The 929,859-nt window shown below is 43.2% G+C and overlaps 1 protein-coding gene and 4 long non-coding RNA genes across 13 annotated transcripts; 2 read left to right on the top strand and 3 right to left on the bottom strand.

The window, feature by feature from the left end:
- Positions 1-19,420: 19,420 nt before the first annotated feature.
- RBMS3 (RNA binding motif single stranded interacting protein 3) lies at positions 19,421-799,365 on the top strand (the record flags this gene model as incomplete). Of its 7 annotated transcripts, XM_082193458.1 has the most annotated exons (17): positions 125,780-125,796; positions 127,489-127,617; positions 134,062-134,130; positions 223,397-223,570; positions 423,770-423,945; positions 464,363-464,421; positions 521,085-521,176; positions 640,570-640,727; positions 653,748-653,827; positions 704,211-704,317; positions 714,960-715,006; positions 735,016-735,112; positions 740,964-741,014; positions 766,231-766,341; positions 791,577-791,657; positions 793,607-793,734; positions 796,913-799,365. In XM_082193458.1, exons 4-17 carry the CDS (start codon positions 223,445-223,447, stop codon positions 796,917-796,919), a joined length of 1,320 nt encoding a protein of 439 aa, XP_082049584.1. In that variant the 5' UTR covers positions 125,780-125,796; positions 127,489-127,617; positions 134,062-134,130; positions 223,397-223,444. The 7 variants fall into 7 exon arrangements, with proteins under 7 accessions (XP_082049581.1, XP_082049582.1, XP_082049583.1 ...); XM_082193455.1 differs by lacking the exons at positions 125,780-125,796; positions 127,489-127,617 and adding an exon at positions 19,421-20,405; XM_082193456.1 differs by lacking the exons at positions 125,780-125,796; positions 127,489-127,617; positions 796,913-799,365 and adding an exon at positions 19,421-20,405 and having other exon boundaries at positions 793,607-793,738.
- Positions 48,353-68,000, top strand: LOC309515588. The gene is made up of 3 exons (XR_014212534.1): positions 48,353-49,035; positions 58,272-58,309; positions 67,594-68,000. It is a non-coding gene; the product is annotated as an uncharacterized lncRNA (long non-coding RNA).
- On the bottom strand, positions 470,142-471,966 carry LOC309515579. Of its 2 annotated transcripts, none has more exons than XR_014212520.1 (3): positions 471,625-471,966; positions 471,417-471,451; positions 470,142-470,413 (listed from the first exon to the last, which is right to left on the bottom strand). It is a non-coding gene; the product is annotated as an uncharacterized lncRNA (long non-coding RNA). The 2 variants fall into 2 exon arrangements; XR_014212521.1 differs by having other exon boundaries at positions 470,142-470,343; positions 471,625-471,898.
- On the bottom strand, positions 797,154-906,297 carry LOC309515583. Of its 2 annotated transcripts, XR_014212525.1 has the most exons (4): positions 906,009-906,297; positions 905,377-905,472; positions 805,960-806,129; positions 797,154-798,604 (listed from the first exon to the last, which is right to left on the bottom strand). It is a non-coding gene; the product is annotated as an uncharacterized lncRNA (long non-coding RNA). The 2 variants fall into 2 exon arrangements; XR_014212526.1 differs by lacking the exons at positions 905,377-905,472; positions 906,009-906,297 and adding an exon at positions 838,418-838,682.
- LOC309515417 lies at positions 799,943-805,127 on the bottom strand. The gene is made up of 2 exons (XR_014212472.1): positions 800,919-805,127; positions 799,943-800,834 (listed from the first exon to the last, which is right to left on the bottom strand). It is a non-coding gene; the product is annotated as an uncharacterized lncRNA (long non-coding RNA).
- Positions 906,298-929,859: the final 23,562 nt, after the last annotated feature.

Below are 929,859 nucleotides of genomic sequence, written 5' to 3'. Positions count from 1 at the left end.
CCATATGCAGGATGCCTGGCTAAATTCAGGAGGTCTTCTATCTAAAATGTGATGTTAATTTTTTAGCTGTGTGAAATAGAAGAGGAGCCAATTTTCTGTCATAGGTTAATTTGGACCCTGCTAGGGCTAAGGAATCATCATCTAATGGATCATGATGGAAACGTACATCTCTATGCCATTTTGTGGAAACTGGAACTCTTTCTAACTCTAAATGACAGTTGTGTGAAACTGTGGCAGGTTGAGGTGATTATAACCTGATGATAAGGAAAAAGGAAAATCATACCTATTAAGAGTGCTATTTTTCTAGAGAAAGAGGGGCTGGAATTCACCATGAACACCTCCCTCATTCTCTTAGAATGGCAAGAAAAAAGCCCTTCCTATTAAGCTGCTATAAAGAATACCCAACACCGTCACAATGGGCGTGGAATTATAAACATTGTTGAATTGTTTGAAAGAAAATGCTGGAATATTTCTAAGTGATTATGCCCTAAATACAGAAAATAAGGATCCCAGTTCCTTTCCCCAGTTACATTATGGATATTCATAGGTTGCATCTTATGGGAGCATTGACGTGAAGGGTGGAAAAATATGTTCTAGTCCCTGATCAATTAACGGGTATACAGGGAATAATTTTTCCTCTCTTTTCCCCAGTTGCTGCCTATCCAGCTCTTTTTCACTTGCTCTCCCCCAGCTCTATATGGTTAATTATGAGCTTTATTCTAAAATGCTATGTATCATAGGGAACTTAAAAATTTGGATGTGCTGTGAAATTTAGAAAGTCTGTTTGCTAAACTATATGATCATATCTTCCATTAGAATAGGAATCAGCAAGCCCAAAATTCTCACTCAAATGGCTTTTATTACTTTGTCAATGCAATTATGCTGCTATTATGCAGTATCTAATCCATATTATTTTCTAAGTACTAAATTGCTGTCTTAGATAATAATATGATTTGAATGAAGCATTGTAAATCAACAAACCCAACTGATTTGTTTCAATTACAGTCTGTGAATCAGTGATCTTTTATCACTGGTTGTCTTCACTTCCTGACCCACTGAGGTTGCTAATGTGCAAATCTGAACCCTGACTAGTTCACTAAATTAACACAATATAAAGCGGGGAAGAACTAATCGAGTGGTGTTCTTCACTCAGGTTTGTTAGGATTGTGTGAAGGTGACCCTCCGGAGGTTGCTGAACTCACATCACCCCTACCATTGTCCGTCCTGTCTGGGACCGATGGCAACGGCAGTCTAGCAACATCTAGAGTGCCACAGGTTCTGAAAGCCTATGCTAAAGAATAGTTGCATATAGTCTCTAGAATGAGAAAACCAGCCAGAAGGCAGAATAGATCTATTTACTTGCATGACCACCATTCACGACTAAATAAGAAAACCCAGCTGTTACTGCAAAGAGTCATGGCTGCAACTGCTGACAGACATGGTTAGGAGTGCACTGTTGAGGCCATATGCTACAGATATAACCACTGTTCTTTGACTAGATCAGACTCATGAAAACTATCCAGTCTTGCTTCCTAACTGTGCCTTGATCCTCCCTTAGCTAATTTCTCAAGCTGTTCCTGTTTCAAAACCTGCCTTGTTCTTTGACAACCTATGGCTTTGTTCCATCCTTCTAATTTGGCACTTCGTTCCACGGGCACAAAGCTGTGACTTGATGTTTACCCTGTCCTGCTACTTCTATTTCTGATTCCCTTTTCCTTTATTTCTAACACTGACTTCTAAACGTCCTCTGCCTATTCAGAGCATTCTCTTCCCGCAATCATCAAGGCAGCACGCAGGTGCCTTCCCTGGTCCTAATGCTAAATGGAACATTTCATACCAGATTAGGCTATTTTTCCCAGCCATGAATTGGAGAGAAGTTTGATTCATTTCGCATTTAAAGGTGAACCTGCTTAGCTCACATGTTGCAAAACCATACAAGAACTAGAACACAGTTGTCCTTCAAAATCTGCACTTCTCCTAATTTTGTAGCACAGTTCTCCAGTCCACTGTGAACAAAAAGGCAGGTACTGGGGTAAAGCGCACATAAAAAATGTACACATTAGTGAAAATGATATAAAACAATGCATAATTTGGGGGAAAATTGTTTTGCAAAAATGTGTACCTTAGGCAAATTGCATACAAATGTTTCTATTAAAATGCTGATTAATTTTCATGAGAGCATAAAAAAATAAATAAATCACAAACTGAGTGGAACGGTGGAGGATTGAACTTCAGATTGGAAAAACAAGAAACCAAAGCAGACACACATTCGACCCCAATACTGCTTATAGTTACTGGCAGCAGTTTTCAGGGTTTTGGACAAAGTTCTTTCACATCATCTGATCGTTTGAACTGGGGATACTTAGGGCTTGAAACTTAGGATGTTCTACTTGCAAAGGATGTGCTCTAATACTTACTGATTGGTTAGAATGGAGATTGAAAGTGTGTTAAGAGGTAAATTGTTATACAGTGGTACCTCGGGTTACAGACGCTTCAGGTTACGTGTTTTCGGGTTGTGCACTGCGCCAAACCCGGAAGTACCAGAACGAGTTACTTCCGGGTTTCGGTGCTTGTGCAGAAGCACTAAATTGCGCTTTGCGCATGTGCAGAAGCGCTGAATTGCCACCCACGCATGCGCAGATGCGGCGCTGCGGATTGCGAACACTGCGGGTTGCGAACGTGCCTCCTGCACGGATCACGTTCACAATCCGAGGTTCCACTGTATCTATGCAGGTATTAAAAGTGACAGAGTGAGGGCATTTTTTAATAGGGGACCCCTAAGAATGCATTTCAGTCTAACAAGAAACATATTTTAACGTTTTTGATGCAAGACGTGGCAACGTCCTTCCAAAGCATATGTACTTTTTATCCAGTGTTGCTTTTACATTTAAACTACAGATGAGGGAAACGGAAGTCCTGTTTTTTTCTGAAAAAAATGCCCTGTTGTTGTTGTTCTCATTACCAAATATCACATGGTTTAGGGCAGAAGTGGAAGATCATTTTCATGTTGGCTCAAGTCCATAGTGACCTGATTGTAAGGTCTTACATCACATACTAACTTTCACTTTTTGTATGTCGCAACAAACTCCATTAATATGGCTTATTAATGGCATGTATATAACGGGGAGCCTCTGTGTTGTTGGACTCCAATTCCCAGCAGACCGACACTGTGTATCCAATGGCCAGGGATGATGGGTGATGCAGTCCACCAATACTGGGAGTGCCACAGGTTGCAAAACATAGACGGAGAAATAAAATGCTTAAGTTTCCCTTCCCTTCCAACGTATGCTGGGCAAAGTGCTGTAGTTCATCTCTAATGCTATTGCTGCAAATACTTTCCTACAATTACTTTTTGGCGAAAACTGACCCCAGGGGTTAGGGTGCCGAGGGCTCATTTTATTGCCTACTGTGAAATGTGGGGTTTGCACTGCCAAACGTTGCATGGGGCAATTTGCAGTTGTTTGGCACCGCTTTCGAGTGAATCGGGTTTTTGGCGAAAACCGTGACCTCATGGCTCATTTATTGGCTGGAGAACAGCATTGCAGAATTCAAAGATGTGTAAATTTCAAAAGATGGCTCAGTTTTAGTTCATATATGAAAAAGCAAATGAAGTTTGCCTTTAAATGCAAATTGAATCATATTTCTCTCCCACCCGTAGTAGCCCCATACCAATAATAACATTAATTTTTCTAATGTTCTTGTCTAGATCTTGGGAACTACCCTTAATAGCCTATGCATGTAGATAAGATAAATAAAGGGGAGTTTTTAAATTTTTCTTTAACAGACACAGTAGCCTCTGGAACTACTGCAGGACCAGGAGCCTTGCTTTCCTTTTTGCAATTGGGAAATTTTGGAGCCAAATTCCTGAAAGACCTTTTAAAAAACAAAACAAATTCTTCCAGATGTGTCTGAATCCGTCTCTGAACTCAACACTTCAGACATTTTGCAACATCCCGATGAATACATCCACTTAGTTAAGCTAGAATGTGCCGCATTGGAAAAATAAAAGGAGCTGCCAACTTGATTTCATAGAACTTGTAAGAGTGAGTGTGTGTGTGTGTGTGTGTGTGTGTGTGTGTGTGGCGCACGCTGGCCTTGTGTGAGAAATCAATAAGGTGCAGAGCCACTCAAAGCTGCCAGTAATCTCTGATACTTTGCTTTAACAGAACAGATTTTTTTTTCCACCATACCAATCCTCTAGCTAATGCAGGCCCCCGCAATTTACAATAACAGCCATTTCTCCTTCTCTCCTGCTCTCCAGGCAATTCTCTCATATTACGTGAATGAAGTCAAATGCACTAGATCATCGTATTGTTCAATTGTTTTATTAGGCTTCAATTTTCACGTATTGCTTTTTTCCCTTTGAAAAAAAATAATGTGCCTCCAATACAAGTGAGTGAAAAATGGAGGTATATAGCTCTAAATTTGCTGCTTATAAGCAAATGTGGGAAATAGAGACCTATAATATGCAATTTTCACCACACTTTTTTTCTAATGGGGTCATAGCACACACTGTGTGGGCTACTATCTCAAGCCTTATATTCATTGACAGTTGAAGGCTTATGCTACAATGTTGTCTATGAGCTGGCTCACTTGACATGGTAAGTCAGACATGACTTACCAGGACTGTGTGAACATGCCAACTCCTAGAGAGGTTGTTGCAGTTGCATTGCAATTCTCTGTTCTTAGTTTTCTGCTATATTGGTTTGCGCTAAGCCACAGTTTAGCCTAGCATGCTGTCTGAAATGGAATTCATGGGAACCCCTCCCTTCAGTTAAGTTCCCATATAAGGGCAAACCTACCAAATTCATGCTTTTGGAAACAAAATGCAAATTGGAGCAGACATCTTTTTAAAATTTTCACTTACCTGAATTTTGCAGTGCAGTTCGCCAGTCAAGTAAGGTACACGGAAATGCATATACAAGGGTAAAGTGTGTAAAAATTGCACGTATTTGTGACAGTAATGTGCAAAATGCGTTATATTAGAGGAAATCGCTTTGCAAAAATGTGTTTATTGTTAGAAATTTGCACTAAAATGCTAATGAATTTCCATGACGATTTATTATTATTATTATTGCTAATTGTTACAGAAATGTGGAGTATTTCATTTCCGACTGGAAAACTGAGCACCTGAAATGTACAGAAGTACCAATTCCTAGTCTTCACTAGCCACAAGCTTCAGCCAAGGTTACTTACCTGCATGTGTCCATCAACATCGGGTTATGTGTGAGTTGGCTTTTGCGTGTATAGATTCCTTGCCAGTAAAAGAGTAATGAATGAACAAAACTCTGTCGGTGTGAACAATTTGCATTCTATAAAAGGAAAGGTGAGCTTGAGTATTAACCCTCAAGGCTTTCAGGGAGCTGACAGTGTCATGCCCCATTTAACTGAGCATTTCACTTGACCTGCATTTTTTAATTTCAGTTCCAGTTTATGATCTTTATGTCCATTAATGTGTCTACATACGTTATATCTGTCCTCAAAATGCCTGGTCTTTGGCTAGTTAGCCTGACTGTTTCCATATAACTTCTTAGGGAGTAGGGACCTGCTTCTCAGGCATTACAATAATCCTTCAAAATTAAAACACTGTTTTCTGAGATAACTCATGGGGCTTTGAAAAGATCAAGGGAGCAATCCTTGTCACTCATTTCACCTAACTGACATTTGGCACTGGCTCTCAAAGCTATTGATGAGTTTTCAGCACTGAACTGTTGCAATTATCTTAAATTAACTTCATTGAGCACAGTTTGCAGAACAACTGCTACCACCACGAAAAGCTCGCTTTTTTTTTTTTTTTTTGCTTTTTGCAAAATCTGCATGCACATTTTAATCTTCCCACCTGCACAGTAAGGACTACAACATTTTCCATTAAGAAATAAATACAAAGCCCGCCAGCATCTTCCTTCCCAGGGCAAACAGCAACCCAGGGCAGAAAGTATTTTTGTTGGGCCCACGTAGGGAAAGGGTGGTTGAGTTAAGCCCCTCACTGTATGCTGGCCTGATCACTATCCCTATTGACTGTAATTTAAAAGAGAGAGAAAAGGACAAGTTAAATTGCACTGATCTGAATACAGGTTGCCCTCAAATATAGGTCGCACTTACATTTCTTGTAAGTCATTTTTTTGCGGGGGGGGGGGTTAGACGTGCAGCCTATATTTGGGTCAATATGATGTACATTTGACACCCCATCTATCGGTATTTTGTCCCCAGCATCATGGTGCACCTGCTGTGTGTCTCACTCTCTATTTTCTCATTTTATGCCAGTTTTATGTCTTTTAAAAAAATCTATCTATCTATCATCTATCTATCTATCTATCTATCTATCTATCATCTATCATCTATCTATGTACTTATCTATCATTGCTCTCTATGGGTTATCATTTAATGATGGGATGTTACAAGACCAGAAGGAGAAATGGTGCCTTTTTTTCTTATGTCTTGGGATAAAATCTAGAAGTGCCTAGGGAACACTGAGGATGCAATCTTAAACCAACTTACTAGGGCAGAAGCCGCACTGAACTGAACGGGGCTGATTTCTGACTGAACCTGCAAAGCTACAGCAGCCTAGTTAAACTAGGTATTCCCTAACTAACTGTATGCATCACCTCTTTACCATGCACATATCCTTTTGCCTAAGGAGAAATAACAATGAGATGTAATGGGGCAAATCTAAAAGGGGAAAGAAATTGAAAAAAACGTTGGAAGAAACTGCCCTGAATGAGCAATACGTTTAATGAAAAATATATAAAGAGCGTGTTTATGTTCAGATAGGTAATAGAAGGCATATAAGATAAATCTTATAAATATAAGATAGAAGATAAATCACTCATTGTGGTTCAGCTCGGAGAATAATCTAGCCCCAGATTATGATAGCTTTAAATAAATATCTATATTCTAGATTGAAAAGTAGAGGTAGACTTTTAGAAGACACCTGAAGGCAACCCTAGGGGAGTTTTTAATGTCTGATGTTTTATCGTGTTTTTAATATTTGGTTGGGAGCCACACAGAGTGGCTGGGGAAGAGATGATGATGATGATGATGATGATGATGATGATTTGCATGTGTTACTGATATGTTTGCCTCCTACTCATCCTCCAAGGAGCACTGCTTCACTCTCAAAAAATGGGAACTTTAAGATGAGGCATAGTGACTTTTTCCAGGGCAGACCAACAACTCCATGCCTGCACAGGGATACAAACTGGTATTTTTCTCATCTAGTCCTGACACTTTGGCTACTGCATACAGACACCCTTCCCCTCCCCCAAACACAGACTGCTATAAAATGATCACTCTTCAATCCAGGTATTTGCAGAAGAGGGAACAGTCGGAGATGAAAAGACCAGGATGCTTGTCAAATTCTCAAAGGCATCTGGCTTGCTACTGTAGGAGACAAATATCAGGACTGGACTGGGTGAATGGGTGGAACTTTAGCTCTCCTGACAGCGGAGGTTGGGACGCAATGACCCTCCCGATCTTGTTGGACTCCAATGCCCATCAGTCCCAGCCAACACGCCCAGTGGGGAAATATAATGGGAGTTGTAGTCCAATAGTACCTGGAAGGCCACAGGCTCCCCATGCTGCCTAATAGATTTATGTGTGGACTTTCAGTGTGCAAACTGTATCCATTGTTCCTTGTGTTTATATTGACTGCTGTCCCATAGGCTAGATCCCTGTGGGCCTTGCTTTACAGATGACACACTGAGGCTTCTGCTCTTGGCCCTTATTGCTTTTCTTCACCACTTTTTCCTGCACAGATAAGAGCTTCTAAGGCTGTCTTAGGTAGTGTATGGTTGCTGTATTCATCAAACTGCTCTTGGCAGAGGCATCTGATGTGGGCAATATGTAGAGCAGATGGTAGACTTGCTGAGGGAATGGATTGCGACTAGTGTATAATCTACTACAGGAAAGCGTTTCTGACACTTCCTGCTGAAAATCAAACGGGTGCCATGTTGCCTTTTTGAAGAGAGCTCAGACAGCTGAAGCTCTTTGTACTGGGAGTCGCCATGAGACATCCCGTTATCAGCAAATCATCCCTTAGGCTATCTATCCCTTAGAGCAGGTTCAGATATCATTTGTGAGTACATCATTTGATGCTGGATCACAAAGGGTCCCGGCGTGATGCATGATTACCAGAATCCCTGTCCTTGCTTGCTCTCCACACATCCAGACGATCTGCGATTTGGGAGCAAGGGGTCACGCTTCAGATCCTTTCCCCACACATCCACCGGCTCTTGTATACCAAACTATATTAGGCTACCACTCCATACCATAAGCCCCACTGAAGTGGACACCCTCCCTCCCATCTATTCTAAACATGGGAGGAGTGCAAAGAGCTTCTGTCTGTGAGTGAGCACAGCAGTGGCTGATGTGAGTGCCTTTAAAAAACCCACACACCTGTTGATTGGGTGGTTGGTGGGAGAGCACGCGGGCACCATTTTGTGTCCTGCATATTCTGCTGGTTTAGATGTGACAGTCTTTTTGTGTTATGCCATGCCCCACAGCAGCCATTTTGTGACTGGCTTCATGGCACTTTCCTCAAAATTCAAAACATGCCCACTGGCCCAGAAAAGGTTGCCGATGGCTGTCCTTGTGGATTATGTTCTATGTTTGTTGATGGAAGAGAGGTGTTATTCCTATTCCTCCAGTGTAAGTGACGAAAAATATTAGAATACCCAAGACAGTATGCCATATTTTTATTTTTATTAAACATAACTCAGAAGTGAAAGGAGGAAAGTTTTTCAAAACTACTCACCACATATACATCAACTTCATAGTTACTTCAGCGTTCTATGAAGTGCTGTTTTTTAAAAAGTTACTTCAGCATAAAAATAGTCATTTAATTAGAATATATTTGGTACAAATTAATGCAGGCATCTGAAAAGGAAGGTGCCAAATGTGATTCAACTATTCCTTCAAAAAAGCCAAAGCCTTCAAAAATGCTCGAAGCGTCTTCAGAACATCAGGGCAGTTGAGTATTTTTCAATTAAGTTGCATGAATACCTCTCCATTTTCCTATCCCTGTTTAACTGATAAATCAACTTGCTTATAATTAAGCAGGGTTTCTAAAGGTACACTATCCCAAATCCATTTTAATATTGTAAAGAACTCATACCCTATGTGCATTGTCATTTGGAATAATGAATGCGTTGCTATGGTAAACTCTTGCCTTTTGCAAGACATGAGCTTTTGTTCCAGTATTTAATATATAGGATAAAAAAAACGCTTTATACAGAAATCTAAATGCAAAACAGCTGAATACAAAGAGAAGGGAAAGTTCCTACCTGCACCTTAAGGCCATTAACAACAGTACAACATGCTCTGATGATAATTGAAAGGAACTAAAACTCTGCTAAAGATAACTCTCACAGATGCTCACCATGTGCAGAATGTACTCAAATATATGCTTCCTCTGTCTCAGCAATTTGTTTTTAGTTTCAACATCTCTCTGTATCAGATGTGGATGGTTTCATTGAGATTGGGGAGCCCTTTATAAAATTTTCAAATGAATGAACTGATGAATGGCAGCCACCAGATTCACAAACTTGCCTTTGGTAAGACCTAGTAGACTGAAAATCTGTTCCATGAGTACAGTGGTGCCTCGCAAGACGAAATTAATCCGTTCCTCGAGTCTCTTCGTCTAGTGGTTTTTTCGTCTTGCGAAGCAACCCTATTAGCGGCTTAGCGGATTAGCGCTATTAGCGGTTTAGCGGCTACTAAAGGCTTAGCGGCTATTAAAGGATTAGCGGATTAGCGGCTAAAAGGCTATTAGCGGCTTAGAAAAAGGGGGGAGCGAAAAAAAATCGGAACACTTGCAAGACGTTTTCGTCTTGCAAAGCAAGCCCATAGGGAAAATCGTCTTGCGAAGCAGCTCAAAAACGGAAAACCCTTTCGTCTAGCGGGTTTTCCGTCTTGTGAGGCATTCGTCTTGCGGCGCACCACTGTAAGAGTAATTTTGTTGTATCTGTAGCAACTTTCCTTTTGTGTATCCTGTATTCTGAAAAATCAACACAACTTGTTATATTTAAAAAAATAAATCTCAGTATCAGATGTGGGTAAACTTTGGCCCTCCAGATGTTACTGAGCTTCAACATCCACCATCCCAGGCTATTGCCATGCTTTTATGCCACCTAAGTGATAGTTTAATATCTGTAAGTACTGAAGTTACCCTAATGTTTCAGTTCTACAAATGAAGTACCTTCTAAATAATGTAATTCATATTCAAACTCATTAAGATCTTCCTATGTTCTAGCCTGTGGATTGTTTTCGAATGCCATTTTGAAATATTGGTTTTATTGCAACATGATGCAACATCCAATGGTTGTTTTTATGTAAGCTACCTTTCTGAAGGCTTTGCCCTAAAAGGCAGCGTAGAAATCATTGCATTCTGCAAGGGGGCTAAGAGTTGGATCAAAGGGGGGGGGGTATAAACTTGTGAGTTTCATTCCTTCGTTGCCCTACAATGACCAGCGCTGATTTAACTGTCTTGCCTTATATATGGTTAGGGCCTTGAGTTATTCTGCTAAACACAATACAAATGCTAAATGCCTTAGATCCCAGCCCTTAAAAAAACCAAAAATGAGCAGAGCCTTTACAGATGTACTATTCAAAAAACAAAACAAATTTGAACATGAATTAAATCCGCTGGTGTCGTTCACGTCAAAAGAAATCCGAAGTCTTTGCCTCCTGCGAGAATTGCGTAAAGGAGTGTGGTGGTCTTTCCCCCTGTCCCTGGTAGAGTTGGGTTGTTCCGCAGGATATTTCTGTCAGGTTAGCAGTCTGGAAATGTAGACAAAGGCAAATCTCAGAAGGCCTGTATGTAAAAGCTCAAGTATGACAGTACCCTCTGGGCTGCTGGATGTTTTGCGGGCTTGCTCGAAAGCCCCTCAGAGGAGCCGAGATCGATGGATGGGGAAACGACTCGATGTCCATCTGTGTCATCTGCTTTGAAATGTATAGTACAGAGGGAATTATCGATAAGGCCGGCTTGTGCTTGAGGAAGCAGCCCTGCACATCCCAGACTGCAAGAGCTGGGAGTGCCAGCTGACAGATATGGCAGTGTTGACGGAGGCCCCAAGGAGTTTGAATCAACACGAGGAAGTCTTTGATTTAAACTGTTTGAGGGTGGTAAAAGGTCAAAGGGATTCAAATGCCCATTGTGGCTTCTACACCCTGCGACACAATGCAAACTCCGAAGAAGGTTTCGTAGTCTTTATGTTTAGACAGCCCCATCGAATACAACCAACAGAAGAATGCCTGCCGGTTGTACAGTTTGGTTTTATTTTATCTGGTTTTGAATTTACTACACTGTTTTTTCATGGTGTTAAAGGAGAAGCGTCTGGGTTTAATGTAAGGTTACCAGATGTCCCCGTTTCCCGGGGACAGTCCCTGGATTTACAAATCAGTCCCCATACAAAATCAGTTGAAGTTCAAAAGTGTCCCCGGATTTATTGGAAAAAATCTGGTAACCTTAGTTTAACGCCTGCCTCCCCCCCCCCAGCAGGCCCATAAAGGGCAGAACAGAAATCAAAATAAACGAACAAATATAACCAGAAAGGCAGAGCATTTAGTTTGTAGCCAGATCAAGGGCTGCTTTGTAGATGGTATTTCTCTCTCGCGGATACAAAATGCTTCCCTCTATCAGCCATGTAGAGTCAGCTCTCAGAAGCTGCCCTTGCTGCCAACGATGCACCAGAGACTTTGTTTTACTGTCTATCAAAACTGTCAATCTTGGCATAGAGGCACCAACTGGGAGGCTGAAAAGTGTCTCTGCGTCATTTGAGACCCCTTCCCAGACTGGCCAGTCTTTTGATGCCTCTCTCTCTTCTGCCACATACAGTGGTACCTCGGGTTACATACGCTTCAGGTTACAGACTCCGCTAACCCAGAAATAGTACCTTGGGTTAAGAACTTTGCTTCAGGATGAGAACAGAAATCGTGCTCCAGTGGCACGGCGGCAGCAGGAGGCGCCATTAGCTAAGGTGGTGCTTCAGGTTAAGAACAGTTTCAGGTTAAGAACAGACCTCCGGAACGAATTAAGTACTTAATCCGAGGTACCACTGTACCTGCCAAGATGTGAGGAAGGCCTTCTGTTCTAAAGACCAAGGAAAGGTTGTGTGTACTTTACAGTGCAATTCCCCCACCCCTCCACCAATAAAATAAAATAAAATAAAATCCCAAGTTTTAAAATTATTCAAACTGAGCAATTTTAAGTAAGGTTTAATCCCCCTCCCATGTTCTCACTGTTATGCACCATAACATTTGGGATTGTTAATTACAGAGAAAATAAAAAAAATTAGTTGGTCTTTAAGGTGCTACAGGAAGGAATTTTTTTATTTTGACTATGGCAGACCAACACGGCTACCCATCTGTAATTAATTACAGAGAGTTTGTGTAGCACTGAAGTCCGAATGCAACCTTTTATTATTATTATTATTTTTAACAAACATTGTAAGCCTGTGGGTATGGAGTATCTGGTCTTGGTTTTATGTAAATCGCTCTGGGAGTCTTTTTGGCTGAAGAGCGGGGTACAAATGCTATAAATAAATAAAACAAATAAACCCAAAAATCTATTTTAGTAATCTCTCTGGAGCCTGAGATTCAGCAGACATTTACAAAATAGCAGTTAGTTGCATAGTTGAAGCCATTACAAAACATTGCCCACATAGATTCAGGCACGTCCTCAAAGCAATAAGAACTAGAAATTTGCTTTTAAAAACTCAGCCAGTTTTTCAAATGTTGAATTCTGCTAGCAGTACCACAATTCTGAATTTTTATTTTGGCATTCCTGTGTAATTGCACAGTCCATCACAGCCTCACAGGTAAGGGCCCAATTTGTGTGATGTTCCTTAACCCTCTTCCATTTGGAAGGGATTTGGCTTTTGCACAAAGCTAGGGATGGGCAAATTCCCCCAGCTGGAACTCACATGGGGGCGGGTCTACACTTGTGATTTATAACGTCAACAATGTCTTATTAAAATGTGACACCAGAGGGCGCTGCAGAGCAGCGAGCCACCAGCAAAGGGAAAATGTATGTTAAAGGTTATAGAACGTTATATCTAATATTGTCCTAATGACATTTAAAATGGCGCCATTGCCATTCTAAGATAACAAGGTGAGTTCCGGCACCTCTTTTTCTAGAAAAAAGCAGTGGGCAAATCTCTCAATTCCATTTTTCACTGAATTTCTCATTTTCCTACTCTTAAGCTCAGTTCATGTCAGTTTGCAAATTCTTTAAAAAAAAAAGTTCTCATGAAAATTCATAAGCATTTTAGTGCAAATTTCTCCTAATAATATACATGTGTTTGTAGATTTCCAGATGTGGATTTTGCATCGTGTGGAAGATCAAACAAAAGCACGGAAATTAACAGGTAAGGAAATGTCAGTAATAAATTGCTATCTGAATGCAGCAGCAGACGTACAAAGATCTCTCTTGAAATGGAATGCCTACATGCTCTTTCACCCACACATGTTGTTCCAATAAAAGGCAGCTGTTGTCTCATTCTCTTGGACCAAGACAGGGAGAAGTCTTCCAAGCTGATTCTCTTAGGTCATGGACTTGCACAGTTCTGTTCAGCTGACGCCGGACTATTGAGCTGAATTGGCTTGTGCTCCCATTTTTCCACTTCTCCGTTCCTGTGACAAGCCAGTCGTTGTTGTCCACAACAGTTTCCTCTTTGGAAATGGCACAGCCAAGGGTTCCATCCAATTGCCTCCCATGTTTGAGCTGCAAAGGCAGCCAATGTTTTACAAGCTGATAAAAGACTATGAGTCTCACATTTCGGCTCTACGCCCACTTCCTAAAGGTTGGATTGCAAAGTGTGATGGAATATTTATGTAAAGTATAGGAAAGGGGGAAAAAAGAAAACAGGCTCTAAGCTGTAGTGCTGAAAAATAGCTCCTCCAAATTTATCACCACAAATACTGAGGATAGATCATGGAACACTAAATGTTTTCTGCTTGACATTTCACATTGTGTGTTAAGAACCAGTGTGGTATAACTGGGCTAAGACATAGGAAACTCTGGCTAAAACCCTCAGTGACCCATGTAGTTCACTGGGCGGCAATGGGCAAATTGCTGGGTTCCTGAGAGCTAGAGTCCAACAGCATTAGCAGGGGTTGAAGTTAGCAATACCTGCTATAAGTCAAGGTCTTTGCTAAAGAAATGTACAGTAAGCATTAGACCAGGGGTCAGCAAACTTTTTCAGCAGGGGGCCGGTCCACTGTCCCTCAGACCTTGTGGGGGGCTGGACTATATTTTGGAAAGAAGAAGAAGAACGAATTCCTATGCCCCACAAATAACCCAGAGATGCATTTTAAATAAAAGCCCACATTCTACTCATGTAAAAACACCAGGCAGACCTCGCAAATAACCCAGAGATGCATTTTAAATAATAAGGGTAAAGGTAAAGGGACCCCTGACTGTTAAGTCCAGTCACGAATGACTCTGGGGTTGCAGCACTCATCTCGCTTTACTGGCCGAGGGAGCCAGCATTCGTCCACAGACAGTTTTTCCAGATCATGTGGCCAGCGTGACTAAGCTGCTTCTGGTGAACCAGAGCAGCGCACAGAAACGTTGTTTACCTTCCATAAAAGGACACATTCTACTCACGTAAAAACACGCTGATTCCTGGACCGTCCGCGGGCCGGATTGAGAAGGCAACTGGGCTGGATCTGGCTCCCGGCCCTTAGTTTGCCTACCCATTAGACAATGCAGACCAGAAGTCTTTTCCAAGTTAGCATTAGATATCATTATCCTCTGAAACATAAACACGGGGGGCGGGGACCTAGAATCTGACTGTGTGTGGACCACCCAGATTTTTCAGAAGATCATTGTTGACATTTGGGGTTAAATGTTTCAGGATCAACTGAGGACTCCTCCTTCCTTGTGGGTACACGCTTTTGAAATGGGCTTGCCTTGGCGCTCTGCCAATCCCCGACTCCAGTAAGTTCAGGCACATACGGTAAGATCTTTATATTTATTTTAGCCCTTTTCCTGGTTTTCGTTTTAGCCTCAGGGGCTGGAGAATTTGGGTCTGATTTTATTTTCTAACAACAAGACGACACCAATTCTTCATTGTCCCCCGTCCCCCCCATTACAGAGAGGCTTGGGTGTAATTTATCATTTTATTAACTTTGTAAACAAGTGGCTAGCAACTATGGCAAAAGTTGCTGTGTAAATCAATAAAGCAACAAAGAAGACAACAATTTTAATTAGCTTTAAAATGGTATTAGTTGCACAATCTGTCACCCAGCTAATGTTTGGGAGGCTGCACATATTAGCACAATTTAGGTCCAGGGTGGCAGAACCGGGTGCACCCAACAACGAATATTTATAGTAAGACATTAAACAACTCCTCTGATGCAAGTCTATGGAAGAAACTGTGAACAGACCAAAAGCTGTTAAGCGGCTGGCAAATTCATGTTCTACATAGAATTGCAGAGCTGAAAGTGACCCTAAGGAGCATCTAGTCTTGTGGTCTTGTTGTGAACCACCCTGAGACCTCTGGGTATAGGGCAGTGCATAAGTTGAATTAATAATAATAATAATAATAATAATAATAATAATAATAATAGTCCAACCTTCTCCAATGCAGAAATATGCAGCTGTCCCATATGGGGATCAAACCTGCAACTTTGACATTATCATGCTTGCATGAACAAAAAGAGGATCCTCTGGATAGTTGTATCAACAACCTAACAACAATTTAAATGGGAATATAGAAAAAATTTGTTGTTCAGGGCATGACAGCAGTGTCAGAAATGATATTAAAAAAGATCAACTAAAAAAAAGTTTAAACATTATGTATGTGTTGAATCGGGACGCGGGTGGTGCTGCGGGTTAAACCACAGAGCCCAGGACTTGCTGATCAGAAGGTCGGCGATTCGAATCCCTGCTACGGTTTGAGCTCCCGTTGCTCGGTCCCTGCTCCTGCCAACCTAACAGTTCGAAAGCACGTCAAAGTAGATAAATAGGTACCGCTCCAGTGGGAAGGTAAACGGCATTTCTGTGCGCTGCTCTGGTTCACCAGAAGCGGCTTAGTCATGCTGGCCACATGACCCGGAAGCTGTACGCCGGCTCCCTCGGCCAATAAAGCAAGATGAGCGCTGCAACCCTAGAGTCGGTCACAACTGGACCTAATGATCCGGGGTCCCTTTACCTTTATGTGTTGTATCAGCCTTGTAAATATTAAGAAACCCACAAAAGTTACTAGCCAGAAAAACATTACAGACCTGCTAGAGTCTAGCACAGAAGGTATAGCTCTATCACTTCTGCAACAGCCCCCTGTATTTGTATTCTGGGTCCAGAGGAGGGGCAGAGTGCTCCACCTCTCCAATGCCAGCCTGCATGTGACTCATTGTAGTCGGTGTCTTGTGCTTAAGTACAAAGCTGATGGAACATACACACACTTAGGAAGACCTTCAATATTTAGCTGAAGCAGAAAGAGGAAGCCTTGAAATACAGACATTTTAACTACCTGACAATGATTTACAGATGGTATCTAGGTCCGAGTAGACTTGCAAAGAAGTCTAAGACTGAATCAGATAAGTGCTGGAGATGCAATGAGACTGGGGGTACCTTCTATCATATGTGGTAGACCTGTAAAAGGGTAAAAGAGTATTGGGAAATAATCCATAATGAATTGGAAAAAATGTTTAAAAGTACTTTTCCAAAAAACAAACAAACCCTGAGTCCTTTTTGTTGAGGATAATTCAGATGGAAATTCCCCAGTGTCAAAAAAGGTTATTTATGTATGCCACTACTGCAGCTCGAATTTTGTTAGCCCAAAAATGGAAATCGAGCGAAGTCCCAACTAAAGAAGAATGGCAACTTAAACTGTTGGAATATGCGCAGCATGCGGACCTAACATATAGAATAAGAGAACAAGAAGAACCTATGTTTAAAGAAGATTGGAAAATGTTTATTGAATATATGGAGGGAAACTTGTGTTTATTTGAAAACGTGGACAGCATTAAGATAAATTCAACAGTGTAAACAAGTAAACAAGTTTTGATGGCTGCAATAATACAATACTGAATGGTATAGTTTCTGTAAAATATGCAGAGGTTTATGATATGTAAAATGAACCATGGAAAGAGAAGGGAAGTCACTGATATTTTTAAGGTTGTTTAAATGAATATTCTAAAATGTAAAACAGAAAATTTAATAAAAATTAAAAGGGAAAAAAGTAGAAGTACAAGCATTTTGATGGGCTCTTAGAAGGTGAATGGTTTCTCTTTTAAATGCAGCTTGCCTTTTTGAGGGGGGGGGTTATGATGGATCTTTGGTAGAGGAGGGGGGCACTGCTAATGTTTCGTCCCTGGCTGTCTTCCTTTCTATTTCAGTTGCAAGATCTGCCAGTGTAGATGCAAGCTAACAAACCATTTTAGCCATTCTGGATCTAGAGGCAAAGTTCCATAGGGCTCCATGTCATGCTACACAAAGAGCATTTTCTCAGAATATCCTTGGGTCAGGGCATCAGCTGATGCAAGCAGGGTTGCGTGCGAGTTTCCATGAACTGGGAAAATATTCAACAGCTACATGGAATGAGACATTTTCTCCTTAGAACCATGCATACTGTGGATTTTTAAAAAAAATGTATGCTAAAATTTGTCGGCGTATGTTTCCAGATAACATCCAAAGCAGCAATGGCAGCTCTTTAAGGCAATGTTAGCTTATATTTGGAAATTTATATTTAGAAACACAGCCTAGTCACCTGATAAAAGAGTCCTGATTTAAGAATGATCAGATCAAAGCTCGGCTTTCATTCAAGAGAACACTTTTACACAATTTATTGGCTTGTTGGGAACATCATACACATGGATACTTTTCAAGTTGCTGAAAAACCCAGAGGCCAACTCTCCATTGGAGCACCCTGCTCAGTTCCTATCCAATGTCAATGTCAATCCCTCCTCAACTGAACTGTAAAATCTGTCCGCGGTGATGTGTTGTCCGAGTTAATGTGTTGTCGAATTGCAGAGTTGGAAGGGACCTTGAGCATCATCAACTCCAACCCCTGCAAAAATATGCAGCTATCCCACATGGGGATTGAACCTGCAACCTTGGCATTATCAGCACCAATGAAGCTATCCACGCTGTGGTATTGATGTTCGTTCCATCCAAATTAAAAACAATTACTGTTCTCCCTCCCCACTTGTTTCTAATATAGGTAAAAAGGTAAAGGAGCCCTGGATTGTTAAGTCCAGTCAAAGGGGACTATTTGGTGCGGCACTCATTTCATTTTTCAGTCTGAGGGAGCTGGCATTTGTCCACAGACAGCTTTCTGGGTGATGTGGCCAGCATGACTAAACCGCTTCTGGAGCAACGGGACACTGTGACGGAAGCCAGAGTGCACAGAAACGCTGTTTACCTTCCTGCCGCAGCGGTGCCTATTTATCTGCTTGCGCCAGTGTGCTTTCGAATTGCTGGGCTGGCAGGAGCTGGGACAGCAGCAGGAGCTCACTCCATCACGGGGATTCGAACTGCTGACCTTCTGATCAGCAAGCCCAAGAGGCTCAGCGGTTTAGACCACAGTGTCACCTGCATCCCATTTTACCTTTTCGGGTGGAGCTGTGGGTTAAACACAGAGCCTAGGACTTGCCGATCAGAAGGTCGGCCATTCGAATCCCTGCGACGGGGTGAGCTCCCGTTGCTCAGTCGCAGCTCCTGCCAACCTAGCAATTCGAAAGCATGTCAAAGTGCAAGTAGATAAATAGGTACCGCTCCGGTGGGAAGGTAAACAGCGTTTCCGTGTGCTGCTCTGGTTTGCCAGAAGCGGCTTAGTCATGCTGGCCACATGACCCGGAAGCTGTACGACGGCTCCCTCGGCCAATAAAGCGAGATGAGCGCCGCAACCCCAGAGTCGGCCACGACTAGACCTAATGGTCAGGGGTCCCTTTACGTTTACCATACAAGCTTCTTTCACTGGGTTTTTTTGGGGGGGTACACTTGTAAAACGGAAGGTTTTAAAGTGTAGGTATGAGACCACCTCGGAGCAACTTTCTGGGGACAGAGTCCCAGGAGGAGGAGAGGCCCTCTGCACATGCCCAGAGGCGCCCATCCTGATGACTCCACATTTTCACAGCTGGCATTCCAAAGAAGCCCCTGAGCTTGGGCTCGCCCTTCCTTTCAGAAACAGCAACTATTAATCTGAAGAGTCAATCACCAGAGCTCATGAAGCCGCGCGTGCGCGGGGAGGGGGGAATCTCTCTCTCTCTCACCCGCGCGCGCGCTCCCCCCCCCCACGCCCGCCCTTTACTCCAGTTCCTCATGCGCTGCGCTGGCCGTCTGGAGAGGGAGCTCCAGTTGCGCATATAGGTATAGATACACGGAGAAAGGAGCGCGCGCGCGGGCACAGCGCGGAGATAATCAAGGAGACATAGAGGCTTAGAAGAGGTGGGGGAGGGAGCGAGCGGGGGGGGGCGCGCTGTCTCCTTCGTAAACCAGCCTCTTCCCCACTCGGGACTGAAACCAGCGGCTCCCTTTACGCGCGCCTGCCTGGGGTCCTTGTGGCGACAGGGCGGGGCGCGCGCGGTGCGTTTGCGCGCGCGAGAGGCGTTTTAACTTTTCCTCGACATTCTCCTCAGGATACCCCCGAGTTCCCCTTTCCCCAAGCCCCTCGGCGGCTTCTCTCCTTCCCTCACGCCGCCTCGAACTTCTCCATTCAGAGGCTCCCCTAACCGCCTCTCCAAAAAGAGAAAGAGAAACAGCGTCGGAGGAGGAGGAAGGGACAAATTCAGTAAGAGAAACCCATGCAAAAGGCTTGCCCGGGCCTGGAAGCCCCGGCTGGCGGTAGTAGCAGCACCACCACCAAGTCTCTAATCCTCGCCGAGGGAGGAGGACGGTGGGAGTTGGGTCGGGCAGGGGGCCGCGCGCGCTTCGCGGGCGTTTTCGCTGCTAAGGGGCGGCTGGAGGCCACCGTACCCGCCGCCGGCAAGACAGCGAGGCGCACACGTTGGCTGCAAAAGTCCGGAGGATCTCAAGTCTGTGTTTGTGCATGAGATCGCAGGCGCCGGATCGGTGCAGGAAAGGAACCATGTGAGTGTGCCCCTCGGCTTCCTTTTCTCCAAGCCAAATAAATGCACGCGCATAACCCGGGAAGGGGAATCAAAGCCTAAGAGAGAGAAAGATTGGAGAGGGAGAGAGACGCCGGGGTGGCGGAAAGTCTCTTTCTCCTTGGCTGCTTTTGTTTGCAAATCCGGCGGCTTGGAAGATGGAGATGGATGTTCGGGGAGTTTCTCCGTGCCCGGAGCCCATCCCCCACGCCGCGCAGGGGTCTGGAGGCTGTCAGCAGCGGCAGCAGCAGCAGCAGCAGCAGGATGGGCAGGCAGGGGAAAGCGCCGGTGACAGCGCGCAGCAGCAGCAGCAGCCGGAGAAGAGGCATAGCGACGAGAAGGAAGACAAAAAGGTAGGTTCCCCCACCAACTCTGCGTCCTTCCCCCTTTGCCGAGGCGGAAATCGCCGAGCGCGCACAGGAGGGGTGGGGTGGGGGTGGGGAAAGCCGCCTTTAAGAAACTGGGAGGGTCGAGCGGATGGGGGAGAGCAATCTGGATATAGGAAGTAAATGATCGTGGACGGGGGAGGAAGGGGAGTAAAAAAAAAAAAGGAGCCCTACATCTCTCCGTGCAGAAATGGTGCCTTGGATTTTAAGCCTAAATGTATGCGTTGTATGCATTTTTTAAAAAAAAACTTATGTTTTAGAAGTGTTCTTGTCATCCCCCACCCGCTTTGATGCATTGCTTTTCTTTCCTTCCTTCCCCAAATCGAAAACAATGAGTTATTCGGCGCAGACAAGGGCGGTCCTAATGTGGTTTAAGGGCAAGGCAAGATTAAGAAGTCTGAAAGAGCCACTTGTTAAGGGTGGGACCCTTCTCTGTAAAGGATTGTGGTTCTTTTTCAACAGCGTTGTTCTGGGTCCAGTGTCGAGGGCGCGGTGAGGGGTGGGGCGCTTTACGAACTGCAACGACAACGGAGGAAAAACTGCTGGCTCAAAAGTTTGCTTTAACAGCATATCCCTTGCTGAAGTGTCTCCTCTGGCATATAGGGAACACGGGCCTAGAATGTGCTGAATGGATATCAAAGGGAGAGGAGGAAAGCCTGCGCGGTTTTGGGGTTTTTTTGCTGCTACATCCTTGCTGTGTCATTGTAGATGGGCTGCTTCATCCTGTACCAAGAGCAAGAATCCTTTGGCAAACTGAAAGAAATGGGTCATCCTTGCCTTCCTTGGTGGTGCTGATAGATCTTCTGCTCTGCGAATTCTTTGAAGCAGGCTTCCAAAGAGAGGGGAGCATGTCCCTGCTAAAGATAATGCTAGTGAAACACATTGATCAGTCCTCCTGTCTGTAGGCATGCCTGCCTTGCCAATAATGTTTCCCAGCATGGGTTTCATAAATGGAAGGACTGGTGTGCTTGCAGCAGAGATGCTCACAATGGCCTAAGCTTGCCTACAACGGTGAATGTGGACTATTGATCGAGTGAAAACATTTGCATGCTGCAAAAGTTGACTAACGTTCCATTGGAGTTCGTGTGCTGCCTATCCGCTGTGGACGATTGCGGCGTTAGTAGTAGGTTATTTCCTTCTTAAATATGAATGGCTGCGCTATCCTGGGAACTGGTGTGTTTTCATGGTGTAGTTTTCACATTCATGGGAGAGTTCTGATGCTTGTATTAAAAGATGTATAAGGAAAGAGCCACTCAACCAACCAATGGAGAAACAGATAACAGCCACAAAAACTTATACATGGGTCAAAGGAAAGAGAATCCAGTTACTGTACTTCAATAAAGTAGTGTTTATGAAGCAAGAGATCCTCTATTGCTTAATAAATTTCAGTTGCACCTGGAATTAGATCTTTTCTGATCTGTGTCAATTGAGTGCCTCCGCCTTGCTGTGCTATATAATTAAACATTATGTGCCAACTATATAGGACATTAATTTTTATTGTCAACGGAAAAGGATACTCATTCTACTGAATTCTCTCTCTCATACACACACACTAGAGGCTGTTGGTTGACAACACTACATTTAATTCTCGTGCCTCTATTTGTATTGGTTACTTTCTAACATTGCTGCTGCTGCTATAATTATTACTATTATTAGGATCTCTTTCCTCCCCACGCTCAAAAAACCTGGAATGCCAATCTTGCATTCTTGCTTTTAAGCTTCCTAAGCTGTCCTGTGTTCTAGTAAGTGCTAGTAATTTTTTGACTGTTCAGGCCTACAGAACCATTCCAGCTTGTGCATATTCCTCAAATATTAGCTTGCACGCATTAATTAAATATACAGCGAGAGCTACTACTGAAATGTATGGCGGCTGTGCCAAAACAACGCCTTCAGCATTTCAAAAGCATGCCATCAGCAGAAATCTGTGATCAGTAGTTACTTCTAGATGTACTGTGCACTCTGCCTAATGTTTTACTAGCAGCCGGTAGCAGGAAGTCAAATAATGTGTGCCTGCAGGTTAAAAGACGACACTGATGATGCTTGGCGAGATTCATAGCTAATTAAAACATACGTAATTGAGCCTTCCACTGAGATGGGTTTTCTGTTGTGTTTGTGAGCAACTTCTTGACACAGTTAACAGTACAGCTTTCCCTCTGGTGTTGCCTTTCAAATAACATGATGACAGCATTCCTCTTGGTGCCCGGTATCAAAGCTGAACTTACCTTATTTATTGCCTAAAGAACTCTGTTTCTGGGACTGGGGGTGGGGAGAAGGGAACTACTAATCAATTATGGGTTTACAGTGCTTTCACCAGTGCTAAACTGTTCCAGGTCTTTTTGAAGGATACCACTGATTGTCAGCAACTAAATCACTTCTGTTTTATTTATTTCAAAATATTAAACGGACCATTTTCCAAATTGATACATCATGCACATGTATGGGCATACACACACACACACACACACACACACACACACACAGTGTCTCTCTTCAGTGTATTGAAATGCTGCATACTTAGTTGTTCTATAGCACTCTTAGTGTGAAATCTGTGCGATGCTCACTTCAGTCGTGCTCAAAGCTATCTTGTGAAGTGAGTCAGTAAGGCTGCAATATTACAGATACTTTCCTAGAGTAAACCCCTGTGAAAACAGCGGGATTTACTTAGGAGTACATTTGTAGGAATGCGCTGCAATACTGCCTTTGCATAAGACGAGATTAACTTCTGCTTAAGCCAGGCTTTAAATCCAGGTCTAAAGAGCAAGGTAACATTCTGCAAAATCATGTTTTTGAATTCTTCTCCTCATGTAAAAGGCAAAGCAAAGCTTGAGTGCAGAAAACCAGTATATTGGAGAGAGACAAAACTAAGTCTCCCTGGAGAGTTGGCTTTCTACAGGAAAGTATTCCATATTTTCCCTCTTTGCAGTGAGTGAATGTTGGTTTTCCAAGAGGGTGGTTGTGGTGGTAGTTTCAAAGGTGGCAGCTGGGAGGCAGGACAGTATTTCTGCAGTTTCTGGCAAGGTTTCCAGACAGTCTATAGTAGTACAACCTGCAATGAATTGTTGATATTTAAGGAGGTGTATTCAAAACATCTGTGAACCCTATTGATTTGTAGAATGATATCTCCGTTGGTAGAGCATCTTAATCTCAGTATCGTGAATTTGAGATCCACGTTGGGCCAAAAAAATCCTGCATTGCAGGGGGTTATAATAGATGACCCTTGTGGTCCCTTTCCAACTCAGCCATTCTGTGATTCTCAAGTCAAGGCTTGAAAGCTGAAAGAACATGCATTGGTTTTCGAACGATTTCAGGAGTCAAATGGACTTCCGGAACGGATTAAGTTTGAGAATCAAGATTCCACTGTACTTCTTTTCAGGCAGACCTCAAAAAGTGGCTCATCAATGATTAAAGGAGTCTTCAAACTATTAAACAGAAGAAAACAACACTTTTCATTACAAGGCATTTCATCAAAACTCTGTAGTTTTCAAAAACTTCCCCAGACATTAAAAAAATCTTCTGAATTGGACGTACTTTACAGGTTAGCATAAGCATTAGAAGCTTCACTCTTGCCTTGCAGATCATACAGAATAAAGTCTGACAGCGGGAAGAGAAAACGAGAGGGAGGGACTAGAAGGGGACCAGGCCTTGTACCCCAACAGAGATGATGGGCAGGGGAGAGGAGGAACTCTCTCTTATGGGAAACATCAAGTGAGCTGTTTAATGGGTAGGAAGAGAAAGGCGCTGAAGCAGAAACGTACAAACCCAAGTTTTGAGTGGAGAGAAGGTGGGGAGCTGTTTCAGAGGCAGCAGAATGGCCATGGAGGAAGCAGCAAAGAGTAATTCAGGGAGGTGGTTTCTTTGACAGTGCAGAAGACAGTAGCCAGCTTGCTAGGGATTAAACAGAGTTGTCAGAAAGAAAGTAGAGACAGTTAAAGCAGAAAAGGGCTCACCCAATGAGGCAGTCATAGCAATAGCCCCCTGGCAGCAGCAGCAGCCGGGAGGGTGAGTTGGATGGGGGGGGGCTGCAGGGGCTGCATGGCACACCAGTGGAGTCAATCTGGCGTTCCCCCTTGTCTGATACTGGAAGGTCCTCTGGTAGCAAGGCACCAGGGCTCTACTACCAGAGTTGCTAGTTTGACCCTCCCAGAGTCTTACAGGGGGTGTCTAAATAGTTGTCCATTGGTTAGAGCAGGCACCCCCAACCTTTGGCCCTCCAGATGTTTTGGATTACAATTCCCATCATCCCTGACCACTGGTCCTGTTAGCTAGGGATCATGGGAGTTGTAGGCCAAAACATCTGGAGGTGTCGCAGGTTGGGGATGCCTGGGTCAGAGGCTTCCAAGACTTCATACCAACATTGTTCTCTGATCTATCCATGCTTGTTCTTCCTATTCCTTCCTGTTACTGTGCAGTTACTGTACTGTGTTGAGATGAAACACAACCAGAACTAGGCTGGTGTTCAGGTTGTACTGAAATATGTTCACTGTGAGTATGGAGTCCAGCATGGAACTCAGCTGAAGCTTGTGTCAAATAGTGAGCTAAACAAAATTAAGAAAATTGCTAATCCATAATACTTGAGGAAGGGTATTTCCTATTTTGAATAGAGCATGCCTTCCTTGACCCGTAAGCTCTGGTTACTCTAGATCACCAAGACAATTTGCAGTGGACACGGTCATGTGTCTTCTTTTGGAAGCCTATTAAGACATGGGAAAGTTAGATCTCCAGTAGGAAATCATTACCTCTGTGTTTCAAGTTAATTCCTGTGAGAAGGACATCTTTTGTTTCTCTATTCTTTATTTCCATGCACTGTCTTTCCGTTACCTTTTCAAAATTGCTTTTTTGCTCAGTCTAATGAAGTTGGTTCGTCAGCTTCTCCCAAATGCAGAGAAATGATGTTAACAAAAGAGGGTTCTTGCAGAATCCGTTTCTGAATTATTTTAAATTGAGCTCATGCTGCAGACTAGCAGAGAGAGCCTTTGGTTAGACTTCATAATGGCTTTGTCAAGTCTCATGCAATGTTGGGGGATTCTGCAAAGGGACTAATAAATACACTATTTTTTAAAATTACTTGGTCGCTGAAAAGAATTGCGGAAGCACACTGAGCCTGAACAGCTGTTTGAATTTTTTTCAGCCAAATGATCAATAAGTGGATGAAGCTTGAAAAGCCACTCACACCAATGATGATTCCTGGGGCAAGTGCAGAAAATGCTATTGTAATGGGGTGGGGGTGGGGTGGGGAATCTCATTAAAATAGGTACTATTTTGAGCAGAGGCGATCACAGAGTGGAGTGAGGTGTGTCAGTGAGTGTTTGTATGCATGTGCAGAGAAGATTGATTATATAAACATTTGCACAGTTAGAAATAATGAACAAGAAAGAGACCACATGGAGAATGCCCTAGAACACACATTTAATGTAACTACAGCTTTGTCTATTAACACGTGAGCTTTTATATTCATGCCCTGGAGCTAAGGGTGTATGGATTGGCTTATACCCGGTCTTGCATTTTTTCATTCTTAGCTCTTGTTTTCTCTTGTTTATGCATCAGTCTGTAGATTAACTTTTAAATGACCCAGGAATGTGTATTATTTACCCCCAATGTACGTGTTACCCTAAAATGTGCATTTTGTCTTATCCTAGAATATAGACTTTTGTATCCATTTTATCGTAAAATAGGCATTTGAGTGTGCATATTAACTACTGGCAACCCAGCCATATGGGTGGGGTATAAATAATAAAAATTATTATTAAAATTTATTAACAAATGTACATTTTATCTGCTGTTTTTCTGCACGTTTTTAACTTGATAACTCTGTTGCAAAATTTGGTGGTGTGAAAACTAAAGGATAGTTGGACTTTGATTAGTCCAGGAAGTTCCAATGAGGTCCTTAAAAATGTCGACCAAATAATTCATTGAGCATTCTGCACCTGAAGCAAGTCTGATATTTTCAGTATAATTCAGTAGGGGCTGGCAGATGTCCATTGTTTTAAAGGGCACATCTTACCACAATAGAAAACCACGTCTGTCTCCCCTGAATTCAGCTGCATTGAACCAATAGAACAAATGCCAGCTCTTCAACCTCTACTTGAGTGTCTGCATATACTTGCTTCTTAGAAACGTGGAGGTGTTGTGGTATCTTCTGCTGCAGCCCAACCCATTGTTGCCCTTTTCCCAGTCAGTCAGATACCCTACAAAAAAAGCAGGAATAAATCTCTGCTGCAATACACATTTTGCAAAATGTCTACTACATTTTGATGTGTCTGCCATGGATAATGTCCAAGGTGAATAACACAGTCCCCTCCATAACACGAAATGACATTTGCCATTTGTAATGTGTGGATTTACAAGGAAAAAATTGCCTAGTTTTCATTCAGAGTGAAATTAACTAGACCAGAAGCTGCTCTTGATCTTTGCTAGTCCATTTCACTTCACATTTTGATTTTATCAGGCTACGGAGAATAACTGTGCCTTCATAGACGCTTGCCCTTGCAAAGGTTTTCATCCCCCCCTCCCCAATTTTCTTCTTACTGTTGTCAAGGTGCTGATCAAGGCTAGAGCAATAGGAGCAGGAACAAGTAAGTTGCACTCCCAGGAATTTTGCCACGGGGAAAAAATGTATCTCTGTACAGGCATCCAAGTATTACCTTCTGAAAACCTTGCACGTTCTGATTTCATATCTCTGCTTAGCCAGCTGTGTGATGCACTAGTGATGGCTGGTGGGTTGGGGTATATTGCAGTACCAGCCACTGCCACTGTGTGGCAACCAAGAGGAAGGGGTTCCACAACCTCAGTCCCAAGTGTGGCATGGCAGTGGACTAACTTGGGAAGGAATTGGCTTGTAGAAGGATTACCTGTCGCCACTGGTGCCCCCCACTGTCTGACGTGTATTGGGGACATCCTGGGAAGAGGGTCTTCTTATTTGTGGCATCGTGTCTTTGGAAAACACTCCCCAGAGAAGCTCACCTGGTGCCTTCACCTTTTCAACAAGCTCTTTCTGTTTTCCTTTGAAACTCCCACAACTCGATTGTTTAGGCCAGGGGTCAGCAAACTTTTTCAGCAGGGGGCCGGTCCACTGTCCCTCAGACCTTGTGGGGGGGCAGGACTATATTTTGAAGGGGGGGAAATGAACGAATTCCTATATGCCCCACAAATAACCCAGAGATGCATTTTCAATAAAAGGACACATTCTGCTCATGAAAAACACGCTGATTCCCGGACCATCTGTGGGCCAGATTTAGAAGGCAATTGAGCCTTAGTTTGCCTACCCATGGTTTAGGCCTCAATTGTACCTTCTGTTTTTACAATGCTTTTGTTGTTGTTGTTGCTTTATGATTTTATTAGAATTTTTAAAAATTCATTATTCTTAGTGTTCTTGCTACCTGTTATTGAAGGGTGGGATCGTGATTTGTGAAATAAATTCAACCATCTGCAGTCCTGTGCACAGTGGGACTTAACTTCTGTGCAAAGGTGCCTAGTTGCTTTTGTGGCATGCCTGCCTGTTACTGCTAAACTATACATGGTGATTTTATATATAGCGACTAATGCCACAGGTAGTTTGCTGCTGAATAACAACACACACCAGAGATTTGTGGACAGAGTTTTCATGCCAGAGAGCCTTTGACTAATTACATTCCAGTCCAAACAACATGCTTCAGTTCCTTCTTGAACATTCCCTAATACATATGAGCATATTCCTAATATAATTTCTGATAAAAGTAGTGCAGTTCGTTTTCCAAAGTAAAGAACTAGAATGCAGGAGCTGTCCACCAGCTTGGAACAGATGGACACCAATTAGTGTTTAATGCTTTTGGAAATGTTGCTCTGTAGTTCTGAAGAGATTTCAGGTCTTTTGTGCTTGCATTGAACAACTTAGGATCTATTCCACACCTGAGGTTTAAATCAGCAATGTTTTAAATGGGCTATTCGTTGGAATTTATATTCATTTTTCCTTCTAAATTTCCTCCTGTATATACAGCATTCATTTGTGACGCTAAATTAATGAAAGTGTCTTAAATGTGCTTCGTAGATTGCAGTCCTGTGCACATTTATCTGAGAATACCACTGAAGTCAGGAGGATTTACTTCTGAGTAGACATTATTATTTTTATTATTATTTATTGAATTTATATACCACCCTATACCTTGGGGGGTGTCTCAGGGTGGTTCACAGAATAAAATCAAGATATAGAACCACAAAATACATAATAGAAATAAAAATAACAACCCAATAGTCCAGAGCATAAGATTGTGCTGTTAGTGTATCACATATGAGAATGTACTTAGGCTGCAATTCTCAGCATATTTACATGGGAGCAAGTATCTTTGTATTCAGTGGGACCTAATTCTGAGTAATGTTTGGGATGGTGTTGCTAGGTTCCAGATTGCTTCTGTGTTGCTGGGATATTTATCATCCCATGGAAATGCAATAGCCAGTAATCAGTGTAAAAGGTAAAGGGACCCCTGACTGTTGCGGACAACTCTGGGGTTGTGGCGTTCATCTCGCTTTACTGGCCGAGGGAGCTGGCATTTGTCCGCAGATAGCTTCCGGGTCATGTGGCCAACATGACTAAGCCGCTTCTGACGAAACCAGAGCAGCGCCCGGAAACACCATTTACCTTCCCGCCAGAGTGGTACCTATTTATCTACTTGCACTTTGACGTGCTTTCGAACTGCTAGGTTGGCAGGAGCTGGGGCAGAGCAATGGGAGCTCACCCCGTCGCGGGGATTTGAACCGCCGACCTTCTGATCGGCAAGTCCTGTGGTTTAGACCACAGCGCCACCCGCGTCCCTTCAGTAACTGGTGTAGGTACTCGCAAAAGAAAATAAAAAAATTATACAGCTCAGATCTCCCTATACTCTGGCTGCAGGAGCACTGCTTCTATGATATTTTTTTGTGTGTCTTTAATACCTGTCTGGCATGCAGCATCCTCTGCTTTGAATTTTTTATAATTGTGGGATTCTCAAACTTCTGCAGAGTGTATCTGGCCAGATAATAAATAAACTGCCCCCCCCCCAACTTGAAACCAAGACAAAGGCATGATGCCAAGCGGGTCCCTGGCTGGGAGAGAGAAGTATGTTTATTCCTGTGCTTGAAGTTCTCCCAAAGAGTGAGTTGCTCAATAGGGTGTCATCATTCAATACAAAGGAAGTGAAGATACATAGTTGATAAGGATATTGAGGGAAATCCGGTCCATTGTCTGCCGCTACTCACTCAAGAGATACACAAAAGCTTCTTAATATGTGTGTGCGTGCAAGGGGGGAGCTCATGCTTCTCTGCATGTAATCCTTGCAATTGTTTTCTCATGCAGAAAACCTCCAAACCTGCCTGTGAAAATATAGCAAAGCCATTTTCCTGCTGAGCATTTGTCTGTTCTGGGTTCATCTGGGGTCTTCTTCTTCTTTGGCGATCACTCACAGGCGAGTAAGATTGTCTTCCATAAACACGGTTTTAACAATGAGTCCATAAGTGACTGTGGAGGCCAATTCTGGATCCACACATCCTTCCACAGTGGGGACATTGGTTTCCGGGTAGGAGTTCATCGTGGTAAGGGTTTGCCAAGCGTGCCTTCCTCTTAGCACGTTTCTCCTTTTCATCCTGAGTTCAAGCGTCTTCAAAACCCATGACACCTTTGGTAAAGGCTGTTCTCCAATTGGAGCGCTCGCAGGCAAGTGTTTCCCAATTATTGGTGTTTATACTACATTTTTAAAGATTTGCCTTGAGACAGTCTTGAAACCTCTTTTGTTGACTGCTAGCATTACGCTTTCCATTTTTAAGTTAGGAATAGAGTAGCTGCTTTGGAAGACGACAATCAGGTATCCGCACAACGTGACCAGTCCAACAAAGTTGATGTTGAAGAATCATCGCTTCCACACTGGTGATCTTTGCTTCTTTCAGTCCTCTGGTATTAGTTCGCCTGTCTTCCCAAGTGATGTGTAAAATTTTTCAGAGACACCGTTGATGGAATCTTTCGAGGAGTTGGAGATGGCGTTTATAAGTGGTCCATGTTTCACAAGCATACAGTAAGGTTGGTAGTACAGTAGCTTTGTAAACAAACATTTTGGTTTCCTGGATCATTATTATGGGGAAGGGTCATAGTGTGTTTCCTAGATACTTCCAGGTTCAATCCCTACCCCAGCATCCCCAGTTGGAGAAATCCTGTAGCAAGGGAAGGGGAAGACCTGTGCCTGAAGCCCTGGAAAGCTGCTGCCAGTCAGAATGCGCAGTACTAGGTTACATGGGCAACTAGTCTGACCTGGAATAAGGCAGATTCCCATGTTTCTAATTTTCAGTGGCCAAATGAGTCTATAACTTATATCAAGGCACAGGAGTATAAGGTCCAGAGGGAGTGATGACTAGAGTTATTAGTGAGCATTTGGAGTACTCCCTTGCTTAGGAGCAAAACTTTGTGCCCCACTGTAGCTCATTACTTTCATGTCTACCTCTGCAATCTTTCTTTATCTAGTGCACACACACACAAAAAAAGGTACAATTTTCATCCACATAGAGGTTGATCCTCTATTCAGCGCTGCCAGTAGCAAGACTCTTTGTGTGGCCCAAGATCAGAGTGAGTGGAAATAAAACCCATTAACGCCTTCAGGATGCACAGCTGAGCAAGGGCAAGGAAGCTGCAGTCCAGGGTTGTCGCTAACTGTCCACTTGTTACCGACTGCAGCGTGTTGCCTTCCATGGGAATTCAAGAACAAAAGTCTGCTTAGGGAACGGGAGTTGAGAAATCATGGCTAAATGCTGCTACTAATGTGTAAGGAATATACAACGGTAGATCTAACTGCACGAAATAGAATATGTGGCCATATTTCCTTCCTTCAGCTAGAGAATCTCAGGGGCAAACGGAAATATTTAACGTGGTGAACCTGATACCACGTGGTAAGGAAAGTGAGTGCTATGCATTAGTAGTATGGGGCCTATACAGTGGTACCTCAGGTTAAGTACTTAATTCGTTCCGGAGGTCCGTTCTTAACCTGAAACTCTTCTTAACCTGAAGCACCACTTTAGCTAATGGGGCCTCCTGCTGCTGCCGCCGCACCACCGGAACACGATTTCTGTTCTCATCCTGAAGCAAATTTCTTAACCTGAAGCACTATTTCTGGGTTAGCAGAGTCTGTAACCTGAAGCATATGTAACCTGAAGGATATGTAACCTGAGGTACCACTGTATACGTAGGATAGGTTCCCTTCCTCTAACAGAAGCATCTTCTTCTGATGAAAGCATTCCTTTCTACGATGGAAGGAGAACACCTATAAGAGGAAGACATTTCCCATCGGGTCAAGGATGGGGAACCTGTGGTCCTCAGAATATTGATAGGCTCCAGCTCCCATCGGACCCAGCCAGCAAAACCAGTGCTCAGGGATTATGGGAGTTCAGTATGCATGCATGAATGATGGGAGTTGTGTTTGATTTACAGCAGGAGAGCACTGGGTTCTTCTTCATCCCTACTTTACAATCAGCCCATAGCCTTGTGCTTTCACAAAATCTCATATTATGTTTAGATTGAGAATGAAAGGTTTGGATTCCTGGGTCTTCTGGCAGTTTTACACCTTTGTCCCTTGTGACGCGAGACACACTCAGACACACACAAGCATATATATAATCTCTCTCTCTATTTATCTTTTATTCGTGCTGCTTTGTGTACAAATGGTGATGAATGGTAAATAGAGCAAAACCAAAATATTAAGTCAATTGTTGTTGTGTGTATATCTGTCTGAAGCCATTAAGCAAACTTGTTAGTTTAACAGCAAACATCTTTCCTTGATTTTATTGTTTTACCTTTTTGATAAACTGCTTTGAGGTAGAATCAAATGGTTTATAAAATTTATGAAATAAAATAAATAAAATAAATTGGATATATTTTATAATAAATAATTTTAAATAGATAGATACCTCTGGGTCCAGGAAGGGCTGATGTAGGGGTCAGTGGTCACCTCTGCTTTCATGGAAGAAGGCAGCACATCATAACTGTCTGTCTGTCTGTCTCTATGTGTGTTTGTGTGTGTGTGTGTGTGTGTGTGTGTGCGCGCGCACACACACACACACACAAAATCCTTTTTCTTTTCATATATGCACACATGTATGCACAATAAAAAATACAAACTACAGTAAAAAGGAGATGTAACTTTTGGAACTTTTGTTCGTTCATGAACTGAAATTTGTAGACCATCCAGCTTGAAGCTCTCTAGATGTTTTGGGCTACAACTCCCATCATCTCTGACTATTGACCATGCTGACTGGGGCTGATGGGATGTGTAGTCCAAGACATCTGATTGGCACTGTGGCCCCTGGTCGTTTCACGGGCTATTGACCTGTACACCACTGCTTTATTCTTCTGCTGCCCCCAACCAGGTTTCTTCTGGTGAAATACTGAGTCTCAGGTTGTAAAGTCAACAACAAAGATTAAAGTTTACTGAAGAACAAACAAGTTTTAAATATGTTCAGAACGGTTTCTCAAATGCTCGCCCTTAACTAGATATGGCACTATCTCACACTGTCACACTCTTCTCTCTCAGTTCCATCCCTGTCTCTCTCTCTACCGTCACAACCACTGTGTTCAATTTTTACTGCCTCTTGTCTGACTCTCACTCCTCTATCTCTCCATGGTTAAACCCCTGGGCTGAGCCTCAAAACCAGGTAGGCTCCGCCTCTGAGCTTCTCACTGGTCAATCTACATTAACCATTTTCACCCCCCTGTACAAACAAGGAATGGGCAAATGCCACAGGCACTACTTTGTGGGAAGACTTCCGAATTGTGGCCCTGGCCGTGCTAACACGTTGCCTCCTCTAGAGAAACCCACAGTGAAAAACAGCCTGGTGAAGGCTTTTTTGAAAGCCTAAGCTACTTCTCTTGAGATGGGCTTCTAGAGATTTGTAGGTTTTTTCTTTAGACAGGCTTTGGCACTTTATAGCTTCTGCTGGTAATTTAGGCTTGCAGATTTGGAGTGGATTGTTTGATGCAAGCCTCCTTGAGCTATTTAAATGGAAGAGACAGGTTATAAATTTAATGAACTAAACAACAACGACAACACAACCCCTATTGGCAGTAATTGCTCCAGGGTCATCGTTAACCACCCACATTTCTGTAACCGGAGTAGTCAAGCTCTGTGATAAGGACTAAACAAGGTCCACCCTACCACATGTGTATTGAGATGGTCTTTTTCTGTCAAAGTGCTTTTGCGCCGACCAGCTCTGGGCTTGTTTTCTTTGCACACCTCTTTGTAACATAAGAAGTTGCCTCCAGACAACCTGCTTATTTGAGCATTCATCCTCATTTGCCTGCACAAAGCTTGTGCAAAGTTAAGACTGCGCCCGCTCTGTATTGAGCATTCGTCCTGATTTGTTTTGCCGGGACGTTATATGACAATGGACATTCATCCTGGTTAGCTTTCCCAGTGTATATACATTTTCCTATTTATCATTTGTCCACCCTTCACTTCTTAGTGTATAACCACAGGAAATCCTTAAAAAAAATAAAATGTTGTGCTAGGGTGATAGAGTGCCTTCATCCACTTTGATTGCGCGAGCCTGAATTTCCACTGTGCATTGGGATCCCTCCCCCAAAATATTAACAATCAGCCTATTTGTTCTCTTAGCTTAGCTTGTCTGTTTTGACGGGTTGCATTCTTCCGGCATCTCAGGCAGACCTGTTTTCTGCTACCTTACCTTTTCATTGGCCGTGATGTGGAGTGAACCCGGGACCTTCTGCATGCCAGCCATGTGCTCTGATATGCAGCCACAGCACCACTGTTAAGTTGTGGGTGAACATATCAGACGACGCAGCGATTCTTCAAACAGCTCTTGTTTATTCACAGGCCAGAACAGAACTGAACTGAAGGGTTCAGCCAGCCTGCTTATATAGAGCTCCAGTACAATGTAATTGTAACAACTTTCTGTAACTATCCAATCACTGAACGTCACTTTCGATCCCTTATTTGCATATGTGGACCTGAACTATCTACAGTATCCCCCTGCTGGCCCAGGGTGAGAACTTCAGTACATAACACCCACCTTTTCGTTAAAGCTGGGAGTGATGGCGAATCCAGGTGCTCGATGCAGAATGGAGGTGGTGGGAGCAGTGTTAGGGAACAATTCCCCAAGAGTCATTTTTCGCACTCTTAGCTGCTTGTCTTCCATTTTTAGCATTTTGATCTTATTTAAGTGTACAATAATGAGGTGTATTTCGGCATTCTCTTTCCCTGTATTGCATCAAAGCTTTTTCTAAATTATTTTTTTAATCGCATCTTTGGACGTACTTGTTGGATGGAAGCGGAGTTGCAGCAAAATGTCTCCAACCAGTTACAGGAGTCGTCATTAGCACACACAGCATATTGGCCTAACAAAAGGAATAAGGTGTTTGAAGTGCCTTAGAGAATAAGGAGCCATGTTCTGAAGTTGAAACTGTCACTAGAAATAGCACATTTTTGAGTGATATGTCTTAAAAAGCTTTTCCATTAGAATAAGCTCTTTCATGTTCCGAGCACTTTCTCCTTTTGCATAGGAGGGTCACATAAAATGTCAGATGTCGATATTGATGTACTGCACCAAGTTTAACATGTTTAAAATTAATGTGCATTCAACGCTGTGCCCTAATGTCATGTGCGGGAATGTCTGTGGTATATCAAACAGGCTGCGGGAAATGAAAACCCTTCTTTTATCGGCATTTGGTAAGGAATCTGAACAAGAGGCCGGATTCCTTTGACCACAACAATATTACAGTTTAAATACATACATACATACATTTCAGTCAAATGTTTTCATTCATTCTGGGCTTAAGGAATCCTTTCCTCCAGCACCTCTTTTGGATGAGTGTCTACCTATTTTTTAGAAATTGTTGCAACATATCCATTTCTGCATTTCAGAGTATGTTTACCTGGGAATAAGCAGGGGGACTTACTTCTGAGCAAACCCATACACAGGATCTTGCTGTTAATGCACACCCATGCTGTCTATAATTTCAGTACGGCTACATAGGTGGCAACCCAGACTTTGCAAAAAGCAAAAACTCCCAAGCACAGGTGAAGCTCCGCTCTAATTTGTATACAGGGATTTCTCCTAAATTTGAATTTATGGGGTGCATTCAGAGCTCATCTTATATTCAATAATCAGTCTGCCATAATATATAGCGGGACTATCTAACTTAGTATTTCAGCCTGAAAACCTTGGCAACAGCATCGTTATTTTTATGCAAATTGAGAAATTCGGGAGATTATAAAGTGAGTAATTTCTATTCCGTAGGCACTGACAGCGCAATGTTTTTCTTTGACACTCCATCTGAACATGCAGCGCTGAATTAGTCAAAAGGCAGCAGTGGCTTTTCTGGATGAAACTAGACTTTCACAGGGCCGGCTGAAGACGTTTTGCTGCCTGAACACAGGGCAAAATGGTTCTTCCTCCCCTTTCTGTGTACAGAAGCAGACTGGACTGTCACTTTCATCTTTACTTGTTCACCTAGCGTCCTCCACCGCCCCTGAGGCTGCACATGGCAACAGAGAGGGGTGCCTGGGGGCTTCTGCTGCCCCTCAACATCTGTCCGGGGTAGTTGTGTTTGTCTGCCTAATGGTGGAGTTGGCTAGACAATTATGGTCAAATTGGTTCTATCCACTGCATATTGTTCACTTTGGCTGTTGAAAAACCAGTGAGAGCCGTTGAAAACCAAGCCTTCCCATATCTACATATTTCCACCCCCTTCATCTGCATAAATTGTGGGTTTTTGTTTTTGCACCATGCTGGAGTATGAGAAAACATGGCACCTATAAAATCTACATAGACAATGTTGTAGGGTTTGTGTGACCTTGCAGCCCTCAAAAGAACCCTCTTCACACAGCACACTCCAGTTGGTTGTCCAAGATCTCAGAAGTCAGGAAGCACCTATTGCTCTTTTCCTTCATGCTTCCATGTTTGCTGAGAAAGCAGTTCAGGAGACCCTCCATATGCCTCTTACAGGAAGCCCTCTAAGTTGGTTCCCATTTACTTTTCCAATCCCTACACTATACTGAGTGGGCTCTTGCTCACGACTCTGCCTTTCTTTTCGAGTGGGTTTCAGTCTTTGCTCCTGGCTGAGGAAATGTTTCAGGCGCTGCTGCCTGTAGCCCCAGACTCCTTTCCCCCCCTCTCCTGCCAAACTACCAGAAAAGCGTGATGGCCACCAAGGCTGGTCCAAGACATTTTGTTGTCTGAGACAGAGCTGCAAATGGCGCTCGCATGCTCTGTAAGTCAAGGTGCATGAGTCCCAAGGCTGATCAAACGGTATTGCTGCCTGAGGCATAAAATTCTGCAAGCATGTTACCCTCACCCTCCCTGGCAGGGAAAGTAAACAACTGATTGCCTTTCCATGACTCCTCACATCAACCACTCAAGGCAGTTGCCTCACTTTGCTTAATGGTAGAGCTGGTTTCCACAGCTAGTCAGCTGTTCCCTCTAGCGGCTCACCTGTTGGCTCCCCATCTCCTTTGCCCCCTTCCCCACATTCCTGTATCCCATGGCGTTGGTACAGTGGGCTTATCACTTAGTTGCATTGCCCTCCTACCAACCCTGGCCACAAGACAGGAATGCTATCAGGAAGCCTGTGTTTACTCAGACTGGAAATATTTCCTGTGGTTCTGGTTCCTGTTCTTTATTTGATGAGCATTTTCATTTCTTTTATATATCTATGATACAGCACAGTGCGATGTCCCAAAATGAACAAAAAGTGACAGGTGCATAAAATGTGCAGCTGAGCAACTAAAAATGAACAAAGTGCTGCCAGTGTGTGTGTGTGTGTGTGTGTGTGTTATAAAGAGCTTGACACATGGTACATTTTTCTCTATAGCTTGTGTCCCATTAATACAATGTCTTTCCCAAGGAGAATTGTTTTATATATTTAATTACTTAATGTATATACTGTTTCATATTTCAACAGAAATCCGTAAGCAACTTACAAATGCAATGTTTACATTACACTTTTGCTTTGACAAGTGTTTCCAGCTGGAGGAAAAGGTCTTAGGTGCTGTAGGTGCGCATTCTGCATTCCTTGTAAAAATCTGTCTTTAATTTTTATTTTGCACTCGCATCAAAACTATTTTTAGCTGTTTTTCTGATATATTTGTAAACTTCCTTGAGGCGCATGTGGAAGCCGAATCGTAATTTAGACGCTAATAACATTATACCCGCAAAAAAAGAGAAGCAGTAGAAGAAATGCAATGCAAATTCCACATTCAAAATCAAAGAATGCTACTGCTAATAGTAATAATATTCTCACATTTTAAGTAGCTGTTATTAAATGCCTCTGAACAATGTTCCTCAGTAGAACAACTCAGAACCACAAAACAAACACCACCAAAATACATCTAATGCAGCACAAATGCAGTACAGTGGTACCTCAGGTTAAGTACTTAATTCGTTCGTACTTAACCTGAAACTGTTCTTAACCTGAAGCACCACTTTAGCTAATGGGGCCTCCTGCTGCCGCCGTGCCGCTGGAGCACGATTTCTGTTCTCATCCTGAAGCAAAGTTCTTAACCTGAAGCACTATTTTTGGGTTAGCGGAGTCTGTAACCTGAAGCGTATGTAACCTGAGGTACCACTGTATGTCATGAAAATCTCACAAACATTGCAATCCCCTGCCATATAATAATACAGTCACCAAAATACACATACATATTCACACTACACTAAGCAGTAAGAGTGGAACTTAGATGATACATTATCTGACAATATTTTAAGTTTAACACAAGCCATAACATGACAGCATCGTTGTGCTACGCAGTGTATGATTGGCTAGTAGGAGTTTGCAACAATATACAGTGCAATGGCGTGATGTCTGGGGTAAAGTAGACCAGGGACAGCCAATATAGTGCCCTCCAGATGTAGCTGGACTACAAATCTTATCATACCTGAGCATTGCACATGCAGGCTGGGGCTGATAGGTTTTGGAGTCCAAGAACATAACAATGATTGCTGTACATTGGCAGTCACGGAGCCAGACATTGCAAGGGAGTTAAGAAGCTAATGGGTTGTAGCTGTGCTGTGTCTCTCATGACATCTCATTCCCCCCTAAGGCTTGGAGAATGGTGCATTCAGTGTGAACAATTGTTTTGGAGGCAATAGTAAAGCTGTGTGCAAAAGCAGTGTCAGTTTTGTCACCTGAAAAGGCCTCCACTCCCTACAAAACTAGCAAGCGTTCCTCTCTAATACGACCTCCTCCCGTAAATCGTGTCCTCCCTTAAAGAGGGCACGTGTTGCGGTGAGACCTGGAAACCGAACCCCTGTGCTGTGGGTGGGTAAGATTGGTCAGTCACAACACCCGATTGGTAGGTCCCTCGATGCTGGGTTCAATCTGGTCAATGGGGTGCAGTCCAAACGGATTGAGGGACCTTTATAAACCCATGCACGTGACCCAGAGCATCCTCTTTCGGCGCGTGCATTCGGAACAGCAACAGCATGTCGTCTGTGCGGCCGAGAGAGAGCGATTTACCTTTGACGGATCGTCCTGGTGATATCTTTCCGTTTTCCCTTCTTTCCCAAATCCAGTTTATTTCCTTTGCCCTCCTTTGTTAATTTTGCTCCTTCCCCTTCCTTTCCCTTTCCTCCCCTTTAGAGGGGCTTTTGTCCCACTGGGCCTTCGGCCTCTGAGTGCTTTTGCTTTGAGTCAAGCGTGAATTTCTTTATGGGGGAGGTTTCTGGGTCTGAACACGCAACAGCCTAACCAGCTCAGCCTTCAGTGGCTGAGATACCAGGCCCATTGAATCACAGGCAGCGCTGCCTGTGATTAGGGGCTGTCACAATAAATTTAGCCCTCATCTGTTAGAGCAAAAACCAGGTTAAAGGTCATTTAATGCTTTTATTTGCTCTAATTGAAAATTATAGTCAATAAGAATAATTTAGAAACCCTGTCTGACTCAGTGACTCTATTTAAAATGGTGGTTGCTTCCGCCAACCAAGGAACGGTAATTGCAATAAGCTTTATGCCATGTGATCATAATAGGGATCAAGACATTAATGAGGTGCACCGTTCTCCATTTGCAGTTGCCAGTAAAAGCGGGTGGGTGGGTGCATTGAAAAGTCAGTTGCTGCAAGCGCAACTGATTACGGCTTTGACTAGCTCCTTCCTTTCATTGTTTTATCGCAGGAGATGAGAGTCCCTGGCCAGTTTACTTTAGCAAAGCATCGCTAATAATTGCATCCCACTTCTCTGTTAAAATAATAGCTAAAGCAACTTGCAATGAAGTAAACCCCCCGAATAAATTATGTAGGGTTGCAGACCGAATGAAGTTAATGGACACGACAGAGGGGTTATCCACACTTCCTCTCGTCCCGTTGCATTCCCCTGTTTATTACTCTATCGGAGCAAACGGCAATTTGTGTTTTCTTGAACTTGACATTTGCTTCAATTTAGCTCTAAAGAGTGGGTTTTCCCTGTGAAAGTAACAGGGCAAGTGGAAAGCTGCACAGCTCCGTGTTTTCTAGGCAGGGGACAAGTGGAAACATGGGTGAGCCCTAACTTAGGTTCATTCATTTCAGTGGGGCTTCTTTGAGTAGCACTTGCATGCATTGGTTACAACCCAAAGTTAAAACACACACACACACACACACACACACACACACACGATTCAAATTACATATTCATTCAAACAACCTCATAAACAACAATAATTAAAACCAGCAAACGCGTTTCAGGAAAATGCCTTCTAAACTTCATAAAGGAAAATCACGTTGGAGAAAGACAGGGCTCCACAGCGCCATCTGTTATAACGCATGTAAAGCAGTTTTTCTTTACCGATGTCCCTTGTGTGGAGTGGGATGCTCTTACCTTCTGATGGGGACAAGAGGGAACATGGTGAATCCCCTGGTGTTCCATAGCTGAGAAAGCCTTAGCCCAGGCACCCCCAACCTGCGGCCCTCCAGATGTTTTGGCCTACAACTCCCATGATCCCTAGCTAACAGGACCAGTGGTCAGGGATGATGGGAACTGTAGTGCAAAACATCTGGAGGGCTGAAGGTTGGGGATGCCTGCCGTAGCCTCTTGTACTCACCTGCTTAACATCATGTATGAATGGGATAGATAGTGGGGCCTCCAATCTTAAACTATGGGCAGGTTTGTAGGGGGGCAGGTGGTTTGGAACCTAAACCACTGAAAGCTTTCAAGGTTAATACTAGCGCTTCAAATTGAACCTGAAAACAAGCAGGCAAGCAGATGAATGCAGGTGATGTATGCTGGAACTCTTTGCTTTAATTAAAGCTATGCAGTTTCACTTGAGAACATAAGAAGAACAGCATCCTGTTTTCCAGTGTAGTCAACTAGGGACACAGGCAGCACTGTGGTCTAAACCACCGAGCCTCTTGGGCTTGCCGATCAGAAGGTCAACGGTTTGAATCCCCATGACGGCGTGAGCTCCCATTGATCTGTCCCAGCTCCTGCCAACCTAGCAGTTTGAAAGCACGTCAAAGTGCAAGTAGACAAATAGACCATTTTGCGGCGGGAAGGTAAACGGTGCTTCCATGCGCTCTAGTTTCCGTCATGGTGTTCTGTAGCTCCAGAAGCGGTTTAGACATTGGCCACATGGCCCAGAAAGCTGTCTGTGGACAAACGCCGGCTCCCTCGGCCTGAAAGCAAGATGAGTGCTGCAACCCCATAGTCACCTTTGACTGGACTTAACCGTCCAGGGGTCCTTTACCTTTACCAACCAGATGCACCCAGGAAACTCCCACAAGTGGGAAATGAGGGCACTTCTGTTCCCTAGCAATGAGCATTCAGAGGCATGTTGTCTCTCATTCCGGAGATAGCATTAGAGCAGGCCATCAGCAACCTTGTAGCCCTACACATGTTTGGGACTACAACTCCCAGCAGCCCCGGTGAGTTGTAGTCCTAAACAACTTTATGTTCTTAGGGAGTTGCTCCAACCTCGTTTTGGTTGCCCTTTTTCTGAACATTTTCCAGTTCTACGATCCCCTTTCTGAGGTGAGGCAACCGGAACAGTTTTCCTAAATTCCCAATACTTAACTCATGTCATAAGTTAAGAGAGCCAGTGCGGTGTAGTGGTTAAGAGCGGTAGTCTCGTAATCTGGTGAACTGGGTTCGCTTCCCCGCTCCTCCACATGCAGCTGCTGGGTGACCTTGGGCCGGTCACGCTTCTCTGAAGTCTCTCAGCCCCACTCACCTCACAGAGTGTTTGTTGTGGGGGAGGAAGGGAAAGGAGAATGTTAGCCGCTTTGAGACTCCTTCGGGTAGTGATAAAGCGGGGTATCAAATCCAAACTCTTCTTCTTCAAACTCTTCATAATCTTTAGGAATGCTTATATTCCATTTTTAGCCCATCATTCTGGTCTAGGAAATGCCTAAAAAGAACATTTGCCCTCACATAATTTTTAATTTTTTAAAATAAGTCCTTGTCGTGCTTAGTTGCAGATGCAGCAATATATCATATATCCTAGACCCCATGCTGGGTTCTCCCAGTTATTGGATCGAGAGCTATTGTAGATAATTGCCCAGTCCCCCCCCCCCCCGCCTTCCTGTCTGTCCTTGTGGAGGTTTAGATTCTGTCTGAGGATTAAATAGAATCGAAACTCTTGCAATCTTAATGACAGGTATTTCTAAGTGCCGGACCATATGCACATATGATTCTCTGTTGGAAACATATTAATTAGCAGATGTAGCCATTTTTTAATTAGAAGTTATATTGTTAGAAATATTGCAGATTATTCTTTCCCTGCCAAAACACCACTATGCATCAGTTTCAAGGCCCAAGGCAAAAATACAGAACAGTAATTCAAGAAAGATTTAATAACAAAGTGAGGAAGGGCGAGAAATATTATTGCATCGGATTTTATATTTGGGAAGGAAGGAGGGGGGAGAGCTATGACTTTGGTGAGAGTTTTATAGCACAATCCTGTACATGTCTATTCTTAAGTAAGGAAGGGGGATTTTTAATTCAGTTCTTAATTAAAAGCAAACCCACCTTATTTGCACTTTCCAAATCAGTAGAACTGAAACAGCCTTTGAAATTCCCACTTCCCACTGCAAGCAGCTCTCCAGCCAATAATGTGTATAGAAGTGTCAATAAAATGCATATATTACTGAAAAGAACCATACACAATGCACTGTATTGGAGAACTGGCATTGCAATAATGTGTATATTAGGCAAAATTGCATATTAACCCATGTGAATTAGGAGTTGGAACCAAAATGCTTAACATTTTTCATGGGGATTTAAAAAAAAACTGATGTGGAAATGTATTTATTTTATTTCGGTCAATGACCGGTAGAGAAGATAAGAAGAAAACACAGCACATAAAACACAGGAAAATACGTTAAGTATACCATTAAATGTAGAGCTAAAAACAATGTAAAAGATTGCTCTAAGATTAGATGGGTTAGATTAGATTAGAAGATTAGATAGATCAGCATCAGAGTCATGGCTTTGGACCATGGTACCTGAAGGATTGCCTCTCGTTGCATGTCCTTGTGGGTGCCCTGAGATCATCAGTGGAAGCCTTACCGAAATGCCTCCGTAAGGTTTGATATTGCATACCTTGTACTTACCAAAAAAAACCAGGGCCTTATCAGCAGTGGCCCCTTGTTTATGGCATATCCTGCCCAGAGAGGCTTGCCTGTTGTCTGCTTCAATGTCTTTTTGGCGCTAGACTTTTTTATCCTCAGCGACTTTTAAAATCTGATACTTTTAATCCTGTATTGTGCTGTGATTTAATACGGCTCTCTTACTTTCCCTAGAGTTTAATATTTTGTATTATTTGCTGCTTGGTATGACATTCTTTTTTCTTTTTTTAATTGATACAGCAAGAAAAGAAGAAAGAGAAAACACAAATACCAAATTTCTTTCAAGTTTTCCCTCTCTGTTTTAGAGTAATTGTCTTAGCGCTGCTGAACAGAGCATACAGTTCCAATATCTTTAGTGGGCCTGAGTAGCATTCCTAACCTGGCACTAATTTCTGTTCACACTAGATCATCAAGTGCCATTCAGTACATTTTCAGTGCATTTGAGTGGTATTAATAGCAATGTAATGGCACAGTGGCAGCCCCCCCTAGCTTAAATTTGGTCTCTGTTGGACTCAATTCTTCCCCTTTAATAGCAGAGCAGCCTCAGGACTGGTCTAAAATATGTTGGCTTCTGTCTTCATCATTTAAAAGTCCTTGAATCTGCGTTTGATAAATTCTGTTAGCAGTGATGGCAGCTGCATTACCGGATTAGGATTGGTTGCTTTATTTATTTATTAGCAGTCTTTTTTATACTGCCCAACAACTGACATTGACTGATGTTACGTTAAGTATAAAATGGGAAAGCTGTAAAGATTAGAACGAGCAAAAATTTGGACTACTATAGAACAAACACAATGTAAATTAAAACAAAACAAAAAAGTTTCTGTGTGAAATAACTCTCTTTCCTGTGTTTGAATGTTTTGGTGTTGATGTCTACGACTTTGCTACAATTTCAACATCTCACTATGAGATTGCCCAAATTATATGTTTTATATTTTATAACCCCCCCCCTTGTGCAGGGTATGTTGCAGGCCTCGTAAGATTAGGCTGTGGGTCAGAAGCAGCCCAGGGGGTCCAGATCACAGACTTCTGAACCACATATAAGAAAAAAAAGGCGTGTTTCTTGGAGACGACACATACTGACTGGAGAATGTACACATTGCCTAGAGAATGCACAAAATGTACACACACACCCAAAGCCTGTTGGAGATTATGTAGAATTTACAAAACACAGCCAAGACTTGCACATTCCCCAAGACCTATGGGGGATTATGCATAATGACCATTACAAAATTCCACCTAAATGTGAACATTCTCCAAGGCCTGCTGAAGATAATGCATGTCGCCTGTGAAACATGCACAGTTCTCTCTTCATTGATGAATTGTGTGCACATTCTCTGTGGGGTCTGGCTCATTGTTACGCATATTAACTACTCAGTTTAGCTCATTCCCCTTAACAGATACACACCTGTCAAGTCAGGTGCTAAGATATATGTGTTCCCTGAGTATTTAGAACACCCGCCTAAACTTCTAAAAGGGGCTCCTGATTTGTTGGGAGTTCAGGGCAGTATTTCTGCAGTTCATTTAGTTCAGCAGGAGAAGGAGGAGGTGGTGAGTGTGTGCTGCCTTTCCACAGTTCAAACCATGCTCAATGCGGCTTAGAACGTGAAAAAAAAAATGCATAACAAAAGTAGTCATAAACAATAACTAAAACATTTTTAAAATGCACAACCAAACTGAACAATTTCCACATAAATTGCAAGAAGATCTAAAATAAAGTTGCAAAATAGCAACAGCAACCCTCTTCCCCAGCCTTTTTGTAGCTGGAGTCAATCCTCCCAGGCGAGGTGAAAAAAAACACCCGAAAAGCAGGCAGCAGATCTTCCAAGATTCGCAGCCAATGGATGGAACAGACTTATGAATAAGTGCATGTGAAGCTATATCATGGACTGGAAATATACCGATCGTCCCAATCCTAACGGGGGGAGTAAGGAGCTGGGATAAAGGCTTCATGAAAAACATGGGCTTTGAGGAAGGATTTGCAGGAAACGAGAGGTACATTTCCTGGGTGACACTTCTAGGCGTAATGAGCAGCAAGGAAGAAAGAGACGACTTTCATAAACCTCATAGGCTTAGTTTGCAACAGGGCCAGCCCTACCATTGGGCAAAGTGAAACAGCTGCTTGCTGGGTTGTAAGGTTGAGGGAACAGCGATAGCCCCTCCAGCCTTTTGCCTGAGCCACCAGGCCATTTACCTCTGCCTGAATTGTCCCTGTCCCTCTTAGCTGAAGTTACCATCAGCTGCAAGTTGAGTTGGCTTCTGCACATGTAATAGGCTTGTCTGGAAGCAAACTGTCTTGGGCCAAATGGTCTTAGTTCTTGATTCGGTTTCAAATTGTTCCGGGCTGCTTTTATGCGCCACACAGCACCAGCATCCGACGTCTGCGTTCAGCTCTATTTATTTGTCTTTGTCTATTGATTGCCTGTCATTGTTTCCTGTATTCCATTTGTTTTTCCTTGAGTTTAAAAGACCAGAACATTGAGTGGTTGATAAATAGATTTGAAAAGTTGCCTTCGTTCCATGGCGGCTCCTCTCAGGAATCTCCCGTTATCCTCCGGTGAAATGTTACCAGGTACTTTGTTACATTAATGGTCCTCAGTGATACGTTACAGGTATTGTTTTGTCTCAAACACAAGCAATGCTCTTAGAGGCAATTGTTCGCCCTTGTCTCAGAAGCACATCCATTGCCACAGAAGTGGATACTTGACTGGAGAGCAGTTCTCATGATCAATAGATCATGTCAGCTTCCCTTCTCAGGAGCAAACCTTCCTGATTTTTAATTGTACACGCACACACACACGTAGTAGCGAGTTCCATCAAATTTTTGTAATGTGAGAAGGGGTGTATATATCAAGCTTCTCATAGAAATTCAGAAGGGGTGTGTGTGTGTGTGTGTGTTTGTATCACTTATTCATCCCTGGCTAATCCCTTCCTGATTTTTATCTCCTGGAAAGCGATTTATGTATCCAGCAGAGAAAATCATGCACAAGCTACCTAAATCTGATGTGCAATTGACCATGTGCATCTAGGACTTTGCCAGGAGTAAGAACCTTTCGGGAAGGGGGGGGGATGTATCGCTGAATCACTGCTTTTGCTGTAAAGCCAGTTGAGTTTGAATGAATAGCAGGCTAACTGGTGCAATTTCCCCCCTGAAGATTATCTAATCTTTCCCGAAGATTATCTTCAAACAGGTGTTTTACTACTTTCGGTCAAAGCCTTTTGTCAGTGTTTGATTGGCAGAATGGCTGTTGAGATTCAGTGGCAATAAGGTTATACATGCTCGAGGGGGGATGTTCACATAGAGAGGTGGCATCGTTTAAACTGACTATGGTTGCTGGTGGTGTAATAGTTCACAACTCAGTCAAGTGCAAAAATGGCCATTCAACGTTAGGGGCGATTAGTTATATGCTTGTAAGTTCTCTTGGAAGGGTGGCATCATTGAGCCAGTGCCAAGGCCCTCAATATAGCAAGAATCCCAGTGCCAGATTCCCAAAATTCCTGGCTTTGCACTGTAAGAAGTGCTGGGCTGATGCCCACTGGTGCCACATAGTTATATACGTAAAGTTAAAGGTAAAGGGACCCCTGACCATTAGGTCCAGTCGCGAACAACTCTGGGGTTGCGGCGCTCATCTCGCTTTACTGGCCGAGGGAGCTGACGTTTGTCCGCAGACAGTTTTTTCAGGTCATGTGGCCCACATGACTAAGCCGCTTCTGGCAAAACAAGAGCAGCGCACGAAAACAACGTTTACTTTCCCACCAGAGCGGTACCTATTTATCTACTTGCACTTTGATGTGCTTTTGAACTGCTAGGTTGGCAGGAGCAGGGACCGAGCAACGGGAGCTCACCCCCTCGCGGGGATTTGAACCGCCAACCTTCTGATCGGCAAGCCCAAGAGGCTCAGTGGTTTACACTACAGCGCCACCTGCATCCCTTAGTTATATATGTAGTGTGGTTATAACATCTGCCTGTTTGCTGGGAACTTCATTAAAGGTACTGTTCTGTTATTGGAGATGAGGTGAGCGGTTCTGGGAGAAAGTGCCTTCACAGTTGTTCTGTCCCAATTGCGGAACATGCTTCGGAAAAAAATAGCTGAACCATGCACCAGTAATGTGTCTGTTTTACAGTTTTTCTCCATGCCTTTTCTGTTTACTGGCTGCTCAGTTTCTTGCTTGGTTTTACTACTGGCTTTATTATTGCACTGTAGCACGGTGTTTTAGATTATTGTTAAGGTTTGAGCTTTTTATGGCATTGTATGCATTAAATACCTTTCTATCTAAATGCAAGCCAACTTGGCAATTAATTGGGGAAATGGACTATAGTTATCTAAGCTGCACTGAAAGTATAAACTGGGCCCAAAAACCCATGTAATCAGTGAGATACAAATGTGCATCCCTTATTTTTGTGATTTGACAAAGCCCAGATTTAGTGTGCTGTTAACTTAAGTTGTACTTATAGAGTTAGACGTTCTGAAATTAATGGCCCTAACATATTCATGCTCATTTATTTCAGTGAGACTTCTCTAAGTAAGGCCTGGCAATTTATAGCCTCCTTACATTGACTAGCTTTTAGTAGCCAGAAAGGTGCTGATAATTATATAATTTAAATCAGTGATATATAATTTATGACTTCAGGTTATAATTCTAAACCAAAAGCAGAACAAACAAAAGTTAGAGTATGGCTTTGAATTAATATTATTTTTGAAATGTGGAAAAGCAACCAGGGGCCACAATCCAGCCCTAGTCACGTGCAAGTCATTTTTCTCTCTGTCACTCACTCACACATTCCCAGAGAAATTGAACCGAATGATTCTGAGCAACATTTCGTTGCCCTGGATGCAATATGGATCAGCTGCAGGCACGCAAACCTGTTTTTGCATGCAGATCTCACTTGCCGGATCAGGTGAGTGCATAATTCAGTTTGATGGATGAGTTCCCCGCTTGTTGTTGTTTTGCCAACGTTCTGAATACGAATATCTAAACCGTTGCTCTTTGGAGGGAGTGTCTGGGAAAAACGTATGTGTTTGTATTTGAGGGAGTGCAACAGAAAAAGTGGGAGGGTGTTGAACCTCATTATGAGATGTCAAATGTAGGGGCGGGGGCAGGAATTTGGATTCATTTGCATTTTTATGCGAACCTACTTCATTCACTCTTCCCCAAACAGTACACAAGCCAAATCATGACTAGCCTTCAAAATGTGCGCTTCTCCAAATTTTGCAGTGCAGTTGTCCAGCGAAAGATATACAGTGGTACCTCGGGTTACATACGCTTCAGGTTACATACACTTTAGGTTACAAACTCCGCTAACCCAGAAATTACCTCTGGTTAAGAACTTTGCTTCAGAATGAGAACAGAAATTGTGCTCTGGCGGCAGCAGGAGGCCCCATTAGCTAAAGTGGTGCTTCAGGTTAAGAACATTTTCAGCTTAAGAATGGACCTCTAGAACGAATTAAGTACTTAACCCGAGGTACCACTGTATACCTAACTTTGGGGGAAATGTGCATTTTGAAATGGATGGATGCATTGATGAAAATGCCATTAATAATTAAAATACAGCAACGGGCATTACATTAGGGGAGCTTGCTGGTGGAAATGTGTATATTAGGCTAAAATGACATCCTGTGTACATGAGAAGAGATGTGCAGGAAAATGCTGATGCTTTTTACAAGTATTTGGTGCAGGGTGGGGGATCGCAAGCTGATTTGGAAATATGGACTGAATTAAAGATTGGGAAACAGAGAAATTAAGGGAATCCAAAAGTGACAGACTTGGCCATTCCAAGTTAAATGAGGAAAACAAAGACCGTTGCATAGCAAAAGGTTTGCAATGGAGAACCTCACTTCCTGCCCCTTGCATAGCCCCGCCTCTTTATTTCAGCCAGTCAGAATGTAGATATTTGCATAGTGAGGGCTATGCAGTTATTTCTCATTAAGCCAACTAGGTTTCTTGCTCCCGCCAGAAACCTGGTTGAAAGCCCTGTGGGTGGGAGCTGTGGAGCTTTATAAATAAACAACTCATCCGCCTTTCCAGCATCATTCAGCACCGGGGAATTATTATGACTAAGGTAGAGCTCTTAAAATGCAGCTACCCAGGCTTTAGAAACCCTTATGAGTGTGCAAGGGAGAATAATCCTTATTGAGCTGTGGGGAGGGGGTTTGAAAAGACACGGGAGACAGAGGATCAAAGAGGTTAGCAGGAAGAGAGCACGTTTCAGCAATAATGAGGTTGCTCTCTGTCAACTCAATATATTAAATGTACCCTACTTTGACAACCCTCTTGGCCTCTGCTGGTTGGCTTATTTAGCCCTAGGTGTCTGCAAGCCTTGCCGCCGTATCCAGCCGGAATGAGGGCCTAAATTCTAATTGGAAGCACGGAGAGCAGGAAGAAGCTTGCGGCCTCATATAAGGCACAAGTGCTCTTAAGTTATTATCCTAACCAATGCATTGATCCATTCCACTGCCTATGCTGTTGGGATTATTATAGTGTGTTTCCTTGCTCAGTGCCAGGAAAAGGAGCCAAAGTTCTCTGATTAAAAGCATACATCTATGCTGACCTGAAATAACTTGCGCTTTTCAGAACTGGGGGAATCCAAGACAAATGTCCGTTTCCCTTGATAATTCCTTACATTGTGGTTTTCACCAGAGAAATCTTATCAAATCTGAATGCCTTCTTGTGCTTTAAATTAAAATGCACTTTAAAAAAAATTATTAAAGATTTTCTTGGGTTACAAAAGTACACACACTGTCTCTGTTTTCAAATCATGAAAGCTCCTTTCTACAAAGCAGTTCTACTCAGTATTTTTTTTTCTGGGGGTATTCAAGGGTACACAGTACTGGAACCTTTTATTTTGTTTTCCTAGAAGAAAAGCACTGGTTCTACTCGGCGTGAGTGAACACAGGCTGCCATTTTGGGGGTAAATGTTTGTATATGTATTCCTTTGCTGGCTTTAACTTTTAAAAATCTATGCGGTTTGCATAAAAGGGCATGAGATATTTATGAAAAATAGTAATAAAGTAGACTTTAAAAACAGGAGATGTTATATAATCAAAATATAGTTAATAGTGTTTTTTTTTAAAAAAAACAAAACCAGACATTGCTGCCGCATTAACCATTTTAGGATTGGACGCAATGGTTGGACCTCTGCAGAGTTAAGGCATGGGATTGTGCATTAACCCAAGAGCATCATTGCACCCACACAGTCCTGCAAGGCCAGGAAAAGCCACCATAAGGAGGGCAACTGTTGTGGCTGGGGTGGCCTAGCATGTGTTTTTCTTTTCTTTCCGCTCACGTGCCAGAAAGGTAAAGATAAGGTCGATTTCCACCTGCCCAATTTTGCTCTTTTTCTAGCTTTACATCGGGGATGGGGAACCATTTTCACCCTGGGAGCCCTTTCCGAGCAACTTTCTTGCAAGCCGTAGGCAGGAGCAGAGCAACAAATACGAATTAACCTTTGTACAGTGGGGTACTTTCTACACACATTCATGCACCTCTCTGTATTCTCCATTCCGGACAAACAAGAAGCATTATCATAGTTCAGCGTTGTATTACAGCTGGGCAGAAACATTCAGTGAGGGTGCAGAGCAGCACCAATGAAAGGAGTACAGTGGTACTTCAGGTTACAGACGCTTCAGGTTACAGACTCCGCTAACCCAGAAATAGTGCTTCAGGTTAAGAACTTTGCTTCAGGATGAGAACAGAAATCGTGCTCCGGCAGCGCAGCAGCAGCAGGAGGCCCCATTAGCTAAAGTGGTGCTTCAGGTTAAGAACAGTTTCAGGTTAAGTACAGACCTCCGGAATGAATTAAGTACTTAACCCGAGGTACCACTGTACAGAGCTACCAGCAGAAGTCCCAGGGTGGTTTAACAGGGAACCTTGGGAATTGTAGTTCTGTGAGGGGAATAGGGGCCTCCTAATAACTCTCAACACCCCTAACACACTACAGCTCCCATTTGGGGGGGCAGGGGGGAGCCATGACCGTTCAAAGTGGTATCATAGTGCTTTAAAGGTAGTTTAAAGGCAGTTCGAAAGCACGCCAGTGCAAGTAGATAAATAGGTACCGCTGCGGCAGGAAGGTAAACAGCGTTTCCATGCAGTGCTCTGGTTTCCGCCACGGTGTTCCGTTGTGCCAGAAGCGGTTTAGTCATGCTGGCCACATGACCCGGAAAGCTGTCTGTGGACAAACGCCGGCTCCCTCGGCCTGAAAGCGAAATGAACACTGCAACCCCATAGTCGCCTTTGACTGGACTTAACCCTCCAGGGGTCCTTGACCTATGATCTTCTCCCAGAATGTGCACATCTCCAAGGTAGTGCCAATGCATTGACATCCTTCCAGGCTACATATGGCAAAGGTGAGAGGCACTACAGGTGTGGCCTTCACTCCAAACACATCTTAACATCTTCTGCAATGTACAGTGGCGCTGCATGGCAAATGACCAAAGGGGTTGCTGTAGAGGTATTATCTGATCTCTTCTGCTGCCCGTCAGAGGAGCAAGGTTTGCCAAGTCAGCTGCAGCACCTTTGTACAAGTATGAGAATACCTACCTGGTTCCAGGTGGCTATAGATGCTCATTTACAACTCACCACTTTGTTCCAGTGTTCCCCACTGGGTCTCTCTTCTTTAACAACGACTCCATTCCCCTCGTATACCTCCATTTCCTTGTATACCTGCTCCACTCTCTCTCTTTTAATTGATGCGAACCAATCTTTGGTGACGATATATGGCTGAACGGTGGGATAAAAATATGAGGAGGTATAATGGGATTGTTATATGCATTTTCATAGACCAAAAGTTTAAAATATGAAGAATATACAGTCATACTTCATGTTACATTTGCATCATGTTACGCTTTTTCGGGTTGCATCCCGCGGTGACCCGGAAGTACCAGAAAGGGTTACTTCCGGGTTTCGTCGCTCGTGCATGCACAGAAGCGCTAAATTGCACTTCACGCACCTGCACAAATATGGTGCTTCACACACACACACACACACGGAAATAACTAGAAAAATAAAGCAATCCTGAGGATAACAAGGCTGCTTCTTCTTTTAATGCATGACATGGGCTTATTTATCATGGCTCCTTTAAAATATATACATATAGATAGATATTAAAAAACAAAATAAAACACACAGCTTAGCAATGTTTTACGGCACTGCAGGCCTTTTGAAGTTTCCTGATAACAAAAAGCTATAACTGCAGCAAAACTCAAGATCGAGGTTAAAGTTTTGATTTATTAATTAAATGACTTTGGTTGCCACGCAGAATAAGAACTCTGAGGTTCATATCTCACCATTTAAAACCTGCACTAGTTGATAATAAAGAAAGCTGAAAGTAAACAAAGTGTGAAGGAGATGCACAAAAGCACAACTGAGTAGTAACAGTAATAATTATTAATTCTCAATGACTTCCAGTCTTTCTGTATAATTCTTCTTTAAAAAACAACCACCACCTGTTATTGGTAATTTGCTCACAAGTGTAAACTACAATGATCTGCTTTGAAATGGAAGCAGGACTTGGCGGCAGATGAAAATTAAGGTCAATATAATGTGTCTCTCTGCATGGCAAATACAAACATTGATGTTCATTGTGTCATAGTCTTAAAAGATGTAGGAAACATAACTTGTGAAGTACTTTATAGCATTTATATCTGCCTCAGAGGGCAATTACGTGGAAAGACTTTTGAAGTGATGAAGTTCTAAGCCAGGTTTTGTCTACCTTTAAAGCCCTTCATGGCCTAGGACCCTCGTACCTACAGGACCGCCTCTCCCGGTATGCCCCACGGAGAGCCTCAAGGTCCATAAATAGCAACACCCTAGTGGTCCCGGGCCCTAAGGAAGTTAGATTAGCTTCAACCAGAGCCAGGGCCTTTTCAACACTGGCTCCAGCCTCATGGAACGCTCTGCCTCATGAGACCAGGGCCCTGCAGGATCTGATTTCTTTCCGCAGGGCCTGTAAGACAGAGCTGTTCCACCTGGCCTTTGGTTTAGAATCAGTTTTGATTCCCTCCCTCTCTTTCTTTTTTCTTTTTCTTTTCTCCTCCTGTGATGAGGCTGCATTTTAATATTTTAATGTTGTATTTTAATCTTGTTTTTTAAGTTGTATTCATTCAACTTGTTTTTATTATTGCTTGTTAGCCACCCTGAGCCCGGACTTGGCTGGGGAGGGTGGGGTATAAATAAAAAATATTATTATTATTACTACAACTCCCATCATCTCTAGCTTGCAGGACCAGTGGCCAGCATGATGGGAATTGTAGTCCAAAAACAGTTGGAGACCCATTTGGGAAGCCATGTTCTAAGACATGGATGGGGAACCTGTGGTCCTCCAGATATTGCAGCATTACAACTCCCATCGCCTCTAACCATTGACCATGCTGACCTAGGGCTGATGGGAATTGGAATCTAGTGCCATCTGGAGAGTCACATATGTTCTAAGCCCTCATCAATTGCCTTAAAAAGGTATGTATGCAGCTTGTGCAACATGCTTAACAATCTGTAGATATGGGAGTTACGTCAGATACATCATGTGTTCTTTCATATTCTGCTGGAAGCCACCCAGAGTGGCTGGGGCAACCCAGACAGAGTACAAGTAATAATAATTATTTGTTGTTGTGGTTGTTACCAGTGAGTTTCTTAATGTGTGGCTGCAGGGTAGAGTCCCTCCCGATATACTGTATTTTTCCGTGTATAAGACTAGGTTTTCCCCTTAAAAAAATAATGTCAAAAATTAGGGGGCATCTTATACATGAGACCATCTCCCCCCATTTTCTTAAATCTGAGTCCCCCAAAATAGGGGGCTTCTTATACATGGGGGCATCTTATAGACGGAAAAATACGGTATTTAGGCTAGTTTGGGCCATACAGAAGCAAGTGTTGAATAGGAGAAGAAAGCGATGGATAATCACAGGCAAAGAAGTACTTTGTGGTGCATATTGTTAAGGCAGAGACTAAAGGCTCCTTTTCAGAAGTGACAGGTTTAACAGATGGGATGGTTCTTGAAATTGTGGGATAGGAAGATGTGGTGATATTGGGAACAGCACGAAACAGATGCCCTAGAAAAGGCCAAGAGAGAGGGTCAGATGCAATTCCTTTAGGAAAGTCGTTCAGAAGAATGCATTAAATTTAATGAGTGCATAATGGAGTGCTACAACAATTCTGTACGTGTTGTTACTAAAAGCTGGGAGATCTGATAGTGTGAAAATCCGCAGGAAGGTGCAAGAAGGGACAGAGGCCACTATGAATACCGCATTAGAAGGGAAGGTGGGGGTGAGAATGGGCGTACGATGTGACATTCTGCCAAGAGAAAAATGTGCAGGTAGATTCAAGAAGGTACAGGTTAGCTCTTAAGTATCAGGAAGTTGACATTCTCCCCCTGGATTCATCCCACTCTGCTCTGGTCGTGTTAGAACAGCAATAATACAAGAAGGTCAAGGTTGTGTTGGTATATTGGTCAATCTAGCTCAGTGTCATCTATGTTGACAGGTGAAAGTTCTCCAGAGTTTCTGACAGTGATCTCTCGCAGCCTTACCTGGAGATGCCAGGAATTGAATCTGGCCATTGCCTCTTGGATACAAACCTTATGCTCTACACACCTTCTTTTTCTTTCCCAGCCATGTGTCTACTCAATCCATTCCCCTAGCTGCTCTTTTTCCAGACGGATGGAAACATGGAGATCCATGTATCTTTCACATTTGGGGGAGAAAAGGAACCAGGGGTAGGGGAATTTGAGGCACAAAATGGCTGTTGGGGAAGAAAGAGATAAACCAGGGGTAGCCAACACGGTGCTCTCTACAAGGACTACAAGTCCCATCAGCCCTTAGGATGGACAAGGTTGAGGGATGATGGGATTTGTAATCCACAATATCTGGAAGGGGCCATGTTGGCTGTCCTTGGTTTAAATCAGCCCCTTCTCTGCCCTCTACCTTGCCACTTAACCTGATGCCACCTTTTCATAAGATTTAACAACACCAACAACACTACATTGAATTGTAGAACAACAACAAAAAGATGAAAGAAGCTGGATGGGAGTTGGAGGAACCATAATTATAGCCCCACCTGTAGAAAGTCTCCTGAATTGTAGATGCATAGGCATTGGAAGGAAATACACGGCTGGTCATAAATGTCAATTTTCCATCGACCTTGACCATCAGTGCATTTCTTCTTCAGAAGGAAAATTTAGCTGAAGCTGCAATCCTACTTGATTAAAACAAGATAGAGAGAGAGGATGAATAGGGAGGAGTCAATAAATGCAAGTAAAGGGCAGTGTCCAGAAATCGGTATTTTAGATCGGAACCAGGTTACTGTTTCTTAAAATTTGACTTGATGCAAGGTACATGTTCTGATTAATAAAGTACATCAGAGGTCTTTTGGGGAGAAAAAAAATATTAAATGATCCCCGCAGTGCTATAAAAGCTAAATAAGAAAGAACTACACTGCATAGCAGAATTCTGTAAGATAAATCAATAACTCTACATGCTCTAGCAGTGCTTTGTAAGCTAAAGCCGGAGTGTCCTTCCCAGTAATCCACTGAGGATGGCTTCAAACATTATGCATTTCCTACAGGAAGTGTGAAATTCCTACGTAGCATGTTCCATTTCAGTTACAGGTTGGGGGAATTTATTTTTGCAAAGCAGAGAAGGAGGTTTTCAGATCAGGCTATAGCTTTGTCCTTAGGAATACTGATGACAATAATAATGGGTTTTGAAATTAAATGGCAGAAAAAAGCAGTGTTTTTGTGTGTTTTCTTGTAATTAAAAGGAGCTAAGTCGTCATTGTTCTTTTTAAGCTAAGGGACTTGTGCCTTTCTTGGCATGTGCCGCCACGCAAGCTGATTTCCTTGTTTATAACTACAGCTATTCAGTGCATAGAACCAGTGAGCTTGCCAGGCATGTACGTGCTACAGAGGAACAATTACAGAGCTCTGAAATGTGGGGGGCCCCTGGTCTACTCTTAATGGTATTCCTGCTTGATAGGCTTCCTCTTAATCTATTGTCATGGTATCTGCTGAGCAGGGTTGCAACGTTTAGTTGATTAGCTGGTTAGATTAATTAACTGAAAACATTTGATCCACTAAAAAGGTGCCCCTGGTTAAGTTGCCAGCACATTATTTTAAATAGATAATACTTATTTTAAATACTTGTACTTATTAAAAAATGCAAATCACAGGCACTGTCTTAGAAGAGGCTCCCCCACTTTTAATGGAGCTGTAGATACCAGGTCAGTAGCTTTCTTTGCCTGAGTGTTGTGCTGGATCCTTTGCTGTTGGACCCTGGTGTTGGATTCCTGACAGGAAGGAGCCTGCAGTAAATCACACTGCAAGTTGGAGTTAACTCTTCACTAGCAAGAAGACGATCTGCACAGACTTGGAGGAGTGTCAGGCCTAATGAGTACAGAAGCTCATCCCTAGGTCTTGCCCCAATGGCTCGGTTGCTGAGACTGAAAGTCCCTGCCTCCCTACACCATCCCCTCCTCTCCAGGGTTTTCCCCTAAGCAACTGGAGACTGCGCCTACATGAAGGCAACCTCTCCTCCACCCTTTTGATGCCTCTTCTGGTTCTGGGAGGCAGAGGGGAAGGGGAGCTTGTTGCAGGAGGAAGGCAAGTGACTCTTCACCAGCCTAGGGCTGGACGATAACTGGTTTTCAATATAATGATATATCACCAGCTAAACATTATATATCAATATATCATGATATGTGAATTAAGGAAGGAACAACGCAGAGACTATCAAGACAATGGTGATGTGGTTTAGCTGGTGATATGGTGAGGTTTAGTTGCTGATAACATTGCAGTGTTTAGCTGGTGAGTTATCACAATGTTTAGTTGGTGAGTTATCATGATGTTGAAAACCAGATATCGCCTAGCCCAGGCATAGGCAAACTCCGGCCCTCCAGATGTTTGGGACTACAATTCCCACCATCCCTAGCTAACAGGACCAGTGGTCAGGGATGATGGGAATCATAGTCCCAAATATCTGGAGGGCCGGAGTTTGCCTATGCCTGGCCTAGCCCTTACACACATTGTGATTTGCGATACATTGCCAGCTCAAATATTATGAAACAATTAACACAATGTGAACTTCAAACTGGTGTTAGACAATATATTTATACATCGCCCAGCCCTACACCAGCCTGACTCATCTATGCCTCTTGGCCTCCCTCCTCTCCCTGCTTCAGCTTCTGCCTACGATTCTGGGCTTCTCTCTGCCACAGATTCTCCCAGCTCACTAAGCCCTGTTACCTTTTCAGCTCCCGACTCTTCTCCCTCTGACCACTCATTGTTGTCCCACCACCACTCTCTGGGCCCTGAGCCTTCTTTCCTTAGTGGTTACCCAGCTGGTTCCTCCCACCATTCTTCTGCGTCCAACAAGTCCATGACATTTCCTTAGTTTGAGGTACCTGTTGCCTTAACCTGGGTTCCTTTGTAACCATAAGAACTGGGCAGAGACTGGAGAAATCTCAGAATCAAGAGATTCCTGTGACCAGTGGGTGCAACTTTATGTCCCTTCCAGTCCCTCCCTCCATCTGGTTAGCAAGAGCAATGCAAATTGGACCAATTTGCACCAGTTATTCAGTATTGTACATAGTTTGAGGTACTGTGTGTGTGTGTGTGTGTGTGTGTGTGTGTGTGTAAAAAGTCAAGAGTTTCCTGTTCTTACTCTGTTCTTGCTGAGGAGAGGCAATGAAGTTTTTGCCTTGGCTGCTGTGACCTTGACAACAGGGATTGATGGGAATGGGTGTTGCTTTGTAACATGCACCTCTTAAAAGGCTATATTCTGCAACCTTTGTACTTTAGGAGCATTTGAAAGATCTGCAGTTAAGCTTTATAAAACCCCTGTCAGAAAATACTTGACCGAGACATGTTCATTATTTCATTAACCAGTGATTGAGGATGCTCTCTCCTTTCTGTCAACCAGAGTTGCCGCTTTGCACTATAAACCTGAGACAAAATATTATTACAGGCCACATAATGCACATTATCCTTTTTTTGTTTTACCTTGTACTTTTCCTGTATAACTTGAAGCACCAGCATTTACTGTTGAACCCTGAACGATTTCACTTCTTAAAGCCAAGCTGTAATTTGCTCTCAAGTTCCTTTTCCAAATCTTCGTAATTACACATTTTTAAACAAAATTCCTCTTAACTCAAGAATTACAAGCACAAAAGGATCCCAGGAAACAATCAGATAAGTATTCATTTATTTAACTCAACATATAGAATTATGTTGCCAATAGTTTTTTTTTTTAAAAAAAGTTAAACTCTTAATTAGCTAAAGAAGGTTTTAAAACTTTTTTTCTCTTTTTTCAGAGATTCACACTGAAATCCTCAGGAGTTCATTGACTATGGTAAGAAACGACCACCCTTCAATAAATGTTTCTGTGCTAGAGTTCTCTTTTGCCCCTCCATATACTGTACCTCCCAACTAATGAGTTGACTGTAAACACATTAAAATCATCTGCTTCAGCTATTGGACATGAATGAGAAATGGGTTAAACCTGGGAAATTTTGCTTGCATTTCCATAAGCCATTTCAGTTTTCAATTGGCACTTCTTCATCAAGCATAATCATGCAGCTTTTGTGTTTTGGGTGTGTGCTTCTAGGAAAGCAATATGAATATGAATTAGTAGGTCAATGCATTGTCGTACTGCTAGGAAAAAAAAATATTTGGAGAAATATACACACCCCGCTCTCATTGTGGGGCGTTGTGTTTGCTGAGCTGTCGGAAATCCAGAAAGCTCTTTGCAGACTCAAAAGTCCTCATTTGAAGGCTTAGGATTTCTTTGTTTTGTTCTGCATTCTACTTAGTATAGCTGAACATGTATTACAGGGAATCAGGAGAGCAGCACCAGAATCACACCAGTTTCATTTACTCCCCCCATTCAAATCTGCTTGTAGCACAACTGAAAAACCCAAAGCTCTCAAGAATTGATTGTTTAGGCTGGGGGTCAGCAACCTAAGGCCCATGGGCCAGAAGTGGCTCGTGGTGGTCGTTTGACCATCCTCCGAGCCTCCCCCGAACCAAGTTTCCAGCTCGTGCGCTGTGCTAAACTGGTGCGGCGCGGGGACTTGCTTCTGCGGTGCCGAAAATTGCATCAATGCATGCGCAGACGCTGAAAATCACATCTGCACAGATGCAGACACTGAAAAATGTGTCTGTGCATGCGCAGACGCCCAAAATAGCGGGCAGGCACAATCCAACCCAGGGAGGGATCTCCTTGGGACCGATCCGGCCCAGGCAAGATAAACCTTGCTGACCCCTGGTTTAGGCCAAATCAGTGTGTGAAAATCAGACCACTCTCCAGTATTTCTTAGGAACAACCCCCCCCCCCGGCCGTTTGGGATTGCCGGCTCACAATACAACAATTGCAACAAAAACAGCAACTGGCCTCAGGGCTCTTTGTCCCTTAGCTTCCTTTGCCCCCGGGAGCACAAGGCTAGGATGGAGCCAGCAAGTATGGGCTCATTCCATTCCAGCCATACCCTTTGCAAGCTGGCTTGAATTCATGGCAGGCTGCAAAGGAAGATCCCAGCAGAAGCTGTAGTCAGCACTGCTTTTCACCACGGATCTGCTGCACCCAAGAGCTCCAGTCAGGAAATCCTGTGTTGGAACCAGTCCCAGTGGGGCTTGTGTTTGGTGCCAAATTTAAAAGATGCCAAATGTGAGCCCTGCTTTTTCTAGCGACAACCAGGAACACAATTTAAGGCTCTTCCTCCTCCTCCTTTTGCAGATGTGTCTTCACCTGCCACATACCTGACATTACATATTATTTCATTACACCTGGGTATGATTTGGGGAAAATGGCCTCATGGACCAAAGATTGGTCTCACTGCTGCCTTTAAAGCTTTATAAAACTGTAATGAGCAAAAATAACAACCGCATTTTAATTTTTTTAAATGGCTCTTGAATTTTAGCAATCTTTATCTCCTGCAGAGCTTCCCTTTAAATGTAATGGTTTAGTAGAACTCTTTATTTAGGTCACATCTACACTATACTTTTAAAGCATTCTCATACTACTTTAACAGTCCTGGAGAATCCTGGGAACTGTAGTTTGTTAACAGTACTGGCAATTGTAGGTCCGTGAGGTCAGTTTTATGGACATGCAAGTGTCATACTCCCTGAAGGACACAACAGAGTGATAAGATCCCTTCAGAATCCAACTTTGCAGAGGAGACTTGATGAGACACTTTCTCCTTTGTTGGAGGAGATCTGAATCTCGTCTCATCATGCAGGGTCTCGTGAGGCTTAATTATTCCTGCGAGGCTTAATTCCCATACCAAGTTTTACATACCTCTATCCTTGCACTCTGGTGTCTCCAGGCCTGTGCAGTTGCTAGACTAACAACCACATGCATCTAGCCTCATCTTGCTTTTCTTGCTGCTTCTGTGGAGTTCCCCTGAAAACTCCATCATTTGCTGCTGCTGCTGTTGCAGTTTGCCCTGACTTCTCCTTCCTCCATCCTGCCCCTCGCCTCCTTTGCATTCAGCTAACATCTTTAGGCTGCTTTGGCAGCCAAGTCTCATCCTCTTGTGTCCAGCTGTGTCAGATCTAGTGGAGTGTGGGAGTCGAGGCTGTCCCTTCGCTACTTCTCCCCCACTGAGAAATGCTGATGAAGGGTGTTCCTTTGTTAATATGCAGATGCCACCAAGTTAGCCCCACGTCTGAAAAAATTATCATGCCATTTTCCTGATGAGTTAACAGCCCTTTTGGACAAAGCAGATGAACGCGCTGGAAGAAATTAGGTCAGTGTTAGGAAACATGTGGCTCTGTAGATACAATAGGGGTCCATCTTCCATCAGTCCCAGGAAGAACAGTCAAGGGTGGTCAGGTGGTTGTAGTCTGGCTTCACCTGGAAGGCAATAGATTCCCCACCTCTGAATCAGAAAATGCCTGGTCTGTATCTCCGCTGTCTAGACCAGGGGTAGTCAACCTGGGCCCTACCGCCCACTAGTGGGCGTTTCAGGATTCCCGGGTGGGTGGTAGTGGGTTCTGTGGCATATGTTACTGCAGCACTGGTGGGCGATAAGGAAATTTTACCATCAAGAAAGATGCATTAGTGGGAGGGAGGTATAAAAAGGTTGACTACCCCTGGTCTAGACCATAAAATGAATCTTTGTCTTCAAGCTATTTATATTGTTGAAAATACAGATTTCAGACCGCAAGCCTATACCCGCTCACTTGATCATAAGGCCTATTGGCACTTCTGAGTGGACATGTCTAAGTCTGCATTGCTAGTTACTAAAATTACTGTTTAAATCATTCAAACCCATGCTATTTTTAAAAGCCAGACAAAACCTTTATCAGCAGGTATCTTACATGACTGCATAATAGTCCTACCTAAATATGAAACCTTTAATAAAGCGCCTTGGTATATAAAAGTGTACAGGTATGAGCAAATGCCATTGTTTTCTTCCTACTTAACTCCTATGGAATGGATGCTGTATTATTTAGGAAGAAAACTCCCCCATGAATTCTTCCTTCGGGAGATTTCCTGCCTTCCTGTCTCTGCTCAGTAGGATAACTTGGACTTCAATTCATGTTTTCCCTCCAGTTCCCTGTGCAACACAATTCTTCTAATTATTGTGATTACTGCATCTGTTCAACAGCTTTTGTGCCCCTTTCTAAAGAGATTTATCACAGAGGCACACCTGCTGCCTTTACATTGAACTTGATGTTCTAGTGTTAATTTCAGCCAGGAATTTAATTGTATTATTCTGCGAAGAACCAACCAACCTGGCTGTAAAGGACAGGCACATCCATGCATGTGTGTGTGCACACAGGTTTCGACCAACCAAGAATCGAAACATGGGTGCAACCATTAGTATCTCACCTATCCATCCTTTTGTGAACCTTAGGTATGGGGAACCTTTGGCCTTCCGGATGTTGCTGAACTTCAACTCCCAACATCCCTTGCCATTTGCCATGCTTGCTGAGGCTGATGGGAGTTGCAGTTCAGCAGCCTTTGGCGGGCCAAAGGTTCCACACACCTACTTGGCCTTATTCAAGACAGAGTCTCTCCCTGCCCATGCCATATATGAGGTCCACAGACTAGGATATTGGTCATCTGGAAAGTTAGATGGGTGGCAGGTGACGTCCACAGAACAGTAGCTTACTTAAAGCAAATGTGGCCTGCACATTTAACATTTAATGCTGGCTTTTTCCCTGACAAAGGCTCTGTGCGCAACAGTCAGAAATGCAGCGAGTGCAGACTTGCTTAGCATGGGATTTATGCCGGGGAAAGCTTCACATGGGAGTTCCTTTGCAAGTTTCCCTTTGAAAGGAAAAGATAGCAATCCTCTCACAATGTCAGTAGAGCATCATCTCCAAAGGGGCTTCCAAAGTTAATGACTCAGCTCCCCACAGTGGCATTTTCTCATTCATACAATACATTCAGCTGGATTTTTCTTTAAAGCTATGAGCCTGGAACACTAAAACAACTTCCACTAATTAGTTTTGAACTGTGCTTGGGAGTCACTGTCTTTTTCCTACCACTGTACAGAATTTAAGATAGCATAGTAGGTCTCTTTCAGCCATGGCTGTATTTGAGAACCAGCCCTGAAATATCCACCTGGTGGCTATGTGTATTCAGAAGCTGTGTGTTCATTGCTAGAGATCTGACCACTGTGTTTTAAATCAGCAGCCTCTGGGGTCCTTCAGTGTGGTAGGTCCTAGGTCTCTCCCCTTCTCTGTTCTTTCCCTTTTGAAAGTTTTGGTTCTCTATGAGCTAAAGCACTGTGAAACTACTGACACTGAGAGCCCCCAGGGAAGTTACAACCAACTTTCCTAGAGCGATAGTTCCTAATTTTGCAGTCTTCTGTTTGAAGGGCTGCCTGAGGAAGGCCCTATGTTTGAGGGACTGTCTGGACTATGCCCAGCTTGAAGATGAAGAACCATTATAAGGGGACAGCACAAGGGCATTGGGAGTTCCCCATCAACAACATCTGGACAGCAGATGGAGAAAGCCCTGCCATTAGGCAAAGTGGGGCAACCACCCCAGGCAGCAAATATTGGACAGCAGCAATGGCAGCTCCCTGGCTCTTCTTTCTAAGCATTCCCTGGGCATCTCTGTCCGTTGGAGGACAGCGCTGTACTTGCCATAAGTCCTACCCACTCCCAAACTATCCAGTGTTGAACTAAAACTAAACTGCCAGTCCTTGCTTGTGGGATGAAGAGGGAGCATCAGTTTGTTCTTCGCCTCAGGCAGCAAAATATCTTGGGCTAGCCCCGTGAGCAGGAACATGGGTCACCCGGTCACAACCTTTCCCACTACGTATGGGGAAGTGCATTGTACTGTCATTTAGGTTTAAGTAATTCTTTCCAAACTGCAGCTATGCAAATTAATTAGGATATGCACGTTATATGCAAATCAGCACTTAAAAAAAATTCCTCCTATGGGGGCAGTGCTTAAGTGGCCACACTACTAAGAAGCTCTTTGGATCCCAGGCCACAGATCCCCACTGCTCCTACTTCCATATTGTGCTTATTTCATCTGAAACGCCCCCCAAGCCCATTTGTAATTAATGACTAGGGCCAAAATAGTTGCTTTAGGCATGCCTAAAGCTTGTGCAAACCCAGTGGGATTTTTGCCATTCCCCACCCACCTTGAATCGCACAGCCCCTGCGTCATTCTACATGCTTCTTTTGACATTTCTCCAAGTTTCTGGTCAACTTCAGCCGTCTCAGAATGGTGGTTGGAGCAAAGGCATTCATGAAATCTGAGTCCATAGCCTCTTCGGTTTAATGGAATGAGCCAAATCCTACCCATCATCATCATCATCATCATCATCATCTAGCAACCCAGATTTTGCCTTTCTGCAAATTGAACCAAAAGCGCAACTCCTTTCCACCTTCTTGTGTTCACTAGTTGTTATTTGAGAGACTGGTGCACAATTGGAGCAGGATCAGTGTCTGCTATTATTATTATTTAATAGGGTCTCCTTGAAATTTTCTTTAGCTGAACAAGAAACTACTACTGTTTTCATCCATCCTTTCATTCCCCCCTCCAAAAAAGAGGGGGGGAGGCACTGAGGTTACTATTGAAGTTGACACAGCCTTTGCATAGATCAGGCATAGGCAAACTCCAGCCCTCCAGATGTTTGGGACTACAATTTCCATCATCCCTGACCACGGGTCCTGTTAGCTAGGGATGATGGGAATTGTAGTCCCAAACTTCTGGATGGCCGGAGTTTGCCTATGCCTGGCATAGATTATATTAGGGGAGCAGAGACAAGGATGGGGTAATCGCAGGAGTGGAGCAAGGCGTGATCAGCTGATGGTGTTGGAATCACCTTAATGAGGTTAAGATTGATCAGGGATTCCTCTTATGCCTTGCACAAGCTTTTCATTCCCCCCCCCCAATTTTTTTATTAGTTTTCCACATTTTTAGACAAACAAACAAACAAACACAAATCATAACTGAAATCGATCCAATATTAATATCATAGTTAAATGACTTCCTCAAATTCCCTTGACTGAATTTCATTATGTCTCATTGTAACGGCTTTCCAAAATAATATCTCATAAAATTTACTTAATCCTCTTAACATCTTTATCTCTTTTCATCTTAACTTTAAACATATTGTTTTATAATTTCACATATTCAGATCCTTAGCCTAACTATTATTTTGCAAGTATTTCTATTTAATTTATCTTAGCATTTTTGGATAAACAGTCTTTGAATTTCTTCCGTTCTTCCTGATGCTCCTCCTCCTGCTGGTCGCGGATTCTTCCGGTCAGGTCGGCTAGCTCCCAAAAGTCCATCATCTTCATCTTCCATTCCTCCACTGTTGGTATTTCTTGTGTTTTCCAATTCTTGGCTAATAAAATTTGAGCTGCAGTTGTGGCATACAAAAACAATTAACATCTTTTTGGGGCAATTCCAGACCTATTATTCCAAGAAGAAAGGCCTCTGGTTTCTTAACAAATGTGTATTTCAGCATTTTTTTCAGCTCATTATAAATCTTCTCCCAGAAATCTTTCACCTTGGGACAGGTCCACCACATATGGTAAAAGGTACCCTCCTTTTCTTTACATTTCCAGCATAAGGTAAAGGTAAAGGTACCCCTGCCCGAGCGGGCCAGTCTTGACAGACTCTGGGGTTTGTGCGCCCATCTCACATCTATAGGCCGGGGGCCAGCGCTGTCCGGAGACACTTCCGGGTCACGTGGCCAGCGTGACAAAGCTGCATCTGGCGAGCCAGCGCAGCACACGGAAACGCCGTATACCTTCCCGCTGGTAAGCGGTACCTATTTATCTACTTGCACCCGGGGGTGCTTTCGAACTGCTAGGTTGGCAGGCGCTGGGACCGAGCAGCGGGAGCGCACCCCGCCGCGGGGATTCAAACCGCCGACCTTTCGATCGGCAAGCCCTAGGCGCTGAGACTTTTACCCACAGCGCCACCCGCGTCCCCATTTCCAGCATAGATCATCACTATTATGATAAATCTTTGCTAACTTAAGTACCATCTATACATCATTTTCATTATATTTTCCTTTAACATTGTACATGCAGTAAACTTGACCCCTTTCCTCCACAACCTTTCCCAATCTTCAAACATTATGTTATGTCCCACATCTCTTGCCCAATCTATCATCACAGATTTAACTTGTTCATCCTTTGTATGCCACTCCAACAACAAATTGCACAAGCTTTTCAAAGCCTCTTCAGATCTAGCTTCAGAGAAGACACTTCTCCAATGGAGACCAAATCACTGCCAAGTGGAGCAGTCTAGCTCCTCAATCTGCCTGTTAGAGACTATGCTTCTGCTAAATTTGTGACAGAGGGCATTTGCCATCCTTGCAATGTTTCCAATATTGGACTCCTGTTTGCAATTCACAGCGCCTCATCACATCCTTTTGACCAACAGCTCTGCTTGGTTCTTTACCATTCATTTGTCACTTGGGTGTTTATTCTTCCCCAAGTGAAATAATACTACTTTTATTATCTAAAAGCATTTCTAAGCCACTTAATATTTTAAAATCTCCAAGCAGTGTACAAAAATAAAACATGGAACAATGAACAATATTATTTTTTAAAATGCAACATAAAAAGCCAGTTAAACAGTATTATACAAATTAAAAATAGGAATTTGGTAACAGGGTCCAATCTTATGAGCAAAAATATATGTATTTAGAAGATGCCTGAAGCAAATGATGGATGATGTTTCACATATGGTAGAAGGAAGGGTATGGTACAGTACAGAGTCAGTAGCAGAAGATGCCTGTTTTCGGGTGTGGTACCATGAATCAAACTTCCCCAGATGATATAAGATGATATACAGGTCTATAAAAGGGCAGGTGGTCTTTCAGATAATTTGTAGTTGATCGACAGTTCCCCCATCACAGGTGTAATCTGTAATATACTCTCTGTCTCTAGGGTGCCAGGTGCAAAAGTGGACAGGGCTCCTGCCCCCTAATAGTTGTGCGGTTCTACACAACTATTAAAAGTGTAGCATCCCTGTCGTCTGTTCCCTCTGACCATTTTATGTATTTTCCTTTCGTAGAATTTCATTCCTCACTTACTCCCAAATTACCCATGTTGGCAGAATCATTCTGAAATTCTAACCCTGCCCTTTGGTCTTCCTCTGGAGTCAGACAAATGCACTTTGGACATAAACTTGTGGAAACTTCCCATTGAAGTATTTCTCCCCCAATATGAAACTGGCTTTTAAATCAGTTTATGAGTCTTTCTGATTGCAAGTTGCCTTTTGCAGTTCTGTTAAAGCTCCCAAATAATTCGATTTGGTACATATCAGCTTGCTCATTGCTTTGTAGCTGCTGTGGAAGAATGTGTGTTGGTAAGGTAACTGTTTTCTGCTAGCAAACAGTGGCATTCCTCAATTTATCCTTAGATCTCCTTTCTCCCCTCCCAAAAGAAAATTGTGTTATTTCCAACAAAGCCATTGCTTGAGTGGAACAACTTCCACTCGCACTTCCCTTCCCTTCCCCTCTCCTCCCTCATATGCTCCCCAGTCCAGATCTGTTTAATAATAATAATAATAATAATAATAATAATAATAATAATTTATTTTTTATACCCCGCCCATCTGTCTGGGCCTCCCCAGCCACTCTGGGCGGCTTCCAAAAAAATATTAAAATACTGTAATACATCAAACATTAAAAGCTTCCCTAAATAGGGCTGCCTTCAGATGTCTTCTAAAACTCTGGTAGTTGTTGTTCTCTTTGACATCTGGTGGGAGGGCATTCCACAGGGAGGGCGCCACTACCGAGAAGGCCCTCTGCCTGGTTCCCTGTAACTTGGCCTCTCGCAGTGAGGGAACCGCCAGAAGGCCTTCAGTGCTGGACCTCAGTGTCCGGGTAGAATGATGGGGGTGGAGATGCTCCTTCAGATATACTGGACCGAGGATCTGAAGGATCCCTAGCCCTGAGAAACAGATTTAGGGCTGCAGGGAGCATGAGGTGGGAGGAGACACTCACACCACGACTTTGTTGGGTACAACCCACTGAAATTGCATACTTCTCCAGATTTCTGGCTTTACATGCTTTTACCCCACCAAGATCCTTTCTTGGGTTCACATTTAGCAAGTTCTTCTGCTGTAAATTCATTCTGATTAGCAGAGAGATGGATATGTTCACTTTACTAACATTTCCATTCTCTTTTCTTCTCTTTCAGGAATATTGTTGAAGGATCCCTAACTGGAAATATCTCCCAGAAAAAATTCAAAACCTGTGACCAGGCGTGCAGGGATATATTGCCAACCTGTTTCAAGTGTTAAAATCAGGAAACCAAAAGTGGACAATATCCTCTGAAACTTTTTATTCTCTTGTAGCGTACAATTTGTTTCATCTAATGCTATGTTAATTTTTTTACAATATTGTCAAATGAAAAATCGCATTACAAAGCCAGTGTTCCTCTTTCATCTGAGACAACTGCATCAAGTTAAATAACCCAACGTAATAATAACATTTTGATCTTTGTTCTAAACCGACTGTATATAGTAGAGTGTGTGTGTGTGTGTGTGTGTGTGTGTGTGTATAAATTTATAGAGATCAAGAATAAAATACAGGCCTATGTTCAGACCTGCTGCATATTTTTAAAGGGTTTGTTTTTAGTTGTAAAGTGCATTTACACTTCTCCAGTAGAGCTAAAAAGACTGGGATCTGAAATGGTTCATAGCGGCCTGAACATTTCAGCTTGCTTCATCAAATGCCGGATACAGATATAGCATTACCTGAGATGTGAGTTGCAAGGTATGGAGATCCAGATAACAAAATCTCCTCCCCTTTTTTAAAGGAAAAGCAAACACACAAGTATGACAGAGTGACTCTGAAATATTCTGTCACTCTAATTCCAGTACTTTAGGTCGCAACCCTGCTCTCTGATACCAGGGAATAAGTCCCATTGAATTCATTGAGGTAGACATATATAAGATGGTATGGGACGCCTAACTCCAGCATGCTGCAGGGCTTCGGCTCAATCCTGATTGGTTCTGCCAGCCTCTGGTGGTGCAGCAGAGGCCTTTTCCATCCCCATCTGCACAACCTTCTACCCCATCAGGCCTTCGCAGCAGAACGGTTGATGTGGTGGAAGTCACCGACTCCCTCCAGGCCCAGGGGTTTGGATTGCGCTCCTAACCTATTACCATACCAATTGTTGTTGTGAGGCCGGCTGTAAATGGCACCTTGAACTCCCTTGAAGGGAAATGATAAGGTAAGTGGCTGTAGAATGGCAACCTCTCAGAGCTGTCTCACCATAGTGAGGAAGAGAGAATTTGTGGTGGAGGAACCACCATATCTAAGATTACCTGGGCGGAAGATGGAGAGAGGCTGGATCCTCCCAGATAATTTTGGTGCTGTTGCCTCCTCCCCCTCCAATTTATCTTTCTGTTGGCTTTTGTGGTTTTCTTGCCTTTCTGGGCGCATGCCAAGGAAATGGTGAGGCACTGGATCCTTTAACATCCAAGCATCATAGCAATACACACTCTCTTTTTTTGTCCTTGTGCCACTGGAGATGAAGATGGCTGCAGAGTTTTCTACAATAAGGAAGCTTCCAGAAGTACACCACCTCTCCTCCACAGGTGGAAGGGGAAATCTGCTGGGATGTCCTTCCCAGGGACCATAGGACTGGTCCCTTAATAGGCTTAATTTAAATCCCTTTGAGGCAGTCATTTGGGGATATACCTGATAATCTCACACTTGAACAGCAAACCACCATTTGACTGACTGTAAGATTAATTAAATGTGCAAGTGTATAGCCTTCCCCTCAAAAAGAAAAGTCTTACACAGCTTCCAAAAAATACGAAAGATAGCCTAATATACATAATGAAAACTGGATCGCAGCAGTATAAACACAAACCTGGATAAAACCCAACCAAAACCCTTGAGAATAGAACCAGAAGTTAATAAAAAATGGTGGTGTGTGCTGCATTAATTATCCTTAGAGAACAGCCGTTGAAAATAATGGACATGACCGGCATGGGTCTAACATGTTAATTCCAATGGGTCTGTTCTGAGTAAAACTTTGTTGGCATCAACCCATGATATTCTGGGATTAAAATCTTCTGGTTTTGCCTGGTGCCAGAAGGACATCTGTATCAGCGCTAGGAAGCCTAGGCAGGACGTTCCACAAATTGGATGGGCCACCTCCACCACTTGTTCCCCAGTCACCTCTAACCCTGCTGCATCTCAAGATGTAAGCGATGCTAAAAAAGGGGGTCTCACTAAGGACCACTTCTCCATTCCCTCATCTAAAGAGATGACAGCTGCAGCTGTTGCATACCCAGCCTTTGCAGAGTTTAGGGAAATCAGTTCATCTCCAGTAATTGCTCATTTTCCACACCCCCACCCATCTCTCCTTGCTTTCATATGCACAAAATCCTGTCATTTCAAAGTCACACATCTCTCTCTCTCTCTCTCTCTCTCTCTCTCTCTCTCTCGTCATATTGCTGGGGAAATTAGTCACTTGTATAACTGTCTGGCATATTTCATCAGCTTTCTCATCTTGTGCCACTCTGTTCCATCTTGTGGGGTGTTTGGGTGCTCTGGCTTTTGTGTGTGCGTGTGTGCTTCAGTTAATTTATTTGTCTACATGCAAAATCAAAGTGACCTAGAGACCTATAGTGCAGATACGGCAATGCCAAAAAACCTAGACATAAGGTAGCTTTTGTACATGCAACCTGGTCCAGCAAAGGAAATGGTCATCATGGGAGATCGCACACCGTAGGCGTATCGTGTTGCATCAGTGATGGTTTTTCAGTAGAGCTACTTCCTATTTTCGGCCTCAAGCACTCGCTTGGAGAGTTGACTTCTATAAAGCGTGGGAAGGGAGATAAACCCTGTTGAATGATTGCCGCCGCCGCTGGATCAGACCAAAGGTCGATTTACTACAACATCCTGTCCTCGCCTTAGCTAGCCAAAGGCCTTTAGGAAGCCCAGGCAGGGAATTCTCTGCAATATTATCGTCCTGCTTGGATTCCCCAGCAACTGGTACTCAGAGGCCTACTGCCTCTGGTTCTGGAATAGTACAGTGGTACCTCGGGTTAAGTACTTAATTCGTTCTGGAGGTCCGTACTTAACCTGAAACTGTTCTTAACCTGAAGCACCACTTTAGCTAATGGGGCCTCCCGCGGCCGCCGCGCCACCGGAACACGATTTCTGTTCTCATCCTGAAGCAAAGTTCTTAACCTGAAGCACTATTTCTGGGTTAGCGGAGTGTGTAACCTGAAGCGTATGTAACCCGAGGTACCACTGTATATAGCAATCTGTACTAGTAACTGTTGGTAGCCTTATCTTCCATTAATTTGCCTAACCCATTTTAAAGCATTCTAATTATGTGACCACTATCGCTGCATCTTGCGGTGGAATATGCCACAGCCTGTTTAGGGCTTTAGAGGTCAGCATCAACACTTTGAATTGTGCTGTGGAAACGTACACAGTGTTATGATAGTTGCAGTGAAGTTAAAAGTTGCATCCGCAACAAACCCAGGGTCTTCTCTGGTTATTCCAGGTGTGATTACAGTCCTGCTTCTCCTCCCCCCCTCCTTTGGCCTCCCCTTAGCCTAGCAACTGATATGATTAATGGGGTGTGCTGGGTTAATGCCTTCTGTTTTGGTACTTAAATTACCCAAGCCATTTTGAGCAAAGCTTTTAGTCAGTATGTGAGATTGGAGGATATTTCGAAGCAAGCGATTGGCTGGAACCCCTCACTTCTATCAATTTTGCCATAAATCAGTTGTGAATTATGCTCCCCCCCCCACATGATAATTTTTCACGAGATTGGAACTCCGGTGATGAACATTCCTGTTTCAGAGGGAGAAAAAGTGTAATTTCCCCCTAAACCAGACCTTGTTGGAAAGAATATCATGATTTATGAAAGGAGGTAGAGGCAAAAACACATTATACTTTTACCTGCCCACCTTGTGTACCTGTCAGTCCGCTCTCTCTTTCTCCCTCTTGCAATACTCAAATAAAGCTGTTTCCATGAGGATACTTGGTATTACTTTCGCTGTAAGGGGCTGCTTACGATCAATCATTTTCTGATGCTTGACACCCAAGAAAGTAGTAAGGTAACATGAAATATTGTACTTGCTGTGTTGGTCATTTAGCAGTATCGTCCGACCTGGTTAGGTAACATGCTGAACATTTGTCTATATGATTATGACATTTTTTTCTTTTTAAAATATTGAGAGAGATCAGTTTTGCATGCGTATAATAATAATAATAATAATAATAATAATAATAATAATAGGCACCCCGAAAACCCCAAATAATACCTGGTGTATTGGAGCAGACATTGCCAATCTAGTGCCCTCTGGAGGGCTACAGGTTGATGAAGGCTGAGGTTCATCAGCAGTGAGGTCTATATTAATTGTAGGAACATACGAAGCTGTCATACTACTTGCCAATTAAGATTAGTATTGCCTACTATAGCAGGCAGCAGCCATCCAGGGTCTTAGGCTTTCCCTATCACTTCCTAAAGACGGGTTGGAACCTTTAGCTGGCGCAGAGATTTGGCGGCCAGGTTGCTCACCACCGGGGCAAGATGATTTGAGCATATTGCACCGATCCTGGCCCAATTAGCTTCCAGGCCCAATTCAAAGTGCCGGCTTTGACACTATAAAGCTTGAAAGGGCTCTCAGGACTGCAATACCTCAAGGACCGCCTCTCCCCATCAAACCGGCCTGGACTCTGCAATCACCTTCTGAGGCCCTTCTTCATGTGCCGCCTCTGTGAGAGGTCCAGAGAGTGGCAACATGAGAAAGGACCACATAACACCGGTCTTAAAAGACCTACATTGGCTCCCAGTACGTTCCCGAGCACAATTCAAAGTATTGGTGCTGACCTTTAAAGCCCTAAACGGCCTCGGTCCAGTATATCTGAAGGAGCGTCTCCACCCCCATTGTTCAGCCCAGACACTGAGGTCCAGCGCCAAAGGCCTTCTGGCGGTTCCCTCATTGCGAGAAGCAAAGCTACAGGGAACCAGGCAGAGGGCCTTCTCGGTGGTGATGCCCACCCTGTGGAACGCCCTCCCATCAGATGTTAAAGCGATCAACAACTACCTGACATTCAGACGACATCTTAAGGGATGTTTTTAATGTGTGATTTTAGTGTATTTTTGGTTTCTGTGGAAGCTGCCCAGAGTGGCTGGGGAAACCCAGCCATATGGGTGGGGTGCAAATAAATTATTATTATTATTATTATTATTATTATTATTATTATTATTATTAGGCCTTTTCTGCAGTTAGCTCCCCCGTCTGTGGAATGCTCTCCCCAGGGAAGTTTGCCTGGCACCTTCATTTTATATGTTTAGGCACCAGGTGAAAACATTCCTCTTCATTAACACTAATATCTTACGGCCTTTTAAATGTGTTTGTAGGAGGCGGGTTAGTGTTCTGTTTTGTTTTTAACTATTTATTTTGTGCTTTTACCCTGTATTATGTTGCGAAAGGGATGTGGGTGGCACTGTGGTCTAAACCACTGAGCCTCTTGGGCTTGCCGATTAGAAGGTGGGTGGTTTGAATCGCTGCGACGGGGTGAGCTCCCATTGCTCTGTCCCTGCTCCTGCCAACCTAGCAGTTTGAAAGCATGCCAGTGCGAGTAGATAAATAGGTACCGCTGCGGCGGGAAGGTAAATGGTGTTTCCATGCGCTCTGGTTTCTGTCACGATATCCCGTTGCGCCAGAAGCAGTTTAGTCATGCTGGACACATGACCTGGAAACCTGTCTGTGGAGAAATGCTGGCTCCCTCAGCCTGAAAGTAAGATGAGCGCCGCAACCCCATAGTTGCCTTTGACTGGACTTAACCATGCAGGGGTCCTTTACCTTTTTACCTTTTTTATGTTGTGAACTGCCCTTACATCTTTGGATAAAGGGTGGTATATTAAATTAATTTAATAACAAAAATGAACAACTGGTGATGCCCAGAATTGAACATGTGACCTTCAGTTGTATTCAGTTTGTAGGCAAATATTGTTTCTTATTTTGGAAAAAAAATCCTCCCTCTTACCCTTCCAGACCCACTTTCAGATTAAAAGCTTGCCAATATGTTCAAAGGGGATGCCCTTCCCTCTGTCATACGTGAAGGTCACAACCACCAGTTGCTTCAGATACTTTGCAAATACTTCATTTTTTTGCCCAAGTTTTCCCTGAATTGGACCCTGATTTATGTTTATGAATCCCCCCCTGAATCTCTGTTTTATTTGCTTTTGTATGATTTTCTGTTTTTATATTGTTTTAGCCTGGGCTTTTCCCCAGGCAGAACTCACCAGAACTCAGTTCTGGCGCCTCTCAGGTGAGCACCATTGCCATTATAAGGGAACAAGGGAGGTGTTCATGGTGAGTTCATCCCTCACCTGTTTTTCTAGAAAATTAGCACTGGTTTTAGCAACTTTTGGGTGATTTCTTGTTTCATTTTAACAGATCTTGAGGTTTAAAAAATATTAAGCAGCTTAAGAATGCGTTGAAATAAAGAAAGGTAGTCATTGGTGGGCATCACGAAATTTACTGCATGAAATAATTGTATTTCAGCAGGCACTTTTCACTTGTAACACCTCATCTGACAGCATAATATTACAGAAAGTAAGAAGCTTCATTGTACTGAATAAGATCATGAATAATAGGAGGATAGGATGCTGCCTCATACAGTAATACCTCCGAAATTGAACGGAATCTGTTCCGGAAGTCCGTTTGACTTCAAAAACGTTCAGGAACCAAGGCATGGCGTCCAATTGGCTGCAGGAAGATCCTGCAGCCAATCAGAAGCCACAGAACACACGTTGGATGCTCGGGTTCCAAAGAAGGTTTACAAACCAGAACACTCACCTCCTGGTTTATGGCGTTTGGGAGCCAAAACGTTCGACTCGCAAGGAGTTCGACTTCTGAGGTACGGCTGTACTTAGGCAGACCATTGGTCCATCTAGTTCAATATTGCTTAACACTGACTGACAGCAGCTCTCCAGTCACGCAAGGCCTGTTCCAGCCCTTCCTTGAGATACCGGGAAGTGGAACTGGGACATTCTTCAAGCAGAGCTCTACTGTTGAATTATGCCGTAAGTCACAAAACGCTGCACACACTGTCTGCACCCAGCATTCAAAAGCGTCTCCTAGGCCTAGTTTTGTGTGCAATTTTAATGCATGATATTTAGGAGACTCAGCAAATGCATTTTAAATAATTACCAAATTACAGCAAAAATCATTACCACGAATTCAACTGTACTTTTAAACTAAGATTTTTTTTTAACTTAAAAAAACCAAAAACATTCTCAATGACGTTTCCATTTCCTTAATCTCCTAAAGCAATTTCCCTCCATTATAGCAAAAGAGTAGTATGCAATTTTCAGTAATTATTACCTGGGGTGACACCTTTCAACACTGAAGGAAATAAACAGGTGGAGTTAATTAGCTCCAAAATAATTTACATCTTCATTATATTCCTTGTAAAAGGCTATGAAAACTTTTAGTAGCAGGAGAGGGAACATTTCAACGCCATCTTTGGTCTCAAAACTGTTTTGTAATATTTAATGGAACTTTCAGGGTTTAGGAATGATTCCAACTTGATGGTCTCCTTTGCAAGTCATAAACATCTATTTATCATACGATCCTGTGCACGTCTACTCAGAAGCAAGCCCCAGATTTTTCAGTGCAGTTTAAGTTCCCCAAAACAAACAAAAATAGGAATTTTCTGTGTGTTGGGTGGGGGGAGTATTCAGACAGCATATTTTAGGGAGGAAAATGTGTCAGAAAGCATTGAAATTTTACTATGTTTTTATATGCTATGTAAGCCGCCCAGAGTGGCTGTGGAAACCTAGCCGGATGGGTGGGGTAAAAATAATAAAATTATTGTCGTTGTTGAAATGCATTGAAAAATGCACATTTAATGGGGAAAGTGTATACAAAATGTTTGCTTGTTAATTGCATTTACGTAATTGAGGTATCTTAGGCCGTAAAGCAGTGACTGGTCCAAGGTCACTCAGTGAGCTTTGTGGCTGAGTGGGGATTCGAACCCTGCTCTTCCAGGTCATAGCCTGACTCTCTAACCATTACACTACATTGGCTCTCGTGAGAGGGAACCTTGCCACCTTAGGGTTTTCAGATGCAGAGGAAGCTTCTAAATGACTGCTTGCACTTCAAAACCCTCTTCAGACCTTTGTGGTAATCTGAAGAGCAGTCAGTCTGCCCAGGAATGCAGAACCTGTGTGCACAGCCCACCTCTGTTTTTACACATCTCATTTTCAGGCACACACTGGAAGGCGTATTGTTGACAACATATTTGCACCGGCAGCCCCATGTTAGGCATGGTGTATATTTCTGCAAGGAGCATAAAAGAAGCAGGAGGACTGCATAAATTTTCTGGCGTGTTGCTTTCTTTTCTTTTTCCAAACATAGCAGCGTTGCTACCAGTTTTTCTGCATTCCAGCTTCCCCCCACCCCCAATTAAGAAGGAATGGTAATTTCTGAGCGCAATTCAAAGTGTTGGTGCTGACCTGTAAGCCCTAAACGGCCTCAGCCCAGCCCGGTATACCTGAAGAAGCGTTTCCACCCCCATCGGTCAGCCCGGACACTGAGGTCCAGCTCCGAGGGCATTCTGGCGGTTCCCTCCCTGCGAGAAGTGAAGCTACAGGGAACCAGGCAGAGGGCCTTCTCGGTAGTGGCACCCATCAGATGTCAAAGAAATAAATATCTGACTTTTAGAAGACATCTGAAGGTAGCCCTGCTTAAGGAAGTTTTTAATGTTTGATGTTTTATCATGTTTTTAATATTCTGTTGGGAGCCAGCCAGATGGGTGAGGTATAAATAAATTATTATTATTATTATAGTGGTACCTCGGGTTACATACGCTTCAGGTTACATATGCTTCAGGTTACAGACGCCGCTAACCCAGAAATAGTGCTTCAGATTAAGAACTTTGCTTCAGGATAAGAACAGAAATCGGGCTCCAGCGGCGCGGCAGCAGCAGGAGGCACCATTAGCTAAAGTGGTGCTTCAGGTTAAGAACAGTTTCAAGTTAAGAACGGACCTCCGGAATGAATTAAGTACTTAACCTGAGGTACCACTGTATAATAATAATAATAATAATAATAATAATAATAATAATAATAATAATAATTGTTATTAACCATGTCACACCATTTGGTCTGTCTAGCTCAGTATTTTGGACACTGATTGGCAGCGACTCCGTGGGGTATCAGACAGGAGTTTTTTTTCCACCTGGTGGTGCCTGAGATTGAACCTGTGACCTTTTGTGTACAAAGTTTATAATTTGCTACTGAACTGCACTCCTTCCTCCTCTCCCTCCCTTTGTTCTGTGAGAGAGGGTCTGCATTTTTAATGGCTACATGAATAGCAGAAATTAAATAGATGCAGCGTTCCCCATCATGGCATCATCATGCCGGGGAAAGCTTGCCTACTGTGATGGAAACAAAGATGGCCAGGTGTGTCGTTAAGAAAGCAGAACCAATGGGTGTAAGAAAGATGTATTAACCAGCTGTTCCTTATTTTCTAGTACATTATATTTCTTCATTCCAAATATGTGCAACCCTCTTCACCCAGTTTGCAAAACATTGTCTTTATGGAGATCCACAGGGTAAATTCTATACCCACTCACCCAAGTAATCTTCCTTGAACCTAATAGGGTCTACTTATGAGTGGACATGCATAGGGGTTGTGCTGCAAGGCTGCTGTGCTAAACACAGTTATCTGGAGGATAATGCGGGTGGTGCTGTGGTCTAAACCACTGAGCCTCCTGGGCTTGCCGATCAGAAGGTCAGCGGTTCAAATCCGCAAGACGGAGTGAGCTCCTGTTGCTCTGTCCCAGCTTCTGCCAACATAGCAGTTTGAAAGCACACCAGTGCGAGTAGATAAAGAGGTACCACTGTGGTGGGAAGGTAAACGATGTTTCCGTGCCCTCTGGTTTCCATCATGGTTTTCTGTTGTGCCAGAAGTGGTTTAGTCCTGCTGGCCACATGACCTAGAACTAAGCTGTCTGTTGACAAATGCCAGCTCCCTCGGTCTGAAAGCGAGATGAGTGCTTTGACTGGACTTAACTTTACCTTCTACCTTTTTTTTAATCTGGTGGAAAATCTAGCTGAACTCGATTTCTATATGAGGAGACATATCTATAGCACGGCACTGTTAGAATAAAAGCAGTGCCACTCCTTTGGGGCTACAAGCACATGCAGCTGTACATTTGTGTGCATCAAATAATCCAGCAGAACCAGAAATCATTAGTATAAGGGGGGAAACCCTTGCATTATTGAGGAATATCAGCCTGCTAAATGTGGTACAAAATAGAACACACTTAAAATGTTAAATATGAGAGTGGGGGAGGGGAGTTCAATATCCAAAGTGTTTTGGATCTCCCAGGTCCTTCATTGGGGAGCTTCAAATGCAGAAGTTCAGTCTTTTGTCTACTCCCCGGTAGAAGGTATAAAAAAGTGGAGATGCACAGCAGTTTACAGTGGTGCCTCGGGTTACAGATGCTTCAGGTTACAGACTCCGCTAACCCAGAAATAGTGCCTTGGGTTAAGAACTTTGCTTCAGGATGAGAAGAGAAATCGCGCGGTGGCAGCAGGAGGCCCCATTAGCTAAAGGTGAAGAAGAAGAAGAAGAAGAAGAAGAAGAAGAAGAAGAAGAAGAAGAAGAAATTTTATTTATATCCCGCCCTCCCCAGCTGAAGCCGGGCTCAGAGCGGCTAACAACAGTAAAATAATAAAACATTATAAAATCATTTCATTATAAAATTAATTCCAATCAGATTAATGGCAACCATTGGGCTAGAGTTCTGTGAGTATTACCAAAGGAGGCGGTCAGACTGTGCCTTGGCCAAAGGCCTGGTGGAACAGCTCTGTCTTTCAGGCCCTGCGAAAAGATGTCAAGTCCCGCAGGGCCCTTGTCTCTTGTGACAGAGTGTTCCACCAGATTGGAGCCACAGCCGAAAAAGCCCTGGCTCTGGTTGAGGCCAGCCTAACCTCTCTGTGGCCTGGGACCTTCAAGATGTTTTTGTTTGAAGACCTTAAGGTCCTCCATGGGACATACCAGGAGAGGCGGTCCTGTAGATATGAGGGTCCTAGGCCGTATAGGGCTTTAAAGGTTAAAACCAGCACCTTAAACCTGATCCTGTACCCCACCGGGAGCCAGTGCAGCTGGTATAGCACCGGGTGAATGTGATCTCGCAGTGAGGACCCCATAAGGAGTCTCGCCGCGACATTCTGCACCCGCTGGAGTTTCTGGGTCAGTCTCAAGGGCTGCCCCATGTAGGGCGAGTTACAATAATCCAGTCTGGAGGTGACCGTCGCGTGGATCACAGTGGCTAGGTCAGGGCGAGAGAGGTAAGGAGCCAACTGCTTAGCTTGGCGGAGATGAAAAAATGCCGCCTTTGTTATAGCTGCTATCTGCGCCTCCATGGAAAGGGAGGTGTCGAAGATCACAGCCAAACTCTTAATGGATGGGTGCTTAACAGTTTCAGGTTAAGAATGGACCTCCAGAACGAATTAAGTTCTTAACCCGAGGTACCACTGTACTTTTGAAACTCCCTGATGATGCACCTGGGAGACTCAGAATGCTTTGGACATTAAACTTTTCCTCCTACCTCTTTGCTCCCTGCCTGCACCTCCCCCCCGCTGCACATTTGCCTGGAGTTTCTCCCTTTTGCTTCATTGACTTCATATAAGGCCAATTCCTGTGGGAGCAGGCATTTGTCCTCCTTCAGGGAAGTCCTCCTCGCCCAAACTAAGAGATCAACATTCTGACAGGACTCATCCTCCTTCAGTTTACTCCTGAATAAATTAATTTAACAGTTGTCATAAAACGCATTTCGTTTATATTTCCCTAGTTAACTTTGAAGCTGTCTTCTTCCATCTCTTTCACAATAGCCACTTTTCAGTCGTATCTGCTGAGGTCAAGTGGCACGTGCTCCTTTTGTTTCAGCTATGTGTGTGCCCACCACCCAAAAAAATGCACATACTGATTGGTTGGCTCTGTTGCAATGAATGGGGTGGCTTGCTTTGTTGGGGAAAGATGAGTGCATTTCAGTGTTGCTGTGCCTGTTTTTTTAAAAAAGGCCATAGAGCTGAGCTGTTCTATGCATCAGAATGACAGAATGTGTCCTGTCTCTAAGGAGATAGCACACCTGCCATCTAGAATTGAAGTAATACCAATATCTCTTGTATCCTTCAGATGCTTTTTATAAAAGCACAGTGTCATTTTAGCAGGAAAAGCTGTAGGTGTAGGCCTTTAGCTCCATGCTATATCTTCCTTAATTAATTTCTTACATCTAGCTGGTAAGATGTGTCCTGCATCTTAATTTTAATGCTTTCCTCCCTTTTGGATTCAGTTTTGTGTTATTGATACTAGAATAAAATGTCAAGTGATTGTGAGTGTAAATAAAATAATAATAGAGAGGGTGCTAATTTCAGGTCACGGTACAAGCAAAGTATGCAAACAACCACTCTCAGCCTACAAGTAAAGTAGCTGCTACCAGCATATTGTTATTTTTTTCTGGTAAAGAAAGAACCGGACAGATTTCCCTCACTTCTCATGCTGCTTTTACTTATCACATAGAGGGTGACCAGATGCAAAAGAAGACTGGGGGGCTGGGACTCCTTCATCTTTAATAGCATGAAAAACTATACCTGAAATTCTCTCTTCTAAGTGCTCCTGCCAACCTAGCAGTTCGAAGCACGTCAAGGTTCAAGTAGATAAATAGGTACCGCTCGGGCGGGAAGGTAAACAGCATTTCCGTGCGCTGCTCTGGTTCTCCAGAAGCGGCTTAGTCCTGCTGGCCACATGACCGGGAAGCTGTATGCCGGCTCCCTCGGCCAATAAAGCGAGATGAGTGCTGCAACCCCAGAGTTGGCCATGGCTGGACCTAATGGTCAGGGGTCCCTTTACCTTTACAGCTATTAAGGGTGCAGAAGTTCCCTGCCTGTGAGCCACAAAGCAATGCCAATATTTCCTTCTAGAAAAGTCTAGCAAGTACACCTGATACTGAAAGACCTGCTCATATCGATGGATCTTGCTTGACAAAACGGGCTGCTGACTACATCCACCACGCTTCATGTTGTAAAAAATAAATAATGATGTCCCTCACGTTGTTCCTTGGCTGTGGGGAATGTAGCCTTCAATGTGGGTCTCACTTTTTGCAAAGCTTGCAGTGACATCATGAGAATGTGCAATGGCAGTAAATTATTCCCATTTATGAAAGCATTCTTCTGGGCAGAGGGCTATTATGACACCTTCAAAGACTGGGTGGGGAGACTTCAAGGTTAAGTGCATATTTCCCATAATTCCCTTTTGTGGCTTTGTAAGGAATTGGTTTCTAGTTCTCGGTTTTGCATAATTGTACAGCAACTGGCATGCAATTTAGCTTGCACCTTATTTTTTATTATTATTTTTTGTCTGCTGCCAAATGCCTTTGGCTGAATTTTGTAAAGCTGCTGAACGTGCACATCTTCCTGTTGCTTTGCTGTGTTCTAAAGAGAGATGTTGGTCGGCAGAAATATCAGTGAACTGGGCTTCTTTAAAGTTCACAATGACCTGGAAAGTATGAGCAGCTGTCTGCTGTTTATTACTCATACCAGATTGTATCTGGCTTGAAACACCAGTTTGGTTGAACAACAACATAACCTCTGTCTTGTTTTCTAGGGATTACTTTTCAGCTAATATGGTTTTCGGTGAACAACGTGTAGATAAGATAATATCTTAGGGTGTGTACAGATGTCCACAATTTGAGCAGGGCACCCAGGGTATCACTTAAGCAAATCATTTCGCTCATATGTACAATCGTCTGTCCACGACTGCACTCAGGGAAAGTCAGTCTGATGTGTTTACAGTAAATGTTTGCTGTGTGCAGTGGTGATTGGCAGGAGACCAGTAACTCTGCAAACCAGTTTTACTCTCTGCCCCCTAAAAGGATGGGATCCTCCCATTAGCCCCTGCCGTTATAACCAGTGGTCAGCGTTGATGGGAGTTGCAGTTCATCAAGCAGCTGGAGAGGGTGCAGGTTCCCTGGCCCCAAAAGAGCTAAATCACTGGCTTATGATTGGCAGTGAGACCATATAAGGATGCTAGGCTGTGAGGAGAATTTAGTAAGGAGCATCTGGAGCTGACTAGAGAATTGCCTGTAAGCCTGACTCAAAGGAAAGCAGCTGGATTCTAGAGTAGCTGGTTGTGAGATTGACGGGGGAAGAGGAACTGAGGGTAATTGGCATGTAAATTAAATAGGGCTAGGAACTACACTTTACCAGCCAGTCTTATTTAAAACCTCTGTCACTCTCATTTAAATACAGTCATACCTCGACTCCTGAACACCTCCATTTTGGAACGTGTCGGCTCCCAAACGCCGGAAACCCAGAAGTAACTGTTCCAGTTTTTAAATGATTTTCAGATGCTGAATGGCTTCCGGGGAGTATTTTTCTTTTTCTTTGTCTCCATTGACTTTGCTGACCGCCCTTTGATCCTCGGTTGTCGAACGTTTCGGAAGTCGAACAGTCTTCCGGAACGGATTACGTCCGACAGCCGAGGTTTGACTGTAAATATTAACCGTATTGGAGCAAACATGAGTCTTACAGAAACAAATTGCAAGTACCTCATTTACATTTCATTTACCTCATTTACATTTCTGTCTCATAATAAATAATATGTTGTTAACTTTTATATAATGGTGGAAGTGTGTCTGGCTGGTTTTGTATCATAACTAAAATACCACAGCTATATTTAAAAGCATTGGTATATTTAAAAGCACCGGTAAGCAGTATAATACAAATACTGTACTTTTCCATCTATAAGACGCCCCCTATTTTGGGGGACTCAAATTTAAGAAAATGAGGGGAGATGGCACAGAGTTGTTGAGCTTATTTTGCGGAAGATTGCCCAGAGTTGTTGAGCTTTTCTTGAGGGGGGTTGCCGAAAATCACCCACACGCATCGCAAAATCCGATTCTAGTCTGTCCCATCGTCGGAAGAAGCTGCCAATCACCTGCCCAACTGCCGGAGCATCAGCCAATCAACATTACCCATTAACTCAGCAACCAATAACACGCACAATAGTCACTGACAGCCGTGGCAGCAACCAATCAAACGTCCACCCTATGCACTACCCATGTATAAGACGACCCCCACTTCCCCACTATTTAGCATGATTATTAAAGAAAAAACATAGTCTTATACACGGAAAAGTACGGTATTTGGTGGCAGTGGGTTGAAGGGGAATCGACTGGTTCTCCACATATAAAGGAAAGGTAAACTCTCAAAGGGGAATGCATGTCTATACCTCTGACACTTGTGTGGCTGGAATGTCACCAAGCGTGCAAAGACATTGAGTGACAACATTGCTCCGCCCACTGTTGCCTCTACTCTGACCCACTACTTGTATGCATCCCCGAGAAGGTTCCCCACAAAGGCATGGGCTGCAAAAGGCTCCCCTCCTGCAGGTCTACTCGATGGAAAGAGACGTTATCCCAATATGACAGATTTGCCTTGCATTGCAAACTGCTGGGCGTGAATCCCTTTCTAAATAAATAAATAAATTCTGTGAAATTTTGACGGCACACTGAATGGTGCTGCTAGATTATAGTGCTTTAACCGGTCTAGTTCAATTGATGCAAATTATGTTGTTAGTTAGCTTCATTTATGTCAATTACACAGACAAGTAATGTGTTTGCAAATCCAGCCTGGAAAGTCTTTCCACTGGCAAGATGTTTGTGCCAACTCTGGCTGCGAGGTATAAAACATTCTACCCAGAAATTCTCTCGCTGGCGTTGTGATTTCTTTAGAGGTTCTCTCGGAGTGGACAATTTGATAATTAATTATGAATTATGTTATCCATTAACTCTCTGAGCAGATTTAGGAATCTTCGTGGAAACAGAGAAATGCTGTTATGTTTTAAAAGGCAGTTGGTACAATGGGGCAGTAATCTTTATTATTGTACTTTAAATACTGAAAAATATTTATTTTAACATTTTCGTAATTTTATGCTGACAGTTTTTCCACTGAACACAAAGCCACTTGTTCAGACATGACTGTCTCTCAGTTTGAGGATTGTAAAAGCTGTCTTTCCCGATTTGCATTGTTTTATTCCTTTATTCACTGTTTGTACTTATAGTCTGCCCACGGTGAGTTACAAAAATATTGCAGTGAAAACAAGCACAAATTGTAATAAATTTATAAAGTAAAACTATAACCAATAACAGAATTAATTTGTCATTCTGAAAATCTGCAGGAATGATTGCCTGCAACGGAACTTATACTCCAAAAATAAATAGGAATTAAAAACAACAGACTTAATTTCAATCTCTTTATTTGCATAAAAGATGAATTAGAGGTAGGAGTGTTTATGCTACCAGGAAAATTCAGGGTTTTAGACTCCTTTCTCTCATCCTGATCTACATGATAAGCAGAATGAAATAAATACCCTGTACAAAGAAATCTAACCAGTCATGGAGCAGACTATGGTAGAATCCTTTCCCCTGAAATGCTCATTTGCCATGAGCAGGGCTTTAAAAAAAGACATACAGTGGTGCCTCGCAAGACGAAAAGAATCCGTTCTGTGATTCTCTTCGTCTAGCGGTTTTTTCGTCTTGCGAAGCAAGCCCATTGACGGATTAGCGCTATTAGCGGCTTTTAGCGGCTTTTAGCTGCTTATCGGATCAGCTGATAAGCGGCTTAGCAGCTTAGAAAAGGGGGGGAGGGAATAAAACCCGCAGGAACTCACAAGACATTTTCGTCTTGCGAAGCAAGCCCATAGGAGATTCGTTTTGCGAAGCACCTCCAAAACGGAAAACTCTTTCGTCTAGCGAGTTTTCCGTCTTGCGAGGCATTCGTCTTGCGGGGCACCACTGTATGTGGAAATCATTCAAACACAGACTGAAATAGTCCAGCAAGAAACATGCCATGTGTTTCTGCTGATTGTGTGGCTCTCCTTTCTTTCAGCCCAGGTGAAGCAATAGTGCAAACAGCATGTTCGTTTTCCGTTAAATGATCTGAAACAGTATCTATTGAACCACTGAATCACAGTGTGCATATAAATATATACAACTAATATCATGTGCATATAAATTCCTAGCACAGTTGGGGGGGGGGTGGGACTTACAAAAATGCATCATAGTACAGAGAACTGTTGTGTAAAAATGTGTAAATTAAGAGAAGTTCACAACGAAGTCCTAATTAATTTTCATGATGACTTTAAAAACAACAACAAGAAAATTGTAAACAGGGAAATGTGGGAGACTGGACTTCATATGGGGTGGAAAACCCCCACGAAACTTGGAGAAACAGAAATTGACATATTCACCTATCCCTATACAAAGGGAAGAATTCCTGTCTTAGGACAACTATGCAGAGATAACTTCTGAATTGTGTTTAAATTCTGGATCAAGTCTCTGAGTTCAATGGAATCGCAGCAGCATACATCAGTGGTATCTGGCAAACTACCCAGCTGTATCTTTCCATCACATTATTTGCTTATCTCGTCTATAGATAGGTGTGGAGATGTAGTTGCTTTCTAAAACTATTCTGCAAAGCTTATGTGTTTCCACTGAGTGATGGCGATTCCAAGCACATTACCCTTAGGAGAACAAATTATAGTGTCTCATAAGGGAAGCCAGAGATGTTGGGTAGCCAAACTGGGGAGCATCTCTGAGAAAGCAGAGGGCCCCCCCATCCCCACTCTGATGGACAAACATTTTTCAGCACTTCCCTGTGTTTTCTGCATCCAGATAGCTTACTATTTTTGTAGCTTATTATTACATTAGATTCCAATATACCGTATTTTTCCGTATATAAGACTAGGATTTTTTTCAACCAAAAATTAGGTTTAAAATTGGGGCTTGCCTTATACATGGGTAGTGCTGAGGGGTGTTTTCTGAATTTGGAGTCCCCAAAAATATTCATGGGGGCATCTTATATACAGAAAAATACGGTACGTCCAAGGAATACAGAGAAGGGATGGGTAGCAATACCTTTATAGTTTTCTTACACATTTGGTTAATAATAAGCCTGGTTAAAGAGTAATAGGCTCACATTCAGTTTAAAATAATTGCTGATGGACTGTAATCCACTTAATTGGCATCCTGATCAATGCTACGCTTGCTAAATAGACAGTGAATCATTTTGTGTAATGCATCTCAATTGCGATGTAGATCATACAGTGTGTTAAAGCAGTTTGAATGTTGAAGTGCCTTATGTTGCCTGTCATAAGGTTTGAATAAGAACTAATAGGCGAGAACTAGAGGGCTCAGTACCTTTTATCCCTGCAGCCTTCTTGTTAGGTTTTTTTGTTCGGAAATTGTTGTTGGCATTTGCCTGACTCGAGAGACAATGGAGTGCACGTCCGAGAGGGAAGTCAAACTGCTGCATTAGCAGCACTGAATTCACCTTCCTGGGGTGCAAGTCTGGGCTGTGTGTATGCCGGTCCTGGGATGCCCAAATGATAAGACCCCCCTCTCGGCCTCACGGATGTGATCCAAAGGAAAGCAGAGCAATACGATGGGCACCAGCCTGGCTGCAGGAGTTGCCGGAAGGTGGAGGAGGAGGAGGAGAAGAAGAGGCGTTTGAACTTGATATCCCACCTTTCACTCCCCTTAAGGAGTCTCAAAGTGGCTAACAAATTGCAGTTGACTGAAGCTACTCCACTCAGTGCACCTCAGAGAGGCTTTGCCCAAAAGCCAGCCGTCCAACTGCTTCCTAGGTGTCAAGGACTGGCAAGATGAGGAACAGTGGTGGAAATCACCCACCCAAGAGAAGAAGAAGAAGAGTTTGGATTTGATATCCCGCTTTATCACTACCCTAAGGAGCCTCAAGGGGATGCGGGTGGCGCTGTGGGTTAAACCACAGAGCCTAGGACTTGCCGATCAGAAGGTCGGCGGTTCGAATCCCCGTGACGGGGTGAGCTCCCGTTGCTCGGTCCCTGCTTCTGCCAACCTAGCAGTTCGAAAGCACGTCAAAGTGCAAGTAGATAAATAGGTGCCGCTCGGGCGGGAAGGTAAACAGTGTTTCCGTGCGCTGCTCTGGTTCGCCAGAAGCGGCTTAGTCATGCTGGCCACATGACCCGGAAACTGTACGCCAGCTCCCTCGGCCAATAAAGCGAGATGAGCGCCGCAACCCCAGAGTTGGTCACGACTGGACCTAATGGTCAGGGGTCCTTTTACCTTTAAGGAGCCTCAAAGCGGCTAACAATCTCCTTTCCCTTCCTCCCCCGCAAGAAACACTCTGTGAGGTGAGTGAGGCTGAGAGACTTCAGAGAAGTATGACTAGCCCAAGATCACCCAGTAGCTGCATGTGGAAGAGCGGGGAAGCGAACCCGGTTCACCAGATTACGAGTGCACTGCTCTTAACCACTACACCACGCTGGCATACATGGCATACAAGGTGCCATCCAACCATCTTAGGGACTCTACTTTGGATTTGTGTAGGGTTTACTCCTTAGCCAAAGTTTTCCCGCAAGGCAGCAGCGGTTTAGGATCAGAGTATTCCTTCTAGTGGGCTACCTTCCCAGGTTGACGAGCCCCATCTGCCCCTCACTTCCCTCTTCAGCAAAGGCAGATGCTGCTGCCCTGACCATTATTGGAGGCTCTCACCTGGTTTATCTGGCGAATCGCAGCTGTTCCTGGGGTGTGGCTGCCGTTGCATACTGGCAGCTTCTAGGAGTCACAAGTGAGAGCTGAGTGCAAGGTGGGGACCAAAGGTTGATAAACTACCCCGGGAGGAGCATGATGTGTCCCACACCAGAGATTCTGCCCCTCCCCTAACACCCCATATTAGGAAATGATGATTGCACATATGTATGTGTATGGAGTGGTCAAGTAGAGCTCGTTGGGCTTGGACCATGGAAGTGTTGGGTTCAAATCCTAGCTCTGTGTGTTTGTGAAATGTACTTTTTAAAAACACCACTAGCCAAAGGCTGCACCATAGCGACTGGTTCATGAGGTAAAATGTTATTAGGATCAACTGTAGTCCCTTCTGGTCATTATGCCACTAGAAGACAACTGCAGGTGAGTATAGCAGCAATGTCTCTTGAGATCAAGAGGGATTTTCTACTTCTAGGACAACCGATCTTCCTTTTTGGAAGTTTTGTTTCTGTGCTGCCTGCCTTCCTTCCTTGGCAACCCTCAAGGTGGGGTTCACTGGATTCCCAGGTAACTTCCTATCCAGGCACTGACTAGATCCAGACCAGCTTAACTTCTGCAAGATTGCTGCATCAGATACTTTCAGATTATACCCAGGACTTGCAGTTGCCAGGAGGTAGTCACTTTGAGAAAGGTTTCTTCACATGTTCAAGAGTTTTGAGACACCACCACGCTCACACATTTACAGTGTTGTAGAACCAGCTTCCCCATGGAAAACAAATTCCATCATACTTATTTCTCACCTTTGATTGATTTTTGAAGGCCAATTGAGCCAGCCAGCACTTGCCTCTTTTTGTATTCTATGATAATTTGTTTCTCTCGCCTCCTAACGCGAGTCGGGTCATTCCCTTCTTCCATAACAGCAGAAACAACTGCTGGCAATATAATAGTGAGCAAATAAAAAGAGCTGGCACACAAAGTGGGATTTCCTAGAGACAGGGGAATTTGGTTCCCATGTGTAATTGCTACAATTTCCCCCTTCTCGTCGATGCAACAACGCAGTGACATTCGCGAAATTGGAAATAGCGATGAATGGGCAAACTCTGTGTCTTTCCATTACTTAGCATGCCTGTGAAATGGGACTCTTTTATTATATGTATCAAACTCCCCAGATGGCTGCGTAGACATCTACATTCAATTGTATCACGGCTTTGCAATAGATGCGCAGTCCTATTATTGTCTTTAAATATGTAATTGTCAACCCCCCTTCCCCCAGGATGAGCTTCATAGCCATGTAATGATGTGCAGTTGCTGAATCTGTTTTTCTAGAATTTTATTTTACAAGTAACCTTCCTTCGTCTGACAACTCACTGCCGACATTGTGGAGATAATGAAGTCCCTCCTTCCTCCCCATCTCAAATATTGCTAGTGACAGTGATAAGAATCATTTTGTAACTTTAAAAATAACCACGATTCCCTCGACATATCTGAACAGAAGTGAGGAATCAGTTGGAAGTGTAAAAGAACATGAGTTATGAGAGCTTAGGAGCAGGAGGATATGTACGGGAAGGGAGGAATTAGGAGAGATGGATGGGTTTCCTCATTCTCATTTCCTTAGGAGCTGTCTCCTCCAAATTGAAATCCACACTTTAACTTTGAGAATCCGTTGAACACAATTGAAGGTTCTGTGCAGATGCTGTTGAAGAGGAAATGGCATGAAACACTCTTAAACATCTGGCAGGGACACACACACCTCCAGACTTAACGTTCTTCCTATTAAAGTTTTGGGTACTGCTGTGCTGATATTTCCCCCATGTTCTCTCAAGTTGGAGAACTTGGATGGCATTTTCATGGGGGCTTGCAGGGTGTGTGTGCGCGTGTGAAGGTGTTGTCTCTTGCACTTACATTAAAAAGCACAATGAGATGGCTTAGTTGTGCATTTTCTAGCTTTTGCACTTTTCCTTCCTAGCAGTTTCTCGTTGACTTTCCAGCTCAAATAATAATAATAATAATAATAATAATAATAATAATAATAATAATAATAATTTATACCCCATCCATCTGGCTGGGTTTCCCTAGCCACTCTGGGCGGCTTCCAACAAAATATTAAAATACAATAAGCTATTAAACATTAAAAGCTTCCCTAAACAGGGCTGCCTTCAGATGTCTTCTAAAAGTTTGGCAGTTGTTTTTCTCTTTGACCTGGTGGGAGGCCATTCCACAGGGCGGGTGCCACCAACGAGAAGACCCTCTGCCTGGTTCCCTGTAACTTGGCTTCTCGCAGTGAGGGAACCGTCAGAAGGCCCTCGGCACTGGACCTCAGTGTCCGGGCAGAACGATGGGGGTGGAGACGCTCCTTCAGGTATATTGGACCGAGACCAAGCTTCTTGAAATGCTGTTTTGGAAGGTGTTATCTCAGGAGACAAATTCAAAAGGGCTTTCGAAGAAGTTGGGCCAGCCGGCCAGGAGGCAGCCTGCCGAAGAGCTCTGGAGGATGGATTTGTTGTTCTTTTAAAAAGGAGAACTGTGGAAGTTGACTTTTAGCAAGATCCTCAGCTGCTCTCCTTACCCTTCATGGGAGGATTCCTCTTGCAATGATGCAAGCAAGTGTGGGGAACCTTTTAGCTCAAGGACCACATTGTCTCATGGGCAACCTTCAGCAAGTCTTCGTGTCACTGGTGGGTGGGGCAACAGACGTGACACGTACCTTTATACGGTAGGTTATTTTCCAACTGTGCAAAAGCCATTGTCTGTACAAGCACACCTCTCTCCATCTAGGCAAACCAGAGTCGCGTGTGTGTGTCTGGTGGAGTGTGTATAATGGGTTTTAGTGTGGGGTAGGATATGTGGGGGCAGTTGGAGTGTGAGATAGGGAGTGGAGAGATTCTCCACATGAGGGAAAAATCTAGGGGTTTTGGGGTATATGGATATGGTGGGGGGAGGGTATTTAATGTGATGTTGGGGCTCTTCATCTGTGGCTTCAGTATGGGGCAGGATATGTGAGGTTTCAGTGTTGAGCTGTGTGTGTTTCATATGATATGGCTGCAGAAAAACTAGAGGCAGGGAGGATCAAAGTGTTAATTGTCAGCACGTTTAATCTTACCATACCTGTGGCATACCATACCTGTGGCTTGACCTGTGGCACATTCATAGACCTCATCGGATTGAAGATATATATCAGTAGGGAGCAGTGGTAAGAGTGCTTGACTAGGACCTGGAAGATTAGTGTTCAAATCTCTAATCTCAGTCACAAAGCCCACTTGGTGACTTTGGGCTAGTCACTGTCTTTCAGCGCACTGTGTTGTGAGGATCAATGGATGCTGTGGATACACAACCTCACTGATTGCCATCAGGCACTGTGGTCATCTGCAAGCGATTCCCACTTGGTGGGGTTGATGTTGCCAGCCTTTGTGCCTCGTTTGCAGACATCTTTGTAACACAGAGTTGGTTTGCCAACGGGCCTGGTGTCTGAAGCCAGTTCCTCGTAGCACACATCCTTGTGGATCCTGTTAGCCGAGACCACATAACACCGGTCCTGAAAGACCTACATTGGTTCCCAGTACGTTTCCGAGCACGATTCAAAGTGTTGGTGCTGACCTTTAAAGCTCTAAATGGCCTCAGCCCAGTATACCTGAAGGAGCATCTCCACCCCTATCATTCAGCCCGGACACAAAGATCCAGTTCTGAGGGCCTTCTGGCGGTTCCCTTCCTGTGAGAATTGAGGTTACAGGGAACCAGCCAGAGGGCCTTCTCAGTAGTGGCACCCACCCTGTGGAACGCCCTCCTATCAGATGTCGAGGAAATAAACAACTATCTGACTTTTAGAAAACATCTGAAGGCAGCCCTGTTTAGGGAAGTTTTTAATGTATGATCTTTTATCACTTATTATTATTATTCTGCTGGGAGCCAGCACTCAGAGTGGCTAGGGAAACCCAGCCAGATGGGCGGGGTATAAATAATAAATTGTTATTGTTATTATTAGCCTTTTAAAGTAGGTGGTGTAGATCGAGTTGCTTCATATTAATATGAAATAATAACAACAACCCAATACGTGAACAGGACCTCTGCCCACATTGAGTACTGGTGTGCTCCGTGCATGGGTGGAATATATTACGATCTTTGTAATTCATTATTCAACAAAGAATACTAATAATTCAGAAAATTCAGCTAAAAGACACAGAGAATAACACCACAGTGGTTGAAACGAAAATAAACAGGCACATGGGGGGGGTGCTGTTGTTGCTGCTGTTTGTGTCTGATTGCTTTGGGCAAAGAACGAGGATTCTAAGCAAATACAAATAACTGGGAATTTGCTAACAAATAGGTAATTTAGGTCTCACTTGAAATTGGTTTCCTTTCATAATGTACATTGCTCAACATTTTAATTGATTTTGCTATGAATGTGTCCAGATGAGTTAATACATTGCACACACTTTGTGTGTACACTACATAAATTTTGAAGTTCCACATTGCAGAGATTAGAAAGAGCAGACAATGAGCCAGTGACTGAGAAATTCATAAACTTAATAAAATTAATGTCCCCCTATCCTTATTAATTTATAATCATAACACAACAGATAAATCAGCAAGAGCCCTGCAACAATAAGGGATGAAAAACACCCTACCCAGTTCCCTTTCTCCTTCCTCTGGTTCATTTCAACTATCATGCCAAGTCACAATGAGTGAACTTTAACTGGGTCTTGGTGCAGCATCCAAATTGGCAATCCATGGTTTCCCCCTCCCCAACAGGAGGCAGTATGCCTCTGAATCACAGTGGCAATCACAAATTAACACTCTGGTCTTGCTTCCCTTTGGATGGCTACTGTGAGCGCAAGATGTGTTGAATTCTGGACTAGGTGAGTCTACAGCCTGATCCTGGTCTTCTTAGGTTCTTATGCAAAGTCATGGCAGTTAAAAGTCTTTGCCTCTTTCTTTTTGCTTGTTTATCAGAAATTTTAAAATAAACGAAGTAGATGTTTTTGAATAGGCAGAGGGCCTTCTCGGTAGTGGCACCTGCTCTGCAGAACGCCCTCCCACCAGATGCCAAGGAAATAAACAACTATTTGACCTTTAGAAGGCAGCTGAAGGCAGCCCTGTTTAGGGAAGCTTTCAATGTTTGACATTTTATTGTGTTTTTAATATTCTGTTGGGAGCCGCCCAGAGTGGCTGGGGAAACCCAGCCAGATGAGCGGGGTATAAGTAATAAATATATTATTATTATTATTATTATTATACATTTGACGACCATTTTGCATGGGGCTTCCATTCCCATCTTCTGCATGCATCGGCAGAGTACATATAAATGCACCCTTTCCATTGCATTTTGGTTGACATTTTCAGTCACTTCCAGGTTCAGCACTGTGCATGCATGTGCAGTCATGCGTCTTTTGGACGTGCGTTAGTTGGTCGTTTCCTGTAGCTATTTGGGTTTGGGGTTTTTATGTTCACACTTTGACTTTATGATTTGGGTGTAGATCTAGGGATTGCTGTATATTCATTTTATTTTATTTGTTTGTTTTATTGTTACTGTTTAGATTTTTTCTGTTCATTGACTGAAAAGAGAGAGTGTGTGTTTTTTGTTAAATAAATTCCCTGGGAGGAAATTCTAGGCAGCAAGTAGAGGAAAGGAAAATTATTGTAATAAGAAAGTAAGAGTCCTTGGGGCAGCAGAGGGTGGCAGAATTGACTTGGTGTAATGATTGTTATTTGCATCCGATTTTACCTCTTGATAAGGGATCTGTCAATTTCAGTTCTCCTAGTTTCTCACACTTCCAAAATTAATTTCAGTTCTGTAGTGTGGAGCTTAATAAACCAAGACTTGCAGAGCTCTTAAAAGATCTTCATTGGCAACTATTGCTTACACAATACTGAAGTTACTGTACATTGTGAAGTATGTTATTGTGTGTTGGCTGCGTGGGCGGGGAGAGACACATCACAAGCAACAGATGCTGTGCTTCTAAACTATCTGAACTCTCAGATGTTCTTTCGTCTTTTGATCTGCATTGTGCCACATCTGCTGTCAGCTTGCTCACGAGGCAGGGAAATTACCATTGATTCAAGCGAGCTTTATTTTACTTCTGTCCCAGTACTTATTGCCTTTGCCTATTGCACTTTCACGAATTCTAATCTAAATCCCTTACAAAACTAATAGCCCTAGGAAAGGAGAATGTAATGGCAGACTTTGTACCGCATTACAAAGCCATCTGCTGCCGGGCCAGGAATAGGAAATCATGAATAATAATTTCCGGTGATTCAGGACACAACCATGAAACTTGGCCACTTGCTTGGCTGGTATCAATAATCTTGACAGATATCACAGCCAGCCATCTTCCTTTATAGCTTGGAAGTATTGGTGTCACCCGCCGATGAATTGATGCTTTGGAATTATGGTGCTGGAGGGGACTCTTGAGAGTCCCATGGACTGCAAGGAGATCAAACCTCTCCATTCTGAAGGAAATCAGCCCTGAGCGCTCACTGGAAGGACAGATCCTGAAGCTGAGACTCCAATACTTTGGCCACCTCATGAGAAGAGAAGACTCCCTGGAAAAGACCCTGGTGTTGGGAAAGATGGAGGGCACAAGGAGAAGGGGACGACAGAGGACGAGATGGTTGGACAGTGTTCTTGAAGCTACCAGCATGAGTTTGACCAAACTGCGGGAGGTAGTGGAAGACAGAAGTGCCTGGTGTGCTCTGGTCCATGGGGTCACGAAGAGTCGGACACGATTAAACGACTAAACAACAACATTGGTGTCACCATCACTATATTGGTAACGTTAGTTGTCACACTCCTATCACATTTCCACGCTGCTCAGAATATCCGACATTGTTGTCATCCTGCACACTACTTTATCCCCAGAAACTGTGAGGTCAGTTAGGCTGAGAGATGGTGACTGGCCAAGGTCAGACAGTGAGCTTTATAGGGAACAGAGATGTCAAGTCACCACCTTCTGGTCTCAAGCAAAACACATCTTATCTGATACATTGCAGTGGTTCACCGTATTGTAAATTGAGTGCAATTAAACACAGCAGAAGAGAAACTTGGTTGGGTGAGATCCCAAACAGGTTAGTCCCTTTCTAGTGCCACTGAAATTAGTGAGGCTTGGATAAGTTGTGACTAACTTGGCTCATAGTTTTCACTGGGATTAAATCATGACTTAATTTTAGTTTAGATCCACATTTTTTCCCTTGAACACAAATGCAAAGAATGGGAACCGCGAACAATCCTTTTTAATAGGCATTCTATTATTATTATTATTATTATTTATTAATTTGTACCCTGCCCATCTGGCTGGGTTCCCCCAGCCACTCTGGGCAGCTTCCAAAAAAGACCAAAAATACACTAAAATGTCACACATTAAAAACTTCCCTTCAGATGTTTTCTGAATGTCAGGTAGTTGTTTATCTCTTTGACATCTGATGCGAGGGCGTTCCACAGGGCGGGTGCCACTACCAAGAAGCCCCTCTGCCAGATTCCCTGTAGCTTTGCTTCTCGCAATCAGGGAACTTCCAGAAGGTCCTCGGCGCTGGACCTCAGCGTCCGGGAAGAACGATGGGGGTGGAGACGCTCCTTCAGGTATCCTGGTATTCTAGCCACCCAAGGAATGCTAGATGGTTGCAGCTATCAAAGTGTGTGTGGTCATCCTCATCATTGTATTTGTATTCTACCATGCCACCTTCCCATAGTTAAAACCATGCTCCAGGCACCTTGCAACATGAAAAGGTTTCCGTAATTGCAAAAGAAGTTGTAAATAAAAAAAGCACACCAACAAAAGTACACAACAAAACTGAACAATTTCTACATAAGTAATAAGATATAAAATGTAAGATACGGAATAACTGCCAAAAAAAAAAATAAAAAATCCTAAACGATACCCCAGCCTTTGATTCTGTTCAGCAGCTTCAGGATTTGTAGCTGGAATCAGTCAGGGCCCCTCTCTCCCAAGCCAGATGGGGAAAGCCATGCAAGACACGGTTCAGGACTCACAGCCAAGATAGTCTCTGGCCTCTTCAGCTGCCTTGTAGCTGGAGTCAATCAGGGCCCTGCCCTCCCAGGCCAGGTGGTGGAAGGCCAGCAAGGCAGGGAGCAGGTCTGTAACTGGCAGGGAGGAGGGATCAAGGCTCCAGAACACAGAGCAAGGAAGATGAATTGAAATTGGACCTTAGGGTCATATTTTAGAATTACATGAAGGTGATGGCAGCACAACCTAGGAAAAAACTGTTTTGCCGACAAAGGTAAGCCATGTTGCTTTATACCACCACATACAATTGTAACTGCAGCTAATAATACAGCCTGCGTAGTGTGGTGACCATGAGACGCATCTCACTTAAATGGGGGAATCTCCGCCTACTTCATTATCAATGTTTTCAGGGGCAGAAATGAGGCACGGGTGTGTTACAGATAGAGGTGCAATTGCATGAATGGCTTAGGTGATTAACAGGAACCCAGTCCATAGTAACCTTTTGGTTATTGTAATCTGCATGCCCTATCCGAGCCCTTTGCTGATTACCACAATGTAATTTCATTTGCTTTTATTAATTACAGCTTTCTTCTTTCACTGTCAGATTAATCTGGAAATATTTCCATTGTGCGAGCTCTTTAACCTCCCTCCCTCATATCCATAGCAGATAATCAGTGCAATTTGATTAAAATGAGATTCTGGCTTTTTGATTCATGCTTCCTTTCAAAGACACTGGAGGAGGGAGAAAAACCCAGTCCTGTTCTGAACTGCCTAAAATACTAATTAGGGTATCATGCCAAAGACAGCCTCTTGGTATGACTAGCATTAGCATATTTGCTCCCCTCTTGTATTTGTTCTCAACATTCATGTTAAGCAATGTATTGTGTGCATTTGCCCGATGTGCTGTTTCTCAAAGCAAAATTTGAGGAAGAGATTTAGAGAGAGGAGGGAGAGAGCGCTCAATCTAATTAGTGGAAACTCTTGTTGCTAAGAAATCCCATACGTTGTAATACAAAGGCGTTTGCCTTAGCGGGATGTGAAGGATCCAAACTAAACAATTCCAGTGAATAAACAGCCAGCATTTTTATATAGTTTGAGGCTTTCAAAAGCAATTGGCCAAGTAGCTCATGACAATGAGATCATATAGTGATGGATTAAGAGCTGGAGTTTGAGTGTAGTGACAGACAAGCACTGCGTGGCTTTTAGTTCTGCCCATTTTTTTTTTTTAAAAAAATCATGCTTAAAAACAGAAGAACAAATTTGCAGATGGCAATTATTTTAGTTCAACATGGCTACTCTCTGGGAAGCTGCAGCGGGAAAATAGCAGGAGGAAACGAGCAGCTAAAAAGCAAGGTGAAAATTGGGAGTTGATAAAATGCAAAGTAATAAAACAGTGTATTCAAACTCAGCTAGGATCAAAATTAGAGGAGACTGCTTAGAAATAGCAGCACTGGGGGTCCAACGGGTATACATTGGCTCAGGGTTAAAAAAACCTCAGGGTCCCTCTCCCCCAAAAAAGGTTTTCTTTGGTAGAGAGAGAGAGAGAGATTAAGATTTCTTTTCTACACAAGAAAGGCTATGGCACAAGAAACCTGGAAATTTTGGTGAGGTACTGTAGCTAAGTGGTAGACAACATTCTTCTTTGCAGAAGGTCCCAGATTCCACCTCTAACATCTCAGGTAGCAAGTGATATGAATGACCTCTGCAGGAGACCCTACTGAGTGGCTTCCAGCCAGAATCGATAATTCTGGGCTAGCTGAATAAATAGTCCAACCTGGTCTAAAGTGACTTTTTCCAGTTTCTTTATGGTACTGAAGGACCATGAGAAGCTGCTTCATCCTGAGTCAGATCTTTAGTCCATCTAGCTCAGTGTTTCCCAACTTTGGGTCTCCAGCTGTTTTTGGACTACAACTCTCATAATCCCTAGCTAGCAAGACCAGCGGTCAGGGATGATGGGAACTGTAGCCTGAAAATAGCTGGAGACCCAAAGGTGGGAGACACCGATCTAGCTGAATATTGTCAACACTGGCTGAAGATGTTCTCCAGGATTTCAGATATTTTTTTCTCGCAGACCTACCTGGACATGCAGGGGACTGAACCGTGGGCCTTCTTCACGCAGAGGAGGTGCTCTGCCACTGGGCTACATTTTATGAAACAATACCTGCCCAGACCACTCTTCCCACTTTTGACATCAGCAAAATCCTTGTCGAACATGCCTGCAGCAGTGTGATATGTGCAGAACCAAGAAGCAAAATAAGCCAGATGTGAGCCTCCTGTAAATTAAGCATTTCTGTTTCCCGCTTGAGACCATTGGGTGGGAGGTCAAAAGCTGTGGCTTTTCATATGCCAGATCCAGCAGCAATGTAACTCACACCTCTGTTTTGGACGAGTTACAAGTGGAGAAGATGAGCTCAAGCTGCGACGCTTTGGCCAGGATCCAGATTTCAGACATGGCCTACTGGATCTGGACGGTCTAAAAATATGAAGTTAATCAGACCTCTTGCCTGTTTCTTTTAAACAGGTAACCTGCAAATCAAAGGCATGATACATAACCCTGTGGTTTTCAACATGAATGTGTGCAAAATGAGGGATAGCCTACGTTGACATCCAACAAGACGTGTACATAAGACGAAGGCGATGCAATGAGAGGCTGGATGGCCAAACACAGTGAAACTGCACATGGCCAGATCACAGACAACTCTTGACTCACAAGGCTGCTGACATTTGGATGAGATACAAATGACGTAAGCTCTGTGGAATAAGACTTTGGTTTGACAGGAACAGGGAAATTGATGATAGTACTTGGAAAAAGCTATAAGAGCATAGTAAATATAAGATGGTCCTCTGTGCTGAGATGTTCCCCTCTTAACTACCACCCAGCTGCATCTCTTAATATAGTACCTAGCTTCTAGAGTGAACTAGATTTACCGTATTTTTCGCTCTATAACACGCACCCGACCATAACACGCACGTAGTTTTTAGAGGAGGAAAATCCGTAGGCATGCCACCCGTAGGCATTCCCTCCATAACACGCACAGACATTTCCCCCTACTTTTTAGGAGGAAAAAAGTGAGTGTTATGGTGCAAAAAATACGGTATATCTAACACTTGTCAGCCATCTTTATCTCTTAAGCCAGTATTTTATCTGTGCTTTTATTCCACCTGACAACATTGCTAGCGTGCCTTCTAAAGTTCTGATTTGCACACCAGACGGAAGAATATATGGCGTTGTGCTAACTGAACGATACACATGTAACACGACAAGGTTCATCATCGTTGTTAATAATCGCACTGTGATATCAAACTGTGTAACGCCCTTCTTTGAGTGAGCTTAGGTGGCAACGTGCATAGATGTGGGCTATCTCACATGATCCTCATGGCAACCCTGTTAGCTAAGAAACGGTGAATGGTCCAAGGTCACCCAGTCAGTGAACTTTATGGCTGAGCAAGGATTTGAATGTTGTTGTTGTTGTTTTGTTGTTTTGTTGTTATTATCATCTTCTGAGGCCCTTCTTTGGGTGCCTCCACCAAATCAGGTGAGGCAGATGGCCGTTACGGAGAGAGCCTTCTCAGTAGTGGCACCCCAATTGAAGGATACCTAGCGGAACCAGGGTACCTAGCACCCATCCTCCCATTCAATAGGACATTTATCTTTGCATTCTTCAGAGGAGACCCTGACATCTTGAAACCTTGGGCAAAAAGGCCTTTTCAACTGTAAACACTCTTCTAAAAGAGATTCTGGAATCTCCTTTCGGTTGGATATTTTAAATGTGTGTTAAAAAAAACCCTTCTTTTCTTTTACTCAGGAATTTTCTAATTTCTGGAATGGTTATCTTGTTCAGCTGCTGACTGTGTTGTTTTCAAGAGATACATTTTGTAATGTCTTCGTTGTTTTCTGACTTGTTTTGGTAACAATTTGTGATACTTGTAAACCACTAAGAGATTTTTTATGGAGAAAACTGCTAAGCAGTACAGTATATAAATTGTCTAAACAAAGAAATGGTAAAATCTTATTCTCCAAGGAGTTCTTCAGCAAAAAACTCACAACTGCTGATGCTTTTTAGATGCTTGCACTGCTGTTGTCCTCTGCTATTGGCTTTCTCTGATTTTATTCTGTGGTGGTTCAAATTAGTTTCAAAATTTATGTTATGTTTCATTGTTATGCATTTGATGGTGCTTTTTTTACCACATTGGTGCAATGCACACACACTTATAGTCTTAACTTGTAATAATTGATCAGGAAAGAGAGCTTAAGAGTTCTGGTGGATAGCTCCATTAAAATGTTGATCCAGTGTGCTGAAGCTGTGAAAAAGGTGAACTCCGTATAAGGGATCATTAGGAAAAGGATTGAAAATAAAACTCCAAATATTGTAATGGTGTTACGCGAATCTATCATATTTTCACATCTGGAATGCTGTGTGTGTTTCTGGTCATCTCACCTCGAAAACAATGTCACAGACTGATTGATGGAAAAGGTTCAGACAAGAACAGCCAAAATGGGCATGGGGCTGGAAAAGCTCCCCTATGAAACAAAACAAACAAAAAAAGGTTACAAGTTTTGCAACTTTTTAGTTTAGGGGGAAAACAATGAGTAAGCAGGTGCATGAGAGCGGTGTATACAATTATGCATGGTATGAAGAAAGTGGATAGGAGAGGGTTTTCCCCTCTCCCACGTAATACTAGAAGTCACCCAATGGGGTTGAAAATTGAAAGATTCAGGACACTCAAAAGGATTAATAATAATAATAATAATAATAATAATAATAATAATAATAATAATTTATTTGTATCCCACCCTCCCTGGCCAAAGCTGGGCTCAGAGCAGCTAACAAGTAAAAATAGCACAGTGTACATAAAACCACACAGTCAATTAATTAAAATACATTCTAAAATCAATTCAGAATCAAATTAATGACAGCCATTGGGTAGAATTCTATGAAGATTACATTATTATTATTATTATTATTATTATTATTATTATTATTATTACAGAAGGAGAGGGGGGTCATATTGTGCCTTGGCCAAAGTCCTGGCGGAACATGGCTAGACAATGGCATTCACTACCCGAAGATGTAGTAATGGACATCGACTTGGATGGCTTTAAAAGTGCTTTAGACAAACTTATGTAAGGAAAGACTGTTAGCCACGATGACTGTGTAATACCTCCCGTATTGGATGTGGTAAGCCTCTAAATGTCATTTGTTGGGGAACATGAAGGAGAGAGTGCAATTGTGCTCATGTCCGGCTTGTGGACTTCACTTAACATATCTGGTTGGTCACTGTGAGAATTGGGTGCTGGACTAGATGGGCTTTTGGTCTGGTCCAGAAGGACTTGTGCTACGCCCTTAAGTTCTTTGATGCCACTAAAGGCTGAGATAGGGGAGATCCATAGCCACCTCAGTGCCCTAACGCTCTCTCCTATTCAGAGATGCAACTATGTTGTCCCTCGAGTGGGCATAGTGAATGAATGTCCCTTCCAGAAGGAGGGCATCATGAGCCAGCAAAACCTTGAAAAAAGGATGAAGAAGCACAGGAACTTCTACCTTGCTTGGGTGAGCTCAGCAGGACACTGAAAAAGTGATGTGATGTGTTTCAGGTCTACCACCCCTTTGACCTGTGGCAAAAGATGCATACAATTAACACATCTGTTTGTTGTTGTTTTAGTAGTTGGTATTTAAACTGCAGCTGTGAGGTAGCGGTAGGCATTCAGGTAGAGTGGTCAATCCTTTCTCTCAATGGCATGAGCTCAACAACAAAAAATTCACCCAGTGATAATCAATACTATGAGGGGCGGTTTGTTGTTCTTGTTGTTGGAACAGTGTCACAGGGAAAGATATAATGTTGGTTAAAGAAAAAAAATAAAATAAGATATAGGTGTAAAAGGGAAGAATTTCTGGATGCCATATCCATGTTTGGGGCACGTACTCTTTGGTGAGAGAACCCCAGCAGAGATTTAAAATCACAAAATATGCAGCAAAATAGAGCACATAAATATAGGCTGTTAAACTTTTAAAATATGCCCTTGTGAGTTCCAGAACTTCCCTCTTTCCCCAGCATAGAAGATCAAACATTTGTTAAGTTAAAATTTGGTTTACTTACAAACTCTTCAAAGGTCTGCTTCATGTGCTTTTCCTTACAGCATTCAGCTAAAGTTGTACAGACAGCAAAATCTTACAGTGGTAGATGTTCCTAAATTATTGGTATAGGAAGCGTGGCTTGTGAGAGCCATGTGCTCCAGCTTTGCCTTTTCATGTGCTGAGCTTCTCAGGTACTGAATACAACAATATGCTTGATTACCCTTTTCACCCAAGGTAAGCCAAAGTGACCTCACTAAGCCTGGCAGGACAGCTTACTCTATGGTATTAACCCCTTTATACATTCATTGGACTTCAGCTTGTTGGCTGGTTATCCCTCATATAAATACCCTGATGGTCCTGATCATGCCCTGCTCAAGTTTAAAATCAACAAACATATTAAACATAATATTGCATTTAACAGGTTATTGTGTCGTGATGTAACAAAAACCAAGTGTGCCTGTTGTGTGTGTGACTACTGACTACAGTCCGTGATACAGGAGCAGTGGAAATCAGGGTGTAAAAATAATATGCTTGAAAGCAATAGAACTTGATACAGAGCAGTCAAACGATTGAGCTGCAGTAACCTTGAAAGAACAGGAGAAAACTGCAAATGCAACAATGCCCAGGGAATTACCGGCATTGAGAATTCAGGAAGACTCTGGGCTTTGCACTTAGGTCTTAAGGTATGGCTGAATGTTTAACCTTGTCTCTGGGGCCACTCTGGGCCTGCAGCCAAAGCTGGACCGGACGATACTCTCTGGATGGGATCTCCTGCCAGAATTTCCCCAACACACTTTACAGATCCTCTGACATGACAAAAAAGCATTGCACTGTGCTGCGTTTTCACTCCAGCTGGAAACTTGAACTTCAGCATGGGAACCTGGCTGCTGTACACTGAATCAGATCATTATTCCATCTACTGAGTATTGTCTGAACTGAGGGTGGGAAACCTTCTCCCTCCTCAAGGGTGTAATGTGTTTGGGTCTGCATGCCAACGGCGTCCGTGGCCAGGGTCATAATCTGATGTGGCCCCTCTCTCATTTGTGTGCATAAACATGATCTCACTGCAGTTTGCATTGGGGCTGAAGCCCCATTCACTCCAGTGAGAAGTGCCCTCCCTCCATGCAAATAGCAGGGACTGAGAGACCAATCCAGACGAGAGCCCTGCAATGTGTGTGGTTTTATATTATGGTTGGCATCCATCTGCCTTGAGAGACAATGGAGTGGGGGTGTGTGAAGTCAAACTGCTGTGTTAGCAGCACTGACGTGACCTTCCTTGGGCTCAAGCCTGGGCAGTGTCTTGGGCAGCTCAGACAACAAGACTCCCCTTGGCCTCACTGGTTTGGTCCAAAGGAAAGCAGAGCAATACGTTTGGCACGAGCTTGGCTGCAGGAGTTGCCAGAAGGAGGTGTACAAGGCACCATCCAAGTGTCCTAGGGACTCCACTCCAGATTTGTATAGGGTTTACTGTTTTGCCTTTTCTTCTCCTGAAGATGTACTGCTAGGCAGCAGAGTGTCAGGAGTGCGTGCAGGAGCCAGGCCCTGTGACCAGTAGGGCTTCGCAGGACTGGGGCCTTCCTAAGTTTGTTCTGGAGAGGCAAGGCACGGCCGCGCAGGTGAGGCCGCTTGGTAACTCACAGCACCTGGTGGCAAGAGCTGGGAAGGGATAGAAGGTCAGCATTTCCCTTCAGCAACTCGTTTCCAACCTTGCCGCGTTTGGCGTCTTGCTTCCTGATCCTCAGACCTCGGTTTCTTGACTCCTTGCTTCTCGACCCTCGGACCCTTGACTTTGTGACTCCCTGCTTCCTGACCCTCGGACCCCTGGCTTCTGGACTCTAGTTCCTGCTCCCACCCTGCCATCTTGCCCCCGGTCCTGGCGTCCTCAGTCGGGACTTCAACTGCCCGCAGACCGGACCGTGACACAGAGGTTTTCCTTCTCCTAGATGGGCTACCTTCCCATGTTAATGAGCCCCATCTGCCCCTCACTCCCGTCTGCAGCTTTTCTGCTCAGTCCTCCAGAGCCTACCTTTGGTTGTTATATGTCTTATCTAGCTATAGATTTCTGTGGAGACAAACACACACACACATACACATGCATGCCCCTGCTATAGTCTCCTTACCTGCAATTTGCATTTAATTTTTTTTTTTTTTTATAATATTTTTTATTAGTTTTACAAAAGTTTTTATAACAAACAAACACAAAAAAAACAAACAAACAAACAAAGAAGTGTGGTTTCATAATGTCATTTCGTAGACTTCTTTCCTCGGACTTCCCCATACCTCCCCTTTCTGCATCCTCATGTCCAAATTTTACAGCAACTTATACATATTTTTCCAACTCTAATTTATTATAGTCCTTTCTTATTCTAATCTTATATTACTGCAACCCTTTATCTCTGTCGAATCTCGACATTCTAAACTTCCTCAAGTTTATAATGGTCCTTAAGATAAATCTTGAATTTCTTCCAATCTTCTTCCGCAGTCTCCTTCCCCTGGTCTCGAATTCTGCTCGTCATTTCCGCCAAAGTCATGTAGTCAATCACTTTCATCTGCCATTCTTCCACGGTGGGTAGATCTTGTGTCTTCCAATACTTTGCTATCAATATTCTTGCTGCTGTTGTTGCATACATAAAGAAAGTTCTATCTTTTTTTTGCACCAATTGGCCGACAATGCCCAAGAGAAAGGCCTCTGGTTTCTTAAGAAAGGTATATTTAAATACCTTTTTCATTTCATTGTATATCATCTCCCAAAAGACCTTAATCTTCGGGCACGTCCACCAAAGATGATAAAAAGTACCTTCAGTTTCTTTACATTTCCAACATTTATTGTCGGGCAAATGATAAATTTTTGCCAGCTTGACTGGGGTCATGTACCACCTGTAAACCATTTTCATTACATTTTCCTTTAAGGCACTACATGCCGTAAATTTAATTCCGGTGTTCCACAACCTTTCCCAGTCAGCTGACATTATATTATGACCGATGTCCTGTGCCCATTTAATCATAGCTGATTTAACTACTTCATCTTGTGTATTCCATTTTAACAGCAAGTTATACATTCTTGACAGATTCTTAGTATTGGGTTCTAACAATTCTGTCTCAAGTTTTGATTTTTCCACCTGGAAGCCAATTTTCCTGTCTTGTTTAAAAACCTCCGTTATTTGGTAATAGTGGAGCCAATCTTGTACTTTGGGTTTTAGATTTTCATGGCTCTTTAGTTTCAGTCTCTCTCCATCTTGTTCTAGAATCTCACAATACTTTGGCCATCCGACCTCCATATTGAGTTTCTTGTGGGCCTTCGCCTCTAAAGGTGACAACCATCTAGGGGTTTTATTTTCCAGCAAGTCTTTATATCTCATCCAAACATTGAACAGCGCTTTCCTTACAATGTGATTTTTAAAGGCACTATGCACTTTAATTTTATCATACCATAAATATGCATGCCAACCAAATGCATTATTAAAACCTTCTAAGTCCAAGATATCTGTATTCTCGAGGAGCATCCACTCTTTCAGCCAGCAGAATGCTGCTGCTTCATAATACAATTTTAAGTCCGGCAGGGCAAATCCCCCTCTTTCTTTTGCATCTGTTAATATTTTATATTTTATCCTGGGCTTTTTGCCCTGCCAGACAAATTTCGCGATATCTTTCTGCCACCTCTTGAAACAGTCCATCTTGTCAAGTATTTGCAAAGTTTGAAACAAAAATAACATTCTAGGCAATACATTCATCTTAATTACTGCAATTCGGCCTAACATTGATAATCTCAAGTTTGACCATATTTCTAGATCTTTTTTGATTTCTGTCCAACATTTTTCATAGTTGTCCTTATACAAATTCAAATTTTTAGATGTTAGGTTAACCCCTAGGTATTTCACCTTCTTAGTCACCGTCAAACCCGTCTCTTCTTGAAACTTGTTCTTTTCTATATCTGTCAAATTTTTCCCTAGGACTTTAGTTTTTTGTTTATTCAACTTAAATCCGGTTACCTGGCCAAATTGTTGGATTATCTCCAACACCTTTTTCGTACTAGTGTATGGCTCTTGTAAAGTCAGGACTAAATCATCTGCGAAAGCCCTTAACTTGTAATGTTTTGCTCCGACCTGTACCCCTTTAACCTGCTGGTCATTTCTAATCATATTCAGCAAAACCTCCAGGACAGAAATAAAAAGCAATGGGGAAATTGGGCATCCCTGTCGTGTTCCTTTTTCTATCTTAAGTTCCTCCGTTATCACATTATTTACAATCAACTTAGCTTTTTGTTCAGAGTATATTGCACCCACACCATTCTCAAAACCTTGTCCTACCCCCATCCCATGAAGATTCTTTTTCATAAAACTCCAAGAAATGTTGTCAAAGGCTTTCTCCGCGTCCACAAATATCAAAACTGCTTTGGTGTTTATATTCACCTCTAACTTTTCCAAAATGTCTATTATAATCCTAACATTGTCTGAGAGGTGTCTCTTTGGGAGAAAGCCTGCTTGGTCTCTGTGGATCTTTTCCATCAATACTCTTTTAAATCTTTTTGCTAAAATGTCTGCAAAAATTTTGTAATCCACATTGAGTAACGAGATTGGGCGGTAGTTCTTCAATTGAGTCTTTTCAGTCTCTGTCTTTGGTATGAGTGAAATATATGCTTCCTTCCACGATTCGGGTGCCTTTTTTCCCTCTAAGATCTCATTACAGACATCCTTTAACGGTTGAATCAGCCATTCCTTTAGCGATTTGTAATATCTGGAAGTCAAGCCATCTGGTCCTGGAGATTTGCCCAATTGCATGTCCTGAATGGCACCCTCTATCTCTTGTTCTGATATTCTCTGGTTTAAGTCCACCTTACTTTGAGGGGAGATTTTTTGTAATCCATATTTGTTAAGGAATTTATCTATATCTTCTTCATTTTGTACTCCTTGAGAATAGAGTTTTTTAAAATAACTCACGAAACAGTTTCTTATTTCATTTGGTTTAGATATAGTCCTTCCATCCACTTCTAAACTTGTAACTGTATTTAATTTCTGTCTTTTCTTAAGTTGCCATGCCAAAAGCTTGCCACATTTGTCTGCCGACTCAAATGACTTTTGTCTCATTTGCTTTATTTTCCACTCTATCTCTTGGTTCATCAATTCCATATATTGTGTTTGATATAATTTAATCTCCCTCAAAATCTCCTGGGACTTTGGTTTTGACCTTAATTTTCTCTCTCCTTCTTTTATCTTTTCCAAAATTTTTTCTCTTTTCTCATTCTGCCTTCTCCTCTTTATTGAGTTTTGTTGAATCAAAAACCCTCGCATCACAGCTTTGCTTGCGTCCCAGACCACTCTTTTTTCCACATTGCCCCTTAGATTGATTTCGAAATAGTCCTTTAAAGTTTTTTGGGCCTTCAAGTGGAATTCTCTATCTCGAAACAGGGTGTCATTCATTCTCCACCTAAACTGACCAGTTGTTGTAAGTTTCATTTCCATCTTCACGGCGTTATGGTCGGAGCAGGTTTTTGGGCAGATCTCTACCGTCTTAATCCTCGGAGCCATTCCACTAGTGATCCAAATTTGATCAATTCTGGTCCAGGTCATCTGTGCTTGGGAGAAAAAGGTTCCCTCTCTTTCAAGAGGGTTCCTTGTTCTCCAAATGTCTATTAGGTCCATGTTCTCGGTCATTTCAAAAAAAGTCTTAGGGAGTCTCCCATCTTTAGTGAGTGTCAGTCTTTGTGTCTTGTCCATATTTGTAGAAACTACACCATTCATATCTCCCATAATTATCATATTGTAATCCAAATAGTCCATCAGAGTTTCATGAAGTTTTTTAAAGAATTCCGCTTTACCTTCATTTGGTGCGTAAATCCCAATTATCAAAAATTTTTCTCCTTGTACTTGTATCTCCACCGCTAAATATCTTCCTTCTTCATCTTTAAAAATCATTTTTGGAGCCCATTTCTCTTTTACATAGATCACAACTCCTCTTTTTTTCACTTTATCCGACGAGATAAATTCTTGTCCCAATTTTTTATTCATAAGTAGTCTCCTGTGGGCTCTAGTTATGTGAGTTTCCTGTAAGCAAGTCACGTCCAGTTGTTCTCTGTACAAAATATGGAATACTTGTCGTCTCTTCAAAGGCATGTTCATCCCATTACAATTCCAACTGAGGAATTGCAGGGCCATCTTGTTATTTTTCTGGTATTCCTCCAACTGCTCCCAATTGTTGTTCCTCCTCTGTTGGTAGTGGAAGGTTCTGTCCAAACGAAAGGTTCAAGATGTCTATTACACCCTTTTGCTCAGCAATTGGGTCTACAGTTCCTTTCTGTAAATCTTCTTGATTTTTATGCAAGAACCTGTCTTTATCCTGTATCGTCTTTATTTTAACCTTCTTTCCCCTGTAGTCAAAGGACAGTCCCTGTGGGAATTCCCACCTAAAACGAATATCGTTCTTCTTGAGCAAGTAGACCAGGTCCTTATAAAAAGCTCTCAAGTCCAGGATATGTTTGGGGATATCTTTAAAAATCTGTATCGGTGAATTTCCAATTTGTAAGGCTTTTTCAAAATGCAGTCTTAGTATTTTATCTCTTTCCTCCTTTGATCTCAAGGTAATCAAGCAGTCTCTCGGTACCTTTCTATTTTGTCTTCTGCCCAATCTGAAAGCCGTTGTAATTTGGATTTCGTCTTCCTCTAGATCTTCCCAGGCATCTGCAAACTCCTTCATTAAAAAGTCTGTAAGGTTATCTCCTTCATCCTCTGGAATTGATCGTAATTTCAAATTCCTTTCTTTTCTTTGTAGTTCCCACAATGCCAGAGTTTCGTCGTGATCATAAACCTTTTTGGCAATCGGTTCTAATTTTTCCTGCGTCTCTCCAGCAATAGTTCTAGCTTCCTCCGCAATTTGACGTGTGGCAGAGTTCTCTTGCGTAAGCTTGTTTATAGATTCTGTGTTCAAGTCAAGTCTAGCTGTCAAGTCTGTCAATTTCTGTGAATTCTCTGTCAATTTCTTAGTATTCTCTGCCGTTTGCTTTGTCAAATTCTCCAGGGATTGGTTTATCTTGAGAAGGGCTTGCGATACTGCATCCATGGAGACTGCTGCACCTCTTTCTTGTCCTGTTGTCACTGTAGATGTTATTCCTGAGATCGAGCCTCTTTTCTTGAGTTGCTGTAGCTGCTTTGTCTTTGCTCTCGTGGTTATCTCGTCTGCTGGGCCACTCATGTCCCAAGGTCGTTTCCCACAGGAGCCTTCACCAAAAGGAAAATTCCACTGTCTCAAAGCGTAGCAACTTTCAGTTTACCCTCTAGAGGGAGCAAATCAGAATGTCCGCAAACCGAAATTACGAGTATTTATAACACAAATTTATCAGGAGGCTCCTATATGTATATTGCAGCACTTTCCCAATAGATAAAGTCCCAGCCTTCCCTGATAAATTGTATCCACCAAGTCCCAAAACTTTGTATCAAGTAAACAGTAAAGCTTCCACTTTGTAACCTTCACAAGAATTTTAAAGTCAGTTCAGTGTTCCTTTGTTTTATGAGCAGTTCGTACCAGGTTGGGGGCTGCAGAAGTTTTCCTTTTCCGTTAAATTAATCATGCAGCTTGTAAAGTCACTTTTTCCTCCCCTCTGCCCTGCAAGCTGAAGGGGATGATCAAAGTCCAAATGTCGGATTCAGGCAATTAAGAACAATTTTCCCTTACGGATGCAGCTTAATAACTTTCGTTGCTTCGATTGTCATGCAGTCGGGGGAAGGCAGACTTCCTTAATTTTTGCCTTCCCCGTTTTCAGCCTAATTTCAAATAATTTTGACACGAATACAGGTTCAGTCTTACTCACGGGTCCTTTTTGTCCAGATTGTTTAGGAAGGGAATCGACGCTCTCCACTAATGGCGACGCGGCTTCACTCTGCGGGCTGGGTAGCGATTCTCAGCACCGCGCTCCCCCGTTGTCGTTCCGGAGCCTTTAAAAAGGCTCTTTCTGCGGTAAAGAGGGGGCGCTTCGGGTGCCCACCGAATCTCCTTGTTCACAGGATCCGTTCCTGTGATTTTAGGGGTCCCCCGCTTGCCGAAGCGGGTCAGACCCGAACTCGCAGAGCCTTCCTCTCTCCGGAGCTCGGAGAGAGAGCAGCCATTAGCGCTGGCGCCGAACCGGAAGCTCTGCAATTTGCATTTAAAAAGAAGGATCCATGGGAAGTCTAAACTGGATTGGGACTGCATTGGGGGCCAAAAGGTCTGATCTGCCTGTGCATGTTTATGCAGGCTGAATGAAACGCTTCATCCCTTTTGATGGCACTGAGAGGGTAACAAAAGAAGGGTTAATGGAAAGTGCCAGTGTGGTGTAGTGGTTAAGAGCAGTAGACTCACAATCTGGTGAACCGGGTTCGCTTCCCCACTTTTCCACATGCAGCTGCTGGTTGACCTTGGGCTAGTCACACTTCTTTGAAGTCTCTCAGCTTCACTCACCTCACAGAGTATTTATTGTGGGGGAGGAAGGGACAGGAGATTGTTAGCTGCTTTGAGACTCCTTAAAGGTAAAGGGACCTCTGACCATTAGGTTCAGTTGTGGCCGACTCTGGGGTTGCGGCGCTCATCTCGCTTTATTGGCCGAGGGAGCCGGCATACAGCTTCCGGGTCATGTGGCCAGCATGACTAAGCCACTTCTGGCGAACCAGAGCAGTGCACGGAAACGCCGTTTACCTTCCCGCCGGAGCAGTACTTATTTATCTAATTGCACTTTGATGTGCTTTTGAACTGCTAGGTTGGCAGGAGCAGGGACCGATCAATGGGAGCTCACCCCGTCGCAGGTATTCGAACTGCTGACCTGATCGGCAAGCCCTAGGCTCTGTGGTTTAACGCACAGCGCCTCCTGCGCTGAGACTCCTTAGGGTAGTGATAAAGCGGGATATCAAATCCAAACACTTCTTCTTCTTCTTCTTAAGACTTTCTGCTTTCAGATTCTTCTTTCAGGTTTTTGCTCCCAAGGTGCCCTTGGCACAATGCCGACATTGGTCTACCCCACCTCCCAATACACAGGGTCAGGGCAAGATCCAGCTATGCTTTCAGTGGCCACCACATGTTTACTCTGACCACTGTTGAAAAGATGCCAGGGCTCCATCAGGGAGGGCAGTGCAGGTGGGTTGGACTGGTGTGGACTCATTCCAACAACCTAGGGACTTTGGCCAGTGTCCAACCTGGCTGACTGCTAGCTCTGGGCCTGAATGTTCCTGTCGGAGGGAAAAGAACAGGAGGCTGGAAAAGCTCCTTTGCCTGAGGTACAGTTCCTATGTTACCTGAACAGTGGAGTGGGGCACTGGGATGCTGCTGCTTCCGCCATGAAGGAAGCCATCATGTGGATGGGCCAGCAGTTGTCAGGGTACCTTCCTGAGCCAGCATGTCTTCTGGTTACGGTCTGCAGGCGAACTTGGCAGAATCCCTTTAAAATACAGGCTTTCGTTTGCAAGGAGGAAAAAATATTAGGAGGAAATAGTTCATTAAAAGGGAGAGGCAAATTAGAGTTCAAGCACTTTAGGTCAGTTTGATTGGGAGTTATGCGGCACCCAAACAAAAGTGCTTATAAAGATGAATCGAGAACTTTAAATGCTATCTTTAAATCAGAGTATTCTGGGCAATCAAAGGTTTCCTTATCACTCCCCAAAATGACCTGCTTAGAGAAAATTGAAGTGCTCTGATGGTTCGGATAGCTCTACAATTCATACCCCCAGAGGAGTGATCACCTTTACATTTAAGCACTTAATTTAAGAGCTTCAGTAATTTTAAATTGCTGTGTGCCACTCAGAGTGACAGACGGTGACTTGAGTGCTTCAGTAGTTTCAAAACACTTCAGCGCACACTTGAAATGTATTTTTCTACAGAGATTTATGGAAAACTGGTTCAGATTTTGTGATTAACACTGAAAAGTGAGAAATTGAACCATAACACACTTGTCAAAATACAAGGGAGCTCATCTAGGGGGCTGCCTCAGTTCCTTCAGATTGGAGAGCAATTTTCATGTTATGACTAGGGTTGCCAAGTATTTCCCCAGCAAGGCTCCTGTGCCTTCAACAGTTCCAGCGCAAGCAGAACCCCAGCATGTGACGCTTTTCTCCCAAAGGGGTTTGCATGCCAGAAAAAACTGCCCGCTGTTATAGCAATTATTATAAGGTTTGGCTTTTAAAAGGCGAGTTCTTCTTCCTTTTGAAACAAGATACAGTGGTACCTCGCAAGACGAATGCCTCGCAAGCTGGAAAACTCGCAAGACGAAAGGGTTTTTGGTTTTTTTAGTTGCTTCGCAAGACGATTTTCCCTATGGGCTTGCTTCGCAAGATGGAAACGTCTTGCAAGTTTGTTTCCATTTTCTTAACACCGTTAATACAGTTGCGACTTGACTTCGAGGAGCAACTCATAGCACGCGGTGTGGTAGCCTTTTTTGAGGTTTTTGAAGACTTTGGTGACTTTGGAAAAGCTTTTCCAAAACTTTTCCGAAACTGTGCTTCGCAAGACGAAAAAAATCGCAAGACGAAAAAAATCGCGGAACGAATTAATTTCGTCTTGCGAGGCACCACTGTACCTGAGTAGCATGTTACAGAAATTCCTATTTGAATGTCTGGGGTGTTCTCCTCATTTTCTTTAAATTTTTATCTAGTACCTCCTTGACCTTGGAAACGAGAAAGTGGGGTGATATGGAGTTTCTCCTCCTCCCCTCCTAGCCTCCCACGAGTCTCCAAATCTGCTTCAGATTTGGAGATTGTAGGGCCCTCTGGAGTAGACTGGAGGGAGAGGGAAAACTGGAAGTCCCATTGCTCAAACAAATTATCATTCTGCAAGCAGGTGGGAATCATTGTGGAAATTACTTGCTCTGTTTTATTTTTGTGCAAGTGAAAATCGGAATAGGGATGGTCTGATGTTCAGGTTCCAGGAGGATGCACCCAAAACAAAACTGTTTGCACCTCATTTGCCTTATGCAGACAGTGCTCCCAATTACAATGAGATTGACTGTACTCATCATTTTCTAAATTAGTGTATGCAGTGGTGCCCCGCAAGACGAATGCCTCGCAAGACGGAAAACTCGCCAGACGAAAGAGTTTTCCGTTTTAGAGGTGCTTCGCAAAACGAATTTCCTATGGGCTTGCTTCGCAAGATGACAATGTCTTGCGAGTTCCTGCTGGTTTTTTCCCCTCCCCCCCTTTTTCTAAGCCGCTAAACCGCTTATCAGCTGATCCGATCATCAGATAAGCCGCTAAAAGCCGCTAATAGCGCTAATCCACTAATCCGTCAATGGGCTTGCTTCGCAAGACGAAAAAACCGCTAGACGAAGAGAATCACAGAACGGATTCTTTTCGTCTTGCGAGGCACCACTGTAAGTTCGCATATTCAAATCTGCGTCCTCATTTTTATGGCTTTGGGGCCAATGCAGTAGTAGCCACTGCTACTGTAGCAAAGGGTGTTGCTGATGCAACAGATGTCAAAGAGATAAACAACTACCTGACATCTAGAAGACATCTGAAGGGAAGTTTTTAATGTGTGACATTTTAATGTATTTTTAATCTTTGTTGGAAGCCGCCCAGAGTGGCTGGGGAGGCCCAGCCAGATGGGCGGGGTACAAATAATAAATTATTATTATTGTGCTCATGACCCTTTTTTGTTTTAGAGAGGGGGGCATCCTATGATAGCAGCAAGACAAGGGACGGCCACTTAAGACTGTCATACACCTGGATTTTCCCAACATTACCAGGATTTCAAAGTCAGAACTGACGTCCAGGGGAGATTTCTGAAATATGGTGCTTTGTCCTGGATCTTAGGCAAGTCAGTTGAAAAATTGTGAGGGTTTTTTTTGGGGGGGGGTTACACCTTTTATGTAAAAAAAAAGAGTTCAACAACTTTGGGGTTTTCCTAAAGAAAGGTAAGCAGTTTTTGTGGTGTCCTGGGTTTTACTTTTTGAAATATATGGCAATCCTCCTCCTTCATTCTCTCACACAAGCACAGAGGGAGAGAGTGCTAACAGTGGTAAAATTCACCACTGCATTGCTTGGCAGGATGCACCCCGAAGTAGAAATTCCCTCTCGTAGTATTCTGTCAGTGCTAGCAGTCCACAACTTGGGGCCAATCTGGTACTTATATTTTTATTACATTCATATACCACATTTATCTTCCAGGGATCTGAAGGGGGTGTATAGGGTTCTTCTCTTCCCCATTTTATCCTCACAATGACCCTGTTAAAGCTAAGAGATGGCGACTGTCCCAAGGTTAAGGGTGGATTTGAACCCTGGTCTCCCAGGTCATAGTCCAGCACTCTAACCATTATGCCACACTGGCTTAACCTTCCATGGTGCACAGATTTCTGTACAGGTAAAGAGACTTTGCTAGTAGAGAGGTTACTTGTATGGAGCCTTCCTCAGCCTGCTGCCCTCCTGGTTTCTGGGACTACCATTCCCATCATTCCGTTTTTTAAAAAAAAAAATAATTTTTTTTTAAAAATACTTTTTATTGTCATTTTCCAAAAAACAAAATAAAACAATCTTTACATTCATTCTTAATGTCAACTTATTTACATTGCGCTAAATTGCGCCTCGACTTCCTTCCATCCCAGTTGCGGTTTTCATAATATACATCTCCTCTTACAGTTTCTTCTGCTTTTCTACACACGTCACAAGAATTATCCTCGTCCTGCCATAGTTCTTAAACTTCTACAGTTCAATTCTACATATGTCACAAATTTACTCCATTCTTCTGTGAACTTTGACCCTTTTTGGTGTCGAAATTTATTTGTCATTTTTGCTAATTCAGTATATTCAAAAACTTTTTGAAAAAATATAAATATTTTATTTATAAGATTAAAAACAAATTCAAAATGATAAAGAGAAAAAACTTTTCCTATATCCATATATGAGATTCTCTGAATCTCACAACTTCCCGCCGTCCCCTGCATGAGTCCTTAAAACACTTTTTCTAAAACTACATATCATCACATTCTCCACAGTTTTCATCTCTCTGAATTACCCATATTTTTTATTTCTTTACAAGTTATTTTTAAAGTCCAGCCAACGTTTTTATTTGTTTACAATGGTCTCCTAAGTAAATTATAAATTTCCCCCATTCTTTTAAAAAGTCATTATCTTCTTGATTCCTGAGTCTCCCAGTCAGTTTTAACAAATGTTATTTAAAACATTTTTTTTCCAATTCATTGTTTATCAATTTCCAAAAAGACTTTGTTATCTTTTGTGACCACCACATATGATAAAAGGTACCCTCCTTTTCTTTACACTTCCAACAAATATTCAACTTTTAAAATACATTTTGGATAACTTAGTAGGAGTCAGATACTACCCGTACATCATTTTCGTATAAATTTCTTTCAGCGTACAACATGCTGTGAATTTCAAATCTGTTCTCCATAGCCTGTCCCAATCTGCCATTTGTATGTTATGTCCTAAGTCCTTTGCCCAGTTTTCCATTCCCATCATTCCTGACCATTAGGCCATGTTGGCTGGGGTTGATAGGAGTTGTGGTCCAAAACATCTGGAAAGCATCAGGCTGGAGGAAAGCTATTTTGCAGAGATCAGATTTTGCTCAGCAAGATGATGAGCCCTTCAAGCTTTCTGTGTTAATGCAAAAGATAACCTAGTAGTTATCTGCAGATCTGATTTCACGGTGACTGTAAAAAGCTACTGTGTTGTGGGAAAACTGGAAAGCGCTCATCCAACTTCTGTCGTCAGACACTGGCAAAGGGTGATGTTTTAAGGACATGCTTAGTTTTTTCAAGCATGACAAGACACATGGCCCAAATCTTTCTGCTTGCTTACTTCTTGAGATAAAAACAAATTGAATGTTTTGTGTTCAGAACTAAGTTGAATCCTGTACTCTGCTGTGGTTCAGTTACTTCTACAGTATCCCAGGGAATTGATGGGGAGCAGAGGTTATTTCCTACATGTTCATCCTTTTTTTAAAGGTAGGATTCGTTTCCAAGGAGTTGCGTTGATACCTCCTTTTTAGTTGAACTAACCTGCTCCAAACTTTACTATCGCTGTGTGTTTTCATCATGCTTTTCTAGGCTGAGACTCCAGTTCTTAAAGGAATGTTAGCAACATTTTGTTATCAAACTTGTTGAAAATTGCAAAGAAGTCAACGTAATAAAAGCACAAAGATTTAACTCCTTAGTTGGTGGTCAATCTAATTTATTATCCCACCAATGATTTTAAAAAAGGAGGGAGGGATTTGAAAGTTAGATACTTTCAGGCCTGGAGTAGACACTTAGAGAATAATCTAAATTCTTCTTCCTAAATGCTGGCAGCTAATATAACCCTGTATCCACAGATTTATTTCGCTTGTAATATATTAGCCTTTTCTAATACAATTTTGACAAGGAGATTCCCATCGCTACCACTGTGGTGCAGTGGCAGAGCGCTGGACTAGGATTGAGGAGACCTGGGTTCGAATCCCGATGCAGCCATGAAGCTCATGGGATCACCTTGAGGTAGTCATAAACACTCAGCCTAACCAACCTCACATAGTTGTTGCAAGGACAGTAGAGGGGGAAGACCACTCGTGATATAGTGGATAGAGTGTCAAACTTAAACTGAGCAGACCAGACGCACACCCATTCATGAAACTTGATGGTTGACCACAGGCTGGGAAATGGTGCTTGGCTCAACTTAATCGATATAATGTTGTTGTAAGGACAAATATGAGCAGCGTTCAAAACTCCCATTGTTCTAGGTGCATTTTGCAACTAGGAATTTCATTAGCATGAGCAGTTTCTGAGCTCTGGGCACCTAAGATTTCGGATTAAAACTGCAGAGTGGAAGGAAAGGAGGACCTTTTTTCTGCGTCCCTGTTAAGTTGTGGGTGAACATATCAGACGACACAGCGATTCTCCAAACAGCTCTTGTTTATTCACAGGTCAGAACAGAACTGAACTGAAGGGTTCAGCCAGCCTGCTTATATAGAGCTCCAGTACAACGTAACTGTAACAATTTTCTGTAACTATCCAATCACTGAATGTCACTTTTGATCCCCTATTTGCATATGTGGACCTCAACTATCTACACCCTGCTGGCCCAGGGTGAGAACTTCAGTATATAACAGTCCCCACTTCCAGCTACTCTCTGAAGACTGGAGAAGAGACCCTCTTAAGAATATTAGGGGGTGGGCAGGGGAAGGACTAGACCATTTGAAAAATGAACATAATGTTTTAGCTGCAGTTCCTTCATTTTCAGCTTTGTATTCTTGTTATTAAAAAAGGTGCTCCTAGACATTATGTTGTAGCGCCCATAACCTGGGTTTAAGGTGCCATTTAGCTCCCAGCTTTCATATCTCAATTTCTAACACTGAAAATGAGGGGGGAGGCACATACTGTACATGCTCTCTTGAGATCTTTGGAGGAAGGGTGATATAAAAACGTAATAAATAGACAAGTGAGACCACAGTAGCGTTGTTTTATTGTTACATGGTGCACTGGGAAAACTTTTGGGGAGAAGGATGGGGTGAACACATTCTTTGTCAGATGACAAACAAATACCCAAATTAGTTTATTTTGCAAGGACTACTAAATGGAAAGTATTTGTTCAGTTTTTAATGCAGTACTTTTTTTCTACTCATTTAAACTAGTGCCCCTTTCATCTATTTTTGCTTAGTTAATGTCAACAGCGAGCTACAGGTAGGTAGTTTTGATAAAATGGCACATCTACCTGCTTGTTATTTCAATGATGTGACTTCGCTTTCGCACACTGCACACAATCACGAAATGACCGGGATTACCAAACTCCCCCTAAATATCCCCGTTGGGGGGGGGAGGGAAAGGAGAAATTAAAAGCATATGCACACTGCAGAACACCATCAAGCTTAATTTGCAGTTTCCCCCCCTAATCTGTCATTTTGGAAGATCCATAACGCAATCATGTTAACGTCGTGGGAGCAGTTTCACAATTTAAGAGCGTGCGAGACCCTAAGAGTAACAATGTTGACACCCCTCTGTTTCTCTGCAGGGATAAATTACCATACTCAGGGATGTTGATTGGAAAAAAGCTAAGATGTCAGTGTTCATCTTTGTTTTAGACTGCAAACTGAATACCTGAAGAAGATAAAAGGGCTATATTTTAATTGTTAGGAAATCAAACCAACTGAAGCAAATTTTTGGGAGCTTGTTCCCGAGAAACATAAATAAAGCATTGTCTTGATAGGTATATGATAGCAGTAATGGGCTTCACTGGTAAATTACCAGTATTTTGGAAGCTCATCATATATTTGCACGACTTCTCTTTAAAGATTGTTGTCTTATACTGTACTTGAAACTGGATCGTATAGTGAAGAAAATGACTAGCCCATTCATAACTATGCTTTGCAATCTCCAACACCTTCCTTTACAAACAAAATCTTTACCACCCAAGAGTATTGGCTAACTGAGCACAATCTGATCTATATTGTTCACAGAGTTTTTTAACCTTGATTTAGTTCCTGTATGACTACTTAATATATACTATTCGCTGCCCCTAAAACAAAAATTCAGAATAGGTGACTTGTTTAAAAGCCCAAGGTTAATGCCAGTGGAGGTTTATAAATTCATGAAGGCAGGGAAAGACTTCAACAAAATCACTAATTCTAAGCGCATGCTTGTAGCAGCTCTGCTCAGCACAGCATAAATACACTCCATTGCCATTCCATAAGACATGGATGGGGAACCTCTTGCCAGTGGCATAGCGTGGATTGCCAGTGCCCGGGGCTGCCAGGTGGGAGGGAGGGAAACAGAGTATGTATGCTCATTCAACTGTGTAATGGTGTCCAAGTCATCCAAGAGATTGTAGACACAGAGATAAGAAAGGAAGAGTTGTTCCATTGTCTGGAGAGGTCACTTCCTGGTTCACATGAAGAAGCCGTTTTCAACAGAGCCCAGTGACGGAAGTGTGCAGCTGCATTGAAGCAGCACGGGGTGCTGAATTTTTTTGGCCCTAATAATTTTGTTCCTGGGGCAACCACCCCTGTGCCCCCTCCATTGCTATGCCTCTAGATGATGCCAAACTACAACTTCCATCATGCTGGTTGAGGCTGATGGAAGTTGAAGTCTAACCACATCCAGAGGACCACAGGCTCCCCCATCTTGCCATAAGATGTGGCTGCAGAACATCTACTTAAATTCTCTTTCTGGTTCAAGCATGAGTGATAACAAGCAAACTCCCCTATGATGAAGTCTTTAAGCAGAGGCTTGACAACCATATGTCAGGAGGTCTTTAAGCAGAGGCTTGACAACCATATGTCAGGAGTGCTCTGATGGTGTTTCCTGCTTGGCAGGGGGTTGGACTCGATGGCCCTTGTGGTCTCTTCCAACTCTATGATTCTATGATTCTATGATTCTATGATTCTAAGTTAGGTTAAGCCTGAGCGTTTCAACACAATCTCAAGAGGTGAAGTTGCCGGTAAGAGCAACTGCTTAGCATCAATCTCCTACCAAGTTTACTTTGGTAAGTGCTGTCTGGAGGGCAAGGGATGCAGGTGGCGCTGTGGGTTAAACCACAGAGTCTAGGACTTGCCAATCAGAAGGTCGGCGGTTCGAATCCCCGCGACGGGGTGAGCTCCCGTTGCTCGGTCCCTGCTCCTTCCAACCTAGCAGTTCGAAAGCACGCCCCAAAAAGTGCAAGCAGATAAATAGGTACCGCTCCGGCGGGAAGGTAAACGGCGTTTCCATGCGCTGCTCTGGTTCGCCAGAAGCGGCTTAGTCATGCTGGCCACATGACCCAGAAGCTGTACACCGGCACCCTCAGCCAATAAAGCGAGATGAGCACCGCAACCCTAGAGTGGGTCATGACTAGACCTAATGGTCAGGGGTCCCTTTACCTTTATCTAGAGGGCAGAGCCAGCATCCTTGGGCATTTGCCGGGACCCCAGCAGATAACTTGCTGGCACAGACTGCTTTCATTTTCTGCTACTGCTCCTGAGATAGCATTGCTCTGGGGCATCGTGGAACGCTAAAATGGTAGGTAGCTGTCAGCCGCCACAGCCAAGTAAGTTTAATGGGACTCTCTTGACGTTGAAGGGGACCCATCACACCTAAAGGCCTGTGATGAAACAACTAAGTAGGTTTACAAAATTCCACAATATAATGCATACTGGATTAGTTCAATCTAAGAATAGATTGGGATGAATATTTTATGTTGTTTATGTCTGACTTTTCTTTTTAATGTACTAATATAACTTTACTGTTAAAAATAGATTTTTAGAGGCAATGCGATAACAAGTACAGGGGCAGCCAACTTGCTGCCCTCCATAATCAGGCCCAGCCGGCATAGACAATGGTTGGGGATGATGGGAGTTCTAGTCCAGCAACATCTGGAAGCCACCTCTGGTGTCGTGGATAGTGTTGGCTTGGGAGACCTGGGTTCAAATCCCTGCTCTACAGTGCTGCCAAATGGGTGACTCATTGTCATGTATTACATTTATATCTCGCTATTCTTGCAGGCATCACCCATGGTTCTCCATTCCCTTTTATCCTCACAACAGTCTTTTAAGAGTACGTAGGGATGGGTGGATCAGTTTATTTCCAACGTCTGCCCATTCATTATGTGTGCCACCCCATTTCTGCATGAATCTCTCTCTCTCTCTCTCTCTCTCTCTCTCTCTCTCAATCAATCAATCAATCATAATAATAGTTTTATTATTTATACCCCATCCATCTGTCTGGGTTTCCCCAGCCACTCTGGGCAGCTCCCAACAGAACACTAAAAGCAGAATAAAACTTCAAACATTAAAAACTTCCCCAAACAGGGCTGCCTTCTGTTTGTATTTAAATATGTATTTTAAACACAAACCTAAAATGCATTCTAATAGTAAAATATTATTTCACTGCATATTTTATCTCAGTGTACACATTTCTAACTATATCTAATCTTAAAATATACCTTTTTTTAAAAAAAAGAAAAGCAATTTTGTTCTATTTTCTCTTTTGTTGAGATGCGCATTTCATTACAAAATTTGGAGAAGTAAAAAAACCAAAGGATAGTTAACATTCCAATCTGCACAGTGTTTGGGGATGGGCATAGATGAGGTACAAGCGACCCTTGTTTTGCCTGAAGGTTATGTTCCAGATCCCTGCACACATTGGTGGAGAGCGCGTGTGAGCCTGTTCTTTCCTGCCCCTTTTTGTGGCGTCTTTATGACGTTTCGGGGCTACTTCTGGGTTTGATGCCATGCACGTGTGTGCCATTGCGTGTCATTCAGACACGCCTAAATAGGTTGTTGCCTGTAATTCTATATTAGAATCCATATAAACTAATTTCCTAAATCCTCCCTAGAGCTTTGTTGGGCTGAGAGAGAGTGGCATGCCCAAGTTCATCCACACAGGTAAAAAGTAAAACACCCTTGAACGGTTATGTCCAGTCAAAGGCGACTATGGGGATGCTGTGCTCATTTCGCTTTCAGGCTGAGGGAGCCAGCATTTGTCTACAGACTGCTTTCTGGGTCATGTGGCCAGCATGACTAAACCGCTTCTGGCACAACGGAACACCGTGATGGAAACCAGAGCGCATGGAAATGCTGTTTACCTTCTCGCCGCAGTGGTACCTACTTATCTACTTGCACTGGCATGCTTTCAAACTGCTAGGCTGTTGGGACAGAGCGACGGGAGCTCACCCCGTCGTGGGGATTTGAACTGCCTGCCTTCTGATCGGCAAGCCTAAGAGGCTCAGTGGTTTAGACCACAGCGCCACCCACATCCCATTTACCTCATCCAGATAGTTCAATGGCTGCACAGGGATTTTATCCTGGACCATCCAGGTATTTGTCCAGTCCTCTAACCTTTGCTTCACCCAACATGATACTGAGCCAGTCCCTATATCTGAGATTGACCTATGTCATAGGGTTTGGTTGTAAGAGTTTTTGCCTCAAGGACCATGGGAGGGTGGTTTAGAAATATTTCAAGTAAAACAATGTATATAAGCTGGCCTGTGCACTTGAGCTCGAAAGGCAAACCAGATGGTATGTGCTGTGTATGTGCTTCACAGAGGTAAATGACTCAAATGAGCCAAAACCCCCAACATTTTCCATTTTCCTGTCATTGGTTTTCTTTCATACTCGATGTCCCTAGCCTAGTTCCATTTGAGTGGCATTTTATCAGAGATAATCTAAAAGCATGGTTGTGAATGACACGCCTTCCTTTTGATTAATTGTTTCATTCATATATTATTATTTTTTGTACCGTTTGAGGCAGCCTAGATAGGGAGATAGCCCTGGGATGCTCACTATTGTGAATCTTAATCGGTAGGGAATTGACAAAAGTGACAGAGCTGAAAGAGATTTGTACTTATCAGCTGAGACTCCCACTCCAAAAAAATAATAATTTCTAAGCAGTGTCTGCAAACGCTTGTGCCTTATCACAGAGAAGTCACTGTAGTTAATTCTGGACCACAGAACCAATTAAGGCAGAAAATAAAACATTTAAAATATGTTTATTTCTCATTTGAACTTTTTTTTTAAAAAATAGAAGTCCTAATTTAACAGATATATGATTTCCCTCAAAGTAAATTTATCTTTGATCCATTTCCACCCCACTATTCCTAAACATCACAATTTTGATAAGTGAGGGGAAATCCCAGTATTGTGTTTGGCTATTTAATCTTGGATTAGCTTCTCAGAGCTTTGTTTGTCTTTTTCTATCTAGGATAAACTTTACCTTGTAGTAGTTTTGTCTCATACCTGGTGCCAGGGAATAGCAGGAAATAGGAAAGAGTGACCAAAACAAAGGACACTGAAATTCTTTGGGCAAAATATGGAAGGAAGGAGAGACACTATATGGCATGTCCAAAATGGCTGGAGGCTTCTCACTCTTTTTACAGCTTCTAACATATGATACTCATATAACAACATGTGGAAAATCATGGGGGAAAGACATCATTAAGCATCACTAAAATATAACGTGCCAGTAACTGACATTAGGAAATTCGAGACTGGGGATAGGTTTGGTTCATGTAAGAACGCTATATTTTTATACAACTTGTATGAAAAGACTGGGCCTCCTTCTTCCTCCCATGTAAAACATGGGTGCTCGCTGACTGCAAGGGTGCTGATAGGGGGCTGCAGGTGGTACATACCTGTCTTGCCCTCTGGACCATGGGTAGGCAAAAGACCCGGGGGCCAGATCTGGCCCAATTGCCTTCTAAATCCGGCCCACGGACAGTCTGGGAATCAGTGTGTTTTTACATGAGTAGAATGTGTCCTTTTATTTAAAATGCATCTCTAGGTTGTTTGTGGGACCTGCCAGGTGTTTTTACATGAGAAGAATGTGTGTTTTTATTTAAAATGCATCTCTGGTTTATTTGTGGGGCATAGGAATTCGTTCATTTCCCCCCGCTTCAAAATATAGTCCGGTCCCCCACAAGGTATGAGGGACAGTGGACCGGCCCCCTGCTGAAAAAGTTTGCTGACCCCTGCAGTCTGGACATTCGGCAGCAGGGGGAAAACAATTTTGAATACGTCTATGCTTTTCTGTTTTTTCTTTTTCTTTTTTGAAAAAACCATTTCCTTCCCATTTGGAACAATAGGCAATGGACTATACCACTTTCAGTGTGGTGTAGTGGTTAAGAGCGGTGGACTCGTAATCTGGGGAACTGGGTTCGCTTCCCCGCTCCTCCATATGCAGCTGCTGGGTGACCTTGGGCCAGTCACACTTCTTTGAAGTCTCTCAGCCCCACTCACCTCACAGAGTGTTTGTTGAGGGGGAGGAAGGGAAAGGAGAATGTTAGCCGCTTTGAGACTCCTTCGGGTAGTGATAAAGCGAGATATCAAATCCAAACTCTTCTTCTTCTTCCTGTGGTGGGCATAGTTTTCTTCCAGGTTAGGGTGCATGCCAGGGGATTTTGGATCCATGCTCTGCTCCTGCACACCCTTAATCTGTCCATGGACACCCTTCTTTTGTGCCCCTTGAACCAGCATTTTGCATCTGGTCCCAACTAAAGTTCTAGCAAGCAAAGGAATGAACAAGCAGAATCAGGAAGTTTGTATCCGAGATATAAATGTGCAATCCATCAGTTTCTTATAGGCACTAATCCTCCACAGTACCCCGCCCTGCCCTGCAAAAAGTGCTCCAATTATATTGGTGTAGGAAACACAAGCTGATTTGCATGCCTCTTACCTGGCGGTGTATACTGATCTGTTCTCATTTTAATGAATGGATCCGTGTCGGTACACTGTTCATGCAACACACTACAGCGGTGAATGTTATACTGGATTGGAAGAACCGTAGACTTGAGTATAGCAGGGGTTGGGGGACCCGTGTTTCACTGCCCCCAGCATTGCTGGACTGCAACTCCCTTCATCTCTGACCATTGGCTATACTGGCTGGGACAGATGAGAGATGGAGTCTATCAAAATCTGGAGGGCTATGCACCTTTTACAATCCTGGAGTACACAGGGGGGGAAAGACACGGGGGGTGGACTTACAGAAGACAACAACTCACAATTGACTAAAAAATGCTTTAGTTTTCTTTTTCAGATGAAGGCATGGTGTATATTCGCAAAAGAAAATTGCAGTGCTTTTTCCACCCTGATCACTAAAAAAAGGTCCAGACCATTCATTCAAGCAACATGTCCTTACTGTCCAATCTATTCTGTTTTAATTAAAATTTCTTTTCTATCATCTGAAGTTGAAATGAGAAGTTATAGTCAGCTTGTTAAGATATTTTTGTCATTGAAATATGTGAATTATATACTAGACGTTGCAGCATCAGATTTACTTCATAGAGAAGCCTGTATTTAGCTTGACTTCTACCCCTGGTTCTGTTGCGATAAATAGATGTTGGCAGTGCATGATAGATGTAAAGTGAATAATAATTTAATTGTCATTTTAGGGGGTTTTTTAGAAACAGCTGTAAAATCCCAGAATGACAATTTTGCTTCAAATAAATGAGGCTGATCATAGTTGTTACAAATTCAAATGTGATAAGAGCCAATTACTGAAAATTCACGTGATTGTTCAGAGCACTTAGATATATGACAGTTTAAGTAAACACTAGAGACTGAAACAACTCCATTAATTGCAGCTCTGCATTTCAGCACATGGTTAGCTGTCCCACTAATATTCACGTAGAGTACCGGTATTTAGAAGGGAAGTAACTTAACAAGGCATCCTTTAATACAGGTATGAGGAATCTGTGTCGCTTCAGCTATGGGGACTCCAACTCTCATTGACCCCAGGCAGCATGGAATTATGGGAATTGTAATCAAAGAACAACTGGGGGTCAACACAGTTCCTACTCCTGACTTTAATGCATCACCTATGCTTAATAATGCTTAACATTTGATTTCTACACACACACACACACACACACACACACACACACACACAATTTCTACACACACACACATTTATATCCTGCTTTCTCCCAGTGCAGGACCCATGGCAGCTCACAACATAAACTGGGGAAAAAATACAGTTAAAAAAACACTGATTGCTTTTTAATAACAGATAGGTAGCTGTGTTGGTCTGCCATAGTCAAAATAAAAAAATCCCTTCCAGTAGCACCTTAAAGACCAACTAAGTTAGTTCTTGGTATGAGCTTTCGTGTGCATCTGAAGAAGTGTGCATGCACACGAAAGCTCATACCAAGAACTAACTTAGTTGGTCTTTAAGGTGCTACTGGAAGGGATTTTTTTATTTTGCTTTTTAATAAACATTTTTAAAAGCAATTAAATAAGTCATCGTACTGAATAAGAGGCAATGAATCAGTCACTATCCCTGTTGTCTTTTTGGCAGCTACTCTTTCAACAAGCCTTTTAAAGTTGAGGTTTGAATTCTAATTGTTTTCAATATGTTTTTATTTATTTATTTTTGGCTTGTTGTTTACACCCTGGACCCCTATGGGAGGACGGGCTGCATAACAAGCAAGCAAGCAAACAAACAAATGGTGTTCAAGGCCCTTCACATTCATTATTGTCCTGCCATCCTTACAACAATCCTGCTGTGAAAGTCAGTACTATTATTGCCCTTATTGCAGATGAGGACTGAGGTTCAGAGACAGTGGCTTGTCTAAGACCACCTAGGGAGCCAATGACAAGATTTGAACAAAGAAATTTGTGCTTTTTAGCCAGTAGAGAATTCCACCCCCTCCAAAAAAAAAAAAAAAAAACCCAATAACAACACAGAAAGGGGAGCAGAAATTGTTGTTGTTTGCCTATTTGTCCATGTCTAGAACAGAAATCAATAAATGCCTTACTTCCCAATTTGCATGGGTTTCCTTTGCGTTGAAATTAATGGTGTGCCATGATGTAACAATTATGTAATGAAGTATGTGTTTAACTACATTTTGCCAGTAGATTGAGCAAAAAAGAATTGGATAAATGTGGAAGAGAAAAAATGTTGAATCACTGCCCTTTCAATCATTAAAAACACAGCATATTAATAATGAACATACAAAATCACTATGCCTGGGTCTCTCTAATGGTATGGAAAAGAAGAGCAATCTAGGCTTTCCCCAATGTCTTCACTACTAATTCCCTTACAAGCATACCCCATGACTGCCATGGCAGCTCAATGGGCTGAGAGGGGTTACTTGTGGGCTCAAATATTTTTTTACGTGGCAGGGAATCCAGTCCGCACTGAACAATTGAGTATAAATGTAGGTGTGATGGACACCTGAGCTAGAGCAGAGTCGAGTGATGCAGCGCCTCAGAATGCTGGAGCCGCTCGCTCTCTGATTGGCTGCTATTCTGCCAGAGTGCTGGAGCTGCTCTCTGATTGGCTATCGAGACCTCTAGCTGGAGGCGGGGTGGAGCCTGAACTTTGGGAGGGAAAATAAAAGGAGCAGTTTCTGAGAGAGAGTTCAGATAGTTGAAGGGGGTGAGTTGGTTCTGGTCTGTGCGCAATATCCACTCTGAGGAAAATACCTGCAGCTAGAGAAAGGAGTCTCTGAGCTTATATTGGAACACTTATATAGTGTTCAGTGTCATGGGAGAGTATTCTGACAGGAGTTAACTGGGAGGCTGAGTTTGAGCAGAAGAAGTAGAAGCTGTGAGGTTACAGTCTACTTAGGTCTCATTTCAGTCAGGAGATGAGAGATCTTTCAGAAAAAGAAGAATTTCAAACCAGTTAAGAGGGGTGTGGGGACCCCCTGGTCTGTTACACTGCTAGAAGTACCTCAGGAGTGTGATTATTAAAAAGTTGGGTAACTGATGGAAAATAACCACCTTGGTTAGGAACCAAAGTATTAAGCTGTGCATTGAGCTTGTTTAAGAACAAAAGCATCAAGCTGTATAAAACCTATACAACAACTAAGTTAAGGAACGGAAGCAAAAAGTCCAAATGAGCTAAGCGTTTACCATCTAGTCTAGAAACCTGTAACATCTAACTGAAGTGTAAGCAACTGAAGCTTGTAACATCTACTATATTCAGTATAAATAACTGTTTCCTGAAATAATTTTTTATCTCCTGACACAGTCTTTGTTTTTATCAACTTCGTGCTGTAAAACAAACCTTTCTTATTTGTTCAACTTCTACCTGAGTCTTACAAGTATCTAAGTTTACCCTCACACAAAAACAAAAAGGTAATCCGTGGTGGTTATTAAAGAGGATATATAGAAAAACCGCATGCAAAATAAAATACAGGGCAGAATGGAAATTGATGCTGTCTTACATCCTTATTAGCCAGCATCCTAAGCCATTTCTGCTGTATACCAGCTTCCCCACTTCTTGTGTATAAATATAGATTACTACACACACATTACTGAATGCATGTATTTCCCACTTCAGCGGAATTAACTGTTGTACAGTACAGTGGAATATGGACCATTTAGTAAAGTTTCCCCCAAATGTTTGCTCTAAAGGACATTTAGACCCTCTTGGCACCTTTTTTCCCAACTTTTGGCTGAAGAGGGCAGCCTTTCATCATATTTTTGGAACTACCGTAATCTGAAATGGTTACTGTGCATTGTGAATATTTTTTGCACTTCACACTTTGTGCAGACTGGTGCATTTTGCTGTTATTGTTGGAAAAACAGCAACAGATTACTCGTCACAAAAATACTGTTTGATAGGAATTTTGTCCCTGGATCTAAAAAGCAATGGTCATATGAAACAAACACATTATTGTCTGCATATACACAGGGCAGGAACATGCTCTCCATTGCTACCGATCTTCCTCACTTTAATTCTTTTTTTTAAACCCTAAAATGCTCTGCAGTGTCCTTTTGGAAAGATTAGTCCAGTGCAGTGTCGCTACTGTCTATAGAGTTTTATGCTATGGGCCGCCTAGGGATTCTTCCTTGAAACTTTTCAAAGCACAAATCTGCGTCTTACGATACTTCTAGGACAAGACAAATGGCTACTCCACATTTGCAATTAGCATGATAGATTTAAGGGGCTCTTAGAAGAATTTACTGCTGAGATGCATTTCTGTCGTATTGCAGGGAGGGGTGCTTGAAGAAGTAAGAATGATAGATTTTCACTGTTATTGCTACTGCAGTCCCTACATTGCACCACTTCTCCTGCAGTGACAGACAAATTTGAATGCCTGTCTAACCTTTCCCCATGTCATGATTTAGATTCTTTGACGGGCTTTGGAGAGAATAAGAATGAGCTATAGAAGGAGTGAACGTTTCAGCAAAGGAATCCAGGACTTAGTCCACCAAGGAGCTTCCATTCCTTTGAATGGCGCCTGATTGAGAGGAAAGGTCAGCAGATTGTGCCCCAGAAATATTTGGCAGTGAAACAAAGCTTCCATTTCCAATGTATTTAATGTCTCAGCTTATACCCTGCTATTCCACAGGTTCCTTGGGTTGTTTATATAGTGTGAAAATCGCAAGAAAAGAACAGAATGTGAGAAGTCTGTTGAATATTAAGTTGCAGCTACTAAGTGCACCTTGCCTTTCTGCATCAGGGTGGGGGGTGGGTGTGGGTGGTCTGGTCTGTAAATTAGAAAATTACCAGTTGCTGGAAACCACAGGGACAAGGGTGCTGTTGTGTTCAATTCTTGCTTGCAGCTTTCTCATGGGCATCTGGTCAGCAACTGTGAGAACAGGATGTTGGACCAGATGGGCCATTGACCTGATGTTAAAATCATTTTGCAGGTTGTTGTTCAGATTAATTGAATGCCACGAAACCGAGTGAATTGTATTATGTATAATTTTTAGGCTGCCCAATGAAACTGGATAGTGTAGCTGTCTTGAAAAAATATCAGTTGGAATCCTAGAATCATAAAATTGTAGATTTGGAATCCTAGAATCGTAAAATTGTATATTTGGAGGGTCATCTAGTCCAGTGTTTTTCAACCGCTGTTCCGCGGCACACTAGTGTGCCGCGAGATGTTGCCTCGTGTGCCGCGAGATGTTTCCTGGAGGGAGGCGGGCGAGTCGGGCGGCGAGAGGCGGGGCGGCGGTGGCGAGGAGAGGCCGCCCAGCGCAGGGCTCTCGCCGTCTGCCTGCCTGGCTGCCTGCGAGCTCGGCGGGCAGCGCCTCCGTCCACAGCGCCCGCCTCGCGGCTCTCATTCCCTGCCCCTGCCAAAGCTCACCCAGCCAAGCCGCGCTCTCCTTCCTGCCTCGCTTTGATGCCTCCTCCCCCCCACCCCCAAAGCTTGGAGGTTCCCCGGCAAGGGGGAGGGAAAAAAATTGAAACTTACACTTTCGTGCGTCCCTCCCGGCGTGACGCTGCGCGCTGACGTCACGGGGCTGTAATGGTGGTGTGCCTCGAGATTTTTTTCATCAAACAAGTGTGCCTTTGCCCAAAAAAGGTTGGGAAACACTGATCTAGTCAAAACCCCCGCAATGTAGAAATCTCAACTAAAGCATCTATGTCAGATGGCCATCCAACCTCTGATTAAAAATATGTACTGAAGGAGAGTCCACAACCTCCTGAGGGAGTCCACTCCACCGTCCAACAGCTCATACTGTCAGAAGGTTCTTCCTGATGTTTAGTTGGAATCTCCTTTCTTGTAAGTTGAATCTATTGGTTCTGGTCTTACCCTCCAGAGTAGGACTATCACTGTGTTGCCATCTTATTTTATATGAGGTTCTATTTATTTTTGTAGCTTGTAAGGCAGATGGGAAAAGTTGTGGCCATATAAGCAAGTGTATTGGCCGTGCGGCTCTGAGGAACAATCAGCAAAAATATGTGGCATTGAAATTGATGGGAGTTAGTCACTTGCAATCCTATCCATGTCTACTCTGAAGTAAGTCCTGCTGAATTACGTCTGAGGAAACATGCATATTATTTCTTAACTGTGAACTTACCCCATGGATGCTTCTTTGTTTACCTGTTTAACGAGAACCCATTAGAATTGTTGTAATGTGATCATTGCAGAGGCTCATGTAGCCAGTTGAGACAGTGTGGCAGTGTAGAAGATTGTCTACTCAACCCTAAAATATCATTGACGTTTAGCAACTCAGACGTGATTCATTGGAATACTGGAAGTTGCCTTATACCAAATCAGCCCTTATATCAAATCATTTGCCAATCTAGTAGAAATGGATGAATTCGTCGATTTCCCCCCAACCTAATGTGCAGTTCACCCCATATCCACACCGCATATACACCCCCCAAAAAAAAATTTCATGGAAATGTGTATGCATTTTAAAGCACAGTTCCACCGATTCTTTCACACAATTTTACCCAGTTTTTGGAAGTACCATTAACTACCTCTAGTCATGTAGTTCTGGGACTTCATATTCACTAATATATGTGTTTTTGTGAACATTTTTGGGTAGGAAAATTGCATCACAAAATTTGGAGAAGCTTGAATGTCAAAGGATACCTCAGTTTCAGTTTGTGTATTGCTTTGGGAAGTGCAAATGAGAGAGGACTAATATCTCCTCCATCATCAACGTCTAGTTCAGTATTGTCTTTGTTGACTGAGAGGGACTCTCCAGACTTCTAGCCAGGGACTGAACCTGAGGTATTGTGATTGGATAAACAGATGCTCTACCACCTGGGCTTTCCCTGCCGATAGCAATATCTTTGTTTTATTTTATGAAATGAAAGACCCACAAATATGACCATAACCTCCTGTCTCATTTTCTATTTTGCTTTGAATAAAAATGGTGTACTAAATAATCTTGCTTTCAAATGAAATGTAATACCTTAAAAAGGAAAAGAAAGAACAGAAGTCTGAAAATGCTAATCAATAAATCTTGACAGGAATTCAACCAGTCTGAGGATTTTTTCCTCCCCCCCCCCCTTTATCCCATCAGTATAAATGATTTGAACATCTCAATGGTTATTTGCTGGTAAAAAAAATTCAACAGATATATAACATATCTGTAGATCTTCATTGCCAATGAGATGCTATACTCCCATAAATCCATTCATTATACTCAGACCATCAAAGCTCATCCCCGCAGCTCCATAGAGACTGAACTGATGAATTTTGATGGAATAAGTATAATGAATGGATTTTTAAAAAAATGACTGGCATATCTGTATCTGTTCCAGCCTTTTCTTGTTGCACTGATTCCTGTAAAACGAAAGTTATCTTTGATATTACTGCCCACAATAGTACCTTTTCCTTTTAACCCCTCCTCAGTACTTTATATACAACAGATAAGTCTGAAATAGATGTGTACCAATGTATACATGCTAAGCTTCTTCATACATTGGTCAAATCACAGTAGTAGTTTTGGCAGCTGCGGCTGCTGAACATGCCATGATGGTGCAATGTGAACAGTGGTTTAAATTACACAGTGCTTGGCCTCATGTCTTGAGGAGCACATCCACCATGTTCTGAGATAAGGATGCTGGGTGCACTGGGTTAAAATAGCAACCCCAGAGAGGTTGAGTGTATGACTTGTTGCGTCATTCACTCTCCCATTGGTTTAGGAATGTAGAGATGGGTATAATAGTCTCTAGGGCATTGCTTTCATTAGGTCTTGTTGCATGTCCTGATGCTGTCCTGTTTGTTGTCAGGATCTGACTCTGAATCTGTGAGAGTCAGGGGAAGAGACTGAGTTGTTGTTTTTACACAGCAGAGTTAGCTAGCACACTGATAGTGTTAGTAGTTCTCTCTGTATATATGTATCTTTACTTTGAAGACCGGAATAAAGGTATATAGTAAAAGGTAATGGTAATGGACCCCTGGATGGTTAAGTCCAGTCAAAGGTGACTACGGGGTTGTGGTGCTCATCTCTGCTTTCAGGCCAAGGGAGCCGGCGTTTGTCCACAGACAGCTTTCTGGGTCGTGTGGCCAGCAGGACTAAACCACTTCTGGTGTAATAGGACACTGTGAGGGAAACCAAAGTGCGCAGAAATGCCGTTTACCTTCCCGCCACAGCGGTTTATCTACTTGCACTGGTATGCTTTCAAACTGCTAGGTTGGCAGGAGCTGGGACAGAGCAATGGGAGCTCACCTTGTCATGTGGATTCGAACCATCGATCTTCCGATCAGCAAAACCAAGAGGCTCTGTGGTTTAAACCACAGCGCCACCCATGTTCCCTTGGTCTATAATAGATAGCAGCGATTAGCTTTGTCTTGAGTCTGGAGACAATAAACACCTTTTTACTTTGAACTGTGCGGGAGGGGAGTTTTTCCGTTAACCAGGGACTCTGGAAGAAGGACTTTGTTCCTGCTTTTCTGGAAGTCACATTTTTTTCTACACACCGCAGTATTTTCTTAAAACAATCTCTGAAGGAATCTACTTTTTTCCCAACCATCCAGCTCACTGTTTAAACATTCTTTTGTATTCTGATGGTTTCATTAGTAAGGAGCTGTCTGGAGCTTTTTAAATTTTTATCTTTTTAATTAAAGTAATTTGGATTAAAGGGAGGCAGTTGCCATATTAATAATTCCGTAATACAGCAGTATTTTACACTAATAGTGGCTTCAAGGCCTTTAGTGCTTATAAAAGACAGTATATAATGGAGCCTTGGTATAAAATGGAATGAAGCGTATGAGTGCCTTTTTAAATTTCAGGAAAAATAGCAACAAGAAAACAGGTTATTACAAGTGGATTAATGTGTCTGCTTCCTGAACTACATTGCTGCTTTTTGCAGTGTCAACTGGAAAGCTCTATTCCCCTCACAGAACGACAATTCCCAGAGTTCCCTGGGAAGAAGGACTGATTGTTAAACCACTCTGGAAATTGTAGCTCTGTTGAGGGAACAGGAGTTCCCTAACAACTTTCAGCATCGGCAAGCCATGACTGTTTGAAGTGGTATCATATCATAGTGGTTTAAATGGATGGTGCAAATATGGCCCCAATAAAAGGGCCTCAGAGCAAGGATTTTTCTCACCCTACTCCTTCATATGTGTTTCAGTCAATGTGTAATGAGATTTAAGAAGCATCTCTGTATCTGGGCTATACTTTGGTTTTATTCCTGAATGGCTGTGGGGCAGACAGTTTATCTGGAAATAAGGTAACCTAGTAAGCAAGTTCTATACCTGCTTCCTGGTTATGGATGGGGGAGAAACTCAATTCAGTTCACATTTAAAGGCAAACCTACCTTACTCACAACAAAACACAGCAGTCCTTTGAAATTCTCCAGATTTTGCAGTGCAGTTCGTTAGCTAAGTGATGTTTCTACAAATGCACATATTAGGGTAAAGTTTGCATAAACATGCAAACGTTGGCATTAAATTAGGTGAATAGCTTTACAAAAATGTATGCGGTATTTGTATAAATACTGGTGAATTTTCATGAGGAGTTTTAAAATTAATTAAAAAATTGCAAACTCGTGGAAATGTGGAGCACCAAATTTAAGATTGGGGAAAAGGAGAAACGGAGGACTGAAATTGACTGATTTATCCATCCCTATTTCATATTGGTAGAATTTTCTTTTCCTTTAATAACATTGCTCCCACTTACTGGGTCTTACGTTCCCTCCTCCAGCCTACCAGGCACCTCTCGGTGCACATTGAAAGCAGGCCATAGTGTCATCTTCCAAATATCCATGGCTTAATCTTACTCTTGGTGGATTAAAACTGTCACTTGTGTTTTGATCATCTATAAAAAGGTACCGAGCATGTAGATTCAGTGAAGTGGTCTATTCCTGCACTACCAGTTTCCCCCCACACCAACAGACCTATCTTCAGAATGCACTTCAAGCAAGGGAATAATGCAAAACCAAAACTAGTGTCTCTGATAAATGGAAGGCAATATTTTGGTTATAGGAGGATAGCACTTGACTATGCAAGAGTGCTGCTTCCATATTGTTGAGGCCCACTGGTTACCCCTCTCTTCACAAGCACTTTGACAATATTGCCTTGATCCACTGTGTGCTGTGATCCAATAACTGTAGATTTATATTGGCCCAGAACAGTGGTGAAACCAAAGAAATCTATGAAAGCTTTTTTAAAAATTTCTTTAATGAAGGAATGGGTTTCCCAAACCCCAAAACTGACTGTGCAGGCAGTTTTTAAACTGCACCAAAATCCCAATTTCTCCTTAGCTAAAATGCATAAACTTTAGCCGTTGAGCAAATGCAAAACAAGAACACAGCTCTCTCCCTTATCAGTTTGACGGCAAGACTGGCCTTGACTTTACCAGTAGAACAGACACAGACATATCTTATGTCCTGACCACAAATGACGCAGAGACCCAAGTCTGGGACGAAGTTGTTATTGTACTTCACCAGATTTTAACCTATTACAGCATTTGTAAGAATGGATTCCAAACATAATTGAATTTTTCCATGGCAAGTCTGCGTTTATATGCAAGTTATCCATGTGTTGCGTGTTTGTATAAGTCTTCAATCTAATTGTAGAAGGGAGCCGCGTTTTTATTTTTCCAGTTCATCAGTATCAGTCTTTTTGCTGTGGTAAGGGCACGGAGATCTATGGAAATCTATGAAAGCTTAATTATATCAAGCATCAGCACGGACATTGAGATACAGCTCCGAGGGCCTTCTGGTGGTTCCCTCACTGTGAGAAGTGAAGTGACAGAGGGGCTTCTCAGGAGAGGTTCCCACCCTGTGGAATGCACTGCCATCAAATATCCAAGAGTTAAACAATTATATGACTTTTCATAGACATGCTGTATTGGGAAGTTTTTAATGTCTGATGTACCTTTATGTCTTTTTATATTCTGTTGGAAGCCATCCAGAGTTGCTGGGGCAACCTAGTCAGATGGGCAGGGTATAAGAAAGTATTGTTGTTGTAGTAATAAAAATTACGTTTTTCCTTTTTTTTCAAGAGGTCCACAGCCAACAAGACTTCAAGTGCTCCCTCGTATAGCAGATGGTCAAGTTCACAGCCACATCAGGTAATATTCCTTTATACTGCTTTTTAATCATCTTTTATGTCAAAGAAAAAAATCTGTTTAATGTTATTCATGGTTGATGCCTTTTTGTGTATGCTCTTCATCTGGCCATCACGATCAATAAAATTCAAGTGGTGTTTGTGGGCCACAAAACATGAGGTACTTTGAATGGCTGGCTGAGACTGCAAGCTGTTCGTGTGCCATCACACAAATTCCTCCATGCCATCACAAACACCCGTACTAATTTGGACTGTGAAAAGACTAGTTTGGACTAGTTTCCACTGCTGCCTCCATGTGTGCTTCCTGAGAACTGGATCACCAAGCTGGAAAAAGGCTAATTGCCTCAACTCAGCTAAAGTTAGCCATGACTATGTAACACTGAATCAATGGAAAATGTTCATTGCAGGTTATTTGCATTCTATTCATTTCAAGCTCTGGTGTTAACCTGGAACAAAGTCAATGTGATTACTGTCTGCTATAGAAAACCAAAGCACTGTATAAAGCCAATCCACATTGCACTGTCTCTGCATAGTCAGGGTATACGTTTTATTACAAAATGTTGCAGGGACTTTTTAAGACACCTTATAATTAGCAACCTCGTGCATTCAATACAGAATCTACTGGAATCTATAGAACACAATTTTATAAAAGGACACTACTGTGTTTTCCAGTTGGAATTAGTTTTATATGCTGAAATTGTCAGTGGATTCCTACTGATCTGCTTAAGGCAAAGATGTAATTGAATATTGTTCTTTCATTGTACACTTGCAGCACGCTCTCGCCTGTTGATAGCAAATGCACTCAAAAATTAAAAGATGCACCTTTAACATGCCCAATTGAATCCACTTTAGAGTGCATTGTTAATTCTTGGTTGCTTTTCCTGGGAGAAAAAGATAAGCGTATATTCAAGATTATTGTTTTGGAGCTTTAAAATCCTGTTAGCAGTTGAACAGGGTTGAAAGATTAACTAGCAGGAATGTTGTTTGAAAGTAAATCTGAAGTCATTCTGCATCTATTGGAAAAGCTTTGTCCTATTATATTAAAACATGCCTGTGGTACTGCTTCTCCACCTCCAATATTATACCACATGCATTATAATCTTTCTCCTCCGTTTTGTCCTTTGTTTTATAATCTCCTTTCCCTTTTTATCTCTTTATTGTAAAACTTTATCATTAGTGTTTTGGTTCTAATAAGCCTATAGACTTGCCTGGTGGATATTAAAATGCCAGTACCACCAGTGGAGAGAAAAAAGAAAGTGTTACAGCTATGTAAAGAAATCCCAAGGCACAATTTTCTTTTTATGCTAGGGCTCAGCAAAACATTTATATTAGATCATAGATTGTATTCCATGTGGTCCTCTAAGGGTCTTTGTTGTTTACTTACACATTTAGAAAATAGTTTTCCAAGAACAAACAAGATTATGGCGCCAATTCATATTGTCTGCATTTTCTTTGCCTCACGCTGGGAACTCAATGAAGCCTCTTCCATATACATCTTAAAAAGAATCCATAGAAAATTGAATTGAACTACACAAGTGTGACCTTTGGTGCATCTAAGGAATGTTGAAAGTTAAATTGACTTCCTCTGACTTTATACTAACCTTTCTTTCATGTTTTCTAAATTCATGTTGGAGTAAAAGTGGGGATTGAGGTTGACTTAGGCCTCTATGGGCCAAGAGAAACTGGCTATTTATTTTCTGTGGTTCACATGAATTGCAGTACAGTTGTCAACACATACATAATTAGTCCCACTGAGTAAACAAACAAAAAAATCTCAAGCCAACAGAGGCTAGACTGGGGGTGATTCCCCCTCCTCAATGATTTGTTTGTGTGGATCATAATATAGCTGGAAGAGTCCAGAGTTAATTTGACCCAAGTGCTAGATCAGATGTATACCTACCCCAAACCCCATGTAAGGTGTGTTCTGTGCAGAGCTGATGGGTGTTGATGATGAGCCTGACAGAAGTCCTTAGCTTCATCACCTATTTTCCTGTGTGAATGGATTTTTCAGCAACACTGACATATGAACAATCAAATAATATATTTCTGAAGGATTCAGACTTCAGTCTTATGCAAGCTTACTCAAGAGTAAGCCCATTAAAGCACAGCTGAAACTTTTAACTAAATAGACAAAGGGTTTATTTTTATCTTGCTAGTAGTAGTAGTAATAATAATAATAATAATAATAATAGTTTCATTTGTTCACCATCTTTTTTTTTTTTAATTTCTCATGGCAGTTTACAAATAAATTGTAACCATTCAAATAAAAATGTTTCATAAAACATTGAACGCTCAGTATGTAACATAGGTAATGCTGGTCACTTTCATTTGAAGGCAATATCTGACAAATGGGTCAGTATGATTCACAAAGTGAGGATTTCTCCATCTCATGCTGAAAATGTGTACTGCCTCTGTTCCAGGCATTCAGAGGATTTGTTGAACAGAGCAACTCTACAGTTCAGGCCCGACCTAAAGTCTCTATTAGCATGCTATCAATCCACTTTCACCTGTGCTATTATCCTTTCAACTGCTACCTTGGGTTTGCTATCAGATTCCTGTGAGTAAGACTATCGGTGTGGATTGCCCCAGGCAATACCCGGCTAGCATCTTAAGAGTTGATAAAAGAGTGTTGATAGCTTGTGATGTTCCAATGATGTGTCTCTGTGGGAGCTAAGAAGGCTAGATGGTCAGAAGAGATGATTCAGCCAGATTCTCCCTCTAGCTGGGGTGGGGTGAGCAAGGGGTCTGCATAGCAAGAGACAAAACAGAGAGAGACAGCAGTTTGAAGAAGGCTGAGAAAGAGAAAGGCATGGAGAGCTGAGTTTGGTCTCTGTGAGAATCTTATTTATTTATTCTTGTGTATTTAATACATTTTTAAGCTGCCTTTTAAGAATAAAATTATCCCCGGGGTGGTTTCACAGGGTGCTGCCTCCAAGAGTAGCTGGTGTAGCTCCCTTATTGGAATGTTAAAGTTTGTCTTCAACCTACACGCAATTAAATAAATTAGAGCTGAGCTGAAATTTTCTGATATATCTTTGAATTTCTTTCTTTCTTTCTTTCTTTCTTTCTTTCTTTCTTTCTTTCTTTCTTTCTTTCTTTCTTTCTTTCTAACTGTTTTCCTGAACTGTTTAAGAATTTCAATCCTCCCTTGAAAACATTTGGTTCAATTTAACAACCCATGTGTTTTGTGCAGAAATGAGGATCCATTCACAAGTAGGGGGTATCAGCAGGCACTCCTAGGTTTGCAGAAGTACATATCAATATTTAGGGAGGGGGGATATTGGGGGGAACCCTCTCAAATCAGCCTAGTGAGGACTAAGTTGCCTAGGGACAATTGATTGCTGACTGTTGAAGGCACACGTGTGTTGGGAGGAGAATGGGAAATGGGGGGGCAGAGGGGGGAATGGCATGGGGTATCCTATAAATGAACCTAGACAACATCTTAAAAAGCAGAGACATCACCTTGCCAACAAAGGTCCGTATAGTAAAAGCCATGGTTTTCCCAGTAGTGATGTATGGAAGTGAGAGCTGGACCATAAAGAAGGCTGATCGCCGAAGAATTGATGCTTTTGAATTATGGTGCTGGAGGAGACTCTTGAGAGTCCCATGGACTGCAAGAAGATCAAACCTATCCATTCTGAAGGAAATCAGCCCTGAGTGCTCACTGGAAGGACAGATCGTGAAGCTGAGGCTCCAATACTTTGGCCACCTCATGAGAAGAGAAGACTCCCTGGAAAAGACCCTGATGCTGGGAAAGATGGAGGGCACAAGGAGAAGGGGACGACAGAGAATGAGATGGTTGGATGGTGTTCTTGAAGCTACTAGCTTGAGTTTGATCAAACTGCGGGAGACAGTGGAGGACAGAAGTGCCTGGCGTGCTCTGGTCCATGGGGTCACGAAGAGTCGGACACGACTAAACGACTAAACAACAACATAAATGAGCAGGTTTCTAGCCAGACAGCCATGAGCAAGAGCACTCCACCTGCAATGTTTCATTGCAGGCTATACTTCTAGAGCGTAATGTCCACATGGTTCATGGTGGGCATATGTAGCTATTGTAGAAACGGATTGCTTCCCAAACAAGCAAGCACAATAGTGGAACCATGGAACGGAATCAGCTTCTGTATATGGTATATTTTGAGCCCATTGGAATTATAGAATTGGAAGGGACCACAAGGGTCATCTAGTCCAAGCCCCTGCAATGCAGGAATCTTTTGTCCAATGTGGGGCTCGAATCCATGACCCTGAGGTTAGAAGTCTCATGCCGTACCAACTGAGCTTTGTCCCAGATTGAATGGTTCTGTGGCACCATGTGTTCCTGAAGTTAAACCTGTATGCAGTTGATGAGCCCTTGGATTGCAGAGCTGTGTGTGTGTGTGTGTGTGTGTGTGTGTTTATAGGTGGTTAGGAGCATGATTACTCACCAATTGTGTTTTTCTTCCTTCTGGGCAATTTACTCGCTAGTCATGTACATTGTCATTAATGATCCCACATTTACTTTCCTGACGTTCCGCAGTAGTATGAAAACTGTTGATCAATATTACAAATATGTTATTAGTGTTCATTGATTAAACACACACACACACACACACACACACATAAACCCAGAATATAACTTTCTCTGACTTTACAGCACAATTCTATACAATGTGTTTACTCAGAAGTAAGTCCCAGTACGTCCTGTAGTGCTTAATCCTATGTAGGGTTGCTTAAATTTGTGGCCTCCTGTTCCCAAATGTTGAATGCAGTGGATGAATAAATCATGTTACAAGTGAAGTGGGATGAGGTAACAAAGCAGATTTATCTTCAGAAAGAGGCAGCAAACAATTTTAATGCAGCTATTGGGAAATGTGAGGCTTTCATTTGAGCTCCACTTCCTAGGTGCTGCTGGTGAAAAGAAGCAGAGGACTGTGGTGAGACTAAGGCTCCTGCGAGTAATGAAGATGGTATGATAAAAGACTCAGCTAGTCCGCCATCATGTGGCTAGATCCCTGTGGTGAATCCCTAAGCCACACCTGAGTGCAATAGTGCTTCCCCATCTTGTGATTCCCAGCAGCTAGCTTTGAGAGGCATATACCACCTCCAATACTTCAGATAATTTGTAGAAGTGCATTTGTGCAACTAACTTTTCTCCAGGACTGTGCTCAGGGGAAGCCAGTTTACAGCTGGTGTGTTTTTATAGCAGAAACTGGCTGTGCTGGCTGTGAACCAGTGTGATGCCACTAACCAACACTCCTTCCTTCCTTCCTTCCTTCCTTCCTTCCTTCCTTCCTTCTTTTTTATTTAAAGAAGGGGATAAATATACTTTTAACTCAGGTATGGGAAACTTGCGGCCTTCTGTGTGTTGTTTCATACCCTTGAACATTTCTCCAATGAAAATAGGGGCCTCCTATTCCATTCTGCTACTACTAATAATAATTATATTATCTATACCTCACCCATCTGACTAGGTTGCCCCAGCCACTCTGAGCGGCTTCCAACAATATTAAAAGATTTAAAAACCCTATAAAAAGGTAAAGGGACCTCTGACCGTTAGGTCCAGTTGCGGACAACTCTGGGGTTGTGGCGCTCATCTCGCTTTACTGGCCGAGGGAGCCGGCGTACAGCTTCTGGGTCATGTGGCCAGCATGACTAAGCTGCTTCTGGTGAACCAGAGCAGCATATGGAAACGCCGTTTATCTAGTTATTTATCTAGTTGCACCTCATGTTTTCAAACTGCTAGGTTGGCAGGAGCTTTGACTGAGCAACGGGAGCTTACCCCGTTGCGCGGATTCGAACCACCGACCTTCTGATCGGCAAGTCCTAGGCTCTGGTTTAACCCACAGCGCCACCCGCATCTCAAAAAGCAAAACAAAACAAAAACCCTATACAGGACTGCTTTCAGGTGTCTTCTAAAGGTTGTATAGCGACTTATCTGCCTGGCTCTGTAGTCACTTGACTCCAGCTCACATCTGCCCAAGCTATCATAGCCCAATGGCCAGGGATGATGGGAGGTAGTTGCAGCAGCATATGGAGGGTTGAAGCTTACCTACCACTGGTTTAGAGGGTGGTCTTAGTTATCTGCTGAATGGATTAAGCACATTGCACCTGAGGAAGAGGCAAAGGATTTGACTTGGGCCTAGTACATAATTTTCGTAGCACTGTTGAGTCCTCCTCTCTTTATTATTGCATTGCCCATCACACTTTGCCCCTTTTACTGCTAGATATACCACTCAAGGAGCTGAATGGTAATATATACCATGACCCAGTTTTCACATAACCCTTTATGAGAACAGATGACCATGCAAATCCCTGGAGAAAAGATTGCAGCCACTGCTTCTCCCCTGGCCCTTCTGCTGCCATACTGCATCATGGTTTCGATTAGCATGTCCTCCTAACCTGGGCTTCTGGTTTGCCTGGAAAAGTACAAACCATAAGCTGTAACTAAGATTTGTTCTTGATTTGCAGCTTGGTTTTTCCAGAGGAGACAAACCATGACAAACCAGGTTCAGATGACATACTAAGCCAAACCATGGTAGTGCAGCAGCAGGAGAATGAAGGAAGAACACTGTGGCCATCGTCTCCTAGCCTGGAAACTACATGATTTGCGCATTCATGCTAAGCCATAGTTCGGGCAAGGAGACGCCTATCCTACTTGAAGCATTTTGCAATGCATTTAAATACGCCAAGGGCATTTCAATACATCTCTGCATTTGAGTAAACATGAGGAAGACATTACCAGAAACAGCTTGCAACCTGAAGTCCTACAGGGACAAATCCAAAAACTAGACAGATTAGCGGTTGATACAGTCTCAGTGGAAATTAATGTGGCTCTGTTTACTGTAACAGGAAAAAAACCATAGAAGGGTAAAACAGGGGGGACACCCTTCATTCTGTTATTAGACGTGAGAAGGACACTCGTTCATCCATTCAACCTTGTGCTTTACTTCACCGAAACACAGTTGTAATGGGGAAAGATTTGTTGCTATGCATACTCCATCCTAGTTGACAGAGAGAAATTCCAAGTTGAATTGCACAAATACGACGCATTTGATTCATTTGTATCCTCCTTTCAGGAACAATTACTTTCTTCCATTCTTTCCTGCCTACTGCAGCTGTGATGCATTATCTAAACCGAATTACATCTGCTCATTTAAGTCTGTAAAGAAAATGAATGAAAATAGATTGCATGCTATAGACAAAGGGCAGATATTCTGAATGTTAGAGCTGCTCGGCTCATTCATACTGCCAATGGCTGCTTAATAGAACAAAATGCAGTAGTACATAAAGATGCTTTTTTTCCCAGTCATGACATATTTCATATCTGATCAAATAGTGACTTCAAAGATGCCTTATAATTTGTTGCATTGATCTTTCCAAGCAATCAGATTACATGCGAGTGAGGGCTGGTGTCTATTGGGCACTCCATTTACAATTTAATGTGAACAGTAAAGCTAGAAGCCACTTACCAGCTCTTCTTATACCGATGAAAGCACATTTCCACCAAAATAGCTGGAGACTTGTGATTCCACTAACTAACCTTGCTTCTTACTTCCCTCCCCCCCAAAAAAAGGGGGGGGATGGATATACATTTAACTCAGGCGCAAGAAGCCTGTGGCCTTCCAGATGTTATGAGACTCCAACTTGCAGCATCGCAAGGCAATGGACTGTTAAGTCCAGTCAAAGGCAACTATGGGCTCATCTCGCTTTTCAGGCCGAGGGAGCCGGTGTTTGTCCACAGACAGCTTTCTGGGTCATGTGGCCAGCATGACTAAACCGCTACTGGCACACAGAGGATTGTGATGAGTGCCAGAGCTCACAGAAATGCCATTTACCTTCCCGCTGTAGTGGTACCTATTTATCTACTTGCACAGGCGTGCTTTCAAACTGCTAGGTTGGCTGAAGCTGGGACAAAGCAACAGGAGCTAACCCCGAAGTGCGGATTCGAACTGCTGACCTTCCGATCGGCAAGCCCAAGAGGCTCAGTGGCTTAGACCACAGCACTACTCACATTGCCAGTTGTCAAGGGTGGTGGGAGTCCAACAACAGCTGTAACCCGAAGTGTTTGTAACCTGAGGTGCTTGTAAACCAAGGTGCTTGTAACCCGAGGTACCACTGTAGTGTTGTTCTGTTACGCTCTGTTATGTAATGCAACTTGCATTAAATGCTCACAGGCTTCTGGTGAGCAAGCTGGCCATTGAGAGCTTGACAGTGCTTTTTAAAAAAAACCCCACACACAGCCACTTCATAATGTTTGTGACAGAAACCGATAATGGGGAGGGAGACTGAAAGTGAAGGTTGATATTTTGCCTTTAATTCTCCCTAGTTTGCTTAGGTATTGGAAGTATTGGAGCACATACGGCAGAGGAAAGGTCACTTAGTTATGTGAAAGCAATGAAAGAGTCTGTCGCCCTGGCATAATGGAACGTGTTAAGGAAAGTGTGTCATTCTTAATGTCAGATCTCCTGGCTATTATCATTTGTGTTGGAGCCTGAGCTTAGTTTACTCTGAAGGTAGATTCTTGTCAACCTCGGCTTTCAGAGTCAGCATGTGCTCTTGGCTCAGTCCTTTCCCCCTTTCTCTTGTTTGCTTGTTTTTGAAATACAGTGGTACCTCGGGTTAAGAACTTAATTTGGTCTTGAGGTCCGTTCTTAACCTGAAACTGTTCTTAACCTGAAGCACCACTTTAGCTAATGGGGCCTCCCGCTGCTGCTGCGCCGCCGGAGCACGATTTCTGTTCTCATCCTGAAGCAAAGTTCTTAACCCGAGGTACTATTTCTGGGTTAGAGGAGTCTGTAACCTGAAGTGTCTGTAACCTGAAGCGTCTGTAACCCGAGGTACCACTGTATACATACTGCCCTTCAGTGCAGTGCAGTGTATTAATAATAATAATAATAATAATAATAATTTTCTTATTTGTACCCCATCCATCTGGCTGGTTGCGCCATCCACTCTGCATGGCTTCCAACACATATAAAAACGCAGTATAACAGCAGTCAAAATAAATAACAAAATTAAAAAAATTGTCCATTAGCACCTTAGAGACCTACTAAGTTTGTTCTGGGTATGAGCACGGAAGCTTATACCCAGAACAAACTTAGCTGGTCTCTAAGGTGCTACTGGACAATTTTTTAATTTTTTAATTTATTTCGACTGCGTCAGACCAACACGGCTACCTACTTGAATCTAGTATAACAGCAAACATTAAAAACTTCCAGAAAAGCAACGAAATAGGGTTACACCTTTAAAAGAAGGGGATAAAGGAGAAAATAGATTTCATAAATTTTGCATGTGCTCATTTGTATGTGTAGATGCAAACTTAGAAAGAATTACTGTAATTTAAGTTGGAATACAGTAGTGGGGAAGATTGTCACCAGGTGTCCTAGACACCTGTCCAGGTGTTCACTGTTGACAGGCAGCATCAAAGCCCCACCCCACCCCCCTGCTCGTCACCCATTCAAATGCTTTCCTTAAAAAGCCAAAGCTCATGTGGGACTTGACTCTGAAAGGATATCATCCAAATACATAGAACCATAGAGTTGGAAGGGACCCTGGAGACCATCTTGTCCCACCCCCTGCAATGCCGGAATATGCAGCTGCCCCATACAGGGATCGAACCTGCAACCTTGACATTATCAGCGCCATGCTCTAACCAACTGAGCTATCCGTGCTTATATATCTGATATAAGTTTGGCTGAATCTGCTACCCTGTGCTAGTGGTAGTCAATATGGGGGCGTGAGGATAATGGCTATTAATGGGATGCTTTTTAGTGCCTTTTGACAGAGCTAGCATGCTGCCTTAACACCATAATGAACTGTGGTGAGTTGTTTATTTTACATACCACACACAGCATGTGTATACGCTGACATTTTGACTTATTGCTATGAACTGAGCCCTTGTACATGATTTGATAGTTTAGGCTCTAATTGAGCTGGTGGCATGATGCTGCTGACAAAATGAGTTTTTAATGTTTTTCAAATCTGTTTAGTCATAATTATGCACCTCGGTGGCTTGCTTACTAATAGATATGTATGAGATATTTTTTTCTCTCCCCCCTCGCTTCTAAACCCAAGAATAGCATGAGAGGATCTGTATTTGGGCAAAGCTAATGCACTTTTCATCGGTGAAAGTCGATGAAATCAACTTCTAACATAAAATATGCATTATTAATACAGGAAGGCAATGGATTTTTATTGCCTCTTTAGTCACCTTAATCCATGTGTGAATATAAGTTGATAGTTTGCTGCAGTAATTCACATACCCTGATGCTGAAATTTGCTTTTTAGTTCTCTTCGTCCCCCTCCCCTTACTTATAAATCAAGCGGAGTTTGGCAGGAAGGCGAAAAACAGTCCAGAGTTGCAAACAATTATATTACCGTTACTGTCATTATTGCGATACTTTATAAGCAAATTAAGTAAATAGCTGCGCTGCAGATCACATGCTCAATTCATAATCTTGTCAAATGCACAACCATGAGAGCTTGACTGCACAAACTGGTACTCAGAGAGTGTGGCGTGGTGGTTAAGGGGGCAAACCTTCATTTCTAATTTTGTTAGGATTATTTCATGCCATGTACCTTAAACTAAGCCTTATCCTTTGAATATGGAGCTGCTGTTCCTCCTGAGGTTACTGAAAGCCATTCATGGAAAACAGAAATTGCCATGCTAGGTTTTTCCATAAGTAAATAAGGTTTCCTGTAACATTTTTTCCGCCCCCTCTTCCCCTGCCCCAGCTTGCTGTTTCCTGTGGAGAATGTTTAAGCCTTTTGTGAAAATGTCTTTTGTGAGCTATTCGCAAACAGCTGAAGTTTTGCAAGCCCCTGATGGATCTTGTTAGGGATTAGAGGCATAACCCACAAGCAAGGATGTGAAGAAAACAGCAATACGTCTGTCAGCAAAACAGTTGATGAAATCTGCGCTCGGTGTGTTTTGGCTGGAATGAAAGGAAGTGTTCCCCCCCCTACCCCATCTTTCCTTCTCCTCCTCCCCAGACCCGACTGTAGCCTCTGGTAAAAGGTCTAGTCGTGTTGGTTGTCAGTGGGTTCTTTAGGACTGGGTTCCTCCCTAATAGAATAAATGGCAGAGACATCAGTGTGTTTGGTAATAACATGTGGAGAAGCTGGCAGGTCAGATGCGGGACGAAGCGGCATTTCCGATGCCTTCTTTGAATTAAGGTTGTTTTCCTAGTACATAGCCTTGTAGGAAATAGACCTCCTGAATGGAATAATATTTCATGGCGTGGAAACGGAGGCTGCTTAGAACTGAAGCAAAATGAAACGGGCTTATTTTGTTCTCTTCCGCAGCCAGAATTGCCGGTGGCTGCAAAGGGGATGAGAAAGCACGGCATGAGCTGGGTAATCAAAATAGATGATAGCGAGGACACAGAATGCACAGAATGCGCTCATTTGCATGGGGCTGCCATTGAAGATGCTGCAACTAGCGCAGAATGCAAGTGTCGGGATGGTGAGTGGGCCAGACCAATGGGACCATGCGGCACTCATCCTGAAAATGCTGTACTGGCTGCCCAATTCAAGGCGTTAGCACTGGCGAACCAAGTCCTAAATGGCTTGTATATCTAAAACATGGGTAGGCAAATTAAGGCCAGGGGCCCGGACGCGGCCCAATAGCCTTCTAAATCCGGCCTGCAGACGGTCCGGGAATCAGCGTGTTTTTACATGAGTAGAATGTGTCCTTTTATTTAAAATGCATCTATGGGTTATTTGTGGGGCCTGCATGCTGTTTTTACATGAGTAGAATGTGCTTTTATTTAAAATGCATCTCTGGGTTATTTGTGGGGCATAGAAATTTGTTCACCCCCCAAAAAAAATAGTCTGGCCCCCCACAAGGTCTGAGGGACGGTGGACCGGCCCCCTGCTGAAAAAGTTTGCTGACCCCTGACCTAAAAGATCACCTCCTTCAGTAGCAAGCATTTCAGACCTTAATATTAGCAGCAGAGGCCTATTGTTGGTGCCACCACTGTGTACTGCTGCTGATCCATGACAGGGCCTTCTTGGTAGTGGTTACATGCTTGTAGAACGTCCTCCCTGATGAGATGCATCTGTCTTCCCCCATGATTAGCAGAATTTTAAAACGTTCCTATTCACCAAGACATTTGGCAGCTGAAAGCTATTTTTCCTGGCAACCTTGGGATTAGTTTTGAGGACACCTGATTGTTTTTAAATGCTTTAGAAATGCTGTATTGTTGTTCGTTTTGCTGTTCTGTGACCTGGCCTCCTTTGGGAGGAAAGGCAGGTTACAAATTTAGCTACTTACTGCTGTTTTCTACTACTGATCACAATAATTTCAAACGTTGTGAAGTCAAATAGCAGTAAATTGAACAAACCACATAGAATCAGAAAGCTGGAAGGGAACAAAGCCATGGCTACTTAAAGTGATTCAATAGTGCTTCAAATGTGTGGTGCAGATGGAGCCCAAGTGACAGGTGGGGAACCTGTGGCCCTCCAGATGTTGTTGGACTCCAACTCCCATCAGGCTCAGCCCGCGTGGTAAGGCCTGGTGGGAGTTGTAGTCCAACAACACTTGGTGGGCAATCGGTTTCCTACCCCAGATCTAGATGACAGTGTGCTAGATACCCTACAGAAAAAGATGCCTGCTCCACAGAAAGCAAGGAGACAGCCAGAGAAGAAAGAAAGAGGAAGAGGAAGAAGAATTCCAGGGTCTCTGAGTAATTAGACCTGAAAGCACATACAATGGTACATCGGGTTAAGAACTTAATTCGTTCTGGAGGTCCGTTCTTAACCTGACACTGTTCTTAACCTGAGGTACCACTTTAGCTAATGGGGCCTCCCGCTGCTGCCGCCCTGCTACCACACGATTTCTGTTATCATCCTGAAGCAAAGTTCTTAACCCGAGGTACTATTTCTGGGTTAGCGGAGTCTGTAACCTGAAGCATCTGTAACCTGAAGCATCTGTAACCTGAAGCATCTGTAACCTGAAGCGCCTGTAACCTGAAGCGCCTGTAACCCAAGGTACCACTGTACACATCCAGATCCCCAAAATGGCACAGAGATTAAGTATGAGTAAAATATACTCATGCAGAGAGATATAACTTATGATATCTTCACAAATCCTGCAATTTGACCCAAGGTGTCAGAATACAGAGATGTTTCTTCTTAACAAAAGTGCAGAACAGGAGACAACATAATAACCCAACATTTAGCTTGACACTTAATAGAGCAACAAGAGACGTAGAAATATTAGAGAAGGAAGACCAAGATCAGAAGAATAAAAGTACAGCTGAAGGTCATCGTCACAAAGTGATAACAATTGATAACATTTTTTAAAAAAATTTGCTCCAAGAAGAAGAGAATAAAAAGAAGACTCCAAGAAAGCCGCTTGAGGAACTCCAGTTAAAAAAATAAATGTGAGGAGGAATGGAGAATCACTGTTAACAGATACAGAAAAAAAGATATATGAATGAAACCAAAAATGTTCCCAGAGAACGTAATGATGAGAGTATAGCTGGATCAATGGTTTCAAAAGCTGGAGTTAAATCAAATTTTAAAAAAGCAAAGAGCGTGTGATTTAGCAAGTAAGAGATCATGGAAGATGTGAGTAAAAGCAGATTCAGTGGAGTGACAAGTACAAAAGCCAGATTGGAAAGGACCTAACTAAGTTGTCAGACAGAGAAATTGAATAAGAACAAGATCATCAGCAAATTTTAAAAATGAAACTGGGGGTTTCATTAGGTGCCTACAGCACCTGTTTGTTTCCTTAGGCACATGATAAACGGGGAATTGTGTGGGAAATGATGTGTGTAATAGGGATGATTTTATATGGTTATACGAGAGACCTCTGCACTTCCACCAGTGCTTAATTTCCAAAATAAGAAGTGCTAAGAGGGACTCGTGCTGACTTGATAGTTGGGGTGAGTCAAAAACCCAGTGGAACTGCTGAGTCTTATACTGACTCCTGGCTTTGTCAGGTAAAAGCACTGAATATTAACCTGGAAACCAAGGCTGGTAACAGTGTAAAGTTGGGGTATTAGTACAGTCGTACCTCGGAAGTCAAACGCCTTGCGACTTGAACGTTTCGGCTCCCAAACACTGCAAACCTGGGAAGTGAGTGTTCCGGTTTGTGAACGTTCTTTGGAACCCAAACGTCCGACGCGGGTTCCGCAGTTCCGATTGGCTGCAGGAGCTTCCTGCTGCCAATCATAAGCTGCGCCTAGGTTTCTGGACGTTTTTGGAAGTTGAACGGACTTCCGGAACGGATTCCATTTGACTTCCAAGGTACAACTGCAAATGTAAAGCCACGGAGGTTGTTCTGTTTCCCCTGGAAATATTCCTGTTGATTGAGTTGCCACATAGATTGATGAAGGCAGAAGTCTTTCCACTTGCTTGGCCAATTGATGGAGTCAATCTAAGGTCTGTCTATCTGTGTTGCTGAAAAGAAAAGCTTCTTTGGGACTAATGCTATCTATCCTGGCAGCTACACCCTTGTAGTTTTACAGACATTATTTTAAAAAATGCCAAAGGGCATTAGTTTTCTCACTTGTATTTTTCTTTCAAAGGCTACCTTGAACATCCAAACACTCAGAGTATATAAGTATTTAAACCTCTCAAGCACACTTAGTCTGCCTTTTAAACAAATTTATGGCCCACTTTCTCTCTTAGCTGAATGCACAGTAAGCATCCTGTAACATGCTTTTTAGCCCTCAATAAATTGGACATTGTTTTATTAATTTTCAATATTTTATTGTTATCCTCATTTTCACCATTTATTGTCATCCAATAGCTTAGCATGACTTCATAGCCAGCACTTCATAGCCTTAGCATACCATTGTGTACATAAATTTTGTATGACTGGCTGCAGCACATCCTAAGCGCTGTGCTAATCAGTAGATTACAGGCATAATTCTGTTGCTGTTTGGATCTAAAATGGATTATTGGTGCAAGGAAAATGGCGTTATCCTTCCCATGCCACCTCCAAGAAGGCAGTATTAGGAACCACAAAAAAAAAAAATATGTTTTCATTCTGCTTAAAAAAAATTGAAGTCACTGAGACTTCTTCTGACAGGAAATGAATCTGAAATAAGTTGTGATTTCTGGCTTTGAAATATGAGGACAAATTGGCCTGTTTTGACAGTCTTAATGTACATTACAAAATGTTGTCAATAATGTCTAGACAGGTGACTTCATTTATAGGTGTCTATTTACTTAAGTAGTACATCTGAATATTTTTTAAAGAATGTAAGAAACATGAAACAAATTACCTGTGTTGTCCTAGTTCTCCAGTACCTGACACGCTATGAAACCTTAAAAATACCATTTGCATTTTCCTTCATAAGGGCTAACGAAGGGCTATGAAACTGATGTTGCCAGATACACTGTTGTGTTTTTTGTTTTGCATGAAGCGGAGACGTGTGTGTGTGTGTGTAAAGTTGCCCCTTTCATTAAGAACTTATGTCATTTAAATGTATTTGCATCCATTCGAACCCTCCTGTGGTGCAACGGGTCAGTGCATCTGGTTGTTAACCAGAATGCTGGTGGTTCAAGGATTCTTGTGCACTGCAGGGGGTCAGACTAGATGACCCTTGTGACCCAATTCTAGAATTCTATGATTTAGGGTCTTTGCAGATAATAGCTCAGCCAGAGTCTCAAAATGGGGCTGCTTGATTTTATGTCTTGTGTGGTTTGCTGATGGTGGCAGGATGGAGTTATTGATGTATGAATGTAAACAAAATGCCTATAGGAGCAGCAGATATGATGCCCTCCAGATGTTGTTGGACCAGAGGGCTACAGGTTAGCGACCCCTGCTTTAGAACACTAACCTTACTGAGTGTCCAGCTTTTTTATTTTGACACATTATTGTGTTGACCTTGTTTATCCGTCTGTGTTAGAAGTGTTCTCCTGATATTTATTTTCTGTTTAGCTGCAGGTTGTATTCATTCAGGGAGAAAAAGTCCCAGAATGCAATTAAGTAAATAAAATGGGCATCTAATCTGTTGCCCATATATGCATATTTTTTTTTAAGGACTATGGACACATTTTGTTAAACTCACAATCCCAGTCAAGTACGACTGCAGGATTGTAGTAGTGGTGAAATCAATAGCTTCCTCTTTCATATCTAGTTACATTTACTAGGGAAAGGCCTACAAACCGTTTTGTTTAATTTCATCTTGGGTGTTTTCTCCAAAGGTTATCTCTGTTAATCACCAGCCTTCGTCAGGTAATCAGCGTTATAGGATGAAAACTCTGAGAAGGGGAGATCAGTTAAACCAAGAGGGAGGCAAATGTTTGTAGTAAATATTTTATTGTGAGCACTGTCGCAGCATTAATGAACAGTCATTTTTACAACTTTGTTAGTTTTCTCTTTATCTTCTCCAGTTGAGTCTATAAACTCAACGTGCCTTATGTAAATGCAGAGCTAAACGTGCTGGCAGCGAAGTCACTGCGGAGGGGTGATTTGCCCGTGTAATTTACTGAAAGTGTGTAAACAAGGATGAATGGAATGGATTGACGGCACTTCTGGGGAACAAGGAGAGAGCAATGTCAAAAATATACACCAGATGAAGCTGTGAAAACTTAATATAGCATCATGCAACAAGGTCTATTTCAGAGCACTGGGTGAAGCCAATTACTGTAGTCTAGCCAGAAGTGTACAATAAATTCAGCTGCCTGTCACCTGAACTTCCTTGCCTGGGACAGCGAAGAGACACAGAATCTTCAAGTTGTTAGGAAATAAGATTTCTTTAATTTTTTTTATAACATTATTAGGCCAGAGATTAATGTTGCACTTTGTTGCGTTGCTTTATTGCTGTCTGGGCATCTCACGCTGTGTCATTTTGTGCCAGGTGTTGAGCGGCTATTGCACATGGGATGCTAAGTGCTCCCATTGAAAAGCAGCTGTACTGCACTGCTGCCCTTACTTACCATTGCATCCAAGCGGTCCGTCCAAAGACCTGATAGAGAGCGTAGCTGTGGGAGAGAGTAGCTGGGAGAGAGTAGCTGTGCATCCCAAATTATTTCAAGTAGGCCCATTTCAAGCCAGCCACAGTTAACAGTCATCCCAGTTTGTCAGTTCGGACAAGATGAGATGCTGAAGCTAAGCACAGATGAAAGCAAAATTTTCCCAAACTGCCCCTAGTGGCTGTGCCAGAGGACAAGACAGAAGGAGAAAGCATCTGAGCCCAAGACTCACCTCGGTTCATTCAAGTCATACTAAACTAAACTTTTGTATGATTTCTACATGCAATCATTGGGTTGTTGCAGTTGACTAAAATTGCAGTTGACTGAAGCTACGCCACTCAGGGCACCTCAGAGAGGCTCTGCCCCAAAGCCAGCCGTCCAACTGCTTCCTAGGTGTCAAGGACTGGCAGGATGGAAATCACCCAAGAGAAGAAGAAGACGAGTTTGGATTTGATATCCCGCTTTATCACTACCCTAAGGAGCCTCAAAGCGGCTAACATTCTCCTTTCCCTTCCTCCCCCACAACAAATACTCTGTGAGGTGAGTGGGGCTGAGAGACTTCAAAGAAGTGTGACTGGCCCAAGGTCACCCAGCAGCTGCATGTGGAGGAGCAAGGATAGATAAAACTTTATTCGCATTAGCCAATGGCCATAGCAACAGTAAAACATTACAGTATACGCAGAAAAGGAAATTTGATATAAGAGCACAATTTAAAGTCCTGAATCAGCCGTCAGTTAGCGGCCCTTATTCTGCCACAATGTCCTTTCTTCTATCAGATGAGCAGACAACAGCAAAGGTTGCTAGGTTCATAGCAGGGGCAATCAGAATAAGGGAGGAGTGGGGACACGAACCCTGTTCTCCAGATTATGAGTCCACTGCTCTTAACCACTACACCACACTGGCTCTTCAGGGAAGGCACAGAAGAAGACAACTTAGATCCTGGATCTTGGTGGTGGGATACTGGGCACACCTCAGAGGAGAGGTCAAGCTGGGAGGTCCTAGAAGCAGGAAGCTTGAGGGATCATGGTGAGGGAGAAGAAGGCAGGTGACCCAGCACAGGGCAGTGTGGTGAGATTTCCAGTTTGGATGCCGGCTCTGACAGAGGAGAGCCAGATCCTGCACCTCTCCCATAGCTCCACCATGGCAGGTTCTCTGCTGTTGGCTCTCCAACCCCACTTCTAGAACGTCAAGGATGATACATGTTGCCAGGCTCCATGCCAGATAGGCACAGAGAGAGGCTCCTGGGGCTTTACAGGGGAGGAGCCCTGATGGAGAAGGCTAGAGAGCGAAGGAGGGGCTGTATGCCACTTCAAGAAACTAACTGCATGTTAGCCTCATGTCTCCCTCTCTGATCTGTGAATGACCTGATCTTCTTGTCAGCCCTGTGACACTAGGCCTTCAGTGCTAGTTGTAGGATGTGCCTTTGGATCTGAAAGACCAGAATCCTTGGCCTAGGGCACTGAAGCGACAAAAAACACATGGAGACGCCTTTGTTTGCAATACATCACCTGCAGGTTGATCTTAAAATAATATATTTTAAAACATAATATAGGGTGAGTGGCTTTGATGTCCCTGCATATCCCCCCTCCCCAACGAACGCAGCGGTGGAGTCCATAACTTTAACAGGCACAGAGCTATTCTTGGCTGCTGTTTCCTATGGAGATTAAGCAGAACATCTACTTAGTCAGCAAAGCTGCCATGTTGCTGTAAAAAGGAAATCTTGATCCTTGTATCTGCTTGGTTGGAGGAATAATGTTCTTCGGCAGTCTGACTGAGAGATCCTGTTATTACTGTTACTCTAAAGCAGCAGAGCATGTTTGACACTTATACCAGTGTTTAATTTTGAAAAAGAAAGACTCCAGAGTTCAAGCTTGCCTGCTTGAAAAGTTACATCTTCTGGTCTCTTAGCCCTGAACTTAAGGTGTGCAGCAGCAGCACTAGGTCTACTGAGGGATGAGGGAACAGCACTCCTCAAAGACTCAGAACCACTAGGGCTGAGCTCTGTCACTGAAAACGGGCCCAGAAGGTTGAGCTTCAAGCTTCTAGGGTTAAATCTAGACTTTTTATTAATCATCGCATGATTCATGTTATCGAGGGCTTCTGTTTCTCTCACTCCCGTATTCAGCTCAAGCCATGGAAGAAGTCATCTCACATTTGGTAAATGTTATGGGGGAAATGCCAGAACGTGAGTGGAACCTGCAAATAAAATGTTGCAGCTCAGAGTGGTTTTGTTGATGATGCCAGCCAGCCATTCCCTTTCCCAGAACACTCCATTCAACTCCCAACAGCCAGCCAGCGTTCCAGGCCCATTGAGCATGCTAAGTCATCACTGGGCTGTTTAGGGATTCAACTCCTGTTAGGGTTTTGTTATTAACTATTTTCCTCTCGCACACATACTGTCACGGTCCGGTCTATTGGCGAGCGAAATATCAGCTGAGGACATCGGGACCGAGGGCAAGATGGCAGGGTGGGAGCAGGAGCAAGAGTCCAGAAGCCAGGAAGTCAAGAGTCTGAGGGTCAGAGAGCCAGGAGTCAAGAAGCCAGGGGTCCGAAGGTCAGGAAGCAAGGAGTCACGAAATCAAGGGTCTGAGGATCAGGAAGCAAGAAGTCACGGGTGTGGGGATCAAGAAGCAGGAAACCAAACGCAGGAAGTGTGTTGCTGTGGCAAAGAGCCAAAGGGAAAAGCTGACCTTTTATCCCTTCCCGGCTCTTGCCACCAGGTGCTTTGGGTTACCAGTCGGCCTCACCTGTGCTGCCTTGCCTTGCCTCTTGAGAACAAATTTAGGAAAGCCCCAGCCCTGCGAAGCCCTACCGGTCACAGGGCCTGGCTCCTGCACGCACTCCTGACACATACGTTGGGGTTCCACCATACCCACTGACATCTCTCTCTATCTTGTGCATGGGTGGTGCTATTTTGGTGCCATTTTGGAACCACAATTAGAGAATACATTTGTGGTTTGTATAGAATACATGAGCCCTTGGGGCGTGCTTGGCCCAGCACTCTGGACAACTGGTTTTATGATGTGAAAAAAAGAGAAGAGAAAGGGGAAAGACTTTGGGTCACTGCTATTTACTAGCTTGTTAACCTAACGTAAGAAGAACTCTGCTGAAAGGTCTATCTAGGACATCTTGTTTCCCATAGTGGTCTATTGGATGCTTGGAGGTAAGGTAAAAGGTAAAGGACCCCTGGACGGTTACGTTCAGTAGAATTTGACTATGGGGTGCAGCACTCATCTCTGCTTTCAGACCGAGGGAGCCAGCATTTGTCTGCAGACAGATTTTCCAGGTCATATGGCCAGCATGACTGAACCACTTCTGGCACACGCAACACCGTGATGAGTGCCAGAGCACACGGAAATTCCGTTTCCCACTATAGCAGTACCTATTTATCTACTCACGCTGGTATGCTTTCGAACTGGACATGGCAACAGTTGTTCTTTCCAGCTTTTGTAACCTGGAGGCTCTTTGTAGAAGATACTGGCCCGCACACCTTCAACCACCCATACTTCTTCAAGTCTTGATGTTTTTGAACTCAACTTTTTACAGCCGAAATGATGCTATCACTTCTGCTTACCAAAAATTCCAAAATAAGTCTGTCTAGAAACAACTGCATCCCTGTGATTTGATGAACAGAATGTTGGATCAAACTAAAACTCTATTCTTCTGAGGCATAACATGTGACATCACCTACCCAACAAGATCCCAAAGGACTAGCAAAGTCTTTTCTAAATCAAGTATTTAGAAACGCAATGGGGAATTAACACTGTCAGAAATATAAAGGTTCTTGGAGTTCAGATGTATCACAGCTCTTAATTCTACCACCACCTTTGACCTGGAAGAAGAAAAATGAAAGGGCCATTGATAAATGATATAATTGCACCTGAATTATGCATTAAGGCTTACAAGAGTGCAGTATCGGCCACCTCTCACAACATTGGTGTTTTTGCTTTTGTTTTGATGACACATGCATAAAGATGCAAATGAGAGAATGGAAATCATTCTAATTAAGTACTTGAATTGAGGAGTATATTACAAAAGCTACTGGAACAGAAGAGAGTATGAATGAAATAAATAATAAAACAACCCCATTTATTCCTTTCCCCCTCCTTTCCTTTAATATTTGATGTGCATCTTATGAACTCTTTAATTTATATGAAATATCAAATTTATCATAAACAAAAAGAAACTTAACAGTTATAACAGTAGGATCTCCTCTGGAGATTCTAGGACATTTTCATAAGGGAAAAGAAATGACAAGGTTGTCTTCTGTTTTACAGCAGTCTTCTTGGGAAAATATTCTTATAAGATCTGCCACGCGAAGTGCCGTGTTATGCGGCTGAGCCAATCTCTAAAATTCTGACACGGTTGTTGCAATGTTAGCCATAGTAGGATTATCTCATGGGATAATTGTTGCAAATAGTCATAACACAACGTTGTCAGATAAATATAACATTCTCAGTCCAAGTTCATAGCAATATAATTCCAGAATACTTACTTACGATGAGCTTGTGCAAATAATATGGAAGAAGACCTACTGTTTTATCAGTATTTTGTCAGTATTTCGAGGTGAGACATAGCGCTGTGAAATAACTGACAATCATTCTAGATTAGGGATGGCCAGCTGCCAACCTGTGGCTCAGATCAGGTCCCAGAGGCAATTTTATCTTTCAATAAAGGTGTGATCAAATGTTTGCCCACAGTTTCATAAAGGAAAGGGAAGCGTTTTCAAGTTCTAACACACAGAGTTTTTCCACAGTTTAATATTACACCTCCTTCTGATTTCGTATGTTTCAGGGATATAATATTCATGTTTTCATGCATGTTTGCTCATCAACTGTGAAGGGATATCTACATTACAGTGGAACCTTGGTTCCCGAATGCCTCTGTTGTTGTACATTTTGGTTCTCAAACGCTGAAAACCTGGAAGTAAATGCTTCCGTTTCCAAACATTTTTCAGAACCCAAACGTACAACGCGGCTTCTGCTGAATGCAAGAAGTTCTTGCAACCAATGGGAAGCTGCGCCTCGGTTTTCGAACGTTTCGGAAGCCAAATGGGCTTCCAGAACGGATTTCATTTGAGAACCGAGGTACCACTGTACTAGATGTACCTGAACTAAGAAGATGCATATGTCACCTGCTCACAGTCTTCATCACCAGAATGAGGTGCATTGTATTTCTGTCTAAATTGTAGCAATCATTTTAAATTGGCACCTATGTTTATAAATTAGCAGCTACAAATTTTATGTACATATGGGTCCTCTGAAGACTTTCCCCTTACTTTGGCCTTTGTTGGTTCTTAATGCCTATTGAGAGTTACAATTTATTTGGATTACTGATTGCATTATGATTTCAGTTTCATTGCCTTTTATGTTGTTGTATGCCACCTGGAAATGCTTGTTTACGTATTTAAATAAATAAGATCTTATGTGGTTCTAATTAGAAGTAATCTCCAGTAATAAGTCCAGTGGAGCTTATTCCAAGGTTGAGTTTGCATAGGATTAAAGGTAAAGGTAAAGGGACCCCTGACCATTAGGTCTAGTCGTGACCGACTCTGGGGTTGCGGCGCTCATCTCGCTTTATTGGCTGAGGGAGCTGGCGTACAGCTTCCAGGTCATGTGGCCAGCATGACTAAGCCGCTTCTGACGAACCAGAGCAGTGCACGGAAACACTGTTTACCTTCCCACCAGAGCGGTACCTATTTATCTACTTGCACTTTGACGTGCTTTCAAACTGCTAGGTTGACAGGAGCAGGGACCGAGCAACGGGAGCTCACCCCGTCGCGGGGATTCAAACCGCCGACCTTCTGATCAGCAAGTCCTAGGATCTGTGGTTTAACCCACAGCACCACCCGCGTCCCTTTGCATAGGATTACAGCGTAAGAAATCCTGAGAAGTTCTATTCAGAAAACAGTAACGGTTTAATAGGGAACCATCGCGATTTAGTAAGTTATTTGCAGCTACCACATTTACTGGGTCTAACCAATAGCAAAATTAAGGGGACGGTGCTCAGATTGCCCCACCTCCTCCATCTCCTCTGATCAAAAGCAGGCAGTTCAGTCCCTGGCAAAGCAAGCTGGATTTCTAGTTTATACCTAATCTGATTAAGCAACTTCCTACTTCAGTTTCTCCAGGAGGAAGCATGATTGATATACTTTGCACACACAAAAAATGCTACCATTACTGCATTGTTTCTTTATTTCTTTCTCTCCCCCCACTTTCTCTTCTTGAAGCATTCCTGACTCCATTCATTCCCAGTTCTTGTTGTGTGTGTGGTTTTTTTGTTTTGCAGATGTTTGTTAAGCTTGGGCAATACCGCAGTGAATCAAATGAGTGGGAAATGCTATAATGCCCAATTATACAACTCGCTGAATGTCTGTAAGATGAACAATGGAAAGTACTAGGCCTTCTCTACCCATTTAACTTCATTTAAACTGTTCTTGGCATCCATGTTGCATTAATGCGATAACTTTTGTGTAGCAATTAACAGACTGTGGCAATTTGGAAATGTTCAGGCAGCTCATCGGGAAAAAGGGCTGTGGAGTGATAGTTCGAAGTCTGTGTTAATGTACTGGCTGCTTGGGATTTAAAGACACATACTCTACTTTCTTTAAGAATTAAGAGAAACAAAATAAAATAAAATAGCAAGAATATAAGGAAGAGCAGAGAAGGGAGGGGATAGCTTCATCTGCCTTGTGCCATTTAGACCATAGTTTTTAGTTTGCAAATAACGTTGGCAAGAATATAATTCCCCCCTCCTGAACTCTGGTAATTAGGAGTTAATTCAATTTATAGCCAAGTGGCTAATTGGCCAGTTTATGATTCCTGGGAACTGGCTGTTTCTTTCATTTGCCTATTAGATTTCTGGTGTGTGTGTATATTTAAAAAAAGATACATTTCTGGAAAGAGCTGGGCAAGACATGGACAAAGAGCTGGCCTCTTGACATGGGAAGTCTCTCCAATCCTTTTCCATCCACAACCCTTTCTGTCATCCCTTGGCACAGTTTGCCTTCCTCGTTACCTTGTGTTTGATGGGAACGTCTGTGAAAGATGGATCTGTTGCATTAAAGTCTGGGATGGGAACTGGCGGAAAGTGCTGCTCAGTCAGTGAGGAGGCAAAATAATTCTGTGGCAGACTCCGGAGAGAGAGTTTAAAGTAAGTCTGCATGTTTGCTTCAGCATTTAGTCATGGCCAGGTGGTGGTGGTGTTTTGAGCCAGGTGTGGTCATGTTTTATTGCAGCCACACTCCACCAGAAAGCCTTCACCTTGATCATGTCAATGCCTCTCCCCTTAAAACAGGCACCCCCAAACTCAGCCCTCCAGATGTTTTGGGACCACAACTCTCATCATCCCTAGTTAACAGGACCAGTGGTCAGGAATGATGGGGATTGTAGTTCCAAAACAGCTGGAGGGCCGAGTTTGGGGATGCCTGCCTTAATATATATATATATTGCCAGATTATCTCCATTAAAAGAGGAAAGTCTGTGTCCCTCCAGATGTTATCCAACATCTCTGCCTCAATTCTGCATCCTTTCTGGAAATGAGCAGGTGCCCAGATTTCCACAAGTGTCTTCTAAATTCATCTACGCTTTGAAAACACACACACAACATTTTAAAATAATAATAATTTGAATTCGTTTTCTAACAGTTTCTTACCAGGATTACATTTGCCTTGGTCACTGCTACAATACCCTGAGTTGATGAAATCGGGTTCCTCTCTGTTCATTAATATTTGTGGTTGTGGTTATATATTTATCCCAATCCACACCAATTGAATTCAACCCTCCTCTGTCGTCTTGTTACACGGTCACTGTATGTGGACAGAACCACTTGAGTCTAGATTGTGAATATAATCAACAAAATAAACTCCCAGTGCACATCTGTGTCGTTTCCTCTGTTGATTGCGGAAATTGCCCATCTGTTTCTGTCCTCCCTATGCTGTCTTCCAAGCCATAGATCAGCTGGTATTTGGTTGTTTAATATGAAGGGAATAATAATTTAGGTTTGTTTGTCAATGATTCCGCAAGTTTATGTACCGTATTTTTTGCCCTATAGGACGCACCGGCCCATAGGACGCACCTAGTTTTTTTGGGGGGGGGAAATAAAGAAAACAAAATTATTTCCCCCCCCAGCCGCGGCTTCAGCGCGCCCCGCGCTCCGGGCAGCAGGATGCTATCCGCAGCCTAGGGAGCCCTGCGGGAACTCCCGCGGGCTCCCCAGGCTTGCTGATAGCTTCCTGAAGCCTGGAGAGCGAGAGGGATCGGTGCGCACTGACCCCTCTCGCTCTCCAAGCTTCAGTGAAAGCCTGCATTCGCCCCATAGGACACACACAGATTTCCCCTTCATTTTTGGAGGGGAAAAAGTGCATCCTATAGGGCGAAAAATACGGTATATATTTTTCAAAAGAATTCAATTCTTTCACTATGTATTTTTCAAAATAAGGGTTTTTTAAAAGCATTTCATTGTAAAATTATCATTATCATCATTATCACTATTATTATTCTGGTTCTAAAGTACTTTCTGTCTTGGCACTGTTCTTCTAGTATGTTATGTATTATGTCAAGAATAGCTGCACATCAGAACCCTTTTATATTCTATTAGATTCAAACCATAGCAATGGCTTGTTCTCTCCAGTGATTACAGCTAAGTCTGCAGTTGTTGAGAAATACTGCATAATGTTATGCTTTCTTTTTCCTTCTTTGCTTTTGCTTTTTCCTACTTAGACAAATCATACCGTATTGCATCTGTCATGTTTTGTGGTAGTTGAACTTGATGTGTCATCCATCCTCCTAGCCATTCCTTTTTTCCTCTTGGCTTTCTTTTCCCTTTCCATTTTTAAAACTTTTCCAATATTTTTTATAAAAAATAATAGAATCGTAGAGTTGGAAAGGACCCAAGGGTTATCTAGTCCAACCCCCTGCAACTCAGGAATCTCAGTCCCCCATCCAATTCGAAACCATACCAGACCCTGCTTAGCTTTGCAAATGTGCCAGCGGTTTTATTGCTGCACTTCTCGTAAAGGTTTGCTAATCCAGCAGCCCTGAAGTTTGTGCCTGATCATTTCTGCATATGGAACTGTTGCTCTACAGGGGCAGTGCTGCAGGAGAAAATCACAAAGTGTCATTTGTGTGGAAGCATACTGAGACATGGAACCTGTGGGTGGCTGCACAACAACAGCGCCTGTACTTTGTTTCACCCAGGAGTGTTGGCGTGCAGCCTTGCTGCTGAATATGTATGCCACGCTTGGTTGTGACTGCTCAAGAATAATGGCCGTGTGCAGTAACTTGCCCGTGTACTGGCATGTGGGTAGATTTGCCTGAGTGGCTTCTCAAATCAAATCTAATGTAAGTGTGAGGAAGTAGCTCTTTTATGCACATATACTGTGTATGAGCTGTTTAATCATTCATGGCTGAAAATTAGCCGCACGCCATTATTCACTAAGTTACATTAACGGCAGCCCATGTTTTATTGTGCTCCCGCAGCAGAACGAAATATTGGAACAAAAGGCATGTTCTGGGATAATGTAGTCTGCTGGATAAATATGTATTTCAAAGGGGGCACACCATTAGCAAGCAGTAAAAAACCAAAATCAAAAATCAAATGAACCTATTTGCTGAGTTGAAATCCCTCCCCTCCTTTCCAAATAATGCAATATGGCAGGACTAATGGTCAGATTGTATCTGGTGTGAAAGTATTTGCCTGGGGGGGGGGGGTTGCTCCATACACAGCCCCACTGCCAAGCACAAACATTTTTATTCTTCTTCAGTTAATGTTCTTCATCATTGAAATGTCAAACTATGCGTCTGGTAACATTTGGGGTCAGGTCCTGAACTTTTGGATTCTTTTTCCCTTTCTGTTTTCTCTCCTTTTATTACCATACTCTGACATTTTTAGACTTTGCGGCAGTGAGGACTAGAAACCTAACAAGGAATACTGGGACTTGCACATGGGATGAAAAGGGGGCTAGGAGCCACATGCAGGCTGGAGACAGTTACTTGTAAGAAGAAAGGTCTTTATAAGTTACGAGACTGAAATAGATCTTGTTATAACTTGCATTTCACTTGCGGCTCATCAGGATCATGAAATATTGTGCATTTTTTCTTTATGGTCCTTGCGTCCTTTTCCTGGGCGTTAGGAAACCATGGAAAGGATGTTGACATTTTGGAGCAGTGACTAATCACATTTTCCTTGAGGTGAATCCTTTAATGGATTCTAGTTGCTTTCAGAGACTAACGGTAATACTGATATCTAGATAAATATATGTTAGGGTCTGGTAGGAATTTTTACCCAGATTATATCACTAGACAGTGCTTTCGTCGCTTCTGTTTCTTTTCTTTTTGCCTCCCACTTTAGAGAATGTGGTTTGGCCTCGTTTCATGAGTCATCTAGAGGTGTGAAGCAGCTTTCTGCAGTACATGTTCTCTCTGTTTATGATGTATTGTAGTCTGGGTTACAAAGGCTGATGACTGAGGGTCTGACAGCCTTACCTTATGTGCCTGAGGAAAGAGTAGAAGTTTTCTTGCAGATGACTAACTGGGGGTGGGGTGGTGGACTGTGGCAGCAGCAAGCAGGGTCTCCAGAAATGCATTTTCGGCTCAGAACACTTGGAGACCACCAAAGCACCTCTGGGTCTAAGATCATTGTCGTGCAGATACGGAAAGGTCCACAATGTTTGAAATTCACTTACTACATGGATGGCACGGAATGGATAGAGGATGTTGTTCTTCTTTAGTCGTTTAGTCATGTCCGACTCTTTGTGACCCCATGGACCAGAGCACACCAGGCACTCCTGTCTTCCACTGCCTCCCGCAGTTTGGTCAGACTCATGTTTGTAGCTTCGAGAACACTGTCCAACCATCTTGTCCTCTGTCGTCCCCTTCTGATTGTGCCCTCCATCTTTCCCAACATCAGGGTCTTTTCCAGGGAGTCTTCTCTTCTCATGAGGTGGCCAAAGTACTGGAGCTTCAGCTTCACGATCTGTCCTTCCAGTGAACACTCAGGGCTGATTTCCTTCAGAATGGATAGGTTTGATCTTCTTGCAGTCCATGGGACTCTCAAGAGTCTCCCCCAGCACCATAATTCAAAAGCATCAATTCTTCGGCGATCAGCCTTCTTTATGGTCCAGCTCTCACTTCCATACATCACTACTGGGACAAAACTCTGTGGACAAAGACAACAGGCATAGACGATACCCATTGCTATTGACACACTTTCCTGTAAAAGGCATCTCAACTGTCTGCATGATTAGGGCCACTCAGACTGTAAGCAATTTCATACCTTACAGTCCCTTCATTGAGCAACACCACATGCTGTGTAATGTTTGTAGTTGTCCTTACATTTTAGAGAGAGAAAGAGAGAGGTTGCCTAGTCATTCAACACTTTCATGTTATGTGAGTTAGAATTATAATGTGGTTTTCTGTTCAAACTGCTTACTCCACAACTAATTGAAGGTTGCGGCACATAATACCAGCACTATTCGGAAGCTACTTCTAGTTTCTTCTCATGATGGCTGCCTTAAAATGGCAAGCCATTCATGTGCATCTACTGTAGATTGAACAATTTTCTCCATGTCATCACATCATCTGAGAGAGAAAGAAGCTAGCAGTGGAATGAGGGTGGGAATTAAACCAATCTGTGATGAGCTGATTATTTTGTAGAAAAGTAATTATGGAGAGGTGTTACCCTGTTACGGTAAAAATAATAAGATGTGTTGCAGAACCTTAAGTCTAACAAATTTATTGCGGCATTGACCTCTTCTTGCATGTCGTGGGTTTACAATTTTCCTGCTCCCTTGGCATGTGTGTTTTATATCTGACAATTGAGAACATACTCAGGTGAGAGCTAGATGACGAAAGTTTATGTCACACTCATCTTTATGGTGCCTCAGACTAGTAAGGACAGAAGAGTCCTGTTGGATGAGACCAAAAGCCTATCAAATCCTCCAGCATTCTTTTCTTACAGAAGCCAACTAGGTCTTCTGCAGCCCAATTAGGTGGGCTCTCAAATTTCAGCAGTGCCCTGTGCAATGCTAAAATTCAGTTCAATCCCACCCCCCAATCTGATGTGCTCGGTTCTACAGCATTGTTGTGGGACCCCCTGCAGTGTGGCACCCACTGTGGCCATATTGGTCATGCTACCCTAAACCTGCCTCTGGCCTCTGCGAAGCACAACGGCAGAAGCACTCTCCTTTTTTGTTTTGCCAGTGAGCTAGTCTGTAGTCTGTTATCCAGTTACCTAGGAGCAAGCCTCATCAAAATCAGTAGGACTTACTTCTGGGTACATATGTATAGGATTGTGGTTAACGGTTTATTGTCTATAGCAGAAAGTCTCTGTGGCCCTCCAGATATTGCAACATTACATCTCCCATCACCCTGGACCATTGGCCATATAGACTCAGGCTCATGACAGCTGGAGTCCAGCAACCTCTGGAGGGCCATTGAATCCCCAACTCCTGCTTATAGACTTTCATTGTCAATTTTATTGGCTTGTTTTTAACTGTAGATAACTTTACTTTCCCCTTTATTTATGCTTTCAATTTATATCCTGCCCTTCCTCTTAGAGGAGCCCAGCATTTGTGGAATTATGTCCAGAAAGATGGCAAGCTTCCACCAGACCTTTCAGATTAAAGAGGAATGCTGGACATTGAAAATGGTGAATGCATTTTTTAGCAGATCAGATGTAGCAATCAGAGAAGGCATTTCCTTTCATTCCCTTCCTTCTAAGGAATCGTGTCATTGCCTTTTTCCTCTTAGTGCCTGCTACCCTCTCACTTCCCCTCGGTGACCAAATACATATTAGTTACGGGCAGGTTCTTGAAATTAGATAGACACTGGCAAGCAATTGTTTATTGCTCTCAGGTTTTTCATTCTTTGCGATACCCTACTGGGAGCTTGAAAACACATTTTTATTTCCTTATGATTTTGCCCTTTTCTACTTGAGAAAACATTGATTCTCATTCCCCTCTAGAATGGAACACAAGTCAACATAAATGCCCTTTCTTTCCTGGACTGCCCCATCCACATTGCTAATGTCAGCCTAGGGTTGGTTAACCTAGATGCTCTTTCTAGCAGTGTTAAAGCTGAGATCCTGCTCTATAAGTGGTGGTCGCAGCACAGACAACTGCACTTGCAGCAGATAGATTCAGGGCCACTGCTGGCACAAACAGAGGTGTCCACATCACAGTAAGTAGAGTGGGAACTAAGGAAAAGAAGACTCCTGAAGAAGAACACAGGGAAATGTATTATATTGAGTCAGACCATTGGTCAACCCAGCTCAATATAGTCTACATTGACTGCCAGGGGATCACTAGGATTTCAGACAAGGATCTCTCCCAGCCCTACCTAGAGATGCAGGGGATTGAACCATCTGCATGCAAAGAAGATATAATACCACTGAAATTGGATCCTTCCTCTTCTGTTTACCCCCTGCCAGGAGATCAATGTTAAGGTTTCTGAGTCAACACCTTCACATTTCTGATTGTTTCTTGAAAAGAGAGAAGGTGGTACCTGACCCCCCCCCCACCAGCCCACACATTCCATTCCTAATAATAATAATAGTAATAAGTTATCATTTATAACCAACCCATCTGGCTGGGTCTCCCCAGCCACTCTGGGCGGCTCCAAACAGAACATTAAAACACGATAAAACAGCAAACATTAAAAACGTCCCTAAACAGGGCTGCCTTCAGAGGTCTTCTAAAAGTCAGATAGTTGTTTATTTCCTTGAAATCTGATGGGAGGGCGTTCCACAGGGCGGGTGCCACTACTGAGAAGGCCCTCTGCCTGGTTTCCTGTAACCTCACTTCTTGCAGTGAGGGAACCACCAGAAGGCCCTCGGAGCTGGACCTCAGTGTCTGGGCTGAACAATGGGGGTGGAGACGCTCCTTCAGGTATAATGATACAGACTTTGTGTGGCTTCTTCAGGAAGCCTATGGGAGGCTGTAGAAACTCCCCTACACATCTGGAGCAATACACAGCTGTTGCTTTGTTTCAGGACTTGCTGCACGTTTTTCTGGCATCCTTGAGCGCACAGTGTCTGGCCGCTCGTTGTGACTCCCTTCCTCTCCCCTTCTCATTGTGGCTTCCTCCTTCTCTCCATCTTAACTCCTTTCCCCATCCTCACTGCACACCATGGTTTCTTTCCACCCTCCCACTGCCTGTGTTGGATATTTGTCAGAAGGAGCAGAGCAGAAAAGGGATGCTGCCCTGTGGACCTATCCTATCATGAAATGGGAGCATGCCTCCACAATGTTGCAGTGAGTTCCCATCATCCTGTGGGAGAAGTGCCTGGAGGAGGCAGTGGAGAGTGGCTCTTGCACTCTGTTTCTCCTGGTTCCAACCAGCACTTCTCCCAGTGGGAGATGGGTCCAGCTTCTTGAGTTGATGGTGGGTCCTCTGACAGGCTCTGGGTGCCTAGCCCTTTCCCCTTCAGCTGAACAGGAGCGGCAAGCCTGTTTCTCCTGACAGCTTGCTCTTGCTAAACTGAGTTGATTGAGCCCAGTACATCCCCATTGGATGTAATGAAGTAACACTGATATACGCTATCTGACGATCTGGTCTTGGTTGTTTCATTCTGAATTCTGAATGACTAACCCAGTGCCAGTGATTCAGAGGGTAATACATGATATGTGAAATTGCAGTAATTTTTGTCACAGTAGGTCAGAGCCTGCCCCTTAACTCACCAAGTGCTCCAGTTATCTTAACGTTTCCTGCTATGTTCTGTCTTTATTGTGTTTTTGTAAATGCAACTTTCTAATGTGCTGAGAACAATCTGTTTCTGGTTCATTTGCTGTTAAGTGAAATGAAGATTTCTGCAAGTTGAACATGGATACCTTTTAACAAAAAGTTTGTGCTTACCAAGGTGATGAAAAGCATCCCACAAAGATTGTGCCCTGCTGTTAAGGCATGTTGGTATGAGAGGAGTGTAGGTTTTTTCATCTCTCATCTCTGCCTTCCTTTTAAACAATGAATAATGGACTTTGTATTTTAAAATGGCATTTCAGTGACTGTGCTAGATTGAGCTATATTTCTTTGGCGCGAATATATTCGCGTGGTGATAAACTACTTATGGAGTTTGCCTTGGGGGTCTGTTTAATATAATGTACTTTGATGCAGAAGAGCTGGTGAAATTTGTCAGCTCCTTTCCAGTGCGGTTATACCCAACCTTCTTGTAATATTTTCATTTATTCATACAAAGCTTTAAATATTCTCCAAATAAATGAAACATATATGATCCCCGAGAGGCTCATCAGTTTAAATCTGCAGAAGTTGGTGGTTAGAGAACAATATTAGTCCTCTCTCTGGGGGGCCTTTCTGGTGTTACCTGCATAGCAGGGGAGCCATTATCGTAAGTGTCCTTTTCTACTCCTAAAAACAAGGACGATGGGAGGAGTATGGTAGTGCTCCTTCCCCAGGGCTGCCTCAAGAAATTTTGCTGCCTGACACAAAGAACAAGATGGCGCCCCTTCCCTTCCCCGCCATTTGTTGTACCAATGGAAACTGGATTAGTAGCTGAATATTACTTCAGTACTGGTGACAAGTTAGCAGTATCAAGCAGGGCTGGCCCAAGACATTTTGACACCTGAGGTAGACCCCAAAATAGCGTGCACCCCCAGCCAGGGAAGATGGAGTAAGAGGAGAACTATATCAGTGACAAGGTGGAGGGAGAGACAGACATTGGAATCTGTTGACTTGGTGGATTCTGCTGCCTGAAGCAGTTGCGTCACCTTGCCTCATGAGTGGGCCGGCCCTGAATAAAGATCTGCATTGGGATCTGCTGCCCCAGTGTATCCTGCTTCCTGAACTCCAGTGTTGATGAGCTCTTTGTGTTTTAACAGGAATTGCCAAAAGAAGAAAAGCAAGCATTCTGTGCCTCCTGTTTTTTGTGTTTCTGGGAAATGCCATGTCTTTGTTTTATTTTCTTATTCTTTGCTGCATTTCGGTTTAATTTTGATACATGACTGTGTAGCACTTAGCTAAATGGAAGCAGTAGCAGTGACTACAGGTCTTATTTCTAAATATCTGAAAGGGCTTTCAGAGAGTTACTGACCCTTGAACATCAAATGAAGGTGTTCTTTTTAATTGAATTTATTTTGACTGGAGTTTTTAAACTTTTTTTATTTATTTTAAATTTCATTTGGAAGTTTAGAAGGATGCCAGCTACAGAGGAGGTAACATCCAGTTTGAATGATCTGGTTATTTCTTACAGGTATTATTTACATAATATAATAAGATAAGCTAATTAAATGTCAGACCATTTGTAAGACAAAACTCAAATGAATCGAATAGGTCAAAAGAAGCAGCAATTAGTTATGCATGTATAATTCAGTTACATTCATATTTAGAAAAAGGAGATGTCACGTCAGGTCAACATTTTATTCTAATTACTTTTTCATACTAATTTGTCATACAAAATTGCTGAGAGCAAACCAAATATTTCTTATTAGAAGTTTATATTAACTTTAAAAAGTTTGGATGTGTGGTTATTGCAGCTACAGGAAACTTGTATTTCGGAATATTGGATATGTTGTTATGATGTGGGACATTGTAGAATAAGGTTCTATCTGCCTGCAAGTCTGTCTCTCTGCTGCCCTGAACTGTTACGCCTGTGTAGAAGTGAAATTTACTCAATTTACTCAGTAGTCTACTCTAGATATGAAGGACCTGAAACCAGTTGCTTGAGAGAGAACCTCTCAAATGCCAAAGTGTCATGATGAACCACACCTTTTGAACAGATGTTATCAGCTTCAGTTTCCAGGTTGGGTGGGAAAAGATACCTGTTTGAAACCCTGAGACCATTGCCTGCATAGCCAGTGTGATGACCTCCAGATGTTGGCGGCTTTCAGCTTCCACTAGCCCCAACCAACATGACCAATGGGGGCTGGACTAACAGGAGTTGTAGTTCAACAACACCTGGAAAACACTATCCCTGGTATAATCTGGGCTAGATGAACCAATCCTTTTGGGTGTGTATGTCAATGGAAGCTGTCATGGACTGGTTGGACGCAGAAGAATGGTGGGAGGAACCAGCTGGGGCACCACCATGGAAAGAAGGCTCACAGCCTGAGGAGTGGTGGTGGGACAACAATGAGTGGTCAGAGGGGGAAGAGGAAGAAGACTGGGCAGAGGAGGTGTCAGAAGCTGAAGAGGTAATAGGACTTAGTGAGCTGGGAGAGTCTGTGGCAGAGAGAAATCCAGAATCGGAGGCAGAAGCTGAATCAGGAGAGGCCGAGGCAGAGATGGGTAAGGCTTGTGAAGATGGGTCAGGGTTGTCTTCGCCTCCTGCTGCAACAAGCTACCCCACCCCTTGTATCCCAGAACAAGAAGAGGCATAATAAATGGTGGATGGGAGGTTGGCTGCATGCAGGTATGGTCTCAGATTGCTTGGAAAAAGCACTGGGGAGGAAGGGAATTACCGTATTTTTCGCTCTATAAGACACACTTTTCCCCCTTCAAAAATTAAGGGGAAATGTGTGGGCGTCTTATGGAGCGAATGCAGGCTCCATGGCTTCAGCGAAAGCAACGCGAAGCCTCCAGAGCGCAGTGGGAGCGCTCTGGCTACACTCCGGAGGCTTTGGGCGGCTATCCCTGAAGCCAGGAGAGCAAGAGGGGTCGGTGCTCACCGATCCCTCTTGCTCTCCTGGCTTTGCTTCACTGGAGAGGCGCTGCACAGCTTTCCCTCTCTGCGCAGCGCCCCTTCAGCGAAGCGGGAGGAGAAATGGAAGGGGCTCCGCTTTTCCTGCCGCTTAGCTGCGCAGAGAGGGAGAGAATTTTTTTTTCTTATTCTCCCCCTCTAAAACTAGGTGCGTCTTACGGTTGGGTGCGTCCTATAGAGCGAAAAATACGGTAGATGGTTGTGAGGAGGCAGGGCCTTTCAGTCTCAGCAACTGATTTTCATGGAGTAAGACCACTGGAAATGAGCTTCTCTGCTTAATTGTATTCACTACACCCCCCTCACTGCAAGTGTCATTCAGTGCATGTTGCAGAGAGAAACCAGTTTGCCAGCCTAAATTTTAAAAAGATAATAAATACTATCAGTGTGTTGTATACATTTTCACATTTTCCTACTCTTGGCACCACACATATACCATGTTGCTTCTGTTCTGTTCTGGATGTACGGCATGAATACGTTTAGTAAGCTGCTTTGAGAGGCTCCTTGGGTTTAAAGTGGCATACAAGTTCTCTCCAGATAAATAAATACTAGTGAATAAAAGTTATTTTCTCTTATACAGTGGCGTAGATTTCTTTGGAAATCTTTTGCTTGGATATGTCCAGATGTACCCAAAGTTTGGGTATACCTCTAACATATTTTATGTGTGTTTGAGAGAGAAAGAGAGTGCGCAATTTATCAATTGTGGAAGAAGTTGACCTTGTTTTCTGACTCTTCCTTGTGGGTGAGGTATAAAGCAAGGTTAAATAACTAGGGGCATAAGCAAAATCTAATGAATCCCTCTCCAGTAATTAAATTGACTTTTACAATAGATCAGTTTAATTAAATAAACCATTGTGCTGCGTGGGCATGCTTCCCTGGGTCTCCTCCTTCACTCTGCCACCACTTCCTGAACCTTTTCCACATACAGCAATTATGCAAGGATAAAGGAAGACTCTTGCCCTATCCAAAGGATTCCCAACTAAATGATGAAGAAAGGCAGGTGCTTCCCCTCCCCATTGTATGTACCAAAAGAGTGAGTGTGTAAGAGAGAGAGAGTGAGCAAGTGTTCGTTTAAGATTGCTGGCCAAGACACTCACCTGCTTTCTATCTCAGGACCCATATCCACCTGATCCAGCCCTTTTACAGCAGATCAGGCAACCTAGTCTATTTGCTAATTCAATCGCGTTTCTAGAACTAGACCATACCTCCAATGATCTTTTTGAGCGGGTGGCGCTGTGGTCTAAACCACTGAGCCTCTTGGGCTTGCTGATCAGAAGGTTGGCAGTTTGAATCCCTGGGATGGAGTGAGCTCCCATTGCTCTGTCCCAGTTCCTGCCAGCCTAGCAGTTTGAAAGCACACCAGTGCAAGTAGATAAATAGGTACCACTGCGGCGGGAAGGTAAACGGCATTTCTGTGCGCTCTGGCACTCATCACGGTGTCCCATCACGCCAGAAGCAGTTTAGTCATGCTGGCCACATAACCTGGAAAGCTGTCTGCAGACAAACACCAGCTCCCTCGGCTTGAAGCGAGATGAGCGTTGCACCCAATAGTCACCTTTGACTGGACTTAACTGTCCAGGGGTCCTTTACCTTACCTTTCCCAATGGTCTTTATATTCCCAGTCTTCTCCAAAAACCAGTTCACTTTAATGTAGAAATAGAAGGCAACATGGGGATCAAATTATTAATCTACTTAATAGTGTTACACTCCCCCCACCATCTTTGCTGAGCGATGCGAGAGTCCAGGGATATCAGCGGTGCAAGAGTCCAGGGACATCAGGACCTGTGTTCTGTTTTGGGACAATGAGGCACAGCAGAGGCTGTGGTGTCTTTATACTATTTGGTTTACTTACATATGTATACGGCCTGAACCTAGATGAAGGGATTGCAGAGCGTTCACACCTCCTCTGTAAGCGCCACACTGAATTCAAAGAACAGCAAAAGGCCATGCTCTGTGTCTCTCTTGTTCCAGCTTGATACAGCCAGCCCACATCATATTCTGGCATCCTGCTTCTCTGCTTGCCAAACTGCTTGCAGAACGGACATTCCCCCTCCCCTGTTCACTTGCATCACCCACCCTGAAATCCTAACCTCTATGTCTCGAGAAACACACAACAGTGGTGAAAGGCTGTGCCTCTTTATACTCACATTGTCTCTTAATGCAAATAATAACTGAATAGGGCTAAAACGACAGAGTAATCCTAAAATGGATATTTGTTGAGAGTTTTCTATGACTTTCTGGATTTATTTTGTTTCACACAGTAGCACCAATGGCTGCTGAAGGAAGTAGGGGTGATATGGCCACCTATTTTAAAACCAGAAAGATGGGGAGTAAATGAAGATTTATAGAAGTATCCGCTGTTGCTTCTAATCAACCAAGAACGTTTGCTATTTTTTTAGTAAAAGCTGACCTTGGCTGTCTTATCATCCTGGTACCCAGAATCCTGTTTCAGGTTCCTCCATTTCCGCTGTGCATCAGTATTGTTGTATATGGTGGCTTGAAAGCAGACGTACAATTATTATTAAGTATCAGCCATAATTTTGAGGAGGGGAGAATATTCAACTCTATAATTCAAGAAGGAAGAAGCAATACTACTGAGATAGCAAAGGACCATAATAGAAATGCAATACAGTGGATGCTTGGGTTACAAACGTGATCCGTGAGGGATGCACGTTCGCAACCCGCAGCGGCGCATTTGCGCACATGCGGGTTGAGATTCGGCGCTTCTGTGCATGAGCAAAGCGCGGCCTCCGAAACACGCAAGTAACCCGTTCTGGTACTTCTGGGTTTCAGTGGGTCCGTAACCTGAAAAAAACGCAACTTGAAGTGTGTGTAACTGTACTTTGGCAGGTGGGCTTTCCTTCTCTGGTGCTGGACCGCCACCTGTCAGGGATATTGTAGTTGCAAGATCATAGGGTCAGAATAGATGACCCCCAGTGTCCCTTACAACTCTTAAAATTCTCTGATGATAAGTTTCCTCCATTCTAGTTAGCCTTTGTGGGGTAACTGCTGCTTTGGAGGAAGGGGAGTAGCAAAATTTATGGCATGAATCTCCCTCTAGGTGCATGAAACTGATGTGGATTTCCATGAGCATTAGGTCTTTGCCTTCACCTAAGTTTGCTACCATTTTTGCAAATGGGAGGAACTCCTGTGTTGCCTCAAAGAAAATTCTTTTGAAAGCTATTCATGACCTTTCGTATGAAAGATGCTGTATTCTGAAGTAAGTGGCAGCTCTGTTCAAAGTTGGCTGAGTGTGCGTTCATTAGCATGCATGAAAATTCTGCAAATTAAGTTAAATAAAACTGGTAATTGCACTATTTGACTGCGTGATTCTGAAGCTGTGTGCTTTCATCAGTGGCCGTCAGGGAAACAGAGTGCAAATTTACTCGGCAGATTTGAGATGCAAAGTTCGGCTTGTTCTCCACAGTTAAGCATGCATTTGGAGCACAAAGTCATTCTTGTGTTTCCGCAATTGCTAATGGAGATCCTGGCGTGAATTAATATGTGTGTGTGTGTGTGTGTGTGTGTGTGTGTGTGTCTCAATGCACCTTTTAGGTACACTGATGAACAGTAAAATAATAGACCTTATTACCAGAACAACCGGCAAGCTGTACAAATTGGAGCTGTTAACAAAATTTAGCAGGAAAAGAAATTGCACAGCTGCAAGAGGTCTGGTAGACATCTTATACCTAGAGTATTGCAGCCAGATGTCTGTCCAGCCTTTTCTCTCTCTTCAAAAACTGAAAGGCAGGGGACACCTTTATTCAATTGCTGAATCTAGGACATTTCTCTCAGAGTTTCCTAATGTTTAACTCTCTCCATTCTAGTGGTTTTAAAAACCCTTTGCCCCCCGAAGAATGAATTCCCTGTATTAACCACCACAAGCTGCAATCTTATGCTCACTTCCCGCAGCATGGCCACTTACAGCTCACCACAAAAGAGGAAACAAGGACGGTGCAATTTGCATAAACTGCATGCATGCTAATTTAAATGTATAGATGCAAATTTAGAAATCACTTCTATAATTTAAATAGAAACACAGTACAGTGGTACCTCGGGTTAAGTACTTAATTCATTCCGGAGGTCCGTTCTTAACCTGAAACTGTTCTTAACCTGAAGCACCACTTTAGCTAATGGGGTCTCCTGCTGCCACCGCGCTGCCAGAGCCCGATTTCTGTTCTCATCCTGAAGCAAATTTCTTAATAGTGCCTGAAGCACTATTTCTGGGTTAGCGGAGTCTGTAACCTGAAGCCTATGTAACCTGAAGCGTATATAACCCGAGGTACTACTGTACGTCTCACGGATGCTGGAAGTTGAAGTGCAAAACATTTGAAGGTCACATAGGTTCGCCAACCTCAGGCTATTTAGTTCAGAAACTATTCATAGACTCATAGAATTGTAGAGGTGAAAAGAACTATTAGGGTCATCCAGCCTAACACTCTGCAATGGTGGAATCTCAGCTAGATCATACATGACAGATGACCATCCAACCTCTATTTAAAAACCTCTAGTGAAGGAGAGTCCACCATCTTCCGAGGGAGCCTGTTCGTTCCACTGTTGGACAGCTCCTACTGTTGCGTTCACACAATGAAGGCCATATTAGATTTGGCTCTAAAATCATAAGTGTTGGCCTTCTCTGCATCTTCTCTGTCTTCTGGGCCTAAACCGCTGAGCCTCTTGGGCTTGCTGATCAGAAGGTCGGTGGTTTGAATCCCCGCAACGGGCTGAGTTCCCGTTGCTCTGTCCCAGCTCCTGCCAAACTAGCAGTTTGAAAGCATGCCAGTGCAAGGAGATAAATAGGTACCACTGTGGTGGGAAGGTAAACAGTGTTTTCGTACGCTCCGGCACTTGTCACAGTGTTCTGCTGTCCCAGAAGCGGTTTAGTCATGCTGGCCACATAACCTGGAAAGCCTTCTGCAGACAAACGCCAGCTCCCTCGGCTTGAAGCGAGATGAGCGCCACACCCAATAGTCGACTATGACTGGACTTAACCGTCGAGGGGTCCTTTACCTTTACTACCCTTCTTCTTCTTTACCAAGACATGCAATATGCTTGGGATAGCGCTGATTCTTTTTTGCCTCTGTACCTGTTCTCCGCATTCAATATTTTATAATAATCTCTGACATTTTAAAATAAGCTTACGTGCACAGGGCAGTTACAAGATTCCACGCAACACTTGGGTCAAAGTACGGCTTACTCACTTCAGGAGAACTTAAGAGGGTGATCACAATTCCCCCTTGTTCTCCCCTTAGCGCCAACCAAGCTTTTGCTGTGCACACCCACTTCCCATCTAACATTCCTCTACATCTATACTGCCTCCACATAATAGCAGCGCCATGCGATAGGCAGATCCCTGATGAACTGAGGCAGTTTGATGGGGAAGGAAGGGGAGAGTTTTTCGCTACAGAGGGAAAGCGGTGATAGTGCCTGCATAGTTAGAGGAATGCCTTTTCTCCCCCCACTTTTTTTTTTTACATTACATTTGTATCATAAGTCTTGTAAGCATACAAACAGGACTTAGTGTCATGCAGGTCATTATTCCTCATTGGGTTTTGTGTCAGTTTAGTTCTACATTGTAGGATTTGGAATGAGAACTGCTTACTTAAGCATATGCAATGCGTTTTATGGGAAGGAAGAGAGTGGATTAGTTTTTGTGACCAGAATGAAAGATTCCACATAAAACGTTTGGAATGGATGCAGCTTCCGCCTCAGTTTAATGCTCGTAGAGCCAGTACCGGAGAACTAAGCTGTGTAATAATTACTTGCGGGAAGCATGGCCTTGCAGAGGGCATCCAGCAGACAACAGCTCCATGGAAAACACATACTTTACACAGACAAGGTGTTGGGTTCAACCCCTGACATCTCAATTTGGAAGGATTCAAGGAACAAGTGGTCATATTTGATTTGATATTGTATTTCCACTCTGCTTTTCATTCAAATAAATCTCAAAGCGACTTACAACCAATGTTTGAGACCATGGAGATGACCCTACCAGTCAGTGTAAAAACAAAACAAAACAGAGGGCTAGATGAGTGATTAGTCTGACTTCGTGCAAGACAGCTTCTTACGTACTGAAAGGCCACTTGGTTGCTTAAATAGAGATTTCAGACCTCAGTTGAGTATTTTTTCTTGGGGAGGCATTAGCAAGCAGGCATTAATGTGATGCATATGACGCATGCAGTAGGAGGATGATCTAATGTGCACACATCCTGCAAAGGAGGCCATGTGGACCATGTCTTCCTATGCTTGTACATGCAGTAACGTGTACACAAAGGAAGCATCACAACTTGTGGTCCATAGGGCAATCTCATGTTAATTCCTACAAGATTAGGCACTGCATAACAAGTGAAGCAACTCATCGTTCTGGGGTCTCTTGGATTTTTGCACTCGGATGGGTTCAGCTCCAGATTTGAGCAAGGATGGGCAAAGTCTACTCCAGTGGGTCCCCCTTCTACATAGCTGGGCCTCTCCAGACAGTGCCATACAGCTGGGTCTGAGAGTCATCAGAGCATTGTGGAAAATTAAATATGCTTTACCAGGTGTCAGGGACGTGGCTGAATCAAAGTTTGCTGACCCCTGTAGTGTAGATGAAGGAATGCCAGTACAAATGGAGACAGAGTCTGACTCTGGAGATGAGGAATTACAGCCACAGCCAGAGAAGGATTGGTCTAGTTTGGGGTCCCTTCACCAAGAGTTCTCAGACTCAGAAAGCTCGCATGCAGAGGGAGGGGAGGAGATAGATGACATTGAGGGGGTTGCTATGCAACTGGGAGGCAGTCATTGTTTACAGGGATCTTTGTTTGATAGCGGGGGGTGGAGAGTTCACCCATCTTCTCCTCGAACCAGAAGAGCTGAAAGGGTTAAAATGCAATGAAAGTGTAAGAGAGGAAGGACTGGACTTTGGCACCCTTCATGCTGTGACAGGGGCGGAGACTCAGAGTGACCAACTCGTAGCTAATGGTGGCAGGATGTAAATTGGATGTAAATTGTAAATAAACATACATAAAACTGCCAGAGACTCATTAATTCTTATCAGAGCTTGCTTGCCTGCCTGAGATCACTATGCCAGGTGTTGGTAGTAGGCACTGTTAGGGTCTTGGTATTAAATTCCAGTAGCAGACAGAATGGTGATGTGGCAGCACTCACTTGAAGGTTGCATCATTGCTGTTTACTGGGAGGCAGAGATGAAGGGGGAAGGCAACAGTGATGTGTTGCAGGGTAAAGACATCAACAGGAGCGCAAATTTGACTGTGCTGGTGCATTTTCACCATACTGAACTCCCCACCACTTTGCCCCTCCCTCACTATATCCTGGTAATCAACAGGACCAACTGGAAATCCACCAGCTCCTTCAGGAACCTGTGCTGGGTTTGGATGTGGAAGATCTGGGTTCAGGACTCTGCTTACCTGTTTAGCTTGTGTATAATTTCAAAAGGATTATGAGGATGATAAATAAGATAAAAAAACAACCCTGAAAGTTCTTGATGCTGAAGAAGAGGTGGTAATGATACCAACCAAGAAGATGGTCATCACATTTATACTAAGACATAGGAACCTGAGACCGCAGCATACGTACTTAAAGTAGAGGCATGCATACAACTTTTGCTGTGAATATTTGTATTAGGAGAAAAGGAAGAGGAAATTAATTTGCAACTGTTTTCTGCTTAATATGTTTCCCTAAGAAACAAGGAAAACCTATCTCACCTTGAGGGACTTGAATGATCTTTTAGAAATTTCCCTCGCCCTAAACGCGTCAACCCCAGTTATTGATGTGCATAAGGAATTCTCTAAGTCCATGCTCACTCTTTTGCTTTTCTCTGAAGCCTGGTAATAGGTCAGGCTTTCTCTGAATTTACTGCTGCTAAAGAACTTCATTCCACCTGCTGATTTTTCTCTTCCTTCCGAAATGACAGGCAATCTGGGTGCTTCCTGTTTGGGGCTACTTAGCGCTGGATCTGTGCTTAAGAGGCAAATCCACATGGATCAGCAGGACAGAATCTCAGGCACTACTCCCAGTGGAAATACAGTTTTCAAGTGAGCTCAGGCAGCTTTCGAGGCAATTTCACTGCTGTGGAAACAGTAAAGTGTCCATTATTTCGCAGACCCCATCTGTTAACAGCACATTAAAATAGAAAAGGCATAAAGGAGGAGATTCTACTTTTCGCTAGAGGATAAGCTATTGAGTTGGCTTTGTGTCATGCTTCACAAATCTATAGCAGTGGTGAGGAGGGCGAAGGGAAGCATATATATAACAGCTCTAGGATTGTCAACTTTTTTCTGGCAGATTTCTGTAAGGTGAACAGCTGCTCCTCAAGCAGCAACTGCTACTAAAAGTAACAGGTAATATTCTTCACAGTACAGAGAAAAGGCAGAGGGGTATGGAAGTTCATCGGCCAGATTTATGTCCAGCAGCCAGTAAGAACATAGATGCTCTGCCAGGGGAAAAAAAAATCTGGCAACCCTAGAACATAAGATGCAGGACAGGGCCTTGTTAGTGGCTGCTCCAAGACTTTGTAACTCCCATCCTAGAGAAATTAGATATAGTCCCTCCTTGTTATGCTTCTGCCACCTGGTGAATACTTTCTTTTTTCCAACAGGCTTTTGGGAACTAACTGTTTTAAGGAAAGGGTAGGTGCTGTTACGTTTTTATTGTAATGGTCTTTATGTTTTAATAAAACATTTAATAGAATATATACAGAGGGAATATATATTCTATAATGTTTAATTGTTTTTAATGATAACGTTTCCCTCGTGTTTTTAGTTGTTTCTGTTTTAGCTGTAACCCACCTTGAGTCCCTACCAGAAAATAAGGCAGGATACACACACACACACACACACACACACACACACACACACACACAGCTTCATTGTGGTAAATCAGGTTCCTAAAAGAGGTAAAGCTGCTTGCATTCTTTATGATGAGATTTATCTCCCTCAAAATTATTGGTGCTTATAATGTTTTGGATCAGTCACTTTCAGGACAATGTTAGGTGTTGCGCCCATTCTCCATGACTTGAGAATAGATTTCTCTCTCTCTCTCTCTCTCTCTCTCTCTCTCTCTCTCTCTCTCAACTAAAAAGAGTGTCCATGTGAATATTGTGGTTATCTAATAAACATTCAGGCCTTTTCTTTTACTGGATTTGCACTCCAGCCCTATGCAGGGATCAGTTAATTGAAATAAATGATCTTATGCCTAGCTATACAATAAGACTGGGCTGTTGATGGTGTAGCTAAGAATGTATGGAAGTCCCTTAGGGAAATTGTTACATCTCTTGAAACTTTTTCTTTTTCATTTTCCTCAGATGTTTCGCCTAGGGAGAACCCCTCCCCAGATTTCTTTTTCAATCCCACTTCAAGTGAAATCAACCTGAGACATTTTGCAATTCTTTTGTCTCCCCTAGGAATTCCTCAAGTTGCATTGCATGGCTTTGGAAAAATTGTGACGGCAACTACATGTGTACCTATTATGTTAGGATCAAGGCTTGAAATGACAAGTTGTGACAGCTATGTCTACCTGGGGGAGACATAGCTATTTGTGGGCTGTGTCTCCTCAACTGGATCAGGCAGATTTCTCTAAGCCAGGGCTTAGGTAAAAGGTAAAGGACTCCTAACAATTAAGTCCAGTCGCAGACGACTCTGGGGTTCTGGCGCTCATCTCGCTTCACAGGCCAAGGGAGCTGGAGTTTGTCCGCAGACAGTTTTTCCAGGTCATGTGGCCAGCATGACTAAGCCACTTCTGGTGCAACAGAACACCGGAACCAGAGGAGCACATGGAAACGGTGTTTACCTTCCCGCGGGAGCAGTACCTATTTATCTACTTGCTTTTTGGGGGGCGTGCTTTCAAATTGCTAGGTTGGCAGGAGCAGGGACCGAGCAACGGGAGCTCACCCCATCACAGGGATTCGAACCGCTGACCTTCTGATCGGCAAGCCCAAGAGGCTCAGTGGTTTAGACCACAGCACCACCCGCGTCCAATTTGGTTACCCTGAGGGTAAATCTATATCATGAACAAGCAGGGAAGAAAAATTGGCATTGGGATCTTCTACCCTGGTGAATCCTGTCACCTAAGGCAGCCACGCTACTTTGCTTCATGGATGGGACGGCCCTGAATGTAGATCTACATTGGGATCTGCTTCCCTGGTAAATCCTGCTGCCTGAGGTTGACCTGGTTGTATGGTTGACCTGTTGCATTGCTGCAGTTGCTGTTCAGGCTGCAGATCTCTGTTTTGAGGGACAGCCTCAACAATACAGAGGTGATGCTGCTTCAGTGGTGGCCTGGAGAGCTCCACGAAGTGCTCAGGCTGGAGACTCTATAAGTCTGGATTTTACATGTTGCTTCAGCAGCAGCCATTCTCAAACTGAGGCTTCATTACCTAAACTTCATTACCTTACTTCATTACCACCTAAACATTAGGAAGAACTTCCTGACAGTAAGAGCTGTTCGACAGTGGAATTTGCTGCCAAGGAGTGTGGTGGAGTCTCCTTTTTTGGAGGTCTTTAAGCAGAGGTTTGACAACCATATGTCAGGAGTGCTCTGATGGTGTTTCCTGCTTGGCAGGGGGTTGGACTCGATGGCCCTTGTGGTCTCTTCCAACTCTATGGTTCTATGATTAGGAGCTGCAACTCAGTCTGCTGCTGGCTTGAAAGTGTGTAAACGTGGTGTGGGAGGCTGTAGGAGGAAGGGCAGATTGGGGGGGAGGGGAAACCATCTCTTTCTTCTGTGAGCACTATTGCTAGATCTCATCACCTCCCATGAACTTAACTAATCTTTCCATTCAGAGATAGAACACTCCACATACAACCTGTTTTAATTTCTGACAATCTAAATGGCAGATTTCAGTAAGATTAAAAATACAGTGGTACCTTGGGTTACATACGCTTCAGGTTACTTACGCTTCAGGTTTCAGACTCCGCTAACCCAGAAATAGTGCTTCAGGTTAAGAACTTTGCTTCCAGGATGAGAACAGAAATCGGGCTCCGGCGGCGCGGCAGCAGCAGGAGGCCCCATTAGCTAAAGTGGTGCTTCAGGTTAAGAACAGTTTCAGGTTAAGAATGGACCTCCGGTACGAATTAAGTACTTAACCCGAGGTACCACTGTACAAACAACAAAGCAGCGACAAATCTAAAACAATACCAACAAGAAAATAGCAGCATGATGCAGAAGAGAAAACCCCAGTCAGTTCGACAGGCTTTAGCAATCTGGTTCTCTCCAGATGTTTTGGACTATATCTCCCTTCATCCCCAACCAGCACAACCAGTTGTCAGGGATGATTGTTATCATAGTCCTACAACATCTGGGGAAACCTGCTTTAAAAACAAAACTGTCTACAGTGGCCATCAGTTGTATTGTCATGCTGGCCTGTATCTGAGCTAAAATTGCTTCAGTCCAAAACTGACACATAATACTCCTGACTGATATATTGCTTCAGGAAATATCCATGTGATGTGAGGCAAAGAGGCTCTGCCCCAGGCAGTCTGCCCTGTTTTTACTTTTCTTTCACCTGCTGTGGCTTTTATGTGAATCCTGTTTTGTGGCATCAACTGCAATTGCTGAGCAGTCAATAGCTCCCCGGTTGATCAGTATTCTTTTCCCTATCTGGGAGCCTGAGATAATGCAAAAGGTTAACAAGGCATTCAGTCTGCAGAGATTTTGCTTCAGTGTGTGTGGGATTATGACACTATCTGCTCTTTTACTAAAACTTAAGTGCAATTGAAACATACACAACAGAGACTATGGATGGGGAGAAATGCTGTTCGGTTTACCTGTTAATGTGAACCTAAGTCATTTGCATATCCCAACCAATAGGCAAGTCAATTCACAGTCCTCTGAATTTTGTGCTGCAGTTTTCCCACCAAAAAAATGTACCGAAAATGCATATATTTGGGGAAAGTGTGCATAAAAAATGCATATATTCATGAAAACAAGATGGGAATGAATTATATTAGGGAAATTGTCACCTGGAAAATTGTAAATACGAAACAGAAAAAAAAGATGTTGAAAGTAGCAATCTTATGATTCAGAACATGGTTTCCCAAACGTGGGTCTCCAGCTGTTTTTTTAGACTACAACTCCCATCATTCCTAGCTACCAGTGGTCAAGGATGATGGGAATTGTAGTCCAAAACCAGGTAGAGACCCAAGCTTGAGAAACCCTGGTTTAGAAATCACAAACTGAGATCACTCAGACTGAACACTGTCTCCGCTTACCAGAGAAACTGAAACTGACATATTTGACCATTCATATCAGAGAGGTCTATATTCAAATGGAGGCATCCAAAATATTTGGGTAAATGGAGGACCCCATCATAAATGAAGGACATTTTCCCCACTTCCATGACTTTCCTAGCCACCTTCAGAAGCACTGACAAGACTGAGGGGATCCTGGGCATGGCCCCTAGGGTGGGGTATGTCTCATGGCCAGTGTTGGGAGACAGGCATTTAAATCTTCCTCTCATTCATTTCCCCAATCTGAATTCACTTGCATTCTTACTGGGATGAAAAAGACGGGACCCATATTATACTTGCCTCCCCCCCCCGCCCCCCACCCCCAGCAAAACTATTAGTAGTTTCATTGGCAAACTGCATTTTGCTTAGGGAAACGGCATAGTGGGAGGAATGCTAAAACGGATAGCCAGTTGTCTTTCCCACCCCACCCCAAAGCTGCTTTTGAACTTTAGAAAAGACATCAGAAATTTGATTAGATGACTGAGACATGGAGCAAATGATATTTTGCCTGGCAACCATTCTTCATGTTCTGTCAAACGACAGTCTCGACTTTGAAATTGTTACTGTTTTGTTTTCTAAACAATTGTAAAATGGTCATGGATTTATAAAACACAAACCAGACTAAAATTACAGGAAAACAGAGCTAGAATACAAATAGGTCTGTGTGTGGGGAAAGAGGAATTCCAGAGCAGAAATCCCTTGAGACCTCTTGTAGGGTCTCTTGAAGTTGCTTAAAGATCCATTTTAGGGAATTCATTCATTCAGTGGCTTAATTGGGGGTGTTGCCAGTAGGGATGTATTGATGATACATGATGGGAACACTGGGTGGGAGGCATCACTAATACTGAAAAGAATTGGGAAATTATGCAGAATTAATCAGATAACTTCATGAAATGGAGTAACAGAAATCTGATGAAATTCAGTCGTGCAAAAGCATATGATCATAATGCTGGGACGTAATGAAAAATATTTGGTTGTACATGAGGATTTTCCAGCAGAAAATAGCAGAGGAGGGGAGATGATCTGGGGATGCTGGTCAGTGTAATGATAATATTCCTTTAATACTGAGAGCTTCAAATTTTAATAGGCAAGGCAGGTGGCATTTGGGCTTAGTTCGGGTTACAAAGAACAGGGAGACATGTAGAGACCACCCAGAAGTTTGAATGGTTTCACCTTTAAATAAAATCTGTGGTTTGGATCCTGGATAGGTTAGCCATGCTTTAGCGCCGTTGTGATCAATGGCACTTAAGTTAGTGATTAACTTTCTCTGGGTTCATTGTTTATGAAGTAGTAGTCTTCACAAAGTAATGATAACCTAATAGTCAAGGTCTCTGAAAGCCATCAATGATGTGTAGCTTCAGAAAGGAACTTGTACTTTGAGTAATGGTAGGCTTAAACCCAGAGTAGAGAACCTTTTCCTCCAGATGTTGTTGAACTACAACTCTCATCAGCCCTAGCAGACATGCCAGAGGCCGGGGATGATGGGACTTGTAGTTCGGCAACACCTGGAGGTGTTCTCCACTCCACCTCAAATGATTAAGGCTGCAATCCTGTGCACACTTATTTGTGAGTGAGCACCCATTCAGTGAACACCATGTTGTAGAATGGTGGGGTCTAAATTTAACAAATAAACACATATTGGATCTTTTTTTTAATCAAACCCATAGAACTTCTGAGTAAACAGAAGGGTTGTAGGGCTGTAGGGTTGTGCCTGCAGTTTATAAAAACATGACTTTCCCAGTACTGTGTGTTATAAACTAAACCTGTTGCTGGCCACAAAATGCAACACAAGGTTACCATGTTTACAGTCCAACCAAATTTATTCCTTTGTTTACATGGTTGGCTGTTTCTGGGCCTGGCTCGCATTTTTTGTCTTAATTAATACAGATGTGCTCCTGAAGATCCCCATCTGGTTTTGTCCATTAAATGTGCAAGCACAGATGTTTAAATCAAATATTGATAAATACAGCTTGGAATACAAAGGCTTCTCTTGTAAGCAAAACTCGTGTAGGTGCATTGTTTGTGATGCGTCACTCAGGTTTTCTGCTTTCCCATCTGCTTGCATCAGGTCTTACAGAAGGAGAGGATGTGGGTTCCCTAAATTGACTATGGAATTAGGCTTGGAACTTGTGTTCACTTTCCAGTCTCAAAACTATACTGATATCAATATGTTTCCTATGGCATCTCCCAGTCTCTTTCCCAATTGCAGCTGTTCAGCATAGGTACACTATTTTAATCTGTTTTATAGTTTGATCCCCACCAAGGGCTTGTTTAAATTATGGCCAGAAAATTTATTTGAGACACATCTTTGTGGTATTGAGCCCAGAAAGTTTTATTTTGAAGCCCATATCTGAGTTTTTCATTAGTTAATGCTTTTTACTTAGGGTTCTTATTTCATTTATTTGTTTATTTATTAGATTTACATGCTAACCTTCACCCAAAGAACATGGGATGGTTTACAGCGACTTTGCAATTTGGCTGAAGATGAGTGCCTTTAGGCACATTGCAACCATCTCCCATGTGTACAGATTTAGGAGACAAAACATCTGAATCAGAGGTCATAGCTTTATTCAAACTAGAGTCAAAAGAGCACAAGGAGAGCCTGCTGCCATTGGCCCACCTAGAGCAGCATATTGTTCTCACCGTGGCCAACCAGATACCTGAGGGAAGCTCACAAGCAGGAACTGAATGCAGTGGCGTAGCGTGGGTTGTCAGCACCCGGGGCAAGGCAAGTAATTTGCGCCCCCTAACCCGTGGATTTGCGCCCCCTAGCCCTAACCCCCAGATGTTGCGGCCGGTGCGGCCGGCCCCCCCTGCACCCCCCACGCTACGCCACTGACTGAATGCAGTAACACCCTTTCCTCCTGCCATTTCTAGCAACCTGGTATTCGGAAGCCTACTGTCTCCAGCAGAGGAGGTAGAAATGTGTGTCAGAGTTTGCAGCCACAGATAGCCTTATCCTCCATTTATTCGTCTAATTCTCTTTTAAAACCATCTCAGTTGGTGGCCATCAATGCCTCATGTGGGAGCAGTTTCCATAATTTAACTGCACACTCTATGAAGAAGTACAGTGGCACCTCGGGTTACATACGCTTCAAGTTACATATGCTTCAGGTTACAGACTCTGTTAACCCAGAAATAGTACCTCGGGTTAAGAACTTTGCTTCAGGATGAGAACAGAAATCGCGCGGCAGCAGTGGGAGGCCCCATTAGCTAAAGTGGTAACTCAGGTTAAGAAAAGTTTCAGGTTAAGAACGGACCTCCCGAACAAATTAAGTTCTTAACCCGAGGTACCACTGTACTTGTCTAGACAACTATAGATATTTGCAGTCTCCCGTCTTGTTCCTGAAGCAAACTGAGTCCTAGAGGACGCAGGTTCCAGTTTAACTGGGACATAATTTTGTCCTTTTCCAATGCCCAGGCTGTGTTTGCTGTTCATTATGTAGCCAAAATGGTGCCAGCTTTGCAGAACGTGTGTGTGTTTGTGTGTTTTGTTATCAGGAGGCTTGCACAATTGCCAAAGCAAAACCAAAACAAAACCCACAACCCAATCAGAAAGAAGTCTACTCTGTAGCCATGGGATGCTGGCGTTATTGCTAAGAGAGAAAAGTGGAAAATAGAATGGCGGGAAATAGAATAGCATAGCTGCAATTTTAAGCAACTGCTCCACACACTAGATCATATATATATAAATTAAGTTTTCTCTTTGAATGTGATTGATATATTTTAAATCCCAATAATCTATGGACCTGGCTCCGCTGTGCAAAACACAGTGAATTGGTACCTGTCTTCAGAGTTCACAATCTACGTGTTCATAGACAGAATTGAACATGCAGTCGCATTTTGTGCAGAATAAATTATATCCAACAACGGCGTTCAAGTAGATGTGGCCGCAAATAGTTTATTTTTAGGGGGGCCCGGAAACACACCACGGACATGTTACTACTGTAATCCTGTATTTGCAGTCATGTATACCTTCCTGAAACCTTTATCTCACAGGCTCAGAAAGAAGGGATTGTTTGTTTTATCTGGAGCTGTTTTGTTTGCTCTGTAATAAGTCGAAGAAGCTGAAGAACTGCTAGGGGCCAGAAGATGAAATTTGATGGGCTTAGCTTTGATTTGGGAGGGTTTCCCATGAAAATCAGTTAGGAGTTATGATCCACTGGAAAATGCACAAACTTTTCTCTCCTAAGGCTTGCCAGATAACTGGCTAGCCATAGTTTGTGTACAAGGGAGGGTTGTGGGTTTGAGCTTACTCATTTATCTCTTCTTTATTCATAATAAAAACAAATGGTTTATAGTGCAACCCTATGCATATCAAGTATATAGAACTGCAGTGTAGGGTTGCCATACATCTTGAATTTCCCAGACATAGCTGGTATTCGGCCCTTGTTAGCAATACCCGGGCAGAAATCGCTTAAATGTCTGGGAAAATCCAGACACATAGCAGCCCGTGGAAGTGTAGATTTTGGCGAATTTAATTAAAAATAGCTCAGAAACTCAACAACTTTGCCCAAAAAAGCTCCAGGTTTTCAGCTTTTGAAATATGGCAACCCTAGTACATTGGTACCTCTGGTTGCAGATGGGATCTGTTCCGGAGGTCCGGTCAGATCCCGAGGTTTCCGCAACCTGAGGACTGCTTCTGCGCATGTGCGTGTGGTGAAACCCGGTAAAATACTTCTGGGTTTGCTTCGCACGCATCCCGAAGTGTACGTAACCTCAAATTCAATTGAGCTGTCATTTGTACATGCACAAGGGGCTAACTCAAAGGCACACACCTCAGTTTAATTGTGGCTTGTGTTTTCCAATCAGATGGAAGAAGGTTTGAGGGGAAATGTATCAAACAGCAGTAGAATTTCTTAAGAAGCTACAGGCTAGAGATGGATTGTGGCTAATGTCACTTCAAACACCAGTGGTGGGAGTGCACTGGAACTGGAGTAAATGATAAGAATATGTGACCAAAGATCCAACTTCCACTTTATCTCCCACCCTGTTTGCAAACAAATCAATATTGCTGGCCACCACCCATGGTCCTCTGCTCTGCATATTGTGAACAAGATTCTTCAGGAATACAAGTAAATAGAAATATGCAGCACTAGACACTGTGCCTGACAAATGGTGGAGTCCCTAGATTTTGCTTCTGGTATATGAAGCACTAAAGAGTTGAAGACCTGCTTTTCTGAAATATCACATTTCCCCATATGATCCTGCTGGAGCTCTTACGTCATCCAATGAGGCTCTCTTGTGGGAGCCATATGCTCCAGAAGTTAATTTAACACAGCTTTTAGTGTGTTGGTATCCACACATTGGAATGCACTGTTGTGTTGGTACAATACCAACAATTTGTTCTTTAAGGTGATGCCTCCTTAAGAATTTTTTTATTCCTTAAGATATATCGGGGTAGCACTGTCAGAGATTGTTCAATGTTAGTTTTACAGACGGATATACTGTGTTGTTATTGTTTTAACTTTGCATCTTGCTTTTATTATATTTTTATGATGCAGTTTTTGAATAGTGAGTGCTTTATAAATTATTTAAATAAATAATCAATAATTTAAGGCAACAATCCTAAATATATTTAGCAAGGACTTCAAGTAGGAGTTATTGTCCGTAATGGGCTTTCATCTGAGTAAACATGCATAGGATTCATCTCTTAAAATCCTTTCTTACCTCACCAGAAAAAAGTACGGTAGTTGAAATGGCATGTAAGCATTCCATTGTGAACTTAAAAACTTCTCTAAGAAAATGTGTTTGCTTTCCTACAGATCAATATGTACAGTATACATGGCAGATGCTATTATCTCAGTGTTTTACAGAAAAGTGACTGATTAAGGGTTCAATCCTATATTTGCCATCTGAGAAGGCATAGGATTTGGCAGAAACCTTGCTATGCTGGCAGAATAACAGGTTCCCCAATGCCATGATAGAAAAACCCAGATAGTCAGTGGAATACACTTGCAATGGAGTGAAAATACACCGCTGAAACATACGAAACAGGACAGAGTCCCCCACTGTCGTGATATTATAGGATTGCTCTGCCAAATACTTTAATCTAGACAAATTCCTTTGTTTAGTGTACATTCATACCAGTAAAGCGCAAAATAGATTGAAGATCAAATGTTTTATGCTGTAAATTGTGCTTTCTCTAAATTAACGCTAGAAATAATACCAATACCTTGAATTCTCTCTTTTTTTCAAAAACAAAATTGCAAGAAAATAAAATGGCAAAAGAATATGTGAAATATATGCATGTGCTTTATAAAAAGTAACACTATTAAATATCAGGCTTTAAAATGCTTGCAGTATGTGCTCTGTGGGATTATGGTGCCTTCATATAAATGCTGCGAGCATCAAGAGACTTAATTCCAGCTTTAAATTAAGCAGTTTGGGAAAGCATGTTCTGGTATTAAATGGCAAATCCTATGAATTGCTCTTAGGACACTTTCCTGGTGAATAAAAGGAGAAAGATATATATGTTGGATTTCACAAGTCTTGAAAAGTGTGTGTGTGTGTGTGTGTATACACACACACACACACACACACACACACACACACACACCAGAGTCTTTTTGTATGGATTGGTGAAGCTTAACAGTAGATAGTCACTAATTTTGTTTGTGTGCATGTGCATGCACACATACACACAAATTAGTAGGGAAATTGCTTTATTCTTGTAAGTTTTTCTGTCTTCTTTGTTTCTTTTAGGGGAGCCCTCCATGGTAGTGTTATTGCTGTGAACAAATCCCAATAGTTTATGCTGTTTAATTTATTTATTTATTGTTGTTGTTGTTGTTGTTGTTATTAATCTTATGAAAACAATTGTGGCCCTGTAAAATATGGCCTTCCTTTCACTTTGATTAGGCATTCACAGTGCAACCCTCTATGTGTCTACTCAAAAGTAGGGACGCAGATGGTGCTCTGGTCTAAACCACTGAGCCTCTTGGGCTTGCCAGTCAGAAGGTCGGCCGCTCGAATCCCCATGACGGGGTGAGCTCTCTTTGCTCTGTCCCAGCTCCTGCCAGCCTAGCAGTTCGAAAGCACACCAGTGCAAGCAGATAAATACGTACCGCTGTGGTGGGAAGGTAAATGGCATTTCTGTGTGCTCTGTTCTCCGGTTTCACGGTGTTTCGTTGAGCCAGTAGCCGTTTAGTCATGCTGGCCACATGATCCGAAAAGCTGTCTGTGCACAAACGCTGGCTCCCTCGGCCTGAAAGAGAGATGAGCACCGCAGCCGCATAGTCGCCTTTGACTGGGCTTAACCACCCAGGGGTCCTTTACCTTTGTATATATTTTTAACCTACACATTGATAGCAGGGCTTGTTTCCCACCAAATGCATATAGGATGCCATCCTAAGATAAAACTATTATTAGATCATTCCACTGGAATATTAAAACTCTACTGTTCCTATGTAAGAAGCTAACAATTCCTGCATGTTCAGAGCATGCTTGCCACAGGCAGCCTTGCCAAATGTGCACAATCTGACCCCATGAACTGAATGCTCAGGGTTCCAGCTTGCACTCATTTAGCACAGCAGACATTTTCTGAATGACCATTCGGTGCTGGGGAGGGGTTGGCACAGGGTATGCTGGCTGGGGCTGATGGGAATTGTAGCCCCAAACAGCTGAGGGCACCTGGTTGGCAAAGGCTGGGCTAGAGTCTATATAATTTCATGAGAACATGGGAATAATTAAATCACAATACACTCATTCTGCATAGAATACCCCATGATTTGCTAGGGTTGGGGGTTTTTTTTGGGGGGGTTGTAGTGAAAAAAAGAATAAAACTTTCCACACTACATATTAGAAAATGGCTCCGGAAACTATGTTATTTCGGTTTCTACTAGAATGCAATTTGGCTGGAGCACATTTGTATTAATCAGTCTGCTCTAGGAAATAAACACCTACATTTATTGTGTCATTTTAACTTCACTCCTAACAGCATTTGCACAGGAAAATAGATATTATGCAACCTGATACTCGTTAACTGGGTGTTCACGAGCTGTGATGGATTACTTTTAATGGTTGGTATTTACCTACTTCATTAAACGTTCCTTGATAGACTGCTATATAGGGACATGGAGAGAAAAGAGCTTTTAATATTTTTCATTCAGATTAGCGCAATGCAGTTTGCGCACGTGTGTTTTAAAATAAAGCTATCTAAACTTCGACGTTTTCCTAAAGCCCTGGACTCCTTACCCTTATATGCTTTTGTCACTATCTGACTGGCCAGGTGCCATTTTCATGCCAGTATCCATGGCAACATCTTTAAGGATAAAATAACAGAAATGTGAGGAAGCCGCTTGCCCACAGAAAAATAAAAAAGCTGCCACAGTCTTGGTGCCAGAGCCCTGACTAGACAGAATCCCAGAGCACTTTGCATTCCAGAAGAGTTAGGCAGGTTTACTACAGCTGGTTTCACTTAAAGGGGCAGCGTCGCCCTCCGCTCCAGCAGAGCAGGGGAATGTTTTGTAACTGATTTTCTCATATTTCGAAGGTTATCTATTAATATCTCCATACGAATTACCCTCCCCCCCCCCAACTACCTTATTGGCTTCTTTGCATAATATCATTCTGTTGGTTAAATAGGTTTCTTATAGCCTCCTCAGTTTTAACATGAAACACTACTTCCAATAAGCTAGGGAATTTTCCAGGGGAGCTGTTTACTGGCAGATAATATCTTACCAAAACATTTTCTGTGCTGGCTGGCCTGGCTGTGTGTTTTACAGCGTTACCCTGTATGTGTTTTACTCAGTCTCATGACTGCTATGCTGCTTTGAGCTTTCTCCCAGGTAAAGGTGCTCACAGGATTACAGTCTCAGTTGGAACTTGAGACCCAAGAAAAGGAAAATATTTGCACCATTCCTAGCAATGCATGGTGAATTATAAACTGTAATGCTTACTTTAAGTTTGTAAATCACTTTGCATCTTGCTCATCAAAAGTACTGTAAAGTTTTGATCTGCACAGCATACGTGTTTCTCTGCATGTAAGTCATACTATGTGCATTGGGGTGAATTTTCAGATAAGTGAGTATGCAATTGAATTTGCAGTATAAGAGCGTACCCCTCCCCCAACATTTCTCCAATGAAAATAAGGACATCCTATTTAGTAGTAGTAGCAGTAGTAGTAGTAGTAATAATAATAATAATAATAATAATAATAATAATAATTTTTCTTTAACTCTGCCCATCTAGGTTGTCCCAGCCACTTGGGGTGACTTCCAACACATATAAAAACACAATAAAACATTTAACTTTCCCTATACAGGGCTGCCTTCAGATGTCTTCTAAAGGTTGTTTAGTTTAGTTACTTATCTCCTTGACTCAGGGGTCCATACACTCCACCACTTCTCCAGTGAAAATAGGGATGCCCTAAGGAGAAGTGAGACTTTCCAGAATCAGATCAGAAACTGAGACGGCTTCTGTAAATCCGGGACTGTCCCTGGAAAACAAGTACACTTGAAGGGTCTAGAAGAGTACTGAGCTCCGAATCTATGTTACCAGGTAAAAATTAGCCACACCAAAAAAGCAAGATGTTTCCCACATTGTGGTCCTGACACGACAAGGAACAGATAGCTGTACAGCTATAGGAATGAAAGGGCTTTGCGGGTTGCGATGGGTGATGATTCTGTCGATTTTGGTTTGGCTAAGTTCACATTAAAATGCAAGCTGAACAAAATCCTCCCCATTTCCAAGCTGTGGAATGAGCAGTGTGATCTAAAATAGGTTCAGTATGGGAGGCCATTGAAAAACAAAACAAAACAGACAATGCATATTACTTAAGTAGATGGTAAGATTTGAAGCGAAGTCAAGAAAAGATGATATAGTATGAGTTTTTAATACCATCACACTTAAGGGCTTTGCCAAGTAGCCCACTAAGCCAAAACTGGTGAAGTAAATGGAACACTGACTTGGCATTGTAGCTTATTCCCATGTAGTGACTTTGTCTGTGTGTTCAGGGGAAAGAGACATACTGCAGTGGTTCTCAGACTTTTTTCTCTGGGGCACACTGTCAGAATAAAAAATTTCTTGCACCACACCAACGTTGTTGTTTTTTAAATAAGAAATACATTGAAAAACAAAAAAGAAACAATTTCTACAAGTGCTAAATTTTTAACACAAAAAATTTGACACAACTTTATCTTCTTCTTTGGCGATCACTTGTAGCCGAGTAAGATTGCCTTCCGTAAACACGGTTTTAACATTGAGTCCATAAGTGACTGTGGAGGCTAATTCTGGATCCACATGTCCTTCCACAATGGGGACATAGGTTTTTGGGCAGGAGTTGATCATGGTGTAGATTTGCCAAGTGTGCCTTCCTCTTAGCACGTTTCTCCCTTTCGTCCTGAGTTCAAGCATCTTCAAAGCCCATGACACCTTTGGTAAAGGCTGTTTTCCAACTGGAGCGCTCGCAGACCAGTGTTTCCCAGTTGTCAGTGTTTATACTACATTTCTTTAGATTTGCCTTGAGAGAGTCTTTAAACGTCTTTTGTTCACCACCGGCTTTACACATTCCATTTTTAAGTTTGGAATAGAGTTGTTGCTTAGAACAGCTTTATAATATGACATTGGGACTTATAGGAAGTATAAAACAATGCATCTACATAAGAAGATGAATCATTCCCAAAATATAATATTGGTTGTCCTTTAATCTTCCTGCCACACCAGTGTGGTGTTTCAGGCCCTTTGAGAAACACTGGGCTGTGGTAACAACCTGTTGCTTTTTTTACATGGATGGATGTATTTAAAGGGAGAGATGGTTTTAGATACCTTTTTTGAAAGGTGACCCAAACAAATCTTCAGGGGTTGGTTCCAGGTTTGGGGGGCTCTGGGCAAAATGTCTTCTGGTGGGCTCTCCTTCCTTGGAAGCAGTGACAGGCACCTGGATTCAGCAGCCATCATTTTAAATTTCCCATAATGACACGAGTGTGGTGGCACTCTGAAGCATCGGGGGAAATCAAAATGGCAGCATCTGGATCCAGACACTTACTCCAAGTAGTGCAGACTTGAGTGGCTGCTGGGGTAGTGGACCCCTGACAGTTTGGCTTTCTCTCCTCCACAGCTTACCCTTTCTCATGTCCTCTGTTATGTACTGAAGTTCTCACCCTGGGCCAGCAGGGGGATACTGTAGATAGTTATGCAAATAAGGGATTGAAAGTGACTTTCAGTGATTGGATAGTTTTAGAAAATTGTTACAGTTACGTTGTACTGGAGCTCTATATAAGCAGGCTGACTGAACCCTTCAGTTCAGTTCTGTTCTGGCCTCTGAATAAACAAGAGCTGTTTGAAGAATCGCTGTGTCGTCTGATACGTTCACCCACAACTTAACATCCTCATCAAACTTTGAGCTTTGTTCTAGACTTGCTATTTATTTGCTTGCTTGAAACGTTTCTACCCTTCCTTTCCTCAAAAAGACGTCCAGGCTAGCCAGTTGTATCAGCACCCAGCAGTATCTGTGCCAAGCGTCTGGATGGCTTCACAGCTGCACTGGCTTCAGTTGCCACTTCTCCTTATTTCCAAGGCTGGATTCTCCCTGAAAAGTGGGCTTTCCCCTGTGGCATTTTGGGGAACACAAAATGTCACAAAGAGACAATTTTTGTCTTTTTTAACTCTGTGAACAAGCGCTTTCCTGACACTGGCAAACATCATTAAGGTCACAATCCTGTGTGCACTTGCTGAGGCTGCTTTGATCACAGGGCAGCTGGTTTTGTGCCTTGGTTTGTTCTTCCTGACACATGCTGTGTTTTTAAAACTTCCTTAAAGCCAATTTAAAACAATTTAATGTACTTTGAGATTCTTCTGAAAGTTTTGTTCTGCTTTGCTTTTAATTTCTAAAGGGGCCTGTATTTACAGCCATCTTGAATAGGGTAAGAAAATTGCTATGGCACCAAATTTATGGCAGATCAGTGTTGCCTTTGCCATAATAATTGGACTCATTTTCACCAACATGTGTAAAAACCATTCTGATTGCTCCCCTGTAAATGCACTTGTCCCAATAAATAACTTTATTCTTTGATAAGAACAAAGACCCCTGCTAAGATAAATGCTAGTAATTGTGTATTAATCTTGGTGTTTTTTGTTTTGTTTTTTTGGGCACCACCCTCCCCTTTAAAAGAAAAGAATCCCTCTCCCTCTTTCTAGATTATTGTCTCATGTCTGCCTGTATCAAAGAACAAGGATCATTTCTTAAGTCGCAGATGCTTGTAGCATAAAGAACTGTTTGGTCATTCTAAGCCGGCAGCGTGTCTTGTATAAACCGCTACATCCGACATTGGACAAAAGCACGTAAAAGCATGTAGAAATAGGTTATCATAATTGCACTCTTCACAGAGTGCCCTTCAGAGCAGCTATTAGTGAAATGAGGAGAAGAGGCAGTGAAGTGCTCCTTCACATTCTCCTTCATGGGGGAAGAATTCTTTCGGAAAATACGGGAAAGCCGTACCCTTGAATATACCCCCCTAAACGGGGGTACTCCCTCTCATGTGAATTTATGGGACCTTTCCAATAACAACTTCCCTCTCTTTAGAATTCACTGCTGCTGAATAATCAGGTGTCTGTCAAAGCCGAATATGTTTTTGGTGGCTGTGTGTGCACAGACGTCCCCTTTCTCCCGAATCTAATTCACTTTGGCACGGGCAGCTTCATTCGCACACATGGTTATGTAAAGACTGAACAACACTCCCAAGTTCCTCCTTTTTGTTGCATTTCAGGCTGGAAAAATGCAATGGTTATTGTACCCTCCCCTGCAGAATGGGTAGGGGCAGTTGACATTCTTTGTTAAATGGAATTCCTAGGGCTGCCTAGAACCTGTTAAAGGGAAATCCTAGGGCTACCTAGAACCCCACCCCCAAATTCACTCATAATTATTACCAGTTAAGACAACTTTTTTTAAAAAAATTGGCCCTGCTCCAATTGCTTCCAACTTTTGTACATAAATACAAATCCTGCTCTCCTGCAGTCACAGACTTGGTGCAAAAGTGCAGTTTCTGAGGAATTTCTGCACCTGAGGAATTACCATGTAGGATCTGAAGCTCTAATATGAATAACAATCCAGGTTACTCATAGGGTAACCAGAATGGGTCCTGGAGATTCGCACTATGTGTACTTTCAAAATAAATGGATGATATTAGAGATGAATCAGAACCCACTCAACCATTATTTCCTGTTTTTTTTTTATTATCTCTTCCCTAGCTAGTACTATCCAGCCTTCTGTGTAATCAATGTAGAACAATATACCCTTTCTTAATTGCGAGAGAGAGGGGGAGAGAGTGTGCACGCTAATGTTAAGAGGTGGAAGTAACAGAGCAATTTTTGTTTTTCGGAAGGGAACCATTCCTATTTAATTAGTTGACCAGATTTGTAAGTCCTTTAAAGAGTTTTCTTTCTGTAGGGGTTAGAGACAGACAAGAAGGGAGACATAGACCTTCTGTGTACTTAAGACAAAGGAATGTCTCTGTTATAGGGAATGATGCAACGGATAAGTTCTTATAAACCCAAACCAGTGTTAGAAACTGAGATATGAAAGCTAGGAGCTAAATGGCACCTTAAATCTAGGTTACAGACACAACAACGTAATGTCTAGGAGCACCTTTTTTATAACAAGAATACAAAGCTGAAAATGAAGGAACTGCAGCTAAAATATTATGTCCATTTTTCACATGGTCTAGTCCAGGGGTAGTCAACCTTTTTATACCTACCACCCACTAATGCATCTTTCTTGATGGTGAAATTTCATTACCACCCACCAGTGCTCGATGGAAGGAGGATTCAGCTTGTGCTGTAGAACCCCCAGCCGTCCACCTAGAATCCTGAAACGACCACTAGTGGGCTTTAGGGACCAGGTTGACAACCCCTGGTTTGGTCCTCTAATATTCTTCTCCAGTCTTCAGAGAGTAGCTGGAAGTGGGAAGGCAGAAAAAGGTCCTCCTTTCCTTCCACTCTGCAGTTTTAATCTGAAATCTTGGGCTCAGTACTGCACCCAGAACTCAGAAACTGCTCGTGCTAATGAAATTCCTAGTCGCAAAATGTGCCTAGAACCAGTGGCGTAGCGTGGGGGGTGCAGGGGGGGCCGGCCGCACCGGGCACAACATCTGGGGGTTAGGGTTAGGGGGCGCAAATCCACGGGTTAGGGGGCGCAAATCCACGGGTTAGGGGGCGCAAAATACTTGCCTTGCCCGGGGTGCTGACAACCCACGCTACGCCACTGCCTAGAACAGTGGGAGTTTCGAACATTGGCTCAAAGAAGCTACAGGGAAGACGGGGATTACTGGAGCTGGAACTTGCAGGATTTGGTAGAGCAAGTGCAGTTGTTGTTTTTATTGTTATTTTGGTCCATCAATGCAACACCTATAGGTAGTTTCTGCAATCCCAAAATGAAGATTATAATTTGGAAAGACCCTAGTCAGGCTCGGTCCACAACATTTTGCTGCTTGAGGCAAAGGACAAGATGGCGGCCACCCCCAATTCCATATACAGAAACTGACGGCTCTAGCAGTTGAATTTTACTTCAGTGCTGGTGACAGTTTAGCATCCTACACCAAGCCTGAGACAGCAGGCCAGATTAGGGGGCCTAGGAGAAGCCATGTGACAACAGAGTGGAATGGCTAAAAGCTCAGGAGGGACAGCTATGGGATCCTGCTGCCCCTGAGCACTTGCCACCTAAGGCAGTTGCCTCACTCTGCCAAACGGTAGAGCCAGTCCTGACCATCCTATTGCAGTTGCTTTTCCTACATAACTTCTTCACAGAATGTCATTTTCACATGATAACTGGAGTGCATTGGTAAAGGAAGCCGGGATTTGGCTGCACACACCAAACGCATTGGCCATTGAAACATTAAACACTATCATAAAATATGACCTAATGCGCAGTAATTCAAATGCATTGTTATAATATAGAAGGGTGCTGCTAGCTTAGTACTGTCAAGCTGGCCAATCCTTAGCTGTCAAATCAATATAGTCAAGGTTCATTCCAATTGAGTTTAAGCATTCTTTGCCTATGCCATAACAGACAATGTTAATCTGCAGTAGGACTGGAATGTAGGTCAATACCCACCCATCATTGTTCAGCCTTCTTCCCCGAAAGTGATAACTGAGAGTGTGGCATGAGTGAGGTCACAGTATAGGACTTATGCATTACAATAAGGATCTTTTTGCTTCCTAGGAGGATGAAATATGGATGGGTGATTTGAGGCCACATAGATGAGAGCAGAATAGCTTTGCCCTTTTTGCCAGGCCTAGATGCTGTGGTGGCAGCAGTGGTACAAGACTTAGTCACAATTGCTGTCATATATGCGTAAGTCTGGGTGGTTGTATTTTGAGAGAGTAGATAGCAGCAGTTATTTTATGCAAATCTGCCTATTTGCATGTTGTCATAATCAAAAGTCCAAAGTGCTGTATTCTTAAAACATGTCTTTGCATTTTGGGGGGATATTAGCATAAATTATTACAGTGTGTTGTTACAATCTTTGCATGCTACGGAGTCCATTAGTTGTGACTAATTATCATTTAAGACTATTTTTCTGTCATTAAGGGGAGGGAGGGAAAGCCCTTCTTCCATCTGGCCTCATTGTTGTGATTTGTCTTGTGCTAAGGTAAGGCACGGCGAGTGGGGAAATATTTCACTTCATATACGCATGCAGGAGTAAAATTAAATGTAAAACATGTTATTGTAGCATAAAAAACCATCCAATGGCATGAAGGGGAGAAGTTATCACTGGTCAAGGCTAGCACTATCATTTTCTGTAAACAACAAGGATACCATATGTAAGATTTAAGGAAATGCACTTCAAAAGACTATTTTAGATCAGGGATAAGGAATTTGTCCCTCTGGCCTCCAAGAAGTCATTGCCTTGTGCTGGGAGCCAGTGTGGTGTAGTGGTAAAGAGAGGTGGACTCGTAATCTGGTGAACTGGGTTCGCTTCTCCCCGTTCCTCCACATGCAGCTGCTGGGTGACCTTGGGCTAGTCACACTTCTCTGAAGTCTCTCAGCCCCACTCACCTCTCAGAATGTTTGTTGCGGGGGAGGAAGGGAAAGGAGATTGTGAGCCGCTTTGAGACTCCATAGGGTAGTGATAAAGTGGGATATCAAATCCAAACTCTTCTTCTTCTTGTACCTGGAGCGCTATAATCCATATGTTTGCAGTTTGTTGGTTCATAAAAGTAGGTTTTAATACAATTATTTTTAAAAACCAAACCAAACCAAAATAATAGAAACTTGACATCATGCCATATTCTGTTGCCTGTTTCCTCCATTAATTAATGACTTAGCAGTTTCTGGTTTGACAATGATGTGCTCAGAAGCCCCTTCACACATTAGACTCTTAGTGCTGCCCTGATGTTTTGGGGCTCCCCAACCCTTCCCTTGAGCAACCACTCATTTTGAGCATGCGTGTCTACAGCAGAGAAGCCCATGTACATAGAGCACCAATAATGCTTGTGCATAGGATGTGGCCCTGCTGCAGACACCCCTAATCATCATGCAGTGGGTGGCGCTGTGGTCTAAACCACTGAGCCTCTTCGGCTTGCTGATCAGAAGGTCAGCGGTTCAAATCCCTGAGACGGGGTGAGCTCCCGTTGCTCTATCCCAGCTCCTGCCAACGTAGCAGTTCAAAAGCATGCCAGTGCAAGTAGATAAATAGGTACTGCTGTGGCGGGAAGGTAAATGGCGCTTCCGTGTGCTCTGGTTTCCATCACGGTGTGCCGTTGCACCAGAAGCGGTTTAGTCACGCTGGCCACATGACCCGGAAAGCTGTCTGTGGACAAATGCCGGCTCCCTTGGCCTGAAAGCAAGATGAGTGCTGCACCCCATAGTCACCTTTGACTGGATTTAACCATCCAGGGGTCCTTTACCTATTTTTACCTGCAACATTCAGCTACTGGAGGCAAAGCATGGCCATGAGGCATCAGGGGCAGGACCTGAGGCATGGCCCCATGACCTCATCAACACACAGAACCTTCCCTCTTCACACATATACAGTGGTACCTCGGGTTAAGAACTTAATTCGTTCTGGAGGTCCGTTCTTAACCTGAAACTGTTCTTAACCTGAAGCACCACTTTACCTAATGGGGCCTCCTGCTGCCGCTGCTCCGCCACCACGCGATTTCTGTTCTCATCCTGAATCAAAGTTCTTAACCTGGGTTACTATTTCTGGGTTAGTGGAGTCTGTAACCTGAAGCGTCAGTAACCTGAGGTACCACTGTAATTCACAAAGGGATGGGGCAAAAATAGAAACCAAACTCTTCCAAGATTTTTGGCCATTCAATATACCGCTTTTGCTGAGAGGGGATCTGCATTCAAAACCACACGTTTTTCTGACAATGTAGAGCCATTCATTCTCAATATTTCAGAATAATTAATACTAGGTTTATGCAAAGTCTAGTTGGAATAGTCTTGACTCCAGTTTTCACCCTTGGCAGGGATGCTTTATGAGTGGTAGCAAGGGTAAAAAAAGATTTTATCAGGAAATGGTTTGGTGCAATTTCAGTTTGACTTTCGTTTTGCGACTGTTAGCATCACACCAGGCCTGTGCTTTTCTCAACACATCCTGCATTTATGTTATCTGAATAATGATGTTCTTGACGACAGTCTTCAGTTGCTTCCTTGCATACAGATTTTTGTACACTTTGGAAATAACAGCCAGAGTAACCGGGTCCTGGGAAGTTTCCTTGGAGTTCACATTTGACTTTAATACTAAGGTCTTGGTGGACAGCCCCACATGAAGGCTATCTTATCAATATACTGTAAATAAACACCAAGCGACCAAGAGACTGAAGCCTGATCAACACAAACTGTTTATGCTATATAGAACTAGGTATTGATTATATCATCCTTTTAAACCTGCAGACATCTGACGCCTTAAGCGGCTGCACCCAGGTTGTATATCCTTTTAATATATATTTTTAGTGCCATCTTCATTTGTAGTGCAGACACATTTAAAAGAAGAAAGAATCCCAAACAAAACAAGGAGATGCTTCAGCTGAAATGCTAGGAAGGCTTTGCAATTTGTTTTAGGGCCAAGGGTCAGTTACTCCTTTGATGTTTTCCCTTTCCTTTCCTTCATGCACGGGCCATTAAATTCCCTGAAAGGATGCTTTATATTGTGCAGATAAATGAAACAGCAGTGTTAACAAAGTCTCATCATTTAGTGCTGGAAACAGGTACAGAAACCATAATGTGGAAATAAATACAACAACCAGGCTATATGTTGAATGGGGCCATTTTTAGACGGAAACAACTGCTTAAGTGTATCTTGATATATATTTTGCATTGGGTTTTTGTTTTTGTTTAACAAAACCATAAACAACACTGAACTCAACTACAGGAACAGTATTGCAGCAGTAGCAATATCTGTGGCTGATAGAAGGTTGCTGCTTGTCAGCGGATCATTTCTAGAATCGGTAGAGCAGGTTGAAAAGTTTTAGAATTCCCATATCCATTGCAACTGCCTGAATGTCAAGGCTGTAAAGGCTGTGGGGAGAGGACTCTTGTCTCAAATCTGAACCAGAGGAAAGTTTTGTTCAGTTCTCATGCAGATTCCAGATAAATGCATGGCCGTGCCAAACTATCCGAAACCCCAGAAACAGAAGTTTAATCAGACTTATATGTGTGGCCCAGAAGGCAGATCGCCGAAGAATTGATGCTTTTGAATTATGGTGCTGGAGGAGACTCTTGAGAGTCCCATGGACTGCAAGAAGATCAAACCTCTCCATTCTGAAGGAAATCAGCCCTGAGTGCTCACTGGAAGGACAGATTGAAGCTGAGGCTCCAATACTTTGGCCACCTCATGAGAAGAGAAGACTCCCTGGAAAAGACCCTGATGTTGGGAAAGATGGAGGACACAAGGAGAAGGGGATGGGGGATGGCAGACGACGAGATGGTTGGACAGTGTTCTCGAAGCTACCAACATGAGTTTGACCAAACTGCGGGAGGCAGTGGAAGACAGGAGTGCCTGGCGTGCTCTGGTCCATGGGGTCATGAAGAGTCGGACACGACTAAACGACTAAACAACAACAACAAATACGTGTGGCCCATCAACTCCCATCAGCCCCAACTAGCCAAGGATGATGGAAGTTGTAGCTCAGCAACTTCTGGAGAGCCACAGGATAACTACCCTTCTGTTAGAGCTATGTGTGCATGCGCAAACACACACAGAGAACTATATATATTCTCAAACCTTTATTGGTATATATACAAGATTGCGGTAGGTACAATAAAATCACTCATCAAAACCTGCATCTAACACTTAATGTTATATAACATGGCACACCGAGCTACTTTCCTCAGTTCATTAGGGGAAAGCTAATCCAATTTTCTTTACTAATGTTGACCTGCCCAATGGTGCCACTGCTACTTATATATTGTCCACTACACTGACATTAAAAGAAAATTAATTGAATTTTCAGTTTTACATCACAAAGTAAACATTTTAAATACTGTTAAATGTCCAGTGACTTCCCTCCTTCTCCTTCCCTGGTTCATTTTGCTTATCTATCATTCCTGCATATTTTGCTATAACCATTTTAATCGGTTCTCCACTCTTACATCACTCAGACATTAATTACACTGTTGATTTTATCTTAATACTGCCAGCGTTTTCAGCTGTGTACAATTATTCTCCATATACAGTGGTACCTCGGGTTAAGTACTTAATTTGTTCCGGAGGTCCGTACTTAACCTGAAACTGTTCTTAACCTGAAGCACCACTTTAGTTAATGGGACCTCCTGCTGCTGCTGTGCCACCGGAGCCCGATTTCTGTTCTCATCCTGAAGCAAAGTTCTTAACCTGAAGCACTATTTCTGGGTTAGCGGAGTCTGTAACCTGAAGCGTACGTAACCCAAGGTACCACTGTACTCCATAAATATTTTCCACTCTTTTTCAAAATTGTGTGCTTCTTACTCTCTTATTCTCTGTGTTAAACCTGCAAGTTCTGCATATTCTATCATCTCTAGTTGCCAGTCCTCTTTGCCTGGGACCTCCCTTACTTTCCATTTTTGGGCTAACAAAACTCGATCCACTGTTGTTGCATACATAAATATGTATATTTTCTGACACCTAGGAACATCTGTCTGAATTACACCCAACAAAAAGGTCTCTGGTCTTTTTGGAAAAGTTGTTTAAACATTTTTTTCAACTCATTATAGATAATTTTCCAATATTCTTTTACCTTTTTACATGTCCCACTATGTTGACAATTTGATCATCTGACTAGCACTAGCAGTTACTAGGAAGGACAATGTATCTACACTTGGATAGATGTTTGCTTAGTATTACCACTTTAGGCAGTACACACTGGTGCATTGATGAGCAGATAAAACTTATTTAGTTTATTTATTTATTCTATAAACTTGCACCCTGCCATCTCCTTCCTTTGTTACTTTCAGGCACTGGTGGCAAAGCACTATTAATGCATTTTCTGTTCCCTTATTGAAAACATTTAATCTTGATGTATGTTATCCTTAAAACATACCGTATAGTAAAAGCTATGGTTTTCCCAGTAGTGCTGTATGGAAGTGAGAGCTGGACCATAAAGAAGGCTGATCGCCGAAGAATTGATGCTTTTGAATTATGGTGCTGGAGGAAACTCTTGAGAGTCCCATGGACTGCAAGAAGATCAAACCTCTCCATTCTTAAGGAAATTAGCCCTGAGTGCTCATTGGAAGGACAGATCGTGAAGCTGAGGCTCCAATACTTTGGCCACCTCATGAGAAGAGAAGACTCCCTGGAAAAGACCCTGATGTTGGGAAGGATTGAGGGCACAAGGAGAAGGGGACGGCAGAGGACGAGATGGTTGGACAGTGTTTTCGAAGCTACAAACATGAGTCTGACCAAACTGTGGGAGGCAGTGAAAGACAGGAGTGCCTGGCGTGCTCTGGTCCATGGGGTCACGAAGAGTCGGACACGACTAAACAACAACAACATCCTTAAAACATTTCTTTACAATGTGGAAATACGCTGAGAAGGAGAGTTAGAAAGCGTTGAAACAAGAGAAAATTAATAAGTGTTCTTTTCTTTTTCTTTGTCTGCTGAATTTTCTTAGTGAATTGTTTGCCTTAATGGAAGAGTCTCCTCCTCAAGGTATTTCGTTAAGAGCAATTAATAGTAAATTGTGAATTTATCAGCAACTCTAAGTATGCAGAATTAAAGAGTTGACAGAGTAAACCAAACTATTTATTGTTAATCCTACATTTTCAATATATGAAAAAATATAGTTATATGGACATTATAGAGCAAGATCTTCCCTCAGATAACAAAAATAAAACGAGTAATTATACTTCAGTTTTGGTTCAAAATTGCTATTGTCTTATATTCATGGAACCTGTCTGGTAGAAATGCAATTATTGCTAAGCAAATACTCACAATCAGAGCAATAGTTCGGTGTCCACATAATCTGATAGAGCACGATCACATTTCTAATGTTTTTAAGGATGAACAGAGTTGCAAAGTTTGGCCACGGTCTGAGTGTTTATGAATCATTAGGCAATTTCCCAAAGTGCCTACTTGTGCCTTTCAATTGTTGCCATCTTCTCTTTGAATAGATACTAGCTGACACCCTGACTGCCTTTATTGTAAATCCAGTTGCAAAGAACAACCAGTGAGCAACATGCCACTTTGATACTTATCCTTGTGGAAAGCAGTAGCTTTAGATTTTTGTAAAATGTAGACGTTCCAGACATATTGACTTACAGCTGCCTAGCCATGAAAGCTCAAGCTGGGCAAGGTTAACACTACCAATTGTGTTTTCCTCTCTGGAGTTTCAGCTGGATGACTCTCCATCCTCTCTCTGTTCATGCCTTGTGAAGCTGGTGTGCCAATTCAGCTTGATCTTTTTTCAAGCTAAGCTCTTCTTCGAAATGTACAAAGTGTACAGGAAGCACAGTCTTTGGATAGGGCGGTTGTGTTGATGTGCTGACACATCGCCTCAACATCTGACGACCTGATTGTTGAGTGTCAGGCTTTGCTAACGAGCATTAAGGAGACATGGTGTGCATTATGCAATTTGATAACTTAAAACGATATGCGGACAAGATGCATACGTGTTGCAAAATCACATATGCTGTGTTTGTTTGAGGTGGGGAGGAAATACTGTCCTTTGCACAAAATGCTTTAAGACATGTAAAATAGAAGACATTGCCTTGTGCTGGGAGCCAGCGTGGTGTAGTGATTAAGAGCAGTAGTCTCATAATCTGGTGAACCGGGTTTGCTTCCCCACTCCTCCACATGCAGCTGCTGGGTGACCTTGGGCTAGTCACACTTCTTTGAAGTCTCTCAGCCTCACTCACCTCACAGAGTGTTTGTTGTGGGGCAGGAAGGGAAAGGAGATTGTTGGCCGCTTTGAGACTCCTTTGGGTAGTGATAAAGCGGGATATCAAATCCAAACTCCTCCTCCTCCTCCTCCTCTTCTTCTTTACTGTCTGTGTACAATAGCTTCTCCTTGGTTGGTTCTTGACAATGGCACCCCCTTTGCCTTTGGCCTTTGGCGGTGTTCCTCTGATACAACCAAATATTGTGGTTAAGCTCAGGGCTGGATTTAGGTTTGATGAGGCCCTAAGCTTCTGGAGGTACTGGGGCCCTTTATATGTCCAGCTGTCCTTTGTCAACAACAAATTGTCGCTGTTTCTTTGTATTGAATATATGCTATATGGTAATTTATGGACCTAATAGGCATCTAAAGCCATTTGCACATGTTCCCTTACTATTACTAGACAAAAGAAGTGTAAACTAACAACAGAACCACCACCACCCGTTAGAACAGGGGTCAGGAAACTTTTTTAGCAGGGGGCCAGTCCACTGTCCCTCAGACCTTGGGGGGGCAGACTAAAAAAACTTGGGGGGGGGATGAACGAATTCCTATGCTCCACAAATAACCCAGAGATGCATTTTAAATAAAAGGACACATTCTACTCATGTAAAAACACGCTGATTCCTGGACCGTCCTTGGCCCGGATCTGGCCCCCGGGCCTTAGTTTGCCTACCCATGAGTTAGATGATCGGAATATAAATAACGTTTAGCTTATAACAGGCAATATTTCCTCTAGTCCACTGTCTATGTGCTCTATATATTGGCATTTACTTGGCTTCATGTAGCTTGTCATCAAGTTATTACTAGAAAGGTTTCCCATTAATATGCAAGATAATCATGGGAGTGAAAATGAATTATTTAAATATCAAATAGAAGCCATCACACCTTAATTGCAAATAAGTGCTACTTAAACAGAAAAGGTGCTCCATTCGGTTCAATATCCTACGTTTATCCTGGTCTAATTCAAATTGAGTTCTTTAAGATGTATATGTCTAACAATCCTCTAATGAACGCTAGACACAAGATAGAAGTTCATTACCAATTTATATTTCTCTGACTATCTTGTTTATCACATCTGTTGATTTGTCTTTTTACAAGATTATCTATCTTTGTATTGAGTTTGTATGCATTTGTTTGCTTATGTGTGTGTGGAACCATTTGTTGTACTGGTATGTCTGACCTTTTTTGAAATATCAATAGCCTTAGTGTCATTCCCACTATTTTAGGGAAATTATACAGAACTGAGGTATTCATTCTTTCTCCACTTTTCTACTTGTTTCCTCAAGATTTGAGGGTGCTAGCTGTTTTCCCCACCCTACCCCACAAACACTTAATGGGTGTTTGAGAGCTGCAAGCAAACATATAGACACACCTTTGTGCCTAAGAAGAAGACCTATAGGGCGGTTGTTTTATTGGATAAAAAGGCATTTATAATATTGGCAGCAAATTTTCAAGTTACACAGAACTCTTCATCCATTTGAATGTCCAGGAGGGGATATCAGCATTCACTCAGCAATTTATGCAAATACCATTGGGCTTGTTAGCTTTGCATCACTTATCACCTCTTTATGGCAGGCAAAAGGGCTTTTAACCAATAGAATGAAAAATTTTCTACAATAGGAAATGAGATCTGATCCTCTTGCTAGCTAAATTAAAAAATAATGGTGAGTAGCAGCAATGCTTGACAAGGAAGGGTGCATGAGATTTAAGCCCTTGGCTAATTATAGGTAATTGACTTATACTTCACTCTGATAGTTTCCAAATTGCAAAACCAATCAACCACACTTAATTGTCCCCGTCCATGGCCAGGCAACAGCCAAAAGCATGTTGATACTCATGCTAATCAAATAAGGCAGCAGGAACTGAGCAATAGGAGCGTTGAGAAAGATGCATGAGGACACCTCTGATTCGCATACAATCCTAAATAAAATGCAGTAAAACCTGTGATTACCGTCTCTTCAGCTTTTGTAATTTCAGCAGCACTTTGCCTAACAGGTCTATTTTGCAGTGACGTGAATGCACAGCAGACTTCAGTATTGTATGGTTCCAGTTACAGATAGGTAGCCGTGTTGGTCTGCCATAGTCAAAATAAAAAAATTCCTTCCAGTAGCACCTTAAAGACCAACTAAGTTAGTTCTTGGTATGAGCTTTCGTGTGCATGCACACTTCTTCAGATACACTGAAACAGAAGTTGCCAGATCCTTCTATATACAGTATATACTATATATATACTATATATATAGTACAACGCATCATCAGAGATCTACAACCTCTCCTGGACAATGACAGTTCTCTTTCTCAAGCTCTGGGAGGAAGACCTTTCATTGCCTACAGACAGCCACCCAATCTTAAACAACTCCTAACCCACAATAATACTACAACCAGACTTAACACGGACACTGGCACCAGAGCATGCAATAAACCCAGATGCCAACTTTGCTGCCACATACACCCGGACAACACCATTACTGGCCCCAACAACATCACACATACCATCTCGAGACTATTTAATTGCTCATCATCTAACATTGTGTATGCCATCAAATGCCAACAGTGTCCTTCAGCTCTCTACATTGGACAAACAGGCCAAACCTTACGCCAAAGAATAAACGGACATAAATCTGACATCAAGAATCACAAAACAGAGAAACCAGTAGGAGAACACTTCAATCTCCCAGGACATTCTATACAAGATCTCAAAGTAGCTGTTTTACTACAAAGGAATTTCAGAAATAGACTGGAAAGAGAAGCTGCTGAATTGCAACTCATTACCAAACTCAAAACCATGGAGAGACCTGGTATGAACAAAGACATTGGATTCTTATCTCATTATACATGACTAAGCCATTTTTCACCTTCTCACCCCTTGCTTTTTCCTGTAAGACCTATTGCAGTCGTTAAGAGTCGTCAACAGGCTCATCTCAGCTATCTGCCAATCTCCCATTCCCACCACCCTTCTGAGTAATACCCCTCCCCACCTTCTCACTATATAGAAGGATCTGGCAACTTCTGTTTCAGTGTATCTGAAGAAGTGTGCATGCACACGAAAGCTCATACCAAGAACTAACTTAGTTGGTCTTTAAGGTGCTACTGGAAGGAATTTTTTTATTTCAGTATTGTAGTTTGTTTTGCTTGGGATGGACTGATTTGCCAAGATGGGGATTTTCTGAGGAGGTTCAAGCACGGAGTTGGGGAGTTGTGACCCTCCAGATGTTATTAGACTCCAACTGCCTTCATCCCTGACCAATGATCATGCAGCCAGGGCTCATGGGAGCTGGAGTCCAGCAACATCTGGATGACTATGAAGTCCCCATCCCTGTAATATCATGTTATTCGGGGTGGGGGGTGGGGAGAAACTAGAAGCTAGAGAAAGAGAGCAGGGAGGCAACATATCAAAAAGATACTGAATTGTCCCAGAATATTTTTTTTCCATTCCCAATTCTGCCTCTGCCTTTTTTTTTTTAAATTGCCTTCTTTAGAGGCAAACTCAGACCTTATAAATAGCTCTCATGATTGCCACGCAAGTACCTGTTGATTCCACCAGGACTGATGGTGTATGATTTGAGTTCTTGTCACTGATTTCCTTAGTCTGTGTTTGTTTCAGAAGGCAATACAACACAGAATAAGCGGAGCTAGATACATCTGCTCTTCCTGCTGCTGATTTCCACAAAGTCAAGTGTGAGGCAGTGGATGGAGCTGGGAAGGTTATTGTTGTTTAGTTGCTGTCATTACCATAAATTTCAACAATGCTTTTACTGAAATTCTGTGCATGTTGTTCTTGGAAATAAATTTTTGTGTTCTGTACCAAGCACGGACTTCTGAATAACTGAGGGTAGTCCTATATGGTGTGCAATGCAGCTGTCTAATCTATGGATGGATAATTTTCATTTTCTGCACATTTTTTAAGCAAACCTACCTCGTTTGCACCTCCTGGAATAATGCACAGATTGGAAAGTAATTATCTTTCAGACCGTGCAGTTCATAACTCAACAGAGCAAAATGCATTAAAATGTGGTATATTTAAGGACAAAATACATGCAGAAATACATACACTGAGATAACATATGTATTGAATAACATTTTCATACAGATTAAAGCACAGAGGGGATGTGATTCTATGATTCTGTGAAGGAACGCATGTGAAATTGACATGGAATGGAATCTAACCTTGGGTTATGAAGGCATAATTAATGTAATTCAGTAGTTCTGCTGTATTGAGAAAAGTAATTTGTAATGCCAAGATTTAGCACACTATTTCTGTGCATGAAACTGGATAAACCGGAATGAGAATCTAATGCTGCTTCATCCAATTTTTTTATTGTCTTTTAATGAATACCTTGCATAATTTTTCTCCTCTCCAGGATACCGAAGATTTAAAACGTCCACAGTCAGTATAGCCAATTGTTTTGAATACTTTTAATGTTGAAAACAAATTCAAGAAGAGCTTAGCACTGTTTTATCTCTTCCATCTCTCTAATCCCTTTATAAACAAGCAAGATTAGTAGAGATGTGGAAGAATTTGTATAATTTGTATAAACAGCAATTTTGTAGCCTGGGAAGAAGAGGTGCTCTGCTCATCACTGATATTTCATAAGAGAGGAATATTGTAATGATAGCTTGATCAGTCCTTCCAGCAGACATTGCCCTCTAATGCCAAAAGACTGGCAATACAGTGGTCAAGAAAATTAACAGCTATTGCATCAGACCATACAATTGTAATAGTGTTGTACAATATTCTGAATTAAATTGAAACTGTATTCAAATCTTATACCATAATACATGAACTGTTTCTCTCTACCTTTTCAAAGAGCTGATTCGTGTTATAGCTCTGGTCTTTCTAGTGCACCCTAAAATATATATCCCATGCTAGTCTCCCCAAGGCCTCTGAGATCCATTAACTCAGGGGTGGCTAAGCTTTTTCAGCCTGAACGCCAAATTCATAGTTGACCACTCCTCTGAGAGACACATGCCTGGCGTGGCCAAAGTGAAGATGTGCAGCACATGTTGCCTCCCCCCCCCCCACTGGGACACCCACACACCCTCACCACACACATAGCATTTAACACTCATATAGATCACACACACTTAACACACAGAATGGCAGATACACATACACACACTCAGCAGGAGAGGCTGGCAGGCAGGTACATACATTCAGGCAAGCAGGTAGACAAACACACAGTTCAAGGAACTCGCCTGAAGGCAGCTGCAGCAGATGTTGCTTAAACAATAACAACAACCACACGGACGCCAAAGAACATGAGCTTTTTTTCCCCTCTTCTGGCTTGCACGGTTCCCTCCGCCTGATGCAGCTGACTTGTGTCAGCAGGGGCTCCACTCAGTGCTGTTTACCTTTTCAAAGCCTCACCTGGAAAGGACAAGAGGAGCGGGGAATGGGAATCTCTGTATGTATAAACTTTAGCATAACACATTCCCCTGCTTATCAGATCGATCTGATAAACGGGAGGGCGGTGATCATGTCCCCACTGTTAGGTTCGTCTGATGGAGAGGACAAAATTTTGCACACAACAATGTGATGCTGGAGTTCAACATCACTCCCCTCCACGCCAGTGTGGTGCAGTGGTTAAGAGCGGTAGTCTCATAATCTGGGGAACCGGGTTCGCGTCTCTGCTCCTCCACATACAGCTGCTGGGTGACCTTGGGCTAGTCACACTTCTCTGAAGTCTCTCAGCCCCACTCACCTCACAGAGTGTTTGTTATGGGGGAGGAAGGAAAAGGAGAATGTTAGCCGCTTTGAGACTCCTTTGGGTAGTGATAAAGTGGGATATCAAATCCAAACTCTTCTTGTTTGTTTGCCGGACTGATTTCATTAGCAGCAGCAACAGGGGCAGAATTCATCCCCCTCATTGTATCGATCTTGATGGAGAGGTTGAAATCTCTCCATTCACCCAATGTGCCACCCGCCAGAAGCAAAAGAAATAAGTGTCTTTAAGGATAATAATGATAAACCCCAATACAGCTGCCACATTGTTGGGGAGTGGGGTAGCAGAAATTGCATGGGGACGAGGTATGGCCCATGGGCTATGGCTTAACCACTACAGCTGTACTTCTGCAGACCTACTAAAGTGGTTCCTCAGGTTACGAACTTAATTCTTTCCGGAGGTCCATTCTTAACCCCAAACCCTTCTTAACCTGAGGCGCGCTTTCGCTAATGGGGCCTCCCGCTGCAGTCATGCCACCAGCATGCGATTTCCGTTCTCATCCTGTGACAAAGTTCTCAACCCAAGGTACTACTTCAGGGTTAGCGGAGTTTGTAACCCGAAGTGTTTGTAACCCGAGGTACCACTGTACAGTCAACTGTGCATAAAGATAGACAAGATTGGTACCCATTTGAAAACTGTTGCGTGCATCATTCCCCTAAACAGGTATTGCAACAGTGTGGAACGTTTGACTCTCCAGATGTTGCTGGAGACCAGGCGTAGGCAAACCTCGGCCCTCCAGATGTTTGGGACTACAATTCCCATCATCCCTAGCTAAGAGGACCAGTGGTCAGGGATGATGGGAATTGTGGTCCCAAATATCTGGAGGGCTGGAGTTTGCCTATGCCTGCTGGAGACTATAACACGCATCCTGCTACACCTAATGATCAGGGAGGATGGGCATCGTTGTTAGAGGAGCAAAGGTTCTTCACCACTGACCTGAGAGGCATATCATTTGAGATACAAAAGATAAGACACATCTATCGTGATCCAGGATGACTTGCTCGCTATACAAAGCCTAGTGCTGTCCTGCCTCAGCAGTGGTGTAGTGGAAGAGGATTCCAAGGGATCATCTGTTGAAATGCCAGGGTAAGCGGAGGACTCTCTTTGCTCTGGCCACTGGCTGAAGTCATAATGAGGCTTTCAGTTTCCTTTGTAACAGATTAGCATAGAGCGCAAAGGGTTCCCAACATATATATTTTTAGCCAAAGGGAACAATTGTAAGTATATGGAGCTGTCATGGGCACCACAACATGCCCATTTCACAGAAGGAAAGCTGAGGGTACCATGCTGCCCATGGCGCTACATTAAAGACCCCAGGCATAGAAGAAGTCAGAGAATGTGAAATATAATCAAGCAGAGGTTTAATGCTTCTTTTTTCTTTTCTTTTGATGGCGTTTTCCCTTCATGCTAGCAGTTTAAATGGAAACACTTTATTGCAAGATGATTTGCATTTTTAATTAAAAACTAAAGGCTGCATTTCAGCTGCCTGAAGATTCCCCCTTAAAGCTCAATGTATTTTACAAGTTGGATCATTGCAGTCAGAAAGAAGCACAACTGAGTTCAATGGAGCTTACACCCAGCTAAATATTCATGCTGATCCTAATACATTTGGAGTATTATGATGTATATATAGTGTTGTTCTTTGGTATGTGTCACACACAAACACCCCATGGCTTTTAATTCTCCTTGGGGTGCTTCTATGGAGCCAGTCATTATGAGTTCCTGCACTTCAGAATTTACTACTGCCTCAGAAGTTATTACAAGCAGCCGATAGACAGCAGGAGTCACCTATTAAGTAGGCAAGAGAACAATGTTGACCCAAGATATTTTGCTGCCTGCTTATGCATGCAACAGGGAAGACAGTGGGCTAGTTCAGACACAGGCTTTCTTCCTGCTCTCCCTCCCCCTTGACACAAACTGATCCCTTGGTTATAGGTTCTTGGCAAACCATAGTTTCTCATTTTGTCTGTACTGGGCAGGCTATTATTTGTGTAATGGGACTGGAAGCAGGAGGAGGGAGGACACTGCTACAAGGCTTCTTCACCTGCCCCCAAACCATTCTTTGGCATTCCATCTGAACCAACCCAGTATGCAGGAAAGTCTGTAAGCATTTTGCTAGAACCTAGTAATTGTACATTTCATGCATGCATTTGATACATTTTTATATATAATTATTTAACTGCTCTATTCTGAACTTAAAAATGGGAAGCGTAATGCTGGTGGGTCAACAAAAGAAATTTAAAGACTCTCTCAAGGCAAATCTAAAAAAATGTAGTATAAACACCGACAACTGGGAAACAATGGCCTGTGAGAGCTCCAATTGGAGAACAGCCTTTACCAAAAGTGTCATGGGCTTTGAAGATGCTCAAACTCAGGACGAAAGGGAGAAATGTGCTAAGAGGAAGGCATGCTTGGCAAACCCTCACCATGATCAACTCCCACCTGGAAACCTATTTCCCCACTGTGGAACGACATGTGGCTTCAGAATTGGCCTCCACAGTCGCTTATGGACTCACCGTTTAAGCTGTGTTTACGGAAGACAATCTTATTCGCCTACGAGTGATCGCCAAAGAAGAGAAGAATAAAATTATTATATACAGCCATGGCAGAAGTTATTCTACCTGGTTATTCAATCTGTTTATTCAGTCTGACACCTCAGCAGCAGTCCTTGTTTGTGTAGATCTGCAGCAACAGGAGTGCAAAGACCATGCGCTGGTGTGGGACCGCTGATATGAATGATAATTGTTTACATGAGGGATGACTCCAGTGTCTATAGCATGAGAGCCACACATATATAATAGTATCTTCAGCTGCATCCCAGTTTACTCTGATAAACTGTTCTGTGGAATTCAACATCTCAAACTGTCATGTGACATTAACACAGGGGACCTTGTAAAGAATTTTTCCAAGCATATGTTGGGAAGGCAAGAGTTTCATATGTCGCTGTACTTTTGTTATACCACTCAAAGAAACTGTAAAAGGCATAAGAGGAGGAAATGTAACAAGACGAGAGACAGTCCCATGACTTTAAACATAGGAAGGTTTCAAAGATTCCCCCACCCCTTGTTGACACAAATCTAGTTGAATTTGTGGGTGTTTGTGGTTAAAATGTTGTTAGCAAAAATATTATGAGAGGGCAAAGTCCTTTAAAGCTCAAGGATTTAAAGTAATAAAATACAGGAGTATTTTGAAAATTATGATACTGTGCTCCACTGTGGCTTTTCCAATCTTTGGGGAAAGCTACAAATATATATGGCAGCTATGTTTCCCCCCCTACCTTATGCCAGATTTTTTTTATTTGTGTGTTGACAGTGGTTGCCAGCAGAAGCCCAAAGAAAGTGCAAAGTAATTTTTGAGTGTCCGTCTAAATCCAAGGTTCCCTATTTAAAACCAGAAATACGCTAAAAACAACAAAGAGCTGAGAAAGATGTGGGAATTGACATTGCAGATTCAGATAAACAAAGAGGACTGGTCAAAGCTGAGGGGCTCTGAACCTCTTAGAACAATTTCAGCACAATCTAGGGAATTGCCTTTAAAGCTTTTGCATGGCTGGTATCTAATGCCCAGAAGAGTGGCATTTATGAAGCCTGGTACAGTTCCTTTATGCTGGTGGGGCGTGCCAGCGGTTTGGCACCTACCACCACATGTGGCGCAGCTGCATGAAGACCCATAAGTTCTGGGGGTCAAAGCAAAATGTCTCAGAATCTTCAACACTTGACCTTACTAAGCTTGTTTGATGGGCCTGATAAGGGCCTGAAAGACCAGGATTTTATTTCCTGTCTTTTATTAGCAGCCTGATCCACCATAGCCAAAATCTGGAAGAACTTTACATTTCCTAATTTGGATTACTGGTAGCGAAAAGGTGTGGAGGGTGGAATTATTTGAAAAGTTCACCTGTAAGATGAGAGTACTTAAAGGTCAAAGGGAGTGAGATCCATTTCTGGGGACATAGTAATCCTTTATTGAACATCTGAATATGCAAAGTTGTCATAGACTGGATCCAAGACAATGTTTGGCTCTTTCAGGGCTGAATCCCTTTTCTTTACTTCGTTCTGTCTGTTCCTGCCATAACCAAGTATCATGAATACACTTTGGATATGCTGATGATATTACGCTCTCTGGGGAAGGGGTGGAGAGTGGATTAGTGGATGCTGGGGGAGAAATGGGACTGATGTTTTTCAGATCTGACTACAGTATGGTTTTAATCTCTGTGTTGATGTGTTTGTTCTGAAGCACACTAAAAAAAATATATTTAAGAAAACACACCAAAAAAATTTCTGCGGCACCTTAAACACTAACACATGCATTAAGGCACAAGCTTATGGGGATCACAGTCTGTTTCACCAAATGCATAAACTGTTGTTCTGAGTTACAGAATAACACTCAGGATGACACTTGATGCATTAGGATAACTTCATGAGCCTGTTAAAGTGAACTGTAGTCCACAAAAGCTTATAATAAGTTTGCAAATCATTGAAGTGCCACAGGATTCCTTACTGTTTCTGATGCAACAGACCAACATGGCTATTCCTCTGGAAATCGTTACTAAAAATGTGATGGCCCAGTGCAGAAATACATTTAGGACAGTCTGGCTTGAGAGAGAGAGAGAGAGAGAGAGAGAGAGAGAGAGAGAGAGAGAGAGAGACTTGTTATTATTCTTTGTTTCATCACTGTTTTTCTCATTTCTATTTAATATTGCCCTGATTTGCCTAAGAGCTCCCTCGATTTTTGCTTGTCAAACCTAGTCTTTTACTTTTGTTAATAATTACTAGTCACGTGAGTTTCAGGTATTTCTGTTAAAAGTGTGTGTGTGTGTCTGTGTCTGTGTATGATTGTGTGTAGGCTTCAGATGGTACTGTGGGTCGATTGGGAAGGTCATGAAGAAGCCTGGATTTTAATAGTACTATAATAAACATACATTATAGATGGCTGTTGGTATATTTGACAGGGCTCCCTATCATTAGCCAATCCACCCCAGGCAGCAGGTTTTGGGTACCATGAAATGGCAATAAATTGTGAATGATTTAGTTTGTTATTTTATTTTTACCATCATGGAAAGGCATCTTGATTATCTGCCTCAGGCCCCAAAATGTCATGGTTTATTTGTCTGATTCTAGTGATGGTATTCCAGCTGAACTGTTTAAAATTTTAAAAGATGATGCTGTTAAGGTGCTACACTCAATATGCCAGCAAGTTTGGAAAACTCAGCAGTGGCCAGAGGATTGGAGAAGATCAGTCTACATTCCAATCCCAAAGAAAGGCAGTGCCAAAGAATGCTCCAACTACCGCACAATTTCACTCATTTCACATGCTAGCAAGGTTATGCTTAAAATTCTACAAGGAAGGCTCAAGCAGTATGTGGACCGAGAACTCCCAGAAGTGCAAGCTGGATTTAGAAGAGGCAGAGGAACCAGAGACCAAATTGCAAACATGCGCTGGATTATGGAGAAAGCCAGAGAGTTCCAGAAAGACATCTACTTCTGCTTCATTGACTATGCAAAAGCCTTTGACTGTGTTGACCACAGCAAACTATGGCAAGTTCTTAAAGAAATGGGAGTGCCTGATCACCTCATCTGTCTCCTGCGAAATCTCTATGTGGGACAAGAAGCTACAGTTAGAACTGGATATGGAACAACTGATTGGTTCCAAATTGGGAAAGGAGTACGGCAAGGCTGTATATTGTCTCCCTGCTTATTTAACTTATATGCAGAATTCATCATGCGAAAGGCTGGGCTGGATGAATCCCAAGCCGGAATTAAGATTGCCGGAAGAAATATCAACAACCTCAGATATGCAGATGACACAACCTTGATGGCAGAAAGTGAAGAGGAATTAAAGAACCTTTTAATGAGGGTGAAAGAGGAGAGCGCAAAATATGGTCTGAAGCTCAACATCAAAAAAACGAAGATCATGGCCACTGGGCCCATCACCTCCTGGCAAATAGATGGGGAAGAAATGGAGGCAGTGAGAGATTTTACTTTCTTGGGCTCCATGATCAGTGCAGATGGTGACAGCAGTCACGAAATTAAAAGACGCCTGCTCCTTGGGAGAAAGGCGATGGCAAACCTAGACAACATCTTAAAAAGCAGAGACATCACCTTGCCAACAAAGGTCCGTATAGTAAAAGCCATGGTTTTCCCAGTAGTGATGTATGGAAGTGAGAGCTGGACCATAAAGAAGGCTGATCGCCGAAGAATTGATGCTTTTGAATTATGGTGCTGGAGGAGACTCTTGAGAGTCCCATGGACTGCAAGAAGATCAAACCTCTCCATTCTGAAGGAAATCAGCCCTGAGTGCTCACTGGAAGGACAGATCGTGAAGCTGAGGCTCCAATACTTTGGCCACCTCATGAGAAGAGAGGACTCCCTGGAAAAGACCCTGATGTTGGGAAAGATGGAGGGCACAAGGAGAAGGGGACGACAGAGAATGAGATGGTTGGATGGTGTTCTTGAAGCTACTAGCATGAGTTTGATCAAACTGCGGGAGGCAGTGGAGGACAGAAGTGCCTGGCGTGCTCTGGTCCATGGGGTCACGAAGAGTCGGACACGACTAAACGACTAAACAACAACAACAGGTACTTAAAAAATTGGCATGCCTCTGTGATTCTAGGTACTTCAAAAACACAAGGAAGCAAAAAAGTAAAAGGGAGTATGGAACTTTATTGTGCAGAGTTATGAAGGAATCATGCATAATTCCCTTGATAAAGGCACCATTGAAATGTGTTGGGAACACCAATCTTAGCAGATGTCCTTTCTTTTTAATGTGTACTTCAAACAAGCCTAACAATCCCATTTCTTCCCCCCTTTTCTTTCTTTCTTTCTTTTTTGCATCTTTGTAAGCTTCATAAATCTGCATTAAAGATGGACAGATTTTTTTCTGACACAGAGAACAACATCCAAAGTCATGTTTTTCAGCCTTGGGCTTTTGGAAGCCCTCCGGGGCTTCTCTAGAGCTGGGAATGTTACTATACCTGTTCTATTTTGCTGTGGAATTATGGGACTTGTTGGCATCTGTCTGTCTCACGAGACAATAGAGGAGTGCACCTTTGAGGGTGAAGTCAAATGCTGGAAGGGGAAATGGGGGGCAGATGGGGCTCTGGGAAGATAGCCTATCTAGGAGAAGGAAAACTCTGATCCTTAACCTTCTCCGCCTTGTGGCTATACTTGTTCATGAAACCGGCTTTGGGAGCAAAACCCAAGGAACAATCCTTACCCACTGCCTTGTGGGACATCTTCGGGAGAAGAAAAGTCTGAGGATAAAACCCTGCATAAAGCCAGAGTGGAGACCCTGAGATGGTTGGATGACACCTTTTATGCCTCCTTCCAGCAACTTCTGCAGCCAAGCTGGTGTCAAACGTATTGCTCCACTTTCCTTTGGATCACATCAGTGAGGCCAAGAGGGAGCCTTGTCTGGGCAGTCCAGGACCTCCATCCACATTGCCCTGGCTTGCACCCCAGAGAGGTCACTTTGGTGGGACTCGTACAGCCCGTGATTCCTGTACAGCATTGGTGGTTAATCTGTGGCCATCCAGATGTCATTGGACTCCAACTCCCATCAGCCCTAACCACCACAGTCAGTGATCAGGCATGATGGAAGATGCAGTCCAGCAATATCTTGAGGGCCACAGGGTAGCCATTACTGCTCTACAGCAAAAGGGCCCTGGGAAATTCTGTTTCCTCCACCTCACCACATGAGATCCAGTGTGGTGTAGTGGTTAAGAGCGGTAGACTCATAATCTGGGGAACCAGGTTCGTGTCTCCGCTCCTCCACATGCAGCTGCTGGGTGACCTTGGGCTAGTCACACTTCTCTGAAGTCTCTCAGCCCCACTCACCTCACAGAGTGTTTGTTGTGGGGGAGGAAGGGAAAAGGAGAATGTTAGCCGCTTTGAGACTCCTTCGGGTAGTGGTTGTTACGATATTGAAGCAATGCAGCCGCGAACTGCTGGTAGCTTGAAAACAAAACATAATGGGAATGTTGGGACTGTTCCGTGGGAAACAGAGGGACAGTCAATTCACAGTGCAGAGGGCACCAGAATTAGCTCAGAGTGTAATATGAGCTGAACAGGAAGTGTTTGTACTCTCTCGACTGCTGGAGTTTGAAGAGAGCAGTCATGATTTCTATAACGCTGCAAAGACAGAAATAAAGGCATGTAAATACGTTTCTGTCTATCTCTTTCCCCTGCCGGGGGGGGGCAGGAAAGAGGGGTGTGTTCTTCTCACGCTGAGAAGGATCGCCTATCGCGACCTCTGCCTGGATCTTGCCAGGAAAGCAGACAGGGAGGTCACCAGGAGACCAAGCCGGGTGCCTGGGAGAGTTGCCAGTTTCTCCTGATAAAGGCTTGATTTCCGACATCAATAAGGCGGGATATCAAATCCAAACTACTCCTCCTCCTCTTCCTCCTCCTCCTCTTCTTCTTCTTCTTCTTCATCATCATCTTCTTCATCTTCTCCTCCTCCTCCTTCCTAGGAGTTATCTTTGTGGGGAAAAGTAAAGATAGAGGAGAGGGATGCAAGATGGTTTTGCATTTATCCATTGTTATAGTTCCTACTGCCTATTTTTAAAAAATTGTAAACAGACCTGGAATCTTTTTGATGGAGGGTGCTATATAAATCTAACCCTGAAAAAACCTAATAAATATGAACCTGCATTGCATTTTTGCTCTAACCCAGTTTGTGATGACAGTCTTAGGATGCAATTTTTAACCTACTTATCTGTAAATTAGCTGTCCTGAATTCAGTGAGACTTTGGTAGACATGCATAGGATCGTGCTGTTCAGGTATCTCCTGTGGAAGTTAACCATACAGCACATTGCGCTAGTTACCTGCCTGTGTGTGTGCTGTAACCTCTCAAGATAAAAGAAGCTTCGAGTGAATACTACGGAAACGGCACTCAAGTGAGCATTCAAGGAAATATTTTTAGCTAGCTTATCTCAACCATTAAGACTGTCTGTTATATTGGATTCCCTAATTGCTTGTGTCACAGTTGTTTCGCCAAAGGCTTGGTAGTGCTGTCTGTAATTGAAAACTTTATTTCCAAATTCCCTTCACAGGATATACCTGGCAAAAGCTCAAAATATTTCGCTCTGCAATCTTTCTGCTTATCAGCGCTGAATAACAGGGATAACCCCGCTGTCTTTTTCAGATGGGTCACCCTGTGGTTCAACCCTTTTCTCCCCCTATGAGGGTTGGGGGAACCTTGAGGTTCAAACAGCGAAGGGACTTTTTTGAACCCCAGATAATTTTAAGATGCAGTTTGGGGGAAAGAGGGGATGGGTAGGAATAGATGCATACTTAGCTTGTACATGTGCATCATGGAACAACAGCTTTGAGGCAGATTCACACCAGGCATTTAAAGTGGTATGATACTGCATTAAACAGTAATTGCTTCTTCCAAAGAATCCTAGGAGCTGTCGTTTGTTAAGAGTTGTTATTATTGTTGTTGTTATTATTAATAATAAAATTTATTTGTACCCTGCCCTCCCCAGCCAAAGCCAGGCTCAGAGCAGCTAACATCATACAAATAACACAGTATACATAAAAACAGGCATCGATTAATTAAAATGCATCTCAAAATTAATTCAGACAAATTAAAATTGGAACAAATGGCAGTTATCTGGTTAAGATTGAGAGCAGTTAATACTTTCCAGGACCAACTGTTTTCACTGATCATATAAGGACCTGTGAACAGGCTGGGAGGCCTCCTTCATGCTTGTTCTTATACAAAAGAAAAAAGGTCAGACTGCCCCCTGGCCAAAGGCCTGGCGGAACAGCTTTGTCTTGCAGGCCGTGCGGAAAGATGTCAAATCCCGCAGGGCCCTAGTCTCTTGTGGAGAGCGTTCCACCAGGCCGGGGCCACGGCTGAAAAGGCCCTGGCTTTGGTCGAGGCCAGTCTAATTTCCCTGGGGCCTGGGATCTTCAGAGTGTTGTTGTTTGCAGACCGTATGGTCCTCCGTGGGACATACCAGAGGAGGTGGTCCCGTAGGTACGAGGGTCCTAGGCCGTAGGTTAAAACCAGCACCTTAAACCTTATTATCCATTATCATTCTTATCTATTAAAGGCAAGCTCGTGTGTGACAAGATGAACTAACTGGCTTCATAGATCTAATTATTATTATTATTTTGCTCAATTTGTAATAGTTAGCAGATGTTTATTTCTATTCATCAGTGAGCTCAACATGCAATTCGGAGTAAAGGATTTTCTCCCCTCCTCCCCTTTCCCAACTTCTTGTTCAAGGAAACATACATTATCATTGGGGGGGGGGGTTGGTCATATTTTATCATTCCAGTCGTTTGTGGATTAGGCCTGCAATCTCTGCTGGGGCATGTTTCAAATTGGGGCATCTTGCATCTCAGCCAGAGGTACCTACAACAATGTCATCCATTCCTGCAGTGGGTTTTTGTCACATCCAGGACTCCTCTGGGGAGTGAAAAGAGAATATGCTGGTGGTTGAAGAGAAATGCGCCTAATAAGAATCTCCAGGCACAATTCTTGTGGTTTCTTCTTCTTCCTTTTTACAGAACTACAGACGAAGTAGCCAAAGGCAGAATGCTTTTAATAATAATAATCCAGGGATTGGAGAGACTCAAATTTATGTCATTTCCCCCAGACCGCTCATACTTCTGAGAAGTTCATTTTAAAGGCTTAGCAGCTAAGACAGCATGGACTCAACTTTGGAAGTCATTTGCACACTTCTTCTGAAGTCTGATGGAATAGTGGAACTTGGAAGAGAGTTTTGACCTATCTCATTAATATGTCAACTGTAAAAAGGAAGTGAAGCTACTTGAAAATTTTCTGGGAGAAAAAAATAATTATGGACTGTAGTCAATTAAGGGTTTCAGTACCTTCTGCAAGGAAATACTAAGGGGGGAAAGAAAGAGAAATGATTAATTTATTCCATGTGTCCTTTCCAAATCTTTTAATGATCAGTGGTGCTTCTATGTCATTTTGAACTACCTGACTGCAGATATAGTGCATATGGGATTCAAAATATGTAACCTCCTGCCCAAATTATGCATATTATTTAAGTGCAAACGTGCAAGGAAATGATGGGCAGGTGTTGACCTAAAGGCTGCATGAAATGCCTGGACAAGTCAGTTTTCTGACAGTTTAAGTGTCTGTCAGCTTTGAAGCTTAATGCTGTTCTCTAAATATATGGGGAGGGGGGCTTTTTAAGTATTGAAGGAACAGTCCTTCAATGAATTAAGAGTGCAGTATGCCATGATCCAATAAAAAACAACCACTGGTTGCTGGGTCTTCAATGGCACAGAGAACCAACAGGATTTTCTCCATGATAAACAAGTCACATAGTCCATTTGCTGTGAGCAAGGACCTGCCATTAGATGAGTAATGAATGTTGCTATTCAAATCAGACCTTAGGAAACTAGATCAGCTCATAGCTTGGTTGGATATAATCAACGGACTTTAGTTGTCAAAGCTATCCACCTCCTATTTTGGACTCATCACAACCCTCCGTGTATAGCACGTTTCCTCAGAAGCATCACCTAATTGTGATGAATGGGGATTAATCCCATGTAGTCTAAACCACTGAGCCTAGGGCTTGCCGATCAGAAGGTCGGCGGTTCGAATCCCCACGATGGGGTGAACTCCCGTTGTTTGGTCCCAGCTCCTGCCAAGCTAGCAGTTCAAAAGCACATCAAAGTGCAAGTAGATAAATAGGTACCGCCCCAGCAGGAAGGTAAACAGCGTTTCTATGCGCTGCTCTGGTTCGCCAGAAGTGGCTTAGTCATGCTGGCCACATGACCCGGAAGCTGTCTGCGGACAAACGCCGGCTCCCTCGGCCAGTAAAGCGAGATGAGTGCCACAACCCCAGAGTCGTTCACAACTGGACTTAACAGTCAGGGGTCCCTTTACCTTTACTTTTAAGTATGACTAGGATCACAGCCTTAGTTGCACTGGTTGTCCATGCTTGTGCCCTGTTTAAAAGCTTCACAATATTACTTGATGATTACTGTTTGCAAGTTGAGAAACATAGCATCTGATAAGGCAGGTGATGTTACATGAACTGGGTAAACTCTTGCAAGGAGCTGGTATGTAAGAGTAAAACTTTATATGTGTAGCTACGGTCTCCTAGGACATTACACACACACACAAACCAACAAACCCCTCAACCCTCCAGGAACTGGGAACCTCACAACCTACATCTGGGTGAATTACCTAAGACTACACACACCTTTGACTGCCTTCTTCATACACCGAAGGGAATAGGATCATGCCACATTGTACTCTGCAATCGGCAGGCTGTATGAAGCTTTGGAATTGGCCAGGTTTAATATAAACATGAAGAGTCTGCACTTCTGGCCTTGCCTGGTCAACAGCTGCTTTCTGGCCTTGCCTGGTCAACAGTTCCTACTTCCAGCAATTGATTTCAGGGACCTTGGGTTAGAAAAAATCCACTCCAGGTTTAGGATTTGGGTATGGGCCTTTTCCAACTTTCTCTGGTACAACTGCTATAGCCATGCCTGGCTAAGAACAGGCTGGCCACAGTAGGACTACTGTTCACTGGGAACCTTGAGACTGGAATACTGCAATGTGCAATGGGCTCTATGTGGGACTGCCCTTTGGCCTGGTCTTGATACTCCAGTTATTGTAGAATGCAGTGGCTAGACACCTGATGGGGAAAGACACCTAAGAGCATGTGACACTTACACTAAAACGTTAGAACTGGCTGCCCATATGCTACCACGCCAGGTTCAAGGTTACTGTGTAGATATACAAACCCCAAGGACCACTAGAGCCCTTATATCCTAGCTTGATCACCAAGATCATCCCTGGAGTGTTTTATATTCAACTAGAAGTTGGTCTTTTCGTGTCAGCAGGCAACATCACTGATAATTTTCAGACATCGTCTTCATATGCTGAAAGGCTCTTGAGTTGTTTAAACTTTTTCAGCATGGGGTAGTCATATTTATTTTGTCTCATGTTTATGGTAGTTTACATTTTATTGTACTTCCATATTTTGTTGTGCACTGCCTTGATATTTTATGTTAGGGGGCGGTCTATAAATTTTTCTCTAAAATAAATAAATAAACTAGAATGGCTATCTGGTTTCTTCTGATCCCAGCCTCACCTAGAACCCAGTGCTCCGTTCGTTGGGAAAGAGGAATTTTTTTTCCTGATGAATTTATGAGATAGGCAAAAGAAAAGAGAATTTATATTGCATTCCTTTGGGGAATTAAAGTGAAACCTTTCCTTTGATATGCCAAGATTCATAGCCCTATAAAAAGCTTGTTTGAAGAGTGGAGGGAAGATCTTCTTCAAGTATGAGGGCAGTGTTTCTCTCCAAAAACCTTTTCAGAATGAACAAAGTAACCCCTTGTCATATACTGTGACTAATGAGAGTTTAGGGTAGCTTTTAATGTTCATTTGTATGCTTTGCGTTTGGAGAGTTGTAAGTTAAATCTGCAGAAATCGCACCACAGGAATCCCTTGACATGAACCAAAAGGGAGCAGCCCTCTCCTTCAGATACCATAAAGTGTTGCTGAGGATAGCGTGGGGAATATCTGCTCTTTGGTGGGATCTCTCCTCATCAGCTGGAAATAAGCATGCATCGGAAGGCAAGACAGAAGTTGATGTGCATTGTGTTTTCTAGCTGTGCCACCCGTGCATTTTACAATTTATAAAGCACAATTAGAGCCAACAGAAGGTGTGGTTTCATTCAGTGTGGCTTGAATGTCAGAAAGAACAGGGTACAAGTGCAAGGAATTTAGAAGGACCCTGTTTCCAACTTTACAGTTAAAGGCCTGAGGGGTCCCAGCTAGATTTAAGGCAAATAACCCTAAGAAGGGGGAGGAGGAGCCTTGAAATTATTATCAACAATTAGCCCCTGCACAGCAGACTGAGCAGGCACCCAAATCACCTGGCCAAAGTCCTGGCCACTATGGTGAGATGCATTGTATTTCCACTTCTTTTTTTAACCTTTTACCTATTTCCACCTAAAGTATAGTATTGATTCTTAAATTTTCATCCCGATAAATAAATCAGCACATGCCAGTATTATGCAAATTGGTTTCCTTACTTTTTCTTCGTTGTTTGGTGATGCATAAGTGGCCCCCTTAGAGGGATTGTACAGATTTGCTCTGTACAGTATCTCCGTATTTTCAGAAGCTGATTTGATAAGAGTTTGCAACATGATTGTGAATGTCAGCACTTGCGGCATTTTGCCCGTCTGCTGCATGTCGCCATCTCTGTGCCCCCTCTGGGGTTGGGTCACAGGTAAACTTCACTTGCAAGCGATTACAAGTCCACTTCTCTCTTGTCTTCTGGAGAGTCACTGTTCCCCAGTACAGCATTCTTGGACTCTTAGCTTCATTGACTTTCCAGTATTCTTTCATTTTCTGCAGGGGGGGGGGGAGAATGTCTATGTGCTTTCCAAATGCAACATTGTGTGTGTTTATGTGGAGTCCAATTATTTGCATTTTACATTTGCTTTTTTCTTCCTCTCTCGATAGCCGAATTCCACAGTGAGAACGTACCAAAACAGTAAATACCGAGTGACCATGAGTCCTGGCTTTAGTTCCCAGTGGAGCAGCAGCCAACCTCTTTGGAACACATATACTTTCCCAAGGACAAGCTTGCACTACCAATCCCACGCTAGCTACACCTACTGTGCTGGACACACTGCGGTGAGTAACTATAGCAACCTGCATCCTGTTGGTCGGTGAAACATAGTAGGACTTGCCATCACATGCTGACAAATGATTGGGCTTCACCAGTGTTTCCTCTATGCCAGTGTAATTGGACGTGGCTTGTCCTTATGTGGGTCAACTATTGTCATTCTACGACCATATACTACCTTCCCCACCATGGGTCTTGTTACATCTGTGTTCTGTGAAGATGAGGCACTGACTATGATTTAGTAATTGTATTAGTTGTAATGAAGGTGTATTAACTGTTTTCTATTCTAGTCCTTAACTTTTGAGACTTAGCATAGCTAAATGGCTATTCGTTGAGCCCAAAAGTCTGTAGAGTGTTCGTTAATTATAATGGTTCTTCAGTAGAACCTATTATCTTCTGTCATCATCTTTGGTCAATTTGCTCAGCACACTCGCTAGAGAACATAATTGCCACCTCTGTGCTAAGCTGATGAACATATTTGTACCTAAACAAGTAGTGAACAGTTGGGAAAGAGCTGAGAACATAATGCTCACCTCATCTTCCTAGTTTGATATCAGTGAAAGGACAATTATGGCTGTCATTATGAAAACAGTTTGGGGACCACTTTCCCAAACTTTAGTGCAGTGCTAAAGAAAAGGCTACGTGTTTTGGCTTCAGGAGGAATCTTAAGAGTGAGAGCAGATGTTATGCAAGCCACAAGAATGCTGTCAGAAACATTGTGATGTATATCCTCCACCCCTCCTCCTAATTTTTGGGAATGCTCACCAGATTTTTGTTGTGGCTTACCCCATTCCACATCATTGGCCAACACTGGCCAAGAACATCTCTATGGAAGTGTTTTCTGCATCACATTCATGGCAGATGCAACATATTGCCCTTAGTGCTGATTCACATATGCATGTATATCATTTGACTTAGGCTAGAATTGTAGAGATGGAAGGGGGGCAAAGGGTCATGTAGTTTAACCCCCTGCAATGCAGGAATCTTGCCTACAGCTGTCCCTGGGTGAGCTTGAACTTGATATGTGATGACTCACAGATGAGTTCATAAGTTGTGTTCCTTGGGTAGTGTCCAGTGTGACGTGGGAGCAGAAGACTCAATGGATATTTTTATTACCCTCATTCCCCTACAGTCAGGTGTAAATCCCCACCCCAAAATAAGCCTTGGGAAGAGCACCTATGGGCTGTGTCACCTGTGGTTGCAGTAGGAGAGGGGAAATCACTCCGAAATGGGGAGAGGAATTTTTCACTAGATTCCTTTCCTCATTTCAGGTATTCTCCCATCCCAGAGGAGCCCCAGGTGACACAGTTCACAATGGTCCCCCTGAAGTGGGGCGGGATATTGATTACATAATCTTGCCTTCTACCCACACTGTGTTTGAAAAGTATTGTGCTTGACGTGATGTCAGCTTTATGGAAGCTCCATCTGTGGTGTGTGGTTGTGAGGGCTGCTTTGTACATGTCAGTTGCCAACTTGATGAACTTGTGTATGAGAACTCTTTCTGAGAAGGTCAATGAGATAGGTCCATGGGTTTTTCTTTTGCAACTCTGCCCATGAGCGTGGCTTGTTCTCATTGCAAATCAAAATGCATCAATAATTGTATGGTGCCCTGTAACTCACGGTGTAACTGGCTCTCTTAGCATCAGTTGCATTTCACCAATAATGCCAATGCATGCTCTCTCTCGTATATTACGCTGAAGTGTCTTTGAACAATTTGAGATTGTGTGAACTGCTTCCAGTCTACAACACTCCTTGGTGAAGTTTGGACTCAACGACAGCTATCCTAAAGTTGGGGGGATGATTAAGATGACCCACCCTCAGATATTTATGGATCCTGATGGAATCCTGAATACTCTGGGGACTTTCTAGTAGACAGAGCAGGTGATCCAGCCTAGGCTTTTGTCTTAACTGTGGAACAGTGAGATACAAAGGGTGGTTTTCCATGCCCCTGAAGTTCGATTGGCCTTCACTACTGGCTGAACCTTTGGTGTGTTAGCCTGTGGAACTCCCTACCAGCATGGCTTCAGCAAGAACCATTTCTCCCTTCTTTCAGAAAGATTCTTTAAAATTTTGTTGTCATTGTTCACGCACTCCTTTACAACACAGTTTTTTTTCTTTTAACCAACCAGTGTCTATCAGTTTTAGTGGTGTTTTAATTACAGTTTATGGATATTTGTAGACCGAATGCAGCTAACTTTTGCACTGGAAGAGGTTACTTCTGCATTCCTTTTAATTTTAGTTATTGCTGAAGAGCGCCTCCAGAATTCTCCCACATCCCTTAAATAAATGCTAGAGAAGAGAACAGTGGAAGTGCTCTTGACAAATAGTGTAAATGACCGAAGTTAAAACGGCCTGCAAGAAGATGGGTATTGCTTAAGTTTAAGCAATAGCCCATTTCCCCAGCGATGCACAGTTAGGTCCTAAATCAATGGGAATGTCTGCACTCTCCCTTGGCTGCCTAACAAGAAATGGCTGCAATTCTGCACCCTGTGGCTAAGGACAGCAGAGTGTAGTGTAACTCTCACTATCCTGCCAATTGGCTCTGTGCACAGGGTTTTTTTTAGGCTTTTGCTTCCATGGACATGACACATCACAGATTCAAAGACTATTTTGGACATTCCTTACTTTGGATGATAGAGGTCCCCCCCCTCTCTCTTACACACACACAGAGAGAGAGAGAGAGAGAGAGAGAGAGAGAGAGAGAGAGAGATGTGTTTGAGAAATTTCCTGGAGTCATGAATGAAAAAGCACGGCTTCAAGATTTGCAAAGTACCGTATTTTTTCGCTCTATAAGACGCACTTTCCCCCTCCTAAAAAGTAAGGGGGGGATGTGTGTGCATCTTATGGAGCGAATGCAGGCGGAAGGCTCTCCTAAGCGCTCCCTTTAAAGAGCCGCATGGAGCGTGTGTGCAGCTCCTGGGGGGCTTTTCCCTGGCCAGGAAAGGCTGCAAACGGCTAAACAAGAAGCCAGGACAGCCAGCAGGATTGCTGTGCAGTGATCCCACTTGCTGTCCTGGCTTCTGGGATTCAGAATATTTTTTTCCCTTCTTTTCCTCTTCCAAAAACTAGGTGCGTCTTATTGTCTGGTGCATCTTGTAGAGCGAAAAATACGGTAAATCAATATAGACCAGGGGTCGGCAACGTTTTGGGGGCATGGGCCGGTTTGCGATCCTGTAGCCGCCACGGTGTGCTTGTGTGCGCGCATGCATGCATAAACGCCATTTCCAGCGCTCCTTCCGGCGTGGAGGAGGCCTGTGCAGCTTCCCATTGGCTGGAGGAGCTTTCTGCAGCCAATGGGAAGCCGCCCAGCGTCGCGGAAGGTGGTCCCTGCTCTGCTCCGCGCACGGGAGCCAACCGAGTGGCCGACAGGGTCCATGGGCCAGTTAAATGACCCTCATGGGCTGCTTCCGGCCCATGGGCCTTAGGTTGCCTATGCCTAATATAGAGAGTTGCAGGAGAACACCTGGGGCAACATCAGGGCAACCTTCCACTTTTCAATGCTAACTGCTGACATTTTTATTTTTTAAAAAAATGTTTATCTGCGAAAACCATCTTAGAGTAGCAAAGTCACAAACACCAGCTTATTAGGACGCTTTGCGGAAAGAATAAATAGAGAGCCTACACATCCATTGTGTTGGGTTCCTTCAGGGGAAAAGATGTCAGGATCAAACAAATGCATCTCTCAATTAGCTTACCCTACCTAAACCTTCCACACTTCTTTGCATCTGAAGCAAACCATCCCAGTGGCTTCTTAGATTGCTTTTGCTGCTGCCTCTTTAGGCCAGCTTTTTCATAGCAGCAATCTCATGCAGTTAATTCAAATCAAATCAGCTTATCAGCTTGGTTCATTGTAAGTCTTTCATAACCGCTCGTGTGTGACAGCCCATTAAAACTTGGCCAGAGTCTTTAAAACATCACTGGGAGGGGAAAAACCTGCAAATATATTTTACATTCAAGCTTTTGAGCTGCCTGGGCATATTTGTTTTGTACTATTAACCTTTGAAATTGAGCTTCTTTCCAGGGGTTGTAGGGACAAGGCAGTGGGTAATATATCGGTTTAGCCGAGGTAATTTACCCAATTTTACTTTATATGGGATTAGCTTTATTACGGAGTGGGGAGGCAGGGGGGAACACCATCAGAAAAATCTGTTACCTACAGGGTTACGTAGTTTGTCCAGCAATTCTTCTAATGGGTACTTCACAATTCATGTGAATGTTTACATCTTTGTATTCAGTTTAGGGGGGAAAAGGTACACTTGGATAGCCAACACACTGTCCTCTGGATGTTGTGGACTACAACCCCCATCGTCCCTAACCATTTGTGATGCTGGCTGTGGATGATGGGACTTATAGTCCAAAGCAACTGGAAGGCCACAGAATAATAAAAAAACCCCTTCCAGTAGCACCTTAGAGACCAACTGAGTTTGTTATTCGTATGAGCTTTCGTGTGCATGCACACTTCTTCAGAGACCAACACAAAAGCTCATACCGATAACAAACTCAGTTGGTCTCTAAGGTGCTACTGGAAGGAAATTTTTTATTTTGTTTCGACTATGACAGACCAACACAGCTACTTACCTGTAACTGGAAGGCCACAGGTTAGGCATCCTTGGGGTGCAGAAATCATGAGAAGGACTGTAAGTCCCATAATTCTGCAGCAAGATGTAAGAGCCACAGCATCCTTTCCAGCCATAGAGAGGCCCAGCATGTCTGAAACGTGACTTGAGTGCTATTTCAACCAGGAACCTGCTGGAGAAGTTGTATACTCATCAGGGTCAGCCCTACTATTAGGCAAAGTGATGCATCTGCCTCAGGTGGCAAATGCAGTGGGGTGGGGTGTGAAGGAAGAGCTATGAGGACAGTGCTCTAGTCTAGGTCAGCCTTTACTAGGAGAATAGGAGAAGTTGATCTCTCAGCGACTTCTGACACCTTCTGGAATGACTCAGCGGGTTGGAAGTTGGAGTTGACTATATTACAGTGATTATTTTCCTACCTGAAGAGTTGCTGCCAGAAAGTAGCACTGGGGACTGTTACTTAGTCCCATGTCTTTGGGGCTATGGGGTCCCACAGCAGTATAGTCTGCCTCCAGTGTTATTCCATATCTATATGAAACGGTTTGGAGAGGTCAGCTAGGGATTTTCAGCTATTCCATCTGAACCAGGAGAAGTTACGAAGGTATTGGACCAGTGCCGGGAAACAGTGAAAGACTGGCTAGGTGCCAATAAACTGAAGTTGAATTGCAATCAGATGGAGGTTCTGTGAATGGGTGGTTGGTCATATTCAGGAATCAGGTAGTACAACTTGGTCTAATAGGGGTTGCACTCTGAAGGAACATATTCATAGTACATCTGGGTCCCAGTCTGTCACTGGAGTCACAAGTAGCCTCTGTGGCTAGGAGTGTTCATCCCCAGCTCCAGCCATTTCTGGACCAGGATAGCTTAGCTACAGTAGTCCATGTTCTAGTGACATCCCACCTGGACTACTGTAATGTGTTCTATGGGGGTTGTCCTTGCAGACGGTCAGGAAACTGCCATTAGTGTAGTGAAGAAAACGGCTTGTCAGGTTGGTGTGTGGAGCAGTTCAATGGGGGACCACTGCTAGTGATCTACCAGGCCCAATCCAAGGTGTTAGTACTAGTGTATAAAGCTCTGATAGTGTTTAAAGGGTAAAGGGACCCCTGACCTTTAGGTCCAGTCGTGGCCGACTCTGGGGTTGCGGCGCTCATCTTGCTTTATTGGCTGAGGGAGCCGGCGTACAGCTTCTGGGTCATGTGGCCAGCATGACTAAGCCGCTTCTGGCTTAGTCAGCGCACAGAAATACTGTTTACCTTCCCACCGGAGCGGTACCTATTTATCTACTTGCACTTTGACGTGCTTTCGAACTGCTAGGTTGGCAGGAGCTGGGACTGAGCAACAGGAGCTCACCCCATTGTGGGGATTCGAACCGCTGACATTCTGATTGGCAAGTCCTAGGCTCTGTAGTTTAACCCACAGTGCCACCAGCGTCCCTTGTGATAGTGTTTAGGCAGGCTCTAAAAAATAGGGGGGGATAATGAGGGGGTGCAATGGACAGTTTTCTCCATTTTTACTCTTATGACCGGCTATGATAATGATATATTGATCTGAAATAGCTTTATGCTCCTATTATGCCAGTGATCATGTTGCTTTCATTTTATACGGTTTCCAATTGTTTTGAATCTTACGAGGTGCCATGGGAAGCTACTGTATTCTGAATGGCTGTGAATAATTTTGAAAATAAATAAAAAGAACAACACAGTCTGCTTTTCCAAGCATAAGTATGTATTGCTCAACAATCATAATAATCTAAGGACGAGAGGAATATACTTTTTCTTTCTGAGTTAGATAGCTGCCTTAGAAAAGCAGTCAAACGAGAATTGCATCTGTAGATATTGTACCCACAGAGTGCTTCAGCACAAGACTGCTATGAATAATCTGCCCATACAACAAACCTATACAGCACTATATAACACAGAGACTTTAAAAATATTTTCTGAACGCCAAAGATCACGCCTCAAAACCTCCTAAAGAAACTATTAGTTGGGTTGGGGGGATTCAGTGTAGGCCCAGTTTTTATTTGGAAAATATTTCTTATTTGAAGATGGAAAAATAACCCTAATTTAAAATCTTTGAGGGCAGGGGCAGGGAAGAACTTCCTCACCCAGCCTTTATACCCTGTGAGTTACACATAAAGTAAACAAGATGTGTTGTCCCTTAAATTTTACGTTAGGGAATAAATTTAAATAGTTTGGATTGAGTAACTTTCTCTTCTTTTCTAAAAAGATTATATATATGAAATCCATAAACATATTGTAATTTTGACTGGTAAAGTGGTAAGGAAGTTGGTGTAACTTTGCCTCCCCCACCCCCCACTAATCCATTTCATGAATGGGTAAAGCACTTGCCTTGTGTACTTACCTTGTTTTCATTCCAGTCATGTGTTCAAACTGTTTCAGGCACAGTGACATTCAGTGCACCATCAGCAGCGACCCATGCTTGCAGGCTGACTCACTTTGGTTACAGGCCCACTGTGCTCTGGGTTTATGACCACTTAAAACAAGGAAGCATCGGCGATGCAAATAAGTTGTGGCGCATAAGGCAGTTGCCATTGATGGCATTGTCAGAGAGCATCCTTAAACCCTGAAGGTGGTGTAGGATTCCTAGCTTAGCTTATACAGTGCCATGTATACAGAAAAAGGACCCTGCTGTCCAAAACATTGACAAGTCTTGTACAGTAATCCATTTACTCACCTATTTCAAACAATTACAGTCGTACCTTGTTTTGCAGCCGGGATCCATTCCAGAGCCCCGGCCACCAGCCGAAAAGGACGCAGGGCAAAGTACCACGTCTGTGCACGTGTGCAGAGCAGTTTGCACTTCTGCGCATGCGCGAGTGGCAAACTCAGAAGTAACCCGTTCTGGTACTTCCGGGTTTGCTGCGGACGTTTGCCGGAATGGACACTAGACAAGGCGGACGTTTGCAGAGGTATTACTGTACTCGAGTTGGTGCAGCATATCCTGAAGAGATCAGGCCTTCTTCTTTGAACTCAAGAAAGAATTGGAATGGTTTTCTGGAAGGGATGGACTGCTGAACCTTGACCCAGTCTTTAATGTTTGAGGAACACCTTATACTTAATATATTTTACTATCAAATGATTTTTCCAGACCCAAGTCCCTTTTTGGGGGGCACGGGAGAGGGATCAAAGTCAGAAATAGTATAATTTCTCCCTTTTTCATCGGCTGCAGTAATAGGCTCACAGAGTAAGTTGTTTTTCTACCTATGAACATTGCTTTTTCTTTAAATCTCTTCCCATACAGCCACTACTTAGTGTCTTTCGTCTCGCCAAGTGGGACAGGTGTAATTATTCACCTCTGAGCTGTGGGAAGGAGAATATAATTCAATGCAGTGCTCCATCAGCCAGTGCAATTCATTGCTTCACATAGCGTTTACTTTATGTGGGTCAGTTAAATTGTTGAAAGGGTGCATTGTGTGAGCCTCCCCACTGTAAACAGACGTAGCAGATCACCCTTAAAATTTAAGCATACAAGGTGACACGGTATGGTGGATCATGGCTTTTCATTCAGGCCTAAAATGACTGCAGTTGCTTGAAGTAATCATAGAATCATAGCATTGGAAAGAGCCCTGAGGATCATCTAGTCCAACCCCCTGAAATGCAGAAATATGCAGCAGCCCCATAAGTACCAGCATTGAACCTGCAACCTTGGTGTTATCAGTGCCATGTTGTAGCCGCCTGAGGTGAAATGGTGTTGTAGAAGATGGGTCTTTCTCCCCTAAATAATTTGGCTGGACAGGGTCAAGTGCCATTATGCAGTATAGTTGATGACTCTCACAACAATATCAGAACAGGTATTCCATATCTCCCTTTGCCCCAAAATAAGTATGGACAACTTTTGTTGTTTCTGTTGGCTGGCCTACGATGGAGAGGCTCAAAGCATTACACTCCAAAAGGTTATTGCTTCTCGCATGGCCACAGTTTTGGATTCCAGCAGAAGTCAGCCACGGACTTCCGTCCCTCTGCTCAGCATCACTGCAAAAACCCAGTCTCTAAGCTCTGCTTGAAACTCTGCCTTATTGTCGTCGTCTTCTTCTTCTTCTCCTTCTTTCTCCTCCTCCTCCTCCTCCTCCTCCTTCTCCTTCTTCAATCCTTTATTGTTGCGCAACAGGTTTTTTTATTTTCTTTTTTCATTCATTACATACACCTCATATTCATAACCTTTACTAAGCATTCCTGCCTCCCTCCCCTCTTGGACTTCCCCCAACATCCGCTTCTGATTTGTTTCTCCTTTCACCTACTTTGCTACATCCTAAAAGAAAAAAAATACTAATAACATATTTATACAATAACATCAAACCTAAAAACATAAAAATAACAATGAATACACCATATTATTTCTCTATCTTCAACACATTTTCTAATACTAATAATATGGATGTTTATTTAAATCCTGCCATCAAGTCTATAGTCTTTCTTTGTTTCTGCAAGTATAATATAAATGGTTCCCATTCTTTTTCAAAGTCACTGTTGTCTTTTTCTCTTAGTCTGTCTGTCCGTCATTTTTGCCAGTTCTGCATAGTTCATCAGCTTTTCCTGCCATTGTTCTTTAGTTGGTATTTCTCCAGTCTTCCAATTTTGTGCAGTCAACATTCTCGCTGCTGTAGTGGCATACATAAATAAAGTCCTCTTTTCTTTCGGTATATCCTGGCCTAAAATACCTAGTAGAAAGGCTTCTGTGGTTTTTTTTACAAAAGTCATTTTCAACATTTTCTTCAATTCATCATATATCATTTCCCAATAAGCTTTTACCTTTTTACAATCCCACCACATATGGTAAAACGTACCTTCCCCTTCACATCTACAACACTATTTCTTTTCATATTTTATGTACCTTCCGCTTCACATCTACAACACTATTTCTTTTCATATTTTATACATTTTTGCCAATTTAACCAGTGATTTATACCACCTGTACATAATTTTCATATAGTTCTCTCTCAATAATATGCAATCTGTACATTTCAAATTTACTTTCCATAATTTTATCCAATCCTCAAATTGTATGTTATGGCCTATGTCTTGCGCCCATTTAATCACTACCGATTTTACTTCTTGCCTTGTTGTCTTCTAACTAACTCTGAGTTGAAGGAGAGACCACTTTCTCTGGCGAGATTCCTAATGACTCATCACTTTCCTTTTGTTCTCACCCCATGCAGTCTCCTGAACACAGGAAGCTGAGTCCAGCCATTAAGTGTATGATTTTCAGTTTAACTCTCTAAGCATTGATTAAATTATAACACTTACTAAATCCAGGAATTTAGGGAAACCTGGCACCCACAAGCGCTGGTACTCCCAACACACACAAACTTACCGTATCAGAGGCAAGTAATGCCAGAGCCAACAATGGGCCCCCCTTTTTATCTTTCTCATCCTTGTTCCTTTCTCTCTCTCTGTCACCCCCTTTCCTACCATCTCCCTCTCTTTGCCATCAGCATGAAATTAGACTGTATGCCATATGAAATTGAGGTTGAAGCCATATGCAGCCCTAAGGCTACAAGTTGCCCACCTCTGAGGCTTAAGAGAATTATTACTTTAGTGGCACACAATGAATCTGAGATTACCCCCTGAAACCATTAGACAACTAGTTTATACTGAGTCAAACCATTGCTTCAGTATTGTTTACACTGATTGGTAAGAGTTTCAGACTGAGGTCTCTCCCAGTCCTATATGGTGATGCCAGGGATTACAGCAGAGACTGTAGCCACTGAGCGACACGCTTCAAATTCCATTGTAAAAACTCATTCATGAATTGGTTCTTTGCTACACACATGTAGAAGCTATGCTGGTTATTTCCAACTTTTTGTATTACTTCACCATATGGTTGGCCAATGAGGAACCAGTACTTCTGAACCTGTGCATACAGCAGAATCAGAATGGGACATGATGTAAACAGAACATATATGCAAATGTCTGCTTGCTGTTAGAAATGCATTTTGCTGAAGAAGAGAGGGGGGGGGGACACAATTAGCTACAGCAAAGTGGAAAAGGCTTGAGGTTGGGGAATAGCCAGCTGTATTCCTGCATCATGGCTTCATATAGTCAGGACATTACTTCCCACCCCCCACCATATGGCAGTGCAGTCGAAAGAGTCATGTTACGTTAAACAATAGACAGGAAGCATGTTAAAGCTTCTGTAAGACATTTCTGCTATCTGAAGCCAAAACTTTGTGATGCACAGACACACACACACACACACGCCTCCAAACCTGTTGGAAGTCGTGGCATCAGCATAAAACTCAGGAAACAATTGTTTTCCCAAATCTCAAAGACACTTCTCTTTGCTAGTTTTTGAGCACCATTATAGCCAAATACAAGGTACTCTCTCCAACAACGGCTCCCTTTCAAAAACTTCCATTTAAGAGCGCAAATCCTTTACTTATCAACTTTGATGCAAGTCCCACTAATGTCAATAGGACCCACTCACAGGTTTAAACAGGACACTTTGGACTGGGAAAGTGTGTGGGTGGATTTTCTGATTTCCAAAAAAAATGGGAGTGGGGTGGGGAGCTAATTGGGTTCCATGGGGCTTTCAGGACATGATAACTGCGAAAATCTGTGCAACATCAGAAAATTTGTCACCTTTGGATCCTACTCTCTCTATGAGTAGGCATATTTAAAGCATGACCTTTAAAATAAATCCTCTCTCACCCTTTGGAAAACAGTCAATTTTTCATGAATCCAGAAATCATTCTTATAAAAAACTGAAGCCTCTTGGTTCTTTGTTATCGTTTTAAACTGACCGGTCACATGCTGGAATTTACAATGGACTGGAATCAACCAACTTGGTTCACTGGGCTCTCACCAGTATATACCTGGGGTTTTCTTCCCTCTTTGACCCTTTCCCACTTGCATTTCCCCTACAATTGCTTTGGACGGGGAGAAGGGTGGTTGTTCTGTCTGGGAAGTCGAAATGCTTGCACAGATCAGAAGACTGCAACATTAAATCCCTTTTAACGGTTCAAATATTCTGCTTTTTAAACACAAGAGAGACTGATTCATATATTTATGTATTTATATTTACACTATTTATAACCCCTGTTTTTCCAACCAGCATGGGCAGCTCTAGGTAGCTAAGAAAAGTATAAAACTAGTTATTCAAATGACAAAAGCTAAATGTAGCCAATGCTGTTTATGTATTCTTGAGTGCTGCTCCAAAACAAAATGCCTTCAACATTTTCCTAAAAACAAGATAAAATCAGACTTGGATAAGCTTCCTTAGGGAAGATATTCATAATTGTGGAGCCGCAGCTGGAAGCTCCATACACTTGGAACTAATTTGAAAAGTAGATGGGGCTCAGTGCAAATAAAAATTTTGTGTAGGATATAAAAATGGAAACAGGGTTTTAAAAAATAATTATAATAATAGAATTGTTAAAAAAACAAGGAATTGGCAATGGGCTGGATGTGGATTTCATTGGTTATGCTTTAGTCCCATTGACATCCATTAAGTTGCTCAGGACGAGAATTCAGTCCCACTGATTGTGGCGAAAGCATGGCCAACTCACAGAACGTTTCTATATTTCTGCTCTTATTTTTTATTCTTCAGTTTGGTTGTGTATTTTTTAATGTTTTATTTATTGTTTACGGCTGCTTTTGTTATGCTGTAGTTATGTATTGTTTTTATGACACAAGCCACATTGAGCATGGTTTGAACTGTGGAAAGATGGCGTGCAAATAAAATTATGTACGTATAATAATAATTTAATAATAATTTATTATTTATACCCCATCCATCTGGTTGGGTTTCCCCAGCCACTCTGGGCGGCTCCCAACAGAATATTAAAAACACGATAAAACACAAACATTAAAAACTTCCCTAAACAGGGCTGCCTATACAGGGTTGTACATACATATGTACCGGTACATAAGTAAGTCCCATTGAATTCATTTGGCTTTACTCTCTCGGGGGAGTTTGAATTCTTGGGCAAATTCTGGATACAACCCTATGCAATAAAAATGCGACAGTGAGAAAGAATGGAGGTGGTTAGATTGATGGAACTTTCTGATTCGATGTTTTCTTTAACTTTCTGGTATAATTGGATCTAGCATGCCCTTTTTACATGTGTACATGCAATTAAGCACTTAAGATTATTTTTCAGTATATTGTCATAATATGTTTTGAATGCATGGGAAGGGTGGAAGCCAGGATGAAATAATACAGTTTGAGAAAAAGTTTGCTCCGTTGAAGAAAGGAAGGTGCAGCCAACACAAAATCATTTACCATATCCTGGCTCCAGGCTGTATGGCAAGACGGGAGAGGTGTCGGAGAAAAACACGCAAGTCTTGACAAGGAAAGGGGCATGTTGTCTCAGTTTTATTGGTACAAAAACAACTTGCATTAATGCTGCCAGTCTTGCGATGTATTTTTATCTTTTTGTCCCTACATCCGAAGATGGAGCATGATCTAGCCTCCCCTCCAAGGGATGGTACACAGGACAATTGTTTTTCAGAAACATTATAAGATTGCCTGTTTGAAACCTCTACTGCAAGCCAGTTAAGAGGGAGAGTTAAAGAGGTCAATGTTGTTCCATCGCTTAATTCACAATGCTGTCAAATAGGGAAGAATCGCATGTTGGGCATGGATTCATAGGTTATGTTAAGTATACATGCACAAAGAATTCTGGAGTCAAATTCCATTTCTGATTAGCTTAGGTCAGGAATAGATCACTGTCCTTCTCTCTGGAAATGTGATCTACTGTTTACTAGAGATAACCTCATTATTTATGCACAGCAGTTGCCTTTCTATCCTGCTTCTAGACGATGATATCCTGTTTGAATGGCTCCCTGGTCCAAGCCCAGTTTAAATATGTGAGAGCAGGCACCCAGCCATCTGGTCACAGCATTCCCCATTATGGTGAAATAGATTGCATTTCTGTTTAATATTTCTAAATTTCCATATGCAGTCGTACCTCGGAAGTCAAATGCCTTGCGACTCAAACGTTTTGGCTCCCGAACGCAGCAAACCCAAAAGTGAGTGTTCTGGTTTGTGAATGTTCTTTGGAACCTGAGCGTCCAACGTGGCTTCCACAGCTTCCAATTGGGTGCAGGAGCTTCCTGCAGCCAATCGGAAGCCGCGCCTTGGTTTCCGAACGTTTTGGAAGTCGGACACACTTCTGGAACGGATTCCGTTCGACTTCCAAGGTACGACTGTACACTTACAAATTCTGTGCAAATCTATGTCCTTTTTTTGCAACTGATGAAACCTGCTGATTTGAGAAAACATGAACAGCCTTTGTAAAAATCGAGAGTCCTTGCCTCCGCTTTCTTTCAATCCATGCTTAGTGAGTACACACACTGTACACTAGTGGCCAAAGAGAGGAGGAGCATTTCCATTTACTCACCAAGCAACAACTGGGTGGAATTTTTCCTAGACCATGAAAGTGAGCCCTGTGGAACCGGGGCGAAGGAACGATGACTTCACAAACCAATTACTGTACTGTGTTCCGTGCATTGTAGTGTCTATTGAAGACCTAGAACCGTCAAAGCCAAACTTCTAAATTGCATAAATCAGAAGTTGTCTTTTTGAACAAAGTGCACGACACGGAGCACCTGAGAGGAAGGAGTTTAGGTGGGTGGAAAGGAAGCAGGGCGTGTTCTGTGTATAATTATAGAACTAGTCCTGAACTTGTCGGTGTGTTGTTTTTTTGGCATTCTTGGCAGTCTTCGGAGGAAGTTCCTATCCTTGTTTACTTCCTCCCATTTCAAAACTGGCCCTACGTCAGTGATAGGGAGAAAAGCAGTTAATGTATGGCAAGATTATGATCAGCTAAGAGAGGGTGGGGACACACTAACACCAGAGACTGCATTCATGGCAAGCAGCCCAATGTGAATCTCATCTGTGGCTAGTTTCATGAAGTGTAAATGTGTCTGCAAAATAGAAATGATGCACAGAGGGATGTGCATTCTTTGCACTCCTTGGGATCTTTAGCTTAGAATTAGCCATCAATCAAAAGAAGTGGCGCTGTGTGGGGAAGGAGAGCCTGCAGTCCTTGCATACTAACAGCTTAGTCTTATAGATGTCTGCAAAGGGTTGCTGCTGCTGCTGCTTTCAATAGTGCACAAGCTTGCTGAGCATCATGCTCCCAGTGTCATTGCCTGCCATCCTTGTGGTGGACTGTTTCTTTAGCTGGCTTCCTGTTCAGTGCTTTTTCTCTTCCCCCTTTTTTGTGGTTTCTGCACAAAAGGGTGAAGTCTGTGACAATAATCAGTGATATGAGTTCCAAGACATAGCATAATGCACTGTGAGATGGATGTTTGGGCTTGGCACTTGGTACCCACAGTTTAGATGTACAGTGGTACCTCTAGATACGAACGGGATCCGTTCCGGAGCCCCGTTCGTATCTAGAAGTAAACGTAAGTAGCGACAGCACGTCTGCGCACACGCATGTCACTTTTCGCCGCTTCTGTGCATGCACGTGACATCATTTTGAGCATCTGCGCATGCGCAAGTGGCAAAACCCGGAAGTAATGCGCTGTCGAGGAGCGCAACTCGAACGCTCTCAACTCGAAGCGTATTCAACCCGAGGTATGACTGTAATGCTCATGTTTTGTCTAATATACACAGTAAGCTAAGGGCCAAAATAAACGTGACACAGAGATGAGTTCAATGTAACTCTATGGCAGAGAGACAGCTGAAGAAGGTGGGTGCTTAACGTTTAAAGCCCTAAGCAATTTGGGATGAGGTTACCTAAGGAATCGTCTCACTTGCTCCATGTATCCCTGTAACTGTGTTCCTTAGATGAGGCGCTGCTAAAGGTATCATAGCCACCAGGGGCATGCTTAGTTTGTACTAGAAACCCGGCTTTTAGGTTCTAGGAATCAGTTACCGATTTAAATTAGACAGGTGTCTAACCTCCTGACATTTGTTGTTGGTACCCGTCTGTCTTAAGAGACAATGGCGTGCACCTTTTGGGGTGAAGTCAAACTGCTGTAGAATCACAGCGCCTGTTGTGGCTGCAGAGACCAGTCACTGCTGCCTCCTGTGTTGTTTTTGCTGTGTTAGCAGCACTAAAATGACCTCCCTGGGATGCAAGCCTGGGCAGTGTGTATGGAGGTCCTGGGCTGCCCAGATGACAAGACCCCCACTTGGCCTCGCTGATGAAACCCAGAGGAAAGAGTAATTCATTTGGCACTAGCTTGGCTGCAGGAGTTTCCGGAAGGAGGTGTACAAGGTGCAATCCAGCCATTTTAGGGTCCAGATTTGTCCAGAGTTTTCCTTCTCCTAGATGGCTTACCTTCCCAGGTTGACAAGCCCCACCTGCCCCTCATTTCCCTTTACAGCACTTGCAGAAACCAACCTAATTGACTACAAATACCTAAATACAGACTGTCATTTACCCTCGTTAGATTCAATGTGCTGCCATCTGCCTTATTGCAGGGCAGATTTGAGGGTAAACCACATGCTGAACGAGTCTGCCCCTGTGGCTTGATGGAGGGAGAAACTGTCTCTCATGCCTTGTTACAATGCCGTTTCTACGGGGATATACGCTCGGTATTTATTACCCCTGCTATGCAAAAATCTCCAAATCAATCCGAACTTCAATGTCTAAAATCCCTGGTAGAGGACAAGGATCCTGAGATCACGTTAAGCGTAGACAAATTCTGTGCAATTGCCATAAAACTTAGGGAACAAGCTGTGCTATCATAATGATTAAGGTTTCAAATGATAATTTTAGGTTATATGTTAGTGACTAAGTTTTAATTTATATATTTGCTGTTGCTATATCTGTATTGTCCCTGTTATACCTAGTTGCAAATTCAAATGTACCCCTATCGTGTTTTATGACTTCCTTGATATTGTATGTGGGCTGGAACTAGTCTGTGAACAAAATAATAAAATTCATTCACCTTCTTGACGGCTGGACCCACTATTGGTCTTGTCTGCTCAATCTGCCTATATTCTTGCAGGGGAATCCCTAACTCACCTGCTACTCGCACCTGGTTCAGCTGCCCACTCAAAGCTGTTTCACAGGGGATGTCCTCTTTCACATGCTGACGACCTCTTGGAGCTACTAGGGCTGGGCGATGTTAGGTTTTCAACATTGCGATGTATCACCCGCAAAACATTGCGGTTTGGCGAGAAACCACAATGTTGAAACAAGGTGCACTGTCCCCAGCTGGTGAGGTGCTGAGAGAAACTGTCTCAGCTGAGAACAGTTTCTGGCAGTCTGAGAACAATGCAGCTGGCCCCAGCCTGCTGCTCAGCTGTGGGGCAGAAAGGCTCCTGCTCAAAACTGAGCAAGCCCCGATGTTGCAGTGAGCAGGAGCAGGACTGAGGCTGCTCAGCGCAAAGCCCCCACTTTTCAGCTGAAAGATCCCTGCACCCCTCCTGCTCGCACGCATATTCTGCTGATTGAAACTGCCATCATGGTCTGCCCCTTATATATCGCCCAGGCCTAGAAGCCACAGGTGTAGGGTGGGGACCAAAGGTAGACAAACTACACCAAAAGGAGTATGTTGTATCCCCAACCAGAGGTACTACCAGAGCCGTAGCTAGGTGATCTTGTGCCCCTGGCAGAACTGTCCAGATTGCACCCCCTAGCCACAGACAAATTATCTCTTCCTTCCACCTCTCCTCCAACCCTCCCCTTCCACCCACTCAATTCATCCTCTATTTAAAACCATTTCTTATGAGGTAATAACTGATATTTATATTTATGGACATATTTTTGGTCAATTTTGCGCCCCCCCCATCACCTGCGCCCCTGGCGGGGGCCCACCTCACCATGGCCCTGGGTGCTACCCTTCCCCTAACACTCCAGACACCACACTCTTGGCATTTAAATGGTTGTTAAAGATCTTTTTTGTTTAAGGAAGCTTTCCCTGCCGTTTGAGCCAGTCAGCTTATTAATTGTAGAAATGGTTGTATTGCTTTTAGAGTTTCTGCCTTTTGTCTTGCTGTGTAGGACCCCAGTAGCTTCTTGTTATGAACTGGTTTATAAGTCAGTAAAATAAAATAAAAAATGCTTTCCCGCCTGCTTCAGCTCTCCTTGAGGACGCAAAGGCATGCTTGTCCTGAAACCCAACACCAGGAAATAGGATTTTTCAGAAGGCATTGACCTTGCCTTTTCTACCCAAACCTATTCAGTTCTTTTCTAAATTGTTGTGACCATCTAGTCGTGGGCTGTGCTGGTTTTATTCTATGCTCTCTCCTCATTTTTCAATAAACATAGGTTCTTTTGTGTTGTTCGTACTTTTCCCAAGCACAGTCGAGTCCAGTCTATGGGAGTTTAAGAAAATAATCTTTTAATGTGAAAGCACTGTATGCCATCAAGGAAGGGTAAATGTAATTTTGATTCTCTCCACCCTTCACAAAATGGCAAATGAAAAACTTAGTGAACAGAGATAAGTCTGTTTCTCAGCTTAGCCGTGTTTGAATAGCTTAATTAGACTTTGGATTTAAGGTGTTTTATGGGAAGAAAATTGTTTTTCAATAGTTCAGTTGCAAAAAGCAGACGGGGAAAAAAAAGTCCAGGGCACTTTCCCATGTTCTTTAACTTGATTAAATGTAGCAAGGGGGCCCTTTTTCACAGAATAAATTACCTTTGTCCTGCACGGATGTTGATATAAACTTTAAACGCTAAATGCTGTGCTTTGCTGTTTCATTCCAAGGGTTCCTCTCACAGGAAATCTGGTTTTGCGTAAAGGATAGATTTATAGTTTCTCAAGAGAGACGGGTGGAGTGGGGGAATAACATCACCCCAAGGTTTATGTATTCAACAGTAATAATAATAATAACAACAACAACACGATAAGCCTCATCAGAGCACATGCACGTCATCACTTAGAGTCTAAACATTCCAAACATACCTTCATTACCGCTGTGATGACAATTAATATCTGCCCATGAATATCCTGGAGGGGAGATTTAACGGTGCCGTGAATTGATTGTACATTATTATCTTGAACTAGCTTCTGAAAAACAGTAAACCCTTCAATGGGACTTGGTGTTTATCGATTCTCCTGATCAGGATTTGATTGGACTAACAAGTAACATTTAGCTTTTTGTGTGTGTGTAATTCGTGTGTTTGTGTTGAGATTAAAGGTGATGTTACATACATCCTTAGCAGCACAATTATATGCATACCTACTCAAAAAATAAACCCAATTCAGTTCAGCAGGGCTCACTCTCAGGAAACCTGGAATATGATTGGAGTCTTAATCTCCCTCTTTTCTTTTTTAAAATCGAACATAAAATATATGTGCTTCTTGAGGAAATGTCCTTTAATCATATACACATTTACTTGGAAGTAGGTCCTATTGAGTTTTAAGCCATAACTGAATCCTCTGAAGACTATTGACATATGTCATAAACATTGATAACTTTCTGTTTACTTTCCTGGATGTCCTTGGATTTATATTATGCTCGTGGAAGCACAGCACCAAGAATGGTAATCACCTGTACTTGGATAATTATTTAGGTAAAAGGTAAAGGTAAAGGACCTCTGGACAGTTAAAAGATAAAGGTAAAGGGACCCCTGACCATTAGGTCCAGTCGCGGATGACTCTGGGGTTGTGGAGCTCATCTCGCTTTATTGGCCGAGGGAGCCGGTGTACAGCTTCCGGGTCATGTGGCCAGCTTCTGGCAAACCGGAGCAGTGCACAGAAATGGTTGTTGTTGTTGTTTAGTCGTTTAGTCGTGTCCGACTCTTCGTGACCCCATGGACCAGAGCATGCCAGGCACTTCTGTCTTCCACTGCCTCCCGCAGTTTGGTCAAACTCATGCTGGTAGCTTCGAGAACACTGTCCAACCATCTCGTCCTCTGTCGTCCCCTTCTCCTTGTGCCCTCCATCTTTCCCAACATTAGGGTCTTTTCCAGGGAGTCTTCTCTTCTCATGAGGTGGCTAAAGTATTGGAGCCTCAGCTTCACGATCTGTCCTTCCAGTGAGCACTCAGGGCTGATTTCCTTAAGAATGGATAGGTTTGTTCTTCTTGCAGTCCATGGGACTCTCAAGAGTCTCCTCCAGCACCATAATTCAAAAGGATCAATTCTTTTGCGATCAGCCTTCTTTATGGTCCTTCTTTATGGTCCAGCTCTCACTTCCATACATCATTACTGGGAAAACCATAGCTTTTACTATACGGACCTTTGTTGGCAAATAAAAATGGTTAAGTCCAGTCAAAGGTGACTATGGGGTGTAGCACTCATCTTGCTTCAGGCTGAGGGAGCTGGCATTTGTCCATGCAGACAGCTTTCTGGGTCATGTGGCCAGCATGACTAAACTGCTTCTGGTGCAATGGAACACCGTGATGGAAGCCAGAACGCATGGAAATACCATTTACCTTCCCACTGCAGTGGTACCTATTTATCTAATTGCACTGGCAAAAGGTGGGACAGAGGAACGGGAGCTCGCTCCGACGTGCGGATTCGAACCGCCATCCTTCCGATCGGCAATTGCCTAACAAAGGGATGTATCCATCACTTTAGCAGTCCTCTTCCCCAGATCTAGAATTGGAAGCGACCTTGGAGGTCACCTAGTTTAAGAGTATAGTACAGTGGTACCTCTACTTACTAACACCTCTGGTTACGTATCCTTCGGGATACGCACGCGGCAAACCTGGAAGTATTTTCCCAGGTTTCGCCACACTCACATGCGCAGAACAGGCACCTCCGGTTGCGAAAACCTTGGGATCCCATCGGAGCTCCGGAACGGATCCCATCCACAACCGGAGGTACCACTGTACATTTACAATAGTACCTTTGGTGAACTCAAACATAAAAGCATACACAGATGGGCCGGCAGAGTTTTGGTTCCTTGTTTTCATTTTTCCAATCTTAAATGTCTGCCATAATATGTGAACTTTGTGTAAAAAGGTTGTGTAAAAATGGGGCCATGAAAGAGAAAGATAATTATGAAACATATGAGTATGCTTTTCAGACCCTACTACAATGGGGAGGCTATGCAATAATCAGCACCAACGTTTGTTTGTTTGTTTGTTTGTTAAGTCAACATGGTAGAATAAGTAATGAGGTCAATTTCAGATCCAGTTTCTCCTTTGGATAGGGATGGGTTGGTAAATCACTCAAGTCTCTGAATGTTCATTGTATATTTTATAAACATGTTTTAAAGAACTGAAACAGAAATTCATTAGTATGGACTCTGGGATTTTAACACACACACACCACACACCCCGCATTTATCTTCTCTCCTGAAAAAGTGAATTGTCTGCCCATTGCATGGTTTACAGGCGGGGGCTGTTGAATATTGCTTATTCAGGCTATAGACTTGGTGGGCTGAAGCATTAAAAGTTTATTAGCTCTGCCTTAGGTAGTGTTATATTAGATCCTGTGTAATTCCTGCAAGTTTATAGGAAAACATGTTAGGCCTTCATGAATGAATGTGAGATTCTGAACAGTAGAAAGCTGTGTGGGTATTATTGTGATGTTGTGCACCATAGTGTTAAGCTCTCTGGGACCTGGTTATTTTTATTAGTGAGAACATTATTTATCCTACAGCATCTTTGATATTTGACATAAAAACAAAAAAACACTCATGCAGAGGTGGGAGTTGCAATAAGATGCCCTATAACTGTGTTAATAGGAGAATTATGTCACACTGAATACATGAGAAATATAACCAGTGCGCCCAAGAAAATGTGTTTCGTACTATCATTTCACACACTACAGGGTGCCGGTTTCTTGAGTGGATAGCAAGTCTCAGCATTCAGGAAAGGCATTTTCTGCTTTTAAAGCGGGTGAGGGTTGTTTTTTTGAGGCGGGGTGGATAACAAAGCATAAATGGGTTTTTCAGATTTATTTACCACCCTATCAAGACAACTGTTGAGTTGGGTTCAGTCAGGATTCCACTAGGATTTTCTGAACCAACTCGCTGCAGACTTCAATCTTGTTGTACATCACAAATTCAGCAAGGATGAATCTCTCTGTCCTACGTGAAGATCCCACAATATGGAAAGAAATAGGCTAACCACTTGGACGCAACCCAGTGGAACAGAACTCAGGATTTATCCTTCAGTGAACCTGCCTGTCTTCCTTTTGGCAGGGGTCAGGGCAGACAAATATTGGCAGCAGTACAGCTTTAGCTGTATATTGCAGGAGTTAGATATGCTCAATGGCAACATTTGAGCTCCTGGGGCGGAATATTTTTTTAGTGGGGAGAGTTGAGCAAGACGTACCTAGTTATTGGAGGATAACCAACCTAGTTGTTATTATCTTGGAGTATAATAATAATAATAATAATAATAATAATAATAATAATAATAATTTATTATTTATACCCCGCCCATCTGGCTGGGTTTCCCCAGCCACTCTGGGCAGCTTCCAACAAAACACTAAAATACAATAACCTATTAAACATCAAAAGCTTCCCTAAACAGGGCTGCTTTCAGATGTCTTCTAAAAGTTTGAGAATTATTTTTCTCTTTGACATCTGGTGGGAGGGCGTTCCACAGGGCGGGTGCCACTACTGAGAAGGCCCTTTGCCTGGTTCCCTGTAACTTGGCTTCTTGTAGCGAGGGAACCGCTAGAAGGCCCTGCGCTGGACCTCAGTGTCTAGGCAGAATGATGGAGGTGGAGACACTCCTTCAGGTATACTGATACTCCATAATCCTGGAGTGTTGGAATAATAGAAAACAGTAGAAATATTTAGAAAACTTTCAGTTTATGTTTTGAAATTAATTTTAATCAAATATCACACTCTGGGCTCCAGAATGGGTTTTGATGAGGTTACTCTCAAACTCGTATACAGTTGGTTGTTGTTTTTTTCTGGAAAGCAAGTGAAAGTAACTCCTTTCTGACTTCAGTGTGCTACATACATGCATGCACACATATGGCAGAAGCTCACCAATTTGTTCTCAGACAACCAGAATTAGGCAGCTAGACCACTGATGGAGGCAGACGGTCAACTGTACCTGACAACTCTGCTAAAACATGTGCACAGGCTTTGCATAGGCCAGGTTAAAAGTTTTAATTTGACCCAGGCCTCTTCAGGTGTTGGGCAAGTAAAAATAATGCTGAAAGCACAGTTTGCAGGTACCACCTAGCAGCTGGTTGGAGGTGCCTACAAAGCCTTGCTGGCGTGATTTGATTTCAGACTGCATGGGCAAAGGAAGCAGAGTTTGCAAGAGGTGATAATCAGATGACCGGCAGTGCTTTCAAAGCCTTGTGCCTTTGCCCGTACAGTTTACTAGGTTGATGGGCTGGAGGTTTCTCGCTGCTGATCTAGGGCCTTTCTCAGTAGTATACAGTGGTACCTTGGGTTACATATGCTTCAGGTTACATACGCTTCAGGTTACAGACACTGCTAACCCAGAAATAGTACCTCGGGTTAAGAACTTTGTATCAGGATGAGAACAGAAATGGAGGTTTGTTTGTTTGTTTGTTTGTTTGCTTGCTTGCTTGCTTGCTTGCTTGTTTGCTCCATAGACACAGCCATACCGTGAAGTTCTCTAAAATAGACCCAGGTGGGGGTAGCTGTTTCATCTGCACGATAATACCTCTGTCCTTAATGCATCATTTGCAAGACTCCAGTTCAGGAAAAACAAGTTCACCAGGGACTCTGAAAAGTAGATGCTTGTTTGGAAGCTAAGTTCCCTTTTTACTACCAAAGCTTTGCAAGACAGGGACCTAAGTATGACTTGTGGCGTGTGTGTGTGTGTGTGTGTGTGTGTGTGTGTGTGTGTATATATATATATATGCTTTCGTAGATTTTCACGGGTATAGGAATGCAGGTTTTGGTGTCTTCGGGTGTCTTCCCGTGTAAGAGTCGGGGTGTCTGTGCGACGTTTCGACGAGGTCTCACTCGTCATCTTCAGGCTGGTGCTTTCGGCTTCTTGTTACTGGAACAGAGCAGAATCTGGTGTTTGAGTTCCTATAAATACTGTTGAGGGGTGTGGTGTATAGCCTCCAACGTTCTGGGCAGAGAGGAAGTTCCTAGATTAGTGTGCCTTTTCTTCTTTTGTTCCTTAATTACTTGAGGGATATCTTGAGTGATTTCATGAGTGATATTCTGAATACCACTGGGTGGGTCATTAAGTGTAGATTAGTTGCTAAAGCTTTCGTGTCTTGACCTCTTGAGCTTGTGAAGAGTTTTTCTGAGAAGATGGCTGTGCTGCATTTAGTTGTGCTCTGGCTTGGCTTCGTGTATAGGGGCGAGCTGTAATTTTGTGCCTTGTGCCAGCCAGATCTGTGTAGGGATTGCAGGGGGGTGCAGCATCCGGAGGTGCCACTATAGTTTGGCTACTGGATGGAGTCTGTAGTATGTCTGTGGAGAGGGTCTGGGTTTGGGTCTGGTGTGGTTGATTGGTGACGGCGTTCTGTGTGCCTCTGGTTCTGGTGTCGGTTTTTGTGGGGAGGGCTAATTTCCAGATGTCAGGCAGGCGGGACGTGTCGTCACGCTTGTTCATGTTGTGAGGGTGTTTCTCTATCTCGATGGCTTCCATGATTATTCTCTTGTGGTGATGTTCCATGTTAAAGAGCAATTTGGAATCTGCAAAATTAATTTCGTGTCCTGTTTCTTTTATGTGTTGGAAAAGAGAGGAAGTTTTTTCTTCTTTTTTGACGGCATTCTTGTGTTCTGCGATACGTGCATTTATTCGTCTGTTTGTTTGTCCAATGTACGTGGCTGGGCAGACTTTGCAGGGTATTTCATAGACCCCTTGGTTTTCGAGCTGGATTTTGTCTTTTGGGTTTCTGAGGATATTGGCTATTTTTTGGTTGGTGCAGAAGGCTGTTTTGATATTGTGTTTATGGAGGATTTTGCTAATTTTGTCTGTAGTGCCCTTGATATAAGGAAGGAGGGCCATGCCATTGTTTTCTTCTGTGTCTTGGTTTTTGGGGGGTGTTTTGTTTTGGATTAGCTTCGTAACCTTGTTTTTCTGGTATCCATTGGCGATTAACACATTTGAGAGATTCTGTAACTCAGTTGTCAAGTGGTCTTTGTCAGCCAGGCGTTTGGTTCTGGAGATGAGAGTCTTGGCTACGGAGTTTATTTGTGCAGGGTGGTGGTGTGATTGTGCATGTAAGTAGCGGTTGGTGTGTGTTTTTTTCCGGTAGATAGTGTGTCCTAGGGAGCCATCAGGTTTTTTGTAGATTAGGACGTCAAGAAAGGGGAGTTGGTTGTTGTCTTCTATTTCCATAGTGAATTGTATTTTGGGGTGTAGGCTGTTGAGATGTGTGAGGAAGCTATCTAGTTTTTCTTTCCCGTGTGGCCAAATTACAAAGGTGTCGTCAACATATCTGAGCCAAAGTTTGGGTTTGTGTTCTGACTTGTCTAAAGCATTGGTTTCAAAGTGTTCCATGTACAAATTTGCGATGACCGGTGAGAGGGGTGATCCCATAGGTGCAAAATCCAGCTCGAAAACCAAGGGGTCTATGAAATACCCTGCAAAGTCTGCCCAGCCACGTACATTGGACAAACAAACAGACGAATAAATGCACGTATCGCAGAACACAAGAATGCCGTCAAAAAAGAAGAAAAAACTTCCTCTCTTTTCCAACACATAAAAGAAACAGGACACGAAATTAATTTTGCAGATTCCAAATTGCTCTTTAACATGGAACATCACCACAAGAGAATAATCATGGAAGCCATCGAGATAGAGAAACACCCTCACAACATGAACAAGCGTGACGACACGTCCCGCCTGCCTGACATCTGGAAATTAGCCCTCCCCACAAAAACCGACACCAGAACCAGAGGCACACAGAACGCCGTCACCAATCAACCACACCAGACCCAAACCCAGACCCTCTCCACAGACATACTACAGACTCCATCCAGTAGCCAAACTATAGTGGCACCTCCGGATGCTGCACCCCCCTGCAATCCCTACACAGATCTGGCTGGCACAAGGCACAAAATTACAGCTCGCCCCTATACACGAAGCCAAGCCAGAGCACAACTAAATGCAGCACAGCCATCTTCTCAGAAAAACTCTTCACAAGCTCAAGAGGTCAAGACACGAAAGCTTTAGCAACTAATCTACACTTAATGACCCACCCAGTGGTATTCAGAATATCACTCATGAAATCACTCAAGATATCCCTCAAGTAATTAAGGAACAAAAGAAGAAAAGGCACACTAATCTAGGAACTTCCTCTCTACCCAGAACGTTGGAGGCTATACACCACACCCCTCAACAGTATTTATAGGAACTCAAACACCAGATTCTGCTCTGTTCCAGTAACAAGAAGCCGAAAGCACCAGCCTGAAGATGACGAGTGAGACCTCGTCGAAACGTCGCCCAGACACCCCGACTCTTACACGGGAAGACACCCGAAGACACCAAAACCTACATATATATATATATATATATATATATATATATATATATATATATATATATATGAGATTTCAAGGGATTTTTTTATTATTTCCCTTGATACCTCTAAAATATACAGGCAATAAATAAAGTTGCAGCGGAGCAATAAGGAGCTTGAGTATTGTATGATCGTAAAGTAAAATTTTAGAGGGAGGGAAAGAAAAAAAGAAGCATTACTCATTTAAACAAGCTGTCTGATAATACTACTTTGCTGTACCACTTTCAGAATGCACAAGTAATAGTTAACATATCTGCGAAGGCTGTACTGTTCTTTTTTGCAGTGGCCATTAAAAAGGAGGTGTAATTTTGAGGATTTAAAATTCCTGCATCTCTGGGATTTGATGAGGAGAAATGATTTGGGTGTTCCACTCTCGTTTGATTATAAGGGGAAGAGCGGGGTTATGTTTGCTAGGTGTGTTCCCACTTCATATTCTCACTGCACCATATCCACATAGGAGGAAGGTTTGAAATGGGAACCTGCCACTAATCCTGTCCCATAAGGGCCCTGAATTATGTGGGTAACCTATGAAAGGAGAACAAGATTGAGGCCTTCATCCCTAATCGTGGAGGACAGGGATGTGCAGGGGAACATGGTCAGTGGTCCCAGCCCCATTCTCACCAGAGTGCTCCAAATTGCTACTCATACCATGCTTTGTGCCCACTGAAAATAACAACAGCACATACATATTTCAAGCAGTCATTTGAAATACTATATACTATATCACATTCCACCTGTACAGGTTGGTTGGCTGATTATTTAATTTGCAGAATGGTTTGTGTGATGCCATTCCTGTAGGGCCCAGTGTTGTGGTACCCTCTATATTTTAACATGGCTGAAGAAGCTTTTGAGGTCACAGGAGGCCACAGAATCCATAGCTGTTCCCAGAAGTTTACAAAGAAAATTTCTGTTCTCATCCTGAAGCAAAGTTCTTAACCTGAAGCACTATTTCTGGGTTAGCGGAGTCTGTAACCTGAAGCGTATGTAACCTGAGGTACCACTGTACTACTTTACTTGTTGGGTGTGGAAAATTAAAAGATTGCTGAGACATTGAGGGGATGATAGCCTATATCACTGTTATACATGTGGGTGCTCCCTAAAAAATGGATAATAAAACATCAAATTGTCACTCCCCACTCCTCCCACAGCCCACTCTAAAGTGTATGTATGAATAAGCCCAACGATGAAAATAGGAATCTAACACACAGGCCTTTTGATTTATAGTGGGATGTAATGCATATCTCTCATGTCAATGGCATTTTGAGGGACATCTTATTTTCAGCGAAGTCTTGGCTGCTCTCCAAATGTTAACTTAAGAAGTATGGGTAGATGCAGCTTTGCAAACTAATTTGGGATTGGAAAGTCATGTTGTTGTTGTTTTAAAAAAAGAAAATATGTGACATTCATCACCATGAAGGACAGTTGAGAGCCAACCCCTCCCCCCCCAAAAAAACTCCTCAGCAACTCCTTCCCTCTTTCCCTTATAATTCTCCCCAGTGAAAACAGATATCTATCTTTTGTTTTCTTGCATTAAACCTTTCCCCCCCACAACTACTTTCTGGTTGTAGGAGTATATACTTTATAGTCTGGGGGGGGGGGGAACGGACCTGTGGCCCTTCAAATGTTGCTGTACTACATTTGAACAGGCAGCCCTGTTCAGGGAAGTTTTTAATGTGTGACATTTTAATGTATTTTTAATCTTTGTTGGAAGCCGTCCAGAGTGACTGGGGAAACCCAGCCAGATGGGCGGGGTACAAATAATAAATTATTATTATTATTATTATTATTATCTCTCCAACCACATCTGGAGAGCTACAGGTTCCCTATCCCCAGACCAAACTTGGGTCTGCCACTGTTTTCGGACTACAGTTCCCATCATCCCTGACCACTGGTCTTGCTAGATAGGGATGATGGGGAGTTTTAGTCCCAAAACAGCTGGAGACACACGTTTGGGAAACACTGCCATAGACCAATGAATGTATACAGAGCTCCCATAGGAAGATCTTTGTAACAAGACAGTCTATTTAGCCCAGTATTGTATAATGTGACTGGCAACAGCTCTGCAGGATTTCAGGTAAGGGTCTTTCTTGACCGTTTTAACTAGAATAACAGGAATGAGCTGGAGATCTTTGGCATGCAAAGGGTGTGCTTTACCACTGAGCTGTGTGCCTTCCCTTATGGTCACTGGTTCTCATCAGTAGCTCACTTCCAGCACAATCAAGGGCAGTTGCTGCAAGATTATTATTATTTTAAAAAAATGGGTTCTCCCCTTACCATATTGAGGTAGAATGTAACAAAAATGTAATTTCACATATTTTTTACCTTGCAAAGTAGTTTCAAGAAAACACTGTTGCACAACCAAAGCTGTGAGTTACCCCTTCTTCCCGTGGTGAAATTTTTCATAGGGGAACAGAGGCACTAGCTTGTAAGGGCAGAAACTTGCCAGGCTTTGGGAAGGAGGTTCCAGACTTTAATAATTTTAATACTCTACAGTGGTGCCTCGCAAGACGAAATTAATTCGTTGCGTGAATTTTTTCCTGTGCGAATTTTTCGTCTTGCGAAGCACGAAATCCCATAGGAATGCATTGAAATTCAATTAATGCGTTCCTATGGTCAAAAAAAGTCCAAACAAAGCCAAATTTGGTACAACAAGAGTTTATTAAGTGCTCTTTAAAGTCACACATACTGTAAAGAGCATTTCAAAAATTGAAGGAACAATAAATTAAGTTTCTAAACATGACAGAAAAACATTTAAAAATCAACAAAGTGTACAGTACATTTTCTAAGACTCTGGGGGACAACTCGAAGAAGGTTCCTCTTCCACTCTTTGCTTCTTGCTGAAGAACCCCCTCCTCAACTGTTCCCCCAGCCACCCACCACACAGAAATTCAAATCCAGAATTTTTTTTAAAAAACAGCAGAGTGGCCCAATGGTCACAGAAAATCATAAAAATGCAGAAAAAAACCACACAAGCTTCCAGATTCTTCCAAACCCCTCCCCAACACCAAGTCCTTGAATTCCAAACACCCCAACCCAAAATCCAAAACCCCCCAAAAAAGTTTTAAAAGTTTAACTTACCAAATGGCTGCAAAAGAAGTTTTGGAAAAGCTTCAAAAATCACCAAAGTCTTTAAAAACCTCAAAAAAGGCTACCACACCGCGTTCTATGAGTTGCTCCTTGAAGTCAAGTCGCAACTGTATTAATGGTGTTAAGAAAAAGGAAACAAACTTGCAAGACGTTTCCGTCTTGCGAAGCAAGCCTATAGGGAAATTCATCTTGCGAAGCAGCTCAAAAAACGCAAAACCCTTTCATCTAGCGAGTTTTTCGTCTTGCGAGGCATTCGTCTTGCGGGGCACCACTGTACTGGGAACATTTATGGGACTAGTCTAGTCCCTCATGTCCACTGACCACACACCACTGCCACCTTCTTTTTTTTTGTCAGCTTAATTATTCTTCTCCAAACAGTTGTGTGATTCAGTTCAAGATTAGGTAAAGGTAAAGGTAAAGGGACCCCTAACCGTTAGGTCCAGTCATGGACGACTCTGGGGTTGCGGTGCTCATCTTGCTTTACTGGCCGAGGGAGCTAGCGTACAGCTTCAGGGTCATGTGGCCAGCATGACTAAGCCGCTTCTGGCCAACCAGAGCAGCACACGGAAATGCCGTTTACCTTCCCGCCACAGTGGTACCTATTTATCTACTTTCACTTTGACGTGCTTTTGAACTGCTAGGTTGACTTGAGCAGGGACCAAGCAATGGGAGCTCACTCCATCGCGTGGATTCAAACCACTGACCTTCTGATCGGCAAGCCCTAGGCTCTGTGGTTTAACCCACAGCGCCACCCGGGTTCAAGATTAGGTCACAGTAATCCAGGGATGGGGAACTTATGCTCTTCAAATGTGGTTGTATTACATTATCCCTGACCATTAGCTGTGCTGGCTGGCTCTGATGAGAGTTGGAGCCCAACAACATAATTGCAGCAAACTTAGCATAAAGGACACATTAAAAGATAGGTCTCAACTGCAGTACTTCTAAATGACACAATTGAAATCAACCGGGGCTATTGTAGAGTTAAGTGATGGCAAGACAACTTTATACAGCAACACAGTTTTGCTTCAGTGCAGGAACAGTGGTATAGTATGACCAGGTCAAGCAAAAAATGTTAGCAATATGTTTTCAGAAACTTTTCAAAATTGAATCTCCAATCTAAACAATTTAGGCTGTCCGGTAGATAGTGGCTCTCGGAATATTAGAGGTGACATAAGGGCAAAAGCTCGCCTGCAAAACCTCTGCTCTCCATTAATCTTCAAAGTATTCATAATAAAATAAGAAAGCAAATCTCATCAGACAACTTCTTCGGACTTTGTTCATTTACTGAAAAATGACTCAGCTGAAAGTCAAAAGCAACAGCACAGCCTAAAGAGAACTAATAAAGTTTATTATGTAAACAGACACATAGCCAAAGAGAAGAGCTGAATTTTGAGTAGCACCAAATGAAAAATTAAAACAATTCAGGGTCAGTAATTTGGGACAGTGTGGTGGCTCTCTTTGGGATTCAAAGCACCAAGCTAGACCTTTATGAAATATATTAGACTCAGCATAGTGTTGTCTGTGATGTGCCATTTTCTACTGCGCAACTGAAGGAGCATCAAGGGCAGAATCTCTTAGGACAGAAGTTTTCAACCTTTTTGAGTTCACGGCTCCCTTGACCAACTAAATTCTTTCTGAAGCATCCCTGTAGGGCTCAGGAGCCCAGTTATGTCACCCCTTGCTTGCAGAGCCAACAGCCTCTCACCCAGTGGCGTAGCGTGGGTTGTCAGCACCCGGGGCAAGGCAAGTAATTTGCGCCCCCTAACCCGTGGATTTGCGCCCCCTAACCCTAACCCCCAGATGTTGCGCCCGGTGCGGCTAGCCCCCCCTGCACCCCCCACGCTACGCCACTGCTCTCGCCCTTCTCTGAACACCCTCCCTTGTGGAGTGGTCCCTCAGCCTCCTCTCTTCAGGAGTCCTCTGGGAAGCCACTGGTGCTGCCCCTGGTCTCTGAACTGCCCACCCCCACCCCAAAGAGAGGTGCCTCCTCAGACTGCCCCACTGGAGCCTGAGAAGCACCCCCTGGCCAGTCCCAGAGGCACCATTCACCTGGGGAGCTTGTAGCCAGGGCTGCTGCAACAAACAGCTGTGCAAGCCTTTGGGAGGCACTGACGCGAGAGGGCATCAGAGGAAGGGAGGGAAGGAAAGAGGGACAGAGGCCAGTGTTGCCCGCAGCACCCCTGACCATCATGCAAGGCACCCCAGGGTGCCAGGGTACACTGGTTGAAAACCACTGTCTTAAGAGATTCTCCTGTGTATAGACCAATGAAATGGATGTAAGTGTGTATGGGCTTGCACAGGCTTCCTCAACCTCGGCCCTCCAGATGTTTTGTTTTTTTTTTTATAATAATTTTTATTACATTTTTTACAGAAATAACAAAGAAATCAAAAAGTAAGAAGAAAAAAAAAAGACCAGAAAAAAAGGAAAAAGAAAAACACGACCATTTCGATAACTCATTTCAAATTTCCATTGGACTTCCCCCATCCCTCGCAGAATGCATTTCTTAACAATAAATTTATCAGCAAATTATATCCTTATTTCATATGTTTCTTTCTATTTTCAATTACAGTTTAAATTTAAATCTCTTGATCAATATATACTCTGAGCAATATACCATAATATCGTTTTTACCCATTTAAACCTTAATTCTTTCATAAATCTTGTCAAATTTCATAAATAATTAAGTTTTGTTACTGGGGCTAGATTCCCAATCACACAACATCTTATGTTTCATATAACTTATAATACTTTTGCAAATAGTCTTTAAATTTTTTCCAGTCCTCCTCCATTGCTTCTTCTCCCAAGTCTCGAATCCTTGCAGTCATCTCGGCTAATTCCATGTAGTTCATCAGTTGCGTGTGCCAGTCCTCCAGTGTGGGCAAATCTTGGGTCTTCCAATGCTTAGCGATAAGAATTCTTGCTGCTGTTGTAGCGTACATAAAAAAAGTTCTATCCTTTTTAGACACCTTCTGGCCGACAATGCCCAGAAGGAAGGCCTCTGGTTTCTTGGGAAAAGTGTACTTAAACACCTTTTTTAACTCATTATAGATCATTTCCCAGAAGGCCTTCAGTCTTGGGCAGGTCCACCAGAGGTGAAAGAATGTTCCCTCAGCTTCCTTGCATTTCCAACATTTGTTATCGGACAAATGGTAAATCTTAGCTAGCTTAACCGGGGTCATGTACCACCTGTATACCATTTTCATAATGTTTTCTTTCAAAGCATTACATGCAGTAAACTTCATACCGGTGGCCCATAACCTTTCCCAGTCATCAGACATAATATTATAACCAATGTCCTGAGCCCATTTTATCATTGCTGATTTAACTGTCTCATCTTGAGTGTTCCATTTAAGCAGCAAGTTATACATTCTCGATAATAACTTGGTCTTTGGTTCAAGCAACTCTGTCTCAAGTTTCGATTTTTCCACCTGGAAACCTGTTTTTTTGTCTAGCTTAAAAACCTCATTAATTTGGGCATAATGCAGCCAATTTTGCACCTTATCCTTTAGTTTTTCAAAGCTCTGCAATCTCCAGTTACCTTCAATATTTTCTATTATTTCCCAATATTTCGGCCAATAAGCCTCCATATTGGTTGTTTTCCGAGCTTTGGCCTCTATTGGTGAGATCCACCTCGGAGTTTTGCTTTCCAATAAGTCTTTGTATTTTTTCCAGACCATATATATTGCTTTTCTGACAATATGGTTTTTAAACATTCCATATGATTTACCCTTGTCATACCACAAATACGCATGCCAACCTAACGAATTGTTGAAGCCTTCCAGATCTAGGACATCAGTGTTTTCTAATAGAATCCAATCTTTCATCCAGCAGAAGGCTGCCGCTTCATAGTATAGCCTTAGGTCCGGCAGGGCAAACCCCCCTCTCTCTTTTGCATCAGTTAATATCTTAAACTTTATTCGGGGCTTTTTGCCCTGCCAGACAAACCTAGAAATGTCCTTCTGCCACTTTCCAAAGCATTCCACTCTGTCCACAATCTGCAAGGCTTGAAACAAAAACAACATCTTTGGCAAAACGTTCATCTTTATAACTGCAATTCGGCCTAACAAGGATAATTTCAGTCTTGACCAAATTTCTAAATCTTTTTTAACTTCTAACCAACATTTCTCATAATTATCTTTAAATAGATTCAAATTCTTGGAAGACAGATTGACCCCCAGGTATTTCACTTTCTTAACAATATTTAGTTCTGTCTCTTTCTGAAACCCTTCTGTTTCCATGGCCGTCAAGTTTTTCCCTAAGACTTTAGTTTTTTGCTTGTTCAACTTAAAACCCGCCACCCGACCAAATTTCTGGATCAGTTCTAAAACTCTTTTTGTACTGGGTTCTGGCTCCTGTAGTGTTAAAACCAGGTCATCTGCAAATGCTTTCAGTTTATATTGTTTCGCTCCGACCCGTATTCCTTGTACCTGCCGATCCTCCCTTATCATGTTCAGCAAAACCTCCAGGACTGAAATAAACAATAAGGGGGATAGGGGGCACCCCTGTCGTGTTCCTTTTTCAATATGAAGTTCTTCTGTCACCACATTGTTCACTATCAACTTAGCTTTTTGTTCTGAATAGATTGCTTCTATTCCATTCTCAAACCCCCTTCCCACTCCCATCCCTTCCAAATTTTTCTTCATAAATTTCCAGGAAATGTTATCAAAGGCCTTCTCCGCATCAATAAAGATCAATACTGCTTTGGTGTTAATATTTGTTTGTAAAAGTTCCAAGATATCAATAATGTTCCTGGTATTGTCAAACAAATGTCTGCCTGGGAGAAAGCCGGCCTGGTCTTTATGGATTATCTCATTTAATACTTTTTTAAATCTGTTGGCCAGAATATCCGCAAATATTTTATAATCCACATTTAGGAGTGAGATGGGACGGTAGTTCTTGAGTTGAGTCTTTTCAGTTTCCACTTTAGGTATCAATGTGATGAATGCTTCTTTCCACGTATCTGGTGCCTTCCCTCCCCCCATAATCTGGTTGCAAACCTCCTCTAGTGGTTGTATCAAATAATCTTTTAACGTCCTATAATACTTGGAGGTAAGTCCATCAGGTCCTGGAGATTTGCCCAGCTGCATATTCTGAATGGCATCCTCGATTTCTTGTTGTGTTATTTTACAATTCAAGGTTGATCTCTTCTCTTGAGATATTTCTGGAAGACCATTTTCTTTCAAAAATTGTTCTATCTCGGTTACATCCTCGGGTCCTTGTGTGTACAGCTTTTTAAAGTATTTCTGGAAACACTTTCTAATTTCTCCCGGTTTCTGAATGTTCTTTCCTTCAACTTCTAGATTGGTAACGTAGTTTAATTTTTGTCTCTTTTTCAACTGCCAAGCTAGCAGTTTCCCACATTTATTCGCCGATTCAAATGATCTTTGTTTCATTTGTTTAATTCTCCATTCCACTTCTTGGTTAATCAGTTGCGCATATTGTGACTGGTGGAATTTAATTTCTCTTAAGGTCTCTTTGGATTTTGGGTTTAATCTTAATTTTTTCTCGCCGTCTCTTATCTTCTCCAATATCTTGTCCTTTTTACCATTCCAGAGTTTTTTCTTAATCGTATTCTGTTGTATCAGAAACCCTCTCATAACAGCTTTGCTCGCGTCCCAGATTATTCTTTTTTCCACCGAGGTGTTCAAGTTGATTTCAAAATAGTCCTTTAAAGCTTTTTGGGCCTTCTTTACAATCTCTTGATCTCTTAGCAGGTTGTCATTCATTTTCCATCTGAAGGAGTCGGCAGTAGTAAATCTCATTTCCATTTTCAGAGCGTTATGGTCGGAGCAAGTCTTTGGGCAGATTTCTATTTTTGTGGTCTTAGGTGCCAGCCCTCTAGTTGTCCAAATTTGGTCGATCCTTGTCCATGACAGGTGGGCCTCAGAAAAGAAAGTTCCTTCTTTACCTAGGGGGTTTCTCGTCCTCCATGAGTCAATTAAATCCATATTGTCAGTTAGTTCAAAGAAAGTTTTTGGTAGTCTTCCATCTTTAGTCAAATTCTGGTTCTGTGACTTATCCATAAAAGTAGAGACAACCCCATTCATGTCTCCCATCATAATGATGTTAGAATAGTCCAGATAGTCCAATAATGTCTCATGCAGCTTCTTATAAAATTCTGATTTCCCCTCGTTTGGTGCATAAATTCCTAATATCAAAATTTTCTCTCCTTGGGTCGAAATCTCAATAGCCAGGATTCTTCCTTGTTCATCTTTAAACAAAAGTTTCGGTGAAAGAGTCTCTTTGGCGTAAATCACCACGCCTCTCTTCTTGACTCTGTCTGATGAGATGAATTCTTGGCCTAATCTTTTATTTGTTAACACCTTCCTATGTACCCTTGTCACATGGGTTTCTTGCAAACAAATTATATCCAAATTCTCTTTCTTTAGGATATGGAAGATCCGTTTGCGTTTTTCTGGGGAATTCGCGCCATTAATGTTCCAACTATACAGCTGCAGAGACATCTTGTATCAATCTGTTGTTACTCTTGTGGGGTGTCCTCTTTTTTGTCCGAGTCCGAAGGTGGTAACTCTTTCCCTAACTCTGGTGGTGGCCAAATAGCTGCTCCTTTCTGTAGGTCTTCTCCGTGATCGTGTAGGAACTTCTGGCAATCCTCTTTCGTTTTGATTTTTATCTTCTTTCCTTTGTATTTAAATAAGACACCTTGTGGGAACTCCCACCTGTAAGGTATTCCGTTACCTCTCAAAAGTCCAGTTAGATCAGTGTAGTTGGCTCTTAGATCCAGTAATTGTTTAGGGATATCTTTGTAAATTTGTGCTCTTCTATCCTGGATCACAAGTGCTTTATTGAAGTGTAGATCAAGTAGCTTGTCTCTCTCCTGTTTAGTCCTTAAAATAATCAAACAGTCTCTAGGCCTGTCCTTCCCAACGACTCTTCCCAATCTAAATGCAGTCGTTATTTTGAAATCTGTGTCTTGGTTTATACCCCAGAATTTGGAAAATTCTGCCGTTAAAAAGCCGGTCAAATCCTCTTTCTCAATCTCTGGGATAGAGCGTAATCTCAGGTTATTTTCCCTATTTCGCAGTTCCACCAAAGACAGGTAGGCCTGCTGGTCTGTAATATGTTTGTGGAGCGGTCTTACCTCTCCTTTCAGTTCCTCCACTCCTTTGGCTGCAGCCTCTGCTTTTCCAATCGCAGCCTCCGCCAATTTTCGATTTTCAGATGTTGCGTCGTTTAAATTTCCAATATCTTGTGAATGCTTGGCCACCTGTTCCGAAAGTTTGGTAATTGAAGATGTGGCTAAGTCAATTTTTGCAGTTTGATCATCCACTTTTTTGTTCAAAATTGCGAATTGTTGTAACATTTCCTCTAAAAGAGTGTTAGATCCTCCAGATGCCATATCCTCACCTATTGGTTGTTCAGCTTCTTCAGCTGGTGTTGTTGACGAGGGTGCAGTCTGTAAAACAGCAGGGACTGAAGATCTACGTCCCTGAGAAAACAGGGTTGTTTGTGTCAGTTTGCCTTTCCCTGCCTTCGACGCAGCTCTTGTTTTTACCCTGTCGCTCATTCCACACCTGTCTTTGGATTCAAGGTCAGACTGTCAAAAGTTTCATGAGAAAGGCAGGCGCAAGCGTAAACAATCTAACCACAGAAAGACACAGCAAAGTTGGTTCTCAGGAAATTGTAAGTCCCAAGTTCCACTAGAGGGAGTAATGTTGCAATTCAGGGAAGAAGAAACAAAATTTCAGACGCCATTAAAGTTCCTTAAGTTAAGTAAATTAACGATGATCCTTGGAAAAGACCTTTTCCCTCTAGCAGAGCTCTCACAATGTTGCCATAAGTTTCTTAAAAGGTGCAAAGTACAGTTGTTTAATTGTATCCAACAGTAATGCCTCTAAGTGTCCATTTCAAATTTATAAATGTATCCGCAAAGTAGCCTTTTGTCCCACTGCAAGTCCGGGACTGGGGGTTTTAAAGTCTTTAGAATTTAGAAAAGTCCAGTAGAGGAGAAAGTCCCCAAATAAGGTACAAAAAATAGCAAGGAAATAAAAGTAACTTGCCTGCTTCAGTTTCCGACTTCTCCGAACGTATGATGTCTCACTTTAAAATCTCTCCGCACTGCTTCCAGCTTGTCAAGTCTTTGCTTTTGATCACTAGCATTCTCGGGAGACGGACTTCCTTTTTCTCGCCTCCCGCTTTCAGCCAAATTCATAAATTTGTAATCCAATTTTGAGTAAATCTTACTCACGAGTAGTTGGTTTGTAATCCAATGTAAAAGGAAGAAAGGTCGGCGCTCATCCGCAACAGCCGCGCGGCTTCACTCCCGCAGAAAGAGCGATGAATCCACAGCACCGCTTCCCCTCCGCGCTTCCGGAGCCCCTTACGGGGTCCCTTCTTCGTTTTGGGGGTCGCTCTAGGTGCCCGCCGGATCCCACGGCCACGAGCTCACTCTGCTCGTGGTTTTTCTTAGTGGGTCGTCGCTTTGCCGCAGCGAACGACCCTTTTCTGCGGAGCCCCTCTTCGCAGCGCAAAGAGGACCGCCATTGCTTGCTTCGCGCCGCCTCCGGAAGTCGGCCCTCCAGATGTTTTGAGACTACAATTCCCATCATCCCTGACCACTGGTCCTGCTAGCTAGGGATCATGGGAGCTGTACGCCAAAAATATCTGGAGTGCCGAGGTTGAGGAAGCATGGGCTTGCATATAAGTGTTCCAGCCTTCCAGCAGAAGGTAGCAAGCGGCAGAAAGATGCATTTTGGGAACTGTAAGGAAGACCAATTTCATCAGTTGTCACTGGCTGACAGCCTTCCTCAACCTTGTGCCCTCCAGAGATTTTAGATGGGGGTGGGGTTGGGGATTTCAGCCCAAGGACTACATTCCCTAGAGGGCAAAATTCCAGGGGCCACTTGCCAGTGGGGATGGGGGGCAGAGGCAAAAAAAAGGGTATAGAACAAGGGGTGGTGACTCTTACCCACAATAGACTTGTGACAGGAGTGAGCAGGCAGTAAATCACACCATTCAATTTGGAATTAACTCTTTATTAGCAAGAACGTGATCCTCGCAGTCTTGGCAGAGTGGCAGGCTGGCAGCCCTAATGAGCGCAGCAGCTCATCTCCAGTAGGTTTTGCCTCATGCCGAGACTGGAAGTCCCAGCTTCCTCACAGCCATCTAAGTTCCCTTCTCTCCAGGGCTTTTCCCAAGCAATCGGAAGCTGCGCCTGCATGAAGACAACCTCTCTTCCACTCTTTTCATGCCTCTTCTGGTTCTGGGAGAGAAGCAGGGAGGGGAGCTTGTCGAGGCAGGAGGGGGATACACCCATGCCTCTTTATCAGCCTGACTCCTCTCTGCCTCCTGGCCTCTTTCGTCCCACCTTCCTGCTTCCTCTTCTTCCTCTAATGCTTGACTTCTGTCTGCCACAGTCTCTCCCAGCTCAGAATGTATGGTAGCATTTTGAAATCTCCCCCTCCCAAACTTTTGAATAACACTGATCAAGACGATAAACATATGGAGAATTCCTGCCAAAAGAGTCTTCCTAACACACCTTTTGCAAACCTGATATTTGTCTATTACTTATTCCTTCCTGTCACTGCTAGTACAGTGGTACCTCAGGCTAAGAACTTAATTCGTTCTGGAGGTCCTTTCTTAACCTGAAAGTGTTCTTAACCTGAAGCACCACTTTAGCTAATGGGGCCTCCCGCTGCCGCCGCGCCGCCAGAGCACGATTTCTGTTCTCATCCTGAAGCAAAGTTCTTAGCCCGAGGTAATATTTCTGGGTTAGCGGAGTGTGTAACCTGAAGCGTATGTAACCCGAGGTACCACTGCACTCATTTTCATCCAGATGGATTGATTCATCCCTATGTTTGCATGTTGCTTCACTATACACTGCCTCAAAAGTCCACCCGTATCAAGATTTGGCATTTATTTATCTATCTATATTCTAAGTGGTTTACAACTGTAAAACGAATTATAAAATTAATATATTATAAAAACAGACAGTAACAATTCTCCTGGGGCATTAAAACCTCCTTAGTTAAACTATACCATGAATCAAGCCAATCAAAAAGCATGACAATTAAAAGAGTGAAAAAAGCAATAAGATCAGAACTTCAGTTCAGAGGAATGCTCAATGACACGATGAAGTCACTGAGGACGAGTGAAGTCAACTGAGAGTAAGGACAAGGCTTCCTGGATGAATTGGATGTAGCTATGCACAACATCACTGAGAGTAATTAACTAAAATTTAGGAATGAAACACTTTTGATGCTTTCAAATCCATCCCCATTCTTATTGTCAAAAGCATGGGTGCTTTTTAACATTGCCAGAAATATTTGTAGCAACTGCTTTTCTTTTATCCAATCCCCAGTATTTATAGAAACTGAAAGGTGGTGATAGATTTAAAAACAATGTTTTGAAGAAGACATTGAACAATAGCATCAACACCACAACTGTGTGATAAAGCTGGAGTGGCTTCAAGCCTCTTCATTGTATTACTTGCAAAGCAATCATGAATGGATTGTTCTTCCATTCCATGCATATTGTGAATTCACGTCAACTTTTCTCATTATCTTTCTCTTTTTCATTGCTCTGCAGATTCCCCTCCCCTGCAGCTTGAATGGGAATTAGTTTATTGTTTATCCAATGTCATCAGGTCCATATTTGTGTGTGTGTGTGTGTGTGTGTGTGTGTGTGTGTGTGTAAAATCCCAAATGGAATAGAAAAGATAGTGAAATTATTATTTCTATATAAATCATATTTAGAAACATCATATGCATTTGAAGCACATGAAACATGGTGCCAGTCCAAATGCCCAGTTAGCTGAAATTACATTCTTAGGTCAATAAAAAAAATGCATTTCTCATCATGGATTTTGTCACAGATTTTATTGTCTGCTCCTATGGGCTGTTACAGATTGGTCACCCAACACATTTTCTGGTTTGACCATTTTATGTGACTTAAACCTAATGAATGAGATCCAAGGAGAAAAAGTTCCATTCACCGAAGGAGTCTTCTCACTCACATATGACTCCCTACGCTTTTAATGGAAGTTCCTTCCATTTGTGGAACAGAGACTTTGGGTCCACCCTGTTGCCCCATAATCTGTGAATGCTCACAGTAATTAATGGGTAAAACTGCTAATAAGCCAGCCCTCCCTATTCACACCCTTGTGGCTTGCTCAGACAATTGGAAGAGCTCTGACTGGCATTGCAATGAGAAAGGAAGGCTTTGTGTAAACTGGAGAGTTCCTGTGAATAGGAAGAGAGTCAGGGTTTTAGTCTTACACACTTCTTGTGTCTTACCAGATGCCCCTAGTAATTGTACCGGGCAAAGGTGTGGTATATTAGCAGTCCCACATGCTTGTCAAATTCTCCCTTTTGGGGGGTAGATATTTGGGTAATTTTTCATTGGCTTGTGAGAGCCAAAAGTTAACTTTCATGTGGCCGTTTCCCAGGCTGCCTTTTCATGTTCTCAGAGAGATGCTTCTTTTGGGAAAAGGGATGCTTGCAAAGTTACGTAAAGCCAAAAAGGTCCAATTATCTTGTCAGAGAATGTAATACATTATGAAATGTTAGGCAACGAATGAAGTCTGGCAACAGACTTGAGGAGGATCAATAGCAATTTGGCCACATCGTTAAATATTCCATTATTGTGCGTTACACTCTTAGCGTGGAACACTGTTTAAAAAAAAAACACCAAAGAAAATGCATAAGTGTAAATTTCAAAGTGAACCGCTTCTGATTCCAGAAGATTCAATTTTGGAGACCCGAAAGCTTGATTTTTCCCCCAAAATGTGCTGGAAATTTCAAGTCATGTTCCATACTTTAATATCCATTGCTTGTGTGCCGTGCTGGACATTCTCAATATAAGTTGTGCTGAACAGATGAGAGATGACCAAATAAGAAAGCAGGTGCAGTATAGACAGGGCACTCATCTTGCTGTTTTTCTTTTCCAATTGAACATGATGCTTGTGTTTGTTATAATGTCACTGATGGCATAGAAATGTGTGCCCCCTGTGTATGCCAGTTTAACTTCAAGGTGAGCCTCACACACTCCATAAGATAACCTAATGCATTTTGAATAAAAGCAGTGGGAGGGAAATTAAGCAAAACAAATACTGTTATATGAATATAAAACTATAACAGGTGTATGCCAGGGCTATGATTCAGTGCACCTGATCATGTGGCTGGGTGCAGGGATCTGAAATACCAACAGTAGAAAAAGGCATTGTATTGTATGCAAAAATGGAAAATGTGGCATACAATCCCCCCCCCCGAAAAACAAGTACTGTATGTACTTCTATAGCAATAAAAAGCAACAAAAGGAGTTGAGAGGGGAAGGAATCCTTAGAGCTTTTGATTCAAAAGCGGACTCACTTGATTCCGTCAGGGTGGATTCCTTTATGAGGTGGTCCGAAGGCTTCAGCACTGCCTCTGTCATCATTAAATTTTTTAAAAAAGCTACAAAACTCCAGTCTGCAGAAGTCTTCCAGCCACCCACAGCCTGAAGCAGCTGATAAACACCAGTGGGAACTTCTTGCTGTTGCACGATTTTGAGAAGAGTTGAGGACCAGGTTTCCCTGGAAGCAATGGGATCATAGCTGTCAACCGCCCCTTATTTGGTGGGAAAGTCCCTTATCCCAGTGCTGTGTCCCGCTGCTGTCCCTTATTGATGATGTCTCTTAAATTTCCCGGGTTTCAAAGGAAGCAGCTCCTCTCCCTCCCTCCCTGCCTGTCAGGGAGGAGGGAGGCTCCAACTGCGTTGCTTGGCTGTGTTGCTCACCCAATAAGGAGTCTAAGAATGACTGGGGGGTGGAGCTTGCATGCCTTGTGCTGATCAAATCGGCCGCGTTGGCTGGGGACTCGCCTTTGCTCAGCGCTTCCCAGCAGAGAAGTGATGTGGTTTCCCTTGCTGCATCCCCTTTGCCGGGTTGCTGTGCTGTGGGAACCACCGCTTGAGGCTTCGTTTGGCTGCTGGCTGGGCTTTCTGCCTTTGGCTCGGAGGGCCTTGGAAGTTGAACATACCTGTGCTTGGAAAATCCCTTATTTTGGCTGCTGATCCCTTATTTTTGAGGCTGCTGGTCCCTTATTTTCAAATCTGTAAGTTGACAGCTATGAATGGGATTTGAGTACATTCTGTCGCTCTCAGAGGCCTTGTACGGGGAGAGGGAAGCGCGACTGCCCCCCCATGTCATTCCCAGTTTCTCCGATTGCATGCACAAAAGATAACTGTTTGATAAATTATTTCATTTTCAAAGAAATAGTGGGCCTAACTCAATGATAAGAGCACATACTTTGCATATGCATAGTCCCACATTTAATCAATGGCATCTCCAATTTAAAAGTTTAGGCAACAGATGAGGAAGGAATTCCGAAATGCAGTCATGTTGGGATTCCTTACGAAATGTTTGTTGAGAAGTGAGAAAAGAGCCTTCACTTTCAGCATGTGGGCTTGCTTTGGCTGCATGAGCTATTTGACCCATCAGCATCTTTCTGCAATGCACCTGCTGCCTGGTTGTGGCACATAGTTACCTGGATACTGAATGGTTCTCCTTAGATCTGATTCCCTTCCAACCTGAAGGGTTTTTCCAACTCAGCTATACACAGCATAGGCCCCCCGAAATTAATGGATCCAATTTAGTCATCTCCATTCTGAGCATGGTTAACATTGGAAACAATCCAAAATTAGGATTATAGATGATTGCCTCCTTTTTTTTCAGTACTTACAAGTAGAAGTCACTTCAGGCGTTTAAAGGCAGCATGCTATTTCATAGCGGGAGTCTATTTTCAATTTTATTTTCGAAGCAGAATATCAGATTTCCATCACAGAGGAAGTCATTAGTCCTGTAGTGGTTACCTTTCTTAGGCAAACTGGCACGGTGACCATGCAATTGCTTATCCTGGAATAATCTTAAAATGGCATAAATCAAAGTAGCCACAGGTGCTTAGGAAATTCGGCTTGGTGACTGACACTTGAATTCCTGTAGAGATCAGACATTTCTCCACATATATCTGGCTCATAGAAAATATCACTGTCTGCTAAAATTTCTAAAACATTTAAGATTCCCAATCTGAGGTGGGGGGTTGGGTGTTTTTCATTGCTGAAACATGAACTCTGGTAATATAAGTGTGATGGCCTGGGAATCCGATTCAGAGGGTGAACCGGAGGAATCCCAGCCTGCACAGGAGTCCCCACCTCCAGGGCCGGCTGAACTGGGGCAGGGCCTTGATTCTGAGGCGCCTGCACCTGTGCCGGATCCTCAGGAGCAGGCACCAGGTGAATCCACTCTGGCTCCAGAGGTGGTTGAGGACTCAGTGCCTACAGGTGAGTCTCCCCCTGGGCCCAGTAACCCTTCAGCCTCTCCTGAACTGCAGAGGCTCAGGGCAGAGAGGCGAAGGGAACTGGTTTCTCCCAGGAGGAGTGCTCGCCTTAAGGCCAGGAGAGGCGGGTCTCCTGGGGGCCGGGGCCGCCCCTGGCCTCAGAGAAGATAAAGGCCAGTCAGCCCGGTCCCAGGTTGCGGGAGCAACGTCGTTGTTGAGTACCTGTTCCTGCCCGGACCCAGACCTGACCCTCCAGTGTTCCTGTCCCCGCCCGGCTTCCTGCTTCGGACCTCGCCCTACTCCCTGTGAACTGTTTCCAGGCTAGTGACCCAGGACCGGACTTTGACTACGCCAACGGTAACCTTCCCCCCAGGACCAGCACAATAAGTGTACTTCCCAGCATCCACTTGACAATTGTAGACGATGAAATATATCCAGTTTGTTTTCTGACAAGGGAAAATAATGGTGCTTACCTTCCTTTTGCATCATACTTTCTCTCACTCATTTGCCAGATCCCTGAATTTTTACCCAATTACTCTCTACTGTGGAATTATCTTAATCACCATGAGTAGATAGAAGGGGCTGCATCTGATCCTCATCAGTTTTGCTGAAGTTGTTTAGAAAATTAAGTATGTTTCGCAGTAGTTTGGCCTAAGGTCTTTTATGACATCACTTTGGCACAGAAGTTGGTACTCCCCATTCTAGAGAGTTACATTTCTGGAGAAAATGCTAGGCACATGCTGTGAGCCTAAACGTTTGATAAACTACTGCATGCTAAAAAGTGCATTTAGCACATCTGTCTGAAAGGCTGCTTCTATTTACTAGTATTTGCACTGCTAATGTGGACTCTCACTACATCCTTTTTTCCTGGAGTCTTCCCACCCCTTACCCCACCTTTTTATTGTTACAAATTATTACTACTACTAATAACAATCTTCTTAAAGCTATTTTTGCTTCTTGCTCTGTCCAAAGCTGTCTTCGATTTTTAACATTTCTCTGATAGCCAGTTCAAATGTTTTCATTACTCATGAGTTTTCCAGAGGCGAGAGCCACTTGCTCTTCAGAATCCTTGTTAGCAATGTAACATAATGTTATTTATTTTTAAATTACATCTTTTAAAAAAATCTTGCACCCCAGTCAAAATGCATAAAGGAAATACAATATGGCACAATGGCCAGGATCCAAACAGCAACCTCGTGCAAACGTCTCCTAATACACGTGCAAACGTTTCCTATTACACAGCTTTTGTGTGCAGTTTTCACTAATATACATATTTTTTACCAGCAGTTTTCCCTAATGTAATGCGTTTTTGTATCATATTTGGACTGCTATATGCACTTTGTACACATTGATTGGTTGGATAATTGTATTGCAAAATTCAGAGAGGTGCGGATTTTGAAGGATAGCTGTGTTTTGGTTCCCATAATGATATGAGAAGTGTGAATCGGGCAGTTTCTCATTGGGTAGTTTCTCATTAAAATGCAAGCAGAATCAAATCTCTCCCTCGCCCCTACTCACAACAGCCCCTTAAGTCAATTTTGTAGGCAGAGGCCTTCTCAGGGGATCATACTCATGCATTTCCTTCCCTTTCAAGCTCAAGGCAGTATGGCTGGCAGTTCCAAGCTGGAAGTCCTCGCACAACCCCTCCAGCAGATCTGTGAATATCTGTCTTAAACCTCTTAAATTTAAACCCCTCTTACAGCAGCGCAGCTTGAAGCTGAGAGCAGGCTGGGCATAGGTACATGCCAGTAACGTGTACATTGGCATTGCTATGTCTCAGTCTACTGTACAAAAGTTTTTCAATAAGATGCTCAGTGCTGTTGTTCTGTTGGTTTCCTTATTGGTTGGTTTTGAGGTTGTCATTTTATGATTTTTATGATAGCATATTTTGTTTTTAATTGCAACCTGCCCTTGGACCATTTGGTGAAAAAAGAAAGAAAAGCTAAAGGACCCCTGGATGGTTAAGTTTAGTCAAAGGCGACTATGGGGTTGTGGCGCTCTTCTCGCTTTCAGGCCGAGGGAGCCGGCATTTGTCCCCAGACAGCTTTCTGGGTCATGTGGCCAGCATGACTAAACCGCTTCTGGTGCAACGGAACACCGTGATGGAAGCCAGAGGGCACGGAAACGCTGTTTACCTTCCCACTGCAGAGGTATCTATTTATCTACTTGCACTGGTGTGCTTTCGAACTGCTAGGTTGGCAGGAGCTGGGACAGAGCAATGGGAGCTCACCCCATTGCAGAGATTTGAACCACCGACCTTCTGATCAGCAAGCCCAAGAGACTCAGTGTTTTAGACCACAGCACCACCCGTGTCCATTTTACCCATTGTTGAATGGCAGGCAAAAAGAAAACAACTACTACTACAACAATTACTAACTCTACTTTTTATGCCCAATATGACTTTTTGTCCAGTTTCTTTAAAAGTGGCTCTTTCCCCCCACATGGTAATCCACTTTTGGAACTAAGGAGTTTTTCAAAAAGGGTTTGTAATATGATACAGGGATCTGCTCATTACAGCACGAAAATCAAAATCATTCTATCTCACTGGGCATCCCTTAATCAGCCTTCCACCAACATGGTTTTTCTCCACATAGCATTGGACTCCAACTTACGACAACTCCAGCTAGCATGGCCACTGGTCAGTGATGATAATGGGAGTTGTAACGCAACATCTTGTATGGCAAAAGGCTTGGCAAGGCAACCTTTTTATCTATCTATCTGTCTATCTATCTATCTATCTATCTAATCCTAAGGCCCATGGGCTGGATGCGGCCCAGTTGCCTTCTCAATCTGGCCCATGGACGGTCCAGGATTCAGCGTGTTTTTACATGAGTAGAATGTGTCCTTTTATTTAAAATGCATCTCTGGGTTATTTGTGGGGCATAGAAATTCGTTCATCCCCCCCCCAATATAGTCTGGCCCACCACACGGTCTGAGGGATGGTGGACCGGCCCACAGCTGAAAAAGGTTGCTGACCCCTGATCTTATCTATCTATCTATCTATCTATCTATCTATCTATCTATCTATCTATCATCTATCTATCTATCTATCTATCATCTATCTATCTATCTATCTATCTATCTATCTATCTATCATCTATCTATCATCTATCTATCTATCTATCTTCTATTATCTTTAGCTTACACTCTGCTGTTCTTTCATGATGGAACTCAGGGAGCATATATCAATTTCTCAGGCAGTCTCCCATCCAGCCATTGACCAGGCTCATACTTGCCTATCTTCAGCAGTCATTGGATCAGATGCCATGGTTTAGTTTAGTACGACATGCAAACCCGGCCGGTGACCAAGTAACAATTGCTCTCCCCTGATAGTCTACATAGCTCAGCGAATAGCCAGATGTTCAAGCAAAAAATTGTTTGATTTTTTAATTGTTCTGCATGATTTGTGCTGCGCTCGTGATGTTCTATCACATTTGTTATTATCTAATGTTTGTAAGCCGCTTTGGGATTCATTTGGACAAAAAGCGGCGCAGAAATGTCATAAAATCAAAATCCAATGGAAACATTCAGAAGCGTTGCCGTCGGGAGCGTCGGGAGCTGGGTGGGAGAGAACCGCAGGAGCGATACTTTACAAAATAGTGAATGAAATATTTATACGTTCTGCTGGAGCTGAGCTTATGTTCTAGAGGGAGAAGCCCTGTTGGGATGGGTCTTCCCCTTTGTTCTGAATCTATTTTTCCAATTGCTCCGACACAGCTGTTGGTTTCACAATCGCTCTGACATTGATGAGATTAGAAAGGAGAGCCCTGCCTGCTCAGCATGTCCAATGACAAACATAAAGTTTGTATGTATTCTAAGCATGTAGCCCAAGAGTGAGCGAGTCCTTTGCACTCCGCTTCAGCATGCACAAATTGGTTCTTTCAAAATTTAGTAGTACAAGGCTGGCACGGCAGGCATGCTCTGAAAAGAGCAAGTTTAATGTCCTGTAGGACACACATTTACGGGTGTTTCAGACGAGGGTTACCTATCCAAGGGCTCAAGCAGTTTAAATTAGGACGTGTGCACATTGATTCCAGACAAGGTGCAAATCCGGTTTATGACACACAGAGAAAATGAAATTCCGTGGATGAATGTCAGAGTGTTTGCCTTTCTTGGCATAAAAAAATGGGATTGGGCATCTTGAAGACTAATCCACACAGCCCAGTTCCACCAATGCACATGGAATTTAAGTTGCTTTGAGTTGAGTAAAGGTAAAGGACCCCTGACCATTAGGTCCAGTCGTGGCCGACTCTGGGGTTGCGGCGCTCATCTCACTTTACTGGCCGAGGGAGCCGGCATACAGCTTCCAGGTCATGTGGCCAGCATGACTAAGCCGCTTCTGGCGAACCAGAGCAGTGCATGGAAACGCCGTTTACCTTCCCGCCGGAGCGGTACCTATTTATCTACTTGCACTTTGACGTGCTTTCGAACTGCTAGGTTGGCAGGAGTAGGGACTGAGCAATGGGAGCTCACCCTGTCACGGGGATTTGAACTGCTGACCCTCTGATCGGCAAGTCCTAGGCTCTGTGGTTTAACCCACAGCGCCACCCGCGTCCATTGAGTTACATAGGATTTAATTAAACTCACCTGGTTTCAGTCTAGATAACTTCTTGGTCTGGTGCATGTAATGTATTTCCTTCTGTAGCTCTGTGATTTGTGCTTATATTCTATTGCAATGGCCATTGGCTATAAACAATAAAAATCTATTGATTGATTGATATTGGGATCCAGTCTAGATAACTGAGGATCAGGTTATAATTTCCAGAAGATAAGAGTGCCTCAGTTCTTTCCATCTTTGATAGGCTCTTAATTTTAGAGGGCTCCATCCAATAGTAAATTACCTTGTAAAAGCCATATTAGGAACATAGGAAATTGCCACATATACCGTTTGTCCATCAGTCTCTGTATTTGAGTTGGAGATACCAGGGATTTCCAGTTGAACTTTGAGGAAATAATCAATTTCCTCATCCCTCCCAATCCATTTTCCTTTCGTGTCATATCTTTAGAGGCAGAGACTGTCTTTTTAAAAAAATTATTTGTAAGCTGATCTGGGATCCATTTTTAGCTGACAGGCAAGCTAAACATTCATTTAAGCCAGTGGTTTTCAACCAGTGTGCCGTGGCACCCTGGGGTGCCTTGAATGATGGTCAGGGGTGCTGCTGGCAACACTGGCCTCTGTCCCTCTTTCCTTCCCTCCCTCCTCTGATGCCCTCTGGCATCTCTGCCTCCCAAAGGTTTGCACAGCTGTTTATTGCAGCAGCCTTGGTTATAAGCTCCGCAGGTGAATGGTGCCTCTGGAAGACACTTTTCTTTGGGGTGAAGGTGGGCAGCTCAGAGACCAGGGGTGGCGGCAGCGGCTGCCCAGAGGACTTGCAAGGAGAGGAGGCTGATGGAACACTCCACAAGGAAGGGTTTTTGAAAAAGGGTGAGAGGCTGCCAGCTCTGCAGGCAAGGGGGGACATAACTGGGCTCCTGAGCCCCACAGGGGTGCCGCAGAAAGAATGTAGTTGGTTAAGGGAGCTGTGGACTCAAAAAAGGTTGAAAACCTCTGATCTACATGCAGCCGCTGGGAGAGATCATCAGGGGGTTTGGGCTGAGTATTCATCAGTATGCGAATGATACCCAGCTCTACCTCTCTTTCAAATCGGAACCAGTGAATGCGTTGAAGGTCCTGTGTGAGTGTCTGGAGGCGGTTGAAGGATGGATGGCGGCTAACAGATTGAGGTTGAATCCTGACAAGACAGAAGTACTGTTTTGGGGGGAAGGAGGTGAGCAGGTGTGGAGGATTCCCTGGTCCTGAATGGGGTAACTGTGCCCCTGAAGGACCAGGTGCGCAGCCTGGGAGTCATTCTGGACTCACAGCTGTCCATGGAGGCGCAGGTTTACCTGCAGCAATTGCATGTTGATTGCCCTATTAAAAGACAAAGTCCAGCAACTGGAGGAACGTGTAGCTACGCTCCAAAGAATTAGAGAGCTGGAGCTCTTCTTGGAAGCAACAGAGCACACCGTCCCCACCAAGGAGGAGACAGGGGACTCCCCTGAGAAGGAGGCTTGTTCACCAACACAGGAGCCAGATATATGGAGAAACGTGACTCAAAGAAGTAGGAGGCCCAGGGTCCACTCTGATTGTCTAGAAATACACAATCGCTTTGAGGTCCTCTCCCCTAGCATGGAAGACGAAGAGCAGACTCCATTTGAGGATCTCTCCCTCATTACAGTCGATCAGGTATATGAAGACGAGCAGCAAAGTCAGTCCTCAGGGAATGTGCAGGTGACCTTGGAACGGACAGCTCACAGAAGAACCCCGACCAAACCCAAGAGGAGGCGTGTAGTGGTGATAGGGGATTCCCTACTGAGGGGAACAGAAGCAGTGATCTGTGGGCCTGACAAGATGTCTCGGGAAGTGTGCTGTCTCCCCGGGGCTAAGATCCAAGATGTAACTGAACGACTGCAAGGAATCATAAAACCCACTGACGAATACCCCTTCCTCTTGGTTCATGTGGGAACCAATGACACTGCAAGCAATAGCCTCCAGAAGATCAAAAGAGACTACGAGGCTCTCGGCAGGAAATTGAAGCAACTAAATGCACAAATTGTCATCTCGTCTGTCCTCCCAGTTGAACGACGTGGCCCAGGGAGAGAGGGGAAAATAGTGGAAGTGAACAGCTGGCTTCGCAAATGGTGTAAACAGGAACGGTTTGGATTCTTAGATCACGGACTGCAGTTTCTTGAAGATGGACTTCTGGCAAGCGATGGGCTGCACCTCACAACGGTTGGGAGAAATGTTTTTGCCAAAAATCTCAGAAACCTCATCAGGAGGGCTTTAAACTGACTAATGTGGGGGAGGGAGACAATGCTCCTGAAGGTAGGAGTCTATCAATTAATGAAGATGATCATCCAAATGTCATAGACCAAATGGAGCAAACAGCACGCGGACCTAGTGGTGGGAGGAAAAAATCCTTAAATAAGAGACACGGGGGAATGATTAATGGACTTCAATGTCTGTACACTAATGCGCAAAGCATGGGAAATAAACAAGATGAGCTTGAGCTCTTGGTACAGCAAACTAAATATGACATAATAGGCATCACTGAAACCTGGTGGGATAAGTCCCACGATTGGAATGTAATAATGGGGGGATACAATCTATTTCAGAGAAACAGACCAGACAAGAAAGGAGGAGGAGTGGCGTTATATGTCAGGGATGTGTATACCTGTGAAGAGATCCAAGATTTAGAACCTCAAAGCCAAAGTGAGAGCATTTGGGTCAAAATTAAGGGAGAGAAGAATAACAGAGACCTCATTGTGGGAGTTTACTATAGATCCCCAAGCCAAACGGAGGACATAGATGATGCCTTCCTGGAACAGATGGCCAAGCATGCAAAAGGAAGGGAGATAGTAGTAATGGGGGACTTCAATTACCCGGATATTTGTTGGACGTCAAACTCAGCCAAGAGCATAAGGTCAAACAGATTCCTCACTGGCCTTGCAGACAACTTCATTGTCCAGAAAGTGGGAGAAGCAACAAGAGGAACAGCCATTTTAGATCTGGTCCTAACCAATGTTGATGACCTGGTTAGTGGGGTAGATGTGGAAGGATCATTAAGCGCGAGTGATCATGCTCTTCTGAAGTTTACTATACAGCGGAAAGGAGCAGCCAAGCATACTAGGACTCAATTTCTTGACTTTAAGAAAGCCGACTTCATAAAACTTAGGGAAGTGCTGGGTGAGATCCCATGGACAGCAATACTTAAAGGAAAGGGAGTTCATGATGGCTGGGAGTTTGTTAAGAGGGAGATAGTAAAAGCACAACGACAGGCAATACCAATGAGACGGAAACATGGAAGGTGCCTAAAGAAGCCAGGGTGGCTATCTAAAGAACCTTTAACTGAATTAAGATTAAAAAAGGATGTGTACAAAAAATGGAAAAGGGGGGAAACCACCAAAGAGGAATTCAAACAAATAGCCAGCACGTGTAGACACAAAGTCAGAAAAGCTAAAGCACAGAATGAACTCAGGCTTGCTAGAGAGGTTAAAAGCAACAAAAAAGGCTTTTATGGGTATGTTCGTAGCAAAAGGAAGAACAAAGAAACTGTGGGGTCACTCAGAGGAGAAGATGGTGAAATGCAAACGGGGGACACAGAAAGGGCTGAACTACTCAATGCCTTCTTTGCCTCAGTCTTCTCCGATAAAGAAAACAATGCCCGACCTGAAGAATTTGGAGCAAATGATTCAGCAAAGGAAACACAGCCCAGAATAACTAAGGAGATAGTACAAGAATATTTGGCTAGTTTAGATGTATTCAAGTCTCCAGGGCCAGATGAACTGCATCCAAGAGTATTAAAAGAACTGGCAGATGTGATCTCAGAACCACTGGCAGTCATCTTTGAGAATTCCTGGAGAACAGGCGAAGTCCCGGCAGACTGGAGGAGGGCAAATGTTGTCCCTATTTTCAAAAAGGGGAAAAGAGAGGACCCAAATAATTACCGCCCAGTCAGTCTGACATCAATACCAGGGAAGATTCTGGAGCAGATCATTAAGCAAACAGTCTGTGAGCACCTAGAAAGGAATGCTGTGATCACCAATAGTCAGCATGGATTTCTGAAAAATAAGTCATGTCAGACTAACCTGATCTCGTTTTTTGACAGAATTACAAGCCTGGTAGATGAAGGGAACGCAGTGGATGTAGCCTACCTTGATTTCAGCAAGGCATTTGACAAGGTGCCCCATGATATTCTTGTAAAGAAGCTGGTAAAATGCAGTCTTGACTATGCTACCACTCAGTGGATTTGTAACTGGCTGACTGACCGAACCCAAAGGGTGCTCATCAATGGTTCCTCTTCATCCTGGAGAAGAGTGACTAGTGGGGTGCCACAGGGTTCTGTCTTGGGCCCGGTCTTATTCAACATCTTTATCAACGACTTGGATGATGGACTCAAGGGCATCCTGATCAAATTTGCAGATGACACCAAACTGGGAGGGGTGGCTAACACCCCAGAGGACAGGATCACACTTCAAAACGACCTTGACAGATTAGAGAACTGGGCAAAAACAAACAAGATGAATTTTAACAGGGAGAAATGTAAAGTATTGCACTTGGGCAAAAAAAATGAGAGGCACAAATACAAGATGGGTGACACCTGGCTTGAGAGCAGTACATGTGAAAAGGATCTAGGAGTCTTGGTTGACCACAAACTTGACATGAGCCAACAGTGTGACGCGGCAGCTAAAAAAGCCAATGCAATTCTGGGCTGCATCAATAGGAGTATAGCATCTAGATCAAGGGAAGTAATAGTGCCACTGTATTCTGCTCTGGTCAGACCACACCTGGAGTACTGTGTCCAGTTCTGGGCACCACAATTCAAGAGGGACACTGACAAACTGGAACGTGTCCAGAGGAGGGCAACCAAAATGGTCAAAGGCCTGGAAACGATGCCTTATGAGGAACGGCTAAGGGAGCTGGGCATGTTTAGCCTGCAGAAGAGGAGGTTAAGGGGTGATATGATAGCCATGTTCAAATATATAAAAGGATGTCACATAGAGGAGGGAGAAAGGTTGTTTTCTGCTGCTCCAGAGAAGCGGACACGGAGCAATGGATCCAAACTACAAGAAAGAAGATTCCACCTAAACATTAGGAAGAACTTCCTGACAGTAAGAGCTGTTCGACAGTGGAATTTGCTGCCAAGGAGTGTGGTGGAGTCTCCTTCTTTAGAGGTCTTTAAGCAGAGGCTTGACAACCATATGTCAGGAGTGCTCTGATGGTGTTTCCTGCTTGGCAGGGGGTTGGACTCGATGGCCCTTGTGGTCTCTTCCAACTCTATGATTCTATGATTCTATGATTCTATGATTCTATGATTCTATGATTCTAGGTCAATTCTGTGTCCAGAGCAGCTGTTTATCAGCTCCATCTGGTACGCAGGCTGACACCCTACCTGCCCACAGACTGTCTCGCCAGAGTGGTGCATGCTCTAGTTATCTCTCACTTGGACTACTGCAATGTGCTTTGAAGGTGACCCGGAAACTACAACCAATCCAGAATGCAGCAGCTAGACTGGTGACTGGGAGGCCTAGGGCCTTCTGGCGGTTCCCTCGCTGCGAGAAGCCAAGTTACAGGGAACCAGGCAGAGGGCTTTCTCGGTACTGGCACCTGCCCTGTGGAACGCCCTCCCACCAGATGTCAAAGAGAAAAATAACTACCAAACTTTTAGAAGACATCTGAAGGCAGCCCTGTTTAGAGAAGCTTTTAATGTTTAATAGCTTATTGTATTTTAGTGTTTTATTGGAAGCCGCCCAGAGTGGCTGGGGAAACCCAGCCAGATGGGCGGGGTATAAATAATAAATTATTATTATTATTATTATTTAAACAAACAAATCAACCCAGGCCCTTTACATGCAGAGCCTGTGCTCTTCCACTGAGTTGTGAGCAGTACCCAACTGAAATAAATTGGGTCTGCATAAGAGCTTGGCTCCCATAGCTACAGTGGTGAGCAATTGCAGATTGATTTGGGGTGCAAGGAATAAAGGAAGCAGCCTTATCAGTCCATAGGTCCATCTGCTTGGACTTGTAGTGGCTTTCCAGGGTTTCTGGCAACAGCTTTCCCCCAAACTGAACAGTTTAGGGACCTGCAAGCTTATGGTTGTTTATCATTATGCCCAGCTAGCCTGTTACACGAAAGAAGCTCCTCGCAGGTGCTAACTCTGACGCCAAGGCTGATTCCCTTAATGGCAGCAGTGAAGGGAAGAGACCTTAAAAGCTAATTGACTCAAGTGCTATATCATTACCAAGTATATCAATGCAGTACAAATTTCCCACCACATGGTCATAAGCGGGTCTTTGACAATCCAAAATCACAACCAGGTGACTGCGGTGTCCCTCATGAGGGAAAGTGGTGGCACTTTCCCAGAAAACCCAAATTTAGACTAATTCTAACAACATTAGATATATCCAGCAGCATCAGCTGTGACTAAGGTTGCATGTTTCTGGAGCATGTGCAGAGTTCCAGAATCTGACCTGGTAGAACCGTTTCCTGTGTTTTGCCCTGAGACAGTTTCCCCTCAGGAGATCCCAAGCATGTTTTCAGGGGGCAAAATACATTTGGAACTTGGGGATGTGGAAACTTGGGGATGTGGATGTTTCCTAATACAGTGGTACCTCGGGTTAAGTACTTAATTCGTTCTGGAGGTCTGATCTTAACCTGAAACTGTTCTTAACCTGAAGCACCACTTTAGCTAATGGGGCCTCCTGCTGCTGCCGCGCCACCGAAGCACAATTTCTGTTCTCATCCTGAAGCAAAGTTCTTAACCTGAAGCACTATTTCTGGGTTAGCGGAGTCTGTAACCTGAAGCGTATGTAACCCGAGGTACCACTGTATTTGGTTAGGGCCTAGGAGAATGAAACCAGTGAAAGAATAAAATGTGTCATATAAGTAATAACGTTGAAATACGATTTTTGTCATCTTGATTGCCTGCCTTGTTTGCATCTTCCTTATCTGTAGAATGGGAACAGCTCTTTCTACTTCTTCCCGGCTTCGGAGATGCTTAGAGCATTGCATATTTGTGACGGGGGGGGGGGGAATAGATGTTGCTAGCATAAAACGGACACAATTAAAAGAATAATAAAATTATTTTAATTTGGCTGTTTTGTTTCTTGAGCAGAAATCATTATTTCCCTCTCTTCTTTATTGATTGCCCATTAATGCAGCTAAACAAAGGAAGGCCCATTCATCTCAAGCTCACTGACAATTAGCACTGTTCTAAGAGATCCTGCTACATGGCAAATAAATGGAGATTCCTACCTCCGCCCCATGTATTTTCGTTTGAAGTTATGCTTGGAGGGCTAGAATGTTAGAGCTCATACACTGTATTTTATGTGATATCCCTTCCAGATTAATTGAATATTAAAGAGAAAGGGCCGGAAGCCTTATGGGCAGCCGAGTTGGCAGCAGCATGCATCATATCCTATTCTTCTAAGACGGTTAATGAATACCACTCCTTCTTCTTTTCCTTTACCAGAAGAAACCATGACATATGCTTTGCTACTCTTAAGTGTGAACTCTGATAGTTGCTGATTTCCATGCAAAATATTTAAAGCAAACATTAGCATGCTAACAGGTAAGTTAAACTAAAGGAAGAAGGAAGTTCTGGGCCATTTAAAAGGATAATGAAAAAATTTGGGCCAAGATGGTTAATTTTATAGTGGACTTATACATGTTTAAGCAGCTGTGAAATCTGTAGTATATATTGTGACATATAATGGAATATTCTATTCCATTGCGGCAAAGAGTGCAGATTACCCTCTGGTACTTGTTTAGAGGACTTCAAACTTCTTTTGAATGACAAGGAGTATCTGCCATGCAATGCAGCTGTAAACAGAATGAAGAGCACAAAGGCCACGCTTGTGGAATAGAGAAAAAACTGCGTTGGAGATGGACTCCTCCCTTATTACCTTTATTATGCTGATGATGCTTCCGGGAGTGATTTCTGCGGACTATATTCTGGAAAATTAATTTCTTCAACTGCCCACAAATAGTTTTGAATATATGCTCCTTTGTGTACATCTGTTTAGAGTTAGTTCTTCTCATGACCCCCATCAATTAATCAGTTGCATTTATGGCCTGCCTTTCTTCCAAGCAGTTCAAGGTGGAATACATAGTTTATCCTCACAACAACTTTGTGGGGTAGGCGAGGGTAAGAGAGAGAGCGTATGGCCCAAGGTCACCCAGTGAACTTCATGGCTGAGTGGCGATTGGGTCCTGGGTCTCCTCCGTATTTTAACCACCGCACCACATGGACCCTTTGTCTTTTTTATTCATTGTGTTTCTACACAGTCTTTCTGCCAAGGCACCCAAGGTGGCTTCCAATGTTCAGTTATCAAAACAAATGAAGGATAGGAAATGTAAGGTTGTCCTGAGAGCCATGGGGAGAGTCTGACTGGAGCAGCCCTTGCTGTTGCCTCTGCCTATCTCCTTATTTTTCACAGGTTAGACAATATCTTTGGTGGGGATGGAGAGTATGACTGAAATAGACCCCCATTTTGTCTATGCCTCTCTCTCTCCCCTCCTCCTCCTCCTCCTCCTCCTTTTACTTAAAAATATATACTTGCATCTTACAAGTGATTAAATTAACATTGGGTAATATTCAAGTAAGGGACATGGGTGGCGCTGTGGTCTAAACCACTGAGCCTAGGACTTGCCTGTTGCTCTGTCCCGGCTCCTGCCAACCTAGCAGTTCGAAAGCAAGTCAAAGTGTAAGTAGATAAATAGGTACTGTTCCGGCGGCAAGGTAAACGGCGTTTCCGTGTGCTGCTTTGGTTAGCCAGAAGTGGCTTAGTCATGCTGGCCACATGACCCAGAAAAACTGTCTGCGGACAAACGCCGGCTCCCTTGGCCAGTAAAGCGAGAGTTGTCTTCTACTGGACTTAACTGTCAGGGGTCCTTTACCTTTTAATATTCAGGTAAGTTATGCTCAGAGTAGAACCACTGAGACAACAGACCTAAGTTGCTTAAGTTTTAGTTTCCATACTGGTATTGCTCTTGGCACTGTATCAGTTTTGGTATTAGGGAAAATTAGAAATCAGTTCACACTGAGTTTCTCAGTCCCCCCCATTCCTAGTGGAGCTGTCTCTGACACAGCAGGGAATGAAGAAGCCCCTGATCTCCCAGAGTTCTGGGTGTGCATCTGCACGATCCCTGGAACTATTAAATCGAGGCCCATGTTTATGGTCTTGCTGCTCTAGAGATGCAAATCGCATCACAAGTAACTTACCGTTTATTGTTGAGCTATCACTGTATCCAGTGCCTCGAGAAAACGTTCTGTGTTGCACTGCTTTCTCCTGGAAAGCATCAGACATTCATGGCATTATGAGTTTTGCTCATGGTTTTATATTGTAATATGATATAATTATATCCTCTCCACTGTGGCTCCCCTAACTCAGCTTTCTTGCCAGAATTAGTAACTTGTTGGTGCTGTCAGGACTGTTATTTCTCCACAGGACTTATTGCTTCTGAGGCAACTTCATGCCCTGGCGTTCGATTAGTATTGCTCCCCTAAGGCAAGAAAGTCGCTGATTTTTCTCCCCGTCTTATTTCTGCCTTTCTCACTGCCCTCCCCTCAAATTTATTTCTAATACTGTTCTTGTTGCTAACTGCTGGTGATGCTAATTCACTGAGAGAATTAACGCACCAAGTTTTGCAGTTGAACCGCGTTCAGTGGCTGCTAAGAGAACTCTGCACACTTCAAACACAATTCTGAGATTATAGCTAAATGTAGCACTTAACATCTTAAATGAACACGCAAAGCACAAAATAACAGTATTGCAATGGCTGTATCTTGCAATAAGCTTTTGTTGTTGTGGCGTTGAACCAAAATGCCTCCAATCCCACTCTCCCATACATAAGACTGTGAAGTTGGGGATGCCGTTTCTGTGAGGGATGGGGGTGGTCACAAAAGGACAAAATGAATTTACCCAACTCTTGGCAGAAGCAGCAGGCCTAGAGCAAGTTCAGGAAGCATTGCCCTAACTCTCTTCGGCTTAATAGTGATTCTATGTGTTCCACAGTTCTTGCCCTCATTTGATACCTCTGTGGGGTGGGGGGAAATGATCATTCACTGGCAAGGTTTTGGTAAGTTCACTGTTGGATATGTTGTTGTCGTTGTTGTTTAGTCATGTCCAACTCTTCGTGACCCCATGGACCAGAGCATGCCAGGCACTTCTGTCTTCCACTGCCTCCCACAGTTTGGTCAAACTCATGCTGGTAGCTTCGAGAACACTGTCCAACCATCTTGTCCTCTGTTGTCCCCTTCTCCTTGTGCCCTCCATCTTTCCCATCATCAGGGTCTTTTCCAGGGAGTCTTCTCTTCTCATGAGGTGGCCAAAGTATTGGAGCCTCAGCTTCAGGATCTGTCCTTCCAGTGAGCACTCAGGGCTGATTTCCTTAAGAATGGATAGGTTTGATCTTCTTGCAGTCCATGGGACTCTCAAGAGTCTCCTCCAGCACCATAATTCAAAAGCATCAATTCTTTGGCGATCAGCCTTCTTTATGGTCCAGCTTTCACTTCCATACATCACTACTGGGAAAACCATAGCTTTTACTATACGGACCTTTGTTGGCAAGGTGATGTCTCTACTGTTGGATATACACCACCCATTTATTCGCCTCTCAGAAAACACTTAAGTGATACACACCCTACCTCATGGTCTGCAAGTGGAAGATGGGGATTCGGGGACATGGAAACAGTTTCGAGCTTTTTTTTGTTGGGAATACCTCTATTAAATTGAAATTAGTGCAGAAACTGAGAAGCCAGTTCTTCATTTGGTCAATCTTGGAGCACACACTTTGCATTCAAAAGATTTGGGGTCTAGTCCCTTGCATCTACAGCCAAAGCCACCTTCAGTACCAGGACTGGGAATGGTCTTTGTCTGAGATCTTTCTGAAAGGCGCTGCCTGTCAGAGTTGAGAGTTCCAGGCTAGAAGGGCCAGCGGTTGGATTTCGTGTAAAGCAGCTGCATTTGTTTGGTCTACTCCAGGCATAGGCAAACTCGGCCCTCCAGATGTTTTGGGACTACAACTCCCATCATCCCTAGCTTACAGGACCAGTGGTCGGGGATGATGGGAATTGTTAGTCTCAAAACATCTGGAGGGCCGAGTTTGCCAATGCCTGGTCTACTCCATTGGCCACCATCTACTCACCCCAGCAGTGCAGCTGCTGCTTTGAAAACGTGGGTCTTTGTAACAGAACAAAGCATACAAAAACATAGTAGCTTTTTATCATTTGCGTGTACCGTATTGCGAATGCCCTAGGAGTGCAGAATATGGCCACCCATAGTTATGGGATCAGATTGCAGATGAAATGATGAAAATGGAAATAGGTTGCTCATACCTTTGGGTTCTGAACAGATTCACACACTCACACACATACGTACTTCTGTTTGTATTGCTTTACCCATGCTGTAATTTATATGTCACGGGCAGCGCCTTATTTAAAGTTGTGACCTTAACTCTGCAGAAGACTGTGATAACCTGATGTACAAAGTCACTCCTGACAGTGGGTCTCTTTCCCCCCACCCTCTCTCTCTGGCAGCAATCAGCTAGTAGACTGCATTAAGCCTGCCTCAAGCTGTGACTTCTTTATTGCAAATAGAATTTCTTTTTACCAAATGTCAAGAGATCAACATGCATATAAGCATGCAGACTGCATAGCAAAGGTTGCTACACAGCACAAATTAGGATTCCGGTCAGGCTGACTATTGCAGAGGCTTAGGGACCTGTGGCAGCTTTTTTTGGTGACCCTAGTAGCTAGAGTGACAAGGCATATGGACAAGCCTACACGCTACCTAGAAATGTTGTGTTGTCTGGGGAACAATGGCAAGCTCAGATGTTTCGTTGCTCTCCATTTAAGGCAAACTTTAATACTGTGGCTCTTTTAAGTCATGAATAGATAGTTCTTGAATACTGCGCATATGTTTTGTATTGGGAAAAATGGCATTTCAGTTGACACGTTACCTTTGAAAATAGCTCCCTGTGAACATGAAGGATTCTCATTTACAAATGCTGCCAGCAATACCCCCAATAATAATGTGTTATTATTCTTTCCCCAAAAAAGAAACCAACGTTGCTGTATCGGAGCAAAATATCCTAGTTTTGTACTTGGGTATTTTGTTTTTGCCACATATGTTTTTGGGAGGGCAAGGGGGTGTTAACAGGGAACTCCAACTAGATACATCAGGTACACACTTGGCAGTACAAACTCTCAGTTTGTGGCACAAAACTATTGTGAAACTTTGGCTGAAGTTTTAAGGGGTTATGACAAAGTTTGGGTTGGGGTGTTAAACAGGACTGCTGTCTGGATATGTCTGGTACACACTTCTAAGCCAGTGTGGTATAGTGGTTAGAGTGTTGGACTAGGACCTGAAAGACCAGGGTTCACATCCCCACTTGGCCCTGAAGCTGACAGGGTGACCTTGGGCCAGTCCCTTCCTCTCAACCTAACCAACCTCAGAGAGTTGTTGTAGGGATTAATTGAGGAGAGGGAGAACCATCTAAAATGCCTTGAGCTCCTCAGAGAAAAGGTGGGATATAAATGCAACCAAAAAATAATAAAATAAATCTTGATGTTTGTGGCACAAAACTAGCACTTTGGCTTCATGGTTTGTGCTTAACACTTCTAGGCTTATATAGGGTCAACATCATTCATGGTCTCCAATTCAATACTAGAAGATTTTACGTAGAAGTTCTCTATAGAAATGTCATGAGCTGGAGCCGAACTAAGATTGGAATCCTATACCTGGGTGTAAGCCCCTTCTTGCTGCCCAATGGGAGTTCTGAGTAGGCAAAGTATATCCCTTGAGGCAAAGAAGAAAGGGCTGGTTGGTTGGTTGGTTGTAAGTCACTTTGGGTTGCCTTAGGCCAGAAAAAGCGAGTAACAAATATAACAACAACAACAGCAGCAACAACAACAACAACAACAACAGGGGGAAGTGTTGACTTTCATTGAGAGCATTGCCCAGAAAATCTTGAGGAAAGAGAAAATAATGTATAAGGCATTTAATTATACATTAAGAGATACTTGATTCGATTCCCTCCTTTTTTATGAGCTTGGTGACAAGGTTGTCTAGTTCCGTTGGCCAGAAAACTTTTAATCAAGTTTCTGGATTTCTCCAAAGATTGAACAGGATAGAAAATAAAGACCCACAAGTGCATTGTCCATGTTATACAGCAGGGGTGGGCAGCTTTTACTAAAAATAAATAAATGATTGAAGGTTGCATGGGACAGTGGACAGTAAGCTGGGAAGCTGCATACATGGGCAGGCAAACACCAATGGTGGGCAAACACCATTCCACTCTTATCTCTCCACATGGGGATGGGAGGTGGAGTTAGCAGGGAGACTGAGGTTCACCAGGCCTCAGTTTACCTCTTGCCTTCATTGCAGTGAGTTGCTCAGCAGGAGCTGTCTGTGCTGCTGCAAGTGCTTGCCTTTCTATAGTGACTTTTGGGTAACTCAAAAAGGATAAAATTGTAAAGAGATCCTGATGGACCCCTTATACTTTGCAGATGGACCCCTTGCTTTGTATAATAATGGACCATGAGGGATTCTAGAAAAGGGACTGCAAGAGGCCCACCCATTTTTTAGTTTGGGGATGGGAATACTGTGGCCCTCCAGATGTTTTTGTATGCCAACTCAACTCAGCCCCAGCCGGCATGGCCAATGGTAAGAGATTATGGGAGTTGTAGTACAAAACATCTAGGGGTAACCATGATGGAGAAGTTTGTGTTAGCACATTTGCAGCCCCAGCACATGAGCAATATTCTTCCTGTCTGCTATGAAATTAATATTTAAGTTTTACAGCACACCTTTTCAGTCAACCTGCAGCAGTTATTTACTGAGTAGCTTGGGGCTTGTAATGAATACCTGTACAGGCCCTGAGCATCAGTGACCTCCTTCCTAATGATCCTTAAGCTGAAAATTGAATTGAATTAAAAATCACCCCAAGTTCCACTGCAAAAAGGAAATAAATTCACATTCATTTTACCTGGAAGTCATAGGAACTACTTTCAAGTGTAATGCAGAAATGTTTGAATTAATGAATATGAAGTAGCTTGTTCGAAACACTGGAAGACCCTCACTAGATGAAGTCAGAACGTGGGCAGGTTGATACAAAGGAAGTTTGTCCTCTGGTATTGTAGTCCTAAGCCGCTCAGAGCTTTTAAAATTCCTTTGTTATTCCCAAATCACATTGGAATGACAGGACAGCAAGGATGCAACATCTTCCAGCAATGCAGAGAGGGGCAGAGAGGGTCTTCTACCAAGCGGTATACAATCTCTACCCCAAGTTTTGGTTGATGGGGAGGAAAATACCACTGCCTTTGAATCCTACCCCTCTCTGGAATTTTGCCCTCCAAACAGCCTGTTCTGAATTTCAGTATAACTACAGTGGTACCTCGGCTTACATATGCTGCAGGTTACAGACTCCGCTAACCCAGAAATAGTGCTTCAGGTTAAGAACTTTGCTTCAGGATGAGAACAGAAATCTTGCTCCGGCGGAGCGGCAGCAGCAGGAGGCCCCATTGAAGCTAAAGTGGTGCTTCAGGTTAAGAACAGTTTCAGGTTAAGAACGGACCTCCGGAACGAATTAAGTACTTAACCTGAGGTACCACTGTACAATAAAACAAAAGTGCTACTTTTAAATATGTTGCACTTCAGAGCACATATGCATCAAAGACTCCCCACTTAATAGGGAGACTTAAGTCGTTAGCAGATTTTTATTACTAGGAAACCACTGCATCGGATGCTGTTGATTTGTAGAAATCTTGATCCTGTTGCATCTTGCTGCTGGGATTTTAGTCAGATTAATTGGGGAGGAGGTGGAGAGAGAGGATACAGGTTGCTGAATGAACTACAAGATTCCAAAGATTGTATTGGTACATTTGAGTTTGAAAGTATTTGAATTGAATATGTTGAAAAGACGAGAAATAAAATCAGTATTCTTCTTGTAACCCATTTTAAACAAGCTGTCAGACATCACTGCGGACTCTTTAGAAAACAGCTCTTAAATAAAGAAAAATAAAAGCATAAAGATGGTGTCAAAATATAAGCTCAATATCATACTTATCTGAGTATTGTGTCTTTTAACTCTTATATTTCTTTAGTAGATGGCAGATTGCTTTCAGATGCTGAAGATGAGCATTTTTGCATTAGCTTTCCTTTAGACAGCTTTGCTGTTATTTTGATGTTGGATAATGCTTCTAGAATATTACACTCCTGCTTTAAAGGAGGGTTGGATTCATAGTGATTTCTTCTTAGCTTGGGTGCGTGAAAACTGCTTATGGGCAGGATTCACCTAACCAGTTGAGCCAAAACAGATCTAGCATGAGTTCTGCAGATAATGCAGAAGTCTTCCACAACTGAGTTCAGAAAGGGCAGAGCTCATCATGGAAAGGGTGGGTGGGGGGATAAGTAAAGATTCACAGTGGTACCTCAGGTTAAGTACTTAATTCATTCTGGAGGTCCGTACTTAACCTGAAACTGTTCTTAACCTGAAGCACCACTTTAGCTAATGGGGCCTCCTGCTGCTGCTGCGCCGCTGGAGCACGATTTCTGTTCTCATCCTGAAGCAAAGTTCTTAACCTGAAGCACTATTTCTGGGTTAGTGGAGTCTGTATCCTGAAGCGTATGTAACCTGAAGTACCACTATACTTGGATACACTATGGATACAGAGAGTGGCTGGGGCAACCCAGCCAGATGGGCGGGGTAAAAATAATAAAATAATAAAAATTATTATTACTTCCTGTGCTCCCCAGTGTGTCATGAGAAGCTGCCATCTTGAAACATCTATAGTTAATGTGTTTGATCTGAGATTAAGTTAATCTGATCTGAGACTAAGGCTGCCAATTTTTCATTTTTAAAGATACTGGCCTCCTAGGAGGAGCCAGAAATTGAAGGTCAGGTCTTGGAGAAATGTGGATTTTATCTCATCCATTTTGGAAAAAAGTGGTGGGTTGACTGCTATCTTTTTGCATACTTATGCCCCTTTGTTTTGCTTTTCATCGAATAATAGCATTGTAGAGTTGGAAGGGACCATGAGGATCATCTAGACCAGCGGTTCTCAACCTGTGGGTTCCAATATGTTGTTGAACTACAACTCCCGTCATCCCTGAGCTCTGGCCTTCCTAGCTAGGGATGAAAGGAGTTGTAGTTCAACAACATCTGGGGACCCACAGGTTGAGAAAGGCTGATCTAGTCCAACCCTCTGCAAAGCCCAACATGGGGGTTTTTCTCCAACGTGGGGCTTGAACCCTTGACCTTAATATTAAGACTCCCATGCTCTACTGATTGAGCTACTTGATTTGTACTTTGCAGCTTGGCAGAACAGCATGAACACAAGTGATCAATGCCTTTATGTATATTCACTTGCACCCTCTCCATGCCTGCATCCTGTGTGGGGAGGTCCTGGACTCACTTCTCCCATGTTTCTACCTCACTGGCTCTGCTCCTTGAAGTCAACTTGCCCCTTGGCCATGCACCAGTAAAATGTTGGATTAATTGGTGCTGGCAATTGCATGATGAGGTTTCCCTGTGCAGGTGGTATTAAGATTCAGGTTTTACTTTCAGGTGCATTGGAATTCTACTCACTTGCGGGCTTTTGCTTCCTAGGCTGCTCACAAGTGGGTTCATTCTTGAGCTGATCGTAGCCATCCAAAGCGGGGAAAGAAAGTTCTTAAGTTAGCCAGCTGTTGCTTACTGGGACTGAACAGCTTGCCTTTTCTTTGCTGAAGCATTGACACTTAGCGCTTGCTCTGCAGGCAAACTTCTATTTGAGCTCACAATTTGATTCTGTTATTCAGATGCACAGGGCAGAAAATGAAGGGATTTCTATTTAAGCAGTGTGCTCCTGAGTCACAGATGATCTTTTTGATGTCTATATTTTGCAGATGGATTTTTTATTTTTTTTACATTTTCTAGCACCAGCAGCCTTTGAGCAGCTCCCGTTATCTGAATTTGCTTTCATAACTGTTTATCTGCATTCCACCCCAAAATTTATTTCCCCCTTCAGTCGCTCACATTTTCTTCAAATCGCATTCACATTTTTATTCCATTTGTCAACTCACCAAGGGCCCCATTCCATGAAGTGACTTCAGTGGAAATTAAGAACGCCTAGCATCTTTGGGAATCAAATCTTTCTTTTTGTTTGTTTTTACTTGTTTGGTCATACTGTATAAAGAATTTCACTCCCACGTACTATAGACAAGACAGTAAACTCCTGGTAGGTAGAAGCAAAAGGTTTTTCATCTTGAAATCTTTCCCCTTTACCCAGTTACTAAGATTAGCTGTGATTGCTGATTACAACCTTGAGTTGATTTTTATATAACTCAGGTATGCAGCTATGATATAACAACATGACCAAAAAATTCCATTGCAAGGAGATTGGGACCAGCTGACCCTTATGGTCCCTTCCAACTCTATGATTCTGTACCATAAGGAGAGTCCTGTTGGTTCAGACCATTCTAGTCCAGAATCCTATTTCTCATAGTGGTCAACCAGAGATGCCTATGGGAGGCCTACAAGGAGGACATCACGGCAACGCTGATGTTAGCTGTTTAACTTGTATTCCACCTTTCCTGCAAGGAGCTTAAGGTCACAGACATGGTTTCCCCACTCCTCCCCATTTTATCAGTGCGACAACCCTGTGAGGCTAAGAGACAGTGACTGGCCCAAGGTCACCCAATGAGCTTTATGGCTGAGTGAGGATTTGAACCCTGATCTCCCAGGAAATACACCCAGCCTGTGACTTTGAATTTCCAACTATTGTATATACTTGAGTATAAGCCGACCCGAATATAAGCCGAGGCACCTAATTTTAGCACAAAAAACTGGGAAAACTTATTGACTCGAGTATAAGCTGGTTCACTACACCACAAACCTGGTGGTGGGTGGCAGCGGTGGAGGAAGAACAAGCAGCCCGAAAGGGTTGCTTCTGGGCTGCTCATTCCTCCACCACCACCGCCGACAGCGGCAAAGGCGGCGGAGGAGGAAGGAGCAGCCCGAAAGGACCCTCACTCGAGTATAAGCCATGTATAAGCTCCCAGTCACCAGTCTAGCTGCCACATTCTGGATTACTTGTAGTTTCTGGATCACCTTCAAAGGTAGTCCCACGTAGAGCACATTGCAGTAGTCCAAGCGGGAGATAACTAGAGCATGCACCACTCTGGCGAGACAGTCCGCGGGCAGGTAGGGTCTCAGCCCGCATACGAGATGGAGCTGGTAGGTAGCTGCCCTGGACACAGAATTGACCTGCACCTCCATGGACAGCAGTGAGTCCAGAATGACTCCCAGGCTGCGCACCTGGTCCTTCAGGGGCACAGTTACCCCATTCAGGACCAGGGAGTCCTCCACACCAGCCCACCCCCTGTCCCCCAAAACAGTACTTCTGTCTTGTCAGAATTCAACCTCGATCCATTAGCCGCCATCTATCCTCCAACCGCCTCCAGGGCACTCACAGAGGACCTTAACTGCCCTCACTGGTTCTGATTTAAAAGAGAGGTAGAGCTGGGTATCATCTGCATATTGATGGACACCCAGCCCAAACCCCCTGATGATCTCTCCCAGCGGCTTCATCTAGATGTTAAAAAGCATGGGGGAGAGGACGGAACCCTGAGGCACCCCACAAGTGAGGGCCCAGGGGTCTGAACACTCATCCCCACCACCACCACTTTCTGGACACGGCCCAGGAGGAAGGAGCGGAACCACACTGTATAACAGTGTCTCCAGCTCCCAGCTCCTCTAGACAGTCCAGAAGGATGTTATGATTGATTGTATCAAAAGCTGCTGAGAGATCCAGCAGAACTAGGAAACAGCTCTCATCTTTGTCCCTAGCTCGCCGGAGATCATCAAGCAGTGCAACCAAGGCAGTTTCAGTCCCATGATGAGGCCTGAATCCCAATTGGAAGGGATCTAAATGGTCCACATCCTCCAGGTGTGCCTGGAGTTGTTCAGCAACCACCTGCTCAATCACCTTGCCCAGAAGGAAGCCAAGCTTTTTCCGCATTTAGGGGGAAGTATTTTGACTCAACATGATGTGTACTGTGGCGGTGGGTTAACCCATCATATCATTTTCTTGCACTGTAGCTTTTACTGTTTGTTGAAGAGGGGTAATTTCCAAGGAGCCAAGCTCTGTTGAAAGGAGTGGCACTCTCATTTGGTACAGTTTTATTCCACTGCTAGTGTGGTAAAAGTGTTGGGGTTGTTGAATTGGAAACTCTGGCAGCAGGGCCCAGCCTCTCTGTATAACCATAGCAGTTGGCAAGAGGACATAGCTGCTGGTCTGATCTCTGTTGAACTTCAGCAACACGGCTGTGCATGGCTATAGAGTGCTACTGTGGCTGACAGCTCAACAAAGATCAGGTGATACATACAAAAGGTGAATGGGGATTCATCTGGTCCCATAAAACTGCAGACTCTGGCTGGCTCCTCCATCTGATCAGCTCTCAGACTCCTTGTTTGCTTTGTGGTTCAGCTCTTCATTTGCCACCTGATCATCAGCCATAACAAAAGAAAGTAGAGGTTTAATGTTGAAGAGTCTATATTGTGAAATTAACAAGGAGTCGGGGTGAATGCCAGCAAAAAGAGCATCTGAAATGGGTCCCCATGGGCCAGCTCCATACAGCTAAGCTATTACATTGCCCATATTCCATATGTATTCATTTCCCCTTAACCTGACTGAATTTATGTAGGAAACAAGATCCTTTCTAAAGTATTATACAGGTGCTTCCCCTGGGGGTTAAACGTCTCTATGGAGACAATGGCTTGGGGCATTTTGCGCCACATTACTTTTTACTGCCTACATAGCAAAACTGAAAGCAGCAGCAAGTTCCTTCACATGTCATGAAAATATCATGAGAGCAGACTTTAACTGGATTATCACTGTTTTCAGATGCAGGTTATAAAGTAGAAGTCTCTGAAGTCATAGTAACGGAGCACAGAATATGGTTAAAAGCTTGGGAAAGGCTGCTGCATACTGACGCGGTTCATCATTATCCACCGCTGAAAGATTGTAGGATAATGTTGTAACGAGAGACAAGTGGGTTCTTTGGGTTCAGAACCAAAGAAAACATAAAGTTCTTGAACTTGTGTTCTGGCTACAAATGGAGCATTGCTTTGTGATTTGGTTGATTGGGAATTTAGTACAACACATGATAGTCAAACTCCAGCCAAAAAGGGGGTGGGGAATGGCAATCTAATCAAAGCAGCACATGTAAAGGATACTGTGTGGAAGTGGAGCAGGTGTTTTAGGGCAACAAAAATTCCCAAACAGTTATCCTGGTGTAGAGAACTTAGACGCAGATATAACGATGATATTCCATACAGCTATGTTCAAGGTCCATACCTGCCCAAAGTTCTTCTTTGTTGCTTTATTGGTATTTATGATGCAAGGTCAACTTCAGGGTTTTCTCTAGTGCAGGATATGCCCTTGCCTAATGTAGTGGGGCTAAAATAAGGCATGCTACCTACACAGTCATGAAATTGAAAAAAGATGCCTGCTTCTTGGGAGAAAAGCGATGACAAACCTAGACAGCATCTTAAAAAGCAGAGACATCACCTTGCCGACAACGGTCCTTATAGTTAAAGTTGTGGTTTTCCCTGTAGTGATGTAGGTAAGTGAGAGCTGGACCATAAAGAAGGCTGATCACCAAAAATTGATGCTTTTGAATTATGGTGCTGGATGGAGGAAACTCTTGAGAGTCCCATGGACTGCAAGAAGATCAAACTGATCCATTATGAAGGAAATCAGCCCTGAGTGCTCACTGGAAGGACAGATCCTGAAGCTGAGGCTCCAATACTTTGTCCACCTCATGAGAAGAGAAGACTCCCTGGAAAAGACCCTGATGTTGGGAAAGATGGAGGGCACAAGGAGAAGGGGATGACAGAGGACGAGATGGTTGGACAGTGTTCTTGAAGCATGAACATGACTTTGACCAAACTGCAGGAGGCAGTGGAAGGTTTTGTCAGGGTCTTGTGAAAGAACAATGTTAAACAACAATTGATGACCTCCTCTCATGTTGTATCACAGTGTGGTACGTTGGCTTGACAGCCACGGACAGAAAGTCTTTACAGAGGGTGGTGAACGCAGTACATGATATCATGGGCTGTCTCCTTAGCCTGCTAGATGACATCGCAAGGGATCATTGCCTTAGGAGGGCGAGAAAAATTCTCAGGAACGATTCACATCCCAGCCAGCACCTCTTTAATCTTCTACACTCGGGTAGGAGATCTAGAAGTATAATCAGTCATATCAACAGGCTAAAAAGCAGTTTCTATCCGTGGGCTGTTAGGCTGCTGGACAGAACATAATATAGTGCAACTGACTTTCAGGGTTAGTGTGTTGTGCGACAAGCACACAGAGTGCAATGAGATTGAGTGTTTCCCAATGGGAAAACTTATGGAAGATCAATTGGAAATTCACAAATTGTTATACGATTAGAGAGAACTTTCAAAAAATGCAACACCGATGGTACCTAACACCATGGAAACTTTCGAAAATGTATAAAAATGTGTCAAGTAATTGTTGGAGATGCGGAGACTCAGGAACTTTCTACCATGTGTGGTGGATATGTAGGAAAATACAGGTATTCTGGGAGAGTATCCATGCAGAATGCTAAAGATCTATTTCAACAAAAAAACAGAGGCCTACCTCCTGGGAATAACAGATTTGGATATTCCGCAAAAAAAGGAAGGGTATCTTTTTATATGTGACAGCGGCAGCAAAAGTTCTGATCGCGGCAAAATGGAAGAGTAATGAAATCCCCTCTATACAATATTGGATCCAAAAACTGACAGAATATGCCGAATTAGATGGTTTATCAGAAAAAATAAAGAATAAATCAAAACGGGAATTTGTTTCAAAATGGGAGGTTTTCAAATAATATTTGAAAAATAAATATAGTATAAATTCTGTAGCAGCATTCGAGGAACTTCAGTAATAGTTGCAAGGTAGATATAAGAAATTAGATATATTAGAGAAGAAGAAGAGTTTGGATTTGATATCCCGCTTTATCACTACCCTAGGGAGTCTCAAAGTGGCTCACAATCTCCTTTCCCTTCCTCCTCCACAACAAACACTCTGTGAGGTGAGTGAGGCTGAGAGACTTCAAAGAAGTGTGACTGGCCCAAGGTCACCCAGCAGCTGCATGTGGAGGAGCGGGGAAGCGAACCCAGTTCACCAGATTACAAGACTACCGCTCTTTACCACTACACCACACTGGCTCTCGAAAAGAAAAAGTTTAATTATGAAAAAATGTGTATTGGCAATAAGTAATATGAAATCGAAATATGGAATAGACGGTAGGTTGGGTCTTTAGTGTTAAGACCAATATATGTTTTATTGCTTGTTAAGAAAATTATGTGTCTATGGTTATTCCTGTGTGTAATTTGGTATTTGTGTTTTTTTCTTTTTTCTTATTGTATCAATAATTTAAGAAGAAGAAGAAGAAGAGTTTGGATTTGATATCCCGCCTTTCACTCCCTTTAAGGAGTCTCAAAGCGGCTAACATTCTCCTTTCCCTTCCTCCCCCACAACAAACACTCTGTGAGGTGAGTGGGGCTGAGAGACTTCAAAGAAGTGTGACTGGCCCAAGGTCACCCAGCAGCTGCATGTGGAGGAGCGGAGACGCGATCCCGGTTCCCCAGATTACGAGACTACTGCTCTTAACCACTACACCACACTGGCTCTCTCTCTGTATTTAAAAAAAAAAAAAAAAAAGAGATTGAGTGTTTGTTTGTTTGGGAGGGAGACTCGGTTAATTTCATTGTACACAGGTTGTACATTGGCAATAAAGGTATTATTATTTTAGTGCCTCTTTCTGCTAGATCTAGAAGTTGTTGGGCTACAACTCCCTCTGTCTGTGACCATTGGCCAGGCTGGCAGGGGCTGATTGGAGTTGGAGTCTAAAAACATGGAAGTCTACAGGTTCCCTGCCCCTGTGTTAGATGAAAGATCTATTCTACCCAAACTCAGATGGATTCCCAGCTACCAAGAGCACATCCATTCATGAAGCATCAGGAGATCATCCTGGGACTATTAGCCAACCATCTGCTGTACAAATAACCTTCTCCAAGGCACCATAACACAAATGACTTGAAAGCTGCTGCCTTGAATAAGTCCTCTGCTTGCTTTAGTATACTTTGATCCTAAGTCTTAGACTAAATACATTTTGGTTTCTTTTTTATTAGCCTTAAGTTTCCAAAACTTTATGGCACACTTGTGTCACATTTTCCAGCATTTTCTCACAGCTGTAAGTTTTGGAAACACAGAGAGTACTCCTTAACGTTTTGCAGCGAGGGACGCTGCTCATCCAATGAGGCTTTAACTAGTTAAACAGTGTCCTAAAGATTACTTTTCAAAGTAAATAATGGCAAAGCAATCACCTGACAACAAACACACCAAACATGACAGGCTGTAATTTTAAGAGGGAGACGAAGTGATACTAAAGCTCTCAGTCGAACCTGAAAATATTAGCTAAACAAGTTGGATCTGTAACAAAATGTTGCTGTGTGGAGTATTCCCCCCCCCCCCGATAGTCTGTACTTCTGGAAGCCTTGTGGTTTCCCCCAACCCCACGGATACTTAGCTATTGTGTGTAGATGGTGCCATTTTGGTTACATAAGGTATGGTACTTGGGAGAAGCATTCACTGTTACTATAGAGGATTTAGATATTTGTGAACCAGTGTACAGTATTCCAGTGCAGGGGGTCAGCAGACTTTTTCAGCAGGGGGCTGGTCCACTTTCCCTCAGACCTTGTACGGGGCGGCGGCTATATTTTGAAAAAGAAAAGAAAAGAAAGAATTCCTATGCCCCACAAATAAACCAGAGATACATTTTAAATAAAAGGACACATTCTACTCATGTAAAAACATGCTGATTCCCGGACCGTCCATGGGCCAGATTTAGAAGGCGACGGGGCCGGATCCAGCCCCCAGGCCTTAGTTTGCCTACCCATGTTCTAGTGCCGTCATTTTTAGATCCACAGATCACCAGTAGTCATCAGAGCATTCATTAGAAATGCAGGCACCATATTGTTATATTATCAGTTTAATCAATGTTATTTATTGTTTATTGATATTTTGGATTATCACCTTATCATTTATCATATCATATCATATTTTAGTGTATTAAATTACACGATACTTCAATAATAGAGAGCCAGTGTGGTGTAGTGGTTAAGAGCGGTAGTCTCGTAATCTGGGGAACCGGGTTCGCGTCTCCGCTCCTCCACATGCAGCTGCTGGGTGACCTTGGGCCAGTCACACTTCTCTGAAGTCTCTCAGCCCCACTCACCTCACAGAGTGTTTGTTGTGGGGGAGGAAGGGAAAGGAGAATGTTAGCCACTTTGAGACTCCTTAAAGGGAGTGAAAGGTGGGATATCAAATCCAAACTCTTCTTCTTCTTAATACTTTCCCTTTTTACATTTGGTTAGCTTAGTACAATAACAGCAGACTGGCAATGTGATGCAGAGTATGATGTTTGCTTGCCCATATCACGTGCAGGCATGTGCCCACAAACCAAAACACAGCTGGCATGTCTAATTTTAGCCCTATCCAGCCTTGACAAGTGTCCCCTAAAAAAAAAGGAAAAAAAGATTCCCTTCCCCCTCCCTTTAACAATTTGCTTGATAATATAGCAGCTGACAACAGTCCAACTGGGGTATTACACATGCTTTAAATAAAAACAAAAGAAACCACTGCTGCAGTGCTGTTTTATTTTCTTTTTATATACAAATCTCAGTCAGCAAAGCTGAAGATAGATCTATGAATGGAGTGGCAGTGTAAAGGAGTCTGTACACACATAGCCTGTGTATAGACAATAGATATTTTCATGGACTTGAGATGTGGCATTGGTAAAAAATATTGTTGCTCACTGCACGCATTATTATTTTGTTGTTGTACATCATTGTCCTGGTAAAACTTGTTTGCAGGTTTTTGCAGCTCTAATATGTATAATTGGTTTTATTAACTGTTTAGTGTGGCACTTACTGGATAGTGCTTATGATAAGTAATATAGCGTCTCCTTTTTTCTCTCACGCTGTGATGTCTGACTCAGTTTTATAAGTATTTGGGGTTTAATAATAATATTTAATAAACATGATATTGAAGGATAGGTGAATATTTTCAAACATGCTCATTTGGCCCTTTAAAAGGGTTGGGGATGAAAAAGTTTCCTTCCAGAGTGAAATTGAGTAGACCAGAAGCTTCTTGCTTCTACACTAGTCAGTTCCAATACCATACTAGTTTGTGTGGGATTAGTGGAAGTGTTTGTTTGCAACAATCTTTTCCTGTTGACAGCAACTGAAGGGGTTGGGTATAGGTAAAGGTAAAAGATAAAGGACCCCTGGACAGTTAAGTCCAGTCAAAGGCAACTGTGGGGTTGTAGCACTCATCTTACTTTCAGGCTGAGGGAGCCGGCGTTTGTCCACAGGCAGCTTTCTGGGTCGCGTGGCCAGCATGACTAAACTGCTTCTGGCGCAACAGGACACTGTGACAGAAACCAGAGCACACAGAAACATCATTTACCTTCCCACCACAGTGGTACCTATTTATCTACTTGCACTGGCGTTCTTTCGAACTGCTAGGTTGGCAGGAGCTGGGACAGAGCTCACCCTGTCACAGAGATTCGAACCATCAAACTTCTGATCGGCAAGCCCAAGAGGCTCAGTGGTTTAGACCACAGCACCGCCCACATTTGGTACAGCGCATCACTGTGCATGGAAATACAATTCTCATATACACCCCACAGTCAGTGAGACAGTGCACAAACTATCAGGTATGGAGAGCAAGTTTTGCTACAGCTGAGTTCTCCTAAGTGTAGGGCTTTCTTTTATTAAGTGTGTATCCAATCATGTCGTTTTAGCTGTGTAGCTGCAGTTCGTACTCTCTTGTATTGGACACTCACAATAGCAGAGAATGATGGAGCATTGAGAACTAGCTCTGATAAATAGAGATGTGTGAGGAATAAATTAAGAACCCAACAGCCCCATTCCGTTCATGGCTATTCAGGCATAAGTCCAACTGATTGCAGTGGGATTTACAATCTAGCAATTATGTTTAGGGTTGCTTCATCATATTTCTGCCCAGGTTCCCAATGTATGTTGCAGGGTTGACCATATATCAGGCTCGATGCAGACTAAGTCAGATGCTTCAATTCCATTCTAAGGATGTAAGATAGTGATGAAATCAGTGTGACTTAAGTTTGTCAACAGGATGTAAAGGGGACTAGCTGGATTCAATCCAGTGTAGTATAATATAGAATTACCTTCTTGGTTTACAGGAGTGTAACCATTTACATGCTTGCTTGGAAATAGCTAGCACTGAACTTGAACCACCTCAAACACAGTGTTGTTCTATACATGCCTACTCATAAGTAAATCTTGCTGAATTCAATATGGCAGAGCATGTTTTCCTGCCAGATTCTCCCATGAAGACACTGGCTGAATCATACCCAGCAGGTTTGATAGAAAAAAACATCCTGCAAAACTGGACATGTTGCGATAAGGAAGGTCAGAAGAGGATGCACTGGAAAATGCAGGGTAACAATTACTTGGTGCAACATCATATATCCTCTCTGCACACAAATCAGAATGGAATCCCCAAGAAACAACTGGAGTTGTCTAACCTTCCTGCAAACTTTGTGCAAAGAAATCTGGATGAAGGCTCAGGAAACAGACCACCTGGATGCAACCCTTTGCATGCAAATTCTTTCTAAGGTTGGGATCCACTTGCAGGGATTGAATTTAGTGGAACTTATTTTCAAGCAAATATGTAGCTGTCAAGTGTCCCTTATTTGAAGGGACAGTCCCTTATTCCAGTGCCATGTCCCGCTGCTGTCCCTTATTGATGGATGTCCCTTAAATGTCCCTTAAATGATGTCCCTTAAATTTCAAAGGAAGCAGCTCCTCTCCCTCCCTCCCTGCCGGCCAGGGAGGAGGGAGGCTCAAACTGTGTTGCTTGGCTGTGTTGCTCACCCAATAAGTCTAAGAACGACTGGGGGGTGGAGCTTCCATGCCTTGTGTGTGGCTAGTTAATGCAAGCTGAGGGGTTTTTTGAATGCTGGACGCCATTTTGTTGCACGTGCTGCTGCAAACTTTGCAGTACAAAGCCAGGCCGGGGAGCCATCTTAAGTTGAGGCTGCACAGGCCTTGTGGTGCATGTGATTCAGATTCTATTCAGTTGAACCTCTGGTTACAAAGTTGGTTGGACAGTGTTCGCGAAGCTACCAGCATGCGTTTGACCAGACTGCAGGAGGACAGGAAGACTGGAGTACCTGGAACAGGTGAGGCTGCAGGTCCCTTATTTTGGCTGCTGGCTCCTTTTCTAGGCTGCTGGTCCCTTATTTTCAAATCTGTAAGTTGACAGCTATGCAAATAGGCATAGGATCAGACTCTTCAATTTCACAAGCCAGCAACATCCTGAGTCAGTGACCCAAACGCTACTCCCAGCAATCCACACCTGAAGTATATGGCTCACTATTTGGCTAAGCCAGGCTGCAATGGATATATTGTAGATCTCGAAAAGTTCACCCAAAGTGGGAGTGACTGGTTTTTAATTTTGAACCTCCTAAAAGAAACACACAGTCTCGCCAAAGCATCTCTCCAGGAGCCGTTTTCAGCCCTGAATGCCTGCTTCCCATTCTTTCGCCTCTTTTGGAGCGACTTTCCTGATGCGTGTTGTGCTTTAGCGTGCGCTTTTTGGGTGGGGGGGAATAATACTAATTAAAAATCCCGCAGCCCCTTTTCCTGGAGATGCTGCAAAGGTCCTCCTTGGGGGAACCCTCTCTCCAGCTTTCCAAATACAGGCAAAACCCTCAACCCCGTCTTGAGGTGCTTCACCAGTGCCTTGGGTAGTAGTGGCAGCGGCAAGTATTGTTATTTAAAGAGACAGGCAGGCTTTTCCCCCTCCTCCTTTCCCTGGCTTGACTTTGCTTCTGAAGCGGCAGCTACCGTTCTGCTGCTGCTGCTGTTTTCACGGGTAACTTTGAGAAGAGTCTGCAAACAGGGGAGAAGGCTGAGAAATGCGATCGCTGAGCGCCCCCACCTCCTTTCCTCCTCCTCCTCCTCTTCCTCCTCCTTTCCCTGGGTTTTAGCAGCAGCAGCAGCAGCGGCGTTGCTGTAAAAGCGCTCTGCTCTCTGCGATAGCCAGCAGAGGGAAGCGGGGCTTTGCTTGCAGCAGGGGCTGGAGCGAGCCTTCTTGGAGGAAATACTGCAGCCTTCTGGACTGCGTCTGCTTCTCGAGGGAGAGGCTGGCCGTGGAGTTCCACCCACCGGCTGGAGGGAAAGAAGGAGGGGTGGGGGTTTGAATGAAAGGCAAGGCGAGACCTTAAACACCATGCCGCTCCGCAAGGGAGGCAGCAGCAACTAGGCTCTCGCAAGCCAAGGCGCCTTTTTTTTTTCCTCCTTTCCCCCTTTTTCTTTTTCTTCCCCCCTTCTCCCCCCCAACAAACAAAAAAAAACCCGCTCCCCGCCCCCTTTTTGGCAAAAAAAAGAGGGGGTAAAAAAAGGTGGAGGGAGAAGGATCTGCGAGGACGCTGATCTGCAGAGATCCTGAGTTTTTAACCCGGTCTTCCTGATTTCTCCAACCGGAATCCCCCCTCCCCCCCCCCCGCGCACCTTTTTCCAGACACTTGGCAATTGACATTACTTCAAGCCAAAGCGGGTGGGAGGCAGGAAAACCCTGCTGTGTGGGGAGGAGGGGTGGAAAGAAGAGCGCAACAATATATTTACATCTCTCTAGCTATAAATTCTTCTGCAATTTTTTCCCTTCTTCATTTTTAATTATTATTTTTTTAAAACACAAAAACCTTTCCCCCCCCCACCACCTTTTTTTCCTTTCTTTTTTTGCTTCTTGCTGTGTTTGGAACTAGCGAGCGGTTTAGAAGGCAAGGAAGTCTGGACACAAAAAGAAAAGAAAAGAAAAAAGAGCGCCTCTCACCAGTCATCCGTACTGTCAGGAATAGTGGGGTTTTAAGCGGAAGAAAGGCCTGAGGCTCTAAACGAGTTTCCCTGCATCGGAGATAAAGATTCCAGCTACATGGGCAAACGCTTGGAACAGCAACCAATGTACCCTCAGTACACTTACTATTACCCTCATTATCTCCAAACCAAGGTACGTTGTGGGTGTACTTGCTAGCAGGACTTCCTGGGCTTCTCCAGCAGCGTCGATATGATACCATTAGGCACTTAGTGGATGATGGATAGTTGATTGGCGTAAATTACAGGCATGCTTGCTTCCTTCCTTCCTCTCTCCCTCTCTGTCTCTCTCTCTTTGAATCATGAAGGAGTAGAACTAATGCCCAACAAATGCAGCCAAAGGAGAGAAAACATTATTATTATTAATAGTAGCAATGACAATCAATGGAACTAGCAAGGTCAGAATGGATTTAACAATCTGCTGTGTGTTAAAAGCCAAAAAGAAGAGGGGGGGGAGGTTTTGTTTAGCCGAGATCTTTTTATTTGTGCTTGTGGGTGGGAGCGAAGGGGTGGAAGGGGTGTACGTGTGTGTGTGTAGACACACACATTATTTTAATTAAAATGAACCAGCAGTACCCAGGTAGCACCCTCATTACGCGACAGGAACTGTCTGGATAGTGTCAGCCCTGCGCCTGGTGGGTTTAAGGGGACTTTGGAAGGTGATCTGAGCTTGTGTGCGTTTGGAGTGGTAAAAGCATTTTTTTGCTGTTAGGAGAGGCATTGTGGGCACTCCCAACTTTTAATTTGACACACATGTGAAAGCCCGGCCGGGGTTAAGGGAGGGCAGAGAGATGACCTAATAAAATCCTTGGGAGTTTTTGTGCTTGCCGGTCTGAGGTTCTATTAAACATTGATAATGGGATGAGCATGCACTGTGTTGTATTTGAAAGGTTTGCAAATAAGTGCTCGCTACTTATAAATAGAAAGCAGGAACCCTGGTTGAGGTGTCTTTCTCAATTTGTGTTTTACATATGTGTGTGTGTGTGTGTGTGTGTGCGCATCAAATAGCAAGTCCGGCCTTTATCTGCTAGTAAGACTGAACTGCACCCCACTACAAAATGAATTAAATAGTGCATTGTAGATATTTTTTCTATTGCTGCTGCATAGTTCTATTCCCGGTAACCTATATTATTAGTGAACTTTCCAAAACACGGCTATGCCTCTCACCCTCCCACACATGCTTGCAAACATGAATCATTTTTATGCCATCTTTTGAAAAATTACTACCTCGGAAGTTTGACCTTAGAATTGCTGATTAACATATGTGAACGCTTTTCTGGGAGAATACAAACTTGTAATACGTTTGATGAGTTGAAACACATGGGGTGCATTGCTTTTTTGGGGGGGTGACTGAGCATTTGGTGCTTTTGGTTCTGGGTGTGGCAAGATCATCACGGTTTTCTGTCGCTGTGTTCACTTTTACCACTTCTGGAATCACTTTTCGGTTTGGATTTATCGTTTGACCTCTCAGGATATGAAATGACCAGTCATGAGCAACAAGCGTGTAGTTAGGTATCTGACACTCACAAGGATGTCTGTGATGAGAACCTTTTTCGTTTCTAACCTGGGTACCACTAATTTGGTATACTGCAGTACTTGAGGAATCTTTGTGCCACATCAAGCCCTTTTTGAACAATTGTTGTCACTTTTTCTCCTTCTTCTCAAGGTCGATTCAAATTGCATTTTACCTCTGTGACGATTTGGTATATATTGCTACTACTACTGCTGCTGCTTCAGCAGAAGCCTGTAGCTAGCTTGACTGCTATACAGTATTGTCTATAGTTTTAACTGTTTGGAGGAATGGCGATGAGACACATGGCATTCCTCAAAACCTGGCAAGCGAAGGACAGGGAACAATTTATAGGGATTTTGTTGTTGTTGTTGAAAGAACAATAGCTTCAAGTACTTGATGAAGGCATTCCATGCCTTTTACTGATGTAGCTTAAATGAAGCCACTCTTGCTGTTCTGGAACTCCTTGTTTCTACTTTTCAAAATACGCTTTGGGGAAAGCCTAACCTTGTGGATGGGTCAAAAATAATAACAGCCATTTATTTGTACAGGGACATTTTTTTTTAAAGGGCTCTCTTAAAGTATACCTTGAGGATGCCAATATTCTTTCAAAGCATTTGGCATTAAAAAAAATGGTTAGAGGCATTAAAATGTGGATCAACAATAGAGCATATAACACTGTATAAATGAATATTATTTTTTAAAACATGCTTTTTTCTTCTTTATTGCTCTTGAATTAGGTGGGTACATTCATAAATATAGACATTGTTACAAGCTGCTCAGAGTTCTAGTGAAAACATCTGAACACAGAGCGTTAAGTTTTCTTTTACTTCATGTGTGTTAGTAGCTACACACATGTGTTTGTTCATGAACGCACACAAACAAAAGCCAAACAAATGTACATAATGGATATACAATACAATGAATACACATACATGTTTCTGCGGTATCTTACTAAAGATTTTAAAGCAGTGCAGACAGGCAATGTCTGGCTATCTTTTTCTTGAAGCTATTCATCAGATTATGAGACTTTTTAAAAAAATAGAGCAATCATTTCTGTCAGACTAATATTTTGGTAACCAAATAACTGTAAAAGTGATCATTATCACAGAAATAGATAATAATATATTGCCAAATTACTTCATCCATACCAGGAATATCACTATTAATATTGAGGGAACTCAACAAAATGATATAATCAGAATGTGCACCGATATGAACTCCCATTTGAAAATCAATACATAGGTTAGTGGCAGTGCAGTTATTAGAAATTACAGAGAGCTGCAAGATATTAATGTGTAACACATGAAGCACTCATAATGTGGCTTGCCTTTTTCAATACAGTATATCTTCGATGTTTTCCTCCAGGTTTTTTTTTTTATTTAATCTTTTCACACTTTGAAAGCTGCCATTATAAACATACTTGCAAGTGCATAAGCCCCACTGACCACAATGGGGCTTACTTCCAAGTAAACATGAATAAGGTTGCACTGCACATTTACAGTGTTAATGGGCACTGGCTCTGTTGTTTTTAAAGTATTCTTATATGGTGCCCAGATGAAATGTTGACTTCAGGATTTGTTACAAAATTAATGTCTGCCTTTTTCTACACACTTAAGCCATTGTTATCAGATGGGTCACCTATCCTACACCTTCTGCAGAATACGGAATGCATGCAGTTGGGTTTGAGCTCATGAAATAAAATGTCTTGTGTTAGAATATAAATGTTAAGTTTGGGCAAACTCAGCCTAATCGGATATAAAGATCATGTGTTTTTTTCAAAAATGTCTCTCCTTTCCACACGTTAATGAAAATGTCATGTAATTTCTTCTTTCTGATGGGGAATTGTCCATGCTAATTTAGATTGAAATTATAGCAGCATTGTAGACAAATCTTCATCTCCAGACTAGTTATTTCAGGCATGCTATGAATCTAAGTCCATCCAAACACATTTTGCTGCCATAGTAAAATAGAATATATGGCCTTAGACTGCAAAATCATGTTTTAAAAGGGATTCATGCTCGTCACACAAAAACAGGATGATTTACTGTTTGCTTGGAACTCATGCTAAAAATATATATGTTATTGCTGTGGGTTATGTGGTGTTAACATAATTAATAAAATTAAGGGATTGTTTAGCTGTGTAGCACAAATCATTGATAACAATGAGAAGAAAGAGGTGTCCCTTCTGTTTGGTGGCTTGTGCTGGAGATGAAAGGATTTGACATTTATATATTGGAAACAATTCTAGCAAAGCTTCGTTATTGGAGTTGAATCCGTTCTGTTTTCTTCACTTGGGAGTAACTATTTTCAGCAGTGTGCCAAATCAGCAGTGGTGTTTCGGTTCATAGTTATCTGTGAATGGTTATTGGGTTAATAATTTGAAGCCTGGATGAAACACTGCCCATTAGTATAGTCCTGCTCACCTGTACATTCAGATCAGCTGTGTTGGGTTTTCAGTTCTAGCCTATTGTCTGCTTTGGGGAAATTTTGACTCTTGTCTTAAGTCACATGGCATTTCGTTGCGCTTTCGGATGAAACAACTGCAACTTCAGAAAGAAGCTGTGTGCAATACAGTGAAACAAACGTACAGGTTGTAATCATGTCATGGGAACAAATTTAATGAAAAGATGTTATTTCAATGATGCGTATGTGGATATGAAATGTATGCAGCATAGCATCGAGATTTTATTTCTTTGGGACCCTAAGGCTCTGAAAAGCAACCCCAATAGGCACGTGAGCAGCAATATGGGAGATAGAGATTGCTTTGTATATCACTGCTGAGAATTTTTGTGTGGCTACTTTTGCTTATCCCTAAATCACTTCCAGTAGCTATGAGTTTATAGGAGGGAGATCACCAGAAATGTGTGTATAATTGTGAGAAAAGTAAAAGGTGTTTTTCGCAAAACAGGTTGCTTTTTTAAAAAGCATTTTTAAGTCACTGTTTTACATAAAATGAAATATACCACAAAACTAACCACCCTCCTACTTTCTTTCCCCCCATCTAACTAATCAAGTGCTCGTTTCTCAGTTTACTGCATTTCCCCCTGTTTTGGCCATCTGGCTTTACCAAATGCCTTGAGGAGAGACTTCCAGATACCAAGATGCCTGACAAAGCTCCCCCCCCCCCCTCTTCTGACTGGTAGTGTTCAGCTAGTGTGTTGGTGCCTGGTGTGAAGTAGGGGTCAGGTGTAAGGAGTATTTCATCAACCGCACACTGATTTCAGGCTGCATTTCAAACCATCTGCAGCTTGGATAGCCGCCAGGGCTCAAAAGTCTTGCTGGAGCTTATAGTGCCAAAGTAGAGGCAAATGTGTGCAAATAGAGAGAAATGCATTTCCAGGAATGAAGTTGGTCTTCACTTAAGTCCTTGTTTGGGTTGATAAATGGTAGCATTTCTGTCTCCCTCTCTTCTCCCCACCTCCCACCCCTCTCAATGTCTCGCAAAGCTGCCAGAGCCGGAACCTTTTATTAAAATACATGGATAATAATGGATTGACCTTTGATTGTAGTAAAGTTTTTGGATTAACATCCAGCCTTGGCACAATGCCATCATTTTTGATATGGAATAGGAAAGCATGAAATTTGTTTCCCTTAGAAACTGAGAATTGCAGACTTGTCCAACATAATTTTCGCATACTTACTGGTTTAAAATTATTTCTGTTGCTATCAAGGGCACGGCATGTTTGAATCGTGTTTTGACGATTCTTTCAGGTTGTTGTGCACGAGAAGTTGCATTGCACTCTCGCCTCCAAACCCCAATCAACTTTATACTCCTATGCCTGCTATAGGGCTGTGCTTTATAAAACAGGCAAATGGTTTTGCCCCCTGAAAAAAAGATGCACGTGTACACATTTGCCAAATCAGGCCTCGAAGTTCAGAGGATAAAGATCTTGCTAAAGCAAATACCCAGTATTAATATTTGTTGATGCATAGCAGCATATTACACATAGCATAGTTAAAAAGTCAACAGCCGTTTTAATTCCAAGAATGTGCCCTGATTTGCATGAAAGTCAGATGAGGGCAGCTGTCTAGAAAGAGCACCTTGGGTTCACTTTGGGTCTCATTGTAACAGGCAATGGACAACCTTAACTTTGAAATGATAGGATGTCTTCTAGTCTAACTTTGCGTTACTCGTACTTCTGGAAGGGAGTTTCAAGTTCATACAGAACCCCGATCTAGGGTATCTGAAGTCCATCATGGGAAAATACAAGTAGTCATTCAAAAGAGGTACACAGAGCTGTGAATGCACTTTAAGCTCTCTTTTGTGGCTAGTCGATGATGCAGCTACTGGCTGGCTGTTCCATTGCCTCCTGTTGGTGGAACCAAGCATCTTACGCCTCTTTTTCTAGGGTAGGATGCTTCCATCTCAAGCAATAGGTATGGGGTGCTTTTTTCCTCTAGTAACAGAAACTCTAGGAGCTTCCAGCTTATTTCCCCATTTATTGTCTGCTCTGACTTGTAGCAGCTCTCTAAGGCAGCTGATGCTCTCCAGATGTTGGTTGGACTCAGCAAGCATGACTTGTGGTCAAGTATGATAGGTGTCCTATTGCAACATCCCCCATGGGCAACACCTTGGCTGTATCCCTGCTCTAGGGTCTCGCAGCAAAGTTTTTTCACATTACCTGCTACTTGAGGTGTTAGTGGATAGAAGAAACCAGGATCTTCTCTATCACAAGTATACAGAAGGTCCCAGGGATGTTCATGTGAACATACACAGTAGGATGAAGAGGCAGCAGCAGTGGTGGCAAGGGGACAGGTGAGCAAATGTTCTTGGTTTCAAGTGTTACTCTGATATACTGCAGTCACAAACACTTTAAAAAACACATGCTTTCAGGATTGTGGGTCCAGTTCTGTGGAGCTCATTTGTGGCTGAGAATAGACATATCTCCTCCCTGCTGAACTTTAGGCACTTGGTGAAGACTTTTTTTTATTTCAGCAGTATTTAAAGATGGGTTTTCTAATTTTAGTTAATTTTAACCAAGCGTATCTTTTGTGACCTCATTGTACACTACTGAGACTGCTGTATTAAGTGGTACACACATTGCGGAAGCAAGTAGATAACTAAATACAGTGGCCCCTCTGGATACAACCTTAAGTTGTTCTGGGGGTCTGTACGTACGCTGTAAAGTCCACATCTAGAGGCGCCACCTCTGAGCACATGCGCGGCACAATAGAGCGCTTCTGCACATGCACACGTGGCAAAAACTGGAAGTAGACACTTCCGGGTTTGCTGCATTCACAACCCAAAAGTTATGTTACCCGAAGGTTACGTAACCCGAGGGTCCACTGTAACAGAATTTAACGCGTGGTCATGGTGTGTTCATAGCCTCATGCTGTGTTCTTTCCAAGTTATCGCAAATTGATACTCCGCATTTCAAACAACAAAAACTGGTGTCCGCCCTGTCACAGCCACCCCACCCCATGATGAAAACACTGCTAATGGTTATAGGGGTAAATAATAGCAAAAGTTTCGCCAGAATTTGCTGAGTTTTTTAAAACCCTTTTTGTTTTCTAAGAGTTCTCATAAGCTGCAGCTGTGTGCGATTAAATGCAGTAATATCAAAAGCATGTGTGAATTAGGGCCATTGTAATATACCAATAAGATGCAGATATGGAAGAGAGACAGTTGTCCTATTTTGAAAGAGAGACAGTTATCCTATATTGTCATTATGTCTGTGGTAGGTTTATTTATTTATTTATATATTCTGTCCTTATGTTGAAGTGTGTGTGTGTGTGTGTGTGTGTGTGTGTGTGTAGGTTCCAGTTTCTACTTATGTCCCCCCCCCCCTTTCGACCTTGGGAACGAACGAAAGGGTGTCTTTTCATTGTGATACATTTGAGTGGACTGCTGAAAGGATGATCAGAGGGGAGAGTGATCCGTGTGGCCTGTGCAGACAATGGTTCATATATCTTCATGCACAGTAGCAGAGTGTACTTACGCAGTTGCATATGAGACTCAATCTTCCCCTCCGAGTAGATATTGCTGTTGGTTTGTGCAGTGATGGTCATTTGTTGAGGGGAGAGATGCCTGCATCAGCCCCTCCTTGTGGACTCTAAAGAGGTGGTTCTGTTGTCGGGGCCAGCAGTGGAAGCCCTCTGTTTGAAGGAGCCTGCACAAGCAGGAGTGCGGTGCTGTGTCCGCACACAGGCACAGGGTGTAATATTCTTACCTTCCCAACACATTCCTGTGCATGCATTCATACTATATCCAGAAAGGTACTTTGCTCATGGGAGTCTCTTCATGCAGAAGGAAGGGGAATGAATGGGATTAAATGTGCAAAACTTGGAGAGAGACTTAATTCTACTCCAAATGAACTTGGAATGAATGCTCCCATAGCTTTCAAAGTTGCTTTCTGAGATTATCTGAATCTCAGACCAAACTGATAGGGCTTCTGAAATTGCATGTAAGCTTACTATTGAGAATAATAATTAAAAACAGCCACCACCTTATTCTTCAGGTTTTATATATATGTGCTTGCCCTGGAATGAAGATCAATCAAAGCCCTATCTCTCTGTGCCAGTTCTCTGTCCTGGAAGTGAACAGGGGAAACACTGTCTTTTCTGTGGTGGTGCCACAACTCTGGAACACTTTCCTTCTGAAACTCTATCAAGCTTTTTGTGTATCATTCACCACTGTTATTTCAATGACCTCTTAATGTACAACATATTCTGCCCTTTCTGCTGTAATTCATTTAAAGTGTTGGTTTTCTCATACAGGGCTTGCCTCCCCTTTTTTTGAGGGGGAGGGGGCCGTGGGCACAGCAGCTTGAGTTGGTGCCGTTAATTTGGAAGAGGCAGGATATGCAAAACAATAATTCACTTAGGAAATAAGTGGAAAACTTGAGCAAATAAAATGGCGGCACTCTTAGGGCAGTGGACACTTTCCTGGTGTGGGGGTCCTGGAAAATGCCCAGCCTTGCCAGCCTCTGGAGCTGGTATTGATATTATATGCTCTGCCGTTTAAAAACTGTCTGTTTGTTGTACTTTTATAGTAGTGCTGTATGCATCATCACATTTAGTAGAGGAGCAGATATAAATAGGCTATTTTAGGTAACATGCTCAGTTTCTGAAGGTGCACAATGTTGAATTAATGCCTAGTTAAATTAATACTGTTGGTTTGCATTTGTCTGGTGGTGACTTTCACTCTTTTAACTCTTGCTGTCTCAGCTCAGTAACTTGTTAGAAATGCAAAGATGAGCATACAACCCTTTTGACCTACAATAAGAGTCTGAACAAAAACTTTATTTTAATAAACGTGATTGTTTCAGGTGAGGTAGTGCACTTGAGGTTTTCAGAAAAAGAACTCCAGCAAAAACAAAACAAAACAAAAAAATGACTTGAATGACTAAGAAAAATAATGTAGTTAGGGGAAATTTTCTGTTGTTTCTTGGTTAGGTTGTATTGTTGGGCATGTATCTGTCTCTTCTCGTTTGATTTTACTTGTTATAGCTGTGTATAGGGTGAAAAGGAAAAAAAGATCCAAAAATGTTCATTAGATGTCTGAGAAAGTCATTTGAATGTAAAGCATGTTAATTTTGATTCACTTTCAGCCTGTCCTTTTGAAAAGTTACAGGTGTGCTGTGCTGTGAAATTATCTAGTTACAAGCTTCTGTCTTTCTGAGAAGGCATCACTTGCCGGCATTGTTCTTCTGTCCCATTTCCCTCCCTCCCTTGTCTGCTAAAGTTTTCATTTAAGGATTTCTTTGATAGGAAAACAGTAAGCTGCCATTTTGAGTCAGACCCATTGGTTCATCTAGCTCAATATTATCTTGATGCTATCTAGGGTTTCAGACAGGAGCCTTTACCCCATTGCTATTCCATTAGTCACACCCTTTCCTGAACATTTCTTCTTTGAATAATAAAGAGAAAACTCATCAAAAATCTGTCAATATCATGTAATAACATTATTGCCATGCTTGCAGAACTTGTGAATCACCAGGTTGAGCACTTCTCACTGGCCATGTGACCAGCAGGCACTTTGTAAGACTCGCGTTTTGGGTGCCTGTTTGGACCTATGCAAATGAGGTTCTGGCAGGCCACAAATAAATGGCTGGTGGGCAGCAGTCAGCATGCAGATGCACATATCTGTGCATATTTTTGATTGTTCCATTGCTCTAGGGAATTATATATTGTGTTAGAAAATACCTTTGACTTCTGTTGGATTCAACATGCCCTCCAGGTGGCTGGGATCAATGGGAGTTGTAGTTCAAAACACCTGGTTGGTTGGTGCCTTTTAGGTGTTGGGCTACAACCCATCATTCCCTGATCGTTGACTCTGCTTGCTTGGGTTGATGGGAGTGGACAACATCCAAAGGATACCACCCTTGTCTAATAATTCATATGTTTAAGTCAGCTGCATTCTTGACATGGAACAAAGGGCTTCTTGGACGACAATTTTCCAGTGTGATAATGGCAGCACAAAAGTTTTGATGAAGCACTCTATAGCTACAATAGACACAAAATATTGGTATGTGAAAGTTAGGATTGATAAGATAACTTTTTATAGAAATGCAAACATTATATTTACTTTAAAATAGCATTATGTTCGGCTGATAAAATTGTATTAGCCAGTCTGTTTAAATGCTGCATCTTTTGGGTTGTCAGCCTAGGAGAAGACGTCTGGTGAAAGGTACATAGTTTTATGCCTGTTTCCATATAGAGTTACCCCGTTTTTTGTAGAGTAATAAGTTTCTCCATGACATATCTTTTATCTGTGTTAGTCAGTGGTGAGTGTTTATTTTTATGTTGCTACATAGGGAAATGACCTCATTTCACTGTGATTAAAATTTATATAAGAACGCAGTTGTGAGCTTTTCTTTCCATTGGATATGAATCAAGCACTGCTTTGTTCATAGCTCGTACTTCTCTAAGTTGGCATCTTCGGCAGAATAAATCATTGCGAATTGAAACTGCATGTGTAAATGAATCTATCAGGTTTGTGTGTTATAAAGCATTTTTCAGGGTTATACCGTATTTACATGACACCGATGAAATATTCAATGAGCTAGATGCATGACACATCTAAAATGTGAAAAGAACCTTGCCAAAATTGAAAACCAAGGTTTGCAATCTCCTTCATTGGCACTTGAATTGGAATGATTGTGTAGTGCCTTGCATAATGCCATGCTTTGTGACACCTCTTTGTCTAGCAGTCATTGTGTTCCATTTATGTAAGCAAAATAGGAAGTATTCTCCTAGGGTGAACTATGAAATTCACTACCAGAGATAGCTATCAACTTGGATGGCTACAAAAGAGAATTAGACAAATACATGAAGGATAAGGCTATCAATGACTTCTAGTCATCGCTATATATGACATTTTGTATTGGAGGCGACATACATGTGACCACTAGTCGCTGGGCAACACAAACAAGAATGTGCTGCTGTGCTGAGGTTCTGCTTATGGGCTTTTCTCATTGGAAGCTGGCTGGCCACTGTGAGAACAGAATTTTGGGCAGGCCTTTGGTCTAACCCAGCAGTATAGGCGCAGCAGATTTTAGAACAGCAGGTTGAGCTTGTCTGACCCTTTTCGACTGGAAGAAAAACTCATAATGATTCTTCCCATGGTAGTGGTTTCTCAAAGATGTTCATGGCCCAAGACTAATGACAACTCAGCCTAGTTCAGACCATGGCCTGAAAGCTTCTGCCTTTGCAACACTTGAGAACAATAGTCTATCCATATGACTCTGGTGGGCAGGACTTATTTTCATCTCAACTCCAGCACCTCTCAGGTGGGCACCGTTGCCCTTCTAAGAGAACAAGGGAGAAGTTCATGGTAAGCTCCGGCACCTCTTTTCCTAAAAAAAATTAGCACTGGTGGTGGGAGTACCTGCAGGTAGGGGGATTTTAGGCAGATTAGGTTCTCAAGGAGATCAATACCATAGCTGAGGAAAATGTGATTAATGCACCATATTAACGTGGCTTCCATTGTTTGACTTAAGGTGTGTGTGTAGCATTTAAGGACTTGATTAGATTCACATTACTTGCTGGCAGGTTTGCGATAACACAACAGTGGAAGAGCAATAGAACTCTTGTTAATGACCTCCGATGCAGTAAACTTTTGGAAAATGCCATTGCAGGGAAGTTTGTGCATCAAATTCATATAATCAAGACACAAGCAAAACACACTTACTTTTTATTCGCAGAACGGAGTATTTTATTTTTCATACTAATAAGACTGGCTGTACAATTTTGAAAAAAATAAATAAATAATGATTCATGTTTCTTAGAGGTTATCATCAGTAAATGTTGTTTATGATGCCTTAAGTCCCTCCGCCTGATGTCTCTGATAGCAATGGTGATCTTCTATTAGAAACACAACCTGGAAGAATATTATGTTAAATAAAAAGAATTTTAAAAAATCAACCTGCGAAATGGTGACCAAGATATAACGCTTTTTTGTGGTACGATTGTGTTTTCTGCTTTTGGGTCAGGGCACATTGTAGAATCAAAATAACAGGCAAGTCAAGGCAGAAGACTGCATGTTTCAGGACCTTGTTAATTAAAAAAAATGGAGATGAGCCTTCATTTGGTGATACCGGGGTTGCTAGGGCTTCTCACTTTAACCTTCTCCTTACCTTCTTTGGAGTTTGAAGGTCGCCAGTTTTTCTTCTGTGAAATGAGTTCTTTGTGGTGCCCTCAGCAGTTCCTTAGATTTCCAAATGTGTCTCTGGACCATAAAATGTCGGGCATCCCGAATTTACTGTGTGAGCATGGAAATCTTGCTGTAAAGGATATAGAGCTGCTTTCCCCCTTTTACTGAGGCTGCTTGTCTCTCAAGGATGAGAGCAGGTCTGCCTGGGAAGCCAATTTATTGTTGTTCTGACTTTGCTTCCAGGGGGTATGGAGACTGAGGCTGTATTAAATTTAAAAAAGTATGTATGCTTAGAAGTGAACCCCACTGAGTTTAGTGGGATCAAATAACTGTGCTTAGGATTGCTGCCTGAGTGAGACTTGCTACTTGTCACTACAGTGGTGCCTCGCAAGACGAAATTAATCCGTTCCACGAGTCTCTTCGTCTTGCGGTTTTTTTGTCTTGCGAAGCACGGCTATTAGCGGCTTAGCGGCTATTAGCAGCTTAGCGGCTTTAAGAAAAAGGAAACAAACTCGCAAGAACTCGCAAGATGTTTTGTCTTGCGAAGCAAGCCCATAGGGAATTTCATCTTGCGGAACGACTCAAAAAACGGAAAACTCTTTCGTCTTGCGCATTTTTCGTCTTGCGAGGCATTCGTCTTGCGAGGTACCACTGTATGTTGTTACGGTGAGAAGCCCCATTTCTATTTCTATTTAGTTATTTAAAATATTATATTGTATCCTTACTCCAAGGAGCTCAGGACATCTTACAGAGGCCCCCCCCCCCGCTCATGTTTTCCTCTGTCAGGTAAGTTAGACTGACAGAGTGACACACTTCAGTGCTTAAATATGTTCTAATCCCACTCCTGCCCCTCAAAATTTAGATGCTCTTGGGGAGCTCGTGGCAGCTATAAATGGAAAAAAAGTAGCCTTGAGAATCTTTGCACGTTAAGGAGCAAAGGTTATTTTCATGTGCGGGCTTTCTATTGATTTCCTTTTTATTTCTTGGCCTCCAAAAAGCTGCTGTCGCTGAACTTGCTTTGCAAGACAAGGAATCATTTCTTGCTGTGGAAACTAAATCTGTGATTCTTATTTGGGCCTTCTCCTGGTTTGCTGGAAAGCTGGAAAAGCTTGTAGAAAACTCCCAGTGTGGAAGGATGCTGTTGGAAGCAGAAACAATAGTGGAGAAGGTAGTTTTAATCTACCTTCGATTTGAAGATCATAGGGCGGTTCACAACATTAAAATACTGTTATGAGTTTAGGGCGGGGGAGGCAGACACACACACACACACACACACCCGCTAACAGTGTGTCCCTATTTTCCAGGGACAGTTCTGGATTTACAGAAGCTGCCTCAGTTTCTGATTTGATCCCAGAATGTCCTGCTTTTCCTTAAGACGTCCCTATTTTCCTTGGAGTTATGCGATCCCCCCCCCCCCCCGAGCCAAAGAGATAAATAACTATGCAAGCTTTAGAAGACACCAAAAGGCAGTCCTGTATAGGGAAGTTTTAAAATGTTAAATGTTTTATTCATTTCTAAAGAATGTTTGAAATATGTTGGAAGCTGCCCAGTCAGATGGGCAGAGTATAAATAATAAAGTTGTTGTTGTTGTTGAATAGGATGGCCCTGTTTTCATTGGAGAAATGTTTGAGGCTATGCAAGAATCTCTACATCCAGGGAAGGGTCAGAATTTGAGCAAATTCGTAAATTCATAAGTTTAGCAAGGGCTGTGGTAACACCAACTAGCTACCTCATGAGGGCAGCCTGGTGAAGTTTTGCTGGAGGACATGAAAGGCTTATAACGTCTTGGTTTGTTTGATAACGTGAGCCAACGGCCAGGCAGAAGACATGCCGGCATGGAGGAGGAACGGGAAAACATGCACCCTTTTAAACCGAGGAGTCATTTTTCTGCAAGGGCTTCTGGGAAGCAGGAAGAGGAGGAAGTGGGTGGAATTCCATGCGGAGCCTGAAGGGCAGCTGCTATGCTGTCTGGTTGGCTGGAGCAGGCTGTTGCAGAGAAGAAGAGTTTGGATTTGATATCCCGCCTTTCACTCCCCTTCAGGAGTCTCAAAGCGGCTAACATTCTCCTTTTCCCTTCCTCCCCCACAATAAACACTCTGTGAGGTGAGTGGGGCTGAGAGACTTCAGAGAAGTGTGACTAGCCCAAGGTCACCCAGCAGCTGCATGTGGAGGAGCGGAGACGCGAACCCGGTTCCCCAGATTACGAGACTACCGCTCTTAACCACTACACCACACTGGCTTAGGATGCCTCTGAATCCAACGCTGTGCTGCTAAGAAAGACCCCTCATAGGAAGTGAGTGCTCTGCCATCGCTCCATCTAGGCTCAGATTGTATATATGTGTAAATAAGCCCATAGATCATAAAGACATCACAGTCTCCACGGTGCATTTCCAAAGGAAACATGAACCCTGGTCAAGTGCCAAGACCCCTGAAATCTTGCTGCCACTCAGCAAAGATCAGGGTGGCCTGTAACAATACGTAATAAAACAAAAACAAACCAATAAATCTCTCTTTTTCTTCTCCTACGACGGGCCTTTGGTTTGCCGCCAGTGAATGGAGTGCACAAACTTGCCCCTCCATCTTTTGATTTACGACAGAAGTGTCGAGGCTTTTGCTGTGTTTAGTGATCTCTTGTTTTATCCCTTAACAAACTATGAAATATTTAACACAATGTAGGAGAAGGAGGAGAGAGGAGAGAGGGCTGACGCTCTTCTAATATGTCCAGGATTTGGAAGCACGATTTCATATTTAATGAAGACTAATGCAGGCATTAAAATACAAATAGGAACGTTAGCGAGTATGTCTTGGGGAATTCCACATGTGAGAATAAATCAGTATGCATTTTTTATAAACATCTTGGAATTTTTTATTTATTTATTTATTTTAAGACAAGCTATCTAAACGGGTGGAGGTTGGGGAAAAGCAATCTGTTAAACTAGAATTATTCAAACCATTCAGATCCTTATTAATTCCAGGAAGTTCTTTCCCTATTCAGACTCCTAAAAAAAACAGTTGTTCTTCATTTAAACTTCGGCTAGAAACAAGACACTTACAATGGGAAGTGTATGGCAGATTCCCAATCTTTTCTCTTTCTTTCTTTTGGTTGAGACGCCGATCAATTACCTACATTGGTTATTTAGCTATATATATAGTGTTCTTACACTCTTTGCTTGCAAATGAAACCCATCCTTTTAGGATGGCTAAGTGAGCGAAATGTTGAACCGCATAAATGGCTCCTATACAGTCCTGCAGTATACATAGGAAGCTGAGTCAGAGTTGTCCCTCAGTTATGTCTACAATGACTGGCCATGGTTTTCCAGGCTTTATAGATTGAGGTCCCTCCTAGCCATACCTGGAGATGCCAGGAATTGAAATTCAGACCTTCTTCACACAGATGCTCTGCCACTGAGTTACAGCCCCTCCTTGGTTCTGATGACACCTAAATAGCCTTTACTGTTTAGGAGAATGAATACAGTGGTACCTCGGGTTAAGTACTTAATTCGTTCCGGAGGTTCTTAACCTGAAACTGTTCTTAACCTGAATCCCCACTTTAGCTAATGGGGCCTCCCGCTGCTGCTGCTACATCGCCGAAACACAATTTCTGTCCTCATCCTGAAGCAAAGTTCTTAACCCGAGGTTGGGACGCAGGTGGTGCTGTGGGTTAAACCACAGAGCCTAGGACTTTCCAATCAGAAGGTCAGCGGTTTGAATCCCCGCGATGGGGTGAGCTCCCGTTGCTCGTTCCCTGCTGCTGCCAACCTAGTAGTTCGAAAGAACCTCAAAGTGCAAGTAGATAAATAGGTACCGCTCCGGCGGGAAGGTAAACAGCGTTTCTGTGTGCTGCTCTGGTTCGCCAGAAACGGCTTAGTCATGGTGGCTACATGACCCGGAAGCTGTACACCAGCTCCCTTGGCCAATAAAGTGAGATGAGCGCCACAACCCCAGAGTTGGCCGCGACTGGACCTAATGGTCAGGGGTCCCTTTACCTTTTTACTATTTCTGGGTTAGCAGAGTCTGTAACCTGAAGCGTATGTAACCTGAAGCGTATGTAACCTGAGGTACCACTGTATGTTCCGTAACTGAAATAAAGGAGAAAGAAGTCTCTTTGTAGCCACGCATCCAGCAAAACAGTCAATGTGATCTAGCAGTCTAGACACACTCATCCTGAGCACACTTCCTGAGAGTAAGCTTCGTTGCAATTACAACATACCCTCCAACTCTTCACTGATGAAAATGCAGGTGATGTATATGAGCTTCACCCCAACCAGTATCATACATTGCTGATGGCTCTGCTAACCTGCTTTATGTTGTAGTTACAGTGGAACCTCGTGTTACATTACCCTCAGGTAACGTAAACTTCGGGTTGCGAATGTGGCCAACCCGGAAGTGTTTCGCTGCTTGCGCATGTGCAGAAGCGGTCTACCGTTGTATGCACAGAAATGCTAAACTGCGCCGTGCGCATGTGCACAAGCGGTCCTCCGGTTGTGAAAACTTCGGGATACGGCCGGACCTTCGGAACGGATCCCATTCACCACTGGAGGTACCACTGTATTTGCACAGTAGCTACGACCTCCATGATTTGAAAGCCAATAATGTGCTTCATTAATTATGTGTGTGTGTTCTGAAGGGAGCAGAATTGTTCAACCATACATTATCAACAATTCAATTTTAAAAGAATATATCATTACGTTTATGCTCCACTCTTCCTCCAAGAAGCTTGAGGTGCTGTACATGATTCCCACCCTCCTCATCTTATCCTCACAACAAACCTGTGAGATTGTGACTAGCCTAGCCTTTCTCCACCTTGGGTCCTCCAGATGTTGGACTAACACTCCCATCAATCCTAGCCAGCATAGTCAGTGGTCAGGGATGATGGGAATTGTTCAAGAACATCTGGGGACCCAAGATTGAAGTATACTGAGCCAGAACAGCCTATTACATGAATTGCAGCTCTATTGTGCGAATTGCTGGGCTATATGTTCAACTGGCGCATTTGCCTACTTGGGCACTAGAAGTATGATCTGAGCATCGAGCTGTTCAGATATTTAGCTTCTAGAGACCCTGGGAAATGAGATGCCACTGAGCTGCAGGTGTACGTGGGTAAAACTCTCTGTAGGTAAAACAGTCTTCGGGTTGCGAAAGAAAGCACCTATGAAAAAATGAGGACGGCAAGGGAAGCAGTTTTATGCAGCGTGGTAAAGAAAGTGCAGGCAGCTCTATTGCACAATATCATTACAAGGATGCAGTCAGACCCATTCTGCAATTCCCAGCTTAGATACTCTTGGCTCCTGTTCCCGTTCTCCATCTTCCAATTGTGACCATGCAAGTAGGTCCTAGCCAGAAGAACAAAAGCCTCTGACTTTGTAAACTTAGAAACATTTCATGTAGGGATTAATTTTTATTAACAGAAGAGGTTTGCTCTAGGAAAATTGCCAGTGTCTGTGATACCTTGTTACTTTGAGGGATAACACAGGATAGGAAAAATAATTATTTATTGGGAGGTGTTAAATAAGCAACATTAGATACATAAGAAATGATTAGAGCCAGCTGCTCCTGGGTATCACATGCTGTGTATCTTGCTAGGGTGTTTGGGGGTTTTTTTTGGTGTGTTTTTTTTACCCCCTCAGTTTTCCTTCACCCTTTTCCTTAGTCATATTTGGTTCATATGTTTTATATTGGCTGTGAATAAAATTTGAAAAGTGTGCTTTCTTAAGAGCAGATTCAGTAGGCGTTACATGAAAACAAATTTACTTAATGGAGTATGCATAATTTACATCCTATTAAGCAGATCTAGATTTGCCTCTAAGACAATAACGGGAGCTCTCATATTTTTCTATCTTTCTTGGTTAAGACGTGGGGAAGAGCTGACCTGCTCAAGCAGCAGACCAGAGATTGGGAAGTACAAGTGAAATACAAATGTCTCACTTGGACACTGTCACAATTCTCACATAATGTTAAGCCAAACCATGGCTAAGTGAGAATGAATGGGTACGCACAGGAAAATTCACAACAGCTTTTCACCTTCCCCAGTTTTCCTGCTGCCATGTTGCCTAGAACTAAGTCATGGTTTCACTTAGCTTTACAACCTGCATTTATGGTTTGCCTTACTCCAGAAAAACCATGAACTATCAGGAGTTGTTAATTGGCTTACCACAAGTGGTGCATTTGGGGGGGGGGCAAACTATGAGCCTGGGTTTGGACTAATCCAAACCATACCCCCTCTCTGAGTCATATGAAGATTGAGGGAGAAGTGAAGCAGCCATGATTTTTCCTGTAAATACCCACGTGTTATTACCTGGGGTAGTTTGATAAAAACGATGAATTTCAGGACTTGATAAATCAATTACCACAGTTTTGTCCTGCCATTGAAATGCTGGTATACCTGGTTTTTGGAAATTCATTGACAAAATTCTCTTGAAGGGGGATGGCTTCTCTCTGAATTCCTGTTAATGGATTTACAGTGGATTGTGTCCAAGCCTCAACTTGCGTGTTGCAAAGAGTCTTGTGATCCTTTCCCACATCCTTTTTGAAAAACCCAAAGCAGCCTGAAAAAGATCCGATTTTTTAGAGAAACCAAGGTGCACACTAACAGGCTGATTAACCTTTCTCCCCAGTCCTTTTCTGACTCAAAATCATCCCAGGTTGCTTGGAGTTCAAAAATAATAAAGAAGAAACCTGGAACTCAGTGCTCCTGTACATTCATCCCCCTGCCCTCATGCAATTCCTGTCGTTTGAGAAGAAGGCAGTGTGTAGGATTGCCGCCGCAGCTTTTATGTGCTTTGCAACTGTACTTTTAACAGGCATGTGCTCTAGCCGCCTTGAGCTGTCCTGATTCTGTGCCAGCTCTCATGATTATACAGGTGTTTTTACTAACTGTTCAAATTCTTTAAATAGTTATGGAGTGAAAATTCGTTTGTTTTTTAAATGTGAAGGCTAACCGTCTAGGAGAGCATGCATTTTGGTTTTAGCGGAATGGCAATTTGGAGAATGTTTGTTGAGGGTGCTGGAAGCAGATGCTGCATGTGAACTTACCTGCTGTGGCCAAAATGTGTCAAATTGCCTGCTTCCCAGAATTCCTGGCGCAGGGCTGCTTGGCAGCCAGGGTAGGTTGTCCTGCTTCTAGATCGATCTGTTCGGTGTTGAGTAATTTGTTCAGGCTCTCCGTGTGGTTTAAGTCACAGCTGAGGTGTGGTCAATGTGCTGCATATATTTTATGGAGACATTTATTACTGTATTATGTTTATTTAGTGTATTTATAGCCCATCTTTTTATCTAAAGAGCTCAGGGTGGTGTATATGGTTCTCCTCCTCTGTGAAGTAGGCAGTGACTGGCCTGAGGTCACCCAGTGGGGATTTGAACCCTCGTCTCTCATGCCTTGGTATCATAGAATTGTAAAGTTGGAAGGGACCCTGAGGATCACCTAGTCCAACCACCTTCAGTGTAGGAATATGCAAGTACAGTCGTACCTTGGAAGTCAAACGCAATCCGTTCTGGAAGTCCGTTCGACTTCCAAAGCATTTGAAAACCAAAGCATGGTTTCTGATTGGCTGCGAGGAAGCGGCGGAAGCCCCGTTTTACGTTTGGCTTCCTAAAGAATGTTCTAAAACTGGAACAGTCACTTCCGGGTTTTGATCGTTCGGAAGCCAGAACATTCGAGAACTAGGCTGTTCAAAAACCAAAGTACGACTGTATTCTATATGGGGATCGAACCTGCAACCTAGCCATTACCGGCACCGTGCTCTAACTGACTGAGCTGTAAATCCTCCTACGCTCTAACCAGTCCACACTGGTTGAAAATATTGGCACCAAAAAGGAAGAACACCACGTAACAACACAATGCGATGGCCAATTAAGAGATGGGAAGTTAGAAAGGACACTGTGGTTTACAGGCCGTAGTTATTTCACAGTGGCCTTGGCTATGTCGCTAAGCTTCCAAGCAGAGGCCTATTCACTTCATGGTGCCGCCACAACACTTGTTTGCTTTAATGTGAAGCAAACTGATTTTCACCTGTCAAATGTTGAAGAACATTTCTATCTGAGATTTGTCCTGCTTCTGATTTTTCTTGCTTAGCAAACGCTGCAGGCTTATATCTCAACCATTTAATCAGTCCTTTCCCCTGCTATGACCAATTATTCCCAACTCAAATGGCTGGGTGAGTGACCCACAAGAGCTCAAAGGTAGCAACCCCACTGTAATTAGGGATCTGCTTTTCTGTCGAAAATGTCTTTGAACACAGAGTCCGTTTGAGAGAGTGTGGCGTTTGCAAGAGACTCCTATTGAGACTCCTATAGGTATGCTGTCCTGAGTGGAAGGAAGATCAAAGAGTCATGCAGAATGTGCCTCTGTGATGTGACTGTTCAGAAAAGCAATCTGCATCGAGCGCCTCCATTTCTGAGTCCTCTTGAGCTGATTCTCTTCCATTAGTTTTCTTGTAGTAATAATAATAATAATAATTTATTTATAACCCAACCCATTTGGCCAGGCATCCCAGCAGAATATTAAAAACACAATAAAAGATCAAACATTAAAAACTTCCCTAAACAGGGCTGCCTTCAGATGTCTTCTAAAAGTCAGGTTGTTGTTTGTTTGCTTGATATCTGGTGGGAGGGCGTTCCACAGGGCGGGTGCCACTACTGAGAAGGCCCTCTGCCTGGTTCCCTGTAACCTCACTTCTCTCGCAGTGAGGGAACCACCAGAAGGCTCTCAGAGCTGGACCTCAGTGTCCGGGCTGAATGATGGGGCTGGAGACGCTCCTTCAGGTATACTGGGCCGAGGCTTAACACCTCTGCTATAGCCTTTTCTTTATATGCTTTGTCTGAGATCAGGGTGCAGGAGCAAAGGAGGGCAGGACAGGCTCCCATATCTTTTAAATAGCCCTCAGATGTTGCTAAACTATAACTATCCCTCAACCATTGGCCGTGTTGGCAGGCCTGATGGGAGCTGCGGAGTCAAACAGCATATGAAGAGCCACAGCTTGCCCAGCCTTCCTTAAAGAGCTGTGTCAAACCAGAAATTTGGAGAGGTACTGCTTGTCATGCACAGGGAAGTAAAAGCTGCACATTCTGAAATTGAAGATGCAGGAACCCTTAATTATATCAGGGTACTGTAGTGAGAGCTGGACCATAAAGAAGGCTGGTCGCCAAAGAATTGATGCTTTTGAATTATGGTGCTGGAGGAGACCCATAATAATAATAATAATAATAATAATAAAATAATAATAATAATAATTTATTATTTATACCCCGCCCATCTGGCTGGGCCTCCCCAGCCACTCTGGGCGGCTTCCATAAAAACCAAAAATACAATAAAATATCACACGTTAAAAACTTCCCTGAACAGGGCTGCCTTAAGATGTCTCCTGAATGTCAGGTAGTTGTTTATCGCTTTGACATCTGCTGGAAGGGCGTTCCACAGGGCGGGCGCCACTACCGAGAAGGCCCTCTGCCTGGTTCCCTGTAGCTTTGCTTCTCGCAATGAGGGAACCGCCAGAAGGCCCTCGGTGCTTGACCTCAGCGTCCGGGCAGAATGATGGGGGTGGAGACGCTCCTTCAGGTATACTGGACCGAGGCCGTTTAGGGCTTTAAAGGTCAGCACCAACACTTTGAATTGTGCTCGGAAACGTACTGGGAGCCAATGCAGGTCTTTCAAGACCGGTGTTATATGGTCTCGGCGGCCGCTCCCAGTCACCAGTCTAGCTGCCGCATTCTGGATTAGTTGTAGTTTCCGAGTCACCTTCAAAGGTAGCCCCACGTAGAGTGCATTGCAGTAGTCCAAGCGGGAGATAACCAGAGCATGCACCACTCTGGCGAGACAGTCCGCAGGCAGATAGGGTCTCAGCCTACGTACCAGATGGAGCTGGTAAACAGCTGCCCTGGACACAGATTTGACCTGTGCCTCCATGGACAGCTGTGAGTCCAAAATGACTCCCAGGCTGCGCACCTGGTCCTTCAGGGGCACAGTTACCCCATTCAGGACCAGGGAATCCTCCACACCTGCCCGCCTCCTGTCCCCCCAAAACAGTACTTCTGTCTTGTCAGGATTCAACCTCAATCTGTTAGCCGCCATCCATCCTCCAACCGCCTCCAGACACTCACACAGGACCTTCACCGCCTTCACTGGTTCTGATTTAAAAGAGAGGTAGAGCTGGGTATCATCCGCATACTGATGAACACCCAGCCCAAACCTCCTGATGATCTCTCCCAGCGGCCGCATGTAGATGTTGAAAAGCATGGGGGAGAGGACGGAACCTTGAGGCACCCCACAAGTGAGAGCCCAGGGGTCTGAACACTCATCCCCCACCACCACTTTCTGAACACGGCCCAGGAGGAAGGAGCGGAACCACTGTATAACAGTGCCCCCAGCTCCCAGCCCCTCAAGACGGTCCAGAAGGATGCTATGGTCGATGGTATCGAACGCCGCTGAGAGATCCAGCAGAACTAGGAAACAGCTCTCACCTTTGTCCCTAGCCCGCCGGAGATCATCAACCAGTGCGACCAAGGCAGTTTCAGTCCCATGATGAGGCCTGAATCCCGACTGGAAGGGATCCAAATGGTCCGCTTCTTCCAGGCGTGCCTGGAGTTGTTCGGCAACCGCTCGCTCAATCACCTTGCCCAGGTGACTGCAAGACCCATAGACTGCAAGAAGATCAAACCGATCCATTCTGAAGGAAATCAGCCCTGAGTGCTCACTGGAAGGGCAGATCCTGAAGCTGAGGCTCCAATAGTTTGGCCACCTCATGAGAAGAGAAGACTCCCTGGAAAAGACCCTGATGTTGGGGAAGATGGAGGGCACAAGGAGAAGGGGACGACAGAGGACAAGATGGTTGGACAGTGTTCTCGAAGCTACTAACATGTGTTTGACCAAACTGCGGGAGGCAGTGGAAGACAGGAGTGCCTGGTGTGCTCTGGTCCATGGGGGTCATGAAGAGTCGGACACAACTAAATGACTAAACAGCAACAACTGTAGTCAGGGACCAGTAGCACCATCCTTCGTATGAACAGTGAGCAAGAAGAGCCTGGCTAGACATAGTGTGGCAGCTGCATCTGTTTGATCACCCGTCTGTCCTCATCACAGATAAGCAGAAAGGGTGTCTTGTTTTTAAGTGTGAACCCTGCCTTCTAGCTTCTGGTTATACCATCAGCCAGGGCTTTGTAGAGGAGCCTGGGAATGTCATAAGCACAAAGTACACGAGCTACTGGAAACAACCTGGGCAAAGTCTCAAGCTCATGCACTCATCCATCCTTCTCTTTCTACCTTGCAGCCAGGGGACAGACACCACTAGTGGTTAGTTTCACTTTCAGAGAATCCTGGCTGCTTCTTATGCACAAACCAAATACTGTGGCTTAAAACCAACACTTGACTGTTTTCTAAACAGGGGCACCTCCAAAGCTGGCCTGCTTAGCTAACCCAAAATGTTCTTTGTATGTTTGTTTTGAACCACAATTTCTGATTCATGCCTAAGAAGTCGTCAAGATTCTTTGAAAGTGAATGCTAGTGAAGTCCTTCTCATGGCCACATGGGAGAAAGCAAGGAGAAGTGGAAACCTGTCAGCTCCTGCTTTCGCTCAGGCTTATCCTCGCTTGTGAACACAGTGCTAAACCATGCTTTAGCATCTCCATGCAAGCAGGCTCATCATGTCTGTGTTTCCTGTAGAATCAGTGGTCATCAAATTTTGCTGCAAAATTTTCCAACCTTCTCCCAGATCAACATATTAGCAGCAGTTTAAGGCTTGCAATTGTTAACTGAGTCAAAATGAAGATGGATCAAGATATAAAGTTCACTTATATCCCAACATTATGCGAGGTGGATCAATAGAAAAGGGAAGGGAGGAAGACAGAACCACTTGGGCCTATGACATGCCTGCTTCTGAAAAGTCTGGCTGGTGGTTCAAAGGTAATATCTATTGCTGGGTTTGCTTGTTCATTTTTAAAAAAGTAAATACATATGCTAAGTGGAGGAGACAATTCAAAGATATACTGTCAGAATGGGGGGAAATTGTTATAAAAAAGGTTATAAGATGTCTATGCAGATATTAGAAGCATCATTTCAATAATGCTGTAGCTGATGTATTATAAAGCACAGATAAAACCAATTTTACTTCTATTTTGAACCTTCACGCATATGGGATAATAGAAGTATTTTTATGCGTCAAGTTGTTCACATTTATTTATAATGTTTAGCTTTCAAGTGCAGCAGAGATAAGCTGCCTTAAAATTAAGGAAACATTGATGACATATTTATAATAATCTGAAGCTGTATTTATTTTACACATTTGTTGTTGTTGGAGATGTTATTTATAACATCCCGTAACTTCAGATACCTAATGCAACTTGAATTATTATGTATATTCCACTTCATGTTTGGCCTTTACCCCCAGGTCAGGGATTATGAGAGTTACGGCTCCAGCAACATCTGGAAGGCACTGGGTTGGCTACCCACAGTCTAAGGAGAAGATAAGCTGCCAAGGTTCTTGACTTTCTTTGACAGCTTTGTGGCATCATTCCCTGGAAGGGGAATATTTTCTATAGCTTGAGAATAATCCATCTTTTTCCATGTTCTACTGATAAATTAATTCTGGATGTTTATCTGGTGTAGGTATTTTGTTTAATGTAGACACTCTGATATAATTTGAAAAACCTGCAGTCGTCTTCCATTTTTTTCTGATGTTCTTGCCAGCCTTTAGGAGGACTGAATTAATTTGTTTATACCTATCTGTTTGTTTGCATGTGCAAGTGGGTGTATCAAATGCCTGGACTTCTAAAGAAATGACTGGGGAGGAACAGATTAATCAAGTTAATTAATCAAGAACAGATTAATTCAAGAAGGACACTGACAAACTGGAACGTGTCCAGAGGAGGGCAACCAAAATGGTCAAAGGCCTGGAAACGATGCCTTATGAGGAACGGCTAAGGGAGCTGGGCATGTTTAGCCTGGAGAAGAGGAGGTTAAGGGGTGATATGATAGCCATGTTCAAATATATAAAAGGATGTCACATAGAGGAGGGAGAAAGGTTGTTTTCTGCTGCTCCAGAGAAGCGGACACGGAGCAATGGATCCAAACTACAAGAAAGAAGATTCCACCTAAACATTAGGAAGAACTTCCTGACAGTAAGAGCTGTTCGACAGTGGAATTTGCTGCCAAGGAGTGTGGTGGAGTCTCCTACTTTGGAGGTCTTTAAGCAGAGGCTTGACAACCATATGTCAGGAGTGCTCTGATGGTGTTTCCTGCTTGGCAGGGGGTTGGACTCGATGGCCCTTGTGGTCTCTTCCAACTCTATGATTCTATGATTCTATGATTCTATAAGTTGGAAGTTTCATAGACCGATGACGTCTGTGATTATTCTAGTAGCTTTCAAAAATGCACCGGGGTGGTGGTTTTTTCAGAGTTTTTACTAAGGAGGCCCAGCAGTGGAACTTTGACACCATTTTGCAATTCATGTGTTGCTTTTGCTTCCATACTCCGACCTTGCAGTAAAAATCTCCTTAGGGAAGGGATGAAAATGTATGTTTCAAAATCTTTCTTCCCTAACCACTTGCCATGTTGGCCAGAGCTGATGGGAGCTGGAAACCTGCAACAAATCTGAAGGGCTACCTTCCCCTTCCTTGGAGTCATATTCTCAGAGAAGAATCCTCTCATGTTTGGAGATTGTTTTCAAAGCATGGTGTGCAATTCCTAAAATGGTTTTGGTCATAGTCCAGTATGCTGCCTCCTTGCAATTTCTGGTACAATCATTCCTTAACATGATTTTCCAGTGCCTTCTTTTTCCATGGAAAATTTTCCATTTCGTAAGTTTCGTTCGTAACAATGAATGGGTGCCAATGGCAAGTACGATATTAGGCAAGTCTGGCAGTTCCAGTGTTTTTAAGCCTTGTTTACTAAATACAAATAAAATAGACATGCTCAATTACATCAATCTCTCAGGCATCAGTTGTTGTTGTTGTTGTTGTTGTTTTTGCAAACTGAAACATTTCCAGTGCAAATCGGTCTAAAAATGTGGGTGATGTGGGTTTTCCAGAATGTTTTGACGTGGGAAAAAAATTATGAAAAACCCACATAGGTTGGCAGAGATGCTGAGGAGTGATGGTGGAAGGCTCACCTTTTGTATTTTAGAAGGCAGCTCCCCATTCTGTTGAGATGCAGCTCTGAGAACAAAGCCTGGAGAATGGATGTACCTTTTTCTTATCACACAGTTCTTGTGACCTTCAGAGCACAGCAGAGGACTTCTTTTGAGTTTGTTGTGGGCTTCCTCGCTTACCTGAAAGAATCGTGTGCGTTTCAGTAGCTCTGGTGACTGAGAAAGAGGAAAAGAACAATCACACATAAGCAGGTTTTTCTGGAGCCCAAACAGTAGCACCAGAAGACTTTAAAAAGTGAAAGAGGCAGCCAACCTTTCTTCTTCTGTTGTCATCTTCTTCCCTGCAAAACCTCATATATATTTTCTCTGCAAGTAGCTTTGCTTCTTGGCCTCCAATCAGTTCAGCAATTGGCAGGGGAGGATCCCAGTGGGACAAGAGAGTGGAGGACTGATCAGTGGCTGAGATGGAGGGGGCTAAGTGAGACAAGGGGAACTGCAGCAATGGCATCTGCCAAGGAGTTCATCCGCCTAGCCAGGCAAGCAGGGGTGGCCAAGCTCTAGTGACATGTGTTCATTCTTTGGGCGGAGGGAGCTTGTTTCAGATCTTCTCATTATCTCCTGGGAACCTGTATGAGACCAGGTTTCCTTGCTGCATACTTGAAGGTGAAATGCATTCAAACCCAGCCATTATACCCAGAGCTGCTGTGTGTTTTTCCTGTAGCAAGCAACGAGCCTCATGTCTTTCTCCCCGCATAAACAACAAATCCATATTTTGCACACAGTGGCATCCTGAAAGTTCATATGGCTTGCTTTTGATTTGCCTTTGTGTACTATTGACAGCTCTGACAGCTCCAGTGATCCGATGCCACAGGGGTGTTTTCTGTGTTTGGCTCCAGGATTTCCTCGAGCCCTGGAGGGAAAGCAAATCACAAAGCGTTGTGTAGTGACTGTTCCTGGAAACTTTAAGAAGCTTGACCCATCATCAGGGAACCCTGCTTAGGTGCCACGTTGCACCTGTATAGTTGTGTCAGTCCCCAGAGAAAGAAGTTGGCAGCACATTCCGTGGTCTCAGAGAAGAGTTTTTCTCAGCCTACCTGCAAATGCCACCTGGGACCTTTCGCATGCATAACACGACTTCTACCACTAAATTAATGCCCCCCCCAATCCATTCACATTACTATTTTGTGTGCACACATCTGGATGATATTTAATGAGGTGACTTTCTTGAACTGAGTAGAGAATAGAGAACCCTGTGAATGTATATCTGGAGGCGTTAATCAGACTTAAATTACTTGTGAGTCTTTTTCAACAGCAGGCAAAACCCACAGAGATCCCTTGCCTCTCTGCTCTCTTCCATTGGCCGCCAGGTTCAGAACCTGAATGCAGCTGCAGGATGTTGATAATGTTCGCCATCCGCTTTGATCCCATACAGCCCTTTCAGCACAGGCATGTAGACAGAACAAGTAAATGGAAAGCTGGGAATGTCATCATGCTGTTATCATGCATGCTTCACATGTGATGATAATGCTTCAGTTCCAGAGTTACTGCTGAAGCATTTTCACTGCTTTGAGGGTTCTTTTTACCTTAAAAGCAGTATATAAATTTTGTGAAATAAGTAAATTAACCAGTTTACCATCAGTCATTCTGGGATGGCAAGATGCCTAGGAGCAACTCAGAATCTCATCCTCCTGGTCATGTATTAAGTGCCAAGCAGGTAATGCATTTGTCGATAGATTATGACTATCTTTGGACAGCTTAGTTAACATATCCATTGCTATTGTTTGGCTCAAATTCTTGTGCACATTTTTCTTACAAATGCTTGGAGGGGGAAAAATCAAATGCAAACAGGAGATACCAAAGTCCTCCTCCTTTCTTTCTAGTTGTATCTTTCATGCCTTCTTTCTTCCTATGTCAGGAGGAAAGTCAGGAGGGCTCTATGTTGCCTGGGTTTTGTGCCTTCAGAGTTTTTAATTTAAAAAACCATGGCATAAAAAGAATCAAGGGTTTAGGTGCCACACACAATTAAAAGTCCAGCATTTTCTTGCTCTGAATGTTTCCATAACATAGAGCAGAAGAATGAAACCAGCCTAATAGTGTTGTCTACCCGAATGTATTTCCGAAGAGCAGAAGTAGTGGTATCTGGGGTGGGGGACACCCCATATCCTAGCACAGGCATAGTCAAACTCGGCCCTCTAGATGTTTCGGGACTACAACTCCCATCATCCCTAGCTAACAGGACCAGTGGTCAGGGATGATGGGAATTGTAGTCTCAAAACATCTGGCGGGCCGAGTTTGCCTGTGCCTGTCCTAGCAGGTTCTGATATAGGAGCAGGTATGGGCGAGACTAATGCGAATGCTTTCCTTTCCCATTTGCGTGTTCCAAGCAGTGCCAGCCCTGCCATTATACAGAGTGAGGTGACCTCCTCAGGTGGTAGAGTTATACACGTGGCATGCCACACAGCCTGCCCTGTGCCACTAGGCTAGCATGCTGTGCTCAGGTGCTGTGGAGGATGTTATCCTACCACTAGCACTGAACACCAGTCTGTTTGACAGTCTTCCTCAGGCAGCAAAATGATTTGGGTTGGCCCTGGTTCCAGGTCTGAGCCCTGGTGCTGAAACTGACTTCCAGGACCAGGGCCTTGCTCAAATTAAGTCCTGGTGTCACTTCTCAAAATAAAAGATTTAGGAACCTTTTACAGTGGTAACTCGGGTTACAGACGCTTCAGGTTACAGACTCTGCTAACACAGAAATAGTGCTTCAGGTTAAGAACTTTGCTTCAGGATGAGAACAGAAATCACGTGGCGGCAGCAGGAGGCTCCATTGGCTAAAGTGGTACCTCAGGTTAAGAACAGTTTCAGGTTAAGAACAGATCTCCAGAATGAATTAAGTTCTTGATCCGAGATACCACTGTATAGCAGAAGATGCTCATGCTTACATGGGAACAAAAGATAGCTAAGACCTACTGGTGACGTCCTCTTTTCCACCGGTCCTTTCCTAACTGCTATTCAGAAACATAATTCTTGCTTTGAGGAGTGTCTTCTGCCAAAGGAGAGGATAATAACTTCAAACACCTTCAAACAAACAATGAAGCAGCTACTGAGACAGCTGAAAAACAGCACACCTCTTAAATACGGAAGAGTGTTTATATATATATATATATATATATATATATATATATATATATATATATATATATATATATGCAGGTTTTGGTGTCTTCGGGTGTCTTCCCGTGTAAGAGTCGGGGTGTCTGTGCGACGTTTCGACGAGGTCTCACTCGTCATCTTCAGGCTGGTGCTTTCGGCTTCTTGTTACTGGAACAGAGCAGAATCTGGTGTTTGAGTTCCTATAAATACAGCCATCTTCTCAGAAAAACTCTTCACAAGCTCAAGAGGTCAAGACACGAAAGCTTTAGCAACTAATCTACACTTAATGACCCACCCAGGGGTATTCAGAATATCACTCATGAAATCACTCAAGATATCCCTCAAGTAATTAAGGAACAAAAGAAGAAAAGGCACACTAATCTAGGAACTTCCTCTCTGCCCAGAACGTTGGAGGCTATACACCACACCCCTCAACAGTATTTATAGGAACTCAAACACCAGATTCTGCTCTGTTCCAGTAACAAGAAGCCGAAAGCACCAGCCTGAAGATGACGAGTGAGACCTCGTCGAAACGTCGCCCAGACACCCCGACTCTTACACGGGAAGACACCCGAAGACACCAAAACCTGCATTCCTGTACCCGTGAAAATCTACGAAAGCATATATATATATATATATATAATGTAGGCAAAAGGTGCACCTGAGAGATTTTATTTTATTTTTTAATGGAGGAGTCATATTGTCAGGCTGTATTAAGGAGAAGTGGTTCACAGATCCACTGTACTGTGAGCGAGGCTAAGACTGTTCTTCTTCCTTGCAAATCTGCCGCTGCTCGTGTGAGACCCTGCAGCTTCAGCCATCTGGCATTGACTTCCTGGAACATTCTCAGGTCAGAACTTCACCTTTTTTTCCCAAGTCTGTCCCTGACAAATTACCAGTGTCAAGAAATAGCAGTAGTAAATACCCTCTCTCTTTCTCTCTCTTTCTCTCTCAGATTGATGAGGAGCTAGGGGCTTATTAGACCCCACCTGACTTGTCCTATCTTTGTACATTTAGCAGTTTACATGCACACACATTTCTCTCTCTTTCTCTCATCTGCTCTAATGCGTAGATGATATTTGCCACAAACACCAACATGGGCTGTGAACCAACCGCACAGAACACCAGTTTACGCAGCATACTGCCAGAACGTGCTAAACTTAGTTGGGCATGCTTGTTTTGGGTCCTTTGCATGCTGCAGAACAGAAAAGTTGGGAGCTGGATGTCAGGGTGATGTATGGTGTCGACGTGTTGGTTCAGATTTCTGCTCAGTCATAAATCTCACTGGGTGATCTCTTTCATTCCTGCCTACCACACAGGGTTGTTGGGAGATAAAATTGAGATAACCCCTCTGAGCAGCAAATGGCTAAATGGAAGTAAATCCATAGGCACATGGTATGAAATTATTCCCTAGGCATTTGTAGATCTAGAAATATACCTACAATTATATGTTGCAAACCACTGTGTGATCCTCAGATAAAAGGTGGTATAGAAATTTTAATCATCATTGTTATCATTATCATCATCATCATCATCATGAGATTTGGAGTGAGCCTTCACAAATATGCAGAGGACACCCAGATCCATCTATTTGTTCCACCTACATCCATCCTGAGAGGCAATTACAGGTGGTGATGGGCTGGATGTGGAAACGATAGAGGTGTCATGTGTTTTGAGGTCTTGTGTCTGCGAGGTGAAGAGATGGCCTATTCTGGATGGAGTTTCATTCCACTGGAAGGAGCAGATCCATAGCTTGAAGATACTTTTTAAAAATAAAAATAAAAATAAACATTATTCATTTTTATCCTTTTTATCACAAATAAATCATAATTATGTATACATAGGATTCTCTGAATTCCCAGACTTCATGGTTTACATTGTTACCCTTTTCCAACTGCATCTTATAATGTTCTCCATATTTTCTTAATACTCAGTTCTCACCATGGTTCTCGCTACATTGCAAGTGAATCCTGCCAATGCTTTTAATTGTTTACAAATGTTCTTTTAAGTAACTTATACATTTTCCCCATTCTTTATTAAATTTATTATCTTCTTGAGCTCTGATCTTCCTGGTCATTTTTGCCATTTCTGCATAGTCCATCATCTCTATCAGCCATTCTTCTTTTGTAGGTAGTTTATCTTCCTTCCATTTTTGGGCAAGTAGCATCCGCACAGCTGTCGTAATGTACATAAACAGTCTCTTCTACTCCTTTGGTATTTCTGGACCTAAAATTCCTAGTGAAAAAGCTTCTGCTTTTTCCACAAGAGTTTTCAAACATTTTTTTCAACTCATTGTAAATCATTTCCCAATATATTTTTGTCATGTTGCACGTCCACCACATGTGGCAGAAGGTGTCTTCTTTCTCTTCACACTTCCAACATGTGTTTGTAGCAGTTCTATACATTTTTGCACTTGAAGGTACTTCTAGATCTAACAATAAATAAAGTTGTGCACATAATTGTTCATAAATGTACACATAATTACAGTATCACGTTGTTTGCTGTTTTCCCCACAGATTTGCCCATTGCTTCGGCCATCTTTAGCCCTATTATCATAAAGTGAAGACACATGTGGTGGCAGTGAGGATGATCATGCTAGCTCCACGACTGCCAACGCTCATCCTCACCATCACTGTCAACCAAGGGAAGGAGCCTGTATCAGTACAGGAGGCCCTTTACACAGTCACCCTTCATGAGTTGAGGCAGAGCCAGTGTGCTCAGCCCTGCTGCCCTTCTCAAGTGTTTTCATAGCACTTAGTGGTAACACCCAAAGAGGGCTTTAACACAGAAATTATGTAGTGTGCAATCCTGTGCATATTTACTTGGGAGTAAGCCCAGAGAATTTAGGCATTAAAATGAGCAGCAAGGCAGGCAATAATATAAGCAAAAAATTAGGATGGGGGAAAAGTCGGAGGCACATTCCCAAAGGTTTCCTTAGTTTTGTTTCAGAAGTCACGTAGGTGATGTATTCCTTTTCTCTATCCACAAATGAGACTTTTGAGGTTTTGCATTTTTATTTCTCTATTGGGAAAGAAACCTTCTTGAACATGTTCCTTGCAGTACAAGATAAAACACCCACTAGGTAGACTATCTGTCTTCTTGCTGTAGTCAAACAATACTACTTTATCAGCACAGCACAATGCCATTTCAGAGCATAAAGATGTCCCTTTCAGGCATATATGACATGTGTCTCTTTTAAACCTTCATCTGCTACATTGTCAGGAAGACCCGGATCCATGTTCCAGCGTTCTTTTCAGAAGGCAGTTATTTAGGCAGGAATATATCATTGTTCCATGGGTGCGAAAGAGAGAAAGAAAAAGCTTCAATCTCTCTCTCACTATAGGGTGCTGTCAACATCTGGTATTTCTGTCTTGCTGTGAGTAACAAGTTTGGGATATTCTATGAATCTTTGTTTTGTGGTGTCAGGTTTGGTAGAATGTGATGGGTTCAGCATCTGATAATTTCAAGGTCCTAAAACAACAATGGGAGCAGGTTTGTTCAGCATGTAGAACCATGTAAGAAATGACTAATGAGCTGGGTTGCTGCACTTAACCCGAATATTTGTGAAGCATGTAATCAACATAATGTACAAATATTCGCCTTAGACGTGAGAGATGTCAAAATATGGCCTTTGGAATTTATCTTGCAGCATTCTTCAGCAGATGTTCCAATTAATATATAGTTCACCAAAACCATCAACTTGCAATGGAAGGAGATTTCCCAACGCAGAATGGCTGTTTATGGCATTCAAATCCATAATCCTTGAGGCCACATTTATCAGAGGAAATAACTTATTCTGTATACAGTGGTACCTCAGGTTACATACGCTTCAGGTTACATACGCTTCAGGTTTCAGACTCCGCTAACCCAGAAATAGTGCTTCAGGTTAAGAACTTTGCTTCAGGATGAGAACAGAAATCGGGCTCCGGCGGTGCAGCAGCAGCAGGAGGCCCCATTAGCTAAAGTGGTGCTTCAGGTTAAGAATAGTTTCATGTTAAATACGGGCCTCCAGAACGAATTAAGTACTTAACCTGAGGTACCACTGTAGATCTAATTGGCCACTAATATATTCAAATGAGACCCTCCCTGTTGTTCCAGGGATAGGCTGCATAGGCCTATCTTGCAACAGCTAGAGGCCTTTTTTTTGTTGTGGTACCCACAACACATGAATCAACCTCCCCTGTGAGATAAGGCACACACTCACTATTTTAGGTTTTTGGTGCTTGCTAAAATCCCATTCATTCTCCAAGGTCATTGCTGAGCATCAGTCCCAGCATGTGGAGTTTATCTCCTTTGCTGTGTTAATTATGGCTATTGTTGTATCTGCATTGATGGATTGTGGGTAAAAGTATTGGTGGTGTTCTAAGAAAAAAATGTGGGTAGTCCTGTCTTTTGGACAAGGTAATTGGACATTTCCCACTTTTCAGTTCTATAAACATTTTGTTCAAAAGCTGAGAATCTGAAGGAGACCAAGAGGTACCTGTAGCCAACACAAAATTTCCCAGGGAAATGCTTGAGTTTCATTGGCTGTGCCTTGTTCACTCTTGGCCTAGACTTTACCAAATGAAACTTTAAAGGAGATCTGAAGCAATGTCTGCAAAACATTAGGGACTGAGCAACTGTTCTAAGCTTTATTGGCGAGAGACATCTGGTTTCTATGCCCTGATCCATACTGCATGATCTGCCATGCATGGACAAAGACTTTTCAGTCATACAATTTTGGACTATGGCAGAAGGAGATAGGTATTTTAAGTTCTAGGATTACCTCCTCACCCACACCCAATTTTATTTTAAGTTTACTACAGACTCAAACAGATCAAGCCTTTGCCTCAAAAAGGGCCTCTTCATATCATGAATAGCGAATATTACATTAGCAATTTGGATCCTAGGAGGACAATTTGAGACTAGAAAAATGGTGAAATGGAACCCGGATATGCCTCTTTTGATCCCTAAACCCAATTAAGTCTGCTGTATTTTTTTCTCTCTCTCATCTGCTTCTCCCTAGTGCAGGTCCAATACTAGATTGATATTATTTCCTGGAATAGAAGTCATTTCATTCCAGGAAGAGAATAATAATGATCCTGTGAAAAATGAATCTGGCTTCTGAAGGAAAGCAGAGAGACAATTAAGTTTCATATTGGCTCTTCCTTTAATGCCCTGCAACTTTTCCCAGTATCAGTTACTTCCTCTCTCGCTTGCAGATGGACTTCATTAGTGCTGTTGTTCTGACATGGTATTAGAATGCATTTGAGTTGACACAGCCAATGTCTGTTACAACATCACCACTTACTCTGTGATGGGGGAGAAAGTCCATATGCTGAATTAAATAGTGCATTTTTTATTTTTTTTACCTTTCAAGAGCTTAATATTTGTGGAAATTTTTTAGGAATAACATTTTGTGTTATGTTTGTTATTCTGGGATGGAGCCAAAGCCTGTGAAATAGATTGGTTCACTCTATTGGAAGTTGGAACTAGCTTCTCTGAGAAGTGGGTGGATTTGACGTTCCATGTTTTCCCCCCTTGACATTTATCATCATAACGTTGTTTATATCTCAGAAGGTTATGGTGATGCAGACTTATATCCGGAAGCATAAAGAAAACAGTGCACTTGGGGGTGGGGGAATCAATTGTGGGGGTAAGCGCTGGAGAGGAGAAAAAATGGCATAATATGAATGTCTTAGGTGGCTAACTTAGGCATGCTTAGTGGACATTTGAGGATGTCTTGTGAAGCTTCTGCCTGCCAACCTAGCAGTTCGAAAGCACCCCCGGGTGCAAGTAGATAAATAGGTACCGCTTACCAGCGGGAAGGTAAACGGCGTTCCGTGTGCTGCGCTGGCTCGCCAGATGCAGCTTTGTCACGCTGGCCACGTGACCCGGAAGTGTCTCTGGACAGCGCTGGCCCCCGGCCTATAGATGTGAGATGGGCGCACAAACCCCAGAGTCTGTCAAGACTGGCCCGTTCGGGCAGGGGTACCTTTACCTTTACCTGTGAAGCTTCTATATGCCCTTATGAATTTAAAGCATTAGGCAACAAATGCTCCCCTTCTTTGACTTCAGTGCTGAAATCCTAAGCATGGTTGCTGGAAGGACTGCCAAGTAAAATATGTGTAGGATTAAGGGCTAAGATGCCTTGCTTGTGTAGATAGAAAGTTTGTTATGGGTGGTGGTATTTTAATGGAGCTAATAGAGCTCTAGGGCTGGCCCAATACATTTTTTGCCTAATGGAGTACAGGATCAGGTTTAAGGTGCTGGTTTTAACCTTTAAAGCCCTATACGGCATAGGACCCTCGTACCTATGGGACCGCCTCTCTAGTTATGTACCACAGAAGACCTTACAGTCTGCAAATAACAACACCCTGAAGATTTCGGGCCCCAGGGCAGTGGCGGAGCTTCATGCTCTGGCACCGGGGGGTGGGGGGTGGAGAGCAGGCAGGGGCAGTGTTGGCGCGCGTCCTGGGGGCGTGGCATGCTGCCCGCAGGGGCATAGCGCATGTCCTGGGGGCATGGCGCTCAGTGTGGGTGGGTGGGGGCAGCCACGATGGCACCCCACTGGAATCACGCTGCCAGGGGCGGTGCGCTCCCTCCGCACTCCTCTTCCTCTGCCATTGCCCCAGGGAGATTAGACTAGCCTTGACCAGAGCCAAGGCCTTTTCAGCTGTCACCCCAGCCTAGTGGAACACTGTCTCACAAGAGACCAGGGCCCTGCGAGATTTGACATCCTTCTGCAGGACCTGCAAGACGGAGATGTTCCACCAGGCCTTTGGTCAGGGTTAAGTCTGACTCATTTTCTCTTTGTATAAGAACAAGCACGAAGGAGGTTTCCCAGCCCGCTCACAGGTCCTTATAATATCCGTGGAAACAGTTGGTCCTGGCGAGTATTAACTGCTTTCAGTTTTAACCTGAGGGTTGTCATTTGTCCAGTTTAATTTTAATTTTAATTTATTTGAATTAATTTTGGAATGCATTTTAATCGATTGATTGCTTGTTTTTATGCACATTGTATTATTTATATGATGTTAGCTGCTCTGAACTCGGTTCTGGCCGGGGAGAGCGGGGTACAACTAAATGGTTGTTGTTATTATTATTATTGCAGAACAATAATTATTATTATTTGAATTCATTACCCACCCTTCGCCCATAGGTGCCAGGTTACAACAATTAAAAATACAACACTAAAAAAAGTCTGGAACAACTTTCACACACAAAATAGAGTGGGCTCTAAAAATATACACCTTTGCCTCAAAAAGGGCCTCTTCATATCATGAATAAGTGAATGTTACATCAGCAATTTGGATCCTAGGAGGACAATTTGAGACTAGAAAAATGTTGATTTTTATCTAGTCTCAAAGACCAGAGTCTCAAAGACCAGGGGGGGGGGGGTGTCTCTTCAGCATTCACCAAAAGTTTTGTAATGAAGTTGCCAGACACATGTCTCTGGAGAGGAAGTTCCGCAACTTGGGGGCTGCCACAGAGAATGGCTTCTGTGGCCCCCCCCCCAGCTTTTGATGATAGCGGAACTGCCAAAATCTTAACAACCAAGAGCATCTATTGGGAAAGAGCCTGTCTTTCAGATACTTGGGGCCTGAGTAATTTAGGGCTTTAAATAAATGGAGAACCAATGCAGCTTTTAAAAAAACTGGAGTTATGTAAGATCTAAATAACAAACAAACAAACAAACAAACAAACAAACAAACCCTAGCCAGTAATCTGACCACATCGTTCTGGATCAGTTGAAGTTTCTGAGTCGTCCTTAAGGGCAGCTTCACGTGGAACACATTGCAATAATCCAATAAATGTCAACCTCCCAGGTCAAGGTGCAGAACACCCAAGGCTAGCCGTCTTAAATAAACATCTCTACCTCCCTGGCAGTAAAAAATAATAATACAATAATAATAGTAAAATTTAAAAGTAACTTCAATTTTCTGCCATTTTATGGCAGCCAAAATCCACTGCCTCAGGTGATCACTTCATTCTGGTGTTTCTTTTATTTGTCAGATGCAAAGAATGTGTACCATACAGTATAGAACATATAACATCAATATGCTGAAGTTATTACACACACACACACACACACACACAGAGAGAGAGAGAGAGAGAGAGAGAGAGAGTGTAATCTGTACTGAAAATAGAGCTGGGCTGAATTTTTAGGTGTTTTGATTTTTCCTGCCAAAACGTGCATCTGTAGTTAGGGAGACCCTTATGTCCAATTGCGCACAAATGGAAAAGTATTTCTCTGCCTTTTATCCTAGTCCTAGATGTTAATCAGAGACCAGGCAGAGCTATGTAAAGGTCCCTAAAAGCAGATGCTAAAAGTCTGTGGAATTGTGTGAGGTTCCTTGAGCTAGTTCAGGGGCTCATCTCAGAGAAGCCATGGAGTCTTCAAAGCAAAGGAGCTCTGTTATTCCTGGTTTTCTGACTAAGCTTGGGAGGGTCCCCAAACCAACTGAGCTAAAGCTTTATGCAGAGTTATTCCCTATACTTTCTGCAAGTATCTTTATACAGCGATCAGAGTGGGACTGTTACCAGGCCATAGTGCTAAAGTAAAATAAAGTCTATTATGTGATATATACAGTATATAGCTAGCTATAATGATGATTAAAATCAACACGTCTTCTCAAAAAAAAAAAAAAAAAAGGCAAATAAAGTCTAGGTTTCCTGCTGCAAAATGTCCTGAAGTGATTTACAGCCAGAATAAATAAATAAATATATAACCATGCTGAAACCATAGTCAGAATGCAAACATCTTATCATTGGTGCTGCCCAAATGCCCAGGAAAACAAATATGTCTTCACCTGGCATGAAAAGAGTGGCAAAGTTCATGTCAGGCAGCCCTTCATGGGAAGTGCATTTCATAGACTCCTACAGAAAAAGGTTGTTCCTTTGAGATTATCCTACAGACATCTTACAGATCTGAAATGCAGAGTAAAGCCTCAGATGATAATCTGATTCATCTGGGGGAAAGGTGGTTCTTTAAGTATTGGTCCCATGCCATACAAAGCATTAAAAGCGTTATTGCTTTGCCCAGTATAGCAGAGCAGGCAGTATTTTTTGTTGAGTACCGTTTTCCTTTAAGGGAAATCTGTCCGAAATATGGTTGTGGGCAGGGCAGAGTCGGAAACAAGGATGAATATGCTACCCACATGAAACCATGTTGCCCACCTGGGCTGTATGGGAACAAGGATGGAAATAGTCAAATTAATGTAGTGCTTATCAAATCAACACAGCCCAGGTGTGGCTGCCAGAGCTGTACAGGATTAGAGAGAACCTGGGAGATAATTATAGAAAATACAGAGCAACAGCATCTACTACATGAATTAAGATGTCAAAAAGGATATCAACCCTAGTGCCATAATTCTAGTCTTATTTCAAGCAGGTGAACCAGAAGAATTCAAAATCATTGTTTTAGTAGGAAGTCATTTGTGCATTCCTGTAAAATACAGTAGTAAGGAGATTTTTGTCTGGCAGTAAAAAAAACACACAAAACAAAGCAGCAATGCCAGCCATAACAATGAACGGTACTAAATAAATTTAATTTACCCACTTACCACCACCCCCCAAAACACACCCACCCAGAAATTGTTGTTGGAGACAGCTGGAATTAGAATCACTTTTGATATCAAGACATGAACAGAAAATGTAATCATCATCATCATCATCTGTATCCCGCCTAACTGACTGGGTTGCCCCAGCCACTCTGGGTGCTTTCCAAATGAACATGAATAAATAGAGGTGACAGATGTGGAGCAGAACTTGGTTATGCCTGTCTCACTGCAAGTTATATCACAGTGTTGGTGCTTATAAATGTTATACTGAAAACCTATGTCCAGCAGTTTGGTTGGTAAAGACCATCACATAGAATTCCTGCCCAACTAGGTACTCTACCAGTTGACTGTGTGGGAGAATATCTCTCTCCCATCCATAGGAGCCAAAATATTTGAGGGGGCTGGGCTCCCACAAAACCGATGAGCATTGCCATTCAAATGGTATGCGTGTGTAGTGCATCACTTGATTGATCATGTGGGGCAGGCCTTACCTGCCCCTCCCCAATATTTTATTCAAGTTGGCACCCCTGCTCCCACCTCTTTCACCACCTCCACCATCAATGCAGCTTTCGCCTTTGTTAGCTACCTCCTTCTCTTTCTCCCTCTCCAATAAAACAATCAAAATGATAGTTTATGTGTTGGGTATTCCATTACAGTCATTTTGTTGTGTATGTATGCAATCAAAGGGAAGGGAAGTTAGCTTAGAGATAGTCTAGAACACCATGCTTCATGGGTCAGAACATCCAAGGGAATGGATGGAGAGAGACGTCGTCCTGGGCTGGCACAGGGATATTGTATTGTTCTGCACTGGACTACTAGACCAAGATGGTCTTTAAATGTATGGTTTGGACAGACTTGAAACTATTCTAGGAATTACCCTTCATTATGCCTGCTGCTTTGTTGAACTCGATTGTGTATTATTCCTTCCCTAAAATCAAGATATATTTCTTGACAAGATTTAGTCTCTAAAGATGGTATCACATCCCACACTCTTAGAAACTTGTTCTGTTCTGATCATCACTATACTCGGTTAAGTATAATGTGTGTTGATATCTTTCTTGCCTCCCCTGTGGCTGTGTTTTGTTTAATCGCTAATGTACTATGTCTCTCAAGAGATGAATAGACCGGGAAGCAGCAGAGGTTCTTGTGAGGTTTGGCATGTATGAGAGTTGCTCTTCCATTGTCCCTGCCGCTTGACCTGTTTTTGGCTCGTGTCCTGGCTTCTTCAGCACAATCCTTTTTCTGCCTCACCTTGGGCTTGACAAATGTGTCCATTCTAAAGTGCAGTGATTTTGTTTGCTTTCCTCATTATTTAAGCATTTCCCCCCAAATCAGGTAGCAGCTTCGTAACTAAAACCATAAGATAAGATGATCCTCATTGAATAGTATGTTCAGAATGGTTATGGATTTGAAATCACAGAAGTCTTTCTTTTTTTGTTTGTTAAGAATTTCCATAGTTAGTAAGAATAAACTTGGGGATACAACTGTTACGTCTATGGGGAATTAAGTTGTCATGATTCGTCTCTTAAACTATTCAGCCAGAGAACAGCTTTCTCTTTTCCAACCCCCAACCCATTCCTTAGAAAACATTTGCCTGGCTTTAAAGATTTCATTAAAATTCTCAGCACACCACTTTCAGACCTTCATTCTATCCACAGGTTCCTGCAGTGTGTCAAACCTTAACATACAGTAGAGTCATTTGATGCTGGTCCTTTGCAAACACCTCATAAGTGCTAAACTTGAATCAATATAACACACACCCCACTTTATTCTTGGGGTGAGCCAACACTCTGCAAAAAGAAATATCAAATGAATTCTATTCACACTTTAGTTACGGCCTTTTTCGTTCCTCCACATTTGCTTTGTTAAAACAAATCACATTCTGAAAGTTAACACCAACATTCTTGAGAAACATTGGGCGAACTCTTAATACTAATCTCTGAGTCGAGTAAAATTTGGATCGTAACGGAAAACATGTTTGGTTTTTAGCTATTCATGAAGGATCTTTACTTAAATTATTAAAACTGCTATGAAGCAGGTTTTCTGATCTGTGTGCTTAAAGATTTGCATCTTATTACATTCTTCTTCTCTTAACACTGCATACTTATTACTTTAATTGCTGACAAAATCTTCCCCACCCCATCCCCTTCAGCTTGTCCAATGTCATAAAGAGGAAGGGTGAGACAGTGATATGTAAAGGATGTGAAGAAAACAAAAACATCTCATTGATCCAGTGTCAACTGCAGGTTTGGGAGAGACATTTGGTGGACCTTCCCTGGGTAGTAAAAAGGTAAAGGACCCCTGGACGGTTAAGTCCAGACAAAGGCGACTAGGGGGTTGCAGTGCTCATTTTGCTTTCAGGCCAAGGGAGCTGACATTCGTCCACAGACAGCTTTCCAGATCATGTGGCCAGCATGACTAAACCGCTTCTGGCACAACGGGACACCGTGATGGAAAATAGAGCGCACAGAAATGCCATTTACCTTCTCGCCGTGTTGTTGTTGTTTTAGTTGTTTAGTCGTGTCCGACTCTTCGTGACCCCATGGACTAGAACACGCCAGGCACTTCTGTCTTCCACTGCCTCCCACAGTTTGGTCAAACTCATGCTGGTAGCTTTGAGATCACTATCCAGCCATCTCGTCCTCTGTTGTCCCCTTCTCCTTGTGCCCTCCATCTTTCCCAACATCAGGGTCTTTTCCAGGGAGTCTTCTCTTCTCATGAGGTGGCCAAAGTATTGGAGTCTCAGCTTCAGGATCTGTCCTTCCAGTGAGCACTCAGGGCTGATTTCCTTAAGAATGGATAGGTTTGATCTTCTTGCAGTCCATGGGACTCTCAAGAGTCTCCTCCAGCACCATAATTCAAAAGCATCAATTCTTCAGCGATCAGCCTTCTTTACGGTCCAGCTTTCACTTCCATACATCACTACTGGGGAAACCATAGCTTTTACTATCCGGAACTTTGTTGGCAAGGTGATGTTGCCATAGTGGTACCTATTTATCTACTTGCACTGGCGTGCTTTGAACTGCTAGGTTGGCAGGAGCTGGGACAGAGCAACGGGAGCTCACCCCATCACAAGGATTTGAACTGCCAACCTTCTGCATTGGCGGATCAGCAAATCCAAGAGGTTCAGTGGTTTAGACCACAGCCCCATCACTTGATCTTTGTCTCTGTTGCTGCTGCCCTTTTGCTTAACTCTGCCTCTTTGGGCTGAATCCGCACAATGGGCCAGAGCAGGAATGGGATCCTCTGATCAAGAAAGGAGGCCAACTGTTGCCTCCTTGGCTTCTCTTTCTCCTCACATCTCTCTTTCTGGCCCTGCTTTGCACCCAAATATTTTTGCTGGGATGAAATGTTTCCCTGAACTTTCAGAAGGAAAGGATAGTGAGGGATTTTGGTCTTGCGCTTTGCTTCTGACATTGCTAATTTGCTTAGTGAGAGCTGTTAGCAGGCACCGGCATCTAGGCAGAAGTCAGGAGGCTCCCACAGATGGGATGTTGGCATTGGCGGATACCTGGTAATGCCGACTCCTGGTTCTTGACCTGCATAAAACCATTATATATTCTCCACTATTCGTAAAACCTTTTTGGCTTGTGTTATTTAGTCCCTCTCCTTCTCTGCAGGAGAGTTTGGAAATCTCTTTAAATGTCTGCCTGAAAAACAATTATAGCAAATTAAGAAAACAATGTTTATGTTCCATTTGCTCATGAAATTAATGGTGAACTGACTGGAAAAAAGGCAAGTAATTGTAGGGTAATTTTTGCAGTTTCATTCAGAAATGTGAAAATAAGGGGAAACAGTCAGATATGAAGTACCAGTAAAAGATTAGTAGGTGGAACAAAACCATTGTAACACAAAAAAATTGCAATTATAACAAAACAACAGCTGCGTGAGCAGTCTTCAAGCCCTTAGTAGGCTATGGTCACATGAAGAGTTGCTTCAGTAAAACGTATGCTTTATATACCTTAACTCATGCTCTGTTTTCGTTGAGATCTGCCTCTGCAATGATTAGCCATGATTCCAGAGAAATGCGCATGGCTTCCCTTCCTCTACCCATCAGAGTGTCTCCTAAATTTGGAGGAGCGCTACACTGTCATATCAGCATTTACATAGCATGTGACTAGAACCTTTTCCCGCATCATTTGGAGCTTATATTTGGTGCTTTTGTTTTTGCTATTTATTTGGGGGGATGTTTATTCTGCAGGCATCAGCTGCTGGAGGCATGGGAGTTTGTCCTGTGGCCTTCTGCAAAGTTTGGAACGCAGATCAAAGCAAGGAGAGCACTAAGTGACTCAAAAACAGATGAGAATTTTTAACCACATACACAGATACAAGTCAAATCTTGGGGCCTCTGTACACTTACTCATATTTCCCATCTGATTTTCCATGTGGCTAGCAGTGACCCCACCATTAGGAAGAAAGTAACATAGCTGTCTTGGATAGCTGGTTTTGGTGTCGTGAAGAGGCAGCAAAGTTATTTTTCTGCCATCAGGTGCCAAAATGTCCTGGGTTGACCCTTCTTTGACCATCACAAATGTGACTCTCTAGAAGGCAGAATAATAGACCACAACAGTATACAGTGGTTCCTCTGGTTAAGAACTTTATTCGTTCTGGAGGTCCGTTCTTAAACTGAAACTGTTCTTAACCTGAGGTACCACTTTAGCTAATGGGGCGCCGCAGTGCGATTTCTGTTCTCATCCTGAAGCAAAGTTCTTAACCCGAGGTACTATTTCTGGGTTAGTGGAGGCTGTAACCTGAAGCGTATGTAACCTGAAGCATCTGTAACCTGAGGTACCACTGTATGCTGAAAAGCCTGAGCTGGTCTTTATCTTTGAGTTTCGGTTGCTTGCTTGCTTGGTCAGGGAACATTTTAATTCAGGCCACGGTGGTACAGAATGAGTTACGTTGTTAACTGGATTTAGTATTTTTATTCCCTGCGACCTTTCGTATATCGAAAGTGTATTTCTATTTGTTGAGCAGCAAAGGGAACCTTCTCTCCTCTGTTCCTCTGAGGGAGTCAGCGGGCATGTGAAGGATTTGCTTTCAGAACGGGAAATGTAAGCCTAGATCAAAAACCAGATGCAGTTAATCCTCAGAGTTATTTTGCAACAAATTACTCTGGTCTTAATTTTAGAGTCTGGTTTGTCTTCTGTTTAAAAACCATTGTTAAGGTTTCCCTGGTATAAAATGAACAAAACTGCACTGATCCATTCAGGCCTAGCCAGATGTGAAAAGCAGTATGATAACTAAAAAAACAACCATCTAAAATGTACTACCACATTGGGTAAAAAAAGGTTGCTGAACATCTAGAAAACCCCACAAATATTGCTGAGGATATATACACTGTATGTCTCCTCTAACTACAAGCAAATTGCAGCTTTCATTAAAATCTTATTACTTGATTTACAAACTCTTCAATTCAGCCCTTTAAAAAATGATTTAAATATATTTTGTTCTGCCTAGCTCCAAGACATTAGAGCTTGGATGTGTAACTTAATAAGCTGGCCATATTTGTCTTTCCTGAATTGTTCTTCCTATGAAAAGCTGTCAAATAGATTGGCTGTATAATTCTTCTTCACATGAAATAATATGATAAAGATCTTGGTATCAAATTGAATGCTTTACTGGAACTAGCATTTGGAATCTTTCATGCATGGGCTGGAATCGTTTTACAATAAAAGTATTGTTTGGTGACAAACATACTCATTTCCTAACATCCATCAATTATGCTTTAATGGTATATATTATACTGCTAGCCATTGGTTTCCATCTCAGCTGTAATCCACTGGAAAATAGAGTGTGCTTTCCAGTTATTCTTGACATTGTTAAAATGGGTAAATGTTCAAATTATGCTCGCAGTACTACATCTGTTTTTCTTCCTGTCCCTTGTGCAAAAACGGAATTTGTTCTATTTTGTGTGGTATAGTGACTGGGGTGGGGGAGAGTGTGTACAGAGGGCTCTATGCTATAAATTGGATTCTGCATTAACGACGTACGCTATTATGTTATGAGAACATATTTTCCCATTTGTTGTGATTATATTGTTCCTAATGAAATTGTTTAGGCCTCAGTTCACCATCAAAAGAAGCTGTTTTCTGCCATGTGAGACTCAAGTTGAGGTCACAGATTTTGCCTCTGCTGTCGTTTGAATCAGTCAATAGGAAATGTGGCTGGGCAAGGGGATAATTTGCAGCTAATTTCAGGATTATGCAGTAAAGTAACCATGCGTAAATTGGGTGGCCACTTAGACATCACTAAAAAAAAAGGGAATGTGTCCCCCAAAAGGACACCGACTTGTATATGCTACTTCTATATGTATAGATGCAAATTTAGAAATCGTTTCAATGACTTAAATAGAAATACAATACATCTCACTATAGTGTGGAAGATTGTGATCTGCATGCGTGCCGAGTCTACTGTCTAGATTACTAACCAGGCAGAGGGCCTTCTTGCTAGTGGAACCCGCCCTCAAATGTCAAGGAAATAAACAACAATCTGACTTTTAGAAGACATCTGAAGGCAGCCCTGTTTAGGGAAGTTTTTAATGTTTGATGTTTTATTGTGTTTTTAATATTCTGTTGGGAGATGCCCAGAGTGGCTGGGGAAACCCAGCTAGATGGTGGGCTATAAATAATAAAATTATTCTTATTGTTGTTATTGTTATTGTTATTACTGCTACTACTACTGTTGATTGGCAACTTCTCTTCCTTCTTATCGGTGGAGGCTGGGCTACTGGGGCAGAACCCTTCTGCTGAATGCCCTGTTCAGAATCTCAAAGCCTGTCCCCTCCACCTACCCAGTTTTTATTGAATTTACAGGGGCATTTCTGTGACTCCCCTGTTCTCTGGCCAGTCGATTATCTGCACTACTCAATGAATCCCAATCCACTGCTATGTCACTGAAGTACCTCCCCATGTTCATTTAAAGGGACACAAGTATCTCTGTGGTCTAAACCACTGAGTCTCTTGGGCTTCCTGAAGGTCGGCGGTTTGAATTCCCGTAATGAGGTGAGTTCCCGCTGCTCTGCCCCAGCTCCTGCCAACCTAGCAGTTCGAAAGTACATTAGTGCAAGTAGATAAATAGCTACTGCTTCGGCAGGAAGGTAAACAGCATTTCCATGCGCTCTGGCTTCCGTCACAGTGTTCTGTTGTGCCAGAAGCGGTTTAGTCATGCTGGCCACATGACCCGGAAAGCTATCTGTGGACAAACGCCGGTTCCCTTGGCCTGAAAGCGAGATGAGCGCCACAACCCCATAGTCGCCTTTGACTGGATTTAACGGTCCAGGGGTGTTTTACCTTTACCTTATGTTCATCTAAGCAGGAAAAGCTTGTGAGTGATTGAGCTGCTGGAGACTCAGCCCGGATAAGAAAGTTATTGTTCTGTTGTTCATGAGGCTTGCTCACCACAGCTGCTATAGCAGATACGGGAGGAGTCTGGGTTGCTTGAAAAATCAGAAGAATACATTGGTTCTGAGCATGGTCAGAGATATTTCCCTGAAGGCCAGGGAAAGCAACAGGGAGTGCTTCTTACTTTAGTTTTGGATTTGTTTTGTGGCCTTGCCGGAATGAGAGAGAAGAGCAAGCAAAAAGCCTTTTTCTGTAATAGATATCTATTTTTTACTAAATAGTTTTGCTCTTTTTCAAAAAAAATGTGGAATTAGGAGGCAAAATAGTACATAGCTATATCTCTGTGTTGCAACAAACTCTGTGTTAACCATTGTCTACTTATAAGTTATATAATTATAAGAGAAGAGAAGACTCCCTGGAAAAGACCCTGATGTTGGGAAAGATGGGGGGCACAAGGAGAAGGGGACGACAGAGGACGAGATGGTTGGACAGTGTTCTCGAACCTACAAACATGAGTCTGACCAAACTGCGGGAGGCAGTGGAAGACAGGAGTGCCTGGCGTGTTCTGGTCCATGGGGTCACAAAGAGTCGAACATGACTAAACAACAACAAATTATAAGTTGCAGTAGCTGTTGGATGGCGTAGGGCAGTCAAGATAGACCTGGGCCTTGTGAATTCCATAGTATTTCCAGAGAAAAAGTATGTGAATCTGCTTCCAACAAGAAACATATGTCATGTGGTATGGATTAATTTCTTTATAAAAAGGTATTGAGTCATTCCCCCGCCCTTCGAAAAATTGTAGTTGGGCCCCCTTTCATGGAAACATAGATATGCAGAAAATAATTGATTTTTAAGAGAGAAAGGAGACTGGGTTCCATTGCATGTCATTGGGTGTGTTGTAAGCAGAGTGCTCTCTCTTTCTTTCTCACTGTTTCATTTGATTTCCCATTTTGCACTGGAGAGAGGGAAGGTGGTGCAACATTTCTGCATAGGAAAGTCAAGCCACGTGGAAGATGGCTGAACCCCCGTAAGAATGGAAGGTTGTGCCAAGAAGAAACTGGAAGAATTTCTTCAAAACATTGACAACAGAGACTTTGTGTGAATGAATGAGATTTTGAAGGGGCTAGCAAGCTATTCAGCAGCAGCTACAGTTGTGAACTTGAGCTGATGCCAAAAACACTATCGCAGAAGAATCATTGGGAAAAGAAGCATTTTTTTCTTCTGTTAGTTTGCTCCAAAAGGTTGTCAGAAAAGAGAGTACAGTCATACCTCGGGTTACAGCCGCTTCAGGTTGCATTTTTTCGGGTTACGCACCCACTGAAACCCGGAAGTACTGGAATGGGTTACTTCTGGGTTTCAGCGGTTGTGCATGCACAGAAGTTCTAAATCACGCTTTGCGCATGTGCAGAAGCGCCAAATCGCAACCTGCACGTGCGCAGACGTGCCGCTGTGGGTTGTGAATGCTGCGGGTTGCGAATGTGCATCCTGCACAGATCACGTTCGCAACCCGAGCGTCCACTGTACTAGGTTTTCTTCTAAACTGATTTCCCAACTGCACTAGGTTTTCTTCTAAACTGATTTCCCAACGTCTCCAGCAGAAATGGTTGGAAATCAATCAGAATAATATAGGGAGTGCTTGTTGTTGTTGTTGTGTTACTAGATTCTGGGCTGCTTCATCTGCCAGTGTCTTGAAATGCTCCCCTTAAGAAAGTATCCATGACTGTAGCCCAAAATTGGTTACCACTAGTAGTAATCAGTGCTAATGAGAAGTGTAGTGCAGAACTGCAGAAAGGAAAAGCAGCACCTCAAATAGAGATGATTGCTTTGAATCTTGTCTCATGTGAGGAGGTGTCTCCTGTAAAGAGATCACAAGGAGGGACAGGCAGCATGGGAGATGAAAACAGCAAATGTACCCAGTGCCACTGGAAACAAAGAAACCAGCACTCGAGAAATTGTGTGTCCAGCACCAAGTGGACAAGCCAACCTTCTGAACCAGAGGCTGTGTGGAACCTCAGTAGGAGCCCACAAACAACCACCACTTGAAAAGCAAACCATCACTTGGTCCGTCACACTCAGGCTGAGAGATGCTCGCTACATAGCAAAAGGACCCATAAATCTGTTGGGAAGACTTTGTCAAAGCGGGAGACATCCCAGCAGACATTGTCATTGCTTCTAGGCGTGCTAGCTGGGGAAGTTCTGATAAGAGCGATGAGGTGCAAAAGCATCCCCAGAGTGCCAGGATAAAACCAAGTTATAAAAGAGCCGCTGATGAGTGAAATGAAGGACAGTATTCAGAGGAGGACTTCACCCTCCTGCAAAGGAAATGGGCTACATCTCCACAGTGCTCTACCAGCATGGTAGCCTGCCCTTTCAAGATATTCATGCGCACAGTGCATAAGAACCAGAGCAACACAGGGAGGTGTTTCTAGTTGCGCCGCTCCTTATAAGAAGCTGCTGCAAGAGTGGGACTGTGAGCAACATCATGGATGGGGTGTTTCAAGAACCAAGGTGAAACTGTCAAGCTCCCTTGTTATTTTTGCTGCTGGATGTTATTAATGTAATTAATGCAATGTACCATTTATAGTACTGAAATGTTGTTTTGCATGTTGTTGTATTTGCTATTGTGTTGCTGTTTTATTATGCTATTGTGTTTGATTTGGAACTGCATTTCTGTTTCCTTTGTTGTAAGCCGCTTTGAGCATGGTTTCTTTTTTGGGTAGAAAAGTGGCATACAAATAAAATGATGGGTGGATGGATGGAATGATGTTCTGTGCATTTAAATATTACCAACCACCACTGCTTCTTAGGATTCTTTTAAAATGGACTTGGACCAGATGGGTCTTAGAATCATAGAATCATAGAGTTGGAAGAGACCACAAGGGCCATCGAGTCCAACCCCCTGCCAAGCAGGAAACACCAAACAGGGTCTTCAAACAGAGGACTCCTTCAATGATTATTCAGCGTTGGTGCAACCTAGCAGGAGTGCTCTGAGATCCAGCGCCTGTGAGTGGGACACAACTGTGGATCTAGTTTTGCTACTGCTTGATATTATGTAGGAGAGGAAGAGCCAGGGCTTTATGTAGGAGATCCAGCGCTGAGGGCCTTCTGGCGGTTCCCTCATTGCGAGAAGTGAGGTTACTGGGAACTAGACAGAGGGCCTTCTCGGTAGTGGAGCCCACCCTGTGGAACACCCTCCCTTCAGATGTGACGGAAATAAGCAGCTATCCTATCCTTAAAAGACATGTGAAGGCAGCCCTGTTTAGGGAAGTTTCTAATATTTAATGCTGTACTGTTTTTAACATTTGATTGGGAGCCGCCCAGAGTGGCTGGGGAAACTCAGCCAGATGGGCAGGGTATAAATAATATATTATTATTATTATTATTATTATTATTATTATTATTATTATTATTATTATTAAATCCGAGGTCCCAGTTATGGATTCGCATGATCACACTGGAGATTTATAATCTGCTTTTCTAGAGGAATTTCTACAAAATGGCTCACATTTTATATACACATCCACAAATACACACATTCTCAACACTTGTGAGCATGCTTCTGTCTCGAGAAATAAAGGAATGTACCTCTGGGGGTGAAGTCAAACTGGAGAATCATGGTGGCTGCCGCAGAGACCGGTAACTCGTAACTGGTAACTGCTGCCTCCCACGTTGTTTTTGCTGCCTTAGCAGCACCGAAGTGCCCTCTCCAGTACGCAGGACTGAGCAGTGTGTACAGAGGTGCTGGGCTGCCCAGAGGACAAGATCGCCCTCTCAGCCTCGCTGATGTGGTCCAAATAAAAGCCGGGCAATACTTTTGGCACCAGCTTGGCTGCAGAAGTTTCCGGAAGAAGGCGTACAAGACTCCATCCAGCCCTCTTAGGGACTCCACTTTGGATTTGTACGGGGTTCACTTCTTAGCTTTTACTTCTTCCTTTTCTTTCACCATGAAACTTAGTGGGATTCCTGGCCAGACCCGGCCTTACTTTCTTGCAGCAAGATTTCTATATCATGTGCCTTCAGTCCATATCCTGAGATCGACATGTAAAAGGAGAGTGAAGCATATTTCTGATAACCAGAAGCATGCAAGTGTTGGGACAGTGATGAAAAATAAGTGTATGGACACTAATGGATGCTTAAAAAAACCCTTGACAGGCTCTGAATAGATATTATGCAGAATGAAGTGAGAAAACTCTGGATCATATTTAGACTGCATGGTAAAGGTAAAGGGGCCCCTGACCTTTAGGTCCAGTCATGACCGACTCTGGGGTTGCGGCGCTCATCTTGCTTTATTGGCCAAGGGAGCCAGCGTACAGCTGGTCATGTGGCCAGAATGGCTAAGCCGCTTCTGGCAAACCAGAGCAGCGCACGGAAATGCCGCTTACCTTCCTGCCAGAGTGGTACCTATTTATCTACTTGCACTTTGATGGGCTTTCGAACTGCTAGGTTGGCAGGAGCAGGGACCAAGCAACAGGAGCTCACCCTGTCGCGGGGATTCGAACCACCAACCTTCTGATCAGCAAGTCCTAGGCTCTACCCGCCACCTGCATCCCTAGAGACTGCATGGTACATCTATCAAATAGATCACAGGTCCAATATGAAACTCTCCTGGTTGTTTTTGCTACTCCCAGGATGTGTAATGTTGCTGTATTTATATAGTATTGACATGTTTGTTGAATGCTGTTACACTTACTATATTTTTTCTGTTTTATTATTGCTAAGGTTATTAAAACTATTATTCAGATACTTGATTTTGTGTTCGTGTCCTTGTAAGCTACCTTGAGTAATTTTTTTGTATAAAGGAATTGATGATAAGCATATATTTTAATGTTGCTTGAAGGAAAGTAGAACGTAAGAAAGAAAATAAACCTATTCCTTGCATGCACAGAATGTCCTTTTGCTGATAGAAATAATATTTGTTTCATCTGCTAAGGTAAATTGTATTGAAAATTGTGTTTTCCTTTGTTTTAATCTTCTTCTGGTTTGAGATGCTCCCTAACTGGTGGCAGGTACTGAGTCAATTTAAACAAGAAATAATCTAGTGACATCTTAATAACTACCAAATGCATTATAGTATAAGCTTTTGTGGACTACCGCCCTACTTCATCAAATGCAATCAGATTGTGGTAGTGTGTCTCTCTTCATTACTGTGTTGTTTCAGTTTAGGCAAAGATCTTTGTGTGGGGAAATACTTTAATGAAATTGTTTCCATTTCCTCCACTGGTCTAGTTGGGATTATTGTTATTTGAATGTATGGACTTGTCTTGGATATAGAATTCCTCCAGGGTGAATGGCGAGAATATTTCTCTGTGTGGCACATAGTGACTGTACTATCTGCCAGCAACTAAAATTGCAGTTGGAAAGGAGTTCTGTGGTGCACTGAGTTTTGTTGAAAATGCCAGGTTTTCTGTTTCCCTTGAGTAAATGAATATGAAACAGAGAGACTAGAGTTGAAAATTACTGAAATGCAATGTACGCAATCCTCAACTTTTGTAAATATAGCTTTTAGTATTAAAAATGCTTCATTTATTAAAACCATATTGTATTGAACAAACTGTTAAAGATGCATAGATTTAATTGCCTTTTTTCAGTCTCGCTTTTGTGTTCTGCAATAAATAAATAAATAAATAAATTATTACTATTTTATTTTCACCTTCCCCGCCACCCTCCGCTCTCAAAGCACCATATCATAGAACAGAGTAGCATGCAACAATTCATTTCATTCAGCCACGTGGCAAGTTGGAGCTGGCGAACAGAACAGAACCATTCTCATTAATCATCTCAGGGACTATTTTAATGTCATATTTGATGTTCTAAGTGGATTTTAAGGTGTCCCCCCCCTTCCCCTCCTTGCAAGGCCACTTTGGAAGGCCTAGGAACCTTCTGCACTGTATGTGGAGAATCTTAAAAAAAAAAGTCCTGATGGGAAGTGTTGTGCATATATTTTTTAAAAAACCAGGAATTCGTTTGGGTAAATTTATGGTTTTTAGTAGGTGAAAGTGAGTGGTGAAAAGTTCAATTCCAGCTGAAGCTTTTTACTTCACATGCAGCCTGTTGTTAGTAATAAGAGAGCTGTTATAGGCCTTCGTGGTTCACAGTTAGACCTGTCAGGTTATATACTAGACAATTAAAGCCTGGTTTTTTGTTTTTTGTCTTGTTTTGTTTTTCCGTGAAAGCTGCTCATTACTGATGGCCATCATGGCTAATCATTTTATTTGGGTCATAGGCTATCCTGGGGTGGGGAAGGCTACTTCATTTAAACCTTTCAAGCTGGTAGCAACCACCCCTTCTGGCTTGCACTGGAAGATTCAGAAGGTTAAGTTGAGATGGGCCAATTATCAGATATTTTGTTGGTTCTCGTTACCTCATGGTTAGGGGCTAACGGGATAACATAGATCAAGGTAATTATAAGGCACTGGTCAGGGGGTGCTGGCTGAAATAGTATTGTTCAGGGTCAATATAGTTTGTGTGTGTTCTAGTGGTCAGCAGAGAGATGGAAAAAAGTCTGCCTAGAGGCTAAAGAAGATCTGATTCACTGTAGGCAGAAGGTTATTAAAAACACTTGGTTCAAATGGAACTTTGTACGTGCCCTATACTACCTATGCTGGCCACATGACCCGGAAGCTGTACACCGGCTCCCTTGGCCAATAAAGCGAGATGAGCGTCGCAACCCCAGAGTTGGCCACGACTGGACCTAATGGTCAGGGCTCCCTTTACCTTTTATACTACCTATATGTAGGTAGTTTGGCATTCTTCTGAGCAATGGGTGCAACCATTGTTGAGATAAAACCAAGGAAACAGGTACTGTTCAAGGCAGTTCTGATTCTGGTGAGATAACAATGAGCAAACCACAAACATGAAGAAGCCTGGATAAGCGTAATTAATCCCCCAGAAACTGGTGCCATACCTACTTAAGAAAATGCCTCTAATTTGGCCATTTATTACCCAACAGAGCCATGTAGTTCCTCCAGAAGGCATATTCTTTCCTAATTAAAGCAAGCACTCTAGTTTGCCTTTCCTGGGAAATTCAAGCTCACTCTCTGCTGTGGACACAAGGGTACCTCTTAAACCATGATCTGATGGGCAAATATGTTTTTGTGGCTCTGCCACAGCTCTGTGGTGGGAATCTTATGTATTTATTTATAAATGCATGCCACCAATTCATACGATACTACATTGCAGTGCACAACAATATATGCAAGCTATATCTACATAGCTGCTATTTTCATTTAAAACACATGCACAGTAATCTTGTTCCATGCTTGCTGCTCATTTTGCAGCTTCATTTTTCTTGCTCTGACTGCAGGTTCTAATCTCATTATGTAATTCCTTTCCCTTTTCTTTTGAGATTTCACTGAGACATCCTGGGTCTTCATTTTTATGCTTTTAGAAACTCAGCTTTAGATTTCATCAAGCTCTGCATGTGTGTGCGCTACTTCACTGCCTTATCTTTACGTTACCAATTTTAAAATACAGTGGTACCTTGGTTTTCGAACAGCTTAGTTCACAAACAACTTGGAACCCGAACGCTGCAAAACCGGAAGTAGGTGTTCTGGTTTCCGACCTTTTTTTCGGAAGCCGGATGTGGTCCGTTTTGAGTCCCCCTGTGTTTCCTGTTGCGCTGCTAATTTGTGTCTCACCTCCGCCCCCCATTATAATTCAAGCCTTCCGTTTCCGATTGCAGTGTTCTGAGGTGATACTTGGAGCTTATATTTGGTGCTTTACTTTTTTCTTATTTATTTGGGAGGATGTTTTTGAGGCTTTTTCAGTTAATTTGTTTTTGTGACTGTGTGGATCCTGGTTCAGCTACTGATTGATTGATTGATTATGTGACTGTGGAAATGGATAAAAGCCCCCCATCCAAACAATGACTATCATCCATGCAGGTAAGAAGAAAAAATAATAAAACACACTGTTTTATTATTTTATAGTACAGTACATTGATTATTGCTTTCATTTTATGGATCAATGGTCTTATTAGATAGTAAAATTAATGTTAAATTGCTGTTTTAGAGGTTGTTTTTAAAAGTCTGGAACGGATTAATCCATTTTACATTACTTTCTATGGGAAAGCTCGCCTTGGTTTTGGAATGCTTTAGTTTTGGAACAGACTTCCGGAATGGATTAAGTTTGAGAACCAAGGTACCACTGTATACAATAGCCAGTTTTGGCCAAATATAATTGAAGTGGGGAAAGTTTCAGCCGTGTTCATTCTAAAAGCTCAGTATAGACTGGGTTTTTACTATAGTAAACATGGTACCAACCTCTGAGGAAAGCCAACAAGAATGAAAATTTCTTTTTCTTAATCCCTACAAGTAATCCACTCAGTTATCTCTGTTTCCCATATTTACTCATCCATATTACTACTGTAATGCTTGCTTTGGTTCATCGTGTCCCTCAAACATTTCCCCCATATCTTCCTAGTATATATTACATGATATATGTTGCAGAACTTAGGGTTTTTTTTGTATAGCACTGACTGCTGAATTTCTGAGGATGAGAAAGTATGTTACTTTGTGCAAAATAGAGGTGCTAGCAGGGAGGAGAGATCTGTGCACCTTGGCTTCCTTTAATTTATGGGATATAAAGTTAAGTAGCAACCTTAGGTCATACCACATAGGAGGTTGTGTGAATAGATGGTGGATATTTTTGGCTTTGGTTTTTAGAAACCACATTATTTAAACCAGAGTTCTAATATTTATTTTATTTCCAGTGTGTGTGACAGTGCATGAAGAATTATGAGCGTTACTTCAACAGAACCACAATTTCTCTTGCAGTCTTATTCCTGTTTACCTGGGAATAAGTCCCACTGAACTGAATGGGAATTGCTTCTGAAAGAAAAGAAAAAGTTTAGGGTTGTGCTGTAACGCCTCCACTTAGACCTGTGGTGTCTTTTTTTGGAGTAGTCTCTTAGAATAGCTTTTTGGAAAGTTTGCCAGTTTTAGGATTTGGTGGGAAACGGTAAAGGAATTCCAGTGTATCGAAGCATCAAGAGGATGCATATCTCTGTGTCTTAAATCTGGAAGGAACTGTCCTGAAGTTGGGGATACAGTATGGTTTGGTAGATAATGTAGGAAATGGACCTGAGAGACCATGTGTGTTCTGTATCAGGCTCCTGTTTCAGTGATTGCTGGCAACAAGGTACCTCCAGCTAATGGTATTGTGGAACGTAGTTCTGTGCCCAGCCCTATAGCGGCTTACACCGCTGGTTCTCCTGAGCTAGCTAGCACTGGCTGACTGGCAGACTCTCAGACGTCACTCTGTGTGACACTAAAATTTGACATTATGCTGCCTCTTGTGTTCCATTCTACAGCATTGTTTCGGCATCTCTTGCAGTACAGCGCTCAGTGCGGCTAGCTCCTCTTGTAGAAGTCCACTCTTTGAGGTTTGTCCTAGCATTAAATTGTTAGGAAGGGTGGTGTGTTTTTTAACTTGGTACAACTTAATGTCATAGGCTGCAATTCTATGGATACTTACTCCCAAGTTCCATTGAACACATAGCATTGGGCTGTGAGTGTATTTGGATATACAGTGGTACCTCAGGTTAAGTACTTAATTCGTTCTGGAGGTCCGTTCTTAACCTGAAACTGTTCTTAACCTGAAGCACCACTTTAGCTAATGGGGCCTCCTGCTGCCGCCGCACTGCTGGAGCATGATTTCTGTTCTCATCCTGAAGCAAAGTTCTTAACCCGAGGTAATATTTCTGGGGTTAGCGGAGTCTGTAACCTTGAAGCGTATGTAACCCGAGGTACCACTGTTGTTGAAGTTCTTTAGTTAACACTTCTTGTGAAGTTTATGCTTTGTATGTTATGTTCTGTATATCCCAGAAAATAATATACTCACTTTGTCTTAAGAGAAAAAAAATATCACGTCGCCCTTACCAACAGATTCGTGATTGTGCCGCGCGCTAATATAGGGACCTGGAGACATGGCCTGGTTTGAAAAGGTGCTGAGCACCCAAAAGCTACTAATGAGGACAACAGGGACTACTTTGTGCTCAGCAGTTTTCAGAATCAGCCCCCATGTTTGCGGGGTGATTAACAGCGAGGTTTCCTGTGTGTTGGATAAGGGTCCTTCCCTTCAGCTTAGCTTCGCAGTGTTCCCTACAGTATTAAAACATTCACAGCTTAGCTCCAAAAAATCAAAAAGAAATAGCAGAACAGAGTCCTAGTATTCAATTGTCTGCTGTAGTCTCTGATTTTAAAAACTCTTGGGCTTTACTCTTCTCCACAACTACTAGTTACTTTTTTTTTAAGTGTGCCTGAAACCTCACACCTTTTCCTCCCTACTGCTCAAAGGAAAAGAATAGAAACAATAGTATATTATAATGGGGCAATTTAACAAATGAAACCTAATGGCAGCCATTCCATCAGGCTCCTGAGAAAGAGGGAGATAGAAGTATTAGGGTTGTCCCATCCTCTCTGCCAAGAGATGACCATCCTGCAACTGTCACCTAGGGACATAAGGCGCTCTCAATTGTTACTATCCTAGCTGGTTGTTTATATAAACTGTAACTTGAATTAGCTACTGGCAGAGTTTTGTTTTCCCCCTCCTCCTTCTCCATTCCCCCTTTCCGTGTGTGATATCGTTTAGATTGTAAGTCTGAGGACATGAGCTGTCTTTCCACTTGGGAAAAAAATTAACATTTACTGTTCGGTTTTGGTGTGATTGTTGTGGGAATCCCACATTTGTGGGACAGCCACTATCTACCCCCTTTCTTGCATGTACCAAGATAATACGGAGAATGATAATGTTTTCAGCTAATTTTAGAAACTAATACAAAGGTACCTCTGGTTACAAACTTAATTCGTTCCGGAGGTCCATTCTCAACTCGAAACCGTTCTTAAGCTGAGGTGCGCTTTTGCTAATGGCACCCCCACTTCGTGTGCGCCTCTGGCGTGCAACTTCCGCTTGCATCCCGGGGCAAAGGTCGCAACCAGGAGAAACTACTTCCGGGTTAGCGGAGCTCATGACCCAAAGCGTTGAGCAGGTCTTGCCCTGTAAGTTGTGCAGGTGGGAGATCACTCATCGTGCTTCTTGACGGAAGAGTAATGGCATCAAATAATAAATGAACCAGTGCAAGTTTTGTGTTTGTCTCTCCCATAACATTTCACAATGTTATCTTCACAATCTATTCCAAATATATAGTGCATTTAACTCCTCCCTTTTTTTCTTTCTTTTTTGCTTATTCAAAATACTGATTTGTTGACTATATTCTGTTCTTCCAATAATTCAGCATGGACTTAACTTCCCAGGTCTTCCCTTTGCAGATTGAGTGGTTAGCTCCAGCAGAAGTCAGCTATTTGCTGGAATTGTATCATTTATCTAGGCTCCATTATTATTTGAAAAGTGCTTGAAAGGTAATAGGTGGCAATTTGCATCCTTTTGTTCTGTGATTTCTACCTTTGCAAGCTGCCTTTTGTAGGGTTCTTTGTTAGGGTGAAAGAAACATCACAGGTGAAGGGAGAGTGGAGCAAAATCATGATCCGATTATTGTCTGCTTTTGTTGCTTTGTAACTCTACCAATTTGGAACTGCTTTGCTAAGGCAAACAGAGAAACAGGAAGCCACATTTTTCATACCATGAAGAAAGGAGACTAAATTGCTTCTGGGGGCATGCATCGTGACTGCTCATTCTTCTTCTGTCATTCAGGATACACTCTCTCTCTCTCTCTCTCTCTCTCTCTCTCTCACACACACACACACACACACACACAACACACACACACACAATACACAGACCCTCTTTCAGTTATTTACTAGGACTCTACTACAGTCTCCCCCCCCCCCCATGTGTGTGTAAAAAGAGGGAAGGAGATACAGATACAGATATAGATATAAATAGATATAGATATCCTATAACACCTAAATTCTAATGCCGTATTTTTCCGTCTATGAGACGGACTCAGATTTAAGAAAACGGGGGGGGGGGGAGGTGGCCCAGAGTAGGACGCCCCCTAATTTTTGACATTCTTTTTTTAGGTTAAAAACCTAGTCTTATAACGGAAAAATACGGTAATTCTTTCTGCCGTGTGCCTTATTTTTTATTGAAATGTGACAACTATATGTTTTTTGTTTTAAATCGAAAGCCAGGCATGTATGCTACTTACCTTTATTCAGAGAAGTCAACCCCATTCTTTTTAAAGATAACTTTATTAGCATGTTTATAACCAGTGCTTTTTTCTGGGGGGATGCAGGGGTACGCATACCCCTAAACATTTTGTGAATCTTTGTATTTTTGTCCATTTACTATATTTATTTTCCCCAATTTGAACTATAAAATGGTGGTTTTCTTGAGTCAAAATGAGAGTACCCCTAAACATTTTTTTTTTTAGAAAAAAAGCACTGGATATAACTGTTGCCCAATTCAGTATGTATTTCAGTAAGTGTTGCTTTTATAAGAAGAGGTTGTGCATAAAAACGTATGCCTACAGAATCTTGCTAAAGAAACAGATTTGATATGAAGCCCTAATGCAGCTGTTGACAGCATAATTAAAGTGATTAATTTGGGGCTGGAGAAATTCTGTTGACATTAAAAGAAAAAAAAGAAAAAGCTAGGACAATACATTAGATCAGAACAGGGGGAAAAAGGAAAGAAAATTTGTGTAGAATGTGGGAAAGAGAATGTGTCCAGAATTGAACTGGAATCCAGATGTTTTTACAGACCTAACATACTTTTAAAATAAAAGTTTCAATTAGGCAGGCACCTGTGCTATATTGTTTTAGAAGCCTGCTGAAACATCATCATCATCATCATTATTTCAGCATGGCTATCAAGACATATACTTTAATTACTTATATTTGTAATTTCTTTTTTTAAGGTTATATGTGTTCTAAATAATTATTTTATGCACTTCAAAATTAGTTTTGATGCATTTTAGCTTCGTGTCATCTGCTTCTGTTGGATTCAACAGTTGTTGATTCAACAGCTGTTGGATTCAACAGTTTGTAAATCTTTCTAAATAAAATAAAAACAAAAGTGGAATCCAAGAAAATGAGCTTTTATTGAAATGCATTTGCTCTCCTAGGTAACGTTGCATATGCAAAGCTGATAGTTCCTAGTGTTGATGAAAATACATAGGTTGCTTCCAAACAACCACCAAAGAAGCATTTTATACCAATACTATATTAGTGTGAGCACTTTTCAGAGCAAGTTTCACAGTATGAAACTGTTTCACTGTTTTTATTTTGTCTTATGGATTTCATAACCTGCCTTAAAAAAGGCCTTCGCATTCTAACAATATAAAAAATTATATACATATAGTAAAAAGTGCACAGCTAGAGAACTAATTCAAAACATACTAAAAATCACGAAAGAGAGAGGGGGTTACTAGAGGCTTACTTAGAGAGTTCTGGATTTGGGTTCTTGGGGGGATGCTTATGGGCCTGGTATTGTGGCTGGTAGCCTGGCGACTGTTGTGGTTAGAAGTACCCTTTGCCCAGCTTGTGCCAGTTGTGGTGGCATGTGTCCTACTTTACGGTTCTCTATCTGAAGTCATCTTATAGTTGAAGGGCTGTTGAGTCAAAACCACTTTGAGAAACTGAGAAGAGCAGGGACATTGAAGTTGCCCATCAACAGTTAGCAGACACATGGGTCGCTGTGCTGAGACGTTGTCAGCTAGCCAGCTGCATGCGTTGCTGCACTTAGCAGAAAAACACTCCCGGCAGCCAGCCATAAATTCCTTTCTTTATTTTCTTCTGACAAGATTACATGCAGAATAAACAAAGCGACCCGTCTCTCATGACGCGTTGCTCTAACTCAGGGGTCTGCAACCTGCGGCTCCGGAGCCGCATGTGGCTCTTTTACACCTTTGCCGCGGCTCCGGGGCGGATACTAGCAAGGGGAGGAGGCGCATTGTGCGCCCCAACACTCCCCACTATGGCGGGCGCTGTACTGGCTGTGACGTCGCATGGGGGCGGTGCATGCGTTAGTCACGCACTGTCCCGACGTCACCTGCCCGCCCGCCCGCCCGCTACATTGTAAGGGGCATGTACGCTGGTCACTGCATTGAAAGGGGGCATGTATGCTGGTCACTGTTTTGAAGGGGAGTGAAGAACACACACACACACAAAAAAGGTAACTTGTTTTACAAAGAAATAATAAAAAAGTGACAAAAAAGTTATTTTTATAATGACGAGTTTTGCGGCTCCCAGTTTTTTTCCTTTGGAAACGGGTCCAAGTGGCTCTTTTTGTCTTAAAGGTTGCAGACCCCTGCTCTAACTAGTTTCTCTTTTCCCTCTCCCTTGAGACCAACAGAGCCAACGGCTCAGCCCCTTCCGTTTTCCCCTGTGACGTGGATCCCCTTCTCTCTGAAGCACCCCTTCCTCCCCAGACTCACTATCCTCTTCCCTGTCTTCTGAGGAGGACTCAGTACAGATCGGTGGGGATCGTTCCCTGTATCCTCTAATTTTCCCCCTCCCTCGCTGCCTGCAGTTCCCTGACAGACGTGCTGCATTTCCCACTTTCTGCTTCCCAGAAAGAACTCTGAGGACTCTGTAAATGAAATAAAAGAGAGCACAATTCTCCCTCCCGTCTCTCCAATAGCTATGAGATTAATTCCTGCTGGCTTGTGTGGTTTTTTTTTTACTTCCCTCTCGAAAATCAGAAGTGCGCTCAAATCAGAACTGCACAGTTGTGCCATAGTGTAAGAACTCTGTTGCGTTTCATAACCGCTAATGCTATGGAACTGCCCTGCATGCCATCAACTTAGTGGGCTTTCAGTATAATAAATGCCGCCTAGTTGTAATGTACTATATTAAGTTGTTCAAGTAGGGCTTCATTTCAGTATGTTACTATTGTGAGGTGTTTTATTTCTGTAGTGTTTCATTTTCAGTTCGCAAGAGACAGCTTAAAAACGACAACACTCAGACAAGTCAGATGGTCAAGAAAACACTGCCATTCACTTCCCCTCATAAATAGTAGTACACCTTTTCATGGTTCCAGGCTGCTGTTTTCTTGTAAGCCGGGCTTTTCCACCATCACCCATTCTTTTTCCCAACAGTCTCTCAAATGTCTGTGAAACACACTCTGTCCTCATTGGGTGGTGGTTCTTCTTCTTCTTCTTCTTCTTCTTCTTCTTCTTCTTCTTCTTCTTCAGTTGCTCTTTTTCGTAGGGATTTCCTCCTTCCTTTTTTAAAAGTGTACTTCTGCAAACTTGCTGATATCACCCTCTTGTTTCTCAGACTCCCTGCTTTTGGCTATAATCGTAATGGCACTCGCTACCCGAGTTTGCTATTAGAAGACATGGCGAGAGAATCATGTAGCCAGACATTTGTTTGTAAGTTTGCCTATGTGTAGACACAGCTTGTGAGGTTTCGTGATTCTGCTACGACCTGTTGCACTGGCCAGACCTTGGCATGGTCTGAAGGGACGTGATTTAGCAACCTTCCTGATGTTCCAGCAGGTTTGGGTCAGTGCCTGGAAGGTAAAGGGTGGGGGGAAAGGTAAAGGACCCCAGACGGTTAAGTCCAGTCAAAGGCGACTATGGGGTTGTGGCACTCATCTTGCTTTCCGGCCAAGGGAGACAGCATTTGTCCACAGACAGCTTTCCGGTTCATGTGGCCAGCATGACTAAACTGCTTCTGGCACAACGGAACACCGTGACAGAAACCAGAGCGCATGGAAATGCTGTTTACCTTCCCGCCACATAGGTGCCTATTTATCTACTTGCACTGGTGTGCTTTCGAACTGCTAGGTTGGCAGGAGTTGGGACAGAGCAACGGGAGATTGCTCCGTTGGGGATTCAAACTGCCAACCTTCTGATTGGCAAGCCTAAGATGCTCAGTGGTTTAAAGCACCTAGGAACCCAATGGATGCCATCATGAGTTCCTTGGAAAGAAAGGTTGGAGAGAAATGTCCGAAGTACAGTGGTACCTTGGGTTACATACGATTCAGGTTACAGACTCCGCTAAACCAGAAATAGTACCTCAGGTTAAGAACTTTGCTTCAGGATGAGAACAGAAATCGTGCTCCGGCGGCGCAGCATCAGCAGGAGGCCCCATTAGCTAAAGTGGTGCTTCAGGTTAAGAACAGTTTCAGGTTAAGTACGGACCTCCGGAACGAATTAAGTACTTAACCTGAGGTACCACTGTGGATATTTCTGTACCCCGTATCAGAAGCAATCAGTTGCTAACTTGTGTGCGCCCTTCCCCAACCTCATTCTCCTTGAATAGAAACTAATGTCATCGCAGGTTTGAAATCTTCGCAGAATTCCCTCCCCGCTTTGCTAGGTCAGGAAATGTTTCAGGAATGTAACGGGGATGCCCTTTGACATGTACTGGGTCACCCATGTGCACAGAATTCTGTGTATGCTGGAGACCCTTCAGGCAGAGTAAAACAAATTAGCTGGTTTAGGTCAATGGTGCTTGAAAGTGCTTAACTCCTAGCGGTTCATACATTCGCCTTCCCCCTTAGAATGAAGGATTGATTTCCAGCCATTTTATTTGCAAGCGGTACTGTTAAGGACTAGAGTCTGCATTTCTGTTCCCAGCCAATTTTTTTTGTTTCCTTGTTGTTGTTTTTCAGAGAGTGCAGGCATCTTCCGCCAAAGGATCTGATAATATTTTTTTCTTTTTCTTTTTTTGTGACTGAACTTTGTGTATAAATAAGTGGTAACTAATTTCTCTTGGGAAGAAGGAAGTTTGATGAATCACAGGAAATAGTAAATTATATGGATTCTACAAAATTCCCAGGGTTTGCCACAACTATCCTCCCCGCTACTACCATATAGGGGCTTCAGATGGTCACTGGTTCGGCTGGAATGTGAGATCAATTTACTGCTTGGGGCAGAGAGTGGGTAATCTCACAGTTTTTACTACCCGAGGCAGAGGAATATGTTTCATTTCTGGAGAAGGAAACGGATGCATTTTTTAAAAAAAAATTAAAAAAACAAAGTTTAGTGTTACTTGAAATAGAAGTGTCATTTTCTTCATCAGAGGCAACAAATATAGATGCTGCTCCACTCCTATGCTGTATTTTTAAAATAATTATTATTCTAAATCTGATTTAGAGGGTTAACTGTATACATCAGTGATGGCCGAACTTGGCCCTCCAGCTGTTTTGGGATTACAACTCCCATCATCCCTAGCTAACAGGACCAGTGGTCAGGGATGATGGGAATTATAGTCCCAAAACAGCTGGAGGGCCAAGTTTGGCCATCACTGGTATACAAAAACTGACAATAACATGCACAGGTTTAGGCACATGTGCTATATTTTTTATGCTGTGAACTGTCCTGAGCTCTTCAGGTGAAGGGTGGTATACAAATTCAATAATTAATAATGAAATAATAATAATAATAATAATAATATAAGCAATATTAACAGTGAACCTAGAAGCCCACTCTAGCAAAAAGTCTACTTCTGTCTTTTCCTTTCTGTTCTCTGGACTTCTCTGTCACTTAAACTAATTGAGGCTGAATATATTTCCCAAAAGGAGATATCCATGCTACAGCATTTCAGGCAAAATTGTTTGCAAGGCTCATAATCTCTCTCTCTCTCCTCTCTCTCTCTCTCTCTTCCTCCCTTCCCTTTTCTCTTTCCTTCTCTCTTCCCCACCCCCAATGATGCTTGTAAAAATTCACCATTCTTCATGGTCCATCCAACTAGACAAAGCATTTGTTACGATTAGGAAAACGTAACTTTAATTTATGCAGCTCATCAAAACATTCTATAGTGGGTCATGACATAGTTTTAGCAAGGGGACTTCTACAGTTTTCTTTTGGCCTTCCACGACTGAACTGTGATTTATTTAAGGAATAAAAAACAAGCAATATTTTTCCTTTTTTTTTTTAAGAATAAAGAATCTCAAATTTTCCTTTCTGTCTTAATTATTACATTCATGGTAGCTGCCCATAGGGAGTTACTTGTTGATTTACTTTGAGACCATAGTGGTCTCGTGGGACCTCATGGAAACATTAAAACACTTGGCTCTGAAGAGCAGCAGACTAAAGCTTGGTGTCAAAGAATATCTTATGCATTTAGAAGATTGAGGTTCAGTGGCTGATGCCTTCATCTAGGGTCAGGTGATGCAAAAGTCCTTGTTGTGCTCTTGCATCCAAGCTTGGTAACACATGGAGGACTTATTATTGAAACTCATATACATTCACTTGTGCCTGCAATGCTACACACACTTCCCGGTGAGTAAGCCCCATTGAATGGGGAACTTGTGGCCCTCCAGATGTAAACTCCCTTCACCCCTGACCACTGTCCAACATCTGGAGGGCCAAAAATTGCACTGTGACATTATGGTAAGGCGGATGTAACAGTGCCCTAAAACCTTATATCTATTTGTTCTATGGTGCTATTTTTAAACTCTCCTTTGATAAGCACAGACTTATATTGTGGGCTGTCTAGTGAAGTCACACTTTGCTGAAATGATTACTGAGAAAATAGGCTGGAATGAAAACAGTTTGTTTTCTCAGATTTCCCCCCCTTTTTTTTGGAGGGGGGGGTCATTGGCATACAGAATTGCCTGCCCCAAAGAATTTACAAGCTAAGAAGCTGATTTTGCAAATGGTTAGCTCTGTGTGCAGTATGCATAAGCATGAGTAATTCCACCGAAATTGTACTACCATTGGCAACTGACCAACAGCGGGCCTGGCAACGTTGCAGTTTTATTGCAAGCCTTTTTTTCTAGGTGCTTTATAGAGCTGTAACAGATATCTGTTGTGTACTCAAATGATGCAGAGTTGTTAGGTATGAATTTGAATAGCACAAGTCCCTTTGCTTTTGTGTGCAGTGATAGTGTGTGCTTGTGCACACACACGTACACAGGTCACTTGAGGTCACGCTCCCAGGTAATAACAGGGTCAGAGTCCCCAACAACGGAAATCTGTTATGTGTTTTTAAAGGATTGTGCTGATTTTTTTGATTATATGTATTTTTCTTCTCTTTGCCTTGTTGAAAGCTGCCCTGTGACTTATGTCAAGGGTGGTGTAGGGTATAAAACATCTAAACAAAAATAAATAATGATGGAGGTGTCCACTTGCTTCTGAGAAAGCCCAGTCAACCAAAGTGGGCTGCTTTGCAAAGTTTCAGGCTTCAATTTAACAACAACAACAACAACAACAACAACAACAACAACAACAACAACAACAACAACAACAACAACATATTTATACCCTGCCCATCTGGCTAGGTTTCCCCAGCCACTCTGGGCAGATTCCAGCAGGATATTAAAATACAGTGATTCATCAAATATTAAAAGCTTCCCTAAACAGGGCTGCCTTCAGATGTCTTCTCAAAGTCAGATAGTTGTTTATTTCCTTGACATCCGATGGGAGGGAAATCCACAGGGCGGGTGCCGCTACCGAGAAGGCCCTCTGCCTGGTTCCCTGTAACCTCACTTCTTGCAGTGAGGGAACCGCCAGAAAGCCTTCAGAGCTGGACCTCAGTGTCTGGGCAGAATGATGGGGGTGGAGACACAAAGCAGGTCTTCTCTAAAGGAGTTTGAAGCTAACTGGGCTGCCCCTGAACCTTCAAATTGAAGATTCACATGGGTGCAAACATCCCAGATTAAAAAGAGTTGTAAATTCCGATGGCTGGTTTTACTCAATATAGATCCATTGAAATCAATGGACCTATTTTATTATTACTATTATTATTTATTAAATTCCCACACCACCCTTTCTCTGAAAATAATAGTTTACAATATAATAAGAGAAAAATACATATCATAGTAACAAATAAAAAGAATACCCCCCCCAGTTTAAAAGACCATAGATCATTTAATTAGCCAGCTGTTCTTGACCACTGTTCCTGTTAGCTAGGGATGATGGGAGATGTAGTCTAGCAGCAGCTGGCGACCCAAGCTTGAGAAACACTGGCCTGGGAGAAGATGAATGTCTTTATCTTTACATAAAGATATGTTACAAAGGTGCCAGGCAAGCCTCCCCAGGGAGAGCATTCCACTAGTGGGGAGCTACCACAGAAAAGGCCCTTTCTGGTGTTGCCACCCTCTGGACCTCTTGTGGAGGACGCACAAGAAGAAGGGCCTCATATGGTCTGGGTCGGTTCATATGGGAAGAGGCAGTCCTTGAATACAGTGGTACCTCGGGTTACATACGCTTCAGGTTACATACACTTCAGGTTGCAGACTCCGCTAACCCAGAAATAGTACCTCGGGTTAAGAACTTTGCTTCAGGATGAGAACAGAAATCATGTGGCGGCAGCGGGAGGACCCATTAGCTAAAGTGGTACCTCAGGTTAACAACAGTTTCAGGTTAAGAAGAGACCTCCAGAACGAATTAAGTACTTAACCCCAGGTACCACTGTAATACTAATTGATTTTAGTGGGTTTACTCAGAGTAAAACGTAGCTGAATATTACCATATATTTGCCTCCCAAATATAAAGAAAAACTATAGGCTAGGTGAATGCCCTCCCTTTCACACACACACACACACACACACACACACACACACACACACTTCACTTTCAATGTGTTGGCCATTGAAAGTAATTAAATCCTTTGTGGTATGTGTGTATGAAAGCTCCACATGTTATGGGGGGGAAACAAGAAGGTTAGGGTGTGAGCATACCTCCCCTGGGAATAGAGGGGAGGAAAGGCAGAGAAAATAACGAGGGCATGGAGACAACAAAGAATAAAAACTGGAGAGTTGATCAGGCAAAGGTTAAGATAAATGGAGGCCATGTGAAATGGGGAGAGAGCAAGGGGAATGCAGCTGTTGGCACTTGAGTACAGTAATGATGTACAAATTATTATGTAGAGGCAAACAATTGTGTATAGCACCCTTTATGATTGAAAACAATCCTCATTCCCCTGTTGGCACCAATTGCCATAGTTTTCCTGCCTCCTTCAGCCAACAACATACCCTGTGAATCCATCCTTGAGCGAAAATGGCTACTTTGTCATAAGAATCACCAAGCTCACTCCATCTACTCCAATGCTCTTTCCAGCCAGATCCTTCTGGAAGCTCACAAAGAAGTCCCATGGGTAATGGACATTATCCTCCTCCTCCTTCTCTGTATTTATTTAGAGCAGTGACCTTCAGCACTTTCCTGAAAAATCCATGTGGTGACCAATGCTAGCATAATTTAGATCTGCCTCCACTTGGATCTAAAGGTGCTCCTTTGGATAAGTTTTTTTGTTGGAGGACATACAAAGTAAAACCAAACATTCATTAATTGTTTTCAGAATCATATAATTTTAGGCTTGGAAGGAGCCTTGGAGATCAGTGCTGTCCAACCCTCTGTTCAGGGCAGGAATCTTGCAATGCCAGCATCCTTGACAGATGCCTATCCAGACTCTGCTTGAGTACTACCAGGGAAGGAGTGCTTTGTAATGAAAATTTACAAATTTGTGGAATATAAGACTTTGCAAGTACAGTATGGATTAACCAGTGAAACACATTGGCAATGCATCCAATTGAAACATATGTTGGAAAGGCAGTTTGGCCCTGACGCTATAGCAACATCCGAAACACCCATCCTACTACAAGATTTAATCTCTGCGACAAAAACAAAAAACTCTACACTTGCACTATATAAAACCCTACTCAACAGGAAGAAATATGATTTAGACTATGATAGACAAAAATGTAGAGTTAGGGGTACAGATTACAAATGATATATGGGAGTCAAGTAGAAAATCAACAGAAATAGCCTCTATGGATCTAAGACTAAGACTTATTCAACAGAAAATAATATTCAGAGACCACTGGACTCCAGCAAAACTATACCAGAAGAAAATAACAAGTGCAGACAACTGCTGGAGATGTGGGAGTAAAAATGCGAACTTAGTACATATGATGATTAACTGCCCGATGATAAGATCATTTTGGTGCGAGGTGAGGATATTTATAGCAAGAGTAATAAAAAGAAATTGTTATTTAGGGGAATTGAATTTAATTCTAAATTATATTCCGGAAATGTGGGAGATTTCAAGGGGTAAAAAAAATAATGGCTATACCGTGCTATATTAGAAGCAAAAAAACTTGTTTTGATGAATTGGAAGAGCTGCAAAAAGATAGTCCACAGCTCTTACAGATAAGAAGTTGCTTCCAATGTTTAGTTGAAACCCTGCAGTTTCTACCCATCCATTATGGTTTAACAGCAGCAATGAAGTCGTCTTCGTCTTCAACATGACAATCTTTCAGATATTTAAAAACAGTTGTCATGTCACCCCTTAATCTTCTCTTCTCCAGGATATACCTGGCTTCTCCATCCTGGTCATCATCTGGACGTGCTGTAGTTTAGTAGCAGCCAACATTTGTCAATGCCCTTCTTAAAAAGTGGTGCTATCCTGTTTGAGAGAGCCTGAAGCTTACTAAAGGGAAAGCTAGGGTCGTGTTATGGGTAGCTGGCAGTAGGTGGAATCACAGATCTTACAAGTTTGGAAAACCATATCAGCACTTTGGAGAGTTCCCAGAGTTCTTCTTTCACTGCACATGGGAAGATGTTTCCAGAGCAAGGACTTAGAGTCACCTGCAACCTTATAAAGACAGATAATGCCTGTTCTGCTCCAACCACTGCTCTCTGCATTAAGAAGGTTGTATGCCTTAAAGAGGCCTTGCCTGGGTTTGTATTACAAGTTGGAGGCAAGCCGATAAGCAGGCAGTGCAGCTGAGACTCATCTTCTGAGTCTGAAGGTAGAGTTAAGGCCATGTTTTCTGTCTGGAATGGGTTAAAGGACTGCCTTGTAAGATTCCCCTACATCCCAGAATTGTCCACCATGCCTTGTGAGAGTGTCCAGTTTATCGGTCATGACAGGCACCCGGAACTGGACACAATTCAAATATGCTCTAGCCACCACAGAATAGTATGGAACTGTTTCTTCTCATGAATGGTTCACATGATAGATCTAACTTATAATTATCAGTGCCCCTGAATCCAGATTTGCTGCTTGCAGAGACTACACTAATCTCATGTGCACATTTTACTGAATTTCTGCAAATTGGGACTCTTGAGTTAGAAACTATGAGGAAAAGGTCACTAAATGGTGTATATATATATATATATACCGGCCATGCTAATCCTTACCAAAAAAAAATCTGTTTTAGTGCATAGCTCATATGGCTTTGCTGCAGTTTTGCTTTGCTTTATTTATTCCAGAAGCGTGAAGGACCCAAACTTGCCTTGCTAATATGAAAATAGGAATTCCAGATGGGAGTTGTGAAGCTGAAGGGAGTTAGACCAAAGCCTGCTGAACTGTCCTAGCATACTAAAGACCTTGGGTCTAGCCTCCCTGTTTGATACAGCTTGTCAGTTTACTTGTCACATAAAAAGGAGAACAGCTTGCAGCTCCCAATAGCAATACTTCGGATGCAGAGAAAAGTTTGGTCCAGACTCTCATGCTGATGTGCTTGTAAGGAAGGAAGACTTCTGAAGGCTTATGCAGTTTGTACATGGAGTAGTAGGGGTTTTCAGTGGATGAATCCCAAAGTGAAGTGGGCTACTTCAGAGGTATTCCCAGCTCCTCTAAGACAAAGCGGGACCTGTCTGAGGTAGCCCAAACCACAGTGGAGACGTTCAAAGTGCTTAATGGTGCCTCAAAGATTCCAAACATAAACAAAGTTAAAACTGCTGCAAATAAGTGTCTGTGAAAAGCAAAACTGTATTTAAGCTTTGTATATAAGGAAAAGGGATGCGGGTGGCGCTGTGGGTTAAACCACAAAGCCTAGGACTTGCCGATCAGAAGGTCGGCGGTTCGAATCCCTGTGACGGGGTGAGCTCCCGTTGCTCGGTCCCAGCTCCTGCCAACCTAGCTGTTCGAAAGCATGTCAAAGTGCAAGTAGATAAAAAGGTACTGCTCCGGCGGGAAGGTAAACAGTGTTTCCGTGTGCTGCTCTGGTTCACCAGAAGCGGCTTAGTCATGCTGGCCACATGACCTGGAAGCTGTACGTTTGCTCCCTCAGCCAATAAAGCGAGATGAGTCAGCCACGACTGGACCTAATGGTCAGGGGTCCCTTTACCTTTATATAAGGAAAAGACTAGGGTGGAGAGAGGAGATAGGGAGAGCTCCTTTGTAGCTTGTAATTGGATGTAATGATTCTATTCAGATTCTGCAATCCCTATTCCCCCCTTTTAAGTTGTCATGAAATTTCTTGAGGCAATATGGCAAAGCTTAAACCATTCACCAGATCAGAGAATGAGTGCTCATAACAGTTAAGTCTTGTGGGAAGAGTCTGGGAGAAAGTTACAAATGATTAAAAAAAGAAAATACAAGAAAGGGGCATTTCTTTGTTTTGGAATTTATTTCTCTTTCCATTCAAAGTCACTATGTAGCTCTGGATGAAATATATTCATCCTTTCTCCACCGACCACATAATATAATCTTCCTGTATACATATTGAAGTCATCAGAATATATAAATGCTCATTTGTGGGTTTTTCCCTAAATAAAAATCAAGCATGGTTGACTTGTTGCATTGGTGAATTCTTTTGTAGAAACTTGACAGGCGTTCTTCATCTTTTCTTGAAAGAGAATCAGAATGAAACTGGGTGGGGTGGGGTGGTGAGTTTGCCCTAAAGGTGAGAAATATGGAAACTCTTAATTTAAGGCTGGGCAGTTTTTGCTTCAGATGACAGGTGATGCATCTGTTATGCAAACTATTTTTTGTAATATTTTGTGTGAGCCTGCTATGCCTTCAATCTCAACCCAATGGGGAAACCACAGGAAAAATTGGTTTTCCATCAGGGGAAAACTAACATGCTACTTTTATAACATATCTAATTGGAAATGGAAGCAAATTTATGCATAAAAGGAAAATGTAAACAGGGTCAAAAGGCATATATATTTTAGCAGTTATTCAGAAGATGTACAAAGGGAGATTCTGATATTTATTCTTCAGAAATATGTTCACTGTAATGAGCCCTCTGGTGTTGATAACATAAAGATTTTATAAAACTCCAATGAAAATTTATTTTCATAGTTTATCTTGGTGTGATAGATGGGGAAAAGTATGATTACCAATAGACAATTTCTTGGTGCAAAATACCCGAATAAAAATGGTTCGCCAACAGACTACTTTCACAGACGAGTACCGTCTGGCTATCTTACTCTTTTTGGAATAGTAACAGCATCCTTTCATTCCCAAAAGACACCAAGAAGTGTCTTACCATTGAGAATCAGACAGGAGTGTGAGGGCTGCGACTTTCACACAATCTGATAAGTATTCATAAGTCTCTGGCAGTTTCCGCTTAGCTAGCATTTATGAATAACAGTCTCTTTTATTGGTAAACTGACAAAACGTCTTTGACACCAGAAGCACGCAGACATTTCTGATGAGAAAAGAATAGCGAGTGTCCGGTGTGTTTTTTTTTAACACTCTCTTTACTTTTGGGCAAGCCTTGCAAAGCTAATAATGTGCAGTGAAGGGGAAAAAGAACACTCTTGAAAGATATCTAAAAGATACATATTATCTAGTCTCTAGACATGGTGTGAAAACTGTTTGCGCCCAGCTTGTCTATTTACCGAGATAAAAATCAAATCAAGGTTACTCATAATTAGAGATGGGCCAAGGATGTGATGCTGAGATCTGAATACGGATTAGAGACAGGCTGCTGTTTAGATTTGAGGCGTAATGATTTTGTCTGGACTTGAGAATGCTCTTCCAAATAGCATTTGACTCTAATGTCAAAATGGTCATGGGCAAGACGACTTCTTTTTTAGAGCTGGGCCATAACTCTTCCAGAGGGGTGGGATGCTGATATATTTTTTGAACTGTTGGATAGTTCCACCCCCCTCTTCACCAATAGTATATGATGAAATAAATAAATAAAGATATATTTATACCCTGTCCATCTGGCTGGGTTTCCCTAGCCACCCTGGACGGCTTCCAACAAAAGATTAAAAGTACATTAAAACATCAGTCATTAAAAACTTCCCTAAACAGGGCTGCCTTCAGATGTATTCCATATGTCAGATAGTTGTTTATTTCTTTGACATCTGATGGGAGCATCATAGGGCGGGTGCCACTACCAAGAAGGCCCTCCACACTCTTGCTGCCAGTGAATGGTACACAACTGTGGATCTAGTTTTGCTACTGCTTGAAGGAAGGAAGAGCCAGGGCTTTGCTTACTAGGGGGTGAAGGATATTTCTCAGGCGCCTTGTCCCTCTGACCACCTACAGCAGCAGCAGCAGCAAGAGCAAGTGCAATGCCATATCCACTGCCGTGTGCTGGCTGCTTGTGACAATTTGGAGTATGTTTCAGCCCTCTGCACACTAAAAGCAAGTCATATAAAAGCTGGTGACACTTCTCAGCAGGACCAAAACCTCATGGGCAAATGCAGCAAAAAGAGGAGAGGGAGATAAGTGTGCCATCCCAGTATGTTTCCGAGCACAGTTCAAAGTGTTGGTGCTGACCTTTAAAGCCCTAAATGGCCTCGGTCCAGGATACCCGAAGGAGCGTCTCCACCCCCATCGTTCAGCCTGGACACTGAGGTCCAGCGCTGAGGGCCTTCTGGCGGTTCCCTCACTGCAAGAAGCAAGGTTGCAGGGAACCAGGTAGAGGGCCTTCTCGGTAGTGGCACCCATCCTATGGAATGCCCTCCCATCAGATGTCAAGGAGAACTATCTGACTTTGAGAAGACATCTTGAAGGCAGCCCTGTTTTGGGAAGTTTTTAATGTTTGAAGTTGTATTGCTTTATTATTAATAATAATAATAATAATAATAATAATAATAATAATAATAATAATAATAATTCTGTTGGGAGCCGCCCAGAGTGGTTGGGGAAACCCTGCCAGATGGGTGGGATATAAATAATAAATTATTATCATTATATAATTATGTAATTATGGGAGATTTATACCATTTTATTCCCTGGGCTTTGGGGGACCTGTGTCTTTGGTCCTATGAGGAGAGGAGACGGGGGTCAGTTCTTGCCAATAGACGCTGGGTGCGGCAGAGAACCCAATTCTGTAGGCATCTTTGTCTCTCATCTAGAATGGCCTGTAGCTTCCTCCTCCAACCCGCAACTCTAGTGGTACCTGATCCATAGGTACCTAGCCTTACAGTACCTGACAATGGCGTTATTGCCTGTCTCCAGATGCTCTGCTTCTTCTCTTCAGGGTGAGCTGGTTTGGAAGTAGGTTTGTGGGGACACTTAAACGGAGACCGGAAAGGTCCACCTTAGTTGGCCCTACTTGGAGCTGGATGGTGGGGCATTCAGCAGACTGTTGTGTTTCCTTTCTCCCAGGGGAAGCTGGTCTTCTTAACTGGACTAGTGCTCATAGTTGTGGAAGGAAAAGCTACCTCAGCTGGAATCACCAGGAGCTGGCTAGTAGGCAATACTTTCTGTCACACCTCACTAGGTCTTGAAAACATAAGCAACAGTTGCATTCTTAAATCCAGGTAGAAAGGTTGGCATCCTACTAATCAAGCAATTCTAGATTAGGGTTGCCATATTTCAGAAACTGAAAATGGAAGTTTTTGAGCTTCTTCTTTTTTTTTTAAGTCATTTTGCCAAAAAAACCCAACACTTCTGACATAGGTTGCCATACACCTCGGTTTCTGATCTACAGAAATTCCGCCTGGACGCCATTTTCAACGAACAAATCACAGATATTTCTGGGAAATTCCAGACATATGGTCGCCCTGTCCAGATTATTGTTGGATGCTTTGGCTCCAGTATTATGTAGAATTTAGTGTGTATCGTCGGTAGGTCCTGTTGAGAAGTACGCTAGCCTATTTTAGGAAGCATACAAAGGGAGGGTGAATTATATTTAAAAGCACTGAAGGTGGTATCAATACGGTTTTGCTTCTTATGGTGTGCATAAGTTTCTTTTGCTTCACTATCATCTCAAACAGGTTACCCCCCCCTCCCACCCTAATAATAATAATAATAATAATAATAATAATAATAATAATGCAGAACTTGTTTCTTCTGTCTTCAACGCAGAGCATGCTCCCATTTGGTTCTGCAGTTCCAAGGCAGCCAAGTGTGTTTTCTAGCAGGGAGTGAGGAAGCAAGCTCCCTGTAGCATCTTTTTTGGGGGGGTGGGGGGGCAAAGAATAGGAGCAGGCTGGTGCTCCTCTTGCTGTGATGGACAGCCTCCCAGTGGTTGGTTACAAAGGCCAGAGTGTGCTTCTCATCTGTTCTGCCAGTTCTAGGACAACTTTATTCCTTGGGATAGTCACTGGAAACAAAATCAACCTCATGGGAATAAAGTGAGCATGCCTTTGATGTTAAGATTGGTTTCTTTTCAGGCTTATGGATAATGGAACAGAGAAGGGTTAACAGCCCAGTAGACTAGATGGTATCTATCTAAATGCCTTTTTACATAATTTATATGTTGCTTGCTATAAAAAGATGATTTGGAAATGATTCAGTATGCCCATCAGGAATAGTCCCAATCTCTGCAGTCTTATTAAATGCATACAGCCACGTCTCCCCGAGAGACACTCATGCTGCGAAACTCATTAGAATAATAAATTAAGTTTCTATGTATACAGACATTTTTTAAGATTCAGGTGAAAATGCCTCCTATGTTCTGTTCTACTTTTCAGTAGTTATCTGCTGCAATAAAAGGGGACGGAGACAAAAAACCTTCCAGCATTCACAGTTGGCTAACACCTCGAGGGGTAAAACTACAGTTCCCATGATCCTTTGGGGAAAGTCATGGGCTTTAAATGGGCGTCCAATGCATTGTATGGATGTGGAGGGTGTTGCAGCAATCTTGGGGTTATTAGACACAGTTCTGGAATCTGTTAAAAGATGAAGGATGGTTAGAAAATAATAATAATTAAGAAACAAATTGTATGTGAGCGGGGCTGACGCAGACAGTACCAACCACTGGTGCAACCCCTTGGAATCTTCATGCTCACAAAGAGATGTGAAGCAAGCACTTTGGGCAGCAGACTCCAATTGATTTTCCTAGCCAATGACTTCCAGTTGCAAGGCAAATCCTCTCCTCACAGAGGGGAGGTGTTGTGATCGGGAGCCGTTCCCATGCATTGCAGGGGGCGTCTTCCTATCGGTGAGAAGCTTGGGGGCGGGGTTTAGCCGCTCAAATGCGGCTGTGGCAGGTCCTTCCCTCATTGCACTGCCGGGTGGCGGTTAGGCTTTGGAACTTATTGTTGGTGTATGGAAAGGTAGGGTGTGGCCATCGCCTACCCCTTCACTTTGGGTATTCCGTTAAAGGAATCTGGCGGTCATGGATCCTGTCCGGTGCCCTGCTGGGGCTGGTGGCCATGGCACGACCCCCGGTGACATCAGGGGAGAGCTTACAGTTGTATTTGCATCGACAGTCTCCCCCTACTGATGGTTAGCCCCTGCTAGACTCACCTCTCCCAGAGTGGGTGAAGTCAACTTTGCTGTTATTCCAATGCCTAAGCCAATACCTCTCACATGCTGCAATCAATAAAGTTGAGGCCTTTTCTAGCCCATTAACCTAAAATACTGTGTCCATGTGTCTTTCTTATTTCTGTGTCCATGTGTCTTTCTTATTCTTATTTCCAAGCGAAGGGGGCAACTTTCTCTTGCAGTGAAACAGTTATAGGCAGCCACTGGTGGTGGGAATTTGGCTGGGCAAGGATTTTGCATAAGGGCAGCACTGCTGTGATTGAGGCCACAGTTGGAGGAGAGAAAGAATTGAATGTGAAATAGCTCAGCTGGTAGAGCACAAAACTCTTAATCTCAGGGTTGTGGGTTCGAGACCCACTTTGGGTAAAAGGATTCCCACATCACAGGGCTAGATGATCCTTGTGGGTCCCTTCCAACTCTCCCATTCTATGAACGGAAAAGTCCCAAACACCATTCGATGAAGCTTTCGCCTGATAATTGCTTTCTGATCAGGGTACCCTTTCCCCAGTTTAGTTTCATAGCTGTAATGCAGGAGAAAACAAAGCTCTGGCTTTGCAGTCTGATAGTCCTTTCCAGGCGGTGGGATAATTATAGCTTGAGGAAGGTTATACAAATGGGCATAGGTGTTCAGCAAAGGGATGGCTCAGCAAGTTTCTAGTGTGCTGTGACACTCATTAGATTAATTCAGTTTAGTTGGTGTATTGTCTTCGGTGTAATTCTGTCTTCTCACTGGAGTGTTCAGACTTTCACAGTGTATAGGTGGAGCTATGGGATTGCTTCCTTCGCCTCTCTGTTCTTGTTCTGGAAGCCCTGATCCTACAATGTTCATGGGGCAGCTGACATATATCCAGGGTGGGTCAGTGTTAGAAACTCAGATATATAAGCTAGGTGGCCAAATGGCTCCTTAACCCAGGGTTACAGTCACCAAAACAGAATGCCTAGTTGCCATTTTTGGTCCAGGTGGCTTTTCCAGTACAACTTTTTGGTTCCTGAAACCCACTTTGATTGTGCAGATAAAATATAACAGATAGAATTCTACAGGATGTGTTGCTTGTGTGTGAAAACAGTCGATATCCAAGGATCCCCAGGAATCTCCAGATGGTGGAGATGTGAGGTGCCATCTTGGCATCCAGACGTCTTCACCTGGTTGCAAGTGGCCGAGAGACAGGTGCAAAATGCACCTGGGAAATTTCAAACACTGGGGATGGATGGGTGCACTGGGGAATATATCTTGCAGGGCTGGCAAAAACCAGTGGTTCTGCTAAGATCTGTGAGATTGGGCCAGTATTTTTTTTGGGGGGGGGAGGGGATTCTTACTCTTGGTTTCATAGTCATTGCCCAACAAGGAATGCTAGCAGGTGTAGCTACCAGCTTAGGAAAGGCTTGGAGTAAGGTGAGAGTGGGCTGCTTTATGCCATTGCCTAGCCATTAGCAATCAACGCAGGAAAATAATAATAATAATAATAATAATAATAATAATAATAATAATAATAATAATAATAATTTCATTTATATCCTGCCCTCCCCAGCCAAAGTCGGGCTCAGAGCGGCTAACAACAGTAAAAATAACGCAGTTTACATAAAATCACAATCAATTAATTGAAATACATTCTAAAATCAATTCATTCTAAAATCAATTCAAAATCAAATTAATGACAACCATTGGGCTAGAGTTCTATGTGGATTACCGAAGGAGGGGGTCAGACTGTGCCTTGGTCAAAGGCCTGGTGGAACAGCTCTGTCTTGCAGGCCCTGCGGAAAGATTTCAAGTCCCGCAGGGCCCTAGTCTCTTGTGACAGAGCGTTCCACCAGATTGGGGCCACGGCTGAGAAATCCTAACCTCCCTGTGGCCCGGGATCTCCAAGATGTTTTTATTTGAAGACCGTGAGGTCCTCCATGGGAAAAGAATGCTAAAGTGGTGCCCACCCTGTGGAACGCCCTCCCATCAGATATCAGGGAAATAAACAACTATCTGACTTTTAGAAGACATCTGAAGGCAGCCCTGTTTAGGGAAGTTTTTAATGTTTGATGTTTTATAGTGTTTTTAATATTCTGTTGGAAATCGCCCAGAGTGGCTGGGGAAACCCAGCCAGATGGGCGGGGTATAAATAATAAATATGTTGTTGTTGTTGTTGTTGTTAAATAAACTGCTAGATCTGAGTGACACTGTTTAAGCGACTATGCATTTAAAAGTTTGCAAACAAATCAGCAATGTGATCCTGTGCATGTTTCCTTGGAATCAAGTCCCACCTTTAATCAGTGAACTTGTGTCTAGAAACCTTTGCAAAGAATTGGCAGTCTGAGGCAAGAGTTTGGGCCTTTAGGATCTCCCCCGCCTGGCCCCCTATGGCAGTGCCAACTGTGGGAAAACCAACTCCACCCACATTTATTATTGCCTTTAATATGTATGGTAGACCACAATGTGGGTGAGGCATGTGGGTGAGCTAATCGGGGTTTTCACATAACTCCCTCTCTCTCCAGATCCCAAACCCAATGGCTGTTTTGTTAGGATGTGAGAGCCACGTCACGAAGCCGCAAGATGAGTGTGGGCCCAATTTGGCATGCCATGCTTTGAAGACTGTCCCGCAATTAATAAGAAAAGCCGCAGGCTGTCCCACACTGGTGTTTGCTTCAGCGCTGTGGGCAACAGTATTTCAGAGAGAAGGTGACAGACGTCAAGGGTTATTACCATTGCTGGGGTGAGCGTGATGCCTCTTGGCTGCTGCCCGGTGTTCCAACTTCCTTTTGTTTTTGAAATTCTCCCAGGTTTAAAAGAAACCACCTGTGTGTGAGTGTGTGTCTCCTGAAAGTGGGAGAAAACAGGAAGCAGGTTGATGAGATTGCTTTATAATAAAACCACTTGCCACTGTTTAATGCTGCCTTTGTATGTCTGGAATTGTTCCTTACCCAAAGCGAGTCAAATTGCAGTATAAGAGAGAGAGAGAGCTTTGCTTCCTTCCCTTATTTCAGCAAAAGAGGCCAAGCTGGTTTTTTGACAGGTGGTAGGGAAAGTTTGATTAATTGACTTATCGGGGGTGGGCGGGGGGAGAACTGTAGCAGTCAGCAGTCTGCAGGCTTCCTCTTCCCTGATAGTTTTTTCTTATAACAGAGCAGTCAAATGACGTCCACATTCACGCACGCCCCCCCCCCCACCTCTGGTGTCTAATGAGTTTATGCTGAGGCTATAGATCTACTTGCAACACATTAATCGTTTTATAATTGAAAAATAAGCCCCTACCTAGAAGTCAGGGCTACTGGTGTGCAGGTGAAGTTCAGAGACTGGAATATCGCTTTCATGAATCCTGCCACCCTGTTCTGAATTCATGCCTCTCTTTGTTCTTGTTTTCTCTAAATAGCCACACCTTATGGTTTCGAGGATGTCATTTTGGGGCTGGACTTCGATGTTTTGGTAAAGCATAATAATAATAATAATAATAATAATAATAATAATAATTTATTTATACCCCGCATGCACGAATACCGAAAGCTTAAAAGTTGCGACTGATTTTTTTTAAAAAAATATTGTGATATGATAAAGGAAAGTTGGCTCTTTCTCTAGTGTGACTTATGTCTGGGAGGCCTGAAGTACAGCTTGCTAAAAGCATAATTAAAAGCACCCTACAAATGGGTGTGTAAATCAGCCAGACAGAAGCCTAACTCATCCGAAATGGCTGCGTTTGGGCGCCCGGACGGCCATAACTTATACTATTACAGCAAAATTGTTTTGGTTTTCTAAACATAATAAATGACACAGCAAATAGCATTTGGCCAGTGGCGTACAAGAAGCAATCCATAGTATATGGATTTGTTCAATGGCATTTAAAGGACCTTGATTAAAATTCAGCCCAGGCTGGAGTGATGAGAAGACTGTTTACTGAAGGCTGTTTGAAGTCATAAGTTGCTCTGCAGACAGAGACCACAGGGATACATAGATTGAAACATTTCTTACCTTGCACGTCTGGAAACTAGCTGTCAGGAGCATCTGACATTTTAAAAGAGGGGCATAAAAAATTCTAGAGCAGTATGACTGCTGCGGCGGCTGCAGCTTATGAGTTTTCATTTCCATTGTTATGCAAGTTAATGGCTCCGCATCAAAGATCAGGGCAATAATAACCATCTTGTTTGCCGGCTCTGTGTTCCTTCTGGAATTATTGCAGATGTTGCACTATGCATTCTCCCTCCCCCTTTTTTTTTTCCTTTTTGGTAAGTGGTGTGCATCAGAAAGCATATAATGTAAAGCAGACAGCTTTGTCAGTTTCCCCTGTGCACACTAGGACAAAATAGCCTTTCTTAGCGGCGGAGGATGAAATAATTAGACCACGGCTCACCATAGAGAGGCCAGGCACCATTTTTTTCTTTTTCAAGCATGAGTCGCACTTGCGTCTCCAGCCAAAGATTTCAGTTTACGGTTGGAGCAGGAGGGATCAAACTTTGCCAGCTGCTTTTGTCCCCCCCCCCCATCCTCCCCTCCCTTCCCCGGCGCTTCTCTTCCATCCTACAAGCCGAGACATGTGTGACCAATTGGAAAAGAACATTTTGAATATGGTATTGTAAAATACTTTGAAGAAAATATTTCATGTTTAGTCTAGATTTCAGAGCAGTTCATTCTTTAATCAGATAAAGACTCCGCTATTGTGTGAGAATGGAGACTTAGCTTTTCTTTTCTCTCTCCTCTCCACGCCCCCCCCCCCCCGTCTCAAAATAGGAAATGTGGCAGCGTACTGTGCTTTAGATGTCACGGAGAGTAACATGTTGATCAGGTGATCTTTTTGTTTTGCATCGGCTGGGTTTCTCAGCTTGCGTGGCGTGTGAATTTCAAACGAAAAAGTACTGTTCTGCAAAGGGCTGGAGTGGCCAGGACGGAACATAGGGCTCTAAGGGAAGACAGGCAGACATAAAAGCGGTTCGAAATTGCATTCTGAGGCATTCATTGTCCGGCCAGAGAATGTCTGTCCTTTTAGAGTGCTTCTGCCACACTTAGAATGTCCATCTCTTCTGGCCCTAGCCTTATTGACTGACCGGTCACTGTTGTTGGCACACAGCAAGCCTGCTCTCATGTTAGAAGAGTATGTTCTCCAGACATAAAGTGACCTGATTCACATGTTCTCTCTCCGCCCCCCCAAATCTTAAACTGAAAATAAATTATTCAAATAAATAATGTGCAAATTTGAACCACATTCTCACCTCTTGAATGTTCCTATGCAACTCTCAGCTCAAAATGTGCTTAGAAATGCATATTTTGCAATAAGTTGTGAATACAAGGCTGCGCTCCTTATATCCAGTTTCCTGGAAGTAAGCCATGTTGAACTTGAGGAGATGTGCATTTGAGTAGACATACATGCAGTTGTGCTATAAAAAAACTTTTAAAGTGCTAAGTTTATGTGCAGATGCAACGACAACGAGAACACAGGTCAGTGTGGAAACAGGATATAATTTACTGTGTATTTTGGATAGCTGTTTGTTTACTTGCTGTGCATTTTGACACCTCTTAAGATGGCATAACCAAGTTTCACCTATATTTATTTATTTATTTATTTATTTATTGCATTTATAACCCACCCCTTTTCCAAGGAATTCAAGGTACTCACCCTTATTTAATCCCCCCAACAACTCTATGAGGTAGGATAGGCTGAAAGGCAATGAGTGGATACCACAGAGGAGCGTAGATAGATAGATAAATAAGTATGAGGTAAGAGAGAACTGACAATACAGAAGTAGCCAATATGGTGCCTTCCATTTGTTATTGGACTCCTAACTCCCAGCAGTCCAGGCCAGAAAGAGTATTAACATAGTTATGTATAAAACAGATTAGGCAGACTGACAAAGATAGAGGAGACAGAAAGGCCAAGTAAAAAGAGTACTGAAATAACAGAAGAAATAACGGAAGAGTGAACAAAATAATGATGATGATGATGATGATGATGATGATGATGATGATGATTATTCTACCCTGCCCATCTGGCTGGGTTTTCCCAGCCACTCTGGGCAGCTTTCAACCGAACATTAAAAACAGAATAAAACGTCAAACATTAAAAACTTCCCTAAACAGGGCTGCCTTCAGATGTCTTCTAAAAGTCTGATAGTTCTTTATTTCCTTGACATCTGAGGGGAGGGCATTCCACAGGGTGGGTGCCACTACCAAGAAGGCTCTCTGCCTGGTTCACTTCTCACTTCTTGCAACATTTTATCTGCAGAATTACCTCACTTCTCGCAACATTATACCTCACTTTTCGCAACATTTTATCTGCAGAATTCAAAAGAGAGAAATGCTTTTTGCATAGATATTACAAAGGTGATACACGCTTTTAACCACTGAATGGATACGTGGACAGAAAGAAATATAAAAATCAGATAACACTGAGCTAAATACCTAGTGGGATGGAAGTAGAGTTACCTGTTAGAAGAAGTGGTGAGAGTGGAGGAAAATAATGTGTTTGGGATTGGTATCTGAAGCTCAGTCCCCGTCCCCCCAGTCATTTTAAAGGAAATAGCAGTGAAAGCATCAGAAGTCCTCATTAAGGGTGGAGAACTGAGATCGGGCAACAAACAGCAGACTGGGAGGTTGTCCATACAGGAATTTTATTGGGAGACCAAAAGAAGGAACAGGGGAGTCGAGGCTAAGGAGAGAGCCTGGGGAAACACCAAGAGATAGCAGGAAAGGGGAAGGGCAACAGAGTGGAAAAGGTGAGGGAAAAGGAAACAAGGCCATAGCGAAGTGAGAGGAACTGCAATAAGCTAAACAATTCAAGATGGTGGAAGAGAAAAAGAGAGGGATGCTTGGACCCAAGAAAGCTCAGTACCAACAGAGTCTAGAGTGTGCAGAGAAAGCAGTGGAAGTGCACAATCCATCATGTTGGGTGGAGCTTCAAGTTGAGGACCAAAAGAGGTCTAGGAAACAGCAATGCATCAGGCCGAGTTTAGAGCAGTTGCGGCTACGCTGCTGGGCTAAATCCAATTTCTTGGTAACTGTTTTACATCCCTCTGTAATGGCTTAAGCAGTGTTGGGCTGATGTCCACTGAGACTGGTAGCGCAGAAGGCATGAAACTCAACAATAGGTTGAACGGGAGCCAATGACAGAGCCGGCTAATTCTAGCCAGTGTGGTGTAGTGGTTAAGAGCGGTAGTCACGTAATCTGGGTAACCGGGTTCGCGTCTCCGCTCCTCCACATGCAGCTGCTGGGTGACCTTGGGCCAGTCACACTTCTGTGAAGTCTCTCAGCCCCACTCACCTCACAGAGTGTTTGTTGTGGGGGAGGAAGGGAAAGGAGATTGTTAGCCGCTTTGAGACTCCTGAAGGGGAGTGAAAGGCGGGATATCAAATCCAAACTCTTCTTCTTCTTCTTCTTCTTCTTCTTCTTCTTCTTCTTCTTCTTCTTCTTCTTCTTCTTCTTTGCCCCCATTCTCTCTGCTGAATTCTCTGAGCACTGAGACAAAAGACATTGAGGCTAATCTGGGCTCTGGTTGAGGCTTAACTGAGGTTGTTGAGGCAGTGTTCTGTTTGCCCTTATGACCAGCCTTCCTTGGGTTTAACAGGCAGAATCTCCTATTACCGCTGCCAAAAACACAGGAAGAAGGATAGATCTGCACAGCATTGTATATGCTCATCAGTTCCATGTGGTAGCAAGCCACTTATTGTGCACAGCAGTTGGAAGCTGCCCAGAGTAGCTGGGGCAACCCAGTGGATAGGCAGGGTAAAATTATTATTTTTATTATTGCAACTTGAACACGCAATAAAGGACCACCTTCCTCCATATGAACCTACTTGGACCCTGAAATCAACCTCTAGGGCCCTTTTTTCATGTGTCTCCTCCACGAGAGGTTCAGAGGGTGGCAACATGAGGATGGGCCTTTTCTGTAGTGGCTCCCCATTTGCAGAACGCTCTCCACAGGGAGGTTTGGCTTCATTTTACAGCTTTAGGCATCAGACGAAAACATTCCTCTTCAACCAGGCCACGCATAGGGAAACTTGGTCCTCCAGATGTTTTGTGACTACAGTTCCCATCATCCCTGACCACTGGTCCTGTTAGCTAGGGATGATGGGTATTGTAGTCCCAAAACAGCTGGAGAGCTGAGTTTGCCTATGCCTGAACCACGCCTTGGTCTGATTAACATCCAATGCCCTTTTTAAATGTATTGTGGAATGAGGGATTATTGGTTTGTTTTTGTTTTTACTTTTATTATGTGTTTTGCGTTTTTTATGTTGTGAGATAAAATGGATGGACAGTACAAATAATAATAATAATAATAATAATAATAATAATAATAATAATGATGATGTCCCATTGTGTTCCATGGGGCTTGCTCCCAGGTGTGTGTTTATAGGATTGCTGCCTTAAAGGTTATATTAATATTGGAGTAACCATGTAGACATGATTCTGTTGGAACCCAGAAGAAATACAGTATTTGACATTTGTGCTCTTGGCATAGATGCAAAGTGAATTTGAATCTGAATTCGTGCAAAATGAACTCAATAGCTACCTATGCTGGGTATAATTCCATCAACCATTTGGTCACTGAAGCAGTACCAGAGCAACGTCTTCCCAGGACAGCAGACTGAATAACTGTTTGCTTTGACAGAGGTCAGTCATGCAAGTAGCACAGATCCAAAACAGTTCAGAATGATGGTGGTGGCTGTTTTTTCAGCTGCAAGGAAGCTTTCAAAATGCTCAGATTTCAGCCTCGCTCATCAAACAATCCTTCTTGTAACTAGATCAGGGTAGCAGGAAATAAACCTAATGTGTGTGATGGGTTTGGGGCAGGGATGTGCAGTCACAAAAGCGCTGAGGTACTGCTGTTTAGTATTTATTTGTCAGGAATGTGCAGCTGAGATGGTTTATCTCCTGCACATCGAGATAGATGTACAGGTGGTCTTAACATTGTCAGGCACGTCTTGGCTGAAAGCACTTTCAGAGGTCTCATTATCTAAAGAACTTGGTTGCCAATTCCTTTGCATGTAAGCTATGCTGAAAACTGGAGTGGGAGCTGCAAATCTAAACCAAAATCTCACTTACTTGGATATTTTCCTGCGAGATTTTAAAAGCAAAAACAAACTTCACCTTGTGTTTTCAAATCTCCTTGTGGCTTCAGTAGGCTCTTGGTTGACAGGATGTGCAATGAGAAGAGTCAGATAACTATTCTGATTGAGCAGCAATGCAAACATTTTAAAACTGAGATGCTTCTACCAGTGAAAGGAATACCTTGCTGGTAAATAAATGAATCATATAATCCTGCATAGGAGAAATCATGAAGCTGTTTGTAGAAATAATTTCCTTTGACTCCATATTATATACATATCCTCTAGGAATTCAGTTTATGATAAAGTTTACGATAAAGGAATATAACCTGGCTTTGTTGCTTGTATGAAGAAATGTACATAACCTGTTGAAAACCACTCTGTTTGTGCCAGTCTTACGAGATTCTGTATTTTTAAAAGCCTGCTGTTTTAAATTGGCAGCTGACTGACTAATCACGCTGCTTAATCTTTTAAGCAGGAGCTAATGTAAGTGGAAATCCGTAGAATATTGGTCAGAGGAATCTGTGGAACAGCACCAAAGATAATCACCAATACTTTAAATGCATTTTGGTCATTCACATGAAATGGATCACATGTTTTTTACAGGTTTGTTTAGACAGCATTTCTCTTTGTTGGCATGCTATAGCCCAAGGAATATATAGCACACACTGGATACCCTTGTGCTCACTGCAGAAAGTCACCTCTGCAACATGCATTTCCCAGTCGTCATCATCTAGGTGGATCGGCAAGGACTGAGATGGGATGAATTTTCCCCACAGGTCTGAGTTACATGGTCCAGAAATGCTGAAACAGGCCTTTGCGGTATTTGCAGAGAGTGCGCTAGATAAAATTAACTCGGGTGACTACATTTCAGTTCACTTCTCTTCTCCTTGATCTGATCCCTGGTTATTTTCGGTCCCGAAAGGATGGCTGCCGTTCCCTTTCCCTTCCCAAACGGCATACTCTGGCTTGGTGATCCTGTCACAAGCAACATGCTTAATGCCTGCTAACTTTGTCTTATCAGAATGATATTTGCGTTGGCACTTTTCGTGACCTACTATGCAAGAGGAGTCATTTGCAGAACTGCTGATACAGGACAGTGCAAGGGGAACTCTTGTCATTTGAAAGGCAGTTACTGGCTAGAAAAATGATCTTCTAATCTTAAGTATTATACGCAAGGTCCTCCAGTATAGAGCAGAGCCTTTCCAAGTAACAGTAGTTTATGCTGTTTATGCTGACATTACTTGCAGCATTTGCTGTGGTGTCAGCTGTTTCATCCGTAATATGTTAACTTTAAAAAACCGGCTGCCTTCAAATTTTTGAAATAATACAAATAAGCTTCCTCCAAGGTGTTCATTATTTGTTGGAAAAATCTGATTTGTAATATATTTTTTGCTCACCCTGAATATCATAAAATCTTTTAAAGAAATTTATTTTCCACCTTTAAACACTAATTGCTATAAGCACAAGCACACAAACTTACATAATATATGGCTTTGTGTGTTTTATTTTTATATGCAGCAGTATTTCCCCCCATAGTATAATATCTAAAGAATGCTTTACACATTTTTATGATCTGGTTTGCCCCGCTATGTAATGCCAATAACCCACCCTTCTAACGTCTCAGGTTGAGTTTATCTTCTTTTTAGGATTCATTTCTTTAAATCAGACCTTCAGTTATTTTATGGAATCACGGATTTAGAAGAGACCATGATGATAGAAGCTCTGTTCTTTATCAACCCCAATTATGCTTTTAGTTAATAAGTGCTTAAAATGTTTCTTATGCATAGTTCAGACGATGTGGCTTAGCTAACATGTAACACTAATAAACCATGGTTTGGCACTATGTGGATGAACCTCAATGAGCCCAAGTAAACCATTGGGCTTGCCTACTCCCCAATCCCTTTCCCCGTGAACTCGGGAGGAGAACTTGAATTTACTGTTAAAGAACCTTAGTTTATTTTTGCTGGTTTAAAACAAACTCTGGCTAATTTAATAAGCAAGCTTATTAAGATACTGTCCAGAATTTGTTTTAAATCTGGATTCCAGGTTTCAACAGTTAGCTGAGATTCTTTTAAAAGGGAACGTAAACTCAGCTGACGTTCTTGTCCTAGAGCCCTGTAAGAGGAGAAGGGAATGGGAAGCTTGGGAGTCCAATACTTAATTTGGGCTCACTGATGCTTGTTTGTGTAATACTAAGGCATGGTTTAGCATTATGTGGAAATGTGGCTTATATATCTAATGCAACAACAACAACATCCCTCCACTGGGGAGGGGGGAATTATATGTGTGATTGACATCTGTGTTTAGGTTCTGCATTATTTTCTACATTGAAGTGTCTTTCATACAGGGACTTACTCGTGCATCTCTTAAGAAGTCAACACAAGCATATTGGTATGCTGTGTTACACAAAGTGCATTGCTGATATAAATCTGTCGGTATCTTTTAACGGTGCACTGCATGCTGTGATTTCAGTGTGAGTGACTTTCAGGCCAAGGTACTCAGCAACAGCAGTGTAGTAGGCTAACTAATGTGCACAAATCCCAGCAGAAAACATTGAGAGAAGAGTATCCCTAAAAGGAAGAACAGATCAAAACAAGGCAAAATCTTATCAAATAGATTTGCTGGGGGAGAAGCTTGACGTTCCATTGGTATTTGGTTGTTACCCTGTGTGAGCAGGTTCAAAATGGAGCTTAGAAGAAGAGAAGTAAGTTGTGCGGACTGCCAAATGGATGGCTAAGCCACAAAGGAACTGAGGCATTGTTAAACTTTGTGGGTTACATGAGGCAGACAATGGCATCAAATTAGCAATGGTATAGATCATGGGTAGGCAAACTAAGGCCCGGGGACCGGATCCAGCCCAATCGCCTTCTCAATCGGCCTGTGGATGGTCCGGGAATCAGCGTGTTTTTACATGAGTAGACTGTGTGCTTTTATTTGAAATGCATCTCTGGGTTATTTGTGGGCCATAGGAATTCGTTCATATTTTTTTTCAAAATATAGTCTGGCCCCCCACAAGGTCTGAGGGACAGTGGACCGGCCCCCTGCTGAAAAAGTTTGCTGACCCCTGGTATAGATAGAAATACTTCCATTTCCAGATAACTGGAAAGGGAAGGTGTATCACCTTCTGAAAGACTTAACGAACTCTATAAATACCCTTTCAGTTCTCTCCATAGCCCTCAATCCTTCTGCGCTTAATGAATGATTTTTCTTCTTCCCACAAAATTCCTGGATATCTCTCCCCATGACTTGAATGGAAGCCTTGAGGTAGCTGAGAATTACTCTCTGTACGACCTTATTCCCACGACTTCTGCGAGGAAATCTCCTCTTGCTCTGTGAGCGAATTTTAAAAACCAGTGTAGGTGACAAGTTAAAGGCACTGATGCTCAACCCCTCCGGATTCAGACACAAGAGGGTGGGATGGGAAGCAGAAAGGAGAAAGACAGCTCAGTGATCAGAAACATGGTGGGCTGATGGGCTATTACGAGCAAATGATATTTGATAGGAAAAGAATTTCCCTAAAGCAAAGTATTTTCATATCAGAAAGATTCACCAGAGGGGGAAAAGGGAGTTAGTTCAGAAACAGTCATACCTGGCACTGTTGCAGGAAGAGACCTTTGATGTATTTCCCTTCCAGCTGGATTTATTCACCATGCAGCTAATGCTCTTCTTTATTATAGTAAAGTTACACCCCACTGCATGCCGTGATAATAAGACTACAGTGACTGGCTGTGTTAATATAGGTAGTGAGATTCTATTTCTGAACCTGTGGTCGAAATGAAAATGTGTGATAAGATGCTCACATTCCAGTCACTTAGAGTTGTGAAACAGTGCGTCTCACTGAGCCCAGGGCTTCTCTGAGTGAAGCTTAGAGTCCCAAGTGTTGTCAGGAGTCTTCAGGGCTGTTAGCGGGAAAGGGGAAAGAATCTCTTTCTTGTTAGCTCAAATTACCTTGTTTGGGGCAAATGAAGTTTCTTCGTTAAGCTGTTCTGCCTTGTTATCGTAGGTCTGTCCATCAGACGGACTTCCATCGCGCTGCTCTCAAAGAGAGACACAGAGCTATGTGACTGTCCCTTCAATAAATCACGAAACATTTTGCAAAGCCACACCGACTTAGCCTTGTCCATGTGAGCAGGCTGACAATGGCTTGCTTGTATTAAGAAAGGAACTTACGGAAAGCAATGTACCATACTTTTCCATGTATAAGACTAGGGGTTTTTTTTACAGTAAAATAATGTTCAACATCTGGGCTTGTCTTACACACGGATAGTGCAGCTGGGGGATTTTCTTTAATTGGAGTCCCCTAAAGTAGGGGGCGTCTTATACACAGAAAAATATGGTAATCTATAAGCAGCAAGGTTAGGGGTGCCCCCAGCCCAGATTTCAGACTGCAGGTGAGGTGCTGGTTTGAAAGACTCCACACATGGAACTGCAAATAAAAATGAAACAGCAAGGTACAGCTGGTTAATATTTCCATGCATGGACTTTTTCATTCAATTGTAGCACTGTAATTCATTCTGACAGCAGGTGGACAATTGCCCTAGAATTCTGCCACTTTGTATTGTTGCATGTACAGATGAGGCCCTTCATAGTAGAGTGGTACCTCGGGTTACAAACGCTTCGGGTTACAAACACTTCAGGTTACAAACTCCGCTAACCTGGAAGTAGTACCTTGGGTTGAGAACTTTGCCCCAGGATGAGAACGGAAATCACACTGTGGTGGTGCAGCGGCAGCGGGAGGCCCCATTAGCGAAAGCACCCCTCAGGTGAAGAACGGTTTCGGGTTAAGAACAGACCTCCGGAACGAATTAAGTTTGTAACCCGAGGTACCACTGTGTCTTATTTGCAGCTATTTTAAATAAATATTTTATGCCATGTTGTTTAAACTGCATGTGTTTGTGTGTGTGTAAAATAAATCTTGCTAAATAAACATAATATAGTGAGGAGAAAGATTAAAGCAAAACATGATCTGGCAGTAGAGTAGAAATGGCTCTTGGGTTGGGGTTGGGTATGTTGACTCTTCCAGTTTCTAACTCAACTTCTGATTCACCTCTGTTATATGCAGTCAGATCAGATGATGAAGTAGATTCAGTGCTTGTTATCTCAGGAAAACCTATTGAGAACCACTTTCTTTCTTTATGGAGTACAGTGGTACCTCAGGTTACATACGCTTCAGGTTACAGACTCCACTAATCCAGAAATAGTACCTCGGGTTAAGAACTTTGCTTCCGGATGAGAATAGAAATCGCGCGGCAGCAGTGGGAGGCCCCATTAGCTAAAGTGGTACCTCAGGTTGAGAACAGTTTCAGGTTAAGAACAGACCTCCAGAACGAATTAAGTTCTTAACCTGAGGTACCACTGTATATTTATTGGTCTTGCTATCTGTGGTGACAAGTTGAGGTCCTGACAGGAGTCTAAATTCTCAAGCAAGGGCTTATAAACGGGTTGGAAATGTATGTGCCATTTCTTTTGAAGGTCCCAATTTATTTCTACAATTTTCAAAAAAAAATATGGAGGATGTAAATAGTCACTCCTTAGTCACCTGTGGTAGGCAGGTGTTGCTTCCAGGCAACCAGAAGGGAGGCTTGGTTGATCAGCTTGATTCTCTTTTAATCAGAGAAGTAAATTATATTTGCAGAGAGAGATAATTATTGAAATTAAAACACTGGGATAGGAAGTGAATAAGAAAAGTTCCATCAAATTTATTTCAATAGATTTTCAAACCAGTGTTAATATATTAAGCTTAATCAACTACTTAGATATTCAGACCCTTTTGCTTAAGTAGTCAAAGGGAAAGCTATTTCTAATTAATGCATATATTCTAATAAAATCAATGAAACAGAAACTCTTTTCTTTTATACTTGGGTCAATTGGGCATATATTATTTGAATCTGATTTCAGCCCATGCTGGATCATAATGGGAGGTTTTGATGCATATACAGGAATGCTATACCATATTATTTCTGCAAAATTCAGTATTTATTTGATTATTGCTTCACCAGGTATACTGGGAACAGAGATAACTTGATGACCACAGTTGTCCACATTATATTATACCCCTTTTGGACATAGTTCATTTTTTTTTATCTGGGTGTGATAAAATAGATTTAGTTGATTCAAAATACAGTGGCTTTGTTACTTTCTGGTCATATGGATCGTATCCCATCAGTTTGTAAACAATGACAATAGCTTCTAGTCAGTTTCTGAGCACTAGAGTGCTGGTTCTTATATTTAAAACCCATAGAGACTTGCAACCAAGGCGATTTAAGAATCCTCTCTATCTGTAGTAACTTGACTGGGTCATGCTCTGAAGGATGGTAGGGTTGCCATATTTTGAAGAGCAAAAAAGAGGACACATTTGTCAATGCCTATGGCGGGAGGGGGAAAGGGATGTGGGAGAGAAGATGCTGGCCTAGATAGCCCTATGGTTTGATCCTGCAGGATCCTTTTTATGGCCCTATGGGTTCAGCCTAGAAACTCTAACAACTGTGTCATGTTGGTTCTCAGTTTAATTATTGAGATAATCTTCTAAGGTCCTTTATGCACAGTAGGTGAGCCACAGGATGGGAGCTTTCTGATGTTGACGGCAAGAAAGGAACCATAGCTCTATGGTTGGATCCTGCAGGATCTTTTCTATGGCCAAACACTGAATTAGCTCTTGTCCAATTTTAACACTCCCAGAACATCAGTTCCTGAGTGTGCGCCTGCTCCCTTGCTACCGAAGAAAAAGAGGACATTTTGGCAAATTCAAAAAAATCTGCCAGGACAGAAATCTTACCCCTGAAGAAGAGGACATGTCCTGGAAAAAAGAGGACGTATAGCGACCCTAAATGGTGTCTCTGCAGGAGATGAGGTTGGTGATTGGAAATAGAACCTTTTCCATTGTGGTGCACTGCCTCTCTGGAACATATTCTTCAGGCAAGTTCATATGGACCTAAGCCTGTCTTCTTCTTTTTGGTGCAAGGTGAAAAGCTTTGTATTAGCCCAGGCTTTTTAGATGTGGTTTTAAGACGGGGTAGGCAAGCTAAGGCCCGGGGGCCGGATGTGGCCCAATCGCTTCTCAATCCAGCCTGCGGACGGTCTGGGAATCCATGTTTTTACATGAGTAGACTGTGTCCTTTTATTTAAAATGCATCTCTGGGTTATTTGTGGGGCCTGCCTGGTGTTTTTACATGAGTAGAATGTGTGTTTTTATTTAAAATGCATCTCTGGTTTATTTGTGGAGCATAGGAATTTGTTCATCCCCCCCAAAAAAAATATAGTCTAACCCACCACAAGGTCTGAGGGACAGTGGACCGGCCCACGGCTGAAGAAGGGTGCTGACCCCTGTTTTAAGACCATGTTACTGCTGATTTTTTAAAAATGTGTTCTGCTTTAAAGTTTGTTTGAATGAGCTTCTTATTGATTTTTATTTTTCATTGCATGCCACTCTGTAAGCCCTGTGGGCTGAAGAACAGGGCAATAAGTGCCTAAAATAAAATAAATGAAGCCAGTGGATAAGTTCTGAGCTAGAACCATTCAAATTAGCTCATAAATCCAGGTTGTAGATGAGCCACAAATAACTGACATTGGCATGTGTGGTTAGCTGGGTCACTAAAGGTTGTAGATGGGCTAATAATATTTGTGGATTTCTTTGTACTTCAGGCCCGTTCTTCATTTAGGAGAAGCATAATGATGAAGCCATTTTACTGTAGAGGGGGCACCGAGGAGGAAGAAGATATTTAAAAGAAATTAAATAATAGTCTGGCTTTCATATGACAACGCTTAATCTTTTTCAAGTATTACAATTTCTAAGGGGCAAAATAATGTAATGGAAGCAGGAGGATTAGTCTGGCACTACGCTCTGAAAAAAAATGATAGGCAAGAAAAAGGATTTTCCTTGGAGAAGATGCTTTAACAGACTCTTGAACAAGATTAATTTTAGGGATTTTATTTGTTATTAAGACACATTACAGAGACCTATTTGCTATGTATAGCACACTGCACATAATGCAGAAAACAAACATGAAGAACAGAAGAAGGTTGCTCTCATTCATTCTTGTCTGTTTCTCTAGGTATAGCACATAGCAGACTATTAAGCTTAGATTTTTATCATGAGTCAGGACCATGAATTTATACTAAGGAGCTTCCTAGTGCAGGAAGAAATGTGTTACATTCCCCGTAGGATGAAGAGATGGGAGTTTGAGTTTCATAGGCAATAATGGATTTTTTGATCCGTGTTCTTCCCTCAAAGAGGACAAGCCAGGCAAAAAGTAGTGTTGTTTGATACAGGTGCCATAGGAGAGACAAGAGATGTGAGTGTGTGAGAGGGAGACCACAAAATGACAAATCTGCACCCACTTCAATTCAACTTCCTTCCTCACAACATCCCTCTGCATTTCCTCATGGGCTTAGATCCGGCGGTCCTGTGAACACACAACTCATGTGATGCTCCCATTGGAGGAAGAAGGAAGGTTATTTCCTCTGATTCCACTAACTTGTGTTGCCTGAAAAACTGCTCTGGGAGTGTTGTTGGGGCTTCAGGGGAAAGTGGGAATTGGCAGAAATTATGGAATGATTGCAATTCCTTATGTGGAAGGCGCAGTCTGGATCAAACCCCTAATATTTAACTGGCTTATTCACGATTTCTGCTGTGGTGGCTGTTTCCTTTCTCTGTGTGATTTTATTCTGACATGTGGAAGGTCCCAGGTTCCTCTCCAGACAGAGCTGGAGAAAAAAGACTGTTGTCGGAAACCTTGGAGAAGCCATTGCCAGCCAGTGGAAGAAAGGCTCACCTAGATAGACCAGTGGCCTGACTCAATATAAAGCAACTTATATTACAAATTCAGTTGTTGTTGATCAACTAAACTTATTGAGATTGCTTTTAGCTTCACCGTTTTTGAAAATTCTTTTGTAAAGCTGCCATAAAAAAATACCTTTTTTAATGAATGGTGGAGTGTAAAGATATAAAGTAATAAAATAAGGGCATTTCTTAATCTCAAGATTTGCAAACTTGCAATTTGGATAAGGACCAATCCAGCAAGTGGCTCCTGTCAGCCTTCTCAATGCTTGCTAATAAAGAGAGGTTAGTAGATGCTTTTTGCCTTCCAAGAGTTCAAACGCGCGTTCAAACGCGCTGCTTGATCTTTCCCAAGGTCCCAAATGCGGTGGGTGTTTTGATCTGAGCGCGTCACAAATAAAACCTTTGAGTCGAAATTCCCTCTGCGCCGCCGCTGCTTCAAAAGAAGACAAACAATAACAAAAAAACTATATATCCGTTCCTTTTTTCTTCCCTCAGAGTTCAGTCTAGTCGGGCCCTATTCTCTGTAGCTTAAGGCTATAGTTACAGCAGTTAACTTTTTTTAAAACAAGGAATTAATGTACATTAAAGAAAGGCTTCTTTGTGCTAAGCACTGTACAATATAGTGTTTTTAAAAGTCGGAAAATATGTTAGCAGAGAAGTCTAGGCTGTAATTTAGATAACAACCCTGACAATGAGCTAGCTTGTTAATTGTAAAGGCTTGTGGAGAGCTGCCAGGTCCAGAACTCTCCTTTTTATAGCCTGCTATGAATTCCTCTTGTAGACGGTGAATGACGTGACACTGGGTTCTATGCTATATTTTGGACTCTTTCTCTTGGTTTCTTGCCTCTGCACCGTGACAGTCGTTTGACGGACGCTTTTACAGTGCAAAAAAGAGAGGCACCCAAAGCAGCATAATGGGTGGTCCTTGGAGCAAAGGCAGGCCAAAAAAGAAAAAGGGGGGGGGGAGTGCTGCAGATTGCATGTTGATGCTCCAGACCTCATTGTAAGCACTCCTTAAACCCAAGAATGCAGGACGCAAACGGGGAACGCTCGCCAAATTACTCATCTCGAAACCATTCTACAAATTGTGGTTGGTGAGCTATGCTTTCCAGCTTTGTACTTCACAGCACTTCTGTCAGTAATGCTGTGTGCTCGAAGTTGCAGGGCTGTTTCCAGTGCACGCACACATCCCCTCCAGTTAAACGCCATAATGAAGAGGAAAGCTGTGTTTTCTTTGATCTAGTTTGCTGGATTTGTTTTCAAGTACGTGTGGGGAGGGGGTGAGAGGAGGAGGAGGAGGAGGGATTGTTCCTTTCCAGCAACTTGTGGAATAAATTTGCTTCGTGTATGAGATGTTAGCGTCCTTGCTAGGAATGGACAAATCAATCTATTTCTGGCCTGTGCTCCTTTTTTTTTTTTTTTTGCATGTGTTCTGTCTCATTTCTCCATTGGATCTGTGATTTTTTTTAAAAAAAATCTACCAAAAATGGTCCCTGTAATAAAAATACACCAGATACAATACATCACATAATTTTGGATTGCCTTCTTCTTGACACCCCTCTTAGCGACTCCCTTACATCTTAAAATATCGATTTACAAAGAGTCTGTAATCCAATATTTGTTGAGGGATGATACTTCCAAAACTACCAAGATTGTTTCGGGGTATTCGGCCACGATCTTTAAAGCTAAATCTAAAGTTTCCTGTTTTGTTCAATGGTGGCTGTCTAGCTATCTAGTCTTTTATATAACGTATGTGTTTGGCTTATCAAGGTATTTGGATGACTTTGTATGATTTTATTGTTTAATCTTATGCCAATAAAGGCCAATAACAACAACAGCATTACAATTAAATGTGCATTTTGGACTTCTTTTGAAGTATGCATGTTTTAAAAAAGTATTTTGATCCTTTTGTGGGGGCTGACAACAGCATTTGAATGTTTGGGAAGTGCAAAAGTTAGTAAGTTAGATTAGTCCCGAAGATACGGGTCGGGTCAGCTTCAGAATTCACAAATATCTAATTTTCAAGGCAGCAGTAAGTCTTTGCATTTTAACTGTTGCCAGCTTTGGCTTATTAGTTCCTTTCATTAAGGGCTGAATAGCAAGGTTGAACTGAAAAAGCTTTTATTTCCCTGTGCAGTGCTGGGCATGTGAGTGGGTGAAGATGCTGTGTGATTGTTTTGTTGCATACCCAGCTTATAAAAAAACAAAAGGCAAGGATGAAATGTGGTTGGCTCAAGACTAGGGCTGTGCCAAATATTCCTTGGGGGCAGGATATTCACTGGGCCATTTTCAAGGCATGCGGAACAGGGCCAGATTTAGGTCTGATGAGGCCCTAAGCGACTGAGCGCAATGGGGCCTTTTATATGTCCAGCTGTCAACAACAAATTGTCACTGTTTTTGGTGTTGAATATATGCTATATGGTAATTAATGGGCCTAATAGGTATCTAAAGCCATTTGCACATAACAAATAGGAGCCTACACAACACAAAACACTGTTGCTGTATGTAGGTTTTATTTTATTTGTTTTTTATCTTATATTTTGGAAATGTACATCCCGTTTCTTTCCCTTTAAATTTTTTTGGGGCCCTCAAGAGAGTGGGGCCCTAAGCTGTAGCTTGTTTAGCACTGATGCAGAAGCCAGTTGAGCTTGGAACCAAGCTGCTTGGTGATTTTAAATGGTTTTTAAGATGCAAAGAAAGGGAACCCTCCCCACTTTGTCTGTCTGTCTGTCTGTCTGTCTGTCTGTCTGTCTATCTATCTAATTATCTAATCTATCATCCACTTACTTACTTACTTACTTACCCAAAAGAAAATGTTATTCAACCCTCCGCCCAACAAAATTTTCCACCTCACCTTCTCAGTAAGCAAAAAATTTGCAAAGGTGGGAAGGTGATTTGGAGGAGCTGGGTAGCAAGTCTTTTAATTGTTTATTTTTTTATACCCAAGTTTAAGCCAATACATCCTTGGGTTTATTGTTGTAATTGGAAGTGCTATCTACTTAATTATGGCATACAAAATAGAATTTACATCATTTTAAAACAAAAATTATATGATTTCAAAGACGTGTTGAAATGTTGCGGCTGTCACGTGGATGACCACAGCCCCCAAATGCTTTTCTACCTAGCAATAATCCACATGGAAGCTGTATTATTTGGACCAGCTCTCCATAAAGTCAAGGGATGCTTATTTTCTCCCTTCAGTTGTGTACCCTGTACATGATTACTTTGTCACTATTCGCTGGTGCAGTGCCTTTTTAAAAAAAGTATTTAAAAGTGTTTATTGAGTTTGGTTAATTATAACTTTTGAACAATTAATTTTTGAACAGTTAACAAAAACAGTCACCTCCTGAAGGGAAGAGGAGAACGATGAGATCAAGAAGCCAGTTTGCTAAATCAGCCAAATAAAATAGAAAGAAGAATAAATTTAAGACCTGAGTGAGGGAAAAGGTTAGAATATTGGAAGCAGAGGTGCAGCAACAGTGGAGACCAAGTGATGTGTGAAGTGAAATACTGGATGCATCATTGATCAAAGAGATACAGAAATTCATGCCATTTGAAACTGAAAGTCTCCAGAGGGCATCCCTCTTATTGTAGATTGTTTGTTTAGCAGAGACAACCTCAGTGTCACTGAGCCCTTGGCCCACTGAAGAAGATACACTAGACCTCTGGTGTTAACATAGATGCTCTTGATTCCTTGTGCAACTACGCAAATCTATAATTCCTAGTTCATAGGGAGTGTCCACAATGCATATGCATAACCTAGAATTTACCTGTTAAAATAATAATTTAAAAGAGGCAAAGTGAGATTGATCCTAGGTTCAATGTCATCCTCAAAACATGCAGTCAAGGTGAGCACCTGATGCTAATGACAGGACCAGCAATTGTCTGTCTCACAAATTCCAAGATGCTGAACTTTGATTAGGTATCAGTGCACACACAACAAATCATTTTGGCGAATGAGTCTTAGGCACAAGCCTAATGTAGCAGATCTAATAGATTTTAGCACATTTTGACACTGAAGATTATTGAGTTGAGTGATAAATAACCACTGATGCGGTGATGAATATTGTCCAAATCAGGTTTAAATTAGTTGGTGGAGTTAGCTGAGCGCCTCTTTCATTCTTAATTAAAGTAGTTTTACTTTTTCCATTATTTGATCTTGATAGAAATTTAATTCTTTCCAACTCTGTGGTAGCAGTAGAGGAAATATTACAATTTTCTTTTCACTTATCAGTTTTATAATAATAGCATTGTTCTATTAGAAAACTGGCTTCTTGATTCATGTACCAATATTTGAAATCATGTCAGCCTGCTCGTCAATGTTGTGTATATAATTCATGCTGCCCTTTTCTTTTAATTTTATATTCTGATAGGTTAACACAGTTGGGTTGTAAAAGGATCAAGAAACAAGTCAGGTGTAAATATACATCTAGAGCACAGAACACCACTTATCCCTCACTGAAGACCAATAGTGTGTGTGGCCTGTCTCCTCAAGAGAAACGCATAGTCTGTCATAGAAATTCAGCTCCCCTCTCCATAGCTCACTGGGGACTAGTTGGATCCTTAGGGTGTGTTCACATTACTGAGGCTCTAGCTTACTCCCAACACTGTTTTTTTAAAGCAGGGTTAACATGACATTAGCCATAATCCATCTGTATCCTGCAGCTTTTTAGAGAAATGCTCCTCTTTGATGTAAAGGGACCCCTTACCGTTAAGTCCAGTCGTGGACAACTCTGGGGTTGCAGTGCTCATCTCACTCTATAGGCTGAGGGAGCTGGCGTTTGTCTGCAGACAGCTTCCGGGTCATGTGGCCAGCATGACTAAGCCGCTTCTGGCGAACCAGAGCAGTGCACAGAAACGCCGTTTACCTTCCCGCCAGAGTGGTACCTATTTATCTACTTGCACTTTGACGTGCTTTTGAACTGCTAGGTTGGTAGGAGCAGGGACAGAGCAACGGAAGCTCACCCCGTCGTGGGGATTCAAACCACCAACCTTGTGATCGGCAAGTCCTAGGCTCTGTGGTTTAACCCACAGCGCCATCCGCGTCCCCCTCTTTGATGTGCTTTATCTCAAATCAGCTTCCATGCGGTTTGAAAATGGAAGTCCTGGTTATACTGAATAAACATGGTCCATACAGTTCCAAAATTGCCACGCTTTAAGATGCTTGAGGTTCTGTTGAAGTTGTCTTGGTTAAGGCAGTCCCAGTCTCACGGGATACTACAAATGCAACTTCAGCTGGCTGCTGGATTTCTCATCACCTTTGCTCCAAACCTTTGCACTGAACTCTGGTGATGAAATCCACATCTTAGAATACCAAGGAATGCATTGTTCATTGTAAGCAACCCCTGAGTGCTTCTTCCCTCCCCTCTTGCGGTTAGGAGCATTACAACAGATATGCCGAGTTGACTATTTTGAGAGGATGCGTCAGCGATTAGAAATATTATGGAATTCATCTTGATCTATCTTGCACTACTTGTTAGTGCAGCAGGTACAAACAGCCAAGGTTATATACATGTTAGCTGTCCGGTGCAATCCTATGTGCGTCTACTCAGAAATAAGCCCCATTGCTCTGTGAGATTTATTTTCAGGCACAGTGGTACCTCGGGTTAAGAACTTAATTCGTTCCGGAGGGCCATTCTTAACCTGAAACTGTTCTTAACCTGAGGTACCACTTTAGCTAATCGTGCCGCCGCACGATTTCTGTTCTCATCCAGAAGCAACGTTCTTAACCCAAGGTACTATTTCTGAGTTAGCAGTCTGTAACCTGAAGTGTCTGTAACCCGAGGTACCACTGTAAATGAGTACAGGGTCACAATCTTAAGGAACCAATTCCCTTGAATTGATAATAGGAAAACCTACATTCTCCCCCAAACCAAAGGTGTGAATGTGCTCCCTGAATATTTACCGGCTTAATTGGATGTGATGTTGATTGCATTAATGCATTTAATGCGTATGTTGGTTATCTAAACAGGTTTAGCTTGAAATACAGATTCTGCTTTTGAGATGTGATTTTTGTCTGGAACTTGGCCAGGAGAAAACTTCCCCTCTCCACCAGTCTTAAGACTTCTCCATCTTCCCTTACTTTATCTATCAAGAAGATGTTTGTGTGAATTGCATTCACAGAATTTAACATCATGTTTACTTGGGCTTTCATATTGATATGTGTACGAGAGCAATGTTATTTATTCATTTGATGATAATGATGATGATATAATGAAATTTATTGAAAGCAATTGCTGGTGTGGAGTTCCAAGTATGGATTTGAACACCAGGGAGTGTCATATTTCAGCCATTGTGTGCAACTCAGTGAGTGAGTGTTCCATTTGAATACCACTGAAATGAATGTGATCACACTCTTTGTAAGATTGTGCCCATTTTTAAAAAAGTAAGTTCAGTTAGATCCATGAGATTTGTTCATGTGTGAATAGTTGTTTTAGAGTTTAGATTTCAGTCATCATTTGCATGACAAAACATGTTTGAAGCTAAGTGAGAAAATAGCTTTTTCAATGTAGATAGAATTGGTTGTATCCAGTTGTAGCTTTCTGCTCATGGATCCAGCGCAGCTTTCACAAACTGAATGGAAGAGGAGATTTTATGAAGGTTCCACTTTTACCTGCAGCCTCCCCATGCCACCTACTGTGCTATTTCAAAGTGTCCCCCAACCTTTTGATTCAGAAGGGTGTTGCAGGGTTGCAGAGAAAAGGGAAGAATCAGTGGAAATTACCTGCCTGCTGATGGCTGCCTCTGCTGGATCAAAAATCCTTCTATCAGTCAAATGACACAATTGATTACAACCCAATGTCTTCACAGTATGCTCTGTTGCCTCACATGCCGTTTTGCTCAGGTTGTTTGCTGTTCAAGAAATATACCTCTTCCACCTATTATAATCAGATGGGACATTTTGCTAGGTAGAAGTTGGTTTGCCATATCTGCAGCCTTCCTAAAGGAGCATTTGCATAGCTCAGTTTCAGTTTGATGTCTACTAAAACAAAAAAACACCACCCCAATTGCATGCCATAAAACAACAGTACAGTGGTACCTCGGGTTACATACACTTCAGGTTACATACGCTTCAGGTTACAGACTCCGCTAACCCAGAAATAGTACCTCGGATTAAGAACTTTGCTTCAGGATGAGAACAGAAATCGTGCTCTGGCGGCACGGCAGCAGCAGGAGGCCTTATTAGCTAAAATGGTGCTTCAGGTTAAGAACAGTTTCAGGTTAAGAGCGGACCTCCGGAATGAATTAAGTACTTAACCCGAGGTACACCTGTATCATCAGGTGATGATGTAGTTTAATAATGAAATCAGACTAAGTTTTTATGAGGTTTTTTAATTAAAGCCAATGGGTGTGTGTTTGTTTGTTTGTGTGTGTATGTGTGTGTGAGAGAGGTTTGCAATTATCAGGTGTGTTGCAAGACATTCTGTAGAAATCAGTAGGTATTGATCTATCCTTGCATGGAGGAAATGAAAAGCAGGAGCCATCTATGAGATTTTAATATTAAAGAGACCGATCATGCAATGTGCTCAACAGTCAGATTTTCCTCTGAAGTGAATAGGAGTTAAGGCTGTTCAACAGATGTTCAAGAAATCTCACAGCTTGGCACTGTTTAGTCACCAGAGCTTTGTTTTAAAATACTGGAAGGTAAAGGTCAGGTACAGTCAGAATATTTTATTCTCTTCAGCATGTGCCCATGAACTCTGCTTAAAAACAAAACGAAACACCACAAATCCTTTACCAAGAGAGCAAATTTAGGAAGCCAAACATTCAAATTCAGAGGTCATATTTATATGCACATGAAGGATATTATACAAGGAGTACTAATTTGGAACTCTTGGCTGCAAAACCTGCATGCTCTTGGTGATGGACTTTTCAATTCACTGTCTGGAAAATGACCCCTACGGCAGGAATTTTGGGGGCCCTGGCTAGCAGAAGCAGAGTTCTGCTTTGTGGGCCTCATGATTTTATGGTGTACAGTTATCAACTCTTTGTTCTTCCTACTACCTTTTCCTGGTAAGTAGAGGGAACATAAAAGAATCACATGGTGGCCAGAGAAAACATTTACTCCCCCCCCCCCGATCATTTTGATTTTAAAACAAACAAAAAATAATGATTCTCTCCCTCATTGTGGCAAAGTTCGCTTCAGAATATAATTACAAAGATAACGAAGGATCTCTCGCTTATGCTTTTCGTTTATTTGGTAGGTCAGTCAAATTAAGTGCACTTATTTCCGAATAAGTGCCACGGCCACCATTTGCAACTGCTTTCTTCCTTGCAATCCTGTAAAATGTCGCCAACGTTTTGCACCTGAAGTACTTCTCTGGCTCTCTCTCTGGCCCTTCTGGTTCATTGCGTGCTTCCAGTGGGGTTCCTCAGCAGCAAAAGAGGTAGCTGCTCTGTCGTATGCCCATTTGCTTCCTGAGCGTGCCATTTGTCAGGTGTCAGTTTAAAGAGACAAACCTATCCAGCCCATCTCTGGAACTGTGGATGGTTTAGAAAGAAAATGGATTTAAACAATAGGAGTGATAATATTTAGTTCAGGCAGCGATGGAGCTGAACTCGATGCTCTATTCCAAGCAGGGTAGATTTATGACCTCGGAGCAGCAGTCAAGTAAAACATTCTTGTATTATTTTTTTTCCTCCCCCCCCCTTTCCCCCTTCCTAACATATAAGGCAAGCGGTGAGGAGTGATATTGTGTACAAGGCTATTACACTTTCTCTTTGGCCTGTTTAATGTCCTTGACACATACCAATTTCATCCAGCGACAGCAAGTATGCAAATTGGCGAAAAGCTCCATTAGGTTGTTCGAGGCTAGGGAGACCCATCTGTCAGTGCCTGTGACATTTCCTAGCCTGGATCCTCATGTGGGAAACTGTCCTTGAGATACCCAGACAGATGAGTTTCCTCTAGTGTCTAATGTTCTCGGAATCTCTAAGGAAGTAGCCATACATTTTTTATCGCCTTGACACTTTCGGTGATATGTGGTTCCCCTCCTTTTGCGCACATGCACAGAGCATTGGTAGAGACAAAAATATATATTAAAAAAAGAGGAATGGGGGAGGTTTGTATCTTTCTGCAGGGATCGCCTTGTTCCTGGACAGTGTTTCTACGAGAAATCTAAATAATATCTAGGAATGTGGGCAACAGGTTACTTTAACGAATTGCCTACCATCTTGATGCTTGGCTGTTTGACGAAGGATTTAAAGCAGGGAGGTGGGGAGCAAAACAGATCTGCAGCCGGCCAGAATCTGAATGAGACACCAGTTCGGTGTACCATATTTTTCGCCCTATAGGACACACTTTTCCCTCTCCAAAAATGAAGGGGAAATGTGTGTGCGTCCTATGGGGCGAATGCAGGCTTCAGGAAGCTATCCGCAAGCCTTGGGAGCCCATGGGAGTTCCCGCCGGGCTCCCCAGGCTTGCGGATAGCAGCCTGTTCTGGGGGCTGGGGTCGGGGGAAGCTCAGGCTTCCCCCACCCCAGCCCTGCGCCTGGGGGGGGGAAATATTTTTTTTCCTTTATTCCCCCCCCCAAACTAGGTGTGCCCTGTGGACCGAAAAATACGGTATGTCTTTGCAGAAGAGCAGGATGTTAATGTTTGAAAGAAACGAATGAAGATAGCAAGTTGGGAGTTCAAAGTACAAGTGGGGTGAGACATTAAAGTAAAAAAATAAATACCAGAGTGGGATACAACAGGTCCTAAGACCTCTTGGTGTAGATGGGACCTGCCAGTGATCATGGTAAATCATCGACTGTGCCTATTGAAGTTTGGGTAGCTGGAAATAACGATGGGGTGGCTGAAGGTTATGCCATGCGGACAAGTAAACACCACCTTGTGTCTTGTGTTTGTGTTCCTTTCCCGGTATCAGGGGCCCATGGAGATTACTGCCCAAGCTCTGGATTGGTGACTTTAGAAGTGGCTGTCCTGGTGAAAGGCAGGGTTCTATCCTTTCCTCTAACAGGGATAGTTAAGGTTCGTATGTTATTCTACTAAGTGTGGTAAGAGCGGTAGACTCGTAATCTGGTGAACCGGGTTCGCGTCCCCGCTCCTCCACATGCAGCTGCTGGGTGACCTTGGGCTAGTCACACTTCTCTGAAGTCTCTCAGCCTCACTCACCTCTCAGAGTGTTTGTTGTGGGGGAGGAAGGGAAAGGAGAATGTTAGCCGCTTTGAGACTCCTTAGGGTAGTGATAAAGCGGGATATCAAATCCAAACTCCTCCTCCTCCTCCTCTTCTTCTTCATCACCTTCTCCAACCCCACTGCCAGTAATCGTCTGTTACTTAAGCAGCAGGAACTAGGAATACTGCTGTCTGTGATATATTCCCTGAAATCTCTCTCTCTCTCTCTCTCTCTCTCTCTCTCGGGTTCCAGTGAAGTGTTTTGCTCCTTGAGCAGTGTTGGGTTCAAAAACTGTATCCATGACTCTGGTGGAATCTGTGGCTCCTACCATACGATTGCATAGGAGTCTAGGAAGCTGCCTTCTGCTGGGCCAGACCATCGGCTCATCTAGCACAGTACTGTCAACAGTGACTGCCAGTTTCACACCTTGAGTCTGCTGGAGATGATAGGGGTTGAACCACATTCGAAGCAGATGTTCCACCACTGAATTTCAGTACTCCCATAGTCGCAGCAGCAGCAGCAGCTGTGTGTTCTTTATGCAAGACCTTCCTAATGTCTGATAAGAGATTCCTCTATTAACTGAAAGTATCTGGTCTCTTGGGGCCTGTCCATTGGGTAGCACAAGGTGTGCTGTGGATGAATATGCCCTTGTTGCAGTCTTAGACCTTTGGTCCTCCCAGCCACCTGTCTAGCAGCAGAGTGAGCACATGTTTAGATACATGTAAGGCATCCCAAAGTGTTTCTATTTTCTTAAATGCCAACCCCCACACCACAGAAAAATAATGGCTTTATCATATCTCAGAAGACATCGAGTCTATGCAAGCCTTCCCCCCCCCCCAAAAAAAAGACCAGGATTGATTTGGCAATCCCAGTGACAGCGTTGGCCAGAGACATTTTGGCACCTGAGGTGCACCCCAAAATGGGACACCCCCCCTTCCTGCAAGGGAAGGAGAGGTGAGTGAAGATCAGAATCAGGAAGGGTCAACCTTGGGATCTGCTGCCCCTGTGGACCCTGCTGTCTGAGGCACTTCAGCAAACGTTTTTACAAACCGTGCACCTCCAAAATCATATTGATTAGTTAGTCACTAGGCAAGGTGAGGCCAGATAACTAATAAATATGATTTTGGAGGTGCACGGTTTGTAAATAATAATAATAATTTATTTATTTATTATTTATACCCCGCCCATCTGGGCGGCTTCCAGAAAAATATTAAAATACTGTAATACATCAAACATTAAAAGCTTCCCTAAACAGGGCTGCCTTCAGATGTCTTCTAAAAGTCTGGTAGTTGTTGTTCTCTTTGACATCTGATGGGAGGGCGTTCCACAGGGAGGGTGCCACTACCGAGAAGGCCCTCTACCTGGTTTCCTGTAACTTGGCTTCTCACAGCGAGGGAACCACCAGAAGGCCCTCGGTGCTTGACCTCAGTGTCCGGGTAGAACGATGGGGTGGAGACACTCCATCAGATATACTGGACCAAGGCCGTAAAGACGTTTGCTGAAGTTAGCGTGCTGATCTGCAAGCGGAAATAAGGATTTAAGGCAGCCTACCTGGAACAGGCCCGGCGCTGCTTTACTGGCTTGAAAGTATGCCGGCGTGTGTGCCTTGCTGTGCGCACTGGAATCCCTAGAGGGAAATTATAGCAATAACAGCAATTCTGTACCTTCGCTACAAATCCACAGAGGCACCGAAGGAAAGGAGCCACTCACTTGCTTCTACTTTTTCTGCCAGGTCGCAAGGGTAAGATGATGCTTTTGTTATTTCCACAAAGGAAGGATGGAAACAAAGCTTTATTCAATGAGCTTCGAGAAGGTAGATAAAAATAGTGCATCAGAAGAAACTGCAGTGGGTGATTGGAAGAATTGGTAGGCAAGGGGTGGGAAGCGAAATGTTGTGGGTTTTTTTCTTCCTGTGTGAAATCAAAGGAGAAAAATACAACGTTCCTCTTCCCCATATGTTAGATCAGCAAGACTGCACGTTATCAACAGAATATCATTTGGAGGTGTATCTTATATGTGACAGCTCCTTTTTTAATTTCCTCATGGTGACATGTAAGAAGCCTGAATACAATACTGTGGGCAAAACAGCTAGTCAGACATTCGTGCCAGCAGTGTTCAGATGCACGAGATAATTGTAGCATTGTCCACGGCAGATGCCCTGCTCTTCTGTCTGGCAGTTTCCTTGTCCATTGTGCAGATAGTTTTCTAGCTCATCTATTTTGATGGTCCTAATATTTCATGTCCATCAGAAACTGCACTTTTTGCATGGATATTTACATAATTTGAAAAGCAATGGAAGTCTTAAATTAACTTTTACATCAGTTTTCGGCATACCGTTAGAATATTCACTGTCTTTATAAAGGTGTGGTAACCATAAATAGTCAGTGTCTTGAAATAGGTAGTCATAAAAACATTTTAAATTTTTTTTTAGTGGCATAAGCTTTTGTGAGCCAAAGTTGACTTCATGTGATTAATGTAGACTCTGGTCCATGACAGCTTATGCCATAATACATTAGTTACATACGTACATTCTTTATTTCGGTCCAAAGACCCACAAAAACATTTTCAAAAGCAAAATAAAATGGAAATACAGGGAAAGGATTCCAAGGTGGTCACTCTGTTTTATCCAGAGCATGTAGGTTTCTATTTCTTATTACTTCCGAGAAGATCTTAGCCACAACCAGGGTCCTTATCCTGTGGTTGAATATTGGGTTTGATTTTTTTTTTGGTTGAGCCTTGAGAAACAGACACCAAAGTCCAAGGTGGTTGGCACTGGCAGCTGAACGCAAGCTTCCCTGCACATTCCCTAAACTCTATGAGCATTTGTGCATGCAAATTGAATATTGTCCACAAAGGTCCTCACCAGATGCAGCTGCCATGTATATAAAATTGGGAAGAATTGCAGAGAAAGTCTAATTTTTTTAACTGCTATTAATAGCAATAAGATATGTAGAATTATGAGACGAAGAATGCAAAGTTCTGAGACAATGTTGCTTTGTAATTGTTAACTATTATTAAAAGAAATGCAGTCTTCATATAAACATACAGTGGTACCTTGGTTTTAGAACAGCTTAGTTTATGAACAGCTTGGAAATAGAACGCTGCAAACCCGGAAGTAGGTGTTCCCATTTGAGAACTTTGCCTTGGAAGCAGAACATATTCCGCTTCCTGTTGAGTGTGTTCTGTTTGTAAATGGAGTCCCCCGCTGGTAATCAGAGGCTTCCTGCTGGCTCTGTCGGCAACACAGAGGTGATATTTGGAGGTTTTGTTTTTGCTAATATTTTGCATTTGTGTGGCTTTTTCGTTTTTTTTACTGTGACTTGTTCTTTGTTTTATGGGACTGACTTGTGACTGTGGCTTGTTACTTCGTTTTTGTGACTGTGTGGAATCCAGTCCCGCTACTGGTTGATTGTGTGACTGCAGAAATGGATAAAAGCAAACAATGACTATCATCAGTGCACATAAGAATTAAAAAATATATATATCATCTACAATACTATCTTATTTATTTTATAGTACAGTACATTGATTATTGCTTCCATTTTATGGATCAATGGTCTCATTAGATAGTAAAACTCATGTTAAATTGCTGTTTTAAGGGTTGTTTTTAAAAGTCTGGAACGGATTAATCCATTTTGCGTTACTTTCTATGGGAAAGCATGCCTTGGTTTTGGAATGCTTTGGTTTTGGAACAGATTTCCGGATTGGATTACTTTCTATGGGAAAGCATGCCTTGGTTTTGGAATGCTTTGGTTTTGGAACAGATTTCCAGAGAAGCGGACACGGAGCAATGGATCCAAACTACAAGAAAGAAGATTCCACCTAAACATTAGGAAGAACTTCCTGACAGTAAGAGCTGTTCGACAGTGGAATTTGCTGCCAAGGAGTGTGGTGGAGTCTCCTTCTTTGGAGGTCTTTAAGCAGAGGCTTGACAACCATATGTCAGGAGTGCTCTGATGGTGTTTCCTGCTTGGCAGGGGGTTGGACTCGATGGCCCTTGTGGTCTCTTCCAACTCTATGATTCTATGATTCTATGATTCTAAGTTTGGGAACCAAGGTACCTCTGTCTTCTTCCATTGTGTTACTCCAGATTTTTTGGGGGGGGGGAATCTGTAAGAGTATGAGTCATGGGGGTGGGAATCTGGAATTATTTCTCCTAGAGTTCTGATTAGTATGATTTCTGATTTGTAAAAAATAATTATGTGAAATGGATGGAGATTTATCTCCCGTGTGAGCATATGGATGGACAGCTCAGCCCATGTCTGGACCATGTCCAATGCACCTGTATATATTCATAAATCCATTCTTGTCTGTTCTATATTATTATTTTTTGTTTTTTAAAAAGATAAATATTACACACACACACACACACACACACACACACACACTGTATAAAGATTTTATATGTAAAATAAATATTTTATCTTAGGCTACATGCATTGAAAGCACATGGCTTTCCCCCAAATAATTAAGGGAAATGGAATTTCCTTCTCACAGAGCTACAATTCCCAGCACCCTTAACAAACTACAGTTCCCAGGATTATTTGGAGGGAAGGTATGCACTTTAAATGTATGGTGTTTATGCAGTCTCTCAATGTATGCTGTTGTAGATAGCTGTATCAGAAAATTTAGAGAAGTGCAAAATCTGAAGGGTAATTCTGCGTATTAGTCTGGGAAGTGAAAATTAGGTCAATTCCTTTAGGAATGACATTTCCCTCCATCCCTAGTTTGCACACATGCACACACACCTAGAACCTAAACATGGATGCAGACTTTCCCCCCTGATTTGCTTTTAAAAAGGTAAAGGGACCCCTGACCATTAGGTCCATTCGTGACCAACTCTGGGGTTGCGGCGCTCATCTCGCTTTATTGGTCGAGGGAGCCGGCGTACATCTTCCGGGTCATGTGGACAGCATGACTAAACTGCTTCTGGCGAATCAGAGCAGCGCACGGAAACGCCGTTTACCTTCCCGCTGGAGCGGTACCTATTTATCTACTTGCACTTTGACGTGCTTTCGAACTGCTAGGTTGGCAGGAGCAGGGACCGAGCAACAGGAGCTCACCCCGGCGCGGGGATTTGAACCGCTGACCTTCTGATCGGCAAGTCCTAGGCTCTGTGGTTTAACCCACAGCGCCTCCTTTGGGGGAACCATTTATTCCAGGAAGCAACCAGATAGTGATGGAAACCCTACATCATGTGATATTTGCATTCAAACCAAGAAAAACATTTCTTGAGCAGACTACTGCTGAACTGTTGCTGGTAAAATGATAGCTATTAATTTCCTCCATGAATCACTGCACCGAGGACAGTTTTGAAACGAATGCTAAGAAGATGTCTTTTTTTTTTTTACATTAATGCAAATTACCAGTACTAAATGCTTGCTAATAGACGTTAACAGCAAAGGATGTTGTTGTGTATTTATTTATTTTAATGGGGGGGCAGACTGGTTTTGTTTCAAGAAGACTAAAGAGGTTATATGATGGCTTGTTATAAAGAAGCCTGGAAGGTAAATGTGTCAAAAGCACCACATTAAACAAATATCCAAATGACGATAAAGCCTTTAATTTTCCTCGCTACCGTCTCATTTCCCCCATTTTTAATAAAAATCTTTTGCCACTCTTTGAGTTAATTATTGGTTTATGGTAAATGTGTTGCTCTCAAAATACAAGCCAACCATTTAATGCTCTCTTTTTCTTACTGCTATTGTGTTACTATAATACCAGAATAACATTATTGTGGCAATATATGTGATAAGTGCAGCCTAATCCACAGGAATGGTCTACCCCATAATAAAGCTGTTAGGCTTTAAGGTACTGCAAGACATGATTCTGAATATAAGGATCAGTTTTCCGATCTCTCTCTCTCTCTCTCTCTCTCTCTCTCTCTCTCTCTCTTGTATTAGATTTTGTGATCTTGTCTTGACTGATGAAAGGTAAGGGACATGGGTGCTAAAATTTTAAGGATACTCCATGAGGTTGCCTGGTCTAGTGCAGAACTGAGCTTGCTCTCATTCACAAATTTTTGATATTAACAAATTGTTGATACTGGAGCCATCTTAAGCAGATTTCCATTAGTTATTCATAAAAACAGCCTGCTGAATCAGCCCAGTGGCCCATCTAGTCCGTCATCCTTTTCTCACAATGGCCAACCAGATGCCTGTGAACCTACAATACTTCATTTATATATATATAATGAAAACCATTCATCTAGCCAAGTGTTGTCTTCTTGAGCTAGAAGGTTGCTCTCCAAAGTCCCAGGCAAAGGACCTTCCAGAAATCCTTTGTGTTAAAAACAAATAAAAACCTGCCATTCGAACTGGTTTCTGATGCAGCCCAACAAAGGAAGTTCTAGTCTCCTTAGGGAGAGGTAGAAAACTTATGTCAATTTTTAAAAGACTTTTCCAAACTTCTTTTGCTTTTCCCAGTGCTTCTCAAATATTTCTTATGTTTCCCTAACAAACCTTGAAATATTGCCTTGTATTTTGCTTTAGATGAAAGTTACAACCACCTTTAGTCCCAGATTTGATCAACATTGGCCATTATATGATATTATTTCCCAGACTGGACCAGCTAATGCTGGTGAGATTTGTATGACTATACCCTAATGAGCAACTGCCTTCATGTTGACACCAGGTCTGTCAGGTGGTCTCTCCTGAGAAATTTGGCTATTCTTTTTGTTTTCCTTGAAATATCTTCATTGTTTCACCTGAGGTAAAAGGTAAAGGGACCCCTGACCTTTCGGTCCAGTCGTGGCAGACTCTGAGGTTGCGGCCCTATTCTCACTTTATTGGCCGAGGGAGCCGGCGTACAGTTTCCGGGTCATGTGGCCAGCATGACGAACCAGAGCAGCGCACAGAAAAGCCGTTTACCTTCCCACTGGAGTGGTACCTATTTATCTAATTGCACTTCAATGTGCTTTCAAACTGCTAGGTTGGCAGGAACAGGGACCGAGCAACGAGAGCTCACCCCATTGCGGGGATTCGAACTGCCGACCTTCTGATCAGCAAGCCCAAGAGGCTCTGTGGTTTAACCCACAGTGCCACCTGTGTCCCATTTCACCTGAGGAGGGACCTCTAAATTAACTTCAGCACGTCTTTCTGTGTCACCTCTAATTCTCCTTGTTCTTCAGCAATGGAAAAAAGTACCAGCACCTCAGCCGCAGGGGGTTGAGATTACTACACTCTGAACATTAGGAATGGTTCTGAATTGATTGTCTCACTTCTGTGCTTATCCAGCACTGCTTTGGACTCCTTTGTCTTGGTTTTATTATTTTTAATTTTTATTTTGTCCTTGTTTGATCTACTTCTTTGTATTTCATCCATGTCTTAGCTTCACAGAAACTTCCAGTTTCTCCACTTAGTTTTATCTCTCTGTTCATCTTTTCCAAAACTGACCAAGTTCTCGACATACTCTGGCTATGGCTCCAGGATGAACCCTTAGTATTCAGTTCTGCCAAAATGGCTCCTGTTTTCACTGCCAAGACATTTCTGCAATAATTAGTATCTCTTGCCTTAATTACTGTAATCTTGTACTGTCTGTCCTTCCTACTTTTAAAGGTCGTAAATCTTTCTAAACTAAAGCAACACAGGGGTTGTGAAATTTTTCTCTTAGCGTAGCTGAAAATATCTGCCACTTGATGGACAAGCAAGTTGCTTCCTAACTCCTGTTTCCCATTCAGTTCACCCTCAAAGCTTCTTTTTAAAAAACTTATAAAAGTGATAGAATTTTATACTACTGTTTTCTCCAGACTGTCAGGTATTAGTTATAAACCTCTTATTAAAGAACCCACAAATTATTCCTCTTGACTGGCTAGCCCAGTCAAAACATAGTGTGAAGAAAAAATGCAGTTTTAAAATGAAAAATAAATGGGTTTTTTTTATAGGAACTGGAGCTCACATAAAACACAGGATGTGTTTTTAAGAAATATCCTCAAGATAGTTCTCTTGGTGCTTCCCCTCTGCCTTAGTCTCTCTGCTTAGGAGGCAAAAAGAGCTTCAATTACACTCAGAAGTGGGGTTTAAACGATCAAATTTATTGTCAGGTCGCAGTGCGAGGGGCGTGACAAAAACATTCATGGGAATCAATTCAGGAATCAATTCATGTGATCATGAACTGGAAATCAGTTGCAATCGAGGTCTAATTAATTTTAAGTCAAATTCCAATCAGGTTGATTAATTGAATGCACCTTAAAAATCACAAATTACCCCAATCGTTCATCCAGTTAATTGTGAACTCTTTCAAGTTTTCATGCAAATGAAATGTACGTACACGCCATAGAAAATAGTGAAAGTTAGGAAATAGTAAGGTAGCATGGAACCAGTGGTGAAATTGAATCACGGCTGGAGTTTAATCTGGACTCTGCCTCCACGAAGAAAAGGCAGGTGCTTCACACATTAATAAGTAAAAAGATAAAGGGACCCCTGACCATTAGGTCCATTCGTGACCGACTCTGGGGTTGCGGCGCTCATCTCCCTTTATTGGCCGAGGGTTGGCAGGAGCAGGAACCGAGCAATGGGAGCGCACCCCGCCGTGGGGATTTGAACCGCCGACCTTCTGATCAGCAAGTCCTAGGCTCTGTGGTTTAACCCACAGCACCACTCGCGTCCCTTTTAATAAGTAGGTGTAGGCAAAAGGAGTGGTTCTGGCTGCCAGACAGGGATAAGAAAAGGGCAAGAAGTATTTAAAAAGTGAATAGAAGTCTTGCGACAGACAACGCCAAGAGCATCTCTAGTTTCGAGCCAGATGGGAGGAACTTGAAAACTAATGTCGCTTCTGGGAGCACCAAAATCGAAAGTTTCCAGAAAGCAACAAGTTCCTGCCCCAAGCTAGTGGTCAGTACAAATTCCACCTGGGCCCAGGACGCCAGCAATGGAGATGGGCAAAGCATGAATTAAGTCATGTCTACAGTAAGGGAATTTATGCCTGGTAACTGACCTAACAGTTCAATTGGTGGTGGGGATTTCCAAGAAAAGTTTGAGAGATACCTACAGCTTGCTTCCTATGCGTGACAAGATTCAGACCCAGGAATTTGAAAAGGCACATACAGCAGTGGCTTAAAGCTTTTTAGCCTTATAAACATAAAGCTGGTCTGTTGATCAAATGACAGAAATCCACTAATATTTTTCAGTTTTGCTTCTTTCTTTTTTTGAGAATGGCCATCCTGTCAAGTTCCCGGGTTCTTTATTTGCATTTAAAGAGATCCCAATAATAGCATAATAACATTTTGTGTGAACTAAACAGGAAATTTAGTTCACAACATGATTTGGAAAGTGGTCCTGTTTGGCTTGGATGGTTTTGCTGGCTGCTCATTTTGCTTTTTGGTCTGAATCAGAATTTCGCCTCAGGAAAAGCAAAGTTCTGTTTCTCCCCATTCACTGTTAGAGGATATAAAGAAGTCTACAAATCCGTTACCTTTTGACTGAATTGGATGAAATTTGCAGACATTGTAGCCTCTCACCCACTGCCTATGAGAGGCCAAAACATTTTGAATTTCAGACAAATAGGTGCAGGGATTTTTGTGCTGGGCACCTTATAAATTTTGCTTTGCTTAATTTTAACAGAACCACTTATAAGCTACTACATTTCCCCCAGAACTAGATTGAATTTGACAGTATGCTAGTCCATTCTGAGGGGATAAATAAAGTTTAAAAAAGACTGGTGGATGCACAGAATTTCTTGCAAGGACAGCACTGAAGAGTTTAGGAGTGGCTAAAAATGATTCACATATCCCCCTCCTATGCCCTGTTTGGTGGGCAATTCATATGAAAATAAGCTGTGCTATAGAAGTGCTCCTGGACAGTGGACAAGTTCCTTCCTTCTGCATTCCTCTGAGAAGCACTGTGATCGGAAGTAAGTGCATCCTGCAAAAAATAAAATAAAATCCCTGATTGGAAACTAGAATTGTCATACAGAAAAACACAACCCCTCCTCTCTCCCTTGCTCCTTGCTCCTGTCTTTATATGAAGAGTTTGGGAAAATGTAATGATTTTAGGAGCACTGATGTGGCTCCAAGTCTTGGGTTGAGGACTCATTGCCTTAGATGAGCCCCCCAGTCACTTTGAATCAGCCTGAACTAGTTCATCATCAAACCTTTATTGGCATCACTTACAAACATTCAGAATGAATAGGCCAGTGCGACCTTGTCGCCGTTTCAACAGGACAGTCATTTTCCAAAGGGAAGAAGAGGCAAGCAATCTATTTCATCTCTGTGGGTCTCCAGCAAGGGCAGGATCCTGTAGCGTACTTTGGCGACAAAAAATCAAATAGAGGAACTTAGCTACTGTCTTGGTGAGCTCCTGGTCTCCCCCCTGTAATAAGAAGCGTATAACCTCTGTCTCTGGTTTCCGTGTTGGAATACATTTTTTGTTTTTGTTTTTTAGTCGTCTCCGACTCTTCGTGACCCCATGAACCAGAGTACGCCAGGTACTCCTGCCTTCCACTGCCTCCCACAGTTTGGTCAAACTCATGCTGGTAGCTTCGAGAACACTATCCAACCATCTCGTCCTCTGTCGTCCCCTTCTCCTTGTGCCCTCCATCTTTCCCAACATCAGGGTCTTTTCCAGGGAGTCTTCTCTTCTCATGAGGTGGCCAAAGTATTGGAGCCTCAGCTTCAGGATCTGTCCTTCCAGTGAGCACTCAGGGCTGATTTCCTTCAGAATGGAGAGGTTTGATCTTCTTGCAGTCCATGGGACTCTCAAGAGTCTCCTCCAGCACCATAATTCAAAAGCATCAATTCTTCGGCGACCAGCCTTCTTTATGGAATACATAGATGGTCTAAGAATTGTTGGCAGAGATCATCATACATTTAAGGGCCATGTGAGCTAGAGTTTCCACCAGGTGGGCATCACATGGGCAGATCCTATCTCCTTCTGCCATACCCGCAAACTACCCCAAAGGAGGTTAGAAGGATTAGAATTGAACCTAGCCAGCGAAAAAGCCCTTCTTTCTTGTGGGTTAAATAAAAATTGTAAATAATTAAGGTTAAATTCCTGCACCCAAGAGAGTCGAAAATAAAGAGGGGAACATGTTTTTTTCCGCAGCTAAGATTAGTTCCTGGCAGTCTATGTCCCACATCCTAGTTTTTAACATGACCTTTGCGATTGGGAAAGCCACAGCACCCAGGAGATCCTCTGAAAGCCTGAGTCGCCGTATCTTTGTGCAAAACAGTTGTAGCCCTGGGGAAGGGAAGGAGTCTAAGACAACTTCGCTAAGTAAAGTATCTTTGTCTGCTGAAAAACAAATGTTTAGTGAGCATGAAAGAAAACTCGTACCTGAACTAGTTCAATCTACGCTCGCTCACGTGTGATTCTTCTGTAAATAGCAGCTTCGGAGAAGCCTGGGCAGCCTCACACATTTTCTCACCATGCTGAGGTCCCAAAGAAAAGCACTCGCCTAAATTTCAGAGGAAGTTTCCATTCACAACAATGGCACATTCCCTTGAGATGCAAACAGCAGCTTCAGAGAAGAGGCTTTTGTCAAGACCCTGGCAGGGTTTGTGTGAGAGAGTTAAACTTCCTCACCCACCAAGGTCCTGACGATATTCAGGCTTCCCTAGCACTATTTACATATCATAAATATGCATGTTAATTGCATTCACACAAATAATGTCTCATTGTTTCAAGATGCTTCATAAAAAACAATTAATTAAAAGTAATAGTAGTAGTATTAGTATTAGTATTAACCTACTCACCCTTATATGTTGTGTTCCTGTGCCGTTGCTGGTTTGCATTTGGATAATATAATCCACTAAGAATCTTAGCCCTAGTACCTTCATTTTTCTTACGTTGCTTACTAGAGTTTGGTGAGGTATAAAATTTGATTAGAGAATTAGCTGCGTAAGCATAAAAGTGTGTTTGCAAATGTTCCCTTTGGCATAATTTTTTTGCCCATTTTCACTCAGTGATATATCATTGTGAGTGCAATTATCCATTAGGGATCTTCTGCTTCTGTTTCTGTTTCGTTGCTTTGTTGTTTTGTAGGGTCAATTTGAGCGTTGTGCCTAGGGAGGTGGAATGTTTTTGCTTTTAATTTCATTGAACATTGGGGCTTCCTCAGATGTTACCACTTATTGCAAAGGCATAATGACCATCACCGAGTGCGCAATTGAACAAGGAAAAATAGCATGTGAGCCAAATGTTCCTCAATATGAGCTGCAGAAGATCTAATGGTTTCTGAAGAAGACTTAACAACCAGAGACTTGGTGGTATTTGTCAGTGGCAAGACTCAGTAGTATTTCTGCCTTACACATGAACTTGCTTTGTACATCGTGGTAAGCCATATAGAGGAGGTCCTTTTCTAAAAACAGGTCTTGTTTTGCTCCTTCCTGGTCTTTTTAACCATAGGACAAAAATTGGCTAGAGATCATGTTTAGAGATGAAAGACCATTACAGTGGTACCTTGGGTTACAGATGCTTCAGGTTACAGGCTCCACTAACCCAGAAATAGTACCTTGGGTTAAGAACTTTGCTTCAGGATGAGAACAGAAATCGTGTGGCGGCAGTGGGAGGCCCCATTAGTTAAAGTGGTACCTCAGGTTAAGAACAGTTTCAGGTTATGAACGGACCTCCAGAACAAATTAAGTTCTTAACCTGAGGTACCACTGTACAGTGATCCCCGGTTTGGATGATACACTAAGCTAACCTTTGGTTTAGCTTCTGTGTCGCCCGTTCAAGAAGACTGCCTGTTCCTTGTGATCAAATGAAGAGGCCCTTCCTTGTGATCCCTCTATGGTGGTGTGAGCATAGCTAGTAGGCAGGGCCTTCTTAGTGGTATCACCAGTATTGTGGAACCGTTTACCCAGTGATGTCGAGATGGTCTCTTCTCTGGCTGCCATCTGTTGACTTGTGAAGACTTTTTCATATTGGCAGGTTTTTCACCTGGGAGGCTAGGGATTTTTACTTGTCCACTTAGTGGATGAAGTTGTCATTTGCTGTGCCTGCCTATTTTATGATTTGCTGTTAATGCTGTTATATTATCATATGGTGAATCTGGGCTCCTCCAGATGACCTGTATATTGATCATTCATCCTGATTTGCTTGCACATAGCTGATGTGGAGGTTAGACAATGTATTGTCTTTATTGAGGATTTATCCTGATTTGTTTGTTCATTCATCCCCCACTTTTCAGCGCATATCCTTGCCACTTTTCTAAGCACAAAAAATCATTGAGCGGCAGAGTTCTTTAATCCACTTTATTGTGCCAACCTAAATGGAACCGATCTTTCAATCAGAGCTTCCCAAACCATGTGTTGTGACACATTATTGTGTCGGTTGCAGTGTGTAGGTGTGTCGCGCAAACACACCCCATGCTCCTCCCAGGGCTGGAAAGGGGTTAGTTAAACCTCTGGTTTACTAGTAAAACTGAATTACTGTGTCGCGAAATGATGCATGCCTAAAAAGTGTGTCACCAACATGAAAAGTTTGGAAAGCTCTCCTTTAAATGCTTTAAGCCACCTTCAGTAGTTTTGCAATAGCATTAATAGGGGGAGTATATCTTAAAATAATATACATTATAATAAAAAAGTAAAATAAATGTTGCAGTTCTGGAGGCATCACTGCTCCTATATTTGTTCCTTTGGCCTCTGGGAATAATAATCTCAAATCATTTTGGTAATCTGAGCTGTATTTCACTGTAAGAATGAGGTCCAAATACTTCTTTCCCTGAAGGTAGGAAGGTTTCCTGGGACCAGAGATGAAGGCATAAGAACTCTAGTTGCTACAGGAAGGTAGCTGATCTGGTCAATGAGGCTAATGCCTCATTATAGACTTTTTTTGGGGTTTGCTATATTAATGTCATCCTTCAATGCAAGGGAGTAGCAGAAGTTCACATTTCAAATCCTGCTGATGATCGTGCTGCCGGTCACTGAACTCTATTGGACATATTAGAATATGGGGCTGTTTATCCTCAAGCAAATCATCTCATTTAGTGTCAGGCTGCAACCCTTTATGAAACGGTTTTCTCTATCTTTAGCAAAGTTCAATGAAACTAATTATTTATACAGTGTAAATAAAAAAAGATATTGTCCAGCTGGGCAATGTGCTTTTACTTCTTATCTGTCAAGACCAGCAGCCCTGGCAAGTAAAAGGCTGAAATGTTTCATTTGAGCAGTGCCTCTTTCTCAGTTGCAAACCAGAGTAGTTCTTATCAATTCATTTGTCAATTGGTGAATTTCCGTGATTCTGCTATGAATTACATTTACCTAGATCTTACATATCCTTCCTGCTAGTGGCAACTCTCTCTGAAAGATAGCTATGGAAACCAAACAGTTGGCCTTTGGCATGCACCGGATTGCGTGAAAAGCACATGCTTTCAGATAGAATTTTTCCTAGGGGAAAATAACACTTTACAGGAAAAAAAATAAGTGGCTTTTTTCTATTCTTCTATTCTCATCTCAAATGGTTGCTTTATAACAATATCTGGATGGAGCAAGATGTTTGTAAAGGCTGAACACTAGTCAACATTGTGTTCCTGTAAACTGCTAAGAGGAAGGTCAACTTGGTTAAAGAGGAGTTACGAACCCTACTCACAGTCCGTACCAGAATATAATCCCTTTCTATCCACTATAAAGACAATACTTCTGTTTTTGAATGCCCAGCAGGGCAACTCTGGGAGAGCTAAATGATCCCACTAAGTGGATTTATAAGGATGTTCTTCACAGAGAGAATTACAGCGTGATCTTCTCAGATTCCTTCATACAATAAATACAGATGTGGTTATGCAAGCAATGGATGGTGCATATCGGACTCAACAGTGTTCATTCTTACATTGTGCAATTTTTTTTAGTTTATTATGATAAGAATCAACATTCCCTTCAAAAATATTGTGCGCAGGGCTATCTCACAGATAGACAAAGGTTAATATGTGCAAATGGCCAGTTGACCAAGGTTTGTTGTGGAGGCACTTGGAATATGCAGAGCTCCTCCAAAGCTGCTAAACTGATATCTGTCAAGGAAACAGAAGGTCAGGGTGAGAAAGCAAAAATCTTAAATGAGGACTGAGATTTTCATCTAGAGGTAACAGGTGGGGGGGAAAGAGAGCTGTCGTCTGTTGTAAGGAAAGTATTTTAGTTATAAATCAGTAGAACGGGGAAATGTTTGGGATCAAAGGTTTCTTACATAAAATGTGGACCGATATAACAGCGGTAAAACACTGCAGCTTTAGCCTCCTATCAGATGAAATGTTTTGCTTTATTTCCCCCCAACAAAACTGGCTCTCTTTCAGCATTGACGGATCATTAGCTATTGGATAAGGAAGCTGAAGCATTTCATTACTTCTGCTCATTGGCCAGTTTATTTACTGCAGAGTGCTCAAATGGAATGACTTGCTCTGTCTGTAGCCAGGTGAAATGAATCTAACAGTATGCTTTCCCTCATCTTTAAATAACGGGGAAGAGGGGGCACACATTTCAGTCCCCTGCCCCAAAGCTGGGTGGACTGAAATAATGAGTCACTCAAAACACTTCATTTTTAGTTAACATTTGGAATGGTGAAGCCCAACAATTCTATAATTAATCAGTCAGTCTCTCTCTCTCTCTTAACCCAATTATTTTTCAATTCTTTTAGAATAGGTATGCTGGACTATAGTTCTCATGTGTACAGTATTCCCACTTACCCCCCGTGAATGATTCAGCGTTTATAATGATACAGAGAACCCCCGTGGTTTGTGGAAACACTGGATTAGCCTGTGTTGCATGTGTCCTTCTTGAATCTCTTTAAAAGTTCTAGTTCTGTGATCACTGCACCTCCTAGAGAGATTATCAGGGTGCCATGCACCATCCCATGTGCTTGCCATGCCACAGCCACTTATGGAAGGGTAATCAGAAGAGTACAGTGGTGCCTCGCAAGGCGAAAAGAATTCGTTCTGCAAGTCTTTTCATCTTGCGATGCTTTTCGTCTTGCGAAGCACGGTCCGTCGCAACTGCGCCTCTTCAAGCGGCTTTTTTAAAAAAGCGCAAGACGTTTTCGTTTTGCGAATCAAGCCCATAGGGAAATTCGTCTAGCGAAGCAACGCAAAAATGGAAAACCCTTTCGTCTAGCGAGTTTTTCGTCTTGCGAGGCATTCGTCTTGCGGGGCACCACTGTATTCAGGAAGCACTGGCAGCATAGCAGTGCATGTTTATGGCACCATGATGAACTTGGCAAGTATCATAAGCTGCACCACTGGAGAATTGGGCAAAGCTATTTTATGAGATTGAGAGATGTGCATTTTAATTATTTATCCTCTCTCTCTCTATATATATATACATATGCATATGCATACTACTTGTGTTGTTAAAAGAGTAGTTTACATTCTAGGGATGAGACTCAGAGCAAGTGTCCTTTGCGCAGACCTAAAGGCATAAATCTATGTTCTTATCATTTGTTTAGAAAGCACTAAGGTGGGATTTTAGGGACGCGGGTAGTGCTGTGGGTTAAACCACAGAGCCTAGGGCTTGCTGATCAGAAGGTTGGCAGTTCAAATCCCTGTGACAGGGTGAGCTCCCGTTGCTCGGTCACTGCTCCTGCCAACCTAGCAGTTTGAAAGCACACCAAAGTGCAAGTAGATAAAGGTAGCAGGAAGGTAAACAGCGTTTCCGTGAGCTGCTCTGGTTTGCCAGAAGCGGCTTAATCATGCTGGCCACATGACCCGGAAGCTGTACGCCAGCTCCCTCAGCCAGTAAAGTGAGATGAGCGCCGCAACCCCAGAGTCGTCCGCAACTGAACCTAATGATCAGGGATCCCTTTACCTTTACCTTTAAGGTGGGATTTTAGTAGCTGTGTTGATGCACATTTTCAGCCAGATATATATTCAGGAATGGGGTACCACTATGGTCACAGGAATTGCTTCTGACTGTCTGTGATTAATTACCCAGTTCTTACATTGTAATTACTCTTGTAAGCATGTGTACATGGATCTAGGGAATGCTCAGAGGGATAAAAGGAGTATTGTGTGAATTAGCCATTAGAAGGAAATTGGCCATTTTTATTTCCTCTTTTGCGAGACACTGATATTTTGATAAGCCCCCTTGTTTCCCCAGTGAAAAACTAACTGAATAGACTTAGTTTTGATAGATAATATTTTCTTGATGAAAGGCATGCAATAATTCCAGCTGTGTTCAAAAACAACTAAACCATTTCCTTGTTTTGGATTCTCAGAGAGAATTGCTATTTTTAAAAAATAAAATGATACATTTTTTGAAATAATTACTTTGTTAGCACTTATTTGCAAAGTACAATGCTGAGTTGACAATGTCAGATAAATTAAAAACAATAACTTCCTTACTTGATGTTTCTTTGCAATATCTAAATATGACCTTAAGGTACTGTTAATTAATTTGCAATTATTATCGGGCTCATCCTTGGAAGAGATCAGTCATTCCATGGTTAATTTTTCATAATTATTGCCATCGTTTTGCTAGGCACAACAGAGTGAAGAGGACTATCATGCCATGACAATTATATTTAAGGTAACATATGCAGTGCTGTATAAATGATGTGGGATAATAGTCCTACTGCTAAAAAGATAAATACTCATAATACAATACAATGGATAAGGCAGTGATTCTCAAACTTTTTCTCTCTGGGCCACACTTTCAGAATAAAATTTGCTTGCGCCACACCATTTTTTTGTAAGAAATTGGAAAGTACAACTAGGATTGTCCTCAATATCACTTGATGTTCTTGCTCTCATATTGAAAATATCAATCCGTATTCTGCAAATAGAAGAAAAAAAACTTTGATATAATACTGTACTATACTACACTGAAATGTTTCTTTGAATGTCCTTGAATCTTCCTGCCACAGTTGCCATCCTCTCCTGCCACAACACCACCCTTTGAGAACCACTGACACAAGGTGTTTTCAAACAGTACCTATAGTGTACTGAATCACAGCATTTGTCAGAACCTTCTCAATGACCATCTCTTATCTCAGCCGTGTTTCATTTGTCTGAAGTGATAAGAGGCACTGCTGCTGTTCCTTTGCATCTTCCTCTATCTCCTCCAGTTCGAAATACTTCCATTCTCAACATACAAATTCTGAAGAACACCACCACCACCTGTGATTCATTTATGACTTTTTAATGACATCCAAAACAGAGCTAGTCAATGTGGTCAGGTTGTTCCAGACCACTAGCTGTGCTCTCTGGCGCCAATCGTAATTGAAGCCCACCAGCATCTGAAGGGGACCGCGTTCACTCCCCCCATGTTGGACCATGTTTCCCTGACAATTGGTTATGCTGACTGAGGCTGGTGGGAATTGTATTTGCCGGGATGCAGAAGGTTGTTCTTAATTTCCAGAACCTCACATCCTTGAGATTATTTCCTATTAACATATCTAATTGTTGCCATGACAGTGATATGGGTTTTAATGATGATATTACTTGATTGAACTTTTGGCAGTAACTTCATTCTTTCTGACAGCTATTCTAGGCAATGAACTTTGATCATTTTCACTTACTATCCTCCATAGTGAGCTCATATAATGTGTTTTTGTTTTTAATTCTCTTTTCCTTGTATATCACAACCTGGACAACAGGATGAAAGTCAGCACATGCTAAGTATCGGAGGTAGAGGGACAGATTTAGTTTGCCAGTCACAGGAATATAGGAAACTGCCTCATAGACTATATGTTCATCTAGCCCTAGATTGTCTCCTTTGAGTTTGAGAATGGTTCTCAAGCCGCTAGGGATTCTTCCCATCCCATTACCTGCTTACCTAAATCTCTTTGAGATGCTAGGTATTGAACCTGGGACCTTCTACAAGCAAAGCATGTGTTCTACCACTGAGATGGCTTCCTCATTTTACAGGTCTTTGTTTGACACGCCTCTGACACCCCACTTCTTCTCTTACAAGATATATTGCATTACATGTTCTGACTTCAGGCATATCTTGAGTGGCTTGTGTGAAAATACTTATATCCTGCTTTTGTGTTGTATGTAGTAGATAGGAGCATCCAAGGTGGCTTACAATCAGTAGGAAGTTATATCTATATCTATCTATCTGCTCAGTGCAGTGGAGTGGCCTAAATCTAACCTTGAGACAATGGCATTTTGCTTCCATAAATGCAGTAGAGGGTAGTCCATCAGCGAGATGCACTTAGCTAGCTCTCAATTGCCTGCCTCTTTACAACCAACCAACCCTTGGACTTGCCATGGCTGTCAGCTTCTTCCTCCTTAGTTTTGCCCTTGCAGAACTCAGCAGAGAGGAGGACAGTGACATCACTAGAATTAGTTGACCACTTGTCATTGGCTTCGGTTCTCCTTACCATTGCCTTCCCCACCCCGGCCTTTCGCCATTCCAGTCCCCAAGGGCACTAGCTACCACTGCTTTGATGTCTTACTGAAATCATGTCAGCTTCAAGGGGGTGGTTTCGTGGACTGGCTGGCTGCAGAGGAATGGTGGGAGGCATCAGCTGTGGAACCCCCAGGGAAGAAGAAGGCTCAGAGCCCAAGGAGTGGTGGCGGGACAGTGATGAGTGGTCAGAGGGAGAAACCTGGGAGGAGGAGGTGTCAGAAGCTGAAGAGGTAACAGGGTTTAGTGAGCAGGGAGAGTCTGTGACAGAGAGAAGTCTAGAAGCAGAAGGGGTAGCAGGCGAGGAGAGGCCAAGAGGCAGAGATGAGTCAGGCTGGTGAAGAAGCCAGGGTATCTGCCCCGCTTGCTGCTACAAGCTCCCTGCCCCCATTTCCCAGGACCAGGAGAGGTGTAAAGAGGACAGAACACCAGCGTAGTCTCAGATTGCTTGGGAAGGACATGAGACAGAGGGAGACTTAGTTGTGTGAAGCAGGGATCTTCAGTCCCCGCAACTGCCTCAAGACCTACTGAGAAGAGTTGCTATGCTCATTACGCCTGGCACTCCTGAACAGATTCCATGTCATTTATTGCTGACCCACTCCTGACAGGTGGAAACTAGTTCATACCATGTCGGCCTGCAATAAAGGCTTGGGTTGAGGAAGTTGCTTCACAGCTGCCATTAAATACACATGATCGCTTAGGGGGACACTGTTGTCTCCTGTAATGCCACTGATCCACTGATGGTTTTTATTTCTTTCTTTCTTCTTCTTCTTTTTTTGCCAATAATGATCTTTCTTGTTTTCAGCATTCCTATGCACCAGCTCCCCACCCCATGGCTCCTCCCAGCCCCAGTACTAATAGTAGCAACAACAACAGCAGCAACAGCAGCAGCGGCGGCGAGCAGTTGAGTAAAACCAACCTGTACATCCGAGGCCTTCCACCCGGCACCACCGACCAGGACCTTATCAAGCTGTGCCAGCCGTAAGTATAGTGATTTGTTACCTTTCCGGTGGCTAAGGCATGTGCCTGAGTGTCACGTCTACAAGGACAAATTGTCCCAAGCAGCTTCTAACCTCGCAGAGGCAGGTTTATTTATGTGCAAATGAAGTAGTTAGGTGCAAGGTATAGCTGACAGTGGCAGCACCCGGTAAAGGATAACTTGCATCTTTTTAGCTCAAGTGTGATAAAAATCTTCCTGACAACCTGAGCTGGGAAGAAGCATAATTTGACCCGCAGAGTCTTTGGAGAGTGTGAAGGAGAGGCAGCTGCTTGATCCCAGGTGGGGGGCATGCATTAGTGGTTGCTAGGGAAACTTGCTGGGGTTGAAAAAGAGAGGGTATGGTAGGCAGGCAACAGATAGAAGTCCCCGCTCTGCTATTGTGGCAGCAACTTTTTAGGATATGTGGAATGGCCTCTTGAAAATCTTAAAGCTGCCAGATTAGTGCATTGGATCAAAATTAAGTTCTTTTGAACAAGAGCTACCATAAATCTTCTTAATTGGAACGAAACGGAGGGACTGAAATATATCGGTGTCTTATTTCTGCATACCTCTCTGTAACTGAACGTTATAGCAGAGAACATTGAATGACAGTATTCATGCAACCAAACAAAGGGGAATTTTTTAAAGAGAAATTATGGGGGAACCCGTGGCAGCTCACAGAGATTTGTGCTTGCTGCTCCCTGCTGCAAGCCTCCTCCCCCGCTACCCGCTTTTTCAGAAGAAAGCAAGTCTTAAATCTGCTTCACATGGCACTGCGACATCAGTGTTTGCATGGTGTGTGTTGTGGAGAAGCTTGTGAAGTGTGAAGGGGAGATGACTGCCTCTGAACACATAGTGAGCATATTCCTGGCAGCCAATACTTTCCTAAGCACACCCCACCCCAGCATGATCTCCCCTTCAAATGAATAAAAAAAACATGGCTGCATTCATACTGCCAAAAATCTCCTATTCCTCCTGGAATGGGGAGTAAAGGTAAAAAAGGTAAGGTAAAGGACCCCTGGACAGGTAAGTCCAGTCAAAGACGACTATGGGGTTGCGGCGCTCATCTCGCTTTCAGGCTGAGGGAGCCGGTGTTTGTCCCCAGACAGCTTTCCAGGTGATGTGGCCAGCAGGACTAAACCGCTTCTGGCGCAACGGGACACCATGACGGAAACCAGAGGGCACAGAAATGCCGTTTACCTTCCCACTACAGTGGTACCTATTTATCTGCTTGCACTGGCTTGCTTTTGAACTGCTAGGTTGGCAGGAACTGGGACAGAGCAATGGGAGCTCACTCTGTTGTGGGGATTTGAACCGTCAACTTTCTGATCGGCAAGCCCGGGGGCTCAGTGGTTTAGACCACAGCGCCACCCACATCCTCCAAATGGGGAGTATGGCTTGCCAATCAGAAGGTTGTGGTTGGAATCCCCGAGACGGGGTGAGCTCCCGCTGCTTGGTCCTGCCCACCTAGCAGTTCGAAAGCATGTCAAAATGCAAGTAGATAAATAGGTACCACTCTGGCGGGAAGATAAACAGTGTTTCCATGTGATGCTCTGGTTCGCCAGAAGCAGCTTATTCATGCTGGCCACATGACCCAGAAGATGTCTGCGGACAAACGCTGGCCCCCTCAGCCTATAGAGCAAGATGAGCGCCGTAACCCCAGAGTCGTCTGCAACTGGACCTAATGGCCAGGGGTACCTTTACCTTTAAGCATTGAAGTCTAGTGATGGACTAATGTATGCGCCTCACTTCTGGATATACCGTAATTGCACTGGGTGGTGCGCAACTGCATTTTACTCAAGAGTAGACCTGTTGAAGTTAATGGACCTAACTTAGTCATGCTCATTCATCTCAGTAGGTCTGCTTTAGTTCCCTAGCCCATGTCAACTTTTATATTTTAAACAGAAGGCCATAATCACTCAATTATATCTCTCGGGCGGCCCCTCTTTCTGTCAACAGCGTGCAATTCTGCCTTGGCTCTGCAGCATTTCCTCAAAGTTCACATTTGTGTCAGCCCCTCTTCTGTTGTTTGGATTTCTGCCTCCTTTTGGGCCTGACAGGCATTTCAGTGGTGGGAGAGAGATGCTGGAGGCAGCAGTGGGAGCTTGCTGGTAGTGAATATTTTGATTGGCGAAGCAGAGGAAATGGGCAGAAGCCTCTCTGTCGGTGGAAATGCCTTAATAATGACTGTGGGGAAAGACACTGATTCCAGCATTGACTTACCAAGTGAAGTGACACTGGGAAAGCAACATGGAAGGGATGCAGCAGCAGTTCTTCTCTGTTGTATTTCCGCTATTCAGAGGTGTCCTGGTATCTAGAGCCACAGGAGGAGCAAAGGGTGTGTGATGTATGGAACCATTCAGTAAGGAAGCATTGCTGAATTTTTCAAAGATCACTTCCTGATTGTTGGGTCTAAAGCTGTGAGTCTGCAGCTAGCAGGGATCTATAGACATGCTTTGTTGCCTGTGCTTGTTGTTTTGTTCCTATTCATGGTGCATCCTTTTGAGCTTCAGATAAAGTTACTTGAGTTTGTATGCTGCTTTTGGCTTGAAGCCGACACTGAACAGTGTAGCAAGAACATTTAGCAAGAACTTTGAGCAGATGGTTGGGTTGGAGCAGCTTGGCAGGGGAAATGAAACGTACTTATTTTCATTTTCACTTTATTTATTAAATTTGCATCCTGCCCTTCCTCACAAAGGAGCCCAGGGCACCACATATATATAGAACAAAATGACAAAACGATGCAATTTAACATAGAATAAAGACATATTTAAAGCATTGTACCGTGTCCAGTTCTGGGCACCACAGTTTAAGAACGATATTGACAAGCTGGGATGTTTGGAGAGGAGGACAACCAACATGATAAAGGAGAAGGAAATCAAGCCTTGTGAGGAAGGGTTGGAGGAATTGGGTTTGTTTAGCTTGGCAAAGAGCAGACTGAGAGGAGATATGATAGCAGTCTTCAGATATCTAAAGGGCTGTCACATGGGAAATGGAGCAAGCTTGGATGCTTTAGTTGAGATTCCTATTTTGTAGGGGGTTGGACTTAGATGACCCTCAGAGTCCCTTCCAACTGTGCAATTCTATGCTGGCGAACTGGCCACGCTCCCTTAAATCTGCCTCTGGAAGGAGTATGCACGCATGGCCTGTTGAATAAGGAAGCTTGAAGGGGTTGGCTTTCTCTGCAACAAAGCCCTGCCACGTCGTTCACCTTGCAGTGTCCTCTCACTTAAATGCCCCACATTTCCTAAATGATCATCAAACTTTTCTGCAAATCCAGCTACCTAATCTCCACCACAGGGGCCTTGCTTCATTCTGAATGGAGACGTCAGTTTGCATGTTTTCTTCATATTTATAAATTTGATAGACAGGTTGCCATCTTGTTAAGAACAGAAGAATAAGTAGAGCCTGGCCAATAAAACTTGATGGTTTTATTTCTTACCTGAATACAAAATGGGTAGCTGCTTGAAACCTGATTGAATGTATAGCGCAGAATGGCCAAAGATGCCAGTTAGCCATTAAAATGTCTAATCTGCTTACATATGTGCTTTATTTTACTGTCACTGTTTACATGCCACCCAGTAAGTCTCTGGGCAGCTTATAATGAAAGTTAAAAGCAGTTGTATTAAAAAATAAAAGCATGAAATATAATACAGCATGAAACCAGTGGCCATAAAACAAAGCTCACAGTAGCACCACAGATTCACAGGTCTTAAAACCCCAGATATATCCACTAAAATATAATTACCTGAAAGTTTTTAGGGGAGAAGGGAGAGGGCTTACAGATTCCTGCTATTCATCTTCTTGTAAAAAAAAAATGTACAAGAACTTGGGTATCCAAAGTATCTATTAGGGGATGATTAGCTGCTTGTGCTTAAAATGGTGCCCCTTCAGAGTTTGTGCGGCCCCACAAACCTCTGTGTGTGACAGAGCTCCTCAGACATGTCTGCTCTAGTCACTGTTAGAGTCCGACAGTGGCTGTTTGCGGAAACGCCTCCAACAAAGAAGTTCCTTAACGGAAACACGTCTCCTGGACTCACGACGTGACAGCTTCCGACGAAGCATGGGTCTCCCTGCAATTGCTTCTGACACCTCCCCACTATTTTCACTGGACGTGTCTCTCACCCCTTTCTCCCCCCTGCTTCCTGCCTGCGCTGCTGCATCTCTCTCAGTATCCCTGAGATCCTCCTCCAGAGACCCCGCGCTCCCCCTGCTGGTCCCTGCTTTGGCTGTTGAGTCTCTCCCAGTCTCTGGGAGCCCTATCACCTCCTTTCCCTCTGAGGTCAGTTCCCTGACATCCACCTCCCCTCCAGGGCCCCCTTCCCCCCCGCCCCCTCCCTCTCCTCTGGGCGGTGAGGAGCTGAAACCCCGAAACGAATCCTCTTCATCTTCCGACGTCTCGAACATCTCCCTCCATCGGTCTTTGTTCCGACTCGCTGAATCCTCCTCCACCTCGGAATCAGAGAACCCCTCCAACTCCTCTTCTTCGTCTGTGGTGGCGAAGTATTCCCTCCGGAACCTCGCCACTGGCTGGGGTTTTCGAGGGAATCTCTGATGAAAAGTTTCAATTAGAACCTCGTCATCTACATCCTCTGCCCTGACCCAGGTGTTTTCCGACTCCGGTTCCCCTTCCCACATTACCAAATACTCTACTTGCTCTCCTTTCCACCTGGAATCTAGGATCTCCGCTGCATGGTAGCTGTGTTCTTTTTCCTCCATCGCTGGTCCCCTATTGACCCTCCCCTCTCTGTCCCCTATATACGGTGACAGCAACGATCTGTGGAACACTGGGTGCAACTTCATGTGGTTCGGTAACCGGAGTCTGAAAGCCACTGGGTTGACCTGTTGCGTGACTTCAAATGGGCCCAGTCTTTTGGGTCTTAACTTCTTACAACCTCCTTTAAATGGTAACCCTTGGGTGGACAGCCACACCTGGTCTCCCACCCTAAGGCTTTCCCCTTCCCTTCTGGTTTTGTCTGCATGCCTCTTATATTCCTCCTTCGCCCGGTTTAAATTAAGTTGGAGTTGGCGATGGATCGCTTCCATTTCTTCAACGAACTGTTCTGCTGCTGGAACGCTCCAGTTCTCCCCCTCCCCCCCTGGGAAGGCTCGGGGATGACACCCGTGATTGGCCAAAAAAGGGCTCATTCCCGTGGACACGTTCTCTGCATTGTTGTAAGCAAATTCTGCCAACGCCAGCTTCTCCACCCAATCATTCTCTCTGTCATTAACATAACACCTCAAATATTGCTGGAGGACACCATTAGCTCTTTCCGCCTGCCCGTTGGTTTCTGGATGACGGGCAGTAGAGAAATTAACCTCTACATGCAGTAAGCTCATGAGCTTCCTCCAGAACCTGGAAGTAAATTGTTTCCCTCGGTCCGAAACCACCCTCAAGGGGGCGCCATGCAACCTAAACACATTTTCCACAAACAATTTGGCGGTTTCTTCTGCTGTGACCGCATGTGAGCAGGCTATAAAGTGTGCCATCTTGGTTAACAGATCTACCACCACCATAATGGCTGTTTTCCCTTTGGACCTGGGCAGATCAGTCATAAAATCTATTGCCACTGCCTCCCACGGTCTTTCCGGCGTGGGTAGTGGTTCTAATAAACCTGCCGGTGCCCGCCTCTCCCCCTTGGCTCGTTGGCAACGGTCACACCCTCTCACATATTCACGCACATCTTCCCTGACCTTGGGCCACCAGAATTCCCTGGTAACCAGCCACATGGTTTTGTGTTGCCCAAAATGCCCTGCTGTGGGGTTATCGTGCAGTTGCTTGAGTACCTTTTCCCTCAATTCCCCTTCAGGTATGTATAACGCTCCCTTGTAGTACAACGCCCCATTTCTCTCCTCAAAACCCCCGGGTTTGTCTCCCTCCCTCCTAAGACTCCTGAGTTTGTCCTGGGCGTATACATCCTGCCCCGTTCCCTCTACCAGTTCCCTTTGCCCCACCAATGCCGCCCCACACACCCAGCGGTCCTCGGGAATGACATGGGTCTCTTCGGGTACACCCTCTCCCTCCAAATATTCAGGTTTGCGTGAGAGAGCGTCCGCCCTAACGTTCTCCGGGCCTGGTACGTAACAAATCTCAAAGTTAAATTTGGAGAACTCCTGGGCCCATCTCAACTGCCGTTGGTTGAGCACTCGCGCAGTTCTCCAATACTCTAGATTCTTATGGTCCGTGCACACTTGCACCTTCTGTTGTGCACCAATTAGTAGGTGCCTCCATCTCCGGAAGGCCTCATAAATTGCAAGAAGTTCCCGGTCGTACACCGTGTAGTTCCTCTCAGACTTGTTCAGCTTCCGCGAAAAGAAGGCACACGGTCGCCACTCCGACCCCTCCTTCCCCGGCTGCAGAAGAAGCACCGCCCCTATGGCTCGGTCCGACGCGTCTGTTTCGACCCTCAGCTTTTTTTGTAAATCCACATGTAGAAGTTGTTCGCCAGAGGCGAAGGCCCTTTTCAGTTCCTCAAACGCTCGCTCCGCCTCCCCCGTCCAAACAAACTTCTTTTTGCTGCTGAGACAGTCCGTGATGGGCGCCGTCAGGTGGGCGAAGTTGCGGATGAACTTACGATAAAAGTTTCCAAACCCTAGGAACCTCTGCACATCCTTCTTGGTCTTGGGTGTTTTCCATTCCAGCACCGCTTGAACCTTGCCGGGGTCCATGGCCAACCCTTTGTCTGACAAGCGGTACCCCAGGAATTCCACCTCCTTGGTATGAAACTGACACTTCTCCAGTTTCACCCACAGTCGGTTGGCTTGCAGCCTGCTCAACACTTCTCTGACGTCTCTCACATGTTGCTCCTCATTCTCCGAATACACCAACACGTCATCTAAGAAGGCCACGCAATTCTTGTAGAGCAAAGGCCCCAGTACGTGGTTCATGAAAGCTTGAAAACACGCGGAGCCTGTTTGTAATCCAAAAGGCATAACTAAGTATTCAAATGCCCCCAAAGGGGTGAACATGGTGGTCTTCCATTCATCCCCTTTCCTTATACGTATCAGGTTGTACGCCCCCCTTAGGTCCAGCTTTGTAAAAATCTTTCCCTTCCGCACCCTGGTCAAAATATCATCAATCCTGGGCATAGGAAAAGCCGCCGGCTCTGTCACTGCATTTAGGGCCCGAAAGTCACATACCAGCCTCGGCTTGTCCGTGTTTTTTTTGTCCACAAAAAACACTGGGCTACCCCCCGCTGCCTTGGACTCTCTGATGAAGCCCCTCTTCAGGTTCTTGTCAATGAACGCTCGCAACTCCTGCATTTCCCTGTCTGACATGGCATACAACTTGCCTACAGGAAGCTGTGCTCCAGGGAGTAAATTGATCTGGCAATCAAAGGGTCTATGCGGAGGTAGTTGGTCAGCTTCCTTCTCGCTGAACACGTCGCTGAGATCAGCATACTGTGGTGGCACCTTCCCCTTCTCCACTACTTCAGTCCCTGCCAGGGTGGCTTGGGCCCCTGCTGACCCCTTTTCCCCCCTGCAGTGTTCTAAGCAATGTGCGGAACCGAAGGAAACCACTCTTTGATGCCAGCCCACCAGCGGATCATGTAGGGCTAGCCAGCTCATTCCCAAAATAATGGGAGCACCTCCCAAGGTGGCCACATTAAACGCTATCAGTTCTGTGTGCCTTGCCACCCTCATTATCATTGGGATGGTCTGCAAGCTGACTCCTCCTCCCAACAGTTCCCTGCCATCGATCGTGGTCACCTGCAGGGGGTTGCTTAAAGGGATAGTCTGTATCTGGTGTTCAGCAGCAAACTCCTTGCTCATAAAATTGCAGGAGCTGCCTGAGTCCAACAGTGCCTTTATTTTTAGGGGGTGTCCATTTTGCAGCTCTAGCGACACTTCAATCACTAGAGCCGGTCGAGGAGCTTCTGGCACTGGCACTTGGGGAAGGGGCACTTTCACTGCTCTTTGGCCTGGCTGCAGTGCCCTGATGGCAACCAGGCGTTGGCTTTTACCTGCTCCGTTTCTCCCTGCTCTTCCCCCTCAACAGTTCCCACCATCCCTTGCCATTCCTTCCTCTGGGGGCAGACTCTGGCAAAGTGGCCTGGCTGTTGGCAGAGATAGCATTTCCGGGCTCCCTTTCCCTCCTTCTTCGCCCCCTCACTGGGCTTTGAAACTGCGCGCGCGCGGGCTGTTCCGATTTCCATCGGCTCTGCCGGCGGGAAAGCTGGCTCAGGAATGTCTGGAATGCGTAACTCCTTCCAACGTTCCCCTCTCCCTTCCCGCCTCTCCAAGGCTCTTGCCTCCTGGCGCGCTCCAATGGTCAGCGCAGATTTGGTCAGCTGATCCATAGACACCGCCCTGGGGCTCCTGGCCAGCTCGTCTTTCACAGCTGAAGAAAGACCTTCTTCAAATAGCATCTGAATGGGTGCTGCCGATAAATCCCACCCCAATCTGTGAATCAGCATGGTAAATTCAGTCCAGTACTCACGGACAGATCTGCTTCCCTGCTTGCAAGCCATTAACTGTCTGCGCACCGCCCCTTCCTCAACGTCGCTGGAAAACATGATGTCCATTGCACGAAAAAATTTCATAGTGTCCTTTAGGATATCGTTGTGCGTTGCCATCAGGGGTCGAACCCAGTCTCGCGCGCCCTTCTCAAGATGCCCAATTACAAAAGCAACTCGAGATTCCTCATCAGGGAACTCATCAAACTGGACATTCAGGGCATATTGCATTTCAGTCCTAAAGGCATGGTAATCCTTGGGGTCCCCCCCAAACTTCTGCACCAATCCTGGTACCTTTCTGGGGAACTGAGTGGTTCTCCCCTTCTTGTCTGCATCTTGAGCCCTCCTCTCCTCGAGCCTCGCCGTCTGCAGCGCCAGTTGGACCTCCAATGCTCGGCATCTTTCTTCCAAGCTTGGATCAGCTCCTCCCCCTGCTCCGGCTGGGTCGCTCATGATGCTTTCTCCTGCACAGGCAGCGTACAGAGACTGTCGGACTGCTATTAGGGGATGATTAGCTGCTTGTGCTTAAAATGGTGCCCCTTCAGAGTTTGTGCGGCCCCACAAACCTCTGTGTGTGACAGAGCTCCTCAGACATGTCTGCTCTAGTCACTGTTAGAGTCCGACAGTGGCTGTTTGCGGAAACGCCTCCAACAAAGAAGTTCCTTAACGGAAACACGTCTCCTGGACTCACGACGTGACAGCTTCCGACGAAGCATGGGTCTCCCTGCAATTGCTTCTGACACCTCCCCACTATTTTCACTGGACGTGTCTCTCACCCCTTTCTCCCCCCTGCTTCCTGCCTGCGCTGCTGCATCTCTCTCAGTATCCCTGAGATCCTCCTCCAGAGACCCCGCGCTCCCCCTGCTGGTCCCTGCTTTGGCTGTTGAGTCTCTCCCAGTCTCTGGGAGCCCTATCACCTCCTTTCCCTCTGAGGTCAGTTCCCTGACAGTATCTAATACATGCCTGTACTTCAAAAATCAATTTTAAAAAAGAATAAAATGATTGAAAAATCTTTGATTGCTTATTACATTTATATCCTGCCTTTCCTCCAAGTAGCTCTAGACCAGGGGTAGGCAACCTAAGTCCCAGGGTCTGGATGCGGCCCATTCACCTTCTCAATCTGATCTGCAGACCGTCCGGGAATCAGTGTGTTTTTACATGAGTCAAATGTGTCCTTTTATTTAAAATCCATCTCTGGGTTATTTGTGGGGCCTGCCTGGTGTTCTTACAGGAGTAGAATGTGTGTTTTTATTTAAAATGCATCTCTGGATTATTTGTGGGGCATAGGAATTCGCTCAACCCCCCCCCCCCAAATATAGTCCGGTCCCCCACAAAGACTGAGGGACAGTGGACCGGCCCCCTGCTGGAAAAGTTCGCTGACCCCTGCTGTAGACTGATGTACACAATTCTCACTTCCACTAATTTTACCCTGCTTCCTTCTGGGGTACGTTAAGCTGAGAGATAGTAGTAGAAGAAGAAGAGTTTGGATTTGATATCCCGCTTTATCACTACCCTAAGGAGTCTCAAAGCGGCTAACAATCTCCTTTTCCCTTCCTCCCCCACAACAAACACTCTGTGAGGTGAGTGGGGCTGAGAGACTTCAGAGAAGTGTGACTGGCCCAAGGTCACCCAGCAGCTGCATGTGGAGGAGCGGGGAAGCGAACCCGGTTCCCCAGATTACGAGTCCACCGCTCTTAACCACTACACCACACTGGCTCTCTAGTAACCGGCCCAGCATTACCCAGTGAGCTTCATGGCTGAGTGTGGTATTCAAATCTGGGTGTTCCTGTAGTTAATACAATACAGTGCCGGATTTAGGGTTGTGTGGGCAGTTCCCCCCAAAAGTGTGCTGAGTCTAAGGGACGCAAAACAACAACAACCGATATTTATACGGTTAGAAGATCCATAAAAAAGCAATTGTACCAAAATAAATTATAGTGAAAATAAGAAATATTTGAGGGGTGGAGAGCCAAATTTTGTTCTCGCTCAAGGTGCCATATTACCAGAGTCCAGGCCTGCCCCATACTGTAGCCACCTTGCCATTCCACTTCCAAACTTACAGCCATCCAAAGGTTTGGCCAACCTTTGGCTGGGTTTGGGTGAAATCACTTCTCCCCTTTCACATTTTGGGGGCATCTGATTTTTCAGGGTGGGAAACTCTCCAAAGCTCCTTACAGTTCCATTTGCCCGGAAGCAGCCATTCTTGGTTTTTCTATGAATACGTTGTCTGGAGAGGGGAGTTTTGAGGGGAAATGGTGGCTGCTGGAGCAATGAGAAGTTTCAGTAGGTTTTACTGCTGAATATTGCTTGCCTCCATGCTTCCAAATCACCGAAATATGACCACCCTGGTTTACCAGTGGGACTGCATTTCAGATTAGCCCCATTTTGTGGCAGACTAAACTATGCAAGCAAGAGTTCATGGACCTAGGAGTTGGGGAGGTGATCTGTGGAGGATCATACAATAAACTTACAGCATATAAACAATATTCTTTGGTCTCTCCCAGGTCTGCAGTTCTCTGATATCCCCCCAACACCATGCTTTCATTTGTCTTTTCACTTGTGACAGTCGCAGAGAATTTCAGAAAAGATTACATGGTCTAATCCACAACAGGTGTAAAAACACAACTAGCGGTAGTCTAATTTATACAAGCTGGCATTTTAACATTCAAGAGTCCAAAAAACCCCCATCCCAAAACATCCCACATTTTTTCATTTATTTGCTCGTTACCTTAGCCATATCTCACAAGGGTAATCCCTAATAGCACAGGACTGTTGTGGTTGTCTAGGGTACCTTGCAGTCCATGGGACATATGGCACAGCAAACTTTATGGCCCTTGTAAGTTCTTATAGAATTATGGAATCATAGAATTGTAAAATTGGAAGGGACCCTGGAGTCAACTAGCCCAACTCTGCTCAATGCTGGAATATAAGAATCCCTAAGACAGCCACTTTCTGTGCCATCCAGTCATAAATGTGTTGTTGTTGTTTAGTCGTGTCCGACTCTTCGTGACCCCATGGGCCAGAGCACGCCAGGCACTCCTGTCTTCCACTGGCTCCTGCAGTTTGGTCATACTCATGTTAGTAGCTTCGAGAACACTGTCCAACCATCTCACCCTCTGTCATCTCCTTCTCCTTGTGCCCTCCATCTTTCCCAACATCAGGGTCTTTTCCAGGGAGTCTTCTCTTCTCATGAGGTGGCCAAAGTATTGGAGCCTCAGCTTCAGGATCTGTCCTTCCAGGGAGCACTCAGAGCTGATTTCCTTAAGAATGGAAAGGTTTGATCTTCTTGCAGTCCATGGGACTCTCAAGAGTCTCCTCCAGCACCATAATTCAAATGTGTCCTCAGAACTAAGTCTTTAATGGGATTTGCTCCCAGGAAGTGTGCATAAAACCATAGAATTGTATAGTTGGAAGGGGCTACCGGGGTCATTTAGTACAACCCTGCTATGCAGAAATCTTTCATTCATCATGATACTCAAACTCATGACCCTGGGATTTAGAAGAAGAAGAGGAGGAGGAGGAGGAGTTTGGATTTGATATCCCACTTTATCACTACCCGAAGGAGTCTCAAAGCGGCTAACAATCTTCTTTCCCTTCCTCCCCCATAACAAACACTCTGTGAGGTGAGTAGGACTGAGAGACTTCAGAGAAGTGTGACTAGCCCAAAGTCACCCAGCAGCTGCATGTGAAGAAGCGGAGACGCGAACCGGGTTCCCCAGATTACGAGTCTGTCGCTCTTAACCACTACACCACACTAGAGTCTCATTCTCTACCATCTGAGCTATCCACAGCCTTAATGCATATTCACAGGGTAAATAGACCCTTGGAGTTTTGCATGCTTTGTGGCACAATATTCACTCCCTCTAACTTAGACAGTGAGTGTGGGTGGGTAGCAAGTATCCCTCTTTTTGCCATTATGCTCTGAAGGTTATACAGACTTTGAGAGCATCACAACCCCATCATTAAGCCCAGCAAATATAAAGGGAAATGATATGAGGCTGGAGAACCCTTTCTAAATGAATGTGGGGAAAGTTCTCAACTAAGCTCTTTGTGTTTTTTTGTCAACAATCCTTTTTTCTAAGCCTCTGCTGTTAATAAAGGCCGTTATTTATATGGTTCCAAAGAATGGGATGGCACTTAGTACAGCTTTAATTGGCCTTAATTGGTGTGTAGTTCTGGAGAGTGAAAGAAAGTAGGTTTTCATGTTTGATAAGTGTCATTGTTATCTAAGCCTCCTGACACTTCCGCATCTTGATGGCATGCCTTTTTGTGTGTGATGTGTGCAGCGCACTGAATAGAAAATAGCCAGCTGGAATGCTAGTGACACTCCTGCTGCAGAGTCCATTACGCACAATGCCAGACATTTTTGACAAATGGATCGACACCATCAAACCTTTTATCAATTTAAGGGTAACCTTGTCACAGTAGTCTGTCAAGCAGTGCAGATAGAACTACTGTACAAGAAAACAAGTCGTCATGAACTCAATGGTAACCAAGTAAATAAGGAAAAGGGAAAAAATGTTGCTGGAAGGTTTTTCTTTGCTGCATTACATTTGATCTTGGGAAATGTGTAGGCTCTTTTACAATGGAAGAAAGGCATCTACGTTTCCTGCTTCTGGCGGGAGTAGCCGGTGTGGCACAATTATTAGAATGTTGGGCTAACACCTGGGAATGCAGGGTTCGAATCATCTCTCACTGGGTGACCTTGGGCCTGTCAGGATCTCCTAGCCTAACCAGCTCACAGGTTTGTTGTAAGGATGAAATGGAGAGGAGGAGAACCATGCACACCACTTTGGAAGATAAAGGTGATCTATCTATCTATATATCTACCTATCTAATAAAATAAAATAAAAATTAATTTGTGGCAGCAAAATCAACAGAGTCCCGTGGTACCATAATGACTAAGAAGTTAATCATAGCATAAGCTTTCATTGACTACAATCCACTTCCTCAGATATGTAAATGTAAAGGGTCCCCTGACCATTAGGTCCAGTTGTGGCCGACTCTGGGGGTGCGGCGCTCATCTCGCTTTATTGGCTGAGGGAGCCGGCGTACAGCTTCCGGGTCATGTGGCCAGGATGACTTAGCCGCTTCTGGCGAACCAGAGCAGCGCACGGAAACGCCGTTTACCTTCCCCCCAGAGTGGTACCTATTTATCTACTTGCACTTTGACATGCTTTCGAACTGCTAGGTTGGCAGGAGCAAGGACCGAGCAACGGGAGCTCACCCAGTTGCGGAGATTCGAACTGCTGACCTTCTGATCCGCAAGTCCTAGCTCTGTGGTTTAACCCACAGCACCACCTGCTTCCCTCCTCAGATATGTACACATATTTAAATACATATTTCACCTACAGTTTCATTTTCGTTGTACATATGCCACAAGAACATTTGTGTTCTTATAAAATGGACCGGTAGCAGTCTGATTAAACAAACTCTGCGATCAACAATCATATTTTCCCCTCTTGTGTGTTTTCTCAGGTATGTGCCCAGAGCATCTTTCTACCCCTTTCAAATCTTTTTTTTTAAATTGACATCTATCCCGAAGTGTTTAATCTATGTGTTTGCAAAGCTTTATAAAGTACTGATTTCATAGATACCTTTTTCTGTAAGTGTATATAGCCCTATATACAGGGTGGTAAACCAGTGTCCTTCCACATGTTGTTGGACTTCATCTACCATCAGCACCAGCCAGCAGGACCAGTGGCCAGGGATCATGGGAGCTGTAGTCCAACAGCCTTCAGAAAGATGCAAGTTTCCCATCTCTGCCATTATATAATCATGGAAATGGTAGCTTGGATCCAGAGGAACTTCCTTAGAAAAGAGATACTTGCTCTACAGAAAGAAAGGCCTCCATTTGTGGAATACAGTGGTACCTTGGGTTACATACGCTTCAGGTTACACACTCCGCTAACCCAGAAATAGTGCTTCAGTTTAAGAACTTTGCTTCAGGATAAGAACAGAAATCGGGTTTCGGTGGCGCGGCAGCAGCAGGAGGCCCCATTAGCTAAAGTGGTGCTTCAGGTTAAGAACAGTTTCAGGTTAAGAACGGACCTCCGGAACGAATTAAGTACTTAACCTAAGGTACCACTGTATATCCAACACGGTGTTAGTGCACACTCGTTAATACATATTACTGTTGTTGTTGTTGTTTTTTAATATAATTGGTTTACTGAGCTAAAGAATGCTTAGCTTTCTGTGGTTCTGGCCAGCTTTGGAGCACTGAAGTATAAACTGCATGACAATTCTCCAGATTACTTTTCCTCTTCAAACCTAAACTTGTCCAAAATCAGAAGTGATCTTAACTAACATCTTTGATTCAGGGCCAGCATAAGATTATATTTGTTGAGACAGCATTTTAAACAGTTATTCCATTTTAGCCCTGTTGACTTTGTTGGAAATCAACTCTTAAGTGAGAGATCTGGCAATAGAAATAAATTCAAATTAAATATTATTAATACCATTGGCATTTGGAAAAAATGTTTTAATAGTTTTGTATACTTTAATGTCATTCCTCTAAACTAGTATTTTCCTCTGACCATACATTTGAATGAATTTGATTACTTCAATCTTCAAACCATTTATACCTGAACAGTTTCAGTACCTCTGATAGGACTGCTATAGAGTAAATGACTTGATTGCAACCACGGCAAAATTGAAGTATTACTGGTTTTATTGTCTCTTTTTTTTGTCACCACCCAGTTTGTTTTCCTTATTTATATTAGATACTGTGTCAAGCAGCCAGATCTAATTTTTGTAAGTCAAAGAGCTTTAATTTACAAACACAAACAATTGCACATAAAGACAGAGAAATGTGAGTAGTAGTCAGATGAAGTTGTCTGAAGGAGAAAAGAGAACTTGACTCCCTAAGTTTATTAGCATCCATGCTGTCATGATTATCATTGGTGCTGCCTTTACTCAGAAACTCCCACATTCCATTATCAGAGATATGCTTGTGCATTGAGTCACAGCCCCAATCTTTTCCAAGGACAACAAAATTACCGTACATTGATAACTTTATCCATCTTCGTTGCTAGAGAATCTTATTCTCTGCAGTCACTTTGCATAGCTCCACCCCCATGGAAGTTGATGGGCACTTCCTGTGTTTTTTAAATACTATGTGTGGGGGCTATTTTTCTGTTTTGTTTTGCTTTTTTAAAAATAAAACTGGTTGTAAACTCAAGAATATTTTGATACGTTTTAATGTTTCAGTAGTCTGCTATTTGTTTGTTTGTTACTTTAAACAGTTTAAAAGGAAAAGTGGGATATAAATGCTTTTAAATAAAACAACATTAAATGCTTATTCCCCAAACAGATTATTACACTGGCTGCAAAAAAGCTCACAGAAAAAGTCGTTATATAACCCAGGTTGTGACGCCATCAGAGGTATAACAATGTTTCATGCTTAAAATAAAGCATGGTTGGCAAAAAAAATCCTACTCATATTAAAATACTGTTAGAAGTTGTGGGGGAATCTGTAAGAACCATTTCTGTGTTTATTTAGAAGTAACGTGTTGAAATAATAATAATAATAATAATAATAATAATAATAATAATAATAATGATGATGATGATAATGATGATGATGATGAAAGTTGCCAGCCCTGGATCAGCAATCCACAACTGAATTAAACAGCTCTAATATTTTAACCTTTAGCAGAATCATAGAGCTGGTGCCAAAGTATTTTAAAAGTATCCAGAATTCTCTGGCTATGAGCATCTTAGCTTTTGTGGTATTTCACATTTCAAAAACTCTTAACAATAATTCTTCAAACATAAATACTCTCCAGGATTCCTTTGGACCTCTGTTGTTCTGGATTCCTCATAGTTAGCTGCTTATTTTATAACTTGGGTTTCGGTTCCTTTAAAATGAGCAGGAGTGGACTCTGTGATGATCCACTCTGTTACCAAGCCTTTCCCCAGAGCTCTGCTGCAGGTGGAGACAATTGTTGTCTAATGAAGCTAGCTAGCTAGAGAGCAAAGGCTGTGGGACCTTTCTGAAGTCAAGCCAGGGCTTCTTTTCAGCCAGAACTCCGTCCTGGCACCTCTCAGGTAGGTTCTGGCATCTCTCAGGTGGGCGCCATCGCGAGGGAGAGAATGAGGGAGGCATTTGTGGTGAGTTCTGGTACCTCTTTCTCTAGAAAAATAGCACCCCTGGCACTTGAGGCCTGCCTTGTAGAGTACATTTCCTGCTTATGCTGCTGTGTGGAACGAATCTGCTGCCTAAATGGCCCTCACGAGAAACAACTTTGTTAGGTATGCATGTTTGCCTCATTTTCTACCACCATGCCAGTTCTCAGAGGCAACATTTGGCACAACAGGTTATATTGACAGAGGAGAAAGATGCTGTTGTACCCGTTTGTGGTTGTGTTCCATGGTGTTTTTTATGTTGCTGTACACACCAGAGAGGGACACGGGTGGCGCTGTGGGTTAAACCACAGAGCCTAGGACTTGCCGATCAGAAGGTCAGCGGTTTGAATCCCTGCGACGGGGTGAGCTCCCATTGCTCGGTCCCTGCTCCTGCCAACCTAGCAGTTCAAAAGCACGTCAAAGTGCAAGTAGATAAATAAGTACCGCTCCGGTGGGAAGGTAAACGGCGTTTCTGTGTGCTGCTCTGGTTCTCCAGAAGCGGCTTAGTCATGCTGGCCACATGACCCGGAAGCTGTACCCCGGCTCCCTCGGCCAATAAAGTGAGATAATAATAATAATAATAATAATAATAATAATAATAATAATAAATTTTATTTATATCCCGCCCTCCACAGCCGAAGCCGGTCTCAGGGCGGCTAACAACAATCAAGATGAGTGTCGCAACCCCAGAGTCAGTCACGACTGGACCTAATGGTCAGGGGTCCCTTTACCTTACACACCAGAGAAGGTTACCTGATTTGTTTTACTGTACGAAACTCCTATTCAGTCAAGCTTTTGTCTGTACATGCATGTCATCCACTTAATGTGCAATGGCTGTCTCAAATGTACACACCTCAGCTTGACCACAGCTTGCATTTACAAATCAGATGGGTGGTGGTTTGAGGGAGAATGCACCAGACAGCGCTGTTTCTCAGGGAACTACAAGATACGTGTGGATTGTGGCTAACATTGTGTGCAGTCTTGCTTCAAACACCAGTGGTGAGAGCTCATGGGAGCCAGAAGTAAACGACACATAGTCAAAGCTTGACATAAATGGATTCATTCTGAAATATTGGATGTTAAGAAAATGCAGAGAGTGGAACGACTGTATGATTGGCACACTGCAAGTGTGTGGATTGGAATGGCACAATGCATGTAGCCTTAAACATCTTAGATATTTCTTGGCCGCGTTTCATGTATTATCCTGCCCCCCACCCCCCGATTTTCAGTTGGAAACATTAACTGTTGCTCATTCTTAACTTATCCCAGGGCATTAACCAGTCAGGGAGTGAGGGAAGCCAGGCTATTCCCTCACAAGTTTATTACCCAAGTATGGATCATGGTTTGTTATAGTTGGCTATGTAATTCAAACATCATTGGGGCTCTGATACATATACGAAGTTCTGCATGTACAGAAGCTTCTCTATTTCTTTCTGTATGTTAGGAAACAAAACACTTATTAGTATGTTTTTAGGCACCAGGTAAGGGATGCGGGTGGCGCTCTGGGTTAAACCACAGAGCCTAGGGCTTGCCGATCAGAAGGTTGGCGGTTCGAATCCCTGCGACGGGGTGAGCTCCCGTTGCTCGGTCCCTGCTCCTGTCAACCTAGCAGTTCGAAAGCACGTCAGAGTGCAAGTAGATAAATAGGTACTGCTCCAGCGGGAAGGTCAACGGCGTTTCCTGTGCTGCTCTGGTTCGGCTGCTTAGTCATGCTGGCCACATGACCCGGAAGCTGTACGCCAGCTCCCTCGGCCAATAAAGCGAGATGAGCGCAGCAACCCCAGAGTCGGTCACAACTAGATCTAATGGTCAGGGGTCCCTTTACCTTTACATAGGTACCAGGTGTTTTTGTTTTTTTTAATCATATTTGACCAGGATTTGGTTTGCTTAGTTTGCTTTCTTGTGGATTGGCTGCTGGTTTTAGATGTTTGTGCAATTCTTAATAACAGGTTTGCCGCAGAGCGTGTTTCTAATTAGGTTGTAAGCCTCCACTAGCTAGGTAGAAAGGAAAGATAAAATGTTCAGTATTAGTGATCAGGAAACATCTGGGCAAATAGGTATTTTTCAACTGCAAGAGGCAGTCAACTCCTAGGTGTCAACTCCTAGGCCCCCACAACAAAAAATTGAGGGGGCTGCCCTCCCCCAAGCTGATAGGCATTGCCATTCAAATGGTGTGTGTACACTGTGTCATGTGATCGATTATGTGGGGTGGGGATTACCTGGGACCCCATAGTATTTTATTCCAGTTGGCACCCCGCCAAGAAGAAGTTAGTGCCCATCTGAACCTCCAAGGGAAGATATTCCACAGGGTAGTTCCCCATGACATTCATTACACTTTGTCTGTTTTTATACCTTGCGCGTTGCTACAGGTAGAGATGTCATAGAAGTAAAAACAATGCTTGGTATTTGTCCCTCAGGGTTGCCTTTTGTGACAAAATAATACAGGGCCATTCAAATGAACAGGCATCCTGCTGTTCACCCCCACTACCCCACCTACCTCTGGCAATAATTTACTTAGCTGGAAACAAGCTTCAAAATGAACCTTAACAAGCAACCAGCCATTCTTCCCAATACCTTTCTGTTTCATCGAATAGTGCAGAGCCCTGGGTCAGTGTGTGCCTGAGGCAGGCATGGCCAAACTTGGCCCTCCAGCTGTTTTGGGACTACATTTCCCATCATCCCTGACCACTGGTCCTGTTAGCTAGGGATGATGGGAGTTGTAGTCCCAAAACAGCTGGAGGGCCAAGTTTGGCCATGCCTGGCCTAAGGCATTGCAGGAAGTCCCTTCTGGGAATTGAAACTCTGCGCCGTATAAGGAGAAAGAACAAAATAAGCTCAAACCCGAACACCTGCAAAAGTCCTTGTCTAGAAAGTTAGCCACCTTTCTCTGCACTGGAACATGGCTGTTTTTCTTTCTTCTTCTTTACACTCTTTTGTTTCGGAAACAGCCCCGACACTGAAGCACATACTGTGTATGGATTGTGCGCACATTTCCTTCTTCTCCTCGCACCTTCCGAAAAAAGGCACATAGGAAAGCAATGCAGAGAGATTAGTTTCAGTTCAGTATTTTTAGAAGAAATCCTTCTTAAAGATTGAAAGACTGCCTGTTGTAATTGAAAATATATTTTATTTGTCTTCTTTGATGGAAATGGGATTGAGTTCCCTGATCTCACTGGTCTCTCCTTTCAAGGTGGCGGTAGCGGCAACAGATCTATAACTGTGGCAGAGACTTGGCCAGAGTTTCATTATGGAGGAATAGTCCATTATGGAGAAATAGTCAGGGAAGTGCCATGGGACAGTGATTGAGCATCTGCTTTTCATGCAGAGAATCCCAAATTCAATCCTTGGCATCTCATGTTAAGGCTGGGGAAGATCCCTCTCTGAAACCTCGCAGAGCCATTGCCAGTCAGTGTAGACCAGGGTTTCTCAAACTTGGGTCTCTAGCTGTTTTTGTACTACAATTCCATCATCCCTGGCCGCTGGCCCTGCTTGCTAGGGATGATGGGAGTTGTAGTCCAAAAACAGCTGAGACCCCAAGTTTGGGAAACGCTGGTGTAGACACTAGTGAGCTAGGTGGGCCAATGGTCTGATTCAGTATAAGCAACCTTCCTATGTTCCTAATAATCTTCCAGCATTTTGTGACCTTTTATCCCAGAGTTTAAGGTTAATCTGCTGTATGGGGATCTATCTTTCTTCTGCTGGTATCTAGGCTCACAGCATTCCTCACAAGGCCTTTCCTATGTGCATAGGTGAGCTGAAGATTTAGGGCACGTGATTGGAGAACAGATAAAAGGACTTCTCAAGAATTAGGCACCTCTTCTAGTTTGATGGAAGTGATTGATTGAACTGGATAGGAAGAAATAATTATCCGGCTTTACTGTAGAAGTGCACACAGCTGGTTGATGGCAAAGGCACAGTGAGCCCTGAACTTCTGGGGGCCAGGGAGATATACAACAAACACAGGGTGCATATCTTGGGATTAAACAGGCCACAGCTTTCTTGATTACGGATGTCAGTAGGTTTTGGCGTAGACATTGGGTGTGTATCCAGTATCCTCAAGCCCAACTGTTGGTTGATGAACTGTCGGAGTTGATCCTGGCTTAAGGATCACCCTATGACACCTATGACATACATCAAGGGACAGAAAGGGTGGCACTGTTAAACCACAGAGCCTAGGACTTGCCAATCAGAAGGTTGGCGGTTCGAATCCACGTGACGGGGTGAGCTCCTGTTGCTCGGTCCCTGCTCCTGCCAACCTAGCAGTTTGAAAGCACATTAAAGTTCAAGTAGATAAATAGGTACCGCTCCGGGGGGGAAGGTAAACGGTGTTTCCATGCGCTGCTCTGGTTCGCCAGAAGTGGCTTAGTCATGCTGGCCACATGACCCGGAAGCTGTACCCCGGCTCCCTCTGCCAATAAAGCGAGATGAGCACCGCAACCCCAGAGTCGGTCACGACTGGACCTAATGGTCAGGGGTCCCTTTACCTTTATGACATACATCAAATGCTGGATTGCCATCAAAGGGAGTACTTTGGCCCATTGGCCCCCATCTGGACAGAAACACCTCCCCCTGGATCCCCTTAATGGGGCACCCTACTTCTTTTATATGGGTGTGGGGGAAGGCTCCCAACCCCCACCCTCCGCCCTGACTTGTCTGCCAACAAGTTGTGACAATTGCTATTTGACACAGGCTCAATTTGAGTGGAGAGAAAATTCCTGCCTGGCCTCGAATAGGGTGGCCAAGTATTTCCATAGCAAGGTCTAAGCATGACCTGCCTTTTCACTTTCGGGCAAGGGCGAGTATGCTGTACAAGGTGGGAGATCGAGCTCTGACTCATAAGCAGGCGCCAGTTTATAAACAGTGCCCATGAAAGCAAGACCTGTCTCAAAGGTCTCCCCCTGGAACCTCGGCATTTGCCTAATTTGCCCGATAAACGTTTATTCCTGGAATTTCCTAAGAGGAAAAAAAGGGGCTGTTTATCTGGACAAAAGCAGACCCATCGGTTAGGGTTACATCAGTGGTCACTGCTTGTTGCTCTCCTGTTCAGAAATGCATTGGGTTGGTGGGGATTTTATTTTGTTTTAAAGCAATACTGGTTAATTTTTAACAACTCGCCGTTTGCTTATCAGGGGGTTAAGGGACAGCCACATCAAGGAACCAGGAAGGCAAGCACATTTAATGAGTGTCTTCTGACCTCTTGGAGACACTGGTGGTTCCTATTCTTTCATTATCCTCTTCATTTCTGCTCTCCCCCAGCCTGTATTCTGCATCTGGCCAATCAACCGTAGCAGCACTGCTGGATACGTCCATTAGGCCCTGAGCTGTTTGCTTATTATTAATGTAAATGTTTGAGAATCTGAAAGCACCCATGGCCTACCCAGGCCAAAGAACAAATAGCAGCTGCATATGTCTCCATCTGGAGTCCCGGTTGCTTGCTCCTATACCCCTTTCCAGGATGAAACATGAAACTTCGTAGCTTGTTGTCTCTCTGGCGGTCAGCATAAGCAGAGGATTCAAACTGTTTGGGTGCTTTTGAGTATTCTGGAGTTCAGCAATCTCCCCCCCCCCCAACCTCTTCTCCCAAAACTTGGAAAGTCATGCAATGCAGGCAGATGACGCATGGGAAGATTTGAGGGGGGGGGGAATGGCCTGCCTACTTCTTTGAATGCTAGATTCTTGAAAGAGTCTGAAAATCCATATACCCCCCCACACACGTTTCTCTACTGTGAGAATGGGTGAGCTAATGTTGACCCACCTTTTCAGTTTACTAAGTATTTAAATTTTTTTAGACTGCCCCTTTAGGAGACAACCCGCTACCTTCTGCGATCTATAAATTTAAAAACTGGGTCCAATATGTCTATAAGAGCAGGCTCCTGGAAAATAGCAGACATGCTCCTGGCACATCCATTTATCCTCAAAACAAAACCAAAAAAACTAGGTCTGGAGAAAAAGAAAAGAAGAATTTTTTTCCATAGCAAACTCACTCGCTGTCACAACTGAGCCTAGCCTCTTCCAACTTCTCCCCATCTCCAAATGTTTGGCATTGGCCCTTTCATCCATCAATTTCCCCTGCTCATTGCTATTCTCTGTGGCTGTCTTGTTTTCAGCACCTGCTGAAAACCTTATATAAGCAAACTTACCCAGACATGTACTTTTAACTTGCAATCTTAACATGTAGTTTCTTTATGTATACAGTCGTACCTTGGAAGTCAAACGGAATCTGTTCCGGAAGTCCGTTCAACTTCCAAAATGTTTGGAAACCAAACCGCGGCTTCTGATTGGCTGCAGGAAGCTCCTGCAGCCAATCAGAAGCCACAGAAACCCCGTTGGACATTCAGCTTCCAAAAATAGTTCGCAAACTAGGACACTCACTTTGGGTTTGCAGCGTTCGTGAGCCAAAACGTTCGAGGACTAAGCTGTTTGAAAACCAAAGTACGACTGTATTTCTTTTTAAATTACTGATTTTTATTTATGATTTGATGAATTCCATGTCCATTTGCTTTTAACAAATCAGTATATCAAGTAACATTTCTAGGGTTGTTGAGGTTTTTCTTTTGGGGGGGGGGACTTGTTGAACTTTTTATAGTTTTACTAGTTTGAGCTATTATTATGGAAAAACAGCACAGCCAATCTGGGCTGCCGTACACCCGGAATTTCCCAGACATTGGATTGATTTCCGCCCGGACACTGCTCCCATACAGAAGGGAGAGGGTTGGAAAGCCCCTACCTACAATTCACACTTTACGAATCTCTCGGTACCACTCACGTATAATTCCCCAAGGAGCACTTTACTTCATGTTACCATATCATATGTTCTCAGTGGGCCTGCTTGGCCATTTCTAGAGTGGAGTGGAAGAATGCCCTTTGTGATTGGCTAGCATCCCCCAGATATGATAGTCTACAAGTTCCAGACTAGGGAGGGATTAAGTGTGTGCTCTTTTGATTATTCTGTCAGTTCTTCTTGCCAGGTGGAACATTTCCTCCTCCCCTCTCCTTGTGTACTGTGCTGGGAGTAGACCTCCAGAGTGGGGAGATACAGAGAGAGGAGGGAGGAGAGGAAGATAAGCCCTGTTGCTCTAGCAGGACACTGGTTTTTGCTAGTGTGCTGGGCTAGTTGAATCCAGGCCTATAGCACTTTTCTGGTGTGAAATGCACTTGCAGGAACGAGAGTGCATGAGGTCTGTGCTAGATTTTCAGCTATGCTTCCTAACCAACTTAAAAAAACAAAACAAAACAAAGAACCCTTGTCATCTTGACACATGGACCTAATTCCAATCAATATTTACTAATGTGCAGGCATTAGGAGTAGAATGTGGCATTTGCCTTTGATTTCCATGGTGGTCACAGAGTAGAAAGTGATCTTTATTCCTTGCTCTCTGCAGAAAAGATGTGGAGCAGTTCTTCAGAAATGTTATCTTAATGCCATAACGTGACTAGTAATAATATTTATAATGAAACGTCAGCAAAACCAAACATTCTGAGCATCGGTTTCTGCTAGCACTCAGAGTTTAAGCATATGGCCTCCCTTTTAACAAGGGGAAACAGAATAAGGAGCTGATGCCTTCAGTATAGTGCCATGCTATCAGTACACAAAACAAAAATGCCATTGTTCTCCAAATAGCTAGATTCTTCCCCAGCCATTTTGAACAAGCAACAACAAGAGCTTTGCCCCGTGCAACACACAGCAATGTTTATTCCAAGTATTTGGTAACTTCCTGGAATTATTTGACTGAGAAGCATTTATGTATGATTTATATTTGGAAAGCAGGCAGCTATAATGCTACTTAAGAGATATTTGTTGGCACGGAAGGTTCTTCCCTGCTTCAGCAATGAGCGCTGTGCACATGTTCCATGTTTACTCTCGCTCGAGTGCACTCCCACTTCCCACCTTAGCCACAATCCATATGTATCCTACAGTTTCCTGAGAAATACTCCCTGATGATAATGCTTTCCTTCAAACCTTCTTTCTTCTTTGGCGATCACTTGTAGCTAAGTAAGATCGTCTACCATGAACACGGTTTTAACAGTGAGTCCGTAAGTCACTGTGGAGGCCAATTCTGGATCCACACATCTTTCCACAGTGGGGACATAGGTTTCTGGGTGGGAGCTGATCCTGGTGAGGGTTTGCCAAGCACATTTCTCCCTTTCATCCTGTGCTCACGCATCTTCAAAGCCCAATACACCTTTGGTAAAGGCTGTTCTCCAGTTGGAGCGCTCACAGGCCAGTGTTTCCCAGTTGTCGGTGTTTATACTACCTTTTTTAAAAGATTTGCCTTGAGAGAGTCTTTAAATCTCTTTTGTTGACTACCAGCATTACGCTTTCCATTTTAAAGTTTAGAATAGTGGAGTTCCTTTGGAAGACGATAGTCAGGCATCCACACAACATGACCAGTCCAACGAAGTTGATGTTGAAGGATCATTGCTTCAACACTGGTGATCTTTGCTTCTTCCAGTACACTGGCTTTAGTTTGCCTGTCTTCCCAAGTGATGTGTAAATTTTTTTGGCAACACCGTTGATGGAATCTTTCGGGGAGTTGGAGATGGTGTTTATAAGTGGTCCACGTTTCACAAGCGTACAGTAAGGTTGGTAGTACAATACCTTTGTAAATGAGCATTTTGGTTTCCCTGCGAATGTCCCAGTCCTCAAATACTCTGCACTTCAGTCGGGAGAAAGCTGCACTCGCAGAGCACTTGCACCTTCCATCTAGTTTGGAAACTTAAGACTGCAGTTAAGCTGAGGTGTGTACATCTGAGACAGTCATTGCACATGTGCAGATCACAGCTTCATTGAATGGTGTTTGTTGGTGTTGTGTTTGTGTATGTCCACAGGCTTTAGCCTAACAGTTAGGAAACAACACTAATGAAAATGGAGAGTTGGGAGGGGGGGTTATGAAAACACCTTTCAGTTTTGCTTCTTTATACAATCACACAGGCACAGTACTTTCTAACAGAGAATATAGATAGCACTGAGCTAGTAACTAGAGCAATTAATAGAAAGGAAAAACAACAAAAACAACCCAGGGACACAGAGGATAATTCTGTTGCTCACTCATTGTACAGAGGGTCTCTTTAAGATGTGGTTGTAATTCTCACTGATGGAAGAAAAGGGCAGGCTGTAACAATGCGGCTATTAAATATTGCCGACACTGAAACAAATATTTTATTTTATTTAATTGTATGATTTCTCCTTTGCCATCTCCAGTAAGTTGAAAACAATGGCCTTGTACTGTGTAATAAGGGGAAGGCGGCCTAATAAATATTTTATAGCTCTCCTGAAATTGTTTGGTCTGTTGCTGTCATCTTTATTACACTTTACACAAGGCGGGGGGGGGGGCTTCTTAATTATGTGAAGGTCCCTAGCCTTTTTATGCTGCTCTAGCAACACCTTAAAAAAAGAACAAACCACTGGCTGTTAATTCTTCCAGTTATTGCAGCTGTATGCCCATTCTGCTTTTGAACAAAGACCCCCGTTCGACTCCTGGGCTTGCATTCTTCTGCTGAATGTCAGCCATTCAAAATCAGGCTGGCTCAATGCAAGGGGGCCTGGGAGGATGTGAACCTACATTGATGCCTTTTCACAGGACCAAGTACCATATTGGTGACACCAGTGGGTGGGTGATGTAGTTGCAAATATATCCACTGTAAGTGGAACTCCAGGCCGTGGAAGTAGGATGCTACCCAGTGCCCTAAATCTGGCAACAGGCTCACTTAGGACCCCTTGTATTAAACACACACAACCAAAAACTTATATTTTAGATATTGGCATTATTATTATTAGTCAGGTGCTGGTGTGCTTGCTTGAGAGCAAACAGGCAAGACTCCGACCTTTCTTTTCCAGGCTTTAATATTAGCGCAAACTATTTACAGTGAGGAGCGTCGCACTGGAGGTGGGGCTTCCCTCCTCGCTAGAGAAGGAACTGCTTTGCAAGATTTTCGGAGCTTCCCTATAACACAACTGCCCTTCCACCTCTCGCCTCTAAGCTGATGGCAGTTCCCTGACAATTATTATTATAATTAGAATTTATATACCACCCTCTACCCAGGAGTCTCAGGGCGGTTCACAGAATAAAATCAAGATATAAAACAACAAAATACCTAATAAAAATAAAAACAGCAACCCAATACTCCCCACACACACAAAAAAACAAATTTTAAAAGGGCATAGGATGTAAATTGGATCAACCAAAGGCCTGGTTAAAAAGGAATGTTTTTGCCTGGCGCCTAAAGGTGTGTAATGAAGGCCCAGGCGAACTTCCCTAGAGAGAGCATTCTACAGATGGGGAGCCACTGCAGAGAAGGCCCCTTCTCATGTTGCCACTCTCTGGACCTCTCGAGGAGAAGGCACATGAAGAAGGGCCTCAGAAGGTGATCTCAGGGTCTGGGTAGGTTCATATGGAAAGAGGCGGTCCTTGAGGTATTGCGGTCCTGAGCCGTTAATTAATTGCTGAGCCCCTATGGCATCCAAATCCATTATGTATAGAAAGGTGCTAAGTAACAGGGCATGAGTTGGGCTAGAGTACAGTGAAGGGTGGCATATTTCTGGTGGTCACCATGCTTGTGGGACTTGCTCCAAAACATTGGTTGATTGCATGTCTAAGTGAATGCTTGTGTGATAGGTTCAATATATTGGCCTATCAATAGATTGTTCTGATGCCTGCCAGCAATGAGGAGTTACACTTGCACTAGACATTGAGTAGCATGTTAGGCATCTGGGCCCATTGGAAACCCATGTACGTAGATCTTCGCCAGTGATGGGGGAGAGAGTCATGTTGCATTTAGAGGCGAACCTACATATTTTGCAATTTCCGAAGCAGCAAGCAAACCAAAACACAAAAAATGGCACTTTTCCAAATGTTGCAGCACAGTTCTCCAGCCAAATCATGTCTACAAAAAATGCATACACTGGGGTAAAGTATGTACAAATTGCATCATTAATTAGCAAAAATTGCTTTGTAAGAATGTGTATATTAGGCAAAATTGCAAAAAAAAAGTCTATTAGGAGAAATTCACTTTAAAATGCTAATGAATTTTTCTGAGAACTTTTGTTCTTTTAAATTGCAAACTGAAAGAACCAGCATGAAAGCATAGAGTTGGAATGGACCCCAAGGGTCATCTGGTTCCGACCTCCTGCAATACAGGAAATCTCAACATGCGGTCGGTCCTCCTTCCAATATGAAACCATACCAGACCCTATTTAGCTTTGCAAATGTGCTAGCCGTTATATTGCTACAGAAATGTGAACTGAATTTAAGATTGGAAGAATGAGAATCTGAGGGAAATCAAAATGGACAAATTTGGCCATCCCTTCTACTCATTAATCTGGTTCATACATAATACTAACCTAAGGTTTTGCATTATGTGTCCAAAGCTCTGGACTCTTCTTCTGCCTGCTCTCTTCCAACATGACCGTGAGAAAGAGATTAGAAGCTTTTACTTCCATTTTCAAATAACCAGTTACAGTGGAACCTCCGTTCTCAAACATCTCTGTTGACGAACGTTTCGGAACCCGAACGCCGAAAACCCGGAAGTAAATGCTTCTGTTTTCAAATGTGCATCAGAAGTCTAATAGCTTCCGTTGCATGTTTTTCAATTTTCTCAATTGAATTTGCCAACAGCCCTTTGCGCCTTGGTTTTTGAACATTTTGGAAGTCGAATGGTCTTCCGGAACGGATTATGTTCGAAAACTGAGGTTCCGCTGTACTTTTTTAATGTCCAGAACCAGAGAAACTGTGGTTAGTTTAACTGTGATTTAGGGAGACTAACCAACTTCTACATTAATTATCCCACATTGTTTCCTTAAACAACAGTTAACCCTAAGCACTATTCTTAGTTTAGAGGAAACAAGTAGCCACAATGTATGGGAAATCTTATGGAAGTGAAATCTTCTGATCTTCCGATCTTGCACAGAGGGGGAAGATGGGGAAACATGCGAGCCTTGGGCTCACCCAAATGCATTCCCATAGCTCTGAAATATGACTTTGCATGATAGCACATCACCATTGGACTAATGAAAACAAAGGCCACCCCTTTCCTCAGTTAGATCCTTAAGGATTGTGTGTGTGAAAGCCTCACAGTCAGCTAAGGCAGGTAAGTGGTGCAGGCTTACTTTAACACAGCTGGGGGTCTGTATCTTATTTTTCCCTTGCTTGCCCCCTTTTTCCCTGCAGCAATTCTCGGCAGCAAGAATTTTCGCTAACAGGCAGGCTGCGCTTTTTCAAATCTCAGTGGGCCTTCTTCACATTCCCCAGAAATAGGACACATTTCAATCTCTTCCTATCATTAAAGTCTGCAGAGTGACTACAATTCATGCACGACTCTCTATAAGAGAGAAGCAGCCACCCAACCCGTCAACATGTTCCACTTTGAATGTTGAAGATTTGCCGCTTGCTTTCAATAATGCTGTGGACTTTGTGGAAGAGAGCTTTTGCTTACTTCAGTGGGAGCTTTAATATGCACAGGGCTTGCCGGATCAGGCCGGATGCCAACCGTAAAGTGCTCTTTTGTCTCATGACGCCGCTGTCTCCCAGTTCTGCTAACTGGAGGCGCACGGATGGTGCTTAATACTTCTTGGTAATTGTGTGTGCTGAGAAGTATGTGCTCTCGTAACCCCTCAGATCCTCTTAATGCTGTGGATAATTCAATCACATCCACAAAAAAATGACATTATTATAACATTAGGGCCTAGTGCAGATTAGCGAAAGACAGGAAATTATAGCGTGCAGGACCGAAATTCTATCCTTGGCTTTGCCATAGTGTGCGGAGGTATGCTGAAGGCCCCTTGAAGAAAGCTGATTCACATATGTCCAGCTCGATATTCATCTGCATGGAGCAATGTAGATTTCAGTTCAGTATTTTGGATCCAGATCAGGAAAAAGAGAAACTATTTGGTGTGGGTGCTTTGCATTCTGGCACGGTTATTTAGGAGTGTGCCGTATTCTTAAGACCCACCGTAGGTTGCCTTCAGCAGGAGCTGGTATTTAAGATATCAGAGCGCAACTTTTCATAACCCACCTATTCTCAGCAGCCAAAAGCATCGTAGCCAGACACTGGAGAGACTGGTCAGTAGTAAGCATGGACCAATGGTATCAAATAGTATGGGGAACAGCCTTATTAGAAAAACTCATAGGAGAAGACGCCTTCACCCCGGTATGGTTCCCCTTTATCACATACACAGTCCAACAACACAACAACAAGAATCTGCCGACAGCATACGAGTCAATATGGCTAACCTGATCCAAAAACACACACATACCCTGCACACACACAAAAAAACCAAATCTTACTATAGCCAACCAAATACAACCAACCACACTAGGTCACCCGCAACCTCTCTCACCGCCAAGGAAATACAAAAAGCGACTAGTAAGAGAACCCACACAAGTGACGCTGACACATAACCCCACACATAACACTAAGTAGAAAAATACAAGCGTTGCCACACCACCCCACTCACCATTTCCCCCTCTTCCCCTCTCTTTTCTTCCTAACCTAACATTGTATGCAATACTAAAGTCTCACAACAAGTGAAACTGATCTGTAGAAAATACAATTTGAGAGACAATGCACGTATTTTTGTAAACTAAGAAATATTTAATAAAAATATGTATTTTTTTTAAAAAAAGCACAACTTTTTTTGTAATCTTTGTTGTTATACAGTGGTACCTCGGGTTACATACGCTTCAGGTTACATACACTTCAGGTTACACACTCCGCTAACTCAGAAATAGTGCTTAAGGTTAAGAACTTTGCTTCAGAATGAGAACAGAAATCGGACTCTGGCGGTGCAGCGGCAGCAGGAGGCCCCATTAGCTAAAGTGGTGCTTCAGGTTAAGAACAGTTTCAGGTTAAGAACGGACCTCCGGAACAAATTAAGTACTTAACCCCAGGTACCACTGTATTATGTTTTTATATGTATTGGAAACTGCCTAGAGTGGCTGGGACAACCCATCCAGATGGGTGGGGTATAAATAATAAAAAATATTACTATTATTAACTTAGCCTTTAATAGCTCATGGAGTTCAAAAAAGGGCCATAATACAGCAAAGATGCATTTGTTCAGTATGAAATCACCACACTAAATGGATGTGGCAAAATTACCTCACAGGGACTTAACCATTAAAAAAATAAAAGTGTAAATTAGATCTCAGTCAAGGAGAAATGTGGAACCAACAAATACCATCTTTTTTTTTTAAATAAAAAGCAATGGTTAGCCTACAGAGTGCAGGATTTTGTTACTATAAAACACAATAACGTTATGGTCGTTTTATTTGTTTCAGCTGAAATAATTGCATCAGGGAAAAATGTGTTTGAGTTTCCTCTTTGAGGTGTTAAATACACCCTTTTGAAATGAATAAAACTTGATATATCCCCCTTGAAAACAGAGTGAATAGAAATATTTAATGAGCCGAAAGCTTCGTCTGATACAGTTCCTATAAATAATTTCTGAAAGGAATAAACTCATCTGGAAAAGCACTGGTATTAGAATTTCACAAATAATTATTACTATAGAAAGCCCAGACAAGTAGACATCCATAATTTGTAAATAATGAAAAGAAGTTTCTAGGCTCACGTGTGATTCTTGCACATGCTGCGTGAACTCTATAAAATGCTTAACTTGCAGTGATTTGTTTGTTGACAGTCCCTGGTGGTAGAAGACTTTCATCTTTTCTCTCTCTCTCTGAAAAATGGAGTTTTATGTTATTCTGTTTTTCTACCCAGAAGCACTATATGTTTAAAAAAGCGAAGGGGAGACTAATGGATTGAATGGAAAAGCCATATAAAATGCAGAATGAGTCGTCGTCTTAGATTAAACACTGTGCAATCCTACACATGCTTACTCAGAAGTAAGTCCCATTAATGCAGCTTACTCAGAGGTTAAATGGGTATAGGATTGCAGCCCGAGGATGTTGCTAGATTATTGGTTCATTTTTGCCAAAAACTGGATGTGGTTGAAATACTACTGTACTTTGAGCACTTGCTATCCTTCCCAGAGATTGGGTGAAGTTTATCATCTGATCTGGATCCTGGTGTCCCAAGATTTGTATACCTGCAGGACTATTTAGTATTTTCAGTCATTTCACTTGGGGAGGGGAAGCAGTAACTGAATGAATGGCCTGCTGTTCAGAAATTTTATTATTCTGAACAACATGTCCTCTCTCTCTGAATTTCAGAAAACATCCTCTAGTGATTCTCTCTGCCCCCACTTCGCCCCATGGTAGGGCTTTAAGCCACTGGTTGTTCACATGTAAACACAGATGCGCGCACACACACACTATTTTTTAAAAAATTATTATTTTTTAAATGTGCCTCGTAATGTTGTCTTTTGATGCTTATATTTTGACAGCGTAATCCTATACATGTCTAGTAAAGGTAAAGGGACCCCTGACCATTAGGTCCAGTCGTGGCCGACTCTGGGGTTGTGGCGCTCATCTTGCTTTATTGGCCAAGGGAGCCGGTGTACAGCTTCCGGGTCATGTGGCCAGCATGACTAAGCCACTTCTGGCGAACCAGAGCAGCGCACGGAAACGGCGTTTACCTTCCCGCCAGAGCGGTACCTATTTATCTACTTGCACTTTGACGTGCTTTCGAACTGCTAGGTTTGCATGTCTACTCAGAAGTAAATCTAATAAGACAAAAACAAGGTGAGCCCCTGGATTCCTTTAACGGAATTCCCTAGCATTGGAGGGGCAGGCACAGCGTAATCACATCCCCTCCACCACCATTGAACAAAGGCCTAACTGCCAAGCCTTACAAAGTTGTGACGATTTGCCACGCGGCAGGCGAAACCCAAGTGGCACCAGCCAATCAGCCAAATGGGGAAATTCCTACTGGGCCCCTGTCCCAAGAACAGACGACCCATGGCGGCATAGCATGGTCATAAAGGACCCCTGACCATTAGGTCCAGTCGTGACCGACTCTGGGGTTGTGGCACTCATCTCGCTTTATTGGCCAAAGGAGCCGGCGTACAGCTTCCGGGTCATGTGGTCAGCATGACTAAGCCGCTTCTGGCGAAACCAGAGCAGCACACGGAAACGCTGTTTACCTTCCCGCTGGAGCGGTATCTACTTGCACTTTGATGTGCTTTCGAACTGCTAGGTTAGCAGGAGCAGGGACAGAGCAACGGGAACTCACCCCGTCACGGGGATTCGAACCGCCAACCTTCTGATCGGCAAGTCCTAGGCTCAGTGGTTTAACCCAGAGGAAGGGTGGGCGGGTGATCCGGTGCACGAGGTGAAAAAGAGGAAGCTCAATGCAACGTGCAGCAGTATATATGGGTCCCTCGGTTAAGACCTGAAATGATTCCATTGGCCAGATTTACGCCTGCAGCCGAGGGACCACCAATCGGGTTGTTGTGGATCTCCAATCGCTCCCACCCACAACAGCAGTGAGGTCAGTTTTGGTGATCTCACCGCAACACGTGCTCTCCATGAGGAGGACATGATTTGTTTGAATTGCTTTTACATGGTTTTGTTTTAGTTGTATTTGTATTGTACAGGTGTTATTTATTTATTTATATCATATTGAGAGATGTCCAACTAACCAGTTCCACTAGCTCAGGGACTTTCAGATGTGCAGTGGAATTTCTCTATCTTCTTCCCTTCCCTGTGTGTGTGCCCCGTAAACCTGTTCCAGAGGATTAGGGTAGGGGAACAGATTGAGGGGTTGCACAAGGAGAGGGGAGGGAATTTCCTTTGCACAGCTGCAAATCCTTGTGTTAGCAGATGTGTTCCGTTGGATAGTGCCCTTTTGTTTGTTAAGTTCTACCCTATTTTGACAAAGACCAGTATCTAAACCTTAAAAATACAATAAAACAAACAACAGCATATTTCAGTGGAGATCTGACAGCTGGCAGGCATATTTTGGGAGAAATTCTGGAGTTACTTTGCCCATTATTTCCATTCTGAAACACATTCTCTCTTGAATATTGTCTTAAGCTGCAACGTGGGACCCATTTAGATTGGTTGAAGCTAATTGAAGTGGGTGAGATTTAAGCAGCTGAACTGAGTGCAGGATTATAGCCTTGGTTAATGGCTGTGAGTACTGCATCAAATCACCAAAGTGACAGGCAGCTATATCCAGCACTTTTTTTTCTAGAAAAAGAGGTGCAGGAATTCCCACTCTTTTTTTGACAGACAACCCTAAATTAGTGAACTGGGGGTGGGGGGCAAAGTTGATGAGTTCTGGGTGTTGTGCCACTATACAGTTGCCAGTACGGTGCAAAGAGGTTCTAGTGAGTTCCAGATGAAAAGAAGCCATGACTATACCTGCAAAGGAGTAAGTGAATTTAAGATAGTGTGTTTCACCTTTGTCCCAAGTAACTGAGCCATTTGGAATAATTCTCTAGTTAACTAGTTTGTTGAACTAAGCTTTAGGAACATCCAGTGAAAGGACACAGGAGACCGCAGGTTAAATCACCGATCAAGTTAAATCACCACACAGTCATGAAATCCACTTGGCATTGGCATGGTAACTGGAAATAATTCTGGGAAGTCAGTGAAATTTAGAAACAGAGTTAAGCATTTGGTTCCCATTGATCTCAATAGGAACTTAGTATAGATAGATAGATAGATAGATAGATTCTTTATTGTCATTACACAAGTGCAACATTGCACAAAGTGCAACGAAATTGGATGCCATCCCTTAAAACAACAAAAGCAAGACAACAACAACAACCAAACAAACCACATTCCAGCCACACCCACACCACACCCATCAAACTCCCAGGTCACACTAACGAGTTACAGCATTCAAAAGGGCCACAGCTCTTGGATAGAAACTGTTTTTCAGTCTATTTGTCTTGACTTGATGTTTCTATATCTTCTGCCAGAAGGCAGTAGTGCAAACAGACAGTGTCCCGGGTGAGATGAATCCTGCAGGATGTTATTTGCTTTCCTAAGACAACGGGAACCGTACAGTTCTTCCAAAGATGGGAGAGGATGACCAATAATCCTTTGGGCTGTGGTTATGACCTTCTGGAGCACCTTCCTCTCCCTAGCTGTACAACTGGAGAACCAAGCACAAATACAGTATGTAAGAATGCTCTCTATGGAGCCTCGGTAGAAGGACACCAGCAGTCTCTCACTCAGATTGTTCTTCTTTAAAAGTCTGAGGAAATAAATTCTCTGCTGGGCCTTCTTCACCAGAGCAGTGGTATGTGCGCTCCAAGTCATGCCCTGATCGATAGCTACTCCCAAAAACCTGAATTCCGCCACCCTCTCCACCCGTTCCCCGTTGATATACAAGGGCTGAATGTCCGCCTTTTTTTTCCTGTAATCCACCACCAATTCCTTGGTCTTAGCCGTATTAAGAGCCAGATTGTTCTCTCCACACCAAACACAGAGCCGCTCCACCTCATCCCGATAGGCGGACTCATCCCCTCCTGAAATGAGCCCTACCACCGTAGTGTCATCAGCAAACTTGATGATTTTGTTGCTGGAATAGATGGCTGTACAGTCATACGTATAGATAGTGTAGAGCAGGGGACTCAACACACAACCCTGTGGTGAGCCGGTGTTAAGGCTAAGGGCTGTGGACATGTGTGACCCTATTCTAACCCTCTGGGAACGTTCTGACAAAAAATCCAAAACCCAGAGACAGGTGGAGTTGGAGAGTCCAATCGCCTCTAGCTTGGACACCAGTCTATGGGGGAGGATAGTGTTAAAAGCAGAGCTAAAATCCACAAACAGCAGCCTCACATAACTCCCCGGCTGCTCCAGATGGGACAGAGCAGCATGGAGAGTGGTATTGATGGCGTCTTCTGTGGATCTATTTGCTCTGTATGCAAACTGGTAGTTGTCAAAAGTTGATGGAAGACAGGAGATAATGTGACGGCGCACCAGTTTCTCAAAACACTTCATGATGATTGGAGTCAGTGCAACTGGTCTATAGTCATTCAAACTACTGATTGTGGATTTTTTAGGCAGAGGGACAATAGTTGACGACTTCAGGCAGGGTGGGACAATAGACTGGTATGCTGAATCCAGAGAGAATTATGCCTACTAACTCTTTCAAAAGCAATATTACATGACGTTAAAATAATGGGAAATAGGGATGCACTTTTGCCTGGTCTGACTAGGAAAGGTCAGATTAGCCAGTTTCTGTTTCATGTCAGTCTTGCATACAGTCAGTTTAAGGTCTAGACCCTTTAATGACTTTAAAAGATGTGAAAAAACTTAATCTAAATTATAAAATGTGTACAAACTGCCTTCATTGGTACTACTTCTAAAACACTTTTTTGTATGCTTTCCAATACAGTTTCCCTAAAATACAATTTTTTGTGCATACTTATCTGAAACCAAATTGGGTCACAAAATTCAGAGACGTATGGGATCTGATTGACAACTGTGTTCTGATCCATGGTCCAAGAAAGCAGAATAGGTTTGCTTGCTTTAAAATGCAGACCCTATGATCTTCTCTTCCATCTACTGTCTAAGTCTTTATGATAAGGTGGGAAAGAAAACTTTAGCATAATCTCTGAGCGCTTGCTCCAAAGCAGTCTTGAATTTAATGAGAGAAACCTCATATTTTCTAATTACCAATAATTATCTTAAAACAGATCTTCTGTGAATACTCTATGTGTGCATCCCAAATTATGGTTCGAGCACAGAATCATTCACCCAGCTATTTGAAGGGGGATGGGGTGGAATTTTGTATGTTGTCGCATTGCTTCCTATTATAACAAGATTATGTTGCAATCTTCTTACTGGTAATTATTGCAGCATATTATTCTCCTTTCACATGTAACCAGTACATATTTCTGTGCTTATTTGCCAAGGCATTTGCCTTTTATTTTTACTTCCAAATTGCTTAACTTGTTGGAGGCCTTGGAAATCTAATTACTCCTGTATCAGTAGCATAACCAGATTAAAAAACAACAACCACATTCCCCCATGACATTTCTGAACAAGACATCAATCAAACTTTGTTGGCTGAGGAATATTGCTTCAGTAAGCCTTGTTCCATATATTAACTTTTAATGTGAAATATCAGGGCAAGGATGGATTGGTTTTTATAATTATTGTAGATAATTATTTAAGATAATGCAACTCCTACGTCTTGGTATTTTAGCAACACTATTTTCTGGACAAGAGAGTCTTGTGAATTGCCAATAGATTATGGAAGCGAAGTACAGGCAACATTTACGTGTTTTCAGTTGATCCATGACTGTGCACATGTGTATCACAATGACTCAGAAGTGGCCAGATCAGGGCAGGGGTGTGGGCATAATGAGGACAAGGCATAATGAGCTTATATACACTCAACTTGCATGTGATGACCAGGAACGCAACTCCCATGCAATTGGGGGGTTGCTTGTATAATATAATATAATAAACCATGCAAAATCTTTAACTACCGGTAACAACTTATAAATGAAGAATTCTTAAAATAGCAGCAGCAAATTTATTGTGCTAGCCATTGGCCTTGACAACTTCTAAATACCTTGGTTTTCGAACAGGTTAGTTCTTGAACATTTTGGCTCCTGAACGATCAAAACCCGGAAGTGACTGCTCCGGTTTTTGAACGTTCTTTTGGAAGCTGAACATCCGACGGGGCTTCTGCGGCTTCCGATTGTCTGCAGGAGCTTCCTGTCATTGTCAGTGAATGAAGGTCAAGAGAGAGAAGCTGACATTCAACTCTACTCCTACTCAGAATAGACCTATTGAGGTTTATGGACTTGACTAGAAGTCTGTGAAATTTCAAAGTGAAAATCTGCACATGTGCACACACAAACCAGTGATACGAGAATACAGAGTTAAATATTTTTTACAGAGTTTTAGAGGTTGTTGTTGTTTTAAAAAAGAACAAACAAACAAACCAGGGTTAGTATCAAAAATTAGCAGGCCAGCTCTGTTATGCATTATGCCATTCCATGCTATTTGCATGTAGATTCCCATTGTGTAATGCCCTTTTGGTATCTCTGCGTGACAAGAATTAAAATTGCATTGCTTGCAATGATGAGAAGAGCCATATCCCCAAAGACAAATTACAGCGCCAGACATCTAAGCAAGAAAAATTGGCTATCAGATGTTATTGTTCCATTTATGACCAATTATCAGAACTTGGGGTCTTGGACGCTGCAATTAATTATTAACTTTTATTTAGGAAAAACTTGTTGTATTTTTTGCTTCATAAGACACATTTTTTTCTCCTAAAAAGTAAGAGGAAATGTCTGTGTGTCTTATGAAGCGAATGTGCGATCCCTGGAGCTGAATCGCCCGAGTGCAGGGGCAAAAATCGGATTGTGCGTCACGGAGGAGGGAAGGCTGTAGAGAGGAGGCTGTTGGGGTTCCTGTATCGGGCATATTTTGGTGTGTGTGTGGAAGCGTGTGAGTCGTGTTGCTGCACAGGAGAGCGTGTGGTTAAAGGGGGGATTTGGGCATTTGAGTGTCCTTTCTGTGTGGAGCCCCTCGATCGCTGTACGGCATCCCAAGGCTACCGTCTGTTCACCAGCCCTGTTCCCCTTGCGTAATTATTGTAGCGCCTTCCTAAGGATTCCATTGCGACTCCTATTTTGTTTTGCGCTCCCTGCCATGTATGGTTTTAACTGGGCGGTTAAAGTCAGCCTCTGCTCCCCTCCTTTTGTTCTTGTCCCTCTCTGGCAGGGAGCGCACAGCTGCAGTGAATTCCTTTCCTGCCTCAGGGTCTTACTGCCCACCCTCTTGTGTTTTCCGTTGCTGTGTTTGCTCGGATCGGGCCAGCGATGGCCCATTCCCCTTGCTCAGCGCGTCTGCTTGCTGCAAGGTGATGCGGCTAGGAAGGAATTAGCAGGAGGACACAATCCTTTTCCCTTCCATTGCTCAGCACCGGCCGTAACAGCATCATCTCGCAGCAAGCAGACGTGCTGAGCAAGGAGGCTGGTGGCAGACAAACGCAACAAGGAGCAGGGAAATCCCCTGCCTTCATGGCAAGCAGAGGGGAAAGGACCGTGCCCTTTGTGCTAATTCTTTCCTAGCCACATTGTGTGCAGGCTCCAGCCCACCCGGATCAGCTTCCGGTGGCTAGGAGCACAACTGACGGCTGCTGCCACTGCCTCCTCCTCTCCATGCTCCAGTGCTGCTGCGGCGTCCAGGGAAGCATGCCAGGGACACATAGGCAGCCGGAAAACATGCAGGTGGGACAAAGAGAGAGAGAGAGAGAGAGAGCGCTGGCTTGGGTAGTGGTGGGGGGAGAACTTTTGCCTTCCTTTCCTCCCTCCCCTTAAACCCCTCTCCTGCATTCTTAGCCACCTCCTTCTCCACACACCCCACGCGTGCCGCTTGCCCCTCCAGTGTTTTTCCTTCCCTCCCCACTTAAAACTCCTCTCCTACAACATTTGATTCAGAATATTTTCCCCCTTGTTTTCCTCCTCTAAAAACTAGGTGCGTCTTATGGTCAGGTGCGTCTTATGGGGCGAAAAGTACGGCATGTCCGATTAATTCGGATTGCATTGACATTTAAGTGTTTTATTGCTATGGACAATAAGGACTGCTAGGAATACTTCCTTGGGCACCAGGTGTGTAAGGCCTGTTGACCTGGAGCAATGAACAGGATGGGGCATGTGTAGGTTAAACATGACCACAACTTTATTGGTTGTAGAATATCAGGATTTTGCACAGGACAGAGCAAGGATCCTATTAGTGGGCAGCCCAACTGTTGGCCAATGTCTCTCCTAACTTGTGTGCTGGGTAGTGCTGAGGGCAGGGTCAGCCTTGCCCATGAGAAGGACTGAAGCAGGCATCTTGGGTGGTGAAATCCCACAATGCATTGCCTTTGCTGGTACTCTACTACCAGCCAGTTCCAATTCAGAGTGCTGACATTGACCTTTGAGTTGCTACATGGTTTGGGGCAGGGGTGGCCAATGTGGTCCCCTCCCAGATGTTGTTGGACTCCAACTCCCATCAGCCCCGGGCAGTATCTTCCAGAAGAAAAAAAATATATAAGCCCTTTTTGTGGAATTCCAGCTTTCACTTCTATCAGAATTGTGTCCGGCCACTTCTCTCTTCGTGTTTCAGTGTCTATTTAAAAACTGGGAGGGCTGAAGGTTTCTTGATTTAATTTTATGGTACACAGTTATTTGGTTTTAAGTGCATTTTTAGACTTATTGATTTTTAGAAATAGCTTTTAATTTTGTTTCAATGGTGATTTTTGATTGTACCTTTCTTAGCACAGCTTTTGTGGCAATGGCATGGTGCTAAGTCAAGAAATAAATGCAATCTGGCAACCTTCCAAGTTCTCATATTTCGAGAGGGAGGAAAAAATTCCCTCCATTCACACCAGTCATAATTTTACAAACCTCCATAATGTTCTCTTCCCTTAGTCACCATTTCCACCCCAAAAATCTAAAAATCCCTCCATGCGCAATTGCACACAAATCAATGCGGTGTGTTCTGAAAACAGGCATCCCCTTGGGCTGGCTGCTGAAAGTCTCCCATATGTTCCACTCTGGCATTGCCAATTTCAGAGAGTGGTCCATTCTGTGTCTTGGAAAATCACCCATTCATCTCATTTAACCAAGGGAAAAAACACAGGTTTAGCCTGATCTAATCAACACTCAGAAGAAAAAAAAAAATCTTTGTTTGCCTTGACATCCCCCAAATCTGCCACTGTAATTGGTCTCTTTGTTGATTATCAAAGTGCAAGCATAGAAAATTAACCACCTTTGTAAGGGTAGCTTTTGAAGGTCAGGTGAGAAATGCAAATACAGCATGCAGGACATTACCATACAATATTGTTTGTGCTGCACTTTTCAGGAGCACTTAAGTCTCCTTTTCTTTTAAGTATGCTTGACAACTGGATTAGGTTTGAAACAACAATAAAATGAACATCCCTATTTCTCTCCCCAACTTTTGTTTTTCAGGTATGGAAAAATTGTATCCACAAAAGCAATTCTAGACAAAAACACAAATCAGTGCAAAGGTAAGTGCCAAAAGTCCTCCCTGCAAATTCCACATCAAATTGATTGACTGGTGTTTGCACTGCAAAAGTTCAGACTCTGGCGGTGCAATCAACATAATGTACAGTATATTGAAAACATGTTTAATAATGCTGCGGCTTCGAGTTCTACTTCCAGTAACATTGCTCATTAATTTTTTTCATTAACAAACAAAATGAAAATCACAAATCAGAACAACTATCAAATTGCTTCGGCAGCAAAGTAAATTACCTCCTAACCACACAGTGTCATCTGATTTGAACAATATTATCGGTGATGCAAATTGATTTCCTATGTAAAAATTTGAAACTCTTGGGAAAGCTTTCCCAAGCAAATCCTCATTCTGCTTTTCTCTCTTTTGATATCTTGTGCTCCGTTCTTATAAGAAAATGTTAACTGTGGCCCAACTGCATCGCTTCGGAAATAGTGGTGTAGTGAAATGAAAATGAATCTGTGTAGCTCTTGCAGTTTATTTTCATTTAATGGCTAATGCTTTAAAATATGTTTTGTCGTTTAAATGAATTTGAATGCAGAGTGCACCAGTGTGGCATAGTATGGTTGCCTACATAATATTTGTATTCCTACATGTTTTGTTTTTTTCTTGATATGCAAAATATACTTATGGCAGGGAGTGGTGAACTTGGGCCTAGCGGCTGAATTTGGCCTTCCAGGCTTCTCTGTCTCACCCTAAAATTCACCCCAGGTCATTCCCCTAACTTGCCCTTTTCCACACCATCCCCAAGTGCTTTTGCCCTTGTAGGCGTGTGTCCTTGAACTCCCTCTTGCTTGCCTGCATGGGTCAATTGGTGTGTGGAAAGCTACAGGGAGGTGAAACTTTGCACGACTGGAATGCGGTCCGCTGCTGAGAAACAAGAGCCATGTCTGTTGCTCTGTCTGCTTTTTCATCTGCCCTCCCGCCCTTCCTTGAAAGGTTGGTTATGAGGAGAAGCTGCCCTTGGCCTGAAAAACCCCCCACCACATATCCTACCCCTGTTCTAAAGTGTGATAATGGAATTTGTAATTGATTTATCAACACATTATCTCTTTTGTGGGGAGATGTTTCACCGGAGTTCCGACTCTTGCAGCGCAGTTTACATCTTTATGTCATAAAATATTCATTTTGCATGTCCGGTATCCACCATTAATCTTCTGTCTGGGAACCGTTGCTCAGACAGAAATAACAAGTGTGGATTATAGTCTTAACTTGTTAGGGTGCCAGATATCAAGGAGTAGCGGCGGCTTTGATTGACATGTTTTGCACTTCCACCACAATTATTTCAAATCTGATGCCATCGTGGTTCAGGTCCCGTTTGGAATGGGCTCGATTCTTCTCTGGCCTTCCTTGCTACTGCCCATCCCCTTTCTCAAGACCCTACCTTACTAAGTCAACGGGAACAGCTGTGCAGAGAGGCCTTGACTCTCACAAGTGTTATTGACAGCGCCCCATGGAGCAGCATAGATGGGGCACTGATGCTCTCCCTGTGCCCCTTTCTCCTTCTGGCAATTGCCCATCACATGCTGTGTTCAGAAGCTGGGAGAGCAGCAAGGCTCCACCTATTAAGTTCGTATCCAGAGGTACCACTGTATATCACTGTATATCTAAAATGGAAGGTAGCACACAAATGAAAAATGTGTGTCCAGTGGAGTCTTTCTCGCTTCAGCTATGTCATTCTTGCTTGGACTTTTAATATGGGTGCCTGGTTAGGTAAAGAGGACTCTGCAGGATGAGCTACAGCAAACATGGTGTCCCCTATGCTGCGGGTCCAAATTCTCATCAGCCTGCACTGCCAGCGTTCAGGGATGATGGGAGTTGTAGTCCAACAGCATCTGAGAGGGCAGGGGTAAGTATGATGAGTGAACAAAAGTCTGCACTATCCTTTTGGTCATTTAAATTGCATCATCTCCTTGTTAGACTAAATTGAGTTGGACTCACAATTTGGAGGCACGGGTCTGCATGCTAAACCAGTTGTGACATATTCTTGAAACAGAATCACCTGCATCTTCGGCATCTTAAAGGCAGCCTTACTGGCGTTGGACTGAGCAGTGGGTGATAATGACGTAAAGGTTACTGTGCGTAGTCAAAAGCTTTTGAGAACCTTGGGTTTTTGATAGCCTTGTAATTTCTGATCAGAGTAGCATTTCACATTAGCTTCACTGTCTTATCTTCGCTTTTTGATCTCATTATACTACCTACACACATCCTTTCCCCCCTGGAAATCTTTCCAAATTACTTCAGTTATCATGATGTAATTCTCTAGTGAGGATGTGAGAGGAGTCCTACTTCCATGACTATATTCATATAACACTTTAGAATAGAAGTCCCCCCCCCAAAAAAAGACCCCAACATATACATATCTGATAATTTGTTCAATGGAGAGCAAGTAGCTAGAGCACATGTGCGAATATCCAATTGCCAACTCACCTAGGGGGGTTAAATGAGGGTTTTCTCAAGGTTATTACAGTCTGTCTGGAGCTGTTGCAGAACCACACTCCAGGGAGAACTCACTCTACTTTCTTGTAACATTGACAGCGTGAGGATATTTAAAAGTTCCCCTGTTCCCCTGCCAAATTGTACAGATCTTCCTCAGAGGTGCTTCCCATTGGTACAGTGAAGGGAAAAGACTGTGCGTTTGTGCAAAATTACTGGTCTTTTTTCAGAACACCAGAGATATTAATAGAATCGTAGAATTCAACCCTCTGTAATGCAGACTCTTCTTCCTCTGACAAGTAGTAGTAGTAGTAGTAGTAGTAATAATAATAATAATAATAATAATAATAATAATAATAATAATATATTAATTAAACCCGCCCATCTGCCTGGGTTTCCCCAGCCACTCTGGGCAGCTCCCAACAGAATATTAGAAAAACGATAAAACATCAAACATTAAAAACTTCCCTAAACAGGGCTTTGTAGCTTGTTTGCATGAGATTATTGCAGTGCGGAGTCCCCAAGAATGAGGGGAAATAAGTGGAGGCTGGAAACCTCTTTTCTTTGATGGCGTTCCCATTTCACACACGTAGTTCAAATGGTAGTAACACTTCCTTGCGTCGTGATTTGCATTTCTAAGGAGAAGCTAAAGATTTGCATTTCGGCGGAGGGAATATATTTGTTGAAACTCGGTGTGTTTCACAAGTTGAACCTAAGCAGCCAGCACTGAGTTCAGTAGTTTGTTCCCAGAAAAACTGTGCATAGGATTACAGCCTTGCTCTTTGCTGCATCCCTGCTCCTGTGTGTTGTGGGTCAATGTATAAGTGGATCAGTGCCTGGATTCTCGTGGTGGGCATGCCCATGAAGGCTGTCAAGATGAGCTCTTGCACTTCAAAATTTACAATACCACCGATTGCCCTACCTTTGGAAGTGAGGAAGGTGGTGGGATTCAGGGTTTTGATGTGTTGAAACCCCACCTCAGGTCCTGTCTGAAGGTTGCCCGCAGGCCATTGCAAGAACAAGATGCTGGACTCAATTCTCCATTGGCCCGATCTGGCAGGCTCTTTTTATGCACGCATGGAAGCCTCCCCCTGATGCTGTTCACCTGGCACCAACCTTGCAAAGGTGAAACGTGTCCTGCTTCCTGTGCTTTCAGTGGGATTGCGATGTTTGCTTTTGCTGCTATTACGAGATCCGGTTTTTATTATTCCTGTTATTTGTATCTGGCTTCGGGCTGCTTTCTGTTTTGAAGTTCTGTGCTCCACTGGAATAATTTCTGAATAGACACACAGGAAAGATTCGCTCTGCACATCTGTTTCATTTCGGTAACTTTGAAAATGGCTCCCCTTCCACTCCCAAAAAACATTTTTGTGTTTTGTTTTAACGTAGAAGCTACCCTGAGAGTCTTTTCTAAGATTGAAAAGTGCGCTAGGAATAGGCTAAATTAATAAATGGTTAAATAAATAAATGCATTTGATTTATTAAATTTATACCCCACTTTCCCTCTAAGGGACTCAAAGCCATACATGTGATCCCTCCATTTTTATTGTCACAGTAACTCTGTGGTGTCTAGGCAGAGAGATGACTGGCCCTATTGACTTCATGACAGAGTGAGGAATTAAAACTCCCCAGTGGTTCTGTCTCCCAGTTGCTCAGCCTGCAGCCGGCCAGTTGCTAGCTGCCAGCTTCTAGCTAACATAGTTCTCAGCTCTGTCCTTTGCCCTTCTAACTACCAGAAATTCTAGATTCAGGGAGGTAGCCGTGTTGGTCTGATGCAGTCGGCATAAATAAATAATAAATTTAAAAAATCAGTAGCACCTTAGAGACCAACTAAGTTTCTTCTGGGTATAAGCTTTCGTGGGAATGCACACTTCTTCAGATATACTGAAAGAGAAGTCACCAGACCCTTATATATAGTGGGAGGGTGGGGTGGGGTTTTTCTCTGAAGGGTAGTAGGAGATGGGTATGGTAAACCTGCTGACGACTGTTAACGACTGTGATGGATGGATCAAACCTATCTATTCTGAAGGAAATCAGCCCTGAGTGCTCACTGGAAGGACAGATCCTGAAGCTGAGGCTCCAATACTTTGGCCACCTCATGAGAAGAGAAGACTCCCTGGAAAAGACCCTGATGTTGGGAAAGATGAAGGGCACAAGGGGAAGGGGACGACAGAGGACGAGATGGTTGGACAGTGTTTTCAAGGCTACGAACATGAGTTTGACCAAGCTGCGGGAGGCAGTGGAAGACAGGAGTGCGTGGCGCGCTCTGGTCCATGGGATCACAAAGAGTCGGACACGACTGAACAACAACAACAGCAGCAACAACAACAACTGCAATTAGTCCTACAGGAAAAAAGCAAGGGATAGTATGCAGATGACCAAAAATAGCTTTAGCATATGTCTCATTACCTGCATACAGGTTTACCATACCCATTGAGTCAATCACCCATTTCCTACTACCCTTCAGAGAAAAACCCCACCCCATCTTCCCACTATGTATAAGGGTCTGGTGACTTCTGTTTCAGTGTATCTGAAGACGTGTGCATGCACACGAAAGCTTATACCCGGAACAAAATTAGTTGGTCTGTAAAGCGCTACTGGACAATTTATTATTATTTTTTAATTTATTTTAACTACCAGAAAGTTGAGGAAGGCCCCCCACCCTTTTGTTATCTGGCACAGAGCCACTTCCTTTGTTACCTTAATGGCCCATACTTAGAGGGCCATTACCTCACCATAAGTTAGCCTGGTTATTCCAGGAATTAAATCCCATCTGGATCCAGGAATTAGAAGGGGGCTCAAGCATACAGCCTACATCTCCCCCCCCCACACACCTCATAACACTATCAACAAGTGCCTTTAGCGACCCAGTGAAGGATTTGCCTATCTACCTGGATGTTAATGCTACCATCTTTGCCTCCTAGTTGTAAGGAGGCAGTTGGGTGTTTGGTTTCCCAGCTTGGAAGAGAAGGAGGTGATGGTAACAGCAGCTAGGCAGAAGCAAAGTAGACCCATTAGCATTTGCTTTGCTGTTTAATATTAAACCCAGAGTTCACAGCAGAGTGTGCTGTCTGTATAGTGTCATGATTCTAGCCTCTTGTTAAGCAGACTTGATGGCTTAAACGTTTGGTGTAGATGTAAAGTTCATTGTCTGTAAACTGTATAGCAACGAAACCAGATTTACTGGCTGCAATCCTCTGCCTATGTACCTGGAAGTTTGCCCCTTCGAACACAGTGGGACTTACTTTCAAGTAAACATGCACAGGGTTGCATAGATAATTGCCACAGTCTTTATTTCAAAACACACACACACAATTGTGAATTGAGCCATCAGACCTCAGGAAAGATCTTCACTTGCTGTGAAAGGGTTCACTGGGGACGCCTCTTGATGAAGCCTCTCGTTTGAGACTGTTCTTCCTTGGGTGGCGTGCATACTAATTGACGCATAACAACAGCAAGCGAGCGTTCTCTAATAGGACTGCATAAAACAAAACAAGAGCTGTCACCGTAGAATGGCCCAAAATCATTGAATAAAGCAAGGAACGGAACTGCATATGGGGAAGAATGAAAAACAGATACATGATACAATCAGATGCAAACATTAAAAGATGCTCAGTAAGATGTAAAGTTGGGAAGTAGTTTTTTGTTGTTGCCTCCCCAGTTTATGATTTGCATATTTCTTTTCTTTGCTAATTTGAATGGTCAGGGAAGGCAAACTGAAGAATTTAACGACAACAAACATGTATCTTAAATGCATAGTGGGGCTGCAAGGTTGGCAAGCACACGTGCTGAACCCTGTCCATGGAGCTTACCCCCCCTTAAAAAAAGAATGAGACGAGAGACCAAAGTACAGTGGTACCTCGAGTTACATACGCTTCAGGTTACAGACTCCGCTAACCCAGAAATATTACCTCGGGTTAAGAACTTTGCTTCAGGATGAGAACAGAAATCGTGCTCCGGTGGTGCAGCAACAGCAGTGGTGCTTCAGGTTAAGAACAGTTTCAGGTTAAGAACGGACCTCCGGAACGAATTAAGTACTTAACCCGAGGTACCACTGTATGGGTTCAAGTTGGCCACAACTTTATTCAACTTCAGAATGTGGGAAACTTGGCATAGACCTTGGCATCCCGACTGGGATTGAGGATGTGCAGGGCAATGAGGTGCAGTAGGAGGGGACTGTAAAGCACGAATTTACACAGCTTGCCCTCCCACTTTACCTTGGCCGGGAGTTTGACCTACATGCCGCTGCTCTAGGGCCAGGGACTCCTGCAATCAACCCTTTAATGGGCCATGTGTCCCCTCCCCAGCGCCGCCATCACCAAAAACAAAAGGCCACCATGCGGCCTTAAGCCGGGGCGCACGCTGCCTTCTCGGGCCCGGCAAAGCGCTCCACGGTGAACGGTGGCAATGGAGGGGCCTTGCGCTCCCTCCCAAGTGCCACCGCTGCTGAAAACAACAAAAATGCTGGTAAACAGCCTGTAGCTGGGGCACACGCCGCCCTCTTGGGCCTGGCGAAGCGCCCAGCCAACAAAAGAAACCAAAATTACTTACCTCAACCTGGCTGCTCACAGGAACGCATCCCGAACCTGGAAGAGGAGGAAACAGAGTGAGGTTTGGCCAAAGGGGTCAGCCTCTTTTCCCTTGGCCCTCGACCCAACCCCAGCCGTCCTCCCAGGCCGGGGGGGGGATGAGGCCACCCTAAAGCAGGTGGGAGGCACCCGAGCAGGTAAGCCCGCTCAGTGTCGCAAAGCCCGCCCACCTGTTGGGAAGGAAATTGGGTGGAAATTCTCATATAATCCTCCACACCTTTCTGATATAGCTAAGCGTTCAGAGGGATTGAGTAGTGGAAGTTTCAGTACACTGTTTCCATACTTCATGGCAGTGTTCATCTGCCAAAGTATGCAAGCCCATTTCTCAGAGCATGAATTACTGCCCTCTGCACCTGGCCTTGTGGGCTCTTTATGCCAGTTTGATTTCCTGGTTTAATCAAGAACTCTGACTAGCCCTGTACATCTGCTTAGGAACTGAAATGGACGTGACATGGGAGAATAATATAGGGTCCTAAGCACCACCATTCTGATAGGCACCTGGTGCTTGCCTTCCTTTTGTAGCCAAAGAGGCACCACCTACACACAAGACAACCTCGAGGTTTGCAGAAGTACAAAACATCTTTTAGAAATAAAGGAAAAACAACCCTAAGAGGAGGAAAACAACCCAAGGCGGACCGAGTGATGTGGGCTCAGGGCCCAGACTGGATGTTGGGTTCATGAATAATATGCCACTCCATACCTTGGTTTTCCTTAATTAATTACACATGTGGGGAGGGAAGGGGTTCTTACTGGGAAGATGAAAAAGATAATTTCTTTATTCCCTCTCATACACATGTAGCTTTCTTTCTCGAGCTCCAAACCAAAGGCGTGTGTGTATTGAATCTCATACTAAAGGCCTATCTCATCTAATTGGTTGTGAATTGGTGCCCAGTGCAAACCTTTCAAGACTAGTGTCTCGTGTGTGTGTGTGTGTGTGTGTGTGTGTGTCTAGCCAGAGATAGCCACCAGCAGCATCACTGCCAGTTCATTACCAAGTTCAATTCAAGGTATTAATATTGACATTTTAAAGCCCTAAATGACCGGGGTCCTCAAATATCTGAAGCTGTTCTTCCTCCCATGTCCACGTGTCCAGATAATTAAGATTTGCAGGGGAGGCCCTGCTGCTGCTGCTGCCGCTGCCGCCGCCACCACCACCACCACTGCCTGTGGTTTGAGGGGCAGTGGACAGGGCCTTCTTTGTGGTAGCTCCCAGCTTGTGGAAAGACCTCCCTTTGTGGTAGCTCCCAGCTTGTGGAAAGACCTCCCTTCTGTAGTGGATTTTTCAACCATCACTTTATTCTGTTTGACAGTTAGTCAAGATATGCCTCTTTACCCAGATTCTCTGCATGGCTATGCACTTCAATTCTGGTTTGGAGTTTTCTTGTTCTGTTGTTGCTGTTGTTTTGATTTGATTTTATGGTTTTAGTGTATATTGTACTTCTTTTGATTGTGATATTTGTTACCTGCCCTGAGTGTTAGGTGAAAGGTGCGAGCTGTGAGTACAAATAAATAAAAGAGCAAAACAGAATAAATTAACTTTTTTAAAAAGCTAATATTACTAAAAAGAGCATATAGCCCCCCAAAACACATTTCAGAATAGCACATAAAACAGACTCAGCATGCTCTTCCCCTGTTCACAGTGTGAACAGATGGGCCTTGCATGGATTCCAGAAAGTTTCCCAGAAACAGCAGTTCTTTTAAGAAGCCAGTTATCTCCCATTCCTAATAATTTAGCTGCTGTCAGGTACCATTTCCCCTCACATGCACAAAACTTCAGATTGATATTTATTTACTTGTTTTTACATTCACATTCCACCTTTCCTTCAATAAGTTCCAGGTGGTGCCCATGGTTCTGCTCCTCCTTGTTTTAGTTTCTCTAATCATAAGTAACATACAGTGGTACCTTGGATTACAGACGCTTCAGGTTACAGACTCCGCTAGCCCAGAAATAGTACCTCGGGTTAAGAACTTTGCTTCAGGATGAGAACAGAAATTGTGCGGTGGCAGCGAGAGGCCCCATTAGCTAAAGTGGTGCTTCAGGTTAAGAACAGTTTCAGGTTAAGAACGGACCTCTGGAACGAATTAAGTTCATAACCAGAGGTACCACTGTATTTCTAATTCTGTGGTTCCATGATAACATGGGGTAGGGGTGCAGGAGGTCCCCAGTGTTATGTTTTGTCCAAGTTACCGTTCATGTGAGCTCAAGGCTTCTATCAGAACAAGGCCATGTTGTTGAATGCAATGCAATGATGAATCCCCAAGTTCTGCACAAGTCCATGTGGCCTCAAGGTATCAGAAGAATGTGGCAAAAGGGACAGTAATACTTCCCGTAAGGTGCTACTGGAAGGATTTGTTGTTGTTGTTAGTAATACCTCATACTTTGAGCCCACTGGGGCCAAACCAGTGGGGGAGATCAGCGGAAACACCAGCCCATTTTTAGATTGGGGAGCCTCTTCTTCCCAGCTCCAGAGCAAACTCTGTGGTCACTCAGACTGAAAAGGGACTAAAAATGCACCAGGGTTTGATGGTCTTTTTGTTGTTGTTTAGTCATTTAGTCATGTCCGACTCTTCATGACCCCATGGACCAGAGCACGCCAGGCACTCCTGTCTTCCACTGCCTCCCGCAGTTTGGTCAAACTCATGCTGGTAGCTTCGAGAACACTGTCCAGCCATCTCGTCCTCTGTCGTCCCCTTCCCCTTGTGCCCTCCATCTTTCCCAACATAAGGTTTTTTTTCCAGGGAATCTTCTCTTCTCATGAGGTGGCCAAAGTATTGGAGCCTCAGCTTCACAATCTGTCGTTCCAGTGAGCACTCAGGGCTGATTTCCTTAAGAATGGAGAGGTTTGATCTTCTTGCAGTCCATGGGACTCTCAGGAGTCTCCTCCAACACCATAATTCAAAAGCATCAATTCTTCGGTGATCAGCCTTCTTTCTGGTCCAGCTCTCACTTCCATACATCACTAGTGGGAAAACCATAGCTTTTACTATACGGACCTTTGTTGGCAAGGTGATGTCTCTGCTTTTTAAGATGCTGTCTAAGATGGTCTTTAGCTGCCACTAATTATGAGCCTCATGCTGAAATATTCCCAGGTAACCTGGGATTTTTTCATAGACTTTGCGTCATGGAACTTCAGTAACGTCACCATTCTTAAATTAGGGCCTTACCTTTCAAGGTGGGTGATGATTATATGTCAACATATGAAGAACCGCCATAGTGTTTTCCTGTTCTTAATGTTGAGGGACTTGGATGAGTATAGCAATATGGAACAGCTCCATGTGAAATAATAAAAGTGGTGGAGAAAGTGGCTAAGTTGTGCCGAAACCTCTTTCACTAATAAATTTTATTCATTGGGTATAGCAAAAAATTGAAATAAACGTGCTACTTTATTTATGTTTCTCCCAACTGACCTTTTTTTCAGTGGGAAAATTTGAACCAAACGGGTTCATATCTATTTAATGACTCTAGGCTCACCACATTGGGCAGGGGACCAGAGCTCCCTTTGGAGTAGAAAGGACCTCGTAGAAAGTAAATAATTTGCAAAACTTTGGATTTTGAAGCTTAAAAAAAAAAGTTGTACTGTTCAGCCGCCAAAATGTCTGGTGGATATGATGGTAATCCTGTCCTCCTAATTATTTTCTTTTGCCTGTTACCTTTAATTTTTTTAGTATCGTTACTGGTGACATAAAAAAATAACCTAGGAACTCCCTTAAAAACAGATATATATATTATGCTGAAAGTGTGGAAATAGATGACTCATCTATAAAAAAGCCTACACAGGTAGGCTTTCTCCCCATGGTTTTGCCACCATGTTCAGGATTGGCACCCAAGAATCCATACTAATCCAGACTCTGGAGCACAGGGTGCGTGTGAGTGTGTGTGTGTGTGTGTGTGTGTGTGAGAGAGAGAGAGAGAGAGAGAGAGAGAGAGAGAGAGACTTAAGTTCTTCCATATTTGGTAAGGAAGCAAGTCTTGGAAGTTAGTAGGAGATTTCATTAACTGGCTGGCGACAATTACCGTATTTTTCGCTCTATAACACGCACCTGACCATAACACGCACATCGTTTTTAGAGGAGGAAAACAAGGGAAAAAATATTCTGAACGAAACAGTGGATGTATCATTTTTGTGCTTCATGCTGTGGCCACAGACATGTGATCTGATGGTGAATTTGGGCTGACCCAATGCAAAGATCCTGAGGATCCATGTGGATCCATGCTTTGTAACCACGTTTTTGCACCATTGCAGCCCCAGACAACAGTGGGTGCGTGATTTGGGGGGGGGCAGGCTGTAGCCATGGACATGCTATGTTCTCTGGTGGTGAATTTGGGGGTGACCCAATGCAAAGATCCTGAGGATCCATGCTTTTTAACCACATTTTTGCACCGTTGCAGCCCCAGGCAACAGTGGGTGCATGATTTGGGGGGGCAGGCTGCAGCCATGGACATGCTATGTTCTCTGGTGGTGAATTTGGGGGTGACACAATGCAAAGATCCATGTGGATCCATGCTTTTTAACCACATTTTTGCACCATTGCAGCCCCAGGCAACAGTGGGTGCATGATTTTTGGGGGGCAGGCTGTAGCCATGGACATGCTATGTGCTCTGATGGTGAATTTGGGGTGACCCAGTGCAAAAATCCTTAGGATCCATGTGGATCCATGCTTTTTAACCACATTTTAAGTGGGGAGGGAAGGAAAAACACAGAAGGGCTAAGAATGCAGGAGTGGGGTATAACGGGAGGGAGGAAAGGAAGGCAAAAGTTTCCCCCACGCACCCACCCAAGCCAGCCAGCTCTCTCTCTCTCTCTCTCTCTCTCTCTCTCTCTCTCCCACCTGCATGTTTTCAGCAGCACCGGAGCACAGAGAGGAAGGAGCGGAGCACAGAGAGGAAGGAGCGACAGTCTGCTTTTCCCCTCTGCTTGCCTGGAGGGGAGGGGCTTTCCCTGCTCTTTGTTCCATTTGAGCAAACACAGTAACGAAACAGAGGAGGGTGGGCAGTAAGACCCTGAGGCAGAATGCAGGAAAGCAGCAACTTCCTGTCTCACGGAGCTCCCTTCTCCCTGAAGCGCGGTTTGATTTTTGCCTTATTTTTCGGCTCCAGGGACCACACATTCGCTGCATAACACGCACAGACATTTCCCCTTCCTTTTTAGGAGAAAAAATCTGCGTGTTATAGAGCGAAAAATACGGTAGCAATTACAGTACTCTATACTGTTTGGTAGCCTAGCTTGACTATAGGACCTACGGTATCTCTGTAGAACGGTAGGCATTTAATATGTGCTAGAATTTGTCAGTGGTCTCTGACACTTATCTCCTTCAGTTTTTGTTTCAACTATCACTGCAGATAAATTCCAGTAAGTTTATTTTTCCCTGCTGTGCCTTAAACAATTATAACATTTTAAATGTAATCCTGAGATAATAGTATTGACTTGCTTCCCAGGGCAATAGGTACTTAAAGGCACTTTTCCTGATTTGAAGAGGGCTTGGCAAGGTAAAATATCAGATTTAGCTGAAAACTGTTTGGATTGGCAGGTGACCTTACAGTTCTCTTGAAGGTCTTTTGATAAAACAGATTATGTGCTTACAGCACGAGAAGATGCTTCTAGGTATAAAATAGCACAGTATATCAGATCATGTCCGCAGCACCACCAATTTCAGAACTTTGTGTTCATTTCTGCACTTGTATGGGGCCACCTTGATTTAGGGTTAACCCACTATAGGACAAGAATACCAAAAACATGTGTTGTCTGGCAACTTTGACCAGGAGTTCTCTCAAATTGTATTCTTTCTTTGGTGATCACTCGTAGCCGAGTAAATTGTCTTCCATAAACATGGTTTCAACAGTGAGTGACTGTGGAGGCAAATTCTGGATCCACACCTCCTTCCACAGTGGGGACATAGGTTTCTGGACAGGAGTTGATCACAGTGAGGGTTTCCGAAGTGTGCCTTCCTCTTAGCACGTTTCTCCCTTGCGTCCTGAGTTTGAGCATCTTCAAAACCCATGACACCTTTGGTAAAGGCTGTTCTCCAATTGGATCGCTCGCATGCCAGTGTTTCCCAGTTGTCAGTGTTTATACTACACTTTTAAAAAAGATTTGCCTTGAGAGATCACTCACTGGATCATCACCTTGTCGTGGTGAGTGGGATTGCATGTTCCTATGACCCTTGTGAGTGAAGCCATAAGGAGTCTCATACTCCCAGCAGGGTCCAATTGTGTGCACGTTGCTGTCAGAACCAAGTGCCTCCAGTTGTGCAAATTAACTGTGCCCCTTCGGGTATTTACACAAGTGCCAGTGTGAGCTTTGGAGCTGGCAGCTGCGTCCCATTAACTTCATCAGCCTTTGGAACTTGGCCCACTGAACGAATCTTTAAAGGCAAAGTCTGGTCAGCTTGTCTCCAACACTGTTGCAGCTTTATTAGATGGTTGGATTCTTTAGATACACTCTTTTTTAGGAGGGTTAGAGAGCAAATACAGGAGCGGCAATAAGCAGGTAGATTGTTTTCCTTTGTGCTTGTACTTTTGACATCTTTCGTGGTTGCCTGAAGGTGTCCTACATGCCAATTGGGTCTTGGCACCAAACTGGAGACTTGGGGAATGGGACACTTGAATCTTTTTGTTGGGTTAATTAATTCGGTGTCTTCACATTGTGTACATTTGTACATGTCACCAAGACCACCCTTACAGTTACAGGAGAATCTCTGAAAATTGGCATATATATATATATATATATATATATATATATATATATATATGCAGGTTTTGGTGTCTTCGGGTGTCTTCCCGTGTAAGAGTCGGGGTGTCTGTGCGACGTTTCGACGAGGTCTCACTCGTCATCTTCAGGCTGGTGCTTTCGGCTTCTTGTTACTGGAACAGAGCAGAGTCTGGTGTTTGAGTTCCTATAAATACTGTTGAGGGGTGTGGTGTATAGCCTCCAACGTTCTGGGCAGAGAGGAAGTTCCTAGATTAGTGTGCCTTTTCTTCTTTTGTTCCTTAATTACTTGAGGGATATCTTGGGTGATTTCATGAGTGATATTCTGAATATCACTGGGTGGGTCATTAAGTGTAGATTAGTTGCTAAAGCTTTCGTGTCTTGACCTCTTGAGCTTGTGAAGAGTTTTTCTGAGAAGATGGCTGTGCTGCATTTAGTTGTGCTCTGGCTTGGCTTCGTGTATAGGGGCGAGCTATGGTTTTGTGCCTTGTGCCAGCCAGATCTGTGTAGGGATTGCAGGGGGGTGCAGCATCCGGAGGTGCCACTATAGTTTGGCTACTGGATGGAGTCTGTAATATGTCTGTGGAGAGGGTCTGGGTTTGGGTCTGGTGTGGTTGATTGGTGACGGCGTTCTGTGTGCCTCTGGTTCTGGTGTCGGTTTTTGTGGGGAGGGCTAATTTCCAGATGTCTGGCAGGCGGGACGTGTCGTCACGCTTGTTCATGTTGTGAGGGTGTTTCTCTATCTCGATGGCTTCCATGATTATTCTCTTGTGGTGATGTTCCATGTTAAAGAGCAATTTGGAATCTGCAAAATTAATTTCATGTCCTGTTTCTTTCATGCTCTTTAACATGGAACATCACCACAAGAGAATAATCAATATCAAAACAGCCTTCTGCACCAACCAAAAAATAGCCAATATCCTCAGAAACCCAAAAGACAAAATCCAGCTCGAAAACCAAGGGGTCTATGAAATACCCTGCAAAGTCTGCCCAGCCACGTACATTGGACAAACAAACAGACGAATAAATGCACGTATCGCAGAACACAAGAATGCCGTCAAAAAAGAAGAAAAAACTTCCTCTCTTTTCCAACACATGAAAGAAACAGGACACGAAATTAATTTTGCAGATTCCAAATTGCTCTTTAACATGGAACATCACCACAAGAGAATAATCATGGAAGCCATCGAGATAGAGAAACACCCTCACAACATGAACAAGCGTGACGACACGTCCCGCCTGCCTGACATCTGGAAATTAGCCCTCCCCACAAAAACCGACACCAGAACCAGAGGCACACAGAACGCCGTCACCAATCAACCACACCAGACCCAAACCCAGACCCTCTCCACAGACATATTACAGACTCCATCCAGTAGCCAAACTATAGTGGCACCTCCGGATGCTGCACCCCCCTGCAATCCCTACACAGATCTGGCTGGCACAAGGCACAAAACCATAGCTCGCCCCTATACACGAAGCCAAGCCAGAGCACAACTAAATGCAGCACAGCCATCTTCTCAGAAAAACTCTTCACAAGCTCAAGAGGTCAAGACACGAAAGCTTTAGCAACTAATCTACACTTAATGACCCACCCAGTGATATTCAGAATATCACTCATGAAATCACCCAAGATATCCCTCAAGTAATTAAGGAACAAAAGAAGAAAAGGCACACTAATCTAGGAACTTCCTCTCTGCCCAGAACGTTGGAGGCTATACACCACACCCCTCAACAGTATTTATAGGAACTCAAACACCAGACTCTGCTCTGTTCCAGTAACAAGAAGCCGAAAGCACCAGCCTGAAGATGACGAGTGAGACCTCGTCGAAACGTCGCACAGACACCCCGACTCTTACACGGGAAGACACCCGAAGACACCAAAACCTGCATATATATATATATATATATATATATATATATATATATATATATATATGCCCCCTTTTAAAATAATGGTCAAATGTTGCTTCACATATGGTGCAAGAATAACTGGTGGCAAATGAGATCCTTGATTTCATTTAAATTGTATTCTGTCATAAGTCGTGTATGGTTTTCTCCCAGGGTTTAAGGTCAAATCTTGGGGAGAGGCAGCTTCATCCTAATTAGTTCCCCAGGCTCTTCACTTTTTTCCCCTCCCTGAAACATAACTTTTTGGAGCCTATTTCTTGTACTATGTTCTTCTTAATAAATGCACTTCTGGGTTTTGCAGCCTTTTCAGACCTATAAAAACCTCAAAATGTTCTAGTCTAGTGCATGAGGTAGGTTAGAGAGTGCTCCTGATATGATAGTCACTTCCCCACAATATTATATACACGGTTGGGAAAAACAAATTCAGATGTTAATCAGGTTTAATTGACAGCCCTTTTAAAAAAACAACCAACAACACATTTTCCAGCCGAACTAGTCTTTGCTGTGTTAAATTTGTTACTCATAGGAAATTGCAGGTACTTCACACAAGAGCTGACATTTTAACAGTGACTGCTTTAGTTAACTCTTGGTTTTCCCCCCACTCTGTTGCATGCTAAGCTTAGAAGTCCACCTGAATTTGAATATGCCCAAAATATAACAGACCCCCACAATTTGCGACCGGGAAGCAATTCATACATTGTTGTTGTTATTGGGTGCTTGATAGCTTCTTTTGCCTTTTCAGCCCCAGATCAATAAAGTTTGAAAGCCCTTGCAACTATCCACTATAACAGCTTGTGTTACTCACAATAGACGCTCCAGAATGCTCATCAATGAAATTAAGTCTACACTTTTTGCTATGCCAACAGGCAGAGAAGTAATAATCTTTTTGCTTCCCACTGTTTTCCGACTTTTGGTTATGATTGTGGTGCTATTTTTGTCTTAATGATAAAGGGAAATGTTTTGTTTTTTTCTCAGTGGGTAATTAACTAGAAACAAAGCATTAATAGACATCCTGGCCACGCCAGCATAATCTTAGTTTGTGTTTCAAGATGACACGGTCACTTTTAGATGCCATTCATATCTGCCAGAAGGTGTGTAAGAGGATAACAGAAGTGAGGCAGAACAGCTGTGGCTTGGGGTCCCATTTGTGGTTAGGGGACCAGTACAAGTCATCCAAATACTGCATTGTAAAGTGAACTAGCAGACTAAAATGAAAGAGAATCTAGAATGTCTTTAATCCGTTCTGAATTTTGAATGGGGAAACAGCTAGAGAAAGAATGTTGCCTCCCAAGGCAAACCTTCATTTTTATCCTTCCCTCCAACAGAAGCTTTGTAGTTATCAGCCTTATCTGAAAACATAATTCTGCTGCAACAGTGAGACCTACTTGAAACAGAAGCTCTGCTAATAGTTTTGCCACTAATGGCAATTTAAAAAGAAAATGCACCCCAAACCATAACACAGCAGTATCTTGAGTTATTGTTTGGAAGACAGTGTCCATCTGTCTTCATTCACGGGAAGAAGATAGCAAGTAAACAATCAAATAATGAGCAAAGCACCAGTGATGGAATGCTACCATCAGCTGAAATAATTGTGAATTTCACTATTGACCTCAGTAGGGCAAGGTTTTATCTAAGGGTGGTTGAAGAATGGGATATCGTGTTGCTGTTGGATTGTTCTTCCAGTTTCAAGAGCACTGAAAGCACAGTGCTTCTCCAGCAAGTGCAATATGCAAGTGTGGACACTTTAACAAAACAAGCGAGGTTTCTCCTTTACTTTTAAAAAAATAAAAAGAAGAAATAGAAGTCGAAGGAGCACAGTTATTATAGAATTATTGCAGTTGTCTAGGATGGTTGGAACGAGTGCATGCATTTATTTAGGTTCAACATTTGGGTGTGCGACCCTACAGCCTATTAATTTCTTGGCAGCTTGCAATAAATAAGAAAACACTCCAAATACAAAATACAGTGGTACCTCGGGTTACAGACGCTTCAGGTTACAGACTCCGCTAACCTGGAAGTAGTACCTCGGGTTAAGAACTTTGCTTCAGGATGAGAGCAGAAATCGTGTTGTGGCAGCAGCGGGAGGCCCCATTAGCTAAAGTGTTACCTCAGGTTAAGAACGGACCTCCGGAACAAATTAAGTTCTTAACCCGAGGTACCTCTGTAACCCGTTGCAAGCAATAGTAATCCAACAAAAGCAAAATTCAACTTCAAAGCTTAAACACATGTACGCATGACCAAGACAAGATCTCCTCTTCCTACGTAGGAATGTAGCTGCTGTACCAAAGTAAGCTGATAACAGACACTCCTAGCCATCCAAAAGTTAAGAGATGATAGGTGAATTCCCCTCCGCCCTGAGAAAAGACACGATATACGTTGCTTGAATTTTCCCCCAGTTTATGGAATGCTGCCAAGGTTTGTGCTGCCAGTGAAGTAAATGAATTAAGGGGTGACCCCTCCCCCCCAATTGCTAGAGCTCAGTTGTTCAAATTAAGCTCTTTGCAAAGGTTTATTTCAAGTTGGATTGGGCCCAGGCTACTTGAAAGATCCAGTCTCCCTTTATGAAGCTGCCTGGGTGCTAAGATCCTCCGGTGAGCACCTTCTCTTGGTCCCATCTACATCAGAGGCATGATTGGTGGTGAAACCAGAAAACCTTTCTGTGCCTGTTCCCATATTGTGGAATTCTGTCGACAGGCTAAGAGCTTCCTATTTAGACAGACCTTTGAAACTAAGGTGCCTATGATGCTGACCGCTGGGCTGATGTCAGGGCAAACTGTATTTTAATACTGGTTCCAAGTGTGTTCTGGTTTATTTTAATTTGTCTGTTTTTATTACTTTGTATTTTACAATAGTGTTTTGAAATGTTGCAAGCCACCTTGAGTTCTATCTTGGGAGAAATGGACAAAAGAATGAGTCAGTTAAAAAGAAAAACACTTTGCAAGTGGCCCATTTCAAGAATGTAATTGTTAAGTTATAATTCTGTGCTCCCTTATCTGGTAGTAAGTTGCATTGCACTCAGTGGGACCCATGAATCATTATGCATAGGATTGGGATGTTTGAGACAAAAACTAAAGTAAGTCTTTTACCATTGCATTGCAATGCAATGCAATGCAATGCAATGTTCTCAGCTCATTGGCTGCAAAAGACACAATTCTGCTGTTCACAATTGTGGCTTTTTATTTTACACTTCTGAATGTGATATGAATTTAGGAAATGATGGAAATAGCCGACTTCCTGCCCCCTGTAAAAATAAAATCTAGATCAGGTTTTTAATGGTTCACAGAGAAGACGTCACAACATGGAGGGGGACAATGGGAGAGGGTAAGAAAAATATATATACTTAAAGCCATACTACGCTCTTAAGGCCTGTGTGCAGTAAATGAGGCAATCAGCCGATGATTTCTTAGTTATGGGATTGCTGCATGTGAGCAGGGGAGAAAGTTCTTCTATGGATTTTGAAATATTGGCAAGCGTGCATATAGCAGGGACTGTCATCAGTCATTTTTCTGGTAGTAAACCTCATACCAACATGAGATTTTCTAATTAGGGCTTGAGAACTCAGGCTTTCAGCTGCATATAAGAAAGAAGCAACTGTAAGCACATGTGACCACAGGACTAAGTAAAAACAGGAATCTCGTATCTGTTCCTGCCGAGATAGTATATTTCCCCCTGTCCTCCTAACATTCTGTTCTTCAGTTTGGTGTTCCTGTAATGGAAGAGAAGTGAATGGAATGCAAAGAGGAGAGACATTCCATGTAACATTTGGTTTGAATTTACATACACTAAAATGAGTTGCATGTTTTGATTCTAGAGCTGTTCCGTTCCACCCGCAAAAACCCCCACGTTTTCTGCTTTGTAAACCTAGTGTTTCATGCGTTGCTTATGTGTCTCTGGTTCATTACTTTGTCATAATGGATAAGAGTTTAAGGAGACAAAATATGGGAGTCAAACAGAAATTTACCTGGCTGCCACATAACTCCATGTACCTCTGAGCACAATTCAAAGTGTTGGTGCTGACCTTTAAAGCCCTAAACGGCCTCAGCCCAGTGTAGCTTAGGCTTGGACTTTCTTACATGTGCAGAAAGTGTATATGGGGGAGATGGGTGGATCTTTGCCCCCTCAGTGGTGTAGTCCCAATCCACTTCGTCCTCAAGGGAGTTACTGGTTGTAACTCTGGAAAACAAACAAACCACTTTCTTGGCAAAAGAGAGAGATTATAATTTCCCACCCTGTGTTATAACACGCAGTATGTTTGCTCAGAGGTTCCACTGGGTTCAAGCGCAGGGGCAGAGGAAGAGGGGTGTGGTGGGGGCAGTCTGCCTTGTGTGTCACCACTGAGGTGGGCGACAAAATGTTGGGTGGTACACACTGGGGTTTATTGCAGCGCACCTGAACCATGTGTTTCACCTGGGAGTGACGCGGTAGCTTGGCTGCCCATAGGCTCCACACTGCCCCAAATGGTCAGAGGCCCAAGGGGGCGTCCTGCCCTGGCTGGTCCCGCCCCTGGCCGCAGGGCACACGCACCGCCCCAGATGCCCAATCGGCTTGCTCCGCCGCTGTTCAAGGGGGGGTTCTGTTTTCCTCCATTAAGTGTGCATAGGATTGTAGCCGGAGCGCACATAAAAAAGTTAAATCTATTTGAATTAGTTGGACTTCCAAGCAAACATGTTAATGACTGAACCATAAGAGCATAATTTAGATTTCCAGCATACCTTCGAAGTGTCCCAATTTTAAAGGGATTGTCCTCGAATTCCGAAAGCCATCCTAGCTTCTGAGTTGATTCTGACATGTCCCTATTTCCCCCGCCGGTCCTGGTAGTCATGCCGATTATCTGGATAACCTAACTAACCAAATATCAGCTGCTCTTTTCTAGAACTAGATTGAATAGCTTTCCTTTGGTCATACTGGCTGTCTGTTTGGGGGCTACAACATAGCTTGTTTCTTTTCTTAATTAGTTTATATAAATACCATCCATGTATGCTAGAAATTGCATGTTTTCCCCATTTTAATTTGCTTTTACTGGATCTGTATAATAAAAGTTCTGGTTTTCTATAATGGCTTCAGCTAGAGAAATTAAGATTTTAGAATATATTAGCAGTCTGAAAACAGAACTAGAGTTGGTGGCACAGCTTTGGATTATTTTAAATTTCCACAGCTATATATTTTGGGAGTAATAGACAGATATTCAAATACTGACGAGCTGCTTCTGTGCACCTTCAGTGTTTAGAAATGAAACTCGAGGCCTGGTTTTATTCTTGCCGAGTATTTGATTAGGTCTGACTAGTACTTTCCTTGCCCAGTAGTGGTACCATTCCTTTTTTCTTTTCTTTTTTGCCGTGCATATGATGTTTGTTGAAGCTTGGAGTACTGAATCAAGCTCCATATGAGTGTTGGTAATGGTTTTATTAACACGGTTTGATGCTGCTCCCAGCCAGTGCTCTAAATCACCAGTCTGCAGCAGAGTTTCTCGTAGAGCAAATGAAGATGGGTAGCAGGACGTCCAGAGGCGTGGCTGCACTTCAGAGGACGGTGCAGCATTATTCACTTTCTCTGAAATTCAATAGAACACAGCCATCAGGCTTCCCAGGCTTGTCCTCTGCAGATCCTTTCCTGTGCTAGCTATCGCCATCAAGATGTTTTGCTGCTCGCTAAGGGGAAGGAGAATTGTGGCTGCCTGGAGATTTGGCCTTTCTAATAGTGCGAGTTGTATCTTTAAATGATAAACAACTGACCCAGTGTTTAACGTGCCCACTTCCCCTCTTCCCCACAAAAAAACCTGGAAATGCATTACTGAAAGAGAACAAAAAGCATGAAAAATGCATGTGCTAATTTCTGTATAAATAATGACTCTATATTAACCAGAAATACATCACCAAGAGTCACATAAAAATTGCACATGCTGCTTTATTTACGCAGTGGCGACGCAGGTGGCGCTGTGGGTAAAACCTCAGTGCCTAGGACTTGCTGATCGCAAGGTCGGCGGTTCGAATCCCCGCGGCGGGGTGAGCTCCTGTCTTCGGTCCCAGCTCCTGCCCACCTAGCAGTTCGAAAGCACCCTTAAGTGCAAGTAGATAAATAGGTACCACTTTATAGCGGGAAGGTAAAGAAGAAGAAGAAGAAGAAGAAGAGTTTGGATTTGATATCCTGCCTTTCACTCCCCTTCAGGAGTCTCAAAGCGGCTAACATTCTCCTTTCCCTTCCTCCCCCACAACAAACACTCTGTGTTCCGTGTGCGGCGCTGGTGCTGGCTCGCCAGCTGCAGCTTCGTCACGCTGGCCACGTGACCCGGAAGTGTCTTCGGACGGCGCCGGCTCCCGGCCTCTTAAGCAAGATGAGCACACAACCCTAGAGTCGGACACGACTGGCCCGTACGGGCAGGGGTACCTTTACCTTTTACTCTATTTATGTATATACAATGTCTGTATTTTAAATATAAATACATCTCACCATGGTGGAGACTGGTGGAGACTGTTTACAGTCTAGATGCTAACTGTGGTCAGGGCTCCTGCTCTCCTTTATAGTTTTTTTTTTTTTGTTTTTAATCTTTAAACAAAACTTGGACAGGACAGATCTTCAAATAGAGGAAATCTCCATCATATATTGTCCTATGCAAAGCTGGATGCATGCTCATGCTACTGTATTTGTGTGTCCATCAGGGTGGGGAACCTGTTGCCCTCCAGTTTGGACTCCAACTCCCATCATCCGCAAACAGTATCACCAGTGTTCAGGAATGATGTGAGCTAGAGTCCAGCAGCATCTTAAGGACCACAAGATCCCCATTTCCCCCATGGATAAACACTTGTAGTCGGCCATTTTGCAGACATAACTATTGTGTACGTGTAATTGTACGCACACAATATATTCGACAGGACAGGAGATACCTTACAGAAAATGGGGATTGTGTTTTGCTTTTCAGGTTGCAAAAAACTTTATTGCTTGTTTAATTATGATTCTCTGTGTGCCTGATTTTAATATCTGTTGCCCAACAATAGAGCAAATGGGATTCCGGTAATAATCCATCATAATAAAAGTAGCTATGACTGCTCTCCATCCCTATAATTTGTTTTCTACAGTTCGGGGCAGGGGGGGTGTGGAACCTTAGCAAAAAAGAAAAAGAAAAATGCTATCCATTTTTATTTTTTTAGAATCCCACAAAGACTTTCTTTTTAAAGCCCAGACTGCTGAAATTAAGTTTTGAGATATCACTGACCAAGAGGATATGTTTCTTGAATGAGCTGAGAACCAAAGGAAATTATTTCAGGGTTTAAAATCCTTTTATTTCCTCTGTGAACGATATCTACGCAGCTGAAACTAACCCCTCCAGCTGGATCTCAGCCAAACTTTATGGGAACTGAGATTAGGAAGCCTGTATGGTCAAAACAGCCATTGAACAAATTGCTTCCAGTTTAAAGTTTCACATTTCCTGATAAATGCTATGACTCTCGACCTGTCTTCCCCCCCCCTCACACACACACACGGGTATCTGACCTGCAAGTCATTATAGATGGTATTTTTTATCCTCTCCTGATCTCTGCAGGAATCTCACAACTACTGTAATGTTTAGCCGCGATGCAAGATAAAGTAGTGGAGGGCATTAAAAATATTAACGGGAGGCGGTTTTGCTCTTAAAACAAACTGAACTTTCTCATTTTTTAATTGCTTGTTCTACCACACATGAAGCAATTTTGTTTTCCTACTGGAGAAACTTCATATTTCGAAGAATTAACACCCCCACCCCCCACCCCGTTTATCTGCTTCATGTGGCATTTTAAAACTGCTGAGACGTTAGGAAGCAAAAAAATACATTGATAGTAAAAAATAATAATTGTTAATTCAATTTGGAGGTTGTAAAGAGCTTATAGGGACGCGGGTGGCGCTGTGGGTAAAAGCCTCAGCGCCTAGGGCTTGCCGATCGAAAGGTCGGCGGTTCGAATCCCCGCGGTGGGGTGCGCTCCCGTTGTTCGGTCCCAGCGCCTGCCAACCTAGCAGTTCGAAAGCACCCTCGGGTGCAAGTAGATAAATAGGGACCGCTTACTAGCAGGAAGGTAAACGGCGTTTCCGTGTGCGGCTCTGGCTCGCCAGAGCAGCGATGTCACGCTGGCCACGTGACCCAGAAGTGTCTCCGGACAGCGCTGGCCCCCGGCCTCTTGAGTGAGATGGGCGCACAACCCCAGAGTCTGTCAAGACTGGCCCGTACGGGCAGGGGTACCTTTACCTTTACCTTTACCTTTAAAGAGCTTATGGTATGGCCGTCAGAGGCCAGTGGCACTTCCCGGTGGTGGGATATGGCCTGGGATGGAAATGGTCCTCTGTGGTGCACAGAGAAGGGTGTGTGTGACATGGTACACAGTTATGGAGTGGCAGAGGGCACACAGTGGGCAGAAAGATGGGTTGGAAGAGAGACAAGGAGCGAGTGCTATGCAGTCTTGCAAAGCTGCAAACCACCCACCATCAGCTCTGGCCCTGCCCAGTAGTGGCATGAATACCCCAACAGCTGCACTGGCTCCCGGTGGAGTACAGGGTCAGATTTAAGGTGCTGGTGTTGACCTTTAAAGCCCTTCATGGCCTAGGACCCTCATACCTACGGGACCGCCTCTCCCGGTATGCCCCACGGAGGACCTTAAGGTCCATAAATAGCAACACCCTAGAGGTCCCGGGCCCTAAGGAAGTTAGATTAGCCTCAACTAGAGCCAGGGCCTTCTCAACACTGGCTCCGGCCTGGTGGAACGCTCTGTCTCATGAGACCAGGGCCCTGCAGGATTTGATTTATTTCCGCAGGGCCTGTAAGACAGAGTTGTTCTGCCTGGCCTTTGGCTTAGAATCAGTTTGATTCCCTCCCCCTCTTTCTTTTTCCTTTCTCCTCCTGTGAAGAGGCTGCATCCTAATGTTTTAATGTTGTATTTCAATCTTGTTTTTTAAATTGTATTTTAATCAACTTGTTTTTATTATTGGTTGTTAGCAGCCCTGAGCCCAGTCTTGGCTGGGGAGGGCAGGGTATAAATAAAATTTATTATTATTATTAACAGCTTGCCTCCAGAAGAATGCAGTCCTTGCCAGAGAAAAGGTGCCTCATCTCTGACGTGGCTTGTTTGAAATCATCCACAGAACCTAGAAGCATTACGAAGAAGACTTGTTCAGAAAGCATTTTTTTGATGTGTTAGGCTCATTCCACACCAAATGGTTAGCCCATTCAACAACAAAAGTATCATACACGTATTAGTTTTGGTTTGCGCGCTATGACTTATCGAACCTACCGGGAATAAAATGACAAAAAATCATTTTGAATGGTTGGTGACCCTTTTCTGTGGCACTTAATACCATTTTTATACCTTGTTTTGAAAGAGAGCACAATGAGCTTTATTTTGATACCAAAATAAGCCAAAATCGGTTGAAAAATAAGTGAAATAGGAGGTTTTTTTCTAAACTGATGCAGAAATTGCATTAGCCTAAATCACGTGAAAATTGAAATTTTCAAAAAATTCTCCTGCGCCCAATTTTGGACCAAAAAATCTTAAAATATTAATTTGAGGTTATCTCATAGGTATCTACACATAAAAAAGAATTGAAGAAAATCATAGTCAGTATTAAAATCAGGTGATTTGGTGTGGAATGACCCGTTATCATTCCCTGTGCAGGAATCCTGCTTTTGGTGCAGGATCTGCTTTCAAGCAATCCATCTCAGATAAACACACTGACTATTCTGCCCCTGTTTCTTCCAAGAACACATCCTCCCAGCTCCTTGTTTTCCTGGTCAGCTGTAGTGAACCCTTATGTCTTCTGCCCTACCTGAGTGCCTGCCACCTATTAGAAGTAAATATTCTGACCTTTCTTTGTCTGTGGTGTGAACAAATAATAGTCATTTGAATGTAACCCAAGTGGTAGAATAATGTTTTCCTTCTATAGACCAGTGTTTCCCAAACTTGGGTCTCCAGCTGTTTTTAGACTACAACTCCCATCACCCCATCTAGCAGGACCAGTGGTCAGGAATGATGGGAATTGTAGTCCAAAAACTGCTGGAGACACAGGTTTGGGAAACATTGCTCTAACACGGCCGAACTTGGCCCTCCAGCTGTTTTTGGGACTACAATTCCCATAATCCCTGATCACTGGTCCTGGTAGCTAGGGATGATGGGAGTTGTAGTCCCAAAACAGCTGGAGGGCCAAGTTTGACCATGCCTGCTCTAGGCTTACACGGAGGGGGGCCTTAGGGAAGCCATTTTTATTCCTCAGCGCAATTTGTTCATTTGTTTTGCTCTCTCTTTTTTGTTTTCTTTTTCGTCTCCCTCAAGGATGATAAGTTTTCTGGTAATTATCGAACCACAGAACTCAATCGCACAACCAGTGAGTCCCATGACCAAAATGTGCATGGAATCCTCAGAAGTTGTGAAAGCACAGGGGAGATGAGTTTGTTGTAGTGGGATTGTCGGTTCACTTTGTTGTTCACCATTATCTGTATTCAGCAGGTAACAAGGTGAGGCTGTTTTAGTGAATTTAAGCAAATGTCAGGCTGGTCGATATAACCGCCTTAGCATTTCTAGCTAGCCTAGTTTCCCTGCCAGTGTTCCGTTGTTCCTTAGAGTATAGCACAGTATGTATTTGTATGTTATTTCTGCAATAACTCCAGGGAGTGGTTTCTTCTTTTCATCTGGGAACTCATATCCTGGTGTAATAAATCTCATTAGCAAGAGCGTCTTCTTTATAGCCGTTCTAAACTTTGCATTTTATAATTTAATCTCAGTGCAGTTCCTTATTGCTACCTTAGGTCCCCAAGCACCGCTCTAATTAATTCTTCTTCTTTCCACCCTTTTCTTTGTCTTTTTATTTTAGGTATAATGAATTTAAATCTTCTCCTTGATATTTGCTTAGCCCAACATGCAAATGCTTTCATGAATGGGATTCTCCCTAATTTTTGTTCCGGTGTATTGTCTTATTTTAATTATTATTTATTTCATAAAATTTACACACCGCTTGATTGTTAAAAAAAACAAAAAGCAGTTTAAAAAAAGATAAAACAATAAAACCGAGGGGGGGGAATACAGCCATATTTTTAAATGTACAAAGGTCATAATACTAAAATAGATTAAAATTGCCTCAACTTCCTAAGCCTCTGCATTGGCTTGCCTAAACAAGAATGTTTTTAGCAGCTGCTGAAAAGAGTACATTGAAGGCACTTGCTTGATCTTAATAGGCAGGGAGTTCAAAGGTGTAGGTGCTACCACACTAAATAATCGAGTTCTTACAAGTATGGAACAGGTACTATGTGGCACTTGTAGTAGTGCCAATTCTGCTGACTGAAGTGGTTGAGTGGGCACATGTGGTGTAAAGGAGATATTGCAGCTAAACTGGTCCCAAGTTGTTAAATTGGTCCCCAGTGAATTCCTATCTCCCAAACTGCCCCTATTTTCTCCAAACCAAGTCAACGAATGGTCCGTGTTACAGTGAAATTATGGAACATTTTAGAAGCCCATTTTGAATGCTGTGGCCAAAGCAGTATAGATCATTCTCGTGTTTCTAATATTACAATAATCCTGAAAACCTGGAGGACTGATGATGGGAAAGATGTGCTTATTTAATGAAATCTTGCAGCATCTGGGACCAATCAGATTTTACATCAACCATGTGCTGTTCCATAGCTTTATATATTCAAACTGTCCTCCTTTTGCTATCTCCCTGCCTCCTGTATGCTCCAAATGCGTTACAAAGCTCAGCAGTGGATCCTACGCCCTCACTAGCATAATTGATCCTTCCTTTTTCATCGTGAATCCCTCTATAATGGAGACTATCATTTGCCCCTCCCCCTTTGTTCAGTCTTTCTGATTTTTTCCTTACGCTGGACTGATCACACCAACATAACTAACCTAATCAGCTTTCTAATTAAATATCCATGTAGCATTTCTCTAGAGCTGTGTTGCCTTCCCATTTAGTTTCTTTCTCATTTGCACCGAATATTGCAACTTTCTTTAGCATCTGCTTGTGGAATTGTTTGGGAGTGCTTTCCAAACTCCATAGCTATTCTCTGGGCTCATTCTCACGTACCTTTTTTTGCACAGTGTCATGTCTGAGTGCTTTTTTTGGGGGGGGGGTTGCCCCACAGTTTCCCCCAGGAAAACCCGCTTTTTAACACCAAATCGTATTGACAACAATTCAGTTTTTCCAGCCACAAGATAACCTACAGCAGACATGTTCAACGCGTCGATTGCGATTGACGAGTCGATCGCTGGATGGATTTCCTTCAATCGCACTATCGCCAGGCAGCCTTTGCTCCTCCCTCGGAGCCAGGGTTCAGCTGCGGGAGGGAGCAAGCTGCGCCTCCGCTTCCGTGGTCTTGTGAGCTCCAGAGCGTGCGCGGGCAGGCTGAACGGGGCTTGCGAGGTGGCTGCAGGAGGGGAAGAGTTGTGCCTCCACTTTCACCATCCTTGGCCGGTTGCTTGTATGGTGTGGAGAGGGTGCAGCGGCCCCCCTGGGGAGCAAAGGAAAGTGGGGGCACGGGGGTGCCGATTTTCCATATTTGGGATGAGGCTGGATAAAAGGAGAGCGCCTTTCCTTCTTCCTCCATACAGAGCGACTTGATCAGCTATCACCTCCATTTGGGCAATACATGGAAGAAAGCGATGGAATCGACTGCGAATCCGTGCTAAGGAAAGAAAGGGGGGTTTTCCTGACCACCAACACCTTACCCCCCACCCCTAATGACAATGGGATAGTGTGGTAGATCACGGCCAGTTTATAATACTGGATAGTAGATCTCAGATTACTTGAAGTTGGACATGTCTGACCCTACAGCATTCAATGTAATATACTAGAGAGGCATTTTACTTCTCTAGGATGCAACACCCCAGTCTGCAGGTCACATCATGATACTCTATTGTTGTTGTTTAGTTGTTTAGTCGTGTCCGACTCTTTGTGACCCCCTGGACCAGAGCACGCCAGGCACTCCTGCCTTCCACTGCCTCCCGCAGTTTGGTCAAACTCATGCTGGTAGCTTTGAGAACACTGTCCAACCATCTCGTCCTCTGGTGTCCCCTTCTCCTTGTGCCCTCCATCTTTCCCAACATCAGGGTCTTTTCCAGGGAGTCTTCTCTTCTCATGAGGTGGCCAAAGTATTGGAGCCTCAGCTTCAGGATCTGTCCTTCCAGTGAGCACTCACGGCTGATTTCTTTAAGAATGGAGAGGTTTGATCTTCTTGCAGTCCATGGCACTCTGAAGAGTCTCCTCCAACACCATAATTCAAAAATTATACTCTATACTAATCATCACATGTGCTAGGTTCTGCCCAACCCACACCCATGTCCTTCCCCCCACTTTCAGAAAATTTTCTTTGCAAATTTGGATTTTCTTTGCAACATTTGACTAATATATATACCCCATGTGAAGAGTTCATACAGACTGCGGTATTGACATATTTTGTAGAATACGCAATTATTGCCAAAAACTATTTTAGGTTGCAGTAATGTCCTGTATAGCTAAGCAGGAAGTTTGTTTTCCACTTATTTATCATTCAGGAAACTATTTCTAGGACGATAAGTCCAAGGAAATGCTAGATTGGGAAACATTCGAAGTGTATGTACACAAAACAATGCTGAAATAAATATAACAACCTGTTGTAGGCTGTTCTTGATTTTTATGGGGTCTTGTTGACCATGATGAACCCAATCAGATTGATGCACTCTAAATACATACATACGCTTAAGGTTACATATGCTTCAGGTTACAAACTCCGTTAACCCAGAAATAGTGCTTCAGGTTAAGAACTTTGCTTCAGGATAAGAACAGAAATTGTGCTCTGGCGGCGCGGCAGCAGCAGGAGGCCCCATTAGCTAAAGTGGTGCTTCAGGTTAAGAACAGTTTCAGGTTAAGAATGGACCTCCGGAACGAATTAAGTACTTAACCTGAGGTACCACTGTATATCTGTTGTGAATCTAATTTGGGGAATGGATTTCACAATAATGTAGTTCATGGTGAAATGAACTATTGAACCTGTTGAACTCAGTGGGCCTTACTTCTAAGTAAACATGCATTGGATTAGGCTATTAGTCTGCTGTCTTCTAAATTCACATCAAACTGGCATGCAGTTTTTTGCATTTTCACCATTTTTCGCATCTTGGATTAATTTGTTAAATAGTGAAGCGTTCAGCTATCCTGACAGGACACATGGAAAACAGCTGCAGGAAACCATGCAAAACTTTTATTAAGCACTCAACAGTCAGTGTAAGTTCCTTTTTCCCACTACAAATGCACTGACATCTGGGTCAAATCTCCTGATGTGCCTTGTGCACAGGCAGAGAAGATGGAAAACACCAAATTGTTCGCCAGAATAACTCCCAGCATTTGAGAAGGCAGACACTGAGAAGAAGTGCTGTGCTGTGGAGTCTTAGTTTGCATTCTCACTGGTACATCTATCTGTTCTTGGTCCAGTATGTGAGGTTTGAGATAAAGAAGCCAATTTCAGAATAGCATAGAAATAAACATTTTCAATCAAGGAGGCAAACTGTTCATTAGAGATCAAAAGTATGATTGGCTGCGATTTTTTGATTAGCAAATTTTGTTAGTCTCAGTCTTTATTTTATTATATGTAAGCCTAGGCTTTTATTTGTCCTGACAGTTGTTTTTTGTCATGGACTATAAAAATAGGGTCCTTTGCAAACTTTGAAATTGGGTATTCAAGTTTATTTCAAAGTAATCACTCAAAGTCTTTTGGGCCTTCTTGACAATCTCCTGATCTCTTAGCAAGGTGTCATTCATCTTCCATCTAAAGGAGCCGGTTGGAGTTAATCTCATTTCCATCTTTACTGCATTATGGTCGGAGCAGGTTTTTGGGCAGATTTCCACTTTCCTAGTCTTAGGTGCCAGTCCTCTAGTTATCCATATTTGGTCGATTCTTGTCCATGTCATTTTGGCTTCAGAGAAGAATGTCCCCTCTCTTCGAAATTGGGTATTTCAATGTCTTATATATTGATAGCTATCGTGTTAAACCAATATATACATTGCTTTTGAGCATCTACTAGCAGGACAGACTACCAGCAGTGCATTTTCTTTTTCTCTTTTTTGTTAAATATTTTTATTGAAAGTTTTCAACATGGCATACAATGAGAACTAATCTAAAGAAAAAGACGTAGTGCAAGGGAGACTTTACATAAAAGTCATTTTTGCCCCTGTGTACTAATTTTGTGTTGATTTAGCAACTTTCTTGGAAGTTATCACTCATATATAATGCCAACATACACTTTCCCCTAGCAATCTACTTCATTCCATCATAAGAAAAAAGACTACAGCTGAGCCACAATCTTGAATTGATTAATACCTGTGAATAAGTTCTGTTTGATTTCCTTCTATCATGCTATAGTAAGTATACTGACAGATCTGTGTTTTAAAATTTAGGTCCAGTTCCACTGTAAACTAAACAAGGAGAGATTTCAATATTGTTGTTGTTGTTGTTAAATTGGAAACAAAGTTGGGCAGCTCATGAGGAACGGTCATATTCATTTGTTAAAGTAGCTTTGCATACCTTTGTTTACAGTGGTTGAGATTTGAGAGAAGCAATTGTCCTCTGTTTGTCTGTGGTTTCAATAGCATCCTTAATATTTAGGCTCTGATAAATACGTGGGCATACCTTGACTGCTAGAATTGAATTGGCTGTATCTTGATGCATAGTGGACAGTGTCAAAAGAGCATATTCTTTAATTGAGCCCAAAAAGTCAATAAGAAACACATTTTGAAAACAAGCCTAGAGGCATCCATTATTTTTCATAAGCCCCAATCTTTCTTAATCTTGCTTTCTCACAAAACACGGGCTTTCTTTTCTTCACTTCACTTCCCTTCCCTTCTCTTCTCTTCTCTTCTCTTCTCTTCTCTTCTCTTCTCTTCTCTTCTCTTCTCTTCTCTTCTCTCTTTTCTCTTTTCCCTTTTCCCTTTTCTCTTTTCTTTCCCAGAAAATATCGGAGCTCAGTTACCCAGAGTATGTTCCCCTCCCCTTCTTCTGTTGTTGGCTGTTCCCCAAGAACAAAATCTGAGTAGGCTTTAGATCAAAATAGACCCCAGAAAAAAGCATTCCTAAACTTGGACCTTTTGTCCCAGCTTGCTTCCTGTTGACCGTGTGATGGCCTTTTTCATGGCTCTCTGTCAGGTCATTCACACGGAATAGAGTTCAATGTTCCAGTGGGTAGTAGATTAAAAGCAGTATGTGATGCTCTTTGGGCAAGAATACCGCATCTCCCCACCCCTCTCTTTAACTGAGTATACCAGTAAATTACTATTCATTAAGCTGAACTATAAAATCTTATCAGTTTCCTTAAGCAACGTTTTCAGTCTAGCTCGTAGGGGGTAAGTTCGGTCTTATTAAGGAACATGTTGTTGCCAGTTGTTCCCAGTCATTCCCAATTTGGCCTCTGTGGCTTTCCCTAACACCATCAAGCCCACCCTCAGCTACAGTGCAGAATTTTCAGAGATAAGTAGGAATTTCTTGTCTGTGCTTGGCCAAGTTTAGCAGGTTTTTCCCACCTACTCTGTACTGTACTGCTATTGGGTTTAGGAAAGTTGGTGGGGTTTTAGAGGAGACGGGGTGGGGGTGGGAAATCTAATAAAATTGAAGTCTCAAATGAATACTGTAGTTCCTAGAATATAGTTACTAGGGCATGGGGAGAAAATTTTGCCAAGAAAGGGGAAAAGATACCATCACAGAACAATCTTATATTAAATTAGGGTACAAATGGAAGGAAGTGAGTCTGTCTCACTCAACGCTATTTCAGTACGGGAGACAGGAGTGACCGGATATGTAAGTTAAGAATGCCATAGATTTTTCCGGAGTTTGATCATTACAGGACATACAAAGACTTTGCCATTGATATGAGCTACAGAGGAAATGGAACAGTTTTAACCTCTGTGTGCCCCCACAGAAACAAAAATGTTCAGACGTTGAAAAGTTCAACCAAAGCGCATGAACCTAATATTTTCATTGCAGTCATCCGAAAACAAAACAATTACGTTGTACTGTGAATTCTGCAACAGATAAAAAGATAAGCCTTTAGATGGTCTACATATTTTTGTTCTGAACTGGGTTCATAAATCCCCTGAGATAATACATGAGGAACATTGCTGATGCTTAGAAGAAATAGAATATGGGTTGTATTTATTTGATTGTAAGTTGTCCCCTTGAGTTTTATATAGGCCCAATCCTTTGAATTTTTCACCTGCAAGTCCCACCAAAACCCAGAGGCGGCTTGGACATTTCATAAAAGACATCACTAAAAGGGCGGAATGAGATTTCACATAAGTGCGCAATTTCATGGGATTTCACGTAAGTGCACAATGACCCAAAAAGCAACCCCCACACAAATTGAGGGTTACCTGTACAAGTTATGAACTGGTGAAACCTCTGTGTGTGTGTGTGTGTGTGTGTGTGAACGATGTAAAAAGTTGAAGTCAAAAAGTTGGTCATTATTATTACTGCCTTATATTTAGTTTATTTTAAAACACCTCTGGAGCTCAAATTTTGAAATCTAAACTTGAAATCAAAAATGCTGCCAAGTTTTAAATTTGGTTTTGGTTTCAGTTGCACTTTTGAAAGACTGAAATGTCTATGTTATGCCGCACTTCTTGCCTTCCGGCTGCTGTAGGAATGTTGGGATATGCATTCTCTGAAGGGAAGAAATCTGTCAGTCTCACTTGGATTAAAAGACCACACAAACCCCAACAGACTAATGGCTTTGTGGGTAGGGCGGGGTGGGTTCCAAATACTGGAAGGTAATGAAGTTTTAAGGGCAGAAGGTTACTCATAGAGGGGTGTAGTGTAACTAATAGAATGAGGAAGGGAGAATTGAGAAAGAGGCTGAGAAAAGGGGCAGAGAAGATAGGGTACTTCAACAAGGAAAAGCAAGCGAGTAAATGGGTTCTGGGGAAATCTCATATCAGCCACGAGATGCTGTATGTTATTGGAAGCCAGGAAAGCTATGTAAGATGGCTGAGTGGCTGAAGGAAATGGTACTTGAAAAGCAGGGGCACAAGGATGATGGGAGGATTAAGAAAAAGAAGAAAAGAAGGTGTGCACTGTTGGCAGGGAAAAAAATCCAGAAGATAGGTTTCCCTGTGAGCCAGAGAGCTAGGGGCCTGATCCTGGCTGGGTTGTTTGCTTATCCATTTTAAGAATTGCATCCAAGAGGAATTCTGTCGGATATGGCTTCTAATGTCCCCATGGCAGTAGTGTGACCTGGCATCCCTAAGTGGGTAACGAAGACCCAAGAAGCAGAGACTGGGTTGAATTTCCCACATTGAATTGGAACAGCCCACCAGCTGTTTTGTTACACTAAAATGTCAGCAGTGACGAAACAAATATATCAGTACAGAAGTGTTGAGCACCAGGAAAATAAACCGATGCAAGCTGATTAGAAATTTGAACAAACTCACCCGTTATAGTTTGAAATTTAGATCAGATTACTCACATTTAAGGCATGTTTGGGATATTTCCAATATACAGTCGTACCTTGGAAGTCGAATGGAATCCGTTCTGGAAGTCTGTTCGACTTCCAAAACGTTCGAAAACCAAGGTGCGGCTTCCGATTGGCTGCAGGAACCCACGGACCGACGTCGGATGTTCGGGTTCCAAAGAACATTTGCAAATCGGAACAATCACTTCCGGGTTTGCGGCATTCAGGAGCCAAAACGTTTGACTCTCAAGGCGTGCGACTTCCGAGGTACGACTGTATAGTCTATCTTGAATAATTGTGAATACATGTTGGCTTGAAGAAAATCTACAGAAAGGATTATATGACTTTTCTAGTAACATTTTTTTACTGCACTTACCTACAAAAGAAGAGACAGGTGTAGTGACAGATTCTCATGACTCCCCCCCCCTTCTTCCCCATAGGGAAATCGTTGTGTGTGTGTTTTAAAGATCTGTTCCTGATTTGTTCAGTTTTGTGTGAATCCAACATCTTGGGAATATGCTTTCTGTTGTCTTTGTTTCCAGAGACTCATGAAAATCAGTGTCAGATGGAAGAATGCTTCTGTGATCTATTTTAAATTGGAGTTAATACACAGGAGTAAGCTTGGAAAGTGAACATTTGTAGTAAACAGACAATCTTATGGAATTCTCCCCTTCTTTTTTCTCCTTATTCTGAAATCTACATTGAAGTATTTTTCTCAAACGGTGCGGTCTTTCTCTGATTGATGTAATGCTCCTAAGTTCTTGTTTAAATCAGCTAGCTCTAAACAGCTATTTGTGTTGCTGTTTGGAAATTCTGTCACAGGAGCAGGCCATTGTGCAATATTTTAGTGCTAAAAAGCCTGGTGTACACTCAGAGAAAAGTTTGCAACACTGCTGATTGCATGCTTACCATTGAACTCATAGTGTAATGACCAACATCTTCAGACATGTGCAAATAGGAGTTCAGGTTTGTGCCCAAATCCTTATGTCCCACTGTGTTTTTAGGACTATAGAAGTTTCTGGATTTTGATAGGAGGAAGGGTTCAGAATATTCAGCTTGTATTCCAAACCAAGCAGCCTCTGGCTTGGATCATAATCAAGCTTGAGAATACATCTTCTGCCTAGTGGTTCCTCATTGTACTTTAAAAAAGTGACAAGTGGGATGCGGCAGGGTTCTGTCCTGGACCTGTTGTTGTTCAACATCTTTATAAATGACTTGGATGAAGGAAGCAAGAGGATGCACATCAAATTTGCAGATGACACCAAGCTGGGAGGTGTAACTAATGCTGCAGAAGACAGCATTGAATTCAAGATGACCTTAATAGATTGGAGAACTGAGCCCAAACTAACAAAATGAATTTCGTTAGTGACAAACTTAAGGTTGTGCACTTAGGCAGGAGTATCGAGTAATCACAAATACTACCGGTAAAGAGAGACATTACTCTGATATCCTAGAACTCATGTGCCCCAAAATTGCAAGTTCACAGTGTTTATAGTTCCCTAAGATCTATGATAAAGTTATGCATCAGGAATAGCCAAGATGGTGCCTTGTTGGGTTCCAGCTTCTTTCAAGCTCAGCCAGCATTATATGTAGAGAGAGACAGAGACAGCGAGAAGGAGAATATTATAAATCCTTAATTGTGTGTTACATTTTGATCACCGACAGCTAATTAGGGGTTGCTGTCACTAGGTTTTCTTCATGGAAAACAACATGATTTCACTTGGTCTTCCCAGAAGTTTGACACAGATTTCCTTGGGTGTTCTGGGAGTGAATATGGTGTGTGTTGCTGGGATGGGGGCTGTATCTTCATTGATTTTATTGTGACCCATATAAACCACAAAAGATAACAGCCTTGTGCACAAGGCTACTCCTGGGTTTAATAGATGCAGTCAAGTCATTTGCTTGATCAGCTAGCTTCCCATGCCAAATACGGTTCTGTGTTTAGAAAGCATCACCCTGAGAGCTGATCTGGGACAGCTGTTTGGCTCAGTCAAGCTGTTGTGTAACAAACATGATTTGGTGGAATTTCCCTAATTATACGATGAATTGGTAGTATTTGGTGACTATTTCTGACACTTCTTTGCTCAAACAAACACAGAAATGGTACTGCAATCATGTCCTCTAATGAAGTGATGAACTATCTTTCTTATTTTCCCCCTAACATGTGAACTTGCAAACATCTGAACAGTTGACACTGGACAAAATGTGTACATTATATAGAAGAAAGCTTATGTCCAAAAACATGATAATATTCAGGTAAACCCTCCTGCTGCAAAGTAGCTTTGAGAAGGATTTGGCTCAGGAAAATTCTCATTTTGCTAGTTGCTCATTTAATGTGAGGAGAAACATATTGCCAAGCACTGTTGTAGCATCGATAGCTATTTCCCATTAAAGTGATTCACACATTAGTTGTTATAGCCCAATATGAATATTTGACGGAGCACCTTTCATAAATAATTCTCTTAAAAGATAAGTAGATGTGGCCAGATGATTTGTGTGAAAGTAAAAAGGCACACTGCACGGCTGTACCGATTTCTTGAGCCTAATTAATGGCCTACCAATTACCTTAAAAAGCATTTCAACAGGGTGAATATCAAGTAAGGAGGTGAGAGGGAAAATGATGACCATGTTTGTGGAATTAATGAAGCCATTGCTGGAACTTCCACATGTCTTGTTCCAATAGCCGCAGGTCAGAATCAGAAAAGAACTGAGAAGGGTTCAGGGAAGAGCCACAGGGGCAAGTTTGATGTCTGGAGCCTAGATTGAAATGAGACAGAGTTAAGAAACTCAATATGTTTAGTTAGAGAAACTAGACTCTAAAAGTGTCAGTTGGGAGGTGACTTGAGCAGTCTATAAATATATAGGCCCAAGATTTTTGATGCTAGACAGCTCTTTAATATCACAGGCCAAGACATAATGAGACCCAGTGGATATAAGTTGAAGCTAGACAAATTCTCTCGAAGCGCCAACTTTATTGCTCTGTGTCACTGTCACGTTGTGAAGGATCCTTTCTCCCAGTCTCTGCAGGCGATTCCTTCCTGTCATTCTCAGAAGGCAAAGGGTGGCAACAGTTGAAATAACATTACATTTCTTTTTCGCCTCTTTTGGTGCTCTCTATTTACACATTGTTGGACTAGGAGGCATGTGTACATACCACGCGTGGTTCAAAAGGTTGCTACTGAATTGTGTCATTGTGGTCAATGTGGTCAAGGCCCATGAGTAGCAGCCGCAGTGTTGCATTCTGTAATTAATTATGCCCCATAGGGCTAAAATTTGCCTACCTCCTTAAGAAGAATAATCACCCAAGACAGGTACTAATGTATCCAGTTGTTTTACAGAGCGATGGTCAATTTCATCTTGTGATAAAGGACAACCAGGATCTTTGAAACTGTCCCGGGACTCGTCAGAATTAAATCTCTTATCTGTATTGTCCTTTAAATTTGAAACTTTTGCTGGAGAAGCAATTGTCATTATGCCACATTCTGTCACAGCATTCATTGCAGTAGCTTAGAGTCCAGAAATGGCTTGTTTGAGCTGAGTTATTCCATCAAAGATTTCGCTAGGAAATGCATGGGTTCAAAAGTAAGGGTCCCCAAAAAATTTCAGAATGTTGGTTTCTGATGGACGATTTGGTGCCTGGACTTATCTGTCCTAGTGCAGTTTTTCACCTGTGTTACTAAATGAGTGTGGGACCCAACAGAGGAGAGATTTCGTTTCAGCTTCCCAAAATTGAAGGGGAAGGGAACATTGAAACGTACTGTCACCTTGTTGATTATGTTTTGCTGACTGTATTCTCGTACTTGCACTTATATTGGTATAAATTTGGAATGGCTTGTTGACTTTGCAAGCTGGTGCAACTGCGATATAGTGTTAGTGGGATCAGCATCTGGCTCCTATCTGGTACTTGCATGTTTTGATTTTGTTTTCAAATTGTCTGGGTGGTGACAAATTAATTACAATTAAATAAGCCTTGATTACTCATCAAGCTTTGAGTGCTGCTCCGCTTGGCTCTCAGCACCAAAGCTGACATGCTCACTGACATTCCTTGTCACCATGCAGACTCAGTGAATAATTATAAATGGAATGGTGCAGTCATTAAGGAGCAGTGATTGGGGACAGGGCTGTAGAAAAAAATGAAGTAAAAGCAAGGCCAGCATTATCAATGTCAAATATTTGGGTAGCCTCTATTAACCAGCATTGGGCATTGCATTTTAAAGGGGGTGCATCATCTTCATTTAACCAATGGGATGTCTAGTCTAATTCTAGTATCTGACAAAAATGCCTCTAAACCTGAAACACATGTAACATTACCTCATACAATGCAAATCATGGAACATCACATGCAGGAGACATAAGGACCCAAATACTACTCTGATAGAGGTGCTAGCAGAACATTATTAGTGTGATCTTGCACATGTTGGACAAAACAGACTCTTTTGGACTTCCCAACCGTACAAGTTTTTTCCTCTCTCTGTCTCTCTCCCCCTTCCTCTCCTCCCCCACCCACCCACACCACCCCCATGAGTATCTCATTTAAAAATATAGAGATATCGGGTTGATTTCACCCCCAGAGGCGCATTCCATTGCCTCTTGACAGATGGATGCCAACAAATATCAGGAGATCACCTCTTAAAGATTATTTCCTATTTATTTAACAACAATTTCTTCTGGAATATTAACCACCAATTTGCCAAATAAAGGAATCATTGGGGAGTTGCAGTCAAATGATATCTGAGAACTCAAGAATTCCTCATTCCCAATGTAATGAGCCACAGTATGATTAGCATGTTTCTCTGTGCCCGTCTGTAAAAGTATATTCACTTAACAAGGACCTCAAGGACATCTTCTCTTCCTGGAACCTTTAGTCTCTTCGGGGAAGCCTTGGAGAGCTGTGGCCATTCATGGTACCCACCTTGATGGAAGGAGTAGCTTTACATAGTCCTAAGCCTTGGAGAAGGGATATATTGAGATGAAATAACGAAGGAGACCAATGGAGCAGCCAAATTCTACACTGCAGTACCTAGAATTATGTGAAGGAAGTTCTTCGTTCAGGCAAGTTCTAGCAATGTGATGGACAGGGAAATTCAAAATGGCAGCCAGGAAAGTGCAAGTAGGGGAAAATAGCACAGCACATCTGTTAACAACTGGAAAGCAAAACCATTTGCAAAGTGGATGAAAAAAACTGCCATCTAGATATGCTGTAAGTCATTTTTATATTGGTAACCCAGGATTGGGTTACCCCGCGGCAGGGTGAGCTCCCGTCGTTCGGTCCCAGCGCCTGCCCACCTAGCAGTTCGAAAGCACCTTTAAGTGCAAGTAGATAAATAGGTACCGCTTTCTAGCGGGAAGGTAAACGGCGTTTTCGCTGGCCACGTGACCCGGAAGTGTCTCCAGACAGCACTGGCCCCCGGCCTCTTAAGTGAGATGGGCGCACAACCCTATAGTGGGACACGACTGGCCCGTACGGGCAGGGGTACCTTTACCTTTACCTTTAACCCTGGATTAATGAAATCAGCCACTTTGCTATTGAGATCCTATAGACATTTGTACATGTTTTTGTTAAGAATGTTGGCATAACTGAATGTTCTTGTTATGTCATCCTTCCCTCCTACCCCGCAAAAAAACTTATTGGTTGTACTACATGTTCTCTTTTATTTGGTGTACCAAGGCTTTCTGTTATGATACTTGGTGATATGGAACATCTGATATTATGACTACTCCTAATTTTCTGCCATATCTTGCTACCATAGCTTTGCAAGTGATATAAGAGGCTCTTTCACCTGTCAGAAAAGCTTACTTAACTCATATGTTAAGAAAGAGCAAAGCCCGCTTGCTGAAATGAGCTGCAAATTTGAAGTTGCATATTGGGCCTGGTGATTTATTTGTTCACAGCACAGGTCAATTAATTTATTTCACCGTGATGTAATATTTAACTCTTTTTAAAGAACAAATGGATTCAGCATAGTTGTTTGTCTAAGCAAAAGAAAAAGAGTAATTTGTCCATCCAGCTTGGAACAGGTACAAAGTGAAACATGAATAAGTTTATCCAGTAAATAATAAAGGATATGTGCTGAGATGTTTCAAAGACACAGTTTTGTCTTAAAAGGAAAAGAGCGAGATTCCTCATCCCACCTCTGCTATTTGGGAAGGGAAGAAACAATTGTCAGCACAAAAAGGACCTGCAACGTTCCTGTCTAAACTCTAGCTTAGGGGAGCCGCAACCTCCGAAGGCAGCCTGTTCCACTGACAGCTTCTACCATGAAGACGTTTTCTGCTAATGTTTAGGTGAAATCTGCTTGCCTGGAATCACCACCCATCACCACCCTGGAATCACCACCCAACACGATAAAACATCAAACATTAAAAACTTCCCTAAACAGGGCTGCCTTCAGGTGCCTTTGAAAAGTCAGATAGTGGTTTATTTCCTTGACATCTGATGGGAGGGCGGGCCAGAGGGCGGGTGCCGCTACCGAGAAGGCCCTCAGGCTGGTTCCCTGTAACCTCACTTCTCGCAGTGAGGGAACCACCAGAAGGCCCTCGGAGCTGGACCTCAGTATCCGGGCTGAATGATGGGGTTGGAGACGCTCCTTCAGGTATCCTGGGCCGAAGCGATTTAGGGCTTTAAAGGTCAACACCAACAATTTGAATTGTGCTCAGAAATGTACTGGGAGCCAAAGTAGGTCTTTCAGGACCGGTTTAATATGATCTCGGCGGCTACTCCCAGTCACCAGTCTAGCTGCCGCATTCTGGATTAGTTGTAGTTTTCAAGTTACCTTCAAAGATAGCTCCATGTAGAGTGCATTGCAGTAGTCCAAGCGGGAGATAACCTGAGCACGCACCACTCTGGTGAGACAGCGGGCAGGTAGGGTCTCGTACCAGGAATTCATAGAAATTCATGGAAGATATGGTTATTGATGGCTACCAACTACGCTAGCTATGTCCTACCTCTAGGTTAAGAGGCACCTTGACTGAATACCAGTTGCTGTGGATCTGTGGTCCTCATGGCCTGCTTGTGGGTGTCCCAGAGGCAGCTGTTTGGCCATGGGGGGGGGAACCAAGGTATTGGAGTTTGGTTTTGCTCAGCAGGGCTTTTCATATGTTCTTAATACCTCCTGCAGTAGGCTCAATTTGGGTTTCCAGTAGGAAACACCTGCTTTTATTCCACCCATGTGATTAAGTGCTGAATAGCTCTTCTGAAGCAGAGAATGAGTTTATGCCTGGAGGTGGAGGAAATACATTTCACTGCAGGGTGAAAAGCCTTCCCCCAATGCCTAACTGAACCCAGGTCTCCTAATCAGATATAAGTTAATGGAGTGGTAAAATTGAGTAGATGGGATCACAAACAGCTTGTGGTCTGATCAGGTTGAATAGCTGAAAGGGGAAAGTGTTTAATAATGGGACATCCCTGAGAGGGGAAAGTAACCTTGCGTTGTTTTCACCTCTCTCATTTGGGGAGGTTATTGTGTGCATTTATGGGGATAAGTATTCATTATAGGAGTATTCGCCGAAGGGAAGTTTTAGTTCAGAGTCTACTTCAGGTTGATTTGGCTTGGACCATTTGAAGAACAGCAACTTCATCTCAAGTTTGAAAAAGAACCTCAACTTTGGAAAATCTGTTAATGCAAACCCCAATGCCTCCCTGATGGGTTGATGGGGAAATCAGCCAATTGTTATAGCTTTGCTTGCTTTTTAGACAGAAATGGATGAAGTTTGCAGGGAATGGATCCTTCAAAATTTTAGACAGGTGCTTTTCATGCCAGGCACTTTTTAAAGCTAAAATTCACTGATAAAAAGGGATTTGCTCTTATCCTCGTGGTTTCGTTGGCATTTTAAAAATGAAAATTGCATTCACTGTAGAGATCACTCAGTGATGATACAGTACTTCAACATTCTTGCAGAAAGCGCTGCCATTTATGAGCCCTTGTAAAAAAGTTCCCTGTGATTAGAAGCTAGAGCTATCAGTTGCAAAAGTGTACCCACCTCCATGGGGGAGAGCTTGAGAGAAGCATCTGTCTTCATGGACACACTGTATTGCAGAATCATTCCTGAAACTCTGGGAACAGGCCAGATTTAGACCAATTCAGAGTGAACCTGCTTCACTTTGAATGACACCTGAAGCTCTCTGAAGTGGACCATTGCAGTTCAGGATTTGTCTAAAGTGATGCAGAACCTCTAGTACACATTTCTCTGTATATTTAAAAACCGTAAAGACCCCTTTGGATAAAATACTAGTGTTTTTATCAGACCTTTTTGTGTGCCCGCTATAATTCTATAAAAGGTTTTGTTGTTGTTTCACCTGAATGCTCAATTATAATTCATAAACATTTAGACCAAAGGTTTCCCAGCATTTTCTGACGTTGTGTGACTTGCTAGGCTATTGTGATCCATTTCTCATATACGTATTTAAAACATTAAGCAAAGAGAGGTCTCCATGGATATCCCTGTTGAAGGATTCAGGAGCTCATGGATATTGGAGCTTGTGAAACCAGCAAGTTACATCACAGTAAAATTTGGGAAAGGGGTGAAGTGCAAGATTCTATTTCCCAACTCCTTTGTGATAAGGTGAAACTGGTCACTGGGAGAAAATGGAGAACAGGTGCAGAAAGAGAATAATATATAGCTAAGTCTTATTGAGAGTTTGCACAAATTTGACTTAGGACTTTAAGATGCTTCAATACTCCAATCTTCAGCCACTAGGTAATTCTAAGTAATGCAATCAAACTGAAGCAGACTGGTGTTTTAAATTATGAAAACTTGAGGTAATTTTGAAAGCATTCCAAGTTATGAATAGTGTGCTTGGCTTTCTGTACCATGAAGTCAGATCCTGAGAAGACCAATGGTTACTGAAAACAGAAAATACAGCAATATTTGTTTACACACACACACACACACACACACACACACACACACACGTACTTTGGTTCTCAAACTTAATCCGTTCCAGAAGTCCGTTCCAAAACCAAAGCGCACTTTCCCATAGAAAGTAAAGTAAAATGGATTAATCCGTTCCAGACATTTAAAAACAACCCCAAAAACAGCAATTTGACATGAATGTTACTATCTAAAAAGACCATTGCTCCATCAAATGAGAGCAATAAACAATGTACTTCAGTCACACAGTCAATCAATCAGTAGCGGAACTGTGTTCCACACAGCCACAAAAACAAAAAAGAGCTGCAAAAACAAAACAGACCTCAGCATAACACTGAAAACGGGAGTGTGGAACTCAAATCAGAAGCGCAACAGTCAAAATGGAGCACGTTCAGCTTCTGAAAAAAGTTTGCAAACTGGAACACTCCCGGGTTTGCAGTGTTTGGGTTCCAAGTTGTTTGAGTACCAAGGCATTTGAGAACCAAGGTACCATACATTTGTGTGTGTGCGCTCAAGATTTCACTTCTTCCTGGGGCAGCTATAGTTCAGTGATAGTGGTTATGTTCTATATATAGGAGTGCCTAAGTTCAGTTCCCAGCATCTTCACTTAAAAGTTTAGCATGTGATATGTGTGGCACAACCAGTGATAGAGATTTGGGAAAGGGCAACACTCATGCAAAGAGGTACCACATTCAATCCTAGACATCTCCAGTTAAAAAGGTCTCATGGAGAAGGTCTGGGATAGACCACTTGTTTGAGCTTCCCATATTTCATATGGAGTCCAAAAACAAGTCCTAGGAAATGCCAGGTCCACTTCAAAAATGATGACATTGGGAGGGTAGGAAGAGAAACTGCAAACGTTCCTCTGCTCCACTTGCTCACCCCAAATAGCATTCTCACATCCTCCTGCCACACGAGGAAATTCATGTGAGGAGGAGCCCAGGAGGGCGATGTAAACGTCGGATTTTGGATGAGATGGAGAAGGAAGCAAGTAAACTGAAGCACAAGACATTTGTGCTTCCTGTTCTCTCTACCACATCATGATGTCCAAAGCAACTCCTTGCCATCTGTTAGCATTAAATATATATATTTCTGTTTTATTGCCAGCTTTATCAACTGATGTTTACTGCCAGTTTAACTGCAACGAGATGGTGATGAAATGTATGTTTAGTTTCAGCAGGGTACCTGGAGTGTTCAAACAGATAAGGGGATTGTGTCTTATAAAGTGGGAGTAAAACCACCCCTGTTTGTGGGAGAGTGTATTTTATGGGTTCTGTCTCATACTTATAATATATCTATTTGTCTAAATTGCAGGTCAGTTGTAGAAAAGCACTCAGGTGGCTATACCCGAAACCCATAGCCCCAAGCAGATGTATAGCTTTAATGAAAACCATTTTATTACACAAGGGGCTTCCCCCATCACTCCACCCCCAGAGTAATCGAAGTAATGACAGGCTCATCAATTTGGTTTAGTTGCATGTTTTCCTGAGCCACTTGCCAAAGCATCCTGCTTTCATTGTTCTAAATATTACTTCCAATAAAGCGCAGTAGGTTAGGCGTGCTCACTGAGTTCACTCTTTCTTGTCAGTTCCATCCTGTTTACTTCTGCTTTGAACACTGCTGCTGTAAAAGATATAAACGACAAGTTCACTTCGGGTTTGAAATAAATTTTGCCTTCGACAATTCATAGCCCAGCTTCTTGAATTCAAATTTCCTCTGTTTCTGTGGCAGCTAATATTTGGGATGTTTCGTTTATCCTGTCGTCATATGACCTAGGCCGACCTAATGCTGTTTTTAATCTGCTGAACACTAAAAATTCATGAAGACCAGAATGTTTAAATAATAAAATAATGTCCTAATTAACAGTCTAGTCTTACTGGCCACTGAAAACTGCCTCAGCATCTGGAGTAGCAGAGCTATGCAGCTCCTTTCTGCTTTTATTTAAATGTTCCTAAGGAAGCTTTGGCTGCAGGTAGTGCGTATATATTAACTATGACACCTAAAGGTCCCTGACGAGTTTGGCTGTGAGAATTTTAGAGGGTGATGTTCAGGGGTAGTGTGGTAGAAGTAAACAATATATGGTGAGCAGACAGTGGAGATGTAGCTAAAACAGCGAGAAATCAGGGAGACATCAGAAGCCTCTTGAGGGATAGAGAAGGCCCAGTCTTCCACCGTTGGGAAGAGCATCTGTTGCCTCTGGAAAGCTGCCAGTAATGCTTTCTGCTGTTTTGAGATGGATAATTGCTGAAGAGCAGAGGTTTGTGGGTAGTTGATAGGTGTGTAGTCAGAAACAACGGTGGAGACTCCTCAGGCTCATTTGCACATGTTATGTCAGAGTGCAGCTTGAATAGTTGAGCACCATAGGCACCAACTCTGGGGCTGAGGACACCACAACCCACCCCTCTCCGAACTATGTGGGGATGCGACTGAGCCCCATAATCTTGAGGGATCGGGTCGTGGTGACGACAGGCCACACTGGACCTCCATGCACTGGCAGAGGGCCTTGTCAGGCCTCCCTGTGGGGGCAGCGCTCCCCATTGGGACTCCCAATGGTGGTGGAAGGCCCCACCAGGTCATGCACATGCAATGCGTGCCCCACCCCAAAATGTTGGGCAGAACTCAGTGCCTTTGTTGAGGACCTTGGAACTCTGCATTCCTCAGCTATCTCTGAGGCCTGTCAACATGGAGTAGGGCCTTTTCGGTGCTGGCACCCACCGTGTAAAATGCATTTTTGGTTGAGATTTACCAAGCCCTGACACTTTACAGTTTTTGGCATTTGGCTGAAGCCTCCTTCTTTAGGAAGGCCTTCAGCGGAAAATCTTTCCGCTGCTGTTTAAATAAAAGCACAGAGAATAGCTCTTGCCTCCCAATCTGCATCAAGGTTGCAGTCTTAAACACACATACTTAAGAGTAGGACCACTGAAGACAGTAGGACTTATGTCCAAGCAAATAATCCTGTAGTTACCTGGGAGTTAGTCCCATTGGGACTCAATCCTGAATCTAGAATTGGCATGTAAATCTCAGCCTTTTAATACACTCTGACCTCACCTTTATAAATGAATCTCTAAATCTATAGGGGCTAAAACTTTGGTCTTTCTTAATTTAAACACAAATGAAGGAAATGGCCACTACAAATGAAAGGAAAATTTGGGTGTGTGTGGCGGGGCTGTGGTTATATTGCCTCTGCTTAAGTACCATAATGAGGGTGAAGTTTCTGTGAAAATTTCCCCAAATGAACAATAGGGAACCGAAACCTTCAAGTTTATATATTGCCTCTGTAACAAACTGGGTGCCTTGGGAATCATTCTAAATGAAATAAATATATCCTTGACCATGATTTTGTATCCTCTGTGGGTTGTGGAAAATGTTTTCTCCTTTTGGTTGTCAGCTGCTCTTAATTATCTATTAGCATAGGAATCTGACCAGTTGCAAGTTAACTACTAACTTAAAATCATGGGTTTTAATAATTCAAAAAGTTTCATGGTTAACACGTTTATGTAGTCAGAGATGGTACAGGCTATGTGAATGTTACACAATTTTTCACTTCGTAATTTAGTTTTCAAGGGCAAATCAACCTCTCTGCTTGCTAACGCTAATTTTCCAAGGGTTATAAGACTTTAATTTGATTCTTTATCCACTGTGCATAAAACAATCACTGGAATTTGCATAGTAAATTATCAGATAATCACTTTTTATGCCCACTACCTGCTAGTCGGGATGCACATTACTTTTAAGAGATACCCTAGGTAAGCACATGGTGTAAACCAGAAGAAACTTTGCTATAGCACAGATGGTGCAAAGTCTTCATGGAGTGAGTGCACGAATCTTGTACATAGGAAGGAAGACGCATTATCAGGACTGTATAGATATAGATTATCGAATTCATTCTAGATGTACTCGCTTTATTTCTGGTTATCTGCCCACTTTTGAATAAGCCTATTTATGGGCTGTATGCTAGATTCTCCCTCTGATCCAGCTAGGTCAGGGGTCGGTAAGGTTTACCTCGCCTGGGCCGATTCACTCCAGCGGAGATCCCTCCATGGGCTGGATCGTGCCCGTGATTTTCAGCGTCTGTGTCTGCGCAGACGCGATTTTCGGTGCCGTGGAAGCGAGTCGCTGTGCTGTATCAGTTTAGCGCAGCGCACCGGGACTCACCAAGTGGGCGGCTCAGTTCGGCGGTGGCTTGTGGGCCGGTTAAACGACCCCCGTGGACCACTGGTGGCCCACGGGCCTTAGGTTGCTGACCCCTGAGCTAGGCTGATTTACTTGCAAACGGCCTTGGCCCAGTGTACCTGAACGAGCATCTCCACCCCCATCGTTCAGCCCAGACACTGAGGTCCACCTCTCGGGGCCTTCTGGCAGTTCCCTCAATGTGAGAAGTGGGGTTACAGGGAACCAGGCAGAGGGCCTTCTCGGTAGTGGCGCCCGCCCTGTGGAACGCCTTCCCATCAGATGTCAAGGAAATAAACAACAATCTGACTTTTCGAAGGCACCTGAAGGCAGCCCTGTTTAGGGAAGTTCTCAATGTTTGAAGTTTTATTCTGTTTTTAGTGTTCTATTGGGAGCCGCCCAGAGTGCCTGGGGAAACCCAGCCAGATAGGCGGGGTATTAATAATAATAAAAAATTATTATAAACAGAGATTTAAATATGCATATTTCATTATGAATCTGGAATTACGAATTGGGTCCTGATGAAGTTAATTAAACTTGGGTCCCACTGAAATGAATGAGAACAAAGTGCAACTGACTTGGTCTCAAAATATGAACCTATGGCTAAAGTCTAATTGATTTCATAGAATCATGGAACTGTAGCACTGGAAGGGACCCTCAGGGGTCATCTAGTCCAACCCCTGCAATACAGGAATCTCAGCTAAAGCATCCATGACAGGTGGTCATATAAACCTCTGCTTAAAAATCTCCGAGGGAGAATGTTCTGCTGTCGAACAGCACTCTTCCTGATGTTTAGTAGGAATCTCATTTCTTATTTTTTTAAAAAGCGTCAGACTATTTTAATAGATAAATAATGTTCACACATTGCTTACATCTGAGTGTTGCTGTTTTCTTTAAATGTAGCCATGTAACAATTATGTGAGTTTGCCCAGTTCTGCCTACCATATTCTTAGGTATCTGAGAATGAAATTGTTGCAATTTCATGATATCTGTTCCTGTGAAACATGGACAAGCAGTTAAATGAAAGGCATAATATTTAGAAAGCCTTTTTGAGGGGGGGGGGAGCACTTGAAAATCTCCAGGCATCCCATCTGTGTTTAAAGGAACAATAATAACAAAACTTTAAATTAGCATAAGAGATTTAAGGCATTTCAGGAAAACATTGATTAAATCTGCCAATGAAACGAATGTGCTTGGTGAGTGACCTAATTAGTGTATACTTGGTTCTTTTTCACTGCACTGCTTACCACTAATTGCTGTTCTGCTGGTCTTCTCCTGACAAGCCGCAGAAAAAGACAAGGATGAGGGATTTGTTGCGAAAATAGTGACATTCAGTTTTAATTCATTTGAACCTGCTGCCAAGTTAATTATGGAATTGAGAAACTGAGTGCAGGAGGCTCCCAGCAGCCATTTAGGTTATGGGAGACATAGTTGTTTAGTTTCTGACTGTGAGTTCAGAGAGAGCTTATTACGCCACACATAAAAGTCCACTTGCTGTGTCTTTAAGTGGGCTTCCCCTACATGCACACATACACAGACTGGTGCCTATAGATTCACAGTTGTTTTTTTCTCTGCATGCCATAAAGCCTAAGTAAAATTAGTCACTTGTTTTCCTTTCTTTCAGGAGGGGGTTCCTAGCGGTTAGTAAACACAAGGGACAGTCTTGACAAAGTTATATACATATTAAATTTCAGCGTTGGAGGCATTCCTCCAAAAGCGAGTGTGGTACTTGCTTCTGAGAAACCGCACCTTTGTCCATGTGGATTTCTTTTCTCACCTGCATTCATCACAGTGCTGTTTCCATTTGGCTTCTGCCAAATTCTACGTCCTTTGTCTCGCCATCTCCTATTTCATGCAAGTTACATATGCTACGTAACTCTTTGTGCAACTTACATACTTAACATTCGTTTCAGTGTAAAAGAAATGTCAAAACCATGTAAAACGAACCCCATTCATTATTTGTGTGCATGCACACGAAAGCTCATACCAAGAACAAACTTAGTTGGTCTAAGGTGCCACTGGACCATTTTTTTTAATATTCCCATTCATTATGTATCATTTGTGGACATAAAAACAACAATAACTTTGGGAAGTTGGGAACTGTGGCAATTTCTCCTTCTGTTTCTGTATATGTTGGAATTCTCTGACATCCCTTTAGAAGTTATGCTTCACTTTTTTTTACAACACTAAGGTCTTTTTTTAGCTTAGAAAGTAGTATTTCATCATAGGGGACATCTGCAAAATTATTCATAGTGTGGAGAAAGCAGATACATGTATATTTCAGGCAAGTCCAAAGTCCGTTTGGGGGGCCTAATCTGGCCCACCGGTCAGCTTAATCAGGCCCCTGTGGCAGTTTATTTCCTGGGGTAAAATCCTAAAAAAGCTCAACAACTTCAACCCTAAAAAAAGGCCAACAACTCATGTTCACTTCATCAAATCTGGCCCTCTTTGAAAAAAGTTTGGACACTAGAAGTTGGGCTCATCCAAGGAAGGTGAATGTTGGAATATTCAGAGCAGGCAAAAAGTATTTCTTGATACTGTGCATTTCTTAATACTGTGTATAGTTAAGCTATTAAATTTGCTACCTATCTCAGGATGCCATAACGGGTACTAACATGGAAGGCTTTAAAAGAGACAAATTCATAGAGATTAAGGCTGTCAGTGACCACTAGCTATGATGTTTGTGAACTACGTTGAGCCCGCCTGGCATAACGGTTAGAGTGTTGAACCAGGATTCGAATCCCCACACAGCCATGGAGCTCAGTGGGTGACCTAACCTAACCTACCCCACAGGGTGGTTTTGAGAATGAAATGAGGAGGAGGAGAGCCACGTACAGCACCTTGGGAACCTTGGAAGATACAAGTGGTATATAAACAACAACAACAACAACAAGCTCCCACTGTGGGTTGTTACTGGGAATAGTTACTGGGGAGCACAAGTGGGGAGGGTGCAGTTCTGCTCGTCTCCCGCTTGTGGGCTTCCCATAGGCATCTCGTTGGCCCCTCAAACAACAGGAGGCTGGACCAGATGTGATTTGGGTCTGATTTCAGCAGAATTATTCTAACATTCTTCTAGACCTTACATTCAGACTGTGGGCATTGCTGCTGAAAATGCCTACTTATAATGGAGGGTTCCCTAACAGACTTATTGCCAGGATGAGTATGAATTTGTTCTCCTTTAAAATAAGAATACAGTGGTGCCTCGCAAGATGAAAAGAATCCGTTCTGTGATTCCCTTCATCTAGCGGTTTTTTCGTCTTGCGAAGCAAGCCCATTGACGGATTAGCGGATTAGCGCTATTAGCGCTTTTAGCGGCTTATCTGCTGATCGGATCAGCTGATAAGCGGCTTAGCGGCTTAGAAAAGGGGGGGAGGGGAAAAAAACCAGCAGGAACTCACAAGACATTGTCGTCTTGCGAAGCAAGCCCATAGGAGATTCGTTTTGCGAAGCACCTCCAAAACGGAAAACTCTTTCGTCTAGCGAATTTTCCGTCTTGTGAGGCATTCGTCTTGCGGGGCACCACTGTAGTGAAATTCTTTGCCTGCTAACAAGGATTAATAAATGTCAGAAATGCCATTTTGGGTGGTTCTGTCAAACCAAGGGTGAAATTAGCCGGAATGCTTGCTGGCCAGAAGTTGAAACTACAGCTCCATGAAGCAGTTAACATGAGAGATGTCTTGGAACCTGAGATCTAGATGTTTGTGTAACCCCTTACTAACAATGGGGCAGAACACTTTTTAGGACTGCTGTGTTTAACAAGTTCATTTCTTTGTAACATGCTATGAGGAGACTAAAAAAAAAAAGGAGGAATATGCTTGGGAATATAATACGGTTAATTAAAACATAAAAACATAATGCTAATTATGTTTTTGTGTTTTTTGGTGGCAGCATTTGTAGGGAGGCAGCCGCAGTAACTTTGCGCTGGACTTCTTATGTGTATAATATATGAATATTCTTCCTAAAAAGTGTGGGGGGGAATAAGAGTCCAAAAAGCAAAATAATAATATTTTGTTGTGTTATAGAACTCTTGGGAAAATGCCAGATATCTCTTGTATAACAGGTGAAGAGCCACTGTCATGTGTTTCCATTTGTTTGCTACTAGCGGGTGGCGCTGTGGGCTAAAGCCTCAACGCCTAGGGCTTGCCGATCGAAAGGTCGGCGGTTCGAATCCCCGCGGCGGGGTGCGCTCCCGCTGTTCGGTCCCAGCGCCTGCCCACCTAGCAGTTCGAAAGCACCTCCGGGTGCAAGTAGATAAATAGGTACCGCTTACCAGCGGGAAGGTAAACGGCGTTCCGTGTGCGGCTCTGGCTCGCCAGAGCAGCGATGTCACGCTGGCCACGTGACCCGGAAGTGTCCCCGGACAGCGCTGGCCCCCGGCCAATAAATGTGAGATGGGCGCACAAACCCCACAGTCTGTCAAGACTGGCCCGTTCGGGCAGGGGTACCTTTACCTTTACCTTTTTACTAGGAGTTATGTATTTTTGGTAATTTGTCAAGAATTTCTAATGCAACTCGTACAGTCTTTTTTTACTGTGCTTTCTCTTGTGCAAATTATTCCCCCCCCCCTTTTGCAGATGTGGAATTGAAGCTGAAGGCTTGCCACACATCATTTCAGTTCAGTCATCTGTGGGTTAGGCAGGGCTTTTTCCAAGCGGAACTCACTGGTACCTCTTTAGCGTTAGGGCTCAATAACTTTGTCTGGATGCTCCCCCAACAAATTCCAGCACCACTTTTTCTAGGAAGAAAGAAGCCCTGAGTTTAGGTGACTGGGAATAAATGCCTCTCTTCTCCTCCACTCAGGAGGGGAGCACAGTGAACCCCTCAGTCTGATCCTGGGTTGTTCAAATTATCTTTGGTTTAAAGCACACTGTAGTGCCTGAGTGTGGGTGTAACCTAGAATTGTGGCTTCTTTAAGTAGTATAGTCAAACCTCGGTTCCCGAATGGCTCTGTTTTGGAACGTTTTGGCTCCTGAATGCCGAAAACCCGGAAATAAATGCTCCGGTTTTTGAACGTTTTTCGGAAGCCGAACGTCCGATGCGGCTTCCGCTTGAGTGTGGGAAACTCTTGCAACCAATCAGAAGCCGATCCTTGGTTGTCGAACATTTCAGAAGCCAAACAGGCTTCTGGAACGGATTACATCCGACAACCGAGGTTTGAGTGTAGAAGCTCTCACCAAAGGGGCAGAAGGCAGGGAGAGGGTGTGAGCTTGAGATGCACTGCAACTTGTTCCTGGTCGCATAAAGTGGGCCAATAAATCCTGGGCAAAGGTGGGATTTCTTAAAACTGCGTATCTCAGTTGCAAAGTCAAAGTTCTCCGTTGTTGATAAACGGTTGCATTGACTATCAGGACTGCAATCCTGACTCAATCGGAGAGGGATTAGGGTCGCACATAGCTGCTTCTCTGCTGGTGGCAGTGGGGGAACTCTATGGAGGCTCTGGAGCAGTGAAAGTCTCAAGCTTTGACCTGGCAGGTGGGAAACTATTGTGGATAGCAGTCAATGGAAATTTCTGGGCAGGCAGCCGAGGCGGATCCCATTAGAGCAGCCTTGTTCAACTTTGGTTCTCTAGTTGCTGGACTACAACTCCCATCATTCCTAGCCAGCATGGACAGTGGTCAGGGATGATGGGAGTCATAGTTCAGGAACAACCCAAGGTTAAGAAAAGCTGCCTTAGGGACTCCCCGCCAAACACCTTCCACCCTAGCCGGCGGGGCTGTAGATGTGATGGTGAATCTGCTTCTTCATGTTGTCTGACCCCCTGCATAGGAATTGTTCTTTCTGATGATCAAGGAAACCCTGCAAGAATGGAGCTGCTGGATTAAATTGCTGTGCAAAGTTGCCTTAAAGTTAATTAAAGGTACTTGTGCTTTGCAAGAGTTCAGCTGTGATGATTGCTTTTCAACAGAGTACTGTACCAGAAGACCTGCTGTTGATTCTTAATACTTGTTCAGTAATAAAGGATCCGGAAACCCTTGGTGTGTTAATGTTCCTTTTTTAAAGGAAAAAACCCAACGTGTTTTAACGTGTTTCATTTGTTATGTTGTTGGCATCTGTCTGTCAAGAGAGAGAGTGGAAGAGTGCGCCATCAGGGGCAAAGTCAAACTGTTAGAGAGTTATAGCGCCTGCTGTGGCTCTATAGACAATGATAACCAATATTTGTCATATTTATTCATTCACAATATTGTTATAATATTTATTATAAAATATCTAACGCAGCCATTGTGCCTTTATTGTGTCAGTTGATCAACAAAAAGAATCCTTAGTCAGAGAATGGAAGAGACCCCTTTGTGGTCAGTATGTAAAAACAAGTATTTGCCCCTTCTGAATTTTTGAACGTTGGAACAAGGACAAGTGTTGATTGCTAGAACTTTACCTTGGCTGTCTCCCTGCCCTTTCCATAATACAGTCGTACCTTGGAAGTTGGACGGACTCCGTTCTGGTAGTCCGTTCGACTTCCAAAACGTTCGGAAACCAAAGTGCAGTTTCCAAAGCTCCTGCAGCCAATCAGAATCCATGGAAGCCCCGTTGGACGTTGGGGTTCCAAAGAACGTTCGCAAACCGGAACAATCACTTCCAGGTTTGTGGCGTTCGGGAGCCAAAACGTCCGAGTACCAAGGCATTTGGGATCCAAGGTACGACTGTATACATTTATAAGACAATCCTGTACATGTCTACACAGAAGTAGGTACCAGTGTGTTAAATGGGAGATAGTCTGGGATTTCAGCCTTACAGTGCAGGCCTACATATGTCTACTCAGAAGGACTACCCTGTGGGATCCCATAAGGTTACCCCAGTGGTTCTCAAAGGGTGTGGTGTGTCACACACAGCTCCCAGCCCCAGACGGTCCAGAAGGATGTTATGCTCAATGGTATCAAAGCCGCTGAGAGATCCAGCAGAACCAGGAAACAGCTCTCATCTTTGTCCCTAGCCCACCGGAGATCATCGACCAGTGCGACCAAGGCAGTTTCAGTCCCATGATGAGGCCTGAATAAGCTATCTGACCTTCAATATAGGGTTGGGAATGCCATTTTATTATATTGGGATTTCAATATTGATAGACTGCGGGATTTTAATAGGGTGCTTACATACCTCTCCCTATTACCCCCTTCTGATTCATGCACGAGGTTTCTGGATAAAAAATGCAATACAGCCAGTGTAGCCACATATTTGTGGCTGCCTTCTGTATTAATGCATATTGACCCAGTAAATGGAGATGTCTGCTTGAAAGCTGTTAAGCTATCAGCATTCTAGTGCTAATATTATTATAGCTTTCAGGCAAGTTGGTGTCTGCTATATGGATTGCAGCAAGGATTAAGGGGAGGGCGAGGGTAAAGCTGTGGCTTTTCTCTGAGAGACATGTTACATATATTCCAAAAACATACAATGTGTATTAAAGGTCCAAAATAGGTTTGAATGCAATGCTTCTTGGGTGCATCATTAAACTAAGACTACTTTGAAATTAGTGCCATGTTCACCAAAGAAGAAATGTAGTCTTGCATGGCTGACGAGAGGGGAATGGTGGAACGTCAGAAATTGTTTCCTAGAGGTTCATTGTTAATATTCACAAGCAGATTCATGTAGTAAATATGAGATACGCTGTGGTCTAAACCACTGAGCCTAGCTCCTGTCCACCTAGCACATTCAAAAAGCACGTCAAAAACGTTCGAAAGCACATCAAAATGCAAAGTAGATAAATAGGTACCACTCCGGTGGGAAGGTAAACGACGTTTCCATGCACTGCTCTGGTTCGCTCTGGCCACATGACCCAGAAACTGTCTGCGGACAAACGCCAGCTCCCTCGGCCTATAGAGCGAGATTAGCGCACAACCCCAGAGTCGTCCGTGACTGGACTTAACAGTCAGGGGTACCTTTACCTTTACCTCAGTTTTGAGGTGATAGGGAAAGTCATGCAAAGAGGTTGAGGGAACGTTCTTTCACATGTGGTGGGCTTGTAAAAGGGTAAAAGAGTATTGGGAAGTAATCCATAATGAACTGAAAAAAATGTTTAAAAGTACTTTTCCAAAAGTACTTATCCAAAGGGGATAATTCAGACTGAAATTCCCAGGTGTCAAAAAAGATTATTTATGTATGCTAAAGGTAAAGGTAAAGGTACCCCTGCCCGAACGGGCCAGTCTTGACAGACTGTGGGGTTTGTGCGCCCATCTCACATCTATTGGCCGGGGGCCAGCGCTGTCCGGGGACACTTCCGGGTCACGTGGCCAGCGTGACATCGCTGCTCTGGCGAGCCAGAGCCGCACACGGAACGCCGTTTACCTTCCCGCTGGTAAGCGGTACCTATTTATCTACTTGCCCCCGGGGGTGCTTTCGAACTGCTAGGTGGGCAGGCGCTGGGACCGAGCAGCGGGAGCGCACCCCGCCGCGGGGATTCGAACCGCCGACCTTTCGATCGGCAAGCCCTAGGCGTTGAGGCTTTAGCCCACAGCGCCACCCGCGTCCCTTATGTATGTATGCTACTGAGGGCTTTTTCCCCCTCTTAAAAAAATGTTTAGGGGTACTCTCATTTTGACTCAAGAAAATCACCATTTTAAAGTTCAAATCTGGAAAAATGAATACAGTAAATGGACAAAAGTACAAAGATTCACAACATGTTTAGGGGTATGCGTACCCCTTGGTCCCCCCCAGAAAAAAGCACTGATGCTACTACTGCGGCCCATGTTTTGTTAGGCCAAAAATGGAAAACAAGCGAGGTCCCAAGCAAAGAAGAATGGCAACTTAAGCTGGGAGAATATGCGCAGCTTACAGACTTAACATATAGAATAAGAGAACAAGAAGAACATAAGTTTAGAGAAGATTGGAAAAGGTTCATTGAATATATTGGGGGAAAATTGTGTACACCTGAAAACGTTGGCAGCATTAAGATAAATCCAACAGTTTAAATAAGTTTTGATGGATGCAACAGTGAAATATTAAATGGTTTAGTTTTTGTAAAATATGCAGGGATTTATAATATGTAAAATGAACCATGGAAAGAGAAGATGATGAGATGGTGGTGAAAAAACAGTTTGTTTATATAGAAGTATTTTTACCCTACCCTTCAGTCAAAAAAGACTCCCAGAGCAGACTACAGAGATTAGAAATAATCTAATTAGACTATAATCTTACAGTCTAAAAGATGTGGCACAAAAGGAAATGGGAATGGGAGGGAAGAGGAAAAATCAAGTGTGGGGACTAGTTCTTAGTTCTGACATTCAGGGAGTAGTAATTCAGCAGGCCATGGAACTGGATCTAGCTATGGCTGCCATCTTTTGAAGAGCAAAAACTTTGCCGAGTTATACTTTTAACTATGGATCGCTATGACGACTCTCATTTTACATATCCATGAAAAAGAGGAAGTGTCCTGGAAAAAGAAAACATAGGGCACTGTGGGGTGGCTGCCGACTCCTTTCTGTCTCGCTGTCTTAGAAATGTCATTTGGTAGATAGAGGAAGCAGGGCTAACTTGGAAGCCGTTGTTGATAAGAGAGAAGTTGTTTAAAAAGTTGGATGTTCTTTGAAGGTATTAATGAATACTTCTGTATTTCCCCCCCTAAAGGTTATGGTTTTGTAGATTTTGACAGCCCAGCAGCAGCACAGAAGGCAGTAGCATCTCTTAAAGCAAATGGAGTTCAAGCGCAAATGGCAAAGGTAAGATCAATGAGAGGGCATTCTTAACCTTGCAATGTTGTGTATTACTCTCTGCGGTAATAATTTTGTGGGATTGTTCCATTTCCTTGCTGTTTTCTAAATCAGGATTTCTTGCAATCTTGTTTTATTACTCAACACAAGTTTGTCTTCTGACTCTACTGATTTCTTCTTCATCTTCTTTTGTCTGTTGGCTTGCCAATGTGTATGATGCCTGTGATTTGCCCGGGTCCTGAAACGTGGTGCTCTTAAGTTCCATAACACTCTCCTGTCATCCTTCAAGGAACTTCATAAGACAAGGTTAATACACCTTTAGGTGCTGGGCAAAAACTTTCCTCCTTAACCAGGCCTTTGGCCGATTGACATCCGATGCCCTTTAAAAACGTGGAAAGGGGGATTATTAGGTTGTCTTTGTTTTTATGGTGCATTTTCTGGTTTTGTTTATATTGTGATTTTATATAGCGAATCACCCTGAGATCTACGAGTATAGGGTGGTATAATAATAATAATAATAATAATAATAATAACAACAACAACAACAACAACAACAACAACAACAACAATAGTAATAATAATAATAGTAATAATAATATGCTTGAGATCGGAAGAGCACTGACATCCAGGCCCTAAATATGACAGTGGAGAGGTGGAATGTGTGTTCCAGGGCTGGCTAGTTGGTGCATGGTTACTGCACAGCCTCAATACTTTGGGGCTCGGTCAAGCCTTGCACCATTCTGCATAAACCTGAGATGGCTTATGGGGAAAAAGTTGCTGGAGGCAGTGCCCTTGGCTGAAGCCGCAAAGCATATGCAGACGTTGAGATCATAAGGGGCTTCCCTTTGGCCATGAGAGGTTGCATGCAGTATCGGACAATTGATGGATCCAGCGAGTGCACCTGCTGGATACCCCAGAAGACAAATACGCATTATAGAGTTGCATGTCTTGGTTCTCCAGCAGAGAATCTTGGCTTGGCGAAATGCAGCAGGGACACACAGATTGCCTGGTTTTTGCACGCATGAGGAACTTTGGCGACCGTGTATTGATTGTAGAGCCCATTGCAGATTAAATTATTTTTTAGCAACCTCCTTTTAATGGGGATCTCAAATGATCTGGCTGTGCCAGGTTCTGGGACACTTCTGTTTCCCCAGGCAATTTATTTTCCTTATTCTCTCAGCCTGCTGTGCGTTTTCTAGCTGCCACCTCATATTCTGCCGAACGGTATGGTTTTATTGCATATGAATAATTCATTATGTATACCTATTGCTTGCCATTCTGAGATTGCTTAGATGAAAGGTGATATGCAAATGCTTTAAATAAAGATAAGCAAATATATAAGATAAATCCCCCGTGACCTTCTTGCTAGTGCTTTAAGATCTGCATGGGAGGTCATGCTTGTGGAGCCGGCAGTGGACAAAGTCCATGCAGTGGTAGCACGAGGCAGAGGTCTCTCAGTGGTGGCCCCTCTGTCTATGCAACTGTCTCCTGATTGTCCCCCATATTGCTGACATTTAGGTGTCATGTTAAATGCTTGCATTTCACCAGACTGTGGTTCGTTGCTCAATTTAGCAGAGAGTTTACCATGCACTTCATTGTGGTTTAAAGATTGCTGTTGATTGGTTGATAAGATTTTAATTGTTGTTTTTATCTTCTTTGCATTGTATTTCAGTATTATTGGTAGTTGCTCTGGGCACCTTCTGGTGTCCAAGAAGAAGAGATTGATTGATTGATTGATTGATTATGGAGGGAAAAACTAGAATCCACCCTCAGTCTAATGAAATGGTGTGCATTTGTCTGTGCCACATTCTGTGTAACCATGGCTATGGTTACTTGTGTTTTGGTAACCTCCACGTTAGACCATTATAATCAATTCTACCTGGGGCTGTCCTTGAATATGGACCAGAAATTGCAACTAGTGCGCATCACAGCTGACAGGGGCAGCCAGCCACAAGCATATGGCTATCTGGAAGCGTCTGCCTTGGTGGCAAATTCTTTTCTGGGACCAATTGAAGGTGCTTACTTTAACATTCAAAGACCTAAAAAGTAGGGGACCCAAATACTGGAAAAACACTTTCCTTCGTATTGAACTGCCTATGCTTTAAGATCAGCAGTTGAGGCCCTACGCAGGTTGATGTGTGTGGTGTGGAGGTCCTGGGAAGAGACTTCTTAGTGCTGGCTCCTCACATGCAGAACCCCTCCCTTCTTAGGTGTGTCTGGCCACATCTTTATATAGTTTGGGGTGGTTTGTAAACACATCTTTTTCAACAGGCATTTGGAGGAGACACCTGACTAGAAAGAAAGGTTTCATTTGCTGCTGCGCTTAATAAACTGCTACCTAGTTAAATTGTTATGAGTCGTTGTGCTTTGCATTTTAATGATCATGTCATTTTATGGATTTTAGTACATTTATATATGGGTATGGGTGTTGTTTGACCTTGGGGTAAATTGACATATGTTAATGGTGGTATATAAGTCATCTAAATAAATTGTTGTGTTATATATTCAATTTCTATCTTGCCTTTCCCCCAAAATGTTTTTAGTTAAACTCTTTGATGTCAGTTGTGCCTATTATGTACAAATGGACCGTGAGATGCAACCATGGAGTGCAGATAATGAAATTGTTCTAAATACCACAAATTCATGGTTTTTCCATAGGGATGCTTCCAATGCGCTCAACTAGGAGCAAGCACAAAATATTTCGGAGCTCTGTAGTCTTGTAGTTAGAAACCTCTGTAAATATAAACATGTAAATTCATCCTTAGTAGGAAGTGTTGTGCTGCAATTTGTTTTCTGTCCAAAGAACATCTGAAGAGCTAGAAGTTTCTGTCCAAATTTTGAACAGATTGTAATTTTCAAACAAACAGTATTTATGGAAGCCCATCAGGGATCGATTCCAGACATTTTGTCATTTTCTTCTTTGGAGTTGGTGACATGTTGTTGATGCCCCGTTTATTTCACTCTGTCTTGTTCTGTTGTTGTTGTTGTTATTATTATTCTCTATTGCACACATTCGGATAATGTGTTTATGTGCTTCTTGTTTTGTTCTTTGGTGCTGGCCATTGACCACAATAATAAATATTTGATTTGATTTGTATTCATGGAAGCATGAGGGCCCAATATGAGAGATTTTGGAATATGCAGGCCCCTCTACAAGTTGACATTAGCTCTTTAAGATCTGAACTTTTATCTGCCCTGTTTAGGGAAGTTTTTAATGTTTGAAGTTTTATTCTGTTTTTAATGTTCTGTTGAAAGCCGCCCAGAGTGGCTGGGGAAACCCAGCCAGATGGACAGGGTAGAATGGTTGGACAGGGTAGATGGTTACAGGGGATCAGTGTGAACCAATTCATTATGCAAGTTATCTAGTCAAATGGGAGGTTTATACTGTAAATTTTATATATATATATATAATATTATATATATATATATATATATATATATATATATATATATATATATATATATATATAATTTTATATATATATATATATATAAAATTTACAGTATAAACCTCCCATTTGACTAGATAACTTGCATAATGAATTGGTTCACACTGATCCCCTGTAACCTGAGGCGGATTTCAACTCCCCCCCCCCTCCACTTATTTAACAAATTCATAGACTGCTTTGTATCGTATTCATAGACCACTTTGTATTTTTCTGTTGTGAACTACCCAGGGATCTTCAGATAAAGGGTGGTATACATATTTTAACAACAACAACAACAACAACAATTAATACATTGAAGCCGTGTGCAAGATTTAAACCCTCCAGAATAAAACACAAGTTCAAAAAACAATAAAATGATTTCAGTAAACTCTAAAAGCAATAAAACCTTATTTACAAATTCTTTTAAAAAACAACAACCAAAACCCATTTCCTGCCCCATAAGTGAGTGGGTCATCCATCAGGTAAATCCTTCTTTAAAAAAAAAAATGTCTTCAGCTATATACCCTGCGCAGCATATCACTATATAATGAGGGGGGTTCCCATATCACATAATGTAGTGACATTGCCCACAAATGATGGGCAGTACTTCATAGAAATGGCAACAGCTGGACAAATGTGGCTAGATAGACACCCTCTGAAAACTGACACCTGCCAATTGATTTACCTTTCCTGACAACTTTTTCGAAAGAGGGCGATTTTGTTTCCGATGAATCTTTTTTGCCAGAGAAGTTTTGAAACTTTTTTTCTGAGGCTGCTTATGGAAATGAGCCATAAGGGTGAATTAGCTGAATGATTATGCCAGCCAAGATCGGAATCTCAATGCGGAAAGCATGAAATATTGATGCAATTCGGAATTCCTGTAGTTCCTTCACCTGAGAATCTCACATTACATACTTCCAATATTAATTAAGTCTCCAAAGGTCACTGTGAAGCAGGCTGCAGCAAGCATTATCTGCATTTCAAAAAAATGGGACAAAAATGGTGAACGAGAAGAGGATTAAAGTTGAGGTTGTACCTGAATAAGGGTGAAGTGGAGTTATACCGGAAGAGAGGTGAAGTGTCGTTGAGTTACTGAACCCAGAGTTCCTGACAAAAGCTAAGCGGTTCTCTTCAGTAGTTCTCCACTTGCTCCTCTTTTGCCCTGTGCTTATCTCATCTTTTGTTCTCCGCTGTTGAAACAACAACTATGCACATGCAGGCATTTGAGACAAGTGGATTGGGGTATTGAAAGCCAGATTTGTAGCCGTGGCACAAGCGATTGTGCCGCCTGAGGTGTGTGGCTGCTCTGCTGCTGTCCTGCTGCTGTTCCTTTTCCTGCCAATCTTTGCCCCACTCCTGCTCATGCCCCCTTATTTATTTTTCCTTTCCTTTTTTCCTTCTCTTTTTACTGTTGCTTTGGTGGCGTCAGAAATGGCCTGCCTCGCTTTGCCACGTTATGGGAAAGGCCTTCTTCAGAGTGAGGTCTTCTGGGCAAGGTGGTAAGGAGAGCACCTGGTTTGCTGCTACAGTTTGTTGTGGCAGCTAGAAAAGCTGTTTTCAGCTAATAATGTTTTTAGCGTTTGCAAAACCACAGCAACATAGCACAGTGTTTGGGAAGAAGTCCAAAGCCACTCAGAGGAATGAGCAGGAGTTTCTGTCACTTGAACCCAGTACCTGTGAGGAGGTCATAACACCCAGGTATCAGTGGTACTCTAGTTTGCTATCAATGCTGCATTCTGTCTTTCAGTGGATAGGAAACATAAGGCTGGATATTATTCTGTATCTTCTTGTAACTAACTGACTAACTAACACTTTTCAAAATAAAAAAAATTCCTTCCTGTAGCACCTTAAAGACCAACTAAGTTAGTTCTTGGTATAAGCTTTCGTGTGCATGCACACTTCTTCAGATACACTTCAGCAGTGTATCTGAAGAAGTGTGCATGCACACGAAAGCTTATACCAAGAACTAACTTAGTTGGTCTTTAAGGTGCTACAGGAAGGAATTTTTTTTATTTTGACTATGGCAGACCAACACGGCTACCCATCTGTAACACTTTTCAATCAGTTTTCATGACTTACTCCTCTAGGTCAAACTTGGTATTTAAGTTTGAGTAGAAATGCTACTAGCTTATTGTCTCACCCCATTCCCATTGACTTTTTACATTTCCACAAATTGCAGTGTTTTCCCAATCCTGCTCATACCTTCTTGTGATTGAGTGACTATGTTATGGGTACATGAGCAAAAATAATAGCATGAGCATTAGAAATAATGGTAATGGTGATAAATGTCCTCAGTGATTCCACAAACAGAAAGCTGTTGGTTTCAATGCATCTTCTTGTATTGAAGCTGAAGATACAGGGTAGATATGGTTTGGAATCTCAGTGTGAAAAAGACCTTGGCAGGGCCATATATATATTAGATCACGAAATAAGTTTTCAAGAAGATGTGGATAAAATAAAGGAGAGTGGATTGTTTCTACATCTTGTTTAAAGGAATGTTTTATTAATTTAGCATTGATAGGTTGTTGTTGTTTCTTGCCTAGCCCCAAATCTTCTTCTTCTTTGGCAATCACTCGTAGCCGAGTAAGATTGTCTTCCATAAACATGGTTTTAACAATGAGTCTGTAAGTGACTGTGGAGGCCAATTCTGGACCCACACGCCCTTCCACAGTGGGGACATTGGTTTCTGGGCAAGAGTTGATCATGGTGTGGATTTGCCAAGCATGCCTTCGTCTTAGCACGTTTCTCCCTTGTGTCCTGAGTTCAAGTGTCTTCAAAGCCCATGACACCTTTGGCAAAGGCTGTTCTCCAATTGGAGCGCTTGCAGGCCAGTGTTTCCCAATTGTTGTTGCTTATACTACATTTTTTAAAAATTTGCCTTGAGACAAGTCTTTAAACCTCTTTTGTTGACCACCAGCATTACACTTTCCATTTTTAAGTTCGGAATAGAGTAGTTGCTTTGGAAGACGATAATCAGGCATCCGCACAACATGAGCAGTCCAATGAAGTTGATGTTGAAGAAACATTGCTTCAACACTGGTGATCTTTGCTTCTTCCAGTACACTGATATTAGTTTGCCTGTCTTCCCAAGTGATGTGTAAAAAATTTTGGAGACACCTTTGATGGAATCTTTCGAGGAGTTGGAGAGGGCTTTTATAAGTGGTCCATGTTTCACAAGCATACAGTAAGGTTGGTAGTACAATAGCTTTGTAAACAAGCATTTTGGTTTCCCTGCAAATGTCCTGATCCTAAAACACTCTGCACTTCAATTGAGAGAAAGCCGCACTTGCAGAGCTCAGGCGATGCTGGATTTTGGCATCAATGTCAGCTCTTGTGGAAAGATAACTGCCCAGGTAGGAGAAGTGATCAACATTTTCCAACATTACACCATTAAGTTGGATTTGTGGTGCTGCAGAGGGGTTATTTTGTGCTTGTTGGTGCAGCACTTTGGTTTTTTGGATGTTGAGTGATAGGCCAAGCTTTTTGTAAGCTTCTGAGAAGATACTTAGGATGGTTTGGAGGTCATCCTCTGAGCATGCACACACTATGTTGTCATCAGCATACTGAAGCTCTGTGACGGAAGTTACGATAACCTTACTCTTTGCTTTCAGCGTGCTCAGATTGAAGAGCTTTCCATCTGTTCGATATATGATTTCCACTCCGGTAGGGAGTTTCCCTTTGACAAAGTGTAGGATCATGGCAATGAAAATAATAAATAGAGTTGGGTCAATAGCACAACCCTGTTTAACACCTGATCTGACTGTGAATGGTTCACTTTGAGAGCTATTGTTATCTGCGATTGTTGAGGTCATATTATCATGGAGGAGCCGAATGATGTTCCCAAATTTATCTGGTCAGCCAATTTTCTTCATTTAGCACTGATAGGTTGGTGTTGTTTCTTGCTTAGCCCAAATGTTGGTTCTTTAAACTAGATGCTTAATATTAAATACAGACATTTTCCTAGGAGAGGTATCTAGTTGTTTCTGCTTTGCTTCCAGAAACCTTTCCTCAGCAATGTATTATAGATCATTTTGAGAAGCTCACAGCAGTACATACATGACAACATGAGTAGATGGAATTCCACCTCTGCCATCATGGTTAGAGTGTCAAACATGGACCTTGGAAGATCAGCATTCACATCCCTACTCAGCTATGATGCTCCTGGGGTGACCTTGGACCAATCACTGCCTAACCTACGTCACAGAGTCATTATGGGGATTAAATGAGGAGGTGATAGAACCATGTAGACTGATGCCTTGTGGGGGGGACGGGGACGGGAAAGAAATCTAAGAAATAAATTTATATAATCACGCATGATATAAGAAACCAGGGCCAAATTGCATAGAAAACTTTGAGCTCTGCAGTCACGATCATGGTTTTCAGTTTGCAACGCTCCCTCCCACTCTTTTTATGAATAACTTTTTGATAATTACTACATAATTACTACCATCTAAAGGCTACTTAGGGACGCGGGTGGCGCTGTGGGTAAAAGCCTCAGCGCCTAGGGCTTGCCGATCGAAAGGTCGGCGGTTCAAATCCCCGCGGCGGGGCGCGCTCCCGCTGCTCGGTCCCAGCGCCTGCCAACCTAGCAGTTCGAAAGCACCCCCGGGTGCAAGTAGATAAATAGGTACCGCTTACCAGCGGGAAGGTAAACGGCGTTCCGTGTGCTGCGCTGGCTCGCCAGATGCAGCTTTGTCACGCTGGCCACGTGACCCGGAAGTGTCTCCGGACAGCGCTGGCCCCCGGCCTATAGATGTGAGATGGGCGCACAAACCCCAGAGTCTGTCAAGACTGGCCCGCTCGGGCAGGGGTACCTTTACCTTTACCTTTAAAGGCTACTTAGCTTTGCACTTGATGTCAATTATTATTATTTAGTTGAAATAAATAAACCCTGGCATTCTAGATCCCATTTTGGGTGATGGGCTTGTGTGTGTTCAAACACCAGTTCTTTTGACTCTGTCACCCTGGCCACTTTTTACGATATCGCAGCAGGATAATAAATCTGAATCTTTCGGCGCTGAAACTTCAGAGTTGCTATTTTCTTAATTATCTGATTTTTCTCTAAAGCAAAGCATTCATTAAGAGCCATAGTAAGGCTTCAGTAAAATTGTTTTCATCATTTACACCATAAAGACTAAGTAAGACCTCCATGGAAACTTTGGAGACTTAAGCAGCATGGAAATTGTTCAGAATACTTTTGTAACGAGGCTGACAACATTCCAGAGTGTTTGATGAGGAACTCAACATCTGTTAGAAGTATAGCTTCCTATCCAATTGCTATATAGAATGTTTGCACACAAAAACACAGTATAAAAATCTGTCCACCTCGTGAAAACATTAACTGTCTCAAACAGTACTTATACTTAGGCTTGAGATGTACTGTCTCAATAATAATTCCTAATTAACTTGCAATGGATCTTCAGGGATGAAGGCAAAAGGAAGGTACCATCCACTTTGCAAAAGGATTTCTCTCTCTCTGCTGCTTGCTTAGGCTGCTATTTTGCTTCAAATCCTCCTGTTCTCCTCCAAAAGAGGCCTCCCAGGAGCTAAGCAGCTGTTTATGATGAAACTTTATAACGTTAAAAAAAAGTAAGGCTAAATAATTAATGTTTCCGGCCGCCATGTAAGGAAACCAAGGTCAGGCGACATGAGAAGGTGGAAAGCCCTTGTGTAACACTTTTGGGATGTTCATTTTAATAATGCAATAATGACAATCATTAAAATATTAAATGTACGTCTATTAGGATTTTTTTTAATAAAAAAAAACAACTCACTTTAAGTTACCGTGCGTAAGTCCACTAACACAACGCAACACAGACAGGAAGCATTTGTGTAATGAATCAATGTACATCACAGCCTTACCCAAACTTTTTGGTATTGGACCAAAAAAAAAACCTAATAAGGTATAGAAGCTCCTTATAATACCACATCAGATAAACATCAGTCAAATTAATTTTTGGCACGAAAGCCTCAGAGGAGCTATTTTCAGTTACCATCACTCAATCAAAAGTACTGTTCATGAAAGAGTTGAAGGCAATATGCAGAACAGCTTGCACTGACTGCTTTGTGTTAGTCTTCAGTGGTTACACACACAAAATTTCATGTAGCTTTTATTTTTATTTTTTTAAATAGTTTTCCCAGAGTTGTTGCAGTTAAAGTCGGTGATGGCTCTGTCATACTTTTCAGAGGAAGAAGACTTTTAAGCAAACCTGATTTGTTTGAAATTTCCCATTCCTGACCTCCAGTCAACTTCCTTCTGCGTCAGTGGCCAGGCACTTGACAGTTTTTTCACTGGGTATTTATCCTCAGACTGTGTTTAAACCTACTTCACAGGAACACCAAGGTGCTGTGTAAGCCATGCACAATGTGGCAACAAATTTAATAAATAAATAACTGTTTTCCAACCGGCTGTACGCCGGCTACAGGACTGATAAGTAGAGCTGCTCAGTTGGATAATCAATGAAAAACACTTTGAATGGCTAAAAGGATAACCTCAGATAAATATATTTGACCGGCTAGAATACAATATACAGTCATAAAAAATTCAACAGAAAATAAGGATAGCAATCTATGAGCTATATCAGGAACAATGATTGAAAACAGGCATAGGCAAACTCGGCCCTCCAGCTGTTTTGGGACTACAACCCCCATCATCCCTAGCTAACAGGACCAGTGGTCAGGGATGATAGGGATTGTAGTCCCAAAACATCTGGAGGGCCGAGTTTGCCTATGCCTGATCAAAAACAAGCCACTAATAGGTTTTATTTTGTAAGTGTTTTTTTTTTTTTAAATCAAGTTGTATCTAGTGATGTACAAGTAGTATTATGTTTGGGCAACAGGGCACCCACTTTCTCTCCCCTTCCTGTGAACCCCCAACATCTGCTCCAGTGGGTCCTCTAACGCTCTGCAACAGATTTTGAGGGTGTGCAAGGGGCTGCAAGAGTGAGAAGGGGGGAATTCTGTTGCACAAGTGGACATCTGCTGCACAATCAGAACAGCAGCATTAGATACAACTCTTAAGTTTATAACCCCATCCCCCATGTTGAGGACTCTGCTGACCAGCATGGAGGCAACACCACTGGTGTGTGTTGGGTGGGAGCAATCCACTGCAGGCTGAGCATTGCCTGTAGTAAGCTTTGTCTTGTAGTAACGTTAAGGCTTACTGGGAAATGATATAAATTACATTGGTACCTCTAGTTGCATGTACCTCTGGATACATATCCTTTGGGTTACGCTCACGGCAAACCCAGAAGTATTTTTCTGGGTTTTGCCGCATGCGCAGAAATGCTTTACCGCACCACGCACATTTGCAGAACAGGCACCTCCGGATGCGAAAACCTCGGGATCTGACCGGAGCTCGGGATCCGACCAGAGCTCCGGAACGGATCCTGTCCACAACCGGAGGTACCACTGTATAATGAAATGAAAAGGGTGTTTAAATTAACGTTCGTAAAATAATTTTAAAAAGCTTTTCTTTTGAGAATTATAGGGCCAGAATTACCTAAAATGTATAAAAACTTATTCATGTGTGGTACTACAGCAGCAAGAACGTTACTTGCTGCAAAACTGAAAGAAGCAGAAGTCCCAGTAAAGGAAGAATGGATACAAAAACTTATGAAATCTGTGGAAAAGGCAAAACTTACTGGAAGAATATGAAATCAAGATAGCAATATTTTTTTTCTTATCAAAGAATGGAAACGAAGTGGCTTCGTCATGCTGGCCACATGACCCGGAAGCTGTACGCTGGCTCCCTCAGCCAATAAAGCGAGATGAGCACCACAACCCCAGAGTCGCCCACGACTGAACCTAATGGTCAGGGGTCCCTTTACCTTTACCTTTTAAACCATTCATGGCACAGAAGCCCTTGTAATCAGATATCCGAATGGTTATATGCCTGCCTAGATAACTCAGTTGGTTAGAGCATGGTGCTGATCACAACAAGGTTACAGGTTTGATCCCTTTTGATCCTAAGGGTCCCTTCCAACTCTAGCTACGATTCCTAAACTGAATCATGGCCCACTGAGAACTGAGCATGCTCATTGGCCACAGTTGGGAGAAATAGAAAGTGTGCGTGTTGTGTGTGTTAAATGTAGTACAGTATCTTGAAAGAGGGTTTGGCGGGCTGGAACCCTGGAAAGGAGCCCTCCATACTGTTTTGTTGCAGATCCCACTTGCGGGTTTCTGTTTCACAAATCTGTGTCCTTCTCTCACATGGTTTCCCTGTGTGCACCAGATAACGGGAGTGCTTTACCCTTCTTAAGGAAGCTGTGGGAGAATGAATGAGGCTGCAATCCTGTACACTCGTTTTTTGGAGTAACACAGTGGGAATTACTTATGGGTACGTAAGCTTGCATAGGACTGCTGTGTAGGCTCCTGAACAGTAAAAGTTGGTAAGAAGAGATCGCTTGGGATGCATATGCAGTTCAGAATGCTGTTCCTGACAGTGGCTAGCAAGACGCTTACATGCAGAACAAGAAGGAACAACCCTGCCCTGTTGTTTGGCGCCGTCATCTGATAAACAGAAATATCCCACTTCTGAACCTGCAGGTTCCGTTTAGCAATTGTCGTTTGTTTCTTCGTCCTCTAATAAAGTGTTACTCGCACCGTCCCCTTCTGCCTTCACTTTGAAGCTGTTCAAGGCAGAGGTTTCTTTGAAGATAGCTTAAATTGCTGCAATCCCATTTATTCATAGGATGTTTTCAGTCCGGTGTGTGATCTGCCAAGTACAGCCAATATGGTCAATTATATCCTTAACACAGCCTTCTTTATTGGCTGACGTTGGTGGCCTCGACTGTTTTGGTTCATTTCTAAATTAAACTCAAAGCAGGGGAGGAGGGGAGAGGGGAAATCTCTTTCCTTATGCATTAATTTGCAGAGATCTCCAGAAGCTCTCTGCCCCAGTCTCTTTGTGGCAGCTGGATCTAAACGTTTCTTTTTGTGATAACTTCTGCCTTCATGAGACAAATCACATGGCTCTTTTGCATTTCAGGGCAGGCTGTGTGGAGGGGAGGCAGGGATGAGACTCAGCTCAGTATTTTAATTATTTCTGAGCCTTTGTTGTGATAAAAATGAGGGTTGGGTAGAATTGGTTATTTGCTGAGCTTTGGGCTCAGTTAAAGAGCTCTTAAAAAAAGAGAAAAAAGCTTGTGGCTGTGCTATCATTCACAACCCAATGCACTCATCTTTGAGTATGTAATTTACCGATGGAGAATACTGGAGAGGCTGAACTCTTTTTCCATTCCACAATTAGATTAACTGCTGGGGCATCTCTCTGAACTTGTTCTGAGGTTATACTGAACTGTTCTTTGTGATCTGAAGCACTGGTACTTTCTTATCTAAAGCACCACTTGGGAAAAAACCAAGTTATCCTCCAAATTCCTGTGTGCTTTCCCTCCTCAATGCATCATCTGAGATCTGATATTTTCATTAAACTATTGATACCAAAGTTCAGTTTGGGGGGGAAAGCCTTTGAAAAAGAAAGAAAGGAAAAAGAGAACCGGCAGCTTCTAACTGAAAAAGCACCACAAAGAACGATAGCGCCAGTATTTTATTATTTAGCTCACTCTTCAGAGCTGTAGACTTTTTCCCTGGTGCTTATAAATGATATTTTATGACTGTTTCTATCTTGTTGTGCTTCGCTGATGCTTTGCTGGGTTTACATAAGGGATGATGCTGTCTGTGACAAGAGCGATATTTGTATGCCTATTAGAGAGATGACACATGTTGCACTTCAAAAATCATTGATACCAAGTTCTTACTGTAAACGAACGCTTATTCTCACTGGGTTTGGGGTTTGTCATTTAAAGGAGAAATTGAAAGGAGAAATTGAAAAGCAAGGCAGCTTTAAAAATCTATGCCCGTTAGAGTACTTTTTTTTTTTGCTCTTGGCTGTTTTAACCAACCAGAAATAGGCATTGCAGGTGGTAACAACTCCTTCTGTCCCTTCATGTCAAAAAACAGGCTAATTTTTAAAAGAACCATGCACAGCAGTTTAAGAATGCAAAATTTCAGTTCCTCAAATTGGAATTATTTGCTGATTTTGAAAATGTAAGCAGTGATGCCTGACAATAATATGCAATCAGCTGCATTTTAAAAGCAGGGAAACCAAACCAGATCAGATGTTTTCTGCAAGGTGTACTCATTTTTGCATTATAACGCTGGGCTGGAGTGGCCTTTTTGTGATGATGCTTTTTTAATTGATCTTAGTGATTGTGCTGGGACTGCAACTGTTGGGGCACAATTTGCTTTAGTGCTGGACCAGCAGTGTCCGCCAAACCTCTGATACCTGAGGCTTGCTTCCCTCTCCATTACCACTTCAGCCCAAGAACTGAAAATAGAGGCATTCAGCATTATTATACCCAGAAATGTATGCATATAAAGTGAGAAAGAGTTACCCATTCTGCATGTTTCATTATGAGTCACTAAGAACATATGATGCACCAGATCAAAGTACTATCTAGTTCAGCATCCTCTTTCTGCCAGTCAAAATAGAATAATAATAATTTATTATTTATACCCCACCCATCTGCCTGGGTTTCCCCAGCCACTCTGGGCAGCTCCCAATATTATTAAGAACACGATAAAACATTACAAACTTCCCTAAAACAAACTTTCCTGCACCAGGAAAAGGCATATCCTTAATTCCCTTTTCTTTGTGGTTTTCTTTCTTTGCAGTATATATATCGTTCATAAACAGTGATTCATGCACAGTGATTTTATTTAAAGGGCAGATTCCTTCTAGTTTTGCACTGTAACTCAGCTAGAGCCATGGCAGGCTGTAGACCATGAAGGAAATCTCAGTTTGTTGCCTGTACACCCTGTGCTTGTTTTATCTGTGTCCTTTCAAAAAAATATGGGTTCGATATGTGACCGGACCAATGTCCCACAGCTCATTTGGTGGACATAAAGTATTGTAAACTCATGTGTGGAAGTGGTAGGGGCTGTGAAGTCCAATCCAAAGCATGTTTATTTGACACGAATTGCAGTGAGTTTATATTTGTTATGGTAAGTTTATACTCTGCCTTCCCTTATAAAATGCCCAAGGCATGGCTTACTTCAAGTAAGTGTGCATAATACTTTGCTTTCCAATTGTGTTTACTTTTGCACCAAGTGTGGTTTAAAACATGTTTTGGAATAGAGGCAAGAAAGATGGAATGGTGGACTAGGCACAAGACATTTAATTCATGGCATTTCCCTTGAATGTCTCCTTTTCCTCTCGGCTCTCCCCAAAACTCCTGGATCTCCTCTGATGCTGCTTCCTTGAAGTCTAGCCAGAGACTGTGGTGGGTAGGCCTTATGTGTACCAGGGGCAGACCAGACCTGGGAAGTCTTCACTCCAGAACCATCTTTCCCATAGGCCTTAGTGGTGCGTCGCGCCAGGGTGCCAGCCTCTCAGGGGCTCGCGGCTTTGCCGGCGGCCTCTCCTTTCCCTATATGGTTGGAGGGGCACAGCTTCCCTCCCAAGCCTCTGCTGGGATTGCTTTCCCGCAGCGGCATGGGGGAGAGTTGCGCCCCCTTCCCAATGGCTGGCAGTGCGCAGCTTCACGCCCCCCTCTATCCATGGTAAATTGGGGGCGCTGTGCGGATATTTTCACCCCAGCGCCACATCTGCTAAAGACAGCCCTGCTTCACTCCAATCCACCTTGAGAGCCCTGCCCCTAGGAGTTTTGTGATGGCACGGATTGGCTCCCACCTCCCTAGGCAACCTTGCTACCCCTGTGTCGCAGCAAAGCATCCAGAGTCACACTGGAGGGAAGCAGCATGTTCTCTGCCAGCTGTGCTGACTCGCAAATACTGTTTCCAGTAAGAATGAGGCATTATTGTATGTTAACAATGTGTTAAAGTTTGCAAAAGGCCAAAAAATTGTGGGTTTTTTTTCCTGGAGCTGTGCTAAAGAATCTAGAGTTTCCATATTTTAATTACTTGTTTGTTTGTTCTTTTTTCACATCAATACCACGCCAAAAAATCACCCTGCTGTGAAAACAGCGTATTCAAAATTGAGACTCGTAGAAAACATATTTACTGGCAGAATCATCTGCTACCTCGGCACTGTCCTAATATTCTGTAGATTTTTTTTGGACAGAAAACTTTGAACTCGTACTTCTTTTTTCCAAAAAACGCAATAACAACGCAAGATACATGGGATTATTGCAAATGAATTTAACCGACATTGTATGAGAAAGATATTGATTTTCACACACAGTGGTTAAAAAGAGAAATAGTACGTAACAGTAACTTGACCAGTGTATGCTACAATTTCTGTGCCAGCTCTTGGCACCAATGGGAGATTTCCCCTGTAAATCAAGTATCAGTTTCAGAAAAGGAATTTTCCTCAGAGCCGCAGCAGGAGAGAAAAGGATTTAATTCCCCTCCGATGCTTGCTCTGATCCTACTAATGATCAGGCTGATGCAATAGGCTTTTCTTTTAAAGCTGCCCATTAGGTGCCAAGAGAAAGTTGCATTTAGTTTAGCCTGTAGGAGAAAGGGAAAACATATACAAATATAATTTAGTTCACATGGCAGGTATATTTTTTAATGTTCCAGGAGGGTCCAATGCAGACATGATGACTCTAGCAAATGATTTAAGAAACTTCTAAGTACTGTGTTGTTGTTTCGTCAACGTCCCCCCCCCATGCCTTTCACATCTGCACATTGAATTATCAAAGTGCTGGAAGGAACATCTGGTTATTAAGATGAAGGATTATTATAATAACTGTCTGCAGTCACTGATGGCGACCTTATAGCTTGTCTTGCCAGCAGTTTGTTCAGATGGGCTGCATTAGTTTCTCAATGTTAATTCCATCTTTGACCTGGCCAGATGAGAAATTTCCCATCTCATCAGTTGGTTATTTTGGCCTCAACAAATGGGAGGCTGCGCCCAGGCAGCCAAACTCACATGCAGCCCACGCTTTCATGTAGATCAATCTTCATTAATAAGTTGAATGCAACTTGAGAAGCAAATAACATAAGAAAATGCAGTTGATTGAATACCTAGCTATAGAAGAAAAAACAATGGATGGTTGAATCTGACTGAGCTAAATGAGACTGTTATGGATGAGATGAAAAGCCTCTTCAGGATGCAACTCAAGACTGGCAGGGAGAACTTGTTTAAACAGGAGTAGATAGTCTGTATAGGAGCAAACAATCATTGTATCATGAAAACAGATACTAAAGCTTGATCAGATAACAATGTGATCAGATAAATGTGAAAATTAATGCAGTTCTAAGTATGGAGGCTAATAGGCAACCTAACAAATAACACAGTTCTCTGGGCAGAACTTTTTGTAGGTGTAGAATGTGCAGATCTGTTTATAGGAGAAGGGACCAGAACATGCCATGGACAAGATGCCTGGGCCCTTACACTTTTCATTTGCAAAGTCTTTTGTACTTTTGTACTGTTTTATTGTTGTTAGCCGCCCTGAGCCCGGCTTCGGCTGGGGAGGGCGGGATATAAATAAAATTTTTTTTTTTTATTATTATTATTATTATTATTATTATTATTATTATTATTTCTAGGGTTGGTTCCTGGTTTCATATCCTGATCTGGATGGAACCCACAAGCCACAGTTTCTCTGTTCCGACATCATAGGAAACTGTGGCTCAAGAAACCAAAATTACTTTGCTGAAGCCACATGCATGATGGCAGGAAAGCTAAGAAGGGAGCATATGGGCACACAGCTCATTCTTTGAGCCAAGATTAAACATAATTTATAGGACTGGGTTCATTGTGTTTGAACCAACCAATACCAGAATAAGTTTTTTGGAAGGGTGGGGTCAGGGCTTTTCAACTTCAACACGACTTCTTTGACATTTTCTACTTTGTTGATGTAAATTTTAAATGGTCAGTTCAAATCGTTGCTGCTCTGCCATGGTTGGATTCCATGTTGTATCTGTAATTTCAGAGGCTTACATAAGTTATTGGGATCACATGGATACTTTCCCTTCAATTGTCCCCTTTATATCAGAGCACTAGCAGTGCAATGGGAAGTACCATTATGATCAGAGTGACCCCACTGGTGGGGACCTTCAGGTGTTGCCAGTGTAATGTGGGAGCCAATAATCATGCCATGACAGCTGTACTAGAAAGGTAATGTTTGAAGCAGGCTGAAATTTTATTCGGATGTAGCTATTAATAGTGGGTGGTGAATGTCGTTTCTTGGCTGTTTATTTATCTCATCCAGTGGCATAGCGTGGGGGGTGCAGGGGGGGCCGGCCACACTGGGTGCAACATCTGGGGGTTAGGGTTAGGGGGCGCAAATCCACGGGTTAGGGGGTGCAAATCCACGGGTTAGGGGGCGCAAATTACTTGCCTTGCCCCGGGTGCTGACAACCCACGCTACGCCACTGATCTCATCACTTGCATTTTGATAGTAGGAAATGTGTACCAAGGTTGTAATAAATGCCGAAGAGTTGCTGGATTTATTTCTGATGGGATGCTTAACACCAAAGGAAAGAAAATGCCACGGGAACAAATATAGTTTGCATGTAAAATTTAACAATGCAGTTCAGACAAAATGTTAAGAGCTGTAAATTAGTAAACCTTTAGGGGATGATCCACCAGAAAGGTATTCTGCGGAGCCCCATTGAAATGTGAAGACAGTGTGCTCTGCACTCCCAGCGGATCGTTGCCCGAAATGTATCTATCACTGTATAAGTAACAGAAATACACTGTCTTTTCACTGACTGTTCCACCAATTAGTTCCATGACTTTTGATGACTGCTGCCTTGTGAAAATCAAAAGAGAAAGATTCCATCTGTGGACCTTAATGTCTCCATTCCCATTACTCAACCATAATAATTTGACTTTGTTGGTCATAATACATTGAACGTGTCAAATCAACAGGAAATTTAATTTAATTTCCCCACCTTCATTTTAAGGCATATGGTTTGTTCACGTGTTGGCATTCTGTATGTTGCAAATGTGGCTAAGAACTAAAAAGAATAAGAATGTGAACAGGTATTATTGATACAGTACTTGAATCACATTAGCTCAGGGTGCAATCCTATCCCTACTTACCTCAGAGTAAGCCCCACTGAATTTGAGAAAACATGAGTAGGCATGGTTAGGATTGCACTACAAATTCTTGCAGTCATCATATAGGCCCATACAGCAATCATAAAACCATACAACAGCTACATAATAGATCAGAAACAGAGGCTGAGATAATTAGATTCTAGTTTGTCTATGGCAAATCCATGAGATCATGCCTGAGCTGAGATTTTTAACAACAACAACAACAATTTTGTATACCCTGCCCATCTGGCGGGGTCTCCACAGCCACTCTGGGTGGCTCTCAACAGAATATCAAAAACACAATAAACGATCAAATATTTAAAACTTCCCTAAATAGGGCTGCTTTCGGATGTCTTCCAAAAGTCAGATAGTTGTTTATTTCCTTGACATCTGATGGGAGGGCGTTCCACAGAGCGGGCGCCACTACCGAGAAGGCCCTCTGCCTCTTTACCGTAACCTCACTTCTCACAAGGCCTTCGGAGCTGGACCTCAGTGTCCGGGCTGAATGATGGGGGTAGAGACGCTCCTTTGAGGATCCTGGGCCAAGGCCATTTTACCAAGGAGCATTAAGGAATGCATGTTCTAAGTCACTTTTTCCAGCTGTATTTGAGTATTTACATTAGTTCAGTTAATCATCCTAAGTTTTCCTTACTAATAACAATTTTTTTATTTTATGATTTACGTTGTAAGCCACCTTAAACTGTGCAGGGCAGGATATCAATTCTTAAAATAAAATAAGAACATATGAAGAGCATTCTGGATCAGGCCAGTTGCCCATCTAGTCTAGTATCCTGCTCTGGATACCATGCCTTCTCCCAGCATTCAGAGGCCTATCCAACAGCAGAGATAAAACGTAGCCACTGTGACTGTGCAATGCTTTCAGGCTAATCTGTACACTTTAATATGCTGCTCTGCTTCCCAGTTCTGAACCTGCCGAGATCTTCCTGCAAGACCTTAGATTTGAGCTAACTCGAAGCTCAGCTGGTGCAAAGCTTATGCAGATTAAACGCGAAGGAAAAGGGCTCTCATAAAGAGGTTTGCTTTCAGTTAGCAGCCCGGACTTCGTGCAGTTTAATAAGATTCCACGTATGGAACTTTTGCTGGATCAAATAACAGGGCTTTGCTAAGTGCGTTACAACTGGACATTTCTGGTCTTTGTTCTGCTTTCTCTGCCCCGTGTTCCCATCCCCCCATCCCAACATAACAAATGCCAAATATGTCTTTTCCTGGAACAATTCCTGTCTGCTTTCCGACATCAGTAACATAAATTGCCGATCGCATAGCCAAACCAGGTTTTAGTTTTGTGACTGAGATACTTTTCTTTGTCCTTAGCCGTCTTGTTTGGCCCTCAACAAGCTCTGCTAGGCCAAACATGAAATCACACACTGGGTGAGGTGCCCGTGATCTGTTTTATAAAACACTGACTCAGCACACAAGTATTTTACTATTTATGAACTTTAGCTTCTGTTAATATGATTGAAGCGAGTGGAAATGGAGATTGTCAGGGCAGCTTAACAAAGAGACCCTGTGAAACTCATTACATCCCTGGTAGTAAAATCACTTTAGAAAGCACATTCTTCAAACCTAAGTTTTTATTCAGTGAAATCACATTGGTGTGTGGACCTTTTATGGGCCTTATATTTTGGAGGGAGAAGGGGAAAGCAACCTGAGCAGTCTGAGGTCTACATCTTAAATAACTAGTAGCTAGATTTGAATAGGCTCCAGATCACACGAGATCAGGGCCGTCTTTACCAGGGGTGCAAGGGGTGTGGGGCACCCAGGCACCGAATTCTGGGGGGTGCCAGGCACCCACCGCTGAAGCTGCCTAAGCTCTTAACTATCTACCTGTTATGAAATAAATAATTTTGATCAAGCTAGAAAAACAAAATACATAAATACGTAGGTATTACCGGTGGCACTTGTCAGACTCAACGATGACGCTTGGCATTCTCAATGGTGCCGTGCACGTGAAATTAACTCTTACATCATAATAAAAGTTAATTTAGGTGCCAGACTAAATTTGGGGGTGCTGGGCAGATGCTGGCGAAGCATATGCTAAAGACTGCGCTGCACAAGATGGCATACCATGTCTACACTCGAGACAGCTAACTCGCCGGTCCTTCATACCCCACAGAGCAGTAAAAAGCCAGTCTTGTTGTCTTGATTTATTTCACTCTAAAATGAAGCTATCAGCAGCAAGTTAGTAATGTACTTTCATCTGAATAAGGTGTAATAATTATAATAATTTATTATTTATACCCTGCCCATCTGGCTGGGTTTCCCCAGCCATTCTGAGCCGCTCCCAACAGAATATTAAAAACACAATTAAACATCAAACATTAAAAACTTCCCTAAACAGGGTTGCCTGTTTATTTCCTTAACATCTGATGGGAGGGTGTTCACAAGGCAGGCGCCACTACTGAAAAGGCCCTCAGCCTGGTTCCCTGTAACTTCACTTCTCACAGGGAGGAAACCGCCAGAAGGCCCTCAGTGCTGGACCTCAGTGTTCAGGCTAAACAATGGGGGTGGAGATGCTCCTTCAGGTATAGTTTATCTGCCCTGTTTCAGTCAAAACCTTCCAATATTGGTCCATTGATTTGAGCCTACTAGTGTTATTTGAAACCCCATGGCATATTGACAACACATAGTTTAGCCATTTAAAGGTTAAAGATGCAGTAAAATTAATCTGAAAGATGGAACCCATGGAGGGAGGGAAGGAGGTCTAAGGGTTCGAAAGAACTCTGTATTTTAATGTTTGAAATCGCTATGTTTTATATATATAAAGGTAAAGGGACCCCTGGCCATTAGGGCCAGTCGTGGCCGACTCTGGGGTTGCGGCACTTATCTCGCTTTATTGGCCGAGGGAGACGGCGTACAGCTTCTGGGTCATGTGGCCAGCATGACTAAGCCGCTTCTGGCGAACCAGAGCAGCACACGGAAACGCTGTTTACCTTCCCGCTGGAGCAGTACCTATTTATCTACTTGCACTTTGACGTGCTTTTGAACTGCTAGGTTGGCAGGAGCAGGGATTGAACAACAGGAGCTCACCCCGTCGCGGGGATTTGAACCACCAACCATAGTTTCATTTACTACTGAGCTTCAGTCCCCATCTCTAATAAAACATGATAACTCTTACCAGGTCAGAGTGTCACCTGGGGTCAACCATTCCATAGACTGCCTCAAGTGGAAGTGATGGGAAGCAGGGCTCATTCCATCCGCTTTGCTGAAAGACCGGCTCCATCTGGTACCTCCTATCCCTGAACTATGCAAGTTGGATATAATAAGAACAGCTGTTTAAGAATCAGTGCCTGAGTTTTGTTCCCTCCCCTTCGTGTCGTCATCACAATCATCTTACTGTAAGCCTGCAAGCTGGGACTGTCTCAGTTTAAGCTACTCTGGAAAACTTTTTGGCTGAAGAGTGTGACATAATTGCTATAAACAAATAAACAAACTTGCATTTGGAATTCCCATTTATCTATCTTGTCCAGAGTTATAACGTTTGGGTTAACGTTGAGATATGGCCGTGCACATCCAGGTGTGCAGTGCAGTGGCAATGCAGAAGGCTCCGGGTGTGTAGGGACCTCTCTTGTTGGATTAGGGCAAAAGATCCTTGTCCAAGGATGGATTGTGTAATCAGTGTAAATTAATTGAAGGACAGAAGGCCAAGTATAAATTGTTAAATGGATAAAATAAATTAAAGGTGTGTAGGGTACATCTGTTTAAGCAAGTACTTAAAACATTGGTGGGGCGGGGGGGAGTTGCACGTCACATTACCTAGTTAGATGCAGCATGATGCTAAATGCCTGAGGTTTTTTAAAAAAGAAAACAAAATCAAAGCATACGCATAGCATTTAATGCCAATAGGCTATGCAAGCAGACTGGTATAGTTTTTTTTAGTACTGCAGTTTTATTTAAGAATGATACGCACATTGGGAGATTGGTGCTGGATTAATCACACAATGTCTTATTTTTTATTTTTATTTTGGTAACCTCTTATTCTAAATATATCTTATTAAAAAGTTTTAAGCATCAGAAGAACTGGCAAATGATCTGCATGCAAATCACGTTGAAAAGTAATTTCAAGTTGTATATTGAAAAATGTCCAAGTGAACAAGTGCCCAAACTGCATTTGCAAAGTAGCATAATTTGCAAAGTATGCCTTATTGTTCTGCATGCTGTTTTCAGGAAACACCTCAAATACTCACACTTTTGACCCCATTGTGAAGGTCATAAGTAACAATTCAATAACTTTCACACACATGCTAAATCAGTCACCTGATAGCGGTTAGTGGCAAATAGTTTACATCATTTATGATATACAGAATATTTTCTATCTGTATTAGGGTAGTTTGCAAACAAACAAATATATATGTTAATGGGGAGCCCCTAGCTGGACTAATTTCCAAGATTTTCTTCCATTCAGTGCTTTACGCATCTTATTTCTCCTAGACCTGCCATTTCCTTATCAGAACACTTCCTGATCTTGTTTACTGGAAACTTACTCTCTTAGTTGAAGGAAGACACGAGATAAGCAGCTGAAGATATCAGCAAAGTCAAGGCTATACAACTCAAGTAGGAAGACTAAAATGCATCTGCAGCTGCCCACAGTTTGTAGCTATATTTGCAAGTGTAAGGTTGTGATTACTAGATTAAACTGTAGTTAACCATCCAAGACAGTAGTAGTAATAATAATAATAATAATAATAATAATAATAATAATAATAATAATAATTTATTATTTATACCCCGCCCATCTGGCTGGGTTTCCCCAGCCACTCTGGGCAGCTTCCAAAATAATATTAAAATACTATGATACATCAAACATTAAAAGCTTCCCTAAACAGGGCTGCCTTGAGATGTCTTCTAAAAGTCTGGTAGTTGTTGTTTATTTCCTTGACATCTGCTGGGAGGGCATTCCACAGGGAGGGCGCCACTACCGAGAAGGCCCTCTGCCTGGTTCCCTGTAACTTGGCTTCTCGCAGTGAGGGAACCGCCAGAAGGCCCTTGGTGCTGGACCTCAGTGTCCGGGCAGAACGATGGAGGTGGAGACGCCCCTTCAGGTATACTGGGCTGAAGCCATTTAGGGCTTTAAAGGTCAACACCAACAATTTGAATTGTGCATGCACCACTCTGGCGAGGCAGTCCGCAGGCAGATACGGTCTCAGCCTGTGTACCAGATGGAGCTGGTACACAGCTGCCCTGGACACGGATTTAACCTGTGCCTCCATGGACAGCTGTGAGTCCAAAATGACTCCCAGGCTGCGCACCTGGTCCTTCAGGGGCACGGTTACCCCATTCAGTATTGCTCTCTGGGGTTGTTCTGATAAGTATGGCCATTGCAAGCTTATCCACGTGGGTCACTATACAGGTGCCAGAATCTGCTCACGCACAGAGTGGCCAGACACAGCTCTTAGGTGTGTATCTCCTTTGTGCAACCGTAGCATGCTCTAACTAAACATTAAAGATAACAGGGAAATCCTTGCCCCATATAGCTCCATAAGGCGAAGGGGGATGAATCGAACTTAAGCAAACAGTGAAATATTTCAAGCCCTATAAATTCCAATGGGCTTTTAATGCACATAAATAATTATGGATTGCCCCCATGCTGTAGTCATTCTTTCTAATTGCTAAATGCAATACTGCAATCTTGAATTTAATTCATAAGTAAAAATGCATAGTCTAGCCTTGCGATGTGAATTGTCGTAATCTCTTTAAAAAAGAAACAAGTTCTTTGGGACATCCCGAAAGCCTTTAGGGAGGTATTCTTATATGCAATGGCCGCAGCTCGGACTTTGGTGGCAAAGGGGTGGAAGGAACAATAACAGACTGGCATTACAAGCTACAAGAATTTGCTGAAATGGCGCAGTTAACAAATACCCTGAGAGGCAATTCAAAACAAAAATTTATGGAAAAGTGGGATAGATATAAAACATATGTTCAAAAATACAGTAAAGGTTTGCTATCTATGCTAGCATTTGATTGATATTGGAGTGAGACTGAGTTGAGAAATAAGACTAAGAGCACATATTGATATAGGAATGTATTAGATAATATGTAAAGAAATATACAATAATAAGAGTACATTCATTTGTAAAAAAGGAATATACAACGGGAAAGACAGGAAGTCTAGTGTGTTGGTATGTATATGATTTGGGGGGGATTCTTTTTGTTTTTTCTTTGTTCTTTTTGTTTGTTTGTTTCATTTTCTTTCTAGGTATATAAAATTTGTATATAATTTTTGTATACATGTTGGAAATTATATTATAGTAAGTTCTGTAATGTAATATGACAACATTTACAGATGTAATATAAGAATGTTAACAAATAAATAAAATGCAAATTCAAAAAAAAACAAAAAATAAAATAAGAAATAAAAATGAAACAAGTTCAGATGACTATAATATGTTGACATGTTGGATTTGATACAAAATGTGTTGCAGTTTTCACCCACATTTTCAAATTAGAATCCAGTTTTTCGCCGTCCTCATGAGACTGAGACTGCTGAGACCTTGAATGGAGGTGGTGAAGATTATGACTTTGTGGGTCTTCCATTATTGAACATTCTTTCTGTTGCATAAGAACATACTGAATGGCAATCCTAAAACTTGACTCATTTTTCTTTAAGATATCAGGGCTTAAAATGCGTAGCTGAAGATGGTAGATCTCCGTGTTCTGATCTTCTGCCCCCCCCCAATCCATAGCGATTCAGTCAGCAGTGAAGCTAATCTGCAAACTAAGGAGATTTGTTAAATATTGCTCAAAAGGCACATTTCCAGGTTGTTAGGTGTCTATTAACAATTTGTGCCTGTGATTTCCTCCCATCGCATTTTTGTGTTCGGTTTTCTTCTTTTCCCTCTCTTCCTCTCCCACTCCCCACAAGTCTTCTCCTGTGTGTTTGCTACAAGCATCTCTTTCATACTGAACGCCACATTTCGACTGGATACCAATGACCTCCAGTTGTATTCTAGAAAGGGTAGCATTGTCAGGAGAAAGAGTAACTTCACTGATAATGCCTTTGATATAAATGATCCATAGTAGGAGGAGAATACACATTAAAACGCGATTACAGAGGAGCTTGCTATGTACTATCAATTCCCAACATAAGAAGATTACGGTTTTCCTTTCACAAATCAAATTACTTTGAGCCTTTGTGCTACCTCTGTTAAAATATCGTTTGTGAAGATCACATTTTACGTGACGCTGCTTGTTTTATTTGTTTCTGAGACACAGATCGTTGAAAAGAAAATAATATAAAAATGAATTCAGTCATTCTGTCCCATTCCATTCCATTTGTTCAGGTAATGTGGGTGGTGGGAGATCCCCCCCCTCTCTCTGTGTGTGTGTGTGTCTACATGTACAGTCATACCTCTAGTTGCGTTAGGTTCAAGTTGTGTTTTTTCTGGATTCGAACATGGCAAACCTGGAAGTGTTTACTTCCGGGTTCGCTGCTTCGCGCATGCGCAGGAGCAATCTGTCACGTCATGCGCACACACAGAAGCGGCGCTCTACTCACAGACTTTTCAGGGTGCGAACAGCATCCCAGAACGGATCGCGTCCATAAGTAGAGGTACCACTGTACATCCTTATCCATTTACTTTGATGGAGGAGACAGCTCTATGCATAAAGTAGCAAAGGTTTCCGTGGTGACTTCCTGGGTCAGCAAAGAGAAGCACCCCCCACCCCTAAGGCCAATAAAATTAGCATTCACAGCAGCCGAGAAATTTGCTTTTTCACAACTCACATGCGCACAGATGGAGAACCCATGTCTACAACATAGAGAAATATTTCTGCAGCGTTGTTTTTGTCTTGGCACTCTCTTTTTTTGCTAGCACAAGCCACCCACGTTTCTTCACTATGCATTTAGCAATAAATTTGCACAAACCAATGGAACATAAAAATACTGCGCTGGATCCAACACTGGAACTGCTCAGAGCAGACTCCCTGAAATTAATGAGCATGACTAACCTAGATCCACTGGTTTCATTGGGCCTACTCTGAGTAGAGATAGTATTCGTGGCAACCCTTTATCGCAAGGGCAATGTTTCCCCTGTGTCTTAAGGCTTTTTCCCAGTGCTCTTCCAAACAATTCTTGGGAAGTCATCAGATAGCATCATAATGGGTAAATTTACTCTCAGATCTATTGACATAGCATCAACAGGTTCCTGAGAGAATAAGCCATGTAAGTCACATTGGAGCCAGTGGACGGCATCTGCAGGGGATAATCAGAGGAGAGTGAGCCTCCGTCCTTATCCACACCAATTTTGCCTTTCAAATGACACCTGCATAAGCATGTTTGGAAAGACCCATATGGTTGAAGCGCCATTCTTCTCTTACCATCTTCTTTCATATTATAATGCCATATAGCATTCTAGTTTGGTCTCTCTCTCTCTCTCTCTCTCTCTCTCTCTCTCTCTCTCTCTCTCTCTTATTTTAACTGCACAATCCAGTGCATGGTTACACAGAAGTAAGCTGTGCATAATGGGATCTACTCCCAGGCAGTCCTGTTTACAATTGCAGTGTATGTGTGCTTTTATTTATGTGTACAGTGGTACCTCGGGTTACATACGCTTCAGGTTACAGACTCAGCTAACCCAGAAATAGTACCTCGGGTTAAGAACTTTGCTTCAGGATGAGAACAGAAATTGTGCTCCGGCGGCAGCGGGAGGCCCCATTAGCTAAAGTGGTGCTTCAGGTTAAGAAAAGCTTCAGGTTAAGAACGGACCTCCGGAACGAATTAAGTACAGTGGTACCTCGGTTTATGAACTCAATCCATACTGGAAGTCCGTTCTTAAACCAAATCCGTTCTTAAACGAGGCGCTCTTTCCCTATTGAGGCCTCCCACCACTGGTGCCCTTCCACTGTTCGACTTCTGTTCGTAGACTGAGGTAAAGATCTTAGACTGAGATAAAGTTTGAACACTGCTTCCAATTTTGCAGAGTTCTTATACCAAATAGTTCGTAAACAGGGCTGTTCTGAAACCGAGGTACCACTGTATGTGTAAAAGATAGGAGGTAGTTGAATAAATCGGGGAGCTTTTTCACACACACACACACACACACACACACACACACAGCCAAGTAATATTATTGTCAATGGTCCTTAAAATTGCCAGCCTGGAAATGTTATGGACTTCTAGAGTAACGGAAAATAGAGATGAAATTGTTTTATTTAGAAGCCGCATTATATAAGTCTGGCTGTACTAAAGTGTTTCTTGGAAATAGAGAAGAGCGTTCAGCAATGTTTGCCTCAAAATCAATACAATGTAGGCGTTTAGTGGATCTGAAAACACCTATAACAACAAAGACATACATTGCAACGGAAAACGTTAGCAAGCCCTTCTGATTTATTTCTGTTATTACTGGGTCCTTTCCCAAAATTCCCAGTACTCTGGTTCCTTTCTGACACAAACCATGTGAGGATAGAAAAGTAGAGAATTCTCTGTTGCTTTGCAATTTTGCATATGTATAAATAAAAGCAGCTCCCACCTTACTTTCAGTGTCTTTCGTCTCAGTGTTGCCCTTGTAGAACACTCTATAGAGAGGGGGCAAAACTGGAATTACCGTATTTTTCGCTCTATAACACGCACCTGACCATAACACGCACATAGTTTTGAGAGGAGGAAAACAAGAAAAAAATATTCTAAACGAAACAGTGGATGTATGATTTTTGTGGTTCATGCTGCAGCCACAGACATGTGATCTGACGGTGAGTTTGGGGTGGCCCAATGCAAAAATCCTGAGGATCCATGTGGATCCATGCTTTGTAACCATGTTTTTGCACCATTGTGGCCCCAGGCAACAGTGGGTGCGTGATTTTTTTGGTGCAGGCTGTAACCATGGATTCTCTGCTCACAACTGCAGCAGATGCCCCTGTCATCTGTAGGCATTCGCTCCATAACACGCACAGACATTTCCCCTTACTTTCTAGGAGGAAAAAAGTGAGTGTTATGGTGCAAAAAATACGGTAGTCAGTTCTGCCTGTCATTGGCTTTGGCGCCACCTACTGTTCAGCTCCCTGCCTTCCTCCCTACCAACCCCAATGGATAATAGGTACCACTGAATGAAGGAGTCCGAAGGGAAAATAGCAAAATAAAAGATTTTCTTTCTAGATAACCTGCAACTAAAAAAACAAAACAAAACCCACCAAGCAGATGTCAAGGCAATAAACAACTACAGTGATACCTCGGGTTACATACGCTTCAGGTTACATACGCTTCAGGTTACAGACTCCGCTAACCCAGAAATATAGTACCTCGGGTTAATAACTTTGCTTCAGGATGAGAATAGAAATCGTGCTCTGGTAGCGCGGCAGCAGCAGCAGCAGCAGGCCCCATTAGCTAAAGTGGTGCTTCAGGTTAAGAACAATTTCAGGTTAAGAACGGACCTCCGGAACAAATTAAGTACTTAACCCGAGGTACCACTGTATTGTTTTTAATATCCAGTTGGAAGCCACCCAGAGTGGCTGGGGAAACCCAGCCAGATGGGTGGGGTATAAATAAATTATTATTATTATTATTATTATTATTATTATTATTATTATTATTATTTCTTCTGTTCAGAGCTATCCTAGGAAATCAGTTGGAAACTGTCAAGTCAGCTCAGAGCTGGAACAGAGCTGAGAGGGGAGAAAACCTATCATATATTCTTAACTCAAGAAGACTCTAAAATGGGATGTGGACATAGAGGAAAGGGCATGGATCCATTGCTTTTAAATATAAATTGCTGTAAACTGCATAAATAATTGCATAATTAACTCAATTTTGAATAGGTTTATAAAGGAGGTTTCTAGTGACTTGGAAAGATGGGCACAATTTAAATGTAATATTTGGGGTAAGGGCAATATTATGGCATGGATAATGTATATATACTGGTATTTATATTTATATTTATATTCGCCTTGTATAGTTTTAAAAGAATAATGGGGTATTTAAGAAATTTATTTGGGATAATTCTCTACCTTGTTTTTCACTTTAGAAGTTGCAGCTACCAATATCAGAAGGCTTTTTAAAAAGTTCCAGTTACTAGTTTATATAATAGGGCATATTTATTAGCACATATAAATGATTGTCAAGTTTCCCTTTATATTAATACCCCAGCTAGGTTACTTTTGAAGGTGGCTTTTTAACACCCCTGTTTGGATAACTAGTGCTGGGATCTGCATGAAAGAAAGAAAGAAAGAAAGAAAGAATCTATGTCACCTTCAGTCACAAGGCTAACTTGTACCACTGGTTTCAAAGTGAGTTGTAACTAAAATTGGCTTCTACGATAGAGATACATTACCATTAATTTCAGAAAGGATTTTAGGTTTTCTCTGTCCTGGGCAGAAAAACCCTGGGGTTGATTGTTTATCAGAACATTACTTATTAAATCCTTATTCAGACCTCCATTATCTTTATCTTTTATCTTTTTTTGTTTGCTTAAGTCACATCTCCATTTACTATCCAAAGGGGAATATTTTGTAGTCATGTAATTGTTTACTTAAGGGACCTCGTATGACTGAGTTTTAGAGGGGAAACAAAGATTCCTTTGATCCTCCAGGAAAAAGTTTTTCCCCCCTGTAAGTAGCCTCCTCATGGTGAGCTTTTGGAAATCTGGACAGATCATTGTCCCATCTGTTTCTGCAACTTTCTGTGATCGCCATCCAGCAAGTGCTCTTTAATCTGGGAAGAATAGACGTTTCCAAAGTTGGAAATGTGCTTCCCAGGTGCTGAGAAGGTCACAAAGCCACACCACTGACTGAAAAAACATCGACAGGAAACGAACATCCATGGAGACTTTTGGTTAGAAAGGCCAAGTCCCTGTCCTTTAGATTCTTCACAGGGTGCAATGGAGTTCAGAAATAAGAGGTAGGCAGCAATATAAGACCCCATGCTGGTCACACATCCTGTAATCTGTTCAAAGTAGCAAGAGAGAATGTGATAGAGAGAAGGACTGGAGACCAATGACAATTAGAATTAGGGATCACTGTTAAGATTTTGGCCTTTAAAATTCATAGGACAAATACTTACATGTTTCTGCATAAGAATGACGAAATAATCTCTCCATTTGAAGCTATTCTGTACTGAAGAATAATAATAATCCAACCACCAGTCTTAACTTTTGGCCTAGGGAGATATTTTTGATCTATATGACTTAGTTTAGTCTCGGTCAAAATGGTCTTTGAATTTTTCCAGCCTATTTATGGTTGAAATATAATAAGAACGACTTCAGGGGTGTGTGGGGAGAGAGAGAGAGACAGAAAGAAAATGTGTATGTCTACTAGGATTATTATTATTATTATTATTATTATTATTATTATTATTATTATTAGGCAAGGGTAGGCAGCTGTGTCTCAAAACAATTTTCTGATTCTCCTTCAGAATGTGTCCCTGTTCTAGCAACCGTTTGGGGGTAAAATGCTTAAAATTTTCGCCTAGCCTTATTGCTCAAACCCAGCCATTAAAATGACAGTTATAACATAATTTCTCTTCCAGTATTGTGTATAGATAAGAAATACCAGTCGCTTATTGTTGGGTTAACAATAAATAAGGACAAGTAAGCTGTCCTGTTGTTATAACATTAGCTTGGGCTTATGGCAAGATATATTTTTTTTTAAAAAAACATTAATTAATGTATTTTCATCATAGATTTGGTTCATGCCCTAGACGTAGTGACTAATGCTGTCTTGTCTTCTCTTTACGATACAGTACGATAATCTTTATTGTGATTGTCCCATACAGAACAACAAAATTGAAAAAATCTACACCAGACATTCAAAAACCAACAAGCCTGCTATCCCAGCTGTCCCAGCCTGGTTAACCCCCTAAAAACTCTGATACCCCATAATTAAATACAATATACTCCCATTGTGACTACCTTACACTGAGTTTAAAACCAAAATTGCATTTGGATAGAAACTGTTTCTCAGGTGGCTAGTCCTAGTCTTCATAACCTTGTACCTTCTTCCAGAAGGCAAAAGCTGAAAGAGATCATTTCCGGGGTGCGCACTATCCTGCATTATCTCTGCAGCTTTCTTATGACACCTGGAAGCATAGATTTGATCCAAGGTGGGAAGAGTGCACCCAATTATTCTCTCCGCAGTCTTTACAACCCTGGACAGCATTGTTCTCTGGTCTCCCTTTGGTCCCCTCACCTTCTCCAACGTTCTGCTGCCAAAATCATTCATCATCGCTCTGACCACATGACCCCACTCCTTAAATCCATTGCTTCCTGTCTGCTCCTTGCTCATCTTGACCTTCAGAACCCTCCATGGCTTCTGCCATTAAATCCTGAACCCATGTCTGCTTCTGTCCTCTCCCCACCTAGCGCCACCATCCTCAGCCTTCTAACCACCCATCCCTCAGATGACTCTGCCCTTTCCCCCTTGCTTTCACTTGTGCCTAAAAATACCTTTCAGGTTTCTGTGGTGTCTTTTGCAAAACCTCTTTGGCCTTATTATAACTAAGCAGAAATATACCCAACTGAAATATTAGCTTTTCCTTTCCTTTCCTACCCACCCTTCCTCTATTTTGTCTTTTTCTTAGATTGAAAGTTCCTCAGGGCAGGGACCTGCCTTCTCATTTTTCGTAAGGTGTGTGTGCTGTGTACATGAATAGCTTTGTCTGTGTCTCAGGTGGCTGAGCTGTGGTCCTCCTGAAATTGATGGTCTTCAGCTCCCATCAGCACCAACCAGCATGAGCAATAATCAGGGATGGTGGGAGTTTCAGATGATGTTGGACTACAAATCCCATCATCCCTGATTATTGGTCATGCTGGCTGGTGCTGATGGAGCTGAAGTCTATCAACATCAGGAAAGACACAGCTTAGCCACTCATGAGCTAAATAATGTATAGGATAGGATAGGATAGGATAGGATAGGATAGGATAGGATAGGATATTTCTTAATGTTTACACCAAAGCTACTGCTGTTGATGCTATGAAGGAGCAAGCCAAAAGGAAAAAAGGAAGTTATCCTACAAGATTTAGAACCCCCAATGACAACCACCATTCAAATTAATTATTTAAGAATGGTTTAATATTAGATCAGTAAAATTTGTTTTCAGGGATGGTTAATCACGGGGCGAAAACGAATATGATTAAGCAACCAAGATTTATTTAGTCAGATGTTGGCTGTAATGATTGTATTTTAGTTCCTTAAGTTGTTGAGCAAAGTTCCTTGTCTTATGTTTCTCTCTCCCTGTTTTCTGGGAAGAGCAGACTGAACCTAAAGGGAGAGTCATACCAAGAACTAACTTAGTTGGTCTTTAAGGTGCTACTGGAAGGAATTTTTTTATTTTGCCTAAAGGGAGAGGGAGCTTAAGATCTATATCCCTTGATTCAGGATGTTCCACATATTTTCATTCCGGCAAGAGAGACAATTTACCATAGACGTTGGCTGTAAACAGTGTGTGCTACTATTTTTGTTCCCTCAGACAGGTGTGTGTGTGTGTGTGTGTGTGTGTGTGTGTAAGGAAAAGCAACAATATTTTGATTATCTTTTCTCATATGAAGCCTGGAGCTGTTCGTTGCTAGTGAAACGACTCCAATTTTGATACCAGGTGTTTTATCATCTTCAGAACATTTAGAGCTTCCTCATCGTTTTTGTTTCTCCCCCCCCCCCCAGAGCATTGACCTCACCAGCAAGCCTTGTAGTGAACAAAGGTCTTGAGAATAGAGTGTTAATGAACCTATTCATTTATGTTCATTTTGTTGGGAGAGCCCTTTGAGGGTAAACATCCTTGTGCAAAAAGGGATTTGACTGGTTCAGACAAGACCTAGAAGAGATGGAGGGGAAAACACAAGGGAGTCTGATCACTTTCTCTTTAGTTATTTAACTAAATTGCTGGTTATTTTTAGCCAAATAAATACTGCATAAAATATGCATATCGACGTTTTCTGTGCTTGCCAGTGAATGGCAGAATTATCTTTAACAGTTCTTATATAATGGCATAGTTAAATTATGCTGGGTGTGATTGAGAATTGTTCAGTACTACACATCGCCCAAAAATAAGTCTGAATTTCTCTTTTTGGACCATATCATTATAGCAGACCCTCCCCCAACTGCAATTCATACAGATGGGAAAAGAAATGAATGAAAATGTAAAAATTAAAAAGAGTGGGGAGATGAAATTATTGTGCTCCACCCACCCATGTAGTTTATCCTGTGTTAATGCAGGACACAAACTTATTTCAGGGATGTTTGATAGCGAGGAGAAAAGTAGTGTCAGTGTTACAGGAGCAGGTTCCTGTGAATAAGAGATATGTTCCTTCAAGAAGTGATCTGTTCTTTCCTCAATGTTTTCCCTGTTCGGGGTGGGAAGGAAACCATTCAGAAGAACTTCTTTTGCTGGGATATTTGAAAGTGTTGGTGTCCTCAGAAGTATTCAAAATAATTCGGCAGCCCATGAATTTTTCTCACCCCCATTGGGTTTATCACCCCTCTTTGAAGGTAAAATTAAACACATATTTGTTTTAAACAATAAATACACATTAATGTGGGAATGGGACAGAACTGGCTTATTGGAGGACACATATGAAACAGGCAGCAGATTGAAAAGAGGGTGATCATCTACCCCTGGGGTAGTGGTGGTGGAAATGTATACATGGTGTACTACAAGTGACCCAGTGGGTTCTGGTCTCAGTGATGTCAGCTGGAACCTCTGGTTGTGTTTTTAGAAGTCGGTGCAGAAGAAACTGGACTGGGACATTGTTTGTTTTATGTTTTCAATTATCCATGTCCTTTGGTTGGTTAGGGAAGGGATGTGAAGATATGAACAACAATGCTGTCAGATAATGTGGTGTAAAGCTGTAGCCTAAGGCACTACTTCACGTTTGAAATAGAACTGCTGTTTGTTGGCTCAAAAACCACAGGGTCGGGTTTCAAGGGGTGTGTCGTACTGAAAGCAAATCAAGGTTGTTGTTTTCTTTTTTTCTGGCAGTCTCAAATTAGCCTGGCGTTCTAGCATTGCTATTTGCATTACTCTCTCTTCACATTTATGGAAATTAATTCTCCAGTTGGTATTAAGTCTATTTATTTTCATCAGCGCTTGAATGGACTTAATTGTTTAACTGCCTGTCCTTTAGTACAAAGGTGGCTAACCTATCCCAAATGTTGTTGGACTACCTCCCATCATCCCTGACCACTAGCCTTGCTGGCTAAGGGTTATAGGACTTTGGGTCCAGGAACCTCTGAAAGGCCACAGCTTAGCCACATCTTCTTTAGCACAATCATTTGAACCATCAGTTTTGTTTTATCTTAATATGAGTCGTGGAACTGTGATGGGTCCCTGCCCTATTTAGCCTCTAAATCAAGCATAGGCAAACTCAGCCCTCCAGATGTTTGGGGACTACAATCCCCATCATCCCTGACCACTGGTCCTGTTAGCTAGGGATCATGGGAGTTGTAGTCCCAAAACATCTGGAGAGCCGAGTTTGCCTATGCCTGCTCTAAACCTTTGGTTGTCAACCAGGGTACTGGGGAGACTTGGGGAATGTTCAGGGTTGCCCCAAGAGGTTGTCCTTTCATTAACTTGCAGCCCATATCTTCCTCCATTATCTCTCCCTCTTTCTCTCTGAGGAGCATTCAGGGGAGCTGGTGGGGGCAGAACAGGGTGGGGCAGGGATGGAATGGGGGGAATCCCCACTTAAGTGTGTCCTTTAATGGAACGCCTGTGTAAGGGGCTCCCATAGGGGAGCCGCATAAATAATCTGGTTGGTCAAGGGAGCCGTGGACTCATAAAGGTTGAAAATGACTGCTCTGAATATCCACCGACAAGGGAGTCCCATGGGTCATCCTCTTCTTCACTCGGCTAATTGATTGCAAGCCAATAAATGGACTCTGGGAGGACCACTGTGGTGAGTCAGAGTTCAATATTTTAGTGGGAATTTGAACCGTTTGAGTGTTGCTTAAGTGAAACCTTAGAGCAGGCTTCCTCAGCCTCGGCCCTCCAGATGTTTTTGGCCTACAACTCCCATGATCCCTAGCTAGCAGGCCAGTGGTTAGGGATGATGGGGATTGTAGTCTCAAAACATCTGGAGGGCCGAGGTTGAGGAAGCCTGCCTTAGAGAGTAACCCTTTTCCATTTGAAGTTGTGTCTCCATTTGCTGCAGCGGTTGGGAGTAACTTAAAATGTTGTTGTCTCTTTCTCGCAGAGTCAGTATTTTTGCCCAGCGGGGACCACACACTGTTTGTGAATGTACAGCTATTTTGGTTTGGCCACTTCTCGCGGCAGGATGCAATTTTCTGCAAAGGTGTATAAACTACTGTTTTAATTAGTCCCTTTTATTGCACTTGAGTATAAGAGGGAAATGCTGTAAAGAATGCAGAATACAATGCACAGGAAAGGAATGGTGGTCTGTTAACAAATGGCCAATTTATGTTTATGTAATGAAACCCTGTATGTGCAAAATGCAATTGTTTCTAATTTAAGAAAAACTTCATTGCCTCAGTAACAATAGTGGTGCTCATTGGTACTAATGAGTTTAGGGAGCCACATAAAATAACAGCATGGGAATGATGACTAACATATTTTGGTTAAAGTTATTTCAAGGTGATTCACACTGTTCCCTGTAACGTTTTTTAGGGTTCCTAAAGATGTCACCCGCAAATCAGCATTATTTTTCCAGCCTTGGGTTATGTATATTCTGCAGGCTGTCCACCAATTTGGATTATTTTGTTTATTAGTTACCTAACTCTAAATTGACTAATCAATGTAATGGTTATGAATTAAGTAAAAATATTTAATTGGCTAGTATAATAACAACAGCAACAACAATATATGTCAGAACCTCAGCAAAAGTTTTTAGATGCTCTTAAATGTAAGATGACTGCTTTTTTATCACTTTGGGAAGTTCTTCGATGGCTTCAAAAAGTGAACAAGCGGAAATGTGATCAATATTGTAGAAGTACCATATTTTCAAAAGCGGCACTGGTATTGATTTCAAGAGTGCAGCGCCAGTGTCGTCTGCCTGCGGGTCTTATTTCAAGGTGGAAAAGCCATAGTGGTTTTATCAGCTATGTTCAAATATCTGCTCCCTTTGGATACAAACTGGGAGGAAAAACTTATCACTGAGATTGACATTGTGTTCTAGGTAGTCTGCATACCAGTATGCCCTTCAGTCTCAGGGGGCAATGTTGCTATGTGGCCTAGTTGGCTAAATTTGCCCTAGATTTTGTCCATGCAACCTGAAACCTGTTCAGACCATTAGCTAGTCCAGCTCCCCCCCCCCCTCTAGACTTTATTTTGAATCAGAAATATGAGACACCCAAACTATGTAACAAGTTTTCTATCCTGTCATTTTGTGACTAAGGAGTCTATTCCAACTTTTTTTATTGTTGCAGCCAATGACACTTTGGTGCTATTTCATGTCAAAATGTGGTTTCTTTTCTATCTTTCTTTTTTAATTGCCATTCCAATGCCAGTATGGTCCTTTATCCCATTTACATTGCCTCCATTCCCACCTCCCCAGACGATATTCATCACTGAACTACATCTAGAAGTTTTGTGCTCCGTTGATATGTGTAGCTTTAAAAACAACTGCAAAAAAGACTGATATTTGCACATAAGACTGAAATATGCATAGTCAGAAAGTTTTGCTAGCCAGATTTGTGGAACTAGAGACAGGGCTGTCTTAAGCATATGCGGCGCTGGGGTGCAAAGATCTGCCCGGTGCCCAGTCCCAGGCGCGCAGGAGGGTGGAGCCAGCCAGCCACCTCAGCATCTCTGTGGCTCGGTTGTCCCCGAACTCGCGGCACAGAGCCGCCCACAGCAGAAGAGCCTGCCGTGGCACTCCAACCAATGGGCAGGCTCTTCCACGGACCCAACTCTCAGGCCCCAGACTCTTGGCCTGGCGCCCCTGAGAGCCCGGTGCCCGGGTGCCCCACACCCCTAGCGCCTATGGCTAAGACGGCCCTGACTAGAATCTAGGTATTGCAGAATTGGACAAAATGAAAGGAAAGATTCGAAAACTGCGGGACCAGAGATTTACAGAAGATTGGAAGAACTATATGAATTATTTGAAGAGCAACTGTAATCAACAAATTAGGCTAGTAGGACTACAGTAAATTTTGTAAGGAGAAATAAACGAAGTGTTACAAAGTAGAAAAAGATAGAGATATTGGTTATGAGTTTGAAATGTAATAGGGAAGATAAGAAATGCATACTGAGAGATTAGATTGGAAAATTTTCAGACAGGATTGATGGAAGTCAAAAATTTGAATAAGATGTAAAAGTATGTTTAATTACTGTTGAAAATGATATGTTAAAAAAACTAATACAAATATTATATTAAAAAAAATAGAATATAGGTATTGCGTGGTCGTATTTTGATCTGCAGTTAAACCTGTCTCTGAATAATCCACCACTTGACTAAAGCTAATATAACTAGGTTCTCTTTTCCCGCCCACTTGTTTATTTCATCTTTACTTGTGATGTTTCTGAATATTTAGTATCTGAATATCTACTACCTTTTTAATTTTTCCATACACCTCAGAGTATAGTTTATAATTTGTACATACATGTGTGCAGTGTAAGATACAGAAAGTGCCTCACTTTTTTTGGGGGGGGGGGATGATGAAATAAAAAATGCTCTGCTAGTCATATATTCTAAATGCAGCTGGAATTTGTTCACTGTTTGCCCCTCAATATATTGTTTCAGTGAGGCATAAAGCGGCATATTTTCCAGGACATAATGTGAGAATTTGAGTACAGTACATGTGATTTAAGGCATATGCCTAAAGTCAGGCATCCGCTGTCTGTTATGCATTTAGATTCTGGGTTCTTTGCTCTAGTCAGGACAGCATATGAAAAGGGAGTCCTGACTCCCATATGCAGATGCATTGTGTGCCCTGAAATGACCTTTTGGAGAGCTGAAAGAGAACCTGTATAACCCTGGTTCCTACAAAGAGCTTCTGTGTCAGTGGCACAGGCCTAATTTTAGAAAGGGCAAAGCTATAGCTTGTCTTCTCCTGGGCATTTCCCAGCACCGAAAGCACATGAAGTCCTTTGAATGCCCCTTTCCCAAGTTTATGGGGTTTTTTCCCTTCTTCATTTAGAATAATGCCTTGAACAATTATGTTTCCGTCCTGCGTAGTTGTGTGTCTGCGTACACTAAATCAGTAGCATACAGCTACATCTTTAGTTCTTCTTTTTTAAATTAAAGGTGCAGGGGGAGGAGATCCCAGTTCTTACAGAGAAAAATACCCCCCCCCCAAAAAAAAACTTGGCTTAGGAAAAAAGTTTCCACTGCCACCAATAGGAATCCCCCCCCCCAAAAAAATCCTCATATTCATAAAGTGGCAGGAGTGGATTTTTTCCTCTGTATTGCAGCGGGGGTGGGATGGGGGTTAAGCCTCCCATTCTAGTGCACTGCTGTCCGAATAAGAATCACATAAAAACTGTAGCTGCATATTGTGCATTTAGCACTGTGTGTTTCATTTGGCATTACAAGTGCACTCAGCTCTGACAACAATTGTACAAACTGACATAAAAAGAATGCCAGTAGGACGCGGGTGGTGCTGTGGGTTAAACCACAGAGCCTAGGACTTGCCGATCAGAAAGTTGGCGGTTCGAATCCCCGCAACAGGGTGAGCTCCCGTCGCTTGGTCCCTGCTCCTGCCAACCTAGCAGTTCGAAAGCACGTTAAAGTGCAAGTAGATAAATAGGTACCGCTCCGGCGGGAAGGTAAACGGCATTTCCGTGTGCTGCTCTGGTTTGCCAGAAGCGGCTTAGTCATGTTGGCCACATGACCCAGAAGCTGTACACTGGCTCCCTCGGCCAATAAAGCGAGATGAGCGCCGCAACCCCAGAGTCGGCCACGACTGGACCTAATGGTCAGGGGTCCCTTTACCTTTACCTTTAGTATTGCACCACTTGCAATTTTCGTTCACAACAGGGACTTGTACACACGTTTGTTAGGAAAGCAAGCCACGTGGACTGCAGTGGGGCATATTCCCAGAAGCTTGTTTTTACTCACAAGGAAGGAAGTTTACTCAGAAGGAAGCTGCCTTTGTTCCATCTAGCTCAGCACTAACCACAGCCAGGCAGTGGCTCTCCTGGGTTTAAGGCAGGGGTCTTGGGCAGCCCTGGTTAAGGATGCTGAGAACCAAACCTGGTACCTTCTGTATGCGAAGCAGAACCTCTACCCCTGAGCCTCCAGTCCTCCTCCTCCTCTTCCTCCTCCTCTGTCTCTCTCACTGATTCCAGTTGGACTTAATTATGAGTAACTATGTGATGGCAGAATGGGTCCATGTGGCTGGCTGTTCACCAGAAGGTTGGTGGTTTGAGCCCGCCCAGGGACGACTCTGGGCAGGATTCCTGCCTTTCAAGGAACTGGACTAGATGACGCCCTGGGTCCCTTCTAAGGTTACAATTCTATAATTCTGTGAATCATTGAATTGTCAAGTTGGAAGGGACCCCAGAGATCATCTAGTCCAACATAGGAAGCTCCCTTATACCAGGAAAGAGTACTTGTCTATTTAGCCCAGTTTTCTGTACTCTGAATGGCAGTACTCGCCAGGGACTCTGGCAGCAGGTTTTTATCTCCCTTCAACTGGACATACTAGGGAGTATGAAACTAGGGCTTTCAGCTATGGTCTCTCCCTGAGCGATACAGTAAAATGGAACAGCAGGAAGGGTTTAGCAGTGGGGTAGTGATGAGATGGATTGCTTCTTCTCGGTTAGGCAGCTAAGGGGTTGTGGGGTATGGTCTAGGAATGACAAAAGTGGGGTATTGTGTCTTGCATGTTTTTAAGAAGTTTTAATTGTCTTATCTTATGTGTGTGTGCTGCCCAGGGCTCCTTCATGGTGGATTTTAATAATGCAATTTATTTTTATACTTAGTTTTAATTATATCATCCTAATGGTTACCTTTGATTTAGATGGTTTTCTTTGGAGGTAAGACTGTATCTTCCTTTGTATATGTATTATAAACTATGGTGAGCTACAGCATAGGTAAATAGGTAAAAGGTAAAGGACCTCTGGACGGGTAAGTCCAGTCAAGGGTGACTATGGGGTTGTGGTGCTCATCTCGCTTTTCAGGCCGAGGGAGCTGCTGTTTGTCCACAGACAGCTTTCCAGGTCATGTGGCCAGCAGGACTAAACCACTTCTGGTGCAACGGAACACTGTGACGGAAGCCAGAGCGCACGGAAACGCCGTTTACCTTCCCACCTATTTATCTACTTGCACTGGTATGCTTTCGAACTGCTAGGTTGGCAGGAGCTGGGGCAGAGCAATGAGAGCTCACCCTGTCGTGTGGATTCGAACTGCCGACCTTCTGATTGGCAAGCCCAAGAGGCTCAGTGGTTTAGACCACAGCACCACCTGCGTCCCCACAGCATAGGGTAAGCTGTATCGAGGTTGTGGGTAGGTAGCATCAGTTGAAGTGCTATATGCTGACATTATTATCAGTGCTTATGTGGTTAAAGGCGAGTGCCACATGTCTTCCCTGAAAGTTGCCTGTTCCTAGTTCTAGGCAAATGAATAGACTTTATCACAATCTCAGTGATGGATAGTCATTTTGTGCATCTTAAAAAGCCCTGTATGGAGCGTTGCATTTTAATCACCCGCATAAGCAAGGTTGGCATCAGGAATCTGCATCAACAGGCTCCTGCAAAGGCTGGTGTTTTAGTCAGGGACCCTTTGCTAATCTTTGCTAAGTAGAATTTTCTCCAACAGCAGCTGTAGCCAGAATTTTTTTTTGGGGGGGAGGCAGGGTGCTGCGCACAAAACTCCCCCCTCTCACTTCCTTTAAAATTAATTATGTGGTTTTGCCTTGCCTTTAAGTGAGCATGAGGCTAAGTACATAAAACCATGTGATTTCAATTTATCAATTCCCATTAAACGTTCCTGATCAGGTTTGTCAAGCCAGGTATGCTTTAATCAAACATAATGGCATTTTGAATGAACTGGTAAGTGCTGTGGACAATTTTCATATCGGCTCACTGGCCGGGCCAGCCAAAAAGAAAAAGAAAGAAAAAAGACAGTTGCATCCTTTGAACATTAAGGGGAAGAAGCCCTCCCTCCCTCTCTGTCGATCTCTGTTTGTTATTGTGGAACATGACAGTTATCTGAAGAAAAACAGCAGGATTTAATCTGACAGCCCAGTCAGGGAAGAGTGCCACCAATCTAATTATCCAGTAATCTAGTCAGAATGGGAGTAATTCTGGGCCTTACTCAGACTGCTAATCACATTTCCTGTGCATTAGGAGCCACACATGCTGAGCTTTTAGGGATGAGCTTTTAGGCCAGAGCAGTCCCAGGTAAACACAGAAGGAACACACACACACACACACACACACACACACACACACCCCCCCCCCCGCAAAAAGAAAGAGATGATGAAGTGTGTCTGTTAGAACTTGTTTGCTTTCCCCACTCATCCCTTTCATCAGCAATCTCTACTTAAATTCTCTTCCAGTGTTAGCTGTAAAAGGCTTTTCTCGCTCTCCAGTTATTTTAGAGAATCTCACGGCATCTTAAACTGATGACTTTTGGCAAGAAAGGAGCAACTGTCCATTGGGACCATAAGCACCATTCCTTCTCTGGTGAATCAGACAAACCTGGGAATATTGGGGAAGGGCCATAGGGCTCCAGGTTCAATTCCTGGCATCTGCAGGACAGGCTGGGAGAGGTTCCCTGTCTGAAACTCTGGAGCACAATAGATAATACTGAGCTAAATGGACCCAGTGAGTGTGTGTTTATATTATGTGTGCATTTAAAGCACATGACTTATCTCAGAGAACCCTGGGAACTATACAGCGGTACCTCGGGTTACATACGCTTCAGGTTACATACACTTCAGGTTACAGACTCCCCTAACCCAGAAATAGTACCTCAGGTTAAGAACTTTGCTTCAGGATGAGAACAGAAATTGTGCTCCGGCGATGCGGCGGTAGCAGAAGGCCCCATTAGCTAAAGTGGTGCTTCAGGTTAAGAACAGTTTCAGATTAAGAACGGACCTCCGGAACGAGTTAAGTACTTAACTGAGGTACCACTGTAGTTTACCACCTACAGAGCTACAATTCCCAACACCCCTAACCAGTGTCCCCCCCCCGGGTATTCAAGGGTATACAATGCCAGAACCTTTCTTATTTCCAACGGTTAAAAGTTAACAACTTCATGGTGAGTACCGGCACTCCCCCCCCCCCAAAGAGCACTGCCCCTAACAAACTGTGGTTCCCAGCATCCTTTGAGGGAAGCCATGTTTTAAATGTAGGGGACGCAGGTGGCACTGTGGGTAAAACCTCAGCGCCTAGGACTTGCCGATTGCATGGTCGGCGGTTCGAATCCCCGTGGCGGGGTGCGCTCCCGTCGTTCGGTCCCAGCGCCTGCCAACCTAGCAGTTCGAAAGCACCCCTGGGTGCAAGTAGATAAATAGGGACCGCTTACCAGCGGGAAGGTAAACGGCGTTCCGTGTGCTGCGCTGGTGCAGGCTCACCAGATGCAGCTTCGTCATGCTGGCCACGTGACCCGGAAGTGTCTGCGGACAGCGCTGGCTCCCGGCCTATAGAGTGAGATGGGCGCACAACCCTAGAGTCTGTCAAGACTGGCCCGTACGGGCAGGGGTACCTTTACCTTTACCTTTTATGTTTTAAATGTATGTTGTGGATGTGACTAGAGAGTGGTGGAAAGGCAGGGATTAGATAAAATCCAACGTTTGCACTCTGGGTAAATTATTCCAGAACAGCTACAATCTCAGTTCAGTAAACTGAGATTTGCTTGCACTCTTTATAAAGATTTGAGGAGTAAGGTTATTACCCTTCTATTATTGTCCACGCTGTGCCGCTCAACCATTTCTACCATGTCCTTTCTTTTAGCAGATCAAGATGATCAGGTGGCAGCAAAAACTGCAAGGTTTTTAACGGGGGCAATTAGAATAAGATCTATTATTTGATTCATGATGCTAACCCCCAAAATGTGTTTTCTATTGTTAAGTTTTTACCTCTATCTTCAGTACATTTTATTTTATTACTATGGCTAGTGGCTGATGCAAATAAAGATTCTTCTTCTTCTCAATTCAGTATTAGAAGTTGCTGGTGCTTCTCATGACAGTTAATGTTTGTTAAGGGGCTTAGACCTGCAAGTCCCTGCTAGCAAAGCCTTGCATGCAGAAGGCTGAAGATTCAGTTGCATGTCGAGACCCCGCAGCCACCCCCTTGTTGGAAATAACTCACACAAGGACACAGATATTAGGTTTATGTTATTGGGCAAATTTTGGCCACAACTTTATTGAAATTACAGAATGTGAGCGGTATTGGCTTAGGCATTGATTGGACCTGACTATATCTGACTCCTGCCCATTGTGCAGGAAGTCCAATAAGGGCAGTGGCGTAGCGTGGGGGGTGTAGGGGGGCCGGCCACACCGGGCGCAACATCTGGGGGGCGCGCTCGCACTCGCAGCTCTCTAGTGGAAGAGACTCGAGTGCTAAAATCCATGGGTTAGGGGGTGCAAATTACTTGCCTTGCCCCGGGTGCTGACAACCCACGCTACGCCACTGAATAAGGGTAAGCCACTAGTAGGAGGAGCCCTGTCGATGCTAACCAACTCAAGCTCTCCCTGGTGTTCCCGCTGGGGTTGTGTCAAGGCCCTAGCCCCCAGCCGGGCTTCAGACTAGATCAACACCCCTGGATTCCTTTAACAGAATACCTGCAAGCATGGAGTGGCAGCTGATGGCCACACCTCACCTCCCCCACACAAGGTCAAACACTGCAACCCTAACAAAGTTGTGATGATTGCTACGAGGTAGGCGAAAACCAAGTGGCCAGTGCCAATTTGCCAAGTGGAAAAATTCCTACCAGGCCCCTGGGACAACCAAGGCGACCAACTGAAGGCCATAGCAAGGCCATTGCCTAACCTGCAAAATAGGGAGGGAGGGAGGGTGATTGAGGAAGCGAGCCAAAGAGGAAGTCCTGTGACTCGCTCCTCCATTTAAACGGCTCTGGCCACCCCCCACCCCCAGGCCAGCCCAGGCTCTTACGTGGCCGGGATCCCCCAGGCAATGGGGAATAAAGTCCCCCGCCCCCCCTGGTGGGGAGTGGGTGGCCACAGCAACTCCTCCCCACTGGGACATGGAGCGGATTTCCCAGCACCTCCACCTGGAAGGTCTGTAGGTAGCGGAGCTAGGGAACAGGTGTGACTGGTGAAATGAGGCCGCCCTGGTTAGATGAACTAGTCAGACTAACTTTAAGTAAGGCGGCTTTGTGTGTTCTCTTTTTATTTTATTTTTAAGAGGGAACAAAACGGCACTAATGTGAACAACCCCGCATTGCACACCAGAGTGAAGCTTTGCCTGTGTAAGGCAGCAAAGTAAATGACATGTTGAAAACAAACTCTCTAATGATTACTGCAAGACTGCCATGTTGTCTCCAGGCCAGTTGTCAAGAAATGTGACATATCTGTGTTAAAGTGCCGATGTTGGTGGGAATTGCGGGTGGATGGGGGGGGAGCATTTAGTGTTGTGACAAAATTCAGATTTATTTAGTATTTTCTTTAAAAAAAGCAAACCGCTCTCAGGGCATGATTCTACTGTGTGCTGGTTGTGTGACAGCGGCACTTATCCTGCCTGTCATTCCCCACCCCCTCCCATTTTCTTGTCAGGCCGTAAGGGAAATTATTTCATAATTCCACCCTCAAATGTATAAGATGCTGGAACGATACTCCGAAATACCCAGTTTATGTTATGTGATGGAAGGAAATGCTGAGATTGGGTGTTTAAGGATATTTGTGCTTGAGCTAGCAAAATCTATGGCAAGTTATTAAAAAAAAAAAAAAACCAACCCACCATCACCAGGAATAGAAACATTTATTAAACCAAAATACTCAGCAGCTATTCTTATAATTTTCATAGTAACCGTGATTTTGCATTTTTAATTCCCGAATCACATGGAAAACACACCATAAAACTTCAGGGAAGTTTTTAATGTGTGATATTTTAGTGTACTTTTGGTTTCTGTGGAAGCCGCCCAGAGTGGCTGGGGAAACCCAGCCAGATGGGCGGGGTACAAATAATAAATTATTATTATTATTATTATTATTATTATTATTATTATTAGTTATGTACCTGTTTTAAAATACAGTTCTTCAAAATAATTCTTCTTTTTTAACCTTGCCTTTCTTTTGTGGCAAACTGCAATCTCATCATGCAAATGCATTTTTTCAGGAGCACCAATGCACAAGTATAAATCCAGCACATGTGGATGTCTGCATGATTAGAGTTGCATACGCAGAGGATTCCCCGGTGCAGAAGTTCATGCTCGATAAAGCAATGTCAGGGTTATGAAGCCTCTAGTTCTAGCTTAGCTCCTCAGTCCCAAGTCATCAAAATAATAATATATATATATATATATTAATCTTGGCTTTCTTACGTGGCAGACTTATCTTAGACTGCCCATCTCAACTTGTCCACTCACCTGCTTGACAGCCTACCTGCTTCCTGGCTCAACAATTTGCTTGAGTAGTAACTATCTGCTTCCAGACTTCCAACGTCAGCAGAATCTAAGCAGACAAAACTTTCCCCCTACAGGAAACCACAGTGGCTTAATTCCTGAACCGGAACATACTGAACATACTGCCAGGGTGGATTTGATTTAAATCAAATCAATTTAAATCACGATTTAAATCACTAGTCAGTAAGACTTGATTTAAATCATTTTTCTTTTCTTTTTTACAGAAAGAATCATTCTTGCTGGAATAATCTTAATATTTACAACCAGATGACAGTTTCATTTTTGGAATAATAAATTTTACAGTTATATCAAAAATTACTGATTTGGTTATACTATTAGAAATACATAGACAGATAATTATGAAATTATTGTGAGGTTTAATAAATTAATTGTTTATATTTGGACATCTTATCTGCTGTACTTTATTGGAAGGAGAAAAATAATCATTTCCTTAATAGCAATTTGTTTAACTAAAGCAATAACATTATAGCATATGTATTTGTTTGTTAACTGATGTGGTTAAACTTAAAACAAAAACTTTGACTGGGTTTTAGCACACATGAAAAACTTAAAACAAATCCTTATTTCCTGAGGAATAGCCTTTGGACTGTAATGTAACTTACATAGAAAACTATCTTTAGAAAGATTTTTCCTCCAAAAGCATTTTATTATAAAAATCCAATTTTTAAAAAATAAATCTGATTAAAATAAAAATTTAAAAATTCCATTTATTTATTTATTTATTTATTTATCAAAAATAATTGATTTTTATCCACCCTGCATACTGCCCTATATTGAGTCAGCTCATTTTCATCTACTCTGATTGGCAACAGCAACCCCACGCATCAAGAAGAGAATGACTACTTAAAAACCTAGCAAATCTACCTCTCCCTCCCCCCTTGAAGTTAGCATGTGATTGCAAGAGCCAAGGTAGACTGGGGGCTTCTCTAGGTTTCATTGAGCATTCATCCTGATGCAAGTGCTCACAGATTGCAAAGAGGTTAAACTATATCCAGTCTCTCTTGAATATTCATTCTGATTTATTTGTGGGGCGGCCTTACAAGGAACATTCGTCCTGGTGTGCTTCTGTGGCGTTTACACATCTACCAGTTAACCATTTGCTCACCCCGTCTGTTTCCCTTGCCATTTTCCTAAAAGCAAAATGTCAGGTTTCTTTTTTCTAAGTGGATTTGTTGAGCCAAAATGACAGAGCACTTTGATGGCGCAAATCCTAAATTTCTGATAGGCACTTGAACCCCTCACTCTCATGTCTGTTCTTTAACAGGCAGCAACTGCCAAGCCCATTCATGTTTTCCCAGTGCTTTTAAATTTCAGCAGTGATCTCGATATGTTTGGTTGCTGTGTGACTCGGCTGTTAAAATTAATATCTGCTGAATGAGCTGTGCTTTATAGATCTTTAGTTTCTGTCTTGCTCATTCTTTGCCCCGGTGCCTGGTGATGGCAGAGAAATTTTCCCGTTACAAGAGGTCCTTTGTAGAGGAGCTAAGATAAAGGGGCTTTAACTGGTGTATATGAATTATCAGAGTGCCTCTCTGTACAAAGAAACAGCCATGCATTTTGAACTCTGATGGGGTGTTCATATACAGGGTCTCCCATTTTTCTGTTATTAGATTTAATTTGTGTGTGTGTGTGTTTATTTTGAGTCTCCTTTTTTAAAATGGCACTTTAACTGAGATAGATTAAGCTCTGTATTATTACATCTATTTTCTTGGCAAGTATAAATGTTTGAGGTCGGATTCTAAAATATTTGCTTTTCATCAGGTAATTTCTACAAGCAAATTTAAAGTATGTGTGTGTGTGTGTGTGTGTGTGTGTGATCTCACACATAAACTGCAAATCTTTCCTTGCTAAGTGCCATTTTAAAGCTATATATAGCAGCATTCTGAATACTATTGCTGTGTCTTTTCAATATTCAAATGGTGTGTGTGTGTGTGTGATACTTTGGATCCCGAATGCCTTGTGAGTCGAACATTTTGGCTCCTGAACAGCACAAACCCAGAAGTGAGTGTTCTGGTTTGCGAACGTTCTTTGGAACCTGAATGTCCAACACGGCTTCTATGACTTCCGATTGGCTGCAGGAGCTTCCTGCAGCCAATCGGAAGCTACCCCTTGGTTTCCAAACATTTTGGAAGTCGAACAGACTTCTGGAACAAATTCCATTCAACTTTGAGGTACCACTGTATATATGTGTGCATCAGACCATCTTAGGCCTGGTTTAATTTAGTTTTTCAATTAAGATCAGGGTTTGTTTGGTATTGTGGTAAAAAGAAGTTTGCCTGGAAAAGTTCGCCCTAATTTCCAGTAGATCACATCTAGAAAGACAAGACATGGAAGGAATAATTTCCTGGCCATGTAAGTCAGTTAGCACACCTCCATCCCTCCTGACCATCTCCCCCCCTCCTCCAGTTTTCATGTTGTTTTCTGCAGGTAGAGGTGACTTGGCTTGCAGGACTAGTGTGCTTTGTCCGACTCCCCCAGCGGAGCAAGGGAAAAATAACCCTGACCCATCTCCAGTAGGAACAATGGTTTGGGTGCCTTACATAAATTTCTTTGGCAGGAGCTGCTGCTCGGTTAGCAGTCGAAGGCAGGTACTGCAAAATTACAATCCTGAAGGTAGATTCTGGAGATAGGTTTTCCCAATGCATAATGTTTTCCCTCTTCTGTCTGCTGGTGTTAGTAGTCTAGGAGAAGCTGGTTGTCCGAAGGGATCCAATCTTAGTTAATTTGGCAGCTGTTACTATGCTTCAGTGTTGCAGGTGTTAGACACCCTCCCTGGAAATCCAGAAGAATAAAGTCACAGAGTGAGAATCAAGATGTTTGCAAGGCAAACCAGTGAGCATTTAAAAATTGAAATCGGAGATTCGTCATATGCTATGAAAATATTATCCCTGGCTTTCTACTATGATACTCGACCACATCTGTGTGCTTGAAAGCATGTGGTAGATATGTCCCAGAAACCTATGACCACTGTACCTCTTGGGCTTGCTGATCAGAAGGTCGCCTGTTCGAATCCCTGCAATGGGGTGAGCTCCTGTTGCTCTGTCCCAGCTTCTGCCAATGCAAGTAGATAAATAGGTACCGCTGTGACGGGAAGTTAAATGGCGTTTCCGTGCACTTTGGTTTCCATCATGGTGATCCACGCGACAGTCATCTCCAGGCTTGACTACTGTAATTCGCTCTACGCGGGGCTGCCCTTGAAGCTGTCCCAGAAACTCCAGCGGGTACAGAATGCTGCAGCGAGGCTCCTCACAGGGTCTCTGCCATGGGAGCATATTCATCCAGTGCTTTTCAAGCTGCACTGGCTCCCGGTGGAGTACAGGGTCAGATTTAAGGTGCTGCTTTTGACCTTTAAAGCCCTTCACGGCCTAGGACCCTCGTACCTACGTGTCAGGGAACTGACATCAGAGGAAAGGGAGTTGGTAGGGCTCCCAGAGACTGGGAGAGAGTCAGCAGCCAAAGCAGGGACAAGGAGGGGGAGCGAGGGGTCTCTGGAGGAGGATCTCAGTAATGCTGAGAGAGACGCAGCAGCCCAGGCAGGAAACAGCAGGGGAGAGAAAGGGGTGAGAGACACATCCAGCGAAAATAGCGGGGAGGTGTCAGAAGCAACTGCAGGGAGACCCATGCTTCGCCGGAAGCTGCCACGTCGTGAGTCCAGGAGACGCGTTTCCGTTAAGGAACTTCTTTGCTGGAAGCGCTTCCGCAGGCAGCCACTGTCAGACTCTACTAGTGACTAGAGCAGACATGTCTGAGGAGCTCTGTCACACACAGAGGTTTGTGGGGCCGCACAAACTCTGAAGGGGCACAATTTTAAGCACAAGCAGCTAATCATCCCCTGACAGCAGTCTGACAGTCTTTGTACGCTGCCTGTGCAGGAGAAAGCATCATGAGCAACCCAGCCGGAACCGGAGAGGCAGGGGTTGGAGCTGGTCCAAGCTTGGAAGAAAGGTATCAAGCTCTGGAGGTCCAACTTGCGCTGCAGACGGCGAGGCTCGAGGAGAGAAGGGCTCAGGATGCTGACAAAAAGGGGAGAACCACTCAGTTCCCCAGAAAGGTACCAGGATTGGTGCAGAAGTTTGGGGGGGACCCCAAGGATTACCATGCCTTTAGGACCGAGATGCAATATGCCCTGAATGTGCAGTTTGATGAGTTCCCTGATGAGGAATCGCGAGTTGCTTTCGTAATTGGGCATCTTGAGAAGGGGGCGCGGGACTGGGTTCGACCCCTGATGGCAACGCACAACGATATCCTAAAGGACACTATGAAATTCTTTTGTGCAATGGATATCATGTTTTCCAGCGATATTGAGGAAGGGGTGGTGCGCAGACAGCTAATGGCTTGCAAGCAGGGAAGCAGATCTGTCCGTGAGTACTGGACTGAATTTACCATGCTGATTCACAGATTGGGGTGGGATTTATCGGCAGCACCCATTCAGATGCTATTTGAAGAAGGTCTTTCTTCGGCTGTGAAAGACGAGCTGTCCAGGAGCCCCAGGGCGGTGTCTATGGATCAGCTGACCAAATCTGCGCTGACCATTGGAGCGCGCCAGGAGGCAAGAGCCTTGGAGAGGCGGGAAGGGAGAGGGGAACGTTGGAAGGAGTTACGCATTCCAGACATTCCTGAGCCAGCTTTCCCGCCGGCAGAGCCGATGGAAATCGGAACAGCCCGCGCGCGCGCAGTTTCAAAGCCCAGTGAGGGGGCGAAGAAGGAGGGAAAGGGAGCCCGGAAATGCTATCTCTGCCAACAGCCAGGCCACTTTGCCAGAGTCTGCCCCCAGAGGAAGGAATGGCAAGGGATGGTGGGAGCAGTTGAGGGGGGAGAGCAGGGAGAAACGGAGCAGGTAAAAGCCAACGCCTGGTTGCCACCGTCAGGGCACTGCAGCCAGGCCAAAGAGCAGTGAAAGTGCCCGTGCCAGAAGCTCCTCGACCTGCTCTAGTGATTGAAGTGTCGCTAGAGCTGCAAAATGGACACCCCCTAAAAATAAAGGCGCTGTTGGACTCAGGCAGCTCCTGCAATTTTATGAGCAAGGAGTTTGCTGCTGAACATTAGATACAGACTATCCCTTTAAGCAACCCCCTGCAGGTGACCACGATCGATGGCAGGGAACTGTTGGGAGGAGGAGTTAGCTTGCAGACCGTCCCAATGATAATGAGGGTGGCAAGGCACACAGAACTGATAGCGTTTAATGTGGCCACCTTGGGAGGCGCTCCCATTATTTTGGGAATGAGCTGGCTAGCCTTACATGATCCGCTGGTGGGCTGGCATCAAAGAGTGGTTTCCTTCGGTTCAGCACATTGCTTAGAACACTGCAGGGGGGAAAAGGGGTCAGCAGGGGCCCAAGCCACCCTGGCAGGGACTGAAGTAATGGGGAAGGGGAAGGTGCCACCACAGTATGCTGATCTCAGCGACGTGTTCAGCGAGAAGGAAGCTGACCAACTACCCCCGCATAGGCCCTTTGATTGCCAGATCAATTTACTCCCTGGAGCACAGCTTCCTGTAGGCAAGTTGTATGCCATGTCAGACAGGGAAATGCAGGAGTTGCGAGCGTTCATTGACAAGAACCTGAAGAGAGGCTTCATCAGAGAGTCCAAGGCAGCGGGGGGTAGCCCAGTGTTTTTTGTGGATAAAAAAAACACGGACAAGCCGAGACTGGTATGTGACTTTAGGCGGTTAAATGCAGTGACAGAGCCGGCGGCTTTTCCTATGCCCAGGATTGATGATATTTTGACCAGGGTGCGGAAAGGAAAGATTTTTACAAAGCTGGACCTAAGGGGGGCGTACAACCTGATACGTATAAGGAAAGGGGATGAATGGAAGACCACCATGTTCACCCCTTTGGGGGCATTTGAATACCTCGTTATGCCTTTTGGATTACAAACAGGCTCCGCGTGTTTTCAAGCCTTCATGAACCACGTACTGGGGCCTTTGCTCTACAAGAATTGCGTGGCCTTCTTAGATGACGTGTTGGTGTATTCGGAGAATGAGGAGCAACATGTGAGAGACGTCAGAGAAGTGTTGAGCAGGCTGCAAGCCAACAGGCTGTGGGTGAAACTGGAGAAGTGTCAGTTTCATACCAAGGAGGTGGAATTCCTGGGGTACCGCTTGTCAGACAAGGGGTTGGCCATGGACCCCGGCAAGGTTCAAGCGGTGCTGGAATGGAAAACACCCAAGACCAAGAAGGATGTGCAGAGGTTCCTAGGGTTTGGAAACTTTTATCGTAAGTTCATCCGAAACTTCGCCCACCTGACGGCGCCCATCACGGACTGTCTCAGCAGTAAAAAGAAGTTTGTTTGGACGGGGGAGGCGGAGCGAGCGTTTGAGGAACTGAAAAGGGCCTTCGCCTCTGATGAACAACTTCTACATGTGGATTTACAAAAAAAGCTGAGGGTCGAAACAGACGCTTCTGACAGAGCCATAGGGGCGGTGCTTCTTCTGCAGCCGGGGAAGGAGGGGTCAGAGTGGCGACCGTGTGCCTTCTTTTCGCGAAAGCTGAACAAATCTGAGAGGAACTACACGGTGTACGACCGGGAACTTCTTGCGATTCATGAGGCCTTCCGGAGATGGAGGCACCTGCTAATTGGTGCACAACAGAAGGTGCAAGTGTGCACGGACCATAAGAATCTAGAGTATTGGAGAACCGCGCGAGTGCTCAACCAACGGCAGTTCAGATGGGCCCAGGAGTTCTCCAAATTTAACTTTGAGATTTGTTACGTACCAGGCCCAGAGAATGTTAGGGCGGACGCTCTCTCACGCAAACCTGAATATTTGGAGGGAGAGGGTGCACCCGAAGAGACCCATGTCATTCCCGAGGACCGCTGGGTGTGTGGGGCGGCATTGGTGGGGCAAAGGGAACTGGTAGAGGGAACGGTGCAGGATGAATACGCCCCGGACAAACTCAGGGGTCTCAGGAGGGAGGGAGACAAACCCGGGGGTTTTGAGGAGAGAAACGGGGCGTTGTACTACAAGGGAGCGTTATACATACCTGAAGGGGAATTGAGGGAAAAGGTACTCAAGCAACTGCACGATAGCCCCACAGCAGGGCATTTTGGGCAACACAAAACCATGTGGCTGGTTACCAGGGAATTCTGGTGGCCCAAGGTCAGGGAAGATGTGCGGGAGTATGTGAGAGGGTGTGACCAATGCCAACGAGCCAAGGGGGAGAGGCGGGCACCGGCAGGTTTATTAGAACCACTACCCACGCCGGAAAGGCCATGGGAGGCAGTGGCAATAGATTTCATGACTGATCTGCCCAGGTCCAAAGGGAAAACAGCCATCATGGTTGTGGTAGACCTGTTAACCAAGATGGCCCACTTTATAGCCTGCTCACATGCGGTCACAGCGGAAGAAACCGCTAAATTGTTTGTGGAAAATGTGTTTAGGCTGCATGGCGCCCCCTTGAGGGTGGTTTCTGACCGAGGGAAACAATTTACTTCCAGGTTCTGGAGGAAGCTCATGAGCTTATTGCATGTAGAGGTGAATTTCTCAACTGCCCGTCATCCAGAAACCAACGGGCAGGCGGAAAGAGCTAATGGGGTCCTCCAGCAATATTTGAGGTGTTATGTGAATGACAGAGAGAATGATTGGGTGGAGAAGCTGGCGTTGGCAGAATTTGCCTACAACAATGCAGAGAACGTGTCCACGGGGATGAGCCCCTTTTTGGCTAATCACGGGTGTCATCCCCGAGCCTTCCCAGGGGGGGAAGGGGAGAACTGGAGCGTTCCAGCCGCAGAACAGTTCGTTGAAGAAATGGAAGCGATCCATCGCCAGCTCCAACTTAATTTAAACAGGGCGAAGGAGGAATATGAGGCAGGCAGACAAATCCAGAAGGGAAGGGGAAAGCATTAGGGTGGGGGACCAGGTGTGGCTGTCCACCCAAGGGTTACCATTCAAAGGAGGTTGTAAGAAGTTAAGACCCAAAAGGTTGGGCCCATTTGAAGTCACGCAACAGGTCAACCCAGTGGCTTTCAGACTCCGGTTACCGAACCACATGAAGTTGCACCCAGTGTTCCACAGGTCGTTGCTGTCACCGTATAAAGGGGACAGAGAGGGGAGGGTCAATAGGGGACCAGCTATGGAGGAAAAAGAACACAGCTACCATGTAGCGGAGATTCTCGATTCCAGGTGGAAGGGAGAGCAAGTAGAGTATTTGGTAATGTGGGAAGGGGAGCCGGAGTCGGAAAACACCTGGGTCAGGGCAGAGGATGTAGATGACGAGGTTTTGATTGAAACTTTTCATCAGAGATTCCCTCGTAAACCCCAGCCAGTGGCGAGGTTCCGGAGGGAATACTTCGCCACCACCGACGAAGAAGAAGAGTTGGAGGGGTTCTCTGATTCCGAGGTGGAGGAGGATTCAGCGAGTCGGAACGAAGACCGATGGAGGGAAATGTTCGAGACGTCTGAAGATGAAGAGGATTCTTTTCGGGGTTTCAGCTCCTCACCGCCCAGAGGAGAGAGTAGGGGCGGGGGAGAAGGGGGCCCTGGAGGGGAGGTGGATGTCAGGGAACTGACATCAGAGGAAAGGGAGTTGGTAGGGCTCCCAGAGACTGGGAGAGAGTCAGCAGCCAAAGCAGGGACAAGGAGGGGGAGCGAGGGGTCTCTGGAGGAGGATCTCAGTAATGCTGAGAGAGACGCAGCAGCCCAGGCAGGAAACAGCAGGGGAGAGAAAGGGGTGAGAGACACATCCAGCGAAAATAGCGGGGAGGTGTCAGAAGCAACTGCAGGGAGACCCATGCTTCGCCGGAAGCTGCCACGTCGTGAGTCCAGGAGACGCGTTTCCATTAAGGAACTTCTTTGCTGGAAGCGCTTCCGCAGGCAGCCACTGTCAGACTCTACTAGTGACTAGAGCAGACATGTCTGAGGAGCTCTGTCACACACAGAGGTTTGTGGGGCCGCACAAACTCTGAAGGGGCACAATTTTAAGCACAAGCAGCTAATCATCCCCTGACACTACGGGACCGCCTCGCCTGGTATGCCCCACGGAGAGCCTCAAGGTCCATAAATAACAACACCCTAGTGGTCCCAGGCCCTAAGGAAGTTAGATTGGCTTCAACCAGAGCCAGGGCCTTTTCAGCACTGGCCCCAACTTGGTGGAACGCTCTGTTTCATGAGACCAGGGCCCTGCAGGATCTGATTTCTTTCCGCAGGGCCTGTAAGACAGAGTTGTTCCGCCTGGCCTTTGGATTGGAGCCAATTTGATTCCCTCCGCCCCCCTTTTTCTTTTTTCTTTTCCTTCTCCTGCAATGAGGCTTCATTTTAATATTTTAATGTTCCATTATTTTAATGTTGTATTTTATTTTTGTTTTTAAGTTGTAATCACTCATCTTGTTTTTATTATTGCTTGTAAGCCGCTCTGAGCCCGGCCTTGGCTGGGGAGGGCGGGGTATAAATAAAAAATTATTATTATTATTATTATTATTATTATTATTATTATTATTATTATTATTCTGTTGCGCCAGCAGCGGTTTAGTCATGCTGGCCACATGACCCGGAAAGCTGTCTGTGGACAAACGCCGGCTCCCTCAGCCTGAAAGCGAGATGAGCGCCACAACCCCATAGTCATCCTTGACTGGACTTAACCGTTCAGGGATATTTTACCTTTACCTTTATACACATGAGTACTGTTCTCATATTATTGTAACTCTGAATAATTTAGCTTTCTTGTGGGATGCCGGGTCTGTCTCCCTGCTTTTGCATAAGGAAGCTACCATAGGGAGACCAAAGGGCTCTTTCTGAGAAGACTCGGCTGGTTTTCAGAGGAGACAAGCAGAGTGTTTTCCAAAAGTCATTGCTCACTGTAGATTTTGGAAAGTAGTGCTTTAAGCGTAGTGCTGAGCTTTGGATGTGGCAAATCTCCATTCATGTTCTGCTGTGAAACTCTGTGGGTTCCTTTCAATCTAACTTATAAGACAGAGTGTTGTGTGGGGCTAAAACGCCACATAGATTTCCTTCGAGGAATGACAAGGGCATAAATATAACAAATAAATAAATAGTGGGTAAATAGTGTTGAAGAAAAAGAAATGACTACAGGGAGAGTAGAGTCTCTAGATAGAGTATGTGCAAATTCAGCTATATAGCCTATTTCCTAAAAACATTCATTTAATGTATTGGGTTGAAATAGCAATATGTTTAGAGATTGAGTGTATCTTGTTAAGTTTCCTTAAACTAAAGACATTGTCCTTTGGTTCAGCTTCCATGCCTGAGGGAATCTGCGCACTCAAACAAGAAAGCATGCAGGTCCTTTGTCTTGTTAACTGCGGCCTCCTTTTTCTTTAAAAGCTTCATTCTTCAAACTGCAAGAAGCTTGTGTGATCACCTGAAGTGTAGCTTTTCCCATGGGGAATCTCTGTGTGTGAATGTGTGTGCGTGTGCATGCAGACATGTCATTGGGGAGAGATGGCACCTGTGAGAAAGATGCTTAAGAACATCCTGAATTCATCATCACGTTGAGATAAAAACCTCATTTGAACAAATAAAAACGACACACATTTCCAGGACGCTGTGTGTATGTGTGTTGCTGCAGGACAAGGACGGTAAGCAGCATTGTGAAAGGGCTGCTTCTTGTTGCTATTGGATGCATAATGTTGAATATGTAATCTTGTTATATTTATAGTACGGACATGCTTTTCGAATGTTAGTATACAGTGGTACCTCGGGTTAAGTACTTAATTCGTTCCGGAGGTCCGTTCTTAACCTGAAACTGTTCTTAACCTGAAGCACCACTTTAGCTGATGGGGCCTCCTGCTGCTGCCGCGCCGCTGGAGCACAATTTCTGTTCTTATCCTGAAGCAAAGTTCTTAACCTGAGGCACTATTTCTGGGTTAGCGGAGTCTGTAACCTGAAGCGTATGTAACCTGAGGTACCACTGTTTCTGTTATTTGGGTGTTTTGCTATGCCATTATGAAATAGCCTGATAGTGTTTGTTTTGAAATACTTCTATGTGGCAGGCTGCTTTGAGCTCTCTTTTTTTTGTGGAAAATCCAGATACAAATAAAATGAATGAATGAATAAGCGAATAGTAAAATGTATGTAAACATGTATTGACATGGCTTCTCCTCTCTTTGATACTTGACTGATTTGATTATTTAATTTCTGTACCGCTTAACATATTAACAATATATCATGGCCCAGCAACTTTTGTAATAGCTTATCCCCCAGTTTGGTTTGTTGTTGTTGTTTAGTCGTTTAGTCGTGTCCGACTCTTCATGACTCCATGGACCAGAGCACGGCAGGCACTTCTGTCTTCCACTGCCTCCCGCAGTTTGGTCAAACTCATGCTGGTAGCTTCGAGAACACTGTCCAACCATCTCATCCTCTGTCGTCCCCTTCTACTTGTGCCCTCCATCTTTCCCAACATCAGGGTCTTTTCCAGGGAGTCTTCTCTTCTCATGAGGTGGCCAAAGTATTGGAGTCTCAGCTTCAGGATCTGTCCTTCCAGTGAGCACTCAGGGCTAATTTTCTTAAGAATGGACATGTTTGATCTTCTTGCAGTCCATGGAACTCTCAAGAGTCTCCTCCAGCACCATAATTCAAAAGCATCAATTCTTCGGCGATCAGCCTTCTTTATGGTCCAGCTCTCACTTCCGTACATCACTACCATAGCTTTAACTATACGGACCTTTGTTGGCAAGGTGACGTCTCTGCTTTTTAAGATGCTGTCTAGGTTTGTCATTGCTTTTCTCCCAAGAAGCAGGCGTCTTTTAATTTCGCGGCTGCTGTCACCATCTGCAGTGATCATGGAGCCCAAGAAAGTAAAATCTCTGATGTGCCTCACCCACCATAGGCCATTTAAAAGGCATCAAAATTGAAGCCACGAGGAGCATACTTTAAGGCTCCCAGATGTTCCTTGCAGCTGCATCTTTCTTCTTTACCTGCCCCACCCTGGGTATCAGCCGTGCCAGAATTATCTTCCACTGGCTCTGCATTTATATTCTTGTCTGTGCACCTTCTGGACAAAGTGTGGATTCTAAATGTAACCATATAATTAGGGAGGACTAGAGGCAACCTAGCAAGGTCTCTTTGGGGCATTGAAGATAGCAAAATGAAGAAATGCCCTGTGGAATATGTCAAATGTCTTCTGTGTTTATATGCTGAGCTTTCCCCTGAGCAGTGGAAGAGTCTTGTGGTACTTTAAAAAACAAAACACATTTATTACTGCATGTGTAATTTCAGTATTCCTAAACGTATAAATTCAGTCATAAATACAGCATCTATCAGTATAAAGAGAAGGAGAGAATGTTGAACAAAGTTCTGTTTCCCCAAAATTGGTCACTAATATATCATCACTACTTGCTTACAGAGTGGTCTGCTCAATAAACATGATCAGTCATGGTTGCATCAGGATAATTTCCCACCTGTGCAAATGACTGTCTAGGATTGCAGCTTGACCTACGACAGAGGGGAGAGGGGTGTATCTCTCAGAACAAATGAGTTTAATATGTACTAGGAATATTTAACTGTCTATGGAAAAGAGGGAGGAGAGAGGGACCCATAAAATTAGAAAATGTGTATTTATGATGTAGTGTACGCAAATACTTCATCTGTTCCCACCGCAACGCCAGGCTTGTTTTTCCCAAACTGAAATAATATCTTCATGCTTGCAAGGAATGTAAGCTTTTTCTCAGCCCCTATTCAGCTTTCTCAAGGCAGAAGCTGGGGGTCACATGTTAAAACTGAATACTGCATGAAAAGTTAACGAACAACGAAGTCTTTTTTTAAAAAAATCTCTTGGCTTTTGCAGGTTCAGCACCTGAAAATATTTTGATTTCAAGCCTTGTCAGCTCTTGCAATTAATTAAAAAATACACCTCTCTGGGTATAACACTTAAAACCGCTGGTTATTTTTCCAAGCTCTGTCAGCATTCAAATAGTAATTTACAACCCACTCTCCAAGCAGATGTCTTTTTCTGCGGATCTTGTTTACGGAGAAGTACCTGTGGAAGAGATCTAATGGGACGCAGTTCTAGTGCAAGTGTTTAATTGCTCTTGCTTCCAAAGTGATGAGCTGGCAGCTTTAAGTTATGGAAGGTGGGGGCAAAGAACCTAGACTTAAAAAGATTGCCCTCTAGTGTAGCAATTTGTTGACCATTTGCTTGCATTCCTCCAATCTAGACTCATGGAATTATTGCTCTTTAAGTGACCCTTATATTGAATATCAGTCATTGCTTTCAGTTCATACTTTTCTCTTTTCATGTGAGAAGACAAGGGGAGTGTGATGTTGAAGGCTCGGGGAAATCAAAAAACACTAGCAAGACCAGTGGACCTTGATTTGCATTTATTTGATCCCAGGATAATTAAACAGTAGAAGATTCCTAGTGATGGGCGTGGCTCTCACTTCAACACATATGCTTTGCCTATCAGTGTGTGTAGAATCAGCCTATTTGGGGCATGTACGCTACTACTGAAGTGTAGCTTTGACATATCATACAACGCTGACTGTCTTTTACCAACGCAATGAGGTGAGCCTTTAACTCTATGCAGCCTTACCCCATTGAACTATTTCCAAGTTAATATGTATGGCAGAGGTGCAGAACCTCAAACCTGGAGGTCAGATGTGACCCTTAGTACTCTCTGTCCAGCCATCAGGACTCTCCCTAGGCCATCCTGTTAGGAGCGTCCTACTCTCGTGTAGGACCTTGGTAGAGACACATGCCCAACGGGCATGTTCTCTCCCTCCTGGTCTGACATTCGGGAGCTTCAAAAGCTTTCTTCTGCCCGAACATCACAGTGACTGATGCCTTGGAGACATCAGCACACTTAGGGATCCACAGAGTATTCACAGTTTGTGTAACAGAACCAATAGCACAGCATTTTGGCTAATCTACTTTATTTACATATAATACACGCGGAGCATTCTGACTTGGCTCCTGCCTCTTATCAGGCAGCAAAAAGTGCGAACAAAGGACAATAGTCCCACTTCATGGAACACAGTAACACAAACATCCTGTCTCCATCACTTCCCACACTGTGGAATGAAAACATACATCGTCATGTGGTAGACAACAATCCCATGACTGCAGACACTCAATCCCATGAATCTCCAACACACCCTTCATCAGCTTGGTGCTATCAACTACAACTTATGCTTTGAACAACAACTCTCATCAACTGCACAGGCTGATAGTAGTTCAAAACACCTGGTGGGCATCAGTTTGGGGAAGGATACCCTAGGCTGGATTACCCACTTCCCCAGGCCACTTCCTCTCACTGGCCCATGGCCTCACTGAATGTTTTAGTTTGGGTGGAATTTGTCTTGGAACTGTGATGATGCCTCTTGTTTGGCTAGGACTTGGAATTGTGTGTGTGTAAACCTTTGACTTCTGCATGGCTGGAATGTAGCCCACCGCACAAAAATAAGAGCCTCATCCATTGCTCTGCCCACTTTTGCCCCACTTTTGCCTCTTACTCTATCCTCCCCTGGCATGTGCCCCCCCCATAAGGTCACCTATGAAAGAACGCTGCTAAGAAAACATAACCCACCCCGATGTATAGGATTCTGCTTTATGTTATTTGCACTTAGGTTCCTGCTGAAATAAACAGGATATGTCAACCATGACTTTATATCCCATTTATTTCAGCGGGAATGAAATGGAAATAATTTAGGGCCAGACCAGGCACGGAGCTATTGACATTTCCCCCCACTCTGTGGTGAGTTTGATTAATTTTAATATTTAGACATTATCAGGTTTGAGGGCCCACAAACTGGATTGGGACCGTGAAGTGGGCAGATAGCAGGACTATAATGCTTTCCCATACCATGGTCCCAGTGGCGTAGCGTGGGTTGTCAGCACCCAGGGCAAGGCAAGTAATTTGCGCCCCCTAACCCGTGGATTTGCGCCCCCTAACCCTAGCCCCCAGATGTTGCGCCCGGTGCCGCCAGCCCCCCTGCACCCCCCACGCTATGCCGCTGCATGGTCCTGATCCAAACTGAGGAACCACAAACCTGCTGTTTACATAGGAAGGTTTCCTCTAGCTACGAAAAGCCTATTGCTTGGATATGATTAGGAAGAAGTCCAAATGTTCTCTGCATTGATGAGATATGTTCTAGTGCAAACATTTTGAGTTTTTAGTTATACATAGGCGTGTGGTTTGTGACCCACTGCAGCACGAGATTAGGGCACAATTACTGCCCATGCCACTCTGTCTACAAGAACATATATAACATAGCAGGATATGAGCAGGAAATTGTATATGAACTTTATGTGGTCCTCTTTTTTATCTAGACTGAGCCTTCTGTAATGGATGGACATTTTAACAGTTGCTAAATTTAGTTATGACTGCATTTGGCTATCTAGTGGTAATATCAGATGTATTCAGGATAACTTAATATTCCACAGACTGCGAAAGAATTACATTTGTTCCTTTGGGTAAAGCAAGGTTGCATGATTATAGTATACATTGGTTCGGGTAACCATAAAAAAAGATAAAATTATACCAAATTTTATTCAGCTCATCTCTCTTGATTGAATAAATTATATGTATTGTTTTCTGTTTAAGCTTACAGTGATTTGGAAGATGAAAGACTCAACTGAAATACAGTATGTCACGCAAGACCCTGTATTGACATCTTTTTCATAAAACCTAATATCAACATATGAAAGGGGAATTATTTCAGAAATGTTCTTATGGTAATTGTGTTTCATACAAACAGATAAATCATGCAGATAGGTCACTGGCTACATTCAAGTTAAGTACAACTAGGAGCTTGTCAGTATAAATCATACACTATTTTCCCCAAGTGCTAATGGAAATGGGCTCGATAACTGAGAATGCATAAGCAATTCTTGTAAATAAGCATTAGTTGTTTGCGCTTAGAGGTATGGGGACGGGGGAGTGAATAATTTAAACGTCTTCAACAATTTCTTAGATCATTGGCTAGTATTCTTGAGGCTTCAATAACAAATGCATTCTAAATAGTATAGAAATTAGTCTTATTTCTGTCTCTTCCATAATGCCTTCTTATTGTGTTTTATTATGGAACACATTTTCCAATTACAGCTAGTCTGATTCTTTCAACATTGCTGTTTTCTACAGAGTTAGCGTCTCAGTTCAGCCAAATCCATTTCCCATTTTTAATTTTGAGACCAGGATCATTCCATGGAGTCCCAACTTGATTCCTCTTTCTGTCCTTCACTCAGGTGCCTAGATTCCCCTCTCCCTTGCATAGCTAACTCTACACTTTGTTTGCCATGATGTTCAAATCAGAGGCCACCAGAACTGCCCAAAATCATGGTTTGCAAATCTACTTAGTTCCACACTAAGCTGTGATTGCCAGCAGTCCTGGTTATTTTAAGTCTTAGCCCCAAACTGGCTGTTCCAATGAAGCATAACTACAACAAACTAGGGAAGGGAGAGGAAGTCCAGGAAAGAAAGAAAGGAAGAAGGAGGAGAGGAGGAGAAGGCAGAGAATACAAGCCTATAGCTGAGAAATAGGATGTCTGAATTAAGTTGGTGTCATTCACCAATGAATTCTACCTCCCTCAGATCCTGAATCGGCATTGCAGGTGTTTTTTCTTTCTGTTACTCTATGCATGGAACTGGCTGGATGCGTTTCCTGCTTACATTAGATGCAGTTCCATTCCATTAGATGCAATTCCAATGCTTACATTAGATGCAATTCCAATTTCCACTTAGCTGTGATGCTTCTCTTAATTCTAAGGTGTAGACTTGCCTGAGTCAATGGCCGATATATGTCTCTCCAGGTTCTTGTGCCATTCATATCTTTCAGTGATGCATCATCTCAGTGCAGGTTTGGAGTCAGTATATAAAAGGAGGCAGAGGGGAACCCAAGCGTGAGCCAAAAGTTTGATCTTCATGCTTTTCAGCATTGCCAGCCCCACCCCCTCAAAGCGATAGGAGTTTTCCTTTTGCAGCTATGGTGTCCAATTAAATAGTTCTTCATCATGCAGAAAAAGTGATGGGGAAACTACATTTTGTAGGGGCAACGAAGCCAGTCCAGGCGCCACAGTGCAACATGCCATTCACAGGGGAATGGGAGAGGCTTCCCTTCCTTTGCATCTAGCAGGTGGTAAAATGGTGGGAATGGTTGGTTGCATTGTGCTATGGGTGGATATTAGAAGTCTAAATAAATGTCTGAAATGTTCAGAATTTTAAATATTAATTTTATTAAAAGTGACACAATTCATTAAATTTTTTAATACATTTACATCTGTAAATATGTAGCATCTGTTCAGCTCTGTCAAACACTGTTCCTTTAGGGAATGGCTGAGAAGGAATAATATGTTGGCTTGAATCACAATGAACTTTTTACATTGCATCGCACAAGCTAGATAATTTGCACAAAGAGGGCCATTGTATGCACCTGTCTTCTTTCTGGATTTCCTGCTCTCTTCTCATAGACTTCAGGGAACTTCAGCATGCTTTTGGGATGTCTGCCGGATCAAGAGGGAGGAGGTGGTGGTAAAAAGGCAAAAAAATGCCTGTTTGTCTGACTTTACTGAAATAATGTGCAAATAGTGTCATGGACTGAAAAAGATGGCAAAAACAAGACACACATAAAATTATAAATAATGAATGATTTGGATTAGATGATTAATTTTTGCAGGGAGAAAGCACTTGTTAGCTGTTCCATAATTGATCAGATAATCTGGTGCAGTTGGGTCCACAGATGTTCAACATCAAACCTACACCATAAAATAGTAGCTGGTCCATACTAACTGCTATCTAGACATGCTGTTGTTTTCCAAAACTGCAGTCTTTTGAGCAACTGCTTAGTATATTTGGGTGTGGCAGCACAACGACTTGAATGAAGCAAGCTGGGTTGTATTGGGACTCCTGTTACACTGCTTAGAGGTGTCTGTGATTAAGCAGCATACAAATTGTTGAAAGAATAAGTAAGCAACACCAAGCTGTGCCCCTGCTCCTTTGGAGGAAGTGCAATCTCTTCCATAACAGGTTGAACATTTGGCCAGGAGAACCAGTCACACTGCCTCATTCTTTTCTGGATTGAGTTTCATTCCATTGGCTCTCATCCAGTCCATTACTGAAGCCAGACACAGATCCAACACGTCCACTGCCACACCTGAAGATGTAAAGGAGAAATAGAGCTGTGTGTCATCTTCATATTGACACACTCCAAATCTCCAGATGATCCCACTTAGCAGTTTCATATAGATCTTAAACAGTGTGGGGGATAAGCAACGACTGGAGCCACATTGAAGGCTTCAGAGACCAAGCATCATTCCTCAAGCACTACTTTCTGAAGGCGAGCATCCAGATAGTGCAGGAACCACCACAAAGCACTGCCATTCAATTCCAGATATAAAATGGGCATGCTGGAATTGGAAACCACTAGGCTATTGTTTTCTACCAGTGTCAGTGCTTTGTAAACTTTCCAGAACACCTTGCGCTTGCTTTGCCAGCTGTAAAAGTTACAACACTGAATGGAACTGCAGAAAGGTGATAATACAGAATTACTACTGCTAAACAACAAATTCCCCAGTTAACTTGATCATCGTTTTATGTTCTGCTCACCTACAAGATACATGAGTACTCCTCCATCTGCTCAACTCAGCTCTGCCAAAAATGGCCAGACTAATCAGACAAGCTTGGCAACACGTTCTAGAGGTCAATAGACTTTGACACTGCCAGGACACAGAGGAGAAAACCTAGCCAAACTCCTCGGTTATTCTCTGCCACTAGCCCCTGTACAATATTACGACTGCTAATGGTAGCCCAGTAGATTGCAAAGCGATCTTTCCAAAATACTGGTCATTAGGAGTGCTTAGTAAAGGGGTATACAGAGGGAAATCTTGGCATGTTGGGCTTTTCAAAATCCGCACCACCTCTTCCCATACCTGACAGGGAGCTAAGTCCACTTGCACTGTATAGCCCTGGAAAACTATATCTCCCCGTCATCTTACACCTTCTTGCTATTCTTACAGCATTCCAGGTAACTGGAAAGAGAAAGGGAGAGACCAAGGGAGGGTGGCAAAGGCTAATAGGAGGTGCTAATAGGAGTTAGTGGGTTGAAAGACCTTGTTGCCCTCATATGAACCACTAAGTCAGCTTAGTAGAAGGAAAGGGGCAGGGAAGAGTTATGGGGTATGTGGAATCATCTCCTCATTCATTCACTTTTTGCAGTGTCTCGCAAGGGCTCAAAAAGACGCAAGGATTCTTTAGAGCACTTAAAAGAAGAGATAGCAAAAAGAGAATACTGTATAATTTAGGGGGAAATGAATGATGGGTGATCCAAAAAGGATTCTCCCATCACTAAGAAGGCCATTAAAAGGCGATACATCTTTGAAAGTGTTAAACAAGGCATTAATAATCCTCATTTGATGAATTGATGAACTGTGTTTGTGTGCATACAAGGTGCCTACAGACTCAATTAGTTCATTATACGTTTCTAAAGACTACAGATACACTAACTTCAAACTTTAGGAACACAGAAAACCACAGAAAATGGGCCCTCTACATTACAGTAATATGGCTAAAAACCAGCCATTCATCAGCATCATCAGCATCATTTATTATTTATACTCCGCCCATCTGGATGGGTTTCCCCAGCCACTCTGGGAGGCTCCCAATTGAATATTAAAAACACAATACAGCATTAAACATTAAAAACTTCCCTAAACAGGGCTGCCTTCAGATGTGTTCTAAAAGTCAGATGGTTGTTTATTTCCTTGACATCTGAAGGGAGGGTATTCCACAGGGTGGGCATCACCACCGAGAAGGCCCTCTGCCTGGTTCCCTGTAGCTTCACTTCTCGCAGTGAGGAAACCGCCAGAAGGCCCTCGACGCTAGATCTCAGTGTCTTGAAGACTTCTATAGCAGTTGTTGCAGAGCAACATCTTATGCTCTGGGTAGTTAACTCCTAACACTTCCCTAGAGAGTTGGTGTGGTCCAGTGCGGGTGGCACTGTGGTCTAAACCACTGAGCCTCTTTGGCTTGCTGATTGGAAGGTTGGCAGTTCGGATCCGCACAACGGGATGAGCCCCCATTACTCTGTCACGGTTTCTGTCATCCTAGCAGTTTAAAAGCATACCAGTGCAAGTAAATAAATAGATACTGCTGCGGTGGGAAGGTAAAACAGCGTTTCCATGCGCTCTGGCACTCATTACGGTGTCCCATTGCTGGCCACATGACCTGGAAAGCTGTCTGTGGTCAAACACCGGCTCCCTTGGCCTGTAGCAAGTTGAATGCCGCAACCCCATAGTCGCCTTTGACTGGACTTAACCGTGCAGGGGTCCTTTACCTTTACCTGTTACCCAGTAGAATATGGGACTTGAACTCAAGAGACTTGCTTTGTAATCTCTTTTCATCTGGAAACATAGGTAGTTTTCAGATCTGGCCCTATTTCTAGGTCCCATTTCCCCATCTAAAAACTGAGAATGATGTTTGTCTCACAAGTTTGTACAAAGGTAAGGTGTTCGCACAATAAAAGAACTAGCCATGGCGATAGAGTTTAAAATTATCAATAGTTTATGATAGCTTCTCCATGCTGGTACCCTCAAGTTCTTTTGGATTGCAACTCTCAGTGGCCCCAGCCAGCATGGCGAACGGTCAGGAATAATGAGAATTGCATACCAACAAATTTTGGAAGATAGAAAGCTGCATTATGCTGAGTCCAACCATTGGTCCTTCTTGTCTTCACTGATTGGCAGTGGCTTTCAAAGGTTTCAGAAAAGGGGCATTTCCAGTCCTACTGGAAGATGCTGGGGGTGGAAACAAGGACCTTTTCCTTGCAAAGTGCACATTCTACCACTTAGCTACAGACCACCCTCCAGGTTGGGGAAATCTGGATTAAAGAACAGTGATTTAAAAAGAAAATAACTTTAAATTATTAGAAATAGAGAACAATGGAGAATGCCGAACAATTTTTTTTTATTAAAAAAAATGTTATGGCAAAGCCTTTTCTCGAAATGGAAAGCTCCTTTGGATCACACAACTGCCTCTATTTATAATAGCTTCTCTGTCTTTCCATTTGTCTTATCAGGTTACCTTCTAGTATTTATTATAGCCTGTTTTCATATACAATAGATTGCCAGAATCATGATTAAGGAGCTTATTCAAATGCATTAAAAAATGTTTAAATGAAAAAAGAGAGAGAGAGAGAGACAGAGAGAAGGACCCAAAGTAGTAATCGCCAAAATTTAATCAAGGATTTAATTTGTACTACAGACCAGCCAAATGGATTTTGCCATTTTCCCTGTGCTGTTTGTACAAGGAAATTAAAAAGTATAAAGAGTCAAAGACTCAGCAGCATAACCCTTGAAGAACATTGCCGCATGCTCACTTATTCTCATTAGCTGTATTATATCAAACTTGCTCCTCAGGGCTTGCAGTTTGCAAAGCCAGACCACAGACGGGTGGAAAAAGAGATGATAGCATTTTTTTTCCAGTGTCATAAATTATTGCCAGCACATATTGGATGATTTCTCCATGCATTGCTGTAAGCACTTCAATGATGGGTTAAGCGTCCCCCCTTTTAATGCCACTTAGTAATAAATGCCCTCATCTTTGCATGTCAGCTTTAGCTAAACTGTAATAACGGAGAGACTAAGGGACTCTCCTGGCTTGAAATGTGGGTGGGTGGGGAGATCACTTCCATTTACCACAGTGAAATAACACACATGGCTCATTGTGTGGTGTCTAAAGTATTACAGTAAGATATGTTCCTATTGGGATGCGGGTGGAGCTGTGGGTTAAACCACAGAGCCTAGGACTTGCCAATCAGAAGGTCGGCAGTTCGAATCCCCGCGACGGGGTGACCTCCCGTTGCTCGGTCCCTGCTCCTGCCAACCTAGCAGCTCAAGAGCACGTCAAAGTGCAAGTAGATAAATAGGTACCGCTCCAGCGGGAAGGTAAACGGCGTTTCCGTGCGCTGCTCTGGTTTCGCCAGAAGCGGCTTAGTCATGCTGGCCACATGACCCAGAAGCTGTACGCTGGCTCCCTCGGCCAGTAAAGCGAGATGAGCGCCGCAACCCCAGAGTCGGTCTTGACTGGACCTAATGGTCAGGGGTCCCTTTACCTTTAGGTCCCTATAAACAAATAAGTGTTTTACCATTGAGTAGAGTTTGTATCCATATTTAAACCTCCAAGGAACATCTACATAATTCATATCTGTATTCTCCTTTTTTTCCAAATTATTTTTATTAATTTTCCAAACATACGATCATTATCATTTCCTCACGTGGCCACATCATTTCTTATTTAGAGTCCAGTTGACACCCTTCACTTGCTGTTAAACCATTCTTCCAGCTGGCCACTTTTTTCACCTTACAAACAGCACCTCCATTACCCATTCATTTCTGTCTTAATGTATTAGGTGAACAAACACAAAAAATGGTGAAAAGGTTGGTTTTGGTGAATTTAACTTTATTTAAATGTGCTGGGTGGGTTTTTATTTATTTCAGTGCTCCAAAGGGAAGATGCGAGAGTGCTCCATAAAAGAGAATTCATCTCAATTTTCTGTTGAAAGCATTTTGGAAGGGGAAAATTGATTCCCCTTGAATCCTCTGCATCTTTATTTGGTTCTGTTTCCATACAGACTATCCACCACAGCTGTCAGTCCTGTCTCCTGCTGTTTACTTATAAAATATTGAACAGGAAAAGAAATTTCAGATAATGCTTCAATAGGCTCATACAGCACAAACTTCACAGACAGTTAAGTGGAGTTGCCAGGGTTCAATTAGTCATTATGCCAATTATGGCGTCCGTAATGGCTGAGATATGACCATCCTACAACTTGGAATATGGAAACTGTTTACTTATTGTCTCCTTGTAAGTAAGTAAACAGTCAAGGAGACTATAAAAGGGAACTAATAGTGGACGTTTATGATCTTCAGTGGTTTTCTTACATGCAGTTAGAGATTTTAAACTGGATAAAAAGTCTTTTGGTGTAGAACAAGGAAAGACAGACTTTGAAACTCAACTGTGCACAGATGAACATGTTGTTGTGAAAGTGTTTTACAGGGGACAGTCAGTCCTGTATCCGAAGGAGCCCCCTATATGAATGGCAAAGACCCATATGAAGGGAAAACAGATGCCTTAGAGTCTCATTCAGTCTCATGAAAGTAAATGTTGGTTGGTTTGCTATCACACATCTGCCTCTCTTAAATATTGCAGGATGTGTTTGAGATGAAGGAACTGACTTGATATGTAAGTGAAGCTGAGGATATGTATGTTGGAGCTGAGAAATTTTTTAATGGGTTTTACGTTGATATTGCTACTGGGATTTATGTTATGAAGGGCAGTTCTCCATTTGAAGGACCGTCAAAGAATTGTCTGCTATGCAAATGGCTGACAGTCTAGTCTTGTTTAAAGTTAAATAAGTTGTCCATCAACAGGTAGCAGATTGAGCAGTCTTCTCCTCTATGGAGAGACAGATTGTATTTATATTCAGTATACAGTAATTATTTCCAAATTTGCATGTAAACCTTAATTAGCATTTGCAATTTTTTTGCACATCTGCATCCTCCTGTCTTTTTTCTGTGGTGATACATTTCCTCTTTTTAAGTGACCACTCAATATTACCAAAGTTTACAATCACATGATGTGCAATATGAAACTTGTTACTGTTCCTACTACTTCCAATCCAAGGTGAGAATTGTGACCCCAATAGTTCAGGTTTGGATTGCAATCTGAACCGAAGAAGAACCTCTACACCCACCTCCTTTTTTCTCCTCTCTTTTACCTGACTACCATGGTAATGGCGGTTCAGTCCCTATTTCTCACTCTCCTGGGTGCCATTTTTCAAAGACCCTGAAAAATTGAAATTTGCCTAGGTCTCTTGATGTTCATCAGGCTTGCTGGGAAAATCAATTTCTGTCTGTATGGCTGCTGCACAAGTGACCAACATATATAGAGGAGGGAACTGCCTTCCAACATCCACAGCTACAACCACTGCAGCCGCCTAAGGGAGAAGGGAAACCTGCCAAGGGAGAGAATTCGAGAAGACATGAGCAGTTGAAGAAAAGATTTAGACTCAATTGCCTTCTGGTGATGTCTTTATTTATTTCACTTGTGTCCAAGAATAACTCACAATTGGACTTCTAAACGGAGCTGTTTCTCAACATTTTAGGAAAACAGCTCAGCCATTACAAGTTACAAGTCAAGTTTGGGGTTTGTGTGCTGCCTGTCGCTGTTTATGTATAGGCTCTAAATATGGGGGGTAGTCCAAAATGTCCCCAGTGTTGGGCCCCCAAATTATTTCATCTGAGTCTATAGTAGAGTTTTAAGTACAACAGAAACAATTGCTGTTCTCAAATCCTTTCTAACAGACTGAGGAAATACAAATGCGGCGAGGCTGACTTGCTCCCAGTGGCGTTTCACAATCTGGCATTGGGGAAGCACAATAGAAGTGGAATGCTTGAGGTGATAAGCTCCCAGCAAACATTTCTGGGAATTTGCTTTCTGAATTGGTGAGCAGCCCTGTTGTGCCTGCGTGTTGGCCATTTCTGTTCCTTATCGTGAAATTGGCAGCCGGAAAGTTCACCTCCTCGGGAGCAGAATTAACATGTCACAATGTAGTTTTTCTGTAGCCGACACTTTGGAGCCACGTTGGAAGATAGAGAATAATGAATAAAATAGGGTGTTTGGGTTTGGGGTTTTTTTCCTCCCCTTAAAGGTGAATAAAACCAGTAACACCTCAGTTATGTTAAGGAATCAATCATAAGCTTGAGCTCATTCGTTCCACTGCACTATATCGTCATATAAGAAGAGGGCTGCTCGTTCCAGGGAAAAAGAAGTATGAATAATGTGATAAAACAAAATGAACTGCAGAATATATTCTAGCCAGCAGCCACAAAATTATTCACACTGACATGCATTACAGGTACAGTATGTTTGCTGTCTAGAAGATTGTCTTCTATTTTCTCTTTAATATATGCGCTTGAGTGGATATTTGGTTGTCCTGCTAATCTTCTGCTTACATATGCATGTATACTTAGGCCTAATTTCTATGCTACTGCAGCAATATAGCACTGTCCAAACCCAACCCCCCAATTCAGTATTGCATTTCCTTGGTTTCCTATGAATTTATCACGTAGATAATGTTCAGTCTGGTTTCTAAGGTAAAACAGAGTGTGGTAGCCTCTGCTGATGAAAGGAATGCCTTGGTCAACATGGCTTCACATGACCAGAGCTTAATAAATCAGTGAAATATAGGCTGAGGGGTTCAAATATCCTGAGAGAGCCTCTCTGTCCTTCAGGATGTGCTTTGTTTCTTCATTTTAAATACTTATAGCTCCCCTTTCTCACTTATATTCGAGACACCCAAGCTGTTAACATCATTAAATATCAAAACTGCTGAGCACCAATAGAATCAAAAGTAGATAATGAGCTGCAAACATGCTAAATTAGGGTCTGGTTGGGCCACATGGCTGCCAGAGCATAGAAGTTTTCAGCTTTTTCACGCACAAGGAGGTGGTTAAATAGACCTTCCAGGGCAGGGAGTTCTTGGGTGTCAGCGCAGAGAAGGTCGTTTTGCAGCCAGCTGCATCTCAGATGGTGGACTTGGTGCATGGAGTCAAGAGAGCATCCTTGGCTAATGTTGTGAGGACAGCAATTGTATACTGTATATTACGTGAATGACAAGAACTGCTTTGGGTTTCTGCGTACTTGCAAGTACAGCACCAGTAAGGGTTGGGGTAGGCTCAGCTGTGCCAATAGCTTTTTACAGCTTCTCATGACCTATCATGGGGCAGTTTGTGATGGTGTCAGTGGACTGAGAAGTTGTTAGACACCAAACTGAGGAACTTATTGTGAAAGTAGGAGATGGTGCAGCCATCCTAGTCAGCAGAGGCCAATTTTTGAGGGGTTATTAAGTGGCTGCAAAAGGGGAGGAATTCTGTGAAGCTTTTGGTGGGGAGAAGTTTGGCTTACTTTACTATGAAATACTATGAGGTGCCAAGGGTTCCTGTTCTATAAATTTTGCAAAACGAAGCCTGCTGTTTTATAGGTAAGTAAGACAAACATACACACCCCTCTACCAAAGTATTCACATAATTTCTTCTGCCACCCTTCTGTGTTCAGGGGTGGTTTCTCTCCACCCTCCAAATTGTCGGGAGGGGCACTGAAAACACCAGCCCAGCTCTAATTTAAATTTTACAAGTCATTTATTTTCTGTGCATTTGCTTAATATGTAAACAGCTCTTTGGGAATATGGTTTGTTCTTTTGCTAAATTAAACCAGAGCATTGCCTGTGACACATTTGTGTTTTGTCATTGATCTTTGATGCTAGTCTTTTTGTTTGTTTGTTTGTTTGTTTGTTTGTCTCACTCTCCAAAATGTTTGGTTTTGTTTGGTTTCCTCTCAGGCTAATACTAGGAAGAGTGAAGTCATGGGTTTTTGAAAGAACATCACTGTGTGAGAATTTTCTCTCTGCATAGCTTTTCATTTAGTCAGATGCTTATTCTTGGCTTGCTCGGTTCCTTATACCATCTCCCATAAAACTGTGTCAGCTGAGGACATGATTCTGAGTAGTGGGAGCAGGGAATCTAAAACTCAGCTACTATGAAGCAACATGGACCTGGTTCCTGTGTCTACAGCAGTGTTTTTCAACCACTGTTCCGCGGCACACTAGTGTGCCGCGAGATGTTGCCTGGTGTGCCACGGCGGCGGCAAGGAGAGGCCGCCCAGCGCGGGGCTCTCGCCGTCTGCCTGCCTGGCTGCCTGCGAGCTCGGCGGGCAGCGCCTCCATCCGCAGCGCCCGCCTCGTGGCTCTCATCTGTTTAACCTTGAAGTCGTCCCCCCCCGGCGCGCTCTCCTTCCTCGGCGCTCCAAGCGGCGCTCCGGCTCCGGGGGGTGGAGGAAGAAGCTCCCGGGCTCCGGCGTGTCCTCCTGGGCGAGCGCCACTCGAGAGCCGCGAGGCGGGTGCTGCGGACGGAGGCGCTGCCTGCCGAGCTCGCAGGCAGCCAGGCAGGCAGACGGCGAGAGCCCCGCGCTGGGCGGCCTCTCCGGGGAGCGAGAGGCGCCGAGGAAGGACAGCGCGGGGGGGGGGGACTTCAAGGTTAAACAGATGGACGTTGTGACCACAATCAGTTTGAATCCCTCTTTTTTTTTCTAAGAAAATAAACATTTTACTGTTTTTAGGTATTCTCGTCTTATACCCATTCATGCAGTCCAGTGTGTTTAAAGAATAATTGGGTAAACAGGGTGGGAGCAAAGCACCCCTTTGGAATTATCCTGTGAGAGGATGTTATTTTAAAGCACCTGTGTGCCAATTTGGGATGTCTGTAGAGTTTATTTTTCCACATTATAAAAATATGATACTCTCTCTTCTCAAAGGCAGATGTAATATTTTTAACAAATATTGTCATGAGTAAAAATAAGCCTAAGGTTTTGGTTTTTTTAAAAGTCAGATTTTCGCCCACTAGGCGGGCGCCGGACTGTGTCCACCCTATTTCCCATCCGTCCTGGGTGGGGATCAGATCGGATGGGATCGGATGAGAGCGGACAGGCGGTCTGCTCTCATCCGATTCCCCATAGAGAGCAGCGGGGCTCTGACATCTCCCTCTCCGCACACAGTGGTGGTGTGCCTCGTGATTTTTTTCATGAAACAAGTGTGCCTTTGCCCAAAAAAGGTTGAAAAACACTGGTCTACAGAGTGCCAGATTTGATAATGTAACTGCTTTTCAGGCAAATCTGTACTTTGCCTCCCACCCCCCAAATGCTTCGGGGAGGGTTAGTTTGCCAGCCAATACTGCTGATTTAGTAATGCTTATTGCTAACCACGACCAAATGTTTCAGAGTTATTCTTACCAGGTTTGTCTTCCAAACCAAAAATTAAAATTAGAGCACGGCTGAATAGTAGCTGTCTCAGATGTTGTGAAGGTGTTATAAAATCCCACAGCGATAATGCAGTGTGGTGAGTAGTGTCATGGGTCTGCGGCCGATAGAATATTCTTTGCAATCAAGAATAGAGAAAAACAGGGTGGCCCCAGCTTTTCGTTGTTGTTGCTGCCATCTTGTCAGATGCTTATTCTTTGCTTGCTTAGTTCCTTATACTATCTCCCATAAAACCAATAAATATCTCCCATAAGTATCTCCTTATACTATCTCCCATAAAGCCATCCAAGGAATTAAAAAGATGGCTCTAATAGCTAGGATCTCAACAGGAAAACTTTGTTATATGTGTATTGCCTGGCCTTCTAGCTATTAAGAACAGTTTAGAATGGGTGTTGTAACCCTTCCTGTTGAAGTGTCCAAGTGTACTGGCATAGACAGGCAGCTGAGATGTTTCCTGGCACAAATTGGCTCACCCCAAGTTATCCCTGATCAATGATCTGTTCACCTTCAGAGAGTTAAGTGTGACATAGATTTTCATTTTGGACAACCAACCCTTGTTGGTTTTATCACTCCCTGTTGGTGGCACTGTGGTCTAAACCACTGAGCCTCTTGGGCTTGCCAATCAGAAGGTTGGCAGTTCGAATCCCCAAGATGGGGTGAGCTCTGTCCCAGCTCCTGCCAACTAGCAGTTCGAAAGCATGCTGTGCAAGTAGATAAATAGGTACCACTGCGACGGGAAGGTAAATGACATTTCCGTGCGCTCCATGCACCAGTAGCTGTTTAGTCATGCTGGCCACATGACCCGGAAAGCTGCCTGTAGACAAATGCCAGCTCCCTCGGGCTAAAAGTGAGATGAGTGCTGCAACCCCATAGTCACCTTTGACTGGATGTAACCTTCCAGGGGTCCTTTACCTTTTCTTACCTATCTATTATCTGTGCTCCAGAGTTTCAGACAGGGAGTCTCTCCCAGCCCAACCGGGAGATGCCAGGAATTGAACCTGGGGCCCTATTGTCCTTCCCCAATATTCCCAGTTTTGTCTGGTTCACCAGAGAAGGAATGGTGCTTATGGTCCCAATGCGGTGTAGTGGTTAAGAGCGGTAGACTCGTAATCTGGTGAACCGGGTTCGCGTCCCCGCTCCTCCACATGCAGCTGCTGGGTGACCTTGGGCTAGTCACACTTCTCTGAAGTCTCTCAGCCCCACTCACCTCACAGAGTGTTTGTTGTGGGGGAGGATGGGAAAGGAGAATGTTAGCCGCTTTGAGACTCCTCAGGGTAGTGATAAAGCGGGATATCAAATCCAAACTCTTCTTCTTCTTCTTATCTTTTTACCTTTTACTATCACAGAAAGCGGGACGCGGGTGGCGCTGCGGGCTAAAGCCTCAACGCCTAGGGCTTGCCGATCGAAAGGTCGGCGGTTCGAATCCCCGCGGCGGGGTGCGCTCCCGCTGTTCGGTCCCAGCGCCTGCCCACCTAGCAGTTCGAAAGCACCCCCGGGTGCAAGTAGATAAATAGGTACCGCTTACCAGCGGGAAGGTAAACGGCGTTCCGTGTGCGGCTCTGGCTCGCCAGAGCAGCGATGTCACGCTGGCCACGTGACCCGGAAGTGTCCTCGGACAGCGCTGGCCCCCGGCTAATAAATGTGAGATGGGCGCACAAACCCCACAGTCTGTCAAGACTGGCCCGTTCGGGCAGGGGTACCTTTACCTTTACCTTTATCACAGAAAGCAGCCCCAGGTGTCTAGCCTTGTCACTGGCCTGTTTCCTCCATGCACCCTCAGGTAAGATGAACTTCAGGGTACCGGCACTTTGCTGCCCAATGTTGATTCTTCCCCTTCTGTGCTGGTCCTTTTGCCAAAAGTTATAATAATAAGGGATTGGTCACATAGCCAAATCCACCAAGCTTACTTGGGCCAGTCACTTACCCTCAGCCTAACCTTCTTCACAGGGTTGTTGTGGAAGGATAAAATGGGGAGGAGGAGAACTATACAGTGGTACCTCAGGTTACATACGCTTCAGGTTACAGACTCCGCTAACCCAGAAATAGTGCTTCAGGTTAAGAACTTTGCTTCAAGATGAGAACAGAAATCGTGCTCTGGCTGCGCGGCAGCAACAGGAGGCCCCGTTAACTAAAGTGGTGCTTCAGGTTAAGAACAGTTTCAGGTTAAGTACAGACCTCCGGAACGAATTAAGTATACCTGAAGGAGCGTCTCCACCCCCATCGTTCTGCCCGGACACTGAGGTCCAGCGCCGAGGGCCTTCTGGCGGTTCCCTCATTGCGAGAAGCGAAGCTACAGGGAACCAGGCAGAGGGCCTTTTCGGTGGTGGCGCCCGCCCTGTGGAATGCCCTCCCATCGGATGTCAAGGTGATGGAAAACTACCTGACATTCAGAAAACATCTTAAGGCGGCCCTATTCAGGGAAGCTTTTAATGTATGATATTTTAGTGTTTTTTGGTTTCTGTGGAAGCCGCCCAGAGTGGCTGGGGAGACCCAGCCAGATGGGCGGGGTATAAATAATAAATTATTATTATTATTATTATTATTATTATTATTATTATTATTAACCTGAGGTACCACTGTACACACCTTGAGCTCCTTGAAGAAATGGTGGGATACAAAGGCAATAAATAATTGGGGGGTGGGGAGAATAATACCTACCTCAGAGAAGAACACTTCAGGACACGTGAAAAACGCATTCAAGCTCAGTGGTGATGTATTCACTAAGTGCAAGAGGACATGACTCTGCCCTAAGGAGCTTACAATCTAAAATTTGCCACAGGAGGGGGGGAAATAGAGGGAAGAGAGGGAAGTAGGGGAAGGCAGGGCTAAAACGCATAGCAAAATGTGGCAGTTTCAGTTGCGTTGGCCTTGGCTGAGTCTCAGCAGTATGGCATGAGAACTAGGGGGCTGAGCGAGTGACTTAATGGAGAAACGTAAGTCGTGAAGAGGCGTTTAAAAGAAGGAGGGCAGAGGCATTCTGGGAGGTAATTCCAAACATATGGGGCTTCTAGGGGGAAAGGCTGGAGTCTTTCAAGGAAGCAGGAGGCCTTCAAACTGTAGTGGAGCTGGAGGAGCAAAGGGAAAGGAGGTGAGGGCTGGAATGTATCTGGAGGCAAGACCATGGGATGTTTTCAAGAGAAACACAAGGGGTTTGTGCTGGATCTGGGAGCAGATGAGAAGCCAAAATAAGGATTTAAGCGGGGGTTGTGTAATCAGAGCAGTAAGAGAGCCATCCATCACTGAAGATCCCTCATTTTTAAAATTTATTTTGCACTACCCCGTGTTCTCGTCTGTAAATGAAATCAAATGCTTTGTCTTCCAAGAATGCAGAATATTTGTAATGGTTCAGTGGGCGGGGTGGGAGAATTCCAGCAGTTTCGTCTCTCTCCCTCCCCCTCCATCACGCATGTGTGTTTCCTGGTGGGAATTAATATAGAATTATGAAGCATTATATGAATTCCTTCAGGCTTCTAAATGCCTTCCTTTTTGCCTACGGCATCTTTTGCCTGTAACATACATTAAAATGAGCACTCTTAGTATGGGACTATCGGAACCTTTCTCCGATCATTGCTACTGCTGTTTGATTCTGCGTGGATATTATTTAGTGCTTAAAATCTATTAAAAATGCACAAATGAACTTATGAGAAAACATTGCCCTAAGCATATTTTTATGACCCACACATTTTGAATATTTAAAACTATACTACTAATAATAAAGCAACACATTCTCTGGGGTTTAATTTTGCTTGTGTATGTTGATCTGATGGTTTGTGAGTTTTACTACATTCCATTAGGGAAATTTTACCAGGGAAGTAGAGTTAAATGCACAAAATGGTTTATCTTAAATTGGTAAAATGAACCCTCAGTAGAGCTCGTTTACAAGTACTGATTCCCTTGAATACTCCCATTGTGAAGGAGAATTGCACATGTAGTTTATTGCTGATACACTGAAGCAAGAGAGAGAACACAACATGACTATTAGCAATCGCTTACGCAGTATATCCCACTCTTTGAAATTGCTCTGAGTGCTTACTGCTTACTTGAAGAGCATCCTTTGCATTCTTATCATAGGCTATAACTGAAGAGGCACCAGCAATGTCAATTTCAAATTTGGCTCTTATATCTAGGCTAAAAGTTGGGCTTAAGGCCTATCCGTGCCATAATAGCACAGCAGCATCAAAATTTAATAAGACTTGCAAATAGGAAATGTTCACTTACAGAGTAAAGATGTGCATTCATCATGGGAGAATGAAAAGTTGAATTAAATAGGGCACACTGGAGCCTATTTCCATTTGTTTCAAAATTAATGCAGAAGGGGAATGACTAGGCAGTCTTTCCATTAGGTCTCTGTGCATTAACTTCCTCAGTGGTAGGGATCATCTTCAGCTTTCCCCTCCTCTCTGGTGATGGGAGAAGCTGACTGCTGCAGCCATCATTTTGTTTTTACTACATTGTTCTGGATCAGTGCAACATCTGTAAACATTTTGACTGAAAGGCAATGGTAGCTGCAAAAATAAGCTCCCCCTTGTTGTCAGTTTTTGCAAACACGCTGGCACTTAGGGAATGGGACAATGCCCAGAACAGCTACCAGATATGGTTTAGCACTGATGAGCAGGACTGTAATGTGGCACAGAATTGAATTTGTGAAGTCTTGTACTTAATCATACACCTGCCACTTTAAATTGCAAAGCATCCTGCAGATAACCATGCAATGTTTACAGAAAATGTAGACGTCAAGACAAGACAGTTGACCTCAACCCGTGCAATAAGGACCTGTAACATCTGCTTGATAACTGTGAAATTCATCAAACCCTTTGATTTCCACATGTACACTCTTGCAAATGGCCGTATGTTAATAGCTTTAATATTGAGCTAAAAATTGTTGTCATTAGTAGTATCAAAATGGTAATGCATCGACTTACTGAACGGAGAATTTTCAAGTACAGTGCCCCCAAACCACCGTGTGTAAGAAGCCATTAGGAGCTCTTAACATTATCAGCATGTTGTTGTTATTGGGACAGCAGCTCTTTATAACCACCAAGCATATAAGCTGGAGAGAAGTGATAATGTTTTAGAAGTCTTTGAGCCATGGAAAAAAAAAACATGAATAGGAAATCTCTTTTGTAGTGCTTCCCTCCCTGCCCCTGCTAGTTATAACAATACGACCAATGTATTTTACGGTAAATTGGGATTCAAATATATCAGCTTCCCATTGTATATCAAGCAAAAGTAGCTCTTTTTAAATATGTAATTTGGATGATATCTTACAACCTTGATTTTTTTAGAAATTGTGTTTTATGTGACTCCTCTGAGATGGTTGGGAAAGTCCACCCTGGAGCTAGGGGCCAGGTCAAGTGTCCCCCCACTTTTTGTGTGTGGACTTTCAGGACTGGAGTAGGAAAATCAAGTGACTTTTTCAGGTAACATTTTTTCCTGTATTTACAGTGCTATATAAAGTTGTCCAAAGGCTTTTAAAACTTTCTCTCCATCTTTTTTATACTTTAAAGCAAGACACAGCTTTATGGTGTGCTTGGCAGATACCACTTGCTTTAGAAGTGGGCTCTCTCAGGGACTTCGTGTGGAAAATGGAGCTGTCCTCATGGGTTGATAACGGGGGGTGAGATTTCCCCCCCATCCGATGTAACAAGATGAGTTTCCAAGAGTCATGCATCTCATAGCCACACAGATCAGGGAGGTGTATTTGCAACCAGAACATGTAAAATGTTTTGCATTCAATTGTAAGAAACACAATGTGTAAAATGTCCCCCCTCCCCATAGTGGTAATTCTTTTCAGAAGGCAAACCATGAGTAGATTCTAACATTAGCTGATAAAGTAGGGTTTATTACTGAGAAAGCTAGTAGCATGATTAAATATTCAGGGAGAAATCTAATGCATTGCAGGAAATACATGAATATATTTCAAGTCACTAATGTTTTTATCTTGTCAAGATTCACTTGAAGAAGAGGAAACTTCATTATTTCTAATATGCATGTTCTACATGAGATGAGTAAAGCTGCTTTGTTCTGTTCCCAAAAAGCTCCAGCAGAGGACCAGGTTTCAGTGGTACCTTCTGGAATATCATGATTAAATTCAGAATCTGTCGGATCAAATTGGCTGCTAAACTTTGCTGAGCATGAATGGCAAAGCCACGTGAGGCCGGGGAGAGAGTACAACATACCCAGGCCATTCCAGGCCCTGGCACAATTGTGCAAAGGTATATCATATCAGTCACTTAATGTATGCCATCCATTTTTCAAAGTCACACAACCAATATGTGCATGTACAATGAGGCTTTCTGTGATCAGAACATGTACCAAGGCCTTGCACAGAGAGTTATAAAATGTTACATGTCAGTGCAGGTCAGAAGCTATAATAATTGAAAGATATCACAATGCAATATTGTTGGAAACAGGATCAAAGAGATCAAATATATGATACTGGATACAGTCAAAAGCAGCATAAAGCTCATCTTAAAACTAATACAAAATATAGTGAAATAAAAGGATGGTAGTTTCCAGAAATCAGGAATCAGCATGCATGAGGACACCTCATTTGCTCACTAGGTTAGTCGAATTCCATTCACACTGACACCAGATTTATTAGAAATTATTTGGTAGGGTCCGAGCTGTCTGGACACACTGGCTCCCACCAGCGTACCGACACAACGCCAACCTCCCTACCACTTTGCTCCTCTCCCTTCCAATAAGCGACAGCGGTACCACTGCTAGGAGGTCAGGTGGATGCAGCTGCCCCTTCTCATTGACTGCTCTTGCTCAGAGATAAACTGGGCATGTGGACTTTGGGAACACCACATTATTACTTATTCCTGGCAAGCTGCAGCAATGCTGCCTTTGGGAGGTCAGATGTGTGCAGCCGCTCATTCAAGCCAGCTACTCCTGTCTCTGAGCTGGTTACGTTTGTATGTATTTCTTATTCTTCTTTGGCGATCACTCATAGCCGAGTAAGATTGTCTTCCACAAACAAGATTTTGGGTTTTTGGAAGTTGCCTGTGTGTGAATTTGTTTTATGTGTGCAGATCAGTGCACGCTGGCCAACGCACAGTCTTCGCAGTAAGGTTCTATTCTGATGGCATGAGTAATCACGACGACGGGTAGATTCTTTTCTGCTGCAGTCTTCATCCGCCTTCACAGCCGTTGTAACATACTGCTTGTTATCTTCCGCCTGTTTTGCCGTTGAGGACTATTTGGATCATTCTTTGTCTAGCTCCTCCCCTTTGACCTTACCGCCTTGGGTGACCCTTCTGGGTGTACGAGACTCCCAACAGCTTCGCTCACAAGGGTCACAAGAACGTGCAAGCCCCCTCACCATGACAAGGTGATGATCCAGCACATATTCACACCCCAGTGATGACTGTTGAGAAGATACTAAGGACTCAGTAGTAGCAAATCAACATGAGCAGAGGCAAAGTTGTTGAAATTTTGTATCTCTTGTAAGTACTGGTAATCAAACAAAGTCAAACTGTGCAGAAATGCACAAATACTGTGCAGAAATGCAAGAGGAAGACGAGAGCAGGCTGTTCCTGGGAGGGGAGGGCCAACACACAAATGCAATCACATACAAGTTTGTCGGCAGGTTTTCTGCCCCGGGGACGTCATGCGTGAAGAATTGGAGTTGAAGTTTAGTGCACAGTCGGGACTGGAAGTAGAAGAAGAAGAAAGGAGATGTCTGGGTCATATATGCTGAATGGCAGAAAGCTGTTTACCTGAACCAGATATCATTGTAGAATGGGAACCTGTGAGAGGAAGCAGAGAATGAGAGAGAGAGAGAGAGAGAGAGAGAGAGAGAGAGAGAAGGGAACGTTAAAAGAACATCCAGAAACAATGGAGATTGAGTTTATGGAACTACAGCGTGACAAGTTGTGATGGTGATTATGTCAGACAGCTCTCCACATGTCTTCCATACCTCTAAAAGAGACCCTGTTCCTACTTTCTGTGGGAAGGATATTTGTTCATGATTTAGGTGACGCCATTCCAAGCACAATAAGATGCTTTGGGGGTCACAATTTAAATCATTGTAACCAAGGGATGTACTGAAGTTGTTGTTATCAGGTGAAGAAGACCTGAAAAGGCTTTCATAGCCTTGGAAGCTGCAGTGATTTAAAGTTAAATTTACTAGTGATTTCAATGGATTAAAATAAGACTAATAATTAAGCCGCCCATATACCTTTCTTGAGGGACGCGGGTGGCACTGTGGGTTAAACCACAGAGCCTAGGACTTGCTGATCAGAAGGTCGGTGGTTCGAATCCCTGCAACAGGGTGAGCTCCCATTGCTCGGTCCCTGCTCCTGCCAACCTAGCCGTTCGAAGGCACGGCAAAGTGCAAGTAAATAAATAGGTACTGCTTCGGCGGGAAGGTAAATGGCATTTCCGTGTGCTGCTCTGGTTTGCCAGAAGCAGCTTAGTCATGCTGGCCACATGACCTGGAAGCTGTACGCCAGCTCCCTCGGCCAATAAAGCGAGATGAGCGCCGCAACCCCAGAGACGGCCACAACTGGACCTTATGGTCAGGGGTCCCTTTACCTATACCTTTCTTGAAGCACAGGCCACTGGGTGCTTCTGTTGCATAGCCTCCATTTATTTCAGCAAGGCTTGTGTGGAAGCAACACAAGCAACTCCTTAGTAATGTTAAAGAAGGCAGCATAATTGTGATACAGGTACACAATGCGTGGTACATGTACATGTACAGGTACATGTGCATGGTAGAATGAACTGGGATGCATGGCACATAATTGTGTCTGCGAGGTGGGTACCGGGACTTTGTGAAGCCAACGTGGCATGGAGGGGTGGGGATAGCAGAGATGTTGGCAGAAGGGACTGGATGTGGTTCACAGGCCACTGGCTTCCCACCCCTGGATATGTGGTAAAGTAGCGCTATTTGTGATCGCAGCAAGAGAGCCCTTTCTTTGGATGGTAGATTTAGGAAAACCACTCCACACAAATTAGGCTTGCTTTAGTTCATTCTCATCCTCCGTTGCCCTGCTCTATCCATTTGCTGTAGGCACAGAGCGCCACCACACACAACGCTCAACCTGTTCCTTTTGGTGGAAGGGTAAATTCAGCATGTGTGTCTATTTGTGCATTAAAACGCAGGAACACAGAAGCATAGAGACCCAGTGGCTTCATTTGAAAGTATAGGATTGTACTCTGAACTTTAGAACTAAGCAATGGTGCTTTTTAAATTTTACTTTGTTAACGATTACAGAGGTTGGTTTGTGCACCTGCTGAATATAAGCATTGCTTCTTTAGTTTACATGTAGTATCTTACACAGAAGGAACAATCGCCCTCTCACACATTTCTTACTTGTTTTGATTTTCTTCCTCAAAGGAAATGTCCTCACTGCAGTATTCTGATATGCTGAAGTACGCACAGATTTCCCCACATGTAAAAAGCTAGATGCATCCAATTGCTTCTTTTATTTAAAATTATTTTTGATGGCTTTGCATTGGCCTGTTAATAGCACAGCCTTATGTGGCTTGTGAGGTTGCTCCTTTGTTGCTGTTTTTATTATTCCTGTGGAGGTTATCAAAAGAAAGACAATTCCTTTCTTTTTCCTTTCCACTTTTTGAAGTTGGTTGCTTCTAAGAACAGTATTAAGACCACCAGTGGGTTCTCTGAGGAGATTTCAAACTTAGATATGATCGAACCTTTAGGGTGGCGTGAAACAAAAGAGCAAGAGTTAAAAGGCTTTGTATCCATTCATGTAAATAGTTTCCAGAAACCTGATTTACACAGAGGACCGGTCACCTAGTGTGAAACTCCTGTTGGTTCTATTAGGTGTTTTAGTTGGCAAACATGGTACCTCTCTGGTGGTTGCACAAAGCTGAAATCACATTTCCTTCAGATTCCAGATGTCCTTATGCTTTTTTGTGGAATCCACAGAATACATGCATACCTTCCCAAGTTCCATGTTATGCTGGAATCTGTGGGTTGTATTCAACCTAGGTCCTACTCACAGTAGACCCACTGGAGCCAATGATCCATTAACTTCAATGGGAAACTCTGTGTAGGACTTGCATTCATCTTTCATATAAAGCATATTTCATGTAAAGCTATGGAAGTAACCATTCTGCTAATATCGCATTAGATAATCTTCCCACCTCCTTACTTTTGTATGGGCATATGTTCCTTTGTAGGGACGCGGGTGGCGCTGTGGGCTAAAGCCTCAGCGCCTAGGGCTTGCCGATCGAAAGGTCGGCGGTTCGAATCCCCGCGGCGGGGTGCGCTCCCGCTGCTCGGTCCCAGCGCCTGCCAACCTAGCAGTTCGAAAGCACCCCCGGGGGCAAGTAGATAAATAGGTACCGCTTACCAGCGGGAAGGTAAACGGCGTTCCGTGTGCGGCTCTGGCTCGCCAGATGCAGCTTTGTCACGCTGGCCACGTGACCCGGTAGTGTCTTCGGACAGCGCTGGCCCCCGGCCAATAGATGTGAGATGGGCACACAAACCCCAGAGTCTGTCAAGACTGGCCCGTTCGGGCAGGGGTACCTTTACCTTTACCTTTATGTTCCTTTGTATTTGACCACCTAACCTCAGTTTTGCTAGATTATTTGGGCACAATACTTGAATGTAGTTGTTTTAGATGTTTCCTGCCACGTATGGACTATGATATATGAGTATTTGAGAGCTAAGAGGTGTTGAACTGGTAGATTTGGGACCAAGTATAAAACTTAAAAACCCAGCAGTTTTGGCACCTCTATTTCTCAGTAGTATTCTGAATCACAGAGTGTCAAATTTGTATTTCCTTTTGGAGCTGAAATGTAAATCTCCTTCAGGCACTAGCACATCTTTTATTCTTGTGGAGCTCTGTGGGTTTTGGGGTTGTTGTTTTTTTGGAAAAAAATCTTATTTGAGACCAGGAAGCAATGGTGCTTTGGGAGAGTGGAAAGGCTCTCAATAGCAGCTTTATGTCGAGTTGATTTTCAGATGCAGACACTACAAATCCCTCGATATATAGCCATATATTTGACAGTTCACATTGTTCCAGTATACTTAAGTACATGCCTAAAAGCTAAATGTAACTGACAAGGAAATGCCCATGCTTAATAAAGTTAGAATTTGAGGAAAATAACAATGGTTCCATCTGAATGCTTAATAAATTAATGCCACTTAATGAAGCAGGGCAGTTCACGGAGATGTGGTTTAAAGCAGGCCTGCTAAATATCGAACAAGTCTTTTTCTAGAAAAGTAGACTTTGATATCATCTTATGAAGCTCTTCTCTGGATGTTCCCTGCACAGACTTCCTTCGCGAAGAGACTCACCTACCGAATTACCTTTGTGGCACCAGGCGAAATAATTTTTATTTCCCCAGGCTTAAAAAAAAAAAAGTTCTATTTTTTTAAAAGGAGTGCATTTCTGTGTCTCCTGGAAGGGTGTTCCCATAGCCATATCAGGCCTCCCACTCTTGGATGCTGAAGACAGAATTCCCAGCACTTGGGAGAGAGATCCAGTATCAGACCCCACCACCATGGAAACATTCAAAGGACTGGTCCATCCAAAGTTGGCAGTCTGAACTAGATGCCGTTGGTTTCCTTGCTAGGCACAGCCTTGGTCTGCCCAGTAAGTTCTACCACCTGAATAATAATAATAATAATAATAATAATAATAATAATAATAATAATTTATTTATACCCCGCCCATCTGGCTGGGCCTCCCCAGCCACTCTGGGCGGCTTCCATAAAAACCAAAAATAGAGTAAAATATCACACGTTAAAAACTTCCCTGAACAGGGCTGCCTTAAGATGTCTTCTGAATGTCAGGTAGTTGTTTATCACTTTGACATCTGCTGGAAGGGCGTTCCACAGGGCGGGCGCCACTACCGAGAAGGCCCTGGTTCCCTATAGCTTTGCTTCTCGCAATGAGGGAACCGCCAGAAGGCCCTCGGCGCTTGACCTCAGCGTCCGGGCAGAACGATGGGGGTGGAGACGCTCCTTCAGGTATACTGGACCGAGGCCGTTTAGGGCTTTAAAGGTCAGCACCAACACTTTGAATTGTGCTCGGAAACGTACTGGGAGCCAATGTAGGTCTTTCAAGACCGGTGTTATATGGTCTCGGCGGCCACTCCTAGTCACCAGTCTAGCTGCCACATTCTGGATTAGTTGTGGTTTCCGAGTCACCACTGAAGTGAGGGATAGTATTTACCGGCAGCAACGAAACCCCTCGTAGTGATGGAAATGACTGAAAACGATTTTAAAAACTGGGGGGATTTTTTAAAAAAACTTTCTGAAAAAGCACCGTATTCCCAAGATATGCAATTATGGCTGCAGCTCCTCTCATCCCTCAATGAAATAGGCTGCAAGGGTAATTGATTCTCTTTGAAATAAGTTATTCATACATGCTCTAGTCCTCATGCTCTTCTCTCCCCCCCCCTTGCCCCTAGGAATGTGGCAAGGTACTGCTATGACATCAATCAACAGTGACACGTAATCAAGTTGGGGAGGCTTGCGCAGCTGTACTGAAGGGACCTGATGCGTTCCCACTTCCTTGTTTGTGGATGCAATAATTTTGACAGTAGAAGGCAGGTTGAGAAGATGTCACAAAAGACATCCTAGTGGGAAAACTGTGGAGTACGGCCATTCCCAGCTTTACTTCAAAGTGATGTCGGTGTAACGCAAAGATATATTAGCTAACCTTAAACTCCCTAAGCACTCTGTCGGTGGCTGCGTCATTCGCTTTTGACATGATCCGTCCAAGAGCTTAGGAGGAACACTTGGTTCCGTGTCTACTCCTTTGTGGCTGCCATCTCCTTCTTTTGTTAAGGTTCAGGAACAAATCATCCATGAAGCTTAGGCTCAGTAATAAAGCACAGCATACTAAAACAATAAACCACCATAATGATTCGACCAGACTATTATGTGTGCGAAAATGCCCCTGTTGTCTTCAGTATATGTTAGTGTGCACTATAAGCAATTAGCTCAGCTTGAACTCTGCCCATGCCCCAAGAACATGTGTATGACTTTTTGAAAAAACCATTTTTTTAATTTTCCAATAAAACAGCCAATTAACATATCCATCAAATCATAATCATAATCCAATTAAAAACAATAAACTAAAATTAAAAAACAACAACCAAATTACAGTCCTAATTATTTCCCCCCCCCCAGGCTTCCCATAGTCTGGACCACTGAAGTATAATTCCAATATCTTCGTTCCTTCCTTCTTCTAGAACATGTGTATGACTTGATAAATCAGCAAAAGGCCCTGTGGTGCAAGTCAGCACTATCCCATCTGACCAGGTTGCCCCATTCACTCTGGGCGGCTTCCAACAAATTTAAACACAATCAAACATCAAACATCAAAAACCTGCCTTCAGATGTCTTCTAAAAGACAGATAGCTGTTTATTTCCTTGACATCTGATGGGAGGGTGTTCCACAGGGCAGGTGCAACTACTGAGAAGGCCCTCTGCCTGGTTCCCTGTAACTTCACTTCTCGCAATAGGGGCCAGAAGGCCCTCGAAACTGGACCTGAGTGTCCAGGCTAGACCAGGGCGTGGAGATGCTCCTTCAGGTATACAAGGCCGTATCTCTGATCCAAGCGTGTGCCAGCCGCAAGCTGCAATTGCCTAATTGATCATTCAAAACCCTGTGCCATATGTGCCTAGAATCCAACCATTATATCACCCCTTGTAAATGAATAGAAGCCAGACAGCAAGCAAGCATATCCTAGCATAATTAAAGCAAATATACTTTTTGCATTTGTTCAGAAGTCATTCCTTTGCTAACACAGAATGTAATAAATAAAGTAAGGTTTTACTAAACATAACACTTTACTAAAATAATATTTGACAGGTTGGAGATGCCTTTGTGGCATGTATTTAACCCTCTGGCAGGAACTCAGTGGATATGATGCAATGCAAACTATCCTAGTAAGTTCACACCTAAGACTTTTGTTAGATGATGATAAATTATGTCCAGCCTGGACCCTTCACGGAAAGCCCTTTTCTAGATGCTGGGAAAGGTTCGCTGATAGGTTTGTCCTCTCACTGGCTATACATTGCACACCCATTTTGTTCAGCTGCTGGGATCACTCCAGAAGGGATGGAAATGAATAAAATACATACCAAGAGTTTGCTATGTTAGAAACGGAGGTGTCAGAATGGTCCAAACAATGACAATTGTCCTATATGCCAGAAATGGTTAGTAAATTTGAAATAATTATAGAATTGTAATTGTGTGGTGGTGGTGGTGGTGTTTATTACTAGCAGCAGCAGTAGCAGCCGCAGGAATGTGGCTTGCGGAGGTGAGGACTTTATCTTTTAGGTGTTGCTGCTTGTCAAAGAGAAATAATAACTTACTTAGGAGAGTGCTTCCTTCTCCTGGGTCTCTTCATGGCCTCTAACGCTGACCAATAGCAACACTATCCATCAGGGCAGTAAGGGCACACAGAGATGTTTCCTCCCCTGGCAAAATTTGCTGCCCTAAGCCCTAGCCCTTCCACCTTTCACAAGAGTTGGAAGGCCTGTTATTTGTACTGGCTTTTGGAGTGGTAGGGCGTTAGATAATGATGATATTTCAACTCTTGTTATGAGCTTTTAACTGGACGTTTCTGATTTGTTCAAAACTTATTGAAATCCTGCGGTTTAGGCGGGTTGTGAATTTGCAGCACTGACCCAAGCACGCTTACTCTGAAGAGGGACTTGATGGTTTAGCAGGGCTCACACTCTCTGACTAAGTGTGCATGGAACTGCAGCCTTAAATAAGCAATTAATAGCTGTCCGACGAGAACAGGGTGGGAGAGATGCTTCCTGTTGTCTTGGGAAAAAAGCTGTGTATCTCTTAAAGCAAGAACAATGTGATGTGGCTGCACCCAACAGGTATGGTTCACAAACAGACTCCTTTGCATATATTTGTTTGGTTTGCCTTGAATGTTAAATTACATGTGTCTGAACTATCTGTCCCTGGGGCTGACAGTGTGGTGGTATTGTTCCTAACAGCAGATGTAATGTGGGGTGATTGATCCCTCCATTTAGGAAACAGAATGCCTTTTGAAGTCAAGAACAGATGAAAGGGCTTAATGATTGACAGCAATTTATGCTGCCTTTGTTTTTAATTCTTTGACTCCTGACACTTTAAGACAGGACTTTAGAAAAGAAGGATGCCGTATCCTAGGGATACCGCTCTATTCATAATGGAGAAATCTTGAAGTAGCAGTACAAACTGATACCCAGATCTCAAATATATTAGGTTTTTATTTAAATATGGGGTGCAGAGGTTTGTGGGCATGCTGTTTCTGTTATTAAATCATTATGCACCTACCTCGGGGGTGGAAGGGAGGGGGGAAGCTAGCAATCTAACCAGAATAAACATTCTTCACTCTCCATAGTGTAAGGCTGCTATATTAAAAATTCTTCAAATAGATGACCCTGACAGGTGTTTTATTTGAGCAAAGAAAACAATAAATAGTAATATAATCCCTGTGGAGCTGGCATAGGGCTGTGTGGGAAATGCATAATTTCCCTTACTAAGTGTTAGAAGGTGCACAAATTTAATTTTGTTGTATTTATCCTTAAATTCAAAGCATTCTGCAAGCTAAATACAATTAAGTACCATAACTTGGTATGGGATTTTGTATCCTCCCAACCTTTTCTGGTTTGCTTGTGATTTTTCTCACATCCTTGAAATCCTAAGCATGTTTACTTTGTCCACTTTATTCAGTGGGACTTACTCCCAAGTAAGTATGTATATTATTGAAGCCTCAGTTGTGATTAGATATAAAACTACATAACCATTGCCATTCTTTTTCTCTTAAGAGTAAGTTCTGTAGTGAGTGGGGGGAATCAGGAAACATCAGATGCAAAAGAACGTGTTTGGTATATAGCATAATAAGATTTTGTAGCCTATCGATCTTTAGAGTATCAGAGCTGTAGAAAACAACTATACTGTTGCACGCACCTGTCTCGTGAGTGGTGAGAGACTCCAGATTCCAGGCCTTACTCAGGATTCAGTTTCCTTGGAATGAAGGTTGATGGAGACAGTAATGTATTTAGCATATAGCCTTCCTAGGATGACACAGTGTCCACCCAGGTGAGGTGGTAAAAGGCCCACCTGTCTCCTACAAGCAGTTCCAGTTGTCAGTGTGGCTCATACTTTTAAGAGGCTGATGAAGGTACTTAGCTGGGCCTGGCTAGAGCCCTTAGCCTCACAAAGAAACTGGTTTGCCCAGTTCAGCAGGTTCTTCTACTACAACAGGGTTTCCCAAACTTGGGTCTCAGGCTGCTTTTGGACTATGACTCTCATCATCCCTGATCACTGGTCCTGGTAACTAGGGATAATGGGAGTTGTAGTCCAACAACAGCCGGAGACCCAAGTTTGAAAAACCCTGTACTAGATTATAAACATCACAGATACAGAATAACAGGCCTGGAAGGGGATGCACAGATATCATCCATCCCATGCCTCTAATCCTGTAACAATACTTTGCAGTCATTAACTTAAAGAAGTTCATGGAAAGAAAATGTATTGGCTCGTAATCTGGTGAACCGGGTTCGCTTCCCCGCTCCTCCACATGCAGCTGCTGGGTGACCTTGGGCCAGTCACACTTCTCTGAAGTCTCTCAGCCCCACTCACCTCACAGAGTGTTTGTTGTGGGGGAGGAAGGGAAAGGAGATTGTGAGCCGCTTTGAGACTCCTTAAGGGGAGTGAAAGGTGGGATATCAAGTCCAAACTCCTCCTCCTCCTCCTCCTCCTTTTCATCTTCTTCCTCACCTGCACTCCCAGAAAGCTTCTCTAGTGATTTGGGTGGTCCTCCTGAACATTGTGGGATAGGACACAGGAGGCTGCTAAGGATGGGGGGAAATCTCCCCAAATCAGGCTCTCCCAGAATGAAAGGATAGGATAAGAAACATTCTTTCCAATGATACCCTTCATCTCACTTATCATAGCATCCTAGGCATTATTATTTTTATCAGCCGTTGGATATTTAATATATATGATTTCAAGTTAGTCCCTTTCTACTATTTGTTGTTGATATGTTTAAAATATTACTTTTCACTTGTGGGTGGCTATACAAGCTGGCAACCAGTTCCTAGACATTCAGTTAAAATTGCTTTGTGCTAGTTTACCTGCTGTTTAAAGGAAGGAGCCCTTTTGTGACTCTGTGTTCTCTAATAGATTTGATTCTGGATTCGCCTTTTAATACCCTGAAACAGCAATGTCAATAATGAGCACCTGCCCCATGTTCTTGCATACATCATAAGATGCTTATTTGACTATTTTTAAAACACAATAGTCACTGCATTGGGGGGATATATATATATATATATATATATATATATATATATATATATATATATATATGCAGGTTTTGGTGTCTTCGGGTGTCTTCCCGTGTAAGAGTCGGGGTGTCTGTGCGACGTTTCGACGAGGTCTCACTCGTCATCTTCAGGCTGGTGCTTTCGGCTTCTTGTTACTGGAACAGAGCAGAGTCTGGTGTTTGAGTTCCTATAAATACTGTTGAGGGGTGTGGTGTATAGCCTCTAACGTTCTGGGCAGAGAGGAAGTTCCTAGATTAGTGTGCCTTTTCTTCTTTTGTTCCTTAATTACTTGAGGGATATCTTGGGTGATTTCATGAGTGATATTCTGAATACCACTGGGTGGGTCATTAAGTGTAGATTAGTTGCTAAAGCTTTCGTGTCTTGACCTCTTGAGCTTGTGAAGAGTTTTTCTGAGAAGATGGCTGTGCTGCATTTAGTTGTGCTCTGGCTTGGCTTCGTGTATAGGGGCGAGCTGTGGTTTTGTGCCTTGTGCCAGCCAGATCTGTGTAGGGATTGCAGGGGGGTGCAGCATCCGGAGGTGCCACTATAGTTTGGCTACTGGATGGAGTCTGTAATATGTCTGTGGAGAGGGTCTGGGTTTGGGTCTGGTGTGGTTGATTGGTGACGGCGTTCTGTGTGCCTCTGGTTCTGGTGTCGGTTTTTGTGGGGAGGGCTAATTTCCAGATGTCTGGCAGGCGGGACGTGTCGTCACGCTTGTTCATGTTGTGAGGGTGTTTCTCTATCTCGATGGCTTCCATGATTATTCTCTTGTGGTGATGTTCCATGTTAAAGAGCAATTTGGAATCTGCAAAATTAATTTCGTGTCCTGTTTCTTTCATGTGTTGTTTCTATACACGAAGCCAAGCCAGAGCACAACTAAATGCAGCACAGCCATCTTCTCAGAAAAACTCTTCACAAGCTCAAGAGGTCAAGACACGAAAGCTTTAGCAACTAATCTACACTTAATGACCCACCCAGTGGTATTCAGAATATCACTCATGAAATCACCCAAGATATCCCTCAAGTAATTAAGGAACAAAAGAAGAAAAGGCACACTAATCTAGGAACTTCCTCTCTGCCCAGAACGTTAGAGGCTATACACCACACCCCTCAACAGTATTTATAGGAACTCAAACACCAGACTCTGCTCTGTTCCAGTAACAAGAAGCCGAAAACACCAGCCTGAAGATGACGAGTGAGACCTCCTCGAAACGTCGCACAGACACCCCGACTCTTACACGGGAAGACACCCGAAGACACCAAAACCTGCATTCCTGTACCCGTGAAAATCTACGAAAGCATATATATATATATATATATATATATATATATGCTTTCGTAGATTTTCACGGGTACAGGAATGTAGGTTTTGGTGTCTTCGGGTGTCTTCCCGTGTAAGAGTCGGGGTGTCTGGGCGACGTTTCGACAAAAACCGACACCAGAACCAGAGGCACACAGAACGCCGTCACCAATCAACCACACCAGACCCAAACCCAGACCCTCTCCACAGACATACTACAGACTCCATCCAGCAGCCAAACTATAGTGGCACCTCCGGATGCTGCACCCCCCTGCAATCCCTACACAGATCTGGCTGGCACAAGGCACAAAATTACAGCTCGCCCCTATACACGAAGCCAAGCCAGAGCACAACTAAATGCAGCACAGCCATCTTCTCAGAAAAACTCTTCACAAGCTCAAGAGGTCAAGACACGAAAGCTTTAGCAACTAATCTACACTTAATGACCCACCCAGTGGTATTCAGAATATCACTCATGAAATCACTCAAGATATCCCTCAAGTAATTAAGGAACAAAAGAAGAAAAGGCACACTAATCTAGGAACTTCCTCTCTGCCCAGAACGTTGGAGGCTATACACCACACCCCTCAACAGTATTTATAGGAACTCAAACACCAGATTCTGCTCTGTTCCAGTAACAAGAAGCCGAAAGCACCAGCCTGAAGATGACGAGTGAGACCTCGTCGAAACGTCGCCCAGACACCCCGACTCTTACACGGGAAGACACCCGAAGACACCAAAACCTACATATATATATATATATATATATATATATATATATATATATATATATACATACATATATTTATATATATAAAATATCAAGTGGCTGAGAGTGAAATTGCAGCCGAATCTGCCTATATCACCATTGTCACCATTGTGCCATATTATGCTTCTCTATTAAGGCATCACATGAGCTCTCTGCATTTTATGCAGGTTCCAAGACTGTTCCAGGAGAGAGAGAGATGCTGTTTTCTGCAACAGTGCTGTTTTCCTTGTTCATTGGCTAGGCTGCTTATAGAGTCATAGAATTGTAGAGGTGGAAAAGACCACAAGGGCCATGTAGTCCTACCCACCTCTGACCCTGAGATTAAGAGTCTTAAGCTCTACCAACTGAGCTATCCCAGGAGTCAACCATCCTTTTATTACATCTTGGTGTAACCAGGAGACTGTGCGCTGTATCAACTACACAGAGCACTAGAGCAGATCTCTGTCCTCCCCTAATCCTAGCATTCTGAGAATTGTCAGGGTAGGAGGCCAGTGAGGTTCGAGGCCACTGGCACCGCTGGGACAGGGCAAGCCCAAAAGCATCAACTAAGAGTATGAAAAGCTAGAGGCAAACCATGCGGACTAAGAGAAGCTGGTGGCAGTGAATGAAAAACATTTAATTTTGGATTGCCGAAAGCCCCCACCCCCACTCCCCCAAAACACAGTTTTGTTAGCTGACTTGACTGTTTGGCCATGCAATTTCCATGTTAAGGATGCAGTCTTTCAACACAGACACCAAAGTTGTGTCTCTTAGCACTGTTCATTCTACTTCAGCTATCACAGCTGCACTCTCTGCAATTGCTGCAACACAACACCTGTGCAGGAGATGGGCAATCCGTCATTAGATAATTCTCAGAGAGTGGGCAATCAGTCATTAAGAGCCCTTGACAGATGATGGTCTGGAGGGACATTTCTCATGCCCGGTAATGGGTGGAGAAAACACACAGGAATTTACCATTTTTAATCTGGATTTTTGTCTTGATATTTGATCTCTAACTTCAGCTCTCCATTGAAGTCCTTCTAGCGGAAGGAAGGAGTCATGTTGGAACTGACTGCTAGCTAGCAATAAGCGTAAATTAACACCATGATGACTAAAGGCAAAATATTTATTTTCTCTGAATCATTTGTTTCATGTTGAATGTAATTATGCATTTTTAAAGTCTTTCACCTCAGGCATTAATACATGCATATGTTATTAATCAGCAACACAAACAACCTATCATCTGTGCTGTAGTAAGTGTGAGGGCACTTCAGATGTGCCAGAAATGTTGTTTATAACGAAATGTGGCAGTGTGTACAGAACAGTGTTTAGCAGAAGTAGATTTGGATAAAGATTGAATCCCAACATTTCACAGTGGGCTTCCACATCCCAAACTGCAGAAGAAAGGTGCAAACAGCAGATAGATATTGAGGGGTCAAGGATCCAGGTTTGAGGATGTTAGTCCGCCATCTTCACTTAATCCCTGATGCTGCTCTCATTCATTTTTACCGGATTCCCTATCAACACCGGAGCCCCCCATTACAATTGCCAACCAATCATTTTCTGGCTGGACCACACAGTTTTCTTGCCCATTGCAACATTGGCACTTTTTTTAGAAATGCAAAATGTGTGTATTACTCTCTCTTAATCTTGGATTTCTATAAAATAGGTTTGTGGTGGTTTAAAATATAAAGAAAAAAGTATAAAATAAGATGTGATCATAACAGTAATAAAAATTATGCTAGCAAACACAGGTCAAACAGCTGTTTGTAGTAGTTTCCTTCCCATCTCCAGGGACACTTCCGGAGAATAGCATTGAGCGACTTCTGCTTAGTCCTAGGAGAAGCACCTTGTGGGGTCCCTTGGGTTATTATGGGATTTGGAACCAAGTGTCTTCAATATGCTGATGACACCTAGCTATATCTCTCAATTATCAGGAGATGAGATGCCACCACAGAAAATTTGTCTTGCGCATGTGCGTGTGCGTCCACACACACACACATATATAATTGTGTTCATGAAATACACGCATGCCCACTTTCAGCAGAATTCGAGTAGGGGAGGCAACTTCACCCTTCTTTCTCATGTAGATAGATTTAAATTGTCTAGGAAGTAGGTAGATATGCCTTCTGGATATGGATAGGGCTTGCCATCTGTGCCTGTTCGTCTTTCCAATCACGTTATTGTTACTCAAAGTTGTGTTTAACATTTCATGAAATTGGTACAATATCTCAGCCTGGCCTGGCAGTTTGCAAAAAAACAAAACAAAAACCACCCCAAACACTGTTTTTAATTCTCCTTACAGGGTTGTGATTTCACTTATGTAATGGGTATTGCTATTTACAGTATTGCTACTCTTTTGAGTGCCCAACATCAAGTATTTATTTGTTATATTATTATTATTATTATTATTATTATTATTATTATTATTATTATTTGAATTTTATATACCACCCTATACCTGGAGATTTCAGGGCAGTTCACAGAACAAAATCAAAATATAAAGCCACAAAATATATAATCAAAAGAAAAACAATAACCCAATAACACCCCCCCCCAAAAAAATGCATTTTAAAAGGGCATCGGATTTGCATGTCCCCAGGGTTACTGCAATTAGTCTGTCTAGGCATTTATATAATAATGGGTGATTGTTCTGTGTCTTGGAAAGACTGTGGAGGCAGGGGATGGGAAGGAGAGCTAGACTTCTTTTATTAAAATAACAAAAACCTTAGAAATAACAAAATGGTTTATTAAAAGGATTAGTTGTTTGGGGGGGAATGGGAGCAGAATTCCATATACAAGCCCCAGAAGTAATGGAACCTCTTTCTAACAAACTATACTAGACTGCTCTGCACCTTATTTCCTTGGGATAGGAAACTAAACAAAAAGATTTGAAATCATTCTCTGTATGTGAATGACGCACAGCATCAGGCAGCAAGACATTCCCCTCTCGTCAGAGGGGAAAATATAGCAGATCACAACAGATCCAGTCGTCTCCCGCACCAGCCCTTTGCTTTCTCTTTGCAAAGCTGTGAACAGCCACAGGCAAAGGAGAAGCTAGCAATTGCTGCAAAATGATGAGAAAGGAGCCACATTTTGAAAATTGACCAAGTGGATTTAAAGCAGGGGAAGAAACATGTCAGATGTACTGGAGCTTTCTAAATATCTTCACTGATTTTGAAATCTTGAGGATTCTTCTCCCTGAAGTATTTGCAGTTAGAACACGCTTCCCTCTGTGGTGCGTAGTTGTGATCGAGAGAAGAAAGTCTTGATCACTTTTTCATAACTTTTTGAAGGCACTGGTCATGGACATTTAATTTCCAGAACTTCTTTCATGCTAAGGTAGTTATTTAAACCACAATTTGAGATGGACAGTTTACAAGCATTACAAGATAGGTTTACCCAGTGCTATTTTTCTAGAAAAGTAGATGCTGGAACTCACCTTATAATGTCAATGGCGCCCACCTGAGAGGTGCCGGAACTGAGTTTCTGCAAGTTCTGGTTGTTGTTTTTAAAAAAGCCCTGGGTTTACAGGCATTTCCCATTGCAGAATTTCTGAGACATTGTGTTGCCTAGGCCACCATTTCCCTACCTGGAAAGTGTAAGTAAAAAGAAAGCTAAAGGCTTTTGACCAGATAATTGGAATATGAAATAGAAAGCTTGTGCAACACTTCTAAATCAAAGGAATGAGAAGAAAACTTGCAGAGGGCCTGATTTTGGAATGCACTCTTAAGTTTTCAACCCATGAATGAGATATTACTGTTTCTGTGAGTTCTTTTGAGGCCCTATCACTCTTTCTGCCTCAGTTTTGTTATTCTGTGAGGCCACGTGTGGTTCAGTTACTAATTATGTTTACATTAATATCCTGACTTTTCTCCGAGGAACACAAGGCGAACTAGATTATTTCTCCTTCCCCATTTTACTCTCACGTAGGAAGAGAGTTGGTTTAACACTGTGAGAACACAAAACTGGACTAAATGGCCCATTGGCCTGAATCAACAGGCTGCTCCAATGTTCTTAGAGAGTGTTTGACCCATGGTCACCCAGCGAGCTTTGCGTTAATCCTGCTGTGACCCTAAACCACTGACTACACTACAGTGTTTCTCTTTAGGGCAGTGTGATGTTAGGGCTGCCGGTGAAATCAGTGTAAAATATAGAGGTTTCCGATACAGTAGCAGCAGCCCTGAAATGTATTCTTGGTGTTGGAATAATGCTTAGCATTTAATATGTAGCACTTTTCATGAGCTTCCAAAAGTGCTTCATTTGCATTATATCAGTAATTCTTACAAGAAGCCTAGGCTGGCATTATCCTATATTGCAGATTATAGTTGAGAATGAGAGGCAGTGCACCCGTAGACTTCTGAGCTATTTGGAATTTCGTGGCACATAATTAGTTCTCTTTTCTCAGCTCTGAAGGGCGTTTTGTGTCCATGCTTGTGGTATAGCTGTTGGCTCCCACACCACTCTATGGCCACCTTCCTTTCCCCACATACCTATAGCAGTTCCCTTCTTCATATCTCTTTTTCATCATGCTCCCCACCTCCCCAATTCAGCTGCCCCTCACCTGATGAGTTTGGTAACAGCCATTTTTACTTTTGGGAAGCTCCAGAACTTCTTTCTTTCTTTCTTTCTTTCTTTCTTTCTTTCTTTCTTTCTTGGTTTTCACATATTACATTACCATACAAATGTACCAAAGCCAACACCATTTCCTCCCCATCCCACCATACATTTACATTTGTATTTCCTCAATCCATCATATTATTCTTTTCTCCCACTTCCCTCTGCCCCACTCAGATTTCCTCCACATTATACAATTTACAGTGGTACCTCGGGTTACATACGCTTCAGGTTACATATGCTTCAGGTTACAGACTCCGCTAACCCAGAAATATTACCTCAGGTTAAGAACTTTGCTTCAGGATGAGAACAGAAATCGTGCTCCGGTAGCACGGCGGCAGCAGGAGGCCCCATTAGCTAAAGTGGTGCTTCAGCTTAAGAACATTTTCAGGTTAAGAACGGATCTCCAGAATGAATTAAGTACTTAACCCGAGGTACCACTGTACATACAATAATCTTTGTATTCGACAGTCTTCTCAAATCATCTATACAGTGGTACCTCAGGTTACATACACTTAAGGTTACATACGCTTCAGGTTACAGACTCCGCTAACCCAGAAATAGTACCTCGGGTTAAGAACTTTGCTTCAGGATGAGAACAGAAATCATGCTCTGGCGGCGCGGCGGCAGCAGGAGGCCCCATTAGCTAAAGTGGTGCTTCAGCTTAAGAACAGTTTCAGGTTAAGAACAGATCTCCGGAACAAATTAAGTACTTAACCTGAGGTATCACTGTATATTCTTATTATCTTTCCTTGCTAATTTTTCTTCCATCCAGTACTTCACATTTTAATCTAGCTCCAGAACTTCCTTCTGCAGAATAGACCTGCACAACTGGCCCTTACTTCAACCCACATTAATTAAAACTGGAACATTGAAACCTCGTAACTTGAGAAAGGCACATCAGATATTCCCCAGAATAGATATTCCCCCAGAATAGACCTCTGCAGCATCCGGGGAGTTTTCTACCTTTTCTAAACCCACCCAAAAGGGAAGCTTGAAAGACGTCGGTGGTTTGCGGGGAGATGCCGCGAACAGCTTTCTCGCTGATCAAAGCATGCTTCCGAAACTACGCTAACTCTTGATTTTCCTCTCTCTGAAATCTGGCCAGCTTGCACCCTTCACAAAGTAGATTTCCCACACAGAATTTCATAATGATAGGGGTAATGCCTTGATTTAACTAACGATGAATAGGATTTTCAGTTTTTTATTATGGCCACATGTGGGGAAGGTGGGATAATCTCCGCAGCCAGGAGAATAACAGAGAGATTTCTCTCCCCCACCCCACTCCCCACCACCTCACTTGGGGCTCACAGAAAGATGAAGTGCTCTTCACATTAATGATAACAAGCGCTGAGGCAACTGATTCCTTGCCCTTCACAAGGAAGGATGACAGCTAAGGAAGCAGCCTCTCTCTTGGGGTACCGAGTTTCAAATGTTCATGGAGCAGAACAGGTTGTTTTGTAACTTTGAAGGTGATTTACTTATTACTGGCAAAGGCAGAAAATTAAATTACACACTCTAACCAAGAGATCAATGTTAACTAAATTGTCGAGACTCTCTTTGCGTATGGCGGTGTTGGCAAATCCTGCTCATTCTGCTTGGGCTATTAGCATTTTCTTTTTACATTCTCCCCTTGTTTCCAAAGACAAGAAGTTGCCTGAGAGGTTGGGTACAAGTTCTGCCTCAGTGATTCATTAAAACAGAGCTGAAGGAACGGAAGTTGGTGCTTTTCTGTGGGGTGGGGTGGGGAGGGGGAGGGTGCTTTATTGTTCTAAATACTGCTGTGAATGCCAATGATTCGAAGGCTGCGGAAAGGGGCCTTAATGAGCTTCAGCATTTTAATGTACTGCAGGTTCCCAATTGTACAAATTTAAGAAGCTTAGCAATTCAGTATCTCCTGAATAATAGCATTTATTTTATACTCTGAATACACTCGGGGAAGCCTTGATAATATTGCAACTTCTTCGCAGTGTAATAGCTTTACAGGGCCTAATTGACTTGAACAGTGGAATTGGTCCTTTAAAACACACACTCATTCTCGTTCCCTCCGTCTCTTTTGATTAATGAGCCTGGTAATAAATCATTAATCTTTTTGCCTCATAAATTATATGAATAGTGTTTTGGGGGTGGGAAGGTTTGCTGTGTTCCCCCGCCCCTGTGAGGTTGCCTTGCAGGCATGGTGTGGAATTTGGGCACTAGACAATGGCAAAATTCTCACGGATTGCAAGCTTTCTGAGCTCATGATGGTTTTGTTTCAAAATGTGGAATTTTGAATTCATTAGAAATGACCTGCTTTAATTTTATAAAACATCTAGAGAATACGGCCAAGGAAGAAATTGTTCTCTCTCTCTCTCTCTCTCTCTCTCTCTCTCTCTCTGTAGTCATTTTTACCATATCAAAGCAACAAGTGTCCTTCATTTTGAAGTGCCTTAACAGAATCTCTGAAGGACTAAAGGTCATTTGCCAATCACTTAAATTTCATCACTTTTCTTGGTGCTAAATGACAAGTTGTATAGTACAAAAGGCAAGGAAAGGTGTTCACCACTGAAAAGCTGCAAACTGTTATAGGAAATTAGAAAGCAATGTTCTGGGGTTGTTGGGGTTTTTTTTGGGGGGGGGCGGTGCTTGTTACAAAGGTGTACTTCAATAACCTCTCCCCCGACACCCAGCCACACCTCTCATTAAATAGTTTCATTATATTGGAACTGGGATGGAGATGGAGGGAAAAGGGGCCAATGTCATATTCCGGAATCGTTTGCTGTGTTGAACATTCCTGAGTGTTTCTGTGAAATTTTCTCCTTCAGTTGTTCCAGGCATGAACCTGCTTCTGCTTCTGCTATTACTTGAAACACAAAGTAAACAGTCAAAATCAACTTAAACATGTGCACCACAGAGTATATTGCATCTATTGAATTACAGACATCACTCTGTAATTTCTAGGTTAGATTCATTACATGCAGTGCTTTTTTTCTTAAAAAAAATGTTAAGGGGTACTCTCATTTTCCTACTCATGTTGAAATACTGCCCCTCAATGAGGCCAAACTTTGATTCACAAAATGTTTAGGGGTATGCGTACCCCTGTGTCCCCTCAGAAAAAAAGCACTGATTATATGTGAGGCTGCCTTTGAAGACAGTTCAGAAACTGCAGCTAGTGCAGATTTTAGCAACCAGATTATTGACTGGGACCAGAAGATCTGACCATATCACACCAATTCTGGTGTGGCGGCACAGGCTACCAGGCTTAATTCAAAGTACTGGTTTTGAACTGTAAATCCTTATACAGCTCAAGGTCTGCCTCTCCTTACATGAACCAGCCTCCCTTCTCTATGTGCCTCATTGAAAGGAGGTACAGAGGGTGGCGCTGTGGGTAAAACCTCAGCGCCTAGGACTTGCCAATCGCATGGTTGGCGGTTCGAATCCCCGTGGCGGGGTGCGCGCCCGTCGTTCGATCCCAGCGCCTGCCAACCTAGCAGTTCGAAAGCACCCCCGGGTGCAAGTAGATAAATAGGGACCGCCTACCAGCGGGAAGGTAAACGGTGTTCCGTGTGCTGCGCTGGCTCGCCAGATGCAGCTTCGTCACGCTGGCCACGTAACCCGGAAGTGTCTGCGGACAGCACTGGCTCCCGGCGTATAGAGTGAAATGAGCGCACAACCCTAGAGTCTGTCAAGACTGGCCCGTACGGGCAGGGGTACCTTTACCTTTACCTTACAGAGGGTGGTCTTGTGAGAATAGGTTTTTTCAGTGGTGGCCCCCTGTATGTGGAATGTTTTCCCTGCAGAAACATGTCTGGCACCATCACTGTCACTTTTTGATGCCAGAGTATGGCATTTCTATCAATTACTTTGATAGTTAAACTAGCCTCTACTGCAGTGCTCATTTTTTGTGTGTTGGGGCCAGCAAACTTTTTCAACAGGGGGCCGGTCCACTGTCCCTCAGACCTTGTGGGGGGGCTGGACTATATTTCGGAAAAAAATATGAATGAATTCCTATGCCCCACAAATAACCCAGAGATGCATTTTAAATAAAAGCACACATTCTACTCATGTAAAAACAGCAGGCAGGCCCCACAAATAACCCAGAGATGCATTTTAAATAAAAGCACACATGAGTAGAAACACGCTGATTCCCAGACTGTCCGCAGGCCAGATTTAGAAGGCGATTGGGCCGGATCTGGCCCTTGGGCCTTAGTTTGAACAATTTCTTCTTCTTCTTCTTCTTCTTCTTCTTCTTCTTCTTCTTCTTCTTCTTCAGGACTTGTCCTTCTTATTGGATGAACATTTTAGGAATTTTGTATTGCAGTTTTTTAAACAAAATTGGCTGTTTATTGATTTTATCTGCTTAAATTTTACCTTATTAAGTTCCCTTAAGACTTTTTGTATCACATGACTAATAAGTGTAATTAATAAATAACAACGAAAACAACAACTCCTCCTAGATGTTGTTTTCACCTGACTGTGAACTTACTTCTTTGTCTTGGGACTCATGGGGGCTCTCCTCCGTGTTCATTTGCTGAGCATGACACACAGGAGGTGATTCTCTGACGATGGAACAGCTTGCCTACAGAAGTATGCTTGGTGCCCTCACTGCCCACTTTCCAGTGGACAGTGAGGGCAGCCTTATCCCAGTACCCATTTAATGAATGCCAGGTTTCATAGGAATGTTTTAAACTCCTTCTGTTTACTATTGTATTGTTTCACTGGATGTTCACTGTTTTAGCCTTATTTGTAAGCCATCTTGTGTGCACAGGTGGCAGAAAAGTAGCTTCTATATCCCTGCAATTATAAATAAATAAAAAGTCCACCTACTTGAGACAATCTTCTTGTCCCGAAAGGCCTCCCCCGGCTCCCCGAGGCCTCAGATGAACCCCTGTTCAGCTGTATTGGTAGTTTTAAAAAAATGCTGTTGCAATCTCACATAATCTGGTTCTTCAATTATCTTTAATTTGTATGTATGTTTATGACAATGTTGTGATTAGGTCATAACCTAAAGCAATGGCCCTCTACTGCATTTTCCAAAACAAACCTGTGACTATCATATTCCATTTTGCTACGGGGATGTTTATATAGATTGTTTCCCCAAAGGTTCATTCTTTAAAAACAAGCAAGATTTACTGGATGCATCTTTAAATGCTAGGACTTTCCCATTTCTGCATAAAAATGACTAACTGCATCCGCAGGCAAGCAATATGAAATGAACTCTGGCTAAATTCATGCAAGCCTCTATCCCAACAGGAATTCCCAGACATGAAGATCTCAGAGTCATTTATGGCTTATAAGAGCTGGAGTAAAACATGACAAAAGGAGGCATTCATCTGTCTTTACAAGTAATCACTTGGGATGTAACTGTGGTTTGTGTTTGCTTCTGGTCAAAAGGTCAAGCAATAATATAGCCCTATAAAGTCTCTCAAAACTTCTGACACTTTCCCAACAGCGCACATTTAGTGTCCTTCCATTCACCTCGGCTCCATGGCCAGAAATTTCCTGGTGAGGGGAACTAGAGAGGTAGAGAATGAAACCGGAGCCGCCAGAACATAAATGCAAAGGGCCTAACAAGTTTAAAGTTATTTAATTGTTTTACTTTGTGAAGTTAGATTACTGCATGCATGGTTTTTGTCTCCAGAACTGGAATAGCTCGAGGCTCACTTTGGAAAGAAGAATAAAGCACATTTCGTAAGTCTGACTTTGTATTGGGGTGAGGGGTTATTGTGTTTCTGCTAGCCAAACCCCAAGCTTTTGGTGTAATATTTAAACTCAATAAACTATATGCCTGTGATGGGGAAACCTGCAGCCATTCAGATGCTGCTGGGCTACAACTCCCATCATCCCTGACCCTTGGCCTTGCTGACTGGGGCTGTTGGGAATTAGAGTCCAACAGTATCTGGCGGGGCCACAGATTCCCCATTGCTGTTAGAAGTGCATAGGCTCAAGCTGTGTAGTCAGTGACTTCTGCCTTCTTCCTTGTGCGGACAGAACTTTTGTGTGTTGAAATGCAGGTAGACTCTTTCGGGCTTTACATAGGAGCTACATAGCGGTGTGTGAAATTCTCCTCTGCAGTCTATGAGCTTTCTGATAACAGTACTAGGAAGCAGGGATGGAAGAATCCTGAAGTGGCAGGCTGGCCATTCCAGGACCTCTGTAGTTGCGGCTCTGATTTCACTTAAGTATCTTCTAAACATGACCAAGGATAGTCAGATGCATGACTTACGTTGCTTTGTGACCAAGGCACAGAATAGCTGCGGTTTGCTGAAAAAAACTTTTTTTACAACTAAAGGACTATAATCAACGATTCAGCTGCTAAAAGGTAGCCCTCTGTAAGTTTGCACAAATGTCTAAATGACTTTATAGATAAGGACCAGCACCTCAGATTGAGGAAAAAAATAAAATGAAGAAGCAACCCAGTCAGCTTGTAAAAGGATCAGAGTCAACATACTCAAGGTTTGTCCTCACTTCCCTTTTCTCTGCTCTTTTCAGGCAAAGTCATGAAAACCCACTCTTTAAAGCTCACTCGGAACAAACAGCAATCTGCAGCAAATCCAAATGCACGTTTGTTACGATTGAGCACTAAAGTGCAGGTTTTTGTGGGAAAGCTCCAGGTAAAAAATAAACCAAACAATCAGACTCGGAGCTTTTAAGCGTCAACCTGTGCCTGGAAAGAGTGTGCAAAATGTAATTGTGGATTCAAAAGTTTGGTGGTGGCGTTGTGGACTAATTGAAGTTTTTTGGATGCTGTTCAAGGACAGCCTGATGTAGATCATGTCATGATAGTCCAGTCTGGAGGTTATTAAAGGAAGAATGACTGTGACCAGGTTAGCATATTGCAGAAAAGGGTGCAGCTGGCGTTCCAGCAGCTTATATTTCTGCTGCCTCTGGCCTGGCTCCTCCGCCTGAACATGTCATTGAGTGCCAGTTGAGCTGTTCCACGCTTTCTGGAATCTCCTTCTGGGCTGCCAACCTGCCTCCCAGGTTGCCCTCCTGGCTACCAGCCCTGACAGTAACTGAATAGTATCCACTCCAAATAGAGGCTTGGAGTCTGTCTCTCTGATTCAGGACATCCTTGCACACCTCTGAGGATATTGGGGTGTGTAGAGTCATATCTGCTCAATATTCCTTGCTTATTTCAGTTGTAAATGTGCAGCTTCATATATGAATTCCTCTATGTGTGAAGGGAAGGGTATGTGTGGGCCTCCCTACACAAGCCATGCGCCTTGGCATGAACATGCAGCTTTGTGTGGGAGCCAGTGTGTGAATAAGCTAGGAGCCATTTCTCTTTCCATCAGTAGCAGCTGTCAAAATAGGGGTTAACAGACTGGCTTAGAATTAAAAGAGCATAAAAAAACGAGACAACCAGACTCTGCACTGGCTTATGATAGTTCTGGTTGAATTAGGTCAATATTTTGTGCTCAATAAAAAAACAAACTAACAAACCGCAGATCTGATATTATGTTCGAAAGACACAGTCCACTGCTGGCTCCCTTGCAACCAAAAATGAGAAGAAAATCCAATCATTATTGGCAGATAATATGTGTGATGGAGGGTTCTGCGACAAATACAGTAAACAAACCAGCCGGTGCACAGCTTTCAGCAATATCTGCTTTTGGAATTGGGGGACCATTTGTAAACACATTTACTAAGCATCAGTCTCTGTTAGTTCATTTAGGAGAATGTGTAAACTATGCAAGCTGAACATTAGTTCCAATATATTAAACATTATACTATAGGAACCATGGCACTCTTTGTTGCAAAAAAAGTTTGTTTTATTTTATTTTCTGTTTATAGTTGGTATCCTTGAAATTGCTGGTTCATGGACATACATTAACCACTTATTTAAACAAGTGGTATTTTCTTTAAAATAACTGTTAAATCAATTATTTGTTTCCTGTCAGCAGCAGGTGGCTTCTTTTTGTTGTTGGGCGGAGGGAAATACTTTTTTGTATCAATATCAGTGCATGCCTGTCAGGGGTTCAGGAGCAGAGACGCAGAGAAGGGAGGAAGCAGAGAGCGAGGGGGAGGAATCCGAAGGGAAAATGAGTGATGATGACGACCCGAGATCTCCAAGCCTAAGCAGTGAGTCAGAGGACTCCCAAAAGGGAGCCCCAGTGAGCAGAGCAAGGGGGGGATCCGGGGGGACACCCCAGGAGGAAGGGAACAGAGGAGATTCAGAGAGTAGCAGCTGGAAGTCGGGACCCACGCTCATAACTGAGGGCGGCAGCAGCTGGAAGTCGGGACCCACGCTCAAGACTGAGAGCAGCAGGGAGGAAGGTAGCCAGGCATCGGGTTCCGGAGGCTGTCAGCAGGAGGGAGGGCACGAGTCAGGGGTGGTCACGCCCTCCTCAGAGAGCGAGGCAACGGTTAAGAGGAAAGTAGAGAGTTGGGCGCGCGCGCCAAGTTCAAATGCAGCGGAAGCTGGAGCAGTAAGCAGCCCGGAGAGTGAGCCAGGTCCCAAAGCCCGCCGCAAGGAGGCAGAAGGATCAGGGGGGTCAGCGTCAGAGGAGAGTAGAAGGGAGGAGGCCCAGGGGGGCAGAAGGACCCAGAGACGTAGGGAGAGGCGAAGGAGGTGGAGCAAGGCTAGGGTATTAAGCTGGTGTGCAAGAGGCGGGGACTCAGACGGGTCTTCGCCGACCTAGGGCAGAAGGTGTAGAGCTGCACGCTGCAGTTCGGAAATGAAACCTGTAACTTAATAAAGACTCTTATAAAGTGAACGCTGGCGGACTTGGTCCTATGTGAGCTGGGACTGGGTGGCAGCTCTGACAGTAAGACCCGTCTCCTAAAAGCTTCGGACACCTGATATCTCGCAGCGGAGAGAGAGGCAGCTGGAGGAGGGGATCGGTGTTTGGGAGCAAGCTCACGACGGTTAGCAGAGATGACGGAAGCAGAGAAAGTTGCAGCGCTGCAACAGGCAGTTACCCAATTGAACGCGGAGGTACTGGCATCCAAGAAGAGGGAGGAGGATGCGGCAGCCGCCTACAGAGATCTCCACGCCAGGTTTGAAGCATGGGTTAAACACGGGCAGCCAGGACCCAGACCGGAGGGGGTTGGGTTGGCACGGAGAGCAGGAGGGCTTGTGGCTCACTTCGATGGGAATTTACAACAGTACCCCAATTTTCGAGCAGACGTAATGTGCGCACTGCAACTGCTGGCAAAAGACTTTAGAGATGAGGAAGAGAAAGTGGGGTTCATACTATCCCATTTGCATGGGGATGCTAAAGCGTGGCTACGCAATTTGTGGAGGGATAAAGATCCGGCGCTTCAGAATGCAGATGCCTTTATCAAAGCGATGGATGCGTGTTTTTTGTCTACTATTGATGTGGATCTTGCCCGACGGGAGATTCATGGACTGAAACAAGGGAGGGCAAGCGTCCGGCAGTACCACGCCCGCTTTTTTGCGCTGGTCAGTGCCTTAGAGTGGGACCGGGATTCGCCCCCTGTCAGAGACCTGTTCTGGGAGGGTCTAAGCTCAGCGGTCAAGGATGAAATTGCAAGGGGGGAGAGGCCCCGAAGCACGCAGGAGGTGGTCCAAAGGGCGCTGACTGTGGGGGTGAGGCTGGAAGAACGTCCCTGGTGCAGAGATGAAGGACGTGGAGGGCGCGAAGCAGCGAGAAGTTTCTCTTTCGTTCCAAGAGAAGCAGCGCGTGCGCAATCCACACCTCCGCCAGGAGGGGGAGGGGAACCGATGGAGGTTGGAGGTGCAAGGGCTCAGTCAGCAGCCAGAGCCCTAGCACCAACAGCAGTGAAAGCGAAGCCTCCTAGAGGGAACAGGAAGTGTTACATCTGCGAGGATCCAGGCCATTTGGCGAAAGAGTGTCCCCGGAGGCTCCACAAGCACACTGCAGCCTCAGCAATGGTGACTGCAGCAACGCAGCAAGGAGAACCACAGCAGGGAAACGACGATGTCTGGCTGGAGACAGAGGCACTGGGGCCCAGCCAGACGCATCAGTGAAGCAGTCCCCAGCGATCTTGCAACCCACGGACCCCCTCCCACCCAAACCAGTAGTGCAGCTCACAGCATCTCTCCAGCTACCCGATGGCGTCACTATCGAAGTACCGCTTTCTGTGGATTCTGGAAGCAACGCAGACTTTATAGCGCAGGATTTTGTGGAGCAGCACGCTATACAGCTACTGCCTGCCACTCTGCCCCTGCAAGTCGTCACAGTGGATGGCAGAGAGTTGCTAGGGGGGCAGGTGGTGAAGCAAACGCCACCGATGGTGATGCGCCTTGGCAACCACAGGGAAGTCATCAGTTTTAATGTCACCCAACTGTCGGACACGCCCATTGTGTTGGGCATGAGTTGGCTGGACAGGCACAGTCCGACACTGGCTTGGTACCAGAGACAGCTGATCTTCGGCTCCTCTTATTGCGCAGAACACTGCATCCTGCCCAGACAGGAGGGAGAGGAGGAGGAATCACAACTGCAGTTGGGAACGTTGCAAGCAGTCCCCCACAAATACGCAGACTTTCTGGAGGTCTTCTGCGAGAAAGAGGCTGACAAGCTACCACCGCACAGGCAATATGACTGCAAGATTGACCTCCTACCAGGGGCGACGCTGCCGAAAGGGAAGCTGTATTCCATGTCTGAGGACGAATTACAGGAACTCAAACAGTTCATAGATCACAATTTGCAGCGCGGTTTCATCCGGGAGTCCAGGGCAGTAGGGGGCAGTCCTGTTTTCTTCGTGAAGAAGAAGGACACGCCCCAGAAAAGACTGGTGGTGGATTTTCGCCTCTTAAACAAGATGACCAAGCCTTCTGATTTCCCCATGCCCAGGATTGACGACCTGCTAGCGACGGTGCGCAAGGGACGCGTGTTCACCAAGTTGGACCTGCGAGGTGCGTACAATCTCATCCGCATGAGGGAGGGCGATGAGTGGAAGACAGCCATGTTCACGCCTCTGGGCACCTACGAATACAGAGTGATGCCGTTTGGATTGCAAAACGGTTCTCACTGTTTCCAAGCTTTCATGCATCATGTGTTGGCGGGACTCCTTTACAAGAAGTGCGTCTGCTTTCTGGATGACATCCTGATATTCTCCGACTCGCAGCAAGCCCATGACCAAGATGTTCGGGAGGTGCTGAAGAGGCTGCAGCAGCATAGACTGTACGCCAAACTGGAGAAGTGCCAGTTCGACACGACGGAGGTGGATTTCTTGGGTTACAAGTTGTCGGACAAGGGGCTAGCCATGGACAGCGCCAAGGTTCGTGCGGTGTTGGATTGGAAGAGCCCGCGCAATCGGAAGGAGGTCCAGCGGTTTGTCGGCTTCGCCAACTTCTATCGCAAGTTTATCAAGGGGTTCGCGATGCAGACGGCGGCCATTACGGACACGCTAAGCTCCAAGAAAAAGAAATTCATCTGGACGGAGCAGGCGGAGCAGTCCTTTCAGGCACTCAAGCGTCTCTTCGCGTCGGAAGAGCAACTGCTGCATATCGACCCCAGCAAACCGATGCGGGTAGAGACAGACGCGTCCGATAGAGCAGTGGGAGCTGTCCTGCTGCAAAGGGACCCACAGGGGGTCTGGAGGCCGGGAGCGTTCTACTCCAGAAAGCTCAGCAAGTCGGAGCAGAACTACACCATCTGGGACAGGGAGTTGCTGGCCATTCATGCAGCTTTCAAGGCGTGGAGGCACTTCCTGATCGGCGCCAAGCACACGGTGCAGGTCTGCACGGATCACAAGAATCTGGAGCACTGGCGCACGGCTCAGTTCCTGAACCAGAGGCAGATACGTTGGGCGGAGTTCTTTGCTGACTTCAATTTCCGAATAGAGTACGTCCCAGGCGACACCAACGTCATGGCGGATGCACTGTCCCGCAAACCGCAATACCTCGAAGAGGCGACGCCAGCGGCAGCCATGCACATCTTCGCGCCAACAGCGTGGGCGTGCGCTTCAGCCACAGTAGACCTGGATGCGGTGCGGCGGGCGTTGCAGGACGACTCCTTCGCGCGGGCGAAGATGGCAGAGGTGCACAAGGGCACGGCGAAGGGCGACGAGTTCCAGATACGAGACGGCTTGCTCTTACGTAAAGGGGCCATCTACGTGCCGGGAGACGAACTTCGCGCCAGGGTACTGCAGCAGCTGCACGACGCACCCACGGCCGGGCACTTTGGCACGGAAAAAACGGTGGAATTAGTCGCAAGGGACTTTTGGTGGCCCAGACTGAGAGGGGAAGTCGCGGACTACGTTGCGAGGTGCGACACCTGCCAGAGGGCCAAACCGGTGCACAAACCACCGGCGGGACTGCTGGAACCGCTGCAAACGCCGTTTGAACCGTGGGAGAGAGTGGCCCTGGACTTTGTTACGGATCTGCCCAGCTCGAGAGGCAAGACAGCTGTACTAGTGGTGGTGGACTTGTTCACCAAGATGGCACATTTCATTCCGTGTGCGAAGGTGGCCACGGCGGAACAAACCGCCAAACTGTTCATAGATCACGTGTTCAAAGTGCATGGTCTGCCGCGGTCTATCCTGTCCGACCGCGGGCGCCAGTTCGTCTCGAATTTCTGGCAGAAGCTGATGAGTTTTCTAAATGTCAAGGTCGATCTGGCATCAGCAAGACACCCGCAGACCAACGGGCAAGCAGAGAGGGTCAATGCCATCATGCAGCAGTACCTGAGATGCTATGCCAATCAACAACCTGCGACCTGGGTGGATTACCTGCCGCTCGCCGAGTTCGCTTACAACAACACGAAGCACGTGTCCACAGGGGTGACGCCGTTCTTCGCCAACAATGGGAGGAATCCCAGAACCTTCCCGGGACGGGAGAGAGTGGGGGACGGAGAACCACAGACGGCGGACGCGTTCGCGTCAGAGTTGCAGGCGGTACACGATCAACTCAGACGGCAGCTGGAGCTAGCTAAGCACGCCTACAAGGTGCAAGCTGACAAGCACAGGCGGGTTGGCGAAGAGATCCAAGTGGGAGACTGGGTCTGGTTGGCAGCCCACGCAGTGCCGACCAGGTCACTAGCCAAGAAGAAGTTGGGGCACAAGCAAATTGGTCCGTACCAAGTCGACGCACAGATCAACCCGGTAGCCTTCCGACTGGTGCTGCCGGAGGGTTCCAGAATGCATCCGGTGTTCCACAGGTCGGTGCTCACTCCCTACAAGGCACCTCACAGATTCCAGGAGCCAGGGACGGCACCGAGTCCGTTCCGGGAGCGGACGGAGACGCGAGGGGTGACGCAGCAAGACCCCATCAACGAGGTCACGGAGATTTTGGACTCCAGATGGGGGGAAGAGGGAGTCGAATACCTCCTAGCCAGAGAGGGCACCCGGGCCAGCGCCAATAGCTGGGTGCCAGACTACGCTTTGGAGGAACCCCTGCTCAAGGACGAGTTTCATGCCCTTTTCCCACACAGACCCATGCCAGCGAGCTTCTTCGACGACTGGCTGTTCACGCCCACACTTTCTTCCAGCACGTTCCATGGATTCGACTCGGACGGGGAACCCGCACTGAGCACCCGTTCCCCAGAAGGATCGCCGGCGGGTTCGGCGTCAGACACCTCGTATTGGTGGGACGATCGACCGGAGGAGCAATGGCGCCGGAAGTGGCTGGAGATGCCAGGTCGAGCGACCGACGCAGAGACTGACATGGACGTGTTCGGGGAGGACCTTGGGTTCGAGCACGGCGGTACAGAGATGGAAGCGGAACAGGTCAACGTCGGCGACCGCGAGGAGGAAGACTCGGAGGTCTTCAGTTGGCGGCCAACCACGGGGAGCGAACTGTATCCGGCATTCCCTCCCGTGATGATGGAGCACCCAGCACCCACACCTGAAAGCGGGGAGGGGGGAAGGGGGGGCTTCGAGGGGGGATGGATGTCAGGGGTTCAGGAGCAGAGACGCAGAGAAGGGAGGAAGCAGAGAGCGAGGGGGAGGAATCCGAAGGGAAAATGAGTGATGATGACGACCCGAGATCTCCAAGCCTAAGCAGTGAGTCAGAGGACTCCCAAAAGGGAGCCCCAGTGAGCAGAGCAAGGGGGGGATCCGGGGGGACACCCCAGGAGGAAGGGAACAGAGGAGATTCAGAGAGTAGCAGCTGGAAGTCGGGACCCACGCTCATAACTGAGGGCGGCAGCAGCTGGAAGTCGGGACCCACGCTCAAGACTGAGAGCAGCAGGGAGGAAGGTAGCCAGGCATCGGGTTCCGGAGGCTGTCAGCAGGAGGGAGGGCACGAGTCAGGGGTGGTCACGCCCTCCTCAGAGAGCGAGGCAACGGTTAAGAGGAAAGTAGAGAGTTGGGCGCGCGCGCCAAGTTCAAATGCAGCGGAAGCTGGAGCAGTAAGCAGCCCGGAGAGTGAGCCAGGTCCCAAAGCCCGCCGCAAGGAGGCAGAAGGATCAGGGGGGTCAGCGTCAGAGGAGAGTAGAAGGGAGGAGGCCCAGGGGGGCAGAAGGACCCAGAGACGTAGGGAGAGGCGAAGGAGGTGGAGCAAGGCTAGGGTATTAAGCTGGTGTGCAAGAGGCGGGGACTCAGACGGGTCTTCGCCGACCTAGGGCAGAAGGTGTAGAGCTGCACGCTGCAGTTCGGAAATGAAACCTGTAACTTAATAAAGACTCTTATAAAGTGAACGCTGGCGGACTTGGTCCTATGTGAGCTGGGACTGGGTGGCAGCTCTGACAATGCCAAATAACAACAAATCTAAACTATACTTTGTAATATGCAAGTGCAAGAGTTAGAAGAGTGTTTTCTGTATGGCGTTATTGGGAGATTAATTGGGTGGTTACATTTAGCCTAAATATACTCTGATGTACGTTTAGCAAAATGTAATGTCATGTGAATTATGGTGCTGGACGAGACTCTTGAGAGTCCCATGGACTGCAAGAAGATCAAACCTATCCATTCTTAAGGAAATCAGCCCTGAGTGCTCACTGGAAGGACAGATCCTGAAGCTGAGGCTCCAATACTTTGGCCACCTCATGAGAAGAGAAGACTCCCTGGAAAAGACCCTGATGTTGGGAAAGATGGAGGGCACAAGGGGAAGGGGACGACAGAGGACGAGATGGTCGGACAGTGTTCTCGAAGCTACAAACATGAGTCTGACCAAACTGCGGGAGGCAGTGGAAGACAGGAGTGCCTGGCATTCTCTGGTCCATGGGGTCATGAAGAGTTGGACACGACTAAACGACTAAACAACAAATGTCATGTGAGAAAGGCTCTGCATGTTTGGTTTCACACAGACAATGCAACTAATGAGTTGCGACCCCTTGACATAAAATTTCTGATGTTTTGGTAAGGCATGGGTCAGAGCCTGCTGGGTGAAGCCTTGCAGACTATAGAAAACACTTCATTTATCCAAGGCAGGGTTGGGGAACTTGAGGTACTCCAGATGTCTTGGACTCTAACTCCCATCAGTCTCAGGGATGATGGGAGTTGTAGTCCAGCAGTACAGTGGTGTCCCGCAAGACGAATGCCTCGCAAGATGGAAAACTCGCTAGACGAAAGAGTTTTCCTTTTGGAGGTGCTTCGCAAAACGAATCTCCTATGGGCTTGCTTCGCAAGACGACAATGTCTTGCGAGTTCCTGCTGGTTTTTTCCCCCTTTCCCCCCTTTTTCTAAGCCGCTAAGCCGCTTATCAGCTGATCCGATCAGCAGATAAGCCGCTAAAAGCCGCTAATAGCGCTAATCCGCTAATCCGTCAATGGGCTTGCTTCGCAAGACGAAAAAACCGCTAGACGAAGAGAATCACAGAACGGATTCTTTTCGTCTTGCGAGGCACCACTGTACCTGCAAGGACAGAGGTTGTCCACTCATCCAAAGCATGCAACTGTTGCCGAAGCTTATCAGTAGTTGTATGTCAGCAAGCAATAGCTAAGGCATGTGCTCGGGGACTCCCACGGAGCACAACGTAATCCAGATGGAAACTCTACCACAATAAGAAAATATGAAACACAGGGTGTTCTAAAGCAGTGTTTTTCAACCTTTTTTGGGCAAAGGCACACTTGTTTCATGAAAAAAATCACGAGGCACACCACCATTAGAAAAGGTTAAAAAATTTAACTCTGTGCCTATATTGACTATATATAAAGTAATTCTCTTGAATAGGAATCAAATAAACACAAAGAAGCATGGTTTAACATTCAAGCATGGTTTAATATTTTTTTCTTTAATGGCAAACAAAAACATTGCGGACCGTTCTCTGCTCAGCGGGGATCGATCCGCTGATCCCCGCAGAGCTGGCGGATGACAACTCCGTCTCTGCACTGTGTGCAGAGAGGGAGATGTCAGAGCCCCGCTGCTCTCTATAGGGAATCAGATGAGAGCGGACCGCCTGTCCGCTCTCATCCGATCCCATCCGATCTGATCCCCACCCAGGACGGATGGAAAATAGGGTGGACACAGTCTGGCGCTCGCCTAGTGGGTGAAAATTTGACTTTTTTTTAAAAAAAAAAATCTTTTGAATTTTTCAATTTTTCCCACGGCACACCAGGCAACATCTCGCGGCACACTAGTGTGCCGCAGAACAGTGGTTGAAAAACACTGTTCTAAAGCATATCCCCAATTACTTGAAATGCTCTGGCTGCCTGTCACTACCTTGTACCTTTCTGGTCCTCCTTTGACCTCTTTTCCTTGCCATGCTCTTACTCACTGAAGCCAGCACTACGGCCGCGGCCGCTCCTTCTTGCCTCTGCCTCCAATTCTTAACAACAGCCGAGAGGTGGCATGGGGCAGCTGTTCTAGATTCTGTAGCCTGTGTGGGGGGAAAAAGAACTTAGAACACTGAGTCTCTTTCCTTTGCAGCAGTATCCACAAAAGGGAAATTTCCCCAGCTTGTTTGCCTACCAGATTTTAAAGCCATGATAGCCAACCCAAGGTCCTATTTCATGCAGCCTTATCGTAACCCTCCAACATTTCTCCAGTGGAAATAGGGACATCCCATTCCATAATGATAATTTTACTATTCATACCCCGCACATCTTACTGGGTTGCCCCAGCCACTCTGGGCAGCTTCCAACGTATATAAAAACATAATAAAACATTAACCTTTTTTAAAAAACAAAACAAAAAACCTTCCTTGTACAGGATTGCCTTCAGACACTTCGGGGCCCGGATAACTCCATACCCTCCAACATTTCTCCAATGAAAATAGGGACATCTTAAGGAAAAGCTGGGACATTCTGGGATCAAATAAGAAACTGGGACGGCTTCTCTAGATCAGGGATGTCCCTGGAAAATAGCGGGGACACTTGGAGGGTCTGCTGCATATTCTAAAGCTGTTCTTGGGATCTCTTCCTATGAATTCTTCTTTCCCACTATGGGGGTGGTTTCTGTGAGAATCTCCCATTAGCAGTAGCATGTCATATGATGAGACCTTAAGAGAGCAATGAGCTTCTTAATGTATTTTTAAGGGGTGACTGGTATGTTTTGATTCTGAACGTGTTGCTAATATGCTGGAAATGGACGTTTCCAAGGACTATCTCAAATGAAGTGGATAACACTTTGTTCAACATTTCACATTATCCTCCAACACACAATCTAGCCGGATGTTCGAGTCTCTGCGCCCCCCCCCTTTTATTTCAAAGTGTCTCGGCTTCAGCCATGTGGAGAATTTCAGCTCGAATCAGTTTTGATTGCTCCCAGAAGAGTTCCTTGGCACAACTCTGGAGGCTTGACTCAGATCTTCCTCACTGGCAGCAGTGACAGAATTTCTGGCCACATCCCCTACACAAATGTTCCTAACTGTTTCTCAAGCTCGGCTCTCACAGCAAGGTGCTTGGTGCCAAGTGCTTAAAATGCTCTCACGCTGCAGTTAGTGTAAATATTGTTTTTAACATACCATTAATTTGCTGGACTGCGTTTCCAGCCAGCCAGCCAGCCGTAATCTGGCATGAGATTTGTGCACACCTGTCTTCACATATACATATTCTCATTCATTCTCTCTCTCTCTCTCTCTTGCACGCACACACTAGGGCTGCGTACACACTGTTCTGTTATAGCACATTCAAAGCACGTTCTTTTCCTCAAAGAATTACAGGCGCCAAAGTGTACCCCTCACAGTTTTTTCCCCTCAGAGAATTATGGGTGCCGTAGTTTGCCCCTCATAGAGTTACAATGCCCGGCAACCTTTAACAAACTAATAATAATAACAATATTTTTTTTATACCTCGTCCATCTGGCTGGGTTTTCCCAGCCACTCTGGCTGGCTCCCAACAGAATATTAAAAATACAATAAAACCTTAAACATTAAAAACTTCCTGCCTTCAGTTGTCTTCTAAAAGTCAGATAGTTGTTTACAGTGGTACCTCGGGTTAAGTACTTAATTCGTTCCAGAGGTCCGTTCTTAACCTGAAACTGTTCTTAACCTGAAGCACCACTTTAGCTAATGGGGCCTCCTGCTGCCGCCGCGCTGCCGGAGCACAATTTCTGTTCTCATCCTGAAGCAAAGTTCTTAACCTGAAGCTCTATTTCTGGGTTAGCGGAGTCTGTAACCTGAAGCGTATGTAACCTGAGGTACCACTGCATTCCCTTGACATATGATGGGAGGGCGTTCTACTGGACAGGCGCCACTACCGAAAAGGCCCTCTGTCTGGTTCCCTGTAACCTCACTTCTCGCAGGGAGGGAACCACCAGAAGGCCCTCGGAGGAGGACCTCAGTGTCCGGGGCAGAATGATGGGGTTGGAGACACTCCTACAGTGCCCATAATTCTTTGAGGGGAAAATATGCATTCAATGTGCATTCCAAATGTGCCAACCGCCCCAAAAGACGTTTGCAACCCCTGAGATATACAGTAGTTATAAATAATACAGTTAAACTTAACTTGTGTACTCATTTGTCTGCTTGGTTAGCAGAAAGAACAAAAATACTCTGCTTCAGGATCCTTCCCGTTTTACTGTTTCTGTAGGTAAAATCAGTCATGTTGTAAAGCACAGAGTGCCCTGGGGGCATGGCTTCTGCATTTGTGGCACAGCTAGCTAAGTTCTGAACTGGGTGACATTTTAGAGCAGCCAATCATAGGAAACAGGCTTATTAGCACATGGTGCATGCAGAGGTGCTTTTGGGTAATGACATTAAGAGACCCTTTATGCCAATGGGTTGGTTCTCTGAGATCCAGCGCTGTGGGTCTTCTGGCGGTTCCCTCATTGCGAGAAGCGAAGTTACAGGGAACCAGGCAGAGGGGCTTTTCGGTAGTGGCCCCCACCCTGTGGAACGCCCTCCCATCAGATGTCAAGGAAATAAACAACTATCTGAAGACATCTGAAGGCAGCCCTGTTTAGGGAAGGTTTTAATAACTGATGTATTAATGTATTTTTAACCTTCTGTTGGAAGCCGCCCAGAGTGGTTGGGGAGACTCAGCCGGATGGGTGGGGTAGAAACAATAAATTGTTGTTGTTGTTGTTCTCTTGCATCCTTAGCACACTGGTGGATGGCTGTCCTTAGAATGTTGGCTGTGTTTAGGAACAAGGAAACAAGTCTTGATTTTTCACTCTTTCAGGAGGATTGTTTATTTCGTGATGCTTTTCTCCTCATTTGCTTTTAAGTATGAACAAAGGAGGTGAACGGGAGACAGAGCTTCCTCGTTTTCTGGGTACATTTGGCTCACTGCTTGGCGGCCATATTGGCACCGAAGTTGCAATTCCACTGCAACCACCAGGTGTCTTGGAGCAGCGTGTAATGCCAGAAAAAAGCTTCCTACTAGCACTGAATCACTACATTTGCCTGGTTCATCCATAAAGTGTTATAAGGAGTTAAGAAGGTTTTGTATTTGACTTAAACACTGTAGTAATCTAGTCATCAGATGGCCACCTATACTTTGTTTTTCTCCTTCAAATGTGCCAAATGTAACAGATGGATTATGTTTATAAACCCAAAATGTATGAGGAGAAAACTTCAGCCGTACTTCAAACGTTGCTGGAAATGTTGGTGGGTGTTTAAGACATGAAGGTTGCAAGTTTCTTGATAATATGATCAAATATTTCTGCCTTGAATCACTTTGAGGTTCTTATGAAGGATCAGTGATAAATAAATGGTCTAAATAAATGGCAAAGAGAACAAGATGCTAGATTAAATGGATCTAGCCGTCTGTTATTATGTAAACCAATAGTTCTGAAATGATGGAGATTGGAGTAATTCCTGTTTGGGTCATAATTCCTCCACCAAAATAGTGGAATACAATACTATTGCCCTATGGTGACCTAGGGAACAAGAGCAATTAAGGGATTCTCCCACATGAAAGGTCACGGTTCCTTAGACAGAGTCTGTTACTTTCCTGTTGAACCCATCTTTCTGATGGTACTTTTCCTCCCCAGCAGAACAGTTCCAGAGGAGAAGGCAGGCAGGCAGACTCACAGAGATGTGTCACATCTGTTATAGAAGATAACTATTAAAGCCAGTTGCTTATGCTGTTTGCCTCCGGTTGAGTCAAGCAACATTTTTTGTCCACGGTGCCCTTCTTATTTTTTTGTGGGCCCAAAGGCTAGTCCATAAAACATATCATCTTAGTTCAAAGGTGGGCAGTTTATAGCTTACAGCCCAAATACTGATCACAAGCTTGCAGTGTTCTTACAACAATGGCACCATAATTCAACATCCTGCTATCGAAAAGAAGGCAAGCCTTAGCTTTTTGCACCACCATCGAGAGATTTCGATTCATCAGAAAATGCATGTTTCCTGAGGACTGTTTCCTATTTGATCTAAACAAGGAGGCTTTATGTGACTTTATAATTGCTTTTGTCTGCTCCTCTCTCCTTTGGATTGGAGGGTTTGTTTCTTTAGTTGTGACAACTGATAAATCATGTTTGCAGGAATATTTGTGAACACATACACTGTATAGAGTTATTGTGGAGTTGCTCTTGTGGAATATGTACCTGGTGTATGTATACATGTGAGAATCATCCTCATTTATGCACTGGAGTTATCTTCTCTCCCCCCCCCCCCCCCCCGGTTTATATTGTTTAGCAGGTCCTCTGCTGAACTGCCACATGCTTTTATTTTGCCTTTCTGAAAAGTCTTTAAAAACAGTTTCAGGAAGTACCCTCTGGTACATGTACGATCTTATTATCTATCTATCTATCTATTTATCATCTTCTATCTATCTGTATCAGGGGTCAGCAACCTTTTTCAGCCGTGGGCCGGTCCACTGTCCCTCAGACCATGTGGTGGGCCGGACTATATTTTGAAAAATAAAATAAAAAATGAACAAATTCCTATGCCCCACAAAAACCCAGAGATGCATTTTAAAGAAAAGCACGCATTCTACTCATGTAAAAACATGCTGATTCCCGGACCATCCGCGGGCCAGATTGAGAAGGCGATTGGGCCGCATCTGACCCGTGGGCCTTAGGTTGCCAACCCCTGATCTATCTATCTATCTATCTATCTATCTATCTATCTATCTATCTATATCTATCTATCTATCTATCTATCTATCTATCTATCTATCTATCTATCCAAGCCCGCCCCCCAAAAAAAAATCCTGGTTACGCCCATGTATCTATCTTCTTATAGTAGTTTAGTTTCCCCTCTTATCTTCCCCTCTTATGTGCCAAGTACCAAAAGCACCACTTGTGAAACAGGACAGAAGGAGCAGCTGAAAGTGAAACACATAGCACCACAGTGTTGTAGCTCATGGTTCACAGCCCAGCCCAAAGTTAACCCTTACAACCCTTTGATTTTGCAGTGCTTGGAGCTCTTGTGTCCAATGGTGGCCATGTTTCTTTCTCATTGGGAGAGCTAGAATCCACCAGCAAATAATGTTGATGTGACTTGACTCCTTTGCGCTGCCCCCACCCCTCAAAAAACAGTTGTGCTTATTGCTTTTGTGACTCTCGAGGCGTAGCTATAGCTAAAGACTGTTCTTCTGATAGTGCTGAATCTAATAACTCTGTTTTATTTGTGTTTGGGTTTCTTTTCTTTCTTTAGCAACAAGAGCAAGACCCCACAAATCTTTACATCTCAAACTTGCCCATTTCCATGGACGAACAGGAGCTGGAGAATATGCTGAAACCCTTTGGACATGTCATTTCCACCAGAATATTAAGAGATGCTAATGGCGTCAGTAGAGGAGTCGGCTTCGCCAGGTGAAAACCTTGTTCTTCCTGACTTGTGTGCAGGAGTTCTTTCTCTTCTTATTATGTGCTCTGGACTTTTTGCAAGCGCTGTCTTTGCTCTGAGATCTCGTGGCTATAGAATACAGAGGAGGAGGAGGAGAGCTTTATCAGATTGTGTGGCTTTGCTTGAAAACACCGTTTATTTTATTTAGCAAAATGACAGTAAAATAATCAGGGATAATTATATAGCAGTTCAATTTCAACACTAATAAGAATAAATGTCATTCTGTCCAAGCTCCTGTATATGATTATGCTTGATATTTCTTAATTTAACGACAGGAAAATCAGAAAGCGGGAGTGTAATCTGAACTAGATGGGGTCTGTAGCTTCCCTGTAAGGCACTTGGAAGATAGTGCTATGACTTACAGCAATATCATGAAGTTGAATGTCTGTGTTGCTACATCTCCACACAAAGGGAAGTTATCCAGTCCCAGCTAATCTTTTTCTCAGAAACAAAAACTGCTTATAAATATTCTGCAGGAATATACAAGTATACTCTAGAGTTATGCTCCATCAAGGAACATTAACATATTCTCTACCTTGGCTTATGTCACCAAATAATTTGACAGGCATCTAGAAGACTTGCCCGAAGAGTTTAATAGGAGATGAAGTTGCTAATACTAATGTTCAATTTTCATTTCTTGAGCCAAGATGCTGGAAATTGATAGCACTTTTACCTCTTTTTGCTTCTCTTTTGTGGATTGTAATAATTGATAACCAACAGCAGAAGGTGTTCTTATTATCTGAGAATTGCCAGAGAAACTAGGCACCGTGGGTTGTTTTCAGCTAAGTAATACTCAGAGTAAGGTAAAGGGACCCCTGACCAATACTCAGAGTAGACCTACTGAAATTAATGAGCCTAAGTTAGTCATGTCGATTAACTTCAGTGACTCTACTCTGAATAGGACCAGCACTGAATTTTACCTTTTATGTCTATAGTTAAGTTGAACTGTAGACTGGTGAGAATGAACATTTGATTAAAAAATGGCTCTTCTCTCCTTTTTTGTGCTTTACTATGTACACACTAACATACTGGATCCTGGAATGAAGTTTTAGCATCATGCACAAAAGAACAACCTTATGCTAAAATTCTAAACATGTTTATACTAGGAGTTATCATTTTGTCCCAGCAAATACATTAATAATTTTGCTTTTTTTGGGGGGGGGGGAGTGTTCAGGGTCAACATCAAAGCTCATAAGAACCTGTCTTTTTAAAAAAGGTGCTTTGTGAGGGCAAGACAAACCCATACGACCTCACCTTGGGTTTTGGAATATTTGGGCTGTGCAATCTGTATTAGCCCGTTTTTGATCTACCGTGGAGGCAAGACTTGGGTCTCCAGATGTTGTTGGACTACAACTCCCATCATCCCTGAGCTCTGGCCTTGCTAGCTAGGGGTGATGGGAGTTGTAGTTCAACAACATCTGTGGACCCACAGGTTGATGAAGGCTGGGTTAGGTAGATGGACAGGATGCTGTTAATGAATCTATTTGATCCCCCAAGAAAACCTTTGGCAGATGTGCTCATCTATATAATGTGTGATCTATGGCTGTTATACAGCACAGGCAGACTGGCCAAAAGTGTCTTGTAGGGGGGGGAGCACATCTGTTTCCACTAAAGATGCAAGTTTCTCAAAATGTTTGAATATAGTCTAGACACCACTTTTTTTAAAAAAAAGTGATGATACTTTCATTTTACGTCATCACTTTTGGTCGCTGTCTTAAGATGCAGAAAAGAAAATCTGTTAATCAGAAGGCAGAAATGAAAAGCAAAAGAACTGTTGTCATTCACAAAAATGATTTGCGTGAAATTTGTTTTTGCTGTTAGCAAAATCATGCTGCTTTAAAGAACCCCTCGTGGCAAGGGACGTCCAATGAGCAAGTAAAACCGTAGCACCTATTTCATGCATATCTGTGTGATGCAATATATCTTAGTCCATCATGAGCAAGGCAGGTTTCCCCTGTGCTAATAAGGTGTCATAAGTTAATAGGCATTGTGATTTCACCTTTTGTCCTTGATGCAAAAGAACCTTGCTCTGAAGAAGATGTTAAAATAACAGGGTCTGCATTCAAATGGCAAAACAGACTGAAGGATGAGGCTCTGTTGCCTCCTTCCAGTGAATTCATTAACTTGCCTTATTATACATTTGCTAAGGGGAGATGCATATCTGGAACATTAACTTGCGCTTGAAAGCTTGAGGTTTTTTTTCCACAGGAATGAATTTAACAGGGACTGGGGAGGGGAGGAGATGACAAGGTGGAATATACACTTTCAGAAGCACCAAGTAGCACAAACTGTGTTTCCATTAAATATAAATGCAGCCAACGCTGGGGGTTATTCTGGGATGTGTGCCTTGCCTGCTGTGTGGTTGAAATGCTCTTTGTGTACATGGAAAAATTCAAGGGCTGCCCAAGATATTTTGCTGCTTGAGATGACCTCTGTGGCCAGGAGTGTTTTTTACCAGCTGCAACAATTACAGGACCACAATAGCCTGACCTCAGTGGTCCATGCATTGACAGTCTCAAGCCTTGATTACTGTAACATGCTTTTTGTGGGGCTGCCCTTGTATTTGGTCCAGAAGCTTCAACTTGTGCGGCATGCAGTGATTGGACGGCACACACAAGCAGATTACTGCTGAGAAAGCTCGCAGGTTGGCAGTTTGCTACCTGTCCAGGTTCAAGGTACTTATGTTAATTCACAAAGACCTAAGTAGCTTAGATCCAAAGTGCCTTAGGTAAAGGTAAAGGGACCCTGACCATTATGTCCAGTCGTGCCCGACTCTGGGGTTGCGGCGCTCATCTCGCTTTATTGGCCGAGGGAGCCAGCATACAGCTTCTGGGTCATGTGGCCAGCATGACTAAGCTGCTTATGGCGAACCAGAGCAGCGCACGGAAACGCCATTTACCTTCCCTATTTATCTACTTGCACTTTGATGTGCTTTCGAACTGCTAGGTTGGCAGGATCAGGGACCGAGCAACGGGAGCTCACCCCATCACGGGGATTCGAACCACCAACCTTCTGATCAGCAAGTCCTAGGCTCTGTGGTTTAACCCACAGCGCCACCCTTAAGGACCCTCTGATTCCTTATGTCTCACCTCTGTCACTGAGGTCCTCCGATGGGTCACTTCTGCTGGTTCCCCATGCCCATGAGATTTGGTTGGCTTTTACCAGGCACTGCATCCTTGGTGTGTCAGGCCCTGCCCTGCCAGACTCCTTGCCAGCAGATTTTGGGCAGGAACAACCCCTCCCTTCTGTCCCATGTATTTTGAAAACTATATTGTTTAGAAGGGCTTTTGCAAGATTATTTTTCTCTTTTTGTCCAATGCATTTTATCGATGCTTTGTTTATGCTTGTAATGTTGCTTTTACGGATGCCCTTTTCCTGATTTTATTCTAATATATTAAATACCACATTGATACATTTTTATGGAAGTGCCGATTGTAAATACATAAAGTTCACAAAGACAAAATATTGCAGAAGCAGGAGATTGAGGGCAGGGGATAGTTCTGCTACCTATTGTTCAGAGCTACTTCACAGCTTATGCAGAATAAAATTATGGCACGCCTGAGAACAAAGCTGTACATTATACTAAATCCATAGTGTGCAGCTAGGTGTGTTTTTTCTTTAATTACAAGCGGTGTTGGAGAGGGAGGGAGAGTAAGACTGCAACAGGGTTTGTAACATGTATGCAACTGAGAGTCATATTCCTTCTTTTCCCAGCCACAATCTGAATGAAAATCACCCTCCATGTGGCTATAAGGCTTTGAACGAAGTTTCTATTGGCACCAGCACACAAATCTAAGAAAGATGTATTGATTTATCCTCATTATTGATTTATGGATCACCTTCTAAACAACTGTCTCAAGCAGTATATGCTGAAGATGATTAAAAACAGTTAAAAACACAATGCGCCGAGGACTTTGCAAAACCGATTTGTTTTTTTCCAATAAATACTTCCTCCTTCCAGCTCACTGACCTCAGAAATACCCACATAATGGTTTGCACTTGCATACAGAATCATTATTGGGTATACGCAGACTTCTTTTTAAAGCTGCTATGTGGAAACACAAAACAGGTGTGTTTCGGCTTTAAAGCCACACCATCTTCCTCCCTGCACTGGGAAGCAAGATCTCTAAGCAGTGCAAATCCCATTGAAAGATGAGAGTGCATCTTATGATCTGGAATTGTATTATAGGTGCGTCATCATGTCCTCCACTGGGAAACATATCCCTAAGCAGTAGAATCTCCATTACAGGACATGGATTCGAGTTTTATCACTAGTGTAGAAAGAGCTGTTGTTCTTGATAAATGACAGTTACGGACAACTAACTTTCATTTTCTGAAGCTGTTTCTTAATGATGGAAGTTTGCAGAAGTAGTAGGCGCTATAACTTTTATTTTTTTGGGGGGGGGCTGACGTCTTGTATCTTAAATTGACCTTCCAAAATTCACCCCCAAGTGACATTTTATATCAGACTCATAAAGCTCTTAAAAGAGAGAGAGAGAGAGAGGGGGGAAAAATGAGGGAAATGCTTACAGCCATACACTCATCGCTTGCAGTGCTAGCGGGTACCAGTATAATACTTAAACTGAAAGGCAACATAAATCAATCAGTGCCTGGCTATGTTTTATGCTACCCATTTCCCTGCTCAGGAAACACTAGTAAATGTGTTGCACATAAACTGCTTTAGAACAATATTGCTATATGGGGCACGTAGCTATGTCAAAGTTAGAAATTCAGTTTTTCCTTACTTTAATTTTTGTAAAGGCCACACCTCTGCCCAGCCACAGGGCATACACATTTGAAAGCTTTAGCCCTATAGCAAGGGTGCTTTAAACAGCTCCTGACATATTTCTAGTCAGAAATATAATAATAATAATAATAATAATAATAATAATAATAATAATAATAATAATAATAATATATTTATACCCCGCCCATCTGGCTGGGTTTCCCAAGCCACTCTGGGCAGCTTCCAACACAATATTAAAATACTGTAGTCCTTCAGATATTGAAAGCTTCCTTAAAATATGATTGTACAGGTCATCCCTTTGAGAATAGAATGGTTGGGGGGTGCTTCTTTTGCACGCCTTATTGCAGGCAAAGGCAAACTCAGCCCTCCCAGATGTTTTGAGACTACAATTCCCATCATCCCTAACCACTGGTCCTGTAGTTCCACAACATATGGAGGGCCGAGTTTGCTGATTGGTCTTATTATCAGGTTTTGGGTCCCCCCCCCTCCTTTTTTTAACTAGGTCTCATGCATGCACGTGTAGCTAGATCAGACATTTAACAATCACTGTACATTTTGTGAGGCCAAATGAATGGATCTTCTCCGTTGTTTGCTTTTAAGTATCATGACATGTTCTGAAGTTTTTTTTAAGGCGGTCTGGCACCTTGGGAGATGTCCTGATAAGTTTGTTGGCTTCTCTTCCAACCAGATGCATTCTATAATCATACATTAGAAATTTCAGGGGAGCTGTTTGGAGGGAGTTAAATTGTATGCATTACTATGACTTGATGATAAACATCCAGACATACGGTTCACCTGCAGGATTGAGTCACTGACTGCAAAATATGACATTTGGATAGATCCCCGTGCTCCCATAGTAACCTTTTTAGTGTGCCACATCCCATAATGCCTTGTGCGCACTTTTAAATGTTTTATAGTTATAAATATGCTTTCGGTTTGATATGTGGGATATTGATATCTCAGGGTTTCCCTTCACCTTTTAGGAATAATATTTCAAATCCCAAGAGCAATAATAAGCTAGAGGTACAGACTTGGGATTTGGATCAGGATTAAAAAACATTTTGTCAATTTATAAGGATGTTACTTATACTGTACTTTTAATGGAAAAGGAAAGGAAATTGGAATAATATATTTTGTATGGCAGTGAAGGAAAATTACACAGTTGTTCCACTAACCTATTATTTTAGGCTTCCAACATTTTGCTAGCAACTCATTTAATCATCTCATTATTTTTGTAATACATATTTTGTCTTTTTCATTTGTGGTTTGAATTAATTGGCATAATGATCATGTACAGTTGACTTAGTTCCATAAGGTCTCTGCATGTAGTATTTATTTTTGTTATCTTTGTTCAGGCTCCCTATTACTTTCATAATTCTTAATGACCATGTTGGGTCAATTATGGTTTCCAGCGGAACCAATATCCACAGGATATTCTGAATATATATATAATATTATCCCTAACACAAAGATTGTGACTGGCATTTGGCTTAAATTATCAACTTGGAATGTCTAACTTTCAACACTTATGTTTTATAAGCATTATGGGTACACAAATTCACAGCGGAAACTTTCACTAAAGTAATATTTCTTCGGATGTTCCTGGTATTTTTCTCAATTTCTGTGAGCCAGAGAGGCATTGACAGTCACTTTCTTTGAAGCAGCTGCTGCTGATTATATATTTATTTTTATCCCGCCTTTTCCCTTAATGGGACTCGAGGTGGCTTGCAGATAAAATAAGAACTGCTAAAAAATGGGGAAAACAATTAAGCACTGATAGAATTAAAACTATCTGTCTGTCTATATATGATATAGCTTGCTTTTTGAGTCAGACGGGGCTAATTCACATGAAACTTTGGGCATATCTGTGAATTGAAGCGACTGATGGTCTGCTCGTGATGAGGAGATCTCAGGAGGTTGCCTTGTTATGACCATGTATCAATATCAAGCACATCTGCGGTCTGCTGCGTTTGGTAGGTCACCACAAGCTCGGGCAAAATAGCATTCAAAGATGTGCCACCCGTAGCACTTTAAAGGAAGACACCACTGATTTGTTCTGGAATCTTATGTTCGAAAAGCCTGCACACTATCCTACAAAGCCTGTGATCTAGGGCTCTTTCAGGGCCAACATCAGGTTTCAAGAGTCCCTGGGCAAAGTACTGTTGTGGGACTCCCTGGAAATGAGGGCCCTCCAGCAGCAGCAGCAGCAGAGGCTGGCCCCACATGCCCATTCCCACTCCCAACCCCAGAGGCAACAGGATTACTGGGTACATAGCAGTGCAGACCTTAGAGAATAAGGCCCACAACATTGGACTCCCCAGCACATTCACCAGTAAAACCAAGCCGCTCCCCAGACAACTGGGAAACACTGGCCTGCGAGCGCTCCAGTTGGAGAACAGCCTTTACCAATGGTGTCATGGGCTTTGAAGACACTCGAACGCAGGACGCAAGGGAGAAACGTGCTAAGAGGAAGGCATGCTTGGCAAATCCACACCGTGATCAACTCCTGCCCGGAAACCAATGTCCCCACTGTGGAAGGATGTGTGAATCCAGAATTGGCCTCCACAGTCACTTATGGACTCATTGTTAAAAACGTGTTTATGGAAGACAGTCTTACTCAGCTACGAGTGATCGCCAAAGAAGAAGAATATTAGATGGGTGCCTTCTCTCTTGTCTTTCCAGTGCCTGTTGAAGACCTCTTTCAGCAAGCCTTTTTAAGCTGAGATATTTCCCAGTCTGCATCTGGAATTGTTTTTATGACATCTTTATTGTTTTATCACTTGGACGTTTGCCGCCCTTTGTGGGATATAAATTTAATGATAAATAAATAATCCGTACAATGTAACAACTGCCATGTATACATTATGGGCACACATTATAGCAATGGGATTTAAATGATGCAGGTGAGTCCAGCCACACAGGACTGACAGTTCAAGGTCAGTGCTCCAGCCAAATCTATTTATTAGATTTATAAACTGCCCTTCATGATAAGATCTCAGTAGTTGTAGTGGAACCATGACAGCCTAGAATCTGTGCTAATGGCAGCCCTGCATTACTGGATTCTGCCAAGCCATTAAAATTTTCTCACAATGCAATACCCTCTATGCAAGCTCTTGTCAACACTGAGCCAATATAAATATTTTAAAAGAGATAGATGATAGATAGATAGATAGATAGATAGATAGATAGATAGATAGATGATAGATAGATAGATAGATGATAGATATGGCTGCAGAAGCACAGTGGTGGTCAGCACTTTTGAAAACTCAGTATTCTGAGCAGACTTCACCCCTCCCATATCCAAGAATCTGCTAATGTTCTCTGCTGATTCTCCAGAGAGGAGGGGGCAGTTTCTGCTCTCTCCTTATTCCGCTCCACCTCACATCAAAGAGAGAGAGAGAGACTGAGTGTTAGAGAGAGATTGTGTGTATAGATAAGGTTGCTGCTAAGAGCAGCTGCAGACACTCAGTGCAGTTCAGCATTTTCGCTTAGACCTCATGTAGCTCTGTACATAGTTGTGTATTATAGTTGTAGATAGAATAAAAGAAGATATTCTACAAAGCTGCTCTCCAAGTCGTTTATGCTCTGCTATACTCTGCTGTACTCTGCTGTACGACGACTGTCTTCTTGTTGGAGTGAGTCTGGTGCTCACAGCTCTGAGTTGTGAGTCCACAGCACTTTGACCTGTTCCTGTGCAGAAGGTGGTCTCTGGAAGTGCTACCCCAGCTCGCCTGGCCCAGTCGGGCTGAAGTGGATGAGTCCAGTCGGTGGCACTGGCTCAAGGGCGATGCTGACATATTCATTATATGTGTTAGACATTTTTGCTCACATTTTGAAAGCCAGTGTGGTGTAGTGGTTAAGAGCGGTAGTAATCTGGGGAACCGGGTTCGCATCTCCGCTCCTCCGCATGCAGCTGCTGGAGTCTCTCAGCCCCACTCACCTCACAGAGTGTTTGTTGTGGGGAAGGAAGGAAAAGGAGAACGTTAGCCGCTTTGAGACTCCTTAAGGGGAGTGATAAAGCGGGATATCAAATCCAAACTCTTCTTCACTGGATGGGTTTCTTGGTCACTAATGAGATAGCTTACATATGTTAGCTTCTGTAAAATACAGCAAAAATATATTTTAGAAGAGTATATTCTGGGGGAGACAAATGTGTATATGCTTCTGCTGGGAGATATATAAGGTAGAAATATGTTTCGCAGAGTGGATGTCATACTGGTAATTCAGCAAGCCGTGTCCCATATAAAGCAATTGCAAATATATCTCTGGCATTCAAGTAGACCCAGCGGAACGTGTGAATTTTCGTGTTGCGATCTGAAGCCAGGCTTAATGTGTCGTGGACTGCCTGCTACAACATTGTTCTAGGTGGCTCCAAAGGATTCAGGTAACATGGAAGAAAAATGGGCCCAGTTGTAGCTATTGAGCACTGTGCTTGAAAGGAGTATGTCACTACAGCTTTGTCTATTGTGCTTCGTTTTCAGATGGGATTTGATAATGCTAGTGTCTGTTTCAAGTGAAGTGTGTGCCAGATTACAGATAGCTAGCCCTAGCATTTGAAAGCTGTTAATTGTGGAACTTGAGAAGAAAATGAACTCGTTCTTTCTGAGGTGGCTATTCAAAATCTGGGCCTCCCCACTTTTTTACTTTTTTGTGTGTGTCATTCTAGAGCACTGTGGGCTTCGCTTTTATTTTCTTCCCACATAAAATGCACAGAGCGTACAGACGCTCTTTCATTTGGCAGCCTCTCCCTTGCCTTCTTTGCTTGGGAATACTTTTGGGTTGTTAAGGATGTGCCCCCATGTATTAAAATGAAATTGTCACTGCTGTGTGGTGCAGTGTAACATGGTTTGACACTCCACGCCCGCAGCTACAGAAAACAGGCTTTTATTGCATTTATTCTTTCAGAGACAAGAGTCTCTATAGATTTGCTGCCGACGTACGCTTAGTTAAATCTGAATGAAGCCAAAGTGAACAATCTTCGGCATCAGTCGTTTTGTTCTTTGTCGAAAGGTCCATAGCCCACGTGGTTGTGGCAGCATTTAAAAAACAAAACAAAAAGCAGGTGTACAAAAGATTGCAATGATTACAAGTCAAGAGGGACAGTTTTGGTGCCTCCTCCTGAAATAAAGTAACATGCATTTTGATACCATTAAATCATCCCCTATTCACATTTTCCAAATTGCCTCTGAAAACTGCTACAGGAGAATGCAAACCCCGTGTTGACACTCTGGAGAGCATCTTCCCACTCCAGAAGAATGCATATTACCATATCGCATATTTTTGAGTTTTTGGGTCAGCCTTTGGGGGCTGTATGTTAATGCACTGTGGAAGGAAGCTGAGGCAAGCTACGTGAAAATATATTGAGTTTATAGCAGTTTTCTTGCTGGAGGCGCAGCAAACTAGGGGCCAAAAATTCAAGTGGCAGCCAGTATTGGGAAGAGAGAGAAAATGGAAAAAGTTGATACATGTTTGTAAGGCTGGAACGTTCTATACTGTCTCTTTAGCATCATTCCTTTGGGGAAATCCTACCAGATCTTCTTTCAGAGTCAGATATGAGTTTTCGATTTTCACAGCTTGGTATGGCTGGTCTGCTGGGGATGGAGCTTTTAAGCAGAAATGGTCTGATAGCAGCTCCCTTTTCTGAGCAGTGTGAATGAAGTATGTTTTAAGGTTAGCCAAGGCGTTTTGAGGGGATTTAAAAACTTGGGGTGTTGGAAGTATGTGACCAGGGTAGGCAACTGGAATTGATTTGAACTGATTTGTTAGTATATACTGTATTTTTCGCTCTATAAGACGCACCAGACCACAAGACGCACCTAGTTTTTGGAGGAGGAAAACAAGAAAAAAATATTCTGAATCTCAGAAGCCAGAACAGCAAGAGGGATCGCTGCGCAGCCTGCATTCGCTCTATCAGACGCACACACATTTCCCCTTACTTTTTAGGAGGGAAAAAGTGAGTCTTATAGAGCAAAAAATACGGTATTCTGTTTTTGCATACAAAGTGTAAGTTTGGAAACGGGGACGAGGGCACCGTGAAATTGCATGGATGCACACAGAATGTTATGCAAGTTGCTTCAATACTGAGGCCAAAGCACAGAAACATGCCTGGTTTCAGTACTAAATTTGAAAATACAGTGGTTCCTCTGGTTACGAACTTAATTCGTTCCGGAGGACCGTTCTTAACCTGAAACCGTTCATAACCTGAGGTACCACTTTAGCTAATGGGGCCTCCCGCTGCCGCCGCACGATTTCTGTTCTCATCCTGAGGTAAAGTTCTTAAGCCGAGGTACTACTTCTGGGTTAGCGGAGTCTGTAACCTGAAGCATCTGTAACCCGAGGTGTTTGTAACCCGAGGTACCACTGTAATGGTTTTCATCACGATCCCTATTTGCATGCTAACTAAAGGTGGCTGGGAAACAGAGAAGATCAGGAGGGAAGGAGGAAATGAGCAGAAAGTTCAAAATGTGGTGTTAAAGGAAATTAGGTGCTTCTGTCTCGTGGAAGTGGAAGTGTGGTACCCAGGTAGATTCAGCTAGCGGAAAGCTTTTTGTGACCGTTTCTTCTGGAGAATTGGACCTCTGAAGTATAGGGGGAGGGGAATTACTGTCAAATGCAGAACAAGACAATCATTTTGGCTTCAGAAAATGAGAAATGCAAAGTTGGTAAGGGGATAAGATTCCCTCAACCAACTTGCTACTTCAGTCTCTCAGAGTTTTTCTTTGGACAGCAAAAAATTGCAGGAAGGACCAAAGGAGGGTGTGCGTGTTGTTTTCCTCAGGAGAAACCGCTCTGATAACAACCGCTGCCATTTTGAAAATTAGAATCCTTATGTTTTGTTCTGATGGACTGATTTAAATCTTTTTTAAAAGTTTAAATTTAAAATATTTTCCCCAATTTACCCCGACTGATTTAACTTTCCCTTCTGTATTGCTTGTATTGTTGTTGAGGAAGTTTAGTTGGGGGGGGGGGAATATATTATCCCGACTGAAGGTCTTACCAGGGAGCATTTCATAATGGTGATATTGTCTGGGAAACAGAGGGTCACTTATGAAGGGGGGACGTGCATCCCCCCCACTCCATTTCTCAAGGATGCCAGGAACACCACAGCCCATTCAAAGTTTATTGTAGCCTGCACCTCAGTGAAACATGTTTTTAAAATGCCAAAAGTAGCCAGTTTCCCTTTGAGGAAAGATTGCAACGTTCAAGATTTTTAAATAAAATATTATGCATATTGTAGGAAAAGTGGATAGGGAAAAGTCTCTCTCTAATAATAATAATAATAATAATAGTAAAATCTGGGGCCATCCAGTGAAAATGAATGCCAGAAGATTCAGGGTAAACAGAAATAATTCCTCGCACCGTATATTTATAGCACGCACAATACACTTTTAAAGCACATGACTTCCTCAGAATAACCCTGAGAATAGTAGCTTCCCCTTCACAGAGTTATAATTCCCAGTCCCCTTAGCAGCCAAAGTTCCCAGGGTTCTTTGCGGGAAGTCATGTGCTTTGGATGCACATAGTTAGTAAAAGTCTAGCAGGAACTGAAAAACGAGCAGCCGGTGGGAAACGAAGAGGAAGAAAACGGGGGGTGAAAATTGAGCAGCTAATAAGGGTGGGAAGAGAAACATCAAGATGGCCGGTTGGGGAGTCATTTTTTCAATCTGAATTAATGAGATGTCAAATTTGCAAAAAAATAAAATAAAAAAATTTGGAAAAGCAATAAAAATCAAACATATTAAAAATAAATGTGCCTTAAAAGTATTGTGTGTATTTGAAGGGAGTGACCGCCACCAACTCGGATTGCTTTAAATGGGGATTAGGCAGTTTCATGGAGTATCTGTAGCCATTAGCCATTCTGATTATGTACTACCTCCAGTTTTAGAAGTTGCTGGAGAATTCCTGCATGTGGGGTTCCCATAGGCATCTGGTTGGCCATGGTGAGGTCAAGATGCTGGACAAGATGGTTCATTGGCTTGATCCAGCAGCCTCCTCCTATGTCCACATGATTTTCAGAACACACACACAAAAAGGTAATGTTGTAAGTGTAACTGACACAGAGACTTGGATGTACAAAACCAATGCATCCAGACAGAAAAGCATCGCAATTCCTGTTAAAGCATCAGTATAAGGGAGGCAAGCGGCACGTTTCATTATCAAGTGATATTGCGTGACTTTTTCTTGATACCTGTCATCTGATCGATGCTCCATAATTATTATTATTATTTCTCTTTCTCAGGATGGAATCTACCGAAAAATGTGAAGTAGTTATTCAGCATTTTAATGGGAAATACCTGAAAACACCCCCTGGTGTGCCAGGTAAGTGTTGTGTGTTCTCTCTGTGTGTGATAAAATATGGAAGCTACTTTTCCGGAAATGGCTCTTGAGGAGAGTTCTGACTTGACATTTCACATATTGGTGTCTCCCTCTCCAATTTGCATTGAATTTGTGCTGTTGTATGTCTTAGGTCTAGACACCCCCACCTCCACATTAAATATATTAATAAACAAACCAAATAAACTGGTCGGGGGGGGGAGGAGAAAATGAGAGTGGAGGAAGATAAAGGGGAAATAGATTTAACTCAACCTATGGAATCTCATTACATAGAAAGGTCACTGAACCCATTTCCCACTATCATGAGTTCTTACTTGCCATCAATGTATTTACTGTCCTTTATGCCACAGCGACTGGACCTAACGGTCAGGGGTCCCTTTACCTTTACAGCATTTTAGATTGAGCTTGAATTGCTGTAGTGTTTCCTCTTTGTTGCTCACAATTACAGCTTCCCACATTTTTATTTGTTTTTCTTACTAAAATAGAGAGCAGAATGAGAATGCATGTGGGCACATTTATGTATTATGCGCAAGATCTAGGTTGACTTATGAGTATAAACAGTAGTTACATGTGAATCCTGATGATCGGAATTGGAAAAGTATGTCACCTTCAAGTCACACAAAATGTTGTGTTGCACTTATGGCCACTTGGAGTAGAATATTATTGCTATTATTATTATTATTATTATTATTATTATTATTATTATTATTATTATTATTATTTGCATACCGCCCTTCACCTGCAGATTTCAGGGCAGTTCACAACATAAAATTACAATGTAAAAATCACAAAATGCATAGTAAAAATAAGAACAAAAAACCTCCTCCCAGGAGATCAAGGTTGTGTACATCTTGGCAAGTTGTACACAATAAGCAGCAGATCTTGCCAATAGCTTGCATATGATGGAGGTGCGCATACAGTATACCGGGCCCAGGAAATCCTGTTAGCATCCCTGGTGATGGCATCCAACCTTTCAGTGCAGAAAAAAATACATCCATTGGAAGAGACACTCACCCACCCCACACCCCGGTTAAACAAAGTAAATGTATGTGAGTAGATTCACAAGTTATCCCAGGGAAACTCAAGATCGGTCACAGAATATTGTGGTACAATTCTACATACAAAGATACCAGCAGATGGACACTCCTTCTCTAGCAATTGCAGTAGTTGCGATATGAACCTGCCTAATATCATAGCTACACCCGATGGAAGTGCGAAGGATAGCAATGATTTCGAGCAGATTTCCAGTCAACAGAATCCTTGTCCTCTGTAAACAATCTCCCACGTCACTCGGTAATAAAATGCTCTTAGCATATGTGAGTCAGCTGGCCATAAATGCAGCAGCTTTATGACTTTTAACTGTAGGATTTCCCCAAGTTTTATATGCATAATATTGAATTCAGAGTTCTCATCCAAAGGAAGTGTTAGGTGGAACTGCGCCATGTGTAAATTATCTAGAAACTATGGGGTGTTTTAAACTTACACAATGTTACCTACAATCCCAAAATCCAGCATTCATGCTATGGCAGAGCTTCCAGCAGCCAATGAAACTGCAAGAACTAAATTTACAGAGATCATGTTTGGGCTCAGGAACTATTTCAGTGTCCTTTAGCTTTTGGAGAACTGGGAGTGAGTGCAGGGAACTCAACTTCCAAGTTTTGGCTTCTGAACAGGAACTCTAGAGTGGAGGCAAGGAAGGAATAAGGACGAGTGGATCTGTCAAATTATGATTTCTCTCTCATTCCCCACCCCCAATCTTGTCTTTACATCTCTATGGGTTTCTACATGGGTTTTCTTTCTTTCTTTCTTTCTTTCTTTCTTTCTTTCTTTCTTTCTTTCTTTCAAAAAGAGCTCATGAAAATTCACCAGTATTTTAGTGCAATTTTCTCTTGATATATGCATTAGTGTATTTTGCCTAAAATGCAAATTTTGTAAGCAATTTTCTGTAATGCACTTTTCTATATTATTGTTGCAAATATATATACATTTTTATGCACATTCTATATGCATTTTTGCACACACATTCCTTGACTGGAGAACTGCATTGCAAAACTCTTGAGAGTGGAAATTTTGAAGGATGTCTGGTTTTTTTCAGTTTGCATATTATTTCAAGAACTGTCAGTTTGGTAATTTTGCTGTGAATTGTGAACGAAATTTCTGTCCTATTCCTAGCAAGGCCTTGGAATCCCTGAATGGGAGTCAAGCCCTCTTTCTCCTCACAGCTGTGTCAAACAGTGGGGACAATGCCCCACATCTTGCAGGTCTAAGCTCCAATCCTATTGGATTCCTAAATGGTCAGCCTTTTGATGGGCAACAAGGATAAGCATTATTAAGCAAGTCAGTACTTAGACGAAGAATGGGGATAAACAGCAGCTCAGCACTTAACACATAGCACTATGATCAGCATTTTGAATCACCAGCCATTATGCCAACATTTTGATTAACATATGAACATACCGTTTGGAAAATAGAACCCTTGAAAAGCTGTAGCCCTTGGGAGAACTACATCTCCCATAATTCCATTTTCTTTTCTACCATCGCAGCTGCTGTTGCCGCCACTGTTTAATAAGGCGTGTGCATTGGGACATGGGGGCTAGCAGAAAAATGGTCCCTGGTTTTTCTGGAAGATCCCAGATCACTTCTGAATTAATCCTGCGAGTTTAGGAGAGACCACCCATCTAAGATGCTGAACTCCCTGTTTTAGGAGGTTTGGCTGTCCCCCAATTTCCCAGTTTTTTTTATCACCATTTCTCCTACGGCAGTCCTCTCATTTATCTGCTTTATATGTTTTCTTCCGCTTTAGATCAAGTCTCTTAAGTTTTTCTTGCCGCCTTTTTGTATTTGATCTAGATGTATGGCATTTTTATTGATGTTGTGGTTAGGTTTTCATTTTGTTCCGCAAGTTACCTTGGGCATATCCAGTCTGGAAGTGAAAAGGCAGTATAAAAGTATCTAAATGAGTAATAATATAAAAAGCTGGTGCAGAAAAATAGCAGCCTTGCTGTAGTTTTTCCCCTCTAGTGTCAGTGGAGAAGAGGCATTTGTGAAGAGCTTTCTCACAAAAGGAGAAATTTGAATGTATAAGTGTAAGCAGATAAACTTGGCTTTTTAATGTACCCTCCAGCTAATCTTCCTGATGGCACCTTTCTGTCTGTTTTGCAAAAAGGAACATTACATTTCAAGATTCCTTTATTAAATGCTTATCTCTCTTCCCCATATAGGTGTGTCTGGGTGCTCTGAGATGCTTATGTAGAAAATATTTTAAAGCAGTTACATTAGTTGTCTGTCATTAGGAAAATAAGGGTATGAAAACAAGAGAAAACTGCACCTCAATTACATGGTATATTTAAATTACAAATGTGCTTATATGCTGCCTGGTAGAATTTGATCAATGATCAATGATCACAGATTGGATTGATTGCATATGTGTACATGGTAGAAATCAAACCCCCGTTTTTGAATTCTAATTTATCCAGTGGCTTTCTGCTTTCTTCACCCTCAGATATGCTTCTCAGTGGGATATTGTTGTATTCTAAAAATCCCCTGGAAAGTGACTCAGTGAACTCCCTCTAGCCTTGTAAGAGAGAATTGCGGATCTGTAAATATGATTGATTCGGAATTATCACCATTTCATTGATTTGTATAGGGCGAGCATTTGGGTGTAATTACCTAAGCAGGGTGCTGTCAAAATACGTCTTTGAGACAGTTGTACTGTATTGGTTATTATACTCCTTAAGAGCTCACATAGCAAAAAAAGAAAGAAAGACGGAATAAAAGAAATAATAATATTTAAGTTACAGCGAAAAGTTATAAATTGCTCCATTCCCTGTTGGTGGGTTTAGCTTGTCCTTTACTTCCTCCAAGACGAGAGGGAGGGGAAAAGGTTAAGTAGAAGTTTCTTTATATTCATGTAGTTTCCCCTCACAGCTTCTACTCAATTTATACATCTCTGTAATAAACCTGGATTTATGCCTCTCAGCAAAGATAGAAGCATTATGCTTTATCCACCTCCAGGCAATTACTGATCTTCCCGCATGGCGAGGCAAAGAGAATCAAGTCTCCCAGTGTATTTGGAAAGGCACAATCAGAGTCTGAAAATTATCCTCCCAGTGCCGCAATAATTGGCATGAAAGGGAAAATGGGCTCTAGTTATTGCTGTGACCTCTTTATGAATTTAAGTAGGAAATTCGGAAACTTGAGAGCATGAGACAGAGGGATATGTGTGTGTAAATAATAATAATATAGATATATATCAGTTTTTAGATATTAGCTGATATACTGACCAGCTGTCTGGCTGCGAGAAAAGATTTACCAATGAGTCAGAGGTTAAATACAGTTGCTTCACACTTTTCACCTGAATTCCTAGTGGACTGTTAGAAGAGTCTGTACAGAATGGAGCAGATTTCATGTTTGGGGAAACATCTTGTTTATTCCAGGTTTCCTCTCCTACTTGCTAACGAGCCTTTTAATGGAAACATGTAACCTTTCCAGTAGTGGATTTGACTCATTCCCCTCACGGCGGACAGTTTCTCCCAAAGTTCTTTTTGCTTTTTGGCTTTGATCGCTCTCAAAATATGATAAACTGGAGGGACAATAATAAGCAGCACCAAATATACCTTCCTTTTTTAAAACAACAACAACCTGTATTTAAATTGAATGGGAATTGCTATGTTTATCCATATCATGCCCTCAACGAGGCCCTTTTGGTATTGATATTGAAAATCCATCTCATCCGGTTTTGGACATTTAATTTTGCTTCATGTTCTTTCATAAGCTTGAATATTTCTCTTAGGCCTCTTAATTCCTTCTTCTGCTTTAATTATTGTTCCTAAGAAATAGCTTCAAAATGGGAAATTACACACTTAAGAGCAATATATTTCCTTAGAAAGAGTAACTGAAATAAAACTTAATATCCTGCCAGAAGATTTACTAGGAAGTTCTGTACTAGTAGCATCTTAATTTTTTATTTTCTTACCCTTAGAAACAAGAAGCTTTTCTCTTTTTTTGCGCATTTCTCTCTTCCTGCCTCTCACCCTAGCTGTTCAGATTGCTGTTTAATAGCGATACATTAGGAAGAATTACCATGAAGGGCATCCTACCAGTACTCTTTCCTGGAGGTAGTTTTCTTCCATATTCTGACATATCTAACAGTTTATCCTCTATCCATACCCATTATGCATCATAATACTTTAAAACCCACAGCTTACACATGGGTTACGTTCAGCCGGTTCCGAGGGCATTCTGGCGGTTCCATTACTGCGAAAAGTGAAGTTACAGGGAACCTATAGAGCACCCTCCCATCAGATGTAAAAAGCAAAACTTTTTGTAGACCTCTGAAAGCAGCCCTGTTTTGACAAGCTTTTAAAAATGTTTGAGGTTCTGTTTTGTTCCTTTATATTTTGTTGGAAACCACCCAGAGTGGCTGAGGTACCCCAGTGTGATGGGTGAGGTATAAGAAATAAATTATTATTATTATTATTATTATTATTATTATTATTATTATTATTATTATTATTGCTTATATCCTACCCTTCCTCCTCAAGGAGCCCAGGGCTATAAACAGACATACAATTTCAAATCAAAAGCAAAGCAGAAACAGATTAAAACATTCTTAAAAATAAAAAATAAAATAAAAACATACTTCCAATTCAGTGATCTCAAGTTTTGCCAGGAACATTATTCAGTGCTGGCACCTTCTCAACACTGGAACTAAGCATTTTCTGCCTAAACTCTTTGCCAGTCAAATCGGCAAATTGGTTCATTCCCATTGTGTTGTAGGTGTGTTTCCCTTGTGCAGCATCGCAGTTGTGTTATTCAATTGCTCTCCCAATACATGCATGCAGTTCCATTTGTAACTGCAGATTGTATGGAACGGGGAAGTTTGGGCTAGCTGTAATCTCCATATTGGTGCAGAATTCAGTGTACAGGTTGCTCATAATTTTGAGTATATTGCACTGATTGTGTCCCGAATGCACTGGCTGCCAATTAGTTTCCACCACCCTGCCCTCCCAGAGGGTGAAACCAAGGCAACAGCAGGAGTAAACAAACCAGGCAGGACAAAGTTATGGGATTTAAAATTGGCCACAGCTTTTATTGATTACAGATGTTGGTGGGCTTTGGCACAAGCATTGGGTATATATTCATTATCAGCCTCCAGATGGAGGGCTGACACTTAAGCAGGGTTGTGCCAGGGGTGGAGGGCCACTTGAGATGTGGGTCTACTAAGGTGGCCCTCCCCAGGCAGCTGAGGGAAGCTGTATGGCCCATCTTCTCCACCCTTGGCTTCTGGACAGATACTTGCACATAGACTCCTCTAATGTGGTAACCCAAGATTGCACCTGGTTGCTTAAGGCTGGGGTGCTTGTTTCTGGGTGGTAGTGTCAATATTTAGGAGGCATTTGGCTCCACCCCCTGGCTCCTCGCAGCATCGCATGCGCAATGTCAGGGTGTTGTGGGACATCATGTGCATGGCGTCCCTGTGTCACATGGCATTGCACCCGGGTCCCCTCAATCCTCTTAAGAAGATGACGCCTCTGTTGTTGTGGGTGTTTTGATGGATTGAAGGTTTTTTTAATTGGATTTTATGTTTGTTTGTTTTTTACTTCTTTTTATTTTAAGCTGCCTTGTGGCCTGTGCAAAGAGTGTTATTATTGGTATTAAGAGTGTTGGTATTGGTATTAAGTAGTATATAACTATGTGAAATATGTAAACCGGGGTGGTGGTGTCACTGCAACTTTTGATGACATGCCCTGACACTGTTGGATGGCACGATGACATCACAGGCATGTATTGATGACATCACAGGCATGCATGAGGTAAACTGGTTGAATAAAATGCCAGTGTTTTCCCTGCTTAGTGTGTTGGTGAGGATAAAAAGGGTGTCAGAAATTGCTGCAAGTACGCCCCATTCAAACAGTGTTGTCTGTGAACATTTTGTACTGAAGGTAATTACTTCATTTTTAACATGAAGCTTCTGCTGCCATCATCTCATTTTATTCCGTGTGTGTTTTTTTCTTCTTCTTCTCTTGTATTCTCCTCAGGCTTTCAAGTCATTTTAAAACATTTTGGATTTAAAGCACTGAGGAGTTAATAGAGCTTTAGTTATAAAATATTTACAATCAGAAACTGGATGATATTTCCCAGATTGCATGATCTTTTGAAGTTCAAATATGACTTAGATTTTCTTTTCAAAGAGCTCCTAATGGCTCTCCGTGAATGTCCCCTGACACTGTAAATCAGCTACGTCATATTGAGTCATCTTTTTTATTATTATCAATCTTCCTTCCCCCCTCCACCTCCTACATTAGTCTTCGTATTAGAGTATTGCTTAAGTTCTAACATTTCCCCAGCACTCTCCCTAGATTAGAACAAAACCTTTCCTTGAAGGTTCAAAGGAATGTGAATAATTAAAGTTAAAAAGAAGTATGACACTTTTCAGAAGTTTCCATATTGGAGCCATTTTAATTGGCTTTCCACTGCAAAAAGAAATAGCTCTCTTCTGTGCATCTCTCTGTCTCTCTCTCTCTCTTTCAAAAACAAAGTGTTCACTTGGCTAGTTATTTAGAAGTAATGATATTTTTTTCAATAATCAATCGAAGTGAACACAAACTCTTTAGCTTTGAAGAGCCAACAGTCCCATGAGGATATGACTTTGTCAATGAATATGTAGCAATTGAAAGTCAGCAAGGAACTGTTGATTTGTTGGTGGCCACGTGTGGGAAGAAATATTCCTTTTTATTAAAGATAAGACACAGCCTTGCAGTGACATGATCCCCGAGTTTATCTATAGTCTTTTCAGTGCCGTGCCAGACTCAAGCCTGAGAAAATGAGTCAGTTGCACGGTATGGATCTTGCTGGGGGTGCATCTAACCTGCAGGAAGTCAACTGCAGCTGTGATGGAAAGGTTCAGTTCTTGGACAGAATTATTTACATACTAAGTCTATTGTAAGTTCAGTCCCTTGAGCAGCAATGCAGATAATTTTTACAGCATAAATTATTATTTTTCAAAAGCATGCCATCCTGTAGAGTTGGAAGACAGTAAGCGCTTGGCCTTTTATTAAGCTATCTGAACAACAGTATCATTTTATACCCAGAAGTTTCTGCCAGATGTTTCAGTGCTCCATCCATTAGGCACCTGTTGTCTTCTCCCATGTTTTAAATTATCTTTTGATTGCTAGTTAATAGATCCCCCTTGGCCACTATTTGTTGCATGTTCCACAATGCATAATTTTGCTACTGGAGTCTCTGTCTCCTACGGTGCTCTGCAGCTTTTTCCTCGAAATATAGATGAGATCCATCAAGGGTGAGGGCAAGAAAGTGTGAAATGAACCACCATCCCAGTGCTGAAAAGTTTGCAATAGTTTAGGATTCACTAGCACTGAGTAGAAAAGGGAAGGGTGCGCGCGCGCGCGCACACACACACACACACACACACACCGAAGCTAGGGTGATCCATAGAAGCTGAATGTTGGAAAATTCAGGGGGAAATAACTTCACTCAGTGCATAGTTACACTATGGAATTTGGTACCACAAGATGTGCTGCCCATCAAGATGTGTGAGTTTAAAATGGGAATGTATAATTTTTTGTATGATGTGCTTATCAGTGACCATTAGTCTTTTTTAGAATGGTTTTTATTAGTTGTTTGTTTGTTTTACACAAAATTTGACATTATTCAGAGTACATTCAATATAATACATTTTGACTTCTCATCCATATGTCCGTGATGTTTCTGTCATGGAATCTTTTACCTGCTGCCATAACTGCTGTTTCTTTTTTTTTATTATTGTATTATAACTTAGATCACAATCATTTCTTTATTCTCCTTCCCTGGCCTGCTCTTCAATTCCTGCTCATGATTTCATTTAGCTACAGTTCCCCCTCCCTCAAATAGTCCAAAAAGAACCTCCACTCTTCGACAAAGTTCTCGTCTTTTTGATCTCTTATTTTTATGCTGTCAACTTTGCCATCTCTGCAAAGTCCATTAACTATAAAATCCATTCTTCTTTCGCTGGGACTTCTTTCCACTTCTGCGGATACAGGATTCTGGCTATGGTAGTAGCATACATAAACAGCGTAACCATCTCTTTTGGAACCTCTGCCCTGTAATCCCCAAAAGAAATGCTTCAGGCCTCTTGGGAATGACTATTTTAAACATCTTTTTAATAATAATAATGTAATGAATGCTTGTCTTGATGGTCCTATATCCTATTACCTCCAGTAGCAGAGCCAGTACACTTCTGAATTTCAGTTGCTGGGAGTCACAAGCAAGAGAGTGCTGTTGCGTTCATGTCCTGCGTGTGGATTTCTCACAAGCATCTGGCTGGGTGCTTTGATGTGGTCCAGCAGGGCCCTTAATACAGTCTTTCAATTTTCATGAGCACAAGTCCCTTATCCCAGCGCTGTGTCCCGCTGCTGTCCCTTATTGATGATGTCCCTTAAATTTCCCGGGTTTCAAAGGAAGCAGCTCCTCTCCCTCCCTCCCTGCCAGCCAGGGAGGAGGGAGGCTCCAACTGTGTTGCTTGGCTGCGTTGCTCACCCAATAAGGAGTCTAAGAATGACTGGGGGGTGGAGCTTGCATGCCTTGTGCCGATCAAATCGGCCGTGTTGCCTGGGGACTCGCCTTTGCTCAGCGCTTCCCAGCGGAGAGAGGGCGGTGGTTTTCCTTGCTGCATCCCCTTTGCTGGGTTGCTGTACTGTGGGAACCACCGCTTGAGGCTTCGTTTGGCTGCTGGCTGGGCTTTCTGCCTTTGGCTTGGAGGGGCTCAGAAGTTGAACATACCTGTGCCTGGAAAATCCCTTATTTTGGCTGCTGATCCCTTATTTTTGAGGCTGCTGGTCCCTTATTTTCAAATTTGTAAGCTGACAGCTATGGCACCAGTGCTCTACTTTTGGTGGTTTTTGAGGAGTCCAAAGGACACCACAATGTTAGCACGTTTTGCGGAGGGTGGAGAGAATGCAATCCTGTTGCCAAGACGGCCAGGGGGAGACCCCTTGCCTTATCTCTCTGCAGTAAAACATTTCCATTGCCAAGATAGATCATTGACTGGAAGGACAGGCATCTTATTTCTTTTTAATCAAGCAGCGGAGAACAGGAATGCATTAACTGCAAGCAGCCATGAGCAACACCCCAAAAGGTATGGTTGGGAGTTTTTCAAAGCACCCGTTTTGCACTATCCAGCTCAAATTCTGCTTATGCACTGAATGTTTGCAGCTGCGATCTTTCAACTGGGCGCCTGTGGTTCCCAATCATAGGATTTCGTCATATGGCTGGCTGAAATGCTGAACCACTCAGCGCCATAGTAAAGGTAAAGGGACCCCTGACCATTAGGTCCAGTCGTGACCGACTCTGGGGTTGCGGCGCTCATCTCACTCTATGGGCCGAGGGAGCCGGCGTTTGTCCGCAGACAGCTTCCGGGTCATGTGGCCAGCATGACAAAGCCGCTTCTGGTGAACCAGAGCAGCGCACGGAAACGCCATTTACCTTCCCACCGGAGCAATACCTATTTATCTACTTGCACTTTAGCGTGCTTTCGAACTGCTAGGTTGGCAGGAGCAGGGACTGAGCAATGGGAGCTCATCCCGTCGCAGGGATTCGAACCGCCGACCTTCTGATCAGCAAGTGGTTTAACCCACTGTGGTTTAACCCTCTGTGGTTTAACCCACGCCAGAGGAAATGCCAATAACCTGCAGAAACACATTTATATGTATACATGCAGTGAAAGGCCTTTGTCAAAGCATGGCCACTCTTTCGCAAATGAAAAGTAGCCTTTGGCATGGAAGGAATAACGACTGAGGAGATCTCTGGCAGGACCAGTTCCGAAAGCAGAGGAGCTGCCATACTGAAAGATCAGCTCTTCGCAGAAGCGGCAAGTTAAAGGCAACACATGTTAGGGATTGCTGGCAGTTTCCAACTTCCTTTGGCTTCTCGTATAAAATACACGCCATGAAAATCAACCAAAGGTTGAAATGATTTCGTGGTTGCTATCTTAGCATAAATTGTGTTGGAACGAGTCATAGGGTGGGCTGCAGCGCTTCAGAATTCCATTACCGAGTGAGCTGGTGACTCCTAGCCAAAGTATAGAAAAATTGGTTTAATTTTCATGTCTTCAGTAAGTGTCTAAGTTCCTTCCTGTCTGTAAGCTAATGGCTACATTAATTATTGACTTCAGTGCACCTTAGGGGGAAAATGTTTAGGATATTGGCCAGCGGTGAAGGCAAGAAATTGTTTTAGCAGTCCTGTGAACCGGTCAGACATTTCCAGTTCCTGTGTTTATATAAGGGAAACCCCGCCCCACCCGCATTGTTCTCATGTTATCAGATTTTATCAATATTGCAATTATTACCATTTTGTAATTGTGTGGTCTTGAATGGCCTCGGTGTTTTAGCATGCTCGATTTAATGCAGAAAAATTAAGAGGTTTCGATGGAGTGAAAATCCCAATCTGAGGGTTATAATTATTATGTTTTCCTCACTAGTGTTGCATATCCCCCACCCACCTGAAAAGGCATCTTACCCTTGGCTAGCCCCCATTCTGAATAGTTGTAAGCATTCTGCACAGAATCATTTCCTTAAAAAAATAGTTAATCCATTCAGCTCATTAACCTTTTCTTGTCAAAACTAACAGCTCATATTTCAAAGCTTGTGTATCAGGCTATTTTGTTCTAACTGTCCATTCTTTATTTCCTGCCTTCTTTTGCAATGTTTGCCTGATCGCTTGGAAGAGCAAGAGGGATGCATTTATTTGGAGATACATTTCTCTGTGGTTTCTTCCTGTTACTGAATAGTAGCATTATCTTAGGATTCCTGCTTATAGCATTTGCTTATTCCACCACATTATTATTATTATTTCTTTCTGTGTGGTTGCGCATAGATGTTGCAGAAACCTAAGCACACTTACTAAGTATTAGAGTAGACGATTGCAATTAATGCTCCAAAGTTAGTCAGCTCTATTGATTTCAATCAATCTATTCTGGATACAGCCCTGGACACTTGATTTGCCCTACATTTTCAGAATAAACTACTAGATTGTGCTACAAGCATGTGCAGCAGTATTTGGAGCTGCTGCAACATAGGAAGGTGTGCTGCCATGTTTCCTAGCTGTCAGGGGATGGTTAGCTGCTTGTGCTTAAAATTGTGCCCCTTCAGAGTTTGTGCGACCCCACAAACCTCTCTGTGTGACAGAGCTCCTCAGACATGTCTGCTCTAGTCACTAGTAGAGTCTGACAGTGGCTGTCTGCGGAAGCGCTTCCAGCAAAGAAGTTCCTTAACGGAAACGCGTCTCCTGGACTCACGACGTGGCAGCTTCCGGCGAAGCATGGGTCTCCCTGCAGTAGCTTCTGACACCTCCCCGCTATTTTCGCTCGAAGTGTCTCTCACCCCTTTCTCTCCCCTGCTGCTTCCTGCCTGGGCTGCTGCGTCTCTCTCAGCATTACTGAGATCCTCCTCCAGAGACCCCGCGCTCCCCCTGCTGGTCCCTGCTTTGGCTGTTGACTCTCTCCCAGTCTCTGGGAGCCTTACCACTTCCCTTTCCTCCGATGTCAGTTCCCTGACATCCACCTCCCCTCCAGGGCCCCCCTCTCCCCCGCCCCTACTTTCTCCTCTGGGCGGTGAGGAGCTGAAACCCCTAAAAGAATCCTCTTCATCTTCAGACGTCTCGAACAATTCCCTCCATCGGTCTTCGTTCCGACTCGCTGAATCCTCCTCCACCTCGGAATCAGCGAACCCCTCCAACTCTTCTTCGTCGTCGGTGGTGGCGAAGTATTCCCTCCGGAACCTTGCCACTGGCTGGGGTTTTCTAGGGAATCTCTGATGAAAAGTTTCAATCAAAACCTCGTCATCTACATCCTCTGCCCTGACCCAGGTGTTTTCCGACTCCGGCTCCCCTTCCCACATTACCAAATACTCTACTTGCTCTCCCCTCCACCTGGAATCGAGAATCTCCGCTACATGGTAGCTGTGTTCTTTTTCCTCCATAGCTGGTCCCCTATTGACCCTCCCCTCTCTGTCCCCTATATACGGTGACAGCAATGATCTGTGGAACACTGGGTGCAACTTCATGTGGTTCGGTAACCGGAGTCTGAAAGCCACTGGGTTGACCTGTTGCGTGACTTCAAATGGGCCCAGTCTTTTGGGTCTTAACTTCTTACAACCTCATTTAAATGGTAACCCTTGGGTGGACAGCCACCTGGTCCCCCACCCTAATGCTTTCCCCTTCCCTTCTGGTTTTGTCTGCCTGCCTCTTATATTCCTCCTTCGCCCTGTTTAAATTAAGTTGGAGCTGGCGATGGATCGCTTCCATTTCTTCAACGAACTGTTCTGCGGCAGGAACGCTCCAGTTCTCCCCCTCCCCCCCTGGGAAGGCTCGGGGATGACACCCGTGATTGGCCAAAAAAGGGCTCATCCCCGTGGACACGTTCTCTGCATTGTTATAGGCAAATTCTGCCAACGCCAGCTTCTCCACCCAATCATTCTCTCTGTCATTCACATAACACCTCAAATATTGCTGGAGGACACCATTAGCTCTTTCCGCCTGCCCATTGGTTTCTGGATGACGGGCAGTGGAAAAATTCACCTCTACGTGCAATAAGCTCATGAGCTTCCTCCAGAACCTGGAAGTAAATTGTTTCCCTCGGTCCGAAACCACCCTCAAGGGGGCACCATGCAACCTAAACACATTTTCCACAAACAATTTAGCGGTTTCTTCTGCTGTGACCGCATGTGAGCAGGCTATAAAGTGGGCCATCTTGGTTAACAGGTCTACCACAACCATAATGGCTGTCTTCCCTTTGGACCTGGGCAGATCAGTCATAAAATCTATTGCCACTGCCTCCCATGGTCTTTCCGGCGTGGGTAGTGGTTCTAATAAACCTGCCGGTGCCCGCCTCTCCCCCTTGGCTCGTTGACATCAGTCACACCCTCTCACATATTCCCGCACATCTTCCCTGACCTTGGGCCACCAGAATTCCCTGGTAACCAGCCACATGGTTTTGTGTTGCCCAAAATGCCCTGCTGTGGGGCTATCGTGCAGTTGCTTGAGTACCTTTTCCCTCAATTCCCCTTCAGGTATGTATAACGCTCCCTTGTAGTACAACGCCCCGTTTCTCTCCTCAAAACCCCCGGGTTTGTCTCCCTCCCTCCTGAGACCCCTGAGTTTGTCCTGGGCGTATTCATCCTGCACCGTTCCCTCTACCAGTTCCCTTTGCCCCACCAAAGCCGCCCCACACACCCAGCGGTCCTCGGGAATAACATGGGTCTCTTCGGGTGCACCCTCTCCCTCCAAATATTCAGGTTTGCGTGAGAGAGCGTCCGCCCTAACGTTCTCCGGGCCTGGTACGTAACAAATCTCAAAGTTAAATTTGGAGAACTCCTGGGCCCATCTCAACTGCCTTTGGTTGAGCACTCGCGCAGTTCTCCAATACTCTAGATTCTTATGGTCCGTGCACACTTGCACCTTCTGTTGTGCACCAATTAGTAGGTGCCTCCATCTCCGGAAGGCCTCATAAATCGCAAGAAGTTCCCGGTCGTGCACCGTGTAGTTTCTCTCAGATTTGTTCAGCTTTCGCGAAAAGAAGGCACACGGTCGCCACTCTGACCCCTCCTTCCCCGGCTGCAGAAGAAGCACCGCCCCTATGGCTCTGTCAGAAGCGTCTGTTTCGACCCTCAGCTTTTTTTGTAAATCCACATGTAGAAGTTGTTCGTCAGAGGCGAAGGCCCTTTTCAGTTCCTCAAACGCTCGCTCCGCCTCCCCCGTCCAAACAAACTTCTTTTTGCTGCTGAGACAGTCCGTGATGGGCGCCGTCAGGTGGGCGAAGTTTCGGATGAACTTACGATAAAAGTTTCCAAACCCTAGGAACCTCTGCACATCCTTCTTGGTCTTGGGTGTTTTCCATTCCAGCACCGCTTGAACCTTGCCGGGGTCCATGGCCAACCCCTTGTCTGACAAGCGGTACCCCAGGAATTCCACCTCCTTGGTATGAAACTGACACTTCTCCAGTTTCACCCACAATCTGTTGGCTTGCAGCCTGCTCAACACTTCTCTGACGTCTCTCACATGTTGCTCCTCATTCTCCGAATACACCAACACGTCATCTAAGAAGGCCACGCAATTCTTGTAGAGCAAAGGCCCCAGTACATGGTTCATAAAGGCTTGAAAACACGCGGAGCCTGTTTGTAATCCAAAAGGCATAACGAGGTATTCAAATGCCCCCAAAGGGGTGAACATGGTGGTCTTCCATTCATCCCCTTTCCTTATACGTATCAGGTTGTACGCCCCCCTTAGGTCCAGCTTTGTAAAAATCTTTCCTTTTCGCACCCTGGTCAAAATATCATCAATCCTGGGCATAGGAAAAGCCGCCGGCTCTGTCACTGCATTTAGGGCCCGAAAGTCACATACCAGCCTCGGCTTGTCCGTGTTTTTTTTATCCACAAAAAACACTGGGCTACCCCCCGCTGCCTTGGACTCTCTGATGAAGCCTCTCTTCAGGTTCTTGTCAATGAACGCTCGCAACTCCTGCATCTCCCTGTCTGACATGGCATACAACTTGCCTACAGGAAGCTGTGCTCCAGGGAGTAAATTGATCTGGCAATCAAAGGGCCTATGCGGGGGTAGTTGGTCCGCTTCCTTCTCGCTGAACACGTCGCTGAGATCAGCATACTGTGGTGGCACCTTCCCCTTCTCCATCACTTCCGTCCCTGCTAGGGTGGCTTGGGCCCCTGCTGACCCCTTTTCCCCCCTGCAGTGTTCCAAGCAATGTGCTGAACCGAAGGAAACCACTCTTTGATGCCAGCCCACCAGCGGATCATGTAGGGCTAGCCAGCTCATTCCCAAAATAATGGGAGCGCCTCCCAAGGTGGCCACATTAAACGCTATCAGTTCTGTGTGCCTTGCCACCCTCATTATCATTGGGACGGTCTGCAAGCTGACGCCTCCTCCCAACAGTTCCCTGCCATCAATCGTGGTCACCTGCAGGGGGTTGCTTAAAGGGATAGTCTGTATCTGGTGCTCAGCAGCAAACTCCTTGCTCATGAAATTGCAGGAGCTGCCTGAGTCCAACAGCGCCTTTATTTTTAGGGGGTGTCCATTTTGCAGCTCTAGAGACACTTCAAGCACTAGAGCAGGTCGAGGAGCTTCTGGCACTGGCACTTGGGGAAGGGGCACTTTCACTGCTCTTTGGCCTGGCTGCAGTGCCCTGCTGGCAACCAGGCGTTGGCTTTTACCTGCTCCGTTTCTCCCTGCTCTTCCCCCTCAACAGCTCCCACCATCCCTTGCCATTCCTTCCTCTGGGGGCAGACTCTGGCAAAGTGGCCTGGCTGTTGGCAGAGATAGCATTTCCGGGCTCCCTTTCCCTCCTTCTTCGCCCCCTCACTGGGCTTTGAAACTGCGCGCGCGCGGGCTGTTCCGATTTCCATCGGCTCTGCCGGCGGGAAAGCTGGCTCAGGAATGTCTGGAATGCGTAACTCCTTCCAATGTTCCCCTCTCCCTTCCCGCCTCTCCAAGGCTCTTGCCTCCTGGCGCGCTCCAATGGTCAGCGCAGATTTGGTCAGCTGATCCATAGACCCCGCCCTGGGGCTCCTGGCCAGCTCGTCTTTCACAGCTGAAGAAAGACCTTCTTCAAATAGCATCTGAATGGGTGCCGCCGATAAATCCCACCCCAATCTGTGAATCAGCATGGTAAATTCAGTCCAGTACTCACGGACAGATCTGCTTCCCTGCTTGCAAGCCATTAGCTGTCTGCGTACCAACCCTTCCTCAATATCGCTGGAAAACATGATATCCATTGCACGAAAGAATTTCATAGTGTCCTTTAGGATATCGTTGTGCGTTGCCATCAGGGGTCGAACCCAGTCCCGCGCCCCCTTCTCAAGATGCCCAATTACGAACGCAACTCGCGATTCCTCATCAGGGAACTCATCAAACTGCACATTCAGAGCATATTGCATCTCAGTCCTAAAGGCATGGTAATCCTTGGGGTCCCCCCCAAACTTCTGCACCAATCCTGGTACCTTTCTGGGGAACTGAGTGGTTCTCCCCTTTTTGTCAGCATCCTGAGCCCTTCTCTCCTCGAGCCTCGCCGTCTGCAGCGCAAGTTGGACCTCCAGAGCTTGATACCTTTCTTCCAAGCTTGGACCAGCTCCAACCCCTGCGTCTCCGGTTCCGACTGGGTTGCTCATGATGCTTTCTCCTGCACAGGCAGCGTACAGAGACTGTCAGACTGCTGTCAGGGGATGGTTAGCTGCTTGTGCTTAAAATTGTGCCCCTTCAGAGTTTGTGCGACCCCACAAACCTCTGTGTGTGACAGAGCTCCTCAGCCATGTCTGCTCTAGTCACTAGTAGAGTCTGACAGTGGCTGTCTGCGGAAGCGCTTCCAGCAAAGAAGTTCCTTAACGGAAACGCGTCTCCTGGACTCACGACGTGGCAGCTTCCGGCGAAGCATGGGTCTCCCTGCAGTAGCTTCTGACACCTCCCCGCTATCCTTTCTCTCCCCTGCTGCTTCCTGCCTGGGCTGCTGCGTCTCTCTCAGCATTACTGAGATCCTCCTCCAGAGACCCCGCGCTCCCCCTGCTGGTCCCTGCTTTGGCTGTTGACTCTCTCCCAGTCTCTGGGAGCCTTACCACTTCCCTTTCCTCCGATGTCAGTTCCCTGACACTAGCATTTCTAAATTCTGCCAAGCATGTTCAGTGAAGGCTGGCTAGAGTGTCTAACAAGAACATTCTCAGTTTCCACCACCCCAGTAACTACCAGGGAAGTGAGCAATAGGAAGCACTTCTGTTCTGCATAGCAGTTCACTCGAGACCGTAGTCAAAGGCTTTATTACTTTGCAAAACTTTCCGATGACGTTCAGTTAAAAACATCCAGGTTCTTCATTTCTGGAGTGAAATGGGAGTGGGATCAGTGCCCCTATCATGCCCCTCAGAGAACAATCAGAGTGGACCTGTCACTATCTGGGAGTGGCTGCCGAGACCATATAACACCAGTCCTGAAAGACCTACATAGGCTCCCAGTACGTTTCCGAGCACAATTCAAAGTGTTGGTGCTGACCTTTAAAGCCCTAAACGGCCACGGTCCTGTATACCTGAAGGAGCATCTCCACCCCCATCGTTCAGCCCTGGACACTGCGGTCCTCCTCCGAGGGCCTTCTGGCGGTTCCCTCACTGTGAGAAGCGAGGTTAAAGGGACTCAGGTAGAGGGCCTTCTCGGTAGTGGCACCCGCCCTGTGGAATGCCCTCCCATCAGATGTCAATGAAATAAGCAACTATCTGAAGACATCTGAAGGCAGCCCTGTTTAGGGAAGTTTTTGATGTTTTTAATATTCTGTTGGGAGCCGTCCAGAGTGGCTGGGGAAACCCAGCCAGATGGGCAGGGTATAAATAACAAATTATTATCATTGTCATGATTATACCTTTTCCAATTTATCATTATCATTATTATACCTTTTGCAATTTATAGACCTATCATAAAAATAGCTAAGATGGTTTAAAAAGCAGTACGAAAGAACATTGGGGAAAAGGGGGTTGAAACTATACAACATTAATACCTACGGTGGAGACTTTTTCTGCAGCTACAAAAGATTGTCAAAATAAAAATGTATTCAATTTATTTCAGGAAACTGAATATAGTAGGCACACGTTGTATCTCCACAGGAATGCTGTTCCATAGAACAGAGACAAGTGGCTGTGGAGCAGGCTTCTGATATTTTGGGGACTTTAAGGAAAAATTATCCAGTAGAATGCAGTGCCCTGGGTGTATAAGGGATAAGGAGGTCTCTCAAGTGATCTGTCCTCAGCTATATAGCACAACAGGCTATTTCAAGGAGCACAATGGTCCTGAAACACCATTGCCATCACATTGCCTCTCAGCCATCTCCCTCTGCTGTCCCTGAGTGTGCTGTTGGGGAAAGCAGTGCCAAAACAACAGTACGCCAGGGAAAGATTGATGTTTCCTAGGATACAAGAAGATACCAGGGTTGAAAAGGCAGTATCCTTAATCAGGTAGCAAATATAAGGATTCCCTGTAAAGGACCATGTCTCTGAGAGTAAGAAGAGAAAAATGTGGGATGGAAAGCAAGAGATGGAGACAATGAAGTTAACGGTGGCTGCAACTCTATTTGATTTGCAATCTATAATCTAATTTTCAACGTGTTCCTCAAGGAGCAGGTGCTCATTTCCCCCTACTATCCAGAGTCTGTTGAGTGAAATCTCTCTCGGTCCCACAAAGCACCCTGGTCTATCAAATAGGACGCATTAAGGGAAGCTAATCCATCTGCTTAACCTCTTGTGTACTATTTTGGGTAATCTCCAAATCCGTTGTGCCTCTTTCCCCAAGCGCTGTTGTATAAAGATGCAATATGCTGCTCTCTTTGTGATCTTATCAGCTGCCAAGAAGAAGAAGGAAATAGCTGGATTGTGTTGTGCATCTGTGTAATTTTATTCCCCCTTCAAAGGAACAGCCCCACTTTTGGCTGTGAGTGCTGGTACCCCACAGCACATTTCTTTCCAGTGGAGGCTTCTGTGAGTAGAAAGGGGGCAGAGGGGACTTTCCTTAATCCACTCATCTCTGCCAGCCCCTGTATCCTTTATCTTCTCTAGGGAGTTGGGTCACACTTTGTAACTGCAGGGAAAGTGGCGGGAAGCTGCAGGAGAAAGGGTGTTGGGGGGGGAGGGGGAGCCCAAACCATAGTTGTCAATGTTTTCCTTTTTTTAAGGGAAATTCCCTTATTCCGAATAGGATTCCTCACAAGAAAAGGGAAAAGTTGACAGCTATGGCCCAAACACAAAACTCCAGCTGACAGAACCCTTCACTGGATCAAAGAGTTTTCCATCAGCAGATGTCTATGGCAGTGGTACCAGCTTTTGACCTTGGGCTAGTCACACTTCTTTGAAGTCTCTCAGCCCCACTTACCTCACAGAGTGTTTGTTGTGGGGGAGGAAGGGAAAGGAGAATGTTAGCTGCTTTGAGACTCCTTAAGGGGAATCAAAGGCGGAATATCAAGTCCAAACTCCTCCTCCTCCTCCTCCTCCTCCTCCTCTCCTCCTCCTCCTCCTCCTCTTCTTCTTCTTCTTCTTCCTCCTCACCTGCGCTCCCAGAAAGCTTCTCTAGTGGTTTGGGGGGTCCTCCTGAACAATGGGATGGGACACAGGAGGCTGCTAGGGATGGGGGAAATCTCTCCAAATCAGGCTCTCCCAAAATGAAAGGATAGGATAAGAAACATTCTTTCCAATGATACTCTTCATCTCACTTATCATAGCATCCTAAGCATTATTATTATCAGCTGTTGGATATTTAATATATATGATTTCAAGTTAGTCCCTTTCTACTATCTGTCGCTGATACATTTAAAATATTACCTTTCACTTGTGGTTGGCGATACAAGCTGGCAACCAGTGATAAAGTGGGATATCAAATTCAAATCCAAACTCTTCTTCATATTTGCATTTTTTGAGTGAGTATCAAAAGTACCACCCTCTCTGGTCACTTCTCTCTCTCAGATCATTCCCCAGAAAGAGAGAGAGAGAGAGCATACACAGAGACTTTCCCAAGGGATCTGTATAAAAGTCAGATCCAGTAGAATTAATCTGAACCTTGAAAGGAACTTAGATCTGAAAGAAGACATGGGAAAGAGTGTAGCTCATTTGTCATTATAGTTGAAGTGGAAAACTATGGTTTGACTGAGATCTCCAAACCAGGACTTCAAACCATGGTTTGATATTCGTGTTCAGTCCTGGTTTGGAGGACTCGCTCAAACCAATTGGATCTACAAACTGTTATTTATAATAAAAATAATAATAATTTATTACTTATACTTCCCTAAACAGGATCAAGCCAGGTTGTTTTATTAACCTGTTCACTCAAGGGGAGGAGGGGAGGGACGCTTGAAGGCTTAGGACTTGTCTCCAGACCCCCCCCAAATGGTTTGGAAACACGACTGCAGCCCATGGTATGCTAGCACCATGGCTGAATGGAGAATGAACCCCAGTCTCTCCATGTTCCACTACCTGTAAACATCATGGCTTGAAGTGGGAAACTATGGTTTGACTGAGATCTCCAAACCAGGACTTCAAACCATGGTTTGATATTCGTGTTCAGTCCTGGTTTGGAGGACTTGCTCAAACCAGTTGGATCTACAAACTAATAATAATAATAATAATAATAATAATAATAATAATAATAATAATAATAATAATAATGTATTACTTATACCCCACCCATCTGTCTGGGTTTCCCCAGCCACTCTGGGCAGCTTCCAACAGGAGATTAAAAATACATTAAATCATCAGTCATTAAAAAACTTCCCTAAACAGGGTTCAATGACTTGAAGTCCTATTCACTTGACTGTGCTTGCTTTGATTTTTGAGTATTATTTCAGCAGTACTTATGGTAAATAAATGTCCATGGTATGAAGAGTTCAAGAAGATATTTAAGAGTTCCGTTTCCAAAAACCGGAAGCATATTTGCTGGGCTTAATATCCAGTGATATCCCCAAGGATAAAAGGAATATCATCCTTTACACAACTGCGGTGGCTAGGTTATTAGTGGCAAAAAATGGGAAAACAGAAAAAATACCAGAAATATCAGAATGGCGAGTAAAAATCTGTGAATTTGCTGAGATGGCAAAACTAACGGCAACAACCAGAGGCTGTTCTAATAAAAAAAAAATCACAAAGAGTTGGAATGGTTAAAGGAATATATGAAAAGATTTGGTTTTGGAACTCAAATTTAATATGCAATAGTTAAAGTTAAATAGTTAAAGTCCACAAGGATATAAGACGATATCATAACATCTATGGAACAACAAATACAAACCTCTGTCAACACAACGAGAAACAATGTAGAGAAGGATGAAGGAAAGTAACGAGCATAGGGGGAGGGAGGTATAGGGCAGTATTTGGAAAAATTGTTAAGGATATATATGTGATTTAAGAGGTCAAGAACAAGGAGTCAAAAGAAGCAGACTAACAGTAAAATCAGGAAATCTGAGAAGAATTTGGTACAAATGAAAACATGTGAGTCATGTTCTTGCTTGTATTTTGTTTTATTTTGTTTTTAAAGTCTTCTTTTGTAAAGCTTGTATATAAAATGAATAAAACACAAAAAGTAAAATGAATGAATGAATGAATGAATGCCCATGGTACATGTACACACACACACACACACACACACACACACACACCAAAAATTGAAAACTCCTGATTTTATTTCTGCAAAATGGGAGGCAGTGAATATCCTCTTCTCTCTGTTACCTTGGCAAAAACTAAAAATGGCAACGGTGTCACCAAACATTCAAACTACTCTCTGCAACAGTACCGCGATGTTTGCAATGCAACAATGGACGGTTCAAGATCAAGCCCCCGCAACCATTTAAATGCGGCTGAGATATTTATTTATTTTTTAAGTGTTCTTGGAAGAAAGGAATCCATCCCAAGTCAATTTAAGCGTTGCTTGTTCTCTTTAAATATTTAATTACATTAATTTTTCAGAACAACAAAACAAACATTCATCAAGTGAAACTAAGCATGTCACCCTCAGATCTCTACATCTGTTGCTGTCCTGCTGTTTTCCTGCATAATTCAGTTTAATACGTTTAAAGTGTACACTTCATTAAAATTCTTAACATTCACTTCCATGGAGAGTTTACATTCTAGACAAGGGCAGGAAGGCAGGCAAGGAGACTCGTTAACTGCAGAAAGGTGTGGCTTCTTCCCCCCATCGCTGCTTTATGTATGTATGATGATGTGTATCTCGGTGCTTCTGTCTCAGCATGTACTGTCTTATCTATATATCTAAATCCATCTGTCTCTAGAATGAGTCATCCTTTCAGTGCCATCAGACATTTCCTTCCGGATGTATCTTTCTCCCTTGAAGCCTTTGTTCTTTATAGAATATATATATATATATATTCTATCTTTATTCCTGCTGTCTCTTCTCCAGTCACATACTACACACAAACAAAGCCACAGTGTGGCCTACATACCAATCAAACTAAACATTAATCATGCTCTCTAGATATGCTTAAGAATGGACTATGTTGATGGGTTACAGCTGTGTAGCTCCCCCCCCCCCCATTGTTCTAAGATCCAGGATTTTATAGACGTTAGAAGCATGCATGCACAAACAAAAAGACAATGTTCTTTTCTCGAGTTGGAGCTAAAATAATAGGAAAGTATTTCCAGTTGAGACCGAGATTGAATAGTATGCAGCCGGGGAACTGGGATTGCAAATTAAAGAGCATCTCTACTTGGAAACCTTCCTCACCCCTTGTTTGGCGATTTAGCACTACCCCCAAAAAGAGATGGGACGCGGGTGGCGCTGTGGGCTAAAGCCTCAACGCCTAGGGCTTGCCGATCGAAAGGTCGGCGGTTCGAATCCCCGCGGCGGGGTGCGCTCCCGCTGTTCGGTCCCAGCGCCTGCCCACCTAGCAGTTCGAAAGCACCCCCGGGTGCAAGTAGATAAATAGGTACCGCTTACCAGCGGGAAGGTAAACGGCGTTCCGTGTGCGGCTCTGGCTCGCCAGAGCAGCGATGTCACGCTGGCCACGTGACCCGGAAGTGTCCCCGGACAGCGCTGGCCCCCGGCCAATAAATGTGAGATGGGCGCACAAACCCCACAGTCTGTCAAGACTGGCCCGTTCGGGCAGGGGTACCTTTACCTTTACCTTTACCAAAAAGAGAATCCCAGGCTGACAGCCCACCTCAGAACCTTCAAGCAACACGTCTTATTTAGATGGTCTGAGGTGCAGATTATGGTGCTTGTGAGGTAAATCAGTGTTGCCACTGCAGATAGCCAGATAGCCAGCTTCACAATCTGTCCTTCCAGTGAGCACTCAGGGCTGATTTCCATAAGAATGGATGCGTTTGATCTTCTTGCAGTCCATGGGACTCTCAAGAGTCCCCTCCAGCACCATAACTTGAAAGCATCAATTCTTTGGCAATCAGCCTTCTTTATGGTCCAGCTCTCACTTCCCTACATCACTACCGTAGGGTTGCCATATTTCAAAAAGTGAAAATCTGGACGCAAAAGTTGTTGAGCTTTTCTTTTTCATTTCTTTTTTTTGGGGGGTGGGGAGAGTTGTTCCAACTGACTTTGGAAATTCCACCCAGACGCTATTTCCGAAGGACAAATCCCAGATATGTCCAGGAAATTCCGGACGTGTGGCAGCCCTGCTTCAAGGCTGCCTCATTGACCTCTTGACCACAGTAGCATTGGGATATGATTTTATATTAGTGCAGATTCTGAATGGCTTCATATACGCATTAATGTCCAGGGAGGTGAATGCATAGACATCATTTCTTCCCCTTTTCTTTCTTATATGTAAATGGCATGGAGTAAAGATGCTTAAAACAGGTCCCTTTAGCCCTGTGGAGTTCTCCACTTTACCTCTCCATGCTCTCAGAGATCTGTGGAAAGGCTGCAAAATACTTTGGATGTCCTTTTAGGAGCAACTTACACATGTGTGTGTCTCTTGAGAATGATGTACATTTCCACTGGTGTACATTAAAGCATGTTCAACAGCTAAGTCCCCCTTCTTCCTCTAGTTTTATCAGGGTTTACACAGCGAGCTTGTTGTTTCCCTTATGGAAAGTAATGGGGCAGAATATGCTGTAAGGAAGATCGGGAGTAATCACCCAAACCTTCAGATCAATATCCAAGTTTGAAATTAAACCCAAAATAAACACATTAAAATCAAAGCCAACCTATGGTGCAAGCTGCCTGTCGGATCACCAAGCCTTTCCTTCCATTTCATGTTTGCCTCATATGTTTCAGCTGCGTTATCTTGCCTTAAATTGTCCGCAGTCATTGTACACCAGGAATCATCCGCTAGCAGGGAGTTGATACACAAGTTTGCAAAAACCAGTATTCTTGCAGTGACAGTGCAGAGCTTCCTAAGTGAGGCACAAGCAGTTGGCAAGGTATCATGAACTCCTTACTTCTTAACTGCAGAAGAGGAGAACACTCTGGATTGCTGTTGTTGTTGTGTGTTTTTGATCTTATGCAAAAACCAGCCAGGGTAGGTGTGTCCTGCATCCCAGCTGGTGTAGTTTATTTGTAACACCTGAAAGGAGACATGTGAAGGCAGTACAGTAGTACCTCATTGTGAGTCCAGCATCCATTTCGTGGAATGTCTGTGGCAAACACAGAAGTACCAGAATCGGTTACTTCCAGGTTTGCTGCTCGTGCATGTGCAGAAGCACTAAATCACGCTTCACGCATGCACTAAATGCGCTTCACGCATGCGCAGAAGCGCAAAACCGCACATGTGCAGAGTGGTGCTTTGTCGAGTGTCCCTTTCGTCTAGCATCCAGGGCTCCGGAACAGATCCCAGTCTCAAAACTAGGTACCACTGTATATAGCCTGTATCTATAGCCTGTGCATTTCTTTGCACAAGTTTTCCTGTGGACATGACAAAAGTTTCAGGCCAATTGTGCAACCAGTTGCCTGTGTTTCCTGTCATTCCTGATGACCTGGCTTATGAAAATGTCAAATCGTTTCTTAACTTTCTCTAATGCACAGTAGATAGCGAGCAGCCTGGTCGTCCCCCCCAGCAGGGCATTGTCTGAAAGGGAAGAGGTCTTTGCCAATAATCCACAAGTTTGCCATCAGTTGCCTTTACTGCTCCTTTGGAAATCATTCTTGATGCAGCAGCTATTGATCACAGAGGTCTGTTATGTTAATCCTATTGCTTTTAGTTGCAAATTCTTCATTAGTACCCTAAGGGCTCTCTTGACCCTCAGAGGATAATGAAAGTTTCTCCTTTATGGAGGTTTAGCAGTGCAAATTGTATACTCTAATTTATTTTTCTCTAATTGAGGATAATCAGCTTGTCCCTGCAGGATATAAAGCTATATATATTTGTGTGTAGTTGTTAATTTCTTTTTGCATTAGAGAAGGGTTGCTGAAAAGCAGACGTAGTTATTTATTGTCAGGGACACATTCTGACCTGAGGCCATCAGCTGCATCAAGAATCCACAGGAGAGCCAAAAGAAGGAAGTGAGAATGTTTTCATATTGAATAGAAGGAGGCACTAAGCAGGAAAGTGAGAGCAAAAATCGTACACATCTTAAATGTGTCATCCCTGGCAAAGCTTGTAGGGTATAGCGGGAAAGTTCTGCCTGTGGAGCACTGGGAAGAATAGCAACACTCCTCCCACTAAGTGCCTGGAACACAACAATAACATTAAATAAATAAATTTGTAGTAGCGTTCTTATCCTGTGGCCTGAGAGCAGCCATGTGCAACATTTGTAAGTGGTCATCCCTTTTCACCTTGTGTCAAAAACATAATCCTAGAAACCCAATCTGTGTGTGATGAGGGATCGAAGGCAAAGGGAGGATCAAGATGCAGGAAGCATTATGCACAGATCCAGGTAGACCTAAGGCAAAGATCCAGGTAGGGATGTGAAAAGCCTGTACTCTTGAGCCAAAGGGGTGGAAGGTTCTCACAGGCACCCAAAGGAAGCAGGTATCCGTGTATATTTTGTAATATCTGCAGAAGCAGTTAGACATTTCGCGGGAGAAGATTCCACTTCGATGGGTCCAAACCTATTTGTTTACATGGGTCAAAAACCAGAGGGCAAGGTCAGAACGAGGAAGAAGCCAACCAGGCTCTGGTGTTATTGTTTGATCCTTGACAGAGCAGGCCTGGATGCACTGCTTAATGTCAAATTGAATTGAATTGAATTGAATTTTATTATTACGGTCACAGACCAGTACCAGCTCACTTACAATATCAGAAAAATCATAAAACACAACAGGAATACATTGGATTGCAATTGGGTATAACAGAGACAATTCAGATATAGTGGCAGTTAAATATATATATATTAAATCTTGATCACTAAAATATAACTTAAAATTGTCATTTAAAACCTTAATCATTTTGTTAGTAAGTTTTATGGCAGTCGCACAGAATTTGGCCACCCTTAGCGTGATTTCTAGATCCTTGTCCTCTACCAGGAGTTTTAGACATTGAAGTTCGGACCCATTTGGAGATTTTTGTATAACAGGAGTGATAAATACCGAACGTATATCCCCGTAGGAACGGCAGCGTAACAAGGCATGAGAGACAGTTTCTACCTCCATCAAGCCACAGGGGCAGATTCATTCCATGTATGGTTTACCATCAAATCTGCCCTGCAATAAGGCAGATGGCAGCACGTTGAATCTAGCAAGGGTAAATGACAGTCTGTATTTGGGTATTTGTAATTTTGACAAATAATTTGCTGGGGGCTTAATGCCATTAACGTTTGATTTTTTAATTGTATATGCAGGAACCTGGATATAAACTACATAGCATAGGGCAGTGTTGGCGAACTTTTTAGAGACCAAGTGCCCAAACTGCAACCCAAAACACGCTTATTTATCTCAAAGTGCCAACACGGCAATTTAACCTGAATACCGAGGTTTTCGTTTAGGAAAGAACAAACTGTACATTAACCGCTTTTGTCTTAAAAGAAAAATACAATAACAGAGCTTTCAATGATACAAACCACTTTTTATTGAAAGGTCAAAGTTTGCATTTGGCATGCTTTTGAACAATTAATTAAATCTGTGTCCAGGGCAGCTGTTTACCAGCTCCATCTGGTACGTAGGCTGAGACCCTATCTGCCTGCGGACTGTCTCGCCAGAGTAGTGCATGCTCTGGTTATCTCCCGCTTGGACTACTGCAATGCACTCTACGTGGGGCTACCTTTGAAGGTGACTCGGAAACTACAACTAATCCAGAATGCGGCAGCTAGACTGGTGACTGGGGGCGGCCGCCGAGACCATATAACACCGGTCTTGAAAGACCTACATTGGCTCCCAGTACGTTTCCGAGCACAATTCAAACTGTTGGTGCTGACCTTTAAAGCCCTAAACGGCCTTGGTCCAGTATATCTGAAGGAGCGTCTCCACCCCCATCATTCTGCCCAGACGCTGAGGTCCAGCGCCGAGGGCCTTCTGGCGGTTCCCTCATTGCGAGAAGCAAAGCTACAGGGAACCAGGCAGAGGGCCTTCTTGGTAGTGGCGCCCGCCCTGTGGAACGCCCTTCCAGCAGATGTCAAAGAGATAAACAACTACCTGACATTCAGAAGACATCTTAAGGCAGTCCTGTTCAGGGAAGTTTTTAACGTGTGATATTTTACTGTATTTTTGGTTTTTATGGAAGCCGCCCAGAGTGGCTGGGGAGGCCCAGCCAGATGGGCGGGGTATAAATAAATTATTATTATTATTATTATTATTATTATTATTATTATTATTAATGTGAAGCCTCAACCTCGCAGCGGTAGGAGGAGGAAGGCGGCTGCTTGGAGCCCTTGGCAGCCCACCAACGCGGCAGTGCGCCTCTGAGCGCATGCAGAGTGCTGCACCCCCCCCCACCTGCAGCGGAGGCGCCCCAAAGGGAAAATGCGCACCCTGGGGGTTGTGGCTCCATTTTGCACGCATCCAAAGCGCTTCTCCTCGAACACAAGTCCCAGGATCCACGCCCAGCCTCTGGAAACCACATGAGCGCCTGTTTTGGGATAGTGTCACGTATCCGAATGCGACCAATGCCCACCCGGCCCTTCCCTTTGCGCCTCCTTGACACAAAGGCGCCTTCTCAGTCTGGGCATCCCAGGCAGAGTGCCTGAGCAAAAGGAGCCCTAAAAGCACTGCAGCAGACAGGTCAGTTTGGGAATTTCAGCTCTTTATTGTCCTGCATCTGAGGGCCCACCATAATCATAATCAAAATACTAATTGCCACAGTAAGTTCTGGAAGCCTCCGCGCATTTGGGTGCGATGAACTTGGGCCAAAGAATAGCTGCGACCCCCATGTTGGAGAGAGTTGGCATCCTAACAGGCATTGCATCTTGTTCTGACTGTTTCCTGCGGCGGCCCGCCACACACATGGCGTTCCGGCTGCTCAAGTTGAGCTGAGGACTCAATGCGCCGTCCTCACCTTTGGCCAGCTCTGTACTGGGGCAATGGCGCGCATGCCCACAGAGAGGGCTCTGAGTGCCCCCTCTAGCACGCATGCCATAGGTTTGCCACCACTGGCATAGGGTCTCGTTATACAATCCATTTGCTTCCTGCTATTCTTTATTTCTATTAAGGCAGGTCAATATCATTCAGCTTGATTAACTAATCAGATTGAGGTTACTGCTTCTTTCTGTGGAGCTGTTTGTTTTTGTGCTAATGTAAATGTTGACAATTTCCCAGTAGATTACATGGGATAAGCAACCACCAGTAGGATCTTACAATATTTCAAATAGACTTTAAATAATGAAACAGGTAATCTCTCGCCGTTATAATCCTGCAGCATGATAGCATACAAAAGCTGCCCTCGAGTCAAAACGAGAGATTGAAAATTTAAAGCTATCTAGGCAAATGTTTTCTATTAATGATAACAAAATAAATGTGTTGGAAAGAGGCTTGTGTAAACATATATTTGATTGCATAGCAGCCCATGAATGCAAATATAGTTGTTTCAGAGACCTATTGGTGTCTTCCTTAAACACACTGAAATATATATGCTTTCTTTCTCAATGCACTTGCTCATTGACCTTAAATAAGTGCAATTATTTATATCCAGTTTGTATTCATAGTAGTGCCTGAAATGCAGACTTCGATATTGTCAAGCACATTGTGTCATAGCCTCTGAGCAGACTTTCCTGATGATAGTAATAATGTTATAATAGATACTGGGTTGTTGGTTGTTGTTGTTGTTGTTGTTGTTGTTGTTGTTTTAAAAAAAGCTGTATACCAAAACACCAGTTTTCACATATGATGTGATATAAGGTTTGAATGATCATTCAAAAAATCTAGAGAAGAGATAAACACTTATTTTCTCCAGATCTTCTTTGAATACACTATATCATACTGCAAGTCATTCCTTTAATTATCTTCATCATCTTTAAACCAGTGTTGGCAAAGTAAGAGAGAAAATGCAAAACTACCCTGTAGAATTTATAGCGTGATAAAAACAACTTTGGCCATGCGTAGGAGCACAATAAAAGTTTGTGTCATTGCAATGCACGAGTGCAGTCAGATTTGGATGATACATGTATGTAATATTTTGATAACTGGAGACATTGAATTATCCCAAACCACTGGACAATACCGGTCTTATTCAGACACCCCACTTAAACCAGTTTAGAAGCTGGAAATTAGAAAGGGGGCACCATGTTTCTTTCTCATCGCTCCCTCCCTCGGTGCTTACATCCTAGTTTAATGAAACCACAGTTACCTATTACATCTGAAATGAGAATTTGTGGTTCAATATCAGTTTACTAACTAGGATCTTAAACTACAGTTCGACGTTGGATCCTGATTGGTAAATCAACATTAAACCATAGTTTCCCACTTAGGGTGTAAAGGCTAACTGCAGTTGAAACAAACCATAGTTTCCCATTTTTGGGACGTGGGTGGCGCTGTGGGTAAAACCTCAGTGCCTAGGGCTTGCCGATCGCATGGTCGGCGGTTCGAATCCCCGCGGCGGGGTGAGCTCCCGTCTTTCGGTCCCAGCTCCTGCCCACCTAGCAGTTCGAAAGCACGCTTAAGTGCAAGTAGATAAATAGGTACCACTTTATAGCGGGAAGGTAAACAGCATTTCTGTGTGCTGTGCTGGTGCAGGCCCGCCAGAGCAGCTTCGTCACGCTGGCCACGTGACCCGGAAGTGTCTCCGGACAGCGCTGGCCCCCGGCCTCTTAAGTGAGATGGGCGCACAACCCACGACTGGCCCGTACAGGCAGGGGTACCTTTACCTTTTTTGCTAGTTTCCCATTTGGGGTGTAAAGGCTAAAAAACCAAGCATTCTGTTTCCTACAGTGGGGAACCTGATGCCTCTGGGAAGCCCACAGACAGGACTTAATGTAATAGCTATATACTGCTATTGTCTTCAGGTACTGGGCCTTCAGGTCGCTTTCTGCCTCTAAAGATAAAAGTTAAAGTATTTTGAGTGAAATTCTGGACTTTAGAAAATCTTAGCATGGATTACTAGTAAAAAGTTTAGGGTCAACTGCTCTGAATAATATTACATTCATTCTGGACATACACATGCAAAAGTTAAATAAGTTGTAAGTATTTTATTACATGTATTTGTAATAGTATCAAAATCCTTGAGTTAGAATTAAAATAAAACTTAAAAGTAAGATACTAAATTTTTTTACCCCCTCCAGAATCAGCATCGTGAAAGGCCAGGCTGTGTGTTGAAAATGGCACAGTATAGAGTTTCTAGTTACAACTCAATTTATAGTATAATGGAAGAATTTTGATACTTGCAAGGCGGACATTTAAAACACCTGTACTTGCCAGTGTAGCTGTCATTCAAAGCAAGGGGATCTTTTGCACCTTGTGCTACAGAAATGTAATCCCATGTGGCCTGACAAAGGTAGTTTTGTGTAGATGCTGAGAGACTGCATGCTTTCTGGGTCATTCATGTTAACATTTTGATTATAGCGATGAGTTACAGAGGATAAGCTGGAAAGGCTTACAAGGCTGCGATGTTACAATGGAATGTACTACTTTAGATGGAGAAAAGAGCTTTCATCTCAGAACCTTTGAAGCAAAAATGAATTGCATAAACAGCTGCCTCTTAAAGCAAACATTCAAACATTCATCTGCCGTCCGTCTCCTTCTAATGCCATCTTCATCTGGCTCTCTCATCTCTTTGCTGCCTTTCAAAGTTTCCTTTTGTTTTACTAGAGTCATGAAACATGGGCATTTATCTGGGATCTTGAATACCTGTGTTTTTGAGTGATCTTTTCTTTCCCTGATTTCCATTCTACATTTTAAAATTATCTGTAGTTCATGGACGTTTATCTCAAATCTTGAATACCTATCGTTTTAAGTGATCTTTTGTTTCTCTGATTTCCATTCTACATTTTAAAATTATCTCCACAGCTCACAGAGACCGCATGTAATGCATAGGTAATAAAACAAAGAATTTAAAAGGCTGGTGAAAACTGTCCAATCATAATTAATGTGAATGCTGCTTTATGATAAAAAGTTAACTCCTATTTAGTATGCAATACCAATGTTGGGTGATTTAACCATAGTATTACCTACCAGTTATCATCATCATTTATTATATGGTTACAGTCAGCCAAGCTACAGATTGAAAACCCAAACAGTTGTGTGATGTTATGTCTAAATCTTTGCTGTCTTATGAAACATAACTGGCAGGTGACTGTCAAACCAGGATTTCAAACTACAGTTTGAAGCTGGCTTGCAAACCATAGTTTATGCTAACTGTAGTTTGAGCCTATGGTTTGTCTTAAGAGGTTGCTGCATCCTGGAGACAAATTTACATAAACATGTGAAGCTGAGTGCTGAGAAGATAGGCAGCTCTTAGCCATAATTCCCCTGCCATACATCTAGAAGCTCAAAACATTGGGGGCCTTGGTTTGAGTATGAATTGAGTGTGGAAAGAACTATCCAGTTTTACGTTCTGCTCAAATGTGATTTCGAAGTGATGATTGCTTACAACTTTCTGTGTATTTTACTAATGATGCATCGTTTCTCAGCTTCTGTGCCTGAAAATATTTTAGAAAGTATCTACCCTATCAAATGGGACACAGGTGGCGCTGTGGGTTAGACCACAGAGCCTAGGACTTGCCGATCAGCAGGTCAGCGGTTCGAATCCCCGCAATGGGGTGAGCTCCCGTTGCTCAGTCCCTGCTCCTGCCAACCTAGCAGTTTGAAAGCACATCAAAGTGCAAGTAGATAAATAGGTACTGCTCTGGCGGGAAGGTAAATAGCGTTTCCATGCGCTGCTCTGGTTCGCCAGAAGCGGCTTAGTCATGCTGGCCACATGACTCGGAAGCTGTACGCCAGCTCCCTCAGCCAGTAAAGCAAGATGAGTGCCGCAACCCCAGAGTCGGCCACGACTGGACCTAATGGTCAGGGGTCCCTTTACCTTTACCCTATCAAATAAAACTGGATCTGTAACCTTTCTCTCTGCTTAGGGAACTGCCGTTGTGATAGGCTCAGAATTTCTTAGGCTACCCTCATCAAGCTATAGTAGTAGTAGTAGTAGTAGTACTTAATAATAATAATAAATTCGTACCCTGCCCATCTGAGTGGGTTGCTACAGTACAAGTTTATTTTTGCACACGGAGGAATATTTCAAATGAGGATACAATTAATATGTTTGCATTGAAGATGGGCCTCCCTTTTTTGTGAATCTACAAAAGTTGATTAGTATAAACGTGAACCAGTTACAATTGCCACCGGGTAATAGTGGCTACAGGGTCCTGAGTGTTATTTTGCTCACGTCCCACTCCCCTAACCATCTAGTTGGCCCTTGTGAGAACAGGCTGCTGGACTTGAATGGCCTTTGATTTGATTCAATACAGCTCTTCTTATATTCTTAATATGTTTTTATGTCATTAATATTTTGGAAGCATTTTTTTCAGTAAAATATTAATAGGAACAAAGTCAACATTTGGGTGTCTTTTGATCCTCTGATTACCCTTCCAGGGGAAAATCTTGTTGAAAATGCCTTTTATTTCACGCCCCCCCCCCCTTGAACTTTCCCACATATTTTGCTGAACAAAAAGAACTCTAAGCTCTCCACCGAACTACAATTTTGCAGTTCCTCACTTTTGTGTTTGTTTTAATGCTAATGTTGTTGTCATATGCAATTTATTTGCAAGCTCATGTTTGCAGCAAATCAATCAGCAAAGCCATCCTTATTAATAAAGGATCTTCCATAGAACCCCAACATTGATTTCTCCATCGCTGCCTCTTATTAAAAAGTTCCCTGGTGTGAGAAAGATGCTAACTAGAAACTAATATGCATTGTAATATCTCATACATTTTCTTATTCAGACAAGGGAAGGTTGGGAAATGTTTTGCTCAAAGGATTTACCTGCTGTTATGATAAAATAAAAGCACGTTATCCCAGTTCTTGCTTCTGCTGACAGATCTTTTAAGGCCTTTGTATTTGTCCCTTTTTGTTAGTTAGCTTTTTTTAAAATGTTAAAGCTTATTTACTATACCTTGCTGTGCTGTTCTGTGGTTGCTGGGGTTTTTGAAATGAGCGACAGGTGCTTATCAGCTCCCAGAAATTGACATGTCAAAAGACCTAGTAGATGCAACAAGAATACTAATGAAATTATTTTAATAATGGGTTGAGTTGCGCTCCAGTGAGCAGTATGATGGAAGTAGAATTATAGTGCTCAGTGAAATTCTGTTGGCTTATAGGACTGCAAATTTTGTTGGTGTGCTTACAGGGGAATCCTTTGCACATTTACTCAGAAGTAAGCTTCTCAGTGTTAAGTAGCATTTAAATCCTGGGTAAATGTACATAGGATTGTAGCGCCTGCAACTGGAACGTAAGTACTATTGGAAAACCTTCTGACATAAAACTGAATTTCAGTCAAGGATGAGTTCACTGTTTCCTTCTTGGTGTGGTTGTTTGTTTGTTTTTTTAAAGAAAGAGCCCGTTAAAGTAGTAAATGTAAGAAAAAGGCACTTCCGAGGATTGCATTGAGTACATAGCCTTTTGACTGGAGTATACTGGGGAAATGGCCATTGCAATTAGTTTCTGAACTGTTGGTATTATTCTGGAGCACCTACATTGACTGTCATATACTGTTCCATGACCAGGCTAAAATGACTGAAATTTACACAACTATACACTGGAGAAAGTAAGTTCAAATCAAAATAAATCTCTACATTATGTGTAATTGTGCATTTCACTATATAAAATAATTTAGACGTATGCAAGATTTGATTGTGAGTTGCTTTCGTATTTAGAACAACAGATTGCGTGAGATTTTAAATGTTTTACAACTAAGCTGTACCCCCAATTATTATTATCAGGGAAATACAATTCTTACTGTGTCATTGAACATAACTGAAAGACAATCTCTTAAACCTCTAACTTCTAAAAGTGCAACAGAAAGGATAGCACATTTTCCATGTAATCATTTCGATTAAGAATAGGTTGCGTCTGTCTTATGTCTCTAGTCGAACTTTGGACTGATTCAAGCATGGCAGGAACCATGCGGACATGCTGGCTCCTAGAGAGAAGAGAGCTTAACCACAATCCCTCATTCAGATGAAACATTAAGCCAAACCTTAGTTTAGCTGCCACATAAAGATAAAAGGTAAAGGGACCCCTGACCATTAGGTCCAGTCGTGACCAACTCTGGGGTTGTGGCGCTCCTCTTGCTTTATTGGCCGAGGGAGCTGGCCAGCATGACTAAGCCGCTTCTGGTGAACCAGAGCAGCACACGGAAACGCCGTTTACCTTCCCGCCGGAGTGGTACCTATTTATCTACTTGCACTTTGAGGTGCTTTCGAACTACTAGGTTGGCAGGAGCAGGGACCCAGCAACAGGAACTCACCCCATCACAGGGATTCGAACCGCTGACCTTCTGATCGGCAAGTCCTAGGCTCTGTGGTTTAACCCACAGCGCCACCTGCGTCCCACATAGCCCTGAACTAAAAGGAGTGAGGAGGAGCAAGCAAATTCACTTAAGTTTTCCCTACCCCTGAGACCGTTGATTTGACTTAGTGTTACATGCAGACACGATCATTGTGTCCCTGGAGCTGCAGGACCTGTACACATGAAATCCCTTTTTAAAATTGCACTGGGGGGGGGGGAGATGCTGTATAGATATGGTGACAATGTCTGGAGCGTGTGGACTTAATTTTTCCCCTGCCAGGATTAGTCTAAACTGTGAATGTGGTTTAACCTTTCCCCAAAGGTGTGTGTTAAAGTCAACACACTTTGGTGGCCATTTGCACTCATGGATTTCATTTTTATTTTTTTTTAACTTCTGGGTATATATACCGTATTTTTCGCTCTATAACACGCACCCGACCATAACATGCACATAGTTTTTAGAGGAGGAAAATCCGTAGGCATGCCACCCATAGGCATTTCCTCCATAACACGCACAGACATTTCCCCTTACTTTCTAGGAGGAAAAAAAGTGAGTGTTATGGTGCAAAAAATACGGTAATTGGGTATATTCTGCGATAATTGAATTTCCCCAATAACGAAAATTTCTGGTTGACGGTGCTGGGGAATTGCAACATTCCAGCAACGGACCTGAGGGGAATATTCCGGCTCTCCTGCAGTAAATGAGAAATAAGTTGTTAACAAGGAAGAACCAGATGTAGTTATTGTCTGTGTCAGACTCTGTTACCCGACACTTCCTTTCGGTGCATAGCAAGGACTTTCATGCAGTCAAAAAACCTGGTGTGTTATAGCTCACCCCTACAGCAGTTCACGGTCAGCCTTCGCATGCTCTTGTACTGCTGTTATCTTTCTTCAAGGGAAGCTGGGTCCCTGCGGAGGTTTTTTAGGTTTCTAGTGGAAGGGGCGAAATAACAGAACCAAAAATGGCAAGAGGACGGAGGAACGAGCACCTTGTTAAACGGCTGAGTTCAGCCTTGCGCATGGTGACAGGATGGTATTCGCGTCACGTAGCTTAGGCTGCATATTTATAAAATATCCAAGGCAGGCGCACCAATTGAGTTAAACCCATTAACAGTGAATCTCACAAGAATCCCTGTAGCTTCTCATCACTCAATATCAGGCATTAAGATTGAATTCAGCATCACCATACAAGATTACAGTCTCCGTAGAACCAGCACCGGACAGCAGAAATGGGCAGCTCATCATCAGGCATAGAATTCTTCTACTCCAAATAATTGCCTATTTGCTGTGCATTCCTGCTCCATTCCTTACACTTAGACCCTCCTGCACATCTAGTTAGAACTTGCAGAATTAATATTGGGTTTCCTGTCACCTCACTCATTACTTTTGTCAGGGGAATTCAAGGAGCGAAGTCAAAAACCTGTTTTTAAGAGGCTATCTCTTAAAGTCTTTCCCCCATTCTTTTTGTTTAAATAGAAACCTGTCTGTTAGCATGTCAGGTTATTTCTTTCTGCTATACAGGGAAGGACATCTGAATAAATTGCAATTCCACAGAGCTGGCATTGTTGATAGATCACTATAAGTTCTCTAGCCAGAGACACACCTTTTGTAGAAATGCAAAAGGTTTTAGAAAGGTGTGTGTGTGTGTGTGTGTGTGTGTGTTGCAAACCACGTTAAATGAAACAATGTTCTCAATGTCTGGTTAAATCTACCTGTCAAGGGTTTGAACTACGGCAACGAAAGCCTAGAGCAGAGAAATGTAGTGTAAATAAACAGTTGCATAATTGTGTTCATTGTAAAACTTTTTTCCTTGTGAATCACTCCAGAGCTGCAAAAGAGGGTCATATTATGAACTAAGAATGTGCTGGAAAAGAGCACTTGCTTGTTCCCCCCCCCCAATAAATGCTTCTTTTAATTATCATAATTTAAACTCCAAGCGTTCTAATAACTGAACTAACACAGCTGTTTTGTTGTTCTAATGATTCAATTCGTCTAGAGAGAGCCATACTTGCTCCTCATAGGCTCATAGGCCTTGGTTTAGGTAAGAAACCATGATAGCTTATCAGAAAATATGCTGATGCACTGCTAGGGTTTTGTGCTGTTTCCCCACTCACTTGCTTTATTGAGGCTGCGTTGTTTACTTTCTTTTATTGCACAATTTACTACGTTGAAGATCAAGCTATCAACAGTCTGTTCAGACACCACAAAAAGCAGGGGTTCACATCTTGGACCCTACGTACGTAGCTTCAGTTATTTACACAGAAGCGTCTACAAATAGAGATGGAACATCTGTGTGTATGTGGGAGAGCTAGGAAAAAAATGTGGAGAAGTCTACATCATAGACTTTCTTTAATGCTCAGGATTGGCTAATGAATAGACTTGTGAATTCTGGAAGGCTCTCCCTGGGGAAACTCGTCTGGTGCCTTCATTACATATCTTTAGGTAACAGGCGAATACGTTTCTCTTTAACCAGGCCTTTGGCTGATTAGCATCCTATGGCCTTTAAAGTATGTCTGTGGAAGGGGATTTATTTTTTTTTAAATAATAATAATAATATTTATTAATTTTTCAACCGTTAAAACACAACACTACCAAAAACCAAAAAAAACCCCAATACAACAATACAATACAATACAATACAAAAAACACTACAAAACACTAACACACAGACAACTAACAAAACAAAACAAAAACCATTTAAAACACAATCCAATTTCAATATCTTATCTTTCATTCACTTATTTCCACGACCTCCTCACACCTCCCTTTTTGTATTCCACTTCTATTAATTGTTTCAGCAATTCCTTTCCATCGTCCTCTGTTTTCTATCCTATAATTATCTTAACACATTCTAACCTTATTTTTCCCTTTAATACTCTATTAATCTATCTATACTTAATTCCTTATAACATTTCTACTAAAGCCATATAACTTCATTCCAACATTTTTCTAACATTCATTAATTTTACAGTATTTCTGTAAGTAGTCTTTAAACTTTTTCCAGTCTTCTTCTACCGATTCTTCTCCCTGGTCTCGGATTCTGCCAGTCATTTCCGCCAGTTCCATATAGTCCATCAACTTCATCTGCCATTCTTCTTGGGTGGGTAAATCTTGTGTCTTCCAATACTTCGCAATTAGTATTCTTGCTGCTGTTGTTGCATACATAAAAAAAAATCTATCCTTCTTTGGCACCAATTGGCCGACCATGCCCAGGAGAAAGGCCTCTGGTTTCTTCAGAAAAGTATATTTAAATATATTTTCCATTTCGTTATAAATCATCTCCCAGAATGTCTTAATCCTTGGGCATGTCCACCAAAGGTGAAAGAATGTACCTTCAGACTCATTACATTTCCAACATTTATTGTCGGGCAAATGGTAAATTTTTGCAAGCTTGACTGGTGTCATGTACCACCTATAAATCATTTTCATTAAATTTTCTCTTAAGGCATTACATGCCGTGAATTTCATACCTGTGGTCCATAACTGTTCCCAGTCAGCCATCATTATGTTATGTCCAACATCTTGTGCCCATTTAATCATAGCTGATTTCACCGTTTCATCCTGAGTATTCCATTTCAACAGCAAGTTATACATTCTTTATTTATTTATTCGTTTGGTTTGGTTTTATCATGCATTTTGTGTTCTCATTTTGTATTTTTATGTTGTAAATCACCCTATGATCTTCGAATGAAAGGTAGTATACAAATTTAAAATAGGTAGCTAGATAGATAGATAGATAAATGATAGATGATAGATAGATAGATAGATAGATAGACAGACAAGACTACAGGTATCTTAGATTTCATAAGCTTTGTCTAACGCCTACCTATACAAATACTGAAACACTGGTGAAAAATGCCCCAAGCAGTCTTAGTTAGCAAGGAAAAAAATAGAGCAATTGCAAATATGGAGAAGGGGGGCTGTTAATTGACTAAGATGTTTGCCAAGATTTGCCTTGATTTCTATGGGAAATGAAAACAGATGTGTGCTGGGTGGGGGGGAGTTTTTCATCTTACCCATGCTAGTTCCTGTAATGCTAGACAGAAAGGAAATAAATGTGACAATGTTATTGTTTATAGAAATGCTTTCTTTAAATGGATCTTTTAAATAGCCCATAATAGGAAAATCAAAAGTAATTTCTTGTGTCAGTTCAAGCATTAGCAGTTCATGTTCTACATGATACCTGATAGGATAATAGTAATGTCTAAAGTGATCAATATCAAAAGCTATTAACTGAGAAAATAGATTTAAGATAAAAAAAACAAGAGTGATGTATTTCTTGTGGCATAAAAGCTTGCATTTTCAAGGTCCACACCCCCCCCCCCCATTCAGGGGAACATTAAAGACATTGCTGAGAGGTGGAATGGCTGACCACAAGTGCTTGTAGGTCACCTCTTACTAGAGACTTATTTTACTTCCATTAGAGGCAAACTAGAAAGCAACACAGGCCATTGGTATATGATCTTCTGCAGTAAATTAAAGTACATGAAATCATTTAAATTCGGCTGGTACATTTGATGAAAGCTGACTTTGTTTCTGTTCCATAATAGCATAATGGTAAAATAACATGGCATCATTTTTCATTCAAATAAGATGGCATGACTTTGCTAAAAGAGGTCAAAGGAACCGTTGTTTTGTTTTTAAGAAGCTGTAATACTGAACCTGGCTAATCAAATGTTCCACTGGAGTCAGTGAAACACCTCTGGAATATATAGTTTCAGGACAATTTTTTCATGAAACCTACTGTCAATAGAGTTTATATTCTGACTTTAAGGCTGGGTGATATATCATCCAAAACTGGTTTGAAGTCCATATCATGATATGTTTCAAAAATTTTGACAGGGGAATATATCACGAGTCTTGATGTGTGTGTGTGTGTTATGCAAAAACCAGTGTGGGGAAAACCATGAAGCCGGCCAATGTTTGGCTCGATTCCTGCAGTCCTTGTTACCTCTGCTGGCTCAGCTATCTGCTGCCTCCTGCACGGGGCAGCAAATCACAAAATGCAGGCGCCGGCAAAAATCATGACGCAGGAATATCTGTGAAGCCAACCAATGCCTCTACATAGCTCCATCCTTTTTTCAGACATTGTGATGCATCAATAAACTGTGATGTTTAGCTGGTGATATATCATGATGTTGAAAAGTAGATATCGCCCAGCGCTAGCTGACATCTTGCTGCTAGTTAGGAACACAGACTTCCCATTGAATTTGGTGAGATTTGGGGATACTCTTCCAGGCACAAGGTTGCAACTCTAGCCCCTCAGGACAACACCGCTGAAACACGGTGACCACTTGGATGTAGATACTCTCACCCACTTTCATACCCTGTATAGTGGTACCACGGGTTAAGAACTTAATTCGTTCTGGAGGTCCGTTCTTAACCTGAAACTGTTCTTAACCTGAAGCACCACTTTAGCTAATGGGGCCTGCTGCCGCCGCCGCGCATGTTCTGTTCTCATCCTGAAGCAAAGTTCTTAATCCGAGGTACTATTTCTGGGTTAATGGAGTCTGTAACCTGAAGCGTCTGTAACCCGAGGTACCACTATATTAGGACACAAGAACAACCTCTGGGCATCATTTCTGCCATCATCTCTCCTGACACGATATGCCAGCTTCATCCCTGTTGCCGCCAAGATACTAGGAAGAGATTCTCAGGGGGGCAGTCTGACGAGCAAGGGCAGGCCTCAAATGTCTAGATAGCTGAAGGCTGTGTGAAATTAGGCCAAGGGACTGAGGTTCCTCACCCCAGTTGCAGAGACAGGACAGTCTGTAAACTCTCAGAGGTCCCCTCAAAATCATTTCTGCCATACTTGCAAAAGTGCTTCATTGCAATTTTGGTTCTGAGGTATCTCATTTTTCTCCAGCAGCACAGCAGCACAGCAGCAGTTCATACTGGTAGGGGGACTTATTTCTCTCACAATTGTCCAGTTCTAGCCTTTGATCCACCTCCAACATTTGTCTCTGTTATCTTTTCCTGTGTCTGCTGATTTTTTTTTGGGGGGGGGGCACACTTTTAACGAAGTTAGACATAACTGGCTTATAAAATGCTCTCCTGTGCTGATCTTCTGTTGTATTGTATCCATCTTTATTGATACCTATCTTTCCAAATGTCAAAAATTATTTTGAGAGATTGATACCCGTATCCAAATGTATCTAAATTTTAAAGCATATAAGTATTTAAATGCTTAAAATGAACTAATAAATGAATAAGAAAAAATACGGTAAGATTTTGTATCTCAGAAAACTTTTAAGTAAAATACCAAATTAGTGACTTGGGTCACAAGGATATACGTTAGGTATAAACAGCACACATATTAAGAATGTAATAGAATATTTGACTCTGTAATTTTTAAAACTTTAGCCTTTCATGGGGCTGATGCCACACTCAGCGATACAGCATCTTGAACATAACCACTTGGAGGAAGTAACACTGACCTCAATGCAACATGCTCCCCAAAGAAATATGCACAGGTTTGCAGTCTTGGAATGATAAAAGATTGTTATACTTCTGGAGTCTTTACTAAATCAGTGCTGGAGTCTTTACTAAATCAGTGCTGGGGGCACTGTCATACAGTGGTTCCGCTCCTTCCTCCTGGGCCGTGTCCAGAAAGTGGTGGTGGTGGGGATGAGTGTTCAGACCCCTGGGCCCTCACTTGTGGGGTGCCTCAGGGTTCTGTCCTCTCCCCCATGCTTTTCAACATTTACATGCAGCCGCTGGGAGAGATCATCAGGAGGTTTGGGCTGGGTGTTCATCAGTATGCAGATGATACCCAGCTCTACCTCTCTTTTAAATCAGAACCAGTGAAGGCAGTGAAGGTCCTGTGTGAGTGTCTGGAGGCGGCTGGAGGATGGATGGCGGCTAACAGATTGAGGTTGAATCCTGACAAGACAGAAGTACTGTTTTTGGGGGACAGGAGGCGGGCAGGTGTGGAGGATTCCCTGGTCCTGAATGGGGTAACTGTGCCCCTGAAGGACCAGGTGCGCAGCCTGGGAGTCATTTTGGACTCACAGCTGTCCATGGAGGCACAGGTCAAATCTGTGTCCAGGGCAGCTGTTTACCAGCTCCATCTGGTATGTAGGCTGAGACCCTATCTGCCTGCGGACTGTCTCGCCAGAGTGGTGCATGCTCTGGTTATCTCCCGCTTGGACTACTGCAATGCGCTCTACGTGGGGCTACCTTTGAAGGTGACTGGGAAACTACAACTAATCCAGAATGCGGCAGCTAGACTGGTGACTGGGGGTGGCTGCTGAGACCATATAACACCGGTCTTGAAAGACCTACATTGGCTCCCAGTACGTTTCCGAGCACAATTCAAAGTGTTGGTGCTGACCTTTAAAGCCCTAAACGGCCTTGGTCCAGTATACCTGAAGGAGCATCTCCACCCCCATCGTTCTGCCCGGACGCTGAGGTCAAGCGCCGAGGGCCTTCTGGCGGTTCCCTCATTGTGAGAAGCAAAGCTACAGGGAACCAGGGCCTTCTCGGTAGTGGCGCCCGCCCTGTGGAACGCCCTTCCAGCAGATGTCAAAGCGATAAACAACTACCTGACATTCAGAAGACATCTTAAGGCAGCCCTGTTCAGGGAAGTTTTTAACGTGTGATATTTTAGTGTATTTTTGGTTTCTATGGAAGCCGCCCAGAGTGGCTGGGGAGGCCCAGCCAGATGGGCAGGGTATAAATAATAAATTATTATTATTATTATTATTATTATTATTATTATTATTATTATTCAGAGTTCCTATCAAACCTGGTGTCTCCCTAAGTATGCATACAAGTATTTTAATATAAGGGTTCAATAACCCTTATTTTCATAAATCTGTGGTTAAAGAAACAATCAAACAACAACTTCATTTCCATCGTCTCAGCAAGATTTTACAAACTGTTCAGATGAACAGAAATTTTCTTTCTTCACAAAACTCTTGTTTTAAATATTCAGAAGACACAATTTGCATTGTTCACAAAATCACAAAACCGCTTCACAAATTGGTCCAGCTTTACATATTTAGCTTTATCTTTTCCGTTTTGGTAATGTCTTTCCTTTTACACTCTCACGCAGTTTACCTGTTCCTATCTGCAGTAAGGTCTGCAGTTGTACAAAGAAGCACTTTATGATTTACGAGATGATAAGAGAAGCTGTAATGTGTACTCGGATGTAATTGTTTTGTTATTGACCGCATAACAAAACATGTGCTGTTTCTTCTTTTCTTAAATTTGAACGTGGTGATTACAGTATTCATTCAATGCCTTCGTTCTATTGGGATAGCGTTTCCACGTCTTTTTTCAACTTTGACCGTCTTTCTTGGGCCTCCTATTGCAGCATCCATCATCTTGTTTTGCAAATTAATGAGGAGAGACATCCTTGCATGCAGTTGTGTGAGACCTCAGCTAAGCTCAGATATAGGCTTTTTTCTAACAAAGTTGAGTTCAAATGAGATGTTAGGTCAGGCTTGCATGCCCAGAGAGCACCCACTTTCTGAGGAGTCTTCAAAGCAGCAGTTTTCTTTCATGATGTTTGGCATTCATACACTTCTCATTCATCTCTAACCTTGTGTGTTGCCTACATTGGGGAGTACGAGGCTCCTAGTGTAGTGTGAGTCAATGTTAGAAACTGAGATGTGAACTCTAGGAGCGAAATGGCACCTTAAACCTAGTTATGGGCGCAACACAACCTTGATGGCAGAAAGTGAGGAGGAATTAAAGAACCTTTTAATGAGGGTGAAAGAGGAGAGTGCAAAATATGGTCTGAAGCTCAACATCAAAAAAACGAAGATCATGGCCACTGGTCCCATCACCTCCTGGCAAATAGAAGGGGAAGAAATGGAGGCAGTGAGAGATTTTACTTTCTTGGGCTCCATGATCACTGCAGATGGTGACAGCAGTCACGAAATTAACAGACGCCTGCTTCTTGGGAGAAAAGCAATGACAAACCTAGACAGCATCTTAAAAAGCAGAGACGTCACCTTGCCGACAAAGGTCCGTATAGTTAAAGCTATGGTTTTCCCAGTAGTGATGTATGGAAGTGAGAGCTGGACCATCAAGAAGGCTGATCGCCGAAGAATGGATGCTTTTGAATTATGGTGCTGGAGGAGACTCTGGAGAGTCCCATGGACTGCAAGAAGATCAAACCTATCCATTCAGAAGGAGATCAGCCCTGGGTGCTCACTGTAAGGACAGATCCTGAAGCTGAGGCTCCAGTACTTTGGACACCTCATGAGAAGAGAAGACTCCGTGGAAAAGACCCTGATGTCGGGAAAGATTGAGGGCACAAGGAGAAGGGGACAACAGAGGATGAGATGGTTGGACAGTGTTCTTGAAGCTACCAGCATGAGTTTGACCAAACTGCGGGAAGCAGTGGAAGACAGGAGTGCCTGGTCCATGGGGTCACAAAGAGTCGGACACGGCTAAATGACTAAACAACAACATGGGTGCAACAAGGGAATGTCTAAGCGCACTTTTTAAATTACAATAATGCAAAGCTGAAAATGAATGAGCTGCAGCTAAAATCTTTTTTCACATGTTCTAGTTTTCAGCTGAAGACTGGAAAATAAAAAAACCCCAAGCTTCCCCTCTAATTTCCTCTCTAATATTCTTAAGAAGGTCTGTTCTCGATTCTTCAGAGAGTGGCTGGAAGTGGGGAGGCAGGAAAAGGTCTTCCTTTCCTTCCACTCTGCAGTTTTAATCTGAATTCTTGGGCGCAGTAAGATGCTCAGAAACTGCTCGCGCTTATGAAATTCCTTGTCGCAAAATGCACCTAGGACAATGGGAGTTTTGAACACTGGTGTGAGCAGGGTGAAATGTCTCCTGGCTGACAGGTTCCAGCTCACAGCCAGGGCCTGGGTTCTTTACCCAGTACAATGGCAGTCTTTTAGATTCAGCAGCTTCCTCCTCTTCGGTCTCCTGGCTCCTGTTTGCAGTCAGGGCCATAACACAGACAAGAAAGAGGCAAAGCGAGAGAGATGTACCCTCCAACATTTCTGGACATCTTCCAGTGTGGTGTAGTGGTTAAGAGCGGTAGTCTCCTAATCTGGGGAACCGGGTTCGCGTCTCCGCTCCTCCACATGCAGCTGCTGGGTGACCTTGGGCTAGTCACACTTCTCTGAAGTCTCTCAGCCCCACTCACCTCACAGAGTGTTTGTTGTGGGGGAGGAAGGGAAAGGAGAATGTTAGCCGCTTTGAGACTCCTTAAAGGGAGTGAAAGGCGGGGTATCAAATCCAAACTCTTCTTCTCTTCTTCTTCTTCATATATAAAAACATAATAAAATTTTAAACAACTTTATACAGGGCTGCTCTCAGATGTCTTCTAAAGGTTGTATAGTTACTTAACTCTGTGGCTCGGAGGTCACATAACTCCATACCCTCCAAGATTTCTCCAGTGAAAATAGGGACGCCCTAAGGCAGGCATGGCCAAACTTGGCCCTCCAGCTGCTTTTGAACTACAATTCCCATCATCCCTGACCACTGGTCCTGTTAGCTAGGGATGATGGGAGTTGTAGTCCAAAAACAGCTGGAGGGCCAAGTTTGGCCATGCCTGCCCTAAGGAAAAGCGGGACATTCCAGTATCAGATCATAAATTGGGACAGCTTCTGTAAATCCAGGACTGTCCATGGATAATAGGAACAATTGGAGGGTTTGAGGATGCATATTCAGTCTTAGAGATCAGGACTCTATGCATTCAGATTTACCTGTGGGGTAAGCTGGCAGTATATAGACAGAGAAAAGGGTGTTAGATATTGGCTGGAGGGACAACCGTGGTTCACAATCCCTCCCACCAAGAGTCTTACAATACCCAACAGTTGCGTGAGAAGATACCTGGATTTGGAATAGTTGGAACACAGGCATTGGGAGCTGTGGAGCACAATATATCTGATTGTATAGTAAAGTCAAGTGCAGGGAAAAACCATGCGAACAAAGCAGCAGCTCTTTCTAAATCACCTTCCTCTCCCAAAATGACAGTCTATATAACCCTCATTGTAGAGGATCAGCCAAGAGGGGTATACTGGGTATTCAGTATCCCTCGCCCCATGCTGTGGAACGCTCTTCCAGCAGAGATGCAGCAGGCATCTGGACTTTGAGGCACCTCTTGAAGTCTTTTTTTATGCCGACAGGCTTATGCAGTTGTTTAAAATATTATTGAGGAGCCGTTCATTTTAATGGTTGTTTTGTACTGCTTCTAATGGGTTTCTATGTGCTTATATTGCTCTGTGCCACCCTGATATTTTATGAGAGGCTGGTACATAAATAATGCCTATAAATAAATATAAAATAGAGGACCAGCTCAAATATACTAAACGAGAGAGTTGTATCTTTAAGATTTTCTTTTCCAGACAGAGTTTATTTGCGTAAGAGACATCTGGAAGCGGGATAGATAGATCTTTCTCTTTATGACACTGGCCTGGTGCACACAAACCAGTTTGCCTTATTGCTGTCAGCAATCGTTTCCATGCTATCGCAAGCCCCTTTTCTTTGTGGTGATGTGGAAAAACCATTAGACTCATGTGGCAAGCCCCTTCACAGAGGTGCGGGGAATGGGGTGGAGACTTCACAAAGGAGGTAAAATAGGCACCAGCTGTATTTGATGTTGACTCCAGTGCCCATAGTGGCTGGGGCAACCCCGTCAGATGGTTTGGGTACCAACAACAACAACATATTTTAAAACAATATTTTAATGTGTATAGCATAGGTTTCAACCTTAGAAGGAAAGTATATGGACACAAATATTATATTAAAATAAGAGGGCCTGGGTCCTGTATACCTGAAGGAGCGTCTCCACACCCATCATTCAGCCCAGACACTGAGGTCCAGCTCCGAGGGCCTTCTGGGGGTTCCCTCACTGCAAGAAGTGAGGTTACAGGGATGCAGACAGAGGGCCTTTTCGGTAGTGGTGCCTGCCCTGTGGAACACCCTCCCATCAGATGTCAAGGAAATTAACAACTATCCAACTTTTAGAAAACATCTGAAGGCAGCCCTGTTTGGGAAAGCTTTTAATATCTGATGAATTATTGTATTTTAATGTTTTGTTGGAAGCCGCCCAGAGTGGCTGGGGAAACCCAGCCAGATGGACGGGGTATAAATTTATTATTATTATTATTATTATTATTATTATTATTATTATTATTATTCAGAAGATAAACACTCTCAGGTAAAACCTGTTGGGTATCATTTAAATTATTTCTACATTATGTTAGTTTCTCCTCTGCGCCTGCTCTCATCCTGTGAACATTGAGCCTCGAAGGTGATGCAAACCTGCATGTTCGATGCAGATATGCATATAGCATCCCATTTAGTTGTGGGGCTTGACTTGTGGGGCATTTGGGTCTTCTGACATTTCCTTTGTTCTTGGAGCTACTACCTTCCCATCATTCCTTCTGGCCAACTGGTTTTGAAATCATGACCTGTCTGGAATTCATAGAATCGCAGAGTTGATTAAAAACCAATCTGTCAATAATTCTTTTGTCTTAACTACTGCATCAACATAAAGCAGCTGTTGTATTGCTAACCAGTCTTTGAGGAGTCTTTTACCTGTGATTTTTCTGTAACTCAAAACTACCTAGGGGTATGACCAGTAAATTGGCACTGAAAGGTGATTTTAAGTTCTGCAACGACATCAGTGAAATCAGAGCTTTATAGCTACAGTGGTACCTTGGGTTACATACGCTTCAAGTTACATACGCTTCAGGTTACAGACTCGGCTAACCCAGAAATAGTGTTTCAGGTTAAGAACTTTGCTTCAGGATAAGAACAGAAATTGTGCTCCAGCGGCGCGGCAGCAGCAGGAGGCCCCATTAGCTAAAGTGGTGCTTCAGGTTAAGAACAGTTTCAGGTTAAAAATGGACCTCCGGAACGAATTAAGTACTTAACCCGAGGTACAACCGTACTTGTTTCTATGTAAGGACTCACCGGACCCATATATTTCTAAATTCCCACACTCTTGGAGGTCCAAACAGGAAAAGATAAATACTGAAAAATTACCATCTTATTGTGTCAGCTTGCATCATTGACATAATTAATCTGTTGTGTGAAGTGTACAGTGGTACCTCTGGTTACATACGCTTCAGGTTACATATGCTTCAGGTTACAAACTCCGCTACCCAGAAATAGTACCTCGGATTAAGGACTTTGCTTCAGGATGAGAACAGAAATCGTGTGGCCGCGGCGCAGCAGCAGCAGGAGGCCACATTAGCTAAAGTGGTGCTTCAGGTTAAGAACAGTTTCAGGTTAAGAATGGACCTCCGGAACGAATTAAGTACGTAACCAGAGGTACCACTGTATATATCTGAAGATTGTTAGTACAATATGTGTAGTACTTGTCCGCATTCAGTTTATCACAATGACTTTCAGTGACATCCCCAAATAAAAACAAACCACTTGCTCATGCACAAACACACCTTATGGAAAATATTGAAATCCACTGCTTTTTAATGCAATCAGTGGAATATAGAGTGGCACAACATCACATCCTTCTCCATGGGCTATAACTGGCCAATAACCTTTCAAATAATACATATATGCACACACAAACATGCACTCCCTCCTCACTCGAAGATTTTGCAGTTACAAAATAACAATGCATTAGCCAACATTTCATTAAGCACTCATTTCAAGCATAGCCACCGATTTTTGCTTACATATTCTCTATTCAGAGTCACCAGAGATCAAATTTACTGAAAGCTTAGCACAACATATATTACAAATTGCTATGACCTTCACCAACAACTTTTAAACAGATTATATTTTTTAAGGAATAGAATACTGAACCGAGCAGTCCTTTTATAAATCCCTTTTTACAGTCACCAGAAATGAGAGCCGTTTCTCCAGTAAATCATCCTGGAAATTAGGATGCGAAGGAACTCTGATTTACATAGATATATTATAAGTGATACGTTGGCAAGTCTCTGTTGTAAGCCGGTTGAAATTTGGCTGCTGTTAACAAGATGCCTATTCATGTTGTGTATTTGGAATATTCTTTCTCCAAGTTATTCAACAAAATTGTAAGTGGGTTTAAGGGGATCATATACTCTGTGATGAGTTTTATACAGCTAAGGATTCTTGCCCAATATCAAATTACCTTTGGAAATGACCACCAAATATGTAACTAAGTTTCTCTGTAGCCATACCTCATCTAACCCTTTTTAGGATATTTCTTGTTCATTCATCAATATGTTTTTATTTTTTATTTTATTAGTAAACATCTCTGATTTGTTTTTGTTTTTAAAAGAAGAATAAGAATTGGGAAAGGATGCTGGCTCAGTCTTTCTCATAAATTTGTTTTCTTTTTCAGTACTATTTCATGCCAGCATGTTAGGAGTTGTTTTTTTGGTCTGAAGCCTTTTGAACATTCGTTGAACAGTCGTACATTAGCTGTGCTGACTGTTTTATGATGAAAGACTGGGATCTCAGCTGGGGAGCATAAAGAAGGTCATCTGCCAGCTGTCTTAAGCTATAAGGATTTAATGGGGGGAACTAAGCTAATTTGATTGTTTGGCAAAAGCCTCCTTTGATCTCCTTGTATTTATTTCACTTACTCAAATATGTAAGCACAGGGTGCTGAGATACACAGAGGAAGAGTGAAAACGTATTACTCAGACAAGCTTGTCTACTCTTTTCTTTCCCCACCAAAAAGAAAAAAGGGGGGAGCAGCAGTGTTTATGCTTTAACTAATGCCAGCCACGAATGTCTTAACTAGAATAGATGGCTAACCCTACAACTCCAGTTGAGCAATTTTATTATCAACATAGGAAGAGCTAGGAAGGCTTTGGATTGAAGGTCCTTGTAGTCTAGTAACTTTTTTTCTGTCCTGGCCTACAGATCATCCAAGAAGCTCACAGGCATGCAAAAGCCTTTCTCTGTTTTGTCCCCTACCATAGTGCTTCTGAATATGACATTTCCATATAGCCAGTTACCAATAGCCACTGATATTAGTGGCTATTGGTGGCTATCACCCATAGTTGCCTTTGATTGGACTTAACCGTCCAGAGGTCCTTTGCCTTTGCCTTAATACAGACCTGGCTTTTCCTTTCTTCGCAGCCCCAACAGAACCTTTGCTGTGCAAATTTGCTGACGGAGGGCAAAAGAAACGACAGAATCAAAGCAAGTACACGCAGAATGGGAGGCCATGGCCAAGAGAAGGAGAGGTGAGTCACAATTATCTTCAGTAATGCCTTGGGTATTTGGGTTGAGGTGATTGAGGAGCTGACTTGGGGGACCTGAATACAAAATAGGTCAAATGAGTCTAAGGATAAATACCGTATTTTTTGCTCTATCCCTGAAGCGCGAGTTCCCGCTGCACTCCGCAGGCTTTGGGTTCCTTTCACTGAAGCCGGGAGAGCCTCCGGAGCACGGAGGGAGCACTCCCCCTGCGCTTGGGAGGCTTTGCATTGCTATCGCTGAAGCCAAGAAGCCTGCATTCGTTCCATAGGACACACACACATTTCCCCTTAATTTTTGGAGGGGAAAAAGTGCATCCTATAGAGTGAAAAATACGGTACATATTAAGAAAGGGCATTACAAAACCATGTGTTAAATGCATTTAACCTTAGTGTTCTCACTCAGTAGTATTAAACGAGCAAAAATACATATATTAAGCATAAGGATCACTGATTGGGGCCTTAGGGGCAGTAGATTTGTACAGATGAGTTATCAATACTGTTTTCTATTGCAATGCTCATAAAATGGAAAGGACACCTATATGAGAGAGTTAGTTGGCTCTACGTATAGTTTCACTTAGTTGAAATCAATGTGCAATCATGGCTAACTTAGGTCTCCTTGATTTCAGTAGGAACTTTGCCCGGATCCAACTCAAGTGATTTAGTTCAGGAAATCAGATATTTTATTCCAACAGATCCATTCATTATTAGGCCAGCAGTATACATAATTAATGGGACCATTGTAGGAGTTGCATTCATCAAGTCGTCTGCATAGCTGGCTTTCCGTCATTGGCATCTACAAAGATACTTTCCATACTCCTAGAGGCACACTACAAAGGAGGTTAACAAAAAGCCATTGTGAGGACATGCCTGTAACACAGGGCATATAATTTGAAAAGGAATTCTACAGCTAGCATATCCACTGTTGAGGTGTGCTGTTGCTGATATTTAGGATGCTGTATTTTGGGAAATGCATGAAGGAATGAAAGGCCACATACATTCCCCTAAGGGGAACAAGTTTGACCTATTCATACTTAGGATTTTTGCTCTGTCTCTGTTGTAACAAAATGCAATATTAGGACGTACTAGTTTCCCACAAGGCCATTAGAACAGCCTAATTTTAATTACCTTCTTCTCATTTCTATTCTTCTAAACATTTAGGTGTGATGAGCTCCATATGTGCTTTGCATCACAGAGTACTTTTTTAATCTTAGTAGCACATTGAGCCATTTGTATCACTGGAGTAAATCTCATTCAAATTCTTTCACATTCTCATGGAAATGATTAGCGAAAGCATATTTTAAAACCAGGGAGCGTCCTAGCAGTTGTCATTTGGGTTATAAAAGGGTGTGTCTCTAATATAATTTCAAAAACAGATTTATTTATTTTTAAATTTAGATGTTTTCTTCTTTGTATGTGTGTGTTTTAAATGGCGAATAACTGGTGGTTTTTAAAAATGGTTAGCAGTTTCCAACCATATTTTGCCCTTTACAGTGTAAGAATGTGGCTTGATAGTGTTGGCAGATACGTTATGGACCTTCAGTCTGGAGTGTGACATACTTAAGCACTACCAGTAACTTACAAAGACCGACAGGGATTATGTTCTGGAAAACATATATGTTGCTTACTTTCACAAGGTGGTTGCCATGTGCTGTTACAACAAAAATCCCCCAAGTAATGTGCCATTGTGGCAACAACATTGACTGAAGAAGAATAGTCTCAAAGGAGCTATTATGCTGGTGACCCAAGACCAATAAGCTTCCTTTTAGAGCCTTTGTGGCACATTGGCTGAAGAATCTGCTGAGCTAGGAACACCCACGGTGGCCTTGGTATGACAGACTGCAAGAGGAAAGTCCTTGAAGACAGACTTATATAGCACTTGCTAATAATAATAATAATAATATTTTTACCCCGCCCATCTGGCTGGGTTTCCCCAGCCACTCTGGGCGGCCTCCAACAAAATATTAAAATACAGTAGTCTATCAAACATTAAAAGCTTCCCTAAACAGGGCTGCCTTCAGATGTCTTCTAAAAGTCTGGTAGTTGCTGTTCTTTTTGACATCTGGTGGGAGGGCGTTCCACAGGGCGGGTGCCACTACCGAGAAGGCCCTCTGCCTGGTTCCCTGTAACTTGGCTTCTCGCAATGAGGGAACTGCCAGAAGGCCCTCAGCGCTGGACCTCAGTGTTTGGGCTGAATGATGGGGGTGGAGATGCTCCTTCAGGTATCCTGGGCCAAGGCCGTTTAGGGCTTTAAAGGTCAACACCAACACTTTGAATTGTGCTCAGAAACGTACTGGGAGCCAATGTAGGTCTTTCAGGACCAGTGTTATGTGGTCTCAGCGGCAGCTCCCAGTCACCAGTGTAACGCTTCTGTAGGGTCCACAACCCTGATAGTCTGTGTTCACACAATACATGCCATTGCTGCCCATCGTATCAACTTTACTGGGTTGCACACTAGGGTTTGGGTCAATAATGCTGACACGCTATTGTGCCTTGGGTAACTTACTGCACTACGTATGCTCATGGATTCTGCAGCTTTTCTTTTTTATATATATTTTTAAATAAATTTTCAAGAACAATAATCCAATATACGCCTCATTTATCAATACCAAATTATAATATCAATTCCAAAATCAATCAAATACCCAATCACACAATTTAGGTGCCCCCCCATGTGCTAGAATTGAAGGTTTGATAATTTACTTTAATTCTGCTTCCAAACTCGATTCTGCAGCTTTTCTGTACATGAGAGGGACAGTGTTATCTCAGTGTTTACTTTTTTTCTACTCACCGCACTTTCAAACATTACACAAAGTTTCTTGCACATAATCATAGCATTTGTGTTTATAAGATGTTTAACATGTGTCATCATGGCTACTCTTTTTCACTTTGTGAAGCTGAGGCATACCTTGGACCCAGAAGTGTTCTTTTGTGGGCAGAAGGCACCTGCACTCACCCAATGTGTCCCCTGTTTTTTTGTTTTGTTTTGTTAATTCCCCTTCCATCATCATCATTATTGGAACATATTAGTTACTTGTTACCTAAGAAGGTCTCCAAGTGACTTACATTTTTTCAAAAACAGAAATTCATTCTACCATAAAAAGGGGAGTCATATAAAACACTAACCTTTTTATCATTCAAAGCAGCCCCCCACCAGCCGTCCAATGTCTTGAAAATTTGAAAGCACATTAACAAACCCTAACCAATTTGGTCCATCATTGGCTTGGAAAAAGGTCAGTTTTTACCTGACATTAAAAGTCTCAGGTCAACCTCTGTGGGGAGAGCATTCCACAGGTGGGGAGCCTCAGCTGAAAAGGCCATCTCCCTTGTTATGACCCTTTGAACTGCGCTCAGAGGAGGGATACAGAGAAGTCCCTCATATGAAGATCTAAGGGTCTGGGTAGGTTCGTAGATTCATAGAATCACAGAAGTGTAGAGTTGGAAAGGACTTTGAGGATAGTCTAGCCCAACCCTCTGCAATGGAGGAATCTCAACTGGGTGGCCATCCAACCTCTGCCTAAAACCTCCAAGAAAGGAGGGTTCACAGCGGTGCCAGCTTGAATAAAATTTTGTGAGGGCCCAGGTAAGCCCCACCCTGCATAATCAATCACATTATGCAGTGCACATACACCCTGTCAGGGTACTGCCATTGGAACAGGGAAGGGAATCATAGAATCATAAAATTGGAAGAGACCACAAGGGCCATCGAGTCCAACCCCCTGCCAAGCAGGGAAGCAAAGAGGCAGTTGGGTTACAGGGAACCTCCGAAAATCTTGCGAAGCAGTTCCTCTTCCGGTGGTGAGGAAAGCCCCACCTCCAGTGGGGAAGAGAAGAAAGGACCAGAGGATGCTGCTGGGAGCCTCAGCACCGCTCCTGGCCAAGCCGGCCAGGAGGGAAGCACGCCCCTTCCATCGCCCACCCTGCGCAGAGGTGTAAAATGCAAAGAGGGAAGGAAAAGGCTGGGGGTGACTAAGCTATTATGTTGGGGAAGGACCCAGAAACGCCCACTCCCGGATTCTGGTAGCGATTGAGGCAGACATGAACTTGTGGCTCTGCACTGTAAATAGTTTTGCACCTCTAAAAGACAGGTCTGAGTCCCGACTGATTACTCACGAGCAACTACCACTGCCATCTGACACACCCTATATGAAGGGGAATACCCATCAACTTTGTGGGGGCCTGACCCCCCCTCAAATATTTCATTGTGGGGCCCGAAGTCCCCACAGCCCCTAGGAGTTGGCTCCTACAAGAGTCCACCACCTCCTGGGCGGGTCTTTTCCTCTGTCGAACAGTTCCTACTGTCAGAAAGTTCTTCCTGGTGTTTAGACCTTTCTGAGAGAGGTGTTCCTTAATATATGGGCATCCTGGGCCATAAAAAGAAGGTGAAAACCAGCACTTCAAATTGAGCTTGGAAGCATACAACAAGCCAATGTAACTGGTACAGAGTTGGTGTTCTATGATCCGGTCACCTTACACTTGTCAGCAGTCGGGCAGCTGGCTTTTGCATGAATTGAGGTTCTGCCTCATTTTCAAACGCAGCTCCATGAAAATTCAGAAAATTCTCCGTGCTGTATTTCCAGTTTGAATATTGATCTCGGCTGCAGATAAATTTGACTGAAAACAGTGTTATTTTAAAACTTGAGGTTGGAATTATTTATCTGTAGACAACATGTGTACAGTGGCTTTTTATAAGAAATGATTAGAAATATGTAGTGAATATTCTGGTGCTATATTACACAAAATTCCTTCAAAGATATGGTAAAAAGGTAAAAGACCCCAGGATGGTTAAGTCCAGTCAAAGGTGACTATGGGATTGTGGCGCTCATCTCACTTTCAGGCCAAGGGAGCTGGCATTTGTCCACAGATAGCTTTCTGGGTCATGTGGCCAACAGAACTAAACCGCTTCTGGTACAACGGGACACCATGATGGAAACCAGAGTGCACGTAAACGCCACAGCAGTACCTATTTATCTGCTGGCATTGGAGTGCTTTCGAACTGCTAGTTTGGCAGGAGCAGGGACAGAGCAATGGGAGCTCACCCCATCGCACAGATTCGAACCGCTGACCTTCCGATCAGCAAGCCCAAGAGGCGCAGTGGCTTAGACCACAAAGAATCAGACTGTGATTTTAAAAACATACTTGACAAAACTGGATAAGTTAGATTAGGAAGAGCAAAAGATTCATTGCTCTTACATCGGCTTTTTGAAATTATACATCTAAGTAGAAAATGGACTTAAATGAGCCACAGCAATAGCCTATATAATGCATTTGGAGACTGATCTCTTTGCAATAATAGAGTCATGAGCAACCCGGTCATATAACTCTGATGATGAGTTTCCCTGAGATTAGACCAGGATGAAATTAAGTAGTTTACTGCAGATAAGGGATCACAGATGCTTCCTTCATTCTTCCCCCTCTGTTTGCCACTTTTAATACGCTTATCTAGAGCTAGGGCTTCCTTTGTAAATAATCAGGAGGCAAACCTATGTACTGTATGTGCTCAAGCATGGAAAGAAAAAATGAATTATCCTTAAAACAAACACACACACACTTTTCTTACAACTGTTCCTTTAACTTTCTCATTTTTGACCTACCATTTATTACTTTTCTACTCAATGCCCTCTAGCAATTTAAAGAGAGAAATATACAGAGGTCATTTGGGAGATTGGGATTTCCCTACTTGGTTGTAAAGTCAATAGCTGCAGGAAAGTCAAAGTTTCTGATCCTGGTGCCAATCCTTTTCTCTCTCCGAGCAGCAGGCATTTAGAAATGATTAGCAGGTCTCTGTTGGGTGTATTTCAGATCTCAGACACAGGCTGTTTTATGCTTCCAAGCAGACAGGTAATACTGGATTGAGCTCCATAGTCCTCTATGGACAGAAATGATTCAGTCTGATAGCTGGCAGAGTTTTTATTCTTGGCTCTATGCACAAGACTATTAAGGGACCTGGGAACTCCAGCAGATTGGCCCCAGTTGAAGGGCCCCACATTCCTCTGACCCAAAATATACCAAATCTGTCATACAATGTGGGGACATTAATCACGTTCACAATGCTTATCTTATTATAATGGGCATTCCTATGGGACTGAGCCAACAAGATTCCTGGGTGAAGATGGGTTAGGGTCCTTGAAATCAGGCTAGATTTGAATTTTTTGTTTTCTGGTTGGTATCTCTGGTAACCTCTCTCTTTCATCATGAATATTGGCGCATACTATGGATGCCTGCTCTGTAGTGAGTCAGAAAATAAGCAGTGGTGGTCTATAGGAGGGAGAGAAATAAGGCTAGTGAGAAATAGAACAGAAAACCCTGGCAGAACATTTCCATATGTCTCAACCCTAAGCACTTGAGTCGTGTTAATTTCCTTGGAATTTACTTCCACTTAATTACAATTAGGATCACAGCCATAATGTTTAGCTGTGTCAGTTCAAATAGCTCCAGTGCACAAAGCACACGTGGTTCTTGTATTTCATACATTCACTTGCAGGTCCTCAGACCTATGGAGCATAGATTTTGGGGATTTTGCTGGCCCTCGGTTGGAATACCAGGTGATTTGGAGCTAATCTGGGAGATGCATCTATAAAGCAATGTTTCTCCTTGAGACAGTCAGGAGATACTGTAATAAATAGTACAAATCAGAAGATAACAAATGCTGGAAAAGATCTTTAAGGACTCATAACTTTCACATCAGATTGGGTGTAGGCTTAATCTTTCCAAGCTTCTTAACTCCTCCAGTATCTAGTTAATTTTTGCTGTTTTTATGCTTCAACCAAAGCAAAATTAGTGAGGAACAGAATAAGATGCGTATGGAAAGAATGGCTCCCCCTCCCAGTGAGCCTACTCCTTTCCCCTTTCATTATTGCTAGGGCTAGCATCAAGAGTTGATATCATTATGTGCCTGATGACATCTTGGCAGAAGGTCCATCATGGATCAGAGCCCCTTGACACCCTCTCCAGCTGCCTCTCTTATCTGGTTCCCTGTTCTCTCATGCAACGAGCTAGCAGGTAGCAGTGATAGCTACAAGGAGAACATGGTTCAGTTCAGGACGTGTGCCAATTTTGTGCTCATAAATCCATTTCTTCCTGATTCTGCTTTAAAATGAAAATATGTACATAATGCATATAAATACATAAAAATAAATAAAACAAATACACACACACATATTTCTAAATATTTGTATCCTAAAATATGCTCGTTAAATGCATTTTGGAATTTTTTTGAGCTGAGGAGAATTTGGAAGAGTGCAAAATCAGAAGGGTGGTAATATTTCAGTTAGCACATTAGTCCGAGGAGTTAAGATCAGATTACTTCACATCCTAATTCACAAAGATCAAATTCATCAAGCTTCTCTAATGTTAACATAAATGGCTACCATTTCTGAGCACCCGGTATTGGAAATGTCAGCTGTAAGCATTTATAATAGATCGGAACAGTCACTGTATTAAAATCAAATACGCTGGTTCCATTAATGTCATGTTTATTTTTCATGCAGTGTGCATTGAAATGTATTCTGCAGCTACGCGCAGTGTGGTTTTAAATACAAGCCATTTTCAAAAAAGGGTGTCAGCATCAAAGGTAATCCTAGGGATTGCCTAGTAAGAGGCAACAGAGCTTAGCAGGGGATAACTGCTAGGAAAGAATTCTGAATTCCTGGACCATTTTTTATATAAACATGTTTGTGGATTTGGAGCTGACTTGGCTTGGCCTAACTCAGTCCCATACAGGTCTTACTCAAAACTGCACACACAACCTTAATAGAAGCCAGAAATATTATTTTCATAGCATATCAGTGAGAATATATACGTTGAAATGAGTGTCTCTCAGCGTGTTTCATTGGGGAGGACATCTTATTTCTTGAACGTACAGCTGTATGTTCATAACATGCTATGTATAAATGTTTGATTTATTGTTTAAATTTTTTTTTTAAATAAAAATTGTAAGCCTTTCAATCACACAGTATTTTTTTTTTTAAGTTAAAACTGTCATAAATTATCAAAAGAAAGATTAATGCCAAGTTAACTCACCCGCTGAGTAAAGCTTATTTTACTACAGGAATGTTTAAACCAAATCTCATTTGGACTGTTGGCTCCATCCTTTTCTTCTTCAAAGAGCTTCTAGCTCAGAATACTTACAACGAGGAAGGTTTATTCTCTTTCTGTTTATTTACAGTATTTTCTTTTTCTTTTTTTGCCAAATCATCCCCCATGTTTCTTACAACTTCTAAACAATTCCTATGACCCATTTGCTCTCCTCTTCTCTTCCTTATGTGTCTACCACATGCTTATTAGTTTCCAGATCCTTATTGTTTACTTTCTACCTTGCATCTCGCTTTCTGGCTGGGCTTTCGAGTTATAGTCCATCTCATTCATTTGGGTCATTATGTGTGCCAGTCATCCTACTCTGTGTGGCTCACCTTGTCAGGCTGACATTGTACTTAAATTACAAGTTCATACCAGTAGGCAGGCTGTTTGCTTTTATTTTTCCAACTGAGGAAGATGGAGACAAGCATACAAAAGGCGTATAGACCTCTGATGACACACTGTCTATCAGTTTACAGGAGGAGTTTGGACTTGATATCCCGCCTTTCACTCCCCTTAAGGAGTCTCAAAGCAGCTCACAATCTCCTTTCCCTTCCTCCCCCACAACAAACACTCTGTGAGGTGAGTGGGGCTGAGAGACTTCAGAGAAGCGTGACTGGCCCAAGGTCACCCAGCAGCTGCATGTGGAGGAGCGGGGAAGCAAACCCGGTTCCCCAGATTACGAGTCCACCGCTCTTAACCACTATACCACGCTGGCTCTGCCAGTCAGCACTGTCAGTCAAAAGGGAAATAACCAATAATGGTATGGATTGCATTGTATGATTGGCCCACGGTTGTTATTAAGAGTTGACACTCAGTTCCTCTGATTCCTTTTACATTTTAAACATTATCACACGATCTGAACACCCCGCTCATTGAGTAAGCAGAATAAACGGGGTAATATGTAGCACAACTGTATTTTGCAATGTCAGTGGTTGCTGTTACCAGCATTGCAGTTTTATCTTGTTTTTGCTGGTTTAAAAGCAACATCCCAAGTCATTGGGGTAATGTTATCAATACAGTACCACTGAACATAACTGCCCGGGCCTAATAATTATTGTGTCTCAACATAGTTTTTCTGGTTTAGTAACTGATCATTTGTCTGTAAGAAGGAAATAAATGTGAACCAACTTACATTTTACACCATTTAACTGTTGTAGTTTGTATCCTAGTCATGGTCTATAAGGGTCAGGGCTGCAGCTAGGGGGTGATGAGAAAGGCCCCCTCCAGGGGTGCAGGCGAGGGGGCCCCTCAAAATTGGTTAAAAAAATAAATATTGGATTTTCTGTGAAAGAATTCATTACAAGGTGAAGTGTGTGAGGAATTGAATGGGTGGAGGGGGGGTTGGAGGAGAGGTGGAAAGACGAGTTCATTTGTCCATAGCTAGGGGGCGCTATCTGGATGGTTCTGCCAGGGGCATAAGATCACCTAGCTATGGCTCTGATCCACAACAGGATTAAAGTCTCCAATACAGAAAAGCATGATTGCTATCATGGGCTCTAAACTGAGCTTTTAAATGCTTGACACATTCAGCTAAAGAAAAATAAAATAACAGACAGCACAGAAGGTGCAAATCAGTGGAAATAAACAGAACACATTTACCAGGCAATTGTATCCTATTTCTTGGAGAATAAAAATATCTACATGGTGTTGCATCTTTCACCTCCATCTTTGGGGGCAATTCAAGAGGGTGAAGGTGAAGCAAGTGGCTTGCAAGGAGAGTGAAGGAGAGAACTTTGCACTTTGCTTACTGAATGAATGAAGTGGCCAAATGGTCATTTTTCTACTTCATTACAAAAAACCACCACAATTCCTGATGTCTCTCCCTGCACCTATGAGCTCCTCATATAACGTAGTAAATTCTGGCGCTGCTTCCTAGAAAGACCATTCTGTAGCCACATGGGGATTCTAGGATACAGTATAAGCTTTGTGCAAAGAACCTCAAACCCCTCTATGCACAAATGGGGCTTTCATAAACTCCAGAGAAATATTACAACTTGCAACCCTCCAAAGGTTCCTGGAGTCCAACCCCATCATTCCTGATCATTGGCCATACTGCCTGTGGCTGATGGGAACTGGAGTCCAACAACAGTCACACAACGTTGGGGGATGAAATTGTCAGCCATGGAGGGCTTTCCACGATATACCATTTTATAAAGAGCCATGCACGGGATTTTTTCTGTTTTAACTCAAAGCGGAAAAAGACCACCCAGGCACCACTCACATTTGTGAAGCGCAACCTGCACACAGACACTACAACATTTCTTCTAAGTTCCTCCGCTCTCGGCAAGAGAGACAGAAAAACAACAACAACAATGCCTCTTTTATGGTGAATGAAGACTTTTGTGAAAATAGAAGCAGCGTTTGGCACAGCACGAAACTGACATCAATAGAATGCAAGTTTTTAAAAGCACTAAAAGTCAATTTAAGTCAAAAAATGGGGAAAAGGGATTATATAGTGGGTTCTCTAATTTCTCCCCTTTTTCGTTGGTTGTTGTGTGTATGTGTGATATAAAAAGAGTAACCTTCTGTTTTCCCCCCTAACTGTGTACAGGCTGGCATGGCCTTGACATATGACCCCACGGCCGCTATTCAGAATGGGTAAGTAGCATATACTTTACTATTTTAAAAATACTACACAGCACCATGATCTCTCCCTGCCCCCGACTGGTTTCCAGCAGCAAAAAAAAAAAAAAAGAAAAAGAAATCATTTAAAGAACAAGTCACCCACAAAAATGCTGTTGAAAACAAATTTAAGCTAGCTTGTCAAACATAAATGCTAGTTTTCTTTTTCCCCCTTTTTGCATCCTGTTGTTCATATCATCTAGTTGACTGTGAAGCCTTTTCTCATATCCATTTGGCAACTGCAGATTTACGTAGGTTTGTACGTTCACTGGAGAAGGAGTCATTCTCTTTCCCTGACAGCAGATATGTTTTGGCAGTAGATAGTTCCCTCAGTATGCCTAGTTCCTTCACTCAAGAAGCATACATATTCAAATTATCTTAAGGACTAGGGAAGGATCATTTCTCCCCTGAATGCCCCTCATACCAAAGGTCGTCGTCCTCCTCCTCCTCCTCCTCCTCCTCCTCCTCCTCCTCCTTCTTCTTCTTCTTCTTCGTATTTGTCAGTCAGCGTTTATCAGTGCATTTTACACTTCCAAACAACCATTTAAAGGTGTTTCTGGTCATCTTTTAGCAAAAACTAGCAAATGTCCCAAACCCCATCCTCCACTCTCTTGGAGAAAGATCCACTCATTTGAAGAGAAACATTTTTTTTACTCTGGAGCAATGGCTCCCTTGAAAGTTCAAGTACTCCCATTCGTGGGGAGTGACTGAGATAAAATTGTAAGCTTCTCAATAATATATATTTTCCTGTGTGGACAATCTCCATGACAACATCGCAGTTCACATTGGCTTCTCGTTCTGTCAGAGAGAGAGATTCTCCATGTGCACATAAAGTAGGCATCATAATAATAATTTATAATAATGATTTATAATTTATTATTTATACACAATACATGTATGTGGGAGCCATTTTTGGTTGTTTCCATGCATGGGTTGGTGACTTCCAAGCAGGGTTATCACCAGATCTCATCACCAGAATCCTGCCTCAGAATTTCTCCTTTGAATTTCCAAGAAACTGGAGGTTGTACTGGGCTTTTGATTCATGATGGTTCTTTCCTCTCAGCACTCTCACTGGCTCCCTCTCACACAGCCCTCTCTAGAGAACTTGATGGATGACATCTTTCCCTGCCTTGTCATCCACAGAAAGGGTTGTGCATGGTTATTGTAAAACAGACTTGCTGGCTCCAACTCATCTTTCTCATTTCTAATCTGATATCATGGCAATGAAAGCCTCCAATGTAATAATGCTTGGTAATACTTAAGCTTTATGTTAGCCCAGGGATATTGTTCATGAGCTTTTTGTCAGAACTACCTATGGGCATGCCATGCAAGGAGATAATGTTTATTTCTGAGGATAAATATGAGGCATTGGCGTTGTACAACTTCATAAAGACATAGTGGTAGTGAAATTTTTGGCACTGAAATACAGCCTGTATAGGAGAAACGATGATGCATTTCCCAACCGTGGCTTCCTTCTGTGATGTAGACGTTGAAATATGTGAGTTGCCTGCTAGTTATCAGCAATGTGTCCCGAAGAACTCTGTTGTAAACCAGGTGTTATCTTGTTAAGGACGTTTGTAAATCTGTCCTTGTAGCCTGTGTATATACACCAAAGGTGTTAGTATATCAAAGAACAAAATTACGATTGCGGAGTGTAGTTACAGATAAATAAATGATCTCCTGTCAGGTGTGTTACTCCATATAAAAGGTAAAGGGACCCCTGACAATTAAGTCCAGTCACAAACGACTCTGGGGTTGCAGCGCTCATCTCTCTTTAAAGGCCGAGGGAGCCGGTGTTTGTCCGCTTCCGGGTCATGTGGCCAGCATGACTAAGCCGCTTCTGGTGAAACCAAAGCAGTGCACGGAAACGGCGTTTACCTTCCCGCCACAGCGGTACCTATTTATCTACTTGCACTGCATGCTTTCGAAGTGCTAGGTTGGCAGGAGCTGGAACCGAACAACGGGAGCGGGGATTCGAACCACCAACCTTTCGTTCGGCAAGCCCAAGTGGCACAGTGGTTTAACTCACAGCGCCACCCTAGCCACATGCTTTTAAAGTCTGCCATGTCAGATTGTGGAACTTACTGGGTTTTAAAAAATAATTCATTATGCCTTTTTTCCTGTTTTGCCATACAAGGAACCTTACACTCCCACAACACATTTTATGAACTAGAGTATTTTCTTGTCTATTGATTCATTGGGATTATGCATCTGGATGCCAATTTCAACTGATATTGAGTGTTCCTGATTTCAAAACCTTTTGAGCGTTAAAAGAGACAAGTGAAACCATTACAGTGGTGCCTCGCAAGACGAAAAGAATCGGTTCTGTGATTCTCTTCGTCTAGCGGTTTTTTCGTCTTGCGAAGCAAGCCCATTGACGGATTAGCGGATTAGCGCTATTAGCGGCTTATCGGCTTATCGGATCAGCTGATAAGCGTCTTAGCGGCTTAGAAAAAGGGGGGAAAGGGGGGGGGGAAACCAGCAGGAACTCGCAAGACATTGTCGTCTTGCGAAGCAAGCCCATAGGAAATTCGTTTTGCGAAGCACCTCCAAAACGGAAAACTCTTTCGTCTAGCGAGTTTTCCGTCTTGCGAGGCATTCGTCTTGCAGGGCACCACTGTATTAGTCAGAAGAGCCTACATGTATGGCAGAGGGGGTGAGCTGCTTTGTTTCATACTAACAATGTCCTGGGCCCAGTCCAATAAGTTCTCATAGCATTTAGACATCCAGCTGGTGCTTGTGAAACAGAGCACTTACTCTTGCTATTGATGTAAAATAATGAAATTCTCAAGTGACCAAAAAAATAAAATAAAAATATGAAGTGTTTTCTGGGGCAGTAGTAACATCCCATGGGCTTGTTGTTTTGTTGTTTAGTTGTTCTGTGATTGATTGAAAATGGATGCCTTGTTTTTTGAGGTAATTTTGAATTGTACACTTGATTGAGATGGGAGCATTCCCTGGACTGACTGAGGAAAACCCCTTTTGGTATGTTGAGGGTGGGAGCGAGTGGTAACAGAACTGACAGGAGGAATACTAGGAGACATTTTTTGGGGGGGGGATATGATGGTAGAGTAATGGGAAGAGAGACTGGGGTCTAAAGGTTTAGCTGGAAAATGGCATTTATTTATGTTTGAAAGCAATATTGTCATAGCTAAAATGTTTGTAGTTAGGACTACTGTAATAGCAGAACAAATGCTGCTGTAGTAGAACAGTTTGGGATATAGAAAAAGATGTATTTATCACTAGCTGCTTGAATTGTAAATCTCATGTTGCTAAGATGATCATCTTCCTCACCATTATTTATTCAGTTTATTAGCCACTTGCCACATAAGGAACATCCAAGCAGCTTACAACATTTTAAGAGCATGAAGCGTAACTTTACATCATAAAAGAACAATACACTTCTAGCAATAAGGTAGAATTTACATTTGGAAGTTAGAGAATTCTATTTGTTTTTCTTATCAAATACATTTTTTAAAAAGAAAAGTAGCCAGTTTTGAGTGTCTTGATAAACACTCATGTCTTTGAACTCCTATAATGCTGCTTGCTGACCTAGATAGAGAATTGAGAGGTGTGTGTGTAAAATTAGGCTGCTGTACAAAGGAAAAATTTACAAAGGTTGTCCACTTTTGCCTCTGCCCACCGCTGGCATGTGGCCACTGAAAGCTTTGCCTAGAATGGAATGTGGTCCTTAGGCTAGAAAAATGTCACCCACGCCCTTTGTATGATCTTGTGAGATTTGGTGGAGTATGATCTTGTGAGATTTGGTGGAGTCAATTAGAAGCAGTGTTAGAAGAGAATATGCAAAGGTCAGAGCAGTTAGCTGCTGTGAGAGATGGAAGAGAGCCTTTTTTGAGGTTTGCTAAGCGCGGGTGGCGCTGTGGGGGACGCGGGTGGCGCTGTGGGTTAAAGCCTCAGCGCCTAGGGCTTGCCGATCGAAAGGTCGGCGGTTCGAATCCCCGCGGCGGGGTGCGCTCCCGCTGCTCGGTCCCAGCGCCTGCCAACCTAGCAGTTCGAAAGCACCCCCGGGTGCAAGTAGATAAATAGGTACCGCTTACCAGCGGGAAGGTAAACGGCGTTCCGTGTGCTGCGCTGGCTCGCCAGATGCAGCTTTGTCACGCTGGCCACGTGACCCGGAAGTGTCTCCGGACAGCGCTGGCCCCCGGCCTATAGATGTGAGATGGGCGCACAAACCCCAGAGTCTGGCAAGACTGGCCCGCTCGGGCAGGGGTACCTTTACCTTTACCTTTAAGGCTAAGAAAACAGCAGGTGAAGAGGGCAGTAAGTTGTCTTTCTTTTGGACTAGAAAGCTCTGGAGAAACCAGAAAGACAGGACGGGGTTCCAGTGTGCCAACTCTTCGGATGTCTTCTTAACTTCTTACAAAGATTGTATAAGCTATAAAACAGGCAACCTAGGAGATAATGGGAATTAACTTTTGAACCTTTTGCCTCTCCGTTGGTCTGAAATGGGATTTCTAAATGTTCCTTGGTAGAAATAATTACGAGTGAGTAAGGAAGAATTTTTAAAATGTATGTATTCCTCACCTTTCAATGCCAAAAGAAATCCAAAACCCAACCAAGGTGGCTTAGAGTTATGGAAAATTGAGGGAAGAGGAAAAAAGATGAATTCTTTAAGAGGAAATGAATAAAGGAAAAAACCTCTTTACGTCCAAGTACTATGTCCAAGTACTTGTTTACGTACAAGTACTAAGTCCTTCCTACCAGACCACTGAATTCTCCTTAAGCAACGAAATCTTGTCTTCTCCTCCTGGAAGCTTAGGAAGCTGCATGAGCGTCTGAATTCCTATTTTATCTTAAGTCTTATAAGAGAGCATTTGCAAGTTATTACGGTGAAAAGTCCTTGACATGAAAGCTGAGAGAGACATGTGGTGTGTGTGTATGTTTTTTGCTCCTTGCTGTTGCTTGAGTATGTATTTTCCAGGCTTAAATGCTATTTAGATAACTGCTTCTCTTTAACTGAAAAGGAAATGGTTAGCTGCCTATCAAGTCTTGGGCTTAAGCAAGCCATTTTTTCAAAAGTCGCATCAAATGTGATTCACGAAGAGCTTATTCCCAGGTAGGAGTATTGGGAGGTTCAAGTAGGACGTTTCTCTCTTTGTATACTTTCTTACCCTCTACAGTCTTTCATCTACATTGCATCCATCTAAGTGGCAATGTTTTTAACCTCTTAGGGGGAAATATTGTCCATGTGATGGAAAGGATTAGAACAGAAAAGAGCAAAAACACACAGTTCTGGTTACTTGCAGGCTTACTTACATTTATTTCATTTTCAAACCGAGTACCCTATAAATCCCAGTACTATAATCATGTACTGATCATTTTCATTTAGCATCTCTAGATTCATTTTGCTTATGTACTTAAAACCAAAATTTGTCAGGGAACCAGTGTCCACTCCCAGTGGCCAACACAGGCGTGCTAATGAAATAGAGAGAACTCGCCAATATTCCTGGTGAGCCAATGAAATATAAATGCATTCAGAACCCACTTTTTTAAAAAATAAAAGGCTCTTGCTTGATGACCAAAGAGCACCAGTGCTGTGTAAAATGTTCCTATCTCCTCATTCATTACCTCATAAATAGGACACCTGCAAAATATTACCCAGCTATGTTTGAAAGCTAAAACCACAGACATTTGTTGTCAAGCATTTAGTGTGTAGGCAGTACTGAACAGAAATTTATTGCTGTTTTCTTTAATTCCCCTCCTCCACCACCCCTTCCCAGAGCCTAGTATGCTTGCCACGCATATTTTGAAATCTTTCTTTTTATTTATTACTGAAATGAAATTTCTGTCAGATTACTTTTGACTTCTTCTTTTTCTCCCTGCCACTGTCCCCATCTTAACACAACTAAATGCCCGATTGCTTATTTTAATTAACTGTAAGCTCTAAACTTCAAGAGAAAATAAACCAGCCTCTCCCAAGAGGTTTGTTCCTCCAACTCACATCAGCCAAATGGTCAGGAATGATGGGAGGTATAGTCTAAAAAAATCAGGAGGGTATCAGGGACAAGCTTATATAAATTTATGTTGTCATTCAAGTAGTTCTAATAAGTGATTAATAAACTCCATCTTTGAATAAACCTATTGTCCCACCGAGTTCTCTCATTTGAATCGTTACAGTGCAGTCTTAGACATGACTATGCTCTCAAGTCCGTGTGTATATGATTATAACGTTAGGCCTATATATAAGATCCCAGATCCAGAAAAACCAATCCAGCAATGGTGACTGATCAATCCCACCCCAATATTCAGCAGCATATGCATACTGCAGTAAGTAAACATATTACCATTTCCAAATTATAGTTATTCATTTGTTGAAGGTGCCTCACAAGCATCAGAACAATATCTGTTGGTAAATATTAGCCTGTAACTTCTTAAATTACATTTTAAATTTCTTATCCAATATAGGCTGTTAGCTGAAGAAGTCCAAATACATATTAACAAAATTTGACTTAACGTGTTCTTAGCTTCAGCAGTTATCCTTATTTAAATTTTACTTAACATACATGGACTCAAATGTCACTGGTATTTTATAATCACCTTCCTTTATGTTTTTAACTCGCAATTTTCCGAAAGAGTGTTTTCAACTCCATTCTCAAATTGTACTGGAGATGTTGGAGGGCAGGCTATTTTCTTGTCCTCTTTAATATTATGGGATGTGGTATCCAATATCATTAATAATGTATACATTTTGTCTACCAGACCAATGACCATATTTTCCCCTTAACTATAAATGCATGATCTAATTTGAAAATATGGGAACCAAAGAAGAATATTTTTGTGTACCTGTGTTTTGGGGAGGACTTTATTTCTCCTCAGTTTGCATGCACATGGCAACACAAATCACTTTGTGAAATGGAAAACAGCATTCCATTCAGTAAATCACCGTATGAAATGACTACATTCCATTAAATATTTTATTTTTGCAAAACCATAGCTTTTTCAAATAGAAACATCTCTATGCGGATTCTGTAGCTTGAATCCTGAGATTTCAGTTCACGAACAGAAGGAGTGACTTTTAACGTATGAGAATTGCTCCTACACAAAGACTCTTTACTTGTGTGGAACTCTCCTTTCTGAAAAGAGGTTCCTTCTGTTTACAGAGGGGGGGGGGAATAGGATCCAGGTCACTAATGGAAGGCAATACATGTTTTCACATTTCTCCTGAAAGTCAATAATGAGGAAGACACATGCACCTCACGAGGGAGGGCATTCCACAAACAGGGAACCACCACTGAAAAGGTCCTGAATGTGTTAGGTGAGATTGTTTGATTTGGCACTAAAATACAATAATTATTTGAATTTAATCAGAAAGGGCAAACTTTATGCACCAGGCACTGTCAATTCTGCTAGATCTAGAGTCAGCAACAAATTTAGACCTCCTGAATATTTTTATTGGAATCTGGAAATAGACTTGGTGTTTATCATTTTGTTACAACCGTTATTATTTTTTATGTTATGAAATATAAATGTTATAAAATGGCATGTGTTATAAAATATGGTTTGGTACATGTTTCATGTTATTTGTCCTGCACTGAATACAATATGTCATCTGCATAGAGAATTATTTTCTCAGATTTACAACATATAAATTACTACTACTACTACTACTACTATTAACATACATTTTCCTACCACCACATTTTAGCATTATTTCTTACTGCTATTTCAAACAGCTGAATACACAGTGCAAACACCTATGAGTGCAATGGGCATACCTGCCCTTTGCCTCAAGAGAGAGAAATTTGATAAGTATTAGCCCATATTTTAATGGAGGCTTCCTTACAGATAGTGGTAACCCCAAACAAAAACAATTCCAATTTACGTATCAGATAATTCCATTTAACCTAGTCATATTCTTTCTGTGTGCCTAGAAAAAGTGTAGCTGATTGATAATATTGATCAAACTATATTAGTAGATTTCTTCTATTAATAAACTAGTTTGATCACTGTGTATTAAGGAATCAGCAGTGGCCACCTCTTCTTGGCAAAAATATAATCCATATTTTAAAATCCTTATCTGTCAGGGAGATTTGGCTTTTAAGATTCTGGTTTCTTATATCACCTCCCCAAATTAGTTAGTAAATGGACTATTTTATTTCCTTTTTCAGACAGTATTTGTGCAGCAATGTCTAGTTATTCTTGAGAAATTCTATAAGCAGCTTATGGTATCTTTGCATTCTGAATTTGTAAGTTGCTTTGGGGCTTTTACTTAAGAAGCAGTGAATAAATGTAATTAATAAATAACCACACAAAGTTTTTAAGGGAGTTTCTAGTTCTTTGATTGTTTCTTTGATTGGGGGAACCCCGCCAGATGGGTGGGGTATTTTATTATTATTCATATTATTAGAGATGAAAATAAATTGAACAAAAATTAAGCTTTTTTAAAAAAAGATTATTAATAATTGTAAAAAAAAAACCACCCTCCCATAATTATGTATTTGGATGCATGTAGTCTATAAATCTGGGGCGCGGGTGGTGCTGTGGGTTAAACCACAGAGCCTAGGACTTGCCGATCAGAAGGTTGGCGGTTTGAATCCCCGCGACAGGGTGAGCTCCCATTGCACGGTCCCTGCTTCTGCCAACCTAGCAGTTTGAAACCACATCAAAGTGCAAGTAGATAAATAGGTACCGCTCCAGCGGGAAGGAAAACGGTGATTCTGTGTGCTGCTCTGGTTCGCCAGAAGCAGCTTAGTCATGCTGGCCACATGACTCGGAAGCTGTACGCCGGCTCCCTCGGCCAGTAAAGCGAGATGAGCGCCACAACCCCAGAGTCGGCCACAACTAGACCTAATGGTCAGGGGTCCCTTTACCTTTAGACTATAAATCAACTCATACTGAGAGTGGAACAACAAGGATAATATATTATTGCCAACTATTAGACAAATTGTTATCAAGTGATCAAGAGAACTGGAGTGCAGTAGGGATTTATTTGTTGGCATCCGTCAGTCTCGAGAGCCAATGGAGTGCGCCTCCAGGGGTGAAGTCAAACCGCTGAGTTAGCAGCAGCGAAGTGAGCTTTCTGAGGAGGAGCATCATCATCATCAACAACAACATCATCATTTTATTTGTATGCCGCCTTCCCATAGGTAAAACAGTGCTCAAGGTGGCTTACAACATGACAAGATTTACATAATTACCAATACAGTGGTACCTCAGGTTAAGTACTTAATTCATTCCAGAGGTCTGTACTTAACCTGAAACTGTTCTTAACCTGAAGCACCACTTTAGCTAATGGGGCCTCCTGCTGCCGCCGTGCTGCCAGAGCACCATTTCTGTTCTTATCCTGAAGCAAAGTTCTTAACTTGAAGCACTATTTCTGGCTTAGTGGAGTGTGTAACCTGAAGCGTATGTAACCTGAAGCGTACGTAACCCGAGGTACCACTGTACAGTCACACCTCGGTTTGCGGATGCTTCAGGTTGCGTTTTTTCGGCTTACGGACCCGCTGAAACCCAGAAGTACCAGAACGGGTTACATCCGGGTTTTGGCGGGCGAGCATGCGCTAAATCGCGCTTTGCGCATGCGCAGAAGTGCCGAATCGCAAGCCGCGTGTGCACAGATGCGGCGCTGCGGGTTGTGAACGTGCTTCCCGCACGGATCACGTTCGCAACCTGAGCATCCACTGTATACCAAAATTTGTAGGCAATAAATAAAACACATCAAAAAGTACACAACCAAATGGAAAACAATTTCCACATAAATCATAAAATCTGAAACTAAGAATACAGCATCAATATCAATCACAATTTAAAATGACATAGGTAAAAAAAATAAGAGCAATTTGAAAAACAAAAAGGGAGCCCTCTCTGCCCAGGAGAAGCAGCAGCAGCAGTTCTTTATGGAGCCTGTCAGGTCCCACCCCAAGCCAAGTGGAGAGGAGCAGGCAGGGCCCTTCGGCTCCCAGCAAGTGTGTATAGAGGTCCTGGGCTGCCTAGTTGACAAGACCTACCTCTGGCCTCACTGATATGGTCCCAGGGAAAGGAAAACTATAACTTAATTCATTAGTAATTATGATGGGATGATTAGCTGCTTGTGCGTAAAATCGTGCTCCCTCAGAGTTTGTGCGGCTCCACAAACCTCTGTGTGTGACAGAGCTCCTCAAACATGTCTGCTCTAGTCACTCGTAGAGTCTGACAGTGGCTGTCTGCGGAAGCGCTTCCAGCAAAGAAGCTCCTTAACGGAAACGCGTCTCCTGGACTCACGACGTGGCAGCTTCCGGCAAAGCATGGGTCTCCCTATGGTTGCTTCTGACACCTCCCCGCTGTTCTCGCTGGACGTGTCTCTCACCCCTCCCTCTTCCCTGCTAGTTCCTGCCTTGGCTGCTGCGTCTCTCTCAGCATTCATGAGATCCTCCTCCAGAGTACCCTCTCTCCCCCTGCTGGTCCCTGCTTTAGCTGCTGACTCCCTCCCAGCCTCTGGGAGCCCTACCACCTCCCTTTCCTCTGATGTCAGTTCCCTGACATCCACCTCCCCTCCAGGGCCCCCTTCCCCCCCGCCCATACTCTCTCCTCTGGGCGGTGAGGAGATAAAACCCCGAAACGAATCCTCTTCATCTTCAGACGTCTCGAACATTTCCCTCCATCGGTCTTCGTTCCGGCTCGCTGAATCCTCCTCCGCCTCGGAATCAGAGAACCCCTCCAACTCTTCTTCTTCGTCGGTAGTGGCAAAGTATTCCCTCCGGAACCTCGCCACTGGCTGAGGTTTACGAGGGAATCTCTGATGAAAAGTTTCTATTAAAACCTCATCATCTACATCCTCTGCCATGACCCAGGTGTTTTCCGACTCCGGCTCCCCTTCCCACATTACCAAATACTCTACTTGATCTCCCTTCCACCTGGAATCGAGAATCTCCGCTACATGGTAGCTGTGTTCCTTTTCCTCCATTGCTGGTCCCCTATTGACCCTCCCTTCTCTGTCCCCTTTATACGGTGACAGCAACGACCTGTGGAAAACTGGGTGCAGCTTCATGTGGTTCGGTAACCGGAGTCTGAAAGCCACCGGGTTGACCTGCTGCGTGACTTCAAATGGGCCCAGCCTTTTGGGTCTTAACTTCTTACAACCCCCTTTGAATGGTAACCCTTGGGTAGACAGCCACACCTGGTCCCCCACCCTAATGCTTTCACCTTCCCTTCTGTTTTTGTCTGCCTGTCTCTTATATTCCTCCTTAGCCCTGTTTAAGTTGAGTTGGAGCTGGCGATGGATCGCTTCCATTTCTTCAACAAACTGTTCTGCAGCTGGAACGCTCCAGTTCTCCCCTTCCCCCCCTGGGAAGGCTCGGGGATGGCACCCGTGATTAGCCAAAAAGGGGCTCATCCCCGTGGACACGTTCTCTGCATTGTTGTAGGCAAATTCTGCCAACGCCAGCTTCTCCACCCAATCATTCTCTCTGTCATTCACATAACACCTCAAATATTGCTGGAGGACACCATTAGCTCTTTCCGCCTGCCCGTTGGTTTCTGGATGACGGGCAGTTGAGAAATTAACCTCTACATGCAGTAAGCTCATGAGCTTCCTCCAGAACCTGGAAGTAAATTGTTTCCCTCGGTCTGAAACCACCCTCAAGGGGGCGCCATGCAACCTAAACACATTTTCCACAAACAATTTAGCGGTTTCTTCTGCTGTGACCGCATGTGAGCAGGCTATAAAGTGGGCCATCTTGGTTAACAGGTCTACCACAACCATGATGGCTGTTTTCCCTCTAGACCTTGGCAGATCAGTCATGAAATCTATTGCCACTGTTTCCCATGGTCTTTCAGGTGTGGGTAGTGGTTCTAATAAACCTGCCGGTGCCTGCCTCTCCCCCTTGGCTCGTTGGCATTGGTCACACCCTCTCACATACTCCCGCACATCTTCCCTGACCTTGGGCCACCAGAATTCCCTGGTAACCAGCCACATGGTTTTGTGTTGCCCAAAATGCCCTGCTGTGGGGCTATCGTGCAGTTGCTTGAGTACCTTTTCCCTCAATTCCCCTTCAGGTATATATAACGCTCCCTTGTAGTACAACGCCCCGTTTCTCTCCTCAAAACCCCCGGGTTTGTCTCCCTCCCTCCTGAGACCCCTGAGTTTGTCCTGGGCGTATTCATCATGCACCGTTCCCTCTACCAGTTCCCTTTGCCCCACTAATGCCGCCCCACACACCCAGCGGTCCTCTGGAATGACATGGGTCTCTTCGGGTGCTCCCTCCCCCTCCAAATATTCAGGTTTACGTGAGAGAGCGTCCGCCCTAACGTTCTCTGGGCCTGGCACGTAACAAATCTCAAAGTTAAATTTGGAGAACTCCTGGGCCCATCTCAACTGCCGTTGGTTGAGCACTCGCGCAGTTCTCCAATACTCTAGATTCTTATGGTCCGTGCACACTTGCACCTTATGTTGTGCACCAATTAGCAGGTGCCTCCATCTCCGGAAAGCCTCATGAATAGCAAGAAGTTCCCGGTCGTACACCGTGTAGTTCCTCTCGGATTTGTTCAGCTTTCGCGAAAAGAAGGCACACGGTCGCCACTCTGACTCCTCCTTCCCCGGCTGCAGAAGAAGAAGCACCGCCCCTATGGCTCTGTCAGATGCGTCTGTTTCGACCCTCAGCTTTTTTTGTAAATCCACATGCAGAAGTTGTCCTTCAGAGGCGAAGGCCCTTTTCAGTTCCTCAAACGCTCGCTCCGCCTCCGCCGTCCAAACAAACTTCTTTTTACTGCTGAGACAGTCCGTAATGGGCGCCGTCAGGTGGGCGAAGTTTCGGATGAACTTACGATAAAAGTTTCCAAACCCTAGGAACCTCTGCACATCCTTCTTGGTTTTGGGTGTTTTCCATTCCAGCACTGCTTGAACCTTGCCGGGATCCATGGCCAATCCCTTGTCTGACAGGCGGTACCCCAGGAATTCCACCTCCTTGGTATGAAACTGACACTTCTCCAGTTTCACCCACAGCCTGTTGGCTTGCAGCCTGCTCAATACTTCTCTGACGTCTCTCACATGTTGCTCCTCATTCTCCGAATACACCAACACATCATCTAGGAAGGCCACGCAATTCTTGTAGAGCAAAGGCCCCAGTACGTGGTTCATGAACGATTGAAAACACGCTGAGCCTGCTTGTAATCCAAAAGGCATCACGAGATATTCAAATGCCCCCAAAGGGGTGAACATGGTGGTTTTCCATTCATCCCCTTTCCTTATACGTATTAGGTTGTACGCCCCCCTTAGGTCCAGCTTTGTAAAAATCTTTCCCTTCCGCACCCTGGTCAAAATATCATCAATCCTGGGCATAGGGAAAGCCACCGGTTCTGTCACTGCATTTAACCGCCTGAAATCACATACAAGTCTCGGCTTGTCCGTGTGCTTTTTATCCACAAAAAACACTGGGCTACCCCCCGCTGCTTTGGACTCTCTGATGAAGCCTCTCTTCAGGTTCTTGTCAATGAACTCTCGCAACTCCTGCATTTCCCTGTCTGACATGGCATACAACTTGCCTACAGGAAGCTGTGCTCCAGGGAGTAAATTGATCTGGCAATCAAAGGGCCTATGCGGGGGTAGTTGGTCAGCTTCCTTCTCGCTGAACACGTCGCTGAGATCTGCATACTGTGGTGGTACCTTCACCTTCACCATTACTTCAGTCCCTGCTAGGGTGGCTTGGGCCCCTGCTGAACCCTTTTCCCCCTTGCAGTGTTCTAAGCAATGTGCTGAACCGAAGGAAACCACTCTTTGATGCCAGCCCACCAGCGGATCATGTAGGGCTAGCCAGCTCATTCCCAAAATAATGGGAGCGCCTCCCAAGGTGGCCACATTAAACGCTATCAGTTCTGTGTGCCTTGCCACCCTCATTATCATTGGGACGGTCTGCAAGCTGACTCCTCCTCCCAACAGCTCCCTGCCATCGATCGTGGTCACCTGCAGGGGGTTGCTTAAAGGGATCGTCTGTATCTGGTGTTCAGCAGCAAACTCCTTGCTCATAAAATTGCAGGAGCTGCCTGAGTCCAACAGCGCCTTTATTTTTAGGGGGTGTCCATTTTGCAGCTCTAGCGACACTTCAATCACTAGAGCAGGTTGAGGAGCTTCTGGCACGGGCACTTTCACTGCTCTTTGGCCTGGCTGCAGTGCCCCGACTGTGGCAACCAGGCGTTGGCTTTTACCTGCTCCGTTTCTCCCTGCTCTCCTCCCTCAACAGCTCCCACCATCCCTTGCCATTCCTTCCTCTGGGGGCAGACTCTGGCAAAGTGGCCTGGCTGTTGGCAGAGATAGCATTTCCGGGCGCCCTTTCCCTCCTTCTTAGCCCCCTCACTGGGCTTTGAAACCGCGCGCGCGCGCGCTGTTCCGATTTCCATCGGCTCTGCCGGCGGGAAAGCTGGCTCAGGAATGTCTGGAATGCGGAACTCCTTCCAACGTTCCCCTCTCCCTTCCCGCCTCTCCAAGGCTCTTGCCTCCTGGCGCGCTCCTATGGTCAGCGCAGATTTGGTCAGCTGATCCATAGACACCGCCCTGGGGCTCCGGGACAGTTCGTCTTTCACAGCCGAAGAAAGACCTTCTTCAAATAGCATCTGAATGGGGGCCGCCGATAAATCCCACCCCAATCTGTGAACCAGCATGGTAAATTCAGTCCAGTACTCACGGACAGATCGGCTTCCCTGCTTGCAAGCCATTAGCTGTCTGCGCACCAACCCTTCCTCAATATCGCTGGAAAACATGATATCCATTGCACGAAAGAACTTCATAGTGTCCTTTAGGATGTCATTGTGCGTTGCCATCGGGGGTCGAACCCAGTCCCGCGCCCCCTTCTCAAGATGCCCAATTACGAAAGCAACTCGCGATTCCTCATCAGGGAACTCATCAAACTGCACATTAAGGGCATATTGCATCTCTGTCCTAAAGGCATGGTAATCCTTGGGGTCCCCCCCAAACTTCTGCACCAATCCTGGTACCTTTCTGGGGAACTGAGTGGTTCTCCCCTTCTTGTCTGCATCCTGAGCCCTTCTCTCCTCCAGCCTCGCCGTCTGCAGCGCAAGTTGGACTTCCAACGCTCGGTACCTTTCTTCCAAGCTTGGACCAGCTCCAACCCCTGCTCCTCCGGTTCCGGCTGGGTCGCTCATGATGCTATCTCCTGCACAGGCAGCGTACAGAGACTGTCAGACTGCTATGATGGGATGATTAGCTGCTTGTGCGTAAAATCGTGCTCCCTCAGAGTTTGTGCGGCTCCACAAACCTCTGTGTGTGACAGAGCTCCTCAAACATGTCTGCTCTAGTCACTCGTAGAGTCTGACAGTGGCTGTCTGCAGAAGCGCTTCCAGCAAAGAAGCTCCTTAATGGAAACGCGTCTCCTGGACTCACGACGTGGCAGCTTCCGGCGAAGTATGGGTCTCCCTACGGTTGCTTCTGACACCTCCCCGCTGTTTTCGCTGGACGTGTCTCTCACCCCTTTCTCTCCCCTGCTGGTTCCTGCCTTGGCTGCTGCGTCTCTCTCAGCATTCATGAGATCCTCCTCCAGAGACCCCTCTCTCCCCCTGCTGGTCCCTGCTTTAGCTGCTGACTCTCTCCCAGCCTCTGGGAGCCCTACCACCTCCCTTTCCTCTGATGTCAGTTCCCTGACAGTAATATTGTAACAAATAGAACTATATGGAGGCACATAATTTGACCATTCAAAAGAAAGTCCCCCCCCCATTGTAATGTTTCCATATATTACAAAGTTATAATGATGATGATGATGATAATTTTATTTATGCCCACCCACCCTCCCCAGCCAAGACCAGGCTCAGGGTGGCTAACACTGAATATAAATACAGTAAAAACATAAACAAAAACAAGTTGATTAAAATATAAGTTAGAATATAGTTTAAAATGCAGCTTAAAATGCAGCCTCGTTTTAGTGGTAGCCTATAGATCAAAGCCATAAGGGGAGAAAATGCCAAATATTCACCGGGACCAACTATCCATGCTGGTCCTACATGGGCCAGCAAAAAGAGCTGAGGGGAAATTTATATACAGACATTTACAGTGAAAACATTTTGACAAAGGAATCAGTCATCAAGCTATTTGAATCGTAAATTGTTGCAGATTTCACTGAAAGATAACTCTACCATCTGTTTTAATAAGTAATACAGGGTTCCAGAATAACCTGTCCTTCATCATTATAGCTACCCTTCCAGGCTAAAGTTTTTAGTTATTTATTTACAGTATTTATATAGGCCTTTTGTTCTCTGCCAAATCCATTTTCTCTAATTTAGTGACTTGCTACCACCTATTTTAATATGGAGGCAGATAATACCGAAGTTTTCCTTCTCATTAGCCTTGCAGTTTTCCAGCTTTTTAGAGGCAGATTAGTCCTTTGATGTTCACAGACAAGGTCTCATTTATTGTTATGTATAGCTGCTGTTCAGTTCAAGAAAAGGACAGAGGGAAAAATGGGACATAATATAGAAATAGAATTAACTGACAAAGGCTAATTATCTTTAGAAGGAAATTTCTTATTTGAGCTAGAAACAAAAGCAGAGGGAGAAGTTTGTTTTAGCAAGTTGGTCAAACGTGTAAAATCAGTCGGGCGTCCTCTGTTATTTAATGTTGTTCAACTATAGATAAGGCCCAACAAGCTTCGTCCATCTTGTTTCCAGAGACCCAGTGATATTCTAAAAATATTTAATTAATAGGTAATGTCTCATTGCTACATTCCCCCCCCCCATTCAGACACATCATCAGTGCTTAGGGGTGTGTACCTATCACAACCTCAATTTTTTTTTTTAACCTTTTATTTCAAAAAGGTCTTCACTTCATATTTTCCTCAAAATAGCCTCCTTTCTGGAGATTCCGATTGCAGAGACATCTCTAGCCATTGTCCTTCAATGGATTGAACTTACATTAGCCCTCTAGGCTAATCCAATGGCAGCTGGACATCTGAATGTCAAATCCTTTTAAACCTTTGAAATTGTTCTTCCAGATCGCTTAGATTCCCCTTGAGTTTGGACTTTGAACTGCTCAGGAATTACTCCTGAACCTCAAAGTGTATTTTCTCAGAAGAGAAACTACCCCCTTTGCTCTTTGCTTGACAAAAAAACAATGAAATGCCTCAATTTCCCATCAATGGTTAGTGAATCATTATTGCTCAACGAACGTAATCACCAACACTTGGAGAGAGATCAAAGCTCAGTAGTGGAGCACATGTTTTGCATGTATGTAGAAGGTTCCAGGTTTGGTCTCTGGCATCTCCAGTTTAAAAAGGATCACATAGTTAAGTGATCTGAAAGATCTCTATCTGGGATCCTTGAGAGTCACTGAGAATCAGAGCCGTTTCCTCTACCCATCAGTTAACTTGGTTTAGCAATCCGTTACCAACTGATACAGCACATAATTAGGTTGTTTAATTATGCATCTGTTGCCAGAACAAAGACTTGTGAGTTTCATTTGGATTCGTTCAATTATTTTGTCTATTCAACCTTTGAAGATCTGCTAACTGTAATTAAACCACGCTCAGTTCAATAAAAGACTCAAATGATTACAGTAAATCATGACTAGAGTTCTCTATGATTGATAGTTCAGTCCTTGCAATTAAGCAGTAGTGCACTTCATTGAAGTAGTTCAGTGGTTACAGAACTTCACTCGATTAATAATAATAGTTGTAGTCAACAAGTGGTTATCTTCATTGAAAAGTCCCATTGAATAGTCACCTACTAGTTCCAAAGCAATAGGCCAAAATATGAGTGCAGGTGGCGCAAGGTGTAAGTGCATCTGGATGTTAACCAGAAAGTTAATGGTTCGAGCCCCCCACCCAGGGACGGCTGTGGGCTGGATTCCTGCATTGCAGGGGGTTGGAGTAGATGACCCCCAGGGACCCTTCCAACACCACTGTTCTATGATTCATCATACAGCAAGCCCAGATTGTGACACATCTCTTCCCCAATACTTTCCATAGAACGTGGTCCTCCTGACTGCTACATGCATGTATCAGGAAGTTTTAAACGTTTCATCATTTTTTAAATATTCTGCTGGAAGCTGCCCAGAGTGGCTGGAGAAACCTAGCCAGATGGGTGAGGTAGTATTATATTATTACATCAGCTTTTCCCTCTGTGCTCTCCCCAAGTTGATGAGTAAACTCTGCTACGCAGTCATACATGACATGGTCCTAGTTCCTGCTAAGGTTTTACAGGAAGCAGCAAACTCCCCTTCCTCAAGTACAGTGGTACCTAGGGTTAAATACTTAATTCGTTCCGGAGGTCCGTTCTTAACCTGAAACTGTTCTTAACCTGAAGCACCACTTTAGCTAATGGGGCCTCCTGCTGCTGCTGCACCGCCGGAGCACGATTTCTGTTCTCATTCTGAAGCAAAGTTCTTAACCTGAAGCACTACTTATGGGTTAGCAGAGTGTGTAACCTGAAGCGTATGTAACCTGAAGCATATGTAACCTGAGATACCGCTGTACAGCTCTCCCAGTCCTTCATTGGGGCGAGGGATTTCCAGTATCACAGGCGAGTGGTTCAAACAGAAGCAGCCATTGATGCCCTGCAGAACTTCCAGCACATTCTTTTCTCAGCCTCTCACATATGCACAGGTCACACCTTGCCTTATTATTATTATTATTATTATTATTATTATTATTATTATTATTGAATCTATATACCTGGAGGTCTGAGGGTGGTTCACAGAATAACATCAAAGTAGAAAACCACAAGAGACATGATCAAAATAAAAACAACTCAATAACCCCCCCAAAAGAAACACATTTTGCTTCTACAGTTGGAGTTGACGTCATAAGAAGTAGAGTAGGAAGGCGTAATTTAATTCTGCTCCCATGTCAAGAATGATTTAATAGATAGTTTTAATTATCCATCTCTATCTGATAGGGATTGCAAATCAATCAAACTATGGCACCCTCCATTCTCTTTCTATTTCAAACATAGCGTTCCCATCCCACCCACCCCCCTCCAAAGGAGCTGTGTGTTAGTTGGGTTGTGAACTGCAGGCAACAAGTGAATTAGATAAGATGTGAATTAGATAAGAAAGTTTGTAGGTCTTGGCTCTGTTGTATTTGAAAGTTTGTAGTTTTTAGCTGGCATCTGACTTTAAAGTTGCTGGAAACCTGAGTAATAAAATAAACTCTCTCTCTCTCTCTCTCTCTCTCTCTCTCTCTCTCCCTCCCTCCCTCCCTCTCTCTCTCTTTGTTATTCTCCCAACATCATGGCCATGATTCAAAGAACCGATGGTTCTTGTCTATAGCCCAGAAAAAATGTAGCAGTCTAACTACTTAAGAGCCTCAAGTCTGCTCAAGTTGGTTGAAGCAACTTGACAAATCCATTACATCATTTGTTAAGGGTTCTTGTGAAGCTTCACTGAGTTTTAATCACCAGCCAACATTTTATAGGCAGTTCCTCTCCATTGCCCAGTACTGTGCAGATGCTCCACTTAAAGTCTTCTGTTTTAGCAATCCCTGCCTTAAATGTGCCTCTACTCAACTCTCTTGGTTGCTTCCAGGATTGTGATAATGTTGCCCTTATTCCTCCATCATTTGTTGCTGCCTCTGCTTGCCTCTCTTCCCACATCTTCCTAATCAACTTAGATCAGGCAAACTTGGCCCTCCAGATTTTTTGGGACTACAACTCCCATGATCCCTAGCTAGCAGGACCGGTGGTGAGGGATGATGGGAGTTGTAGTCCCAAAAAACATCTGAGGGCCAAGTTTGCCTATGCCTTAGATGCAGGTGGGTGTTGTGTCAGTGATTCAGGCTGCAGCCAATCCATGCCCCCTCTGGCCCAGGTGTGTGTTGCACCCTGCTGTGGCGGATCTAGTGAGCTGCAGCAGTTAGGGCTGTTCCCAGCTTCTTGACCAACACATGTGAAAAGAAAAAGGCACTGGCTTGCTGTTTTTCTTTTCTTTTTTTGTGGGGTGGGGAACAGGACTCCTGTTTATGTTTGGCTGTTAATGGCTATGAAACAGTTCATTGCAGCATGTCAGCCCATCACCTCAAGACTCTTCCTTTTGTTTTGTTTTTTGTTTGCAGATTTTATTCCTCACCGTACAGCATTGCTACAAACCGCATGATTCCACAGACATCTATCACGCCATTCATTGCTGCTTCCCCTGTCTCTACATATCAGGTATGTTGGAACTGCATGTGCCCTCCCGTATCCCTAAGTGAGTCTTTGTGATTTGCATGTCAGCATGGTGAATTGCTGCACACTTTAGTCACGCTGTTATATAAACTGTTTTGGTAGCGTTTAAAATATATGTGCATATTTGTTCTAAAATTCCTAGTGCATTCAGGATCTAGGTGTACTTTAAGTAATAAACCCTATTATGCATTCGTCATATTTCAACCAGCTTTTCAGATAAATCTCTGTTTTTTTATTTTATTTTCAGTCAGTCAGTCCTATCCAAAACACACATAGGATGTTTTCTTTTGCAATGGGTAGAAGGTTGCCAGAATATATTTTGTCTCCTTTGGGTTTTAACGCTTCACTCTGTGTTTGTTATAGCTGCCCAGTGAGATGTACTTCTCTTTAAAAGTACCCATAAACTAAAACCTTGATTTTACAGTAAAACCTTGGGTTGAAGTAGATTTGGGATAAGTATTTTCGGATTGCGGACTGCGGCTACCCAGAAGTAATGGAGTGCATTACTTCCGGGTTTTGCTGCTCGCGCATGCGCAGATGGTCAAAATGACGTCACACGGATGTGCAGAAGCGGCAAATCGTGACCCACAGACGCGGGTTGCGTTCGCTTCTGGATGCGTACGGGGCTTCGGAACGGATCCCGTTCACATCCAGAGGTACCACTGTATTTATTTTATTGCATTTATATTCCACCTTTGTTCCAAGGAGCTGAAAGTGGTGCACAGGATTCTCCTCTTCCTCATTTAACCCCCCACAACAAATCTGTGAAGTAGGTTAGGCAGAGACGTAGAGACTGGTCCAAGGCAGGTGAGCTTCGTGGCCAAGCGGGGATTTGAACCCTCGTTTCCCAGGTCCTAGTCAGGCACTCTTAACTACTCCACCACACATGAAGATAGGCATTAAGAAAAAAAGTGGTGAGCTGTAATAAACAATCATAAACTTTTTAAAAAAAATGTTTCCTGTGTTATCAACATAATGTATTCTGGGCTTCCCTACTCCCAAGGGTATCTTCCACCCTGACTACTGTGCTGCCTTAATCTGGCAACGTTTTGTTCAATATTTCCTGCAACAACTTCTGTTACTGCTTAAAATAAACATTCTGCATAGCTCTTACCAGAGAATTGCACTTTTCTTTTTTCATGGCTCCTTAATTCCATGAAAGGGACATGGGTGGCGCCACAGAGCCTAGGGCTTGCCGATCAGAAGGTGGGCGGTTTGAATCCCTGCGACGGGGTGAGCTCCCGTTGTTCGTTCCCTGCTCCTGCCAACCTAACAGTTTGAAAGCACGCCAGTGCAAGTAGATAAATAGGTACCACTCCAGCGGGAAGATCAACAGCATTTCCGTGCACTGCTCTGGTTCGCCAGAAGCGGCTTAGTCATGCTGGCCATATGACCCGGAAGCTGTGCTCTGGCTCCCTCGGCCAGTAAAGCGAGATGAGCGCCGCAACCCCAGAGTCGTTCGCGACTGGATCTAATGGTCAGGGGTCCCTTTACCTTTAATTCCATGAAACAGAGGGCCATACTACAAGTGGAAAATTGAAAGGAACCACACCATGTGCCCAGAAGCAAGTCTAGGACTTCACACAGTTTTTTCTTCTGCATGAGAGTTCACCCATAACAATAGGTGGCAGTGCAATTTAAGTTTTCTCTTCCGAACTAACACATCTTGGCTATTTTAAAGCGAATGCTATATTTTACATTACCTTCAACATTTTATCAGTCAGTCCTGCAACATTTTCTCACATTTCTTTAGATACTGTCTTAATGGATCTATGTGTCCTGTGTATGATATGAGAAATAATAGCACATTGTAGAATATGCTTTGTTTACCAGGGGTTTCTTAGACAGTGGATTTATATAACTTCTTGATTATGGAAATGCTTATTAGGTGAGCGTAGAAATATTTGTTAGCTTTTTGTATCCCTAAGTATGAAAGCACATACTGCCTTAAAAAAAGGATATTTTACAAAAGCCACTTTGAACAAAAGGAAAAGGTAACCCTTTCCTAGATAACATTCTGGTTTTTTGACTTGTATGCCAGTGATTCTCCTTTTCCTACATGCAAAGCCAAATCAAATAGCCCTTATTAATGTGTAGAATAATAACTGGCCATCACCAGGCCATACAAATAACTGTCATACAAATAACTGTCCATCACCAGGTATGTATCAGATAAGTAAAGAGTAGAAACACCACAAAATAAATAAATCAGTTGTTAGCAATAGGAGTTAAATATTGAGGGACTGATGGGAGTTAAAGGAGACAACTGATTTTGTTTAAGTTCAGTTAATGCAGAAATTGTGATGATAGATAGATAGATAGATAGATAGATAGATAGATAGATAAGCTTATTTAATAGATGGGCTTTAATGTACTTAGGGTCTCACGTTTATAGGCTAATGAAGGGTCCAATTACAGAGGCTGACAAAGCTCACACAGTTACATGGTTTGGAATACAAATTTGCCTATTTATAATGCTCTAAGAATTATGAGACAAACATTTTTATTTTTATTTCCCACAAAGTTTTTCTACAGTCTGAAATGAAAACCACGAGCAGTCCTTTCAGGTGCCTCAGTTGTTCTGTGGAAACGACAGCGTTTGCACCCAATACCAAATATAGTTTTCACTGAACAGCTGAAGCATTTGGGAGGAAGTATTCAGTCCATTTGGAAGAAAGTGGGATTTTTTTTGGGGGGAGCACAGGGTTGGCTGGTTTTCTGACCAATCCGTTCTGGTGAATAGTCTGATTGTTGTATTGAACAATTGCAATGTTCAAAGGCAGCCTCATGTACTACGGAACTGCATAAGCCTGCTCTGGATGTTACTCATATTAGAGATAGTACCATATGTTTCCTCAAGGGAATTCTGTTATTTAGCTGCAGATGATTCTGTTGAGATTGTGTTTTCTAAGTATATCAGAGGGACAGTGCCATGTTGATAGCTAGGAGAGGAAGGATAATATTGAAGAAAATGCAAGGAAGTTAGAGGTAGAGATAGTAGGATTTCTTATAAGCAAAAGTGTCAGCAGAAGAGGATGTCAATCACAGGAATAGATGAGGTGACTGAACACAAGGGAATATATAGCGTAAAAGTTCTAATTTGTTTTTAGGGAAGGCGGGCAGGTAAGATACAAATCTTGCAGCTTTGGTGGCTATGAAGTCTGATAATAACAAATAAAGGCAGTGAAGAAATATGGGTTATTCAAAAGAGGTTAGGGAAGTTATTTTGAATTTTCTGCCTAAGGATGTTTCAGGAGTTATGGCAGTACATAAAAGCAAAAGAATTTTATGTGAAATAGGTAGATAAGATACGGAGCGCAATGGGCAGAAACAGGGGAACAACTTTTGTTTCTGAAACATCTGAGGAATTAAAACAGATTCTGTGGAATGAGGGGGAAAGTATTTGTCAAACAGAACCGAGAGGGGGAAAATGAGTACACAACCCAGAAGGAATAGGTGTAAACCTAAAAGGTTTTAAAGTTTTTTCAAGAAAGGAAGACAGAAGATTATGTTTAAATGCCTTTTGAGATATACATTTAAATGGATGAAAATCCACAAAGGCAAAAAGAAGGGCGCAGACTGTTTCCTCTGTAGAAGACTTATCAAATGAATTAGCAAAGACAGAACTTGGAAAGGAAATTTCCTGTTCAAAGAAAACGTGCAGTTCCATTTCTCATCACCAAGTGGCAATGCTTTCTAGCCAAGCTTGAAATTCACTTGGTGGTATTTGCCGATTATTTCGAAATCATCACTTTTACCGCTGCCTCAAAATGGATCATCCCCTTTTGAGAATTCATACCAACTGGTGGCAAGCGCCTGATAACCTGTAGTCCTAAATGCTGATCAGTATTTGAAAAAAGAAGAGCCTTTGTGGAATGCGCGCACGCACACACACACACACACACACACACACACTGCAAGTTGTGGTTACTTTACTTTATTTGTAATCAGTTATTCATATTCTATGATCACTTCTACAATGCAAAATTGCTAGGGAAATCTGAAACATTTACTAAAAATGCCACCAAAGGAAATGTAGTTGTCAGAGCAATAGTCAGAGTGAACTTTGATACTTATTGACTCAGACAACTTGAAATGGGAAGGCTGCAATGTCACCAGAGTATTTTGCTTGATTTCTAATTGACATGAATGACATACTTTGGGGATTATTATCATCTCCCTTATGGAACACGATTTGCTCAGGCTCTGTAGAATCATTCTCCTCTGTTATATGTTGTGTTATTGTAAGAGCTCTGTGAATTGATCAACAAACAGTGAGTACAGTTCACTTCTGAGTAGACAACACTGGACTATAGGCCTGATATAAGACAGTTTCCTATATTTCTAGCTGTTCTTTGAAAAATATTTATCCTATGACCTAAGGGCAGTGACAGTATTCATTGAGAAACTGGAATATTTTCTGAAAGGCTACTGAACTTTTAACTTCCTACCAATAATAATTTAATTAGGTTACTTAGGAATCATGCTTCTCAACTTTTGAACTGTGTTTTTAATTTAAAGAGGATTTGGTCAACATAGGATGTGCACATTTCTTGCTCAAGAACATCCTAATTATTCCAGAGTAAATGCTAGTCATCATTCTCTTGAGTTGATTGATTTTCCTGGAAGCCCATTTATGTAATGTGAAAACTGTCCCTTGATTGTCTAACTCTGTAATATATTGCTTTGATTGAAGCCGATAAATTTTATCACAAACACCAAAAGCCTCTGTCAGTAGTACACTTGTTTGTGTGTATATCTCTTTTGTGTACATTGACTCAGAACAAAGTCGTGAGTCAAGTAGTCCATAAACCAGGGGAATATGCCCTTTTGACATAAACTTGCCCTGGCTCTATTTTAGTTGCAATATTCAGCATTATTTGTTAGTTTTAGTAGGATTGCTTGCCCATTTATCAGCATAGCTGTCAACTTACAGATTTGAAAATAAGGGACAAGCAGCCTCAAAAATAAGGGATCAGCAGCCAAAATAAGGGATTTTCCAGGCACAGGTATGTTCAACTTCTGAGTCCCTCCAATCCAAAGGCAGAAAGCCCAGCCAGCAGCCAAACAAAGCCTCAAGCGGTGGTTCCCACAGCGCAGCAACCCGGCAAAGGTGATGCAGCAAGGAAAACCACCGTCATCTCTCCGCTGGGAAGCACTGAGCAAAGGCGAGTCCCCAGCCAACGCGGCCAATTTGATCGGCACAAGGCATGCAAGCTCCACCCCCGCCCGTCGTTCTTAGACTCCTTATTGGGTGAGCAACGCAGCCAAGCAACACAGTTGGAGCCTTCCTCCTCCCTGGCCGGCAGGGAGGGAGGGAGAGGAGCTGCTTCCTTTGAAACCCGGGAAATTTAAGGGACATCATCAATAAGGGACAGCAGCGGGACACGGCGCTGGGATAAGGGACTTTCCCACCAAATAAGGGACGGTTGACAGCTATGTTTGTCAGGCTCTACTTTCGCACAACATTTCTCTCTATGGGCTGCCACCTGCATCAACCTTGCAGCTGTGCTCCTATCTGCAAGGTGGACCGTTGGAGACCAGAAGGATGATCAGAATTGCTGCCATGCAGTTTGCAGGATGCATCTGAGCCCACAGCATCAATCTTGTCAAGGCCCTGCTATTAAGATTTAAAACACAAATCTATAGATGATACCTGGGGGGAAATTACATCCATTAACTTGCAGCAATATGGCTGCAGCATTTTCCAAAGTGCTACAGCAAGTTTCAATTTGCTATGTATTTTATTCAAAGCAAGATTATTGCCAAATTTGGGTGTGTGATTATTATTATTTTTTTACACCATTGTGCTAATATAGTGCTTTCTGATACACAGGTTCAGAGTACTTCATGGATGCCTCATCCGTCATACGTTATGCAACCAACAGTAAGTGAGCATAATATGCACACTTTTCTTGTTTCTTCTTTTTTCTCTGGGAGCTAGTGGAACTTGAATTTCCTGGTTGTGGCAGGTTTACTGCGGTTACTCAAGTTAGTTGAGAATTTACTGAGAGTAATATCAGCTGCAAAAAAAAGCCAAGGATTAGTGGAATAGTTATTAGGCAGATCCGAGTTGGTAGATTCTATGCATCTTTGTTGTGTGTGGTGCTAACATGCATTGTAGTTAAAAATCATATGCACAGTCAAGGGCAATATGGTTCAATTTTTAGCTTTGTAGGAACTCTTGAGTATTAAAGTTTCCCAGGCTGAGGTTTAATCTGACTTTTAGAAGACATCTGAAGGTAGCCCTGTTTAGGGAAGTTTTTAATGTTTGCTGTTTTATTGTGTTTTTAATATTCTGTTGGGAGCTGCCCAGAGTGGCTGGGGAAACCCAGCCAGATGAGCGGGGTATAAATAATAAATGATGATGATGATGATGGCAGCTTGTGGGAGGAGCCATAGCTCAGTGGTAGAGCACTTGCTATGCATACATTCCTGTGTGGAAACCTAGGCATCTTCAGTTGATATGATTAGGTAGCAGTAGATTGGAAAGACCTCTGCTCTGAGACCCTGGAAACTGTATGTCACAGTGGGTTAGGACCAATTATTTAACTAAGTGCAAGGTCACTTTATGTGTTATGGAGTAGCTTGGCCTTCTGCATATCCCTGCTAAATAGTTATGAGAAATTTAGTGTGCTTCAGGTGTAGATGTGCAGCAAATCCTTAATGACAATAAGTTGACATTTTGATAATGGGTTCCTGTACTACTGGTTGCAGAATTTGGGGCTAAACTGGAAGTTTAAGCAGAATAGGATCCAGAAAATAATTGGGACAATGCTGTTTGAGGTTTTGCGTAACGATTCGTGGGTTGGAGTGTTGACCCTTAAATCTCCCTGTCTGCTTATTCTGCCAGCAAGGGGATCAGGGCAAGTCCCTGAGTGGGTTCCAGGTGTCAGGTGTGCTGAGGACATCCCTTAGGGGAGCTCCCAGCATTCGGTCTAATTTGCACGGAAATATTACGTTAGTAGGTATGCTGCTTGGGAGGGTTCTGTGCTCGTTAATGATGGTAAGGGAATTGCAAAGTACACTTTGTGTAGTCTATGAATCATTACATTGGGGAGAGCAGGGGAATTGCACTCCTGTGTATTCTCAGTTGCCAGGATGAGCACATCTGCTGCTACTCCTGTTTCATTCTTTTAAAAAATAAAAAGGGTCTTTATTGTTGAGAGGAAGGAGCTGTACTGAATTGCTGAAATATTCAAACGGATGCAAGCAGTGAATCAGAGATGGCATTTAGAACTACTGTACTGTGATTGGTTTGGATGACTCCTGTTTTGATAAGTGCTCTCTAAAGCATTTTTTAAAAAATACAGCTTATCTGATATGGTGAAAATTCCAAACTTTAGTATTGTGACAGCTTCACTGAAAAAGAAATAAGTATGTAACTCCCACTTGTCTTGCAAGATAATGGGGAAGACTTGTTGTGAGATGGCTTGAGATTTAGCTGGATCCAAAGATGCTTCCTCCTTTCTGGATCGAGCCCAATGAGTATTTGCAAATTTGCACAGCTGTTCTGCAATATATGGCATAAAATGGCATTTTCTTAACATAACCCCGAAGATCACTTTTGTAAGTGAAATTTGCGCCACTATTCGGGCTTTGTTCCTGGTGTGCTTATAGGACCTGACAGGGCACTTGATAAACAGTGGCTTATGAAAAGGCAATCAGCCACCAGGTTTTGTCTGGTAAATAATTTTGCCTTGCTCCTTTTGATAGTGAGCCCTTGATTGTTTCCCGTTTTGGATTTCAACAGTTTTATCAGAAGCGGCTCAGTTTGAAAGTATTAAGTATGGAGAGTCATACGCTTAATCCACTGGACAATTTTTGTCTACTTGATTTGGAGATATGGGAGACTGATAGAAAGTGAGGCTTTGGTTTATTTTTTGTTTTTGTTTTCTGGGAGTACCAGTTCACTTCTCAACATAAGTATGACTGTTATGATAGATAGATAGATAGATAGATAGATAGATAGATAGATAGATAGATGGATGGATGGATGTCCATCTACTAACATAATAGGTTTTGGTAGTGAGTTCTGCTGTGCATGAAATTATGGGAATGACGTTTAGTGGCTTGGAGTAAATATGCGTAGAATAGCTATAACATACTCACCTACATGCAATATTACTCTAATCCTGATTTGCAGCCCTCTGGCTCATCTGCCACTGCTGCCCTCCAAGTGCTATTTTTAAGACCTCTCTCACACACAGTCTGCAGTCATTTCAACTGTGCTGAAATCTGCAACATAAATTTGAGCCTCTACAATTTACATGCAAGAGCCATTTCTATTCTTAAGCTGGAGGCGAGGATGCCAGCCCCTTTAAACCACATATTTTCCTCACTTACACTGATAATTCCTTGCTTGGTTACAGGTAGAAGTAAAATACATTCTGTAATATTTCTTAACGCTCTAGAATTGTGACCCTTACATACACAGCAGTGAATCAGGTTTTGGAAGCTAGGGCATTTATTTTGAGCCTGAATCGCCTGCATTCCTGCAAAAAATAAAATAAGAAATGCTTAGGATTTTAGTATTAAAAACCAAGCATTTCTTCATCCCTCTCACAGAATAGAGCTTACTGTCATGCTGGCAGTCCTTGGATATGATTCTGCACAGTGGCACACAGTACACTCCTAACCATGTTTACTTAAAAGTATGCTGTATTGAATTGAGTAGGACTTACTCCCAGGTAACTGGGGTTACTGATATCTCCAGGCACTGATATCTCCAGGTAGGGTGGAAAAGACCCCTGCTTCCAACCCTGGAGAACTATTGTCTGTTAATGCAGACAGTAGAAGAAGAAGAAGAAGAGTTTGGATTTGATATCCCGCCTTTCACTCCCTTTAAGGAGTCTCAAAGCGGCTAACATTCTCCTTTCCCTTCCTCCCCCACAACAAACACTCTGTGAGGTGAGTGGGGCTGAGAGACTTCAAAGAAGTGTGACTGGCCCAAGGTCACCCAGCAGCTGCATGTGGAGGAGCGGAGACGTGAACCCAGTTCCCCAGATTACGAGACTACCGCTCTTAACCACTACACCACACTGGCTCTCAGTACACAGCTAAAGGAGCAATAGTCTGATCTGTTCTATGTTGAGCTCCTCCCTTACAATGAGGATGCCACATTATTCTCCCAATGTAACGTTAGAAAATAATGAGCATGCCACATTATTCATCTAATTCACCCCTCTCAGTGGTGCCAGCTTCTTCATAGGATTTTTTTTTGGGGGGAGGGCTGCGTGATGTCATGAGGAGCCAGGGGGTGGAGCCGAATGCCCTCTGAAAATTGAACGCCCTCTGAAAAATACATTCAGGGGGCTGAAACCGCCTCGGCCCCTAGGGGTCCACACCTATGACCCCTCCTGTTCAGAATGTATGGATTCCATCTCTTTTTGCATTTCGGGATATCATTCAGTGTTTTCTTGAGATTCATCCTTTATGGATTCCTAACTTTGAAACCAACCAGTGTTTCCCCTAAACTAACCAATGACTTCTGAAACCTATTCATAAATTTACCCAGCAGTTACCCAAAAGGTAACCTTGAAGCCTGTGCATCTAGATAGATAGATAGATAGTGTATATTCAGCCATTTCCGTTGACATGTTGTTCTTTTAATTTACTATCAGCTATTTTGCTTTATTGGAAAGCCTCCAGATTGCAACATATAATTTTAATCCTTTGGATGCAATAGCCTTAAATAATTTAAGCGCCTTGTGTGTCATCACAGAACTATCTCATTACTATAGTTACTTTACGTAAATTGTAAGTTAAATTATAAGCCCATTTGCATCTGAATAGAAAAGATGAAGGAAACTAAAGCATAAATTTCATAGACAGATATGTTTGGTATCCAAAATGAAACATAATTAGGTTCACCTACACAAGAAAATAAACATAAAACATGAAAATAAAATTGACAACTAATCTGTCAAAATTCTGTGCATTTTAATTCTTTGAAAATGAGCGTGCTAAAACATATAAGGCTGAAATAACTTAGCCGGTACCAAAACTCAGCAGAGCAATCTTCCAGTATTTCTTGAGGGAGAAAATCAAGGGCTGCCGCGTCAATAACCCTGATAATCAAGATAGTAATTGGCAATGTCTCTCTGGGACTGGTATGTCAGATTGAGGTCACATCAGCCTTCCTCATGCTCTAATTTGTGGATGGTCGTCTTACAGTTAGATGAGAATTCACCTACAGTTCAAATTGGAAAATGCCCAGAATGTGCAGTACAGAATTTATCCCTCCCTTTGGGAAGATGAAGAATGCCACCCAAACTGGTAGAATAAGCTGGAACAGACTTTTAGCTGAGGGCTGAAATAGATACACAGACATGTACAACTGGGTTGAATAAAGATCACATTATTGAACATTAAACCAAACCTGCTGCAGGAACTGAGTACAGTCGTATCTTGGTTGTCAAACGCCTTAGTATTTGTCTGTTTTGGCTCCCGAACGCCGCAAACCCAGAAGTAAGTGTTCCGGTTTGTGAACGTTCTTTGGAACTCAAATGTCTGACGCAGCTTCCGCGGCTTCCAATTGGCTGCAGGAGCTTCCTGCAGCCAATCGGAAGCCGCGCCTTGGTTTCTGAACATTTTGGAAGTCGAATGGACTTCTGGAATGGATTCCGTTCGACTTCTGAGGTACCACTGTATAACTAACAAGGAAATACCACACTGTAAGGGTGACCAATACTCTGCTGGGTCAAGGACAAGCCATTATCCCTACCCCCCTTTTTAGTAACTCCCTGGACATAAGTATGCATCACCCCACTGCCCCCAGACCCCAAATCCCTGGCAGATAAGGCAAGTTGGCCTCAGAGGCGCTCATTGGTGGACTGGGCCTGTATTATCTCAAACATGGATCTGCCCAGTAGTCTTTAGGATTTGATACAGCATTCAAACCTCATCAAGGTTTCGCACGAATATTTTGAGGAAGCACTTAGGGTTCTGAAACCTTCACGTAACTTTGGGTTGTACAAAGCAGCAGCAGCAGAGCATGTGCTTTGAATTCCTGGCATCCTTCAGATAGAAGGATTAATCGGGAGATGCTGTTAGTCAGAACAGAATATATGGGTCTAGAAGATAGAAAGCACTTCCTTTTTTAAAAAAAAGATATTTATTGAATTTTCACAAATTATAAAATCGAACACAATACAAACAAACATGCATAAAAACAAACAAGTATAATTTCAAAACCTTACTCTCTTAAAACTTACTTCACCGACCTCCTCATACCTCCCCTTTCTGCATTCCAATTTCAAATATTTCTTTCAGCAAATCCTCACCCTTAATTTAATCTAATTGTAATTCTTTCTTTTCCTTTAACCTAATCTTTACAGCTGTAGTTCGCTTACTTCTATAGCCGCAACATTTTAACACTCATTAATTTTACAATGTCCCTTAAGATAGATCTTAAATTTCTTCCAATCTTCTTCCGCCGTCTCTTTTCCCTGGTCTCGGATTCTGCCAGTCATTTCTGCCAATCCCATATAGTCTATCACCTTCATCTGCCATTCTTCCGAAGATAGAAAGCACTTCCTGTATTCCTCTGCGCGGTATATATTGCCTTTAAATATTGTGATAGCGTCTTCTTGGAAGTGTTAAAAGGTAAAAAGAATTTCAGAGTACGATCCACAGCTCTGCTGTGTTTCACTGGTAAGATCTCGTCTTCCTCTAAGTGTTCGATAACCCAGCTGTTGTAAATCATACGGCATAAGACGGCGATGGGTCTTGCACAGTTTAGTGGCATTGCAAAAGCCACTCCTAGTGAATGGTTGGCCAGGAACAGGGAGGTATCATTTTGCAGTACCTGGCCATGCCCTATGCAGCTGGTTAAAGCAGTATTAGTATGGGTTGCCTAAAGACTGCTGAAGCTAGGGAACCATCCAAGCCTATTTATGTATTTTCTTCTTTTGGGCTAGGTTCAAATGTAGCTTCAAAGCGAGACTTATGTTCTTAGTTGCACAGTTCCAATGGTGTGCAATTGGTATGCAAGTATGGAGAATCCAAAAATGGATTGTTTTCTATCTTAAAAAACCACTCTTTGAAATAGCAGCAGTAATATCACAGTCAGACATAGTGAGTTTTATTGTGTAACATCAATTTCATTAAGAATATATGAGAGTATAATGAAGGGGGGAAAGGATTGACTCTGTTTTTTGAACATTCAGAATGCGTGATTTCTTTTTGTTTCTTTTAAATGAGGATGTTAATAAGGCAATATCTGTACCTTCACAGACAAATTTAGACCTGTGATGGAGTAATCCCAGCTGACTTTAAGGCATCTTGAGATAGTCTGATTTTCATTACCATTAGATGCTTCATCTGGTCACTTTAAAAAAACAAAAACAAAAGACAACTGACTCCTTCATAGACTTAGAATATTGTTTTTCTCTACTAATAAATTTTAATGTGGCTGCGCCGCTATTAACAGGGTATGGATTCACTAGAGAACAATTCAAATTGATTTTGTTTCTAGCTCAGAAATATATTAAAGTGGCTTCCCGGTATAGAAAAGTCCTTGTGTGGTGAAGTGAACTTGTATCATGTCTTAACACATCTTGTAATGGGAATCAGTAGCTTTTAGTGAGAAGTGGTGATTGATTGAACCGTCCTGCGGACATCGAATTAGCCAGGTGCTCTTAGCTCCATCTTAATGATACAGTCCCTGAGCTTTTCAATACGAAATGGCTCATTTTTGTGTCAAAGGCACCACCACTAGGAGATCAGTATTATCTTCCTCTGGCATCAGCTGCATTCCTTTCCAAAAAAACGCTTCCTGCTTGAAGTAACATTACTCCCACGCTGGAAATTTCTTTAAAGGATGTGAATGTTCTCAATTCTTCCCCCTCTCTTGTGCGCTCTCTCTCTCTCTCTCTCTCTTTTGGACTTGGTTGTGGTCACTGAGTTCCTATGAGATCAGAAGAATGGAATGAAAGTGTCCGCAAATGACACTTGAGCTATTTTCACAGCTGGATGCACACCAGCCAGTGTGGGCGATCCCTTACAGATGAATTAGCTCGTTCAAGTATGTGATACAAAACATCTGCTACAGACAGGACCAAAAAGAGAGAGAGAGAGAGAGCGTGCGCGCCTTTGAAGGCATCAGTTGAATGGGAGCTGCTTCTAACAATACTGAGTGAAATGTTCAGCAGTGAGGCAGCATTTCTATTCTTCTTTGCCGTTTAGTTATGTCCAACTCTTTGTGACCCCATGGACCAGAGCATGCCAGGCACTCCTGTCTTCCATGGCCTCCCGCAGTTTGGTTAAATTCATGTTAGTAGCTTCGAGAACACTGTCCAACCATCTTGTCCTCTGTCGTCCCCTTCTCCTTTTGCCCTCCATCTTTCCCAACATCAGGGTCTTTTCCAGGGAGTCTTCTCTTCTCATGAGGTGGCCAAAGTATTGGAGCCTCAGCTTCACGATCTGTCTTTCCAGTGTGCACTCAGGGCTGATTTCCTTTAGAATGGATAGGTTTGATCTTCTTGCAGTCCATGGGACTCTCAAGAGTCTCCTCCAGCACCATAATTCAAAAGCATCAGTTCTTTGGCGATCAGCCTTCTTTATGGTCCAGCTTTCACTTCCATACATCACTACTGGGAAAACCATAGCTTTAACTATACGGACCTTTGTCGGCAAGGTGATGTCTGTGCTTTTTAAGATGCTGTCTAGGTTTGTTATCACTTTTTCCTAAGAAGCAGGCGTCTTTTAATTTCGCGACTGCTGTCACCATCTGCAGTGATCATGGAGCCCAAGAAAGTAAAATCTCTCACTGCCTCCATTTCTTCCCCTTCTATTTGCCAGGGGGTGATGGGCCCAGTGGCCATAATCTTCGTTTTTTTGATGTTGAGCTTCAGACCATATTTTGCGCTCTCCTCTTTCACCCTCATTAAGAGGTTCTTTAATTCCCCCTCACTTACACAACCAGAAGTTATATATTTGAAATATTTGTTGCTTAATCAAGTGAAAGAACCACAGTTTGCTGCACATAGTCACAATTTGATTCTTGGCAGTTTCCAGCAAGAGCAAATTCCAGCTTCTCAGAATAGTCTTGTGAGATTTGGGCACCTTTAATACAGCCAAGCCCTAGATGAATAGCTTTGAAAGCCAAACAAGTTGACTTGTACAATAACTGTTATTCTAACTCTTTTTTTGCTAGTGTTGCTTTAATACCAGTTTTTTTCCCCTCCACCACCCCCAACAAAGTGCAGTAGAAATTCATTTCTGTCCATGCGACTCAGTGGCTGAAAATGCCCCGAAAATGTGTTCATTTGCAGCACGAACTGTTCAATACTGAGCCAAATCTAGAGATTTTCCTTCATCTTAAATAACCATATATAAATCATAGGCATTCCCACAGTATTCTGTTTGGGGGCTGTTGCATTTAGAAGCCTATTCTTTTTCTTCTGCTGTTTTCAGGTAATAATAAAAAAATATCAATAGTATGTATCTCAGGACTATACAAACATGCTAAACACAAAAAGGAGGAGAAACTGCCTAAAGCGGATCAATCAGAGGTAGATGCATGTTAGTTATTACAGATCGATCAATCATGGGCTTTTGACAGTTTATACACAGCACAATATGCTTTACAATATGTAGTCTGTGCAAGCTCAGCTATAGTGAAGGTTAATAACTGAGATATATTTTTAGGGATTTTTTTGGGGGGAAACCCATAAATTCATAGGAAACTAATGTAAAGCATACAATGTATAGTAGAATGCAGTGATTGCTTTGTGTGAATAAAATTAACCTACAGGTGGCTGAAATCTATTTTTATAATATATGTTGTCATGATTCCAGCAGCAGTTTTAGATTAAAATGTGGCCGTACATTTTGCCGCTATAAATACAAAATAGACTAGTTATTCATAATGTATGGCACCATTCAAAATTTATTCCCGTGTTACCTTACAACACATAGAAATTAACATTTAACATTTTGTATCTTCTAATTCTATTTGATATGCCAGTCATTCGGGTAAAAACAGAGACATCCCCCCCCCAACCTATCACACACTCTTGCCAAAGGAAGTCATGAATGAAAACATTTTCAGACTTCGCCTAAACAATAGCAAGGTTGGGAGCTGACTGTGTCTCTTGGAAGAAGGTGTTCCACAACTGTGGGCCGTAATGGGGGCAGGAGAAGTCCTATCTCTCATTCTCGCCAGCCTGATCTCTCTCCCTGAAAGGCAAACACATTAGGGTCTCTGTTGCTGATCTTAAATCTCCGGCAGATTTGTATGGGCAGAGGTGGTTCTTCAGGTAACTTGGAATCAAGCCATTAAGCCATCAACCTTTTGAATGGCGCCAATACAGATGGCACAGAAATTGGTAGAACATACTCTGAGCATCTAGTCCCTTGTCAACACCTGGACCACTGCATTCTGCATCTGCTGAAACTTTGAGGGTGCATTGCAACTGTCAAGGCTGGGTGTAGCCAGGGCATTAATCACTGTAGGGAGATCTACCATATTGAAACAGACTCACAGCTGATGGGTGAACCTAAGTCCTCCTAGCTACCACTACTGCCTGCACCCTAGATTATTATCAGTGTCCCTTCCAACTATACAATTCTCCGATTCTAAATATAGCAAATAAATAAATAAATAAATGCCCTAATTTAAATGTCTGTGTTGTTTACTATGTTTGATTGTTGATCTATTTGTTTCTGGGTATATCAGTGGGTTTTTTTTGCTCCACTACTATACAACACTTTATTTACGGTTTTCATTCTCTTTTTCCTATACTATCTGCCCTATCCTGTAACTTCAGAGCTGTAAAAAGTGGTTTGGAACCAAGTCACCTTGCAGCTCATTAGGACTTAGGCAGCCGTGGTCACTGTGTGGCAATGAGGGTGGGATCAGGAATTCCCACCCATACTGTTTGGAATCAGACGGTGGTATTGGAGGTGAAGGTGGTGCAGCACCATTCAAGTGTACAATTGCTGAGAAGATAGTTGGTCCTGCTGATGTCAGTAGCTGTGCCCTAATGTGATGCTGGGTGCCAGCAGGGTGAATTTGATCTAAATCAAATCGATTTAAATCATGATTTAAATCACTAGTCAGTAAGACTTGATTTAAATCATTTTTTTTACAGAAAGACTTGTTCTTGCTGGTATAATCTTAATATTTACAACCAGAGGAAAGTTTCATTTTTGCAATAATAAATTTTCAGAGTAGTTTTTACAGTCGTATCAAAAATTACTGATGTGGTTATACTATTAGAAATACACAGACAGATAATTATGAAATTATTGTGAGATTTAATAAGTTAACTGTTTATATTTGGACAACTTTTCTGCTGTACTTTACTGGAAGGAAAAAAACAATCATTTCCTTAATAACAATTTAAACAATTTATTTAACTAAAACAGTAACATTATAGCATATGTATCCATGTTTGTTAACTGATATGGTTAAACAATTTTTTTTATTTTTTAAACAACTTAGACTTTAGCACACATGAAAAACTTAAAACAAATCCTTATTTCCTGGTGAATAGCCTTTGGACTACAATGTAACTTAAATAGAAAACTATCTTTAGTTTATCTATCTTTAGTTTATCTGTATCTGAAGAAGTGTGCATGCACACGAAAGCTCATACCAAGAACTAACTTAGTTGGTCTTTAAGGTGCTACTGGAAGGAATTTTTTTATTTTGACTATGGCAGACCAACACGGCTACCTATCTGTATCTTTAGAAAGATTTTTCCTTTATTTTAAAAATCCGATTTAAATTTTTTAAAAATCCGATTTAAATTTTTTAAAAATCCAATTTAAATAAAAACCCCAATTTTTTTTTAAAAAAATCATGGATTTTTATCCACCCTGCTGCCGGCCCATCTACTGCCATCTCCTTGCACCAGAAAGTGGGACATCTTATCCTCCCTCTTGTGATGCGGCCCCCAGTGATTTCAGCTAGTCACCTTACCAGCTGCCATATCCCTTTAGTAGACTGGCTGCCACCACAGGTGTGTATAAAGTTTTTTAGCAGCCTTCCTAAATACGGGACTATACAAGGAACTGTGGAATGAAACCACGAATACACCTACAATATGAATACATGATAATGTGATAGGCGTACTGAGCTCTTCAAAATAGCGCTGCACTCAAAAACCACTACTCTGAGTGTATTAGCAGACATCTATATTTTCTGACCATCTTTCTTAACAGAAAAATAGCTCATAATCACTTAAATATATATATTGAAAACCTACAGTCCTTTAAGACGGGGTGTGTGGAGATCTTGAGAGGTGTTGGTTTTCTTTATCAAACTCTTTATTTATAATAAAGGGAATGCAAGGAGGATAATTCTAGTTCTGTTTCAAGTGCCGGGAAGAACAAACCAGTTTTTCTTCAAATTGTAGATAAAACATGACACAGCTAAAATATTCAGTCATTGGTGACCCTCTGCTTTCCCACAGAATTGTTTCCAATGAGCATTCATTTGAATATCTGAGGTCAGAGGCTCCATGAAAACCTCAAAGAAGATTGTTGCACCAGACAGCATCACTCTTCATATGTCAGAATCTGCAAAGGAAGAGACATTTCCTGCATTTTTTTTGGAACATTGGCAGTCCACAGGCAAACCACTTTTGAAATTGAGGAAGCTTTCGCAATCTGATTGTGATTATGGCATTAGAGTCCTCATCCAAACACTCCTGATGTGCTTTTAGAGGAGATCTTTGGCTCCTAGTCCATATAGTCATGTTAATATGTCACCTGTGAAGTAATATTGTACCTTAATATAGGCATATATTATTATTTGTCTTCTATGAATCATTTAGCATATGCAATCTCCTTTTCGGTTGCAACATTAGTGAATATAGAATATAGAATATAGAAGGTGCTATACGGTCTCCTTCAGACCTCTTATTTAGGATTAGTGATTGATCGATCGATTCTTTAGGGCAGGGCAGCCCAACTTTTCATATGAAGTGGGCTGCAATAGTACTTGACGTGCGGGCTGCACATTGTTTTGTCATGCGGGAGGAAGGAGTAAGACTGAAATTTGATGTCCTCCTCGCAGCCACAAAAATGGCCTCAAGGGCTACATGCTGTCCTCCAACCACGTGTTGGACCGCCTTGCTTTAGGTGATCCATGTCATCTTAGTTTTTCAGATGGCTAAATGTGAGGTTTTCTTTAACTGTAACATATATAAAGGTAAAGGGACCCCTGACCATTAGGTCCAGTCGTGACTGACTCTAGGGTTGCGGCACTCATCTCGCTTTATTGGCCGAGGGAGCCAGCGTACAGCTTCCGGGTCATGTGGCCAGCATAACTAAGCGGCTTCTGGCGAACCAGAGCAGCACATGGAAACGCCGTTTACCTTCCCGCTGCAGTGGTACCTATTTATCTACTTGCACTTTGACGTGCTTTCGAACTGCTAGGTTGGCAGGAGCAGGGACCAAGCAACAGGAGCTCACCCCGTCGCGGGGATTTGAACCGCCAACCTTCTGATCAGCAAGTCCTAGGCTCTGTGGTTTAACCCACAGCGCCACCTGCGTCCCTCTGCCTAACTTCAGTTCCTTCCAGTCTGAGCTTCTGAAACTTGTCCCTGTATGCTCAAAATCCACTAACAGTACAACTATTTTGCCCATACATTATTTAGGTTTCTGACCTTTTAACTTTTGTTGTTGGCTGATATAGTGGGTATATTGAAATAACCAATTAACCTATATATAAGGATGCTTGGTGAATTTGAGTTCCAGTACAAATGGACCTGATCCACTCCTTCAAGAATTAAGTTACCTAGTTTGATACTTCCTGAATATTGCAGCATAGTTTTTGGTTAATAATAATAATAATAATAATAATAATAATAATAATAATAATTTATTATTTATACCCCGCCCATCTGGCTGACTTTCCCCAGCCACTCTGGGCGGGTCCCAATCAAGTATTAAAAACAATACAGCGTTAAATGTTAAAAACTTCCCTGAACAGGGCTGCCTTCAGATGTCTTTTAAAGATAGGATAGCTACTTATTTCCTTCACATCTGAAGGGAGGGTGTTCCACAGGGTGGGCGCCACTACCGAGAAGGCCCTCTGTCTGGTTCCCTTTAACCTTACTTCTCGCAATGAGGGAACCGCCAGAAGGCCCTCGGCACTGGATCTCAGTGTCCGGGCTGAACGATTTTGATATGTCAAAAACATCAAAATGCATTTAGAAATGTCAAAAACATATCAAAATGCATTTAGAAATGTGTATTTTGAGAGAAGGTTTTTGTGCAGATCTTTTTAATAATAATAATAATAATAATAATAATAATAATTCATTTGGAAACCAGACAGAATTATTAATAATAATAATTTATACCCCGCCCATCTGGCTGGGTTTCCCCAGCCACTCTGAGTGGCTCTCAACAGAATATTAAAAGTACAATAAAACAGGGGCGTCCAACTCCCAAGAGACTGCGATCTACTCACAGGAAAAAAGACGGGCAGTGATCTACCCCAGTGGGTAGGTGGGTTTCAGGTCCAAGTTGTTGAGCCTTTTTTTAGGAAGGAAAGTCCCATTTCAGGTAAAGGTTGTTGAGCTTTTTTTAGAGAAGACGCTCAACAAAAGCTTGCTAAGGAAACAAACTGTCTCACAGCAAAAAACTACATCTTCTGTTCAAGCGATCATGCAAAAATGGAGGACGGGGCAAGGGTGCGGGGCCAAATGCTCTTATGCCACTGCAAAGGAAAAGGAGACCGCGATCAAACACTAAAAACTTTACTTATAGATGTCTTCTCAAAGTCAGATAGTTGTTTATTTCCTTGACATCTGATGGGAGGGCGTTCCACAGGGCGGGGGCCACTACCGAGAAGCTCCTCTGCCTGGTTCCCTGTAACCTCACTTCTCACAGGGAGGGAACCGCCAGAGGTCCCTCAGAGCTGGACCTCAGTATCTGGGCAGAACGATGGGGGTATACTCATGAGTAAACAGAAAGTGGCATTGACCAGAAATAGATCCACCCAGCTCTCCATATATATCATACCTATGTAATATATATATATTTGAACAGCACACAGCAATCCAGGAAAGATGTACTGGTGGAAGGAACAATTTAAGTAAGGTATTAGTTATATGACACTAGACCACAGTCAGCTTTTGATGTACTGTTAATATGGGCAGTGGAGTTGCTAAGATAATTCCAGCGCACCAGTGATCTACAAGCATTGAGTACAGAAAAAACATTATTGTTATTATTAGTGTTATTGTTGTTATTATTACAGTGGTGCCCCGCAAGACGAAAATAATTCGTTCCGCGAGTCTTTTCGTCTTGCGATGTTTTTCGTCTTGCGAAGCACAGTTCGTCGCAAATGCGCCTCTTCAAGTGGCTTTAAAAAAAAAAAGCGCATGACGTTTTCGTCTTGTGAAGCAAGCCCATAGGGAAATTCGTCTAGCGAAGCAACGCAAAACCGAAAAACCCTTTCATCTAGCGAGTTTTTTGTCTTGCGAGGCATTCGTCTTGCGGGGCACCACTGTATTTACATTTGTATACCATCCTATACCTGCACATCTCAGGGCAGTTCACAAAATAAAATCACAATATAAAAGCAGAAAATACATAATAAAACTAAAAGCAAGAACAACCCAATAATTCCTCCTTCCTCTCCAACACATTTTAAAAGGACATTGGATGTCAATCAGCCAAAGGTCTGGTTAAAGCGAAACTTTTTGCCTGTCACCTAAAGGTGTATAATGAAGGCACCAGCTGAATCTCCCTGGGGAGAACATTCCATAAACAGAGAGCCAGCGCAGAAAACGTTTAAACCTCTTGGCCAGTTAGGAGCTAAGACCAGGAATGGGACCTCTGGTTGGCAGGAGCTTCAAGTAATCCGTCAAACTTTTGAAAATGTTGGTACTTTCTTTTTTGATCTAGGTCAAAATAACATTAACATAATCTGTCCTATGAACAGCTGTAGCTGCATAGGAGGGGTATCTGATTGTTTTCCGAGGGGGTCAAATTAAGCAGGGAACGACTTTCATTTGATGTATTCAATTAACTGTGCGAGTTAAAGGAACAATGGCTAACTATTTTGCATATGGATCTATTGCTTTCTTAAATTTACATTCTTTTGAAATCAGGGGATGAAGCTTATACAGTCAGCAACACAGCAGGTGAGCTCTGCAGGGACCACTGCTCAGCAGTTAAGCAGTCTTTTACATAAACAAACACCCTTCATTTTGGGTAGTCCTAATTAATGAGCAGAGTCAGCGGGACCATAGTGCAAATAATCCTCCTCTCCTCTTCCCCATCAACCGCAAGCCACCTTCTGATCCCAACTTTTCAGGGATTCAAACCAGCAACCAGATCTTCGTTAATCAAGAACAGCAATTGCGCTAGCAACCTAAGTCATTCTGCATATCTATATTTGCATATACGGGTTAGACTTGTGATCTGCAGCTGGAATGTTCTCATCTCATCTCATAAAATGACCTACTTAACAGGACCGATATCAAAATAAATACTGAGATCATACGATAAGTTTCTCTGCTTGGCAAATAAGATTTCACATGGATGGTGCTGAGCAGAGTACAAAGGCTAGCAACATGGACTCTTATCCACTGACTTTGCCCGTATGAGCTGAGGCATAGATACAAGACACATGAAAGACACCTGGAGAACATGATGGGAGATCCTAGGGTACCTTTTGGGGGATGAAGGTCTCATTACCTAAGTGAAATGTTTTTGGGGCTGCATTCCAGTATCAGGTGAGGCTAGATCCACAAAAAGCAACACAATCTTAACACAGAGACACAATCACACACACAGATATTTCCCGTGGCAACAGAGACACGTATTTTTTAACTCCACTCAAGCTTTACATTCCATTTTCTCCATTGGCTGAATGAGGAACCTCCCTGGGGTCCAAGAGTTTCCTACCCCCAGTGTATGAGCTGGGAACTTATCTCTTAGTTGTGTGAGTTAGGCAGCACTTTTGTTTGCAGAGTACATCTGTTCTGGTAACTTCGTACTGGATACTATAGTAGCTTTTCTGCGGAAGTTACTGGTGTACTTGGTAGTACTATAAAATCCACTGGTTGGTAAGACATGGGTCTATAACGTCCAGAAAAATCAACCACTTTGCAGCTTCACTAAGCAGATGAGGGTGTGATGGATGACGTGCTTTCTAGCTGACAAAGTATCTCTTAGGAAAGCAGGGAAGTTGCAAGAAATGGAGATGAACAGCATTCCAACAGTCTCTAAAGGTCGCACCAGGTCCACAGTGTGGAGCCTTCACATTGTTATAAGAAAAAACTGCTCCTTTCCCCTTATGGGGTATCCAAGAACCCGTATAGGGTCCTTAAGTAAGTTCCCTGTTGGTAGGAGAAATAGCAGGGGCCAACCAGAGTATATTGAGAAGCAGAGCAGCTAGGAAGCCTGATCTTTATTAAAGTGTTGCAACAGGGTCCCCACTCACCACACACAGGACAGAGGAGAGAACCCTGAACAATGGTTCACAAGCCCTTATATAAATAAAAAAATTCCTTCCAGTAGCACCTTAAAGACCAACTAAGTTAGTTCTTGGTATGAGCTTGTATCTGAAGAAGTGTGCATGCACACGAAAGCTCATACCAAGAACTAACTTAGTTGGTCTTTAAGGTGCTACTGGAAGGGATTTTTTTTATTTTGACTATGGCAGACCAACACGGCTACCTATCTGTAACTGAAGCCCTTATATAGACTTTGAAATTGGCCACCCTGTAGCCCAAGACCACCCCCCTAAAACATCATACATACATCACAGAAGGAGGCGGTCTACAGCAGAAATCCTATCTACCAGGATACCTGATAATGGTCACTGATTTCAGCCTGGCCATTCTTTGGTGATGGTTAATCCTTTAGTTCCTGAATCCAGGTCACAGGCTCACCCTATTCATACACAAATATGCCCTTAAGACAGGATTTGTAAGCAAAAGACAATGGAGAGAAGAAGAAGAAGAAGAAGAGTTTGGATTTGATATCCCGCCTTTCACTCCCCTTCAGGAGTCTCAAAGCGGCTAACAATCTCCTTTCCCTTCCTCCCCCACAACAAACACTCTGTGGGGTGAGTGGGGCTGAGAGACTTCACAGAAGTGTGACTGGCCCAAGGTCACCCAGCAGCTGCATGTGGAGGAGCGGAGACGCGAACCCGGTTACCCAGATTACGTGACTACCGCTCTTAACCACTACACCACACTGGCTTTCCCATTTCCTCCCTCCTTGCAGAGAAATATTTGAGGTCAATTTGGGAGAGTCAAAATGGCTTCAGGATTGCTCTCCTGTACTATTTCAGACACGTGGTTTATATACCACTTATGTATGTGTTTGCCTTGTGCATTTATGAACATTTAATTTATATTTGAGACCTTAGAATTCTTATAACATTAACTTGAATGAAGAGGGAAGCCAAGGTGCAAAGCCTGTTAGATCAAAGTAAGGGCTTAGAAACCTCTACGCCATGTACTCCTAAAGAGCCTAATATGGACGCCAGGCAAAGTGGGGAAGGCAAAAAGTCCCACCTTCGAACTTGAAGGACCATACAGCTGCTCATTGCATGTTCCCCCAGTGAGCCTGATGTTTAATGCACGTTTAAAAACTAGAATTCTAGGTGTAACATGTCTCTGAAGACAAGAAGATCAAGGTGGGAAAAGGCAAGTGCCAAACACACCACGACCCCATGCCTTGATATGGGAATCCTCAAAGAATTTAACAGCAGCTGAGAAACATGGGGAATAATAAAAATAAAAATATTTTTTTATTTATACCCCGCCCTTCCCAGTTCAAAAACCGGGCTCAGGGCGGCTAACAACAAATTTAAACACTTAGTTATAAAAACAGCATAAAATACAGTATAAAAACATGAATAACAATAAAAACCCCAATTAGATAATCCCCAGGGCTAGCTGGCTGAATTGGTCCTACTTGGGCCAGCAAGGAGGTCAGAGGAGAATTAGCTGTGGGGTCTCAGAGTGGGTGATCTTCATAAAAGGGGCGGGGGAGGGAAGAGAAGGGAAATAAAAGATCAGCTTGAATTCAAATTAAAGGCCAGGCCCGATGGAAGGAGGTTAAATCCTGAAGGGCCCTAGTTTCATGGGACAGTGCATTCCACCAGGTCGGAGCCATCACTGAAAAGGCCCTGGCCCTGGTGGAGGATAGTCTGACTTTCATAGGGACCTCTAAACTATGGTTATTCATGGACCTTAAGGTCCTCTGCGGGAAGGCACAGGCAAAAGCCAAACCGCGTCCCCACATTTCCAAGTGGCCCAGCACCTCAGTGATACCATACGGTAATCCTACTGATGCTGCTGGTTCAAAACGGGCCACATGGAGAGGAGCAGATACCATGAAGTGTCAGGGTGGGACAAAGTCACCTCCAACTAACGGTAGGAAACAACCTTATAGGAGAAGTCCAACTTCTTTACATCAGGATGCACTAAGTGTGATAATTATTAGGCTATATTCCCATACTCTGGCAAACATTTTGGTAGCTGTGAAACTTTATCATGTAATTGAACACATTTATCTTCTGAAAGAGTGATTAGTCTTGCTGCATTTATCGTGTGCATAATTATGGGTCAGATTGCACACCCCAGCAGCAAAGTATGAAGATATTTTCAACAACTTCTTGGAGAAAAATTCTTCGGGGCAGAAATAGGGAAAAAATATGAATTTGCTTGCATGGAATGACTTTTCATTTTAATATGAAAATATTAGCACCGTATTTTCAGCACAGTATATAATGTGTATGGGATATTTGAAGGCAAGAATTATACTCTGGATTTGGGAAGTTTTTGACTCAATATGCTTGTATTCGGTACAAAGGAATTAAATTAAGAGTTAGAACTTTTTTCCTTTTCTTTTTTTACTTTTCAACAAACAACCTAAACACTCTTCGTTCTGAGAAACATACCGTATTTTTCGCCCTATAGGACGCACCATCCCATAAGGTGCACCTAGTTTTTTTTGGGGGGGAAATAAAGGGAAAAAAAATATTTCCCCCCCCAGGCACGGGGCTGGGGCGGGGGAAGCCCGAGCTTCCCCCGACCCCAGCCCCCAAACAGGCAGCTCTCTGCAAGCCGTAGGAGCCCGGCGCTGGCTCCTGCTGCTTGCGGAGAGGTCCGTGAAGCCTTGACGCGCTGACCTCAGCGCACGCAGGCTTCAGCATGCAGGCAACTCTCTGCAAGCGGCGGGAGCCCAGCGACGGGCTCCCACTGCGTGCGGAGAGGTCCGCGAAGCCTGGAGAGCGAGAGGGGTCGGTGCGCACTGACCCCTCTCACTCTCCAGGCTTCAGCGAAAGCCTGCATTCGCCCCATAGGACGCACACACATTTCCCCTTCATTTTTGGAGGGGGAAAAGTGCGTCCTATAGGGCGAAAAATACGGTAGTTTTCCAGGAATACTGAGGGTTCGTGGATGGTGGAGGGGATTTGGGCAGTTATACAGGGATTTCCAGTTGATCGAGCTATATCTTTTTCAGGAGCAGTAGGGAGAAGGGAAGAACTCAGTTTGCCATACCCAGTTATGAACTGAATTAGGGTGGCAGGCTTGCTCATCACGAAGAGCTTTTAATAGCTAAGAGTCAATATCCAGTTCCCCTTGCTGCACACAGTTTAATTTTGTTAACATTGAGAGTGGATTGTTAATGAAACATAAAGTTACCCCAAATCAGTTTTTTTATTTTGTAAAGGGCTAAAAAGAAAGCAAAAACAATGATTGAGAACAACCTTCAAATATTCCCTGGATTTATATATGCTGCTTAACCTCAACCTCAGGTAACTGCTAGTGGCCCCCCATGGCTCAGATACTCAGCTTATATCCACCAGAAGCTGTGTGTTGCCCTGTCGGCTCAATTTTATGGAACCTCATTCCAGTTGAGGTCATAGGATTGTAGAGTTGGAAGGGACCCCGGGGGTCATCTAGTCCAACCCCCTGCAATGCAGTAATATTTTTGCCCCCCATGGGGCTTGAACCCACGACTCTGAGGTTAAGGGTCTCATGCTCTACCAACTGAGCTACCCCAGGTCAAACTGTTCCCCTCCCTGTTGAACTTTTAGCACCTTCTGAATCCTTTATTATTATTATTTTCCAGAAGACATTTTAATAGGATTATGATTTTATAACGTTAACTGATATTTATTTGCATTGTGCTGAGTTTCTTGTACGCTGCTTAGAAACGGTTGTTAATTGAGCAGTATATGAATTGCCCAAGTAAATATTTTTTGTGTGGGTGGTATCCAGAGAACTGTGATCAGAAGGAAGATGGCTGCTAGCACTGTTCCGCAGGTTGTAGCACAAAAGGCTTCTGGACTTTGGTATCATGACAGTACTTATAAGAGGATGTTGTTAGTGGCACTAAAAGAATGGTGGCAGTATATCGCGATATAAGGGATTGTTATTTCTGATGTGCCACCTGATCAGTGGCTTGGATTTGCACTAGTTAACCAGCAAAAGTTGTTCTTGCCTAGAGCCGTCTTTCCCATTGGTCTTAGTGGTTCGTTGCGCCAGGGCGCCAGCCTCTCAGGGACGCCCTAGCGAGGGGGGAAGCTGTGCGGCTTTGCTGGCAGCCTCTCCTTTCCCTGCATGCCCGCGAGCTGTGCCCCGCCAACTATATGGCTGGCGGGCACGCAGCTTCCCTCCCAAGCCTCTGCATCTGCTAAAGACGGCCCTTCTCCCGGTCATTGTCCTCTTTCTTCCTGGCGAAAGGCAGTGCTCAGCCTTCCCGGGCGCCCCAATGCCGGAGAGATGTCCACCAGCACATTTTCCTGCTTGATCATCGCCACCATGCCAGGGATCGGGGCGGTGGGGGAGGCAGAGGACATTTTCCACCGCCCCTCCCTTGTTTTGGAGTTGCCGGGGGTGGGTGCCAGAAGGATCTTTGTACCACGGCACCGGATATGCTTAAGACGGCCCTTTCTTGCCTGCCGTTGATGAGCTGTGTCCTTAATTTACACAATCGAACCGGGTTTCCACTCTCTTCTCCTGCGCATGTACACACACACACACACTTTCCCCCTCTTGCTTTCCATGGGGACTTCGGAAATTAATTGCTGCAGCCACCTCTGACAGTCAAATATTTCTTATGGCTACAGGCCATAAATTGATCATCTGCATACGATATGATATGGAACTGGTGTTTGTGTGTATTTGCATGTGTATATCTTTGTTTCCTTCTTTTTCTGCAAAAAGAGGGGTCCTTTGTGTCTGTGCAAGGGAAGAGGGTAATAGGAAGAGCACCAGAATTAGCTGGATCTGTCTACCATTAGCTCCACCTGTTGTGACCCCTGGCTCTTCCTGCTGTTAGCCAACCTGCCCTCTGACCCCAGCAGTGCCAAAGGGCAGCAGCTGCCACTGGCAGTAAGGTTATCTGTCAGTGATGAAGAAGAAGAAGAAGAAGAAGAGTTTGGATTTGATATCCCGCCTTTCACTCCCCTTCAGGAGTCTCAAAGCGGCTAACATTCTCCTTTCCCTTCCTCCCCCACAACAAACACTCTGTGAGGTGAGTGGGGCTGAGAGACTTCACAGAAGTGTGACTGGCCCAAGGTCACCCAGCAGCTGCATGTGGAGGAGCGGAGACACGAACCCGGTTTCCCAGATTACGTGACTACCGCTCTTAACCACTACACCACACTGGCTCTCTTTGATAGGTGATTGTGAGAGGTAGGAGAAGAAACTGTTCTCTCTCTCTCTCTCTCTCTCTCTCTCTCTGTGTGTGTGTGTGTGTGTGTAAAAATTCAACAAACAAATTTATCTTGGCCTTAGGGCACAATGTATGAAGAGTGCCTCCAGATTACTCTCATTTCCCATCTTTCTGAATCATTTTGATAACTAATGCAGGAGAGCTGAGTCTGAGCAACACATATTCCAAGACAATTGCAAGCGCTCAATTCTGAAGATGGTTTGTATTCTCAGGCTACGTTGAACGTCCAAGAAAATTACAGTCTCCTTTAGATAAAGGATATTGCATGGTATTGCCTCAAACCCTGGAAATCATTTTTTTGAAAGAAGAATAAGCAACAGGGTTATCGTTCGTGGTGAAAGGATCTTCATTCAGAAGATCACCGAAAAGTTCATAATAATCAAATCAGAACAGGACACTGTGTTTTAAAAAAATATTGTTTGTAGAGATGACATTCCAAAGAAGAGAGCATTCATTCTGTATTTCTGGGTTGCTTTTCAAAAACTGCTGCCAAGGAGATCAATACTATCTAACAACCACACATAGGAATTAATATAATTGTAAATAAGACAAACCATTAATTAAAGTAACAAGAGCTGCAGAAAATAATCTATCAGGGACTAACTTCGAAAAGCAGAATGGAATAATGGCGTGATAATCGCCTGTTTTGGAAATGAAATGAGGGTTTGTGGAAATGGACAGCATATGGAGGACCCACTACTCTGAACCCTCATTCTTGTGAAGATCAATCTGTCATCCACACAGGTTTTTTTTCCAGCCAGAATCCACTACAACTCAGTTCTGGCACCTCTCAGGTGGGTGCCCTTGCCATTATCAGAGAACAAGGCTCAGTTCTGGCACCTCTTTTTCTAGAAAAATATCACTGTGTCCACATAATACAGTCCCTGAAGCAGCAGTTATTTAGCAGACCTCAGACTTGGAGGGAACGGGGTTCATACAGAGAGCTTTGCATCAAACAGTTAATGTGCTCTTTTCTTGGCAGGAAATGGGTAACATTCACCTTAATAAGCCTGGTGACACTTGCAAAATGGTGTGCTGTGAGCCATTCAGACTTCAGAGGCTTAACATATTGCAGACATTGCCCCCCTGCCAGCCAGCCAGCTTCCCCCCCCCAAACGATCTACCTCAGTGTCTTGTGTCGAGAATAGCATGTCTGCCTGTAAATCACAGGTGCTGCAATAGGTTGTAGTAGTGATGCTGTTCTGAACATCAGTCAGTCCCTTGGTGTTTGACGTTATTGTAATGGAGTTGGCAGAAAGGTGAATGCCTACCACATGCATGACTTTCATGTCTTCAAAGAGCCTTTAGCCAGCCAGGAATATTATGTTCTCAGTCTCTTGAGGAAAATAAACAAGCCCATGTCACTCACCTCTGGATCTCATCTGTGGGTTTCTTCTTCTGTTGGCAAAGCAGATTTGTGTATTAATTGAGGCTCTTAACTCTAACAAGATGCAGAGCTCTGTGGTATCTTTGAAGAACCGTATGATGGTCTGTGTGGCCTCTCTTTTTTGTATAGAACTGATGTCTAAACTCTAATGGATGAGCGCAGGTGGAGGAATTCATTCTAGCGTAGCAAGTTTTGTAGATGGGTAAGAAATTTTCCCTCTTTCCTACCATAGGCTTATTATGTGTGCTCTGCCTAACACAATCAGTTATTCCTCTTGTTCATCATCCCATAGCTATCACCTCTCTCCCCCTATATGCAATGTAACACCTTGTGCACATTCTTTTATAATAATAATAATTTATTATTTATACCCCACCCACCTAGTTGGGTTTAATATCCAACAGGATATTAAAAACACAATAAAACACCAAACATTTAAAACTTCCCTAAACAGGGCTGTTTTCAGATGTTTTCTAAGAGTAAAGGTAAAGGTAAAGGGACCCCTGACCATTAGGTGCAGTCACAGACAACTCTGTGGTTGCGGCGCTCATCTCGCTTTATTAGCCGAGGGAGCCGGGTCATGTGGCCAGCATGACTAAGCTGCTTCTGGCGAACCAGTGCAGCGCACAGAAACGCCGTTTACCTTCCTGCCAGAGCGGTACTTTTTATCTACTTGCACTTTGACGTGCTTTCGAACTGTTAGGTTGGCAGGAACAGGGACAGAGCAATGGGAGTTCACCCCGTTGTGGGGGTTCGAACCGTCAACCTTCTGATCGGCAAGCCCTAGGCTCTGTGGATTAAGGCAGTTCTTTATTTCCTTGACATCTGATGGGAGGGTGTTCCACAGGGCGAGTGCCACTACCAAGAAGGCCCTCTGCCTGGTTCCCTGTAGCTTCATGTCTCGCAGTGAGGGAACTGCCAAAGGCCCTCTGAGCTGGATCTCAGTGTCCAGGCTGAACGATGTGGGTGGAGACGCTCCTTCAGGTATACTGGGCCAAGGCTGTTATAGACTGTGGTCAGATCCTGTGCAGCATACAGGGCGTTGCACTTATCCAGAGTTTGAAAAGCAGGGAAAGCTATCTATTCAAGAATTAATGTGAACAGTCTAACTGCATGTATACATGTCTTTACATGAGTCCCGCATGTGCTCTGTGTATTTTAATAATTTGTAACAATGTGGGATCCTTCAAGAAACCGAAAAATGCCATTCATGAGGGTACATTCTTGCACCTGGAAAAATATACTAATTGCCTTGCTAAGTGGTACCACTGAGTTTTTATATGAAAAGAAAGAGGGGCATTTGTGGAGAATAGTATTGAATGAGATTGTTTTACAAAGGCTATTCTAAAGGTTAGGTAAGGAGCATTTGGTTTCCTCTGGTGTTTACACACCTATGCTTATTTCTTTGTAAAGAGTAGGAAGCCAAATATGGCATGTATTAGGAGCTGGCATATAATTCAGGAACTGGGATATAATAGGCTTGCAGTGGTGTCAACGTTTTGTGTATTTTTGTTGTAAACAGCTTTGATGCATTTTATGAAATAGCAGTGTATAAATAAATAAATGTGTTGGAGGGGGTTATTGAGTTGTTTGTTTTTGTTTTGATTATGTATTTTGTGTTTCTTATATTGTGATTTTAGCTTGTGAACCTCCCTGAGACCTGTGGGAATAGGGCGGTATACAAATTCAATTTAACAACAAGAACAATAATTCCTGAAGCAACAGTAATGTTGCTCTCTCATTTTGCATTCTGGCTTTAGTTGTGACGGTAACTCAGGTTGATTAAAAAGAAACCCTTCGATGAAAGATTTTGGCAGAAAAGCCAAGTGCTCCCCATATTGGTTAAAATAATAATAAACTGAATATTTGACAATTTGCTGCTCTTTAGTGGTGCTCCAAAATCTGGTGGGTTCCCTCTCTTAGCCCTCACCCTGTCTCTAGTCATTTGTGTGAATCAGATGTGTTTTATGTGGTGCATTTTGTTTTGGGTCGTTAAATATGAAATTGAAGTAAACATTGTGATAGAACCTATGTATGTTTGTAGGGTGCTGTGTTAACGCCAACAATGGACCACACAATGTCCATGCAGCCAGCAAGTATGATGGGCCCCCTGACACAACAGATGAACCACCTTTCTTTGGGCACAACAGGAACGGTAAGCTTAAATAATATGCTTCAAATTCTCTCTCTCTTTTTTACTACTTTCTAGAATCTCAAGGTCGTTTTCCAGTTAGTCAATATGTTTATATTTAATACTAGAACATTTCCATAGCTAAAAAAACTTGTGTCTTTCTATAGCATTTTAAAAAATAAATTTCTAATTGCAGTATGACGTCAAATGAAGAGAACAAAGTAAAATTTCTACTTGATGTAACATTGGAGAGCAATTCATAGGAACGTCCATTTTAATAATAAAATTAAAAAACTAGCTGAACCCAATATGTTTCTTTTTTAGAAAAGAAAACATCTCCCCTCCCTATAATTTTCTTGACTAAAATCATTTGCAGACACTGCTATTCCTCCCCCAGGCAAAAACATGCAGAAATCTTGATGATGCTTGGGAATTTTTCAATATTTGGTTAATAATAATTCTTCTAATGTAGAAGTATCCAGTTGACAAGTAATGCAACCATGTGGATTCCCTGAGTGAAAATCGTTCCTCCCCGTCTAGTTCTGCTGCTGTGACGCTACCTAGGGCTAAGCCATAGTTTAGTTTACATCCAAATCCAGGTTCATGATTTGTCTCATCCCAGACAAACCACAGGTTGTGAACAGAGTATGTTTTTGGTTTACCACTCATGGTTTGGGGGAGTCAAACCATAAAATTGGGTTTGGACATAACACTAAACTAAACCTGGATAGTACCATAGCAAAAAAACCAAGAGAGGAACATTCCAGCTACTATATTTGCTTTGGGAATCCAAATTTTTACTTGTTCACGCTAAGTCATGCTTTGCGTTAGAGTTTTTCAGTCAAGAATTAGTAAGTATAATAATCAGAAATGACATTTCCAGTGTAACCAGTTACAGAACTCCCTCTCACATTATCTTAGCTTATGTTACAATTTCATTCTTACTGTGAGGCCTAGGTTGTGTCATGAATTTAGAACACCATGTACCTCCATTCAAAATATGATACAATCATGAAGTAAAAAGTATGTTATAGACACACACACACACACCACCCATAAATTGTTTAAGTAGATCATAAAAAACAATAATCGGTAAGACAACAGCAGAAAACAATAAACATCACTGCTAAGACAATTTTCTGCCTTTATTTTGCCTCTTTCCAGCCTATAAGATTTGATTCAGAATATTTATGTTTACAGATGAAGATTTCTTTTAACTAAAAACAAAAATGTATTTTTTCTTTATGTGGTGTGTGTGTGTGTGTGTGTGTGTGTCAGTCATAAACGTAGTGATTTTCTTGTCTTTTCGAGTCTTTCGTACATGCGTTGTCAGTTCGTTCGTTAACAAGTTCCAGAGTTGTGAGTTCCAGATGAATGAATCTTTATTTGCATCAGCCATAGCAATAAAACAACAATATGATATTCAAAGAATAGAAATAAAAAGTCTATTATATAAAATACCTTTCAGGGTTTTGGTGAGTTCCGGATCACAAACAAGTCTGCATCTTGCAATACATTGCAACCGTAAGCCATGCAGCAGTCATCCTAAACCATTTGTAGTAAAGCATGTTATAAGGAGTTCTGAAGGCCACTTCAAAGAGTTCCATATTTATATGTCCATATATAGAAATCTGGACCAAAAGTTTTTTTTTACATATTACACGCATATTTCAAAATGCAGTGCTTGTTGCATGCTGTATATTAACTTCTTTCTGGGATACGCTGCTGTGTAAATTTTAATGATGGCATTAAATTCTAACCCCAAATTCTTTATTGGAAGGTCTACTATTTAGAAGTATTAAAATCGTTTCAAGATGTGAAAGAAGCATTCCATTTGTTTAGATAGAAGTGGTAGTTTTAATTTCCTTTAAACGCTTCAAGTCAGGAAATACAGGCAACAGAAGTGGGTCTTGAGCATTTCCCCTACTTCTCGTTTCGCCTTCACACATTCAGTTTATTGACTTGAGGGATGCTGCAGTGGCTAGTAAGCTTTTATACAGATATTACATTGGAGAGCTGAGAATTTATTAAGCGTAGAGCAGGCATAGACAAACCCGGCCCTCCAGAAAATTTTGGGACTACAACTCCCATCATCCCTGACCACTGGTCCTGTTAGCTAGGGATGATGGGAGTTGTAGTCCCAAAACATCTGGAGGGCCGAGTTTGCCTATGCCTGGCATAGAGGTTGCAGGGTGTGTGTTTTTAATTGCCAACTTGTACAATAGTTTTGATTATCGGCTAATATGGTTTCGCCAGTAACTTGAACACAAAAGTGAAGGACAGGAAATGTGTGATGAAAGGAGCCACTCCCCTGTAGTAGTAGTAATAATAATAATAATAATTTATTTATACCCCGCCCATTTGGCTGGGTTTCCCCAGCCACCCTGTGTGGCTTCCAACGAAAGATTAAAATACATTAAAACATCAGTCGTTAAAAACTTCCCTAAACAGGGCTGCCTTCAGATGTCTTCTAAACATCAGATAGTTGTTAATTTCTTTGACATCTGCTGGGAGGGCGTTACACACGGCGGGCGCCACTACCCTGTGGGTTAAATAGCAGCTTCAGGAGAGGGTGTTTGGTCAAACCCCACAAGTACCTATTAGATTCTTCCCTTTGCCGCCCGCTGCTATTCATTCATTCCTTCCTTCCTTCATTTTCATTCTACAGTGGTGCCCCGCAAGACGAATGCCTCGCAAGACGGAAAACTCGCTAGACGAAAGGGTTTTCTGTTTTGGAGGTGCTTCGCAAAACGAATTTCCTATGGGCTTGCTTCGCAAGACGAAAATGTCTTGCGAGTTCCTGCGGGGTTTTTTCCCTCCCCCCTTTTTCCCAAGCCGCTAAGCCGCTGATCCGCTAAGCCACTAATGGGCTTGCTTCGCAAGACGAAAAAACCGCAAGACGAAGAGACTCGCGGAACGGATTCTTTTCGTCTTGCGAGGCACCACTGTAGTTTGGTCCACCAACCCTGTGCAGATAAAAGCTTAATTAACATTTGACAACATGCTCTGTAAGAGTCGCTCTTAACTACAGCAGTGCAGAGTATTTCTCAGGAGTATATCTCCAGCAGTATTCTACAGAATTGTAGAGTTGGAAGGGATCCCAGTGGTCCCTTAGCCCAACATCCCTGCAAGGCAGGGTCTTTTTGCCCAGCGTGCGGCTCATACCCACACCCCACGATTAAGAGCATCATGCTCTACCAACTATTTGTGCTACTGCTGAAATGATGTTTCTCTCCTCTCTATCTCACATCAACCTAGGCCTAACAGGAACTGAGAGGTAGATTCGCCACCAAATTTTGCCTAAAGAAAAATACTCATGTGAATTTTGCGAATCCCAACATGGGTGAATTTCTGTGAAAGTTCAGGGAAGTGAAAATGGAACTTTGATTACATTTCTCAGGGGCAGGGATTGTGCATCTCTACAGCTGTGCAGGGCAGGTCAATGGTTGAAGCACCAGTGTCATGGCTGAGGTGGAACTTAGAGTTGACAGAAGAGAAGTTGTTGTATCCTTAGCCAGTTCTAAGGTAGTGCTGTCCAGACCTGTGAGTCGCTTTGCCTGTGCATTCGATTGAGTCTTCACAAAGTGCTCTAAGTGTCACATAGTACAATTACTTTTAACAAATTCTGTCCACTATAAATCACTACTTTTCAGTTAACCTACAGTGAAAGATAACTCACATGCTTACGACAGTTACGTAATTGACATCATGAAAATGACTTAACCCAGTGGTACTCAAACATTTTTCTCCAGGCAACACTTTCAAAATAAAAATTCGTTTGCGCCACACCCAATTTTTAATTGGTAAGAAATACACTGAAAAACAAAAAGAAATAACTCCTAGCAATGCTTGATTTTGAAGAGATATCTGCCCATATTCTACAAATAAATACTTTTATACTATACTAATCTATGCTACACTACACTACACTACACACTACACCATACCATACCATACCATACCATACCATACCATACCATACCATACCATACCATACTGAAATGTTTAAATATTTCTTTGATTGTCCTTTCATAACTTCTAACTTAACCCATCAACCTCTAAAAGCCTCCTAAACTCACTTTTGTTGTATATACTTTGCCATTTTGAACATTGCATTTAGAGGGGATGGTGTTGGTCACAGATGTTATACTAAATAAATAAATAGCTGTGTTCTGTAGCCATCTTGAACTTTATTCTTGCCGTTGTTCACTGACATCTGAAATTTGCATTAGCTGAGCACAGAACCACATACAGTTAAGTCATAAAGCTGTCTTCTACCATTTATAGCAACGAAAGGTTCTATAAATACGTTAGATTGAGACACTCATGTTGCTGCAGTTGCACTCCTCTGTATACCAAAGGAGACCTTTTGAGAATCTGATTTTCACCTTAAACTCAGGGTTCTTCCCTTCCACGCCAGTGAGCCTAGAGCTGAGTCTGCAGCTTAGACTGAGAGCTGCTACCAATAAAAAAGCAGCATGGAATAATTCCAAACATCTTAAAATAACCAAATATCGCAGGGAATTTTATGGGGCCTCCCCTTTTTAACTACGGCCTTCAGGAATAATGTTTCGAGATTTCGACCTACAGGGAGAACCTTCTAAGCAAAAATGCATTCTCTGTTAATACATCTGCAAGAAGCTCGCTGACCCTTTCCCTGTGATTATTTTCTCAGCAGGCTGTAGTCTTTATCAATAGTTTGGGATTAATTACTTTGAGCCAGTTTCTATATAATTCAGAAAAGCCCTACTCTGTTTTGCAGAGCAGAGTCTTTTCCGGGCACTGCAATCCATATGACTCCAGCCAGATGAGGAAAAGAATGTGACTGTAATTATCTCAACAGGATCACATTTTATGGCAGATACAAAGCACGAACAATAAATTTCCACTGTGCTCACATTTCTAATGTTGTCCTTTAAAAATCTGCAAGAGGGTGCTATAAAGGACCATTGGCTACCTTTCAACAAGCTGTTTTCAACAAACAAGCCAGAAAGTAATGAACTATTCTGCATCATTAGTATCTGCTGCATTCTGTCCCAGATTAATTTAAAAGCTTGCAATATGCAAACTACTTTTATCAAAAGGCATTCATACATTCACTTCCTTTGACAAACCATTTTGTTAATCAGCATAGCATATGTTTCAGCCAAAACTGCCCTCCTCAGGATTTCCTTGCTAGCAATTTGGCTGGGAGTGTACTAACAAACACGGGGTAGGCTAATGATACAATACAGACTTGTGTTTATCCAAAATGCAGACTTGCAAAGTGTTTTCACGGCCTAATTAATTCTAAAAGACAAATTTCACCTGTGCCACAAAATCTGAGTGCGAGGTTTGCTGTCAGATGTACAAGCTAATACTCGAGTAGGAAAAGTTCACCTTTAGGAACGAAAGCAGGGGGTTGACTCCCCCATCATGTACTGCCTGCTCTAGAATCAGGTCACGTTGCCGTGTTGAATGATGGAGTGTCAACTCTGGTGCAGAGTGTCTCATCACTGGAACTAATGAAAGGAAGGGGAAGTTTTGTAAATCCACATAATAGTTTCTTTCCAAAGAAATCCCAGATAGCTGGAGGTTTCTTATGGCGCGACGTGGTCCTTTCTTCTTCTTGAGATTGCTGCTGTACTAGGAAAAGTGGTTGTAGGAAGCATATTATAGTTGCTAGGTAACTACCTAGCAGACCTTACCCATCAGTGACTAAAATCACAAAAGACACACAAATAAAGATTGACAGCACATTCTTAGCTCCCACAGTTTTGCTCTGTTAGTTCTAAGTCTTGGGATAAGACCCGGGAGTCATTTTGCAACCACAAATGCCAGACTGGAAGAGGCATGAGAATCATGGAGTCCAGTGGAACTCAAAACGTGGAACTATTGCAGTCCCCTTTTGTGGCCAGCTTTGATGCCTTGCAGGAGGTTGAGTAGGGAAGAAGTGGAATGAGAAGACCTGCCTTCTTGATTAAGCATTGTCTAATATATCTCATTAATTTCTGCATGAAAGAGAAGCTTGTGAAGGATATTGGCATTGTCACAAAGGGGGGACACCAACCCCCAATTTCTGCACAAGATTCCAGGGGATTCCAGGCGCTCACTCAAGGTAGTTTTTCTCATGGAGAATCAAGACATGGCAGAGACTGTAGCGACTTAAAGATCTCTGGTTTATTCACATATACCAGGCACGTCCAACAGGTAGATCATGATCTACTGGTAGATCACTGGACGTCTGTGGTAGATCACCCCCCCAAAAAAGCTCACAGCTTTGGCTCCCCTAAAAAAAGCTCAACATGTTTGCCCTGAACCCCCAGAAAACAGGACATTCCTTCTTAAAAAAAAAAGGTCAAAAACTTTGACCCGAACCTCCCAAAAGGGAGTAGATCACTGCCAGTTTTTAACTCTGTGAGTAGATCATAATCTCTTGGGAGCTGGCCTCCCCTGACATATACAACCTGAGTGTAGGTGGAAGGAGTTGCAGTTCTTACACCATTGCCATCTCCAGAGTGTCTCTCCCTACTTCTCTCGTTGCATCAGCCAGCTTGAGTCTAAGGCAGCCAGCCATTCCTCTCCAGATAGCAGCCAAGAAGGTCCTGACTGCATGGCCTTCCCTTCTTCTTCCAAACACATCTCTGCTCCAAGCAGATCCTCCCTCCAAGCAGAGCCTCTTAACCCATGCCTAATTTTTAGAGGCACTTTTCCCCTGTGAGCATAGCCTGTCCCCTCTCCAGCACCTTAGGAACCTTTGTCTGCCCATGCCCAGGGATTCCTCTTTGTTGTGGGTCATCAACACATTTTGTCACCCCAGGGGATGCACTGACGTGGAAAGGAAGCTTAGCCTGCATTTTCCACTGGCCTGAAATCCTCCATTCAATAATCCAAATATTAGCTGAATACTACCATTTATTTAGCTGAATATTAGCTGAATGCTACCATTTACCAGGGATGCAGGTGGTGCTGTGGGTTAAACCACAGAGCCTAGGACTTGCCGATCAGAAGGTCGGTGGTTCGAATCCCCACACTGGGGTGAGCTCCCGTTGCTCGGTCCCAGCTCCTGCCAACCTAGCAGTTCAAAAGCACGTCAAAGTGCAAGTAGATAAATAGGTACTGCTCTGGCAGGAAGGTAAACAGCGTTTCCATGGGCTGCTCAGTTTGCCAGAAGTGGCCTAGTCATGCTGGCCACATGACCCGGAAGCTGTACGCCGGCTCCCTTGGCCAGTAAAGTGAGATGAGCGCCGCAACCCCAGAGTCAGCCACGACTGGACCTAATGGTCAGGGGTCCCTTTACCTTTTTACCATTTATTAATTTCTGCTTATTCACTAATAGACTCGGGCACCCCAATCTGTAACAGTATTTGGTATTATCTCCCAGTTTACACCTACTCCTTTTAATTGTGGTATTTATATTTTCTGTATAAAAATGAACATCAGCACTTTTGTTAAACTTATGCCTTGCCTAGCTAGACTCGTGTGTATCATTCACCCTAAACAATAAAATGCATTCTTGGGAGTGGGGTGGAAAGAGAGGGAGAGAAGCATTAGTCTATGTTTAATAATAAAAGGATTCCGAAATTGCTCCATCATCAGGCTGTCACTCATAATGTGTCTTAAACCACCATTGATCTGACATTACTTTTGTGGTTTAATAAAAGTTGTGATTGGCAGCTTGAATGGGGGATACAATATAAAACCTCCTTTGAAAAATAAAACCAAATAGCCTGATCACAGTTCCCAGAATCAGTTACTTAGCTTCTTTTACTTCAGCAATAGCATTTCTGAGGCATCAAGAGCAATATTCTAGCATCTCAGCAGAAGCATTTATTTGCTGTATAATATTTCCCCTTTTGTAAAGTTTATTCCTGAAGGAAGCTTTAATGTCAACACGCTGTCACTTCTACTTCCAATGAGTATTGAAGATAACGCGCCCCCCCAACATCCTACCATAGTACTGGGAGATATGCAGTCCTGCTGATTATTATCCCCTTTTGAGAAACTGCCACAATAGCCTCCTTTCAATAAGGGAAAAGAGTCCAATAGATTCAAAGCTTCAGACATGTATTTGCAATAATAATATAACTCTACAAGTCCCAAAACTAACAACAGGTCTCTGAAACAGCTCTTGAGTTGGTCTGGATGTGGTGTGTCTTTATAGTCCAATAAAAAAGGAAAATTGAGCTAATATATAAATTTATGTAGTCATATTTTTTTCCCCTCAAGTGAGATTTATGATGAGTTAGAATCACTTCATAGCTGCTGAGTGCTGAATTTGGGCAAGGTGGGGCAACTCAGGTGAAAACTCCAGTTCGCCCATGAAGATCTCACCCTTTGTTTTAAGCAGAACTTTGAAATGAAAATTATTCAAGGCAGAACATCCTTCTAAGTTAACAGCTGAATTTTGTTGGAAACACGAATCTTCAGAAATTACATCTCTTCTCCCTGTACATTTTTTAAAAAGAGCATTAGAGCTGGTGGTTGGCACAAATAGCATTTTTTTTGGGGGGGGGTCCATGTCAAACTGTATGAATAGTGGAATACTTTGAAATCCTACCGTTCTATGAAAAAGCCAATTTGCAACACTGCTGTCCTTCATAGGTATTTTTCTACTAAGGACTTTAGCTCAGATTCTTCACAGTCCGTGGACTCAAGCATTTCCAAAGGTTCTTTCACACATTTAAACCTGTGGCAGAGAGTAAAATGGCTTGCGCGACTGCTTTTTGCCAAATGTTTCAACTGGCAGCGGGGGGAAAGAAATGTACATCTCCCCTGTGTGGAGAGGTGCACAAAAATCTTCTTCAGAGACAAGATAGCATGTGGCAAAAAAAAAAGGAAGCAAGAGTCACTTGAACATCTGCTTTTTTAATTTTATTTTTGGCCATAAGTTTATTGAATCTTCCCTTGTCAAACAGAAGCTTTGGAAATTGTGAGGCATGATGGTGTTAGGGGTCAGTAACAGTGGAGCTTTCCGTTTTTCCTCCACCCCAGATTCCACTTTCTAGGGGCATTTTCATTTGATTTGTTATTTATTTGTTCCCATTAATATTGCACTTATATAAGCTATCACCTCCTGGCAAATAGAAGGGGAAGAAATGGAGGCAGTGAGAGATTTTACTTTCTTGGGCTCCACGATCACTGCAGACGGTGACAGCAGCCGCGAAATTAAAAGACGTCTGCTTCTTGGGAGAAAAGTGATGACAAACCTAGACATCATCTTAAAAAGCAGAGACATCACCTTGCCAACAAAGGTCCGTATAGTTAAAACTATGGTTTTCCCAGTAGTGATGTATGGAAGTGAAAGCTGGACCATAAAGAAGGCTGATCGCCGAAGAAATGATGCCTTTGAATTATGGTGCTGGAGGAGCTCTTGAGAGTCCCATGGACTGCAAGAAGATCAAACCTCTCCATTCTGAAGAAAATCAGCCCTGAGTGCTCACTGGAAGGACAGATCCTGAAGCTGAGACTCCAATACTTTGGCCACCTCATGAGAAGAGAAGACTCCCTGGAAAAGACCCTGATGTTGGGAAAGATGGAGGGCACAAGGAGAAGGGGACGACAGAGGATGAGATGGTTGGACAGTGTTCTCGAAGCTACCAGCATGAGTTGGCAGTGGAAGACAGTGGAAGCTCTGGTCCATGGGGTCACGAAGAGTCGGACACGACTAAACAACAACAACAACAAAGCTATCTGGTACACACTGCAGAGCATCTTCAGGAGAAGAAAAGGCTAGGAAGTAAACCCTACACAAATCTGGAATAGAGTCCCTAAGATGGTTGGATGGTGCCTTGTACACCTCCTTCTGGCAACTCCCTCAGCCAAGCTCATGCCAAATGTATGGCTCTGCTTTCCTTTGGACCACATCAGTGAGGCCGAGAGGGGGGTCTTGTTGTCTGGGCAGCCCAAGACCTCCATACACACTGCCCATTCCTGCACCTATGAGAGGTCACTTTGGTGCTGATAACGCAGTAAAAGCAATTCAGGAGGCTGCAGTTACACGTTGCTGGTCTCTGGAGCTATAGTAGGAGGCACTGTGATTCTCCACCAGATTGACTTCACCCCTGGAGTCTCACAAGACAGGCGGATGCCAACAAAAGTTCTCTGAGTAGTTTACAGAGCCTCTTTACTGATAGATTGATCTACCGTACATAATTTATTTTCTGTACTTTCAACATAGGTTTGCATAGCCGGAGTAGCAATACAAATACAGTGTAGTAAATATTTTTTGAAGTGAATGCAAAGTGCATGGCTGACAAAAACAGCAACAGTCCATTCAAATAAATAGTAAAATAAAAATAAAAGCAGCTCTAAAAGTCCTAGATCCACCCCCACCCCAATATTGATAGCTTTGGGGCTTAGGATGGTGTGTTGCTGCCATGACAAAAGCCCTCAGCTTTGGTAGAGGGAGCTATCGGTGGTGGGTTTTGTGCCAGCAGAAAGCCCCCCAATAAGAGAGGGCACCGGAGGCTTTTAATCTGCAGGATCCAAAGGCCCTAAAAAGGAAATGAAAAACTATCTCTTTTTTTCAGCCCCACCTCACAAAAGCCAGCCAGGCCTTACAGGGGACAGTGAATCTGCAACCAAATCCGAAATATTTTAGTTAATGGCACTAATCCACTTTTAAATTATTTAATTCCAATGCTTCATGCCATTTGTCAGTTTGGGGGTGTAATGAGGAGGGAAACGGCTGAAACAGGAGATTTTCTGATGCCATTTCTGTGTAAGGCCCAGCAGCACCAAGGTGCTCATGCTTACAGGAGTACATCCCTTTTAGATAAACTATTTAATTCCCCCATCCCCTTTTTAATATATCAGTCATGTAACCGAGATTTTTCTCTTTGTTTCCTGCAAAATGCTCTCTCTGTTTTCCCGACTTACAATGTCATTGGCAATACCTCCATGGAATAACAAACTAGTTATTCCAGGACACATTTTCTTATCTCTTACTCTGTTAGCTTCTGCTGTTGCCCCAAATTTGATAACATCTCAAGCGGCACAGCAAACCTGTTACATATCCCGTATCTAATATTTTCTTTGGATCACCCACGGCCACTGGTGGTTTACAGTGTCACCAAAAGCCCTCCGTGGACTACCTGCTTTGTTAGATCTGTTCCTTATCTGCAGTTGGCTTTCTGCGTGCTTTGATAATTCACGGTTTATGACATCAACTAAATCCCATAATGCTTACCAAAGTTCTTTTTAAAATGAAAATATAGCTCCTATTATTCTAAGTGTGTACAGTGTGGCCCCTAGAGATGTTACAGCTGCACATTTTTAACAGCTCTCTCATCAGGTCTAAATCTGGAAGCTCTCTTGCCTTCTTTTTTGATCATCTATTATGTGAGGTAAAATTGCAATGTCCGTTTACCGAACATCCCGCCATTACAAGCCAAGATGTGGCATAAAGTCCTTGAAGATCTAGGCATAAAAGGCTCCTGGAATAAGAGAAGTTTGGAAGCAATGAAATACTCGATCACCCTGGTACAGTGGTGCCTCGCAAGACGAAATTAATTCGTTCCGCAAGTCTCTTCGTCTTGCGGTTTTTCCGTCTTGCGATGCACGGTTTCCCATAGGAATGCATTGAAAATCAATTAATGCGTTCCTAGGGAAACCACCTTCAGACCAGGTCCGGGGACAGTCTGTCCCCGGACCTCTTCTGAAGGCTGGGGGGGACAAGGGCTTTTCTTCCCACCCCCAGCATTTTAAAAAACCCCGGACAGCGGAGGACTTCTCCGCTGTCCGGGCGATCTTAAAATGCTGGCGGGCGGCATTTTAAAATCGCCCCGGGACAGCGGAGGACTTAAAAGCCCCTGGGAAGGCAGGCAGGGGGGACAAAGACTTTCGCCCCCCGCCCGCCTTCAGAAGGTGTTCCCGCCCCCCCGCCCGGCTTCGGAGCACCGGGAGAAGCGATCTCCCCGCCGCCCCTTGCTTCAAAAGAGAAGACCCGCTGTCCCCGGGGCAAGCTTCGTTTTGCGAAGCAAGCCCATAGGGAAATTCGTCTTGCGAGGCAACTCGAAAACGAAAAAACCTTTCGTTTTGCGAGGCGTTCGTCTTGCGGGGTACCACTGTATTCAGATCTTTTGTCTTTCCTATACAGGGGTACCTTGGTTCTCAAACTTAATCCATTCAGGAAGTCTGTTCCAAAAGCCAAAGCGTTCCAAAACCAAGGTGCGCTTTCCGAAAGAAAGTAATGCAAAATGAATTAATCTGTTCCAGACTTTTAAAAACAACCCCTAATACAGCAATTTAACATGAATTTTACTATCTAATGAGACCATTGATCCATAAAACGAAAGCAATAAACCATGTACTGCAGTCATTCAATCAATCAGCTGAACTGGGTTCCACACAGTCACAAAAACGAAACAAAAAGCTGCCAAAACAAAAATGCAAAATAAATAGCAAAAACTGACAGAACCTCAGCGTAACACTCAAAACGGAAGCGTGGCTCTCAAAACAGAGCACGTTCAGCTTTCGAAAAATGTTCTCAAACCGGAACACTTACTTCCAGGTTTTCAGTGTTTAGGTTCCAAGTTGTTTGAGTACCAAGGCATTTGAGAAGCAAGGTACCACTGTATTGAGAAATAGAAATCAATCGCAAGTAGCAAGAAAACAAAAGAGTAATGCTGCCCCTTAAGCAAAACACAAAGAAAACGCCTCCACGCAGCTTGGAGCCCTGCACTATCAGGGTTCCTGATCAAAATGTGCTTTCCCATGTGGCTCCCAGCAGAATATTATTAATAATAAAAAAGCGATAAAACATCAAACATTAAAAACTTCCCTAAACAGGGCTGCCTACAGATGTCTAATCAAAGTCAGATAGTTGTTTATTTTATTGACATCTGATGGGTGTTCCACAGGGTGGGTGTCACTACCAAGAAGGCCCTCTGCCTAGTTCCCTGTAGCTTCACTTCTCGCAGTGAGAGAACCGCCAGAAGGCCCTCAGAGCTGAGGGGTAGAGACGCTGCTTCAGGTATACTGGGCCGAGGCCATTTAGGGACAGCTGTTGCTGATCAGCGTAGATAATACAAAGCTACATGGACCAATGGTGTTCCTGTGCTGAGAAATATCTTCAGGGAAAGTTGGGAGTGAAGGGATTGAGGTGCACAGATGTTGAGACTGGGGCTGGTATGCGTGGCTCCATGTTGCAACTCAAGTTGTAATTCCCTGTTCATAATGTCCAAAGGGGGCTTTGGATACAGATACAGAATGTGTCCTCGTACCACTCTGTTTAAGGTGCAGCAGTCTATGCATCACCTCGGGATGCCGAAGTTCATAATTTCTCAGGTTGCACGATGAATTTGTCCAGTTTGTAGCACTCAGAGGTATTACGTACAGTTTCCCCTGTGAAATTCTTCATCGGCTCAGGATGAAAAATGAGATTTTGAACATGCCTTGTCAGCGGCGTCTCACCGTAATTACTTTTGTCAACATGTTGGACATTAAACATAGCTTAGCGAGAGCTGTGCTGTGCAAAAGCTCTTAATGGCTGATTTTTAGACTCAAGGGAACCATGTGGTTCCTGAACTATTGGTGCAGTGGGTTCCTGTGCCTTGGGAGCAAGTGAATTTTACTTTTTCATAACTGTAGCCAAGGTTTGTTCTGGACTACAGAATGTGGTTAAAGAGGAGCAAGTTTAACTACAGTCTTGGGTTCAGATGACATATTAAGCCATGATGTACGTGAGAGAGGGAATGTGTATACAGTCGTAACTTGGATCCCAAATGTCTTGGTACTCAGACGTTTTGGCTCTGGAACACCGCAACCCCGGAAGTGATTGTTCCAGTTTGCGAACATTCTTTGGAACCCGAACTTCTGATGCAGCTTCCGTGGCTTCCAATTGGCTGCAGGAGCCATGCTTTGGTTTCTGAATGTTTTGGAAGTCGAATGGACATCCAGAACGGATTCCATTCAACATCCAAGGTACGACTGTATTATTATTATTATTATTATTATTATTATTATTATTATTATTAGACTTTATATACCGCCCTATACTCGGAGGTCTCACAGCGGTTCACGGAAAATATCACAATATATAAAATCAAAATAAGAACAATAATCCAATAACAGCCCCCCCCCCAAGAGTCACATTTTAAAAGGATATAGGATGCCAATCAGGTCAAGACACAATATATATGCCAAGACAATGCCCAAAGGGACAGTGCTGTCAAATGAGGCCCCTGGGTGCCCACCCTAAGGCTAGTTGGAACACACAATGATTGAAAGAACATACTAACTAACGTGACTGTAAAAATCAAACTTGCTCTAAGAGCACAATCATAGCTTTAAAAAAAATTAAAAACCTGAGGCTTCACTTTCTTCTTGCCTTCCATTTTTGGGCGTGGAGCCTCTTTTACTCTCCCTCGCTTTTCTTACTGATATAATGATATATTAAATAAGTGCTTTTTATGAATATCCAATATGCCAGAGTTAAAATAAGTGTAGTAGAAACAGCTTTTTGTGCACAGCATTTAAAATGAGGATAAACATGAGGATAAAAACAAGCTAGCTAGCCCCTTCTCCTGGTTTTGTTCTTTTTAAAATGGTAATAATAGAATTTGTGACAAACAGTTCCAACAGGTAGCGTATAATTTTACAAAAGGGAATAATTCCTAACGCTTTACAACATAGATTGCCAATCCCCTGTGGCTGGAGTGATTGGGCATCTTTGATGAGAAGTGAGTAAATAATTCATTCCATTATGTTAATCTCTCCCCCCCCCATCAAGAACATTGCAGGGGGGAAATGTGCACTTGGTAAGACTCTTCTAAAAATGGATTAAAGTGAGAGCTAGGTATTCTATAATTGGAAACCAAAAGGAAGCATTCTGCTGTCTGTAGCCCCCCACCAGGGCAAAAAGGGAAATTCTGTGGTTGGAATAAATCAAATCCCAGGTTTCCATATTTTTGTCTGTGTTGTGTAACTGATCCTACTCTAGCTTGTCATGGGAAGGGGATACGTGTTATTGCAGAGAACTGGAGCTCCACCCCCTCTGAACATTCAAAGCCTTAGGTTTTGTAGTAAAATATCCCCCAGCTGAATTGGATTGACTCTGCAAATCAGCCAGCTAGCGCAAATGTTTGCCTTCGTGAGCTCAGCCTTTGCTTTCTAAGAAATTTCTCTAATATTTGCCTCAGCTGAGCATTTATATGGGCAAACATAAGACTCCCAGCAAGTTCGTCGCAGAGAACGTAACGTAAAAGAGGCGCTAAGAGAGATGAAGTCAGTTCACTTTTTCATTCCAGCAAACGTTCGTTGGATGAGGAGACTGAAGGGTAGCCATTCATGACTCAATTTCAATAGATATGTAGCTTTTCCCAGGATCTTCTCAGTGGGACTTCCTAGCTTCTATGTTTGTCATGAATGGTCTTCGTCCATTGGATCAGAGGAAATTCCAAGGAGTAGGGACGTTCAGGTGCCCCTCCAAAATATTTCCTATTAGCTTTCAGTCACAATGATAGAATCGTTGATCTTTTCATTGGCTTTGCCTCCCATTCACTGTCCCCAGTGATTCTTTCCGGAGTTGCCCTGGGTCAAAGTGATGCTGTGTTTGTGTAGACATTTTCTTAATGTAGGGGAGAAGCTGGCTTTGGAGAACTCCTAGTTTAATTGTTCTCACCTGCCATTTAGCAGCTGGTTCCAGAGTGGGTTACAGCAATCTAAAATTTAACATAATAGCGAAAACAAAACACAGCCATAGGAATAGGGTGGGCTGTGATAAAATATTTACTTTCATCAAGTTATATTTAACAGAAATTAAGACACATAGAGCAGTGTTTTTCAACCAGATGTTGCCTGGTGTGCCGTGGGAAAAATTGAAAAATTCGAAAGATTTTTTTTTTAAAAAAAGTCAAATTTTTGCCCACTAGGTGGGCGCCGGACTGTGTCCACCCTATTTTCCATCCGTCCTGGGTGGGGATCAGATCAGATGGGATCAGATGAGAGCGGACAGGCGGTCCGCTCTCATCCGATTCCCCATAGAGAGCAGCGGGGCTCTGACATCTCCCTCTCCTCACACAGTGGTGGTGTGCCTCGTGATTTTTTTCATGAAACAAGTGTGCCTTTGCCCAAAAAAGGTTGAAAAACACTGACATAGAGAACTTAAATAGCCACTAGTGATTTATAATCTAAACATTAATGGTAAATATGAAAGTTGTGTTAACATTGTTATTTGTGGTAGTGATAGGACAGCATCTGTCTCTGTTTTATTTTCTTTCTCAACAGTCTTATTTTCCTAGCCTTCTTTCCCGTGATCTTTTTCAGTTAACAAAAGTTTCAGTCCTGAGGCCAGGATGAGTGATAAGCAGCTGCTGTCTCAGTTTGTACAATTATAATTCCTCTTTGGGTTGGTTGACTCACACCTCCAGAGGCAGAATTCATCACCTTCTGAAATCAGCCAGTAATTGAGAGAACTGCTGAGTCTCTTTTTTCATCTCTGAAAATACTCTCTCCTCATACCTTTAAAACATTAGCGTTATTGATTTTGAAGTTCAACACGGTTTAGGTATATATGATGACATAATAAGCCTAGAACAATGAAAGCTAGTCTTTGTAATGGGAATCCTTGCGGGGGAAGTACTTTTTATTTTGTTTTAATCCTACTTTTCAGAGAGAGAAACCCGTTACATGGTCGGCTGGCAAATGGCAGGCTTGCATTTGCAAATGATTTGCCTGCATCAAGAGATTGTAACTGCTCTTGTTTGAAAACAGCTTTAATATAGATGGGGAAGATTTTGCCAACAAACACCGGTTGGTATAGGAGAAAGATGCTTGAGCTTTTCTGTCGGTTGCAATGCCATATGGCTAACATGCCGAAGCCTAGGAGTGAATGAGAGGGATGGGAAGCTAAGAAACAATCAGATCCCACAGGAGCCTTGTGGAACGTGTATCCCTCAACAGGCCTGTGCTGTGGTCTTGAGAACAGAACATCATGTACTACTTGCTTGAGCATGTATGGAGCATAGGCACAGAGCGGGAATTCTTGAATGTTGATGAACAGCTTTTGAAAGACTAGGACAAGGGTAGGAACTGGATCTGGCTGGCAGGCCAGAACCTTATCTCTCCCTCACCCTGTGGGCTATGTTTGTCAGGTGGGCATGCACAGAGCTTTGCAGTTACCACTGATCAGCTGGTGGGTGGTGCAAGCCACATCTTTACCTGCCCTTAGTCATATATGTGAATTATACTTTAGAGAAAGGGCATAGCTGTCAACTTACAGATTTGATAATAAGGGACCAGCAGCCTCGAAAATAAGGGATCAGCAGTCAAAATAAGGGATTTTCCGGGCACAGGTATGTTCAACTTCTGAGCCCCTCTGAGCCAAAGGCAGAAAGCCCAGCCAGCAGCCAAATGAAGCCTCATCAATAAGGGACAGCAGCGGGACATGGTGCTGGGATGAGGGACTGTCCTGCCAAATAAGGGACATTTGACAGCTATGCTAGAGGGAGGGCATGATAGAGCTTTGTTGAAGTATGCCTTGTGCGCAGAAAGTATATAAAGAGTTTGTCTTCTCTCAACAATAAGACACAAGTCTGGAGCACGTCTCATGTTAACTAAGAAAATTTAGCTGTGTGCTGTTCTGCATGATTTGTCAGTGTTGCTGGTGTGTAGGCACTGAGCAGCAGATCAAGCCCACCCACCCCCCGCTCCATTTTGCAGTGCATATCCTATGGTGGGCTCAGGCTCTGCCTTGAAATATATTCAGACGGTTCTCATTTCGAAACCATTTTCAGTCTCCAAAAGATCCTGCATCGTGGCAAAGATTATAGTTGGAGGTGGTAAAGATGGAAAAGCTCCGCTGGATCATCCATTCTGTCTGCCTGCATATCTGTCTGCCTGCATTGTCTGAAGTGCTCTCTGTGGTACTATTTCCCCCTCTTGGTTATCCTGGAAGATTAACCGATCAGTGGGCCACAGAATCTTCCTCTATGTCAGCTGAAGCCTTTTTATGCAGGTTTAGAAAGACAGAGACACCACAGAACCATTTCTTGTATTTTGCGTGGTGTTTTAAGCTGTTTGGTTGTTCCCCACCCTAAGACTTAGTCAAGCCTTCCTAATTCAAAGCAAATTTCTTCATGAAAGCCCCATCTTCTTTACAGACTTTAAAACAAGAGTCTCACAGATCCATCTTCAATTATATTGAATTATTTAGAATTTCTGGCAGACGTCACTATTACATATGCTCTGGATGAAAGGTGTCACTAAGCTTTAAAATATGACAATTGTTACTTTCATTTTTCATTCTGTTAATTACATTTCCCCCAAATAATAACCTTGATCATCATACCAATATAATTTTAGCTGATGCCCACGAGTCACCTTTCAAATGCATTTTCTTTTTCAATCCTCCCAACATTTTTCATAGTATTATTCACAGAATGAGAATATGATTCCCCCCCCCCTTTTGTCAGCCTCTCAGCTGATTGATTGGATATGCTACATATTTCCTTTATGTACGTCCTCATAATGTACACATCACATTTCTTCCCAGTAAGATCTTAATCAGAACAGGTAATGGCCTTCAGCTTCCTCATTAGCAAAATGGAAAGGCACCTTAACAAATCCACTAGAAATAAGCCCTTTTAATAAAAACTCGCGGAAAAAAGAAATTGCAATATGCCAGCCAACATGGAATCAGTTTACTTTAAATGATTTCCGACTAAATAAGCGATGGGGGAGCATAGGAGAAAGACTGCCACCCATTATACATAGTGAGCAAACATTTTCAGACTTAAGTCATCACAGTTACCTACAGGTATATAATTTGCTCTTCGGTGGCTGCAACCCAGTGCACACTTACTTGAGAGTAAACTCCTTTGAACATAATAGCACTTGTTGAGTTAACATGTGCTTAATGGCTTTAGGGAGAATTAGGGACACGGGTGGCGCTGTGGGTTAAACCACAGAGCCTAGGACTTGCCAATCAGAAGGTCGGCGGTTCGAATCCCTGCGACTGGGTGAGCTCCCGTTGCTTAGTCCCTGCTCCTGCCAACCTAGCATGTCAAAGTGCAAGTAGATAAATAGGGACCGCTCTGGCAGGAAGGTAAACGGTGTTTCCGTGCGCTGCTCTGGTTTGCCAGAAGTGGCTTAGTCATGCTGGCCACATGACCCGGAAGCTGTACGCCGGCTCCCTCGGCCACTAAAATGAGATGAGCGCAGCAACCCCCGAGTTGGCCACAACTGGACCTAAAGGTGGTCCCTTTACCTTTACCTTTACCTTATGTGACATGAGGCACATTCAGAACAGGGGGGGTGTGTGTGTGTATGAATCTTGAAACCATTTCTTTTTCATCATTACATCTTGCTGTTTTCTGTCTCTTCTTTCCTGCAACCTTTCCTCCCTCTTTGCTTTGCTCCGAATATATTTCTATACTGAATGAAACCTTAACCAGAGCAGCCATTGCTCACTTCCTTTTCCATCAAGCATTTACCAGAAGTTGTGTGTCTCTTTCAGTCTGTCTGAAATTATTTACGATCAGCGCACCAAAATTTCAATGTGGAGACAAGACTTGATTAATTCCTTTCCCATAGAAGTGGATTGCTTTCTTTCCCCCAGCACTGATTTCATTAAATGCTTCTTTACATTAAAATTCCCAGCATTGATGTTTGCCTTTAGATTGAGGAGGGCAGTAGAAAGGGCCGATGCAGTCAGCTGCATTAAATGGCTGTCTTTATGAGCCAGCTAGGTGGGCAAACTGGTGCTGAAACTTTCCCCCAGATAAAATGTTGGTTTTGTAGGAAAATACTTCAGTGGCATTCTATTCCCTCCCACTCCCAAATACATTGAGGCCCCCTCAAAGTGGGATTGATTGCACTCCAGAGGGCCACCTGAACAAGGAAACACGCACATATCTGTATCATGGCTGTCAACTTTCAGATTTGAAAATAAGGGATCAGAAGCCTCGAAAATAAGGTATCAGCAGCCTCACCTGTCCCGGGGACAGTCTACGGGATATCTAACAATCTGGGATAGCAGCGGGAAACGGTGCTGGAATAAGGGAATTTCCCGCAAAAAAAAGGGAAGGTTGACAGCTGTGATCTGTGTTAGTGCAATCAGAGTGGCTGGGGAAACCCAGCCAGATGGGCAGTGTATAAATAATAAAGTATTATTATTATTATTATTATTATTATTATTATTATTATTATTATTATTAGATGTGCAAGGTAAGATGAATAAGGAAACAATTAACCGTGAAACTGCCCCACTCTGGGGCTCTGTGTCTTCAGACACTGATTTTTCTCACACTTGTGGTCTGCGTGAGGATAAAAGTTACTCTGGGTGTGCAGAAATTGTGTCTACATGTAAATTAGATTCTCTGTGGAGCATTAATTAAAATGCTGAGCCTTAATCGCAGTTCTTTGTGGTGGTTACCAATCTTAGATAGCTGCCTCTTTCACAACAAGCACACCAGCTTCTGCTCGCCTTTTCATTAAAAAAAAAAACATTTTTATTTGATTAGTTACAGTGCCAAATACATACCCACAAAATGAGATTTCTCTGAATCTCGCGACCCCCCCCCCTCCAGTCCACTCCTTGGGTCCTATGATCATTTCCAACTTCCTGGTATTTCATAGTCTATGTTTTGTATCTGTCCAGATTGTCCATAATATCTGTTACATTGCAAGTGGGAATAAAATCCTGCTAATGTTTTCATCTGCTTACAGTGGTCTCCTAAATAAATTATGAACTTTCCCCATTCTTTCTTCTGCTCGCCCTTTCAAAAGCAATTTGTAACCTAATTCCAGAAAACAAATACTGAGCATGCATATAAAGCTATAACAGATAAAGTGTTCTGGGGCAATGGCTTGATGCAATTTAAAAGTGCTTGAGTGCTAGTGGTGAATCACCTGGATTCTGCAAAGTGGTGCTCAGCACTAAGACAGCATGGTGCATCCCTCCAATAGAGCCCGGTGAGACAATTCACTGGTCGGAGTCGGAGCTTCCACTGCCAGGCCATCAGCCAGGAAAGGACTCAATCTCATGGCACTCAACTTTTTTCTGACTAAGCACTCAACAGATTGGGCTGGAAGGTTGCTTCCAGCAGGGAGGATGCACTGAGTGTTGTGGAATTTGCTGGTCTTTGTGGCACAGCAGGATTTAATGGGAGGAGCACAGTCCAAACGAGAAATGTTGTCCAATACAACATTTTGTACCCCTTTGCAGGCCTTTCTCCTGCCTTAGATAAAATGTGAGGGAGCAAAACAGGAGATGATATAAACCCTCAATAAATTCACAGGTGTGCTTCCCTTCCTGATTTCAAAATTTATTTTAACCTATTTGACCTTATTCATTTTGTTGCATCATCTGTTTTTTCTGTCCCTAATCTAGAGAAAGCTTCATTTTCTAATAAATTCAGTACAGAGGTCTCACTAGATTACTGTGGCTGAAACAAAGCTGTTAGCAATTAGTGGGTATTTCCTATAAGTATAGGATCATATTCTGTATCAGTTAAGTATGTATTTATGAACCAGCTTGTGCATTTAAAGTACTGCTCACCAACAAAATGTCTGCTTTAATTGGTAATGTTTTCATAGTGCAGCCGTCACAGGAAGCAGCCATAAATCAATTGTGTCCAAGATTTTTGCAGGTGTGGTGTCATAGGTAGAGTATTGCACTATGGCCTAGGAGACCAGGGTTCAAATCCCCACTTGCTATAAAGCTTACTGGGTGTTCTTGGTCCAGTCACTGTCTCTTAGTCCAACCTACTTCGCAGGATTGTTGTGATGACAAAATGGGGGGGCGGGCAGAAGGGGGGGGATGTACACTACCCTGAGCTCCTTGGAGGAAAACGTGGTATTTAAAATATAATAAATAAATCAATAAATAAGAACATACTTGTGACAGTATAATGGTCAAGAACCATTAGTCAAGTAAGGCTAATTCCCAGTAATCTTCCCAATATATACAGTGATACCTCGGGTTACATACACTTCAGGTTACATACGCTTGAGGTTATAGATTCTGCAAACCCAGAAATAATACCTCGGGTTAAGAACTTTGCTTCAGGATGAGAACAGAAATCGTGCTCCGACAGCGTGGCAGCAGCGGGAGGCCCCATTAGCTAAAGTGGTGCTTCAGGTTAAGAACAGTTCCAGGTTAAGAACGGACCTCCGGAACGAATTAAGTACTTAACCCGAGGTACCACTGTACAGAGTTTCTAGAACCAAGAATGTAGGTCTGCATCTCACATTATATTTCAAGTCATGGCTGTTTTCATTCTCGTCATTCCTGAATCTGCCCATAGGAGTAGGGTGGGGTAATTGTGTGAGAACTATAGTACCTCCCTCAGGGAGAAAGTCTAGGCTGAATATTTTCCTTGGCAAAAAACAGATGTGTCTTGTAATGTAGCTAGAGTGTCACCCTGTGGGATTCAAGTAGAACATCTTCATGTACTAGTTTGCTTGAGAGCTCCATTACTTGGGGGTAGAAATATATTTGGTGTCAGAATGGATAGGATGACCTCTAAGGTTCTGTGGTGTGAGCTGTCCCCAGAACCGTGGCCACCATATCTGATGCTGGATTCTGCGTTACCCAATTGACTAGGATTATGACGCAGGTGGCGCTGTGGGCTAAACCAAAGAGCCTAGGACTTGCCGATCAGAAGGTCGGCGGTTTGAATCCACATGACGGGGTGAGCTCCCGTTGCTCGGTCCCTGCTCCTGCCAACCTAGCAATTCGAAAGCACGTCAAAGTGCAAGTAGATAAATAGGTACCACTCCAGCGGGAAGGTAAACGGTGTTTCCGTGCGCTGCTCTGGTTCGCCAGAAGCATCTTAGTCATGCTGACCACGTGACCCGGAAGCTGTATGCCGGCTCCCTCAGCCAATAAAGCGAGATGAGCGCCGCAACCACAGAGTCGGTTATGACTGGACCTAATGGTTAGGGGTCCCTTTACGGAGTGAAGAAGCCCTTTTAAGAATATATGGTGCCTGAGCAACAGGAGACGGGGAGCAGTGGCTGCAAATCCCACAAAACAATGGGCAGCTCCTCCTTGGAAAAGAAACCTGTTGTTGCTATGAAAATTGCACCACGTGAAAATCCAGGGTAGAAGCATGGTGTTTCTGAACAATTTGCACCACTTGCCCCCCCCCCCCATGGATCTCATCTGGTCCATTGCTGCTTCTCACTTCAGCTCTTCTGATGGCTGACACTAACACTGGATAACTTTGAGATTTCTCCAGGTCTGTCATGAAAAGGGCCACCTCCCAGACCAGCACAATCCTTCCCTGACCCTTAGGCTGCACCATGGCAGCAAGAGCCACCCTCCTTGCAGACAGAACTTCCATCAAAATCAGGATATTATTGCCTGCATGGATTTCAGTATCAAAATATTCGTGTTTTCTTTGCTTCCCTCCACTGCGACCCTTTTTCTCCCTCACGGTGTTGTGTTGGCGTAGGTGCAAGAATTCAAGGCTCATTTGAAAAGAGATGTTTTAAGGCACGTTTTGTAAAAAAAGTGTTTAGCCTTTCCTATTTCAGCAGGTAAATCTGGTCCATATTTTAATCATTTTAAGACCCATCAAGCCACATTTAGGGAACATTTGGATATTCTGTGCCTCTCTGAAGATAACAGGTGTTGGAGGTGTCTTGCTGACGTGGATGAGTATTTTTGTCAGTGAGCGAGAGTGTGGCGAAACAAAGCAATGTGACGACTTAATATTGATAGGACATTGAAGGATTTGAGTAATTTGTTGCCTTCAGCCAAATTCCTCTACAAGCAATACAGGAAGGGAATAATGCTGTAAGAGTGTCAGAAAAACACTCATAATTAAGGATGTTTCTATAGCACTTGAGGGCAAGAGCTTTTCAGGAGGATTTCTAATGTTGATAGCTAAGACGACTTCCTGGAAATTAAAAACAATTCATGCGTAGAAGGAAATCAAGTTAGCGGTCTCAGCTATAGAAGGGGAAGCTCTGAGACATCTGTTCCTTTTCTTTCTTTGGCGTTCCCTGCTATTCCCCCCCCCTTTCTTTCCAGGTCTCTAGACACTTAATTGTTCTCATTTTAAATAGCTGTAAGGTAGACTGGATGAAGGTGGCGATCAATTACATGAATGTCAGTTTGGTGATTTTCCCTGCAAAGTAAACAGGTTTGGGAATGTGTGGCACCAAGTTGGAATCTCCAAGTTACTTACGGAGGAGGAATCACAAGCCTTCACTTGTGCTACTCCTAAGGGGTGCTAGTCTCCTCCATTTTTAATGCATACAGGGGTCACATGGGAAATAACCTTCAGGGTTCAAAGACCAAATGCATGCTATGCTGTGCTAGCACTTTATCAAACATGAATGCCTAGCTTTCTCTGGGCCAAAATAGGCATGATGCTAAATGCCTACATCATCTTCTCTCTTTTTTAATGTATAGCAGTCGGCAAGGCTGTGTGTAACTTTTTTTGCTTCTGTGATGCACAGTGCTGTGAATTAATTCTTTTCCTCCACAACCACCACAGTCCTGACAAAAATCACCTGCCACAGGCTGCCATCAGGCCAAGGAAAAACCTTTGGTAGCACCAATGGTAGCGTCCCTTCTGGGCTTAATAGTGGCCACCAGAGGGGAGGGGATGACACTGGGATGTGGGTGGCACTGTGGTCTAACCCATTGAGCCCCTTGGGCTTGCCGATCAGAAGGTCGGCAGTTCAAATCCCCGCGGCGGGGTGAGCTCCCGTTGCTCTGTCCCAGCTCCTGCCAACCTAGCAGTTCGAACGCATGCTAGTAGTGCTAGTAGATAATTAGGTACTGCTACAGTGAGAAGGTAAATGGCGTTTCCATGGATTAGCTAGTTGGACTGAATTCATTTAGAATCGGAATGCTTTAGCAACCCACCAGGGCCGGATTTAGGTTTGATGAGGCCCTAAGCTACTAAAGGTAATGGGGCCCTTTATCTGTCCAGCTGTCCTTTGTCAACAAATTGTTGCTGTTTTTGGTGTTGAATATATGCTATATGGTAATTTATGGACCTAATAGGTATCTAAAGCCATTTGCACATAACAAAATACGTATTTTATCAAAGTAATTGTTGAACTGAAATACAATTAATACATGTACATCCAGTTCCCTCCCCTTTAATTTTTTTTGGGCCCCCCAAGAGAGTGGTGCCCTAAGCTATAGCTTGTTTAGCTTATACGTTAATCCATCACTGTAACCCACACTTCATCTGTCACATTGGAACTGCTCAGTAGACTAGAAGCCCCAAGGTTATGTGATGCTGCTTGCTGAAAATAACTGGGTACAGTACAATGAACGTTTCTACAATAATTTTGCATTTGCCTCGTTCTAGTATATGACGGCTGCTGCTCCTATGCAAGGGACGTACATCCCCCAGTATACTCCTGTGCCTCCAACAGCTGTCCCTCTTGAAGTAAGTCCACTTGGTTTGTGTTTTCACCTTGTTTCACCTCTTTGGGGAAGCATCTCTTTAACTGTTTTTAAGGATGGGGCCATCTGCTTGTATGGTGTAGCTCCCCTTAGAGAAATACACAGGTTTGGTTTTAGTTTTCACCGAAGATGAAATGGAACCTTCTGTTGAGTAGTTTAGTCTTCATGGGGGGGGGGGGGAGAGGTGGCAACAGGAACAGGTAACCAAAACCAGATGTCAGACCACAAACACAAAAGAGGTTCAAGAAAAGAAGACTGCAAAAAAACGGGAGGTTTGATGCTCTCCTTAGCATAAGGCTTTTGCCCATAGCTGATTTCTGAAAGCCCTTGAGACCCACCAGAAATCGTGACTGAGCAAAGGAAACCTTCCTCTTGTATATATGCAGAACTGGGGGCTGCTGCACTGACTGGGTGCTTTTTCATCCTTGATGAAGGATTTGCTCCCTCCCTCCTTGGGGCCGAGTCCTGCTGCTGACAGTCTAATGAGTAAGTATTTGCTCGGCACTGTGGACCACCAGCTACCCGGAAGAGCTGACTTCTGCTGCTGTTCATCTTCATAAGGCCTTCTGGACAGACAAACAAACAAACAAACAATAAGGAAAAAAGGGGACCCTTGAAGGGAGAAGAAAGGTGGTGTTCACTCTTAAATCCATGTGTTTCTTTTTGGTTCTTCACAGTTTTATCATAGCCTACTTTTCACCCAGTTATATATATATATATATGATGGGCACAGCATGGACTCAGTGATGGTGTCTTGAACTATGCCTCGTTGACACCGGATTCAGCTGTCACTCCTTGGATAGCTGAAGATGCTTTTCCCCCAAGGAGCCACATTGGCACGCCTCTGCTATAAATATTTGGGCTCTGCATAAAAGACTTCTACACTGTGTTGCCTGCAAATAGCTGTTCTCCCCAGTGATTACCTCACAACTGTTTTATCCATTCTTTTGAAAGCTTTGCAGTACAGTGGTTTTTCACTCTCTATCATGTTTTGCTGTCAACTTTAATCCTTACATTCCGTTTGAACACTCTTCATAAACCTTTATAAACTAACACCATGGTATATATTTTTGAAAAAACAATCATGATAATTCTGAATTTGGAACTCTGAGCGTTAATTGGCTACCTCTTCAGCAGAAAAAAATAATCTTAGTCACATAGGATTCAAGAAAGAATGAATTTGAGATTTTTAGAGCGCAATAACAAAGCTATTTTAAATCAGTAATATGCCTTCACCGAATCACAAATTAAACCAGAAATGCTTCTGAGAACTATTTTTTAAATGTTTTCTTTAAATGTTTTTCAAAATAGCAAAAACCTATTCCCACAAAAAATACTTTCCATCAAATTCTAAAGTATAACGTGCGCAATTTTACAAGCCACAGCAAATCACTTCATAATGCTGTCGTGTTTCATCTTTCCATTACCTATGCAGAAATTACCTTTTAAAAACGATCCGAAAAGCCCTTGCATTGTTGTCCAAAGCATGATACAGAAAGTGCACTTTGTGTGTGTCGCAAACCCGACGTGCCTGTCTGGTGGGTCTGGATTCCGATCTCACGGCAACGAAAAAGGGAACACCCTCATTGGGTCAAATATTAAATCGCTCTGAGTGTGATCCAAATCGGACCAGCCATGCGTATGTGACGAAGTAGAATAGCCTGGAGAGTGTGGATTTCAACACTGCATTTGTATGGGGAGAGCTTTCTGCAGGTCTTCAGTGCAAAGCTGCAGTCTTGGCATGCCTCTCTATTAAACGTGTAGCCTTTGTGTCCTACCAGCATGCTGCTTCTGTAATCCCTGACACTCCACAAAATAATGCAATGATGTACTGGAAAGAAATAATGAAGCTGGTGAGATGATATACCGCCTCTTTTCTCCTGTATGTCGCTGGTGTAGTAAGATCTCTTGTGCTCCTGTTCATCTCCTCAGGGTGTTGTCGCCGATACCTCTCCACAGACAGTAGCACCTTCATCACAGGAAGCCAGTGGTCAGCAACAACAGATGGCTGTGGAAACGTCCAGTGAACATGCACCCACGTATTCCTACCAACAGTCAAAGTAAGTTGACGGCGTTTGTCGAATGTGAATCGGGAACACATCATAATTCAGAGGAAACATTTTGAAGTGGCGCTGGTTAATAGGACAAAAACAATTATGCATTGTGTAGGGACGCGGGTGGCGCTGTGGGTTAAATCATAGAGCCTAGGACTTGCCAATCAGAAGGTCGGCGGTTCGAATCCCTGCGACAGGGTGAGCTCCCGTTGCTCGGTCCCTGCTCCTGCCAACCTAGCAGTTCGAAAGCACGTCAAAGTGCAAGTAGATAAATAGGTACCACTCTAGCGGGATGGTAAACGGTGTTTCTGTGCGCTCTCTGTTTCGCGAGATGAGCGCCGCAACCCCAGAGTCGGTCACGACTGGATCTAATGGTCAGGGGTCCGTTTACCTTTACCTAAGTGTGTGTGTGAGAGAGAGAAGGGGGGGCTGTCTTTTATTCCCATTTTAAAAACAGGGAATTGAGAAAGATATATTAAGTCTATTGAAACCATACCAACAATGAAATCAGCTCAGTGCCCACCCTTTCATTAAAAACAGTCAGTTCCCCAAAGCCTCTTTGAACAGGAACATTTTCACCTGCTGGCAGAAGGACAGCAAAGAGGGAGCCAATCTAGCTTCTCTAGGGAGGGAGTCCCAAAGTCTGAGAGCAGCCACCAGGCTCATGACCCGCATTTTGAATTGTGCCCAGAAACAGATGGATAGGCAATGGAGCTCCTGTAGCAAGGGAGCTGTCTGCTCCTGGTCGACAATCTGGCTGCGGTTCTTTGAGCCAATTGAAGTTTCTGAGCACTTTTCAAAGGCAGCCCCGCATAGAGCGTGCCACAGTAATCCAAATACGATGTAATCCAAATAGGTGTGTGTCACTGTGGCCAAATCAGACACCTCAAGGAACAAGCCCAACTGTTGCACTAGCTTAAATTGTGCAGATACACTCCTGGCCACTGCAGAGACTTGGGCATCCATGTTCAGGGCTGAGTCCAGGAGCAAGGCCAAAATGCCTAGGTCTTCAGGGGGAGTGTTATCCCATCCAACACAGGCTGAATCCCTGTTCTGCCTTCCAGCTGACCAAAAGCACATCTATCTTGTCTGGATTAGGTTTCAATTTGTTCCCCCTCATCCAATCCATTACAGATGACAGACACCAGTTTAGAACTGAAGCAGCTTCCTTGGGTTTAGGTGGGAAGGATAAATAGTGCTGACTGATTTAACCTTACTATTATTTCCTTTCCCCCCCTCACTCTACACACAGCTTCCTTGTTCTTCTAGAGCAGCTGAAACTTGCCCCATTTTCTGCACACTCAGAGTTGTGTTCTGTCTTCTGTTTTAGAGCAGAGCCACACCGTACATTTAAAGGACATTCAACACACATTAAAAGCACATGGCTTCCCCCAAAGAATCATGGGAACTGTACTTTGTTAAGGGATCTAGGAATTGTAGGAGAAAACTGCAGTTTCACAGATTTTGGACGGAGGCGCCATATCCTTTGAATGTGCTTTGAGTGTGATGTGCACATCTGCCATTAGTGCATCTTGAGTCGTTTTTAGTTTATCAGCGCTCTGTTTTGTAATCCCTTTGAAGCTGCTACTGTGATTGCTGTAGCATACAGTACTGTGATAGCATTGTGCACAAGCACTCACCGTGGTAAGCAACACAATTTTACCAGGAGCAGTATTATGCCACACCCTTATTGCTGAAAATCCTTTGCTGTGTCTGATTTGGAGGCACATGCGTGGTGCTGGCAGCAGGCCATATGATACCCCTGGTTTAGCAGCAATGGCAGGAATATTGAAAAATCTGCCAAGTGTGTAAGATCTCACACGGCACTGGGTGAGATATCGCCCCAAATCAGCACAGTGTTGCCTGAAATGGCCTCTGATAGTGGTGGTACTTCTTCACCAGCAGCAGATTTGGCAGGGTGCGTGGCAGTGACAGAGCGGGCAGTCCATGCAAGAGGCAGCAGCAGGTATAGTGGTGGTGGCGGCAGCGACAGCAGGACAAGGCGAAATGGGATAGGGCTCCCCTATCTGGCGTAAGACAATAGTTTTAGGTATTCTTTCCACGGTCAGGCACTCTGAGCTAGAAAGAGCTAAGATGATCTTAGAAAGTGCCAGGCAGAGTTCTGGGTTCCCTGTGCAATTATAAAATTCTTCACTGGGTCAAAGGAAGATGTATGCCATTAAATATATTCTAACAGAAAGGATGAGTGAAGAAATTATTGACAGCAGGGGGTGTTACAGAGAGTGGCAGGTGGGAAGTTCAGCTGAGAAGAGACGTGTCAAGAGAGTTAGAGAGAAATAAGTGACTGAGTTGAGGGAGGGTGAAAATAGAGGCAAAATGATTTGGAAACTATTCGTTATAATTTATTAAGTGTCTCCTTGTTCTATACTCGCTGCCTTGCGGGACATTTTCGGGAGGCTAAGAAGTAAGCTCTGCACAAATCTAGAGTGGAGTCCCTAAGGCAACCTTCCGACAACTCCTGCAGCCAAGCTGGTGCTTCCCTTTGCACCATATCAGTGAGGCCGAGAGGGGGGGTCTTGTTGTCTGAGCAGCCCAGGACCTCCATACACATTGCCCAGGCTTGCACTTCAGAGAGGTCACTTTGGTGCTGCAAAAACAACATAGGAGGCCGCAGTTATGAGTTACCAGTCTCTGCAGCCACAGCAGGCGCTGTGATTCTCCTGGGATTTGAATTCAGCCCCCAGAGGCTCACTCCATTGTCTCTCAAGACAGATGGATGCCGACAATGACTTGTTCTTGCTGTTATTTTTCAGATCTCTATACCCCCCCCACTTTTAAATCCATTTATGATATATGGGGTTCTAGGTCAGCAGATCTCACCCACTGTCCTGCTTTTGAATTAGCCAGGTAAATAAATACAAGGTGTGCCTTACTACTGTCTGCAAATCAGTAGCGGGTTATTTTGGGGAGTGTTAAGGGAAAGTTTGATTGGACCAACCAGGTGATCTCCAGGGCCCAGGGCATTTCAAGAATTTTACAGATACACTTATTATAATCCTTTGGTCTCAATGTATTTTTTAAAAGCATTTTGCATTTTCTGCATTCTCCCTATGCTCAGTAAGTTCAGCTTGGTTATAGCCAAGGGGTGGGGATTTTTTTTTTTTAAGTAGGTAGGCAGGATTATTTTGATTTAATGATTCCTTTAATTCAATTGTTTTTGCAGACAATAAACAGGACTGAAAAATGTCGGTCTGAAAAGTTTGCCTTGAATGGAGAAACTTCACCGAACAAGAAGTTGGCATCCAGTTTGCACAGGCATCAACAGAGTTTTCTTTTAATTTTCTACCTTACCCAACGAAAACAAAACAGTGTTTCTATGTGCTGTGCAGATTGTTCAGTCATGTAGTCTGATAGTTTTATTTTTGCTATTTTTTTATTAAAGAAAAAAAAAACCCACGGCAAAACACTGGGTTGGTCTTTTATCTGGATGAACATTTGAAATTCAGAATTTTCTTGGAAGTGTAGATAGATTTGTTTTTGTTTTCCAAAAACACACAAAAACAGAGAACCGATGATGTCAAGAGGGAGCAAGCTGAGATGAAAACTAATGGTCTTCCTCAAGAATCCAGCTACTCTTTCCCCTTTCTCCGTGAAATCCAGTGTGTCTTTTATTTTGGGTTCATTTTTCTTTCTTTCTTTCTTTTTTTTTTTTAGAAATGTTTAGGTAAGGTTTATCTTGAATCTTAATTGCCTTAATTTTAAGAACGTCAAAGGCTCTCAAGGCAAGCTGTCAACGTCTTGGTAGAAGAAAGGAAAATGGATTCAAACGTCCACGGCATCAACTGGTGAAGTTCAACAGACTGAATTTTTAGGATGAACAAAAAATATATATAAAAGCTGTACAGTTTAGCAGAAAACGATCTTTTTCTTCTTTCGAAGAAAACTTGTTGATAAAGGAACTGTGGAGACTTCGAGAATTGAAAAACATGCAGACTTTTATGAACTTTCTTAGTGTTGACAGAGAAGAATCTAGAAAGCTAAAGTGTTTTACAATAAAATTATTGAACTATGGGGGGGAATCAACTTGCATTTTAAGGAATGCAGGTTTTTTTCTTGCAGAATGGAGATTTTTTTTTTATTTACAAAGTGTGATCGCTGGCAAAAGCATTAGTGCTTTTTATCTGCAGTCTTTTTTATGAGCTTTAAAAAGTTTTTAGTCTGCTTAGCTTGTCACATTGCAAACACCTAGCTTAAAAGCATTGGGGGGGGGACTTAAGTAGATAGGAGCTTATGGTCAAAAAAGTGCAAAAAAAAAAGCAATAGCTAGAAGAAATTGTTGACAATTTCTGTAGTCTTTCCTAGTTGTGATCAAATGCAGCCTATGGATGGCCTATTTTATACCAAAGATGAAATGACAACCTACCGCAGTCCAGAAGATAGAGTCGTTCCCCCCTCCCCCTTATTTCTTCATTTTTTTAAAAAAAATATCTTTATTTGACCTACATGGCCGGACCAGTTTCTTAACTTTGTGTTTGTTTAAACTACCTTCCACTGGTGTTGTACATTCTATATGCTTAGGCTTCTAATGGAAAGTTCTGAGTAGTTGGTACTTTGCAATGCTTAGCGGAATTTCACAGCATGAGAAAGATATCAGTCGCCAGCTGTTCTTACCCAGGTGCATTTAAACTTTGCTGACCTTTTCCATTGCGTTGTCCGATTTCTTTTGTACTGAACCTTCGGTCTTCCTTCTTCTCAGCATCTCACAGGTTCGTTTCCTCCTCCTCTTCCTCCTCCCTGGGTCATCTTCCAGTGCTCAGAACCAGCCATCTCCATTTTGCATTTTGGTGGTCTGTTCAAGTCACTTAGAAGATGATTCTAAAAAGCAGACGATTGGTGTTTTCGTCTTAACTCTCCCCTGCAAGAAGAAAGATTAAAATGGTTAGTTCTCTCATGCTAGCATGAAGCTAACAACCACTTTGTACTAACTGGCTTTCTGTTGTCTTAATATGTTTGCTGACAATCATTAATTAGTTTGATTAGGCAAAAGACAATAGCAAGTACATTGAATTGGCAAAGAAACCCTATTTTTAAATGATAAAAGAGTTTATGGAGTCTATATATTGGAGGGCCTAAGGGAATTATCCTTCCCCCACCCAAAAAAGGGAAGGGTGTCATGCAGTGAGAATTTTAAGACTGGCAGTGAAGAAGGCGCCTCCAAATTTTACCAGTTCCCTTATAAGTGTATGTGGAAAGTTTTAAAAGTATGCATTCCATTCATTTCCAACTTCCGTGTTCTCTAGTAAGTTTCAACAAGCGGCACAATCCACTGGGAATCTCTGCTGTGTAAACACGGTTTAAAAACGAAGGGGAGTTAAGCATAACATAAGCCTGAGCATTCCCATAGAGATTGGACAGGTTCCTGGAGATTACTGCTCCAATATTGCCACCACTCTTGATGAATGAGGCACCAAAGTAGAAGATTTCTGTTCTCTGTAGCAGGCAAAAAGATCTAGCGAAGGAAGCACTTAAACAGAGCCCAAATGATTGAAATGGCCTCCAGTGGCAGCACCGGTGGGGTGTCTGTTAAATGATGATGGGTTCACCGCAATGACAGTGGTGTCTTCAAAACAGGGTAACCATACTGAAAAGTGACAATAATATTATATATATATATATATATATATATATATATATATATATATATATATATATATTGCTAAAACAGGTTTCCTTTGAATTGACCAGGTTCAATGGCCCCAGTTGTGATGTTAAGGATGCAACCTATGAAACACACAAGCCTCAGCGATAGGATAGGAAGTTTGTGGGAGGAATGTCCACGGAGTCCATGGTTACTTTAAATGACTTTTTAAAGAATCAAGTATTTTTTTAAGAATGCTAAAAAGTGTTTCCTTATTTTTAATGTAAGTATCTCTTGTTTGGTGGGGATGGGATTGGGTTACCCAAACAAATGGCTGCTAAATATGCAACGTTAAATACGAAAAACGTAAAAATTAAAAACAGTGAAACCATCTAGCCAACCATTATAGACAAGGGGGCCTGGCTATGTGAGATTCTAAAAGTACATGTAGTTTTCCAGTTACTACATATGGACTATTCTGACTCAAAGGACCACAGCGCTGGGGTCATGGGAAGAGTTTCCATGTTATGTAAAGATCTCTAGCTTCTTCCTTTCTTTCACGTGGTTTGCCACTGCTGTTTACTTTCTGTGATCATCACTGGATTATTTTCTCTCTTTTTCCTTCGGAAAGCGTGTGCCTGTTGGATGGGACATGGGAAAAATAATCAAGCCAGCCTTATTTTTCTTCCTTTTAATGCTGTATCTTTTTTTCCTGTATGTATAAAATAGAGATTATTCTTCTGTGGCACAATTTTGTTGAATATGAAAGAAGCACGCACTATTGTTTTGTTCTTTTTTTAAAAAAAATATTGTTCCTGTACAAATTCTCGTTTGGTGCAAAGAAAAGTCTCATTGCTGTTGACAGTGAGGCTGCAAGGTAGCTACCGTGTGGCTGATGGGATATGCTGAAGTACCTTCCCGATTCTTTTGTTCAGAAATCTGTTATTTATACATTCTCATTTTGTTTGACTTGGTTCAGCAAATACGGTTAAATCACGGAAGATTAAGTTGCCAGCAAATAGTCCATATCATCACTTCAGGTGTTTTTTAAAAAGCTGTTTCGATTGTTTAATTTCCTTTAGACATCCTACTTCTTTGTTGTTTGGCAAAAGGAAAAGAAAGAACTATCCGTTCCTATAAATCACCTGACATTGATAGATCCACTTTGATAAACTGATCAGCTAACAGCCTGGAAGTAAATCCATAATATGTTCGGGGCTGCACTGGCATATATGGCCTCTGAATACCCCCCTCAAAAAGAAACCCCCAAGGGTGAGCCTTGATTCTAAATTTAGTTTTATTAACAATTTGATTTGCTTCACATTTATGAGTCTTCCTGCTTGGTCCGGGGGTGGGTTCAAGATCTTTGTCCAGTTGCTGCAAGATGGTAGGAACTTAATATTTTGACCTTGTGCAGACCTGACTGCGCAAAATAATATAAATGGCAAGTTGGAAAACAAGATTCTTCTTCCTCTAGTGAACATTTCCATGCATAGTCTTTATCCAACTCCAACCTAAGATTTAAATGATCCAGAATTTCCTTTTTTAAAAAAATATTGTTATTGCTCCCCCCCCCCCGAAGTTAACCAACCTCTCCCTTGGTAACTAAAATAAAATCCAGAATTTCCATGGACGACGAGATGGTGCTTGAATATTTACATTTTGGCCTAGATAGGTCCAAGTTCAAAAATCCTTAGAATTACGTTATCTGCTTTGCACAACCACAGAAGTTTTATTTTCCCCAAAAACTAGGTTCCAGATTTCAAAGCCGTTTTCAGTACAACATGGTGTGGCTGCTGTTAGAAGAGATCTGAGTCTTGCTGGACATGTAAGCTGTCTGATGCCCCTCAAAGGTTCTTGCAAGTTTGCAACCTCAATATACATAGACTTTGCATTTCAGAATGTCCGCAAGGTCTACCCAGACAGTAATGATTTTTATGTGCTCAGTGTTATAGTTCTTTGTGAGTATCAGTGACTGTTTCTTGCAGGGATATCTAACCCTTTGATATCCTATAGCGAGAAGGAATTGCGAAACTTTCGCTATTGATTAAATTATTGCACTGAGCATTCTTTTACTGCTACAGAATATTGGCAATGTTTACGTAAGGACTCTTGATTTCTCAGAATGAGAGTTGAAGTGAAGGGATGGAGCTGAAACCCGCTTATCTATACTTTGCTCCAGTAATAGGGATGCGGGTGGCGCTGTGGTCTAAACCACTGAGCCTCTTGGGCTTGCCGATCAGAAGGTTGGTGGTTTGAATCCCTGTGATGGAGTGAGCTCCCGTTACTCTGTCCCAGCTCCTGCCAACCTAGCAGTTTGAAAGCACGCCAGTGGAAGTAGATAAATAGGTACTGCTCCGGCGGGAAGGTAAATGGCATTTCCATGCGCTCTGGCATTCATCACGGTCCTCTGTGCATCAGTAGCGGTTTAGCCATGCTGGCCACATGACCTGGAAAGCTGTCTGTGGACATACACCGGCTCCCTTGGCCCAGAAGTGAAATGAGTGCTGCAACCCCATAGTCGCCTTTGACGGGACTTAACTGTCCAGGGGTCCTTTACCTTTACCTTTTTACCTTGCTCCAGTAATGTATTTTGAAGGAAAACAAGTTTCTTTGCAGATCCCTTCTTTGAGCACACACCATCACTTGCATTGTCACCTGCACAGACGGGCACTTACACAGACACATGGAAGTCCCCATAACTTCATCTTCTTCCTGATCTAATAATCCTGCACCTTAAAGATACAGATTAGGTCACCAATCAAAAGCAATGCAGAGGGAGCCACTCAAATGCCAATATCAGCATCAGCTGGGTGGATGATGGGATGCTGGCATGCAAACAACTCGATTAGGGTTATCCAGTTGTGATTCCATCTTCCACATGTTGCCAAGGCAACACGGAATTGCTGAGAAGCAGTTTTTGGATGACTAGCCACACAACTGTGACGACATCTGAACTGGGCCTTAAAAGATAGACTTCGATCTTGATGTTATCGTGCAACAAATTGTTTGAAGGATTCTGTGGCTTTTTCAGCAGTTCCAGATCTCTGCTCAGCAAAAGTATTTTGATCTGAGCTGATTTCCTGCCAATTCATTTGAATCCAAGTATTTGATTATGGTGACTAGTTACGGAGCAAAGGGTAAGATTTTAAAATGCTGGAAAAGAGACTTTTAAAAATTACGCAGTTGTCTTATAAGATTCTATTTTTTGAAGGCCCCCTGGTAGCATCCAAGGATTTTGGATTCCTCTGTCAGTGAACCCTGAAAGTGTTCCTGGTTGTGGGTTCATAGCTGCATGGCTTGCCAAGAAGCTTAAAGTGTCTCACTGCAGTAGTTCAAAGCAGAACTTTAGAGATATTTTGAAGTAATTCCATTGTGTTCTGCAATATTGGTGTTCACATCTGAGGAAGAAAAGTGGTGAACAGGGATTTTGCAGTGAGCCTAAGCATTAAAAATGCATTTTACGTTATCAAAAATAAGAAGGAAGGATATTATTTATGTATGTGTGGCGACCAAACTCAGCAGATTTGAGAATGCCTGCAGTGTAATAAAAGTTTATTTTTAATATGTCACAGTATTTTGATCTAAATTATGTTGTCTATGGTATTAAAAGAAATGATGTGAAATATGTAGAAAGTTGCCTTGGTTCATGATTTTAAGCCTGAAGGTGGCTTATCAGCCACCATCCCTATCATTTTAATGCTGAGACTGACATGAGTGAAACAGGTTTAAGTATAGTCTCCGGGACTATTACCTGTATAGTAAAAGTCATGTGAAAAGTGTGATTATGGGCTTAACATAATGAATCAATCCACATGGTGATGAGACCAAATATGGAATTTGAAGATAGTTGTGTTTGAGTCATACATGGCCAACATTTCATTTCAAGGCTTTATTTAACATGAAATTGGTTCTGATGTACAAAGGTATAAAGGATTTTCAAGTCCTCAGCATTAGACCAAGGATATTCTAGCGGTGTGATGACATTGCAAAGGGGAAAAAAGCACGCTGCATGTTTCAGAGAACCTCTCCTTTTTAAAAAAAACAAACGCTATCTTGTTCCTCTACAGCGGTGGGTGAGTTACTTCATTTTGAATAAAGCATAAACATAATCATGCATGTAAGCACCCATGTGCGTACTTGGCAAGGAAGGTCAGTGACTGATCCGATCTTTCTAGTCCTTGTTGAGCAGTTTCAGGAATCATGAAACATCAGAAGAAAGGTTATTTCTCTTAGGAGGAGAAAAAAACCCTTCTTCTACTGTCATATCACCTAAAGTGGATTCCAGTCTCAAATTCCTCTTCATACCTCAGACTACAGAAAAGAAACAGTATTTTCACTTTTACTGACATGTTCTTTGTTAAAAAAAAAATAAATGGAAATGTTTGACAAATGCTGTAAAGTGAATGTCGGGTTTGCTTCTGTGGGGATTAAAATTCTTGTGTTTACATAAATGGGTTTATATTTTGACAGCTATTACACTTGAGGTTCTTCCATCCTAATAACTATTTGTTAGGAGCTGTGAATGATCTGCTATTAGTCCTGAATTATTACTACATTCTGATGCTGAAAGATTTTTTTACTGAAAACAAAATCTGGGGGAGGGAAGGGTTTTGTTCTAGATTATAATTGTGTTTTCTAACTTGATTTTGTTTTTGTTTGTTTTTTTACTTTGGAAAGAAGTTTTGTGCATCTAAAATGTTTGGGTCAATAGGTTTTTAAAAGCTGAAAAATTGCATGGGCCAGTTCAGCAGACTTGGTTGAACTGGTTGAAACATGTAGGTTGACTGTTCATGCTGTGCCTTTGCAGTTGGGGAAATAGAAATTTTAGTGCTTCACTGTGAAGTTATAAAGTATATGAGGTGCTGCCCTTAGATGTTTTTACATCTGAACAGTCAAAATGACCCCTTTGATATCCTAATTGATACCCTGGTTGAATATTGAAATGAAGGGAGAGGTATGCCACACTGATTGTATCTCCTTGTGGCAAGCAAATCAAATGTCCCAATCACAAGCAGAAAGCCAATTAATACAAGCTGAAATAAAAAAATATCACCATGTGTTGGGTGGTTGTATCCAACCTTCATTCATCCCTAACCTGACCAACAATCTTTACAAGAAGCACTCAGGTGAATATTTGGACAAAGACACATCATGGGCCTAGTCTATCTACAGTGCAAATAATAATAATAATGTTTTGTTCATTGGTCTTACAAAAACACAATGCTACTAATTGGAGATTGCAAATTTAAGATTGGCAGAACTAGGCTGGCCTAAATGGTCATTCTAGAACAAGCTCTTCTTCCCCTCATTGATATACACCTCAAGGAAGTAAGTTTCTTGTAATAAAACCGGAAGTGTCAATATTTCATACAGCAAACTTTAAACTGTTCCCCGCCCCCCTCTGTTTCAAATGAAAAGGCTCCCGTCTGGTTAAAACGAAATCGAATCAAGGAACCAGGGCTGTGAAACAAGATTAAATTCCTACCCAGCAAATGGAAAACACCCTTTGCAGGCCTCCCAGTTCCCAAAGCGCAGCCCAAAAGAACTCTGAAAGGAATTAAAATAACGATTCTGACTTGTAAGGGCATCTTTGTGCTAATGTTTCAAAATGTCATGAAAAGTTCTGTATTGCTGAGGGGAGGGTTTCCTCCTCGTTCTCTTTTTTTTTATTTCTGTTTGTACCACAATCCTAATAGCTGCCATTTTCCCAATCCTGGGGCTTTCTGTAGATCAGTGGATGTTAGGTTTAAACCTCTCTTTTCTTTGATGAAGCTTTCAATAAAAAAAACAAAACTAAAGAAAAGCACCGAGTCTTGTGTTTTCTTGAGGCTGGCGTGGATCAAACTGAAGGATGGCCCAGTGTCCAGCACAAACGGGTCAGAGTGAGACCTCTGAAATCCTCCTGAGAAATGAAGACCATCTGGACTGAGATAATCTCAGTGTTTGCAAGGAAGAAAGTGTATTCTGTGGATAATTACGCTATTATAACATAGCTCAAAAGGCCCTGAAATACACAGAAATTATTATAATCTGGGGGTAATTTTGAAAGAGGAACTGCAAGCTCCCTAAAAGGCTCTGTTTCTGACTAGAGCACCACAGAGACCTCTGGGGACAGACTTCCCTCTTAGTCAGTGAAGAGGGAGGTCCACAGAACCCAGTCGCTCTCCTAGCAGGCACAGAACTGCTCTTTTAATTGGCAGACTAATCAATCAAAGTGTTGGTTATGTCAAGTTTGTTTGGAAGTAAATCCCACTAGGTTCAGTGGGACGCTTCCAAGTAAATCAGTAAAGGAAAACAACCTAAGTCACACTAAAATTTGCCCAGGCTCTACAATTATTCCGTGGACTAAAACTTAAGTTGGCTATGCAGATTCTCCCATCTTTTTGTGCATTCGTGGTTTGCGAAAGCTGTCGTTCACCCCATTTGAAAGTTCAGCATTTATCCTTTTGCTGGAGCTAGGGCAAGTCATAGACATCTTCCCTCTTTATATTTATGCGTTTACTTTTTTGTCCCTCAGTCTACCCCAAGGACACGCTTTTTCATTTATACTTAACCACAGGCAATGGGGGGCTGCAATGGGGGGACGGACGCAAGGCAAACATGAGCAGAGACGTGGATGTCACACTTACCTTTGAAGAGCAGGCTGCATTCCAGAGGTTTCTCAACACACACACACACACCTCCACCCTTCGTCCGAGGAAGCAAGAGGCATTCATTACGTCAGTTCAAGGATGATCTTCAGCCAGTCAAAACGATTCCAGGATGATGAGGGGCTGTGGCCTGGGACTCAGCTACACAGCTGCAAATTAAACATTTAAAATGTGTTGTGAGTGCAATATACAAATGTGACACTAGATGGTGAAAGTGAGCTATGCAAATTTCAATGTATTTTTACAAAACGTTTTAAAATAGAGCATTTTCACATTTTTTTTTTTAAATATGTGTATAGATTCCACCCTGGTGATCTTGAAGGCTAGATGGAAAGAACGGGAAAAGGCACTTAGCTTGAGGTTCCTCACTACAGCTCTATATCACCCCATTATTCCTTTCTTAATGTATACAGAAGATTTAGAATTGTAGAGTTGGAAGTCGGACCCCCAGCTATCAGTGGCGCACAGTTAAATTTTTCAAAGGGGAACAGTTAGGGACAGAGGCTCTAGCTTGCAAGGGGCGTGGGGGGGTCAATGTCATGAGTGTGACATTTGACATTGCGCATGTGAGCATTGCGCCTCCCACCCTAAGCCAGGCAGAAGCTTCCCAGGCTTTGCGAAGGAGGTGCCAGGGCTCCGACCTGCCACCTTCCAAAAGCCAGATGGGCTTTGGCAAGATGGCAGGATGGATCTTGGACCCATCAGAGCCTCGCACCTTCCTCCCTAAGCCGGGCAGAAGCTTTCCGGGCTTTGAGAAGGAAGCCCCAGGGGAACATTAAGGGGACCAGCCTAGTCCCCTTAATCCAATGACCACACGCCACTGCCTATAATGTTTAGGGAAGCTTTTAATGTTTAATAGGTTATTGTATTTTAGTGCTTTGTTGGAAGCCGCCCTGAGTGGATGGGGAAACCCAGCCAGATGGGCGGGGTATAAATAATAATTATTATTATTATTATTATTATTATTATTATTATTATTATTTTATTTTATGCAGGAATCTTTTTGCCCAATGTGGGTTCAAGCCCATGACTCTGAGATTAAGAGTCTCGCGCTCTAGCGACAATAAAACAGATTGTGTATACCATTACACACAAACCCAAGCGAAACAACATTGCTTTTTTTTCTGAGGGGTACTCAAGAGTACGCAGTACCGACACCTTTTCCCCCTAGAAGAAAAGCACTTAGTAACAATGAAAATCGATTTCCTGCTGTGCTACTTGGACATGAACTCCATAAAAAACAGCCCGATTCTTTTCTAAAGACCATCTCCTCTTTCCTTTCAATATAGTTTCTTTTCCTCAACTTAAAATTATCTGTTCTTATGCTGTGCTTATGCTGCATACACACCCGTTAAGTGCTTTGATTTATTTTTATATACATTAAGCAGTTATACTGTTTCTGGGGATGCTTGAGCCATAGTGTTTGTCTTGTTAGAGTTACGGATATGGACGGGAACTGAAATTTAGCTGGGCCTCAAGGGAGCTGCAGGCAAATGTTACAGCACTGTCTTGGGTTTTTAGCTACAGGCACGAAAGTTTCCTCTGTCAGGGTCACATGGCTACGTGCAAGTGGGGATCTGGTTTAATATGAATTTTGCATGCTTATAAAGCCCACCAGCATTCTGAACTAGTGACCCCCTAACTCCCTGCTTCTACCCACTCATGTTAGCACGGACAGGGCTGAGCGATATTTGGTTTTCAACATTGTGATATAATATCACCCATTAAATATTGTGATATACCGATATATCACAATGCCTAAAATAAGGATGGAGCTACAGTGGTGCCCCGCAAGACGAATGCCTCGCAAGACGAAAAACTCGCTAGACAAAAGGGTTTTGTGGTTTTTGAGCTGCTTCGCAAGATGAAAACGTCTTGCAAGTTTGTTTCCTTTTTCTTAAGACCGTTAATACAGTTGCGACTTGACTTTGAGGAGCAACTCATAGAACGCAGTGTGGTAGCCTTTTTTGAGTTTTTTTGGTGATTTTTGAAGCTTTTCCAAAACTTTTCCGACACCGTGCTTCGCAAGACGAAAAGTTCGCCAGACGAAAAAACTCGCGGAACGAATTAATTTCGTCTTGCGAGGCACCACTGTATGTAGATGCATTGGCTGGCTTCACAGTTATCCTCACATCATCTTTTTAGCATAACACACACACACACACGAGCTGGGCAATGTTTTGATACATTGTCAAAAATCAGTTTGATTTCATAATATTCAACATGACAATATATCGCAAATCATGATGTGTGTGTGAGTGTGTGTGCTATGTAAAAAATTGTAATGTGTGTGTGGGGGTGGTGGTGAAGCCAATCATTGCTTCTCTCCTGATTCCTTCCATCCCTGTTGCTCTGTATCGTAAAATAACAGTTGTAACAACATGTTAAAGGTAAGTAAAAATTTTTTTATCAGTTTTAGGCCCCTAAGTAGCAGTTGCCAGGACATTATCCCATTAGCCTCTACATAGTAACAACCTTATTTCAGACACACAATGTTTAGTTGGTAATATATATATATCACAATGTTGAAAGCCAGACATCACTCAACCCTAACACACATCACGATTTGCGATATATTGCCAGGTCAAAAATTATGAAAGCAATATGGACTTCAAAACAGTTTTGGACAATATACTGCCCAGCCCGACCCTCTTCTGCCCTCCCTGACACCTGGGAAGCTTCCTCAGTAGAATTCTAACTTCCAAGGACCAAGGAGGGAGAAGGAGGGTGTCTTCTGCGTCCCTCCTTGCAGCTATCTCCATTTCTGCTGAAGCAGTGGCACTGCAGCCAGGTCAGAGGGAGAACTCATGAGGCATCGCAGAAGATCCAAACTCTCTCTTGCTCCCCATGATATGTCATCAGAAGCACAACGGAGTCTAATTTGGGTTCAAGATTAACCAAGCCCAAGTCCAAATCCAATCCAGGAAGGGGGAAGGTTTTGCCCAGCACTACAACCTATTATTAAGGGGTGTGTCACAGAATCAGGACCTTGGATCCTTATCTGAGACACTGGATTTCCTGAATACATCTGGCAAAGAGATTAAAATGCTGAGAGCTTAACCTTTCTCTAACAGAGTCATATGGGGGACCTTTGGCTTCCCAGATGTTGCTAGACTACAGCTCGATCCCTGCCCATTGGCCATTCTTGCTGGGACCGATGGGAGGTTCACGAACATCTGGAAAGCCAAAGGCTGCCCACTGCTGATGGAGAACTTGCTGCGACCATCAGCCTTGCGATATCACTTGATTATAAACGGTGCAGCAAGGTCACCGTTCTTCCCCTCTTCCAAGGCTTCCAATACCATTGAACAATATCCGTGATGGGTAGAAATTTGTCAGTCTAGCTCCACCCAATCGCAGCATCTTCGAAACTCTCTGCTAGTATGGGCAAGCCCTGCAAGGTCGAGAGAACAAAGGACTATTCTGTGATTCTTTCCATGACACTAGACCCTTTTGATTGAATTGCTGGAAGTGCCCAATGCAGGTCCAGAAATGCTTTGCTAGATATTTAGGGATTTGAACCGCTAGCTAGCCAAATAGTTATTTTTGGATAATATTTAATGAAATGTGTTTGTTAGTGTAGAGTGCCTTTGTGAAATGATGTCTAGGGAGTTATAGCAGATTGCAACACAGCCTTATCTTTTAGCCTTGCTCTGCCAGAAATCACAGAATGAGCTAGCCAGCTTCCCTAAGGTACTTTCTGGATCCCAGGAGTTAAGGGCTACATCCAAAACAATACTATCATTTGGAAGCCTGTACATATTATATAACTACAGCAGTGATCGGTTTCTCAGTCCCATATCTGGTCTCATGAAATGCTTCATCTGCATGTTACATATTGGCACTTTTGCAGTTTTATAATATGTTTTTTAAATTTGGAGAAGTGTGAAATTATGTTCCAATTTACACATCTGCCTAGAGGAGATGTGAATTGGGTTGGGTCACCCTGGAATTTACGTAAATCTAATTTCTCGTGCATCCTTTCTTCATGCCCTGCACATGGACTTTTGGGAAGTGTTTTGGTCACTGCTGTGAAGAACAGGATTCTGAAGTAAATGAACCTTTGTTAAAATCCAGCAGGAAGTCTCTTGTCCTCTGGAAGTTTATAGCTGTTGGTTTGTTGTTGTTTTTTAAACTATTTTTCTTAAAGTGATCCTTTCAACTGAATTTGCTGAATTTAGAATACCACACCAGATGGCTCAGTCTGTAGAGCACGAGACTCTTAATCTGTGGGCTGTGTATTCTAACCCCACATTGGGCAGAAGATTCCCACATTGCAGCGGGTGGGACTAGATCACCCTCACAGTCCCTTCCAACCCTACTATTCTGTGATTATTGTTTGCTTCGTAACAATAGCTCATATAACCCTTAAAGCAATTCCTTATCTGCCATTTTCTGCTCAGAGACATCTGTACTGTCTCCTGGCCCATTGCCCTCCTCTCAAGCGAAGATGAATCATTTGAGCAGCAAGTGGTGCCACAAGTACTTAGAAGAATAATGCCAATCATAGATGCCGTTAACATTATGTCTGATTAGTATTTGAGAGAGCAGCAGTTGAGCTGAGGAACAGCACATTCCAGACAGCTCTGCCAGGTACCGATCTAGTAACTGCTGTCAGTAGATTCTTAAAACTGGTTTTCCATGGCAAGGTGAGCTTTGATAGCTAGGATGAAGTAGACCCTGATTTCTACAGAGAATTCAATACGGTTTTAGATGTGAAATAACATGGATATTACCCTACTCCAATTAGTAAATGGCCTCGGCCCAGTACACCTGAAGGAGCGACTCCCCCCCCCCCATCGTTCAGCCTGGACACTGAGGTCCAGCTCCGAGGGCCTTCTGGCGGTTCCCTCACTGCGAGAAGTGAGGTTACAGGGAACCAGGCAGAGGGCCTTCTCGGCAGAGGCGCCCGCCCTGTGGAATGCCCTCCTATCAGATGTCAAGGAAATAAACAACTATTTGACTTTTAGAAGACATCTGAAGGCAACCTTGTTTAGGGAAGTTTTTAATGTCTGATGTTTTATCATGTTTTTAATATTCTGTTGGGAGCCACCCAGATGGGTGAGGTATAAATAATAATATGTTGTTGTTGTTGTTGTTGCTTGTGGTTGTAATGGGCCCTAAAAATTATTTATGCCTTTATTTATTTAAAATATTGTTAACTGTCCTTCATCAGAAGATGACAAGTAATGAATTTATTTATTTATGTATTTATGTGTTGTTGTTGTTGTTGTTGTTGTTGTTGTTGTTGTAGACCACGCTCCATCAGGGCAGTTCATAACATAATAATACAAGACCAATCCCCCCCAAATACATAATAAAAACACGAACAAAACAAAACAAAAACCCTCCCCACCCCCTCCCACAACACATTTAAGAGGGCATCAAATGTAATCAGCAAAAGGCCTAAAGTTCAAATAACACCATTCACACAACAGACCAAAAAATGTAAACAACAACAACAGGCAAATAATGTCAATTTGAAGGATGTCCTTAAAATTACCCCCATTCTGAACTGGTACAGTTCCCAGACCATATCAACTTCAGAGTCAAGCTACAAATTTCTCTAGCCGATGTCATCAGCACATCTCGGTACAGAACTATTTCCCTTGCACCATAACAGTGACAACAGCCCACAGACACTCCGGACGGTGTGTATTTAAAAATGCTTTTGGCCTAGGAAGCTGCTTAGTGGCGATAAATCTGCATAAATCACATCTGTATATTTTAATCTGTCCTGTTAAGTGTCGTTGGAACTTTGATTCCATCCACATTGTACATTTAAAGCAGTATCATCCCATTTTAAACAGTCATGGCTCCCCCCCCCAAAAAAAAATTAATCCTGTGAATTGTAGTTTGTTACAGGGCTTGTTCCCTGTGTGGTTTAGCAACCAGTCCCTCTTCCCAGGAAACACTGGCGACTGTATCTCTGTGAGAGGAATAGTACCTCCCCCCGGTAAAAAGGTAAAGGACCCCTAAACGGTTAAGTCATTCGAATTTGACTCTGGGGTTCCGGTGCTCATCTCGCTTTTCAGGCCAAGGGACCCAGCATTTGTCCACAGACAGCTTTCCGGTTCATGTGACCAGCATGGCTAAACCGCTACTGATGCACGGAGGACTGTGATGAATGCCAGAGCGCATGGAAATGCCATTTACCTTCCCGCCACAGCTGTACCTATTTATCTACTTCCACTGGTGTGCTTTCAAACTGCTAGGTTGGCAGGAGCTGGGACAGAGCAACGGGAGCTCACCCCATCGCAGGGATTTGAACCGCCGACCTTCCGATCGGCAAGCCCAAGAGGCTCAGTGGTTTAGACCATAACGTCACCCGTGTTCCCTAGTTGGGCCCTAACAAGGACCAGCACCTGTAAAAAACTACACTTCCCAGGATTCCTTGGGGGTTCTATGAAAGTTTAAAGTGGTATGATACTGAGCTGAATCTTGAATGGCCATGCATTTAGTGCCTATGAGCAGTGGATAGGGGGGGCAGCTGGACTGGGATCCCTTCTACAAAGTGGGGGGGGTCCCCCTCACAATGTAAGCCTGTTAGCCCTGATTCATGTGTGATGCCCTGGTTTGACAAGCTCCTTCAGTAACAGTTTTTTAATGGAAACTGGCATTGGCCAAGACAGCTGGCAGTCCTTTGCCTCTGCAGGACAGCATCTATTCAGTATTTAATTGATGGTTGAGAGTGACAGAATGTGACTCCTTATCATTTATTACTTGTGTTTACCATTCCTCAGCCAGGATGCAAGCTGCGTGGGGTGTCCGTGTTCAGACTGAACTAAATTCCAATGAATTTCAGATGCGTTTATGAAGAAGTGTGCCAAGTTGCCTCATTAAATTGCAATTGTGTGTTATGTGTTGTTTATCTGTCACTTTTAAGCACTTTGACCTTCATCTTGTTTCAGTGAATGGCAGCATCCTCAATGCCTATCATGTTTGTGCACAGAGCAGAAATATGCTTTTAATTTCATGAAAAGTGCTATTAAGATTATTTGAATGTATTTGCTGATCAGCTTATTTCTCACTTGAGCATTCTTTCCATGTGAGCACTCCTTCTCTATCCTTTGGATAAGGAATAGAGTTAGGACCAGTTACTAAACTCTGCTTTATTTTCTCTGTTGTTTCCAAGTTAGCACATACGCAGGAAGTGTTGGCTTCCTTCCAGCAGATGGCGCTATTAATCTGTAGACATGCATGTATGCGGTTAAAGCCGGGGCTTTGGGTTCAGTTAGCTCAGCACATATTAAAAGAATAAGCCACTGGTGTGGCTGATATTCTTGTCCCATTTCTTAAAATCTCCTTTGGGGTTCAGCTGGAGCACAGAAGAACAGATCAGCCAGAAATGCCCCTTGTAGACAATGGCTGCATCTTCAGATCTCAAAATGAGATTAGAGGCAACATATTTATCGATTCCAAAGGCAACATCTTTATATTGACCTACGATAATAATGCCATTCACGGTTCAGCTGCAATACCTGTTGCTCGGTATTATCATAGGGAGTTTATCCTGAAACAGAACAGTCCACCATCCATTATAGATGATCAACTCTTTCCTGCTATAGTTGTCCTAGCTACCTTGTCTTTGAAGGTTTGTGAAGTCTCTGTTACAGAGGCGGCGAAATAAGAAGTTGAACGTCAAAGAAAATGGAGTTGCAAAGTGCCCAGTTATGTTGAAGGAACCTGGCACACATACATTAGCTAAGAGCAGTGTAAATGGAGTAGTTCTAATTCCTACAGCGGTGCTGAGAGAGACTAGGACAGCCAGCTAATCAAGATGTTCCCTGGTCTTTCCTTCATGTGTTGTTTAGAACAGGAAAAGCGGTTTAGTCCTGCTGGCCACATGACCCTGAAAGCTGCCTGTGGTCAAATGCCAGCTCCCTCAGCCTGAAAACGAGATGAGTGCTGCAACCCCATAGTCGCCTTTGACTGGACTTAACCGTCCCGGGGTCCTTTGCCTTTTACCTCCCCCCCCCCCCACACTTGAACCATTCAGGCTCTCCTGCATCACAGATTGACCTTCTAGGCCCCCCTGCCACCAGTTCTCTCTAGATTCTACCTCCAACAGTCCAGAGGAAGAGGTCAGCCTAAGGTTACCAGATTTTGTTTCAATGAATCCGAGGACACTTTTTCAACTTCCGACTAAACAGATGGATTTTGTCAGGGGGCTGATTTGTAAATCCGGAGACTGTCCCCGGGAAATGGGGGTGTCTGCAGCGGCGTAGCGTGAGTTGTCAGCACCCGGGGCAACGCAAGTAATTTGCGCCCCCTAACCCAGGGCAAGGCAAGTAATTTGCGCCCCCCCAACCCCTAACCTGTGAGTTGCCGCTGGCGCTGCCGCCCAAACGACGCCGCTTGCCCGGAGGAGGAGGGGGGCAGAGAGGCGAGGAAAATGCAACGGCCCAGCAGCTGCAGCAGCACCGGCGGAGGCGGGGCTGTGAGGAGGGGCTGCCTGGCGCGTCCTCCGCGGCGAGCGCTGAGAGCCGCTGCCTGCCGGGCGCCTTCAGCCTGGACGCGTGCACAGCTCGTCGGTTCCGCGAATCATGCGGCTCCGCTACAGCCTGCACCCGCGGCTCTTCGGCAACTCCGGAGGCAGCGAGCGCCCCCCCCAGATGTTGCGCCCGGTGCGGCCGGCCCCCCTGGCACCCCCCACGCTACGCCACTGGGTGTCTGGTAACGTTACATCAATCCAGCTTGATTCCCTTTTGCCACCCACAAGCCTTTCCACAAGGGCCTTAATGCCCATTTAATGTTCCTCCATTAACCAACACACTCTTTTTTAAAAAATAAATAAATAATGAACCCCAACCTCCTAAATGCATAGGAATTCCAAAAGGCAGTGGCGTAGCGTGGGGGGGGGCAGGGGGGCCGGCCGCACCGGGCGCAACATATGGGGGGGGCGTGCTCGCACTCGCAGCTCTCTGCCCCTAGGGCAGAGGGGGCGCAAATTACTTGCCTTGCCCTGGGTGCTGACAACCCACGCTCCGCCACTGCCAAAAGGCGATGCCAGGTTGTCTCCTTAGCAGTCAACAGTATTACTTATATCCCTGTTCATCTTCCACTTTCTCCAAGCCTTGCATAAGTTTATAAACTTTGATCCTGTCCCCTCTTGCTTGCCTTTTCTCTAAACTAAAAAGTCCCTAGTGTTGCAACCTTTCTTCATAGGAGAGTCTCTCATTCCCCTTGACAATTCTGGATATGCAGATCAAGATTTCCCTAGAATGCAGCAGAGAGGTGGACCTGGGAAGTCTTAGCAAAAGAGAGAAGTGATGGATACTGTATGATGTGCGCATAAAAGCTGTTAAAGGTAAAGGTAAAGGGACCCCTGACCATTAGGTCCAGTCGTGGCCGACTCTGGGGTTGCGGCGCTCATCTCGCTTTATTGGCTGAGGGAGCCGGCGTACAGCTTCCGGGTCATGTGGCCAGCATGACTAAGCCGCTTCTGGCGAACCAGAGCAGCGCACGGAAACGCCGTTTACCTTCCCGCCGGAGTGGCACCTATTTATCTACTTGCACTTTGACGTGCTTTCGAACTGTTAGGTCGGCAGGAGCAGGGACCGAGCAACGCGAGCTCACCCTGTCGCGGGGATTCGAACCGCTGACCTTCTGATCAGCAAGTCCTAGGCTCTGTGGTTTAACCCAAAGCGCCACCCGCGTCCTGTATAAAAGCTGTTAAAATTGCATAAATAAAAGTTTAACAAAGAAATATTGGGGGAGCAGGTAAGCCCCTCGCCGTACATAATCAAATCGCAAAACATGGTGCACGCAAAATAAATTGAATGGGAATGCCCATGAACTTTGTGCCCCCCCTAAATGTTTTATTGAAACAATCGGCCCAATAGGAGCTACTTCCTATTGCTGCCATCACACACAGAGGTGCCATAGGAGAACCTTTCCATGTGACGGTTTCTTTCAGATATCGTTCTGAGGTTACACACACACACAATCTCCGTCTACCCAAGCTTGCAATAACAAGGGCGGCGGGGTATCTTTACTATTTACTCCTTCAGGGATCAATGTCATTTCCTTAAAAGCATATAGATACATTTTTAATCATATCATTTTGGGCTTTGCACCCCTGCAAATGAGATGCTTTGCAGCCTTGATTCTCTCCATTTGTCCTTTTGGGGGGGCCTTAATTTGATGAGCTGTAAATGCACTTGCAAGCCCACTGTGCGCATTCAATAATCTAATGGTGCTTTGAAGTACGTTTGCCTCATTGCTGCTGCACGGAGGCTGATTATTGCAGACATAGTGCATTAAGAAATCACACTCATATGCCTTTATTGGATCATCCTTATTGCTCATAATTCACTTGTAAAAATATTGTTCGCCCCTTATCTCACTTGTAACTTCGCGGGAAGCCACTCTGTTAAATGGCGCTGCTGTTGTGATGCAATTAAACCAGTAGGCTATGCTTTTATATTTCTAGCTTTCCCATCTAGATTTGGGCTTTTTCCTTTGCTTATGCAAAACAACTTTTAAAACTTTAATGCAACTTCTGATGCCATTCCGCCAGCAAAAGGATATGATCCACCAGTGCCTCCTTTACTTAAAGAAGATTTAGGCTGTTTCCATACTCCTTTTTTTTTTTACTCCTCTTTAGTGCACACTCAGTGCGTTTTCAATGCTAGGTTTTCAATTTGTGTTCACATATACAATTCGACATAGGTATGCTGTAGTTGTTTTAATAAGATATTACTGTTTGATGTGTTGCTGCTCAAACCACACATGGGGAGGACAGGGATGGACTTTTCTGTGCCCTGAAGTGGTTTGTTGTTGTTTAGTCATGTCTGACTCTTCGTGACCCCATGGACCAGAGCACGCCAAGCACTCCTGTCTTCCACTGCCTCCCGCAATTTGGTCAAACTCATGTTAGTAGCTTTGAAAACACTGCCCAACCATCTCGTCCTCTGTCGTCCCCTTCTCCTTGTGCCCTCCATCCTTCCCAACATCAGGGTCTTTTCCAGGGAGTCTTCTCTTCTCATGAGGTAGCCAAAGTATTGGAGTCTCAGCTTCACGATCTGTCCTTCCAGTGAGCACTCAGGGCTAATTTCCTTAAGAAGGGATGCGTTTGATCTTCTTGCAGTCCACGGGACTCTCAAGAGTCTCCTCCAGCACCATAATTCAAAAGCACCAATTCTTCGGCGATCAGCCTTCTCACTTCCATACATCACTACTGGGAAAACCATAGCTTTAACTATAAGGACCTTTGTCATTGCTTTTCTCCCAAGAAGCAGGCGTCTTTTAATTTTGTGGCTGCTGTCACCATCTGCGGTGATCATGGAGCCCAAGAAAGTAAAATCTCTCACTGCCTCCGTTTCTTCCCCTTCTATTTGCCAGGAGGTGATGGGCCCAGTGGCCATGATCTTCGTTTTTTTGATGTTGAGCTTCAGACCATATTTTGCGCTCTACTCTTTCACCCTCATTAAGTGGCAATGTGCACATGTAACAAGCCACCGTTGTGCCACTTATTTTATGCCAGCCATTGCCAACCCGGTGCCCTCCAAATGTTTTGGACTGCAACTCTAGCCCCAGCCATGGTTGGGCGCCAGAGGTTGGCATAGGCTGCTCTGTGCTGTTGGGATAGGATATACAAATTCCACAAAATGAGCTATTTTGATTGCTGCCAGTGGAGGTGATTCACAGGAAGAAACAGGCATCTAAGTAGCATCCTCTTCTAAATCAGGAACTAAAACAAGAATGCATGTTGTATATATGGTGGCTGTGGATCAGTTACCACATCAGGCATGTGGGATGGACACAAGATGCAAACAATTGGCACTGTGACCTTTTGTGCCCTTCGTCTTAAAAAAAAGTAATTGCTGCTGTCAAGGTTGGTCTTGGGTGGATCTACACACAGGGAAATACATGCTATAAGTAAGAAATTAAACATTGTAACAAAAGAAAGAAAAAACGCTATGTAAAATAACATAGAAAAGTTTTATGCTCTCCACCGCCATCTGGTGTTTCATGTTTGTAACACATTCAAAACACTGGTTTTTTTTACTAATGTAGCCAAGTTCCTTGTCAGCTTCCTCAGAGTCTAGAATCAGGGCTGCGGAATATGTGGCCCTACAGATGATACTGGACTTCAAGTCCCATAATAATTTTTTAAAAATTTAAATCAGATTTTTTTCCATTTAAATTGGATATTTTTTTTAAAAAAATGCTTTTTAGAGGAAACTTCTTTCTAAAGATAGTTTCCTATTTAAGTTACATTAGAGTCCAATGGCTATTCATCAGGAAATAAGGATTTGTTTTAAGTTTTTCACCTGTGCTAAAACTCAGTCTAAGTTTTTTTATATATAAAAAAAATGTTTAAAAACATCAGCTAACAAGCATGGATACATATGCTATTATTTTTGTTAAATAAATTGTTTAAATTGTTATTAAGGAAATGATTTTTTTTCTCCTTCCAATAAAGTACAGCAGAAAAGTTGTCCAAATATAAACAATTAACTTATTAAACCTCACAATAATTTCACAATTATTGGTCTATGTATTTCTAATAGTAGAACCAAACCACTAATTTTTGATATAAGTATAAAAACTGCACTGAAAATTTATTATTTCAGAAATGAAACCTTCCTCTGGTTGTAAATATTAAGATGATACTAGCAAGAATGAGTCTTTCTGTTAAAAAGGAAAAGGATTTAAATCAAGTATTATTGACGTATTTAAATCAAATCCACCCTGCGGCCACCAACACTTTTGCTGGGATGGAAGTTGGGGGCGGGGGCATTTCTGTCAAAGCTGTAGGCTACACCCATTCAAGCCCTGCCACTGTGCTCTTTCGTTTCTTGAAAACACAAACACAGATCCCTAAAAAGCATTCATACATTTGTTGCATCCTCTAGTTTGGCTGGGAAGATACAGGAAGATATTCATTCACAACAGCCCACTGCTACACATATAAACCTCTGGATTAAGGAGACGGTTTATAAAGAACCCTGAACGTTTCCCAGCTTGAAGTCTTTCTTCTTCAAGTGTGCTATTATTTTCTTTTTAATCCTGCAAGTTAAACTGTACGTACAGAAGGAGGAAGCTTCGCCTTCGGGGGGCGAGGAAAAAAGTAAAGCAAGTGCGCTTAGGTGTACATATTGTGGATGGTTTTCGTAGATATGGGGAGCAGCTGTGAGCTCAGACCATGGGTAGGCAAACTAAGGCCCGGGGGCTGGATCCGGCCCAATCGCCTTCTAAATCCGGCCCGCAGGCGGTCCAGGAATCAGCGTGTTTTTACAGGAGTAGAATGTGTCCTTTTCCTTAAAATGCATTTCTGGGTTATTTGTGGGGCATAGGAATTCGTTCTTCTTTTCTCCCCCCCCAAAAAAAATATAGAGTCTGGCCCCCCACAAGGTCTGAGGGACAGTGGACCGGCCCCCTGCTGAAAAAGTTTGCTGACCCCTGGCTCAGATTGTCTTGTAAAAAAAGTGTAGGGGCTATGACAAAGGATCTTATATACCTGTCTCCATCCTTTTCAAAAGCACCTCCCGCTTCTCTAAGGTCTCTTTACCAGGTGAATTCTCTTAACCTCCTTGTTTTAAGAGGTTAAACAGGAGCCAGGATGCTCCAAACCAGCGCTTTGTGTCATCGACCTCCCCTCCAGGCTGTGTTCCATAATTTCCCCTGCTGTGCTGGATTGATGCTTCAGATAATGCCTCGTCTCGGTGTGCGAAATAAGCAGCCGCCTGAAGAGGAGCCACGCAGCCTTCTCAAGTGCTGAGGAGCAGCCGATAGGCAACACAAGTGGGGATTGAGAACTGTTAAAACCTTGCAAAGGGATGCCGCCTCAGAGAGGGAGCTAGGGGATGGCGCGAAAACCGGAAGCAAGCAGCGCAGGAAAAGCAAAGGGCGCAAGTCGGAATAAGAACAAGCAGGGAGGATATAATGGGAAGGGGGGAAGGACGGAGGGTCAGTGGTACCTCGGGTTACAAACACTTTGGGTTACAGACTCCGCTAACCCGGAAGTAGTACCTCGGGTTAAGAACTTTACCTCAGGATGAGAACAGAAATCACATGGCGGCAGCAGGAGGCCCCATTAGCTAAAGTGGTACCTCAGGTTAAGAACGGTTTCAGGTTAAGAACAGACCTCCGGAACGAATTAAGTTCATAACCAGAGGCACCACTGTAGTTTATTTGCAGTTATACACTGGGATGTGAAGTATCTGATATTTCCAATTGTCATACAGCTTACATCTAGCAGTTATAGAAGCAGGTTCTTCTTTGCTCCCCATATGCAAGCTCTAAATTGATTTCAAATAGGTTTGCAGTGTGAATGTGCAAACATGGGCAAGACGTCTTATCTCTGATTAAATTCAAATGTGGTATAGAAACTCCCCTTGATGGCTTCCATTGCCCCTTTCTGCACCTTTTCCAGCTCTGCAAATATCCTTTTAAAAAATAAAGTAACAATCTACCAATCCCTTACACAGACATTGTAAATGCAGGACACTTATCTGCAAAAAAAGAGGTGTGTTTCTTGTAATGTTTGGAAAATATAAGGTTGTAGCCAACTGAGGTTTACTCAAAGTAGACCCAGTGACATGAACAGACCTGCATTATTCGTCGTGTCCATTAATTTCAATGTGTCTGTTCAGAGTAGAATAACGAGCACTGGACACAACACAATTTCTGCACAGAACTACTAGCATCTTCTTCTGCTAGTTAATTAATCCGGATCACCTATTCTTCCTGATCCACAGATCTCCCACATGCAACTTAGATCACTGAAAAATAAAGGGACTTGGTCACCTTTTCAGTCAGTGAATGATCCGGTTCTGAGCTTTCCATTTGGCTCCAATACACAACGTGTTAAAACAATAGTTTGTTTCAGGATGTTTGGCAACAACACAGAAGAAAGAAAAATTAAAGGCTTTGATGTCTCTTCCTTTTTCATCAGTCCTGGCTATGTTATCCTGCTTGAAGCTGGGAGGGTTTTCTTGCTGCTCGCTGAAAAAGCAACAGCTTAAATAATGTCTCTTCTGCCTTTGAACTGGTAGGAAGTACTTCAAGGACAGACCCTTTCGTATTGTTGTTAAAATGTACTTTGAAAAATATATGCCTCGAAAAAGGGGAAAGGGAAAAAGTTTATCCATAAACTCAGAATCCAGGGTGGTTGGTGTTGTTTTTTAAAGCCTCCGTTTGCCACACTGAGAGATACTGTGCTGTGAATGACAAAATAAAACAGATCCCTGTAAATATCTTATGATCTAAATGTGATGTTTGCTTAGGAACGGCTTCCTCCCATGTTTACACTACTTGTACGACTGTGAGCAATGTTTTTTGGGGGGAATTTTTAGACTAATATCCATATACTTCCCCAAAGCCAGCCTTGGCTTCTTAATCAAGCTTTTGAATTTGGACAACATGCACACCATACCTGCCTGCTTATGATAGGAGGGATTATTGTGCAGCAAGACAACGACAAACCATTATATATTATATTTACAAGTATTACAAGTCTATGGTGAAAATCGCCCTTTTATCATTCAAACTGAATGCACTTTAGTCCTCGCAAAAAAATAATGAAAGCTGTATGCACAAGCACACACATAGGAAACTTCTACTTATAATGAATAGCATTCCCACTACTCAACTGCAATTATTATTATTTTTTTATTTTATGGAATTCTGCCACAGGAAATGCCCTTTCGATTTGACACCAGTTACCTCTGAAAGGCTCTGCCCACACTTTGGCCTGCTTTCTGAAGCCAGTATTTCTGCACATTTGCAGCCACACAGCACTTTCCTATCCTCCCTTGGAATCTAAAAAAACCCGCGGTGCCTCTTTCTGGCATCATGATTACACAGGAAAGGAAAGATTTAGTGGACATGTGAGGATATTGTCACACGCCACCCCCAATCTCCACAGCAGTGAGAGATTCCAGGGAGTTCCAGGCATGTTTACCAGGGTCTCTGTCTCCTTTTGGATGAAGAAGCACAGCGGAGACTGTGGTGTCTTTATGATATATGGTTTATTTACACATATATACAGCCTGAGCCTAAGATGGGGAGGTTCAGGGCACCAGCGTTCCAAGAGTACCCTACTTCTCCTATAGGCATAGGAACACCCTTGCTCTCTCACATTCCAGCTTCCTCTCAACCTTACCATTGGCCTTTTTCCTAACACAGATAGAGGACCCATCCCTTTGATCTGTTGTTGCATTAATGGCCCATTACCCCAGGCTAACACCTCAAAGGGCATTAGTCTGACAATTATCTTTCAACACTTGTTGATTCCCTAATATTAAGAAGGATCTAATATACAACTTCAGATGCCTCAATGGCTGTCACGTGGAAGAGGGAACAAGTTTGTTTTCTCCTGCTCTGGAGGCTAGGACGCAAACCAGTGGCTTCGAGTTACAAGAAAGGAGATTCTGACAAAACACCAGGAAAAAACTTTGACAGTAAGAGCTGTTGAGCAGTGGAACAGACTCCCACGAGAGGCGGTGGACTCTCCTTCCTTTGAGGTTTTGAAGCAGATGTTGGATGGCCATCTATCATGGATGCTTTAGCTGAGATTCCTTTATCACATAGGGTTTGGGGTAGAGGACCCTTACGGTCCCAAACTTCTATGATTCTATGAACTTGAGAAGTTTGTCCAGCTAAATTAGTTCTTTCACACCATGCTAAATCCAGTGAATTAAAAGCATCCAGTACACAGCTCAAACACACACCATGGGCCTTGCAATAAGTTTAACTCGCAGGATCCGGCATCCAGCTTAACACACAGGGCTTAATTAAATCCTACCACATGCTGGACTTAACTAAAATCTAACACGTACCGAGTCCAGAGATTTATGGTCTGGTCCCAGTTTTAACACACATACACCAAAGTCGTAGGAGTCTAACCCCCACAAAAAGATAACAATATGTTGTTTTAAGTCTCAACTGTCCTATAGCAACAAGGTGACTGGCTCATGTAGCCTGAGTTTTGCATAAATCCACAAAATAGACAGATTCACCCAGGGAGACCATTACAGTGGTACCTCGAGTTACATACGCTTCAGGTTACATACGCTTCAGGTTACAGACTCTGCTAACCCAGAAATAGTACCTCGGGTTAAGAACTTTGCTTCAGGATGAGAACAGAAATCGTGCAGCGGTGGCAGCAGGAGGCCCCATTAGCTAAAGTGGTGCTTCAGGTTAAGAACAGTTTCAGGTTAAGAACGGACCTCCAGAACGAATTAAGTTCTTAACCTGAGGTACCACTGTATCAAGAAGGAAGGGAGACATCCCCCCAAGGACACCTCTTAAAATTAACTTCTGTGAGTTAAACAATGTGTAAAATATCACCTCCTTGTACCTGTGAAGGAACCCCACCTGACTGATCACCTGCCTTCCCAGTTGTCTTTCTTGACCCACCCCCACCCAAGATGAAAGTAAATTATAAAATGTATAATCCTCGTTTTGCCTGGAGAAGCTTTGCTTATTCCCTTCCATGAAGGCGCTGAAGTAAGAGTAGCGAAATCGCAGCTAAGAAGCTCAGATCATATATATGACTAACACCCTTCTTTGGAAATTAAACCACTACCTAGACTTAAGCATTCAAAAACTTTATTTGCAGGAATCATAGAATCATAGAGTTGGAAGAGACCACAAGGGCCATCGAGTCCAACCCCCTGCCAAGCAGGAAACACCATCAGAGCACTCCTGACATATGGTTGTCAAGCCTCTGCTTAAAGACCTCCAAAGCAGGAGACTCCACCACACTCCCTGGCAGCAAATTCCACTGTCGAACAGCTCTTACTGTCAGGAAGTTCTTCCTAATATTTAGGGGGGGATCTTCTTTCTTCTAGTTTGGATCCATTGCTCCGTGTCCGCTTCTCTGGAGCAGCAGAAAACAACCTTTCTCCCTCCTCTATGTGGCATCCTTTTATATATTTGAACATGGCTATCATATCACCCCTTAACCTCCTCTTCTCCAGGCTAAACATGCCCAGCTCCCTTAGCTGTTCCTCATAAGGCATCGTTTCCAGGCCTTTGACCATTTTGGAACTTATACTTATGGGTGAATTAAAGCATAATATTTATAGTTGCATGCTCCTCCAAGCATGGGTTTATAGTCTCTTCTTCTAACTTCCAAACAACTGTAGTTTCCTCTTTCCAGAGCTCTGCACTCAGCCTTTTGTATCTCAGTTAGGCCATGCCTTGCAGCTCCTATGAGAGATTTCCACTTTTACCTTCAGCAGCTTTGCCCTCTTTCTTTCAAGCAGAGAAGCAGCGCTCCAACACTCGATTCAACTCAGCAGTGTTCACAGTGGACTCTAAAACACAGTCATCTTGCTTCACAAAAAATGTAGTCTCTCCTTCACCAGATACCTCCCAAGTGGCCAACGTTAGACAATCACATGAGAACTACTAGAGAACTCTCTAGAATTCAGTTACAAACCAATCTAATTTAAACACACAGTAATGCATACAAGCACTTACAATTTCAGTGAATTAAATTACCATACTTAACGGAAGGAGCCCATAAATGTAGCAGGGAGAAAGATGCAATGCTTTCATATATATAAGCTGCTGAAACTCATCTAAAGATTTCTATATCAAGTGTTAGGACTAGTTAGAAAATAGAGTTTATTCACTACAATCTCTTTTAAAAAAGAAAAGGAAAAAAAAAGACTTGAATTAGAAATCTGGAGTTGACCAAATATTTTGCTTACCAATACTGTATTTTTTTTTGGGGGGGGGGTTATTTTATGCTGTTTAATTGTTTGCCTTTTCTGTTTTGAAACCTCATCACTAGAATTATCTTCCAAACTACCCAAATAAACGTGAGGCTGGAGCATGCCTTATTTTCAGTTCCATATAAAAAAGTTTTTGTTGCCCAGACCATTTAAGCATCTGATGAGGTTATAAGCCAGCATTTTAATCTTGCTTTATTGCTGTGCTGTGCGTGTCTCATTTTAATGATTGATTACTTATGTGGGGGGGGGGAGTTGTATTTTTGTAAACCATTCTGAGAGGGTTGCTCTGAAGCGGCCCCCATAGATGTTCTAAAACAAAGAAATAACATAATATCCATGAGGTTGTGCGGTTCTCCTTAGTGGCTTAGCTCCCATCTCAATTTTGCATGAGAAAAGCCCATTATGCATCTCATTAAATATAAAAAATAAATGAATGATATAGATAAGAATGGGAAAGTAATTGTTTAAAGCTGCCCAGAATAGCTGGGGTAACTCAGTCCAATGAGTGAGATACTATATCTATCTATTTATCTATCTATCTACAGTGGTGCCTCGCAAGACGAAATTAATTCGTTTCGCGAGTTTTGTCGTCTTGCGATTTTTTTCGTCTTGCGAAGCACGGTGTCGGGAAAGTATTGGAAAAGCTTCAAAAATCACCAAAGTCTTCAAAAACCTCAAAAAAGGCTACCACACCGTGTTCTATGAGTTGCTCCTCGAAGTCAAGTCACAACTGTATTAGCGGTGTTAAGAAAAAGGAAACAAACTTGCAAGACGTTTCCATCTTGCGAAGCAAGCCCATAGGGAAAATCGTCTTGCGAAGCAGCTCAAAAAACAAAAAACCCTTTCATCTAGCGAGTTTTTTGTCTTGCGAGGCATTCATCTTGCGAGGTACCACTGTATACCACTGTGTCTATCTATCTGTCTATCTATCTATCTATCTATATCTATCTATCTATCTATCTATCTATCATCTATCATCTATCTATCTATCATCTATCATCTGTCTGTCTGTCTGTCTATCAGCATGATGAACAAATTGTTTTTATGGTTTTCAGCCCCCAATTTTTCAGAATGGATATAGATGACTATTATACCACACATGTTTTCCCTTATACCTTTTACTGAAGAATGAATCAGTGCTAGATATGTGGTAAAATTCTTAATACCACAAGAAGCCCTCGCAGATGATCAAAGTATATAAAATTGAATTCCCCACCCACAAAGCTTTCTTTCAACCAACAATGACTATTTTACAATAGCTCAGGTGCGAGTGTATGGTAAAATGTGTTGTAAAGCCCATGGAGACAATCATTTTACCACACATTTTACTACAAAGTATGGTAAGTGCTCTTAAAGTCATTGCTTGAGGAGCAAAAAATCTTCATAAATGCCAGATCATCTTCTTGACAGGCGCCATTCACTTAGAATTTGCATAACCTTGGGAAGACTGATGTTGGCCCTTTAGAGGGATGACACACCTGTCTATGGGATGTGACCTTACGGGGGGGGGGGACTGCTGGTTGTTGCTTGGAGCTCATATCATACAGTCTTTATCGTTGGAAGTGTTTCCAACAAAAATCAGGGTATAAATTGTTGTCAAGAAAGGTGGAAAAACCTGATGACTTCTGCTCAAAATGATTTTTCCTTTATCTCCCAGGAGAACGGCGCTCCCTGACAGAATCCACCCATTCCCACTTTGCTTTCGTTAGAGAATCAACAGGTCACTGAAGAGACAAATGAGTCTGAAATCTATTCTGCAATGAAGGCTTGCTGTTTTTTGTTTTGTTTTGCTGACTGTGGGAAAAGTATTTGTTTATTTGTTATTGTGCCCTTCAACAGCACGCCCCAGAGTGGGTTACAAAAATTTACATTTCGGGAATTATTTTTTCAAAAAACAACAACAACAGTTAAAGCACATTATAGTCACAGGAATAGGGTGGGTATTGAAATCACATATCTCAAGTATTAAATGCCAGGGTAAAGAGAGGTGTCTTATCATGGATATAACTTCATGATGTGAGTACAGCGGTACCTCGGGTGAAGAACTTAATTCGTTCTGGAGGTCTGTTCTTAACCTGAAACTGTTCTTAACCTGAAGCACCACTTTAGCTAATGGGGCCTCCCGCTGCCGCTGCTGCCGCACGATTTCTGTTCTCATCCTGAAGCAAAGTTCTTAACCCGAGGTACTATTTCTGGGTTAGCGGAGTCTGTAACCTGAAGCGTCTGTAACCCGAGGTACCACTGTAAATGGTGGTTGCATCCTATCCACTATGTTCAGTGGGTTTTTCTCCAGGTAGGATCATAGCCTTAGCTGAGAAGTAGACAATGATGGAGGCTGAAATACTCAACAGTCTCCTTTAATGATCTAAGGTTCCCCAGCTCATTTAGAAGGCCAGTCCTTTTCTGACTTGTTTCCCTCTTAACTTCAAACTGTAAGAAAGACTTTGAAGCTTTTGTTTTATTAAAAACCAGCTTTTTGAGGCACAAGAGGAAGAGGCATCAATTGCCAAAATAAACAAATGTACAGAAATAAAGGCTTTTCCCCTTGACTTGAAATGTAATACAGAGTACTCAGAGCCAACAGTGTTAAAAACAAAACAAAACCCCACAACTTTGATTTTATTTGATGTAATAATATTAGGGTGGGTTTAATGAATGGAAACTAGACTTTGACAGGTGATAATGAGGGGGAAGAAGACATAGCAAAGAATTTGGTTTCTACAAGGTCCTGGATGAAGTCAGGGGGTGGGGAGATCTGTTTTGTTAAATCAAAACCAAATCTGGCACAGTTGGATTTGTATTTACTTTTCTTTTGGTGTGTGACTTCTGGGAATGGTTTATGGAGCTAAAGTAATATGTGGCTCACTTTTTCTCGTGCTGCTTTTGACCAAGCAGGAAATGAAATCACATTTAAGGAGTATATATAAAAATAAGCTGAGCCCTATAAACGGCACCCCGAGGCATTGCAAAAGCCCAAAAAGGAACCTAAAACAAGGCAAAACTAGAAAACATGGCTTACGCTGGTAATATATAGATACTATCAATGATATATGTCCTCTCTGCAATTTGAAACAAAAACAAAAAAGAAAGTTCCTGTTTTAGAATCCGAACAGAATTGAAGTAAACCTACCCTGGTCAATTAACTTGGGTGCAATTCACAATTTCTGTTGTGCCTGGATAATTGAGATTGAACTCAGAGACATCTTGGCAAAACCCGTGTATGTGAAATGAGCATGTGAAACCCCAGAGGCACTTTTTTTAAAAAAAAGTATTTTTATTAAAGATTTTCTTGATTTACAAAAGTATGTTTAATGTCTCTCTCGTAATCTTTTTTTTTTCATGTAACATTTTTACAAATTAGTTTCATTCGTTGAGACATTAGGAAGAAAGGGGGAAAGAGGTGGAGGAGGGGAAAGATGGGTGGGGTTGGGTGGCGATTTTTCTATTTTACTTCATATATGTAGGCCCACTTCTTGAAGGTGAGTGAAGTGATTCAGACACTCTTGTGGCCACCAATTGCCCCTATAAAAGCCTCCCTCCCAGGGCAGTTAGAACCTGGGAGGCGGAAGGGAGCCTTTAAAATGGTGAGAAAGAGAAAGCAAGAAGAGAAGAGGAGTTTGGATTTGATATCCCGCTTTATCACTACCCTAAGGAGTCTCAAAGCGGCTAACATTCTCCTTTCCCTTCCTCCCTCTGTGAGGTGAGTGGGGCTGAGAGACTTCAGAGAAGTGTGACTGGCCCAAGGTCACCCAGCAGCTGCATGTGGAGGAGCGGAGATGCGAACCCGGTTCCCCAGATTACGAGTCCACCGCTCTTAACCACTACACCACACTGGAAGCAGCTCCCACCCCTGGACAGGATTATGAAGGAAGCACGGGACTGAGAACCCTAGTTAATGGGAGGCCCCATTAGCTAAAGTGGTACCTCAGGTTACGAACAGTTTCAGGTTAAGAACGGACCTCCAGAACAAATTAAGTTCTTAACCCGAGGTACCACTGTATGGAAATTCTACTGTGGGGGCCCATGATGCTTGTAGGCTGGGATAAACCAAAAAGAAAAATTGGTGTCGCCTTTCTTCTTCTCAAGCTGAGACATTATGCATTTGCTCAGGTCACAAATACCAGCTTTCAGGGAGCTGGCACATTTATTGAACCTCTTGTCTAGAAATAGCCTAGAATTGGTTGCTGGGAGGACTACAATTCCCATCATCCTGACTACTGGCTATGCTGGCCAGGGCTGATGGGAGCTGTGATCCAACAACATCCAGAGAGTACCAGGTTGGCTACCTTTAGCCTTTGCTTGTCAGCAAAACATAGCTCTTTGGGCATCCTTTTGACATAACGAGCCATCCATTCTCCATTAAGCAGCCCTGTTGCCTGAAGTATACATTCTTCCCAGGCTTGCAAGCTGATCATTATCTTCCTGTGTCGGGTTTCCTGCCCTGCTATTATGAACTCTTTATCTCGAATTGCCTCAGCTACACACCAGTGTTGATCAGAGGAAGGCATACCACCCAACTAGAGGAGAAGACAACTAATTGCCGGGGTAGGGTGGGGGGGGGGGACAGGCTAGCGTAGCTGAGCCTTTTAAAGCAGTCGCTGCTTTTCACAGCAAAGAGAGAAATATTTAATTCAGAGCTGGGGGGAAACATATCCTGACCTGTGCAGCCCCGTTCTCTGTTTGTGAAAGTTGGGAGGCGCTTCTGACATTTTTAGAGACTGCTTAAGTCTTTAATATTTCTGGCAAAGGTAAAGGGACCCCTGACCATTAGGTCCAGTCATGACCGACTCTGGGGTTGCGGCGCTCATCTCGCTTTATTGGCCAAGGGAGAAGGCGTACAGCTTCCGGGTCATGTGGCCAGGTCATGTGGCAAACCAGAGCAGCGCATGGAAATGCTGTTTACCTTCCCGCTGGAGCAGTACCTATTTATCTACTTGCACTTTGACGTGCTTTCGAACTGCTAGGCTGGCAGGAGAAGGGACTGAGCAACAGGAGCTCACCCCGTCGCGGGGATTCAAACCGCCAACCTTCTGATCGGCAAGTCCTAGGCTCTGTGGTTTAATCCACAGTGCCACCCGTGTCCCTTAATATTTCAGGACCGGGGTACAAAACTTACTTTATTATAGCAAGTAGCAGGGAAATATTTCTCCTTTCTTTCTCTTACCAGGAAATCGTGTCCTCCTCCCAGAGAGCACGTGTTGTGGTGAGATCACCAAGACCGACCTCACTGCTGTTGTGGCTGGGAGCGATTGGGTAGCCACAACAACCCGAGTGGTGGACCCTCAGTTGATGGGGTCAATCTGGCCAATGGGATCGTTTCATGCATTAGCCGAGGGACCCATATATACCACTGCACGTTGCATTGAGCTTCCTCCTTTTTGCCTTGTGCACTGGGAAAAAACCACTCCCTCTATTTAGGGTTCATTATGACCTTGCTATGCCGTCGTGGGTCTTCTGTTTTTGGGACAGGGGCCTGGTAGGCATTTTCCCATTTGGCTGATTGGCTGGCGCCACTTGGGTTTCGCCTGCCGCGTAGCAAATCGCCACAACTTTGTAAGGCTTGGCGGTTAGGCATTGGTTCAATGGTGGTGGAGGGGATGTGGTTAGGCTGTGCCTGCCATAGCTGTCAACTTTTCCCTTTTCTTGTGAGGAATCCTATTTGGAATAAGGGGATTTCCCTTAAAAAAAGGAAAAAGTTGACAGCTATGGTGCCTGCCCCTCCAATGCTAGGGTATTCCGTTAAAGCAGCCTTTCTCAACCTGTGGGTCCCCAGATGTTGTTGGACAACAACTCCCATCATCCATGAGCTCTGGCCTTGCTAGCTAGGGGTGATAGGAGTTGTAGTTCAACAACATCTGGGGACCCACAGGTTGAGAAAGGCTGCATTAAAGGAATCCAGGGGGTCGCCTTGCTTTTGTCCGATCCCCTTCCAGGGATTAGGGCCACGCCAGAGCCCCTGGGAGCATTTGGGGTGAGCTTGAGTTTGAACGTGCTCCAAGGCTCCCCCAGGATGTTTTCCCGCAGTCCAGGCGTCAGTGCTGCCCTGCTGAGCTCAGGTGCAGCTAGTCGTGAACCAATGCCTAAGCAAACCACTCATGATCTGTAATCAATAAAGTTGTGGCCAAAATTATGCCAATAACCTTAAACTAAATTCCGTGTCAATTGTGCCTTTATTTATTCTAGGTAGTCTTGGGATCTTAACACGCAACACATTTCACCAGTACAGCAAGCAGCAAGTGGCATTCCCTACTTGGGGCAGCCATTTTCCTGCCAGCAGGAAGGATGAAAGATGCTCTACTATTGCCAAGGGTCTTTCTGCCAAGATATTATGGGGTAACACGGCTCCAGGGGCACTTACAGACCCTCCAAGTGTCACTATTTTCCAGGGACAGTCTCATTTTTACAGAAGCCACGCCAGTTTCTTATTTGATCCCAGAATGTCCCGATTTTCCTTAGGGCGTCCCGATTTTCACTGGCGAAATCTTGGAGGGTATGGAGTCATGCGACCTCCGAGCCACGGAGATAAGTAACTATATAAACTTTAGAAGTTACACGTGAAGGCAGTCATGTATAGGCAAGTTTTTTATGTTTAATGTTTTATTATGTTTTTATATATGTTGGAAGCCAAGAGTGGCTGGGGCAACCCAGTCAGATGAGCAGGGTATAAATAATAAAGTTGTTGTTGTTGTTGTTGTTGTTGTTGTTGTTGAATAGGATGTTACTATTTTCATCAGAGAAATGTTGTGGGGTATGGACTTGATGTCAGTGCTTGTCTCAATGGCAACCCAGTCAGATGAGGGGGGGTACAAAAATAAAATTATTATTTTAAAAACAAAAAAGTGGGGAGAGGATTGTAGATTTTTCACCTCCCCCAAAATATTTTTTTTTTAAGAATTCACCAGCTCACTGAAGACTGTGAACTTCTTTACCCACCAACACTTTTTGTTCCCTTCACCAAGCCACGCAAACATCCTGGGAATGTCCACATTGGAATATTTAGCTCAGGGTGACAAATATAATTTGTCCTTATAATAACTGTACATCGATAAAATGTATAGGACAAGAAATAAGGAGTGTTGGAAATGTAAATAAAAGGAAGGAATTTTTTTACCATGTGTGGTGGACTTGTAATATCGTAAAAGCATATTGGGAAATGATATATAATGAGTTAAAGAAAATGTATAATGAACACCTTTGTTAAAAAACTGGATGCATTTTTATTGGGTATAGTGCGAGAAGAGATACCAAAGGGAGATCAAAAATTGTTTATGTATGCAACAACAGCAGCCAGAATTCTTTTAGCCCAAAAATGGAAGCAACGAGAAATAGCGACAAAAGATGAAGATGATGGACTTTGCGGAACTGGCGAAGCTGACCGGAAAAATCCGAAACCAACGTGGTCAAGCTTTCCAAAAAGACTGGAGTAGATTTATACAATACCTGAAGTACCATTGTAAGCAATTAACACTAGCAGGGTTGTAAGAAGACTTATAATGATATGGTCACTACCCTTTTACATTTATTCAAAAATGGTGATTTTTGAATGCGTGAAATAGAAAATGGAAAATGTAGAAATGCTATGATATACATTGAACTTTGAAAACCTTGAGGAGGGAAGTCGATAGGCTCATATGAGCAAAAGAAGTAAAGTGGAAAAAGAGGGTGTGTTTGAATAGTACAATACAATTTAATTGAAAAATAAATATAATAACTGTACATCGAAATACTGTTAACGCGCACAATTCTGGAGGTTGAATGAAAAGTTGGTCACCCTTATTCAGCATGGAGGAAACACAATGTGTAAATGGAAAAATGGAAAACGCATAAATAAAAATTAAAAGAAAATAATTCCACTAGATTCCTCTGCCAAAGCAAGGGCTTGGAAGGGAGGGAATGAAAGTGTTATGTACAGAAGTTCTCACCCTGGGCCAGCAGGGGGATACTGTAGATAGTTTTCACTCATGTCCACATATGCAAATAAGCAATTGAAAGTGACTTTCAGTGATTGGATTGTCACAGAAAGTTGTTACTGTTGCTTTGTAGTGGAGCTCTATATAAGCAGGTTGGCTGAACCCTTCAGTTCAGTTCTGTTCTGGCCTGTGAATCACTGTGTCGTCTGATATGTTCACCCACAACTTAACAGAAAGCACCTGCAGAATACAATGAAGATGGCTTAATAGCTATTACCTTGCAAAATAGCTATTTTGACTGCATCTTGTCAGTATGAGGCATTTAGGGTGCTTATGGGTTTTTTTTTAATAGCCATGGGCTGCAGCAACCAGGCCTCCTATCCCATCTTTTGCAACCTTCCTCCAACTCGAGGCAAAGTAGAAGCTTACAATGGCTCTTTTAGTAAATAGGCATCTAGAGATGTTTATGTATTTGTAGCTGCGGTCAGCAGCAGCATGTAAATGGAAGTGCAATACATTCCCCCCCCCCCGCCATCCTGGTAAATCTGTCCTCTTCTCCTATTGATCCTTGTTTCCAGTCCCCTTGGCCAGATAAATGGAGTTTGCTTTAGAGATCAGTATTGCAGGGGATTAAACAAGGAGCCGCTTTGAGGTTTCTACCGGGGCCTCTGCTAGGAAAGAATAAGATATTTAACCTAGCAATATCGGATCCTATGAAGCATATTACCCTCCATTTGAGAGGTTGGTGTTAAGGAAGGCACTATTCCCCCCCCCCCCAGTAGGGAAAAAGTCATAGGAGCATAGAATTGTGAAGTTGGAAGGGACCACAAGAATCATCTAGTCTAAACCCCCTTCGAAGCAGGAATATGCAGCTGTCCTATACAGGGATCGAACCTGCAAAAGCATGGGTGAAGCAGCTCCCCAGGTGTTCCAGAAACACTATGAACAGGCCATTGGTAAACCAAATCACGCGAAACGATTAAAAAAGGATTGCTTCATTATGCTCAAAAACATGGGCATGAGGAGCCACTTCACATGGAGGGTCTGTCCTGTGGGACTACTCCTACACAACTGTAACCACTGCTTTAAAATCCTGTATACGGTAAGCAGAATCGTTGCCCGAGTCTACCTGTCACACGCTGGACATGAGGAATTATCATAGACAGCATTTCCTGGAGTTTCCCTCATTTCTACTATCTACTCAGTGGTCACATGAAGCAAACTCTAATCGCACTTGGGCCAGCTCAAAAGTTCTTAAGGCAAATTTTCTCTCTACAGTGGTTCCTCCAGTTACAGACGCTTCAGGTTACAGACTCCCCTAACCCAGAAATAGTACCTTGGGTTAAGAACTTTGCTTCAGGATGAGAACAGAAATCGTGCGGCGGCAGCGGGAGGCCCCATTAGCTAAAGTGGTACCTCAGGTTAAGAACAGTTTCAGGTTAAGAACGGACCTCCAGAACGAATTAAGTTCTTAACCCAAGGTACCACCGTACCACCCTGCGTCCCAAACACATCAGGGCACCTAGAGACTAATCTTCCCTCAGTAGAATTACGGCTCTGGTGTAGGACACTTAACTATTGGCTTCGCCTAAACTCAAATCCCCCGGTCTAATATCCCTAGTGTTGCAAGGTTGTCACAAGCACACCTGGACTAAAATTGTCTGTCAAAAACTTCACTCTTGTGGTTTATCACCACAACAGCTGCTCACTTCGGGTTTTAGTAAAGCAAACAGTTGGATTTGTCAGTGCCTAAATGATATCGAGCGGCAGAACAACTTGGCCACAATAAGGAAATTTTGCCCATGGTATGACTATTTGCCCCCTTCCCATTTTGACTCTCTGGCACCCTATCTGCATAACCTAGCAATTCTAAAATATAGACACGCTTTTACTCTCGCAAGGTTGAATGTATTGCCCTCGGCTGTACTTGAGGGATGATTCTAACAGATTCCACACGAAAAACACTTATGTCCCTGTGGAGATGGCAGTCCCAAATCGGTGGCGCATGCCCTTCTGGCTTGCACTCTCTATAAAGACTTGAGGAATGAGATTATCACCCCTCTTTTATTGTCCATCCCCGGTCACTCAACCACTGCCACAGTGTCCTTTCTCTTGGCAGATCAAGGTGAGCAGGTGACAGCAAAGGCTGCAAGGTTTTTAGCTGGGGCAATTAGAACAAGATCTACTATTTGACAATTGATTCAAAACCCTAAAATGTATTCTATATAATTGATTTTTTATTTCTATTCTTTGTGTATCGTATTGTTGTTTTATTGCTATGGCCGATGGCTGACGCAAATAAAGATCCATTCATTCATGTGTTTTCCAGACTTGGGAGGATTGCTATGCTAAAGTTTGAAACCCTGTACATTAATAAGATGCTCACTTTTAATCTCAGAAATAGAATTGACGTGTTCATGAAAGCTTAAGTACTAATTTAAAAAGCAATCATTTGTTGAAATAAATTTGTTGTTTGTTTGTGTTTCAGCTTCATCTTACTTTAATACACAAACATTATTTTTATGATTGAATGTAGGCAACCCAAAGCAAAAATAATATTTAACACCACACCTAGCAACAAAAAGAGTTAAGGAAGCACGTTTGTTTGTTTTTAAAAAGTACAATTTTTAAAATTGCAATGAAATGGCTATTAGATAAATTCTTCATTAATAAATCCGTAACAGGCCAAATTGTAGAATACTGAATATACTGCAGTGGTTTGGACTATTCTGGATTTGCTATTTAAGCATTTATTTATCTGACAATTATTATACTGTAATAAAAAATGTACTTTTCCACATTGTTATGTTTAAGCCACTAGGTGGAGAAAGCAAGCCTTCTTCCTGTACTAAATGGATAGCATTTTCAAAAGAATGCCATGCTGACCTAGAAGACTTGGCAATACTTTAAGGAAGAAAGCAAATTTCTGTGTAAGTTTAACTGATAGTAATGACAGAATAGAGAACACATAGAGAACACTTTTTTTTTTTGTAAGAAACGCTTGAGTCCAGTTGAAATCAAGGGTAGATAAATACAGATAAATCCTTCTGTCAATGGAACACAAATATCGCTGATCCAGTGCGCAAACATTTCAACAAGTGTGTCACAAACTAAGACTAGTGGTGCAACTCTGGCTCATACTGCAGGTTGTTTGCAAGCGGGAGCCAAGCATTGCCCCTGGCACAAACTCCCAAATACATACCAGGATCCCATCCCATACATACACGAATCACAAAACAAAAATTTCTTTTTCAATTCTGAAATTACATTTTCTATTTTTCTGAAATTATACTGCGGCCCACACTATGGCTTCCCTGCCATGCCCAAAACATTCTCTCACCCTTTCACTATTTTTGTTTAACATCCAGCCTAAACAAGAGACCTAAAAAGTGTGTTATTTTGCAACTTTGGGGTTGGTCCTCATACAGTCCTACCTTGGTTATCAAACGCCTTGGTACTCATACGTTTTTTAGAGTGTACAAATGTTTGCAAAAACTGGAGAATTGATGGGTGTCCTTGTTCTGTTTGTTTAATCTTCTTCTATTTCTGCTGCCTGGTTTTTATTTAGTTAGAGGTACCTCTGACCGTTAAGTCCAGTTGCGGACGACTTTGGGGTTGTGGCGCTCATCTCACTTTACTGGCCAAGGGAGCCGGTGTTTGTCCACAGACAGTTTCTGGGTCATGTGACCAGCATGACTAAGCTGCTTCTGGTGAACCAGAGCAGCCCACAGAAATGCCTTTTACCTTCCCGCTGGAGTGGTACCTATTTATCTACTTGCACTTCGTGCTTTCGAACTGCTAGGTGGGCAGGAGCTGGGAACGAACAACGGGAGCTCACCCCGTCGCGGGGATTCAAACCGCAGATCTTCTGAAAACCCTAGGCTCCGGCAAACCCTAGGCTCAGTGGTTTAGACCACAGCGCCACCCACATTTTTATTTAAGCATGGCAAAATATTGCGTGCTTGTGTGTGTGTACTAAACAACATGTAAATGAAAACACACCTATCACTCAGAATTTTGTGGTGACCTTCTCCCAACTTAAAAAGGGTCTATTAGAGGGTACGTGAAAAATGAACATATTGGTGAAAATGGCACACAAGAATTGCTTGTAAAAATGTGCAAATATATCATACAAAGCATGTTCTTCTTCATGTGTGTATTAAGAGAAACGCACAGTAAACTGCTGCCATGTTTTCCCCAAGGATAGATCTATATACATATACATAACACATGAACAGGGAAGCTGAAAACAACCAAAATTGACTGATTTGCCCATCCTTGGTTGTTGCCTGCTAATTCCTGGAAGAAATCTAGTTTCCCTAATCAGCACAGTGATGGACCTTTATTGGTGATAGGTGGTTTAATCCAGCCTCCCCCAGCCTGATGCCCTCCATATGGCCGGTGCCTGGCAGGCACTAGGGCTGGTGAAGGTTGATTTAATCTATCCCATGCCGGGTGTTCAATGCTGCTCGGAATACGCACACCTTTTACAAACAGAGGAAGAAGTGTCATAAATTCAGGGAGATGCAAATTGCCCCCGGAGCAAATTGTCCAGCTCAGCGGAATGACTCGTGTAAACGCGTCTTTGCATAATCAACGGCTGTGGAACTGCTCAAAAGAGAAAGCATGGCAGATGTATTTGCACGATGAATCGTGAAGGGAAGTTATATAATACGGTTCCCCTTCGCTGTTCATTATATAAACACATCTGTCATGCTCCCTTTGTATCCCAGCACTGATGTGTGCTTCCCTCCCCCCCAGTCTGATCACCTGGGAAGATGAAGGCAGATCACATACAAACATTGCATGAAAGGGGATAGCTTGGCTGAGAAGAATTACGATGAATAATCTAGCTGCAGTTTGTACAAAGAGGTGTGAATTAAAGCTCTAGCAGAGCAATCCCATACATGTTTGGACAAAAGACAGCCCCCTGGAGCACAGTGAGACTTGCTCAGAGGTAAGTGTACATAATATTGCACAGCAAGTCCCTGCTTTGTGTTGCGCTCTCTCTCTCTCTCTCTCTCTCTCTCTCTCTCTCTCTCTCTGTATGTGTGTGTGTGTGTGTGTGTAGAAAATGCAGTATCAGCTCCCCACTTTCTCTCTCGTTTTTACTTGACCTCCAAGTCCTTGCTCCTGCACACATTTATCACTGTTGGCACAAAGGGACGCCACATTCAGCTACGGACGTATTCAGAAGACCTTCAGGGACTGGAGAAACTTGGGGGGGGGGGCTTAACCAGCATAATGATGTGCTACTGTATTGATCACCCCAGCACTTCCCACAGTTTCCCTGCGACTCGACTGCATTGCCAAGGCCCGTTTCAGAGGCTCAGACCAACCCCTTAATTAAGACAGAGTATTTTGATGAATACCTTTGATCAGGCAAGGTGCTTCACTGCAGGGAGTGCAGGATAAGCATTGAGTTGCCACGTAGACAGTTTCTCAAGTGTTTTTGTATGGCAGCGTCCACAACCATTTCAGAGCTAGAGCTTACATATTAGTTTTAGCAGCTCCCCTGAACTGGTCCCAAAGTTTCAGGAACAGCCCGGTTTTCTTCGAACTGATTTGGAGGAGACTCGCTTTGCTTCAGACAACTCCTGAATCTTTTCAAACCAGGCTTCTTCAGTTCAGGATTAGACCGAAGAGAATTAAGTTGCGATTTTAGTTTTCGCTTCATTAAGGCAGCCTTCCCCTGCCTCGGTCCTTTGGGGTTTGTTGGACAACAGCTCCCATCCCAGCAGACTCACACTGTACTACTAACTGAAGATGCTGTATCATTTTCAAGGGAAGCCTTATGTAAAACACATTTCCATAACGCAAACATGAGTTTACCCGAGCATGAGTCCCTGTGGCTAGGCTGTCTCCACCTGCGACCAGCAAAACCAGATGACCTTCCTCCAAGGGCCTTCTGGCAGTTCCCTCACAGGGAACCAGGCAGAGGGCCTTCTGGGTAATGGCGCCCACCCTGTGGAGCACCCTCCCATCAGATGTCAAGGAAATAAACGACTACAGTCATACCTCGGGTTACAGACGCTTCAGGTTGCGTTTTTTTGGGTTACGGACCCACAGCAACGTGGAAGTACCGGAACGGGTTACTTCAGGGTTTCAGGGGTTGCGCATGCGCAGAAGCGCTAAATCGCGCTTTGTGCATACGCAGAATCGCAACCCACGTGTGTGCAGATGCGCCGCTGCGGGTTGCAAATGCTACGGGTTGCGAACGTGCATCCCGCACGGATCACGTTCGCAACCTGAGCATCCACTGTATCTGACTTTTAGAAGACATCTGAAGGCAGCCCTGTTTAGGGAAGTTTTTAATGTTTGGTGTTTTATCATGTTCTGATATATGCTGTGAGCCACCCTGAAAGGCTGGGGAAACCCAGCCAGATGGGCGGGGTATAAATAATAAAGTTGTTGTTGTTGCTGGGTTTCATGCTTATAATGAGAATGAAAGCCTAATCAAACTTCTTTTCAGATTTCCTGTCCATGGCACTATTTATGAGGGCCATTCTGAATTTCATGTACGATCTTAGAAATGGGGAAATAAATTTGTTGCATTATTTCTCAAGTTGGTATACATGCCGTGACTCCCCACGGTATTCTCACAGCAGCCCTGTGAAGTAGGGTAACCTTGAGACCATAGGGACTGGCTCACTGAGCCTCACAGCTGAGTAAGGATTTTAATTTGGCCCTTGCCACAGACACTCTGCCCATTATGCCCATTGAGAGCCAGTGTGGTGTAGTGGTTAAGAGCGGTAGTCACGTAATCTGGGAAACCGGGTTCGTGTCTCCACTCCTCCACATGCAGCTGCTGGGTGACCTTGGGTCAGTCACACTTCTGTGAAGTCTCTCAGCCCCACTCACCTCACAGAGTGCTTGTTGTGGGGGAGGAAGGGAAAGGAGAATGTTAGCCGCTTTGAGATTCCTTAAAGGGAGTGAAAGGCGGGATATCAAATCCAAACTCTTCTTCTTCTTCTTCTTCTTCATTATGCCACCTTGGATGGCAAAGCTTTCAAGCAAGGTAATTTACTCTCTCTTTTAGTTTACTCTCTCTTTTAGTGCTTTTAGTCTTGACACTCACAGGTAGAGCATCCCGCTGATAATTTGCTTCATTGCTGAGAAAATGTTTGGGTGTGCAGCCTAAAATTTGTTGCCAACGCTGATTTTGTACACGCACACCTCTGTGTTAAATGCCAGCTGCACGTGGGCCACAGTTTGATTTGTGAGCCGGCATGATGCGTGGCTGGATCTTGTTGCGAAATTGCTACAGCGCATATTTTACGCCCGAGGAATAAGGAAATAGCAGCGCAAGCTGAGCAGCTGAGAAACGCCCCTCATCTTCAGAAAGTCACTGCCATGCTGATATGAGGCCACTAAAAAGGAAAAGGAAATTTAAAAGTTCAGAATTTGATGGAGGTCTTTATTCTCTGCTTTCAGATGTTCTTAATGGTTTGAAACGTGTTGATTTTCTTTTAGCTGCATTTTAGTGGGTTTTTTTAAATTTTACTACTTTATTGTTTGCTGCCCTGGGCGTCTTTGGAAAGAAAGGGTGGGAGAGAAATCAAATAAATAAATACCGCTTTTCCTTTGGAGGCTGTTTCTGCACAAATTTGTATCTGCAGTGGCCAGAATTCCAAACCAAAGCCAGCGCTGCATTAAGCACGAAAACCAAACCACTTCTCGGACAAATACAGCCAAGTATTCCCTGTATGAACTCATGCTAACCTCGGACAATCGGGCAGTGTTTCAGCCTTTGCTGGCAGTAGGCGGTCAGAATTTAGATTATGAAAGATATTCACTGTCTCTCTCTCTTCCTTCCCTCCCTCCTCCGTGCACCAGCTAAGTTCCAAGTCCTTTCATGGCCCTCTCTGTTTTCCCCTTCCAACAGGGCAGCATTATGGATGCTAGTATACAAATCTACTTCAACAGTGGCACCAGTATGATCCAATTCGACCGCAGAGGAATGATCAGCTAATGGAACCCTACACAATCGGCTTTAATTAAATAACCGAAGCATACTTCTCATTTAGGCTGGTGCAGTGGCAAAACATTCGCGCTCTTCAAAAGAACCTTGCCCGTGCCAAGCAGATTAAGTTACTTTTGAAAGCATTTCGCTTCCTGTCCTAGCCAACTGAGAAGGCGGGGTGGGGGGGTGGAGAGGACATTGGCCACAACTGCTCACCAATTCCATCAGTAATTATGGAAATGCCAGTGAGGAGCCGTGAAATGCTTTTTGGCCTTGCACCGTAAAGCTTTAGCCCGGCTATTTTCATGTCTCTCTCTCTAGTTAGCAGCTAATAGCTGCACCAAGATGCGAATCCAAAGCTAAGGGAAATGAATGCAGAATCTATCAGCTCGTTTTTATTTGTATTCAGCTTTGAACGTGTGACAAATTATTTGAAAACAATGAGCAAGGGCAGCCACTTGCAGAAATGAAAATAGGTTACATGGTTTTATATACATAACAATTTTGATTATATTAATACTACAGTGGTACATTTTTGCTTTTGAATTATGGTGCTGGAGGAGACTCTTGAGAGTCCCATGGACTGCAAGACAATCAAACCTATCCATTCTTAAGGAAATCAGCCCTGAGTGCTCACTGGAAGGACAGATCCTGAAGCTGAGGCTCCAGTACTTTGGCCACCTCATGAGAAGAGAAGACTCCCTAGAAAAGACCCTGATGCTGGGAAAGATGGAGGGCACAAGGAGAAGGGGACGACAGAGGACGAGATGGTTGGACAGTGTTCTCAAAGCTAGCAGTGTGAGTTTGACCAAACTGTGGGAGGCAGTGGAAGACAGGAGTGCCTGGCGTGCTCTCGTCCATGGGGTCACGAAGAGTCGGACACGACTAAACGACTAAACAACAACACCTCGGGTTACAGACGCTTCAGGTTACAGACGCTTCAGGTTACAGACTCCGCTAACCCAGAACTAGTACCTTGGGTTGAGAACTTTGCTTCAGGATGAGAACAGAAATAGTGCAGCGGCAGCGAGAGGCCCCATTAGATAAAGTGGTACCTCAGGTTAAGAGCAGATTCAGGTTAAGAACAGACCTCCGGAACAAATTAAGTTCTTAACCCAAGGTACCACTGCATACAGAATCCAATTTCTAATGGAAAGCATGAATTGGCGAAGGAGTCATCTCTTGCCTGCTTCCCCACACCTCCAGTTACAACCCAGTCCACTGGGTTGACCACTTTTGCATCTAGTTTGGTCGTTTATATAGATATAAACAAAGATATACTGTGCGTACACATACATATGCACACATATACAATATTTGCCATTCCGTGTAACATCACCAGATGGCAGTGTGGAATTCAAATAATTCTTTACTATTTGAATTAGTTTGTACAATGCATAATCTATCCTCATATTATCAGGCTCAGGCTTGTCAATTCCACACTTCCCCCTGTTAAATATAGGTTGTTCGGTGTACAACAGTGCTGGTTACTGGTGGTCGATAAACAGGTCTGTTTGTGGGCTTTGATTACAAAGGAACGTCTGACATCAGTTAGGAACAATGGATATAGAAAGCTGCCTGATACAGATTCCATCTAGCCTAGTAATGTCAACACCGGCTGGCAGCAGCTCCCCAGTGTTTCAGGCAAAGGTATCTCCCAATCCCATGCAACAATGCCAGGGACTGGACCTGAGACCTTTTGCATGCAAAGTATGCAGTCTACCTTCTGGGTACCAGTGCCTTCGGAATATGGAATTTCGAACCTTCCATGTAGCTTCACTATTACATATCTATTTGGAGATACACTCTAATGAGCAATACTGAGCTTAATCTGAACACAGCAATGGAGAAATTTCTGAAACAACAATGGGATAGCAACTCCACCCAAGGCATGATGGAGAACAACAGCAACTGGGAAAAGATAGACATAACATTTTACAAGGCCAGGAATAAACACCACGGACAGGATAATTGCCACACACAGGAAGAACAAGGATATAGTTTGAGTGCCTCACTTGTAGATTTATAAATCATTTAATCTGTCAACACAAATAGGACTTATTAATATTGCAGTTGTTGTATAAGGGATTGTTATTTTGACTGGGATGTAATTGAAATTAATAAGATTTTGGAACTCAGAAATGAAGAAAATCGTCAAACCATCAATTCTAGCACGTGGGAGGCCACCTAAATTATATAATTTGGTATTTAAACAATTGGTATTAGTAATTGTATTCCAATGTGGTATTGTTTTAATGAGGCTATTATTGGATTGAAATTGAAAATTATTATTTAAAAAGTACTGAGCTTAATCTGAATTTGTATCGATTGATGGATGAAATTTACTTGTACTGAAATTGATGTTGTAAATCAAATAGAGGAATGGCATCCTAGTTTGAAAATAGAAGAAGAAGAAAATTCACAATTACGTAGGTTACTGGAGCAGTGTGGGATGCATGTTAATGCATGAATTGGGCAAAAGCTCAGCCTCTCCGGTGAGGCAGGGATGGGGATGTCGCCCTTCAGATGTTGCTGAACTCCAACTTCCATCATCCCTGAACATCATTCCAACTCCCTAATGGGAGTTTGAGTTGAAAAACATCTCAAGGTCATTCCTCATTTAGACCGTGTTCACTCTGCTAAGGCCTTGGTTACGATTATGTGTGCACATACTCCAAATGTGCTATTAACTGGTATCTGCCCGTCGTCAACCAGTTTCCTTCTAATTTTGTCTTTTAGAGAGATTGTAGGGAGCCCTTTTTAAATGGTGTTAGTACGAATTCCGAAATTTGCCGTTCTTTAGGTTTCAACCCCATTCTAAATTCAAACTGGATACTGAAAAGATGGGTTTTAGCGCTGCATCGCAGTGGTTTGACTTCACCCCCAGAGGCGCACTCCATTGTTTCCAGAGACAATTGTATAAAATGTTTAAGTTATTATTGGAATGGAAAACAAAAGTTGAGCTGGCAAAATCATCAATGATTCATTGTGCAAGAGATCTAGGACAAAATATAGAATTTGGCCTTTGGGAGAAATTATGGAAGAAGGACTTAACATTTACTGTATGTTAGACACTGAAAAGGAAAATTACATGAAAATGATATATCGATGGTACTTAACTCCAAGTAAATTAGTGAAAATGTACAAATCTAAATCAGGTTATGTGCTGCAAATGTAAAGAAGTAGAAGGGATGTTCTCTCCCTGTTCTATCCTATGTGGTGGTCATGCAGAATAGTTAAAGATTATTGGGGAATGATTTACAATGAGATGAAAAAGTCGTTTAAAAGAACATCCCTCCCCCCCCAAAAAAAAAAACAACCAACCAGAGGTTCTCCTTTTAGGAATGGTGCAGATGGAGGTTCCCAGGAGTCAGAAAAAACTTTTTTCTGTATGCAACTACAGCAGCTCAGATTTTGTTAGCCCAAAAATGAAGGGTGGGAAAGGTCCCAGAGGAGGAGGAATGGCATTTTAAAATGATGGAATATGTAGATTTACCAGGTCTAATCAGCAGAATAAGAAAACAAGATGATCGAGTTTATAAACAGGAATGTTTTTTTGTTTTTTTGGTGGAATGTCTGGAAAACAGTTGCAAACAAGTGAAAACGCTAGCAGGATTAAGGTAAATTCAACAGTGTAATTCAAGTCGAGGTAATATGAAAATGGAGGGGAAAATAAATGGCTGAAATAGAATATGCAGCAATAATGGGAAAATTAAAAGAACCACGGAAGGAGGAGGAGGAAAGTCAATGAATGTATTGTTTTACAGTGGTACCTTGGGTTACAGACACTTCAGGTTACAGACGCTTCAGGTTACAGCCTCCACTAACACAGAAATTGTACCTCGGGTTAAGAACTTTGCATCAGGATGAGAACAGAAATCGTGCGGCGGCAGCAGGAGGCCCCATTAGCTAAAATGATGCTTCAGGTTAAGAACAGTTTCAGGTTAAGAACGGACCTCCAGAATGAATTAAGTTCTTAACCCGAGGTACCACTGTATTGGTAGACATTTAATTGTGGGAAATGTACAATGGAAAACATTATATATATATATATATATATATATATATATATATATATATATATATATATATGCAGGTTTTGGTGTCTTCGGGTGTCTTCCCGTGTAAGAGTCGGGGTGTCTGTGCGACGTTTCGACGAGGTCTCACTCGTCATCTTCAGGCTGGTGCTTTCGGCTTCTTGTTACTGGAACAGAGCAGAATCTGGTGTTTGAGTTCCTATAAATACTGTTGAGGGGTGTGGTGTATAGCCTCCAACGTTCTGGGCAGAGAGGAAGTTCTTAGATTAGTGTGCCTTTTCTTCTTTTGTTCCTTAATTACTTGAGGGATATCTTGAGTGATTTCATGAGTGATATTCTGAATACCACTGGGTGGGTCATTAAGTGTAGATTAGTTGCTAAAGCTTTCGTGTCTTGACCTCTTGAGCTTGTGAAGAGTTTTTCTGAGAAGATGGCTGTGCTGCATTTAGTTGTGCTCTGGCTTGGCTTCGTGTATAGGGGCGAGCTGTGGTTTTGTGCCTAGTGCCAGCCAGATCTGTGTAGGGATTGCAGGGGGGTGCAGCATCCGGAGGTGCCACTATAGTTTGGCTACTGGATGGAGTCTGTAATATGTCTGTGGAGAGGGTCTGGGTTTGGGTCTGGTGTGGTTGATTGGTGACGGCGTTCTGTGTGCCTCTGGTTCTGGTGTCGGTTTTTGTGGGGAGGGCTAATTTCCAGATGTCTGGCAGGCGGGACGTGTCGTCACGCTTGTTCATGTTGTGAGGGTGTTTCTCTATCTCGATGGCTTCCATGATTATTCTCTTGTGGTGATGTTCCATGTTAAAGAGCAATTTGGAATCTGCAAAATTAATTTCGTGTCCTGTTTCTTTCATGTGTTGGAAAAGAGAGGAAGTTTTTTCTTCTTTTTTGACGGCATTCTTGTGTTCTGCAATGCACCCCCCAAAAACCAAGACACAGAAGAAAACAATGGCATGGCCCTCCTTCCTTATATCAAGGGCACTACAGACAAAATTAGCAAAATCCTCCATAAACACAATATCAAAACAGCCTTCTGCACCAACCAAAAAATAGCCAATATCCTCAGAAACCCAAAAGACAAAATCCAGCTGGAAAACCAAGGGGTCTATGAAATTCCCTGCAAAGTCTGCCCAGCCACGTACATTGGACAAACAAACAGACGAATAAATGCACGCATCGCAGAACACAAGAATGTTCTTTTTTTTTTTTTTTCCCTCTCAGACGGTGCTCGGCGGCTCCGGAGGACAAGAGCGGGAACGCGGCGGGCGGAGCGCGGACACGTAACAAGAAGCCGAAAGCACCAGCCTGAAGATGACGAGTGAGACCTCGTCGAAACGTCGCACAGACACCCCGACTCTTACACGGGAAGACACCCGAAGACACCAAAACTTGCATTCCTGTACCCGTGAAAATCTACGAAAGCAAATATATATATATATATATATATATATATATATATATATATATATATATGCTTTCGTAGATTTTCACGGGTACAGGAATGCAGGTTTTGGTGTCTTCGGGTGTCTTCCCGTGTAAGAGTCGGGGTGTCTGTGCGACGTTTCGACGAGGTCTCACTCGTCATCTTCAGGCTGGTGCTTTCGGCTTCTTGTTACTGGAACAGAGCTCTGTTCCAGTAACAAGAAGCCGAAAGCACCAGCCTGAAGATGACGAGTGAGACCTCGTCGAAACGTCGCACAGACACCCCGACTCTTACACGGGAAGACACCCGAAGACACCAAAACCTGCATATATATATATATATATATATGCAGGTTTTGGTGTCTTCGGGTGTCTTCCCGTGTAAGAGTCGGGGTGTCTGTGCGACGTTTCGACGAGGTCGAAACATCTGGAAATTGACATCTGGAAATTAGCCCTCCCCACAAAAACCGACACCAGAACCAGAGGCACACAGAACGCCGTCACCAATCAACCACACCAGACCCAAACCCAGACCCTCTCCACAGACATATTACAGACTCCATCCAGTAGCCAAACTATAGTGGCACCTCCGGATGCTGCACCCCCCTGCAATCCCTACACAGATCTGGCTGGCACAAGGCACAAAACCACAGCTCGCCCCTATACACGAAGCCAAGCCAGAGCACAACTAAATGCAGCACAGCCATCTTCTCAGAAAAACTCTTCACAAGCTCAAGAGGTCAAGACACAAAAGCTTTAGCAACTAATCTACACTTAATGACCCACCCAGTGGTATTCAGAATATCACTCATGAAATCACTCAAGATATCCCTCAAGTAATTAAGGAACAAAAGAAGAAGAGGCACACTAATCTAGGAACTTCCTCTCTGCCCAGAACGTTGGAGGCTATACACCACACCCCTCAACAGTATTTATAGGAACTCAAACACCAGATTCTGCTCTGTTCCAGTAACAAGAAGCCGAAAGCACCAGCCTGAAGATGACGAGTGAGACCTCGTCGAAACGTCGCACAGACACCCCGACTCTTACACGGGAAGACACCCGAAGACACCAAAACCTGCATTCCTGTACCCGTGAAAATCTACGAAAGCAAATATATATATATATATATTTAAAAAGAGACAAATGGATGCCAACAATATGGTGTGAGTTCTTGAGTCCAGGAGGTGGGGAAATGACCTGCCCTGGATGAGCTTGGAAGGAACAAGTCTGCAATTTGGGACTGACTCCTGGATCTGACTCTGTCAATGTGGGCTCAGGTGGCTTTTGTGACAATGAGTGCCTATTTTCAGCTACAGCTGCTTTGCCAACTCTTGCCTCTTTTGGACAGGGATGACTTGGCCGTGGCACTCCATGCTCTGGCAATTTCCAGAATGGATGATTGCAACATGCTGTGCGTGGGGCTGCCGCTATCGATGACTCAGAAACTTCAGCTGGTCAAAAAATGCAGCACCCAGATTCCTGGCTGGGGTTCAATTCACAAACCGCTTAACTTCTGTTTTCAAACAAGTGCACTTGTGAAATGCTCATTCCAGACACAATTCAATTTGCTCAACAGAGTGTTAAAAGCCCTTGTTGTTGTTTAGTCATGTCCGACTCTTCGTGACCCCATGGACCAGAGCACGCCAGGCACTCCTGTCTTCCACTGCCTCCCGCAGTTTAGTCAAACTCATGCTGGTAGCTTTGAGAACACTGTCCAACCATCTCGTCCTCTGTCATCCCCTTCTCCTTGTGCCCTCCATCTTTCCCAACATCAGTGTCTTTTCCAGGGAGTCTTCTCTTCTCATGAGATGGCCAAAGTATTGGAGCCTTAGCTTCACGATCTGTCCTTCCAGTGAGCACTCAGGGCTGATCTCCTTAAGAATGGATAGGTTTGATCTTCTTGCAGTCCATGGGACTCTCAAGAGTCTCCTCCAGCACCATAATTCAAAAGCATCAATTCTTCGGTGATCAGCCTTCTTTATGGTCCAGCTCTCACTTCCATACATCACTAAAAGCCCTAAACAGCCAAAATATCAGAAACGCTGCCTCCTTCCTTTAAAGACCCTCTGAAGATTTGCACCTACCTTGGGTAAGATAATAAAGGAAATAAATAATGAGAATTATCTGAAAGTTAACTTCTGAGCGAGTCTTGATTCTACTGCATATACATGTTGTTGTTGTTTTAAAAAAAACCCTCAACAGAGTGTGCCATTTTTCTCCCCCCAAAATCTTTCATGTAACTGCCTATTAAGATAAGGAATGCTACTGAAAGTGTCTGAGTTTGCAGCGCTGGGGAGGCAGCAGCTTCGGAAATATGCAAAAGTGTGTGGGCGGAGGCAGAAACTTTGATCCCTGGTGTGTGAATAAGGCTGTTAGAAGGACACAAGAGTGGCTTTATTTTCATCTGTGAAATACTGACGGGTGTGTGTTTGCCTGATGGAATTTGAATTCCACATCGCAGGCCGCTGTGAATCACGGTACAATGCCTGGGTTTCCTGTAATCTTATCATCTCTTGTGGCTCGACACTTCTGAACCACTCAGATGCCTGGAACAGTTTTTTTTTTTTAATCCCTGAGCGCTGGGGGAAATGACAGTGACCCTCAAAAAGCATTCCTCCAGCAGCAAGCTCCTACTTTGGTGGCGCGGTCGGGTACATACTTCTTTGTTTCCTTGTCTATCTTTCCTGCACTAAAACCATTTTGCATAGGTAGATTTGAAGTTACCAAGTGGGGGGGGGGACACAAGCTGCTCCCCAGGGCTGCCCAGGTACATGCCCTTGTTTAGATTCCTTAAATTACAAAGAGGCACTGCTTTCAATGGTGTTTCAAGGCATCTACATGAGGCTGTCCCACGTCCATGTCAACCAGATGCGAATAGAATTTTATTTCAACATGGGTGATGAGATGGCAACCTACCTAGCAATCTATGTAGCAGAACCACCCCCCCCCCAAAAAAAAATGTTGAAGTTGTTTATGTATGTAAGAGCAGCAGCTAGGAGTCTATAGGTGCAGAAATGGAAGAAATAATAAGTTCCGACCAAACATACTATGCAGAACTGGCAAAACATATTATGCAGAACTGAGCGTATTTTTCAGACTGTTTAAAGACATATAGTAAGATGAACTCATGAGCAGGATTTGAGCTATGAGCAACAGAAGTAATTAGATTATACCACATAATATTGTGGTTATGATTTATTAGATAGAAGATAGGGTGCAGCAGAAAGAAACAAACAACTCCATTGAAAATGGGGTAGGAAGCTGATAAAAATAGGAGAAAAGATGAAATTGTCTTTTGATGGTATATCGGAAACTTAACAAAAACTAACTGGAAATGGCAACTTACCCTAGGGGACATGGGACAGAAATTAACTCAGTTCTCCACACTTTCACGTGGATTTGCATTTTTTCTGATTTCACAAAAATCCACCCACTTTCCCCCCAATACACATTTTTAATTGCAATTTTGCCTAAAGTACACATTTTTACAAGCAGTTCTGCATAATATAATGCATTTTTCTTGGCTGTTTTCATTAATATGTGCATTTCTATGCACCTTAATGTATAGCTTTTTGTACCCATCACTTGGCTGGAGAACTACATCACACAAATTCAGAAAAATACAAATTTCTAAGGGATAGCTGCGTTTTGGTTTGCATATTGCCTAGAGAATTGCAAAACTAAACCAAAATTCTTGCCTATCCCTGCCTTCAATATGTCATCACCATGCCTTGTCCTGTAACATATCTGTCTCTCTCTGCCTAATGGAAGGATCAACTGGGCCCTGGGTGATTTTAACAAATGCCAAACATTAAATTACAATTTTCCAACACTTAAGTGAGCATTATCATATTCAGGAACAATTCATAGAATCATAGAGTTGGAAGAAACCCCACGAGTCATCTAGTCCAACCCCCTGAGATGCAGGAATCTCATCTAAAGCATTCATGACAGATGGCCATCCATCTTCTGTTTAAAAACTTCCAAGGAAGGAGACCTCACCACTTCTTGTGGGAGTCTGTTCCACTGTCAAACAGCTCTTACTGTCCGAAAGTTCTTCCCAATGTTTATTCAGAATCTCCTATCTTGTAACTTGACTCCATTGGTTCGAGTCCTACCTTCCAGAGCAGGAGATAAACAAGCTTGCTCCATCTTCCATGCGACAAACCTTTAGATATTTTAAAGAGGGCCATCTATCTCCTCTTTTCCATGTTTCATTTATTTCCATTTTCCATCTTTTAACTATAAACTCAGCTGCATTTAAAGCTTGTCTAGGTTATAGCTATAGCCCGTCTACAATGAAAGTTAACCAGATAAGCTATAAGCAATGGAATTCATAAGACTTGAGTAGCCACAAATAGGTGTTTGACTTCACCACTGAGGTAGGTCCCAGCAATGTCTGCCTGGCGACATTTGTTGACATCTTTTTGGCTCCAGGTAAGGACTTACCTATTTTCCTAGGATTTTAATAGACTGGTGTTGTTTGGCTACTAGCCTGTTGCCAGAGCTTCCTGTGGCTGTTGCAGGGTTTGTTTTGTTTTGTTTTGATGGTATAATGTATTTATATTTATGTTTTTAATGTGTTGTGAGTTGCTTAGAGACCTTCAAGTAAGAAGTGACTAACAAGTGCAAATGATGATGGGTTGCTTAGAGACCGTCAGATAACAAATGGCTAACAAATCTAGAATGATGATAGATTTTAAGTCGGGCTGAGCCAAATCTTCCCACTGAAAGTTTCTCATTTGATAAGGCAGATGTTTTTATCAAGAACCTCAGCAGTCTGCAAAACAGAAACCCAACACAGACCTGCTGGGAGCCTGAGAGCCCTGCCCTGCCTCTCTCCATCTGGCTTGGGCGGGACAGAGATGGCTCCTTTTTTAAATTGTTTTTATTTTTTTTATCTATGTCATTTTAAATTGTTATTGCTATTAATGTTGTATTTTTTAGATTTTATGATTTATGTGGAAATTGTTATCCATTTGGTTGTGTACATTTTGTGTTTTTCCCCCAAATAATTTTTATTAACAGGCCAATCAAATCACATTCATTCCAAATCACATTCATTCCAAATTACACAGCCAAATTTTTTAATTTGTTGGGGGTACCCATACTTCGAGCTCAGAAACGGATCCAAACATCTCTCTTGCTGCTGCTTTAATGTACACAGTTCTGTCAAAATAGTATTCACAGTTCTGTTCAATCTTCTCTTTGTTATTTTCCTCATCTTCTTGTTGCTATTATCATATATTCCTTTCTTTGTGATCTCTGGTAGTCTCCACAAGCGGGTTGAAAACAAACGTTGTTATATCCTGTGTGGATTTTACACTCCTCCAAGAGCCATATCAAAATAGACAGAGGCCATTTCCGTACCTCCGTACAAAACATTCCCAAAGTCTGTCCGTTAATTTCCACAGGCCTGCCAGTCTCTCAATTTTCTCAGGGGGACCTGCCAGGTCAAACTCACAGTCCGATATAATAACAAACCATGGTCCTCCTCCCCCTCGATCATCCTGTGGCCAGGCCTGCCGTAACAAATCTCTTTTTAACTGCGTCACAAAGAGCTTCCATTCCTTTCCCGATGTTCCCACAAGCCATGTCTTTGATTAGTAATTTATTTCCACACAGTTCTTAATTATCCTGCTTGTAATCAGTAATTGCAACGATTCTTTCTTGGGGGTGGGGTTATTAGGGGTTGTGTACATTTTGATGTGCTTTATTGTTTATGACTTTTGTTGGTAATTGTGTAAATCTTGTCACGTTGGAAGCCGCCTTGAGCATTGTTCTAACTATGGAAAGGCCGCATACAGATAAAAAATGATGATGAAATGATGAGTTTTAGGAGCATTGGGGATGGAAGATTAAGCTGCTCATCCTGGATGCGGTGAAGTCCTCAAGTCAGTTCTAAAGAGACAAGCCCAAGAAAGCTGCTCAGCCACTTTCATATTCCCATCTACCCCTAACTATTTATCCTGCTTTTGAAACTCTTGTCAGGAAACATCTGGGATGAAAGAAGTCGTGTGGGATAGGTAGGAGAGATACTGCGCCAGGACAAAGGCTTTGCAATACACATTCTGCAGAATCTGGGGTGCTGAAAGTCTTTTGGAATTTTGAGAGGCAGCAGCAAAGCTGTGCTGTGCATCAGATGCAGGTATAATTATCGTAAGGGATGCAGGTGGCACTGTGGTCTAAACCACTGAGCCTCTTGGGCTTGGCTTGCTGATTGTAAGGTCAGCAATTCGAATCCGCGCAACGGGGTGAGCCTCCATTGCTCTGTCCCAGCTTCTGCCAACCTAAGAGTTCGAAAGCATACCAGTAAAAATAGATAAATAGATACTGTGGTGGCGGGAAGGTAAACCGTGTTTGCGTGAGCTCTGGCATTCATCATGGTGCTCTGTGCACCAGAAGTGGTTCAGTCATGCTGGCCACATGACCCAGAAAGCTGTCTGCGGACAAACGCCAGATCTCTTGGCCTGAAAAGCACGATGAACGGTGCACCCCAGAGTCGAATTCGACTGGACTTAACCATCCAGGGGTCCTTTAGGTTTTTCCCCTTGCAATTCTAGTAAACCTCTTTAAACTTAGAGAAGATAGGGGGCACTAATGCAGAATTGATACGTGTTCTGATAATCTATAAATAATTTGTTGTAGTTTAGTCGTGTCCGACTCTTTGTGACCCCATGGACCAGAGCACGCCAGGCACTCCTGTCTTCCACTGCCTCCCGCAATTTGGTCCAACTCATGCTGGTAGTTTTGAGAACACCGTCCAACCATCTCGTCCTCTGTCGTCCCCTTCTCCTTGTGCCCTCCATCTTTCCCAGCATCAGGGTCTTTTCCAGGGAGTCTTCTCTTCTCATGAGGTGGCCAAAGTATTGGAGCCTCAGCTTCAGGATCTGTCCTTCCAGTGAGCACTCAGGGCTGATTTCCTTCAGAATGGATAGGTTTGATCTTCTTGCAGTCCATGGGACTCTCAAGAGTCTCCTCCAGCACCATAATTCAAAAGCATCAATTACTGCAATAATTACCATGGGCTAAAAGAAGTACCGTGGAAGACAGGAGTGCCTGCCGTGCTTGGTCCATGGGGTCACGAAGAGTCGGGCACGACTAAATGACTAAACAAAAGAAGTACAGCCATCTCAACAGAGTGGGGAAGACTGAGACCAGGTAACATGTGTGCTCCTCAGCCTGCTGTCCAAGTACCAGGGGTGCCAGCTTGAATAAATTATTGGGGGGGGGCAGGCAATCCCCTCTCTGCATAATCAATCACAAGACACAGTGCACACACAGCATTTGAATGGCAACGCCTATCAACATTGCCCCTCCCCGGCCCCCTCAAATATTTTATGGAGGGCAAAGAGACCTTGGCCCCTAGGAGTTGGCTCCTATGCCAGGTACTGTATTGTTGATGGGGCAGCTGCCAGTCCATTGTTCTCCCTTCTTTGGTTATTTAAATTGGGCTTTGCCCTTCTGAACTTCCTCAAATAGAGGACTGCTTGCTATAAAGTGAGTCACACGGCTATATAAGGAAACTGGAGAGGGCTGGTGGTGTGTTGAGAGGTGGGGTAGAACGAGTTCGGGGCAGAACTCAAGATTTACAAGAAAGCAAGAGAAGATGAAGTTTCCGCTTAGGCCCCTTTCCATGTTTTGAACAGCAGCTCTACAATTGTTATGATGCTCTTATTCACCTGTGCCTCTGTGCTGCATGCTAAGCGGCTGAACATAAGAAGACATCTGCTGGACCAGAACCAATGCCCATCTATTGTGGCTTCCTGTTCCCACTGTAGCTAACCAGATGTCTATGAGAAGCCCACAAGCAAGACCTGGGCACAACAGCACTCTCCCCATGTGCTACTGGTTTTCAGAGGCAAACTACCATTGGAGGTAGTACAGAGCTGGATGCCATTAATAGCTTAATTTTCCATGAATTTATGAACAAGCACAGCTTGATTGCCCTTGACAACCAAAACCCACCTCTCCCACATCAGATCTCTAGGGAAACAGTAACCACCTTGAGAAGTTCACAGAGCCCAAACCCCTGTTGAGTTCAATGGGACTTATGCCAGGTAAGACCGTAGAGGACTGCAGTGCTGTCTCAAACTGTTTTATTCTTATCCTACACGTAGGAGTAAGTCATAACTGGCTAAGTCATTGCCTCTGACCATCAGCTCTCAAGGAGACACCCCATATAGACTATCAGGGCAGAGAAATCTGAAAGTTAGCAAGTCTCCAATGACGTCCACCTTTAGTAACCAAATACAGTCGTACTTTGGAAGTCGAACAGAATCCGTTCTGGAAGTCCGTTCTGGAAGCTCCTGCAGCCAATCAGAAACTGCGGAAGCCCCACTGGACGTTCAGGTTCACGTTCCAAAGAACGTTCACAAACCAAAACACTCACTTCCGGGTTTTCGGGAGCCAAAATGTCCAAGTACCAAGGTGTTTGGGATCCAAGGTATGACTGTATGGGTAAGCGCTGCACCCTCAAGACAACACTTGGAGATGTGGGCTGAACAGGAGAACTTAATAGCTTGCAGAAATAACCAAAGGAGTTTACTTTTTTTCAAAAGTAATTTCGCCATAATTATTGCTGCTTATTAAACAACTAGGAAGTTGCCCATCAACCACTGTCCTTTCCTTTTTCTTGTTGTTGTCTTGGTTGGCATATGGTTGCAAATGGAGCACTACTTTTTCACATTCATGAGCTTCGACTGAAGTTCTTCGAGTTGCTCAGCAGCCAGGCTGATTTATGTCTTGGCTTTCTGCATGATATCACACAATTATCTCCAGATGGAAAAATGGCAAAGGAGGAGTGCCAAAGAATATTAGCCCTTAAAAGTACTCAGCCATTACAATCCATTTAATCCTGTGATTATTTTTGTTTTGACTTCACATATTTGGAAGCACAAAACCCGTTTCCTTTCGGGGAAAGCGTGACTTTCTGTCATCCAAGATACTGTTGAGCGGCGCTCCCTCAGACCAAACGTCAAAATAGACTTTGACCAATGGCAGGCCAGCCTGACCCAGGCACTGGGGTCAGCTGACTTAATTAGAGCGCCATTTATCAAATTGACCTCGTGTTATAGACGGGATCCGTTCCAGAGGGCTGTCTGTAACATGAAACACCAGCAACTCAACAGGCACGCGGCATAATTTGGCGCTTCTGCGCAGGCGCAAGCGGCGAAACCCGGAAGTAACCCATTCCAGTACTTTCGGGTTGCCTCGGGGCGCAAGATGAAAACACGCAAACTGAAGTGGATGAAACATGAGGTATGACTGTATTGCTCTACTAGTTCTGACCCAGTAATAAAGTCCCATAAACCTGCTTGATGAATTTGTTGCACAAGTAAAAGCTCATCGTGTGCTGCCCATGGTAATCTGAATCAATTGGCCTTCCTGAACCGATTCCTACTAACGCTAACTCAACTCACATGAACTCTGTACTCTAACAGCATTTTAATAAGTGTCACAGGCACCCTGTTGGCAAGATGTACGACAATATAGGCAAAGTTTACAGGTGTTTTGAGACAGGGAAGATATGTAATGTGCATTATGTGCCCCCAGTACTGGGCTGGCCCCAGACTAAGCTGGTTGCACTTAGGCCCCAATGAAATCAATGAGACAAGTTAGTCGTTATGAATTTCACTGGGGAAGATGTGCAGCCAACCTAGTCTGGATCCAGCCCAGAAGTCATCATAATTAAGCAAGCATACAGCTGATCTCGAGTGTCATTTCTTTCTATCCACGGAAGCGGTTTCAAACTTGGATGGTTTAGATATAATTTCTGTAAGATAAAACAACAAAGAACAACTGTTTGCCATGCTGAAAAACACACCCATACACACAATGTTGAGTGTTGTCACAGGTTGCCTTTTTAAAATTTTGCTGCACCACAGCAGCACTACATTAGTGGGACTGTGCGGTATTAAAATAGCATCTCCCAGCTGCTCAGTTTTAATTCAGGTCACTGCTGGACTTTCAAAATGCTGCCTGGCCTTAAGTCAGGTAGGTACTTGCACATATACAGGGGAAGTGGGCAGCATTGAGCCAACAGTCAAGAAACATTCCTACCAAAATGCTTCCCTCATTCAGGGTATGCTCATGCTTGTGAGATGATAATCCACCTCCAAGGATTGGCCAAGCAGATAGCTAGCTCCCTGTTGACATCTTCATCGAGTTGTTGTCTTTTCCTTGACAGCTATGTGGACGAATTTATAACAAATTTATAACAAATTTGTTTCACTTCCTGGATATTAAAATTCAAACCATCCACAACAAACCCATTCACACCATCCACAACAACCCATAACCACTGGTCAATGGGCAGAGTAAATGAACAGAATCCTAAACCATAACATGATGCATGGCGACAGGCGACAACCAAAATATCCAGGTTTGGTTCGCTCTCTTCTCTCAAACAAATGTTCAGTGTATTATCTGTATACTAATAGGGACGCGGGTGGCGCTGTGGGTAAAACCTCAGCGCCTAGGACTTGCCGATCGCATGGTCGGTGGTTCGAATCCCTGCAGCGGGGTGAGCTCCCGTCGCTCAGTCCCAGCTCCTGCCCACCTAGCAGTTCGAAAGCACTCTTAAGTGCAAGTAGATAAATAGGTACCGCTTTATAGCGGGAAGGTAAACGGCGTTTCCGTGTGCTGTGCTGGTGCTGGCTCGCCAGAGCAGCTTCGTCATGCTGGCCACGTGACCCGCAGGTGTCTCCGGTCAGCGCTGGCCCCCGGCCTCTTAAGTGAGATGGGCGCACAACCCTAGAGTCGGACACAACTGGCCCGTATGGGCAGGGGTACCTTTACTTTTACCTTTAATAGGGACAATTTACTATTTATTTATTTATTATTATCAATCATCCTTTGGGCTAAACTGCATTTCATTTGGAGGAAGATGCAATCCCAAAAGTCAAAGAAATGAAAAGGGAGTTTTTTTCAGAAGCATTTTCGGCTTTAACCATGAAGTGTCATGTGAGATATTCCATTAAACCACTCAGCTTTATTTGTGATAAATAATTGTATTTTTGTTTTTATCTTCTTTTTACACTCGCTTTCAGGGGGGAAAGCCATGTTTTTATTGTTTTTTATGTAAATTGCTTACAGGTTTTAATTATATGAAGTGGTACATTTTTAATTAATAATTAATTAAACACCATTTAATTAGGCCCAATAGTCATCTTGTGTGCGGTAGCCACCCCCAACCCACTTTCTCAGTTTCCTACATTACATCAGGGGGAAACGAAATGGGAAACCCGACAAAAGACCCAGATCGCGGCACTCACAGAAATTCCTCCACAATAAATTCCCACTGAAATGCAATCTAGTATGCCATTTCATCGGACTGTGTGATATCAATAGGATCCAGACGAGGTCATTGAAGATGTTTCTCTCCAGAGTAGCTCAATGCTTCCTAGCTTTTAATTAATTTACAGATGCAACTTAAAAGCACCAAGGCACAACAGGGTGTCGGATAAAGAGGGCTCCTGGTGTGCTTCCTGAGGGGACAAGGTAATTGGTCTATGGTCCGCTGCCTAGTTATGTGCCAATAGCCTCTTATTAAAATCTCTCAGCCTGGGAAAAGTTAAGCAACCACCCAAAACAGAATGGGAAAATGTGGGATCTGTTAGCTCGATAGAGAACCAAAGTGATGCAGCCATTTGCATGTCGAGGTCCCCCCATAGCCACCCTCAAATAAAGACACAATTCACACAGAATTTTGTTTAAAGGTTTTTGGCATAATTTTTGGGCACAGTTTTATTGATTACAGCATGTGAGTGGTTACTTAGGCATTGTTTCACGACTATCTGTTATAGCCTAGAGGTGGGAACAGAACTGACATCTGCAAGCCTGCGAAAGTCAGTAAGGGAAAACATTTTGGGGAGAAAATGGAAATGGGCGCCAGGCCCTCACCTCTCCCCAAATGCTCCCAGGGGCTCTTGCGTGGCCCTAGCCCCTTGACAGGGGTTTGGACAAGAACATGGCGAGTCCCTGGATTCCCTTAAGGGAATATCCTTGAAGCAGCAGCATTGGAGGGGCCGGCACAGCCAACCATACCCCCTCCACCAACTAAAATTAACCAATGTGGGTTAAACCACAGAGCCTAGGACTTGCCGATTAGAAGGTTGGCAGTTCGAATCCCCACGATGGGGTGAGCTCCCGTTGCTCAGTCCCTGCTCCTGCCAACTTAGAAGTTTGAAAGCACGTCAAAGTGCAAGTAGATAAATAGGTACCGCTCCGGAAGGTAAGGTAAATGGCGTTTCCGTGCGCTGCTCTGGTTCGCCAGAAGCGGCTTAGTCATGCTGGCCACATGACCTGGAAGCTGTCTGTGGACAAACGCCAGTTCCCTCGGCCAATAAAGCGAGATGAGCGCCGCAACCCCAGAGTCGGTCACGACTGAACCTAATGGTCAGGGGTCCCTTTACCTTTAACCACAACCTTACAAGTTGTGATGATTTGCTACGCAGTAGGCAAAAACCAAATGGCACCAGCCAATCAGCCAAATGGCAAAATGCCTACCAGGCTCCTGCCCCGAAAGCAGACGACCTCATGACAGACATAGCAAGGTCAACGCGAACAGCCCTAAATATAGGGAGGGTGGGCGGGTGATCTAATTCGTGTAGCGAAAAGAGGAAGCTCAATGCTGCGCACAGGGAATAAATAGCTCCTCATCAGTCACTCATAAAATTGCTACACCAAATTCTCCCCAACGACTGAGATGTGCCCAATCAGAAACATGGCCATCTATCCTAACCCACCCACCAACAGAGGGATTTCTTGGTTGCTCCCACCGCAACACGTGCTCTCCATGAAGGAGAACCCGGCCTAGACTTTGAAAAGAAAGGCCCGAGTTCAAAGTGTCCCCCCCCCACTGAGTCACAAAGCATACTTTTCTGAGGATAAAGCAGGGAACACACTGGTTGACTTGACTCCAACATGGTTAAGTTCCCAACTGGGATGCACGTCTTCCAGTTTGTGCTCCCATGAGAGTCATGTGACCCACGTGAGATCACAGGGCCCAAAATATGTGCTGCTTTCAGGGCCATGCTCTCATGTCGCATGAAAACCCATGTCTTGCTGGCAAAGCATGAGATCACAATCCAGAGAAAAGCACTTTTTCAGGGCTGGGTCTCAGCGCAAATTTGTGCGAGATCACAGTGCCCAAAATGGCCGCCGTGCTCTCGCAGGAAAGAAATGTTTCTTTTTCTGGGACACTTGCGGGATATGGAATGAAGGGCAAGAGTAAAATCACAGTAAAAAATGGGGGGGGGGGATGCCTTCAACAATAGTGGTGATCTAGACTGCCACAGTCCAAGTCTGAGGGCGGTAATACTGAAGGACTGAATATTTAAGTACAGTGGTACCTCAGGTTAAGAACTTAATGGAGGTCTGTTCTTAACCTGAAACTGTTCTTAACCTGAGGTATCACTTTTGCTAATGGGGCCTCCTGCTGCCACCGCCCCACCGGAGCAAGATTTCTCTTCTCATCTTGAAGCAAAGTTCTTAACCTGAGGTACTATTTCTAGGTTAGCGGAGTCTGTAACCTGAAGCGTCTGTAACCTGAAGCGTCTGTAACCCGAGGTACCACTGTACCCTTTTTCTTTCTTGAGTATGAGGGTCTGGAGAACTCTCCTGCTCCCAGGGTGGCACTGGGAAGAGAGGAGCCTTTCCCACTCCGGGGCCCTCCAAAATTTTTGGAGTACAACCAGGCCATTAGCCCCAGAAAGCACAGCAGGATTTTTGCAGCAATCTGGGCTAGACAAGCCACAGGACCAGCGAAGAGCAGAGCCATTTGAAGATGCTGCAAGCTGGATTCTCAATTTCAAAGTGGGATGGTTAAATAGGGAGGGGGAATCTTCCCAATAGGGAAACAGAGGTTCCGTTTTGTGTTTATGCTCTGGTTTCTGCTGCTACACCACTTCATGCATGGATAGTAAATGGCAACACCTTGAAATGCAACTTTCATCTCCTTCGCCTGTTTTCTCTGTCTGTTCACAGACAAGGGAAACAGATGAGCAACGAAGTCAGGGGGCAGATGAGCCACAATATACAGCTGCACATCTGTCAAATCCCCTCAATCATCCATTTGATCACGTTGCTTTCAAGGCTCGCAAAGATCAAAACTCTGTTCCCACAGCAAGCCTCTGAGGAGGCAACCATTGAACTCCATCAGAGAGAGGCAGAAGGAAATTGATGAGCTGGTGTCCTCCCGAATAAAAGCTGTTTTGGAGCTGGTGAATCAAGTAGCAAGGGAAATGGACAGGTTTTGTGTAGGAACATTGGGGTTTTATATTATATTAATCATCATCATCATCATCATCATTTATATATATATACATACAGTGGTATCTTGGTTCTCAAACTTAATCCATTCTGGACGTCTGTTCCAAACCTAAAGCGTTCCAAAACCAAGGCACACTTTCCCATAGAAAGTAATGCAAAACGGATTAATCCGTTCCAGACTTTTAAAAACAACCCCTAAAACAGCAATTTAACATGAATTTTACTATCTAATGAGACCATTGATTCATAAAATGAAAGCAATAAACAATGTACTGTACTATGACATAAATAAAAGAGTATTGTAGATGATGAAAATTTAAAAAATAAATAAATTATTGCCTGCACTGATGATAGTCATTGTTTGGATGGGGGGCTTTCATCCATTTCCGCAGCCACACAATCAATCAATCAATCAATCAATCAATCAGTAGCTGAACTGGGATCCAAAACAAATTCACTGAAAAAGCCTCAAAACAAAAAACGCAAAATAAATAGCAAAAACAAAAGCACCAAATATAAGCTCCAAGAGCACCGCAATCAGAAACAGAAGTCTTGAATTACAACGGGGGATGCAAATGAGCAGCGCAACAGGAAACACAGGGGGACTCTAGACGGAGCTAGAAAAAAGTTCAAGAACCGGAACACCTACTTCCAGTTTTGCAGCTTTCGGGTTCCAAGTTGTTCGTGAACTAAGCTGTTCAAAAACTGAGGTACCACTGTAGATATAAACACACACACACACACACACACACACACACACACACACGACAATGAACAAGCTTTCTTCACAATTTCCCATTATAGCAGGATAGGCTTTCCCGGCATGTAAGTGGTCTGCCTATAGGGGATGCCACAAACTTCCATACACACGTCATAGAATTGTAGAGTTAGAAGGGACCGCAAGGGTCATCTAGTCCAAGCCCCTGCAATGCAGGAATCTTTTGCCCAATGTGGGGCTTGAACCCACAACCATGAGATTAAGAGTCTCATGCTCTACCAACTGAGCTAAGTCTTGATAGATAGCAAAGCAAGCAAGACAAAGAGCAAACTGGTCTTTCCAGGCAAGAATGACTTCTCTCAGCTACCGGCTCTTCTTAACTTCCCAGCCATTGGGTACCATTTTGCTAATCGAATGAATGGTGATCAACGTCGTACAGTACTAAGATATCCTAAGTAGCAGCCAACACCAACAAGGTGCCTTCTAGATGACTGAGATTACAACGGCCATCAGCTCCAGCCAGTACATGGCAGCTGTAGTCCAGAACAGGTCACTGAAGGCTGCTATATACTAGAAGTGAACTGTGTTTCCAAAAGTTCATCCTTATGGGGTAAAGGCACATGAGAAAGATATCAGCAGGTACAGTGGTACCTCAGGTCACATACACATCAGGTTACAGACTCCGCTAACCCAGAAATATTACCTCGGGTTAAGAACTTTGCTTCAGGGTGAGAACAGAAATTGTGCTCTGGCAGTGCGGCAGCAGCAAGAGGCCCAATTAGCTAAAGTGGTACCTCAGATGAAGAACAGTTTCAAGTTAAGAATGGACCTCCAGAACAAATTAAGTACTTAACCCGAGGTACCACTGTATATATGGGACGCGGGTGGCGCTGTGGGTTAAACCACAGAGCCTAGGACTTGCCGATCAGAAGGTCAGCCGTTCAAATCCCCGCGATGGGCTGAGCTCCCGTTGCTCGGTCCCTGCTCCTGCCAACCTAGCAGTTCGAAAGCACGTCAAAGTGCAAGTAGACAAATAGGTACCACTCCTGCGGGAAGGTAAATGGTGTTTCCGTGCGCTGCTCTGGTTCGCCAGAAGCGGCTTAGTCAGGCTGGCCACATGAGCTGGAAGCTGTATGCCGGCTCCCTTGGCCAGTAAAGCAAGATGAGCGCTGCAACCCCAGAGTTGGTCACAACTGGATGTAATGGTCAGGGGTCCCTTTACCTTACTACTGTATATGGGAGTCCCAACATGGCAGAGAGGTTGAAATGGAGTATCCGCAAAAAGGATGTGACTGGCAGGCTGGGAAGAAGCATCGCACAGTATGATATTTTGTTGCAGGTCCCACTTGTCAGCAGGAATGCCATTTTTCTGAGAGTGGCTTTGAGCCATCAGCAGCTGCACGACAGGCAAACATTTTAACAGATGCAGCTTTCCCCGACACTGCATATTCAAAAGATGAATCTGAACGTGTGAAATAACAAAGATTAATGACTGCCAGTAGAATTTTCTTAGTAAATGAATGGATTAATTGCCCACAAAGCCAAGCTTGTCAAGTGATAATCTTACTATGTACCTGTTGGCATTGTAAACGGACCTGCTTGGATAGATAAAGGAATTTTTTCGCCCAACAGCATAGATCTGTTAAAGCTGTTAGTCATGGTACGGGATGTACATATCCATCTTTCTTTCCAGTGTCTGTAATTCTTTGAGAGCCAAGTGGGGATTGAGAAATTTGTCAGTTTTCTACATTTCTCATTTTTCAAATCATAAATTCAGCATATGTACAGCTATTTGGGAATTTTGTAAATAAAATTAAAACCCTCGGAAAAAGCCATCAGCATTTCAGATCGATCTTTTCCTAGCACAATTTTACGCAGTCTCGACGAATATGCACAATTTTTCTAGCAATTTTCCCTACCGTAATTCATGCTTGTGTGTCATTTTCACCAATATATGCATTTTATGCAAACTGGTACGTGCACTTGGGGGCACATAATCTTGGCTAGGAACTGCGCTGCAAAATTCAGAGAAGTGCGGCTTTCAAAGGATAGCTGTATTTTGGTTTGCATCTTGTTTCAAACAGTGCTAATTAAGCCAGGGAGGATGAACATGACATGAGAATGCAGCCCTGTGGCTACTGGAACATGCTGATTGGCCCTGAGCCAACTTCTTTCACTTTTAAGCCCCCCCCCACTCATTTCAGCCTGAATTTTCTGCATGCCTCTGTCTTTGTTTGCCTTATGGTGAAAGCACATGGTACTGCATGTAGACTGACAGTGAAGCGATATAGGAGGATATATTTTCAGCTTGGGCAATGAGATGCACATGTCTCATTAACAAGAAGAGGGCCAGTATTGCTTTCCCCCACCCCACTAAATAAATCTACTAGCAGAAAGCCTATCCCTTGATGAGCAACAGATGGGGTTTCCATAATGGCTCATTACCTCCTTGCTTTGTCATGCTGCTAAAATGAAATGAAACGTTATTTATGGTTAGAAATGATGCGCAAGATTCCTACACAACTTTCCCCCATTGTTGTTGTTGTTTTGGATGAGCTTCCATTCCAAAGCTTCTCCTGGGACTAACAAATTTGAAGAGCTGGCAAAAGGCCCGTTGGGAATTGCAGAAGTGCCCCTTCTGTCTAACTATTAAAAAAATGCAATCTCAAGTCTCCAAAGTGAAGCTCCGGTTCTGCAAAAAAACTGGAAATCTGCACATTCAGAACAGAAAAGCTGCCACTTGTCACCAAATGCCTTTTGTCAGTTGTCCTCTGCGATTGGGAAGGGCTATCACATTTGAATGGCTGCAGAAAGCACTAACCACCAACGATGGATTTGGTTGGGAATGTGTCATTTAGGGCAAGGTTGGGCAACAGCTGTGATCTGCGAGCCACAATGAATGTGGATAATGAGTTTGGGAGCTGTGGCTGATTGGCATATTTGTTGTGGCATGCCGTTAGCATAATGCAAGTACCGCTATCACAGATGAGTTTGATGTCAAGCGAGAGTCAGCCAAACATTCCAAAATCTGCATCTCTGCTAAATGAACGGGCTCCGAATAAGCCCACGTTGCAAATGCTAAAAGTTAGCTGTCCACAACCACTTAAATGAACTTGCTTGAAGTTGCATATGGGTGTGCAGCAAAGCACACACATGCATGCACACACACCCCTACAACCCAGTCCTCATCTAGAATCATAGTTGGAATGGATCCCATGGGCATCTAGTCCAGCTGCTTGCAATGCAGGAATCTTTTGCCCAAGCTGAGTAGGTTTAGCCCGGAAAAGAGAAGACTGAGGAGACATATAATAGCTATCTTCAAATATCTCAAGGGCTGTTACATGGAAAGTACTTTTCTGCAAACATTTTTGCAAAGCCTTGTGCAAGAGGTTGGATATGTAGATTTTTGTACCAGTCCTACAGCAAAAAAGAAGCTAATATTATTCCAGGCTGCATCAATAGAAGTATAGTGTCTCGATCAAGGGAAGTGATAATCCTGCTCTATTCTGCCTTGGCCAGACTCCACCTGGAATACAATGTTCAGTTCTGGGTACCACCATTTAAGAAGGATATTGACAAGCTGGAACATCAAGATGATCAAGGCTCTGGAAAGCGTGACCAAGATGATCAAGGGTCTGGAAAGCCTTATGTGGAATGGTTGAGGGAATTAGGTATGTTGGTGAAGAGGAGACTGAGAAGAGGTATGGTAGCCATCTTCAGATATCTAAAGGGCTGTCACATGGAAGAGAGAAAAAGCTTGTTTTCTCCTGCTCTGGAGGATAGGACTCGGACCAATGGCTTCAAGTTGCAAGAAAGGAGATTCCAACTAAACATGAGGAAAAACTTTCTGATGGTAAGAGCTGTTCAACAGTGGAGTGGACTCCCTCAGGAGGTTGTGGACTCTCCCTCCTTGGAGGTTTTGAAGCAGAGGCTGGATGGCCATCTGTCATGGATGCTTTAGCTGAGATTGCTGCATCACAGGGGGCTGAAGTAGACAACCGTTGGGGTTCCTTCCAGCCCTACAATTCTATGATTCTATGCATGTGGGGTTCAAACCTGCAACCCTGAGATTAAGAGGCTCATGTTCATCCCAGGGAGTAAACAGGACCCACAAAGCAGCCCTATTTGTGTCTCTCCAAGACTATTGGGAGCAATTTCAGCACTTCAGCCTTTGAAATATAATAAGAGCCAGCTTGATCGGACCAAATGACCATCCGTGTCTGGCATCCTGTTTCCCACAGTGATTAAGCTGATGTCCTGGAAAAGCCTGCAAGCAGGACATAGAGGCAAAGGCCTTGCCCTGAGACTGCTCCCCAGCAGCTGGGACACACGAGGTATAATAGCACCAAGCCAGCCAAATACTCAGATGATTTAATCGCGCTTGCTCAGGAAGTATCTGACCTAAGCGAGGCAAAGTTTGCTCGCTTCCCTCAGAAATCTAAATAGGGGTGATCCGATCTTTTTCATATTTTTAACCTTGGCTGCGGTTCCTCGGACTCACTGAATCTGGACGGAAGGAACCCATCTGGCCTCTCTGAAGTGCTTCACAGAGAAACACAGCCTTTTCCCTGTCGAGAGTGAAGGCGGGGGCATGGTGGGGGGGGGCCCAGGGGGTGCAGTGTCCAGAGTCCTAGGTGCAGGATTTTTAGGGGGCGTGAGCCATCCTGCTCTGCCTGCCGCCGGGGGTCTCCATTGTAAAGCAGCCAAATGGATTGGCAGCTGAATCTAACTTCAACACCTGTGGGTGGCAGGTTAGTTGAGAGATCTGCATTGGCTCCCAGTACGTTTCAGAGCACAATTCAAAGTGTTGGTGTTGACCTTTAAAGCCCTAAACGGCCTCGGTCCTGTATACCTGAAGGAGTGTCTGAGATCCAGCTCCGAGGGCCTTCTGGCGGTTCCGTCATTGCGAGAAGTGAGGTTACAGGGAACCAGGCAGAGGGCCTTCTCAGTAGTGGCGCCCGCCCTGTGGAACACCCTCCCATCAGATGTCAAGGAAATAAACAACTATCTGACTTTAGAAGACAGCTGTAGGCAGCCCTGTTCAGGGAAGTTTTTAATGTGTGACATTTTAGTGTATTTTTGGTCTTTGTGGAAGCCGCCCAGAGTGGCTGGGGAAACCCAGCCAGATGGGCGGGGTACAAATAATAATAAATAATAATAATAACAACAACAATAATAATAATAATGTGAGCCAGGTCAGGCTGTGGAGCACACCTCACTCTGCAACAGAGGGGAATAACTGGAAAGTGGTGCAACTCTGCTATGAATCACTGCCCTCCATCCTTATAGTGACCTCCTGGCTCTTTTCATTTCTTCCCATTTTTCTTTATAGTACTGCAATGCAGCAGCGTAAGATTAATATATTCCCTACGTGCACTTGTGCTGAAATAGCCTTCCAGATTTGTGGGAAAATGCCTCTTGCAGATTGTTTAGCATATAATGCATAGGTGATCACAGGATATTCTGCATGTTTCCTCTCTGTGCTGATTAGAAAGGAGCATAATAAATAGATGGAGAATTGGCGATGGGGGGATTTTGCTTTTGCTGAATATGTTCAAATGGTGTTCCTTCCTGTTGTTCAGTCACATGCTTTCCTGGGTTTCAGATTCTGCCAGAAGAAACGCCTGCAAAACAAAGATTAAACGAAAGATAATCTCTACATGGTGCTCTTTGTTCTGAACTGATTTCCTGAAAACGTCCCAAGATGATTGATCCAAGATGACTCATCCAAGATGACAGCTCAGTAAATCTCAGGTATTTCAAGTCAAGGAGGCAGCACAATTGTGTCTCTGATGATCCAGGTGGTTTGGGAATATTTTCAATGAAGCAGCTTCATCATGCAAATATTCCTTTGCAGGAAAAATTGTACTAGAGGGAAAACAAAGGATTCCACCCCTGCGTAGGTGCTATTTAATACCTGATATCCAAAATGTATAAGAAGGTTCCTAATAACTGCTGGAAGTGCAAACAAACAAGTGGTCCTTTTTTATGTGGTGGAACTGTAAGAAAGCAACGGGATTTTGGGAAATGATATATGATGAGATAAAAAAAATGCTTAAAGTGATTACACACAAACACACACACACAGTTTTTCTTCTAGGGATTATAGGGTCAGAAGTTCCAAAAAAGATGGTTAAATTGTTTATATATGGAACTACATAGCAGCCAGGATTCTCTCTTCACCAAAAAAGAAAGGATAAACACAGTGATGGATGATGTAGAATCAGCAAAGGTAACAACTAAAATAAGAGAACTTAATAACTACTGGTTTATGGAAGAATGAAAGGCTTTTTTAGACTGTTTAAAGAACCGTTACAATACGATGAATTTGTGAGCAGGATTTGAACTGTGAGCAACAGAAATCATTAGAGATAGTTGTATTGTATCAAGAAAAGAAAATTAAAAATCCACAAATTTCGTATAGAATTCCAGTACATAATAATTTCAACACACACACAAAACCAAAGCCCCCACCTTGCAGCTTAGTTCAGGATTTTAAACTAATTTTTTGTTACAGCGCATCAGTCACTAAGTTATGCACATGACCCTGGTTCCCAGGGCAACAGGCCTTGCAACCAAAGGGTGGATGTGGAACTCAAGCGGATGGGTCATCTAGTTTTGTGGGGACCCATCTTTGGGGAGACCTCAGCAGTTACTACAACTGCTATAACTAATCTAGAATGTGGAAGCTAGACTGGTGACTGGGAGTGGCTGCCGAGACCAAAAGACCTACATTGGCTCCCAGGATGTTTCCGAGCATAATTCAAAGTGTCGGTGCTGACCTTTAAAGGCCTAAACGGCCTCGGCCCACTATACCTGAAAGAGCATCTCCACCCCCATCGTTCAGCCCAGACACTGAGGTCCAGCTCCGAGGGCCTTCTCATGGTTCCCTCACTGCGAGATGTGAGGTTACAGGGAACCAGGCAGAGGGCCTTCTTGGTGGTGGTGCTCGCCCTGTGGAACGCCCTCCCATCAGATGTCAAGGAAATAAACAACTATCTGACTTTTAGAAGGCATCTGAAGGCAGCCCTGCTTAGGGAAGTTTTTAATGTTTGAAGTTTTATCGCGTTTTTAATATTCCGTTGGAAGTCGCTCAGAGTGGCTGGGGAAAACCAAGATGGGCGGGGTATGATTAATTAATTAATTAATTACTACTGCTATGATGATCTGGCTCTGGCTGTTGAGCTCCGTGACAAGAATGGAAAAGCCACTCCATTTCTGGTCTATGTCAGATTTGCAAATGGTGCACTCAAAGGCCTTTCAAATTATATTAAAAGTACTTTCTCTCTCTATCTCTCTCCGTTCTCTCTCACTCACTCACACATAGCTATTTTAGCATTAATATATTCTTCTTCTGCCCCATGAAATTATACTGACTCAGAAGGTGCCAGGTTCCTGTCTGTTTAATATTCAAGGCACACTTCAACCCATTAAGAGTGTGCGTGTGTGCCTGCTTTGGCACACGCCGATGGCTGCATTGAAACTATCCCAAGAAAAGTCCCTGGTCCATCCGTCCCCCCCTCCAGCTTTCTTTCCAAGCGGCTGCTTATTAGCCACATGGTGAGCACAATTATGCTGCAGCTCAGCTTTTAATAAATCATTGGCCACTTGGCGCTGATGAGGCTGCCCGCCTCTGGGTGTTCAAAGCACCGTCTGCAAGAGGGAAATAAACAGGGAGCCATTGCCCTGTTTGCAGCGGTGTATGTTATCTTAAAACCTGTTTAAAGCCTAACGTTGAGATGTTGGCTTATTCTGCAATCCCCACCTTTGGTGTTTCACAGCTGCAGTTCTGGCATCCGATTGTAACTGGACTCAGGGTGATGTAATGCGTGCAGGGAATCTGGGAGCCGAAAATGAGGAATACGGATAGTTAATTTGAAAGCGGTGGCGATAGGTCAAGGCAACGCTGGAAGGGCCTGTAAGGTGGAACTCATTTGCAGAGGTGCTCCAGTACAGGCGTCAGAATAATTAGTGTGCCATTTTATGACAGCTCGCAGCCACTACCGTAACAAGAGGCATGCCATTTCCTCGCTGCACCGGTCAGATAATGGAGAAAGAAATCTGCACTAAATATATGAAAGGATCATTTGCCACCTCTAAGCTGAAGGTGAGAGGAGAAGGTTGAAAAGTACCTTCCGCAGGATTTGAAGGTATACAACCAACAGCCTAATCTGGATTTATGCTGCAGGAAGTGCTAAGAATACTGGGCTGGGTAGACTAATTGCAGCGTTTGTCAAACTTGGGTCTCCAGCTGCTGTTGGACTACAACTCCCATAATCCCTGACCACAGGTCTTGCTAGTGAGGGATGATGGGAGTTGTAGTCCAACAACAGCTGGAGACCAATGCTGAGAAGTACTGAAAAGCTAGCTTCCTATGTCCCTAAGCCTGTAAACAATAGGGCTGCCATACATCCAGATTTTCCTGGACATTACCGGGATTTCAAAGGCGGAATTCATGTACACTTTTGGGCAACCCTATCCAATGCTGTTTTTTTACAGTGGTACCTCTGGTTTAAGGTTACCAGACATCCCCGTTTCCCGGGGACAGTCCCCGGATTTATGTATCAGTCCCCATACTGTGGTTTAGACTGCAGCGCCACCCGTGTCCCTGGGGGTGCACAATCAATAGCCATTTGAAAGGGAGAATTAGGAATGGATGTGCAAGACACAGCACTGAACATGTGTTGACTTTTGATATCGCTCCATTACAAAACAAAGTCTTGAAGATTTGGAAAAGCCTCCTTTCCTCTGGGGGAAATTGAAGGATAAGGGAACAGGTGAGCCTCCAGGAGGGGAACTCATAACATTCCATCTCCCATCAGCCTCAGCCACCATGGCCAGCAGTAATGAATGATAGGAGCTGTAGTCCAGCAACTTATGGAGGGCCACCAATACTGTGTCTGTTGCATAGTGCACAGAGAAGAAGAGGAGTTTGGATTTGATATTCTGCTTTATCACTACCCGAAGGAGTCTCAAAGCGGCTAACATTCTCCTTTTCCTTCCTCCCCCACAACAAACACTCTGTGAGGTGAGTGAGGCTGAGAGACTTCAGAGAAGGGTGACTAGCCCAAGGTTACCCAGGAAGCGAACCCGGTTCACCAGATTATGAGTCTACCGCTCTTAACCACTACACCACACTGGTACACTCTGATACATAGAGCTACACTGCATCTGAACTTGAAGCGATTCACTTTTTACAACAGGACTGTAAGCTGAATTAGTATGTACAGTACTCATTTCAATGGCATGCCTGTATTTGTGCTTTGAATCTTAAAAATGCAAAAAGCAGATGTCCCCATAAAAGCCCCCTTTCTTCCTCTCTTTTATCTCTTTCTTCTTAGAGCATTTAGCTACTATACCAGACCGTAGTTCACAAATCAATTCCATTGTGATTATTTGTCTCTTTTATAGAGCCCAGGAACAATCCTTCAAGCAGTTGGCTCTATTTTAAGCCACGGGATCATAGGAAAGCTGCCTATGCAGGCTGAGACCCTATCTGCCTGCGGACTGTCTTGCCAGAGTGGTGCATGCTCTAATTATCTCCCGCTTGGACTACTGCAATGCGCTGTATGTGGGGCTACCTTTGAAGGTGACCCAGAAACTACAAATAATCCAGAATGCAGCAGCTAGACTGGTGACTGGGAGCGGCCGCCGAGACCATATAACACCGGTTCGCAAAGACCGACACTGGCTCCCAGGACGTTTCCGAGCACAATTCAAAGTGTCGGTGCTGACCTTTAAAGCCCTAAACAGCCTCGGTCCAGTATACCTGAAGGAGCATCTCCACCCCCATCGTTCTGCCCGGACACTGAGGTCCAGTACCAAGGGCCTTCTGGCGGTTCCCTCGCTGCGAGAAGCAAAGTTACAGGGAACCAGGCAGAGGGCCTTCTCGGTAGTGGCACCCGCCCTGTGGAACACCCTCCCACCAGATGTCAAAGAGAAAAACAACTACCAGACTTTTAGAAGACACTGAAGGCAGCCCTGTTTACGGAATCCTTTAATGTTTAATAGGTTATTGTATTTTAATATTCTGTTGGAAGCTGTCCAGCGTGGCATTATTTATTATTATTATTATTATTATTATTATTATTATTATTATTATTATTATTATATATTATATTTAAGGTAAGTGAAATCCTACCTTGGAGAAGCTGCATTTCCATGACACCACCATTCCTTAAGGTCAGGATTCCATCAAAGTCATTAAAACAGGGATGAGGAGCCTGTGTTCCTCCTTAGATATGTTGGACTACAATTCCCAGCATGCCTTCTCGTTTTCCATGCTGGCTGAGGCTGGTGGGAGTTTGAGTCCAGCAACTTCTTAAGATAGGTCCAGGTCCCCGGTCTCTGCATTAAAGGCGCTCAGAAGGCCAAATCTCTTGTCCGATTGCCAAAATATTTGCAATATCTATGTACCATCTGGTGACTGCTCACATCATTAAGCAAAGGTGCTTTATGAGAAATAGATATATGTCAACAGCAAATGGTTAGTAATTGAATTCAAAGGATTCACTGGCGGCTTTCCAGAGCTGCGCTAGCGGTAGTTAACCCTGCGGAAGCTCAGCAAAAGCATCAATTAATCCATTAATGTTTGTTTGTTTGTTATGTGAGTGCCCTGCCCTTCTGCCAAGATATTCAGAGCAGCGACATACATGAGATTTCCACTTTAGGGATTGTGTGTGATAGGAGACAGTGAACATCCAATGAGTTTTGCAAACAAATGGACTGCCCAGGCATAACTTGGAAGATTCTGTTATCCATCTAATTGTTAATCTGCTGTACAGCCCCACCCCCAAAGCCACTTGCAGATCAATAAAAACAAGACAGTTCCTGCTTTCAGCCTAAAACAGTGATGGCCAAACTTGGCCCACCAGCTGTTTTGGGACTACAACTCCCATCATCCCTAGCTAACAGGACCAGTGGTCAGGGATGATGGGAACTGTAGTCCCAAAACAGCTGGAGGGCCAAGTTTGGCTGTCACTGATCTAAAAGATGCAGCATAGAAAGTAAATATTTCAGGAGGGAGGAAATAAATGAATAAGAAATGGAGAACCAAAACTGACAGATCCATCCACCCTTGCCAGTTCTTACTTAATAATGTCACTTAGAATTACAGTGGTGCCCCGCAAGACAAATGCCTCACAAGACGAAAAACTCGCTAGACGAAAGGGTTTTGCGGTTTTTGAGCTGCTTCGCAAGACGAATTTCCCTATGGGCTTGCTTTGCAAGACGAAAACGTCTTGCGTTTTTTGCAAGTTTGTTTCCTTTTTCTTAACACCGTTAATACAGTTGCGACTTGACTTCGAGGAGCAACTCATAGAACGCGGTGTGGTAGCCATTTTTGAGGTTTTTGGTGATTTTTGAAGCTTTTCCAAAACTTTTCCGACACCGTGCTTCGCAAGACGAAAAATTCGCTAGACGAAAAAACTCACGGAACGAATTAATTTCGTCTTGCGAGGCACCACTGTATAGAATTGTAGAGTTGGAAGGGACTCTCAAGATCAGTCCAACACTCTGCAGTGCAGGAATATGCAGCTGTCCCATATGGGGATAAAATCTGCAGTCTTGGCGTTATCAGCACTACGCTCTAACCAAGTGAGCGACCTCTAACATTTACAATGTGATTTTCCAGCCAAGTAATGTGTACCAAAATGCATATACTAATGAAGAGTATGCATATGAATGCATATATTTTAGGGGGGAAATAAAAAAAAAATATGTGTGTGTGTTATGATAAATTCACAGGGGCGATTCAGAGCTGCATTTGCTTCATTTCTTTTTTTTTAAAAAGGTAGTTTTATTGCTAAAGCTGTATTACGATATTTGAGGCTACATTTCCTCAAATGTAATCGCAGTAAAATTTATTTTAACTTTGCATTGTGGCCACCGGTTTGAAGAGTTTTTTCCTGAACAAGTTGGCTATTATCCTTTTCTGAATGGCCAGTGCAACACACACACACACACACACACACACACACACTTCCAGTTAATTCAGTACAATGTGACCTCAGCAATTCTCAACATCAGGCTACTAGCATGAAGTTCTGAACTTTTACAATTCCTGGCAGCGACCCCTACAAATACTAGAACAACCAAGGCCCCATTTTACAGGACTGGAATTCCAAGAAGCCGTATAACTTCTAGGAATGTTGCTATATAACATTTTCATACTTTAGGGAAATCATAGCAATGAAATTATGCTCTACACAAGGCCAAAGTTTTAAAAATGAGACAGTAACACTTTACAGAAGCCTATTGAAGAAAACGATGGACATATTTTATGCCATGGATAGGCAAACTAAGGCCCGGGGGCCGGATCCGTCCCAATCGCCTTATAAATCCGGCCTGCAGACGGTCTGGGAATCAGCCTGTTTTTACATGAGTAGAATGTGTGCTTTTATTTAAAATGCATCTCTGGATTATCCATTTCAATCGATACAACTCCATTCAACTCTCCCATCAAAATCATCTTTCCATTCTCGAATTCCCCAAGCTTCTCTTCCAATTTCCTGTAAAATTCGGATTTGTTATTATTTGGGGCATACACTCCTGGGTTATTTGTGGGGCATAGAAATTCATTCATTTTTTTTTTCCTTTTCAAAATATAGTGTGGCCCCCCACAAGGTCTGAGGGACAGTGGACCGCCCCCCCCCCCGCTGGAAAAGTTTGCTAACCCCTGTTTATGCCATTGGAGGGGGTGCGGGAGAAACCTAAACTGAAGTAGCCCACCCCACAGATCTTGTTATGCTTTTGAATCTTTCAGACCATTTCACTGTGCTCTAGACCACATGACTGTCTTTCTCTGAAGACCAAGACCAGCGGCAGAAAAATAAATGTTTCAAGCAGAAGCTACTAGGTTCAATTTCCAGAATCTCCAGTTAAATGGACAACTGTACCATCTACCATTGTGAATGGGCCAAGGGTTACTAGCATGGAGCCTACAAATGTTGTCGAACTACAACTCTTGCCATCCACAAGTACTGACATGCTGGCTGCGTACCCCTAGGCCTGATAACAAGAGATTGCACCCCCTACAATGCAATGCAACGCAACACACACACGCGCACACAAACACATATGCCTTCCTGGGTGCCACAATCCAGGTTTCAAGCAAGTATTCCTGGGTGAGAGAACCCCAGCAGAAATTTTAAATCACAAACCATGCAACAAACCACAGCATGAAAATATAAGGCTGTTCGACCTTTAAAATTATACCTTGTGAGTTCCAAAACTTCCCTTTTTCCCAAAGCTTAGAAAAACTGCGCAAGTTTGGTAAAGTTAGAGATGGTCTACTTACAAACTCCTCAATTCACGTGCTTTTTCCATGCAGCATTCAGAAAACAATGTTGCCCAGGCAGTAAAACTAGGCTTAGCTATAGTGGTCCCTCAATTACTGGTCTAGGAACTCATGAGTGGTTTCACCTGATGACTTCATCAGCTGGGCAACAATGGCTTGATTACCTAGTTCCTCCCAAGGTGAGTCAAGTCCTCCAGGATTTCAAAACAGAATTTCAAAAACACTTATGACTTTTGGGTTTAGTTAATATGATTTATGTTTTATAAAAAATGGGAAATCGATGGAAGGGAATCTGAGTCCAACTTAGGAAAGAACTTAATTTTTTATAAAAAAGGTAATATTAATATGGTAAGGAGGGAAAATAATAACTTGCTGATATAATTATGGGAATTGGGATGTAGGAAGGGGGGTGGGGGGAAGTCAAGGACCAAGGTTAAGAAAGTAAGATTTTTGAAATTATACATGTTTTTTGTCTTTGTCATTTATGTGTGTGTTATGTCTTTATAAAATGTATCCCACGCTTTTCTCCTCCTCCCTGATGCTCCCCACAACTGAGTGAGTAGTAGATGTTTTATGATTTGTAGAGCTGATGCTACAGCAGCAGCAAGAATTCCCATCGCAAAGCATTGGAAGACACAAGATCTACCCACCTTGGAAGAATGGCAGATGCAACTAATAGACTATATGGAGTTGGAAGAAATGACTGGCAGAATCCGAGACCAGGGAGAAGAGTCGGTGGAAGAAGATTGGAGGAAATTTAAAATTTATTTGCAGAAACACTAAAATTTTTGAATGCTGATGACATTGAGATAAATTGAAGGGGTTCTAGCAACAAGGGACGCGGGTGGCGCTGTGGGCTAAAGCCTCAGCGCCTAGGGCTTGCCGATCGAAAGGTCGGCGGTTCGAATCCCCGCGGCGGGGTGCGCTCCCGCTGCTCGGTCCCAGCGCCTGCCCACCTAGCAGTTCGAAAGCACCCCCGGGGGCAAGTAGATAAATAGGTACCGCTTACCAGCGGGAAGGTAAACGGCGTTCCGTGTGCGGCTCTGGCTCGCCAGAGCAGCGTTGTCACGCTGGCCACGTGACCCGGAAGTGTCTGCGGACAGCGCTGGCCCCCGGCCAATAGATGTGAGATGGGCGCACAAACCCCAGAGTCTGTCAAGACTGGCCCGTTCGGGCAGGGGTACCTTTACCTTTACCTTTAGCAACAAGGTAAAATGTAAGAGGGGATTAATAATAGATAAACTAACAGGACATGAATTTGCTGAACAAATTTTAAAAAGGGATACAAAAATGGGAGACGTGAGGAAGTCAGGAAAATAAGTTAACTAAAGATGAGAAATCAAGAAAGAGGGAAATGTTGCTTTTCTTTTATATGTGTTTTTTCTTTTTCTCTTTTTTGTGTTTAATGTCTGTATTTTTTGTATTTTTGTATTTTTGTGTTTTGTATCTTTTTTGCTTTTGTATTTTCTAAACCTTTTTATTGATAAAACCTAATAAAATATTATAAATAATAAAGAAATGATTTGTAGTGCTGGAAGGCAGAATGTGAGTGTGATGTGTAGTAAATCAGGTTGTGCCTTGATAAACGGGAGCACAAAGAGGAAAGGGATCCCAACTCTAGAGATGTTTCAAAATGTGCTGCTGTGTTTTTTGTTATTTTATTGCATTTGATTATACCTTTGCATGGCATTGTCGTCTTTCAGCTTCATAAGTAAGGGTAAAGGGATCCCTGAACATTAGGTCCAGTCGTGACCGACTCTGGGGTTGCGGCGCTCATCTCGCTTTATTGGCCGAGGGAGCTGGTGTACAGCTTCCGGGTCCGATCAGAAGGTTGGTGGTTCGAATCCCCGTGACGGGGTGAGCTCCCGTTGCTCGGTCCCTGATCCTGCCAACCTAGCAGTTCAAAAGCACGTCAAAGTGCAATTAGATAAATAGGTACCGCTCGGGCGGGAAGGTAAACGCCGTTTCCGTGTGCTGCTCTGGTTTGCCAGAAGCGGCTTAGTCATGCTGGCCACATGACCCGGAAGCTGTACGCTGGCTCCCCATAGTTTGTTATATATACTGTATTTGTTGTTTGATCACTTAGTGATGGTCTTTAGTATGAAGTGGTATCTAACTATATATAAGAGAGAGAGAGAGAGAGAGAGAGAGAGAGAGAGACTTATCCTCTATTAATTTGACTTATCAGTCGGTGGTGATTAGACGTGATGGTTGTGTACTTCCTCCAAGACTGGAAGTAGTATTCCTCTGGTTGCTAGAAACAGCAAGTTTCACCATGGTCTTGCTTGTGGGTCTCCCATGGGCATCTTCTGAGAACAGGATGTGGACTAGATGAGCCTTACTTGATACAGCTGGGCTTTTCTTATGCTCTTAATCTTGCCCACAAATTTCTAAACAAAATGGTAGTGGGGAGGCAGTGGCAGGTTGAACTGTTTGTGATTCTTTCAAGCAGGTCTTATTAATAAAATCCATTACAGTCATACCTCGGGTTGAAGTAGCTTCGGGATGAATATTTTGGGGTTGCGCTCTGCGGCGACCCAGAAGTAACGGAGCGCATTGCTTCCAGGTTTTGCCACTCGTGCATGCACAGACGCTTAAAATGACGGCATGCGCGGAAGCGGCGACATGCGCAGACATGCAGTCACATCTTACATTTACTTCAGGATGCGAACTGGGGTCTGGAACGGATCCCGTTTGGATCCAGAGGTACCACTGTACTGTGCTCTTAGGTCCACCACTTTTTAAAGGTATTTAATAAAGCAGCATTAGATAGGGTTGCCAAAAAGTAAAAACCAGGACACCCCAAAAGTTGTTGAGCTTGCCTAAGATTCAGGACAAAACGCCACATTTCAGAATTTTTCCCCAGAGGTCAATTCCGCCTTTGAAATCCCAGTAATGTCCAGGAAAAATCTGTACATATGGCAACCCTACATTTGAACTGTTGGGCTGTGAGGGACAGACGAAGCAATGAATACCCTGAGGGGACTTGGAAAAGAGCAATTAATTTGGGAGTACATAGGATATGGGGAAAGGAACAATTCATTCTGCGGGAAATAACTAAGAGACAAGGTTGGGGGAGTGGGAAAAAGAGGAATTCATTCGAAGGTGGGGTTAGGGAATGAACAAACATTTATTGAGTACAGGTGAGAGGAAAAGAGCCATGAATTCAGAACAGTGTGTTTGTTTCTATGAAGGAGAGAAACCTAGCAGCAGTGAATTGTTTTCATATGTGAAGGTTGGAGATGACTTTCATAATACTGCAAATATTGGCTAGAAAGTTGGTAGAGATCCCCCCCTCCCCCTTTCCATGTAAGAACAGAATTCAGGAAGACTCTCACACCTGAGGAAATTGATTGGTGGTGGGTTCATGACAGACTAAATGTTTTTTTTTCTGAGGGGTTGGCTAATTGGAGATTAGTGGATGGTGTTTTTGCATATCCTCAAGGGCAAACTTTTTTAAAAAACCAAAAACCCAATGAGTTTTCTATTCAGTTCTTTTCTTCTAGAAAATAGGTGTCGGTACAGTGTATCCCTGAGTACTCCCATGAAAAAACACTGATTTTATAACAATTCAAGGAGTGAACCCACTGGGAGCATCTTGTTGACCAAGGTGCCCTTCAAATCTGGAGCTGATAGCAAATATGGTACATTTGATTCAGCCATAACATACCGAGCACACAAATAACTGTTCCCATAACATAATCTATTGCAGCCTCAGATTTACAGCCCACGTCCTAAAGCTTGCTAGGAGCCACTGCTTCTGTTATGTACTGAAGTTCTCATCCTGGGCCAGCAGGGGGATACTGTAGATAGTTCAGGTCCACATATGCAAATAAGGGATCGAAAGTGACGTTCAGTGATTGGATATTTACAGAAAGTTGTTACAGTTACGTTGTACTGGAGCTCTATATAAGCAAGCTGGCTGAACAGTTCAGTTCAGTTCTGGTCTGACCTGTGAATAAACAAGAGCTGTTTGGAGAATCGCTGTGTCGTCTGATATGTTCACCCACAACTTAACAGCTTCAGTCCTAAACCCATTTCCCTGGGAATAAACCTAATAGAACTCAATGGTGTGGATTGTACTGTAAACTGTAAAAATATTACTAGGAACTGTGCTGTACTGCATTCAGTAGGATTAATACCACTAAAACATCTTTAAGATTTAAGCTTCAGGCTGCAATCCCAACCCCATTTATGTAGGAGGAACCCCACTGAATTAAATCGGACTTACTTCTGAGTAAGCAAGATTAGGATTGGGCTGTTGCACTCTTTTGCATTTGTCTAGTTTCTGTCTTGCCCTGTCTTTTAGCTTCCACCCTCAAAAAGTTTCATCACTTGCGATTCGGTTAAGCAAAACTTGGACAGGAACAGCTGGAGGAACACCTGCCGCAAGGCCTTTGATCTATTGAAATGCCACAACAGCTCCTAACGCTTGGGAAGTTTGCCTGGGGCAGGAAGCAGGCATGTAGGAAGCTTGATGCTGTCCAGCCGCTTCACTGTTTCTGTTGGTCCGCACTGTGTTGACATAGCAACTGCAATGGTAGGTAAATTTGTCATCCTGATGGGTCAAATGGAGCAGGGAGACTGGGCTCACTACACGTTCTACCACATTGCAGGGTCTGCAGGTGTCTCTCAATATCTTACCTAAAAGAAAGCAGATAAAACCCTCACTCCTCAGGTTTCATTGCTGTATTTTCAACATTGTTGTTGCTATTATTATTATTATTATTATTATTATTATTATTATTATTATACCCCACCCATCTGGCTGGGTTTCCCCAGCCACTCTGGGCAGCTTCCAGCAAAATATAAAAACATGATGAAACGTCAAACGTTAAAAACTTCCCAATACAGGGATGCTTTCAGACGTCTCCTAAAAGCTGTGTAGTTCTTTATATCCTTGACATTTGATGGGAGGGTGTTGTAATGTAGCGTGGCCTACCATCAATATAGTTGGCAAGCATCTCATTTTTGCTTAATTTTTATGGTTTAATACATACACTCTCTAACACAGATGCCTACTGCCATTGCAAAGCTATGACTGGAAAATAACAGAATGGTTGTCCCTGGGCCCAGACAGTTTTTATTGCAAGTGTATGCAGCAACATAGGGACGCAGGTGGCGCTGTGGTCTAAAACACTGAGCCTAGGGCTTGCAGATCAGAAGGTCACTAGTTCGAATCCCCGCGACGAGGTGAGCTCCCATTGCTCGGTCCCAGCTCTTGCCAACCTAGCAGTTCGAAAGCACATCAAAGTGCAAGTAGATAAATAGGTACCACTGCAGTGGGAAGGTAAATGGTGTTTCCATGTGTTGCTCTGGTTCGCCAGAAGTGGCTTAGTCATGCTGGCCACATGACCCAGAAGCTGTATGTGGACAAACGCCGGCTCCCTCTGCCTATAGAGCGAGATGAGCGCCGCAACCCCAGAGTCGTCCGTGACTGGACCTAACGGTCAGGGGTACCTTTATCTTTATGTAGCAACATGTCCTTAGTGCTTCAATAGTGCATTTGAAGCAGATTCATACTGAACTGCCCACCCATCATCCTACTTTAACAATTGCTGTTCTGTGCTTTCCCAGTGCTCCTGCACTGTTGCATTCACATCCCATCCATTCCCTTGTCTATGTTTCTGTCATCCCCAACACCATCAAAAGCACAGATCATAACGAATGCAGAATAAAAACAACTTGGGTCCCTCTTATTTAGGGCTGCCATACTTCCGGGATTTCCCAGAAGTATCCGGGATTCATCCGTCAAAAATAGGCCGGAATTTCTGAAAAGCGGTAAGAAAATGTCTGGGAAAACTTGGGTGTATGGCAACCCATGTCTGAAGTGTTGGTTTTTTGGTGAGTTTCCTTATATTTGGAGTTTTTGCAAAATCTTTGGCCCCAAAAGAAAAGGGAAAAAAGCTTGACAACGTTTGTGTCTGGATTCTCACTTTTTGAAAGCTGGACCATAAAGAAGGCTGATCGCTGAAGAAGTGATGCTTTTGAATTATGGTGCTGGGGGAGACTCTTGAGAGTCCCATGGACTGCAAGAACATCAAACCTATCCATTCTGAAGGAAACCAGCCCTGAGTGCTCACTGGAAGGACAGATCCTGAAGCTGAGGCTCCAATACTTTGGCCACCTCATGAGAAGAGAAGACTCCCTGGAAAAGACCCTGATGTTGGGAAAGATGGAGGGCACAAGGAGAAGGGGACGGCAGAGGATGAGATGGTTGGACAGTGTTCTCGAAGCTACTAACATGAATTTGACCAAGCTGCGGGAGGCAGTGGAAGACAGGAGTGCCTGGCATGGGGTCACAAAGAGTCGGACACAACTAAACAACTAAACAACTAAACAACAACACAACACTCTTAATGTAAATTGTCTCCAAACCAAAAGCCAGGCATGGCGCCAGGTTTTTCTACAATCTTAGCATCACTATTGCTGGCTTCCAACACAGCGTTATGAGTCCTGAGCCCCCCTTGTGATCAAGGATGGATTGACAAGCTCAGACTGATGAGGAGGAAGCAGAAGGGAGCTGAATCGTGGGAACTGGGAGTGGAGGACGGATGTTCTCTCTTTTCCACTCCTTTTGCAGAGTGAAAAGCTTCATTGAGAACTGAGTGGGGCATTGACCACTGCAGGGGATGGCTGAGCTAAAGTGATCAGCAGTCTTACTCTCCCATAAGCGCCATGGATCTGGGCCCATAATCCTGTTGTTGGAATACTGCTGGGGAGACGGGGGCATTTGGCAGGCCCCCAGCTTGCTCCAGCCACCGGCCGACAGCTGGACAAACTCCAGTACAGCATCAATCAGTCAGCGACTCGGGCCTCAGTAGCCTTCTGAAGCTACCAAGCACGCTAATTAGCAGAGTGAATAAATCTCCACAACAGAAGTGGCAGACAGAGATGTGTGTAAGCATATTGACAAGCTTTTATTCAGCATAGTTCAGGAACAAAGGGGGAAAAAAACATGTCTGCTTCCCTTCGTGTCCAGCAAAATAGCAGTAACACAAAAGCTATATACAAAACGGAAGTTCCCAGCAGACTGTGCTGGAAATGTAAACAGGCATGTGGCACACAATAGTCCTGCCTGTCCCTTTTAAGGTGGAACGGAACTATATCCAAACAAACAGAGGCTGAACCGCAGTCGGAAGGGGAGGGCTCATCTTGGTCGCCAAGGGCCAGAAGGTGCCTTCATCGACTCTCCCACCCAGATTGAATGTGGGTTTACAAACTCAACATTCTCACAAGGCAAAAGAGCCTCATCTTAAAAAGCTTGGCATGAAGGGCATGGGAACATATTAGGACATATTTGTCGCTTCTGTTCAGTTCTGAAATTCTTGCCCGCCTCATGAACTCTTGACTCCTCCTGCTATGCCTACTACTGAGCTCGTGCCATTACTTGCCTGAATAAAAATCTGTGTCTTACACGCAGGTAAGAGTCGTTGTGTTTTGGGAGGGAGCCAGGACAGACAGTGTACGATGAGCAGGAATACAGCATCTCATACCCGATTCAATAACTTGTCCTCATGCATAACAAATCTATCTGCATTCACGTTCCTAGCAGATTTATCAAAATTGGACGCAGTAATAAAACTTCGAAACTGTAAAGTAGACTCGGGTTAATAAAAAGTTAAAAATGAAGCAGCTTGTAACAATGAGTGACTTGGTATTTCCTGGGAAAAAATTGGATGCAAAGGCAAGATGAAGAACAGATGGAAATTTCCATATATATAATGAATAAACAACAGCATAGTAGGGAGAACATAATCTTTGACACTAACTATTGGGCAGGGTGGCAAGGGAGGATGGGAGTCCGAGTTGATTTCCCATCCCTCGCTCAGAGAAACACCAGGCAGTCAGGGAGCTAGACAAACTTTATTATCTGTCTTAGGAAACTCGTGAATCCACCTAGATACCACTCAATCCAGTTGCACCTAGTGACTCAACAATAGAATGATGCTATTGTTAATTATTTGATTTTATATCTCATCCTTCCTTTCACACACACTTCCTACACACTCGTCTTCCTGAACAAGAGTTTGGCAAAAGGTCTGCTCCAAGCTGCCAGTTTTTATAATGAGTTTTGTAAAAGCTTGCCTAAGTGTGTCAGTTTGGCCATATGGTGGCCATCTTTGGTTTCCTAGTGGAGCTCCTGAACCTTTAATGTAAGGGAGATGGATCTCTCTGCTGGTCTTCAGGAAAGGCCTTGTCCCGCTTGCTTTGACCCACCTTCCAGCCCTCAGAGCCCTTGGAGCTTTCAGAAGGAAGTTGCTATCACGGCCATTATGTGAATGTGTCTTGTGATGATCTGAGTGGAAGACTATGAGTCATCAGGGTGGGGAGGGTTGGTGGCTGTGAATTCAGCAGTGCTTAGTTTGCTTTTGGCTGTTAGTTTGTGAATGTTGCTAATATTGTTTTGTGCATTATGAGCGCTCTAACACTTTGTTAATTTTATAATACAACTTTTCTTGTGGCTGTACTGTTTGATCTATTTTTTAAAAGTTGTTTGGTTAAGAATGTTTTATAGAAGGCGGTTTTATGGATGATTTGTGAGTTATTTTCTGCAATTCATGTTGCAAGTGTGATGTTCTACTATGTGGTTATTTGCTGTATGTAAGCCACTTTGTGACTCACATGAGTGAAAAGAGGCACAGAAATAGAGGGGTACCTTGGTAGTTGAACAGCTTGGCTCCCGAACAAATCGGCTTGCAAACGCCTCAAAGTGTTCCGGTTTGCGAACGTTTTTCAGAAGTCGAACGTCCGACATGGCTTCCATGGTTTCTGATTGAGTCCAGGAAGCTCCTGCAGCCAACTGGAAGCCCCGTCTTGGTTTTCCAACCGTTTCGGGAGTTGAACAGATTCCCGGAATGGATTAAATTCAAGAACCAAGGTACCACTGTATAATAAACGAACGAAATGAAATCAGTGCATACATTATGGCTCAGCATAGAGATGCAGAGGTGGCGAAAGCTGCACATGTTGAAATTTCTGCCTGTCGTGCCGGCGTTAAAGGCCCAAGTGCCCTAGCTCTTTTTTTAAAAAATAATAATTCAAAATTACAAAACAGTGTTCAGTAGCAAAACAGCTCTTCAGGAGACTTCCTTCCAGATTGATTGGAAGTGGCAGAGAGAACCCATGTGCGCTTTTCCTATTTATTCTATTTAAATAACCATTAGTTCCTCCCGCCCTCACGCTAGACATTAATTAAGCGCTAATGTCTGGTTCTATTCAAGCTGGAATCCCTCAGGCTTTTTCTAAAAAAACAACAACACTGTTTACTTTTAAGGACACAGATCATGACTGTAACTTTGTGGGAAACACAAGTATACAAAAACTTACCGGACTGACCAAAGTCCCACCTTCCTGATGCCACTGATAAGGTGTTCCTTCTAATCTTTCACCTGACAAGAAGATTTTCATCCAGGCTGTGGAGCCCCAAGAAGGTTGAGAACTTAGCAGAAGAATTCTTTTTCCCCCCTGGGTCTCATTAGCATTGCCTACCAAGGGTCCCTTCATAATTAGTGGTGAAGGTGACCACCTGGAATCAATTCACAGAGGCAGCCAAGTGTGGTATTTTCCAATTTCCGAATCCCCAGGCAGGCATCTGCCACCATTATTCCAGCATCCTCTTGAGCCTGCTATCAACACTGTGTTTTATAATGTCCTGTGTAGTATCTTTTCTCTTGGGCGCCATCATTGTCCTTCTGAAGATGTGCTTTACTAACAAGGTGCAAAGAGGTGGATAATGAATGTGCAAGATTATTAAACGTGGGACTCGGAATATGTGATTAAATACACCCAAAATGCAAATAGCGACCAAATGCACAGCAAGAATGTGCTGATGTGCTTCTTCCCAAGGGCTGGCATGAATAAATGAAGAGCAGTGGGGGAATCATGAAATCTGGTAGACACTTTCCTTTTCTTTCAAGGATGCATGTAAATACTCACTTGCTTCAGGACTGGGTTTGAGTAACAAGACTGAAAGTGATAACAACAACAACAACAACAACAACAACAACAACAACAACAACAACAACTGTTATTTATTTATTTATTTATTTATTTATTTATTTATACCCCGCCCATCTGGCTGGGTTTCCCAGCCACTCTGGGCGGCTTCCAACAGAATATTGAAAACACGATAAAACATCAAACATTAAACTTTCCTAAACAGGGCTGCCTTCAGATGTCTTCTAAAAGTCAGGTACAGTGGTACCTCGGGTTACATACACTTCAGGTTACATACGCTTCAGGTTACAGATTCCGCTAAAGCAGAAATAGTACCTCGGGTCAAGAACTTTGCTTCAGGGTGAGAACAAAAATCGTGCTCCGGTGGCGCGGCGGAAGCAGGAGGCCCCATTAGCTAAAGTGGTGCTTCAGGTTAAGAATAGTTTCAGGTTTAGTACGGACCTCCGGAACGAATTAAGTACTTAACCCGAGGTACCATTGTAGTTGTTTATTTCCTGGTTGGGAGGGTGTTCCACAGGGCGGGTGCCACTACTGAGAAGGCCCTCTGCCTGGTTCCCTGTAACCTCACTTCTCACAGTGAGGGAACCGCCAGAAGGCCATCGGAGCTGGACCTCAGTGTCCAGGCTGAACGATGGGGGTGGAGACACTCCTTCAGGTATACTGGGCTGAAGCCATTTAGGGCTTTAAAGGTGAGCACCAGCACTTTGAATTGTGCTTGGAAACGTGGGAATATGGGGAAGGCACAGTGCCAATCTCTGCACCCTCTCCTGTAATATGATTGGGCAAATTGCATGTTTTATTATAATTATTAATTTCTGTATCTCCCACCATCTGAAGATCACAGAGCAGTTAACAATATAAAAACACAAAAATGCATACCATAATAAGAAATGAAAACAATACCCCCCCAGTTTAAAAGGACATAGATAGTTTAATAAGCCAAAAGCATGGGAGAAGTGGAATGTTTTTTTCTGTCTAGCACAAAATATTTTAGACACAAGAAACTATAACTATCCTGTCCAGTTTGGCCCTGAAAGAGAGACCAAGTATGTGAAAGAAAGAGATTTGATGGCAGACTTATTTCTTGTTTATGGTTAATTGTTATGATAATAGAATATTTTATTAGGTAGACCAGCCTTTCTCAAGCTTGGGTCTCCAGATGTTCTTGAACTACAACTCCCATCATCCCTGACCACAGCCCATGGCGTGGAATGATGGGAGCTGTAGTCCAACAACATTTAGGGACACAAGGTTGAGGAAGGCTGAGATACAGATGATGTGCAGTTGTTTGCATGTCGAGGTCCCCAGGGTCACCCCAATAACTCACACATCACACAGAATTTTTGTTTAAGATTTTTGGCATAATTTTGGCCACAACTTTATTAAAATACAAAAATGTGAGCGGTTGCTTAGGCATTGGTTGCGACTATCTGCCCCCACCATGGGGGACAGACTGACATTCCGCACGATGCGAAAGTCAGAATAGGGGAATACACTTGGGGGTAGCGTCGGAGCAGGGAACCTGCCCTCAGCCCTCCCCAAATGCAACCAGGAGCTCATTGCTATGGCCCAAGCCCCCTTGACAGAGTGGACAAGCAATAGTTAGCCCCCAATTCCTTTAACGGAATCCCTTGCAGCAGCAGCATTAGAGGGGCAGGCACAGCCAATCCATGCCCCTCAACCAACCAAACCATAAACCAATGCCTAACCGTGAACCTTACAAGTTGTGACGATTTGCTACGCAGTAGGCAAAAACCAAGTGGCCCCAGCCAATCAGCCAGATGGACAAAATTCCTACCGGGCCCCTGCCCCAAAGCAGACGACCCCATGACAGGTATAGCAAGGTCAAAGCGAACAACCCTATTCTAGGGAGGGAGGGACGGGCAATCCGATGCACAGGCGAAAAGAGGAAGCCCTAGCCTCGTGCAAGGAGTTTTAGCATTTCTGGCTGTCAATCAACAAATAGCAACATTAACTTCTTCCCAACAACAAGGGAAGCCCCAATCGCATCAGTGGCTAACGGTCAATTAGCCCGCCCCCAACTTTGGAGTGTCCTGGCGGCCCCCACCGCAACACATGCTCTCCGTGAAGGAGAACACGCTTTCACGTAACATGTTCCAGAAAGGGCTTCAGACTGTGTACATACCATACAATTAAAGCACTCTCCCCAAAGAATTATGGGAACTGAAGTTAATACCTCACGGAGCCATAATTCCCAGCACTCTTAACAAACTCCCAGGATTCATCTTGGTGCAAGCTTTATATGTAATTTAAATGTATGGTGTGTAAGCAGCCACATAGTGACGGCTTAGAAAAGGCATGTATGCAGTCGATGGAAACATGACAGCTTTTAGCGTACAGTAATCAAGGCTTCATCACATCATAATATCTAGAGAAAGAGCATATGACAGCCACATGATCCAAAAAACAAATCCACTAGGATTCGTGGAGATAAAATGCATACCAGATGAATTCACAAAGGATCGCATTAATAAAAATAAAAATAAAAAGTTGTACAAATGTTTGCATTGTGATCTCAGCTATCAAATAAAAATCAGCCTAATGTGCTAATTTAATTACGTTGCTGTTCTTGCCGCTTTCCAACCGAGCGGTAATAGTACGTGTTTGCAGCATTACATTCTGCACAGGACATTTGGCATGCGGATGAGCTGAGCAGTTTTTGCTTGTAAAATTTGTCGCCTCTTATTTTCTGAGACATCAGTTTTCAGTGCTGGATTTGGGGCCAATAAGCGCCCATAAAACCATGTACAGTGGTGCCCCGCAAGACGAATGCCTCGCAAGGCGAAAAACTCGCTAGACGAAAGAGTTTTCCGTTTTGGAGGTGCTTCGCAAAACGAATCTCCTATGGGCTTGCTTCGCAAGACGACAATGTCTTGCGAGTTTCTGCTGGGTTTTTTTCCTCCCCCCTTTTTCTAAGCCGCTAAGCTGCTTATCAGCTGATCCGATCAGCAGATAAGTCGCTAAAAGCAGCTAAAAGCCACTAATAGCGCTAATCTGCTAATCCTTCAATGGGCTTGCTTTGCAAGACGAAAAAAACCGCTAGACGAAGAGAATCACAGAACGGATTCTTTTCGTCTTGCGATGCACCACTGTATACCAGTTATTACAGCGGCCGCTTGCCTGTCCCTGAAGTTAGGTCATGCACCACCGAAAGAGAGGTGAAATATACTCAGAGTCAAGTGTGAATTTCATTCTCTTTATTCAGCTCATAGTAGCAATGAATGAAACTTTCCCCAAAAGGTCTAGCTATACATATATTATTTATACAATGGGCCCCACATGATTGGCTAATTCCGGGCTGCTCCTGTAGGCCAATCAGGTTGCATATTCACCTCCTCCAGAAGCCTGGTTGGCTGCTCCTGCAGGCCAATCAGGTTGCTGGTTCACTTCATCCAGGAGCCTGATTGGTTGCTCCTGCAGGCCAATCATGTTGCTGATTCACTTCCACTTGGAGCTGGATTGAGTGGCTCCTGCGGACCAATCAGACTGCTGCATTCTGGACCCTACTGATCTAGGATTCAGCTCAGTACATAACAACAGAACACAAAAGGGCAAATGTTTGCATTGAAATTTGTATGTGTTTCCAATTGTATGCATAGCTGCAAACGTAGAGAAAACCACTGAGATACCCTAGGCACCCCAACAAGCCTTACATTTCAATGTGCGAGTCCAGTATCGTAGAACTCAAAAATATATCAAAACTTCAAAATGCTAACATATTTAGAAAATACAAAAGGCAAGACTAAGCTTTCCAATTAAGCAAGTTGCCTGCAGAAAAGCCTTGAACAAATTACAATGCTGCTACAGCTTAGCACTGATTTTCATTGAAAGAACAGACATCAGAGAAAAAGTGGGGGCGGGGAAGCAAAGCCTAGCATTTGTTATGCCAAAAGGCACCTCTCGCACGCCCCCCCCCCCGAGCCTCACTGCTGCTGCAAACTTCAGTGAACTATTAGTATTTTTTAAGTAATTAGCAGAGGCATTAGCAGTGCTCCTCATCCTCCACTCTGAGCACAATCACACTCTAGACTCCTGTTCCTTCCATCACAATCTGCAGTTGTGTAGGGGGCGGGGAGGGCAAGTTCTCATGAACAGCTGACTTGCAGAACCAGGGGTGTGTGTGTTTAATTCAATTAGGGTTTCAATCTATGAGGTTGATTTTTTTTTTTGTAAGCAGATTTTTTAAACGGAAAAGTAAAGAAACTATTTTCAATGTGCATACAGAAATCTATTAAATAATTGCATAAATCTAAATGAGCGCACCTCTGTTTTATCAGAATGCATTTTAATGTAAGATACTTCCATTTCAATAAACACAGTAAATAACGCCCCTGTATGCATTCTCCTACATATTGTGGATGGGGGTGGAGACGCTCCTTCAGGTATACTGGGCCAAGGCCGTTTAGGGCTTTAAAGGTCAGCACCAACACTTTGAATTGTGCTCGGAAACGTACTGGGAGCCAATGCAGGTCTTTCGGGACGGTGTTATGTGGTCTTGACGACCACTCCCAGTAACCAGTCTAGCTGCCGCATTCTGGATTAGTTGTAGTTTCCGGGTCACCTTCAAAGGTAGCTCCACGTAGAGCGCACTGCAGCAGCCCAAGCGGGAGATATAACTACAGCATGCACCATTCTGGCGAGGCAGCCTTTATTCAAAACAGTATACAATGCAGCGAACCTTCGAGACAGAGCTGGTTCCCATAAAACAGTTGTCGGGACTGAAGGGCTCCTCCCTCTGTCTCTTCCTCCTCAACAGGATGTTTCCCAAGCAGCCTTAAACTACACCAGGGAGGGGCCACCTGTGCCCTTTGTTCTGCTACATGCAAAGCTCTTTGTGGCCTGGGAGACAAGGGAAGAGGGGGGAGCTTAATACAGTAGGAAAAGCAAGCTCCTAGGATGCTTCTCTAGCCTCTGGCCTCTCCTCCTCTTCACCCTCTGCTAAAGCTGAACTGCTTTCTGCACCTGCTCTTCTTGCTCTCTAGAGCCTGTTGCTTCTTCAGCATCCAACCATCTCTCTCCTTCCCGCCCCTCACACCCTCTGACCTGCCCTCAGTGTCCTACCACCAATCCCCGAGCTTTGAGCCTTCCTCCTTGGCGGGCTGAACTTCCTCCTGTGGGGGGAGCGACTTCCCTAGGGAGTTTGCCAGCTGGTACCTCCGACCATCCTTGTCATCCATACCCTGACAATATGACTACCTAGAACTCTGCAGAGTTACTGTAGACCTCCTAAGCCAGAGATGGCCAAACTCGGCCCTCCAGTTGTTTTGGGACTACAACTCCCATCATCCCTAGCTAACAGGACCAGTGGTCAGGGATGATGGGAATTGTAGTCCCAAAACAGCTGGAGGACCAAGTTTGGTCATCACTGTCCTAAGCCAATGTATGATTCCATGTATTGAAGAGACAGCAGGGCTGCTCCACCGGCCACAGCTTTGATGTCACATGGCTTCCCCAGCCTGACCCCTGTTTCCAAGCATCAGTCATAGATGCCTGCAAAAGGAAGGCCTGCACATGTAAACCTCTAGGGGTTCAGGAACTCTGTACAGTTCTAGTCCCGTGAAAGTTTTTCCTCATTTCATATTTCTTGCTTATACTTCCGCTATGCAAAAGCTCATTTTCTTTTTACTTTAGGATGGGGTGGGGGAGAGAGATACTGAAAGAGAAAGTCAGGGGTTTTTTTGGGCTACATCCTCATATTATTTTTTCTTCTGTATTCAGAAATATAAAATCCTGGATATTGCCTTACGTTCCCCTGTGCATGGGAAGTTCAGTGTGCATAGCTCTGCATTTCATTACTGTGACGCTGAAATAATGAGATCTTATTGCCTATTGGGAAAAGGTAACTAAATTTTTGCTCTAGGCCACTTTTCACCCCCTCATGCCCTCTGAGAAGCACTTGAGATTAAGCACAGTTTTGCATAGTTTAAATGGATTACTATTGGGGTCTGGGGGAGAGAGAGAGAGAGAGAGAGAGAGAGAGAGAGAGAGAGAGAGAGAAGTCAGAAACCGAGCATTCCGTTTTCTCTCTGCATTCGACTTATTTTTCCCTATTTATCTGGGCCATCTGCTAATGTGCCTTGGGCTAAATTGCCTTTTAGTTAAAAAATGTCTGATGCCAGTGTATCCGTTTCACTACAATCATCAGAATTATAATGAAGGCAGATGGAATCTGTGCCCTCATGTCTGCTGGGCGACAGGGTGCTCATAAACATGTCTGCTACACCCCCCCTTGCTTTTGTCAGGTGTTCCATGTCACTATCACTTCAGAGCCTGGACCAAACTCTGGCTGGATCTACACTGATCTGGAAAACGCTATAAGAATGCACCATAGAAAAGCTCTCAGTGCAATTTCGCATTGGCAACAGATTGCTGCTCTACAGCACCCTCTGGTGTCCCATTTTTATAACACGTTTTTATTGTTATAACTCACCAGTATAGAGGAGTTCTGTCACTCTCACTCGTAGCATTAGGGAACATAAATGATCACAAGACGCGACACATGTCCTTGAAATGTTTTTGCCACTGTCCCCTTTTCATCCAAAATAGAAAGCTTGCCAAAGTGTATTTGTTCATGAAAAGAAAAAAAACACCCCTCCCTTCTCACTCAGCGCTGGTTCAAAGTGCACCTGTTTCATAGCCACACACACACAACCCCCCCCCAACACACATTGGGTGGTTTAAGATATGTGTATTATATCAGCTGTATGGAGCTCATAACGCGCTGCCTTTGCCCATGGGAAGACATGTGTTTTGAAAGATAAAGCATGAAGAGGCCCTCCTGGCTATTGGCCTAGTATCCTAACCAGATAGTGCATTGTGTACTTATTACACTTGTCTACTGGGAATTCTATTTTTATTAGTGGGAATAGCTGCAACTTAACTCCAAGGGCTAGGGTGGGGAAATCACCTAACAAACTCAATTCTAAAAGCCTGGGAGTTTTGTTTTTTTTAAAAAAAGCAACACTAATCTTGGCAACTATTACTTTCAAAAGGGTTGCTCTGGTTTGCTATGGGTCATTTGGGAAATGTAAGGAAATGAATCACGGCAAACAGCTGGGTTTTAAAATAATAATTAAAAAAAAACTACTGGCAAATGTCCATCATATGCCAGTAAAAGTGCTGCAAAATCAGCAAGTACAACCCATTACTTATTGCAGATTTGCTGATATTTAAAATCTGGCTTTGTTTCTACTTTACTGGGCTCAGAGAGCACGTATTGTATGTTATATATAATTTATATATTTCATTGACGGGAAAAGCAAATGGACCAGTTTGCCAGTAAACACGAAGCTGTGAATGTTCAGTCCTATACACACACTTATGGGGAGCAGGCCCCACTGATTTTAGTACAGAACTTACTTCTGAGTAAGAACGCATAGAACTGCACTGTAATAGATCCTAATTGAATTGGGTGCTGGCAGTGACCGGATAGGATTTCATGAGACGTTCCTTTGTTTGTTTGTTTTTCCTTTTGTAATTAATACAGGAAACCTGGTAATAAAGATTTGGCAGATCTCGATCTGCTGCAACACCGATTGCACAAACAGACTCCTTCATACAAACATTCAACAGGAGCTTTCATGAATTCAGTGATCCCTGAACAGTTGCAGGAGAGGACATTCGCAAGATGAATTAATGTGGCTTAGTCACTTCCTAAGGAACATTAACTAGCTCTTTGTTCACACAATCAGGATGGTGAAAGAGTTGCTAAATCATAAACACTGTGTACTTCTGACTCCCCTGCTCCCATATGGTGAGATGGGGATTCTTATCCATGTTTCTAGCTTCCAAGGCAGGCATCCCCAAACTCAGCCCTCCAGATGTTTTGGGACTACAACTCCCATCATCCCTAGCTAACAGGAGCAGTGGTCAGGGATGATGGAAATTGTAGTCCCAAAAGATCTGGAGGGCTGAGTTCGGGGATGCCTGTCCCAAGGGCAGAATGCCTAGTTGATGAGCCTGGAACAAAAGACATAAATTGATCTGCATGGTAAGAATGCAGTGAAGCCCTAACAAGATGTCTTATTCAACATCTTTATCAACGACTAACAAGATGTCTTATTCAACATCTTTATCAACAACTTGGATGATGGACTCAAGGGCATCCTGATCAAATTTGCAGATGACACCAAACTGGGAGGGGTGGCTAACACCCCAGAGGACAGGATCACACTTCAAAACGACCTTGACAGATTAGAGAACTGGGCAAAAACAAACAAGATGAATTTTAACAGGGAGAAATGTAAAGTATTGCACTTGGGCAAAAAAAATGAGAGGCACAAATACAAGATGGGTGACACCTGGCTTGAGAGCAGTACATGTGAAAAGGATCTAGGAGTCTTGGTTGACCACAAACTTGACATGAGCCAACAGTGTGACGCGGCAGCTAAAAAAGCCAATGCAATTCTGGGCTGCATCAATAGGAGTATAGCATCTAGATCAAGGGAAGTAATAGTGCCACTGTATTCTGCTCTGGTCAGACCACACCTGGAGTACTGTGTCCGGTTCTGGGCACCACAATTCAAGAAGGACACTGACAAACTGGAACGTGTCCAGAGGAGGGCAACCAAAATGGTCAAAGGTCTGGAAACGATGCCTTATGAGGAACGGCTAAGGGAGCTGGGCATGTTTAGCCTGGAGAAGAGGAGGTTAAGGGGTGATATGATAGCCATGTTCAAATATATAAAAGGATGTCACATAGAGGAGGGAGAAAGGTTGTTTTCTGCTGCTCCAGAGAAGCGGACACGGAGCAATGGATCCAAACTACAAGAAAGAAGATTCCACCTAAACATTAGGAAGAACTTCCTGACAGTAAGAGCTGTTCGACAGTGGAATTTGCTGCCAAGGAGTGTGGTGGAGTCTCCTCCTTTGGAGGTCTTTAAGCAGAGGCTTGACAACCATATGTCAGGAGTGCTCTGATGGTGTTTCCTGCTTGGCAGGGGGTTGGACTTGATGGCCCTTGTGGTCTCTTCCAACTCTATGATTCTATGATTCTAAGAAAGAGGCAGTAATCTTGCAGACTATTTCTATGTACCGTATTTTTCGCTCTATAGAACGCACTTTTCCCCTTCAAAAATTAAGGGGAACTGTGTGTGCGTCCTATAGAGCGAATGCAGGCTGCGCAGCTAAGCTGTTCTAGCTTGGGGATGGCTGCGCAAAGCCAAAAACCTGTCCCTTCATGACGAACTACTTCTTAAATATGAAATGGTAAAGCTGGAATGGTCAGTGGTGCTTTTTCTCATCCAAGGCTTCATTACACAGTCAAGGGTCCCTTTAAAAGCCAAGGCAACTTATTTGATTCTTGGCAATTTAGTAGGCTTACTAACATTTTCAACCTTTGATTACTTTCAGTGCCTGCTTTTTACATGTTCTATTCCCATATATGGCTATATTGCACAAACATGTGTAGTCACACTCCAGCTTCCACTGTCGAATTGGGCTGTTTCCTTTGGTTTCAGTGAAAGTCTTTTTTCCTCCTTTGAATTTTATGACCTGAGATTCAAGGTTCAGGAACTCGCTAGTTATTTTTCCTTGTTGTTTGACGTAGGTAGAAAAGAATGTTATTCTTCCTAGGAGAGGTGTTTTACATCGGGCATACTGGAATTCTAATGGCTTACTGAAAATAAACTCACATAGCCTTGCTTGAACACTTTCCCCTCTAACTATACAGTGGCAGAGGTTGCCATTCTGATTGGTACCCTGTTAGACCTTTCAAAAAGATATCCTGGTTCTCACAGCCCCTCCAAGTGCCTATATTTTCCAAGGACAGTCCCGGACTTAGATAAGCCATTCTAGTTTCTGATTCGATCGCAGAATGTCCTGCTTTTCCTTAGGACACCCCTATTTTCATCAGAGAAATGTTGGAGGGTATGGAGTTTTGCAACCTCTGAGCCAAGGAGATAATTAATTATACAACCTTTAGAAGACATGTGAAGGCAGCCCTGTAGAGGGAAGCTTTTAAATGTTTGATTTTTTATTATGTTTTTATATACAGTGGTACCTTGGTTTTCAAACGTCTCTGTTGATGAACATTTTGGTTTTCAAGCACCGCAAACCCGGAAGTAAATGCTTCAGTTTTCAAATGTGCCTCAGAAGTCAAACATGAAATGCGGCTTCCATATTGGGTTTTCCGTATTGAGTTTTCCATTTTGAGGCTTCTGTACTGAGTGTTCGGTTTTTGAATGTTTCAGAATTTGAACGGCCTTCTGGAACAGATTACGTTCGAAAACTGAGGTACCACTGTATGTTGGAAGCCATCTAGTGTGGCTGGGGCAATGCAGTCAGATGGGTGAGGTAGAAATAGAAGAATAAGAGGAAGAAGAAGAAATCCCTATTTACATCAGAGAAATGTTGACGGTATGTTCTCAGGCTGTCAATGACGCTGGTTTTGTCAGAAGAGTTTGGAAGTATCTACTGAAAGATGCAAACACCACTCATTGTGGCCCAGGACTTGCTGGTTTGAAGAAACCAAACAAAGCCCATTCAGCCTTCGTAGAGTGCCCACATTGGTACCACCAAAAATATGCATCACCACAGAAAAAGACAGATTTGCACAACACTTGTGTATGCTGATTGATATGTTGACCGAGGCTGGAGAGACCTCTTTGCTGTGCCAATTCACCCCCACCCAAGTTGGAAGTAAACACAGCTGTGTGGAAGGTGTAATTGGGCGGCAATTTCCCTTTATCTCAGCTTCACAGGCAATGACAGATTGGAAGTGTGGGAGACACTAAGGAGCGGATTGGATAGTTGGGCAAGTTTTTGAGTGAACTTCAAGAAAGGAATTAATTGGTTGGAGGAGGAAGAGGGGAGCCTGACTTTGAAAGTTCTGTTTACTTGTGCCTGGGGCCCTAAGGATAAGAAAAGTCCTGGACTTCTTTGTTAAGGGGGAAAGGGATTTACCAAATCTCCCCTAAATTAAAGGCAGTAGACCTGAGGCTTCATAGGAACCATATAGAGCTGTTGCTTCTCTCTAACCTCAAAAAAATTAAATCATTTTGGACTTGTTATTTCATCAGGACATAAGCATACATGCACATTTAGAAATAATCCCCGTAGTTTAAGCAGAACACAATTCATCTTGCCATAATGGAGAAGACTGGTCTGTGGTGGGACCTGCATGCATGTAGGCACGTTCCTCTACACTTTATTCCCCCATGCACGCACGGGATGGGACCTGTGATTTTTCACATCAATAAAGTGTTCCACACACACGCCAGCTCTTTGTTTTCACTAGGAGAGGCACACAGTCAGAAGCGTTTTCCGTTCTTTTGTAAGCAGTGCACTTTGTTAAATTGTCTTCTAATCAAATGGGCATTGTTCTCGACTCGTTTTCATTAAAAGAAAAAAAATCTGCCAACGGTGCACGGGTCAACTTTAATGTTCCCTTTGTTCTATTCATTGTGACATCAATATGTCACCCCCCACCCTTCGAGTTTGGCATTCATTTGCTACGGTCTTAGCGCTTAGTTAACTTTGTTCATAATATTCTGACTCTAACTGTGATCAATGCAATATGTTCACCTCAGACATTAATTAGTTCTTTTAGTATCTTTCCTGGCTTTTTGTTGTTTTTGCATGTTGTTTTTCTTGTCTTTGAACCGTTTCAGAGAAGCTGTTGCTTTTGCCTGAAAACCCTTCTCTTCCCGCACAGAGCACGGTTGATTACTTTGCTTCTCACAATAGCTTTCAAGGTGTCTTATAACAGTTTTTCTTGAGTTCCCTTTGGTGTCATTCATTTGATAAACATTTTTAATCTCATCCACCAATGTCTCGCAAACCACCAGGGCTTTAAGTAGCTCATTATTAACTTCCTGGAGGTTCCAGAATATCCTTCCCTGGTGCAAAAAGCTAGGCTGTTAACTTCTGATCAGAAATAATAATAATAATAATAATAAAAGAACTTACTTGTGGACTAAGATAACTTTTTCACATCATCCATCAAAGCACACTCTGAAGCCCTATGGGAGATAGGCCTGCAGTCCCCTGAACCAGCAGCAAGAGTGTGAGTTCCCATCTTTACACAATAAATTGAAGGAAGGGTGTGTGGCAAATATGGTGCATGGAGACTATGAGGCCCAGAAGAACCATGTTGGTATTATTATTATTATTATTTTCCTCTCCTTTTAAAATATAGACTGGTTAGATTTGCACTCCAACGCACAATCAAACAGATTATTCCACACAATCAAACAGATTAGGCCCCTGAAACAGACTTTGGACATGTCTGGTATAGAGCAATTCAAGATAAAATCCGTAGTTTGGGCATTGCTGTTGAGAGCCTGGAAGCATGTGATGAAAATTACATATTCCACACAATCAAACAGTGGCTCTACGACCATGAAAAAACAGCGCTTGTTACTTCATACTCTGAGATCCTGTTCTCCGGAGGCCTTAGGTATCACAACACACGACGGAACCTGTGCCAAATATCTAAAGGACCTACTACTCCCTTCCCATCAAAGAGCCTTTATTCTTGTGAAACTAAATGCCTTCCCCTCTGCAGTGACCACAGGTAGATTCTCACACATTCCATATCAAGCCCGTCTGAGTACCTGATTCAATGGACCACATTCTCTAAGATTGCCCTTTACACAGCAGACCTAGCCAACTGATGCTGAGCAGATTGTTGGACCTCTGGCCTATTACTCCGAAAAGAAGTTAAATGAGGTCTCTCCTGGCAGATCTGGACAAAGATATTACTGTTTGAGTAGCTTTCTTTTTAGCCACATTTTTACCCGAAAGGGTTCCCAATGAACCAGCCTTTCAAGGAATGGACAGGGAGAAGCAGAATACCTAAGTGCACAAGATCACTTGATCCTTGACAGCTTCACCCTTGCCCCTTTTAATTATCCCAGCGACCTGAAATGTTTTATACTGTGATGCCAAGAAAGGTATTTGATTTGATTTGAACTTCTGATCAGAAATAATAATACAGTGGTACCTTGGGTTATAGACGCTTCCAGTTTCATACACTTCAGGTTACAGACTCCGCTAAACCAGAAATAGTACCTTGAGTGAAGAACTTTGCTTCAGGATGAGAACAGAAATCGTGCTCTGGTGGCACAGTGGCAGCAGGAGGCCCCACTAGCTAAAGTGGTGCTTCAGGTTAAGAACAGTTTCAGGTTAAGAACGGACCTCTGGAACGAATTAAGTACTTAACCCGAGGTGGTTGTTGTTGTTGTTTAGTCGTGTCCGTCTCTTCGTGACCCCATGGACCAGAGCACGCCAGGCACTCCTGTCTTCCACTGCCTCCCACAGTTTGGAAAACTGAGAGAACACTGTCCAACCATCTCGTTCTCTGTCATGCCCTTCTCCTTGTGCCCTCAATCTTTCCCAACATCAGGGTCTTTTCCAGGGAGTCTTCTCTTTTCATGAGGTGGCCAAAGTATTAGATCCTCAGCTTCAGGATCTGTCCTTCCAGTGAGCACTCAGGGCTGATTTCCTTAAGAATGGATCTGTTTGATCTTCTTGCAGTCCATGGGACTCTCAAGAGTCTCCTCCAGCACCATAATTCAAAAGCATCAATTCTTCGGCGATCAGCCTTCTTTATGGCCAAGCTCTCACTTCCATACGTCACTACTGGGAAAACCCAAGGTACCACTGTAATAATAAAACAGAACTTACTTGTGGACTTAGATAGTTTTTTCACACCATCCATCAAAGCATGGTCTGAAGCCCTATGGGAGATAGGCTTGCAACCCCCTGAACCAGCATCAAGTGTGTGAGTTCCCATCTTTACACAATAAACTGAAGGAAGGGTGTGTGGCAAATATGGTGCATGGAGACTATGAGGCCCAGAAGAACCATGATGGTATTATTATTATTATTATTTTCCTCTCCTTTTAAAATATAGACTGGTTAGATTTGCACTCCAACACACTTGGGGAGCACAGAGCCTCTTAAAATTCTGGGGAGTCTAAACCACAGGCTATTTAGAGCATCCCCACAGCAGGGAGAATCAGAGTTCATGGTTAAAGAAAGTGCTACCTCACTTTTGGATTGCGTAAAGAAATACAACACTCCAAAGCCACTTCTCCAGATGTGTGTTCCCTCTTCTGAAGCACTGGTGTACTTATTTTCCTTCTCTTCCTCTAATTATGTAGCGAAAAGTCCAACCCTTATTTAAGCTGCTTGTGAATACATTGAGGGAGAGCCAAGATCTCGCCTAAGTTCCTGCTATCTGAAGAAAGAATATTTCAAATGTATGCTAACAAAAGAACAAAGCAGATCAAAAGTATTGGAAGAGAAGGAAGACAGTCAAGAGAGAATTCTGAAAGCATTTAAACTATAACAAGGGGAAAAAATCCCTTTCTTATTCTGTGTCACATCTGAACTTGAAATTTAGTGAATTCTGCTCAGAGAAGTTTGAGAAGGCAGGGGAAGAAATGCCACCTTTTCAAAATGAAAAAGCTTTGTAGAGCAAAACGAGAACTTTGAAACTATTGTGGTGCTCTGATCACTTTAACCATGGGAAGGTAACAAGAATTCTTTTCACAGATGTTGGCAATACGAAACAGGCGATAAAACTAAATGTGGAAAATAAACCCCACACAGATGAGTGGGACCCAAATACCTCCTCCAAGAACATGATGTTTTCATTTTTTGGTCATACTCCATAGGAGTGAATTGAAAAGAGAGATGGGCCTTCACTTGTAAAGTGCTTTTACAAATGAGTTTTGCAGAATGCGGGCGTTTAATTCAAACGGAAAAGCTGGGAGCAGCATTTTGCTAACCACAGAAAGGAAAACAGGGATGCCAATGAAACAGCAAAGTAAAGGAACATATTGCTGACCACATATGTGGTTCCTCACACCCCTTCCTACATCTTCATTCAAAACTGTACACTTATCTTTAAATTCATCTTTCTTCCTAGTGATTTCCTTCAGCTCATTGATGTTCCAAATGCTAGTGGGTTTTGGCAGAGCTTTAATGTTTTCCTTGGCACTCATGGCTACTTGGAAAAGCCTTTCCTCTTCTGAGGAGCAGTCTCTGAATCCCACTGCAAGATAATGCCACCAAACTTTTCCAAGGCACAGCCCATTGTGTGCCCCTAGCAGTGACCTTATATGCAAAGGGGCATCATCTCCACAGAACTCTTTCTTTAAAAAAAGAAAATATTGAAAGGAAATAGTTAGGAACGCCAGAACCTGTCTCATAGTGAGTCAGAACATTGGCCCATCTAGCTGAGCATTGTCTTCACTGATTGGCAGAAGCTCCTCGGTGTTTCTCAGGGACGCGAAAGTAGAATAGGAGGACCATAGGAATCTGTCTTAAGCCAAGTCATTTAGTTTGGTATTGCCTAAACTGCCTAGTGGCGCCGTGGGTTAAACCACAGAGCCTAGGACTTGCCAATCAGAAGGTTGGCGGTTTGAATCCCCGCGATAGGGTCCTGCTCAGTCCCTGCTCCTGCCAACCTAGCAGTTTGAAAGCACATCGAAGTGCAAGTAGATAAATAGGTACTGCTCTGGCGGGAAGGTAAACTGCGTTTCCGTGCGCTGCTCTGGTTCGCCAGAAGCGGCTTAGTTATGATGGCCACATGACCCGGAAGCTGTACACCAGCTCCCTCGGCCAATAAAGTGAGATGAGCGCCACAACCCCAGAGTCGGTCACGACTGGACCTAATGGTCAGGGGTCCCTTTACTTAAACTACCTGGCAGCAATGCACCAGGGTTTTAGACTGGAGATGAGGGGATTTGAACTTGAAATCTGCATGCAAAACAGTTGCTCTGCCAGGAACTCACAGCCTACCCCGAGGTTGTATTTGTATTGTATTTTGAGCATTGCCTGTAAAATTATAATTCCAGTTTCCACCAAACATATTTAGTCTTTCAACAATGTAATGACACATTTACTGTCATGGGGTCCTAATAAACAAGGAATGAAATCCGATACCTACTTACCTGGGAGCAAGGCCCATTGAAGTGAATAGGTATTCTGAGTAAGCATTTTTAGGGTTCCACTGTAAGTTAACTGAGTGATTGGTTTGTTGTTGTTGTTTAGTCGTTTAGTCGTGTCTGGCTGTTCGTGACCCCATGGACCAGAGCACGCCAGGCACTCCTGTCTTCCACTGCCTCCCACAGTTTGGTCAAATGAGAACACCGTCCAGCCATCTCATCCTCTGTCATCCCCTTCTCCTTGTGCCCTCCATCTTTCCCAACATCAGGGTCTTTTCCAGGGAGCCTTCTCTTCTCATGAGGTGGCCAAAGTATTGGAGCCTCAGCCTCAGTTTCAGTTTACTTTTTTATTCTTCAAGGGTTAAAACGAATTTTCAGTTTGTCCCAAGGTAGCCTTTTGCCACTACTGATAAGTTTGATATCAGTTCTTCGACAACAGTTACCCCCGCAAAAAAATAAATTTAAAAAATTTCCAAGAAGATGTACAATGTTCATTTCTATGATTTCAGGACTTGTTTTTAACAGTTCCTTTACAGCCTTAGCTATCATGTGACGTGAGCAGACGGCATGAAGCAAATCCATGCGAAAGGAATGATATCTTCAACAATTGTCTGTTACAGCTTAAATATATTTCTACCCATCCATCATTATTTCTGACGTTCGGGCTTGAATGTTGTTGCAAATGTTTCCAAAGTGGCAGCCTCCTAACACAAGCAGGTGGTATCTTTCCCAATTGGGAGAACTCCAAGATGTTCAGGAGGACATTTTTTTTTTAGTAAAAAAGATGTGGGGAGGGAGAAAAAATAAACTACATGGGGAACTGAGTGGAAGGAGCAAAACCAACCCAATGAGGCGGTGCCGGATTTACGTATAAGCTAAACAAGTTATAGCTTAGGGCCCCACTCTCTAGGGCCCCCCAAAAAAAATTAAAGGAAAAAAGCACTGGATGTATGTTATGTTTCCAAGGGGTTGCTCGAGAGCAAGCGGGCAAATATCTCCCTGCTTGGCTGTGAAGCCTTGCTTTTGCTGCCAAAATAAACCTTATCTGTCCGGAGCGCAACTCTCCCGTGGCTGGCTTATTCACTGGCAGAATCTGTGAGTGGGCAGCCCTTAAACTTTCCCCAGCAATGGACTACATGGAATTGGCAGAAATGACTGGCAGAATCCGTGACCAGGGAGAAGAGTCGGTGGAAGAAGACTGGAAGAAATTTAAAGGCTACTTGCAGAAATACTGTAAAATTAATGAATGTTAAAATGATGTTGGAACGGAAAATAAGTGGTATTGGTAAAAAGATTATTAAGAATATGTAAAAATGGATCGACAATGGTTGAAAATACATAGTTATAATAGGTTAAGATATTGAGTAAAGATAAATGATAGAGGGTAAGGATTTGCTGAAAGGACTTTTAAACGGGAATACAAAAGGGGAGGTGTGAGGGGGTCAAAGAAACAAGGAAACGAGCTGAAAGATTATTGAAAGATGGATTTTTTTCTATTTTTTTTTCTTTTTCTTTTTCTATTTAGCTACTATCTTCTCTTTCTTGTCTAGATATCTTTTCTATGTGATTTTTCTTCTTTCTTTCTTTTTTCTTTCTTTTTAGGTTGTTAAGTTTTTTTAAATTTTTCTTATATTGTAAATTTATGATTTTTGTAAACCCTATTGTGCAAACCTATGTTTTGTGTAAACTTATGTTTTATGTTAAACCTTAATAAGTATTTAAAAAAAATAAACTTTCCCCAGCAAAGCAATTTCTTGACGCCCAGTCTGCGCCTCCCCTCTCTGCGCGGATGCTTTCTGCGCAAGGAGGGTGTGGGTAACGGAGGACCCCTCTCCTCCCCGCTTTGCCCAGGCAAGGTGTCCTGGCACCACCTTGCCTCTTCCGAGCCCTGCAGCTCCTCTCCACTGGAGGCGTGGTTACTCTCCTCCGTTGAAGAGGAGCTGCTTCCCATGATCCTTGAAGGCTCTCTATAATCCATTCGGCTTTCCCTCTCTCCCTCCTGAACCGATGGCAGTTCCCTGACAATGTACATTTCCAAAACATAAGATTAAAAAACAAATAAAATAAAGCCTACTTACAGCAACAGTGTTTTGTGTAGTGTAGGCTCCTATGATGTAAGTCAAGGGCCCCGCCTGCTAGCCTGCTCCCTAAAACATCACTGGTTTGCTCATTTCTATATATAGGGTGCCTATATTCTGCATGTGCAAATGGCTTTAGATATCTATTAGGTCCATAAATGACCAGATAGCATATATTCAACAGGAAAAACAGTGACAATTTGTTGTTGACAAAGGACAGCTGGACATATAAAAGGTCCCATTACCTTCAATAGTTTAGGGCCTCATCAAAACTAAATCCGGCCCTGCAATGAGGACCGAGCTCGCTCAGTTTCCATGAAATACCATGAAGAAATGGAGCTGAATGTCATGGCGAAGCGATTCACGCTGCAACATTTTATTGTAGCTCCCACTTGTTTGAATATTTATGACATCCAGTTCTGGATATTAGAGTGATTTCCCTTAAGATCACTACAGTACAAACCAATTGTTGCATTCATCCACATCCAGTACTCTGGGAATGCTGCCTCTTAAAACAACGTTCACATTTATGCATATCCTTACTTGTGGAGCTGAGGAAAACAAATGCATCCTTCTAATTACACTTTTTAATATTCTAAGACGTCATTACGCCAGTGTGGTGTAGTGGTTAAGAGTGGTAGTCTTGTAATCTGGGGAACCGGGTTCGAGTCTCCACTCCTCCACATGCAGCTGCTGGGTGACCTTGGGCCAGTCACACTTCTCTGAAGTCTCTCAGCCCCACTCACCTCACAGAGTGTTTGTTGTGGAGGAGGAAGGGAAAGGAGAATGTTAGCCGCTTTGAGACTCCTTAAAGGGAGTGAAAGGCGGGATATCAAATCCAAACTCTTCTTCTTCTTCTTCTTCTTCTTCTTCTTCTTCTTCTTCTTCTTCTTCTTCATTACATAAAATCCATGCTCGTAACTTATTGAAATGGAGGGCAGTATAGAGATTCAGCAAATACATTTTCTGTGTTTGAAAATCTAGAATTAAAAATAATAATACAGGCGTACCTTGCATCCCAAAAGTCTTGGTACTCAGACGTTTTGGCTCCCAAATGCCACAAACCCAGAAGTGACTGTTCCAGTTTGCCAACATTCTTTGGAACCTGAATGTCCGACGGGGCTTCTGCAGCTTCCGATTGGCTTCAGGAGCTTCCTGCATCCAATCATAAGCCACGCTTTGGTTTCTGAACGTTTTGGAAGTCAAACAGATTCCGTTTACAGTCGACTTCCAAGGTACGACTGTACTGTGAACTCTCTTGCCTCATGAGTTTCAGCTGGCTCCATCTTTGATTGCTTTTCTCCAGTTTTTATTGGGGGGGGGAGGATAGTTCTTGGATATTCCAGTAGGCTTTTAATTTGTCAGGTTGCATTGCTTTCAGAGGGGACCAGTGTGGTGTAGTGGTTAAGAGCGGTGGACTCGTAATCTGGTGAACCGGGTTTGCTTCCCCGCTCCTCCACATGCAGCTGCTGGGTGACCTTGGGCCAGTCACACTTCTCTGAAGTCTCTCAGCCCCACTCACCTCTCAGAGTGTTTGTTGTGGGGGAGGAAGGGAAAGGAGAATGTTAGCTGCTTTGAGACTCCTCAGGGTAGTCATAAAGCGGGATATCAAATCCAAACTCCTCCTCCTCCTCTTCTTCTTCTTCATCATCATCATCTGGTGTTCCTGTTCTTGTCACCTTTGCTGATACTGTTCTACTTTTTAAAAAATGTGATAGTTATATTATGGGCTTTATATTGCTGATATTGTTGTTATATTTTGATACTGTGATGTTAATTGAAGAACACCTTTTTAAGTAATGCACATATATTAGAATGGGGGGAAATGTATACTTGAGGCAGCGGCAGACTTTGAGCTCTCAAATTTCAGTTGCGCCCTGTGTGATGCTAAACCACCCCCCTGTAACCCATTCTACAGCATTGCTGTGGCGCCCCCTCTAGTTGCACAAGTCATGCTATCCTGAAACTGCCTCTATAGCCCACAAACAATATGTTGCAGGGTGGAGTGATTCTGTTATTAAATTTATCAATAGATTTTTATACCACCCTTATTTATTAAGAAATGTATCCCTCTCTTCTTCCCCTGGAAACATTCAAAAATTGCTTGTCCGTGTGACCAGGGCTGGATCTACACTGATACGTAAAAACCCTATTAAAGGCTATTTTAAAAAACCTGTTATATAGCTCTCAATGCAATTTCCCATTGGCAATAGATTGCTGTCTGGCAGCGCCCTCTGTTGTGACGTTTTTATAACACATTTTTAACGTTAAAACCAACCAGTGTAGATTCACCCCAGGAAGTGACCTATCCAGATAATGAGATGGTCCTTTCTTGCCATATGTCCTCTTCCAGTCTATTCCCTCCTCACACCAAGTTGTCAGTTTCCTCCCCTTCTGTCATTCGACTTTTCATGCCACTTAGTCAGTGTGGCGTAGTGGTTGGAGTGCGGGAATAAGACCTGGGAGACCTGGGTTCAAATCCCCACTCTGCCATGAAACTCATTGGGTGACTTTGGCCAGTCACTGCCTCACAGAGTGGTTGCGAGGATTAAATGAGGAGGGAGAGGACTACATGTGCCACATTGGGTACCTTGCAGAGAAAGGGTGGGTTACAAATACAGTGATACCTCGGGTTACATACGCTTCAGGTTACACACTCCACTAACCTAGAAATCGTGCTTCAGGTTGAGAACTTTGCTTCAGGATGAGAACAGAAATCGGGCTCCGGCAGCGCGGCGGCAGCAGGAGGCCCCATTAGCTAAAGTAGTGCTTCAGGTTAAGAACAGTTTCAGGTTAAGTACGGACCTCCGGAACGAATTAAGTACTTAACCCGAGTTACCGCTGTACAACAAACAAACAAACAAACAAACAAACAAACAAACAAACAAACAAACAAACAGGGCTTTTGGAGCTTTCCTGGTTCTCTTTTCCTTTATTTGTATTTGTGATGGGTGGCGGGGGGGGGGGGAGGGAGGCTTAAGGGTTTGTGTTTCTTGTTCTTGTTTCTCTCATGTATTTTGTGTTTTCATGTTGTAATTTTTTGTTGTGAACCGCCTTGGGATATACAGATGAAGGGCGGTATGCAGATTTAACAAATGAATAAAATAAAAATAAGTTGGGCTTACTTTGAGTGTGCCGAAGCGTTTCTCATCTGCATTGAGGGTGTGGGATTACCTTCACAAGCAGAAGACATGAATTCGTATCAGCATATAGGTGACTTCCTAAGGGAACAGAACAGATAATTTTAGCTCTCTAATTTCCTGTTCGTCCGTGCTTCACTTTATAGCCTTTACCCCCTCTTGGATGCGGGCGATTAATTTAATACGGAATCAAGTTGGCTTCAATAAAGAGACCGTTGTTTTTAAGTTACCGCCACAGACAAAAGAAAATGTCTACGAGGAGCATTTCTTTCTATTTCCAGTGAAGCAACAGTGCTTCAGGAACTGCTGGTGTCAACTAGTAGGCTGGCTTGTTGCAGCCTGATGATGTCTGAAGCCATTCTTTTGGCAGGAACCCTTCTTTATATATATAATAAAAAAAACCTGTCTAGCTTAGGTGAAAATGTGGCAGCGACGTCTCTGAAGAGGCACCGAAGGGAGCCAACGAGGAAAATGGCATGTAAAAACTTAAATAGGGGTTGTTCGGGCTCACATACAATGGCCGCGGGACTGAAGCCGTGCTGGGAAGTGACAAAGAAGAAACCTGAGCTCCCGATATAAATAGAAGATACTGCTGTGGAGTCTGACTTGTTTATTACCTCAGGCCAGAAGAAAGAGCCTTGAAAGAACACACTGCTGTTGTGATGGTATAATTCGATTGAGGTATTGTCCTATAAAAATAACATTTGAGAGTCTGCCTGTCCATCACGCAGGCATGAGATCCAGCTGTCTCTAATTACTACGGACAGCCCCTGTTTTCTGTTACCTTTTCTGGGTAAAATCACTGCCCCTACTGTGTCGCTCTCCACCCCCCCTTAGCTTTTTGGCGATGCCTTGTTAACATTGTGTTGTCGTTCTGCAAGGTTCAGCTCCCTCTCCAGGGTCTCTAGAAGTTAAATTACTGTGGGAGGGGGGGATATGCATCTTTACTGTAGCGCATCTGCATGGGAATGCGTGCAGGCTGCAATTTCACACACAGCGGTTGCCAAGGTTTATTCTGAAGTGCGATAGCCTGTCATTAGGCAATGATGTTGTTCTATGCGTATCTTTAAGCAAAATAATAAGCACAGTCATGGCTGGAGGCTCTTGCAAAGGAAATCAGGAAGCTGGCTTATACCAAGTGAAGCCATTGGCTCAACTCACTGAGTATTGTCCACACTGATCGGTAGCAGCTCCAGAGATTCAGACAAGGAACATTTAGCAAGTCAATTTGTTCATTCCAGGTTATTTCTGGGCTTCTGAACATTTTCCTTTTTTCATTCATTAGTACAGTGGTACCTCAGGTTAAGTACTTAATTCGTTCCGGAGGTCTGTTCTTAACCTGAAACTGTTCTTAACCTGAAGCACCACTTTAGCTAATGGGGCCTCCTGCTGTTGCCACGCCACCGGAGCACGATTTCTTTTCTCATCCTGAAGCAAAGTTCTTAACCTGAAGCACTATTTCTGGGTTAGTGGAGTCTGTAACCTGAAGCATATGTAACCCGAGGTACCACTGTACTTTCAACCAGAAGCTGTTTTTAGAATAATTGTGCAGCATTATTATTAATAATAATAATAATAATAATAATAATAATAATAATAATTTATACCCCGCCCATCTGGCTGAGTTTCCCCAGCCACTCTGGGCAGCTCCCAATCAAATGTTAAAAACAGTACAGCATTAAATATTAAAAACTTCCCCAAACAGGGCTGCCTTCATATATGTGTGTGTGTGTGTGTGTGCGCGCACACGCACACACACACACACATACTCATGACTTCAACGCAGGAAAAATTAAATGCAGAAGAGAGAACTGGGGAAATGGGCCAAAGTACCTCTGCCTTTTGCTGAAACACCGAGAGATTACTTCCCCAGAGCTCAGATTCTCCACGTAGCCACATGCATGCATCCTTTTAATTAAGTTGCAGCTTTCTCCGCTATTAGACGATAACGTAATTTGTTGTGGAGATAATTTTGCCTTCTCAGCAAGGCATGAAGAGGAGCTGCTCCGTCCTCCAAATTCTCAAAATGGATTTTGCCTCATTGATTGCTTACTGCTTGAATCCCTTGTCAAGGTTATGGACTTTGTATCTGAGGCCGAACGTGGGCTCAGCAAACTGGCCCACCTGGGATTATACAGGCCTAGAGGAGCAGAGGCAGAGATGCACAGATTGACAGCAATCCTGTAAGATATAAAAGAAACTGCTCACCCACATGCAATTCTGACTAAGGGTGCATTAGAGAAAAGGGGTGGGGGGTGGGGAAGCAGCTATATGCTGTTTCCAATGTAGGGCTATGTTAAAGTCCTGAGATAACCAGCCTCATATAACTAACATGCTTAAGTCTAATTAATGCATGAAGGGGTTAAAACCATAGAGTAAACTGCCCGGTCAGGCTTAGCTCACCTTGGGAGGGACTAGGTAATCAAGCCTTCATACTCCCGCCTCTCTACCAGAGAATCTTGACACATGAGGAAGTCTGAGTTGGTTGGTGATGAAGGAAGAGATGTATGAGGGTGTTGCTTTCCTCTTCCACCCTTAATCAGGCTTACAGGGGCTGAGGGCTTTGTAGACTGCATTCCTGGCTCTTTTTCAACATCTCGTGAAATCTCAGCCTTAATCCCAGTTCTCACAAGACGTCAGGCAATCAGAGTGCAAAGCCTCACAAGTTGTGAAGCTCAACAACTTGCTGCCTCTTCCCAACAGCCGAGACCTTTCAAGTGTCCCTATTTTCCAGATTTACAGAAGCTATCCTGGTTTCTGGTTTGATCGTGGAATGTCCTGCTTTTCCTTGGAACATCCCTATTTTCATCAGGGAAATGTTGGAGGTATGGAGTTATGTGACCACTGAGCCAAGGATATAAGCAACTGTACAACCTTTAAAAGACATCAGACGGCAGCCCTGTATACGGAATTTTTTAAATGTTTAATGTTTTATATATGTTGGAAGCTGCCTAATAATAATAATAATAATAATAACAACAACAACAACAACCCGGAGCCTGTACTCCGGCTCCCTTGGCCAATAAAGCGAGATGCGCGCCACAACCCCAGAGTCGTTCACGACTGGACCTAATGGTCAGGGGTCTCTTTACCCTTTACCTTTAAAGGGACCCCTGACCATTAGGTCCAGTTGTGGCCAACTTTTGGGGTGCGGTGCCCATCTTGCTTTATTGGCCAAGGAAGCCGGCGTACAGCTTCTGGGTCATGTGGCCAGCATGACTAAGCTGCTTCTGGCAAACCAGAGCAGCGCACAGAAACACCAATTACCTTCCTGCCAGAGTGGTACCTATTTATCTACTTGCACTTTGACCTGCTGTCGAACTGCTAGGTTGGCAGGAGCTGGGACCGAGCAACGGGAGCTCACCCCGTCGCGGGGATTCGAACCGCCGACCTTCTGATTTGCAAGTCCTAGGCTCTGTGGTTTAACCCACAGCACCACCCGCGTCCCTATTAGATTATTATTATTAGATAGGACGTCCCTATTTTCATCCGAGAAATGTTGGGGAGTAGGACAGCTTTTCCTCTCTTACATGGGCATTGTTATGGTGGGCAAATGGGCTTCTTGTCAGGAATCTAACATATGAAGGCATGCCATGAATTGTACAGGGACCACAGCAGCCTTATCCAGCCCTGGAAAGGAGGACTCAAACCAAGTGATTCAAGTTACGAGAAAGGAGATTCTGACTAAACATCAGGAAGAACTTTCTGACAGTAAGAGCTGTTGGACAGTGGAATGGTCTCCCTCAGGAGGTGGTGGACTCTTCTTCCTTGGAGGTTTTTATGTATGATCCAGCTGAGATTCCTGCACTGGAAGGGACCTCAGGGTCCCTTCCAACTCTACAATTCCATGAGTCCATGATTCTATCCTACCACAGAGGCCTTTGGGCAGTTCCCTCACTGCGAGAAGTGAAGCTACAGGGAACCAGGCAGAGGGCCTTCTCGGTAGAGGCACCTGCCCTGTGGAATGCCCTCCCATCAGATGTCAAGGAGATAAAGAACTAAACAACTTTTAGAAGGTATGGGAGGGTATGGAGCTTTGCAGCCCCTGAGCCAAGAAACTATACAACCTTCAGAAGACGTCTGAAGGCAGCGCTGTATTGGCAAGTTAAAATGTTTGATGTTATATTATGTTTTTATGTGTTGGAAACTACCCAGAGTGGCTAGGGAAACCCAGCCAGATGGGTGGGGTATAATAATACAGTGGTACCTGTAATCTGTTCCGGAAGACCGTCCGACTTCCGAAACGTTCAACAACTGAGGCGCAATAGGCTGTTGGCAAAATCCAATGAAAAAATGGAGAAATGCGCCTTTGGAAGCCATTCGACTTCTGAGGCACATTTGAAAACGGAAACATTTACTTCTGGGTTGTCAGCATTCGAAAACCAAAACGTTCGACTTCTGAAGCGTTCGACAACTGAAGTACCACTGTAACAACAACAACAACCACCACCTCATGCTCTCTCTGGGATATTAATGCATTGATTTCAGGTGAGATGGGAGTTCAGCTCTTAGCAGCCGGCCCTTCATTTCTGCACTCTCCTACCCTAGTTCTCTTTTTTTAAAAAAAACAACAACAGCTGGTCTTGGGGTGAAAGCAGATACAGCTTTTCTGAGCAGTTTTCCAAAGATTTTCTGTTCCTGGCATGAATCCGTAGATATACAAATGCCATTGGTCAGACAGACCGCCACCCCTTGATGCAGGGGGGAACAGAGGTCAGTCTGCAACATTCTGTAGGGTGAGCGCCATGCGTTTTGTTCCCAAATTCCAGCAAAGAAGACAAGCCTTTGGGGCTGCGTTATTTATTTTTTCCCCATAACATTTCTCCATCGGTTAGCACACAGCGAGGTTTGTGATGATGAACCCCTGAGTCACTCCCGACTGCGGAAGTTGCCAAGTATTTAAAAAGCTTTTTACTGGGTCCACCTCATTGTGAGTCAGAGAGGCTCCAACAACAACGGCGGCTGCTCGCTCCACAGCTGTCAGAGATCCCTCGCTCTTTGTTGCACTTCCCAGAAGTGCGAGGCTTTGATTTGTCTCTGTGAAAATGATCGCTTCCAATTGCATAATCCCTTAAGCTTTCGAGAGTGATTAAGCTGAAACGTTATTGAATTCCTCGGAAAGCTTGCGGATGTCTTGTGCAAGTTTTGTCTCACATCAGCCAGTCGTAAGAGTTTTGTGAAATTGTTTTGACCTTTCTGTGTAAACTTCCAGAAATTTCTTCTGGCAGAAGGCGGATAATGAAGATCCATTCTTGTGGCTTAATTTGAGAAAGGGGTTGTGCAAGGGTTGTGCAAGAGCTCTGCAACCCTTTTCAGACACTGGGTGGGGTGAGAGTGAAGCTTACTCACTTGCAGTTTGTTGGATGTGTTCCTGTGCGTTTCTGTCCTGTTATGGGAACAATACCCAATTTCGTGCTAGTGGACACAATAGAACCTCTTTCCTCCTCTTCCTGCAGCACCTTCCCTCATTCTGCTCCAGAAGGTCCTTCAACTCTTTAGAGCAGATTTTGGGATGTGGGGGTGAGGCTGATGAAAGAGCAGAAAGGATAAATGTCTGTTGTGTAAGCAGGATGTCCCAATTGGATGTCAGCCTTAGTCTCTAGTCATGTGTAACCAGTAGAGTTGTGCAAAACATGCCTTTCTGTGGCTGTAGAGTTTTCTTCATTTTGCCTCATTAAACTCTTGGATATCACTGAAAGTTCCACAGAACCCCTTGCTTTTCAAAACAGCTTCCGCACATGGAGATTTCTTGGTGGTCCTGTTTTTGTTTTCTGTCACAATAAGTAAATAAATAGCAGATTATAGCACTGGGCCAGCAAATGCATTCTGTGCCAAGAGTAACAATTGCTGCATCAAGTCTCTAAAAATTGTTCGGAACATTGACCCATGTGTTGTAATAACTGCACCTTCTGCCATTTAAAGTCTACGCAGCATTGGTCGAGAGTAGATTCCAATGTATAGTTAGCACAGTAAACACGTTGCAGGATTCCCCAAAAAACAGATCAGAGGCAATTGTATTTCATCCAGCAGAGTTTTACTGCTACTGAAGGCAAATGAGCAAAATGGTCACAAATCCAATACATTGAGAATTGGCGCTGTCCATAAGAAGTCCAGTTGCAGCAGACATAACTTAAACTTACAATAACTTATAATAAGTCTTAAACCTTAACACCAGTGCTTTTTTTCTGGGGGATGCATACCCCTAAATATTTTGTGAATCTAAGTTTGGCCTCATTGAGGGGCAGTATTTCAGTTCGAAAGCATGTCAAAGTGCAAGTAGATAAATAGGTACCGCTCCAGCGGGAAGGTAAACGGCGTTTCCGTGTGCTGCTCTGGTTCACCAGAAGCGGCTTAGTCATGCTGGCCACATGACCCGGAAGCTGTACGCCAGCTCCCTCGACCAATAAAGCAAGATGAGCGCTGCAACCCCAGAGTCGGCCACGGCTGGACCTAACGGTCAGGGGTCCCTTTACCTTTACTAGGAAAATAAGAGTACCCCTAAACATTTTTTTTTTTTAAAAAAAGCACTACTTAACACTAAGCACACTATGTACAGAACAGCAGAACGAAAGAGAGACAGAAAGAAAGAGAGAGAGTGAAATCCAGGCTCCATCTGGTCTCTTATTATGGTCAGCATGACCTTGACATAAAGAGATGACAGAACCAGTTCAAACCAGTTCAACTCAGCTTCTCTGAAGGAGCAACCCAAGCATCATGAATCTTCTGCTTGCTTCTTGCACACAGAGAAGCCTCCAGAACCCTCTTGAATTAAATAGAATAGGAAAGATCTCTACACATCAGGTCAATACTTTCTGTGCTAAGAAATGTAAACTGACACCTTCTTTCCTTGGGCGTCCCCCAACTGGTTCCTCCCATCATTTCTCTGTGTCTAATCGGTTCGTGACACATATGCAGCATAATGGAGGGGGGCAGGGGCGGGGGTCTGCCCCAGGTTCCATCATGGAGGGGGGTGTCAAAAAAGAACAATTACTGCCCTACTAGGGCGGTTCATAAAAAAACTTTTTAAAAAAATTCCTGCTCCAAAGGTCTTATCTTACTTTGCTAGGGATTATATAGCTATATTTGAAATTTCATGCGTATCAGTTAATATCTCGACACTCCTCCACAAAAATAACTGTTTACTTGGCCGTTTTCATCTCGTGAAGGCTGAAATTTCAATTCAATGGAGCCAAAACACAACCCATCCTGTAGATTTAAGTATCTGTCCACAGTCGCCTCCTTGTTATCAGAGGCCCATAATCCACATTCCTTTGTAAGAAAATATGAAATACAGTGGTACCTCTGGATACGAACGGGATCCGTTCTGGAGCCCCGTTCGCATCTAGAAGCAAACGTAACTAGCAATGTCACGTCTGCGCACACACGCGTCGCTTTCCGCCACTTCTGCGCATGCCCATGACATCATTTTGAGCATCTGCGCATGCGCAAGCGGCGAAACCCGAAGGTAACATGCTAACATGCTCCATTACTTCTGAGTTGCCGCAGGGTGCAACTTGAATGTGCTCAACCTGAAGCGCATTCAACCCAAGGTATGACTGTAATGTAAAACTATTTTTGCAGGCAAAAAAAAAAAAAAAATCAATGTTGGGGGGGTGACAAGAACTTTTCTGCACCAGGTACCACCTGACCTTCCTACGCCTCTGGGGGAGGGCAGAACAAGCCCCACACATTCCTACAGGCCCCTTTGTTTATTTGCCAGCCAACACCTGAAGGAAGGTTTCAGCCATGAAGCAAACAAGGTGACCTTGGACTGGCTGCTGTCTCTCAGCCTTACCTACTTCACTAGATTACTATGATAATAAAAGAAGCAGCATGCCACCCTAAGTGTCCTGGTGTGATTACAAAACAACAACAACAACCAAAACCTGCATTAAATGACACCACAATAAATTTGTTACCTGTCTTGAAGAGTCCCTGAGATTCTTAGGTTTTCTTTTCTTTTGTTTTTCATTCTGCAGTGCCAACTACTCGTCCAGAAAGCTGCTGTGCTCATATTACAAAGAGGATTGCTCCATCATTTTATGTACTAGAGCAAATGTTTAGGATTGTGATACCAATCGGGTCAATGTGTCCGGATAGAATACGGGGACATGATCTTATATATAGTTCATTTGGACATGACCTTCTATAGTCTATCACATATTCTACATTTTACAACACTGGAGAGACCGGCTGGAAAATGAGCTCCATTCTTAAATGCTATTACGTTTAATTTGCTTAGGTTGAGCAAAAACTGATTTTGCAAACATCCCCGGGTAACTTTGACAAATTGTGTGCTATCTTTGGTGTGCTTCGACTGATGACTCAATTTTCCTGCTTCCTCATTGTATTTCACAGCATGACAGGAATGATCATCGTGTTCCCCGGTAAAGGTGACAAGAGCAGAGGAGTTTTAGAAAGGCCCATAATTCTCCACAAATAAAATGTGTTTAATATATCAGTTAATTCCTCCACAGCTGCACATTTTACACCCTGCAAGAACAGTTAGGGTAGGTTATGACGGTCATATTCTATTTAACAAGTATATCAGTGTCTGCTGCCACTGCTATTTGCCATCTCAATAATATCAGTTTCCTAAAAGAGATTGTGCTTGCAGTCTTGTGTCTGCTTCCTTGGGAGCAAGCCAAATTGAACAACGGGGGTTATTTCTAGCTAACAGCATGGCCCTATATAAGATGAGAAGAGCCACTGCCAGACTCAAATTCAACTTCTCACAGTCATGTTTCATTTTTATCCCAAGGAAAGAAAACAGTTCTGTAGCCAGAATGCATATACTAGGGTAAACTATGCATACAAACGTATATATATTACAGAAAATGCACTACATTAGGGATGAGTTTGTAAAAAATGTTTACATTCAGGGAAAGGTGCATATGAGCACATGTACATGAAGAGAAGTTTGCACTAAAATGCACATTTTCATGAGGCCTTTAAAAAATAATAATAATCACAAACCAACGTGGGAATGTGCATAAACGAACTTAGACTTGGAAAAATGAGGAACGGGGAGAAACCTAAACTGAGAGATTTGCCCATCCTAATCACCACATAGGGACACGGGTGGCGCTGTGGGTTAAACTACAGAGCCTAGGACTTGCCAATCAGAAGGTCGGCGGTTCAAATCCCCGTGACGGGGTGAGCTCCCGTTGCTCGGTCCCTGCTCCTGCCAACCTAGCAGTTCGAAAGCATGTCAAAGTGCAAGTAGATAAATAGGTACCACTCCGGCGGGAAGGTAAACAACATTTTCGTGCGCTGCTCTGGTTCACCAGAAGCAGCTTAGTCATGCTGGCCACATGACCCGGAAGCTGTATGCCGGCTCCCTCGGCCAATAAAGCGAGATGAGCACCGCAACCCCAGAGTCGGTCACGACTGGACCTAATGGTCAGGGGTCTCTTTACCTTTACCTTTAATCACAACATGACGCTGGCCACATGACCCAGAAAAACTGTCTGTGGAGCGGACAAACACCAGCTCCCGTGGCCTGTAAAGCGAGATGAGTGCCGCAACCCCAGAGTCGTTCACGACTTGACTTAACTGTCAGGGGTCCCTTTACCCTTTACCTTTAATCACCACATACTGTTTTGTGCAGGGCTGGATTTAGGTTTGATGAGGCCCTAAGCTACTGAAGGTAATGGGACCCTTTATATGTCCAGCTGTCCTTTGTCAACAACAAATTGTGGCTGTTTTTTGTGTTGGATATATGCTATATGGTAATTTACGGACCTAACAGGTATCTAAAGCCATTTGCACATAACAAAATATGTATTTTCCCAAAATATGTATTTTATTTTATATTTTGGAAATGTACATCCAGTTTTTTCTTTAAATTTTTAAAATTTTAAATTCTTTAAATAGCCCTAAGCTATAGCTTGCTTAGCTTATACGTAAATCTGGCGCTGTGTATGTGTGTGAGAGAGAGGGGAGAGGGAGAGAGAGCGTATTCACATTTGTGTGAAAGGGTTTCCCCCTCCACTAACACCATAGCTGTGATCTAATCTTTTAGCTTACAAAATGCGTTGTAAACCTCATAGTGGGAAATCACGTTGGTGAAAGGCGGAACTCCACAGCGCCACCTGGCATATAAAACACTTTTGCTGGACTAATGTAGCTGAGTCCTGATGCTCTGATCAAGGATCCCCAACACCTTGCTCAGTGGCGTAGCAAGGTCAGGTGGTACCCGGTACAAAAAATTTCTTGTCACCCTCCCCACACATTGAAATCTAGTTGGACTCCCAAGAGACTGCGATCTACTCACAGTATAAAAAGACTGGCTGTGCTCTACCCATTGTCAGTGCCAGAAGTTGTTCAGCTTTTTGAAGGGAAGGATTAACCAAAGTTGTTGAGCTTTTTGGGGGGAGGGTTGGGCAAAGTTTGAGCTTTTGGGGGGAGAGGGTTGGGCAAATATGTTGAGCTTTTTGGGGGTTACAGGGTTTGAGTCCCCGTTTAGGGAGCTTCTGCTTCTCTCCTTCCCTACAGCCTCTGCTTTTTTGCCCGCCTACCTCCTTCCCATCCTCTGCCGGCCTGCCTACTTGCCTTCTCCAGCAGGGCTGTCAAAACAAAGGGGGAAGGCCGCCAGCAAAGCGGCGTAGCTCCCACCCTTCCCCGGATGGCTCAGGGTAGGCGGGAGTCGCAGGCGGGTGGGCAGTGTGCCAAATGTCACTCCCCTCGCAGATGACACCCGGAGCAGTCTGCCCTCACCGCCCGCCCCTTGCTCCGCCCCTGACCTTCCTTAGTTTCACTTGGGGTGGGGAGGTTGTCTGGATATAATGTCCTGGACAGTTATGCGTTGAAAGATCAGGGCCAGCTCAGAAAGCACCACTATAGCTTAATTTCATTTAATTACATGCAGCTACATCATACATTGGGACGCGGGTGGCGCTGTGGGTTAAACCACAGAGCCTAGGACTTGCCGATCAGAAGGTCGGCGGTTTGAATCCCCGCAACGGAGTGAGCTCCCATTGCTCGGTCCCTGCTCCTGCCAACCTAGCAGTTTGAAAGCATGAAGTGCAAGTAGATAAATAGGTACTGCTCCGGTGGGAAGGTAAACGGCATTTCCGTGCTCTGGTCTGGTTTTGCCACAAGCGGCTTAGTCATGCTGGCCACATGACCCGGAAGCTGTACGCCGGCTCCCTCGGCCAATAAAGCGAGATGAGCGCCGCAACCCCAGAGTTGGCCACAACTGGACCTAATGGTCAGGGGTCCCTTTACCTTTTACATCATACATTGTAGGAAGGATTATTGTGCCTTTAAAGGAAAGAGCTGCTCTCCCCAGGAAGATAGGATTCCGGTATGTTTGAGCTAGATTCTTGCTGCTGGGATCCATACTGATATTTCCTTCAAGTCCATCATTATTCACTTTGAAAGTCTGATGCTCCTGACGGGAGTCGAATTGTTAGTTTGAAGAGCAAGGAAGAAAAACACCCTTGCTACCACTATCTAATTATTTTCAAGTCAATGGCAGGGTTTGCACTACCCCAGCGGAGAATGGAAATGCAGTGTTAGAGAGACATGCCATAACAAACAAGAACCCCTTAATTTTGGCAGAAAGCTGGACTGCTTGTTAAGGAATGTTTCTTTTCCTACAGTTCGGGGGAGATGCAAAACTTTTTGCAAGGCCTTCAGAATGGTAAGAGAAAAGGGAAAGGTTAGAATGAGGTAAACTTCACAGGAAAAAATAAAAGCCCTGGTTTGTAGTCTGACACTGGAATTTTTTAAGAGAGGGAAACGCCCACTGAGTTAAAGAAAGATTTTTTTCCACTATATGAAGTTCCTTGTTCTTTTGCGTCCATTTTCCAGAAGGATAAGTTATTTGAAAAGAGAAATGGAATAAGCTGTCGTAACAAAGTCAGAGAGGAAAAATAAACTCAACATAATAAAACAAGGACTTCCAAAAGCAGCAACCTGTAAAACAGGGGTGCTTGAGGAATTTGAACTTTGTGAATCCGAACAGAGCAGAGGTTGAGGTGGTGATTTTCTATCCACCTAACCTAGGAGGAAGCCCCCTTTGAGTCAGAGATTTTTGATTTACGGATTTGCTTTTGAGGAGGCAGCTAGAGCATTGTGTTGTGTGTTTGATCGATGCATCTGCCTGCAACTGTGCCAAATCTGTAGCTTTGTCATTTTTAAAAAACAAAAGTAAATACTGAGAAATATGCAGAAGAAGAAAACCCTGTAATGTGATTTGGGTGGGTCGGTGGGTAGAGGACAGAGAGAGTGGGAAAAATGTAAAACAATACTCTCCCCTCCCACATATTCATTTTCAAACTGAGGGAAAGGACATTAATTTGTGAGCAAAATGTAATTCTTTGAGATAACTATGAAATTGAAATATATTTCCATTTTAATGCAACAAGACAGATTAATCAGTCACTGCAGAGATAAAGATACATTTTCCCTGTTTCATCTCACACATCGATTATTCATCTGTTACCCAAAAGACAATAGCTTTACCCACCAAATATCTTATCTCACTCTTTGGCTATTCAGAAATTCTTTGGGGTGCCTTTTAAATCAGACTAATTGAGGCACAGACCATCCAGCTGTGTCCATGCCAAATGTCTTAATTTGGTGTTATTGATGTGCATGGCATCTCTACCTGCAAAGTACTGAAGTGTTGAGATCACTAGCCTTAGTCTAGAAACATACTGAAATATGTGCTTTTAATATGAACCAAGTGTCATTGCCAAGACGTTAAGGGACTTGGCTGCTTCCTGGATTTTCAGACTAACACCTAAAGTTTACATTTTGCTAGGGCTTAGACAAGAATTTGTTCCCAGCGCTAGCAGAGTCTGGCTTGGTCAATTCAAGGTCACAGGTAGCTAAGATGTCAGTGCCTTTGAGCATATACACAGTGGGCAGATTCAGAAGTAGCGCAAGTCCATTTATGAAAATGAGGCTAGGAGCCCGAGCTCTCAGGCTTGCAAGTTCCACAAGGAAAAGATAGCAAACGTTGCCTTCCATTTTTGATTAGCTACAGCATGCTAGGTCATCTGTACTCCCAAAATTGTGGTTAACTTAACAATGGTTTGTTGAAGCAAGCCAGCTTGAAATTACAGTGGTACCTTGGGTTAAGTACTTAATTCGTTCCGGAGGTCCGTTCTTAACCTGAAACTGTTCTTAACCTGAAGCACCACTTTAGCTAATGGGGCCTCCTGCTGCTGCTGCGCCGCCGCTGCACGATTTCTGTTCTCATCCTGAAGCAAAGTTCTTAACCTGAAGCACTATTTCTGGGTTAGCGGAGTCTGTAACCTGAAGCGTATGTAACCTGAAGCGTATGCAACCCGAGGTACCACTGCATGGTTTAGAAATTGGCTCATGTCAAGAAATCATAGTTGAGATTAATCACAGTTTAGGGTTTGGATAATGATGAACTGTGGTTAATCTAGAACAACACTCTTTGTGGCAGTGGTGGAAGAGGAAAGAGGAAGGAGTATTCAAGCCTGTGACTTATTTTCGTAATGCTAAGCCATAGTTTAGTGTTATGGGAAAAACCTCCCTGAGTTGTTTCTCTTACTACTGGGAGATCATATACCTACCGCGCATCTACAGGTGGAGCTGTGGTCTAAACCTCTGAGCCTCTTGCGCTTGCTGATTGGAAGGTCAGTGGTTTGAATCCATGCGTCGGGGTGAGCTCCCGTTGCTCTGTCCCTGCTCCTGCCAGCCTAGCAGTTCAAAAGCACGCCAGTGCAAGTAGAGAAATAGGTACCACTGCGGCGGAAAGGTAAGCAGCGTTTCCATGCCTCCCACCACCAAGCTGTGGTCCTTCCCAGTACCGGAGGAACCCTCTTCGGCACCCGGGGCAGGGCAGCCTGTACGGACTGCGCATGTGTGGTGACCATACGGAGTGCGCATGCGCAGCAGCCCATATGGTTGTCGTGCAAGAGGCAGCCTGTATGGACACCCGTATGGATGGCGCACGAGAGCGGCAGCCCGTGCGGTCGCCATGCGAGAGGCAGCCCATATGTGTGGGAATGTTCTGGGGTGCAGGAGAGGATATATTGACTAATTATATCCTTATCCAACTTGTGCTAACAAGTTCCCAAAATATCAGCAGAGTTTATAGACATTCCCCTTTAAGTTCGCAACGGTAACGTGTGCACAGGTTCGCTAGAACCTCTATAATAATTACTCTGGTAATTTCCCCTTTGTTCCCTCTTAAAATACAAGACACAACACAGTCTTTATAAAAGTATAAAAGAGTTTACTCACGATCTGTTCACAATATGATCCCAGACGGCAGACAGGCTTAAAAAGGTAAAATACACTTAGAATCTATCTTATAGGAAGATAGCCCTCTCCTCTCTTGGCTGAGAGCCAAGAGGGCATCCTGCTTCTTCAAAAGGTGATGGCAGAGAGAGAGAGATGGCTGCCTGCCTGTGCTTTTGTCATTACCTGCACAGGTGAGGCCACACCCACCTCTGGTCACATGCGGAGGAAGTCCGTCCCCAGGAAGTTTACCTGTTTGCTGGACAGACATCCCTCCCATGTTCTAACATGTACACTCTAGGAATGTTGTCATTGATTGCTCCTGTGTTTACATCCCACAATATGGACGCTGCATGCCCTCGGCTGCTCTACAGCTGCAGGGAGGCAGGGGCCATCTTGTAAAAAAAAACCCGTCCAGAGTGACACCCAAGGCGGCTCGCCCCCTCTGCCCCCCACTTTGTATGCCCCTGGTCCTTCCCCCAAAGTGTTGGTCTCTGCAGATCATTTCCGAGACCATAGAATAATGACCTTGAGAAATCATCTGTCAGAACTCTGGATGTTGAAGCTGACATTTCAGATCCACATTTTTGGCTTTCAGATTTTGCTCTCTTACAACCGGAATGCTTTGAGGGCATAAATCATTTCACTTATTAAATGTAATTCATATCTTAGAATGGCCCCATCCCTGAAAGCATAATATACCAAGGGCGGGAGGGATGTTCTGCTGAATAGAGTTTGAAATTTCTGCAGACTATTTGCATATATTCACCAGTCTTCATTCCTGTTGTCTAAATTGGAAAGTTGTGCTTTTTGCATGTGTGTGTTTCAGTGAGGATCACCGCATATAATTATCATTCTCCTATTATTGCGATGCAGAGTTTTCTCTTTGTCTTATTTGCATAAGTCAGCAGGGATTCCGTTTCCCATTTCCGAAGAATGATGTGTTTTGCTTCCGAGATTGATATCAAAAATTTTTCCACATCTCTTAGTTGTGTATTATCCAGAACTGCCAAAACATGAAGGATTAATGTGGGTGTGACCCACAAGCAACTGCAAGTAATTATTTGGTTACTCATAATCATGTACAAACCTTTACATACATTTCCCCACATACTGATGACAACTCTGTAGTTGTTATCTGTTCAGCCTATGACCCCACCACCCTTCTTCAGCGAAACCCGCCTGGCCAGGCAGATCATTTTGAAAGAGCTGAGAACATGGAATTTCCTGTCCGTCTCTTAGTGAGTTCAGCTGCTTTCCAGGATCTACATTGTACTTGGGTTCAGGATCTCTCATGCTGTAGCCTGCAGTACAGAGTTACCTCGGGTTAAGTACTTAATTCGTTCCGGAGGTCCGTTCTTAACCTGAAACTGTTCTTAAACTGAAGCTCCACTTTAGCTAATTGGGCCTCCTGCTGCTGCCGCGCGGCTGGAACACGGTTTTTGTTCTCATCCTGAAGCAAAGTTCTTAACCTGAGGTACTATTTCTGGGTTAGCGGAATCTGTAACCTGAAGCGTATGTAACCTGAAGCGTATGTAACCCGAGGTACCACTGTACTGTCAAAACTAAGAGGGTATAGCCTTGATCAATGTATGGGTGGTTCTCTATTGGAATCAGCATGTGGCGCTGCAAGCAACTGACTCATCGGTCTGGGCCATTCATCTGTGGTTTTGTACACCATGTATCTATTAAAAATTATGTAGGTAAGATAGCTTTACCTTGCTGGGGCCTCTAGACCAGACACAGGAGAGGGATCCTTGACTGAGGGAAAGGCCATTGAAGATTGGACAGAGAGGGATCAGCCTTGGAAGCAGCAGGGGTTCTTATGAGCCTCATTAGCCAGCCCAGGACAGGGAAATGGTATACACTCATGCTGTTGTTGTTTAGTTGTTTAGTCCTGTCCGACTCTTTGTGACCCCATGGACCAGAGCAAGCCAGGCACTCCTGTCTTCCACTGCCTCCCGCAGTTTGGTCAAACTCATGTTGGTAGCTTTGAGAACACTGTCCAACCATCTCGTCCTCTGTCGTCCCCTTCTCCTTGTGCCCCCCATCTTTTCCAACATCAGGGTCTTTCCCAGGGAGTCTTCTCTTCTCATGAGGTGGCCAAAGTATTGGAGTCTCAGCTTCAGGATCTGTCCTTCCAGTGAGCACTCAGGGCTGATTTCCCTCAGAATGGATCTGTTTGATCTTCTTGCAGTCCATGGGACTCTCAAGAGTCTCTTCCAGCACCATAATTCAAAAGCATCAATTCTTCGGCGATCAGCCTTCTTGATGGTCCAGCTCTCACTTCCATACATCACTACTGGGAAAACCATAGCTTTAACTATACGGACCTTTGTTGGCAAGGTGATGTCTCTGCTTTTTAAGATGCTGTCTAGGTTTGTCATCACCTTTCTCCCAAGGAGCAGGCGTCTTTTAATTTCGTGTCTGCTGTCACCATCTAACCTAAAACCATAGAACTGCAGGGTTTGAAATGACCTTGTGGATCATCGAGTCCAAACATCCTGTACTCTGCAGGAAATCCAGGGCTAGAGCATGCTCAGCAGACGGGTATCTAGTTTGTGCTGGAGGACCTCCAGTGAGGGAGGTCAACTCCACTGAACAATTGGTTCCATTGTCAAGTTGCTCTGCCCATCAAGATGTTTCTGCTTATGTTCAACCAAAAGCTTCCCTCCTAAGTCCATCAGATGTTCCAATCCTGCCTTCTACTCCATCAGAGCTAATCCTGCAAAGAACAACTCTTTGCCCTCTTCTGTGTAACAGCCTTTCAGGTATTTCAAGAAAATGTGTCCTCTTTCAGACTTCTCTAGGCTAAATCTAGCAACCATTCCTCATTGCCTCGGAAGTAGGATGGCACAAGAATTCTAGAATCCTAGAATTGGAAGGGACCCTAAGGAAGACCTTTCATCTTAAAAGCCGCATGTGAGGGGGCAGCTAGCTCAGCATTCTGCTGGCAGTATGCATGGTGGAAACTGCCACACATGCCATTTGGAGGTGAACTGGCTGCACTTTAAGCAGTCATTTCAGGGGACACTACGTACATTCACATCAACCCTCATGCGTTTGGTTGCTCTGGTTTCTCCACCAAAAGAGATATCGTGCGGGGAGCTTTCGCACTCACTATCTTGGGCCCTGTGATGACATTCAGAATGGGGCAAGATTTATCAGAGAAGATGTTATGTCTTCAGTGGTCTGGGAGCCTTGGAAGAGCTCAAGCAATGACTCAGGGGAGGGATCTGCCACGTTGTGGCCAGTCTCCATTTCTTTTTCTTTTTTTAATAAAATATTTATTAAAGGTTTTAAACAATACAACAAACTTCACCTTCACAACCAATAAGAAAGAAAAACACCATCACAGTCAATCAAAAAAACCCAAAAAAGACAAGAAAAACATACAAAGCGTACAAAAAAACAAAAAAGCATAAAAAAGACATAAAAAGGTTCAATTTCTTAGATATTATTTCCATGACCCTCTTTCTTGACTCCCTCACATCTCCCTTTTCTGTGTTCCCATTTACAAAATCTTATTCAGCAATACTTCACCTTCTTTCAAATCTTATTTTATATTATACATTTCAGCTATTATGTCTCCAATTTTTCCCCTTTATTATCAGTTATTTGAGCTTGACATAATATTGTTCAAATTTTACCTTTGTTCTTGTAAACCAAATATGTCACTAATGCCACGTTATCTTTATATCCTGCATCATTCTAACATTCATACAGTTTACAATACTTTTGCAAATAATCCTTAAATTTCTTCCAGTCCTCTTCCACTATCTCTTCTCCCAGGTCTCGGATTCTGCCAGTCATTTCTGCCAATTCCATGTAGTCTATCAGTTGCGTCTGCCATTCTTCCAGAGTGGGCAAATCTTCTGTCTTCCAGTACTTTGTGATGAGTATTCTTGCTACTGTTGTCGCATACATAAAGAAAGTTCTGTCCTTCTTTGGCACCATTTGGTGGCCAGTCTCCATTTCACCCACTGAGCATTGTTTCCATGGTAGCTGAGGAGGCCACTGGTGAACTGGCAGGGCTGGCCAGCCAGACTGGAGGCAGAGGGAGAGGGAGAGGGAGAGTTGGAGAGTTGGACCCAGGTTCTTGGACCCTGGAAGAGACTTATGAATTGTGTATCCCATAACCCTCAGCTAATGCTTACACTGTGTGCCGACTTCTTGAAGAAAGCGTTTGGGTTTCCTCAAACAGAGAGGCCAAGCACTGTGCCCAAAAGTGGGAGCCATCAAAATACACAGCCATTGGGAAGGGAAATAATAATAATAATAATAATAATAATAATAATAATAATAATAATAATTTATTTATACCCCACCCATCTGGCTGGGTTTCCCAGCCACTCTGGGTGGCTTCCAACAGAATATTAAAAACACGATAAAACATCAAACATTAAAAACTTCCCTAAACAGGGCTGCCTTCAGATGTCTTCTAAAAGTCAGATAGTTGTTTATTTCCTTGACATCTGATGGGAGGGCGTTCCACCGGGAGGGTGCCACTACCGAGAAGGCCCTTTGCCTGGTTCCCTGTGACCTCACTTCTTGCAGGGAGGGAACCACCAGAAGGCCCTCAGAGCTGGACCTTAGTGTCCGAGTTGGACAGTGGGGGTGGAGACGCTCCTTCAGGTATACTGGGCCGAGGCAGAGTACAGTTGACATGTGGGGCAGTAGTGGTGGTGGAGGTCTAGGCAGCACAACACTGTGATACCTCCACCGATGATTTCAGCGCATGAGCACACACAGCCCTACCGTGAGGCCTGCTGAGGAGTTGCAGCCATGGCAATGATCTCCCTAGAGGTAGGCCGAGAACCATGGAGCTCTATGGCTCCACATAGACAAAGAAGTAGCTAGGAGTCTCAGAAAAATAAATAAATTGGATAACATTTGCCCTCTTCATGATACCATGGAGGTTCAAGGTTCACAGCAATGTGTAACATAAGCAGATGGCAATATGTACCTTTTTCTAGCTGGTTGTTTAGGCTGGTTCCAAAAAGCAGTGTATTGAACTGCTCCAAAGTTTAACAAATATGGGCTGTATCTGTTTACACATCATGCATCTTTTTAATTTGGTTCGCTCATTATTGAGAAAGATTTTAATCAGGGGAGTTAGCGAACTGAGTAATCTGTCATTATTGTGCTTCCCATTACCCTCCGAGATCATTCCTATGCAGCGCCAGTATATTTAAACTAAATGAGGATTTAGCATTCAAAAGCACCAGCTTGTAATGATTCATTATTTCTAATATATTCAATTCATACCAGATAATTTCAACGTAAATCCTGTTAACTAGTTTCCCCCAGCGGTCCTAATTTTTGCCATTATTCTCTAAAGAACACACAGAATTCCTGTACAGTATATGTTGCAGGAAATTAAGAACTGTGTTTGGTTTTTTCTTGGTTTTTTTAAAAAAGAATTTGTGTTGGCATTTCCTTCTCTTATTGTAAATTCATTGATTTAGCCAGGCTAATACCAGGAGATGAGATTATAATGAAGCCCCTTATGTAGATGACACTTGCTAATCATTGATAAGGCAGTATGGATCCCGGACAACATTCACACACACACAGAGAGAGAGAGAGAGAGAGAGAGAGAGAAGAAGAAGAAGAAGAAGAAGAAGAAGAAGAAGAAGAAGAAGAGAGTTTGGATTTGATATCCCACTTTATCACTACCCGAAGGAGTCTCAAAGCAGCTAACATTCTCCTTTCCCTTCCTCCCCCACAACAAACACTCTGTGAGGTGAGTGGGGCTGAGAGACTTCAGAGAAGTGTGACTGGCCCAAGGTCACCCAGCAGCTGCATGTGGAGGAGCGGAGACGCAAACCCGGTTCCCCAGATTACGAGACCACCGCCCTTAACCACTACACCACACTGGCTCTCCACCAGAGAGGTCTCTTCACCAAACATAACACAATAACATTTTTATTTTATTTTTTCAGAGTGCAATCAAAACAAAGGATCATAGAAAAGGTATGGGGGGAAACGTCTGGGTTAACCAGGGATGAGGAACTTGAACATCTGTGATCCTCCAGTAAGTGGTGTTCTTAAAGAAAAGCAGGGTTTTTTTAGTGCAAACAGCATTTCATTTCAGGTAAATCGAGAAAATTAGTTGTTAGGTTTTTTTTGCAGGGGGGATTTAAATATTCTCCAAATTTTAATGGTAAACTTGAGATGTATTTTTATATTGCCCTTCTTCTTCTTCTACATATTATGGAATCATACATAAAATTACATAAACAAAAATATATCTTGTTCATTGCACTGATTTGGAAATACCTCCTTAAGTTTATAATATAGCCAACCATATCTTGTCATTGCAGCATTATTTGAGGTGGACAGACCTCCGATATCAGACAGCAGTCTTATTCTCCTTCCAGTGCAGACTGACAAATGAAAACATGCAAAGCTGACACAAACCAGCAATAGAGAGATCTGTCCATCCCTAGCCTAAACACCTCCAGTCCAGATGGACCCACATCCTGTTCGTTCCCTACTGGCAAATTCCCCTTCCCCCCCAAAGAAAAGTAGCACTTCTTTTTGAAATGTCATGACAATTAACCTGGAGTTCAAGACTAATGATATAACCAGGGAAGCTGCTAAATTTCAATAGACACAATCTTGACATTCAGAAACTGAATGGGGCATGACCCACCAAGCTGAACCTACCAAACTATCTCCAAGGCATTGGGCAAGCCTGTTTTTGCAGTCCTGATCAGTCAGCAAAGCCAGATGGTTCTCTGGTTGCAGGCAGGCTGCTAGTACATAGCTGGTGGCCTGTGCCCAGTTGGTGAGGCACAAGTTGTTTTAGAATTAACCACACTTTTCTAAAAGCATAGCAAGCAACATGTTTTTTGGGACGCTTGGCATAATAGAGAAAAACAACATTTATTGGAATATAAATGCAATTTAATATTTATTTATGTCTTAAATTGCATTTCTATTCCACCTTTCCTCCGTGGAACTTAATATGGCCTGCATGGGTTCCTCATTTTATCCTTGCAACAATCCTGGCTGGATCTACACTGGCCTGTTTAACGTCATTAGAACGGTATTAGATATATCATTCTAAAACGTCACAGGGCAGCCTTGTAGATTAAAAGCGTTTCTTACCTTGTTTTGTCTGTCAAAACGCTGTTTTCCTACTGCTGGTTCCTGGTTGCTCTGCAGCCCTGGGGTGTCACATTTTAATAATGCATTTGGAATGTAAAAAGTGGGACGTAATGTGTCCATCTACATTATGAAAACCATTCCTTAACCCTTCCTTAATGTTATAAACCAAGACTGTAGATCCATCGCCCATGAGGTAGGTTTGGCTGAAATACAGTGGTACCTTGGGTTAAGAATTTAATTCGTTCTGGAGGTCCGTTCTTAACCTGAAACTGTTCTTAACCGGAGGTACCACTTTAGCTAATGGGGCCTCCCGCTGCTGCCACACCGCCGCTGCACGATTTCTGTTCTCATCCTGAAGCAAAGTTCTTAACTGGAGAGCCAGTGTGGTGTAGTGGTTAAGAGCGGTAGTCTTGTAATCTGGGGAACCGGGTTTGCTTCCCTGCTCCTCCACATGCAGCTGCTGGGTGACCTTGGGCCAGTCACACTTCTCTGAAGTCTCTCAGCCCCACTCACCTCACAGAGTGTTTGTTGTGGGGGAGGAAGGGAAAGGAGAATGTTAGCCGCTTTGAGACTCCTGAAGGGGAGTGAAAGGCGGGATATCAAATCCAAACTCTTCTTCTTCTTCTTCTTCTTCTTAACCTGAGGTACTATTTCTGGGTTAGCAGAGCCTGTAACCTGAAGCATCGGTAACCCGAGGTACCACTGTACTGTGACTTTCCCTGAGTGAGCTTGAAAGGGATTTGAACCCTGATCTCCCAAGTCCCAACACTCTAACCACTACACCACATTGGACTGGTTCTATGGCTCAAGCTAACATGCAAGTTGCAAGTCTCTTTCTCCAGTTTTATTTTAAAAATAACAAATAAAAAGAGGCTACAACCAGGAACAGGAAAAGGTGGAGAAAAATGCTCGACACTCTCCTTCTGGCCATTTCTCCAGACAAAACCATCCTTCCCCAAGCTACTTCTCCATCTTTGAAGGAAAATGTAAAGGGTCCCCCATAACATCATAGAAAGAATATCTCAGCAGCCCCTTCACTACATGCCAGCAGCCCCCATTCTTCCACTCCTACTTACAGTCTCCAAGGCTGCTGTTAATTAAAAAAAGCAAATTGGAAGAAAGACGTCTGTGACAGTCTGTCACATCTAGTTTGTGTCTCTGAGACATAAATACTCTTTGTAAACACAGAGGGTGCCTTTTCTAAAGAGCAAATCTCCCTCCATGTTTTCCTCCCTCTCTCCCTCTCCCTTACTCCAACATGTTTTGACACAGGAGAAAGGAAATGCATGACATTTCCTTGGGCTTTGTATATTGTCTTGATGCTTTGGTACACAGAATGAACTAAGAGATTTAACAATGAATGCAGCACTCATCCAGTCTATCAACCCCATCTCCGATAAGGGTGCTCATTTTTCTTCCTTTGTGGTGTGGCAGTGTGAATGTATAGCTCTGGTAATTATTTGCTTTCTTTCCTTCCACTTCTTTCCAATCTACTTTGGAATCTACTCTAACGGGAGTCGGCTTTGCCTTCTCTGTTGTCTATGTTGTTAACTTCTTCCTCCTCTTCCTCCTGCGATAAAAGGGTCAACTTCCTGTGTTTTGAGTTTCATACAATGGTGGCAATGATGTGTGTCCCCTCAGGCTTTTGTTGTAAAAGAGTGCAGGAATTTTTCCTGTACATTCCCATGCAAAAGTACTGTGGTTATTTCTGCAAACAATAGCTTTTTTAAAAAAAACACACACACACAAAGGTTGCAGAGGTTAAGTGGTGTTCACTGTAGGTCACATCAAATTAGTCTAGGATGACTGTAGCGAATGGTGTCATTCTCTCTCTCTTGCTTCATAGTTCTGCCATGAGTTGCCTCTGACATTGAAATGAAGGATATTGTGTTGTTTTTATTATATTGTATTTGAACTCTTGTACCCAGCCCTGGAATCTGTTTGGATGAACAGTGGCTTAGAACCTTTTAAAAAACAAAGGATTGAATTTAGCTGGGGAGGGGGGGATCAGAAAGGTAGATATGAATCTTCTAAATCACTAGCTACAGAACTCTCCCTGCTGACAGAATAGTCTTGACTCTTCCACTATTCAAGTGAAATCTTCATGTACTAGGGAGTCTTCCTCTTCAGTGTGCCTTCTCAGGAGACACTCACACAAGCACACACACATTTTGAGACAAACACACATACAGTCACAACAAGATTGCTTTTTGTTGTTGCTTGCTGTTTCTTTTTTCTTTTTTTGAAATCATTTTTATTTTATTTTACAAATGTAAATTAATTACAACACCAAATACATATCCCTAAAATGAGATGACTCTGAATCTCGAGACTCCCCCCCCATCCCCTCCATGGATCCTATTGTCAACATTTCCAACTGCATATTATTTCACAGTCATAGCTTCATAGGTTTGCCATTTCAGCGTTGTCTAACAGCTCATTCCTCTCTGGTAGGAACTCTTTCTTCTTTCCATCTCTGGGCTAGTAGCATCCGTGCTGCTGTTGTCGCATGCATAAAGAGCCTTTTCTGTTCCTTTGGAATATCAGTACCAATAATTTCTAATAGAAAGGCTTCTGGTTGTTGTTGTTTTTTACAAAAATTCTTTTAAACATTTATTTCAGTTCATTATATATCATTTCCCAGAAAGCCTTTACAGTGGTACCTCGGGTTAAGAACTTAATTTGTTCCGGAGGTCCGTTCTTAACCTGAAACTGTTCTTAACCTGAGGGACCACTTTAGCTAATGGGGCCTCTCGCTGCTGCCACGCATTTTCTGTTCTCATCCTGAAGCAAAGTTCTTAACCCGAGGTACTATTTCTGGGTTAGCGGAGTCTGTAACCTGAAGCACCTGTAACCTGAAGTGTCGGTAACCCGAGGTACCACTGTATTACCTTACATGACCACCACATATGATAAAAGGTACCTTCTTTTCAGAGGTGGAGCTAGCAGCTCTGGCACCTGGAGCGGCACACATGCGGGAGAGCAGGTCTAAGTGCAACGGATCCACAACATTGAGCTGTGAGCACCAAACTCAGCACTGAAGTCAGCAGAGTATGAACTACACAAAGGAAAGCTCTGAGGCATAACTTCTTTATTCTCTTACAGCTACAGTGGTACCTCAGGTTA

Source organism: Podarcis vaucheri (assembly GCF_965113315.1).
Source record: "Podarcis vaucheri genome assembly, chromosome: 12".
Taxonomy (NCBI): Eukaryota; Metazoa; Chordata; class Lepidosauria; order Squamata; family Lacertidae; genus Podarcis; species Podarcis vaucheri.
The sequence above is the reverse complement of the archived record's forward strand: the minus strand, read 5'-3'. Positions and strand labels throughout refer to the sequence as shown.